Source organism: Myotis myotis, unplaced genomic scaffold, assembly GCF_014108235.1.
Source record: "Myotis myotis isolate mMyoMyo1 unplaced genomic scaffold, mMyoMyo1.p scaffold_m19_p_7, whole genome shotgun sequence".
Lineage (NCBI taxonomy): Eukaryota > Metazoa > Chordata > Mammalia > Chiroptera > Vespertilionidae > Myotis > Myotis myotis.
The window spans coordinates 18,093,488-19,185,387 of NW_023416379.1; the positions used below are offsets into that span (position 1 = coordinate 18,093,488).

The window sequence follows — 1,091,900 nt, forward strand, 5'->3', positions numbered from 1 at the left end:
AAAGATGGATAACAGGGTTGTTCTTTATCATGACTCCCAGTGGTTTTGAATTCTTTTAATTGCAATAAAAAGAAGAAATCATTAAAGCCAATTTAAAAATCTTAGGCATTGTACAATTGCTTGAAGAACAAGAGGAGGAAAACTGTGATAAAACATTGTGTTATTTTAAAAAGTAACTTTTAGTGAGTCAACAACATCTATTAAAAGCTTTAAAATGTTCATTTTTATTTACCCAGAAATCTATACCTAATAATATTTTAAAAGAATATAGCAAATCTGAGCCAGTAAAAGCTTTATTCACCAAGATATTACCAATTGTATAAAATGAACCATAATGCAAACATTAAAACACTGACATTAAAAGTGATATTTAGCCCTAGCTGGTTGGGCTCAGTGGATAGAGCATTGGCTTGTGGTCGGAAGGGTCCCAGGTTCAATTCTGGTCAAGGGCACAAGTCAGACATAAAATAATGTTTATTTGTATGATAAAAACAAGCAGAATAATATATAAAGTATTAGAAAAATACATCAAAATGCTAATGGGATTATATTCAGGTATAGGATCAAATCTCCTTAACTTTTTGGTAAGGGAAAAATACAATTTCAAATAATAAAAGTGCTTTCTTTATCACCTTTTGGGTTGGAAAAACATGAACTAAATTTCTTCAACAATTTCAGATTTTGTAAACTGAGTTTTATTATGATTATGAAGATAATTTTTTATAATTGCTTTCTATTTTCCTAATTGATACTTTCTTTGTCTTTTTGTTGGCAATCAGTTGATAACTACTTTATTAGTTTAATTCTACTGTAAGCTATAGACTTCTCTCTGCTCTAAATTCTTTTGACTTGGAAAAGTCACAAGAATTCTTTTAATTTGGAATAGTGACAGAAATTCTTTTGATTGTCATTTTCTTCTGAGCTGCATGTTGTAGATTTCATGCCTGGAAAATACATGTCAGTACCATCTTTTTTTTTTAATATATTTTATTGATTTTTTACAGAGAGGAAGGGAGAGAGATAGTTAGAAACATCGATGAGAGAGAAACATCTATCAGCTGCCTTCTGCACATCTCCTACTGGGGATGTGCCCACAACCAAGGTACATGCCCTTGACCGGAATCGAACCTGGGACCTTTCAGTCCGCAGGCCGACGCTCTATCCACTGAGCCAAGCCGGTTTCGGCCATGTCAGTACCATCTTGCTACAACCAGGAGCTCCTCTAGTATCCCATGGATATAAACTTAAAATCTTCTCTGCTTTCCAAAGCAACCAATTTATTATTAGTTCTGGTTAGCCCTGTCTTTTGTCACCAGAAAGGAACTGGGACCCAGGTGGGTCTGCCCTGGCATCTAGAATGGGTTCTTGACTTTGTACAGGAAAGATTTCACAATATGAGTTCAGGTGATTTTGAGAATATGTTTACTAAAGCTGGGGATAGTGAAATAAAGGAAGGGTTTCATGGAAGAGGCAAGATCATAGCAACAGGAGTGAGCCTAGGCAAGGCCGTCTTGGCCCTTTAGAAAGAAAGTCACAAAGGTGGAAGTGAGCCATTTGGACTTCATGAACTCAAGGAACAAATTACAGAGACAAGAGGAGGGTCTTTGGAGACAGGTTCAAGGGGTTAGCCCAGGACCAGCTGCCACTGCCTGCTGCTCCCCTGGTTACAAGTCTCCTGGAGCCTTTAGACTAAGCTTAGGAGAAAGCAAGCAAAGATATATGCCTGAGGAAATACAATCTTCTATTTTATTTTTTTGGGGGGGATGGAATGGTGGATGGATTGAATACTTTTGTGGTGACTTATTTCTTGCTTTTCTCTGTCATACAAACAACTTAACATCCTCAGTATAATTTGGGTGGGTATTTGTGTGTGGGGCAACCAAACCTCTTTATTCTTTTCTCTAGCAGTTTGAAATTTCTGCCAATTTAAAAGCTTATAAATCCTTTTTGTTAATTTACTGAGAGCTCTAAGTAAATGATCTTACTACATATTGAGATGGTTTTATTTTGCTTCAAAATATTGGAATAAACAATAGAAGATAGTTGCCCATAAGAACTATCTTCTATCATTTTTTCCTATTATTTAAGGAATTTGTTCTAAAGAAGCATTTTGCTTTTTCCGCTTGCCTTTGTATCATCCTCTGCTGTGTGTTCTGGGCTGGGAAACTACAGATTATATTTCCTAGGCTCTGTTGACACTGCAGATCAGAATGACACAGGAAGAGAAAGGCTTCTAGCTTCTGGCTCCTGCCCTTTGAAAACTGCTGGTAGTTTTGCAATGGTAATGAGGTGAGGTCATTCCAGACTGTACAGTACAAACAGAAGCAGCGATGGTCCTTCCTTAGCATTCCAGTTCAGCCCTGACAGCTTCCAGCCGCAGAGCACCAAATGTGTGCTCCCCAGCCAGGAGCATTAGCAACACCGGAACTCTGGGAATTCTCTCTTTTTCCTTCTTGCTCCTATAGCCCCCATCGTATTTTGTTCTTCCAGATATTCCAGTACCTGTGTTAATCAATTTCTTGTTATGTGTTTAGATTCCTACTGTTGTTTCTGTTCTCCTGATTGGAGCCTTCCTGATAAAGTAGTCATAAGAAGCCACTAGACATCCTCTACTACACACAGAGCCTCTGTCTTTGACACCAGAAGGCAGGGGCACCTCAACATTTATACTCCTTTTGGAAGTCACATGGTTTCACAAAAATGATGAAGTATATTCATGCTTCTGAGACGACAATGCAGTGGGGTGCCATACTATAAACTCAGCACAGCTTTTTTGGAAAGTAAATTTCACTTGAAGATTGTATTTTGAAAGACAATATATTTTTATTCTTAAAAGATTTGGGGCAGATAATTTTACTAGTAAATTCTACCAAACACCTAAGAAAAAATTAACACCAATCCTGCACAAACGCTTAAAAACAAACAAAAAACAGGAGGAGAATGAAAGGGCGAGGGTTACGCCCTCCATCTTACCCCAGATCCTCCATTTTTGGGCAGCAGCCATTAGCCATGTGCTCAGCAAGGAGCTTCTTCCTGGAAGCCCAAGCCTCTGCTAGCCACACCTACTATTTCTTTAAACTAACCAATGACAATCAAGGGAAGTGCGCACCATAGACACAACCACATCCTGTGTAACAAGACCCAGACTTGCGCCTGGCCAATTGGCAGGGCCCACAGTCCTCTTTCCTCCCCTTACTCCAACCCCCTTATAAAACCCCTCTTCCCACAGGGCTAGCTCTCTCTGCTCCCTGCCACCGTGTCAGCGAGTGTGGTTGGGGGGCACGAGCTAGCTCAAATAAAGACTCTATCTGCTTTTGCATTGGACTCGGCTGGCTCCCTGGTGGTCTATTGTGGATCCTGAAATCTGGGCTTGAGAGAACACTTTACATTTCAGTCTGTGAGGCCAATATTAGCCTCATATCAAAGAAAAAAAAATCTTGGTCATGCTCCCTGCTGTTGTTATAGTCAGTTATATTTGGGGTTTAAAAAGAAACTGGCAGGGGGAAAAGACATGCTTCCTGAATGATGCTCCATAGTTCTCACTTGCCTGAAGGGTGTCTTGAAATGACTGGTTGAGAGATGAATGCTACCTTTGCTCTTTATTTTTAATTGAAACACTAACAATTTTATTAAATATTGATGTTTATTCATGAATTTTATAAGGATACTTTATTTATTTACTTATTTTTGTTGTTGTTAATCCTCTCCTGAGGTTATTTTTCCAATGACTCTCTTTTTAGGGAGGGGAGAGACAGAGAGAGAAACATCGATGTAAAAGAGAGACATGGATTGGTTGCCTCCCGCACCCCTCCTGACCAGGGCCAGGGATTGAGCCTGTAACCCAGGTAAGTGCCCTTGACCAAATCAAACCTGGGACCCGTCAGTCTGTGGGCTGACATTCTGTCCACTGAGCCAAACCCGGCTAGGGCTGTAAGGATAATTTATAATAAAATAACCAGTAAATGAGTTTAAAAAGACACAAGCTGTACTTTTAATAAATGGAAAAACACACACTGGTGCGTGCAGGAAAACAGGGTTACAGTGCTGATATTAGGGAAGATCTCCTCTCAAAGCCTTGGTCTTCCTTTTCTTTGTGTATTAATGGGCTGGAAAAAAATGCTGAATTTTATTGAAAATTAGCAGAATTAATTATTTCTTAAATCCTCACCCAAGGATATTTTTCCATTGATTTTTAGAAAGAGTGGAAGAGAGAAGGAAAAACAGAGAAATATCAGTGTATGAGAGAGAGACATCAATTGCTTGCCTCCTGCACGAGCCCTGGCCAGGGCCCTGGCCTGGAAGAAGCCTGCAACCGAGGTACGTGCCCTTGACTGGAATGGAACCTGGGGCCCTTTGGTCTGCAGGCCGATGCTCTATCCACTGAGCAAAACCCGCTAGAGCAGAAACACTTAGATGCTTATCTTTTTAGATATATATGCAAAGAATTAGAAAATTAGTTTGAAAACTTGCTCTTTGACATATATGTGCTGGCTTAAGGCAGAGAAAAATGAAGAACAGATTTTCAATATAATGGAATTACTCTTTTCAGAGAGTTGAAAATGTGTTATAACAATGATTAAAACATGGGTTAAAATGATAAATCATTGCTTTGCCTAAGGATAAACTGTAGTTCTCAAAGGTGGCTTATTCAGCAAACAGTTTATGGGTGAATTCTTTACGAGTGAGGTTGTGAGAGCTTTTGCTGGGTGTGTTAAGATTGCCGCAGAAACAGTGTGAGAATTGTGAAGAGTTGACTTTATTGACAATGGAATTTTGGAAACTTTAATTCAATTGTATGTGATAAAAGTTAGCCCACATATATGTTTTTCTCCCTTTGAAAAGGCCCTTCAACTATTTTTCCCTTAAGACAATAAAAGAGGCAGCCTTAAAATATTTCATATGACATGAGTCACTTGATTTTTCAACTAAAAGATGCCCAACAAAATTTCTTCCAATGTTCTGGTATTTTACCTTATGGATTGGATTATGCTTATAAAGTTTGCAAAACAGTAAAAAAAATTACAATTCATGCACAGTTTTAAGTAGATTCACATTCTCAAAATATGGTGACACTATGACAAGAAAAGAAATTACTATACAAAGTAAATTAAGGTTGGCTCAATTTTATGAAATAAGTACATTCAGCCAAGCTGTGATTAAATAAGGAAGCAGAGAGGAAAACTTGTTTTGTTTTTCTGGATAGCACGATTAAAACATTTTAAAATTTTGTTAATTTATTCAACAAACATTTATTGAGCCTACTATCTGCCAACACTTTTTTAAGTACTTGGCATAATCAGTGAACAAAGACAAAAATCCCTACTTAAAGACTGTAAAAATTTTCAAGTTAAACCTCCCCCAAATTTGAAGAATTTTAAACCCTATCCAAGACCTTTGAATAGCTATTTATTTTCTCTGCTCTTAGAGAACTTACTGGAAACATTCAAGAAACACTAATCTAGATGCTTTCTTATTTCTATACATATGTAGGTAGTTCATTTGAGGACTAGAAGGCTGCTTGAGTGAGTGTGGGAAAAGTGAGCTGGTGGAATTGGGTAACCTTGAGGGATATCTGTGTGACATATATCAGTCTGGGGGAACCTCCTACTCCCACGACAAAACAGAACAGACCTGGGTCCAGAAATTTCATGTTCTCAGACCCTGGTCTTTTCCACCAGACAGCAGTGGATCAACACTGAATATTCTTACTCTTGGGGATCTATGCTCACCCACTTCATGTATACAAGTTTGTGATATTCTAGATTATTCTAAAAATGGTCTTACCATTTGATTATGTGCCTGTTGTTGTGGTTTTTCGTTTTTAACTTTTATTAGATAGAAATATTACTTTTCATTTCTGGGGTGTCTATTTTTGCTTTTATTGTCTATTATATGAAGGTATAGATGGTTTACTTTATGTATTCAATTATCTGGATAAAATTTTAGATTCTGGTGATAGTCACAAGAAAATAACAATAACAGGAGCTGAGAAGAGTATCAGTCTTCACCTCATCATCTTTGCCTTTATCTTTTTAAGTCCCTTAAAGTTTGGTCCCCTGATGGTCTCCTATCAATTCTAGTTCCTGCAGATATCCCAGATGAGAGTTCAAGCTGCACTGACCCTCCCTTATTTCAGCTTTGTGGTGATTACACTTCTGGTTGCCTATACGTGGGTCCTTCACTGGCTACCCAAGTCTTCTTGGGTCCCAACATCCGTAAAGATTTTTTGTGCTGGTGAAGACCCCTCCATTCTTGGTTCTGATGGAAATTTCCCTCCCTACCACTAGCTGCATCTCCTAACGTTCTTTCATGCTGGTTTCCAGGACTGGGCTTCTTCTAGATCTAGCATCTTACTTTTGCCAATTTCTTTCCCTGGACACTTCATTCCTACCCTGGTCCTGGACCTACTATCTGGTCTCAGCTCCTTTATGAAGAATCACCTTGAAGATGACCACCTGCCTGAGTTCTGAGCACGATCCCTCCTGGAGTCTTTGATGATGTGCTTTTCCAAGGCTCTTGATTTGCCTGGGAAAGCCTAGTATTTGTATTTGTTGAGTTAAATTAATTTAGGTTTGGTTCCCTAGGCTATACCACCACCAGCTTCCTTTTTAAAGAGGTGATATGCCTGGTCTCAACTTTTCTCTCCTTGCCAGGAATTCCGTAAGAAAAATCTATTATCCCCAGTGATCTATCTTCTGAATCTTAACATACAGAGACTATTGTCCCCTTTCACTCCTACTGGTAACTTCCTTTAAAAATAGAGTAAATAGTCCTATGGCTATCATTGAAAATTAACTATTTCACTCCAGATATCATTAACTCAGAAAATAATTTACTGAGCTAATTGTAATACAGAACTTCTGGCAAAGATTGAAATGAAAAAAAAAACCACACACACACACACACATATTTTAGGAGATGCTAGGTTGAATTGCATACATTTTGAGTTCAGACTTTATAAAAACTTTCAGCTTTAATGAAAATCAGTGTAGGAAAGAAGAAAAACAAAAATATTCTCACTGTATTTAGATTCCACAGCAGGTGTTCCACACCTATCCTATCTGGTAGCTTCCAATGACTGAAGGAGATCTCAATATCAAATAGTGGTTTGTCACAAATGTGCCTCAACTAATTTTAAAAAATTTTTGTAGGGAATCAGATTCTCTTTTCTTAGGCCCAGATGTGTTTTCAGAATGACATGGAGTATGGCTAAATCCTCTATGTAGACGATAATCATGTTTTGTGCATGATAATTTGGCCATCTTTATTGCAAAAACAGAAAAGCTATAGATAATTTTTGATAAGGTGAATTATGCAAATACCATTTATATTTTATATTTGGCTTTGACATAAGGGTTTATAGAGAACTTGTGCAAGTGTTAGACACATGCACACACAGGCACAAACACACACACACACACACAAACTAAAGGATTCTTATTCCTTTCTGAGATAACCCATAATTTCAGTAATCCTCGGTTGAAATAATTAAGATTTCCTCTCCAAAGCCTGCTAGGGGAAACTTTCATGATACAAGTATTTCTAACCAAATATTTCAAAAATGTTTACAAATCCCTTAAATCACTCAATGATGGCATAATGAAGGGTATGGTGTTGGAAAGAAAATGCCCATCTGAAATAAAAACTACTCATTAAAAATCACAATACATCAAAAATATTTTTCAAGGGTAATTTCCTTAATAAGTTTTTCCATTAAAATTTACAAAATACTCTAAAAGAGAAAGCAGAGCATTCATGTAATCTTTGTTCTAGTTTCTTCATCTTTACAACCAAGGGGATGTACTAAATGCTAAGTTTTTTCAGCTCTAATGTTTTATGATTTTAGCCAACGTGTTAAATTGTGTTCCACTGTTTAAATCGTTAATAGAAAACATGGCTTAAAATTATAAAGCCTAATATATAACACTTTTAATTTATAGATAACAAAGGCAAGTCCCAAGGAAGTAATGTGGCTACCCAACCATTTGGGTATCAATGCCATTCCTTCCATATCTTCCTAATCATCAAATAATTTTGATTTTTTATTTGTTTTGTTGTATTAAAAACTCCATATTCCCACTCCCCACATCTGGAAAATCTGCTTTAGTAATTATGGGGTGAGGTCAGAAATCTAATTTTGTAAGAGATCCTCAATATTCTGACTTGAACTTAAAGGCCAGAACCACAGATCCACAGCAAACTACCTGGGATACAGTGACGCAGAGGCTCAGGAATGTTGTACAGTTCTTGGGCAGGCTCTCCGAGGTTACACAGCAGCATCTTCCTAACAGGTCCATCATTTGATGCTACCACCTCCCTATTGTTTTCTCCCTCCTGTGTGAAATACATATTATATGAATGACATCACCTGTGTCTAGGTTATTTTTCTCTGATAGCCCTCCTAGGGAAAAGGATATTCCTGAAAGAAACAAGAATGAAAAGAGTGGATCGATACCATCTGCTCCAACCTCACATTCTAGAAGTTTAACTCCGCTCAACTCCTAGAAACTCCCTTATTGGAAAGTATAAATCTGTCCAACACCATGCAACAGTCTTGAGCCTGTTAAGGCAGTCTGGGATTTGGAAATTATTTACTTGGTGTATTATGAAGTGAATTTCTCTAAATTGCTAGACTATATCATAAGGAGAAGGCTCTTTGGATACTTCTGTCATAAGAATTTCTTGACCTTTTTGGTAGTCAAAGAAAAGCTTAAATAGACTTAATATCTAATAATATGGTTGGTTTTATACAGACACAATGGAGAGCAAAATTGCTTCTAAGAGATTCCGTGCTCCTCAACATTCATATATCTGTCAGTTTCCAATACAGATTTTATGTGTCCGCTGTACGCACATTGTGGCCAAAAAATGTTTCCACCCCTTATGCTACCCATGGGTGCCAAAGTTTAGTTTAAGGCTTTTTTATGTAGCACACTATAAGAAATACAGTACAGTTCAGCCCTCAATAAGACATCATTCCTTATCTTCCTTGTTCACAAAGAAGTAAATTAATATTTTACCTACTAATTTTAGGAAAAAATAAATGACTTACCTCTAAAGATGAGTGACTCCAAATAAAGTAGCTGAACTAAAGCTTACTACAATTTTAATAAAGGGTAGAATTCAACATAATTTCATTTCTTTTTATATCCTATTTAAAGGATGTTTGTTACTGAATTTGACAAAATAATTCATTTTAAGTCATGTTGTTTATAAGGCAGTCTCATGATACTAGCTCTGAGGAGCAAGTATATATTTAAAGCCATAATAGACTACCAAATGGCATATAAAAGCTTTTGTGAACATTTTATGTTTGCTTTAGAAGGCTGATCTATTAAACCTGTGACAATTTTATTTATTTAAAAGAGTAAAACAGGAGATCAGTGGTATTATCCTTATATGGGTTAAGAAACTATTTATGAGTTGCACATAGAAATCTACCAATATAGATATGTGTATAATTCTTATTTTTCAATGTAGTTGGGCCAAGGAAATTGTCAGTTAATATATGTACTTCATATGCTGTAAGTGGATACCTAGGAAAAGGTATACAAAATATAAATAGTACTGTATATTTTCAAAAAAGTTAAATAAACACAAAGAATATATAGGTATACATGTTATAATTTCAAAGTCAACGCTAACACATAAGTTCTCTTATCTAAATACACACTAGGATACTTCCTACTTCAACACATGCACCTACAAACACACGGCCATGCACATAACCTTGCTTTCTGCCACTTGCAAGAAAGTTGGTATATACAATATAGTACACTGTTTCAACTTAAATCATATTGGAAAATTAATGAGGATGGCATTAAAAAATTCTGATCTAAGAAATCAACATGTAGGAGGATAATTATTCCATAGATTAAAAACACTGAAGACTGATGAGAAGTTAAGATTTAAATTGTCCCAGAAATCTTGAAAGATACCGAAGAGACAGGATTGCCTGTAAACACTTAGAATTATCTGTTTGGCAACTGGGATTTTTGAAATCTAGCAATTCAGGCCAGAGACTTAGACCATTGGTGCTTCAGATCGCAGAGAAATAGTACAGCTTTGGGCAGTTCTCCTCAAGGCGGGGGGCGCCGATGGAGATCTCGACGCCCATCTGGATGGGAGACGGCGATTTGCCGGTCTAGCTGGACGGGAAAATCCTTTTCCATGTGAACATTTCATGGCCATGGATTCCTACAACATCAAAGAAAACATTCACCTCACTATCCCAGCACTAACATTGGACTTGATATTTTATGAATCCCAACAATGGGATTGATGTATTAGCATATTTATAAGCAAGAAAAAGCATCAAAAACTAATGGCGATGATCTAATATTTGTGATCTTGAATGTTTTAATCAAAGCAATTCACTTAGAATAAGAAACATGACATTTAATAATCTCTTCACATTGACAAATTTTAACACAACTGATCTCCTTTTAGATCTAAAGTTCAGTATTTAGAAGTTCATGTTAGGTAACTTTGATATAATGGAACTGCAGATGTTTCTTGGCGGAATTTCACAATGTTTCAGTGTTATTTGAAAACAAGAAAATTTATAGAAGAAACTTCATTTTTCTCAAGTTACTGACATTTTTAGAAGCCATAAGCAAAAAGTACACGAACCATCACGTGATTTACCTGGTGCCTTCTTTCTTCTCCACTAAGAGCCACTGTTACAAGTTCTCAAAAATTTCAAAATTGCTAATAGTTACTATCAATATTGGGCATCATTTGAGACAGTATTTTTCCTTTCCTCCCCTTCCCTTTCTTTCACTTCTTCCTTCTTTGCTTTTTTATTTGAATGGAAGAAAAGCATTCTCAGACTCTTGCAATTAAAAAGAAAATTAAAAAGCTTGTGTGACCCATTTTATAGCTTAGGTTGTTAACTGACCTTTTTAACAAAGCCTTTGCTCTTTTATCTGGGATTGGCAGTGAGGATGGCCTCAATTTCTATGACAGTCACCTGCATTTTCTTTTTCTTTCATTGGAATTTATTTTTTTGGAAAGAAGAGGGATCCTAAGGATCCACAGTAGAGGACTCCTCCCAAGCCTCCAATCAATGCAAAAATGGTAAATACTTAGTAATAGTTCTTGTTAGCTAATGAGAATTTGGCTGGTTATTGTATACACTATGGGCCTGTGCCCTCTCACAGTCTGGGAGCCTTCGGGGGAAGTCCTACTTAGGACTCCCCCCCCCCCCCCCCGGCCCCCCGTGGAAGTGCACTGACCACCAGGGGGCAGCTTCTGCATTGAACATCTGACCCCTGGCAGTTAGTGCGCATCACAGCGACCAGTCGTTCCGCCGTCGGGCTGAAACCAGCTCTCCAACATCCCCCAAGGTGTCCCAGATTGCGAGAGGGTGCAGGCCAGGCCGAGGGACCCCACTGGTGCATGATCAGGGCCGGAGAGGGATGTGGGAGGTTGGCCAGCTGGGGAGGGACTGCGGGAGGGCTCCAGGGTATGTCCGGCCTGTCTCACTCAGTCCTATCGGCTGGACCCCAGCAGCAAGCTAACCTACGGGTTGGAGCGTCTGCCCTGGTGGTCAGTGCACGTCATAGCGACTGGTCTACTGTCTGCCCCTGGTGGTCAGTGCACGTCGTAATGAGCAGTTGAGTGGCCTTAGCATGTCATTAGCATATTATGCTTTGATTGGCTGAACGGCCAACTGGATGACGGGACACATAGCATATTAGGCTTTTATTATATAGGACTAGAGGTCCAGCACATGAAATCATGTGCGGGTAGGATCCCTAGGCCTAGCCTGCAATTAGGACTATCTTCCGCCCGCTTGCCAGTCCCTAGTCCCTCCCTGCCGCCACCACCCACCCAGGTTCTGGGTGGTTCCCTGTTCGCCATCTGGCAATCAGAGCCTGTGGGCCGGGGAGAGGGACCAAGAGGTCGGCCATTCCACCTGCTTGCCAGTCCTCAGTCCTTCCCCACCGCCACCTACCCGTTTCCTGTTTGCTATCAGGCAATCGGAGCCTATGGGCCTGGGGGGGAGGGACCAAGAGGTGGTCAATGCACCTCATAGCAGCTGGTCAAGTGGTCATTCTGGTCATTATGCCGTTATGGTCGCTGGGCTTTTATTATACAGGATGTTTCCATTTCCCACCTGAAGCTACAGGTCCTTACAGGTATTTATGGGCTCACCTAAAAAAGATACAGCCTGGCAAGCATGGCTCAGTGGTTGAGTGTTGACCTATGAACCAGGAGATAAAGATTCAATTCCTGGTCAGGGCACATGCCTGGGTTGCAGGCTTGATCCCCGGTGTGGGGCATGCAGAAGGCAGCTGATCAGTGATCCTCTCTCATCATTGATGTTTCTTTTTTCTTTTCTTCTTTTTTTTTTTTTAATTTTAAGGAGTCCTGTCCTGGGCCAACTATCCTTGGCCAACAGCAGGCAGCATCGCAGGTGACATTAACACCAGCCCAGGCAGTCATGTTGAATGATGTGAGGGCACTCAAGCTGGCCCCAAACAAGACCGAGTGCCATTTTCTTTTTCTTTCAAATGCAGTTCTTTTCCAACATTGCTTATTAACAGCTTTGGTGCAGAGATTTGGGGACCAGGGAGGTACATGGAAAAAAGAAAGGAAAAAAGTAGCCAATTGCACAAAGCCTTTCCCTGGAAAAGCCCAGACTCTGGGGTGCTCAGAACATGTGGCTGCCCTCCCCCTACACTCTGGAGCTCTGGCTTTGCTGGTTGAGGCACAGATGGGGACCCATCCCATTCCCCATGTATAAGAGCTGCCTGGGAGAGGGAGAATGGCTGCTTGTATCTCTCTCTCTCTTTCTCTCTGTGTATATGTATAATAGGCTATATTAGAAAATTCTCCCTATATAAATATAAAACATTGGTATCCAAACACCACAACTAACTAAAGTGCTTGACAGGAGTTGGACATGTCTAAGTATGTAGGTAAAACTAGTCATTCTGAGTGTCCAGGATGAGGGAGAGAGCTGGGGAAGCAAAAACCATGGAGAAAAGGTTGTGCTGGCCAAAGCCAGGGCACAAGGGCACTGTGGTCCCCCAGCGCCTTCTCAGCCTGTCTGGTCACTATCATCATTGATGTTTCTATCTCTCTCTCTCCCTCTCCTTCTCCCTTCCTCTCTGAAATCAATAAAAATATATTAAAAAAGAAATTAAAAGAAAGATACATATGTGCACCCCATGTTCATTGTAGAGTTATTTATAATAGCCAAACTATAGAAGCAACCCAAAAGACAAGTAGGTAAAAAGGCTGTGGTGCATATACACAATGGAATATTATTCAGCCATAAAAAAGAATGAAATCTTACCATTTGTATGGATAAACCTAGAGTACTCTAAGTGAAATAAGTCAGTTGGTTAAAGAAAAATACCATATTATTTAACTTACATGTGGAATCTAAAGAATAAACTAAATGAACAAACAAAACAGAAACAGACTCATAGATACAAAGAAGAGACTGATGATTGCCGGAAGGGATGGGGTTGGGGAACTGGGTGAAAAAAGGTGAAGAGATTGAGAAATTCAAATTAATAGTTACAAAACGGTCATGGGGGTGTAAAATACAGCATTGGAAAAAAAGTCAATAACATTGTAATAACTATGTATGGTGCCAGATGGGTACTAGAAATATTAAGGGGAACACTTTGTAAAAGTATATGATTGTCTAACCAGTATGCTGCACACTGGAAACTAATACAAAGTAATACTGAATGGAAACTGTAATTGAAAAAAAAATTTTTAATGTAAGAAAAAAACAAAGATACAAAAGCAGGATAATCATTTGTACATTATGCAAACTTGTACAAGGTCTCTGATAAAATGAATGAAAACTGATATTTTTGTAGGGTTTGAAAGCCACCTAAAATATATTTTTTTACACAAGAAGGAAGTAACCTGCATAGCTTAGAACTATGCTGCCTACATACTGCATTATGTAAAACAAGAACTTTTAAAATATTAGCTAATTATAATAACATGTCACCTTGTAAGCTTTTGTAAATTATGCATACAAGGGGACTATTGGATAACTCTTCTTGGTAAATACCAATCTCTTCTTCCACATCTTTTTCACCTATAACTAAAGAAGATTATATATACTCTTGCAAACTGTCTGGAACAAAAATAGAATACCATTTATTCAAATAATATTTTTTTTTTTGGGGGGGGCAACTTCCATGCTAAGAATTTATACAAATAAGAATGACCTTAACATTTTTTAAGTTATAATGTCATTTTTTATTTCAATGTACTGCCTGCTAGCTCCACAAATAAGAGAACTTTATAAGATGCTACTTTAAATATGTTTTGCCCATATTCTCATTTAGGAGATTAATCCCATGAGAAAAAACATGAATCAAATGCTGGGAATGACTGAACCATTCATTGTTAATAACTAAAAAGCACAAGCTATTTTAAAAATATTTCCCATATACTTTAAAAGAATGAAATTCTATAAATCAACAAATACATATTCAGAATACCTTTTCAAAAAACTTAAAACAAACATTTGCACTTCTGGCTGTTCTTAAGCCTATTCTATATATATAAATGGCTAATATGCATGGTCCCCGCCGGAGTTGGACCAGGAGACAAGGAGTTCGATCGCTTGCTATGACCACCAGGGGGCGGCGCAAATCATGGCGGGTGACCAGTGGTGGCAGTGTGCTAAGGAAGGGAGGGAAGGAGGAGCCAGAGAGGCAGGGAACCCAATTGGCCCTGATCACCAGCCAGGCTAGCGACCCTATCTGTGCATGAATTTCGTGCACCAGGCCTCTAGTTTATTATATTTGTTAGCCCATTTCAGAATTTTAAAAAGTTATAATGTGCTAACCCCAGTTTTGAAACTACATTTTGAAAAGTTCATTTGAGTTACAGTTAAGGTTCATAGTCATTAACAAGTGAAGGATCAAAAAGTTAAGATGCCAAAACATACACCCGCATTCTATTTATATGAATGCAAGGGACTGAGCCCTGAGCCATGGCTAAATACGAATGCAATTCTACCAAAGTATGATCATTGCTTTCTCACCTCTGTTATCTTTTTCCAGTCCACTCCTTGCTTCACTTGTTGTGCCCTACACAAAGCTGTTTTTCCTTGAAGCTCTTGTTCAATTTGGAGCATTTCTAAATGCTGACTTAATGTGGCCCCAACACTGACATCAGAATTACATTTGGTCCAATTATCCTGGCAGCATTTAGAATTTTGCAATACAGGCCCTGTTGATGTCTCATAGGTTTTCAGCAGCTTTTCCACAACACCGTAATTCGACCTAGGATCAGCTGATCTTGGTCGGCCAGACAAATTGCTAGGTCTCCAGTCATGCTCGTGGAGCATATTCCGGTAACTACTGGGAGTTACGTGCTCCTGTGTTTGTCTGACTGGGCCTGTTGTGGATCTTTTGGTGGGATTATCAGGCACATTTTCTCTAGGCACGGGCACGTGGGCACTGGTTTTCAGAATACCAGACACATTGTCATTTTCTGGTATGTTGCCTATACGAGTAATTAAGGTATCACAGGGCTTAAGATCTTGAGACGATTCTGAGTAGCTTTGGTTTTGCTGTACTGCACGACAATTTCTATCTGTTCGGAACACGGTTCTATTAAATTCATCAGTCTTTGCTGCCAGTGTTTCATTCCTAGTAGTCTTTTCAAAGCCACAACTGAAACTTCTAAGCGGGCCACTGCTCTGTGTCACCAAGGAACTATAGTCATCGCTTACGTGAAGGTCAGAGTGAAATTTAGCAGGATGATCTGGGGTCATCTTTTCATATTTTGACTTATTGGGAGTAGAACAGGTTTTCTGAAACCACAAGGTAGAAGGGCTATTTTTTGTGCCTATCACTGTGTCGTAAGACCACATGCCACATCCAACATCTTCACTACATGGAGGCTGGTTATCCATTTTGGCTTCAGGTGCCAAAGAAGAAAAGATGATACCATCTTTCAAAGTCTTCCCTTCATTTAGACACAGTGTAGGCATCTCGTCATGCCTCAGGAGGACATGAGGACTGCAGTTCCTTTCACCTTGACCCTCTTGGACCACCTGGCTATTGTGGCCTAAACTTTCCTTCAAACTTTCATGGGCTTGTTCAGGATACACACTGGGAAAACTTCGAGATGTACTTCTTGGAGGAGGAACTGGTGGAGTTTCATTTCTTTGTATTGGATCAATTGTATCAATTCCACATGTTTTCATAAAATTGCTTTGGAGCATGTCAGTATAACTCAGATTCTTTCTATTTTTCTGTTTTTCTTTTTCTAAACTGATCGGAAGAACACACTGGCCATTGTTGATCCCATGGTCTCCAGGGGACATGTTCATTATATGTGGCATTTCTTGGAGAGAAGAATCTGACTTCATCCTAAACAATGATAAAGTATGATATAATAGTGAAAACTTTATTTAGGATAAGCTCAAAACAAAAACAAACATGGCTTAAGCAATGGATTTCTGCTATAGGAAAAGGAGTCACAACTTCCTGAAGCATCGTTTTTTACATAAATCGTCTAGTCAAAGCCTCTAAGTCTTTTTTACTGTAGGACAAAGCCCACCTCTCAGTGCTGCACTCAAGGCTCTGCTTACTCTGACCCAAACTATCCTTTGCAACCTTGTCTCTCATTTTTTTTTTTTCTATTTCCTAAAACTTCACCTATACTCAGACTCTTGAGTATTCCCATTTCTACAAGTTTTCTCTAGGTATTTCCTTACCTCTGCTCTGCCTGCTGAATTCCTATGCATTATGTCACCTGAGCCCTTGAATTTGAAGTAATATTCTAAGTAGTGTGACAGAAATCTGAATAAAAGCACAGCAAGACCCGGGTAATACCAAATGGAAGGTGTCATTTGGGCTTGAAAGAAAAGTAAGAATTTGGGGGGTGAGTAAAGGGCAGATCAGCAAAGTGAGCTGCAGTAAAAGCAGTGTGGCTACTCAAAAAACAGTGAGTACGTTGGTGTGGATGGATTATAAAGCTGAGTGGGGAGAATGGTGGAAAATAAGTGAGAAACATTAGGTAATTGTAATGTTTTTGAATTACATGTTAAGGATTTTGAAATTTTCCCTACATGCCATGAAGTAACAAGGAGAATTTTATACTAATTTGTAAAAGAAAACTGGCAAGTAAGTCTTTTCAGAGTTCATCAAAATAAAAGCCTACATATAGCAACATGGGGATTCACAAATTAAAGTTAATCATATTGACAAAATATAAATCATATTTATAATTCTTCAACTTATAAAATATTGTCTGCTAGCTCACAATAAAGTACAGATAAATACTAATTAACAGAGAGTAGTAGACAAAAGCTAAATGGGAAAGTAGAGAGCAAAATTACGGATAAAACAAGGTTGAAGAAAATATATTTTAAGTCAGTAAGAAAATTCTCTCTGAGCTTCCTAAGAGCTCAAGAGAAATAAGGGTACGCACATTGCTATAGCTTTGTTGTTGTTGTTGTTAATCCTCACCTGAGGATATTTTTCCATTGATTTGTAGAGAGAGTGGAATGGAGGGGAGAAATAGAGAGAAACATCAATGTGAATTGGTTGCCTCCTATACAGACCTGACCAGGGCCGGGGATCAAGCCTGCAACCAAGGTATGTGTTTTTGACCAGCATCGAACCTGGGACCCTTCACTTCAGTCCACAGGCCAACACTCTATCCACTGAGCCAAACTGGCTAGGGCTCATTGCTATAGCTTTCTAAGAGAATTATCCTGCCTCACCTGGAGATAAATGTTGATCCTAGGACAACCCATCTTTACCTAACTTGTATAAAATTCCAATTAATGTTTTAATTTGGCTAAAACTTGCTTTTACACTTATAGAGGTATTTCTGAATTGAAACACTATTTTTATAGCACTGTAAAATGTGTGTACATATTTTTAGTATGTTCTGAAAATTATGTATGCTTCCATTAAACACATAATAAACTAGAGGCCTGGTTCACAAATTTGTGCACAGTGGGGACCCTTAGCCTAGGTGATGATCAAGGCCTATCTGGGGGCCAGCCGGCTGGGGTAAGGGGCTGCGGGAGGTTGGCTGTGGGAGTGCACTCTCCAACAGGGCGCAGCTCCTGCATTGAGTGTCTGCCCCCTGGTGGTCAGTGTGCATCACAGCGACTGGTCAACCAGTCGTTCGGTCATAACTGCCGCTTAGGCTTTTATATATATAGATATAGAGAAATAAATGACCCTTAGGTATAAAACATTTTAGTGCAACATCATTATGTAATTAAGACACAATGTTGTTAAATCTGACATAGTTTAAGATGTATGTAACTGGATTAGCCCAGTTGTATACTCTTCCATTGGCTAAATATTCAAAATGAGGAAAAAAAATAACTTCTTAAGAGTAAAGTATTCCTAATAGTCAAATTACAAAGAGAATTAGAAGACCTGTTTTAAGAATTACCAAACAGGGAAATATTCAATTAAAGATGTTATCACTTATCTAAGACAACAGATTTTAATAACTCATTGCTAATTATCACTAACAAAGTGTACGGAATTCACTGATGGGAAGCAGTATTTTTCTTGACTTCCCAACATAAAATAATCATCGATGTCCCAGCCTACCTTCTATGGTTAGACCGCTTTCGGATTTCCTCTTGGAAGCTGCATAATTCTTCACTGACTTTGGCAAGTTCTTCAAGAGCCTTTATGTATATAAGCAATAGCGTGTTAGCACTTTGAAATGTAAACAATTCTTTAGAAACAGTTCTAGGCCAGTCATGTTACTTACTGTGTTGAGGGCGCCAGAACAGCTCTTGCTCGCTTCCTCAGAAGTCCTCAGGTCAGACCAGGCCTCACATTCCTTTTGCCTGTCTGTGGCCAGGGGATCCATAAACCCTACCTTTAATTTTTTGGTTGCTTTTTGTTCCTTACACACTTGATTTCCTTCACTGAGTAAGCTCTGCTCTGTTTTATTGTCTTTTTCCAGACCGGCCCTGTGATTCATCCCTGTAAATTCGCATGGTCCCGAATTGGGGTACTTTGGAGAAGATTCCACCACTTTATCTTGCATGGCTTTCTCACGATCAAGATCAATGGCCTTGGCACGTTCACTCATGTTGATTTTCCTCCGAAGCTTTACTTCATGGCAAAGCTATAAGGCAAACAAAGGCAAGACTTTTTTCCCTCCTTAATTTACTTTGTCATATTTTTTAAGCTAAGCACACTATTTTGAGTTCTCTTTGCTATATGACTATATACCACCCATGGTATTAATGCTTATGCCTCTGAATAGTGCTTCTAAAATCTTAATTAGCCTGGCTGGTGTTGCTCAGTGGTTGAGCATCAACCTATGAACCAAGAGGTCATTGATTTGATTCCCCATCAGGCCACATACTGGGGCTGCAGGCTCAGTCCCCATTAGGGGGCGTGCAGGAGGCAGCCAATCAATGATTTTCTCTCATCATTGATGTTTCTATCTCTCTCCCTCTTCCTTCATCTCTGAAATCAATAAAACAAAAATATATAAAAACAAAAATAAAATCTGAATTAGCTAGAAAACTTTGATAAACCATAAAGACTACTTTTCATGGGCCAATCCACAGATGATAGTTTCTGTTTTTCTGATTAGAAAGCAACTCAGTCAAAATTAAATCAAACTGTATCTACATATAGATACTATACTACAGAAGCATTGTCACAATAGTGGAATGACCTGAATCATTTACTGGTCATGCTCTCTCATTGCTTTCAGAGAGAAGCAAGAGTTTAACTAACGTTAAAGTCATGTTTTTAAATACATGATCCCCCTTGTATACTGACCTTTAACTGTGTAAATAAGTTGACAATCTCATAGAGTCAGTTTATTCTATCCCCTAAGTAGACATTTTACAATCAAAGGATGTTTCCACTGGAAGCTATATTGGTGAGGGCTAGTTAATATTGAGGTTTTTTTTAAATGCCAGGTTATAAACTTTTAAAAAAAGTTTTTAATCCTGATTAAAACAAATGTGAACCTGTCTTATGTGATATAAAAGAACTCTAAGGTTTTGATCGTCTATTAATCTGTTAAGTGGACCCAAATTATTTCTTTTTTTAAAAATTCTCACTTGAGGATGTTTTCATTGATTTTTAGAGAGAAAGGGAGAGAGAGAGAGAAGAAGAAGGAAAATCATCAGTGTGAGAGAGAAACAGATCAGTTGCCTTCCGTATGCATCCTGACTAGGAATCAAACCCTCAACCTAGGTATGTGACCTGAATGGGAATCGAACCCATCATCTTTTTGGTATACAGGACAATGCTTCAAATAACCAAGCCACCCGGACTGGGCTCCCATATTGTTTCCTGTTGAGAACTTAGTTTAACCTGCAGGCACTCATTCAGCTCACCTCTGAATAAAGGAAATAAGTGGCTTTCTCTTCTGGCTTGAGTTCTGGGAAAGCTTGTCAAATTTCAAAGGAGGCAATCAAATAACCATTAAAACCAATGACTACATTTTACAGCCACAACCTATATTTGCACTACATCTATTATTTAAGGAATAACAGATTTATTGCTGCTCAATATTTACCTGAATCTCAGATGAGAGAGCACTATATATAGTTGACGCCTGAAGGTTATACAGTGCATTTATTTCCCTAGATATTTATAAATCTACTAGAGGCCCGGTGCACGAAATTCATGCACTCGGGGTGGGGGGAGGGGAAGGTGGTCCCTCAGCCCGGCTTGCGCCCTCTCGCAGTCTAGGAGTCCTCAGGGAATGTCTGACTGATGGCTTAAGGGCCTAAGCCAGCAGTTTGGACATCCTTAGCACTGCCACAGAGGTGGGAGAAGCTCCCACCAGAGCCACTGAGCTCACCAGCTGTGAGCCCACCTTCTGTCTGAGCGGCACTCCCACTGACCACCAGGGGGCAGCTCCTGCATTGAGCGTCTGCCCCCTGGTGGTCAGTGTGCATCATAGTGACCGGTTGTTCTGATGTCAGGCCAAAACCAGCTCTCTGACATCCCCCGAGAAGTCTCAGATTGTGAGAGGGCGCAGGCCAGTCCAAGAGACCTCACTGGTGCACAATCGGGGCCTGGGAGGGACCGCGGGAGGGCTCGAGGGCATGTCCGACCTGTCTCACTCACTCCCGATTGGCCGGACCCCAGCAGCAAGCTAACGTACCAGTTGGAGTGTCTGCTCCCTGGTGGTCAGTGCATGCCATAGCGTGCAGTTGAGCTGCCTTAGCATATCATTAGCATATTATGCTTTGATTGGTTAAACAGTCTCTAATTATACACTACATGCCTGCCTTCTCACATCTACCTTCGAGGAATAGTTTAATAGCTACACTTTTAAAAATACTTTCTTGTAGCATGCCAATTTGTATTTTATTCACAACCAACTACATGGCTGTTAATATAAAAATATTTTCACTACAAACACATAAAGCACCAGCTTTTATTGTCTCTGAATAAAGGCCAAGGAATCTATGAAAATAATTGCTTTGGCAATGTGCACCAAATCATGTAAGTCAAGACCATCGATGTTACCAGGAGAAAGCAAGATAAGAATGAATACTTTTTGGTTGTAACAAGCTTAAGTACACATCAATGTAAATGCTTAAAGGGAATATTCTGGGCTCAACATGTTGAGGGAAGGTTAACAGGGGAATAAATGACTATCAGATTCACAGGATGTCATTTTTCATTGCCATGGTAAACGGGGCATACCCTACCAGAATAAGTATCATGTCCATTGCCATTTTCTGTTTGAGATATGGCACCCTTTCTGAATTTACTGAATTATCTAATATGTAATTTCCTTTAATAGACATTATTCATAAATCATCACAGGGAAGATCTGCATTTTAATGCTCAATTGTAATTTGGCTGATTTGTTTTACCAATTATGTCTTTCTTACATTTTCCTCCTGAACTCAGTATTTGAAAATCATGAAAAATACATACCTTACTTTTGATACCAAGACACTCTAGTCAGAAAATAATAAAATGATACACTTTAGAGCAGTGGTTCTCAACCTTCCTAATGCCGCAACCCTTTAATACAGTTCCTCATGTTGTGGTGACCCCCAACCATAAAATTATTTTTGTTGCTACTTCATAACTGTCATTTTGCTACTGTTATGAATCGTAACATAAATATCTGATATGCAGGATGTATTTTCATTGTTACAAATTGAACATAATTAAAGCACAGTGATTAATCACAAAAACAATATGTAATTATATATGTGTTTTCCGATGGTCTTAGGCGACCCCTGTGAAAGGGTTGTTCAACCCCCAAAGGGGCGACCCACCGGTTGAGAACGGCTGCTTTAGAGTGACATTTCAAGTTCTTAATTTTCATGTCAGGCTATAAAATAAGCCTAGAACGTCTGATACCATTGGGTAAGGTTACACTATTTTTGGTGTAGTAAATGTCACTGAGACAAGCATCTCTTACGTGGGATTCAGAAAATAAAAATAGTTTGTAATATTTAAAAAAACAACAACACCTTCAACACCATTTTCATTCTGAGTTTCAAGTTTCAAATGTATTCAAAACAAATCAACTTGTACCTCTTCTATCTTCTTCTGCATGATCTTCCATTGGGTTTCCCATTCCTTCCTTTCATTGTCAAACTGGTCCAGTAACTCCATCTTTTCCTTGTGCCAGGCAGTCCCTGTGCTCTCCCACTGCTTGTGCAGGTCCATGGCAACCACGTGAGTGTGACTGAAGCGGTTTCTGCTCGTCTCTGCCTTCTCTTCACTGTTTCTTGGAAGCTTAGAGTTGTTTTATTTGAAGCAGTCTCACTTGCCTTTAAAATAAAGCCTAATATACACAAGAAGAGAGAGTTTCAAACCCATCTGCTTTCTGGCAACATTTTATCACGTTGTCAAGAGCCATTGACATAAATTATAGGAAAAATTGGACTTAGAAGAAAAGAGATGGCAATCTACTTAAGAAGAAACAAACACAGTCAAAAAAATAAGTATTGTCTAAAGTTTTTTCTACCCCTTCCTAAGACTAGACAGCAAAATTATAGTGGACAAGATGGTTAAATGTATATGTGAGATATAAGGGTTCCTTTAACTAACCGCCTAATCCAAACATAGAATTTTTCATGGCTATCTAAGAGTGGAAGCCTAAAATTCAATTGTATGGGCACATCTACACAACCGTGGTAGATGCTGCTGCAATGGAATTACTCCTTCTGTTTGGATTATACAACCAGATTATATATTTCTGTGACTTGAAGTCCTGAGGCAGTGCTGACCTAGAGTCTCGATTTTATATTCAGAGTTCAAGCCCATCCCAAATGTGATTACTGCATTAATAAGACCCCAAAGTTGGTAAGTCAATCTAGGACTGGTATATTAGCAAGAAACCAAACTAAATCACACAAAAAATATGTTCATTATTTTACTTCAAGAAAAATGTAAAAGCAGCAAAACTATTCTGAGAGCCAAATGGTAAAATGTATCCATGCTCTCTTTTCCTTCTAGTAGATTACAAATCAGAACCTTTTCTGGATACTAAATACAGAGAGTTAAAGAAAACATTTTGTGCAGCTTGCAGGGAAACCCTCGATCACATTAAACAGTACCTAAAATAATTAGATTTCTAGCATTTAGGGCATGCGTATTTAGGGTTTAAACATGTAATTTAAATATCAGATTAGGCCCAGCCAGCAACGCTCAGTGGTTAAGCACTGACCTATGAACCAGGAGGTCAAGATTGGATTCCCGTCAGGGCACATACCCAGATTTTGCAGCTCGATCCCCAGTGTGGGGCATGCAAGAGGCAGCCGATCAATGATTCTCTCTCATCATTGATGTTTCTTTCTCTCTCTCTCCCTCTCTTAAATCAATAAAAATATATTTTAAAAATACCAGATTAATAGCTCTGTTACAAGTCATCTAAAATTTCTGAGATTTAGTTTATTTACATTAAAATGGGGCTAATCACAGGGTTGTTCTAGAGATTAAATGAGATAGGAAATGCATAGTAGTTTGAGAAAATTAGAAATTTTTCCTTATTTTTTGCTTTAAAAATCTTGCTCTGGCTTTCACTGAAAAATTTTTTATTAATGAAGTCATATAGTACATGGTTAATGGGTAGAGAAGTATGTTTAAAATGTTTGCATCTCAGCCTAAGAAAATCGTGCCTATAAGAAACCTAACTCTTCAGGTTTCTAGGCCATGACCAATAGGTCTCACCTTAGCAGGTGGCACTTTATGCTAATGATAACAATGTTCCCAAGAGTTAACAGCTGCCTGGGTGCTGGAATTGTGGGCTGAAGCCAACATACCCACGCAGCATGCGCATTTCATTTAACAGAAGGCAGCTGCATGTCATAGCGCAAATATAAGATAAACATTGAAGCCTAATTTAAATCTTTGTCAAACTGTTCTGAACACGCATATCTGAGTGGTAAACTGTTCCAAGCATGTACTGTCTGAGTTACTATCTAGCAATGAACTATAATAGACTAATAAGGATAAAAATGTTAGTGCTACACACAGCACTCCACCTTCAAAAACACCCTAATAATATTGGGATCTGTATTATTACTTTTTTCTCAAACAATTTGCTATAGATGCTTGCATCATTTTTACCTATTTCTGTGGCACATTACTATGACTAATGCACTGAAGAAAAAGAAGTAACTTCATATTTAACTATTAAAGATTTATCCAATTAGCCATGCTTTTCTTCTAACCTCATTTTCCACCCTCTGGCATCCTTCCTTCCTTTTTCCGCCCTCTACACCAGCCGTGGGCAAACTACGGCCTGCGGGCCACATCCGGCCCGTTTGAAATGAATAAAACTAAAAAAAAAAAAAAAGACCGTACCTTTTTATGTAATGATGTTTACTTTGAATTTATATTAGTTCACACAAACACTCCATCCATGCTTTTGTTCCGGCCCTCCGGTCCAGTTTAAGAACCCATTGTGGCCCTCGAGTCAAAAAGTTTGCCCACCCTGCTCTACACCTATAAGCCAAGTACCTGCCATAGCAAATATAAGTTGATCCCAACCAAATACATCAATGAAGACCTAATAAAATGAAGACAGTAAAGAATATACAGAATTTTGGTTTCTGTTTTAGTGAATCTGTCACTGGTTTTGATCACATGGTAATCTTTTAGGTTCATTTAAGCTATGCACAGGATATGCAGACAGTGATTATTTTCAGAGTCTAGCAGACCACCTGAAAGCTGTATGTAATCAACTGTGAGCTTAAACTATCTTGCTTACTAGCAGGTATTTAACATTGGGAGTTCTTAGGGAGTGTGGAGTGGCTTAAGACATTAAGAGAGCGTGGCACATTGAACCCAAATCATAGGAAGGGGGCACACTAATTTCAAACCACCTGGAAAAGATGTGTTATGAGAGTCTGTGTTTCATCCTGGTGATCTTTCAACACTGGGATTGTTCAGAAGTCACCATAAAGTTGCTCCTACAATTAGATGGCGAGTGGCTTCGATTTTTCTTTCTAGTCCTAACTCTCCTTGAACCACTTGCAGACCAGGGTTAAAAGGTGACATGCCCTTTTCTTTTTCACCCAACTGAAGATCATCCAGGCAAACGCTAAGTCAGGTTGCTCCTGGTAGGAGGCCGACACATGAACCCAGATGCATGTTTCCAAAGCAGACATAATTCTGCACTCCATCGCAGAGAGCCAAACTCATCACTTATTATGGAGAAGGGCCAGTCTACAAAGCTTCCCAGAGCCAGAACAATTCTTAGCGCCAGGAAATGTAATGGTTATGGAGCAAAACAAGCCTTAGAAAGAAACTCCTATAGAGCAGTATGTGCGCCAGTTCTGGGGGGAGGATTTCTCTTGCCCTCTTAGCATCTGTCTTATAAATGTCAAATGTAATATGGTCGAACAGAGTGCTAGCAGCTCTAAAAATAAAGTGTGGGGCATAGAGTTTTGAGGATCAAGTGAGCAAGAGAGAGAAAAAAAAAGCGTTAGGATCATAGCAGGTGTTTGATAAATGCCTGTTTCTTGGTTTCTTCTTTCTATCCCTTTCTCCCTCTGTCTTTTTCTTGTCTTCCCTCCTTTGCTCTTTTCTTCCCTTCATCTATCCCTCTCTCTGCTTTTTTCCCCTAAAATAAAATTGATGGTTTTGATCTTTATTTAATTAGATAATTGATAGAAGCAAGTCTAATGTGTGAACTCTCATATTTTCAATAATTTTCCTGTGAACTCAGTAGTTTCCTAGTATTTCAAGGATTCATGGAAGGTTAAAAGTTTAGAAAAAAAATTTATTAGTAAATATTTGAATAAACAAATCTTCTATAAAGCTGCTTTTGTTATTATTCTTCTTAAATATATATTTCATAAAAATCCAACTAATGAGGCAACTTTGTAGGAACATAATGTTCTATAATGAGAAGTTATGGGATAGAGTGGTTCACCAGATTCAAACACTCAATTTCAGTGTTCAACTGAGGCCAATACAAAAGTTCTCTTTGTCCCTTATTGTCACTCTTTTTCGCCCACGGATATTGGCATCTATGTGGGAGAGAAGGAAGGATTTCTGCTATGTGTACCCCTCCTTATTTCATTTCACTCCTCCCAGAATTTCATTCAGAATAAAAATGTATAAGGGCAAATGTACAAGAGTAGAGTGAGCTGCACTACTTAGTCATGCACAGGCTCTTCCCCCAACCACTCTAAGACAGCATTACATAATCCATTCAAGCTACACCCCCTCCCCAAGGCTGCAAGCCAGAGTTGCAGAGCTGTGCGTGGGTTGCATAAGTAGGGTGATGGGAGGGAAATAGTTCTGTTAACCTTCCGGCCCTGTGCTAAGACTAACACAGGAATCTCACGATAAATCATTTTCATTTCCTAAATTAGCCTCAACTGGCCATGGTACCACTTCTTTGTCTGAGGGCAGCTCCATCCCTGCTCCTCCTGGTCATCACTACCATTTCAGCTTCCCCAGTGGAAACTGGACGTTAGCCAGGCAAATGAAACAGTGTTAGAGAACTTGACTCCAGTGCTCTTCTCTGCTGAGATTTTCGTTCGGAGTATTTGTTCCTTGCTCTCCTATTTCCTCTTTCTAAACATGTTGCTTTTCATATCGTGGATGATGTTTTCATTGTAGGAGCTTAGAAATTCCAATAGGAATACCACACACAGTAGGTACCGTCAATCTCGCAGTTCCTACAATCATTTGCACGGGGGGTTGCTCAGTTTCCTCTTAGCTTTGAGGGATGAGAAATTCCCTCATCAATACCCATCAGAGTAATGCACCACTTACCTTGAAGATTCTCTAGCCCTATATCTCCAGGCCATTATAAATCGCTTGCATCATTTCAGCTAACAGGCCTTGTTCCTCCTCGATTGTTCACTGGCAAATGCATCATTCCAAAGACAGCCACGATTTGATTGTGTTACAGGGCAAAGGGGAATAATTTTTCTTGCTGTTTCAACATGTTCCTTGTGTTCCAATAAGGTCAAAGAGATACTACCACATGCAATTCTGAAGTAATCAATTTTGCCTTCTCATTTTATGATCGTTTCTCCTTCCTTGTTTTCTCTCCAGTTATATACTCAAACTACAAAACATCCAAGATATAGGTGTAGTAATTTTACATCTCTCATAAAATAAAGCTTTGAAAGAAACTGTTGGCTTCGTTGGGTACACAAATATCTAAAATTAACCCGCTTAAACAGAACATGTGGTGGTAAGGTTCCTACCTAACCACAGATTAACCGCTTATGAATGGCACATTCTTCAACTCAAATTACAGAAGCACTTAACATGCAGTGAGCAAACCATCATCTTGGATGAAACTACATTTATTTATTATGTTTCATTGCAATTTGTGAGCTGTACTTGGCAAATGGTAAAAAAAAAACAACTTCACCCTATTGAAAATAGCATGCTAGTAAATAAAGTCAGTGAACTCCGTGGTAGGCAAGGTGCTAGTCGAAGGACTGAGAGGCAGTGTTTGAAAAACAGTGTCTGAGAGCGGATGGCACTATCAGTCCAGAGTTGGGAAATCCGCTCACAGCAGCTGAAGCCGCCGTTACCCGGGAGTCAGTAAAATCCGTTATGAACCCCGCCCCACTGCCAGACACAGACACTGAAACAGGCAGATGTGGAAATCAGCCTCCGGGTACACAGTATCCACAGTTTCAAACGTGTCAACATAGCTTCACACAGACCCTTTACATTTTGCCAGAATTAGTCACTGGCTTTCAAACTGCCAGAAAGACACATACCTTCTTGCTCTGGGGAGAAATCCTATGGATGTTCGGCCACTGGCCACTCTGGCAGTGGAAGGATAGCTAGTTGCTTTAGAGAGGAAAGTCTCCGCTTGGTGAAGCTTGCTTCTTTGCAAGAAATGGAAAGGCAAAGTAAGTCCAACCATTCAACAGAGCGGTACTGACAAGTCCCTCTGAAACCTTCAGCACTTTCACAAATCAAAAAGCTGTTCCGCTCAGTCTCACAGCAGCAGCCTGGACTCCTGTGACGTCAGTGACTGAGGGGCGAGGGGGGGGGGGTGGTAGAGGGGCTGGCCTCTGGGCCACCTCTTCCAACCAGAGCTCTGTAACTTTAGAGCAGCTCCTTCTCTGGGTAAACAACTCCAGGTCCAGGACATTTTTAGCTTTTATGATGGAGCTCAGTATTTTCAAACTTGCCAAAAGAGCTGGTGGTAATTTCACACGATGACAATGGCCAATTTTAGATTCCTTTTATTTGGAAGATTCAACTCTTTTTTTAATAAGCAAGAATGATCTCCTTGCATGCCTCTCTCTTCCCCCTTTTCGGCTAGCATCAGAATGTGGATGTGGCAGAACATGTGTAGCAATGAGACACACACACGATCTCAAGAGATTTTTGAAAATGCATCAAATTTATATCTTTAAATAAAGTAGAAACGGGACACGTTTAAAGACCCACGCCCCAGCTCCTTGTGACTCTATGAGAGAGTGCTGCCTGTGTCTACAGCGATAGTGCTGGCTTTCTGCTAGAGGAAATCAGAGCCCCTGGGAAAAGATGATACTTATTCCTGGAGGAAAAGAGCCAATGAGATACCCACGTGCTGTTTTCAATTGCCATGTGCTGCAATCCAGGGCTATGGCGAGGCTCCCTAAACCGTGACCAAACGGATCAGCCCTGGAAATGTTAGGAAACCTTGCTTCCCCAGCAACATTCCCTGGTTGTGTGAGAACTCGTATGTCCACGCATCTGCTCATATTTGGTTTAACTGATTTAAGGAAAGTGTCTAGATCAATCTGGTGTCCAATTTATAAGCTCGATAACGGTTTCAGTAATAAGGCCTTATCCTCGAGTCTGTGTGGTTCTTCACTTTCTCATGATTTTTGCCTGCTTCCAGGTAAATATTTCTTGGACAACTAAAAAAGTTTAATAATAGCAACCTGCTCATAGTAGGTCTTTAGCATATGGAGGACAATGGAATGAAATCATGCTCTGTGTTTTGAAAGCCTGGTATCATAATCTCAAAAGCATTAACAGCAATAATAGTTCTAATAGTAACTGCCATGGAGAGACTGCTGTTGGCAAGGCTCTGTGCTAAGTACTTTGAATTTATCTTTCTTATCTACCTCTCCACAGCTCGGAGAGGTAAGGAGTCTTGCCTAAATTCATAGAAACATGCTTATGAGAAAGAGAGGGGCTTGGAACCAGCTTCTCCAACAGGAGATCCTGAATTCTGTCACGGAGATCTTGGTTTCACCACTTATTTGTGTGAAATGTGAGTTCCAGCTTCTTCCATGAAGGGATAATCGTATGTCCTTTATGAGTTTGTTGTAAAAGTATGAGAGATACTTACAGTGTGAGGCATACAAGAAATGTCAGCTCATTTCTGCCTACATGCTTATGAGCACAGGAGGAAGATCTTGGGGTGTGTGTGTGTGTGTGTGTGTGTGTGTGTGTGTATGTGTTGCCCCAAGAGAGCATCTATACAGAATTATCTAGTAACATTATTTCCCGCTTACCCACTCCAAGCCTCTTAATTTCCATGTGTCCTTTGTAAATCAAATTAAGAATATTTTCTGAATCTGATTAGAAAACCTGAAACACTAATTCGAAAGAATATATGCACCCTTATGCTCATTGCAGCATTATTTACAATAGCCAAGATTTAGAAGCAGCCCAAATGTCTATCAATAGATAAAAAAGCTGAGGTACATTTACACAATGGAATACCACTTGGCTGTAAAAAAAAAAAAAAAAAAAAAAAAAAGGAAGGAAATCTTACCCTTTGCAACAGCATGGATGGACCTGGAGAGTATTATGCTAAGTGAAATAAGCCAGTGAGAGAAAGACAAATACCATATGATTTCACTCATATGTGGAATCTAATGAATAAAATGAACTAACAAGCAAAAGAGACAGAATCATAGATAGAGATCAGGCTGTCCAGGAGGGAGCTGGCTGGGGGGGTGGGGGGGGGGGAGGGGGGGAGGGGAGGGGGGAGGGATAGAGAAAAAGAGAGAGAGAGAAAAAACTCATGGATCTGGACATCAGTGTAGTGATGGTGGGAGGTTAGATTTCTGGCTTTGTAAAATCAGGGAGGTGGGGTGGGAGGAGTTGGGGGACGAGGGGATAGGGGGGATAAATGATGATGGCTGGAGACTTGACTTGGGGTAGTGAATGCACAGTATAGCATACAGATGATGTGGTGTAGAATTGTGTACCTGAAACCTACATAATTTTGTTAACTAATTCACCCCACTAAATTCAATAGAAAGAGAATTTCAGATAGTATGTGGTTAAGTTATAGAAGAAATTACATTGCCTATACACTCCATACTATCACTCAATAGTACCTATGTCAATGCCCCTTCTCATGGATGTACCAGCAATTATTTATTGCAGGTGCTTCATCTGCTTCTTGTCATGGTAAAGCTGAACTTAAATTACATCCTATCTAATAAAAGAGAAACATGGTAATTGGCGTACGACTGCTACCCTTCCCATTGGCTAATTAGCGAGATATGCAAATTAACTGCCAGCCAAGATGGCAGCCGGCAGCCAGGCAGCTTAAAGCGAACATGAACGAGGCTTGCTTGCTTCAGTGACGGAGGACTCCAACGTTCCCCGCCTGCCTTGCCGGCCTCTGAGCTTGCAGTTTGAAACATTGTAACAAAAATAGAAGCTAAACAAAACCCCAGAAACCTGCTTTCAGTGAGCCGGGATCTCAGAGCTAGAGTTGATACAGAGTTTCGATTATAGAACACAAACAAACCAGATACCTGCTTTCAGCAGCAGAGGCCTCAGAGCTGGAGCCAGAGCTAAAGCTGGCCCAGAATAAAAAAGAAAAAAAAGAAAAAAGGAGCAGTTGGGAGCTTCAGTCACCCGCCAGCCTGAAAACAGCCCTCAGCCCCTCACCCAGACTGGCCAGGCACCCCAGTGGGGGCCCCCACCCTGAAGGGTGTGTGACCAGCTGCAAACAGCCATCATCCCCTCATCCAGGCTGGCCAGGCACCCCAGTGGGGACCCCCACCCTGATCCAGGACACCCTTCAGGGAAAACCAGCCAGCCCCCACCCGTGCACCAGGTGCCTCCCAGCACCGGGATCAGCGGAGCCGCGAGGCCTCCCGGCACTGGGATCAGCGTGACAGGGGGCAGTGCCCAAACCCCCTGATTGGCCCTGCTCTGTGTGTGACAGGGTCCTGCTCTGTGTGTGAGAGTGGCAGTGCCCCAACCCCCTGATCGGCCCTGCTCTGTGGGTGATAGAGGGAAGCGCCCCAACCCCCTGATCCGCCCTGCTCTGTGTATGACAGGGGGCGGTGCCCCAACTCCCCTATCGGCCCTACTCTGTGAGTGACAGGGGGGAGCTCCTCAACCCCCTGATGGGCCCTGCTCTGTGTGTGACGGGGGGAGCTCCCTAACCCCCTGATGGGCCTTGCTCTGTGCGTGACAAGAGGGAGCTCCCCAACCCCCCTGATAGGCCCTGCTCTGTGCGTGACAGGGGGGAGTTCCCCAACCCCCTGATGGGCCCTGCTCTGTGCATGACAGGGTACGGAGCCCCAACCCCCCTAATGGGCCCTGCTCTGAGCCCGACCAGGGGCTGCACCTAGGGATTGGGCCTGCCCTCTGCCACCCGGGAGCAGGCCTAAGCCAACAGGGCGTTATCTCCCGAGGGGTCCCAGACTGTGAGAGGGCACAGGCCGGGCTGAGGGTCCGGCCCCTTCCCGGCCGAGTGCACAAATTTTTGTGCACGGGGCCTCTAGTATACAATAAAAAACGAAGGAAAGACTTTGACAACAATTTCATGCCAAGTCCATCACTTCTTATAGTATCAACCAACCCTCTGTTATAACTTTCCATGTGTATTAGCTAAAATCTCCATGCTATGTTTCACACTCAAAAGAAACAAACAACACAGTTAGGTGATAGCATACGTAGGCAGTACATATTCAGCACAGGTTTCTTTTTAACCTTTCCACTGAAAACTTTGTTTGAAGAAAACTTTGCTGTAAGGAAAAGTTTCTGCTGCCATGTCCACGAAATTGCTGGATTTAAAGACTGGTGCTGGTGCACTCAGCCCTGCAGCGCTGCTCAGACTTTCTGAAGTGCTGGACACTTTCAAGCCGGTGACCGAACGGCTGAAAACCGTTTGGGAAAAAATGCAATTTGTTGTGTAATCCAGGCTAACTTTAAACCATTTCAATATTGAAACCTTCAAATATAAAATTGATCCAAATCATTGCTCTAGGTATTGCAGAGAATTTGGAGAAATCATTCATATCAAACAGACTGCTCCTATTCCGATTCCTAACAAATATTTAAGAAGTGTGTGTAGTACTTAATGTAAAGTAAATGTAGAAACCGAAGCTGCTGTCGAGACACAAACAAGAAAATCCTAGAAAGGATTTGAAGAGATTGATGTGAGTGTGATAGAAAGCCACAGACTAGAACATTCCGAAAAGAGTGGCAGAGGAGCACCGAGCGCACCCAGGTCGCAGGCAGGTGTTTCCAGGCTGACGGAACTTGACAGCCAGAAAGACCTCTGGAACCATCTAGTCAACCTTCTCGCTTTACAGCTGAGGAAAGCAGCCCTGATGTTGCGTCATTTGCTCAAGGTCAGAGAGCAGAGGAAAGCAGCCCTGATGTTGCATCATTTGCTCAAGGTCAGAGAGCAATCTACTAGCCATGCCAGGAACAGAATCCAGGTCTTCTCCTTCCCGGTGGATGCCTTGGCGTTTGCAATTCCAAGGCATTCAAGGGAAGGGAGCAGAAGCCAGGGAGAGGAGTTTGGGGGGTGGGAGGTTGGTTTCTGGCTTTGTCACATTTTAAATTCAGCTTTCCTATTAGTCCAAACGAGGAAGGCGCGACTCCGGCTCCCAAGTGCAACACAGGAGTCACAGAGCAGAGTATTTATCTCGAGGACTACTTACTGAAAGAGGCTTGTGTCCTTAGAGCATATAAATCCTAGGTCAAAACACACAAGAACAAAAGGACTTTCACTCAGTGGTTGGAAAAAATGTGGGGATAAAAAAACAAAACAGTTTTGCCTTTGGCATGCCAGTGCACACTTACTTTCTAGGTTTTTGTCTGCAGGATGATCTTGACGCATCACAAAGCAATTACCTGTTTAATCTTTTTATGATGACAACCCTAGCTGGGTATGAGACTGGCTGGCTTCTGACTTCTTGCTTGCATAGTTGTTCAGTCCCCTTTTCCTATACTTTTTAAACATGTTTAGCAGAAAAAGGGCAATTGTATTTCTATTTTCACCAGCCAGGAGATAGAAAAAAAATAGAAAAGTGAGGACTTGGAAAAACTGGACTCATTTTTATGAATATTAAAATTTAGAGGCTGCTATACGTGATGCACTTAAAATAATCCTTCCTTCTAGAATCATGTTGCCCCTTTGCAATTTTCAAAGTACTTTAGGGTTCATGACCTCAGTTGTTTAGAGCTCTCTAGAACAGCGGTTCTCAACCTGTGGGTCGTGACCCCTTTGGCGGTCGAACGACCTTTCACAGGGGTCACCTAAGACCATCCTGCATATCAGATATTTACATGACGATTATTAACAGTAGCAACATTACAGTTATGAAGTAGTAACGAAAATAATTTTATGGTTGGGTCACAACATGAGGAACTGTATTTAAAGGGCCCGAAGGTTGAGAACCACTGCCTAGAATCTTAAATTATCTTCCATTTCTAAGGGGAGGTCTTTGGCACTGCAATGAACATTGCAGTTAATAAACATCTGTACACACCAGCTCTGTGCCAGGTGTTGTTAGATCCTGAGGACTGGAATAAGACAGGTCCATCCCCTCAACAATGTCAGTTCACTCAGAAGATCCCCGAGTACGACCTGTAGCATGACCGCCCACATCCTGGGTAGCTCACTGTCCATAAACTAACGTGGAGAGCCTTCCCCGGTGGTCCCACAGCATTCCTCCAAGGGGGCCACCGTTTAGCATTCCTCCCAGCCTCTGCAGCACACCACAGTCCCTCGGAATTATTTTGAAAGTCACTGAAGCCATTAACTTTCCCCCTGACTTTCTGAATGAGACCATCCAAGGGTGAGGACTGGGTTTCTTAGTTTCTATCAAGTTCCACACCTGATTCTGTCCAATTTGGTCCTGTGTCATTTTGAGTCCTAGAATGGCAGAGGTTGGGCTCTGTGCTATAAAAAGCAGTATAAATGTGATCCTTTTAAGAATCTGGTTTGGGTTATGAAATTCTGAAAGTCACATACAGAGCAGTTGTGACCCATGGAAGCTACATATTTAGATGCTGTTTTTCAGCTAATGTGCTATTGTCCCAGTGCCGGGTGCTTGTCCCCGGGAATCATGAGATACTGGCTGAGGGCTGGTGACACGTCAACAGGTTTTCTTAGTCAAGCCGATCTGCCACGGGGCTATGTTCCGGAATTTCCAGATGACAGAAATATTCAAAAGAAACAGTTTCAAAACTGTGTTCTTTTTAAGAACTGATGTGTACTCTGAAGAAATAAAACATTTTAGAAATGTGGGCTATTTAAAACTAGAGTTTTTATAAAGGGGTTTCAAATGTGTTTTTAGCATCTCATTATATTATTTCCAGATGCTTGACTCGAGAGACGTGGACAATGTTGACAACAAAATGTAAATAATATGGGGACTCTTCTTCGGCTGCATTTTATTCCAGAAAAGAGCCTTGGGAACGCCTATCCACCACAAGGGGGCCATCCTGAGTCACATCTCTCAGGAAGTTCTAGCAGTAAGCAGGAGAGGCCATTTAGTGAGTATAAATTATGGAAGGACACAGGAATTAATCCCTATTTCTTTCACTCCCCATCCCTAAGGAGTTGCTAGCCCAACTATATCTTCTACCTGAAATGTTCGATTATGCGCCATTAGGTGACAGCATAATATTTTCAGTAATCGTCCAATGAAATGCCCTCGACAGAGGATGCAGTCACACCATGGCACAGAATAGAACAGCTAGCACACAGAAAGGACTGGGAAAAAGATGTCAATATAGGTAAGCTTTCATCAGAGCTCAGGAAAAGGATCTGTTTTGTTCACGGGGCATGGAGTGGGGGCAGTGAGGGGAGGTCAGAATGAAGAATCACATGAGTGGGTGCTGGGTTTTGAGGGTTTAATGTGGCATCACAATGTGAGAGGCTCAGGCAGAAGATCTGGAGATGAGGGTATAGGAGGGAGGCTCAAAGTCACACCTCCATGTAGCCTGAGACCCACTCTGATCAGAGGACCTCAGAGCCTGCCAGGCCCATCTCCACACCTAGGGCTCTCAGTGCAGCCGCATGAAGCTGCAAACACAAAACCTTAACGGCTGTCCTGGCCCTTACTCTATATTCTTTTGCTGTTGTTGTCATTGAAATGTTTTGAACAGTAGGAGTCCTACAACTTCTTTCTTCCCTATCCAACACATTACATTCCCTCTAAAGTGAGGAGCATGGCCAGGGACATACATTTCTCCTCCGTGAGGCTTTCTCACTTGATTTGTGAGGTCCAAAGCTGGGCATGCCCACTTTTTCTTCAATGATCTTTGGCCACTTCACTTGTGTTTTTTTCCACATAAGGAGTCTAAGCAGTTAGGGTAACGTTAACACTCTCCGTGCAGTGCCCCTCGGACCTCTGCTGATACACATTTCCTTTCAGGCAAAGGAGCTCAGATTCCTAGGAGTCACCTAAAAATCCAGAATAAATTAATTTTGCTGATATGTTAAGCTCTCCATCTGAAGTTCTAAATGACTGATGTGGCTGACATGTAGGATGTTCTACTTAAAATGTCTAACTCTGGCCCGGCTGGTGTGACTCAGTGGTTAAACGCCGTCCCATGCACCCCAAGAGGTCCCTGGTTTGATTCCCAGTCAGGGCACATGCCTGGATTTCAGGCTCGATCCCCAGTAGGAGGCAGCCGACCAACGTTCTCTCTCATGGATGTTTCTATCTCTCTCTACCTTTCTCTTTTTCTAAAAAGAAATATCAATAAAAATATATTTAAAAAAATAAAATGTCTAACCCTGTTTTATCTGTCCAGGAGTCAATGATACAGAAGGAGTGGCATGAACTGTGCAAAAATTGCACACATTCACGAAAAATAAGAAAGGGACTTCTAAACTACATGCTAAGCTGAGCTTTCTGATTTTAAGAAAGAAAAGACTCCGTAGGTATTGTTTTAAGCTCTTAAATTCTCTTCCTTTACTAAGTCATTTGAGGCAAGTGGGAAATGGATGAGTTTCCCTCTGACCCTCATGCCCTCTGAAGTTTCAAAGGCCTGGGCTAACACAGGTGCCTTCGACAGGAATTTAAAGAGCCGACTTGCTGACTTGGAAGGCACATGATGTTGGACAACCTCCGAAAGGTACGAACGTTGCCAGCCAGCCTTCAAAAATCACTTAAGACATTTTGTTTGTTAACGTAGATTCTACTACAGCTCAACTCCTAACACTCAGAAGAGACTACAGAAAAGCAACGTGCTCAGCACTGCTAACCCCCAGAGCTTCGTCAAGGAGTGCAGCGCAGAAGAGCTCCTGAAGTGACAGCACCTTCCTGAAGGCTCGGGCTCACTTTGCCATTTTGGGAAATGATCTGTGTTCTAAGCTCTTCTGAAAGGTTCTCGTTTCTTTTCAAGTGTGCCATCTTCCAATTCACTGTTTATCTAACAAACATTTTAGTATAAGAGAAAAACTTTTAATTAATTCATATATCTAAAAATGTGCTGATAATTTAAAAGAATCAAGACAAAAGCAAAATAATATAAACTGGGCTTGAAACACCCTAAACAGGAATTCTGGTGTAGCCAACATTCCAAGAAACATGCTAACACACAAGTCAATAAAGTTACATGAATAGTTTTGAAAAGGCTGAATAATTGCTAGAAGCTACTGATATCCAGGGTGTCCCCAAAAATGTATACACGTAATTTGAATAATTATAAAGGCAGTGTTTATTAAAATACATTTAATTTCAAAGTTGAACTATCAGCTGTTGAAGTGTATGTACATTTTTGGGGATACCCTGTATATTCTTATGTCATAAATTTTATAAGTTTATAAAATCATGCAATTTTATTTTCAAATGTTGGATTTTGATGGTACCCTATTGTGATAAATAGCTAATTGTGATTAAAAAAAACCCTTCAAACTATGAGCTAAAAAACCTTTTCTAATTCTCACAATGAAACTGAATAACCAGGAAATGTCAATACCTTCAAGCTTATTAAACATAAACACCTGAGATATAAGTGAGGTTCTTTAGGACAACACAGCCTGTTTTACACTGGACTGTGACAGGTGGAGATTTCCAAAGTCACTCCTTATTTTTGAGAGGTGAGTGTTGTTACACTTGCAGCTCCTATTCTCTGATCAAGTGAGGCTTTAAGGACCGTACTTGAAAGTTGTTCTTGGTGGGGTTCTAACAACTACCCATAACTCCACGAGGACAGCTGCAGAGTTATTTTTAAACTGAACTGAATAGTTTAGGGTGAGTGAGCAGAGAAGGTGTGAACTGAAATGTATTACGTTACATGGAAAGGACCGTTAGAGATTCAGTGATTTTGCACACACTTCCAGAATGCCCAACGTTTAAAGTAGCTACACCACGTCCTCCTCTCCCAATTGATCCACACAAGAGTACTGAGAAATACTGAGTATGCTACCACATTTAATACAGTCACTACAAAGGATTTCCTGCCATGCCCAGGCCATAAAGCTTTCTTATCCTGTGTGCGTTTCCCTCTGAAATTCCACAAGGAGGCTGTCGAGAGTACCAGGACCTACTCAGGAAATGTAAGTTTCATCCAAATGTGTATGCAATCGCTTCACCTTTAAAAGCTCAATCAAAATTACAAACAGAATAAAACTTTCATTAGACCTAACTGGTGTATAACTATGGTTTAAGCAGCAGTGTCTTCACAAATACTGTTTCCGAATTGTCCCAAATCCCAAGAGTTCAATGAACAGTCAACTTTTCTCACTTTCTGGTATTTTCCTCCACCACTTTTTTCTTCAAGCCTCACACTCAATTAGGGTATCTGACCCATCGCATGACTTTACCAGATGAAAATGGGCTGTGGTTCTATAAGAATAGAGCGACAAACACTGCATGAGTGTTTGAGGTTAAGGCTGAGCTACCAAACTGACATTCCAAACTTCACTGGCAGCTGATTAAACAACCGTATCCCACTCCACCACGCAAACTGAAGTGAAGGTTGGGGGATGCAGGCCAATACACATTCCAGGCTCAGCACTGAGTTTCCCTTTGTTTTACGAGTTTGAGTTAGTTATGCTTAAAAATAGTCAACTGCATTTTTTTTCTTAAATTAGGCCAAATTACAAAGACACTCCTTCCCACCCAAGAATGTGCACACAAGGACATTTTCTACAATAAGGCTGGTTTGTTTGAATTTATTTTCAACGTCATGTTTAAATAGCACAGCTTCAAAGTGCAAATAGGGGAGGATTCTTGGTCTAAATCATTCAGGGATTTTGTTCTCCTGATGAACAAAGAAGCCTGGGTGTTCCTGTTTTAGAACAAGCTTTACACAATAAAGATACTGTCATAGAAGTGACAGGATGAAAGGGGAGAGGACGAAGATACCGGGAATTCTTTCTGAGGTCCTGGGGACTGTCTTTGTTCACTTCTCTTCACAAGCCTGTAGCCAGTGATGCAGGGAAAAGACGCTTACTGGACCCCAGATGTCTACAGAGCAGCCTGATGTTCCAGGGAGAGGAAGGCAAGGGACAAGGTCACTGCATGCTGCTGGCTGATTGCCGAGGCCATCTCCTAACAACTCACCCCCAGCAGGTGCAGTCCCCTCAGTCAGGAACAGGTCTGAATGCCCTGACGCTGGTGCCTCACTCACTGTACACGTCGGTGCGGTAGAGGTGTGTGTACACACAGAAACAAACGGGGAAGCCAGCTATGCAGTGGGTGGGGCAGAGTTGGAAAGGGCTTGCCTGGACTTTCACTGTACAGAAAAATTGCCTCCCTGACTTCAGATGAGCCTCTGAGTGACCCCAACCCCCAGAATCTGTGAGCAGCAGCCAAGTGAGTCCTGTTTCTCTCCCCAACATCTTACTGGGGTTCCCTAGATAGAGGGCCTGGATAGAGTCTAAGATGCCCGTGAAATTCTCCTAGAAAATCAATACCTTCGGAGCACATAGGTAAGATTAATGCCCCCACTGCCCGGACGACCTAAAGTCCCCATTAAGAGACCTGAAGATGAGGCTGGCATTTCAGTTAGCCTAGACCTCCCTTGGTGAGCCAATCTTTCCTAATTCTGGTCACAAGATACTGTTGAGGTATCTGCACTATCCCTGCTTGTATTTATGGCATCATCCTATCCAAGAATGCCTAAGAATTTTGTTGTGTATGTGTGGGTTTTTTTGTGTTTTCTTTTTTAGGAAAATCTAACATGCTATTAGGAGTTCAATAAACAATACATTATAACCACAGGCCTTTTTTTGCAATTCAATACACTACATGTTAGAATTAGCTGTTTGCGTGTCTGTCCTGCTCTTTCAACCAACTGAAGGCTCTAAAAGAGTGGAAACTGAATCTCACTTTCCTCTGTACTGAACAGAGCAGATACTTCAAAATGTTTGCTCCATCCTCCCATCTCTTGAGTATGCACTTTATCTGGATTTGGAGGGCAGAGTCAGTCGGCATCCATCATTCCAGGTGGATTTGTGGGATATCATATCCTCATTTTTAACAAACAAGAGGAGCTTTGTGGCAAAGATGGCTTAATGACAAAGAGGTGCATTGGTAAGGTGTGTGTGTGTGGGGGGGGTCATTTGAGGCTTTCATTCAGTGTGCGCATGCACTTCCATCTCCGTGTGTGCACGTGTGACTTTGTACACACACAATATTCATCTTGGTTCTCCTTTCTGTCATATATTATTCCTACTTGTCTTCTCTGATTTAGTTGGTTTAGTTTGACTACAGATTTTCATATTTGCCAACCAATCTGAGAGTATTTCCAAATATGTGTCTTCAACGAGCATTGTGACTTCTGAATAGCCAGTGGTACAGGTGCAGCCCACCTTTCCACTGGGTAAATGCACAACGAGATGGACTGATAAGGCCTTTGGGTACATGGAGCCAATTCAGATAGGAGGGGAAGGAGGCTTAGGTTCAACATAGAAAGTTTATGTCTAGAGAGTAATGCCTACTGGAACTATATACTACTGGTTGTGGTTTGTGATTTAATAAAATTCTAGAGAATGACTATATAGTTCCTATTCAAAACATTTCACATATTATAATTCTAGCATATTTCCTGCTCGGGAAGCAGTTCTGTGTAACAATCTATTATAGAGGACAGGACTTCAAGCAACAAACTTGATTAGCAACATATGGCTCAAAGTATAATAGTTTGGTTGAAAGATGGCCAAACGCAGTAGGATGGGAATAATTATTTTCTCAATGAACTGAGACCTAATCCACATGTATGTTTCAAAACACATCTTTTTTTTTAACAGCACACCATCAACATTGCAAATAATTACTTAGTTCCTATGAGGGCCCCATTTCATTCATTCACCAAAATTTTCATATATATTATTGGATATCAAAATTATCCTCTTAGTCTGATGTAACTAGCAAAGCCTACGTATTTTTTGGAAATGTAACCAACTTGTGAGTGAATGTCTAGCTTTTGAATTATCATTAGTCAGCTAATGAGAAATAACTGACTTAGCCAATTTTTATAGTCATTCTGCCAATTCTTTATGGAGAAGAATACAAATTAAGATGTAAAAGACAGAAGCGCAAGTTAAAATGATTTATAATAAAAAAAAAGTCACACTTACTTCCTTACCTGAAATATTTTAGTCCCTGGGCTTCTTACTGAATTTTGGTAGTGGTGAGATGGGTCTTTTAAAGAAATTAAGCAGTCTTCAGTGTTTTTATAGCATTGGTTACTACAGAAATTATACTTCTTTTACTTCTTGTCTTGAAGGATGAACAAAATAAACAAACTGAAAATACTACAATGAATGATAAATGATGAAATATTTACAGTACAAAAAACAGCGTAAAAAGGAAGACAAGTTTAAATATTGTTGTGTAAGAAAGTGATGAAAATAATACAAGAATGAGGATAAGTAAAATGATAGGCTGGAACATCTGGGAAGGTAAATGCAAAGACAAAGAGAAGAATTAATAATAATTTTTAAAACTTACATTTATATCAACTCATCGAAGCATTCATTCAACTTCAGATAAAGCGGAACCCCCCTTATGCCTCTATTGACCAGACCTGAAAGCCTGTTATTATACACAGTGCATTCTCTTGCTCTGATGTCCCCTTTTTTCCCAAGGGCACAGGTGAAAAACCACATGCTCACGGGACCCAAAAAAGCTTCAACGAGGAAACCAGAAACCAATGTTTTGATACGATCAATAGAAGGAATAAGCCTCAACATTTAAACAATTCAACAAGTTTTATCATAAGACTATTTTGTTTTCTTTCCAGAGCAAAGCAGAGCAACATGCAAGATCAATAAGCAAGAGGGTTGCGATGGTCCTAGTTGTGACTAACAGGCAGTTAAATGAATGTCATGCTGCTGCGTATAAAGTGGTTTTTAATTTAAACCTCTGGCGTGTCTTAAAAGCCATGCATGATGTTGTGCTTCCACGGGTTCTCCAATGGATACGGGATACCAGGCTTGCCATGGGGTTGGGGGGGGGGGGGGGCGCTGCCTGTTTTGCTTTCTGAATTATCTCTTAGGTGGTTCACTCTGACAAAATGCGTTGGTCTTTGGCCACCATACCTGGCTAGAGCAGCTCAGTCCAATTCATCAAGGGTGCCTCTACAATTTAGGATGAAGGAAAAATGCTGGTTTCCCCTGTTCGGGAACAGTTATTACTATTTCTCTGAATTAACGTGGCCTTGAAGTTAAAGAATAACACTCCTTCCCCAGTCCTGAGATTCTCCACTGCAGAGCCCACGGTGGTATTTTCTAGAAGTAATGATTATGTCACCTCAACCTGTAAAGCAACAGCTTCCATGTATTCCGTTTGGTCGGGCTCTAGACACAGTATCAGCTCTTTTCTCCGCTGGCTCTGTATTTGACAGTACTTACACATCAACTTAGTGACTTTAAAAATATATATTTTAAACTCAATTTGAATCTTGGCTTGGAAATTTGCAAACCAAGAACTGAAGATTCCTTATTAGGGATCTTCTTGCAGCTCGTTCTATTAGAATCGGTGGAATAATATTGTAAATGTTGACCTTTAATAATGAATAATAATATGAATAATAATAATCATTATTATTATAAATCTAAAAAAAACCCTTTCTTTAATCTTTACACAAAAAAAAACGGGGGGCAGAGGGCGGGAATAAAGTTTCCCTTTAAAAATCACAGAGGGGAAACGGTGACTGGGAATGCGGCGATGAAAACCTCAGGCCTGAAGAAGGACAGTGTGAAAGAACAGGTGCGCCCACTGGAGCCCAGCGCCGGGACTTCCCTAAAGCGGGGCGTGGGGGTCGGGGCGCGGAGCCGCCCCACTGGGGCCCGCAGCTCCGCGCGCCAGCCTCGCCATCGCCCGGGCTCGCAATAGGCAGAACTGTACCTGACTCACGGATATGGGTTCCTCGGCACCACGGTCGTCCGCGGACTTGGGCACCTCCAGGCGGTCGATGAAGGTCTGCAGCTCCTTGCGGAAGGCCTTCATCTGCGCGTTGATGCGGTAGAGCAGCTCGTGCTCCCGGATGCGGCTGCCGTCGTCCTCCTCGTCCATCAGTCCGAACAGGTCCCCGTTGGCCACGTAGATGCGCGCCTCGGTGATGATGGTGCTCGTGTCGGCGATGAGCCGGTCGATGGTCTTGCCCAGGCGCTCGGCCTCGGAGCGGATGTCCTTCATCTGCTGCCGGTCGGAGAAGCTCTTGGGCCAGGGCCCGGGCGCTGGGTAGAAGGAGCGGGTGGGCGTGAGGCAGCGGATGTTGCGCACCTCCTCCGAGTCGCTCTCGCCCCCGATGGGCCCCTCCCGCTTGCGGTGCGGCGGCCGCGAGTCGTCGTCGCTCTCCTTCTTGCCCGCGTCGCTTTCGGCGTCGCTGTCGCGGGGGCTGCCGCGGATGCCCAGGTGCGAGGCCAGGTCGTAGCGCTGCATGTTGGACATGAGCACGCGGTTCTCGTACTGCAGCTGCATGACCTTGCCGCTCAGCTCGTTGATCTGCAGGCGCGCCGCCTTCAGCTCCTCCTGCAGCGCCTCGGTCTTGGCGCTGTCCTGGTGTCGCGCGCTCTCGTGGCCGCCGGACTTGAACTTGTACTTGTTGAGCTCGGCCGTGATGCGCTTGTTCTGTTCCTCCAGGTCGGCCACGTTCCTGCGCAGCAGCTCGGTCTCGTCTTCCACCAGCTGCAGGTGCTGCCGCAGCTCCGACAGGGATTCGCTCTGCTCCCTCATGAGCGGGTTGGCCGAGCCATTGAAGTCTTCGCCCCTCAGGTCGTCCAGTTCCGCCTTGAGGCCTCTGTTCTCCACCTCCAGCTCCACGATTTTCCTGCCCAGGATGTTGGCTTCTTCCTCCACCAGCCTCAACCGCAGCTTGAGCTCGGCCTCCCTGGTGCTGGGAGGGCCCCCCGCTTCTCCTTTGGGCAAAGGACTGTCCAGATCCCCATAAAAGGACCGGTACTTCTGCAGCTCGTGCTCAAATCGGTCCTTCTCTTTATCAATCTTGGCCATTTTCTTTCTCATCAGAGCAGCTTCTTCTTTCACGAACTGCAGCTGGCATTTCAGGTCTTCATTGTCCTCCTCATTTTGGGAAAAGAGAGAAAGAGGATGGGAGACCATTTTTATGTAAATCAAGAAAACAATCGAAAAGGACACCTGCATAAGCTTTAGCGTGGGAAATATAAGAATAGGACTTGAATGAAAAGAAATAAACTGCTGACTACAGCCGACTTAAGACTTTAGAACAAGCATCTTCCCCCTAAATAAGGTGGGGAAGAGGATTCATGGCCACATGGGGGATGACTTACAGCAAAATGCCTAGAGTGAGGTGGCTAAAGTTATGCCGAAGACAGTGAGAAAGCTGTAGCAACAGAGCATATTGAACTTATCCAGGAAACTGAGAAAAATGTATAAAAAAAGAGTAATGATTTTGGTATAAGACTCAGGTCTACAAATATTCTTGTGCAAGTACCCAAGGAAAAATTAACCATGAATAGAACGGGTAGAGAAAGGAAAAGAGAAAATAAACATTAAATATGTTATGCTTTTTAAAACTATGATCAACTTTTTTCAAATTTTGTAAATAATTGTTTCAGTTAGTTTCTACCTAATAAGAAAATCCTTTGAAGGAATTTTTTTAAAAAGCATGCTGTAGTACTCCATATCCCAACATAGGCACTTAAAAGGTATCTGGCCAGGTGCTCTTGGAGAGCCATTCTGCCTCCAAATATTTCCTCTTCTGTTTTAAAATCTCCTTCCTTAATCTCTCAGTACCTTCTGCTCACCCTGAAAGCAGAACTAGTCATTACTGCGCCGAGTTTCTAAGGTTCTCAACAAGCCCGTGGTGAATCCATCTTTTACGCTTTACTTTTATTCTGTTGGCTTTTTTACTTTTTTTATTTTTTGCTCCCCCAATCACTGGTCTAGCGAATTACTTCAGGCGAGGACTCTAAAGCCAGCACAAGCCACTCTCCTCTGCCATCCCTTCCTGCCACATCCCTTTCTTTCTTCTCCCCGATACCGTAGGGACAGCTATTCTACCGACCTTATTAATTACTAGAGGCCGGGTGCACGAATTCGTGCACTGGTGGGGTCTGGCGTGCCCGCCCCAATCACCTGGCTGGCCTAGGGGGCAGGGAATGCGGGAGGTTGGCCAGCCAGCCCTGCCCCTGATCAGGGGGTGGAGAGGAGGTGACGGGGTGAAGCTGGCCTGGGGGAGGGGCCACGGGCAGTTGGCCGGCTGGCTCTGCCCCCCGGTCAAACTCCTGATTGAGGGGACAATTTGCATATTAGGCTTTTATTATATAGGATGAGCGAACAAGATTAGCACCATGGGTACAGTTCTCAAATATAGGAACACAGAAAGTACTAATGACACTTTGCCATTTGTAAATGTGATAATAATAGGGATGTTAGTGCTTGCTTTGTAAGTGAAGATCCTGAATGTTTTGTACTGCCTGTATCTATAGCTACATAATCGATATGCATAACTTAACTCTGTTTTACAGGAGTATGTCTGGCTGTTATGTCTACTTATAGAAGTAGCTTATATATCCATTTAGAGGTGCTTGACATGCTTGGTGAAATTTTTTCTCTACATACCTCTGTGGGAGTCTGTTGAGTCTTTTTTTCAGATTTTGGTAAATCTTTGCTTCCTCTTCTTTTTAAGGAGAGCTGAAACAAAGCATGAATATATTTGATTAGCTAAACTATAATTTTAACTCCATTTTATGTTTTTAATGAGCTAATCTGATACGACAAAAACCAAACCAGCCGAAACCGGTTTGGCTCAGTGGATAGAGCGTCGGCCTGCGGACTGAAAGGTCCCAGGTTCAATTCCGGTCAAGGGCATGTACCTGGGTTGCGGACATATCCCTAGTAGGAGATGTGCAGGAGGCAGCTGATCGATGTTTCTCTCTCATTGATGTTTCTAACTCTCTATCTCTCTCCCTTCCTCTCTGTAAAAAATCAATAAAATATATTAAAAAACAAACAAACAAACAAAAAAACCCCAAACCAAATGACAAGTGCTAGGTCAAAAACCATAAAGGAGAAAAATAACCCAAGCCAGATAGATTTAGGTACATTTTTACTCTGGACTGAGATGCACTTCATAGCAGAAAAGGCGCTGGCCATGATTTAATTAATTGAGAAATACAGGAAACCTGCTGTGAAAATGCAGAAAAATAACTTGCACAAAATGTGGATCTATGACTCAATATGCTAGATATTTCAAATGAAAGCAAATTTTCGTTAGCATTCTACATCACTAAAGAAAAAAGGGGAGAAACCAAGATGGCGGCATAGGTTAACGCCGGAGATTGCTGCCTCGAACAACCACTTCAGAGATATAACTAAAGGACAGAACAGACATCATCCAGAACCACAGGAAGGCTGGCTGAGTGGAAATTCTACAACTAGGAGGAAAGAGAATATCATACCCAGACTCAGAGGAGGCACAGTGCTGAAGTGAAATACTCAGGTGCGGAGTGCGCGCGCGCGCGGAGCGGGCTGGCGGCGGAGGGCGCGGTTGTTGTTTTCAATCGGGAGGGAGTTTCAGACTCTGAGCTCCAGATCTGGGCGAGTCTCTAGGGACCCAGACTCAAACGGGAGAAGCGGGACTGTCTGGCTTCGGTCAGAACTCAAAGGCAGCTTTCTCTCCGAGGTTTGCAGCAGTTGCTGGGACTCTGAGAGGCAGAGCCCCTAGGGACGGAACTGAGAGCAGCCATAACTGCTCACTCCGGCCCGCCCTGTAGATCCCCGGGGACCCGCCCTGCCCAAGCCCTGCCCAGCGCCATTTGCCGGATAGCCTCAGGCAAAGGCTAGATTAGCACCGCCCTAGAGATCCAGCACAGAAGCTCTCCCACTGCAGACACAGCTGACTCTCATAGCCAGTTAGCCTGGAGGTCAAATCACCCCTGGTATTACCAACAACAATCAAGGCTTAACTACAAGACTGCGCACAAAGACCACTAGGGGCTGCACCAAGAAAAGATAAAAAAATGCGGAGACAAAGAAACAGGATGCAAATGTCAGAAATGGAAGATATAGAGCTCAAAACCACACTTTTAAGGTCTCTCAAGAACTGTCTAGAAGCTGCCGATAAACTTAGTAAGGCCCTCAAAAAGACTGGTGAGACCGCCGATAAATGTAGTGAGATCCTCAAGAAATCTAATGAGACCCTTGATGTTATGATAAAGAACCAACTAGAAATTAAGCATACACTGACTGAAATAAAGAATATTATTATACAGACACCCAACAGCAGACCAGAGAAGCGCAAGAATCAAGTCAAAGATTCAAAACACAAAGAAGCAAAAAACACCCAACTGGAAAAGCAAAATGAAAAAAGAATCCGAAAATACAAAGATAGTGTAAGGAGCCTCTGGGACAGCTTCAAGCGTACCAACATCAGAATTATAGGGGTGCCAGAAGATGAGAGAGAGCAAGATATTGAAAACCTATTTGAAGAAATAATGACAGAAAACTTCCCCTACCTGGTGAAAGAAATAGACTTACAGGTCCAGGAAGCGCAGAGAACCCCAAACAAAAGGAATCCAAAGAGGACCACACCAAGACACATCATAATTAAAATGCCAAGAGCAAAAGACAAGGAGAGAATCCTAAAAGCAGCAAGAGAAAGAAAATCAGTTACCTACAAGGGAGTCCCCATACGACTGTCAGCTGATTTCTCAACAGAAACTTTGCAGGCCAGAAGGGAGTGGCAAGAAATATTCAAAGTGATGAATACCAAGAACCTACAACCAAGATTACTTTATCCAGCAAAGCTATCATTCAGAATTGAAGGTCAGATCAAGAGCTTCACAGATAAGGAAAAGCTAAAGGAGTTCATCATCACCAAACCAGTATTATATGAAATGCTGAAAGGTATCCTTTAAGAAGAGGAAGAAGAAGAAAAAGGTAAAGATACAAATTATGAACAACAAACATACATCTATCAACAAGTGAATCTAAGAATCAAGTGAATAAATAATCTGGTGATCATAATAGAATCAGGGACATAGAAAGGGAATGGACTGACTATTCTTGGGGGGGAAAGGGGTGTGGGAGATGTGGAAAGAGACTGGACAAAAATCGTGCACCTATGGAAGAGGACAGTGGGTGGGGAGTGAGGGCGGAGGGTGGGGCGGGAACTGGGAGGAGGGGAGTTATGGGGGGGAAAAAGAGGAACAAATGGAATAATCTGAACAATAAAGATTTAATTTAAAAAAAAAGGAATAAGTCAGGGTTAGGTTGTTATAAGCTTGTAACGACAAACTTTCAGTAGACTTATGTAGAATTTGAAGAATTTCTTTACTGACCACAAATCCATGCAAACACACACGACACAATATACACATAGACAGCTGGGTAACACAGTAGGGAATGGTAGGGGCTGTAGCCAAGAGGGCACACTCCGTGTCAAAGAGCAGGGAAAGTGGGAATTCGCTTCAGCTGATTGGGGTAATACGGAAATGTGGGCTCTTTCAAGAGAAGCTGGAAATCTGGAAAGTTATGTAAATGTCTCCCACATGTTACTGGTTGGACCTCATGGAATTAAAACACACTTTGTATGTCAAGTAACACATCTAGTATCAAGTCATTTCATGACTACCAGTCCATGACCTCTGGAGCTCAGTTCTATTTCTAAGCACCAATATCACAAGGGGGATCTCTCTGTATAAATAATAATCCATGTGTATGAATATCTAGCATATACCAGACACTGAGCTGGAGACTCAAAAATCAATCAGATAATGCATCTACCATTAGGAGGCCCACAATTCTGCATGGGAGACAAGGAAGCAAACTACAGTGCAAGCTGTTATATGCCATCCTTTAGGTTCTATGAAGCAAGAACTGTGACTTATGTGGCATCACCACCACCATACTTGCCACATGATAAATGGTGGGAAAATTCTGTTGAACTAATGAGTGAATATAAAATATGAGTTTCTAAGATCAAAGAGGAGGATGGGAGTAGAAACTGTCTTCTCAAAAGAGGAATCATGAATTTGCGAAGAACTGCAGATTAAGTTGTTCATGCTAATTTCTAACCCATATCCAGTGTTAAATGCAGGCATGTATTCAGGCACAGAAGGGACAGAAGCACATTGGGGCAGTTCTCTCATTCAGTATGAAACCGAAACTACACAACCAAATGAGTAGTCCATGTGCTTATTTCTAGTTCCTACAGAAAAATGTTTTTCTGTGTTGCTTGAAGCAAAAGCTGTGGGGACTGACTCACCAAAACCAAAAGTGATTTAGGAACTAATCAGCAAAAACAGTCCCAGGAAAACCAAGACTAGAGCAAGCTGTACTAGGGAATCCTGGAACATTCTGTGTAGGGGGCTACCTGAATTCATTTTATTTCTTATTTATTGACTGCTTTTACTTTGAATTTATTCCATTATATATTTATTTAGTGTTAACTAATGCACTTCATGAAGCACCTGTAATAAAACAGTAAGAAAATGGATATAGTCTCTGCTTTCCATGGGGTTCCTACTTTATTTGCCAGTTTAGTCTATAATTTAATAGTGTGATGAAAGCAATGATAAAGGAGAATCAATATTTTTTTTACTATATTTTTTATTGATTAAGATATTACATATGTGTCCTTGTCCCCACGTTACCCTCTACCCCCCCCCCCCCAGCTCATGCCCTCACCCCCCCGTTGTCCATGTCTATTGATTAGGCCTATATGCTTGCATATAAGTCCTTTGGTTGATCTTTCCCCCTTACCCCCACCCTCCCCTACCTTCCCTCCAAGTCCCGACAGTCCAATCAATGCCTCTCCGTCTCTGGATCTGTCCTTGTTCATCAGCTTATGTTGTTCATTATATTCCACAAATGAGTGAGATCATGTGGTATTTATCCGCTCTCCAGTTCCATCCATGCTGTGGCAAATGGTAAGAGTTCCTTTTTCTTCTTCCTCTTCTTAAAGAATACCTTTCAGCATTTCATATAATGCTGGTTTGGTGGTGATGAACTCCTTTAGCTTTTTCTTATCTGTGAAGCTCTTTATCTGACCTTCTATTCTGAATGATAGCTTTGCTGGATAAAGTAATCTTGGTTGCAGGTTCTTGCTATTCATCACTTTGAATATTTCTTGCCACTCTCTTCTGGCCTGCATGTTTTCTGTTGAGAAATCAGCTGACAGTCGTATGGGTACTCCCTTGTAGGTAACTGACTGTCTTTCTCTTGCTGCTTTTAAGATTCTCTCTTTATCTTTTGCTCTTGGCATTTTAATTATGATGTGTCTTGGTGTGGTCCTCTTTGGATTCCTTTTGTTTGGGGTTCTCTGCGCTTCCTGGACTTGTAAGTCCATTTCTTTCACCAGGTAGGGGAAGTTTTCTGTCATTATTTCTTCAAAAAGGTTTTCAATATCTTGCCCTCTCTCTCCTTCTGGTACCCCTATAATTCTGATGTTGGTACGCTTGAAGTTGTCCCAGAAGTTCCTTACACTATCTTCATATTTTTGGAATCTCTTTTCTTTTTTCTTTTTCGGTTGGGTATTTTTTGTTTCTTTGTATTTCAAATCTTTGACTTGATTCTTGGGATCCTCTTGTCTGCTGCTGGATCTCTGTAAATTATTCTTTATTTCAGTCAGTGTATGCTTAATTTCTAGTTGGTCCTTTTTCATGTCCTCCATGGTCTCACTATACTTATTGAGGGATTCATTAAATTTATCAGCGGTTTCCATAAAATTCTTGAAAAACCTTATAAACGTGGCCTTGAACTCTATATCCAATCGTTTGCTTTCCTCCATTTCTGCCATTTGTGACCTGTTTCTTTGTCTCCGCATTTTGGCAGCTTCCCTGTGTTGATAGAGTGGCCCTGTGCGCCAGGTGTCCTGTAGGGCCCAGTAGCTCAGCCTCCCCAGTTACCTGGGGTGGACACTCTTGGTGCACTCTTGGTGCCTTGGTTGTTGTAGAATCACTGGGAGAAATTGACCTCCAGGCCAATTGGCTGTGAGAATCAGCTGTGTCTAAAGTGGGAGAACTTCTGTGCTGAAGACACCCTTCTGGGGCAAGACTTGCTTCAGTGGGGCTTTGGTGCTCACTGAGTCTGCTCCCTGAGTGTGTCCCTTATGGATCTGAGGAGTTGCAGTCTGGATGGTCCCCCTCTGACCACTGGGTACAGTGGCTCCTGGATCTAAGGAGGTGCTAATTCAGCCTCTGCCTGAGGCCACACAGCAGGAGCCACGAAGAGGCTCAGCTGTGAAGCAATGCAAGCTGCTGCGGGGCCTTGGGCCTTCTCTTGGAAGTTCCGGGTCTGCCTGGCTCGGCTGCAGTTAGGTACATTCACATGCAAAAGCCTCTGCCGCAGCCTGGGTGGGGCGGGGTCTCAGGGAATCCAAGGGCGGATCAAGGAGCTATGGCTGATTCTCCGCCTGGAGTCGCGGGTCTCAGTGACCTGCTAATTGCTGCAAGCACCTCTGAGGGAAAGCCGCCTTCAAGTTCGCCTGCTGCCGGACAGACCAGCTTCTCCCCGTATGAGTCCTGGGTCCCCAGAGACTTCCCGGAACCGGAGTTCAGAGCAGTCGGGAGCTTGTGATTCAAAAAGACAGCCGCGTCCTCAGGTGCCACCCCCTTTCCTCGCGCGCGCGAGCCGCCATACCTCTGCACTTCACCTCCGCAGCGCCTCTGGCTCTCAGCGTGCTTTTCTTTCCTTCTAGTTGTAGAATTTACACTCAGCCAGCCTTTCTGTTGTTCTGGATGATGTTTGCTCAGTCCTTTGCGGTAATTTTCAATTGTTGTGTGAGGCGACAATTTCCCGGTGTTTACCTATGCCGCCATCTTAGTTTCTCTCAAGGGAGAATCAATATTAACTAACATTGACTGAATACTAATTCATGTCAAACACTAACAACTAATTCTTAAAACACCTCAGTTAGCCTCATTTTGCATATGGCAAACTAAAGCTTGAGAGATTACATAAATTATCTAAGGCAAGAACATCATCAGTGTCACTTGGTAACTCATTATAAACGCACATTTTCAGGACCAATCACAGAACTACTGAATCAGAAACTCTGGAGATGGGGCCCAGTGGGCTATGAATCAACAAACTCTCTGGGTGATTCTGATGCATAACATTTGTGAAGCACTGGTCTAAAGTCACTGGTTGGTAAGAAGCAGAATCATGTCTTGACCCAAGTCTTTCTAATCTTTATTATCTAATAGATCATAAAGGAGAAAGGCTTAATCCCATCCCAGGCTGGAGATGGTACAGGGAATTAAGGATGATTTCCAGAAAGAAGTAACATCTTGAATCTGGTAGATGAGGAGTTAGACAGTAGAAGATGGACAGGGGAGGAATGGAACAACACGCATTCCATGTAGAAAGGCCATTTCTGGGACACAAAGAAATTCTCTGTGGCTGTAACAAAGTGTGAGGGAGGGAGTGACATGGGACTGGGCACGAGTCAGTCCTAAAGGACACTGAATAAAGTTTGGGTTTCCTCTCACCAAGGTCAAATTACTGCCCTAAGGTCAATTAGGTGTATGTATTGAAGGGTTTTAAGCAAGAAGTGTCCATATCCAACCATCCTAGAAGAAATACAAAGCCACAAAGGTGGCAATTCAAATGGCCCTGAGGTAAAGGGTTGGCATGCAAAGGAAATGAAGAAGAGAATGCTCTAGTTCTGAGAGCTTTTATTTTTCCTGGTCTTTGTGTTTCATTAATTCCACAGATACTGTTGAGTTCTGCATATATATGTTGCTCTATGGCATACAAATATGACGAAGAAATATTTTACTCTCTCCCCCAAAAGCTAATTGTTTATGACAATAAAAAGGGCGCAGATAAACAGCTAAAACAGAAAACAGAATTAACTAAGGGCATGAAATGAAGAACAAAGAATTGAGAGAGCAAAGAAGCATCTATAATTCTAGATCTGGGGAAATCACAAAAACCACCCAGGAGAGCTTATTTTTGAAGAGTGTGCAAAATTTCAATAGAAATAAAAACAAGTAAAGAGCAGAAGCAAAGACTTGGGGAATGAATGTCTTACAGATTAACTGCCCTCTGAAAAGAAATAATGGAAGTAGAGACACTTTAGAGATGAGGTAGAAGATGACACTGAAAGGATTGAGGTCGGCTTGGAGAGCTGAGAAATTTAGGCTGTCCTGTGGGCAATGTTAAAATGAGTCCTCTAAATTAATATAGGAAAAATGCTGAAACTAGGCCATTCTTTCCTAAGAGGCATTTTTCTATTTCACTTTTATTTAAATTTCACTCAGGTGGGGTGCCAAACTCAGATAAAGCTCTGAAATAAAGTTTATTGCCTTTAAGGCGCCTCAAGGACTATGAGTGCCTTTAAGTATCACATTTAAATTTTCAATAAATATTTAATCATCTTTTCATATTCCAGTGAGTTTTTATTAAATTTCTGGCTCTAATAAAACAAAGATGAAAGATTCATTTGGGTAGAGAAAGTTGGAGAAATAATGTTGGAGAAATAAGTCCATAGAGGCCCTTTCCTGTGAGGATAAAATTTCCTCGCCTCCCTCTTTTGTCATCCTGCCCCACCGCCATCCACTGTGTAGAAACCTCTATAAGGGGAGCAGTCTGGGATGCTAGAACTGAATCTCAGATTTTCATCTTTGTTTGCGAAGTAGGCACTTCAGATGGTCCTCTAGAGAAAAGTGCTGAAAACATGCCTTGTCCACATGATAATTCTTTGCATTCCCAGTCTCAACTTGTCCAAAGAGGCTGCTATTCTTTTTATCCATGTGAAAGCAAGGAATTAGAGAGTTCTGCCAAAAATTGTTTGCACAGCAATCATATAAAATGGATTGTTTGTGTGCTAAAAATGTTTTGATTATGCCTTTCTTCCTCAATTGAAATTTGGACCACTTAATAAGCAGCATGTTTACGTTTTCAACAATTAAACAACAGAGAAGAATCTGCCACAAATGCTACCGAAAGACCCATTATGCGTATAAGATTCTCTTATGTTTTTGATAAAATTAGAGAGAAATCCCTTTGTATGATGATTAAATCAAGAAGGAACATATAACTGTATATATCTAGGACTGATTGAGCACTAAATATGTGTCATGTGCACGGCAGGCATGGCTCAGTGGTTGAGCACTGACCTATAAACTAGGAGGTCACGGTTCAATTCCCAGTCAGGGCACATGCCTGGGTTGTGGGCTCCATTCCTAGTGTGGGGTGTGCAGGAGGCGGCCAATCAATGATTCTCTCATCACTGATGTTTCTATCTCTCTCTCCCTCTTTCTTCCTCTCTGAAACCAATAAAAATATATTTTTTTAAAAAATGTGTCATGCACTTTTCTGAGAACCGAATACTTATCCACTCATTTAATCTTACAACAGACTTCTGAGTTTGACAGCATTATCTGAAGCACACAAAGGGTAAGTCACCCAGCTAGTCACTGTTAGAAACAGAATGTAAGTTATTCAGTTTCAAAGCTCTGGTTCTGAACAACTACATTACACTTACTCAAAAGGAAAATAAGTTCGAGGCTGTGTTATTTCCAAGTATAACCTTCTCTGTGCTCTTAAACTGGCTGCATGTGTTCAGGGGCACTAATTTACAGCTGTTACACAGTAGCAAGTGTTTTTGTACTTTCAACATAGTGATCAGCAGAAGTGACATTATTTCTCAGAGTCATCCTGTAGTGACTCCGGGCAACATAGAGAGGGAGGCATGGGGATTTCTGACTGAAGGCTGGAGGGAGAAGGAAAGCAGCAGGAACTCTGGCCCAGCTATGGTCCAAATGTGTCTCCCCAAAGTACATATGTTGAAATTCTAATGGCCAATGTGATGGTATTAGGAGGTGGGGCATTTGGGAGGTGTTTAGGTCATGAGGGTGGAGCCCTCAAAAATGGGATTAGTGCCCTTATAAAAGAGACCCCACAGAGCTCCCTAGTCTCTGTGAGGACTTTATATAAAACTAGAGGCACGGTGAACAAAATTCATGCACGGGGGTGGGGGGAAGAGTGGTCCCTCAGCCAGGCCTGCACCCTCTCGCAATCCGGGACCCCATGTTCAGTCGATTTGCATATTAGGGTTTTATTATATAGGATAATGTCTGCCACCTAGAAGAGGTTCCCACCTGGCCATTGCAGCACCCTGATCTGGGACTTCCAGCCCCCAGAACTGTGAGCAATAAATGTTTGTTTTTTATAAGCCCCCCAGTCTGTGGTATTTTGTTACACCATTTCAAATAGGCTAAGGCAGGCTCCAACCCATTTTAGAAGGGAACACAAGGGGCCCTTTCCATACAAGACATCCTCCTCTCCTTCTATTACATCCCTGACACCTACCAGAGAGCCTGGCAGAGGAGGAGACCTGAAGATCTTGTCCATGACCACATTCTCCCACTCTTTCCTCTGAAAAGGTGAGGCAATGGCCTAGTCAGTCTTGCTCAGTGGATAAAGCATCAGCCTGAATTCTGAAGGGTCAAGAGTTCAATTCTGGTCAAGGGCACATACCTGGGTTGCAGGCTCAATCCCAGGCCCCGGTTGAAGTGTGTGTGGGAGGCAATCAATCAATGTGTCTCTCTCACACCAATGTTTCTCTCTCTCTGTCTCTCCCCTTCCCTTCCACTCTTTCTAAAAGTCAATGGAAAAATACCTCGGTTGAGGATTAACAAAAGAAAGAAAAGGTGAGGCTAAGTCATGATCTTGAGGGCCACGGGAAATCTGGGTGAAGGAGGCATGCCAGGACAACCAGGTTGCGTCATTCTTTTGCCATTTTCCATTTCACTCAGGGTCAGACTCCTGCTGTACTAAGGCACAGGAGACCTCAGCTACACACTGGATCCATCCTGTTAATGTTTTAAAAAGGCTTGACCAAGCTTCCACCCAGACCAATTAAAATAGATTCTGGGATTGGGCCCAGGCATGTTGTCCATAGCTCCCAGGGTGAGTATAACAAGCAGCTGGCTCTGAGAACCATCACCCTGCTCTCCGTGGTCAGCCACACCCCACTCCAAACAAGCTCTCAGACCTCATCTCCCACCATACTCCCCCCTCTGCTTCCCTTGCTCTGGTGTCACAAGTATCCTTGTGGTTCCTCAAACATGCCAAGCATCCTCCAGTTTGGGGACCGCTCTTCTGCCTACAACACTCTCCCTATATATTATCAGGACCCACTCCCATAGCTCTTTCAGGTCCTTCATCAGAGAACTTTCCAGACCACTTTATATAAAATAATAAATATTCCACTCCTTTGCCCCTTGTGTTCCTTATCTTTATTTTTGTCCACAGCTCCTCTCATCATTTAGCTTGTGCATTTCTTTCATGCCTGTCTCCTGGTTCTGGAATGTGAGCTCCACCTGCACAGACTCTTTGCATTGCTCTCTGTTAGAGCGCCGGCTCTTGGATATAGGCCTGACCCAAAGTCAGCTCAGTGCCAGCTGAACTAGAAAATGGCTATGTCATCCTTATTTCTTACAAAGATTTGTTTTTGGAGCATCCTAAGCCCAAAAAGTTGGTAGCAGGTTAAAACAAATAAATAAAAGTCCATTTTCAAAGTTCCATTCAAAGCTTAGAAAAATAAAAATTTATTCGAACTTTACAACAAAAAGATTAAAAGGCAAAAAATATATGAGTTGAAAAGTACTTAAAATAGGAATTATTAATATACCTTTATTCTGTTCTACTACTTGTTTTTTTAATTTAATTAATTAATCTATCTATCTATCTATTTATTTATCCTCACCCAAGGATATTTTTCCATTGATTTTTTAGAGAGTGGAAGAGAGAGGGAAATACAGACAGAAACATCAATGTGAGAGAAACACATCGATAGGTTGCCTCCTGCACATGCCCTGACGAGGGCCCGGGCCAGGGAGGAGCCTGCAACCGAGGTACGTGCCCTTGACCAGAATTGAACCTGGGACCCTTTGGTCCACAGGCCGACGCTCTATCCACTTATTGAAACTGGTTAGGGCTACTACTTGTTTTTTAAGTTTACCAATCTATTTTCCTCAGTGTCATAAATTAAGATTCTGGGTCTCAAAATCATTTTGTAAACAGTACCTGGTACCAACATCCTTTGATGGCCTGTGTGCCTTCATGGTTTTTATTCATCAACTCCTCTCCCACCATTTTTCTTCTGTCTCTAACCCTCCAGGTCATAGTTCTCCAAGTTGCTTTCTAAAGTGCCCTATTCTTCGCCCTCCTTCACGGGAGGGACCAAGTCAACGACTCTCCTGACTCTTTCACTTTCCCTAGCCTTAGAGAAATGCCAATGTGATAATTCTGATGTCAACTAAGTTACATTCCATGCAATACAACTCAGTAAGAGTTTACAAAAATAACCAGGCAATTATGAGCATAAAAGCACCTATCCTTTGGACCCCAACCAGGGCCTAGTATACAATAGACTTAATTAGTGCTTAAGGCTTCCCAGAGTAAAACAGTTTACAAAACTGGCTATATTTTTCCCCTGCCAGTGGACAGTCAATTTGTAATGTGTTCCATTAAGAGGCAGAATCTGTTTCTATACCTTTTCAAACTGGGCTGGCCTTGTGACTTGCTTTGACCCACAAAATGTGGTGGCAGTCAAATGTAGGAAGAGAGTGACATGCTAGTTCTGACTCTGCCCTCAAGAGACTTTGCACACGTCTGCTCACTCTATTGGAGACATGCTGCCTCATGGGACAAGTCTGGGATAACCTGCCTGCTGGATGAAAGGAGTCACATGGCTCAGCTGTTCCCATTGTCCCAGCCAATAGCCACCCAACTCCCAGAAACAGAGCCTCCCAACTGTCAGCTAAATGTATGTGGGGACCCAACTGAGACTAGAAACCCATATAGAGGACCACAGGATTATGCAAATAAATGATTGTTGTTTTAAGCCACTAAATTTTGGGATGCTTTGTTACATAGCAAAAGCTGTTACATTTAAAAAATACCATGGAGATTGTAAAAGACATTAAGCTAATGAGCTCAGTTGATACTTGTGACAAAAAATCTGTTATTCAAATTTCAGAAAAGCAAAAACATGTAAAATGCCAAGAAAAAGAAAAGAAAAAAGTTAAAGATCATCAAACATAGAAAAAGTAAAATTAAACTCATTTTACTTTACATGTTTCTATTTTCTTGTTTTTGTCAGTATTTTAATTTCATAGAAATTTAAAAATATAACTGAGCTTTAAATAAATTATTTATTTATTTTTTATTGCTTAAAGTATTACAAAGAGTATTACATCTTTCAGTTCTAAATTGCACATACTTGTTTTAATAAAAGTAGGTGTTCAATTAGCACCAAAGGTGTGATATGAGTTAAAAGCTCATAAAGTTCATCCTAACAGTCAAGCTTTTACAGGGTCTGGCTCAGCACATTTTTGAAGTTGTTTTTATCTTTGCACTTAACTTTTATTCTTTCTTTTCAGAAAAAAACAAGTGTACACATACATATTTACAGTGCTTCCTGGATCGGGGTTTCTGATTTATATTTGTCAATTCCACCCTTAGTTTTAGCAAATTTTGTTTGTCCTTCTATTTCTAGAGTTTTCCTATGCTAGGGAAGAAAAATAGCTTTAATTTTACAAGATTGCTTACTAAGTCAATTTACAGAGTTGAGACATAAAAGCATATTCAAAGGAAGCTACACCCAGAAAAATTCTCAATTTAATTCAAAGATTAGGTTTTCCAAATTTCCACTGACTGATAGTTAAGAAGGCCAGAATTTATTTAAAAAGTAGAATGGAGGAGAAAGAAAAAGAAAGTCCTCATTTATTCATTTACTCTATGAAACAATCTTGAAAGATTCGAGAAAGAAAATTGAGCAACAGTTTAAATAGGGATTTGTTTCCAGAAGCTACTAATAAATTAAAACAAAACAACTGTGAACTGTCCATTCTTGGGAAAGATGATGATCTTCTGGATATCAACATAGAGTTTCATGTCACAAAGGTGAAAAGTGTATCTCCCAGAGGTGGAGCCCCACACCTATAATAATAAAAGCGTAATATGCTAATTAGACCGGGCAGCTGAACAGTGGAACAACCGTCTGGATGACCTTCCGCACGAAGCCGGGCTGCAAGGGCCAAAGCAGCCACTGCGGCTGCAAGGGCCGAGCCCCTTGCACAAATTTCGTGCATCGGGCCTCTACTCTTCAATAAGTACTCAACCCTCTTCTGCCAGAAGGTTATTTCCGTTCCTATTTTCTGAGTTATGAGGCTTCCAAACTTATTTTTTGTATCTCTAGTGAATGCCTAAACAAACACTTTCAAATGCTGGAAAAGCGATTTTTCTGCCGTAAAAACCTCTAACCAATGACAAATTAAAACGGTTGGAATCATGTTCTTTGTTGTTGCTTTTTTTTTAGATATAAGAATCTAATTAATTTTCCTTTCTTGGATCTTCCATCTTTCTCTCTTTGTGCTGATGTTGATATCTGTGGCAGAGGAATATGACTTAGTTATGTGCATTTTTTATTGCTAAGAAATATTAATGAGTGAGCTTTGTTAGAACATGATGCCAAACCAGAACATCAATGAAAAAAGACACCTTTGACTCAGTATGGGAATCAGGGTTATCTCCTCAGGGCTGAAAAGCTTTGAATGGCTCTAGAGTTGCATAGTGCTTTTCCCCTTTAAAAGTAACTCCCTGATGCCAATTACTACTTGACAACACTTCTGGTCTTTTCCTAGCATAAGAAAAACATACTGCTTGTTAACAGTTCTTAAAGGTTGTTAGATTGGAACTCATTTTCCATTATAGTAGACTGAAGTTGATATAAACCAACAACTTGAAAAATAAAATATTGAACTTAACTCCAAAATATCTATCTTCCATGGTCTTAAAGTCCATGGATTATCAGAGAGAACAAAAGAAAGGGAGGCTTCTCTTGTTAATGGGATGTGGTTGTTACAGAGCCCGAGGAAATAGAATGGGAAGAAAACTGGGATGATACTTAATAATGATATTTAGTTATAGGTGAGGCTTTTAAAATCTTTTATGAAGAACATTCCTTTTAAAAGTCAGGTTTGGACGCAACTGCCTGCCTTCCATTATGTGGTTCGTATCATATTATCAAAATATCTCTAGATCCTTAGGGAGAAGTAGCATTTGTATTCCTTAAGCTACTCTGGACCCCCAAGGGGCTCAAGGCTACTGGTGAGATAGTTTCTGATACCAGAGACTCTTCCATCATTGTAGAAACCCACTTTTGGAGCAGAGGATCGGTTGTTTGAGGGTTTTCCAAATTACCAATAATGAACTGATCCCAAAATAAGACCATCTTGCTTTAAAAAAGCAAAGGCAACATGATAATTAAGTGCTTCTCTAATATGCATAGCATATAATCCACTTGGATAATACAAAGGCCTCAAAAAGCTCCACATAAACTAAGGGACTTAGAACTGGAAGCTTTCTCAGCTGACATACATAAACTTAGAGAACCTGGTTAGTGACTTTTGAAATAATAAACATTAAAAATTAGTTTATGCCTTAGATACTTGTCCCACAGTAAATGTATGCTTACTAAGCTATGAATGTCATCAGCAAATGCAGAGATTTATACACCCTTCTAATTTGCTCTAGCTAATGAATTGGGTTCTAAGCACCATTGCATTTAGCAATTAAAACACATTTAGAAAAGTATGGCTGAGCACTACTGATAGCCAGCATTTACAATTTGAAATGATGATTTGTCTAGTGTTTTGTATGTTGAGTCTGAACCAGCTTCTATGTTATTAATGCAATGATATTAACATTATTGTTGTATCAGGTTCAGAATCTTGTAAAAAAATCTGCTAAAAGTGCCATTATAAAATGGCAGGACAATAAGGGGTGGGTATTCTAAGGACCTTTAAAATTATTCTTTATATATTATACATTAAGATATTAGTGCTAAAGTTTTAATAGGTCAGAGTATTGAATAATTCCCAAAATGCACTGAAAGGGAACAGAAGCAAGTTTTGGGGGTAATTCCTAGATTATGTTAAAAAGCCTACAATTGTGCTTTGAAGACTTTGGAATTAGGTACCAAATTCTAAAATGTAGACAATTTATATTTCAAAAATCAAGATTTCTAGTCCTTGGGTCCTGGTTACAGTATGGACATGTTGGGTTGGAACTGAACATTGAGATATACCATATCCAGTTAGCCCCAACATTCTTAACACAAATAGCTTCAATCACTCATATAGCCTGCGTGGCCCCTAGTAAAGTGGAATGTTCACTTTTATCTGCCCTGGATAGCTAGGGTTATGTATGTGGAAGGGGCTCAAGAAACCCAAACTTCCAGTAAGTATCTTACAGTAATCATTTCTGTACCACCTAGACTCTGCCTGCTCTTTTCCATGAGCTTGCTTCTATATGAGGTAGGCAACACAATCCCCTTTACAGATAACTTTAATGGATAAAATGTCTTTATTTTTTAAAAATTGATTTGAGGGAGAGCGAGAGAGAGAGAGAAACATCGATGTGAAACAGACACATTGACTGATTGCCTCCCACATGTGCCTGCATGCCTGACCCAGGGCGAGGATTGAACCTGCAACCCAGGTACAGTGCCCTTGACTGGGAAGTGGAATCTGAGTCCCTCAGGGATGCAGGCCAATGCTCTAACTACTGAGCACACCAGCCAGGGCGTCATCTGCATTTTTCTTGATTACTACTAGGGAGAATTTTCCCTAGATATTCTTTTATTAGAGTATTGACAGATTTTAACTAGCAATATAGTTGAAATAACTTAAAAATAAATGGCATAAAATGAAAGATTGAGTTAAATTCTTATTGCAGATTTATGAAAACAAAACAAAAGATTTATGAATAAAGCCTGACAAGCACAATCTCTGCAACCTCTATCCATGTACCAAGTAAGAAAAAGTCATGAATTAAATATAATTATAGAGTGTTCTCTCTGCAATTCTTAAATGCACAAGAAAAAATCTTGTTGCCATGGTTTTATTCAATGATAAGCAACTATTCCTGGGAAATTGGCCCTTTCTCATTTTGAAAGATAGTGAAAGTAGAGGCACAAATAATTGGCTTAATAAAAAAAATTCAGAGTATATTTGAAAAGGAAAATAACTGAATCCAAGCTTTTATAATCAAACAACATATCCATGAGCATATTTTGTTTGTACATATATGTGCACATTCATGGAGCAAATGAGCATGAGTGCATGCCTGTATGCAATGTGCATATATTGGAGCATGCATATGATGCATATGTAGGCACATGTGTATGTGTTTTAGGTCCTGAAAGAAACTTATGCACATCTTAAAAATTCCTTAGTGAATGCTAACACACAAGGACAAACAGAATTACTGTAACCTCTATCCCTATACCAAAAAGATAACTTGAAATCGATTACAAATATTAGAACACATGCTCACCAGAATAAGTCAGAATTTGATTTCACTTTATATTAAAGCTATCTTGATATTCTTTGAAAGTGTATTATATTTGATCAAATCAATCACATCATTCCAAAGTCATTTTGGAGTAGATGGACAATCACTCAATTTCTAAAACTTTCATTTCAACAAAAACAAGTGTCATACACTGTTTATTACTGGCCCTGAGCAATCTGTTTGGAGCTATCAGCGATCCAAAACTTGTGGCTGCCTCTGCTGGGCCTGGGTGTGTGTGGGGAAGGACCAAGCTGCACACCCACCAAGGTCTGCTTTTACTAGCCCTGCCCCAGAGCAGGTCAGGAAAAGACTCAAAGGACCCAGAGATCTGCCTCTGCCTCAGGCTGTCTGTTAGTCTCAGTCACTTAATGAGCTTCCAGCTGTAGTCCTCAGCAGGGCTTAAACTCCACAGGGTGGGGTGAAAGGGATTCCTATGGGTGGGGCTATTGCTTCCCTCCAGGCTAACGCTGCATGGATGGGAAAGCTCTGCATGAGGAAGATGGCTCCTGCAGTATGGGGATGACTCAGCATACGGTGCTTGATTGGGGTTAGGGATGAGAACAGAAGGTGATGACACATGGGGACTAGGTATATTTTTGGGGTGACAGAAATGTCCTAAAATTATATTATAGAGATGTTTACACAATGACATATTTACTAAAATCCATTAAATTGTACATTAAAACAAGTGAATTTATGGTATGTACATTATACTTCAATGAGGCTGTTACAATTTTTTGGATCAGTAAAAAGAAATATTCGGCTAAAGAGAAAGAAAAAAAAATAAAGAGTATATGTCTAAACTGATTTACTCTGAAAATCAGAAGGCAGCTTTAGAAAATATTGTATTCTTACTAAGATAATAAATATGGCCACTAGTAACTAAAAATAGAAGGTCATAGAGGAACCTAAGCCCTGAGGAACAGAGAGCTGTTGGAAATAAGAAAACTCACAAAGGACACTAAAATTCAATGCAAGGATTACATTTTGCACTGGAGTCTTTAAAGAGCACAACCGACATGGCAAAATATTAATTCAATGATATTGAGAACAAACTTGAGAAACTGTCCACGGACACAGGTGAAAAGGATAAAAGGAAGGCAAAAGGATAAGAAGATAGGAGTAAGGAGTACAAAGTGAAGAAAATCTAAGAAGCAAAAGTAGAGCACATGTGATTATCAAGCCTATACTACAAAAAAGCTCCTCTGAGACTATTAATTAATAAATGTTAATTTTCAGATTAAAAGGTCTATGTGTTCTGGACATATTATAAACAAAGACCATCACCTAGATATGCTCTGGCAATATATTTAAACTACTTATTCTCATTTAGCTACCCAAAGGCATTCTTGCCCCTTCTCCGTCATTCTCTGTGCTTCAGGAAGCTGATCTCTGTGTACTGTTTTACCCAGCATCCTTCCTCTACTAGGTGCCTTCTCGCTGGGTGTGGCCAGTAGAAGGCACTGGCAGAAATGCTGAGGGATGAAGCATAGAAGAAAAGATAGTTCAAGGTATTTCTCCTCACTCCCTTACTTTTTCAACACATCTTCATAATAGTAGCTATGACCCCTCCAGATGACAGCTCCTATTGGCTGGACTTCCTCCAGAGTCCCAGCTTTCACTGGTCCCTGTAACATTATTTCTTCAGCAGTGTCTTCATCCCTAGAGGTGGTGATGGTTTCCTTGAAAAATAATACTTTCCATACAACAGATCCTCCTAAATTCACACAGATGGCTACCACCTGATAAAGGTCTATGAAAATTTCTTCCATGTGCAAGGAGGCGGTGGATAAAACCACATACGAACTTAGTAGTGGCTCACCGTGCACTTAAACAGAAGAACCAGTTGTACTGTCGAATTATTTCTACTATTTTTCAAGGTTCTTGGCCAATGTAATGGTAAGAACACTTACTCTGTGAAGGAAAGAAAAATAATATAGTTCATTTTATTAGCCACTTACCACTATGATTAATTGGTCAGAAAAACTGAAAATAATTGAACTAGCTAGAACATGAACATAGAATAGTTTAAATTTTTAATTTTAAGCACTTCTGAGTTGAATCATGCTGAATATAAATGGTTCCATTAAGTGAAATATATAAGAATGAAATGGAAGTGACAGGAGAGAAACTAAATGACATCTTTCAATGTCATCTTCAACTGTCATTTACAATCTGGATAAAGATCAGTTTAACTGACCCTGAAACATAAAAAATGGAATTTGAATGCAGATAGCAACTGAGTGATGTGTTTCCATTAAAATGAAATCAAGCCTAAAATCTTCAAGATACAACTAAATTTTCAATTTGGAAAATACTAAAATTGCATGTTATATTTACTCAAATGCAACACAAGTATTAGAAAACGAAGGAACTGAATAAATTCTAATTTAAGGAGCAAGAGGTGAACTCCTCTGACAGCAAGCACAGCCTCTGAACTGCTCTTCTCTTGCCTAAGCATTTATTGGTGGTTTTTGTATGTATAACAATCTTTGCATGTGAGTGAAATAGAAATATGGTTCTTAAAGTCAGCAACCATAGAATTTAGATGTGGAGTCAAGCAAAGTATCTTGTGCTTGAACACAATAGCCCTCCTCTCGCTGCTAAATGTTGAAGAACATTTACAGAGCAGCGAAGGAAGGAGAGACACACTTATCCAGACAGATTGGAGTCCTCAGCCGCACTGATGAATGCAAGGGCAGAGGGTGCAGCTGCATTGTCTGCACATCCTCCCAAACATATGCAAATGTGAGCCAATGGTGGGGAAACAGTGAGAACTAAGGACATGCCTCACGGGAGAGGGAACAGGCAGGCGAAACAAGTTAGAATCAAGTTAGAACGACTGACTATATAGTGAAGTAAAATGTAAAGGGGGAGCCTTGGAGTAGTAGACACTCATGGCAAGAGACATCCGTGTTTCAAAGGCCTGTACAGAGGAACTGGAGTCCTAGATAGATGACCTTCCAATCTCATGGACTTAAAAATTCTTTCTGGGAGTGAAGTCTTAGTTAGCTAATCTAGAGCACTGTGGGACTAATAACAACAGCAGCAATAATATTTAAAATCTACACTGTACCTTACAGGTTATAAAGCACTCTCACACATATTATCTCATATTATCTTTGTGAATACACTGGATAAGGAAAACATTTATTTTCCTTTAAGAGGTGATTAAATTGAGAGTCAGATATTAAGTGACCTATCTGAAAAAACACAGGGGACAGAGTCAACAGACCTGAAAATACTTTTCTAGGCCTATGTTTCTAGGTTGTTGTTTGTTTTTTTGTTTTTGTTTTTCCCAAAGAGTTGCTTTTTGCAAGATAAAATAGTTTTTTCCTATAGGCACCTTGGCAGTCTCAGAGCATTCCCTAGATGTGTGCTAGAGATACAGAACTTGGAGAATACTGAGGTCCCTAAAGAGGGCAGGTCATCTGTGGGTCGGGAAGAACATGGAGATGGCTGTGGAAGGGGCAGCCCCAGTCCCTGCAGGGAGGTTGTGCAGCACTGGCCAGTGGAGACCATGAGCTTGGAGACAGACAGATGGTTGTGGAGCCAGCCTGCTACTCCTGATATTAACCTTCCTGAGTCTCCCGTGTTCATCTCTAAAATGAAACTATTAACAACATAATTATACATAAAGAATCTGGCACAGTGGCTGCCTTCTAATTAGCACTTACCACATGGTTATCAAGCAACTGCAGCCCTGGGGCAATTTTTTCATATCTCTTCAACCAAATTAACTGCTGAATTGACTATCCCAAACACTGAAGATTTAAAGCAAATCGAGTTGAATGTCTTTGGGAATGACAGCATCTGCAGTCCTCTCTCGTCTGAATCTGCATTTCACATGGAAGCTAAATTGCAGAGCTGGTGTCAAGGTGTCAGAAGTGTCCCTTGTTCTTGGACTCCTATCCTTCCCCTTCCCAAGAAGCCCACAAGAGCTGTTGCAGGGAAGACGCGTTGCTTCTGGGGAATAACTAGGGTTTGAGAGAAGCAAGGTAGAGGACTGGGAGTTTCTATCGGGAAGAAAGTCTCAGGAGACATCTAATTCTGGAAGCGTGGCGAGTTACTCATTGGCTTCCTTCTCATTTTGTTTGCATTGCACTGAGCACCCTGGAAAGAGGCCTGGTGCTGAGTCATGCTTCTCATTCTCTGCAAAAGAGGGTCTTAAACACCTCTCCCAACTTCCATTCATTCTCTCATTCAAAATTAGTGACGGTTTATCAATCTTGTGTCAACAAGTTCTGGTTTGTTGTGGACACAGTGATGAATAAGACAGAGTCAGTCCTTACTCTCAGGGAGTTCAGTGCAGGGCAAAAAATATATGCAAATGAAATAACAATTGTTACAATTCCTATGTAATAAAAGCCTAACATGCTAAGTGTCCGGTCAACAGGTCAGCCGTTCAACCAATCAAAGCATAATATGCTAACAATATGCTAAGGCCGCTCAACTGCTCGCTATCAGATGCACTGACCACCAGGGGGCAGACGCTCCGACCAGTAGGTTAGCTTGCTGCTGGGGTCCGGCTGATCAGGACTGAGCGAGATGGGCCGGACATGCCCTGGAACTCTCCCTTGGTCCCTCCCCGCTAACCAACCTCCCATGTCTCTCCCCGATCGTGCACTGGTGGGGTCCCTCAGCCTGGCCTGTGCACTCTCACAATTCGGGACCCCTCAGGGGATGTCGGAGAGCCAGTTTTGGGCCAATTCCAAACTGGAGTCCCAGTTTGAGGGACTCCGCTGGTGCACGAATTTGTGCACCAGACCTCTAGTATTACAGAAGAATGTATCTAATTACTACATGCCAGGCACTGAACTGGTGTTGAGTGATCAAAACAGGTATAGCCCTGTCCTGATATCAAAGTATTCAGTACAGTGATGCAAATGTGCAACCTGTAAAAGGCTGTCTTGTCTATAAAAAAATAATTAACTTAAGGTCACGGACTTTTCTCATGGTGACACTTACTGTTTGCTTTAAAAGGTGGCTAATATAAAGTCAAAGTTTTTGGTTTTTAGACTCAACAAAAAGGGTGAGACAGTAAGACAAAGCTATTTGTACTGCTAAGGGGCGGGGGGGCCTTCTCCGGCAGCCAAGGGTGGCCAGGGTAGAGGGGAGTGGGAGAGAATAGTGTTGTCAATTACTGCCCAAAAGCCAAAAGGCACCATCACAGCCCACCCTCAGAGTCCCTTGAGGAAGGAACTAGGTCGTTAAATGGGGGTCAGTTCTACAAGAGGTTTTGGTTGGTCACATACATAAAGGCCAGGTAACCCCTGAGAGATTCTTACCCTCTTGCAGAGACTTTCGCCTTCAAAAACATCAAGGAAGTCATAGGGGGATAAAAATAAATTAAATTTCAATAATAACAAAATACAAATGTTTGGATATCCTATCTAATAGAGAGGGAATATGCTAATTGACCCTCACACTGTCGCAAAGATGGCGGCACCCACAGCCAATAAAGAGGAAATATGCTAATTGACTGCCACGCCCTCAAAGATGGCAGCGCCCACAGCCACAAGATGGCTGTGCCCAGTCCCCTCAGCCCCCCAGCCACCCAGGGCTGCCCAAGGCTCAGGTAACCAGGACCGGCTGAGGCTTGTGCTGCCAGCAGTGGCAGCAGCAGAGATGTGATGGGGTGGCGCCTTCCCCTGATCACCAGGTCGCCTCCCACCTCTGAAGGCTCCCGGACTGTGAGAGGGATGCAGGCCGGACTGAGGGACCCCCCGTTCAGTGCATGAATTTTCATGCACGGGGCCTCTAGTTTACTCATAACCAACAATCCTTCCTCAGGTGCCACACCCGCTACAAAGAGCTTGGTAGCCACCCAGGGGCCGATTTCATCCCGGAGACTACACGGTTTCACCCCAGAGAACTATATAAAGTCACCTCGGAGACTTTCTGCCGGAGTCAGAATGTCCGGGTGCCATCCTTCAATTCTCTAGTTTATTTACTCCTGGAAAAGATGCTGAATTCTTTGGTTGCCACGAGGCCTTTGTGCTTCCGGGGGTGAAGAGCTAAGGCTACACCAAAGGTGTGGCTCCGATTATTGAGAAAGCTCCACCGGCCCTCAGCCTAGCACACCGGGTTTTTAGTTCTGATTTTTTTCACTAAACCAGGTCTTGAATGCTGAGCAACAGCAATAACCAGAAGCATTGTAGGTCTTTGCTAATTTATCACTCAGCCTTTTTTCTTTATTACATGCCCTACCAAAACCAAATATAGTTACAATCAGTTCTTTTATATAAGAAAATAAAAGGGTAATTATAATTATGCAGGGCAAATATTTGTTTATTAATGTTTTCTGTTTGCAAAGAGAGTCTGAGTATATAGCTAGATATAATTTCTATAGTAAAGACAAAAACCCAAAAACGAAAAGAACAAGACCCAGAGACAGAAATTTATAGCATTAATTATTTTTTTGTTCAAGAATGAAAGTTCCTGGTAATAGATAGGCTATATTAACCAAATACACAGGAAATAAAAATCCTAAGATAGATGGTGCTATTGTAGTAGGCCAGTTAAGAGCCCTCTAGAGCAAAGACCAGAAAAAATTAAGAGAATCATTTTCTTTTAAGTCTCTCGTGTGAAAGTGAGGGATGAGACAACACAAAGAATACAGATTCTCAAATGTAAAGGATCTAATAAACCATCCTCATCATCATCTCAGTTACTTTTTTCTCTTTCCATTTTTGAAGGTCCTCTGTTGGCCATTTATTTGCTCAAATGGCTTTTACTTGATGCTTCTCCAAGCACCAGACCTTAAAAGTGGCATGAGAAGACCCTCCTTCCTGAAGAGTAGAGGAATTTCAAAGCTTTGAAAATGATTCTTTCTACAGCAGCGGGACTCCATGAAGAGCAGTGACCCTCAATGAAATGAAGCAAAGACTCACCCTTCACAGACCCTCACTTTATGCTATCTGTGCCTTAACCTGTCCTCGAATTCAAAGAGTTGGTTGTACTTTCCATAAAATAACATCGCTATGACTGTGTGTGATGCTAAAAGATAGACCATCACTCTTCCCAGGTTACATAAAGGTGAAGGCATTTTTCTACTGCGAGAAAGCATACTGCTAGTAGCCACCAGTGTTTTATAATCTAAGTGAGAATGCCATTAAGGTTCTGAGGCAGCATCCTAAGAGGTCCCTCTTGTTTGCGATTGGCAGACTATCGGCTATTTCAATACAAGCAACAAACTGCAATAAACATATTTAATTACCTCCATCCCGTCTCTATGCAACTCTTCTTACTCCCAGAAGCCTACTCCATCCTCTCAGGGGGAGGAGATAAGCAGACGGATGTGAGCAGTTGCACAGAACTTTGGGCAACCACCAGCCCTGAGAGCAATTGGTCAACACCCTTGAAGCCAGTTAAACCTTCAGTAAATGGTTTCCAACTCCTACAGATGGGCTGTTGGTCCCAGTTGTGCTATTCAACATCTATATGACTCCATATAAGAAACTAAAATCTGGGAGTTGGAGGATTGCTTCTCTCTAATATATTCTATTTAATATTTTATGATTTTACTTCATAACTAATATCTTCTCTTCATAATGGAAAGCTTGGCCTGGGTCTATTTTCTCCACTGGTAGAATGCCACAAAGGGGTGACAGTCGTCCGGTTAACGCTCACCAAGGATTTGAATATGTTTTCCTTTTACGACCAAGGAAGCAGATAGTTAAATGAAGTCGTTATAATCATATAGGGACAAGTCATAGTCCTACCCGACAAAGTGAGGCACTTATTACTACAATTCAGTTTTAATATTTATGTTCTTGGAGGGCAAAAAAATTACAACTACAAAAATCTTATTTAAATGAAACATTTCTGATTTCTAAACATATTTTTAAACTACTTTTACTAGTTCTGACACTTTTCTGAACATTAAAAAGGTCAACACCACATGAATTATTATGGAACTTTCTTGCCAGAATATTTTTAACTTCCCCTTTGTTACATTTAGAATCCCTCAAATTTTTATTTTCCATTCTCTTGCCCTTCCTCTCTATTTCTGCCACCCCCACCATCTTCTCTAACTGTAAATGCTATTTCAGAGCCCATCTTTTTAATAAAAAGTTACCTTTAAAAGCTGATGTGCTGCATATCTGGGTTTTTTTTTTCTTTAAGGGTCCTCACCTTTATTTGGTTTTATGACATCCATCTTCCATGGAGATAAGTGCTCACTCAACTATTAAATGCACAAAATCATGCAGCATCACTGTGCATGCCTGTTCTTAAAATTCCTTACACTTTTACTGTTGTAGTCTCTACTCAGGGATTGGAATTTGGCTTTTATGACTCCAAGGAGAAAGCAAATTGCCCCTTTGGCAGGAACATATATACCTACACTATTTGGTGCTACAAGAGCGTGTTCTTAATCCAGAGTTAGAGCCCTGAAAGAGGAAACAGTCACTGGAAAGGTGTGAGGAACAGAAACAAGGACGCTGATTCTGAATCACAATGATTCTCCTGTGGACATTCCCAGGTTCCAGCCCTTCTTCCCAGTAGCCAGGTTATTTTAGCTTTTATGTTAAGATGGGAGTGGTCCCACCTGTCTGGCTAGTAAACAGCCAGTTTATAGGCATTTTCCCCTTTCCTGGACATAGGATGAAAATCAGAAAGCTCTGATGCCATCCTGAAAGCCAACTTTCTAGATACCCACTTGAAAAGCATTCACATGATACCAAATCACCAAGTGTTTCTCTTTTATCCTTGGTAATCAAATGAAGTTCGTTTTGGCTTGAATGTTGTTTTTTTTTTTAAATATATTTTATTGATTTTTTACAGAGAGGAAGGGAGAGAGATAGAGAGTTAGAAACATCGATGAGAGAGAAACATCGATCAGCCGCCTCCTGCACATCCCCCACTGGGGATATGCCTGCAACCCAGGTGCATGCCCTTGACCGGAATCGAACCTGGGACCCTTCAGTCCACAGGTCAATGCTCTATCCACTGTGGCTTGAATGTTTTTAATTGTATAAACAAATATGGGGTAAGGCAAGTGAGGTAAACCATGGAATGAGCCTAAAATGAAACCAACAGTGAACTTTCTCTTTGCTTGCCCATAAGAAGGTATTTAATAGCTAGTGTTCTGGGTTGAATTGTGTCCTCACAATTCATATTTTGAAGTCCTAACCCCAAGTACCTCAGAATGTGACCTTGTTTGGAGATAGGTTCTTTATAGAGGCAATCAAGCTACAATGAGGTCGTTAGGGTGGGCCCTAATCTAATATGATTGGTGTCCTTACAAGAAGGGGAAATTTAGACACAGGCAGCTATAGAGAGAATGCCATTTGAAAGGGGAGACAGTGATCTACAAGCTAAAAGAAGAGGTCTGAAACAGATCCTTCGTTCACAGCCCTCAGAAGGAGTTACCACCCCCTTGATTTTGAATGTCTTGCCTCCAAAACTCTGAGAAAATAGATTTCTATTGTTTAAGCCATCCAGTTTGTGATACCTCATCACAGCAGCCCTACCAAACTAATACAACTACCTACTTTATTCTTTCCCTGGAAATTAAACTGTCAATCTTTATAAATTTCAACTGTACATTACTGTTGAAGAAACATATATCTATTCCATTTCATATTTGATCTCTTAACTTTAGAAAAAAAAATCCATGCTGCTCTTTAATTATAATGTCCTGGATTTCCTGATAAAATCTGTGATAGCCACAGGAGCTGCTGAGAAACCTAGAAAACAACATTTCACAGCTGAATAGACAGAAGTCACCCAGTTAGTTACCAGTAAGGTTAGTCACCTGGCTCCCAGTCTCCATGATTTTTCTACAGTAGCACACAGCCACCTTGGGCATTAGCCAAGAACTGCAGGTCATTAAAATGTCATGTTAGGAATGTTTGAAGTCAGGATAGTATAAGAATAAGCAGAAACTCAGATCACAAAAAGAGTTTACCCCACTGAAACAGTTTTCTACAATTCCTGGCACATATTCTTAATCAGACTATTAATAATTTCACTGTTACATGGAAGAAACACTTTTATACCATTTTGAGATAAGCACAGCAAATGGGAAAACTGCATATCTCAGTTAGTCCATGGAAAGATTAAGATCTTCATTTCAAATCTGCATATTTAAGCACAGAAAAATGTTCAGAAGACCACTTATGTAATTTGGTGATTCTCAAGTTTTCACAAGTCATACTGAATGTCTGAGGCCATTTTAAAATATATATATTATTTTAACTCAAGTTGTTACTTATTACTGATAGGCCTTTTCTGTTTTGTTTTGCTTTGTTTTTCTCTTTCAATTATTTCTTTTGATGTTGAGTTTTTTGAGAAGATTCAGGGACACATGGAAGGAATCTTGAAATAGCTGATGTGGAAGAGAAATCTGACTCTTCTACCAATTAAATAGATTTCAACTCAAACAAAGGAAACCTTTAAAATAGGTATGCTGTGATAGAATTAGCTGCTGCAGCAGATCTTTTAAGGGTTAGTCACTGCTGATGTTCTAAGCATTAGACCATTTGGAGACTGTTATAAAAAGGGTTCAAGCAATGATTAGATCAGATAGACTGGATTGTATTATATTAGATTAAATGGACTGTATGGCAATTTTCATCCTAAAGGTGCATGGTTCTACGAACTCAGTAGTAATATTATCAAACCATTTCTTCCCCTCTGCTAACACAAGGCTTATTCCTTCATATGCGTGACACCCTTTGTGTTTGGAATAGCAATGTAATTTATTTCATTAACATGTATTTAGATGACATAGGCTAGGACATTAGTCACAGCTCATATAGATCAAGTAAGTGGAAGGGCTGAAGTCAAATTCTCATTTATTAGTACAAACTCATCTATCTGTTATTTATTAGGTGAAGGCAACAAACTGTCTTATAATCATGAAAAAATCAAAATATTTTAACAATCATATTAGTCCTTGGAATTGTTTCCTAAAGAGCTAAAAATAATTAGCACAGCATGAAATAATTGAATACTAACCTCCTTCATTTTTTCCAGTTCATTCTGTAAAGCTTGCTTTGCAATCTCAACTTCTATAAGCTGTTGCCTCAGTTTCTCATTTTCATCTTCTGTTGTCGTTCTCTTTTCTTCCACATTTTCCAATTCATGGTGAAGTCTCACAGATACATCCTTTGCAACCTAAATTAAAGTGTGTGTAACAACAAAATATAATTAAAGACAACAAAATATATTCATATTAAAAGTAGTAAGAGCCAATACTTATATGCCATATGCAGGCATTATTCCAGATACTTTACATATAGCCCGTTCACATACAACAATCCCATGAATAGGTATGATTATCATTCCTGTTTTATAGATGGAGAACTCTAAGTCTTGGATATGTGAAGTAATATGCTCAAGGTCAGATAGCTTACGAGTGAGCAGGCAGTCTGGCTCTCCACTCTGTTCCCTTAACCTCTACCCTGCATTGTAGCAATAAATGTTCAATTGTATCTATCATGTGTAGGCAGTTTTGCCTCCTGTTCTAAAATTATCCTGGAAATTTTAGGGTTTAGAAAAGTGGAGTAGTCTTGTGTGGTGGCTCAGGAGCCAGCCTGGCTAGCTACCAGCTGACTTACAGGGCCAGATGGAGACTGGGCACCCAACATGAGAAAAAGGTTCAGGGTAAGTACCTGTTAAATGATGTTATCAATAATCCCTACTTTATAGTTTTTTTTTTCCTTGAGAAATATATGAGATAATAATATCGGGTGTCCCCAAAAATCTATACACACACTTTGAATAATTACAAAGGCAGTGTTTATTAAAATAGATTTCATTTTCAAAATTGAGCTATCTGCTGTTAAAGTGTGTGTACATTTTGGGGGGACACACTGTATATATAACAATGCTTGCCATGGTGCCCAGTGCCCAACGAAGTTAATACCCAACAAAGGTAAGAAAAAGAAGAAATAATACACTTTCATAAAATGTTTTTTTGAAAACAAATGTAGGATAATTACATTTGATTTTCCTATCTTGAAGTTAATATAATTAAAATTATATTTTTGGTTATTCAAGGCCATGCAGATAACAACTGACTTACAGTCAAACCGAACTAAACAGACCACACCTGCCTAAAAACGCATTTCCAAGTTGAAATTTCTCCTCTGGGGGAGATTCTGAAGAAGCGACTTCCCATTAAAAATAATGTGAAATGTTTCTTTTACTTACTTCACTCTCCCTTTACCTCCAAAAGGGGTCTTAAGTTGGACAGTTTCCTTTTGGGGGAGTTATGGAAGTGGTAAGTACCGCAAAGGACTCCTGGAAGATAGGTGGGGTCTTGCAGGGAGAAATCTCAAACTCTTCCCAGTGCTGTTCCTATTCAGGGCTTCAACTACTCTGCTCTTGAGCGCCTGATTCCACCGGGCCTGCACTGGCACGACAGATTCTGGAGGCCAGACCCAGGCCAGAGCCTGCGCTCTGCCACACCCTGCTTTCCGCCAGGAAGGGGGGCGCCCTCTTCCCACCGCCTCTGTTAGAGCCACCTCACTCCCAGGAGAGCCCACAGAGCTCTTCCCATCCACCTGTCTGTTCTTCCCTTCTCCTTCCGGCACTGATACTTCGTGGTCAGAACTGCGAATCTCCGTGTCCTCAAAGCCCTCTGCCAGCCATTACTGAAGGCCTTTCAGAGTTCCCACCCGCCCTGGGCCCTGGCCCCCACCCGCCGCCCCTGCCGCGCGCCCCGAGTCCCCGCGCCGCAGACCTTGAGGTCCTGCTCCAGGCTGCGCAGCAGCTCCCCGTCGATCTCGCCGGTCTGCGCGTAGCGGAGCCTCTTGCGCTCGGCTTTGCGGAGGCGGTACTGCAGGATCCGGCAGTTCTTGTTGGCTCTCTCCAACTCGTGGCGCATTTCCTGCAGCTGACAGGCATCCTCCTCGAAGAAGCTGTCCCTCATTTCGTCCATCTCGGTCCTCAGCTCGTCGATCTCGTTCTGGGGTGACAGGCCGCGGGTCAAAATCCCCCTCGCCCCCCACCCCTCTGACACACACCGGGTACACCCCATCCCAATTTCAAATCCTCAGCGTTACTGCCCCCTCTCCAGCAGACAGGAATGACAGGGAAACTTAGCCAAACGGGCCCTCTTTAGGCCTCCTCGCGCGTTCCTACTCCACCGAGCCCTCTCCATGAAAATGTGGGCAAACCATGGTAATTAGGCAAACGAAGGTCCAGATTTGGATTTACAGGAAAACCTAACGCTACCAATCTCCGGCGGTTTAAAAACCGGAAAAGGCCAGGGCACCCCCTCCCCTCGTTTCCTGTGCCCCTCCCTCCTTAAGGCTCCCTAACAGGTTAGCAGCCTCTCTCCCTCGCCGGACACGCCCTAATCCTCCGGGGCCCACACCTCCCCTCCCCCAGCCGCCAACCCCCACCCTCCTCACCTTGAGAGTCTCGTTTTCCTCTCGAAGCTTCTCCATTTCCTCCTGCATTTCTTCCTGCTCCTGGCGCTGCTGCGGGTGCGGGTGCGGGTGCGGCTGCGAGGGAGGGGGCGCCGCCGCCCGCATGCCGGCGCCGCTCGCGCTGCCCTCCGCGCTCTGCTGGGGACCCTCGGCCGCCGCGGCCATTGGGAAGGAGGCAGGGACGGCAGGAGATTCGCCACCGGCAGGGGCGCCGGAAACCGGGGAGCTTCGGGGGCTGCCACTGCCACCGTTCTTGGTGTGCATCTGAGCCGCGGCCGCCGCCGCCGCCGCCCGCTCTTTCTTGAGATGGAACTGGATGAGCTCAGACTGCAGACATCCTTCCTTCCAGTAGCTCCCTCCGCTGTTGCTTCCCCCCACTAGGCCGCTTCCGGAGTTTCTACTGCCGGGGCCTGGGGTTTTGACCGCGGAGGAGGATGGCGCAGGGGAGACCCCCTCCCCGCCGCTGCCGCCCCTCTGCGGAGCTCGGACTCCTTTCCCTCGCCAGCCCCTGGGCGGCGGCGGCTGCTGCGGAGCGCCCCCCTCCCTTTCCCCAGAGCCGCTGCCGGCTCCTCCTACTTCCCCACCCCCTCCTCCTTCTTCCCCGAGCGGAGGGGGTTCCCCGAGTTTAGAGGACACGGGCTCGAGGTTCCCCGGCGGCTCCTCCGTGGGGCCAAGCCTCCGGCCGCCCACCGGGGCCAGGGTTGCCGCGGGGGCCGCTTCAGCACCAGCCGCGGGCTGGACAGCTCCCGGCACAGCCCCTTTGGGAGCCGGGGGCGCCGCCTTCTCCGCCCCGCCTCCGCTTCCTCGGCTGCCGGCCCCAGGCACCGCGCGGCCCGCGGTCTTGTTGCCCTGCTGCTGCTGCTGCTGTTGCTGCTGTTGCTGCTGCAATTGCTGCTGCCGAACAGAATTGAGTTTAGTGCCTGCCCCCACCGGGGACCGGGTAGCTGCTGTGGCCTGTCGGACCGTATTGTCCCTCAGTCTAGCGGGTGACTGAGCTCGCTGCTGCTTTCTGCTGCTGCCCTCCGGGTGCAGGCGAGCCTCGGTGGCGGCGGTGGCAGCGGAAGCTGCGGCTGTGGCAGGGGCAGCGCCCCCGGTCGGTGGCTGACTCATGGCTGTCTAGGAAGAATCTACTGGATGCGATTTAGAGTGGTCCATCGCCAGATCACTTTCTTCCCTCCTCACCGCCACCAAACTTCCTTTCTAATCTGGAACAGAAACAAAAGGAAAACATACAAGCTGTCTGCATTGTTACAGAGCAATGCAAGAAAAGTCCTTGAAAATGAGGTTTGGAAGGTGCTTAATAGAGGCCTTGACTTCAGGATTAAGATGCAGAATTGTCCATTCTCGTTTTGCCAAGGGAGGCGCTATCTCCAACCCATTCCATTAAAATGATGGCGATGTGAAAGCAGTTGAACCTTACATTCTCAAAGTAGCATGTTTTGGCAAGGGTGAGACATGGAGCCAGAAAAAGAATGGAGGGCAAGGAAGATTTAAAAAAAAAAAAAAAAGAGGGTTAAAGTCCAGAAGAAGTTTCAGAGGAAAAGGAGATGTCAACTAGAGTTGTAAATACCCTAATTTTTCAACTTTGGTTTTTCTCACCTCAAAACTGCAATTTATAGAGGGTTCTGTTTAATTAATATTCCCAGTGTCAATTGCAGGAAAGGGTTATGAAGGAGGCTCCTGAAGAAAATTTCCTAGGGATAAATGATACTTTTCTCAATGTTCTTAGTTGGAAAAACGCACCCAACTTCCTTTTTACTAATATATATATATATATATTTAAACAATGAATGTCATTTTCAAGAAAATAATGGCACTAGAAATCATCTATATAGTTTAGTCATTAGCAGTTCTGAAAGGATTTTACTTTTTAAGCGTTGGGAAATAATTTTTAAAAACTTTTAGAAAAGCCCTAACCGGTTTGGCTCGGTGGATAGAGCGTCAGCCTGCGGACTGAAGGGTCCCGGGTTCGATTCTGGTCAAGGGCATGTACCTGGGTTGCGGGCTCATCCCTAGTAGGGGGTGTGCAGGAGGCAGCTGATCGATGTTTCTCTCTCATCGATGTTTCTAACTCTCTATCCCTCTCCCTTCCTCTCTGTAAAAAATCAATAAAATATATTTAAAAAAAACAACTTTTAGAAAAGTTTATTGACAGATGTGCACAATTTCTTTAAAATACAGGTGATAACTTTTTCTACACTTATCCACATTTCATAGTTTTGTGAATTTTTTTATGTTTAAGTGTAATTGCTGGATAGAAAATATTTTTATTCTTAAGTATCTTCTCAGATGATATATCATAGGCAGAGTAATATTTTTCCAGTGCCCAGTGCCTCCTATGGAGCCAAATTCTGAGACAGGAGGACCCTGCAACCAATAAGGCTGCTGCATCCTCGCTCTGCACCCAGAAGGCTGGTGCATCCTAACTCATGGTGATAAGACCAATTTCTATTGTGTATTTTTTCAAAGAAGAAGCCATCCATGGTATTTAAAATCTGGAAAATAGCAAACCATTGCCTCCTGGGTTCTCCCTAGTGATCCAGCTAGCTAGTCAGCTAGTCAGCTAGTCAATTAGGTGCCTTTTCCTTAGAAATACAATTTTCCTCTAAAGCACTGTAAAGGGCATGACTAGGCAGAAAGTTCTGCTTTAGAAAAATCTTCCTGTTAGGAGACGAGATACTTGCTAGTTACTTCACTAGCATTTTTCTTATTATTGTCTATTTTCAGTAGCATAACTTAGTCAACACGCAGTAAATCCTCATGTTATAAAGAAATATTACTAGAGGGCCGTCTCCAACTCCCTTTCTCTTCTCGGGATCTCCTTCCAACTCAGTTTGGAAAATAAAAGTGAACAAAGAAGACTTGGGGAGGGGGGTAAAAGCTGTCCACCAACTTATTTTCTACTGTTCTCTTTGAGCCACATACTCCTGGAATGTGTGGCCTGGTTCATCTGTGTGGGTCACACTAACATGGATCGCTCAAACAAGCTATTTTGCCAATGCAAACTTATTTTTGGTTTGAATTGGGCAGAATCATCCTGGAGCTGAGAGCCACCGGAGAACACCAAACTCTGTCCCCAGACAGGCCTAGCCCAGGAGAAAGCCGGGCTTCCACAAGCAAAGGTATCTGACTGCTGTCACGTGGTTCTCCCCAAGTGACAAGATGCTGTGTCTCCTCCCCGCAGAAATTATCAACCAAGCAACCCCAGAACAGCCCAAAGGAACACGTTTAATCTGCAGTTTTATCTACCCGTTAACCTACCCTGTCTTTCATCCCCATCCATTTAGAAATCCGGGAGAACCATTCACTTCTCAGCAGAGGAGATGGTTGTAAGTTGATGCAAATCAGCAGCTTTCCTTCTGATCTTCCAGCGACCGCAGGGTTTATTGTTTTGTCCAGAGAGAGGAACGTTTAACTTCGTAGTATCATATTCGACTTTCTGGGTAAGCAGGACTTTGGGCCCGCCGGCCCCAGTTCCACACCCACTGGATTTCTCCAAACAATGGCGTTGACCTGTGGACTCAGCGGCCCCCGGAGCGGCTTCCTTCCAGGCGGTCCGCGGCCGGGCTGGAGCTGCGGCTCGGAGCAGGGGACCGCGGAGGTACCAAGCCGTGCCAGACGCTCCCCAGGAAGCCCAATGATATTCATGAGCTGACCTCACCGGCTAGGCAAGGGAGGGGCGGGATTGCAAGGGAGGACACAGTAGAAGTGACCAAAGAGAGGCTACTTTCAAGAGGAAGGAGAAGAAGGCGGGGACGGGGGAAGGGGTGGGGGTGGCAAGAAGACAAAAAGGCCCAGCCACGCCCGAGATGGAAGCTCCGTAGCCCGGCTCAAAGTACTTGCTGCACTCCCGTACCCCGTACTGGGCAGATGGTTCCAAAACAGCTCGAAATCCGATGCACTGTTTTTCTGCAAAGCTTTGTCCTGGGCTCGCTCAATCTCCATCAATTATTCACTGGATTCTTTTCGCCGGGAGACGGATGTGAACAGCCTTCCGGGCGTGACTGTCTCCTGATGCAGCTGCGAGGCGCTGGCAGGCGGCTGCTGGGAGTTCTCTTTGTTCGCTCACTTTAATTCTCGGTCGAGCTCTCCACGCGGTGCACGTCCCCACCCCCAGCCCGGGCGGAGTCAGCAGACGTAGTTTTTATGAGTAGACATGGTTGCCAGACCCACCATCCCACAGACAAAGGGTTCCTGTGATGCCACGACTCCTTTAGTGCAAACAGAACAAATACCGGTTTACAGAGAGCGTGTGTAGCCGAGTTTGCCCTGGGCACATTTGCTTCTCTATCAAGCTCTCGTTTCTCTGCGAATTCAGCACCAATTGCTAGGATCCATACTCTTTATAGTAGTGCATGTGTGGAACAGGAATCATCACGAGTGTATTTATACGATACGAGCTGAAGGAATTGGGCTGGTGGGCGATTCAGAATTGATGCCTGTAAGATGTACACTGGTCCATACTGTTCCACAATAATAACATTTAAAAAGAATCTGACTGGAAAATTCTCTTTTACCACCCTGTTTTTGTTTTTGTTTTTTTTTTTGGGGGGGGGAGTGGGGAGTGGGATGGAAAACATGAAGGTCTCCTCCTACCTCTAAGAATTCCTTAGTGAATTTAAAGATGAGAATAAAATAAACACTGCTTTAGAAAGTATTTTTAAAAATTAAAAATTTTTAAATTAAAAGGGTATTTTTAAAAATTAAAATTTTCTTACATTTAATATTGTGGTTTTGTATCTAAAAGGAGGTTAATGCCTTGAAATAATTTTTTATACTAACATGAATTTTAGTGTAATATTTTATTTGCCAAGTGTAACATCTCTCATTAAAATGAAGTTGAAACAATTTAGTAGTAGTTTGCATACAAGCAATATCATTATAGCAAAATAAAAAAGATGTTCAAGCCATAGTGAACCAAATCTCCAGCTATATATCAGATAAGTATATTATCATGGCAAAATCATTCATGTATCGTCTGCTCCAAAATAGATAAGTGCCTATTTTATGTCTGGCACTGTCCAGGGTGCTGGTTATGCAAAGATTAAATTAAGAAATAATCCCTGTTCTGAGGATGCTCAAACCTATAGACTAAGGATTAGAACAATTGCCATATAATCCTTTGGAGACTTTGGACGGTGGGATGTGATATCTGTGACACCTGTAATCAATAGCTCAGACCTTGACAAGCATATGGAAGATAGAGGAATAAAAATTAAGTAAAATGTAATCATTTATTTAGAATTTATATCCTGCAATTTTTCATTATGTATCCAAATTTGAGTTGTGATTTCCTAAAGAGATGCCAAGATCCATAGGTATCATTCAATCAAAATGGATAAAAATGAATAAAAATATGTTTCCGCATTAATTTTTAAAAATTATATTATGAACATAGTCTAAGAACACAAAACATACCTGGCTCTGCTTCTCCAAGAACTTATACACTGTTCAAGCATCTATGTTTCAAATTTTTCCTAAGATAGCATTTATTTTAATGTAATTAGTAACTTTAAAAATAATAAAATCAAGAATTTATTATCATGCAGTCAATATACTTAAATGTGTATATTAATAATATAGAGTGAAATCTCAAGGTTGAAAATGAAAAAAAAAACAGTGAGTATAAGTGATATTTAAGATACTTCTTTATTAAAGTAAATATGCTACAAGAACTTTTGAACTGGGATTATCTTCCTTATTCCTTTATTTGCAAGTTAAAGTTATATATCTTCAAATTAAGCAAGCCTCAGAGAAGATTATTCAGTGATTTGTCTGAATTTAGAAAGGAATTATTTTTACCATGTTTTAGAAGAAGATAGGGCCAAGGACCTTTTTAATGATTGTAATAATGAAACATCTTCTCTGTAACACAGTAAGATGTGGGTCTTCAATCAAGAAAAGAAGGCTAAAGTCTCAAATTCAAAGCCCTTAAGAAAACATAGTTTTAAATCTACTATTGTCTGTGTCCTTGGGTTATGCATATCCTATGTAATAAAAGCCTAATATGCAAATTGACTGAACAGCAGAACGACCAGTTGCAATGACCACCAGGGGGGCAGATGCTCAATGCAGGAGCTTCCCCCAGCTCACAGGCCCCAGGCCAGCCAAAGCTGGTGCCAGCAGGGCCCCCCCACCAACCCCCTCGATCGTCCCACCAGTTGTTCCACAGAGGGAGGCGACCAGCAGCAATGGCAGGGGGTAGGGCTGGTGAGCAGGCAGCGCCAGGCCGGCCAACATGGGCACCAGCAGGGAGGCCCCCCCCTTGCCCCACCGGTTGCCCCGGAGATTGGCCCTGATCGCCAGCCAGGCCTAGGGACCCTACCCGTGCTTGAATTTCTTGCACTGGGCCTCTAACTGTGCATATAAGTTCTTTGGTTAATCTCTTTCTTCCCCCACCCCTTCCCTCTGAGATTCATCAGTCCAGTCCATTCCATGCTTCTATGTCTCTGAATCTATTTTGTTCATCTGTTTATGTTGTTCATTAGATTCCACAGATGAGTGAGATCATATGACACTTGTCTCTCTCTGACTGGCTTATTTTGCTTAGCATAATACTCTCAAAGGGTTAGAGAGCCTCTTTTTTACAGCTGCATAGTATCTAGAGCAGGGGTGGGCAACCTTTTTGTGAGTGCGTGCCAAAACCAGCAAAATCTCTGACTCAAAATTCTTCTATGTGCCAACCCTAATTTTTTGAGAACATGTTACACCTACTTGATATCTCTTAAGGTGTATGTATGTGAAGAACCTTGAAGAAATAATAAAATTCATTCGAGTGACAAAAACATAGTATATGATGATGAAAAATGCATTTATTTTTTAATGTATACATGTACGCTAATAGTCCGTCAGAAAACTTTATGACTCCGTTTGATATTATCAGTGGGACGTTTGCTGCTGCATCACTGATGACAGAGATTTTACATCAGGTTTATATTTCGTGACCTTCAGAGATATGCACGAGCTACTACTTTCATCTGTCAGGCTACTCTTATTACGAGACTTAACAAAATTCATCACTGAGAACAACGATTCACAATTGTAAATGGAAGATTATAAGAGAGGGTTTCGCGTGCCAGCAAAAGTTACTGGCGTGCCATGTTTGGCACACGTGCTAGGGGTTGCCCACCCCTGATCTAGAGACATAGAAGAATGCAACAGACTGATGGAACAGAGGGAACAGAAGGAAGAGATAAACCAAAGAATTTATATGCATAACCTATGGACATAGGCAATAGTGTGGTGAAAGCCGGGTGTGTGGGGGGGGGGAAGGTTGGATGCAGGGTGGAGGGGGCCAATGGGAAAAAAAACAATGGTGACATCTGTAATACTTTCCACAATAAGATAAAATTTTAAAAATCTACCTTTCATTCTCATGACTTTAACCATGTAACTCTATCTTTATCTACATTGCTTTACAGTTTGCAAAGCCCTTCCACTTTGTATGCTGAAAATATTGTGAAGTAGATACTTCTTCTCTGCTTAAAACATGGAGTAGCTAGCTATTTTTCAGAGGTGTTAAATGACTTACTCAAGTTCAATTTCACAATCTGAATTTGAAATGGATCCTCTCTTTCATTTAATCTGTTTTTTATAGTCTTCCTATGTGTCTCTTTTTCATGCCATGACTTTAAAATCTGTATTTGTAAACCTGATATTCTATCTTATCCTAGTCTGCTCTTCTTACTTATGCATAGACTATATTTGGAGAGAAAACTACCACCTCAAACTCCATATGAAATTGTTCTCTCTCCTTTAACAGATATCAATCTCTATTCTATTTTTTCTTTTGATGAAGGTAAATAATATATTCTATGTCTATTTTTCTTTTAGTGATATCATCATTTGATATACCTTCCCACTAAATATTTGTTCCTCCATTCCTTAATCTTTTCCCTTCTCTTCTATAGTTACTTTTTAAAATATTTTCTACACTTATCTTTTCTATTTCCTGTGCAATGGCTACCAAAACTACACACTCATAATTCTATTCTTATACTACTGTGAATTCTATATTAGATAAATTCTTCCTGCCAAATCCACATTATCTAACGTTACCAGTTTACACTTTTATTAAACCAAAAATACATGTCACTCTGCTTATAGTTACTACATTATTTTCAAACTCTTCCTAGACTTCAAGAAACTGCACTGTTCCCCAAAATGTACTCCCTAATACTTCACCACACATACTCCCTGTCCTAGTTAGACTTATTGTTTCTTTCCCCAGAAGCAAGTGGGTCTCATTCTGCTTATGTACTTTCCTCTTGCTGTTTTTTTGTTTTGTTTTTTTAATTTGGCATGCCCTTCTTTTCTTGTCCAAAAGCTACTTATACTCTAAGCCTTATCCTAAGTTTCTAATCCTTCTATCATATAAATTTAGGCAAATTTTTAAATATTTTGAGCCACAGTTTTTTTTGTCTCACTCATTTATTTCTTTATATGTTTAACATATATTGTTGAATTCAGTTTATTTATAGTACCTAATTTATGTGATTATTATTATAAAATGGTGAAGGTAATTCTATGGTGCATGAGACATGCACTCATCATAACAAATAATGTGATAATTACCATGTGCCTGGCATTATAAGCTGTCAATAAATGTTAGCTATTATTGTCATGATTCATATTTTAGGAATAGTATTACATTAGCTTGCACCTAATTCTACCATTCCTGAATTTCTATAGAACTAATAAGTATTGCCACACTACTTGAAACACTTGGTTAGAGGGACCCAAGATGGTGGCATAGGTAAACACCTGTAATCGCCACCTCCCACAACCACATCTAAAATACAACTAAAATACAGAACAACCATCATCTAGAACCGCCGGAAAGCTGGCTGAATGGAAGTCCTACAACTAGAGAAGTAAAGAAGAAAGCACATTGAGACTGGTAGGAGGTGCGGAAGAGCGGAACAGGCTGGTCTGGCACCCACATGGGCTGAATTTTTAATCAGGAGGGAGGTCGTCTCTGCAGAGGCCACCTGGAGGAGCAAAGGGTCTCAGCCCCACACCCAACCCCCAGCCCAGGGTCCCAGAGCTGGGAAAAGAAGTCCCCATAACTACGGGCTGTAAAAACCAGTGCAGATTAGAGCTCAGTGACACAGAGGCTGCTGGAGGCCCAGCTGTTCCTCTTAAAAGGCCGGCATCATGAACTGAACTTACAAGGTCCTGCTTCCTCTGAGTTTCAACACAAGGGTGAGGCTCTGGGGGACACATTTGTCTGGCATCAGGGCAGAAACTTGGGGTGGCTTTCTCGAGGAGATACTGGCAGGGATTATTGTCCCTGTGCTGGGACCTCTCTGGTCTCAGGGCTAACTGGCAGCCATTTCTGTTTGCTCCGCCCTGGTGATTCCCTAAAATCCCACCTCATCTAATTTACAACTCCACCAAGCTGCCTGCAGCAGCTTTTTCATATGAATGGCCTGCTCTTGAAAATCTCAAATAAGCTGCAGCTGGGTCAGGGAATCCCAAACCTATCAATAAAAGGCCCAGACCAGGCACCAGCACCAGCCTCCCTTGCTTCATAGCTGGGCCTAGTCTGGGCACCTCCAAACCCGATACAAAGAGGAGGACTCTGCCGTTATCTCTGTAGCTCCTGCTGGGTGGCTCCAGGCAGTGGCTGATTTTGCAACTCCCTGGAGACCCAAGAGCCAGTATAGCCAGTGATCAGTGTAAGACCATACCAGATTACAGCTCTACACATCCATAAGCGACACACTCAAGGGGCAGACTCAGTGGGCACCAAAGCCCCCCTGGAGCAAGTCCTGCTTTATAGAAGTGTCACCTGCATAGCAGCTCTCCCACTGTAGCCGCAGCTGGTACCCACAGCCAAGTGGCCTGGAGGTCAATTCCTCACAGGGACACCAACAGCAATCAACTCTCAACTACAACCATACTGTGCTCACAGCCCATAAAGGGATGCGCCTAGAGTTCCCAGCTGAGGTGACTGAGAAGGCTGAGCCACTAGGCCCTATAGGACACCTACTACACAAGGCCACTCTACCAACTCAAGGAGATTTAGCAGCTCTACCCAATACATAGAAACAAACACAGGGAAGCAGCCACAATGCAGAGACAAAGAAACATGTCACAAGTGAAAGAAATGAAAGAACGCAAACTACTGGCTAGTAGAGTTCAAAACCATAGTTATCAGATTACTCAAGAATCTTCTAGAAACCTCCAAGGGTCTTAGTGAGACTTTCAAGGATCTTAGTGAGAATGCCAAACATATGGAAAAGGACCAGTCAGACATTAAGCATACACTGACTGAAATAAAGAATAATATACAGGGATTCAACAGTAAAGTAGAGGATTCTGAGAATCAAGTCAACAATTTGAAATATGACAAAGCAAAAAAAAAACACCCAACAAGAAGAGAAAAAAGAAATAAGAATCCAAAAATATGAAGATAGTATAAGAAGCCTTTGGGACAACTTCAAGAGTACCAACATTCATATTATGGAGGTGCCAGAGAAGAGAGAGAGCAAGATATTGAAAATCTATTTGAAGAAATAATGACAGAAAACTTCCCCTACCTGGTGTAAGAAATAAACTTACAAGTCCAGGAAGCACAGAGAGTTCCAAACAAGAGGAAGCCAAAGAGCACCACACCAAGACACATCATAATTAAAATGCCAAGGGCTAAAGACAAAGAGAGAATCTTAAAAGCAGCAAGAGAAAAGCAGTTAATTACCTATAACGGAATGCTCATGTGACAGTCAGCTGATTTCTCATCAGAAACTATGCAGACCAGAAGGGAGTGGCAAGAAATATTCAAAGTGATAAATAGCAAGGACCTACAACCAAGATTACTTTACCCAGCAAAGCTATCATTTAGAATTGAAGATCAGATAAAGAGCTTCACAGACAAAAAAAACCAAAGGAATTCATCACCACCAAACCAATATTATATGAAATGTTGAAGGGCATTCTTTAAGAAGAGGAAGAAGAAGAAAAAGAAAAAGATAAAAAATATGAACAACAAAATGGCAACAAATACATACCTATTAACAATTGAATCTAAAAATCAAAATAAATGAATAAGAAATCTAATGAACAGAATAAATTGGTGAATAAAATAGAATCAGAGGCATGGAAATGGAACAGACGATTCTCAGAGGGAAGGGGGGTGGGAGGTGGGAAGAGATTAAACAAAGATCTTGTATGCATATATGCATTACCTATGAACACAGACAATAGGGTGGCAAAGGCCTGGGGTGGGGTGGAAATCAGATGGAGGGAGGCAAGAGGCGGGGGAAGGGACACCTGTAACAATCTCAACAATAAAGATTAAAAAACAAAAACAAACAAACAAAAAACCCCAACAACAAACAAACAGAAAAGAAACACTTGGTTAGTCTTGGATTATTTTGTAATTGTTCACCCAGATGGTAAATATCTTTAAGTAATACTCCTATTTCCCTCATTATCTCCAGGAGGGAGTTAGGCACATAGAGGCTATTCAGTGTAGGGGTTGGATTGATTGGTAGACTTTTAGTGACAGAGAAAAGCTGATGTTTTTAGAAGAACAAACTTAAATGACCCCATAAATATAGAAAATATACTCAACCTTATTATTAAAAAGAAAAAAGGAAATGTAATTAAACATACTTGGACAACCATGTGGGGAGCATCTATAGGGTTAAGCCTCGGACTGACCTGTTGGCAAAGTCACAAACAAGTCCCAGCTTAGAGGGCACAGTCCTCTTAGCATAATTAGGCTTGACCTTATAAGCTCCCTAGATCTTATCTGGGAAGCTAATGGGCTTACTGAGGTGCAGAAAGTGCTGCCAAAACAAGTGAAACTCATAAGAACAGTGTAACTATGGTAACCACTACCTTGTTTACCTCTGACAATAAAATAAAGGCTCAACTTGCCTCTGGATCTCTCTCTGTGGCCTCAGCCAGGCACAGGAGGATCCATGGAGAATAAAGAGAGCTATGCTGATCATCTGAACGCTGTCTCGGTGTCCTTCATTCTTCGCCGAATCCGTCCACACCTTTGGGAACCGCTGGACCGCTGGGGCTGGACCCCGGCACTACCATATCATATCCACCTTATTTTTGAAATATTAGAAGTTTGATAAAGTTGCATATTGAAATGGATATGGAGCAACAGAAAGTCTTGCCTGTGGCTGGTAGGATTATAAACTGGTATAATCATTTTGAGAAACAGTGTAATGTTATGCAGAAATGTTGAAGGGATGCAGTTTCTACAACATGGGGAAGAAGTTGAAGTCCTTGGGTGGTGAAAAATCTTAGATGGAGAAACAGTGACACTTGGCATTCTGTGGAGCAGCAAAAATATCATAAGGTCAGCTGTAAAGGAACCTGTAGAATTGAAAGGTCTACTACGGGCTATTTACTTATCTTATTTACATGAATGTAATGGAAATAGAGAAAAAGTAATCAATTCAAATGGGACAAAAAGTGAACTGGTTGAATTAAGTATCATTGGTGGAGGGAAGTGCATTTCAAATACTGTGATCTTAGAGAACCGGACACTATTGGGTCATTCCCAAAAGGCTACAGGTGAGAAGTTAAGCTTGTTTAGAATAGATGGGGGGAGGGCTATGGCTTGTTGATAGTTTCTTGTGTTCATTATTGCAATGATGGAGAGAAGGATGAATGAAAATGAAATATTTATAGTTATAAAAAGGCTTTTTCAAACCATGTTTTATTTTTTGTATTTTATATTGTGCCTTCACATATCTAACAGCTATAATTTGACCTGTGTAGTGATCAGCAGAAGAGCTATTTTTGACTGCTCTGTACTCATTTAGGGTATATTTCTGCTGGGTTTAAAATAGTTACAAAAGTAGTAGGCAAGTGACCAAGTTCTCTCTGACCCCAACTCCCTAGCAGTGGCCCCATTTTAGGATTCTGCTTTCATAGCACATTGACATATGGATTTCAAGATCCTACATTATCCAATTAAGACAGAGAGGTAACAAGAGAGAGGAAAGTGGAGAGAGAAAAGGAAAGGGAGGGAGGGAAGAGAGAGTGGGAGAGAGATTCAAATTGGTTTATTGCTTTGAGGTTTTGCACTAGAACCTTAGTATTTTCTGCTATTTCCTTTATGCTGAATTTGAGACTATAAGTACCAGAGAAATACATGCTTATCCCATTAGTTTATAAAGAAGGAATTAAGACCACTATGTGTTAATGAAATAAGGTCATACCACTCACCTACCCTCCAAAACTATTGAAATCCCCACTAGCAGAATGTTGAGAGGGTTGAGCCATCCAGAATAATAGTACTGAAGTGATGGTTGTAAGAGATAACATCCATTTGCAAAGTGCTTGGTATTTCTGGGGAATTGTGTCCCTTCAAGATACTACTTAGTCCTAATGGGTCAGAAGTTTTGAATTCTCCTATTTAAAATTTCCCTAATTTTTGCCTTTAGCTCTCTTTGTTTTTCTCTCTTTCAGAATTTTTAATACAATGGGAGTTACACTTGAGATTATAGGGTGAAGACTTAACCTGCTCGGCTACACTTTAAAAAAAATCCTCATCTGAAGATATATTTATTGATTTTAGAGAGAGGAAGGGAGAGAGAGAGAGGAAGGGAGAGAGAAAGAGAGAGAGAGAGAAAGGAGAGCAAAACAATGATTGGGTTGCCTCTCTTATGCACCCTAACCGGGGATTGAACCCACAACCTAGGTATGTGTCCTAACCAGAAATCTAACCTGTGACCTTTCAGTGTAGGGGATGATGCTCCAATGAACTGAGCCACAATCAAACAGGCCAGGCTACACTTTTGAATGGATAGGATGAATGACCACCTGGGTTAGTAAGCGTTCCTTTGGTTAAAGGGATAGAAACCTGAATCAAACTAGCTGGGGCAAAAAAGAGTATTTATTGGAGCATGCTTTGTTGTCAAATGTGACTAAAGGAGCATGACTGATCACCCTCTGGGAGGGCAGAGCTGACGCAGGCTCCAGGAATAGCTGGAACTGGGGCACTGTCAGTCTCTAGGGTGGCCTTTTACTTCTGCTCTTCTGCTTGTTTTCTAAATTTATCTTTATTGTGGAGAGTATTACAGAGATCCCTTTCCATTCCCCATTGACATCTTCTAGTCTGCCCTGCCCCTGCCCCAGGCCTTCACCACCTATTGTCTGTGTCCATGGGTGAAGCATGTATGCAAATAAGTTCTTTGGTTTTTCCTCCGCCTAAACCCCACTGCCCCACCCTTGTCTTCTCTCTGAGATTCGTCAATCTGTTCCACGTTTCTATGTCTCTAGATCTATCTCAGTGGTCGGCAAACCGCGGCTCGCAAGCCACATGTGGCTCTTTGGCCCCTTGAGTGTGGCTCTTCCACAAAATACCATGTGCAGGCGCGCACGTACAGTGCGATTGAAACTTCGTGGCCCGTGCGCAGGTGTCGGTTTTTGGCCTGGGCGAGTCTATTTTGAAGAAGTGGGGGGTGTCGGTCGGCCGGGCTCGGGATACGCAGCGTGGGGGAGGCGCGCGCGATTCATGCAGGAGCTGAGGGAGCCAGTCAGTCAGCAGCCTCATGGTGCAGTGGTTAGTGCTAGTCGTGTCCGCAAGTCACGCGCGGGTGACAAAAGTACCTACTCAAAGCCTAAAGTTACCTGTATTTTTCCAACCAGCTGCAAATCCTACAGGGATTTTTGTCATCAATTTAAGAATTGTGATTCTTTTGTGTTGGTGGCTTTATTATTATAAAATGAAACATTTTTTTAGGTGCCCTGTTTGAGATGGCTACAAAGAAGAAGCAAAGAAAAACGGACGACGAAAACCATGAATTTAAAGTTGAATTTGAAGTTGAATGTACCTACCTATGTAGTTTAAGTTTAAAAAAATTTGGCTCTCAAAAGAAATTTCAATTGTTGTACTGTAGGTATTTGGCTCTGTTGACTAATAAGTTTGCTGACCACTGATCTATCTTGTTCATCAGTTTAATTTGTTCTTTAGATTCCACATATGAGTGAGATCACGTAATACTTGTCTTTTTCTGACTGGCTTATTTCACTTAGCATAATACTCTCCAGGTCCCTCCAGGTTATCTCAAGGAATAACAGGTCCTTCTTTTTTGCTGCTGCATAGTACTCCATGGTGTAAATGTACCACAGCTTTTTTATCCACTCATCTACTGATGGGCATGGGCTGTTTCCAGATTTTACCTGAGGAGGCCAGCTTCCTGTCCTACTTGCCCGGCACCTGCAGCCCACACCTTGCTGCTCCCACTACCAGAGAGGCATGGGCTGTCCTTTTCTAACTTTAGTTGAAAAAGAAAAAGGAGAAAAGGGTTCTGAATCAGTTTTTCCAGGACAGAGGCTCACCCTTGGTGTGTTCAGCCAAGGCCAAGAGGCCATGGTATGAGATCCTGCATGGTTTCCAAGAGTCTTCTCCTCATCTCACGGATGTGGAAACTGAGGCACAGGGAGGATAACTAACTTGTCCAAGGTCACTCATCTAGTACAATACATTGTGATTGGTGTTTATAGAAGCCATTCAATAAAATTATTTATAATTAAACGTGTATTCATTTAAAAACACCTAGGAAGATCCTGAAACAGAAGGCACCAAAAACAAAGGGGTTAGATAGAATATATTTAATAGGTTTTATAGTACCATCTAGTGGTGATCTAAAGAATTTCATTATTATTCTTATTTCACTCTAATAACCGAGGAAGTTTTATGGGCTTTGTTTAATGTAGTCTTTAAAAAGGAATCCTAGGGAAATATATTTATGATAAATTTACATGGTTTATGGGCCAGGTAAGAGAAAGCCATACATTTAAAGAATCATTCCAATTAATATTCAAGAAACCAGCTGATATCGACAATAATTTTGAAATTTAAAAAAATGTGTGATATATTCTTTTGCAGAAAATAGCCATTTATTCTCAAATGCAGTATAAAATGAGCCAAAATTCAAGGTTTGCAACAGTCTGGTAAGACAAGAGGCCTTTCTAGGGAACAAAGAGTTGCTACTAGGAATGAGGTGAAAGTTACATCAGCTAGAGGCCTTTCCTGAGGATGTGCACGCTTAACCCAGAGGCCTGCACTGCAGCTACTGGGCTGGAGAGGGAGCCACAGGGCGCAGAGCTGGCTCGTCAGCCTGGATCTGAATCCACGTGCCCACTCCGGTCCACCAGCCATTAGGACACAATGCAGCTAGCCACACTGTTCTCTTTAATAAATGTGTGATTTAAAACAATATGATTCAAACACTTATTATTCCTATACTACAGCACAATTTTAAGGTAAGGGAAACCTGGTATCCTTATATAAAAATATTGACCTCTTGACTGAATACTTTTAAGATTGTATTTAGTTCAACATCATTTGATGAATTTTAGTATACATTTACATTTCTATTGCAGAAAAGATATTTCGTAGTGTATGCAATCAATAAATGTGTCCCTGGAGCACTAGAGGTGTAACATGAGATTTACATATCTATAGAGAATTTACTATGCCAAATAACTCCAGTTTTTGATGAGGTCATTTAAATCTTGATATGATCCAAGGGGGAAATTTCACGAGAAAGTAGGTAACTTGAATGTGATATTTCTTTTTCCCTTGAGGTAACAGGATTTCATGATGTGTGGAAATATTATTCTACTCTTCCCCGAGTTAAAAAAAAAAAAAAAAAAAAAAAAAAAAAAAAAGAGCTGCTATTCCAGCTGGTTAATTCATTTAATTTTCAATTCTTGCATTAGTTACCAGCATGGGAACAGTTTTTGGTAAATGAAGGGCTGATGAATGCAATGGATTGAATGGTGAGATTTAAAATTAGATACATTTTGAATGTAAATCTTATTTGTGTGGAATCAAAGGTGTTGTTGTTTTTTTTTTTAACAGAGTTTTAAAATATAAAATGTAAAGCTGTAGTCGTGTGTGTGTGTGTGTGTGTGTGTGTGTGTAATGTATTTTACTAAGTGTAGCTGGAACATTATTGAAACCATCTGGCTTCCTAGTAGTCATTTATAAATGTATCATGTTAACTACGATTTTAAAAATGTTTCACACGAGATATAGAAAGCTGTAGCGCCTGTAATATCACCCCCTCTACATCATCCTTCCTTGTAGAGAAACTGCTGATGAACCTGGGATTCATCAGGAATCAAGCATCAGCTACACAACCAGGGCTCAGGTTCTTGGAGAGCCTGAAAGAGTGGCATTTGGTCATATTCTTCTGATTGTGGAAGTGTGCTGGTGAGTCCTTCTGTATCCAAGCATGACAGGATTCCTGGCCATCTTTTAAGCGATGAACACTATTATTCATCAATTCTTCATGGCATGACATAACTTAGCCTGCTTTTGGCAGTGGCCGGAAACAGTTTTGCAAATTATTTAGTGACACTAAGAGACAAGTCGGCTCGGGTGTGGCTAGAAAGGATCTAAGCAGGTGTGTCGAAGGGCTAAGGTACATCTGCTACCTTCACCACAATGACAGAGCCCTCCTCGAAGCTCTGGTGGAGTGGAGCTGTTGGTGCCTGGCTTTGCCTCTCAACTGAGCTGAAGGTTTAAAAGCACAAATACTTCCATGACTCTACCTGAGGCCAATCCTTAGAAGGAGAGGTTAAAAAATTATAAGAAAAGGAGAGGTTGACTGGGACATCGCTCATGCTGGCAGGACCCCAGCCTTTGCTGAGGTGGTTTATGAGGGAAACCAGATGAAACAAAAAGAGCAGGCCTCTCTCCCCAGGACCCTGCAGGATAATTCAAAGAGGGGGGTTGGTAGTGCCCTTAAAATTGTTATCCTGCTTAAGTTAATTAATATTGGGTTAAGAAAAGTGGCTTCAAAGTGAAAATAATATGAATAAGTTGCCACTTTCCAAAAGAAGTGAAAACTAAGCACATGTGTTGAAAGAGTGTTTTTTTATTCAAATTATTCCATGAATTATTTTACTTTATTTTAATGTTGGCCAAGAACCTTATTAAGGAACAAGGTTGAATTTTAGATAAATACTGCATAATAATTAAGAAAACAAAACTCTGTATTATTCTCTCTGGATAACAAGTATTTTTTGAGTAGGGCCATTGTAAGTTTGTGCATAAATCAAAAGATTACTACTTTGATCTATATGTTACAGTACTGGGTCTCTTTGTGTCTTCACAGTGAAATGTCATGTGTTTGGCAGGATGGTATTCTGTTTCATTCATTGGAAATCATGGGAGGTTGAGAAATGAGGAAGATAGATTTTATCTATAAAAGCTTATGATTGATTTTTGTTTTGACATGTAGAAAATTTGCCCCTGTGTATGATAGGTACATAAAAAAAATTCTATAATTTTTGATTTAAAAAATTAGCTTCTTGCAACAAAGGGATACCACATAACACCAAGAGGCTCTTTTTTTCAGTTGTTTATATGCTTTTAAATTTAATACAAAATTCAATATGAATTTGAATGCTGCCTCTAAGCTGTAACCACTGCACCCACGTTCATTCTTGTATCCAAATATCTTGAGACACGTTATGGTTTCATTTTATTCCTTCCATGGAAAATAGCACTTTGGTTCATAAACTAGCCTGTTCTTTCTCTCAGAACCCCATGCTCAGAATTGCCGGGAGCCAGTCCATGCTTGCTGTTTCAAGGGACCTGGCATATACGGCATACTGTTCTTAATATGTTTGCTCACCTTCTTGGCACTATGTCTTTTAACCAAGGTCACCTCTCTGAGAAAGGTTGTTTCCCCAGGTAGGGATTTTCCCCTGAAGTTAGGGAGGGAATAAAAACCTCTTAACTAAGTGCCAGGTGGGTAATTAATCACTTTAACTATGAACAATCATGCTTAAGCTACATAATCTTTACTCCCTGGAATGGAGATAAGAAACGCCCTAACCTTTGTAATAGAGATTGATAGGATTGAATCAACTGGTATAAATACAGATGTAAGAAGACAGAACTTAGAAGACAGAACCTACACAGAACTAGAGACAGAAGAACTTCGCTGGAGAGAACATGGCAAAAGATCCTGGACTGAACCTGACTACAAAAATGGGCAAGAGAACCTGACTAGAACCTGGTGACTGAACCTGGCTGGAGAACCTGGACAGAACCTGGCTGGAGAACCTAGCAAGAGAACATGGACACAGAACCTGGCTGGAGATCCGAACCAGAACTTTGCTAGAGATCCAGACCAGAACTTGGCTGGAGATCCTGGCTAGAGATCCTGGCTAGGCTGCTGATCAACTGAACGCTGTCTCCGTGTCCTTCCTTCTTCGCCGACTCCGTCTACGCCTTTGGGGACCCCTGGACCCGCTGGGGTTGGACCCCGGCACAGAATCTCTCCTGTTTTTGTTTTTGTTTATTTTACTCAACTAGTTCCCCGATTTCCATGATTCAGTTTCATGATTTCTAAGGTCAAATTGAGCTGATCTGTCAAACTAATTGTAAATCTAGCCATAGTCTTCTTTTATTCTCTATGCTATAATCTCACATGCACTTTTTATTGTGACTCTATGTTAAAGATGTGATAATATCAAGGGCCTATGCTATTTTTCAGGGGCCGAATATTTGCTTTGACATAACTCTGCCCTAAACAGCTTGGGCATTTATATGCCGTCCATGCTCTCAATAGTACTGAAGGTCATCTATAACTAAGGTAATTAAAAAAATAATCTGAAATGTTAGCTCTCTTCTATAGCTTCAAATTGAAGTAACTCAACATCTTAAAATTCTAAAAAGTTTCAAAACTTAGTCTTCAATGACACAGGCCATGGTTGGTACGATTTTCGAACTTAGTAACTTCTCAGGCTGATGGAATTTCCCCCCAAAGATGGCAGTTGTGTTCCTCCTGCTGGCAAGTTGTCTCACTGGGTTGGCCACTCTGTTGATGAACAAATATGTAATTTTATTGATGCATTAGCCAAAGATGATCAACAACTAAAAACTCAAGCATATTGGAACCCAGTGACATATTAGGTCATTACTGGAGATCCCTTCATGACCAATGAACAAATAGGATGTGTTTTAACAAATTAAGTAAAGGTTTCTGTACTATTTCTACTAGTACACTTTGCAGGGTCCAAGATTCAATCCTTTAATTAGTCTAAACCATAATAAAGTTTCCTTTTCTGTCATAGAAAGGTTTCTGTATTTCAGAGGGCCCTCAGGGGAGTTTCTTCAATGGGCTAGTAAGTTTCTTACATCTGAGCAAGCATAAAACCCCCCTCAGTGTTCATTTCCATAATGGAGGGTCTTTGACATTTGTTTAATAAGACATTCTGTTGAGCGAACCTGTTGGCTTTCCTTCATTTAGATCAGGTTCTCAACCTTGGCACGATGGACATTTCAGGCCCCATGGTTCTTTACTGGCGGGACTGTCATGTGCATTGTCGGATGCTTAGCAGCATCCCTTGGCTCTGCCCGCTAGATGTTAGTAGCACCCTCTCTTCTAAGTATGACAATCAAAGATGATTCCACACATTGCTAGTTGTATCTTGGTTGGCAAAATTGCCCCTACTTGAGAATCACTGGTTTGGATCAACAAAGGGTCTGAAGTGTTCATTACAGGGCCTCTTGAGTCCATGTTTTTAGGGTCTGCTGCTTGTAGTGGCAAGCCACTAAATGACAACAGTAACTTATTGCTCTCACTGATTTCTGTGTTGTTTCCTAGCCAGCAAACTTCTGTGAGTGGCACACAATGACACTATGCTATGAGGCTGGCGATATGTACTTACAATGTAGTATTATAGCAACCTTAGAAAGAACAAAGTAAGTCTATAAGTACAGGCATTTCTTAAAATTTATAAATATCTCTGATAAATATACATTATTAAATTACACTAAACAAATATAAGTTGAAAACTGCTTAATACAATTCCATGTTGGTAAAAGAAACCTAAGTATGTTATCTGAAAGAATATAAGAATTTCTATCCAAATTTTGCAACTCAATTCTTTTTTTTTTTTTAAATATATTTTATTGATTTTTCACAGAGAGGAAGGGAGAGAGATAGAGTTAGAAACATCGATGAGAGAGAAACATCGATCAGCTGCCTCTTGCACATCCCCCACCGGGGACGTGCCCACAACCCAGGTACATGCCCTTGACCGGAATCGAACCCGGGACCTCTCAGTCCGCAGGCTGACGCTCTATCCACTGAGCCAAATCGGTTTCGGCATGCAACTCAATTCTTAAATTGTTGGTTTATCATCATTAGGACCTTTGGCTTAAATGAATAAATGAATGAATAAATAAATAAGAAAAGAAGTTAATGAGGATTAGATTATCAAACATTTAATTACATATTTTCTAATTTTTAAAATTTATCTTTATTGTTGAAAGTATTACAGAAGTTCCCTTTGTGTTTTTTGTTGTTGTTTTCCCATTGATCCCTCCTCCCTGCACTCACCCCTCCCAAACCTTCACCACACTATTGTCTATGTCAATCAGCTATGCATATATGCACATAAGTTCCCAGTTAATTTCTCTCCCCCCACCTCCCCACTCCCACATTCCCTCTGAAGTTCATCAGTCTGTTCTATGCTTCTATGTCTCTGGATCTATTTCATTCATCAGTTTATTTTGTTCATTAGATTCTATATATGAGTGAGATCATGGGATACTTATCTTTATCTGGCTGGCTTACTTTGCTACTTTCTAAATAGTATTTTTATTCTTTACATTTTCCCCCAAATAGCCTCATTAGCAAATTGTTAAAGGAAATAACTTTGCATATAAAAGTCATTATTTGTTTTAATAGTCCTTAGAGATGAACAAACCCAAAACACTAGCAATTATTTAATGATTAGGTGTTTTAGTTACGAGGATGGGAAACTTCCCCAAAATGTACAATTACGTTGGCCTCTTCGCATTTGTCCTCTCTTCTAGCAGGGACCAGTGCCCATTCTCTTCTGCCACATGGTGGCAGCATTTGAACACTGCCACTCATTTCCTCTGGGGCAAGTACACATGTTTAGGTAAAATCTTGGTCTGTGCAGTCTGATTAGAGCAGTGGTTCTCAACCTGTGGGTCGTGACCCCTTTGGGGGTCGAACGACCCTTTCTCAGGGGTCGCCTAAGACCATTGGAAAACACATATATAATTACATATTGTTTTTGTGATTAATCACTATGCTTTAATTATGTTCAATTTGTAACAATGAAATTGGGGGTCACCACAACATGAGGAACTGTATTAAAGGGTTGCGGCATTAGGAAGGTTGAGAAACACTGGATTAGAGGGACATGGCTAAATGAGACTGCGTTGTCCCAACTGATGTGCGGTGTAAGTCTTCTTATGAAAATACTCTCTGTGACAGAAGAAAATAATATATAATGTTCTATTGCCATTGTGGGGATGAAGAAACTCCTCTATCCTCAAGATTCTCAAGGCTAGTCTAATAATTAAAGTTACATGAGAGTGATTAACAAGAGAAAAAAACAAATTTAACATTTATATAGGCATGGGAACCCCACATACATGAGAGGGTCAGAGACCCCCACTTACATGAGATGTTCAGGGACAGAAAGTTATAATGGGATATATATGATATACTGAGCCAAGGAAGAGGTAAGGTGCCTTGTGTCTTCAAAGGGTCACTGTAGTATGAACAATAGAGAAAATCAAATAAAACAATACATTTCACAAATGTCAATAAAATTTATAAATTCTCAGTTTGATGAAGAAAAAAAGAGTAGGACACAAATTACCAAGGTCAGGAATATGAGAGGGGATATGGCTGCATCCCAACATTTAAAAGAATAACATGAGAAACGTTGTGCCAACACATTTGAAAACAGAAAATATGGATAAACTTTTTGAAAGATTAAAACACAAACCAGCACAAAATAAATAGAAAACATTGGAGGTAAAGATGCTTGATTAAAAGTCTTGAAATTCTAAGGAAAATGACTTTGAAATCATGGTTCTGTGGGATGGTCCCAAACAGACTCACTCATAATTCTTACCTCTCCTTTCCAAATAGCTTATAGTTATTATTATTATTATTTTTTTTTTTTGGTGAAAAACTAGTACATTTTAGGTGTGTCTCAGTCTTTAAAATCTGAGAGTTTTGCAGTTTTCAGAATTCCTGTTTAGAATGTTCTCTTCCTAATTTGCTTGGTAAAAGTGCTGATCCTTGAATATTCTGCAAAGAAGTCTTCTCTGACACTTAGGCTGGATTAGGCCTCTTTCCTGTTTATTGCATTATCTCAAGAACATAATATAGATGAGAAGACTGATTCACCCAGGCAGCTTTGCTATTGTGACCTTGGTTTGATTGATTAATCCTATATAATAAAAGGGTAATATGCAAATGGACCCTAACAGCAGAACAACCAGGAACAACTGGTTGATACGATGTGCACTGACCACCAGGGGGCAGACCTCAATGCAGGAGCTGCCCTCTGGTGGTCAGCGGGCTTCCACAGGGGGAGTGCTACTCCGCCAGAGCTGGCTCATGGCTGGCCAGCACAGCGGTGGTAGCGGGAGCCTCTTCCACATCCGTGGCAGTGCTAAGGATGTCTGACTAATGGCTCCCCAGGGAAAGCTGGCCTAGGCCATTAGTTGGACAGCCCCCAAGAGCTCCCAGGCTGTCAGAGAGATGTCTGACTGCCAGCTTAGGCCTGATCCCCTGGGAAGCAGGCCTAAGCTGGCAAGTGGACATCCCCTGATGGGTCCTGGACTTTGAGAGGGCACAGGTTGGGCTGAGGTACCCCCCCACCCCCCAAGTCCATGAATTTTCATGTACTGGGTCTCTAGTATAAATATAAAAAACTAAAGATAGATGAGTGGATAAAGATGATGTGATTATATGAATAATTGATTTATTGTTGTGATCATTTCATAATATATACAAATCTTGAATCATGTTATACATCTGAAACTAATATAACATCCCAGACAAATATAGCTCAATAATAATAAAAGGGATTAAAATCATGTTCTTGTTTTGAATTTGACTGATAGAAAAATTTCTGACATGATGTTTATGTTAATATACATACTATGAAGATAGTTTTAATGATGATGCTTGTCCTCAAAAACAGTGGAAAAATTGAGTAGATTGTATTGTGAATATGTATAATGGTTGAATTGCTGACCCTAAAAAATGTGATTTTTTAGTGGGAAAATAGTCATGGAAGTTCATTTGAAGAGCGATGGCTTAGACATAAACATCTGCTGATGGATACATAGAGGGCACCAAAGGAAGTTTCTTAAAAATACTGCCTGCCAAGAGCTTCGTCAGACCTGCAAATCCTGTTCCTGACACATCGTCCGATATCTAATACCGACCTAACAGCAGTGATTATGTCAACACTGGTGGACTCTCTTTTTTCAAAGTCCTCAGGCAACTAGAGTTAATGAGGATTATATATATGAGTATTTTTATAAGAATTATATATATAAGTATTATATATGTGAGTATTTTAAAAAAATTATCTTTATTGTAAAGTGTTACATAGGTTCCTCCGTTTTCTACCATTGACCCCTCCTGGCAATTTATCCAAAAGGAATGATTGAGCCCTAGCTGGTTTGGCTCAGTGGCTAGCATTGGCCTGCAGACCAAAGGGTCCTGTACTCAATTCCTGTCAAAGCCATGTACCCAGTTGCAGGCTCCTCCCCGGCCTGGGCCTTGGTAGGGGCACATGCAGGAGGCAGACAATCAATGTGTCTCTCTTTCTCTCACATCGATGTTTCTGTCTTTCTCTCTCTCTTCTATCCTCTCTTAAAAAAAAAAAAAAAATCAATGGAAAAATATCCTCCGGTGAGGATTAAAAGGAAAAAAAAAAGGAATGATGAATATTTATTTATCTTTGTACAAAGATAAGTTCCATTGAATTCTGAGCTATTGCAATTAAAGTTATCTCAGGGCATGAAAACACTGAAGCTGCTAAAAGACATAAGTTCAAGGAGAAAGGAAGAGGTGGCAGCCATTTAAGCCTGAGTCTGGAAGGAGTGAGATGTGTTCACTACCACTGGATGTGTAGTGGTCTTGAATTGTACCCATGTGTGTCTCAGACCAAGCCAGAACCCTGCGAGAAGATAGTTTTAATGATGATGCTTGTCCTCAAAAACAGTGGAAAAATTGAGTAGATTATATTGTGAATATGTATAATAGTTGAATTGCTGACCCTAAAAAATATGATTTTTTAGTGGGAAAATAGTCATGGAAGTTCATTTGAAGAGAGATGGCTTAGACATAAACATATGCTTTCAGTGTCCTTTTTCCTTTCATCTGACATACACTTTGTCAGTAAAATATACATAGTGTTGTTGTTTTTTTGGGGGAAATATATATATAATTTCTTGCAGAGAAGATGAGAGACAGTCTTGAGAAAGATTCTCCCATGATGCAAGCAGGGAGGGGGAATAGCAGGAGTGGAGGAGGAACACAAAACTCCTCCTGGACCCTTCCCTCTTACTCCCTTATGGAACAAAAGCCCTAATCTGTGTGTGAGGGAATAACAGGACAACACACGGTCACGTTAGGAGACAGGTGACAATCCATGGCAGCTGAGAGAAGGGAACATGCAAATCTTCTAGCCATGGGGAAGGAATAAGAAAAATGCCAGGAAGCCCAGAACTAGAGCAAACAGCACTTGTGCAGGCCTCATCCCCCAGCCAGTGCCTGCCAAACATGGAGGCTTAGTCCTAACATCAAAGAATAACTCCTGACTCCCAATCCCACAAGGCCAATAGGTGTCAAGCAAAAGTAAGTGTGAAATATGCAGGGAGAGCTAATGAGGCTGACTCCCCTTGAAGAACAGCACAGCAGAGAGGGAAAATCCAGAGCTGAAGATAGAGCAGATAGTTTTATTAAAAATCCTCTGGGAAACCAACCCCCAATATAGAACACAAACTGCCAATAAAAACATTTGAAGCCTGTGGTTCACGGAGCATAACTATAACAACAAAACAAATATCACATCCTGCTCAACTAGACTGGCAGCTCCCCCTCCCTCCACTCCACCATCTACCCAAAGGCCTAACAGAAGGAAAGGTATGCCTGAGTTAACCTACATTTCAAGCTCAGAATCCAATATAATCTGTTTTGTAAAATGGTGGATAAATATTTATTAATATCTAAATATGTTGCATGTTCCAAAATGTTGGGCCATATAAAAAGTCAAGGAAATTAATGTACTTCCAAGCTGCAAAGAAATTAGCACCAGACTCAGATATGCTACAGGTGTTGAAACCATCTCAAATAGAATTTAAACATCCAGATCAGCGATTTTCAACCAGTGTGCTGCAAGAATTTTTAAAACATGAAATACCTGACTATTTAGTCAGGGGCACTGACTTCTTTTCCCTTAGATTGTCAAATTAAAAAATGACAACAGCCAACACAACAATAGCCACCCAGTGTGAATGAGTCAAAATTATACCTACATTTTTTTTTTATCAGATAGGCCAAAAAAATCTATTTTTAGTGTGCTGCAGAATTTTAGTAATTAGTTTATGTGTGCCATGAGATGAAAACAGTTGAAAATTGCTAATCTAGATTAATATGTTAAAGACTCTAATGGAAAAAGTTGTCAGTGAACAAGATCATATATGTAATTTCAGCAACAAGATAGAAATTATTGTGGCAGGATAGTAAGACGCTAGGAAAATTCCTAAGCAAGTGGAAACTGAGACAAGGAAATTCAAGGAGACCAAACAGTTCGGGCAGTTTACAGCCAGATTGTAAATAACAAGCCCTTATCTTCCCCAATCAAGGATGCTTGAGAACAAATGGTTAATGTCCCTCCTCCCTAACCAGCGGATACAGGGCTTAAACCACCCCGGAACTGCTGAAACAGGAGTGGGGAGGAAAGAAGAGAGAGTTTATCTTACCCATTAAACAAAGAAGTCAGCTGTTTTAGGGGAGAAAGGGAAGGAAAGTTTGTATCTCACTCCTTGAACAGAGAAGTCAGTAGTCTTGGGGCTTCTCAAGATAACATCACCAGGTGCTTCTCATAAGTTCTAGGACAGCCATAACAAAGTAAAAGGAAGGCCTTGAGAGTTAATCTGTACCAAGATATTCAGCAGACAAATTTTGAAACCTACAGACAAAAAGTATAAAACTCCTCAAACCCCCACCAGGCTCATTCTCGGATTTGCTGAGATGCCCTTCTGTGCTTCCTAAGCCAGATGCATTTTGACAGATTTTCTTGCCTTGATTCTTTAATAAATTTACTTCTTTAATGAATTCACTTCATTCCAATGCCACTGTCTGGTGTCACTCATTTTAACTCTTTATTATGAGACTGACAAGAACCAAGAAGGGGGCAGCCCCCTCCCTCCAACTCAGGGACAATAACATCTTTCCTGTTGATTCAGGTGCCTATCTATAAATATATAAAAGGCTAAGTGTCCGTCCGTCTGACCAGTAGCTATGACACGCACTGACCACTGGGGGGGACAGACGCTCAATGCAGGAGCTGCCGTGATGCACACTGGCCATTTAAAAATAAACAGCATGACAGACCTGGTGCCAACAAACCAACACTTAGCTTCCACCAAGTGGGACACAGGCCCTGCCACCACCCCAGAGCAACACCTCACCAAATTGCAACCAATGCCACCAAGACCCCATGGCACAAAAATGCAACCCACAGCCCAGCCCAGCCCAGCCCTGAAAAGGTCTCTGTGGATGCCGGTAATGACATTGCATAGCAACGCCCAGCTTCCTTTCCCTAGCGACTAGCCTCCTTGGAGTTTCTTGAGCCCAGGAACCCAACTTGCTTTATAGCCAGGTGCAAACATTTTACAGTTTAACCAAATGTTTGTGAAGCGTTTTCCCATGCCATCACGTGGGAAGCTTTATCAAATAAAAATTAATAACTGTGTTCTATTTATATTCATATATTTTAATTGTTATAGTTTCAACCTCTAAGCTTGGCAGGACAAGGTTGCTGAATACTTCGTTAGCTTTTCATAAAGTCATCAAGGTCTCATATAAACTCATTTATATGAGAAGCCAATATTTTATGACCATTTGATTCCAGTAAAGTCCAAAGTAAAATTTGCACACATATGCAAATGAGCACTAGCCAAAAAGAATGCTGTTTAAAAGTAAATTTTAAGCTTAATACAAAGAAGAAATTTTAAAATCACTTCCGCTAGTATTTACAAAGTAAACTGAAAGTTATTATTCAAGCATTAAATCTCACCATTAATGAGACACCATAAGTAAAAAGTGAGTTACTTTTACTTGAAATGTATGCATTGCAGTATTGGCCAGCATCTGAAAAGCAACCAAGTTTGTTTCTCTGTTTAAAAGAAAGTGAAAGTTTTAAAAAGAAACTCCCTAAATGTGGCTTAGAAATTACTATGGAAGGAAATACAGAGGGAAACGCAATCATAAAACACCAACATCAGCGGCTAAAATCCCAACTTGAAAAATAAAAGGGGGAATAGTGGAGAAATCTCCTGTAAATAAACTACCTCAAACCTTAATTACTTTAAATTTTTTCACTTGTAATGCTGATGGCAAGGCACCCATGGAATTACACTGGTGTCAGAATAAGCCAAAGGAAAATGGTCTGGTTAAATAGAAAGATCCCAAGTCTGGTTTATGGAAGGGCCTCGACTCCTTGCTAACATTTGGTCAAGGATATGCTTGTGTATTTCCAGAATACTTCTCCAAGCCCATGTGGATTCCTGCAAGAAATATTAACTTCGATTGTCAAGGGCAGGGGGAAAAAAGGGACACATATGTAATACCCTTTGTAATACTGTAAGCAATAAAATTAAAAAAAGAAAAAAAAAAAGAAATATTAACTTCAACATGGATCCAAGGGAGGAACTGACTAGATTAACGAAGACCTTGCACCTGGAACCACACCCTGTACCTGCAGCTGCAGACAATCAACTACTCCGGCCACAGATAGCAGTAGCCCTAAGCAACACACTGAAGATAAGGAGTGGGAGGAGAACCAGATGGATGACAAACAGTCTGAGATGACCTGGGTGATGGTGAAGAAGACGGTCCAGAAAGCTGAGTGAATTTGTGAAGAGACCAAAACCCCAATAACGCCTGAGAAAATCTTTGTTGCCATGCCAGCAGCCATCAGTTGTGCAGTAATACTACCAGGGGCAAATGGGGAAGTATATTGGACTTATGTTCCTGACCCTCCTTTGGTAAGACCCCTTACTTGGACTGATCCCTTGCCTAGTGTAGTCACCAATAATACCAAGCACCTTGGTCATCCAGGAGGACCATGGGTGGGATAAGGAAGTATATGGGCAAAGAATAATTACATGTGTGTCGCCACCCAGCTTCCCTTTTTTATGACACAGAATCCAACTACTGCTCCTTTGTGTATAGAATTAAAGAGAGGTTTCTGGCTAGCATGGACACCAAAGGAGGGGGAAGCAAAAGCCCAAATAATCTACTATCACTACTTGCTCCTGGGAAAGGTACAGAAAATGTAACATTACTAAGACAGCCCCCCACTAAGCCATTATGTAAAAAGTCTTATGAATGGCACCCCACCGAAGAAGAATTAATTGGCAAGACTGTTATAGTGACTACCCCACCAGCAGCAAACTTAATAACAGTTTTTCTTTTGTGGATTGGAGCCCCTACGGGTCTGTGTATAGTAACAGTTGCACCCTAAAATGGAAGGGGACCACATCCCATCTATATGTTGAAGCTAATCACTTCATCTCATGGTATGGAGGATGATTTGTTGGATCTCAGTTACAACATGATAATTGGCCCCTACAAAATACGCAAATTAACTGCTGCACTTGCACCTATAAAATAGTATAGTTTTAACTCTAGCTTAGATAATTCCATTTGTACCTTTTGAGGAACTCCCAATAAGACAGTATTTGCCACCACCTATGTATTTGGTCCTTTTGTATTCCTCTCAGGCCCCATCCAGATGTGCCTTATTGCAACAAGCTATCTGTATGAGGTGTCATGCACAGGCTGCACACTATCCCATTGTATTAATTCTACATACCAAAAAGATTCCCTCATGGTTTTAAAACAACCTGCTTTCGCTTGGGTTCCTACTAACCTAACCGAGCCTTGGGAATCTCATCAAACCTACCAACTGTTACATGACCTGGTAAACATCTTAAAACGACAAAAAAGATTTCTTAGAATGTTAATAGCAGGACTCTTTGCCCTCACAATGTTACTTACTTCTGTGGGAATTGCTGCTTCATGCATGGTACAAACTGTTCAAACTTCTCAGTTTGTACAACAAGTTAAGGAAAATGTAACTAAGATCTTATCTATACAAAAAAGAATTGACAGCCAGTTTGAGATAGAATTATTGGCACTAAAGTCTACAGTCCTGTGGATGGGTGATAAAATCCACAGCTTAGCCAAAGAATATTCTTGCAGTGTCATTATAACCTTTCCCAGATTTGTGTTACCCCTGTTCCCTATAATAGTACCTTACACCCTTGCGAATCAATAAAAAATCACCTTCTTGGTGCTTGGGGTAAAGGTAACACAACCCTTGATATTTTAGAATTACAGCAGCATATTGTACAATTAGCCCAGGCAAACTTACAAACTAATCCCTTAGATGCCTGGCAGCAATTTAAAAAGGACATGAAAGAATTTAATCCCTTTCACTGTATCTCCTTACATTTGCCTCTTAGCATAACCCCTATTGCCTATCTCATTCTTGTTCTTATATGTTTATTTCTAGTCTGCAGATGTGGAATGAAGAGTCTTAAAAGGACTCAAGCCCTTCAGGTGGCATACACTTTTCAAGAATTATGAAGAAAACAGAAAGGGGGAGATGTGGAAGCTATCCATTGTTAATACTGTCATGAAAGTGCAACAAGGAACTTGGAAGGTTGATGGACCTTGAACTTTAGCAAGGCTAAAGCTATGCACCGATTGTTCTGTCGAGATAATGGTGGCTCAAGCAATTTCCTGACCTAATAGTCTCAAAGTAAATTTCTACTAATATTTACTGACCTTTAAGATAGTCTGTCTGCTACCGGATTGCCTGCCTGAGGGCAAGATGTGTATTTTAAAATTGAATAAAAGCTAACAGGGCCAGGGCTTTGGGGAGCCTCTCCACTAAAGAAAGGTTTTTGCCTGGCCCCCATGCCTTCTAAATTCATATTTCTTGTCTAGTGCATTCGTCTGTGCATCAGCCCCTTTTCCAGATCCTGAACTTTAGCTGCAAATGGGTGCAGCTTCACAGTCACCTTTGTCACTTAACAGTCGATTAGGAACTTTGAGAGCCAAGGACACAAATGCTAGCCAAGGACCAAGCAGTTGGTTTTTTTAAATTATAGCAGCTGCAGGCCTGCTATGTAAATTCTTTTCTGCAAAGTAAATGCCCATATCTTTAAATCTAAATGAATAAGGTAGATATATATGTGACTGGGTGTACTTAAAGTAATAGGCATAAAAATAAAAATATGATAGCCGTTTTCTAAGTGTTTAAAATATTTACTCAATCAGGATTAAACTTTTCAATAGCTTTAAAACAATGTTATGTAAACCACAAACTACATTATTAGCATTATTTAACAAGTGAGGTATCCTATTTTCATTGGAAAGGCATTCTTATTTATACTGTATTGTCCACAGTGAAAAGACAGTGTTTCTATATTAGCATGTAAGCCAATGAATACCATGACTTCTTCCTCCATTTGCCAATAAAAGGCCTGCCACAGTCTCAACCCCCTGCTTTGGCATAATGGCTTTCCCTTCTCTTTGGGCCTGCTTACTAATTGGCTGCTTTTCTGTTTCATTAGCAGAAGCATCCAATCTCTCAGATCTGTATCCTCCCTTATGGAAGGAGAGTCCTGGTCAGTTCAGTGACTACAGGGTGAAAAATGGAAAGTACGTTATTAATCCCTGGGTATATCCTGAGAGATTGGGGATGTATAAAATTCTACTGAGCCAGACAGCCAGTTATTTTGAAAAATTTGCACCAGAAAATGAACAAAATATATTATGGGGACTGCCTCTACAGTATGGCTGGCAATATACTACAGGTAAGAATGAATGACTCTTGTTTTCAATCTAATGATCTACCAATATAACCACATAGTAATTGGGAAATGAGACTCTATTTATGTCATATGATGTTTTTTGAATGGATTATTTTATTTTCCCTCCTTCCCACACATAGCCACTATTTTCCCCCTTCTCCTCCTCCTCCATAAGTCCTTCTTTCACGTGTTGCCCATTTTTAGTAGAAACTGCAATAGGCATACAGTGTAGTTGCCAAACACAAAAAGACTTCATTTCTAATCTATTGAGCATTCTGAAAGTATTTATTGAACTTCTACCAGGTGCCAGACTCCATTCTAAACAGTGAGATGAGCTTTACAAACAAAGGTGGTATCAAATTAATTTGAATTCCTTAGAGTTCTAATTATGTTACCTTTGGGGATGATGGCAAATAGTGGCACCTTGTGCATAAGAGATGTTTTTCTGCAAATTATTTATTCCATTTGAAAATAAAGTACATTCAGTGTTCAGTTAGAAGATATGTTTGTGCGAAAGATTCATAAATTAAAGAATATTTTTGTTTTGGCTGACAGAAGAGCTCATGAAAAACAGTGGTGCCTCTTGTCCACTCCATACTGATAACACTACCAGTAAGGAAATTAGTTCAGTTCTTATGGGAAAAAAATATAGGGAGATAATAGTTTATCTGTGGCATGCGGGTCACATGCAGGAGCTACTGAGGTTGGCAAGCCACCCATCTTAGTCAAGGTATATCTTGAGACTCAAATCTACTTCTATTTATCTGCTTTCCCTTAGCATCAAAAAGACCATGGTCCAGGAGAAATCATGAACACAGAGTTCACCATGGGAGGCATGCCAGTTTCAGGGGACTGTAAGCCGTGGTAGTAGGAGGCTACATGGGCTGGTATATTAATGCCTTTTTGCTCTTGCATCACATTCACACATTAGGACCAAGCCTGACTAAACTCACCTGGTGACAAGCTTATATGTGCCCTGCATTTTCTAAGAGCGAAGTGGAGTGTGTGTGTGTGGAGATAATATCTGAGACACCTTCCATGCCAGCAAAGACATTACAACACCATTGGAACAGGAAATATAGCAAAAATTAAACAGAGAACAAATACATAATAACTTCTGTATAAAAGCTAAAAGTGCAAAACTGGAAAGAGAGTGGAGTCATTAGTAATAATTAGTAATGTTATTATTCCCATTTTATAATTAAGGCATAAGTGGGAAGTTATTTAGCAAAGGTGAACTGAATAAATGACAGCAGGGATTTGGTTTGCCTATAGGTCTCTTTTAATCTGTGTGCCTATTACCGCCCTCATTTTGAAGGGAAGAAGAGAAGGAACTAGAAGAGAGAATAATTACAAAAGTAAATAATATTCAAGACAGGTAATTCAAAAGTACAAAATTGTAGTAATAAAAAAAAATCGGTTCAGAGAAGAGAAATGAAGGATAAAGAGTGATAGGAAGAGGAATACTAGTCATCAGAAGATACGTGTTTAAACAGTCAGATGGCTGCCAGCTGGGAGGGTGTTTGGGGGGTTGGTATAGGGAGTGAAGGGATTAAGAAATACAAATTGGCCCTGGCAGGTGGTGCTCAGTGGTTAGAATATTAGCCCAAACATCAAAGGGTCTCAGGTTAGGTTGATGGTCAGGGGCATGTACCTGGGTTGCAGGTTCAATCTCTGGCCCAGGTTGGGGCATGTGCAGAAGGCAACCTATCGATGTGTCTGTCCCCTCACATCGATCTCTCTCTCTCTCCCCACCTTCCTTTTACTCTAAAAAAAATATTGATGGAAAAATATCCTTGGGTGAGGATTAACAACAAAAAAAGAAGTACAAATGGGCAGTTATAAGGTAGTCACTGGGAAGTAAAGTACAGCATAGGGAATATGTAGTCAGTAATGTTGTAATAACTATGTACAGTGTCAGCTGGATACTAGACTTACAGGGCGGATCACTTCTTAAGTTATATAAATGTATAACCACTATATTATACACCGGAAGCTAATATACTACTATCAACTGTAATTGAAAAACAAAAATAATTAATTAAAAAGATAAATGTGTATCTTTACCAAAAAAAAAAAAAAAAAAGCGCACCTAATTCAGTGACAGTTTCAAAATGTGCCTAATAATTTGTGTATCTCCTTTCTACTAGGCAGGTTAGCGGATCCCAGCCAGAGGACAGACTGTGGCTATAATTCTGGAGATCGTTTGTGCATTTCTGAGGACAGTTGGTGGGCTGGTAAGTTCATTTAAATAGCAAAATAGGTAATAGTCCCCCCCCCCCCCCGAAAACCTCCCCACAAAAACAACAACCCCGTATTCAACATAACATTCTAGGGACAGAGACAAAACAAAAGTATTACTATTTCTTTATTAAAATAAATCTACTTCATCATGTATCCTGTGGCCTGTATGCCACATTCTAGGATGTAACAGCCACAAGTTATGATTCCTTAGGACATATTCTGCTTTTCACAGAAGGACTGACACAAGGAACTTCAAAGGACGATGGCCTGACAGACCAGCATTGGCATTTAGGTGGGAGGTCCTGCTAGTGACAGGGAAATGAGAGGACAAGAAAATGATCCCTTTTCTTATTTTGCTCAGAGCAAGTGTGTAGCTTCTAAACCCGTAAATAGAGATTCATCTACCACAAATCATTTTATCAAGCAGGAATCTAAGGCTTCAGTCAGATACTGAATACAAAAATAATCAGAAGGTATTTTCTAATTCTTCAGTTTTATTCTGTGTTTTGCAATTAGTTTATACACAATTAGTTTGCACGCAATTTCTTAAAGCTATTTCTCAATAATTAGAAACAAGATCTCACTAAAGTTCACTTTTCTGGAGTGACACACATCATATAAACCTTTACATATTTTTTCAAAAATGACATGGATTGGTTCTTCTCAAAGACCCACATAGAATCAAGGCCACAGGTCTAGAATCAAGTCCCTGCCCCACTCTGCCTCCCTGCCCTCTCACCCTCCTACCCCCTCATCCACGCCAACCAATACATGGCTTTTATTGCATCTTTAAAATATCACATTAAGCCTGAGGAATCATCCGAATCTTGCTATTGCTGTAGCTGGAATACTAAGATCTTGCTCATCAGCCTGCTGAACTGGTCCTTTTTCAGAAACATAGACACTATCCAACATGTTTCTGATATCCTTGTTTTTAACTGTTGTGGCTTGCTGAATCAAAGCAGCTGAATTTGATTAAAGTTCAATGTTGTTTCCTTGAAGAATTAACTCATCTTTCTGGGCTTGAAATACTGAAAAAGACATGCCTGGCCTCATCTGAACCCTGCAAATGTCCTTTTCATCCAAGAAATTTCTGATTTCAACAAGGGAACTATTATGAATTAACGGTGTTCATGGGGGAAGTGAGCATACACAGACCTCGCCTTGTAACGGAAGCCCAGCGACACACCCTTGATCATGTTCTGTACATGGCCGCAGCCTGCTGCTTTCTATTTCCACACCGTTTGTCAACCCGGAGCTGCTTCTTTTTCTTTCCAAGGAGACTGAGTTCTATCTACAGTGATGTGATTGAAGTGCCTCTGGGGCCTTTATGAAAATAACTGTGCTTTCTTTCAGAGTGATGTCAACAGTTTTGTAATGCCGACAGTCTGATTACTGACAATGGTCTTCATCCTCTCAGTAGATGTGGCAAAAGAGCTAGATCAAGTTTTTTTTTTCATATTTACTTAGTAGTTTGAAGTATCAGCCTGCTATAGTGGGTGTGGGACTTAATGGTTTACAGATTTACTTAAAAATATCCTTGATCACATTTGTTAGTGCTTGTGGTGATAATAGGTATTTTGCTCTTACAGACATGAATTACTTTCTCTCCGCATTGCCCTTCCTTGCTGCGGTTGGCTCTGACATAATGCATTCACAAATGGATATGTATGATGAAAAATTTTCTGCATCACCAGTGGGAATCAGTATAGGCTTTACAGCCAACTATATTATAATATCTAAATCTGCTGAAGTACGTTATATGCAGAGAGAAAAACAACTTAATTCATTGTTAATTTAATTATCCAAAGATCTATTGTCAACACTTAATCCAACATTTTTAAAAAATATATATTTTATTGATTTTTTACAGAGAGAAAGGGAGAGGGATAGAGAGTTAGAAACATCGATCAGCTGCCTCCTGCACACTCCCTACTGGGTATGTGCCTGCAACCAAGGTACATGCCCTTGACCGGAATCAAACCTGGGACCCTTCAGTCCGCAGGCCTATGCTCTATCTACTGAGCCAAACCGGTTAGGTCCAACATTTTTACTTTAAAGACCTAATGTAATGTAAGGACTTTGTAATGTCATGGTTGCTCATTGAACTTGCTTAAACAAAATATCAATACTATAACCACATTAAAATATTTTAGAAAAAAGTCACATTTCATGGCAAAACCTCAGTTAAAAGTGTTGTATTATTCTGTGCACAAGTAGATACCTACTTCCTTATATACTTACTGCTTTGAAAAGAAAATATTACCGAATCCATTAAAATGATGTTTTGTTTTAAAACATTATAGTCAACTACATTAACTTATATTTAAGATTGTAGAGATATTAACAGAAGCATATTAAAGTTAGATATATAATTCCTACTGAGAATTTCAATTTTTTTTTCACTGACTTTTAATATATTGCTGGATCTGTGAGTTTTTGCTTAATGGTTTACAGATTTACTTAAAAATATCCTTGATCACATTTGTTAGTGCTTGTGGTGATAATAGGTATTTTGCTCTTACAGACATGAATTACTTTCTCTCCACATTGCCCTTCCTTGCTGCGGTTGGCTCTGACATAATGGGGATATCATCAGACCAAGTCATACTTTTGCCACCACCCAAGGATCAAACAAAGTTTTGTCTTAATGTTTCTACTTGTCAGTCATCCTTCCCTAAGACAATGAGAAAGTGGAATGTCTTCTACCAGGTTCCATTTGATATTTGTAATTTATTCTCCTAAGAGGTGGTAAATAAGATTTTTTTTTTTGTAAAATGCTTTTGTTTAGGTTTTTGTGTGCATAATACAATATTTTCCTCAGTATTACAATGTAAATTTTTATGCAAGTTATATTATTATTATTACACTGCAGCAGGACATTACATGCCATTAACATCCTCTGACTCAATAAAGTATTAACACGAAATCTATCCACTCATCTCACCCTAAAAAAAATTATATGTAAATGTGAGAGCACCCAGGATATAACACTGAATGAAATTATTCTGGTTAATTGAACCTTTAAATCAAACATGGGATAACTCGTGAGAGAAATATGATTATAGAGCTGTTTTTAGAGCAGTCAACTTATTTAAACTGCATTAATAAATGACCACATGTAGGTAGAACTAACAATTATGGGGCAATTAAAATAAAATATTCAATGAGCAATATAAAATACATTGGTGAAGCATAGACATGGACCAAGATCAGTGCTAAAAACATAGATTTCCTAGCTCTACAGTTTTAGTTCGTTATTTTAGATAAGTTTAAATTAAATATTCTAATAATATTTTCCTTTTCTTAATCTTAAACTTTTGTTATAATTTCAAGTATGGTAGCAGAGAAAAAAATGATAAAAATAAAGTATTGATTGCTAGGAAAATATTTGTACTTCATTTCTTATAAATGTATTCAATATTACCACAAATAATTGGTAATTACTATAGTCTTTCCAGAGTGTTAGTCACTGATGGCTTACACAAAATAATTCTTAGAAACAAAGTTCTCCTTTGATGTAGACTATTGTTAAATTGTAAATTTGAACAAGATGAAATTGTAGGGAAATAAATTGTTATATTTTTCTCAAATATGAATTAATTTCTCCTCTTTACTATAGCATTTGCAGTTACCTTCTAGTAGCTTTGAGGACTTATTGACGTACTTATGGGCTGCACATGAATCATCCTTGGAAGATGCTTACAAACTATTTGAAGATAGGTAAGATTGGACCCCAAATAATTTTTATTTAATATGGCAAATAATTTGGGGGTTTATTTATGTTTTTATATTCTTCTTCTAACATAACTGTCAATCTTCCTATTAAATAACATATCTAATAATCGGGGTATTGAATGATGAGGTGTTTATATTTTAGTATGGTCAGGCTCAAAAAGTGTTTTATGAAGAAAGGGCAAAAATTTGAGAATATCTCATACCAAAAAACCAACACATAGAACTTACAACCAATTTCTCTCTATTTAAGAAAAAGACATTTTATTCGTTATTTTGATTGCAGACATATAATATGACTAGAGGACCGGTGCATGAAATTTGTATATGGGTAGGGTCCCTAAGCCTGGCCAGTGATCAGGGCTGATCAGGACCAATCAGGGCCTTCAGGCTGCTGGCCGGGGCCTTCCTTCATTCCACGCTGCCCCCTGGTGGTCAGTGCATATCATAGCAAGCGATCGAACTCCCAGTCTCCCCGTTGAACTCCTGAGGGGACAATTTGCATATTAGGCTTTTATATATATAAACTAGAGGCCCGATGCACAAAATTTGTGCAAGGGCCTTGGCCCTCGCCCCCACCCACCACCGAAACTGGGGGCCTCTGCTGCCTCTGCCTCGGCCCCACCCGCTGTGGTTTTGTCCAGAAGGACATCCAGAAGGACATCCAGTCTAATTAGCATATTACGCTTTTATTATTATAGATAGGGGCATACTTGGGTGAAAAACCAGTATCAGGGTTAGCACACTTGAAAGAAAATGTAGCACAGCAGGGAGCAGACAGCATTTCAAGAAGAATGAGTCTGTTAAAAAATTGCAAGTTGTTCAGCATGCTTAGATGGCTATTGAGAACAGGAACCATGAATTATAGAGTTATAAAATAATTTCTACACCCTTAACCTCACCACTGTGATAATTGTCCCCCAAATATATGAGAGTTTGGTTTCCCAGAAGACTGTGTCCTATAGGAAAAGCCCATGTATTTAGAAAATTGGACAAGAAAAGCACACACATATTTCCCTGGGATGCTCAGTATTTCGGGGGTCTCCTAACTTCTGGAAACCAATAGTGACAAAGGATGCATGAATCTAGCAAAACCACTGCCTTCGAATCTTTGATTTTTATCTGCCCATTTCTAAAGAGTATTACTTAGTAATTGTCTAATATTTAGTTATTATATAATATGCAAAGATAAGGTATCTTTTTAAAAGTGATAAAACTCAAAATAAAATATAAAAACCTAATTGGATGCCCCTTTACAAATTTAAAATTTTAACTGCCTTTATTTGTATTTTCAAAGGTAAGTACTCAGGCCCTAGCTGGTTTGGCTCAGCAGATAGAGGGTAGTCTCATGGACTGAAGGGTCCTGGATTTGATTTCAGTCAAGAGCATGTAACTCAGTTGTAAGCTCAATACCACATGTGGGAGACAACCAACAAATGTGTCTCTCTCACATCGATGTTTCTCTCTGTTTCTCCCCGTCCCTTCTACTCTCTAAAAAGCAATGGAAAAAATATCCTTGGGTGAGGGTTAAAAAAAAACCATACAATAAAAAACAACAACAAAAAACACCCACAAAGGTAGGAACTCAGGCCATCACATTCTAAAATTAAGATCTACATTCTTTGTTTGTTGACAGAAGATGAATTTTTTTCTAGAAAACACTGAGTCTGAAATTCTTAGTGGACTAATTATAATTATACATGTGTCCACTTGTCTTTTAGGTTGCAAGACTATTCTAAACCAGAAGTAGATTTTGAAAAAAGTTGGTCTGTGGCTGTGAGATATATAGCTGCAGCCAAGTTTCCGACAACCTTGATTAGAACACATGAATTCCAGAAGTGTCTGCCACCACAAATGCTTGTCAATGGGGACAAAGCCCCCTACATCAGTGACTTTACTAAACTTCAGAACATAGTTCTGCTTGGTTTAAATATTCTTCATGATGTGGATAACGCTACAGGTAAGGGCCTTATTAAAAATACCTTAAACAAGCCCTAGCTGGTTTGGCTCAGTGGATAGAGTGTAGGCCTGTGGACTGAAGGGTCCTGGGTTCGATTTTGGTCAAGGGCATATGCCCAGGTTGCTGCCTTGATTCCTGGTAGGGGGCGTGCAGGAGGCAGTTGATCAATGATTCTCTCTCATTATTGATGTTTCTATCTCTCTCTCCCTCTCCTTTCCTCTCTGAAATCAATAAAAATAGCCCTAACTGGTTTGGCTCAGTGGATAGAGCATCGACTTGCAGACTGAAAGGTCTCAGGTTAGATTCTGGTCAAGGGCATGTACCTTGGTTGAGGGCACGTCCCCAGTAAGAGGTGTGCAGGAGGCAGCTGATCGATGTTTCTCTCTCATTGATGTTTCCAACTCTCTATCTCTCTCCCTTCCTCTCTGTAAAAAATCAATAAAATATATTTAAAATATTAATAAAAATAAAAACTTATTTTAAAAAATACCTTAAACAAAATCAACATAACATTGAGTTGTAATGAAATAAATAATGATTATATCACACTAGAGGCCCAGTGCATGAAATTAGTGCACAGGTAGGGTCTTTAGACCTGCCTAGCAATCAGGGCTGATCAGGGCCTTCTGGCTGCTGGCCGGGGCTTTCCTTCACTTTGCGCCACCCCCTGGTGGTCAGCGCATGTCATAGCGAGTGATTGAACTCCCTGTCTCCTGGCTGAACTCTTGAGGAGACAATTTGCATATTAGGCTTTTATACATATAGATACTTTCAAAGAAAGTCGTGCTTTCCTATGGGTATCCATGTTACACATTTAAAAATATATATATATTTTTATTGATTTCAGAGAGGAAGGGAGAGGGAGAAAGAGATAGAAACATGAATGATGAGACAGAATCATCGATCGGTTGCCTCCTGCACACCTCTCACTAGGGATTGAGCCTGAAACCTGGGAATATGCCCTTGACCGGAATCGAACTCAGGACCCTTCAGTCCACAGACTGAAGCTCTATCCACTGAGCCAAACCAACAAGGGCTTCATGTTACACATTTTGATCCTCCCACTCATGATCTGTCCTTATTGACCATGAAGCCACCAGACTATCTCAAGCCCATGTTTTTAAATCTATAACCCATATTCTGTCTTTCTTTCCTTATACATGGCTCTTCAATTTAGAATGAAATAAAGGACATCAAAATAAATTCTGCTGTGATTAATGGACTTAAGTAAGCTCCCACCATCCAGTCTTACTAATCATGGATGAAGCACTCTGCTCCATTTCCTCACCTGTAGGGTTTCTGAGTAGAGTGAATTGGTAATTGTATGTTTGGATAACCATAGTATCCCAAATTTCCAGATATGCTCTTATGCAGTGAACCAAGCTTAAAACAATTTAAAAAATTGATATTTTTAAAACAAACAAAACAAAATAAAAAATCTGAAAGATATAAAAACATAATAAACACAAATACGTTAAATATATGATTTGAAATCTTATTTGCATTACTTAGAGTAACAAATATACCCAAATATTTTAGGGGCTTTACGTAATTGGAGTTTTTTGCTCCAGTAATGGTGCCATATTTCACTGATAAAAAAAACAGGGGCTTCATAAGTTTAAGTAATTCCCCAGATGGTGAATGACCCAGTAAGTTTGCATCCTGGCAGTATTATTTTAAAGCCTGTGCTTTCCCCCTTAACAAATCATCCTGTGTTCAGAAATCCGTGCTCCAGGATAGTTTGGAATGTGGTATTAACACTTTGCTCTTGTTGGATGAATCAGGGTGAGACTTGATAACTCAGTGTTACCAAATCTAAAAATTTCAAACTAGCTTAACTTCTTCACTAGTCTAGATACAAAGAAGAGAAAAAGTGCTTTCTCAGGTCTTAGGACATTAATAGATTAGCCAACTGAGAAACATGAAACCAAATGCTCTCACCCACCAATCAAGTAATATGCTACAACTACGTGGAGAAGAGTAAAGGATGTTTATGAAAAGTAAATGGACATTAAGCATTACCCTCCTTTCCCCAGAGTCTAGGAAGATACTTTCAAACTGCCGCCTTTTGAACATTAACAGATCTAACCTGAAATATGTTTTAGTTTCAATCATCATTTTAAAAAATCTATTTTACTATTTTCTTACAACACATTTTAATTGCTATACCTTTTACTTATTTTTAAAAGTACATCTAAGTATATGTATATTCAATGTTTAAAAGTCTAAGTGTATAAACACATGAAATGAAAATAAAAATCTTCATCATCTCTCCTCAATCACATCTCTTAGTCTTTCACCTATTTTTTAACATAGTTTTTCGTGCAAATTTCTAGGATTTTTTAATACATCAAACAGTGCAAATAAATGAATAAATAAAACCTGTGCAGTTTGTACAAATGAAATCACACTCACTGCTCTGCACTATACTTTTTCAATTGAAAATTTTTCTTGGAGCTTTTCCTGTATCAGAAGGTGTTAATCAAACAATTTTCTTTAGAGGATATGTAGTGTTTTATTTAATAAATTATACTTGTAGAGATTATTTTATGTTATAAGCTATTGGCAATATAACAACAAAGGCATTTTATACATACTTTTTGGGCACAATTTATTATCTTACCAATACATTTTTAGAAAGGAAATGAATTAAAATCAATGGGCCATATATTGCCAACTGGTACTCAAAAAAGTTTTCAGGACTTTACATTTTTGTCATAAAACTATGAATTAAGGTTCTTGTTTTTCTCCAACCCACTACCAAATAATAATTTCTATAATTTGTGTTAGTTTATTATGTAGAAAATGTTGCTTAACTATTATATGAATTTATAGTCTTTGAATGTGTTTATACACTTTACCCAGTTTTCTATGGAGTTGCTTAATTTTTCTTATTGATTTTTATATGAAGAGCTGGTCAGTTAATTTTAAAAACATATGTGTACAATTATCATGTAATGAACATATAATATTTGTATGTAAAACACATATAATTTTATTTAAAATAAACATTTCAATAATTGGGCTTAAACTTACATGTAAAAATTTTATATCTTTGCCAGGGTCATTCTCTTTGACTGTATGGAAAATTTTAATGAAGACAGAAGGTGCAAGAAAACTAGTTCTAGAGCTTTCAGAAATAGTTCTTGAAATCTTTAATCTAAAATTCTGAAAATAATGAATCAACAATAAAAGTTTCTAATTTGGGGGGCAATAGAAATTTCAAAATTTAACACGATTATAACCAGGATAGTTTTCTTGATTCTGTTGTTTTTTATTTATGCTGATTTGTTAGAATTTTGTCCATGCATACCTAATTTTATTTTTTTTTTAGAGTTAGTATATAAAAAGAAGGAGGCTTTGTGAGGCTCTCCTACGGTTTCTGGTGGGAGTTATTATTATTATTTTTTTTATCATCTAAAGTTTTACATATGTCTTCTTTTACCCCAATTGACCCCCCCCCCAAGCCATTCCCACCCCAGGCAAACCCCCACTGCCCCAGTGTCTGTGTCCATTGGTTATGCTAATACATGCATACCTAATTTTAAATTCAAATTAATGTTATGATTATTTTGTTTAATTAATAATTCTTAATTTTTAATTCATCAATATATGTTTAGCCTTTAAAGAGGATTGTATTAAACTATTATAAATCACTGAGAAATTAATAAACAGACATTCAACTCACATGGCTCTTTTGTTATTAACATATGTAACCTAATTTTATGAAATTTAGGTTAATATCTTGCTGATTTATAACCAAAATCCAGAAATTTGAAAAATCCTATCTATTAAAATTTTAAAACTCATAAAACTGAACTGGCCAGTAGAATACCTAAGTTGTCATTTTTGTGTGTGCATTTTTACTGATCATAAGTTTATAGCAATTGTATAATAAGTTTCCTCTCCATGGTCCACATGTAATAATGAATGTTCAAGGAGAGAATGCACTGGCAGGAAGTGGTGACATCCAAAGCTGACATGAAGCTTTCATATGAGGATTTCCCAGGGCTTTATCAGACTAATTCTACCCACCACTAACTGTTAAAAATTAGATAAATTGGTTTGAATAATATGGTCACTGGAATAGGAAAGGCATAGTTTAAATCCCAGCTCTATTGCTTCCCCATGTGAACTTGGGCAATTCTTGTAGTCCCCTCTACGCTTCAGTTATTGTTAAAATGAAGATTATAATTTAAATAAAATAAAAACATACTTATCAAGTGGCTGAAACTCTTCCCAATGAATAGGATGCATTTACAAAAGTCAGCAGTTGTTACAATAATTGTGCTGAGAGATGGATAACACATGTTGTATTGTTGGGGCAGTAAAAACATCTTTGATGATCCAAGACCATGAACACGTTTTTAATTAATCCAAAAACACATGAAAGATTTTCTGTTAGCTGTATATAACAGGGGCAGTGGGGTAAACAGCCTCCCACTGTAATTACACATCTATAACATGTCTATACAAAACCAAATTCTTAAACTACTTGAAGACAGATGATGCTAAATTGGCAAAACCGCTCTCAGTAAAAAGAGAAAAATCAACAAATAGCAGTGCCCCCGTAATACAGATTTGGATCCCATTCTGATATCGGGAAGAGGAAAATCCCCCCCCCCCACCCGCCCCCATCTTAGTTCTTACTGCTGGACTGGTAATCCTATCTAATAAAAGAGAAACATGCAAATTGACCATAACCCCAACACCCTTCCCCCCATTGGCTAATCAGCAGGATATGCAAATTAACTTCCAACCAAGATGGCGGCTGCCATCCACGCAGCTGAAGTGAACAGGAGGCTTGCTTGCTTTTCCAGTGACGGAGGAAGCCAACGTTCCCGGCCTGCTGCTGCCAGCCTCTGAGCTGCACTCTAAGCTACTATGTTGCAATTATAGAATCTAAACAAGCTCCAGAGACCTGCTTTCAGCCAGCTTTGGCCTCAGAGCTTAGAGCTGCAGTGATGACAACAGAGTTTCAATTATAGAAGCCAAACAGACTCAGAACCTGCTTTCAACCCTCAGAGCTGGAGCCAGCTCTCAGCTCCAGTGACAGCTGTAGAAGGTAAATAAATTCCAGAATAAAGAAAAAAAGGAGAGGCTGGGAGCTTAAGTTGCCCTCCAGCCTAAAAATGGCTCTCAGGCCCTCACCCAGGCTGGCCATGCACCCCAGCGGGACCCCCACCCTGATCCGGGACACTTTCAGGGCAAACTAGCTGGCCCCCACCCGTGCACCAGGCCTCTATCCTATACTACAGGCAGGGAGGGACAGTGCGAGCTGCCATCCGGGCCCCATGTGCAGCCTTGGGCAGCGGGGCATAAGCCCTGCCCCCAGCCAGGACCCCTGTGTGCCACCTGAGCCCCCAGCCAGGACCCCCATGCTGCCTAAGCCCCACACTGCTAAGCCCCACCCCCAGCCTGGACCCTATGACTATTGGAGAGCAGGAAAATGCCACTGGGCCCTGGGTTGCTGTGGTGATCTGGCCATCGGTAAGTAGAAAAGTGCGGCCTGTAGGCAGCCCCCAGCTGCGCCTGATCCAGGAGCAGGAAAGCAAGCCCGGCCTGAGGGCAGCCCCCAGCTGCGCCTTCTCCTCAGTCACCATGGTGATCCGGGAGCAGGAAAGCAAGTCTGGCCTGCAGGTAGCCCCAAGCTGGACCTGAAATGGGAGCAGGAAATCCCGGCCTGTGGGCAGCCCCCAGCTGGGCCTTCTCCCCAGTCGCCATGGGGATCCGGGAGCAGGAGAGCAAGCCCAGCCTGCGGGCAGCTCCAAGCTGGGCCTGCTCCCCAGTTGCCATGGAGACCTGGGAGCGGGAAAGCCCAGCTTGCAAGCAGCACCCCCATCCTGCCCATAGCTCAAGGGAGAGTACAACATGCAGTGGAGGCCAGGAGCTTGAGAGATCAACACAGAGGGGCTCCTGCTCCAAGCCTCCATGGTGTGGCTGGAGGCAGGCCCCCAGCAGACACACACACACACACACACACACACACACAGTGCCTGCTCTGAGCCTCCACTGTGGCTGGGGGCAGACCCCCAGTGGGGACACACACACACACACACATGGCCACTGCTTTGAGCCTATGTGGTGCGGCTGGGGGCAGGCCCTAGCAGACAGACAGACACACACACACACACACACACACACACACACACACACGACACCTGCTCCGAGCCTCTGCTGCCAGACTGTGGCCATCAGTAGGACATCCACTGAGGGCTCCTGGACTGTGAGAGGGGCAGGCTGGGCTGAGGGAACCCCACCCCGCAGTGCACAAATTTTGTGCACTGGGCCTCTAGTTAAATAATAAAATCTACACAAGACTAGATTCGCAGAAGGGGGAAAAGTCAATTTAAGCTGTGTGCACAGAAGAATCACAATGTGAAATGATACTCAGATCATAAAACAAGGCTCAAAAAAATGGTCAAACTAGGTACCCTTTTTATACTTTTTAGACAAAGAAACAATACATTTGTGAGAAATTGACAAGACAAAGAAGTTAGCCAGCAAATTAGTGAAGGTGTTACAAGGTTTATTTATACAGGTTTTTTTAAAAAATATATTTCATTGCTTTTTTACAGAGAGGAAGGGAGAGAGATAGAGAGTTAGAAGCATCAATGAGAGAGAAACATCGATCAGCTGCCTCCTGCACATCTCCTACTGGGGATGTGCCCGCAACCCAGTTCCATTCCCTTGACCGGAATCGAACCTGGGACCTTTCAGTCCGCAGGCCGACACTCTATCCACTGAGCCAAACCAGTTTTGGCTATACAGGTTTTTTAACTCTGGATTTTATAACTTGAGAAATGGTCATCTCTCAGCCCTTAGGAGCAGGGAGAGCACCTATCACAGGGAGATTTATTTCCTGAATTTAGAGAGAGACAGAGGAGAGTCAGAGAACTGCTCCCACTCCTGCACATCCCAAATCATTTTAGTTTGAAATAATTAGTATGCTTTTGTGATATACCTTGGGGAGTTGTCCCTGGGCCCCAAAACTGGAAAGCAAAAGTCGACCAAGAAAACCTGTCAGGTAGATTGAGGAGGGTGGACACTAGCAGAAAAATTATCATGAAGCAAAAGAAAACTGTAAGCCTTCACTCTAAACAGAGTTAAGTATTCTCAAACAAGACTTTGAGGATATAAAACCCAACTGGAATTAAATATAAAAAAATGAAGAATAGAGATGAATTGAAAAAAAATGGAGAACTGAAAAAAAACTTAATAAAATCAAGAAACAGATAAAAAAAATAGTTAATAAAACTGAAGAAATAAATAGATGAAAAACACAAAATCATCTCAGAAATGAAAAGCTGAGTTGCCTAAGGGAGGGCAAACTCAAATGAAATTTTAAAAGTTTGATTAACATAACCATGAGTAGATAACAGCTCAGATAGTTCTGAAGAATGGAATAGAAAGTTCATACCTAGACCAAATACATATGAAAGCATAGTACATGACAAATATGGAATCCCATGTCATTAGAATAGAGAGTGACTTGTTAATAAATGCTGCAGGGAAAAGGTAAAATAAGAAAAATTAAGTAGTCAGTTGGAAAAAGATTTTTAAAAAGTTAATTTCTCATACACCATGCAAAACAAACTCTGACTGAATTAGCAATCCACACTAATAAAAGAGAAAGATGCAAATTGACAGTACCTTTGAGATGGCCACCAGCCAATCAGGAGTGAATATGCAAATTAACCTAACAAAGATGGCAGGTTAATTTGCATACGCAGGTGCCGAGCGGCAGGGGGGGGGCGGGACACTTGCATTGTCTCCATGGCGACGATGCAGGCATTCCACAGCACCCCAGCTGCTCTGGGCCTCTGGGCAGCGTGGGAAGGCAGCAAGGTGGCTCCAGCAGGAGCAAAGGCAGTGCCAGCAGCCAGGGGAAGGAAGGCCCATTCTTGCACGAATCTTTGTTCATTGGGCCTCTAGTTTACAATAATAAATGCATAATATGCTAATTAGACTGGACGACCTAATGGATAACCATCGGGATGAGGCTGGGGCTGTGAGGGCCGAGCCCCTTGCATGAATTTCGTGCATTGGACCTCTAGTCTAGATATAAAGAAATGAAGCCATAGATACGCAAGAGGAAAAATTGGGTGAAAAACCTATTAAACTTTGGTGGAGGCATAGGCTTTTTAACTTTATTGTCTGAATGCAATAAAAATGATTTGTCAACCTAACAATTGAAAATGTTTGCAAGACAAAACCAGCAAAATGAAGTTAAAATGCAATTTACATAGAAGAAAAGATTCCTAACATATATTATTGACAAAGAGCAAATAGTATATATTTTTTATTTTATTTAAAACTAGAGGCCTGGTGCACAAAAATTTGTGCACTGCGGGGGTGGGGGGGGGAATCCCTCAGCCTGGCCTGTGCCCTCTCGCAGTCTGGGACTCCTTAGAGGATGACCACCTGCTGGCTTAGGCCCACTTCTTGGGGAATTGGGCCTAAGCTGGCAGTCAGACATCCCTCTGGCTGCCCAGGAGCTCTTGGGGGATATCCACTTGCCAGTGGGGAGCAGGCCTAAGCTTCAGTCGGACATCCTTAGCACTGCTGAGGAGGTGGGAGAGGCTCCCACTACCATCACTGTACTGGCAGCTGGCAGCCTGACTTGTGGCTGAGCAGAGCTCCCCCTGTGAGAGTGCATTGACCACCAGGGGGCAGCTCCTGCATTGAGCGTCTGCCCCCTGGTTGTCAGTGTGTGTCATAGTGACCAGTCATTCCCAGTTGTTCTGCTGTTAGGGTCAATTTGCATATTACCCTTTTATTATATAGGGTAGAGGCCTGGTGCATGGTTGGGGGCTGGCTGGTTTGCCCTGAAAGGTGTCTTGGATCAGGGTGGAGGTCCCACTGGGGTGCCTGGCCAGCCTGGGTGAGGGCCTGAGGGCCGTTTTAAGGCTGACCCCAACCCCTTCAGGGAGGGGGGTCCTGCTAGGGTGCCTGGCCAGCCTGGGTGAGGGGCTGATGGCTGTTTGAAGGCTGGCCAAGCCCCCCAGTGGGGACCCTCACCCCATGAGGGTGTGGCCATCTTGGGTGAGAGGCTGATGGCTGTTTTCAGGCTGGCCACAGCCCCCAGCCACCCAAGCTTCCAGTGGAGGCAGGCTGGAAGCAGGTATCTGGGATTTATTTATCTTCTATAATTGAAACTTTGTTGCCTTCAGCGGAGGCCACAGTCGGCCAGGGCAGGTGGGAAGCTTGGCTTCCTCCATCGCTGGGGCAACCAAGCTTCCTGCTTGCTCCAGTTCCGTGGCTGCCGGCCGCAATCTTAGTTGGATTTATTTGCATATAGTCACTCTGCTTGGCTAGTGGACATGGTTTGGGGCATAGCAGAGGTGCAGTCAATTTGCATGTTTCTCTTTTATTAGATTAGATTCACAAAAGTGAATTGGCTGTATTAAGCACAGTAAAAGAAGTGGCATTTCATAGACACTCAATACTGTGACCTTTTGAGAAATGGAAAATGTGTAAGTGTGTAAAAAAGCCATAATTTGAACAAAATGAGCAAAAAATGGAAATGTGTAAGAAAGCCATAATCTGAACTGTACACTAAATAGCAGAGAAGTGATTGTGTGCTGCTCCAAATTAATTTAGGGTATGTCCATTCTGTGTCTAAAGGAGTCACAAAACTAGTGCGTTGTCAGGTTTTAGCTGGCCCTATCCCCCTTGCTACATCTGCAATTTAGGGCTCTGCTTCCTAAATGTCACATTGGCGTAATGGAATCTCAGGACCTTACATTTTTTCCCACTGAGACAAGAAGGGGAGTGAGAATGAGATCTAGAGTGAGAGCCACACACACACAAAAATATTCTGAAGGGATTAATTTCTTTAGGTATTTTCCCTAGAAACAGGTATCCTGAATTTGCTTTAGTCTGGTATTTCTGAGGGTATAAATACCTGGAAAAAACAAATGCTTATTCAATTAGCTTGTAGAGATTGCAATCAAAACCTTTATAAATTAATGAAGTAAAGTCATACCACTCACCTACACTGCAAAACTATTGAAATCCCCCAGTAGCAGAAAGTCTGGGAGAGCTAAGCCCTCTAAACTTGGAGTAGGACTGAAGTGGCGGCTTTCAGAGGTAACATCCATTTACAGAGCACGTGGCATTTCTGGTAAGGTGTGTTCCTTCAAGATACTTCTTAGTCCTAATGAACCATCAGCTTTTTACATATTAACTCCATATTTACCTTTTGGGTTCCTTGCATTTTTTCCTCTTTTGGTGTTATACCCGCCTACTGTGAGAATTCGACCTGGACAGATTATGGGTAAGGACTTAAAGTGCTGGCTTACACTTTGGAGTGGATAGGATGAGTGACCACCTGGATTAGTAAGAGTTCCTGTGGTCAAAGTGATGAGAACTCAGATCAAACTATCTGGGGCAAAAAGGAGTATTTACTGGAGGATGCCTTGTTGTCAGGTGTGATTAAAGAAGTGTGACTAGTGAACCTCTGGGAGGGCAGGGCTGTCACAGGCTCCAGGAACAGCAGGAACCGGAGCAGGACCACGGTCAGGCCTCTCTGTCTCAGCCCTTTATCTCTGCTCCTCTGCTTTTCAGCTTCATTTCTCCTACCTGAGGAGGCCAGCTTCCCATGCTACTTGCCCAGCAGCTGCAACTCACACCTTGCTGCAACCCACACCTTGCTGCTCCCACTACCAGGGAGGCACTGGCTGGCCTTTGCGGATTCTAGGTTGGGAAATAAATCAACAACCCCGGGGAAGGATTCAGAGTCAGTCTGTTCAGGCCGGAGGCTCACCCTTGGTGTATTCAGACAAAGCCAAGAGGTTGCCATGACATGATTGACCCAGTAAGAAGTCACCATGACATGATTGAATCCTGGACTCATCAACATCACAGGAAGAGAGGGGCTTTGGGGATTAAGTCTGAAATAACGGAAGAGCTCCCATTCAAACCATGTGACCAGAGGAGAAAAGGTCAGTTTCAAGAAAGAGGATGTTGACTCAGAGGTGCCAGCAAATGAGCCATGCGAAAACACTCTGTGTCAGGAAAGATTTCAAGGGGAAAAAGGCCTTACTATTTCTCTAACATTGGTCTTCTATATGCTTGAATTTGGGGCATTCCATATTAGTAATTCATTCTTTTCTTTTTTTTAATTTAAGGCAGCGCCAATATTAAAACAAAACAAAACAAAACAATTCTTGGAGGAATGCGCAGCATTGATAGTTGCCTGCCTAACAGTTATTCAATTTCACCCCTTTTTCTAGCTGGCAGAATCTGTCTGTCTCCATAGAGGCTGGAAATATGCTCAGAATCTCCCATAATTTCTGGTACATGTAGGCACTCAAGAAATGTTGAAGACTGAGTGGTTAATAGAGATTGAATGTGTAAAGAACCCCAGTACAGCACACTGAGAGGCCACATGGTATCATAGTATGGACTAGTAGAGATCTTAATTCAAATCTCAGTTCTGAACTTGGGAAAGTTAAAATTTAGAAGACATACATGCATATACAAATTATATATATAGGTGTCATGTAGAGTGAGTGTCTGGCAAATAATAATAGCCAACCTATAAAGTGTCAAAGACTTCTCTAAATGCATACACCTATTTACTCACTGAATTGTTACAACTCTTATGAGCTAGGTAGGTACTTACTATTTCCATTTTACAGGTAAGGAAGCTGAGGTACAGGGAGAATGAGTGACTTCTCTAAGGTCACTCAGCTAGTATAGTATTATTGGATCAGTGTCTATGGAAGTCATTAAATAAGTATTAATTGTAATATTAATATTAATTAGTTATAATTAGACTTGCAATCATTAAGATGCCATTTGGGAAAAACCTGAAACAGAGCAGCAATGACAGGCTAATGTACTATATTTAATAGGTTTTATATACCATCTAGTGGTGATCTAGAGAATTTCATCATTGTACATATTTCACTGTAAAATCTAAGGACATTTTATTTTTCCATAACGATCTTTAAACAGCATCATAAATTGGCAATACATTTATAACCTCTTATTTACATAGTTCATGGACCCAGTAAGAAAATTGCATACATTTGAAGGTTCATTCCAATGGATGTTCAAGAAACTGACATTAACAAAAGCTGAAATTTAAAAAATGTGGAATAAATTCGCCTCCAGAAAATAGTCATTTGCTCTCAGAAACAGTATGAATTGAGCTAGATTTTGAGGTTTGCATGTGAGACTAGTATGTGAGCCTTTTTTCTGGGGAACAAACAGTTGCTACTACAAATGAGGTGGAAGTTAAGTAAACACTAGAGCCCTTTCCTGAGGGTGTGCGCGCTTATACCTGAGGCCTGTGCTGCAGCTGCTGGGCTGGAGAGGGAGCCATAGGACGCAGAACTGGCCCATTACTCTGGTTCTGCATCCACATCTCCACCCCGGTTCCACCAACCATTAGGACACAATGCAGGCATGCCGTTCCCTTTTATAAAGCTGTGATTTACAACAGCAGGATTGTACATAGCATAGCATAAATTTTTAAAAAATTGATTGCAGAGAGGAAGGGAGAGGCAGCCAATCAATGTTTCCTTCTCATCATTGATGTTTCTGTCCCCCTCTCCCTTCCTCTGTATATCAATTTTTTAAAAAATTCTGGCGGGTGTGAGATGATACCATGTTGTCGTTTTGATTTGCATCTCTCGTATAATTAGTGACTTTGAGCATGTTTTCATATGTCTTTCTGCCTTCTGTAAGTCCTCTTTCAAAAAGTGTCTATCTAGGTCCATTGCCCATTTTTTGATTGGATTGTTTATCTTCCTATTGTTAAGTTGCATGAGATTAAACCCTTATCGGTGATATCATTGGCAAATATGTTCTCACATGCAGTGGGTCTTCTTGTTGTTTTGTTGATAGTTTCCTTTGCTGTGCAAAAGCTTTTTATTTTGATGTAGTCCCATTTGTTTATTTTCTCTTTAGTTTCCATTGCCTTAGGAGCAGTATCAGAGAAGAAATTCCTTCAGCATATGTTTACAATTTCTCTGGCTGTGGATTCCTCTAGTATTTTTATGGTTTCCCGTCTTACATTTAAGTCTTTTATCCATTTTGAGTTTATTTTTGTGTATGGTGTGAGTTGGTGGTCTAGTTTCATCTTTTTGCATGTATCTGTCCAATTTTCCCAACACCATTTATTGAAGAGACTGTCTTGACTCCATTGTATGCTCTTGCCTCCTTTGTCAAATATTAATTGGGCATAGTGGTTTGGGTCGATTTCTGGGTTCTCTATTCTATTCCATTGATCTATATGTCCATTCTTGTGCCAGTACCAAGCTGTTTTAAGAACAGTGGCTTTGTAATACAGCTTGATATCTGGTATTGAGATCCCACCTACTTTGTTCTTCTTTCTCAGGATTGCTGCAGCTATTCGAGGTCTTTTTTTATTCCAGGTGAATTTTTGGAACGTTCGTTCTAGATCTGTGAAATATGCCGTTGGTAATTTAATGGGGATTGCATTGAATCTATAGATTGCAATACTATTGGGTGGTATGGACATTTTGATGATGTTGATTCTACCAATCCATGAACACAGTATGTTCTTCCATCTATTTATGTCTTACTCTATCTCTTTTTTCAGTGTCCTGTAGTTTTTCGCATATAAGTCTTTTACCTCCTTAGTTAAGTTTATTCCTAGGTATCTTAATTTTTTGGGGGTGATGGTAAATGGGATTGCTTTTTTAGTCTCACTTTCTGTAAGTTCAATATTGGTGTAAAGAAATGCCATAGATTTCTTGGCATTAATTTTGTATCCTGCTACATTGCTGAATTCATTTATTAAGTCTAATAATTTTTTGATGGAGTCTTTAGGGTTCTCTATGTACAGTATCATGTCATCTGCAAATAAGGACAGTTTTACTTCTTCTTTTCCAATTTGGATTCCTTTTATTTCTTCTTCTTGTCTGATCACAATGGGTAGTACTTCCTGTACTATGTTGAACAGGAGTGGTGAGAGGGGGCATCCCTGTCTTGTTCCTGTTCTTAGGGGAAACGGTTTTAGTTTCTGCCCATTGATTATTTCCATCACCATTTATCCCCGCTATGCCCTCTTCTACCTCCAACAGTCACCACACTGCTGTCCTATCCATGAGTTCTCTCTCTCTCTTTTTGCTCAATCCATCCCTACTTTACTCCTATGTGGAATTCAATGAACAAACTGAACTATCAAGCAAAATAGAGTCCATTTCATAGATACAGAGCAGTCAGACAGCTCTGGAAAATTGGACTTGGTATAAATGTGTGGATGACAATATCTCATTAAATATATCTGTAGTATTACAGAATCATCTGGCAGCCTTGCAGTTATTTCAAAATGTAATACCTTAATAAATCCTTTAAAAATGTTCCTTTGGAATACACAAAGCAGCAGCTCCTGAAATATCTTCATCTCTACCTCATTCCCTCCTTCAAAAGAAATTTGGTGATGAGTGAGAAATTGCCTGGCATTCATCAGAAATCAACATTCATACACACACTCAGGGCTCAAGATCTTGGGGAACCCGAAAGAGTGGCATTTGGTCATACTCTTCTGATTGGGGAAAGTGTACTGGTGAGCCCTTCTGTACCCAAACAGAATTCAGGATTCTTGGTCATCTTATGAACGTGTTCCATAGTCTTGAACTTTAAAATGGGGTGAACGCTATTACTCACTAATTCTTCATGTTAAGATATACTTACCCTACTCTCGGCAGGGGCAAGGAATGGTTTTACAAATTATTCAGGGACCTTCAGAAAAAGTCAGCTTAGGGGTGGCTAGAACATTATGAGAGGATCTTGGCACTTTGAGCCTTGAACCATGGAAGTGAGAAGTATTTATCCATGTGCTCTCATTATCCATTGCTCAATGTGCATTAATTATGTTTTTTAAAATTTACGTTGTGTATAATACAGTGGTTTCACATCTCTTGGGGGCTTTACAGACCAAGAGAGAACTTCCCCTCTCAGGCTAGCTAATTGCTGGAGGTAGTGGACAGCTCACCTAAAATCTGCCTTTCATGTACAGATGAGCATATCCAAGGCTGTGCCCCCATCCACTTTCTTATCTTTCACACACCAAGCCAACAATTCACCTGATCTAAATCATTCCAGAACCAGATAGCAGTCAGCTAGAGACCAGCCCTATTGCCCTGTGGGGACCTCGACCAGACTACGCCGAATATTCAAGGCCCATGTGTGATACTCATGAGCAAAGGCGATGACACAGCAGTTTTACTGTACGCACTGTGCAAGCGTACCTTTCTATAACCAAAATACTGATGTCACTGTCAGCCAAGAAGCCTCTTTTGTCTGAGTTGGTATAAAAATGTGTTGCTGACCAGCCAGTGCATAGCTACTTTGTGTTTGCTACTGTGTTAGCAAGAACTGCTTTGTCTGATGGCTCCTGTGTCTGTAATGACTACTTGGTCTGCAGTAAAGTCTCTACTATATGCCTGCAGCTACTCATGTCTTCTTCCAATTCCCAGCATCCATCTAGCAGAGGGGCTGTGACTGAACATGCTCAAATGCCGCATTCATTTACGGCTAGGGTTCAAGATCTGAAGAAGGGGCCATGCACAAATGAAAACACTAGACAAGAAATATGAATTTAGAAGGCATGGGAGCCAGGTGGAAACTTCCCCCTAGTGGAGAAGCTCTCCGAAAACCTGGACCTGTCAGCTTTTATTCATTTGAATACACATTTGCCCTTTAGGAATGCATACAAGCATATCAAAGGTAAAGTTTGATAAGCAGTAAAAGAATTATCAGGTTAGGGAATTGCCTTCAGCCATTGAGTCCACAGCAGGGCAATATTATGCTGATTTTCAGCCCTGCTGAATATCAAAGTCCATTGGCCTTCCAATGGGTCTTTTTGCATAATATGCTAATTACTGTTGGTTTTAGCCTCTGGTACCCACAGCCAGTCTTAAGCTGTTTACCTTGCCCTGTGTTGCTTTTCCTAGGAAACCTCAATAAAGATTATGCCTTCTCCTCAGTCCTGTCATCTGCTCCCCTGAGCCATGTGTGGCATGGTGTGAGGCCTTCTCTTAGAAGACATTAAGTAATCAATTAATTCAATGACATTTGCCTGCCCACGGCTTCAGCCAGTCATATCTCCGTAAACTAAGTCCTGGGTATAATTTTTTATTACAAGGGTGATCTAATGGGTAGAAGCTCTCCTGCCATTCTGGTTGAACAAGTCTGAGTACAAAACAGGTTCTAACAGGCATCTTAAGTAGCAGCAGAAGCATAGAAGTAAGAGGTTCAAGGAGGGACTGAAATTCAGCTGCCAGTTGCACCTGTATAAAGCAGGTCAAAGCCTGTGTGGAACTGGTCCTAGCTGCAGGGGCAGAGGATTCAAGAGTGATGCATAGATGTCGATTCAGAACCCCTGCACTATGACCTGCCCTTACGGGCCGTAATTGGGAATACACAGACTATATAAGCTTATGCAGGCCAAGCTCTTCCCTCTTTGCTTGTGCTGTGTGTTTATTATAATCACACTGAGTTGCCAGAAAACTCTGAAAATCATCCCTAACCTTCAGAACTGATTTGACACATAGTAATTGAGCAGTGGCCTCATTTCTGGTGTTGCCTCAGCACTGACCTGCCACGGTGAACATGATAGAACAGATGCCTGTCTCTGAGATGCTGAACAAAGGATTACTGTAAAAAATTAATCTCTATTGAAAGGAAGTATTTTGAATGTGTAGTCAGAGAATTTACCTTCTTGCACCTCACCCTCCCCACCCACTGCCACCTTCCCTTTAAAGTAAAGATGAGGTTTCTCTTTTTCTCTCTTGCATGTGTGAGTCTAGCAAATGGGCTGATATGCCATCTGCTCTAAATACATTCCGAGTCTCATCATTTCAAGATTCCTTTCCTGTGGTGTAATTTCACTGCATGCCAAGGTGATCACCTGGCCTTCACTGCATCGCCCTGTGCAAATCAGGTCATAGATGATAGATGAGTAATAAATAGTCTGTTTTCTAATCCAGAGGCAACCTGTTTTCTGTCAACAATTACATATCATGGTTTGGTCTTCCTGCCGTTTATGCTATAGTCGTGATTGAGTTTTGATATAATGAGTTCTTATTGATGTATTGTTCATCAAACCTGTACTCTGTGCCACAAATACTATTTTGTACACATTATCCTGGGTGTCCACTACCTTCTGGTTATTGAACTAGTTAATTTTTATAACCAAAATCTTGTGACTCTCAATTATCTTCATTTTTGTTACAATCTTTTCATTTTTAAGAAGTATACTGCGATACAAGGGAATTTGATAAATTGCTAAGGATTAACCAGCTAACACTGGCTGGAAAAATAAAAGAGCTTAGATGCAAATTTGTCCTTTACACATTGGTGCCCATATTACTTTACCACAATTTCTAACGTTTGCCTTAAATTTTTCATTTTATTTTTCCAAATGGCTCATAAGTGGATATATTTTGCCTATAGTAGAGGCCCTATGTAAAGCCGTCTAAACAAGCTGTGGAAGAAAGTCACCATGAGGACAGCAGGAGGAAAAGCCACCTTCTTGTAAGTACACATTGTCTCTTATTAAAAGTGAGAATTTTTGCCCTGTATGGTCCTGAAATATTTTTTAAAAAGCATGGACTAGAAAAAGAAGTTTAGAAAATAACTTTTTCTAACTTTGAGAGAACTAAAAGCCTTTCAAAACATTTTTGATTAAGAAATACTTTCTAAATTAATAGTTCATTTTTAAGTGTCTTAAAAATCCAAATTCATCATCTAATTTTTATTTAAAATTTTCTGCCTCTTGCTATTGACCATGAAAATCTATTCCTTCATGTTTCATGAAATTAATTTAGGTAGAATAACATCCAAAATTCAAATCAGGTTTTATGATATTTATTAATTTATTGGCATTTATTCACCTATTCAACTAAATTTTCTTCCTTTTTTTTTTTTTTAAAGCAAGCCCAAAATTCTTCTTCTTTTTTTTTTTTTTTTTAAAAAATATTTTTATTGAAGGGAAAGGAGAGAGAGAGAGAGAGAGAGAGAGAGAGAGAGAGAGAGAAACATCAATTTTGAGAGAGAATCATTGATTGGCTGCCTCCTGCATGCTCCCCACTGGGGATTGAGCCCACAACCCAGGCATGTGCCCTTGACCAGAATCAAACCCAGGATCCTTCAGTCCTCAGGCCGACGCTCTATCCACTGAGCCAAACCAGCCAGGGTTCAACCACATTTTCACTGAATAGTAAACATTTTATTATTAATGCTAATTCAATAATTATTAAAAACAAATTAATAACAACATGAATTAAAATATAGGCATAGACAAGACAAAATTATGCAAATATGCAAGACTAAATGTTGAGAACACTTTTTCTCAAGGAATTATTCTCATAGATTTTTGTTTTATTACAGATTTCCAGAAGTACTTAATTAAAATAGTGAAGGATGAATTCCAAAATCTCTAGAAACAGTTCTCTTGCAATTTCTGACTTCATAAAAGTTTTCCATACAATGAAAGACAGTGTTCCTAAAAAATAGTAAAGATATTTATGAGTTGAGATAAAATTTATTTCTTTAGACATTCTGTTGTAGTGATTTATAACAATGATTCTAATGTTTTTTCATTACTTATGAAATCAACACAATAAGAATTTTCAAAAGTTAAAGTGTTTCTTACCTGTATACTTATGCACAATGTGCAAAAGATTTAGAGCAAGCAGGACACTTTTCTGAAAGCCAGTAAAGTCACTGATGAAGAGGGGTCGGTCCCCACTAAGAAGCACTCGTGTGGGCAGAACTTTCTGGAATTCGTAAATTCTAATCAAAGTTGTAGGAAAGAGGGATGGAGCTAAATAATCCACAAACAAAGCCCAATTTCTTCCAAAATCTGCTTCTTGTTTAGAATAATACCTTAACCTACAAGACAAGGGGTGGAGGGAAGTTCCCATTTATAATTAGTCAACTCAGAATTTTGCAAACTCAATTTTCAAAAGATATTTTGTTCAAAACTACATCCTACTACTTTTTAGAATATGGATTGTAGAAACTGGCTGTTGATTTTAGCTATTAGATTTGAACATTTGAAAAGATTTCATTAGAATTTTAAGTCTGGAAATTACCATCCAGAAAATGGTTTTAGTAGAATACTTTTCCCTTTTCATAAACCCTGCTCCATTTGCATACATACTGAAATGTGACCAAGTCTCATTATTTTAAAACTAGAGGCCCAGTGCATGAAATTTGTGCGCAGGTACAGCCCTAGGCACCCACAGGTGCCCACAGCCGGCCCTGCCCCCTGCTGCCACCCACCCCCCGTTCCTGTTCGCCATCGGGTGATCGATACCTGATGGCCAGGGGAAGGGACCGAGAGGGGGTCAGTGTGCCTCATAGTGACTGGTCCAGCGGTTATTCTGGTCATTCTGCTGTTAGGGTCAATTAGAATATTACTTTTTTATTATATAGGATGTAAAGATATAGTCAAAGAAGATTAGCAAAATTTCTGCTGAATTTTGATATTTTTAAAGGAACATGTGATTTCCATTTCAGGTAACCACTAAACAATAAAATAGCTTACAGAATATTTTTCTTGCTTTTTAGGTAGCTTGGTATTTTTTTTTTTCTGATAAGTCCCCCTTATCTGAAGTTTCACTATCCATAGTTTTCATTACCTTTGGTTCAAAAATATTAAATGGAAAATCCAAGAAATAAACAATGGTTAAGTTTTAAAGTGTATGCCGTTCTGAGTAGCATGATGAAATCTCTCCATGTTCCACTCCATCTTGGGAATGTGAATCATTCTTTTGTGCAGCATGTCTATGCTGTTTATCTCTGTACAGGTTAGTCACTTAACGGCCACCTGGGTTATGAGATTGACTGCTATAGTATCTCAGTGCTTGTATTCCTGGTATAAATCCCATGTGGTCATGGTTTATAATCCCTTTTTTATGTGGCTGAATCCTGTTTGCCAGTATTGTGTTGAGGATTTCTGTGTATGGATCTTTGAATACCAGTTTGCAGGATACATAGTTTTATAAACAGAAGAGCTATAAGGGTAAAAGCATAGCCTTTGGAGTTAGACTACCCTTGACATAAATCTTCCTGACACTATCAATCTGTGTAAACTTCAGAAGAGTTACTATCTATAAAATTTATTGTTGTAAGAATTGACTGAGAGATGAGAAGAAAATCCATAGTTCAGATTCTGTCATGCAGCTATTAAAAAATATTCATATAGGTATAGCAACCTATGACACCTATGTAGATAGCCATGTAAAAAAGTTAGAAGTTCAGGATATAAAGTAAATATGTTAGTAAAAAAATAATTAACTTTTGTACTTATGTTTCTACTAAGATCAACAAGAGGTGTTTGCTTATTTGTTTTCCCCTGAGGTGGTGTGTGAAAAAAAACAGGCACATACACATTTAAACTTACTCATCAAACAATTCATATGGATATTATTTTGCCTCAGGTTATTTATAAATTTGATCTATTGAAAATTAATCAAATATTTCCAAATTAGTCACATTCAATAGTTTGGAATAAATGCAATGAGCATAAAAAAACAAAAACAAATAAGCACATAATAGAAATTAAATCATAAACAAAATCTGCAATATCCTTAAATTTTAACCACTTGAAGTAGTGTCACACTTTCAAGAATAAAAACAAGTTTTCTCATCTCTAGGAGAAGACAAAGTAACAAGTTGTCATCAAAACATTTTTAGACTTCCTCAATCCATCAACAAAAACTCGCCTCAGATTAATGGTTTGGGAAACAGAGTTTGGCAAGCTTCCAATCAGTGTCATCTTTCGAAAGTCAATCCTTTAGGAACTGGCCATTAGGAACTGGGGCCCATTGTATACACATGTTTCTAACGAAAATTGATAGCTATCTTACCTGAGTATTCTCATACTGGTAACTCAACTAACTTAAAATCCACAAATCCCTGAACTCTGCATCTCCTAATAACCCAATTCACTAATAACCCAAAACTAGATGAGAAAAGTGTTCTGCTCAGTGATACTGGGCCTGCCAGATGTAGTTCTCCCTTCCTATAAATACAGTAAATTCAACTTTGTTGTTTAATTTCAGATATTGAGGGTTGCTCTCATCATCCTCTGAGAGTTGATATTAAAAATGCAATTTTCTAGAAGAATTTCATTTTGCATGTGATTGGGAATGTTTGCAAAAATATTGTTTTATAAACTATTTTCTATAAACTATAATGACTTGATCTCAATTACGATCTTTAGGTTGCAACCCCTTCTCTATTTGCTTGACCAATAACCTCAAGTTTCATTGGCAGTCATAGAAATAGCCAAGCAGCCGAGTCACAACAAAAAAGATGTGATGATGGCTACAATTCCAATTTATTTCACAGAATGCCAAGAGGATGAAGTTTTCTGTGGACCAATATGAAAAGCATCTTTGAAGCAATACGAAGAGCAAACATATACAGAACAACATGACTCCTAAATCTGTTGTTTATATCTTAATTGAATATGTGGTCAGTGGTAAAGATAAAATTAGGTGGTTAACAAGAAGGCCTCAAGCATGTGTGCCTGTGCTTATATGTGCTTTTTAAACCAGTCACTCATTCTTTCCTTCTTTCTATACCAGATCTCACTCTGGATGCCTGATACTACCCCAAATATAGTGTCATTCACTTCCAGACCAAGTCATGCTGCCTCATTCAACCTCATTTGCTATAAAATTGGGAGACTTTTAACGTCATTTTAGCTCTTCAGTATGATAACCAAGATGCCTCTTGGATAGCTCCTTCCAAATATGTGTTAACCAAGTTATTTTCTCTGATCAAAATGATGCAGAGATCATATAATTATTTGTCATTACACTCCCTGGTTTATAAACACCGGTTTGGGTAAAGCAACCTTTTGTTTGTTTGTCTTCTTGGACTTCTGGTTTGATTTTGATTTATTGCTTTTTATTTTGTTATACTTTATAATACAAATCGGCTTTTTCCCATATTTTTCCTTCCTACTTGTAAAACACTTTTTACTTTATCCAGTAAAACATTTTCTTGTCAGTTTTTTCTTTATCTGTAATACCCCCCATAGTTGACATATTGGTAAATAGGTTAATTGAAAAACACTTCAATGAAAAAGGTAATGTAAGATGGAAATATTGTTACCATGTAAAAACAAAATAACTTTAGATCCATTCTTACCTGTTGTGAAAATTTTTATGAGCAACCTCCAAGGATGAGACATGTGCAGCCCATAAGTACTTCAGCAGGTCATCAAAACTACTAGAATTGGACTTTAAATGCTGTCCAAGAAGAACAAGGTTATATTATTTAAGCAATGATAACTGTCTCTCTTCCTGAAAAATCAATTCTACTTACAAATATAATTTTTCAACATCTAAATGAGGGGAGTTTTTTTCCCTAAAAGTTAAGATATGAAAGATTTAATGCTTAAAAGTCCCTAAAAGCTTAATATTACTTATATTAATTACTTGTGATGCTGAACCCATTTGAAAGCAATAAACCATGTGTTTTAGGATTTTATACTGTTCAGAACCAGAGTTTTAGTATTTTATTGTATTTTGTTTACTTGTTGTTCTCTGGCCATATAATGAACTTTCCACAAAGTCTTAAGAGTCAGAAATGGGCCCTGACCGGTTTGGCTCGGTTCATAGAGTGTCAGCATGCGGACTGAAGGGTCCTAGGTTTGATTCCGGCCAAGGGCATGTACCTTGGTTGTGGGCACATCCCCAGTAGTGGGTGTGCAGAAGGCAGCTGATCAATGTTTCTCTTTCATTGGTGTTTCTAACTATCACTCTCTCTTCCTCTCTGTAAAAAATCAATAAAAATATATTTAAAAAAAAGAGTCAGAGATGGGGTAAATGGGAGGAGTAAGAGTATTTTGTCTAATTATATGAAACTAGACGCCCAGTGCACAAAAATTTGTGCACTCAGAGGGGGGGTCCCTCAGCTCGGACTGTGCCCTCTTGCAGTCTGGGACCCCTCGGGGGATGACCACCTGCTGGCTTAGGCCTGCTCCCTGGGGGATTAGGCCGAAGCTGGCAATCAGACATCCCTCTGGCAGCCTGGCAGCCCTCGGGGGATGTCCACTTGGCAGCGGGGAGCTGACCTAAGCTGCAGTCGGACATCCTTAGTGCTGCTGAGGAGGCAGGAGAGGCTCCCACCACCACCGCTGTACTGGCAGCCGTCAGCCTGGCTTGTGGCTGAGCAGAGCTCCCCCATGTGGGAGCGCAATGACCACCAGAGGGCAGCTCCTGCATTGAGTGTCTGCCCCCTGGTGGTCAGTGTGTGTCATAATGACCAGTCATTCCCAGTCTTTCTGCTGTTAGGGTCAGTTTGCATATTACCCTTTTACTATATAGGATAGAGGCCTGGTGCACGGGTGGGGGCAGGCTGGTTTGCCCTGAAGGTTGTCCCGGATCAGGGTGGGGGTCCCTCTGGGGTGCCTGGCCAGCCTGGGTGAGGGGCTGATGGCCGTTTTCAGGCTGTCCACACCCCCTTCAGGGTGGGGGTCCCCACTGGGGTGCCTGGCCAGTCTGGGTGAGGGGCTGAAGGCCGTTTTCAGGCTGGCTGGCGACTGAAGCTCCCAGCCTCTCCTTTTTTTCTTTTCTTTTTTTTTATTCTGGGATTTATTTACCTTCTATAATTGAAACTTTGTTGCCGTCACTGGAGCTGAGAGATGGGCTCCTGCTTGCTCCAGCTCCGTGGCCACGGCTAGCTGAAAGGAGGTTTCTGGGGTTTGTTTAGCTTCTATAATTGAAACTTTGTTGCTTTCGGAGCTCAGAGCCAGGCCGTGGCAGGCGGGGAACCTTGGCTTCCTCCATCACTGGAGCAAGCGAGCCTCCTGCTCACTTCAGCTGTGTGGCTTCTGGCTGCCATCTTGGTTGGGTTAATTTGCATATTGTGCTGATTAGCCAATGGGAGGTATAGCGAAGATATGGTCAATTACCATGTTGTGTATTATTAGATAGGATATAAAGATCTGTAGAGGGAAACTTGTTTGTTTTTTGGTCATTTACTCTTTCACCCATGGCACTTTACTTTAGATATCAATATTTGATACTGATTGTTAAATGATTGTTTCAGTCAAGTTATATCCTATATAATAAAAGCCTAATATGCAAATTGACCGAATGGCAGAACGACCAGTGGAACGACAGGTTGCTATGGCGCACACCAACCACTAGGGGGAATACGCTCAATGCAGGAGCTGCCCCCAGCCTGCAGGCCCCAGGCCAGCCAAGGCAGGTGCCAATGGCATCCCTCTGATTGCCCTGCCAGTTGCCCCACATAGGGAGGCGACCTGCAGCGGCTGTGATGGGGGGGTGGGGCTGGCGAGTGGGAGGCACCAGGCCGGCCAAGGCAGGTACCAGCAGGGCTCTCCCACTCCCCCAATTGCCCCACAGATCAGCTCTGATCACTGGCGAGGCCTAGGGAACATACCCATGCACAAATTTTGTGCATTGGGCCTCTAGTTTGTTTACAAAGAGAGTTGAAATAATCTGATCAAATTCACCATAGCCTATATTATATTTGTATTTCTATATAGGTTTTTGCATAGTTGGCCCTGAAATTATAATAAAAGAGAACACTTTATGCTCTATTACATCATAATTCTCATGTGTTTGCATATAATTCATTTGGTGTGAGAAAAGTGGATAGGGCAGCCTCAATTCTCAATGGGTAATGAGGGTGCTAATGTGATATGATTTCATTCAGTAATCAACTCATTAATATTTCTGTCATTATAATAAATATTTTAATATTAAGAACTTAATTCTTTAAGAACTTGTTCAATGCCTAAAAAACTCTACATTAAATATATTATTCAAAAATTGTCTGGTGACCCCCAAAAAGTATTAATTGAATTACTAAAAAACAAAAGAAAACAAAAGCCACACACAAAACCTGGTAAAATTCATTCCACTTTTTCATTGCTTCTGGAAAGGATGAATGACAGCTAGAAACATTAAAACAAAAACTCATCTGATCCTTGTATGGTGGCAGCAATGTGACATTGTCTGATGGTATCCCCATTATGCCAGAATCAACTGCAGCAAGGAAGGGCATTGCAGAGAGATAAAAATTAAGGTCTGTGTAAACAAAAATTATGATTAATATTATTAGCATACAAAAGAGGTTGCTTTTGAAGTAAAGAAATCTATCATGAAGGTAAACCCACAGATTGGGAAATGTGGTAAACTTTAAGCAGTAGTTCTGGGCACTTCAGAAACTATCAGAAATTTCCCTTATTCTCATATGCAACTTGAATGTGCTTCTCTTAAGGATCCTGCTCTCCTAAAGCAGAATGGATTTATGCTGTGGATTTATTACTTTAAAACATAAAAAGATAATAATGGCACTTAATGTGCCCCTACCAGGGCTGGGGATCAAGCCTGCAACCAAGGTACATGCCCTTGATGGGAATCAAACCCAGGATGCTTCAGTCCACAGGCTAATGCTCTATCCACTGAGCCAAACCAGTTAGGGCTGAATTAATTTGTTTTGTAAAAGCAGTAATTCTGGTGTTTGTTTTTGTTCCTCTATTTGGAATTCAGGGTTAAATTGATCCTTTGTGGAAAGGTCATCAATTTGTGATTTGACTTTTACATTATACTCACCAGCCCACCAACTGTCTACAGAGATGCACAGATGATCCCCAGACTTATGGCCACAGTCTGTTCTTTGGGTGGGGTCAGCTAATCTGCCTGGAGAAGAGGGAATCCAGATTAGGGTTTACTGGACCATTTTGAAACTGTAGCTTAAAAAAAACCAAGAAACAAACAAACATGCTTGCCTCTTGTCATTATATATTCTGAGGAATTTTTTCCTTATTTTCCCATGGCAAGAATACATCATTCTCAGTAGCCTTTACCAAAAAGTGTTTTGTTTTGTTTTGTCATTCACATTTTTTTCAAGAATAAAATTTACTCTATTTTTGTTATTATTCAAACCCAAATTTCTACTATCAACTTACCCCATTTTCCAATTATATTATTTCTCTAGCAAAAGTTAGGTATTTCCTGTAATCCCAGCATTTTCTTCTCTCCATCTCCTTTTCTCTCCCATGTGCTACACTAATTCCATGCTCTAATCTTTAGTTCATTCTATTTTTTTCTTCCTGGATTACTTAAAAAAAATCCAACAACATTTCACCTTGTTTTCAAGATTCAATTCAAATCTTATTCTATGTCTAGATTATTCTAGCTCCCAACACTCTCACTTTTATCTAGTATGTTTTTATTCGCAGGCATTTTATTGTCCTTGGTTGTATCATTTCTAATTTTCCTTCCTGCGTTATAAGTCCTTTGAGTGGAGGCATGGAATCTAGCATAAATTTCTGTACACTTTTCACAGCCGTCCCTTTCCCCCCATTTTTCCTCTCTGATGGCACTTCTTTATCTTGTCTTAGACTCCCAATATTCTCTTCCCAATTCCAACATTTTTCTAGGCAAAATTTTGGCTAAGCAATAAAAATGAATAAATATTGATATATGCAATCAAATGAATAAATCTCAAAAGCATCATGACAACTAAAGTAAACCAGACCAAAAAAGAGTATACAACAGTTTATATGAAAATTCTAGATAATGTTCCCTGATCTTTTTTTGTGTGTGTGGCAGTAAAAATAGTATTTTATTCCACCCCCTCCCGCCCACCCTCTCCCCACAACCCCCAGTAAACTTTTCCCCTCTCGTTCCCACAGCAACGTTACAATCAGAAAAAAATAAGTTTCGGGGGGTCGGGATTTCGGAGGTACGGGTAAAAACAGTCAAATCACAATAGGAATTTTTCAAAATAGGTATCCACTTAGTCGTCTTCTTCTCCTTCATCTTCAGGTTCTCATTTTCGCTTCTGACCCTTTTCTTCTTCACCACCAGCCTCTTCTTCGTCTTCCTCGTCGTCTACTTCCCAGTCATTATAATCTTCTTCACCCTCGTCTTCCTCTCCACTCACATGCTCCTCTTCACCTTCTTCCCCCTCTTCTTCCTCCTCATCTTCCACTGGATGAGCATCCTCATCATACTCTTCCTCATCCTCATCCTCCTCGACCTCCTCCTCCAGGCCCTCTACGTAGCCCTCGGCGTCGGAATCAGGGGCCTCGGAATCAGGGGCCTCCTTGTCGTCCGGGTCATAGCCATTGAGATATGTAAGTTGTGGGAGGAGCTTGAACATGTTTTCTCGGTAGTCGTTCAGGTTGGTTACCTCACAATTGAAAAGGTCTAAGCTCTTGAGGTTTTTCTAACTTTTTCAGTGGCTCTATTGTGCTGAGGTCTTTGTTGCCACTTAAGTTTAGATGCTTGAGGTTCGGACACTTTTCTGCCAATACTTCCAGGCCCCCTGAGATTCTGTTATCGCTTAGTTCAAGCTTCTTAAGTTTGTTTAACTTTGGTAAGTTTGCGACGGAGGTGAGGCCTACGTTGATTGTACTTAAGAACTCCAGTTCTTCAAATTCATCTTTGAGGCCTTTGATTTTGCCTTCACAAGACTGACAGTTGTCCAGGACAAGCTCTTTCACATCAGAGGGCGTCCTGTTCCGCAGCTCTAAATGAATCCGTTTGTCCATCTCCATCTCTCGCGCTCTCTCTCTGCAGAGGCTCCCGCGCCGGCGGAATTCAATCAATAAACCCAGAACCCACGGCCGCGCGTTTTAGGACTTTGAGGGCTCAACCATCTCCGCTCGGTTCTCGAGCACCCTGTTCCTTAATCTTCTGTCAGAGACAGAACACCTGTGGTTGCCTGTAAAGTTAGGTATTGAGGTGGGTGACAAGTTAGTTGGGAGAGTAGGGAGGCATGGAAAGAGTGGACAGAGGGTAAAAATGGTTCTTTAAAGATGAGAATACATTTTCTTTCTGGTCATTGTTGATGGTCCTTAGCTTGAAATACTTATATGGGTTACTTTAAAAAAAATTAATCCTATTTTGATTTTCTCTAGTTATGTCCTGTAGTTTTACTTCAATTAAATACTAAGTAAAATCAACCACTAAAAAAGAGAAGAATCCCATTTATTATGTTCTTGAGTGAAAATAAAATTTTGCAAGGTATCCAATCCAACATTTGATCTTGTCATTTGTGGATTACTGAACCCAGATGGAAAACGTTATGGAACTTGCTAGAGGCCTGGTGCACGAATTCGTGCATGGTGGGGGTCCCTCAGTCCGGCCTGCACCCTCTCCAATCTGGGACCCCTTGGAGGATGTCCGACTGCCGGTTTAGGCCCACAGGATCGGGCCTAAACCGGCAGTCGGACATCCCTCTTGCAATCCGGGACCACTAGCTCCTAACCACTTACCTGCCTGCCTGCCTGATGCTCCTAACTGCTCCCCTTCCTGCCTGATCGCCCCTAACCATCTCTGCCTGCCTGCTTGATTGCCCCTAACTGCCTCTGCCTGCCTTTCTAATTGCCCCTAACCACCTCTGCCTGCCAGCCTGATTGCCCCTAACTGCTCTCCCCTGCTGGCCTAACTGCTCCCCTGCCTGCCTGATTGCCTCTAACCGCCTCTGCCTCAGCCCCTGCCACCGTGGCTTTGTCTGGAAGATGTCGGTCTATCTGGTCTAATTAGCATATTACCCTTTTATTAGTAGAGGTTTGGGATCCTCCTCAACCATGTCCCAGGAGTTCTGATATTTTTCTTCTCCATGCTAAGGACTGCCTAAGAATAGGACTTATAGTGGGTGTCAGGAGATCCCCTTGATGAACTTGCTTGTAATGCCAGCTCAGGATGCTATCACAGATCAGACCTTGCAGAGTCTCATCTCCTATCTTTTCCACAAAACTACCCATTCTCTCATTGATTCTTTTCTTTCAGTACAATTTTCTGGAAGCTGAAGGTGAGGGTCCCTTATTTCTTGAATGCCATTGTTAGCCAGAATAAGAGAGTTTGGGATTTATAATATTTTTGTTCCAATACAAATCTTCACTTTCATTCCTGAATGGAGATATAATTTTCAGGAAGAGAACATATGATAGAAAGGTTTTCCTGCAAAGGATTTTTATGCTGTGTCACTCGTCTACATGATTACTTAATCACATTTAGAACTGTAGGTAATGGAAATTAATTTTATGTACCCTTGTGTATTTAATGTACAGTATATTGCCTTAACTGTTTTGCTCATGGGTGTACTCCCCAGGACTTAGAACTAGGCTTGGCACCTAGTAGCACCTCAATTAATAGTTGTTGATATGGAATGAACTAGGTCTAATATGCTGTGTCTCAGTGAATGAAGAATCCAGTGGCCATTTGTGACTATTTAAATTTAAATTAATTTAAATAAAATTAAGAATTCAGGTCTTTGGAAGCATTATCCATCTCAAGTGCCCATTAGCCATATATAATAACACATGAGCACAGTAGGTCTCCTTTCCCCTACTGGACAGTGCAAAGATAAGTTTTTCATTATTGCACACAGTTTTGTGGGCGTTGCTGAATAGAAACATCATGCAAACTGGGGCATTCCATAATTTTATGCTTGATAAAATTAGTTTAGGAAAGAATGAGGAGAAAGATAGTTGGGGAGGAGTGTGGGAAATAGTTGGAAAAGGAGTAGGAAGAGGAAAAAGACAAATAATCAATTTTCACAAAAGTTGTGTTATATATACAAGGTAATGCTTCCTATTTAATTTTCAGTTAAGTCAAAGGGTCATTGTAATGAAAAAGAGAGTCATTCTTACCTGTATGATATTGCCATCCATGATATATAGGTAATCCCCACAAAATATTTTGTTCATTTTCTGGTGCAAATTTTTCAAAATACTTGGCTGTTTCATTCAATAGGATTTTATATGCTCCTTGTCTTTCAAGGTAATGCCAGAAATTAATGATGTACTTTCCATTTTCTATCTTGTAATCACTAAGCTTATCAGGACAATCTTTCCACAGAGGGGGATATGCATCTGAGAGACTGGATACCACTGCAAAAGAAGCAAAATTGCAGCCAATCACTATACAAGCCCAGGAAAATGGGAAGTCCTGGTGTTTAACCTGGAGATTAAAATTATGACAAGAAGTTAATGAAATTGGAGGAGGAAGTCATATGATTTTTTTTGCACATCTGCTAATAAAAACTCTTTATTATCTTTACTAAAAATGATAGGGTGGGGAGATATAAAGATAATGAGGTACCTATCTTGTTAATGATCTTCCAAGTAAATAATGTTGATTATATATCAGTCTTTAGACTTTTTAGTAATGCTTGATTTCTTCCTAAATTTATTTCTGTCTTTCATATTAACTATAATAATGAATTATATGTCATCTCCAGAGGTATTGTATTTTTTTTTAAATATGTTTTTATTGATTTCAGAGAAAGGAAGGGAGATGGAGAGGGATAGAAACCTTGATGATGAGAGAATCATTGATTAGCTGCCTCCTACATGCCCCACAATGGGGATCGAGTCCACAACCCTGGCATGTGCCTTAACTGGGAATTGAACCCTGACCTCCTGGTTCATGGGTCAATGCTCAACCACTGAGCAACACAGGCCAGGCAAGAGGTATTGTATTTTAAAAGATAGCTGTTGATCTAAACTCATCTCTATTGGATGGCATTTAGCAACTTAAAAGTATAAAGTAAATAATTTTAGATAGAATTTGAAAGATATTTTAGTGATATTTTTTACTTTACCAGATCTTTTTTACATGTCGGTAATGTGCAAGCCCAGACTTGTATGTCAGACCTGTTAACCCAAATCCGACATTAGTAGGATCTGAGGCAAAGGTAGTTGATTTGGGGTTAAAAAAAAAAAAAAAAAGGAGGTAGAAAGTAAGGAAAGGAGGATAAGCTAATACAGGAAGAGATGGTTGGCTTGCCTCCACTAAGGATATGGCTGCTTAATGTTGTCTTGGAACTAATGAAGACCATTATTATGAAAGACCCAGTGGCCTTGAAAGAAAAAAGTGAGCGGAATTTTGTCTAATCATCCACTGATTAAGATGACCCAAAGGGTAGGAACTCTCCTGCCATTCTTCTTGCACAAGTCGGAGTGTCAAACAGCTTCTTACGGGTGTCCCAGGGAACAGCAGAGGAGTTGAAGCCCAAGGCAGGAGGTAAGGGGTACAGGTGAAACTGCAATACAGCTGCCAGTTGCACCTGCACAAAGCCGGTCTAAGCCTGTGTGGAACTGGTCCAAGCAGCACGGAGCCAGAGAACCCAGCAACCTGAAGCTGCCCAACAGGAATGCACAACAGTCACAAGACAAGCTGCTTTCTCTGGCCAAGCACTTGGGAATGTTCTCTGACCACAGTGAAATCAAGCTGGAAATCAATAACAGAAGGACAACAAGAAAATTACCTACAGCCCAGCTGGCATGGGTCAGTGGTTGAGCATCTACCTATGAGCCAGGTGGTCATCCCCAGTGTGGGGCATGCAGGAAGCAGCCTTTATATAAAAATATATATTGTTTTAAAAATCCTATTTCCACTTGTTAATATATAAACATGCTATTGATTTTTGTTTTTTCACCTTGTATTGTAGGTAATTTTCTTTTTAAAAATATATTTTTATTGATTTCATAGAGGAAAAGAGAGGGAGATAGACATAGAAACATCAATGATGAGAGAGAATTATTGACCGTCTGCCTCCTGCAAGCCCCAGCTGGGAATTGAGCCCTCAATCTAGGGCATGTGACCTGACTGGGAATCGAATTGTGACCTCTGGATTTATAGGTCGATGCTCAACCACTGAGCCATGCCAGCCAGATATGGGAACAGGATTTTCTAAGTGCCATTTACAATAACTTCAGAAAAATTTAAATATTTAGGTTAAAATATAAGAAAACATGTAAGGAATCTGTGTGATGCAATAAATCAAAGAATACCTAATTGCTTGTAGAGACATACCATACTCATAGTTTGGATAATCTAATAGAGTAGAGCTATCAATACTCCCTATATTTATATATAGGTTCCACCAAATTCTTATCAATAGCTCAACAAGATTTATTTCCCCCAAATATAAAAAATTTTACTCTAAAATTTATATAGAAAGAGAAAGACCCTATATTATCTACAAACTATTTTGAACTATAGGAATACAGCGGGAGGAGTCATTTTCCCTGGCTGCATACATAGCCACAAAAATCAAGACAATGTGGCACTGTTGGAGGACTAGGCACATAGATTATGAAACAGAATAGGGAAATGAAATAAATCTACACAAATATGAGTAATTTTTGACAGAGATGCAAAGGCAATTTAATAAAGGAAGGATAGATTTTTGAGTAAGTGATGCTAGAACAATTGGACATCCCCAGGCAAACAAATAAACCTCAGAGTAATTCACACGCCTTATACAAAAATTAACTCAAAGCAGACCAGGAAGATAAATTTAATACACAAAACTATAAAACTTCTAAATAAAAGAGGATAAAAAAATTTTGAAACCTATGATTAGGCAAATAATTCTTAGACTTGAATCCCTGAGCACTTAAAAGTAAAAGTTCAAAAAAAATAATTTGATAAATTGGACTCTGGAAAATTTCAAAAATTTGCTGTCTGAAAAATAGTGTTAACAGGATGAAAAGATAAGCCATAAAAGGAAAACTGATCCATGGGACTCAGGAAAAAGTCTTTAAATTTCCCTCTGTGAAAGAGTCTATTATGAGGAGGAAAAGATAAGCTACAAACCAAGCAAAAAGTATTTGCAAACCACATATCCAACAAAGGACTTGTGCTCTAGAGTCTAGTCTAGACTATATAAAGAATTCTCAAAACTCAACAGAAAGTAATCAAGTTAGAAAATTGGTCAAGACATGAATAGCCATTTTTCCAAAGATATATAGATGTCAAGTAAATACATGAAAAAATGTTTAGTTAGCATCTTTTAGCCATTGAAGAAATGCAAATTAAAACCACAATGAGATATCACTGCATACCTATAAGAATGGTTAAAATAAAAAGTAGTGATAACACAAATGCAAGTATGTTCATTTGTATGTTGCTGGTGGGACTGTAAAATGGTATAACCACTCTAGAAAATAATTTGGCAGTTTCTTTTAAAAGTGAAGACCTTTGTTTAAGAATTAAAAAACAGATTAGTCATTTCTAGGGGTCAGGGTAGGGAAGGGATGAGATAAATGTGGATACAAAAAGGTAGAATGAGGAAGTCTTGTGGTGATAGTATAACTCATCATCTTGATTGTGATAATGATTACATAATGCTACACATGTGATGAATTTGCATAGAGATACACATATATACAGGCACACAAATGAGTACAGGTATAACTGGTACAATCCGAATAAGCTGTATGGCTTGAACCAATATTAATACTTTTGTTTGATAATATAAAATGTTCACATTGAGGGAGTTTAGGTAAATGGCGCCTGTATATTTCCTTACACTTTCCTATGAATAGAAACTTATTGTGAAATAGTAAGTTTTATTAGAAAGTGAGAATACATATGTGTTACTTTATTTTATATAAATTTGTGCACGGGTGGGGTCCAGCTGGCCCGCCCCAATCAGGGCCAATTGGGCCCAGCTGGACAGGGGGAGGGGACTCTGGAGGTTGGCGATCCGGCCCCGCCCCCCTGGTCGAACTCCCAGTTGAGGGACAATTTGCATATTAGCCTTTTATTATATAGGATGGCCAGTTTCCTCTGTGGGGTAATACAGGTTTTAAAAGTTGTTGATTTTTGCTAATTTCTGAGTAGAGAAATGGCATGCCAGCATGTATTTAATTTGTATTTCTCTTATCATGAATACGTTAACACAAAGAATATAACTGTCAAAACAGATTCACATGAATCTGAAATTTTTCCCAACCGAAGCTTATTAATAATTTTTAGGATACAAGCAAGAAGCAGACATACACAGAATTGATTTTGGAGGGAAAGAAGGCTTCAGACACTGCATCCTAATTGTCTTTTTCTCCTGCATGAATGTGCAATTTGCATTTGTTTTAAAAGACAAGTTCTGAACAGCATATGCAAATATACTGTCCTCAAAGGCAGTGATTCCACTCCTAGGATTCCCAGTCTTATGTTCTGTTACTAAGATAGGTTTTAAAAAAGCCTATGAGATTAATTTTCATCATCAGCTCAACATCATAAATCCATAAATTCTATGCTTATTTGCAATAAGTGATCTAAACAGATGTGATCCATCCTGCCTGATAAAAGCATTTTTATAGAGTAAGTCCCTGCTATTGTTTCACTAGAGGCCCAGTGCACAAAAACTTGTTCACTCAGGTGGGTCCCTTAGCCCGGCCTGTGCCCTGTCGCAGTCTGGGGCCCCTCAGGGGCCCCTTCCCCTGGCTGCTGGCACCAGTTTTCCTCTTGTGCCCAGAACCCAGGCATTCGCTCTTCACCGGGAGGGGCTGGCAGAGCAGGCTTCACTCTTTGCTCTTCGCTCGCCATGCGGGCCTTCGCTCACTGGTCCTGCCTGGGGCCAGCCGGCTTCATTCTGTTGCTTGGCGCCTACCTATGCAAATTAGACGCCATATTTTTTGGCGGTTAATTTGCATATAGCCCTGATTAGCCAATGGGAAGCATAGCGAAGGTACAGTCAATTACCCTTTTTGTCTTTTATTAGATAGGATAGCTAGCTTGTGTACTGGGAGATGTTTTAAGGGAGGACAAGTATATGAAGAGGGCTGATCTAAGTCAATCATAACCAAGGGCATTCTGCTTAGCAAGGGATGAGACAAAACCTGATATTAATTTACTTCCTAATAAAGAAAGTATAGCCTTTTTTCATGTTTAAGTGACATTTGGATATCTTTTTTTATGTTTTATTGATTTTTTACAGAGAGGGAGGGAGAGGCACAGAGAGTTAGAAACATCGATGAGAGAGAAACATCAATTAGCTGCCTCCTGCACACCCCCTACTGGGGATGTGCCTGCAACCAAGGTACAGGCCCTTGACTGGAATCAAACCTGGGACCCTTCAGTCTGCAGGCCGACACTTTATGCACTGAGCCAAACTGGTTAGGGCTTGGATATCTTTTTGCCAAACTTTTTTCACATCCTTTGCCTCTTTCCAAAATTTGGTCCTTTTTTGTTTTTCAGTTGATTATTAAGATTCTCTCTCTTTCACACTCACATAAAAGTGATGTTCTTGATTTATGATTGCCATTATTTTTACCATTTTGTGATGTGCCTTTTATTTTGCACATGTCTGTATGCTAACCCATATATACACACATGTCTATGTTTATTTCTGTATATATCAGTCTGTATATGTCTTAAACATGTCTGACTCTAAGCCAGTACCAATGGCTCATGCTACACTTGCCCTGACGCCACTCTTACTAATATATTTGTATCTTTTTCACTGGTGGTGATAATCCAGGATCTTATTATCTACAGATATTATTTTTTTGTTCAACCTGGGATACATTCAATATAATAGTTTCAGAATTGCTACCCTGTACTTTTATGAGAAACAAGTACACAATAGAGTACTGTATATATACAGCCATCTTTGACCTCACAGTATCCAGACTGTTTTCTAAAATTACACCTCCATCTCTAGTCTTCTATGTACCTGCATTTCATCTTGGGTCTTGCAACTACTGCTGATAAATAATCCCATGGCTTTGGTGGCCTCTGAAGTCTGAAGGACATGTGTGCCTCATTTGAGCAGACCCATATGTAGTGGCCTGAAAAGCTGTTCATTTTATTTTTTATTTTTTAAAAAATAAGTCTTTATTGTTCAGATTCTTACAGTTAGTTGTTCCTCTTTTCCCCCCAATAGCTCCCCTCTACCCGGTTCCCACCCACCCTCTGCCCTTACCTCCCCACCATTGTCCTCATCCATAGGTATTTGATTTTTGTCCAGTCTCTTCCCACACCCCCCACATCCCCTTCCCCCTGAGAATTGTCAGTCCACTCCCTTTCTATGTCCCTGATTCTATTATATTCACCAGTTTATTCTGTTCATCAGATTTTTTATTCACTTGATTTTTAGATTCACTTGTTGATAGATATGTATTTGTTGTCACTTTGTTGTTCATAATTTTTATCTTTAACTTTTTCTTCTTCTTTCCCTTCTTAAAGAATACCCTTCAGCATTTCAAGTAATGCTGGTTTGGTGGTGATGAACTCCTTTAGCTTTTTCTTATCTGTGAAGCTCTTTATCTGACCTTCAATTCTAAATGATAGCTTTTCTGGGTAGAGTAATCTTGGTTGTAGGTTCTTGGCATTCATCACTTTGAATATTTCTTGCCACTCCCTTCTGGCCTGCAAAGTTTCTGTTGAGAAATCAGCTGACAGACATATGGGTACTCCCTTGTAGGTAACTAACTGTTTTTCTCTTGCTGCTTTTAATATTCTCTCTTTGTCTTTTGCCCTTGGCATTTTAATTTGATGTGTCCTGGTGTGGTCCTCTTTGGATTCCTTTTGTTTGGAGTTCTCTGTGCTTCCTGGACTTGTAAGTCTATTTCTTTCACCAGGTAGGGAAAGTTTTCTGTCATTATTTCTTCAAATAGGTTTTCAATATCTTGCTCTCTCTCTTCTTCTGACACTCCCATAATTTGGATGTTGGTTCACTTGAAGTTGTCCCAGAGGCTCCTTCCACTATCTTCATATTTTTGGATTCTTTTTTCTTTTTGCTTTTCTGATTAGGCTTTTTTGCTTCTTCGTATTTCAAATCTTTGACTTGATTCTTGCAATCCTCTAGTCTGCTGTTGGATCTCTGTATATTATTCTTTATTTCAGTCAGTGTATGTTTAATTTCTACTTGGCCCTTTTTCATATCCTTGAGGGTCTCAATAAATTTCTCGCAGGTTTCTAGAAGATTCTTGAGTAACCTTATCACCGTGGTTTTGAACTCTATATTCAGTAGTTTGCTTCCCTCCATTTCTTCCATTTGTGACCTGTTTCTTTGTCTCCACATTTTGGCTGCTTCCCTGTGTTGATAGAGTGGCTTTCTGTGCTAGTTGTCCTATAGGGTGTAGCTGGATATTTGTAAACAAGGACCTAAAGTCCTGCCAAGAAGAAGTGAATGTTCACCTCGTGACTTGCAAGCGAGTCATGCTGGGTAAAGATTGCACACAATCTTGAGTTCCTGGAAAATTTACATCCCTGGGAAAGGATATGATTAAAAAGTCGTGGGTAGAGCAGAAAGGGAATGCACAGCTGCAAGTTGTCGTCAATGTGCTATTGTAATGTAGAACAAAACAAAATTTTGTTGATTAACTGCTGATGTACTAACCTCATGCCAAACCCCCATAAAAGCAATGTTTGAGGGTACAGAGTTGCTACATGGCTGAGTGAGCTGTAGACCTCTGTCCAGCATCAATTGCCTATGTGCTCTCGTCTTATCTCTGCGTCTTTGCTTCATTAAACATCTCCCAACAATAGGGCCCAGTGGCTCAGCCTCCCTAATTACCTGAGGTGAACACTCTTGGTGCACCCCTTTGTGGGCTGTGTGCACAGTCTTGTAGTTATGCCTTGATTGCTGTTGGTATCACTGGGAGGAATTGACCTCCAGCCCAATTGGCTGTGAGGACCAGCTGTGTCTACAATGGGAGAACTGCTGTGCTGGAAATACCCTTATGGGGCAGGACTTCCTTCAGTGGGGCTTTGGTGCTCACTGAGTCTGCTCCCTGAGTGTGTCATTAATGGATCTGAAGAGTTGTAACCTGGTGTGGTCTCACTCTGACCACTGGGTACACTGGCTCTTGGATCTCCAAGGAGGTGCAAAGTCAGCCATTGCCTGAGGCCACCCAGCAGGTGCCATAGAAAGATCTTCAGATTCCTTCTCTTTGTTTTGGGTTTGGAGGTGCCCAGATGAGGCACAGCTGTGAAGCAATGCAGGCTGCTGTCCAGCCTTAGGCCTTCTTTTGGAAGCTCTGGGGCTCTTTGACCCAGCTGCAGTTTGTTAGGTTTCAGATTGCAAAAGGCCAGGCCATTCATATGCAAAAGCCTCTGTGCACAGCTTTGGTGGGATTATAAATTGGGTGGGGCAGGGTCTTACGGAATCACTGGGTGGTGCAAACAGCAATGGTTGCCCATCAGCCCTGCCCAGATAGGTCCCTGGGTCTCTGTGTCCCAAGGCCCATGCAGGAACAATGATAGCTGGGAGCACCTCTGAGAGAAAACTGCCCTCGTTTTCCGGCCTGATGCCAGACAGTCCAGTTTCTCCCCGTATGAGTCTGGGTCCCCAGAATCTCACCTGGAACTGGAGTTCAGAGCAGTTGGGAGCTTGTGTCTCCTTCCAGATTGAAAAAGACCACAGTGTACCAAGTTGCCAGCCCGTTTTGCACGCCTCCGTACCTCCACTCTTCCGCACCTCTGCACCTCCTACTGGTCTCAATGCGCTTTTTTCTTTCCCTCTAGTTGTAGAACTTCCACTCAGCCAGCCTTCCCGTGGTTCTGGGTGATATCCATTTTGTCTTTTAGTTGTAGTTTTGATGTGATTGTGCGAGGCAGCAAGTTCAGGTGTTAACTATGCCGCCATCTTGGTTCCTCCAAAGCTGCTCATTTTAGTGAGACTCAGCACAACAGAACTCTCTGCCACTAGTCTGGCTGCCATGAAATCTGCTCTGTCACTTGAACCATATGACCCAACAGAGCAATGGTGCTTGAAGTATCCATGTAAGACAAGGATGCTATATGGAGCCTTCGGGGGGCCCCTATGTTTGAATTGCAGTCCAGACTATTAGGATTTTAGATTTAAGCTCTAGAATCCTCTTCACATAATGGCTTTCCTTTTGAGGAACAATTTCTCCCTTGTTACTGGTTCTTACAGGCCTGACCATGATCTAACAAGTTACCATGCAACCTGAGCAGCCCATCATGAAAGGGCGTAATCTGACCACCAAGCCCATCACTAAATTGAAGTAGAATATAAAACGATGATTTTGAAAAGGCCCTGTAAACACAAGTAAGCTGCCCAACAAAATGGCTCAGATTCCCATGACCCATATGCCTTCAGCTTTTTCTATCCCATGCCTTATTTCTGGCTTCATGGGCAATTCCATATGACCAGTTGTCTGAGAAAAAATAATTGAGTTTGATTTAGAGATGCTTCTGCATGATATATTGGCACTTCCTGAAAGAACACAGTTGAGTCTGGCCAGCATTGATAAGTCTTTGAGCATTGACCTATGAACCCAGAGGTCACAGTTCGATTCCCAGTCACAGTTGTGGGCTCGGTTCCTGGTATGGCAGCTGATCAATGATTCCCTCTCATCATTGATCTCTCTCTCTCTCTCTCTCTCTCTCTCTCTCTCTCTCTCTCTCTCTCTCGTCTTCATCTCTAAAAATATATTTTAAAAAAGAAAAACAAAGTACAGAGCAGATATATTCTCATGCTGTGGAATTCACTGGTCTGACCATGTCCCATCATTCTGAAGTAGCTGGAATGATCTTTGCAGAATCATTTACCATACTTGTGTGGCTGGGGCAATGGCTTCCAGATTTGGTACATGCTAGTTATCAAAGACTAATCCATGGTGCTATTTCTTCTATAGACCTGACTTACGGTTTCCAAAATCAAGGTGTGAAAATCACAAAGTGTCAGTCCTCACTATTATTCCTAATGATTCACTAATAAACTTTTGCTTCTTGTGCCTGAGACTTTGGGCTGTTCTCATCTCATGATCTTAATTTCAAAGGAAGAATATTTTTTCAAGGGGAAACAATAATAGTTCCTTTATGTTAGAAGTTGAGACTGTAAGATGGCCATTTTTAGGTCCTTGTGTCAGTAAATTTACAGGAAGAGAGGGAGGTAAAGATAATATGAACCTATTTTGTTTCTTTCTTACCTTCTTGTTTTAGTCCCCCACTTGCTCTTTTGACCTGCTTACCCTCAAATGTGCAAGAGTAAAGATCTGGGTGGTCTTGTTAATGGATGTAAATTTCTCAAATTCAATATTCTTTTTATTTTATTATTTTAAAATATATTTTTATTGACTTCAGAGAGGAAGGGAGAGGGAGAGAGAGCCCCCACACTGGGGATGGAGCTGCAACTGGAGCATGTGCCCCACCTGACCTGTGACCTCCTAGATTACAAATCAGTGCTAACCATTGAGAAACACCAGACAGGCAAGACTCTCTCTCCTTTTAAAATGACTCATTGATTTGGCCCTAAGGATGGCCTTGTGTAGCCAACACCCAGATGCTGTTAGTACCTAACACCTGCAGCCTCACAGAGCTCCAGTTCTGTTTTTGTCAAATCCCTACAGAGCTTCTCCATCTGTGATCTCAAGTCACCATAACTGAACCTGCCTGAGACTTAATTCATCACCTACAACATGAGGCTTGGTGAACTTTCCTTTCTGTTGGAAAAAGAAGGTATTTTTCAGTTTCACCACTCCTTTAGATATCTTTCACTCTTCTTCCCTCCTTTATAGCCAATTCCAGAATTTTGTCTTTTTTTTTCCCTTTAAATAATTTTTGCTTTGCCTCTCTTCACCACTCTTTAATCAATGTTTATACCTAGCACCTGGATTAGTTCTAAAGTGTCCAACCTGGTCATACCCATTCCATTTACTTCCTTTAGTTAGTCTAACACTCGTCTTGGTAATCCTAAACAAAATTTTTTTTGTCATATTTCTTCACAAAATAAAGTATTTCTATATTTCTTATTGTTCCAAACACAAATACTTGGCCTTCTTACCCAATAGTACACTGTATTTCTGCTCTGGCTGAGCCTTGCTTTCCTTTCTCTCTGTTCTATGGTGTCACTCACGCACACATCACACATCAAACACACACACATCACAAATCACACAACAGGCTTCAGTCTCTGGATGTTGGAACCATGCCTTTCACCTTAGTGAATGCCCACTGTCTTGCACATTGCTCTCCAGAGAGTAGTCACTAGTCACTTGGGCCATGTAAATTAATTCAAATTAAATAAAATCTAAAACTCAATTCCTTAGTCACACTAGCCCCATTTTATGTGCTCAATAGTTATATGTGGCCAGTGTTACGCTACCAGAAAGTGCCCGCACATAATATTTATCAAGGAAGAAAGTTCTATTGGCCAGTGCTAGATACAAAATCCTGAACACAGGGATTATTTCATAAATGTTTGGTACAGAAAAATGAGGATAAAAATGGGAGCCATAAGAGGAGGAAGAGAAAAGAAAATGGAGTTGGTGAAGAGAGAGAGCCATAACCAATTTTTAGAAATCTAATATCTTTTTAGTTTACATTATGTTGAAAATTCATGAAATGAAAAAGAGAGTCATTTCTTACCTGAATGATTAAGCCAGTCATGCTGAAGAGGCAATCCCCATAAAAACCTTGGTCATTTTTTGTGTGCAGATTTTTCAAAATACCTGGCTGTTTGGTTCACTAGGATTTATAGGTCCCCATTCTCTTAAGATATACCCAGCCACTCTTCATTCTTACCCTGTAGTCACTGAACTTACCTGGGATCTCTTTCCACAGAGGGGGGCGTAAATATGAGTTATTGGTTGTTCCAACCGAAGGAGCAGATATACAACCAACTATTACAGAAACCCAAGAAAGATAGGAAGTCATGGTACAAAATTAGAGATTAAGATTATGGCAAGGCTTTTATTGGGGAATTGAGGCAGGAGTCATAGTATATGTTTATACCTAGCCAATCAAAAGTTTGCATTCCTTTTCCTAATGATAATAGGGTGGAGATAGAAATGTTACCAATGAGATTAGGGTGACTCCCTTGCAACATAAGGTTGCCAGTCTTGGATTTTATTCACATGACTAAGTAAATTTATTATTCAATGATTGTAAGACTACATAAGTAAGCATTTTCAAGAACTTTAAAAATATTTTATCATGTATCAACATTCCTGTATACTCTCCTTAATGTTGCCCATCTAGAAATGTGTGTGTGTGTGTGTGTGTGTGTGTGTGTGTGTGAGAGAGAGAGAGAGAGAGAGAGAGAGAGAGAGAGAGAGAGAGAGAGTTTTTCTTATTTCTAAAATCCCTACTTACTTGAAGGAAATCTTTCAGCAGTGAATTTATTTACTTCTCCACAAAGGATTTTGGAAGGATTGGTGGTTTGGACCTCAGTGAAATACAATGAACTTCACTGGAATGGAATGCAGTGCCTTAGAAGGCTGTTTCCAATCATTAGCCAGGTTCAAACAAAAGCAATTATCAGTCAAAGCTTATTGCCAAAGCTGTTTAGACATTGACTAAATATTGCACTAAATGTTCATATATATTTGAATTTTTTCCTGGGCTTTATCTTCTATTCTATGTCTTGGTCTGTTGTTTCATAATTCACATTACTTTACATAATGAAGCTTTGTCATATGTTCCAACACACCTATAGTTGTTTTTTTTTAATCTTCAGATGTTTTTCTGACTATTCTTTCTTGTTTATTTTTTTTCTAGACAAAATACAGTATCTGCTAGAAAATTTAGATTTTGGAAAAAAAATTCCTATGATATTTTTATTTGGATTATATTATATTTCAGATAATCTTAACACTTTGATGAAACTGAGTCTTTCTACACAAGCGTTTGTTACGCTTTTCAATTCATCCTCTTAGAAATCCCTATAAAAATGGAGATAAGAGCAGTTCAAAATTAAATTATTTTTTCAGTATGATGAAGACAACACAAAAGTCAAAACTGAAAGCACAACACTGAGAACATGTGTAGGTAATTATTTAGTTTCATAAAGAAATAACTAGAACTTTCAAAGTAACCATTGAAAAATAATTTAAAATAATTCCCAGTTGTCATTCAGACTGTGAGATAGATTTCTGGTTACCTAACCCAATGTCCACTTGGAGGATCCACACCTCAGCAGAAGTGGCCGGTGATGGCAGCCTCCATGGTAGTATCTCTACTCACCGTGGTACTGGTTTTTCCACCTCCACCTGAGCTCACCCTGCATTGCTTGAGGAAATGGTAATGGTCTCTCCTGAGGCAGTTGCCATACAAAACAATGTTGATTCTACTCAGAACCCACCCTCACTACTTTTTTTCCCTTTAGACCTACTATAACTACACTTAAGTCCCAGCAGGCTCCTGATAATGAGGTACAAAGTGACATGTGAGAAAGTATGCTACACTCCAAAAGAACTACTTGAGTTTTCAACTTTATACAAGCAAAATTATACAAAGCAGAATTATAGGATCAGGATTTCTCTGTTTAAACTGGAAAAAGCCATATATAGATGCATACCCAGGGAATCACACATTCATGGAGCCAAGCCATCCCTTAAATCAGCTTCAGAATTTTCTATAAAGACTTAAGGAATAAAAGAACTGATTGTAAGAGTGACATTAGTTTAGTGAAGCAACAACATGCAATAGCAGAATAGAAAATGTGTTGAAATTTTTATGATATTTGACTTCTTTCATAGAGTGGCTTTTATTTTGTGGAAAAATAATATGACTTATATTTCCTGACTAATTTGTATTGCTAAGAAATTCATTTTAAAAAACTTGTGTTATCACAAAATCACTTAATGTACTTAATCATATAGCTTCGTGTGAAAGCCTTGAAGTTTAGCACAATGGGTTCGGGGATGTGGGTTCCTTTGAAGCTTATCCTTAGCTTATTTTGATTGAATTAGCCCCAAACCAGCAGCAGTCTTTGCTACTTACTACAGGGAGACAAGGATAAAAAAAGCAGAAGAATATATGAGAATCTTGGAATAAAAAGATAGGTGTTTTCCCAAGTTTTCTTCTACTGGGATAGGGTAAAAGAGAAAAGTCTTTTGCAAATGTAATATTGATCCTATATAATAATACTATATAATAAAGAGATAATATGCAAATTGACCCTCACACCCTCATGTCACAAGATGGCCACCCCCATGTCATCACAAGATGGCTGCCACAGATGGCCACCCCGACATTGTCACAAGATGGCTGGCAGGGGAGGGCAGTTGGGGGCGATTGGGCTGGCAGGGGACCAGTTAAGTGTCAATCAGGCCGGCAGGGGAGCAGTTAGGGGGTGATCAGGCTGGCAGGCAGGTGAGTGGTTAGGAGCCAGCAGTCCCGGATTGTGAGAGGGATGTCCGACTGCCCGTTTAGGCCCAGCAGTCGGACATCCTCTGAGGGGTCCCAGATTGGAGAGGGTGCAGTCTGGGCTGAGGACTCCCGCTGCCTCCAAATGCACGAATTTCGTGCACCAGGCCTCTAGTTAAAAATAATATTCATAGTGGTTTTAATACCACTCTCCCCAATATACTAAAGAGACCTAGTGGTCTTGGGAACTGAATATGATATGTGATGACAACAGGATCTAGCTAGTTAACTCAGATAGAAACAGAAGAGGATTCCTTTCCTGGTAATGGGCAGCACTTGGTCACTGGGATATAGTAATTGGTGAACAGACTTTGAAGATCACTAAACTGATGAAGCATCATGCTTATAGCCAGCTCTGTGCCAGGGCATGTACATTAGTTCCCAATTGCTGCCATAGTAAATTGCTACAAAATAGCACTTATTTATTATATTAGAGTTCTGGAGATCAAAAGTCCAACTATTGGTCTCACCAGGCTAATTCAAGGTGTTAAATTGGACTGATTCCTTCAAGAGATTCTGTAAGGAGGATCCATTTCCTTGTCTTTTACAGGTTCTAGAGTCCACCTTCATTCTTTGGCTTGTGATTCTTTCCTCACAGCACTCCAGCCTGTGCCTTGTCATCACATCTACCACCATTCCCACCACTCGCTTGAATCTGCCTGCATCCCTCTTAGGAGGACCTTGTGATTACAGTGGGCCCACCCTGATAATTCAGGATGATTTCCCCATTTCATGATCTTCCTTAACAATGTACCAAAATTCCAGTGGCTTAAACAATGTAAATGTATTTTCTCACAGTTGTGGAGGCTGGAAGTCCAAGATCAAGGTTCTGGCAGGACTGATTCCTGCTGAAGGCTGTGAGGAAGGATCTGTCCCATGTCTCTTCTCTTTCTTCTCTCTCTCCTGGTGATTTGTTGGCAATCTTTGGTGTTCTTTGGCATGTAGAAACATCGCATGATCTCTGCTTTCTTTTTCTCGTGGTATTCTCCCTGTGTGTATGTCTGTCTCCAAATTTTCCCTTTTAATAAGGACACCAGTCATAGTGGATTAGCCTAACCCTATTTCCCCCACCCTAATGACTTCATTTTAACTCAGTTACCTCTATAAAAACCCTATCTCCCAACAGGGTTGCATTCTGAGGTACTGGTGACTTGGACATATGAATTTGGGAAGGAAGGGGGGGGTGCACAATTCAACCCATAACAGAAATAGACATACTGTGGAGGCTATTTATCATTTAGCTTACCATAGCATGTTCCCACATGCTGGAGGGGCTGACTGATGTTATGATTGTAACAGTGAAAGGACAGTGACCACGTATGCTGGAGACCGAGGGTCAAAGGTTACATTTGGAAGAACATTACGCCCAGCTTAAGCTTTATATACTGTCACTAGGAAACATGGTTATCACTGCTGTTACCTCATTTCCAGAGTATCATGAATTGGAGAGGAACTTACATACCCTGTAGTACCAAAGTCACACTGTTCTGAGCCTGAATTGGCTTGTGTTGGCCTGAGGCAGATGGGTGGTGATTCACATGACACATGAGCCCCTATGTTAGCGAAAACTGTTCCTTAGTGGTTAGGTATTGTTAGGTTCCCAAGAGAGATGAAACTAGCATTTATCAACCAATACCTCTGGAAACTATAGTATAGTGTATGGAGAAAGTGTATTTTTGTGGAAAAAATAGGAAAATAGCATATTAACTGATATGAGGTATGATAACATTATATTAATCTCTCTGCCATCTCTATAAGGTGTAAAACAGAATTTAGAACTTTACTAAATCAAACATGTTATATAAAGACTAGAAGGCCCATGCACAAAAATTTGTGCACTGGGTGGGGGGGGGGGGGTGCGGCTCAGCCCAACCTGTGCCCTCTCACAGTCTGGGACCCCTCGGGAGATAACCACCTGCTGGCTTAGGCCCGCTCCCCTGGTGGCAGATGGCAGGCCCGGATCCTGCGCTGGGGCGGGCGCGGCTCGGGATCGCGCTGAGGTCCCTGTGGATGTTCAGGCTTCGAAAGCATAGGTTTTCTTTCTAGGTTTTGTTTTTACTTCTTGAAATTGAAATGTGTTAACAAAATTTTTTTTTCTGCACCTTTTCGGGTCCCAGGGACCCTGCCACGCACCAGCTGTCCTTTCCCAGCTCGTTGCTCCTCCGAGCTTTTCACGGAGGGGCAACCTTTTAGGTTGCAGGGTGCGTTGAGAGAAGCCCGGCTTTCTGAAAGCGAGTGTTTGATTTGGGGATTTGGGGTCTGGCTGAGGAGCCCTCAGGGCCCACTCAGAACAGTGGGGGCAGCCACAGTGAGTGACCAAAGAAACCAGAGAAAAGTTAGGAGACAATAAACGGTTCGATTTCTAATTCCGCACGTTGCAGGAGCCGAGGTGCACCCGGGATTTTCCAGGGAGAGAGTGAGTGAGCGAGTGAGTGTCCACTGCCCCTCACACAGCCGGCCGCTTGGAGTGTGACTTTCGCCGCAAGGGCGTGGATGCGGCCGCCTGGGCCTTGTTCCCGCCTTTGCAGATGCATGTGTGTGTGCAGTGGGGAGAAGCAATTAGGACCGGGAGGTGGGTGTGTGCTCTGGGGGTCATGAGGTCAGCGAGGCCGAGGTGCACCGGGCAGCAGGGAGCCGCGGCGGCCACCTGCCCCGGGGTAGCTGGGAGCCGGCGCTGCTCCGCGGCACTCTGCTCTCCCCACCCCAGGAGGCGCTGTTTGTCAAACTTGGCCGCCTTGGCAGGAGGTGCCTGCATGTTCTCACCGGGAGAATTGTTCCCTTTGCAGTCTTTGGATCTGGGCTCAGGAACCTTAGCCTCACAGAATGGTGGGGAGGGGTCAGGGCGGGGCGGGTGGTGTGTGTGTGCAAAGAAAAGGGGTCTGGGACCCACAGTGTCTGCGTTTTACCTGTGAATCCCGCCAGGCCTCCCACCTTCCAGGGCAGGAGAGAGGAGGCCGCTGGTGCTCCCCATGCATTTGGGGCGCGGTGCCCAGTTATTTGTCTCTCAGTGCGAGCAGGACTCCAGCCTGGCTTGGGTTCAATCACCACATGTCTCCGGAGGGCCCCTTGGCCACCATCTTAGCGCAGAGAGCGAAGGCGCCTTCCCTGGGCCTGACAAACCCACCTGAACGTGGCCTCCCCACCTTTGTGTGAAAATTCACAGGTTGGGGTGGCCCTTGCTTGCCCGGCCCACAGGCAACATAACCCCCGCGATGCAAGGCAAAGCCCAGGAGCATTTGGGGCCCGAGTCACTGACCTGGGGTGGGCAGGGTTTGCCAGTGTGTGGCTGTTCCACCCTCTCCTGCGATTCACTGCACTTTCCAGGTGCCTCCTCCTGGGATTTCCCTCTTCTCAGGCTCTCCTGGCCCCTACGGCCTCCTTCCCTCCAGGGCCCGCGGTCTGTCTGGCTAAGGGTTTGGGGTTCTTCCTCTGGCCTCCCCTGTGCTTGGCGCTTACCCTGACCCCAGGCGGGAGCCAGGCTGGAGGCCGGTAGCCACATGGTATGAGCGTGACCCCCCGTGAGGAGGATGTGGGGGCAGGCCGTGGCTGCAGCTCCGCACTGGATGGGAGAGCTCGAACCTCGGGTCTTAGGCGCCTGGGCCTGAAGCCACCAGCCCTTGGAGGGCTCTCGCGCCTGTCCCCACCCGTGCACCCCCAGCCCAGGTTTCTCCTCACCGGAAATGCACTTTATTACACTTTGGAAGGCTGGTAGGATGCTCGCAGACTCCTCAGGCTCTCTCTGCTGCGAGCAGGAAGGGGCGCCCAGGAGTGGGCCCTGTGTCTCCGGTGGGCAGCGAGGGCTCGGGCGAGGTGATCGGCAGCACTTGCCTTCACCCCAGCCCCCACCTGCCCCCAGATCGCACATGGGAGTGAGCCCTGTGTCTCTGGTGGGCGGCGAGGGCTCGGGCTAGGGGATGGACACCTCTTGCCTTCGCCCCAGCCTCCGCCCACCCCCGGGTCGCATTGGGACCTGTCTTGGGTGGGCAGCGAGGGCTCCAGCGAGGTGATCAGTACCACTTGCCTTCGCCCCAGCCCCCGCCTGCCCCCAGATCGCACACAGGAGTAGGCCCTGTGTCTCCGGTGGGCGGCGAGGGCTCCGGGGAAGCGATCAGCGATTGCTTTGACTGAGCCCCCGCCCCCAGGTCACACATAGGGGCCTGGATGGTGGCTTGTGCTGTCCTACCCTGCCTGCAGTATGCAAATTAGCCGCCATCTTTGTTGGCAGTTAACCACCATCTTGGCTGGCGATTAATTTGCATATCTCGCTGATTAGCCAATGGGAAGGGTAGCGAAGTTACAGTTAATTACCATGTTTCTCTATTATTAGATAGGATTGACAGATATTTTGGGAAAACAGTCTAAAATATCCAAATTTATATAACAACAATAGAGACTGATTGAACAGAGAAAGATATAAACTTACCGTTGGAAAAAAATGTTATATGTAGTGTGTATTTTGGGTTTCTTTTTTTTTTTTAAATATATTTTATTGATTTTTTACAGAGAGGAGGGGAGAGGGATAGAGAGTTAGAAACATCGATGAGAGAGAAACATTGATCAGCTGCCTCCTGCACACCCCCCACTGGGTATGTGCCTGCAACCAAGGTACATGCCCTTGACCGGAATCGAACCTGGGATCCTTCAGTCCGCAGGGCGACGCTCTATCCACTGAGCCAAACTGGTTAGGGCTTGGGTTTCTTTTTTTAAAACATTCTAAGATGGTTCCATTAACAATGGGCAATGAGGGAGAAAAGAATAATTCAATTGGTAAACAAATACAGTGGAGCCTTGACTTACGAGTGTCCTGACTAACGAATTTTTGGAGATACGAGCCGTCTCCCGGCCAATTTTTTTGCTCTGAGTTGTGAGCTAAAATTCGGGTTATGAGCCAGCTTCAGATACCCCACCGCTAGTTGGCGCAGCGAACATCACAGTGAATGCCACAACATCAGCCCAGCATCACGTGTCTCACTCGTTCACTGTTGATTTGACATATGAGTAATTTGAATTACGAGCTCCGTCATGGAACGAATTAAACTCGTAAGTCAAGGCCCCAGTGTATAAGAATAATTGTGAGGGTTAGAAAACTTCAACCTTTTTTGGATAATATAGGTTCTAATGGTTGTCTAAGAGGCAGTAACCTTTTGTGCACAAAAGATTGTAGAGGTTGCTTAATAAGAATTATAATAATATGCCTAATGGCCCTAACCGGTTTGGCTCAGTGGATAGAGTGTCAGCCTGCGGACTGAAGGGTCCCAGGTTCGATTCCGGTCAAGGGCATGTACCTTGGTTGTGGGCACATCCCCAGTGGGGGGTGTGCAGGAGGCAGCTGATCGATGTTTCTCTCTCATGGATGTTTCTAACTCTCTATCCCTCTCCCTTCCTCTCTGTAAAAAAATCAATAAAATATATATTTAAAAAAATATGCCTGATGAATGTATTGCAAGGAGGCATTAACAATATAATTAACAATCATATTATGTTAATAATATATGATCTCACAGGAAGTGTTAAAGAATCATTAAATAACTCTGCTCATATTTTTGAGGGATCAAGATAAAACTATCCTAGATACATGTAAGATAGAGGACTGGATGTAAAAAAATGCCATTTATAGATTTGTGCTTATTTAAAAACTGGCAGGAATTCTTGCTATAATTTCAGGCAATGTCACAGGAAATTGTATGGCTTGGGTATTGTTCAGAATAGTTTCAATCACTTGATACATACTTATTAAATGTCTTCTCATGACAACCACTGGGAGTCATTCTGCTACTATAGAGAAGTAATTGAAATTATATTCTCTGTGTCCTCTCTTATATGTACATGAGCCTATAAAGAATTTTCCCTGAAGAAATTTTGCATACCAACTCTGATTTTTTGTTCCACCTAGCAAAAATGATTAAGCATCTTAACCTAGCTTAACTTGTACACAGAATGAACATCATGTGTGCTTTCCTACCATGACTTCCCCATTCTTGATATAAAAGTAAAAATGACAAAGGGCCAATGTTAAAAAGTAAGTCCAAAAGCACATGAAATGAGGTATGCCTTTATATGCTTGGGTTTACTTCTGGGCTCTCTATTCTGTTATTGATCTCTATATCTGTCAATACCATACCACCTTGATTACTATAGTTTTGTGATGTAGTTTGAAATCAGGAAGTGTGATGCCTCCAAGTTTTGTTCTTACTTTTATGATTGCTTTGGCTATTTTGGGTCTTTTTGTGATTCCATAAATTTTGTTTCTTAACTTCATTTATTAGTTTTATTTCTTCATGTTGAAAAATGTCATTTGTATGTAGACCTTGATCAACCTATTATCTGATTTTAAACAGTGGATCTTGGCTAATAAAGCTTTCTTCTAAGGAATACTGATAATATTTAAAATTTTGTTTCTTTTCATAAGGGACAATTTTGATTGAGAGGTAGCTAAAAAATACTGGGACTTCAGTGGAAATAATGGAGTGACACATTAAGTGGAAAAGACATAACTAGTGCCTGGACCTTTGGAAGATGCTGAACCTAACATAATTATTTTGATAAATGGCACCAACAATGTTTTAAATTCCATCAAAAATGATTTAAAAATGACAAGATTTAGATAACTTTTAAAAAATGTATTTTTACTGGTTTCAGGAGAACCAAGATGGCGGCATAGGTTAATGCCGGCATAGGTTAATGCCGGAGTTTGCTGCTTTGAACAACTACTTCAAAAGTGAAACCAAAAAACGGAAGGGACATCACCCAGAACCACAGGAACGCTGGCTGAGTGGAAGTCCTACAACTAGGAGGAAAGAGAAACGCATACGGACACTCAGAGGAGGCGCAGTGCTGAAGTCAAATTCTGAGGTGCGGAGTGCGCGGTTGGCGTTTTCAATCGGGAGGGAGTCGCAGACTCTGAGCTCCAGATCCGGGAGAGTCTTTAGGGACCCAGACTCAAACGGGAGAAGCGGGACTGTCTGGCTTCGGTCAGAGCGAGTGCAGCTTTCTCTCTGAGCTATGCAGCGGGTGCTGGGACTCAGAGAGGCAGAGCCCCTGGGGACAGGACTGAGAGCCGCCATAACTGCTCTCTCCGGCCCACCCTGTTGATCCTGTGCGACCCGCCCCGCCCAAGCCCTGCACAGAGGCATTTGCCGGATAGCCTCAGGCAAAGGCTAGATTAGCACCTCCGTAGAGGACAGAAGTTCTCTCACTGCTGACACAGCTGATTCTCATAGCCACTTGGCCTGGAGGTCAAACCCTCCCTGGAATTAGCTACAACAATCAAGATTTAACTATAAGACTGCGAACAAAGACCACTAGGGGGTGCACCAAGGAAGCATAACAAAATGCGGAGACAAAGAAACAGGACAAAATTGTCAATGGAAGATATAGAGTTCAGAACCACACTTTTAAGGTCTCTCAAGAACTGTTTAGAAGCCGCCGATAAACTTAATGAAATCTACAAGAAAACTAATGAGACCCTCGATCTTATATTGGGGAACCAACTAGAAATTAAGCATACACGGACTGAAATAACGAATATTATACAGACTCCCGACAACAGACCAGAGGAGTGCAAGAATCAAGTCAATGATTTTAAATGCGAGGAAGCAAAAAACACCCAACTGGAAAAGCAAAATGAAAAAAGAATCCAAAAATGCGAGGATAGTGTAAGGAGCCTCTGGGACAGCTTCAAGCGTACCAACATCAGAATTATAGGGGTGCCAGAAGATGAGAGAGAGCAAGATATTGAAAACCTATTTGAAGAAATAATGACAGAAAACTTCCCCCACCTGGTGAAAGAAATGGACTTACAGGTCCAAGAAGCGAAGAGAACCCCAAACAAAAGGAATCCAAAGAGGACCACACCAAGGCACATCATAATTAAAATGCCAAGAGCAAAAGACAAAGAGAGAATCTTAAAAACAGCAAGAGAAAGAAACTCAGTTACCTACAAGGGAATACCCATATGACTGTCAGCTGATTTCTCAACAGAAACTTTGCAGGCCAGAAGGGAGTGGCAAGAAATATTCAAAGTGATGAATGCCAAGAACCTACAACCAAGATTACTTTATCCAGCAAAGCTATCATTCAGAATTGAAGGTCAGATAAAGAGCTTCACAGATAAGGAAAAGCTAAAGGAGTTCATCACCACCAAACCAGGATTATATGAAATGCTGAAAGGTATCCTTTAAGAAGAGGAAGAGGAAGAAAAAGGTAAAGATACAAATTATGAACAACAAATATGCATCTATCAACAAGTGAATCTAAGAATCAAGTGAATAAATAATCTGATGAACAGAATGAACTGTTGATTATAATAGAATCAGGGACATAGAAAGGGAATGGACTGACTATTCCTGGGGGGAAAGGGGTGTGGGAGATGCGGGAAGAGACTGGACAAAAATCGTGCACCTATGGATGAGGACAGTGGGTGGGGAGTGAGGGCGGAGGGTGGGGCGGGAACTGGGAGGAGGGGAGTTATGGGGGGAAACAAAAGAGGAACAAATGTAATAATCTGAACAATAAAGATTTAATTAAAAAAAAAAAAAGAATTTTGTTCATTACCAAGTATGACCCTTATTGCTTTAATTGTAATTTGAAAATACTTAGAATTTTCAATTACATTTGACATTCAATATTATATTATTTTCAGGTGTACAGAATTGTGGCTAGACTTTTAACGTACAAAGTGATTCCCCTGATAGGGCTTGCACCCACCTCACATTATATGTAGTTATTACAATATTATTGACTGTATTTCCTATGATGTACTTTACAATCCCATGATAATTTTGTAACTACCAATATGTACCTTTTAATCCCTTTACCTTTTTCTCTCAGCCCCCCAACCCTCCTCCCATGTGGCAACAGTCAGTTTGTTCTCTGTATCTATGAGTTTCTTTGGTTTTGTTTATTTTGTGTGTTGTTTTTTTTAAGATTTCACATATAATTGAAATCATATGCTATTTGTATTTCACTGTCTAAGATATTTCCCTTAGCATAATACCTACTAGGACCATCCATGTTGTCACAAATGGTAAGCTTTTATTCTTTTTTATGGCTGAGTACTATTCCATTGTATACTAGTATATGTACCACTTCTTTATCCATTCATATTTTGATTGAAACATTTAATCCATTTACATTTAAAATAATTATAGCTAGGTATGTATGTATTGCCATTTTATTCATTGTTTTCTGATCATTTTTGTAGTTCTCTGTTTCTTTCTTATCCTCTTGCTTTTTTCTCTTATATATTGGTAACTTTCTGTAATGTTGTGTTTGGATGCCTTTCTCTTTATTTCTTTTGTATCAATTATAGATTTTTAGGTTTAGATTACCATGTGCTTCATATATTCCAAGTTATGCTTATAACAATCTATTTTACATTGATGGTTCTTTAAGTTCAAACACATTCTAAAATCAATAGGATCACTCCCCCTCTCCATGTTTATGTTTTTGTTATTATTTTTTATTTATTTTTTGTGTGTTTCCATGTACCCCTTAATTTATTGTTGCAATTGCACATGATCTTTCCACTTTTGTCTTTTAACCTTAGTTCTAGCTTTAGTGTTGGCTGATTCACTGCTTTTATTCTGTGCTTGTCTTTCTCAGTGTGGATTTTTTTTTCTTGTGATATTTTCTTATTCATAACTTTGATTTTTTTTCTCTATTTCTTCTTGAAGAAGTTAATTGCTTTAGCATTTCTTGTAATACTGGTTTGATGGTGATGAATTCCTTCAGCTTTCTCTGGTCTGGGATTACCTTTATTTTTGAAATGTGCATTTACAAGATTCATTTTTTCAAACTTTGGTGACAACTCAATTTATATTTTTGAATAAACCATTGACAAGCAGCAGATATATTAAATGTAGTTTATAGTAAAATTGATCTTTAAGACCTAAAATACCCCTTTCAACTGGAAATAAAAAATTATCAAAATTTTTTGCAGATTGGGCTTTAGGAAAACAAACTGGTACAGATATAAAGAAAATTTACTTTCAAGATAGAAGGGTGAGTGTTAAGAATCTATTACTAGCCCTGGCTGATGTGGCTCAGTTGGTTGAGCGTAGTCTCATACACGGAAAGGTTACTGGTTTGATTCCTGGTCAGGGAACATGCCCAGGTTGCATTTCAATCCCCAGTAAGGGGCCTGCAGGAGGTGGCCAAATGATGTTTTGCCCCCATATATATCTTTCTCTTTCTCTCTAAAATACATTTAAAAATATATTTAAGATAAAAAGAATCTATTACTAGCTTTAGAAAAAGCAAATTACTCAACATCTCTCAGCTTCTATTTGATTATTTTTATGAGGATATTAATATCATGGTAAGGATTGAATTAAACTATATTATCTAAAGAAAAGTGCTTAAGATGCTAGAAAGTAGTAAGTGTGGAATAAATAGTAACTAGTTGGAGAAGGGGCTGGTGGTGTGTGTAATAAACAACAGAATGTCTGAAACACTGAGTACCTTTAAGGATGATCTCCTTTAGTATTTTTCTAAAATTAATAATATTTTGTACATAATTTAGAAATTGTGTAAGACTTACCTTTTTTATTTGTTTTCTTAATTGATTAGCCCCATAAAATTGCACAGAAAATTGTATATCTTCACAAGAAAAATCAGGATTTACCCCAATTTATCCCACCCCATATAAAAGCAGAAAGAGCAAACCTTACAGCCACACTCAGTAAAGATGCATGGGAGTGAATATAACACTCACCTCCCCAGCCACTGTTGATAGATACACAGCCAGGAGCTCCAGCATCATAAGTACAGACTGAACTATTGGGAGGTTCTGAAAATCGATCTGCAGAGTAAACGGGATATGTAAATAAAACAAATAACTCTAGGAAGAAAGTTTAAACTTTTAATAAAAGTCATGAGAAAAGCGGGGGGGGGGGGGGGGACATAAATACTCCCCTCCATAAAAATAGAAAGAGCCTTATTCCTCTTTATAATATGGCCCATTCATAGCATTTCACATTTCATTCACTTTGAGAGCTGAAAGCTTCTCAGAGATGTCAGCTTGTAGAGACCACTAGACCAGCAGAGCGTTTTAAGTCTGTCGGTCACTTTTTTTCTCCGAAATACAAGAGCTGCTTGCAATAATTCAGATGTGCAGGAAGGCTTTTTCAATACCAAAGCACCGCACTCTGATCCTTGCTTCATTCCATACTTTAGCCTGAGTTTCTTGGAAGTCTAATCACTACCAAAGAAGACCACTTGGAAAAGAATGTCATGGAAATGGGAAACTTGTTCAACTAAGGAACCTTGGTGCCGGGAGCCGGTCCATGCTTGCTGTTTCAAGGGACCTGGCATATATGGCATACTGTTCTTAATATGTTTGCTCACCTTCTTGGCACTATGTGTTTTAACCAAGGTCTCTGAGAAAGGTTGTTTCCCCAGGTAGGGATTTTCCCCTGAAGTTAGGGAGGGAATAAAATCCCTTAACTAAGTGCCAGGCGGGTAATTAATCACTTTAACTACGAACAATCATGCTTAAGCTACATAATCTTTACTCCCTGGAATGGAGATAAGAAACGCCCTAACCTTTGTAATAGAGATTGATAGGATTGAATCAACTGGTATAAATACAGATGTAATAAGACAGCAAGACACAGAACTTAGAACACAGAACTAAGAAGACAGAACCTACACAGAACGTTCTCTAGAGATAGAAGAACTTTGCTGGAGAGAACATGGCAAAAGATCCTGGACAGAAACTGGCCTCAGAACCTAGAGACAGAACCTAGCGAGGGAACATGGCTACAGAACCTGGCTGGAGAACCTGGGAACCTAGCAAGAGAACATGGACACAGAACCTGGCTGGAGATCCTAACCAGAACTTCACTGGAGATCCAGAGCAGAACCTCTCTGGAGATCCAGACCAGAACTTGGCTGGAGATCCTGGCTGGAGATCCTGGCTAGGCTGCTGATCAACTGAACACTGTCTCCGTGTCCTTCCTTCTTCGCCGACTCCATCCACACCTTTGGGGACCCCTGGACCTTCTGGTGCTGGACCCCAGCACCTTGGGAACAAGGAAATGGAGTCTAGGACTAGAAACAGTAAAGCCAAGTAGAGAAACTCACCTACACGAGAGGAAGAAAAGAGGAGAGCTTTCTAGATAGAAACCCAGAGTTCCAAGCTGAAGCATCTCATCTCTACTCCATGCCCCCATCCTATTGTATCAGTACAAGAAGAGAGTAGTCTAGTTACTAGACCAGTTCCTTCCTGTTTTCATTCCTTTCTTCTGCCTGAATTTAACAACGAGTAGAAAGTAGAATATATGTTGAAAGCCGCATATTAGATAGTTTTTTCACTAACAACTTATGAGGAAAGATTAGGCTTTTAAGGAAAAGTACCTTAGTTTGTATGAAACTTCACCCTGGGTTTTATAGTTGAAAGAAGCCTTTGTTATATTTCTTATAATAATCTCACCTCATGAAACAAAGCAGTTTATAGTACCACATTTCTTTGACAAGATTGTCAGGCCTTAAGATGATGATGATATCTCAAAAACTGAAGATTTTGAAACTAGAGGGGAAGATTTCTTCTCTAAGTAGTATTCTTATCTAGTTCTTAGAAATTAATTTTAAAAACTGTAATTTTTACCAAAAAAGTCTATAAAATGTGAAGAATAAATATGCCAAATGATTTTACTAATAAAAAATCATTTGCTCAGGTCATAAGAAGGTCTGAATAGAAAAAGTGGTTATATTGACTACTTCATGAAAATTCAAATAATTACATTTAAACATATTAACTATAATGACACTCGCAGTAGTGAAGAAGGAAAAAAAAACAACATTTCTTGGAAAGAATTAAAATGTACATACCTGTTTCATATAGCTGTCCATAATATAAGGTGAGTGCCCACAATACATTGTCTGTTTTGTTTTTTCCAAATCCAGCAAAATATCTGTTTGATTTTTCAATAAGGATTTTATACATTTTTAATCGATCAATATATTTCCAGGGATCAATGATTGTTTTGTTATTCTGTACTGGAAATTCTGCTATGTCCTCATTAATCTGGTACCAAAAAGGGGGGTAGCTGTCATTTTCATCTGTGACTGACCCTGGATTTGGGGCCAATTCCACAGAAAAAAAACTAAGGAATAGAAAAGTGGGGGTAATCAAAGAAGACCACATCTTCTCACTGGTTGTGTGCTTTAGCCTAAATCTCAGCTTGTAGAGACGAACTATAATTACAGAGCTGAGGGGGATCAGATGATATTTTTCTGCCAATTAGAAAATGGGGAATCTCTGAGTGGATGATACTCTGACCAACCAGCACCCGAATAGCTAATGATATGCGATGATAATAAATGGGCATCTGTCAATGTAGACATGGTAATTAGACTAATTAATGGCACTAGATTTTAAGATATCAACGACGGTCCTTTTTTAGTTAATTTTTTAATGATTTTTATTTTATTTTTTTTCTCTTGAAATACAGAATTTTATTTAGAAACTGCTTAAAGTAGAAAAAAAAAACAAAAAAAAAACACCCTGTCAAGAAAGACCAGGTGGAAAAAGGGTTCAAAATAAAATGGAATTTTAGGGCAACAAAAGTCTAAAGGCCACAAAAGAGAAATAGCACCACTGTTATTTGAACAACGGCTAGTTACTTGCATTTTTGGCATTGTTAATCACTGAATCTGGGTTTCTCTCTGAATTTCACACAGAGCATGCACTACACAACAATTTATTATAAAATACCTGCTTTCTACACACATTTTAGGATAAACTACCACCATCAACAAATCAATACAATTACATCAGGGGCCGAACAAGCTCAGTAGTGGGTGACACACATTTTGCAGAATTCTGCCAAACAAAGGAACCGAATAGACTGTAGGCAAAGCAAATGAGGGGTGTTAAGGAATGAAATAGTTGAAATATTAAAAATTAATTCAGACATGGTACTGTATTTTCTGCAAAAGAAAATTAACATTTAGTAACATGCTAACGAATTTTATCTTCAAAGAGATTAGTGCACTGGCAAAGTATTCTGATAACAGTGGAGGGCTGTGGACAGCAGGTACCAAAAAACCCAGCCTTGCAGATCTCAGGGTAGCGAAGGCCTTCACTGATCACTCCCTTCGTCAGAAGTCCAAAAAGAACTTGCAGCATGATCACTTGCCTGCTGAACTTTCGCTCTATGCAGCAAACTTTAAGGAGCCAAACAGGAGTCCTCGGTGGGCAAGGAATGCAGAAAAACATGTTAAATGTAAACTTAAAAGACAGCAAAATGGGACACAAACCCCCATTCAAATCCCAGAGATGTGGGGTTCAGTAGATCTATCTAGTGTTGAGAATCTGAAAGAGTGGGGAAAGCTTTAGTGTAGATGATCTAAAAGTCAATCAACTTCAATAAACTTTTTCATTAGATATCTTAGGAGACTGAATCAGTGGGTACTGTCTACTTCCTATGTACTTTTAAGTGTCACTGGGAAGAAATTCTCCTTTAGTTCATCTTCAGTGTAGCTCTCCCTATACACTAGTAAGCAACTGCTTCCCATCTCTTATCTACGCGTGGCCATCAGAGTCACCCTCCTTTCTTTTCTGGGTGCACGATAGCAATTGTATTTATAGCACTTCGCAGTTTACAATGTGTAGAGAGCGCCTGGGAAGGCACATGAGCTGATCACATCCTGGAAACCTACCTTGCCAGAGGCAAGTATGTTCTCAACCTGACCTTTAGCTCAGGAGCCAGGGGGAGGGTTTCATTATCTGATTTCAGCAATTATCCAGGCTCAGCTAGGAGTGACAATCACAAAGAAGCCACAAGAATGAAGAATTGCAGCTTGATCTTTAACCATGATTTCACATAATTTCCTTTGTCTTCAACTCTAGTAAAACTTCCTGGTATCACACTGTATATAATAAACGCTCTGCACTAGCTCTGGGTCACTGTCTCTCCATCTGAGGGGAGCGTCCCACCTGGTCCCAAAGTTACTTAAAGTCTTTGTGTCTGTCTCTTTTTTTCCTTTTCTCAATCCCCAGTCGCCCCTACTCAGGACTCATCTGCTCTCTAGCCATGCTGGTTGCGGCTCGAGAGAGGAAACTTATAACAATGTACTGTCATTTACATACTAAATATTAATTGTGTACCAACTAATAAACACTTTGATATTTACCAGAGTATTAAGTAAATAATTGTCCATAGTGCCTTAAAATTTAGAGATTCTTGCAAACAAATTAATAAAATATAATGTTTTACAGGCTAATAAAGATATATACAAAGGTTAAGAATTCTGGTTCAGGAGCAGGGGAAGGTGAAATAGGAAAATTAATTCAAACTGGATGTTTTATCTGAAATCAAAGAGTTAACTAAGAATAGAAAATGCAAACAAGTAGCATAAAACTTAGAGAGATGAAATACTATGTGCAAAGATATTAAGATAAACATATAAGAAAAAGAATGTTCTGAAAATGAGGGCCTATGTGTAAAATCATCAGAAATTAGGTTGCTAACTTAGGACATGACCAGACCGCAAAGGTTAATTCATGTTAATTTGAACAATGAAGTAACCTTTAGTGACTTTAATCTTGTGAGATTCATTGTCTTCTGTTTTTATTTTAGAAAAATTAATCATATGCCTTTATTTGTAACTGAATTAAATCTAAATACATATTTTCTGCTAACATTTTGTTTTATTTTTATAATGAACTAGAGGCCTGGTGCACAAAAATTTGTGCATTCAGGGGAGGTCCCTCAGCTCGGCCGGTACACTCTCCCAGTCTGGGACCCCTTGGGGGATGACCACCTGCTGGCTTTGGCCTGTTCCCTAGGGGATTGGGCCTAAGCTGGCAGTCAGACATCCCTCTGGTAGCCCGGCAGCCCTCGGGGAATGTCCACTTGACAGCAGGGAGCAGACCTAAACTGCAGTCGGACATTCTTAGCACTGCTGAGGAGGAAGGAGAGGCTCCCACCACCACCACTGTACTGGCAGCCATCAGCCTGGCTTGTGGCTGAGCAGAGCTCCCCCTGTGGGAGCGCACTGACCACCAGGGGTCAGCTCCTGCATTGAGCATCTGCTCCCTGGTTGTCAGTGTGTGTCATAGTGACCAGTCATTCCCAGTTGTTCTGCTGTTAGGGCCAATTTGCATATTACCCTTTTATTATATAGACTAGAGGCCTGGTGCACGGGTAGGGGCCAGCTGGTTTTCCCTGAAGGGTGTTCCAGATCAGGGTGGGGGTCCTGCTGGGGTGCTTGGCCAGCCTGGGTGAGGCGCTGAGGGCCATTTTCAGGCTGTCCACACCCCCTTCAGGGAGGGGGGGGTTCCTGCTGGGATGCCTGGCCAGCCTGGGTGAGTGGCTGATGTCTGTTTGCAGGCTGGCCAAGCACCAGTGGGGACTCTCACCCCATGAGGGTGTGGCCATCCCAGGTGAGGGACTGATGGCTGTTTGAAGGCTCCATGGCCAACCAGCCAACCAAGCTCACAGTGGAGGCCGGCTGGAGCAGGTATCTGGGATTTATTTTTCTTCTATAATTGAAACTTTGTTGCCTTGAGCAGAGGCCACAGCCAGCCAGGGCAGGCGGGAAGCTTGGCTTCCTCCATCACTGGGGCAACCAAGCCTCTGCTTGCTCCAGCTCTGTGGCTTCTGGCCGCCATCTTGGTTGGGTTAATTTGCATATAGTTGTTCTGATTGGCTGGTGTGTGTGGCTTGGGTGTAGTGGAGGTGCAGTCAATTTGCATGTCTCTTATTAGATTAGATGACTAAGGATAAAAACAAATAACAACCTGGCTTGATGTAGTTAATTTTTAAAAACATATTTTTATTGATGTCAAAGAGGAAGGGAGAGGGAGAGGGAGAGAGAGAAACATTGATTGAATGCCTCCTGCACACCCCTTATTGGGGAATGAACCTGGGCTTGTACCCTTAACAGAAATCGAACCTGGGACCCTTCCATCCACAGGCCAACACTTTTCCACTGAGCCAAATGAGCTAGGGCTATAAAGTTAATTTTACAAAGAAGGGGACTTGGTACTCCCCTCAACCTCTCCCTCTGCTCTCAGTGACCTGGTTAAGGCAATGACCTTTAACGCCCTTGTTTATGGAATGGGATCAAGGACAGCCTATGTTTTTTTCCAACATTAAACATGCATGATTCTAAGCCTCACTGCTTCTAAAATGTTACCTGACCAGTGACAACTAGTAAACTTTCAAAAGCATACTGGCAATGAACAGCAAAAGTATGTCTAATATCAAATTTACTGGGATGGTCACACTACATAAACTGCTGCTTCACAGATGATATCAGCACGCAAAAACCAAATGATACAACAACAGCCTTCTTTCTGTAGCCTATGGAGGCTTCTTCAACCAAATGTTCACAGGATTAGGCTTACCCAAGTTTTCTTGAGGAGATTGTGCTGATAATGTTAGGTCTATTTTTTGAATTTTGAGGAAATGAAAGCACTTAGTAGAGTGCCTCACATACTGATAATGATTGAATAATTTTAATGATGTAGCAAATAACTGTGGTTGCATAGGATCAGTGATACAAACAACCTATGCACATTAGATCTTTATTTGGGGAGGTCATCTTGAAACATGGGAAGTCCCAGCACCTCACAAGTGTACAATATAGACGTATCAAGGATAAACCAAAAATAAAAATAAAGTTTGTAATTGTTTAAAGGATTGTGTTAGCAGAAGATGAAACTATGCATAAACTATTTCTTTTTTTGTAAAAGAAAAGAAATGTGTCTCCTGTTCTGAATAGAGGAGAGAAATGTGACAGTTCTTTCTTTAATCTATCTGTAAGGAACCAATGATGTATCAAAATACCTACGTCCCTAAGCCCAAACACTTGATTCCTTTGGGCCAGAGTCTATGTTAAGAAATTTGGCTTCTTCAGTAGATTCCTCTGCAGAGAAAAAATGCCACACACATCCAGAGGGCATGAGTGTACTGCCATGTTGGCCTCTCTATTGTAAATATCCTATGCCTTGTTTCAGTTCCTTTTGGATTTGGTTAAGACTTGCCCAGTTTTGCCTTAGCTGAGCACAACAGCAAAATTAACTTTCTCTGTCTACAACTCCAAACCCTGGGAAGACCATTTATTTGAGGAGCCACTGCATGAGGAATTGACCAACTTCACCTCTATCAGAGCACGTTCTAAATGCTTCCCATTTATTAAGTTTTCCAATAAGCCAGCTGATCCTTATTGAATGTTACTATGATCAAGGCCCTAGGTTCTAGGGCTTAGGACCATCAAATTGAAAAGAGATATTTTCCCCCTACTACTTAAAGCTCAGTCTGTTGTAGAAGTACTGGTGAGTAGATAAGAGGACATGGTTTATCTGATGAATGCTATTAGAAGCACTGGGCACTGTGGGAACACCGAGGAAAAATAGAGCAGGAAAGGGAACTCAAGCAGTAGCTCCCTTTTTGGATCTACATAGTTTTGCAAGGACTTCATTCCTCACTTAGAAGCTACTCTTCTTGCCCAAACACTGGATTGCTGGAAGCTGGTCCATCCTTGCTGCTTGACACAGTCGCTGCAGGAAAGAAACATCTGCACAGCATATGTTTCAAGGGACCTGGCGTATATAGCATACTGTTCTTAATATGTTTGCTCCCCTTAGCGCTGTGTGTTTTAACCAAGGTCACCTCTCCGAGAAAGGTTGTTTCCTCAGGTAGGAATTTTTCCCTGAAGTCAGGGAGGGGATGAAACTCCTTAACTAAGTGCCAGGCGGGCAGTTAATCACTACAAACAATCATGCTTAAGCTACATAATCTTTACTCCCTGGAATGGAGATAAGAAACGCCCTAACCTTTGTAATAGAAATTGACAGGATTAAAATCAACTGGGATAAATACGGATGTAACAAGACAATAAACAGCAGAACTTCGCTGGAGATCCAGACCAGAACTTGGCTGGAGATCCTGGCTAGAGATCCTGGCTAGGCTGCTGATCAACTGAACGCTGTCTCTGTGTCATTCCTTCTTCGCCGACTCCATCCACACCTCTGGGCACCCCTGGACCTGCTGGGGTTGGACTCTGGCATCTGGCGCCCGAACAGGGTTCCCTTAGGTAAGTCCCCCCGTACTTGGGACGGATAGGACTGCACCGTAGGGTGCTGAAGACCCCCCCCCCCCCCGCCCCCCATAGAGGATAAGTAGGGTAAGCGGGTAGTTAGTACAGAACTTAGATTGACAGGATGGGTCATACTGAGTCTAAAGAAAAAAAACTCTGTATTAATCTTTTAACGCATATGCTTGCTAGCAGAGGAGTTAAGGTTACTCCCAGTCAGACAGAAAGTTTTATAGAAGACGTATGTGAATGGCTTCCTGAGGATGGAACTGTTAATTTAGAAACTTGGACTAAAGTAGGAGAGCAATTAAAGAACTATTACAGCTACCATGGATCTGAGAAGGTCCCGGCAGTTACCTTTTCTCTCTGGAATTCAATTTGTGAAACCTTGGCACCAGAGGCAAAAACGGTTGAACTTTCTCAAAATTTAAATAGTCCCTCAGCTCCACCCAGAGAGGATACATCATTATTGTCTTCAGCTCAATCTAAAAGCAATTTAGCTATGCCTAGTGATCGGGAGGAGAATAAATATCATAAACATGACCATTGGTCCTTTCCAGTCAGTAGAGAGGAGAGAGGCCCTCCCATTCAAGTCAGGGAGGGGATGAAACTCCTTAACTAAGTGCCAGGCGGGCAGTTAATCACTACAAACAATCATGCTTAAGCTACATAATCTTTACTCCCTGGAATGGAGATAAGAAACGCCCTAACCTTTGTAATAGAAATTGACAGGATTAAAATCAACTGGGATAAATATGGATGTAACAAGACAATAAACAGCAGAACTTCGCTGGAGATCCAGACCAGAACTTGACTGGAGATCCTGGCTAGAGATCCTGGCTAGGCTGCTGATCAACTGAACGCTGTCTCTGTGTCATTCCTTCTTCGCCGACTCCATCCACACCTCTGGGCACCCCTGGACCTGCTGGGGTTGGACTCCGGCACTGGATTCCTTTTGGCCAGATTCTATGTTAAGAAATTTGGCTTCTTCAGTGAATTCCTCTGCTGAGAAAAAGTGCCACACACGTCCAGAGGGCATGAGTGTACTGCCATGTTGGCTTCTCCATTGTAAATAGCCTCTTCCTTGTTTGAGTTCCTTTTGGACGTGGTTAAGAGTTTTTAAGTTTTGCCTTAGCTGAGCACAAGAGCAAAATTAACTTTCTTTTTTTATTTTTATTTTTTACAATAATAGAGCAGCAGTGTTTTATTTTTATATAATTGTTATTTAGTAAATGTTATTATATTGTGGAATATTATGTTTTAGTCTCCTTTTCAATAGAAAGGTTTTCTAAGGAAACGACATGGAGCCTTCCATTTATCAGATGCCTTTTCGTTACTCTTTTCCATTTTTGCAATGCTGGATCCAGACTGCGTGGCCTGTTTCAGCATCAGAGCAGAGGCTGTGAGACCACGTTCCACGGCTACAAGACGCAAAATCAGTTTCTCGCCAATTCCTTGGGCTAAAGTCAAGTTTGTCTTTTCCCAAACTGGTAGGGAATTTAGAAAGGAGACAGCATTTTCATCCAGGAGAGGAAATCTTTCTTCTTTTCCATGATCACCAATAACTCTGTCATCACAACCAGTATTTCTAGGAGAGATTCAACACAGTTCCATCTCAATTTCCTTATTCAGTCCTTCCAGGCCATGCGTCTGAAAGCGGACATGATCCTTAGACAGCAGCAGGGCACTATCTACCCAAAGATAGAACTGGATTCCACAGGTAAAGGGCTCAGTCCCACAAGACCAAGCTCCACCTCAGATGCCAGTCACCAGCCCAGGTGCTTCAGCTCTATTGGCTACAAATCAGAGGTTCCTATGACCCCCTCTCAGCTTGGATTAATTTGCTAGAACACCCACAGAACTCAAGAAAACCCATTTACTCACTAGATTACTGATTTATTACAAAGGATATGCATCAATAGATCGATGAAGAGTTAGGATGCAGAGGGTGAGGTCCTTTATGATGGAGCTTTTGCCCTCCTGGAGCAGTGGTTCTCAACCTGTGGGTTGCGAACAATGAAAATACATCCTGCACATCAGATATTTACATTACGATTTATAACAGTAGCAAAATTACAGTTATGAAGTAGCAACGAAAATAATTTTATGGTTGGGGGTCACCACAACATGAGGGACTGTATTAAAGGGTCGCGGCATTGGGAAGGTTGAGAACCTGGAGGGCCTGGAGGTTGGGAGCCCCTGTGCAGTGACGTGTGGAAGCATCCTGGTTTCCCAGTGTGGACGCTGTCTGAAGAAAGGATGAAAAGCTGCACTTTTGAGAATTTTATGGAGCTTCCTTATGTAGTCATGATTGACTCAGTCATTGGCCACTGGGGTTTAAGTCAATGTAAGCCCACTTTCCCTCCCAGGCAGGAAACTGGCCGTGTGTGTGTATGTGGGGGGTGGGGGGCAGGTGGCTGAAAGTTCCAACCCTTTAATCACATGGTTGGCTTCATTGGGCACCTGTTCTCACCATCAGGTGCTTTCCAAAGATCATCTCTTTAACATAAAAAAAAACAAAACATACACACACACACACACACACACACACACACACACACACACACACACCTTTATCACTCTTAGTACTTAGGAAATTCCAAAGATTATGGGAGCTGTGTGCCAAGAACTATGGTCAAAGAGCAAATATATATATATATATATATGAGAAATATATTTTGGTCATCTGAATACCCAAATACAAATTTCTTATAAATCACAATATCATACTGATGAATTGTTTATCATGTTAGAAAAATGAAATCATTATAGGGAAAACCATTGATTTTTTAAAAAATTCTTTTAGCTTTCCAGCAAAAGATACATATGAGTCTACATTTAAAACTGCCATATTTAGATTATTCCACTTATAGGCAAAAGTATCTCAGTGTAATTATGTTTATAGTATGGTTATAGTATATTTGAACATTTAAATATTAAAAGACATATTTCGAAAGTATTTAGTTTTTTCAAATTCTCTTCTCTAATCTCAGTTATAGCATATCGTTAATTTATAGTTTGAGTATATTTATAAATATAGTTTATATTTTCCATGATTTTCAACTCCTGAAAATTATAAATTTTTTGATATTAAAGTGGTCTGGGTTTGATGTGATTCTTAAAAAAAGAAAGAGAGAGAGAAAGAAAGAACAGAAAATTCCAACATGTCTAAGAAATAGAAATAAGTATCTTTAGGCCTATTTAGAATATGGGAACTATGAGCTAAGAGGAGTCAGGTCCCCAAGGACTTGGATATCATGTGAAAGGAGTTTGAAGTTTTTCTCATTACATCTATCACTCAAATCTGGTGCCTGCTGAGTCTGTCTCCGGAATGATCTGTGTTGTGGCTGGTTTCATTCAGCTTTAATTGCTGAACTTATTTTAAATTTTTTAAAAATATATTTTTATTTATTTTAGAGAGGAAGGGGTAAGGAGAGAGATAGAAACAATAATGATGAGAGATCGAAACATCAATCATTGATCGGCTGCCTCTTGCATGCCCCACACTGGGGATAGAGCCCACAACCCAGGCATGGGCCCTGACTAGGAATCGAACCATGACCTCCTGGTTCCTAGGTCTATGCTCAACCACTCAGCTATGCAGTTTGGGCCTTATTTTGAATTTTTAACGAAATATGTTTTGCATAAATTCACTTGATCTTTTGTGTAGAAGAGCACTTGATGGTAAATATTGTAATAAAACTGGTTCTTTGTATAAGGTAATTAATAATTTTAGCTAGTAGGTGTACGATCTGACAGATATTTTGTATTTGTTTTGCTTTTGCTTTTGTTCATCTGGATGTTCATTATCTTGATGCACATTTTAAAATTTATTTTGTGGTTTGGCCTAGTTTATGTACTGTCCACTAAAAGTACAAAGCATATAAACAGATGGAGACATAAATATAATAGGCAAATGAAAATTTCTTTTTTTAATTTAGAGTAACAATGGCTATTTGTTGGGGAAACATTACATATGTCAAAATTAATACAAAAGGTCTACAAACCTAAATCAACAGACAGTATTTTGGTCATCTAAGGCCTCAAAGGAAAAAAAAGCCTTCAGAATAATCTCTATCGAAGACTCTCTAGTTACTTCCAAACAAAACCAGAAACTTTCCTCCTTATACCACTCTTTATTTTATCACCACCTCCAATTCTGACCCTTTTTATGCCTTTTGCCGACCTCCCAAAGAATCTATTCTACTCTTGGATTTTTCTGAAAAAACTAAAAAAAAAAAAAAATCTCAATAAAATTTCAAGGCAGTAGGTCAGAACGATAGAAGATGAATTTAAGCCCTAATTTATGGTATATCATAGTCAAAACAGAAAAAAATCCAAATTCATAGCTTGCGATTTTAACACTTTTCTCTCCCTCCTGGGCAGAATAGGTAAACAAACAAACAAAAGCAGATATACATAAGGACTATTTGAACAACTGTATCAGTTTGATTTCATTGAAATTGATTAAGTACCATGTCTAACAATTGTAGAATACGTATTTTATTTTAAAAAATTTTAAAGAGTTTATTTGAGCCAAACTGGTGACATATACTGGGAAGGAAGGTCTCAAATGTTTCAAACAATAACAATTTTGCAGCTTTGTATGCATTTGAAATTAAAGAGGGGACATGAGGTAAGAAATATGACATGGAAATGAGAGAAAACGTTTGTGCAATCGATTACAGGGTAGTTAACAAAAGTATGTGCTTTCTTAAGGGTCGATACCCCCTTCAAGGGGTATTACTTCTGGTATTTCAAAGGTGTGTTAACCGAGGCACAAGAACAATGGGCGAGGTCGGTGGCTTAAAACCTTTTACTAAAGAAGTTATAGGCCTGGGCTGTGACTATCCACCATTAGCTGCCAAGTTAGTAATTTATGATCAGATCACCCTGTGAGGTTACTTTCCATAAAACCCCCTTTTTTGGTCCACAGATTTATGACTTTTGGTCATAAATCAATCTAAAGGATGCATTGATGTCCAACTTTTTTTGTGAGACCCTCTGGTCTCACAGTGCTAGGAAGGCTCATTCCTAGAAAATTTCAGTATTGACATTGTCTTGTTGACCATTGGGGATGGGGCAATACGGTAACCATGGATCTGGGTTGAGGCTGAATATTTCTGAAAAGGAAAGGTAAATGGAAGGCAGTCAGGCCTGTGGCCTCCACTGCGAAAAACACTCTGCACTGTGAACTATCACGACTCGAGTTTTGCCTTCTGTCTCATTTTTCTGTATTTGGCATTTACATAAGCCACGAGATGAGTGCTAACGTTTATCTTATACATGTTCAGTAATCATAAACGGTTGGACTATATAGACAAAAAATCCCCAACAAGTATAACTATTATTAGCAGGCAGGTGTAGACAGTTAAAAATGCATTCTGAGTTCAGTATGAATCCATAGGCACACAGGTCTGGTCCACGTCTTGGGGTAGCTGTCTACCTCTGCTGTCAGCAGCTTCTTGTCCTCAAGGAGCTTTTGATATCCTCAGACAAGGGAAGCTATCCATTCATGGTTCAGTGCCTAAGTATCTTCTGATGAGTTTGGAGAGAGTCTTTTATTTGATGTCCTTTCTAATAAAAAAAAAAATCTACATGTGGCAGTCAGTGATCTTTCAGGTCTTTCTCCTGGGCGCTCTGTGAAAGGAATGTTTACCAACTTGGCATTTATTGAAGCGACTCTATATCAAACTTTGGCAATACTATAATATGTCTCCTTTTAATAATGTCAGTTTTGACAGGACAGCAATTCCTTGATCTAAGTCCATCTTAAATTCACTGTGATGCATAAAGGAATGCAAACACTGAAAAATGAGGAGTCAGGGAACAGGAAAGAACCAAGCAGCTTCCTTAGGTTTCTCATAGCCCTGACTATTTTTTTAATTTTACAACCATTGTTTACCCATAAAATGTACCCTAGAAGTTTTTATTATTTGTCGGGGCCCAGCCCCCGGCGGGCCAGGGGTTCCCAAAGGTGTGGACGAAGTTGGTGAAGAATAATTTACATGGAGACAGTGTTCATAGCTCTTACAACCCTGAATTCTTACTTATCTCAATTACCCTTTTTTGATGCAGTTGATCCTGACACAATGAGATATTTTTTGACCAACTGACACTTTGGGTCAAGGGGTCAGATAAAATTTAGTGTGCACTAATTGGGCGATGCCCTGGTGTGGCCCGAAGCCGGCCCCTGATCACATGCCCTTTGATTGACCTGGAGGTAATATGAAGCCTTTCTGTTCCCTTCCCAGGCTCAGTACTTTTGCTTCCTCCATTGCACTTGAACAGAAAAAAAGTTAAACACAGAAACCTGCCTGACTAACGGAAGCAAAAATTAAAACTGCCTTACCAGAGTTTTGCCTCTCCGGTTCAGTAGGTTTCAGACACAACCAAATATTCTTCCCCCAAATCCTCGTGTTCTGTTCCAGCCCTTCCTCAACTCCCATGTTATATACAAAGGAAGAAACAGAAGCAGTCTATAATTAAAACTTTATTTTTGGGAGAAACTAAGATGGCGGCATAGATAAACACCGGGAAATTGCCGCCTCCCACAACAATTGAAAAATACCGCAAAGGACAGAGCAGACATCATCCAGAACGACAGGAAGGCTGACTGAGTGTAAATTCTACAACTAGAAGGAAAGAAAAGCACGCTGAGAGCCAGAGGAGCTGCGGAGGTGAAGTGCAGAGGTACGGCGGCTCGCACGCACGGAAAGGGGGTGGCACCTGAGGACGCGACACGGCTGTCTTTTTGAATCACAAGCTCCCGACTGCTCTGAACTCCGGGTCTGGCAAGTCTCTGGGGACCTAGGACTCATACGGGGAGAAGCTGGTCTGTCGGGCAGCGGGCGAACTTGAGGGTGGCTTTCCCTCAGAGGTGCTTGCAGCCGTTACCTGGACACTGAGACGCGCGACTCCGGGCGGAGAATCAGCCATAGCTCCTTGATCCGCCCTTTGATTCCCTGAGACCCCGCCCCACCCAGGCTGCGGCAGAGGCTTTTGCATGTGAATGTACCTAACTGCAGCCAAGCCAGGCAGACCCGGAACTTCCAAGAGAAGGCCCAAGGCCCCGCAGCGGCTTGCATTGCTTCACAGCTGAGCCTCTTCGTGGCTCCTGCTGTGTGGCCTCAGGCAGAGGCTGAATTAGCACCTCCTTAGATCCAGGAGCCACGGTACCCAGTGGTCAGAGGGGGACCATCCAGATTGCAACTCCCCAGATCCATAAGGGACACACTCAGGGAGCAGACTCGTGAGCACCAAAGCCTCACTGAAGCAAGTCTTGCCCCAGAAGGGTGTCTTCAGCACAGAAGTTCTCCCACTTCAGACACAGCTGATTCTCATAGCCAATTGGCCTGGAGGTCAATTCCTCCCAGTGATCCTACAACAACCAAGGCACCAAGAGTGCACCAAGAGTGTCCACCTCAGGTAACTGGGGAGGCTGAGCCACTGGGCCCTACAGGACACCTGGAGCGCAGGGCCACTCTATCAACACAGGGAAGCAGCCAAAATGCGGAGACAAAGAAACAGGTCACAAATGGCAGAAATGGAGGAAAGCAAACGACTGGATATAGAGTTCAAGGCCACGTTTATAAGGTTTTTCAAGAATTTTATGGAAACCGCCGATAAATTTAATGAATCCCTCAATAAGTATAGTGAGACCATAGAGGACATGAAAAAGGACCAACTAGAAATTAAGCATACACTGACTGAAATAAAGAATAATTTACAGAGATCCAGCAGCAGACAAGAGGATCCCAAGAATCAAGTCAAAGATTTGAAATACAAAGAAACAAAAAATACCCAACCGAAAAAGAAAAAAGAAAAGAGATTCCAAAAATATGAAGATAGTGTAAGGAAACTCTGGGACAACTTCAAGCATACCAACATCAGAATTATAGGGGTACCAGAAGGAGAGAGAGGGCAAGATATTGAAAACCTTTTTGAAGAAATAATGACAGAAAACTTCCCCTACCTGGTGAAAGAAATGGACTTACAAGTCCAGGAAGCGCAGAGAACCCCAAACAAAAGGAATCCAAAGAGGACCACACCAAGACACATCATAATTAAAATGCCAAGAGCAAAAGATAAAGAGAGAATCTTAAAAGCAGCAAGAGAAAGACAGTCAGTTACCTACAAGGGAGTACCCATATGTCTGTCAGCTGATTTCTCAACAGAAACCATGCAGGCCAGAAGAGAGTGGCAAGAAATATTCAAAGTGATGAATAGCAAGAGCCTGCAACCAAGATTACTTTATCCAGCAAAGCTACATTCAGAATAGAAGGTCAGATAAAGAGCTTCACGGATAAGAAAAAGCTAAAGGAGTTCATCACCACCAAACCAGCATTATATGAAATGCTGAAAGGTATTCTTTAAGAAGAGGAAGAAGAAAAAGGAACTCTTACCATTTGCCACAGCATGGATGGAACTGGAGAGCGGATAAATACCACAGGATCTCACTCATTTGTGGAATATAATGAACAACATAAACTGATGAACAAGGACTGATCCAGAGACGGAGAGGCATTGATTGGACTGTCGGGCCTTGGAGGGAAGGTAGGGGAGGGTGGGGGTAAGGGGGAAAGATCGACCAAAGGACTTATATGCAAGCATATAGGCCTAACCAATGGACACGGACAACGGGGGGGGGGGGGGGGGGTGAGGCATGAGCCGGGGGGGGGGGAGGGGGGTAAAGGGTAACGTGGGGACAAGGACACATATGTAATATCTTAATCAATAACAAATATATTAAAAAATAAAAAAAATAAACTAGTATGCTGACAGCAAAAAAAAAAACAACTTTATTTTTTATTTTATGTTACTTTTTAAAATATGGAACGCTTCATGAATTTGCGTGTCACCTTTGCGCAGGGGCCACGCCAATCTTCTCTGTATCGTTCCAATTTTAGTATATGTGCTGCCGAAGCGAGCACTACAATTAAAAGTTTAAAAGTTACTCATTTAGCCTACTTCTAGAATACATGTGCCCTGTTGAATCAAGTGATAACATAATTGAGTTATATTGTAGTCTTTACAGCAAAATTTCCTAATTAGTATGGGTATGAAAGGAGGCAGGCTATACATTAAAACATTATATTAAGAATAACTTTTTAGGTATCATAACTGTATTCCAGATTTGAGTGGTATAAACTCTCTTACTTTTAGGATATAAAGAAAAGAGACTGAGTGGAGAGTTAGAAGTGTTAAAAAAACTTGGGTGTTAATAATTTTAGCTGCTTACAGGCTCCAGTTTTGCTGAAAGTTATTAGATTAGGTATGGTGTTTGGAAAACATTGGTGAAGAGAAAAGCAAGCTTTGGAGAAATACAACTGCTTAGATTTGTAAACTAGAAACCTAGCACCATCCAGTGGTCATTCCCATGACCAACCCGCTATTTCTTTCTTTTTTTTTCTTTCTACAAGGGAGGCTGGGAAATGTAGTCCTTTTTTCCTAGATGGCCTTGTGCCCAGTTAAAAATTTTATTTCTAGCCCTGTCTGGATAGCTCAGTTGATTAGAGCGTTGTCCTGATACACCAACGTTGTGGGTTTGATCCTTAGTCAGGGCACATACAAAAATCAACCAGTGAATGCATAAATATATGGACAACAAATTGAAGTCTCTCTCTCTCTCTCTCTCTCTCTCTCTCTCTCTCTCTCTCTCTCTCTCTAAGTCAATCAGTAAAACAAATTCTATTTCTATACCATATACTCTAGGGCTTATGTTCTTAAAATTCATTAGCTTCTATCACTTTTATCTTCAGAATTTTGAAACTCCTCTTGAAATTTCCCATATAACAATATGGGGTGGTGTTAAATCAGTATTTAAGGAAGGCTGTGTCAATAAACTGTTTAGATTCTTCATTAATTAATTGAAGCCTATTCTCTTGTGACTTACTCACAAATTTATGGCTTATTATCTAAAACGTATAAAAGCTGCCTTCTTTGGTCATTAGGGAAGGTCTTGTACCTATGAAACGTCTGTACATACTTACAAAATTAAATTTGATTTTTCTCCTCTTAATCTGTCTCATGTCAATTTAATTCTTAGTGCAGCCAATATGATCTAAGAAGGGTAGGGGGGAAATTTCCTGCCCCCCCCCCTTAATTTTTTAAAAATTATTTATTTTATTTAAAAAACTTATCATTATTGTTGAAAGTATTACAAATGCCCCCCTTTCCCCTCATTGATCCCCTCCACCCAGCTCCCACCCCTCCTCCTCCATTTCCATTGTTGCTTAGAATTCAGTCACATGCCTGGATATAGAATGTTACCAGCACTCCAGAAAGCTTTACTGTACCCCATCCCAACATTACCAACTCAAATGCAAACAGTATACTTTCTTCTATTAACACAAAGCAGTGTTGCTTGTTCTTAAAATTAATGTAAATGGAACCATACAGCATTGTTACTTTTGTGGCTGACTTCTGTCTTTCAAAATTATGGTTTTGAAATATGTTCATGTTGCTATCTTGGTCTCTATAATTTATTTGTCTATTCTACAGCTCATAGGCATGGATTGCTTCCAGTTTGGAGCTATTATGAATAAGGCTACTACAGACATCTTTGTATATGCCTTGTTGGTAGGTGAATGCACTCATTTTTGTTGGACTTGCACTTAAGAGTGGAGTTTCTGGGTCATAGGGTAGGTATATGTTTAGCTTTAGTAGGTAATGTGGTTTCCAAAAGTAGATGTATTAATTTAAACTCCCACCAGCAATATGTGTGAGTTCTGATCATGCCACACTTTCTTCAAAACTTGTTCTTGTCACTTAAAAAATTTTTTTTAGCCATCTGGTGGATTTTAAATGGTATATGTCATTGTGGCTTTAATTTGCATTTTCCTGAAGGCTGCTATGATTTTGAGTACATTTACATATGGTCATTATCTATTTGACTATCCTTGTTTATGAAATGCCTGCTTGTCCTTTATCCTTTCTTAAAATTAAGTTTTCTGCATTTTACTTAATGATTTGTTGGAGTTCTTTATATATTATGGATACAATGATACAGTTCTTTTTTTAGATATGTATATTTGTCATATATAAGTAATTTGTGTATATATAGTCTTGCACTGAGAATTCAACTGATTGTACATCCTCTCTGTTTGTGTTCATCTTAAAAGTATTTTATTTTTTAATTGTTTAATTTGGTTCATGGCTCTTGAGAGTTTTACCCCCTAGGACCCTGGCTTTCAGCTTCTGGTCTGGCTTTGGCAGTCTATATTATTGGCTATTTGATGCCTCAGTCTTATCTTTGTACCTATTTCCTCAAGTTTCACTATGATATGATGATTTTGAAAATTACTTTTTAAAAATCTTTCAGGAAGTATGCTGTATTTTCTAATTTTGAGAATTGGTATAATTTATCAATTCTAGAAAGTTTATAAATAACATCTTTTAATAGTGCCTCACCTTAGCCTTACACCATTCTTAATTTTTTCCTGCTCTAATTCTAATTAAATGAATATTATGTCTTCTTAAACTCACCTCAATGTCACTTAACATCTCTTTTACATTTGTAATTGTCTTTATTGCATTCTGGGTGATCTACCATCTCATTTACTTTCTCTTCTGTAATGCCTAACCTTTATTATTATGATTATAATTTTTGTTTCTAATATTTCAATATGTTTTTTGTTGATTTTAGAGAGAGAAGAAGGGAGAGGGATAGAGAGATAGAAACATTGATCTGCTGCCTCTTGCATGTTCCCACTGGGGACTGAGCCTACAACCTGAGCATGTGCCTTGACTGGGGATCAAATCGTAACCTCCTAGATCAGGGGTGGGCAACCTTTTTGTGAGTGCGTGCCAAAACCAGCAAAATCTCTGAATCAAAATTCTGCATGCCAACCCTAATTTTTTGAGAACATGTTACGCCTACTTGATATCTCTTAAGGTGTACGTATGTGCAGAACCTTGAAGAAATAATAAAATTCATTCTAGCAACAAAAACACAGTATATGATGATGAAAAATACATTTATTTTTAATGTATACATGTACACTGATAGTCCGACAGAAAACTTTATGACGTCGATTGATATTATCAGTGGGACTTTTGCTGCTGCATCACTGATGACAGAGATTTTACATCAGGTTCATATTTTGTGACTTCAGAGATATGCATGAGCTACTACTTTCATCCGTCAGGCTACTCCTATTACGAGACTTAACAAAATTCATCACTGAGACAAAGATTCACAAGCATATGTGGATGAAACCAAAACACTGGTCGGATCTAGGAAGGCAGGGAGAGTTAAGGCAGAGGCATAGAAATTGCTCTTCCCCTCTCTCGTCAATCCATGTCTATGGTCTTTAAAATAACTTATGTAAAATTATTTATTTATCTAAGATGCACCTACACTGAATTTATCTGAAAGATAAAAAAGTCGATATTAAGAAAAAAATTGTAAATGGAAGATTATAAGAGCAGGTTTCGCGTGCCAACAAAAGTTACTGGTGTGCCATGTTTGGCACGGGTGCCAGGGGTTGCCCACCCCTGTCCTAGATCATAGGTTGATGCTTAACCACTCAGCAACATAGGCCGGGCTGTTTCTAATATTTTAATGTGTTGTTGTTGTTGTATTCTGACAAAAATCAAGACCACTAGAGTGAGTTCCAGTTTCAGATTGTCAATCAAAAATACAGGACACAATAGGCTCACCTGGCACTAAGTTTACTTAGCTAGAATAGGGGTAGAAAGCAGATAGCAAGCATTATGCAGAGCAAGAAACTCCTGGAGCCTTCAGACACCCAGTACAGTGCTCATGTGCCCAAACATTGCACTGTTCTCAAGCAATATTAAGAGTGTGAGTCACACCATCAGAGGGAGGCCACAGGGGTTAGGGCCTCTCAACGTAAGTACCTTGCTTGCCACCTAAAGGGGGTGTTGTTGCTCTCATTCTTTAGCTCAGCTTCAATACATTAATGATAGACTATATAATAAACAATAGTGACAGTGATACACAGAATGCTTAGACTAATCCTTTCATAACGAGTGCAACTCCTCTGAGAGTAGGTCAAATCTAAATAGAATCTTCTGGGCCAAGTCCATCTCCTACTGAGTCTACTGGTTCCACAGACCCTACCAGTGGCTATTTCTTCATTTCTAAAGTTATAATCAAAATAGACATGCTCAGTGTCTTTTGGAACCATATAAATGATTCCTAGGTCTGTGGAGAAAGAGCTATTACAGTAGAAATGGCTGAGCTGAAACTACCTTTACTTACTTCTGTCCCATGCAATAAATCTAAAACAGTATCAGGTCCCAGGTGTTTTGGCAGAAATTAGTGCCACCCTCAAAGTTTTAAAGAAAATATATAGTATGTTGGATAGAATCAATTATTAGGGAGAAAAAATAAAATGGGGGAAGGAGAAAGGAAGAAGCAGATAGGGTTGGGGTTACAGTTCGAGGTCGTGTGGTTAGGGCGGGCATTTTATAAGACCAGAGGGAAGTGAGGGAATGAGCTGGTAGGTACATGAGCAAAAAACATTTCTGGGTTGGGAGAAAGCAAGTGTCCAGGCATGTTTGATGAACAATGGGGGGGCCAGCAGGATTGTGCAAAGGAGTGACAGGAGAAGAGGCCAGAGAGATGACAGGAATAAATTATGTGGTTTTATAGATCATTTTAGGAATATTGGTTCTTACTGTAAGTGAGGTAGGAAGCAACTGGGGTGTTAAATAATGCAATATGGTTTAATGAGGTCATTCTGGCTAATGCAATAAGAAGAGGTTGATCAGTGGCAAAAGCAGGAATGGGGAGAACAATAACCTAAGAATAGATGATTGAAACTGGGCCCACAGTGGGAGAAGTGGATGCAATAAGATGAGGTAAAATGGTTAAAATATTTTGGTGGCAAAAAAACTCCCACAACACTTTAATTTTATTAGATTCAGTTTTTGTATTGCAGCCTATTGAGATATGTCTGGATCCAAATTCTGACTCATCCTTGCCACAAGTTTACTTGGCCTCCTCCTTTTAAAAGTAATTTGTATTTTAATCTTTTGCATAAATATATAGAAATCTCATTAATATTGACTTGGATCTGAAAAGAGATACTTTAAAAAAATACTTTTTTCTTGAGAGAGAGAGAGAGAGAGAGAGAGAGAGAGAGAGAGAGAAACATTGATGTGAGAGCGAAACATCAATCGGCTGCCTCTTGCATGCCCCCAACTGGGGATCTAGCCAGTAACCTCAGCATGTGGCCTGACCAAGAATTGAACTAGCAACCCTTTGGTCCACAGGAAGATGCCCAACTAACTGAGCTACACTGGCCAGGGCATAAAACAAACACTTTTTATATTAAAGCTCTGGTATAAGAACAACACATCTTAAGAAGTATGAGTGTTTTTTTCCCATTTCTCACTCCATTTCCATCTCCTTCCCTTGAATGCTGACTGATAGAGCATTAATAACTGGCAGTCTTGGCAGCTATTTATGCAGCCTGACCATGCTGTGAAATTTGTGGTTTAGGGTGGGTGGGGGATGGAGAGGATCTCTCTCATCCTGGGTTCTTTACCATTGGCAGCCTCCTCCTTACTAGTGAATAATTGATTTTTAAAAAAATGTATCTTTATTATTGAAAGTACTAGAGGCCCGGTGCATGACATTCTTGCACTGGGGGGAGGAACGGGGGTCCCTCAGCCTGGCCTATACCCATTAGCAGTCTGGGAGCCCTCGGGGGATGTCTGACTGATAGCTTAGGCCTGCTCCCCGTGGGCCTGTCAGTCGAACATCTTTAGGCTTGTGGCTGAGAAGTGCACCCCCTGTGGCAGCGCACTGACCACCAGGGGGCAGCTCCTGCATTGAGCATCTTCCCCCTGGTGGTCAGTATGCATTATAGCAACCAGTCATTCTGCCATTTGGTTGATTTGCTGTGTGACCCATGTCCCGCATGGTTAAGGGTTTGGGATCTGGAGAAGGGCCGTGCGCAAACGACAGAGGTGAGATAAGAAATAATAATTTGTAAATAATGGGGGCCAGGCAGAGAGTCCAACACAAGGGGAAGGACTTCACTGGTATCCAGGCCTTGCCAACCTTTTATTCAATTTTGGATACACATATTGCCCTTAGTGAGGCAGGCAATTCTGGTAACAGACAGACTATCTTAAAGGTCAGTAAATATGAGCAAAGATTTACTCTGAGACTATTTGGTCAGGAAATTGCTTGAGCTACACCACTGTCTCGACTAAACAATCGGTGCATAGCTCTGGCCCTTGCCAGGGCTCTGGTTCACCAGTGTCCCAGGCTCCTTGTTTACACTTCTCTGATAGTGAAGACAATGGGTAGTTTCCAACAATTTTCATATTACCCTTTTATTATATAGGATTACAAATGTCTCCCCTTCTTCCCCCCATTTCCCTACTCCCCATCTGCCTCTCCCAGGCCTGTACCACGCTATGTATGTGACCATGGACTATGCATATATGCCTACAAATTCCCCCATTAATCTCACGCCACCCACCTCCGCACCCCCACCTTCCCTCTGAAATTCTCTGTCTGTTCCATGCTTCTATGTCTCTGGATTTATTTTGTTCACTAGTTTATTTTGTTCATAAGATTCCACATGAGTAAGATCCTGTGATACTTATTTTTCTCTGACTGGCTTATTTCACTTAGCATAATACACTCCAGGTCCCTCCATGTTGTTTCAAAGTGATTTCACTTTTAGTTAAGGAATATTTTAACTTAGTTGTTAGAAGATGTGATTCCACAGCTAAACATGACAGAGAACACACACATACACACATACACATGGAAATTAGAAAATTTATTTTCAACCTTCCCAAATCTTCCATAGAGGAGCATAAAGTTATTACATTTTTCAACATCAAGCAGAGAAGGATTCATATTAAATTAGGAATGTTATATGTAATTTCCACCAGAAAGCCCTTGATTTAATTTACAATTAAACTGAGGAGTAGGTGCTTTCGCTTGCTTTTTCTAATTAAGGAATTGTACTTACTAAATGTACAAATTCAATTGTTCTCATATACAAAAAAAGACAATCACAGCTAAGTACCCATTACTATTTGAAAAATAGCCTGAGTTTGCCTAGGTTGTTGGTTTGAGAAAGGATTCTCTGTGTACTTCAATAATCAAACGTGGGGTCATAAACTGAAGTTATTGTTCACAGAGGCCTAAACAAGCAACAACAACAACAAAACCCCCCAAAAACAACAACAGTGAAATCCCAGAAATTTTCAGAAACTGTAGATAACTAATGGTATTACCTAATTGCTAAACAATCTTTAGGATATTGTACATCAGGATTCATTTTCACTTAAAAAGAAAAAAAAGATATGGGAACATAGGCTGAATCAGAACAGTCATGCATCACTTAATGGGAATATATTCTGAGAAATGTGTCATTAGGAAATTTGACCACTGCACAAATACATAGCGTGCACTTACATAAACCTGGATGGGACAGCCTGCTACACATCTAGGCTACATGGTACAGCCTACTGCTCCTAGGTTAAAAGCCTACAGCATATCATTGTACTGAATAATGTAGGCAATTATAACACAATGGTAAGTATTTATATGTTTAAACATATTTTAAATAGGAAAAGTACAGTAAAAATACAGTATAAAAGGTTAAAAATGGTATACCCTTCCAGAGCATTTACCATGAATAGAGTTTGCAGGACTAAAAGTTGCTCTGGGTGAGTCAGTGAATGAGTGGTGATTGTGAAGGCCTAGGACAGCACTGTACATTATTGTTGAAACACTGTCTAATTAAATTGATAAAAATATTTTTCTTCCTCCAATAATGAATTAACCTTACCTTACTGTAACTTTTTTACCTTATATACTTTTTATTTCTTAAACTCTTCAATTCTTTTGTAATAAACTTAAAATGTAAGCATACTGTACTGCTGTACAAAAACATTTTATTTCTTTATACTCTTATTCTAAAAGCTTTTTCCTATTTTTAAAATTTTTATTTACTTTTAAAATGTTTTTGTCAGAAACTAAAGCACAAACACACACATTAGCCTAGGCCCGTGGTCGGCAAACTGCGGCTCGCGAGCCACATGCGGCTCTTTGGCCCCTTGAGTCTGGCTCTTCCTAAGCCTTAGGAGTACCCTAATTAAGTAAATAACAATGTGCCTACCTATATAGTTTAAGTTTAAAAAATTTGGCTCTCAAAAGAAATTTCAATCGTTGTACTGTTGATATTTGGCTCTGTTGACTGCTCAAAATACCACGTGCGGGCGCGCACGTACAGTGCGATTGAAACTTCGTGGCCCATGCGCAGAAGTCGGTATTTTGTGGAAGAGCCACACTCAGGGGGCCAAAGAGCCGCATGTGGCTCGCGAGCCGCAGTTTGCCGACCACAGGCCTAGGCCTACACAGGGTAGGGATCATCAGTATCACTCCCTTCCGTTTCCACATCCTGTCCCACTGGCGGGTCTTCAGGGACAGTGTCCCTCCTAGCGCTGCCATCTTCTGACCCCAATGCCTTCTGCTGCGAGACCTCCTGAAGGCCCTGCTGGAGGCTCTGCTGGGGCAGGTGTCACTCCTTTCAGAAACATGTCTGCGATGGCTTGCTTGGTTTGTTTCTTTTTTTCCATCGTAGGTTTGCTTGTAAATAGATAATGTACCACGAATACCTGTCCGGATTGGGGGTCCATGTTTCCAAACATTTTGAGGAGTGTTTTGAGGTCTGAAAAAGCTTCTGCCAAATCCGTCACTGACTTTCCCTAGGGGTTCTTCTTTTTCTTCTGCGTTTTCCCTTCACCTTGCCTCGTCTTCAGCTTCGTGTTCCTGTACTAGTTGCAACAACTTCTCATTAATCAATTGCTGAGGAACCACCTCTAGGAGTGCCCCAAGGCCATCCTCATCTACTCTTCGGTTAAGGCTGTTTGCCTTCTTGTCCACAGCTCTGTTGATTTTTGCAGCCTCTGTGCTAACGTTACGATGGCTATGATGTCACTAGGCAATAGGCATTTCTCAGCTTCTCTGTACTCTACGGCATCACCAATGTATATGTGGCCCATCATTGGCCAAAACATTGTTAAGGGGTGCATGACTGCATAAACATTGTGTAAAAAGTCTCTAACAGTAATTTTCTCTTTTGTTGAAAAGTTGTCTAGTGATTTGTTGTCATCAGAAACTCTTTGGTACTAAACCAATGAATTGTTTCCATACATAAAAAAAAATTATGAGATAGGAGATTAATAACTTTTGTAAAGAGTATGACCTATGAACAAAGCCAAAGCTTGACATTAAATTCCTGTATAACTTCAATGAGAAACTTATCTGTCTCTTCATTTTGTTATATGCAAAATAAAATTGTCCCTGTATACTTAACACATAATAATACATAAATAAAATAATTTTTCTAGGATCCTAATAAACATCCATCGAAAGGATTATCTAACATACAGTACATAAACTAAGGCATACTAGCAGAACTTTGGTGAAACTGTGGTCATGAATTCTGGTTGTTAGGAAACAGGGGAGAAAGTTATGATAAAATCCCCAAGCCTCACGATGGCTTGGGCTGGTAAACCTCAACACACTTATTTATAGAGTACTTCCACAACAAACTAAAAATGTGAAGTAAAATTCATTTATACAGCCCCAAGCGAGTCAGATTAGAAACTTGGGTATTCTAAATCACTCCATAATATCTTAAAGTTATTTTTAACCGAATGATGAGAACACCAAAAAAATGCAAAACCACTTGTAAAAAGAAAAGTAAGTATTTGGTGACTCGTCATCCTATTTTGTACTGGTTTTACTCAGAAACGGAAATATAAAATCGTTTTCCAATTGCTTAATAGCTGTTAGTGAAAATAAGAACCACACAAAATGTGCACATTAAAAAAATATGTTCTGGTGACAATGAAACAATACTTAAAGGTTTTGGCACAACAGAGTAGACTATCCGACATCTATACATAGGTTTCTGCTTTGTTTATCTGTTAAAACGTTTAAAGTTGTTTTCTTCTTTGCACTGGGGAATCGAGTTTCTTGTGGGGGCCGTTGGGAAATCGTTGTTTTTCAGCTAGAAGGCCAGGCTTACTTTCCATCACAACATTTATGGTCACTACCCAAGTGGCTTCAGTCACATCTCGTCATTTTTGATGTTTTTCATTTTTGAACGTTTCTATAAGGAAAGGAAAAATAAGAAGGGTCTATCAGAAATATGTATTGGAAATAGCCAGGAAGAAAACTACTTGCTTTCAAATACTGCTTATAGGACATTCTCATGAATATATGCTTTTAAAGAAATAACTGAGATACAAATAAGGGTTAAAAAAAAAGTAAGAAATGTAAACTCTTTAGATAAAAGGTAAGTATTTTTATGAGCTAGCAGATAACACCTTGAATTTGTAAAGTGTTTTTCAGTTTACAAAGTGCTTTCCTTTGCATTTTTAGTTTGTCCGCATAAAAACTCTATTATGTAGGAAATGTAAGGGGAAAAAGTGAATTCACAGTGACGTCGAGAAACTTGTCCAGCAATCACACAACTTCACAAAGAGCCTGAGGTTGACTGTGCTCTAAAATGAATATCTGATTGCAGACCAGCACTCCTGCAGAAAAGAGCCCAGCCCTGCTGGCGTTCTGAAGACTACAGAGGAGAAAAGGTTACGTATAAATGTTCAACGGAAGAGAAGGCAACAGGTCTCAAGCATCAGCTGTCTGAGCTAAAGCTTCTGATTAACATATACACAGACTTGGCTTCACCACAGCATCATATCCACCCTCAAGTAAAGAAAGCTACATTGCAAATAGGAAATGTGTCTGTGTGCAGGCAAGACACTTGATTCTTTTCCAGTATGGCTTGATGGAGCAGTGTGTGTGTGTGTATGTGTGTGTGTGTGTGTGGTGGGGGGGGCTTAAAAACCCTGATAGCATGCACTAGCACCATACAGTCAAGAGGTAAAGAAAACCCGTCATCCCTTTTGTTCTCCATACCTGTCATTAGCGACCTGCTAGGTGCCGGCCACATGGACATCCAGAGGATGCCTGGGAGGCTCTGGCCCTAGGGCTCATTAGCTTTGCCTTCCTCCCTCCTTCCTTCCTCTTTTCCCTCCCTCCTTCCTCTCCTTCCTTTTTCCATTCATATCTCCCTTTCTCTCCTCCTTCCTCTCTCCTTACCTTTGTTTGTTTGTTTCTTTTTTTTTTATTCGACCCTTAATTTATTTAAATTTTAAGTTAATTTATTGGGGTGAGTTTGGTTAATAGGATCATATAGGTTTCAAGCATACATTTCTATGACACATTATCTGTATATTGCACTGTGTGCCCACCACCCAAAGTCAAATCATCTTCTGTCACCATATATTTGGCCCCTTTGTTTCCTTCTTTGTTTCTCTTCTTTCCTCTCTTCCTTTCACCCTCCCTTTCTTTCCTTTCTCCCCTCCCCTCCTGCCTCTTTCCCAGCCCCCTCCTCCCCTCCCTCCCTCCTTTCCTTCCTTCTTTTTCTGCTAGATATTAACTCTGTAACCTTAAGGAAGTCATCTAACCTTTATGTGCCTCATTTCCTCATCTTTAATAAATGGGGGGAGTATAATAGTGCTTATTTTATACATGATGCCTATGTGCCTATTATGACAAAGATTGAATGAGTTAATAAATGTAAAGGGTTTTATATTTTACAGTGAGGAATTTTATTCTCACCAACTGCCAGTTATTTTTATATGTGTGAAATAGAAAGACAATGTATATAGTTTTGTGACCTCTGGGTAGCTCACAGGCTAATTGGGAAAGTTTTAGGAAAGGAGATGTCAAAGCAGAAAGAAGTGGAATTTCTCCACACATCATGTTAATTCCCTCAGCAGCCTGATTTATTCTCCTCTGTCAACATCTCCTCTCAGTGTCAACTGGGGCTTGGGGCTGAGGGCTGGGGGCAGAGCAGGGGCAGTCAGTGGCTGATGAGAGAGAGAGGCAGCCTGGATTCCATGCTCTCCTTGGTTTCTTTCCCTCTCCTCATCACCCACTATTCCCAACTGCTGCCCGTGGATATTTTGGTCTTCCTTACACCACAGCAGCAATAAATCGACACACTGTAGTAGTATATACATTATAGATGAAAGGACATGGGGTTTTTAGGCAGTATGCCCAGATTTTATTCCCATTCCTATCTCCTACTATCTTTGTGACTTTATTTCTAAAAAAGGGATAACAACAGTATTCCTCCCTCAGAGTGCTGCTTTTCTTGGGGGAGATGGAGATTGAGGGCAAATGAAATAGATATACTGTAGTATAGAAAACAGAAAATAAAGGCCTAGGTATGATTCCTTATTCTGAGACTTACTGGCTATGGGTCTTGAGGAATCTCTAAATTCCATTACTTTATCAGTGAATGAATTTTGATAATCATAACTGAATCACAGAGTTGAAGAAATAGCAAATGAAATAATGGACCTGCAAGTACTTTGTAAAATGTAAAGTGCTACAGGAATATTGCTTGCTATTACCATCTCATATTCACATAAAACTATTATAAGCCCATAGTTTGAAAGTTCAATTTGTCATCTTGACAGTTATTAGTCTCACTCTCCCTTGTCAATAAACTGATGTAAGATAGTACATAGTTAAGCAGAAAAACAGGAGGAGATGGGATTAGTATAATTAGATTATTTTGACATAAAATAATAGGATTTAAACAATCTTAGTTTTGGAGGGGACCTTGTAAGTGGCCTCTCTCTGCCTGAACTAGTCCAATCTTCCACCCAGTGTAGGAATGCTCCAACTAACATCCACACTCAAGTTGACAGAACAGATGTAACATTGAATTGAAACTGTGTTCTTTATTGCATTAACTTTCAAGAAGTCTCAAAATGTGCAGGAACTTATTTTTCTGATGATTACATAGGTTATAAAATTCAAATTGATTTAAAACCTCAGTTCTTTTGGTATTCACCAACCATTCCTTTTAAAATGTCACAAACTTAATATGGAGGTGATGTTTCTTACATTTAATTCAATATTCACTGATTACTTTTGAATACTCACAATTACTTAAATGATCAACTTAAGTGAGAGATGTGGAATAATGGATACTCAGCTCCTTGGAGACCAAGCCAAACATTTCATCCACTGAGGAATAGATATAGAATGTAGTTTTGTTTTGTTTTTCTCTCTAAACACTATCCTTCGATAGTCAAAAGTGTCCTGTGATAGTCAAAATCTACACTTATGTAGGAATAACCTGCTGTTCAACCAACAAATCGAAGCTTTATACAGATAACATTAATGGCTAATTTGTTGACTGAGAGGATTAAAGTGAAAGAAAATTTTTATTTTCTTCTATTTTGAAGGAATTAAGTTCAAGTATACATAAAAGTGCTTTACCTTCTTTCATAAAACTGGTATTTCCTAAAGCCTTCATTTGGACCCAGGTCAGTCAAACCCTGCTTGTCTCTGTTGGGAATTTTGAGTGCCAATCTCCTCAAATTGCTCAGCTTGATGGTGAACAGTAAAATCTGCAGTGCGCACCTTTAGTAGGCAGCTTGATTGTGAAATGTTTTCCTGGAATCCCTCCTGAATATTTCCAACAGGATTTCCATCCATGTACCATTTTCATATCTATATTCATCTTATACTTTTCTTAGCATGTGTTATAATTCAGTTATTGGTTTAGATTGGACTAGCTGTTTTATTCTTCTCATCTATAGTGGTTATAAGATATTGCACCATTTTTCAGAAATGGGTCTGACACTTATACTACTGGCAACTGTTTTTCCCACACAGGAATTGTTTGATAGGTGTCATACACTATATTTCAACCACAGAATGGGAGTCTGGGGTTCATTTCTTTACTCAAATATTTATTGGGAGCCTATGATGAGCCTTGCCATTTTCTAGAACCTAAGGATAGAGAACACTGATAAAAAGTCTCTGCCATCATAATGCCCTCACCTAGGAAAGGTGACCCATAATCAAAATAAGAAATGATGTTTCAGATGGCATTAGGGAGATAGGCAGTTCCAGCTAGGAACACTACAAATCTAAATGAGGTGGTTACAGGAGGCATCATAAAGAAGGTAATGGCTATGAAACTGTGTGCGTTTAGGAAAGACCTAAAAGAGGCAAAGCTGAAAGCCATGCCGATTTCTGGAGGGAAGATTGTGACAGTCAGAGAGAAAACAGCCTATGGAAGCATTGAGGATGGAGGACCCCTAGCATTTCTGAGGAACAGTTAGGAGGCCAATTGTGAGAAAGGGGAAGAAGCAGGGTGATCCCTGGAGGATTGTGAGGAAAGGAGTTCCATGATCTGACTAAGGTTTTAACATAATTACTCTGGTTGCTGTGTGGAGAATGGGGACAGTATGAAGCAAGGGCAGAAGCAGATAGATTAGTTAGGTTCTCAATACAAGAGTCCAGATGAGAAATGATGATGACTTGAACTAGGTTGATAACCGTGACCATGCTAAAAATGATTGTATTCTAGACATTGTGTGAAGATAAAACCAATAGGGCTTGTTGATGTAGTGGGTGTGATGAGTGAGAAAAAAAGAGAAGTTACTTACAAGTCTTCTACTGCATTATTTTAAAAGTGTGGTTTGGAGACCCCAATCACCAAGAAACAAGTTGTAATAGATTCCAAGTTCCTACCTGACAACTTCTGAATTAGATTCTCTAGAGCAGAGGTTAGCAAACTTTTACTCTCAAGGGCCAAATAGTAAATATTTGAGGCTTTGCATCTGGTTTCCGTCAAAACTACTCAAATCTGCTGTGAGTAGGAGCAGGAAAAGAGCCATAGATAATAGCTAAATGAATGAGTGTGGCTGTGTTCCAATAAAACTTCATAGAGACATTGAAATTTGAATCATATGAAATTTTGTCAGGTCAAAAATATTTCTTTTCCTTTAATTTTTTCCAAACGCTTAAAAATAAAAAATAAAATTCTTACTTTGTGGCTGTACAAAAGCAGGCAATGGGACAGGTTAGAGTCCAACTGCCAGAGTTTGCCAACTCTGCTCTAGAGAGCAGATCCTAAGAATAAGTATTTTTAACATGCTCATATGTGACTTTCTTTATGTTCAAGAACTTAGAGAAACACTGAAATAAATTTTGAAAGTTACGTCATCTGTTCCTTCTTGTTTTGCTTAGTTCGTGGGCCAGAGTAAAGGTGGTCTTCTTGAACAAAATGAAAACCAGATTTAGTCTGGAAAAATAACTAAAATATTTTTGCCTGCCCCCAAAAAATGGTGAGAAAAAGGGGAAGGGCAATTTAAAATAATAAGATTAAATATTATTCATGAGTAAAATGGAGGGGGAGGCTCAAAAACTTATTTAGTAGTGACTTTCATGCTTTAAAAATGCAATTATCATTAAGAAAGAATCAATTAATGATTTGTACTTGACTCCATGAAAGTCAAAGCTCATCATATATATCCAGCCCATTGTTCTACCCAAGTTAAATACTATCACTGATCTTAAGAAAAAATGTTATTTTTTCATATGAAAGAATACTCCTTATCATAAGTTGTACATCACACACACAGCTCATCTCTACTTGTAGCGGCCTGTACTAAGTCTCAGTTGTTATGAGTTTGCACCATAACATCTCTTCATCTAATGCTTTAGTTGTTCTCTTTCTAATGTTACCGCCAAATCATAAAATAACAGGGGGAAATATGTAAAAAGTTAATTCACTTAAATGAAATGATTAATCATAATCATGTTATTGAAACTGATCTTTCTGGCCTTAAAGTAATAGATTTTGTTTCTTCATCTGGTAAGTATTTTTCAGCCTTATCTACACTTTGCTGTCATGCTATTGCCTTCTCTGTCTCAAGATTTAATTTACCAAAGTTTTATTTCTGAGACAAAATCAAAGAGAAACTGACAATTTTTTATTTTAGAGAAAATAATTTTAAAGAATAAACTCAAAGACATTTTCAAGGTCTAATAGACCTAAAACTATTAGCAAAGAGTTTGGGGATATTTTTTAAAGGACTTATTGGTGAAAAAATAATATGTTCATAAGTCCTTAGCAACCACTATAAAGCTGTAAAAGTGATGAGAAGAGTCAGAAAATGAAGATTAAGACCAGGTTTCAAAACTGGGTATCTCAGTAATCTGTCTTAGTCTAACATTTCTGTCTCTTAAGACCTGAAAGATATATTTCTTCAAATCTCTAATAGGTTCCTTCATAAACCACCATGATACATGGTTAATATTATGCCATAGCGACTAATATACAGCAAGTGCTAAACAAAGCTTGTTGAAGGAGCTTTGTAATAATGATAATTTTTTAGTGTCTACTCTATGCCAGTCTCATTACACAATTTCATGTGAGGCAAATATTTCTATCCTCATTTCACAGACCAGGAAACGAAATCACAGAGTAACGTGGCAGCTCAGTCTTGGGTCTGTCTGGTTGCAAAGCCTGCACATTTTCCTCTATGCCTCACCATCTCACAGGCTGCTTCCCCAAAGGCTAATGTTCTGTCCAGCCACAGATGGCGGAGAGAATGGAGTGAAAAGAAAAGACAAGGAAAGACAAAGCTTGCTTTGCCTGGAGAACTGTTTTTCCCTTTCAATACGGTATATGGTTTTGCTTTTATAATTAACATTCTGCTGATGAGAACTCCCACTGGTGAAGGCTGAGGAGTCAGATTTTCCATGAAGAGCACGCACTGCAGGAAATAAATTAATCTCTAGGGAAGATGAAGGGCAAGGCTGTCAGTACACACACAACTGCCTAATGGGAAATGATATTTCAGAATTGTTCAAAGAATTTGAAATGACTGCGGGTTCTCCTTCCAGCATATTTTCAAACATTTAAACCTTCTGAGAAGAGGGAAAGAAGTTGCTATAAAATGAAGACCAATCTTATAACATTTTACTTCAGGCTGTCAGTAGTTCCAAAACTTAGATAGTATTCCCTGGAAATATAAGGGCAATTCTACTGGTGTCATTATTTTGTTTATATTATGAAAACGCTGCATTGATGTTAAATGGCAGGATAAAAAATATACCAGATTTTTGGATTACTGGTTTGAAATGATCCAATATTTTAAATAACAGGTTTTCTGGTCTGGAGTAAAAGTAATTATTATGCTTCAAATTACACAATGCTCAGAATAACACTAATTGCTGAAGTGTTTCTTAAAATTGAGAGACAAGACTATATTTTATATCTAAAGTACTACCTCTTTGTAGCGTACATTCAATCATTCGGTCAAGGTCTTTAATACAGGACCCTCACTTTGTCTAATTCTCACACTAATCCTGATGGGGAGCTGCCTTGTGTATTGTTTTCCATCATAGAAGTAAAATTGGAAGTTTAACATTAGGATTAATTTAAAACTCAATATAAAGACTGCTTTGGTTTCCGATAGATCCATTCTTTACTTCTGGCTCCCTCCTTGACCTCAGTGAAACATTTTTCCATGGAGCGCCTTTCCTCTCACCTGGCTAATTTACCATAATAAGTGTGTTCGTAGATGTGGGATCATCTCCATGTGAGCCTTACTGAGAGATGAGCAACAGTCGCATCACTCTGTGATATCAGAATAGGCCATAGAAGCAACGCTTTCAGAACTGACAGGGCATGAAAACGACCTGGCACACCTCCTATTTTGGTGAGGAAAATACACCTCAGAAAAGTGAAATATTTTGTGGAAGGTCACCCATCTAGTTTGTGCAGAGCTGGAACTAGACCTCAGAGTAGCTGTGCTCTATTTTCTCACCTAGGCTTCTCACTACTTGGCAAGTCTAATGTATGGAGGATGAGTCTTGAGTTTAGCTTAAAGATGTAGGAATAATTAGGAGAACATAGTTGAGGCTTCAAAAGAAAGGAAATTCCATTAGAGAATGTTGATTAAGAAAGTATAAAATTTGTTCAGTAGAGAACATTTATGTAGGGCAAAACAAAACAGGCATATTTTAAAAGATTAAGCCTCCTGTTTAACACCAGATCACCAGAAGCAACCACTGCATTAGGGAGTGGCCTACATAATAATCACATCCTCCTCACAACTGACTGAGAATCCTGATACCAAAGGACTGCTCTTGGCTGAAGGAAGCCACCTTGCCCACAGCCATGCCCCCTCCTCAGGGGCATCTGCATCCAATGACTGACTGATTCAGGAGCTATAACGGCCTGGTCCCCTCACCCCAACACAGGGCAACTCTGAAGAGCCAGGCCAGTTCCAGAGCTCCCAGTGGGATCAGCCGAGGTCTTCAGTGTCTTTTAACTTCTTCCTCTCCCCAGGCCTGCTTTAGTTCCTCTGCCTATGTGTTGTTCCTGAGAGCCCTCCTTAATACGCTGTCCCACGCAAGTTTACCCTGGGAAAGGGTAACAAATTGCTAAAATAAACATCTGCACGTAACACACGTCACCCACCAAGAATGGCACAGGTGAAGCCTCCGCTTTCCCTGCCTCAGAGGTAAGATGGGAAAGGGGTCCGTTAGGAAGTTTCAGGGCCTCCTTGTCTCTGCACAATTACCATGTTTCTTGGACTCAGAGGAATCAGTGGCTCATCTCCAGATTTCTAGTCCCTTCTCATGTCCATAGGATTCCTAGAGGCCATGAACTTCCCAATGGGATACGGTTCTCAAAGGGAAAAAAATACAGATAGAAACTGAAAGTCTGCAAGAGCCACAGGAGGAGATGTTCACCTGCACGTTGCAGGGCACACAGCCAGGAAGCAACGTTTTTCTTAGCCAGCAACTCAGAGAGATGCCGAAGTTCATTATAATAGCGAGGATTCGATTGGAGTTTATGGTGTTCTATACCAACTTTAACCTATTTTATCTAATGCAGCTTTTGAAAGAGCCTACGGTGTAGCACTGTTATTAACCCAATTTTACAAATAAAGAGGTAGCGACACTAACAAATGGCTCGTGGTACACAGCCAGCGAGTGGGACAGACAAGATTTAATCCCAGCAGTCTGAGTTCAGACTCCAAAGGTTAACCACTTAATCATCCTACTTTCAGAGAACCGTTCTCTTAGTAATTTATGAACAAAACAACCTGCAGACTTAATAACAGTGCTCCTAAAATAACACGTGGCCATCGCCAAGCAACCAGAGTGAATGAAGGACCCACAGAAGAAGGTCATCCAGGAGGTGTGGGGAGTCATTTCCATCAGGGTCCTAGTGACAGGGGGATAGGGCTGACCGAGGTATATATACTTGGCTGTCCTCCTGGCTGCAACAGCGGAACTGTAGACATATGTGCGTTCACAGTGAAACTTCCAGGTATTTACATATGTGCGTTCACAGTGAAACTTCCAGGTATTTACATTCAATCGCTGACATATGTGCGTTCACAGTGAAACTTCCAGGTATTTACATTCAATTCCAAAAGAAGGAATTCCCTCTAGAGAAATTATTAGATATACATTCAAAGTGATTCGACTTCATCTACCTGGAAGAAAAAGATCTAGGTGTACAGAACGAGTAAAACTACAGAAGCTGGAACCCTGTCCTAATAAGGTTTTTTTGTTTTTTTTTGTTTTTTATAATATGCTACAAAGATTCTAAAACTGGCACTCTCACCAGAGAGAGTTTGGAAAATGACCGACTTGTGACTAAGTAGTAAAAAGAGAGGGAAGCTCAGAAAGGATGCCCTTTGCCCATCTGAACTCCACAGTGGTGGCTGTTCAGAGATGAGAATTCATTCCAAGTCTGGTAAATGCTCAGTAGAGAGACAATGAGTCTTTCTATTTTAAACCAAAAAAACCTAAACTATATTACATGAGGTAAATGAAATTTGAAGACTAATGTTCCTGCTTTACTTAACTTTTGTGTTTTCACATATGGAATTGTCACACCACTCTAGTTCATAATGGAGACCGACTCTGTGATGTATTGTGATTATAAATGGGATAGCAAATGAAAACATTGCTCAGATGAGCATACTAAATAATTTCTGGGGGGGAAAATGCATGTTGAGATTACCTAACCTAAGTAACAGTTCATTTTACTCTCTTGAATCAAATTAGGTAGTCTTGCCTAGAACCTATACTTTAATTCAAAGATATTTTTCCTTAAATTGTCACTTGCAGGCCGTATGTTTGAAACAGGGCCTGCCCTGATCTGTGATATACTCTGAACTATTAATTCAGGCTGCAAAGCTGGGGCTGCAATGTACTCTCCCAGGAAGATGCACACACAGTGATAGGTCAGACAAATTTTCCTATAACTGAAACAAAAGCTTTGATCGCAGGAATGTGTTATCTGGTACTTTTTAGGATCCATCATCTTAGGGAAAAAGATAGTTTCCTATAAATTAATGATGGCTTGAGACTCAACACACTGCAGCAATTTTTTCCTGTAGTAGCTGTTTCTTGTCCAGTTGTACTTGGTTAGTGTTTGAAACTTGGAGGAATGGCAATATGCATGGTTTTCAAAGCCCTTTACAGAATTTCATTTTTATCACTCGGAGAGTGTCAATGAAAAGGTAATAAGAAAAGCTCCATGGGATATTTTTATGGGAGTGTCAGAAGCCAGTAAGCTAACTACATGAAAGAACAGATTGTACAGAGTTTCAGCAGCAACACTGCGGAGACTTCTTATCTAGGAGTGTGACTTTTACATGCCCTTGGAGGAAGAAAGAGCGCTCGCTACAAAACCAGATAAGGAGGGAGAAGAAACAAACCATATGCTTAAGAATAATTACAGTTTCATTTTTCTTACAAACTGCAGTGTAAAGTTTCAAAGAGAACGTTTAATAGATATTGAGCTGCTTTGCTGTGCCTAAAATAATTCCCTTGCTAACTCATCTCAGGTTTGCACAATATGGAAGTTAGACTGGGTGGCTTAATTGAATGCTATCAACATCTCCACAAGTCCAATCGCTCCTGTTTTGCTTTCAATAGAGGTGAAAACTATCAGATCACCCTTTCTATAAACTAAGCTGTGATATTTCAAGTCTGCACTAGATTACTTAGCTGATGCTTCTTTAAACAGAAACATCACAATTATGTTAACCTCACCTCAAGACATTAATCCTAGCAAAAATTTAAAAATGTCAGTGTCATGATAATACGAGCAGTCTTAGAATAAAGTACTTCCTTGGCTATGAAAACCATAAGTGAGAAAAATCTAATAAAAAACAATGAAGAGACCTAGCATTAGTGCGAGTGTTCAATATTATGCTGCATTTAAAACTATATTCCAATGAGATTTTCAGGTCAGACAGTCACTTTGACTGGATTATATATTCCAAACAAAATTGTAAGGATCTGTATATTGCGCATTTGTCGCGGAGGTGGCTGAAGCCCCCATCACGTGGCTAACGACCTGTGCTTCCATCGGTGCCTGCTGCTGCCGCTGCTCCACACCTGCTTCTCTCTTTCTCCAGGTCAGCCAAAGCATTCTGACAACCAACTGGTCCTTTTGAATCCAGGCCAGCTTGATGGGAATGAAGCTTCTTGGATATATCTACACGGAGACTCTGAAATGAGACAGGCCAGAGTGATTGATTTTACAAGTAAATTATCAGTCCAAAATAAATGCTTCCCAGGGATATGACAAGGGTAAACGTTTATCAAATGGCAAGTTATTTCTTATATCTGGAACAGAACATTCTTATGTGTCAAAGGGAGTTAAAAACTACATTTTCATCCATATATTTTGGTAACCTAGGTGTGGAAGTTTTGTGGCACTCTAAGTGACTAGTATAAGAAGACATCTCAGATGTGGAAAGTCATTTCCAAAGGCCATTTGTATATGTTACTTTCCTCTTGTGAATCTTATAAAGTATTCTTCATTTAGATTATTTTTGCTCAGTTTTTATCCCTATAGTAAATAACCCTGCATTTCATTATATATTGCATAATTACACACTGTATAATGAAGAGATTTCACTTCTGTATTATTGTCATTCTTTTTATAAAACAAATCATAACATCTGCCTAAAAATAAATCACACTTGTATCAGTATTATGCAAACTTGACAAAGTTCTTCCAGTCAATTTAAGCAAAAAAATTATCATAACAATGAATTATTAAAGCATAACATCAATAAACCCAAAAACTCATCTCGCATATGAGATGGCATATAGTGTTTGATGTTGTACTAGTATGTTGTATGCTTCAAAGAATCATCAAATAGGAGCCAAAATTAAGACCTAAAAAGAAAGTGAACTTTCAGCATTATGTTTCATACCCAAATTCCGACTAGAAGTTTTTCAGTTTGAATGTGATTACAAAATATTCAAAGATTCACAAAGTCATAATTACCCGTTTGGGGCTATCCACATAGCCATGTTAATTCACAAAAGGATAGCACGATGAACAACTTTTCTTAAGTTCCTCCTACAGATTGTGTATAGCATTAAATTCATTAAAAATTTCATTGAAAGCTTGAATCAAAGGCTTTAAAGATTTAAAAAGACCAATAAGAAAATTAGGGTCCAGCAAAATTACATGATTCACCCAAATTAACAAAATAAACAGTGCTGAGCTTTTGGGATATGTCTCCTGACCCTTAGTCCAGTGCTCCTGGTGTTATTCTATGATCCAATCATTCATATATTCATTCAGTGTGGTGGGCTGGTTACCGTTATGGCCCCAATCCTTTACCATTCTCTGTATCCAGGTCCTGTCCTTGTCATTTTTTCAGTGCCCTCATACTCTGACTTTTGACTTGTCCATGTGACTTCCTCTGGACCCGGATGATATTGGCCCATCAACACAAACAGAGACTTGACAGATGCTTGCTTAATTGTTTTTTCTCGTTCTTATTCTTCCATTCTGCCATAAGAACATGCCTAGACCAGCCTGCTGGATGCTGACCAGGACAGAGAGCAGACTCAGGTCATCCCAGTCATCCGAGATGAGACAATCACAGCCAGAGGAGCCCCAGGCTTTTGGGCAAACCCAGCCTAGGTCAGCTGAACTCCACAGCCTCAGGAACTAAATAACTGTCTTTGGATGTATGCCATTAAGTCTTTCTGGCAAGTAGGCAGCACCGTGTGGCAATAGATAATGAGCACATCAACAACCATTCATCTGTGTTATCCCAGGTCCTGGCTGCAGTGTGAGAATACAAGCAGGACTCACATAGTCTCAAGCTCTAAATCATTCAAACAGAATTTCTTAAATTGTTTAAGCAGAGATTTAAAATACAGTGTGGTGCATCATGGGTAAATAATTCTCCAATTCCTTTCCTAATGACAAAAGGAGGGATCCTGGTGACACTTCCAGTGACAAATCAGGTCAGAGTCTGAGTGTTGGTATTTCCTGGAACCAAACCACTATACTTGTTTACATTTGACTCATCCACAGCCCACAAAAACGTAAGTCCATTACTCACCATGAGTTTATAAATTTATTGCCAGGCTTTCTCTATATCCACCAGCCCTCTAGGCTCTTTTCCCTTCTTTCTCTATGCAGCATCCATCTTACTTCTAAAACCAGATGTCAGACATTACCCTGCTATCTCTCTGCAGCATTTAACATGTCTGGTCACTCCCTTTCCTATTTCTGGTGTCCCTCTTACCACTCTGACTACTCATTCTTGGATTCCATTGACTGTTAAGTGATCCTCAAGGTTTTGTTATTGATCTAATTATCTTTATTAACCATCTCTAGATAATTTCAACAATTATATGGCTTAATTTACCAACTACGTGTTATAACTCAGGGGAGGGGTCAGATTTATGAAACAAGATCAGGCAGAGCTTATATAACATGATAAGCACTCTGGACTCCAACTCTAATGTCCTTTATTTAGTTCTACAATCCCACCATTCTTCCTTCCTGATGTAAGGCGTGGCTATTCCATTTACCTAGGACATTATCACAAACTCAAGACTTCCTTCAAGGTTTCCCTTACCATGTAGACTTTAGCCAGAACCTTTGTTTTCTAGTCTCTGAGCACCTTGTCCTTGTACTGCAAAGCAGTTTTCACAAATACAATGAAATAACACCTGGATTAATGTTTAATGTCTATCTCTCTGGTTAAAAATATAAACCAACTAGAATAAGGACTATATCTGTCCTATTCAATGTTCTCAGTTCTTATCTCAGTGTTTTAAATACAGTAGGTATCAAATAACTACATCCTATATAATAAAAGGCTAATATGCAAATCGACTGACCAGTAGAACGACCGGTCACTATGATGCACACTGACCACCAGGGGGCAGACACTTAATTAGGAGCTGCCCCCTGGTGGTCAGTGTGCTCCCACAGAGGGAATGCCGCTCAGCCAGAAGTCGGGTTCATGGCTAGTGAGTGCAGTGGCAGTGGCGGGAGCCTCTCCCACCTCCTCAGCAGTCAGACATCCTGGAGGGCTCACGGACTGTGGGAGAGCACAGGCCGGGCTGAGGGACCCCCCTCCAGTGCACAAATTTCATGTACCGGGCCTCTGGTATTAAATAAATGGAGAAATGCTTGAATAATATAGACTCAAGTTTTACAACTTTTTCTTTGTCTAGCTTATCAATGGCTACTACATACTCACACGTTCATATGTTAAGCATGATATACAGTCACTAACAGTAGTCATTATATAGTAGAAAGGCACACATATTTGAACTTATTTTAGTCATTAAAATACATATTGAAAATCTTATATTTTTAAATAAACTCATTGATGCAATTGTTGCAAATACTATAGTCATATAATATTCCATATACGTCTCTGGTTCAAGTTAGATTAGTCACTATATATTGAAATTATAAATCAAAGAATGGTTATAAAAGGGAAAGTGAGGGCCTGAGAACTGAGTATGTATATACAGTTGCTTTATATTATTGAGGCACAAGATTGTGGCCTGACAATAATGAAAGAAATAAAATTCTATGTCAGGCACTGCTTTACAGATGTCAAGCCTTCAACTTGAAGATCAGGTACAGAAGAAAATGAGAAAAATAAAATGTGTGCAAAGAATAAAGACGAACACCAATAAATTTGAACTGGCATGCATCAGGCCTTTGTAACCACTCTAGAGTTGTACTTTAAAAATAAATCCTGTTTATTTTGTATAATTTCCACTTAACTTGTCATTAGAAATGAGTCATTAGAATCCTGTCTGTTAATAAAAAGCAACTGTTAAATTATTTCTCATGTTTTTCTTGGCTTGTAGTTTGCGTACTGCTTTTAGTGTTCCTGCTGAAAACAATGATTCAATTACAAGGTACTGAGTATTTTTCTCGTGAACAAAGAAAAGAACAAATAAACATTTCCATAAAATAAGATGTCCATGAAAAAAATTAAAAGATTTCTTCATATCTGTCACTCATCTCGCAAACCGTTCATTGAGATTCCCAGTGCATGATTATATCCACGTGTGACCCTTCTCCCCAAGGGTACAGAAAGCTTGCCTTGCCTCAGAAAGCCACATATAGCCTGTCTTGGCCCAAGGACTAAATATCATCCACATTTAAAACAACATGAACTATCGTAGATAATGTACTTCACTTTATACTTTGTAAAAAACCACTCAGCCTCCTGACAGACTGAAAAAACTGCCTCCTCCTCTGCTTATATGAACAACTGCTCCTTCCAGGCCTGTGCTTTTTATTTTATCAGAAAAGTAAATTCAAGTGATGTTTGGGAAGAAATTTCTCTGTAACTTTCTTCCTCAGAATTAAATCCTACTTGAATGAAGGACAACAGAAACAGAAATTCAGAAACTCTGTATTAAAATAAATAAATAAGATGAAAACCCAACCATAAGAAATATAGGTTTGCGATGCACATCAAATTATCATTCCAGGAGACCATGTAACCCTCATGCAATCTGTCTTCTTGTGTGTGTGTGTGTGTGTGTGTGTGTGTGTGTGTGTGTGTGTTTTCTCTTTTTGTTTGTTATATAGCTGTATCACTGTAAATACTTTATGAGATTATCAAGGGTTTTAAAAAAAATCTCATAATATTCTCATTGTGCATTATAAATAGAGGCAAATGTTGTTGTTTTTCCTGAGGAAAATGTTTAAACAAGCGAGAATGTGTAATGAAAAAATAATCTAAAGTTGATCACCCATAAAAACAGGCGTCTCTTTCAGATGGTTATCTAATTTTTATAGTTATCCATCTATACTCATAAGCTGTCTGTTCTGCACAGAATGTTCTTTATACCAACTGAAAAAACATGACGTTGAGATTGTTCCACCCAGTCCTAAAGACAAGCTGTCATTGACATCGTTCCTGTCCCTTGCAGCCTGAGGTTGTTTGCAGAGAGGCTGCCCAGGCCTGTGATTGGCAGGCCTTATATTATGGGCTCCTTAGAAGCACATTTTTATCTCTCTCACTTCTCCTGAAACGTTAGACTGTGGCCCTCCCTGGTGAGACTTCTTGCTGGAATCACTTGCTCCTCTTAGCCAACGCTCTTGACCTCTTGCCAATGCACACCTTCTTCAAAGGGGATCATGCTGGCTGGGTTTTGAGCTGGCAGTTGATTGGGGGCCTCAGCAGCATTTACAGGTACACGCATGTGGTTTGACATTTAGACACTCTTGGGCCCAATTGTAGTTGAGAGATGGGACAATCTCTCTCTCCTCTTCCAGCTCCAAGTACCACCAGAAGTTCAGATGTTTAAAAGAATTGAGGTTTTTCTATCTGCCCTGTCCATTCCTTTGGGTTGGAGAAGAGGCAATTGACCCACAGGAAAGAAAATGCCTGTGTCTGCTTCCTAAATAGTCCTGAGAAAAGATAAAAACTTTCTGTCCCAATTCTTTAAAGATTTCCTCTATCTGCTGGACTTGGGATTAGACCCATTCCTTGTTGGAACTCTCTGATTAGAGAGCTTAACAAGCATTATATATCAATGATCTTACCATCTTATTTGGGAAAGAAATCCTTCATATACTATCGAGAGGACTTTATGTCTTTATAGTCAAACACGTTTTAAGGACATATTGTGTAGTAAAGGACCTACTTACAGTATTCAAATATTTCAGTTGCATCTTCCTCTGTTTCTCCTACTGCAACTGGGAACTAGACAATTTAACATCTAGAAGTCCCGCCATCCTAATTGGATGTTGATTTGACTACCCTCTTAGGAAAAATAATATTCTAGCTCCTGGATGCAGGAAAAACTCAATATAATCACACAATTTGTTTGAGCAAAACAAGTTTAAGAATTTTGTCTAAGAGTACTCATGGTAGAGAAGCTCTTCACACCTTTTGCCAAGTTCAATTCAATCTGCTTTTTGCTACTCCAATCTCTATTAATTTAGCCAAAGAAAAAATGGACACTTGAGCCAATGCTTAACCAATATATTTGTATTTTAAAATGCAGTCAGAATGCACAGCTAATCTCTACAATCGTTATTCTTAAGAAGGTAAACAGGCAGTCTGGCTGCCCTCAAAGATGTCCATACTGTCACTCCAGATCATGGACAGGCATGCAGAGGGGTTGCTGTTTTAAAGATGCTGTAACAAGTGCATCCCCTTCAAAATACCAAGGCTGGTTCACTTACAATGTTGGTATTGTGAAGACTAAATAGCTCTACGTGTATCAATAAACCTTCTTTTACTTTATTTTGCCCTCTTGTAAATCTTAAGATGATCAATTCATGTGGATGGTTATTGTTATAACTTCTATAGTTCCTATTTTAATTGGCAAATTATAACTCTTTGTGTGAGGTTTAATCTGTGGCCAAAGGGAAGGAAAATTAATCTTAGTTTAAATTATAAAAATAGAAATTACAGTAGAATAAACTATAAGACACATTTTCTGTTTAGATTAGCTTTTGGTGAAATTAGTCTTGAATCAGTGGACATGTGCATAGCATTTGGAAAGTGTCCAGCAGAGCAACTCTTGCTGCAGATGGCAGATGGGAACTGCAGTGTACCATATAACAGTTCTGTATCTAGAAAAAAAATATTCTAAATTCGTTCCTTAAAAGTTACATTTGAAATTATTTTAACCTGGGTATTAAAACAGAGCCTTTCACATGAGTCTTTGAGAGGTATCCATCCTGGCAACCTGATTTGAAACATTGCTATATTATTATTTGAGCTAGAAACCATTTTTAATGGGTAGGATTCGTCTCACTATTTCTTCGAGCATTCATTTTATGTGAAATGTTAAGTGGCATTCTTGCCACCAAAGTGTTGCTTAAATTAAAAAGCTCGTGCTATTGTGAACAAGTGCCCAATGTAGGACGTAGTCCTTGAAGGCTGCTTCCCAACTCCTCATCTCAACATTTTTTTGTAACCCTCTCCCATGAAGGCTGCCTTTCTCACTGCTTCCTGCACACCAGCCTGTTCCCCACCACTTTATGAAGCATTGTTTGACACCACCATCCAACACCGGCTCTAAAGTTCTACAGAATGACCCTACAGTCGTCTCCAGGATCCTCCCCTGCACAGAGGGCATGTGCTCATAATGCCCTCCTCATCTCATGTCCTCCTGTTTGTCATCCCTCTTACCAGCATGGCATCAGAGGCCCTTATGGTTTACATCTAATAGAACATTTTTTTTCTACTCTTTTTCAGGCTCCTGTAAGTGCAATCAGAACGTGGACCTCATTGTCCCTCAGAATTTCTCCATCATCAAGATCTTGGTTTCTAAGACTTTCCTCTGTGCTCACACTTACTAACACTGCTCTTCCCTCTCAGTCTTTAATTCTTTTCTGCCTATCAGCTCTTCCTTGCCTCACTTTTTTTTCTACCTACAGAGTCCTTATAGCCAACTTGTTAACAATTTTCTCACTGTGGTTATAAGATCCTCACTTTCCTTTCTACTTTCTTTGCCAGTCCCTAAAAATCACTTTCTGTTTTCTCACCTTCCAAAAGTAAGGTAAATAATATTAATAATAAAATAACAATATTATTTCACAGCTGGTAAAATAACAACAATAATAGTAATAAAATAAATAGTCTTGTAATTTTACTAATTTGACTCTGACATAAATTCATGTTGACTGGAGACATCCAGGTCCTCAATCTTGCTCAGTTATCAGAGGATCCCTGCTTCAGTTTCTTGTGAGGGATTCAGAGAAGATATTTCAAATCTTTTTCTATTTTGTCTATCTCATAATTGCAACCTGGCATTCCTCAATTTTAGGAAGTAATGTAATCACTTAATTAATTCATTGATAGTGTGGCCTTAGGAAATCCATTTCCACAGCTGTCTTTTTCTTTTCTTAGAAGTGCACTTGCTCTCTCACCTACCTCACAAAATGGGCCCCTCCCTTTCCCCCTTTGACTGTGATGCGTTCCCTCCCACTTTCCTATTGACTTACTTAATCAATTGTTCTGCCTATGCCCAGTGCAGTGTCTGACTCCGCCTCGCCCTCACCTTGTTCACTTTCTGCCAAGCGTTTGTAAGAGTGATCTGCTCTCCCCGCTCGTTTTCCTTTCCTCCCACTGCCTGATTATCGGGTATTTACTGCATAGCATCTGGTTTCTGTTCCTACCACTTGACTAAAAATATTTTCACCAATAACTTTCTAATCATCAGTCATAAATCCCATGGCTTTTTCTCAGACCTCATAGTTCCTGAGCTTTCTGCTACAAAAAACTCTGTTAACCACTTCATCATTTAAAAAAATAATAATTTTCTCCTCAGTTTCCAGTAACACTGTATCCTTGTTCTTCTATCTTTCCTTTTTTAAAATATATTTTTAATGATTTCAGAGATGAAGGGAGGGGGAAAAAGAGATAGAAACATCAATGATGAGAGAGAATCATTGATCAACTGCCTCCTGCATGCACCACACTGGGGCTTGAGCCCACAACCTGGGCATGTGCCCTGACTTAGGAATTGAACCATGACCTCCTAGTTCATAGGTCGATGTTCAACCACTGAGTCAGCCAGTCGGGCCTTTATCTCTCTCTTGAATTGTCATTCACTCATCTTCTTTACCATCTTTTTTTCTTTCCTTCCAACCTCTAAACCAGTGATCTCTAAACTATTTTGATTGTATCCTCTTAACAATAAAAGTTTTAAGCATGAACCACAAATGAGATACGTGTATATGTACATTTACTCTACTAAGATATCATGCACATTACAGAACAAATTTGAAGTAGAAACATTAAAATAAATTAAAGTAAAATTATTTTAACTAAAATTTTATTTTGCATATTAATAATACTGATAAAAATGGTTGAATAGTTTTCATTACTTTTTAAATCTTGATTTAATACTTTGTGATACAGCAATCCAATTGTTCGCTTCATAATTCAGTTGACTCATATATTGAGCTTTTAATAATTGTCACCACTAAAGCATGCTGCTTCACAAAGACACATGGATGCAAATGGAAAAATAAAAGTATGTTGTTAGTTGCTACCAGTCATGATACAACGTCTACTAATTTAGCAAAGTTGTTGAAATTGGCTAGGAAATTCCTATCTTCCCTGATGTCAAATTGTGTTTAAAAATTAAACAGATTTGACTTAGTAGTTAATTAATTAATATTTTAACTACTGCACTTAAAGCCCATGGAAATTCTGTGGAAGATTTTATGAATGGTTAGAAATTGTGTTTCCTAGTTTGTAAAGTTTGCAAGATGAGAGGTTTTATAGGTTCTACTATATACATTGAATTGTTTTCAGAAATAAAAAGCACATTACATTATAGTTATTTCATAACAATCCATTTTCAAATGCTCTATATAGAAAGATTCTTTTATTATAATTATTTTTGTCCCTTTTAATTTAAGGGGCCAGCTCAAGTGTTTATGTGTGTGTTTCTCTAGGCAGCAGACTACTGACAGGCACTTATCATGGACTAGGTAGACACATTTGAACACACACCCTTTTAAAGAAAATAAATACCAGTATCAATATTAAGCATCTTTAATTTTTCTGAAAAATGACTTGTCATAAAATAATTGGTAAATCTTTATGTGGTACAAAAGAGAGCCACAGTCACTTCTTATCTCCAAAGTGCCATGAGGTTTCTGCACTTTTGTTGTACACCTTTGTTTCTATAAATGCACCATATTCAAAACATTCTGAAGAACTTTGTAAACTTCTGGCAACTACTTATTTGCTGCAGTAACTTGCCTATAATAATACTGGGAATATATTTCATATGTAGATGCATCTCCCTAAGCTTCCTTGAGGATCACTTTTTAAAATTCTAGACAATGCAGCTGCTATATAGTAATTGAACTTATTCACTTTATCCATAAAGCAATGCTTTCACTAAAGAAGTCATTAAAGAAGAAGATAATGGCTTCTTCAATGCATTAAACTTTTTTCATGGGTTTCGTTATTAAAACACAATCGCACAAATATAACAACATATATTTCAAGAAAAAACTGAACCCTATGCAACTTTATAGAAAATCTCCCTCACTGGAGTCACTTGTTCATTCAAATAATAACAATAGCTTATTACTGTTATTAATAACAATAATATTAGTTACTTTGTGCGTACTAAGTATCTATGGCTGTTTCATATATTAGCATGTTGAAATCGTCTGCATTTTTTTTTATAAAAACTTCTGAGAGTATTTTCAGAAAAATGGTTTTAATTTGTCAGCACATTACTTCTTTGTATTAACGTGTCCATTTTGAGGAAGAGTTGGTTTACTCAGAAATATGTTGTTTTTTCTTTATCACTGTAAACAAACAAACAAACAAACAAACCTCTAAAGCGTTAATGTTAACTTTAGTAAATTTTAAATGTAATGAAGCAGTGGCTTGAGTATAACATATTTATAAGCAGTACTGAAAAACTATAGACAATCGTTTTTATATTTTTGTTGCTTAGCTTTAAAATAGATTATTAATCACCATGGCTTCATTTTCTCAGTTGTTAATATCACATAATACAGTATAAAAATATGGTAAAGTTCTGAGTGTTTGTAAATCTTCATTTCAATCTTGGTAATTTCAAATTTTTGGCTGACATCTTGAAGGGCATGATTCGTCATCTTTTTTTCTCTCTCTCTTCCTAATATGGCTGATGGAGCAATACTAGAAGTGTGAAAATTGTCAGTTCTACTTTTTAAAATATCACTCAGTTGTCCTTTGCTTTTATCATAAGTACCATATTTTAATAAATTTACTTACTGAAGTATGAAATGCTTTTAGAAAAATGCACAAATAATAAGAACAGCTCAATGACTTGATACAATTGAATGCACCTATGTAACTACTACTCAGATCTGAAAATAGAATATTAATACCCCCCCACACAGCTTCCTCATGCTAAACCCAGTCACATTTCCAACCCCTCTTCCCCAAAGCCACCTGCTGTTCTAATTTCTAATATCATAATTAGTTCTCTTTCTCGTTTGGAAACCTTAGTAAGTTGAATCATAGAGCATATTCTCTTTTGTATGTGGCTTTTTTCTTTTTAACCATAATTTTATAGAATATTCCATTGTATGAATACACAAAAATTTATTTATTTACTCTGCTAGTGAAGAACATTTGATCTGTTTCTATTTTTTATCTATTATAAATAATGCTGCTATGAATATCCCTGTACACATCACTTAGTGCATACATTTTTCTTTCAGGTGCATATATGCCTATGTTTTTGTAGGCATGTTAATTTTTGAGTCATAGGGTACGTATAGAACCGTTCTAGTGATTCTATAATATTATCTTGCTGTGGTTTTAATTTATATTTCCCAGGTAACTAATGTGATTAAATAGCTTTTCAATGTTATATTGGTAACTGTGAAGTAGCTATTTTGTGAAGTAATTTCAGATGTTTGCCTATCTTCTCTATAGTGCTATTTGTATTTTTGTTATTGATGGGTAGAAGTTCTTTATATATTATGAATACAAGATCTTTTCAGTATCCTTTATCTGTTTTTTTCAAATAGTCTCCCCTACTCTGTGGCTTTCCTTTCCACTCTCTTAATGGTGTCTTTAGTAATATAACCTTTAATCAACAGGTTGAGTTTTTAAATTTTTTAATTTTGAAAAATACTTTTCAAAATATTTGTGAGATTTGGTTTTGTTTGAATTAGAAAATACAATTTTCAAACACCTTGACCAGGCTCTTCGAATCTGTAGTACAGAGCAACTTCCTGAAATCTAGCCCTGGGATTATATAAACACTGTATTCTCAGCAGGGGCCCAGGCTTAGCAGTCTCCAGAAGCAAAATCAAGATTGAGTGGCCAAAACTGCCCTACGATTTAACAGTGATCATCAACAGTTGCTAACTTTATTAAAAACAAACCACCACCAACAAAAAAACAAATGTTATATATGTCAAGATAAAAAATAAACAACACTGTTTATGGAGTAGTCTTCCAAAAAAATCAAATCTAAACCTATCAAGCTTCAAGATTTAACTATTGCCCAGCTGGTGTGGCTCTGTGGACTGAGCATCGTCCCATGCAACAAAGGGTCGCTGGTTTGATTCCCAGTCAGGGCACATGCTCAGGTTGCAGGCTCAGTCCCCAGTGGGGGGTGTGCAGGAGATAGCCAATTGATATTCTCTCTCATCAATGTTTCTATCTCTCTCACACTCTCCTTTCTCTCTCTCTAAAATCAATAAAAACATATTAGAAAAAGATTTAACTATGAATTCAAGAAAACAAGTGGAACACCTAAAGGAAAGCCCACTCACAGGCAAAACAACCCTAGAATATATGTACAATGTGAGGCTATAGTTTCTTAAATCATCTCATCTGCCTAAAGTTAAGGTTGGTGGTTAGTACTCGGCTAGGATGGCATGGATAGATCCCCTTTGGTCTCAGAGGAGGAGAGTTTCAGTCTTGACTCTACTCCAGAAGCTGTAGTTTGGACAGTGTTGCAGGGAGGGGAGTGGGAAGCTCAGGAAGTGAGGTTGCAATCTAACAACAAGGCTGAGCACTTGAGTAACAGACCACATGGTGTGTTCACGGTCAGCGCTGAGGATCATGAGCGGTACCTCGAAGAATCAGCGCGACATCTGAACAGGTGACACAGCACTCAAGAGGCCCTGTGCTGTAGACCAGAAACAATCTGCCCTGCACACTGAGCGCCTCTGGAAGCCCTAAAGGACGGTCACAGGGCAGCTCCTCTGATGTAGGCGAGAAAGCTGTTTCTCACATGGACAACTCTGTGTTGTCTGCTCTAGGACGTGGAATGTGGAGACGTTTATTTAATGATGATCCATGTTTCTCCCAAAGAACTTCAGGGAAATCAGCTAGCTAGGATGGGCTCTTCTTGAAGATTTTTGGGCATTAAGCCTCCAAGCATTCATCTAACTACATACATTTATCAAACTACATAAATTCATCAGCAGATCCAGTCATTTAGATCTGGACCGTCCTGGAAGGATTTGTTGGTAGACAGTAACACAGACCAGATCCTCCAATGTGGCCAAGCTCGCCATCCATCATGGCATTTGCTCTTGGTTAATTAAAGGAGAATAAAGAGAGAAGAGAAGGATTTTTGGGTCCAGGGGCCTTTTCCACCTATAAATGACATTTCACTTAATAACCAAAAATTTAGAAATGTCATTTCTCTTTTGATGTTTTTGTTATGCATGTCTAAAGTATCGGATTGAGAGGAAATTAATTTTATGCTATATAATTTGTACTGGAAGTGGAGAGATCTTAAATTCATACTGAGAGAATATTGCATATGAAGTAGAGTTGACACGTACACACAAACATACATACATACATAACATTTGAAATTCTTCAGAAAATGCCTCAACTCACACATTACTTTGGAGAGAGAGAAATTCAGTGAAAAAAAAAGTAAAATTGATGATGAGGGATATCTAAGAGCTGAGTGTTTATTGATATGATCTTTTTTTTTTTTTTTATATTTTATTGAGTTTTTACAGAGAGGAAAGGAGAGAGATAGAGAGTTAGAAACATCGATGAGAGAGAAACATCGACCAGCTGCCTCCTGCACACTCCCCACTGGGGATGTGCCCGCAACCAAGGTACATGCCCTTGACCGGAATCGAACCTGGGATCCTTCAGTCCGCAGGCCGACGCTCTATCCACTGAGCCAAACCGGTCTCGGCTGATATGATCTTTATAATACCAAAATCTAGCCCTGGGATTATATAAACACTTTAACTACATTACCATCTCTACACAAGGACATAGTCTGTCATTCCTGCCAAGTTGAAACTCAGCAGACGGAGAAACGATGAGAGTCAATGCTAATAAACCAAACTCAAGTACAAAAGGATTAAACAACATCTTCAAAGGCAAACCAGACTGGAGTCTAGGTTACAGGCTCACCATTTTCAGACCTATGTTCAGATTACTTTAATTATTTACCGTTTTATTCATCCCTTTATATTCATCTTGATCTCCTAATGCAGTGTTACACTGTCCTTATGGTAATTAGAGGGTCTATTCCAGTTTCTGAAAACTAGAAAATAATGAGTAGGGAAAACTGAAGAACCAAAATAGAATAAAAACAATACATCTGTCCTTGAGGTTTTATCACACATCAGAGGAAAAGCAAAACAGTAGAACAAAACACAGGAAGGAACTTGCAAAACAATAATAACAATATGGTAACTAATTATTCAGGTGGTGTTTGATTTAAAATATCATGGTGCTCTTGCTTTAAAAAGTAGGTTGTAAACAAATGCTTTCTTAAGCACGGGGAGGGGGGGGGGGAGGTTGAGTGTATTTTAGTAGTGATTTTATATTGCCACCAGATGGCAGTGTTCTCTGGCTCTTCACAGCTACCTTCCTGAGTCCCGCTTCTCCGGGCTGATAAAGCAGTGGCATTATATCTATGTACTGGTTTTGAATATGGGAAATCTGCCAGGACACTGTGGCTCTGGGATTAAACGTCTCTCATTTGAAAAGAGACTTCCATGGGCAGAGGTTTTTATTTTCTCAAGTCACCCATTTATCATCCGGACTAAGACTATTTACATAAACTGCAGGCTCAAGTTGAGCGTCTGTCTCAGGATCGCAGTTGGCACCTTTGCTTGCTGTTCAGGGCTCCAAGACGGTAACTGCACTAGCGAATGTTTCGGATCATTGTTTTTCTTAAAGCAGAGCCGAGTGAGAAGTGTTCACATGCCACCTGTATCTCTAGTATTCCCATCTAATCTCAACTCCTAGAGTGTTTACTTCGAACATTTTCATCTTCCTGGCAAGGAACTATGTAAATACATTCAATTTTTTACCTTTCTTATACATATGTCCTTGAGATACTTTTGGCTAATGTGTTAGGTTTGAGAATTTTACTCTCTAACTGTGCACAAATATATCATAAACTAAGTCCAGAATAAAAGGCTTATCTCAACGACCAGTGACATTTGCATTCAGGAATAATAAGCAATTGAGAATTCCTCCTCACCCTAGTGCTAGAGAACCTCAACGCATTTTCCAAACTATTTTTAATTTGTACTTCTAACAAATGTATATCCCTGACATGGGTCAGTATTAGTGAATTAATTTTTTGATACGGGAATTCACACAATACTAGATGCTATCTTTACCTTATACAGGGAATAAGTTACGAACATTCTGACAGGTCACCCCTTCATCCTGTCCTTCCTAAGACCATTTACGCTCTCCTAAGAGGACTATCTCTCCCACCCCTTTCCCTATTAAGATGGTAGTTAAGTCCAAGTTCTAAAGCTACCTCTTTGGGTTACTCAGTTTTCCTGGGTATCTCCAGCATATACTTGGTTCTACATGTTAATAAAATTTCTTTTTCCCCCCTGTTAATCTGCCCTTAATTATAGGGGTGTCAGCCTACAACTCATAGGGATAAAAGGAAAATTGTTTTTTCCCTACATTACTCATACCTAACAGAGGAAAGCACAAACTATTGAACAGAACTATGAGCAACTTAACCCTGCCCTAGATTCTCAACTTCATCCCTCACCCCCACTCCACACAATGCTGTATCCTGCAAATCTAGAGAATTTAAACTATTTTTCATATGCATAATACAAAACAAGTGTTCGAATTCAGTATACATCTAAGTTAAAAAAATACTCATTATCCAGAACTAAATTCACAGTCATTCACAGAGAATGGGACTGTAATACAGTTGCCCAATAATGTAGTGTATGTGAATATAATCATGCGCGAAAAGCAAAGTTTTCTACGGATGAGGAACTGGAGACCAAATTATTTAGATAAACAACACATAAGGAGAGCTGGTAGTATTGTCCATGCTAGTTGAAAAGTTCTGTCCTATTTCCATAGCAAAGAGTCATCCATTTTTCATATAAAAGTAGAGTGTTCAATTTAACTTCTCCACTTAAAATTCCTCTATCACTCTTATTCTATAGCCCAAAGGATAAATTCCACACTAAATTCTGTGACCTTTAAGATATTCGCAACCCAATTTCATGCCTCTCCTTCTATGCTCTGCTCTGTAATTCTCTGAATATGCCCTGACTGCTTATTGTCAAGTCTACAGAGTGTGCGCATGGCAGTCTTTCTACTTGGTCACCTTTCCAATTTTCAGGGATTCCGCAATATATGTCTGATGAATTAATTCATCAATTAAGTAACTCATAGTTGTTTTGTTGACTAGGCTGTTTCTAAAATATTCCAAAATGCCTGGGAAATACATCTACCCACTCTTCCTTGGGAGTCCCTGGAATGCTTGTGTATTATATTAGTTTCCTAGGACTGCTGAAGCAAATTCCCACAAACTGGTTAGCTTAACACAGCAGAAATCTATTCTACAAAAGTTCTGGGGATCAGAAGTTGAAATCAAATTGTCGGCCGGGCCATGTTCCCCTCAGAGCCTCTAGGGGAGAACCTTTTGCCTCTTCCAGCTTCTGGTGGCTGTTGACAGTTCCTTGGTGTTCCTTGCCTTGTGGCTGCATCATTCCAATTCCCGCCTCCGTCTCCATGATGCCTTTTTCTCTGTGCTTTCCCCTGTGTGTCTAAACTCCCTCACTTTCTCTCTCATAAGATATGTATAATGGCATTTAGGGTCCATTATAGTTCATCCAGAAGTGATAAAAGGGTAACTCAGGAGATAGATTTGGTCACTGCACGGCGGTCCTGCAGATTGGCTAGGCCTGTGCTGTGAGCAATTAGGGACAGAGATCTCAAACACATGCTATCCAGAGAGAAGCCTGCGGAAGATGGATCCAAAAGGTGGGTATGAAGTTCATGATGAAAAATCAATTTTCACTTTCTAGGAACAAAGACAGTGAGTGTGAACAACTGTAGGACAAAAATAAATCAAAATTAATTCCACTTACCTCCGGGGGTGAATAAAAAAAGGAAGAACCAGGCAATGGAGGGAAGAGGTGGCATGTGTAACAGGGGGAGCCTGGGCGGCCTACTTAATGCTGGAAACCTAAAACATTGTTCCAAACATATAAACTAAAATGAGGTTTTATATGACTCTGCCATCTGCCACTTTACCTATACTCTCATACTCTAAGATTCCATTATACAGATGGTTAAAAACACTGAAGGCCTCTCATTCAGCTGGTGTGCATTTGTACTGAGCAGACCAGCGATGGCTCTCAAGTAAGGCATGCTATCAATGGCCAGGGCTCATGTTGAATTTCTCCAGGATCATTTCTGACTGTATGAATGGGCATGTGAAGGCAGGGTTGGAGAAAGAGCCAGTGGAGAAGGGATCACAGGACGTGAGGCAGAGATTGTCTTCTGATTCCTCCAGAGGAAGAAATAGGAAAATAATTAGAGCTTTGGCAACAGGAAAGTAATTACGGTTTTCTTTTTTCCTGCTTTATGGAGTTGTCTTTTGTGTTTTTTTTTTTAAGTAGGTGGAAATAGTTTATTACAAAAACCATCTAAAGGGGAAGAGATTAAAATGTACAAATTATCAGTTACACAAAGTCATGGAATGGAAAGTACAGTCTAGGGAATATAGTCAATAATATTGTAATAAGTATATATGGTATCATATCAGTACTAGACTTATCAGGTGATTATTTTATATCTTATATAAAAAAGTGTAATATGCTAAATGTCCGACTGCTTGACCAGTTGCTATGATGTGCACTGACCTGGGGGCAGATGCTCTGACCGGTAGGTTAGCTTGCTGCTTGGGTCTGCCTAATCAGGACGGGGCAAGAGGGCCAGACACACCCTAGGACCCTTCCACAGTCCCTCCCCAGCTGGCCAGCCCCCATCAACCCAACCAGAACTGGGCAAGATGGCCCTGACTGGCCCCAATCACCAGCCAGGCCGAGGGACCGCACCCATGCACAAATTCATGCACTGGGCCTCTACTAACTATATAATCACTATATTGTATATCTTAAACTAATATAAAATTGTATGTCAACTTTAATTGAAAAATATAAAAGAATGTTTAAAAGACCATCTATAATAATTTAAAAACCTATGAAATTAGATATGTAAATTCAAACACCTTCAGAGCCCATGAAGCAGTGACTATAGTAAAAAAAAGAAAGAATCTTATTTGTGATTGACTTCAGACTTGAAGTTACCAGTTTATGGTCCCTGATTAATAAGACATCTTGTCAGACCAACACTACTGAAGATTGGAATGCTCTAGTGGATTTGAACATTAGATATAATGTCTTTATTGGATATAAAATTCAAACTGTTTGTAACCATAGTTTAGTAATAGAAAAAGAAATAGAACAACGATTAATAAAGTGATTTTAATCAAAGTCAATTGCCTAATCCATCTAATTAATTCTCCCAAAAGTTTCTCTTCATTGGCCTAAAATTTCCTAATGTCATTAAAATAATGACCCTACGTAAGGCCAGCCTCATTTCGCTGAGTTGCTGTTGAAAGATATGAGAGCACAAACATCTTGCCCATTTTTCCTTTGCTGTCTGCACAGAGAGCTAGCCTGTGGTTACACATGGTTGTGGAGAAGGAGAGGACTTACTTATTGAAGCAATCTGTGATGGACATAGCAGCAGGAGAGCATTTGTGAGTTATTAGGTCTCCAAGACAAAATTATAAACCATTTACTACAATATTTTTTTAAGAAATAAGAATTTAGGAGGCATTTTATGAGGTATATAGTACAGTAATATAAAAACATATATGTTTTATATTACCAGCAAGTGTTCTAACTAAAAATCAAAGCCGTTAAAAAAATATTTTGCTTTTGTAATCATGTTTGAAAATAGGTCCATCTCTCTCTTCCCCTCATCATATATATAGAAAGACATTTGCACATGTTTGCTGGTCTACCTCTGAAAAGCACTTAAATTTTATAGATACCATCTATTAGAAACCGATAATACCCCACAAATACTGTAGCTCTGTAAGAAATTCAGTTTTAAGTCTGCAAAGATATTATCCAACTTCACTTTCTCAAAAAACATGTGGTTAATAATGATTGTTATTATTAACAGAAGCAGCAAAAGATAATGGTCCACAATACATAAATTATTAAAAATACGGGTAAGCTTACCATTTCTTTTAAACTTTGCTCTTAAGTTTTCTGTTGCATTTTCAGTACTTTTAAGGGTCAAATAATGATCTACAGCTCATTTAAATATAATTATCATTTTTATTTCTTTCGGTGTTTCTTCTGATATTGAAAAAGACTCGTAGAATAGCATTGTTTGCTGCTGCTTATCAAATTTTATTTGCAATATTATAGACTTAGAATTGTAGAGGGAGAATCTGCCAGAAATGTTATGCACTCTATTCCATAACAAAATAAAGATGCAAAATGAAGTGAAAGAGGAGGATAGGCAACTAAAGATATACAGTGGTTCTAGAATGAATTCTTAAGACTTGAAGCACACAAAAATTAAGAGACACTAAAGAAAGTGTTTAGCATATTTAATTTGATGCCCAGCTTCTCCAATTTCCTAAGTGACCTGCAAAAGTCATTTATTGCCACCCTGCTTTTCAGTTAATCCTTTACTCTAAAACTCATTCTCATAACCGACCTCCTCATCTAAATAATTTCTTAAGCTGCAGAATGAGAATAAGTCACTGGCTGGCCAAGAGAATGGGTTGAGCTACTCAGGCTAGATGAAAGACAGGAGAAATCATCAGAACCTTGATAATTTTCTATAAGATGACATTTGATCCCCAAACAAATAATAATCTGGGACCAGTGAAAAATGACAAAAGAATTGGTTGCTGCAGAATAAAGGAAAATAACTTAAGCAAGTTCTTTGCAGAGCAGATAAGAGGTTCATAAGAAATATATGGGGAAAAGAGAATTTGGATCATTGTGGAAAACAGTATAGCAGTTATTGAAGAAATTAAACATAGAATTACCATATGATCTAGAGACACGATTTCTAGATATATATCCAAAAGAATTGAAAGCAGGAACTTGAAAGTATAGTTGCACACAAATGTTCATAGCTGCCTTATTCACAATCAAAGGTGGAAGCAACCCAGGTGCCCATGGACAGATAAATGAATAAACAAAATGTGAAATATACATACAGTGGAATATTATGCATTCTTAAAAAGAAATGAAATTCTGACATAGACACTATGCCAAGTGAAATAACACATATACAAAAAGACAAATACTGTATGCTTTCACTTATATAACATACCCAGAGTAGCCAAATTAAAAAAACAGAAAGTAGAATGGTAGCTGTCATGGTTTGGCAAAGAGGGGAAATGGGAGGTCACTGTTTAATGGATACAAGTTTTAGTTTGGGAGGATGGAAAGTTCCAGAGATGGATGGTGATAATGGTTGAACAACAATGTAAATGTACTCAATGCCATTAAACTGTACATGTAAAAGTTGATTAAAATGGTAAGTATACATCATATATATTTACCTAAAAAAAGATAGGAATTTTTCTTTCTGAGCTTTACCAAAATAATTTATTAAAATAATCTGAAATAATAAAAGCATAATATGCTAATTAGACCAGACAGCCAAACATCCTTCCAGACATCCTTCTGAACAAAGCCGTGGCAGCTGTGAGGGCTGAGAGCAGGCAGCCATGGTGGCCAGCGGCAGCAGTAGCAGTGGCGGAATGATGGGGGCAGCGCCTTTTCCTGATCGGCCTGGTTGCCTCCCACAGAGGGAGTGGGCCTAAGCCATCAGTAGGACATCTCCTGAGGGCTCCCGGACTGTAAGAGGGGGCAGGCCGGGCTGAGGGAATGCCCCCTCCCACAGTGCACAAATTTTCATGCACCGGGCCTCTATCATATAAAAGAGAAAATTTTCTTAGAAATATTATACAAAATGTGTAATGATGAATTATTAGAAAAAGGATAGAGAGAAAGTGTGCTATTCTCTTGATTCTTCAGCATGCCAAGTGGTTCAGGGAAGATTGAAAGGCAAGAAGCGCCACTGGGTGACTGTCTTCTGCAGATTAAAATGATGATGTCTCAGCTCCACTGATAGTTCTGCATTAGAGCCTCTCAATTTCAAGTTGTAACTTGACTGCTAATCATTTGGGCAACAAACATTCTAGATATGAAGTCTAGGGCTGAGAAAATGTTGTCACTCTCAATGTTTCTCCCTCCCAAAGCCAAATTAAATGAAAAAGTCTGCTCGACCTATAGAAACTAATGGATGTGAATGGAATAAAGGAAAGAAGTTCATGTTAGAAATATGCTTGGAGCTTAAGAGGAGTTAAAGAATGAGATGCCTGAAAAAATAGTAGGACAGAATGGTAATGTCCACCCTTAAATGTAATAGGAATGGAGTATAAAACATTTCTTAGGATATAGTTTCTTAAGAAATATATACAAGGGTTTCTTTGTTGCTATGGTATTAGGGCTGTGGGCAGATACTGAAGTCAAACAAAATTACAGACATATTTTTGTGCCCAGGGAACCAGACATATGTGTGACGATGAAGATGATGATTAAATCAACTTTTTTCCATAAATCTTAATTCACATTTCTCAGGTTCACAGTGCATCACAAAGCAAATCTTATATTTAGAATAAGTTCTGTTAAAATAATGTGTAAGAAAAAAAGTCTATGTTTTTCCACTATTATTCTAGTTATTTCTGATTTATGCCTGCTGCCTACAGGTGTTTCCTTAGGTAAAAGAACAATAGCCTGTAGGTTTTACTTCCAACAATATAACATGTTACTCTATAAAAATTTATTTTGGCCCGAAAAGAAACAAACAGTATATATAAACAACTGAGATCTGGAAATAAAACCATTTTTAAATCATTGAAATTGACCAACTTTCCAATATCTGATATCAGGTACAATGATCAAAGTTGCTACTAGAACAGATGGTTTATTGACTGCTCCAGGCAACTATTCTCCAATAAATTACAGAAGCTGCAAAATGCCTTTATTGGGTTTGCCAGAATTGTCTGGACCCTTAGCTCAGGAGGTTAAAGAGAGGTCGGTCCTCTGAAAATTTTCACTGGAAATAAAGTTTCTCTTTAGTAGTCTCTTCTTGCTCATTCTCTCTCCTTCATTTCTCCCAACCCCTTTATAATTCTTATGTTATCCCATATCCTTCATATTATTTCAAATATACAATTAAAAAGTGAGAGAGGTAAAATACTGAAAGAGAAATGAAACACAAGGCAATGTATGTTGATAGCTTCTGAGCTTTAGAGATATCTATCTATGTAAGTCTAATATGCAAATTGTCCTTGCAGGAGTTTGACCCGGAGACCAATCACTCGCTATGATGTGCGCTGACCACCAGGGGGTAGTGCGGAATGAAGGAAGGCCCCGGCCGGCAGCCAGAAGGCCCCTATCAGCCCTGATCACAGGCCAGGCCTAGGGACCCTATCCGTACAAGAATTTTCATGCACCGGACCTCTAGTCAAAACAGAATGCTCTAACTTTACAAGGCAATCAACCAAGGTGACCAAAATAGCATTCTCACACAATCTAACTTAGGAGAGCTTAAATTATTTCCCAACCCTTATGGAAAGTAATTTGGAAATATATCTCAAGGACTTAAATATTACCATAGCCTTGACCAATAATTCTACTGGTGGAAAATCTGCCTAAGTAACACATTTTAAATATAAAATGTTTTACAGAGAATATTAGAAACAACCATTAAAATGACAATCAAAATCCCAAGTAAAGCAGAATAACTAGAGATATTGTGTTTAACCATAAGGTAGATTTTAAAAGCCATCTAAAATGGCTTTTAAAATAAAAATATAATCCTTAACACATAAATACATTTATGCTATAGAGAAAAGCAAATAACAGTACAGGAAATGCATAATGTATTTACTCTATCAAACTATAAGTGCTGATCTAGTGGTATAAACATAATATATTAGTATTTTACTCTGTGGGTGGGTTTGGATCCAATTCCAATTCAACATATTGAACTATATTACTTGAAGGAAAAATAATAACTTCTTGATTAGACAGAGTCTCTTATATTTGTAAATGTGGATAGAATTCTCAAAGATTGTTCATATTACTGGAATAGGGTTTAAAAGCATAATATACCTAATGCTGATATATATACTTAGAACATTGAAACTATTTGTTTCAACTCAGTTGATATCCAGCTATTTCTCTATTTTCACAAGTTATTATTTTATTCCCTTCTTTTTCAAGCAGTAATATTTTATTAAATACTAGAGGCCCGGTGCATGAGATTTGTGCACTCAAGGGGAGGGTCCCTCAGCCCAGCCTGCACCCTCTCGCAGTCTGGGAGCCCTCGGGGGACATCCTTAATGCTGGCATGGAGGCAGAGGCAGGAGAGGGTCCCACCACCACCACTGTGCTCGCCAGCAGTGAGCCTGGCTCCTGTGGGAGTGCACTGACCACCAGGGGCAGCTCCTGTGGTGAGCATCTGCACCCTGGTAGTCAGTGTGCATCATAGCGACTGATCGTTCCGCTATTCAGTCGATTTGCATATTTGCCTTTTATTATATAGGATCATTAGGTTTTTTCCTCTCTCTCTCTAACATCCACAAAATACTGCTTCCTTATCAGGGTCAAGATGTCAAGATAGCTGCTGAGGCTCCAGCAATCACAGTCAGTGCAATGCCTGACCTTCAAACACCCTTTGAGATATTTCTTGGAATTTACATATATCATTTCATGCTTATGTTTAATTTGTTATAACTTTGTCATATAGCCAACCTAGCTGCAAGGGAGGTTAGGAAAGATAGTGTTGCAATGGTAGCCATACCCTCAAAATCAGGGATTCTATATTACAAAGGAGAAGGTACACAAGAATAATTAGAAAACAATTGACAGTCTGCCACATAGCTATTACTCTTCATTATATTCCCATAGTACCTAGTGCTTGAACAAAATAGGTATACAAAATAGGTATACAAAAAATATTTGACTAATTGTATTTTTAAAATTTAATTCAACTGATGTAAGGTGATTCAATTTTGGGAATATAATCTAGAAATGTCAATTCTAGTTTTTATTTATGTAATAAATCAAAGATGTGCTAAAAGACTTTAACAACAGGAATACACTACTTATTAAAACATTTTAATAATACAAAATTGAAAATCACAAATGACCAACAATATAATATAGTATATCCACAAATTATAATACTATGTATGAAAAATGTTGGCTTTATATTAAATGAATTAAATTGATTACAAATCAGATTGAGCACAGGGAAAAAGAACTGAAAGAAGATTTATCAGAATTATTAAGGTAATTAGCTAAATATTGAATTACAGGCAAGTTTATGTTTCTGCTTATTTATCTCTTTTTCAAAATATTTTTTCTACAACAGCATTTATGCACAAAAAACAATTCACATTAAAGTTATTTTTAGATCATACCGGGATAAATAATATCAGCATCAAAAGAGCATAGTGCTCATAATTCATACTGAGTATCTTTTATGCTCCGGTCAAGTGATAATGAAGAGACACAAGAAAACCCCATCTTATTTTTTCTTTATTATGTGTTTCCCCACTTTCCTCACATTCTCTCTTAGACATTTCTTTTTATACATAATACACATATCCGTACTATTATATACTTGTACAGAAAACAAGCAAGCTATAAATGAAGAAAAAAAATAAAGAAAATAAACTTCCAGGGGAACCAAATCAACTCTTAAAAAACTGAAAACAATCTCACAAAAAAAAAGCCACATTATGAAGAGAGCACATACAAAAAGAGACGATGTTTCTGCAAGTGTTTCCTACAATTAGCAAAGCTGTGAATTGGGACTAATGGCTGGCCGGATCTGCTGGTAGACGATAGTCTCTCTTAGGTAGGTTGCATTTACTTGGATTTATTCACTTGAAGAGTCATCTTTACCAACATACATATCAAGATTTGATGGTCAAATGGAGGTATTATAGTCACCAAAATGTGAATGAGGTTATCTTGTTAAAGTCACAATTTCTCAGAAACTCAATTTCCATTTTAAGCTATACTAATATAATAATGTACTCTTCAGATGCTTTACTGAATTAAAATTTAATATTCACACCTCAAATTATTCACACCTCAAATTATTTCATAATGAAAGCAGCCCTGGATTGAAAGCTGAGAGACGGTAAGTGTCTGCTCTCAGTTCCACTCCTAACTAGACAGTGTGTTTGTGGCTGCCAGCATATCTGTTAATGAAGGAGTGGGATAAAATGAACTCTAAGCCTCATTCAGGTCAACTTCCCATGATTCTTTGAGTATGGCCTCTATAACAATTTCACATGCCAGCATATAGCCGTTGGCAAAAATCTCCTCATATGTAAAACCTGATCCAGCCCTGAGGATATTATGCCTCATTGAATCTAGAGCTCACTGCAGGGTGAAAGCCGTTCTCCTTTTAGCTGGAAAAGCACATAATTATTTAGTCTATGCCCCTCACAGTGTAACTTCTTTAGTCTCCATTGTGCAAATCTGACAAGAGCATAAAGATATATGGGGATTATAAACTGCAAGGAAAACAAGTGAGCTCCAGATTTATTCAAACCCCAGGATTGAATCTCTCAATGTCAAGTTAATGGGAAAGAAAAGTCTTCATGAAACTAGATATGAAGCACTGCACGTTAGCAGCTTATTCTGAAGGAAGATTTGAAACAGAAAAGAATGATTCATGCTCATAAAAAGGCTCTATTACATTTCCAATTCTCCCTTAGGATTTTTGCATCATGTGCCATATGCCTTCATAGGAAGTGGCATCCTTCATATAGCAAGCAGTAAACCTACAGGTAAGTCTGAAATAGGCACTATGATAGAACCATACACATTTTAGAGAATCTGTGAAAAAGGTTAAGACTCCAATTAAATAATCTTATTCTATAAGACTCTGATGAATCATTACCGGGCCATAGGGCTAAATGTGCCGGGACCTTATTAGACTGAAGATGACGCGTAAGCTATAAAATAAGCCCTATACTATGCTGGACATGCAGCTGAACTGGGAGTTTATTAGAGCATAATACATTATGGAGAATTGCAGCCATTTCCACTGACCACGATACCACCATGTCATGAGTTTTACAGAATGTAGGAATAGATTTGGAGTTTTGAGTAGGTCAAAGTATTAATAAAAAGGCACTTTGCTTGATCATTCCTGAGACACTAATACAGAGTCATTCCTAACCTCTGCTCATTTCTTTATGAAATAGGTTCCTACCCCCCAGAGCACTAGGACATGCTTATGAGGAATGTTCTACATAGAAAAAGTGTATAATGGCTTCATTATAATCATTGTTATTAAGGGGGTATTACCACACTTCTGTCCAGGTGTCAATCAGCCAACTGTATTGGGCCTGGGTTGTAATGAAACAACTAGCCTCACAGGGAGAAAAACTTTACTATTGTCCTATCCTAATTCATACTATTCTAATTACCATTAGCTTACTTTTTTTTTTTTTTACTTTTAACTGAAGAGAAAAACAAGGAAATACTATGGCTTATATATCAATCTTTTGAGGTAGGCATACATTTTTGTCATAGCCTTGGCCCGCATAAAAACTTGCCTCTTCATATGCACATTGTAAGTATTTATTTTTATATACTTTAAATTGTATTTTGTATGGTCAATCTAAAACAGAAAACACAAAACAACTCCGTAATTATAGATACCATTTCATTTGTGTCTGATCACAAATTTTAAACCAGGATGTTACTATATCATTAATACAAGAGCTGTTCTCCTAATAAAAGTTTGAGTTTGGAGTTCCATAGCATTGACACAAAACATAGTCAAACTAGATCTTATTTGATTTGACACAGGAAAAATCTGTTTATTCTAAGATTGGCTAATTACTGATATAATTTTAAGTAAGTGGTTGAAATTTATGGGAAAATTAAAATATGATAAAGAAACTGCTCAGTAATCACTTCACATTATTGAAATGTTTTACAAAGCATAGGTTATACAAGCATTCCCCAACCTACAAAGGGGTTGTATTCCTACACGCGGGTAAAGAGAGTTGAAGAATTTTTCTACCACGTGTGCAGGCTTCTGGACATTCTCATGACAGCTGTTTTAATGTAGATGAACTTTAATACACATAATATTTTCAAATTGATATTTAATACATTATTCTCATAGTAAAATGTATATGTATTTGCAACTCAGGATTCTATGGCTACATAATGCTGTCATAGACCCAGATACTTATTATCTCTCCACTGTGCTGTTCTTAGGGTGTCAGTTCTGTCCACTGGCCAACTGCTCTCATGGTCACACGATAGCTAACAGCGGCACTCAGTAAAATGTTCCTTCACATCCCCTGGGAGACAGGAAAATCTCTTCCTCAACTAAGGACTGTAATTTCCTCCCTTCAACCTCATTGGCCAACCTTGAGTTGGTGCCTATCTCCCAGACTGATAATGGATATTAAGAAAGTTACATTAAACATCCTAATATATAAAAACTCTGGGTCCATCACATCCACAACGACCAGAGGCTCGACCTAACGCCCAGGCTGGGCACACAGCAGGCTCCGGTGGGTGGGGATTTGTGGCAGCAGAGACTGGGATGGGGGAGACGGGGCCAGCACTCACACTCACTCACAACTGCACACACGCACAGATACACACAACACCCACCAACTCACAGCCTTTTCTCCCTTTCTTTCCCTCCCTCCCAGCTCACTCTCAGAGCCTGTCTTAGAATGAGGAAACAAAACAGACTGGGCCTGAAGAGGTCTGGATAGAAGGGAGGGCGGGCAGAGGGTGGATAATCCCCACTGACCCCGCCCCCTCCCAGCTGGCAAAGAGTACGAGGGAGACAGGGAGGCAGGGAGGCCTGAAGGACTGCTGAGAAAAACAGACACAGACTGGGAGAGACTGGGATGGACAGAGGGAAACAAAACAGACTGGATCTGAAGAGGCCTGGATGGAAGGAAGGGCAGGTAGAGGGTGGAGCGGCCCCCACTGGCCCCGCCCCCTCCCAGCCAGCAAAGAGGAAGAGGGGGGCAGGGAGGCAGGGAGGCCTGGAGGACTGCTGAGAGAAACAGAGACAGAGACTGAGCAAGATCAGGCCGGCAGGGGAGGGCAGTTAGGGGTGATCAGGCCGGCAGGGGAGGGCAGTTAGGGGTGATCAGGTTGGCAGGGGAGGGCAGTTGGGGATGAGATAAGGCTGGCAGGGGAGGGCAGTTAGGGGTGATCAGGCAGGAAGGCAGAGGCAGTTAGGGGCGATCTGGCAGGCAGCAGGTGAGCAGTTAGGAGACAGCAGTCTCAGATTGCGAGAGGGATGGCCGACTGCCGGTTTAGGCCCGATTCCTGTGGATTGGGCCTAAACCGGCAGTCGGACATCCCCCAAGGGGTCCCCAATTGGAGAGGGTGCAGGCTGGGCTGAGGGGACCTTCACTCCCCCCACCCCCCATGCACGAATTCCGTGCACTGGGACACTAGTATAAAATAACCTTGGAGCTTGGGACAAAGATTTCAAAAAGGGGAGGGTTATATTAGGAAGAAAGAAGGAAGCAATACATTCTGGACACTCACAATACAGCTTTTGGGATTTGGGAAGTGTGGCAGGGCAGACAATAAAAGCAGATGAGGAAAGAATGGTGAATGGCAGCAACTATTCAAATTAGTGAAATGTATATAAATTATCTATTGATAGTTTGTGGAATGTTCATAATATTCATAATAAAATATGTATGTAGGGTTATGTTTCTAGAAAATTATTGCAACTAGTTGGAAAATTTTCCCAAGGAGGCAGGTTAAGAATTATCTTAAAACTCTATTTCATCCATTCTTTTAAAAAAAAACCCATCCTTAAAAAAATTATGACAGTTTGTTAGTTTGGTAACACATTCTTTGAAGAAAAATCGTGCTCCTCTCATATGCAAGGCATCTTTTCTCCAAAATGGCCAGCATCTACAGAACACCTCTTCCGGGAACATACAATGCTCTCAAACTGTATCTGGCATTACCATCGTCATCACCAATCTGACCCAGGCAACACAATTAGAGGTTATAGCTCATGATAAGCTTTGAATCCCTAAAGAAAAGGGATCTAAATACTTTTAAAATTAAATGTGATTATGAGGGACTGGTTAGTTTGGCTTCCCAGTATAAGCACATTTTGGATTTCTACTATGACAGCAATGGAGATGTCAAAGAACACAAAATGTTTAACATTTCACATTTGGATGAAAACATACTTTAAAAAAAATCCTCACCTGAGAATATTTTCCCATTGATATTTAGAGACTGGAAGAGAGAGGAAAAGACAGAGAGAAGTATCAATGTGAGAGAATATATTGATTAGTTGCCTCCTGCATGAGCTCTGACCAGGGCCTGGGCCAGGGAGGGGGTGCAATCAAGGTATGTGCCCTTGACTAGAATCAAACCCGGGACCCTTCAGTCCACAGGCTAATGCTCTATCCACTGAGCCAAACCGGCTAAGGCAAAAACATACATTTTTTTTTCCATCACCTTATAGAATGATGGAAGACATCATCTGGCATATAAGATACCATTTTTAAAGGTGTGTGCGTGTGTGTGTGTGTGTGTTTGTGTGTGTGTGTGTGTTTTAACTTTGGTGTCAACTTACTGTAACTTTTAATTGTATGTTGCATAAATATTCTCCACAAAGTAAAAGCCGAAAATCAGCAACATTCTCATCTTACTTTAGCAATCAATATTGCTAAATATCCAACACGAACTCATTCAAAGACAGAAAAGAATTCCTAGAATACAACCAGGTATGTCATTAAAAAATCCCCCCCACCTTTTTTTAAAAGTATTACCATCATTGTCTTTAAAAAGTTAAGAATTTCATTTCCTCCCTGTGTAATTTAACTTTCTAAAAGTCTACATCTAAAAATATCAATATGCAAACAGGTTCTCATTTGTAGGACTTTGGAAGAATAATTGTATAGAGCTGCTGTCAGGTTAAAAAGGTAATCACAAATATCCCATTAACTTGTATATTGATGACACAAATGCAACTATAAAATCATAGACAAATTTTACCAAATCTAAGGTTGTTACTAATCAATGTCACTTTTTGCAGCAGCACAAAAGATGAAAACTATTCCTGTATATGACATTTTCTAGCCGAATATACCCATGACTGAATTCAAATGGCTATGTGTCCATTGCCTCTAATGCAACTTTTGATAAGATGATAATAAAAATACAGAGATGAAAATGATCAGTCAGAGAAAACATTTCAGAAGACAGTCTGGCACTTGTAAATGAAGCTTTTGGTTTTTCTGTCAGTCAGTTGCACCCTCTAGTATTTTTCACTAATTATTAACTATTTACTAGTATGACAGCTCCTTTATTTAGCTAATGAAATAAAGCTCAGAGTGATAGCATATATTCTGGTACTTTAATATGCTAATCAAATTAACTCAAAAGTGAGTATTATCAGAGTGGCTCATTGTTTAGTTTTTATGCGGGTGCGGTAATGTCACTTTGAACTCCAAAACGTGCCTGCTCATCAGTCCATTTTTTAAATATCTTAATAGAAAATACCACTACGATTAATCTTGGATTTTTTTCCTGCTAAGTGGACAATATATAATGACTTTCCCCTCATTAGAATGTTTCTGCCAATTTGTGTTTTTGTGGCAAAAACAATAAAAAAAAGTATCATAAAAAATAATGATTCACCACCTTATTTCAGAAAGAAAAATTTGGATATTAAAAATATCTGTACTGCAAGTCAAAAGAACATTTCCTTATTCCATAGTAGAGCTTTCCAATATCACTTTCTGGGATGAGAGAAATGTTCTATATCTGTGCTATCCATTATACTAGCCATTAGCCACATGTGGCTACTGAGCACTTGAACTGTGACTAGTTGAATTAAGAAACTATCTTTATAATTTCAGCTAATTGAAATTTAAATAGCACCACATGGCTAGTGGCCATATTAGCCATAATGTATGGTGTAATATGTTACTGGATTCTACAATTATTGTCAGGGTTTCTAATGATGTATCTAAGCCTTGGATAATATATATAAATTTATTCTTGAATAGACAAAAATATACTAAATGTGATCAATTCTAAAGGCACTACTATATTTAGGTACTTTATAAGTAAAGATATCATTTCAGTCATTAAGCTAGATAAGAGAGAGAGAGAGAGAGAGAGAGAGAGAGAGAGAGAGAGAGAGGGGGACTATACTAGTCAGCTTAAATTAGTTGTGGTATCAACAATCACCAATTTTTAGTGAGATACAACAATATAGGTTATTTCTTATTCCTGTTACATGTTTTCTTCAGGGCTCAGCTATAGCTAGGCTCTGCGGCCAAGTTGGAGTAGTTACTATTTAGTTCTTAAAAATTTCTTTGTGGAGAGAAGAGTGAAGCCATGTATTGACTCTCAATGTGTCCCTTTTCTCAATAAGTCCCAAACTGGCTTTGTTCTTTAATTTATGAATTTGAGAATTAAGAGTTTGAGAAAGACAAAAATTTTCCTGACTTCCAGGAATAACTTGTAAAGGAAAAAATCCATTATAAAGGAAAGGAAGAACACTGTTATTTTAGTTTAAGTACATGAACCAATTAACTTCCTAGATCATTAAAATATTCCTGAGCCTTAGTATGTATTATATAGGGTTTCATAGTTTACAGAATGCTTTCATATACATTTCCTTATTGGGTCCCCAAAATCAAGATCTCTGTTGTGATTGTGACTGGACTAGCTAATAAACATGACCCAAAACAAAATTTTACTTTGAATACCCAAAAGAATTGATGATTGTTTGAGGTAGGTGTTTCTGAGCAATACTAGGCTTTTACATAATAGAATGTTATTATTACAAGGGATTTTAAAACAAAAACAAAAGCAAAAACTATTTGTCCTAGCTTTGTTACACTCCCTACCTGCCAAGACCCATAAAAAATTTACCTCATGTACTTGCCAGTGACTGAAAATACATAATTAGAGATAGCTTCCTTTAGCTTAAATTTATTCTCTCTTTATATAGATCTGCAATATCCAATATGTCACTACTAGGCACATGTGGCTATCGAATGTTTGAAGTGTGGCTAGTTGGAACTAAGATGTATGTAAATGTAATAGACATATTATATTTTTCAAAATAAAAATAATGTAAATGGTCTCATTAATAATTTCATTTTGATTACACGTAAACCACTCAAGTTAATAATATTCTGTAAATAGGCACATAAAACATAAATCAAATTAATGTCACCCTGGGTTTTTTTTGTGTGTGTGTGTTTCTTAATATGATTACTAGGAAATTTAAAGTTGTATATATCACTCACACTTGTAACTCATATCACTATTAGATAATTCTGAGATAAACAATGATAGACAAATATTATATTTTTAAAAGCTGGTTTAATTAAGGAAGGATAAATGAAAGCATTAAGATATCTATCACCAGTTTAGAAAGACACAGGAAAGTGTGTAACACCATCTCTATCCTAAGATTGGCTGATAGAGTCCCTTACAATTGGTTACACTGACTGAGAGCTTACTAGGTACATGGCATTGTGCATGCTTTATCTCATTTAATGCTCACAAAACCCTATGAGGTAGGTGCTAAAGCCATTTGCTATATATGTTTTCACAGTCATTTGCCAAGAATTAGTTTGTTTTTCCCTTTCATGTGGTCGAAGTTTGCAAACTTGAGGCTTTTTTTTATTATTATTTTATTCCAGCAGCTTTCTTTTAATTTTGGGATAGAATTAATACTAAAGAAATAGTAAAACATTAAAAAGTAAAAGTGGTTATAAAATGTATGTGTGCAGGAGAACTCTGTGATCAGCAAAATATATAAAATAAACCCCTTATTAGGTGTATAAAAAGATAGAATGGTTTTAGAGAGGGCTTGAATGGGACACTAGTCCACTAACACTTTCCCGTATCTGCCCTTGACTACTTACGACCCCCATATCCTAACATAATGCACTTGGTAAGGATCCAGGTCAGGCCCCAGGGAAGGTTGTTGCTTGCTGGCCTTACCCGAAAGGCAATGGCGGCACTGGTAATCACATTATGACTCAATAACAGCGTGTGCATTGTCTTTTCACAATCTCTCATTCAATTTTTGAGTATTTATATTTTTTAATTTCTTACTTAAAATTTCCAAAAGTCATTCCAATTCTGCTTTTCCTGAAGAGATTAATATAAATTCTGTTTGCTTTGTTCCCTCTCTTTTCTTCTTCCACATTTTAATAAAATTAGACCCCTCAACTAGAGTAGGAGTTAATGTTTCATTTTGTTCTGACATGTCCATTTGTATTGGACACCACCAGGGAAACCTCATTAACTGGGAATTTCAAAGCTTCATGTAAACTACAAGTGTCCTATTAATCTAATCCTGTTACAAGAGACCCTTGCTTTCTCAAGGAATACCCCCTGAGACTTTCTAGAATTTGCAGTCAAGGATACTATTATATCACATAATTTCTACCTTAAAAATTCAATAATGCAGAATGGGGGGAAAAATGTAAGTGGTCTCTTCAGATTCAATGGTTCTGCAAACACAAGGCCAAAATCATGTACAAAACTATTCAAGAGATAAGAATCACTGCTTTCTTAGGTCTCTTTACTTCCTACCAATAGTATCAGTTGGCTATTTTCTGGGAACTATTTCACAAAGCAACAAAGTTTCATCATGTCATGATTGTAACTGTGTAGAAGATGATGAAGAGAGAACAATAAAAGCCCAAATTGAGATGAATTGTCTAACTAGGAAACACGGATGGGAAAGCTTACTATATAGCACTCTAGCTTCAAAGCATAAAAGTCAATTTCAGCTATAAATTACAAATTATTATATCTATTGTTTGCAAAATAATGAAGAGAATGTTGTACTGCCAAATGTAAGGAATTACTCAAGCAATTTAATCAACATTGAATTGTATTACATATATTTATGTGCTAGCTGACCATTACAGTAATCCTTGGATAAAACTGTAATTATTCTTATATAAATCCTTACTGTCAAGACAATGTGCTCAGTGATTGAGCGTTGCCCATGAACCAGGAGGTCATGGTTTGATCCCAGTCAGGGCACATGTCCAGGTTGCAGGCTCGGTCCCCAGTGGGAGGTGTGCAGGAGGCAGCCTATTGATAATTCTTATCATTGATGTTTCTACTTCTCTTCCTTTCCCTTCCTCTCTCTGGAGTCATAAAAAACATATCCTTAAAAAAATCCTTATTGATCATCAATCTAGAGCAAGGCTTTATTGAATGGCAAATGTAGAAACAAACAGATAAAAATTTAGCAACCAGAACAAAACACCTGCTCTCATAACATCTGAAATGACGGCTTAATATTTTCTGCCCATGAGAATTTTAACAAACTCTTAATCAATGTCCAATGGGCCCACTGCATTGCAGTGTTAGCTTTGCTACTGATGCTTACTTCTTGTGATGGCCACCAGGAATCCCCAATGTGAAATTCATGCATCCTTTGGAGCTTTTTTTGTCTGTTGGATGCAGTAAGTAACAGTTTTATTGAATGTAACATGAAATTAGTAGCATTTGGAAACTTTTGTTTTTAAAAATGTTTAATGATTTTTTTGGTAAAATAATTGGTTATTAGATACAGAGTTAGCCTTTCTCCCATTCTACTTCCAGGGGAAAAAAATTCCCTTTTTCAAATAAGCAAAAAATGTAAAATATGTTCAATAGGTCCAATATAAAAATTGGTATTTATTAATGGTTTAGGATAGATTCCCCCCCAAGTGTTCATAGGTACATCTTTCAATTTCCTCTTTCAATCTTTTTCTCTGAACTACAGCATACACAGGCACACAAACACACAATATTATCTATTTAGTTTTAAGCTAAGCTATTTAATGTTGTTGTTTTTTTATTCCTACAGGTAATAAATTGGTGGAGGAATATGATGGTTCTTTCATTTAATTAAAGAAATATATTTTCAGAGCAAAATAAATGTTAACTAACATTATTTGTAATCCAGAGATTCATCTTCCATCCCTTCTAACTTAAATGCCACACTGTGTTTCCGGATTCTTAAAAAACTTCATGCACATTTCCCTCCACTTGCCTCTGTCAACCCAGCAAGCTGTTCCTTCTGACTTCAAAGAGTGGATATTTCTGCTTCATCATCAGTTTTGTAGTCCAAAGGGAGGGTTGGCTTACCTAAAAAGAAACCACACTTTCCAGAGCAAACAATAGAATGAGGATACTAATTACTGCTTCCTTTTTATGCCTCTTCCTCCAAGAAGAAAAAGACGAGGGAACTTTCTTTTGTGAAAGAAGAAAGGCAATGTGTGAAAGAGATCTTCGAATAGTATTAGCTATACTTTTAAAATTTAGATATTAAAATCACACAACACAATTATCAGCTGAACTAGAGGCCCAGTACATGGATTCGTGAATGGGTGGGGCCCCTCAGCCTGGCCTGTGCCCTCTAGCAACCCGAGACCCCTCGGGGGACGTGGACTGCCGGGTTTCAGCCCGATCCTCGAGGGATGTGGCAGTGCTGAAGCGGCAGGCAGCTGGGGAGGAGCCCCAACCTAGGCGGGCACAGCTCCACTGCCGCTCATCCCAGCCCCGCTGCACCTGCCGCAGCCTGGTAGTGCTGCTATGAGGTAGGAGAAGCTTCCGCCACCATAGCTATGCTAGCCAGCCATGAGCCCAGCTTCTGGCTGAGCAGTGCTCCTGCTGTGGAAGTGCACTGACCACAAGGGGCAGCTCCTGTGTTGAGTGCCTGCCCCCTGGTGGTCAATGTGCATCATAGCAACCAGTTGACCAGTCATTCGGTCCTAATGGTCCCTTAGGCTTTTATATATATAGATTACTTATGTATTCAGACAATTACTCAGATCAGATGTTTACCAGTTCCAAAAATAGTAAAATGTTTCTAAATAAAATTTCCTAAGTTACTCAGCTTGTCCTAAAAAGTTACCTGCATATAGCTCAATGATGAATGTTAAAAGTATCACTTTTATAGATCATATTGGCTTTCCTTTCCATTAACAGCTGCTAATCCTTTTGGTAGTCCTGGTCTTAGCTCCTATGGCATATACTGAATCTTTCTTGCTTACCAAATGGCTAATCCAAAGAATTTTTAACCTTAAACAGCACAATGTTGAGCTCAATCTAAAATGTAAATATTACAGTGTTTCAAACACATCATCAGAAAACAGCATTCATTTCCAATTCATCTTGCAGACTTTATTAAGTCATTCTCTGAATTTTGGTCAGTTTATGGCTCAGTAGGGAGATGGAAACATTAATTACATTTGGGAGAATTATTTTACTTCTTAAAGTTATATTTCAAATGAAAGGTTTAATGAGGAAAGAAACAGACTAAAATCTTTAGGGATCCTACTAAAAATTGGGTAAAGCATTTGAGTTAGTGCTCCTTGGCTTTCTTCACTTTGTCCTCATCAGTAATTAAAGAAGTAATTTTAAACATCTAGGTTATTTGTATTTATTATGAATAAGTGAAAAATTAGGTACCAATTTTTGAGAATTTATGTGCTTGGCAGTGTATAAAGTGTTTCAACAATATCTTCTTTGATGTCCCCCAGGAACTTACTAGGCCGATATCATCTCCGTCACTAAATCCATACACTCAGGCACTGCTTTCTACTGCCAATCATACTTACTTTTCAGGCTTAAGAAGAGTTCATTTCTGCTCCATTAGATAAAGGACCTTAAAATTACTTTTATTTTCCATAGCAATCACTAATGTCACATTGAAAGTTGGAACTGTGTATGTTTATAATTATTTTTGGTTCACCTAAGCATGGTTTAAACCCAAGAGTTGCACCATGGATTTTCTCCCATTCTTTTGACTTTTGTGTAATTACAAAACACACACACACACACACACACACACACACACACACACACACACACATATATATATATATATATATATATATATGTATATATATATATATATATTATACCTTACTTCACTATTTGTCCAGGTTCACTGAAATCGCATGGTTTGTGTATATCACACTACATATATGTATCAGAATATATATATATGATTATATAGAAATGTATAATTCTGTTTTTTTGTTTAAAATTTACTTTTTTCACTTAATAATATATCTTGGACACTTTTGTTTTTCAATACATCTACATCTGTGTCATTCTTTTAAAAATCCCAATAGTATGGGTATTCTTAGTATATATAATGACTCCTTTATTAATAGAAATCTATAGTTCTTTCATGTGTTCATTTGAAACACAGTAACAACAATTTTTCTTATATGAACGCAGATATGGGGGAATTTTTAGACAGGTGGTAGTAAGTGAAATTGCTAGGTTAGAAAGCATTCAGACAGCGTATAAGAGAATCTGCTTCCTCACACTCTGATTATTGAACTTCTTAACCTTTCTCTTTTTTTCTCCTATTTTTGTCCCTTACCGGTGACTTTTGCATAGTATTGATTTTTAGTGCGATTAAGAAATGTTTCACATATTTATTGGTCATTTGTAGTTCTGTAAATTTTTTATTTATACCATTTGTCCATTTTTTTCAGGAAATAAGTGTTAATCTGTTCACTGAGGATATTTAAGGAAGAGTCCTTATATCTGAGCTAATAAAGCATTTTCTTCATAATTTAATTACTTAAAGATTAAGCATTTGAAATTATTCTCTAGAAAAATAAAGCTTGAATGTGATTGTTTCATTTTTGTATAGCAAGATTCACTCAAATATTGCCTGTTTCTGTCATTTCATAGACCACATTCTTCTCTTGACTAAGTATTCTTACCAACAGATTCTAATTCCAATGGCCTTTTTTTAAAAACAACAACAACATAGCAATATCTTTAAAAATCTAATGTCATTATGATGTTTACATTCCCAGAGAAGTCTAAAACTGCACAAAGTTCTAGTGCATGATTTAGAAGTCCAATCTTATATTTAGGCAGTTCACTAAAAGTGAGGGGGAGACTCAGTCTTCAAGGAATTCTTATTCTGTAAGAAGTAAAACTTGTTTATTAGACTTCTCTTGGCTCTGTCAGTCATGATCTACTTAGCATAAAAATGAAGTTATGCTAAATCAAGTAGATAGCACTGGATAAGTTCCAGAATTCAATGTCTGCATGTGTATAAGTATATGCTGATTCAAACTTAAGTACCTAAAGCCTGTAAGTTACTTTTTGAATGATTTGAGGATAGAAAAGTAATTAAAAAGCTAGAGGTAATCTCAAGATTTTTGCTGACAAGGGAACAGAACATTAGCTTGAAATGCGCTTCCTCTGGGAACATGGCAAAGAATGTAGCTTTTTAAAGTGGTCTCATATAATTCAGCTAATGTAGAGCCATTGAGATCCACAGAATGTTTTTGGAGTGCCAACTTATAAAAGAGTAGCTGTTTCTCATCATCATACATACTCCTGATATATTTCTGCATGGCTAGTAAGCCAAATTCTAATGCTAGAAACTTCCAGAAGAAGAAGGATTAGATTTTTAGAACACGTTTGGGCTTCTTTATCCCATTTTGTATCATTAAAATGAACACACTGTTAAAAATACTCAGAGATCTCTTAAAAACACTTTATGTATTTAAAAAATTATCTTCTTTCCTGCTACTGATAAATAGCTACAAATATAAACTTCCACTAAAGGATTTTGAAAGATTTTAAAAATATCAACAGGAAGATTATAAATATTTTCCTCCCAAACATGACATCTGGTATCTTCTTCCCTGCTAAGATCTATAAGTGGCTTAAACTGTCACTTAACTTTGTCAAAAGCAACCTTAGGTAAGAAGCCAAACAACCTAAAGAATAATAGTTAATACAGCAACAACTGTACAAGACTCTAATATTAGTGGCTTTGCATTTGACTGCCAGAGAAAGTTAAGACTAGCTCAAGTTCAAAGAGAGAAAAATTACAATTAGCCAATCTATTATCTTTTACTCTATGTAATCTTATGTCCTTATACAGAGTGTCTTATATGATTGTCTCAGTTATCTATTCTGCATAACAAATCACTCCAAAAGTTACTGGTTTAAAGCAACATTATGTTATCACCTTCACCATCCTATGAATCATGTAGGCTAGAGTTCCCTGTGAGGTCTTCTGCATCTGCAGATGGCTTACTACATGCCTGGCACTTGGGTGAAGTTGAGGTTAGTTAGAGAGAACCTCTTCTTGACCTGAAGACCATGAAATAGAGAAATAAGCTATATGCCCTGACTTACCCAACATACAATGGGGAGACAGAATCAGGAGCACCTTAATAGACACTTCTATTAAAAAGCAGGAATAAACTGGCCTGTGTGGCTCAGTGTTTGAGTATCGACCTATGAACTAGGAGGTCACGGTTTGATTCTTGCTCAGGGCACATGCCCAGGTTGCAAGGCTCAATCCCCAGTCAGGGGTGTGCAGGAGGCAACCAATCAACGTTTCTCTTTCATCACTGATGATTCTCTCTCTCTCTCCCTCTCTGAAATCAATAAAAATATTTTTAAAAATATATTTTTTTAAAAAAAACAGGAATAATGGAAGCAACATAGAAGTCACTGATCTGAAATTAATCAGATCCAGAAGAACACAAGTTGCCATTTATCTTTGCTCATAAGAAAGGGAGTATGTTGAGTAGGACTCAAATATGTTCCCTGGGAGTTGTTTCTTGGCTGCTGGACTAATGCTCTGGACCCTTGAAACTATCCTCTGAGTCATCTTTTTCTTAAGAAAAGGCCTAAAATTACACAGAGTAGTGTTCTCAGTCTACTTCCCGCTAGTAAGAAGTTTATGGGTTCAAAGCCTTTTTGTTTTGAAGGGTCTGATCCTTTCAGTTTAAGTTGGTATAATTCTTTTAAAATCTATAAATTTGTAATGTATAAATTATAATCAAATGATTTTGATTACAAAAGAAGTTTTTCTTTTATAAAAGAAGTTCATCTTCAAGAACTTTGTCAATGGAGAAAAGAAATCAAACTGACAACTTGCTTAAAAATCATGAAGTTTGCCAAGTGTATGCCAAACTATTAACCAGTTATTTTTACCTTTTATGGAAAAACTGCCTTTAGCCAATGAGTTGTGTGGTGAAAATATTTGTGGCAAAAGGGCTTGCAACAAAGATGTTTATGGCAAAATGCTCATAGTGGAAATAACAGACATGGTATATTTCATCTCTACTACATGCATTCATCTGTTAATGGACATATAGATTGTTTTTTGGCCATTGAGAATAATGCCACAACAGCCCTAGCTGGTTTGGCTCAGTGGATAGAGCCAGTGGAAGGGTCCCAGGTTTTATTCTGGTCCAGAGCACATGCCTGGGTTGTGGGCTCAGTCTCCAGTAAGGGGAGTGCAGGAGGCACCCCATCAATGATCCTCTCTCATCATTGGTGTTTCTATCTCTCCCTCTCCCTTCCTCTCCGAAATCAATAAAAAATATTTTTTAAAAAGAATAATGCTATAACATACATGGGAGTGCAGATATCCCTTCAACATCCAGATTATTTTGGATATATTCCCAGAAGTGGATTGTTGGTAGTTCCATTTTTAACTTTTTCAGAAACTTCCATACTGTTTTTCATAGTGGCTGTACAAGGATTCTAATTTCTGCAAATACTCAACACTTATCTTTTTTTTTTTTTTTTAAATAGTCACCCTAACAGGTGTGGGTTGATATCTTGTGATTTTGACTGGCATTTCCATGATGATTAATGATGGTTAGCACCTTTTCCTATATATATTAGTCAGTTGTATGCCTTCTTTCCAGAAATGTCTATTCAAATTGACTACTTTTTAATCAGGTCATTTGGTTTTTTAGTATTGAGCTATAGTAGTTTCTTACATATTTCTGGAATTAACCCTTTATCCAATATATGGTTGGCAAATATTTCCCCCATGGGTTGTTTTTTAATTCTGTTGATAGGTTCCTTTGTTGTAAAGATGCTTTTTAATTTGATGTAGTTGCACTTGTCTATTTTTCTTCTCTTGCCGTGCCTTAGTTATAATACCCAAGAAATTGTTGTCAAACTAATGTCAAGAAGCTTTTCCTATATGCTTTCTTTTGAGAACAGTTGTACACTCATTCAATATGTGGTATTTGCTCTACAGAATATCCCAGGTGTAACAAAGGATGTAAGATATGCACACACACACAAAAAAAGCAAAGGAATTTCAAGGAAACTCTGGTCAACATCACTTGATTACTTGTTCCAAAATGGAAAATTCTTCTTAGTGAATTATGAATATTCAGAAACTGAGTGAGATCTGTTCTACCTCAGAGGAAGATAAAACAAAAATAAAGAGACATTAATTTTATAGTGTTAAAAAAAGTTGCTAGCAATGCTAGTATACGATCCAGGTATATTGGCTGAATACAGTCTTTGTTCACCTGGTTAGCAAACAGAAATACATAATCAGTGCAGATCCAATGAGGAAGATGGCATACAATACCAGTCTCTCCAATAAAGTGTCAGCAATATCATTTTTACACAAAAATAAAAATGTGCTCCCTTCTAAACTTACAGTCCTGATGTACCTAGTCATAATACCTTTCATCTCAAGGAAATAAGTATTTCAAATTGTAAAATTTGTAAATAAAACAAGAAAAATCTATCTGTCTATTAGGTAGGCCATATTAATTCCCTTTGATATACTATGATTTTTAGACATGTGTTATTTCTTTGGATCTTTTCTTTACAACCACCCCGTGAAAGATGCTATTGTTCCATTTTGCCTATGATAAAAACAATAAACATGGATTCTATGCAAGAAACAATAGAGCAGAAAAGTTGAGAGACATTCATATACCACCTTTCTAGGAGGCATCATAGGACCATACAAAGTGTCTGTGCCTTGTGGCAGATGAGCAGGGAGAAAGGCCTGCCCTGGCACTGGCTGCAAACCTGGAACCTTGGGCAAGCTGCCTTCGCTATAAAATGGTGATGATAATACCAATATCACAAGGTTGTAGGGTTCAAGTGAGATGAAGTATACACATAATATATATATATGTATATATACAAATTCAAATTCAAATTCTAAATATTAGAATGGAATTAACCTATTGAATCATTTGAATGGAGATAAGGTTAAAAGCCATAAAAGTAAGCACAAATGAAAAGGTTAACAGGTTTTGCTGCATAAAAATTGAATATTCCATATAGAAGTATTAAAAACCAGTAGTCTGGAAAACTTACCTAAAACTATAACATTTGCAGACTTTGTAAAATACATGGACTGCAAAGGAATTTATTTAGAGAAAAATAAGATAAAATATTCTTCCTTTCTCCTTTCCTTTCCTACTTTCTCCCCCTATCCTTGCACACACTCTCCAGCCTCATCTTTTCCTCTCACAAAACTTTATTTACCATCTACAGTATGTGGTGCCCCTTAAGCACAGTTTCACTTTCCGTGGTTTCAGTCACTAGCAGTCAGCGTGGTCAGTAATGGGCTGGTGGCTTTTTAATTACAAAAGACAGGCCAGTCTGGATCATAGACCTTTGGATAGTTTATTGAAGACAGGATGCCCGACAACCATGTGAGCGAATATGGCTGGGGAACAGTCTAACATGACTTAAAACACAGAAATGATTACAGCTCAGGGGAGAAGCTAGAACTAGAGACAATGAGGAGAAAAATAGCTTGGGTAGAGCATTTTTCATCCTTTGATAACAATGGCCTTAGTTGACTTTGTGTCTTATCCTATTTCATTAAGTGGCAATTGTGTACTTTTTGAACATTAGTTAGGAGATGGAAAACATTTAAAAGCAACAAACTTCCATTAAGAACAAACAGTATATAATGTTTTGTGATGTAAATAAGCATAATGTCACATATTAAAATTGCATTCTTATCTCTTACTCTAGGAGAACAGATATTTCTTGTTTTTTTGCATATTGTGCAATTCCATAATTTTGCCATCAATCATTTTCAACTTTGTATCTACATAAATAACAATATATTATATAGTTATTGTGGTCTTTAATGTATACATCTATTCTATTTGGCTAATTGTGTGGCCAATGGCCCTCAGTCTAATAGGATTTCCTCCAATTTTTTTTCTTTTCTCATCAGATTTAAAATTATCTGTGTAGTTAGTTCATGGTAAATGCCTAAACAAATAACATGTCTTACAAAATAACTAAAAGCTACTTGTCCTAGTAGAAGTGCATCTTGATAATTAAGTAGTGGGTAGAGTCTATGCACACACACACAAAAAAAGCAAAGGAATTTCAAGGAAACTTTTCTAAGACATCTTAATCATATTGAAGTTAGATTATGAATGAGGTATAACAAAGAAAGGTTTAGTGCTGTAAGCCTTTTGAGAGTTTGCCTTTAAATAATGCATTTGTTTGAATCATTTCTATCTCTATGGCATTTTAGAGTGTTTATGGACCCTATGGTCTCTTAAGTTCAAAGTTCATTTTCTCTTCTATTTTTAAGATAATTTTTTCTTATTTTCTGCTTTTCAAAATTTGAAAAAAAAAATACTGATTTTTGGAAGCCTATCCTTACGCATTCTTTCATAACCATCTTATACTCACTTTCCATTTTAACATTTGCCCAGAAAATTTGGTTTGGAAAGTAAATCATAAAAGTTTGTAGATCTGACATCAATGAAAACACCACCAAAATAGTTAAAAGTAATTGTTGCCTTGCAAGAAACTGAATAGCTATAGTAAAACTTATTTGCTCCAATATATAGCTTGTGCCTTACCAATTTATTTCTAGGCAAGGTTTTTATTCTAAAATAAATTCAAAACTGATACATAGTAATGGAAAACTCAGATAAATCAGTTTTGGGAACTACAAAGCCAGCTGGGACTTACCTCCTCTAAATTTCTCCAACTAATCTTCAGATTTCTAAAAATTTGTAAAACAAAACTGAGGATAGTGAACTCAAAGAACAGAACTTAAATATCTAGTGAGCCCACATCCAACTCAATGGTTCTAGGGACTCAAATCGTTATGGGGATTATTGGAAGTTGGCAATTCAAGTGCCCTCACTTTATCCATACTGTGCTTGAACATCTGAAACTGCTGATTCTTCTGTTATAACTGGACATTTCTAAACAGGGATTTCTAGGTTATGGACATTTAAGAAAGTAAAAACTGTTCTAACATTTGTAAAAGCCATAAATCTAACATGAAATGATTTACTCCAAATTTTATCCAATCATTTTGCCAATCCATTGGGAAAATACATTTTTTAAATTAATATATATTATTTATTAAATTGTTTTTATTGATTTTTTTAAAGAGAGGGAAGGAGAGAAAAGCACCAATGTGAGAGAGAAACATCAATCAGCTGCCTTCTCTGTTGCCTCCAGTTACGTACCAGATTAGGAATCAAATCTGTAACATGGGTATATGCCCTGACCTGAAATTGGGATGATGCTCACCACACCAGCCAGGGATAATTCATATTTTTTTTGAAGCTGAAGAGTAATACTAACACTGAAAATATGATAATCTCATAATTGGTGGTATTTTAGTTCTTGACTCCACAGATGGGAGAGGGAGGTGAGGAACAGTATTAAATAACATTTTCGTCAGCCCTTCCACACTCTGGTGAGAATATTGTCAGTTGGTTGAAACCTGAAAGAAGGCCAAAATTTTGGTTTAACCAATCATTTCCAAGTATGAGTGTACTTCAATTATCCCACCACAGAAACAATGTTCTTTGGACATAAATTCTCTAGAGAGAATGGAATGGGTACTTTATTAGTAGTTTGATAACTTACTAATTTTTTGGTCTAAATACCCTTAAAATCAGGCAATGTTTTCTAATGTCTTACTTTCATCAATTTTTTTTCAGCTAGAAGTATTCATGCACTGCATGTCATGCCTGGAGTGAAATTTTACAAGTTATGATTACTCTCCCACTTCCAAAAACACAAAAAAGAATTTATATATATTCTGTACTTCCCAATGGGCACAGATTTCTACCTGCAAGGTTTCAGTTGGAACTCTGGTTTGGCTAATGTTCAACCCCGCACTTCATTTATTCATCCTTTGTTCCCTCCTCCCATCTTTTCACTTCCTCCTACTCGGCTGTTTACTGGTTCATGTCATTTACTAGACTACAAACCTCAGGCAACTAAAAACAGTGATGTATGAATCTGTATGTATCTGGCCCTAAGAACAGCTCAAATATCTGCTGAAAATATGCTGAGATTTGAAATTCTTCACAGTTGAAATTCTTCAACATTAAAAAAAATTCATAAGTTCCCCTTATTTTCTTATTAGATTTCGAGCCTAGTTTTTAGCGTATGTCCACTTTCCACCTTTAAGCCTTGTTTTGGTCTTTGAAAATTGCTAAAACATTAATTTTTTTCCTATCTCAGGGCAATAGACTTACATTTTCTATGTTAGACCAAAAGTATGCACCAAGAGTGGATAGATATCAGTCTGCAGAAGTGTAATGGTTGGTTATAAAGCCAAATACTCTCATGCTTTTATACTATACCAGGTTAACAAAATATAATAAAATCACACCATGTTTGTGTGTGATGTGCCTACATTTTGTAGATAATAAATGAGTGGATATAATATTATCCTCTAAAGCAGTGATTTTTAACAGGTGTGCCACAAGAGGCAACTGGTGTGCTGCAAGAATTTTTAAAACATGCAATACCTGACTATTTAGTCAGGGGCACTGACCTCTTTTCCCTGAAGTAGGCAATTTAAAAAACTGACAATAGCCAACACAACAATAGCCATTCAGTGTGAATGAATCAAAATTATACCTATTTTTTGTCAGATCAGCAAAATATATATATATTTTTGGTGTGCTGCAGAATTTTAGTCATTAGTTTATGTGTGCCAGGAAATGAAAAGGTTGAACATCGCTGCTATCAAGGTCTAGGTGCAGCCCAGGAGCGTGGGCTTCTGTAACACTTTTCAGCCACTCTAACTGTCACACCAGATCAGAACAGAAGTGAGTCTTAGCTCCCCACAGCTGCTGGCCAAGTGTTCTCTCTGCAGCTCCCAGAAACTATTGCTTTCCTTCTGCCTTTTCCAGCCCTCACTTTGATTCTAGGACAGTTTTTTTTTCTGCCCAATTCACGGTACCTTGCCATTACCACCTCCCTTGCTCTTGGTCTTAATGTTTCCTATGGGTGTTCTTGTCCAACAGAAATCTAGAAATTCTGGCAGCAAAATGGACACTAGGGCATTAAATGGCCAAACAATGTTAGTGAAATGCAAGATTTCTGGTCCCAGTTGCAGTCTCCGAAGGAGAGGAATATCTCATCTTTCAACCAAAGGTTTGTTTTTCTATCTGGTTATAGGTTCTTTCATCAGAATACAGAAGTTACATTTCTCCTGTGCGGCACTCAGAAGGCATAGCCATATATATCTACGACAGGCAAGAACTCCAGTGAGTATGTTGTTTCACACTCTCTGAAATACTTCTGACATAGAAACTCTCAGAGAAGGACAGTTTACCCCATCAGATTCCTATTTAGTCCCAGCCTCATTTATTTAGTCACTTTATAATATTGTGTTCATCTGATTAAGAATGAAAAAGTACAAATCTTAAAGATACTATTTTATTTTATTATTTTTTTATGGCTTAACATTTTATTATTATTATTATTATTTTTATTGCTTAAAGTATTACAAAGAGTATTACATATGTCTCTTTTTTTTTTCCCCCCCGCCCTTGACAATCCCCTGGCCTCCCCTACCCCCCAGTGTCTTAGGTCCATTGGTTATGCTTATATGCATGCATACAAGTCCTTTGGTTGATCTCTTACCCACCCCCCTCCTGCCCTCCCACCCTCCCCGGCCTTCCTGCTGTAGTTTGACAGTCTGTTCGAGGCAGCTCTGCTTCTGTACAAAGATACTATTTTTACATTGTCATAAGTCTACATTTTTTGAGAGGTTCTTGGTATATTCTCATCCCTTTGTTTAGACTCCATACATTATTCTCCAAGTTATCATATTTTAAAACAAGAATAAGATCCTTCAGTGTAAAACGTCATAGGCCTTGAGATGTACCATTGTCTCTGTTGATATCCATCTCCCCCTTTCACCTGTCCCTGAATGTATCCATATGACAATTCTGACATTTCTACTACAATCGATTTTCTCTTATTTAGGTATTAGAGGCCCGGTGCACAAAATTCGTGCGGGGGGGGGGGGGGGGGTCCCCCTCAGCCCAGCTTGCACCCTCTCTAATCCAGAATCCCTTGGGGGGATGTCCCAGTGCCAATTTAGCCTAAACCGGCAGTTGGACATCCCTCTCACAATCCTGGACTGCTGGCTCCTAATTGCTCACCTGCCTGCCAGTCTGGTCACCCTAACTGCCCCCCACCCCTGCTGGCCTGGTCACTTCTTACTGCCCCCCCCCTCGCCAGCTGGTCACCCCAACTGCTCCCCTCTGGTGACCTGGTCACCCCCAAGTGCCCCCCCTGCCAGCCTGGCTGCCCCAAGCAGCCTGCTTGTTCAGTCGTTTGTTCGTTTGGTCGTCCCTTACTAACCCCCCTGCCGGCCTACTCATAGGCAGCCATTTTGTGAGGGCATGAGGGCCAATTTGCATATTACCTCTTTATTATATAGAATTGCTAAAACTAGAGGTTGACAATCTTACCTTGGAAAATAATTATTTCTATCTACCCTAGTTCTTATAACTTGCTCTTATATATTTTTAATTTCTCAACTTCTTAGATAAACTTGTAGTATTCATAAGTGACAATGGATACCCGATACAGGTGAATTTGGCTAAGACTGAGTACATTTAGTTTCTTACTCTTTGACAGCCTATATATCGGCCCTGTTATTTAACAGTGCAAGAAATGATCCAGTAAAGTTAATAATCCACTGGGAAGGCAAAAGTAAACTTATATAATGAAGCACCTACATATGTAATAAGGTAATGAGTTAAGTGAGTTTAATGTTTAAACTCTGAATAACCCTTACAAATTGTTCTATGAATTTAAAGCAATATTCCACATACCATCCAACATCTTAGAGGCTTATTTTCAATGGCAGCTTCCTGGCTTTAGAATATTAAAAAGAAGTTCTATCTAACCACTTCAAAAGCATACATAAAAGAGCTTTAATGTAGATATCAGAAGAAATATAAAAGAAATACATGGAAGAATGACATTGTGATAATAAGAAATAGTTGGTTGCAAGACTTTTTAAGTAGATTATGCAGAGCTTCTGTTTATATTCCAAAAAATTATCTAGTAAGCAGATTTCTATCTTTATGGTAAGAAAAATTATTAAAAATGAGGTCTGGAGGTCTAAACACAGATAAATTATAGTATGCTTGACATTTTAAAGTGATTTCAGGGACAATATAGTTCTTTATTTACTGCGCTAAATTCTGTGAAACTAATCATAAACAAAGAATCAAACAGCCTTCTCAACTGACTGATAAACTTTCAACCAATCAGGAATCTCCCAAAACATCACTGAACTTAGGGTTTCTCAGATTCTGCTATAACCTTTTTCGGGACAATAAATCTGTTCCAACACACTGCACCAGAATTATTCTCTCCTGATTCTCAACCAGCTTTGTAATGAAAAATAAGAATGTACTCTTTGCTTGTAATTTCCTAAGTGATAAGAGCCTTAGGAGCATCCTCTATTCTAATGTTGAATGTGTAAAATAACTAATGTCACCGAGTGCCAATCATTCAAGCTTAGACTATTCCTCAGTTTCCTCAATAGGTCCTCAGATAAAAATGGCTCCTCAATCTTTTAACATCTTAAACTGACTCTTAACATCTCTACAAACTTCAGTTAATCAATATTCTTTAGAAGTGGAACTCAGAACTAGACACACAAATTCATGTAGGGTCGGCCCAGTGAAGGAACAGTTAGGAATTAATACGTTGAGCTGGAATCCTACATGTATAAATTTAGTCCAAGATTGCAATTGTCTTATTTTACTAACTGTGAGATAATAGAAATTCTATGTATTGGTATCTGCTTGGTGCAGAGCTCTGAAATGCTTGTAATTTCCTAAGTGATAAGAGCCTTAGGAGCATCCTCTATTCTAATGTTTCATCTTTGACCCTGGTTCCTGACACAGGGCTTCTAAATCCATTTCTGGGTGATAGAAGGGCCTTTTGTTCTAATAAGGAGGCTTTGGGTGGGGTCCTGGATGGCTCCTGGATGAGAGCTAGTCATCAGAAAGACTAACCCATAATTAGAAGCATGGAATTTTCAGCACCAACCCCATCCAATTCTCCATAGAGGGAAGAGTGACTAGAAATGGAGTTAATAATTGATTATGTCTATGTGAGGAAGTCTCCACAAAAGTCCCCAAAAATATGGGGTTTGGAGAGCTTCTGGGGTTAAAACATCCACATCCTGGGAAAGTGGTACATCCCCACATGACAGGGAACAGACACCCCTGAGCTCAGAACCCTCCCAGAGCTCATCTTCTGAATCGCTTCACCTGACTGTTCATTGGTATCCTTTATTATATCCTTTAATAAAATAGTGAATGAAAGCAACTATTTCTCTGAGTTCTGGGAGCCACTCTAGCAAATTAATAGGACCCGAGGAGAGGGTCACGGCAGCCTCTGATTTGTAGTCACATTGACAGAAGTTGTGTGTAACCTGAGGACTTAGTACTTGCGAACAGCATCTGAAGTAGGGCAGGAGCAGCCTGTGGGACTGAGCCCAAATGAACTGGTGGGACCTGACACTATGTGCTGGTAGACGGTGTCAGAACTGAGTTGTAGGATACCCACCTGGTGCTGCTGAATCGCTTGGTGCGGGGGAAACCCCACCCAGCTGGTGTGAGAAGTGCTGTGAGTGCGGTAGTCGTGTGAGAGTAAACGGGAATCATAGGGGGAAGACTGGAAATTTTTCCAAACAGTAGCCTAGACATAGCACTGCTGTTTTATGAATTCCTCTCTTAATAAAACACATCATTTTCACCTGACATTCTGTCAAAAGGCATTTAAAATTTTTTTAACATTTTTCTATGAATGCCTTCTTAGTACTTTAGGATTTTTTAGTCTTTCTTTTTTATTGTAATAGAAATCTATTCTTTGGTATCTCCAGATCTTCATATACTATTCCAGTATTTGTTATTTGAGACAACCAATCCTCATTACCTTCCTACCAATCTTGATGGTTTTGGGGACAGCTAATGAGTTGATTGAACCAGGAGATGGACATGTGAAACAAAGTCTTTCTCTTTTTAATTTGGAATCAAAGAGATTATATTCTTCCCTGATTATGAAACCATAAGATGAACTGCTAGCAGTAGTGTGCCTCATATGAATAAAACCAGCCTGTGAAAATAAAGCAATTTGTGATGAAAAGTAAGGTCCATTCTGGCTGTGTGCAAATCCTTCCAATTGTCCCTGGTACTTAGCTGTACCCAACTAGTTCTAACAAATATAGATTTTTCCATATAAAGTTTTTAGTTATAGCTTTCTCCCAACTTTGTGTCCTATATTAACTTTCTATTGTTGCTATCACATGAACTTGGTGCCTTAAACAATACAACTTTATTATCTTAGAGTTCTGTAAGTCAGAAATCTGACAGGAGTCTCATTGGCTAAAATCAAGGTGTCAGCATAGCTGAATTCTACTCTGGAAGTTCTAGGTAAGAGGTCTCTTTGTCTTTTCTAGCTTCTAGACATCATCTACATGCCTGGCTCAATGCTCCTTCCCTCCATCTTCCAAGTCAACAATGTTGCATTTTTCTGATGATTCCTCTGTAGTCACATCTCTCCAATCCAGATCTCAACTGGGAAAAGTCCTCTTAAGGACTCACATGATTAACTTGGACATACCTAGATCATCCAGGATACTCTCTTCATTTTATGGTCCCTAATTTTAAGCACCTGCGCACAGTCTATTTAGCCATTCAATGTAACACCTTCAAAGGTTCATAGGGTTTAGGGAAGGACACCTTGCTGGTGGGAGGCATTCTTCTGCTCACCACTACAAAACAAACCAGCACTCCATCCCTCACGTCATTCAGTTCAGTAATAAAAACATATTTAACAGGAGAAGCCAGATAGCCTCCACATGAACAGATGCACGTTATTCAACAACATTATCTGGGAACAGTTGTTTAATTCACAATGACTGCTTCAAAATTGTTTTTCGGGAAAGAAAATTTTGGTTGGCTTTATCTTCTTCGGAAGATGAGTTTGAAGATCCTTACTGAATTTCCCCAGTAGACAATAGGATGCAATCTTTGAAATGCAGAATTAAAAATAGTTCCGTACCCACATACTTGAAGCCTGAGGCAGCTAGCATTCCTGAGTATAGGGAGTAAACACAGCATCTCTCTTTGTTTTACTAATAGCTTTGTTTCCCCAAGCTGCCAGCACAACATCTGCCAGGCCAGAATGCGCTCCTTCCATCACCACAGAACCACTGCTGGCCAGATAAAGGACCTACACTTCACGGTGTAAGGGCGAGTGCTTTCCAGGCACTCAGCAGTTTTCAAAAGACAAAAAGTTCCAAGTAGAAATGAAGCTGCAACCCCTCCTCTCCCCAAATCTTTAGAGTGGTTATGGAGTTGTTGATTCTGTAATGATCTCATACTGTCTGCAGTTTTATTGATTTTGTTTTTCAACAGAACTGTTAAAGATTACAATTCTCAGATAGGCAGAATGTGGGCAGATGCTCATCTGCTCACACATAGTTCTGCCAAGATATTTTTACATCTTTCTGCACTTAAGATAAAATGAAGACATGTGTTATAGATGTATGCTACTGGTGGGCACCCCCTCTCCCCCCCAAGAAGAGAGTTTTTTTGTGCACTCATTTCCTAGATGAAGTATTAAAACAACTCTACCTAGAAAAAAATGAACAACTCTTTCAAACTAAAAGAGATTTGCTTCTGAGGCAATGTATAAAACAATCCTAATTACTAAAACCCATCGAAATGGCAATTTGGGTCAGCATATCCAAATGTCACCCCTGCTCCTTCTAGTTCATTATAAACGTCTTGTCACATTTACTGGTTAAGCATCAAAATACAAAATGCTGCAACAGCTTATGCTCTGTTGATGTTCATTCATCTATTGTGCATCAGAAAGGCTCATTCCAAATATGGCATGAAAGAAAGAAAAGTAAGCAAAAACTAAACTCAGAAAAGACTTGAAATAAATCGCCCCAAGAAAAACATTCCAGAAGAAAACTGCAGAACCATCGCCTTACCTTGGGAGACTTGGGCAGACCCACAGTCCTCTCTTCTGCTACGTGCAGCAGAGCTGGCTTTGCTTCTTCCACCGAGGGATGTTTGGGGGGGCGAGGTGGGGGGTGCAAGAAGGAGCTTTCATATCTTCGCATCATGTAATACTGTTCTTCCGTGATCTCTTCGATCAGAGTCCTGACTAGAAATGATCCCGTATCCTGAGACAAATTACTAACTAACTGAACAGTCATATTCGAGCGGCTGACAGGAATTTCCCAACATTCTGTGGGGTTGGCAAAGTCACTTATGAGTAGATAAGAGTCCGTGATAGTTTCCTCCAACCGCAGTCCTGGCGTAGCCGCCAAAATGTCTTCTTCAATGAAAAGATCTCTCACAGATACCTTCACATTGAAGGGCAAGTGGAACTGTGCACAGAGCTCAGCAATCTGGTACTGTTTCTTATCATGAATCACCTCCACAAAACCTCCTTCCATGTATAAAGGGAGCAGTGCTGCCTCGTAGGATTTTTTGAGGATTTTTTCACAGGCCAGAACATTCACCACTTTTTTGATGCCCTCAGAGAGGACTTCAGTCGTCTGTGAGTGATGCACTAGAAACTGGTCCCCGACAGCTACGGATGACAGCTCCTCATGCGGGGGATGAAAGGCTTTGGTGGCCACCACGTGGAGGGGTTCCTTTTCACTCTTCGCTATCTCAAGGTCATAAGCTGTTGGGAATTCCCGAGGTCGCCGCTTGAATTTGCCTTTATAGCTCTTGGGGATTAAAAAGTGTCTTTTAGGAAAATGGCTTCTAATTTCTGAAGCTAAGATCCTCGATGCCTGACACTTTTGGTGAATCACAATGGTTTTCCCAGGCTGTAAGATGCTGGCGAGGAGCTGGCTTCCTTGAGGTGCTTCTATGACCTCAGCCACAATGGGGAACTCTTTACTGGTCATTTCAGAAAGATCTTGTGTAGATAACAGCTGAAGAAACCAGTTGGCGTCGTAACTGTCAGTAATGTCTTTGACTTCAACATCTAAACTGGGGAGGATGCGGACTATATCCTTTCGGACTGAAAAAAAAGAAGTATGACATTTTGTGCATCAAAATGTTGCTGTGAGGAGGTATTAGGATCTCTCCAGGCGCCATAGATAAATTTAATTTTTAAAAAACTCAGATGTTCCTGATATAACATTTCTTATATGTGACTTTCCTTTTTTTCAAATTTTAAAATGAAATCATATATAAAACCAACACCCATAAACCTGTTGCTCAGCTTAAGAAATAGACATTAACCAGTAGCTTGGAGCCCTATGAACCTCACCAAAATCACATCCTCCTTGTGGCAGCCCAAGAGTAACAATTCTCCTGATTCTAGTGTGACTCATTTCCTCATTTTCCTTACAATTTCTCACACATAACATACTTGAATATATGTGCATGTGTGATAATGTATATGTATTTTTTCTCCAAAAGGTTTATCATATTATTTTATCATGTTCTTGAAGTCCAGACAATATATGTAAAATTATCTTAGAAGAAAGTTTGGTACTTCAAATAGAACCCTGCATAAGGCCCAAGACATATTATCTAAACAAAATGTTATCAGGTGTAGTACAGCGACACTGCAAAATCATGGGATATAGGTACTTGAGATTAATATATGGAAATGGATATCATTATGTAATCTTTTTAGTTATTTCTTTTTCTGCTGGTGCTACATTAACACCTGGACAGAAAGGGTGGCACAGGATGGGTCATAATCAGTGGAGCCCTACCTATGCCAGTGGGATGCTTACCAATGTATTCTTTTTTTTCTTTATTGATTAAAATATTACATGTGTGTCCATATCCACCACCAATGTATTCTTTATCTGATGTATCAGTGGGGACTAGTGAATCTATTTTTTTTTTTCAAGAGCCCATAGTCCCAGAACTCTTTATTTGAGACTATGGGGACACTTAAAATATTGTCCTGAAATTATCTGCTCTCCATGTACTACCCCAAAGAGTAGCCTTAGAAATGATCTTGTATTGAAAATAAAGTTATATGTTATTATTAGCAGGATTTTATAATGATTTATATATTTTGACAATTTCCTAACACAATGTTTTAGAGTGTTTTCATGATCTACCGTTGCATCCCAATATCTCCACGCACCTTTCTGTCAATATTCTTTCTTCCTTGCATACTTTTGAAAATGAATAATTTGGAAGACTTAGAAGACAGAACTTCCTTTTATAAAATGTTACCTATATTATTATTTTTATACTATTAACTTTATGTATGTACCTTCTGAAAACGATATAATTCTATATGTTGTATCATATTACTTGTACATTCTGTGTACAAAGTTACTGAAGACACAGAATGAAAAAGTATTATTTCCTTGAATATAAAAATGAAAAAAATCAAAGCTTCTATATAGGCTGAAGGTCAGTAAATATTGTAAAAATTATTCACTGGGGAGAGAGAGAGAGAGAGAGAGAGAGAGAGAGAGAGAGAGAGAGAGAGAGAGAGAGAGAGAGAGAGAGAGAGAGAGAGAGAAGGGCTAAAAGAACACTCATTACCTTTATCAGTTCATTTTATAAGGTTTAGGATATCCAAACTTTTGAGATTGTTGCAACAGGTTTCCTTGAACCTCTAGGTAATTCTAGATACTCTAAATCTCAGTTATTTAGATCAAAGTGGGCTGGATTTAATAATTGTAGTAGAGCTAGCAATACACAAGCTCATGCCACTTCTCAGTTGAGGGAACAGCTAAATTATCCATCACAACATAGGCACCCTAATGAGAGCTCATCCCAATCTATATCTGGGCACACAGTGGGTACTGAGGGCAAGGAACTGTCTTAATAATTTAAGAGGACTTTATTGCTTCCAGAAAAAGCTTCCAGGTCAGGCTATCTAACCTCTGTTAAGTTTTTTGTTTGTTTGTTTGTTTGTTTGTTTTTGGTGTTTTGAATTCCTAATCTGTCTTCAATACGTTTGTACCAAATCCACTAAAGGTATGCTAGCCTATCTCATCCTACTTGATATATCAGCAGCACTTCACAGAGTAGATTTGACTTGCTCCTCTTTGCTATGTTTTCTTCACTTATTTCCATGTCTTACTCATGATTCTTCTCAATTTCTTTTCTGGTTTCTTCTCTCTTCACACTACCCACTCTTCCCTACCCCCTCACACACCTTTTCATGTGTCTTGGTTCTCTTCCTTTCCCTGTCTACACTCACGCCCACTGTAATCTTGTACTCTCATGTCTTTAAGTGCCATCTGTATGCTGATGACTCTCCAAACTATCTCTAACCAAGTATTTCTCCTGTTCTCCAGATATCTACTTGGGATCTCTACCTGGATATCTAATAGATTTCTCAAAACTAACATGCTCAAACTGAAATTCTGCCCTTCTCATCCAAAAACTAGTCTATTTGTTGCTTTTTCTATCTCAGTTATTGAGGATTCATTCGCCTTATTCATCTCAAAGATCTCAGAAATATACTTAGCTTTTCTCTTTTTCTAACACCTAATAACCATTACATAGAATTGCCCTGATCTAAACTACATTATCTCTTGCCTAGTTTATCGCAATGGCTTCCTACAGTTTTCTTACAGTCAAATCCTTATGAGCCAGCCAAATACATTTTTTAATGTTAAATTGATCATATTTCTCTTCTGTTTATAGGCACACAACAGTAGTCCTTTTCATTCAGAATAAGAGTCAATACCCTTTCCAGCTATAGCAGACAGTAATCACAGCGTAACTCCTAGCAAATAAATATAAAACCTCACACCAAAGGTCTATTTACCTCAGTTTCTTCCTTTTTTAAAATATATTTTTATTGATTTCAGAGAGGAAGAGAGCGGGAGAGAGAGATAGGAACATCAATGATAAGAGAATCATTGATTGGCTGCCTCCTGCACACCCCCACTGGGGATTAAGCCTGCAACCAGGGCATGTGCCCTTGACCGGAATCAAACCCGAGATCATTCAGTCACCAGGCTGCCGCACTATCCACTGAGCCAAACCAGCCAGGGCCCTCAGTTTCTCTTTTTACCTGTTAGATCATGTCTAGCTTTCAACAAAAAGTTACAAGGTATGTTAAAAGGTAAATAGTGTAGTCCAAAGAGACAAAGCAAACATCAAAACTAGACTCAGATATGGCAGAGATTTGGAAATTATCAGACTGAGAATTTAAAATATGATTAATATCTTAAGGGCACAAAAATGCAAGAAAAGATGAGTAATGTAAGCGGAGAGGTGGAAACTCTTGGGGAAAAGGGAAATGTGGGAAATTAAGAACACTGCAACGGCAATGAAAAATTACTTCGATGGCTTCATCAGTAGACTGGACACAGTAAAGGAAAAAAATCAGTGAGCTTGAAGGTATGTCAATAAAAACTTCTCAAACTGAAAAGCAAAATAAAAAAAGAGACTGTGGTTAGGAGTCTGTGGTTAGCATGATGACCACTCTGCTGAATGATGAGTGAGAACCAGAGAAAGATGGTAGATATGCTAACTTTAGGGCTGGAGGTTGGGAAAAGGTCAGCTTTCCTAACCCCCATGATTGCTACCTGCTTTTCCTCCAGTCCTTTCTTAAGACTAGGAAGTTAGACTGTCTGAAAGAATTGTAGAAAGTATGGTATTGCCCTGGGAATCCTGGGTCAGATTTCCTGTAAGTTGATCATCCAAAGGAAAACTTTGCACAATGAAATATTCTTTTTTCAAAGTACGGTAGGAGGATGTGGAAGTGGAGTGAAGGGGAAGGCCTGGGAAAAGCCAGAGATGAGATTGGACAGGTGGAGGTAAGCCCAGTGAGCATGAGGAATTGGTGAGCATGTGATGTATGATGTGAAGGACTGAGACCAAAGTAGTGTGTATGGCATATGATGAGTTTGGTAGTTGAGCTCATATTACAGGTATGAACTAGTTTCTACAGGCTCACATATAAACTGGAAATAAAATAGCTTTCCATCTACATAGGGAAAGTTTCTCTTCTTAGTTGGACTATGTCATTATGCTTTATTTATATAACAAATGGGAATTAAAAGCACTAGGTTGGTGAAGAGTAGAGAAGAGAGAAATTAAGAAATTTATCATAACTGGTTATAAAAATATTGTAATAGTTTTCCCCAAAAGAGAATGTGCTGTGTGAATAGACACACATCTGCAAGTTGTTAAACTAATATACTCTTGGTCCTTATATTTTGTACTCTTAGATGTCACCTTTAGGAAAAACTGCTGCAGATGTAGTAGAACAGGAATGGAGATAAAAGGATACAGAACACATTTTTTTTCCCTCCTCATTTGATTAATAGCAAATATGTCTAGTTTGGAAGCACTCTTAATTTCCTGATACTGAAAGATTTTAAACTCCCTGGACTTGTATATGTCAACTGAGATGTCAAGTGTGACATTTAAAAACAATAATGCTTCAAAGTATAAGTCATTGCTCAAGAATAGTATGTTTGCGAAACCATGCTGATGGAGCAAGAAGCCACTGCTCCTTGGACCTCCTTACTGGCCTATGATTTGTTGCCATCAGTATGATATTGCTGGGCATGCCAGCCTACAGCTTCTTTAATCAGGAGCTTTTCCTCAAGAATCACGCTTGAGAATTCAGGACTCATTAAGGAGAATCTATCCTGTTCCACAGAGTTTTAGAGCATCTTCCCTTGAGTTATACAGAAATCTGGTTTACAACTGTTCGGTTCCTAAAAGTGAGGGCAAGCCTCAGCAATCTAAGGGGCTTGAAAAGATGGCTCAAGTGCCTAGAAGTTCCATGAAGTCACTGGAAATTGTTGAACCAATCCATTGTCCTCAGATCAAACTTTCTAAGGTAGCTATTGACCTGATTTTCTTCTTAGCCCAAATTCACATGTTACAGTTATTCTAAAGTTTCCTGGAAGCTCCAAACTGGCACTGGAACATACTGTGCCTAGAACAATTTTGTTGTTCCAGCTTCTATTTGGTACTGAGACCCACTGATGTGCTCTGTTACATAGGACCCCTTAAAAGCACCTCCCTCTGTATAATTTCTAAAGTCTTTAAAGCATCCAGTACTTAGAAAAAAATTAAGTGAAATTCACATACCATACAATTAACTACTTTCAAGTGTACAATTCAGGGCCCAGCATTATTCTTTAACTATCTCAATGTTAAAATAGAATAAATGACCCACTCTAACTCTTGAGAATTTTGGCCTGTTCCTTGTTGGGGCTGTGTGGTGGTAGCTGCATCTAGACTTCATATTTTAAGCTGAAAGGCAAATGTTACACCTTAAAATATCCCACATTTCTTCACTGCAGTACTTAAGTTGTGGATCAAGCAACTTTTACATCCCACTTTCTCCCAAAAAAGAAGGTGGGGTGGGGGGGAAAAAAGCTGTAGAACAGATCTTAAGATACTTCCTTTCCTGAGTGGGTAAAATGTTTGAAATAACTATCTGAATAATTTTGAAATGACAATAATGGTCTTTCTTTCTTCATAGAAAGACGGTTGATTAGCGTATGTAAAAAAAGATTTGCTTAGCGAAGTTAAAGTGTAAGCCTCGCTTTGTATGCGTATGTGGTTGAATGTGTTTTGGGTTATAGATAGTAATTTTTTTAAAAAATATATTTTATTGATTTTTTTTGCCGAGAGGAAGGGAGAGGGATAGAAAGTCAGAAACATCAATCAGTTGCCTCCTGCACACCCCCTACTGGGGATTTGCCTGCAACCAAGGTACATGCCCTTGACCAGATTCGAACCTGGGACCCTTCAGTCCGCAGGCCGACGCTCTATCCACCGAGCCAAACCATTCAGGGCTATAGATAATAATTTTTAATTAAATCTCCATTTAGTGGATGTAGCAGAGGAAAAAGTTTCAGGCCATCTCTGTGGCTTTTCATGTATTTATTCCTGCTGTGCTCTGATTAAGTTATATGTTCAAGATAAATGTAATATCTATCATCTGTCTTTGTCTAAGTAACTTTTAAAGAAATAAAGACCCTTGAATAGAATATCCAAGACCTATGGGACAATTACAAAAGGTGTAACATATACACTTGAAGGAAATGGGAATGCCTGAAGGAAAAGAAGAAAGGAACAGAAGCAATATTTGAAGTAATAGTGGTTGAACGTTTTCCAAAACGAATGAAGCTTAGAGAACAATAAGCAGGACAAATAGTAGAAAGTCAACATCTAAGCATATCATTTTCAAACTACAGAAAATCAAAGAAAAGAGAAAACATAAAAAAGCCAGAAGGGAAAAAAACACACACACATATTACCTATCCAGGAAGATGGATAAGAATTACATTGGATTTTTCTTCAGAAATTATGAAAAGAGAAAAACAGTATGTGCTATATTTAAAGTGTTGAAAGAAAAAAAAAAACCTCCAACTGAGAATTTTGTATCCAGTGAGATTATCCTATGAAAGTCAAGGTGGCAAAATATGCCACCCAAAAATATACCACTTTGGCATAAAGATTATTTTGAGCTAAAGGTACAGATGCAAGAAAAGCATGCTGAGCTCCCCTTTTCTTCTAGAAATCTATACTAATAAAAGAGTAGTATGCTAATTAGACCAGATATCTTCTGGAAGTCCATCCGGACAAAGCCATAGTGGCTGCCTATGAGGGCCAAGGGGCGTGGAAGCGGCGGCGGGGCTCATAAGAGCCCAGGTGGCGCGGGAGAGGCAGTGCGGTGTGGGAGAAGTGTGGGAGAGGCTCAGCGGCGTGGCCCCTTTTGCAGAGGCCACAGGAGAGGTGCTGCTGCAGCCTCCGCCACTGTGGGAGAGGAGGTGGCACTGCCACTGCCGCCGCCACCGCCCCTTTTGCAGAGGTGGGATGGGAGAGGCCTCTGCATGAGCCAGTCAAGCGCCACAGGCCCTTCGCAGAGGCGGTGCGGGAGAGGGGGCTGCGCAGTCCCGGTCCCAGTACTTCCCCTTCTGCAGAGGCAGCCACAGAGGCAGCGGCATGGGCCCAGTCCCGGTGCCATGCCTCCGCAGAGGTTGGATGGGGTGTGACCTGCTGTGCCTCAACCTCCCACAGCCTCTCCCCCAGTTGGCCTGGTCCCAAATCACCCCCCACCCACGGCGACCAGCAGTGGCAGCAGCAGCCGGGTGATGGGGGAGGTGCCTTCCCGTGATCGGCCCAGTCGCTTCCCACAGAGGGAGGCCAGGCTGCAGCTTAAGCCCGCTCCCTGCGGGGAGCGGGCCTAAGCCGTCAGTAGGACATCCCCTTAGGGCTCACAGACTGTGAGAGGGGGTAGGCCTGGCTGAGGGACCTCCCTCCATCAGTGCATGAATTTTCATGCACCAGGCCTCTAGTAGGAGATAAAAGCCCCCATATGAAAGATGCCCTCTCTTTACCAGGAATAAAGAAACTAGGGGGATTCAAGAGAATTCTGTAGAGACCTTGTTAAAATAATTCTCACCTTCCTTTAACCTCCACATAGTTTAGTTACTTTTCCACAATTTCTCCTCTTTGTTTAGATTTCACCATTCCTTTGAGGCCTTATTTCCTTATAAGGGCTCCTGTGTCACATAAAACTCAGGTAAATTTGTCACTTAAAATATATAAATTTTTATGCTTTTCTTCTCTTAATCTGTCTAACGTCAATTTAATTCTCAGGCCCAGCTTAAAACCCTAATAGGGTAAAGATAAAACTTTACCTCACCTACAAAATGAAGGAGAAATAAAAACTTTCTAATATAAACATAAATTAAGAGAGTAGATCTGCTTTGCAAGAAATGTAAAGGAATTTCTTCAGAGAGAAGAAAAATGATATAAGTCAGAAACTCATATCTACATAAAGAGAGGAAGAGTGTTAGGGAATAAATGAAGGCAAATTATTTTATTTTTCCTATTTTTAATTGATATAACTGATAACAGCAATGATATATTAGGTAATATAGCTCATAACGAATGAAATAAATGACAGTAATGTTAGGGAAAGGAGAGAGAAATTTGGAATGCTCTGCTATAAGGTATCTGCACTACACGGGAAGTGCAGACAGTATTTGAAAGTGGACTTTGATTATAAATGTACATTGCAAACTGCAACCACTAAAATTATTTTTTAAGTACAATTGATAGGCTGAGAGAAGAGAAAATGGAATCCCATAAAAGGGTCATTAAATCCACAGTAGGAATAAAAAAAGTGAAAGAAATAACATATCTAGTTTGGGGGTGGAGATAAAGATAGATATTATGAAAGATGCAGCTTTAATATGAGCCTATAAGGATGGGGAGAAATCACAAGCCAAGTTAGGGTATAGCCAGTGATTAGCATGAAATCCAGTCTTGGGGTTTTAAAGTAGAGCACTTGGTCTGGACAGGAGACCTGCTGAAAGTAAGATTATGAAGATGAATCAACCCCTTGAATACCAGGTAGAGGATGAATAGCTATTTCAGGAGTTATGTCAAACTATTTGAGATTCAGAATGACCAAATTAAATTAGGGATTTGGCAGATTAATTTGACAGCACAATGGGAAGAGAAGCTGAAATCTGAGAATTTGCTTTTCTTTGTCTATTATCTACAATGAAGCCCATAGATACCCAGTGTACTGACAACTCAAACTGCCCAATTATTTTTCATCAACTTCAAATTTTATATATTTTTCTCTCATGTCTGTTAATACAGTAAAACAAAAATCTTTCCTGTTTTTTATACTATTTTTTACTCTTACATGATTTAAGTTCTCCATAACCAAAAATACAAATTTATATTTGTTTAAAATTACCTAGAATTTGGTAATTATATTCAAAGTTTTTAAACTGGAATAGGGTTAACTAGTTTTTATGACACATTTTATTATATCTAAGTATGTGTCCAAGAGAAAGATAAAGAAATCAACATGTTTTGTTTTTTTTGTAAAGCAAAAATTGTCATGTTTAAAAAATAAAAGGGGAGAAAAACAAGATAAAAGGTTTGCAATCTTTTATCAATTTATCAGCTTTATGTTAGCACTGCTTACATTTGGGTATATATAATTCTAGTGGTGTGTGTGTGTGTGCATGTCTGTGTGTGTGTTACATATTCTTTAAACAAGCATTTGCTATTTTAGAAAATGTAATCCTCCTCTACACCACCCCCAGCAAAACAAACAACCAAAAAAACAAAAAAACAAACACACACACACACACAAAAAAAAAAAATGAGCTGTAGAGTGTAAGCTAAATTAGAAAATTTCCCAAAAAAGTTAACTTGACTTCAAAATGATAAAGAGATAAGAAGGCAGCAATTCAAAGCACTAGAGACATTCCTGGAAGTGTTTATTAAAAGCTTTTCAGTTTCAAACTAAACTGAAGTAAAAATAATTTATACTCGTGCAACCTTAGTTTAGACTTCCCAAATTTTTTTCTGGGCGAACATGAAATGCTCTTGCTTGGGTATGTTTTCAGGTTATCCAAAGGGAGCTCTTGTGAAAAAAGAAAAAGAAAAAAGGCCTTTCTATTTTCTCTAAAAAGGCTGCACTGGTTTCCTCTTTATGCTGCTGAGTCATTTCACTAAACTTTGTCATTCTGCCTGTTCTTCAGGGAAAGTCCCTTTGCAGTTGTAGCTAATGTTAATCATAATGTGGTATTTTTCTGCATTTCCCGCTGCAACAAATCTTTTACCTGTGTGTGAATTTGGGGGACCCCTCTAAACACTATTTTTAAAAAGAAAATAAAGATTTACATTTAACTTAGGTAATGTTGGGCCATGCATATTTCCTTGGAGAGTTAATATTTCATTCTGGAATACCCTCAGTATCAACTCAGCATATGAGGACCTATCCTTTGCAATTGGACCTGAATTCATAGTGCAGGGTTGGAAATCTACTGAGACGATCCTTTTTTTTTTTTTTTTTTTTTAAATATATTTTATTGATTTTTTACAGAGAGGAAGGGAGAGAGACAGAGAGTTAGAAACATCGATGAGCGAGAAACATCGATCAGCTGCCTCCTGCACATCTCCCACTGGGGATGTGCCCGCAACCCAGGTACATGCCCTTGACCGGAATCGAACCTGGGACCTTTCAGTCCGCAGGCCGACGCTCTATCCACTGAGCCAAACCGGTTTCGGCTACTGAGACGATCTTAATCAAGTGTTCAAGGCAACTTGTGAGAGAGTATTACACTAAGCCAAATAAGCTAGTCAGAGGAAGACAAGAATCACATGATCTCACTCATATGTGGAATCAAATAAATTGATGAAAAAAATAGATCCAGAGACAGAGAAACATGGAACCGACTGTTGAGTTTCAGAGGGAAGGTGGGGTGGATGGGAGGTGGGAAGAGACCAACCCATGGACATAGACAACAGTGTGGTGAAGACCTGGGGTGGGGGATGTGGGCAGGCTAGAAGAGGTCAATGAGGGAAAATGGAGGGTATATGTAATGCTTCCAACAATAAAGTTAAATTTTAAAAAACAAGCTGGCTAAATGAAATCTAAAATTCATAAGCAAAGAGTTTTTGTATAAATAGTGCCTCACTTGTTCATTAAAAAGTGTCTCACATGAAGATATAAACAAATGACAGATTATCTCTAAGATTTGAGAAAGAACATTTAACACAAATGACAGACCAAAAGTTTGTTGTTGTTTTTTAAAGCCCATAAAGGGCAGATAAAATGCAAGGAACAGCAGAAATCTTTTTTAAAAAATTGTAAAAACATTCTCAGAGAGATAAACTATTGCTACTTTAAAGTAAGAACACAGTAACATTTTAAAAATTATGTAAGAAATAACCCTTGAAAATTAAAAATATGATAGCTGAAATTAAAAAATCATTAAAACAGTTGGAAATGTAGTTAAAGAATTTTCCCTAAAGGGAAACCAGAGATAAAGAGACAGAAAAAAGAGAGGAAAAAAAAAATCCTAGCTCAACATGGGAGCTTCAACAAGAGATCAGAAGTTTCAAAAAGAGAGAAGAGAAAAAAATGGCTAAAAGGGAATTATCAAAGAAATAATGCCAGAAACGAAGGCCCTAAATTTCTATACGGAAAACTGCCATTGCAATGAAATCACAGACCGACCCACTACAGAGGACATTGCTGTGCAGCTTCAGAATATGGTGGATAATCTCTCCAAGGCCACATCAGAAGGTAGAGCATGAGGCAGCAAAGCTTTCAAAACTCTGAGTAGAAACTATTTCAACATGGAATTTTATAAGTAGCCAAGCTATCAATCTTATGTGAGAATAAAGATTGTTCAAATATTCAGGTGGTCTCATTAACTAACTGATACCTTATCTCAGGAAGTAAGTGGGGGATGGGCTCCTCAAACTGGAAGAAAAGCAAGAAAGCAATTATTTAATTTCAGAAACTGCTAGTAGACACCGAAGCAAGTCAAAGGGGAACCATGAGGACGATTTTTAAAATATAAGTCCCAGGACAGCACTGTTATAGATGAAATGTCTGTGTCTCCCAATATTTATATTTTAAAACCCTAAAAACTCTACCCTCCAATGTGATGGTATTAGGTTGGGCCTTTGGGAGGTGATAAAAATTAGATATGTCATAAGAGTGAAGTCCTCATGAATGGGATTTGTGACCTTATAAGATTTATGAGACAGCTTGCTTTCTCTCTCTGCTCTCCACCACATGAGGACATAATGAGAAGTCAGGAGTCTGCAACATGGAAGAGGTTCCTCACCAGAACTTGACCTTGAGGGCACCCTGATCGCAGACTTCCAGCCTTCAAAACTGTGAGCTGACTAAGTCAAGCACCCATGCAATAGGTCTAGAAAGCAACCAATTCAAATTAGTGTATGAGAATGAAGGGTTCCAGAAGGAATACTTGCAGGGGGAAAACAATAGAAACAGTAGCTATGACAGTTTGGTCTCAGTGGAATTTTTCTTTCCTTCCTTCCTTCCTTCCTTCCTTCCTTCCTTCCTTCCTTCCTTCCTTCCTTCCTTCCTTCCTTCCCTCCCTCCCTCCCTCCCTCCCTCCCTCCCCTCTCTCTCTCTCTCTCTCTCTCTCTCTCTCTCTCTCTCTCTCTCTCTCTCTCATCTTTCTTTTTCTTTTTCTTTTTAGAGATGTTAAAGAATACTTTAAGATTTAGGACTGAAGAAAAACAAGCATGAAACAATAAGATCATCATTACAGAAAACCAAAGAATTATGCAAAATGGAATTATAGTCTTTTCACAGTGCTTGATTCAGCAGTGAATTGTTACCATAAAAAAACACACATTAACCATAATTTACCATATACTGAGAGAATGGGGTAGGAGAAGAAGAAATCCTATCTAATAAAAGAGAAACATGGTAATTAGCCGTACATCCGCTACCCTTCCCATTGGCTAATCAGGGCGATATGCAAATTAATTGCCAGCCAAGATGGCGTCCGGCAGCCAGGCAGCTTGAAGGTAACATGAGGCTTGCTTGCTGCAGTGACGGAGGACTCCAACATCCCCCTCCTGCCTTGCCGGCCTCTGAGCTTGCAGTTTGAAACATTGTTACAAATATAGAAGCTAAACAAAACCCCAGAAACCTGCTTTCAGCCCGCCGGGATCTCAGAGCTGGAGTTGATATAGTGTTTCGATTATAGAACCCAAACAAACCAGATACCTGCTTTCAGCAGCTGAGGCCTCAGAGCTGGAGACTCAGAGCTAAAGCTGGCCCAGAATAAAAAAAGAAAAAGAAAAAAAGGAGCGGTTGGGAGCTTCAGTCACCCACCAGCCTGAAAACAGCCATCATCCCCTCACCCAGGCTGGCCAGGAACCCCAGTGGGGACCCCCACCCTGATCCAGGACACCCTTCAAGGCAAACCAGCCACCCCCCCCCCCCCCCCGTGCACCAGGCCTCTATCCTATATAGTAAAGGGTAATATGCCTCCCAGCACCGGGATCAGCAGAGCCCTGAGGCCTCCCAGCACCGGGATCAGTGGAGCCACGAGTCCTCCCGGCACCGGGATCAGCGTGACAGGGGGCAGCGCCCAAACCCCCTGATCGGCCCTGCTCTGTGGGTGATAGATGGCGGTGCCCCAACCCCCTGCTCCCCCCTGCTCTGTGTGTGACAAAGGGCAGTGCCCCAACTCCCCTATCTGCCCTACTCTGTGAGTGACAGGGGGGAGCTCCCCAACCACCTGAAGGGCCCTGCTCTGTGCGTGACAGGGGGTGGCGCCACAACCTCCCCATCAACCCTGCCTTGAGTGTGACGGGAGGGGGGTGCCCCAACCCCCCAATCAGCCCTACCCTGAGCGTGACTGAGGGTGGCATCGCAACCTCCCAAACCGCCCTGCTCTGTGCATGACAGGGGGCGGTGCCCCAACTCCCCAATCGGCCCTGCTCTGAGCCCAACCAGGGGCTGCACCTAGGGATTGGGCCTGCCCTCTGCCACCCGGGAGCAGGCCTAAGCCAGCAGGTCGTTATCTCCCGAGGGGTCCCAGACTGCGAGAGGGCACAGGCTGGGTTGAGGGACCCCCCCCCCCCCGCGTGCACAAATTTTTGTGCACCGGGCCTCTAGCAGAAATATAAGAGAATTAAAATCTTCGTTACCATACCAAGTAGAGCAAGTTACTGTCTAAAGTCGGTGACTTGAAAAATAGCAAAATCACTGTGTTTTTTGGAAATGTAAATGCAAATACAAGAAAGCAAGAACAGAATATTGAAAAGAATTTAATTTAAATAGCAGAATTAGGGAATGATCAAGGGAACAAAGTTTGCTGATAACTTTGTTATAAGCCTTTTACCACTATTTGACTTTTTTTGACTGATAAAGATTGGATTTATTTTAAAAAATAAAATGAGATAGTCTTTCCTTCAGGATACTAAAAGATTAATGTTTTATTTCTGCTATCCATTTATCACCTATTAAACATTATTCATATACAGCCTTTCTGATATCACCTTTCTGCTTGTATGATTTCTATATTCTGCTCATATGTGAATTAATATGTCATATATCTGAGCAAAAACTATACCCACAAATTCTAGAGGCATTGAGTTTTTCTCCTAAAAGAAAATGCAGCTTTCCAATTCTTAAAATTTCAGTTAGGGAAGAAATAATTACCAATCTATACTTTAAAATATACTTTAAAAAGTTTTAATGATAATGAACTCTAATTTTTGGAAGTAAATTTAAATAGCTGACTCAATTTTTCATTTGCAAATATTATGCATTCCATTTCTTACACTACTATGGATTTTACCTTCCTGAGAAAAGTACAAATTGATTTCATTATGACTTATATGAGACCAGTAAGTAGAGGTTTTGGACAATTATCTATATCTATTTTCCAAAAAGATATAATTAAAAAATATTAAATGTATGAGAATTAGAGGGGTTTTAGGCCTGTAATGAGGATTATAACCAAGAATTTCTGGGACAAATATTTCATTTAAATACTTTTTGCTATTTTTTTTATGGAAGCTAAATTTTCACAATAATACAATATTTAAAACTAATACCAAAAGTAGAATATCGTTATTCTCTCTAATCTCTACTTACTTGCTATGTTTCCTTTTCAGCGTATCAATATTTCATCACTTCATACAGTTCTCAATATTTTTCTTCTTGCCTTTTCCCCTAAAGTTTTTTGTGAAGTTGCTAACCCTGGCTCAGACCCTATTCTTTTTATTGTGACTTTAGAAAGGAAAGGCTCCAGCCAAGAGGAGTTCGAACTGTGCCTGACACTGAAGGCCTTTGGAAAGCAACTTAGCAACATACCCTTGACTTCAAGGCGAGTTTGAATCTTCAATATAAGAAAGAATGTGAAACAAGAGCACAATTGATCTTCAAAACAGTCTACACTTTATATTTAGAAGAAAAATGCCTACAACAACAAACATTTTAAGAACTGGGCATTCTGTGTTGGATGCCCTTCCTCCATTGCCAGGAAATATTCTGCAGTCAGTACACATGCAAAGCAGTCTCATGGAACATCTGTCCTGAAATTGTAATACAATAGGAACTAATGTTTAAAATAATCCCCATGAAATTAAGGATTCAAAATAATTAAAGTCAAGATTCCATTCCATGTCATTAAAGAATGGAAATTGGACCATAACATTTTGGAAGGATTTTGTTTCAACCAAAGGATTTCTTCTGGGGTCTTTGTTAGCAGGAAACCATATCTAAGCCCATTTAAACGATTCTGTTTAAATCCCCTGCTCTTCTGTCAATGTTTATATTTAACAAACTGCACCACCATCCAGCCAATAGATCAATCCAGAGGCCAGACTTCTTATGGCTCAAGTTGACTTTTACCCCCTTCCAATAGTTTTCCATATTCTACTCGTTGTATTTCTTAAATGCCTGTCAAAACAACTACTTCTCTCTGTCTGTTACTTTTGAAATTTCTATTGTACTAATCCCCAACACTGCCACAAACCTAATGGCTTCACTGCACTCTGCTGATCCTGCTCCTCCAGGCTGAAAACCTTCAACTGTGAAATGCTAACCCATTAGCATATATTTCAAAACCCTCCATGATTCATTCCACTCTGTCTTGCATGATTTACTAGTTGTCTCAACCTGCCTTCTTCCTCTCTTTCTTTACACCTGGTGCACTATAGCTCCATTCACTTGCTTACCTGCTTTGCCAGAAGCTGCTTGCTAACACTTCCTCCAAAGTTATTCCCTCTTTGTTAGCCTATGTGTTCTTCAGGTCTTTTTTAATGTCATTTCCTCAGAGAAATCTTTATTGATCCCTAATATAAATTCATGAAATGTAAACATCTTGTTCAGATGCCTAGGTTCTTGGTTGGCCTTCAGTTGCAGCCATGTGATAGGAGATACCAATGGTTTTAGAAAATGAACAAATTTCAAAATGAAAAAAGTTTATCTATTATTTAAGAATATTGAGGAAAACTCTATTATTAATTTTGACTGTACATTTTGGGTTAACTATCAAAACACCAGAGTGAGAACTAAAATTTTTTGCAACCTCATATTAAAAAATAATCGTGCTGTGGCCTCAATCTTTTTAATCACTATTTGAGTGGAATTCCTTATCTGTACCTTTGTTTCAAATGAATTAATCAATTTTTGGTTAAATATTTATGTATAACAAAATTTAGCATGTAGTTTCAAAACCTACCCAAACTTTCACATCAACTTTTTCATAATTGTATAAGTGGGCAGCAAAATTAATAGGAGAAGAGATATATAGAATTGGAGAGAGGGGTACATGTTGACTAAATACTTTTACATACTACTTTATGTTCTCAAGTATATTATACAAAGTACCTGACTAGAAGTTAATTTTATTCTCAAAACTACTCCAAGAGGCAGGCAAAGGGATATCATCATCCTTTTTACATAGACTGTTTGTTTGTTTGTTTGTTTGTTTTTCAATGGCTCACCCAAAGCCACCATCTATTAAATCATGAATTCTGACTTAGAATTCAGGACTTTGGACTGCAAGTTCAAAACTTTCCCTATGTATCTAATCCTGAAAATTCAAGATATTAATTTCTTTAGGGTAACAATGCTCTCTCCAGCTATTCCTATTTTCAAATGCAAACAATTCCCTGAAGATTACATATTAAAGCACACCTATCTGTAAATTAACTTATCACATCATTTCCCTTGTCGCAGGGACGTGCAGCTAGTAAGGAAGATTTATTACCAGTGATGGCAGCTGACGTAAAGGTTCTCACAAAAATAGGAGTAAGGGACACATTCAGGAACAGACGGGACAGAGTACCATTCTTCACTCCAAAGCCCTTCCCTTTCCCAAACCCCACAATGCTCCTGCTCATGGAGCATCATTTTCAGTGGATACTTACATTTCATCACACCTTGAATTTCATAAACAGGCTTGAGTATCAGAGCACCATAAAAGCCTTCAGGGAATGGATTCGGTAAGTCCCACTTATTTGAAAAATCTGTAAGTTTCACAGTTCGTGTCCTGTTCCTTGGAATCTTCCATTCAACGATCTCCTTTAGAGTATAAATACGTTCATCTTCACACTCGTAGAATTCTCCTTCTTGTGACAAAGGCAAAGTAAACGAGTGGTTTTGATGGTTTTTTACCACACCACAGTTCACCACTATTTCTTCATTGATTTCTTCAACTGAGTTGAGCATGATTTTCTCACCTTGCTTGATGACAAGATTCTCTAGTTCCATATCCTTCTGATGAAAGAAGCAAGGATGCCCTAGTCTACTTGATCCAATATGGATGGTCCTTATAATTTCATCCATAGTAAGGTATGGAGTTTTATCCGCCACAATCTTAAAAAGACCTAAGAACAGAATTGTGTGAATTAAAGAGAGTTCTTACAATGGAAGTTCTCTATGAAAATCACAGCAACAACGTTATAAAACAAGTATAATGTAGCTTTTAAAAGTATCTTTTTTAAAGATTAGATCTACTTCTTTAAATCCTGAATTCTTTTAGGAAAAATTTTAATGTATTGTGTGTAGATTACTGAATCACCAGACCCAGGCAACATAAATGGAGACAAGAAAAAAATACCATGAGAGAGAAAAGGCCCTGTCCTTGGAAATGGAAAATCTGGATGAGATACTGATTGTGTGATACTGAACAAAGCATTTAATCTCTCAAGATCACATTTTTTAAAATGAGAGGATTGGATTAGATCAATTTTCCCATAACTATAATCTCCAGACACACCAGAATTAAGAGATTCTATAAGGAAACTCGTATGGTAAATTAATAATTACAAAAGCAATATACCTAGAACTAGATACTGATGATGGCTGTACAACATTGTGATTGTACTTAAAGACAGTGAAGTTTACACTTTAAAATGGTCAAATTTTTTCCAATGTAAAGACTGGCATGGTTTAGAGCCCGGGAATATGTACGGGAGCAGTTTGAAATGCATAACTTGTGGTGGAGAAAAATGTGCATGAAGAGAAGAAAAAGTGTTGGCAGTCAGGTGGTGATGATAAAAATAAGGGTGAAAACTCAAGAGTCCAGTTATTTTTACAGTTGATCTTTGCTCAGAAAAATAAATTTTTGGTTAATTGTAGATATAAACTTCCGGGAAAAGTGTGGGTGATGTAATCTTCGTGGGAATGAGTAAGGTAGCATGTACGATCTGTCCTGAAAACTTTTAGAAATTGAATAGTATTCATTCACTGCTGGTGTACTTGAAGATTGTAAGGCAAAGAAACATTTACTTTGAAGGAACTTCTTATTTTATTATGTCTTGTGTCAGGAAAAATCTAATAAAATAGTATTCTTGAATTCTCCACAGTAAATGAATTTGTGTGTGTGTGTGTGTGTGTGTGTGTGTGTGTGTACGCACATGAGAACATGTGCATGCCCGCAACATTTAATCTCACTTGTCTGTGTGTGAAGATTTATTTCTAAGAGTCCACAATCATTATCAGGGTGTAGAAATTTCAGCAGTTTTTATGAAATATGTTTTGAAAAAATAGCTACCTAGAATCTCATAAATACTAGAGACACACTGTTGTTTTTTCTATCCTAGGTTTATTGATGACATAAGTCATAGAAAATGAATTTAGCATCTTCTTTCTTGGGGAATTGGGTTCACCTAAGGTAATAACAGACCTAAAACGTTATGAAGTAGAAAAAGCCTGAAACCCTAAGGCCTACCATTATTTCAAGTTAATCACACACTTCAGAGCTGTCTTGTTGGATGTCTCTATTGCAAAAAGAAAAAAAAAATCCATCTATATATCTGTGTGTTTTCCCATAGAAAATGATTGAGTACCCAGTTTAGCATACTAAGTGGCAGAGCACACAAAATTTTTGATTAACTTATTTCTTCATATACTATTATAGCCAATCCAAAAGTCCCTCCTTATATATAGTCACTTAATACCATATAAATTAGAGCGAGCTATAAATATACATAAAGGAAATTCTATTTCACGGTAAACTAAAGCACCATAGGCCTGATCAGGTTTACATTAGACCAATACTTACTCCATCTTTTTCACAAAGAATATAGTAGCTTTCACTGGGGAAAAAAATGATTTGTTATTCTTTCAAATGAAAAAAACAACAACCACATTTTAGGAGATGCATGATCATGAGAGCGATTACAAAATAAGCCGATGTGTAACTTTATAAAATAAGTTAAAAAACAGAAAATAGATTTCTGTTTCCAAATTTGTCTCCTATTAAAATGTATATTATTATTTTTAAATTATAATAAATTGTTCACAAACAGCATGTCACAAAAGAAACAAGAAACTGCAATAAATTGATCTGTTGAAAATTAGTCAATATTTAATTTAGTTTGCAAGATCTTGACTCTGAATCTTAGGTTTTCAGAGAGTTTATATTTTTAAGTAATTCTTAATGATCTGCAATCATTGTTATTTATAGTCATAGTAACAAATGAAATTTGTTCAGACATTTACTTTTGGAGGATTTTTTTTTCCTTTACATCATTTATCCTCACCATAATCATTTAAGGACAGTGAAACTATTATTATTATTACTGAGTGATATGAAAGTAGTCATGATTTTCATAGTCATGGCTCTAGAATCTCAAATAAGAATTTTATTCTCTTGCCACCACACTAGGCCTCCTCATCACACAACTTACTTGTAAAGACATTGTTACTGAAAACATGTTTATTCCAGTTCACAAAATATACATACACATCTCTAGAGCTGGCTCTTCCTTCGCCTGGGTCAGCCTTTGCAGACCCTTCAATATGAGAAGAGCAAGAATAATTTCCTGGCTCACTGTGCAGAATTTGTGCTCTTCAGATGTTTTTTATACTTTTTTCTCTTTCTGTCTCATCAATTCATTTCCAAATAGGGAGTGATTTTAAAAATTAAATTTTCTAACTATATATCACAATGTTATCTAATATACATATCATGAGATCATTGTGAATTTAGAACCCTTTTACTCGTCTAATCTTTAGCTTGATTTCCCAGTTCCAACCAAATATATTTCTTCCATCTCTAAAACTGCCATAGAGTGAACTTCACCCAGTAATTCTCATCTTTCTCTCATATCATTAACATTAGAATTATTACAATATTAGCATCTTAAAATATGCTAGAAATTCACATTTAAGACAAAATATAATTTTCAAAATAACAATATGAGGTAGCTACAGATAAAACACAAACATTTCACAGACAAGCATGAATGTTTGAAGAGAGGCCATACATTTTCCATCATCACATGGATCATTAGAGACTGCCATGCTCTTGTGTCTCTACAACTCAAGGGCTTAATCACAGAGTTACACATTTCACCCTCTGACTATTATCTGAAATCATGCTTTGTTTATCTAACCTCTTATTAGTTAACAGGAATGGTCCAAGGTGGGTGTCTACCCGGCTTGTGGGTGCAGAAAGACTGAGAACTTTTAAAACTAACAACATAAGAAAGTGAGCTTCACTGATGTTAAAGATATTGATGGGCATTACCTGTTCACATGCCAGATGGCCACATGCTGGAAGGGGTAAGTGAGGCCTCTGAGGAGGCCTGGGGGCTATTCAAGGTGAAGGGGTTGACTGCTGCACACACCAGTTCGAGTGGTTTCAGTGTGCTGCAGTTACCTGCCATATTTAAGTGGGTTTCTATAATGTATTATCATAGTTTTAAAATAAAGCAACCCTCACAAAATGAATAACTGCCTTTAAACACTTCCTGGAAGAAAGCCATGTATTGAAATTAAAACTAATATAACCACAAGAATAACAAAAAATGGCAGAGTTGACATTTCAACTCCCACTCAAGCTTTTTTTCAGCCATATTGTGTGATAAAAAAATGGCGCTCTAGTCTAATAAAAAACTAAAGTAGCTGAAACTTCTTTAACACAATTTATCAAACTATGGATTTCTATCCATTCTCACTATAAAGAAACTTGAGATACAGGTAAAGGTATGTCAAGTACACACAAGTGTTAAATTAATACACATATATTTGAGATGCATGCTTGAAAATTTCAAATGTACTGAGCTATGTGAAGAAGATTTGGAGATAAGTCAGACTGCTACAAATTTCTGGTCATGTGTTTGTCTCTGTGCCAATAAAGCAAAGTATGTCTCAGTTATTTTGTGAGTGTGTGCGTCCACCTCTTAAAATGTTTGTTCTGCAATTGAATTTCTAAGCAGCCTGTTGTTTTATACTTGCCTGTATAAATTTCTCATTTCACATGCTTCTTTTGGCTTTTTTATCATTTGTTTTGTTGCCAAGACAATTCTTAGGTTAGCATAACCTACAAAATCTTCAAGACTACCCCAAATCCACTATTTTCACTAGAAGTTCTAGCTCAAGCATGTCTATTCAACTTCAGATGGAAATGGGCTACATGAAATAACCTACCAAAGCAAAAACCTCAAAACCTTGAGTGAAGTATATATAATACTATCTAGTAACATTTTATATAATAATGTTATTACACATTATATAATAAATAATAATGTTTAAACTGTGAGAAAATTCTCCAGATTTTACAGAGTCAATTTTAGGATTATTGAACATCATCAACCAATGAGTGATTCCAATGGTCTCCACAAAAGAGTCTCCAACAGCAGAAAGAAGGAATATGAAGTAAGTCAAAGTTCATGATAAGAAAATTTTGCATAGGAATTTAATTGAGAAATTGGGAACGGGAAAAAAGACATAGCAAAGATGTGACCATTGTTTTTTTAAATGTTAGATGAGAAAAAATAAGGCTGTAGAATTTCTATGCTTAAATGTCTTTAAATTTATAATGGAATAGGAATTGTCTATAATAGCTACTAAGAGTTTTTAATACTTCTTTTACCCGAAGGTAAAAAGAATAATCATAAAACCTACCATTTTATTTTTAACTCTGTGTCAATTATTGCATTACAAAAAGACCTCTTTTCTCAAATAACACTTAAACTCCTTGAAAGGAGTGATGCTGCAATATCTAACACATTTGGGATGTTTAACAAATACATTACCCTAATAATGTTAGGTCTTGAAACCAAATGATATAACTTGGTATCTCTGCCTAAATCTCTAGCTTACTTATAAAGTTGTCATCTATAATTGTTCACGTTAAAGCTTTCTCCTGCCCAGCAGGGAGAATGAGTAATAAGCCTAGGATGAGGAGAGATAATGTGAGAAATTCCTCTTCCCATAAACCTTGGCAGGAGCACAGCTCCCTGGACTCCTTCGTTCCGCAGAGCGCTGCCCTTGGGTTATGGAAAGACACATAGAGGCATCAGGCCTGGAAAGAAACCTGACAGACTTCAGTCACCCCAAATCTCTCAGGAGGCTTTGTTAGGAGGATCTTCAAAATACTATAGATTTTCTACTCTTGGCCCTGGTGACTTTGGGCAATAGAATTTACAAGGCCAGCGATACACAACCATCCCAACATGAAGGTCAAGGGGTAAAAAGTATGAGTGTTGATTCAGACAGCCTGGGTTTAATTCTGGCCTCAGCCCTTTCCTCTGTGTAAACTTGAGAACTTAAACTCTCAGGGCTACAATTTCCTTTTCTATGAAATGAAAAAAAAATCTGCATCAAAACATTAATGTGATGATTAAATGAGTTAATAAATGCAACATGCATAGAAAATACTTAATATATAACATGTACCAAAAAGAGCAAAAAAAAAAAAAAAAAGGTTATTTATTCTCTCTCTTTTTTTTTTTTATTCTGGAATTCTGAGTCAGAGTTTAATACTTGTAAGGTGAAAGAGTACAAACTAGAAAATCCAGCCTGGACCAAATTAGATGAGACCAACTTTATAGAATCCACAATTCGTCATCTGACACAGATTGAGCAAAAAAATCCCAGCAATATCTTCCACAGATTTTGCCAAAGTGTTTGAACATGGAAGTGAGTCTCAGGTGACCTCTTTTAGGTGGACTGCCTTTGGGGAAATAGTTCCAGGTTGCTTTGAAGAGTTTGCCTGACCCCATGCTTTGAGAAATTGCTTAGAATTTAACCACCATAATTTTATGCCCATAATGAGCAGATTATAGGGAGATGTAAGAACTTTTAAAATGCAAATATTGTGCTGCTTGTAGTTATTCACAAGGTATGCATTATACACAGCTGCTAAAGTTCCCTTGAACAAAGTAACAGCAAAATACCAAGGCATTTTTGAAAATGTGTTTTATTCATGGCTCTGAAAGGTAGTTGAAGCCAATTCAGGGAGGAGTATACCCTCCCTCTATTTTAATGATCATAATTTTGCTAATGGAATGTTAGTGGAAAGAGTTCAGAAGCCATGTGGCGCTGATTGCGTTGTTCGGTATTGATGTTGCCTGCAAATTACATGTACCTAAGTAGCCACCTGTTTATGCTTATGATTATGTAAAGCCCCATATGTTTCCCTCTCTACACAGGGGAGGTAAATATTGAAAAAATTATTCTGGTGTGAAGGGTGAGAACAGCAGCAATTCTTCTATAACTGTCACATATGCTGCAGTGTTTCCTTTAATGTTGTGCTTTGTCTGACAGAGTTGCTGATTTTTACTATGCATTGTTCAAAAAAACCTGTTACCCATGGTTATACAAAACAATTAAAAGTCAGTTTACATAAAATTAGAATTAGGAAGAGATACAATTTTTCAACGTAGCCGTATTTAAATGAATATCAGAGCCTAGGATTTAAATAGATTTTGATTTGCATGATGAAGAAAACTCAACTTTTTTCCCCCTAAATTCACCAGCAAATAAAAAGGGACATTTTCTTCCTAAAGATATACCCTTTTGATTCCATATTCGTAGGCAGGCAACAACAACAACAACAAAAATAACTAACTTGAATAACATGAATTTGAAAATCCCACCTATATAGTGGGCAGCTCTTTCACTGGCTGGGCCTCCCCCCTGCTGGCTGGATTTGGTCTGGAAAGCAGGTTGCTGCACTCCATAGAGCCATGACCTGGTCAGCAAGTGCTCCTGAGCCGTTTTGAGATGATGAGTCTGCTTAGTGCACTGGGAGATGTGGCACAGCAGCACCTGTGCAACTGCCTCAGCCGACTCAGGGACTGGCCAGACAGTAGGCTGCAGGTGAGACCAGAGAACTTGCTATTGCCTATTATTTTAGGTACTGAGGATAAATGAATGGGAATTTTATATGGTTTGTATCTGATCAAAAGGAGTTTAAATATCAACTGTCTAGTAGCCTAGATATGACGCTTCAGGACTTTCCAATAATTTGCAAAAAGAAACAGAATATGATAGAAAAAGATGAAAACGTATCACACCACCAAAAACTAATAAGCCAATGCTCCCCAAAGCCAGAATTTACTTTTATAATCAGGAAGACGGAGCTGAAATGAGAACATTAGAGGCCTAGCAATCCTGGGTCCTATGAAACAAAGGGGTGCCTCCAAATTTTCCATAGTATAATATGAAGAACAAAAATAAAATGAATTAAAGTTACTGAATACTTTTTATAGGCCAAAGTTTGTACTAAGCACTTAATGATCACCTCATTTCACTTATTTAATTCTTGAAAGAATTTTATAAGATAAAAAGTATTTCAGTTTTCCCAACTTTACAGATAGGGAAATTAATAAACTGATGCACTAAAATAGATCAAGGAGGTCACCCAAGTCTTTTTAAATTTTGGTATACTTTTTTTTTTTTCAGTCTTGACATATACATACATTTATATCAATACAAATGTTCTAACAACATTAAAAGTATACCAAATGCATTTATTTCAAATCCTGTTTTACTTAATATTGACCTATCATTAAACCTCATGTTTTAAAATATTTTTCACAAATTTGATTTTTGATGGCTACATATTATGTTGTAAGGCATATATCATAAATTATCATTTTCCTTATTATCTGGCACTTACACTGACTTCTATTTTGCTAGTATAAATAATACTAAGATGGTTGTTTCTTTAGAGTTTATTGTAATAAGTGGAACCACTGCGTTAAAGGCCTTTTCTCAGCTGACTGCTGGTTCCAGGAAGACAGGGATCAAAATATAATTCCTGCCATCAATTGTTCTCTCTGCACAGGCACAAAAGAAGAATTTGCCAAATGACTGGCAGATGGCTTTTGAAATACATCAAATTTATTTTTAGAAAAGTTGTAAAATTCTATATTCCCTTTGGTTAGGTTTGAGAGTGACCTCTTAGCAATACCTTTCTCAATTTTTTTATTAGAGTTGTAAAAGCTTAGCTAGTAAATACCTGGGAACGCTGTCATTATTGTTTTAATTTATATTGAGTCCAGACTAATTTCTGTGTGGTTACAAGCCCTCTGAATTGATTCTGACTTTTATTCATTTCTCAGTTAGTGTTGCCCTAGACCAGTGGTCGGCAAACTCATTAGTCAACAGGGCCAAATATCAACAGTACAACGATTGAAATTTCTTTTGAGAGCCAATTTTTTTAAAGGTAAACTATATAGGTAGGTACATTGTTATTAACTTAATTAGGGTACTCCTAAGGCTTAGGAAGAGCCACACTCAAGGGGCCAAAGAGCCGCATGTGGCTCGCGAGCCGCAGTTTGCCAACTAAGGCCCTAGACCATTTGATTGTTTTGTTTTATATTTTAGTGAGTTCTAGTATTTTAAAAATTGTGTCATTTTGCTGTTGAACCTTTCTTCCTGTTTTTATTTTTCAGATGTATAGAAATTTCCATTTTATATAATTGAATATATTGATTCTGTATAGTTTAAAATGTAACTTCTTAATCTGCTTCAAATTTCCTTTGTGATTCCTGGTATAAGTTTGATGATCCAATTTCATCTATTGCTTTCCCAAATGATTAACTACAGTACATTAATTTACTAAATAATCTTTCCTTTAACCCCAGATGTGTAGTACAGGCTTCATCAAGTAGAAAATAATAATTGACACTAAGAACTGGTTCAGAGCTATAAACAAAGGCTTAAGTTCAGGGACATTAGCGTCAAATTCAAAGCATTGCTCTAATGCAGGGGTGGGCAAACTTTTTGACTCGAGGGCCACAATGGGTTCTTAAACTGGACCGGAGGGCTGGAACAAAAGCATGGATGGAGTGTTTGTGTGAACTAATATAAATTCAAAGTAAACATCATTACATAAAAGGGTACGGTCTTTTTTTTTTTTTTTAGTTTTATTCATTTCCAACGGGCTGGATCCAGCCCACGGGCCGTAGTTTGCCCATGGCTGTTCTAATGCTTCTTTAACAACTAGTAACACTATTATTAATTTATTGATTCAGCTTTTGATTTTCAGTAACATTTAGTATAATTTATTCTAACTTTGTAATAGGTTTTAATATTGGCAGGAAAAGTAATTTCTTATTGTTCTGTTTTTTAAGTATTTGCTTGAATATTTTCACTTGTTTATTCTCCCGCATGAATTTTAGACTTACTTTCTTAAGAGCCAACACAATAATAATTATGATTATAATATGTGAATTAGGGTTATCATTATGTTTGTCTTATAAATTAATTTATGTATAATTGATATATACAATATTCATTTTTTTTGATTCAAGCACTTAATAAACTGATGCACTAAAATACATCAATATGTTTTTTTTTGTTTTTTAATCCTCACCTGAGGATATGTTTTTATTGACTTTAGAGAGAAAGAGGAAGGAAGGAAGGAAGGAAGGGGGAGAGAGAGGGAGAGAGAGAGAGAGAGAGAGAGAGAAACAGCAATGTAAGAGAGAGAAACATTGATAGATTTTCTCCCATATGAGTCTGGACTAGGGATCAAACCCCCAACCTAGGTATGTGCCCTGACCAGGAATCAAACCTGCAACCTTTTTGGTACACAGGAGGATGCTCTAACCAACTGAGCTATCTGGCCAGGGCTGTTTTGGCTTATCTATGTACTAGTAGCTCTGTGCACGACTCTGTGAGCGAGTAGCTCGCTGCCGCTTGCCTCAGCTGGCCACCCCGCCCACTGCTGCTGGCAGCTCTCCACTGCTGGTAGCTCGCTGCCCTGCCCTCCTGTAGCTCTCTACCACTTGTAGATCGGTCGTGATGTTATGGCAACCTGGATAATTTGCATATTCCTCTATTATTATATTAGATATAAAAAGCCAGTGACCAGAATGCCATAACGACCAGAACTACTAGTCACTATGATGCCCACTGTGGCCAGTGAACCAGCCTGATCAGGGGGTAGGGTTGGCCAGCCAACCTCTCGTGACCCCTCCCCCCAGCCGGCCCACCTTATTGGCCTCTTCCATCCTGATCGAGGGCAGGGCAGCCGGCCAATCACCTGCGGCCCCTTCCCCTAGCCAGCCCAGCCCTGATTGGGCCTGATGGGGCAGGCCAGCTGGTCAACCTCCCGCCAACTCCTCTTCTGGACAGGCCCGGGCCCAATCTGCCCTGATTGGGGCCAGGCTGGTCAGACCCCACCCGTGCACAAATTCATGTATTGGGCCTCTAGTTTTTAATAATAAGCTTTTATAATATTTTTAAGTAAACAAGAAAAGGAGTTAAAGTTTTATAATATTTCTTATACTATATATAAAGATATTAAGCATAGTTGTTTTGTGCTTTCCATTGCTATTTTAAAATGTCTTACTCGTATATTCTAAATGGAAAGCATGACTATATATATTTTTATATATAAATATATGTTTATGTTCATATTTTATGTATATACTCGCTATGTATTTACTTATATGTTTTTCATATATTTTTATCCTGTCCTCTTACAAAACTAACTTATTAATTCTAACAAATTTAAAATTTTGTTTCATTTGCTTCCATTGGTTTTACTGGATGATCTTACTTCAAATAATGATTATCACCTCATTTCTAAAAGTCTTCAAATTTATTTGTTACTGGCCATATTTATTGACTCAAAATTATGGAGTGCTGTTAGAAAAGAGTGAAAATAAAGATCCATACAAGAACAATGTTTATTTTGTCTGACTCACTGGGCCTTTGCTCTTGCTGCCTATACCCGACCCCAGAGCCCTGCCCATAGTGTGACCTCCTGCCACGCTGTGTCAGACCTGCCATTTTCTACGATTCCCAAGGTTTTTAAATTCATGTTGCCTATGAAACTGAGACAAGATTCCTAAAAATAATTTGAATGTTATACTTTAAACAGCTGAATTTTATGCTATGCAAATTACATCTCAATAAAGCTGCTAAATTTATTTTTTAAATTGGAGAGAGGAGGGATAAACAGTAAGTAATAGCTTCAAAAAAGCAGTTAGGTCAGCCCCCTCATTAGTTATTGATGGGAATGTGAATTGGCAGAGTGCTTATGGAATGTGAGTTGGCAATATGCGTTAAAAGCCTTAAAATCATTTTTACTTCTGGAGTTATAATGTTATATACATGGGATTATTATAATAATGAGATACACTAAACTTCAGTTAAAAGCTGCTCATTATAGTATAAACTGCATAAAGGATCATTTCAGAACGGACTTAATAAATTATGATACATACATATGAGGGACTATTATGTAGAAAATAAAAATAGCTTTTGAAGGATTTTTAATAATATAGGCAAATCCTCAGAAATAAGCTTGTTCCCCATTATATTATATCTATTTGTGCATGGGTGTGCCATGTACTAGAAAACAATAGAAGAAACTGTAACAAATATTAATGCTAGCTAGCTTTGGTGATGAGATTATAGGGAGCTTTAACTTACTTCTCTGCATTTGCTTCCATTTTCTAATTTTCTACAAGATTGTGTGTTATTTGTAAAGTTGAGAAAAATCAATACATCTTATAACTTTAAAAAATTGTGTTTCGTATGTCCACACTAAAACCTGCATGTGTATAGCAGCTTTATTCATAATTGCCAAAATTTAGAAGCAACCAAGAAGTCCTTCAATATGTGGATAAATAAAATATGGTAATCCAGACAATGGAATATTATTCAGCGCTATAAAGAAATGAGATATCAAGTCATTGAAAAACATGTGGAACCTTCAATTCACATTAGCAAAGAAAAGATGCCAATCAGAAAGGCTACTTACTTTTTGATTCAATTATATTTTGGAAAACACAAAACTATGGAAACCATAAAAAAATCAGTGGTTACCAGGGATTGTGGAGCAAGAAGGATGACCAGGTACAGCACAGAGGATTTTTAGGACACTGAAAATACTCTGTGTGATTCTATCAGCCATGGGCAAACTATGGTCCGCGGGCCGGATCCGGCCCATTTGAAATGAATAAAACTATTGAAATAAAAGACCGTACCCTTTTATGTAATGATGTTTACTTTGAATTTATATTAGTTCACACATACACTCCATCCATGCTTTTGTTCCGGCCCTCCGGTCCAGTTTAAGAACCCATTGTGGCCCTCGAGTCAAAAAGTTTGCCCACCCCTGTATATATGGTAGATACATGTCATTATACATTTGTCTAAACCTATAGACCATACAACACCAAGAGTAACCAATGTAAACCATGAACCTAGGTTATGATGCATCAATGCAGGTTCATCAGGTGGAACAAAGTGTACCACTCCGGTGTGGGATATGATAATGGCCGAGGCTATGCATTTGTAGGGGTAAAGGGTATATGGGAGACCTCTGTACTTCTCACTCAATTTTACTGTGAAACTAAAACAGCTCTTAAAAAATAAAGTCTATTAAAAAAGGATTTTGTTCCCACAGCAGAATCTCTAAATCATTAATATATAATTGTGTATAAATATAGTAATGTATTTTACCAATGTCCATTTAAAAGAATCAAGAAGCTAAAGATCTGAGTAGACAAGTTTGTAAGGAGAGTCTGGTTCCACCATGGTGATACTGTTGAGGTATCACCATAACAAACTTTAGAGGAGTTGTGTACGTAGGAAAGGGGGCTGGTAAGAGCAAAATGTGATTAGATTTTTAGAAGATGTATATAAAATATTAATACTTTGAAAACTTATAGAATAGTTCCAGGTGTGGAAAAGCCAATTTTAAGATGATCTTTTTGACATAATTTTGGTATGAGGTTAAAATGTACATAGGTGAGTGAAAAGAACACTTTAACCTAGCCCTGCAAAGTCTATTTGTCGTCCTGATATTATTCATTTTAGTTATCCAAAGAACAAGGACTTAGAGAAACAAGCTGATCATGTACCAAAGAGCAGAAGGAAAAATAGGCCAAAAAAATGGAAATGAAAATTAGTGTAAAAGCCTGAACTTTTTGTGCACTTAGATTGCTTCACAGTTTTTGGAATAGTATATCCAAAATATCCCTTTTTGTCTAGGAAAATATATTGTATAATAGACATAGCTGAATTTATTTTGCTTAAGTGAGCACAGTGGGAAGAAATACCTTACGAGAAGTTGACCCAGAAAATTTGGAAGAACAGCCCATTATTCCTTAAATAGCAAATTATCCAAAAGGCAGGGAACCTATTTAGGGTCTCTTTGAATCATGTCTTTATGACATCCAGATGGAAAAAATAGAAGCAAATTCTGCCTTTTATCTTGCTTCTTTTAACAAAAGTCATTCAAAACACAGGAGCTGAAAAGGTTATGCACTATAAAGCTACTAAATATATTTTAAATATAGTTTTGCAAAACAATTTTGCTAACAGGTAATTTCTAAAAGGAATTTATAAGCTGATATTTTAGTCAGCTTCTAAAAAATTAGATGCAATCATAAAATGGCTAATCCTAAAAAATTTAGTCATGTCAGTGGTAGATAAAACATACAAAGAATGACCATTGAATGCAATATTATGTTTTCTATCAATTAAGTATATAGCTTCCTAATTAAAACAACAGGGAGATTTATCTTGAAAAATGTTTATGTATTAGGCATTTTGATACCCAGGCACAAAGAAGCAGGTTTCATTAATTCTAGTCAAACAATTTCTTGAAAAAATAATTCTATTAATCTAATTTTGTGTATCTAAACATATCCTAAACATAGAAAAGGCACAGTAAAAATACAGTTTAAAGACAAAAATAAATGGCACACCTGTAAAGGGCATTTACCATGAATGGAGCTCACAGGACTGAAAGTTGCTCGGGGGCGACTCAGTGAGTGATGAGTGAATGTGAAGGCCTAGGATATTACTGTACATTACTGTAGACTTTATAAACACTGTACACTTAGGCTATGTTAAATTTATTAAAACATTTTTCTTCGATAATAAACAGCCTTACCTTACTGTAACTTTTTGTTATTTTATAATCCTTTTAATTTTTTAACTCTTAGACTCTTGTATAGTAACACTTAGCATAAAACACAACACATTGCATAGCTGACAAAAATATTTTTCTTTATAGCCTTAGTCTATAAGCTTTTCTATTTAATTTTTTATTTACTTTTTAAACTTTTTTGTTAAAAACTAAGGGACAAACACACACGCTAGCCTTGGCCTATACAGGGTCAAGATCATCAATATCCTTGTCTTCCTCACCCACATCGTGTCCCACTGGAAGGTCTTCAGGGGCAATACCATGCCTGCAGCTGTCATCTCCTATCATAGTGCTTTCTCTGGAACACTTCGAACAGTGTCTGGCGCATTATCAAGATTCTCATTTGAGCCCTAACCGGTTTGTCTCAGTGGATAGAGCGTTGGCCTGCGGACTTAAGGGTCCCAGGTTCGATTCCGGTCAAGGGCATGTACCTTGGTTGCAGGCACATCCCCAGTAGGGAGTGTGCAGGAGGCAGCTGATCAATGTTTCTCTCTCATTGATGTTTCTAACTCTCTATCCCTCTCCCTCTCTGTAAAAAATCAATAAAATATATATTTTTTAAAAAGATTCTCATTTGAGTGTATCACAAGGGAAAAGTAGAGTGTAGGATAGTAAAGAATGGTTCATCTCTAAAGCTCTATCATATTTCTTTTTTCTAAATTTGTTGTTGTTAATCCTCACTTGAGAATATTTTTCCACTGATTTTTTTAGAGAGGGTGAAAGGGAGGGGGAGAGACACACGGAGAGAAACATTGATGTGAGAGAGACACATTGATTGAGTGCCTCCTGCACCCACTCTGACCAGGGCATCTAGACACAGACCTTACACACTTCACAAAAGTTAACTCAAAATGGATTAAAGGGTCACTCCATTAAGAACAAATAACTATTACAAAACACATATCGACCTTATATCAAAGCCTCCAAATACATGAAACTAGAGCTGCAGTTTTGAAAAGAAATATTAATAATTCAATTATAATAGTTTGAAACTTCAAAACTTCACTTTCTATAATGGGTAGATCTTGATAGAGATTTTACAAAAAAAAAGTCAGAAGACTTGACAATACTATATACCAACAGACACCTGTAGAATACTCCACCCAGCAATAGCAGAATCCACATTCTTCTTACATGCACATGGGATATTCTTTAGGCTAGTTCATATGTTAGGCCATAAAACAAATCTCAATAAATTTACAAGAACTGAAATTAAATAAAGTGTGTCTTCTGACCACAATAGAATGAAATTAACAATCAGTAAAAAATAAATTTATGGAAAATTCCCAACTAAAAAAGGGTATTTAAAAATATATTAAACTTTTTGAGTTTATAATCTAACTGGAAGTTGAAATTGAAACTTTTGAGTAGAATATAAATAAAGACATTTCTCTATTGAAATTTATAAAAAATATTAGTGTCCTTGGTTTTTACCTAGTGCTGATATAGATGAATTATTTCTATATCGGGGATCCTTTTCATCATTACCTAGAAGGATAATTTGTTTTGAGAGAGGTAAAAACAATTTCCTGATCATCACCAATCACTTAATCCTGATCTTTACAATAAAACTAGCTTTGTACATACATTTTTAAATCATTGCTCAATTGATGTAAGATGATTATGTTTACTGAAAGCTCAATGGGATATTCTAAGCAGCAATTCCCCAAGTTAAATTATAAGCTATGTGTTTTAACTACTATAATAAGAAATGTTCCTTCTACCAGAAGATTCTAGTAATTTTGACTTACTAAATATTGATTATATACATCTTCTAAACACTGTGGGGATTACAGCAATAATTGAGATTCAGATTCCTTCCCCAGCAACCTTATGATCTATTAAGCAGATGGTGCTTATAAGACAAGTACACAAATAACTTCAATTATATACAAAACGTTGTAAATGCAATGATTAAGGCATGAAAGCCTATAGTGATTTAAAAGGAGAGTTGACACATCAATTAGAGTACTTAGGAAAAGCTTCTTCTAAAGCAGTGGTTCTCAACCTTCTGGCCCTTTAAATACAGTTCCTCATGTTGTGACCCAACCATAAAATTATTTTCGTTGCTACTTCATTACTGTAATGTTGCTATTGTTATGAATTATAATGTAAATATCTGATATGCAGGACGGTCTTAGGCGACCCCTGTGAAAGGGTCGTTCGACCGCCAAAGGGGTCGCGACCCACAGGTTGAGAACCGCTCTTCTAAAGCAATGGTTCTCAAACCTGGCTGCTCATTTTCACCACTCTGGGAGCTTTAGAAAACCTTGATGACCAGGCTTTATCCCAGTCCAAATAAATCAGAACATCTCAGGCAAGTGGCCTGAGCATCAACACTTTTTAAAGTTCCCTTGGCAATTCCAATGTGCAGCCAAGTTTGAGAATCATTGATATGAAGGATGGGCTGAGGAAGGAATAATTAGAATCATTCTGTGAGAAAGATTTCAATTGAAAGGGTTGGAATACTGGAGCTCTTAGAAGAATCCTCTCCTCATACAGTTAACTCATTTTTATTCAAACCTCAGCTCAAGTATAACATTCTTGAAAAAGCTTTGCCTGACTCCACTGATGATAACAATGTAAATAATTGTAATAAAAGCTAACATTTTTATAGCCCTTGCTAAGTGATAAGCACCATTCTAAGCACTTTAAATATATTTCAATACTTAACCCTCCTAACAACACTAAAAGATAGGTAGCAGGATTATTATCAGTTTACATAAGGAGGCTACATAACTTGGCAAGGTTACACAACTAACAATGGCAGAGCTGAGATTCAAATATAATGACTCACAAATCCATGTTCTGAAACATGACCAACTGGTGTTAAATGTTACTTATCAAGACTCTCATAAAATCTATACATACCTCCATTATACCATGAATCACATTAAACTGTAAATTTTTATTAGAGTTTTTTCTTCCACTCATCATTCATTCAATATACAATTATTGAGCACATTCTCTGTGCCAGAAAATGTGCTTGTTACTAGAAAGACAAAGTCCCTTATGTAATATTTTATCTGTGAAGCAATTTTATTTTAGAGCTGAGGTCAGCAAACTATGATTCACAGGCCAAATTCTGCTGACCATCTGTTTATATAGACATTTTTTTGTTGAACCATGCTCATTGTTTGGTATTTAGAGCTTCTTTTATGTTACAACATCAAAATGTAGTAGTTGTGATGGGGACCATCTGGTAGCAAAGTCTAAAATTTACTATCTGGCCCTTTTTAGAAAAGGTTTGACAACCCTTGGTCTAAAGCAGTGGTTCTCAACCTTGGCTGCACATTAGAATCACCTGGGAATCTTTTTAAAATCCTGATTTCTGGGCCTCATCCTCCATAAATTCTGTTTCTTTGTTACTAATGTTGTGGCCCCACCCCATAACAAAGAAACAGAATTTCCGAAGGATGAGGCCCAGAAATCAGGATTTTAAAAAGATTCCCAGGTGATTCTAATGTGCAGCCAAGGTTGAGAACCACTGGTCCAGAGAATACAAGAGAGAAAATCATCAATACTTTAAAAATAAGGTGAATGCTCTGGTGCTCAATATACTAAGAGAACACAAAAGAGGTTTTTCTAGCTTAGATTAGATGGTCAGAAAAAATCTTCCAGAAGACATGATATTTGGAGTAATTTTGTAAGGCTGAGTAGAATTAACTTGACAAAGGAAAGCAGCTAGACTTGCCAGTAAGATCAGCAGGGGAGTTTAGCAGTGATCCAGAGAGCTAGAATAATGGCAATGGGAATAAAGAGGGTTAATGTGTTTAATGTACAGCAGTGGGCAAAAGTAGGTTTATAGTTATTCATATGCAAATAATATAATAATAAATAATAATACAAGAATAAACCCTATGTTTCACATACTCACAATTATAGACCTACTCGTGCCCACCCCTGCATATTTATAGTGTTCTACATGACTTATGAAAATATATCTTTGAATCTTTATTTTAACTATGTAATATAGCCAGTGTTGCTTGTAGTTGAAAATCACTAAATATTTATTAACAGAAAATATTTAGTCCTAAGTAAAGGATGTTTATTTAAAAGGGTAAGAAAATATTTGCCTTATATTAGTCCTTAAAATCATTGAACTATAAGAATTATGATTCTAAAAAAAAAAAAAAAAGAATTATGATTCTTTCACCCACTGCCCTAGAGTGAATAAAAAACACTACCACTTTTTCATTGTTTGCAATTGTATAGATGTATATATCTATTAGCAGTGCAGCTTTACAAATGAGAAATGGTTGCAATATACTGTACCTGGAAAATTCATAGGCAATTCAAATGGTTGTGATTCACCACCTTCACTGTGCTCACAAATTTCAGCTATGATCTTCTTAATTTTGAGGCCAGTAATTTTAATCACCTCTCCTGTTGACAAACAGCATTCATTTCCAAACATTTCATAAACAGAACCTGAAAAAAAAGAGTAAAAGAAGCTCTTAAAAAAGAATTAAGTCTTGAAGAACAGGTAGGAGTCAAAAGCCTTATATTACGTGTTTTTATTCAGTTCCTCTCTTAGCTACCTACTAAAAGGGACTTTAATCAAGCCTGGCAAAATGTATAGCATGTACCAGGAAAAATATTAGATTTTCACTTTATTCACTGGGCAAGGTAGAAAGAATCTTATTTTTGTTATTGTAAATTGAATTTATGGTTTCCTCAGCACCTTTAGCTCATCGTTTCAAGGTCAAACTACAAACATGTCTTTCTCTATTGGGATTTATGATCTGTTTCTGCAGGGTCACAGAATTAAGCTTATCTGAGTCAACAAGGATCTAAGTAAGTACTGCAAAAAAGGTTGTAATAAGATCCAAAGACAGAGTATCTGCACACCGAGGCTTTATAGCAAGAGCATCATTTCTATTTCTTAGACCTGGTTCTCTTCATCATCAGGAATATAAGACTTATGCCCATTTTTGTCTCTTGATTTTTGACAAGCAGACCAGTCCAGATAAGCTGGAAAGCTTCATTTTAGTTCAGGATTTCAGTCTCCTTCCTAACAAACTTTTTATCATAGTCTAGAGGCCCGGTGCACAAAATTCATGCACCCGGTTTGGGGGGGGGGTCTCTCAGCCTGGCCTGCACCCTCTCGCAGCCTGGGAGCCCTTGAGGGATGTCCGACTGATGGCTTAGGACAGTGATGGCAAACCTTTTGAGCTCGGCATGTCAGAATTTTGAAAAACGCTAACTTAACTCTGGTGCCATGTCTCATATAGAAATTTTTTGATATTTGCAACCATAGTAAAACAAAGACATATTTTTGATATTTATTTTATATATTTAAATGCCATTTAACAAAGAAAAATCAACCAAAAAAATGAGTTCGCGTGTCACCTCTGACACGCGTGTCATAGGTTCGCCATCACTGGCATAGGATGTCCCATGGAGCAGGCCTAAGCCATCAGTCAGACATCCTTAGAGCTGCCAAGGAAGCTAGAGAGGCTCCAGCCACCTCCGCTGTGCTCGCCAGCCATGAGCCTAGCTTCTGGCTGAGCAGCGCTCCCCTTGGGGTCAGCCCCTACATTGAGCATCTGCACCCTGGTGGTCAGTGCACGTCATAGTGACTGGTCATTCCTCCATTCATCAACTTGCATATTACCCTTTTATTATATAGGACTAGTGGCACGGTGCATGAAATTCATGCACGGGAGGGGTGTCCCTCAGCCTGGCCTGCACCCTCTCCAATCTGGGACTTTTCAGGGGATAGGGATTGGGCCTAAACCAGCAGTCAGACATCCCTCTCACTATCCGGGACTGCTGGCTCCTAACCACTCACCTGCCTGCCTGCCTGATAGCCCCTAACTCCTCTGCTGCCAGCCCCAACTGCTCCCCTCTTCCAGCCTGATCACCTCTAACTGCCTCCCCGCCAGCCTGCTCGCCCCCAACTGCCCTCCCCTGCCAGCCTGATCACTCCTAACCACCTCTGCCTCGGACCCGCCACCATGGCTTTGTCTGGAAGGATATCCAGAAGGTCTCCTGGTCTAATTAGCATAGATGCTAAAGCTAAGCTTTCCACTCATTTATTTTCCTTTTATATCTCCTAATGGAAGAAGAACATGCAGTCAAATGACCAGAAGATGAGCATCAGAAAACAGAAGAGAAAAAAAAATTATGAATAATCTATCCCTACTAAAAAGAGAACAACACAAAAACTACAACTCTGGGATATTATCGATTTATAGTTAAACAGTAAACAAACTAAAGGTTGATGTAAATAAACATTAACAAACTGTAAGGCTGAAAACATATAATTTTTTCCTTACCTCTCATATGATTTATTTCATTTTTATCACACTAAAATGTGAACAGTATAAACACAGCATTTTAGGTTTGTTTTTGTCTTCTTAATTTTTTTCTATTGAAACCCCTTCTCTAGAATCTTGCCTGCTATATAGCAGGCACCTAAAACATTTTTATAGCACTAACAGTTACAATAAGAAATAAGACTGACATGCAATCTAGCTTTAAACAACTCTGCGATTGTATCAGAATCGCAATAGAAATCAGAGCAACACTCAAATTAAAATAATTTATGAAGGTTTTAATAAAGGGGCAATTTACACAGAGGCACAGTCAGTTCTAGGCAACACAAGAAATAAAAATCCTGATCTCACTGTTCTCCCTCCATTTGATCCTCTGCCAGGTCACCTCACTGGCCAAATTCAATCAGAAGGCGGAGGACAAGGGAGGGGCTGATGCCCACACAGAAGTCACCTCCCAAGTAGAAAGTGAAAATGAAAATCCAGCACACCAAACTTACTGTTCATTATGTACTGAGAACTATTTTTGCAAGCATGCTAGTGTATCTGATCCTCAAGTTTAGTATATATTTCCCTAACTTCTCTATTTTTATACTCCTCCCTTAACTACATGTTCATACTTTTCATTAACTCCAATTCATAGTATCAGCCATCACAAATCCTTTGTAGAACAATATGGGATATTAAAAGTAATGATAAATCCACAGTGACATATCCCTCCAATGAATTCAGAATAGTTAATTTCTATGATCCTCATTTGGCAATTTACCACATACTAACATTTTACATCTTCAGTATTATCTCATCCTGTACTTAACTTTTTATGACTTTAGGTTTTATTACTCCCAATTCAATCTTAAGCTTTATGAAAGAAAATATTGCATTATATTATTACATAACTATAACACATCAACTTTCCTTCTTCATTTATTCAACTTATTTCATTAAAACCTACTACGCATCGGGCATTGTGATTGACAATGGGCATCTAAGATAAAACGCATAATCTCTCTCCCCCACAGAAGCACTGTTTTGAAGGGAACAAATAAGCAGATATTGCAACAGATTATTAGACAGATATAATTTAGGAAATTCAGGGCATTGTGGGAGGATATTGGAGATATTTAATTAAGAAATTACATGGGAAAGAGATTAGGGAAGGATTCCTGGAGGAGATAACAGCTGAGCTGTTTTAAAGAAAGCCTCACAAGATATCAGGACAGGCAGAGGAAATAGTATTTGAAAGGGCACTGAGATATGATACATTCTGGAAATTTCAAGTAGCTAGTTACGTCTCAAATATAAAAAATGGGAAGTGGTAAGAAAGAAGACTAGAGAAGTAGAGAGAGTCTAGAACATGCAGCATCTTTATGAAATAATCAATAAACAAAAAGGCCAATAAAAACCTGAAGCAATCTCAAATAAAAGTATCTACATTTTCAGTTATCAGGGTCTAGGAACTAATGTCAATTTAATGAGCAGTCATATGTATCTAGATGCTTGCTCTCCAAAATCTAGTCTATGGCACCACATGGGAACTTAGAATCTTGGCCAGACCCCAAGCCTGCTCAATCAGAACCTGCATTTTTAACAAGACCCTCAGATGATTCATAAGCACATTAACATTTGGAAAGTATATAACTGAAGTAGTCTCTGTTCTGAGATTGTTGGAGAACTAACCAGGGAAGGAAGAACATGTCCTGTAGAGGAAGCATTCAGTGCCATTAAGGTGAAGGACGTTAAAAATGGAAACAAGGAAAATATTTTAAGTAGGAAAGTGATATGGTAAGACTTTTCCTTGTCACATAAAATAGAACATAATGTGCCCTAGCTGGTTTGGCTCTGTGGATAGAATGTCAGCCTGCGGACAGGGTCCCAGGTTTGATTCTAGTCAAGGGCACATGCCCAGGTTGCGGGTTTGATCCCCAGCAGGGGGCATGCAAAAGGCAGCCGATCAATGATTCTCTTTCATCTTTGATGTTTCTAGTGCCCTCCATTGCTCTCTGAAATCAATAAAAATATATTTTTAAAAATAAAATAGGATCTAATGTAACCTATTTAATTTTACCTGAAGTCTTTTGGTCTTAAATTTCAATGCAATGAATGTCTAATTGTGGATCTAATGTATATCAAACTGACTGATTTGGAATGTCATCCTTTTCAAAGACTCCATGGGAATTCAAAATTAAAAGATGAATTCATGTGAGATTACATAACAATTCATAGGAAATAGAAGCCAGAGAATCCTGTGAGGAGAAAATTCTAAGAGTTTTATCAACACACAACATACAAAAAACTTCTGACTTGTTAGGTCTCTTTCCAAGCATGACTCCCCTTTAGAAAAAAAAAAATCACTTCTTTCAGTCATAAAAAAAAATAGAAGCTCATGAAAATACTAATCTTTAATATTTATCTTTGATTCTTTGCAATTTCTAATTTTCCCAACTCTAGAAAGTTATGTTCATAATAGGTGACAAGAACATACCTGAAACTTAAAGGGGATCTTGTACCATATCTTAAAATATAGTCTCTTAAAATATATTATTTCTCAGTAAAAATATAAAATGGTTAACTTTAAAAGTAGCCAACTTTCATAATCTCAGGAAAAGCACACGTAACATGTATAAATGCCTGTTAAAAATTTGCTGAGATGTGTGTCTGAACTAAGTGTTTGTATATATATAGACATAGATATTAAAATTGTTTTTATTTCACTTTAAGAGGAAATGCACTTTGAATATGCAAATCTATTAAATCTTTACAGATGATTCTTTCCAAGTGAGAGCATATGTATTCTGGATAATGCCAAACATCAGAGAAAGCTGGAACAAAGCAGCCTGTTTTCAGTGATCAAACATCGCCCCTGAAAGCTGCCATGAAAGAGCCCTGTGCTTTTGAAATCACCTACTCTAACGCTACTTCGCTCAATAGAAATGACACGTTAATATCCTTTTATGAGCTCATCCCTTATTTGACAATTCATATAAGCAATACTGTAATCACATAAGAAGAGCCAAAACAATTGGTTCAATAGATTTTCTTCTATTTTCTCTATAAAGTTAAAACTGTATGGCAGTCAGGACAGAGGAAACACATCATTTAGAGGTTTGGTATTTTTTTTTTTACTCAAGATGCACCCATTTCCTAAACTCTCCACCTCTTCTTCAGCCATACCAGGCCACTTGTCTCTTTATTTCCTCATCAGTTTGTAAATGAATATCAATTGATCCAGAAGGTTCAGCTTATCATCAGTCCTAAAGATTCTGCGCATATTCCTAGTCAAAGCCTTCCTTGAGCCCCACACCTGAGTGAGAATTCCCTCTTCCATGCTTTAATAGAACTTTGCATGTATCTCCATTATAGATCCTATGTGATTATGATCACAGCCTGCTGGTAGGGCATTACTTTCTAACCACTGATAGTGTGTATATTTTAGATTTTATTATGAGTTCCTAGAAAAGCAAAATCTCTTAGCTATATTTATACTTGACCTCACTCACACTGTTAGTAACCCAGTTTTTGTTACTTAGTAGATTCTTAGTGAATGTTGAATTATATCTTAGCTTTACCATAAAATAACAGTAAATTGTTTTGAATATAGTAGTATAGTAGTCTTTCTACATCAGCAGTTTAAAGCACAGTCAACCCAAAGCTTTGGCATAGGTTATATCTTCATTTGGTATATTTAGTATCAAATGTACAAGCATATGTGCGAGTAGCTGGCCATGAATTATCTAGACAAGGAACATTAGGTATGTAATCCTACAATATGAATATCTACTTCAGTTTGTCACTTTGCAACTATGGTGACCATTTTTATACTGCTGGACTTGAGGGTGAAATGAAATGATGAAATGAAATAATCTGAAATAGTTTGGAGGACTTAAGAAATTACACCTGTAAAGTTTGCTGGCTATTGCATTATATTGTTTATAGCACCACATCATATTGGTGTTGCTAACAGAGTTGTATTTTTACTCCTCATAAATAGGTATGATTATTCTTTAGAAGGCAGGGAAAAATAGCAAACATGAAACAATAAGCTTTCAGCTTTATTAGAGGTAGATTCAACTACTTAGATATTGGATATAACTTACAGAGGTATATCTGAACATTAGTAGGAAATAATCTTTCAAGGTCATAGAGACTAGCTTACTCCACATCCAAAATATCAATATAAAGACGGCAAACAGTGGCATTAGATAGGAAGAAAAATGTCCACACTGAGAAGAACTAAGATAGAAACTCTCTTACCTCTAAGAATACAGAGTTCTTCTTGTAAGTTGGGGATTTAAGTGGTATCTGGAAAGTCAAGCTTAAAGACAAAAATGTGCTAGAGACTTCAGTGAATGCTGGTAAGTCTTGAACAGTCTGAGTATGGGGAAGCTGTGAAAGCCACAACGAGTTGAAAAGTCCGAGTTCGAGAGTGAATAAAGCAGATTGAAATAGTAGGGAGACCAGAAACTAGAAAATTCCTAATTTCACAAACACCCTGAAGCACATGCCATTTAAATGTTTTAATGGTCAACGAAGAAAGATTCAGTTTTACATACCAGCTAAAAACTTGATGTTTGCTTAATGGCAGAACCAATTTAATAGAGTAAACAAAACTTGTGTTAAGAGGGTTTGCAAGTTGGTATTATGATAGAAGTCAACATTGTGGCTTTGTGTTAATACTTATCAGAACAAGGGATGTGGGATATGTGAGTATGAAATGAATATCCCTCCTACACAGCTACGAAACATCTTATGATGGTGGAACAAATCAGTGGTTCTGCATCTCCTGACACTATTAATTAACCACATTTCACTAAAACTTTAACCGTTAAAATGCCATCATAAATAATAATTTCTTATATGAACAATGTTGCATTGGAAGTTTGGTTTATTGTTTTAGGAAGGACTTGGTTTTTATATACTTTATATAATTTTATACACTTTAATATACTTGCCTATGTTTTATATCCTTACTGTTAAATAAAGCTACTATAGGCCACTATTGCCATTTAAAATAGTAAACCTGGTAAGAAAGGAAAATATAAAAATCTTAGAAGAATCCACAGGCAGCAAAATATCATACATATGTTGTAGCAATATGTTTACTGATACAGCAGAAGGAACCATCAACAAAACAACAAAAAAGCCCACTGTATGGGAGAACATATTTGCCAATGTTATATCTGATAAGGTTCTAATCTCCAAAATATATAGGGAACTCATACATCTTAACAAAAGAAAGATAAACAATCCAATCAAAAAATGGGCAAAGGACCTAAATGGACACTTTTCAAAAGTGGACATACAGAAGGCCAAGGGACATATGAAAACATGCTCAAAGTCACTAATCATCTGAGAGATGCAAATCAAAACAACAATGAGGTACCATCTCACACCTGTCAGAATGGCTATCATCAACAAATCAACAAATGACAAGTGCTGGCAAGGATGCGGAGAAAAAGGAACCCTCATGCATTGCTGGTGGGAATGCAGACTGGTGCAGCCACTGTGGAAAATAGTATGGAGTTTCCTCAAAAAATTAAAAATGGAACTCTCATTTGACCCAGTGATGCCACTTCTAGGAATATATCCCAAGAAAACAGAAACACCAATCAGAAAGGATATATGCACCCCTATGTTCATAGCAGCACAATTTACAATAGCTAAGATTTGGAAACAGCCTAAGGCCCATCAGCAGATAAGTGGATTAAATAACAGTGTTACATCTACACAATGGAATACTAGCTGCTATAAAAAAGAAAGAACTCTTAACATTCACAACAGCATGGATGGACATGGAGAACATGATGCTAAGCCAAATAAGCCAGTTGGAGGAAGATAAATATCACATGAGTTCACTCATTTGTGGAATATAATGAACAACATAGACTGATGAACAAAAATAGATCCAGAGATAGAGAAGCATTGAACAGATCGCCAAACCTCAGAGGGAAGGTGGGGTGGGGTGAGGCGGGGGAGATAAGAGATCAACCAAAAGACTTGTATGTTTGCATATAAGCATAACCAATGGACACAGACACTAGAGGAGGTTAGAGCATGTGCTGGGGGGTGGGGGTGGGGGGGAGAGTGGCCGGGGGAGGTCAATGGGGGAAAAAGGAGACATATGTAATACTTTAAACAATAAAGAATAAAAAAAAAAGTAAACCTGTTCTCTACATCTATTTAATGACTGAATATACTGGTTGAATTGATTATACATGGGCTCCCATGAACTATAATGTGTTTATCCAATACATAAAAAGTAAAGCATCACCATATTATAAATTTTCTCTAAGTTCATTAGTACTGAACACTTCATTAACTATTCTGCTTATGAAATATAGTTTAAAAATTGAGAGTAAAGATTTAGAAACTCATAGGAATTTTGAAGTTATTTTATGCCCACTGAATTAAATAATAAAAATGTTTGTGTGTTCTATGTCTTTATTTTTAAATTTTTATTTTTATAAAATTTTATTTTAAGTTTTTTAAAAATATATTTTTATTGATTTCAGAGAGGAAGGGAGAGGGAGAGAGCAACAGAAACATCAATGATGAGAGAATATCATTGATTGGCCTCCCGCATGCCCCCTACTGGGGATCGAGCCCACAACCTGGGCATGTGCCCTTGACTGGAATTGAACCCAGGACCCTTCAGTCTGCAGGCTGAGGCTCTATCCACTGAGCAAAACCAGCTAGGGCTATAAAATTTTATTTTCATTTATTTTAATAAAGTACTAGTCGTGATAGATTGGGAAAAGAAAATAAATTGGACCTTCACCAAGATAGCTTGAGAAGGGCCTCCCTATAAAGCATTCATTACAAATGAATGACCTCAGTCAGTGCAGGGAAATGGGACCTAGTCTGAGGGAGTTAGAGATTAGAGTAACATTTGAACACACTGAAAATAAAAGTTCTAATTTAATATACAAAGTCTTAATCAATATTATTAAATCATCTACCTCAGTGTCACCAGCACCTTGGGTGCCCTGGCTAAAAGACAGGAATTTTAATCAACTTGACAGTAATAGATCTAATTGCAAATTATTACATTAGCATTCTGATTTGTACATTATGTTCTTCTAAGTTGTATGAGGCAGTGCTTGAGCCTAATTGACCACAGATGCTTTGAATTGGTAGACTTACCTACACAAGCTGAAGTTCAAACCACAAACAGGTAGAATCCCTAGGAAATGAATTCAATGTGTTCTATCTAACTGGTGTGTCAGTTATTCTCCATGACAGAGAGTATATTCTACCATTTTCCCCTCCCATCACTAATCATCCACGGACATTTCCAGCTGAATCCAGATGAGACCTAATAATCCTCTTCAACATAAAGTTCCAGGTGACTATCCATTGGTTGAAGCAGGCATGCAGAGTATAAATTATTTCCAGTCCAGTCCTACACTATGACTTATCTTGCATTTTTTAATCCCCTTTGATTGATATTTATTTTTACATTACAGGCCCGGTGCACAAAAATTTGTGCACTCGGGGGGGAGAGGGGGGTCCCTCAGCCCGGCCTGTGCCCTCTCGCAGTCTGGGACCCCTCGGGAGATAACGACCTGCTGGCTTAGGCCTGCTCCCGGGTGGCAGAGGGCAGGCCCAATCCCTAGGTGCAGCCCCTGGTCAGGCTCAGAGCAGGGCTGATTGGGGAGTTGGGGCACTGCCCCCTGTCATGCACAGAGCAGGGCGGATCGGGATGTTGCGATGCCACCCTCAGTCACGCTCAGGTTAGGGCTGATTAGGGGGTTGGGGCACCGCCCCCTGTCACACTCAAGGCAGGGTCGATGGGGAGGTTGCAGCGCCACTCCCTGTCACACACAGAGCAGGGCAATCAGGGGGTTGGGGCGCTACCCCCTGTCACTCACAGAGCAGGGCCCATCAGGGGGGTTGGGGCTCCATACCCTGTCACGCACAGAGCAGGGCCGATCAGGGGGTTGAGGAGCTCCCCACTGTCACTCACAGAGTAGAGCCAATAGGGGAGCTGGGGCACCGCCCTCTATCACCCATAGAGCAGGGCCGATCAGGGGGTTGGAGAGCTCCCTCCTATCAGGCACAGAGCAGGGCTGATCAGGGGGTTGGGGTGCCTTCCCGTCACGAACAGAGCAGGGCGGATAGGGAGGTTGTGGCCCCGCCCCCTGTCACACACAGAGCCACAGGGCAATCAGGGGGTTTGGGCGCTGCCCCCTGTCACGCTGATCCCGGTGCCGGGAGGCCTCTCGGCTCCGCTGATCCCGGTGCTGGGAGGCATATTACCCTTTTACTATATAGGATAGAGGCCTGGTGCACGGGGGGGGGGGGGGGGGGGGGGGCGGGTCGGCTGGTTTGCCCTGAAGGGTGTCCTGGATCAGGGTGGGGGTCCCCACTGGGGTGTCTGGCCAGTCTGGGTGAGGGGCTGAGGGCTGTTTTCAGGCTGGCGGGTGACTGAAGCTCCCAACCGCACCTTTTTTCCTTTTTTTTTTTTTTTTATTCTGGGCCAGCTTTAGCTCTGAGGCTTGGCTCCAGCTCTTAGGCCTCCGCTGCTGAAAGCAGGTAACTGGTTTGTTTGGGTTCTATAATCGAAACACTGTTTCAACTCCATCTCTGAGATCCCGGCAGGCTGAAAGCAGGTTTCTGGGGTTTTGTTTAGCTTCTATATTTGTAACAATGTTTCAAACTGCAAGCTCAGAGGCTGGCAGCGGCAGAGGTGAATGTTGGAGTCCTCCAACACTGAAGCAAGCAAGCCTCATGTTCGCTTCAATCTGCCTGGCTGCTGGCTGCCATCTTGGCTGGCAGTTAATTTGCATATCACCCTGATTAGCCAATGGGAAGGGTAGCGGAGGTATGGCTAATTACCATGTTTCTCTTTTATTAGATAGGATATTTTAATCCTCAGATTGGGCTAATGTACTCCAAAAGTCTTAACTAAAAGAAGTCTGGCAGAATACAGACTCTCTTAATCCATCATTTTAGGGTAGCTATCTAAAAACAAGGAAACTGGTGGCCATCAATACCAGCCACAAAGAATTATAGCTAACCCTACCTACGTTTTTCTGATCATTGATACATCTGAGGGTAATTAAAAAAATGGTTTTCTGTGTTAGACAAAAAAGATTTGACTATTCCTTTCTGAATACTGTTTCTTTCATTTTGTGGGATTGGGGACTTGAAGAGTTCTTTTAGTTACATAAACTATTATTGTTCTTGGGTAAACGTAGACACAACCATTGGGTTGAATGCAGCAGTGCTTAGCCAAGCAATGTCTCTGTAATATTAATTGGTATGTTTGAGTCACAACTCCTTCTCTATTTTGAGAAACAAAATAATGAATGGTTGTGAACCCATCCCAAGAACCCCAATTCAGCTGCTGAAACAAATACCAAGACAACTGTTGCTTAAACAAAAATACGTTTATTTCTCTCTCAAGTAAACAATTCAGTGGTAGCTTGTCAGAGTTTATATGAAATCTACATAGCAGCCAGCTTTTTTTTATGTTGCTATTCTGGCCTCTTCAACATGAGACCTTGTCTTATGTTCTAGGATGGCTGCTCCAAATCCTACTATCATGTCTGAATTTCAGCTAGTAAGAAAGAAAGATGCAGAAGAGGAAGAAACATTCCTTTTGTTTTAGCAGCATGCAACAGAAATTTCCCACTTCAAATACTTTCACAACCCATTGTCCAAAACTTAATCAAGCATTCACATTAAGCTTTAAGAAAGCTGTGTAATATTATCTTCCCAAGGCAGCTGTGTTCACAGCTGGATCACCTGTTATTACAGAAGAAAGAGAGAACAGATATAGCTAGAAGGGCAGCTAAGAGACACTGATTCAAAAGGTAAGGGAAAGGATGTATATTTCATGCTTTAAATTAGGCTACACTGTGCCTATAAGTCTTACATTCTCTTATGGGGGAAATATATATATATATTATTTGAAACACCAAAGACAGGAGGTCTGTTGCTAAGGTTGAGATCATAGGATGGGATTTCAGGGCTGATCTTTATTGCCATCAAAGAGACAAAACCGTTACACATACTGCCCGCACAGGCACATGCATAAACACACACTTCTCTCATTCAATCCTAGGCATTTAATGAAGTAGAAATCACAGGTAATATGCCTTCTCTAGAGTCAGGTTCAAATTCAGGATTTACATTTAATAGATGTGACCTCAGGCAATTACTTCATTTGTAAAGTAATAATTCCTTATCTTTAAAATGAGGATGGTAATATTACCTCAAATAGTTATTTTGAGGATCAAAGAAAATAATTGTATTTAAGTGATCAGACCAGCACCTGACATCTACTGATGGCTTAATAAATATTAGCCACATGTGGATTATAAGTTTGTCAACATATTTAACTCCTCATTCCTTGAAGTGATTAGTTCAGGTGGGTCTGGGATGACTTTTGGCTTTGGCTGGTGACCTATGGCTGCAAGCTGCCTTGTCTGTTTACTCCATGTGCCAAACAAATATTTCTATTGTGTATATGTGTCTGACATAATTTAAAGAGGTAGGAAGAGTGGTCCAGGAGCATCCCTAATGGAAAAGATAAGCTGCATTCTTTCATATGGAGGATAGCTGAGAAGTAACCGTTATACCAGGCAAGGATACAGCTCTATAATCATCTAGAAAGAAGCCTTGAAAGTCACATTATTTATTTATTGACTTATTCATTTTTATCTATTCAACAAATTAACTGAATATATACTTTGTGCCAAACAAAAGAACTATGAGAAGTCTATTGATATAATTTTACCTTCATGAAAATTTTAATATACTAGAATAAAAGATATTAATAAAAAATCATACCAATATGTGATTACAAAACGATAATTACTATGAAAGAAAATCGCATGATATTAGGAGAAAGGGCCTGGTCTTCTGGCCCCCATGAATAGTACCTTTGTATTATATTTATTTATTAAACCATTCAACACATATTTATTGAGTTCCAGTGTATTAAGCTCAAGATTATAGAGAAGTCTTATTAAAAGGCTCCAGCTGGGGCCTCTGTTTCTGGGAAGACAGAGTAGACATATATTTTCCTAACCTCTTTCATCCAAGACCTGAAGCTGAAGAAGCTGGCAACCTAGAAATGCTAATGGGTTGAGATAAAATAAAATTTTAAGAAAGCTCCAACAAATATTGTTCTCTCTAGCCAAAGGAACAGGAAAGGAACAGTCTAGCAGGACAGAAAACTTTTTATCAGTAATCACACTACTTGAGCCAAAACCACAGAAAAAAAAAATTTGGTTCCACAACCACCCACACCAGGAAAGGCTGAGTGAGAGCCCTTAGAATTCCACCCTTGATGTGTGTAATAAAATACTCACCCACCCCTTGCTTGGGTGGTGTCAGAAAAGGTAGAGTTGAGAGATGAGATGTGCATCTTTTGTTTTTTGAGTTTTGTTTTGTTTTTGTTAATCCTCATCTGAGAATATTTCCCATTAAATTTTATAGAGAGTAGAAGGGAGTGGGGGGGGGAGAGAGAGAGAGAGAGAGAGAGAGAGAGAAACATCAGTGTAGGAGAGACATATCAACTGGTTGCCTCCTACACAAACTAGGGATTAAGTTTGCAACCAAGGTATGAGCCTTGACTGGAATGGAACCTGGGACCCTTCAGTCTGAAGGCTGATGCTCTATCCACTGAGCAAAACTGGCTAGGGCAAGACTTGCATCTCTGTAAGCCAATAATAAACCCCACTCCGATCAGGAAAACCAAGTGGGGAGTCTGGACTCCCACCCCTACTCAGAAATACTGAGGTGCCTTTTCTCCTTCCCACACTGGGGTGAAATCAGAGGATGGCTAGTAAAATATTCGTACTTTTAGCACTAGGGGTTAATGAAGGCCAGTGATGAGGCACTCCTGTCCTCCAAAGAAGGCTGGTGTGAATGGAGGGCTAGTGAGGAACCAGAACTCACACTCTAATCAACTGGGCATCCCCTCCCCTTTAGGTGTCAACAGAGGATGAAGGGGGAACCTGGACTTCTAACCCCACTTGACAATAATGAGGCAATGCACCCCACTCCTCCCAGAGAAATAAAAACAAAAAACAAACAGAAAACAAAAGACTTAATGGCAGATTTAAGCCTTGACATACCAGAAATAATATTCAATGTAAATAGTCTAATGGGTTGCAGGTTCCTGGCCCTAGTTGGGGCTGCATGTGGGAGACAGCCAATTGATGTGGCTCACTCATCTCTCATCTCTCATCTCTCATCTCTCCATCTCCCTCTCCCACCTCCCACCTCCCACCTCCCACCTCCCACCTCCCACCTCCCACCTTCTTCTCCCTCTCCCTCGTCCTCTCCTTTTCCCTCTCCCTCCCTCTCCTATCTCCCTCTCCCTCTCCCACCTCCCTCTCCCTCTATCCTTCCCTTTCCAACCTCCCTTCCACTCTCTCTAAAATCAATGGAAAATATATCATCTGGTGAGGATTTTTAAAAAAAGAACCAAACATATGCTATCTACATGAAACTCACTTCAAATATAATAACAAAGGAAGATTGAAAGGAATAGGGTAGAAAAAGATATATCAGATAAATATTTATCAAAGGAAAGCAGAAGTAGCTATATTAACATCAGAAACTGTAAACTTCAGGTTTTTTTGTAAAAAAAATTACTAGAAACAGAAATGCACATTAATTAATGATAAAAGGGTAAATTTACCAAGAAGATGTGTTATAATCCTAAAAGTGTATATACTAAACAAGAGGTAGAAAATATGTAAAGCAAAAACCTGATATAACTGAAAGGAGAATTAGATAAATCCACAATCATAGTTGAAGATGTCAACATTCATCTCTCAACTGATAAACATACTAGACTGTAGTATATAGAACTATAACACCATTAAACAGTGAAATCTAATCCACATTTATAGAACACTATACCTAACAACAACAAATACACAGTGTTCACTAGAATATATACCAAGATATCTTGTGCCATAAAACAAACCTTACCAGATTTAAAGAATTAAATCATAGTATTCTCTGACCACAATGAATTAAACTAAAAATTGATAACAGAAAGGTGACAGAAAATTCTCCAAACCAAATAATCTGTGGTTGAAAAGATAACTTAAAGAAATATATATGAACTGAATGAAATATATATGAACTGATTGAAAATAAAAAACAATATATCAAAGTTGTAGGACATAGATACAAAAGTACTGAAGAGGAACTGTATAGTACTAAATGTTTACATTTAAAAAGAAGAGCAGAAGTCTCAAATCAATAATTTAAGATCCCTTTTCAGGAACTTGGAAAGAAAAACAGAAAAAAATAGAAAACCAATGAAGCAAAGAGAAGATTCTTTGAAAAGATCAATGAAATTAACAAGCCATTAGCAACTTTGAAGAAGAAAAAGACACAAATTACCAATAAGAGGGGGAAAATCCAGAGGATATGGATATGTAATTTCACAATTTTAGTTAAATGAACCAATTTCTTCAAGCAAAAAAACAAAAAAATACATAACAACAACAAAACACACACACACACACACACACACACACACACACACACACACCACAATATATCACAACTCACCAAATATAAAATGAATAACTGGCTCAGTACTAGAACTATTGAGAAAATTAATCATAATTACAGATGGAGGTAAACTGGGTGAGGGCTACGTGGGATCTCTTTGTATTATTGTTGACAATGTTGTGTGAATCTGCAATCATCTCAAAACAAACATTTAATTTAAATATATAAGTGTGTATGTGCTACAGTGCAATTTTTCACACTAGTGACATACTGAGAAAGTCTGAGACAAACACAGAAACACTTGCGGACAAGGTAAAACAGAAACATCCTGAGGAATATTCATAACCACCAAACTGCAGCAAGTCCTTAGGAGAGCCAGGACAGCAGAGACAGAGGTGGAGGCAGTGGATTATACTGATACCCGAGAAGCTGTGAGCCACTTTCCCACTTTGGGACTCCCAGAAGAACTCCAGCAGCAATGTCCAATAGAACGTTATGCAATGATGGACATATTATAATTATAATTAAAATGTGGCCTAACGGACACATTTGAAATATAACTAATCTGAGGAACTCAATTTTAAATTTACTTATTTTAATTAATTTAAATAGCCACATAAGGCTACTGGCTACTGTATCGAACAGCATTTCTTTTCATCTACTAGAAGGAAAAAATGGAAGCTTCGATGAGAGCCTTAGAGCTGCAGAGCTTGGGTAATTTCAGCATCCTTGTATCACCTTGATGGTCCTCTCATGCTAATGAAGTCGGTGACAAACAACTTAAAGTATAATGTCTTACATATGTAGGAGTTGATGTGTGATTGTGGCCCAACAGGGTCAATCTAGATGGCTGGTTATTAATATTAATGAAAAGGACAATCCAGAAAGTACAAACATCGCTTTTCAGATGTAAACAAATTAACATGTGTTTCAGGATTATCTGACATCGAGTGTTTTTCCAAGATGATCTGATTACAAAATAAAAAGTCAATGGTTGGAGAGAATTTAAGGAAAGTGGATTCAAACCTAAGGCAGTATAGTGCTATTGTTCTAAGAAAGTCCTAAGAACAGTTTGCAGGGCAACAAAGGCCGCTAGAGGAACTGAAATGTGCTGCCATATGCTACAGTGAGAGACCCAGGGAATGATGGCTTACTCAGATGTGGAAATATTGAGAAGACAACACCATGCTCAAGTCTTGATATACCGTTCCTAATGTCAAATGGCCATTCGGAAGCCGAGATGGTCCTATCAGTTTCTCTTAAACAACTGTTTGCCAACAGCCTGCACCAAAATTATCGGGGCACAATTTAAAAATAAAGGTTCTTGGGCTATACTCCAAAAATTCTAAATCAGATTCACCAGGGTACAACCCAGGAATTGGTGCTTTTTTTAAAGCTCCCCAGAAGATTCCAAAGTTTACTGAGCTTTGAGAACTACTGTTATAAATCACTAAATAGGTAGAGAAGTCAGGACAATACATATCAACCTGGAAAAATCATACAAAGTCAGGATTAGTTAAAACTATAAGAGTAAAAACAAAACAAAAGCAACTCCATGGATATATCAGCTCCACTAAAAGTGAGAAAAATAGAGCATCTGTGACACATGTGAAGATAAATGTTTAATATTATAATGTGCATGTCATTTACTTAAAATACTTCAGCACAAAAGTGAGATACATAAGTAGGTTGTTCAATTGTTTTAACCTATAGCCCTGGGAAAGAGATGAAGAAAATGCCAACATTTGCAGTACACTAATCAGAAATATAAGCCCAATGACTAGTTAACACACAAAAGGTTATTTAGAAGTGTATATATACTTTTATTAAAATATATTTTTATTGATTTTAAAGAGGAAAGGAGAGGGAGAGACAGAGAGAGAGAGAGAGAGAGAGAGAGAGAGAGAGAGAGAGAGAGAGAGAGAGAGAAACAACAATGATGAAGAGAATCATTGATCAGCTGCTTCCTGCACACCCCATACTGGGGATAGAAACCCAGGCATGTGCCCTGACTGGGAATTCAATCTGTAACTTCCTGGATCGTAGGTTGACATTTAACCACCGTGGCACACTGGCCACACCATATATATATACACTCTTAAAACAACTACCACAATTATCACCTACATTTATTTCCTATTAACACAAAAGTGTTTTTATTACCATAATGGATATTAATATGAAGGCTCCATTGGTGAAGTGAGCGGTGTTCAAAATTTGTTGATTAGTTCCAAATATTACATAGGCGCTCCTTTCTTTCAAAGGGGTGTAAGAATCTAGTGAGTCCAATATAAACCCCATGTTTTACAGCCCTGGTTCAACTGCTGATTCAAAGTAAGTTCGTTGTGTAACTAGAAGGGTGACTGGATCCTGCTGCTGGGATATTGCTGCAGAAGTCTCTAATGAGCCTTCCATGTAAGGTCCTGTCAGAGCATCTAAACAAACAGCTGGGATGAAGTCAAGTTGACACCCAGGGCATATAACTATTTTCCTGTCTGCTTGCAAATTAATGTTTTACATCCGTCAACATTTGATCTAAGGTTTTCGTTCATTCCATGAGACCATGAGCTTCCATGGAATGAAGGCTATCAATGTCTACCAAAACAAACAAACAAACAAACAAAAACTAATAATGGTGAATGACCTAATTAGTTCTGGTCAGTTTGCAGCAAAAGTCATTTTCTCCAGAAAGTTTGGCATGATTTTTTGTAGCTTTTCTTAATAAGTAGGATGAAATTAATGTTCATCAATAGTTTACATTAATAAACAGGAGCTAAAAAAAAAAAAAATAGGAGCTGCTGAGCTTTACTGAGCAGAAAGCCTATGGTTTTTTAAAAACATGGTGCTGACTTGAATAATTCAGCTTTGTTTTTCAAAGGAACCTGTTTAGAAAAGCAACCAGCATGAAGTCCCACAATAAAAAAGCAAAACTACAGGTCACTTGTCAGATGAATGGCACCTATCCGTTGTTAATTTCACTATCAAATTTTTAATGAGAACTTGCTACTGAATGGCTTATTGTTCCAAGTAAGAGACCGCTCTTAATGGCAGAAATTAAAATTTCATTCTTCAGTCTTCTGTGGTAAAGCACTCATTTAAGCTTTAAAGCATGTGTTACACAATAGGAAGTAGTTTATTAAATGTCCAAAAAAAGTCTTCTTCAAAATAGTGTTATTTCTATATTGAGGGGGGGAAAGAGTGTTCTCTTAGGTACATTATCTGAAAATTTATAGTTGACCAAAACTATATCAATCCGGGAGTGAGTACATAACCTGTTGAATGTGTTTATGTAGAGCAGGTCATGACATCTTTGTAAGTGTTACATTTGACTTCATGAGAAAGTCTTGACTTCTTTGAGAAGGCCATGGTGATTTAATGATCTTGGGTGCTGCAAGTTCAGCATGCTGCCAGGTATCAGGCAGCCACTCACTGTTAGCAGAATAAATGAATACACTTGGAAATTTATTTGTTCATTTATTTTTTATCTACTTCTTTATATTAAGTATCATTAAGAAAGGTAATTTTTGATCCTGTTATTAGGACAAGTGTTCTCTTTATTAATAATCGGTGAATGAAATAATTGCATAAAAACATGATTTTAAATAGGTCTCTGCCTCTATAAAATGAGGTTACTTTTATTTATCTAGAATGTTGTCTCATTTTAAAATGAGTAGATTGACTAGAAATGTAGAAAATTACTTTTTAAAAAAATGGAAAAATTATGTGTGTTGGGGGGGAGAAATTGGAACATTTTTACAATTGTCAAGATTTTATAAAGTCTTTGAGCATGCTATATCATTGATTTAAAATTACTGTAATAAATACATACACTCTAATTACATAGGAACATTTAAATTAATGACTATGTTACTAATGTTCAAAATCAAAGGGGTTTCTGTTAGTTAATTCAAAACACATGATTTGATTTCAGGAGTTCTGGAAAAATTGTTTTAAATCTGCTTTAAGCTTTTTCTGATGACATTAGAAAAGTAAAAAAAAAAAAGTTCTTTGGTCTGTGGTTTCAAATTCACACATTTATGGGGCAGGTGTTATTCCCTTAACTGATACAAATGCTGACTCATTAAAACCAACCTTTCTAACCTAGAGTAAAGCTCTTGAAATCTAATTTGTCTTTATAAGAATCAGAATATTTGAGAGTTAATTTCATTACATAAATTAAGAGAAAACTTGCCTCAATTTCTAATAAATTACTTTTCTTTAAAATAACAACATCTTGTTAATATATGACTGTCTATTCCCATTTACAAAGTATTATTTCATTTGAAAATGTATATTTTATTTAAGTAAATTTCAACTCACGGCTTTTGCTAGAATCTTAGTTTTTAAAAAATGCAATGATTATAAATTTTTATTAGGAATAAAACTAAGTAGATGCCCCAATTAAAATGGAATGTTGTTCAATTCAAGAATTTGAATATTGCATCAAAGACACACATTTCTCAAAATAATTTTTCATACCTTTTTACACATTATTCATTTTCAAGACTTACTTATTTAGTAGTGCCTAACAAATGTATTAATATCATAATATACAAACATATAAACTAATATACATAAGGCAAAAGTTTTAATTTTCTTTTCCTTTAATAAGTGCTGTTCCATGTTAAGTAAATGACCAATAATTTGTGTCTATTAAAATAAATTTAGGTAATTAAGTTTCCTAACCAAAATGTTTATTTCACGGCACTGGAAATCTAGCAGCCAATAAAAAATATAATTGTTATTTAATCTCTTACTCCATCTTTTCAGTATAGTAGTACTTATTTAATGAGGAAGCTATATGAATAATCTGTTTACATTATTATATGCAAAAACATATGCTGCCCTCCACTTTTTAACTTTGTGGTGAACAGTCAAGTTTGGTACTTAACAACAAATGAGTTAGAAATGTTTAAGTGTAAATCCTCTACTATAGAAATACATAATGTACTCCATTGTACAAAAATGTCTCCATTATAGAACATCTCCACTGCAGTAAATAACACAAAATTTTTCTGGCAGTTATTGTCTCCTACAGCTTTTGAAAATAATATAGCTGAAATTACTCTTAGTTAAACATTTTTTGCTTGTTCTTAATGTACCTACTTTGAGCATTTTCCTAAAATAAGGCCTGCTTGAACTAATTTTACGGAAACAAACTATTTCATTCAAGCACACACACACACACAATGCTCTAAACTTTTATAAAATGCTTGTATGTCTTAAAACTTGAAATATTTTGATTCTTATTTCTTAAAATATGATATTTAATTACATTGAAAAAGTAACTTCTTATTGATCTGTAGTATATGGTCTAAAGACATTCTAGGAGTCAAATTATACATTATCTGAAGTAACAGGTCTTAGATAAATGGTTCAAAAAAATTCAACATCATTTAAAACAAGTTTATGCCTTAAAATGTAGTCACGAATGTAATTTTTACATATTACCAAATCAGTATGATTCCAATATATATTTCTAAAATGAACGTTTAAGTTTTCCAAATTTTATTCTGTCATTTTAGTGCCTAACCATATGCCACTGACACAAACAGAGCAAATTTAGATTTATTTAATAAAACATTATTAATTTTAAGAATATAACAAGTTTTACTTAATTTTAGAGCTTATATATAAAGTTTTCAAATTTTAACATCTGTGAACTTAAGTTGTCCTGAATTTCAATCTGTGAAGCTCAACAGAACATGTCATAAACATGTAAAAGATTCTGCTATAGAAATTAATGCTTATCTTTAATAAATCTTTATAAACATATACTCACATAGAGAAATATTACTTCTGTTTTAGCTGCAATTTCTTTTTAAAAAATGTGACAGGCCATATTTCATTAGACTTTTACATAATTTAATTCCTCTTGAGTCCATAATGAACAAGTATCAATATTGTAAATATATGTAAAAAAGTGAAAGAATGTTTTTGTTTCATCTTAATATTTAAAGCCTATAAAATATGAGTAAATACACATTGAATACAATGTTATAATTTTCAAAATTGCCATGATTTTAGTACCATGTTCAAAGCTGATTAAATTAAGCCTGATGAAAATTAAATTCAATTGGCCATAAAATAATTATGTTGACATTAAAATAGGCATTATTTGTTGCCATATGAACTTTTATAGATGCAACAAATCCTTAAAAATCATGTTCATATAATACAGAATTTACTAAGTATTATTATTCAATATACTTATTCAGCCAGCTTCAAAGTTAATACTTCCATATCATACTTGTCAAATTGCAATTGTAATCAGTAATAAGTTATTAAAAGACAAAAAAATGTGTAACTAGTACTCGTTATTTCTTGTTCATGTTTACTTTAGCAACCCAATTCGTATAGTCAAATTAACACCAATAAATTGTGATAATATTTCTTAAAAACATTGATGGTTCCATAATGATAGGGTTCACTATAGAATTTTATAAACACTTCAGGTGAGCAAAGTAAACCTTACTATACGTTTACTATAAGTTTTAAACATGGGGCATATGTAGGTGATATGGCAAATAGGTGATCTTAAAAATGGAAATAATAATCATCTCAAGATATTGCCAGGGATTAAATTTCTCTACAAATATAATAAGTTAAATAATTTTAAACAGATTAAATATATGTGAAATAATGAATTTATATATACCTGAGCATATATAAAGTATTACTTAGTTACATATGTTATATTAGATATATTCACATATATTTACCTATAGACATACACATGATATAAGTACTAGTGGCCCGGTGCACAAAATTCGTGCACAGGAAGGGGGTGGGTCCCTCAGCCCAGCCTGCACCCTCTCGCAATCCAGGACCTTTCGGGGGATGTCCGACTGCCGATTATGCCCGATCCCAGGTACATCCCTCTCACAATCTGGGAATGCTGGCTCCTAACCACTTGCCTGAGTGCCTGATTTTGCCCCTAAAACTCAAGCTTCTTCTTTTTTTATTTTTAATATTTGTATTTCTTCTTTATTTTTTATTTTAAAATTCAAGCTTCTTGAGAACACAAGGTGTTTAACATTATTTCTTATCCCTTACAGAGAACTAAGGATGGTAAACACAGCAAATACTTAATACTTATGGGCTTCTATACAAACACTTTCCAACCAGGAATGTTTTAATAGAAGAGTCTCCAAAAACTTGAAATGGAAAACCTAAAAGTAGAGTGCTCAGATTTCAGACATCAGATGCTATTAGCAGGATTTCTATCCCAATTAAACTCTAATTCTGAGCTCTAAACAGTCTGGACAAACTGCCCTTCAATATCTCCAAAGTTTTTTTGTTTTGTTTTGTTTTTGTGATTCCAAAATAGAGATTGATTTATTAAGAATTATTTAGTGTTTGCATAAAAATCACCAATTATTCCTGATTGGGTTTTTAACACACATGAATTCTTTGGGCGTCCTCTATCCACCCCAATACTTTCAAAATACAGCTCTTGTTAGTGCCAGGAGGGACAGTTAAGGCAGCGAGGTGTTTCCTTGGGTCTTGGCATCGGGAGGCCCGTGGTCTCCCCTCTGAGAGAACACACATGATAGGTAGTTTCTTAGGTGGGGTAGGCTGTCCTTGAAGAAAATACTTATACAGAAGAATGCAAATTCAGTCATCTGTGGTCAGTTACTCATACCTGATAGCTTTAAAATAAAGTCCCCTTGGGCAAGGTCATCAAAGGCTTGCTGGTTGTTTTCAACTATAAAAAACTGTCTGGAAAAAGACAGTAGGAAATAGCAGGGTCTATACTGACAGCGCTGTGACGCTGGGCTGTGCAACCACAGAGGAGCACACAGCAGTCTGCTTTAAAAAAAATCCTATATAATTTCAAATCAGACTCTTCGTGGTCCTTACACGACCTGAAACATCTCTGCACCAGATCCTCATTTTTAAAATGAGGTGTATGCCAGGGCTCCCACAGAGTCATGCACCAGGTGGGGGGACGGGGACAGAAAACCCTAGGACTTGACTTATTAGCAACATTAACTGATTTTTATCACACTGAAATGAAGGCAGTCAGTCTGTGCTGCCGTGTAATTAAACGTGATTCAGAAGAAGGGTGGTTATTTATTGCTCTGTTAGGATAGACCTCAAAAATGACTTTTCAGAAACCAGGGCTGTCCCCTGCAACCCCAGCCAGGCTCTGGGCTGCTTTTGGGGACGCAAGCCAAAGCAGCCTGTCAGCTTGCTTCACAGTGATTCTGGCTGGTCTGTTTCTGAGAGTGCCAGCCACTGGGCACACCTACACCTTGTAGTTGAGCTCAGCGTTCATCTTGGTGTACATCTCGTAGATGATGTCAATGGTGGCCGTGTAGTTGACCAGGAAGAGGCCGACCTTCTGCAGGCACTCCTCCTCCATCACATTCTGACTTTTAGGAAGTCGGACTTGTAGGGTGCAGCATACAGTGCTGCCTGGAAGATCTTCTGCACAATCCAGCCGTGGTACTTCTTGAGCGCCATCTCCTAGGCCTTGGTGGCATTGACGCAGATGAGGTTAGAGTGGCTCTCCTCCCGCTCCCTGTCACAGATGCTCTGCAGGAAGACCTAGATGAAGCAGAGGCCCCTTTTCAGCCACATCAGCACCAGCATGGCCCCCACTTTGGGCCACTCTGCTCTATACATTTCATTCTTTGCCTCCAGGATGTTCTGCAGGGTCCAGAACTTGGCTGGGTTGGTGGTGTACACAGCTTTGATTTTTGTGATGTTACTACCACTTATGTCTGCCTTGATGGACGTAAACACTGGGGACCCGAGGCAATGGAAGAAGGGCAGCAGGTAGGACAGCGCCTCCAGGAAGGGCCCAGTCTCGATCTGCTTGTCCGTGGACAGCAGCTTCAGCAGGTGCTCGGCCAGCAGCGCCACTCTGGGGTCGAGGCCAGTGGTGATGCCATTTTCTAATTGGATCTTCCTCTTCCTTCCTCAGCACACTCCAAACCTACTCTGGACGGACTACCCCAACCCCGCAGACCCTTAAGAAGTTCCCCCCTATTTCATTGACTTTCCCCCATCAAACTCGCAACCCTTCGTGTTTTCTAGGGGTGAGGGGCTGTGGTGGTTCTGGTCTAACAGTTGTTATGGTCGTGATGCCGTTATGGTCACTGGCTCTATGTAATATGCTAATGATATGCTAAGGCTGCTCAACTGTTCACTATGATGTGCACTGACCACCAGGGGGCATTCAGTCAACCGGTCAACCAGTCACTATGATATGCAGTGACCACCAGGGGGCAGATGCTCTGACCAGTAGGTTAGCTTGCTGCTGGGGTCCGGCTGATAGGGACTGAGCAAGATGGGCCAGACACACCCTGGAGCCTTCTGCGGCCCCTCCCTGGCCTGATCATGCACTGGTGGGGTCCCTCAGCCTGGCCTGTACCCTCTCCCAACCCAGAATCCCTCAGGGGATGTTGGAGAGCCGGTTTCAGCCCAATCCTGCAGGCCACTCCCCTTGGGAGGGCGCCAGACACAGTGCTCATGGCTGGTGAGTGCTGCTGTGGCATTGTGAGCCTCTCCCGATTGGGATTGATTGGGCACAAGCCTGCAGCAGGCACAGTGGGGCTGGGATGAGCAGGAACATCAGGTAGGAGCTGCAGGTGGCGTTGGACTGAGGGTTTCGGCCCGATCTCTGCAGGCCACCCAGAGGGACCCCACCCATGCACGAATTTGTGCACTGGGTCTCTAGTTTATATATAAAGGGCTTGGCACAGTTCCTGGTCCATAATAAGCCCTCAATATATAGGGCTATAATCATAATTAATAGTCCATCAAAAACTATGTGCTAAAAAGAAACATTTACCCTTGACACTTTCACAACCTAGTGCTCTATGTCATTTCTTTTCATCAACAAACTACCCCACTTTCTCCTGCTTCTCTTCCAGCAGAGGCCTTTGTGGAAAGGCTTCTCCTCTATTCAGACCTTCCATGTTGGTCTTTGAGACACTTAAGTTTCTCCTCACATGGACTATAGAGCAAAGGAAACCATCAACAAAACGAAAAGGCAACATACTTAAGATATTCGCCAATGACATATCGGATAAAGGGTTAAATATCCAAGATATATAAATAAATCATACCACTCAACACCAGAAAAACGAATACAATGAACAAATGGGCTGAGGGCCTGAATAGACACTTCTCCAAAGAGGGCATACAGATGGCACAGACATACTAGTAAGAAAAGATGTTTAATGTCACTAGTCATCAGAGAAATGCAAAGTAAAACCACAATGAGATAACACCTCACACCTGTCAGAATGGTTATAATAAATCAACAAACGACAAATGTTGGTGAGGATGTGGAGAAAAGGGAACCTTTGTGCACTGCCCATAGAAATGCAGATTGATGCAACCACTATGAATAACAGTATGTATGTTCCTCAAAGAATTAGAAATGGAACTGCCTTATGACTCAGTGATTCCACTTCTTGGAATATATCTGAAGAAACCCCAAAACACTAATTTAAAAGACTATATGCACCCTGATGTTCATTGCAGCATTATTTACAATAGCCAATTTATAAGTAACCCAAGTACCCATCAAAAGACGAGTGGATAAAAAAAGTGGGGGTACATATATACAATAGATTATTACTTGGCCATAATAAAAGTATGAAATCTTACCATTTGCAACAGCATGAATGGACCTAGCGGGTATAATGCCAAGTGAAATAAGTCAGACAGAGAAAGACAAATACCTATATGTGGAATCTAAAGAGCAAAATAAATGAACAAACAAAATAGAAACAGACATAGATACAGAGACAAGACTGATGATTGCCAGAGGGGAGGAGGGTTGGGGGACTGGATGAAAAAGGTGAAGGCATTGAGAAGCACAAAATGGTAGCCACAAAATAGTCATGGGATATAAATTACAGGACATGGACTGTAGTCAATAATAGTGTAACTAGTATGGTGCCAGGTGTCTACTTGAAATATTGGGGGGGGGGAACTACTATATTATGCATATTATTTTAACCACTGTGCTGTATAACTGAAACTAATACAAAGTAATATTGAATGTAAACTGTGATTGGAAAAGAAAAGTAGAAACTTAAAAAGAGAGAGAACATATCTTTATGAACTTATGGTAATGAAAATTTCTTTGACAATACATAAAAAAGAAAGCAATTATAAACTGATTATACTACCACTGAAATTAAGACTTCCATCAAAAGACACCATTTAAAAATGTAAGCTATTGAGTGAGATGGACATTTGCAAAACAGGTAATTAAGGGTCAAGAATCCCAATACTGTGTGTGTGTGTTCAAAGGCCATCTCCTAAAGGCCTTTAAACATATGAAAAAGTGCTCAATTTCATTAGTTGCCGGGAGGTGCAAACTACAACTACAATTCTCCAGAATAACTAAAATTATGAAGATTGATAACATCAAGTGTTGCCACGGACATAGATTAACTGCATCTTTCATATATTACTGGTGGGAATGTAAATTGGTATAACTACTAGGGAAACTTGTTTTCATTATTCACCAAAGCTGAACATATGTATAACATGACATGGCAATGTCACTTATTTATATACTCAACTGAATGCATATACATGTGAACACACATGAACAAAAATACTCATGATGACATTGCTAGTAACAACTCCAAACTGGGAATAATCCAAATGTCCATTATAAGTAGAATGGATAGAAAATTGTGGTATACTCACTAAATGGAATATTATAAACACTGAAATGTATACACTATATAGAGCATCATGGATTAATTTTAAAATATGATGTTGAGCATACATGCCAATCAGAAAAGGATACATACTGTACGTTTATAAATTGACAAAAGTCATAATAATAATTACCTTTGGGGAGGGTGATCAATAATGATTGATTAAAGGCACCAAATGAGTTTTCTAGAATACTTACAATTTTTTATTTCTTGACCAGAGTGGTGGTTACATAAATGTGAATACTTTGTAAAAATTTACCTGAATATTGTATGCAGTTTTTTTCTTAATTGAAATATAGCATAGTAGTAAAGTATTAAAGCATGAAGAGGGTCTGAACACATGGAGAGACATACTTCGTTCTTTTGCAAAACGATAATATAAAAATGTCAATTCTTCCCAAATTAATCTATAAAATCAGTTCAATCCATAGAAATTCTAGTTGAATTTCTTAAATAATTGGTTTCTTTAAAAACATATTTGAAAAGTCTATAAATAGTTAGGTCAATTTAGAAAAAAGGAGCAGAAGCAGGGATTGGTCTATACATAAATTACATTTTAATACTTATTTTGAAGGAATAGTTACAAAAATAGGATGATTTTGATATAATTGAGAAAAAAAATAGACAATTGGAATAGAAGTGATATTTCAGAGACGGATTAATCCAGAAACTAAAAGCAGCAACACAAATCAATGAGGAGAGGATGGCCAGCTTAGTAAAATAAACGGTATTGGGAAGTCAGGTTTATTATATGGAAAAAACTAAAATGGGATCCTTCTGCACCTCAGAACAAAGTGTCTTCCAAATGGATTAAAAACTAATTGTGAAATGTCATATGGAAAAGGCAATATAAAATAACATAGGAACATATCTTTGTAATTTAGACATGAAGATCGACTTTCTACACAAAGCCTCAATAGCACAAACCATGAAACAAACAAACAATAAAAGATTTGGGGCTGACTTATGAACAAGAATATATTTCATAATATTGTATACATGGGAAAATATGGCTTGATTTCAAATGATCAATTTACAAATGATTTCAACAAAGCCCAGTATTAAGCTGATGGTAGCCCACACCAATGTGTGTGTGTGTGTGTGTGTGTATTGTCAATCTTATTTTATTTCATAATATCTAAAACATTATTTTGTCTATGAACAGGAAAGATTTGTCTACTGACACTTCTTTGAGTTATTTTCCCATTAGTTTCTTTTCGTACTTAATTTCATTACTGCCTTAATTCTACCATTATTATGACAAGAAATATGTATTTGCCTAGAAAGTGCCCTTTTTCTTGCATCTATTCAAACTAACTGCTTAAAAATTCTAAGGTAGATAGAATCTCTAGGCTTTAACATTCTTTTGCTGAATTAACATAGCAAGTTACTTCAAAACACATTAACTTATTCATCGATAACCCCAATTAAACTCTGGCTTTTGAATATAAATTCTTAAAATTTATATTAGGAAGCATTAATTACTATACCTTCAAATAAAAATGTCATTATTTAAAGATTTAGGAATTAGGCCCCTACAGAAAGAGCACAAGAAGCATTGACAGAAGCAACATTAAGAATGGTTAAGAGTTTGGTAAACTTTTCTTTCTAAGCACTTTTAGTAGTTACTGCTGTTCTAAAAAAGCTAAATTTTATTTTTTTATTTTCTAGAAACATCAATATGGGTACCTTTTCATTTTTTCATTACACCCAATTTCAAAGAAAAGGCAAAAAAAATTAGCCATTAATGTTGAACTATTTGGAGGCCTTTGAAAAGCTTAAGAAGCTTCACTCAGTTCCTTGTGTCTCTTCACCCCAGAGTCCTATCTATCTAGTTCCTCTCTTCTCCAACATCTTTGGGTCTTGACCATTGGTGAGCTAATTACTTTCTCCCTTTCATGATCACTTTTCCTTTAACGGAACTCATATATATGTTCTATTAAAATTTCTCCCTCCAGTTCCCAAGAATATACACTGTATAAGCATGTCTAGTCAGCCAAGAGATAGGAGGGTGCTTACCTTCAAAGTAGATCCCTGACTGGATTTCTAGGACCCGAGGGAGGGTCCGGAGGTCAAGGGAGTGGACAAATTCTTCCAGCGACAATGCCATGGCTCTGACTTGTGTCTCGTACAGACCTGGAACTTACAGAAGCTTGGGGCTTCTGGGTGTCACTTGCCTGTAATTGCAGGCCCTGCTCATCATTCCTCCCACAGGCTGGCTGGCAGGAATGTCACATAGAGCCCAACCGGGGTGGAGCAGCTCGATGTGGAGAGGGCAGTGAGGAGGGAGGGAGGAGACAAAAGGTGTGAGAGCTCTTTTTGTTCTAGTTGTGGCTTCATTTCCTTCTGACACTGAAGTAGAACAGGATGGGGGTGGGGTGAACATGTCTAAACAGACATTGCCCAAAAAGTGAGATTTGATAAGTAGCTCATTGTCTGTTGCCACTCCAGGTGTGCATCTACAGATCAGGGGCCCAGTTGCTTGTTGACCAGGAAAGAACAGGAATGCAGGACTAAAGTCTCATCTTAAACAAGGCACCATATTAATTCTTTATCTTTTTAGTTCATTTCTAAAGTTTGGCTTTGTGCCTTATTTGCATACTCTGTGCTTTTATATTAAATTTGGTCCTGAAAGTGCTTTTTGTCAGCAACTTTCAGAGATCTGATACTCTGGAGAGAGAGGATCGAAACCACTTTTTATTCTTCCACATTAAAATTTTTGCTGAATCTTAAAGGAGAGTCAGGCAGGGGAGCAATATGCAAAGTGATACAGTAAATTAATTCAGGAAGTTAATGTGCATTTTCTAATCTCCACACTATAGTGAAAGTATCTAAATCCGTCATTAGCACACCTGGGTTTCCTGGGTTTAGATTTGCTTCTGATGTACAGGTTACTTCAGCCTTGTTTTTGCTTCTTTATTTCTCTCATTTATTAAATGGAGAAAACATAGAAGGAGTCAAATAAATTGTACAATTTCTTTCAAGGTTAAAATTCTACAATTCTGATCCTGTGGTTCAAATTTAGGCTGGAAAAATTCCCCCAAGTCAGAGGGAGCAAGAGAAGCCTTGTAAAAACAAATCTTAGAAACACTCTCTCTCTCTATTCTTTGTATTTGCTGAAACAATGCTTTAAAGCTACAGTATACAACTCAAGGCGATATTTCCTAAGTCTCTTTAAGGGTGCCTAAAGGAAGGCTGCTTGGTATAGGACAAGTGAAAAGTGCTAAGAAACTGCATCCAGACAGGCTCCCTTTCTAGAAACTGTCTTAGCTTTAGGCTGCAAAGAGCATAGCCAGATAGAGAGGGCCAAGGCTCATCACAGCTCCACCATATGGTTCACATAAGTGACCTAGCAATAAAATGCCACCTTACTTTGTTTTGCTTCTCGACCTTCCTAATGCCGCGACCCTTTAATACAGTTCCTCATGTTGTGGAGACACCCAACCATAAAATTATTTTCGTTGCTATTTCATAAATGTAATTTTGCTACTGTTATGAATCGTAATGTAAATATCTGATATGCTATATGTGTTTTCTGATGGTCGCGACCCACAGGTTGAGAACCACTGGCTATAGCGCTTACAAAACTCTTCCAGCTCTTAACATATTTGATACTTGCAGTAATCTGCCTGGATTCATTTCCTTCTTTACAAGACTAGAATTTATGGGGTCATTTTACTCGTTTTTTCACCAGTAGCTCCTACTTCCTCACTGTCATCTCCCCCCTAATCTCCCAGGTTTGATTACTTTGCCTTCTGCACCCCTCTTTCTAAGCATAGGCTCCTTAAATGATCACAAACATTGTTTACAGCCTAACAGCACACCTCACATGGTTGAATATATGGAAAAGCTGCTGTGCACTGCTCCTTAAAAAGCACACATCTACCTGTGAGAATCGGTGCCACAACAAATTTGATTGGATATCAAATCCAAACTGGACATCACTTGATCTTTTTATTTTCTTAATATTTCTGAGTCAACTTTCTATCCTACTAGCTAAAGAAGTCATTTTAAAATATCATCAGTCTTTTGCTCTTTCAACAGATGATCCTTCCTTTCTGTTACAATCTGGTTCTCTTATATTTCCAGTATTAGTTAACGACACTACCATTCTCTTAGTTTCCCAAGCCAGAAGGCTGCATGGCGGGATGTGCCATCTCCAGCCTCCACATGCCTCGTGCACTCTCGATGGCAATGCTCCATATCCCTCTCTCTGTTCTGGCTCTGTATCCCCACCACTTCCATGTAAGTCCAGATCATAATCACTTCTGACACTAGGCAAAGAAATCCTGATGGGAACACCAAGATAAAATTGACGAATAGCAGTATTGAAAGGGTACTTGAACCACCAGCTAGTAAAATTAATAATTAAAGTTCAATAACTGAAACAGCAGATTGCAGTTATAATAGACTAATCAGAGCTCAGAAACAAACAGAGGATAAATAATCACTATTTGAAAAAGGCAAAATTCCAAATCAGTAGGAAAGACTCTTTTATTCAGTAAATTTAACCAATGCTCCTACCAAGGGCAATGTGAAAAGTGGGTGCTTTTTAAAATATCTGTTTTAAGGAACAGGAGAACTATTAGGCAGCCAGGGCTTGAAAGGTATGTATGCTGAAAGGTATGAAAATACAGTGTGGGACCCAGTATTCTGCACTTCCTTTCCTGTCAAGGCATTTATGGGTTAGTAACTGGCATCAAGAGAGAGGCTGAGAAGCAGAGCCAAAGTGGTGGTTGAGGAGAGAAGCCGAGTTGAGTTTTTGCAGTTTCACATAGCTAGAGAGATAATAATTACAATTTGGGGCTATCAAGCATCCAGGAAAACTCAGAAAAATGAGTTGTTCAGCACCTTTCAGAATTTTGCCCATTCAAAACGAGAATAGGGTTGATTATATGAGACACAAGTTAGAAAGTGATCAGTAGGACTCCACACTGGGGATCAAGGCCACAATCAGGGCATGTGCCCTGACTGGGAATCAAACAAAACCTCTTGGTTCATATGTTGGCCCTCAACCACAGAGCCACAAGGCGGGCAAGAAGTGCTTTCCAACAGTCTCTTATAGCTGGGAAGGTAGGGCCTGCCAAGGCGGAGGGAGCTCAGATAAATGCACCTTGCTTCCAGTTGGGGCCCCTGAAGGATACTTTTTCAAAGAAAATATTGACTATAAGTAGGACAAGCCTTCCCCAGACTAAAATTAGCTCAATCCCTAATTGGATTAAAGTGATTTGCTCCATTTTAGCTGTCAGACAATAGCAATAGTAAATCCTGCCCTTGGAGAAAATCAACCAGAACTTCTATTCCTTTTTAAACACAATGTCTAGGCTTTAATAATTAAAATAAAATCAGATATGAAATTATTAGGCATGCAATTTAAAATAGTTTTAACATGCTCAAAACTAGAAGGAGAATTTCAGAAGAGAACTGCCATTTATAAAAGTAACAATCTAAATTCTCAAGTTAAAAAATACAATTGAAAATAAAACTGAGGGTTTATGTGCAAAGAAACCCAACACACTAATTTGAAAGAGCATATGCATGTCTATATTCATTACAGCATTATTTACAACTAGAGGCCCGGTGCATGAAATTCATGCACTGGGGGGGAGGGGGGTGTCCCTCAGCTCAGCCTGCACCCTCCAATCTGGGATCCCTCTCACAATCCAGGACTGCTGGCTCCCAACTGCTCGCCGGCCTACCAGTCTGATCACCCCCTAATCACTCCCTGCCAGCCTGATCGACGTCTAACTGCTCCCCTGCCAGCCCAATTGCCCCCAACTGCTATCCCCTGCAGGCCTGGTCACTCCCAACTGCCTACCCTGCAGTCCTGGGTTGCCCCCAACTGACCTCCCCTGCAGGCCTGGTCCCCCCTAACTGCCCTCCCCTGCCAGCCTGATCACCCCCAACGGCCCTCCCCTGCAGGCCCGGTTGCCCCCAACAGCCCTCCTCTGCTGGCCCAGTCACCCTTAACTTCCCTCCCCTGCCGGCCCAGTCACCCCTAACTGCCCTCCCCTGCTGGCCTGATCACCTACAACTGCCTCCCCTGCAGAACATCTTATGGAGGTCATCTTGTGTTTACATGGGGGCGGCCATGTTGTGTGTTGGAGTGATGGTGAATTTACATACTTGTCATGACTAATTAGCATATCCGGTCGTGACTAATTAGCATACCCAGTCGTGACTCTGAGGGCATCGTGACCAATTTGCATATTACCCTTTTATTAGTATAGATAGCCAAGCTATGGAAGTAACCCAAGTGCTCATCAGTAGAAAAGGGGATAAAAAAGCTGTGGTACATATAGACAATGGAATATTACTTGGCCACTAAAAAAATGAAATCTTACCATTTGTGGCAAGGTGAATGGCCCTAGAGGGTATTATCCTAAGTGAAAAAAAGCCAGATACAGATACTATATGATATCACTTACATGTGGAACCTAAGAACAAAATAAAATAAAAACAGACTTATAGATAACAGACTGATAGATGCCAAAGATGAGGGCTTTTGGGGGAGTGGGATAAAAAAAAACGGTTATGGGATTAATAAATACTAATTGGTAGTTACAAAATAGGCACAAGGATGTATAATACAGCATAGGAATATAGTCATTAATATTGTAATAACTATGTATGATGCCCCTTGGGTACTGGAAATATCAGGGGAATCACTTTGTAAAATATATGATTGTCTAACCACTGCGATGTACAACTTAAACTAATATAAAATAACATTAAATGTAAAATACAATTTAATTTTTTAATAATAAGAAAAAATACAACTGAAATTAAAATTTTAATCATTGGATTTAACAGCTGATTTGGACATATAGTAAGAGAGGACTGCTGAACTGGAAATAGGAGAGTAGAAAATATCTATCTACAGAGATAAAAAGTACTCAGCATTAAAAAGGACTATAAGGGACATTTCAGTCATAGTGAAATGGTCTTTGCTTATGTGTACACTGAGTCCTGATATAAAAGGAGAAAGAGAATTGAGGGAGAACCAATATTTCAAGAGACAATAGCTGAAAAAGACATCAATCCATAGATTCAACAATTGCCAAGAAAATCAAGAAGGGTAAATACAAAGAAAAACATACCAAGTAACATACTAAAACTTTTAAGAACCAAAGTCAAAGAGAAGATCTGAAATTCAATCTGAGGGGGAAAATATCAACTTCAAAGAATGAAAATAAGACTATCATATAGCTGACTTATTAACAACAATAACAACAAAACAAATACAAAAACAAAAAAACCCCACCCAGAATACAATGAACTAGCATTATGAAAATGGTAAAACATAATAACCACTGACTCAAGATTCTATATTTAGAAAAGAAAACACAATAAAAGGAAGGGTAAAGTAAAGTAACTATATTTTCCGAAAAAAAAAAAACCACACCAAAAACCCAAAAAACACTAAGGATATTTGTCCTCAAAAGGATGTTTTTCAGGCCAAAGGAAAGTGGTACTAGACAGAAAGACAAAAATGCTGACAAATGAGGAAGATAAATTGATAAATATGGACTGTACAAAACAATAATTGCAATGATTTAAGGAATTTAAAATATATGTAAATTCTATACAGTTCAAACAATATATTGAAAATGCAATAATGAATGCAGAAGAAAAAGATAGTAAATTAAAATGTTCTATGGTTCTAGCCTTCTTGAGAAGCTATAAAAGTAATCATTTACATTAGACTGAAATAAAATGCATCTATAATTTCCCGGCAAACCGCTCAGTATAGTAAATAAAATAATAAAATTAATTTTAATCAAAAATAAAGGCAAAAAAAGGAAAAAAGCTAGCAAAGAGTAGGATGGTAGACAAACTAAAATATATTCTTTGAATTAATTTATATTAAATATACAAATAAATTTTAAATTATTTAATAGCTCAATAACCTAATATTGACAAATTGCATTGAAATATATATATCCCTAGCCAGTTTGGTTCAGTGGATATAGCATTGATCAGCCTGTGGACCAAAGAGTCCCAGATTTCATTCCGGTCAAGGGCATGTACCTCCGTTGCAGGCTTCTCCTCGGCCCAGGCCCCTGGTTGGGGATGTGCAGGAGGCAACTAATCAATGTGTTTCTCTTACATCAATATTTCTCTGTCTTTCCCTCTCTCTGCCACTCTCTCTAAAAATCAATGGAAAAATATCCTTGGGTAAGGATTAACAGCAACAACAAAAAAAACCACACAAATAAAAAATATATATGCATACATATATGTTGCTTTAAAAAGGTACACCTTAATTAAAAGTACATAGGAAATCTAAAAGTTAAAGGTTGGAAAAAGAGTCCCCCAGCATGGCTCAGGGGTTGAGCATTGACCAGGAGGTCTGTCTGATTCTCAGTAAGGGCACATGCCCAGGTTTCAAGCTTGATCTTCAGTGTGGGGCCTGCAGAAGGCAGCCGAAAAATGATTCTCTCTCATCACTGATATTTTTATCTGTCTCTCCCTCTCTAAAACCAATAAAAAATACATTAAAATAAAAATTGGAAAAAGATGCACCAAGAAAACATTAAGCAAAAGAAGGCTCATGAAACTACATCAATATCAGATAAAGTTGATTTAAAGGCAAGAGGCATTACTAGTATTAGAGATAAAAGGTATATTTAATAATGAAAGAGTGATTAATTTGCAAGGAAGATATGACAGCTCTAAATCTGTATGCACCCAATAACATACCAGGTAGATGAACCAAATAAAAAAAAAAGACATAGAATTCACTATCAGGGTAAGAAACATTCACACATATACCCAACAGCTGATAGAACAACCAAATGTTTAATTCATAAAATGTTGAGGGTACAGTATTTAGTCAGTCAATATATTGTAAACTGATGTGATCTAACTAACAATAAATTTGATATAGCAATTTTACATTTAAACATAGCCAGATACACAAAGATATATCAATACCTTCAATTAAAGCATTTATTACCTTTAATGGCAAAAAAAGAAAAGGAACCTAAAGTACAAAAATGAAGATTATTTATATTATTTATTCACATGATTGTGTACTATGCTGCCACTAAAAAGTATGTTGTCAAAAAAAATTGACAGGAGAAAATGTTAAAGATTGAAGATGGCAGGGAAGCATCACAGAAAACAAAATTTAGAATGGGTACAAAATTTTGTATGTTTAATGTACTTGAGTGTGCTTTACTTTAAAAAATTAGAATATTGTAAGTCAATGAAATTTTTTTTCCTCTTAAACAAATAGAGATTACTTCTTTTTAATTTTGTAATTTCTAGCTCTTCTTTGCACCGTTTTCATTCAAGCCACATATTAACCTAATTCTCCTTATAATATCTGTGGACAATTTTTATTCCTTATCTTACCATTATATCCATGGTCACACTTTTTCCTTGAAATAATATCTTGCCCTAGCTGGTTTGGCTCACTGGATAGAGCATCGGCCTGCGGACTGGAGGGTCCCGGGTTCGATTTTAGTCGGGGGCATGTGCCTTGGTTGTGGGCACATCCCCAGTAGGGGGTGTGCAGGAGGCAGCTGATGGATGCCTCTCTCATCGATGTTTCTAACTCTCTATCCCTCCTCCTTCCTCTATGTAAAAAATCAAAATTAAAAAAAAAGAAATAATGTCTTTACTTGGCTTCCCTAATTTTTTATTCTATTTCTCTACTTTCTCCTTCTCAATCAAATTTGCAAACTCTTTCTTTTCTACCTTTTGAATATTGTGTTTTCACTTAAAACATTTGTCTTGGGTATCTAAAGACAATTTCTATGTTAAAGGTCATGTAAAAAGCAATAAAAAGCTCTGAAAGGGTTGAGTTCAAGGAAACACAGTTGTTGCATACCCAGCCAGTTGTTGTCAGGAAAGAATATAAGTCTAATGGTGCTGTTTTTTCAAATTTTCAAGAAAAAAATTAAAATGGTGTTTTTCATGCAAAATCATCTTTATACTTTTGCAACTAATTCTCCTGCAGAAAAGAATAACTTTTGTGTGAAATGTAATTTTTAGCTAATCTTTACTGAATGGTTACAACTTATTCTCAGGGGAAAAAAATGCTGGCCAAAAATAAGTAAATCAAAGGGCTATGAATTATGACCTCTGATCTGTACCTGTATAGTGATGTCTTCCAAATCTGTTTCTCTGGTCCAAACTCTTCTGAGATCCAGAGTTGTTTAAAACTGTTTGGATACTTTTCAAGCTCTAAATTCAACTTGCCTCAAGTTCAGTAGTTCATTCTTTCTGCTTTCTCTACTCCTAACCACCCACCACCACACACATGAAGCATCTGTCCTCTCTACGTATAATCTGTTTCTCAGTAAATACAACCACCCTCCATACAACTCTCCACGCCAGAATCCTGGGTCTTATCACACTTTTCCTTCTGCTATCCCCTCTGCCAAATAATCACTGAGGAAATCTGGGTCTATTGCTGAGGCATTTCTCTTTTCTCTCTCCCCATGCCTACTGTGCCTATGTATGAAGGCCACTACCATCTCTTGCCTATACTAGGGCAATAGTTTTTAAACTATAAACTTTTAAAATCTCCTTCCTCACCATGTACTATAACCCAAAGAAGGAGAAAATGGTGTTTTATAGGCAAAATCATAGTATGCCTACTATACGTGTTCACAGCATTGCATGGTCCCTATTTGCAGTACCCTAATGACTTCACCTTCCATCTCCAACTAGAGGTATAATTATGTTAATTCTTAATTAAGAATGATTATGAATTATTTGTTTGAATCTGCAGATTTGCAACCTGTGGATTCAGAGGGCCAACTGTATGTAGAATTGATAGCATGCTGAAAACAGGACATGATCCAGGACAGCAGGATCTGGAATATATGGGCACTGTACCTAGTCTTTCACATTAACTCCCAAATCAGCAGTTATAAGTGCTTCACTGAGTCAGAGCTCCTCAAGACGGCCATTGTTTAATATACTGCTGATCTGTTTGCCCCGCCTCTGTTCATACCTTTCTTTCTCTAACAATCAGCAGGAAATACTCAGCCATATCTGAGTTGTCTAATCACTTTGTGGACCATAGTTGATTGATCAGGGACCAACACTGGAAATAAGATGAGCAAAACAAATTCTCTTCCCTCAAAATTTAGAATTTCAACTAAAAGACATTCTGGAAATTATAAATTAGCTATCTTCAAAATGAGAACTTCTCAGGAGCTAACCATGAACCTCTGCTTCTAAAACCTGTTTTTCCTGGTTTTCATATTCCAAAGGCCTAATAGTTCAACACTTCATTGGATAATATAAGATATGACATATTTCTAATAAATATATCCTTTCTGTGATATATTTATCACAGTGTAAATTAGCATGAGTCAGCTTATCTCACTGGTATCTGAGAGAACCCTGATCACTGCATTTTCTAGTTAAGGTCCCCTCTCAAGACTCAGTCTTTAAGATTATTCATAGCTGGACTAACCTTAGAAGCCATTTTCTTGGATTAGTTCCTAATTCAGTATAAGTTGCCTTGTTCTTAACCCCAAACTGGCACAGAAGGTTCCAAAGCACAGACTCTTCCCATTCAAAATAAATAAATAAACCCATGTATAACATATGTCCCATGAGTAGCATTTAATCTTAAGGTGAGAGGACTATCAACCTTATTCTGCAATTAACAGTAATATTTTTAAAGAAATTCTTATCTGATCTAAGTCTCCATAATTGGCTACTTGAAAGCAGAAAACCCTGAGAGTAGCAGTGATAACTGTGGCCCTTGGAAGTCTTATGCAAGAAAAATTACCCTGCGAAGAGCTGTACCTCTAACCACAGAGACTGATGCGAAGGATCAACATCTGTATGAGGGCATTGAACAACCCAGCTCTTCCCTTTCTCTCCTGCAGGGAGCTATAAAGGACCCCTCACCCCCACCACCAGCAAAAAAAGAACAGTGTAAACATAAACCTTGTAAATGCAAATAAAAACCTTGAGCCTTCAGATTGATCCATTTGTGAACCTGGTGTGTCCACAAATGGGGTGGAGCTCTTGAATCTTGATGTGGTTAATCCCACATTGGACCAGACTCGGTATTTCCTGCAGTATTAGCTGAAAGTAATAGCAGCTAATTCCAGTTAGATTAATCTCAAGAGTAAAATAATTATATGTTTTCAGAATTTTTTAAAGGCAAGCTTGCAGCTGGGGATCAGTTATAAAGTAGAACCACAAATCAAGAAGACATCTGGAACTTAAAGTGTTCTCTCCTCATCTTTCATTTTTATTTTCTCTGCAAGTCTTAGAGTTCAAGTAGCACTTTCACATTCACTTAGCTAGTTTGTAATAGAGGTGAAACTGAATTCCAAATCTTTTGACTTCTGGTTTTGAGCAATTTTAACTTCATTTTACTTTCTGTCTTGAGAGCAACTAAAATCAGCTATTCAAATCTAATTCCTTCCATGTTTTACTAATTGGTAAATTGCATCAAATGAATACGTACTAAATGAGGTTGATGAATAGTTGCTTGGAGGCCTAGATATTTCCAACCACCCTGCTGTCTGCTTCTTTTCCAAAATAGTGTAGTAGATGGAGTCATTGAACATGATGTTACTTAGTCCTGATTCTGCACCTCACTGGGCAGACCATAAGAAAGTCATTTAAACTCTCAAAGCCTTAGCTTTCTCATCTTTAAAATAAGATAGTAATTTTATCAACCACAGAGCACTGCTGTGAGAGGGACATGATAAATCGCACATTCATGACACCCATAGTGCACGAGGACATGGTAAACCTTTTGATGGTGTGAGAGCTATTAGTATCAATATTTCCATGTCAGTTCTCCAAACACCTCTGCCATCCCATCTGCTGTTCTAAACACAAATCCCACAGCCTTGAGCATTCTCAAAGCCAGGATATTGATAAAAACAATTTTTCAGTGTTTGTTGTGGAGGAAGAGGTGAGGTAAGCAGATTCATTGATGATCTGATCCAAGTGTCAAAGTCTGATTTCCAAAAGAGAAAGGTCATATCTCTGTGCAGCTGTGAAAGCTTCAATTTACGCAGGTGCAACAGCACCTGCCGAATTAACCTGTGGCATTTGCCAAAGCCAACTTCTGCCAAAAACAAATGTCTCTTGTCCTGGCATGCTGAATAAGAGATAGGGATGCATTAAACATTTACTGAGACATTTCAAGGTAGTCTCAGATAACAGCACGTGTTTTGAGATTTATCTGGCATGCTTTAAGTACACATGACACAGTAGGAGATACACAGGGAATGTTCCTGAGATTTTTTTTTTTCTTTTCAATAGCTTCCTCTGTGACTTTTGCACTGTAATTTATTTTTAAAGAGGCACCATAGTTTTCTGGGTGCCATATAAAGCCTAAAATAAGTGTTTTCACCAAGATAAGCACTGTTAAAAGGAAAGGAAGCTGAGTTCATTTAAATACATTGGCAAAAGATTGATTTTCCCATGGGAGAGTGTACATATCCTATTTCTTTAATTATTCTTGAAGTTTTGCCTATCAACTGACATTTTCCTATAGAGGGAAGCAAAACAGCCTGGCTTTCTTGACAGCAAAGAGCTATAATAATACTAGAATGAAAACTGGTTTGTCATTTTCCTTACCTGTCCTAATGTCTGAGTTACTGGGAGTCAGAAATGAAATATCCCCCACTCTAGTGAACATAGTTGCTAAGAAAATATAAAACCAAAAGTTATATTCAAAGTCAACTTTCTCTAATTTTTAAAAATTAGTATACTCATTAATTCTAAGTAACCGGTACAATGAGTTATAAAAAAATTAGAGGAAAATAATAATCATATTTGCTTTATTTTTCTACTCCTTTTCTACTCTTCTCTAAAGCCTAGAACCTGCCATCTGGCTGTTAACAGCAGGGTTTCTCAGCAATGCGATGCATTCACAGCTGATGAAGCTCTCATAACCCTCGCACTAAGCCTAAGTCACCAGCCCCCAATATCCTTTCTATCTGAGCACAGTTTTTATTTAGAAGCTGTGGTTTCTTTCTTGTCAATGAACTTGGTTCAGTTCCTCCTGAACCTGATCCTCTTTCAAAAGCAATGATCTCTGTTGAAGAGTGGTGGTGGCTATACAACATTATGAATGCACTTAATACACACACTGTGAATTGCATGCCTAAAAATGGTTAATGTGGCATATATTTTACTACACAAAACAAGTATTTAACTCTAAATTTTATTTCTAGGTAGTAGATGGGTTTTCCCAGGGGGTGCTAAACTTTTTTTTTTTTTCTAATAAGTCTGCCATCTCTATATCTTGGCATAGCAAAAGGAGAGGCATTTTGTACAAATTACAAGTATACAAAATAAAACTGTCTTTATACTCTTTCCCTTCTCCTTCAAAAGATGCAGTATAACTTTTCTCCCCTTGAATATTTGTGGGCTTATGACCCTCTTAAAACCAATCAAATGTACCTGGCATGTGTGGCTCAGTGGTTGAGCAAACCATGAGGTCATGGTTCAGTTCCTTGTCTGGGTACATGCCCAGGTTGCACTCAATCCCCAGTGTGGGACATGCAGGAGGAAGCTGATAAATGATTCTTTATCTTCACTGATGTTTCTATCTCTCTCTCTCCCTTCCTCTCTGAAATCAATAAAAATATACTTAAATAAATAAATAAACAAACAAACAAACAAATAGAAAGAAATGGAACAGAATTGGTAACTGAAAGGGGGTGACATAATCAAAAACAAAAACAAAAATGTAATATCGGGCCTAGGATCAGGCAGAAGTTGGCAGAGCCTTGAAGAGACTATTAAGAAAAGTCTAAATAGCATGGAGAAGAATTTAGCAGAATCTTAAAAGAACTGAAGAAGGCTATCTGTGAAAGCTTAAAGGAGTGTGAGAGACATATCTAATAAAAGCATAATATGCTAATTAGACCAGAGGTCCTTCCAGACAACCTTCCAGATAAAGCCAGGGCTGCGAGGGAGGCCCGGGTCCCCGGTGCCAGAGGGAAGCTGGTGCTGGCAGCCGGGGTAAGGAAAGCCTACTCTTGCATGAATTTCGTGAACTGGGCCTCTAGTTAGAATGTTAAGGAAAGGAAATCCTTTCATGTAGTGGCAGAAAGTTGAGCGAAGCTGTCATATGAGGTAACGTGGAAAATAGGAAATGTATTCAATGAATTTAGAAATCTACCTGAGGAGATCTCCTGGCCCAGTGCTGAGAGTGCTGCCTGGTTTCTTCTAGCTGCCGATTATAAAATGAAGACGAGATGAACTAAAAGACAAATTATTCAGGTTTTGAATTGGATTTAAGAGTATGCTAATGGCCCCAAATGGTCTTTTCAGCTTACAAAAGCCTCTCAAAATAAGAAAGGTCTCAGGCCAAAGATCAAATCTGAAATATGACTATAGTGTTATCCAAAAGACCTAAGGCAGTGCCTCATGGTAAATGCCAGACAAAATGGCCTCAGAAGACATTAGAGCAAGGCTTTCATTTAAATAATAGGGTTTCTAAGAATCTTAAGGACATTGTCCCTCAGCAGCTGCTCAGGTAAATCCAGGAGGGAAAACAGATTATCTTAAAGAGATCTGTGGTTGTGGCTTTTGACTAATGAGGCAGACTGGAAATTAATACATGGGTAGCCTGTAGCATTTGAGAAGAATTGTATTCAAGAACACTGAAAATGTCCAAAGGCAAAAGCCCTATGATAAAACTAATCAAATGAAAATAAAGGCTCCAGGCTCATCTTGCACGTTTCCTGCCATAGTCCTAAAATCAGTCCTTCTCCAAAAAGTCCTAGCCTCTTTTATGCCGGGAGCCGGCCCATCCTTGCTGTTTCAAAGGACCTGGCATATATGGCATACTGTTCTTAATATGTTTGCTCACCTTCTTGGCACTATGTGTTTTAACCAAGGTCTCCTCTCTGAGAAAGGTTGTTTCCCCAGGTAGGGATTTTCCCCTGAAGTTAGGGAGGGAATAAAACCCCTCAACTAAGTGCCAGGCAGGTAATTAATCACTTTAACTATGAACAATCATGCCTAAGCTACATAATCTTTACTCCCTGGAATGGAGATAAGAAATGCCCTAACCTTTGTAATAGAGATTGATAGGATTGAATCAACTGGTATAAATACAGATGTAACAAGACAGCAAGACACAGAACTTAGAAGACAGAACTTAGAAGACAGAACTTAAAAGACAGAACTTAGAAGACAGAACCTACACAGAACCTAGAGACAGAAGAACTTCGCTGGAGAAAACATGGCAAAAGATCCTGGACAGAAACTGGCGACAGAACCTGGCTGGAGAACCTGGAGAACCTAGCAAGAGAACATGGACACAGAACCTGGCTGGAGATCCTAACCAGAACTTCACTGGAGATCCTGGTTAGGCTGCTGATCAACTGAACACTGTCTCCGTGTCATTCCTTCTTCGCCAACTCCGTCCACACCTTTGGGAACCCCTAGACCTGCTGGGGTTGGACCCCAGCACTTTTATTGAAGGATGGTGCTAGAAACCAACACCTGAGTACTAGGTATATTTATTGCTACTGGGGTGTCATTGCTTCTAGGCCTTCTCAGATAACTGAGCAAAGAAATGCATGTGGGTGTAGTATTACACACACACACAAACGCAGCAGATATATATCTGTATTTATATTAAGCTAAACCTGAGTTCATAGTGATGTCTTAAATGCTAATCTATTGTTTACTTAAAAGAGTTTAATTGAGCCAAACTGATGACATGGTTTAATGACTTCCTTTCAAAGAGCACAGTTTGGAAATGGGCAAAAGGTTAACTTTACAAGTGAAAAAACAACAACAAACACTACCTTACTAGGTAATAAAAGTCAACATCACACTGATAAGTCATGTTGATAGTGTGGAACTTGATATAATGCAATAAAAATAGCACTTCATCTTTACAGGTCCCCCCCCCCCCCCCCCCCGCAAAACCCATAACCCCAGCCTAATAATGAGAAAACCAGACAAATTATAATTGAGGGGCATTTAAAATAATACCTGACCAATACCCCTCAAAACTGTCGAGGTCACAAACAAGCAAGTCTGAGAATTTGCCGTGGTGAAGAGGAACCTAAGGAGACATAAATAAATTAATATGGGTGGTATCCTTGATGGAATTGAAAAAAACACATTGAAAGAACATTAGGAAACAACTAAGAAAATCTGAAACAATACCAAATTTAGTTAGTAATATTGTATCAATATTGATTTGTTAATTGTAACAAGTGTATGTAGCAAAGTAAAATGTTAATAATGAAAAATTGGGCATAAGTGAGAATTTTTTGTGTCATCTTTGTAATTTTTCTATAAATTGGAAACTTTTAAAATAAAAAGTTTTACTTAAGAAAAGAAATTATGGAAAGAATTGGATCATCTGAAGAGCATCACAGAGTTGCTATACCATTCTGGAAGATCTATTGCTGCATTTCTTACTACATCAAGAAAATGTCCATGTTGTTAAGTTACTCCAGATATAATTTTCTAATCCTCCCCAGGAGAGCAAAAGCAATGATAAGTGGGTAGACTGGGTCTCAAAGGCCTGGGAGAATGGCAGGGCTGAGAAAAGAAAAGACTAAGTTCTTTCAGAAGGAGGACCATTAGCTTAGGTACTCATGGCAAGAAATATTGAGAAAACATAGTGAGCAGAATCTAAAGACAACCTAAGGTAGCAAACGGAGTTTGGAGGAGACGAGGAGGAAGACCAATGCTGATGGAGTATTTGGGAGGAATGTCAAGATTTGGTGTGGAAGGAGGATAGTTGGACATAAAGGGTCGTATTAGCATAGTCAAGAATCCCTGGCATTCCCTGTGATCCTCAAGAGAACATTCAGTTTGGCCGTCCCTACCATCTGCAGGGCAAGGGAGGTGATAAATCTGGCAGTCTCTTGTCTTTGGAGATTTTGTGCATTTGCCCATCTCCTGAGTGAATGTCTCATGCGACTCCTCAGAAAGGGTAGGGGCTCCTCTTATTAACTGTTTGAGTGGTTCAAAGTTATTGTTTAAGGTCAAGGATGCTTCATCCACTTCATCAATTACAGGAGCAAAGAGAAATTGGATTTAGGTTAGAAACCCAGATACTTATATTTGAAGAGTAGAAACACAGTGATATTATAAATAGGAAAGCAGAATGTGGTAACCAAGTAAAGTCCATAACCCCAACAGTGAGAGTATGATGAAACAGAGGGAAGATTGCTATTACGAAGAAATACTCCAAAACAAATGACTACAAAGAGTATTAAATTTCTGTTTGCTTCTGGTTATAAGTCATTCTCTACAAGCCCCTGAAGGTCATATTACATCATTCCTCACAGGGTTTTAATGGGGGGATATGTAGGTGCAATTGTGGTCTTCAACTTTGACACCCTAGGGATAGAAGGGGTGCTACAGACACACATTTCATTTTACTTCCTTACTTAGAAAATCCTGTCTCATTTCATAAATTAAAAACATGGCATGATATATTTAATTGCAATTTCTTCCTCAGCCTATGTAAAGTTCAATCTGAAACAATTTCAAAGCATTTCGTTTTAATGACTGAAATGTGTATTCAATTCCTATAAAAATTCAAAGCTCCATTCTGAATGCAGTTGACATTCTCTAGCATATCATTTAAATTTCTCCTAGCAATTTTCTGCCTTCTGTGAGACAGTAATGTTACATTGCCTCCAGGCATTTTGCATATTTTGTTGATTTTAACATTTAAAGTCCTGGTGGTTTTTACTCTCTCATTATGTGCCTGTTCATGTTCCATAATTCCCTCTACTCTTCTCTAGGAAGCAGTGAAAAGGTTGAAATGATTTGTGTGAGTTTTCTGAGATGGAAACTGATAACAGTTTGAGACAGAAACATTGATAAAGATATCAGGAATCAGGAAGTTTCTTTTCTGGTTATAATGGCTATGATGATATTATAATTGAATTATTCTATCTAGTAAGTAGAAGTCCCCAAAATAAAATGGAAGTTGAGGACTAGAATTAAATTTAGCATTTAAGGAAACAAAAAATAAAATTATAAAACCATCATATTATTTAAAATTTCTTATGTAAAAGAATAAAAAAAGCATGGGGGAAAATGACAAAGACTTTGATTTTTTTGAGAGTAATGTATTAAGTGGAGAAAAAACATTTGAATGAAAACAGAAAAGAATAAGCCAATCTGACCAAAAGGCAATGCCAAGAGCCATTATGTCTGTTAACATTTTCAAGATACCTCCATTCCAGTGTATTAGCATGAAAAGAAATGTAACAGTGGGAAATTGTAACCAACTTCACCATCCTTTTGACACTGTTTCTGTAAATGCTCACTCTGACTAAGGTGTGGCTTGTAGATAAACATCATGTTTACACAAGAATCCTAGGAACTAACATCAGAAGGTACAGACTCTGATCTACAGTCATCCCAGCTCCAGGAGAATTGCTAACCTTCAAATGACCAAGACCAGGAGGAGGCACACCACCATCGTGTGACCAGTTTCAAGGTCTTGATAGAACAGACTGTCCTGGCCTGCATGTAGAGAACTTTTTGAACCCCTCCCCTAGATTTCCTTGTTTTATTTTCCTTCTCCCTCCTTATAAAAACCTCTGCCTACATTGGGTGGAGAGATGGGCTTTGTGACTAGAATTCCCCATCTTGTTAGGTAGCCGACACTTGAATAAACCTCTTTTCTTTTTCACCAGAACCTTTGGCTTTCATGGCTACTGAATCTTGGTTTCAGTTACAAAAAGGGTCTACCCATGATCTACTTGCTAACATATACACATATTACATATTTTACTATATATTTTATACCATAATCTCTAGGCTAGGACACATATTCCCTGGTACTTTTAAACTTTTTTTTTAATTTTTTTAAAATTGATTTTAGAGAGAAAGAGAAACATATATTTGTCGTTCCACTTATTTATGCATTTATTGGTCAATTCCTGTATGTGCCCTAACCAGGAATCAAACTTGTGACCTTGGTGTATCAGGATGATGATCTAATCAACGGAGCTACCCAGTCAGGGATAAACTTTAAATAGTAATAATCTTTGTAAGTATTTTCATTTTTAATCTCATTTTTAATCTTCACCTCTTATTTTTTTCCATCCATTTTCTTTGGCCTAGATCTTTTTAGTTTATCCATGCATTTATCCATCCATCAAGCACTTATTGAGAAATGCTGGTGGAGCACATTAAAGATGGCCACAAATCCTTTGACTCTTTTAAAGTTGAAAGTTGGAGGTCTTTTCCCCCTCTTATGAATCTAGGTGGGCTCTACAGCTCCTCTGGCTAATTAGAATAATTTATCACCCAGAATTAATATTGTTCTGTATTTTGAGCCAGATCTTAAGAAACTGGGAAATTCTACTTCCTATTTCTTGAAATGTTTGTCCTGGCAGAATTGTATCACCATGCAAGAAGTTTGACACCTCTGAGTCTACCATTGTATGAAAAACCCCAGGTAGCCACATGAAAAGGCCATGTGAAGAGAGATATCCAACTAGCCCTGGTGACAGACATGCCAGTGACAAAGCTTTTTGATGATTCCAGTCACAGGTCGTCTGACTGCAGCCATATGAGTGACCTTAAGAATCAACCAACCAACTGAGCTTGTCAACACCCAGGAGAGATAAAAATATATATTTTTATTTTAAGCAACTAAATTTAAGAGTAGATGATTACATAGAATTAAACAATTGAACAATCTTACCCAACATTGAGTGTTGGGAAGATGCAATGAAAAGTAAAACAAGAACCCCTCCTTTTAAAAAAAGTAGAAAATAGTTTTAATTAACATTATGATAAGTAGCTAAAAAGCAACTAATTTTATAGGAACATAGAGGAATAAGGGATTAATTATGGGTAGGATCCGGTCTCATAAAAGGTTCATTGTTGAAGTAAGAGGTGAGTTGGACTGTGTACATAACAAATTCTCTGACCCTCAGTTTCTTTATCTGTAAATTTTGTAAAAAAAAATTAAACAGTTTAATCATTTAAAATACTGAAAATATGATCTGGTCCACAGTAACTGATATATATATATATATATATATATATATATATATATATATATATTTATATATTTATATATAATATATATATTATTATTATTATTATCATCATCATCACTATTGTTATCAACAGCAGTAGCAGTGGTAAATACCTCCATCCCAAGATGTAAATGAAAAGACAGATAACTCCAAATTAATCTGCTGACTTTTGGCAGGAGAGGAGTCCATAGTTGTGCTTCTGCCTCTGAGCATTTTTGATATCAACAGCCATGAAGTAGTTGTGCTACTGCAAGTCATACTAGTCCATCAAAAGTCATTGTTTCTAACTAATATATAGCAGGAAAACATCTATACTAATGATAGAGGAATATGCAAATTCTCTGGGACTCTGTCACAGTAACGACCAAACAGCAGGCTGCGTGGGGCGACAAGGCCGGCAGGGGGGTTAGTGAGGGACGACCAAACGACTGAACAGCAGGCTGCGTGGGCCAACCAGGCTGGCAGAGGGGGCAGTTGGGGTGACCAGGCCAGCGGGGGGTGAGGGGCAGTTAGGGGCAACCAGGCTGACAGGGGGGGCAGTGAGGGGTGACCAGGTTGGCAGGGGGGACAGTTGAGGGTGACCAGGCCAGCATGGGGGGGCAGTTAGGGGCAATCAGACTGGTAGGCAGAGGCGGTTAAGGGTGATCAGGCTGACAGGGAAGGCAGTTAGGGACAATCAGGCAGGCAGGCAGGTGAGCAGTTAGAAGCCAGCAGTCCTGGATTGTGAGAAGGATGTCTGACTGTTGGTCGGGCCTAAACCAGCAGTCGGACATCCCCTGAGGATCCCAGATTAGAAAGGGTGCAGGCTGGGCTGAGGGGACCACCCCCCAATGCATGAATTTTGTGCACCGGGCCTCTAGTTATGGCATAATGTTTAAGAGTGGGTTCAAAACTCATTTCAAACATATATTAGCTGTGCGACTTTCTGTATATCAGTTGTTTCATCTTCAAAACTAAATTTAATTATTTACCTCAAGAAGTTGTAGTGAGGATGAAATGGGATAATTCATGTAAAGTCCTTAGCACACAGTGTTGAATAAATGTTGGTTGTTACTGTTATTCTTATTCTTACCACTGGCAAGTAAAAATAATACAGTTTCTACTACATGCTAGTCATTTCCATATATTATTAATGATCTTAACCTTTGATCATAATTATTACCATTTCTATGAGAAAACTGAGGTTCAGAGACAAATTACTTTCCCTCTGCCACCTAGCAAGAAACTAATAAAGTCACACTTTAATCCACGTCTGGCTGATTCAAAACCTTATTCCTTTTCTATGTCATTTCTTTTGGGGGAAAAACACACACAATAACATTTATCAGAAACAGGAATTAACAAACATTCTCACTTTATTAGGATTGCCAGATTTAGAGTAAAAATAAAAAATAATTGTTTATTTGAAATTCAAATTTAACTGGGTGTCTTGTAATTATTTTGTATCACAATGTCCTTAGATCTTTTCAGCTGTTAAACCTAAAGCATTTTTGCTTTTTTTCCTAACCATTGAAATTCAGAGATCGTCCCTTTTGCCACTATGTCTTTATTTGTTAGTTGAAATTTAGTTGAGAGAAGAAACACGTTCTTATATTAGATATATCCCACCCTTAGACTCACAGATTATTACCCAAACAGATCAAAAGTGCTCCTTGGAAAAAGGAATTTTGTCTCACTCTTGTTTGTGTCTCCCAACACTATCTATATCATATATAGGTGCTCAAAAAATGTTTGTAGAATGCAAACAGCAGTTAAAGGTTCTTAGAAGTCTTTAGAGAGAAGATTTGTGTGGTGTGAAAATATTCAGTAAATAATGTGTGCAGCAAATATGAAGCAGGAGAAACTTTGTTTAGCTGTTTGGCAACTTAGAAATGAACACTTTTTTTTTCTTCTACAACCAGAAAAAATGTCAAATCCACTTGTCCAAACCATAGGTGAATATTGTGATTACTCAGTTATTCTATGTCGAAGCTCTGAACAGACAGAATCAAATGATACCAGCCTATCTGGAATGTTAAATACTATGCACCAAAGTTCTACTCAAAGGTGTATTATAGCAGAAAAGTATCTTCTTCATTATCATCATCATCGTGTCACGCCTATTTGCACATTGCATCATCCTCAGTATTCCACTCAGTGAGAAAATCATAAGACTAAGGAAACTTTTTGGAGAGAGTAAGAGAAACCCTGACTAAGTTTAGTCACAGGGAACGACAATGGAATCCATGAAATAAAATAACCAAAAGAGACAAAAGCAGAGGGTTGGAATGGAAAAAAGGACAAAATAATGTTTTTGATCTTTGAGCTGGAAAAACTGGAAGGAGATCTGACGGAGAACAGACTAACACGCTGGAGAAGTACATTCATCTAAAGAACTGTAGCCCTGACAGCCCTGGCCAGCGTTTGCATGGGGGGCTCTTAACACAGTATCTGTGGAGAGGGGGGTTTATTCTGCCCGACCCGGCCAAAAATCTGCACTGAGCAGCCGTCAGTTACAACAGTAGTGGAGTAATCCAACCACATCTTTGAGCATTTGACCATAAGGGATCACACTTATTTACTGTGGACAGTTCTGCCTTAAATGATCTCGTGTAATTTACTTAACGTCTCAGTGCCTCTATTTTCTCATCTGTAAAATGGAGTTAATAACCTAAGCCAAGTCTGCTATACAAATTACAGTTAAGTAATATAATAACAGCTCACTGTTACTATTACCTACTTTTCACTGTAGAAACTATAATTTGCAGTGACAGTGCTATATGATAACAAAAGAAGCTGTAGCCTTGGGAGCCTGAAAGAGTTTTGACCTTGAACTCCTCTGACACTATATTGAGGGAGCCAGACCAGTCACCCAATCTGAAGGCCCATCTATTCTGAATATTAGAAAACGTCCAGCCTTCCCTATAATTCTGACACCAATTCCCAGGCCTAATGGTTCAGCAGGCCTAACGCTGGAGCACCTCAAAAAAACCATCAATATTGGGGGGGGGTGCAGCTCATTCTCCAATCTCAGGGTGTGCCCTGGGGGCCAATACCAGCTCTGAGATGGGGCAAACCTGGCCAGGGCAAAACACACAGGGGTTCCTCAACGTGTGCGGGGCAGAGCCTGTCCCTGGCAGGACACGCATCTATTGATCTTAACCCTGCAGGGCCCCAGTGTAGGCCACCACTTCAAACGATGATCCTCCTCACCCGAGCAGACAGGCAGAGAAAAGAAAATACGTAGGGCCATCTCCCTCTTCTCCCCCTCCCTCCCCGTTCTAGGAGGTTACATTTCCAAACCGCCCAAGGCCTGAAACCAGGGAAGGCACCGAACACGACATACACTAAGTTTTCTTTGTACATATCATACCTACGGTTAAGTTTTAAGTTTAATTTGTAAGTTGGGCACGTAAGAAATGAAGAACAATCACGATGAGTAAAGAGAACAATGAAAACAATACACTACAATAAAAGTTACGTGGATGTTTTCTCGCTCAGAACATGTTTCTGTACTCACCTTTGTACTTGAAGGTGAACCTTTCGGGTTCTCTCTGGCACGCACCCGAACTGCCGGCCTCACCTCTCTTGCACTTCGGGGCCATTATTAAGTAAAATCAGGGTTACGCACAAGCGCCGGGCGACTGGGCAGCCAAGATGGAGGCCGCTGTGGGATCAAGGGAGGCGGGACGCACACAGGAGTGACCCATGTCCTCGCGAGAACAGGGCAGACTCGCGAGATTTCACCACTCTACATTGTTTATTTCTGGAATTTCCCATTTAATATTTTTAAAATATAGAGAGGAAGGGAGAGGGAGAGGGAGAGGGAAACATCAGTGATCGGCTGCCTTCTGCACACATCTCGCCCCGCCCCGCCCCCCCCCCCCCACACACACACACACTGGGGGGTCGAGCTGGTCACCCAGGAACTGAACCTTAACATCCTGGTTTGTGGGTCGCTGCTCAACCACCGAGCCACGTCAGCCAGACTAATATATATATATATATAGTTAACCCTCACCAGAGGATATTTTTCCATTGATTTCTAGGGAGAGAGGAAGAGAGAGGGAAAGACAGAGAGAAACATTGATGTGAGAGAAACACATCCCCTGACCAGGGCCTGGCGGGGAGGAGCCTGCAACCAAGGTACCTGCCCTGGACTGGAATTAAACCTGGGACTCTCTGGTCCACAGGCTGATGCTCTATCCACTAAGCCAAACCAGCTAGGGCCAGAGTAGTATTTTTAAACCCTGATTAACCATGGGTAATTGAAACGTAGGAAAGCGACACTGCAAATAATGGGGGACTACAGTTGTAGCATCGATTTTTTTTTTTTTCCTGTAGGAGCACAGGTACTTTGGGTGAAGGTGAAAGAGATGAGCATCTAGGGGGTAAAGTGAGAGAATAATATGTATTCTCCTGTAGGTCACTGGTATGAATGCCTCCGATATTTTCCATTTTGATCAAGGAAAAAAGGACACAATTCCTGTATCTCCTTTCTCAGCACCCAATCCATTTTTTCTTCTGTTCTAGAAACTAAAAATAGAATATTTTAATTTCTTCATTCCTGCAGTATAGCATGTTTTAAATTGTTAGTAACTCCCGAATGTGGCTGGGTTTAAAGGTTTGATGATAGCAGTGTGTGACATTTGATTTTTTAAAAAATTATAGAACATTTCTGTACCTTTTGAGTAGTCTTTGTTTCAAATCCAATGAATGTATCTGAAAAAAATGCAAAATCAGAACAACAAAAATAATTCTATATCTGTTTTTCAACATTTGCTTCCTCCTGATGATTCTTCTTATTTTTGTTTTGCTAACTCACTATTTCTTTGAGTGTTTTGACCCCAAAGCAACTCTTTTAATGTTTTTGCTTTTTTTTTAACACCCATATTCTCCTGGTTAAAGCGCATTTACAGCTATTTATTTTCTTCTACCACTTCTCAATGCAAATACAGTACTTGCAATTCATAAACTGATAGTATGCACTGCTTTTTTCAACACTTTCAGAAATACATTAGTGGTATGTTTGTGGATGGCAAAATGATGCCAACACATTTATCCATCTGCCTTTCTACTAAACTGTAGATCAATGCAGGGTTTGTGATATATACCATGGCTTCTAAGTGCTGTCCTCAACACTTCTGAAAATGGTTTATACCGAAAGCTATAAGCGTGATTCATGATACTTTATTCAGAATTGGAAATCTACAAATCTCAGAATAGCTTATTCCATATTGATTCTCCTACGGAAGATATATAATCTCGGAGATTATGTTGGCTAGAATTTTCTTTCTAAAAGAAAAAACAAAGCAGATAAACGAAATGGTAAAAACCTTTTTCCTTCTGAGAAGCCCTTGCAAGTTTTCCCTCTAACAAACAAGCAAGACGTCATCAAGTTGGCCTTCTATTTCAACTTCTATGATATGTGTGGATACATAGATATAAAATTTTGAAGGCCTTGGGGAACTGCTGAAGCACACAGAACTTGGGGGTCCCCATTATTTAACCAATATGTAAGCAGTCCCAATTGACCTTAGGCTACCATGCTAGAAGAAAGGCCAAATTAGACCACTTGTAGAATTCATATAGAGAGACCCAAGACTACATGAGGAGGAAGGCCCCAAGATTACATCAAGAGCCAGGACCCAGCTGTTCCAGCTTCCACTGTTCCAGCTCCACATCACCTTCTATATATATTGATTGATTTCAGAGAGGAAAGGAGAGGGAGAGAGAGATTAAAACATCAATGATGAGAGGGAATCATTGATCGCTGCCTCCTGCACGCCCCACACTGGGAATTGAGCCTGCAACCCAGGCATGTGTCCTGATCGGGAATCAAACCATGACCTCCTGGCTCATAGGTCGATTCTCAACCACTGAGCAACACAGGCCGGGCTCCACATCACCTTCTGACTGCAACTTCATGGAATACCCTGAGCTGAGACCTTTTCAAAACTTTTACCTACAGACACTGTAAGGAGATAATAAAACTATGACTGTTGTTTTAAAACACACACACACCACAATTTTTGGAGCACTGTGAGAGACCAAAATGTGGACATGGCATTTAGCCAGGGGCAATAGAAAAGAGGCAGAGAACCCAGAGAACTTCCAAAAATATCAAGGTGCCACAGAAACAAAACTTAGAGTTCTGGCCGGCCAAATAGCCAATATTTATAATTAATGGGCAAGTTTTAAATTTTATCAATGGTTTTTTCCACATCACACCTACCCAAAAAGGCTAAATTGAAAAAGACTGATAATAACAAGTATTGGTGAGAATGTGGAGTGACTCAAACTCAAATTCTGCTCAGGACAGTTTGAGGTGTTACAGCCACTTTGCAAATCTGTTTGGCACTCAGTACCAAACGTGCATATTCCACTATTAGATATATTCTTAGATACACACTTAGCAGAAATTAATACATATGCTCATGAAAAGAGTTTTATGCTGGTGCACAGCAGTCCTGTCCTTAATTGAGAAAAACTGGAAACAATTCAAATGTTCATTACAGTAGAATGGACAAATAAATGATGTTCTATTTACACAATGAACAACCATTCATAATGAGGATGAATGCACTACTTCTACATGTAACAGCGCAGCTTAATCTTACAAACATCATGCTAATTAAAGTAAAGCCAGACACAAAAGAATTCCTTCCATCTGATTTCATTTATATAGCGCTCAGAAACAGGCAAAGCTAGCCTAAGCTTTGGGAAGTTAGGAAAAGTTACCTTGGAAAGGATAGTGGCTGAAAGTGGTTGTGAGTGGGGTTCTAGGATGCTGACAATGTTCTATTTCTTGATCATGTTTCTTGTTATGTGGGTATTTTCACTTGGTGAAAATGTATCAAGCTGTACACTTCTGATTTGTGCATATCTGTATGTAAGCTATACTTCAGTAATTAATTGTTTTTAAAAATAAGATCTTGTCCCTATGCTTTCATGGGTTTTTACCTTGGGAACCCCTGGTTTCTAGTATGGAGAGCTAAGAAATATCCCCTCCTGGCTTTCAAAGTGGGGGCAGGGGGATAACTATTTTGCAATACACCTAGAGCAGGGGTGGGCAAACTTTTTGACTCGAGGGCCACAATGGGTTCTTAAACTGGACCGGAGGGCCGGAACAAAAGCATGGATGGAGTGTTTGTGTGAACTAATATAAATTCAAAGTAAACATCATTACATAAAAGGGTACGGTCTTTTTTTTTCAATAGTTTTATTCATTTCAAACGGGCCGGCCAGGGCCGTAGTTTGCCCACGGCTGACCTAGAGCATTCTCCATAACACAGGCCTAGTCTCCAGGGGAAAGGCTTTACTCTAGCCTTCCTCAGCTGCAGCTCCATCTAGACTTCCCATCTCACCTAAGGGGGGAAGGAAAGCAAGCAAGCCCTTAGGAAAGTCGAAACACTTATAAAAGACACAAGCCTACTAAGTGACTGAGTTTTAGTCATAAGATTATAGATCTCTTTCCCTCCTTCACCCCTTCCTACCACACTCATCAGTCTCTAGTATAATAACAGACTACAACTGTAAGAGCTGCAATGTGCAGACTCTCTCTAAGAAGTTCTTAGGGAAGCTCCCATGACAATAAGGAGACAAAAGATTCTGAAGCTGATGGCACTACTGCTATGACAAGCATTAGACTTAGCCCAGCTGCTAGCCAGACTAACATAGCACCTCGGTTCCTATTGCCACATGTCTGACTTTCAACAACAGAATCATAAGACATGCTAAAAGGCAAAAAAAAGGGATGATCTCTAGGGCTGGACCAGTACATATTTTTTTATAAATAGTATAAATTTGTTTTCTGAAAAATTGAATTAATCCACTCAGCTTAAGGTAATTTTTCTTCATTGGGTTGGGACATAGTTACCAGTTTGAGTTATAAATTATATCAAACTTTTGGAAATTGTAACACTAAATTTAATTAACACATTTTCTAACAAGATGAATAATATTCTCTACCTCAGATCTCTGCTCAAATGTCACCTCATCAGTGAGTCTTTCCATCATTTGAAATTGCAGCACTTTTCCGAACTCCTGAGCTGTTTTCCCTGTTTATTTCTCTTCACAGTACTAATCTTTGACTGACTTGTTATATATCTTACTCGATTGTTTATTATTTGCCTCCCTCACTAAAATGTAAGCTTTATGAGAGCTGTCTGTTTTATTCATTATACCTTCCAAAGTGCCTACAACAGATAAATGAGTAAATATACATTCCATCAACATTTATTTATAGTTAAATAAATATATTAGATTATATTATGGTAGTTAACATTGAATGAATTCTTACTATTACTAACAACTATGCTAAATAGCTATGGGAATTACATGGATTTTCTTATTTAATTTTCACAACTCCATATGTAGGTATTATTGTCTTCTCCCTTTTGCAAATGAGAAAACTAACGAACAAAGAGATTAAGCAAATTATGCAATATTTCCTACAGATAAATTGGACATTTTTATTTCAGAATTTTTACTAAATTAGCAAAATTATAAGCCATATATGATAGGAACCCACCCAATCTAAAAAGAACCAATACGCACAACTCTATAGGATTTTTTAGAAGGTGTAGCAAACAATCCTACCATCATCAAACCATCATCCATGTCAAAATATACAAAGGAAAGACTAAGAATTTGGAAAGAGTATTGTAGATGTAAAGTACTTATCTTTTTGGTTATTCATTACTAGATTGAAGGAAAGAGCTGTGGTGGTTCTCATCTTCCTCCTCCCTCATCCCTTTGCCCTCAAGAGCTATGCTGCCCAGGAAAATAATCCAGAGATGATGATCTCACTCCAATACTTACTGAGCCTCAGAAACCCACAGAGCGTCCTCAGCTCACTGCACCAAGGTGCGGTGCAATGAGAGACTTCTCAATAGCTTAACCTGTATCTTTGGAATTTAGGAACATACATGAACATAGAATCAGATATCTGCCTCTCACATGCATAATGTTGAAATTAAATTGATAACCAAAGAAGTCCCTAATGACAGGAAGCCACATACAGCCATCACTCCCATAAGTTTGTCATGACAGAGCTGGGATGAATCTATGCTAAAGATCCCCATTTATGCAGGTAGAGTGCTGAGGCAGGGAAAGCTCAGCAGTGAAAGACAGTGAGATAAACTCACCAGGTATAGGACGTAAGTTGGGCTTGGCCAGGTGTCAGCCAGAAAAGGCATTATTGGTATTGGGAAACCAAGCAGTGCAATGCAAAAGTCTGCACAAGTTCTCCAAAGAACAAAATGTAGCACATTGACAGCCTATAAGTGGTAACCAAGGTAAATAAAAAGTTTGCAGTGTTTGTACTGTTAGTCCTGGCATAAGTGAGTTATTTTTGACGCAGAATTTATTCTCTCAACCATTTTGCATCTCTTCCAATTGCCATATGTGAAATCTAAAATATGCAGTCATGACCAACACAGTAGAGAAGATACAGTGGCATATACAATCTGCTAAGAGGCCATGGAGATGATCAATATTATGTATGAAGAAATAGTAAAACAACTTCTTAGATAACAAAATAATAACCATGATCACTGATTGATGCCAATCACGGCACAAAATAATTTACTTAACTAATTTAATCCTCACAATCAACTCAGGATGTAAGTTCATTATTATTCCCATATATTTTACATATGAGGAAACTGAGTCACTGAAAAAGTAAACTAATTTGCCACCCAGCTAAGAGGTGGTAGATAGTACTTGAACCAAACCAGTCTGGATTCAATCTATGCTTCCTCTAATATTTATGTAAAAATGATGCTTCAAATTGCAAAACAGAGCTAGTCAAAATTCTTTAAAAGTAGTTATGAAATTGTAAGAAAGTTGTTCTCCAGTGTTTCTTTAAGAACCAAGAACTCTTAATACCAGAGGTGTCAGTTTTGAAAATTTTCTCTGCCCAAAGTTGATTATAGCATTATTATAAAATTCTCAGTGCTTATCTCTTCTGGGTCTTCAAACATAGTATAGTAGTCATGAATTCAAATTTGCTAGAGGGGAAATATTAATCATTAAACGTGCCCCAAAGGTTTAGTTTTTCTGTTCTTTTATCTTTACATTTATTTCTTGTAATGCAAATATTATATGTTCATACATTTGTGCATAGTTTTAAAACCTAAATATATATTGGTTTCAGACATTTGATCATTACACTAGTGACACTATTGGTGGCTAATGAGGGTCAGGTGATCAAAATAGTCCTGATCCCAATCCAACTCATGGTGAGCTCCCTAAATCCATTTCTCTAGATTCCAAATGTCCAATTCAAAGGAATATCCTGTGATTTGGCAAAATCTCTGTGTTGGTCCCTTGATCTGTGAAGTAAGAGCTTTTGTTGAGAGAAAACTAAGAGGACCCCCCTGAAACTTTCTCACAAGAAGTAAATTATAAAAACAATGTTGCCCAAGTCTGTGAGAACACTAAAACTATTGAGTTGTGCAGTTTACATGAGTAAATTTTATGGTATGTTAATTATTCTCAATAAAAACTATTAAAAATATTGTAATTTTGAGAAATAGCAGACATTAGTGCCACTCTTAAGCACCTATGGAATGCAGCAGTGGTGGTCCTTATCAATCTGGCACCTAGAAAAACCTGATGGATTCTCTAGGTAACAGTGATTACCAAAAACTCAATTAAGTAGTAACTTCAGTTATAGTTATATTATCATCTATATTATTTTTACTAGAGCAAATTAACATGGCCTTAGGAATGTGGTATGTGGCCATTGATCTGGAAAGTTAGTTCTTTCCATCCCTATCAGGAAAGAGGACCACAAGTGGATCCAAGAAACACATGGAGAAATTGGTAATGAAAGCTGTGGTATACCATGTAGGTCCTTCCTCGGATCTAAGTGCTGATTACGGACAGCTCTTAGCTGAGCCCTTCTCCAGGAATTACCTTTGGTTTACGGAAGCTTCCTCAATCCAAATTTATGCACCTTCCCTCTGGGCCACCTGCAGCCAGTGATTGATTGGTGGATGCAGGGAAACAAGGACGGGCCTCTTTACCTCAACGGGGGCAACCTGCAACTCTGAAAGACCATCCCAGCTCTGTGGTAGCGGCATTGTGGTTAACCTTCTCCAGCTGCTCAATCCTGCTTTCCTCAATACACGTTGTTCTCAAAATCACTTCCCCATAAACTGTTTGCATGCTAATCTCCACTTCAGGGTCACTTTTTAGGGAAACTGACCTGCAACATTTCCTAACTCTGTTAGAATGACACGTCTTTTTTCTTACCCAGCTGTTGTAAATGTATACTGAATGATTTTCTTGATGTTTCTCTTTCTAAGACAAGAAATAGTACTTTTAAATATAGATTTAAATTAATTTTTCATGTCTATTGAAAGCCTCTGTATCAAATTTCAACTAGAGTCCTTTTCCGTGCCTCCTTCATAAGATTGCAAAAGCTGGGTAACTAAGACACAGATTAATATTCAGAAGTGCCATAATTCATTTCCTCTACTTCTACGGTTCTGGCATAAAGAAAAACTCTGCAACAGCTTCTTTTAATATAAGAAACTCAAACTTTTTACCAAAGCCACAAATTTCCTGTATCTTTAAGCCTCCTTGTCTCATTTCAAGAACCACAAAACACAATCATTAACAAAAGCCAACAGTATTTCTCAACCTAAATTCAAATATGCTATTTCAGTTTATTTTTACTGCAAGAAACATCTCCAGAAGTATGCAGTTATGGTTAGCTGGACAACTTTTCATTGACAACAAAATAAAGTCTAAATCTCTGCCACTTTGTCTTTAAATTAATCTCCACTATATTCTGCTCCAGCTAAACTGGCTGATATACGCTAACATATCTTGTCCCCTTTTTGGAGTGCCCATCCTCTCACCACTCTCCCAACCATTAGTCAAGCCCTATATTTCCTGTCATTTCTTTCATAAAGTTCTCATGACCAATAGAGGTCATGAAAATGTTTCTCATTGGTCATGGGAGAAAAACCTTAATCCTTACCACAGCCTAGCCCTAGAAGGACCTGCATTCTATGGCTCTCTCCTTGTCCAGCTGTATCTTGCACCTTCCTAAGTCCCCCCTGGACTGGCATTTTTCTCTTTACAACACCATATTCTTCCTCATAAAGGGTTATTTGTATACCAGTCCTCATTCCTGTAATACTTTCTCTAGCCTGAAAATTTCAGTCTTTTGCCTGGTTAATTTTTACATATTATTTTTCAGATCTAAGATCAGCCTTCACTTCCTCAGGGAAACATTCCCTGATTCCCTAGAATAGTTAGAATTCCTTTATTTTAAACTCTCATAGAACACATAATTCCAGTTATAGCTGTACTATGTGCCACTTACCCTGTTTTCTCAATATATATTGATTTCAGAGAGGAAGGGAGAGGGAGAGAAAGGGAGAGAGAGAGAGAAACATCAATGATGAGAGTGAATCATTCATTGGTCACCTGCCTCCTGCATGCCCCACACTGGGGATCGAGCCCACAACCTGGGCATGTGCCCTGACCAGGAATGGAACTGTGACCTCCTGATTCATAGGTCGATGCTCAACCACTGAGCCATGCCAGCGCGGCTGATTCAGTGTTTTTCATATTGACTCAAGCAAGGTTTGAGTAGAAGGTCAGAAATACCCACTGTTAGGTATTGCCAGGAAGAAGGGATTAAATACCAGAAATCAGGAAATCATAAAATGCAGGCATCCTTTATGATCTCTGTTTGGTGTTTGTGGGTAATTGACAAGAGGATGCCTAGAAGGTTTTATCAAAAACCCCTATTAGTTGCCTGCCAAAGTCCATGAAATTTCCTTACAGCCGGAAGGGAATACTACCCTCTGCTTATGTGCTTCCTTCTAAACCTTCTGTGAGTACTGACAAACGTGGAAGCTAATCTACTAGGAATTTGGGGCAATATGGATCCTGGGCTTCTAGATCAGAGTCAAAAACATTTTTCTATAAAGGTCCAGATAGTTGATGTTTTAGGCCTCGTCACTGTGCCATGGTAGGCGCCAGAGACACTGAATTTTGAATCTCAGGTAATGTTTATATGCTACAAATTCTTGTTTTCCTTTTGATATTTCCCCCCACCTATTTCCAAGTATAAAACACGTCCTGAACTCAGGAGCAGTACGAACAGGTGGTGGGCTGAATGTGTCCACAGGCAGTTGTCTGCCAACACTTGTTCTAGGTCCTGCTAAACAAGGGGAGTGGAAATAGTGCTATGATGCCAACAGACAATCTGGTGCCTAACTAGTAAAACCAAGGTGATGTTGGCATCTCGATGAGACTCTAGGTGTGAGTGAGAGGAGAGGAAGTGAAGAGCGGGAACCGCTGTCAGGGGAGACTGTCAGCCACCATGCCTGAAATCTATTTGTGATGTCATCTTCCTCTCAGTCTTATACATACCAATCACATCTTATAATAGAATGTGACCACACACATCCAACTTCATATTTCCTGGTTCAGGTAACACTCAATGTCTGATGGTAGCCATTCTTAGGGTCCATTTTCATAGTCACTTGGTGTTCCATGCTTGGCTGTTCATTTTCTGCTGGGGCTAAGTAGCAAACCCAAAGCACAAATATAGTAGTTGGTGGAAAAGGACATAGCTTTCTTCCCAAACCTCAGGACTCTTCATTGTGATGTTACTATTGCTACATATTCATCCCTTTCTGCCACAAATTCTTCCCAGTACCACTCAGTCATCGGCCTCAGTGGCAGATCAGCCTGGATCTGCTGCAGACCCTCTCTTGCTCCACATGCCTCTGGGAACAGGACATCTTTCAGTCCACCTGGTAGGTGGACCAGAGCAGTATACCCAAATCTAAACTCTTAAATACACTAAGTGTGAGGGCTCTTTCTACCATGGGTTATGCAAAGTGAGGTAACTTGTCCCTCATGCAAGAGGAAATGTCTTGACATTTTCACACCATTGTCCTACTAGAAACTTCATCATATCAGCAGTCACTGGACTTTCATGTTTTTTTTTTTTCTCACTCAAATTTTGTCTTCCTGAGGTATCTGGTTGTGAGTTTCTTCTTGATGACAAGGTCAAATTATTATGTCCCAACATAATATTCTGTTGTATAACAAGATGATCAAATTTCCTCTAGTCAAGAATATCAGTTATTAAATGTACACATCTCCAACAATAAGGTAAAGAGGTTGCATGAGATGTAAATCACTACACTATTCCCTCACTAAAAGTGCTGTTAAGAAAAAAATCATCAGCTCAGTTAAACATTGCACTTAGTGACATAGTTCACCTTCTGGCGCAAAATCCTTAATTCATGGTGGACAAGTAAGAAACATGAACCAAAACCCAGTTCACAGATGACATTTTGAGGATCACTGCTTAAGTCTAGAGACTATAACATGACAGAGATCAGACATAACTTTGATAAAAGACAGCAAAGGTGCACTGCAGAATGCTGGGCAAAGGTGAGATGTTGTGGGTTATATTTACTGACAGAAACTAAAAGGAAAGCATTTGCTAGGGCAGTAGATGTATATCATATGCCAGAGGCAGATTTGTTTTAGAAAAGGTATCAGCTATTGCTTGCCTCTGATTACATGGTTCTCATTTTCCTCTGGCAAAGAGTTTATTTTGGCACTCATCAAATCTAGGGCTGACCCAATCCCATAATCCAATTTGATGAACTGTGTCTTTAGGGCCACTTCTGGAATCAATGATTGTATCAGTCAAAATTTTGGCAAGAAATTAACATATTCAAATGATAGATTGAAGAATTAAAAAATATATCATTTACAATTGAAACTAGGAAGTTTGGGGATTGTAAAAGTTGGTAAAGCACCCAGGAAGTATCAAGAGCTAAAATTAGTTGTCATCCCTAGACCTGAGGGCAAAAGAGGATGAAGCAGTGTTATCAGAATCTGGAGTGCTAAAGTCATGAGGTCAGTGCTAAAGTCATTTATTTATCAAAATAAATAGATAAATAAGTAGAGAAATGCAGCCAGTATCAAAAATACACCAGCAAAGAGCACCACTTCCCTTCCCTTCTGCCAGCTCATCTCCCATTGGTGTCCTGCCTTGATGAAGCCCAACTCTAGGTCTGATCAAGACTTCAGGTGATGTAGTCAGCCTCTAGGTGTGTCAGCCATGACACACAGAAAAGCAGAGAAAGGCTGAGTAGCTCTTAAGAGGCCAATAGAGAAACATATGCACTCTTAAAAGGCAAATAGAAAATAACATACATTCATCCACAAGAGAAAATTCTGATAAACTAGCTATATCTCTACAATAAAATGCCACAGAGCAATTTAAAAATGAACTAGCCAGCTCCACTGGTGTGGCTCAGTGTTTGAGCGTTGTTAACCCATGAACTAAGAGGTCACTGGTTTGATTCCTGGTCAGGGCACATGCCTGGGTTGTGGGCTTGACTCCCAGCAGGCTGTGCAGGAGGCAGCCAATCAATGATTCTCTTTCATCCATGTTTCTGTCTCTCTATTCTTTTCCCTTCCTCTCTCTCTAAAATCAATAAAGACATATTTTTAAAAGAACAATAAAAGTGAACTAGCTTCCTAATGTAAATAAACTAAAAAACATAGTCAATGAAAAAGAGAAAGGAGTAGCAGGATACCTGCACTATAACATTTATGTAACATTTAAAATCCAATAAACCTGTATCTTAAGAATGCACAAATGTGTGGGAAAAGATGTTCTAGCAGTAATCAGTGGGGATGCAGCTCTGTATACATTGCGGTCACAGGTTGTAAATGCCTAAAAATATATATTTTTACTGATTTCAGAGAGGAAGGGAGAGGGAGAGATAGAAACATCAATGATGAGAGAATCATTGATCAGCTGCCTCCTGCCCATCCCCCTACTGGAGAATGAGCCCACAACCCAGGCATGCGCCCTTGATTGGAATTGAACTGGGGACTTCAGTTTCTAGGCCGACACTCCATCCACTGAGCCAAACTGGCTAGGGCTGAAAATCTCTTCATTCTACCCTCACCCTTGAATAATTTGGCTGAGTGTGCTAGCTTTCTACTGCTGTGTGGAAAAATACTTTGAAGTCCTAACCCCCATGATCTCAGAATGTGAACTTATTTGGAAATAGTGCAGATGAAATTAGTTAAGTGAAAATAAGGACAAGCTCTTGATCTGGTATGACTGGTACCATAAGAGGAAAAGAGACACGGGAGGAAAACCAGGTGAAGATGGATGCAGGGACTGCAGCACAGCAGCTGCAAGACCAGGAATGCCAAGGATTGCGGGCCACCCACCAGAAGCAAGGAAGGCTTCCCTATAGGTGTCAGAGAGAGTATGACACCTTTATTTTGACCTTCTGGCCTTCAGAACTGAGACCACACATTTCTGTGGTAAGTCACCTGTTTGTGGTAATTTGTTGTACCAACCCTAAGACTCTAATACAACCTCAGGACTCTTAGGGTAAATGACATGCATCTCGGCTCTCAGTTTCCGCTAAGTAGAGGGCTGTCTGTTCTTCTCCTGGCCACATGAATGGTTCAGGCCACAGATATGCAGACACAGGCTGGTCCATATCTAAAATTCTGTCATTTCAAAGATGGGATGGAAAGCATCTAACTTTTTAGGACTGGCTTTTTAAACCGAGAATAATTCTAGAAGCCCAGCACATCTCTGACTATCAGTCAGCCATGTGAGTTCAGTGTGGGTGTGGTCCTGCCCGTCTCCCCTGACACCCCCTGTTACACAGCTTCAGCCCCCTTTCCCCACTAACTGCTATGATTTCTGTATGCTATTTAGGAAAGCCTCACCATTCTGATTGATGAGATTTTCATTTCTAGTTTACATAGGCGACTCTGTATTTATAAAATACGTTTATATGTAACTATCGTTTACATGTTTAGACTGGAATGGGGGTGCGGTTTTCTTATATTCAATCAGTGATATTGAATCGGATGAATTGCTGTAGTCCCCTTAGGCCCAGATTTATTTTTTGTTTATCATGGTCTAGAGTCAAATTGCATACTAAATAGCTCATTGAATCCATGAATACTATAAATGAAATGCCAAACTGCTTAGGGGACTGAGTTATTCAGTGTAACCAAAAAAATTGTCCTGGAAAGATCCCAAGAGCAGATGCCTGAGGGTTTCATTTATTTGTGTGCTTTTGTAGAAGCAGAGGCACTCTGCGATGTTGTGGAAAAAACATAGAAGGAAATAAGCCTGGATTCTAGGTCTGGCTTAAATTATGTCTAATAAACATTTTTTTAAAAAATCTGCCATGTGCAATGCAATGCGCTAAACTCTAGATTTTACAATGTGAGTGTGGAGAGAAGGGAGGACCAAGATGAATCACAGACCCAAACCCTTGGTTCTGGCTTAGTAAACCCACGTGCTGTGGACTCTCTCACTGACCTCACATTGTACTCCTCTCCTCAGTGTGTTCCAGCCTCACCAGCCCTTCTCTTCCTTCTGCACACCCAGCTTCTTCCCATTGTGGAGCCTTGGATTTAAAGGGTCCTCTCCCTGAATTCTCTGCAGGTTATGTGACATCATGACTTGTAATCCTCTGCATATCACTATCTGTCTTGCTCACTTATTTGCTGTCTATATTTGTCTTTCTGTTTTTTCTCTCCAGTTTCATTCTTTGGGGCACAGTTTTGAACAAACACAAGATTTGGATTCAAATCCTGTCTCGTATTCCCTTTCCTTTGGAAGTTACTAACACCGCAACAGTAAGAAAAGAAATATGCTGGAAAGGGGACTTTATTTGAAGGAGGGATTATGGACTCATCGTTCAGAGAAGCTTGAATTTTCTTTTTAAAACTGAAGTTTTGTTAGAGGTTTATCAATTTTATTTACCAGCAAAATTCTTATTTTATTGATATTCACTAATGTCCTATTTTCATTGCCATTGATTTATGCTCTTTATTATTTCCTTCCTTGTACTTGTTTTATTTTGTTCTTCCTTTTCTATTTTCTTGAGGTAGAAACTTAATTGATTTGAGACCTTGTCTCATTTCAAATGTAAACATTTAATGCTATAAATTTCCCTTTCAGCACTGCTTTAGCAGCATCTCACATGTTTTCATACATTGTACTTCCTTTTCTTTTAGGTCTGTTTTTTTTCTTTGAAAACTTCTCCTTGTCCTATGAATGATGTCATAATGTGTAGCTTAAATTACATATTTAGACTTTTCCTGTTGCCTCTTATTGAATTATTTCAGTTTAATGCCTTTGTAGTCAAAGACCATACTCTATAGATTTTAAATGTGTTGAGGTTTTGTTTTATTGCCCAGAGAATGACCTGTCTTGGGGATTGTTCCATGGGTGCTTGAATAAAGTGTATTCTGCTGTTATTGGGTAGTGTGTTCTAAATTAGACCCTGTCGGTTGTTTTGTTCAGTTCTACTTTTTTGCTGATTTTCTGTCTGCTAGTTCTATCAGTTGCTGTGGGCAGGTAGGAGGGGAGTAGTGTTTGAAGTTTCCAACTTTAATTGTGGATTTGTCTTTCTCCTTTCATCACTATCAGTTTTTACTTTCGCATTGTATTTGTTTAGAAGTCAACTTTATTAGATGCTAATTATAACTGTATAATTATTATACATTATAATATTCCTTTGTATTTACCCATAATTCTGCTCTTACTTCCTTTCTGATGCTTAAAAATTCTTTCACCTTTTTTTTTTTTTTTGAAGAACTTTCTTTAGTCATTCTTTAAGGATGGGTTTAGCAACAAAGGTAACAAAGATCAATAACCTGTATAGCTTAAATATTTACTGATTCTTTACTGAAAGACATATGACTTCTCTAGGTTTTAATGTCTTAAACTTAATAACAAGGGCATTGGATGTGATCATCAATATCCTTCTAATATCCCTAATTTCGTTCAATGGAATTATATGATTTATTGTGTGAAGGTAAATTTGTTCCCTCAATGATCACATTTGACCTTAGACAATACAGACCTCAACACTGGAAAGTAAATCATTAACAAATACTTATCCACTTCATCATGCCAAGAATATCACATGAAGGTGAAAAATCAATTTCAGTCTGCTGACTGTGCTTCAGGTAATTAGATTTATGGAACTGGAGTTGAGGTTCCTACTGTGGGCTGGCAGGAGCCCATACTGTTTGCACCTGCCATGGAAGTCATCATGTACCATCACAATCTGGAGGCTGGAGCTTCCACAGACATGTTCCTGCCCTTGTGACTAAAGCAGCTCAGCTTATCCCGTAGCTTATAGAACAAGCACTCTCCTCTAGAGCTCTCTAAGCTATTACTTCCAGAAGAATTATTCCCTAGTCATCATCTTTGGGGTGCTTGCTAGGTGAAGTGTGTGCATTGCTTCCTAAAATATGCTCTTCTAAATTTCGTCCAGGTAGGAGGGCAGAGAGATACATCACGTTGTTTTGTTTGTTTGTTTGACATTTGAGGATTCAAGGTTCATGTACACATATTTTTAAGACAGAAAAATATGTAGAAAATAAAGGACAACTATGAAAAATAGTCACGAAAGCTATTTAAAGACAACAGAAACTCCTGTTTCGTTAAAAACATTTTCAAAAGGCCCGAACAGTCAAACAATAGCTATTCTCCAGTGAGGTTCACAAACTGGGAACTCGCAACTCTTTAAGATGCCCAGATGCAGCCCCCTGGTAACCGTTGCTTTGCACAGCATTGGTCCAGAAGTTTATTTTCGTTTTTGAATTTAATTGGTTGCCAACATTAAAAAATTTTAAGGGTTCACATAAGAATTTAAATTTCTGGACCCTCTTGAGAGTGAGTCACTGTTGGGTCCACATTTCCACGCAGCTGGGAGGCAGGTGAAATTCTCTTTGGGCATCACATATGCTTTCGAGTCCAAGTGGGAGCTGGCTTTCCCACAGGTTCCTTCTTGTCTTCATGTCAAACAACAGTTGCCATTTTTCCTCAGTCTCATGCTATTGCTGCTAGAGTAGAGCTGAAGATGGTAGAATATCTAGTATATATTTTCCATCCAAAGTAGGAAAATGCAAGGAGGAATGTGTTTTATTAAGAGGGAGACATATATTTTTGTAGAGATGAAAAGTATTCCTACTAGAAAGTGCACAAGCTAAGGATGCCTATTGTCATACAACCTGAATGACCATTCTGAAATATACCTGTTCTCTGTCCTTCACTCATGGTACCCACTGTTGCTTCAGGCATCTCTTCTTTATCAACAAACAAGTGGAGGCCATGATGATCTCATTTTCTCTACTTTTTAAATTTCATCTCAGACCAGGCAAGACGGCAGTAATGCCCAGGACTTGAAAACAGTGTCTCTTTGGTGTTATACTCCAGGTTAGCACTTCAATTTACTTTGGAGGAAGCTGGAAGTTCAGAACTGTTATATATCTACTACATTTCCATTGATTTCTATTCCAGAAACCACTGATACTTACTTAAAGTAGATCCCAAGGCAGCTTTTCCTTTTAGTTTCAGAGCAGTGATATTCTAATACTCTGCAGGCTGCTTGAATAGAGTTGTAAACAAATCTGGATCATCTCTCTCTCACACCAAGCCTCCCTATTATGTGGAGAGACTTCGTGAAATAATGTAAGTAGAAACTGTTACAGGAGGCACAGCCAGCTGTCTTCTATCTTCACTTAGCATAGTATTTAGTAAAATAGCACATTGCCCATATTTAATATGTGTGTTTATTAAGACACTGAAATGAGTCTAGGAAGGTAATGGAGTTACTGCCTATGGAAATAATTCATAGTGTAAATATTCAACATATTATACTGGGGTATGGGATACAATAATAATTTCTGGCTATTTTGGTATTAAAAAGGAATGCTCAAAGTGCATCAAAATTAAATATAAATGTACCATTGTTACTCCCCTACAAACTTAAGTGAATCCCAAAGGTGATCTTCCAAAGCTAACAAACTATCTCATATTTCCAGTTGAGCTAAGTCATTTATCTCCTGTATTTTAATATTTATTGGTGTCTGATAAGGTTTTTAGATGTCAGGAACCTCTCTATATATCTACACCATTTTCAGGCAACAGAGATTTGAGGAGAAGCTATTGATGTCTGACTTCCAAGTTTGTTACATGAGTACCTGCAACCCAAGAGATTCTCAATAAGGTGAACATTGAATGAGCACATTAGCACATCCATATAGAGGTAAACATGTCTCCTCTCCCTCTTTGTCCAAGCAAAAACATCCTGTTTGTTTGTTTATTTCTCAATGTCAGAGATCATTTGGCTGTAACACAGAAACACATTCATGCAAAAGTCTTTCTTTTCTCCAAAGACTACATATTAGAAAAGGCTAGGCAGCTCAGACTAGAAGGCTGACACTTTCAAGTGTACTTGGTTAAAACTCAAAATTCTAAGTTGCTTGTGTGTCTCTGCTGACACAATTCACAATTCCAACATTACCGTAGTGATAACATATACAAGAGATCTGTAAAATTCAACTTTATGATAGACATTTAAGGAATAAGTGAGAGAGACAGGAGGCCTTTAACTGTGAAAAGCATGTTCACTTTTTAAAAAGCTCTGACAGAATATTCTCTGCCCAGTGGGAGATGGCTAGACCTGGAACTACTCAGGGAGCTCCCCACAGGTATAAAGTACAACTTTTGGAGTATGAGTTTTGAGAAAAACAGATATAGTATCCTTCCCCTCCCAACTGTCGGCTGATGAACTGGTCTCTGTGGTGCCCAAACAAAGCAAGCATGACATTTTCATTTCTGGTTAAAGAGAAAGAGCACTCCTTTTTTTGTTTTGTTTTGCCTGAATTTTGGAGGCCAGCTGAACCTGTGAGCTTTGTGAACAGTAGTATTCATGGTGATTTTGGTGATGTGTGGATGCAATCATGTAAGTAGAAATAAAACTGGATCATAAAGCAAAGCAGAATCCTCCATAGGATTAATATCACTGGGTAAAAAAAAATCTTGAATAAGTTTACAAATTTTTTGTTAAATGTATCCATGTTTAAATTGAACTGAAGTCTTCCTAGGAAAAGACAAAGTCCCTTCATCTAAATTCTCACCAATTAAAGTCACAATGTTATAATAATATACACAATGAATGGAGTTCAAAGATGCCCACAATGGTTAATACTTTATGAGAAAATCAATTAATGAGGAACAATAAGAATGAAATGCCAATTTTTCATTGTGCAACAGGGAAGCAGTGTGTTTAGTGGAAGAGAAGAAGTTGCTAAATCAGACTCAGATTTGAATCAGTTGATAAGTCATTTACATCCTCAGCTTCAATTTCATCAGTAAAATAGGAATGATAACTACTATTTGTCAAGATTGTTATAAGAAAAAAATATATAATTTATAATAATAAAAGCATAATATGCTAATTAGACCAGAGAGCAGAACAACCTTCCAGACGTCCTTTTGGATGAAGTTGCGGCAGCAGGGGCTGAGGCAGAGGTGGTTGGGGCAATCAGGCAGGTAGGCAGAGTGGTTAGGGGTGATGAGGTAGGCAGGTGAGTAGTTAGGGGAGATGAGGCAGGCAGGCAAAGTGGTCTGGTCCTGCATCAGGTCTAAACCGGCAGTTGGACATCCCCTGAGGGGTCCTGGATTGTGAGAGGGTACATGCCGGGCTGAAGGACTCCCCTCCCTCACCCGCATGATTTTCATGCACCAGGCCTCTAGTATATTTATAAAATATAAAAGGATAGTGACATATAAATATAGAAACTCAAAACACAATTGATATCAATCCCCTGGTCTTTTTTCCTCCACTTCTATGGACTTTTTGGAATTCAATTTTAAAAACTAGAAGAAAGAATTAGTGCATAGACATTAGCGTTGCTTCTAATAGAATTTTGGTGGCCTACCTGTATCACTGAGAATAGGGTATTTAATTCGAAGTGCAGACATGAAAATTAGGGGAAAATGATGTGCAAACAATACCTGATGTAATTATAAAAACTTTATTTCTCTCTTCCTTTCATTAAATCTTTATAAGCACCATGTCATGTACTGGCAAATCTAGAACGAAGATACCGGAATGCTTTACTCAGTAACGAACTACACGCTGATGATGACTCATTACAGCCACGTGGAGCATGTGAGCAACACCACAGTTAGAAAGGTTCCCTGGAGAATCTTGTGACAACGCACAAGACAGGAATCCAGCTTCAATCTGTTCACACTTTCTATGGTCAGAACCCAAAGCTTATGCATGTAAACATCAAAAGAAACATTTTATCACCTTGACAGTTTACAGTTTGCTAAAATGACGCTGAAAGCATAAATGCTGCTATTGTTTTCTTGACCAGTGGTTGGCCATAGGCTGAAAAGATCAATTTCTTTAAAATTTAAGTGATGCTTAAAGGCTATGTTTACACTGCGCACGCTACCAGCAAGGCTTTTGAATGTGCTCAACTCTCATGTGTGATCACCAAACCATTATTTATTCACCTAATGAAATTGTGAAAAATTATACATTTTCAGCAAAATGTTTTCATCTGGTCCTATATTCAAAGACCCAATTGCCAAGGTGTTTTACATAAATTTAATTCACAAGCATGTACACAAGAGAATCACTATAAAGAACATTGCTTCCTGGTTTATGAATAAAAAGTTTATCCTCTACTTACACTAAACCATACAAAAAATAATCTACAAAAATCATTTACCATCGACTTTTGTGAAAGAAAAAGCTTCAGGGGAAAAAATGATTGTGTGGTGGTAGTATTTTAGCCATCAAAAAAGGAATGTCAGTAACCAATAAATATAATGTGCTTTTTCCATATAGACATATTTACACTTGAGTCTTTGGCTTATGTTTTTTTCTAAAAAGAACTTTAAATGATCCAGCCATCATTGCACATTAAAAGAAAATAAGCCAGTTATATATATTTATATATTTATATAGAGATCTGCTACACTTGAAACATATAAAAAATGAATTTTACTATGAATTTGCACAGCTTTTCTTTCTTGTTCCTTTAAAGATTTAACATCTTTTATCTCAAAAAGGGAGGAAAACACCACGTGGAAAGTATTAATTCATGCAACACATGGTGGCTGCTCTACCAAAACCAGGAGCGAAAAGGCGCATGTTCACTGTACAAACACCGATACGTTCTCAGTTGAATTTGGTTCTTATTAAATATAGTTTATGTGGCACGAAATGTTGATGCTTTCATACAGTAATAGAAACTAATTGAGTCCTTTTTATTAAGATACACGACTTCATAAGAAAAATACTTTTACCTCTTGAATGTAAAAGTCTCCCACCCCCCACATTAAAATCTTTCTGCGCAGGTGTGACAGTACAGCAGCTGCTGGCTCAACAGATGAACAGGTTTCTGTTTGGATCCGGAAGTCTCACCCAACTAAGAGGATTCCAGGTACTCCAAAGCCACATCATAGCAGAAACGATACTGCTCCTGAAAGACGTTAAGAAAAAAAAGACTAGTAGTAAATAATAGTTACCAAATGAAAAATCAGCACACAATCTAGATTATTCAAGAATTTCAAATTATTTTTTCCATAGACAAGTTGAATATCTGGGAATACATATTTTGCATCTGAGTCTACTTGCTGTTTAAGGAAAAGAGACCATGTAAAAAATATGTTGTCTTTGCCATATATTTTTCTATTAAATTTAAAAAAACCTCCAGTTTTTTTAAAGCTGATGAAGACAGTAATACCTGATCATGATAGAAAAATTTTCCAATATAGAAATATAAAGAATCATAAAAATATTTTATATAATTCTATCACCAGTAAATAAAATTGTTACAGTACTGCCTTAGTTTTGCTTTAGTCCTTAGTTTTGCATGATTGAAATAATAATTACTTTAGAATAAATATAGTTGCATATATATATTTGCGGATATAATATATATAATATATGTAATTGATTTCAGAGAGGAAGGGTGAGGGAAATAGAGAAAGAAAAATGAATGATGAGAGAGAATCACTGATTGGCTGCCTCTTGCATGTCCCCCACTGGATATCAAGTCTGCAACCTGGTCATGTGCCCCCATGGGGAATGGAACCATGAACTCCTGGTTCATAGGTCAATGCTCAACCACTGAGCCATGCTGGCCTGGCGAGGATATAATCTTATATAATACTAGGAGCCCAGCGCACGACTCGAAATTGTGCAGCAACACCCACCCATCTGCAGCCCTGCCTTGACACTCAAACCTGTCCACACAGAGCTCCAGTGTGCCTGGCCCAGCCCCCAAACCCTCTGGCCTTCTCTAGCCACTTCAAGCCCTGCCCTCAGTCTCTCAAGTTGCCTCGGGCTGGTCCCACCTTCTCTGGCTGCCTCCCCGCTTCTGCCCATCTCTGGAGCAATGCAGCAGCTCCGCCCCGTCATGGCGCAGGAGGAGAGCATGGAAGGCTCCCGCCTGTTACGCTGTCTCCTTCCCCTGGCCAGTGGGCCGCGGGGCACTCAGAGTGCAAGCTGTGGATGGCGAAGGACTAGTGAGGGGGACGCTATGGGCTCTCACCCCCCCTCCCCAGCACGGGATGGTCCCGCGTCCTCTGGGCGCCTCCCCACTTCCACCCTGTCTCCGGAGCAATGCCCCAGCTAATATGCTAATGACCTGGTCATTACCATTACGGCGTATCAACCATTAGCATATTAGTATAGACTAGAGGCCTGGTGCACAAAATTCGTGCATTGGGGGTGAGGGGGGAGGGCGTCCCTCAGCCAAGCCTGTGCCCTCTTGCAGTCCAGGACCCCTCGCTCTTTACCACCTGCCTGCTTGCTGCTCCTTAGTGCTGCCGCAAAGGCTCCCGCAACCACTGTGGCACTTGCCAGCCGTGACGACCAGTCATTCCACTGTTCAGTCGATTTGCATATTAGGTTTTTATTATATAGGATTGCCTTTTGAGTAACATTATGTAACTTTCCCCCATGTTAATAGTCCATAAAAATCTAACAGATGGATTATTTGACTATTAAATTGCATATATTTGTTTCTTCTATTATAAATAATACTATAGTGAATACATGCAAATATTCTTTCCCTTACTTAAAGATATTTTTCCTTAGCAGAAAAAAAAAAAGCCAGTCATTTCCAACTGCCACTTTACAATTCCAAATTCTTAATTTTTGTCAGTTTTTGGTTTATCAGCGTATTCAAGTAAATTTTAAAAAATGGTTAGCGGTTCTTAACATTTTTTGAGCTTATTTATATCTGAAAATGTATATCTACTGCCTTTATATATTTAAGATAATTTTGTTAGCAATAAAATTTTTGGAGTTTAAACTGCCTTTCCTCTAGGTCCATCTAGGTGTGGCTTCATTATTTATAATTTGAAAAAATTCAGAGACTGTATTATAAATTATGACTTATAATATGTAACTCATTAAAAACTTTCCAATTCAATCCCAGTAGGTAAAATTCAGGCTGAATTGGGGAATAATGTAAAACATATTATTTCTAGCAAACTTCCAGGTGTCTCCAGCAATAAACTAGGGTAATAAAAACTTTCCCCAAGAGGTCTTTATCAATCCTACCCTAATGATCAAGAAGAGGTGACTTAAATTAGCCTACCGAAGAACCAAAAAGTGCTTGAAGCAGTTGTGTCTTTTCAGTCAGTCTCTAACAATTTGTTTTACACTCTAACTGTCCTTACCAAACGTATCAGTACAAGTCAATAGTACATTGAACTCATAATTAACCCTGATGAAACACAAATCAGAGGGTGGGGAGTTCTGCCAGGATTCACGGGACATGAATTAAAGGTAAATAGTAACCCTTTGGAGGTTTAAGAATGGCAGAGTTTAACCGTAGAATTTTTTTCTTAAGGCAAAGATGAAAAAATCAAAGTGAAATTTGGAGGTAAAAGTTGAATTCTGAGGCCAGAAGTGATGATTATTAAGACGACTTGATCTGGGAGAGAGAGGCAGAGTTTACATCAAGAAATCTTCAGGCTGCAAGTAGTTTAAAAGACATAACCACTACTCATCTGCTTTTTAAGATGGCCTCAGAGTTCTACCTCAAAATGCTCTCAAATCCATCCCCCACTGACAACGCCCTAGTCAAAACCAACATCACCTTGTTTGGACAACTGCAATAACTTTAGGGATGGAGTGGACTGAATGGGGTGGGAGGACTTGTAGAAGGGAGAAGTCTGTTATCTTTCTTGAAAGTGAAAGAGTATGCATGTAACTCTTCAGATTTTGTCTCAGAAGCATGCCCTGCTTGTGTGAACAATCCATGTGCAGGAAGTGGTGAAAATACTTAAGAGTTTATTGAATTGCTCATTTTAGTTATCTGATCATCTTGATAAATGTAGAGCAAGCAACAGTGACGCCTAGGTTTTTCTGGTTTACTTTTCTGTGAGCATAAACTACACAGCTGCTCCTGACTTCATCCCACCATGCACATATGTGTAACCCACAGACATCTCTCTTTAGAAGAGAAATGTGCTAGAGAAGTTTAACTATCTTAGTTTCATACAGATACACTCCTACATACATATATCTATCTGCTCATATTTTGTAAACTAAGTTCTGCTTTTATGAACTCTGGCCAATTCAGGTAGCGTCATATGAACTACACTCTATAACTGGTAAAAGCTGAAAATTGTCAATGATGACAGTTAAAAAAATGTATAACTTGATTAGAAATGAAGATTATAAATAATGACTAAAATAAATTTCAGTTGTCCTTTTAAAACATTGGGTGACTAAATTGCTGAAGGAATTTACAAGTATATCCCTCAGATTAATTTTATCAGTTAACTCAATATGCTTCAAGAAATAAAAATAATAAGAATAAAGCTTAGATAGCAGGTTTGTTCTTATGATAGAACCACTTATCAAACTTTATTGTAGCAAATACTTATTGCCCGTAACAGAAAAAGAAATTCTATACATTTCAAATTTAGTGAAAATAGTTTTCTTCATCATTAGCAGTTTATGAGATATGTGATTAAGTGATCAGGGTAGACAAGGATGCTCAACAATTCATCAATTAGGCAGGAAAGTCCCCACTGACTCATTTACACATCTGATTCCCTGTGTGTGTATGAAATCAAATCCCAAGTAGGTAAATAACTGACTAATGTCTACGCTCCCTTCACCTCTAGGACTCTGACTCACCGGGGCTTCCACCATGTTGGGCTTGCTGTTCCTTAGTGTCTTCACTGCATGGAACACATCGACAACGTTCTGCCGTTTCACCATTTCGACCACAATGCCTATAGCACAGAACATGCCACTTCGCCCGCCACCATTTCTAAAACCGAAGAAAGCAAAGGCATTTTAGTCTGAGGTTTTGGGTGACGATAGGTGACTCAAAGATATATGTTTGGAAAAGAAAATATTATCTTTAACATTTTTTTCATTTGGGTCTTAATTTTGTTTCATATGTGTGTACGTATGTGTACAGGGCAGAGAAAAATGACCCTTGAGGAAGATGATAGCTCAGTAGTCTGTGCTTTGAAATATGCTATAGGCATAAACTGCCAACCTCGATACGCTGAGATTTTGATAGATCTGCAAACGGTATAAATCAGGAAAAGTGGTTTAAAGGAGTATTCAAAATATTTTAAATCACTATAATCAAGTTCTAAAAACATCAGAAAATTAAAGTCAGTAGTTAATTATGGAATTATGGCACAGAAATATCTATGGAGTTATGTAAGATGTGAGTTACGCAGCATGGAACATGTGGAGGCTAGTGAGGAAATGGGCACCGAGCTCCCTGGCCGGGCCAGCTGCATACTCACAGGCAGTGGATGATTGTCCGGCCTTCCCCTTCCTCGCATTCCTCCTGCCATTTTTCCACCTGCAGGATCAGCTTCAAAAATGATCGTTTGGAGCCTGGCACTTCTCGATGAGAAGCCCACCCTAGATACTGAAACTGCTGCACCATCAGATACCCTTCCTGTGGCTGTGGAGAAAAAAAATACTGTTATGTAAGTAGGGGCTAGAAATTGTACTAAAAAGCAATAGGTTCATATCAATTGACACCATGATATAAATGACATTTACATTGGAGTCTGTAAGTCCTAAATACGTACATGCCCATGCAGAAGCATTCTAAGTTACAGAAGCAAAAAACATGAGAATTATTCTTCATATAAGCTTCTCCCTCATACCTTTAATCCAACAATCTATAATAATAAAAACATAATATGCTATTTAGACTGGATGTCCTTCCTTCCAGACAAAGCTGCAGTGGGGAGGGGGGGGGGGGGGGGAGGGAAGGAGGTGGCCACGGCAGAGGCAGCGGGCGGGGGCCGGGGCCATGGCCCTTGCACCAATTTTGTGCATTGGGCCTCTAGTCAATTCCAAGTTTATACTTCTTAAATAACCTTCAAAGTTATCTATTTATTACCACTGACATCACTGCACTACCAATCACAGGCTATGATGAATAGCTCCTTCTGGATCTCCCTGAATGAACTGTGATCTCCTTCCAAATCATTCTTACTGCAGGCAACATGATTATTTTGCAATGCAAATTTGATCTTGTCATTTTTTTGTTTTGTTTTTTTTTTTTGCTTTAGTGGCTTCCAAATGATCTTATCATACAATTCAAATTACTGTCATGACTTAAAAATCCTATGCAACCTGGCTCCACCATCTTTCTCAACCTTCTCTTCACTTGAATACACTATTCCAGTGCCAGACACATTAACCTTCTTTTAATTCATTTATCAAGTAATGTCTTGCTGTTGGGGCTTTGAACATACATTTGCTTGTGTCCTGAACATTTCCTTCTTGCTTGCCCTTCTCAATTCCAAATAGTGATCAACTTGTCTTGGGTTTGCCAAGGACTTTTCAGATCTCTGCTCTAACACTCATGTGTACCCCAAACCTCTCCATCCTGTGTAAACCCACATAGTTGGTTATCCCACCCCTGAATAGCTTCTACTGATTCTTCAAATTTTGGCTTAAACACCACTGTCTCAAAGAAATCTCTGATTACCCAGCTATGTCAGGTCACGCAAACACTTCGTATTTCTGTACTCTATAAAATGACTCATATTTGTAAATAAATGATTACTTAAATTAGTTTTTTAATGTTTGTCTTCCCTGATAAAATATTAATTCTTTAAAGATAAGGAAACTTCTCCCTTTTTCCCCTAAACTCTGTACCATTCACACTTAGCAAAATAGTTTCAAAAAAAGAGTATTGAATGAATGAATCAAAACCTCAAATAAAAATTGTAAGTAAGAATAGGGAATGCATGAGTAAGCCATAGCATATGGCATCAGATCTGAAGCTTCATCCGGCAAGGGCTCATGTATCTTTTGGTAGGATGAGAACCTACCTAGTACAATACTAACTTCTTATTGGTGCATACTAAGTATTTGATGAAGTGAATGACATTAAATAATGAGATAAAAAACAGAAAAAATTCCTGCACTAATAAGGGCCAGAACACCCAATATAGAGGAAAATAAACAAATAAATATGCTGATAAAAAGTGTAACACATTTCAATCCCTGTTCCTGGAATATTTTTCATATAAACAGTTCAATTAACAGACGAGTCTTATTTTCTTAGTTTAGTGGCTATGGTTTCTCAGCAAAAATATTACTAGAACCATAATGTAACAGATGTGCAGACATAATGAGACTTCATTTAAATTAACATCTAAGATATGCATGAATATTATGACAGAATTGAAGTCATCTTTTTCTCCACTAAAATGAGCAATAGAATCAGGTAAAATTTTATCCTCTATTGTTATATACATATAGACTTATTAACTAGAAAGGCATATAGCCATTTTGATATAAAAACACTTTATTATGACAATCCTAATCACACAATTAAATTAAGAGACATGCAGACAGCTGCTGCTAAAGAGTAATTTTTAAAAACAGAGTAATTTCATAGAAGTTACTAATGTTTTCTTTTCAAATTCTGCTTATTTGATTACATAATCTAAACAGTTTTTTTATTAATATTTCTTGTTTTTAATTGGCCTTTTAGCATAAAGCACATGAGGAGGACTCTTCAGGGTCACAGTTGCTACTTTGCTCTTGGAAAGGGCACAGCGATAGCACTGGTTCTATCTACCTACAGATCTGGGCAGAGTAAACGTTGGGACGTTTAGAAAGATGCGAATGTAAGTGGGAGGAGAATCAATGACATCTGTGAGTTACCCTTTCCTTCATGCCGGCTTCTCCCTTATACACAGGACTTAGAATAGTGACGTGGAACTCTTCTCTAATGGCTCATCCAACATAGCCTTTCCTTCCGAGGAGAGCGTCTTCTCTGTCATCATTATTCTTATGTCATTATATTCTTAACTGCATGGCTTTTCTGAGCTGGATGTCAATCCTAATCAAACCAGCAGTCAACCCAGCGATACAGCCACATGTGCTGAGGAGCCAGGCAGACAATCAGACTGAAACCAGTGCATCTGAATCTAGATTTTCAGGTGGTATACATTAGTCCAGGAGTTGACCAGAAAACTTAGCTTCCAGCATTTCTGCTTTCCTGCTTTTAGAGTGCCTTTTGCTCTAGCACTAAGGTAAAGATGATTACTAGGCTTGGGACTGATTATGTAATGCTTATTAATTCTACTCATGTTGTGTGAGCGGAACTGTACCCCATCATGGTTACGCTCTACCTACTCTGGATCAGCTCAGCTAGAATGATTAAACAATGACTTACTCTTGTTAGATTGCATATCCTAAAAATCCGGTTTATCACATCACAATCCATTGAACAAGACATACATTCCACTTGGATAGGGCCATAGCGCAGCATCCCTTCTTCTGGCCAGTACTGAGGGCAGCCCTAGATGATGAATGTTTTGAAAGAAAAAGAGTATGGTGTTTTTTTTTTTTTCTAACTAGTATGATATAAAGCATTTTATTACTATGTTATTAAGTTGTTTATAAATACACAAAAGCAATCCATAGCCATTGACCTGGGACAAGTCGACTTCATTTAACATCACAATAGAAGTACAGCCATAATCATATACTAATCTCCAGAAGTCCTTCACAGTGTTTGGCAGAGGGTATTGTGTGACGATGAAAGCAGCTGGTTGCCTGTAGCTCTGTGAAGAAACAGGGTAGATGGGGAAACATAAGGACTTAAAATGTACCATCAGTGGTACAAGCAGATTCAACAAACTTCAACATAGCACCAGTGAGATACAATAGCTCTCCACGGAATGGAGCCAGACTGTGGTACAAGGCATGGAGCATCAGATCCGAACCACTGGAAAGTACCGAAACTAGTAACTTGTCAATCTGAGAGTAAGACTTTGATGTCTCAACAGCAAATCAAGTCAAATAATTTAATTTTTACTTTATTGAGAAAGGTAAATATAGGACAGAGAAAAGAAGAAACTAAAGAACTTCTTGAGATTAAGATCCTCCATGAGGTACTAATATCAGGCTGTTTCAGGCTTCCAAAGGTAATCCAAAAGCCTGATGGCAAAATAGGCACAACATTCCCTGTAGTGTGTGTGTGTGCGTGTGCACGTGCGCACAAACACACACACACACACACACCTCTTTATCAATCATCTATATCAATTCTAATATAAGTAACAGTTTGGTTCTCCTCGACTCCAAATAAGAAAAACCACACATGCCTCAAACTCGCGTGCTCTTACATTATAGGGATATTATGAGCACATTATGTACATCTTATGGATAATCTACTTCCCTTAGTTTTCTGGGTATTTTTAATGTATATCAATAAACACAAACATAGTTTTAAACATTTAAGTACCAAATCATACCAAGTACAAAAGAGCAAAACCAATGAACTTCTTTGCTCCACCTAAGAGGGAATGGGTCCTCATTTGCCAAGTGACCCTTCATTGGAACACAATACATTATCTCTTTCCAGAAAGAGGGGGTAGTAAAGGCAATGCACATCTGGCCTGGGCAATCTCTTGTTCTGCAGATTGATGTCCTACACTAAAACAGAAATATCTATTTCTCTGTAATAACTTAAACTAATGATTTGTAAAAAAAATTCCCAACAACCTAGATAGATTTTAATGCTGATAAAAACTGTCAGTGATCTACTAACTCATTTATATCATACTACTTTTTAAAGTCCTTAAAATGTCTTAACATGAGTGTAGAATTTGATCCTTGAACTTCATTGATCCTACCATCATTTGGGAAATGCTGCTAACCATGGTATTTCACTCTAGGAAGAATTGCAGGATAAATGTGAGTAGACAGTAATTCACCTGTCTGCTTCTAAATGACCTCAGTACCTCACAAAATTCCACCTGTAGCCTCCTAAAAAAGTATGAAGTCTTATGAGAAAGAATGAGAAGAAAGTAGCTTTCCTTCCAATGAAATCCCTGCTCCATGGAAAGTAAGCTAAAGGAGGCTGATAAAGATTTACTCTTTTTTTTTTTCTTTTTTTTTTAAATCACAGGGGAGGGGAGATGGATAAGGAAGAGATGATATGGGAGAATGAAAATTTCTTATTTCTTTAATGGGTGTATAACACTAATTATGAGGATGGAGGGGGAAGGGAAGGAGGCAGTGTTGACCAACCTCTTCTTATAAGCCAAATCGAATCTTACTTTTCTGAAGCCCCAACTCTACTACTAAATCCACAGGGTAGTTTCTACTATGAAACATATTTGTTCAATAAAAGGAGATTGGGCAGAGAGTAGGGACAGATAGAGTACAAGGTTCAGTCCTCATATTAACTAGAAAACAACCTGGAAATCAAGAAAAATTGGACAGAGATGCCAAAGACAAAATTGAAAGATATCAATATACTTCCTTCTTCCCTTTTTGACACATCGTTTTTTCATTCCAATCTAGACTCAGAAGCGAAAGGTCTTGAATGTTTTCTCTCTGTACTTAGTATATTTGCCTTTCCAGACAATTAGAAGGAGAAGTGAGAATCCAATGTGATTGCAGTGAAAATAATTAATGGCTAGGCAAAACTCTGATCATAGCAAGGATGGGAACGTTCCACTTGAGCTTGCCTTTAGACTGTTCTGCTCTACAGCATTAAAAAAAGAACAGAGAAACTGGCTAAAAGACTAGTCTTGGAAGGAGAATGTGGATTTTTCTAAGTCCATAATCTGAAGCTAATTTTGAAAAACACAATAGAGTGAGTAACAACTTAGAAAGTTTCATTCTTAGTCACAAAGAAAAGACCTTTGACATCTAATTTCTGGTTGCTATGGTTCCAAAGGCTAAAAGGCAAAAACTAGAAATGTTTACAAAAGAAGGTGACAAACTGTTCAAAGGGATTCTGAACCTTGAGATCCTTCTTGCTTTTTCCAAGGTAACCAAAGCAAGGTGGCTAAGGACATAATTTAAAACTCTCTTTCCACGTTGATCTGTCTATGGGATGCTAACATGCTGAGCACCTGCTTTTCAATCTACAGTGTATGAAGATTGGTGGGGGACATGTCAGTTCTTTCATTATGATAGATGCATTAACCTGATATCTTCCCTAGTTACTTATAGCCTGTATTAACTCATGCCAATAAAACAAGTTAGTTCTAAATTATTGGACCATTAAATGTCAGATACAATTTTCCCAATTTAATAGAACATCAGAAAGCTAGAGCATTCTGTGATTTTTAAAATTCCTTCCTAACTGTATTTAAAATAGATAAGCATGATCTTTTCCGCAAATAATTAAGATTAAAAAAAAAACTCACCTAAAGATATTTCCTGTTCAGCATATAATAATTAATAATCAAGATCCAAATTTACAATAACACCTCAAACTTACAATTCCTAAGAATCCCTGTAGGGGAAATTCAAAATCATTCTCAAAAAATTTTGTATTGCAATGAAAGTTTCCAATTTTCCTTTACAGGCCATTTTAAGTTTCCTGAAAAGAAAACTAGCCAGTGTTCAATGCATTATGTAGCTTTCCACACTTTACACTAACAAAGAGAGCAGTCTCTTACATCCATAAGAGCAGCATTGATGTAGTTACTACTCTCCCCATCAATTGTAATTAGAAAAGGCAGACATCTGTCAGGTGGCAGCATGTCCATGAAACGGTTCTTGTCATGGTTCCTTGGCAGGCATGCTATGCTGCAGTCTTCGGCCTGTAGTCGAGGGGTGACTGAATTCAAGGTCTAAACAAAAGGGAGCCCAGGTTAAAAGACAGCAACCCGTTTAAATAGCACAATACAGATTCGTCAAGTATTTAGGAGGCCAAGTAGAAAATGAAGGATTTGCACAAGGTATATATGAACTGTACAATGTGCCTTTTCTTAAAAGGAAAGGGGAAACTAAACAACACAGCTACCTGCATAATGCATTGCCCAACCAAATATAATGCAATCAGAGTGTCCTATAATAATGACCCATCACCCAAGTTGGAATCTATCATTTCTAAGAACATGTGGCATGCCATATTTAAAGATAGACTGAGGTAAGCTGGCAAGAGCACTGGGTAAAGAATCAAAGTATTAAGATTCTAGGGGCACTTCATAGTCACACACCTCCATGGATGTTTTAAGGGCAGTGTAAACATTTGGTGTATTTTAGAAACAAATGTTCTGCACAAACTTTAGCTATTATTATTAATGTGTTTGGTCCCACATTTTGAGTGACACAGAAGGCCAAAATGCTTTAGACTGGAAAAATATAAAGATTGTAAATATATAAAAATCACCACTAAATTTGACTTTTATGATATCTTTTTCCCATACTCTTCCCTGAGTCTGAACTCATTTGCTTTTCATGATGCAGCAGATACAAGCTCATTAATACAAAAGTGACTACACAATATGCATACTGAAAGAGAAAGGTATTATACTGAAAATCAGGTCAAAGGTTTTAAATTTGACTTGAAAGACCTCCCTTAGAAGAATTAATAATGCCCAGAACAAGTTGAAATAAGTTGCTCATAAAGGAGGACCTAGAAATAGCAAATACCTGGAATTCGTCTTTGAGATGCGAAGAATTAGTCTGGGAATCTATTCTAATCATATCAAAATATGCAGCCTTAAATTCACAGACAGGTATGGCAGTTTCTCCACATAAGCAGGCTTCTAAAATGGCATCATGAATAAAAATGTACTGTTCCTATTAAAAGAAAGAAAATGAAAATCTTCATATCATTTTAATAAAACTTATCTGTCATCAAAGATATAGAATTCAGAGAACTTTCTCTACATGGAAATATGAACAAAAACACCAATATTAATAAAAATACCAATCAGTATTAGCTTGATGAGCTACTATTGATTCTATGTAAAAAACATTGGCGCATTGTTTGAAAAATGTTGGAAGTGTAAAAAAGAAACCCACTAGACGTAAACCAACAATCAATATACCTCTGTCTGGACCATATTGATACGACGAGATCTTAAGGCTTTGACACAGTTGTAGATGTCAACCACGCCCTCTCTTTCAGCCATGTCCAGCATGATATCAATCACAATGTAACAGCCAGTTCGCCCAGCACCAGCACTGCAAAAAATTAAACAAATCTGAAGAATTGTAGGAGCATGTCTATGCAACCTTAAAGAAAGATCCTTTCGGCTTTCAGATAGGTGGAATCAAAGTAATTCCACAGAGCACAAGACATAATTTGTACATATTGTATAAACAATTATTAATGTACAAAAAAACTTCATGTAGAATATGTAGTTTGGTGTAAACTGAAGATTGAAATAAGAGTTCCAAATTAGATGACATAACTTTGTGAATCAAATTATTTTTATAAATCATTATATTGAAAATAATGTACGTACTTTGTTCTAATTCCATAGCTCTCTTACGTAGTCTTCATGTTATGAAAACCAAATACATATAATTTCAAATTCATAGAATTGACCCAGAAGGATTCACACTTTAACATTTAACCCCAAGGTATATAATTTAATATTCATGTGAGTCTTCTAGCAAAATGCAAGACTGCTGGTTCTCTTAGTCAAATAGACTCTTGTAAATTCCAAGGCCAAGGAACATTAATTCCAAAGCTTTTCAATGAGAAATCTGAGAAGCCACAATGCAGGGTAAATGCTAATGGTGAGGGTGGGAAAAATGGTGCTTACTAATGGTAAGTAGACCAGTAGTAGAAAGACTCTTTTGAATGGAAATCTGAAGGAAAATAAAAATGAACTGTTGCAGTACAATTCTTATCAGATCACTATAAGATAGTCACTACCTTAAGGTATTTAAATCAATACTTGAAATCATAATATACTGTTGATAATTTTGCCCCTTAGGATTGCTTCTCCAATTTTATATATAGAAGTCAATGAAGCAAACAAGATATATTGGGATTTTTTTTTTTGAGGGGGAGGAATTCCCCTTGTAATCTGCTTCCTTTTCCATAAATTCAGAGATATCTGAGTTTAAGTAGAAAAATGACACTTATGTTTCAAGAGAGTATCTAAGAATCTTGGGGAACTTCTGAAGCAAATAAATGACAGGAAAATAAAACCCCTATGATAAGTCAAAACAACCCTGAATTAAAAACCTTTAATTTCATTTTCTAAATGCATGGATAGACCATTAACATTATTTCTTTGTTGTCCAGATTTAGTCACTTCTCTTAAACTCACTGTTCTATAAGGAATTTAAGTAAAAGATATTGTGAACATCTCTATTCCCCTTTTTCCCTCTTTTCTTTATCTCTCTCTTTTTTTCTTCTTTTGCCTACTGTCTCTCAATCACTGTTCCCAGGCTTTGAGACAGAAAAGTAATTGAAGAATATATCAGATTTCTTTAGGAGGGCTGAATAAAGAGTGCTTATTTTTCAGGGTACATAGTATCTGATACTGAGGGGCTGACTTTTATTTTATTCTCTGTGGGGTTTTCCCCCTTTTATTCATGACCATTTAAATTCTGAATAGGCTGGATTTTCAGAAAGAAAAAAAAATGCTTTAGTACAAATTATTGGGTAGCGTGGAGGAGAGAGTATGTGAGAATGGTGTGTAGCATTTAGAAAAAGCCTTTCAGATTCAGTATTCTTCTGTTCCCATCTCAAAATGAGGCCATGTAATTTGCTTTTAGTGCCACACAGTGCTTGTTTTAAGAGAAGTTTCTAATCAGAAGGAAGTCTGGATATCATGTTCACCTTTTTCTAGCATATCTTTCCTGGATTTCACTGATGTAGTTTTCAAGGTCCTCTGATGGATGTTTTGTTTTTTTTTTTAAATTCTTAAATAGCTGTGCTATAGCACAAATTCTTGCATTTTACGCCATTTACTAACTTTGTATGTCTCAAATTTAGTTTTAAAAGCTGGGATTCTATTGGGAATTTACTAGGTTGGCAAGAAATCTCTATTTCAACCTGCCATTCTATACAATATGGGATTTGCAAAAGCAATAAAAGAACCCCCCAAACACAGATGTTGCTACTAAAAAGCAATTTCTACACTCATAATTGTGGACAGCACTATACACATTAGGCTGACTGTATTTATTTCTTAAATTTCTATTTTATATCCTCCTTATGGCTTTTATTTCCTTGCTATTTTACCTTATCTGTAATACATGCAAGCGGGCACTTCGTAAGCATGCATTCGTTTTTGTACTTCAAGCCTTATCTTGATACTTTTACAAAATCTGGCTGTACACAGTCCATCCCATTTGGACCATCACTCACCTGCAATGCACAACGATGGGGCCGGCACTGGGAGGGTTGGAGAACTTGACTCGCCGGATAAAGGAAAGCAGCCCTGTCGCATGGTAGGGCACTCCATGGTCAGGCCAGCCGGTGAAATGGAACTGCTTAACTTCACGAATCTCATTGTACCCCCTCTGTGCAAACATGGGAAGCAGTGTTTTCAGATGGCCCAAAATAAAGTCATAAAACACAGCCCTGAGTACTAGACCAGATAGACAATGAAAAAAAAAAAATGAAAAATGTACCAGGATCATGCTTTTTCTGAAAAAGGATGCTGGCCTGACATGGCCCAGGAGCTTACATTTATTGTCAGACAACTGCCAAAGAAAGAAAATTAGAAGTCTTGCTCAGTTTTATAAGTCTGGGTAAATTTTATTTACTCTGACAGTTTGTTCCTTCCTGGGAATGACAACACATAAAATTAGGGGAAAAGGAAGAAATGGAAAAGCGAAAATGCTGCCCTATTGACCCAAAGCACTGAGTACTCAAGTAGTTTATAAAAGCAACTTTCTAGCTTCTCACACCTCACAAAGAGACTGTACTGCCTTGCTTATCCATGTTGAAAATGGTTTTGAAGCGTAGCATGTAGAGATTTTCCAGGACAGTGCTACTCTAGATTGGTTTATAAAAATATACAGACAGCTAAACTATTCTTTGGGCAGCCTATTTTTCTTAACTCTGTGAAATAATTCAGCACACAGAGTATTATTTATAGTAACAAAAATACAAAATGAAAGAGGTGAAGCATCCATTGTTGGGCCTCCTATTGGGTTAATTTAAGAGAAGCCTTTAAATGCACATTTCAAAGCTTTCCCTTCTTTTTGTTAGAAGAAGCCTGTAGATTGTGGTAGCACCGGTTAGAAAGCACAGATGCAGTGCTCCAGAATTTATTTTTCAGAACCCACATTTGTAGCAAAAAACCAAAACCTAAAAAACCCAAAAAAACCACCATGACCTATACAATTCCAACTCTATTGTGAGCTTATCTGTGAAATCTCATCTCAGTTGTTCAGACAGAATAGGTAGAAAAATTGCATGAAATAAATGAAACAAATTAAGAAAGCTTATTTTTAGATTCTATCCTATGTGCACCAATATCACTCAAACCTTGGAAGTCAGTGGTCATGTCATATTATTCTTTTTAATTCCAATTCCTAGTACAAGACCCTGCAGAAAGCAGGGCTCAACAAGTAATTATAATAGCAACAATAATAAACATCACCATGGAGGCATACAAATGGAAAACCTCTTTCATTACTCCTTTCAAAGTCAACTCTAGTGAGAAAGGTCATAAATTGTTCTAAGACCTGATTTTTGATATTGATTCACCTTCTCTACATTAACCCTCTTACTGGAGTTGCTACAAGGACCTTGCTCTTTTTAGTAAATTTTAATAACATTTTTTTAATGTCTATTCAGTTTTTTATATTATTAACATAAAAGCTAGAATTTATGGATAATTATCTTGAATTGGTCACCTAAATAAATGATTATTGACTCAATTTAAAAATATTATCTCTAGTTTTCTTGGTATAAAATAATTTCATTTAAAAATAATTTTGTTTCTTCTAATAGTAATACAGTTTATTCCTTTTGTCTTATATCATTTGATAGATATTGAATACCAATGAGAATGATTATCCATATCACATTCCTGATTATAACTGAAATTCCTTTAATTTTCACTTCTTAACACCCATGCTGCTATTGTTGAATCACCTTTATCATGTTTAGGGACTCTCTTTATTTTCCTAATATGAGTATTATTATAAATGTTTAAATCAAAATAAGTGCACTACAATGTTTATTGATAAAATCACATGGTTTTGTTCCTTTAAAGCACTGACATAATGAAATATCCTACCACAGATGTAACATTTTTGTATTCTTAGAAAAAATCACGATGAATCATGTTATGATCTTTTCTTAATTTACTTCGGTATTCAAATATTAAATATTTTGTTTTGAAGTTTTTTTTACAGTATATTCTTGAATGTAATTGATTTGCAATGTGTGTGCATGCACACTTGACAGAGGGAGAGAGATTGAGATAAAAAAAAAAACAGAGACAGAGAGAGAAGCGCTTCTTCTCTGGTTCTGTTATCACAATTATGCAACTTTTTAAAAATATAGCTGTTCTTCTCTAGCCTAAATAGTTTGATTAATATAGATAGGCATTAGCAATTCTCTAAAGATTAAAGAAACCTCAACTATGAAATCATAGTGCAATTTTAGTGGTAAATTTTAACAATCACTTTATTTTCTTCTATCATCTGTTCAGGTTTCTAACTCTTTTGGGGTCAAATTTAGGAAGTTACTATTTGCTAGAATATCACTGTATATGTTGTTCTGTATAATGCTACTTTTCATTTAATACTTCCCCTAATTATTTTTAATGTTGGTAAAATACTTATAAAGATCATTTGCAAACAAATGCTATTTGTAGATCATACATGTATAATAATGTAGTTATCTTTCTACTGGTGGACATTTATGGCCATCTATAATATTCCAAGACTATAAACAAAGTCATTATGATAGATTCCTTATGATAGATTCATGGAAGGAAAATTCCTGGTCAAAGGATACCAATATTTTAAAGCTCTGTAGATGTACAAAGGCATATATGCAACACTGGTATCTGCAGCAATGTAATTCATTACTTCTACATCCCATGTCATTGTCCTTACACTGGCCACGCTGCTTTAGTCTTTTTGATCTTATTAAAAATAAAAGTCAGATCATGTTACTCCTGGGCTCATAACCCTTCAATGGCGTCCAACCTTCTTTTAATACAAGCGAAATCCTAATGGCTCACAAGGTTTCACTTATTTGACTCTGTGATTTCTATGACTTCATCTCATATTTCTTTCTCATCTCTGAACACCCTCGACTCCTGGCTGGCTCTCATTGTGACAGTGATCCTCATGCCTCAGGGTCTATGAAATGAATCTTCCGTCCATCAGAAATATTCTTCCTTGGGTTGACCAGGGATATAGTAGTTAAATCCCTCCCTCCCTCATTTCACACAAGCCGTTATTTATATGTCATTTTCTCAATGAGTCCTTTACTCATCATCCTTCTCCTACCTCAGCAATATTCTCTACTTCCATTCCCAACATTATTTTTCTCTGTAGTACTTTTCATAATATATGATGTATTTGAATATTTATTAATGTTTACTGCTTGTTAACAGATTATAAGTTCCCACAAGAGCAGGGATTAATGTGTCCTCAGGTTTATAAACATGCCTCGCACACAGTATGCTCTCAAATAAATAACTGTGAAATAAATGAATAAAATGAATGGATTTGTAGAATCAACAAAACATATCTTGACAGAAATTTTTAGAGAAAATTTAAGTTTCAGTATACATATTTTTTTAAAAAATAGAACTTTAGAGTACTTACCCTTTCCAGGGTGAAAGTCCTAACTACATATTCAGCAAGTGGTTCCATTTCTACACAAGTTACTTTGAAGTCCCCATAAACTTCAGTATCATCAGGCCAATACTTATAGCACTTAACCTAAATGACAAAAAGATGACATAGGTGAACCTGAGTACCTAATACATGAACCAAGATCATTTAATTTCAGTGATTACTCTTCACCTAACAGTTAATATACAGCTTTAAAAAAATCTATAAATGAGACAAGAATGTTCCACATTAAATAGACTTTATGCAATCTCATAAAAATATACAAGCCTAATAATGCAATTAGATTTTAGTATATAATCAAAGCTTATTTTATTACTAATGGAGAAATCCAGTAATTTATCAGCCATCAAAGGTTTGCTTAGGGGAGCACTAATTTGATATGCTATGCCTGTAATTTTTTAAGAAATCAAATGATAGTATATGTTAAGTTTATTATGTTTTGCTATTCAAGTTATACTCATGTTTTATGACACACAAAAAAAACACACACACCACAAAATAAATATATATATTTTTCTTACCCGGCCAACCTCAACTAAGTTTGTAACCATCACAATGCAGGCAGACTGTTCTTGCCAGATCATTCTCCAGAAATCATACACTGTTTCATGAACTGGGCCTATTAAAAAATTAATTTGAATATTACGTTATCAGAGAAATTTTGTAATCAATAATAAATTTAGAAGAAAATGTCACTGAAAGTATTTAAAATTCCGTTCCCATCTACAATCATGCCTCGGGCAAAAACACAGGCCTATACAAGTTTGAGTTTAGATTTGCTTTCTATAATTTCCATGCAGAAGCTATCAATCGTTCCTAGGATATTGATATCCAAGTTACTTTAATGCATCTTCAAATACCTGCAAAAACAGGATTATGCCACTATCAACCAATCAGTACATATGACCAATTACATATATGCACATCATTTATACACAGTGCATGTTTGCGGTTAATGAAGAAACTTCATACATAGAGTATCGTCTGCAAACTGTGAAAGCTCCTACTGGGATCTACTCATTACCATGAAACTAGAATAATGTTCACCATAAATGAGTTTTCTAACTTTAAAAGGTTTATATCTAATTAAACTGAATTACTCCAACATATGTGAAAGCAATTAAAAAACATACCCTCTGGCAAAGAGCAATGTAACTTTTGTTTTACTTTTCTCTTTTATACAATAGATGTGCAAGTTTCTCTCCTCATGACCAGTGCTCAATTTGGAGAGACTGAAGGTGTTTTTGTTTTTGATGTTAGAATACTTTTACTCCCCAATGTGCCACTGTAACGTTTTTTTCTATTTTTTCCTTACTTTCCACAAAAAATAAGCTTGACAAAGTTCCCTTTAGCCCTTTGTTTTGTCTCAGTCTTAACTTGTAAAAAACAAAGCAAAAGAAACAAAAAAACAACTGCTGGAAGATAGTCTAACATCTCATTATAAAAATATTGGTCTTGGGTACTATTACATTCCAGGCTGACAGGCTGCTACAAGAAAATGGGCACCTTAAATGAGATGAGACTTCCCTTGCTTTCATCAAAAGTAAGAAATTCCTCTACCCAGCACTACTGACTAGAGCTCTAGGACATCAGGATACCAAGAACCAAATCACAAAAACTACCAGCAGCTTTTCTTTTACTTGCAATAAAAAATAAATCAAAGTTTATAAATGTTTTATACAGATAAAACAACTTGTATTATACAAATGAATAAAGAGCAGTGTTATTCAGGAGGAATGTTGTTGTTTTTTTCTTCAGCCAATATAGGTAAAATTGCAAAAAATACCATATGGATGAATAAGCAAGTTTGTTTTTTGTATAACACTTAAAGAGGCAAAGTGTTACCTTGAGTTGCAATGTAGTGGCTTGGTCTCTGGTAGCCCTAAAATAGGAGAACGAATTGGTCATAATTTTACATCAGTACCAGAATTAAAAGAATGAAGGCATAAAAAGATGAAGACAACCACCTGTTAAGATTAAGTTATAGGAAAAAGTCCAGAAATGAGTAGTGAACTCATAGTTCACTTCTCAAACCTAGGTTATCTGAAAGGTAAGATTAAGAAATAAATATTTTAAGGGCTCTGATTAGAATATATATTGCATAATTGAGATTTGTTTGTTAGGGAATAACATCAGAGATTTTGTTTGGTTTCACTAAAATATTTATGCCTTCATGTTAAGCTTTAATCATTCATTCCTGGAAAAACTGTGCTCAAAAATACCAATTCTCATTTTATCATCCAAAGGTACAACACACTGCATTACAAATGGACAACGACATATTAGAACCATAAAAAAATAAGAGAACATTCCAATGTTAGAGCTGGACAATGCATGTGTGCATCAAATCAAAATCCTGCTGAGATTTCATACAGAATATTCCTACTCTATAATATATTCATGAATCTGCCAAAACCATTTATGTGTGCTGATAATAATTTACTTACACATAATTATAGTTACACACACATAGAGAGGAAAGGAAGAGTTTTAAAGTATACTTGTCTTGAACAATGAAGTTTAGTATTTTTTTTCTCTTTTTTTTAATGTGCCAAGAACTCTGTGTGGTTAAATATTTAATATTGTTTCAATAAAGAAATTATTCCTGAGAAGGAATAGTTTGGTAGTTACTATTAATTAGTTTAAATTCCAATAGACCCCGAGTAGCAAATATGTTAATGGTATAATAGGTTAACCTTTGAATTTGTTGTGTATTTACCAGAGTGCTTTAGTAAAAAGCCTGTGGTACAATTTATCCACATTTTGGTGTGGATGACTCAATACAGATATAAATGCATATAAATGAAGATCTCCTATCTAAAACTTAATAGGTTGAGCATTATACTGTTGCAAAATTAGAAGTTATTATTCCTTAATATACCCACATAGCACAGCATTTTATGAAAAATTTGTTTCAAGCTTTATAAACATTTTATCTCCTGCTTTTTATGAAAAATTTACCAATTGCAGGAGACATCTTTTAAGCATAACAAGTTAACAGAAGAGGGAAAATTATGATATTGTATAATGATTAGCCAAAATATACTGGGGTCTTACCAAAAATATTAGATAAAAATAGTCTTAGAACACACTTTTTACATATGAACCATAAAGTAGCATTATACCAAGGCTCCAGTGTATATGCCTTGGTAGAAAACCAAGGTTAAGTTATATAGGTAAAAAGAAATACAAATTTGTCAGAGAAATGTTAATTTTTAAAAATTTTAATGAGTAGATCAAAAGCTTAGTTTTCCATGTTAAGATGTCTAATACATTTAAAATATTGACTGAGAATCAAAATTTAATGAATATATTGAGACTATAATTTATAAAATTTATTAGTTAAAAATATAAATAATGACATTTCACAAAATAACTATATTTCGAACTGATTAATTTCAGCACACCTAGGTAAATTATTTTTTAACATAGCTGTAGTTTATTTTAGTAAGTACTTCACATGTGCTAAGCATTGTGCTAAGTGCTCAATAAGCATTGCTCCATTTACATCTTACAACAAGTAAGATTAGCACTGTCATTACCTCCACTGTTAAGATGAGCAAACCAAGGCTGAGAGGTGACATAGTATTCCCATGGTTCCCAGTGTGATTTTGAACCAGGAAGTATAAGTGAAGAGGCTGTTCTTCTTACATGTAATATAATATATTGCCTCCTCAACAATATTTTATCTTTTATTAGAAAACTATTTTCCATTGAAGAGAGAATTCACATGTAGATATGTTTTTAACTAAAATTTAACAGTGAAATGTATGATTACAACAAACTTTTTTATTTGTATGATTCAATATATATGTGTGATATGTATACTTTACAAATGCAATTTGGTAATTATTTTGCCTAAGTAATTTTAATACTTCACAATCCAATACCACACACCACACAATAGTCTCCCTATCCATTATTCACATCAGAAGTCAAATGTAAAAAGTAAAATTTCAGAAACACTAACACATCATACTATCCAGCTTCTCACATGTTTAGGGGAGGGTAAGAATAAAAGCCAGAAACAGAAATCATCAACAAATAAAACTCAGGTACATAATAAATTGCCAATAGCTCAAAATGGTCCTGTTTTTCCAAACACAGAAAAGGGAAGGAGATAAAACAGATCTTTACACATGTAAAGGAATTACAAAGAAATGAACATAGATATACTGTATGAGCTAATTACGTGAAGCATGCAGAGAGAACGAGTAGTAGGTATTAGTAATAACTGTAAGTAAGAGTAGTTACAGTAAATATTCATAATAGGATACTGTTATTTACATATAGTGGTACTTACATCCCTGTACAGCCAAATCTACAGCCCAAACCAAAGTCAGGTGTGAAAGAAAGCACAACAACGTCAGTAAGTACTAGGACGTGGAACAAGGAAAAAAGTGTACAGTTTGTTCTTTATGTTTAAAAGCTAGCAATCACTTTATAGGCAAGAACAAGCAAAAGGATTCGCATCTATAAGCTAACAAACTGGGCATACTGAGCTATAAAAGTACTTACATCTATATAGTTGGCATTAATGTAATCTGAAGAAGGATCATCCTCGACAGGTTGCAAAATTACTCTGGAGTGATCGTCTAAAATTTGTAAATAATAAAACAAAAGCTATGAAATATTCCCCTTGTCTTGAGACAATGCCACTGGCAGATACTTGGAATAATTCAATGGTTGATAAGAGCTTACCCATAATATAGTATCTACATTTCCTTAAACACCAGTCATTTGAAGAAATACAAGAACTTTAATGATCTTATTACTTATCACGGTTATAACATTCTGTTAATAAAGCTTTTAGTGACTAACATCTTCATAATTAGGAAGCTTTTAGGGGATATGATAATTAATGTACAATGAATAGTCATTTGAGTCATGGACTTCTCCAAGGAACTAAATTTGCCTTCATTCCTAATTCTGCTTCCTAGGCATAATTTTAAATGGGTTGGGTTCTTCTGTCTGCACTTTACAGCAAATGAGCCACAGAAATAAGGAGTGAATTTTGAACTCCGCTCTCAACTTCCTATTTTTTGAGAGTCAAGATTAAATTCTGATGCATTCATAAGAATCTTTAAAATAATTTTCATTGATAATAGAGTGGTTAAAGTAAATAAATAGTTACATGAAAAATTATGTTAACTTTTCTCATTGCTGCTGATGTTTCACATGATAATTAACTTATTTATCCATGTACACACATTGCAGATTTGAGGAGGAGGAAGACCCTAATGATAAATAAAAGGGAGCAATTGGAATTCTTACAGGCTCCAAGGAAGGAATAAAGGTATGTAGAAAGAAGACAACTCCCACCTTGAATAAGTTTGGAGGTATAGCAGTAATTTATCACTGAAAAGACCTTTCTTTTCATCGTTAATATTCTCAGTTATTTCATAACATCCCATGCATTTGTGTGCAAACATAAAACCACATAGAACTATATCCACAGTGTGAAGAGTGTGAAACAATTTAATTAATGAGGATAATGACAATTTCAGAGTTACTGCCAATAGCCAATGCTGTTTGAATATTAAGTAGATTGCTTTATCAACAGATGTGTCAGGCCCTGGGATTCTCTTAAAATTTAAAGCCACATAAAGAGGAGTTGCAACTTACTATTTACCTTCTACCCACAACATTTACATTCACCAAGAATTCCAAGAGGACTTACATGCTATGATGTTTCCATATCGGTTTTTTGCTCTATTTTGGTCTTTTTTTGCTACATCCCAAGATGCTGACTGTCCTTCAAAGAAGCTCTAGAAAAAAAAATTAACAAGCAGACTGAATTTAATTCCTTTTCATGCAGCAAGTTTATCTGTTGTGAGGACCAAAACAGTAATAGCCACTTTCTCCGGGAGGAAGTCCTACGTAGTAAACATGTTCCATTTCAGAACAAAGCTTATTTGCTGGGCTCCTACTTGTTCATCTTGGATTGGACTGAGTTCAAATGAAGAACAAGTAACCACTTTAGGGAGGGGACAAGACCTTAACATTATTTCAAATTTAAGATTGCTCTAACTGTGAGAAGGAGGTAGAGAAAGCATCAAAAACTTCAAAACTGCTTTTAATGAGTTATCTTTCAAGTGTGCTTCCTTTAGCATTTATAACAGGAACAAAAACACACTTGTTTTCCCCTCAATTATTTATTAAATCATGTGCAATACACCACATTTCAGTTTCTTTGAAGATCATGAAAAGAACTGAGTTTCTACCAGAGACCATATGAAAATTAAATAAAGTCACCATCTCCAAGAATTTTGAACAGATGAGTTTGTTGATTAGTTTAATTGCCATATGTAGCAATTTAAAATATGGGTAGATATTTCCTTTTTGCAGAAAAGCTTTAACTTTGCTCAAACAGGAAATGGGGTCTTCAAAGAGTCAACGGTCTTTGAAGTGAGGTACACAGGAATACAAGGAAATGAACAGAAAGAACCAGTGCTGGCAACATGTTATAATTCCTTGCACTATTCGTTACCACAGCATGGTGTTTCCGGCATACATCTAAACCAACTTTTGAAATTCAAAGATAATTGTATTCACTCCCAAACTAAGTCATGCAAGTAATCTATAAATATAATGTAGTGTTTAGAGAATTCTTCATGAAGTTGAATGCATTTTGAATGTAAAGAAAATTAGTGCTTGAATTATTTCACTTTAAATGGGCATGTATGGTGGTACACGTATGGTGGTGCACATACGGTGGTGCACGTGTGGTAGTGCACATATGGTGGCACATGTGTGGTGGTATACGGACGGTAGTGTATGTATGGTGATGCATGTATGATGGTACATGTATGGTGGTGCATGTGTGTCAGCACATGTGTGGTGGTGCATGTGTGGTACACACAAGCTGGTGCAGGTATGGTGGTGCACGTGTGGTGGTACATGTATGGTGGTGCATGTATGGTGATGCACGTGTGGTGATGTGTGTATGGTGGTGGAAGATCTTCCTTCTCCACATCATACTGATATTTCTCAGTAGGCAAAGGTGGCAAAGGAGCTGTCTCCTTTTTGCTATGTATTATAATGACTAATTTAAATCACTTCTCTTGCAGTTTAATTATTGGTATTTTTGTTTGAGTAGGAAAGGGAAACAAGGAAGAAGAATTTCTCATATCCTTCCTTTGGCTTCTGAACATTTGGCTTTGTAGTGCTCTGTTTTTTCCTCTCAACAATGCTCCACAATAATGCTCAAAACAAAACTAAGAATGGCAAGTAGTACATTTAGAACACAAAGCTTCATCCCACTTCTCAACAGAGGGTCAACAAACAAAGAGGCAGAGAAGTACCTACTGACTAAGTCATTTGAATGACAGAATCTGTAATAATACACTGGAACCTAAGGTATCTTGCTACACACTTGATTTTTCATGTGTGATTTTTCACACAGGATTAGTGGCTAGAGAGTATTCAACTCTGTGTTATGTTAAGGGGAGGGAATTTGTTAAATTTCCCTGAGTATAATAGTTAGAAATAACATTTAACATAATACAGAAACTTTCACCTCATATTCCTCTTTGAACCCATAGCTGTCTGATGTCTTCATAAGATTAATGTGCTGCAGTAAGTCGGCCACCCTGATGGCTGGGTGCAGCTGTCCCGTCTGGTAAGGGGATTCTGTCCCCTCACAGAGGTAGCGAGGTACATCAAGAAGGCGACTGGACTCTGCTGTAGCACTGTGGTTCTCATCTGGCATTTTTCAGATTCAAGAACATTAAAAAGAAGACAAAGTTATCTTGTTTAATATATATCAATGCACAGATTTTTAAGATCTCAAGATCTTTCCGGTAACAGGAGGAAAGAAAAGAAATAGAGTAGAGGCCTAGGGCAGCATCTCCATAAAGATAAAGCCTTTCACGTCAGCTCAAGGTATGAGGTCAGAGGACACATGTTTATTTCAACAGGGCAAACGATGCTTTGAGGTGTAGAGAGACATCTAGTCCACCTTTAAAAAGCATAGTGGGAGATTTTGCTGGGTTCTCACTTTTCTCTGTATCTGCAATCATAATCATAGCAGTATAGAGTGGGATCAGAAAATCAAGTCAACTGGAGAAGTGTTTTCATTGTTGATTAAAACAAGCAGTCTCCTTCTCAGCCATAAGCCAACCTCCCTGTAGACAACCCATCCCCATGTGGCTGCTCTTCTTGCCCTTGTGGCCTTACTATGCCCAACCACTTGGGGCGTCTCCCCATGGCACTCCAGACTGGAAAACAAGGGCATTCTACAGAATCATCCCGGGACCCTTTATGTCTGCCAGCCAGGTCCCATGTGCATTTATACTCAATCTCTACCCACTTGGTTTATTATTATTGTTGTTGCTTCTATTGCTAATATATTTGGACTCTTCTGGCTACTGTATGAAAGAAACCAGCATATATCCCTGGGCAAAATATGTAGTAGGCACTTCCTCTGAAATTCTTCATGGACCATCCAGGCTGGGCTTCACAGCTCCTGCTTTACATTCTCATGGCCTCTTTTCTACATTCATGTATTTTATCTTTTAATAATTTGTTTACTGGTGTTTTTCTTCACTAAACTCTAAACACTTATAGGCTAGACACAGAGTCATTTTTTAAAATTTATTCCTAGTGCCTGGTATAAAGCAGTCAATAAACATTTCAATGATTGAGTTAGTTAAAACCAGTTGAATCCCTTACCACCCACAGTTAAGTGTAGGCCCCATCCCAATTGTGTTATTAGCTTAAAATGAAAAGAAACTATAAGCATCTTTCTGTCATAACAAGGAAGAAAAAAAAACAAGAACATTGTACCTATGAAGAATAATTATTATTTTAATGACCACAGTTCTAATCATTACAATGAGAAAAAGCATGCTTATATGTATCACATGTAAACTTACCACTTAAAAAAATGTTTTAAGGGGTTGTTACTTTGAAAAGCATTAGACTGCCATGCTCATTAACAGAAGAGAAAGTACACTCTTAGGGGAACTTTTGTTTTTAATGATAATGCATACTGTAGAGAACAATATTTAATTAAACAGTGAAACATATTTCAAATGCTGGTACATTTGCCTGTTCTATCACCAACTCTACAAATAGGATATGGCAAAAAATGAATTGTTGTCCCCATGATAAACATTTTTTCTTCCTGGAGAAGGAAAAAACAAAACAAAAGAACCCCACAATCAGATTTGTATGCTTCTATAATTAAGCTTGATTGCATATACTTTACTTTCGCTTATCAGGCTGAATGCGTTTTTTTTTTTTTTTTTTTTTTTTCTCATTTACTTCTAAAACACCACAATGCATCAAAAACACCCCTGGTGGATTCTGTTGTGACTTAACCACCCAACTGAGTTAATGCCCTTTATTTTGGTTTTGCCCACCCCTCTAGACACAAACATTTTATAACAAACATAATTCATGAGATTTTCTTCTTCCTATGTGCATAACCTCAACTGATCTATCTTTGCTAAAATATTGCAATTGATGGACTGACAGAGAGAACATATACATCTCTCCAGTAAAGTTAATCAAAAGCTACTGATCTGGGCGCTATTGAGCTCAGGAGGAGACAAGGACAGATAATGTCAGTGAGGCAGAACGCAATCACCTAAGCTGCTCTGTGGGCAGCCCCAGCGCTCACATCAGACCTGCTGGAGCAGCAGAACACCGACCCTGTAAAAGGCTCAGTGAGAAACACAGAATTCACCCACATTCTAAATCTTCCGTAATTATGTTCCAGTATGAAATGCCTTTTGTTTTGCATTAAGCTTTAATACAGTAGTATAATGAGCAGCATTCTTTAAAATAATCACATATGAATTATTAATCTCCAAACATTTCCGCCTCATTAAACCACCTCATAATGTGACTAGTAGTGAGAGTACATGTACTAATCATTATCCTTATTACACATTTAAGAATAATAGCTTCAAGTATTTCTTTGATGGAAAGGTTTTCTAGAATTCTTTGCAATACACTTACCAGTTATAGGGACTTTAACCCAAAGAAGCAGTAAAACACAAAAAAACAAATATACGAATTAATACGGAAAGTTTCTAAGCTCTTTTAAAATTAGCAAGTAGATATTAGTATCAATCTATTTGAAATGATTTCAAAATTGCTTTGTAAACACAAAATCAGTTGGATGCAAAACAACTGTAAACATCATGACTCCATGAATGATGAAAAACGCAACAAGTCATTTTTACATCTGATACTATTAATGGGAGTTAGCTTTTAAACAACAAATATATATTTTTAAATTAAACAGCCCAACTTTCAAAATGAAATAAAAAGCATAACGGCTGTTTATATGAACGGGTTCGATGGCTCTATTGTGTTAACTCTAGCCTTTCTTAAACATAAATATCCCTTTTCACAGGGAAAGCTATTATAATAACCTTTTAAGCTGTATAGTTTGTAAAAACTCACATATATTACCTCATTTTCTCTTTTACAAAACTATGAAAAAGGTACTGTGGGAATTATTACCTCTTTTACAGATGGGGAAGCAAAGATGAAAGGTACAGTATTTCCATGAGTTTCTATTATGAGTCCACAGGAGGACTGAGAGTTGGACCAAAATCTAAATGTCCTTAAAATATTACTGTAATCACTTTTTAGCATTTAGGCAGCTGAATTTTTTCCAGTGAGTTGTTAATATTTTAATTGAATTTTACTTATTAATTTGATGTTGACAGCCTTCTAAAGTGCTCAACAAAGATGACGTTTTCAAAGGCACTTGGTACCTTCACAATGATCAAGATTCCTGACTTCTCACTGATGGTGAGGCTACCCCTTGGGACAAATTCCTCAGTTCACTTCCCTACCATTATTGGTGTGGACATTCAAGGGAGAGTGCAATCAGCAACAGAGAACACGACTAACAGATTCTTTTACGATATATATTCTTTATATTACAAAATTATAACTTTAAATATTTTAGGGAAAAAGAGGTGTATTTTACTTAACTGAATTAGTGGAACAGTTCCAAAATATTATGAAAAGGTAACCGAATGTTGAATATATGCATAATAAAACATGCATCAAATGTAAGCTAAAGTTTTATGTTCACAAGAAATTTAAATATAAAATATGAAAACTGGTAATGTTTAAGACACATTTTTCTGGTAATTTCTACATTTCTTTGGGTAAATCTTAAATATTAGAAACACTGGGTTAAAAATGATATATAACTTGTGAACATTATAAGCAAGATGGTCATGAATCATTGGTGTGAAATCAGTCAAGGAATAGAGTACAAGTTGAAATGAAACTCATTCTATTCTTAAATCTGTAATTAAATTAAAAATTAATGGCCAAAACCGGTTTGGCTCAGTGGATAGAGCGTCAGCCTGCGGACTGAAAGGTCCCAGGTTTGATTCCGGTCAAGGGCATGTACCTGGATTGCGGGCACATCCCCAGTAGGAGATGTGCAGGAGGCAGCTGATCGATGTTTCTCTCATCGATGTTTCTAACTATCTCTCTCCCTTCCTCTCTGTAAAAAATCAATAAAATATATTTAAAAAAATTAATGTAATTTAACATCTGAAAAGGACTTACTTATCACCCATAAGACCAGTTGTCTTAGATGTTATATAGTAACTATAAAATTAGGAGGATTTGGAAAATCCCTTCCCATCAGATACATTTTTACATATAAAGAAATTACTCAGGTAGCACTGGTCCCTGTGCATTTTGGTTCATTCTACTAACCTGCTTAAATAAACATAATCTTATATTAGGCGCCATTGTACTTTTGCTGCAAATCTAATGGAACCAAGAATTAGCAAATATGTTGCTTTAGAAAAGTATGCCTTACAAATCTGAAATCCACTAGATCTGACTGGATTTACCACAGTTGTTTTCTTTGATAAGATGATGACTATATATTTTAAATCAAGTTGCTTTCTGCACTGTGAATAATTACTCTGTTGACAAAGTTATAACCCATGCAAAGAGGTGTGATCCATGCAAAAATGATGATAAAGAATTAGGGCCTCACCTAACACAGCGGTCGGCACAAGTGGATCATTGGGCACTGTATAGGAAAACAAAGCTCATGAAGGAACATATTGCCCTAAAGTTGTTCCCTTTAAAATAGAGTTATGTTTTCTTAAGAAATATCATTATTAAATTTTCTTTGGTTACTATAACCTGCAAAAGTAAAATTCTCTTTCAGTTTGGGTTATTGCAAAACACCAAGAGAGAAAGGTGCAGCTATAATTATAGTTCAGTACTCAGTTTAATTTAAAAAGCAAGGCATATTCAATTTGACATTATAAAGTTTCTAAGATTAGGGGGGAATCCCATGTATTTTAGATCTAGCAAGTGCAAGTTACTTTGAGAAACAATTATCTCATATTCATTCCAAGTATTTTTTTTTTTTTTTTAGTTAACTGTGGGAAATATATTTAATCATTTCTCTAAGTTGATAGGTGGGTATTTATAGTTACACTGCTGAATTCAACCTTCCTAATAAGATAGGCAAAAGATAGAAAAGTTGGGGGAACAAAAATGTTTTCAAATCATTAATGGGTTAACTATGAAATCAAATTGTTAGAGAGATGGTACATCTATATTTTCGGGAAAATTTACTTACAACAATATTTTATGTTATTCTCTGTCAATTATCTTATAGTGAAATAAAGATAAAGTAGATTTAAAAAGGCCCTATATCGATTAAAATTAAATTCCAAAATGACTATAACATTTCTAACTTGTTTGGTTAGATACATATCAAGGAAAATGATGGGCTGCATTTAGGGCTAATAATGTCTGAAAATTTTCACCTACTTGAACATTACAGAAAAAAAACCCTTCCTTTTCTGAAAAGACCTAAATGCATACAACCTACAAACACTTTATTTTCTCTATTATTACTTTAACATATGTTTATAATATGTAAAGAAATAATAGTTTTATTGTCTATTCTTCCCTTATACACATGTTTTTCAAATTGAGGTAAGCAAACCTCTGGGATCTGTGGACGAATGCACCTGCGTATACAAGACCTAGGATAAACATGATTTGCCTTCCTCAAGCATCAATTTACTTGAGGATTTAAAGAAACAATTAGATAATTTAACTTAAGTTTAAGTAACAAACAGCGCTATAGAAAAAATATATATAAAATTCATTGGAAATCTGAAGATAAACTAATATTAATTGTGAGGCAATTATTCAAATCATTTGCCATTAAACAGCACTTCAGTGGAAATATCTTAAAAGTCCTGCCTTCATAGATCAACATTAGGAATTCTTAATATGGATGGAGGGGTGGATAAGGTGGTAGACAGATGAATGGCTGAATTGCTGGATGGATTTCACCATTCCCTGCCAAAGCCCCTATTCAAGTAAACTTTTGAACTTCACACCAGATACTGAAAAGCATGTAGATTCCTCTTTCCCCCAGCTATATATATATATATATATATATATATATATATATATATATATATATATATTTACACACTTCATTAATTTCAGAGAGGAAGGGAGAGGCAGAGAGAGATAGAAACATCAATGATGAGAGAGGATCATCAATCAGCTTTCTCCTGCACATCCTCCCACCAGGGATCAAGCCTACAACTCAGGCATGTGCCCTGACTGAGAATCAAACCATGACCTTCTGGTTCATGGGTTGATGCCCAATCACTGAGCCACACCAGCTGGGCTCAGTTAACTTTTTGTTACTAAAATTCTCCAGGAGTATATAGAATATTTTAATAGAATAATTTTATCAGTGCAAATAATCTGCAGAAAGAATATGATGTTTCTTATCTCACAAAGAATTTTATCTTGCACAAAGGAAGACAAATGGAAAAATAACTATAAAACTGACATAAACTCATTTTATATAGGCAATCAAGTATATTAAAGCAATGACAAATGATTTGGTCTGAGTAGTATATACGAATATATATTATAATGATATAGTAATAAAATTCATGCAGTTTGACATTAAAGTGAATCTACTATCAAGACTGAAAATAAGTTCTTATGAATTCCATAATATTCTCTATCGCTTTTTTATCTTTCTAGCTGTTTCTTCCATTTCTTTTCCTTATTATCTCTCACTATTCAAAAGACAATGTGTTGACTGCAGAGTTCACTAAACAGCTTCAAAAATCATTTATGAAAATTTTAATGTTGACGGCAGAGTGCACTAAAAAACAGCTTTAAAAATCATTTGTGAAAAATTTAAAGAACTTACATCTTGGACTAAAATTATGTTGGTCCATGAAGGTGATGGAGAGAGGATCTTCCGCGTGCAGAGTGCTCTGATCTGCATAGCTTCGGTCCATAGCATTCACCATGTGCGTCATCTCCTGCCGGGTGTTCCCCAGAGCATCCTTGCGCTTTTTAGCGAGCTTGCTGCCAAGGCAAATACAAAAAGGAAACCTTAGTGTGAAGCTTGAAGGAGAGCTGACACCAGCAGTATGTAGTTCAGGAAAGCCCAAGGATAAGGATATAGATGTGGTTTAGAAATAATTTAGGTCATAATTTCGGGAATTAAGTTCCACACTCAAACAATATATTTTGGTTGCTATGAAACCAGTTTATTTGTCATTTGAGTGTTTCAACATTCAAGCTGTCAACCCAAACCTCTTATTTCTTATATTTTATCACTAAAATAAAGTATTATAAAATATAACTACACTTTATAACAACCATATGTGAATACTTCCTTATTAGAGCTAGTCAAGAAAAATTTAAGCTAAAGCTAGATTTTGGTTTTCCTCCTGGGTGATTAATTCTTTTGTCAACTGTTAGAAGTTCTTCCGAGGAATAACATGACTACTTTTTAAAGTTTATTTTGCTATACTCATCCAATTAAAATAAACAAAGCAATCCCATTCTTCATTTTCTGTTTTATTATTCAGTAAAATGCAACATGTGTAGCATTAACCTATTTACCCATTTATTTATAACATTAACCCAAAACTAAATTGGAGACTTGTGAAATCAACCACAGCTAAATATAATGCAAATACACAGGAAAATATGAAAAAGTTATATACTATATGAAAAAGTAGATGCATTACACAAATGATTATAATCCTGAATTATAGACATGGTCAAATCCTAAAAGCTTGTTTTAGAATCACATGGCCGAGTATCCACTATAGAAATGCCTTATAAAGTCAGTGGGACAAATGACTTAGGGGACTTGGAAAATAGAAGAGTTAGACTTTTCAGCTACTCAAATACTGAAATCTTTATCTTAATATCAAATATATGAAATACCTTATGATTCTTTGTGACCATTACACATGAAACATGTAATAAAAACATTAAGGGTATACAAAATGTTTACATCACATTAAAAGGGCGATTTAGATGATATAAATAAAGGCACTCTAAAAGCCTGTAGTAGGCAGATTATGTTTCTAAATTTATGGCAGCAGTTTATGTCGCCTCTGAAATATTCTTTAGTTGTTTTAAGAATACCATTTCTCAGCTAGATTATTAGCTAGGATATATTCTTCCGATTCCCATTAGTATCTTTACTAGAGAAAATATGCTACCAACACTTTATTTAAAGGCTCATATAATAGTTGTATTTATGCCCCCAAGAGTTTCCTTTCAAAATTCAATCTAGCAATTCAAGAGCTACTCCTGAATAGAATACTCCCCCACCCCTCTGAAAATTATAATACTTAACCTCAGGGAGTTTTTACCCAACATACCCAACATATGAACACAGCCGATCTGACACCTAAATAAGACAGTCGGAAACTAAGCTTTAGGGATTGAAGGAGCACTTTTTAAAATAAATTATAATAATAATGATAATGACAGTGCTAGTAGTAAGAAAACAATGGCGAAAGTATAAGAACTAGCACCACCACCAACAGCATTATTACCACTAACTACACCATCACAACCACTACCACCACCACCATTGCCACCACCACCATTATTAGAAATATTTGCTCTATTCATTGAAAAGTCATTATCTCTTTTTTTCTAGGCGAGGCAGTAAAATCCCCATAATAGCCTTCTTACAGGTTTCAGATAGGGACTGTGAATGAGTGCTGCTGCAGTGGGAAGACAATGTCCTGAAGTGTGGGGACTGTGGAGACCTGGAGAGCAGCTTAGGGGCAACTTATCTAGGTGACTATTGGCATCTGATCCCAGTGTTAAGCTTCTGATTTTTAAATTACATTTAAGGAGAAGTAATGAATCTGAACATTCATATTAAATTTCCTGACTTTTTTCAAGTGCTTCTGTTGTTTGAAACAGTGTATGAAGGAAATTAAACATTAGCAGATCGTATTTTGGTCTATAGACGTCACTTTCCAAACTTACCTCTTTGATGTTATGTTATTTGTTCATTGACCTACAAGGTTCTTTTACCTCTAATTTCTGGTTAACTTGCATTGTGTCTCACCTCAACAGGCAGGCTTCTCAGACTAATTCCAACAACCTGTTTCAGATTAGGTTTCCGTGCTGGGTGAGTTTCTAGCACCACGTTTTCTGCCTCTAATAACACTCATTACATATCATTGCAAGGGTCCTATTCTTTTCCTCACTGTGTGTTCCACAAAGGGAAGAACCATCTGTATATTCCTAGCACTTAGAGCAGTGTCTGGCACATAGCAAGCACTCAAATAAAATATTTGTTGAATGAATGAATAGGCCTGTGATATTCTTCACACTTTTCATTTGCTAATTCCGTTAATTCTCAGATCAACCTACTGAAAAAGACATGAGAGTTCTAACTGTAAAGATGAGTTTATTGAGGCTCAGACAAGTTAAATAACTTGCCCAAGGTTATTTATCTAGTAAGCAGTGAAAAATGACCTGGTTTCAAGGCCTATACTCTTAACTATCTCCAGTTGCTGACATCATTAAATGACCCATTACAAGTGTACTATAATGTAAGGCATCTACTTACTCTAGGAGTGAAACATTAATTGTTACAATGGGAATGCAGCACAAATGTTTTGCCATTTAAAACTTTTGAAACAGCAAAAAAAAAAAGATAGTTTAAAAAATAACTTCCAGTTTTTGCTGGGCAAGAAGAAATAATAAATTCGTTCCTCCAAAAATTTAAGAGATTGAATTGATAAATATAACACAACGTGGAATATGGATTAAAAAGTTAAACTTTTGAGGATGGGCAGTTCAAAGCAAATAGAAAAGGCATGTTTGGACTTTGAGGCTTTACTTTAAAATATATATGTTTCATGATTAAGAAAAATATTAAGCAATGAATTTGTCAAATTCATGGCAGGTAAAAGTTTTCATAGCTATGAGGGATCTTTACTTTTCAGAGTCACAAACCTTTTTTAGTTGTCAAATTACAGGGGACTATAACCTTTGTTAGTATCTGCCAACCAAGCATTATCAGTTTGGTTCTACTACCTTAATTCTTACAATAACTCTATGAGGTAGGCCTTAATTCAGGTTTTTACAAACAAATAAAAACATCACAGTTAAGTGTTTTGATCAAGAACTGAGTGTTCCTATGATGATGTCAATGCATGTTAGCTCAAAGATTGCATCCGGTTAACTTTTAAATTCCAATCAATTTATTTCTACTTTTATTTTTAAAAATCTTTAAAATTTTAAAGATTAGCTTCACTAGTTACCTTTGAGCAGCTTTTAAAGGCATATCTCTGTGACGTTCTTTCTAATTATGATTAATAATGCCAATAGTCACAAATATTACAATGACAGCATCATAATCTACTACCAAGTCTAGAATCCTGGGATATTATCCATCCACTAAAAAGACAATCCCATTCTAACACTATCAACATAGAGATAGTTAAGGGGAAGCTTATTGGCATTCTCATAATTAAATACTTATTGATTTCTGTATGCTTGATGCTTTGTCTCCACTGAGCAACAAGTATATATAATGTGCACTTCAGGGCAGTAAACCATTCTGAAACTACTTGAGTTTGACAGATGTGCAAACGACTTTCATCATCAAAGCATTCAACAGCATAAATATCCGCAGGTGGATATATGGGTGGGCTATAAAGAGGAAAAGTGCTCCATCATTGTATGAAATGGTACAGTTAATTACCTTTGGCTTCATCCAACATGATTTAACAAGGATATTATGACCCATCAGAATAAGCTAGGAGCATTGTTAGTTTTCACCTGCTTGGGTAGCAGATTTTTTATAATATTTTAAACAAAATTCTGTTATAGTCATTGAGACTCAACAAATTTTGTTGTTAAGCTAGATTAAATTTACCTAATGAAATAAATAGTGGGGGATACATGCCCTCAAACATGCGTAATCACAGTCCTTAAGCCTAAAAGGTGGTGGATCAAATAGTGAACAAGCAATGTCCAGAAACACTTGGTTGTATTGTTCCTATGGATTGGCTGTGTATCCTGGCATCTAAAGTAGCAAATTGAAAATAAGTAGAAAAATAGAGTGGATAATACTCTCCATCCTTATCCAACTATCATTCTATACCTAATTATAGGATGAGCTAAGACTTTGGAAGAGAAAAGGAGATTTGTGACACGTACGTATGTTTTGTGTAGGTGGAAGGGGCTTTTCCCCACCTTGGTCTTGTTTTTAAAAAATAATAATCTTACTTATGTTAAAATAAACAATAATGTTTTTTCTCTAAATTGTTTTCTATTTATTTGTCACTAAAGCATTATGCATTTACCCATTTGTTTTTGCAAGAGTATACTGACAGCCTAGATGGCCAGACCAAAGTTGTTCATTTGGAAGTTATAACCCATCATGGATTCCTGGAAATGTGGAGACAGATGTTTTCACTATCAGTCCTGATGTGATTTGCATCCTGGGAAGCCACTTTTGATTGTTCTTCTGTGAATCCATCACTCGGGTCATTTTGTTAAATATAACAGTGTTACATAAAGATAGTGATTCGTGAGTTACAACCACTGCCTCTGCCAGATGAGAGAGGTCTCATATTGATAAGGTACAGGTTTGACGTAAGTAAATAAATGATGTTTTAGGCTGTAGACTAAAGCTACTTATGGAAAACTGAAAATTTAAAATAAAGGTAGCTGAACATACAGAAATACAATATCCCTTTTTAAAAAGATTAACAAAATAAGTTAATAGGTACACTTTATAGTTTTAGAGTCCAGAAAAACATTTTTTGAAATGTCACCAAAATTGCAAACATCTTGTTTTTTTTTTGTGTGTGTTTTTTTTTTCAAAAAGGGATACTGCATCTTTAACACATGTAAAGTCGTATATCACCCATTTTCTACTTACAGGTAGTAGGAGTAAGAATAGTAGCTCCTCCTGGCAAGCAAATCACAGACAGTGGAAAAAGAGAAGCAATGGTGAATGAAAAGCGTGACTCCGTCACATTCAATAAAGCAGAAAAATGTGCGTTAAAAATAAAATGAAATAAAATAAAATTCATGTATTTTTTTGGTTTGCATTTCAATTTGCTCATGCATTGGTTAGATATCTTTTGCCATGCAATTAGACAGATATGCAATAGAAAAATAAAATTTAAAATACATAATTTTGGAAAAAAATAACATGCTGACATTTCTTTTATAGCCAAAAAAATTGAAAGATTAAATGGATTGTGTATCTTCAACATGCAGTTAAGCACATCCTCCATTATCATCTAAATGTCATGAAAGATGGAACAGCTGTTTATAGAACTTGTACACTGAATTGATTATTATTCTTTAGATACAAAATATAAAGATTTATTATGCTAATATAGAATATATGCAGAATGAGACCTAAATTTTTGTAAATAAGTCATTATATCTTAATGGTACACAGGTACATACATATATTAAGTGAATATACATATGCACCAAACAATATACACAAAATATGTCTACAGTAGATGTATGTGAAGATGATATCATACACAAACATTTACTGTATTGAAACATAATTTCAAATTTATGTTTAGAATTATTAAAGCATCCATGCTGTGCATTTAAAATATAATACATAACCAATGAAGTAATGGCATACATTTGGAAATAATTCAACAGCAATTAAATTAAAAAATGGCATTGCGTTTTGAAAGATGCAATATCCCTTTTCTCAGCCTAAAAACTTACTTTATGTATACCCTTAGCTGTAGAATTTCACTAAATTGAATTCCAAACCATTTCTTCACACAAGCAAACATACACAGAATATTTTCAGCAAGAGAACTATACCTATATATATTATTATTCCCAGTGAGGGATAAAATCTTGAGAAACCTAGTCATTTCCCATAAAAATAAAGATTAAAGGCTAAAATAATTTGCCTTTTCATTATTTTTATAATAAATTTGTGTATTATGTGAGTACCTATGTTATACACTAAAATTATTTCCCTAAATTTGATACTATCCAATATTGTTATAACATCTATGATTTTGTGTATGTATAATAAACGTATTTTTTATTAAATCATACAGGATACATGTGTGGCACAAAATTGAGTAAAAGTCATTACAAAGTTGGATGAGTAAGATATTCAATTAATTTAGTTATAATGTTATATATTGGAAGGTAACATATTTAAGTATGTAACTTTGTGTATAAAATTATAACCTTTACTAATCATGGAGGTGATGAGGCAGAAAAATAAAAGCCCTAGCATACTCTCTACCAAAAAGCAATCAATTAAAGTATAACTGTGAAAACTCCAACATTAAACATTTTACTTGAGGCCCATTTATCTAACCATTTAAAATATGAACCAGCAAAGAATTTGCTACATTATGCAATTTTAGAGAGTCGTCAGAGCATATACACCCCCCTCCCGCAATCATGCTTCGGGACTGTTTTATACTTTATAAGATTTATGTTTCAAATGTTTGTGTTATTTCTAAAATAGAAGGCCATGAATAAGAAAGACCCTAATAACAAATAAAACTGATTATTTCACCCAATTTTAACTAGGCGAGGACATAATCTGAAGCTATTTTCTTGCTCCCATGTCCAATCTGAAGTGACTAGAATAATTTCAATTGAGGAGCAAAGTTGAATAACTTTCTAAATTGTTTAGTGTAGTTAACCCTCCAAGTACAACTTTACTCTAAGTAGAGACGTATGATCTGGAGGTTATATTCAAAAAGTGTATTGATCTTGCCTGGCAAATTTGTATTACTAAAATACTTAAATCTTTCTGACTCAAATATGATGTATTTTCCAACCACATAGGTAGACAACAGCAAAAAGAGAAAGCACTATTGGGGAAAGCACGTATGTAGCTAATTTAACACAAAACACTATAATGCATACCTAATGTTTCTAATGCAGATGTGTCTTCTCCAACATATATATCTCCAGGGAATAATTGTAAAGAGGCAATGCATTAAAATAAACTCTGATGGAATTATTAAACATGCAGTATGAATCATATCTATATTGGTAATGATCTATTTTGAGTATAAAATACTAATCATCATGGAATATTATATGACTTAATGTTATCAACATCATTTATTATATTACTTAATTTACAAATTACAAACACTTTTACATACAACACTATTTTAGGGCTATATTCTGCATGTTAAGATGTTTTTAAGTCCTTCCCAATTGTAGATTTATCTAACACATATAATTGGAAGAATTGGGGATTTGTATTAGTTTCTGAGACAATGCCTGACAAATGACATATAATAAAATGAAAAAAAGTTTAAGTTATAAAAACTGCATACTTTGAAATGTTTTTCAGCAGGAGTAGACTTTAACCTCCAGACTAGAGTTCATTTTAAATTCTAGTGGGTCCTAATATCTTCATATAATTCCAGAAGATATTAGTTGATACAGTATAAAAGACTAATGATCAATTTTTAAAAACTTGACTTTTCATATTAAAGTGCTCAAATAGTCAGTGAATATTTAATACACAACTTCACAAATAATGTTTATATTCTTCTCATACCTTATTTATAGCCAATATGTACAAAAATAGAGTACAAAATAATTCATAGACCATAAACCAACCATTATGATAAATCCTTATTTCATTATTCTTAATAACACTAGAAGTACAAGATAAATTAACATCAAGTATCTTTGCATTTGATAAATTTTAATTCATACATTAATATCAATGTTAATGTGACAAAAAGTAGATATTTATATCTGAAATTAAACTGCAAATAACCAATACAAATTTATTTTTGAAGTATGAGGAATAGACTCATGCTGACATGGTTAAAATGCAATTCTTCTAAATTCAATCCTCTAATTTAAAAAGGTCAAGGAAACAAAAAAAAAACTTGAAATCTAGTGACATAGATAAGTGAGTGGGACAGAACAAAATGAGGCCTTACCTCTTTTTTACAATCAATACGACAACTAGGAGGAGGAGGATGAACACCAAAATTCCAGCACTAATTCCTGCTATTTTCACCACTCTGTCTGTCTGCTTTGCTGGGTCTGGAATCACTTCTGGTTCTTCTGTTGCTGCTGCTAAATGAACCAAAAAAAATAAGTTACTAAAAACAGCTAATTATCACAGAAAGGAAACTGCACAACTATTACAAAAAGGTGACTTATTTCATTTACTTGAATGAAAATAACCTGAAAATATAAATACAGAAGGGTGCTAAACTATACAGCATGAGAGAGTTAGGATCAAGCTAAGGGGAAAGCTTTCTGAATAGGGGTTAACAAAAAAAATAAAACAAAAATCTAGAGACAACTATCAAAGGGAATAGTGAACGATTTTTCTCCAAATGTCCAAAAGTGAGAAGGGGTCAGATTTAAAGCTTTATTTAGGGAACCCTCTCCACTCCAGTGCAGGGTGCTGGGCTTGGCCCTCTAAGGTAGAGTCGGTGGCACTTGTCTGGGACACAAGTGGTTAAGCTAAATAAGTGCCTCGTCTAACTGCTGGAGGTGTGAGTTTATAATGTGCTGTATAAAATTTGAAGCGAACAGTTGGTTTGGGGCACAAAAATAATAAGAAAAGTAAAACAGGCACATCAAGAAATATTTCACATTTTCCTAACAAATAAAACCCAGATAACAAACTTGGAAAACAGAAATCTGAAAAGATAAATCTTTAACATTTTTTTTTTTTTGTAGAACTTCACTTCCTTTCTTTCTGGAAGCCACCACCATCCCCTATATATACACACATATTAAAATTATAATCTTTAATTTATAAGCTCCAGTAAACCTCTGAAGACATTTTCCTTTTTACCTTATTTACCTATTTTTATGTACATTTTACATATAAAAATTGAGGCTTAGAGAGATGACGATAGATCACCAGGTGCTCAAGAACAGAGAAAAACCTAACATCTATCATCCAAACCAGCCGTCTCAGTGTTCCCATCCACGGACTCTCCTGATGAGAACGGGTGTGACAGGAGCACAGGGGATTCTGAGGGCTCAGCACATTTGGGAAACTGCCTTAAAGCCCTCATCGCAGTGTCAAGGATAATGGCTAAATGAACAAACAAATAAATAAACCTAACCTCACCGCTTTCCAATGAATAATTTTCCAATTCCCCTTTTAAAATAATCCATTTTTTCTAGAACACTGTCCTTTCTTATTTTTAAAAAATATATTTTTATTGATTTCAGAGAGGAAGGGAGAGAGAGAGAGATAGAAACATCAATGATGAGAGAGAATCATTGATTGGCTGCCCTCTGCATGCTCCCCCCTGGGTATCGAGCCCACAACCCGGGCACATGCCCTTGACTGGAATCGAACCCAGGACCTTTCAGTCCGCAGGCAGATGCTCTATCCACTGAGCCAAACCAGCTAGTCTGTCCTTTCTTCTTTAGCGCCTTTGTCCTGCCTTATTTACCCACCCCCTCCTCTTTTTCCCCGAGTTCTGCACATCTAAATACCTGCTTCAGTTTTCCAACCAGCCAGTTTCACTCAGAAGGGGACTGACACAAGTCTGCTTCTAACTTTTTAATTTTTTCAGGTAGGAAAAAAGAACTAATGCATATAATACTTTCATGCATTTCATAATGATAATTTAAATTTCCTAAAATGGTAATTTAAAATGAAATATAGTTTGGAAAAAAAAGTTTAGAGAGAATGGCCAACTTTGCAAAAACAATTAAGTATCACTCTCTTCATTTATCTTATTTCAACTGGATCGGATAAAGCAGCACAAGGACCAGCATTTGGTAACTATTATTCTCAAATAGGAAAAGCGAGTTTTCAGCCTGTTTCTTCTAGTCGGCAAGTTGCCAACTTGACACTTTGCACATATGAGGGCTTCAGGGAATTTCCAGTCTCATTAATTACAAAGAGAGGTAGTTCAGTGTTTACCACATTTCAAGCTACACATTACAGTTCAATTCATCAAACATGTATTCTATATATTGGAGATCTCTTTTCCCAAGAGCAACTTTAGAAATATACAGATGACGTATTATAGAATTGTACACCTGAAACATATATAATTTTATTAACCAATGTCACCCCAATAAAGTCAGTAAAAATAAATAAAAATATACACATATAATGAAGAGAGTTAATATATTTTAAAGTTGCATATGAAGCTACAAAGAATATTGCTGGTAATTCTCAAAATGGATTGGTTTGATACAGTTACCACTTCAAATAGAAAGGGAGACTGAATGTCTGATATAGATATTTCTAGAAAAAATTTCAGTGTAGGCAATAAATCCTCATTATTCACTAACTAAACCTTATTCTCATCAGGTCCTTTGTTAGATGTGGCTTTCAGAGAGTAATGATAATATTCCCTTTGTGATTTCTTGGCATACTCACAGAATTAAATGTTTCTGGCACCCTTTAAAAGATCAGTTCTTGTTCAATGAGGTAAATACATTTTTAATATACCACTGTAGTTCAATAAAACACATGGTGCTATGGGATACATTTCTAAAGATATCATTATGTAAGTAGCACGTTTTCATAGGAATCTTCAGAACTAGTAAACCTAACCAGAAGCAAACAATCTTCATCATATTAACAGGTGCAAACACAAAATATCATCATGAAGTATGAACAGCCAACCTTAATATTAGCTTGGTTTAGCGATTAAGTAACCAAATTGACATGAAGGTGATGATGGGTAAACACTTCCAAATTCAAAGGCTGAAAAATATTTTTTAAAGTCTTATTAAATAATATAGATTTGCTAATGAATACATTTAAAAATATCTCCAGGATTGAAAAACCAAATCTAAAAGTAAAATGATACTGATAACCTCGAAATTGTATTCAGGGTATAAGACTTTCATAATCTATTATGCAAAACAGTGTTACTACTTTAAAGTGATAGTCTGGCCCTGGTTGGTTTGGCTCAGTGGACAGAGCGTCAACTGAAGGATCCTGGGTTCAATTCCAGTCAAGGGCACATACCTTGGTTGCAGGTTCAATCCCTGGTCCTGGTCGAGGCATGTGTAGGAGGCAACCAATTGATGTGTCTCTCTCACACTGATGTTTCTTTTTTTGTCTCTCCCCCTCCCTTCCACTCTCTAAAAATCAATGGAAAAATATCCTCAGGTGAGGATTAACAAAACATAAAATAAAATGTAAAGTCATAATCCATATGTCTTGATTAAACACTGGATTTCAATTAATACTTACCAAATGGTTAACAAACAAACAAACAAATAAAACACCAAGTTTATTCATGTGGGTTGGGTAAGGGCACTTGTGTGCCATGATCACAACTCTTGTGCAAAGAGTTGCTCATCGATGCTTTAATATCAGTATTGAACTTGAATATAAAGGCTAATGAAACTTTACAGACACATGATTTGGTGTCTGTTTTCCCTTGATTGTGAATCCTCCTCAAAGTCTTTAGCTATGAAATATATTATTATTACTGCTACAACTATTAAGAGTATTTTAATTAATGTCTGCATAAATTTATTACTTTAGATACTTTAATCACACATATTTTCCTAAATTCTTGGCCTAACAGAACCAAGGAGTATAAATATCCTATTTAAAATCATTCAAGCTTAGAAGATTCATTAATAGAAACACAAGCAGTAGCCCCTAAGTAAGCATTTTCTATTTTCTTAAAAAAAAGAGCAAAAAGCTATTATAGTGACTGCAACCCTTGCGCCCTGTTTATAATTTATGCACAGACACAAAGGCAATGTGAAGCACCTTTTTCAGAAATGCTTTCCTTTGCCATAAATCTTTACCTTTTTATCTGTCAAAGAGTATTCAGAGTCCCCAGTGTTCTGAAGCCAAGAGCAGCATAATTCTTTGGACAGTGAGGAGGGAAAAAAAACAAACTAAGGCAATATTTTGTTTTTTATTGAGTAAATTTATGAGATGCTTTTTTTTTGGGGGGGGTTAAAGTAGTTAAAACAACTTTATAAATTGTGTTCTTCTTCCCACTACTTAAAAATAATTTACCTAAAACATTTAGGTAACAAAAACTACACAAATACCTCAAAATGTATTTAAGAAGTAAAACTATTTAACAACTGCAATCATACAAGAACATTTTCCACTTTTATGATGGATGCCAGAGACAATGTAAGAGGTGTTCTCCCAGCAGCTTTAGAGACACCCTCATCCTGTCAATTCTGCAAACCCTCCAGGTGTTTCACTAATGCTCTTTCCTTCCCAGTTATAATTAATTCTGAAAAACTGTTCACACTCACTTCCCAATCATTACTGAAAATCCTATCATTGGGATCATGTCCCCCAACGCCACCAACCCACCATCACCAATGTGTCTAATAACTTCCTCGTTACTGAGTTCAATGTGCACTTTTCTCATCTCGTTTTCTGCAACCTTTTGATCACATTTGACATCGCGATCCACTCCTTGCTTCTTGCAATACTCTGTTCCTGGGGCTCCCACTGGCCATCTCCCAGTTTTCTTATGGCCCTGGCCTCTCCTTTCCAGATCTTAACTGAGCCCCTCATTGGAAATAGGTGCTTCCTTGCATTCCTTAGGGACTGGGACCTCTTGACACAGTTTTCCATTCTGGTGATTTCATCCACTTGAATCACGTCAGTTGCCATCCATGCTGATCCCTCTTAAATCAATATATCTCTAATCAACGACCAGGGCTCTAAACTCCACTCTCGACCCACAAATGCACCTCACTCTTGTGATATGTCTTCACTCCAATATAAGACAGTCACCTTAAATACACCATTTCCAAATCTGAACTCATACTCTTACCCTCACACCAGCTCCTCCTCTAGTGTATCCCCTTTTGGTTAATGGCACAGCTATTCCTGTTGTACAAGCCAGAAAACTGGGCCTCATTCTTGAATTCTCTTCTTTCTCCTTATCTCCAGGATTAACCTAATTTATCATCCAAATTGGGATGCTTTAGAAAGTGAAAGGGGAAACTCAATATGATAGGACAAGAAGCAAACACTGGAATTGTCTTGGGCTCATAGAGATGCGTCGTCACGCCTCTTTCTCATACAATTAGTTACAAAGTACTACCACTTCCTAAATATCTCTTGTCTCTACTGTTCCATCTCCACTGCTACTACTTAACTCAATATCGTACCCAGATTACAGAGCAGCCGCCTACCTGTCTTATCTCCCCAACTGCTCTCTCTGCCTGTTCCACATCAAAACTCACAGTGTAGCACACAGTATTTCTAAGGTTTCAACCATATCATGTCACTCCACTGATTAGAGCCCTCCAATGGCTTCCCCCTGCTGTTCCGATAAAGTCCAGGAAAACAGAGACCATGTTTGGTTTGCTTGCCATTGTATTTCCAGTAGACCCGGAGAGGAGCAGCAGTGCAAAAAGTATTGGTTAACTAAATGAAAGAATGACACTAAGGCCGCCTATGGTAGATTGTACTACCATATAGAAAATGAGACACAGAGTTGATTTTGGATGTTGGCCTCAGATGAACTTGATACAGACATTTCTGAATTTCTCTAGAATTTTCAAGCCCCTGTGCTAGCCATTCTTTCCTAAGGCTAACTGCTTCCACCATCTGCCACCATATACCCTCAAACCAAAGTGCAGGGAAATTCTAGCTGCTATCATGGAAAGTATAAGAGAGAGATTCAATATCTGCAAGACACTATTTTAATTCTTAGTTCCTTCTCTTTTTTGTTGTGTGACAATGAGCAAGTTGCCATTGCTCAGTTAATATTTCACCTGTAAAATAAAAATAACAGCAATGCCTATATTATGTAGCTTTTAGGAATGTTAAGTGACATAAGGATGGGAAACGTTTTCATAAACTGCAAAACACTGGTAACAGAAGTAGTAGTAGATGCTGCTGTCCCTGGCGCAGGTGTTAGCTATCATCTAAAAATTAAAAATTATGAACAGTGGCAGTGACATTACTGAGAACAGCTGAAAATAATTCTTAGCAGTCTCTTGTATAAATATATAATAATGAGTTTTGTAAAGTACATGTTATTAATTAAATTGTCAAACTGGACATCTAGCCTACAGGCATCTTGAAGCATGTATTATTTAACTCAATGGTCCTTTGAAGTCATTTTGCTTTATCATGTCATACTATCTTATGAAACTTGTCTAGTCTTATATTGTTGACAATAAAAAACAGGTTCTATTACAGTTTCATATTGGTGAAAATGAAAAGTTACATGACACATATATTGTTTAAACAGTAACTAGAACTTAGTTTACTCTTTTTTTAATAAAGATATAAATATTACCTACAAGTTTATGATGTGGAAAACAATAGTGCAGAAGTGTATACATATTTTGAACTAAAGATTAATATTACAATATTTAAAATTAATTTCATACTGCTTAAGGCACCTTTTTTATAGTCTCAGATTCTTTCAATTTGTTTTGGTTTTAAAACCATAGTTTAGCCCAGCTGCAGTGGTTCAGTGGTTTAGCTCCTATGAACCAGGACCTCGTGGTTTGATTCCCTGAGGGCATGTGCCCGGGTGATGGGCTTGATTCCCCTGGTAGGGGGTGTGCAGAAGGCAGTCAATCTATGATTCTCTCTCATCATTGATGTTTCTATCTCTCACAGTTCAAAACTTACATAAATCCCGACTGCCAAATCTAAAAAGTAAGGTAAGGGCTGGAGGGGGTAGTGATTAACCAAAGAACTTATATGCATACTAGAGGACCGGTGCACGAAATTTGTGCACTGGGGACAGGGGGTCCCTCAGTCCAGCCTGCACCCTCTCGCAGTCTGGGAACCCTTGGGAGATCCTTAGCGCTGCCGCGGAGGTGGGAGAGGCTCCTGCCACTGCCACTGCGCTTGCCAGCCGTCAGCCCGGCTTCTGGCTCAGCAGCGCTCCCCCCGTGGGAGTGCACTGACCACCAGAGAGCAGCTTCTGCATTGAATGTCTGCCCCTGGTGGTCAGTGTGTGTCATAGCGACCGGTCATTCCACCATTCGGTCTATTTGCATATTAGCCTTTTATTATACAGGGTACCCATGGACACAGACAATAGTGCTGTGAAGGTTGGGGCGGGGGGGCAAAGTGAGTCAATGGGGAGAAAAAGGGGACATCTGTAATACTTTCAACAATAAAGATAAAATTTTAAAAATCCTAAAGAAATTAGATAAAAATACTTTTAGCAAAGACAATAAAATAACTATCACATTTCAGGATGTACTTAAAGGTTAAAAAAGCTAGTAACTTAATGAAGGGCAAATATTCTATTTAACATGAACTTTTCATTAAGCTTTTCATTTAGTTAGATTTATTAAACTGGGCAAAACAGAGCCTTAGTGTGTTCTCCTGCTTCTTAAACACAGTTGAGTCTATCTGCTAAGTTATGTCTGAAATCTGTTGTTAACTCTCCATTTCGTCTTCTTGCTGCCCTAGATCAAGACCCAGTTAACTTGTTTTTTTCACTAAGACATTCTGCTTCCCAAAAAGGCCTCCAGAATAAGTTTCCCAAAATGCAAATGTGATTCAGTGACTCCTTTAACTGCTTCCCATTCAAGAGAAAAGGCAAAAGTTCTTAGTATAACATATAAGGCTTTTCTCCAAACAAGGCTCTAATCAACCTTTTCAACAGTTTATTTAGGGTATCTTATACCCTAATCATTTGCAAGCTTCAACCATTCCCTAAATACTCAAATACTCCTTGGTCTATTTCAGGGTTTGGCAAACTGTGGCTCCATGAGTCCTTTTCAGTGGATTTGACAGCAATTATCATATCATAGAAACAGTCAACTTTATAAGATAATGACAAATCGCTACCAATTTACATACCAACCAGTGGTATATGTAAACTCCACTTAAATTACATCTTAGCACTTTGTATTATCAACCTTAGACATTTTTAACAATTTAGTGGTAGAAAATGATACCTAACATGCTTTTGATTACTGAAATTATCTTATGAGATACTTATTTAAGATACACCAATTTTTTATCTGAAATGCTGGGAGCACAACTTTGACCCATTTTCTTTTCCATTTGGTTTTCATCTTTTTCAATATTATTATTATCCTTATTGCTATATACTTCTATACAGCAATAAGGATAATAATAATAATAATAGTAAAGATAATAATAGTCCTTTGTCAGTTATATGTATTGTAAATGCCTTCTACTGGGTGGCTTTCCTTTCAGGTATTTAAGGTATCTTGATGACTAGCACGTCTTCACATTAATGAAGTCAAATATACCAATTATTTATTTGAATTCATAATAACAATGTCTTTCTTTTTCTCTAAAAGTTTTAAAACTGTGCATTTCATATGTCATCCTGGATCCATCTGGAATTGCTTTCTGAATCTGATATACAATTGGAAGATATTACAGCACCCCACTTCCCACATAAATATCCAATTATCTATGGACAATATTTGAATTGATCCATGATCCACTTCTGTCCGGTATCCAAATTACATAAATGCATGGATTCAGTTTGCAGATTATCCATTATTTCCAGGAGGCAATATATGTACTATGCTGATATAAAATGGTTTTAGTTACTATAGCTCTGCACTATGTTGTAATATATAATAGTCATGTCCCATGCCTAGTTCCCTTCTTGCGCATCTTGGTGCACCTTTATATGTTGCCATGGGTAACTTCTTCAGATTAAAGTCCAGAGAGAAATTGTCTCTTTACTTCTCTCAAACCTGCTATGCAGTCCATCCCAAGAGTTATTTTTAAAATTTGAACAATTCTGTGTTTCTTCCTAAAAGTTCCATTTGGTTCTTTGCAAATGATACTTTGTTAAATTACTCCTGAAAACATCTTTTTTAATCTTTATGATTTGCACGTTGTTACTCTGAATATTTTGAACACTGCTCTTTTGTGCCTGGCAATTTAAGTACCTGCAGTCCTTCAAGGGGTTATTTTCATGAACGCGTGGTGACCTTTGCGAGTTAATTGCTTTATGCTAGACTGTGGGGATCCTGCAGGCCTAAACTGGCCATGCTTTCATCTAAAAAGGAACTTTCATCAGCTTCTGCCACTAACCCCGAGGTACCGTAGGACCCAGCCTCCCTCTGCCACCTTAAGAGCATCACCTCTATACAGAACCCCCTTATGACTAGCCTGGTGATGCATCTCCAGCATCTACCTTCAGAAACTGCCATCCCTCCATCTGCCTATTCCATTTCTCAGCTCCAGTCACTTACACCTTTTGGGGGTGGAGGATGGAAGAGGCAAAATAGAGACTTCCCCTAGCCTAGGTGCTGTGAGCGCAGTTATGTATCGAAAGGCATGTCCTACCCAGGCAGGATTGTTCTGCAGAGTCTCTCAGAGCACCTAATCTGTCAGGCTTCCAAAAGTAGAAGTCAGATCATAGGATTTTATGTTTATATTTTCCCCAGAACTCATCCTTAAGTACCCTCTCACTTCTAAAGCACCAGTTAATTATTTTTCCATAAACAACATGTAAAATTGTGTTGTAAATATTTTTCAATAAGTCTGCAACATATACCAGTTTGGGAGTTAATTAAAGGCAGAGCTATAATCTCACTCATCTATTTATGTCCACTGATTTACATAGGGACCAACAGTTTAGTCTAACAGATAAGCGACAAATAAAAAATGTTCATCATTTGTTAATGTTACATAAATAAAGGCATATATTAACTATAACATACTGTTCACAGCTTTAACATTTTTGAAACAAAAGATATGAAGTCCAGAGTTAACTTATTTATAAAATCTAAAATTATGCTTTAAGAAAAATTTTGTTCTACAGAATAGCAACAATGGGAAAAGAATGTCAACATATGTAGAAAATATACTACTAGGACTTACTCTAATCATGTGGCATTATATACTTTGTTATAACAAAACCACTGACATGGGTTTGAGTTCCAACTTTGCCACTTACTAGCTAGGTGACCTGGCGTTTAACCACTCTGCTCCTCAGTTTTCTTATTGGTAAATAGAAATTATAAAGGTACCCACCTTCTAGGTTGGTGTTAAGATTAAATGGGTTAAAATACACAGAGTGCTTAGGACAATATCTGATATATAATAAGGCCCCAGTAAATATTAGTATACATGTAATTAAATTCAGATAAAATTCTCTTCCCACATCTAGATTCCTAAACCATAGATAATGAGTTCAAATAAACAGCATCAAATAGAGAGAAGTCTAATGTCTAATTAGAGATATTAATGTTACTCTTCATCACTTAGCACATATTTGTTGAAAACCTCAGGGGTACAAAAGACTGTAATCGGCTAAAAACTAGAAAGATGAACAAATGCTCTTTCTTCAGCGGTAAGTATTTAAAGAACTATACTTATTAATAGAATACAGCAAGTACTAAAAAGAAGCACAACTAGGGGTCCTACACAGGCCATAATATTGCATCTGGTTTGTTAACATCTTACAACATTTCTTAAAAATCATTCAACATCAAAGTACAACTGTGCTTTTCAGATAAAGCAGAAACTTAGAGGAGGTAAATGTATTTACCAATTCACGGTATTAGTTATTAACACAATTAAAAATAGAGCCCATCTTCCTGACTCCCACCTGGCACTGTTGCCTGAGAGAAATGTGATTGGGAATATTTTTATCACGTCTACTCAAGAGAGAGATGGGGGGGGGGGAGTGGGGGAAAGAGAGGGAAGAAGGTGGGGAGAGAGAGAGAGAGAGAAAGAGAGAGAGAGAGAGAGAGAGAGAGAGAGAGAGAGAGAGAGAGAGAGAGAGAAGGAGGAGGAGGAGGAGGAGGAGGAGGAGGAGGAGGAGGAGGAGGAGGAGGAGGAGGGGGGAAGAGGAAGGGGAAGGAGAAGGGGAAGGAGAAGGGGAAGGAGAAGGAGGAGAAGGAGAAGGAGGAGAAGATAGGTGTCAATCCCGATAACTACCTAACATAAAGAAGTAAATTTGCAGTCACATCAAATCCTTTCTAGAAAAAAGCAGAAGTGGGTGGATAGATAGGTGGATAAAATCTGGCTGCTTCTTAGAGGATGTTATAAACTTTTTTTTAAAAAAGGAACATATGCCTTAACTGGTTTGGCTCAGTGGGTAGAGCGTCGGCCTGAGAACTCAAGGGTCCCGGGTTCGATTCCGGTCAAGGGCATGTAGCTTGGTTGCGGGCACATCCCCAGTAGGGGGTGTGCAGGAGGCAGATGATTGATGTTTCTCTCTCATCAATGTTTCTAACTCTCTATTCCTCTCCCTTCCTCTCTGTAAAAAATCAATAAAATATATTTAAAAAATTTTTTTAAAAAGGAACATATAAATTCCATACTCCACCTTAAATTCAAAAAGAAGGCACAGGCTTCCTCCTTTAATTAATAAATACATTATTTGTTGCCCCTGGCACGTGCCTGGGACATTTACAGGCTCTGAAGCATCACTACTGGACAAGACAGAGAAATCTTTGCTCTCATGCAGTTTCCATTTTGTGTTGTAAAGCAGATGATGCACAAGGGAACGGCCCAGTACAAAGGTACCCTCTTTAGAGTCAAGTGTGAGGATAGACCCCTCTGAAGAAAACATGGAAGTGGATGGTATGGCTTTTTACTGAGACGAGGGAATGTATCATAGCCATAGCACAATGCTTTGATTGTCTGTCTATGTACTAGCATTAAGAAGCGTTCAGAGACGATGGAGCTGTATTACTGATTAAAAAGTTTTTTTACTCAAGTAATAAAGGAGATCAGAGAATTAAAAAAAAGTAAAATTAAAAATTAAATGGGGAGTAAAAAGTAAGACCAATAATATAATTCCCTAACACTGGAGAATAATGAGCTGGTCTGCTTTGATGCCAAAGTGGAAAGTCTAAATAATAAGGAACTTCATATCTTCTATATACTGATTATTATATGGGCCATTCAAATAGTAATGACCTAATTAAAAGTAAAATAGACTGAGCCGAAGATTACAGAGAAATAAAAGGAGTAAGTTAAACGATGCTGGATCATATATCCACACCCAGTGTTTATAGCAAAGTATGCTACAAACAACTAAATCTGAACCTCAGAGTAAAATGCCTATGAACTGATAAATGTGGATATCTGGAACTATTAGGGGGAAAAAAACTTCATGATAATGCCAATGATATTTTTTTTTTCATAAACTACAGAATCAGGAAAGTCTCTTCTTCAGGGAAAAAATCTGAAATATTAAAATCCAGGCACTGCATGTAATTAAAAGGCAAGTGCACTTGACATTTTTATTGGCACAGAACTCAGGATGCCAGATCTGGGCAAGTCATCCAAAGATGCCATTCAAAACACAAATGGAAACACACACACACACACACACACACACACACACACACACACACATTTGAATGTAGTATAACTTGAAATACTAGAGAAAGAAATATAAACCAAACAAAACCTTTAATTATGCTCAAGTTATAAGAATGTGATGTGATCTAAAAATAATACTTTTTAACCTAGTTTCATTTTCCTTATTTGTAAAATGAGGGGTTAAGATTAGCTGCTTTTACATATGATTCCACTTTCATTTTCAGCAGGTCATTTCCCACCAAGGCTTGGATAATTCATTAATCTGGCATATCTCAGGAGAACACACAACATGGTCTAAATCATATTAATAGAGGTCGCACTGCAATTTTCACAGGCGTTTATTTACTAAATTAGAGACTGCCTTAATATTGTTCAGAGGAACCAGATTAAAAAATGATTTTGAGTTCCAGCTTTTCCACGATGATTGAATATAAAGTCTAAATGATTAATAAATGTTTTAAGATTTGAGATTGGTTTTCAATCCTAAAATATCTTTTGGCCTTGAATGAAGATATAGGAACCACTTTTTAAAAATGGTTCTTGATAGTCTAAAATTATCTAAGCACTGGCTATATTTCACAGTTTCTATTTTTTTAAATATCCAGCAAACATTTATATCCAAGATACTTTAACTGACTACATTTTGTCCACTTCTAGATAATGAACTTTTTGTTACACTCAAAGCCCCTCCTCCTTGTCTAAACAGGATCCTTTCAATAAGAAGTAGCCATCTCTTCAATGAAATTTAATTTCCAGCCCTTCAAACTCATGCTCTTCTAAATTCCTATGCCTTATTGGTTCTCCTTCTTTCTCCTCCTCCTCCTCCTCCTCCCCCTCCCCCTCCCCCTCCCCCTCCCCCTCCCCCTCCTCCTCCTCCTCCTCCTCCTCCTCTTCTTCTTCTTCTTCTCTGTCTGTACTGAATCATGGCTTAATAGAGGTTGGCTGGAATTCTAGGAGGAGCAAGGGTTTCTGAGGACACCATTCACTGATTATATGGACTCAGACTTTATACTAAATTATTGTGGAAAAGCTGGAACTCAAAATCATTTTTTTAACCTGGTTCCTCTGAACACGATGAAGGCAGTCTCTAATTTAGTTTCTTCAACTGTGTAAAATGGCGCAACAATATTCTTTTACACATATTCTAAGGATTAAGAGAGATAATCTAAAAGAAAGCTCATAAAGATTTGTTTCCTGTATTTTTCACATCTTTCTTCTTTGTGGGCATACACCAGCATCTCCACTTTCTAGCAGGGGCTAGGGATTCAGGAGATATTTGATCTCCAAATTCTTCAGTCACGATAGAGCTTTAACCCCTGACAATCTGGATGCTGCTGTCTGAAGAATGAGAGCTTCACAGTATAAATGCAAATAGGCTACTTAGCCTTCTGTGTTCTATTCCAAGAAGAGTGCCATCACTGGGTGGTGCCTGCAGCGCTCTCATATTCTCAGCAGTATACTGTTCTCCTTGATCCCTGCTTCAGAGTCCACTGGGACCGATTTTTAAAGCACACTGGTTTATTTTTACGTTGTTTTCTCTTTTTTCCATCCCAACTTTTGGTCTCTTACTTTTCTCTCTCTCTGAATATCTAATTCAAAGAAGCCTCCAAACAAGTGCCTTCATTTTCCTTTGACCTTTGGTATATTTGTGTTTTCAGTTACCTCCTTGCTCAGTGAACTCACTGTTCACACACTTCTTCCACTTACTGTTTGGAATTCCTTACAACTAGTTTCTGAGCACCTCACTTCAAATGAGTCCTGCTGCTGTCAAAAACTCCTAGCTTCTGGAGAAAAAAAGGAAGCCTGCATTTATCCTGAAAAGATCTCTGAGGCACTATCTCCCAGCATCATCACCAGAACCCAGAACTCAGCTCCCAGACCCAGGTTTCCTGGACCCTGGATGAAGCTAATAAATTCCTCTTCCATTAACATCCATGTGAACTTGCTTTCTCATGGGCTTCACAGAGCATTAGATTTTATGAGAATAAATTTTTTTAAATTTCCCCAAAGCTAATATGTTTTCATATACTGAGGGCATAGAAAGCCAACCTTTTTAAAGGAAAACTGTGCTCTCCTACAGACTGTACACATCACTGGTAGATCAGGTGCTGGCCCCGCCCAACCTTTGCTACTTGATATCCCTGCTGTGACGCAGAGATTAAAAACTTACATCATAGCCCTGGCTGGTTTGGCTCAGTGGATAGAGTGTTCGCCTGCGGACTGAAGGGTCCAGGGTTTGATTCCAGTCAAGGGCACATGCCTGGGTTGTGGGCTTGGTCCCCAGTGTGGGGCATTCAGGAGGCAGCCAATCAATGGTTCTTTATCATTAATGTTTCTTTCTCCTTCTCCCTTCCTCTCTGAAATCAGTAATATATACACACACACAAACACACACACACACACACACACATATATTTTTAAAAAACTTATATTATAAAATGCCATCTTCTCTACAGTTTTCTGCTTTAAAAATAATGAACTTGCCACAGCTGGTATGGCTCAGTGGTTGAGCATTGACATATGAACCAGGAAGGAGGTCACGGTTCCTGATCAGGGCACATGCCCAGGGTTGCTGGCTCAATCTCCAGGGTGGGGTGAGCAGGAGACAGCCGATCAGTGATTCTCTCTCATCATTGATGTTTTTATCTCTCACTCCCTTCCTCTCTGAAATCAATAAAAAATATATTTAGAAAAATACCGAACTTCTCTCCTCTTATTTCCCAACAACATTTTAAAGAAAAAAATATATAAGATTAATGGTTCTCTATTATATACTTGCAACGTAAGAAAGGCATAAGTTTAGTCTCAAGTTTTAGAAGTGATGATATTTTGATACTGTATAAAACTAGAACTACATTTTAACCAATCTCTGAAAACTACTAGGATTTACCAGAAAATTTGCAGGGAACTGTAGGCAGCACATCATAGTAAGAATAAACATTTTGATTGTTCTGCATGGCTAAGAAGACAGCCACTTCCAGATAGGAACAGAGAGGGTGCCCAGCTCTCACAGTGTCCAAATTAAGAACTGAGAGAAGGGTGGAGAGCCTCTATCTGAGATCAGAGGTCACCACTCTCTTGGGAATTTGTGCAACCTAAATATGGATGTGGAAACCAGTACCTCTCTGTAGAGTGTACCTGTTGGCCTCAGACCCACTCAGCTGTTCCGTATGGAGTCTTTCCCTCCATGTACTAACTTCTGACCTTGACTTCACACCTTCCTAAAGTCAAATGTGATCCATCAAACCTCTGAAAGCTAGATTCACGGTTTCAGCCCCTCGAAATTTCTCTGCTCTCCGGAGGCCTTAAACCTGGTGTGGCCACCTTTCCCTTACTACCTGTGGTAGTTAATTTTATGTCTCAACTCTGACTGGGGCATGGATGCCTGGATATCTGGTTAAACATTATTCTAGGTGTGTCTGTGAGGATGCTTTCAGACGAGATTAGCATTTGGAATCAGTAGAGACAGCAAAGCAGATGGTCCTCCACAAAGTTTGTGGAACATGGTCCAAATCCACTGAGGGCCCCACTCGAACCACTACAACAGAAAGGTTAAGGAAGGGAGGAGTCCCTCTCTCTGCCTAACTGTTGAGCTGAGACATTGAATTTACACCATCAATTTTCCTGGTTCTCAGGCCTGTGGACTCAAACAGGAGCTACTTGCCTGGCTTCCTGGGTCTCCAGTTTACAGACAATGATTGTGGGATTTCTCAGCCTACATAATCTTGTGAACCTTTTAAAAAAAATAAATTGTATCTATATCTCCGATTGATTCTGTTTTTTGCAGGACCCTGGCTAACACACTTCTCTTCATATTATCTTCACCAAAGAATTTGCACTCCGCATGTTTGCATGTTCAATATTTTGCTATGGTTTCCCATTAAAACTCTGTTGGGAAGTATTTTTAAAAATGTGATAAAAACAAAGAAACAAACTCTCACCTAGTATATTTTAAAACAGAACTATTTGATCTCTTATTTTTACAAATATGGTATAGCACATCATTAGGACAATTACATAATTCACAGATTTTAGTCTCTGTCCACCAATTTTTTTCCAAAAAGCATTTAGCACACTCCTGAAGTTCAAAGCTGCTTAAATATTCCAAGTAATAACAGTAAGCACAGTAATAACAATAAACTGATCCTTTAAGCACAAAACAAGTGAACCCACAAGATCACACCTAAAATAATTCCCTGTAAGAGCTGTGTAAACATCTGGACCAATCTTATCCTATCACATCACCATTTACTTAGCAACTGAGAGTCTATTCTGAGCACATGACTTGCATTGTAACAGATGATGTTCTCAATATAAGATTATGTTGCTATGGCATCAGCAAACCCTGATATTATGAATCCTCCTATTTACTGGGAATATTTTAAGAAAAAAATTAATAGTTCCCTATTATATGTTCATATTTATATTAAAAGTAAATTAAGTATCAGGTACGAAGAGTAATAGTTTAATATTTAATAGTGTACAAACCCAGAATTACATTTTAACCAATCCATGGGGATTCCCAGAATTTATTAGTAGACTTTGCAGCATACCACTATATTTGTGCAGTTCATTAATATGTACCAATAAAAGGAACATAAAAATGTAAATGGCAATATTTCCATTTCAACTAAGGTCACACACAGTGTTAGTTTATTTTGCAGAATAATAAGTAAATCTTTGACTTGGGTGGAATAAATTCTACAAAGCTAAAGAAATTTGCCAATCCTTTTAAATTAGATTATCTCAAGCTATTTCCAAATCCCCAACAGTGAAACAGACTTATGCATTCTGCATGTATGAACTTGGCTGACAACAAAAATTTGCATTAAGACATCTTCTCTTTAGGAGGCCAAGTTTTCTTTTTTCTTCATTAGTTTCTATGAATTCATATCCCAAAGTCTTTGATTCCAAAAGATTGTTTTCTCCAACTTTTGTAATATCAAAGTTATTTAAGCTGAACCTCAAAGGAGACAGACTTATAGAGGAAGAACAAGTAAACAAGTTGGAAGATGAAAATCAATGGTTTGTAGATTAGAAAACCCTGCTTCTCTCATTGCTCGAATAAGATAAAATGCTGATTAAACAGCTCCACCTCACAGAAAAGATCATAAAATAATTTTCCATTTACATATTCATTTCCAATTGCCACTGTAACAAATTTGCCACAAACTTGGTGGCTTAAAACAATAAGCATTTTTTTTTCTCTGACAGTTCTGAAACCGGAAGTCCAAAAGCAGTATCACTGGGTCAAAATCAAGGTACCACTCCAGAGGCACTAGGGGAGCATAGGGGCCTTGCATCTTCCTGCTTCTGGTGTCTGTTAGAGTGTCTTGACCGGGGTCATCTCACGTCATACAATGCTCTGTAGTCACATTGCCTTCTGGTCCCTTGCAGGGCAAATCTTCCTCTGCCTCTCTCTTATAAAATACATGTGATTGATTGCCCGGCTGGAGTGGCTACATGGTTGAGCATTGACCTATGAACCAGGAGGTCATGGTTAGATTCCCAGTCAGGGCACTTGCCCGGGTTGCGGGCTCAATCTCTAGTGTGGGGCATGCAGGAGGCAGCTGATCATGATTCTCATCATTGATGTTTCTATCTCTCTCCCCTTTCCCTTCCTCTCTAAAACCAATAAAAATGTATTTTAAAAAAATACATATGATTGGATTTAGGGCTCACCTAGTTAATCCAGGATAATCTTTCCAAGTCAAGATGCTTGACTTATTCACATTTGCAAATACTCTTCTTTGTTATGAAGTAACATGTACAGGTTCCAAGGATTAGGATTTGATATGTTTGGGTGATCATTATTCAGCTTACTAAAATCGATGTGGCTTCCAATGTGTTTTAGGTAATATTTTTCAAGGTGCATCGAGAGAGAGAAAGAGGCCAAAGTGATGATATTGAGTGGCAAGGACAACAGAAGACAGTCTCATTTGCCACATGTGACAGATTTTGTAGGCAGATCTACTCTTCATTCGCACTTTTACTTGTTTTTATTGCTAACAGACCCTTTCCTCATTCTTTACATACTCATATACATAGTAGCTAAAGAAAGCTCTGCAAGTTGCTTAAACAATTTACTCTTTTATTTTTTGCACTTTACTAGCATGATCTTTCTTTTAAATCAAGTAAGACAACACAATCCTGTCATAACTGCTTCTCAATAGCTGAAGGGCTACATTTGGAAAAGGGATGAGAATCATTCATGTAATCCAATGTTATTTTCACAATGCCCTTACTATAACTACAGACACCCAAGCCCCCAGTTCCTCTTCTTTCTTCACATGTTCCAAGCTTATATGCATCTTCAACCTTTAACGGGGCGCTGTCCTGCCCCCCGACCCCTGCTCTTCTGCAAGTCTAATCCTATTTCCTTCAATATCTACCTCAAATCTATCTTTCCCATGAACCTTTCACCACTTTCACTGAGAATATATTTTCCCTTCATATGTCAGAATCTCATGGTCTTTGAAAAATAATAGTCTTGATTATTCCTTGTTTTATACTTAGTTAAATAAATGTAGATTGTCCTTACTACACTGTAAGCTCCTTAAAAGCAAAGGTTGTTTTCCTTAGAATTGATGCTCTCTGCTCTGATCCCCAGCCATTAACATCTTGCATCGACTTCCACATAGCTGAGCCTCAATAACTGTTCAATTAATTAAGCTTTTTCTTTACTTTGGGCAAAGTATTTCTGACTCTATGACTTTGCTTCCCTTCAAATTATAAAGGAGAGAGATTACCTCTTTTAATTCCTGGTTAAAAAAATAGTTATAAGACACAATATAGATTTATTTTTTAAGAGTCTGAATTTCTGAAGAGAGACAAGCTTTATACTTGAAATTACTATGTTAAATAGCTACCTAGAGTAAAAATTCTTCTTTCAAAGAGGAAAAATAACTGTGAAAATAGTACTTTATAGCATATGCTGTAGTCTTTTAAATAATAGCATTTCTTTGGAAAACTAAACTATTTTAAAGTATATATTAAAATCGTATGCCTTGTTTTTATTATAATATTTCAAAATATACATCAGAGATAAGTTTATTTTGTCCAAGCCAAGAAGAATAGATTTCTTTATTTGTTGAACAAATAATGAGTGTTTTTACTATGACAGGTACTGGGTAGATGTGAGGGATATATCCAGCTTAGAGGGGATTAAAAGGACAGTAAACAAAATTTTACAACTAATTTTGATCAATCTTCTGACATAAAAAATAGGATATTATGAGAACACATAGGAGAAGACTGTAATCTACTTTGGGAAATGAGGAAAGTGTAATTATGCTGAGGCCTAATAGGTGTGTGCTGGTGAGAAAGATCTGAATGAGTACATATCACAGTCTTTGGGCTGTAAATCTGAAGACAGGTCTGAAATAAGACAAACAGGTTTGCAAGCCATCCTAATACAGAATGTGAGTGCAGCCATAGTAAAATCTTAAAGCGAAAGTCCAAGTAAGGCAAGGGGGCCCAGATCCCAGTCCTAAGTAGTCGTTAAAAAGAAGGCAACATTGGAGGTAAGGGTTTCAGAAGGCTTCAGATGCCTACTTGCAACAACTAATTGAAGGCCGCTTAGTGGCTCAGGAGTGCGAAGTGCCTCCAGGCCATACTTGAAAGTCAGGTTACAATCAGATAATGCAGGGCTTTGCAGACTGAGCTGAAGATTTTAAACTGTATTAAGAGCCTTTGGATATTACAACAGCATTTTAAACATGTGGCATAATCAGATTTGCATTTTTAAATGCTCCCTCTGGCTATCTTATGGAGCATCAGTAGGAAGACGGCAAAGGCAGAGGTGGGAGGGCCAGCTGCAGTGGTAAACGTGGCTTTAGAAATGAAGGGCAGAGAGGATATTGGACAGTGAAATCAATAGTGCTCACGATTGGTCAGACAGGGGATGGTAGGAAGAGAGAAGAGCTACTCGGTGAATGGCAAGAATATAAACCGAGACAAAGAACACTAAAATGGGGGGAAGATCATGTTGGTTTTGAAGTTCGTGAGTCTAACATGCCAGGGAGACCAAGATATAGCAGTTACAGAACTGGAACTTGGAAGAGATATCTGAGAGAAGAGAAACAGGTCTACAGTCCATCCTGGTACAGATCATGGTTGCAGCTACGGCGAAATCTCACAGAGCAAATATAAGACCAGAAGACCCAAGTCCTGAGAAGCTCTAAGGCAGCGGTTCTCAACCTGGGGGTCGAATGACCCTTTCACAGGGGTCACCTGTGAAAACACCTATAGCATATCAGATATTTACATTACAATTCATAACAGTAGCAAAATCAGTCATGAAGTAGCAACGAAAATAATTTTATGGTTGGGGGTCACCACAACATGAGGAACTGTATTAAAGGGTCGGGGCATTAGGAAGGTTGAGAACCACTGCGAAGAGTAACAGCCAGCAAAACACACTAAGAAAGTGTGTAAAAAAGAAAAGAAAAGAAAAGAAAAGAAAAGAAAAGAAAAGAAAAGAAAAGAAAAGAAAAGAAACAGCTATGATAGTCAGGTATTATGGAAGAAGCCAAGGAAAGCAAAACTCATGGTTTAGTCCTATTCTAAGTTTGTATAAACAGGATAAGTGTTTACCCAAAAGGTTATTTTTAAGTCCAAGGAATAAAGGGCCAAGAACATGTCTATTTGAAAATTTTAAACTTGTACAAAAGACTTAAGTTCTTTGTTAAGTGAAAAAAAGTAAATATGTACATATATATATTTCATGCATTGAATAAATTACTAAGCATGATATATCTAAAGCCTATAATCCACTTAAAAATACCAACTAGCTATCTGTAATACTGATAAACAAGAAAAAATATATTTAAAAATGTAAAAAAATAGCAACTAAAAATTGACATGAGGCATTTTGGAGGGACAAAGTTGATAAAGCAATAACATCTGTAGCTCTCCAAAAGTTTATGATCCATTAAATTTCATCAACATATATACTTTTGTATTATGATGGAAATCATATATGTCCAGTTTGGATTTTTATAAAATATCTCTTCTAAATTGCTTAGAGTAAGTCTGGAGGTTTGTTTGTCTGTTGTTGCCAAAGGGTCAGAGGTATTTTGTAATCTGTAAAAACACCGTTTTATGTATCAGACAGGCAGCAGGAAAAATCTGAGTCAGGAAATTGCTATGTAATCTGGCGCAATTATTTTGCTTTTTTGAGGCCCAGTTTTTCGAACTTTAAAATGGGATAAATAATTCCTGCTTTCTAGATGTGTTGAAGATTACTGAATACATATTTAAGAACCTGAAAGTGCTTGACACATAGCAGGAACTTAATATTTAGTTAATATTAATTTTAACTTAATATTAGGGAGTAAAAATTAATGCATCACATAATATACTTTGGCAGGACTACATAATTTTGAAAAATATTATAAGCATATTTTTTGTATAGTGTGTCTCATAAAAATCCTTTCTGATAGTTTTAAAAATGGAATAGGAAAGGATTTAGTAATGGAAGGGGAGGTTCTTATTCATTTTATATTATTTTATTTTCCATTGCAACATGCAGACATATCTTCACACTGAAATTGTGGCTGACCCAACACTCTAACCAATGCCCCATTTCATTCATTTATTCTGTATTTGTCAGTTCATTTAATATTTTTTTAGCACTTGCTATGATAGCTGCTGAGGGAAGTTTCAAGTTTGACCCCAGCTCTGCACATATGGAGCCTGAAGACTAGAAGGGGAGACAGACATTAAACAAAAAATACATATTATTAAGTTTAGTGCCACAAAAGAAAAAGTTCACTTTTTTTTCCAGACTTGAATTATATTTCACAGTGCGTTCTTAATAAATCTCCAATTACCTGAAGATTTATAATAATTACTGTATAGTTCTGCGGTTCTCAACCTGTGGGTCGCGACCCCTTCACAGGGGTTGCTTAAGACCATCGGAAAATACATATATAATTACATATTGTTTTTGTGATCAATCACTATGCTTTAATTATGTTCAATTTGTAACAATGAAATTGGGGGTCACCACAACATGAGGAACTGTATTAAAGGGTCGCGGCATTAGGAAGGTTGAGAACCACTGTCCCATTAAAGTATACTAAAACACTTCCACTAGCAAGAGAAGAAAATACCTACCGTGATGTGATACGTATTTTCACTCATTCATCATTTCTTAGAAGGGTGAATATATCATTGCCTTTAAAAGCATTCTTCCTACTAGACAAAACTGGGTGTTTATTTTGTAAATAGAAAATTATGTCCTGGCTACTCATTAGTTTACTCCACTCATCTCTACCCACCTGCAGCTACCATGTGTGGTTTTACTAAAACCAAACTACTGCTCTGTTTAATAGCCTACAAAACTTCAAGGAAAAGAAAAATATAAATTCAAGTAAATACATTATTTATAACAGTATCTAGCCATTGAAGTGAAAACATAATATGGAAAAAGTTCATGATATATAGTAATACCTACAAATAACTACAATTGCTGCAAGTATGGTAAATATTTATGCAAGCATTTGATAAGAAAAATACAAAAGCAAAAATTATAATAGTTGTTTTAGGATATTGTTTCAAAATACTTTATATGTTTCTATATTGTCTTAACAACAATTTTTAAAGCAGAGGAGAAAAATGAAACCCTAAACCATTGTTGCTAGCTGCCCTTGCTCTTAAAGATAAAGTTTAATCCCAAGCCTTAGAGTTCTCCCATAGCCATGCATCAACATATTTGTTAGCCCAACTTCTCACTAATTTCTCTACATATTCTTCCCTGAACATTCCATTAAGTTTCACGTCTACATACCCTTGTTCATTCTGTTCCCTATGCCCCTGGTCCTTCCCACCAGCTGATCTCAGATTCATTTTGTATGGTATTCTGTTTTATGTCTGAGTCCTCTGTATCACAATTATCAGCTCATTTGTTGTCAGGCTCTCTCACTGTTCATAACTCCTTTAGCACATGAGCCACATCATATTTATTTTTATTTTCTCAGTGTGCAACAAAATTATGTTAAATATTCTTGTTCAACAAAAATTACATTAATTCTATAATATATATTCACTGAATATTCAACATTATGTTAATTGAATATTGTTGTGCAATTTCATGTCAGAACATTTTTGGTTGATGTGATACTTCAATGGTTTCCAATTTCAGGTTAAGATGTCAAAATGGATTCCTCGCTGACATCATAACTCCTCCGCTCCCCAATGTGCCAATTTCCTAAGTCTTCAGTGAGCTAAGAATTCAGATTTAAAGTTAGGTTAGAATTGTGCTGCGAGAAGCCACCGCTTGCCTATACTGCAGGAGGCCGATGGACCTTGGGCGTTAGCAGGGCTGATGCTAAGCACCGGTTTGTTGAGATAGTGGTGGCTCAAGGCAATTCCCTAACCTGATAATCCTTTTACTCTTTACCAAACTTTACCTTTGATATGCCTGTATGCATTGTTAAAGGGCAAATGTGTATTCAAGTAAATAAAAAGGGGACTGGCCAGAGGTCAGTGTGCTCTTCACGAAAGAGACACTCTCTGGCCCTGGCCCCCAATGCCTTCTAAGTTCATATTTCTTGTATAGCATTTTCATTTGTGCGTTGGCCCCTCCTACAGATCCTGAACCCCACTTCGAAGGTCGTGGCATTGTGCTGGACTGCTGATGCCTTCAGTTACCCATATTTCACTGTGAGGACTTGGCCACATGGAGGTCAAATTTCTTACTTTGTCCACTCTTCAAAATACTTGTGAGCAACATGTTCTAGATGTGCTGGAGATGAGGGTGAAAGCTTAAAGATGACAATATCTATGCTCTCAAATACATCACTGCCTTTGGTTAGGTTCCCTGGAAGCAGAGCTGAGACCTGGATTCAGATGCACATGTTTATTCAGGGCAAGTTCTTGGGATAAAAGTAGCAAAGGAAGCAGAATAGGATGAAGAAAGGAGCGAAGTAAGAATGTGGTCTCGCCCTAACCGGTTTGGCTCAGTGGATAGAGCGTTGGCCTGCAGACTCAAGGGTCCCGGGTTCGATTCTGGTCAAGGACATGTACCTTGGTTGTGGGCACATCCCCAGTAGGGAGTGTGCAGGAGGCAGCTGATCGATGTTTCTCTCTCATCGATGATTCTAATTCTCTATCCCTCTCCCTTTCTCTCTGTAAAAAAATTAATAAAATATATATTTTTTAAAATGTGGTCTCAGTGGGTACCTACCATCAGCTTGATGTTTTGGGGAAGTTCTGGAGCATAAACTGCCCCAAAGGCGACTTCTCCTTGAAATGAGAGGTCTAGTTTTTTGTGCCCCATGTCAGTTAGTCATTAGCTATAAGCTAGTTTAGTGGGCTTGGGAGGTGGGTGCATAAGGCTCTGGGCAAAGAAATGCTTTTCAGCTAAAAGTGATTCAGAAAAGAATAAGAGAAAAGAAGAAGAGAGATGTGAACCATTAGCAAAACACAGAAACTAGAAAACGGGTCCTCGGGCTCCGGAAAAGGGATCTGGTCAGAGCACCAAAACAGACGAGAGTTACAGAAAAGCACACCCTCCAAGAGGCAGCATAATTGCCTCTTTAAAAAAAAGGAACTTAAAGCCAAAACAAAACAAAACAAGAATATTATGCCGCAAGACATTTGGAAAGACACACATCATAAGATTTCTAACTGAACCAGCAGTGTTTCCTTCCAGCTCACCCAGCAGCTGCTCTCCCTCATCTGCATATCCTGACATTATCTGTGGAAGGTCCTTAAAACCCGAGTCTTCCACTGGGTGACTGTGTCATGTTAGACACGGCGTTTCTTAGCTCCTGTTTCTAGCTGTGCATCTTGAAATTGCTTTCCTGGATTATTTTAATCTTATCAAAGTCTTCATATGCGTGACTCAAACTGAAAAAGGAAGGTTGTTTTTCCTTATTTCCACAGAATAAGTCTTACATGGCTGATCAGATAGCAGCTGGATTATTCTCTTAAAAGCAGCTCATTCTCTGCACAAAGCATGTGCACATCAGGTTTGCTTTTCATTCCTTGGAGTCAGAAATCATGTTCAAGAAGAATCATGAGCTGACATAAAAATAATTCTCCTCAAAAGTAAAAAAAAATGTCATTTGCTACAGGCCATACTAAACTTTTCACGTAGAAATTGTTGCGAACATCTGAACCCTGCACAATTGAGTCACAGTATTCATTTCTTCTCCCCCAACAAATATTTATTTAGATACTTACTAGGTCCAAAGGAATACACTAAAAGATGAGGCAGATAAGGTGAAACTTCAAGTTTGGAAGAGATATTAGACACCATGATATCAATCAAACTTTTCATACCAGGGGACATTTTTAAAATATTGAACCCCGGCCAATGTGGCTCAGTGGTTGAGTGTTGACCCAGGAACCAAGAGATTGCAGTTGGATTCCCAGTCAGAGTACGTGACTCTGCTGTGAGCTCAAAACCCTGAAGAGGGTGTACAGGAGGCAGCCAACTGTTGATGTTTCTCTCTTATCTATGTTTCTATCTCTCCCTTTCCCTCCCCCTCTCTCTAAAAATCAATAGAAAACACATTAAAAATATTAAAAACATCCTATGTGAACTAAATGAGAGAGCAGATACAGTAGCTGAAGCAGAGATAAGGAACCGAAGCCTTGGATGTTCTGACATTACCTTGCCAAAATCCGTGAGAAGGACTCAGTTAGTGGGATTTACAGTTTAGGCAACCTTGACCGTGGTCAGTGATTTAGCTAAGGCCACACAACTGGTTTGTAGAACCCAGGTCTTCTGGTTCTAAGACTGGTACATTTTTTTTTCACACCACAGCTAAAGATACAGCTCGTGCCCTCTAAAACTTTGCACCTTGTTCAGAAAGTAAATACATGTACAAAATAATACAGGCTGCATGACATTAATGCTATATAAATGCTATAGAGTAAAAACTGAAAATTCTAAAGAGGGCGAGATGTGAAGTTGAGCTGCCTGAATCATTCTAAGAAATTAATGAAGTAATTTCAATGTATGTGTCATATTTCTGAATGTCCTATGTAAGAATAGACTGTGGCAAGTACCTTTTTTTGCGTGGGGGGTTGGTGATTATGTGTGACAACTAATGAGAGAATGCCAAGTAACCCAGACTTTGATTCTGTTTGTAAAAAATTATCTCTGCTCCCATCCCCTAATAACTTACCACCCAAATGTTCCTGAAATCAAATTGAATTTGGCCTTCTCTTCTCTTATTGTTAAAATATTTCCTTTATCTTTTAATCATAAATTTTGAATTAAGTTAAGATAGCTTAAACACTAAAATGCAAAATGACAAAGCCAAAGAATGTATCACTGCACACTTTAAGTCTTTCCTCATATAAGAGGAGCACCTTCTCTGAATCAACAAACTCAATTTCATGACCCCTCACCAGCTTTTCCGCACGCTCACTCTAGCAGCAGTTGCAAGAACAAGGGCTTCCTGGGGAAGACAGCCGTTATTTGAACAGTTCAAGTGTTTCTGGTTTGTTATGCCTGCGCTGGTCTCATAATCCTGTCTGACTTTGACCTCTGACATCTTCCTAATTTCCAACTTCTACAGGAGAGGCTACAGGGGTCCCTGTGGCTGCTGCCTCTCACTTCCAGGTGAAATTTAAGCTCTGGCTCCAGACTTCATCTTCCCTTCCAAGCCCATGGGGGGTTGTTCCTGCCCCACCCTACCCCCTGCTTCTGGGCTCTGTGCTGTGTTATTCAGCCTCCTGTGGTTTTCCTCCTGTGGCTTCTGGCTCTGCCTGACAGATCATGCTGGTTCCCCCAAGCTTCGCCAGTCACTTCATCCAGATCCCTAACAGAAGAGTCACTGTTTTGTAAAGGCCATGGCTCTAATAGCTTCATCAGGTCGAACTTCTGGAAGAGTAATTCTAAACTCTAATTATAATCCAAGAAATTTACAAGTAAAAAGATCAGTCGTTATTTAGAATGTCTGACTTGTCCATAAGCTGAATGTAACAAGAGAGAAAAAAAAAAATCACATAACCATCAACTATGAACAGTCAATGAAGCTATCAGGGCGAAAACATTCACCTCTTTCAGAGGATGAACAGATGCAATAATGTTGGTTTCCAAGGGCTGAAGGGTTCTGCGGGTTCTACGTTTTTCACTATTTTAAATCAATCCCATAAAGAGAGGAGTTGGTAGCCTCCGTCACAGGTGTCGGTCTGGCTACTGAAGGGATAACAGCAGCAGTGAGGTCCACCACGTGAGGAGCAACAGCACACTCAGGACCGGCCTGGACCTGACACTGGACCTTTCTTCCCTGGATGATATTTTTAGAAGATGGACAAAGGTGTACTGTGAACCAGTTCCAAGTGCTGTGACCTTCCCAGAGAGAAAGCAGCTGAGCTTTAAATGTCTACACAACTGATGGGAATGTTGGTGAAGACACTATGGACTTTTGAGAAGGGGGGTGGGGCGGAGGTAGATGTATAGAATGTAGGAAAAGAATGAACAACACAGTTTTAGATTTCTAAACTAAACCAGTTGTTCATATTCCCGGATGAATATCTTGGAAAAGCACTACTAATTTTCGTACATGAGGGCAGCAATTGGGGCCTGGCACAGATGCCAGAACTATGCTCTTAATTTGAAAGTGGGCTTCGTGGAGGAATGTCTGGAGAGGCTAGGATATAATGGATAAATTGCGGTAGACGGTAGCAATTGCTGAAGTCAGATTTAGAGCAGGAAAACCCTGCTGACAGATCTCTTTCCAAAGGATTTAGGCCTCTGTTGAAACATTATGAGGTCACATCTATCTTCACAATTTACATCTTGCCAGATTTCTGAGGACTTTAGAATAGCATACGTCTGCTATTACTGCATTGAGATAAATTTGTTTTATTTTACTGACACAGATTTAGAAGTTAAATGAAATGGTGGCTTTATATTTAATGAAGGATTTTTTTTATTGTAAGGTAAAATGGATGACTAAAGCTTAATTTCACAAGTCAGGAATACTGTTGTATACAATACTGAGTCTGATTAGGGTCCTATGAATGTCAATGAGGATTTGAACCCCTAAGTTAGCACACACATTCATACGCAAAAAACAAACAAAAATCTCCTTTACACTGAGGCCCAACTCCCTGAATGCAGACCAGCCCTCCAGAGCATTCCTTTTGTCTTCCCCTGTGTTTAGGCCCAATCATTTAGGTCATTAGTGGCATCTTATTTGAAGTATTTCCTTTAGCTCTTTTTTTTATAATAATGTTAGAAAGCTTTATTGATTACTTTTGAAATTATGTAGGTTGGTACAATAAGTGGATTTTATTTTATGAAAGTGAAGAAGGTCTTACAAAATAGTTGTTATATTGGGGGACTAGTAGCCATAAACATGCCTCAGTATATGAACAAAAAGAGCCTCAGATACCCAAGGCACAAGGAATCCAAGGGATATGGGAGAATGAGCTCAACAAAGCCACCAAGATCTATATTCTCTGGTGGCCAATTACGTTTCTGGGAGTAGTTGCATCTGGGAGATCTTCGGAGACAAATACTTAATCTTTCAGATAACCAAGCTATAAGACGGCTGCCAGCAACATAATTCTATACAGAACACTAACTTTATGGGTAAGAAATGATTACAAAAAAAACCACAAACTTGAAGAGAAGTGATACTTATTAACCATAACAAAAGAGAGGAAAACCTTCGTCAATGAAAAAATAATTAGGAAAAATAAATGCAGCACAGTAACTAGATGTCCTGAGTTTGTTTATATTTAATAAGTACTTAATAAAATAAGATACTGAAATAAATATGGAAAATAAACAACAAAATGCAAAAACTAGATATATCAAAGGATCCTTGAAGAGGACTACCAATCATCCTCATTTTTTAAAAAATAAATGACCTGATTTCTTTCAGTCTTCTTCCTAACTCATTCTCCTAGTTGTGCTTGGAAGTGAATCTTGTTCATAGTGCCACCACCTCCCCCACCGTTTTAATTTGGGTTAATCAGATCTTTCTGCCTCCTAGCAGTAAGCAGTACTGTATGTTTGATCACTAGACCTAGGTCTCTATCACTGATAGATCCTCTTTGGGAGAAAAGAGAAATATCATACACCGCCATTTAACTCATTCCAGATAAAGGCCGAATTAGTTTACATCTCAGGGCAAATTTGAAACAGGACTCTCCTATCCTGAGGTGCCTCTACTTCCTGCAGAAATGTTAATGTAGGTCATTTTCTGAAACCCTGCCTGATGAGCAACTGTTCCTGTGAATGGATCCAAATAAAAGCATGATGCAAATGTGGGGTGAGCCAGTCCTCTGCGAGAGACTGGGGCTCCAGAGTTCTCCGAGCCTCCTGGAACACTTGCCTATCAAGGCTTAAGAATGTATATCGTAAACTGATATTTCGGCAATCGAGTTTAGATTTTATTACTCCTGTGACACTAGCACTTTCAGGAAATAAGTCTAGCGTAATTAGGCTCTTACACATATTTGCTTCAATAAAGTGTTTATTTAGATAAAGAAAAATTGAGAGAAGGCAGTCATGTCTAAATATCTGCAAAATTCATTTTGGCAAATAAATATCTTGTGATCATGATAATAGGTTGGGGAGGGAAGCACATCACTGGCTATTTGGTCAATTCTAAAACCGAATTCCTCCAAAACTAGAAAAGAAGTAATCCACGGTTTAGAAGTATGAAATATTCTTTTATTTTCTCTGCTATGTATTACTTTAAATGGCTGTACATAAGGTGGGAAGATTTAACTTCTCTTTTTCAGATTTTTTAAACAATTATTACACTGAGAGAAAAACTAAAATTTTTGCTTCACACAATGTGGTTTTAACACTGATTCCCAAACCCATATGCTCTTTATCAATAAACGGGAGATGTAGTTTAGACTTCCCACAGCATTGTTTCATAGACATTATTATACTGAACACTGAAAAATACTTCTATCAGAACATCTGGCAAACAGAAGTCAAACGGAACTTAACTGGTGGTGTGCATATTTTTCTAATTTTTTTCAACTTGGTCATATATCTGAGAAGAGATGTAACTTGTTTTTCTTTTCAGGAGAAATTTGAAATACTAGTCTACTTTATGTATTTTTTCTATGATTGTTATGACATTCATCTTGTTGTCATTCTGCAGAGCATTGTGTGAGTTTTTCAAATAGCTTCTTTAAGCTGGATTTTTTAAAAAAAAGGTTCTCTTAGCAGTGAATTTAAAATGATCCTCACATCTGCTTCTGCCAACTGACTTACCTAATAAATCCCAACTTACTCTGTGGCTACTCATGCTTTCCCATAATTTGATTGTTTTTTTTGACACATTTTGTTTTTAAAGAATAAAAAGTACAGTTTTCACAACTTCTAGGAATGCTGTCCTACTCAATGTGAGAAAGTCTAAAGAATTCTGAAATCAGAGACTGTTGATGATTAATAAAAGCATAGCAATAAACCAAGATGATTTAGAATTGCTTGCAGCTCAGGAAGTGTAAAAGAACCACCATGCACTTACAGATATTCCAAAGAAAACTAAAGTATTTCTAGGCTTTCCCTAAGAGGCAGCCTTCATTGAAAGAGCTTGAATGTTTGTTAATTTTATTTGATTCATCAACTTGAAACAAAATGCATCCCATAAATTGAACAGTTAACTGTTTATGTGCTCGTCTCTTCATTCTTTATAGAACAGTTTTAAAACAAATTCAATGGTATCATTATGTAAATCATTTAACAATAAAACATAAAATGTTAACCATGTTTTTGCACATTAGATAAGCAAAATCTTAAAATACTGGTGTCAATTAGTAATGATAAGAGAGTATGGAAAACAAGCATTCAAATATTGTTTGAAACATAAATTTGTAGAATTCTTTTTTAATGTAATTTGTAATTATTTAAAAATCTATAAATAGCACATGACTTAGAAATATTGATTTTAAGAGTTTATTCTATAACAAGATAATTAAGTTCTTAGCCAAGGATGTTTATTTCATTGCATATAATTGCAAGATAAATGAACAGTCAAAATGTCCAACAATAAAGGAAGGGTTAAACATACATTCATAAACCATGGAATATGTGCATTTTATAACTTGAAAATGTGTCCAAGACAAAAATATTTTTAGAATATATTTTTATTGATTTCAGAGAGGAAGGGAAAGGAAGAGAGAGACAGAAACATCAATGATGAGAATCATTACTTAGCTGCCTCCTGCACACCCCCTACTGGGGATCAAGCCTGCAACAAGCATGTGCCTTGACTGGGAACTGAACCATGACCTCCTGGTTCATAGGTCGATGCTCAACCCCTGGGCCAATAGCCCCTGCTCAACAATGGCTGGTCCAAGCCAAAAAATTTAAGTTAAAAAATAGCAAGCTCCAGGCCACTATCTTGGGATGACAAGAATTTTTTTTAATCTGTATATTTTTCTATCTATAGAAATATAGATATGTTTTCATAATTGCAATGTCTGTAAAGAGATCCTCACCAGGTTGGGTAAATATAAAAAAAAATTGTATCTGTAACATATAACAGTGGCGATTTGTTTTATAAAATCAGGTTTAAAGCCTACATAGTTTACAGAATATATCTGTTAAATGGAGGTTATTACCAAATCCTAAATTATAGTAAATCTATAACATAGACTTTAAATATTTTACCAGAGTGAAAAGAAAAGCATTCTATTTCTAAGAACAGATCTTGGCAGAGTGGAGGAATCTCCAGGTGAAGGATAATATCTCATGTTTTAAGACAGATGTGGCCAATGACTATTTTTAACCAAACCTGCTCTGCATGGTAACTACATACAGCCATCATGCTTCCATTCTACAACTGTCTTCCTTGGAGATCAATATCTGGCTTAGTGCCTGACAGAGTGTAAACAGGCCATAAATACATTCTGAATGGATGACAAATTCCCAATGTTTAGCAGCTGGTGGAATAGTTAGATGTAGGGAAATTAAGCAAAGATATATTCAAGAGAGGACTGTTGTTCACCATGATGATGTAAAATTTCTATCATAAACAATCAGATACCAACAATGTAGTTGTTACCATCATCACTTCTGAGAAGTGATGTGACAGGAAGCCTTGAGAAAAGCCCCCAAATTACATGAGCTGATGTCTTAGCTACATACTCTTATGAGACCCTTAATTTTCTTTCTTCCTCGTCTCTCTACAAAACTTTTCATAGTTGCTGTAGTCTTTAGTATACTGTTAGACCACCAACAGTCAACCACGTTTACTTCCACTATCTCCCCTAGTAGCCGAACTTGTCAGAAAAATCATAACTGGCAAATACAAAGCAGCTTTTTATAAAGGGGTCAAACCTGAGATGATGGTTATCAGGGTAAGCAGAGGAAAGTCTTACTAACACAGTGAAATCCTATCTCAAAAGCACAGACCAGTCGGATGATCATCTGGGAAATAACAGCAGCAAATGGACCAAGAATTGGTTTCCTTGTAGGCAGAGTGGCATTTTAAGAGGAACAGATGCAAAGCCAGGTGTTACTTGTAAGTAACAGAAGCAGCCAGCAATTAAAACATCGCTTTCTGAATTTACAAGATGGGAGACACACCTGCACACACAAACAGTGCTCAGGAAGAATAACAATGATTTAAAAGGGCAATTTGTATATTTACTTAAGGGTCACTGATACTCAAACTGTGAACTTTCTGCCCTTACCAGGATATATAAAGGGTGGCCAGCATCACTTTATCACCTCCACTATTTACAAACATTAATTTCTGCATTTCCTTAAACAATGAAGCAGAAGTAGTAATTCCTTTACCTGTATAATCAGCAGGAGCTCTTAAAAGAGTAAAACAAATGTAAGAAGGGAACAAGATTCCAAATTTTGAATGTAGGTTGTCATCTGTATCAAAAGCAGGACATGAAAAATCCAGAACTATTGGGATGTTTGGGTAATAACATTTATTGTTTGTCTTTAAAAGCACACTAAACCATATGCTCAAGTATGTGACATTTTTTTGTATCTCATTTTCACAAAATCTGAGAAATTTTGAAAAATGAATTAGAATTTTTCCAAGATTTTTTTATAAGTGTAATTAGGGAATAGTAGAAAACTGATCACAAAAACATACTTGACTAATCTAAAAGTTTTAAACACAAAACAAGTTCAAAAGCATGTCATTTTCTATCTTTCCTTCTATCAATAGTGATCATTCTAGATAGATTCAATTAACTTTCTACTCTAATGCCTTTTATTCAATCAGAGAGATAATCTTTAAAGTAATCCACATTTCATTAAAAAACTGAATAGAATGCATAATATCAGACACCACACAAATAGGCGATAAAGAATATTTTGTCTATTATGGAGCCATAATCATAAACCGATGCTCTATAACACTCTGCAAATGTGTTTCAATGAGACCAAACTGGATTTTGATCTTTAATCCCCACAACAGGATAAATATAGAAAAAAGAGAGGCAGTGCTCATTTGCAATAAAACTAATGTAATCTTCGATATGCGGATTCACTCCAAAGACCTGTTTTTAATTGCTAGGAACACAAGTTCTTTAAGTTGTTTGCTTTTAAAATTTAGTATTTGCCTTTTTCAAAATCAAAGGATTAAAATAGGGAATCTATGTTCCCAGTATATAAAAATAATGATATCCACAAAAAACAAATGTGTACGTGAATGTGTATATAAGTATGTATTTCGGAGTGTGTGTGTTTTTAAAAAGACTGCACCTTCAACACTGCTTGGAAACCTCTTCACCTACATATCCAAGTTCATTATTTATAAATTTTGTTTCCCACCTAACTGCAGGGCATAACTCAACTAAATTTCTGCCACAGAGCAAAAATTCCCTTTCCTCCAGTTGCTGGAAACATGTTCCCCCCTTCTTCTGAGCCCTTGTTAGCAGACGCTTTAACATTCATGTTTCTGCTAACAGTCTGTTAAAGGCAAGTTATGCTTTTTGAATCATGCTCTAAGGATTCTCTGAAGCCTCTACCCACTGCCCAATTCCAAAGTCACTTTCATATTTTCAGGTATTTGTTACAGTAGGACCCAGCTTCCAGACACCAAAACTCATATTGGTTACCTTTTATGCTGTAACAAACTACAAAAACATTAATGGGTTAAAACCACACACATTTATTATCTGACAGTTCTAGAGGCTGGAAGTCCTAAATGAATCTATGGGACTAAAATTAAGAAGTTCACTGGTTTATGTTCCTTCTGTAGGCACAAGAGGAAAAAAAAAATCATTGGTCTTATCTAGTTTCCAGAAACCGCTGCATTCCTTGGCTCATGGCCCCTTTGTCTTTCTGCAAAGCACATCCATCATCACTCCAGCTCTTGCTTCTGTCTTCATGTCGGTTCTCGGACTCTGAGCCTCCCACCCGCCACTTATATAAACTCTACTGGGTCCACCTGTATCACCCAGGATCAGTACCCTATCACAAGGTCCTTAGAATATCTGCAAAGTATTCTGAAGATTAGAACATGGAAATTTTGGTGGAGGCTGGGGGAGGGGAGCATTATTAAGGCTACCATTATCTATTTAATATAATATGATTCCCTAGAAATGTAATGAGGCTCAGTGTTGATGGACAGTTTTTAAAAAAGTGGTTTAGAAGAGAAATAACCTTATCACCAAGAGTTCGGCCATCTTTGCTCTGCAAGGTAATGTTATTTCTGACCCTTGCTCATTAGTGTCTATGAAATGTTATATGAGCAGAGGAGTTGCTTCATTCTCATTAGTCTCCTAAGGCAGTATTTCTAGAAATAAAGCAATGATTTAGACTGCTGTTGACAGTATTCGAATGAAACTCTAAATTATAAAATTATCTCTGGTAAACAACTGGCATCCTCAGTTTGATGCTCTCAGTCTACGCTAGCTATCAAAAAATATCTCAGGATTGGTCTGTAATTACTTTAGAGAAATGAGTACTACGGTGGTTTGCTAGTAATCACAGTGCTTTGGTTGACAGGGCATCGGTGCGTGCTAATTGTTCAGATCACTGGTACTCACGAAGCGTGGTCACCACAGTGGCAGCAGCAGTAAACCTGCTAGAAATGCACATTCTTCGGCCCTTCCCTAGGCCTATTGGTTTGGAAACTGCCATTGAGGCCCAACAACCGGTTTTCACAAGGCCTCCACAGGATTCTGACTCAAGCTAAAAGTCTGAAATCACTAATGAAGACCAGTCTGTTTCATCCTCAGGGTCTGAGCCCACTTTCCTTAGCAGCCAAGCACACATTCCCCTCAAGGTCTTTGCATGTGTTCCCTCTGCCTTCAACGTTTCATACATATATAACCTATTTTAATCCTCACAATAATAGTGAGGAGTGAATACACTATTATGATCTTTCGGGAGTGAAGGGTTAAGTAATTTGCAAATGTTAAAGAATAGTAAAGGGTACAGTCAGGGGAATATGAACCCCCATAGTCCAGGGCCAGGGTCCTCTTCCCTTACTCATTAAACCACACTGCCAAACTAGAGATCCAGAGTACAGCAGGATAAATTACTAAACAAAGAAGAAACAACAACAAATGGACCTTTTCTTACTACCTCTGAGTTTCAGGACAATATTCTGCGCCACCTTGTACGTTTGACTTCTATAATTTTACACCTCCTGCAATTTAAATCTCATGTGATATTTTTTCATTATAATTTTATTTGTATTGAGAGAGGGACAAAATGGCAAACACTTGTATAAGTGAAAATAATTAAATAACCAAATAAGAAAAATTTTAAATCATTTATACCTATCTTTTCTCAGTTACAAAAAATATTTAAAAATCTTTTTGGAAGCTGATGCAAGACTATACATTTTTGGCTTTATTTTAAGTTTGGAAAAAACATAGTTGATATATACCTAAATGCTCTCTGCCACTATCTTTAAAATTTTCAACTCTACTTCTTGATCCATGAGCTATTTTTAAAATAAAATAAATGCTTGTACATTACGTGCATCTGTATATATATTTTTCTTTCCTTTCACTAAGGATTGCTTTTTTAAATATCATGAGGAATCGTAGTATTTGAATTAAAAAGTGTATTTATTTTCTCTTCTGTGAAGCTTTTTTTATTACTTCTCATGAGTCAAGAAAAACGTCTCTTTTGCTTTTACAAACAAGAGTATAACACAAATGCTTAATTGAGCAGACTGATGATTAGATGAGAAAAAATGATGAAAGGAATGATGCCAGCACAAACAGAATATAGCCATTCATTTTTATCCAAATGAATCAACTACTGGTCATGAACGTGGGTCTAATACTAATTCCAGCGACAAACAACCCAGAGCGCCAACTCTCCACAGAGCCCCATGTCTGCATGCAGACAGCTTTTTTCTTGTTCCTCTTGTTAAAATACACCAACCTCTCTCTCTCCTTTGTTGGCACAATCGCATAAGTCTTAAATGAAAGATTATAAACATAGTGAATGCTGAAGATTTTCTCCCACTCTGAAATCTAAATACTCATTCGAAGATGAAAATGTTTTCTCCTAAAAAACTAGGCAACAGAGCTAAACTATGAAATGTCAGCAGGAATTGCCCTGGCCATTAGCCATCACAGATTTAATTTACTGGCTTCGGTTGGATTAAAAAGAAAAAAGAAAAGAAAAAAGTAAAGCCTCTCCAATGAACTTGCAGTGCTGATGAAGTTATAGACCAGTCTTCACACCTATGCTCTTCCACATGCATGGACTAGCTTGCTACTTTTTACCTTTGATCGTCTACCAGAGAAAGTAACAATGGTTTTTAAACAAGCACCTTGTGATTTTTGAACTGATATTGCTGAGTTTTTCCAATACATTTTTGATCAGCAGCACAAGACCTTTCAGACACTAAATGGCAGGAAAAAGTCCTTCTAAGGCAGCGGTTCTCAACCTGTGGGTCACGACCCCTTTGGGGGTCGAACAACCCTTTCACAGGGGTCGCCTAAGACCATCGGAAAACACATATATAATTACATATTGTTTTGTGATTAATCACTATGCTTTAATTATGTTCAATTTGTAACAATGAAAATATATCGTGCATATCAGATATTTACATGACGATTCATAACAGTAGCAAAATCACAGTTATGAAGTAGCAACGAAAATAATTTTATGGTTGGGGGTCACCACAACATGAGGAACTGTATTAAAGGGTTGGGGCATTAGGAAGGTTGAGAACCACTGTTAAGGGTTTCTGAATCCCTCCTATTCTCATAACAAGATTCCTCCAGTCAATTCCTAGAGGATGAAAAGTAGCACCCATTACATGTTAAAGACACCCAAGTGAGTCCCAGGACGTGGCTGGCAGTTTAACTGGGTCCTACTACAAAATTGTAGAAGTGCTACATGTAATTAGCCCCGAAGCAGGGAATAAAGCTCTTTCATTTTAGAAAGCAGGATAATGGAATTTGAAAAAGAAAAAAAAGCAAACCTCTTACCTTTTGTAGCAATTCGTACACACTGGGTTTTAGTTTCCTGATGGAGTGAAAATGAAAGAAAATAGTCAGTGTATACATAGGCTTCCTGTTTCATAAACTATAATTATTATGTAGATCAATCTGGAGCTATAAAATAGGCTTATAAAGAATACAATTGCAGTGCTAAAGAAACATGTTTTTATATGTATTCTTAGATAATTTTTTAAATCTAAAATAAAGACTTAAGCCCTGAGCAGTGTGTTCAGTGGTTAGAGCGTTGGCCAGTGCACAGAAGGGTCACAATTTTAATTCCCAGTCAAGGGCACATGCCTCTGTTGCTGATTTGATCCTGGCCCCAGTTGGGGTGTGTGTGGGAGGCAACCAACCAATGTCTCTCATACATCAATCTTTCTCTCTCTCTCTCTCTCTCTCTCTCTCTCTCTCTCTCTCTCTCTCTCCCCACACACACACACACACATCCCTCCCTCCCACTCTCTCTTAAAAGCAATGGAAAAGTGTATCCTCCAGGGAGGATTAACAGCAACAACAACAACAAATAAGAACTTAAATTTTTTTTCAATATTTTTCTAAATATTTAGGTGTCTGTTTTTACCTTGTAATGAAACAGGCTGTCTTGTCTGGGACAAGTATAATGGCATTCCATTTGCATTTTTTACTTTTTGAACAATCAGAAAGAAAACATATTTGCAAAGCTAATGCAAATCAGATCCAAATATAAATTTCATTTTCACCTCATAACTGCACACTCAGACCAATGCTGGGCATTACATACTGTCACTTGGAGCCTTCCATGACTAAAGAGCCGAATAATAGTTAGAAAATCATAAAAAAAATACTTCATACCCTGGCAGGGTGACTCAGTTGGTTGAAGCATCATCCCATACACCAAAAGGTTGTGGGTTCAATATCCAATCAGGGCACATATTTAGTTACAGGTTCAATCCTGGTTAGGGTGAGTATGGGAGGCATCTCTCTCTCTCTCTCTCTCTCTCTCTCTCTCTCTCTCTCTCTCTCTCTCTCTCTCTCCTTTTCTCCCTGTCTAAAAATCAATTAGAAAAACACACACACACACACATATCCATGGGTGAGGAGTAAAAAAAATTACATCACAGTTGGAACATAATTTATCTGAACATAATTTATCCGTTCTTTTCTCTTTTTAATTTAGTTGTTAGGGAATAAATCTTACTTGGTGTGATTATTTTCCTCCTCTTGCTAGACAGATAGGGTTGAGGAAATAGTAGACATAGGAAAGAACACAAATTATCTTTTCTTTTCCTTTTTTTTTTTTTAATGCTGTGGGGTGGCACTGGGAGTTGGAACGTACTTTAGGCCTACAATTCCCAGACTTAGTTTATTCAGCTCACATCTTTGAACGTACAAGAGGCTGGAAAAGATGTTAAAGCCAGTAAACAAGACAGAGGCTATTTGTTTTTAGATGCAGTTATAAATGCATCTTGAGTAGTTCTATATCTTGATAAACCAAAAGCTTATAATTCTCTCTTAAGCATTTATTATTTTTAAATTAAGTAAAATAAAGTATTGAAGGGGAATCAGTAATTAAAAATGAAAGTATGCACTTCTATTCCTTAACTGTGACCTAAGGCCTTCACAGTGAATGGCAAGAGATTAGTTCACTTTCCTGTAGAGGCCAGATGGAATTTTGATCTCCTAAAAGCAATTGTTAACTCTATCAGGATTACCAGCCATCGCTGGTAGGAGCCATGTCACTTTAAAAACTCTTTGCCAGGGGAACTGAAATATATTGTTGTTACTCTGTACTTTAACACATGTAGATAAAGTAACATTTAGAAGAGACTGTTCATAAGAAAGCTTGCTTTTATTTATTTATTTATTAAAATATTTTTATTGATTTCAGAGAGGAAGGGAGAGGGAAAGACATATGGAAATATCAATGATGAGAGAAAATCATTGATTGCCTGCCTCATGCCAATCCCCTACTGGGGATTGAGCCCGCAAGCTGGGCATGTGCCCATGACTGGAATCGAACCTGAGATCCTTTAGTCTGCAGGCTGATGCTCTATCCACTGAGCCACACCAGCTAGGGCAAGAAAGCTTTTAAAGAGTGCCACATAAAATCCTTTATAAGTAACATGCATTCATTAATACGCCTCTCATACCACACACCAGATAACAAAAGTCAACTTGTACTCTATCAACTCTCTAAAGATGAATACCCAAACACAGAAGTATGCTTTCTACCCCTATGTTTCTCTACATCCAGAATGGAATATTAACTTTTATAGTCATCTGTCTTTTGAACAGCCCAGTGTTACCAATGGGAGGGAATGATGTGTAGGAGGGAAGCAGGCAGCTGACTTGCCTGGAAAGATTCCCTCTCATGAAGAAATACACTAGAAGATGAGAAGAGCATTGTCACCCAGGAGCAGCCCCTGGCTTTGGGGTGCATTTTAGAAAATGCTGTGGGGCATTTTTCTCTGCCATATTCTGCAAACCAGCCACATACGGTGAGCAGAACGATAAAGTTTTCATTCAAAAGCAACCAGTCAATACCCTAAGTTCTCATGGTCCCTGCAGAAATATCAATGGATTGCTATGTCTTCCAGTTAAACTATTCCAAAATATAACTGCTGCAACTAGATAGCACATATTTCACAGCACCTCTCACGTACCCACCTTGGGGACTCAATTACCCAAACCCAGCCATTTCCTATAAAGCTACAAGTCAACAAAAATGTCATTGTGCTAGTGGATTCCAAATTGTGGGCATTTTCTATTCTTAATGTATTTTTTTCTATCTCCCTCTGGAAAGAAATAAATTAAATAAGGTTTAGGAAAGAAAATCTTTCACAGAGACCAGCATGAGGCAGGTTATTTCCCCACGTATGGAGCCACTGGTAGTTTCTTACTTCCTGTTGTGTTTTCCTTTCCAATATTCATTTGGGATCAGCGGCAGTGCTCAAAAACAACTGTGTCCAAAATGGGAAAAGGAGGGGCAACCAGGGAGATGGAAAACAAGACTCCTCCACGGGCCCAACAGCCAGCCCTCTCCCGGCAGCCTTCTGTTTAGGTTCTGTCAGGCGGACCGCAGGAGTCCTATTTGTAATCGGAGGATTGTTACTTGTTATTTACAACTCGGCTTGTACCCCCTGAAAAGTTTATAAGGGTTGATTAGCCTGCTGTGGAACACGCATTCTGTTGATCCTGCAGTCGATTTAATCTTCCGAAGTGCAGCCACTCCTGAGCAAAGAGGACAGAACAATGGCTGATATTCACCAGGGCTCCAGCCCCAGCAGCAAGGCCACACACCCACCTTTCCGAAGTGTTTTGCTCACAATTGCTCTTGTGGGTTTGCCTGAAGTGGGTTCGTAGAAGCTGTTACTAGGAAACAGGAATCCTGAGCAAGGTAACACGTGGGGCCCCCAGCTCAAAACCGTGCACACAGTGGGAACAGAAGCAGCAGCCCCCTGCATATCAATGATCCCCCCCTCCCCCGTTTTTTAAACTGACAGATGCGACTGAGTATTTATAAAATTTGACTGCGGCTTTGCCGCCGGGCAGTGAACAAGCAGAACTTGGAGGAGGCTTACCTTCTCTACACTGCTCATTGCCTGGAAATAGATGTTGTATCCTTTGCGTGGTGCCAGAGGGGGGTTCCAAAAGCCCTGATAGGTCCTGTTGTCCCCCACTGTGAAGGGAGCAGGTTCAGGAAGATTCCCCGGGGGCAGCTCAGCCGCAAAGTAGTAGGGCGCACCCCCGCTCATGGCGTTTTGGTAGGTGACGGGAACCTGGTAGCATTCCATGGCTCCCGCTTCTCGCTTCGTTCGGTGTGGGTGCAACTCCTCCACCACAATCTGATAAGCACTTTTTGGGAAAGAGAAGATAAAGCACACATTTAGAGATGCTACATACTAAGTGTTCTCAAAAGAAGAATGAAGTATTGGATAATGACCGGCAACACTTCACAAGCCTTTAAAGTCGGTCTGAACACCCTGCTTTCTTGCTTTCAGCTATTTTGCCGTAAGACAGAATTGCACATGGATGCTAACCCCACCGTGATTCTTAAGGGAGTGAAAAAAGTTTTAAAAAATCAGCATAACCTCTACACACTTTTCACTGTTAAGAAGTGAGTCACCCTAAGAGGGAAGCTGACATTAACCAGAGACACAAAATAAATTATTTGTCTGAAATTGTGAAATGTTTAAAGTTAACATTTTCCTTTGAAATGAAGGCATGGAAGGCCCAGCTCCAAGACCCAGGAGCAGAATGGCCGGCCCGGGGCAGAGCCCATGGCACCCGTCTGCGAGTCAGGAGACAGAATGTGCTGAGGTCCTCCCACGCGTGACCTTGACTCCACCTCGCTGTGGCTCAGAGCCATGAGGATCCAAAGCACCAGTGACGCGCTGCAGCACGGGCACAGATGGACAGAAATCTGTCCTCGCCACCGAAATAGACTGCCTCTTCCGTCTACAGTTGTTAATAATAAAATGTTACAAACTGCAGAAGCAGATGGCATTTGGCCTATTAAATCTCAAACCTAAACCTTTCAATGTCTTCCTTAAATGTCTTAAACTGTTCTGTAATAGCTGTTATATTACAGAGCAAAGGGAAAAAAAAATGCCATTTTAAAATCAAGATCTGCCTGACCACTTATTTTTTATAAATTTCTCAAACTGCTATATTAGTAATATCCTTTCTGCATAGACCATTCTTTAGGCAAACATTTTTAGGAAATGCATCCCCAAGAAAGTTGTTAATATATTTATATATCATTAAAGAATGTAAAAGAATTATGTTTCAGAATTCTAGAAAGTTATTGGAAAGTGACTTGTGGTCCCATACAGAAAATGAATGTGAATAAGCTGTGTGTAGAGCAGCATGCTTGACTCTGAGTCTCCGGGAAAATATGTCAATCAATACGGGGAAAATAGGTGCGGTTAAATGGATTTCCAGAGGAAATAGACCATTTTCTTTAATGAACTTCCATAAAAAGGAAAATGAAGAATGTAAGGAGATAGAAACACACACACACACACTCACACACACTCACACACGGCAGGGGATAGGGGGAGGGATTGAATCTGCCTCTATGACCATTAAAACAAATTTTATACCAGTTTAGAATCGGCTATGAAATTCTAGTTTAATATAAACTGTGTTATACCTACAAACAGAAGACCTTCATATATTTAACAAAGAGCTTTATAAATTCATTTCCCCCCTTAATTATTCAAGTTCCAATTTCCCATTAAAATAGTCCCAAGAAATTGGTAGGTTGGTATCTACCTTCTTTCCCTTAGAAATAGTATGAACCTTTTATTAATGCCAGAAATTAAGATTTGGGCAAGTAACTAAGGCAGAACTCTACGTTATTTGAAATTACATGACCTGCATCATTTTCTATATCTCTGCCAGGTTGGGTCTGCAAGCTCCGAGAAATGCTCTTTACAACATACATGCTCTCCGAGGGGTCCATGGAGGAGACTCTTGTTAATTTTAAAATACAAGAAATACGAAGCATAGAGAGAGAGAAAAAAAGATCATGGCTGGCATATGCCATATTAAGCACACGTAGTATTCTTTTCCTGTGCATTTTCAATTTAGAATCCATATTTTATAATATACATTTGCATATTTGGTGGATACATACATATATGTAGATTAAACCCACACAAGCACACATTCAGTCTTAACTAATTCTATTAAATTGACACAGGTAGTACATTACAAAAATAAGAAATTTAATTCAAAACAGCTCATCTCTCCAGATCTATAAGGAACAAAGCAAACAGCTGCTCTTGGAGGAGAGGTGAAGGAAGAAAAAGTACAATCTGTTCTTTGGGGGGACCTCATTGAACTTAAGATGGACCTAAACTAAAAGTGATTAAACTCATTTTAAAAATAATATATTTTCCTTTCATTGTTCAATTTGTCTGTGCAAGCTGTTCTCCAACCATATTATTTTACTTAGTTTGGACAGTTCGTTTTCCCCTTCTACTCTTATTTATCAATACGAATTAATTAAAGTACCGAAAACAAGGAATGAGAAATCAAATTAAAAGTGATTTGACTGATTGCATGAAATGGGCCTGTGCTTTCTCATCCTCGTGGTTGTCTAATTACCTAATGGTACTTAATTCTAGCTAGATTTAAATATTATTTGAGCTTAGTACTCTGGCAATTTAAAATATTCCAAAGTCACTTGAAGAGCTTATTCACTCTACCCATATTTCATATATTCCCCATTCCTTTTAATTACATTTAAAAAATATTTCTACAATTAAGTTAAAATCAATTTACTGGCATTATGAATCTTCACTCAAAAGTCAAAATATGATTTCCTTATATTAAAAAACTAAAAATGATTTCACTATAAAATAATCCATTGTGATTAAACACTGGAATGTAATCATTTTTAATTTTGCGGGAGGCCAAATGATGACATTTCATCATACAATTTCTCTTCAGTTTATAAGACTGTAAAAGAATATACAAAGGGATTTTGACATTAGCTCAAAAACTGAGTATATGCTACATCTGGTAGATAGTTTCCTTGATGAAATGCTTAAAAATGCTGGAGATGAGTCTAAAATTATCAATGACAGCCTGCCATGGATTTTTCAACTACTAATAACTAAACTATCTATGAATCTGACTAGTTTCACACCTTCTCAGTGATACCAAATAACAAATTTTGTACAATTCATATTCCCTCTTTTTTTAAAAATTTAAAATGTCTCTTTACAGCTTCAGGAGATTTTCTCCAGTTCCAATGTCTTACAATTTCTCTTATAAACAGCCTTCCCAAGATCAGAGCCACCACTGCCAACATTTTGATGAGCTAGAGTAAAGGTTTAATTTTCATTTTGGTTGCCATCATATTTCCTGCTCTTCACCTCTGAGTAACAAAGCTCAAAATCATGGCATTAACTTTAACAAGGACTATTTTTGACCTGTTTTACCTCCCTTGTAATATACCACCTGGGGGCACACACTAAATTACCTTATGTGGGTTTCCATTCCAAGTATCCAGCTCTGCACCTAGCACATACTGAATGCTATTGAGTGAATGCATTTATAGAAACATTGAGGAACAAACTCTACCCAACAGGTGCTATGACAGAGGCTCTTGGAAATGGAGTTTGTTTGACATTAGCAAGGCCAGAGAAGAAATAATTAGATATTTCACTGGAGTTGGGACAAATGGATGGTGAAATGCAGTCTGGCAGAGGCTAGTCATTCTGTAAAGTAAGGAAAGATAGATCCTAGTATTTAGAGCTTATGATAGCAAACAAAGATAACTGATGGATGCTCTCAGGAGGTTGAGCTAGGTGCTAAATAGATATGGCTTTTATTGGGAGGGGAGGAGTTGAGCCACAGACTGGCAATGACAACAAGCATATACAAAGAAGAGATTCTGATAGACTGACAAAAAGAAACTGGGTGGAAAGTAAAGGAGTTTTAAGGACCTGAAGGTAGTAATAAGGATCCAATAAAAGACTTGAAGTACCAGACCATATATACAGTGCTTTGGAATTTTTTATTACATCAAGTTTGGGCCCTCATTTTCAAAGAAATTGGAGTCCTGGACAAGTTAAGTGCCAAGAGAAGGCTACAGTTACTAGTGGCAATGCCAAAGATGGGAACATGGTCAAAGGAAAGAAGACAGGGCGATATGACTAGAGGACTTAAAAAGCAAAGGAGGCTGGATTCATTTGAGGCCAAAATGCCTGACTAGACCAGTCTGATTCTACCACCAGGCTCCCACCTATGGGTGATACCAAATACATGAACAGATCATTTTTTTTTTTTAAAGGAGCTTGGCCAGTGTGGCTCAGTTGTTGAGCATTGACCTATGAACCAGGAGGTCATGGTTCGACTCCTGGTTAGGGCACATGCCGGGTTGCAGGCTCGATCCCCAGTGTGGAGTGCGCAGGAGGCAGCTGATCAATGATTCCTTCTCATCATTGATATTTCTATCTCTATCTCCATCTTCCTTCCTCTCTGAAATTAAAAAATATATGCCTTAAAACAACACACCTAAAAATGGAAATGATAAGATTAGATTATCAGTTGGAAAACAGATTTTTTTTTCCTGGTAGTAATGTTAGTTTAAAATACTTTTTTTTATTTATATATCATTTATTTCTTCTCGTAGTATTAAATTTATTTGAGCACTTATGTTCAAAGTGTAAACTGGTATTTCTCAGACATTGGGCTCAATTTCAGAAAAGGACAAATGTCTTTCCAATAAGTACAAAGAGGTGCATGTCTGTGTCAGAATATATGATTATCAAGAATTATTTTTGCATAATCATGAATTCAGACTGTGTGGATTTTTGGTAATTAATATTTTTGTGTTAAATAAAAAAGCAGAAGAAAGACATTTGATTTAATTCAACAAATTGTCTGAACACCAGCTATGAGCAAAGAATTTACAAGGCTGCAAGCAGTTCTCATTGTCCATGACACATAGGGAGACAGGCTCTGTGTTTCGTTGTGATCATTTTAATCATTGATTTATGATGCCTAGCACCGTGCCTGACACGTAATACCTGGTCAGTCAATATTTGTGCAATAAATTGATTAAATGATTAAAGAGTTAGTGTATGTTATGTTATATAGATAAATAATACACTGTGTTTCCAACTTACATTAAATAAAGCTGAATTCACTCAGATATCTAACTCTTATAAGATAAATGCAAATACCTGGCAGCTCATCTAAAAAACAGTAGCAGAACTGAACACCTACAAAGTAAATTTTATCACAGGTAGCACGTGTGAATGATCCTGACTACTTGTCAATAGAAAAAGATATTGAATGAAAGCATTTTCTCCTTCTCCTTTGGATCAGCCATCAGACTCACAGTTCATCAATTCATGAATAGCACTGCATCCTTACTTTGTATCCAGTCAGATTTCTTTTCCTCTGCTGTGGTATGCCTAGGTATTTTGGCCAGACAGACTCCAGAGAGTTTTCTTAATGAACTAAGGCTGTTTTATCAATATATATATTTTTTAATTACAAATACTTCTTTCTTTCTAGTGACATAGGATAATCTGAATGGTTAGTATATGCTTATAAGGCCAAATGCATTCATTTTACACATAAAGATTAGTTTTACTTTTTAATAAAGATGTAAACAACTTGAGATCACTCAAATATGAAATATCTAAACTATTTTTTGTGCCTTGCTTTATTTATCAATAGAAATATGAAAACAAAAGTATCCACAAAAATCTGCAAATTTTTAACAGAATCTTGCATCAGTTTTAAATATTTATCTAAAATGGTTAGAATAATTTGACTCAATCCCTGAAAACATAGCTCATAATTATATGGAAGATGAGGGTAAGATGGGGGATTTTAATATTGGAAAGATAAAGGAAATACAAATTGAATTTTAATATTTCCTATGGAATTCCTGATAAGCAACAACTTAGGAATTAAAAGGTCACATAGGCTACATTCATTCTATTTTTATTTTCTCAAAGCTTCCTATTTTTCAATCATTCATGTGAAATTATGCATAAAGGATTTGATGCATTGGATAGGAGGTATTTTCGCATTCTATTTCAAATACCTTCAAAACTCATATACCATAGATATCAACAGAGGAAGTGAAATGAAATGGGACTGGAAAAAAATAAAAGAGCAATGCTCTTAAATCAAACAGCACAGAGAGGTGAATGATTGAATTCATAAATATCCCCTTAGCATTCTTCTCTTAACTACAAGTCTATCTTCAGGCTTTCTCCAAATGAAAACAAAACAAAACAAAAGAGAAATAAAACTCCTGATAGTAATTGGCAAATGACTGTCTCAGAAATGATCCACTCACCACTAGTATATTAGCTGCTAAGTAACTATGAGAAAAGATCCCTCACTTTGGCTGTTTTTTCCTTTAACTATTGTTTTTCTCCTCTTACCTGATAGGGGCACCTTTGGCCTGTGCTGGTCTCAACAATACAGTTATTGTGGTGGCAGTTTCATTGAGAGAGGCATCAACTCCTTCATAGTCAGGCAGTGTTGGAGCTGATGAGTAATTAATGACCAAAAAAAAAAAAAAAAAAGGTTTCAATCAATTAACAGTAATATATCATAGTTCAGGTTGAATAAATGATCCTGACCAAGGAAAAACATCAATTTAATACTTAATTGTCTGAAATGATCCTTATTTTGTAGAATAACATATGCCTGAATGTTAACCCTGGGCATTGAGGACAGCAGAAGATACAGAGCCAAGAATTATTGAAATTTAAATAATAATTTGGCAATTTGTGACACACCCCAAACACTTCGTGAAGCTGTTTTAGGTTTCCGTTTCCCAGAGTCCTTGAATTCAGCAATGATGGGATGGGATGAAGGTGGTAACAGTGGAGACCATGGGGAGCCCTGGTAATGGAGCTGCACATGGAGATGCGGAGATAGGAATGGCGGGAGTGCTGTAAAGGATGCCTGGAGAGGAGGTGCCCTTCATGAGCTAGTGGTTGTAGCATGATCCCATATTAGTATCTGGGCCATTTTCACCACTGTGGTTACAACAGAAACATATCAAGGACGTGTGATGAATGGGAATGGGAACATTCGTTTTTATTTACCACAAACTAATACATTAGTTGCTGGACATCTGAAAAGAAAATATATTTTCAAAATGTTTGATAATGTTGGGGGAGAGGGGAACTTCCTTCTCCAACTGGTTGAAAAAGTAGCCTCAATTGGCTTTTAAATATTCCCATTTGGAAGGATGTTTGAGGGAGTCTATAATCTATGAAATGTGTGCATTATTAGAGAATAACAGAACAAGTGGCATCTAATCAATTTTTAAAGTATTTCATTCATTCATTGAACGTTTACTGAATACATACAGTGAGCTCTAAATATAAAGGAAAGTGAAGGGTAGTCTCTTACATTAATAGAATTAAAAGGAGGGCATCACAGTTCATCAGAAATGAGGGTCATAAAAATTTATAGCAAAATATTAGGTGACCCAAAGAGGAAGACAGTTAATTTGCTAAAAGAGTGGTCTCCAAGCCACCTAGATGGCTTCTTAAAACACAAATTGCCAACACTTTCCTTCAGAGTTTCTGATGCAGTAGGCCTGGGGAGGGGCCTGATAATGTGCCTTTCTAGAGATTTTCCACATGACATTGTTGGGGTTGGTCTGGGGACCACACCTGGAGAGCACTACCCTAAACTAGTGATGGGAAAAGGGAAGATGAAGCAGGGAAGGCTTCAGGGTTTGGGTGATGCTTAAGCTGAATGTTAAAAGAGTAAAAACTCACCAGAAAGAGAGCGCATATAATAAAAGTCCAGAGAGAGAAAACAGTATGGTTGAAGACACCTAACATGAAATGAAAAGATGTGTTCTAATAACTGTAAGCAGTTTAATATACCTGAACTTTGTGTTCATAGGTAGGAGTGGAGAATGGAAGGAACTATACAAGGATGAGCCACAGATGCTAACCATGCATGGATGATTGGATTTTATCCCACTAAATACATTAGACTAGAGGCCCGGTGCACGGATTCGTGCACTGGTGGGGTCCCTCGGCTGGCCTGCGGGGATCAGGTCCAAACCAGCTCTTCAACATCCCCCAAGGGGTCCTGATTGCAAGAGGGTGGTTCTCGAGTGATGCACCCCGGAATTGGGCTCCCTCCTCTCTTCCAATATTATAACACTTTTTCTCTGTATCTGTCTCGCTTTTTTCATCTCACTTTACCCTAAATTTGGTGGTAACTGATAACTTATGGGCATTTAGCTGCAAAATGCAATTATTTAGCAAACAGGATTTACTTAGCCTGGAATCTGCCTAGTCCCTGCTCAATGTCAGGCTCCTGCCCTGGCCCTGTCATGGTGGGAACCTCGTTCTTTCCACCTGAGCTGCTCCTTCGCCTCCTTCCCTCCAAGGAGGTTGCCTGCTGGCGCTACTGTCCACCTGGAAGGAGGGATGCTGCAGCCAGTTTCCCAGCCAAGAGTGGTAGCGGGAAAATTCGCTGCCTCTACTGGAAATCAATATTAAGTGGTTGGGCCAGAGCGGGCACCAGACATTGGGGCTGCAGTTTCCTGCATGTCTCATCATTTAGGTAACTGAGTCAAAAAGTTTCTGTAAGGGCCAGACTCATGACCTCCGCAATGGGCTAGAGACCTGGTAGGGAGCCAGGCCCAAAGTGGAGAGCCAATGGGCTAGAAGTCAGGTTCAGGTGCGTCACCCAAGAACCGCAGCTGCCAAGTCACCACAGCTCGGCAGCTCCTGCGTTGAGTGTCTATCCCCTGATGGTCAGTGCACATCACAGCTACCGGTCGAATGGTCAGCTGGTCGGCTGGTCACTTAGGCTTTATATATATATATATAGATGGGGGCGGAGGGACTTAAAAAAGAAATATATGTTGTATAAAGGCAAGGATACTGCTTACAGAGATATTTCAATGATCTGTTTAAAATATTTTCTAATTAGAAAGAAAGGAAAAGTGACATTGCAAAGAGGAACATAATCTGAGAGTTATTTAGGCAGTAGAATCAATAGACATTATACACACACACAACTATATAAATTATGTCTCCAAGCATCATTTCTCCAATAACTTTATTTCATGTTTATTTAAACTACTTTTAAAATATCGAGGAATAGAACCACTGGACTCATTGAATAAATTGCAGTAAGTTCTTAACCGTTCAAGTGATGCTTAGAACCACAATCATAAATTTTGTCAGCCTGAGCGTGAGTATTATGTGTTCCTAAGATATAGTGGTTGCACCAAGTTTTTAAAGTTCCAATTGAGTACCCATGTACACAGGTTGCTTCAATTGAAAGTGCAATGAAATAATTTTTAAAAATGCTAAATGGGCATTCAGTCTTTTTTTTTTTTTTAAATATATTTTATTGATTTTTTACAGAGAGGAAGGGAGAGAGATAGAGAGTTAGAAACATCGATGAGAGAGAAACATCGATCAGCTGCCTCCTGCACATCTCCTACTGGGGATGTGCCCGCAACCCAGGTACATGCCCTTGACCGGAATCGAACCTGGGACCCTTCAGTCCGCAGGCCGACGCTCCATCCACTGAGCCAAACCGGTTTCAGCGGCATTCAGTCTTTAATTAGGGTCTAGTTGTTCAGTGCTATCAGTTTTACAAATTTATGAAAATTCTGTAGATATCTCTGTTGAAAGATATTAGTCATTTATAATACTACTGCTAATTCTAGAATGTAGGCAACATGTCTCACTATATCATGATATCACAAAGTCATATTTTCTAGTAAAGTGACAACAAATATTTTAAAGGGATTATAGTGCATACTGGAATAGCTAATTTTTCATGATATATATTTTTAATGTTTTGTATTTTTTCAAAACATTTCCAAATAACATTTTGGACTTAAAAATTATGTACCTTTCTTCTGATACAAATGTCACCAATTGAGAGCAATGATAAATTTTTTTTAATAATGTATTATTCCACTTTTATATGCAACTAGACTTATAATAAAAATAAACATTAAAAGAATAACTTAGAAATGCAAAATTAGTATTTTAATATGTTAAGGGGTTAATATTTTCAGTGTTAACTCATTACATATATAATATATACTTATTTTACTAATCATAAACAAATTATATGCAGAATTACATAAGCTGGATTTGGGGCATTTTACAATGGTAATTTCTGGCAAAAAAATTAATAAGGTTTAATTGATGACTTGACTGAAGAAGTCACATCTGTAAACAATCTAGTCAAAAGTAAACTATTAAACTATGAGCATAACATAATGAAAATTTAATTGTATTTGTTTATCAACCTAACACACTGCCATTGTAAAATCTAGATAAATTTATGTGAGATTCTAAGAGAAAGAAAAGTTCTTATTTGTTTAAAATGATCAGAATCTCAGTAAAAATGGAGCAGAGAGACAAAGGTATATGTTACTAAGATAGTAGAGCAAGGATCATCTTTAATAAAATCCCTTTTCAGTAAAGATCTGATACCAGATTAAGAACGCCTCAAAATTATTATAGGCCTATTATATATATAGTGAACTTTGAAAGCTTTCTAGTAAATATATATATATTTTTAAAGACCACTGTTGATTAAAATTGACTATTTCAGATGCATATGGATTTGGACATATAACCAAGAATAATCTGTATTGAAATAATTATTTAAAGTGCCTTCAATCATGAATAATATTAAGGATTCAATACGTGAGAAAAACTATACTCAGTGTATATGTGATACTCTGTGACACACAATTACAAACCGATTCTTTAGTCATTTATATACCTGAGATATTGGTTGTCACATTGATGGCTGTGGCTGGCCCAAAGCCTTTGACGGTGCTGGCTTTTATGAAAAATTGGTACGTAGTTCCAGGATGGAGATGCATAAAGACATGGTGTGTACTGTTCCATAAATTCGATACAGTCTGTGGAGGTCCAGCCACTGGAACTGCGGGATCAAAAGATCTTATGCTGCTGTAGCTAACCTGTTTTAAGAAATACATTTCCTATTACATGTCCAATTTGTCATAATAAATTTTACATAAATCCTTTTAAATAAGATAGCATTAAAGGGCATTTGTGGAGTGAGTCATATTTTAATTTCAGTTCTTTTCTTCTCATTTAATATGGTTACAATTATCTCCATGATTGGACCAATATAGATTTATTTTCTTTTATTTAAAAAAGTGTACTTAAGTATAAATATATAATCTTATGTATATAATCTTATATTTTAATGCATATGAAATACAGAATAGGTTCAACAAATATTTGTTTTAATTAACTTAATCTATACTTTGTCCAATTTACATAAATTTTATTTAAATAGTATTTAAGTATGATAATATAGTCACAAATTATAAGACTGCACTTGTGATTCCCATCGCCATGATGCACTCTGTAGCCATTAGAAATTTAAGCACTTTATGCTTTAATCAACACTGACTATGCAGGTACAGAAATACACACTTATACAATTAAAAAAAAATCCATTCTTTTCTTCTTTAAATATATTATATTTAAAAATAAGATGATAATTTATATTTAAAGTTTAAATATAGTCAGATTTATAATATATATTATAATATTATATATTTTATATATACATATATATGTATATATATTTAGTATTAATCCCCTTCTATGAAACAACTGACATTCAATGGCCTTTCCTAAATCACAGTATGAAATGAATTTCTCAATTTTATAAAAATTCATTCTTTACAATCATCATTAAGTCTGCTTGAAAGGGCCAATCCTGCTTTCCTAAAACAACTGCAAAAATAAACATATATTTACTTTAAGAATTTGAAAATTCTAGGTGCCATACAATATTTATTTTGATACTAAATTTTGGGATCAAGGAATATCTAATTAAAAGAGAGGAGAAATAGTAATTATTTTAATCTCTTAATCCTCACTCATTTTTCCCTATTTCCCTTTTCCTTTTCCTCTCCCTTTTCCTTTTAATTTCCCTTTAATCCACATTTCAATTAACTTCCTTGTCCTCCCAATACCTCATATTGGGTGATGACTCCATTTGGATCCAGAGGCTCTTTCCAGTTCAAGAAAATCTTATTTTCGAAGGATGTTCCTTGAAGAGAATTGACCGGTACAGGACCAGGCACTACAAATACATATATTTAGTTATAAGAATTCTTACATCAAAAAACAGAAAAAAGTACATTACAGAAGCTAGCAACCAAGTTGAAAATAAATATGTCTTTAAAAAGAAAATAAGCTTATATGAGCAGTTTTAAGCTTCTAATACAGATAATATACAAATGCAAAATTATTTTTATTCAAAAGTATATTCTATCACCTAGAGAGCTGAATAAATTATCTAGTTTACTCCATTAATAGGCCTCTCATAACTTGAAAATCTCATTTGTGATTTGTTTCATGAACAGAGCTGTGTTTTCCAGAAAGGTATTTTGAAGGTTATAAGACCCAAAAGAGTCTCTATAAACAAAGTTCATGCAATAATGAAACATAATAATTAACACTCTTTAGACTAGAGAGTGAAATTATATAGTACCGAATTGAAATGCTCCACAGTCAGCAACATTAAGCTACTTAACAGATAAACAGAAGCTCAAGAAAGTGGCCTCGTGAATCTGAAATCAGGTAACTAGAAGACAGGAAACCCATGGCTAAAACTCAGGTCCATAGGACTCTACACTCTTTACGCTGCCAAATTGTAAGGCTGTTACCAAAGTTGCTGATCTACCGAGGAGATGACAGGGAAAGAGAAATGGCATAAAGTGGGGTTGTGTAGGGGACCCTGTCAGTTTACTTATCACCCCTTCTTCCTCCTTCAGAAGAGAATCCCAATTCTGCTCAACTATCCATTGATCTCTCATATAACCCATGTGATTCAGGAAGCTTACCCATTTCTAACTCGGAGCATAGATTCTGATTAGTCAAAGCAAATCAATGGATAGCATTTTCCTGGTGACTCTAAATGATCATAAAGTGTGCATATAATCTAAACTAGTTCAACCAGAATAAACGAAAGCATTTATATTTCATATTTAAGGAAGACATCCTTCCCTAAGGAAGACATTTCTCCCTTCTCCCCACCCATATCTCTATCTTCTTCTCTCTCTCCCTTTCTCCTAATGCATGAAATTAAGGACACTACTTTTCACAATTTCTATTGGCAGCTATCTTGTGACCAGAAGAACTAGTCCAAAGCTGAAACAAGGTATGGATTGCCTACCACAGCTATGGAGACTACCTGGCTTCTTTGATATTTCTGAGCCACTGAGTCGCTCAACTCTAAAGCCTACCCTATTTAGGGATTATATAAGATAATAAATGTTCTACTTTTAAAAAAAGAAAAACCCATCAATAGTCAATCTTTTATAGCTATACTTATTAAATTTATATAATTTTAAAAAGACACATTGATTATATATTTTTAAAACTGCTAAGATGAACAGGTTCAAAGATCATTATTTCAGTCTTTTAAATGAAATTCACTATCTTAAAGCTAAGATTCAAACTGTTTGAAAACATCATACTAGTTTAGAATTCAACAATCCACATAACTAGTTTTGAAGTGTTCCCCGGTATGTCAAGATTTGAGGAACCCTCATTCCAGTCCTATTTTTAAATGTCATATAACTAACAATACCCAATGGCAGCAAGGAATGATGTGTCAGCTTCTATTAACAAAATATAAGACACAAGATACTTTTGTTATTGTACATAGTTTTCTATATATTTTATTTAAATTCACATATTCAGTTTCTTGTTCTGCAAAGGTTTAAAACTATATCCTCTCCATCCTATTTTGCTTAAAATGTGTTTTTATTTGAAAATATTGACCTAATATTGGGCAAGTTTGGTTTTTTATTAATATTTTTCCTTAATATGTCATTTCAGTGAATTTCACACATGACATTATGTAGAAATGCAGTTTCAGAGTATAAAGCAATTTTGTGGGGATTTGATATAAATTAAAAATCACTGGATCAAAGGAAATGCATTACATGGTGGCTAGCAGCATCAAGAAATTTGGAATGATAATGTCAAAAGAGTAAGATTTATTCCAATCTACAAGGAGATGATGAATGATGTTGTGACCTCTGGGACAGCTAACATAATTGGGCACATTAATAACAAATTCTTAAAGAAAGAAACCCACAGTAAACAAAAAAGATGCCACCACTAAACTTCAGATGATCTGTCCATGTATCTGTTAGCTGAGGGCTCAGAGGGAAGTTAACCAAAGGCATCCCATTGTCTCCCCCCTCCCCCCAACCCAGTCCACAGTATTGGCACAGACTATGTAACTGTTCAAGGCCCTATTTGCAAGTTGTGTAGTCTATGAGGCTGCCATGGGCATTAGTTTGTTTTCCCAGGAGACTACCTGTTGTTTTCATTCTATCAAATGATACAGTTACAATTGTAATTAAGAAAAAAGTATATCTTCACCTTTCCATACCTCATATATAGAAGGTGGTTGTTGGGGAAGGAGGAGACAAAACTCCATTAATGAGTAAATTTTTATATGATGGTAGGTATATAATTAGTATCTGTGTTAACCAAACACAATTTGGCCCATAAATAGTGTAAAACGGCGTGCATGTATTTATAATTGTTCACAAATAGGGACAGTTTTCAATGTGCACAACTCTGCATTGAGAGGGGATAGAATTAGAGAATAGTCTCCCTGGAATTAGAATGCCTGCAATTCTCTGTTCTTCTTACACATGTTCTACGTTGTCAATTGGATTTAGTTCAAGTACATAAGGTCATATTTGTAAGGGGGAAAAGTCTGTGGAAAATTTATGGCTAAGAGAGTGCCCACTATGATCTCGCAGCAGGGCATGCACAGGGGACAAAAGAAAGAATTGTGCTTAGGTGAACTACAAACCACATACATAAACAGAAGGGGCAACAGGGTACAGGAACAAATTATATTCAATAACTTTCTACAACTGAAGGAAAACAATGTGTTTCCATACGCATACATCTCTATGTCCTCATAATTTGTATAAATGCATCATAAAGTCACTAAGACCATCATCGTGGCAGTCTTCACATTGCAGTGAGTGTCATTTCACATTTCCACATCAACAACTTCTAATGGAGAGAGAATGCTGACTTTAATCCCCTTTGTGATGTACTTGAGAGCTGTTTCAGCTAATTTTTTTTTTGCACATAAGATACCCCTTTAAAATATAACTCTCAAAATGGAAAAGAGAAAAAATAATGAATGTGGTGGATCAAGATTATATTAAATAAGCTTTATAACCTTTAAAATATAATAAATGTACATTTAAAAATAGCTTTGTATTAGCAAAATACTGTCCCTGAACCAGGTTTTTCTGCTGACCTAACTTCTTAATATTGATTTTTATCAATGGTGGAATAAAAAAATGAAAAGAAAATCTCATACAAAAAACTTCTACCCATGCATTAAAAAAATGTATGCAATAAATTAAATATAAATTCTACCTTAGGGTTCTGGTGGGAAATCATTCTAGCTTTGCTGTCATGATTTATGGACATCTCCAGAATTCTTTTCATAAAATTATGTTCTTTTATTAGATGGTTGATAATTTATTCTTTTTCTATGTGTATAGGGCAGCAATAATTTAGTAAGACTGACTTAATTAGAACATCAAAATCCATCGATCTTTACAACAATAGATTACAATTTAGATATTCTGTCCTCCCACCCCCCCACCCCCCAGAACACTGAGACACATCAAGCAGTCTATGTAGAAACTGGAGCTCACATGGATAGTTTGAAAACTGAATTCTTGCAACTATGTCACGGAAAGTTTGTACTTCAATCATTTAGTCTTACACGTAGAGCAAACGGGAAAAAACAACCTCACAGTAAAAGGAATTAGTTCCTGACCATACTTTGAAATATGAATATGCAATTCAATTTCATTAAAACCAATTAAAAATGCTTCAAAGCGGAGGTTAAAATAAACTTAGAATAGGCCCTGGCCAGATAGCTCAGTTGGTTAGGGAAGCGTCCAGATACTCCAAGGTTGCAGGTTCAATCCTGAGTCAGGGCACATACGAGAACTGACCAATGAATGCATAAATAATAAGAGGAACAACAAGTTGCTCTCTCTCTCTTTTTCTCTCTTTCTCTATCAATAAAAAATAAAGTAAAATTAGAATAGAAAATACTATTGAAATTAGAATAAATAATGTCATTTTACTTTTACAAAATGTTTCTGGATTAAAAAAAAATAATACACAGTCATGAATATGATCAATTCAGGACATAATTTAAAATACTCTTGCCTAGCTAGAGTAGCTCAGTGGTTGAGAATTGACCTATGAAGTAGGAGGTCATAGTTCGATTCTAGGTCAGGCCCATGCCAGGGTTGTGGGCTTGATCCCCAGTGTGGGGTGTGCAAGATCAATGATGCTCTTTCATCATTGATGTTTCTATCTCTCTCACTCTCTCCTTTCCTCTCTGAAATCAATAAAAATATATTAAAAAAAATACTCTCAACAGTAAATATAAAATAAATAAATTCACAATAATTCACTTCCTGATTATTAATCTAGTCATGTGTATAGACCAAAATACTTTTAAAAATTTAATACACTATGAAAAAGATCATATAAGCCTGACTGTATTCTTTGGTTTGTGGGAAAGAAAGGCATTCTAAAAAACCATACCAAAGGTTACCATCAAAATGATTACACTATTAGACATTGAATGGCTCAGGGAGCGCAAAACTCATGTAATTTGGTCTAAAATCACCAATTAAGAAATCATGTGGGCTTTTTATTTTATTTTAAGTGCAGGCAATAAAGCATGAGTGCATTCTTGTCACTAAAAACCTGGGTTACAGAATGTCTAGTGTAATATAGACTTTTTAATATTTATCCCACCTTATAAAATGAGATAAATATTTTGTTAAGGCTTTTGAATCTATGTTTAGATTTCTCATTTCCCACCGATGAAACTACTATGCCAGTCATTTTTTCTTGCATTAGCATGTGTTGAGGTGTGTTTTCTGTATGTAAGGCATCGGTAATATGTGTTTGTGTATTATAGCAGGGTTCGTTATTATTAACTAGTGCCCCAGTGCACGGATTCATGCACATTGAAAGGAAATTAATTAGAAGGTGGCCATGGGACGGGACTGGGCAAGACAGGTCAGATACGCCCTGTAGCCAACCTCCCATGGTCCCTTCCTGGCTGGCTGCGCCTGGGGCAGCACTGCAGTACAAAAAGTATCTGTGGAGTGAGCGGGGTCTCTCCAGCTAGTGGGGTCTTTTGGCCTGGCCTGCGGGGATCCAGTTGAAACCAGCTCTCCAACATCCCCCGAGGAGTCCCAGAATGCGAGAGGGCGGTTCTCGGGTGCCAGAATTGGGCTTCCTCCTCTCTAATTTTGGGATGCATCACCCAAGAACCGCCGCTGCCAAGTCACAACAGCTCGGCAGCTCCTGCGTTGAGTGTCTGCCCTGTGGTGGTCAGTGTGCATCATACCAATCGGCTTGTCACTTAGTCTTTTATATATATAGATGCTTCAGTTAGGTGCAAATTCAATTGAAATAGCTAATGCAATCATGTTTAATTCAAATATGGCAAAAGTTCATTTACCATTAAGTCTTAGGTTTTTTTTCTCTGATGTTTTAGGAATATAAGTATAACCCCATGCATAATTTTAGGACAATATTGTTTCCTTTAAAATCTGAACTAACTAGGTTAAAGAGCTTTTACTTCCCTTTATTACAACAAAAACAATAGGATAAACCAGGGTCATTTAGCCTTTTCAGAGTGATAGGGAAAATTTCTAGAAACTATGGTATCTATCTATCTATCTATCCATCTATCTATGTGTATATATATATATATATATATATATATATATATATGTATGTATAATGGCAATCACATACTTGGTAGGCATCAAAATCTAAGCCTACATTTCAGAACTTGGGGGAACTTGGGAACACTAGGGTATGAATTACATCCTGTTTTCTGAAACCCAAATAAAAATGTAGTCCTATTTACAAGCTATTCAAGGAGAATTTTAGCAAGAAATGGAACCTCAGAGATCATCTAATTTAAACTTTTCTCATAGAGATGAGAAATGGAGAACTAGAAGCGTGAAAGAATTTGTTAAAGTTACAGAGCCAGAATGAAAAACCCATGATTCTTGATTACCAGTTCAGCTTTGCCTCAATTCGCTATATAGCACTCCCCACTCCACACATACACACACACACATACTTCTGTTCTTTGGATGAAAACAGAAAACAGTAGAGGCGTATTTCATTTAGTATTTGATGCTACTCTGAAGAATATTAAGCTTTTGTTTAAAAGTAAACTCTTTCCCCAAAGTTAACCTTAATAAGAGTATTTAGCAGATTTCAGAATCCAATTCAATTCTGGGGACTCTAGGAAATATTACAAGCATTTACATCATTTCTGTTATAAAACCCCCCTTTTAAGAAATAATAAAATATGAGCATACCATCTTCGTCAGTTTGAATAATTGTCTCTTCACTCTCCTTCCTGCCTTCTGGGTTGGTGAGGATCATCTTGAGGCTGACGTTTGTATAAGGTGGCAGATGGTTCACAACATGCTGAGGGGCTTTGGGGTCCATGTCCAAGCAGTCTGCCTTGCTCTCGTTGTGACCACGGAAGTAATGGTAGCAGATAGTGACATTAAAAGTGTGGCAACGGGTAATGTTGTAACCCAAGGATTCCCAGTCCACAGCAATGTGCCTGGCCTGGATCTCAGCAATCTTTAAAGTCTTTGGGGTTCGCATAGGTTCTGAAGAATAAATCAGAGACATAGGCAGCTGTCAGCTTTTTACAAGAATACTCTTGAAAAAATGAAACACTAATCATGACATGTGTCAACCAGGAAAATTTGGAACTCAACTTTTATTCTCATTTTATTTACTCATGATTCTATCCTTGAAGATTTTGGTTAAGGGCTATATTTACCAGTGGAAAAAGTGAAATGTAAAACGTCAACAATCCATAGTACTCAGGAACATGGTACAAAATAAAAACCTGAAAATGTAGCCATGATGCCTTTATAGTTGCTGCTGTTGCTACTGCCCAATTCCTGTCTTTTATTTTGTCATTATTGAGCAAGTGGATTAGCTAATATATCATAATGGATAAGAGTCAACATGTTCTGCTCTATGATTTGTCATATCACCAAGCTACGCTGTATACTAATTAGTCTAATTGTAACACTAAACTACCACTTACAAAAAATGACACAGATATTAATTAACATTTACTACCTCAGTAACAATGTTGTTCATCAAAGCAGAAAAGTATCTGAGAAAAATTGCAAGAACACATGTGGATATTCACATTGTCATCTATCCTTGATCTCTAACTTTTTCTAGGAAACACTCAGGTCTGACAATCCATTCACTGTCACCCAGACCAAACTGGGAGGTGAATATTCATTCAGTTGGAAAATGCTGGCGGAACTAAACACTCCGAAGACTGGAGTCCATCCATCACTGGTTCCCAACTGTATTCTTTCCTCATGCAAGACTAACTTTAATCGTCTAACTTAATCAAAACAATTACTCTATGAAAATCATGGCCATGGCAAAGTTTACACAGTAAACAAACTAATACACAGCACACTTTAATGCACGGATTTGAAAAGAAGATTAAAGTCAAGGCCAAGGTCAAGGCCATTGGGGCCCCCCCTTAACTCATTATAGATAGTCACTGCTCTAGCTAACTGAAAATCAGTAGGGGAAATAGATGACAAATAAGTACCAAAAAAAGCCTTACTTGGTGTTTTTATAAATTTTGATTATTGAGATTAAAATCTCAGTTATGTGAAAATTATCAGCATGGTACACAGATGGCAAGTCCAAATTGAAATTCCAGTTCAATGTATTTAATGTATGATTTGAAATACACTGTGGTGGCTATTAAATTAAATACTTCAAATCTACAAAATACATACATTTACACATGCAAATTCACCACTGGTAGAATCTAAATGCTTAGGTTTTAAATGCTATCTGTCAGTCATCTGACAGTATCAAGTCTCCCTATTTTATCATTTTCGTTGCATGTTTTACCTTAAGCACCGAAGTAGGCTCGAATAAAGATGTGACTCTTTAATCACTTTAAGAGTGTCTTTATATGTCTAGCTCTGTGATAGCATTTATCTTACCAGGCACAAGAGACACTCCGTCCAGCACAGTTAGACTGAAAATGATCTGCAGCGCCACCTACCAGCTGACCGGGCAATTACAGCTAAGTTCATGCTAAGATTCCCAGGTAAACTGTGATTTTGCTGCCTGCTAGGCAGCAATACAATTTAGTGGCGATGTTTACATTAGACCATACTTTGTTCTAAAAGTATCTAGAATGAGAAAGTGAGATTTTCCCCAGAAAAATACCTGGAGTATACGAATAAAGCTCTCCCGTACAACAATGAGAGAAAACACCAATAAATATTTACTCCTCTATTTAGTTTTTTTAAAAAAAAAAACAAAAAAACTAGTATTAATGTACTTGTTTGCATACACTCCTCATTTTGATTTTGATATTTTCCCCCTTCATTAATATTCTCTTTTTCCAAGTGATCATGTTTGCCTATCTTATGTAGAACATAATGAGTTCCAAGCAATATCCTTCTGCTTACAATATATTCTATGAGAATTTAAGCAATTCAAGAAGGAGAAATAACCTCCACCTGTCAAATAAAGGAGACATCTGACTTAAATCTCAATGGATAAGGCAACATCTGTACACACGTTTTGATGTGTTTTTTAAAATAGATTTTTATTGATTTCAGGAAGGAAGGGAGAGATAGAAACATCAGTGATGAGAGAGAATCATTGATTGGCTGCCTCCTACATGCTCCACATTGTGGATTGAGCTCACAACCTGGGCATGTGCCCTGACCACTGAATTGAACCGTGACCTGGTTTATAGGTTGCCGCTTAACCACTGAGCCATGGCAGCTGGGCTCATCATTGAAGTTTCTATCTCCTTCTCCCTCTCCCTTCTTCTACGAAATCAATAAAATATTGATTTTATTTATGTATACATATAAATTAAAAAAGCCCAGTTTTAGAAAACTGGAAATATAAGCAAAATCTCCTTCTTTTCCATTCTACCTTTTAAATGATGAATCATAACTCCTCTTGTTAAGTGCCCTGTGGACAGATCTGCACCAAAATTCTCATTCATTCATTCATTTCTGATAAATACTAGAAAACATCTATTTTTTTAAAAGCATATGCAATGAGAAATGTGAGTATTAGCCAATTTCAGCTTCCCTGCCAAATGTTGATCAGCCAGGCTTACTAACTTTTCCCATTCCATTTTTCTTTTATTTTTCACCTATTTCCTAGTTGCTACGGTGAAAAAGGCTACATGAAATCAAGGTGAAATTTTAAAAAATGGCAAAAAAATTTATATATCAAATCTATGATCAGTATTATATAATTAGCAGGTAAATAAAAAAGGAACATATAATTACCTATACTTAAATTTTAAATAGATGGAGCCATGGGGCCATGCCTGTAATAATTTATGTTAAATATTTAACTCAATTCAAGAGGATAAAATAAAGACTCAATAACTATGAAGGTTAAGAAAAATAAAGGCAACATGAACTGACAAAAACCTATTGACTCTGAGTTACCTCTCAACAAAAAGATGATTTAATAAGTGGTTCTAGATAGCAGATAAAAAGCCATTCAAGTTTTTGGTACTTGCTAAACAACACGTGACATGACAGGTCAATATCCATGTCCTTTTGTAATGATAATTTCTAGTTAGTCTGAAAGAACTGTGAAAACAAAAGCTTTAGCAGCTACAAGAGAATGGAGGGCAGGGATCAGATTTCCCTAGAATCAGTTTTTAATGATAAAAGTTATTTTCCTGCTGTCAGTCAGAGAAAAATAGAAGATGTCCCAAAGCTCATCCAAGAAAAAAGAGAAAGATCTTGTCAAGGATGTACACAAACTAAGAACACTGAAGCATGACAGGAGCTTCGTGCTCCGGGCTGCTTTCTCATCAGAAATCCTAGAAGCTGACTGCAGAGCACAATTTCCATCCCATTTATCAAAACAAATACAAGGGAAGTGGATTCTATTTTCCTTCTATTCCTGACTGCCAGAGAAAATATTTGTTGATGTGAAACAAAATATAATTGAGATAATATTTTTGAACAAAGGTAAATTTTTAAAAAAGTAAGAAGGAAAGCATTGGCATCCCTTGAGGGATGAAAAAAAATCTTAAGATCTTTGGAAAATATTCTTTTACTTTTCCCCACTGATGCTTTGTGTTTTTTAGCATTTTTTCCATGGTGAGAATTGAGACTAATCAACATTTTACACTGTACCTCTTTTCAATCTCATAAAATTATTAGTCTTGCCAAAAAGATTTCATCTCTGCTCCCATGGGTCAAATTGAGTTAATGATAAGTTGGTGAGATGAGTTGATTAATACTTAACATGAGGGAGCCTGAGGTCCAGGAATAATCGCAAGCCAACTGTCATCTCTTTGGGCTTTATGGCTGTGTTGTTGAAATGACATGCTTAGACGTAGGGGCTATAAAATGACAGGGTGTGCATGGCTCACTCAGCTCTCCTGCAGCCACAGTAATATTTATCCAGCACCACCAGAACAATACTAAGCACATAATCAAATTCAATCAAAACATGTCATCCTCACTGCTCTCAAGAGTCTTACTGAAGTTCATCAGATAATTCTAATAAACTTAACATTACCATCCTCTCTACAATAATGCCAAGAAAATGAATTGATTTTTAAAACACAATAATATCAAAGTGACATGAAAACAAGATGAAGAGAATTCTTTTTCCAAAATTTAAATTGAATGTCTTATCATAAAACCTAATTCTCAAAATATAGGGGTTAAAAATTTGAGGAACCTTTAATGTTTTTTAATTAATATAAGAAACATGTAATTATCATCAATGAACCCACTTTGACTCATCTTTGATATTGCATATCTCACTTATGTTTTATGATTTAAAGAAAACACAAAAAGTAAAATATGCTCTATAAATAATTGCTAATATTTGTATAAAACCTAATATAGAAAAAAGGACACTTTTTTAATTTATGAAAATAAATAAGAATGATCTACTTTTCCTCTCTAAGTAAACATTTTTATTAAAATATTAAACAGCACTAATCAGATGCAAAAAGGTAGAGAGATTTGTACATAATGCTAAAAAATGTAGTATAGAAAGTAGCATTTCCATATATAAAAAAGTGACCTTGGAGGACTGTATATAGCAATAAAAACCTTGAGAGGGGATTTTCAATGTTTTCTTTATCCCCCAAAATAAGATAAGTTACCTAATTCTTTGGTTGTCCTAAAAATGAGGTAAATAATTTATATACCAAGAGAAGTCACTGACCCATAGTATAATTCTGGAAATGTTTATTTTCTGAATGATAAAGCAAATAATTTTAATATTTCAACCTCAAGAGCTAATGAAAGACATCTAAAGAACCCAATTCTGTGTGGTAGTTACAATGACGGCTCTAATTTTTCACTTCTCCTTCTATTCACACTGTTTGTCATGTGACTACAATTCCTCACACCAAGGAAGTGGGATTTATTTCCTCATTCACTGATTTTGGCCTTGCCTTGTGACTCACTTTGGTCAACGGAATGGGGCAAAAGTGATGGTGTGCTAGTTCTCAGGGTGTTATGTATCTCAAAGTCCTGTGTACTCCTACTTGCTCTTACACCGCCACCATCCACTGTAGAGTATGACATACATGTGGGGCAAGTGAGTTGTTCCAGTTGTAACAGCAAAGGCCATTCTAAATCAGCCAATAGAGTCTATAAGCAGATCTGTGAGCCAGCCAAGATCAGATGGTCTTATCCAACCATTCCAGAATGTAATATATACATGCTTGTTTTATGGCACCCTTGAATTTGTGGCTAATTATTGCTTAGCATTTTGATAGTCTCTATTCTCAACCTCTTCATCGCTAAATTACCTTACTATTTGTGTGAAGATTATATAACTGATCTTTCCACAGAACAATATTTTACACATTTGATTTCTCTATTATTAGGTTGTGATGAGCCACTACATGCTTATCTATAAAAGGCTAAGTGACTGACCGTACACCCATCGGACCATCCGACTGGCTGACCGTCTGGTACATATGAGGGCACTGGCAATTAAAAAATAAACGTTGACTCACTCATGTGTGATACATATAAAGCTCTCGCTGGTGCCAATCACATGCGTGTGTTTCAATCTGTCATTGTCAATCATGAATTTGATTGTTTTTGTTGACATTCTGAAGCTGATAGAAAGCATCGTCATCGACAGAATATGTCTGAAGACCAACTATTGGCACAACTACCTCAGAAGCCAAAAGAAGCTGGTGTCATTAACAGAATGTATCTTTAGACCAACAACCGGCACAACATACCATTTGAGTGATGATTCCATTAATTCAGTGGATGATGCTGAGAAGGAAAATTTTCCCATCGGATTTCTTTTTTTTTTTTTTTTTAATATATTTTATTGATTTTTTACAGAGAGGAAGGGAGAGAGATAGAGAGTTAGGAACATCGATGAGAGAGAAACATCGATCAGCTGCCTCCTGCACATCTCCCACTGGGGATGTGCCCGCAACCCAGGTACATGCCCTTGACCCGAATCGAACCTGGGACCCCTCAGTCCACAGACCGACGCTCTATCCACTGAGCCAAACCGGTTTTGGCGGATTTCTTAATAGTATTACTCCTTCGGGAATGCCGTGTCATAAATTAAAATTGAAAGTAGGTGCAATCATCATGCTATTGAGAAATCTTAATAGTAAATGGGGTCTTTGTAATGGTACTAGATGTATTATCAAAAGATTGCGACCTACCATAATCGAAGCAGAAGTATTAACAGGATCTGTGGAAGGAGAGGTTGTTCTGATTCCAAGAATTGATTTGTCCCCATCTGACACTAGTCTCCCATTTAAATTAATTCTAAGACAGTTTCCCGTGATGCTAGCATTTACGATGACTATTAATAAATCACAAGGACAACCTCTAGACAGACTAGGAATATTCCTACCTGAACCTGTTTTCGGACATGGTCAGTTATATGTTGCTTTCTCTCGAGTTCAAAGAGTGTGTGATGCTAAAGTTGTAAATACTTCATCATAAGGGAAATTAGTCAAGCACTCTGAAAATGTTTTTACTCTTAATGTGGTATACAGGGAGATATTAGAATAAGTTTAATCAATTTATCAGTCATTGTTTTTATCAATGTTGTTTTTATATCATGTTTTTGTTGTTTTTATATCATTTCTTTGTTGTTGTTATATCATGTTATTGTTTATTTATTAATCAATTTGTATATTATTTTCATATACATTTTACTAATTTTTCTTTAATCTCTGACACGTCTATTATATAGAAAGGGTGAATAACAATATTAAAATATTTCTTCTAATTAATTTCCTTTCAATGTGCAGGAATCTGTGCACCGGCCACTAGTTTAGTAGAATTTGTTTGACATATGCTGATACTGTGATAGTATAATAATATATGCTTTAATAAATGATTTTGGTTTTGTCTTATTTCCTATATGCTCTCTGAGTGCGGGTTCAGTTCTTCAGTATACTCCCATGATACTAACTGTTGAATGTTGAACTGATAACTCTGAGTGATAAGACATGTGAGTATTTTATTCAAAGCTATAATTGAAATAGCAGTTTTTCAGTACCTACTCCATCACTGTAAAATAGTTAAAACATAATTTAATCATTTATATTAATATGACTTTGTAGGCACATATAATAGTGAATCTGCAATATAGTCTGAATTTCTTTACTTTTGAGGTGATCGGTCTGATAAAAAAGATGCATATACATTTACAGGGATAGTCAAAAATAGGCTCACAGTTGTTCATATGAAAAAAGACATGCAGGTTATGATCATCACAATAGTTTTTTAAAGTAAAAAATGTCACAATGCACCTGTAAATTGCCAACCTCTGTATATTATCCAAATCCCTATAACATTGTTTAGTAACTTCTTCTCAACTGCATACTCCCTTGTAAAAATCTCACAGCTGTCCTTAAATGAATCAGTCAGTTCAACCTAGGGAAATTATTATAAAGTATATTTAGTTACTAAAATGCTCAGTGAGGCTATTTTATGACATGAATTTCTACCCTCTTCCCCCAACAAAAATACCACAAATACATTATAATGACATCCCAAGTCTGTATGGCTTATTTTGCTCTTTACAAAGGTTATGATTTTAAAACCTCAACTTAGGTCCTTCTTTCATTCCTTCCTTCTGGAAACTTGAGTAGAATAATTTGCTTTGATCACATTTGTTAAGAAAAAAGAAAAATTTCTAAATAATAATAGAAAAAAGCAATAACATATAAGCTTCAAAGGTGATAATGGTTATTGACATACTTTGACACATATTTGATTTCAGAAAATGCAAGTGTCTGATAAGATGCTTGCTTCAGGGGAATGGAGATAGGACTGCCAGGTTGATGATTTTTAGTCCATTTCCTTTTCCAAAGCCACCAGTTTTACTCTATGTTTTCATGCATGATTAACAGCTTGCAGATCCTTCACATGTAATCAATAGTTGTGAAGTTTTATATTAGGTTTAGAGATTAGACAGCCTTGATTATAAATTTTATCGATTTGTACAGCTTAGCTACAGAAATCCCTGTACATTTTTCAGAGATTAAATTAAAAGGAGATATATGGCCTATACACACTAGAAATGCCATTGTGATTACAAGGTGTGACCTCTTTATACTCATTCCTTTAGATGAATAAAACCTATCTAACACACTGAAACATGAATCAGCATGTCAACAGGCATCCAGCTGAGATAGTAAACACAGTGAAAATGTGACAAAAAGAATTACAAAACCACAAGGAAACCTGTCTAAGACTATAATTAATACGGGAGACTTGAAAGGATTAATTGCTTCATCTCGTTTGTAAGTTAGGAAATTGACAGAGATAAGAATAATGAACTCCTTGACTTCTTCCAGGAAAATTTGAGCCTATATTAAACTGAAGATTCATGATCTCGTTTAAGATAAAGGAATGAGGCCTTTTTTTAATTACTAGAAAAATATGATCATTTTAAAGTTAGTGACTAAGAAATTCATAATTAAATCTATTTATGAGTGTTTCCGACTTAAAAAGTTTTCAAGCACTGCTGTATATTTTATGTCCACTCTTTTAAGGTCTGAGGATGTCCAGAGTAAAATTAATAAACATGTCAACCAACGTAACAGGGCTAATATATTTCAAGCTTAGAATCTTAATTTTCTTTTAGTGTGTGTGTGTGTTCTATTACAGCTTTCTGAATATTATTTCAACTTTGTTCTTTTGCGAAATGTATTTCATTTTCCTGAGTATGTCCAAGATCTGCATATATATAAACACATAAGGCAGAAATAAATGAAAAGTGATTCATCTTGACACAGACTCTGAAGAGTTCATCTCATTAGCTGTAAAAAGGTATTCAACAATTAGGTTTAGCATGGACTGCCTTGAGCCAGTTTAAAGTGTTAGACAATGTTCTAGTGCATTTTTTTGAATGTTTGTTTTTTGTGGGGTTTTTTTTGTTGTTGTTGTTGTTGTTAATCCTCACCGGAGGATATTTTCCCACTGACTTTTAAAAAGAGTGGAAGAGAGAGGGCAAGACAGAGAGAAACATTGATGTGATACAAACACATCAATTGGTTGCCTCCTGCACAAGACCTGGCCAGGCGCAGGGCCGGGGAGGAGTCTGCAACCAAGGTACGTGCCCTTGATAGGAATCAAACCTGGGACCCTTTGGTCCACAGGCCGACGCTCTATCCACTGAGCCAACCAGGCTAGGACTCTAGTGCATTTTATATTGGCCTTTGAGGAAAATGAAATCCCCTTAAATTATTACATAAATAAAAATGTAACATATATATCACTAAGTACCTTATGAAAGATATTTGATTAAGATAGTTCTATTAAAATCTACTAATATTTTCAAGGGATTTCACTGGAAAGCATAACATGATAATGCATAGGAATAATGACCTAAAAGACAGCTTTCCTTTCTTTTCACAAGTAAATACTAGTAAGGCTATATTTTATGGTGTTGTGTAAAAGTTCCTAATTTCTACATATTCATAGAAGAAGAGTAAATGAAGGAGAAGGCGTGTAAAAGTATAAAAGCACTAAGGAATCTGTATATATAAATGCCTGAGCAACCAGAACAACCAGTTGCTATGATGCGCACTGACCACCAGGGGGCAGATGCTCAATGCAGGAGCTGCACCCTGGTGGTCAGTGCGCTCCCACAGTCAATGTCCCCTGGACAGCCAACCTCCCATGGTCCCACCCCCGAGCCAGCAGGCCCCGATCGCCTGATTGGGGCCAGGCCCTGGGCTGTGATGGGGAACTGGGGGTGAGTGGCGGTGGATGCAGCCCCTTTCCCAGGGGGTCTGAGGGTCAGCTCCCTCCTTGGGGCCGGTGACCAACCTCCTGTGGTCCCTCCCCCGAGCCAACAGGCCTGGGTGGTGATGTGGCAGCAAGGGAAGAAGGGTGGGGGGGAGGCGGGGAACCAATGGCAGGCAGTGTCCGTTCCTTCTGCATCTGGCCCGGTGACCATCGCCTCCTCTCCCGACCCTGCCGTGCCTTTGGGCCCCGGGTTGGGACAGGGAAACGGGGATGGGGTGGCAGTGGATGCAGCCCCTTTCCCAGGGGGACCGAGGGCCAGCTTTCTCATGGGTCCGGCAGCCAACCTCCCGCGGTTCCCCTGCCCCCACCCCCTCCATTCCTTCTCTTGGCCAGCAGGCTCTGATCAGCCCAGCACCAATCAGCCTGGCCTGATCGGCCCTGATCACCGGCCAGGCCTAGGAACCCCACACGTGCCTGAATTTCGGGCACCGGGCTTCTAGTTACTTTATGTTTGTTCTGCACATAAGCTACTTTAGTAATCACATTCTTCCTATACCCAGATCTGTATGACCAGTTCCAGCCCCTCTCTTATATTCTGGTTCTGAATTTCAAGTTGCCTGTATAATTCCACCTGGATGCTTAAATGCAGTATGTTCCAAACAGATTATCATCTTCCTTTCATGAGCACCTCATTCTAAGTTTCCTGCTTCTATTCAAGTCTTTAGTCCCCAGACTAAATCCTTGACAGTATGTAACACTGGCCCCTCTGAATATCACATAGCCCCATCCTATCTAATAAAAGAGTAATATGCAAACTAACCATCACTCTTATCACTCCCTCACTCCATCACAAAGATGGCGGCGGCCACAGAGCTAGAGCGAGCAGGAGGCTTGGGTTGCCCCAGGTGATAGAGGAAGCCAAACTTCCCACCTGCCCTGGCCAGCCCTGAGCTCCACTCAAGGATACAAAGTTTCAATTATAGAAGATAAATAAATTGCAGATACCTGCTAAAAAAAGAAAAAAAGGACAGGCTGGGAGCTTGGGTCTCCGGGGGGCTTGACCAGCCTGCAAATAGCCCTCAGCCCCTCACCCAGGCTGGCCAGGCACCCCAGTAGGAGCACCCCACCCTGATCCGGGACACCCTTCAGGGCAAACCAGCAGGAACCCACCCGTGCACCAGGCCTGTATCCTATATTGTGGGGAGCTGATATAGGGTAAAGCCTCGGACTGACCTGTGGGCAAAGTCACAAACAATTCCCAACTTAGAGGGCACAGTCCTCTTAGCATAATTAGGCTTCACCTTATAACACTCCCTAGATCTTATCTGGGAAGCTAATGGGCTGAGGAAGTGCAGGAAGTGGCCAAAACAAGTGAAACTCACAAGAACTGTGTAACTATGGAAACCACTGCCTTGTTTACCTCTGACTATAAAATAAAGGCTCAGTTTGCCTCGGGATCTTTTTCTGTGGCCTCACCCAGGCACAGGAAGATCCACGGAGACTAAAGAGAGCTAGAGAGTTCTGAACGCTGTCTCCATGTAAAACATTCTTGGCCAACTCCGTCCACACCTTTGGGAACCCCTGGACCTGCTGGGGTTGGACCCCAGCATATGGCGCCCGGACAGGCCGAACAGGGTTCCCCTAGGTAAGCCCCCCCAACATTGAGAACCCCCGCACTCGGGACGGATAGGACCACCATAGGGTGCTGCAGACCCCCCCTCTAGAGGATAAGTAGGGTAAGTGGGTGGATAGTGCAGAACTTAGATTGAGAAGATGTGCCATACTGAGACTAGAAGAAAGAAGACTCTGTATTGATCTGTAGAATGAGAAGCTGTGCCATACTGAACCTAGAAGAAAAAGGACTCCGTATTGATCTTTTAACACATATGCTTGCTAGCAAAGGAGTTAAGGTTACACCCAGTCAGACGGAATGTTTTATACAAGTGTGTCCATGCTTTTCTGGGGAAGGAAAGGTGCCGGAAAGGTAAATGTAGAGGCATGGGAGAAGGTAGGCCCAAGGAGCCTTATCCTTAACCCCACTGCAGCCTTTCCACCCTGGGAAAGTGCAGGATTGGCAAGCTCTCCTTGGGGTGATAGATCAGGACTCAGGTAATAGCGGAAAGCGCCAATCCTACTCTTAAAATGGATACAAGAGAGCATTTCAGGTTTTTCTTTTTAATGCCTGCTTTGGATTGAGTAAATGCATTTTACTTAGTTTTAACACATCAAAGTTAGCTCTCCGGATCTGTAAGTAGGCTGGGAATGTTTTCTTAACCAGGCTAACGGGGCAGGATTTGGCTTTAAAAAAGTACATTCGGCTTTTAAAAAAAGTAAGAAACTTTATGATAAACTATTGATTTGCATGCTTAAGGAGTTAAAGTTTCAGAAGGTAATCTCTTACAGTTTTTGCATGTTATTATAGAACATAACCCTTGTTTTCTTGAAAAAGGTACATTAGATATTAAAAGTTTGCCAAAAAGTTAATCAGAACTTAAAAAAAAAAAAAAAAAAGAGTGCCATGTTCACCTCAATGTGGTTTCTTGTTCAAATTAATATCTTAATTTGTATTTGGAATCTAAAATCTGTAATAAGAAATGAAACCCCGCTGCCGAATCCGCCTCTGGTATGGAGAGATTCAAAGGTGGCAAGAGAGGGCAGAGCTGTAAGCTCTCTTACAATGAAATCACTTAATGTTTTATTTAAAAATTACCGGAGAACATATTATGACAACCAAACTTTAGCTAAGATAACCTTGGGTGCTAGCCATGACTTTAGAAAGAGAAATAGGAAAAAATTTAAAATGTCTTTTTCTATTAAGCATGACTTTGGGAAAAATACGCTATCTGAGTCATTTGCTGAAACTTCCCCCAATGCAGGATGTGGGGGAAGGGAAGAAAGAAGCTTATGTGGCCATCCAGTGTGGACGCCCCCTCCCCAAATATTCTAATTTAAAGTCCTTCTTGTAATTGAAAAGTTTTACAAAATTTAGAAATGCATCCGGGATTTCTGTGCACAGGTAAAGGGAAAAGGCCAGTTTAAAAACGAGTGCGCATAGTTTTGCTGTGTACAGAATAAAAACCCGAGACTGTTTTGGCCTTAAAAAATGGCGGAGATGAACCTGAGAAAGAAATACAGGCTGGTTTCCCCAAGGCGATTTAAAATAGCTCTTTTGAAATTTCCCGCCCCTGAGGCAAGTACCACCAGGAAGTTGATAGTCAAGTTTACATGTGAATAGCTATGGGTTTGCTTCTTGACTTCCCCAGCAGGAAAACTGTGACCATTTTGAAATTTAGCAGCTATGCCAGGCTTATTGGCTGGAAACTTAAAACTTTTATGTTCAAATCATCTAAAAGTATTGAGATTTATAATACTGAAATGTTGATCTGAGTATGCCTAGTATGAAGTCTAGATGATAGAAATTAATCTATTAATTGAAAATGCCTTATATTTTATTTGAAATGTATCCTTAAATGTAAAAGTATTGATTTGAAAAATGCTAAGTATTTAATTTGCGACCTAAGATTTAAAGCTCTGAAAGTTTAAGGTCTCTTTTCTTGCCATTAAAAAGTTTAAAGCTACACCCTTTTTTAATGGAGGGAGGGGTAGACACGCCCTTCCCCTAGCAAGCAGGTAATCCAATTCCTGCCAGCAGCCATCTTTAGGAATGTTAATTTGCATTTCAATGGCTACACCTTTTGCTACCCAACTTTCCCAGAAAAGGTCAAGGGGCCAAGAGGTGGCTCCTTTGAAATCAGCTTTCCTCCAGTAGTCATTTTTTAATACCTACAAGTTTGCTTCTCAGTTTTCCCGGCAGAAAAAACATGGTTTAAAGTTAATTATTAGATTTTAAAATTTATTCTTAAAAATATAAAAGTGTAGTTAATCAAAGAACTGCTAATATTTGACTTGTAAGCTCTGAAAGTTTAAAGTGGAAATTGAATTGGGAGAAATTAATTAAATATCTAATGTATAACTTGTTTTTGAAAAAATAAAATGTGTTTTCTCTGAAATAATCAGGAATTCAAAATATTTTACTCATTGGTCTGATTAAAACAAAAAAAAAGGGGGGGGGAGAATAATGTTATATGTTAGACTTTTTGGAAATACAATGCAGAGAGTTGTACAGCAGCCAAAAGGCATCAGGCCTCCTGTACAATAGCCTCTGCCGACTTAGCCCAGTGGAAGGATGCAAACCAGACAAGAGTTTTACAAGATCTAGTAATGATGTGGGGAAGAGGTTGTGTTTTGTATCTTTCCAGAAGGAGCAGCCTCTGCCTCCCTCCTGGGGACCATCACGCCTGGGAGGCCAAGTTAGCACACCTGACCAGTGCCCGTCTGCAGCAGATGTGCAGCCCTGAGCTGGAACCACCTGTCCATTGGAAGGATCATATGTGCCTCCTATTTGTCTGTCCTTATGTCCCAGCTTTGCCCCACATTTCCTTTCCTTTTTCTTTTTTTTCTTAATCTGACTACTTGTTTGCTGGTTCTTTGGCCTTTCTCCTCTCCTGAACACAGCCTTTTCTAGAATCTGCCTCCCCTACGGTTCCAGAAAGGGAACCTCCCTTTTCTGCCGTGACTGGGAGTGTCTGGTATATGCCCCATACGTGGAGTTGTCTTGTACCAAGAGCCTGACATCCTGAGCTGAGAAAGCCCTGTCCCGGTACTCTCCTTTGTCCTATATTGGCCCCTCTTGCCCTTGTGTCAAGAGGGACCCTCTTCTCACAATCCATTTGCCCACAGCTGTTGCCTGAGTTCTCTGTCCTTACTGAGGTCATGCTGGCTGGTACCATGGATCTGTCTCTCGCCCAATGGTATGAGCTGGGCCCTCCCTGGAGAAGAAACCTGGGTTCCCCATGATATATGATCAATGCCGGGGCCCCGCCAGCCGGCGAGGGGAACCCAAGGCAGGTGCTGGGCATGGAGGCCACGGGGGCATAGGCTAACAAGGAGACAGAACTGAACCTCACAGCACCCTGCTTGGTCCCGGAGGATGGCTGGTTAGTCAAAGTCGGGTAAGATTCCTTGGGGAGGAACAACCTAAGACAGGCACAGTTGCAGAGGGGGCCAGCAGAAGAGAACTTGGGGGTCAACAGAGGTGGGGCACAGATCCTCACCCCCCCAATTATGCAGGGGCTTGAACACTCGCCCCTTCTGAGGGAGGTCTCCTGCTCCCATGGCTGCTTCTCGCTTCCTACGCCCAGCTCAGACTGGGACCCAGATAACAGAAAGAGACTTGGCCCAGCTCAGATCGGGACCCAGGTAAACACAGAGACTGGCTGACAGCACCTGCCCTCTCACTGCAACAGGACTTGTTTACCATTTCTACCTTGGACCACAGGGAAAGGGGCAGCTGAAGGAAAGGGCTGTGTCAGGATGCTGCCTTCTTCCCTTTCTTCTTCCTCTTTTTTCTAAACACTTCCATGCTTTGTAGTTCTTTTGCTTTCTCTTCTTTTTCTCTCTACTACCCTCCATCTCTGCCTCCTCCTTCTCCTCCCCAGTATCATCCATATCAGCTGACCCAGAGGGCACAGCTGACTCCTCCCTGGACACCGACACCACCATCAAACACGGCCCTGATGGATCCTTTGATCCAGCCGTACAATGTGCTGACACTTCAGGAAGCCCGTCGCCAGTGACACGGCCCGCTAGCCAGATCAACAAGGACAACCAAACCACTGACTTGGGGTCAGCTAAAGAAGTTAACGACTGAGGCCAGCAGATGGTAGAAAAGCAAGAAGTGGAAGCTACTCTCTCAGCCAAGTTGGAGGACTCTGAGTAAATCGGCAAAAGAAACTTTCATTTGGTAGAAAAATGTTACTGTGGTTAGATTTCTCACTTATTGCTGTTTTGCATTGCCATTGTTTTATTATTCTTACTAGTCTTAAAAATATTATGTTTAAGTTTTAAAATGTTTTGGGTTTTGCATTGGCATTGTTTTGTTATTGTTTTAATAGCCAGAGTTTTGTTCTTGATGCTTAAGTTTGATGCTTAAGTTTTACTGTCATTATGGTAGCTTAAAAACTCTCATTATAGTAGCTTAAAAAATAAAAGAAGGGTGAGATGTCGGGAGCTGATATAGGGTAAAGCCTCGGACTGACCTGTGGGCAAAGTCACAAACAATTCCCAGCTTAGAGGGCACAGTCCTCTTAGCATAATTAGGCTTGACCTTATAACACTCCCTAGATCTTATCTGGGAAGCTAATGGGCTGAGGAAGTGCAGGAAGTGGCCAAAACAAGTGAAACTCACAAGAACTGTGTAACTATGGAAACCACTACCTTGTTTACCTCTCACTATAAAATAAAGGCTCAGCTTGCCTCGGGATCTTTTTCTGTGGCCTCAGCCAGGCACAGCAAGATCCACGGAGACTAGAGAGCTAGAGAGTTCTGCACACTGTCTCCGTGTAAAACATTTTTTGCCAACTCCGTCCACACCTTTGGGAACCCCTGGACCGCTGGGGCTGGACCCTAGCACTATATAATAAAAAGGTAATATGCAAATTGACCCTAACAACAGAACAACTGGGAATGACTGGTCACTATGACACACACTGACCACCAGGGGGCAGACGCTCAATGCAGGAGCTGCCCCCTGGTGGTCAGTGTGCTCCAAAAGGGGGATCTCTGCTCAGCTACAAGCCAGGCTGATGGCTGCCAGCACAGCGGTGGTAACAGAAGCCTCTCCTGCCTCCTCAGCAGCGCTAGGGATGTCTGACTGCAGCTTAGGCCTGCTCCCCTCTGGCAAGTGGACATTCCCCGAGGGCTCCCAGGCTGACAGAGGGATGTCTGAATGCCAGCTTAGGCCCGTTCCCCCGGGGAGGGGGCGGGCCTAAACCAGCAGGTGGACATCCCCTGAGGGGTCTCAGACTGCGAGAGGACACAGGCCGGGCTGAGGGACCTTCCCCCAAAGTGCATAAATTTTTGTCCACCGGGCCTCTAGTCATGTAATAAGATCTATAGTATTTCTCTGTTCCTCTCTGTAATCCAGGACCTAATTTTTTCCCACCTGAACTATTGGAAGTTCTGCTACTAACAGTACTTTCAGGTGCTTTCTTCACCTAGACTTTACAAAATAAAGTTCTACTTACATAACTTGTTCATTCAACCATTGTTGAAGATTTCCTAGTCTAATCAAATATGCTCAAAACCACTTAAACTAGAACCAAAAATAAATTTTACTTCTCTTTTTATTTCCTGTCCTATAATAAAACTAGGGGCCCAGTGCATGAATTCATGCACAGGTGGGGTCACTCGGCCTGGCCGGCAATCGGGACCGATCAGGGCTGGCTGGCTGGTGGGAGGGACAGCGGGAGGTTGGCTGGCCGGTGGAAGGGTCTGTGGGAGGTTGGCTGTGGGAGCTCACTGACCACCAGGGGGCAGCTCCTGCATTGCTTGTCTGCCTCCCTAGTGGTCAGTGCACGTCATAGCGACTGGTCGACCAGTTTATATATTCGGTCACTTAGGCTTTTATATATAATAAAATGCTTGGTAAATAATCACTGTTCAATAAATAGTTCAATAAATATTCATTTGACAAATGAATAAATGAATGAGTATATGAATTAATAAACTTTTGTACCTTCTGCAGTCTGGCAGTTCCTGGCACATAATGAATGAGCTACAACTTTGTTGACTGAAGGTTATTTTTAATAGAAAAGCCACCATTAAAATTGTCTGAATTTAGTTATAAAATAAAATCTAAACTACTGACCATATCTACTGTCTAGAAATAGCCTTAACATATAACATGTTTAATGCTTAAGAAGCAAAGTAAAAATTTCCATGAGTACAATAAAAACACTCAAATTATTGCTAGAAATTAACAAAGAGGAAGGGAAAAGGTTATTGTAGAACTTTGAAAAACTGATGTGGAAAATCTTTGATAGAAGGAAGTATTTAATGTTAGAAATTTGAAGAAATATTTTTGAAAAATTTATTCATTGTGGATATTGGGCTAGATTAATGACATTCAGTTTAAACTGTCTTTTTTTGTTTTGTTTTTTGATCTTTCAAGTATTTTTCTTATTGTAAAACTAGGAAGCAAGTTTCTCCAAGGCATAAAACGTATTTCCTAGTTCACTTACTTCTTACTCAGTGCTAAGCATAGAGTAAAAATGTGATGAATATATTAACTTTAATCAATTTTACCCTTAAGGAGTTATGATATTAAAGGGCTTTGACTATAAAATATAAAACTAACCCTAATTAAGATAGGAAAAAAAAATTCCTTGCAATGGTTGCTATTTTCAAAGTATAAGAAGAATATACTTTGGGTATTTTAGATTATTTTGATATTCCAGCTTAAAAATTAGATATTCTGTATAAATTGGTGAATTTATGAACAACTGATTTTGTTTTATGTTTCACTGTAGAACAGATGGTGTCATTAAACACACATTAAACATCTTTTTCATTCACATGGGATCTAAGGAATTAGTTCTTTAATTAGAGCCTGCATCAGTACTGTTTACCAAGAGTTTAGTGTCAATCATACTCTCCGATTCCTGAGGTCAAGTGCCTTTGGTCACTGTTTTTATTTATTGTGGCCTAGAACATGTTTCACAAGAATATTCCCTAGCCTCTATGTGTATCTACATGCGATATACATCTTAAGTTACTGAATGTAGCCCTAATAGAAGGGCAAAAACCTCCATTGGTGAAAAGCTGTATGTACCTGAAGTAGGTTAATGGGCTTTGGAATGGGACTTCTGCTTCCTTAAGTGCAAGATACTAACATCCATATGTGTCATTCCTAAATCCATGAAATTGGGGTGGGGGTGGGAGGAGAAGTTACATCTACCTCAAAGAATTGTAATAGGATAAAATAAGATACTATATGAAAAGTGATTGAAAAAAATACCTGCTTTATCTAATGACTAAAAGGTGTCTGTTAACTTTATTCCAATTATAGTATATATTAGTGGTCTAATAACATTATCACTTATAAGAACAATATCCTGGAAACGTATGGGGAGATATCCCCCTGAAAAACAAAACAGAACAAAAAATCCTCCATTCCGTGTGTAACTACTTACTTATTTTCTACACCCCATATAGAAATTAAAAGCGTTTTAAAATAAGTTTTAAAATGTCAAGTTAAATAATTTTGGGGGGAAAATGCATGATTTCTGGATTACTCTGCTCATTTTCTGGTCCATGAAGATTATTTTTATAAGTTATTAGGGAAAATGCCTAACTTCAAATATAAACAAGACTAAAAATCTAATGAAAGATAGAAAAATTTACAAAAAGAATAGAATATACTGCTGAGCATAAAGCTTTTCTGCTAAAGTGAATCCCTTGAGTCTACCCACTCATTTTCATACATGAATGCAAACTTTTTCTCTACAAGTAAACTTTTCAATATGTCATTAATCACAGGCAGTGAAATTTTCAAGAATTCTTGTTTTGAATATAAAGCTATAGGGAGAGTTGTTTGAAAGGTTTGTCGTTTATCTATGTTCTAATATGAATGATTGCTCAAGGGCACTTCTAAAAATCAAAGGTCATGATCAAACTAAGTATTTATAATACTTTAATATACAGTACTCTAATACATTCTTGGAATATTTTCATATGTCTTTTGCAAATGTAAAAAAGAATTTGGCAAGTCTGATGACCTGAGCACCTAGCAAGAGGTATTTTACTATGAATGCTTCATAATTCAGATTAAATATCCAAGTAGTTCATTTTTGGATTTATTTAAAATTATAATGATTTGTCTTGAATATAGGACAGTATATCCAAATATCTACTAATAAATCCTCATAAGCAAATCAAATTGAAAAACTCAAATAACTATATTTCAACAATTAAGGTTACTTATGTATTTAATTGCCATGTAGAACTTTTGTGTTTTTTTGTTTTTTTTTAAAATTATAGCATAAGTGGAGGACCTTAAAAAAAATCATTAAAATGAAGTATGACGGTTCCACTATATTTCCTTTTCGGTTTCTTGATTTATATGCTTTGGGACTGCATTTTTGTAAGCATTTTCTAAAGTAAAGTATAATTCATTTTCCTGTTTTATCAAGGATTGAAGTACTTTATAAATATATAGTTTAAAGACATTTTGAGACATTTTCCTTACAACATTCAGTTTGATTATTGTAACCATTTAGTGAATCCTTCCCGAACCCACCCGCCCCCCCCCCCAAAAAAAACACCCTCAATCATACTTTCCTGACCTCTTAAACACTATATATTTAAATACTAACTAAAACAACTATTCAAGCTCATATATTCTCTAATCTGAATATTTGTTAGACTCTTAGAATGTTTTCTCTTGTCTAAGGAGATGGTGCATTTGTAAAGACAAGAATTATGCCATATTTTCTTTGCATCCATTATGGAGCCAAGCATAATGTCACATAGTAGATTCTTAAAATTAACCTATTGAATGAAAGAATAACTCCAGTAATTTTCAGTAACTAAACATATTCAATCTGTTTTATTTGAAGAAAACCATCTCACATTTCTAAATGTCCCTTGAGTGAGCAGAAGCACTAGCCCAGGGGTGGGGAATGACCGGCCTATGGGCCATATAAGGCCCAGGAACTCATTTGGTCGGGCCCTGCCAAGGCATTAGGCATTTAATTAATGTTAATTAAATGTTTGACCAAATATAGCAGGCTAATACTTAACTTGATAATTGTGTATAGCCTGTGAATGACGTTATAAATATCCAAATGGCCCTAGGCAGAAAAAATGTTCCCCACCCCTGCTCTATGGCAACAATTAAAAACATATCCATGATTCAGAATAGGTTTATCAAAGCCTAAAAACAGTGACAAACAAATCCAGGTCCTTAACATAAAGAGCGAAGAAGATTTAAGTGCCAAAATATAATGTGAATCTCTTTGTGCTAGGACCAAAAAAAAATTTTTTTTTAAATGAAACAATACTTGAGTACTTGAAACTTGGATTTTCTTGAATTGGTGATCCATTCATCTCTAGATCTCATTGTACTATCTGTAATAAAATATTGTCAAATAGTAGCTTAGATCTATTGACACATTCTCATCATTTTCAAAACAAGCTCAGTAACTTCAGTAAACCAAACAAGTTTTCACAGAATGAGAGCAAAATGTTTTCTATAATGAAACGGACAAATTTTAGTCACCAAAGATGAGAAGCGACCAAATGCCAGCTTCAAATTGATTCTCCTGGAGGCAAAGTCAAGTAAATTTACACTCTTCCTGAGAGGCTTGTCATGCCACTGAGAAAATTAATAATAAACTTTATACTCTCAAAAAGCAGTAAAAGCTATTGGTAAAACGTCTACAACAATGAACACTGTTAGACATTGCATGATGTCAACCTGGAGGAGCTATGCGAAGGAGAAGAGCGATGCCTGCCTCTTGGAAGTAATTCCATGGAACAGCTGAACAAGTCACCGATGTGCACAGACATGCTCTTGATAGACGTGTGGAAAGAACTTGAGGGAATAATGCTCCATAAATGCTGGAACCAGTAATTCCTGAAAACCAGGACTATGTAAAGATGCGGGAACAAGACTGTGGATTCAACAATGGTGGGACACATCTACGTATGCAGAGGAGAGAGCTGGCACTTTGAAAAGAGAATTACATAAAACTCAAATGTCAATCTTGCTATCTTATTCACTGAGAACAGCAAACAGTTAAGGATAATGCTACCTGTCTTGTTTCAGGATTGAAGGAAATAATGAAACTGTCAACATAATCGCCTTGTATTTCCCATGAATGAAGTGAAGAAAGGGGCGATGAATATAAGATGACCTGGCCACACGGAAGTGTGCTAACTACTGAGTAGAAAGAAACGCACATGGATTTCCAAAATCCAAAATAAAAGATGTGATAAACACATTTCTTCCTGACACTGACCATGCTACTAAAGATCATGTCAGTGACTTCAAGTGGCATGCCTAAATAACTCAATTTCAGGAATATATTCAGTTTATTAAGCTGTCTAAAATCTGTCATGCAGGGCTTAAAATATATCGCCACCTTTAACTCTGAGGATCAGAGAGATTCCTAAAAATTCCTGAATAATAATACAAATGACATAGTCACTGCAAATTTAATCTAATTCAACACATAATGGTTTTCTATATTTTTAGAGAAAGAGATTTCTGTTCTAGTGTAGATATATTTAAAAACATATCCAATGCTGTATCAAAACATGAAACTATTTCTAGTCCTTGATTCAATAAAAGAGCCTATGAAAATCAATTTGTCCTAAGGTAAACTCTTTAACTTCTAAGTAGAATATGCATGTCAACTTAGACTCTGACAGTTTGCTAAAAGTATACTTTCCAATAATGTATCTATTCCTCATTTCTGGTTCCTTATTAGATCCTAACATTCAGAACTGATAGTCACCAACCATGTTTTAGAAATTGAGTTAGTACAAATGCAGACTGGATCTAAAACAATGAAAACTGAATTAATGACCTTTTATGATATGAAACAAATGTCACTTTTAATTTTAAATATACAGTGGGGCCTTGACTCACGAGTGTCCCAACTAACGAGTTTTTTGAGATACCAGCTGTCTCTCCGGAGATTTTTTGCATTGAGTTGATAGAGTAATTTGAGTTAACGAGCTCCTTAACAAGCTTGGTCTCGGAACGAATTAAACTCATAAGTCAAGGCCCCACTGTAGTTTTTCTATTACTTAAAAATGCACCTATAACTGTGTTTTCCAAGTTGCATTAAATTCCCTTATGTCACCTGTAGATACCAGAGTTGTAAATAATACTGACCGGTTGGGTAAAGTTCAAATTCCTTAACAAAGTATATAAAATCCTCATTGACTCAGGCTCTGCCTACCCTTCGCTGCCTGCTCACCTGCCTCCCTCTTCATGTTTCTGGAACATCAAACTATCTCTAGTTCTCCACATCCATATGCATTTTCCTTTCTTCTATAATGTTGTTTTTGCTCTTTCCTCTGAAATATTTCCCTCTCTGTAACCGCTTGCTCATTTAACTATTTCATCTGGCTAATTCCTGCCAGCCATCTGTTAATATCACCTAGTTAAGATGCTCTCCGGGAATCTTACCTTGATCCCACATCTTCACCTCAAAAACATGCCTTTATAATGACTTTTAAAAAATATGTTTTTATTGATTTTTAGAGAGAGAGAGAGAGAGAGGAAGAGAGAGGGATAGAGAGATAGAAACATCATAGATCAGCTGCCTCCTGCACGCCCCCTTCTGGGTATCAAGCTTGCAACCCAGGGATGTTCCCTGATCGGGATTCAAAATGTGACCTCCTGATTTATATAGGTATATGCTCAACCACTGAGCCACATGGGCCAGGCTATTATGATTTTTGATACTAATATCATGAAACTTATACTTTTAAAATCTTAGTTTATATGCTTATTTCTACTACTGGAATGTGAACATCTCTTAATTCTTTTCCATTTTAAAAAAAAAATATATTTTATTGATTTTTTTACAGAGAGGAAGGAAGAGGGATAGAGAGTTAGAAACATCGATGACAGAGAAACATTGATCAGCTGCCTCCTGCACACTCCCAACTGGGGATGTGTCCGCAACCAAGGTACATGCCCTTGACTGGAATCGAACCTGGGACCCTTGAGTCCGCAGGCCGTTGCTCTATCCACTGAGCCAAACCGGTTACGGCAATTCTTTTCCATTTTTATATTGTCAGAACCTAGCACAATACGTAATACATAGCAGGTGTATCCATAAATGACGTATGCTTGAATGAATGCTCAATTTCACGTGAGAAGATGGCGGGCATGGCGTTGGTAAAGATTTTATAGCTTCAATAAATTCATTCTTCAAATTACTACTCACACGATCCATTTTTGAAGTAAATCGTGAACCAAACATGAGAGGTAGTCATAGATTTGCTTATGCCTTTTAGACATTGACTTTAACTTAATATTCAAACTTTCATTTGTATTTTCCTGTAATGACACCAGGTCCTTTCTCCACTTAGTCTTATTCACACTGAAGAAAATTTTAATGAAAAGAATGAGATAAAACATGCAAAAATAACTGCGTTCAAGACTATTATATATTGATACAGTTTGTTCAACTGTATATATAATATACAGTGTATATTATAACTCTCTAGGATGAAAATACATTTAAAAAAGTATTGAAAAATTAGTGTTTTTTTTTAAAAAAATATATTTTATTGATTTTTTACAGAGAGGAAGGGAGAGGGATAGAGAGTTAGAATCGATGAGAGAGAAATATTGATCAGCTGCCTCCTGCACACCCCCCACTGGGGAGGTGCCCGCAACTAAGGTACACGCCCTTGACCGGAATCGAACCTGGGACCCTTCAGTCTGCAGGCCGATGCTCTATCCAGTGAGCCAAACCAGTCAGGGCTACAAGACATTTTTATTGGCTGAGCAAAGGAAAAAGATTTGTTTATGAAAACTGTGCTACCCTAGAAGCATGAGACAGAGTCAATGTAAGAATCAGTTTACCCCAGTTTTGAAAGCTCTGGGAGAGTTCTCCACAGGTTAGCTGGGCTGGCAATCCCCTGTCCTTGGCAAGATCACTTTCAAAACACAGCAGATGAATGCTTTTGTGTACGGAAAACATCCTCGAGGGCAAGAGGAGTCATAATCTCCCTGAATAATTGATTAGGCCTCTTTTAAACGTAGTACCCAAATACAATGTAGCACATAGAGTTCAGAGACCTTGTCTTTTTGGCTTTCACTTTAGTGGTGAAATAGACACCCTAATGCACTGGGTAAATGCAGTGTGATTGCTTACAGGCAATTCAAAGCATGTCAGTGACTGAACTCATCATGTTCTTTCCCGATCTCCCTTCCTGAACAGGTTTCTCCCTCTGCAGTCACTCACCCATTTGCTCAAAACCGAGTCACCTGCCTACGTTAGGCTTTCCCTCACTTTCCTGCACTTGCAGCAAATCAAGCCCCAAATCCTCACTACTCTGGAGTCTGACTCACAACAATAGTCTCCTAAATAATCTCCTTCCCTCCATAGTTCTATCTGCCTTCCCCTGGCTTACAATTACACAGGTAACAATTCTAAGTATAGCAGTTATACAAAGATGGACACAGACTGTATCTATGGTGTTGTTCCTGTTAACTACACCCAGATGCAATGCACATATTTACACAAAGATAGGAGAAAAATATATTTTTTCTATCAATAAAATGGGAACATTAATCTCTGTCTCATAGTAGCTCTCAAGGTTGATACATGATTGTGATTACAGTAAAATCTAGAAAGGTTTTTGAAAAAGTATGTCTACAAGTGTATATTATTATTAGTTTTGGGCTTAGAATAAAAAAATCTGAATGCTCACATGCTCTTATGTTGAACAAGTCATACTTTAAAGATACTATAGATGAAAAATAATTGACTTTGCCATGCAGTGTTAATCTTTTACTCTTCCATCCTTAATGTACACTAGCCACAAACTTAAAAATGTATTTTTCATTGTAGAAACAACTACATAGAATGGTATGCAGTCATAAGTAATTGCTAAGGTAACACTGTCGAAAAGATTGTAATATTTCAGTTGTACAGACTCTCAAGCTTTAGAAAGAAGCATCTCACATTAATTAGTTTGCAAACAGAAATAGGTATTTCCCAAAAGACGACATGTTATAATCAGGTATACTTACATACTGCAACTTTCTGCATGTATATCTCCAGCATACTTTATTTTTGTCAAGTAAGAGCTACACAACTTTAAATTAACGTTGCCTGGTTTTTCTAATATAAGCATCCATACTGTAATAAAGATTCTTATATTTTACAAATAGGTGATTTATCTGTGATTAAGTAAAAATGATCCGAGAGCCAGAAAATTCGCAGACTCCACCAAGAGGCTGCCTCAGTGTGGAAAGCAGAAGGAAACACGCGTCGTCCAAAGGTTTTTCAACTGTAACAACATTCACAGGAAAACGACAATGATGTTCATATAAAGAAGAGTCATAGTGACGCACAACTTAAAATAACGCCATTTATTCTTCTCTCAGCAGGCTCCCCAGTAAATGGATTTATGAGTTGGTTTGCATCTAAAGGCACTCAATCAAGGTCACCATGCACTTGCCCTGCAGCATGGCGTGTCTCTTTGGCACAAATACCATGGTACTAGTGTCAGCTATTCAGTCCCAATTCTGGAAGAAACTGTGCATGAGAAGTAAAACAAAACCAACAGTTCTGCTCAAAATACAATTCTGGTATGTATTTTGGCATGCATATTATTTTTATCTAATATATTTTTCTTAACTATGGAGGCTTGGTGAATATAGAATAGTGATCTCAGAAAAGCAAGGGAAAAAGGCTAAATTTCACATCACTTATTTTCTTACATTAAAAATAAACCTTGAAAAGTTTCCCCCATCAATTTCCTCTGAGCCATTTACACGCAAGTATAGGACAAAGTTTGGAATTGATTCTTTTGATTGTTATGTTTATAATGACCTTCTACGGATATTTTTAAAAGTTCTATTCTTTTTTAAAACATATTTTTATTGATTTCAGAGGGAGAGATAGAAACATCAATGATGAGAGAGAATCCTTGATTGGCTGCCTACTGCATGCACCCTCCCCCACCCCTGGGGATCAAGCCTGCAACCCTGAAATGTGCCCTGGTTCATAGTTCGAAGCTCAACCACTGAGCCACACCAGCCAGGCCTACTACTATTTTTTAAATGCACTTTTTCCTTTAGATGTGTTAATTTTTGCCTGTTTTTACTATAAGTTAAATGATGGCACTATCAAAACTTCTCCAGCTTGTCTTCCAAAACACTTAATAGATTTAATACCATCAGTATTCAAATTGATCCTGAGGACATTCCCTATTAACCTCTTACCACTTGAGAAATCAGCCATTTATTTCTGGTCATGCTTTTTATTATTCCATAGTTGTATGAAAGGGAAATTTTCCTGTGAACCCTTGGACACTAGATTTCATTAGTTTTGTCTTAGAAAAAGCTTTCTCAGAAGTTCTGAACCACAATAGCATTTTCCTTCCCCATAATTGTTGCCAATTCACTTCATTTATTGAATTCTCTCAGAAAAGGGTCTATTTAACCCCAGCTGGGTTACTCAGTGATTATAGCGTCTGACTGCAAATTGAGGGGCCCAGGGTTTCATTCTGGTCAAGGGCACATGCCAGAGTTGTGGGCTTGATCCTCAGTAGGGGGCATGCAGGAGGCAACCAATCAATGATTCTTTCACATTGTTGATGTTTCTACCTGTTTCCCTCTCCTTTCCTCTCTAAAATCAATAAAAATATATTTTTTAAAAGGGGGTCTATTCAGTCTTGAACAGAATAGCTAGAAAAATTATTTAAATACTCTAACAATACAAATCACCAGCTTAAAAAATAACAGGCAAATAAATTAGAGTGCCATAAGTAAATTTAAATTTCACCTAGACTAATGCATGAACCATCAATTAAATGAAATCTGCTATTCTAATAAAGCATACTTATATGGGCTTTATTTTCTCCAGTAATAAAAACATGCTTAAAAAAATTTAGCATTAAAGCATAACTAAACAAAAAATAAAATACAAGCCATGGATCTGTTAACAAAAACATAATTTTTAACATTATTCCTTTAAATTAAATAGTGAAAGATGAAAATGACACTATTTTAGGTGGACTGTTAATTATCAAATTTTTTTCTCCAAATGAAGAATATAAAGTCTCTTAAAATATAGAAGGTTTTAAATATTTACCTTCTTGCTAAAAATACATTTCAGAAACTATTTTATGTGTATTTAAAAATCCAGAACTATAGAATAGTGGATTAGAAATATTTTTTCAAAGGATTTATTTCAAATAGTGCTGCTGACTTGGCAGTTATTTTCAGGATTAAGCTGAAGCTGTCTGTAAGAAAATAACAGCTGGAAAAGTAAATTTACTCAAGGACCAGATTGAGTTTCTCCAAAGAGAAACACTGCATCTTTACATAGTTTTCTCAATCATGTTTATTTCCTGATTCCATATTAATCTCACAACACCATGATGGGCTAAAGCTTAATGAAATCCAGTAACTACAATGCTTTGAGAACAGGCATTGTAGGCATCTAATATATTTATGCTAGACTTTCCCTACTGAACTAATGGATAATTTTAAAAAGTTTAAAAATTAATTAATGGCAGCATGTAGTGGCCATCACTGTATGCCAGGCACTTAGATGCTTTACCTGTCATTTCTTTTAATTGAAACAATATAAACTAATAAAAATAAAATTAAAAGCATAACTTGAAAAATACATGATGGCATTATGAATAAGCATTAAATTATGGTGCTGAAAATAGCTCAAATTCAGAGATTCATAGCTGACCAGAAGGTAGATCAGAAGTGAGGAAATCTCCCAATTTTAATCAGAGGGTATCTTTCCAGTGGGGACTCAGATTTATTTAATACTTCCTTGGTCTGATGCTGTCAATGATATAAATGTTAAATAAAGTAGCAAATGTTTATTCTTCACAATACAAAAGTAAAATTAAAGTAACAATAGTTGAATTGCCTAATTTGTCTATGTTTTCAAATATTTTGGGTCAAAGTGATTAAAACATGAAAAATAAGAGCATTAAAAACATTTCCTCCTCGTTCTAATATAATACTGTTAAGGCTATAAAAATAGATATACAAACTTATCTACAGTGAAACTTTTTTTGTTGAAATGGTATTGTAATAGTATTTCCATTAGAAGCTCAGGTAATTTTAAAAAACTCAAAGGAATATTTCCTAACAGCTGCTTTCTTTTCCCCAAATGATTGACTTTTTGGGGACTCTGTGCCTTCCAAATGTTGAGTGAATTTTAAATGTCTTTTTAATGTTCAGGGCTTTTCCCCCCCCCACCCCAGCAATCAACGTTAAGATTACACCACACCTGTTCTACTATTTAAGTTCCACTTTTTCTGAACTTAGCATTAGACTCCAAGAACTGAATTTAGCTTTCTGATTCATGTCTACAAAATGCACCAATAGAACTGTTGCTAACTTGAGGCCATCAGTCACTTAACTATGCCTCCCTAGTGTTCAGAGATGTCTCATTTCATGATAGAAGGGCAGATAACACCTGTACGGTAATTATATCTACCAAATGTCGTTGGCCAGGAATATGAATATGTAATTGTTCCTGCCATCTGCTAATTGGTCTATTTAAATCACTTATTTTGTCATATATATTACTTGACATCTACATATTTTACTAGCCTTTAGAAATGCTACAGTAGCTTGTAGCAGAGTTTGTGTTTTTATATCACTAAGATAGAATTTTTAAGACTCTAGGTTAAAACACAAATTAAATGGATAAAAAGGCATGTGTGTGCTCATGGAAGGAAATTATTGTAGTGAGAGGGAATCTCAAATAAGAAAGTAAAACATTTTCAGGGGGAAAGAGAAGTTTAAATAGAGAAGGTAAGAATTGATTGGAAGACAGCTGCATAACTGAGATGGACTGTTATCTGAAGACCTATAAAATTAAGGAAGAAAAATCACTATTGATCTCTGTCACAGGGAACCCCCAGGAAAAGGGACTGATAAATCTTCACACCAGCATCTGAAAAACATTCACTGCCCTCTCGGGCTTTAAGCATTAAAACGGAATCCCCAGGTTCCACAGAGGGATTCAGAACTTCACAAACGTTTGATATGCATTTTATTTGCAATATTTAAAAAAATATATATTTGTATTGATTTTAGAGAGGAAGGGCGAGGGAGATAGAAACATCGATGATGATGGAGAATCATTGATCAGCTGCCTCCCGTGCGCCCCACACTGGGGATTGGGCCTGCAAACTGGGCATGCGCCCTGACTAGGAATCGGACCTGGTTTATAGGTCGACGCTCAACCACTGAACCATGCCAGTCGGGCTCCTTGCAATATTTCAACTGCAATAAATGCTATTAATACAGGCCTGAAATCTACCAGCTGTGTGACTTTAGGCAAGCTTTCACTTCTCAGGGCCTCAGATTCATCACCTATAAACCAAGGATAACTGAAATATGAAGCTTGAGAGAACATATGTAGAGCACTCATATGAGTGCCTAGCACATAGTAAAAAATAAATAATAATTACTTTTTAGGATCACAATAACATTTATGACACTTGTAACGTTTGGTAGACCACTGCCATGTTCATGTGCACTGCTGACTGTTTTTGTCCAGACTTTTTTGCATGTTTATGCAGGTGTCTGAAACCTAATGTATACAGCATGGTAATTAGACCTTCAGAATTGGCCCTTCTTAGAATAAGGATCTTTGCAGAGGTAATTAAGGTAATCTCAAGTTGAGATCACCATGCATTACACTGGGCCCTACATTGAATGATGAGTGTCCTCACAAGAGACAAAAAGGAGAAAAAACACCGGGGAGGAGAAGGCTAGGTGAAGGCAGAAGCAGAGATTGGAGTGATGTGGCTACAAGCCAAAAAACTGCAAGGAAAGCCAGGAAGTCACCAGAAACTGGAGGAGGCAAAGAAGGATTCTCCCTTAATACATTCAGAGATGAGTGTGATGCTGCTGACACCAATTTAGATTTTTGGCCTCCAGAACTAAAGAGAGTAACTTCTGCCATTTCAAGCCACCCCTTTGGTGGTAATTTGTTAAGGCAGCCCTGGAAAATCAATACTCATGGTTAAGAGCTACACTGCTTGCACTGTTCTTTTCCCGGCCCATCTACTTCAAAAACAGTGTCCAAGCATAAGCATTACTCTTTTCTTTTCTTTTTTTAGAATGGTTATATGCTTACAGATAAATTGCAAATATAGTACCGAGTTCCATATAACCCACACCCAGTTTCCCCTATTAATAATATCTTACATTGATATGGTACCTTTGTCAAAATTAGTGATTTAATATTGATACATTGTTAATAACTAAACTTATTACTTTATTCAGACTTAGATTTACTTGACTTTAACATAATGTCCCTGTTGAGGTTCCCATCCGAGATATTACATTGCATAGGTTATCATGTCTCCCCGGGTCTGCAATAGTTTCCCTGACTTTTCTTGTTTTTGATGACATGGACAGTTTTAAGAAGTATTGGCCAAATATTTTGAAGAATGCCCTTCTCCTGGGCTTTGCCTGAAGTTTTTTCTCAGGTTTAGATGAGTTTTGGGGAAGGAGACAGAGAGTAAAGTGCCACTCCCATCATGTCATATCGCTGGCACAGAGTATCAACATGACTTGCCATTACTGATGCTCAAGTAGTGTTTGTCAAGATTCTCCACTATAATGCTAATCTTTCCCCCCTATTTTGCATACTGTAATTTTGGAAGAAAGTTACTGTATATGTTTCAACCTCAAGCAGTAGGGAAGTTATGCTCTACCTCATTAAAGGCAGAAATATCTATAATATCTTGGGTTTGCAAAATTAACTATTACAATACTTTTTTTCCCCAATTACATGAATTATCTATATAAGTCAAGATTTTGCTGACACCATGAAACCAAAACAAAATACAAAAAACCAACTGGATGATGAGGCCAATAAGTTGACTGCTGTCATCTAAAAACAACAAAGTTCAAATGTTGCTTTTATCAAAATACTCTTGTTTTCCATGACTGACTTATAAGGAAAGTTTACAGAATTCTTAAATAAATGTTTGTAGATATATCTGTTAGGATTTCACATTTAATTCATTTTAGAAAATGGCGTTTTCTAATGAAGAATCACTGATACACTATACGAGGACCAAATGCCTTAATTTGCATGGCAAGCCATCTTCATCCTTACTCTCATCAAATCCTCCAGCAACACTGCTTATGCAAGTGTCGGCACCTTCTTTCAGACTGGAAGGTCCTTCTCTCCCTAAACCCCCAGGCTACCCAAAGAACTCCCTACCTTAAAAGCCCAAGTGAAAATTCTCCTTCAAAGTGGATACAGGACCAGCCATCACCTCCCTACTCAGGATGGCCACAGTACTCCAAGCAAACATCATTTCAAAACTTCCTGGTGAAGTCCTTAAGACCGATATTGCTGGGAGCCGGTCCATGCTTGCTGTTTCAAGGGACCTGGCATATATGGCATACTGTTCTTAATATGTTTGCTCACCTTCTTGGCACTATGTGTTTTAACCAAGGTCACCTCTCTGAGAAAGGTTGCTTCCTCAGGTAGGGATTTTTCCCTGAAGTTAGGGAGGGGATAAAACTCCTTAACTAAGTGCCAGGCGGGTAGTTAATCACTTTAATTACAAACAATCACGCTTAAGCTACATAATCTTTACTCCCTGGAATGGAGATAAGAAATGCCCTAACCTTTGGAATAGAAATTGACAGGATTAAAATCAACTGGTATAAATACGGATGTAACAAGACAATAAACAGCAGAACTTCACTGGAGATCCAGACCAGAACTTGGCTGGAGATCCTGGCTAGAGATCCTGGCTAGGCTGCTGATCAACTGAACGCTATCTCCGTGTCCTTCCTTCCTTCGCCAACTCCGTCTACGCCTTTGGGGACCCCTGGACCTGCTGGGGCTGGACCCTGGCACGATATCTGATACTATATTTTTCAAGTGAAAGTATGTGTGTGTCACAAGAGACAGAAGAAACTATAAGCCTTCCCTGGATTCCTAAGATTTTGGGGAGAAGTTACATTAAAATGGCAAAACAAAAAATGCAAAATTTACTTGAATATTTAACGTATAGCAAAAACTTCTAAAGAAATTGTTCTGTTGGAGTTAAAAAAAATCCGACTATCCTACAATTCTACCAATGGTTCTAGTCCTTCTTTCCTAACACTAGAGTTCTTGGATGAGGAAGTCTGACAGGTAAGTAACTTTTATACATTCACAAACCAATACAAAGCGCCAAAACAGATGTTCATGAAATGGATGATAAATGAGAGCTAAATAAGCCACAGAAATGACATGAGCCAAAACGCCAATGCATTACAATAGGTGTTCTATCAAAGATGTTACTGGTTACTAGCCGCATTTTGGAAAGTGAGGCTACAGTAAGACAATTGATTTAATCAGGAAACATTTTCCCTGCTTTTTTGACTTATACTTTGTAGAGACTCAGATCCTGGTTTAGGACGGCTCTTCCTTCTTGCTCTGAAAAGTGCACCATTTGCCTTTCTCTGTGATTCACATTTTATCTGTTTAAGTTTATGACTCTGCCTACACCTATTTATTTATTATAATTCTGATTATTCCACAGGTAAGCTCAATGTCTCCTCAAATAATTTTTCATGCCTCTCAGAGTAAACCATCTCATCACTATTCAAGGTATAATACCAGCATTATTCAAGTGTGGTGCATGTTTTTAACTAATAAACTGGCTTATATGAAAAAATAATTTGGTCTTGCCATATGTATTGCACTAGAATTTATTCCTTCAGTGTAATACTGCTACCCTCCCATTTGATCACCACTGAGCTTTGGTCACCAGAAATTAAGTATTTGCCTAAATTAAGTTGATGCTCTCACATTTTTCTCTTCTTTTGTTACATTCATACAAAAGGTAGTTTTGCCGTATCTTAAACATAAAAATTACTCAATAAATGTTTACTGAATTGGACTGCAGAGAATAAAAAATGCCATCACTTTTCTGACATACAGAAATCAAGACAAAAGTAAAGTGATCTGTCACTGCTAATAAAAACAGGGTACATGCATAAAGTATGAAAACATAACGGCATATTCAACCCATTTACAAGTTAAACATCATTACCTTCGAAAAATACGGAACTAATAATATTTAGGAAAAATTAAAGTAGTGGCATTTTCTTAGGCTTGTCTCTGCCCATTTTGTATACTACACTGTCATTTCATGACTGGGTGCCATCATGTCAGTTGAGAACATTCATCTTGCTTAGATTCAGAGAATGAAAAAGTCATCCTAGGAGAGCAATGAAGCATTTCTCTATATGTTTTATGTTTAAAGGCTTTCTGAGTGCCATCAGATAATGTCACATTCAGACAATGTGAAGGTACAGCTCTGCTCCAATTGCTGGACAAGGAAATTTAAGAACACAGTAAGACTTATGATATACAAAGAACATTTTCAGATGACAACAATGCAGAAATTAAATAAATGCTGAATAGATGAAGGTATCTTGATGTGAAATATAATTTGTTCTAATTATGCTACCATTTTTCTATCTCATATTTTTTAAATTCCATTTTCTCACACAGCTAGCATACCAATCTATTTCTACAAACATTACTTTTTTTTTTCCGTCTAAGAATGTGCTCTGAATAATAGATCTTGCCATGTACAGACTGACCTGCTTTTCTTCAGAGCAAGAACAATGGTCCCACTCTCTTGCCAGGGCACCTATGAATGCCATAATATATAGCCAGTGTCCCGTCTCAGTGAATGGTACCATGAACCATGAGTTACCTGGACAGCTAAGAGTCTGGCCCACCCTGCCTCCATAATCTTCTCTCCCTAAATCCTATCAATGTTCCCCTTTTGTTTCTTTTGAATCTATCTTTTGAATCTACGTAATTCTTTAATTTACACATTAATCCAAGATGAGATAAAAAAAAAAATAGGTATTACGGGGTAAAAAGGTTTTCTTTAGGAAATGCTGAGTTACACAAATTGAATAAGGTTATCTACCATAAGACTTATTGAGCACTGGACATGGTTATTGTCATAGTGTCTCTCCAAACCACATTTAAAAAAATTCATTTGGTAATTACATTACAAGATTAAAAGATTAGGGACTATCTGAACAAACAATAAGCTATTTTTCTACAAGCAAAAGATGGTGTGGAAAGTATACGAAAATGGGGACATTTCATCTCTAACTTTGATAACCAGGACTCTGGAAACAGATACATTAACAAATAAGGAAACCCTTGATAAGAAACACATTCAAGCAGCTGAATAATTGAATTATATTTTAAGGAACATGGTTTGAAAGCTACCAGGTTCCGAGGTCAGCTCCACCAGTATGGAATTAGAGAAGCTGCTGTTGCATGAGAGAGCAATTATTGTCTCCTGTCTCATCATTTCCATCCATTTCACATCCTCATGGGACTGAAATGCCTACTTTCTGCTCCTCTTCCCAAACGCCTTGTGCACTATTTTTTCTCTTTTCCATTTTAAGAGAAGAGAATTGAGATGGGGTGGTACACTGAAAAGAAAAATCAATTCCCAAAGAAGCAGTCAAAACCAGAACCGAAATAATATACTACAGATTGTTCGGGGTCAGAGATTAGAGCATTCAACTCATGCTGTGGCTTTCTCTCCAAGTTCCTGGGAGATAAAGCAGCAGTGGTGACTGGGCCAAGCCTCCAAATCTCAGCTGTGTGGCGCTTGAAAAACTACTTCTGTGGCGGCAAAGCATGGCTGACCAGGTGGGAGCTGAGCAGAAGACACATGGCCTAATAAAAAACCGTTGGGGAGCCATATCAGGTGAGAGACCACTACTGAGACGGCTCTCCTGTGCATCTCCTGGTGGGGCTAGGAGGTGTGCGCTGGACACAGGTAGCCTATTAACTACAGCTCAGCAGTAAAATTAACTCTATTCTGCGCCCAGGCATCTCAGCGTCTTAGTTTAGAATAGATATCCAACTCTCACTGTTGTTTTGGCTGCAAATCTTCCAGAGGCCCTCCAGCCAGAAGTGAAACTAGGACACCTGCAGAATAGAATGTCCTCTTTCAAGTCAAGTAGAGTTGTATAATATAGTGCTATTATTTTTCCCTTAATGAGGCTAAGTTTTAAAAGGGATATCCCCAAACCATCACCTCTCAGCTTATCAGGAAAGCATAATTAACTATTCAAGGGTTATTTTTTAAACTACATTTATTTAATAATGTCAAATTAGAGGCAACTGATGCTGTGATAATGTTAAAGTTGTAATTGAGCTATTAAAGTTTTTATTTTAGCTCTGGTCTCTGCCCTGGAGAAAAACATTAGACTGGTTAATAATCGGTATATAAAAATATTGAAACTACTGCCACTGACGTATATAAATTATGTCCTCAAAGGCCAAATACATTTTTCACAAAATAATTATAAACCACTGTACTGCAAAAACACTCTATCCCTGTACTCAAAGCAAAGAAATAAAATGCACACTAAAAATATCGTGTGAGATAAAGGTCAGGTAGAGAAATGATTTAGGCTATGTGTTTCTAAAACAGTGTGACCAATTCTAGTTGCTGCCTGTCCCTCTTTTCCCAACTAAGGCTCGCTCTGGGGAACATAGTAATATCTAGTTTCATCACAGATCTCTCCTGAATCACGGAGATGCTCCCACTTTTATGCACACAAAAAAGTGAGAATGTATGACATACTTGATTTTCATTTAGTATATGACTATCATACTCATTTTATCCTCCACAAAATACTTCCCACCGCACACAACCTGAGTTCTACCTATGCAACTCTAATGGATAAAGCAGCAAACAGCAACAGCCATGCTTCATGCCACTTTGTAAAGCACTGATGCTCTATCAACTAAAGAACAGTCAGGATTTTCTCATCATCCATATCTGAACACCTGGGTGTGCCATTCCGGTAAGAGAATAGTTCTTCAAGAGAGAGACAGATGCTGAGATAGTCAGAATTACACGCATTATCACATCAGCCACAAAATGGAGAACTGATACATTCTAATAAGGTGTCTCTAGTGAAAAATTTTATACAACACTGCCAATGCTATGCTCTATACCTGCATTGGCAGTGCTGTGATTTTATTTAATTACATTTCAAAAATCTTTTATAGTCACTGGAGATGGAGATGGTGATGGTTTGCCCACATGCGGGAATTATACACTGTAGGGTGAAAATATAATCTCATACTCTCTCCTCCGTATTTTTCATTTACTCTCTCAATGACTTTCTTAAGTAGATTTAAAAACTGGTAGGTAGGCACTTGAAGATGGGGTTTACTCTGAAAAGCAAAATGTATATATGCAGTATATATGAGTAGTTGCCCAGTTTTCCAATTTGAGGAAACCTTTTAAACCAGGCTCAAGACAGCTTTTTACTTCTTGCTTCAAGGTGAGCTTAGTTAGCTTGCACAGGCAACCCACCAATTGTATTTTAAAATCCAGTTCCAACAATAGAGCTATGAATATACATATGTGGACAAAGCAAGTAGAGTAAAATGCTAACAGGAAAATTTAGGTGGATATACATATGTTTACTGTAAAAGTACTTCAATTGCTGTATTCTTGAAATTATATGCAACTAAATATATAAAAGATTTAAAAAAAGAATTCCTCTGAAATTCCGGCAGTAAGCTGATCATCAGTCTATGTTTTTCCCTATTGGGAATTATCTTTTTCTGTCTTCATAGTCCACTTAGTGAGAAGTTTAGGGATATTATGACCAGGGCTGCTAGCCAAACGCCAATTAAAATAGAAACCTAAGTATCTCTTAACAGTAGCAAATAGTTATTTACTGAATCCAAACAGCATCCAAGATACTCTTTTTGAAGCAATGGGAGGCTTACAATTTAATGAAAACAGCCAAAGCAATGATACTAAATGTTCCCAAGCTAAAAAATATAATGTAATGCAAAATATAGTAGATCATATGAAACTGTCCTAGCAGTGAATGCAAAGATTATACATCTTTTATAAATTATTTCAAAATAGACACAGTATTAATCAAGAAAAAAACTAATGAGGATCACCCCCCAAATTTGTGTCTCCCACATTAGGTTTTTTCTTGCCCATATGAAATATAAACACATGCACATATTCATTAAGCAACAGATATTTCATTTTGAAAATATATCGCTTTATAACAATAAATGCTTATTATTAAAGGCAAGGTGTATATCTGGATCTATGACAAATTACTTTTCTTTAAAAGGGCTAATATGCACTCAGTACCCAAATTAAAAATGGAAATTATCTGGGGGATAAGGACACATATGTAATACCTTAATCAATAAAGAAAAGGAAATTATTTACATGTTCTTGTTCAGATATTAGGAAATACAGAGGAGATGTTGAACATGTATAATAATAAAAGGGTGATATGCTAATTAGACCGACATCCTTCCTGATGAAGCCGGGCAGAGGGAAGCCAGCCCCGGTCCCTGGTGCCTGCGGGGCGGCCGGAGGAAGGAAACCCCAGTCCTGGGTGCGGGAGGGAAGGTGGTTCTGGCAGCTGGGGGAAGGGAGGCCTACTCTTACATCAGGCCTCAAGTCTACTATAAGTTAAGTACCAGAGACTGGCCAGAACAGTTCTATCTCGCCTGGTAGAGATTATTTTTGCTTACCCCTAGATGGATCTAAGCAGTTAGTTATACAGACCAAACAATTAAGCTACATGTCTCCCTCTTTCCCTTTTTGGCTTCAACAGGGAAGAAGAGATATGCAATCTGGGTGCGGATTCCTGAATCATAATCCATAAGGATGGGAAACATCTCGAACTCTCACTGATTTGTATGTATGACATTTCCATAATTTCACTTCTTATTCCAAATGGTTCCACAGCTCAGTTACATCTCAGAAACAACTGTCCAACCGACTTACGACAAAACTTCCTGAATTCTCCTTGGTGCTTTCTCCATATTAATTTATTTTTTTGAACATTTAAAAAAATTATTCTTACTTCTCCTCCTTCAATGAAGTTCAATCATTCTCATTTTTCTTTATTATAATTGGATTTACTAACTTTTATAGTGAAACAGTGATTTTTCCACCCATTATTTAGACCTCCAGGGAACCAGGCATCCTGTCTTTGAAGCATCTGCAATCCTGAGCCTTTCAGATCCTGTTTAGTTGCCAGAGTGACAACATAATGAGAGACAAAGTAAGGGTCTTGGACTGGGGAAAACTTAATGGACATATTTCATAATCACTTGAGTGCTTTCTCTGCAGACAGCACTCCTCATCGCAGTGGCATATTGGGAAATACAAAAGAAATGGCAAGGCGTCCGTCTCCCCAAGAGACTTCAATCAAACTAAGTAACACATGCAGAGGGAGCTACCTGGAAGTTCAGAGAAAGGGAGATTAATGTGAGGCGGGGCAGGAGGAGAAATCAGTGTGACAGTCCTGTGGTCAGGGGACTCTGAGGAGCTGAGGCTTTGGTGTGAGGGCAGTGAAAGATACAATTAGACAGAGAAGGGCCATATGATGGAGAATCTTCAACATAAAGAATTTGGGCTTCCTGCAAACAGTGATAAGCCTCTGCAAGTTCTGAGCACAGGCACTAAGTATGTTCAAGGCAGTGTGAGAAAAAGATACATCTGTTGGTGGATAGAATCAACTTTTTCTAGGAGAGCCTGGAAAACAAAATAGGCTGTTTTGAAGCAGCTGCCATGGTCCATGTGCCACAAAAAAAGACATGTGACTAACATATAAAATGGAGAATTAAATGCAACTATAGTTTACAGAGGGCCTATCTTCCTGCTTTCAAAAGTCCCTTATTGAGATCATCATAGTTATAAAAACAGGTTTTTAAAACTAATAAAAAATAAGAAACTTTGAGAAAGGCCTTTTTAATGATTCAGTTTCCTTTTCATCATAAAGTTAATGCAGTCAGTAAATGCCTCTCCTCTCCTCCCCGTTGTTCTCTCTCTCTCTCTCTCTCTCTCTCTCTCTCTCTCTCTCTCTCTCTCTCTCTCTCCTCTCCACCCCCACCTCCTGGTATATGAACATATCTAAGTCCAGGATGTCCTTAGTTGACAGCTCCTGATGCGTGGTCTGGACTTCGGAATCAACACGCAGGAGCTGTGGGTTAACTATAGTTACTGCAGTTAATGAAAGTAGATTGTTTTTAGTTCTCCAAATACAACTGTTGTCAGATACCAATAGCTTTTAATTCTATGCTTTAAGACACATTGCTTTTACTATTATTTCTCTAGCAACGATTTTTCAACCAAAATAAATGGGCATTGATGTCTAAAAAATAAAATGAAGAGAACAGAAAGCAGGATGTCAACAAATGCTGTGAACAAGCATGGACCACTCAGACACTGTCAGCCCCTCGCTCCCTTCTCTGCAGTGGAGGGAGACATTTCCACACATCCCTCGCCTTTCTGACACATACACATGTGGCTTCCTGGCTTTTTAACAATGGAATTATGAAGAACTCACTGCATACCTGTCAATTAAGATATAAATGAGTAGTATTTATGACAGCTAAATATACTGTTCACACTATTTTGAAGAATAACCCTAAACATAAGGCAACATTTAGGCTCCGATTAACAAAATTAGGCCACTGTATTAAAAGCCAAAAGGGGTGAGATTCAATCTATGTAAGGGACTTTTGAAATGAGTAAATTAAGAAATATATTAGCATTGTCATTTTTCCTTTAAATGCAAACATTACCTTTGAAATAAACAACTTAAAGTATACTTGACAGTAGTCAAATATCCCGCAATAAACGTCAATAACTTACACCCTACATTACCAGTCCCATCCCCAGCCTGAATTATTGCTACGTCGTCCTTTGGTTCCATGATTCTTGTAACAAAACTGATTTGGATACATTGACCACTGAGTCACATACATGTAATTTTTCAACACTATGTGGATAAAATGATTTTTTTAAGAATAGGTAAATTGATTATTTGAGCTACGGAATACTCTGAGGTGATTATGGCAAGAATTCAGGGTCCCCATATTACAGGCAAATGTTTTCAAGAGAAAATACAAGATCTCAAAAAGGTAGCTATAAATAAATACAGGTGGATTTTCAGGTTTAATTTCTTCCTTGGCTGGTGCAATTGAAAATACTTTTAAATTCATACAGAAGCTTGGTTTTCGTTTTAATAAGATAATATTATAGACAGAAATGACATACATTCCTTTAATATGGAGATTAGTTACCCAAAGTGGACCATGGCATTTTGCTTTGACCAAACAGCAGAAGATCCTAGTCAAAACAAGTATCATAAAGAAGAATTATTTCTGTATTTGAAGCCTGTCTCTGTGTCTGTCTCTTTTCTTCCAGTAAACCTGTTAACTTACGCTTTTACACTGAATGCATTTTGATTAACTATTACACACAATTTGATTTCTAGATTGGTGAGAATAATTTAAGCACAGAAAAGCATGATTCTTGATGTAATTGAACTATAAATGAAGATCTAGATTATTTCATGTTGTGCAGTATTTTATTAATTAGCATATAAAATAATTGTACCCTACATGAACCCTTGCAAATGTATAACTAAAATTTTAGTCTGTTTGTAAAATTAATGCATGTTTCTTTAGAGTTCAAGGAAACTGTCTTGACCAAGAAACTTAAAATTTCAGTATAAATTCACTAATATTGTTGTATCTTCAAAGATTAAATAATATCCTTCTACAAATACTATTAAGAGATATATACTACAAATCCACGTGGGAAAAATCCTATCTTCAAACACCAGCATAAAAGTTAAAGAACAAATAAATAATAAGCACTTCTAAAAGAAGCAAATGATTTTAGAATACTGTTAGTCACTACTTTAGAAAGAAGAATACTTTAGAAAGAAAAATAAAAGCATAAGCAAAACAAAACTTCCTGACTATAATCCCGTGGAGCTTTACAAAATGGAGCCTTTGATTGTAAAATAGTTGCATCTCATCCTAGCCTTGATACTTTATCCTTTTTTTTAATGTAGTAGATATGTTTTAACAATATTTCAAATCCTTACTTCATATAAAAGCCAGAAGGAAAACATTTAAATGACTTTCCAGTTTTACCTTTGGTTTTATATTATAAAACTGTTCAGTTTTTCAAAGCTGTTGGTGTACTATATTGTTTCATCTAAATTAAGATCAATTTTCCTTCTTTCCAAGCATCAAATTCCTTTTGATAATCAATAACCAGGACTTATCCCTCACTCCTTAAATACCAAAAACTACATTATTATATACCTTTGCCCAGTTACATACTGTTATATGCATGCATATGTACATATATGTAATATGTAAATGTATGCATGTGCATATATAAAGACTACAAAGATATAGTGCAGCCATTGTAAATGACAGCCCATGAACTTGCTTTCCATTCTGTGGTTATCACCCCGGAACCAGAGAGCAGACATGGCTCAGAACATGGGCTCTACGAGTAACATAAATTCATTCATTTTTAGTTTAAAATTCAAATCGAGAAGCCTGTAGCGAAGCTGATAAGCTGTCCAGTAGAGTATAACGTCGACCACAGGCCTTGAGACTCTGCACAGGTGGATTATGTGTAACGAAGTACAAGGAATAAATATCATCTAGGGTGGAGAAATCTACCACCACTCTCGCCCAGGCACCCGAACACTGGAAGAGCATTGGACGTTATGAATATAACATTCCATTGGAAGCTATGAATATAAATACCACAAAGTAGATACACTGCTTCCCAGATGTGTGGCATCCAAGTGCAAATACATTTCTTACAGATGGTAACGCAGAGGAAAATTTTCAAGTGTGTTTTTTCATAGAAAAGTAGACTCAAGAAAATTAGAATATGTAAATAAAAATTGCCTTTGTTTTCAACAAAAATGAAGTCTAAATTTAATAAGATATGAATGCTCTTCGATTCAAACAATACCTCATCATTTTTAAGTACCATGATATCATATATATAACTGCCTTTTTTTGCACAGGAAAGCTTTGGCGCTAAGATATACAGGATAGGCTATATTTAAGGCTCAGCCAAATAGCGACAACTTGATATATTACTTCTTGATATCATTTTATATTATTACAATTTTTCAAGATATGTTATGGTCTCTGATATAAAATACTTCTCAGATGCTTTTCAAAACGTATTCATGTTAATGGAGTCAGAATACTCAGTACTATTCTCCTGAAGCTAATTGATCCTGGAATGTAATACATCCCCCCTTCACGCCTATAATGCAGGTCCCTCCACTACAAATGCCTCCTCCACAGCTCCCAGGCACAGGGGAGTCACAGGGAACAAGAGCGTGGCACTGAGCTACACGATGGCAGACATGAATATAAGAGCTCAGCACCTCACTCCCTCTCTGTGTTCTCCCAGCAATTTGATTCATCACCAAACACAGAGACAGTTGACCTGGGGATAAAGGTTTAATCCCTTTATGGAGCGGCTATGCAGCTGGGAGACAGTGCAACTACTGACATTGAAGTCTGTCCACACGGGGACATGAGGGTACTTTCTGGGGTAATGAAAGTGTTGTATGTCGTGATCATGGTAGTGGTCCGTAATTGCTCCTGTGACTATCTCCTGAAAAGGACAAATTTTACTCTGTATAAATTATACACCTACATAAACCGCATTTAAAAAATCGAATAGTTCTAAAATTATGTTTTACATAATTTACTTGCTGGAGTTGTAGCTAACATATTGTTTTAATATATATATGCCAATTTAGGAAAGTGGTATTTTTCTGCATTCTAATCTGCAAATATAATATAGGAGGCCATGACAAGGCATTAAAATTAATATGTTAATATTATTCTATGGAGCAGTGTACCAGTATAATACAACGATTCATATCTCACTTGCACAATCTATAAACATCATATAATTGCCTCAATTAGGAACATATTTTGATACAAATGAATTCAGGAACTAGAGAACTGAACTGGGGACATTTCTCCTATTCCAACCTAATTAGCTCATTCGTCTACCTCAGTTTGCTCTCCTGTTATCTTTTGAGCTATTGCTTTTGTATAAAAAGAATATTGCTTCCATTTTAATGCTTTGCTTAAGTAGTAAATATGCTATTACTTATCATATATAAAAATGAATGCTATACAGAACATGAAATTTACAGTTGGTTTATGCAAAAATTATACGACACATTTATGATTAAAGATGGCAACATTTAGAAATGCTTAAACATTCTACTAAAAATAATCTGCTGACGGCTAAATAGCTATACTTTTTTCTATAGTTTTTGTATTTACGTTTATAAGAACGCAGTGGCATTTTATGATTGCAGATAACCTTTTCATCCTTTTGACAATAAATGGAAAAACCCTAACACTTTTTCCAGGATGGGACTTCAGATATTTATCATTCAAACAAGCTCATCAGGGCCTGGCTTTCAGGTGAGAAGCTATTTTCAAATAGCTATGAATTTTGTAGAGTCCTATGCCCATTCAATTGACAAAAATATAATACCATTAGGAATAAATGTGAAATCTTAAAAAGCAAATGGATGCAATAAGTAAATGTCAGTAGTTTTCAATACTCAGTCAGAGAAATCTTCATTGACTGTGAAGGCTGAACACATAGTGCTCCAGTTATGTTTTTGAAATTCTCTCATTCAAATATATTGTGTCTGGCTCAACAATAGTTCAGAGGAACACGACATACAATAACCTAAAACAAACAAACAAATAAAACCTGACTAGTGAGAAAATGTTCTATATAAGAAAATATCTCATAGACCAAAAATAATTAATGTGAGCTTGCAATCTTCCTGCCTCCCTCCACACACTAAAGCAAAGGCTTTGCTGCCTGCCCAATTTTCCATTTCACTGCTCCTACAGTGTATAAAATCTTCTTGTTGCGGAGAACATTAAAAGGTCAATTTATATAATAATAACATGATGGAGAGAACAACATATAAAACACCCAGGAATTTGAGCTGACTGCTCAACTTCAGCCAAGAAACTGCTGCCAAAAATAGCAATGTAATCTTAGTGACCAGAAAAGGGAAGGAGAAAGCCCACTCTGTCCACTACTGGGTGAACTAGTGCATGAGGAGTTTGGTTCTCCATGGCATAATTTATGAGGGACACTGGCAAACTTGTTTGAATTATGAATATCTGCAGGACAATCATGGTGAAAGAATTAGGGTTTTGCTATTTTGTGCCGAAGGCTGGATGAAAAGACGTTGAACTTGGTAGGTAGTTGCTGTCTAAAAATGAAAGTTTAAAAAAATAATTTATCTTTATTGTTGAAAGTATTACAGAGACTCCCTTTACCACCCCCCCCCAATGATTCCCTCCACTCCACTCCAGCCCCCTTCACCTCACTATTGTCCGTGTCCATGGGTTATGCATATGCATATAAGTTATTTGGTTAATGTCTTCCCAGCTTCCTCTTCCCTCAGAAATATGTCAGTCTGTTGCATGTTTCAATAATAACAAAAAGTTTTTTTAAAAAAATGTCTACTCCAGCAATGATCTGACAGGTACCAATAATTCCTGTGTTGGATTACTGTAGGAGGCAAACCTTCCTTGGTAGGAAAATACATAAGTGTTCCTCTGTAAATGCTTCCAAACTAAATAGTTAATGCTGCCCATTAACATTTTATTATTCGTTTCCTGAGGAGACTTGATATGCCTTAACAGGTAACATGTTTTATTAGCCATTCTTCAATGTAACAGAGCAGAAGCCAAGAATTGGCAGATATAAGCAAAAAAGAATGCATTAGCCTCTGTTTTTTTTTTTATCTTTGCATGTTGTCTAAAACATTTTAGAGTTATTAAAATTGTTTTTTAATCTATGCTTAAAGTGATATTTCACTCTGATTTACTTAGTAAGAACAATCACTACCGTGTAGAAAATTTATTTGCATCTTAATTAACTTTGGGGGATTGAGACCTGGTTTACTCTAAGATTATATAATGTCTTTCCAGAAAAAGAACAAAGCCAAAGTTTGGGAAAATGATAGAATTTAATAACCTGTTTGCATGATTTCTAGGGGAATTCATGTACCATATCTTATATAAATGAATGCTGCCTTTTAATCAAAAGGAACCATGAACTGAATCAACCTGCTTGATATTATGGTGTAGGCTGTCATTGAATATCAAACAAAATCTTTATGACACAGAATAGCTAATGAAAAACATTAATGACAATCATAACAGAATAAATATAGTAAGTGGGATATGCTATAATAGTGTTATCGATTACTCTGATTTATTTTTTAAATAGTTTTACTGATTTTTAAGAAAAAGAAGAAGAGAGAGGGAAAGAGAGAAACAACTATGTGAGAGCAGAATATCCATTGGCTGCCTCCTGCATGCCCCCTGAGGAGGACCAAGCCCCAACCTTTCAGAGCCCAGGATGATGCGCAACCAACTGAACCACGCTGGCCAGGGCTTAAGAAAAATATTTTAAATTTCGAATAGTTATACTTAACTAGCAATATAGTGCTACACACATGCAGTAGACAGTTTTGGAATCTGCTGAGCATAGAGTCCAATCTCAATCTAGTACTCACTGTGACATTTATCTTATCTCATTAAGGTTGTACATTCATTTATTTTAAATGGGGGTAATACTACCTACACCATGAGGTAGTTGTGAGAATTGGCATTGTAACTTTCTATTTTGAGACATTGGAACCCATTTGTATTACTCTCTTCACTTCCCCACATCCATACTCGCTTCTCCCCAAATTAAAAAAGCTTGGATTTGTGTGCAAGTAAATTATTGGTGAGAGAAGAAACCTTCTAATCACCTCTAATGATTGCAAAAGCCTTAAAAACTGAGATCACTTTCAGCGAAATGTGGATGTGCACTGTGTGAGTGGTGTTTTGGGAGTTGTAACATGCCAGGATTTCATAAGAATTATGGGATGTTCATCAATAACCCTACTAAGTGAGTCTTATCATTCTACTGGGTGAAAGGCGGAAATGCTTGCCCCTGGGCCAGAAGCAGGATGTAGTTTGAAGACACTCATTAGTATTAATTTGGACATCCCCAGGAGCTGTAGGGAATGTCAAGAAACTCAGTGGATTTGGCTGAATTTTTGCTACAACCAATGTAACAGCAAGCCAAAAAGTAAAACCACAAGGGAGGTAGAGTTACTGCATTGGGCTTAGAACCACTCTTTTCAGCTCTTAGTATTACATAAAATCATTTCTGATTTTACTCTTTTTGATTTACATAATAAATACAAGGCAACTGGCCAAGTAAAGTGCATTCCCCCACCACCCTCTTTTAAAAAAACCTGGATGTGAGAAAGTAGCTACCTATCTCTTCCATTGTTTGGAAGGGGAATAGGCAAGAACAGTCGAACTGGAATATATCCTATATTCTAGGCTAACTGGACTCAGAAGGGTCAGTACCCCACACTCACCACTGCTCTGGGGATACGTCACTCTCCCTCCCTGCCTGCCTTGCTCATTTTTCCAGAGGCGTCCCAATGCCTCTCCTGCTTGGCCTTCCCTGATGCGCTGCAGCGTTCCAACAGCTGACTGCCATCACTGCTTCCAAAATGACCCTGGTTATCACGCTGCACAAACATCTGTTTATCATCTCGCTCTTCCTTCCCTGATCTCACATTTTCCTCGAGGAACCACAAATTAATAAATATACAACTATGGGATGAAGGGAATGCAAGACTATAAAACAGAGATTCAAGGTCAAACCCTGATGGTATCTATATGATCTGGGAGAACTCAGTTCAACTTTCTATGTTTACTCGTCATTACAGGGCAATAATAACATCAACCTTTCAGGTTTGTATTGAGGATTAGACTACAGTTATGTCAGGTGATTAGCACAGTATTTGGCAAAGAGAATTATGTTTTAAATGCTATTTATTATGGTGATTATTATAATAACTCAAATATGGAATATCATGTGACAAAGTGTTTTGTTAGAAAAAAAACCAAAATACTAAAGGAATACAAGTAAAACACTAATTTTGGTTATGAGATGTCAGAAGTGTAAATGAAGCCTGTCATTTAGGAATTCACTAAATGTTTGCTAAGTGACTTGATTTTGCAGATCTCCTGACAAATGAACTGGGAGTTAGGATATACATAGAATTTTAAAAATTAAATAGTCAGTAAGAGTTTTATTTTTACTCCATTTTATGTATTTTGACGTTACTCCTGTCATTTGTAAGGTATTCTGAACTATAGCAAGTCAAGAAAATGCTATATGATACTATTTCATTTTACATATGTATGCAGCCATAAGAAGCAATTAAGCAAAAGGAGAAGGGGAAAGAGAGAAAACAAATTAAGGCATTCTTAAAGAAAGATGGTCCTTAGTTCTAATCCAGCCGTGGGCAAACTACAGCCCGCGGGCCGGATCCGGCCCATTTGAAATGAATAAAACTAAAAAAAAAAAAGACCGTACCCTTTTATGTAATGATGTTTACTTTGAATTTATATTAGTTCACACAAACACTCCATCCATGCTTTTGTTCTGGCCCTCCGGTCCAGTTTAAGAACCCATTGTGGCCCTCAAGTCAAAAAGTTGCCCACCCCTGTTAATCTGTAGCTTTAGGCATCAATTTACCAGGTTATTTTGTTGTATTGAATACCACAAGATAAAATATCACAGACAGAGAGCAATACACATCTAATGAGGTGAGCTACAAGTACAGCAGTAGAAAAGACACATTCCTCATAAAAGAAAATCTTAGATCGAATAATTCTTCCAAGAAACTGTGTATATATATTCAGATGTACCATAAACAAAAGCAAGTGATATGCACATTCTATAAATCCAAGCTTACTGTATTTTACATAAAAAATTTTCCAGCCGAAACCAATTTGGCTCAGTGGATAGAGCGTCGGCTTATGGACTGAAAGGTCCCGGGTTCGATTCCGGTCAAGGGCATGTACCTGGGTTGCGGGCACATCCCCAGTGGGAGATGTGCAGAAGGCAGCTGATCGATGTTTCTCTCTCATCGATGTTCCTAACTCTCTATCTCTCTCCCTTCCTCTCTGTAAAAAATCAATAAAATATATTTAAAAAAAAATTTTCCTGTATAAGGGTAGTATCTAAGAGGAATGACTTTGGTTTACCTCTTAGAGAATTATTACAAATTTCTAAAAGAGGAGTTGTAATGGAGTGGTCAAAGAAACAGAGTAATAGATGATTAATGAGGGAGTAAATACTATAGAGACAGAAAGTCCAGTATAAAAACGGCAATTCTTTTGAGACTTTTATACGTGCAGTGGGGGTGGGGGGTGGGAGGAGCGGGAAGGACAGAACACAGAGAGGGAAAACTGGGGTAAAAATAAAAGTTTTTTATTCTCTGTTAAAGAGATTGAAGAATATTAAGAATATTTGTAGGAGAAGTGGTGTAAAGAATGAACAGATATGCCCTAACCAGTTTGTCTCAGTGGATAGAGTGTCAGCCTGCAGACTGAAAGGTCCCAGGTTCAATTCTGGTCAAGGGCATGTACCTTGGTTGCAGGCACATCCCCAGTAGGAGGTGTGCAGGAGGCAGCTGATCGATGTTTCTGACTCTCTATCTCTCTCCCTTCCTCTCTGTAAAAAAATCAATAAAATATATATATATATTTTTAAAAAAGAATGAACAAATACATTAGAGAAATTCTTTGAAGGAAAAAGGTCTCAGGAAAGATACAAGCAGCTAAGATTAAGTGGACTGGGAAGGTGTTACTGTACTTGAAAAGAACAAAGGATGCACTTGCCAGATGGTGAGGAGGAAGGTAGGATGAACATGTTTTGCTGAGAGGAAAGAAAGGGAAGAAAGAGTAATCATGGAGTTGAGATGAGATGGCTTTGATTTTTCTCAGTAAAATCAAAGGTAAGGTTTTCAACTGAGACTTAAGAGTATAGTTAGGTGTTAGAAAGGGACAGTATTAGGGGTATCAGTTGCTCTCATAATTAAGGAGCCAAATTAAGATGAATGAAAGTACTAGTGATAATGAACTGGGCTTGTACTACAGCCAATCTTCACAGTGAAGGACTCCTGGTCATGTATCACGGAGGGGAATCTTGGAGTTCATTCAAAGATGAGGCTTGGTTGGCCTGCGTGGCTCAATGGTTGAGCATCAACCTATGAATCAGGAGGTCTCAGTTCGATTCCCGGTCAGGGCACATGCCTGGGTTGCGGGCTCAATCCCCGGTGTGGGGCGTGCAGGGGCAGCCGATAGATGATTCTCTCTCATCATTGATGGTTTATCTCTCTCCCTCTTCCTTCCTCTCAGAAATAATTTTTAAAAAGCTAACAAAAAAAACAAAAAAAAAAGGATGAGGCCTGGCAAGAGAGAAGGGCAACCTTGCCAGAATGAGTACAGTGGTGTAACAGTCAAGAAACAGAATTTGGGGGGAGGAAGAATGGGGCATAAAGAGAGTTGAGGAACTGGAATTTATAATGGAACCAGAAAAAAACTGAATCAGAGTAAGAAGTTGAGGTTTAAGAGAGGAAAATATTGAACCAATAACCTTAACCCTAGAACACAAGATATGAGGAACCAATGAATGAAATACTCTTAAGACATGAGTATCTACTTGGCTAAAGTCACCTAAGATGGTGGTAGATTTAAAAGCATGACCTAGGTGGCAAGATGGTAACTGAAAATCATAAAGTTTGCTGAGAGTTAGCCGATCATGATAACTGCCAGTAGCATTGATTTATATGTATGACTTACTCAGGGAAGAGGAAAGGTGATAGAATCACCACCAGGCATCGCTTAAGTCTCGGGGAAAAGGTCAAAACGCAAATCTGAAGAATGGACCCCACAATACCAGTAGCTCATTTAAAAATTAAGTGGCTCAATTACACTGGAATTTGTCATGTGTGCCTCCCACCTCTCTCAACTGAATAAAGCAAGGTACATGGCACAGAACCTAGGACAGCGTTTTCCTTCAAAGAGTACAGAACGTGGTTGAGAAGGAAACTAAAATGCCAGGAAGTAATTAGTTGATTAATAAAACAAAACACAGCATAAATAACTGGTGTGTATTATATGTGAAATCAAAATCCAAGCAACATTAGACATGAGAACCAGAATTTCAATAAGTTAAAATGGGAAAGATGAAAACTGGCGAGATGGTGAAGAATGCCTGACAAATAGAGAGGATTTTCTCAGTAAGGTATGTAGCACAAGTTGCTGCAACCACTGGAACACGCTATTAACATATAAGAAAAGTAATTAAGTCTATTTAATCAGGTTCATCTTTCTCTAGTAGGCAGGTTTTCTATTACTGTGTATTTGCTATCAGAAGAAAGAAAATGTTTTTCTAGAATTTGATTTAAATTACTTGAGTGTAAACCTGTATTATCAGAAGGTGACTAGGCCATTTCAATTACAATTAGCATTACATTTTTCACCAGAGTTCAACAGATCGAAATGCATCTTTCAGGTTACAGTGATAATAAGTAAGTAAACTATCCTCCCCTTTAAGAATCAGCCGCGTTAGAAAGAATTTAGGTAAAGGCATTACCATTGCTATTCTGACAGATAATGACAACATTTTAGATACAATGCCTACTAAATAAAAAATATGAAATTCAGCTGGGCCTTATTAATCATTTCATTTGATGGAAATTTATTCAATAAATATTCTCATGAAAAAAATGGCCTTTTCCTCTGAAATATTAAAATAGCTATAAAGGGTTTATGACAACCAGTGTAAAGGTGTAGTTAGAGCCTCCATTTATCAAAATAAGCTTCACTCTCCATGGATCCAAGAAAAAAAGTGAAACTCCATAAATATTATCAATAATGATGATGGAAGATTAGGAATTTGGAAGCATATATTCTTTAGCAAAGATTTGATTTATGACTGGATCAGGCTATGAGTATGATTTTTAAAAAAATCTGTAAGAAGGAGAGGGAAAGTTGAGCCGGATTATTTGCTAAGACTTAATAGATGGGTCATAATTTTATATATAATTTAGTGATCTCATTTGCTTATCACATATCTCATAGGAATTTGTTAATAAATAATCAATATTAATAGTAATTGAAATAATGTACATTGACAAAAGAGAAAACATTGCACATTGACAAAAGAGATAATCATACTAAATGATTGTTAACACAGGAATATTTATGTATTGAAGACTAAAATATCAGAATATCAACAGCAAAAGTATTAGTAAAATAAGAAGCTGAACAAAATTCATTTTTATTGATGACTCTATCATAAGCACCTCTAAAAGGTCACTGTATCTAAAAATGATATAGCTGACCTTAATAATATAATGAAAAGAAGATTGAATAGTGGTAAAATACCACATTTTAAAAGAGAATATCTGTGTTTAAGAGTTCATGCCTATGCAAAAACACTGATCATTTTACCTGGTTAATGAAAAAAGTTTACTAAATTCTGAAAAGGCATAAATTGTACTACCTCATTTTCTAACTATATAATGTATTGCATATCATTAAAACTAACTGAAAAATTGAAAAAAATATAATTCAGTAAAGGAATTACTTCATCAAAGTAGAAATAAAAATGCAATTAGAGATAATAATGAAAATAATAACCCAACTACCAGCTATTATAAATTCTCATAATGTGTTACTTAGGTTGTGATACAAGATGAAAATACAATTAAATGCACAGTGTTATAGTTCATTTTTATGTTTATTATGAAAAATGCTAAACAGAAATAGAATTTGACAAACTGTCATGTATTCAACAATTATTTTTCAATAATTATTAGTTTATTTGTTCAAATCTGAGTCAAAACAATGATTACATATTGCATTTGATTGATATGTCTTTTTTAAACTATAAGTTTTTCTCTCTCTTATATTGCATTTTTATAATTAAAGAAAGTAGGTTATTTATCCTATGAAGTTTCCAAAATTGTAGATTTTTCTCCTTGTATACACATCTGTCAATGGCCAGAATTTCCTATAAACTGGTGGTTTAGCTATAGAAGCTCAATCAGAATCAGGCCTGACATTTTTGACATGTATATTTCATGGGGTAGTGTAAGTCTATCAGAAATAAAGAATGTTCAATGATCTCTCTTTTTGTGATATCAGTAGCCATTAGTGATCATCAACTAAATCCAATCTTTGAATTTATGAAGAGGAAACATTATAATTCTATTGTTCTTTCTTTATTAATTAGTTGGAATAAATCTGTAAAAACAGACCTAAGTTAGTTACCCTGAGTTACAGGAAAGAGAGGTGAAGTGTTTGAGATGCTTTCCCAATATTTACATGTTTTCAGAGTATTATGTTGGTTTCCTGGCATCATCCAAAGATTATAAATGATATCAATTTTTAAGTATTATTATGAATTTATAAATTTTAACATATTTCCTATGATTCGATCTGCTTTAGTTCTTTCTTTTCTTCTATTATTCTTTCTTTCTTTCCTTCCTCGTTTTTGTTTTCTTTTTTCCTCAAAATATCCCAATTTTAGCCAATGGAAACTGGCTTTTCAGTTACTGTGACACAGCTGTAGTAACCTTTGGTAGCTTCCTTACTTTCTGGTGTTAAAAGATGTTTCAGGCTCAACTTTTATATTTCCTGTTCCAGATGTCACATCAGTCATTTCCCCAAAGGTCCTCAAAAGTGTGGATAAATTAAAAAGTGCAATAACAGAATATGTTACTACAGACTATATAAATGTTACGAAGCATTCCTAAGTTCTGAGATGGACATCAGTAAGCACAATCTGGTTTTCAGTCTACATATCTCTTGGTGCAAACACTAGGTTTAAGAACCATTAAGTTCTACACTCACGTAGCAATTATTGTAAGTCTTAAATAGTCCAATTTTGATTATGTTTTTTCCCTTACGAGTTATTATGAGTGTTTTGTGTTTGGTCACCTCAGTATTTTCCTGTAATCTATCTATCACAAAGTTGTGATTCCTAGTATAAGCTAATACTTTACAAATTGTATCTGACATAAAAACACCAAGTGTGGAATTTCCAGAAAGCCAGACTAAATATAAGCACATACAAGTTTCAAAACAATCCTTATTATAAAGAAGGAAAAAAACCATTAGTTAATATCCATTAGCAACAATATTAAATGTAACATAAGCTATTATAATCTAGACTTCATCTAAAACAATCACATAAACTTACAGAATTTTCAGAACCCAATCTACATGGTTCTTAATTAGTTGCTTGCTTACATGTAGGGGGCTCTGTCGGGGTGCACGCATGCAAGCATTTCCGTACGCCCAAGAGGCAGTGTAGCATCAATGCTACAAATATGGATCTTGAAGCCTCGCAGCCTTGGGTTTAAAAGAAGTCACCTAACGCTTCTTTATTTCGGTTCCTGTGCCTTTAAAATGAGGATACTAGTGCCTCAACCTGTTATTGTGAGAATTTAAATAAAATACAGCCCTATAATAATGTATCCAGATTCTACCAGCCGTGGGCAAACTACAGCCCGGATCCGGCCCATTTGAAATGAATAAAACTAAAAAAAGACCGTAACCTTTTATGTAATGATGTTTACTTTGAATTTATATTAGTTCACACAAACACTCCATCCATGCTTTTGTTCCGGCCCTCCAGTCCAGTTTAAGAACCCATTGTGGCCCTCGAGTCAAAAAGTTTGCCCACCCCTGTAACCTATAGAGCAGTTTAGAGTTTTAATTATCCCCCCTTGGTTTTTCTGCAGTGGTATTAATGTGTGTGATCATGGAACATTGCTCTAATCCCCATTGGAGAATGACTATGCTCTCATGTCTAAGTATAAGCTATTGATTTTTCCAGTCTTCTTAAACCTCTTGAATAGTATTGCATCCTTTCAACACCTTCCATCCCTTTTTCTTTTTAAATGAAAACGTTTCTTCAAGATTTGTCAGGCTTATCTCATTTCTTAAAACATATATATTAAATTTATTTCTTTATTATCATTTGTTATTATATATTGAATCACATTGGTATATATATGTAATGTAATTATATGAAGTATATTACATTTGATTACCACACAAAAAAATGAAAAGCACTACAAAAATGACATTCCTGTCATATTGGTGACCTGAATATTTATATTGGATTATTATGCAGCTTGTGAAAGGTCAGAAACATTCAACAGTCATTTGAACATCGAATTTTATCTCTCATCCAAAAACATTAATTATAAATACTCAAGGAAAAAATAATTTTAAAGCATCCGTGATAAAAAAAAGTGACAACTGTTATTTTTTAAAATATATTTTTATTGATTTCAGAGAGGAAGGAAGAGTGAGAGAGATGGAACATCAATGATGAACGAGAATCATTGATTGGCTGTGTTCTGCACGCCCCCCTACTGGGGATCGAGCCTGCAATCTGGGCATTTGCCCTACATGGAATCAAACCATAACCTCCTGGTTCAGAAGTTGATGCTCAACAACTGAGCAACACTGGCCAGGCAAAAAAGTGACAACTTTTAAAAATGAATAACCTCTCTGTCTAAGTCTTATCGACTGCACTGTGTTTCCCTGGAACGTGAGCAAGGCACACATTTAACAGCAGAGGGACAAGGCCGCAAAGAAAAGTCTGAACACTTCTTCCACACCACACAGACATTTAAAAATAAATCACCAAGAATTAAATGACAGAGGTCTATATATACTTCCCAGTTTCTCTTTCCCATTTGTTATTATTTTTCTTCCTCTAAATCCACATGAAGCTCTAGTGCTCTCAAATACTTGACTCTTTAAGTAACTCAAAACCTATCTGCACAGTGGCCACTTCAGAATTCCCTTTCTTCTTACCAGACCTTTATTAAATAGGCATTATTAAAGATGTTTTTCTTTATTTCCATTTGAACTGGAAACCTAATGAATTCTTCTATTTCATTCAGTGAAACACATACTGTCCTTCTTTGCTATATGCACCTGGAAATTGTAATAGTTGGCAAAAATCTCCCCTCACAGGTAATAATTTCTAAAGTTCCTTAGTACTTGATAAGACTACATGAATACCATGATAAAACATACATGAATACCATTTGGCGAACCAAATGTACTGCCCGTGTTTTACCAATAACACTCCTAAATTTCTGAACATATAGAAGGTTATGAAATTCAGAATAGGACAAAAGTAACTTTCACACAAAAAGAAGCGGAGACTATTATAGAAGGGAGAAATTCTAAAAACCTGTTTGTCAGTTTCATCTATATGAATAATTGAGTATTGAGTCTACCTCCAAAGAGGTGTGAAAATGTTTCCAGGTTCAAATTTTCATATATTTATTTCCACAGACTACATAGAGAAATGCCAACCTGACATCTTTGCTTTATTTCCCCAGTGTAAGAACCTACCAACGAGGCTTATTTTTAACTCCTGTATTTCTGCAGAACATAATAATTAGGTATGTTCAGTTCATAGTTTCTTAGGCAGTGGTGCAAGCTAATTGTGTACTTAAGGTAACTAATAAAACTTGCTTAAAACCCATTATTTGGCCCTACCAGGTTTGGCTCAGTGGGTAGAACCTAGGCCTGTGGACTAAAGGGTCCCAGGTTTGATACCGGTCAGTAAAAATATATCTAAAAAAATAAAAGCAGGGGCAAAAGAAACCAAAAAACCCACACCCATTATTTGAATTCTTTGTAAAACTTTAGACTCCTGTAGGGTTTTTTAAAGAAAACACAGAGTGAAAAGCAAAGTTCACAAACTTTCTAAAGTACTCTTTATTTTAACTAGGCAGTATATTTGAGGAATTAAACTTTAAGGGAGATTAAAAATATTCTAAAATGGCTCTGGGGGAGGAATGAATGATAATGCAAAAATGGTTGAGAAACAATGCAGCTAAGAAAAGGAGTCATAACAAGATACAAAATGGAGCAACCCCAAGCCATGGAAGCTGAACTCGGAAAAGGAAGAAAGAATTTGGACTCTGGAAAAGAGTTGAGTCAGAACATTTTTGAGGTTAGTTATAGCCCAACTTTTCATCAGACATGTTTTGTCCACTTGTTCACATTATGTACCTTCCTGAACCTCACTTCCTTAAATCTATATGGAGATGGTATTGAAGCCCATCAGATTGTTGAACTGAATGCAATAATGTAAATGAATACTTAGTACAGAGTCTAATGCATTAAAAATAATCAATACATGGTGTTAAATAAAAACACTGTTTAACAAATTTATATTGACCAAGTGCAACACTGAGGTGATTGTCTTCAGAAGCCTAGAAAACGACATTAGAAGACGGATTTAAATTAAAATAGTTTGAATATAAAAGGGTCCCTCAACAATCAGAGCGATCAAATTAAAAAAACAACAACAACGAGTTATTGAAGGAAGCTTTAGAACTTCCATTTCTGAAAAATTTTAGATGACTACACCTCCATCTGTTCAGGATGATTTACACATTCATGAGCCTTAAGGAAAGGGGCTAGACCAGATGGTCTTGCATTCTCTTCCACCTCTATTATTTTCAAACCTCAAATAGTCTGTGTTAAATATGCTAGCTTCCAATCATATATAATGGGCATAATGGAAAAGATAAGATTCCAGCCCATGTCCTAAAGGACACAATAGCTTACATTTTGAAACAATTTGTTCGGCCTGTAAAATTTTGTCAAAAGTAACAAATGATGGTGGAATTCATAATTAACAGTTCCAGGGCTTGCTTGAATATAAATCAGAAAGAGACAATATTTGATTAATGCATTACTGAGAGTTCATGTTCAGTAGCCCTCTGTGAATTGTCACTGTGTGTTCCACAGCTCGTGATGATTTATCTTCATCAGCCATAGGCCAAAATTACCTAACTCCAATTATTTTGCTTCCCGGTTTCAAGAGAGAGGGAGAGAAATTATGTCAGTCTACCACAGGAGATGGCTTAAAATGCCCGAGGTAAAGAAAGTAATCTACTGTTCTCTGACATTCACTGCCTGAAAGTCACTCACATTAACAACCATTCAAACTTGTTTAGTGCAAGCCAATTGCTTCTATTTCCCTCTTGTCAGTTACATTAGCTTCTAAACAAATTTAACTCTTATAAAATTAAAAAGAAAGAAAACCCTCCCAAAGCCTGACAAGGGCATCTATGGGTCCTGACAGAATACAATGTTTCTGAGATTACCAACTTTAATAAAATAATCTCCAAATTCCAATTTTCACAAACACCACCACCCTTTAGAATGAATGCTCATTTCATTCTCTGATTTTTCCCCTTGAACCGTGGGTGTGATGATGGGCAAATAAATATGTTTAACAAGATAAAAAGGAAAAAGAAAAATCCTCCACTCACACTAACTACAACATCAGCAGAAAAAATGTCCTTAATTTCAACTGAGACTAAGCCATTATTTATGATTATGAGATGGAGATCAAGTTACATTTCAAACTGCATAATATAATCTAATATTCTTTCACTAAGAACTATTACAGCCATATAACAGACCATTAACTTCCAAACATTTTAAAGCTCACAAGGTTCACATCAGCGCTGCAAAAAAGAAATGGAGATGACATTTAAGTAACAGTAAGTGCCAATGCTCTATTATACCGCCTAATGGAGAGAGTAGTGTTGATGTTTATCTATTATGTAGTGATATAGGACTTTGATGTTTGACAGCAGATTAACTAACTTTTTATATTATTTAAAACATAAGTCGCACATGTATGATATATATACTACAACTACCAACGAAGTGAATCTTAGCCATTTTTCTAATTTTAGTCAATTTTATCTTGTTTTCTCCTCTGTGTCTGTGGTGTGTTTGTCAGAGAGAAGACAGACTGGCTCCACCAGGGCTGTTTGTGGTGGGAAAGCCAAAGCGTGGACACAGATAATACACTGCCTAAGACCGCCTTACACTTTCACCCATACGGAAAGAGCCTGAGGGACAAGCAACAGAACCGATTATATTTAGAAATAAATAATTGTCAGATCCTGGGTGAAGGCTGCATTTCAGTTCAAGAATGAGTCAAACACCTTTCAATGTGTTCAGTTAATCAAAGAAAGAGCAGAGTCCAGTTAACGCTACCTGGATAAGGTGGATTAATGTTGAAAAGGAAGCAATAAAACAAATTGCAGGAAGCTGCAAATATTGACAAAATCTGCGCAGTATCCTTCTCAGAGACAGTAATTAAGTTCTAAGAAAAAAAAACACATTTAAGGTAGACATCAACACTAACAAGCTTTTCTGTTTTCTAACCTATGAAGTTTGCATAATTTTAGGTGTCATTTGTTTATCACTGTATCAGTTACTCTTAGAAGGATTTCAAACCATCAACATAAAACCTACAACTATTCAGGAGGTTTCCATCCCATCTTTGTTCAAAGAAAATAATTTTTTTTTCTAATGAGAAATTTTTATAAATGCAGTTTCCATTCTGCCTTTTCTTTACTGTGATGTTCTTAATATCTTTGGGTGGAACAGACATAAGTAAGCTACCAAGTTTTCCTTCCCTCCCATTATATCTGGTAAAACAAGGTGATTTAACAGCTTGGACAAAAAAGGTGGGAAGAAAACAAAATTTATGGGGAGGGGGGCTGGAGAGAGAGGGGAACAAAGCTTGGAAGGGGGCCCAGAATGGGTTACCCGCTTAAGCTCTTGGTCTAGGGGAAATTCATATAATCTGCTAGCTTCTGATTGGTCCCTTGAAGGAATTATGACAATATTCAATTATATCAAAGTTCAAGTTCCCACCTGTGGGAGGACTTCCATTTCAGGTCCCAGGCGACATCAGTGTTCCCTCCTGACCAGGTTCAAGCGTCAAGTTTTTCCTACCCAGCCAGGCTCCCACAGGTTCATTGTTTGCCTCCAGGGCTAACCTCCCTTCCCCCTACCTACACATGGTCCCTGTCCTTGACTGCCTACCTAGCCCTATTATTCTATCTTAATCCAAGTTCCACATTTAAATTCTTATAACTAGTATCTTACCAGGAATTATCTACTCCTTCTAGACTAAGCTCTAAGTTATAATTCTCTTCAGATCTTGATAAAGACAAAGTTACTAAAATTCTAACCAGCAAATCTTCCTATTGGCTTTACTATTAAATGGCTATAGGACACAGAGCTTTTAGAAAATCAATTTGCTCATAGCCTCAAGACAAAATAATCTGGTAGGGACAATGGGCAAAGATCTATTCATAGAGATTGCCTGGAGGCTGTGCATTATAGACATTTATCTAGACATCTCCATTTTATCCTTGAATTAGGCCTGAGCCCCACAGAAAAATATTTTTTTTTATTCTTAGGATTAAGGCAAGGCATACTTTTCTGAAGTAACTGATTTATTTTATCTTCTAAAAACCGTGACTTCTGTGTATAAGATCATTGATTTCGGAGTGTTCGCATTCACATCCCAGCTCAACCAGCTCATAGTTGGGTGACCTTGACAAAACAGAAACACCTAAACTCTCTGAAATGTCTTTTCTGAATAAGGAAAATATGACAACATCATCACTTTGCAGGATCATTGCAATGATAAATAACATAACCATATGTCAAATACGGAACACAATTCTCAGAGTGCTATAGTGACTGACAAACATTAGCTCGTATTATAAACAATAATAACTGTCACAGTTATCAATTGATACCGATTTTGCTTTCATTACCAATAAACTCAAAACCAAATGTATGGTCTCCTCTCATAACATCAGAATTTATAACATAACTAGAGGCCCGATGCATAAAATTAGTGCAAGGGGCTGGCCCTCGCAGCCGCAGGGGCTTGCCTTGGCCCCCCACTGCCTCTGCCTCAGTGGCGGCTGGGGGCCTCTACGTTGGCCCCCTGCCCACCGAGGCAGCTGCCTGTGCCTCTGCCCCCAGCTGCTGTGGCTTCGTTCCAAAAGATCATACGGAAGGACATCAGGAAGGATAGCTGGTCTATTTAGCATATTATGCTTTTATTATTATAGATGTTTGTCAACCACCAAATGTATCTATTTTTTCACTCCTAATGTCCTAATCCCTCCCCCCGCCCCCCCCCCCCCCCGCCAAAGGTATTTATCAAGTTAATACTATTCTATTCAATCTTGTATGTCCTAGTAAACCATCTCAAATTATTCTTGAAATTAAGAAGGTGGTAAATAACACATATTTTATGTAAATATATAATAAAATAAAGACTTTCTGAATAATGTTTTATATCCTATAAAAGTAACATGGACATTATGCTTTCTGGTTCTCAAGTTCACATGGGTTATCAATATCACTGGACAACAATGAGGAATAAAGTATAACCACTCAGGATAAATACTCAACTTCTCTGAAATTAATCCAAAATGAAAACAAAAATACTTTGGAATCAGACCAGTGTCTTAGCTGAGATATAGCCTGTACTATGCCCTATACATAAATATATACAAAGAACTTACCACAAAATTATTACAGGTTGGCTGGAGAGAAAAGCAAAATAGCATATAAATATGTACACAGCCAGGAAAAAAAATAATCCAATTTTAATAGTAAATAATACATTAACACGCTTTGCCAGCAAGCACTCTAACAAATGAAATAAATCTTAAACCTAAACTAAACATAAATCTTAAACTAAAAACTATACAGTAAGTTTTAAAAAATTTATTACATTACTATTTGCCATGAAAAAAGGTGGTGATGATTCACTTCTAAATTGAACAACAAAAAAATAGGTAAAATTAGTTTGCTATTTGTTATTTTAGTGTCTTTTTCATCTGAGATATTTGATGTTGACTTTATATTCCTTATTATTCCTCTATCCCCAACAGAATTAAATTATATTTTACATTACATGGTTACTATCCAAAGAAAGGTAGATGAGTTTTAACAAAATTTCCTATATAGAAATTATGCCTACATAATTTTTAGAAACATTAAATTAGCAAGCAGCCCATCTGTAGTAAGATTCTCTACTGTTTAAGTGTTCTAATGGGTCAAAATTTAAAAGAACAAATGGACAGTTCATAAACTTGATTCTTCTGACATGCTGCACTTATTAGTATTAATAACCTTACCATCTGAAACTGATGAATTTATTTTTTAATATATGCCTTCTCCCAAACTCAATTTAGGACTTCATTCTATCCAATGCTATGTCATTTTATTAAATTAAGCAATAAAAATTTGTCAATGCTGTTATTGTCATTAACAATCTAACAGTAAAGAAACATTTAACTAAGTTCTAATCCAGGGCCAAAGATTTTGTCTTGAAATTAAAACAAAATCCTAAAATCAAAGCAAAGTGCTATGTTTTACACCTGAAAAGCAAAAATAACACCTAGGAGTTGGAAATCCCTTCCAAACTGAGTTACTGGAATGAAAATACTGCTGAATGATTGATGAGTGCCAGGAATGTGTTCTCACACAAGCACAGTCTTGGGAGTGAATCCTGTGGTATCTCCCAAGCTGTAATAGTTCAATGTCATCCTTTCATGAACTTTGATCAAAAAGAAAAGGATTTTGCCCTAGCTGGTTTAACTCAGTGGGTAGAGCATCGGCCTGCAAACTGAAGGGTCCCAGGTTCGATTCCGGTCAAGGGCACATGCTTGGGTTACAGGCTTGATCCCCAGTAGGGGGCATGCAGGAGGCAGCCAATTAATGACTCTCATCATTGATGTTTCTATCTCTCTGTCCCTATTCTATTCTTCTCTGAAATCAATAAAAATATATTTAAAATAATACATAAATAAAATAAGAAGAAAAGCATTTTGCTAGGAAATAAAAATAGTTCAAGCCTCAATTAATTGTGTGGTTCAGGTACATGACTTTATGAATTGCTCAATTATACATATTTACAGAAAAAAATGTGTATGTATATCCTGAACTAAGTTTACAATGTTAACTTGCAATATTATGAGCATATTTACTCCCTGAATAAACCATTTAGTATAATCATTCATTCTAACTTTAAAGACATGGAAACCAAAGTCAGGAAGTTAAAGTTAACAATGTGTCCATGACTAAAGATCAATCTATTTTTTCTACTTTGCTTTTGGTAAACGTTCTTATTATATATAAAAAAAATTTAATTATGTAAATGAATAGCTTTAAATAATGTTACCAAATAAGAAAAGTACTTATAAACTTATTACATGATTTTTATTCTTATTTCATCAGACATTGATTTTCTTACTTAATGATATATTATATTCAAATTAAAACTTTATAATTTGAATGGCTACATATTTAATACAGATATTGTGTAATTTACAAAATCACCTCCTTATGTTGAACATTTAGTTTCCAATTTCTAAAACTACGTGCCTTGTTAGTTTAAAGACAGCCTTGCTTGTGTGTGCATTATTTTAATACTAATACCACAGTTGAAATAATGAATATAAACATTTTTTATAATAATTGCATGCACTTTCTAGGACAATATACACGGGAGAAAAGAAATTGCATTTTATTTGAAACACGAAATAAATTAGGAGTAAGAACATAAATGCTAAAATCCTAGTAAATGAATATTTTTAAGTTATATTAGATTTTCTTCTGTTTTAATTGCTTTATTATGTGACATTTATTTAATAAGACAAAACTTTTTTGACAAAATAGATTTCTTGAAGTATTAGTTTAAATATAATTAAAAATTTTAAAACACAAAGTTAAATATAATTAGAAAGTTCAAGTCACAAAGTGGACCAAGGCTGCTCCTGAGGACTGCTTGCAGTGGCTTGCATGTACCTGGGGAGAGGAAAACTCCCCTGCAGATCACAAATAAGTGAGTGGGTGGGAAGAGAGACATAGAAAATGAAGATATCTATGTCTACATTTAATTTATATGTAGCCATATCTATATCAATGTCTATAGCCCAGCGGTGTGGCTCAATGGTTTTGCATCAACCCATGAACCAAGAGATCACTGGTTTAATTCCCTTCCTGGTCAGGGCACAAGCCCGGGTTGCGGGCTCAATCCCCAGTGGGGAATGTGCAGAAGCAGCTGATGGATGATGTTTCTCTCTCACTGATGTTTCTATCTCTTTATTCCCCCTCCCTTCCTCACTCTCTAAAAATCAAGAAAAACATAAAAAATATATATATCTATAACTATTTCTATGCTTTTATTCAGCATAGCCTAGTCCACTGGGAGAGAATGATCTAGAGACTGAAGAAATGGGCAATTCCTTTACAACCTTATTTAGGGAGCAAGAAAAACTATTGATTTCAGTCTGCATTTTTTAAAGATACCATTTCCTAACTCAATAACTTATTTAAAGTACAAACAGATCTTACCTGGCATATTATATTACCAAAGAAATGACCTTTCCCAGGAGTGCCACTGTGAGAGTTAGCACTCAGAATTCGTGTGTCATCTTTTAAAGTAATAATGTAATAAAGCTTTCATTTAAATTCCATGAGAGATACAGATGTAGCAACTAAAGAAGAAAAAAATTAAAACAACTACTTCCAAGCCACACATGATGGCAAAAGGCATTTTAGGAGAATAAAACTGTAACTACAAAAGTATAAAATAAAAAAGGCCAAACTTCCTATTTCACACCGACAGACAGATTATGAATGACTTAAGGAGTCTAAGGTTATAAAAAAGGTATAACAGGTCTTTTTAGAAAAAGAGATCCCCATAAGAGAGCACAATTTTTTTAAAAAAATTCTCACTCGCGGATATATTTTATTGATGAATTTGAGAGAGAGAAACACAGATTAGTTGCCTCCCATACACACCCGACGGGGGATCTAATGGAAACCTAGGTATGTGTCCTGACTGGGAACCTAACCTGCTACTGTTTTGGGTGCACAGGACAATGCTCTAAACCACTGAACCACCCGGATAAGGCCAACTTTTTTAATTGCTTAGATTGTGCACTAGTGTTCATGGACAATGGCACACACATAACTGAAAAAAAATAATAACGCAAAGAAGTAAGCTATACGCTTCCAAGGAAAGCTCTCTCTCCTGCTCCCTTCCTCTCTCTCTAAAAGTCATTGTAAAACATTCCCTGGGTATAATGATATAGCTTATAAAGGAACAAGGAAGTAGGATGAATCTGAACTCAGGGCGAGAGTGAGGGTGGGGAAAGAAGGAAAGGGAAATGGAAAGAAAATAACACCTTAAGTAAAATGTTTCTTTCCTCAATACAGCTGATCCAAAGCCATTTCATCCAGCGTGTCACAACCTACTTATAGATCAACTGGGCTTGAGTGACGGAAATTTGCCCAGCCAGAAGTGATGCCGTATTTGTCAAAAAGATTGAGTTGTACTTTCATATTAGAACAAAAAAAATGGCAATGCATGATTATTGCCGCAAGCACGGGGTTGTTCGGGGGATAAAGCGAGCACCTTAACAGTAGGTAGTAATGGAAAATGTCTATCTCTTTGTTTCCTTGCAAGGTAGGCAGTTGTAATATGCTGTGTTATACTGCCAAATGATTTCTCACACCAGACTTCTTAAATATCACCTGTCCAAGCTGAGAATATATTTTTAACTGAAGGCCTCTGCACTGTTCCTTGCTAAAAACCACAATATACCAAAGGCTATATGGTCCCATGAAAATTAAAATATTAGGTACTATTTGTAACATAGAAGCTCTGTTCCACTGACCTGCCAAAGGCAGGAACATATTTATTCCTCTACTATTCAGATTTTTTATGATGGGTACATTAAAGTGCTGTCATTACACCCTCATTTTTTTAAAAGAAATATTTCTAACTCTAACAGAATTTCTGCATCAAATCAATTCTTGATTTTAAATTCAAGCTAATAGTAATATTAGCCAATTTCAACTTTATTGTTACAAAGATATGTATATACAGTATATTTGTGTCAAAACATATTTCCAAGAGCTTAGCAGATTTCCAAATCTGACACTTTTTCTCAGAGCCAGTTTCATCATACCAGTATAAGGTGATACTAACTCATTTTGTTGAAAGATAAAGGAATTGATTAACTGATTTTAAAATGCATTTTGATCATCTTTGCACTGAAATTGTAAACAACTAAATAGCTAATTACACTAAACAACAATTTGTAAAAAGCTTCATAGTTATTTATAAAATTATAAGCATAAAAATATGGAAACTGAAAGAAATAGTTACCAGCTAAAAAAAGTAGAAGTCCAAGAAACCTAGGCCTTATAATTTGCATTAAACGTAAATACTGAGGAATAATTGAAGGAATGAATTACTAAAAATTCTCCCCGTTTTTGTTTTAATAAGTTATTTGTAGAGTAATTTCCTTAAGGTGATATTTGTACTGCTGTATGAAAATTCAATCTCAGTCTTGCTGACATGCTTTTTGCTTTATAAGGACATTCCACTAAAACCTGACAGAGTCCACCACTTACTGTCTGTTCTTCACTTAAATACATAGGAGCTTTTTATCCCCTGCATTGGTGAAAATCCCTGGAAGTCTAGATATTTAAGTTTGTTCTACAAAGGCTTCTGACTTGATGGTGTAAACCAGTGGTCGGCAAACCGTGGCTCGTGAGCCCCATGTGGATCTTTGGCCCCTTGAGTGTGGCTCTTCCACAAAATACCACGTGTGGGTGCGCACATACAGTGCGAAGTTGGCTTAAAACTTTAAGTAAAGTTTATTAAGTTAATTTTAGGGAACGTTGTTGAGTGAAAGAAGATGTAGTGTCAAGGATTGAGAAAGGTATGTTGAGATAGTTTGGACATACAGAGAGGATGAACGAAAGGAGACAGACGAAACAAGTATACAAGACGAGTGTGAATGGGAGAGTTGCAAGGGGTCGACCTCAGCGAACGTACCTCAATCGAATTGAGGACGTTTTTAGCAAAGGCCAGCTTAGGAGTACCCTAATTAAGTTAATAACAATGTACCTACCTATATAGTTTAAGTTTAAAAAATTTGCCTCTCAAAAGAAATTTCAGTCGTTGTGCTGTTGATATTTGGCTCTGTTGACTAATGAGTTTGCCGACCACTGGTGTAAGGAATCAAACTAATTATTTGCACTCAAGTATAGAACTTGATATAAACGTGAAAAAAAATAAGTTTTTATACTTCAAAGTTCTAGTAAGATATCGGTACAACACTGTTTGTGTCATACTAGCACCCCAAAGAATGAGCTTTTAACCCCTAACATGCTCATGTGGTGCTGTGGCGATGCCTGGAGGAAACACTTTCCGCACAGGAGCGCTGCAAATCTGTGAACTGAGGTATCATGGGAGGGCAGAGAACAAGAGCAGAAAGAAGACAGAAGTGTAATCAAGACTTTAGCCTGTCCAAGTTCATCTAAGGTCAGCGGATGAAAACCAACACAAAGCCACATCTTGACTGTGCCCTTGACTCAATGCTAGGACCTGCCCATGATGGGGAACGCTGAAGATGCACCAATGAAGGTCACAATTTGAAAAACGAGTCCGATTTATAAAGCACATATTGAACATTTTTAATGAACTTGTAACTATAAAACAGCCATTATGTACTTTAAAGTAGTTTCTATGTAAAAACATTAACAGTTTCAGTAATGTGAACAGTTCATGCACTAAGATACCAATATATACAGCATAATTTTACCTCCACAGGAAAAAAAAAAGAGCATAATATATTAAGTGTGGTTGAGTGAATTTACTTGAATTTCTAATTCGAGGACAGCATACCCATGACTCCAGAAACATGAACAGCATGGTGATTAAACCCAAGGCTGTGTAAACTGTTCTCTATCCTCTCCACCGAACTGTAGACCCATGAATATAACTGCCTACCAAATAGCTCATTTCTAACGCTAACCATAGCTACTTCCAGTTTAATACTTGCCCCAGTGTTTTATTCTTTCAACTTAAAACCTGCCACTATTTCTTAATATTCCAAGCCAGAATTCACTTGCAATGTGTCACAAAATTCTACTGATTGCACCTCTCAAATCCCTTTCAACTCTGCCTCCTTATTGGAATTCTTATCTTCTCTGCTTCAGTTCAAGCACTGATCAATTTTTGCTTCGACTGATGTAGCAGCCTTCTAATCTCCCCGAAATCTTTCAATCCCTTTCCTAAACTACCGCTAGAGAATCACTCCTAAACACAAATCATTCCAAACACTTTAATGAAAAGAACTCAAACCAATTATTTTTTAAAATTCACTCCCGTAACAAAATATTTTCATGTATTAGTATAAAAAATTAACAATGACTGATGGGTGAGTAAAGTAGATGGTTAGGTGAACAGGTAGGTATGTGTTAAAGCAAAAGGTAAATTTCAGCAGTAGATTCATGGTGCTCGTAGCATCACTCATTCAGATTTCTGCATGTTTCTAATTTTAAAACTATCAATAAAAGTTATTTTTAAATAAAGTGGCTTATAGTTATGTCTAATATTTACTGTGGGCTACCTACATGCTAAGTAAGCATTTTACATGCATTTTACAAAAATTTACAGGAGATTTTTAACACTTTTAAAAAAACTGAGAAGGTGGTGAGGAAAGAAGCTCCAATTTGTAACATTTGCCAATTTCCATGCTGTAACACTCCCAAGACAGAATTAGAAGAGATGAATATTAGTGTATTATTATATAATATCTTCAACATACAGAGAAAATAAACTTTGCCTCAAGAATATGGGTAATGGTGCAATGTATGAAAATAATATAAGGAAGTTTTGAGTAGTTATTACATTTGTTTAAAATATAACTGATATCATTTGTATAATTATTTTTAATTATTACTTTTAATTATTTAACAACCAGTGGCAACATTCCTGAATACTTAACAATTCTTAGGTTTAGCACATCATAAATATCTCACATAGACCAGATTGGGCAGGTTTAATTATTGACCATCATTTTACAGATACCGATATGACACATTAGAGCAATGAGGTTACATTACTTGCTCAGTAGTAAGTATGAGAGCCAGCTTTCAATCTCCATTTTACTGACTCACGAACCTTAATTCATCACTGCCAATGCTAATGTTTTGCTGCTTGATGACATTCTACTCATACTTCAAGATTCCTTTGTGCTCCCATAGAGCCAAAAATCACAACCTATTCTACCACTTATTGGTCTAATTATTTACCTACATGCCTATCTTCTAACCTCTCTAGGCAGCTCAGCATAAAAATGCACAGAGGAAGCCTGAATTTGAATCTAAGACTTTTTACTAGTGCCTAGCACATAGTAAGTATCGATACATGCGAACTACTAGGACAATAGACATGGTTGAGTGGCTGGAAAGCAGTCTTCATCCTAGAATACCCAGCATTGAGGCAGCATGTAAAGGAAATCAAGAAAATGCAATATTAATTATAGTCGTGGTTTTCTCATCAAATAGCTGTTTAATACTGATCAAACTATTTCACTACAGAGACCAAGTGCCCAGGATGGTGATAAAAGGGGGAGTTGGATTTAATTATGAAGTACTTTCTTACACGAAAGCTGCATGATTGCATGCATGCCCTTGCTGATGCCATTAAGACAGAGTAATGGAACAGCATGTGCCAAGAACTTTTCAGCCATGTACATAAAAGATATATGCCTACCAGGTCATCCTCACTGAAGCATTTAAAATAGCCACTCATGGGAGGTAGTCCAAACTTTTAGTAACAGAAGAATGGTTAAACATATTCTAGTACTACATATGTCCAGTAGAACATAAAGTAACCATTAAAGGTGATTGTTAGGACATCCTGCAGAAACACAGGAAATGAGATATGATGGCAAGTAAAATAAGCAGAATATAATACTGTAATATCTTACATTCACAACATAAAGCAAAAACCACAGGCATCAGGAAAAATAACTGTAGTGTAATAAGTGCTTAAAAAAATCCATCTGCAAAATTTAGTGTAATGCTGCTATATATAATTTATATATATAAAAATGATTGGGGTGTTTGAGCTCTAATGAGCTCTTTATAAAATCTGGACCTTCAAGCAAGGGGCCTTCAGTTTAGGGGTGCTTAGCGCACCCTGGCACACTTCCTCCTCCTGAGCAGAGCAGAGCTTATTGTTCGAGCACACAGTACACACACATACATACGACACAGATTTCACCAGGAGAGAATGAGAAACATGAAAGGGAGTCGAAAAAATAATGATTCTGCTTTTTAGTACTCCTCAGTACCCCGTAATATAATTTTTAAGATGATATCCAAACAGCTAAAATTAATTGCAAAATTTTAAAAGAAAACCCAAATTGGTTTAATTAAGCTGAAAAAAATCAAATATTAATTGAATTCAAAGAGCTGACCTTTTCCCAAAGCAACGATTCATTGATGGAACTTGGCCTTAAAATAATGAGGTTTTCCCTCTGTGGACAGACAGTAAGCCAGAGTGAAGTAGGGGCAGACGTCAAAGGATTATTTAAGTCAGCTGGAAGGAGGATTCAGAGAAAAAGTTTTCTCCCTGTTGCTTTCAAATCAAGCAGCATTCTGTGTTCTATTGATTGACGTTATATGAGGTGGAGATACGGGGGGGAGGAGGGGACTTACTTAAGTAAAATTAAATACAATGATCATTCAGTTTCCACAGTCACTTGTTAGAAGGGGATCTACATGTTACGTAAGTTACTTGTTAATTTCACATTTTAAAAACAAGATAAATGAGCCCCGTTCTGTGTGGCTCGGTTGGTTAAGCATCATCCAGTCACTGAAAAGTCTTGGGATGGATTCCTGGTCAGGACACATGTCCAGGTTGTGGGCTCAATCCCCAGTCGGGGTGCATGTGGGAGGCAGGCGGCAGGGATTTAACTCTCACAGTGATATGTCTCTCCCTCTCCCCTTCCTCCCTCTCTAAGATCAATAAAAACACTTTTTAAAAAATAAATGAGAAAAATGTTGTCTTCTCTCCAACACCTAATGTCCAGCTCTACCATTGACTAGTAAGAATTCAAAATGCATTGACCAAATACTGAAGGAAAACAGGACCAAAGGAACATCTTCTCGTGAGTGAACAGCTATTGTTATTTTCATTTTGCAATTCATCCTTTTTTTATCTTTATTGCTGAATATATTACAGATGCCCCCCTTTTTCCTCATTGACCCCTTCATGACTTCAAGATACTCATCCAACAATCACAAGTTCATCAATATACCAATTTTTTTTAAATTATGTTGGGTTTTTCCTAAAAGCATTGTGCTTTAAAATGTCATTATATAAAGGTGGTAAAATGAAGAAAAGCTTAAGATAATGCTGTTTAGTATTGAAGAAATTATACCTTTAAGACATATTCTTAAACTTTCTATAGTGTAATAATTTACTGGGTGGCAAAAAAGAAGTTAAAAATTAATGCAGTATGTAAAAAAAGATTACTGCCATTTATATTTCAAAACTAGATATCCATTCCTTGATTCATGTGTATGAATCTTAGAGAAAACACTTCTAGCAAATCAATATAGTATAATTTCCATTAAACTTTACTATGAAATATGAGCAAGCACTTTAGGTGCTCTTGATTTATAGAAATACCTAATAATTAGAAGAGAAATTATTCTTACCTCCTATAATTACTGTCAAAATGGAGCTATCTATATTTATTTAATACATATATAAAGCAAAGCCTTGTTTTAACAATAAAGTATTACAGATTCACATGTAACATTAGAACAAAAATATGTTTGCTTATTTTAAGGGGTAGATGTTACATGATAAAATACAGTATCTGATTAAAAATGAAGTAGCTAACAAGTAAAGATAAAATTTTTTTCTGATTGTTTATTATTCCTTTATTGTGAAGGACTAGGTAGAGGTGGGAAATAACAACAAAGGCAGAGAATGAAAGATGAGCAGTTTAAACTCAAACTGCACTAATATGATTTGGCTGAGACAATTAAAATGGACATCACTCATGATTTCTAGGTCATGTCATATGTAGTGACAGTCAAATTTGCACAGATCTTGCTTGGGGTGATATAAAAGGCATGAATTTCTGCCCTTTTAAAGTTTTTAGGAGATTTACAAAGTTTAATAGAACTTACAGAACACTCAAAATTAGGATTCACTCCTAACTTTTATCTTGGAATATGTTTTTTTTTTTCCTCTCTGCATTTTATATGCAGGTTGGTGAAGAAGAAAAAGAGCAGGGGAGTCATCCCTCCAGCATTTATTAGTTATAATAAAGCGGTAACTTGTGGAAAGACAGTAAAGACCAAAAAAGTGGAACACTAAGATGATGATCCAGTCTTCAGATTTAGCTGAGAGTCAATTTAAATGATGAAAATAAGATACATCTTTATACACTACTAGAGGCCCAGTGCACAAAAATTTCTGCACTCGGGGGGGGGGGGGGGCGGAGAGGGGAAGGTCCCTCAGCCCGGCCTGTGCCCTCTTGCAGTCTGGGACCCCTCAGGGGATGACCACCTGCTGGCTTAGGCCTGCTCCCCGGGGGATTGGGCCTGAGCTGGCAATCAGACATTCCTCTGGCAGCCCGGGAGCCCTCGGGGGATGTCCACTTGCCAGCGGGGAGCAGGCCTAAGCTGCAGTCGGACATCCTTAGCGCTGCTGAGGAGGCAGGAGAGACTCCCATCACCACCGCTGTACTGGCAGCCATCAGCCTGGCTTGTGGCTGAGCAGAGCTCCCCCATGTGGGAGCACACTGACCACCAGAGAGCAGCTCCTGCATTGACCGTCTGCCCCCTGGTGGTCAGTGTGTGTCATAGTGACCAGTCATTCCCAGTCTTTCTGCTGTTAGGGTCAGTTTGCATATTACCCTTTTACTATATAGGATAGAGGCCTGGTGCACTGGCCAGCCTGGGTGAGGGGCTAATGGCTGTTTGCAGCTGGTCACACCCCCTTCAGGGTGGGGGTCCCACTTGGGTGCCTGGCCAGTTTGGGTGAGGGGCTGAGGGCCATTTTCAGGCTGGCCTGCAACTTAAGCTCCCAGCCTCTGCTTTTTTTTTAAATTCTGGGATTTATTTACCTTCTATAATTAAAACTCTGTTGCCTTCACTGGCGCTCCCAGCTCTGAGGCCGCAGCTGGCTGAAAGCAGATATCTGGGGTTTGTTTGGCTTCTATAATTGAAACTTTGTTGCTTTTGGAGCTGTTGCTTTCGGAGCTCAGAGCTGGGCCACGGCAGGCGGGGAACCCGGCCTCCTCCATCACTGGAGCAAGCAAGCCTCCTGCTCGCTTCAGCTGCGTGGCTGCCGGCCGCCATCTTTGTTGGCAGTTAATTTGCATATCTCGCTGATTAGCCAATGGGAAGCGTAGCGGAGGTACAGTTAATTACCCTTTTTGTCTTTTATTAGATAGGATTCTTTTTTTCCTTCAAGAAATTGTAGAGTGACCAACATTTTTCAAAAATGCTATTATAACTAAGATGGGTCTGGATAAGTGAGTTTAAGAATAATCATGAATCTGTACTCCTGCTCAAGAAAATGTGATTGCACTGGGGGGCTGGGGAGGCACAGATGCAATTAAAGAATTTTCTTTCCTATCCCAAAGTAAAGAAAATCCTATATAATAAAAGCCTAATATGCTAAGTGTCCGGTTGTCCATTCAACCAATCAAAGCATAATAAGCTAATGATATGCTAAGACCACTCAAACGCTTGCTATGACGTGACTGACTACTGGGGGCAGACAGCCGACCGGTAGACCAGTTGCTATGACGGGCACTGACCACCAAGGGGCAGACACTCCAACTAGTAGGTTAGCTTGCTGCTGGGGTCCGGCTGATCGGGACTGAGTGAGATGGACCAGACACGCCAGGGAGCCCTCCCGCGATCACTCCCCGGCTGGCCAACCTCCTGCGTCCCTCCCCAGCCCCAATCGTGCACCAGTGCCCCCTTACAATCCAGGCTGAGGTACACCCCCCCCCCCCCCCAGAGTGCATGAATTTCATGCACTGGGCCTGTAGTAAATTATAATTTAACCAAGGGGAGAAAAACAAGGGTGTGACAACTGAAAACAGAGGTAGATTCTCTGGGTAAAAAAGAGGAAGAAAATCAAGGACAAGCCTATGCACTGGTGTAAGCACAATGGCACACTCAGAGAAGCCGGAAACTCACGGGTTTAGTCCCTGGAACTCATCTCTACATTCAACTCATCCCTTAGTGTTCCCTATCTAGATCTATAGCATTTTTATTCTATCTAGGTCACTTTCTACTTCAGACACTCTTCAGTTATTATCACTTAATATATTATTTTTTATTTCTACTTTCTGATATTAAAAAAAAGACCTAGGACCAGAGGAAAAATCTAGGACACTTAATGGGATTGATGCTATTATTCAAATCATTTCCACCTGTCAGCTTTATTGTAGTATGCAAAATTCAATAAAAACAAACGAAGCCAATAAAAAGAGTATCTAATGATATCGTTAACAGACTCAGCATGTGGTAAAGTACTACAGATAAAATTGTTTCATTTTTACTGGTTAACAAATGCTTTCTAGCAACCAAGTAAATTACAAGACAATTATGAGCTCAAAGCAACCCAACTCTATTTAATAAACTTAATTACACAGCTACTAAAGATATTCCCTATAAGGAAACGTTCCATGGACTGCATATATGGTTAACTAGACATCCCTTTCAGAGGTTAAAAAAAAAAAGGAACAGAAAAGGTAGGTGGAAAGATGATGTTCATATTTGTTCAACTTCATGAGTCTTATGCTGGGAGGTCCTAGATCATTAGCAGAGTTAATAGAAATTAATTATATTATATCTCCACCCCCCAAAATGGAAATTTAGAATATGTGCCCCATAGAAATTTAAAACATTTCTATAATCCACAAACCCCAAGAGAATTCAAATAAACCAAACAAGTTATTTTGATGATTTAAAGTAAAATATGAATTATATTTAATACCGCCATCTGGCATATAGTTTCACTATGTGTTGGTAGACAGGAAAAAGGTAAATCATCCTAATGGTGACAACAGGCTAAACATTGTTTAATGCATTGTTTCATAGTTAAGAAATCAGGGATAAGTCTGTGGGTTCATTCAACAGAAGTGTTAACCCCGCTCTATTCAGAAAACAAGGTTAATACTGCATTCAAGCATATTACTTGAGAAAACAAACTTTTGGTCAGAAATTTTCCTTCTCATTTCTGAATTTACAGAGCACTTTGTATTTTTATTATATCACTTATTATGTTTTTGATATTACGGTTCTAACACTAGAGTGTCCCTTACTGATGAGTGGGAATCCTGTCATACTAATGTTGTATCTTCTGCTGTCCTAAGCATGACAATGTAGACAACGTTCACCTCAATAAATTTATAAAATAAATACATCTCATCAAATACACAGTAGCTCTTGAATTTCTCTGCAATTTTTCCTAATTTTTCCTCTAAAATAATGTATTGTACAATGGGTTTTGCATAAATATTACTGACATTGGAAAATGTAGATATTTTTAAAACAAAAGTAACTCAACCAATAAAGTTAGATCACCTAAAAAAATGACTTTAAAATCCTTTAATGACAGGAACTTTCTTGATTATTAGGAATGACAATATTTGCCAGGAATGTCAAATTGCCTGTTTTTGATGGAAAATGAGCGAGACATGCTGTAGAGAAGATGACAGCCAGCATACTTTAAAATTTTTCATAGCATGTTTTCTTAGTCTCCCTGCCCCCCGGTCTTTCCTTAGCTCAAACTCATCCTCCACAGAAATGGGGCGATCCTTTATATAGGCGAATCTGGTCATGTTGATCTGTTTCTTTAAAACAAGAGGAGAGCAGCCTGGACATGCCAGACCTGGCCACATCCCACCTGTAGCCTCGGTCCCACCACAGCTCAGAGATAGCCAATGCCTCATCTGTGTTCAGAACCCCAAATCAGCAGCAATACTTACTACTGGGCTCACCATGTGGGTTCTTCTGATTTTAATTTATTTTCTATTCTTTTCTGCCTTAAAAACTCACTGCTAATTTTTAAGATGCAGCTTAAAAGGCATCCTTTCCTGGCCACAGCTTATCTAAACACTCCCTTAAAGAACAGCTTCTTCCTCTAGATTCTGTCACTTTGCATTTTGCTCTTTGTTGATGGGTCTGGCCCTGGTGATTACTAGCGGCCTAAGTGCAAGGCATTGCTTGCATAACTTTGAAGACCTAGTACTTAGCCCAGTGCCGTTATCAAAGGAAGAAACCAATAAATGATTTTACTAAATAAATAAATGTCTTTCAAACTGAGATATTCTTGATAGAATCTGAAAAAAAAACTGAGCTATTACTCACCAAAAGAAAAATCTAAAAAATAATTTTACATGTTTAGATTTTATGAAAATTAAAGAACTGCTTTCCATTGCTTTTCTTATAGCTTTTTATTGGTTATTTCTAATTTTAAAATAATAGCATTTCTTTTTAAAATTCTTGCTCAAAACCAATAAAGAAGCCATATGAAGACCATATATATAAGAAATTAACACACTTAAGCAAGTTTTTAAATAAGTATTGATATAAGCCTTCAATTGAAAACAGAGATGTCAGCCTTACACTGGAAACCAAACCAATTCTTACAAAAGTTGTTTATTTTGTTTTAACCTCATGGCTGAGCTTCAATGATACCTAGTCTTTATGATTGATAACTATCTTGGACCACAGTAAAAATCAATATATAGTTCCATTTTGCTGATGAAGTTGTAGCCATAAGGCCAAAATTCAATTCCTCACCTAGTGGTTTCTGGTCTATGACTGAGTTTTGTTTCTTTTTCCTTCCATTTTGAACTTAGGAGAGAAAAAATGCATTTTTAGTAAATGTTTACGTGTAAAATAAGACACTCTCCTTTGGACTGCTTCATAGATTTACATGTTTCACTGAAAATTGCCAAGAGCATCAAACCTCAATATAAGGACAGAAAGTAGTTTTCCCAACTGTATAAATATATCACATCCTGGACAACCTGAACTCTTGACCTTCCCCGTGAGGGAGATGCTGCTCAAATGTCAGTTAATCATAGCACAGCACCACAATGGGTTACCCAGAAGGAGAAGGCAATTTAAAAGAGCAATTTTAACATGCAATTGCCAAAGCATGTGATGCAGACTATTTCGGAGGATGGCATATTTTATTTCCATTTAATAAGAGAAAGAGAAACTATATTTTCTTAGCTTCAATACCAGATGGTATACCCAGGGGAAACAGACAGACTCACACACACTCACACACTCACACACACACACGCACGCACAAGCATACGTTCTTTGATTGTTTAATGGAGTTTTTGAATTATTTCCCATTTAAGACAACTTCACATTTATACTTTCATTAAAATTTATAAAATTCTTGAAGAAGCATTATGTGAATACCATGGGTCGGGCTGAAAGCTCTGACTGAAAGCATCAAACCCCCAGGTGCACAGAGAAGCAGGAGGCAAGCATCGGTGGCTACAGCCCCCACAGACTGCAGTGGCCACCTGGCCTAACTTGAGAGACCCTGAAGCAGGTAATTTCACTCACCAAATGATTTTAATGCGCTTTAGAAAGAAAACAAAACAAAGACAAGAAAAGCATTGGCAACTAGGTGTGACATTTTCAGATAAGGATACATTAAAACATTTTTTAACACTTCTTTGACTGTTTAAAATATTTAACTTGAGTTTTAAGCACATTAATAAATTGTGCTTTCAATAAAGGTGAAGTTAAAGACATCAAACTATGTTTTTGAGGGAATAAGTTAACCATGCAGGTATGATTTATAAAAATGTATGTCCCTCCCAGATTTGTATGTTGTACTTTCATTTATTCATGAAAGAAAAAAGAAATCACCTATAGTAGGGGGAATGGAAAAAAATTCAGGCTTATCAAGTAAAAGCCCATTTTCAGAAAATGGGTTTGAGCCAAAGCTGCTGAGTTGTCTAACATGAGACAAGTCTTGTCTATTTTTCCTGAGTCTCACTTTCACGAGCTACAAAATTAGATAATAATATATGTAATTCACAGGATTGGTTGGAAAATAAAATATGATAAATTAACTTCATATGCTAATTATAAAGCAGTATTAATCAATACTTAACTATGAAAATCTACATCAATGTGTTAAAATACAAAATTTCCTCATTGACACACATACATAAAACCATTTAATTAACTTGCTGTACAATTATGTATAGACAGATTTCTGCCAAGAAAATAAATATACTATTGTCAGAAATAAAATTTCATTGGCTTAAATACATTAAAATGGAAAACTTAACATAGTAAATTATAATTAATGTACTTTTTGATTGGTATTTTATAGCAAAATATTCTCCCTCTGTGCTACACCAAAATAAAATAAGAATGTTGCAGAGGCAGAAAATAATCATCATATATTTGTTATCTCAAGAAATTCATGTGAAATTGGTATCAGACACAAACACAGCAAAGATTTTATACTTATTACTAGAGGCCCGATGCACAAAATTCGTGCAAGAGTAGGCCTCACAGCCCAGCTGCCTCAGCCCTCGCAGCCCTGGCTTCATTGGGAAGCAGTCCAGATGGTCATTCCGCTGTTCGGCTGTTCAATCGATTTGCATATTACACTTTTATTATTATAGACTAGAGGCCCAGTGCACACAAAATTGTGCACGGTTAGGGTCCCTAGGCCTAGCCTGGCCTCTGTCACATGGCCTCTGCTGCCCTGCAATGCTATGTGAAGCTCCCCGCCCCAGCACGCTCTGCGATGCTCCCGGCCCCTCAACTGCTCTGTGAGGCTCCCCCACCCCTCAACTGCTTTGCGAAGCTTTCTACCGTCCTGTGAAGCTCACCACTGGATGCTCCGCAACGCTCCGCGCCCCGCGACTGCTTCGCGAAATCGCTGCCGCCTGAGTGACTGCTCTGCTAAGCTCACGGCAACCCTGCGAAGCAGCCCACCACCACTGCTCAACAGTCCCCAGTCCCGCCCCGCCGCTAGGCCCCTCTCATGGTGAGCAGTTCGGGGGCCGGGGGTGGGGGCCGAGAGGTGCTCCATGCACTTCATGGTGACCGGTCGCCCGTTCGGTCCTGATGGCACCTAGATCTTTATATATATTAGGATTAGGCTTCCTGGTGGTCTAACATGTAGGGCGTATCAAAATAGTCAACATTTATTCAATCACCTGATATTAATGGTAAAACACTGCAACTACACTCTGGCATTCTCCCTGCCTTGGTTAAAATGAAATGAGTTACAGAACTAGTACTCAGAGCTTGCGCAAGTTAGTACAATTAGATGGAAACTGATCCAAAGGCTATACTTGGGTTTTCAGAGGAATCATTTCCCCAAATTAGAAAGAATTTCATTTTTTTGCTTTTCAAAAGGATGTTTTAATTTTGAAGTAATGCATGTTCATTAAAAAAAAAAACAACAACAACAACCACACAGCTTCACTAATAATGACTATAAGAGCAATAATAATGGCTATGTTTTACGTAACCCTCCCTACATGCCAGCCCTTGTGATAAGGGCTTGCATGCATGAAAACACAACCATTTCAGGAAGAATTTTTAAGCTTTTGAAATCTATACTAAATATCAGGTAATAGCATAGTTAGTATAAGTTGTGTTCTATTTTCTTGTTATAGGACACCAGGCTGAGGCCAAGGTAAGTCCTGGTAAGTCTGAGGAATCTTATATTTGGAGGAAAGGATATGGATCTTGAAGAAGGGAAGTAGATGGACATTGTAATGTTAATCAACACTGACTCTGTATTTAGATATTTAATGTTTATCAGTTATATTCAACTTCTGCTTTTCAAAAATTGTTTGAGTTAATACAATATATGCTTTCATAAGCTTTCCCTCCATTTCTACAATTGAGCAAGATTAGTAGGCAATCCTTTTAAAATAGTAACCCCAAATTCTTTCAAATCTATAATGTATGTAAATATCTAGTCTACAAGCACTTTTTACTATAAAAATCTGTATCAAACACAACTTATGAGGACATTAATAAATTAACAAACATGAGACTAAGACTTACCACATGTGATAGTTTTAAAAACAAATAAACTCTCTACAGCTGAAATGAAAACTAAGAGTGAGCCTGATACCACTGTATACTACAGAGCCCACAAATTAAATATTCCTCAAATAAAGAATTAGAGAAAAAAAAAACAATATAGTTCCAAAATGTCAAGACATTTTTACATTTAAAAAAAGTTACGTGGGCATGTTATTTTCACTCTATTCCCTCCTACACAGGTAAGATTAATCTTAAAAATACCTCAAAACACTTTTCTAGTCAATATTTTTATTGCATTTCAATATGCATTTTAATTTCAGTTCAATATGGATTCTGAACATAAGCATTCAATGAGGATTAGTCAGTGCTCATTAACATGCTGGCATCCACTTAATACAGAAGACCTAGCTTTAAAACAAAATCCCATTGACTGGCAATCTCCATTGGCCCTCACATCAATAACCAATGTCCAATCATTCCCAAGTTAAACAAAAATTACATTATTATCAGCAATACACTGTGTGATACTGTTAATTTTTAATTGTCTATTTTGATGAAAATAAAATAAAAATAAGAAGGCAAATGTGATATTTAGAAGTTTGAGCCCAGGACATCAAGAGGCAGACTCCTGGCACAGCAGAATTACCACTATGGTTCTACTTCGTAAACAGCTATAAAAATTTAATGTAGAAACAGGTAATTTTTATTTGAAAGTGTGTAGGTTCCTTTGTAAAATGAACCCCATTGTTCATTGTTTCCTGTTGGCATGGAATATTAACTTCGAAAGACAGAATGAGCTACTTCTCAACTTCAAAACTGTCTCCTCTTTACATCATTCCTCTGACTAGTTGAGCCTGTGGCGAACATGTCTCCCCCTTAGAAAGTTCATCTACTACAATGAGAACAATATGCCATATTTCCTAGAATGAAAGGACACAGCGGTACAGATATTCTGTAAAGCAAATTGTGTGATTTAGTTGGACCATGGAAATGTGCACTGCCTTCTGAGTTAAGCTGCTTTTCAATCACAGGAATAATTAGAAAATTAGTAGAATCTTTATCTAAATCTCAGACTAATGATTGAGACTAATGACTGAGCAGTTAAACTTCCTATTTGTGAAAACCTTTCAATATAAACATAATATATGTTAATATATAAAATTAAGCCAGATTAAAAAAATATTTAAGGATGGCAGTATAAAAAGTGATTTCATGGGTTTTATTTTGACTTGATATCAGTATTCTTGGTGGATAGCCCCAAAATATTGTAAATGCTAAACAGATGTTCAAGAAACACAAGACATTGTATAAACATTTGAGTTTTCATAGATCCTCACAGTCTTCTTTTTCAATTTTCAGAATTAAGAGCATTAAATTTTCAAGACACATAGATTCATGCACTAACTCTGCAGGTGTTTCAACATAATGCTTGATAGAATAAAAAATGTCTTTCATCTAAACTATGTTCAATAACAAAATAAAGAGTGCAATGAAAAATATAATCTAATAACTAAGAGGATTAAATTTTTCAGTGGCTTTTAATAAATAGCTAACAATTTCTTCCACTATAACAGCATGGTAGAATGAGGAACTATGATTCATGTTATATATTGCTTTTTATTCTTTCTTTGTGTTTTCTCCATATGTTATTATTTTCACCACTGTTTCAGGCATAGGAAGTGTATTCTGTAGCTGTTCACTTAATCCTCAACAAGTGAATTTTCTGAATCAAAGGGCTGGCCACTGAAACTTGGTTCAGAGGAACACTTCTTATATTATCAGATATGCCTCTGCAATGGTTGAGGAAGACAATGTCCACACCATAGGAGGGCATTTAGCATATGCTTGAAATGCCAAGGCTTGCTCTCAATTCTTTCACCTGTGTCTATCAGAGATTTGGGGGTGAATATAAGCAAACTGAGCAAAATTACCATACAAGAAAAGATTATGGATACAAAATAATACTGAATAATGTAGAGAAAGACTCCCACTGCTCCAAAATCAGTCAAATTATGACGGAACCAAAGCTACAATTTACCAAATTCACTGAAACTCTTCGAATAGTGTGATCATATCACGTGCCAAATAATTAGAACTTTCAATATTGTATGTATATTATATGTTTTATGCAAGATGTAGCCACTAGGCAGAGTGGCCTGCTACTCAGTGTTACCTGCACATTTGGTTCTGGTGATCAGCGGAGGTCCTGGGAGCCCCGTTCCACCTTCACCAGGTCTGGTAAGTAGAACGCGGATCTCGTATTCAGTGTCTGGATCCAAATGCCATAACTTATAGGTTGGAGCATTGACTGCGTGGGTTTCTGTCCAGGAACCTGATGTCATCCTGTACTCCACTTCTTTCAAGATAATGGGACCATCGCCAATGATGGAGTTGGCATTTAGCTGGATCAGCAAATATGTAGGCCCAACACCAAGCAACTGGGGAGGAGCAATGGGTCTTGGTGGTTCTAGGAGAGAGGAATGTGTAATGTAATTAGTAAAAATCCAAAAGACTATAATACATACAAAATATATGAATGGCCCTCAAAGCCTAAAGGCTTAATAATTTATTCATAATAATGTATATGTTTATAAATACATACATAAAAAAACTAGGGCATGAGTGGTCCCACATCTGTACTTCTAAAGAGCAAATACTTTCACAGATGGAATATGATGCATTACAAGTTTCCTCTTATTAAAATCATGCCTCTCCAGGCAATAAACTTACAAAAGGATAGTAAACAAGTGAAATAAAGAAAAAAAAATATTTAGAAATGGCTAGCTCTGATTAGCTAACGGAGTGATCTTTGACCTTCTTGAGGCCCTAAGACCTTTACAAATCTTCAAATTAATGAATACTCCTCTTACTCATTATTTCATTCCTGAAACATGGCTGTGTGGTGTGTGTTTTCTTGCTCTGGTTCTTACGTCTGATGAAATAAGGAGGAAGGCACAGCAATGCAGAAATCAGAAGCTAATCCATGTACTGACTCCTTTCCACATCCCCACCTTAGAGTCTAATGAACTAAAATTCACACTGAGGCAAAATCACAAATCACTACAGATCACTGGCCTTGGGAAGTAGCATGGATTAAGGCAATGCATCAAATATTAAACTCAAATGTTAAAGGTACACCACAATTTAATTTTTGATAGCTTAGATATTTTGCTGGAAACATTATTTCAATGTCTGAACTTATAGAAATGGTGAATAATGAATTAGAACACTTTTTCCTTATTTAATAACAATGTAGCTGAAATCTGATACTGGACTTTATGAGGGCCTTCACAAAGCTACCTCTGTCCATGCTATGTCATGAAGACATTCTAACTACTACTTTTGGAACAACACTTCCAAAAGCCAAAAGGCTTTAAAGAAAAGTGTTAATCTAAATAAAGTTTCAACTGCCTTAAAATTGCATTAAAGATTTCCTTTTAAGACTGAAAGCCAATCTAGAAAACCTCCGGAACTCTTTTGACTCAATACAAGACAAGCAGCTAAAGAGAAAAATTGGAAATATATCTGAACAGATATTTCTCCAAAGAAGACGGACATGAGAAGCACAAGAAAAGGTGCTCAACATCATTAGACTCAAGGATGGGTAAAAGAAAAAAGTCCAACAATAACAAGTGTTGGTGAGGACATGGAAGAGACTGGTGAGACTGAAGTGGTGCAGTTGCTGTAGAAAGCAAAGAGCTCCTTTAAGTGAAACCTAGGGTTACCTCACGTTGCACTAATTGCACTCTTCAGTGTCTATCCAGGAAAAAAGGAATGTTGTATCCACAATAACATCAATGAATATAGTATTTTTTTGCAATAAAAAACAATAAAAATGTCCAATATTTAGAACTGTTGGATAAACAAAAAGTAGCACATCCACACAATGGAATGTGGCTCAGTCATAAAAACAAATGAGATTCTGACACGACCTGCAAATCTTTATAGAAAGTAGGTGGTGGCTGCCAGGAGCTGGGCAGTGAGGGAATGGAGAGTGACTGCTAATGTTTACAGGGTTTTGTTTTTAGGGTGATGAGCATGTTCTAAAATTGACTGTGGTGATGGTTGCATAATTCTAATAATACTAGAAACCACCAAATATCTAAATATACTAGAAATCACTGGAAACGGATGGATTTTGTGGTGTGAAATTTCTCTCCATAAAGATGCTAACAATATTGTTAAAAAAGAAAAAGCAAATCATATAGGAGAGATAGTGAATGCAACTGTACAATATGCTCCCCGTAGGGGTAAATGGAGAAGATACATATAGAGGAAAGTTAAGGACAGCCAGTGTTTTTCAAACTGGATTTTCTATTTTAATGAAAATGCATGTTTGGAAACAGATACAATGCAAAAAAGCCTATAAGCAGGTTTATTTTCTGATACAGATTGAGATGAAGTAAGCATTTTCAGTTGTAGCCCTTAAACCTTAATTGTATAAAAGCATAGTTTCCACCTTACGTACACCTAAGTTACAAACATCCTTAGCATACGGGGTAAGACTAGCCGGCTACATCTCTACACTGGCAAGTCTTTTTTAAGATTTTTCCTCCAAAAGCCACTGTTCTCAAAACTGCCTGGTACTGGCACAAGAACAGGCATATAGATCAATGGAATAGCATAGAGAGCCCAGAAATCGGCCTGAACCACTATGCTCAATTAATATTTGGCAAAGGAGGCAAGAACATACAATGGAGTCAAGACAGTCTCTTCAATAAATGGTGTTAGGAAAATGGGACAGATACATGCAAAAATATGAAACTAGACCACCAACTTACACCATACACAAAAATAAACTCAAAATGGATAAAGGACTTAAATGTAAGACGGGAAACCATAAAAATACTAGAGGAATCCAAAGGCAACAAAATCTCAGACATATGCTGAAGCAATTTCTTCACCGATACACCTCCTAGGGCACTTGAAACTAAAGAGAAATTGAACAAATGGGACTACATCAAAATAAAAAGCTTCTGCACAGCAAAAGACACTATCGAGAAAACAAGAAGAAAACCCACTGCATGGGAAAACATATTTGCCAATGTTATCACTGATAAGGGTTTAATCTGCAACATTTATAGGGAACTTATACAACTCAACAAAAGGAAGATAAACAATCCAATCAAAAAATGGGCAAAGGCCCTAAATAGACACTTTTCAAAAGAGAACATTCAGAAAGCCAAGAGACATATGAAAACATGCTCAAAGTCACTAATCATCTGAAAGATGCAAATCAAAACAACAATGAGGTACCATCTCACACCTGTCAGAATGGCTATCATCAACACATCAACAAACGACAAGTGCTGGAGAGGATGTGGAGAAAAAGGAACATTCGTGCACTGCTGGTGGGAATGCAGACTGGTGCAGCCACTATGGAAGACAGTATGAGTTTCCTCAAAAAACTAAAAATGGAACTCCCATTTGAACCTGAGATCCCACTTCTAGGAATATATCCCAAGAAACCAGAAATACCAATCAGAAAGGATATATGCACCCCCATGTTCATAGCAACACAATTTACCATAGCTAAGATTTGGAAACAGCCTAAGTGCCCATCAACAGATGAGTGGATTAGAAAACTGTGGTACATCTACACAATGGAATACTATGCTGCTGTAAAAAAGAAGGAACTCTTACCATTTGCAACAGCATGGATGGAACTGGAGAGCATTATGCTAAGTGAAATAAGCCAGCCAATGAAAGAAAAATACCACATGATCTCACTCATTTATGGATAATAAAGACCATTATAAACTGATGAACAAAAATAGATACAGAGGCTGAGAAGCATCTAACAGATTGTCCAACTACAGCGGGAAAGCCAGGGAGGGTTGGGGGGCAGGAGAGGGGCGTAAGAGATCAACCAAAGGACTTATATGCATGCATATAAGCATAACCAATGGACACAAGACACTGGGGGATAGGGGAGGCCAGGGAAGGTCAAGGGGGAAAATAAAAAGGAGACGTATGTACTAGTCTTTGTAATATTTTAAGCAATAAAACAAAATTAAAAAACAAAAAAAACAAAAAATTAAAAATAAAATGCTATCTGGATGAAAAAAAAAAGATTTTCCCTCCAAAATTTATGATAAATATTTATTCAGTAACTACTAATTGCTAGGCTGTTTTCCACATTGAGCATTCACATAATAAGGCCAGGGAGACACAGTCACAATAAAGCAACAAATTCATTATTTTATTATTTTTTCAAGTTAATTATTAAAAATTGAGAGTTAATGTAGAAAACAAATAGATGCTGTCATTAAGAATAACAAATTAGAGTGAGGGTGTATTTAGTAACAGCAATTTTTTTAAAAAAATCCAAAATCCATTGAAGAGTATTCATTTATTCCCATCATTAATTATGACCATTATGGCAATGCTTTCAAACTAGTTATTGGTAGTACCATATGAATTTGTCCTTCACATTGCTCACATTTAAAGTGAAAGCAAAACTTTCATCAAATAACATAGGTGCTATATAAACTGTTTATGTTCAGAATTATTTTTATTAAAAAAGTAGTTCTTAATACCTGATTGATAAAATTTAAATATAACATTTGTACGTTATTGTTTGAAATTTTTTTCAACAATATACTCAAACTTGGCCTGGCCAGTGTGGCTCAGTGGTTGAGTATTGACCTATGAACCAGGAGGTCATGGTTCAATTCCAGGTCAGGACACATTCCCAGGTTGAAGGCTCGATCCCCAGTGGGAGGCATGCAGGTGGCAGCCGATCAATGAGTCTCTCTCATCATTGATGTTTCTATCTCTGTCTCCCTCTACCTTCCTCTCTGAAATCAATTTTAAAAATATTCAAAATTATGCAGAGGATGCCGATTTCCAATTTCACAACTGACTTCATTTGAGAAGTTACAAAAGAAAAAGATTAAATAAAACAAAAAATGCTTCAAATTTTTAATTTTTTATCATCTGAAGTAGCAAAGAGCTAGACATTTCATATAATGAAATTTTACCAGTTTAGCATCATTCAATATTTTAATATACAAAAGTTTCGGTAGACAGAAAGAAAAAATTGACATACTTTCTAAAGTTTACACTAAAATTAAACTGAATAGAGACATGTACATAATAGAAAAATGCAAAGGTATTTCCAGACTATTTAAATGTTCTACATATTGTAAGCAGTCTGCATCTTACAAGAAAACTGAGTTTCCTCATATGTGCAATGCTCGTGTTCATTCCACATTGCTTAGATACCAACTAACTTAAATAGGAAATAATGCTAAATTCATAGCTTACTGGGGCCCTACCCCAGAGCAGCAATGCCTCACATGACAGCTGAACAACAACATGAAGAGGTCTGGTATTTAGCATGATGAAATGATTTGTCCAATTAATTATAAGTAACAAAACTAGGTTCATCTATAAGTTTATGGGTATTCTGACTTGACCTAATGACTATATATATTGAATGAGAAATCTCACCCATCAAAACCAAGTACAGACGTCGTCATGGAAAATGGAAAAACAAAAGACCAGCAGAAGAGGGCAGGGAGAGGAAAAACGGGGAAAAGCTACAATAAAACATTACAAAGAAGAGAAAAACTGAAGAGTAATATTTCTTCTAGCATGTCTATCTTTAAGAAAATGACATGTAACAGAACACAAAGCTTAAAGTCAGGAGATCTAGTTTCAAAAAATGCATGTACACATAGCTGGGTAAACCTGAATATGTCATTTAACTTCTTGGCATTACAATTTCTTCCTTGGAAAACTATGCATTGTTTTAACAATTTTAAAAGACTCCCTATTTCTAAATACATCAAGAAACCCTATATTTAATGCAAATTTATTTTATTTGTTTTTGCCAGAGTGCATAAATATTAAAACCAAAAATTAATATTCAACATGAGTGTTTTTTGTATATGAAGAAATGAGTTTTACGTAATGAGGTTCTTGGCCTGAAGTAGGGCAACAATTCACTCTGGTCAGTTTTACATCTCATTTGTTATGGTCAAGCCAACACAAGTCCAGTAATCACAGCAGTAACGTCGTATTTGGAAATATGGCAATATTCAGAGAGACTTAGAAGTATATACCTTGATTAACAGCATAATTATAAGAAGTGAAACCTAGCATTAATGAGATTAATATATCACTACATATTAAATTTTTTATGTTGAAGGTAAAAAGTAGCTCATATTAGCATATGTATTTCGGTTTGGGGCCCTTGAGAACAAGAAGGCTTATTTATAAAATATCTATTCATTTCAATAAATTATGTATGAATTTTAAACAGTTAGCAAATGAACATGTAATTGTTCTGCAGCAATATTAATATTCTTCATAACTAATACACTACCAAACCCAGAGGTATGGTGCGAATAAATCCCAAATGTACACTAGGTATCAACTGAAGTATGCAATACCCCCAATACAAGATAAACCATGCCGATGTTACATAATAACTTCCAATTAATGACTTCTATTCATTATTCTAGAGCTAAACAGTATCAAATTGCAATTATACATTCGAATTAGTTATTTGTTTTTATTTCGCATGGTTTTAAAAAGTGTATTGAAGTCACAAATCATTACGAAAGTATATTCTTACCCAACTATTACCATTACAAATGCTATTTTACACATATGTGTCACATATCAAAATGCAGTTCATAACTAAAATGCAAAAAAGAAACAGAAGCCACAAAGCCAGAGAAAAGTTAACAAAGTAAATATCAAGAACAATGACACTTCTACAATCATCTAAACAAATAAATAAACTAGATACCTCTCAATCCGATCTCCTTCCAAATTGTTTCTTCTACTTGTCAAAGAGGACTTAACAAAAACTATCTCCAGGTTAACTCTCCCACTATAGAAGCAGGCAATAATACTGGTTTTGTCTCTTATGACTGCTTTAACATTCGCAAATCTGGTTCCTTATAAACAACAGAAATTTATTCCCTCAAGATTCTGGGCTCCAGAAGTTCAAAGTCAGTAACACTGGGTCGAAATCAACATGGCAGCAGGCCATGCTTTCTCCAAAGACTCTAGGGTTTGAGAATTAACTCCTGGCTTCCAATGTCTGCAGGTTGCTGCTGTTCCTTAGTTTGTTGCCACATCACTTGAATCTCTCATTGCTCACACTGCCTTCTCCTCTTCCCAAATTTCCCTCTACCTTCACTTATAATGACACTCGTGATTGCATTTGCACATATAGACGATCCAAGATACTCTCCCCTCTCAAGACCATTTTTCCAGATGAAGTGATAGTCATGGGTTCCAGGGATGAGGACCTGGTATCTTTGGGGCCATTTTTCAGCCTATCGTAGATGGGGACTAGGATGTCATCCGCCCCCTGAAAAACCTCTCAGATCCACCTTCTCTTCAGTTAGTAGTAAGCTTGTGAGTGGAAAAAGATATACACAAAGAAACAAAAAAAACCTCACCTAGGAAGGTTTCCCAAGGCAATAGAAATCATAAAAGAGCTATAACAACTTATGATTCTACACTGTCTTTGGGAGCGGGGAGGTGAAAGTAGAGATGATGAAAATTATTAATCACAGTGGCTACAGGAGTCAATGCTCTCTTACCATAGCTAAATTCCTACCAAAAACAAAACCAACGAACAAAACAGTATTAGAATATTTGTCTTAGAGATGGATATTTTCTTATTTGCTGTCGTCTGTGTACTTAAATTAATGGGTCACCTCAAAAGCAGTGTTACTCTATTTCCTTATCATTCCCTTCATTAAAATTTTCATCCAGTTCCAGGTAAAAAGAAAATTTATTAGTTCATGTTCATGTTGTTTAATTTTCTTGTCACGTTTTAAATGTTGAGGTAAAGGGGACTTGCCATTAGGGATTGAGAGAAGGCAGGATGGCATCCGTGTACCAAACAATTCAAGCGTTTACGTATCAGCTTCCCTATGATATTTGTAAATGATTTTAAATTATGCCTCAAAAAGAGAATGATACAAGTTAAAGGTCCTCAAGTCTTTCAAGAAATTGGGAATAATAACACTGAGGAATAGGAAGATGGTCTTTCCTCCCATAAGAAATGGAAAGCAGGTTATAGAAATTAGAAGCACTTTCTGTAGGCATTTTATATCATATATAAAAGAACATAATTTGTTACATTTTTCCTTATGCTAAAACATAAAGTACACATTTTATTTTTATTTTTAAGTCTATTTTTATTGATTTCAGAGAGGAAGGAGAGGGAGGGAGAGCTAGAAACATCGATGAGAGAGACTCATTGATCGGCTGCCTTCTCCACACCCCACACTGGGGATGGAGCCCGCCACCTGAGCATGTGCCCTGACTGGGGACTGAACTGTGACCTTCTGGTTCACAGGTCGATGCTCAACCACTGAGCGATGCTGGCCGGGCTAAAGTACATATTTTAAAACTTTTAAATTTATTTAACAAGGCTTCTCCTGCACCCACATTTTATGAACTTTGTAACACAGATATATTTTTGAGAATAGTAATAGTTCTTTCATGATTTTCACTCAGTTATTTTTCTGATACTTCAGATTTCCAGTCCTATCAAATTCCCCAAGCAGTCAAGTACCACTCCATTCAATCCTCTGGCTACCATCTCATAATTTTTCCTCATATCAATAATGTGCTCAGTAAATTTCATAAATTATCTTTCAGATAAATTAGTATTTTAATTGTTTAAACACTTGTACATTAATAGATATTTTAAGTCAAGGACTATTTTTTTTAATTTAACATAGTAAAATCCCTTTTTATATCCAACAATACAATTGATAGATAGTCTTTTAAATCATGTCATTCTGGTAGCTCATTAGCTTGAGCTGGTCAAATAAAGTTAATGCTAAGAAATTAAGAAATCTGGATATTGATTTCTTATCCAGAGCCAGCACCTAGACCGGTGATGGCGAACCTATGACACGTGTGTCAGAGGTGACATGCGAACTCATTTTTTTTGGTTGATTTTTCTTTGTTAAATGGCATTTAAATATATAAAATAAATATTATAAATATAAATCTTTGTTTTACTATGGTTGCAAATATCAAAAAATTTCTATATGTGACACGGCACCAGAGTTAAGTTAGGGTTTTTCAAAATGCTAACACGCCGAGTTCAAAAGGTTCGCCGTCACTGACCTAGACCAAGTATCAATTTAAAAAAAAAGCTATTGTTACCTATTATCACATTCATAAAAATTAGATGGCTGTCAGAATACAGTTATGGTAGACTGTGGAATGAATGTATAATGTATTCCACTGCTCACACTCACAATTATGTCACACACATGCAAAACCTCTGAGAAATATGAAATGAGCATGTATGATTTCACAGCTGTAAGTGGGTAGAAAAATTTTAGGTAAAAATAATTGCAATTGAATAACAAACCCCTCATGTAATACGTATTACATATGTTCGTTTATACTCTGTATGTTTATCACTGTAAATTATATCCTGCTAAACAACAGATTCTTCGCTCCCAGGCATTCTCCACTAGGGACAGTTGATCTGATGATCCAAGAGTGCTTCTGGCTCTGAGGGGGCTGGGGGCAGGGTAACTAAAGACCATGGAATGCACAGGTTTTCTCACACAATGAAGCATTCTCCACTCTAAACCACTAACAGGTTCCTCTGGAGAAACAGCACAATATTGAAAAATTGCCCCTCAGTTACCTAACATTCTGGTTACCTAACATTAAATCACTTACATTTCCATTTCTCAAAAGAGCATTGGGACAGAATTTTGAGGAGGAGAATGATCATTTATTCACACAAGCTGACCATGACCAATGAGGTATAAACGGCGTATGCGTATACAGCTTGCTCATAGGCAAGTGAATTGATAATGTTTGGGGAAAGAAATCTATTAATATATGTCAAGAAATAACAGTGTGTCCACAAACCGAACTAATCCCACCTCTATGAATATATTGTATGAAGATGATTTAGATATTTGTTTAGAAGAGCAAAAAGTTAATGAATAGAAATATTCAAAAATAGGAAAGTGGTGACACGAATTATAATATATCTACTCAATAGAATTTTACACAAACTTCAAGATCTCAACTTGTTAAGATTAGTCATATAACAAAAGTCATGGGATATTTAAGATTATTAGAGCTTTAATTTAAAAAAAATAAAAAGTGCATGCCTAGGAAAAACAAAACAAACAAAAACCAACAACCACCATCACCAGAAGAAAATATACCAAAAAGTTAATAGCAGTGAATGAAGAACTGGGAGACAATGAGTGGTTTGCTTCTTTCTTTATATCTGTTTTCCAATGAATTTTATAAAGGGCTCATAATAATCATTACATTCTTAGTAGTTGTCACAGTGCCTGACAAAGTTCAATAATATTATTTAGGCTCAACAACACCTAAAAATAAAAAATAAAAAATAGGTACCCATGATACTGCAAGAAAAATTATCTACATAAAACTTGTCTGTGCCATACAAAAAAAAAAAAAAAAAAAAAGCAGACTACAACTTCAGTGTGACAACCAACATCTAGAGATGGCAACAGTATTTATTTACTAATTAATTTTCAAATGCTGAAAACTAGGTCCTCAAAATGTAAGATTTACCAACTCTTGCTTTGAACTATGTAGCTAGCCAATTGCTCTGACAATGATACACAGCACCTACAAAACATTACTATTTCATTAAAGGAATTAGTTGACTGTAACAAAAGAACACTTTCTAGGCAATTGCTTAGTGACCAAGTGGCATCAAGTGATTTATCTAGCTTGTAAAAAAAGGAATAGCTACAAATATATAAAAATTTCTTTTTGTCTTTTAGTTAAATCAGGTCAATTAATTTTACAAGAAGGAATTTTTCATGTGCTAAAAAAGGCACATATAAAATTTTGAATATACAACATATATATCAAGAAGTTATCAAAATATATAATGCATGTATACCAGGATATATACAATAACTTGAGACTCTTGAACAATAACTTAATTCAAGGTAGGAGAAAATTTTGAGGATAAATGTGCCACTCAATTAAATAGTTATTTCGTCTTTCTATCTTTGTGTGATATGTACTGATTTTAACTGCAAGATCTGTGGAATTTTAGTATTTAATCTCAATGACATGGCTCTTTCCTGCTGCCTAAAGTGCTGAAATTTAAAGGAAAACACCACTCCAGCAACAAAACTACAAAATTTGCATACTAAATTGTATATCTTAGGTATTACCATGTGTTTTATTCATCTTGATTTGAAAACACTGCTGCAATGACTTTATTACCTGCTTGAACTTAAAAGGCACGCCAACAGCACACTGTTTTTAGATCTGTCAGCAAGAACTAAAAACAAGTTTAGGTTCATGTTAGGGTATATGAAAATAAACATTAAGAATGTTTTTAAAGGTTTTTAAAAAGTGAAGTTTACTTGGTTTTTTTACCCATGTAATCTACTCCAAAAACTACAATCTGCCTCATTAATATCTATGCAACCCATAGGATCAGAATTATGAATTGTTGCAATAATTCAACAACTTTACAAAGGCCTGTGTTAGTGCCACCATCCATATGGCAGAAAACCACATATGTTATGATGAAAATTATAGATCCCTTTGATTGAGTCATCAGTTAATACAGAAGATTTTTCAGATGGCCATTTGATCCCTCTTTTCAGCTTGGTCAGAGCTCAAAATGTTCCTGCATTTCCAGGAAAGAACGTGCAGTTTATTCCAAGAACAGCAATCAGGTATGTAGTAAAACCAGAAAAGCCTTCAATTCCTTGTTTGGCTCCCTCAAGTTGCGGCCTATATACAGGTCATTACATCACCAGCTCATCAGATACCTTTAAAAGGTAGAAGAATAAAAAATATGTAAATGGTAGGAGAAAGGAGGGGAATGGTGTTTGGCAAAGGCAATATATGTCCCAACAACATGTCAAGTATCCCAGGGTTACACAGGCTGTTACTCCATTCTAGGTTATAGGTCAAAGGATGTGAAGTAACATCACTGATTTACATTTTATATTTAATACATATTAAGACACAATGGCTGACTCCAGTAAAACAAGAGATAGCAATCAAAAGAAATGAATCTACTATAAAATCTCTGAGATTACGAGATTATTCTCTCTCTCTCTCTCTCTCTCTCTCTCTCTCTCTCACACTCTCTCACACACACACACACACACACACACACACACATATAGTCCCAAAAATTATATACACTTAAATAATTATTAATTCCAATGGGTTAAATCTGAAAAGAAAAAACATCAATTGAGCTATCAGCTTTTAGAAATGTATACATTTTTTGGAACACCCTGTGAGAGAGTGTGTGTGTGTGTGTGTGTGTGTGTGTGTGTGTGTGTATATATATATATATATATATATACACACACACACACACACATATATGAACACAGACACATGCATATATATATATATATATATGTACATGTATAATATAATTCATAAAAGTATTATATTAAAATACCCTGTCTTCGACATTTGAAATAGAACATTAAAAATCTTATGAGCCTACATGTCAAATTTTAAGGGATTTTAAACTATGCAATTAGAAAAATTTCCCAACGTTTAATTGTAAACAAACATAATCAAACTTTGCCAACTTGATCCCTGGGTTTTGCTGACTCTTTGTAATATAACACAATAAGTACATGCCCCCTATGTATATGCACTTTGTGGTTATGCCCACTCATTTTGAAGTAACGTGTGAAGTTTGTATGTATATGTAGCGAGCAACAGATGGACATTTTCAATGCACTGACTTAGTCAGCAATGGAATCAGGAGATGCTACGTGCTTCCTCCCTGGTTACCAGGCTCAAAAAATCCAAGACTATATTTACCCAGAGTTAATCAGGAGAACTACTATTTACCTGTTACTTCTTACATGACTTTAGAAAGTACAGAGTAGCCATTTTTTTGGCCAGGCATATTCCTTTATGTATACAAGTGCTATGCTTAATATTTTTATGAAAAAAAATTGTGATGACATAGAAAAAACACACAATTGAACAAGATTTCAATCATATGCGGTAGGTGATGTCAGAATTGAGTTGAATTGTAGGACACCTAGTTGGTATCCCAAGAAATGCTTGTTGGTATGGGAAACATCCTTCCTCCCACACACATGGGAATTGGTAGCAGACCCTGTTTATCATCTAAAACATAAAATATTGGAAGGCAGTCCTAGTTGTGACCCATCTAAATATTAGGGTGTTAAGACCACAGCAATGCAATTCCACAGCTAAGGGATTGGGCTCTTCTTTCATAGCTACTGCTGAATGACAAGAAATCTCCCCAATCTACTCTGATAAGTGCCATGCCTATGATAAATAAGGGCATGGAATGCTACAGCCAGGCTGTTTATACATTCTTTGAACTTTAAATTTTCCATTCTCCTGCAACTTTAGCCAGACCAACTGAAAATTTGCTAAGGAAAGGAAACATAAGTAAAATATGCAAACATTGTCATGGGCACTGAAGAATCATATATATAAAATTGATTTTTTACAGAGAGAAAGGGAGAGGATAGAGAGTTAGAAACATTGATGAGAGAGAAACATCAATCAGCTGCCTCCTGCACACCCTCCACTGGGAATGTGCCCGCAACCAAGGTACATCCCCTTGACCGGAATCGAACCTGGGACCATTCAGTCCACAGGCCGACGCTCTATCCACTAAGCAAACTGGTTAGGGCAAGAATCTTGTAAATAATACCTCCATCAGTGGACTTAGATGAATAAGAATTGGGTAATAAAGCCTACTGATTTAGATATTATAAAGAGGAGATGAAAACATATCATGTTTCTTGGCCATGAATTTTTGTAAAATGACAAATGTAAAAGTGGATAGCTGAAAGATCTCCCCATTTCTCGTTCCAAAGCCATAAACATATTTTTCAAAGATATTTATCTATATCTATGTTCAATTGTTAAATTAAGAGTCTGACTTTTGGCAAAGGTTAAGAAAGTTAGTTTGGAAATTAATTATAGATGTATATAACTCCTACAAAGCATCATGATATGTTTGAAGTGTAAAGGCACTGATTTGTGCCTGAATATTTTTCATCTTGACGCCTAAGTTATTTTATTTTAATACTAGAGGCCCGGTGCACGAAATTTGTACACGGGTTGGGTCCCTAGGCCTGGCCAGTGATCAGGGCTGATCGGGGCCTTCCAGCTGCCAGCCAGGGCCTTGCTTCATTACACGCCGCCCCACCTGGTGGTCAGCGCATGTCATAGTGAGCGATCAAACTCCTGGTCTCCTGGTCAAACTCCTGAAGGGACACTTTGCATATTAGCCTATTATTTATATAGATAAATCAAGCCAGGTTGAATACGTTACTAATTACAGATGTATATTTTCCTATTTGTAAAATAAAATGTCAATCAGGTGATGAAAAAGAGGTATCAATGGTGAAGCCTGTGCCCCCTATAGTCCATGGTGCCATTTGGGTGATATTCATGTTATAGGCAGAAGGGCAGGGTTGGAGGTAGGGGGACTAGATAAATTTTGTGACTGTCACGGTATTACAGGTAACACACAGAAAATGCAAAAGACAAAATAGCATAGTCACTGCAGTGGTTTGAAAACATGGCCATAAATTCTCCGAGAGCCTTTTCATTAAGAGGCTGAGTCCAGGTTCTGTCCTCTTCAGTCTGGGCAAACTCCGACCTGCCTTGCCTGAATGTGCAGAGCACAGAAGAAGTATTGCAGGAGGCAGCTGATCAATGATTCTCTCTCATCATTGATGTTTTTCTCTCTCTCCCCATCTCCCTTCTTTTCTGAAATAAAAAAATATATATCCTAAAAAAAAGAAGGAGGAGGAGGAAGAGAAGGAGGAGGGGGAGGGGGAGGGGGAGGGGGAGGGAGAGGGGGAGGGGGAGGGGGAGGGGGAGGGGGAGGGGGAGGAGGAGGAGGAGGAGGAGGAGGAGGGGGAGGAGGGGGAGGAGGGGGAGGGGGGGGAGGAGGGAGGAGGAGGAGGAGGAGGAGGAGGAGGAGGAGGAGAAGTCCCCAAATGCCTCTCACCTCTAGGAGTATGAGTCACCTTCAACTGTTCCATTTGAGGATTTCCGACTGAGTACTGAAACATCATGGGACAGAAAAAAGCATCTTGCTGTTCCTTTAGGAATTTCTAGCCCATAGAAGATGTGCATGAGAAAATGATTACTGATTTATCCCATACGTTTTGGGTATTTCATTTTGTACCAATATGTCTTATATGACAGATGCAAACTTCTTAACATAAAATACACTATTCTTGCATTATATGTCCCTTGCGTACCTGCCAAGTCTCATGCCTTAGCACCCTGCAATTCCAATCCCACCCAGGTTTATGCATAAAAACTTGCATGTTCTATGGGAAAATCTTCTTATATTTATCTACTCTTATCCTTTATATGCTGCCTGGAGTGCCTGTTAACATTTATACACTTTGCAAAATCATTCATCCTCAAATCTCAGCTCACTTATTACAGCCTCCGATAAGCCTTCCTCAACACATCCTCTCTAGCCTGAAATATATACACCTTTCTTTAAGAAATTTATCTATATTCATATTCTCTCTTCTCTCTTCTCTCTTCTCTCTTCTCTCTTCTCTTCTCTTCTCTCTCTCTCTCTCTCTCTCTCTCTCTCTCTCTCTCTCTCTCTCTCTCTCTCTCTCTCTCTTCCCTTGAAATACAAAACCTTTATATATTATTTCTCTTTGAGTTTGTGTCTTCAGTGCTTAACATATTAAGCAATCAACCAATGATTGCTGAATGAATGCATTTATAAACAAACAAAAGAAGAAACATAAGAAGGCAATTTAAAATGGAAGGCAGGACAAGACCTAGTGTTGCTGAGGGTATGGAACTTTCATGCTGCAGGTTGGATTATAATTGATACAACCAAATTGTAAAACTCTATTGCAGGACCTACTAAAGGTGAACATAAGCACGCCTGGCAATTTCACTTCTAGGTATATGCTTCCCCAAATTAGTACATCTCTTCCATAAAGTCATGGACTAGAATATTCACATGTCACTATCATTATATATTCCTTTCAATTCAGTGAAAAGAAATGCCTGTCATCAGTAAAACAGACAAACTGTGGCATAGCCACAAGATAGAATATTTTACAAAAATGATGTCAAATGAGTGACAGCTATTTGAGACAATATGAATGAAGTTCACAAACTTAATGGAGAGAGAAGCCAAGTGAAAAAGTATAAACTACAGAACTTCATTTACCTAAGTTATTCAGTACTGTTAGAAGCCAAGGACAGTGATTACCCTGGAGGAGGGAGTCAATGACCAGAAGGAGTGAGGAGGGATTCTGGGATGCTGAAATTATTCCATTTTTTTATGTGGATTAAGTTTGCGAAAATTCATCAAGCTATACATTTACACAGCTATATATCTGATGTATAATTTTTGACACTATACTTAGATAAGAAATTTCAGATAGGTAAAGAGACAAATGACTGTGTATATAATTGGAGACAAACTCCCGCCCAGAAACACTCCTACACACAACTCAGGGAACATTAATACAATTAGAATCTTATCCTTATTGAGATTTTTTAAAAATGATTTTAGAGAGAGAGGAAGGGAGGGGGATAGATAGAAAAATTGATGAGAGATATCAATTGTTTGGTTGCCTCCCGCATGCCCCTACTTGGGATCGTGCCTGCAACCTGGGCATATGCCTTGACCAGGAATCAAGCTGGTGAACTATTGGTTCATAGGTTGATGCTCAACCACTGAGCAATACCAGTCAGGCCTAACTGAGATTTAATATTGAAAGTCAGCATTTATAACAAAAATCGAATTTCATCAAAATTTCTCTTGAAAATTCCTAAACCACTCACAAAATCTTGTTTATATGTTTTTCCTTATATACGTTATTGTACCAATTCTTATGACTTGTAAGATGACTTGTAAGATATGAAACTCAATTAGAAAAAAAAAAACAGATGAAAGTCTATCTGCAAAAGTTTGAGCATTAAAGTATTTCTTCATTTAAGATGGGTCAAGTTCCTCATGGAAGGAGCAATTGAATTCCACGGTCACCTTTGTATATTACATATATTGTGAAATGACTACATCATATAAAGCCATCAAGTAAAATTTTTTTCCGCTTTTCAATAATAAGTCCATGAGAATTATGTATTTGAATTCATCTATATATAATACTTTACACAGTTCAAACATTTCCCAGTGCATCTATTATAATTTCCTTTTATTTAACATTATTCTGGAACTATGCCAATTTTTGGTCATTAGTGCCTGAAATTATTTGAACTTTGCATTGCCACTATTACTTCACAGAGAAACTCTGGGAACCCATCTCATAGCCTCTCTCCAGATTTTTACTCAGGTAGCAAACACAGGCTACTCTGCAAGTGAGTCATTTGAAAAAAAGCAATTTGGCTCATGACTTAACTTTCACTGTGAAGAGTTCCTCAGAGTACATCCCTACCTTAACTATAAAAATAGAGTATGTGGCCGAAACCGGTTTGGCTCAGTGGATAGAGCATCGGACTGAGGACTGAGGACTGAAAGGTCCCAGGTTCGATTCCGGTCAAGGGCATGTACCTGGGTTGTGGGCACATCCCCAGTAGGAGATGTGCAGGAGACAGCTGATCGATGTCTCTCTCTCATCAATGTTTCTAACTCTCTATCTCTCTCCCTTTCTCTCTGTAAAAAAATCAATAAAATATATTTTAAAAAAATAGAGTATGTGGAAGAGAAACTTCCTCCAGAGCATACATTAAAAGTTTTCTACCCTATTTCACCAAGCTAAAAATAATAATGTGATAAAGGTAGGAAGGAAGGAAGGAAGGAAGGAAGGAAGGGCCAGAGAGCCTAGAATTTTCACCAGATTTGATCAAAGATGACTAGACCATTCTGACCCAGGATGTCAGAAGTTTTTCATACTCATATAAAATTAAGGATAAGTACAGATGGATTTTTATTGATTATAAAAGACTATGATTTCAGAAAGAGGCTATTGAATTCTGAATGATTTTGTTTTTCCACAATCAGGGAAGCTTTGAAATCCAAAAAAACCTTATGACATTATTAGAGGCATAAAATATTCCCAAAGTTTTCATAAAGCAATGAAGGCAATTCATAATTCTTAGTACAAAATCCAAGAAGAATGTACGAAAAAGAGGGGAAGAAGAATGCACATGGAATAGCAGAATAGTTTCTTGGCTTTTGATAAACCACAGATGTGCTACTTTCTGCCTAGATTCTATCAAAGGATCATTGGAATCTCAGCTTAGTGAGCACGTACGTGTGCTTTTATGTACCCAGGTGAATGCACATGTTTATGTTTGCATATCAGAATCTGGTAAAGGAACATGTGTGGCGATGGTAGTTTTTAAATGGACCTGGGGAGTATTATGCTAAGTGAGATAAACCAGTAAAACACAAATATCATATGATTTCACTCATATGTGGAATGTAATGAATAAAATAAACAAATAAAGTGGAGACAGACTCATGGATGCAGAGAACAGATGACAGCTTTCAGAGAGGAGAGGGTTGGGGGCTCGGTAAAAAGAGTGAGAAGGGTGAAGGGATTAATCAAAGAACAAAAAGAAAGACTCACATACAACAGTACAGTGATTGCCAGAGGGAAAGGAGGTGGGAAGAGGGAGAAGAAGGTAAAGGGGGGATAAATAGTTATGGAAGGAGGCTTAACTTGGAGTTGTAAACACACAATAAAATATACAGATGATACACTGTACAATTGTATACCTGGACACTATATAATTTTATTAACCAACCAGTGCACGAAATTCATGCACGGGTAGGAACCTTGGGCCTGGCCAGCGTTCAGGGCCAATCAGAGCCTTCTGTCTGCCAACCAGGGACTTCTTTTGTTCCATGCCGCACCCTGGTGGTCAGCGCACATCATAGCAAGCAATAGAACTCCCTGTCTTCCGCTCAAACTCCCGTGGGGACACTTTGCCTGATTAGCCTTTTAGATAGATAGATAGATAGATAGATAGACCACCCTAACAAATTCAATAAAAAAAAGAAAATTTTTTAAAAATACAAAAAAATTTAAAAACAAATATTCTATATTTGATTTAAAGGTCATGCATCTCCTGCTCCTCTATTAAAAATCATTGCTATAAAAAGGTTATAGCTATATTGTTACTTGTCAGAGCAGAATGTAGTCAAAGGCAGTAGCCAAGAAATTTAAAGTAAATGCATTATTTCTAAAGTATCAATAAAATGATCATAGTGGCATAGTAGCTAGAGTCATTAAAATTTAAGACAAAAAACACAAATCTATTTCTCATCATTACTTATTTAAATCTTGCTTCAAGCAGCTGTTCCCCGATGCCACCACATAACTTATTTAGTTTGTGGATAGCACACATTTTCCGGGGTGGCGAAAAGAGTATGAGCTCTGGAGTCAGCCTTGGGTTACAGTCCAGGGCCAGCCCCAGAGCCATGTGATCCGAACAGTTCTACCTACAGCCTCAGCTTCCCAGTGGATAAAATGGGGATAATTAGAGCTGGCTGTCATGAAACTAGAGAAGAAATGTTACACACGTTATCTACTAACCATTTATCAAAGCACCTGGGACATTATAAATGTATTATAAATGGGTAGTTTTATTACAGATTACACTAACTATTTATATTGTTTTATTAAGTTTATATTTACTAGAAAGAATAAATGACTTAACCATATCTATATCCCATTACTTTATTCAGTTATTAAATAAGCTTATGAGTTGGTGCTAAGCAACCTTTGTTACCAATGTATTACCATTGTATACAGAAAGTGAAGAAATCTGAAGCGCAAAAATTCAAGAAGAAACAAGTCCTGCTTATTAACATATTTCATTGGAAAAGGTCACACCTTTTTTATTGTGCCTATACTTGTTATTAACTGAATACAGTGTATTAAACAGTTGTTTTTTAAGTTGGAAATAAAATGAAGAAGCATAGACATAAACTTTATTGGCTTTTAGGACACTCATGGACAGAAACTCGAGGAGAGGGAGAAATTATAGGACTAGGTACAAAATAAAGAAATTATAATATGTTATAATTTAAAGACCAGATATTCCCATAGCTACTTCTTCGTCATTTTTATTAGCAACAAAACAATGATTCACCCAAGACAATATTCAAAAATGTTAATCAAATCAATGAATAAATTAAGAATGTTTTTATTTATAATAACTATGTCAAAGGCAAGAGAAGTGAGAGAGAAAAGAGAAAAGTCTGATGATATTTAAAACAAATACTGTTTGAATTTGGTATTTCAGAGACACTCTCTTTTAAGAATCAAAGGAAACACACAAATCAGCAAGAATAGCATGTGTTACTAATGATAAAAGGTATTCATAAAAACAATTTCAATTATAGCTTGTACCACTCCTAAACCATCCCATCAAGACATCTGCAACAACATTTTATTTTCAGTATCAGAAGATTATCAGTATAAACTGTTTAAACCCATTGTCAATAAACAAGATAAATTTAAAACTAGGCAAGTAAAGCAAGAAAAGAGACAATTTAGGGTGTTAGAGAATTAAAAAAAATAACTGTGATAAATGTTTAATAGTCATCTTAAGAGTAGTTTCGGATAACACCACAGGTTCAAGGCTATAAAAGGTCACTAATACATTGCCAAATGCATTTTTATGAGATAGATTCAATTATAATTGCTGCAACTATTCCAGCTACAATTTAGACATAGAATCCAATTATCCATTTCATTTTCATTTATACCTCATGGGCTAGATCATTTATCATGTTTCATGATAATGATCAGAAGACACATGGAAAGTGATTTCTGGAGGTAACAAATTACCTTCCATATTAGCATAGCTTACCAGATCCTGTCAACAACGACTATGCATAAACATGAGGTAATTAAATTCACAATGTGCAGGAGTGTTTGATATGCTACTTGCCTCCTTCACAGCTGCCAGAAATCTGGGTTGCTTAATGCAGCAAACCCTTTTGGTTGCAAATCAGAAATCATTACGCCCTAGAACTCCAACAGGTAGGCAGTATGCTCCGGCTCGAGATGCTGAGGTGCATCTTTCATCATCTGGTAGTATTACTTCTTGCCACCAAGCCATCCATCATTACTGCAGAGACAGCTTGGAATGATGGTCTCGGACCCTCACATCACTGCTCCTTGAACTCTGTCTCATCTGTCTTTTGCATCATTCCTGATTCACAGCTAAGTACACTCTCTGGCTGCAAAGCCAAGTGTGAACCAGTAATGCCTTTAACCCCCAGTGCCTTCCTAATAGTAGGTGATTTCTCTTTATTATGGAGCCACTGTTCTGGAAAGACGACTCGTGCTTGCTGGTGCTAGAACATGATTTTTAAAAGACCCGAGTTATAAAATTTCAACAGTTGTACAGAAATACATTCTTTTGTTTTATTTTGTTTTTGTAACTTAGGCTTCAGAATTGCATTAGAATTTCAATTTTAATATTTATTGTTAAAACTCAGAAACACAGACTTAGACACAGATAGACATTGATGCCTCTGAGTGCAAAGGTAAATCAACAAAGAGAAAAGATAGCCTGTGACTGTATGTAAATGCAGTATTTGCATCTGAAATCCATTAGTTTCAAATACGTGTGATAGTAAAAATGAAAACTTAAGGTACTAATAGCATGTTGCAATTACAAAACAGGAGTTTATCCTTGAAACAGTGCTAACAGAAGAGAAATTTAAAGTGAGATGCAAGAATATTTGTGAAAAGTGCCATTTAAAATAAGCCTCTTCTCCATCTATTTTTTACTTTTTCACTTATTGCTAAGAGGACCTTCAAAAATGATGCCAATTACACAGTGCTGGTCTGTCATAAACTATCCAAACTGAAGGGTCTTAGCTCTACTCCGTCTGAATGCCGTTATAAAAGTTTAATAAATCAAACTGACCAAAATGTTCCCAGTGGCAGGCTGGGATTCAGTTTCTAACTCAAATTCTCTTTAATAGATGGCTTCTCTGACATCTTGCATCTCTCCAATCCATGTTGCATCCCAAACACCCTGTTTTCATCATTACCATGCATCAACCAATCCAGTTATAGTAACTACTTTTTTTTAATAATCTTACACAATAAAAAGAAATGTCAACCCTAGTGGGGTTTTAACATAGAAAAAGTATATCAGGTGGGAACTCTTTATGTACCCTTAAGTAAACATGTTTAAATCACCTGCTGCAGTGAATGGCCTTCTCTGAGAATTGAGAAATGCTGTCGGCCAAAAGGCTTAGAAAAAAATCCCCCTCCTCCCAATGTTTTATAAAATTGATGTAAGAAAAAGACACGTCTAGAAGCATTATTACCAGGGGCGATCAAATGCTGAAGAGCAAAGAAAGTGAAGAAGTCTTTAGAGAGAATGTCTTATTTTTATGATGTAAAAAGTTTTTAGAGAGAATAGAAAAAAAAGATTTCCACTTAACAGTTAGTCTGGCACTCAACCAAGAATGTACATAAAGCATCAGGGGAACAATATTTACACATCATGCATTTTAGATGTGGTTTTATATGTGAATAATCTCAGAAATATAGAAGAAAGGACATTTAACCATGCCAAGGTCTCCTTTCAAAAATCCCATTTAATTGAATACATATGCTTTTATTCTCGGTTTGACAAAATAACAAATTCTAATAATATTGGCTAAAGTCTATGAAATGAAAGCTCACAAAATACAATGCACTATGTCCCTATTGTTTAATTTATCTTGTGTTGAATCTCTATTTAATACTCTACAATTAGTTGAAGCTTTTTTCACATGCTGAAAGATTTTAAACCTGACTTTAGCACCCCCAATCAAGAGTTTACAACTGAAATGACCATCTATGCTCTCAAATAAGTTCTTCTACGTCTTCCAAATTTCTGTCCATAATATCATATTTCACCTAATATCCCAGGTGACTGCTCCTATCATTCCACCATGTTCTTAAAAATATGTCCACTATAATCTCTCAGCCTTCACATGCTCCTTCCACCACAACCCCTCTCAAGGATTCATCACCATCTCAAACTTACTCCCTGCAAGCTCATTCTCCAAACCATCTCCCATCCAGGTTTTCGGAGACACATGAAGACATGAATACCCTTTTATAAAACTCCCAGAAGTTCCCACATCAAACCACACAATAAATGTATACAGGTATCCCCTGCTTTTCAAATGTTCACATTACACAACTTCACTTTTTAAAATACATATATTTTCCAGCTTTCCTGAGATATAATAGAGGCATTTTGTAAATTTAAAAACACCACTTCATTTTTAAGAAAGACCAACATTACTAACTGTTTTCACTAACTGAAAGAAATCACAAGAGGATTTTTGCTTTTATGAAGCAAGGCAAAAAACCAAAATAGGATTCAGTGCTTGTTTACAGCGAGCCTTTGTTACAGGCAGTAGCACCTCATCAGCCGAAGTGGCCGCTTCCCGGGAACCACACTCTGCATCTCAGCACCAAGTGCGATAGTCGGTGAGAATCTGTGCTTTATCTCAATTTATATTGTGCATCAGCTAGAAAGATGTATCAGGAGGGCTGGAGGAGGTCAATGGGGGGAACAAGGGGACATATGTAATACTTTCAACAGTAAAGATTAAAGATGTATCAGAAGACCTTGTAAGGGTGTTATAATCAGCACAAAGCTGGACAGAATTCAGCATTTTAATCATGATGAAGGAAATAAAGACATTTGCATGTATGCTGAATTTTCATTCTGAGAATAATGAAAAGTTTTTCTGTGTAAATTAATTGTAATTGCGTTTTCTCTTTACACCATTTCAGCTTAGGAAAGTTTTCATAGGAATGCTCTACTTTCAATAGCGGGGTATCGGGGGAACCCTGTATTCCTTAGTCTGGCATTCCAGCTGCTGCACAGTCAGCCTCAAAGTACACTTTCAGACTCATCTCAGACTTCTTCCCTAGAAACCGCTGTGTTATAGTCGATATTTAATACTAGTCCACAAGAACATGTGTTTACGCATGCCATGCCCTCCGCTGGGAACGTCCTTTACGTATCTTCAAGTATCTAAATCCTACCCACCCTTCAATGGTAAGACAAAATTTTACCTTCTCAATACATTCCCTGACCACTCAAGGCAGTAATGAGGCTACCCTACCCTGCTCTACACATTAAGTCCATGCCATTCACATGGCACTTTATAATCCGTCATGTTTTTGTTTCTTTAGCAACAATGACTTCATTGGATGTTGGCCATGTGCTGCCTACAGAGACACAATAGTGAACAAGCAAAAGGTCAAATGACTTGGTCAATGTAGTGGCGGAGGCAGATACAGTATTATTTTGAAGATTGGTGAGGAAACACGGGGCAGGCAGAAAAAGCTGAATCCCTACGGAAGAAAAGAGCATGGTGTATTAAAGCAAGTGAAAGAAAGCCAGTGTTGATAGAGCTAGGTGAGCAAAGGAGAGTCCCACAAAGGACCAGAGTAGAGGGCAAAGAGAGAAGAAGATAGTCCTTGGAAACGTGGTGAGACATCCGGAATTTATATTGCATGGACCGGAAGCCAGGAGAGCCAGCCCAGCAAGGTCAGCTTACTTTGTGTAATATGCTCAGCCTGCTGCTGTGTGAAGAGTGACATGAAGGAAGTAAGCACGGATATGGGTAGACCCATGAGGGGGCTTTTTACAGAAGTACGGGACAAAGGAGATGGTTACATGGATGAAAGTTATGGCAGTAAAGGTTACAAAAAGGGGCTGGGCATTCTGAGGATATGCAATGAAATTTGGACAAATGAAGGATGCAGTTAACACATATTTCTATTTGTTGTATCTCACCAAACAATACAAAAATATTTGAGACCTATGCCTTGTGCAAATACTGTTTGGTACATACTAAGAGTAGGCATTATACAAAGAGCTTTGAAAAGTTTAGAGCTAAATAGAGAGAAAAAAATAGTAAACCAAAATCAATAAATTCTCTTTTATAATAGAAAATAACTATCATTTGGTCTTTAGGTATTCTGGGGGGAAATGAGGGAGAATCTAAATGAAATAAGAATGTGAAAGCATGCATGTAATTGAGAAAAAAAGGAAGTATGGGTGCAGTAAACAGCGAGTGGAAAGGCCCTAAGGCAGCGGTATGGCTGGAAGGGTCAGGACGCCTGCGGTGGGTGAAGGGAGGCGAGTGATAGAAAATGAACTTTAGGTAGAACCCAGAAAAAATTTCATTTAAGGCCCTTTGGACCAGGAAGGAGCTTTGATTTTTTTTTTCTTCTTAATGTTAAGGGAAGCTGGTGGAGGAGGTGACATGTTAACATGAGAGTAGCAATGCTTTCCTCCATATGCCTATAGAGATGAAAGAAAATGCCAATGGCAAGTAAGAAGGTGTAAATAACCATGTGGGTAAAACTTCTTCTCAAAAGGGTACAGGTAATTACTTATTTGTTGTTTCTTTATTTGTTTTAACACAAAGACAGACTCTGTGACATCACAAGTAAATATGCTTCCAAACTGTGCAATACAGCATAAAGATAGCTATATATAGATGCTAGCTGAGGGCTCAGAAAGCAGAAAATAAAGAGTGAAAAACAAAGTTAACTTTTGTAATGAATTTAGAATTGACAAAAGCTCCCCAAATTTTCCTACAATAATTTAAACTCTGTCCAGTCCTCAATTTTATTCCTCAAATCCTCACTTTTAACACTAGAATGGTACAACTTTTATATTAAAAAAAAAACACACACACAATATCTATGAACTAAACACAATCCATGCTGAGGACTAACAAGGTATGTTTATCTGCACTTATTTGTGTTGACCTTATGATTGTTTTTATTTCTACTAGACTAAATGTATCTTAGAAAAAAATAATGTGAATTATATTAACCCAAAAGGAAAGAAAAGTCTTTCGGTGGTAACATGATAAACGTTATTGAACAAGTTGATTTTGACTGATTTAAGTAACACTTGACTTATAACTAACATTTCTGAGTGTTTTCTATTTTTTGTGTATGCCCTACTTTATACTTTTAGTAAGTCAAGTTTCTGAAGATATTTTACTAGTAAATAGAACGGGGGTTAGCAGGCTTTTAAAAAGGTGTGACCATCTAAGTGGCAAATAATGTATGCTAACCGAAAAACACAAACTCATCTGTCAGTCATACACTGATAGGGAAGGATGTTATTACTGACTCTAGAACAGTGGTTCTCAACCGTGGCTGCACATTAGAATCACCTGGGAATCTTTTTAAAATTCTGGTTTCTGGGCCTCATCCTCCGGAAATTTTGTTTCTTTGTTATGGTGTGGGGCCACAACATTAGTAACAAAGAAACAGAATTTCTGGAGGATGAGGCCCAGAAATCAGGATTTTAAAAAGATTCCCAGGTGATTCTAATGTGCAGCCAAGGTTGAGAACCACTGCTCTAGAAGATGGAGGGAGAAACTCAAGAACTACAGCTAATGAAATAATATCCCGCCCTAACACATACCATATCTTTACTCATTGTACCACTAAACACTATAATCAATCAGAGGGCTGCTGTTCAGCATTCTATAGGGATCTCACCATACAACATTATTTATAAAATTAGTGCTTAATAAAGGGTTTTAATAGAGTAGATCCTTCGGTAGGTATTTTCATTTTATGGAATTAAAAATGCTACCAAAATCAAAATCAAAACTCTGTGCCACAAATTCTATAATTCTACTTTCCTATGCAATAATTAAATTATAAATTGCTTGAAAGCTGTGACTATGTCTGCCCTTTCTTTGTAATTTCCAAGTGCCTATTACTTGCCACTATAAGTATTCAATAAAGGCTGCAGCTGATTTTCCAATGAAGTTGCAAATTGATTCTCTTATTCCCTTTTTTGGATTGGGCTAAGGAAAAAATAACAGTGAGTGAGGAAGGAAATATAAATTAAATAAACACTGTTAGTCTGAGAAGTTGACATAAGCCTTTTGGAAGAAGTGGACCCAAATTTCATTTGTTCAAACTCCAAGAGAACTGAATTGAGAGGTGCAGAAGGAGAGTAAAGTATGCTAATTGTTCTGAAATCAAATTCCCAACAGTTCAACAGAAAGAATATCTGGCATGCAAATCACTCTGCTTCTTCTTTGATCCTTCTCAAATTCTTAAAAAGAGAGCTCCAACAAAAGCAAACTCCCCAAAGATTCACTCCAAAAACAGGGACAAGCTCCTCAACTGCTAAACATTATGTAGGGTTCTACACATGAATCACCTACGCAAATACAATCAGATATCCTTTGGGAAAGGACTCCTTTTGCATTTCTTATTTTTAAAACAAAAAGAGAATACATAACAGGAAAATAACCATGCAGGCAAAACAAGTGCTGCATTCTACCATGTTTATAAAGTAGCATAAGGGAATTGAGAGGTGGAGAAAATTAACAGTAAAAGGTGTTTGGAATGATGTACAACAGTGGACAGAACAGTTTTATTAATAATGCACTATCTAAAATAAGGACACCTAGTATCCTTTTGCTCATTTAGAATTTAAAAATGTACCAGACATCTCATACATTGAATCACATGCATTACAAGTAGCTACTACGAATGAGAGGAGACTCCAAATGTTCCTTTTATCATATTCAAGGGTAGCAAAGTAAAATTTTTAGATATGCAATGTTTGGCGCCTCCTCCACATTGGAGACCTCTACTATCTCCTGACTGACTGCGTGTGCTTTTCTAATTGTGCAGAGGAAGTTGGAGAAAACTATTATGTGTTTTACCCAGGTGTTCCTAGGCTTTCATGATAGTTCAGACTTCATGAAACATAGGGGTTTAAATGGAATTCTCCCAGATAACACCAAATTTCCTGTCGAGTTGACTAGTTTTCACAATAGAAGCCAAAAAAAGTTATCTTTCAGTCACCGTTAAGAAAAAAGGATCTTTATATGAATTCGTGAGTCTGGCAGCTGTGCTATGAAAACACGTTAGAAATCAATGGTGTGAGATATTAAGCAGATTGCTGAAGGATTCAAACAAGAAATTCCATGGCCTTTAACCACCAACTAACAAAAGCATCAGTAAAATGTGTCATTATCTTCCACTTTCTATATGTCCTTACTTCTAATATAAAAATATTAAAAGAAAATATTCAGACCTGATTTTTTAGCTGGCATATACAAAAAGCCTAGAATACAACATACTGATTAAATCAAGATTATTTGCCCATCCAGTGTGGCTCAGTGGCTGAGCATGGACCTATGAACCAGGAGGTCATGGTTCGATTCCTAATCAGGGCAAATGCCCAGGTTGCAGTCTCTTACCCAGTGTGGGGCATGCAGGAGGAAGCCGGTCAATGATTCTCTCTCATCATTGAGGTTTCTATCTCTCTCGCCCTCTCCCTTCCTCTCTGAAATCAATAAAAATATATATTTTTTAAAAGATTATTTTTCCAGCGAAAAAAATTATATTAAATTTAAGTAACCTTTTCTAGTTTATACTAAAAAGGAAAGAGAGTACAAAAATGTTGCCATTGTCTTTTCCTGTATGTCAGCAATCCTCACCCAATCTGTGAATGAGAAGGATGTGTGGGTCATCATCTATTCCCTAAGTCTTTTAGAGTCAGCCCCACAGCTCCGTCTTCAACTAAACAATTTTATTTATTAATTTTTAGAAAAGTGTGTCTTTTTTTAAATATATATTTTTATTTATTTCAGAGAGGAAGTGAGAGAGATGGAAACATCAATGATGAGATATAATCCTACACTGGAGATTGAGCCTGCAACCCTGGTATGTGCCCTTGACAGGAATTGAACCCAGGACTCTTCAGTCCACAGACAGACACTCTATCCACTGAGCCAAACCATCTACAGTAGAAAAGTATAAATGTCTTTACATAAAGTTGTACTAAGCATTGGAGCAAATAAACATGAACTAAGCTGGTTCTGATGGAACATGAACTATAAATCTTTATAATAAGCGCACAATTTAAAAAGTTCAACTGCAAACCTAGTGTGAGTTTGAACTTCTTTCCTATTTCACATACATGTGTGGTGAATAACTGGTACTAGGCAACTGGTTCTAGTAACACCTCACCATTCATCACATAAGCTATGATCCCACTCCATACTGTTACCTGACTTATTATGATAACACCCTTCTCCCACATTCCAAACTCTGTATGTCTTTCAAGGTTAAGTTGTACCTTCTTATGAAATACTTCCTCAGTTCCAATCTTCCTTGACTAGAGTTAATAACGCCCTCTAACGCCATGCTACCCATGACCATAACCCTGGCTTAGGAAAGAAGCCAAAGCCATGGATTGATGAGTGAAGAACTGGAAGATCTTTCATGACTAAATGAACTGACCCTGAGGCCTATCTCTGACCTTCCAGTTATAGAAGTCAGTAAATACCCTTATTTGTAAGCTAGATGGCATTGTCTTACAAAGGTGAGGGTCAACAACAATTCAGTTCTTCATGATTTTAAACACCAGAATTTGTTTTACAGATCCAGCTACACTGAGTAAGGCTGGATAAATTGACATTTACTTTACAGCTAAAGGTCACTGATACTCATTAAAAATACATAAAAATATTAACAATACTTATGTTCAGAGCATTTTGATATGGCTAATAGTTGACATTAAAGTTTAAAAATCAAACCAGCAACAAAGACCAAAAAAAAACCCAAAAAAACAAAAACCCAAAACTATGCCTTTGACATTAAATGACTTAAAATATAATTGGAATTTTACAGAAAAAGATAATAGATATAAAGCATAACTAATAACTGGGAATAGAATTTGTCAGTCATGGCAATCAGATACTTTTATAGAAGTTTACTGTGTTAGAAATGTAAGTGGGTCTTTAATTCAGGCAGGTAAAAAAGAAAGAAGATTGCAAATAAGGGAGACAATGAGAATCTCTAGCATAACTCAGACTATAAAGTTGGTGGTTTTGGTTTAAAGTTTGTAAACACCATTTCAACCTGAATTTCACGTTTTTACACTTCCATTTTCTAGGAACATGGAGCAAAACCATCTGCTCTCCATCTCATCTCTGTAAAAACTTCTTTGTCAATAAAGATTGGCTTCCACAAGCTGACGATGTTATCATCACTCAAAACGATCTGGAGCGATGCTAAAGTCATGACAAAGTAAATTCTATTTCGGTATACTATTTTTTCTACTTCTAGCTGCGGGAACACAGATCAATACTCTTCAACATGAGAATTTTGCAGTAAAATTTTCATTTATAACAAACAGTAACCAAAAAAAAAAAGCCTTAAGCATGCTCTGTCACTTTTAGTTTAGGAGAAAATACACTAATCAACTCTTACCCTTGGGTCATCTTTGACAACAGGCAATACTATGCCAGTTCTTATTAAAGACTATTCATATCACTGCTCCCAAAATTTCCCTTAAAATTACCATCTTTTTTATCCACGTAACAGGATGTCAGTTTTGAAAGTGCCGATGAGAGACAGGACCTGTCAACATAGTTAATTCTCAGCACTATTTCAATACCAGGACAGCTGACCCCCAAAGCATGTGCTTTTTTTTGATTAGCAATATTTACTTGGTTATCAGGACAAACAAGAAAATGTATGGCCCTATATTAGATTTCAAATACAACAGCAAGGAAAGTATCACCTTTAAATATTAGATATATAACAAATAAAAAATGTTATAAAAAGAAAACTAAAACTGCCAGAACTAACAAAATATATCTCTAAAATGCTAGCAGACACAGAGATAACACATTCAAAGCACCATCATATTTTAACATAACAGGTAAAATATAAAATCAAAAGTGAAATATATGTTACATGGCAGGACTTTCTTTAAAAAAAAAAAACAAAAATAAAGGAAAGGGGGAAAACCATAATTTTCTATGAAATTCAGAATTCTCCACTTATATATTTTATTGAAAAAATTATTCATTCCTCAGGTAACACTCCTAAAATAGCTACAATGCCTTCAACAACAACAAACAAACAAAAGCAAGCTTTAATAAAATCTACTTGTTGATTCAGACATACAAGGAATTTCTAGTAATGACAAAATAAATCTCTTAAAATAAACAATATATGAAAGAAGAAATTATATTTATAAAAGATGCCCCTGGATAAAAACACTTCAACTCTGCTGCTATAAGCTGTTTAATAAATCACGGGGCCATTTCCTCAGAAACCAATTACATGTATATAAAAACGTGAGGTACTGAAAAGCACTCCAGCTGCACTATTAAGACCCGCATCTCTGTCAGTGGCTGCATAATGAATGAACATTCACTGCCATGCAGATACAGTGAGCATGCCCACCTTCCCATATCCCCAGCAGACAAAACACTGTGAAGATTGCCCAGGTGTACCATCAGCCTTTCAACAGAAGGTTTAGACTCGCAGCGGTTCTCAACCTGTGGGTCGCGACCATCGGAAAACACATATAGCATATCAGATATTTACATTACGATTCGTAACAGTAGCAAAATTACAGTTATGAAGTAGCAACGAAAATAATTTTATGGTTGGGGGTCACCACAACATGAGGAAGTGTATTAAAGGGTCGCGGCATTAGGAAGGTTGAGAACCACTGGTTTAGAGGCATGAATACAAGGAACAGACTGATAGTTGTCAGAGGGGATTTGATGAAAGAAAGTGAAGGGATTAACCAAAGAACATATATACATAACCCATTCACATGGACAACAGCATGGTGATGGCTAGAGGGAAGCGGGGCGGGGGGGGGGGGGGGGGAGGTGGGCAAAGGAGGGGAGGGATTGGGACATCTGTAATAGTGTTAATAAAAATAAAGGGGGAAAAAGTAAGCTTAGGTGTGACGGATGCTGGAATGAAGCTCAACAAAGATGAATACATAAGAATGTATGAACAGAAGATAAACTGTCTTTCTACTTGAACCCTGGAGTCAAATATTATCATATTTCCTTATTATTGAATTAATTGGGGCTGTGATTTCATAACCTTCAAGCAGGTGATGTGAGCTGACTCTGGAGACATGAGAGAAGTTTCACTGAAAATAGAGTCCTATCAATCTATAAACTTTTTTATTGATGAGCTATAGAATCTGCCAAGGCCAAAGCCTTATTACAGGTGAGTAGCATTACTTAATGATGTTACTGAGCTAAAGCTGTGGTGGAAAAGAATGTGCCGGCACCAGGAGTCTAGAAACATGGGATTAAATTCTGTCACAGTCAATTATTAGATCATTGTGGCTCTGGGCAATTATAAAATAGTCTGAACTTCATGATTTTCCTTCTAAAAGTATTAAAGGTTACAGTATTAAAATCAAGTAAATCTGAAAATGAAATGATGTATGTAAAGACATTTGATGTCAAGCATGATAAAACCTATTCACTCGAAGATGGATGGAGCTCATGTTCTCCCTTGCACCCTGGGGCTTTGACACAGGCCTTGCTCCCTGTCTGATGGCACTTCTCTCTCTTACCCCTGACCCCACATCCTCATTCCTCACTTGGGCAGCTTTTCTCAACATCTCAACATTCAGATCCTATTTCAAAGATAACTTATTTTATGAAGGCCTTCCCTGACACCTCTGCTAAACCTCAGTCCAGTTTAGATGTTTTTGTTAGGATCTGGCAAACTTCTCCTTAACAAGACTTGCATAATTTATCGTTATTTTCACTTGAGTTGTTATTGATTGATGCTTGATAGTCTATTGAACAAGCTGCTTTTCCTCAAGTTTCATGTGACAGACATCCTCATTTTTTTTTAAAGATTTCAGCTCAGTTGTCACCTCTCAAAGAGGCCTTCCAGACCTCAACTAAAATATAAATCCCTGTCATTTTCTATGTTTATTGTTCATCACGCATGCCACCATACTAAAATTTCAGTATCTTTCTCTATAGTGTGCCTAACATACCTCAATGGGTAAGTTCCACATGGGCATGGACTTTGTTTTTTATTTACAGTCATATCTCTACAACATATAACAGTGTATGGAATAAAATGGACTAAGAATATTTTGAATAAATGTGATAACACATTATGTACTTGTACTTATTTTTCCAGTATTCACCTCAGATATGTACTTATTTGTCATAATCCCTCACAATTCCTCTAGTAACCTTTGTATTCAAGAATATTAATGAGGACCTCTTAGCAAGTCTAACTCTAAGATTCTGCAGGGGCCAGAGTTAATGAGCATCCACCACTGGGTTGTGACATGGGTAAAATTCACAGATTTACATGGAGACAGAAACTTTGAACTTGGCCTCATTGCCACAATGCTTTGAAGAACAACTATAGTATCTGTGTAGCTGTTATAAAAAGGAAATATGAATCTAAAGTTAAAATGCAAACCAGAGGATGTCGACATGAAATCAAGTGTTTTATATGGCTGGCTCTGAGACTATTTCAAAGGAAATTCTAGTCGATGAAAACACTTATTGAAAACTTGTTTGACAAACTGTACAACTTACAGTCTTAACTATCTGAAATTGCATAACAAGACAATTTTATAGTAACTTGAAATGAAGAGAAGTAGGCTTAAAAATCAATCCAATATTTGCTATGTTGCTTTTGGTCTAATAAAACCATGAAAGCTCATGCAGTGAAAACAATTTTACTTTACCTCTCACAATAAGCTGGGCAAAATTGGACACACCAGAGCCTAGTTCAGACTGAGTTACGCAGCGGTACAAATCCTGGTCGGTCTTTGTCACTTCTTGCAATCTAAAGGAAGCAGCAAATCGCCTGTGATTGATGTTCTTAGTCTGGGCTACTGGTATATCTTCTCCGTTTCGTCTCTGCAAACAGAAACCAATCTTTAAAAAAACAGGTTCTTAACATTCCCATAAATCTACAGCATCTTAGCAACCAATATCTGTGATAAATTATTCTTGTTCCTAAATGAGTAGGAAAATGTCTGTGTAGCCCCACAGAATTTTTCCAGGTTTGATGACACAAAATCCAGCAGTATTTCTTCTAAACTGAACCATAGCTGCTGTTTTTATTGATATCATACTAGTATGTACAGCCCAAAAAATTGTTGTTGAGCCTAAATCAATGCATTGTACCAATGAGAACATATAATCTCTATATAGACATTTTTTATTTACTCAACTTCCAGTAATACATTAACAGTTAAATATAGCAATTAATGACATGTACATTTCAATAGTCAAAAATAATGATAACTTTTTCTTTTATAATCCAAAATAAGAGATCCTTGCCGTACTACAAGCTATCATTTTAGTTGAGTGGGCAATAAAGAAGAAGGCACTAAAAGCTAAGGTAAGTCTCCCCTATGCAGTAACGTTTGCATATAGTTTTCTGCCTTTAGTTTTCAGTTTCAGGCTCTTTATCGTGCTTTGAGATTTTATATGATTTTTTTCCATTGCAAATAGCCCTAACTCTGAGAAATAAATCACAAAAAGTATAAGATCCAAGGATTATAATTTAGCAACTTGTGTTTCCCGCCCTCCACCCTCCCCAGATCCTTATCATGCTTTCTTATCTAGTTTGTCAAGGTACATAGGTTGCATGTACTTGCCAAGTAATCTTGGCAAGTCATTGAATTCCCTAAGTATTATCAACTCTCCATTAAATCAACTAAGCTTCATCATGAATGATGTATGCAGTGTTTATTTGACTAGTTCAGTTTCTGGCATAAAGTAGTGTAATGGTAATATTGGTTAATTCCCAACATCTATTATAACCAGATTATTAACCAAACCATTTGCAACTTACAGACTAGTAGCATCAGGTTCCCCTGTCAGAGTTTTACAAATGCAAAGTCTACAGGTCACCCTAGACCTACTAAATCAAAATCTGCATTTTAATAAGATCTCTAGGTAATGCATCAAGATATTATAGCCCTACACCAGTGGTACCCAATGTGGGGCACATGACCCACAGGGGGCAATTTGATTTTTAAGGGGGGCAATTCAAGAATGAGTTATTAAACAATGAATTTTTTGCATTTCTTATGGTTCTAGGGGCCTCATATACAGTATATAAATATATATTGTGACATAGTTGTGCATTTCAGTTCTCTATTATATGTTTTGAAACTTTATTTGCTACTTTTTTCATATCACTTCATCTTATTATTTTTTTAAACAATTTCTTAGTGATTTCTTCCTCAGAAAGGACTTCAACTGTCCTTTCGTTCTTTTATTTTTCTCTTTCATGGATGCCATGTTCTTTGGAAGCTTTCTTAGACCAAGTTATGGCCTTTTAGGCTTCTTCCACGTGAATAGGAGTTCACTTTTTGAATAGTAAGAATTATATGTCACAGAGGAGGCATCAGGATTTTAGCGATGCTTAGGTGGGGCATGGCCAAAAAAAGTTTGGGAACCACTGCCCTAGATACACTGATTGAAAACAATCGTAGCAGTCCTATTCCCATGAACAGGAACGGGTCTAAAAATGGGTGTGTGCCCTGATTCTGGCCAATGAGATTTGTCAGGAATAGGCCATCATTTCCAGATTTTCTTGCTTCTAGGGAAGGCATGGTGGCTCTCCTTTTCTTTGTCTCACCCTGCCTAAATGCTAAGGAGGGCAGGTCAAGATGAAAGACAGAAGCAGGTTCTTGATAAAGTGTCTGAAATGTTGTCAGCACGTCCTTCTTTCTGGACTTCCTGTTAAGTGACAGAACACATTTAGCTTTCTATTACTTTCAGCTTAAAATCCTCAAAGTTAATATGGTACAGTTAGAATTTGGTACAGTTTACTTCATCTTCTCTTTTCCAAGCTTGAGAAATAAATGCAATTTAATTGTAACTTAAATAATGTGGCACTTAGAACACTTTCAGAGATTATTTCACTCTACTGACTTGAAGGGAAAAAAATTAAATTACATTTATTGTTTTAGTTATTTTTCACTGCTTTTCCTGAGCAAATAATGATATATAACTCCTACGTCCTCTTAGAGTGGGAGAGACTGGAAAGAGACTGTTCTGTATGATGGGTATTTAGGTTCCTGTTTAATAGCATTATGAGGATGGCATCTGATTTGTCAGTACTTGTCATTTTTTCCAAAACGAATCCCAAAGTAAATTTGTATACTATAATTATGTGAAGTTGAAGTCAATCATACAACAATCCAGCCATATTAAGCCCAAGGACATGAGGTTCCTTACCAGGGCTTGTCTGCCACATGCATTTTTTTTCTCTGTCACAGAGATAACACAGCTATCATCATCATCTTTACTGAACAATTACATTGAAGCATTTTAGATACATGTAGGGGTGTCATGGCAAACTTAAAGGCTTAGAAACATTATATTATTTAGGAAAAAAAAAAAACACTCACTTACACCTGCTAGAAATTACATTTATTTCAAAAGATTAAGCACTGAATAAGAAAATAGTATTCCTCTAGGAATCATTAGACTAAACTGATATAATAGTAAGTTCACCAAAGTAGTTACTGAGGATTAACGCCTTTTCCATCGTAACAAAGCCCTTGTCACGCCTCGTGGCCACTTTTGCAGTTTAAGTTGAGAAGGCAAAAGCAGCACGAATTTCTTTTTCCTTCTTCACAATTTCACGGACAGAAGACTGAGTCTTAGCATGCATGCATCTTAGCAACCTCAGCATGTGATTTTTTTTTTCTTTCCTTGTAAGGTTCAGAACTTTCCCCTTTCCACTTACAGCAAGTACCTTATATCTTCCCTTTGGCATATCTGAAGCATCACTACTCTTGCACTTTGGGGCCATTATTAAGTAAAATAAGGTTTAACTGAACACAAGCACTGCAACACCACTAAAGTCAATCTGGTAACTGAGACAGTTACTAAGAGACTAATGGGTGGGTAGCATATACAGCGTGGATACGCTGAACAAAGGGATCATTCACATTCTGGGCAGGATGGAGAAGGCCGGTCCAAGATTTCATAATGCTACTTAGAGTGGCATTCAATTTAAAACTTATCAGTTGTTTATTAAAAACAATTTTCCATTGCCCTAACGGGTTTGGCTCAGTGGATAGAGCGTCAGCCTGCGGACTCAAGGGTCCCGGGTTCGATTCCGGTCAAGGGCATGTACCTTGGTTGCGGGCACATCCCCAGTAGGGAGTGTTCAGGAGGCAGCTGATCGATGTTTCTCTCTCGTCGATGTTTCTAACTCTCTATCCCTCTCCCTTCCTCTCTGTAAAAATCAATAAAATATATTAAAAAAAATTTTTTCCATTTAATATTTCCAAACCTCAGGTGACCTTGGGTCACTGAAACTATGGAAAGCAAACCTGTGAATAAAGGGGGACTACTATACTTCTCACATCTCCACCTTTTCTTCTAAAAATGGGAACAGCAATTTGAACCAGCTTATTCAACAGAGATGTTGAGATTAGTGGGTGATATGTGCAAAAGCTCTATCAGCAAATCCTAGTAATAACGATGTTATAAAGATGTTAATTAAAATATCTAAATCAATAATACATTTGATATCTGTGATGGCCTTTTGATGTATGAACTTGGCTGGGCTATAGACCCATTAGTCAATCAAACACTAACCTAAGTGTCCCTGTGAAGGTATTTTGAAGATGGGATTAAAGTCCATAACCAATTGACACTAAGTAAAGGTAATTATCCTTAAAGGAGAGTATGGGTATTCTGGGTAGACTCGATTGCATCAGTTGCAATGTCTGAAGAGTAGAGCTGCGGCTTCCCTGAAGTAGGAGAAATTTAACCTGTGAATAGCAACTCTAGGCTGTGCCTGGATACTCCAGCCGTCCCTCTGCGCCCCCTGCAATCACACCAAGCGCCACCTCCAGCACTGCTAAAGGACAGACTTGACTCGGGAACTTGTTGCCAATTTTTCAGAAAACTGAGAAGAATGTGAACTGAAGAGGACCTTTGTATGCAATCAATACAATGCAGACTCTGCAAAACTACAACTCAGAGGGCCTGGGTTCCCTGGCAGATACATCGTGAGGAAGAGAAGTGGATGGAGGACAAACTCACTGATTAAAAGAGACTTTCACACATATTTTTAAAAGTAGACAAGACGAATAATCTACAGCAGCGTCTATGGATGTATGTGTAAGTGAAAAAGAACAATGAAAACAACAAACAAGCGCTAAAATTCACGCTAATTGTTCTCTGAAGGGGTAGGGAGATGAGTCTGTTGTGACTGGGAGGCAGCACTTAGAAGCCTCTCAGAGACTGGCTCAGTCCCTTTCCTGACCTGCGTGGTGTGCATCTCATACAAGGTCATTGAATCATGGCTTTTATTTTGTGTAGTTTTCTACAGCTATGCTTTATTGTATAATAAAATGATTTTATAAAGATGAGTTATTTACATTAAACCCCTGTTCACAAAGAAAGCCAGCCTGCTGCCGGAGCCCCCGTGTGGTAGTGCTGATCACAGTGGGAAGTTGTGAAGTGCATTAACCTTGAAAACACACCGAAAGGGCAGCTCTAGGAACTGTGGGAGAGTGCACTCTTTTGCCCAGAAAAAGCAGTAAAATGTAATTTATAGACATCAATAAGAAGAAATCCTTGAGCTTCTATGACTGCCTGGCTTGTACAGTATGCTCCAGGGATGGGTAAGGAAGATAAAGAATATTCCCCACATTATTCATTTATAATCAATTATGTAATCTGCATGCAACAAACTCAGAGTTTATAAATGATTGAAGAAGGAAAAGAATGCACTAAGTGTTTGAAGCATTGAACTCTGTATAGTAAAAAGCCACATAAAGCCAACCAAAATGACCCCAAGAACACTTAGCAATCCCATAAATGAAATGTTTCAACTTTCTGATGCTCATTGTTACATGCATCCACACGCCAAATGCTGAAAATTAAAGGAAAACACCAAAATCCATGACACTTGGTCAGTCGTTTTACTTCAAGACCATAGGAAGCCATAAAGGAAGCATATAATGCCATGAACTTAAACAAATCAATGTCCTGGGTGACAAGAGTGAAAGCAATTCGCTACCAAACAGAATGTGGTCTCTTAAGTAGAGCCAAATTAATTGTAAATGGGCATGTTCACAGAAAAAAAATCTGTTTCATAAACAGAGAAAATTAGAGTTAAACAGCAGGCTATGTTCATCTACCAGTTGAAGTCTAGAACAGTCTACACGCCAGGAAACACAACCGGCAAGCCTAACATTCCTATCTGACGATACTCCTGTTCCGTGACCACAGATGATTCCCCTGAGTGATACCAGGACCACCCAGAGGCTTAATCTGGCCACAAGCTTCAAACTGTCTTGTTAAACTTTTATTAAGGTTAAAAAGAACCAAAAGAAATGGGAATGTCTCCTCGTTTTTCACTCCCACTTAGGATAACTTATGTGCAGTTATAAAAGTAGGAAATAAAAAAGTAAACAAATGAGACTCAGACAAATCCATTCCAAGACAAAAAATAAGAAACCAAACTCATATGCTGGCTGTAAAAAAATAAAATTTTGAGGAAATTTAAAAAGAAAACTGTCTTTTATTATTTCTCTTTCACATCTACCCAAATTCTCTCAACTAGTACCAACCAGACCTAAAACTATTGTCTTCTTTCATTTGTCCCTCTCCTTCTCTACTCACATTTGCCAACTCCACCCACACTGCACTGTCCAATCGAAGGCCCTCAGTACTTGATGTCTGCACTGCTAATAGTAGCTTCTTTATAGCCTGTGTCCATATCATGGCCTAGTCCCAACCCATCATAAACTGTCTTTACTTCTAGTACTTCCCATTTTGACCTTCCACTCCAATAATATCTTCCTCCTGAAGTTCCCATTCTACCCACATACACATACATTAATCTGCAGAGATGACTATGCCCACTTAATCTTTGCTTGTTCAAACCCCACATGTCCTTGAAAAACTCAATCAAGTCTTCCATACATTCCAGTCTCTGTTGCTCTCTGTCAATTCCAAAATAGTATAGTGCTTAAATACTATATGGTCTTTTCTTACTCAGTTATAGAAGCATCTCTCAAGGCTGAAAGGATCTTTAAAACAAGCTCAGCCTCATCCCACGTCCTTAGCAAGGGCTTATCCAGACTATGCTTAGATACTAATTGTCATTTTACTTCCTCCTGGCATAGCTCATTCTAGGTTTCAACAGACCTACAATTAGAAAGTTCCTCCTTATAATCAGCTTATTTCTCTCACCATATAGCTTTAAGATGTTAGTTATTATGGTACTTTAGTTTCTATAGAGAACAAATTAAATACCTCTTGTATATTTCCAATATTCTAAGATTTTAAGAAAAGACTCTAGTCTCCCACAAATCTCAAGATTTATTTATACCATGTCCTTTTAGCCATTCTGATATCGTTTTTTCAACTTTAGTCACTGTCCCAGTAATTATATGCTATCTTTTGTTATTGTAATATTTCAGCCATAAGGATAATGACCTAGAAAACATAAGAATTTTCACCAAGCCTAGACCAGACAATTTTTGCTATATCTTGTTTCTTTGTTTATTTTTATCATCATGCCCAATGTGAGCTAATCACATATTGCATGCTTAATGTGGATTTGAAATGTTTTCCTCAAATTAACTGTCAATGAATTGTCCACTATAAATTACGTATGTCTAGGCTTAGATTAATTTCTGCCAAGAATTTCTCTTCACTGTAATAAATGCAAAGTATCAGACTTTGTTCTCAAAAAGAAATAGTAGCAGAGATAGTAAAATCTCTTGTGGAAATTAAATATGCCACAAACATCCTGCACTTCATATGACAGAATAAATAGTCATGGGAGCATCAAAAAGAGCTTTGTGAGAAATTAACTAGATAAAAACTGAAATAATATAGTGATTTATTTCACTTATTTAAATTTTTGTACTCACTTAAAAAAACATGCTTCTGATTTCCAATATTACATAATAGTATTCATATGTATTATAGGAACAAGGCTATGACATTTGCCTGGATAGATAAAACAAGGTGTAGCCAGAAGATTCAGACCAACCATTTTCATTGACCCCCAGCTAACACTGGTTGGAACTACAAGAGATCAGCCACTCTCTGATTATTTTGAAGAGCCATTTGCATCTCATTTTACTAATTTTACTCTCCAACTATTACTCTCAATCCATCGCTTACATTACCTATTGCTTGATAAGGAATGACATTTCCTTCGGCTGAGAAACCAGCCACATCACACTATATTAGCCGAGACAAAGCTCACCAAGGGAAAAGCACTGGCAGACTTTCCTGCTTTGGCAGGCCCACCGGGGTGGCACGGTGCCAACACCTGTGGTGATTACGGACAGACTGGCCCAACGACCACAGCTTGGATGGCACTCTGCATAGGATTACCAATCACACGTTAAACAGACTCATTTCAATTCACCAAAACAAATGGTGCCACCAAATCTGCCCGCACAATTCCCTACTTTCAATTGTTCCACGGTCGGATTTCTCTGTCCAATCCAATGATACATGCCCACGGAGCTCTGTAGTGATGGATGGAGTCATTAGCATTTTAGTTTCTACACTGAACCTGACGCCAAAGCATATGGTCTGACAGATGTTCCAGCAATGGGCTCTATTTGACTTGCCATGTAGGTGTCCACTTATACTGGACCTTCGAGAAAGAATACTAATTTATAATTTATAGTTCAACTCTTTCACATCCTCAAAAGTTACAACATGTTCTGAAAACAGAACACTCAGACAAGACGGACAAAAATGTAAGTAATGTTTGCAGGCTACTTTCATCTCTGGTTTGATTAGTACTGCTAGTAATTTGGATATTTGATAAAATGTTTCATATACTCACTTTTCCCCTCATTCATGATTTATTAAGGTAAAATATACTGTATATGTATACAGTAAATTGGACAGATCTTAACTTGTGACAAATGTTTATATACCCATAGATCCAACACATCAATAAAGATATAAAATGTTTACATTATTCCTGACATTTCCCCCCTGTCCACTTCCAGTCAGTCCTCATCCCCAAGAAGCAAATACGATTCAGGTTTCTATCATCCTACATTAGTTGTATCTCTTCTAGAGTTTAATATAGATGACATGATATAAAATGTTTTTCTGTGTGTGTCTGTCTTGAAAACGTGATGTTGCTGAGATTCATCCATATTGGTGGATATATCAGTAGTTCATTCTTTGTTATTACAGAATAATAACATTCCATCACTTGCTTATCCATTCTCCAGTTAAAGGACATCTGAGATCTTTACAATTTTTATAAGTACACTATTACAAACATTCTTGCTCAAGTCTTTTTGTGAATACATGCCCTTCTCTCTCTTGGGTAGATACTTAGAAGAAGAATTGCTGGTGCCATGTTTGCTATTAGTTTATATATTCACCTTTTCTTGCCATCACATTATTTACTATTCATATGAGTAAAAGTTGAAATAAAAAGGACATAACTAAAAGTTTTAACCTATAGAAATGTCTAAACTAATTTTTCTGTGAGAAAATTAACTGACACCTCTCAGTAATATAATAGGATGATTTTATTATTTTACTCAGGAATATAGCCAGTATAAATTGTACATTGAAATTTCATTCATGGTCTTATTTTTTAAAACCTGTCTTTTACCCTCAGCCATAGGGTAATTCTCTACCATTGGAGGTTCCTTAGGAACACAAAGTGACTTATTTCTAAACTTGTTGTAAGAATTGGAAAAAAAGTCTGTTCATGTAGAAAAAGATTACAAATCCTAAATTGACAAAAATTGTTATATCTAGATATGTGCTACTTCATTGAGCTTTATTATAAAAGAGGGATTTGGAAATTCTCTAAGACAGACTAAAGACTGTATTCTACGTCCCTATCTAACTTGAGTGAACACAATTTTTAAAACTATGTTCCAGAAAGCATCATAATTTCACCATATTTCTAGCTTGTTGACCCTCATCAGACTTCTAAAAACATTCATTCATGTTGTTTTCTGTATATATGCTAAATGTACATAAGGAGATTCATTCAGATTATATGTTTTGTCATTGTTTACTAAATGTACAGAATAAATACCTACTTCTAAAACTCTATAATTATATAATCCAACATCTCACAGGAAAGCAAGCTCTAAAGATATATCCAGCACCACTATGATAGGCTTTATGAATTATCCTACATTAACTCAGATAATTCATTCTTTGCTTTTCTGTATCTCCATTTTTTAATTTACCTAATTTGCATGTCATTTTAAATAATAAAGATGTTTAAAATATGAATTGTCAAGTTAAGGTAATTAGCAAGTGGGGGAATTTATCCTCTATATGTATTTTCATAATAAATTTTTCTAAATATAAAACAGTAGCAGGAATTATGATCAGAATATTTCACAGATGTTGTATTGTGTTATTTTTCATGTAAAATAAAAATTAGCTGCTTTTTTGTTTTTATTATTTTATTCCATATTTAGACAACATTTTACCAATTGAAGCACAATGCCATATAATGTCATTTGGAGGACATAAAAAAGTTGATCACAATTTTTATTAGACCTGACCATAGCAGATGTAATAGCTACTTCCTTATTCCATTATTTCTTTGATAGGATGCAGTGACCTTGCATTGAGTTGATTCAAGTACATTCATTCCCAGTATTGTCAGCAGATATTTTAAGTAGTTGTTCTCACAATGATACTTAATTTAAGAGACATTTTCCCCATTAAAATCTAATAACATAAAAATCAGACAGTCTTCCAACAAACAAAAAAAGGTAATCAAAGCACTATTTCAGGCCATCAAAAATACTATAAGACCACTCTAGCTTGTTTGGGTCAGTGGGTAGAGCATCTGCCTATGGACTGAAGGGTCCTGGGCTCAATTCTGGTCAAGGGCACATGCCCGGGTTACAACCTCAATGAGGGGCATGCAGGAGGCAGCCGATCAATGATTCTCTCTCATCATTGATGTTTCTTTCTTTCTCTTTCTCTCTCTCTTTTTCTCTCTCTCTCTCTCTCTCTCTCTCTCTCTCTCTCTCTCCCCCTCTCTCTTCCTCTTCCTCTCCTCTCCTTTCCCTCTCTCTTCCTCTTTGAAAGCAATAAAGATTTTAAAAAATACTATAAGGACCGAGCTTAGCATCTTTAGCTGGAAGGAATTTTAGTCTCTACCCACCAACTCCTTTTATAGATAAGGAAACTGAATAGTTCAATAAAGCCTCTAAGCCAGTGGTTCTCAACCGGTGGGTCGCGACCATCGGAAAACACATACAGCATATCAGATATTTACATTACGATCCATAACAGTAGCAAAATTACAGTGATGAAGTAGCAACGAAAATAATTTTATGGTTGGAGGTCACCACAACATGAGGAACTGTCCTAAAGGGTCGCAGCCTAGGAAGGTTGAGAACCACTGCAGCCCACACAATGAACTAGATTATCAGAATTAAACGGCTGGAATTAAGGTTAGAATTAAGAACTGGACTTCGTGATTTCTAGGAAGTTGTTGTACACCAAGCAAAAATGACTCATCTATTTGTATGGGCTGGCTTGTAGATTCATCATGGAACCAAGATTCTGTCTGCTTTATGATGTTTTTACTATTTTAACAAAAGATGAATACATTGTTAAGTCACTGGCCACTTTCTGATTGACTCATGTTATATAGGTATGATAACCAGTCTTATTTGTTTGAAAACATCCCTAAACTAAGTACTAGATAATTTTCAATACTTCTTAAACATGGAAAATAATATTTAAGAGAGTAAGTTAAGGTAACATAAGTAGTATCATCGAGAAATGTAGAAAAGCTTTTTAACGAATAAGGTAAATATCTAGATTCCTAAGGAATTGGGGCAGTCTCAATATCAAAATAGAAGAGAAATACAGAAAAACACCTAAACAAATGTAAAGAAAAGGAAGAGAAGAAAAGCAGAATTGAAGTTGAACAGAAAAATTTTATATTCATCTTAGTTTGAAAAATAGCAGAAAGAATTTAAGAAACTATAATGCAATGGGTCGATACATAAAATAGGAAACAAAAAATAAGCAGTATTTCGACTGCAGCCCACTCAGATGGGCAGGGCCAGGATGACTGGTGCAAGAAGACAGCTGGTGTCTGAGTATACAAAACCCTTTTTATTTCCATGTCACATTAAATCCAGAGGCATAAAACCAGGGCAGACTGCGAGCGTCTATTTCCCCAAGGCAAGACTATATAGCTCACAATTAAAGTTAAATGCCAACTAATATTCCTACCTAAATGAAAATAATTAGCAAAATCATTACAAAATACGTCTAACAGTATTTTTAATACTCTTATTTAGGCTGAGAGGGAGAAACTAAGAGGGACTCTGTCTTGATGTTTAGCTGATAAAACAAGTTGCATATTATACAATTTGCTCTCCAGGAATAATTCTCTTATATTTTAATATCTGGAGGGGAAATAAGCACAATCAGAAAAAAAGGGGGGGCTTAATTTCCTTTTCACATATTCAGTATGGTATCCTGATACCTACAAATCAAATAATTTATCAAAGAAGTAATAATTAGATTTACATGATGTACATCTGCTATCCAATTATATTGTGGGAATTAGATGAAATGACACATTTAAAACATCTAGTATAATATCGGGCATTATACTAAGTATGATTTTAAAAATCTTTTATTGTAATCATTACCCAAACACCTGCAAACTAATGATTATCCTCAACACTAATTTCACCTCTCTAAAGACATAGTAAAATAAATCCTGATGTCAATGTTCAACAAACTAAGCTAATCTTACAATAATTTCTTTTTTGGTCTCTATTGGTATTCTCAGAAATTTAAAATACAGACTAATTAAATCTCTTTCTTCCCTCTTTCTGATGTAAATAGAAGCAAAATAATAATAAATGTGCTTAGAGAATATTATCACTTATATTTTAACTTCAAACTTTTTGTTCAACAGCCTTTGGAACTGCTCTTAGCTCCTTCTCCACCTCCCCTCACTACTCCCACTGCCCTGGAATGGACAAATAATTCCCCCAAAACATGGCACTTTTCTTAGTCTATTGTTTTCCTGCTGATTCTTTTACAGCTCTTTATACGCCCCATTTATGTTTCCCTAACATGTATACTAAATTGCAGTTCATTAAATACATACTTATTGATGATTTAATATATGCACGGCAACAGTCTTGACATCAGATCTGTGATTAACCTTTATGCACAAGAATCATGGGAAAAAATTAATTGCTTCTCTTCCAGTTCACACTTCTAAGAATAATCCGCAAAGTGTCTTAAAATACTTTTTAAAAATATGCATGACAGTTCCTACTTAAGTTCGTGTTAGTTGAGTTCTCAAAATATTAAATGAGGAAATTTTCATCATGGTCCTATATAATGGATCTAGAAAAATTATTTTTAAAATTTGTATGTAACATTAGGAAATCATTAGGTTTTCTTAGACACTAACTCAAGTATTTTTTAAACTATATCATGTTATATTTGTATTCATATTCCAAAAATAGAAATACCTGAAATGAATCTGCAGCCAATTAAACCAATACACACATTCTCTCTCTCTCTCTCTCTCTCTCTCTCTCTCTCTCTCTCTCTCTCTCTCTCTCTCTCTCTCAAGCACGCACAGAAAATAATGAGACCACAAACAGTACATTTGTGATTTTTTTTTTATATCAAGTGTACTCTTTAGCTCAGCTGCCAACTTGGGCTTACCTGCAGCCATAACTTGTTATGCACAGCATCTCGCCCCGTAGCAATACACTGAAATGTAGCATTCTGTCCTGCATTGACCTCTACGTCCCCCAGGCGGAGGAAATGAGGAGATTTATCTGTGAAGGCAGGGGAAAAAAATTATTGTTTTAACACTAAGAAAACATTCCATGTTACTTTTTTCCAGGAGAAGAATGTTGTTGATACTTTTACCTTTGCCCAAGGTTCATAACATATGGAAGAAAATTGAATTTTCTTTGCACTGGAAGATACCACTTCCTCTCTCACTCTCACAGTTCTTTCCCTCAATAGCTCTATCACCTATTGCTCCATTATTGCTAGAGCATTGCTCTATAGAATCAACACTCAACAATTAGTGGGGAGGACTGCCATAGATTGTTCATGTGGGTATTAATAAAACAGTTACAAGTCAAAGCAAGTAAAAAGATCAAATAAGCACAAAACAGAGCATAATGGAAAAATATAATGAAAGCATATAATATCTAAAATACTGACATGCATGACTGTTGAACTATTAAGCAACACTTTAAGCAGTTGGATCTTTTTTTAATTATTTCAATAGCTATAACCCTGTAGTACTTCAAAGAACAAGGGAATATTTGTATTTCTCTTAGAGTATCAGCTTAGCTACTGTTAAATCCACTTCCTATTCCTTTATGTTCCTAAGAAAGTTACCCAAAAGAAATATTATAGCAACAGAAAGTGATGAGGGCAGTCAAAAATATACTATACATGAATTACATGACAATCAAATAAGTGTTTTCTATAATGGCCATTTAAAACTGAAGCTTATTCATGTTTCCAACTGAAAGGAAATATAAGCAAGAAAAGCTAAACCTTAGTGACTAAAAGAAGCTCATGGAGGACCATCTCACAATGAAGCTGCTGTTGTACTGAATTCATATTATTACTTGACTGGTGAATATTTCCTTTAACACCTCTCTTTTAACTAGGGTAAATGAACAGTAGAAACATCATTCTGATATACTAATGAATTGGAAGAATTGAGTAAACCAGCTTTGAGTGTGATAATTGAATTCTTTTTCTGAGAACATGCATAAATCATTTGAGCTTTGTCTGCCAGTCTTTTTCCAGAGCCCCATCTTGGTAGGCACTTCAGAAAGAGGGATGCTGGAACTAGAACAGTGACTCTCAAACTGTGAGCTCTATACCAGCAGCACAGGGCACCTGGGAACTTATCAAAAATGCAAATTCAGAGGCCCCACCAGGCCTGTAAATTAGAACAGGGGAGGGGCCAAGCAATCTGGGATGTGCCATACTCCATAGGGGATTCTGATGCAAACTAGGGTTTTACAAACACTCACCAGGAGCACAAGCCTTGACCTCTGGAACTTGGCAAGCTGCTTCTGATGTGCTAGAGAATTTCTACCAAGAGGATTACTCTATAGATCATCTACAATTTATGGGCCCTAGCAAATGCTGCTGTTGGGAAATATAGGTAAGTTTGAATTTCTGCAGCTGCATTATACCTGGTTCTACTGGATGCATGCAATAATTGTCTTTCAGGGAATATAATGTAAACACAAATTTAGTTACACCATTTGAAGACCAACCTATGAGTATTTGACATAACAAAACAAGTTTATTTTTTTATTTCTATTGTTTTGTGGTTTAATATGGATTAAACAGCTATTTATGAGAACATAAAAATTTTAGTTCTAATTGTGAAATAAGGTGAACTAATTTATTCACTTCACTTCAAATTTTGACTTGACTGATCCCATAAGTTAGTGAGGCTTCTTTGCTATTTTCCTTTCAGATAAACTCTGATTTGTTATTCTTCTTTGCTTGCCAGAAAACTTAATACCAAAAGACAGAACAAGTCTTACTTAGAGTTTCATTTACATTTGTATTTGGCTCTCAGTAATTAATTAAAAGGATACTTTAATAGTGTATAATTAGTTACAGATGTGAAAAATATTTGATTCAAAATCTCTAGATCAGTGGTTCTCAACCTTGGCTGCACATTAGAATCACCTGGGAATCTTTTTAAAATCCTGATTTCTGGGCCTCATCCTCCGGAAATTCTGTTTCTTTGTTACTAATATTGTGGCCTCGCCCCATAACAAAGAAACAGAATTTCCGGAGGACGAGGCCCAGAAATCAGGATTTTAAAAAGATTCTCAGGTGATTCTAATGTGCAGCCAAGGTTGAGAACCACTGCTCTAGAGATATTTCAGTGTTCCCTAAAACTGAGAAGAAGGCTAGGAGTAACAACAACAAAGGAGAGCGATGATCAAGTGATGAGCGATCGACAGTCACTGCCATGTAAGACAAGTGGTGAAAGCGCATAGAAAAATGCAATTCTTAATCACAACCTACCACAGGGATAGCTCAGTACTTGGATGTCATCAATGGCAATATAACCACTTCTCCCTCCTGAGACTTCGGCTTCGAATATCACCTGTCAGAAAAAGTAGAAAACATTTAAAACAATCATTTACAGGGAATTTTCAGAGCAGAAAAAGAATAGCCATAAAACGCTTAAAAACTTAATTTGATTTTCTCCCTATAAGAATTTAAAATGTATCTTGTAATGTGAAGTCATTTCCTAAACTTTCCACAAATAAATAAAATAGTTTTTTGAAGAGCCATCAAATTACTGAGGTCAAGCAGCTCTCACTAAATTTTTTAAGGAACTATGATAAAGTGTTGTTAGATTTCCTGAATGGGCAATACATACACAAAATGAATAGGAAGATCCAGCAAATCCCAAATCTCTAAATTTCTCTTATTTATTTTCTATTTTTTGTTACTTATTTAATATACACTAAGCTCTTACAATTTGCCAAGCAGTAAGCTAACCAGCGCAAATATCAAATGATCAAAACTTTTTAAAGAGTTGAATTTTCAAAGATAGAGCTCATCAGATAGATTAGTGGCATTTCAGACAAAAGGGATAATATAATATGGAATGAAATAGAGCTGTGTGTTTGGGAACTAAATAAATATAATCTGTATGTCTACAAAAGCTCAACGAAGAAGAGATGAGATTAGTAAGGAAAATGGTAGACCTTGAACACTATCAGAGTGATGTCAGGAGGATATCCTGTCAATAGTTCTATATAAATAAATATTACACAAAAAAGAGTCCATGTTCAAATATTAGCTCATGTTATAGAGCATTGTTGTTAGAGTCAATAGCAGAACTTCATATAGCCTTTCTTTTAATAAGGTGTGCTGTGAGTTTTAAAGAGAAAATAGAGATAGCATGCCATATTTCAACATTTCATTTGACTATGGGTTCCTTTATTTATTAAGATACACAAGTAATTTTGGAGTATTTTGGAAAACATTTTAAGAAATGTAAGGGGGAGTTTATGTTTATTGTATGAATTACATAATCAAATCAGCCTATTAGAAATATATTTGGCTATCCGGTAAAGATGACCTAACAGAAGATAAGACTGGAAACAGTCTGGTAATATGCTACTAGCAGTGGAAATAGAAAAATGAGAAGAAAAAAAGGCAAAGAATACCAAGGAAAGAGACCAACTAGAACTTACTGACTCATCAGTTCCAGTAAGAGATGGGACAATTATGATTGTTGGTTTGGTCCACTAGATGAATGATACTATTGGAGGTCCCTAGCCAGGACTAGTGATAAAGCAAAAGGTACACATTTTAGAGAGGAGATAACTAAGTACAATTCAGACATTTTGAATTTGATTTGCTTAGGATACATACAGGGTAAATGATCAGGAGAGAGCTAGGCAGATGTATCTGGAAGAGAAGAGGAAAAAAGCGCTGAAAAGGAGGCAAGAAGCCAGTCAACAGAAGTAAAGCCAACAAAGTGTGATTCAGACACAATGGACAGGGGAGGAAGAGAAAGAAGTATCAGGAAACTTCAGGCAGGCCACCACACCCACCAAAAAGATTAGAAAAGTCCAGATAAATTACAATAACCAACATTCAGAAGAGCAGAAATGTACATGAGCAATGGCATCTATAGGCACACAGGTTTTAGGAGGGCAGTCTCTGCACGGTGATCCCGTGATCCATCTCCAGCCACGTCTCCTTTTCCTTGGGAACACTGGCCAAACCTGGGATTAGGCTGTGATTCTAGCTCAGCACAGACTTAGGGCCGCTGATGGAGGAAAGTAAAAACAGTGAAGCTTACTGTCATTGTGTGAAAATAGAATGACAAACTGGAAATTTGGGGAGTGTGGCTTTTTAAAAAAGATGTAGGCCATGATAATATATATATATTACCATAGACAATATATATATATGAAATACAGGAAAGAGGTCAAGAAAAACTATAATTAAAAAGTATCAACTGGAGGTAGCCATTAAGAGTGTCCGGGTAACTTTTTGACAGACAGTTTTTCTATAGCGGAGTCAGAAGCTTTAATGTTGGCTGAAACTAATTAACATGTATTGCACTTACTATAAACAAGAGACGGTCCTAAACTAGCCTGCACATTCATGCGAGCAGCTGTTGTTTACCCACCACCACACCACACCCCTTTAATCCTCACTACCATCATATGAAGTAGGTATTATTTTTATCCTCAATTTAAAGAAAAGTTCGGTAACGAGACCAAAGTCTAACAGCTAACAAGTGGTGGAGCTAGTCCACCTCTAAGCTGTATTCTTCCATCCACTTCACTACACTACCTCTCAAGATAAAGAAGCCAACGGTGAGAACATTTCTTTTAAATAGGCTTTAAATTTCCTTTTAAAGTCTAAAATTTAAAAAAAAAATCAATGTCATTTTAAATAGCATACTAATTAGGTGTTATATGACTAAACAGCAGTATCATCAGCATTACAGCCTTCCTATCCTGGTCCCTACTTTTCTATCCACCCAAAAGCCAATGACAATAGGACGCACACAGTAGGCCGGGTGGATGATGAATCTCCCATCCATCCACTCCCAGCACAAACCTTCTCCTACGTCATTTCTTTTCAACTTCAGGTTGGCCCTGTATGCCTGTTGATTTCACTGGAATAAGTAGAAGCTGAGAAGTAGGAGAACAAAATCTTTGGGGGAAGAGAAATGGTTCATGATGAAAGGATAGCTCACCCATGAACAGATATATGTGCCTGTATATACATATGATTTATGCGTCACATAAATGTATTTGCTATGAAAACAATTATCTTGATACTTTTTAAATATCGGAACAAAGCCTTAGCAAGAAGTAGAGGAGGGAATCAACTTTAAACAATGTATAACTTGAAAAAAAATTGTGGTTGTTAAGCCACCTTCTCGGGGATGAGAAAACCTGTTCTTGATTCCCAAGTCTTAGTCTACAAATTCTTGAGCAAATCACATAACCTTTTAGAGGCTGGTCCCAATTCCATAATAACGATCAACTGCAGCTTTCATTACAATACCTTATGAGGATTGAAAGTGCCCTCTGTAAAAGTGCTTCATAAACCAAACGGTAATATTACCAACATTGTTGATATGTAAGATTTGGATAGGTGTATCCCAGGAAAATTATTTGCATGAGTGTAGTTCAAGGAAAGGGAAGGCACTGAAAAAGTGAGAAACCCATTTTTAAAAACCAAACAAAACATTCTTAAAAATAGACCACACATCTGTATAATTCATCATTGCTAGTTATCTCAGTTTTGTTTTAGTCAGCATTAATTAAATTACTTTAAATTCTAGGCTTATCTTAGTTTTACCTTCCTGAACTGTTTAAACTTCCTTCGCTCCATATAAATGATATATTTAAACATGATTGCTACACCCTTGAGAAAAAGGTTTATTTGTTCTTTTAAATGGAGGTTTATTCTGGACAATAAATTTAGGCCTTGATTTAAAAGAAGCGGTTTTTTATTAAAAAAAAAAAAAAAGTTTCTCTTTTTTAGTGACCTCATTTTCCCTGCTAAGTGTTGTCTTTGCCTCATTAACGAGAGCTGGAGGAAATTTCTAAGATCAGATTCCTTTACTGCTAAGGATCTAATCAGCTTTATCACTTCAACAGAGCCCTCACCTTGTAAGGCTCTTCTGTCCGGTCAGGGGAAACAAATCCGAACAGCTTAATTACACAGAGCTTGCTTGGGCTAATGCTCGGGTCAGATCTAATGCTTGGTGTCAAGTATTCTACCAGGGCTTCCCAGAAGACAGAGCACTGAAAGCCATACCAGATGTCAACTTTAACCCACCCAGGAGGCCAGCCTGGGAACAGAATACATGGGCTCTGCTTTTTACGCTGTTTTCACTCCACTCCATTACCTGAAATACTGAAGGTGATGATTCTAATCAAATTTTTGCTACTCTAGCAACATTCTTGGGTTATTAGCTAAATAAGTGAAGTAAAAGTTAAGTTAAAGTAGAAGAGGAGGGGGGAGAAGGCAAACCTGAAAGAACAAAGACAACTTTATTCTTCGGTAAACTGAATGAATGCGGAGGAAGTACCCAATACAATGGGAAAATTGAACCCGGAGTCAGGAAGCCTGGGATTTAGTTGTTGGTCACTATTGTATGTCACCCAAGTAATGTATTTACCTGTGCCTTTGTAGCCTCACCTGGGCACTACTGGCCTTATCTATGTCATGGCTTCTTGTGAAGACTGAATGGCATATGTGAAATGATTAAATGATACATGAAATATCATGCAGTATAAGATATTAAAGATATCTAAAATAGCTGGAAAAATGTGCACTTCATTTTCTTTCAATATGTCATAATGTTAAAACTAGTGTTGCCTCCAAAGTCAGATTCTGTACGTGTAACTTTAATTTATGAAAAAACGTATGAAAACTGCTCATGTGACTTTATGTAAAGTTGAAACCTCAGTATCCACCTCAGGGTTTAAGGGAGGATTAAATGAGATAATACACATGAACCATTTACCACAGTTTGGGGCACACAGTAAATGTTCTATGTTAAGGGGCACCACTGTAGTCATGGAAAAAAATTCATAAAGGACACATGTACTAAAATGAAATTTCTTACCATTCCCTCTCTCTCTCTCTCTCATGAAAACCTTCTGGCCACAATTTGGGGGGGAAAACAACATAAATACTGGTATTTTATTCTCATAAACCTCCCTGACTTTGTGTTTTTGTGATTTGAATTTTTAAACACTGAGCATTGCTAATGTAAAGTTCTATGTAAATTCCACATTTGCCTTCAAAGAACAAATGTACAAAAATCTAAACCTATTTCAAAATATTCACATACAAATTTTCATAATAATAAAATATAATTCCATCTGTATCAAGGGCTACTACAGCACCTGTGTCTCCATCGTCATTACAATATATGAGGCCTCCAAGTCAGAAACTATAGTTAACTCAACTTTGTGTCCTCAGCGCCTATTCATAGTGCCTGGCACATAGCAGGCATTCAACAGATGCTAGCTGAACCATAACCACAAATTATATACACACACATACGTACACACATATTCACAAAGTATGTAATATATATGAACAAAAGTATATCAACATCATTAAATATAAATGACCTTTCGCTCATGTAAACGCTAAACATTGGATTCTCAAGGATCCATCCTAGGCCACCTTCTCTCTGGCATACCTTCTACCCACATAGGATCAAGGAAGACAAGCCTGCAAAAAGACAGAGGAGACTGAGGCAAAACGTGTGTATAGAAATATAAAAGGGAAACGGAGATACATGATGTCACAAAGCCAATAAAAGAACATCCTGCCGGCATGGCGCAGTGCTTGAGTGTCCACCTATAAACCAGGAGGTCACAGTTCAATTCCTGGTCAGGGCACATGCCCGGGTTGCTGGCTCAGTCCCCAGTGTGGGGTGTGCAGGATGCAGCATGTCAATGATTCTTTCTCATCATTGATACTTCTATCTCTCCCTCTCCCTTCCTTTCTGAAACAATATATATTTTTTATTTTATAAAGAACATCGGAAGTGGAAGACAGGTCAGGACCAAATGCTGTTCAAACACCAAGTAAACGAGTAAAGTATAAGAGGATGAGTTTATGTTATGGTCAGAAAGTGAGATGCTTACATGGAAAGTGAGAGCACTTGCGAAATATTATAAGATCTGTTTAACCGGAGCATCAGGTTAAAATAAGGTGGGTGACTTAGGGAGATAAGGTAAAATAGGAAGGTGATTCCGGAGATGAGGAAAAATAAGGAAGGTGATTTTGGGGAAAGAAGAGGTAAAGGAACCAATAGGGGACTTTCCACAGAGGCACTGAAGTCATCAGGCTGGTGGAGAGCCTTAGAAGTGGAGATAGCAACTAGCACTGAAGAGTATGGTGAATAGAAGAAAACGCTTGGGGTCCGCGGGAAGGCAATAATGGGAAGGGTGGCATGATTAAAAGGGAAGAAATCCGAAGGGGTGGAGTGTTTCCTATCCACTAACCTGATCCCGAGTGACTTAGGAGTTAATATCTGCTCTTTTAGAGACTGTTTTATAAGACGTGTCCTCAGGCTGGAGTCACACACAGAGCGTGATTACAATTGTAGCGAACTGTTTAAATAAATTTTCAAAGTCTATCCTCCTCTACTGAAATAAAAGGTCTTTGAGGGCAGCGACTGGTCTTACTCAGCACAGCATCAGTGAACCACAGGCTCCTGTTGAAAGCTGGAGCTAGAAGGAGTTCCACTATGTTAAAGAAAACAAATATGTAATACCAGTGCATTCTGGTAAATGGTTTTGCCTTAAGGGAAAGTATGGAATAAAGTATTCATTTAGTTCACCTTTACATAACTCAGAAAATGTTGTTGACATCAAATAACTCTCCCTTGAGAAAGCTCCGGATAATTTTCCCAAGCTAATTTAGAAATCATGAAAATATAATTACTTCCCTTGAATAGTTAATGCTATAAGGAATGCCTTTTTGCTTATGGCCCCCAGAAGAGCTTGTATTGAATCAGTCAAATTGCTATGTGGAAACTTCAAAATCTGGAACCTAGTTTCTTCCTAAATGTGAAAATATTCCAATTCATACTTAAAGATTAATATACACAGCCCCGCTGGTGTGGGTCAGTAGTTGAGCATCGTCCTATGAACCAGAAGGTCACGGTTCGATTCCAGGTCAGTGCACATGCTTGGGTTGCGGGCTGGATCCCTGGTGAAGGGAGTGCAGGAAGCAGCCGATGAATGATTATCTCTCATCATTGATGTTTCTATCTCTCTCTCCCTCTCCCTTCCTCTCTGAAATCAATAAAACATATATTTTTAAAAAGATTAATATACACATAACTGGTGGGTGTTGCAAAAGCCCCATGCAGAGCAGGTAGTCACAGGTGCCCACTACAGCTCCTCTCTCAGAGGCAGTCAATCTGGAATTCTGCAATCTCAGTACAGTGCGAGAGAGGGGTCTTCTCCCTGGCAGACCCTGCACGCTAGGCTGGCTTGCCTATTGACTCCTGCGATAGTTGATTTCCAAGAGTCTCACATGTGAAAATGCCTTTAGTAAAGGCTCTGAGATGAAGGCATAAACAGCCTTTGCTGGCTGCTTACTTGTTTATTTAGTTCCTGAAGGAGATAAATACCTGAGCTGCAAAAGGTACATAGGTAAAATATGTAAGCAATGGAAATACTGGTACATTCTTTGGCTTTAAAGCTGCTGGCAAGAGTAATTAGGGGATTCTAATTATATGCCAAACATGGAAGGCAGTTAAGATCTATAATATAGCTCAAAATAATTCTTCGACTAAAACCCTTTCATATTGCAGAGTTTGGCTATCCCAGCACCTCCATGACTTACAGGTGCATAAGAATTCAAAGGCAGTTCTTTTGATTAAGACATGCTCAGATTAAATATGGCCAGTTTCTTAGGACTGGTCGTGTTGAGACTTAACCTTAGGACTTTGCAGTCTGCAGAGAGTAATTAGCTTTCCTGAGTACAGACAGGCTTTCTGCATGGTGACAAGGTCTGCCACTCAACAGAAGCTGCTGTTGAACAGCTTGCTTGCTTTCACGCACACAACACACATACGTGCATACACACATAATTTATCTACACACAATTATAATAATGTACTAGTGACAAGTTGATTTTAGAATGCAAAGTCTATGTATAGTATAGCCAGGTATTCTTGAATAAAATGTCAATGTTACAAGAATGCCCTGAGGTTTAGCATTCTCAATCGCCCTAGATGATAAGAACTTCTACATCATCTAACACAGGTGGCAATATTAGTTATACCAAGACCGCACTTGCATGAAAACAACTACAACATCCATCCAACCACAAGCCTTTTCAGTTATACTGAGTTTGTCTGATAAACAACAGAATATCAGTCAAAGCACACACCAGTGTCCAGTAAAACAGTAAAAATGCAAGATCACAGATCAAAAGCAGAAAATAAAACCTAAGAGATTTCACACCAAAGTAGGCTGTATTAAAAAAAAAAAAAAAAAAAAAAAAAAAAAAGCCCAAAAGAAGGTGATTTTCCGAAGGCTTGGCACCATAATGAATATGCAAGCATAGTACATTCCTATACTTCAAATCAGCCCAGGGAGTTGACTGTCCCTAATGTAATCACCAAAAGTAGACCTAAATAAAGGAACTAACAATCATTATTTTAGAGCCTATGCTAAAATATTTAAGTTCATAAAAATAGTCCATTAGTTATTTAAATTAATTTTCATTCCTGAAATGGATGAAAACACTTGCAAAACATTGTCAATAGCTTTTTTAATTTGAATAGATATTGATTAATATGACTCCATAATGTGGTTAAGTGAGACCCAGATAAACTTTCATCTCTGAAAACAAACTCAAAACTTGAACCAAAAATAAATAATATTCACAAAATAAATGCGAGAGGAGTTGTGTTCTTTGTATATTCTCCCTAGCTTTAAGATCCCTGTGGGAGGGTGGGGGAAAGCATATACTGCTTTCTCCAAAAGGTTTTGAGATAAGTATTTAATGATAATGGAGATACACACACATACATGCACACATACACACACGCACAGAACAGACAAATGCACTCTGAGTCACAGAACAACTCAAATCTCTGTTCTGAGGTCACTGTGAGGATTAAAAGAGATTGTATACAATTTAGTTCGTTCTCCATAAATGTTAACCTCTTCCTCCCTTTCCTGTTCTTCTCCAGGGGCTGATTCACCCTACGCAGTGCCTTAAAACACCAGCCAGTTATAACAGGCAGCGAGAATAAGGTGGCTGTGATGTTGAAGACCGCAAAAAACACTTTTTGGCTCCTCAGTACGACACTCTACTTTCCCCATTACCTATTTCTAAAACGAAGAAAAGTTTGCACAACCTGACACCCACATCATTAAAGTATCTTTACATAATTCCTTTTTTCATTTCAATTCAACAGCTAGAATGGGGAAGCTGGCCACAGTACAATGTGCCAAACGCCTTTTAGAGGCATTCCCAATTCCAAAGTAGGAAGATAGAGCATAATATCATATTCTATGTGCCTTTAAACATGTATTCAGAAATAAATTGAAATAGGGCTCAGTATTCATGGCACAGACTAATTTATGTTAGGGTATGAATTTAGCAAAAGAGAGGAAAAGTCAAAAAGGCAATTGGAAGAAGGAAATGAAACAAAAGTTAACTGAAATAACCCAAGATCTAAAACTGCCATTCAATACATTTTTCATCCTGTGGGTCTGCCCTTAGCTACATAAGCAAGCAACTTACACCATAAAAGATGTGGTGTAGCACTAAAAGTGGAGAAGCAAAGGGTAGCAAATTCATCAGCAAAATGTCATTTCTGGATCTTTACTATCATAGCTCCACCATCTGGTTATATTTTATAGTTAGTTGTCTGAGCCAAAAATAAAAGATGACTGGTTAAGGTTGCTATTTCTATCAACGTGACACTGAATTACAGGACTATTTCTCCTCGCTTCTAGAGATGTGCCATTTGTCTTCCTGCAATCCACAGACAGAATCTTTTAAAGTTTAGCACCAACAGTCTAATCTTACACAGAGAAGTAGACCACTTGCACAACTATTTCTGAAAAAAAAAAAAAATGCTTTCAAACTAGCACAGTCAGTCTGTTCCTTAGCAGAGGTTAGTGACTCTCAAGAGCATTAATTTATAATCATGCAGCTCAATTAAGAAAATTAAAATTAGTAATGCAACCTATATTTACCATAACATGAAATAACTCCTAACATGTAAAATCTGTGGATTGTATGAACTTTAATTATAGAGAAAAACAAGCTGCAAGTGAACCAAGTAATTAACTGGTAGCATAACCAGATATCAAGGCAAAGTTCAATTGAACTTGAGCTCTTCCATCACAAATGTGGACATATTAATAAGTAATTATTTTAAGGCCATATGTAAAGAGAACTCTTTACTTTCATCATATTGAGAACTCTTTACTTTCATAAGAACTAAGAGATTTCAAAAGTACTGTAACCTTTCCCTGTTGAAAGGTTAGTGTTATGGTAAAGAGAGATTTTACACAAAATTAATTAGAGTAACTAGTTTCTGTACTCCTACTAGTTTTAGTCATTAGAAAAATGGCGCTAATTTAGCTATGTCTATAGTGTTTGTATAGACATTTCTGTATTTTTAACTAAAAAAAAATTTTTGTTTACACTATTAGAGATGTCCCCCGTTTTCCACACCTTAACCTACCTCCAACTCAGAACCTCCCCTTCCATCTCTCTGGCCCTCAGCACACTAACTTTTCTTTGGTTACAAAAGAAAAAAAAGAGAGGTTATGGGAAATCCTTGACATTTCAATAAGAAGACCACTACATAATATTAAATCAAGTGAGGTAATAATTAAACATTATGTTAAAACTATAAAAATATTTTACATATCCAACAATACCACAGAGTTAAACATGCATGCATTAGTTGACTAATGGATTAACTAGGTCTTGATTTTTATATTTGTCTGTTACTTCTTCCTGAAGTGACCATGCTAATACTAGAAAAAATTGCTCAGAAAAATCTCAAGACAATGGGGGAAAAAGAAATGAGATAAATATGGAATAAAAATATTAGTTTCATTATCTACTGACCCTTGTAGCATAGTATATGCATTTGTTCATTACATAACTATCTGACACCTAATATGCATAAGAGATGAACAGCTCAGCTTAATGCCTTCATAAAAAAACATCTTAATATGGAAGACAGACAATATGCAAATGTACGGTATGGTGACAAACTGCAATGGAGGTAAGGAGCTAGAGGACAAAGGGGTGAAGAAACTATCAGTGATCAGGGAAATCTCTGCAAAGACCTGAAAGTGAAGATGGTGGGAGTACCATTCCAGGCAGAGGAAAGAACAGCACAAAGACTTTTAGACAGGAAAAATCTTGGAACATTCCAGAAGCATAGTGCAAAGTGAGGAAGACAGAGAACAGTAGCCAAATGAGTTGGGTCCACGGTAAGAAATTTAGATTTTATTCTAAGTGTGTTGAGAAGCCATGAGAAGATTTGTGTTGAATCCTGAAATGTGTTATTTTATCTATTTATTTATTTTTTATCCTCACCCAAGGATATTTTTTCCACTGATTTTCAGAGAGAGTGGAAGAAAGAGGGAAAGGCAGAAAGAAACACTGATGTGAGAGAAACACAATTGGTTGGTTGCCTCTTCCAGGAGCCCTGACCAGGGCCCGGGCCAGGGAGAAGCCTGCAACCTAGGTATGTGCCCTTAACCGGAATCGAACCTGGGACCCTTCGGATCGCAGGCTGACACTCTATCCACTGAGCCAAATTGGCTAGGGCTGAAATATGTTTTTAAAAGATCAGTCTGCAGTGAGAATAGCCGACAGGGACAAGAGGGAAGCTGGGAGAACTGTTGGGAAGCAAGTGTTTGAGGTGAGAAAGTATGGGCTTTACCCAAAATATTCCCATTGTAAAAAAATAAACAAAAAAGACCAAGAAAACTATAATATCTGTAGAGCATCTTAAAGGCTATATATAGCTTGAATCTCGAGTCTATGGGCTAAGTTTTCCCAGTAACAAACCCATCTGGACATCTTTATACATCTAGATCAGCCGTGGGCAAACTACGGCCCGCGGGCCGGATCCGGCCCGTTTGAAATGAATAAAACTAAAAAAAAAAAAAAATAGACCATACCCTTTTATGTAATGATGTTTACTTTGAATTTATATTAGTTCATACAAACACTCCATCCATGCTTTTGTTCCGGCCCTCTGGTCCAGTTTAAGAACCCATTGTGGCCCTCGAGTCAAAAAGTTTGCCCACCCCTGATCTAGATAGATAGAAGACGGATGGATGGGAAGAAGGAAGGAAGGAAGGAAGGAAGGAAGGAAGGAAGGAAGGAAGGAAGGAAGGAAGGAAGGAAGGAAGGAAAGGGAAGGGAAGGGAAGGGAAGGGAAGGGATAGAGGGAGGGAGGAAGGGAGGGAGGGAAGGAGGGAAGGAAGGAGGCGAAGGGAGGGGAGGGGAGGGGAGGGGAGGGGAGGGGAGGGGAGGGGAGGGGAGGGGAGGGGAGGGGAGGGGAGAAAACAAAATGCTTTGAGTTGGACCCTTACATGGTGGACTAATTAGTTAATGGCACCAACAAGCAAAAGTGATGTGACTAAATCTAAAATCCAATACCAGGACTCACTTAGCATGAGAAAAGTCTCCGTGTGTGCAGATGGCAGAAACAATCAAGGGTGCTTTATTTGGGCCGCACAATGCTGTATGCTTTTCTATTACAGTCAAATATTACTTTCCAAGCTTGGATTCCATCCCAATTTTATGGATGACAAACTAAGCAGCATGGTGAAAGTTACACTACAATGCAAAACTGTCTATGCACCAATTCTATGTCCCGCTTCAAACACGTTTTCTCCTTAGATTCAAACAGTGTGAGACAAACTGAAGGTTACATGATTGAAACCAATTAAGTTCACACAGTGAAAATATAGTATAAGCTATTTCTTTCATAAGTGAATCGGATTGAGAGTCTTAGCCTTATGTTAAAATATAAATATTGATCAGTACCAGTATTTTAAAATCCTGAAATTTGGCCTTTTTTTTTTTTTATTGCAGGAGTGAATTATTTTGAAGAGTGTTAAACTCCCCACATAAGAAGAGAATACTGACTTCTCAACAAAAAAGAAATTAGAGTATTTATTTACTTACGTTATCTTTATATAAGCTAAACCCTAAACTATCCCCAATTACTTGGTCTGGGATCCCAGGTCGTCACTTATCTTGTGACCCTGAGAACATTACATAAGCCTCCCACATCCCTTCTTCATTCTCTGAAACATGGGGCTGATGTGATGAGGTCATGTGATAACATGTAAACTGTTGTAACATGGAATTGGCTTTCAAAACATTTTTTTTTTCCTATCAAGAGTCCTGCTAAGAAAGAACCTGGCTGTAGTGAGGCTTCCTACATCTTACAGCTCTCAGCCAAGTCCTCCAGTCTGTTGACATAAAAAGAGTTATCCTGACCTAATTCAGGAATCTCTTGAGCTACTCATGTTATCCCCAGGAACAGAACAATGCCTGCAAACTTTTATTCCTGTTTCTTATACAAAGCTACTAACAACCAACTCCAACCCACCCACCCAACACACCTACTCCAACCACACTTATGAAGATGATGACAAACAAGAGATGGAAAGGAAACAAAACAACTGCTGTTCACTGAGCATTTAACTGCCAAACAATGCCTTAGGCAATTTGGAACAAATTTGTAGCCTAGACACAAGAAATAAGCTGAACAAGGAAAAAGATAACAAGTGATTCCACTAGGATTATATTATAACTGGGTTTGATCCTAAAGTCCAGGCTCTTTAAAACTGTGTAACTCTTCTTTCAATATTTAACTACTACCAATAATTCACAAAACAGCTTCCTGAGAAAAGTTTATAGTAATAATTTACCAAACAACCCACAAGACTCATTAACTACATATAAAATCTCCTTGTCTGTGTTCTGGGGACTGTCTACCTACAGTCCTTGAACATTGATTACAATGGTCACTTCTAGCTTACATATTCTAAGAACAGTATGCATCTACACACACAAGAATATATATCAAAATTATCAGTAACAATAGAATACATGTTCAAATTGAAGATTTCTGAGGGGGAAGTTGATCTGATAATTCTTACTGGAAAGGGCGTGAACAAAAAAGCTTAAGAAAAATCTATTTTCTCTATCATATCAACTATGAGGGCTAATGGACCATTGTGATTGTCTAGTGATTATAAGTAAATGTACAGTTCAGCTGAGATATACTCAACCATCATAAAAATACCAGCATTATATTTTAGCATATGAGAAAAATCATTCCTCTTTTGGCCTAATAGAAAATTGGAGGTGGGGGGAAGGGAGGGAATAGGGTATTGGTGGCAAGAAAGAGTGGAATGGAAGCACTCACATATAAAATAATCATTATGTCAAAGGAATAGACACATTTGTCTATACCTTTCCAGGCTTACACCCTAGAGGTGTGTGATTATCGTATAATCATTGCTGTTCGTCAGAGAAACACATTTTGCTTCATGATACAATTTTTTTGAAAGTGAAAAATGTATTACCAGAGGAGTTTGTGAAATTGATGATGATGACTTAACCCACATTTGCCACTAAATTTCAAGGGTCACCCATTACTGAGAACAAAAAGACATATTTTCTAGATAAGAGCAAACATAAAAGGCAAAGAAATTGAAACATCATTAAAGTTTATATAAAAGAAGACAGATAACTATTATAAGCCTTTGTTGAGGAGCAGGGTCCATATTCAGAAGAGCAAGGCACCAAAGAAAGGCAAAAAATATACATATATATTATTCTGCAGTAATCACTGTGCCCCAGTGAACAGTAAAATTATCTTAACAATTCATTTGTTTTACAATCTCTAAAACACAATGGCTCTAGTTAGATTACTGTACAAAAATATGATCATCTAACTTTAAATCAATCCTTTATCTGTAGTATTAAGCCCTCTAAATGTAAATGTCATCCAAAGTAAAATATTTTCAATATATCGAACCTATTCTTACTATTTGGTTTTTGTTGGCTATATACTCTCTTTTTTTTTTAATATATTTTATTGATTTTTTACAGAGAGGAAGGGAGAGAGATAGAGAGTTAGAAACATCGATGAGAGAGAAACATCGATCAGCTGCCTCCTGCACATCCCCCACTGGGGAAGTGCCTGCAACCCAGGTACATGCCCTTGACCAGAATCGAACCCGGGACCCTTCAGTCCGCAGGCCGACGCTCTATCCGCTGAGCCAAACCGGCTTTGGCTATATACTCTCTTAAGACAAAATGAGATTGAGTGTTTATCGATGAGTTTAAGAACAAATGCAGAATATTTAACATATTGCCCTGAGAGACACATCCAAGTTTCGTGCCCTACCTTGGTAGGAAAGTGAGAACTATCCTATCTAATAAAGAGGGAATATACTAATTGACCCTCAAGTCGTCACAAAGATGGCGGTGCCCACAGCCAATAAGGAGGGAATATGCTAACTGACTGCCCAGACCTCAAAGTTGGCAGTGCCCACAGCCAATAAGGAGAAAATATGCTAATTGACTGCCACGCACTCAAGGATGGCAGCACCCACAGCCACAAGATGGCCAGCAGGGGAGGGCAGTTGTGGGCGATCAGGCCAGCAGGGGAGGGCAGTTAGGGGCGATCAGGCCAGCAGGGGAGGGGAGTTAGGTGTGACAAGGCCAGCAGGGGAGGTCAGTTGGGGGTGACTGGGCCGGCAGGGGAGGTCAGTTGGGGGTGACCGGGCCGGCAGGGGAGGGCAGTTGGGGGCAACCATGCCGGCAGGGCAGGGCAGTTGGGGGCGATTGGGCTGGCAGGCAGAAGCAGTTAGGGGCAATCAGGCAGGCAGCCAGGCAAGTGGTTGGGAGCCAGTAGTCCCAGATTGTGAGAGGGATGTCCGACTGCTGGGTTAGGCCCGATCCCACAGGGGGTCCCAGATTGGAGAGGGTTCAGGCTGGGCTGAGGGACACCCCCCCCCCCCCAGTGCATGAATTTCGTGCACCGGGCCTCTAGTATTTTTAATATTCCTTAAGGGAATAATCATTAGTCTTATTACTTGCTTTCCATAAATGAAATGTAAATATAAACTATTAAGGACGATGATTTATAAGTGTTCATCTATTATGCAATCTTCTTCGGTAAATTCCTGTACTAAGATCCTCATCAAAAGAAACAATACAGATGAAATCATAAGCACTAAGCTAGCACTCTGATGTTACATACAGAGAGATTACATGAATCAGTAATATCCTTGTCAAGAGAACAATGTGATAATGAAGAGTCTCATATCTCACATGATAAGGGTTAATTGATTCCAGAAAAATACCATAGGGCAGCAATGTGTTATCTTTGATAAAACAAAGATAGTTTAATAAAATTCCCTCTAAAATTCAAGAGTTTGTTAATTTTATCAGAAAATAGGTGGAATTTAATTGTCATGCAAAAATGTAACTACTTCATTCATTCAATTCACTAATTTCTTCATTATTAGAATAAGAATTAAATTGCTTTATTGTAAGATGACACCTACAAGTAAATTCTGCGAACCTGTCATTTAAAATAATACATAAAGAAAAACTAAATTTCTATAGTTATATGTATAAAAAAGTATTATTATATTTTAAGTAATAAAACTAGCAATGTTCTGAACATGTAAATAACTGTGAAACCAAAACCACTACAGAGTGCAAATAATGGGGATGCGTGGCTGGGGTGGCTCAGTGGTTGAGCATCACCCTATGAGCCAGGAGGTCACAGTTCGATTCCCGGTCAGGACACATGTCAGGGTTGCAGGCTCGATCTCCAGTGTGGGGTGTGCAGGAGGCTGCGGATCAATGATTCTCTCTCATCGTTGATGTTTCTATCTCTCACTCCCTCCCCCTTCCTCTCTGAAATCAATAATAAAAATACATTTAAAAAAATAATTGGGATAAGGAACTTAAGGGGCAATTCTTCATTTTAGCACCTAGTTGTGTGCCAGCATTGTGCAAACCAACATGGAAAAGAGGTTAAAGTAGAATGCATGGACACTGTCCTCAGTAGCAGAGAAATTATTTGAAAAGTAGCTATCTATAATGTGTCAGACATGGGCTATGATAGAGCTGCGCATATCTACTGAAATGCAGAAAAAAAACAAACAAAGGTGAAGCTGAAGAATGTTCAAAAGAAGGTTACATCCCATCTGACATGAAAGCAAATAAAGGTCTGATGAGAGAGGCCTTAGTCTCAGACAAAAGATTTTGATTCCCCCAAATCAGTTTGCAGGATGCCCTAACTGTGGATACTGATGCCCGGGAGGCCAGTTAATGAGGAGAATGGCATATGGAAATCTAGGTGATGGCGGGAATAGAGAATGTTACCCAGATATGAAACCCATTACAAGATAATGTAATTCATGAACTGACTGTATTATCAAAAAAATAAGGCATGGTTTGGGTTGTGATGAAAGTTGAATCAGTTCTAACTACGAAGTTTCCAGCCAGAAAGATTCTGAGAACAATGAATGTCACTCATAGAAATATAGAAATTGGGGCACAGTTGGAGTATAAAGAGTAAATATAAATAGCTCACATGTCCAAAGTCTTAAGAGCTATACACATGAAACAGCCAGGTATTCTTATACAAAATCTGTCTTTCCTTACATTCATTAGTCCTAGGGATAAGAACTAACAGATGTTAATTTGGGAGAGTTGTTATCAAGTTTCTTAAAATCATTGGTATAGTATATAGAAAGGAATACATTCTCTGAAAGCAATTTCTGGATAATGAATGTGCTACAATTTTTCTATGTAATAAGGCAAAATCAATTTAACATTCTCTGTGTCTTCAAGAAAGTCTTTAAACCAATTAAATTAACTTTCCCTTCTGCTGATAGTACTTGCTAGTCGATTATCCTTAACCCAAATCAGAAAGTCTTTGCTTTTGAGCCTTGATAGTTTCCTAGAAACGACATCTCACAGATAACTGTAAAGGAGATTATGCTTCCCCGTAGAAATGATGTTATAATTTGGGTAGAGTTTTTGACATCAATGAATTATGAAGTTGTCAGTCGTATATTATTAAAACAGAAGGATAATGCAACTATATAGTCATGCACAAATATAATCATTTTAAAGAGAAAAATGATGTTCAAAGTCATCTTCTGGAATTCTGGTACCCAAGAAACCTCAGAAAAGATCTAGATTGCAACATCCTCTTTTCCTAGATAGGAAAAAAGAGACACACATTACTTAAATTGGAATCCAAGAGGTTTCATGATATTAGAGACAGCAATAGGACTTTAGCTGAGTTCTACTGGTTCAAAGGTCAGGGGATTAACATTCTATTATACATCACTCCCCAACTTTACAAAGCTTCATACAATGACCATAAATCATTAGCACTGGCTGTAGGAAGAGGGCCAATGTACTTAAAAGTAAACATATTCCACATGGATATGGCAATTCTACCATCTATAATAATAAAGTGTAATATGCTAATCAGACCGGACAGCCGAATAACCTTCCAGATGACCTTCTGGATGAAGCCAGGGCTGCGAGGGCTGAGCCCCTTGCACTAATTTCATGCATCGTGTCTCTAGTATTCTATAATATGCAGCATCCATTAGTCTTAACTTTTAGGGTGGGCTTTTGAAGATTATTCAGATACTACAGTTTTTCAAAATGCTACTCAGGAAAATTGTAATTTACTGCTCCACCAAAAAGGAAATAAAACCATCTTAGGAATGACTGTTTAAATGTAGCCCCTGTAGCAGCATCTTGTCATGGAGGATTCAGTGAGCCAGTCAGGCATCAAGGAACCAAGATCCTAACTCCTGCTTTGTTTTTAACTGCATATATGCTATACAAAATAAGATGACAGGACTGGGTAGCTAGCATTTTTTTTCTTTTCATATATATATATATATATATATATATATATATATATATATTTATTTATTTATTTATTTTAAAGAGCTGCAAGTCTGACTTCGTCCACTTTTAGCGAGTAAGACTTGTTATATTCAGGTCTTTAACATCAAGAGCAGCCTAGAAGGAATAAAAAAGGACAGATCAAATACTGCATAAGTGCTATGGTCAATGGAGGGAGGGAATAGAAGCTGAGACACTTTGCCTAATAATAGTGGGAGAAACACAAACTTCAAAAAAAAAGTCTCCTGTAGCCAATCCAAGGTAACTCAGGTAGACAGCTGGCAGAGGACCAGATGCAGAGGAAGACACAGCAGTTGCCAAGTTAAAAGCAAAGGAAACCTGGTATCCTGCTGCCCCAGAGTCAGTGCAGTGATTACTGGTTAAGTGCTTTAAACTTTGACAGGGATGGAGAGGGGACCGACCAGGTATCCACAATGTAGACATGGTCCTCCCACGTTCTTAAACAAATGGAGATGAAAGCACCAGGGGGAGGTTGAAAGCAGATGGTTTTATTTGCCCCCACCCTGTTATCAGCTTTATAAGAGCTATAGCTGGAAAATGGCTGATAAAACCAATGTAGTAATCTCCCCTGCTACACTTTGATCTGGTTTTCTGGCAGAAGTAGTTATTATCTACTCAAAAAAGGAAAGGTCCAATCAGGTGCAAATCTCTATAGGCACCCTGGACTAAACTCAGAAGCACCCCTCTGCGATTAAAGTTTAAGCATTCAAAAAACACTAGCACACGGGTATTCAAAATTTTGAAGAAATCATTACTCAGACTTGGCAAATGGTGATTATATATCCCTGGTTCACTTCCAAGACTACTGATGCATAATCTCTGACCAACACATTGTGTTCTCAGCAAATTTGACTAGTTTTTTCACTAGATTTGGAAGAACTGGAACAAATACACTTAAAATTGATATCCATCTGAAAGATTTAATGTGAAGTTTATTAGGAAAACAAGTATCATCATACAACACTCTTCAATAGATTGACAATTTAATCACCTAAAACAAAAACCCAGATTACCAACTCTAATGTTTTGCATATGTTGATTATAACGCATTTATCCACATATAAATTATCCATGAAAACGTAATTTACAGAAAATGTCAAGTACTTACAGAAAGCATTGGTATTAATATTGTGTGAAGTCCCAGAACTCATTTTATGAAAACCCTAGATTCTCCACTCAAATGGAATGTATAAAATTGCATTTATAAGACTAGAAGTTCAAAATTGAACCACCTAGTAATTCACAGATCCAAGATTATAAACTCAAATCTACCAAACTCCTTCAAATGTACAATCCAAGACTTCACATCTTCTGCTGCCATCACTTCAAGACTGAATTCTGGACCAAACCATGTCTAGGTATCATGGACCAGCAATCCTATTTAGGATACAGGGATGTCACCAGAAATCTGTCTTGAACGCACTTATAGAAATCCCGGTTAAGAAACATTGTAGTAAAGGACATGGACAATACTAGTCAATGCAGAAATAACAATGTGTTTCTGCAATTTATCAAAAGCTCCATCGTAGTATGAATTCCACTAGCTTCCTCACTAAAAATAAAAGGATAAAATAATTGTTCAGCAAATAAAATAAAAACTATTATTAAAAATGTATAGCCCTTCTCTTTCCCAAATAGAAAGTCAGAGTTTCTTTGTTATTATTAGTGAACATAATTTATTGAATTTATTATAGTAAGAGTGAAAAACCACAGAAACTACTAGACTAACATCACTGAAAGATCAAGATTCCATTATGTGAGGTTCTTCGAATCTCCCCTTTTCAAACTGTTTAAATCCTACCATTATCATCCTATACAATAAATGGATTTAAACAAACTGTTTAAATCCTACCATTATCATCCTAAACAATGACTACAAGTAAATTCTGCAAACCTGTCATTTAAAATACATAAAGAAAAACTAAATTTCTACAATAAAGAGCTAATATACTATTTAGACTGGATGGCGGAACGACTTTCCAGAATGACCAGTGGATGGGGCTGTGGGGCCGCAGGGCTGCGAGGCAGCCAGGGCGCATAAGGCAGCCAGGCTGCAAGGGCCGAGGCAGCCGAGATGCGAAGGCCTACTCTTGCACAAACTTCGTGCATCGGGCCTCTAGTACAATTATAATAAAGAAATGTTCCCAGAGGATAGCAAGTCTAAAAAATGATTCATTATTTGAAATAGCAAGATTACACATTACAACACTAAAATTTTATTGTTTTTAATTTCCTTGAAGAATTGAATTTTTGAGATGGACATAAGGTTTATTTCCCTGCCCAAACTTTGTCTCTGATAAACCACATCACATTTAGTAGTTCTTAAAGAAACTGACTTTCTCCTTTTTTAAAAAAAATATATATTATTTGTTTTTTACAGAGAGGAAGGAAGAGGGATAGAGAGTTAGAAACATCGATGAGAGAGAAACATTGATCAGCTGCCTCCTGCACACCTCCCACTGGGGATGTGCCTGCAATCAAGGTACATGCCCTTGACCAGAATCAAACCTGGTACCCTTCAGCCTGCAGACTGATGCTCTATCCACTGAGCCAAACCGGTTAGGGCAAGAAACTGACATTCTCTAAAAATTAGAAAATTACAACTATAATCAAGTGTTTGGCCAAGTAAATTATTATTGCTATGGGCATATAAAGTTAACTTAGTAAATATTAAAAACACTAGAGGCCCGGTGCATAAAAATTTGTGCACTGGGGGTGGGGGGGACCCCTCAGCCTGGCCTGTGCCCTCTCGCAGTCTGGGACCCCTCGGGGGTGACCATCTGCTGGCTTAGGCCTGCTCCCCGGGGGGGATTGGGCCTAAGCTGGCAGTCAGAAATCATGCTGGCAGCCCGGGAGCCCTCGGGGTATGTCCACTTGCCAGCAGGGAGAAGGCCTAAGCTGCAGTTGGACATCCTTAGCGCTGCTGATGAGGCAGGAGAGGCTCCCACCACCACAGCTGTACTGGCAGCCATCAGCCTGGCTTGTGGCTGAGCAGAGCTCCCTCTGTGGGAGCGCGCTGACCTCCAGGGGGCAGCTCCTGCATTGAGCGTTTGCCCCCTGGTGGTCAGTGTGTGTCATAGTGACCATTCATTCCCAGTCGTTCTGCTTTTAGGGTAAATTTGCATATTACCCTTTTATTATATAGGATAGAGGGCTGGTGCATGGATGGGGGCTAGCTGGTTTGCCCTGACGGGTGTCCCAGATCAGGGTGAGGGCCCCGCTGAGGTGCTTGGCAAGCCTGGGGGAGGGGCTGATGGCCGTCTTCAGACTGGCCACTCCCCCTTCAGGGAGGGGGGCTCCTGGTGTAGTGCCTGGGCAGCCTGGATGAGGGGCTAAGGGCCGGTTTCAAGCTGGCCACACCCCCTTCAGGGAGGGGGGTCCTGCTGGGGTGCCTGGCCAGCCTGGGTGAGTGGCTGATGGCTGGTTGCAGGCTGGCCATGGCCCCCAGCCAACCAAGCTCCCAGTGGAGGCTGGCTGGAAGCAGGTATCTGGGATTTATTTATCTTCTATAATTGAAACTTTGCTGCCTTGAGTGGAGGCCACAGCCTGCCAGGGCAGGCGGGAAGCTTGGCTTCCTCCATCGCCGGGGCAACCAAGCCTCCTGCTTGCTCCAGCTCCCTGGTTGCCGGCAGCCATCTTGGTTGGGTTAATTTGCCTTTAGTCACTCTGTTTGGCTGGTGGGCATGGCTTGGGATGTAGTGGAGGTGTGGTCAATTTGCATGTTTCTCTTTTATTAGATTAGATAATTTAAAAATATTTTTAGATAATTTTAAAAGTTTCTATTTACCTCATAATAAACTGCTTCTTGGGATTTATAATTTTTCTAAATAAATTCAAAATTATGTCACAGTCCCTTGAGCAGATATATCTGCAGAGGCAATAAATGGTATTCACACCCAGATAAGAAAGCCCAGGTTGTTCCATTGGTCACCACAGAAACAGACTTGAAAACATTTTATTGTGGGTCCAAACAAATGATTCAGAAATATCTCCTAAAAGTTACAAGGTTGTCTCATTATTAACTTTGTAGGCCAGCTCACAGAAGAACATAACCTGAAATAGTCTGATTTCGATAAAAATGAATGCCTGTACCATTTTAGATCACCAGAGAAAAAGTCAAAAGGCAAATTTCTGGTTTAAGCTAACCAACAAGCACAATATGAATGAACATGGCTTTTTGATGCTGGTGAGGTCTGACAACTAAAATTATTCAGAGAACCATGTTTGAAAGCACATTGCAACAGTATCAATTCAGTTTCACCATAAGCCAAGTTACTTTCCTTTTCCCAAAGTAAAGCATAAGTAAAACAGTGTGACTGCAATATATAAGATACTAATGTGAAATTACTATGCTTCAGTAGCACTGTGCAACATATGACAATGCTTCATTTTATTCATAACAACACACTTAGGATGTAGGCATTATCCCTACTTTAGTGAGAAAGACAGCAATCTTAACAGATATTAACAAACTTGACTGAACTCAAACGCTGCTAAGGCCAGTGCTCCTGTTTTGCCTGAATATTATTTCTGTATGCGTGTGTGTTGACTTTTTCATTGTGAAACTGAGTGTTCAGAGCCCAGAAATGGTTAACTCTATTTATGCTTTTCTGTTTGTTTGTGGTTTTTATTTGTTTATTTATAATCAACAGGTGAACTCCATAATGTTTCCTGAAAAGTGTAAATCAAGAGTTCAAAGGCCTATATCCCTTTCTGTGTCTATTTGGCTATTCGAACTGATAAACTAATAAGTGAGGACAGTGCAATTGATTTTTAAAACTGGTTACAACAGTAAGGGACTGAAAGGAGAAAAATACTGAACCAGGATATGAAGATCCTGATGGTAATCATTGGGAATAAGGATTAGACTACTCAACTCTATCTGAAGTTTTGCATGGGATTAGCATGGTCCTGGTGAGTACAATTTCCACGGGCATTTAGTATTCATTGCAGTGTTATGGAATTAGAATGGAATCTGATGATAGGAAACATGACAAAGAGAACTGGAGTGGTTACCAAGAGACATGACTTTAAGTTCCATTGCCAATAACTAACTGTATAATCTTACCTAATAATAGACAAACATGTAAATTGACCATCCCTCCACTACCCTCATCAGCCAATCACGAGTATGCAAATTAGTGACCCAACAAAGATGAAGTTAATTTGCATACATAGGCACGAAGCGGCAGAGCAAAGATGGAAGGCTCCGGACCAGAGCGAAAGCCTGGGTCCCGGGTGCCGGAGGAAAACCGGTGCCGGCAGCCAGGGGAAAGGAAGGCCTATTGCATGAATATCTTCATGCAACAGGCCTCTAGTATCACATAAGTGGCAAATTCAGGACTCCACTTATTTTTGCCCATACAATGAGAAGGCTGTACAAATTGCTTCTTAAGTCCCTTTCAGTATCACTATTTCATGAGGCTAGAAGACAACTTGTTACACTTGATGACTTATAACTCTTCGTCTTCTTTTAAAATTGTCTTACTTTTCTTTGATATATATGCAAGTGAAATTCCAATCAGGCCTCTAAAATGGGGGTTTTATATATAAACAATGCTTACTTTGTAGAATTTAATCAGTGTGATGGGACATGTAATTCTTTAAAAATGTTTCAATACACACATTAGATATTACATATTGAATTAAATATTAAATGATCAGGTATCAAAATCATTTTTTAGATAGTATCTGTTTTTTAAATATATTTTTATTGATTTTAGAGAGGAAGGGAGAGGGAGAGAGAGAGATAGAAACATCAGAATCATTGATCGGCTCCCTCCTGCACGCCCCCTACTGGGGATCGAGCCTGCAACCCAGGCATGTGCTCTGACCGGGAATCAAATCATAACCTCCTGGTTCATAGGTCTATGCTCAACCACTGGGGCACACCAGCTAGCCTAGATAGATTATCTTAATTACAAATGCCCACATATTAAATTATTGAACAAACAAGAGCATAAGATTCTGCTCAAGGCAACATATGTAAAGTCTCATGTTATCTGTAAGTAATTTAAATACAAATTTCTTTACCAATATCAACTAATACCATTGACCAGGACATCTTAAGAGAGCAAAAAATAGTCTGTAACCACAGAAGAGAAGTTCAAAAGTTCCAAAAAAACACTTTTTCCTAATTATTCTTTTCTGTTTACAGATGTTCTGCATTTGTTTATTTAGATTGTGCTCCTTTCTAGAAAAGACTAATGTCAGCTGAAAGGATACATTAACCACAAGAAAATTGCACAAGTGTAAAGAAAGAGGGAAAGGAGAAAACGGAGAATAAAGACATCAGTTAGAGCCAGATAAAAGCTCAAATAAGTTTACAATAAACATTTATACACTTCATATTAGAGAGCCATAATCTAGTTTTAAGCTTTCCAGCAATAAAGGCTCCTGGTGTCATCTGATTCAGTAAAACAATTCCATTTAGAGGCGAATTGATGTGTTTCCTTGTGCCAGTCTCCACAGATACTGTTTGATTTGGGAATAGATTTTTAGATAATATGGGAACCCCAGAGGATGAAAGGATTATGGATCTTTCAAGCAATCCTCCCAAAATTACTATTTCTCTAAACTACAGTCTGCAGAGAGTTCAAAATTTCTCTCTGCCTGGAAAGGTCTATGGTGTAAAGCCATCTGAATGCAGACACACGTTTTAACAAACCTTAACTTTTAAGAAATTATGTATATGGTATTCATTTATTCTTATGAGAATTAAGGAAACTAGACTTAAAAGACTTGACCATGTCCAAAAGGGTATTCTTTCCTTTGCTAAGTGCAAATCACAGGAACAGAGGTTTCCTTAGAAAAGGTTTTTCTAAAACTTCTCCAACTGCAAGATAACTCATGTCTTGCTGGCTGTAAAGTCTACAGGCTGGCACAACAGTGAGAATCTGAAAAAAAGTCTTCACTAATGTCAAAACAGTGTCTGCTTGAGTTAATTTCATTTAAAAAGCATTCTATAAAACACACAGTAAAAGCCCAGCCAGTGTGGTTCAGTAGTTGAGGGTTGATCTATGAAACAGGCGGTTAAGGTTCGATTCCCAGTCAGGGCACATGCCCAGGTTGTGGCTCAATGCCCAGTGTGGGGCGTGCAGGAGGCAGCCAATCAATGATTCTCTCTCAGCATTGATGTTTTCTCTCTCTCTCTCTCTCTCTCTCTCTCTCTCTCTCTCTCTCTCTCTCTCTCTCTCTCTCTCCCTCTCCCTCTCTCCCTCTCTCCCTCTCTCCCTCTCTCCCTCTCTCCCTCTCTCCCTCTCTCCCTCTCCCTTCCTGTCTGAAATCAATAAAAATATATACATTTTTTTAAAAAACTTATAGTGAAACTTAACTTGGAGCTAAGCTTGAGAATTACTACCTGTATAAACCAAGGTAACTTGAACGGTTCTTTTAAATAGAGTACACTGACAAAATTAAATAACACATTTTGGTAGCAGCAGTTTATGCCACTTTTAGATTGAGATAACAAAACTATGAAACTTTCTATAAGAAAATGGTTACCTATTGTCCTCTATCAGAGACTAGGCATACAAAACACTGAGAATCAATTTAAAGAGAAGAGAGGTCATAATACAATCATATATTACCCTAATGAAATAGGTGACCTGCTCTCTTAAAACAATATTTCTGCTGACCCTGACTCTAGAAATAGCTACACAGAGACAGACTTTAAAATTAGATCAATACGGGGGGAGAGGGGGCGTGTGAGAGCTTTGGCAGCCTAGCCCATAAAAGACTCTTGACCAAAGAAGTAAAGGTTGGGGAAAGGACAGACTCGTTTTGTGTGGTTAGAATAACACTGCAGCATGATTTATTAAACAACCTCAGCCAATTGCCTCAGCTTAAATGAACAGCTATCTTGAATTAATTCCAGACTCTTAGTCCAAACAAATTATACCCTAAGTTATGGAGAAAACGAGCCGAAGTACCTTATCCTCTTTCTAGTACTTAAACTATGTGTTGAACGAATGACCGAAGGATCCAAAGTGCAATATGCTAACACTGAGAATAAAAACAAACATGATATGTGAACATGGGGACATATACAGTCCTATTATTTTTAAAAGTGAATTCATTTTGTTAAAAAAAAAATCATACAAAAGCAACGTTTACAAACTCTCGGTGAAATTCTATTAATATTTTAAATGAACATTTTCTGAGTATTTTCAAAGAAAAGATGCAATTCTTAATTTGTCCATATTTTAATAAAGCATTTGGCAAAATCGCCCACACTTCCCTTCTGGGGCAAGATGCAGAAAAGAGAGATGGATAAACATAGTATATCACTTTCCGACGAGTCTAACCTCTGTACTAAAAACAGAGTTGACTAATACATTATCAAACAGGAAGAAGCCATTCTGCATAAGGCCACAGGGCTTAGCCTGTAGCTTTAGTCTATTTATTATCCATTATCGAACACTTGAAGGAGAACATACTAGTAAGTAGCTAATACTTGGCAAACACACAAGACTGAAAAAAGAAAAAACGTAATGCACTGGCTGAGAAAATTAGGATATAAAACTCTTAACAGGCGGTGGTAATGAAATACAACTAACAAAGAAACAGAGGTATTCGGGACAGGGTGCAATCAAACCTTGGTTCAAACACAAACCCCCTGATTTCTCAGGTCTAGGCTCTTGTTACACCCCAACTCCCTGATACGTAAAGAAGATTGGAGATTTCAAATACTGATATAGAAGAATCCAGGAAGGGGACCTGGGCCAAGAGGCCAGGGATGGGAGTAGATTGAGGTTTGCTCCGGTCTTCAGCCCACAAAGCTCTGTGTTTATCTTCCCCATGCACTCACTAACCACCCTGAGATAAGGCTTACACACTTATTTAGACCAGAAGTAACTCGCACTATGAGCCATTATCAATTGAACGTAGCAGAATTCAGAGCTGGAAGTCATACCAATCCCCAGTGGAACATGTCTCCCAAACTCCTACTGAGGGCGGATTTTTAAAAGATGCCTGGAAACACGGCTTAGTGTTGGGTCCGTTCTTTGAATTTGTTACAGACTAATTCTAATTAACAACAACAAATTAATAGAAATCGGACCCTAGATTAAGAAAAATTAAAAAGAATGAATTTGTGATGTTTCGGAAAATGGGAAAGCAACAAGCACTCCAGCATTAGACACCTTTAATTAAAAGCACAAAGTAAATGGACTCATTTCCCAATGAATGGCTTTCCTCAGCAGACTGCAGAATTGCTTATCAGGTAAATCTGTTACAGCAACAGCCATTTCCATAGGAATCAATATATTCTCTAGTGGTAAGCCAAAGAGCTATTTGTTGTTGTTGTTTTCTTTGTCTTTTTTTTTTTTAATAGAAAACATTGGAAGAAAGTCCTCACAAAGTTTCTTTGGAAACATTTCAGAGTTAGGCATAAAAGTAAATGCAAAAAACCATCCAAAGTGACTATTAAAATATCATTTATTGTAATTTTGAAAAAAATCGTTACAAACAATTTGTGTTACTGTTTTTCCTCCAAAATATGAGTTTGCGGGTGAAGGAAAAAATTATGGATAAAAGCTAAAGCCTTTAAAATTATGTTACCTATGGAAAATATTGTTTGGTGTGTGTTTTTTAAATCAATCTCATCTCCATCCCTTAAAGCAGTCTCCTCTCCGGCCAGCGTTTCCTCTGGGCTTGGAAGGCTGGGGACAGCGCTCTGCAGACTAGTCCCTGGGGGACCAGCACTCAGTGCGACGAAGGGTAGGTACACTGTAGCTTCTCAATGTCAGAGCAAACATTTTAAAACACCGTTTTTAACTGACTTTAGTGGCCATAAAATCGTCACTGTTCCCCTGTTGTGAATAACCTATCAGGAAATTTCAACAAAGGAGAAAATAATACTACCTAATAAAGCAGACGTTTAACAAATAACTTGTGGTGGCACAATACTTTTAGAAGGCAATGAAACAATATAGCTCATGAGCCATCCTTTCTGAGTTCATATACTATCATTGGGGAAGTAAGGTCTAAGGAAAGAATATAATACGAGAAAATATGAAATATATATGTAAAACTGATGAGAAGAGATATGGAATCAATAGGATCACATTTCCCCAAAATATATTTTCCAGTCTGAAGATTATGATCACAAAAAATAATGTCAAAATGACGTGGGAAAACTTTATTATAGTGGCCAGACATTTAAATTTTTTAAACAGGCTATAATGGTGTACTTACACTACAATTACAACTATGTGAAAAGCATACTTAGAAAAATTCAGAAAATGCTAACATATTAATTGTAGTTATATTAAATGTTTGGGACTTTAAGGATTTTAAAATCTATTTCCACACTTTTTGTAGCAAAATTCTTTTCAAACTTTTGGGGAAAAGTCTAGGTAATAGTGATTTCATATGTTGACCCCTTGGGAGGATAAGAGGAGGTAAACGAAATTTATATTTGCAAACACTTGGCCACATGAGAGCAGAAAGCAGTAATTATTTCTCTACATCAATACAGAAAGACAATTTGACACCATGCTGACCCCACTAATATGATCTGCTCTATGGAACCATGCTGACCTGGTCAGGGATCAAATGGCCCATCCAAAGCCAGCCAGCCTGCTGAGGGTTGCAGCTGAGAGGGGAAAGGGGAGAGCAGGGCATGACCCCTGGGCCTTCTCTAAACAAGGCAAAGGCAGGAGGCCAGGAAGAGCTTTAGGGTCTAATGGCAAAGAAAACAAGCTTTAGTCTTTGTCTATTAAAAAAATAATAGGTACAAAAATAGTCTGTACCTTAAGCATATTTAATTTAAAAATATGACCTCTCCCCCCAAATACGTCCTCCAAATGCATGTGAAAGGGAGTTTAGGAGCCCAACAGAAAGGTCCTCTGAGGCTAAAATTGATGATAAATTCGTTTTCCCTTAATTTCACTTTTATCACCACACTCTCCCTCTTAAAATTCTCCAGGAACTCCCCGAAGCCTGGCACTGAGGGGTCCAGATCAGGGACTTACATACCATAGGAATCCCATTTCTCATACGTCTTTCTTTGGAAGAAGCATGTTACCCCGGTGATAAGAGAACACCTCCCATCAACCTAGAGCCCCTATGCCTAGAAATTAAAATTCTTTATCTCTGCCCTTATCATCTAACCAACTGTAAACCCACCAGACATCCCTCACCATTGTAATCCTACAGGAGAGAGGTACAGAACGGCCATATACTTGTACACAAACTCAGTATGCTTACAATCCTGGAGCTTCTTTGGTACATCCAAGGTTCTCTACCAGGATTAATTCGCTATTTTTATGTGTTTGGATGGAATCAGGAACTAAGAACAGTTAAATAGTTTGTTCAATAGTTCCTACTTGTTCCAATAGCTACAAGAACTAGGAGGAGGGATGGAGGGAGTAAGGCAACATGCAGAAATTGAGCAAAAAGAAAAAGGAAGTGATAGAAAGACCTCCCTCTCCAGCCTTCCCTTTCTACCCATCACTTATCTACTATTTTCCCAGTGAATCCATATGATACAGTAAACACTAATGAACCTTAGAACTATACCTTGCTTTCAATTAGGATATAGTAGAGCTCCCTACCTTATGGGGGAAAATCTTTACGTAGTTTTGTTTGTTTTGAAGAAGGGGTAATCCCAATAAAGCACATCAAACTGTAAAAGCATAAACACCTGCCTGTGTTTCAATAAATATTATCAGTATATCAACATAAAGCACTAATTATCTAAGTCAATTAAGTTCCTATGTACATATAATATGAGTCACACACATGCCGGAAGAGCTTGCTGCAATTTTATTTTTTAAAATATATTTTTACTGATTTCAGAGAGGAAGGGAAAGGGATAGAGAGATAGAAACATCAATGATGAGAATCATTGATTGGCTGCCTCCTGCACGCCCCCTACTGAGGGGGATCAAGCCTGCAACCCAGGCATGTGCCCTTGGCTGGAATGGAACCTGGGACCCTTTAGTCCGCAGGCCGACGCTCTATCCATTGAGCCAAACTGGCTAGGGCAGCTGCAATTTTTAAATATTGCTACCAATAGTCTGAGTTTGTTACTTGCTGGACTCCCAGTTCAGTAGCTCACTGCCCCCTCATTGCTCCCAAAGAGGAAAGATAAAGGAACTAACCCGCCCAACAGAGGTTTGGTGTGTGGATCTGGAAGAATTCTTTAAACAGCAGAAGCTGCCCTAACTGGTTTGGCTCAGTGGATAGAGCATCGGCCTATGGACTCAAGGGTCCCAGGTTCGATTCCAGTCAAGGGCATGTACCTTGGTTGCGGGCACATCCCCAGTGGGGAGTGTGCAGGAGGCAGCTGGTCGATGTTTCTCTCTCATCAATGTTTCTAACTCTCTATCCCTCTCCCTTCCTCTCTGTAAAAAATCAATAAAATATATTTAAAAAAAAAAAAAAAAAAAAAAAAAAAAAAAATAAACAGCAGAAGCTGATAGAGCATGCTTTACAACTGCAATTTTATGCTACAGGCAACGTTCATATTTTTGCCAAGGGATTCAGTTTACATCAATCTCTACAAATTTATGTACTCAGTGTATAAAATTTTAACATATTAATAATCCTCTATCACAATAGAGAGCCAGCATGGTCTAGCAAACTGTGTGCTAAATCCTCTCTCCAGCCCTGTACCCCACAGGGATTCTGTAAAGATTAATTAGTAGATATCTCCAGAGAGCACTGAGTTTTTTCTCCAAAAAAGCTTACAAATGCTATGTATTCATTACACCAGAAAGGGAAAAGGAGGCAATAAGACTTTTTGAAAAATGGCAGTTGACATAAAAATAAATAACTGATGAAAGAGATTACAGGGGACACCAAATATAAGAAATATAGGTATATTAGTCATACAAATATAACAAAAGCATTCAACAAACCAGCCCACCACAAGGGTTCTTAAACAGGGCAGACTTCCCCTTATGGACTTGTCCTGATTCGTCCTGGAAGGCAGGCACAGCCAGAAGCCAGCTTGCGTTTGACTTCATTCACCTCTAGGCTCCCTCCCTACCTGCCCTGGCTACAGAGTCCGGAGTGTGCCATGCCCTTCACAGACCATTTCCTCCAGGAGTGCCCCTATCCATTTAGAAAATGACAAGGGTGACAGGGAACCAAAAGGGGAAAAAGTGTATAGCAGAACCCAATCCAGTCAAGAAACAGAGTCAGAAATATATATTGATTGAGGAGTAAAAGTTATGTAGCAGAGCTATAAAGACAATTAGTTCATGTTTTATTTTTGAGAAGAGTTTCACAGTTTTGCAGCCCATATAAGATAGTTCTTCGTTATCCCATCAAATATTACCTTTGTATTGGGAGGCGGGGGCACATTTTAGAAAGCATTGCCTGGCATGGCTCAGTGATTGAGTGTTGACCCATGAAACAGGAGGTCACAGTTTGATTCCCGGTCAGGGCACATGCCCAGGTTGTGGGCTCGATCCCAGTGGGGGACATGCAGGAGGCAGCCAATCAATGACTCTCTCTCATCATTGATGTCTCTCTCTCATCATTGATGTTTCTCTCTCTCTCTCTCTCCCTCTCTCCCTTCCTCTCTGAAATCAACAAATATATATATTTTAAAAAAAGCATTGCCTGTAGGTTAAATAATTGTCTATGTTCTATTCCACAAATTAATCATTCCTAAATGATCATTTCCAAATAAAAAATATAGACTGAAAAAACACAAACAATACAAATGGAAGCCACATTCATTGAAGGAAACAGCAAAGCCACAACTCTAAAGAGTCACTCATTTTTTAATATAGTACCAGCAATTCCTAAAAATATCTCTGGTATCCACCCTTCCCTTTTCTTACACACTGTATTGCACTTTTTAAGGCCATTAGCACATTATGCCTAGATGACTACAACAGCCACTAATAAGTTTATCTGACTCTGTGAGTTGCCTGTGGCTTAGATCTGGCAAAAACTTAAATTTCCCTCAAGTAAGGCTCTGAAGATATTCATTACAGGTACATCTTCAGAGCGGTTCTCTGTTTTACTGGATACAGCCCCAAATTGTTAGCCTGGCATTCACAGCTCTTCACAATCTGGCCCCATTCAGCCTGTTATGTTCTGGCTCTCTATTCTAAAACTAATCTTCAATTCTATTTAGTTTGGATTTCTGCAATTCACTGAAAACGCCTATCTCTCAACTCCCAAAACACCTTTTCAAATGCTATTCCCTGTTCCTAGAAGTAAATTCTAACAATTCAAATGCCTCCTCATCCTTAAAATCTTTTCCACATCATGGTGATTTGATTCCCACCTCCACACTCAACTCCCTCCCCCTTCACACTCAGAGCACATATCCTTCACTAATAACATGGTATTTCCATACACTGATTTTTTTTTAATCCTCACCTGAGGATATTTTTCCACTGCCTGTTAGAGAGAGTGGGAGAGAGAGGGAAAGACAGAGAGAAATATCCATGTGAGAGAAACACATCTATTGGTTGTCTCCTGCATGAGCCCAGGCCAGAGAAGAGCCTGCAACTGAGGGACATGCCCTAGACCTAAATAGAACCCAGGACCCTTAGGTCTGCAGGCAAACACTCTATCCACTGAGCAAAACAGGCCAGGGCCATATACTGATTTGCCTATAAATACTGACCCATGCATATTTGATCTGAAAGCAAGAAACTTTGTTTCCTATAATTCTGGGCTTCATGTGGTCCCTGCTTAAAATGTTCAATCAATGAATGATGCCATGTCGACTACAACAATGACTGCTCCTACTTCTCAACAAAACTTCTAAAGGTTATTCTCCCTTTCACTGGGGTTTGGAAGGACAAAAACACAATGACCTACTTACTAAAATCTGCATATTTATAGAAAAGATGCACTCACAGAACATTTTTTAAAGTACATGAAGTTTTATAATTATTGTTCATAATACGTACAAAGTAGGTCAGAAGCATCACCTTCCCTTTCAAGTTCAGAAAAGCAGACTGCAAATAATGTTTCCATAAGGCTCTACCATGCAAGTATTTAACAGAACTTCAGGTTATTGTTATTGCGCTTGGCTGGTAAGTGTGCGGGGTTTGTTTTAGATCTTTCTTAATCTCATTTTGTTCCTGGAATTAAAAAATTGCCACCAATTTAAAAAGAGCATGAAAAAGACATTAAAAATCTCTACTAAGTCCCAAGTTATGGGGCCAGGCATTATGCTCTTCAATAACAACATAAAGTTGAATAAGACAAATGTGGTACCTTACTCTGAGTTTACATACCATTACTCTCTTCTCTATTCATACTCAATACTGAGAAGATAGTTGTTTTCTCTCTACCAAAATTTTGCCAGAACAGCTAAAAATTCATTTGCCATCTCTGGGCAAATGCTGTGGCAAATCACATCACTGTCCTGAGGGCACATTTGTCACTGTCTGAGAAGCTCTGTCAGTTATAACATCAAAATGTCATAACCCAAAGTGAAGAACATTGAGCCTATTCATAACAATCCTGCACTGTTCTACTCAATGTCATTGAGTCCCGCACCCCACCAAATAAACAAACAAAATAACACCACACACACACACACACACACAACTGTTTCACCCAGGGAAGATCCTGCTACTTTCAATTCCTCCCAATGTGGGACCCAGAGTCACCTACACCTTTTGGACGCTGCTGGCTGTCTCAACCCAGCACAGGGTAAACACTGGGCTCTAGGCCAGCCTCTGTTGGGCACACCCCACTCCCCACCACAGCAGAAAGTGGGGGTTAGGCCTTTTTCCTCTGATTGCTTTTACATTTTCTCTTTCTTACTGGTATATTATGATATACCTTAGTGTGGTTTAATTTACATTCCATCTGAATTGAATTGATTGTGCTCTTGGATCTGTGAGTTTGTAATTGTCATCAAATTTGAAAGAAAATATTTAGCCGTTATTTTCCCGAATGTTTGTCTGCTCTCCTTTTCTTGTCTCGTGGGTCTTCAACTCCATATTAGACTACTGGTACTGACTGTTTACAGCTCACTGATACTCTGTTCATCTCTTTTTCACACTTTTTCTCTTTGTTTCATTTTTGATAGTAGGAATATCTTTAGCAGTTCCATTTGGTTTATTTCATTCTGTACCTTCCATTTCTTTTTTATCATGCTCATATTTTCCTCTGTCTCTTGAGCAGATGGCACATATGCATATAATAGCTGTTTACCATCTTTGTTTGCAAATTTCATCATCTCTTCCTTTCCCGGGTATGTTTCTATTGATTATTGCCTCCGATTACTAGTTATAGTTCATATTTTCCTGCTTCTTCTGACATGCAAGGTAATTTTTTATTGGATGCTAAACACTGTGGACTTTACACTGTTGGATGCTGGATTTTGTTGTATCATTTTAGACCATTGAGCTTTTTTCAGGGGACCATTCTGAGTGAATCAATATGATCCTCTGAAGGGTTGCTTTTAAGCTTTGTTCTGGTGGGCCCGGAGCAGCCTTTAAAATAAGGCAAACTCATTCTGAGGACTCTACTCAATGGTCTGTGTTGTAGGAAGGCTCTCTATCCTTGCTGGTGGAAATGCAAATCAGTCCTAGCACAGAGTGAATTCTGCGAATTATTTGTCCTGCTGCTTCCCAGTGGTTCTTTAGCCTGCCTCTTGCAGACTTTCATCCATGCATACTCTATTTTGAAAAGACCCTTCTGCAAATCTCTAGCTCTCTCTCTCCTTCCTGTGCATCTTTTTCTGCACATCTCTGACCCACAAATTCTCCCTGCCTCAGCCTCCTCAGCTCTGATCTCGGACTCCTCCCCTCAGTGGATGTGCTTGGTTTATCTCTGTCAAGGGCTATAGTACTTACTACCTGTTGTCCTAATTTCTAAAAACTCTTGCTCAGGAGGACAACTACTGAAAAAGTTAATGCGCTTCACAGCAAGGTTTAGAATGATAATGGGCAAAAGCAAGGTTCAGAATGATCATTTAAAACTTCCCCTAGCTTTCTGCTTTTACACCTCAGAGACACTACTAATCCTTTATTTACTTTAAACCCAAGAGCTGATGATCTAAATTCCTCTCTTACCTGTAACCTTGATTCATTTGTACCACCTGTTCTTCAACCTCACATACACAGTAAAGCCTCTTGCCTCAAACTTTATCAAGAAAAATCAAAGAAATCAAACAATACCTACTTTATCTTACTACCAACAAGCTATAAATTTTTGTTTCTTCACTATTGTTATTCCTTTCCATCATTCTTGGAAGATGAGCTGACCTCACCTTTTCATGGCCAACTCAATGGCTTGGACGCCTTCTTTCCTGGATCTCATACCATCAATTTCTTCTGTATCTTTATCATTCCCTTTCTATTTGCTCCTTTCTACTAGTCTTTTATAAATATGCTCAAGTAGCTCCTTTCATTTTTAAAAGCCTTCATTTGGTCATGGTTATCCTGTTGCTACTGTCCAAACATACTCTTCTCACCCAAATTTCTACTCTCTACTTACTTCCTGAATTTTGTGGTCTCCAACTAATTTAACAAACTACTGGATTTGGCTTCCTTACCTAAAACTCTACTAGAGCCTTTTTCATTGAAGCAGACTATCTAATCATTAAATGAAAAGACCATTTCTTAGGCGGCTGGTTCTGTGATGGCATGCTCTTGATACTTGACTACACTGGCTTCCACAACACTGAGTGTTTCTAGTTCACTGTATATTCACAGGCTGTTCTCATTTTGGAGTGTGGTTGTTGTTGTTGTTTTTTATTATTTCACATATATGGATGTTACTCAAGACTCATTTCTGGGTCTTTTCCACCCCTTCCCTATCTATCTTTCTTTCTTTCTTTTCTTTCTTCTTTCTTTCTTTCTTTCTTTCTTTCTTTCTTCTTTCTTTTCTTTCTTTCTTTCTTTCTTTCTTTCTTTCTTTCTTTCTTTCTTTCTTCTTTCTTTTCTTTTCTTTCTTTCTTCTTTCTTTCTTTCTTTCTTTCTTTCTTTCTTTCTTTCTTCCTTTCTTCCTTTCTTTCTTCCCTGCCTCCCTCCCTCCCTCCCTCCCTCCCTCCTTCCTTCCTTCCTTCCTTTCTCTCTCTCTCTCTCTCTCTCTCTCTCTCTCCTCTCTCGCTCTCTCCACACACACACACACACACACACACACACACACACACACACACACACACACTTTTTAGATGAAGCTTCTATCTGTCTTTTAATTGATATGTTGGCCTGCATCAATTTTCCATTTGAATCCCATCTTCAGTGATTCAATCTTGCTCCCATCGAATGTATGACCACCATCACTATAACCTAGACAAGTGGTACTCAAAGTGGGGCTCCTGAATCTTTTGCATCAGAACCATACAAACTATATGCTTAAGTACACATTTCTAGGTACTACTGAATACCTAGTGAGTCATCATCTGAGTGGTAGGAATCCTTGCACCTGCATTTTTTTTATCCTCACCTGAGGATATTTTTCCATTGATTTCTAGAGAGAGTGGGAGTGAGGGAAGAAAGGGGGGGGGGGAGAGACATCAAGTAAGAGAGAGATATCGTTTGGTTGCCTTCTGTATATGGCCTACTGTGGCTGGGGAAACTGCAACGGAGGTAATATGCCCTTAGCCAGGAATCAAACCAGAGACCTTTGGACTAAAGGCCAAAGCTATAACCACTGAGCAAAAACCAGCACCTATATTTTTAAGAATGCAAACCAAGTGATACTTAGGCACTCTGATGTTTACAAACCACTGGTGTGAACTCTAAATTCTAGAGATACCCGTTCATATCAGAGTTCTGGAAGCCAGGTATATTTCACAGTATGGAAATGTGCAATTATATTGTCTCACTAGTATATTTTAGTCAACATTAACATTACAATGAGTTGGCGATGAAGTAATACATTAATTCATTATCTATTTTAAGTGATACTCTTTTAAAGAAATGAGCTACAAATCAAATTCATGAAATCAATGTCCATTCTGAGTTCAAAAGACTGATAGACTGTCTAGCTTCAATAGTTTAAATTACCCAAAAGTTCAAAGTACTTCAACAATGCACTTGATTCTCTATTACTGTTTAATCAATGAAATGACACTAAACTCTCTAAAAATCATGTTTTCTTTTCTTTTTTTGAAAAAGAGCAATTGATTCTGTACATTTTTAACAAAGCACTTGAAGGTTTTAATGAGAATTCTCTGAGGTCTTTTTCCTCCTTTTAAAATATCAGTCTCTTACCACATACATAAATACAGAAAATTTGATCCATGCCACCTTAGCATACTTTATGGAGATGAAATAAGTTTAGGAAACGTATTCTAGGATTCTATATCAAAGTAAATTTAAGTTTAAACAAGGCGCAAATTGTTAGGTATTTTATAGTACTTAACTCAAGGACAATTTCAAGGATGTGTCAAATAACATTATTAATTTAACAGTTTATTTTTCATACATAAACGTCGTGTTGCGAAATAACAGTGCTATGTTTAGTAACTCAAGGCAGTATTATTAAAAGACACTTGATTTGTGAAGCAGTAGCACAATCAGATGGAGAACCATTCAGTTTCATTACTTTCATAATTAAAAAAGAGCCTGCTAAACTGACTAAAAAAAGATGGGGGAAAAAGCAAAATTCCTTGGGTATAAAGGCACAGATTTTTGGTATCTACTCTATGGTTATAATTTTCTTCACTTCGAATACCAATGTTTTAGAGAATAAATTTGCATTCTGAGATAAAGAAAAAAATACTTATGCATTTCCATTAAAATTTAACACTTTCCAGGACCACACAGATCTTTTTAGTATTTAGGTAAAAGGGCCAAATTAACCCATTTTTTTATGGTTGTTTTTATGACCTGAGCCCTGTCTGGTGTGGAGCGTCATTCTGTACACCAAAAGGTGATGGATTCAATTCCAGGTCAAGGCACATACCCAGATTATGAATTCAATCCCCAATTAGGATGTCTGAGGGAGGCAACTGATCAATGTTTCTCTCTCTCTCTCTCTTTCTCGCTCAAATTATTTTTTAAAAATTTTTTAAAAAGAAAAGAACCTGAAATATACCTGCACTAACCAACAACATTTTAACATTTAGCTAAGCATCACATTGGCTAAGCACCCAATTTTTGCTTATCCACTATGATGGCTTAAGACATCCTGTGTAGAGTTTACATAATATTTGTATAATATATATTCTGCCTTTGCTTTATCCTAAATTTAATTAAGTTTTAGTAAATAATTTATGGCTGCAGAAATTATTATGAGTTTGCAAATATTAATTAATGACATAGGGCTGACCAACTCAAAAAAAATCATAGATTCTTGGGAATAAAGTCAGAGTCATTAAAAGATATATTTGTGCAGAATTAAAGTATGAATATATATATGTATATATATATATATATATATAATATTCTACATAAAAAGGTACTTCCTTATGTGATTTCATTACACCATATTGAAACCCTTAAGTTACTGGATTTTCTTTCAGAAGTTAATCATATGATTAGTTTATATTTGAGAAGGACCACAATAAACTATGTGTGTCACCATATAGTTTTGAACTATTATTCTTCAAATTTAAAATAATTTCATATTACTAGGTTGTACATATTGTTTAAAAAGATAAAGTCCAAGAAAAATGAAATAGTTCAGAAAAATGAAATGTAAAATATTAATGTGATTATTCAATCTAACCATCATTTCTATAAGCAATTAGGACATTTCTGCAAAAGCACAGAAGTCACAGCCTGAACGATGGAATACAGAAGATTTTATGTAGAAAGGACAGAGTAGAAAATGAATAAAAATTTTCATATTAAAATGCAATCAATTACATATTCAGAGTACAATAAATAGTCTGCATTAATTTTTAAGACTCAATGTACTTGGACTAGGACTCCTATTTGAACTAGGCTGCTTTGAGCTTCATTCACAGACAACCACTTCCATCCCCCTTCTCCAAAACCAGTTAATTAACACATGACATGAAAGATAGCCTAATATAGACAATAAGTTCAAAAAGGACCAGTTTCGGGCAATGCTTCTAGAGCAGTGATGGCGAACCTTTTGAGCTCGGCGTGTCAGCATTTTGAAAAACCCTAACTTAACTCTGGTGCCATGTCACATATAGAAATTATTTGATATTTGCAACCATAGTAAAACAAAGACATATTTTTGATATTTATTTTATATACTTAAATGCCATTTAACAAAGAAAAATCAACCAAAAAGATGAGTTTGCGTGTCACCTCTGACACGCGTGTCATAGGTTTGCCATCACTGTTCTAGAGTGCAGTCAGTGTGCAGCCTGGCCACATCTAGATCACCTGGGTACAGAATGCAGTCTCCAGCCCACCCTACTGATGGAATCTGGACCTCTGGGAGTGATGCCTACGAACAGGGGTTTCAACAAGCCCTGCAGGCAATTCTATTCACAGTTAAGTTTTAGAAGCACTGTTCTAGGACAGAAGTCAACAAACATTTTCTTAGAGTGCCTGATAGAAAATACTGAAGGCTTTGCAGGCCACATGCTCTCTGTCATAGTTCCTCAACTCTGCTGTTGTAGCACAACAGGTAAAGGAATGAGCATAGCCATGTGCCAATGAAGCCTTCTTTATGGACACTGATATTTGACTACAGAATTTTCATGTGCCATGAAATATCCTTCTTTTCTTCTTTCTTTTTTTTTAACCCATCCGTTTAAAAATGCAGAAACCATATTAAATCACAATGTAAAAAACAAACAAACAAACAAAACACACAATAGCAAAAAAACAAACAAACTACAAGCCATAATTCATAATTTGGTCATAAATTGCTGACCTCTACTGCAGGATATGGAAAATCCATAGGCAAAAATGGATTATAAATATCTATCAAGATGTATCTAAAGCAAGAATTTTTACAAAATTGATCCTGAGAAGGAAAAAATAAAGATTTTTTATATAGTAATTAACAAGAAAGACCTACTAGTAGAAGCAATGATATACTCACACCTGGGCAAAAGAGATGTGTGAGAGATGCACGAATGTAATTTAAGTGGGAAATGGCTTGGATTAGAAAAAAAATAAGTAAGGCACTGAGCACAAATACAGGGGTAGACAGAGTAGGTATGCAGTTGTGAGTGACATTCTTTTGAGTCAATGGAGCTGTTGTAATAATCATAACCTGCATGTCTTTTTCCATATGAATAACTATAAATCTACTTTTGCCCATCCATGTATAATCACAGTAGGAAGTTTTCAGTTCTTGCTTCTCATTCTCAACCAAAATCCTAATACTAGCTCTAGCAAATCCAACAGAGTAATCTTGGGCAAAGTAGTTTCCACACCTACAAACTAAGGTGATTATTTAAAATAAATCTGAATTTTTCAAAATTAAACTTTTAGGCCTCTGAAAATGAGGCAATATTCAGAACCAATATACCTTAAATTTCAGTACCCTATAAAGTCAATTTCATACATGGCCAGTAGACTACACTGTAGCAATTATTTATAGCACAGTTATAAATATTAATTTTTGTAAAAGTTTGAAATTACATCCTCATAAAGTGTGTGCTAAAGAACATGAAAAGCAATTAAATTCACCAAACTCGTCTTTCCTCTAATCAGAAGCTTCCAATGAATCTCCATGCTCTCTGAGTTAAATCAAGTCCTTCCAAAACACTACAAGTTTTGAAGTAACTGACCCAACTACTTTCTCAACCTCTCACTTCCTTTCCTTCCCCCACTGCTCACTGCCTTCCGGCCACAGCGGCTATTCCTGGACCCATAGGCATGTTTCCAACACGTGATCTTTGCCCTGGGCTCTTCCCTAACCTGAAATGCTCTTCTGGAAGATAGATGCAATCTAGCGTGGCCAGCATGGCTCAGTGGTTGAGGGTAGAACTATGAACCAGGAGATCACATTTCGATTCCACGTCAGGGCACATCCCCAGTGTGGGGCGTGCAGGAGGCAGCCGATCAATGATTCTCTCTCATCATTGACATTTCTCTCTATCTCTCCTTCTCCCTTCCTCTCTGAAATTAATAAAAATATATTTTAAATAAATAAATAAATATCAGCAACCTCTTGGTGCAGGGGTCAACTTCAATCACTGAGCCATGCTGGCCGGGCTAACAATATTTTTAATTCACATTTTCTTTTTCAGATTTTAAAATTAGAAATGTTCATGTCAATTTTCTCAAATGCCCTGATGCTTAGCACTAAGTACAGAAACAAAAATCATATTTTTCATCACTCTCCTAATATGTTAAAGATGTTAAATAAAAGCATGTATCACACTCAAGTATAGGTAAATTGTGTGTTTTGTTACTTGCTTTTAAATATAAAGCAAAAGAAGTGAAGACAATGTTAAACACAAAAGTACATTATGATTTCAAGTATATTATATGTACATTTTTAAATACTAATTTATTTAAATTTTAAAAGAATCGTTTCTTCTTTTTAGAAGAAGCCATAATTCTACAAATGCCCATCCATTATAAATATAGTTCATGTAATTTTGTCTTAATAAACCCATTTTTTAACTCTACTTTAGAGTTAGAGAGAGAGTCACTATTGTGGATATTTTCTTTGATATCTAGACTGCCTTATTCCCACTGCTGGAAAACTACATTATTTTATTTTTCTTTAAGGATAGGATAATTATCTCAGTGATTTATGTTCCAGATTTATCTAAGCTAAATAAAATAATTTACATTCATCCTCTTGTCTGTCACAAGTAGGTTATTTTATAGCATATTCAAAAATGTCTACTAAGCACAGCAGATAATAACAAAAAGCAAACATAAACAGACCAATAAAGTCATCATTTTTATAGGAAGTGAGAAAAAACATAGAATAACCTCTGCCCAGAACTATTTACCCTACCCTTGCTCTACAACAGTTTCCTCTTGTCTGAGGGGCATACAGTCTAAAACCCCGCATGGATGAATGCCAGACACTTCCGATAGTACCAAACCCATATGGGCTTTGTTTTTCTTATACACACATACATATGATAAATTTAATTTGTAAATTAGGAACAGTAAGAAAGTAACAATAATTAATAATAAAATGGGGATAATAACATACCGTAATAAAAATTATGTTTATGTGTTCTTTCTCAAAACTGTATTATACTCACCTTGTCTCTTAAAGGAAACACTTTATGCTTCTCTTTGGCATATCTGAGTAGCAGCATCACTACTCTTTCAAGTTTGGGGCCACTGTTAAGTAAAATCAGGGTTACTTGAACACAAGCCCTGAAATCCTGCCACAGTGGATTTGATAACCACAGTAGCAACTACTACATGACTAATGGACAAGGAACATATGCAAAATGAATACACTGGACAAAGGGATGATTGGGGGGGGGGGGGGGGGACGGACGTAGTTGGGGTATATTTCATTCTCCGAATGTGACTACTGTATTTAGTCCATTTACTCAAAACATGCATTTGAAAGAAAATAAAACTAAACTTGTCCATGCTAAATTTAATAATCCTTTCTTTTATCTTCTTACTTCCCTTCTTGAAATATTCTGTTCCCTTAAGTTCCACTCATTTCAAGCTTTTCTCTTAATTCTTTGTATCTCTGTCTGTCTCCATTGCAAGCTCGACTTTCTGGACTCTTCTACACATTTCCGTAAGTGCTGGTGTCCAAAAGACCAACTTCTCGCTATATTCTCTCTGGGCAATACTAGCTTCCTCTGACTTCTATAAGCACCTTCATGCTGAAGACTTCCAAATCTGTGTGTGTATGTGTGTGCGTGCGTGTGTGTGTGTGTGTGTGTGTGTGTGTGTGTGTGTTAAGAACTTTCCCCTGATATCCAAACTATGAGTTAAGTCCACATATATGGCTCACAGTCAGCAAAATCAGCACTATCCAACCCCACAACTAGTACATACCCCCACCCCCCACCCCGACAAACACACACTGCCTTCTCTTAAATAACTCATATCTTAATGAATAGCATCACACTCTACCATTTGCACAATTAGAAAACAGGGCATCACTTGTGCCTTCTTTCTCTGATCCCTTGTACCAAATCAGTCTTTAATCCCTATCAATTCCATCTCCAAACCACTTCTAAAGTCAATTGATTTCACTCAAGTCCACACTATCAGTGGTCTATTTCATGCCTTCCATTCTCTATCTGTCACCTGAACTGCTAATAAAAGTCTCCTGAATCCACAGGCTAATTCTAGTATTTATTAGCTCAGCATTCCCAACTAGATCTTCCAAAGATTGGCACTCTTTTTTTGATCCACTAAATTCTTCCTTTTGGTGCATTGGAACTTTTGACTCTGGATGCCTATTACTGGTGTTCCTTTAGGGAGCAGATGACTCTGCTGATCTATAGGAAGATGACCTTGGTGGGTGTAGGGGATATGTGTGAAGGTGTTCATATGGCTGAAGACTTGGACAGAGAATAAATATCTGGGGATCACATCCATTAATGTATTCATCCTACTATATTTCTCATCAATTCCCTTCCATGCCATTGCCTGAGTTACTTTGAAGCAATGTTATTTATTGTGGGTTAGATACCATTCAATGTCCACTCATATTACTCTGTAGAAGTGACTCTTGACTACCGAAAGAGGTAAACCTACTCTCTCCTCTAAGTGATTTGCTTAAGCTAGACAATTTAACTTAAAGCAGTAGCATGAAGATTCATTACTTAATTTTATTCAATTAAAACAAATTGTTCAAGCAAATTTCTCTTTATAAATGGAAAGGTTTTTAAAACACTTGGAATATTTTTACATACAATTCAGAGAGCACAAGATTTCTACTATTATTGTAGTTCCAAGAGTCTATTATCTCAATTACAACACTCCCTTAATAATTATTTGAATTCTAGATACCTGCTAAAATAACAATGAAACTTATTGTCAGGAAACAAAAGCCACACTGTAGTCAGAATAAAACAGAGTCCTGGAAGATCCTATCACAGCCCATGACTTATGTAACTCTGGAGCAATAAAATTACTATGAAGTGGTTTCATATTTTGCCTGTGGCTTACTTAAAAAGACTAAGTTGTGCCAGTACCTTTTGCTCTTCAGTGGTAAACTAGAGGTGATGTAAGAGTTCTTTCCACATAATCTTGCCAAGCAATACCAAAGTATAATATAAGAAAGAAGAACACACAACTTTATGAGAAAAAAAGGTTTAGGATAACCCTAAGGTATTGTTTTCTTAAATTAATATCACTACTAAGGATAGCATTTAACATCACGGAGGCAGAATGATACCAAATATATTTTATTAACTACCTGTGATTTGTTATATCAGATAGAGCAAGTAATCGCAATAGATGCGAATAAAAAAAAATACACAAGCAGCCCCTTGTTTGACTTTAAAGAAAAAAGCGTTATTTGGTGTTGAAATGCAAAAATTATTTTGAATATAGTGGAAGGGAAAGGAAGTCCTGGCTCACTCAGACATCTTTCTGTGTGTGACATGCACATATCATGCTGCCTCTGTGACCCTCCAAAATCAGAGGGTTAGATAAAATAACCATGAGAGCCTTTCAATGTAAGCATGTCTAACTCTACCAACTGATAGGCTTAAAGGCCATCTTTACCTGTATTAGATATTTGACTGTGCACATATGCACACACAAAAATAGCATTAAAGCATTTTAAAATGTATCTGTTCAAGAAAATTGAAAAGAATATTAAATTCCCACAGAACCCAGTTGGGCCAATCATCTAGAGGAGAAAAGACAAGAAATGCATGTTTTAAGAAACAAAACCTATGAGAAACAAGTTGTTCTAACTCACCACAGCAGCTGAAGAAATGGATCAGACAGCACAACTCTATACCTAGTTTGCTATTTCTGTATCCCTTTTCATAAATAAAACTGTTTCTGAATATAAAAACGGCTCTTTATTCTTTATGAGAAAAAAAGAATTATCTGCTGAGTACTCTCTGTTTCTCTGCCATAAAGGAGATCAATAGTAAGTTTTAAAAAGAAAAGGAAGGGTGATATACCTTTTAGTAGATTTTTTTTTTAAAAAAACCCTTTTCAAAGCTACCATTTTGTTGATTTATCACTGTCATTTTGGTGCAGACCATTTAACAACTGAAATAAAGTTGACTAATGGGGAGGCTTAAACCAGAGTTTCCCTTTTCTTTTCTTTTTCTTCTACTGTATATGAATCACCAAAGAATAATGGATTCACCTCATTAGTAGCTTAAAGAATTTAAAGTTTCTTTCCTCTACTCTCTGTCTGGAATAATTAGTCCAGGCATTTTCACTATTACTTGGCCTGTTGATAGAAAATAAAAAGGGAAGAAAATAATTCTACTAGTATTACTTCTATAAACATATTGAGAAAGTAAAAAATGTTACAGAAAAAGAAAAAAAATAAATCAAGAGAAGAAAAAATGGATATGACCAACTTATAATCAGCATAAATAATACATGTAACTTAGGACATATTCTCCATTGAGATTGAAAAATTGGGTCTCTCAGAAAAATGTAGACTCTGTCAATTATCCAAAATAAAACTTTTTATATAGAAATTTAAAAAATCCAACTCCGTGAATCAAATAAAAATTAAAATTTACCTAAGACAATTCAAATACAATTGTGTTGCATAGATTTAGTATGCCTCAATAAATCAACTCTCCAATACATATTAGCTATATTTTTAAAATATTTTTATTGATTTCAGAAAGGAAATGAGAGGGAGAGATAGAAACATCAATGATGAGAGAGAATCATTGATCGGCTGCCTCCTGCACACCCCCTACTGGGCATCGAGCCTGCAATCCTAGGCATGTGCCCTTGACCGGAATGGAACCTGGGACCCTTTCCTCTGCAGGCCGACGCTCTATCCATTAAGCCAAACCAGCTAGGGCTGTATTAGCTATTGTGTGCTAAAATTATGATCAGTGATACAGGAAATATAAAAGAATTGCTCCTTCAGTTCAACAAAAATATTCAGGAAAATTATAACTCAGTGACTCATGAATGTCAAAAGAATGATAGAAAGGATTTCATTTAGATTTACCAAGAAGTGGAACAATGTGCAACGGGAGCAGGGTCAATGGAGATAAAGGGAGGCATCTGTAATCTTTCAATAATAAAGATTTTTTTTTTTAAAGTACAAGACAATTTAAAGAGAAACTACTATAGAAGAAAAGAGATTTTATAGTGAATGATAGGGTAAGGCAGAGTTGGGGTTAGACAAAACTGGAAAAAATCTAAAAATACCATCCAAAAATCCAACATTACCAAAAATTGTTACAATTAATAAGAACATGTAACAATAGAAATGCTTACATAATGCTGGTTGAAGTGAAAATTGTTCAACTGTATTAGCAAAGAACTTATGTGTCTCCAAGTCAAATACTTATATATGCTCAAAGATAATATGTACAAGAATATGTTCACATACACAACATTGTTGTTGTTTTTAATATAATAATTGGAAAAACCAGAAATAACCCAAATATCTATAAGCAGAAGACTGGACAATTAATTTTAGCATACTCCCATAAAAAGAATACTATACAACAGTGAAAAATAATCAGATACATACACAAAAGCATTGAGGAATCAAAATAATTTTTTTTAAAAAATCTCTTGACCAGGATTAGGAAACTTCTTAATAATAGTGTCCAGTCTACTTAATGTATTTTATCATTCCTCCTCATGGTAAACCCTCCACTTCAACCAGACCTGTGTGGAGGTCCCCACACACAGAATCATTCTCATTTCTGACCAGTTGAGGGCATGCTATGTGCCTGGTAACTCTGAAACCTAAACCCCCTTTCACTCCTGCCTTCACATATCCAGATACCCCTCCTTTAGTCTCACTGAACCTTATATGTTGCTTCATTCTTGGCCAAATATCTGAAGAGCAAAGTATGCAAAATAAATACAAAGAGTAGTGTTATGTCTAGCTAAGGTTCCATGGCAGGTGGGCATAAAGTTGGGTTTTAAAAAGATAAATAGGGTGCAGACAAGGGAGAGGAAGAAACAAAGGCATTTCAGAAGGGAGAACTTCATGTATAAATTCACACACACACACACACACACACACACACACACACACACACAATGCCCAAACTGTGCAAAGAGCAATTAGAGCAATTTTCAGTTTGACTAAAGCAGAGGGTACCTGTAAAAATTAATAGTAGAGAGATTAGAGCAGTTGACAGGCTAAATTATGAAGGACACAAATGAAGGCTAATCATTTTGACCATAAAGGAAGTATTCACAAAATCAGAGAAGCTCCATATCAGTAACTTAGCATCCCACTCCCCAGTAATCCTATATAATAAAAGCCTAATATGCTAAGTGTCAGGTCAAATGGTTAGCTGTTCAACCAATCAAAGGGTAAGAAGCTAACAATATGCTAAGACCACTCAACCACTCATTCTGACGTGCACTGACCACAGGAGGGCAGACAGTCAACCGGTCGACTAGTCGCTATGACATACACTGACCACCAGGGAGCAGATGCTCCAACCGGTAGGTTAGCTTGCTGCTGGGGTCTGGCCGACTGGGACTAGGGAGATGGGCCGGACATGCCCTGGAGCCCGCTCGCAGTCCCTCCCCAGCTGGCCAACCTCCCACATCCTTCCCTGGCCCCGATTGTGCACCAATGGGGTCCCTCAGCCTGGCCTGTGCCCTCTCGCAATCCGGGACCCCTCAGGGGGATTTCGGAGAGCTAGTTTCAGCTCAATCCTGCAGGCCAGGCCAAGGGACCCCACTGGTGGTGCACGAATTTGTGCACCGGGCCTCTAGTCTTATATAATAAAACCATAGTATGCAAATTGTCCCCTCAACCGGGAGTTTGTCCAGGAGTTCAATCAGGGGCCAGCAGCCGCCAGGGGAAGGGAGGGAGGCCTCGGCCGGTGGTGGCAGCAGGCAGCCAAGGGAAGGGAGGGAGGCCCCAGCCAGCAGCTGCTAGGGACCCTACCAGTGCACTAATTTCATGCACTGGGCCTCTAGTCTATAATAATGAAAGTGTAATATGCTAATTAGACCAGACAACCTTCCGGACAAAGCCGGGGTTGTGAGGAAAGCCCAGGTCCCAGGTGCCAGAGGGAAGCCGGTGCCCAGCAGCCAGGGGAAGGAAGGCTTACTCTTGCAAGAATTTCCTGCATCAGGCATCTAGTTTATTTATAACAGAGCTTAAGGCAAGGGAAACAGAAAACTGTTACCATTGTCAAAATGGGACACAACCAGAGCTGTGACTAGAAAGTAAGCAGTTTAAAGACTAAAAAGAATATAAAATTTAGACATGTATGAGATGAGACCACGAATAAATAAATGGGCTCACTTGATAGAAATCTTAAAGTGTTCAAACTCTTCACTTGGATTACAAATCTCCAGGAGACTAGAAAATAACCATTTTATCTTTGAAACAGTCCCCTTTGACTGCTATGCCTGTCTCAATGCCTCCACAAAGCCAACCTCCTTGCAGATTTGAATTAGCTGTTTGCTGTTCTAATGCATTTCCCTGATAAAGATCAGGAAGGTTAGCTTTATCAGAGAAAGGTCCCTAGGTCCTGTTTGCCATTCAGAGCTTCATGTGAGATTACCTTCTCAAACAACTTTTCCTTAACCAGCTGGTCCAAGGTGGTTTCCAAAACACTTTACTCTCACATTGATCTAATTATCTACTTAGCAATTATTGTATTCAGATCTTTTCCTCATTTCTTTATCTGTTTTTCCCCCTCCCACCCCTAGAGTGGAATTCCTAGGAGAAGAGAAACCTAGATACTTATTCAGCATGGTACTATCACCAGCAGACAGATTATGTTGGATACATATTTGAGATATATGTTGGATACATATTTGAGAAATGGTGAAAAAATGAGTCATTCAGTCAACCTTTGGAGTGAAAGTAAATGTCCTTAGGACTGCTCTGGATCCCATGTCTTTCTCAGTCTTGGATAATCCACTTCCCTTAAATGCTGTGAGAAAGTCCCCATTGACCTCTCCTTGCCCACTCCCGCCCCCCACTGCAGGCCCTCACTCGCCTCCTGACTGTGTCCATTGGTTATGTATATATGCATGCATACAAGTCCTTTGGTTGATCTCCTATACCTCCCCCCACCCTCTCCTGCCTTCCCTCTGAGGTTTGATGGTCTGTTGGATGCTTCTCTGTCTCTGGATCTATTTTTGTTCATCAGTTTATGTTGATCATTATATTCCACAAATGAGTGAGATCATGTGATATTTATCTTTCTCTGACTCAATTGTGCCTCTTTTCAACTTTGCTAGCTTTAGTTAATGGCTTTCACTTATAAATAAGAACTTTACATAGACTACTTTGCATCTTTCACTACTTCCTTCAAACTTCATAAAACACGTATGTAATGAGTAGACTAGCTATCATCTAGCATTGCGGAGACTGAAACTCAAAGGGCCCACAAAACAGTCACTCAAAGAGCAGAGGCTGACCAAGAGACCTGGGATTGAACACAGGCCAAATGAAATCCAGTTAAGACCTTAACCCAATACATAAGATGGTCTCGATGTTATTCTCTATCAATATAAAAAAAGGAGATCGTCCACATCTCTTGTGCAGCCAGTCACAATACCTAATGTAAAGGGGCGGTAAAAACAAATAGGAAGGAAAACATGAAAGAAAAAGAAAACAAATAGCAATACCCCCACCAAAAAAAGGAATTTACCCTCCTAGTATTTATGGGCTAAACTGGCTTCATCCCTTTGTAAGCCTCACATTATGAAATTTCACAATCAAATCCCAGTGACTTTTAATAAATACTAACCCAAGATATGCTATATCTGTTTCCAAGTATTATATTTGTGCTGCTGTTGCAAAATGGCTGGATCTAAAGATGTTTAAGTTTGAAGCAAACTTTGATTTCTAGGTGCTGAAAGTTTTCTATTTTTATTATTTTATTGAATTATTACTTGGTATACACTTACGACTATAGATCTCATTTTGTAAACATAAATTGAGAATTGATTTACTGCTTCCAGAAAGCTGAGAAGAATGATTTTTTTTTAAAAAAGATCATTCAAAGAATATTAAAAATCCAAATCTCATCAGGGAACTCCAGTGGTATGTGCAATGGTTATTTATATAACTAAATGCAGAAATTACATGTAGCGGTCAGTTTAATAACACCAATTTTAAAAACAATTTTTGAAAATTATGACAACTAAATTTAACTGTAAATTGTCTGTCAGATTACATAAGTGGATGTTTTTATTTTCAGTGTCCAATGGTTTTTTTTCCTTTATATTCTAACTTGTATTACTAACCACAGAATTAGATTATATATATATATAACATTATCAAAAGGAATAGTAAAATAGATACAAACTATACAAATGTCTGACATTTCCCTTACATTTCCCGCTTAAATACAATCTTTCAATTGATAAACTATGAGATATTTACATCCTTTTACTATTCCACTATGTTCGAAGAACTGGAACTTAAATCTTCACAGCATAAAAGTTAAATTTTAGATAAAAAGATAATGTCACTCATTTTTTTTTCCCATGAAGAGCTAATATTCTGTTCACATTTCAGACATAGTCTAAAATGGAAAAAAAAAATCAGTCTTTGAAATGGAAATGAACAAAGAGGTCACACAGAAATTCAAGTTGTACAGAAACTAAAAAACCCTTTTTATAAAAAAGACCAATTCCAATTAACTATCAAAGTCAACAGGCAAAATAACTGAAGGAATTGATTTTCAACTGTTATCTATTTTTTTCTTATGTGAGATGCTATTGCATTAACAAATGGCAGATCATTGTCAGAAGCATCATTAAACTGATGAGAAGGAGAGGGTTCTTTCATTTTCTTGTGTGTTTGGCTATGAATCCTGCCCTAGTAGAATACATTATTTTCTAATCTTGGTACATGAAAATCAGCACGTTAAATGTCTGGTAAATAATTTATACAGAGGTATAGAAAACAAGGAGTCAGAAGTGCGCTGATTCAGATTCAACACACGGGGCTGAAGGAAACTGAGTGAGTGAAGAACTGGCATTCCTTCCCCTGCCCTTTGGATAAAACAACCTCCTAAGGAAAACAAGTCATAAATTGAACAAACACTATCTAACTCTTCTTGCTGCTCATTATTTTCCCACTGCTATTAAAAGAGAAATGAATTTATTTCACAGATGTATTTCTCAAAAGAATTAGTGAAGGGGCCCTTGACAGCTCCTGCTACACTGAATAAAAACAGGTATGATTTAACAGAAAAAGAAGAAACTGCTGTCATATAATTGCAATAATTATCATGTTAACTAGAAAGACTCTTCTCTTCATTTGTTTACTTTTATTTACAAACTGTAAATTTCATCAGTGAGTCAATACAAACAGAGTCTAACAGAAAAGTAAAGCTGATGTTTTATAATAAAAGCAAATCACTGTCAGAAAGCAGGGAGAAGTCACCCTCACAAGGTTATAAGTTTCAAGAAAATAGTGACGATAATAATGTGGGAGTTTCTCCAAACCCATTTGGGGTACTTTAAGTGAAACAAATAGGGAATCATTAAGACTAAAAATCAGCCGCAAAAGGCTGCTTCGTTAATAGCAAGTATTTGCCAACATAAAAATGAACCCAAGTGCCCGTGTCAGGAAATTACAGCTGCCATAACCAAAATAAGCCTATGTAATTGTGACTAACTTCAGAAGTTACTGATATGGCTAATGTCCAAACATTTAATAGCAAGATGAAGTTACTAAAGAGGAAAAAGGGGAATAATTTTGACCACGAAAGAGCCAGCAACTTAGTCCATGCATGAAGATGAGAAACATTCCCTTAGCACTGAAATATCCAAACCTGCATAGAATTTCTATGAGTTTATTTGAACCAACAAATAACAATGCAAGGAAGCAAGATCTCAGATGCTCGTGAAGAATGACAGTTCTGCACTTTCTTTTATATATTTGGAATTAAGAAGGGAAGGTAAAGATTACAGGAAGGCAGGAGAAAGCAACGTGGTGATTGGATTACAGTATAATTGGCAAAATTATGTAACCTGGAGGGTGGTTAGCCTTTCAAGGGGTCTGAAAAAGAGGCATTTCCAAGGTGTGTTAACCTAGATGCAAAGACACAATGGAGAGGGATGGCTTAGGCTAAATAAACTTTTACTAAGAAGTTATAGGCCTGCAGCATGACTCCTCAGTCAGGATTTATCATCCGGTCACCCTGTGAGGTATTTTATATTAGGTTTATTACAGAGCTCCTTTTTCATCCACATACTGGATTAAATATTAAAACAAACTAAAGGTGACATACAGGAAGTATCCAGCCCAGTGTCTTACACATAGTAGACACAGAATAGATGAGGTGTCCTTCTTTTCTTTCTTCTTTTAATCATTGATTGTCTTACAACCCTATTTACTTTTATATGTCTTCTCTCTACAACTGAACTGAAACTTTGGACTTTATGTTCTGAAAACTTAAACTATTTCATTCATAGATAGATGTGTACACTTTTAATTCTCCCCTATGTCTCACAAGTTTTATCCATAAACAGTATGTGGTGAGAAATGTGATTGATTACTTGAAAGCTCAAAAAAGATGGGACATAGTACATTAGGATGCTTTTGGCTGTATAGGAAAAGACCCATCTAAAAGTTGTTTAAAATTTTGTTTTTATTTTTATTATTATTATTATTTCACCTGCCAGTAGGACCCTGGCCTCTTCCACACTTTCTTTTCCTCCGTTTGGTATCTCCTACCTAATAACTACACGGCGACTGCAGTCGCTCCAAGCATCATGTCTCATGTAATAGTATCTCTCTCTCTTTTTAGCTGGGAGGAACATCTTTCTCAAAGGTCACCCATAACTCACTGGACAGAGCTGTGTCACATGGCCACACTGACCTGGAAAGGAAGTTGTGAAAGTGAGGCGGGGGGTCCTTCCAATGTTGAAGAAAGTGAGAAGAATGACTACTGAATAGAAAATTAATAATATCTGTAACACTGTTATACAAGATAACAAGCCAGAGTCCATTATAGAGCTTCTAAATGAAGAAGTTACAGCCATAAGCTATATCTAGAGTTATGAACACAATTGTACCGCCCCCCTCCCCAACTCATATGTTGAAAGTCTAATGCCCAATGTGACTATTCGGATATAGGGCCTTTGGGAGGTAAAGTTAAATGCAGTCATAAGGATGGGACCCTAATCTGATAGGCCTGGTGTCCTTATATGAAGAGCAAGGGACACCAGAGCTATCTCCCTGCACCATGTGAAGACACTGTGAGAAGGTGGCCAACTGCAAGGCAGGAAGAGAGCCCTCACCAGGAACCAAATAGCCTCCACCTTGATCTTGGACTTCCTGCTGTCTAAGCCACCCAGTCTGTAGTATTTTGTTAGGGCCTCCAGCAGACTAATCCATCTAAGAAAGAGCCGTCTTTCTTTCTTCAGTGGGGCTCTACATGGTTGAATGACAACCTGTAGAAATTGGAAGAGTTCCAAGAGCTATGGCAGAGAAATTATATCCACTTTTCCTCACATTTTGCATGGATGATTCATAAGCATGCTCTTACTTCAGCCCTTGTCCCCAGAGACCAATCTTTTAGAGATCTTTTATTTTAAATAAACACTCCCTTGGTTTAAGTCCCAATCTTCCTAGGTCCAAAGCCAGCAGTCTCTCTGGAGTGTAACAATTATCCCACTGCCAAAATGTCAGCCCAATACACGCGAGCGTAAACCTTTAGAAAGGAAACAAAAACAGAAAATCTCATGCCGTCCACTTCTTACATTTTTTCAGACCAATGAAAAATGTTAACAAAATGATCGGCAAAAGTTCAGTATTTGTTTCTCAGTGAATTAGGAGGGTTTGTTTTGTTTTGTTTTTTTGTGGGGTTTTTTAAGGCGCATTCTGCTATATTATAACTTTTCCAATTTCTGGCCAAACCCCTGTAGTTTTCATCACGCATCATTTTTGTGATTAATGACGTGCACCCAGTTAATGGAAAACAGCAGATTAGGTTTCCACTAATAGTTTTGGAAGTTATGTCTGCCTGCCTCATTTGGTAACAACCTCACTGTTCAGTAAGAAACTAATGGATTTAATCCCAAAGCAGAACTTAGTTTACGCATACTAGGCAGGTCAGATTTCCAGAGTGGAGAAAATTATACTTTAGAGGTATGCTGATCTTCCATTGAAATGTAACACCGAGATCATGCCTCATAATTTTTTTTTCCGTTTTACTTCTATTTAGTAAACAATTTAAAAATTTACAATACTTACTTGAGGCCTATAAAAATAGGCAGAATTAGTATCTTGTGACCATTGCAAGTAAAACAAACATAATACGATATTTTCTATAATTAGTATGCTGAGCAGAAAAGACATCTATTGCCTTGAAGACACAGGTGAGAAACAGTTCCTTACATATTAGTGTATCAATGCAGTGCTTATGTCATAAACAAAACTGCATTTCCTTGTTTTGTTTCACTACAAAAAGTGCTAGCTCCAAATAATTGCGGTTTAAGAAAAACTATGTAGTATAGGAGAAAGCTAGTCCCATTTTGGCCTCAAAATACTTTGGAAACGAATCTATCTTTTGTTTTCATTTCCCCGCTACATTTCATATTTATCTCTCTTAAGTCATTTAACAATTGCTGTATTATTTCAAATTTTATCTAGGTATGTTTCACATTTCCTATCTGGACTAGGCTCCTTAAGGCTACACTCCACATCTGTTTTACATTATTATCTCTGACATCACCAAGCAAGGCAGTAAGGCTCAGAGGAAGAGGGACATGCCCAGTATACCCAAGGGTAAGTACAGTTTGACCTCATGCTAATAAGGTGTCAAGTAAGTTGACATTTTAATAAATAAAAAACCTAAAAGGAATAGCACGGAGGAGGAGGAAAGTCTAGGTGAAGCACAGGGGATTTTCAGAGCAGTGAAAAAACTCTGTATAATATTATAATGATCGATACATGTCATGAATTTGTCAGACTCTTAGAAGGTACAACACCAAGAGTGAACCTTAAAATTAACTATGGACTTTGAGCGATTATGATGTCAATGTAGATTCCTCCATTGTATACCAGTCTGTTGGTTGATGTGGATTATAGGGGAGGCTATGCGTATGAGGGGGTGGAGGATATATGGGAAATCTCTGTACCTTCCTCTCAATTTTGCTGTGAACCTAAAACTGCTCGAAAAAAAAATGAAGTCTATTTTAAAAATAACATGATTTCAAAACAAGAAAATTCTGAGCACATATTAAATCTAGTAGCGTCTGTAAATTTTTTGTTTAGTTATCATAATGTTAACTAAACTTTATGGCAAACACATACTATGTGTCGGACACTTTTCTAAACACCATATGTATGGACTCATGGATAAAATAAGCCAATGAGGTAGGTACTATTGTGGTCCTCATTTTTCAGAGGAAGGGACTACAGTCAAAGAGATTAAGGAATATGCCTAATGCCGCACAGCTCAAAAATTAAAGTCAAGATTCACCCAGGATGGCTGGCCCCAAGTTCATGAGCCTTATCCTGCTCTGCTAGGTAGCCAGAATTCATTATTTGGAGAATCATTTTTGCCTTCATTTCACAATGTCATGTATATTATTTTTTTCCTTTTTCAAATAAGAGTTTAAATTTCTTGGGATTAAAAACTACTGTCTTGCCCGGCTGGAGGGTCACAGTTTGATTCCCGGTCAGGGCACATGCCCAGGTTACGGGCTCGATCCCCAGTGTGGGGGGTGCAGGAGGCAGCTGATCAATGATTCTCTCTCATCATTGATGTTTTTATCTCTCTATCCCTCTCCCCTCCTCTCTGAAATCAATAAAAAATATTTTGGGGAAAAAATACTATCTCCTCATTTTTTAATAATCCACAGCAAATATGATTAAATTACCACATCGACCTGCAGTTTAGGCATCTGGCAAGATGTAATCACTAGGAAGGACAGATCAGAGCAGATTTTTAGTTCAACAGGAAAATGGAGAAGAGAGGAACACTGCAGGTATGTGAGAGCAATGGAGCTTTGTCACACAAAATTAGGGGATTTCCCCCCACTTCTAGGAGTATGATTTTTATACAAAAATTAGCCATTATTAATTAAAGGTCGTTTCACTTGGGCTTTCTTTTTGGTAGTTTTTACTATTGTTAAAGTTAGGCGAGAAAGGGGATGATTAGAGGAGTGGTCAGATATTAATGGCTCAAGAAAAGAAAATATAGGACTCCCCTCTAGAAATACAACAAAAGACAAGGAATTAGCTTTAGCCAGTTTTAACCAGCTCAATGGAGATAGAACATCGGTCTGGGGGCTGAAGTGTCCTGGGTTGGATTCCAGTCAAGGGCACATGCTGAGTTGCAGGCTCCATCCCCAGTAGGGGGTGTGCAGGAGGCATCCAGTCAATGATTCTCTCTCATCATTGATGTTTCTATCTCTCTCTTCCTCTCCAGTCCTCTCTGAAATCAATACACACATATATCTTTTTTAAAAAAGACAAGGAATTAGAAAAAATAGAGTAGAAAAAAAAGGTTCAAGAAGTTTGGAGAGTGTAAGTTCTCTGGAAAAGAGAAACTGAGTTAAATTATGGGAAAAAATAATAATTTCTATGCATGTCTTTACTTAATCTAGAATCTGGGAAAAATAAAAAAAAATAGCAGTGTTTCTTTAAGAATGAAAGTGAGTAAGCAGCTAGCATGACCCACTGCAATGGCTACATTTTTTAAAAATCCATAAAGATTCTGCATTAAGCAGTAGTCAAAAGTTTTCATGCTGTTTCCTAATAGCGAAACATAAATATAGTTTGTGTTGAGCTAGTTGTTTCTAATAACTGATGTACAGGTACAAATACGTATCTAACTGACAGAATCGATGAAAACATCAACCAAATAATTTATTGAGCACTAACTAAGCACATGAAAAATGTTCTACTCTGCTATTCGCTCTCATTGATTGTGAAGTTTTGCAGGTTAAGGGAAAATGTGTGGAAGCCACGTAAGCACTTAAAAAATGATCTGTGGCTCAAATTTCAATCTGCAACCGACATTTACCCATAGGTTCTATATATCTCACAGTCTTTTTCTCTGACAAGAGATCTCCAAAAAGATCTCACTGGCCAGGATGAAACCTTCACAGAACCTTTTTACCCTGCTGACTTAAACATGACAGGTACATGTAAACTGGAGGGCTTTGTCATGCAAAATAAGATTGAACATAGAAGCATTCATCCGGTTCTAGGTACTATAACTCAACATTAAAATTAATATTGCAGAATCTGGGCCATACAAAGAGTTATTAATGTATATTACTCAAAGGGAGATGTTAGAAAAAAATAAGGGAAAAGTAATCAATGCATGTCATTTCTTAGTCACAAAGGAGCAGAAGTATTATACCACAGAGATTATTTGCTGGATTCATCAAACTCGATTTTATTTTAAAGTACAACCAACAATTCAATTCCTTCACCAACTATCTACACAGGTAGCAAAGAGCAATCAGGGTTGACTATAGGCAATATGACTCTAGAACCCAAAATTTTAACAATTTTGCTAGACTTGTCCTTTAGGCCTTGTAGGAAGTCTGAATATGTTGACAGTATTATTTTGCTGAATCAAAGCCTTTTCTTTTTTTCAGCTATTGAAGTCAATATGACAGTGCATGGTGAGGGTGCCCCAACAATGCCAGCCAGGAGCCCCCTGTTGTCAGAGATGAGCCCACTGGCCTTTCTTCCAGTACTGGAGCATTAGTCCACCAATCCAGCCCTCCCAAAGCTCTGACCTCCCAAGAGGCCGGCTCTCCCAGACTGAAGAAAAACATCTTTCTATTCTGGAATAATGGAATCAACTACCTAATGAAACCCCACTGAAATCTCAAAAGACACATAACCCTGAATAGAGAACCTTACCTGTGGAACAACATCTATGAAGTAAGAGGCTTTTAATACATAGGAAATCAACTCAAAACAAAGCAATTAAAACAATACATTGAATTTTCCCCTTCATTGGGAATAAAGACAAACCTAAACTGAAGAAATGGTTAATTTTTAGATAACAGAAATGAAACTGTTCTTAGCTTATAAAGTACTCATTGAACATTACAAAATATACTATTACATAAACACATTCTCATTAAACTCTCTAACAAACTACAAATAAGTAAGCCATTTAAAAGTTTAAATCACAAGTTCTAACACAAAAGTGAACTTTCAAAAGAGGTAACTTTCTATTTCCAGGAACTGAATGTCATAGTGAGGATTATTGAACAACTCTCTGATCCTGTAAATGAACTTCTGGTGGGGAAAAATCCAAAGACATGTGGACAGCTTTCCTTATTTCGTTTGCTTACTTTTTTTTATTTTTAATCCTTACTACAGGATATATATTTTATTGATGTTAGAGAGAGAGAGAGAGAGAGAGAGAGAGAGAGAGAGAGAGAGAGAGACATGAAGGGAGAGAAAGAGCCAGTGAGAAAGAGAAACCTCGATGTGAGAGAGAAACATCAATCTGTTGCCTACCATACGTGCCCCGTCCAGGGATCAAACTGTAACCTAGGTAAGTACCCTGACCAGGAATCAAACCTTCAACCTTTTGATATATGGGACCATGCTCCAACCAACTGAGCCACCTAGCCCAGAACTGTTTACTTATTTTTATTCTTCAAGTAACTGACAAAATTATTCAAATTGCCTCCCTTTTAGATAACTTATTTCATGAAACACTATTTCATGTTTATTTTCCAGATGTTATTTTCAAGAAGTAAACCAATCACATCTGAATATTGCATTCAAATCAAAAACACTATTTCTTCCTGCACAGACACACAGAAATATATCTGTCAATAAGTAGCTTTTTGCCAAACAACCAAAAAATTTTGTACCTGAACTACTTTTTTCCTATAGGTGGAATGATTTTTCTCCATTTTTCAAGATTTTGTGCAAAGGTATTCAAACATTTGCTCAAGGAAGGGGTGGGGGAGGGTTAGATGGACAACCTTACATCTCTATGGGGCTAATATTTACATCTGAGCATTATATACATGGTGAGAGCCAATGACATCAAAGCATTAACCAGAAAAGAAAGGAGGATTACCTGATATTCATTGGGCCAAAAGGTGCTCACGGCTAGCTCAGCCCGAAGCCAATCTCTACCCGTGAATCCAGTCACATTCCAAATTGGATTGGCAAGAGGTCCTTTGTTCACCCTAACTAATATGTTCAAAGTGCCAGGGTTCAACCCTTTCTGGCTATATAACAGGTAACTGAAATCAATACAGTGTGTGTCATTCTCCTTCATTGTAGGCAGCTGAAGTCTGGCTTTTTCTCCAGGGTCGTGGTCTGAAGAGTCCACTATCATATAGGAGCCTGAAATGACATTACATATAATAAAGTTAAATAAATATATAAGCAAAAAGGAATATATAAAAGAAAAAATACTAAACACAATACCAATCTATTCTGAGTGTTACATTTAACTCAGGATTACATCTTCCAGAACAGAGACACAGATACCAAACAAGTAAATACATGAAGTTCTTATAGGTGACAGATATTGTTCAAAGCACATAACATGTATTATACATTTGCTCTCTGCAATAACCTGTTATTAATCCTGTTTTACAAATTAGAATATTGAGAAATAATTAGTAACTTCTTTGACTATTTGAGTAGTCAAACAGGTAGAGCCTGGTTCAAATCCACATGTGACTAAATAATCTTTAGTATTACTAAGCAGAAGTCTTTTAATATCAAACAAACAAAGCAAGATCTTATGGGCCTGATTTACATAGAACATGCATCTTTCCTTTTCCATATTCATAATATTATTGCAGAGAAATGGACTAAAAGTGTAGATACTATAATCAGTTCTATGTCCAATCCCAAGATCATCAGTTATAAAAGCTGTGTAACCTTTTGCAGTGTACCGGCCACTCTGAACTTCAGTTCAGAAAAAAAAAAAGTATACTTTGCAGTGTAATTCTGATGACTAAAATTTTAAAATGTCAAAATTTCTAGACCAAGAATCTGATATAGGGTAGATTCACTTGTCTAGAGCCTCATCCACGAAGCTTTCAGCTAATCATCATGGCCATTGGTCCCAATTCTGCAGTAGTCCTTATGCTCTTCTATAGCTTCAGAAACCTGGTTTGAAAATCACAAATCTACCCTACTTCCTTTGATTTAATAAATATTCACTGGTTGTCTATCATGGGAAGGCACAGGCATAAAGAGTCCTATCCTCTGTGGAGAAAAAGGAACACTTGTGCACTGCTGGTGGGAATGCAGACTGGTGCAGCCACTATGGAAGACAGTATGGAGTTTCCTTAAAAAACTGAAAATGGAACTCCCATTTGACCCTGTGATCCCACTTCTAGGAATATATCCCAAGAAACCAGAAACACCAATCAGAAAGGATATATGCACCCCTATGTTCATAGCAGCACAATTCACCATAGCTAAGATCTGGAAACAGCCTAAGTGCCCATCAGTAGATGAATGGATTAGAAAACTGTGGTACATCTACACGATGGAATACTATGCTGCTCTAAAAAGGAAGGAACTCTTACCATTTGCAACGTCATGGATGGAACTGGAGAGCATTATGCTAAGTGAAATAAGCCAGTCAATGAAGGAAAAATACCACATGATCTCACTCATTCATGGATAATAGAGACCATTATAAACTTTGAACAATAATAGATACAGAGGCAGAGCTGCCTCAAACAGATTGTCAAACTGCAGCAGGAAGGCCGGGGAGGGTTGCGGGGCAGGAGGTAGGGGGGTAAGAGATCAACTAAAGGACTTGTATGCATGCATATAAGCATAACCAGTGGACATAAGACATTGGGGGGTAGGGGAGGCTAGGGGACTGTCTAGGGCGGGGGGATAAAATGGACACATATGTAATACCCTTTGTAATACTTTAAGCAATTAAAAAAAAAAAAAAAAAAAAGAGTCCTATCCTCATAGTATCTCATAGTCCTACCCTCAAACATACAGTTCCTGCACTGTAGGCAAAGGTCATATAGTACAAAGTTCAAAAATGGAACTTGAACATCAGCTGATGGTATTAGTTCAAGGTCATCTCCGGAAAAACAATCAGTGTTTCTCATGTCACTATGCATTTTAACAAGGACACATATCACAGAAATGGAAATATATTTATTGATTATACTTAAGGTTGAACACAAATTTTTATTGTACAATAAATACTTCCCCCTAGGATGTAAATTTAACCTAAATGTGTTAGGCATAGTGTTACAGAACCCAGTGTCACAAGGGTTGTACTTGGACCTCTCTTCCTAAGCAATTTATAGGATTAATCAACTTTTTGGGTTTCCTCCCTAAAACTTTTACCCATGATACTAAAAATTCATTGACTGTCAGTCTAACTAGTTCAATTAAATGCCCCAAAATGTATGCAAACCATGGAAGATAAGAGGACTTCCACTACATAGGAAATCAAAAGTTTAAATCTGACCAATTCCCATTTGGTGATATTATGATTCAGAGCTTGTGGCAAGATTTCATGATAACTCTGATACTGTTATAATAACCTGGTTATTATTAACAGGGGAGGAGTAAATGGCATATCTAGATAATATAGATATGCCATTTATACAGCTTTGCTAATTTAACGCTCTCCAAGTCTCTTCCCTGCTGATGGATGAAGGAAGGAACTGGACAAAGGCAATTTGGAAGCATGCCCAGTAAGGTCTGAGTGACTTGGGAATGTGCCTACCTGCCTCTCAGTCACACCTGGGAGCTAGTCAGTGGCCAGAATAGGCGTGGTCACTGCAAGCACGTGAAACATGAATATTTAAACTTTGAAACAAACAAATGAGAGCTCCCTCCTCCTCCTCCTCCTCCTGACTCCTGTTACAGGAGGTCAGCCATGTGGGTCCCCACTCAATGGACTAAGAGACTTTAAGTAGTTGAACCTGGCTGCCGCATACAACAGAAGCTCTGAACACCGGCCTTGCTTTGGGCTCTGCTGGAGGCCCAGCTTTTTCAGGACTGGTCTAAGAGGCACGGGACTTTGGAATGCAAGAAATGTAACTCCACACAAACAAAGCCTTTTACCACATCTCGTTCGCCTGTGGGGCTTCTGAAAATTCTTATTTCAGTGGTACCCCAAGAACCTGAACCCCACTCCCACAAGCAAGGGAGGAATTAGATTCTCCAGTGACAGCACTATCAGGCCAAGTACAGAATAAGTTTACTAAAGTGATAGTCACTGATAGCATTTTCACATCATTTTTCCCAGTTCTCATCTTCTCTTGTAACTTGGAATTCCTTTTTCCCCCCTTCCTGATTCTCATAGATTGCACACTAACAAATACATTGGCCATGTATATTTCCGGAGAAGTTAAATGCTCTTTTTTTTTTTTCCCAACAGGATATCCTGGATCCCAACCCAATTTATAGAAGCAGGATGTTTCTATTTTTGGCTATTTTCACATTCAGAAGCCCATCGCTGCTTTATGGAGATGTTTTTCAAATTCACCACAGCAGAGCAGACTAATTATTGCTTTAACCATGGCCAGGCCTGAGATCTTGGATACGATACTCAGCGTTATTGGGTCTCAACCTCTTCACAGACCGGTGATCTATTCCTCCACTGCTATAACCATTTTTATTTTTTCAGTGACATAGTATAGCAGCAGTGCACCTAAATTGTCTTTACAAGGATGTATTATGATTTCTGACTGTCAATTTTAAAGTAGTGACCCAAATGACTTATGGATTTTCAAATAGTCATTTTCTCCCTTATAAGTTAAACTTGGAATAAAATATGCTTTGCCTCACATTTTATGATATTCAGTATAGTAGCATGTTATTTACCAATAAGACCATTTAGCAATTTTTAGCTAGTTGCACTTTTAAGCAACAATAATTTTCTTACTAAGGAAATGAACAAAATATATTAATTAGTCAGAATATCAATCTCATCATTATTAGAAAGACAACAGTCACAAAATAAAAAGCTGTCCAAACTATTTCAGCATTTCAAGGGTATTCAATGCAGGTTAAATAAAATGTTTTAAAAGTGCTGATATTTCATTTCTGTAAGGATACTTCTTATAAATGGGCTCTTTTTAAATAATGTGAACATTTCATTGGAAAACATGAGTACCTTTTTGAAGGTGGAATACAAAACTAGTGGGATTCCCTTCCCCAGTACATCTCTAAAGTGTGTGTGGGCTCCACCCTCTGCTCTTGCTCTTGGCGCTCGGAGCTCTTCCTGGGCCATGTCCTGCCAGAGCTTCCACACCGCCGTCAGACTCCTTTCTCCGGTGACACCATGCACACCAGCTGCAGACTCCTGTTTCCAGCTGCTTCCTACTGTAAAGGGGCTTTCTTGTCAATGCAGCCTGGCTCTGCTACTTTTTTTTTTTTTTTTTGAGTGCTGTGGGGCAGTATGCACTGACTAGTATTGCAGAGTTCCAGGAAGGAAGAAGCAGGCACTAGCACCAAAAGCTCTCTAAATACAGAAGCAATGAACCCAGTAGGCACCGTGAAGGTAGCTGCCTGTTTGACCTGAGTCCCTTCCATCATCCCAAACACAGAAAACAATATGCTATTCTTATCAACTTATAAAAACCACCTCTACAGTTTCCCAGAATAAATAGTTGCCAACTCCTGGAGTCAGAAAATGCTACAATATGCATTTCCCTCATTTTTTTTAAATTTTGTTTTATTGCTTAAAGTATTACAAAGAGTATTATATATGTCTCCTCCCTCCCCCCTTGACATTCCCCCGGCCTCCCCTACCCCCCAGTATCTTGTGTCCATTGGTTATGCTTATATGCATGCATACAAGTCCTTCAGTTGATCTCTTACCCCCGCTCCCACCACCCAACCCTCCCCGGCCATTTTTTAGATTAGAATGTCAGTTTACTTACTATTGTTCTGTTACCAGCTAACTAATCCCTCAGATGTCTAATGAATTCAATTCTATTTAGTTGTGATTCAGCTACCTCAGCACTTAATAATGAAACTTCGGTGTGCACATACGTATAATGTACTAACTTTTAATGTGTCCTTACAAATATTCCTTACGGGCTCTTGGATAATGGAATTCTCAAATATATCATTTAAGACATTGGAGAAAAAGGTAAGGCTTATAATATCTTTTTAAGTGCAACCTTTCTGGAGAGCAATTTGGCAATGAGAATCAAAACCCTTAAAAGAGACATATACTGTTTGGTCTGGCAATTCCAACTCTAGGAATGTCCACTAGATAAAAAAAATCCTGTATATTTACAAAAAGATAGTTTTAAAAAGATGCTCATCTCATCATTACACTGTTTAAAATAGAGAAAATCAGAAGTGTTTTATATGTCCAATAATACACAATTTGTAAAATTATGATAAATCAGCTTGATGAATAGTTGTCTTTAAGAATAATATTAAAACAAATTTAATGGAAAATAGTCACAACTTGTTAAGTAAAATAAGCAGGTTATAAAATATAGTCATTTATGAAAAAATATTTGTTAAATAAATCCATTTGTGTAAATGTATGTGTATTCATGTATAAATATGCATGTACACCCATAAACATGCACATATAACTGGAAAAATACAAAGAATACATAGCAAAATACTAGTTGTGTTATCGAGGTGGGGGAGCTGTAATTGTCTTCTATTTTCATATTTTTGTTTATACACATTCACAGAATGTTCCACAATAAACATGGAATAGATTTGAACTTTTAAAAAGAAAGAAACTACATGAATACTGCTTTACAAGGGGAATATCAAATGAGTAATAATAAATACTTAGGAAATAAAAACAGGTACTTTGCCTTTAAAAAGTAAATCCTATTTGCATCCTCCAGATTAACAGCATTTTGGCTTTCTTTCGACAACACCAAACAATAACGAGAACAAACTTCCATTGCAATCCAGTTAAAGAGAGAGAGAGAAAAGTAGAGAATAGTTAGGCTAAATAGCATTTGTTATTAAAAGAATAGCCGAAGAAAACAAGTCCCATAATCATAAACACCAGTTTAATATCTAGATGAATAAATAATGCCCTATGAATTGTATGTCTTATCTTTAAGCTCTGCTTCTAGGAATAACATAATAACACAAGAAACAGGATTAACTGCAAAGAAAATAATGAATAATAAATAAGTTTCCATACTTCATCCTAAAACTCCCTCTATATAGTACATCAACATAATAATTTTATTGTCAGTTCTTATTCAAAATCCAGTAAATGTGCCCTATAAACTAAACAGAGAAATGCCCACTTTCCTGCCTTAGTACTGACACCCCTCCAGGGTCTGATCACACAGCCATTTGCCACGTTATCTCCCACTACTACTCCTCACAAGCCACCTTCTCCAACCTGGCAGAACCCGCACTATTTTCTCCGCATGGCATGCTGGCTTTCCTCTCCAGGCGGGCTCACGTTCTTGGAAGAGAGCCCCCCCCCCTATCTAAACCCCTACCCAACTGTATCCATTGTTCTTCCTCAGCCCCAGCCCATGTCCAGCTTTCCCTACCTTGATGCACTGCTTCTGCCTTCCTGGTTCTGGCCCTTAATGATGCACTGCTTTTGAACAAGTTTTAAATAAGGTATATAGGGGCCACTTATCTCTCTCGGAAGAGTAACATGTTCTCTTGGAAAGCACCTAATTCCGAGTCCAATCAGAAGAGAGAAGCTACACGGTAAATGTAACAGTGAAAGTGTGATAGAAAGAAGGTTTTCGCTAAAATTAACACAACATTCTCCTCCTTCCTAACTGCTACATGTAAAGATTTAGCACTGGGCCAAACATTGTGCTAATATTCCCCGACAACAAGCAAAAGCATGGATCTTCTTGGTCTGCACTCTGACCACCAAAATTTTCATTAAGTCTTCTGTCAGGACTAAATAAGCTTGTCTATATGTGCCATAGCTTGCTGATTAGAAGGATCTTAATATTTGTCCTTTTAGACATGCTCACTCCTTTTTCTATCAAATAGTAAAGAGATTCATGCTGGAAAATGTATGAAAAGAACACCTGCCAATGTAAAAATGAGATGACAGAGTTAAAAATTACCACACTTAAAAATTCCCAATTCAGTGGCACTTGAACCTTTCTCAAACTTTCCCTCACCCCTTTACAGCTCTACCTAACACCTTTCACTCCAATGTGTCAACACTCTCCTTCCCAGGTCTTTGCTTCCTATTCTTTTCTAACCCTCCTTTCCAGAAAGCTCTTTCTTTCTTTGAAACCTGTCATAAATATATAATATTCTCCCTGGAAACACAGATATACACACACACAGTCTTACAAACAATAGCAAAGGACTCATAGATGTAAGTTTAAGGTCTCCTATTCTAAGATTTCTTCAATTCTGAAATTGCGTCATTCCCCCCGCATGGCTCTCCAACCTGAGTAGTGTTTCTTGTTATGTGGTACTGAAATGTTCTGAGAAGTAGCTGCTAAAATAAAAAGCAGCTTGAGAGAGAATAATAAGAGATATGTTACAAAGGCAAGAGAGTCTGTCCTATAGCAAACTTTGCAATCATCACTTGCCTTCTCAAAGGAAACAAGATTGGAAAGAATAATCAAAGGTAGGAGAAGGTAGTTCAGTCTGTAGCCTCTGGAACTGCCAAAAGAATAAATATCACACTAACAATTCCAGCCTGTTTTCTGAATGTACTTTAACTCTGTCAATAACAGAAGGGAAGAAATTAAAGTCAGTAGCGAATGAGTGGACGGTGCTTCCATATCCCATATAAATGGATATTCCCAAAGTCAAAACATTGTATTCAATAGTCTTAGTATGTCTAAAGGTACCAAATATCTATGTTAATATCCCAGAAGAACAAGGCTTTGACTCAAAATTAATAAAAAGAGTCAACAACTACTCCTGGGAAATAAAATGGTAATGCTCAATTAGAAAAGAACTCGGGTTGAACAAAATTTCTCACCTGAGTTCTCAGATTCAAGAGTGACCAGACTACAGGAGCAGTTCAAGGGCCAACGACAGAAGCTTCCTTTATTCAGCCAGGAAAGTTCCAAATTACAGTGACAGACACTTTATAAATGATTCAAAAGGAATGAATAACATTTATTCTACTGTAACCCAAATGAAATCATATTTTTATCTATGGAATGGTTAAAAAACTCAGGCTCTAAAATCAGAGACCTTATTCTGTAGCTTGACTCTGACACCACCCACCCACCTCAACCATCCACTTCTCCTCTATCATTTTGTTGTTGTTAATCCTCACTTGAGAATATTTTTCCATTGATTTTTTTTAAGACAGTAAAAGGAATGGGCAGAGAGAGAAACATCAATGTGAGGGAAACACATACATTGGTTGCCTCCTGCACACGGCCTGACCCAGGGCCAGAAATCAAGCTTGCAACTGAGTTACATGCCCTTGACTGGAATCAAACCTGTGATCCCTCAGTTCATGGACTAACCCCCTAACCACTGATACAAAACACTGATCTCACAAATGCTAAGGCTCCTCTACCATTTGTGAGACAAATATCTCAGGCCCAGAAAAAAATAAGTGTTTTAGATATAATAAAAGTATTGTTTGAAAACACTGTTGTGGGGAATTACAGAAATGGGAACTATCAAAGTGAAAACATCTTTTTTTTTTTTTTTTACAAAGTATTATCTACACCAAAAATCTGTCTGCTTATTTTTGAAAACAGTGCCTGCACTAGAAAACATAAAAAAAAAAAGAGAGGGGGGGGGGGGCGCAAAAGGGAATTGAGATTATAAAGAAAGAATTGAGTATATAGAAATTAAAAATCCAAGTGAGAGGAGAAAAAGAGAAAAAAATAAATGATTAAACTTTAAAATGTAAGATCTGGGAAGAAAATAGAAAAGAGGGAAGAACAGGGTGATAGAGAAAAATGGGGTTATAATTACTTTCTGTCTCTCCAAGTAGCTTCCTAACCCATACAAATATGAAATTGTGGTCCCTGGAAATATAAAAGCATGGCAATAACACCTCAACTGTTGAGATTACTGATTTTGGTCACAAGATAATTAATTGTCTATATCAGGGGTGGGCAAACTTTTTGACTCGAGGGCCACAATGGGTTCTTAAACTGGACCAGAGGGCCAGAACAAAAGCATGGATGGAGTGTTTGTGTGAACTAATATAAATTCAAAGTAAACATCATTACATAAAAGGGTACGGTCTTTTTTTTTTTTTTTTTTTTTTAGTTTTATTCATTTCAAACAGGCCGGATCCGGCCCACGGGCTGTAGTTTGCCCACGGCTGGTCTATATTCAAAGACCCTATATAATAAAAGCCTAATATGCAAATTGACCAAACTGTGTAACGACCGGTAGTTATGATGTGCACTGACCACCAGGGGGCAGATGCTTACTGCAGGAGCTGCCCCCTGGTGGTCAGTGCCTTCCCACAGGGGGAGCACCGCTCAGTCAGAAGCCAGGCTCATGGCTAACAATCACAGCAGCAGTGGCGGAAGCCTCTCCCGCCTCCACTATAGGTGGGCAGTAAGGAGCAAGAGGTCCAGGACTGCGAGAGCCCCAGACTGCAAGAGGGATGTCTGACTGACATCCCCTGAGGGGACCCAGACTGCGAGAGGGTGCAGGCCAAGCTGAGGGACCCCTCATCCCCCAGTGCATGAATCTTGTGCACCGGGCCTGTAGTTTAATATAAAATTTAAAAAAATAATACATTTCTATAAGTCTCCAATGCCTACATTAATTTAAGAGAGCTCTCATGGAATTAGTGTCCCCAATACAGAGCAAAGTCTAATACTGAATCAGATCACTGTTCTCTAAGATAAGCTATTCCACCTCCAACCCTGCCAATGCAGCTGTTAAGAAAAAAATAAAATAAAATAAAAAATCACCAAAACACACTTGGTCAATTGTGATGAGCAATATTGCAAAATGCTGAGGAAAGAAAGAGCATGAAAATACTTTTCTGACTATTGTCATACTATTAATTCAACTTATTCTTAGCAAAAATAATCACCCCAGGGATATTCATCCAACAAAACATTCCTTTTAAACTTAACCCAAAACCTGCATGACGCAAGTGACCTCCATCCCAACAGTGCTCTGGTTGCCCTGTGAGCAACTGAGATTTGTACTTTAATGTTTTCATAAATGCTTACTTAAGGCTCAATGGGAAAACACAAACATTGAGAAATTGTAGAATTTCAGTTCCCACTAACATTTTAAAGCTTTCTTCTGGGGTATACCGTAAAACAAGCACGTCAAACTCACAGCCCGCAGGCCGCATGCTTCCTTTATTTGGCCTGTGTTAGCCTTTGAGTTTGACATGCTTGCTGCAGAAGCTAAAATGAAGAGTTTTAGCCAAAGCAAGTAAAGTTGGTCAAGTAACTCTGACCAACAAATGAACACAGGTGTTTCCTCACCTCCCCCAAAGGCAGTGCTTTCCTTTATGGAAGAAACAAGGAAACTTTCAGTAATTTAAAAAGTTTTACTTTCAGATCTTTCAATCTACTATTGAGATGTATTTTCAGGATTTCAGTCGTAATCATAAGATAAATAGAAACACCTTCAGCACACAGCAGAGGATCCATTGCTCACCTTGAGAATAACAGAAGCAAAGTTATATAAATGTCTGTACGTCAACTACAATTAAAAATTAAAAAAATATTTTAAGAAAACAAAACCAAACTATGGTACGTCTTTTTTACAAAAAGGCTGGCTATGGGACCATGTAATGGGAAGATACGATCTGATCCCTTCTTTTTTGTGAGAAAGTGATGCTGGAGCTGTTATCTGAAGAATGAGTCCTCGAAGCTGAATAGAAGAAGGAAGATCATTCAAGGCAGCAGAAATCATTTGTGCAAAGAACTTGGACTGGGGAAATTATATTGCATAAGAGAGACTGAAAGATTGGCCAATAGTAAGAAATAGAAGAGATAAAAATGGAGTTGCAGGAAATAAACAAACCAAGAGAGCCTTACCTTAAATGTTATAGAAGGAGATTGAGGTTGAGGGAGGCAGAGGTTGCTGTCCTAAAACAGGTGTACATTTTGGAAAACCATGATGGCTACAGTGTACAGAATAGGTGGGTGATGGGATATAGAGCAGAGTGGGTAAGAAAGACCAGTTACAAAGCAGTTGTAGAATTCTAGTAGAGGAAAATTTTATTTAATTATGGTAGTGCACGATGGAGATGATGGGAAGCAACAATCCAAAACCTATATAGGAGGTAAAAATCAACAAGATTTGGAGTTACATAAGATACAGAAGTGAAGAAACAGGTGTCCAAAATGTACAACTATATCTCTCCCATATTCCCACAAAGACAGTGGTGCCATTCCCTGAGTTTTGGCACAGTGGAAAAGGTCAATTTTGGGGAAACCATCAATTCCAGTTCTTCCTTTCAAACGGAAGTTACTGCATTGTTTTCAGCAAAAATGAACTTACTGAAGGATGTTAGAAAGCCCAAGCAATGATTTAAGTAGACCTCAGGATTCCTCCTGTGCAGACCCACTACTGTGTACAGGCAACTGCTCCCAACACCCAGGCTGAGCCTCATATTTTGCTGCCCCTGGATATCTATGTTTCTTCCACCCTTTTCAGAAGGAACTCCTCATTCTGTAGTTAATAGCTTCCTGAATCTAAGTTCCTTCGGGTGTCTGGATGATAGAGATTTGGTCCTCTGTGAATATCCTAGCTATGTGGACAGCTGAACGGTGTTTGACTTCTTTCTTAGGCCTTGAGAACTCATAAGGCAAGAAATTCACCAAATATAGGAAAGTCTGCCAAAAAAAATAATAAATATCATCCAATAAAGAAGGAGCATTCATGTTGTTGAAATATACCAGAGAAGATGTCAAGCAGACAATTAGATATATGATTCTGTATCTTGGAGGAAAGATCTTGGCTATAAACATTTGTGAATCAGCTGTATGTATATTATACTTGCAAATTCCATAATGCTTTTTGTAAACTTTTGAACAAAATCTTAAATATTTTATAAATATGGCAGTAAATTTAAACAAATAAATGTCACAGCATATATGTATTATTACGGAACATGGACTGCAACAAGCTGGTTTCAAACCCTTTTTATCACTAACTAGAGGCCTGGTGCACAAAATTCGTGCACTCGGTGGGGTGGGGAGCTCCTCAGCCCAGCCGGGAGCCCTTGGGGGATGTCTGGCAGTTGGATATCCTTAGAGCTGCCACAGAGGCGGGAGAGGCTCCCGCCACCACTGCTGCACTCGCTAGCATGAGCCCGGCTTCTGGCTGAGTGGTGCTCCCACAGGCACTGACCACCAGGCACCGGGGGAAGCTACTGCATTGAGCGTATGCCCCCTGGTGGTCAGTGTGTGTCATAGTGACCGGTCGTTCCGCTGTTCGGTCAATTTGCATGTTAGCCTTTTATCATATAGGATAGTGACAAAAATAATACTAGAGAAACATTCATTCTCAACTTCTAACTTATATGGCTAGTTCTAATAACTAAGGATATTCTTTCCATCTTGTACCAAAATATTATTTCAATAGTGATCAACAATTTAGGTGATTTCAGAGACCCCACATCAAACTCTGTCTGCAGCTGGATAAAGCCATTTAACCTTGCACTAACAAGCACACATACCAACTTTGGGTATCTTCGGTATATTCATCTCTTGACCCACACTACAACATTTTTGAATTTGAACAACCAATTCCTGATTTATTTTTTCAAATATAAAACCAAAATTGCCTGTTAGTGCACTTTATATGTTTATACTGACCTGCATTCCATTTAAAAGGCAGAGTGTTCTGAGAGAAAAAAATTAACAATATGCTAAAACAGACATATGTGTTTAGAAATAAAAAAAAACTGGAATAAGATTCCCATGGTGATGATCTTCCCATAGTACTTTTGGCCTTAAATTGTTTCTTAGAATACAGAAAAACACATAAATACCCTTCAACACCAGAAAGTGAAAATAAATAAATGAGAATCAAACCAGTTCATGAGGATAAATTAGGTGTGCATGAAGAAATTCACACTGACATCCACAATGAGCTTCCAGGGAGGACTCGAGGCTAAGGATGTCCTTACATTTAGAAAAGGTCTCACAAGGGGCACGGGCCTACCTCGGGGCCTCTGATTCTTCCTTTTAGAATGTAATAACTGAATTGGGTTTCATCATTTGATCGGAAGTACATCACTGATCCTTCCTTTAGAGCAGTGGTTCTCAACCTTCTGGCCCTTTAAATACAGTTCCTCATATTGTGACCCAACCATAAAATTATTTTCGTTGCTACTTCATAACTGTAATGTTGCTACTGTTATGAATCGTAATGTAAATATCTGATATGCAGGATGGTCTTAGGTGACCCCTGTGAAAGGGTCGTTCGACCGCCAAAGGGGTCGCAACCCAAAGGTTGAGAACCGCTGCTTTAGAGATAGAAATGGCCTCACTGTCAAGTTCATTAAGGTTTTAATCGAAAAAGTGCTTTCATCATCTTTCTAGTTGCCCAGGATCATATTTGGGATGAAATCTAAAGGTCAAAATTACTACCGTTGCAAGCTGGTAGGGCGCTAAGCAAAAGAAAGATGCAGAGGCACGAGGAACATAAATCTTACACAAACTTAATAGATTTGTTTGGATGCCCTACAAGAATCATAAGATTTCTCCAGGGGCTACAATGTCCACCTAAAATAAGTCATTTTATCTAAGTATAAACATTTTCATGGTTCTCCATTAAATAAGTAAAAATAGCTTGGAGTTCAGTGGTCTGAACTGTCAAGAGTGAAACCACACGGCTCATGACCCGGACATGGCAAGCAGGGAAGGTTCGAGATGTTTCCTCTGCTGATGATCTTTGTTTCAGTCGCCAGCCAATTTTCTTAAGGAATCCCCTCGTTCTAGCAGACCCAGAAACTGGGTAAGCGTTATTACATTTATCCTAAAAACCTTCAAGTGGGCAAGAAAGCATGCTCTGTTGAATCCCAATGGGCATAAAACACTTTAAGAATTAAACCCCTGAGTCAATGTTTCTCAAACATGAGCAAATAACCAATCTTTACAAAGGAAAACTTTCTCACAGACCTCAGTTTTAACCTAAACGATGTACAAATAAATTTTAGAATTATAAAAGTCTTATTCACGCAAATAAACGTAAAAATCAATCAAATTAAATCAACATTTATTTAACATAAATTGTTTGGCAGAATCAATATTGCAATTACATTTAATAGCAAAAAATATATACATGTTTATTTTATATACTACATTTTACTCTTGGGTTTGATTCTTTTAATTTTGATTACAATTAAACATCATTTGAGTCAATGTTATTATAATTTGTATTTCTTTGATAGAGATTTTAGCCACTGATTTATGCTTTTGATGAAACAACAAATTGAATAATGAATTCCAAAACAGAAAAATAAGAAAAATGTAAATACACTTATTAAAAACTATTTTCTGATTATTCACCATATTTTAAAATGAGGTTTTTTTAAGCTAAGAGGTACAAATTATAGAACTGCACAAAACACATTATAAAGACAGTATGACATCCAGTGGTCGGCAAACTCATTAGTCAACAGAGCAAAATATCAACAGTAAAACAATTGAAATTTCTTTTGAGAGCCAAATTTTGTACACTTAAACTATATAGGTAGGTACATTGTTATTACCTTAATTAGGGTACTCCTAAGGCTTAGGAAGAGCCACACTCAAGGGGCCAAAGAGCCGCATGTGGCTCACAAGCTGCAGCTTGCCAACTACAGACATAGGCTAATATAAAGTCACAATTTATACGTTTCTCAGGCTTACATCATGTAATATCTGCCACAGAGTAACTAAATTTTCCCATCACTTTTCTCTATGTGACTTACTGTTAAACCTTTGTCTGTGCACTAAACTATCCATGACTAAGCAAAAAAGTAAATGCAACATTAACACAAATATAAATAATGACTCTGAATTATTTCTCAATCATTCAAGCCATCTTAATTATAAGAAGGATAAGTGAATATTAACTTTAGATTCAAAAATAAAAACATACAATTTTTAAGCTTTCACAGAACTCCAAGAATATATGCCAATAGATTAAAATTTGACAAGCATTTCCCTAGCTCAATAAATTTAGCATTAAAGGAAATTCATCATTTTTAATACAGATAACTGTAGAGTAAAAAAATAGGCACAAAAAACACACTGGAACAAAAGTATGTCTACACAGCCTAAATTCATTTTCTTGGAAGAAAATAAATAACTTTACTTTTTTCAAAAGAAAAAAAAATTTTTTTAAAGATATACAAAGGGATTCACCCCCTAAAATAAGAACCACTGGCCAGCCGATGTGGCCCAATGGTTGAACATCGACCTATGAACCAGGAGGTCATGGTTGGATTCCTAGTCAGGTCATACGCCTAAGTTTCAGGCTCAATCCCCAGTGGGGGGTGTGCAGGAGGCAGCTGATCAATGATTCGTTCTCAGCATTGATGTTTCTATCTCTCTCTCTTTCTCCTTCCTCTCTGAAATCAATAAAAAAATAAATATTTTTGAAAAAGGACCACCGCCTTATGTCCCATGCCCTCCTCTTTACCACCAAACGTTAGGATTTAAAACAAGGAAAGGCTCTGCTTTCTCTTAGCACAGTAAAGAAACAACTAAGTAACTAATTCTGTGTCTCCTTTTCAAATTGGTGCCAGGAAGCTTGCATCTTAATTTGAGGCTCTAGTAGAACTAGCAATGTAGGTCCCAGTGGCAAGAAAATTTAGGTTTATTTGCTGTGGAGTGGATTTTATAATCATTTTGCATCATTATTTATCAGGTGTCTTTTTTCTTTATTTATCCTTGCCATTTGGGTAACCATTTTAGGTGTAAACACTTTTAATTATTTATGTAATGATACAAGGTATAAGACAGTGCGTATATAAATTAAATAATGAATGACTAGGAAATGAAGAAAGGCCCCATTTGTTACTAAAACCAAGTTTTCCATAAGTGCCTATACAACTTTGCCAAAAGCTCCAAAAGCCAATTCTACTTAATATTGTGATGGAGAATGTAGTCAACTGTGATTACCTGCCAAGCTGTATTTACGAAGAAGTAAAACATCTACTACATATATACCTCCATAATTAAAACTGCTACATATACAATAGAATACTCTTCAGTCAAAAGGAAAGATGAGCCCAGCTAGCCTAGCTCAGTGGTTGAGTGTCACCTATGAACCAGGAGGTCACGGTTCAATTTCCCATCAGGGCACATGCCCGCGTTGCGAACTCGATCCCCATTGGGGGTGTGCAGGAGGCAGCTGATCAATGATTCTCTCTCATCAATGGTGTTCCTATCTCTCTCTCTCCCTCTCCCTTCCTCTCTGAAATCAATAAAAATATACTTTAAAAAAAAGAAAATATGAAATACTGCCATTTGCAACATCAAAGGATCTTGAGAGTCATGCTAAGTGAAATAAGACAGAAAAGGATAAGGAGCATATAATTTCACTCATATGTGGAAAAGAAAAGAGAAAGCAACGGATGAACACACAAAACAAAAGAACTCATTGACCAGACAAAAGTATGGTGGTTACCAGAGGGGATGGAGGGTGGGGGAGGATGAAAGATAAAAGTAAGTAGTCAGATATATGGTGATGAAAGGAGACTAAACAAACAAAAAAACTGAACATAGTTATGTCAAGAAAAAAATGCCCAGCATGTAATTACACCTCTATCACACACCTCTTCTTCTTCCTTAAATAGCTGTGTATGGGCTATAGAATAGGGCATTATAAATTGTATAAAATGTATTACAAATAATATATTGATCCCCACTTTCAGAACAAAGCAGAAAATCCAAATTTTGAACAAAATTAAAATGCTAGAACCACAGGAAAAATATCAATTTAAAGGAGACTTTAAAAAGTCTTTTTATTTTAACAAATGCATTCTAACAAATTATCAAAGAAGAAATCTTTTGATTAGAATCCTTTGTTCTTTTGAAAAAGTATAGCTAGCAAAACCTACACAATTCATTTCATTTATGAAAATTCAGAAATGTAAAAAAGATGGCCTGTATCTTTCTATTGAGCATTGTTTTAGGTGTCCTGGACAGTATAGTAAGACACATGCTATAAAGATATATAATTTTTAATCAATAGTTTGTTATCATTAATAAAAGTAAAAGATTTTCTATCATTTAAAGAATGTAAAAGAAACAAAAGGTGAGCTGATTTATATAAACAGGTTATTAATATAGATTAACTCTGTGGTACAGTGAAATGTCTATGAACAAATTCCCCTAGAATAAAAATAAAAAAATAAACTCAAATAAAAATTCAGCTGTTAAATGCTTTATCCAAAAACATTTCATAAATTATGTGAAACAGATTTGTTTGCATTTTTAGTTGCTTGAAAAAATATACCAGGGCAAAGTTCTTATTTCTCCCAAGTCCAGCTGAAATAAACAGGACAGCTCTGAAACTGAGAAGCATCTGCAATTTTGTCTATTTTTCTAAGCATACAGTTAAAAGAGTAAACTCTGGAGTCACATCCAACTTAGTTCAAATCCTGGTTCATCCTGGTTCTATCACATTAAACTTAAGTGACTTTCACAACCCCTTTTCCCTTCGATTGACCTGGGCTCTTTATCTGCAAAAGAGAGATAACACATCTGCCTTACAGAAATTTGGGAGGCACCTATGGAATACATTTATGCCTTTAAGTGTTTATTGCCTAGAAAACGACACCAAATTTCTGTGACTTGATTTCTTATGTCAAAAATACTTTCTCTCTTCTCACCGGAAAGGAAGCCCAACTCCCGCACAGGGACCCTGTTTAGACACATCGGTAACTGTATCCTGATCAGCAGTACCGAGATGAATATATGTTTATGTTATCCTCTCTGCTTCACCGATTCTGCTCCCTCTCTTAGAAACCCTCCCATCACCACTTAGCCAAAGAAGTAACACTCATCTTTCAAAAGCCAACTGGATTTGCACCAGGGTCTTTATCCTGAATTTGCTAACACTTAGCAATCTGCGTTTGCCAGAGCACTGTGAAACATGGTGACCTATCACAATATAGGACCTCTGCAGCCAGACTCAACAACAGTCAACTATGATTATTCAGTCTTTCCTTCTCTCTCCCCAGTCACCTCTCATTTCTATGGAAGACTTCTGTTTGTACTCCTAAAGGGGGAAATTTTTGCACGAATCTAGAGAGACTATAATTTGTGTTTTTAACGAAGGGCAGAAGTTACCAGGGGAGATGGGGTAGGAGGACAGAAGGTAGATCTCTAAATATAAAGCCGAGTGATTAATTTTTGCAGAGATGCATGAAATTAGAGCAACCAGTATGTACTGTAGAGCTCTGAGGAGTCATATAAAGAGGTTTCTCTTTTTAGCAAGTTTCCCATTTATTGTGATATATATCATACACACCCACAAATATACTGACATGTATATAAATACGCATACATCTGCAGGAGACTTTAGTGAATGAAGGCATGCTGTTTTACACACTTTCTGATACTGAACATATGCTACTTCCTGAGTGGCAAACTGAGCCTTTCTGTATGGGCAAGAAGATTCCTTTCTGTTCCCATAACATACATGAAACACTGCAATTTGAGTGTTTGGCACGAAGTTAAGTGTCGAGTGCATGGTAGCTGCTCTCCTCCGGCTGTCTATTCTTCAATTATTCTGTGGGTGTCCGTCATCTCCTCAAGAAGACAAATCATCGGGCTGATGACCATACTCTGTTACTTAAAGCCACAGACAGAACCCAGCACTGTACCAACAAAAGGGGTCAGGGACAAAAAAGTATCGGCTAATTGAATCACTGACATTTGAGAAACTCCCAGCATCTGAAACAGAAATAAGTAAGTTATGATGTGAAGCTCAGCTTCAGAAGCAAGAATGCTTTCCAATTTATTTCTCCTCCAAAACTACCTAGGATTTCTCTTCAGTACGGAACTCCGACTGGGGAGATAATATATATGCTAATCACCACGCAAGGGAAGTACGCACTACTCGCATTTGCATCCCTTCTCAATACATCTTCTTACAGGAAGGTGTTTAATGCAATGTTGCCTGTGATACCAAATGCTCTGAGATAATGCATCTAAATGTATAATCCTTATTTTCATTAGAATTATATATATACATATATATACATACAAACACACACTGACACACACACATATATAATCCTTAAAATAGAATCTTTCCATTTTAACTACAAAGGAAAGGGGTGGGTATATTTTTAATACTCACTGTATCCATTTTTTAAGTACATTTTGAAAGGAAAAATATCTCAGGCAATAAGTGTCTTTTTTATCTACTTTCTCCTTAGTGAAAGGCAGAAAAGGATGCACTTTCACCTTAGTATAGACCTACTGTCTCAAAAATGTTCCAATGAATAACAATCAGAAACAAGAAAGAACAGAAAAATTCAAGATATTATATTGTGGTGTTTCCCTGTTATGCTCTGAATGGTGGCAATCTCACAGCATTCTGTGGGTTTTAGGGGCCTTAGACATCATTTCCTTTGACACATGTTTCATAGACTAAAACTCTGAAAGACACTAAACTTAAGTGACATATACAGATGGCAAATAGTCTAAATTTTCAAGGAAGCAAAGGGAAATAGAAAGATGAAAATTGAGAAACAGTCTTTTGTTTTGGGTTGACAATGAATAATCCTGTCATTTAAAAAGTTAAGCCGAGACCGGTTTGGCTCAGTGGATGGAGCGTCGGCCTGCGGACTGAAGGGTCCCAGGTTCGATTCCGGTCAAGGGCATGTACCTGGGTTGCGGGCACATCCCCAGTGGGGAGTGTGCAGGAGGCAGCTGATCGATGTTTCTCTCTCGTCGATGTTTCTAACTCTCTATCCCTCTCCCTTCCTCTCTGTAAAAAATCATTAAAAAATATATTAAAAAAAAAAAAGTTAAAAATTTTAGCCAATTTTCCAACATATCCTATAGTAAAATAAAACCTTGATTAATTAGTTTCCAGAGTATTATGCTTTTATTAAAAGTCTGGTGTAAAGTCCCAATCTAAAACATTTCATAAATCACATAAAATACAATCATTTTCCTTTACAGCTGACAAATGAATCCAGTACAGATTCCATTTCTCTCAATAAACAGATCTTAGGAAAAGACAGAAACTCATATAAAGTTATAACTGTCCCCCAATTGGATGGGATCAGACCAACCCAGTTTAATACACGTTAAAATGTGTAATCTTGCACACGTTATTTCTCCTTTCTAAAGCATAGGTCCTTCCCCTATCAAAGAAGCCTGGCTTATAGGATTGGAATGAAGAAAATATTGGGAAACACCGGCAAAGCACTCGGCATCAGGCTTGGTACACAGTAAATCTATCACAAATGATAATCCCATGCTTGCTATCCCTACAACAACAGGAAAGGAATGAAAAAAACTACTAATTACATGCAACCAAACTCTGACCTTAAGTGGTAACACTTTGACTCTTAAGCACACTAAAAAGTGTAAATAAGTTTCCTAACAAATGACCATTACAATGTGACCTCACTAGAAACCATAATATAAATTAATATTTTAATCTCTGACCTGAGACTGTGAAAGAAATCTGAGTCATTTGCAGCAAACGTGGTAGAGCCGTGGAGGGAGCAATGGGAACTGGTGAGAAGAGGGACCATTTAAATACTGGTGGCTGGTATGCTCCGGAAGCCTGATTTTTTCCCCTTAAGGACAATAAGGATATCATCATCTGTACCTTCTCCTTTACAAAATGGTACCATAAAAATGTTGTTAATTCGGGGAACTGAAAGACAGACTGAATTCATCACAGAGCTGATATCTACCATTCTGAGGTATCTCTAAAATTATAGAAACTGGAGATAAATCTATAGTGAAGAAAGGTCCATATAATATGTTGAAATTATTTTTCATTTGTTTGCTTACATGCTTTTCAGAAGCACAAAGTCAACATTATAGACCTTTCAGTTCTTTAATTAATCTGTAAAAGCCTGTATGTGAGTCTGTATGTGAGAGGGAGAGACCAGGTGAGTTCACAGGTAAAGCAATCATGTTCTTAGCATCATACAAAATGCAGTAAAAATGTTTTCATACTAATAAGTAAACATTACAAATTCAGCTAGGGAATTTTATTACCTGGGAATAAACTCTTTAAGAAATCTAAGTTTCCTACATTTCATGTATTTAATAACACTTCAATCTCTACATTGTAATTTAAAAGTGCAACCCAGAAGCAAAACATTGTATGTACAAATTAGCAACATGAATATGCTGCTTTCAATTTTTGCTCAAAAAAGTATCCTAAATTCTGGAAATCTTGTTTTGTCAGATACACAGAACCCATGATACCTAGGTTATGTCAATAAGCCAAAGAATGTAACACTATGGACCAGTGATGGTGAACCTCTGACAGGCGAACTCATTTTTTTTGGTTGATTTTTCTTTGTTAAATGGCATTTAAATATATAAAGTAAATATCAAAAATATGTCTTTGTTTTACTATGGTTGCAAATATCAAAAAATTTCTATATGTGACATGGCACCAGAGTTAAGTTAAGGTTTTTCAAAATGCTGACACGCCGAGCTCAAAAGGTTCGCCATCACTGCTATAGACCATCTACTGTAAATTTCAGAAAAACACAGATGCTATGATAAACAGCTGTGAAAAATAATAATATTCAAAAGTCACTAACATTACTAGTATGGAAGCATCACATGAAACTATATTATTTCCAAATATGTATTTATTTACATAATTTGCAAATAAAATTTCCAACCAACTCATTATATGAAAAATAATATAATATTAACTAATGCATGTGACTTTAAAAGCTCCAAATTATAAAACTGTGCCAAAAATGATAAGTTATTGTAGATAAAGTTTTGAATTCAATATTTACCATCTTTAGGTCAATGAAAAAGTACCTTCCCCTTGCAAATGACATGCTTATTACACTAATAAGTTCTTAATAAAAAATCTTTAAAATATTATTGCAATTAAGACCTATGTTTATTATATTTTATTCACAGTGAATATTAAAGTCATAGCAATAAAGAAAAATTTTCTGAGAATTATAATTCAAATATCCTCCTCATAAATTAAAATAGTTCAATTTATTTGAACAAACTATATAATCAATTTTTATTTGTTCCTATTTCCATTATGTGAAAAGATTTACTGGAAATATAATCCTAATAGTCAAATTGAAGAAAACTACTATTCAGTTAGTTATTACGTATTTTTAACCATGTCTTTTATAAGTCATGTATAAAATCTTGAAGTTCTACACCAATTTATTTAACTTCTAAATGGAGGTAGAGCAAATCAAACATCCTGTTGAACACTGATAAGAAAAATAATAACTAATTTGGCTACTGATGAATTAAACTATGTGGGCTCCAAAGCAGAGGAATGAGTATGTCCTTATTAAAATAAGAAAGTAAATAAAAACCCACCTATCTAAGAATGCTAGTAATTGCTGCGGGCTTCTGCAAACAGAGATTTCCATACCATACACAACCTCCCTTATGCTACACAAGAAGGCAGTTATAGGTAAAGGAAAAAATGAAGGTATATAAGAAATTATAGAAAGAGATATGAATAAGGGATTAAAAACAAAAACAAAAAAACTCATGAGTGTCCCAAAGAATTCAAGTGTAAGATCCGTAAAAAGGCACAAAAATTCACAGCTAACCAAGGGCAACGGGAAATACTATAGCAAACCTAAAAACATGTGATGTTACTATTCCTCACACCTCTTGGGCTCATTCACTTGATCAAATGTAAGCAGGGAACAAAATGCAGAAATAAATTTGCCTATAAATATTCGACAGTAGATTTTTTTCAAGATTTAAATCCCTCAGAAAGTGGTTTATAATTGAATGTACAACTGCAGATACTAGTAAATGAGAGATTTTATCAATAGAAAAATACAAAAATTCATTCTAGCTTTATGCTTTCATGATCTCTGCTTTTTATATTTTTATTGTATCAAAAACAAATAAATAGATGAACTGTCCACTGGGAAAATTTAGATAAAAAGCTTCGGCTGTTTTATTGCCTTAGTTAACATAAAATGAACATATATTTAGAAGCTGATGCAGCTAGGAGGGAAAGAAAGATAATACAACTTTATTCATACTACCCAATGGTGTGCATCAAATTTTTGATGAAAGTAAGTGCTGTCAAGTAGAGGTAGATATTATATTCTGTGTTGTTTTACTTGAGTAATAATACATTTGTATGCATGTAAATCTAACCCATTTTGGAGTTCAGGCTAGGTTTCCAAAACAAAAGCTCAGTGATGAAAGAAGGAGAAAAGGCCCATGGATAGGCTGACCATATAAATCTTCCTCTAAATCAGATCCCATAGAGAAATGGGGCTCTATTAATAATTGTGCCCCGGTAGCAGGTATCAACCAGGACTGTCCCAGGAAAATCAGAGCACGTGGGCAATCTACCCCCAGTTTCAGAACATGAGCAGTGTGTTCACTGTGGTCAGTACTGAGAGAAAACCATGTGCTAAGTGCCTGTGGATGGACCTACCCATGCATCTACTTGACGGGAATGGCAGAAAGTAAAAGTAAAAACTCCAGGCAACAGGATAGGAGCCAGAAATAACCAGCCCCAAGGAGAAGTTAGATGATCAAAGACACTAAATTGTTACAGGGCACCTAGGGGCTAGCTCACAGCCTAGATAGAAGGCACTGAAGCTACCAAGCAGGGCCAGATATAAAAATGTTCTTAAACTTCAAAGTCTTTAGTTTGTTGTGCAAAGCAAGTCAGCAGGTACTGTATGTTTTGGGGGTACAAAGATAGAGGATGGAGAGGAAGCTAACTTTTGTGAAATTCAAGGACAAGAGCACTTATCAACAGCATCAAAGACTCTTAAAGAAGAAAGGATAGAGGGTAAGAATGAGCACACGGAGAGATATCAACAGTTGCATTAACACTGAAACGATCCAGCAATGTGTATACTTGGCAAGGGTTTTCTAACTGATGTATTAGAAATATTTGGTTTGGCCTGCACAGTGTTTTATAAACACTTAAAGCAAATATATTTAGAGGGAACTTTAATACAAAAAATAACTGATATTTCTAGATTCTCTAGAATTACTCAGAGTAATAGGAACACTGGGCCTATATTTCTGCGTGGCTGTGGGATTGGAATACTCTTTAATATTTAAACTTTAAATGGAAAAATGACCACTGAGCCCGCTTTTATGACCTATTAGCACAGCAGGATCTTTGAACTTGCAAACCACATTAACTACTTCAGAGCCAGAAAGCTAGTCTTTTCTTTCCAGTTTAATGCGGTGCTCTTTTACCCCTAACTCTCTAACCTAGAACTTTAAAAAAGAAAAATGCTACTGAAAAGATGGTTTCCAGTCTGTCTACTTCTTCTGTTCTCAGCCCCTCTACATGCAAGCAGGTGTGGTGCTCTGCTAGGTGTGGATGCAAACCAATGAGGCAAATCCTGAATTTAGCCAGGAATCTGTAAGAGAGAGCATCATGTCTATGGTTGAAAAATGACTCATTCAGTTTTGGAATGGTAATTTCATCCTGCTCAGTGAAGTAAAAAGGCCTCAAGAGTAAAGAATTTAATCACGAATGAGGAATCTCAGCACTTCAAGGAAATACGAGGTAGTATCATTGTGCCAAAATGAGTGTTTCGATATAACAAAAACATCTACCCATCAAAAAACAACAGTAGTCCTATTTCATATCGGCAAGAGAATTGGTGTGTTTTATGTGATAGCAAATAAAGCATGGAATTAAACACAACATGTTCAGACAGGTAGGACAGAAGAACAGCATCACTATTGATTCCTTAAATTTCTGAAGGAACATTTGGTTAAAAAACAAAACACAAAAAAAACATGGGAACTGAAGCTTCAAAAATAAAATATATCTCTGAGGATAGCTCATCAGCTTCTCACATAATTTTCAAGTCAAATTTATTAAATCAAAGTTCCTGATAGTTCATTTTCTCACCTAGTTCTTACCAAAAATAAAATTCCCCCCGGTTTTAAAACTTCCCTTCACTAAATTAGAATTTACCAACTTGAATCCCTAAAACCTTAATGGTAGTAAGGACTTTCAAATATTTTGTTTACTGAGAATATTTGTAAAAATGAAATCAGCCGAAACCGGTTTGGCTCAGTGGATAGAGCGTCGGCCTGCGGACTGAAGGGTCCCAGGTTCGATTCCGGTCAAGGCCATGTACCTGGGTTGCGGGCATATCCCCAGTGGGAGATGTGCAGGAGGCAGCTGATCGATGTTTCTCTCTCATCAATGTTTCTAACTCTCTATCTCTCTCCCTTCCTCTCTGTAAAAAATCAATAAAATATATTTTTAAAAAAATGAAATCATGCAATAAAACTTACACAAAACAAGTAACAACTAAAATGTCATAGTCAAAATGGTCTCCTTGCAATGCACTCTAGACTACAAGGGACACTGTATTCCAGGTTTGGAGAGATGGAGTCAAGACTGGATTGGCTATAGGAGGAGGAATAAGGTGGTGCTTTGGAGAATGCATCACAAGCTTCCCCAGGCCCCCCGCAGGCACCCGGGACCCCGATAGCTTCCCTCCAGCCCAGGCTTCATTAGAAAGGACATCCAGAATGACTTCCAGAAGAATTCCAGTCTAATTAGTATATTACCCTTTTATTATTATAGATTGATTTCAGAGATGAAAAGGGGGTGGAGAGGATGGGGAGAGAGAGAGACGAGAGAGAGAGAGAGAGAGAGAGAGAGAGAGAGAGAGAGAGAGAGATCAATGATTAGAGAGAATCATTTATTGGCTGCCTCCTGCAGGCCCCCTACTGGGGATCAAGCCTGCAACCCATGGCCCTGACCTCCTGGTTCATAGGTCGATGCTCAACCACTGAGCCACGACAGCTTGATTAGAGACTCTTGAAAAGCAGGAAGATCAACACTCCCATGGTCAGCAATTTCATCTGTAATTCCAATTTGTGTTGATTCCAATCTTACTTCCAATGTTATCAGTTTTTGTTTTTTCACTGCGCTTTCATCTTTGTCCACCAACCCCCTCTTTATATTGCCCATTTTTATAAAATGTTAGCTAGCTTTACCACTGGGAGACAAGCTGTACGCCCTTGCTGTCTGCTTGAACGGTGACAGATGAGCAGCCACCACTCACCAACAGACTTTGAAAGAAGTGACATGACAGGTCATTGATCATGATGCACATCTATTATTTATGTAGTGATTTGTGGGCTGAAGACCTGGCGCTAAAGTTTGTACTTAATGCAATTACTCACAGTTAATAGGCCACAGTAAACTGAAATTTGAACTGTGTTGCTGGGAGCTGGTAAACAGTACAAGTGAAGATTGCTTGAACTTGTTCAATATGCCGGCCAGTATATAATCATACTTTCCTAGGAGATAACATACTAGTGCATATTGGCATTCTTACCAAAAAATTCCTTATGCTATCCTTTATTTCCTCAGGATTTAAATGTCTAAAGAGGCTTTGATGAGTGTTCCCAATAAATGTGAACTCTCATGACTACTATGAAAACATAAGCCTAAAAAGAAACCACATACACAGCCATATAAGCATCAACGAGCAGGTTAACGCTGAACTCTATTGAAAGAACACTATACAAATTCTGCAGTCCGAAATCAGCTCCTGATGATCTAGTGAAGTCTTATTAAGAAACAAAAACCCTCCAGAAATAATTTATACATGGGTTGATGATTTCTTTTTATTTAGCTTTGTTTTGTTTTGATTGTCTTTAGCCACTCTTTGAACAGAGACTCACTGGCATGAGGATGAGCTATCAAGAAAGTGTGTTGCAAGGCGGCAAAAGAATCTTATCCCAGGATTCAAAAGCTGCTGAAGTCACCCACTTAATTACCATGCTCATGGGTTAAATTCAGAAAGTGCTGCAATTTCTTAGAAGAGAACTGAATCCCAAATATATAAAGACTCATCTTGTATTCTTGTCAACTTTGAATTTAATTTCCAAATATTTCATATTTTGAATGATCTGTATTATTTCATAACATTTTCCATATATATTTTACAAAAGTAATACATACCCCTCAAAAAATATGAAAAAAATGCAACAAAGCTAAAAAGCTCAAACATAATCATACCACCCAGAGATACTCACCATTTACATTTTAACATATTTGTTCTCTCTACATATGGAAATACTTTTCCCTCAAGCAAAATTAGATTCCTAGGCTACCCATTCTTATAAGTCTCATTTCTTTGCATAATATATTCTGAATGCACTATATCTTTATTCAATTTTCCTTTACTACCTAACATAGGAAGCAATATAAACAGCAATAAGAATGGCTGCTATAATTAGAAATAGTGCAATATGCTAAGCGTTTTATAAGTATTAATTCATCCAATACCTATGACAGGCAGTATTATTACTCCTGCTTTATATGGAACGTGAGGCCTAGAGAGCTTAAAGCAACTTGCTTAAGATCACACAGCTAATATATGGAGGAGTGCAGACTCCAGCACAGCTCATTTCATCTAGACTGTCCTTTAATCTTGCATTCGGTTTCTGATGGTGAGCCCCTACCCATTCAAGGTCAGTCTGAATTAATTAGGTCCAAATTATAGCATGTTTTAAAATAAATATAGTTATTTCACAGGCAAATATTTAATGGAAATTAAGTAACTAAACATAGCATAAAAGATGTTTTAATGAATCGAACACTTTACTGGAGTATTGGGACTATTTTTACAGAAATAAAAAGCTGTGTTCTATGGCAGTGATGGCGAACCTATGACACGCGAACTCATTTTTTTGGTTGATTTTTCTTTGTTAAATGGCATTTAAATATATAAAATAAATATCAAAAATATAAATCTTTGTTTTACTATGGTTGCAAATAGCAAAAAATTTCTATATGTGACACGGCACCAGAGTTAAGGTTTTTCAAAATGTTGACACGCCGAGCTCAAAAGGTTCGCCATCACTGTCCTATGGTAACAGCTAACTCTCAAGTTCTTAAAGGTATACTGCCTCCGTTATTGCACACCGTTTAAATATTCTCTCTTTATTAGAATTTACAGTCTGACTATTGTGTTGTGATGATGAAAGAGTTTTCCTTCACCTACATGCAGAACAACTGATTTCAGTAAGGTGCACCCTGTCTAAAAGTGGGAGAGTATATGATGAAGCTGCTTAACAAACCATTTTACCAAGTACATTTCTATCCACGATGCCCAAATTATTTGAAATTTAAAATAGCAGACTTGAAATACTTAAGATTTGATACTGCCAGTCTTGTACTTTCCCTTTCCTTTTTTATCTAGAGAAAGCAGGTTTTTAAAGCCTTTAACAAGGTACAGTCCAAACACATTTCAGGGTCTAGTGCAGTGGTCGGCAAACCGCGGCTTGGCAAACTGCGGCTCGCGAGCCATATGCGGCTCTTTGGCCCCTTGAGTGTGGCTCTTCCACAAAATACCACGTGCAGGCGAGCACGTAGAGTGCGATTGAAACTTTGTGGCCCGATATTTTGTGGAAGTCGGTATTTTGTGGAAGAGCCGCACTCAAGGGGCCAAAGAGCCGCATGTGGCTCGCGAGCCGCGGTTTGCCGACCACGGGTCTAGTGTGTGTAGAATACCTTTCTTTACCAGTAATACTAACGTGTGTGTGTGTGAGTGTGTGTGTGTGTCATATGGTAAAATTCTAGCTACTGAAGAGCAAAGAGAAAGATTTAAGTAAATTTTAAAAATTATTTTCTCCAAAGTCCCCAATTTTTCTACACAAACTTTTTTTTGACTAAAATTTCATAATTTGAGAATGCTGATGAATTCCGTTTCTCCCTACTCATTCTCAAACTATTCTCTGAAGTTGTTAAAAGTCAGTGAGCCAACTAAAAGGCAAAAAGCTTCGGGAACAGTGAGTAAGTGGAAAATTAGTCCACACAATATCAGCTAACTTAGTAAAACAGAGATATGCTTACGCCATCCTGTTCAAAGACCAAGCCTTCTCTCTAAGTGCAGGGTCTCATTCCCTTTGGGGTCCTCCCCCCATCCGTTACCCCCTTTCTCTTGTAGTGTCTCCCTCTTGCTTAACCTGGTCCAGCATTTACTCTCCTTCATCTGAACAATAACCATTCATTTAGGTCGATTCCTCTCTTTCTTTGTTCCCCCACCCAAGCTTATTGAAGGCATAATCAATGAATGGGGTTTCTCATTTGCACAGCGAGCTCATTTCACTGCAACTTTGCTCTTGTCCCCACCCAAGGATCAAAGGGGTCCCACCAAAGTCATCATGAGTCCTTAATTAATGAATCATTTAGGCATTTTTCATTTCCCATCTTGGTACATATAGAAACATAAACTATTTACTATTCTTCTACCTTCTTGAAACTCTCAGCCTCATGCACCTCCATACACAACTAGTGCTAGTTTTCTTGCTACCTCTCTAATGACCCGCCTCAGTGTTCTTATAAAGTCATTTATCTTCTGATCCCTCAATTAAAGATTTCCTGGGTTTCATTCTTCTTTCTTCACGTCATAAATTAGAATGTTTCATGGGCAATCGTCCACACCCATGGTTTTAGCCATCAAATTGTTATGATGATGCACGAACCTATATTTCTACTTCAGATCATGTTCTAAACTAGTATATGGACAATGGAGGTCTGGAAATACATTAATTTGTTCTACATCACACAGATAACCAGAATCAGAGTTGAAATGATAAGCCTCCTGACTCCACTTTAGTTCCATGCCTTTCTAACGTGGTGCCTAACTTCTCTAGTTTTACATGGTGGGAAATGCTAATTTCAAAGAAGCAGTAAGAGAAGCCTGGGCTTGAAAATAAGGAATATTTAACATTTCTAGACATAATTTAAGAATGAAATGGAACCTGGAGTGTGGAGAGATGAGTCAGTGCTCAAGGACCCCTCCTTCATAAACCGAGAGGTGAGACAGTTTTTCATCTCCCACATTTCCTTCGTGCTGTATTTTCAATTACAGAATAAAACAATGCAAGGTAGCTCCTACCGTGCTATTAAATCTGATCTTTAAGCATGCTCACTTGGTAGCTGTAACTTAGAAACTCTTTAATCAGATATGATTCAGAGTTCACATTTTAATAGTCTCATATAGTACCACAATATTAAGCAGTAGGAAAGAGGCAAAGATAGAGATCATGGACATCTGATTACTCCTTGCCTTTTATAAGTGGTATAGAATGACCTAGGAAATAGTCACTTCCCTTAGAGGGCAAGAAAGGCAGGAATAGAAAAAAAGTAGGGAGAGGAGAATGATCTTTCAGAGCCCAGGGCCGCGATGCCTAGTTCCATCGTGAGTGTTCAGAATTCAGCATTTCTACCCACTGTCACAGTACACACTGTTCCCAGCCTCAGTCTATCTACATTAAGAGAATAGCTAGAAGAGGATATCAACACCACCCAAATACATATAAATATTCATACTTATAAGAATAATTATATTCATACTTATTCATAGCTATAAATTACAAATATTCAAGAACAACTGTCTTTGTATTTTTAAATGATACAATATTTCCATTTCAAGCACTCTACTACAATGATCTTATTGATTATATTATGTCTTATTATACTGTAACTATTATTTATTTATGTCTGTCGGCCTAACTTGACTGCAAACAATTCTTTCATATCAGTGTACACTTTTCTAGAAATTTAAGACACAGCATCACATTTATGAATGTGTTGATATGTTTTAACTATAACCAGTAGTGATGTTATATAGCTATTACTCTATTCAATAATGTCTCTTTGCCATCCCTACATGCGTATCACATTTCTGTCAAATACATGAATAATTACACAGAATAAGCCCAAAGAGCTTGTATTAAAATTTTATTTCATACTTGCAAAGTTATCTCTAAGTTAAATTCAGTGTATTTTTCCAATTATTAAAAATGCAAGTACATCAAAACAGGTTTACCTTTTCAAAAGCTAAGTGGTAGGAGCAGCCAAATGATATTCTAAGCAGTTGTAAAAAAGCAGAGACCAAATTCCTCTTGATCCACAATAATCATTGTCTGTCAGAAAGGTCCTCAGGCCTGAAGGAGAGAGGATGTTCAGGCCCGAACCTACCGTCCCGTCCAGACAGCATCCGCGGACAGCACTGGTGGTAGTTCCTCACACCCGTGTGTAGAAGCTGGTCATTCTCCCCCATGCAATCGAAGAGTTCAATACCTGCTCCCCATTCAGAAGAACCCAGCTGTGTGCCGCTGAATGAAAATACTGTTCCAACCATTAGAGAAACATTAGCCTAAGTTTCACTCACAGCAGAGGTTGAGGAAAAGAAAGAGGGAATCTCCAGCAGAGCTCTGGGACATTTTCCAAAGACTCGGAGGTTCAGTCTACCAAAAACGCTTACTGGACAGTGGAATAACTCAGTGATTCCATGCTATCCTCAGGAGCACATTACCTGGAAGTGAAATGTCTTGCTAAATCTGCTGTTACAAATCAAATAATTATCCTGGTAAATCATGCAAATAGAACTCTTGTTTGGCTGAATGACAAAAATATCCAGTGCGTTATCTCAGCACATGGGAGGGTAGAAAGACGATACAAAATGAGATGTTTCTTTCAATTCTTAACTATCTGCTGGCAGCAATCAAAAAGCAGCAATTTTTTTCAGTTGGGAGTAGTTCCTGAAGTTACAACAGACTACTCAGATTTGGGGAGACGGATGTGCATATGGGAAAAAGTCTTTGCCTGGGTGATAGCTATGCTCATGGTTTTCATCATGTGAGCTAGTTATAAAAGATGTGCAATGTGCACCTGGCCCGTGTGGCTCAGTGGTGGAGTGTCAACCCATGAATCAGGAGGTCAGTTTGATTCCTGGTCCAACTGGTTGCAGACTCCATTCCAAATAGAGGGTGCTGTGGGCTCGATCCCAGTAGGGGGCATGCAGGAGGCAAACAATGGATGTTTCTCATTGATGTTGCTTGCTCTCTCTCTCTCTCTCTCTCTCTCTCTCTCTGCTTTCTCTCTCTGAAATCAATAAAAACGTATTTTAAAAAAAGATGTGCAATGTGGACAATAACCTATCTAGCCTCTAGCCTTGCGTTCACAGAGATACAGACTCTCCCAGGGCATCAGTACTCAACTGTGACATAGGATTCCACTGGAGGGCAACCACAAATCCCAATGCTCGCTCATTAAGTACAATTTCCAGGTACCACAGTCCTGATTTTTAGGCCCAAGGGGCTCCCTTTTGAAATAAGCACCCAAAGAAATGCAGATGGATGGGGTTCTTGAGTCACGTTTTGAGGAACAGTGACATGATTCCTAGTACTCTGTACCCTCTCCATCTGGGACAACCTGAGACAGCAAGTGATGGATCACTAAGGAAAGCTTTAAGAACGTTGGCTTATGAGACACTAGAAAATTGCCACCTTGCTGAATTGTAGCGAGTTTTATCAAGTAAGAAACCATTAATTTTACAAATGCTTTCCATTTTCCAGTTTGATAGCCACATAGCATTATTTCATTTATTTTATGCTTGCATTTTGTGCCTCATGAATTGCTATATTATATTGCGTTTTATAGATAGGATTAAAGATTTAAGAATCATGCATTTCAATTGCCTGCAAAAATTCTTGTTTTAAATTTGCAATAGTAGTCATAATCTGTAAGGTCACTAATATTTTCATTTTATTCAATTTAAAAGACATATTCTATATTGGAGTACAATCTAATATTATTCCCTATATAATGGTATGATTCAATTTTTCCTATAACATTTAATAGCAATCCAAAAGTGAAAATTATTTTTCTTTTGTGTTTGCAGTTCAACAAAAAGTTGATAACACATCTGGAAGTGCATGTCTGCCTACTAACTCAATTGATAAGTGAGGAATTAGCCATAGGCTACACAGTAGTATTTCAGAGATTGCTCAGCTGACATTATCGTGTATCTAAAATCAAAGGAAAGCCTGTCTCTTTCACAGGCATTTTCCACTGCTGTAGTCCAATTCACTGCTTCCTGAATGATACAAGTTAGGAAAAGGTCTTCATCATGAATACACATTTCTCCAAAATAAAAGAGAAATTTCTCCTTTTCTTCAAATATAAGCATGTTTGCATTCATTATTGCTCAAGGTTAGATCCTACAAACTTTTGTAAAAACTATTTGGGATAATGCATGATCTTTAGAGAATAACGAAGCTTAAGAGAATATCTCATAACACTCTATCATTGTAATATAACTTAAGAAACTTAAACTTCTCTTATTTCTCTGGGCTTATTCACTTAACTATCAGAAAAACAAGCAACTAATATGTATTAGGCCAGAGTGCTAAACCATGACATATATTATATTGGATTTAATCCCCTATTTCAGATGAGGAAGCCATAATCTTAAAGTCACAATCCAGTAGTAGCATTGACAGGGTTCTAAAACTCTGCCCTGGTCAACACCATCTTGTTGAAATTTCATCAATCAGAGTAAAGAAGTCAGAGAACATAGAGATGTGTGTGATGGCAACTGCCATTACACAATGTCAAGGTAAGACCTTAATTAGCACTTGACAAACTTACACAGAGTATTGACCTAATATGTATGTGAGTGTGAAGCCAGTAATTCACCTCTATACTCATTATTCTGTCTTCTAATTCCCTTGGCAGAATTCATAAACTAATTCTCCAAAATGGACACAAGGCAGAGAATCCCATGTGACTCCCTTCATATTGATTTGAGCAGTGATAAGACTTCAATGTGCTTTTAATATGCTTTTAGATGAAACTAATAGCTAGGAAACTAAGTAGAATTGGATGGCAATGTTATTCCACACTCGTTACAACCCAAATTAGTCTGAGCTTATTTTTAACATAATATCGCTGCATTAAAATGTTTCTGTGGGGTGCGTTTTTTTTAGTTTCAGATATATTAAGACTGCCAATCCAGAGCTTCTGAGTAAAGTGAATAACTTACATCACAATTGTAAAATAATATAATTTCAATGAAAGAGAATTTTGACCCTTTACACAGAATGAACAAATTTATAAGGACATATACAATAGCCTTTAGCTTGTTTTGGGAATACTGAAAATGGGACATAGGACATCCACTGCCTCAATTATTGCTTTCTTACACTTACAAGTTCAGAGTAAATTTAGAATCATTAGCTACTTGAAATGAGTATGTTTAAGTGTAAAGTATCTAAATCTATAAGGACTAGCTTTTCCGTTATTTAGAATGTTTTGTAATTAGAATAGTATATAGGAATTCAATTTATAAACTCTACATTTAGGTATCCCTTGACAAAACCATACACATAAAATTTCTATACCCAAAAGAAAATAATTTACCTATAAGAAAATCTGCTTTCTCATTTTGTGGCTATGGATGGTTACCTGTTTTCTCATGTGAAACTAAGTCTCTATTTCTCCATCAAAAAAATGAAAACCAGTATCCAGATACTTTTTGTTATTTTGTTTTATATTTATTTTTTTATAGTACAGGTATGCCTATGCAGGCCCTTAAGCACACTGCATGATCCTCTAACCTATAAAACATAATTTTCAATTAACATGGACCATTTTATATATTTAAATAATATTAAGGGAATTGTTTAACTCATCTAAAGACAGTTTTGTCAACCAAATAAATACCTTGCAAACAGCACATTTCAGAGTTTCCAGTCTATCCCTATGCACACATACACTATTTACATTTTAACAGAGTATGATATAAACCAGATTCCTAATGAAATAAATCATTTATGTCTTAATACACAAAAGGAAACCTTTTGTACACTTAATTTGTCTTCAAGTCTATGATGAGTCCACATATATAATCAGGTCATTTTAACTATGTGCTATTCTGGAGAGGATTTATAAACCAGGATCTAAATCAGATTCTTACAGTGATTTATCAAGGAAACTCCATTTTATTCTTCATTAAGTAAAAAAATTAGAAGAATGTCTGTGCAACTTTTTGCTAAATCATAATAGAAACTCTAGTTTCTACCTTTATAAAGGCAGATTGAGAACCTCTGAATCTCAATTTAGTGACATAAATTTTAAATGTTGAAATTTTTGAAATAACTGGTATCGAATAAAATGGCAGTTATAAATAGAGGTAAAGACCACATCTAATTCCAAAATTACAAAGAGGAAAACTGAAGAGTATAAATGTATAAGTAAATTTTTTCTACAAAGAGAACACTGAAAATTGAGAGAATATATTTAAATGTAAATTTGAAATGTATCTATACTTCCCCCGAAAAAAGAGATGTCAGTATGCTAATGATACAGTAGGAATAAAAAATATAACTGTTGCCCAGACGGTGTAGCTCAGTGGTTGAGCATCTACTTATGAACCAGGAGATCACGGTTCGATTCCAGGTCAGGGCACATGCCCAGGTTTCTGGCTGGATCCCCAGTGTGAGGTGTGCAGTAGGCAGCCAATCAATGATTCTCTCTCATTATTGGTGTTTCTCTTTCTCTCTTTCTCTCTCCTCTTTTTCTCTTCTCTCTTCTCTCTCTCTCTTCTCTCTTCTCTCTCTCTCTCTCTCCCCCCCCTCTCTCTCTTCCCCGCTCCCCTTCCTCTCAGAAATCAATAAAAATTTTTTTAATGTGACTGCTATCAAATAGGTCAACATACACCAAAGAGAACCAGTATTTAAAACAGAGAAATCAAGATAGAAAATAATTACTGCAAATGCAGCAATAAAAATCAAATTTGCTTCAGTTAATACAACTCTCTAAATTTTAAAAAGGTAGGAAGGGGTAGGAAAGCGTCTTCTGTAGCATTTCGTGTTACAGGCAGTAAGCACTATGCATCAAGCACTCCCTCTGCTGCCCACATTTCCCAGCCACTTGTGGTGGGTGGTGCAATGTGATTTTCAGTGACCAAAGAGCCCTTGCATGTGCCACTTCCTGAATAAAGGAGCAGAACACCCATGAAGGTTTTCTAGTCGCTTCTTCTCTTACCACTGATACAGTTCTGTGTTCCAAATGGTACAACTGCAAAAATGCAGAGCTTCCGTCAGCATGGGTCTCTCAGGGCACAATGTCCCCAGGGAACCTGCTACAGAAATGTACCTTAAGTAAGAAGTCTACAGTTGTCCCTGACTGTCATGGTTAATTAGGAACTACAACCCAGTATACTCCATGCTCAAAATCAAAGAGATGGTCATGACAGCAGTCTGCTCTAAACTACTTGGTAAAACAGTATATGCTTTCATTCCCATCTGCACATCTGGAAGCCTTCCTCATGTCCCTCTATTTTGGCGCATAAAGGACCCTCCCACTAGAAATAGGCATAAACACTGCCTCTTCTTCATCTGGGAATCAGTTTACTCCTCACTTACTACCTATGTGTCCCTTTTACCACTGTGTGATAAAATAATAACAGAGTAAAAATATTTACAACACCAAGCAAGCAGTCCCAAAGAGCCCGTTGAGGAGGGCGGCCCTCCGTCTGAACTCCGTCTGGGGAATTTTCTGGGCTTCTTTTAGGCCCAGAATTTAAGCATGCAATACTGTCTTTCTGTTGGCTGCTTTTGATAAGCCACACCCTCCCAAATCCTGTTTCCAAACTCACATTCACGGTTAGTTATCTTATCAATTACAGCATTTCAGGTGTAGAAGGAACAGATTATTCAATAGGTCCCCGTCCCATGTATATAGATAAAGCCAAAGCCCTCAGAGAGAGTAACCAGCAGAGCAAAAGCCATGGCTTTTTGGTGTCAGTGTCACATCCCAATTAGAGAGCCGGCGACCTTTCCAAACAGACCAAGCACACATTTTATCAGCTCAGATACTTAATTACAGTGCTCAGATGTGGGAATTATTTTATAATGTGTCACACAATAAAAGTCTAATACATTGTGAGTCCGTGTCACGGTAATTTCTTCAAGGCTTAATTTTTCTAAAACATTCTCAATGCTAAGTTTCACATTTTTAATATATTTCTTAGAAGCAAATGGCAAACAATTATATTTTATTTCTTGTCCTAATAGGGGGAGCAAATGATCCATACATAAACTTGCCAGATAATTATAGAAGTTTGCATTTCTTTCACTGAATTCTATACATATTGGGTGTTCACACAGGATAACTATAAAAACAAATCACTAGAAACACATAACTGAATTGTCATCTGCATGAAAACTGGTTCAGTTTATTGTCGTGTCATGAATATCTCTCACATCTTGATAAGCAATTGGCAACTTTAGAAAAGGGAAGTGAAGGCATTAGTAAATAAGCTTTTCAATAGTCAATAATTGTCATTGATTTCTTCAAAAAATTAAACAAATATTTCCAAAGCAGTAATGCTTAAATGTTTTATTTTAAAGTATATGGATAATGAGCTATCTCCCCTGTTCAGTTCACTTCTGTAAACACAGATTAAATGTGAACATATTACTTTAAATGGAGTAATAGCCACATGCATTGTATGGCATGCTGGTTTTTCATTAGGGTGACCTATAAACCAATAAATATTTTGAATCAATTAAAAAAACAAACACACTCCTTTTCCTGCAACCTCCTGTATCCAAGTGCAAGTTTTTGAAACAGGATTGCTGTGGTGGAATCAATGACTTCATCTTTTCCTAGTCAAGGTGTGATTTTGTTGAGCAATATTTCTGTCTTGTTAGTGGAAATTTTGATAACAGGCTATTATAAATATACTGTATCTGTATATATCTGCTGTAGATATATTTCAAAAATGGCCAAAAATGTCTAATGAACTCTGGGATTCAAATGTTCTACAGAGCCTAATACAATATGTCACGCAAAGCAGACACAGACATAAATAAAAATTTATCTCACAAATGTGATCACCCCACTAATCCTAACAATCGTATCACCATTCAAACTTAATACACCTGAAACTAACATAACTATTATAATATTGTATGACAACATACTAAAATTCAAGCTCTAGTTTAAAGCATTTTACAATTGACTGAAAGCAGAACTGGTATTTTTTTTTCTAGCGAATGACCCTTCACACTTACATGCCACAAGTACCTCAATGGAGCATCACCAACAGCCATGGTGCTGACAGATGGTATTGATAGCATTTTGGCACTTTGGGACTGTACTTATTAGTCTGTTATGTAACTTGTCAATATCAGTCTCATAGAACAGAGAGAATAGGTCCTTTTCCTAGTTCTAGGGCTGGGTGTTTTCCCAACCTGTTTCTGTAATGTTTAAGTTAATTCAAGAACAGGGAAAACCAGATAAGATTGGTTGTACACCTAATCAGGTTTGATATCCAAATGCTAAGCTGTTCTTGAGAACTCTCAAAAATAAAACCAAAAAAAAACTATCAATGGTGCTATAACCGTGGGACCTGTCACCCACATCTCAAGCCAAGGAGAGGAGTGTTTTCTGAGTTTCTGAATCTCTTTGCAAGCATTGTAGGTGAGATTTCCTCTGTGTTCACATCAGTCAGAGCAAATTAGTTATTTGAGTGGAAGACAGATAAGCCTTTCCTTAGAGTACTCCTGATGGACTAGCCCTTCCCATTAGAAAAACTTGTCAGTACAGGGTCAAACAGAGAAGCCCAAGGTAAACAAAGAAATGAAACAGACCCTAGAGGCTTCTGGGAGCAGTATGTCACTCCGACCAGTTTTTTTAGCTGCTAAATTGTAGATGTTAGAGCATTCTTTTGGAAAAGTCTTAAAGAAGGAAATATAAATCACTTAAACAAAAACGGTGTAGCTAACCAAAGCAGTTCTAATTTATACAACAGATTTAGTTAAAACAATTAAACCTTGAACTAAAGGATTTGCAAAACGTATGCCTCACACCTCTTCTATTGTGGTACATTAAAGTTTTTTATAATATCATATATTTTAATTTTAAGTTTAAATTAAAATATCTGTTCCTTTCCATAATAACACAAGCATTTCTGTTTATTTCTGTTTATTCTGTCCAGTTTAACAACATTTATTTTTAAAAGTTAACCAATGTCACATAATTCTAGAATTTTAAAGGTATAATTGCTCACTAGAATATCCACTTGGGCCCAAAAAAGTAGACTCCTCAAATTTAAATCTTGCTGAATTCAGAGATTCTCCTAAAACATCCAATATTAGCTGCCATGACATACCTTGCAGTACTTTTAAAAATACCAATATTCTGCACTACCCCTGGAGATTTGGAAATTGGTCTCAGGTCAGACCAGCACAGGTATTTTTCTAAGCTCCGTTAGAGTCTAAATGGTCACATTTGATCACCACTGCCCTTTGCTGCATCTCTGAGTTGTGTTGAAGGGCCATATTAAAATAAACAATAATAGTAAGTATGGCAATAAAAAGGGTCTCTCCTTCTAAGGTGTTTCATACATAAATCAAACCCCTAACTTGGGCCTCATTAATACTAGGTCTCTTAGCAAACACAGGTCTCTTAGCAAATAATAGCAGTACTAAAATGGAAACCAGTAACTACTATTTAAAAAAATTACAAAGTAATGTCCTTCTTGAGAGCTTGAGAGAACCTTCGGGAAAAAATATTCTCACTTTAATGAGTTACCATGTTAGTTCAATTTTATAAAGCAATTAAATGAAGTGAATCCAGCCCCTAATCATTCAGATTTGACTCTCTAATGTGCATACATAACCTTCCCCACTTCCACAATAAAAAATAATGCATAGATGTCATCTCATTCCAGAATCTCTGAGCTTATTTTATAAATCATTGGGGTTAAGTCAACAAATGTCAGGAAATTATAAAATTGATCTCACTGAAATTTAGACATGAAAAAGGAAGAGTGTTGAGGGTAGACAGGGAAAACAGGAAGCAGAGACTGAAGGAGAGAATAACTCAGTTCAGGGTGACAGAGAGCAGAGAAAAATTAAAGAAGGGTCTGAGATGAAAAGAAAGGGGCAGGGCCATGATCTGCACTTAACTCCATCTAAACAAACAACAACAACAAAATCGATTACTATAATGTTGTAATGTACCCCGCGAATCACGCAAGGACGCCTCAAGAAGTTGAATTAAGGAGCCACATTTATTTCGAAGCCGGGACTACGAGGGGGCAATGCTCTCCAAATCTCGTAGTCCCTCTTAGCCAAAACATCAGACTTATATAGGCAAATATCACAAAGGTATTGATTACATCTCAAGGTTTGGAATGAGGAACCTGGTTTGCAAAAAGCAGTTTGTTACAGAAGCTTAGACTGAGCAAGTTAGTTACAAAGATTAATTATAGTTTCGGGTCTTGGGACCACTGAGTCAACGGAAACATATTATCGGGAGCCACTGAGTAATTGTGCTGTCCTGGTCTCCAGGTGCAAAGGAATGTGTTTCGAAAGACCAGTAAGATCACTACCAATGGGGGTATTCAAATCAATAACGTATTCAATCGAATGGGATAACTTATATAAGTTCAGAAAATCAAAATAACTTTTCTATTATTTCAGCAAGCAAATAATTACAAATCAGCAGGGTTAAAATATTAAACAGAAATTTTTGCCCAAGCATGGTTGCTACCATGCTTCAATAAGAGCAATTCCAGTAAAGGATGAGGTGCCTTAACACTTAACTCTTCCATTAATAAAAAAGAAGAAGAAAAAGAAAAGAAAAGCAGGCAAATCTGTGACAAGGTCAATGAGCAAAGTCCTGTCGGTATGGGTTGCTTCCTCTGCCTTGCTGCAGCTTCCTTTGAGTAATCCCCATTCTTCCCCCAATGAAGCCTTGCCATTCTTCTCAAGTTCTTCCAATTTATTTATAACACAAAGTAAGTGCTACTGATCCAAGATTGCTACTAACTGGAATGAGAAGTGTCTGAATCATCTTCCTAAACTCATTATAGTCACTGGACTAGAGTAAGGGACAAGCCACCTCAATTATAACCTCGCTCTAAGTAATAGCTCTGCACTCTTCACCAAGCAAGCACTTAAAATGCTCTGAGACTGCGTTTTTATATCTGTAAAATAAGGAAATTGGATTAGGTTTCTAAAATACTACCCAGTTCCAAAGTACTATAAGATTGCAGGCTACAGTAATGGTTTGAAAAATTCAGGTACCAGGAAATCTCTCCATTATTCAGAGAATATGTAAGAATAAAACTCTTCACTTCTTTCCAAAAGAACAAGAATCACCAAAGAGCTAAACCTCACAGTGAACGGAGTTCACTTTCTCTTAAGGAGCCTTGGCTTTGCATGCAATTTCAATTCCACCACTACCCCTTCACAAGTCAAGCTTCCTGCCTTTAAGATGGAGTAGGCATCTTCACCCAAAGAAGAAAAGTTATCCTGAAAGTACATTTATATAATTTGCCTCCTCGCTGTCCCACCACTCTCAACTGGTTTCACTGAATCATTTCCTACTTTTATATTCTTGAAGAAGGAATGCAGTTTTCAGAAGTGCAATAATGACTTTAGAGAGGAGGCTCTTTTCCAAAGTACGGGTTAGCTTCAAGCAGCTCTGAAGGGAAAATGCAAAGGTTCTATATGTAAAAAAGGTTCAAAGTTTGAGCATTCTAGGTAAAATCTCAAATAGATAAGCACAGTATAGCTAGCTAGACATAAGACATTCAGAATATATCAGACCTTAGTCTGATAACTCTATATTTAATTTTACCAATCACCGGATAAAATAAAACATGATGAATGAAAATACTTGACATAGACAAGGATATTTAAATGAAATTTAGTTGTATCCCATGCTCAAAGAATTAAATTTACCAGACTAACTCTTAATAAATCTATTGCTTTCTTCCAAATTCATTGATTGAGATGGTGGATAGATTATGAAAATTTAATACATTTAGAAAACCATCTTTAGAAATTCTTTAAAAGTTTTTTAGTTTATATCTCCTCTCATTTTAATGTATGCCTAGTCGGGACTGAACACTTTATTCTGATAATAGGAGAGAAGTGGAAAGCAGAGACCAGGGGTTCCTTTGCTTTCAATCTGACAGCCATACAGAGGAACAAGCCATTCAAAATTGAAAGGGAAAAAAAAAACACCTCAAAATAAAACAAAAGCACATAGGAGCCTGAAAATTTGAGACGAAAGCAAACAGTTTAATCACGAAGGAACTAATTCAAAAGGCAAATAAATCAGACCTCTTGCCCGGCCAACATGGCTCAGTAGTTGAGCATCCCCCTAAGAACCAGGAGGTCACCGTTAGATTCCCAGTCAGGGCACATGCCCGGTTCGTGGGCTCAATCCCCAGTAGGGGATGTGCAGGAGGCAGCTGATCAATGAGTCTCACTCATCATTGATGTTTCTATCTCCCTCTCCCTCTCCCTCTCCCTCTCCCTTCCTCTATGAAATCAATAAAAATATATTTAAAATTAAAAAAAAATAAAAAACATTTAGACCTCTTGTTCAAAACAAAAGTCCCTCCTAATTTAGCTTGTCTCCCCTGTACATACACACATTGTGTCTTAATTCTTATAAGACTAGATCTTTCATATTTATGGTCTAAATAAACATCTGCTGATTAGTTCCACATAGAAGCTTGAAAGCAGGGCTTGAACGGACAGGATACAATAATGAGAAAAAGTGGACCCTGCATTTCACAGTCTTAGATTCTACTGGGGAGGACATGTCATTTGGTCCCTTGCACATAACAAAACAAAATAAAAATTTTATTAAAAAACAAGCAGTTCAATGATAGCAGCATGTGCTCATATTATAGTACATGTGCTGCCACCTACAGAACTTAATGTACTAAATAAGTATCATCAATCACCAGGACACCCCTGTTATTGATGTATCTGGAAAGTATTACTCATTCTTTATCCTAATGAAGAAAAGGCTTTGAAAGGTTAAATTACTCACTCGAGGCTATGGAATTAACAGTAAACAAGGAATAGAAGTTGGAATTCCTAAAGCTATTGTTCCAAATTTTTTTTTTCATTATCTAAATAAAGTACTTCTCTTTTATAGATCTTTAGGGATCTCATGTAGTTTGTCAAAACAATATTCATGAAACAGTGTATATTTAATATCAAGGTAATTCATCATATCAAATTTGCATTTTTCTACTTTAAAACTTAAATGAACACTGTCTTCTAATGAAAATTTTCTAAGAGAATTCTTAAGTCTTAAATTCAAAATTCTCTCTTAAACATTCCAAATTTCTATGCAAAAGTCCCAACAAAAAAAGAATCATCACTTTGTAAATCAACTTTACAGTTTCATTACATTTTTTTAAAAAATAATCAATTGACCTCATTAAAAAAGAACTTTTAACTTATTACTTTAAGAATAGAAAGATTTTTTGGTTTATTAAAAAAAACACACTCTTAAACTGAAGTTTTTTTGCCTTGGAAATAGTATAAATATTTGGATCCAAGCAATAGCACCAACACTCCTAAAACAAATCGTGTTTTCCCATTTTGCTCTTTGTTATCATGGTCAATAACTTTACGATGTCTTATAGCTATTGTTTCAGTATAATTGAATTCTTAGAAGATTTCATTTGCGTCAAAACATTCCAAGAGCACAATATGAAAAAGTCCATTATAATCAAACAATGCAGTGAACTGAAACGGAATAAAAAGAAATACTGAAATTTGCCTATGAATTATACCTTGCTTTGCTACACTCTACCACTCCTACCACTCCCATCAACAAAGAACTCAGAACACTTCCTTTGTCCTCAAATTTCCCCCTTCACAATTATTATCCTGCCAATTCATTTCATTAATTACATCTGTTTAATTAGTTTGGCCTCTATCTGTGCTATAAGGTGGAGGTGGTAAAAATAAATGGCTACTTCAATATCAATCACATAACACTTATTGCAAAGCATTTCTAACCCAAACTGAAGAGCTTGTTAGTATGTGTTAATTTTATATATTCTCATAAAAATGTTTAATGCCATCTATTTAGCTTTTGACTACAGCTGTAATAATATCATTACTCTTAAACTTCTAAACTGGTAGATATTATAACAACTTGGAACACTTCAAAACCCATTACAATGTGCTGCTGTCTTTCACATACCTCATGAGCATATTTCAACCCTGGTACATTTCTAGGTTAACCAGCCTCCATCTTAGTAAAGAAAAGTCAAAATGGAATACTAGGAGCATTCTAATCACTGACTCACCCAACTAACCAGCAACCTTTGCTTCCCTGAAAAACAAGTAAATATGCATTTAATCTCAAGAAAGAGAGGCCATTCCAGATTTCATTCTTTACTTCAAAATCTCAGCTTTACAATGATTGTGCTTAAGCTATGAGTTCAAGGGCATTTAACCTGGAGGAAAGCTACTCAGAGATTAGAAACTCTTCAGGCACACAGCTATATGGAATGAACACTGGCCTAGTTGTCCCAGGTTTGTCCTGTAATTTGAAACCTATACAGTTAACACCCTATTTTATACAAAAATTGAAGTGGTCACCTTATTCTATGTCCAAGTTCTAACTATGTGACTTTAAACCTAAACTATCAAGTAAGATGTTCTAGGAACAGCTCTGCTACCAGTTCCTATATCATAACAAAGGAATGGACTTCAGAGGCATGGCACAGGATACCAGGTAATAGTAATAAGTGAAATTAGAAATGAAGAAGTAAAATTGAAGGAGAATCTAATGCTTTAGAAAGGAAAGGATTTTCTAATGCTTTGGATGTGGTGGTTAAAACCATGTTCATCCACAAGATCTTCTAAGATCCCCAAAATTCAAACCAAATATTAAGCTTCAATCTATTCCAACATTCAATGTATCCAGGAAAATCAAAGGAAGTAGGCACATGTATACATTGTTCATTTAATCTTTGAAGAGAATTTCAAAAGATGGAAAAGTAAGCCAGAAACCTAAGCACAAATAGGGGTACCTATAGTTGGATGTTCCTACTTGATTTTAAGTTGTTATGGACATATAATAGTAAGAACAGACCATTTTAGTTGCTGCATTTTAAGTTTTCATACATGATGCCCTGATGAGCAAGAATGAGTAGCATGAATGGCATGGACATTCTCTTCATGGGACATAGAATAAGACCACCACCCTTGCTCTCAAAACATTATGCCTGACTTCTTGGTACATTACAAAGACATTTGTGGTGTGCCAGTTTCCTGAATTCTCACATTCCCTCTTACCAAATTTTGAACAGAAACATGGATGGGAAAATGAACAGAAATGTACATATGTGTACAAATTTGGGTTTGTACATAGCACCATATGGATGCAGCATACACTGCAGATTTTGGAAACTAATAAGAGAAGTAACTTTAAGACAGGAGTCATTACGTAAGGCTAGAAACATTCCAATATATTTTAGTTAGTATTTCCAAGGAAAAGAAGGTGTACATAGCAAACCGTGATAAGTTCCTATCAGAGATTTTGTACTAAGGCTGCTATTTAACCAACTGATTTATTCCTATAGTTCATGTGTTATTTGTAGGGCTTTTCCTACAAAGAATGGTATGCTTAAATACAGTTTCAAGGCCTAGGCCTTGGACTTCATTCCTTGAAAAGCTGTGCTAATACACATTTTGATGTGTAGTACATACACACATCGATCAAGCACTGATGTATATTCAATATATCTATAAACAAAACAGGATGACCTATTGTAACCCAAACTGGTAGAAATGGCTTATAAAAAACACACACATACACACTTCCTTTGCTTTTCATTCCATTACTTCAATGTTTATTACTTCAACCTTGCACATTAGAATCACCTGCAGAACTTTAAATACAAATGCCCTAACTCAAAATAATTTAAAAAAATGGGAGCGTGTTATAAAGAATCCCGTTATTCTACAATACTGCCAGCTCTGAGAACCAGTGTTCCATAATTGTCTTAAAATATTGCTTAAATGTTACTTGAAATTATCTTTCTTTCCAGACCTAGTGTTCTAATATTCCATTAAGTCAATATAACATTACAAATTATTAAAGGCAATTATATAATAATTATGTATCCATGTATAGTAGCCTACTATGTTGGCTTCTCGATCATCTGTCTGTCCTGTGCTAGTGGTCACTCCAAAAATGTCTCTGAAACAAATCTTTAGCCTGCCTATGGGTACCCATTTATGTCAGTACTAGAAGTAGTTATCATTCTCTTGTGTGAAAATCTTGTTTCTATGATATGTGTAATCTTTTATCATATGTTGCAATTTATGGTATTTACCTTTTCTTACTTGGTATACAAAAAACAAACAAACAACCCCAGAAACAAATGCCATCCCCATCTTCCAAGTTTTCCAGGAGCTCTCCAGCATGCATTTTAATATTGATTTCATACCTTGTTTTCATGTTACTTTTCTCCTTTTATTGATATTGAAAGTAGAAATATTTTGATAGTTCTACTTTACTCTAAGTTTGACTGCATCATTTTAAATATTTGCTTCTATTTTCAATAATCAATACATATTTCTCTGATGACACAATCCATTACTAGTACTACTTAGTTTCCATTATATATTTCTCCTCATCTTTGATCTCTAAACATTGGAGTAATGCTTGGTTTACTCCTTGGAACTCTTGAGTTCTCTATTTATATCAAACATTGCGATCTCATCTAGTTTCATGGTTTCAAATATTATTTATATACTGAAAACTTCCAAATACTCAGTCCTTTCGCCTGAGTATCAGACTTGGATATAATAGGTATTTCAAATTTAACATCTCTAAAACTTAACTCCTGATCATCTCCAAATAACTACCCCTCTCACATTCAACCTAGTATCAATTCATGTCTATCTATCCTTCCAGCTGCTCAGGCCAAAACATTTTTTAATCATATTTGACACCATGAATCCAATCTGTCACCCAACACCATTAACCCTAATGTTTAATCACCTCCTTTGAATATATCTTGGTCCCACGTAACAATCTTTTGACATTTGGATTACCAGAACAGGCTGCTAACTGGTCTCCCCTGTTTCGTCTCTTGCTCTATCTCAATGTCTATTCTTTACATCCTGCAGTCAATTTGAACCTGTCAATATGTCAAATCATGTCACTCCACTTAAAGCCCTGCAAAGTCGCCCTGGCCAGTGCGGCTCAGTTGGTTGAGTGTCGGTCCATGCACCAAGAGGTTGCTGGTTCAATTCCCACTCAAGGCATATGCCTGGGTCTTTCTCTCTCTCTCTCTCTCTCTCTCTCTCTCTCTCTCTCTCTCTCTCTCTCTCTCTCTCTCAAAAAAAAAAAAAATCAATAAATAACCCTGCAAAGTCCTATTGATGGCCCTATAAACCACTGTTATTGCTCTGACCGAATTTCATACTAAAGATCCTCACAATCACTCTCATTCCACCAAACTGACCATGTTACTGTTGCTCAAACACCAGGTGTACTCCTCTTTTCGGGACTTCCCACTTACCGATCCCTCTACCTGGAATGCATTTCTCCCCGGTATCTACATTGCTAGCTTCCTCCCAGGTTTTTAAGCCCTTGGTTTTCTCTATGGCGCTCAGAAACACTATACTTTTACTTCCTTTTATTATCTTGCTTCCCATCAAAATACAAGCTTCTTGAGAACAAATTTTATCTGTTTTGCTCCTTAATTTATCCCAAGTGTCTGGAAGAGTTCATGGCACATAGAGTATGAATTAATATCTTTTAAGTGAATGAATAGAATACGTGAGTAATATGTAAGTAGAAGTGACTAAGTTATCTTTATCAGAGTACTTTGACTTGGTATTCAAAATCTGAGGAAAGCTAAAAGGAATCTGAAAATGATCAACTTTATGAAAGAAAGAAGAAGCCCAAGAAATAGAATCAATGTTTATTGGACAAAGAAAATGTACTTAGCTCCAAAATAAATGAAAAAATGTCCTAATTAACATGGAAGGTCAAGTTAAATGAGAACTACATGCAATTTTCATTCACTCTACAGACTTTAATCAACTTCAGAACTGTTATAAGCATATAAATTAGGTTGTGCTTTAAACACATTAATTCTCCCTTTCTTACTGTGAAAGAAAGGACTTGTTTCTTACTCTGTTTAACTCCAATACAATCAAGAATTATGCTTCAGATGTAATCTGTGGATGCAGTAGGCATTTTAGGATCAGCGGCTTCACAAATCTCTACAGAAATCAAATTTACACATTTTGAAGTGAAAGTTTTAATTCAATAAATACAAATTATAAGTTTTTTTCATTTTTATATTAAGAAAATTTTACATTTCTGTACTGAAGAGTAAATATAATGACGTAATATTTGGACAAGAGCTAGTAGTTCCTATTGAGCCAATCTTCTGAAAGATAACAATCATAAACTACAGAAGTTTGGATATTTACTATAGTATTAATGACAGAAAAAAAGAAGGAAAAAATCATATATGCCTAATACTCCAGAAATATTTAAAAATGTATTCCACTTATATAATAAAAAATCTTTATGTGTTACCCACCCCAAAATAATCCTGGATGATGATAAAATACCAATAATATATTAAGTAATAAAAAGTGGAAATAATATCACATGCGATATGGTCATAGTTTCATAGATAAACATGCACATACAGGTGCAGAGATGTGCACATAAATACTCTATACACATAAATATAGACTCTCATTTGAAAGAAAATATCAAAACATAGAAAACTGTTTTCTCTTGGTTATGAGATGTGTGCAATTTTTATGGTTTCCTGATTTATTTAAATTTTTATACATGTGCATGTACTAGTTTTAATATTATAAGAAAATGAGTGTGACAAAAATTACCACTGAATGTACAAATAAGGAAGTCTTGAGAAAAAATATATATTTTAGAAATCTGAAAACAAAAATTAGACTCCAAAATAATTACCGTATAGGTAGAATCTCTCCTTTTTAAAGAAGCCCAAATAATTTCATGTGAAATATGCTATATAACTGGAAATTTTATATTTTTTTCCACTTTAGTGGAAATTATAGAGCAGAATTCTGTCATTTCGTGGTGTTACCTATTTTCTTTTTATTTTTTAATTCTGTTTTACCTATAACAATTACTTTCCACCTTTACACCTCATTTCAAAATCATTGCTACACTATGTAAAGTTCAAACAAGATTGAAAATAATAGAAAGAAATAATAATTTACTTGTTATGGCTAAAATGACCTTAGAGACTAAACTTTAAGAGGCTATTTTAATTGTTGAATAATTATCACAGTAGGGTACTACTGTAGGCACTATTAGAGGGGAAAAAAGAGTAAAACGTAGTTCCTAATTCTTAGCCACTTGCCTCATCTCCCTGTATTCTGCTACTAGTCTGTTCAGTTTCTGACTCAAAGCACTACCCCAGTGATGGCAAACCTTTTGAGCTCGGCGTGTCAGCATTTTGAAAAACCCTAACTTAACTCTGGTGCTGTGCCACATATAGAAATTTTTTGATATTTGCAGCCATAGTAAAACAAAGACTTATATTTTTGATATTTATTTTATATATTTAAATGTCATTTAACAAAGAAAAATCAACCAAAAAAATGAGTTCGCGTGTCACCTCTGGCACACGTGTCATAGGTTCGCCATCACTGCACTACCCTGTTCTTTTTTGGAACTTAGTTAACTTCTATTTCTGCTACTTTATTTCCACACACGCCAGTGTACCTGATTCTTGCTTCCTACTCACTTTCTGCACTCTGCCATCGCTACCTACAGTCATGGGATAAAATAACATGAATCAATTAAATGATATACTAGCACAATGAATGCACTGCTGTGAATTTCATAATTCATTCTCTTCTTTGAAGTATGCGCGAGTAAAATGACATGAAATAATTGAACACACAAGGTCAAATCCTTTTACACTAACAGCATGATACACTTGTTACTTGTTGGGCTTATTAAAGTGTACTTGCACTGTTTTCAAAGTATGTTCACACCATGTATTACTTTTGTCCTTCAAACTATCCTCTGGGAGATAATGGGCAAATATTAATGCTCCGATTTTATCTTTAAAGAGAAGACCATTTTTCCAAATCATGTGAATTTAGGTTTAAGTCTGAAGTGTTAGAATCTAGAGTCTGAGTCTTCCAAAATAATAAGCCCTTATTGAAAAATGCGTCAATTGCTTCCTTATCTTCATACGGTATATCTACCAAAAATTTCAAATACTTTACAGGTTGTAGATCTTCTCAGACTCTTGGGAAATGCTAAGTAAGCCACCTGCTCCTCTCTAACACTAGCTGACTAGATCGGGGGAAAAGCTTTGGAATTCCAGAGTACTCGTTTCATAGAGTGGAGCTAACCCCCTCGGTGTTTACTTTGTTCACAGAAAAACATATAAACACAGGCATATGCAATGTTACAATTAAAGGGCTCATAAACTCTTAAAAATTCATTATTAACACAATTTGTAGATGAGATATATGGAAACAGAGAAATGAACTTACCCTTGGCTCATTCTTCAAGAGAGAGAATGAAGGCAGAAGAAGGAGAGCCAATATAATCTATTTTCTTATTAGAACAAAACCTCCCAACTAGAACCTGGGCCTATCTCTAGTCTCTGATTAAAAGTTAAAAATTTTCCCAACTACATACATGTCAAATACTCATTAGTACAAGTTCTACTTTAAGCTTTAAAACCAAAATCAGTTTGCATCATAGAAAGTTCAGATTTAAAAAAATAATAAGCCAGATCAGGCAAACTCAGATCAGTTTTCCACATGTAGATTTTCCTGGGGCTTCTTGCAGATATTTGTGCAGTAACAGATACTCAGTTTCTACAGCGGGAGACACTTTAAAATGTTTCCAGTATCTCAATGTGCATGTTTTCTATGCCTTTATGACTATACAAGAGGTCCAGTGCACGAAATCTGTGCACGGGTAGGGTCCCTAGGCATGCACAGAGATCAGGGCCAATCTGCAGGGCAGCCAGTGGGGCAATCGGGGGCCCTCCCCACTGGCACTCACCTTGGCTGGCCTGGTGCCACCTGCTCGCCGGCCCTGCCCCCTGCTACCACCTCCAGTTGGGGCCTGCAATCAGGGCGCAGCTCCTGTGCTGAGCATCTGCCCCATGGTGGTCAGTGCACATCATAGAGACTGGTTGTTCCACCATTCGTTCTGCTGTTCAGTCTATTTGCATAATAGGCTTTTATTATACAGGGTAGGCTGCAGCTTCTTTCAACATTAAGTAAAATCCAAAGGAAAATGATGCATTTCATTTTTTTTAAATGTTAAAAGAGGAATGATCACAAAGAATTCAGTAAGCCAAATATAATAATAATTAGATAAAAACAGTGTTAAAGGATTGAGAAATAATAAACCATTTTCTCCAATTATTTATATGTCTTAAATATTCTACCTTTGCCAAGAATAATGTCTGAAAAGTTCAGCTGACCTACAATACTTCCTATGGAAATCATTTTCAGATATGATTATGTGTCAAAGTGTAAAGCACTTGCATTCAGTGAATGATTATGCAGGAAAGGTAATTTTCTAAACTGGACATAAAAATATTCCTAAGGAGCTGCAGAAAAATTATAATGGGGAAATGCAATTTATCCCTTGTTAAACAAAGTAAATGAAAGAAATTCAAATCAATTTCTTACAAATTAATGAGATTAAATAAACAGCCATGTCATCTTGGGCCAGAGGGAAGAAAAATAATATTAAGCATCAACTACATGCTGGATACTACCAGATGCTGCAAAAACATGGTATCCTTTCACTGACATAACAAAATTGAGAGAGAAATTGTATTATTCCTAAATACTGATAAGAAAATGGAAGCTCGGGAAGGTCAGTGTCAAGACCAAATTGCAAGTAATAGAACCTGAATTTGACTTCAGGTTCCTGTGGTTCCTGTGCCCGTTTACTTACCTCTACCCTATTATATTTGTAAGATGAAAGGTTAGAGTAGAGATAATCTCTAAGGTCGCTTTTAGATTAATGGAAACTAATTTTGATGATGCTAAGGGTGCTATTTTTGTGCTACTACCAAAACAGTTTATAAAATAAGCTGAATTTGGTATCAAAATCAAGGAAAATCCAGCACAAAGAAATGTGTCTTCTGTTATGGTATACTGTCATTATTACAGTATAGTATTGTAGTATATAACTGGGTATAGACAAGCATTCATATTTTTTAAAAGCATGAAAGAAACCTATTTGAAAATTTTTGTTGACCACTCATTTCTCCTTCCTCCTTCCAAGATACCTAATGATATCTTGGGGCCCAAAGGAGTCTACTTATCAAAGACAGATACAGAGCATTTAAAATTCCAGCCCTAGTCGGTTTGCTCAGTAGCCTGTGGACTAAAGGGTCCCAGGTTCAATTCCAGTCAAGGGCACGTACCCTAGTTGGGGGGGGAGGGGGGGGTTTGCAGGAGGCAATCAGTCAATGTTTCTCTCTCTGTCTCTCCCCATCCCTTCCACTCTCTCTAAAAATCAATGGAAAAATTATCCTCAGGTGAAAAAATTTACCAAAAAAATAAAATAAAACAATAAAATTACAAATAACTTTTGGATCACTGCCATTGGACTAATAAAAAATAGTTTAGCCTGAATAAATAAGAGAACAACATGAAAGCTGTTCTATTTTTTAATAGAGTTCAGTACAAAAGGCTTACATAAATACTAGAGGCATGGTGCACGGATTTGTGCACTGGTGGGGTCCTTCGGCCTAGCCAGTGGGAATCATGCTGAAACTAGCTCTCCGACATCCCCCTAGAGGTACTGGATTGCGAGAGGGCACAGGCCAGGCCAAGGGACCCCACTGGTGCACGATGGGGGCCAGGGAGGGGCTGCGGGAGGGGCTCCAGGGCGTGTCCGGCCCGTCTTGCCCAGTCCCGATCGGCTGGACCCCAGCAGGAAGCTAACCTACTGGTTAGAGCATCTTCTCCCTGGTGGTCAGTGCGCATCGTAGCAACTGGTCGAAAGATTGAATGGTTGGACACTTAGCATATTAGGCTTTTATTATATAGGACTGTGACTGGAGAGAAACCTGGACTTTATAATGAGGAGTATGACATTTAAGAGCCACAGTCAGCACTTTCCACTGGCTTATTGTGTTCATTGATTTTAGTTTTGAGTAAAAGAGAACAGAAGAAATAGCTCCACCTAGCTAAGGAGACTACTGGCAATGAATCTACTTAAGTAATTCAATGGTGGGGGCAGGGGAGGGAGAGGAGGGTGGCAGGGTCAAAATTAGTGCTTGTCACATAAAGCAGGATTTTATTGTCACTATTACATTCTCAAAGCCAAGTTAAACTGTTAAGATGTAACATGAAATATCTTCCAATACTGCTGCAAAGATTACAGTTCCAAAGATTTTACATAGCACACAGAAAAAGAAGAAACACAAACAATAAAATCTAGTATAGGTGTTAACCACTAGAAATTGTTTAGTATAAAAAGTGAAAAGTGCGCTACCCATTTGGTTCAGTGGATAGAGCATAGGCCTGGGGCACAAAGGGTCCCAGGTTCGATTTCGGTCAAAGGCATGTACCTGGGTGGCAGGCTCCTCCCCGGCCAGGGCCCTCGTCTGGGCTCATGCAGGAGGCAACCAATCAATGTGTTTCTCTCACATCGATATTTCTCTCTGTCTTTCCCTCTCTCTTCTACTCTCTCTAAAAATCAATGGAAAAAATACCCTCGGGTGAGGATGAAAAAAGTAATAATAATCAATTTTTTTAAAGTGAAAAGAGAAAGCACCAGAGATCATTCCTACATATAGAAAGAGGAGGAGTTACAAAAGGTTGGAATTAAACCCACCTAGACCATCCTCATAAGTAGACTCATCCCATTCATTAACATGGAAATGCTTTAAAAGGAGTTTAGCAACAGCAGTTGATAACCTAAATCATTTTCTAAAACACTCTTTTCTTTTTCATCATTATTATTATTTCACCTATTTATTCACTCAAAAATAATTTGAATTCCAAGATAATTAGTATAGGCTCTGAAGAAAAAGTGAAGAAAAGCTTATTCACATTTTTAAAGATTTCTGAGTCATCCTTTCAACAATTATTGATTGTACGTCTATGTGCCAAGCACAGTGCTAACTTGCACAAAAGTCAATGGTGGTTTCCTTTCACCTTTTTCTTAATTTTAAGTATCAGTCTCTTAACTCTACTTTCAAGAACAACGTCATTTTATGAACGTAGCACATACCTTTAGCATTGTTTTAGATATCATTGTTTTAAGTCACAGAGTGGTATATCAAAATCAGTAGTAAGCTTACATTTACAAGTTTGTTATAGTTTAAAAAAATGTTTATTTTTCATAAAATTCTAAGTTAATTCTTATCCCCATATAGAGTAGATTACAACCCCACATCCAGGAGACAAATAAAATACCCAACTGCTACTTCCGACAGTTAGTACTGAATTCTTGAAAATCAAGAATTTCAAATTAACTTTTTCCTTTTTTAAAAAATTACTCATTTCTCATTAAAGAATAACTTTGTCTTGACAACTGGTTCCAAGTGAACTTCTAAGTGACACATTCCATAGACAGGTGTATCCTACGAAATGTTTTAAATACACAGATTTTTGGCCAATATTTTTTTCTGAGAAAATATTTTTACTTATGATTCAAAACCACAATATAATATGTAAATAAAACTAAGCACAGAAAGAGTTGTGAATTGCATTCAAACTGTTAGTAAAACATCAGAATTGTTTAAATATTTTAAAAAGCTCCAAGTGATTACAAATGGTTATAATGAATACAAAGCAATGTATTACATACAAAGCAACTCTTGGTTAATTATTTAGATAAATATTGTTTGTATCAAGAAAAACATTTTAAAGACTATACCACCTACTTTGAAAACAGACATGTACGCTGTTTTTTACTTACATTTTAACTAGTTGGGCGTTATGTGTAACAATCTAACACATTACTTTTTTTTTTTCCATTTAATGAAAGTAGAAGATACCTTGAAACCAAGTAACGCTATTATGTGTCAGGGAAAAGAGAATAATTTTGACTTGAATGGGGGGAGTGGCAGAATGATTCTTTCAGAATATAAAATAAATTTGTCAAAGACAACACTTCAATGGATATAAGAAATTGTAACAAATTTGCAGAGATAAATGTATTTATCTCTGAGTATAATACCAGCAAATAATAATGTCTTGAAAATAAGCAATGAACTGTGTTAAAACTTGTTCAAGTTGGCTCAGTTTTAATAGGCATTCTTGTAAATTTTTTAAATCTTTTGCTGCCAAATATTACATCAAGCCAGACTGGAATTATGTTTTCTTTCTGTTAAAATAACAAATTGATCTCAGTAATTTCAATCTCCTCTTAACAGGAGGTTGTAAAAATCATTTCTAACCTTCTGTTAAATTTGAGCAGCAATTCTGTATCTCTCCAGAACAATTTTTCATGCATTAAGTTGATTTTATTATGGTTTTGATAAAAACATAACTTCACTACTTATGGAAGAACTAAGTTTTCTTATAACTGTGTTATCTTCTGCTATTTTATTTTCAAATACTAAATAGTAATTGCAATTATAATACTATCGTTATAATAAGCGTGAATATTAATTATATTAAAATACTGACATGTCTTATTCTCAGGCATCTCTGCCACTATCTTAGTCAAGAGATCAACCTCATGCAATAACTTTTTTGATTCTGCCTGATATAACTCTAAATGCAGAAAGATAAAAATTTCAAAAACTCTCTTTTTGTAAACTGCAGCATTTTCTATAAGGCTTTGGACAACTACAAAGATTTGTTTCCTTATTTATGAAACCAGAGAAACTAAAAATAATTAAGTTTCCTTGGTATGCTACACATATTTTAAATAGTTCAACACCATTGTAGTTTATAGATCAGAAAAGTTCAATCTTCTGTAAATTAATTTTCTTCAGAGAAGGCCAAGAGACATATGAAAACATGCACAGAGTCACTAACCATCCACGAGATGCAAATCAAAACAACAATGAGGTACCATCTCACACCTGTCAGAATGGTTATCATCAACAAATCAATAAATGAAAAGTACTGGCGAGGATGCGGAGAAAAAGGAACCCTCCTTCACTGCTGGTGGGACTGCAGACTGGTGCAGCCACTGTGGGGAACAGTATGGAGTTTCCTCAAAAAATTAAAAATGGAACTCCCATTCGACCCCGTGATCCCACTTCTAGGAATATACCCCCAAGAAACTAGAAACACCAATCAGAAAGGATATATGCACCCTTATGTTCATAGCAGCACAATTTACATAGCTAAGATTTGGAAACAGCCTAAGTGCCCATCAGCAAATGAGTGGATTAAAAAACTGTGGTACATCTACACAATGGAATACTACGCTGCTATAAAAAGGAAGAAACCCCTACCATTTGCCACAGCATGAATGGACCTAGAGAGTGTTATGCTAAGTGAAATAAGTCAGTCAGAGAAAGATAAATATCACATGATCTCACTCATTTGTGGAATATAATGATCAACATAAACTGACAGAAAAAAACAGATCCAGAGACAGAGAAGCATTGATCAGACCATCAAACCTCAGAGGGAAGGTCGGGGAGGGTGGAGGGAAGCGGGGAGATCAACCAAAGGACTTGTATGTACGCATATAAGCCTAACCAATGGACACAGACACTAGGGGGGTGAGGGCATGAAAGGGAGGGGGGCAATAGGGGAATAAGGACACATATATAATACCTTAATTACTAAAGAAAAAAATGTGCCCAAGATAAGACAAGTTACAGAAAGAACCTGAGATTTGTTAATACCCCCACTGCCAATTTAGACTTACACTCAAGGGAAAACAATAATCAAATCCTTATGAATTAGTAAGTCCAGGACCCTGATTGAGAACTTTGCTCCACTTGGTGTTGGTTAAGATTATAAATTAATCACAGTCACTCAGTCTCAACAGCAAGCTGTTTCTGAATTATTCTCATTCTTTACCTGACGGTTCTGCTGTAAGCTACAGAGCCTAGACCAGTGATGGCGAACCTTTTGAGCTCGGCGTGTCAGCATTTTGAAAAACCCTAACTTAACTCTGGTGTCGTGTCACATATAGAAATTTTTTGATATTTGCAACCATAGTAAAACAAAGATTTATATTTTTGATATTTATTTTATATATTTAAATGCCATTTAACAAAGAAAAATCAACCCAAAAAATGAGTTCGCGTGTCACCTCTGACATGCGTGTCATAGGTTCGCCATCACTGGCCTACACATTAGGTCCTTAAGGAACGACACCTCAGTGGAAAGGCCTGAACCAGATACTTCTGACTCTGATGGCTTCAAGGACCAGCTTCAGGGCTACAGGCCTCAGGGCTTGATGTCACTTACACATCACCAACTGTATCAGGACACAGAGCCAGAATTCCCAGGGCTGATGACTTCCTAAAACAGACTGCAAACCCCAAATTCCAGAGCCCACGAACTAGCTAAGTCTTACTTAATAAATGATGAGGGAAATGCAACTGAAATTCTTTGTTTGGAAGACTATTGGTATTTTTTAATGTTTTACTTTCTGATTGGCGTATGATAAATCTCTTCATCCTTCTTGATCTCTAATCCATACTTGAATAGGAACTTCAATGATAACTGTGTCCTACTGACCCCTCCAAATTTAAGAATATATTTTTTGTTACTTTCCATGGCAAAGCAGTTAACAGGATAACTACTAGAAGAACCTGTCCTTCTTTATACCAGAATGTGATTTGACAAATCAACCTGTGCAACCAGGAATCGAATCTGCAACCTTTTGTTGTATGAAACAATACTCCAACAACTGAGCCACCTAGCTAGGGCTACACCCCATATTTTTAAATAATCCCTAATTCAATCACTTGCCTTTCATTGCTTTTTTTGTATATACTTTTCCTGGCAGTCTTCTGTATTTAAAAGATAATAAGCTTTTAAATTACAAGTGTCTAAGGGAGTTACTTAGCCGTCATGAGGCAAGTTTATTTTTGGAGAGGAAAAGTATAAGGTCATAACTGTCCTCTCCCTCACACTCCGCACAAGGAAAAGTAATTTTGTTTCTCTGGACTATGTATTGATTTGAAGGGACATGTTAAAGGTGACTACATAGGCTTTGAAATTAGTCTGCATGCCTATCCCTAATTCATTTAGCAAGCTAGAAGTTCTCTAGCTCTGATAAAAAACAAACAAACACAAAAACTATTTTTTTCTTTGTTTAATAGTAGGCTGTCTTTTCCCCTAAGATTTTTTTAGGACATATCTACTGAGATACATTATGTACCTGAAATATCAGGAAAACACTCCTATCTCAGCATGCCATTTCTGCCCATTGTAATTTAGACATTCTTCATGGTGCATTTATGTCCAATAAGGGTAATAGCCCTTACATTAAAGCCTAGCCTTTCTGAAGTGGCTCACCTTTCACTCCCTGACCCCACACCGCCTCCAACTCCCACTGCGTTTAATAAGCAACTCAAATGTGGTAAACTATCTTCTCTGTGCTCAGGACAAAAGCACCAACAGACGCATGATAACATGGTTTGGAAGAACACATTGAAATAAGCCCATAATTCCAGTCCTAAAATACCCCATTGCAAACAAAGTCTTAAAATTATTTTCAAACCCTAAACTTTAGTCTGAGTCCTTCAGTCCATGAATTTTTCTTCTGCCATGCATGCTTTAATGAGACACCAGATAATATATGTGTTTCTAAAGGTTTGCTTAGACAGACATGCAGCAAGTGTTCATCAAATAACTAAAAACAGCAGACAGGTAAATCAAAGGAAGGACAAAGCATCGCCCTAGGGGGTGAAAATATCCTGGAGGGAGCCCAAAGAGCAGCAGAAATTCCAAACAACAGCAAGTCTGACAATCCAATTCATGTGACACTCAAGAAATAGTCATTTAAAGCTTTTACATTTTGAAAAGAACATTTTATATAAAATTGAAAGAGCACTGTGAATTAAATGTAATACATAGCTGACTGTATAGTGACCTTAAATGCCCATCATCAAGTTAAGGACATTTGTCACCTAAACTGTAATTATAAAAGCAAGATGGTTCTGGAGCAAGAGTAATTTTGATATTAGACTGATTTACTCTACTCATCTCGAAAATTTCACGAATTTTCTAAGGTATATGATTTTACTGGGAAATTCTGCTTTCCAAAAAAAAAAAAAAATGCATTATATTGTTTAAAAGAGCAAAATCTGAACGATGCATCGTCTTCCAGTTTTCAACTGAGATTTCCTGGCTCTGTCACTGTCTTAGATCTAACACCTCTATCCAATACTTCCAGGTTTTCCAACTGCGGTAATGAACCCTCCCCCTCTCTCCTGCTTGTCTCCCTTCCCTTCTCCCCATGGCCACCCATCTCTCCTCAGGACAACTGTGCAGATTCACACATATACTATCTTTGGCTATTTTAACAGACAGCAATAACTAGATGACAAAAAGAAAATAAACCAATATTTTGGCCTGATTAGCTCTGTCCTCTAACACAAACAGAAGTAGCCATGTATTGCAACTCAATACCTCTTTACCAACACTATATGCACATAACTTTATTCCCACACCCTCTGCTATGTCTGCCTCTAATAGATTGGTTGTCAAATAATTCTGTTAGTCCAAATACGTAAGATTTTGGCAATTGTGGTCTTGTAGAAACACAGGCCTTTGTACTGTCTATAACGGAGTGAAAATATTACACGGAGTGATCCACTCATTGTAATGAGTGATTAACGTTCCCAGAGAGATTAACTATAGGTAAGAAATAGTAAGTTGCCAAAAAAACTCCCTTGAAATTAATCCTCAAAGGTATTAAAATGTGATACACTGCACACATAATATTGTTTACTCCATGAAGACTAAGTCTTCTCTCATAAAGTGAAGACACTAGTATTATTATATAGAAAACATAGCTGAAATTGTTACCTAAAAAATGTTATCATGTGAATCAAATTGTAAATACCAACATTTTATTTGATTTTCATTACATCACACTATGGGAAGAAAGCCAGGCACAAAAATCATATGAAATGTGCATGTTCCCCACTGAATAGAATACACAAACACATTTAGTCTTTCCAAACAAATATTTGAAGAAGCAAGCCTTATTTTAACAGCCCGGCTAATAATTCTGAGATAAAAATAAAAAATAAAAAACACAGTTCTAAAAGCAACATATATATATAAAAAAACCCTAAGCAACTAGTGGACTGCTTGACCAGTCGCTATGATGCGCACTCAGGGGGCAGACGCTCAACGCAATAACTGCCCGCTGGTGGTCAGTGCACTCCCACAGCAGAAGCGCTGCTCAGCTGACTGAGGGGTGCCAGACACTGGGCTCATGGCTGGAGAGCGTCACTGCCGGGGTGCGAGCCTCTCTTGCAGCACAAGCCTCTCCCACCTCTGTGGCAGCACTACTGAGCGGCAACAGAGGCAGACACCATGGGGCCAGGATGAGTGGCATGGCATCTGGCCAAGGCTCAGGCTCCTCCCTGGCTGCCTGCTGCTTCACATACTACTACATCCCTCGGGCATTCCCCTGGATTGGGCCAAAACCAGCAGTCCTACATCCCCCGAGAGGTCCTGGATTGCAAGAGGCCTCAGGCCAGGCTGAGGGACCCCACCAGTGCATGAATCTGTGCACTAGGCCTCCAGTTTTTATATAAAAACGCATTTCTTATCAGCATTGTTTACTTCTCATCCTTCTCTCTGTAATATCATTTGCTCTCTACATTTTAGTTTGGGGACTTGACAAGAGGCAGAATTGGGATCCAGTAGGGCCTTAAACTATTGAATGACACCTCACTGTTTTATGTCAGAGGACGAATGATTCCTTACCTCAATCTCCAGATTAATTTAATGGCAGAGGGTTTTTGTATTTTACCATACATATACTGTGTGTGTGCATTTTACAGAAGAAACTCTACATGTTGACTTATATTATTTTCAGTGAAATGCAGGGGCATGAAAGTGGGATACAATATAGCCATAACTTTAAATACTGTCAAATAGGTACTCTAGAGACTCTCAACTAAAATTCAATTAGTCATTTTACAGAAACCTGCTAAAAAGAAAAAGCAGTTATAATTACAGGAAAAGATAAATGTACTGAGATGTCAATCATGATCCCTACGCTCAGATATAAGACAGAACACATAGCAAAATGGTCAAATGAATTCGCTTCATAAGGTCATAATAAAAGAATGTCTAACAAACAAAGTCATGGACACAGATGTATTCGAGATGAAAAGCAATTTCTAGTTCCATATATCTCATTCCTTGTGGCTTTGCTTTTTTATATGCCAGACTTTCAAGGAGTAGTAAACAGAAATTAATTTGACAAAAGGCAGACAAAGAGATCATAAAGGGAACTACTTCTTGGTAGTATTAACAACATTTAAAATTATATCCAAAATAAATAGGTGAAACAATTTTATGGTAAAAGCTAAATATTAATAGTTATGTAAGGTCTTCTAATTATATTAAAACTTATATTGAACTGAACATAATACTTGGGAAATGGGGAAGTTTTTTCTTAATTTTCTAACAAGAGAAACACCTTTTTGATTTACCACCTGTCCAAATTATTTTAAACCACATTATGTAAGTTGACATTTTTGCCTGAGCAAAATGAAATAGTATCTTGGGAAATCAAAGATGAAAAGTATACTTTATGTTCATGAGGACACTGTAGCTTAGTGGAGAGAAGGAAGAAAATAACAATACTATAATAGTTGCAATTGAAATAACTACAAAGAACACTCGGAACATATTTGAATATGAAGATAGAAGAAATATATGAATTCAAAGCCAGTCAGGAAAATGTTCCCAAAGCATATGAAACCTGACTAGACACAGTAAGAATGGGTAAGAGTTTGATGGGTGGATAAGTGGAAAGATAACTAAACATTCAAAACCTCTGAGATTTTTCCCTGCTGGTGTGGCTCAGTGGTTGAGTATTGACCTATGAACCAGGAGGTCATGGTTCGATTCCCAGTCAGGGCACATGTTTGGGTTGCAGGCTCAATCCCCAGTATGGAGCATGCAGGAGGCAGTCAATCAATGATTTTCTCTCATCATTGATGTTTCCATCTCTCACTCCCTCTCCCTTCCTCTCTGAAATACATAAACTTTAATATATTTTCTTATTTATTTCAGAGATGGAGAGAAAGAGATAGAAACATCAATGATGAGAGAAAATTATTGATTGGCTGTCTCCTGCAAGCCCCACACTGGGGATCAAGTCAGCAACCTGGGCATGCCCTGACGGAGAATGGAACCATGACATCCTAGTGCATAGGTCAATGCTCATGCTGGGCAAGCTAAAAGAACATTTTTAGAAATGTTTATAGCAGGCCTTTCAGCTACCCTCTCAGTCACCTGACAAAGGTAGTGCGGGGGTAGGAACTGCTGAAAAAGCATTGTAAGCAAATATTGATGGCATTATGCCTTCAAGGCAGAACAAAATTTTCTTCTTTGCTGTACTCTTCTACCCATCTTCAATCTTCTTTTTTTCTAATCTATTTATTGACCCTGACTTTCTTCCCTTCTATTTTTTCCAGTCCAAAAAGGTCAATAAAATGAAGCCAGTTAAAAATGCCCATGTATTTTATGGAGAATTCAATAGTTCAATACCAGTTTGTATCATAATCCAGACTTCTTTACTTTAGAATTGCCAAATATTTGAGGGTTTTTTTTTAAGTAAATGTAAAAAGGAAACATGACTGACAATTTATTTGAAAATAAATGGATTGTTCATTAAATTTTAATGATAAATCCAAATGTATCCTTTTTTCCATCTTATGAACAGGTAATGTTCAGTGAGCATTTTAAAGGAAAATAGAGCAAAAACGGTATATATTGTATAAAGAGACCAGTAAGCGAAGAATATAAGAATGGATGCTCTCTTTCACCTTCTCTGAAGACGAAACACAAGTTACATTTGGCAAAAAATAACGCGTCCATGACCTTTCTTCCTCCTCTGCATGATTAATGACTTAATGTCCTACTAATTGGGAGATGTGGCTGAATTTCAAACACTTTCATTTTCTGTGCATATCATTCTGTACTGTAACCACCTATTAAGCTGTTCATCAAAGGTGAGCCAACAAGGTCATCTGAGCAGCATCTCTTCACCTATTCATTACCCATCTTCAGTGCTAATTAACAATGGTAACATTTCCATAAATCAACATATTTCTGATTGTTCTCTGATGATAAACAGTGAGAATGTGTGCATTACAGCCCACCCCTTTTTAATTTCAGATTTTAAAAAATTGGTCTAAATATACCACAGAGAAAACCCAGGTGAAATATTACAGGAGTTTCTTTAATTAACATGTACCAGGAAAATAAGGTTATGTACCTTGGAAGGAAAAATACAAACCTATGCACAAAAATAAATGAGTCTGCTGACACGTAAGGGTCAAACTAAGAAGCCAAGGGTGTCAGTCACCTAGTATCAATTTATTCCTCTCGCAAGAAACTTATGGCTCAGTTCAGCTTCACAAATAACCATTTGCCTACTCAGCCAAGGAAAGTGACAATTTGGAACAGAAAGCAGATTTACTTCACCCTACTCTCGAAGAAACATCATACTCTTAAAAGGTGAACCAATTAAAAACGTTCCAAAGGATACGTTTTACTATATTCATTTAAAACCACACTTTGGATATGTACGTAACATTCGGTTTTGTTTTCTTTGTGTACTTGTGGTGTGTTATTGTTTATTGTTGATGCTTCCAATTTTTGTTTTTTTCATATCATATTATTTAGCAAGTTCAATCACCAGAAATGACATTTCCATCAGCTATGTCTAAAAATGTCATGTGAAATTCACACTCAGTTTAGAAAGGCTTTTCTGAATTTAGAAAATTCATAAAGATTAAAGTATTTTAAAGGACTCACAGTAAAAATACTGAAAATGTATTTTAAAACTGAAATTATTAGTAATAGCTCATCAATTATGTATGATTATATATTACAATTGATGATTATGTGTTATATAGTATACTATTATATTACATTGTTAAATATTATTATATTTAGTTGTGGGAGTCCAGGACGAGTCACCCCAAGAGGTGCCAGCCATGAGCCCGGCTTTGGGCTGAGTGGTGCTCCACAGAGGGAGTGCACTGACCACCAGGGGGCAGCTCCTGCACTGAGCGTCTGCCCCTGGTGCTCAGTGTGCATCATAGGGACTGGTTGACAGGTCATTCTGGCCTTCCCCCATTCAGTCGCTGGGCTTTTATTATATAGGATGCCTGTACATAGTGTATCATGATACCACATTTGTTTCTTTCTAAATAAGGAAACAGTTTATTCTCTTTAGTACAGTATTTTAAAATTCCCATTTGCATTGTCAATTTTTACAATAAATGTTGTTAAACATATATACACAGGGTTTGGCATGAATTCCAAATTAATATATAGAATCAGAGTCACAAATATTAGTCTGATCGTGTATAAAGTGATATGTATATATTTCTGTCCTTAAGTTAGTTAAGAGAAAACACAACTCAAACTGGTTTAAGCAATAAGGAAATATATAATTTCACAAAACCAATAACCTAAGGATTTAACAAGGTCAGGGTAAAGAATGAACAAGGCTCAGCTCTCTTTTCTACATTTCACTCAGAAAAGACCTTCTCTATTTGACAATTTGGACTCCAGGTTGCCTTTCCTCAGAGCCACGGCATGCGCATGACCAGGGACAACAAGAAAAGCAATCTCCCTACCAGGAAGTAAAGATCCTTCCTTCCGACTTGTATGCATGCATATAAGCATAACCAATGGACAGGGGAGGCCAGAGGATTGTCAAGGGCGGGGGAAAAAAAATAACACATATGTAATACCCTTTGTAATACTTTAAGCAATAAAACAATAAAAGATAAAAAATTAAAAAAAAATAAAAAAGATCCTTCCTTCCTTCATTCTAATTGGATCAGACCTATATAGGTACCAAGTGAGCTGAACTCACATTTTAGATTATTTTAAAAGAACTTTGTTTTTTCTTCATTTTACTTTTTTTTATTTTTCATTTCTTGGTTTCATTTCCATTTGACTTTTTATTATATAGGACTAAGAAGAAAATATTTTTCCAAAGTCAGAGATAACAAAGACATAGTGAGCTCATGAAGAGCAATAGGATTAAAGAAAGTTACTGAGGGAAAAACAAAGAATATATTAAAGCTCTTAGATGTGGTCAAGTAGCTTGACCATAGTAGTGTATTATAACAATTAAACTATTATGTTATACCTATAATACTAGTAAGAAGATGCTACATATTCCAAAGCCATTCCCCCAAAACTGGGTAAAACAAAATGATTCTCACCTTGAGGCATATCAGGTGGCAGGTAATGAGGTTCTTGAGCACTAACATGTACCCATTCAAAGTCATCATATAGATCCTGGTGGTAATCACAGGCCCCCGGACCATCATCAAAAGTACAGCCACCTAAACCGGGAGAAGAACAACGTTTAGATTGCTACATTCCAAACAGGCATGCTAAAAATGAAGCACACGCTGGAGAAGGAAACATACTGAATATGTAATGTAGTACTATAATTTTAATAATAAATGAAACTATCCTGTTAAATTTTCACATAAATTAAAATTTCTATCAGTAGCTCCAGCTGGAACCTCAACAGGAAGGCTGAGGCACAGGTTTTAAAATACCAAAAATAATATGAGATACATGTACAGTGTTCGATACACATATAGGGAGTCTTACCTGAAATGTATAAACCACACAGAATCTAAATAGTTTTTAACAACTTTAGTGGATATAACAGGAAACAGAAAAAGGAATCAAAACAGTCTCTCCATAATGCAAGTTCAAAAAGGTGAAGTTAGTACTTAAGTCTTATCAAGTTCCTCGCTTTGAAAGAATACATTGAAATCTACTTATGAGACAGAAGGAAGCTAGGCAGATAGGGGTGGGACCATGGGAAAGGAGGTACAACTGGCAACTCAACTAGATGGAGTTACTGAGGCACCCCACAGAGCGGGAAAGGAAGGGACACATGCCAGAGGCATGGACTTTAAAATGGATGGGTATTGCTAAGACAGGCAGCCTGCAGATAACCAATCACAAGGCAGTAATGTGTATAAACCAATCAAAAGGATATTGCTAAGGCCACATTCTTTGAAAAGACCAATTAGGAGCTAGCAAGACTACCCACCCCCTAAATTAAAAGGCACATACTTCCTCTTGCTCTCTTTCTCTCTTCTCCCCTGCACGCAATGCGTTCCTGGCTAACCTTGGTTTCAGAGTGGGGTGGAGGGGGAGCACATCCCTGTGCCCATGTGGCTTATGGCCATGTGAGCCTCCACACACGGACTATTAGGCTTCTATTAGCTTGGACACTAAACTACTCCCGACTGTAATGTGGAAAGGGAGCTCTGGACACTGGCCTGCTCCCGGAACCCCAGCTGCACCTTTTCCAGGACTGGCTCCTCCCAATAAACTTTGGTTCCATTAATCGTTTTTGTCCTCGACTTCATTCATCTATTTTCGGACTCAACAAGACCCACTTTTTTTGGTATCACTTATTATAGCAAATGAAACAATTAAAGCTTTATAGAGTCTAAAATTATTCAACATTTTATTTAGATTACTTTTATACACAATGATGACAATACGAGGGGGGAAACTGAAGCATGAAACCAATCCTATTAACCAATAATCACACCCACCACTTCCGCTTCATTTAATAACTGCTTTTTTAAATGGAGGTAGCTTTTCCCCTTTTACATGAGTCATTTTTCCTGGCTTTATTTTCAGGGAAAATTTTATGACAGAGAGATTAATTACATTTGCTTTTCCAGCCCATATATATATATACATATATATATATATATATATATATATGGGCACATACAACTCAACATATTTTGTTTATTCAAATCATGAAAATAAGAACTGGCCTATATGTCTAATCATGAAAGAAAATGGATTAGAACTAATGAAAATCCAGCAGCGGTTTAATGAGGGAATCCAATAACCTGTCTCCTTCAAGTAGCTTATTTGTTTAGTTTCCATGGGGAATCTTTATGAAGAAACTCAGTGAATTCTGTGACCAAGCAGGAGGCAAAGGGGTGGTAAACTGCGGTCCTATAAATTCTCAGTAAACAAGGAATTCATTTTCCTCATCGAAAGTTTGTCAATTTGAATATGAAAAAAAGTTAAGGGCCCTTACTAATGAGAGAAACAAGCCAGCATCCCAAGCAATGAAGGCAAGATAGGAGATGTCCAGAGGGCATTTGGCCCCAAGGACCTCTTTCAAAGCAGAATATGGATGTGGGTATCCTTGACTCACTCTTATAAACTACATCAACTCTTACAGGGGTCCTCAAACTTTTTAAACAGGGGGCCAGTTCACTGTCCCTCAGACCGTTGGAGGGCCGGACTATACTTTAAAAAAAACTATGAACAAATTCCTATGCACACTGCACATATCTTATTTTGAAGTAAAAAAACAAAACGGGAACAAATACAATATTTGTATTTGCATGTGGCCTGCGGGCCGTAGTTTGAGGACCCCTGCTTTAAAACAACTAAACTTCAGCAGCTTGATAAGCGTAATACTCTCCTTTAAATATGCTTAAAATAGCCTTTTTATAAAATGCTCTCATAAAAAAATAATGCATTTTTAATTTAAAATCAATCAATGAAAAGAAGTTGCTAGGAAATGCATCTTTACATAGCAAGGAAAAGTTATTTTCAAAACATAATTTGCTATCAACCCCAAAATGATTCATAGCTTTGTCACATGCCTTGAGGGCCCCCACTGCCCTTTATAATGGTGAGTGCCCTCTGTATGTAAATTTAAACTACCAGTGGAACCTACATTGGCTCATTTGAAAGACAAATGGCCTTAATTGCTGTCCTTCATAGCCATTGTTAATTTTAGACTTCAGGTTCTGAAAAGCAATACCTAGGAGTAGCTGTGCAAAAAAAGTGGGTCAACCCCAACAGTTTGTTGAGCATCACTGCCTAATCAGTCAAGAGTCTTGGAAATACCTCCTGGTCCACTTGACTTCAGTGTTAAGAACACTTTTAATTTAAAATACATTATAATCTAAGAGGTACCATATATCCGTACACCACATATAGAGCATCTCAATAAATCTTTAGTAAAAGTTTTTTTATATCTTTTTTGTAAAGTATTTTATACTCTTTTGTACATTGTATTAATGCAATGTACTAGATGACATAATCCAAGCCATATTTTTAAAAATAATTATAATAAAAGTAATAATAACAATTCCAGCAGTCATATACAGTTTAAAGAGGAATTGGGGGGGGGGGGGGGGGGCGGGGAATATGGAGGTAGAGAATTTTATTCAACTTTACAATAGATATGACATACTATATCTTGAGCTGATTTAATTATACACAATCCCTGTTCACCATTTAAGGCCCACTAGAAAGCCTAGATATAAAGTCTTTTATAAGAAATACATAATATTCTATATACATGTTACTGAGTTCAAGACAACTCTATGTGTAGTATTATAATCTATTTAAGAGAAATACCTTAGCAGGGTTCTATTCATGAATAGAAACATAACTCGTGAATTTTACAGTTTCACCGAGCTAAATGGAAGAAGAAGAAAAGAAGACAATACTGAAATGATGTTCAAGAAATTTAGTTAGGCAGAGGGGATGAAAATTGAGCAAGGAAACATCTTACATTCTCAGTTGTTGTATTTGCTAATGGTGATAAGACCATAGCAAGTACCTGCAAATCATGTCAGGGAATGGTGACAAGTTCCTGGACTCTTAGAGGATAATTACTGCTGAATAGCCATTTCACAGCTTGCTAATCCCTGTGTTGGCTTCCACTAGAGCAGGCCATTTACAAGGCTTTGCAAGTTATTTACCTAAAAATAAAAATCAAGCCAATTTGGACTTGCCAAAATTTTTGTCCATTCCTAAACCCTCACTGAAATACTAGGTACCACCACCCCCCCCAAAAAAAAAAAACTATCCCTAACCCAAACATTATATGACCTAAACATCTAGCATTTCCAGAGACTCTTGACTGCTTATTTAAACAGCTGGTGGTGGCTCTGTGAGAGGGTGTGAAAACAGAGACCCTTTCTGCAGAATCACAGCAGAATGGATGCGAAACTCAAATCCTTTCTGAAGTCAAGCTTCTCAATAAAATGCAGGGTCGGGTTGATTGAGAACAGAGCTGAACTGGAGAAAAAATAAAAAGTCAATGGGGTCCTGGACAGCTCCGAACATTTTATGAAGGAGAATTTTTTTCTAATCCATTGTACTAGGATCTTCCACATTCTCATCTGACCAGTCTTAACTTTCTGATTGAGTATAACAGCAAGAACTAGACAGTTCTACACTATCTGTAAAGAGCATACTTTGTTCAACTAAAGATACAGACAATATTTCTTTTTATTTTTTTAATTACGTGGAATATAGTTTTAAAAAGTAAGAAGAAAGTCTTGGACAAAATGGGTTGGCAAAAATAACAGCACAGCTGTTTTATGACCCTCAGAAATGGTCAAATTAAATTTTGCAATTGTGAATTAAGATGGGATACACAAATTTGCTCACTTAAGTGACCATCAACTTTGGAAAAAATCTTTTCTCTATTAATGATGCAAAGATTAATCATGTCACATCAGGACACATGCATACTGAATTAAACTAACTTTGAAAAGGTCAGCTTTATCTATGCTAATCCAAAATCATAATATAAATTTACAGGTATAATCCCCAAAACTCATTACAAAGAAGCCAACACATTTGAAAAAAAAAAATAAAATCAAAAGAACAACAAAAAAAACTTATTAAAGTTCAAAAGAATAAAAAGAAATTTATTACTGAATATCTTAAATGTAATTCCATTTATAATCTGAGTTCATATAGTCTATGCCCAGAAAAATAGACTGGAAAAAGTGTAAAAATTGATGCTTTTAAATAAAGTTCATATTTCATCTGAAATCTTCTGGGATATCTTAGTGTGTATGTATATATAATTTTTGTTTCCTTTCAACTCTAAACTTCTGAGAACACTGTAAGTACAAAATAAAAACTGTCATACTGTGATCAATGGTTGTGTAGTTTATATCTGCTCTAAGGATGGGTAACACTTTTTCTCAATTTAAGTATTAAAATTCAAAAAGGAAGAAATATCCCAAGTAGATGCAAAGGACTAATGCCTTTGAGAGCATGGTATGAGTCATTGGTCATAATACATTGCTCTGGTTCAATACCAAAGTGGAACAACTGAAGAAAAATAACAAAATTTATGAATCAGAATTCCTTAAAAGATAATCATGTCAAATCCAGAAAAAGTCCCTTTGCCCTGCTTGTAGTTAATTAGTATGTGAAAATATTATGTGAGCTAGTTCCTTCATAAAGGAAAGGAACTGAAACACATTTGTAGAAATCTAAACCTATCATTTAATGATACAAAGGACTCTTAATGATGCGAGAAGAACTCATTTCAAACACACCCACAAATTTTCTAACTGTTCATCCGAAGAATTCCATTTCCAGCCAAGAATATATATTTAATATATATAATCCAAGATTATTTAGCTTGTAAGACTTCTATTGAAATTGTCTATGAGTCAAAGCAAATGCTATACTCCAACTGACCAAACAGTCTTCCTTTCATAGGACTGAATGGAATAAGTCCAATTTCACTCCCCTCTATCTTTGCTGAGAAATGAGATTAAAATCTCCTATATTTCAATTAATAAGACCTAAGGAATTTTAAGGAACTGGCACACACCACTACTTAGATCAGCGGTTCTCAACCTGTGGGTCGCGACCCCTTTGGAGGTCGAAGGACCCTTTCACAGGGGTCGCCTAAGATCATCGGAAAACACATATATAATTACCTATTGTTTTTGTGATTAATCACTATGCTCTAATTATTTTCAGTTTGTAACAATGAAAATACATCCTACATATCAGATATTTACATTACGATTCATAGCAGTAGCAAAATTACAGCTATGAAGTAGCAACGAAAATAATTTTATGGTTAGGGGTCACCACAACATGAGGAACTGTATTAAAGGGTCGCGACATTAGGAAGGTTGAGAATCACTGGCTTAGATGGTAGAAGAAAGACAGTGTTTGTAGACGCAGCCCAGAGTGATGACTAAGTACATACATAGCTTTGCTATTTTGCTGCTTGGAGCTTCTATTTCCTCCCCAGGAAAATCAAGATAATAATAGACACAGTACAGTGGTATGAGGATTAGAGATAATACTTGTAAAGACCCTAACACTCAACAAGTTTAATTTTAAAGCACCCTTTTTGTCATGCTCCATTCTTTACAGTTGATTCTGTATATATGCTATACAAGTGAAACCCTATACACATATTAAACCACTAAAGCCTAAATGAGAAAGAAACTTATGGCTTCCATTTAACTTACCCAGAAAACTAAATAGAATTTCCATAAAGGCAATATTACCATATTACCATAATCAGGATTCCCTGAACACTCACATCAGATATGCTTTCAGTTAGAAAAACACCTTCGTTTAGATCAGAGGTCAGCAAACTTTATCAGCAGAAAGCCAGTTAGTAATATTTTAGGTTTTGTAGGCCATACCATTTCTGTTGCAACTACCTACCAGTCACTGTAGCAAGAAAAGAGTCACAGACAATACCTAACAAAGGGGTATGGCTATATTCAAATAAAACTTTTATTTACCAAAACAGGTGGCAGGCTGGCTTTGGCCTGTGGGCCATAGCTCACCAAGCCCTGATTTAGATCACTGGGATATTAAGTATTCTGAAAATTATGGATTGTGCACAGTCTGGTTAAAAGCTTACAGCCAAGGATCTTTGATTTCTGCCGCACCTCTATATTACTCAATTTTCTTTCCTATATATCAATCAACATGAGAAGCAATAGCCACAGCCAGGAAGCTGACATAGCCTCTGACTTACAATAATATGCCTGAAACTAAATCAGATTGCCTGGCTGGAGAGAGGGATCAGTAAAAAGGGAGAATATGAGGGAGCTAAAGACACTTTTAAGGTCCGCTCATATAGGCTTCAAACTTTTAAGACCACAAAGAGTAATATATTTAACACTGTGTCCCAGCATATACATGGCATCCATGCACGCAAATATTTACATACATAGTGTGTAGGAACACAGGAATACATTATTCACTCAGTTGGAGGAGGTCATTAAGAGGAGACGACCACTGGCAGATCCAAGACCTGGACCCAGGCAATTGGATCCTCTCCCATGTCCTAGGAATAGATGTTCCACCCACTGAAGCAGCCTTCAGAGAGAAAGGTGTTGTTGAGACCATCTGAATGGTATTCATGACTGAACGCTGTTAAGGACTCTATATAAACCTTTAGGATGCTAGCTGGCAGGCAGGTGTGAGGATCTACCCATCTTGTGACCACCCATGGCAGGCATCATAAGGAAGTTCTCTTGCTTGTTAAAACTGCCACCTACCAACCCCAGTGGGCTGCCTCTTTCTTAGGTCTCTCCTCACCCTCCATGTACAGAGGCCAGTTTCGAATTTTACCTAGGGCATTCCCAAGGTTACAAACCAACAACTCAATCATTTATTTTCTTCTTCTATAGGTCACAAGTCCAGAGTTCTTTCTATAACTAAAATAAAATGGAGAGTAGTTGTGTGAATCAGGAAAGTAAATATTTAAAAAAAGAAATAGAAAACGCTAGCAATTCCCTGTCTGAAACACATGTAAGCATATGTCCATCATGGGAGGGGACCCAGAAGACAGGTGTGAGCAATCCAAGTCTCCGTACCTACCTTTCAGGCCTCTGGCACAAGCTGAAGTCCCAAAATAAGCCTGTGAGACCTGGTGAGCCCTGATACTGTGTATGTGACTTCACCTAACCTCATTATGGAGTTAATGACTGATTACATGCCAGACAGCCATAGAAATTATTTCACAGATGAAAAGTGGTATATTAAAATATAAAAGGAACTACTCATGAAAAGTATCTCACCAGGTTCACAGAACAAGAAAATATCAGAGCCAGGACCTGGATCCAGGCACAGTGCGTTCTTTACTCTTAACCATCACCCAGGTAACGAAATGGTAGTGCCTCATCCACTGAGGATAAACTGTAGTAAACTTTGAACCACATGGCAGGCTGTCAGGCCTGATGCCACAGACAGCAGAGGGTCTTTAACAGAGAGAGCAATAAAAGCCTCACTGATTAACTAGTAATGTCAGCAAATAATTTTATTTAAATAGGTAGACAAGGCTGAGAATTTGTATGATCATAACACTGTCCTGTCACTCTTGTCTGACAACCTTTAAAATTCACCTAGTCTCCCCTGAAACAAGTATGAACAAGTGCCTTTTCTAGCTTTAAAACATCACAATAAATTAAAAGCAATTTTGTTCGGGCAATTTTTGCAGTAGCCCTCACATTAATCCTAGGATAAGAAACTAAGTGCTTCTCCAAAGATCATTAGTGTATTTACCCAAGTGTCTTTTCCTATTTTTTATCCTTTTATCTAGTCCAGTAAAATCTCATCTTTTTTTGCTTAGTGTTAGATACACAATCTAGAGAAAGCCATTGGACAAAGTAATTGAAAGTAAATGTACTGAAAAATAAAATTCCCAACTAAAACCATATTTACATTTTGGTAAAATTGGAAACCACCCAGGCTCACATTTAAACATTTCTTTGTTTTGTTTTGTTTCTTGTGGAGGGATTCCTGATGGGCTCTACTTCACCCATATCAGACACATTCTGGCTAATTTCAACTCAAGCATGATGGGTAAGGGATCATGTTTCATTTATGAAGAGAGTTCTGTTAAATGCTGAAGCCATGTAAAAGGGAATTCCATAACTCAACCTCCTAGACCTAGAGGAAGGGCAAAGATCTGCTCTGAGGCTTTGAATTTAAAGTTTTATATCAGATTGGCAAAGGAAACTTAAATGTACTTGGCTACATTTTAAGAAGGTCAACAATTCAAACATTTTTGTAAGACTTTGAAATACACTTCAAGGAAATGATAATTAACTAAATTATATTCTTAAAAGTAAAGAATTATGGTTCTTTCTGCCGTTTTCTTTATAAAATAAACTAGATATCATTATTTCCATCAATAGATAACTACTGCTATGAACACATTAATTAGTTCTCACTCCGCGCACCATTGAAACAAACAGTTTGGCCAGGTCCACAGCTAACAAGCCACTCACACAAACACAAGAAAATCGTTTACGCTGACATTGAGTGATGTCAGAAACCTTGTTGTGGGGACCTTTGCCCTTTTTCTCATAAAGGAAGCATTCTAGGCTTTAACCACAGGTTTAGTGAGGCTTATTATATAGCCTTTGAAAGTGTCAACTTCTTAGCAAGTCAGTGCTGAATCCTGACTCACAATAACTTTCTCTTCTCAAAGTTCCTTACTCTAGAGAGTACATATATGTTTACCATTTAGTGGAACTGCCACATAAAATAAAGATTTCTCAAGCAATGAAAATCACTGCTATACAATGACATTTAAATGACATGTAAGTCAATGGCCATTCTGACCTAATGGAGAGTCCTAATTGAGAGAACTGGTGAATAAGGTTTTACATGGGGCCTCACCAAGATTCAGGTCTGACTGTATGTTTATTTTCTCATCTCTAACCCAACAGAAAAAAAAAACAAAACACACACACACACACACAAACACACACCAATTTGGCTTCATTTCCATCTCTGCTTCTACCTACTACCACAATATCCAATGATATTAAATCTAAGTGCTCTGTATTTAAGTCATCATTAAGTTAGGATTTTAGTTAAGAAAACATTTAGGTGAGTCTTATTATTGTTTTATATTTACATGGGATTTTTAAAGAAATATAACCAGTAATTTGAAGAATTAGAAAAGGGAAAATAAGCTTACAACAATACCCCAACATACCTAGGCCTTTGTAAAAAGATAAAGCTATATGATTACAAATTCAGTTATATGCTAGAAATTCATGCTACCACAGACCCCCCCGCCACCCCCCCCCTCCCCGTAGGACTCCTAAAATGAAAACCACTATAAATCAACTATTTCTACATGATAAAAATATTTTAAAGATGGTGACTCTGGCCGAAACCGGTTTGGCTCAGTGGATAGAGCGTCAGCCTGCGGACTGAGAGGTCCCAGGTTCGATTCCGGTCAAGGGCATGTACCTTGGTTGTGGGCACATTCCCAGTGGGAGATGTGCAGGAGGCAGCTGATCGATGTTTCTCTCATCGATGTTTCTAACTCTCTATCTCTCTCCCTTCCTCTCTGTAAAAAATCAATAAAATATGTATATATATATAAAAAAAAAGATGGTGACTCTGCCTACATGAGAATTTCATACAAAATTCAAAAATATGAAATACGTTTTAGTGCAGAAAACAGCCCTGGGCTTGGAAAAATAACTTAATTGAGGCAGAAGTTATTGTTTCTTTGCTGCAAACTCCACACAGATCAGGGGCTCATGGTTCCCAAGAATAGTAGGCATAAAACTATATAAAGACTTGAAATATCTTTGTCTCATCAAATATCGATGATTGAGCTGAAGAATTATAAGCCATGTATTTAACAGTCTTATTTTAATATCCTCTCCAGTTCTTGCTCTAAAGCAGCGCTTCTCAACCTGTGGGTCGTGACCCTTTGGGGGTCGAATGACCCTTTCACAGGGGTCGCCTAAATACATCCTGCATATCAGATATTTACACTACGATTCATAACAGTAGCAAAATGACACTTATGAAGTAGCAACGAAAATAATTTTATGTTTGGGTCACAACATGAGGAACTGTATTAAAGGTTCGCGGCATTGGGAAGGTTGAGAACCTCTGCAAAGCATAATGACCAACTTTATATTTATCAAGCTGTACAGTTTACTGATAAAAACAAACAAATTTCTTCAGAATGAAATATAAAAACCTGGATTTTTTTTTTAATCCACTCCCAAAGATATCTTTTAATTGATTTTTTTAGAGAGCGGAAGAGAAGGGGAGAGAGAAACATGGATATGAGAGAGACACATCACTTGGTTGCCTCCAGCACATGCCCTGACCTGGGGCCTGGGATTGAGCCTGCAGCCGAGGTACGTGCCCTTGATCAGAATCAAACCCAGAATCCTTCAGTCCTCAGGTTGACACTCTATCCATTGAGCCAAACTGGCTAGGGCAAACCTGGAAATTTTTAATTTCAAATATGAGGGGTGAGAAGCTGACAAATAAGGATTGAATAATAGATGAAAAGCAGGAGCAGTGTGAGTTAGCGTTTGAAGTCTGGTATCTGCTGTGCAGTAAGACAGCTTGCCTGCCTTCTCACCTCAAGCGTAGCTTAGATTTTGGAACTTTCAAATCTCTAAAAATAGATAAAATAAAAAACATTGTTACCATGTGGCGCTGACAAGGCCATCCTGGCAAATAATTAGTAAAAAACAAATTGTCCTAATTAACGCCCCAATAATCCTAAGAAAAATCTGTCATCCCAGCTATTTAAGTAAAAGCAAATTGCAACAAAAGTGAGGAGTTTTGTCTATATCACTTGCAAAACTTAGAAGGATTAATAATATCCAGTGTTGATCATAGGTGGGATGACAATAGGAGAGCAACTGCCACTTTCTTTTTTGGAGAGCAATCTGGTTTTATTTATCAAAGTTTTAATACACTTGCCTTTTCATCCAGCAATTACACTTCTGGAATTCTACCCTACATAAATATTAACATATTTGCATTCCTGAGTCCTATAAATACAAGCTAGGGCTACCAACCCTTCAATAAAACAAAAACAAATTATTGTAGGTCTTTTCAATGACACCCAAAGACAATAGGACTACCTTTTCAAGCTTGAAGGGCACTTATAGCAAAATTGCTTGCAAAACAATCACAAATGTTGGGTTAACGACTGCTGGTTATAATAGTTAACTCACATGGAGAACCTAACCAATTAGGGAAGATGAAAACAACACATATTTTGAGGGGTGAGGTAGAATCTAGCAATTACTTGGCAAATGTTGAGACAATAAAAATGGTCCACAGATATTATAAAGGTAAAGAAATGTTGAATCAAGTGCACAAATGGAGGGAGGAATGTGTCATAGGAGATCAATGACATAAAAGTATCCTTCTTCCCCAGCCACTAATTCTTTCAACTAGGTATTTCAGCAGATTGAGAAAATAAACAAAGGAAACTACTTATGAGAAGTAACATTTTAATAAACCATTCAAGATAAGATTAATTACACCAATACCATTGTAAGTCAGCCAAAAACAAAGTTATCTAAAGAATGACTTTGAGAGCATAACTTCCTAGTACTGTACTGACATAAAATACCATAGCTTAGCTCCTTTTCACTTGTCACTTCAGTAACTTCAGGCCTCATCTGAAGGTACAACCAGAATGCAAAGGCATAACAGAGAACCAAACATGTCAAAAACATTTCTGATGCTACTTCATCTGCAAAGGATGCATTTATAACTTTGTCAGAGAATGTACTAGTATACATATACATATTTCCATATGAAATGCTTGAATATATTTCCATGGTCATGATGTGACTATGCAGCTACTACTCATAACATTATTTAATACATTTTTCTAATAACTAATATTAGTGAAAGAAAAATCTATTCCTAGAAATAGAATTTTTAATAGATGGATTACAATTCAATCAACCAGTGCAATCACATGTTAAACTTATTAGGAGAAATAGGAAAATATCTTCCAACTTCAAGTCCCTTCCTCTTATCTCTCAATTTTGTGTTTAATTTTAGTCTACAGTTTGGATGTTCACAAAGAGCTTACTTAGATCAAGATAATGAATAGAATAGAGGAAGCAGAGATGAAGAAACCAAGACATGAAAATTATGGTACAGAGCAAGTAATCAGCTGATATTACAAGTAGTTGTAGTTGATTAAGATTCTTTCAGAACAAGTTACTTTACAGAGTGGATAGTGTCAGGAAGAAAGGATATTGGGTTAGAGAAAACAGGAGGTAGAGACCTGGAGGAATGAAAGCCTCTGCTGGAAAAACGGACAGAAGATAATTGGGGAGAGAAAGGGGGGAGCTGTGCTAAAGATTAAAACTAGCAGCTTAAAGAGTCCAAAGGGGTCAAGGACGGGGATAGAGAGACCTCTAAGGTGAGACCTAGATGGACATGATAGTTGAGGTTTGTGACCTACTCAATCTAAGCAGCATAATACAGGTATAATAGGTGGACCACTCATGTTACCATGAATTGTGTAAACTTGTCTCCCTTGAAGAACTGCCTGTATATACACAGAAGGATTTTAGATAAAAAAGAGGCACTCAGATTCTTGTTCAATAGGTTTTTAACTCCAACCTGTTAAGGAATCCCACATCTAAAAGGAAATGTGTAAGGTTAGGAACCTTCTCCCTGCTGCGATCACATCTACAAGCAAATATCCTCACAAGATCAGAATCATCCTTTTTTAAGATTCTGTAGTCTACCCACAACCCACCCCTCAGTAATCTCCAAACAGCACTGACTATGTTTCATATAAGGATTTGCTTTTCATGTATTCAAAGCATCCTGTAAAATAGACAAAGACTTATTTTTGCTGTGGAGATATTAGCAATAATATGGTGATGTTTTTGAGAAAAATTATTTCTACCAAAACATTAAAAGTGATTAAAAGTTAGTGACAGTCATGTGGCCCTGCATCAGCTTGCAGCAATGTCTACAAAATGTACTCTTAAAAAGGAATACCTATGATTTCTTTAAAGACCACAAATGTTCAATGAGTGAAAGGTGATTGAATCTGACTCCATGGCATTAATTACACTGCCAAAGGTGAAGTGAGAATTCTGAGCCAAAAAATAAAATTTGTGGTAGTATAAAACACTGGTCTAGAATCACAGGGGAAGAGAAATGCAGGGTAAGTAATTGAAGGCAGGAGAGTTGACTTCCTGCCCAACACTAACTTGGCTGAGCTCTCAGTGGTAAAACTCTTTTTCCCAGCCTTAAATTTATAATCACAATAACAACCAAAGACTCCCAAGAAAGCCAAATGAACACACTCCTCCTCTTAAACATTTAAGATACAAAGTAAATCTTTCCAAGAACCCAGAATGCCAGACATACAGTATTTTTTTTTTCAAATCTCGATGTTACCATGGAGAAAAGTCAGATCTAAACCAGTCAACAGTACTGTATACATTATGCACCAGAATATATAAACATGTATTTTCATACAGAGAAAGGAGGTTTTAAAAAAAATAATTTCATCCCTGAATCGAGAGCAATTTATTTCGATCCTATGATCAAACCTATTCTCTACACATTGACAGCGTCAAGTAACAACAAAATACAAAATGCACGATTTGGTATGCAGTTTTGCGATTACAATCTTTAGATGCATTAGAATTCACAAACAATAGTTAGGAAGGCTTTGTGGATCTCAAAGGAGATTAATGAAACTATTTGATTAGAATACAAAGTGTAAAGCCAACCGTTCTTTTTTAAATGTTTTTATTGATTTCCAAGTGGAAGGAGGAGGGAGGGAGGAAGGAAGGGAGAGAATCATTGATTGGCTACCTCCTGCACCCCTACTAGGCGATCAAGCCTGAAACCCAGGCATGTGCCCTGACTGGGAATAGAAACATGACCTCCTGGTCTACAACCACTGAGCTAAATTGGCCATATCCAACAGTTATTTTTAAGATACAAAAAAATATGTAAAACTATTCATAAGGCCCAGTATATACTAGATAAACATTAGTTGTTTTTATTTTTCATTTTTAAAATCACATATATTCCCATTAACCTTCATATGAAGTAATTCATTTAATCGTCACAACAACAGGAACCTATGGGCACTACTATTATGTCCATTTTTTTAGATGAAGAAACTAAAGGTAAGCTTTTTACCTCAACTTAAGAGATTTATTCAAAGTCACCTTGCTGGCAAAGGTACCAACCCAGGATCTAAATCCAAGCATAGCTGGTATTTCTAAACCGTTTTTAATTGGATGAAACTAAGCACTTCAAAGGAAAGAGTAGCATCAAACTTGAGGAGAAAGCCAACAGGAAAGTCAGGTATTACCAAGTCAAAAATGTAGACTAAACAAGCAGCCGCAAACCATAAGCCAGATACCACAGGTTTTCTTACAAACGCAGAAAAGATCTCTGGAGAAAGAAGATACATTTTTGTGCAAAGTATGGCCAACTACAAGAGTTCCCTTGGGAAAAGCAGATTTCATGTTCCAAACACTGCCGTGTAGTCAAGTAATGGCTCCCTCTTGGCCCAAGAATTTCATACACTTCTCAAGCCAGTGAATGTTAAGTGAGCTACTGGCACTAGTTCTATTTCACTTCTTTCTCCCTGTTTCTTCCTTGGAGAAGGGGAGGAGGCCCAGTCCCATTTCAGCAGCTGTGACTCAGCTGTCTACATGCCTATACCAGGAATTTGGACATCCCTTCAGAGATACCATTTACAAGTGAGAAATTGTTGGGAGAGCAAGGATGCGTGCCTCTCTCAGTGAGCATCTCTTGTGTAATCAATATTTTTAACCCAGTTTATTTCAACATCTACAACCCAAACATTTCCTCAGTAGTAGAGGGCATTTAATTAACTTGAACTAGCTATTTGAGGATGCTGACTGTATTTAGGCCCGCCTACAGATCTCTAAAGCAGGACAAGGCAGTGACATTCTAACCTGACTCCAACCGAGTTCAAAACGATTCCATAAAGAAAGAGAAGTACAGTATCAAGGCTATCTGTCAAGTATCTATCCACATGGAATGCTGTTCAGACTAGTGCATAAAAGGACATTCTTTTGCCCCTTATCCCAATGAAGTCCACCCTAATTTTCTGGGGAAATGCAGGGCTACACTTGCTCTGAAGATGCATTTATTGAGGATGAAGGAATTTGAAAACGTCAGGAGATGCAAAAGATCGTCAAGCTCATCAAGAACCATTCTCCACCCAGTATAGGAATGTCCACTAGAGTCTCAGGACAGATGGCCTCTCTGCAGCTGCTTGGATATTTTCATGCTCTTCATCTTAAGGCACGACCTGGGTGGTGTCAATGGTATTTCTCCATGATGGCTTTGAAATCACTTGACAGTTCAGATGGAATGACTTTAGATCTTCCCAAAGACTGCACCCTATTGAGTGTAATACAACCACTAGAATTCAGAATTGGAAAGGACTTTGAGGGTTATTTAAGTACAGGTGACTTTTTGTGTTAAGCTAGGCCACAATCTAGGTTTGTTAAGTAGGAGGTGTATAGGTACATATATTGTGAAACATGCCTATAATGATCACAATGAGAAAAGCCCTTCCATGCTGAGCCAACTTTTCAAAACAAAAGCTTCATGTCTACTGACTTTTTATCCAAACTGATGTCTACTTCTTAAATTTTCTCTTCCATCCTATTTAATTGACCTTAAAAACCCTGTTGTTGGTTTTTAAAGACTAATAAAAGTTAATAGGTTACTAAAAGAAGCAGAAACTATAGTACTGGGGTTCTGATGTCTCACGGGTTACAACCTGGAAAGAGAAAAAAATACTGGATTCATTCAGCCTTTAAGAGGGATTGTATAGAGAAAGAAATTCTTTGGGACGTGTCCCCAAAATTCTAAGGCTATTCACATTAAATGTACTTATAATATTAAGTAATATAAGTGCTCATAGAAAAAGTCCATATTTTCTTCAGTTCCTACAAGTAAATACCAGACCTCAAAGGGACATCAAGATTTTACATGAATCAGCTTCCCATCTCCAGGTAGGTAAGGTATCATAGCCTCCTTTTACACTAGGGTCCTCTGAAGTTAATTGACTTCCCCAGACGAGTAGATGATGAGGGAGACTATCCCAGGATCCCTCTGAACTAGTCTCATAGGTCACAATTGGAGAGGAAAAAAAAAATACTTGAAATTCTTTTCAATCTATTGCACCCCACCCCACAATTTTTATTGAACCTCTGCAATCCATCAGTCATTTTTTAAATTTTTTTGCTAGTGTACACAGATTACATTTCTCAGAGTAGAAGATTTTTTTAAAAGATAGTAAATATTGTCTGTCATACATCTAATTTTTAAGAAATGAATCAGACAGACAAGAAGTTGGATTGCTTTGCCACTACTTATTTCAAAACCTCATCTTCTGGAGGAGATTCTTTTCTTACTCTGTCCAGTTGATCTAATGAAATAAAGCCATTTCAAAGCCTTTCTCAATATGGTATAGAATGAAAGAAACTAAAAACACTTAAAAAAAAATCAAAGTTTTTAAAAAGAAAATAAGCTAAGTGTTTCTTATAAATCACATTTCATGTGCCAGACACTATAGGTATATTTTCATTTAATATTTACAAACATCTCATTTAATTCTATGTTAATCTTTACAAACGTTAATTTCCATTATTTTTCATTTAATGTGAACATTTAATTTCATTTGATATTTACAAAGAGAGTCAGTTAAAATGGTCTCATTTTACAGATTGGAAAACTGAGGTAGAGAGCAGCTCATTGATTTGGGTAAGGTCACATAACCATTAAATGATAAACTAAAACTATATATCTCTGATTCAAAAGCTTGTATAGTGTCCAGGTGGTGTGGCTCAGCGGTTGAGCATCAACCCATGAACCAAGAGTTCGCTGGTTGGATTCCTGGTCAGGGCACATGCCTGGGTTGCAGGCTAGATCACCAGTGGAGGTCTCCCTTCTTTCTCTTTGAAACCAATAAAAACATTTTTTTAAAAATACACTGAGTTTAAAAAAAAAAAAAAAAACACTTGTATACTTTTCAATCTATCTGAATAACTAAAGTAACTAATATCTTGACATACATATAGCACAATGAGGAAATGGTGGAACAGTCTAGAATAGGTAAGGACTGCTAAGTCAGGTAATACAGCTTTTTCTTTAATAAAAGTGCTTAATTTCTGCTCATTTGCTCAACCTGGCAAAGCTATTCTCTGTATGTCACCTTCCAAACCTTCTCCCCAACAACCTCAGAATTCTTCAATGCTAAAGCTTCTATGCTAAAAATAAAAGGAAAGAGACATTTTTCTAAAAATTTAGGTTTTTAATTTTTTTCTTAATATATTTTTGTGTTGATTTCAGAGAGGAAAGGCGAGGGAGAGAAAGGTAGAAACATCAATGATGAGAGAGAATCATTGATTGGCTGCCTCCTGTATGCCCCACACTGGGGATTGAGTCTGCAACCTGGGCATGTGTCTTAACTGGAACTGAACCATCAAGGTAGATGCTCAACAACTGAGCAAAGCCAGCCGGGCAGGTTTTTAAATCTTGAGAAAAAGCTGGACGAGGGATCATATAAAAACTTAACTTGTGCTTAATGTCCAAGGCTGCAGGACAATTGACACAACTAAATATTTTTTTTTAGTTTTAATAAATGAATAATCATGGTCTGAAAATATTAAATAAAACTTTTTAGAAATAAACAATTCATAATTTTTAAATTGCACACTGTTCTGAGTAGTGTGGTAAAATCTCAAGTCATCCCATTCCACCCCACAGAGCTTTAAATTTGCGGGTGGAAGACATAACAGTAAACGTGGTCCAATAGACAGCAATCCCAGAAGTCACAGCTATACGAATACTTCAGCAAGGAATCCCCTGAACCAAGTGACCCCAAGCCATTTACTACAAATAAGGCACAATTGCTGTGAGATATTCTGGGAGAGAATGACCAAGTTCACATAACTTTTATTACAGTATATTATGCTAACTGCTCTATTTTATTAATCTATTGTTCATTAGTGTTGTTAATCTCTTAATGTGCTTAATGTATAAACTTTATCATAAGTATATATATATAGAAAAAAAACTAGTATTCATAGACTTGGGTAGCATGTGAGGACTCAGGCATCCAATAGGGGTCTTGAGGCAATACATATGTTCCGTGGATAGGAGGGGGACTACTATATTTATATTTCAGTAAAGAAAACATTTGAGGGCCAAACACATTTTGGGGCAGGAAGTCATAATTTGAAAAGTAAGACTGAGTCTATTCCATTTATGTACTAAAGACAAAGGAAGGGAAAAAAATTGAGGCTGAAAGGAGTAAACATGACTTTTAGTTACCCCTTTCAAACAATAGGAAGCGGAAAAAGAGAGAACTGGAATTCAGCAGGAAAACAACCTGAGAACCTGTTGAAGAGTTAAACTTCCAATAAGCTTGCTGTCCTGGGAGCCCTCACTGCCAGAGCCCAGGAGCCAGGGCAAGAAGGATGCTGGGGATGGAAAGGATCACACGCTCTGAAGGCCTGGGGGGTGGCGCCTGGTGGAGGGGGTCAATGGAGAAAAAAGGGGGTCAAATGTAATAGTTTCAACAATAAAGATAATTTTTTAAAAGAAAAGCATCCCACGCTCTTTGTGTTCCCAACAAAGAGCTGATATGAAAAATGATGAGAAAAACATCTGTTTCTCCGAAGTTTTCCTCCCAGAGAAGAAACTACCAAGGGATCTCAAAACTATGCTTCCAACCTTCTCAAGATCAAGCCTTTCCCCTGCGGAAGGAAACTCAAGGGTTAGTTAGGTATGAAATCCTTCCTAGCAGCTGCTTAGTACTGAAGCCTGTTTACTACATAGTAGATGAGTAATCACACATAACACTCCGCATGTATAAAATCTACTTTGTTCGAGTTTATGCCATTGCCATTTCATTTCCAGTTATAGTTCATGTATACAGTAAGTCCTCACTTAATGCCACAGATGGGTTTGACGGAACTACAACTATAATGGAAAGTACATATAACAACACCAATTTTACCCTAGACTAATATAGTCAAAGTTTAGGTTCCTATGGTATATTTCTGATAACAAAATCATCATAAAACTTCTAAATAAAGACCCAAACATTTCTAATATTAAATATTCAATAAATGTGAGCCACATATACATTTTAAAAAGATTTTAAAAAACATACAAAAATACAAGAAAGATGACCAGCCAGTGTGGCTCAGTTGGTTGAGCGTCATACCATGCACCAGGAGGTTGATGGTTCAATTCTCAAACAGGGCACAAGTCTTGCTTCTGGCTCAGTTCCCAGTGGGGGGCGTGCAGGAGGCAGCCAATGGATGTTTTTCTCTCTCTCTCTCTCCCTCTCCCTCTCTCAGACATCACTAAAAACTTATTGTGTGTATGTGTTTTTTTAAAGAAGTAGATAACTATATTCCCACTCAGGGTCTAAGGTAGCCAGAGCCTATCCTTGTAGCTCAGGGCACAAAGTGAAACTGGAAAAAACAGCCTTCTGTTGCAGGCACCTTCACACACACACACACACACACACACACACACAATGAAGACATGCCAATTCATTGCACGCACATGTCTTTGGATGTGGAAGCAAACCCAGAGAAAAACCTCGCAGATATGGGGAGAACAGCCAACTCCACAGACAGTGGGCTCTGATGAGCATCTTGGTGTTTTTTACCTCAACGTTATAATGAAATGACGTTGAACTAAACAACATTTCGGAGGACCTGCTGTAGTAGTCAGTTCCTACCTTGCACATTGCTGAAAACATAGCTGACTGTTCCCCCTAAAAGAAAGGGAACACTGTCATTAGCTATACAGTTTTCAGGGGGAAACACTCATCTCCACTAAGTCAACAAGTTGAAAGAAAAAAGTATCAACTGTCTCAATGAGGTTGAAATTCTGGGAATAAACTTTTTCCCCTACACATAGTGAAAGTAATCATTTACAATAAATCCAAGGCTCAGCTGGATTTGCACAATACTGCCTCAAAGTCTTCCTAGTGAAAAAGCAAAAATTTATAGTTTGACCTGTGAGTCAACTGTTCATTTGAAGTCAATATATGTTTAAATACCACCTAATAAATCCGAGACCCTACACTCGATATATGGAGCATGCTTTGATGAATCAGACCTTGTGATTGCCCTCAGAGAGCTTAGAGTTGCATGGAGAAGTCGGGGCATGGATACAAAATCAAAACAAAACAAAAATCAGAGCAATCTGTGGTAACTACCACAGAAAGTACAAGCAAAAAAGTAAGGGCTTAGCAGAGAGCAGGAATGCATTACACATCTGCCGCTTACGGTCAGGAAAGTTGCATGGAAATGGCAGCGCTGTGACTAAGCCATGAACCCTGTGCCAGCCTGAGCTGAAAGAGAGCGTTCACACTGTGGGGAAGGCATAGGACAGAAAGCCACAGGGCATGTTTGGGGAGCAGTGCTCTGTGTAGCTTGTTTTTAAAGCAAAAATATAGCGGTCGATAAATATAGAAATTAGACGGTTGTTCTTAGTATAATCATCCTCTGCTCTGGGCAAAATGACAGAATCCAATTGAGGGATTTGGAAGAGACTTTCTGTCCCAGGTGAGATGCCTAACTCCCTACCTCAGTGGCTTGTCTGCTTCTCTCAAACTTCATTGCTTTTCCTGCTTCAGTTTCTAGTTGTTTGTCTACCACACAATCATTCAGTTTGAGTTTCTTCAAAATCATCATTTATCAGACCTGACAGGTTTATTTTTCCTACTGTCATATTTAAACAAATAAAAGTTTTCTGTATTTTTAGTGCATGAGCTGGTAAAGGAAACTATTAAAACATTTTGTCTTTAAAATGATAAAGCAACAAAGTTTTGGAGGGGAAAAACCTCATCACACAGAATAAAATTGGAAAATATAATTTTTGAGTTAATGAGCTGGAAAAGGTGGGAGCAAAGTGAGATATAAAAACAGATGAGGCCAACTAGAAGTCAGACACTGTCCCATAAGTATGTCAAAGGAACACTGAAGTTTGTGGCAAAAAATTAATTAGTCAGACTTTTATCCAAAAACGTGGGACTTAGGTAATGGTGAGAAAATAAAAGTGTTTAGGGTTTGGTTGGCTTTCTCCTCCTCTTCCCGTCATCCTCCTCCTCTTCTTCCTTCTTCAAATCTAACAGAGGTACTTATCAGACCAAGACTCAGAACTTGATAAATAGTAAGAATAAGACTTTTAACAAAGCATCCAGGACTATCTTCACAGGTATTCATGCTTCCAGAATTACCATCCATTTCAGGATAAAAAGGACTCTGACTATATAAGAAAGCACCTCTGTTTCCCACCCCACACACTAAACCCAAAATGAATTGCCAAGGAGCTGAATTAGTGCTATTGTTCTTTTTTCACCTGGAATCACACAAAAAATGCAGATACAAAAAGCAGAGAGTTGCTGATTGATTGTAATGATAGAATTATCAAATAATATTTCTTCAAGCTCCACGATAAATCTAAGAAGCTAAACTTTTATTCTTAAAATCCTTCTGGTATAAAAAGGGTCTGGGTTTGGTTACCGTTTGGCAGGCTTGTAAGAACACCTTACTCTTGTGAAAGCAACAATTCATGATTCATGAGGCTAGATCCATTCAAACAAAAAAACACACATTGCTAAGCAACACACAAAGGCTCACACACCTCAGGGCCCAGGCCAGCAACCAGGAGCCAACAAGCTGCTTTGTACTTCCACTCGCAGCTCCCTCTGCCTACAGCCCCCTTATTTACCTATCTATCTATCTATCTATCTATCTATCTATCTATCTATCTATCTATATATCTATTTTTATTTATTTATTTATTTAGTGTGTGTGTGATGCATTCTCTTTCCCCATGCACACATTTTAAATGTTATTTCAGGTACGAATTTAACTTTGTAATTCTTGTGTCTATAAATGTATGAATACATTGATTCTGATCCCTTAGACTCGCTCTAAAATAAAAATACACTGCTCTCCACTTTCTCCCAACGCATACAATTCTTTTCTGTGAAAGATTTGAAGTATTACAAAAATGTCTTGTAGTTACTCTGAAAAACAAACATGTGCCACTACAATAATTCACTCAGATACAATTTATTCAGAAATTTTCAAATCAAATAATATATGCAAGTTGTTCTTCATGCAGTGGCACTACAAATGCCCACGGGATTCTTGCCCGTCTCTAGGTGGTTCTACTGCATCCTGGCCCCTAGCCAACATGCTTATTCAGGGAACCACAATGTCAGATCCACAGAACCAGTTCCCTAACTATTGTGAGTTGGTACCAGGGTGGGAGCAAACCCAACAGAGCAGAATTCCCTGCCTGAAATTTGGGGCCTGGTGAAGATTCACTCCACTGACAGGAATCAGGATACAGAATTTGAAAACTCATCACCAAGGAAAAGGATGTACCTTGAAGAAAGAAAAATGAAGCCAACACATAAAGAGAAATGACGACGCAAAGTGAAGATAGCACCGGAGAGGCCCTGTGTCCCAATTCTCCTATTTCCAGAGGTCGGCCTGCATGCCTGACCGCCCATGGCTTGTTATTATTCAGTTCATCCTTGGAGTTTAGGAGACTCCCATGTAGCTTTCTGATGTATTCCTTTCCCCTTTAAACAGTCAGGCCTTTGCCTATAATCAAAAGATTCTTAGTAACACACAGTGGTCCCATTTGTTAGAGCATGGGAGAATGCTTTTTTCCCAAAGAACTCAAAATGAAAAGTGCCACAGAAGTTTAAAAAAATAAACTGAGCATTTCTGCCCTTTAGAAATGTTAAAAATAATAATAATTAAAAAAAACACACACAGAGGTTAAGAGGTTGAAATGACTAGCATAATAACCTGGAAAATCAGTGGTACACATACTATGATAAATAAACACTTTCAAAATTACTCTTCTTTGTCCCCTAATCTATGTGGTTCAAACTCAAGATTACCAAAGTCACCTGAAAACAGGTTCAGCTCTTTCTGGCAATTAACAACCCTTCGATGAATAAAGTTGGGTGTCATATTTTCTGAGCACCTAAGATCAAATTTAAAGTCTGGCTGAAACACCTTGGGAAGTCCACCTTCTTTGATTTATAATGAGGAAATTATTTGTGATTCATTCATTCTCTCTCTCTCTCTCTCTCTCTCTCTCTAAACATCTGGATCTGACCATTGTTAATAATAACATCTGTGACTGAAAAGGAATAAAACTATTTTCATATCTTCCCATGACCTAGGAACATTCTCAACCTAAAAATAAAACAAGAAAAATGAAAAGCTTAACTTTTTTTATAATGACTAAACTCTACTAGTATCAAGCCATGATAGGCACGTTCTGAGAAGTTTTTATAGTTGTTTTTTTTTCCCCCCAACAAAGTGGTGGAGGCAGGGAAATAAGCAGAAAAAAATATATGAGTTTATGAGTTTCATGACTAACATCTATGAAGGTATGTAAAGTTAAACAATATACTTCAGAGCAACTTAAAAATGATATACTGAATAAACTTTGTGCTTTTTCATACTTTGCAGGATCAATATTTCTGTTTTGGAGGAATAGGTGTTCTGTCTTTAATAAAAATGTCTTGGGGTTTTTTGACTAGACAAATAGACTATCTAGTATGAACTCAGGTTTTAATTTGAATCTTTAAGGTAGCAGATTAGAGAGGAAACCAAGATGGCAACATAGGTTAACGCCGGAGATTGCTGCCTCGAACAACCACTTCAAGGGTACACCTAAAAGACGGAACGAACATCATCCAGAACCACAGGAAGGCTGGCTGAGTGGAAATTCTACAACTAGGAGGAAAGAGAATATCATACCCAGACTCAGAGAAGGAGCAGTGCTGAAGTGAAATACTCAGGTGCGGAGTGCACGCGGAGCGGGCTGGCAGCGGAGGGCGCGGTTGTTGTTTTCAATCGGGAGGGAGTTTCAGACTCTGAGTCCAGATCCGGGCGAGTCTCTAGGGACCCAGACTCAAACGGGAGAAGCGGGGCTGTCTGGCTTCGGTCGGAACTCGAAGGCAGCTTTCTCTCCGAGGTTTGCAGCGGTTGCTGGGACTCTGTGAGGCAGAGCCCCTAGGGACGGAACTGAGAGCAGCTATAACTGCTGGCTCCGCCCGCCCTGTTTGATCCCATGCAACCCACCCCGCCCAAGCCCTGCGCAGAGCCATTTGCCGAATAGCCTCAGGCAAAGGCTAGATTAGCACCTCCCCAGAGGACAGAAGTTTTCCCACTGCAGACACAGCTGACTCTCACAGCCAGTTGGCCTGGAGATCAAATCCCCCCAGTATTAACTACAACAATCAAGGCTTGACTACAACAAGACTGCAAACAAAGACCACTAGGGGGTGCACCAAGAAAGCATAAAAAAAAAAATGCGGAGACAAAGAAACAGGACAAAATTGTCAATGGAAGATATAGAGTTCAGAACCACACTTTTAAGGTCTCTCAAGAACTGTCTAGAAGCTGCCGATAAACTTAATGAGATCTACAAGAAATCTAATGAGACCCTCGATGTTATGATAAAGAACCAACTAGAAATTAAGCATACACTGACTGAAATAAAGAATATTATACAGACTCCCAACAGCAGACCAGAGGAGCGCAAGAATCAAGTCAAAGATTTGAAATGCGAAGAAGCAAAAAACACCCAACTGGAAAAGCAAAATGAAAAAAGAATCCGAAAATATGAAGATAGTGTAAGGAGCCTCTGGGACAGCTTCAAGCGTACCAACATCAGAATTATAGGGGTGCCAGAAGATGAGAGAGAGCAAGATATTGAAAACCTATTTGAAGAAATGATGACAGAAAACTTCCCCCACCTGGTGAAAGAAATAGACTTACAGGTCCAGGAAGCGCAGAGAACCCCAAACAAAAGGAATCCAAAGAGGACCACACCAAGACACATCATAATTAAAATGCCAAGAGCAAAAGACAAAGAGAAAATCCTAAAAGCTGCAAGAGAAAGAAACTCAGTTACCTACAAGGGAATACCCATACAACTGTCAGCTGATTTCTCAACAGAAACTTTGCAGGCCAGAAGGGAATGGCAAGAAATATTCAAAGTGATGAATACCAAGAACCTACAACCAAGATTACTTTATCCAGCAAAGCTATCATTCAGAACTGAAGGTCAGATAAAGAGCTTCACAGATAAGGAAAAGCTAAAGGAGTTCATCACCACCAAACCAGGATTATATGAAATGCTGAAAAGTATCCTTTAAGAAGAGAAAGAAGAAGAAAAAGGTAAAGATACAAATTATGAACAACAAACATGCATCTATCAACAAGTGAATTGAAGAATCAAGTGAACAAATAATCTGGTGATCATAATAGAATCAGGGACATAGAAAGGGAATGGACTGACTATTCTTGGGGGGGAAAGGGGTGTGGGAGATGCGGGAAGAGACTGGACAAAAATCGTACACCTATGGATGAGGACAGTGGGTGGGGAGTGAGGGCGGAGGGTGGGGCGGGAACTGGGAGGAGGGGAGTTATGAGGGGAAAAAAGAGGAACAAATGTAATAATCTGAACAATAAAGATTTAATTAAAAAAAAAAGAAGTAGCAGATTAAATTACTCCCTGTAGCAAATAAAATGTGGTACAAAATGTTTTGTTTTTCATTTTTTAGGTAAAGGGTAAAGATCTACTGAAGAGAAAGAATGGCAAACACTGAAAAACCCTTTTGAGACAGGGAGTTTACACCTGCTTACCTTGTCCAGCTAAATAAAACCTTAAAGGTCAAAGTTAAGGTCCATGTCTCTCAACAAAACAGTGTTTTACCTGAAGTCACACTGTTCTTTGTGGCTGGATGAAATAGGACTTAGCAAGTGAATGAGTGATGCCTGTGGAAGTTCGGAAGGACTTCCTCCTCTTTATGGACAGCTCAAAAAAGCCCCTGGCAAAGCCATGAGGAAATCCTGTTTCTGATGCTCAGTCACTCTTTTCCTCTGAATCAAATCCACATTTCCTTTGGCCCAAATGACTGAAGGAGATGCTTCTAGTATCCCTTCTCTTCCAAAAAATAGAGAACATCAGACTGTTAGAAACTGCTAAGCCCCAAGTTACTCCTTGGCTGTGTTATCTCTTTACATAAAAGGGTCCCTGACAACAATGGGATTTTAACAATTCTGACTTTATGTCCCACTAAGAATGAAAGGCACTGGCAAAAAAAAAAAAAAAAAAAAAAGGCACTGGCAATTAAACAAGGACTAAATGCTAAAATACATACCAATTTCAGAGACGTTAAAATGTGTGTGTGTGTGTGGGGGGGGGGTGTTGGGGGGAGGAGAGCACTGCAAAAAAGTCACTAGTCTCTCTCAAAATTGCCACAACCAGCTGACATCAATGAACTGCTGGCTCTACTTCTATAAGACTCTTTTCTTTCAAACCTTTCCTCCTAGCACTGCCACAACCACCTCAGGTTAGATCAATATCACCTCACACAGCCAGCTGAAAAGGCTTATTACAGATGTCCCTCCAGAAATCCTGTCACTGTCTCCAACCCAACCCATCTCTACAGTCTCCAGGCTAACTCTGCTAAAGGGTGAGCCAGCTCATAAGGAAGCTTCACTTTGGTGTTCAGACCATCCCTTCCCGCCCTAAACGCCCTCCCCCCCCCCCCCCCCACTCCAACCTACCCTTATGGACCAGCATTTCCCAGGAAGGGTCTGCAAGAAATTGTCTCAGATCAATTCTGTGGATTTTTCTTCAAAACAGGGTGCCATGATTAATTATACTACTCTAAATAACATGAAATACATTTTTCATGGGAGACTTCTCAGAATCTGTAATGTCTGCACATTTCTAGGAGGTGTGTAGAGCATCCCAAGGTTCCCAAACTAATTTCACCATAGAAACCTTTCTGAGCCCGTTATCTCTTGAGACTAGTATTCCTAGCAAAATAAACTATGACTTACAGCTTCTCATAATTATTCCTCCGATTTCTGTCTCCAGTCCTTACACCTTCTAGACCCTTTGTCAAAAATGCATTTCCCCCTCCTGGCTTCCCTGTGTACTGGTATTTATTGGTATTTATCAGGTCAAGGCCCAGTTCAAACACCAATCATTTTTAAAGCTCTCCCCGGGGCCCCTAGCTGCAAGCAATAGCTCACAGAGAACACTGAATCTACTTTCCTTTCAGTATCTACCACTTCCTACTTTCTACTAAAGCTATTTTTCTAGTATTTTATTCAATCTCTATAATCCCTTTGAAAATACCATCTGGGCCTTATTCATCTTTTTATTCTTCTAAACACCCAGCAGTGAGTTTTAATTATTTCTTAAGTGAAACATTCAAATGTGCCCTAATCCTTAAAACTTCTTCTAACTCCCTCTGACTCTTATCATGCAACATACTCCTTCAAATGCCCTCTGATTCGTGAAAAATGAATAAAAACTCTGCATTTGCAATGCTCACCACATCTCTAAAATCATATAGGAACAACATCAAACATTTTCAAAAGAAAAGACTGTAGTTTTAAAGTTTGACTGAGCATTCTGTCACTTTATCTTGTCATGTGTAACAAAAAGGGCTTAAGATCCATGGTTTGGGCAGGAGGTAAAACAAAAGAAGAAAAGTTTTTGTTCTTGCATAAGATAACCTTATAAAGTCATTTTTTCTTGATATACCTGAAATTAAGTACACAATGTTCCTATTTGATTATATCTGTCAAAAAAATATTTTTCTTTTTTGCTTTTTTGCTTTTTTAGCTTATACATTCTGAAGATTCTGGGGAGGCACAAGGTCTCCTTTCAAAACATAAAACACCAACAAGTTGAAAGATATGACCATTCCTTATAGATTTCCCCATGATATGTTCTAATGTGCATCACTCCTGAAGAGGCACATAGTAAGGGTACAGAACTAGCTCTGATTCTATTAATAACAGCAGTAATAGCTAACACTTCTTGTCACTTACCATGTGCCACAGAATGCTCTATGTTTTGCACATTTTACCTTATTTCATCCTCCCAGCACCTCTGTGAAGAAAGCATTATTATCATCATCTCCACAAAGAAGAAAACCTAAGGAGGTATTACATAATTTACCCAAGTTCACACAGCTAGTAATGATAGCTCCAGAATTTTAACCGAGGTAGTCTGATTCCAGAGCCCAAATTCTCAGCCACCATCCTATCTACATGCTTTCTATTAAGGCTTACAAGAAATACTATGCAATTACATCATGGTTGGAGAGCCACTCCACTCAACTAGCACACTTCTTGCCATTACTAACATCTGAAGATATGTCAAAATATTGAAGTATGTTCTCTAGGAAGGAGACAGCGTAAAATAGGAACGTGACTTACAAAAATTTTGTGATATAATTAATAGATTTATAGATTCATTAAATAGATTTAATTTATTAGTTACCTTGGTATTCCTCAAAGTAAAATGGGAAACCTTTGTAAATTCCTGGATGACAGCCACACCTTTCTCCTTAACCTCTCTCTCCACCAGTTTCCCCACTCCCAGTACCAACAGCCACCATCAGCTAGCAAGACAATATAAAACCAAACTTTTAGCATCTCCCTTTCTATATCCCGTGAAATAAGAAACGATGTAAGAATCTGTAGGCAGTGTGGAATGGTGAATCCTCTTCCTAAGGATTCAATAAATTCACTTGCTCAATAAATTCACGAGCCTGTTGTTGAAGAATTGGCTGCTTGGAATTCTACAGCAGGACTATCCTGTCACTGAGCATTGTACCCCTAGCCTTGAGGAAAGAAATTCTAGCAATCTAAAGATGTACATCATTCATTAGTAGACTACCAAAAAGATCTTAGGCTACCGTGGTCTATAAAAACATTCAGTTTGTTCTGTAAATACTTACTAAATGCCAGGCACTGTTTTCAGCATGCCAAGATCAACACGACAATAAAATGTTCAGAATCCACATTCCACAAGCAATGGCATGTAGGTCTGAGAATGTAATACAGAATGGAGGAAGGGATGGGAAAAAAGGTGCCAAAGTGAAGATCTGTGGTTAAAGGTCATTCTAGGCAGAGTTACACGAGTACATCAAGCACAAACCTTTCAAGAACCACCAGGTGGCCCCCCAGGTGATAAACCTATGACTTCAAATAGATTTCTACATTATTTCAAGTATTAAAACTGAGCTCATTACCAATATCAAAACCTCCTTGGGTTCTTTATAAAAATAACAATTCATATTTTCTCATTTTGTCATATTGATTCAAAAACAATAATACTCTTGAAATAAGGCACTAAAATCTACCTTTTTAACAGCAAGAGCTACACTATGATGAAACAAAATAGTGCCACTTCCAAAGTGAGAGCAAATAAAGTTTTACAACTAATAACATATCCGCATCAAATTCATCTATAAAGTATATCCAGTTATAATGCATTCTAGTGGTGAGACACAGAGGCAAGACGTGTCTTAAAGAAAGAGGCATCGCTGTAATTAAAAATAAGGAGAATCCCTTCTAGAAGTTTGCCTTAGTGTTTCATAATGTAAACTTACTCTACTCAATGAGGTGTGCATTACTAATTGATTTCTGCCTTGAGAGACTTACGATAATAAAAAGCAAATATAACTAAGAACATCTGCCATGATGAGATATGTTTGCATAATCTTCAACTCTACATAGTTTGTTTTTTAATTACAGGTGGCTGTTTTCATTTTTTAATTTACTGTTTAGGTATGACCTTCTAGTCATGAAAGATCAGAATTCAAAACTCAGTAGTTTGTAAAATATTTTAGATGTGATTGTGACAATGAAAAGGTTACTTATAGGAATAATGAAATCACCTCGATAAAGGAGGAAGAAACTGGGTGTGTTTTATAATATGAGCAATTTAAGTGAAGAAACTGAGATTTGAAAATTATAGACTCTACCACTTCAACTTTGCAATGATTTAAAAAGAAAAAGGAAAAATGCTGAAAAAAAAAATCCCTCTTCGGAGACAGCTTAATACAACTTTGATAAGAGACATAAGAAGAAAAAAGCCTAGTTCTGCCCTTGTTAGCCTCAAGTTTCCTCATCTAAGGTAAAATAGAAATAGTACATCCTCCAAATTATCTGAAATACTAGAGGCCTGGTGCACGGATTCATGCACCAGTGGGGGTCTCTCGGCTTGGCCTGCGGGGATAGGGCCAAAACCGGCTCTCCAACATCCCCTGAGGGGTCCCAGATTGTAAGAGGGCAGTTCTCAGGTGATGCACCCCGGAATGGGCTCCCTCCTGATGCCAGGTGCGTCACCCGGGAACCACAGCTGCCAAATCACCGCAGCTTGGCAGCTCCTGCATTAAGTGTCTGCCCCCTGGTGGTCAATGCATGTCATAGCTACCAGTCGAAGCGTCTGTCCCCTGGTGGTAATTGTATGTCATAGCTACCGGCCAACCGGCCGGTCAGCCACTTAGGCTTTTATATATATAGATTATATATATAGATTATTTATATATATAGCTACCGGCCAACCGGCCGGTCAGTCACTTAGGCTTTTATATATATAGATTATATGGGCATTGAACTTGACAATAATTAATGAAGAACTTAACATATATTAGGAAATCAAGCACATTAGTTCTCTTTCCAAGTCATCTTCTTTTGAAGCCTAAAACAAACCTTTATTGATTGCCTTTTATATGTCAGGGAGTATAGTAAGTGCTGATAATACAATGATAACTGAAACATGTTGCATGCCTTTAATGATACTGCAAAGATAGGAAGGAATACCTTCGAAGGAATTGAATTATGATAACTAATGCATAATTGTATATATTATCATGAAAGTATAATAAAACACACATAAAAGTTTTATTTCTGCTGAAAAAATTAAAAGGAAAGCCACAAAAAAGTCACTTTTAGATTTGAGCTTGAAATATAAGCCAGAAATTGTCATGGCAAAAAGACAAGAAAGGCCACATCAGGAAAAAAAGAGAGTAATTCATTGAATATTGATTAAGTATCCTACTGCATGCCAGGCTCTGGACTGGCACCAAATGTGCTTCAGCAGAGGTCTGGAGATGTGCATATACATGGTATCTCCCAGAAAGAACAAGTCATGCTGTATACTCCCTCTCCAATGCCTAGCCCACACATTCACATAAAAATAAATACTAATCAACACAGTGACTTTGAAAATATTCTTAATTATTATCCAAATGTGTAGATTTGGTATTGTGTTGAGAATGTTCTCTGGAGAAGCTCTTTATAAATGTTAAATAAATATACAGTCTTAAAACACAAATGTCTATTATATCTAAAACATACTTGAAAAACAATACAAACTATCTTTGCAAGTAACCTAAGCAATCCAAAAAATGTTTTATTTAATAAATATCTAAGACACCAGACTACACAGTCTTTCTAGCGCAACCAGTGGTCATAGCTAATGATATTAGAATAAAATCATCTTTTAAATATGCTTTAAATTTTTCCAAATGCTACAAATAGTGTCCACTGCATCTTAACTAAAATAAAATGTCATTCATTATGGTAGGCCTCATTATGAACTGGAAAAGCTCAAGGCATGTGCATGTGAAACCATCAAATTGTCTATCATTCTACTGGCCCTAATTGCTTGTTTTTCTTGCTTTCTTTTTAAATGAAGCAACAGTCCTTTATAAAACCTCATTTAAGTGCATAAAACACAGTAAAGATTAACATGAGATTTTTCTTATTTATTTATTTGAGAGAGAGAGAGAGAGAGAGAGAGAGAGAGATGATAGAGATGATTTTTTGTTCCACTTACTTATGTATTCAGGGTTTTATTCTGGTATGTGCCCTGAACAGCAACTTCGGCATATCAATATAAATACTTAATCAATTGAGCTACCCAGCCAGGGCCATGGAATTTCCTTTAAGTCACAGACATCTAACAGATAGAAATACCCTAACATTTTCATTTTTAAAAATGTTTATTTATATGCCTTTTGCAAAGTGGTATTGTTTTGGTACCAAAAAAAACTTCTTAGGTAATTAAAAAAATACTGTTTCCACCCCCAACTCATGTAGAAATAGTAGGCAAACATGTATTTTCTTACCTCTGATATTGGAAGGGAGGGTGGCTACTGAAAACATCCCCTTACTTTTCATTGAATGCAATATACCACAGATCACAACCTTGATACTACTATTTCAAGGGATGTTGTTTTTAATAGCTCAAACAGAAATTCAATAATCCCACTGAAAAGTAAATACCATTTCTCACTTAAAAAATAGGTAAATTATGAACACTCTGATATATTCTAAACATAATTCAGTTTTGGTTTTCTTAACGCTGATGTAAACTAAACCTTTTAAGAATTACTACTATAATATATGAAATCAAATTGCACCTTTGGTGCATTTGCAAATGGAATAGTATAACTGAGAGCAGTTCTTAGAGATAAAGGTCTAAACAAATGCAAGTTAACATTATATAACTGTCTACTTACTGTTATGTAGCAATGGGCCTTGACAATTTACCATGTTTTATATAAAAATGAAGAACCATTTAGACTCATTACAAACCATTAAAATTATTAGCTCTCATCTGAACCATACAAAAATATGCCTATGTGCCCATTAATTCTAAAATGAAATTATTTCAGATGGGTGACCTATTAAGATTTTCAAGGTCTAATCAATATTCTCACAAAGGGCTCAGTCAAATCATTTGACCAAAAGCTGGAAGTATGAGATTAGTCTAAACAAGCAATTTTCAATCTTTTTCATCTCATGGCACACATAAACTAATCACTAAAATTCTGCAGCACACTAATAAATATATCGTATATTTTTTGCCAATCTGGGGAAAAAATGTATTTTGATTCATTCACATGGGATGGCTATTGTTTGCTGTTGTTGTTTTTATTTGAAAATCTAAGGGAGCCGACTGGTGTGGCTCATGGTTGAGCATAGACCCTGAACCAGGAGGTCATGGTTCGATTCCTGGTCAGGGCACATGCCCAGGTTGGGGGCTAGATCCCCAGTGTGGGGCATGCAGGAGGCCATCAATTATTCTCTCTCATCATAGATGTTCCTATTTCTCTCCCTCTCCCTTCCTCTCTGAAATCAATAAAAATATATATTTAAAAAAGAAAACCTAAGGGAAAATATATCAGTGCCCCTGACTAAATAGTCAGGTATAGCATGTTTTAAAAATTCTTGTGGCACACCAGCTGAAAAATCACTAGTCTAAACCAATGTTACCTGTACACACACACACACACACACACAACTCAATGCAATTCACTCAATTTTATTTTAGATTACTATGAACTTTTATTTAGTATTTATCTGTTAATTTTTTTCTTAGTCCAAGTGTATTCATTTAACTGTCTTCTGATTTTGTGACTTTATTTTTCCCTGAATATTATACTCGTATTATTTTTTTTAAATAAATTTTATTGATTTTTTACAGAGTGATAGAGAGTTTAGAAACAATGATGAGACAGAAACATTGATCAGCTGCCTCCTGCACAACCCCTACTGGGGATGTGCCCGCAACCAAGGTACATGCACTTGACCGGAATCGAACCTGGGACCCCTCAGTCCACAGGCCGACGCTCTATCCACTGAGCCAAATCAGGCAGTGGTCGGCAAATTGCGGCTCGCAAGCCATATGCGGCTCTTTGGCCCCTTGAGTGTGGCTCTTCCACAAAATACCGGCTCTTCCACAAAATATCGACTTCTGCGCATGGGCCACAAAGTTTCAATCACACTGTACCTGTGTGCCCGCATGTGGTATTTTGTGAAAGACCCACACTCAAGGGGCCAAAGAGCCACATGTGGCTCGTGAGCCGCAGTTTGCCGACCACGGACTGGTAGGGCAACACATCTTTCTTTTAAATGATTTCTAAAAGAGAGGTACTGTGTCCCAAGTCAGAGATCTCCCAGGCAATTCTTAAGATAACTGATCCTAACTATCATTAGGCAGTCATGGGTGACAGACCTATTTTTTATGCATTTAGATCACAGACTCAGAACTATGACATGAGTAAAACTGCCCCTCAGGAGGATGACAAACTAGTCTAGAAAAGAGCCCAGACAGATGGAAGCAACCATAATATCCTGTCTCTGGGAGGATTCACAAGCTCTGTGAGGAGGCCAGTGGAGGTACTAAACTTCAGTCTCTGAGAGCAATTATAGGATTGTGGCCCTCCCCCCCCCCCCCCCCCCGAACAAGCCAGCCTTGGACAGACAAGAAGGCACAGGGGTTTTCCTTAAGAAGCTTTTTATTTCATTTCAAAACAAGTCATGCTGGAGCATACCTTGGTAATTGTGGACCTCCCTTCCACCTTTTTTGGAGAGAAGCACAATACCGAGGGCAGCCGAGCATAGATGTGAAGAATAGCAGAGCAGATCCACTGCGCAATAGCTACGTGCCCTTGAGCAAAGTCGAACCTCCTGAAGTGCCAGCTTATTACCTGCTTTATGAGTCAGGCAAAGAACTCAATCTGTATTATGTAGAGATAATAATTTATATAATTTTATATATTAAACTAGAGGCTCGGTGCACAAAAATTTGTGCAATGGGGGGGGGGGGGTTCCCTCAGCCCGGCCTGCGCCCTCTCGCAGTCTGGGACCCCTCAGGAGATGACCACCTGCTGGCTTAGGCCCACTCCCCAGGGGATTGGGCCTAAGATGGCAATCAGACATCCCTCTGGCAGCCCGGCAGCCCTTAGGGGATGTCCAATTGCCAGCAGGGAGCAGGCCTAAACTGCAGTCGGACATCCTTAGGGCTGCTGAGGAGGCAGGAGAGGCTCCCACCACCACCGCTGTACTGGCAGCCATCAGCCTGGCTTGTAGCTGAGCAGAGCTCCTCCCATGTGAGAGTGCCCTGACCACCAGAGGGCAGCTCCTGCATTGAGCGTCTGCCCCCTGGTGGTGAGTGTGTGTCATAGTGACCAGTCATTCCCAGTCCTTCTGCTGTTAGGGTCAGTTTGCATATTACCCGTTTACTATATAGGATAGAGGCCTGATGCATGGGTGGGGGCTGGCTGGTTTGCCCTGAAGGGTGTCCCAGATCAAGGTGGGGGTCCCACTTGGGTGCCTGGCCAGCCTGGATGAGGGGATGATGGCTGTCTGCAGCTGGTCACACCCCCTTCAGGATGGGGGTCCCCACTGGGGTGCCTGGCCAGCCTGGATGATGGGCTGATGGCTGTTTGCAGCTGGTCACACTGAGGTGCCTGGACAGTCTGGGTGAGGGGCTGAGGGCTGTTTTCAGGCTGGCGGGTGACTGAAGCTCCCAACCTCTCCTTTTTTTCTTTTTTTCTTTATTCTGGGATTTATTTACCTTCTATGGCTGTCACTGGAGCTGACACCCAGCTCCAGCTATGAGGCTGCGGCTGGCTGAAAGCAGGTATCTGGTTTGTTTGGCTTCTATAATTGAAACATTGTTGCCATCACTGCCACTCTAAGCTCTGAGGCCGAAGCCGGCTGAAAGCAGGTTTCTGGAGCTTGTTTAGCTTCTATAATTGCAATATAGTTGCTTAGAGTGCAGCTCAGAGGCCAGCAGCGGCAGGTGGGGAACCTTGGCTTCCTCCTTCACTGGAGCAAGCAAGCCTCCTGTTCACTTCAGCTGCCTGGCTGTCGGCCGCCATCTTGGTTGGCAGTTAATTTGCATATCACCCTGATTAGCCAATGGGAAGGGTAGCGAAGTTACGGTTAATTACCATGTTTGTCTATTATTAGATAGGATGATATCATCTATGTGGAGCATGGCTGGCACTTGAAAAACTCAATAAATGTTACCTAGTTTTAAAAAGTGGCCTCTGAAGTACTGGGGTCTCCCTTATGCAGGCCCATTCCAAAGTAAACTTGGGTAAATAGGATTATTTCACTTCAAGAAAGGAATTTAAACATTTCTCATGTGTAAACCTGATGTGTACTGTCTTTATCATAAAAATCATGAAAATACCTATGGTTAAGTTTCTTCCAAATGGGTTCTACAGTTGTTTAAAACAATTTCCAAGCTTAAAATCTTCCAAAAGCTTGGCTTGCAATAGCCATCCTGACAAGGCCTAATATTATGAGTCCCACAAATACATTAATTAACTAGATTTGCCTAAATTAGTTGGTCTTTTGATGAAAGAGTTTGACTGGAGGTATATTGTAAATCTATCACTAACAGTGTGAGGAATTAAAAACACACACTTTTTTTTAATATAGAATGATCTCAACATAACTAGCCAATGGCTTAGTTCTGAATTTACTGCAGCATCCTGGGGGAGGCTGGGCAAAGACCAAGGGTCTCACAGAACAGCCTGGATCAGTTGATGAAAGCAGAAGAAAACGATAGTTTTTTATTTTGCTAGTGGGTAATTTTAAAGCAGTTCCATACCCGTTACTGGAAAAAGAAATGCTGACCCCAACAATCATTAGTGGACTAGTCTGAAGGGACAAGTCATAACATAGGAGGAGAGCAATGATGACTGTTTGTGAAGAAGGAAACGCCTTGAGTAGTCTAAGAAACAAAGCCATCTAGTATTATAACAGCTTGGCCGCTATGTGAAGCTAGATAAAAATTGTCAGAAGAGCCAGTACTCAGAAATTATAATGAAAACAACCTGTTGAGTGCTTTGTAGTCATCAAAGGTGTTCTAGCCCTGGCCGGTGGATCAGTTGGTTGGAGTGTCATGCTGTACACAAGAAGGTGGTGGCTCGATTCCTGGTCAGGACACATATCTACGTTGTAGGTTCCCTCCCAGCAGGGATGCATGCCAGAAGCAGGCAATCGATGTTCCTTTCTTTCTTTCTCTCTCTCTCTCCCTCTCTCTTTCTCTCTCTCTCTCTCTCCCTCTCCCTCTCCCTCTCCCTCTCCCTCTCCTTCTCCCTCTCCCTCCCTCCCTTCCTCTCTCTGAGATCAATTTTTTTAAGTGTAATAATAAAAACTGAGCTCACAAATAAACCACACTAGAAGTAAACATTTTGGCATGAAGACTAAATGCAATTTGAGAACAGAATCCAACTAATTGGCCCCCACTCCTACCCCTCAAAATGGATACTATACTAGTAAAAGGCAAGAACTATACTTCTTACAGGTTCTGGAGCCTCACAGGCAAAGTGGGAAAGGATATTCCCTTAGGCTGTATACAAAAAGAGAATTTGTAAATTTCTCCCTGGGGTCTCTACCAACATTTTTCTAAAACATGATTTAAAACAATGATTAGTGTCCCCGGATAGGCTCCTAAATATTTGTAGGTAGTTTGAATCTGGTTTTAAGGGGGTAGTTTTACAAATTTGTACTTAAATTGGAAAATGACAAAAAATAATGAAATAGTAGTATTAGCAATTATAACAGTAAAATGATCCAACTAAAGGAAATCTTTTCAAATATATCTCACCTGCTAGAGCTTAAAGAAAAGCACATTTGAAAATTTATGAAGAAACATTTAAAGAAATATGAAGTCTGAAGATTACTTTTGAACTTTTGCTCACTTTAGAAGTTGATGTAAAGCTACTTTGTGTAAAATACCTTTTCTTTTCCATGCTTTGAGTATATACTAACATTAATTTCATCAACTGAGATTATTTATGGCATATAAATGAAAGGTGAGATTGGTCGCTAAATAATAAAAGCTACCAATCACTGAGTAACTTTTTCACATAAAATGATATGTTGAGAACTCACTTATTTTAGTTAAGCCTCAATGCAACCCTGTATGTAAGGTAGGTATTATTTTTCTCATTTTGTAGGAAGCAAAGGCACAGAATAAGAACTAACTTGCCGCCGAAACCGGTTTGGCTCAGTGGATAGAGCGTCAGCCTGTGGACTGAAAGGTCCCAGGTTCGATTCCGGTCAAGGGCATGTACCTGGGTTGCGGGCACATCCCCAGTAGGAGATGTGCAGGAGGCAGCTGATCGATGTTTCTCTCTCATCGATGTTTCTAACTCTCTATCTCTCTCCCTTCCCCTCTGTAAAAAATCAATAAAATATATTAAAAAAAAAAAAAAGAACTAACTTGCCCAAGATCATTGGGTAGGAAGAAGATGCAAATGCATGTAGTCCAACTCCACAGTCTTACCCATTATGCTATACTGCTTTTGTCAGAGGTTTTTCTGAAATTTAGCTGGCCAAAGTGGGGAGAAAGAAAAGAATGGAGATAAGTTCTTGATAGAAAGAAATGTAATGAGACAAAAGAAAAAAATTAAAATGAAAGGCAAGTCTTGAAATAATGAAGGCACATGCCAAAAGTAATACAGTAAGGCAGTACCCTTCCTGTTGGGAGGGGTGAGGTGGGGGAGAAGGACAGCTATATAGCTTATGGCCATAAGGAAAGTGGGTTGAGCTTAAAAGACAGCTATCATCATTGGTCCAAAGGTATCCCTATTCCTAGAGCACGGGGTTCAGTGGAGTGTGTATGTTAGGGCTGACTGGATTTATTAAACCCCTTCACATCACAAGAGTTTCAAGAAAGACATTTGTCTGTCGGTGAGCCCCACTAACACTTCTGCTTCTGCTCATGCGTGAGGGAATAAATGATGAATTGGCATGCCACTTTTATATGGATGCCAAGCCCTGGCTCTTCACTCTACCTACTCTTACACACACAGTAACACTAAATCATAATTAGTCTACTCTAAGTTTCTTCTTTCACATGGCATTTGCCAACAGAGATTTCTCTAAGAAGAATGTGCTCTATAACAGCCAGGGCACAGAGAAGTCTGAGTTAAGGAACCAGATGGCTGCTTGTCTCAGGCAGGGAAAGGAGAAGAGAAAGCCAGTCAGCATTCATCTCTCTACTTCTAACTTCTAGCTCTCTTCATTTGCCTTCAGCTTACCTCATTTGATTTGGGGATCAAATCAAAGAACTGTTGCCCCCTTCAGATGCAATGCATTATCAACTTACAAAGAGGGGTGAATAGTGAACTAGTGCTACCCAGGTGCCATGTTTGAGAAAAGCCTAAAGAAAAAGAAGTTAAGGCCCTATGACTGAAACTTGAACACATTACTAAATACCAATACCACCTCTTAAGCTCTTACTGATCAGCTACTTCTGAAAGAATCACTAAGTAGTGATGTACAGAGCTCCTATTGTGTGCCAGGCACACAATAGATACCTCCAATCTTTTATCAACTCTGGGGGGTAGCATTTGCCTTAGCGTTGAAACTGAAAGTCAAAGAAAAATATCTTAAATATGATCATATAATTATTAAGCAATGGATCGCTATTCCAATCAGATCTCTAAATTTATCTTCTTTCCATTACACAAGGATATATTTCCAATACAAGGGACACACTGAAAACTGTTTAGAAAGTACTTTGTAGCAATCGAGAAATTTCTTTTCCAACTCCTTGTACTTCACAATATTTTACAATGAAATTATCAAAAACCTTGGGGGGGGGGGGCGGGGTAATGAATGGACAAAGCAAATCTGATCTAAATAAGATCTTTATCTATAAGACTACAAATAAAATGCAGGTAAAACTTTGATTCACAATTGAATTCCCAGAGCCATAAATTCTGATCCATGGCAAGTGATCAATATGTTGTTTAAAAACAAACAAACCATTAATTAAGAAATAATTTTTTAAAAAACTATTCACATAATATGTGAGTCAACCAGCCTTAGTTCACAGGGCTTATTTAACTTTGAAAGAGTTACAGTAGGTTCAGAATAACTGAATCTCCTTTAACATATTATCTCCATGAGTCCTGCTATGATTTCAGAATTCTAATATCTATGCTTTAGGGTAAAGCGAAGGATCAAAAAACTGGCCTCACATCAAGGAATACTAGTAAAGTCCACACTGAATGAGAGGGTCTGTGACCCCGCAAATGATTACATGCTGTTCCTAATTAGTCTTCCCAATGTTTGAGAATTAGTTTGTTGAAAGTAAAAACTCAGTTACAATCATACACAGATTTCTAAATGTTAGTAAGTTTCCCAGAGTCGGTAATTAAATATATTTCGCCTGTAATACACCTCAATCACATGCTAATTCAAAGTATTACTTTAAGTTCTGGTTCTGAACCTGAATTACATTCTGATTTATACAAGAAACAAGAGCATGTATAGGAAGAAGAATGTCCCCATCTTTGTTTTGTTTTTCTTGGAGTTATTTGGCTGCAGACAAAACTTCAAAGTATTTCAATGAGCTTTGGCATCCTTTCACCTACGTTTTCTTGCAAAGCTCTTACTACCTAATTTTCAAATTTCCCAGGAACTTGATCATGTCCTCATGTAGGATATGGGTGGTACCCTGCCCCTCCTAAGCAGTGAATGCTCTGCAATTGCTAAGTTCCTGCTTCCTTCCCAGTCAAAATTCTTCCCCGCCCCAGGGCAACTTATTTTAGCTGAGTGTTAAGAAAGAAACAATGTGATTCAATTAATTTACACTAAAGTATTGTTTTTTTATTTAATTTTCAACAGATGATGTGTTTGCATATTTCAAAATATTTTTAATTAAAATAGTAAAAATTCCCTTTTCCATGGGTATAGATGTATTCATACAAGCAAGTAGGAATACACTTTTTCTCCTGTTTAATAGAAAAACTAGAACACTATACATGTAGTCAGGCACCTCTTTTTATCTTTAATAAAATGACTTGAAGCCCTAGCCGGTTTGGCTCAGTGGATAGAGCATCAGCCTGAGGACTGAAAGGTCCCAGGTTTGATTCTGGTCAAGGGCATGTACCTTGGTTGCAGGCTCAATCCCCAGTAAAGACCGTGCAGGCGGCAGTCAATCGATGATGTTCCTCTCTCGTAGATGTTCCTCTCTTTCTATCCCTCTCCCTTCCTCTCATTCTAAAAAATAAATAAAATCTTTTTAAAAAATGACTTGGAGATCTTTCCATATTAATATATAAGGACTGCCTCAATACTTTGTTGTTCTTTTTTAAGAACTGTGTAGTATTTTACTGTGATTAGACCATAATTGATTTGAATAGTTCTCTATTGGTGGGAATTTAGTTACTTTTTTGATCATTTGCTATTAAAAACAATCCTGCAATGAACATCTTGCACATAAATATTTTGAATAAATTGCCAGGGAAGGTGTTATTGCATATACCCATCCTATATAATAAAGAGGTAATATGCAAATTAACCCTTACACCCTCACAAAGATGGCTGCCTAAGTGGCGGAGCTTTTGACACTGACTGGCATAGAAACCAACCAATCAGAACTAAATCTGGGTGAACTGCAAGGAGCCAATGATTGCCTAGGAGGCAGAGCTTTTGACATGACTGGCATAGAAACCAACCAATCAGGACCAAATCTGGGTAAACTGCAAGGAGCAAATGGCTGCCTAGGAAGTGGAGCTTCTGACGCTGACTAGCATAGAAACTGACCAATCAGAACCTAATTTGGGTGAACTGCGAAGGCAGAACCTAAGGTGGGGGCTGAGGAGGGGTTTTAAGGGCAACAGCTGTTTGGTGTAAGGTGTAAGAAAGTGGTTCAGTTTTTTAATGACCAGTTTGGCAGTATAGTGCATATGGCTGGCTATCAGTCCAGATATAGAAATTATGTATTTTTGTCTGCCAAGAGCATCTCCTCCTGCTGAAAAAGGCTCCCCTGCCCCCATTTAAGCAATCCTATACTATACAATCTACCTATACTAATAAAAGGTTAATATGCTAATTAGACCGGTTGACTGGCCATCTTCCAGATGTCCAACTTCCTTCCAGACAAAGCCATGGTGGTAGGGGCTGAGGCAGAGGCAATTAGGGGTGATCAGGCCAGCAGGGGAGGGCAAGATCAGGCCAGCAGTTAGGGGCAATCAAGCAGGAAGGCAGGTGAGCGGTTAGGAGCCAGCGGTTGCAAATTGCGAGAGGGATGTCCAACTGCTGATATAGGCCCGATCCCATAGGGACATCCCCACAGGGGTCCCAGATTGTAGAGGGTGCAGGCTGTTCTGAGGGAACACCTCCCTGCGTGCACGAATGTTGTGCACCAGGCCACTAGTCTGTATATAAGAGACATTGCTAATTATCTTCTATAGTATGAGTTCCAACTTACATACCAAACAGCTGTAACAGAGAATGTCTGCTTCTAAAACCTTTGCTAACAGAAGTGCTATCAAATTTCTGCATATTTGCCAATCTGATAGATGAAAAAAAATGGCATTTATCTGTCATTTATATTCGTATTTCTTTATTATAAGGGTAATAGAGCATCTTTTCATCTGTTTATTTTTTAATATGTTTTTACTGATTTCAGAGAGAGGAAGCGAGAGGGAGGGAGAGATAGAAACATCAATGAGAGAGAAACATCTATTGGCTGCCTCCTGCACGCCCCCTACTGGGAATCAAACCTGCATCCCAGGCATGTGCCCTGAGAATCAAACCAGTGGCCTCCTGGTGCATGGGATGACACTCAAGCAACTGAGCAACACTGGCCGGGCTTTCCATCTGTTTAATTTCCTTTTCTGTAAATAGTTTGTTTGCATCCTACCTACAAAATAAACTTTGGGTAGCCATGCAAACCCCTGAAAGGTATTTGATGTTTTTTAAGAAGACTCAATCAGCCAAAACTGGTTTGGCTCAGTGGATAGAGCGTCGGCCTGCGGACTGAAAGGTCCCAGGTTCGATTCCGGTCAAGGGCATGTACCTTGGTTGCGGGCATATCCCCAGTGGGAGATGTGCGGGAGGCAGCTGATCAATGTTTCTCTCTCATCGATGTTTCTGACTCTCTATCTCTCTCCCTTCCTCTCTGTGAAAAATCAATAAAATATATTTAAAAAAAAAAAAAAAAAAGAAGACTCAATCACCCAAATTAGCCCGTAAGTTGTGCTATTTCAGAAAACATGAAATGTGAAATGAAAACTTTAGGCTGTTAACCTTAAGGAAATAGCCAGATATTTCTCCAGTAAAATGGGTTTGTTTATTCAGGAACAACAAAAACTGCACTTCAGAACATGTTAGCAAACCACATGCAAGTGCAGAGGAACAAAGGAAAGGCATGCTCTTTTATAGACTTGGAAGGAGATGTTGTAAAGAGTCCATTGGAGAAAACTGAAAGTTCAAAGCATAGCAAGTTTTTACTGGCTGAGTTATGGCCGCCTCCCATTGGCTGAGCTGTTAGTAAACAAGGAGGAATCTTTCCTTCCTCCTGCTGAGGTAGTTAAGAAGGATCACTTCCTGTCAGAGATGCAGGTTACCTCGCATCTTGGTGGGATCAGTAGTGTGGGTTGAGTGAGTGCATGGGCAGTCTCTCTTCTAGCCTCTCAACTCAGTTTTAAAGGAGGTTTCTGTTTATTAATTTTCATGGGCAGTCCAAGGAGCATATGTTACTGAACAGGAGTAATCCACAAAGAGCTAGGGCAGCCTGGCCTAGGAGTTCTTTTCTGCTCTTTTAACAATAAAAATCAACAAGAAAGATTAGAAAATTAAGCCAGTTGACAAAGAACATTTGTTTTCATGGTAGTGAGGACAGAGTTCACGCTCACGGCTCCTCTCCCAAAGGCCAGTCCTCACCACCTTACATGAAAGCCTGATGTTTCTCCTCTAGACAACCTAGAAAAGTGATAGTCTATGTAAACTTGGGAGTATCTTCCATAAAAAAAAAAAAAAAAAAAAAAGTACAGTGGGGTCTTGACTTACGAGTGTCCCGACTAACAAGTTTTTCAAGATACAAGCCGTCTCTCGGCCGATTTTTTGCTTTGAGTTGAGAGCTAAAATTCGGGTTACGAGCCAGCTTCAGATACCCCACCACTAGTTGGCGCAGCAAACGTCACAGTGAACTCCACAACATCAGCCCAGCATCACGTGTCTCACTCGTTCACTTCTTGATTTGACATACGAGTAATTTGAGTTACGAGCTCCGTCACGGAATGAATTAAACTCGTAAGTCAAGGCCCCACTGTAGTAAAGGTATAAAAGAGTCAATTTCCTAAAAGGATTAACAAGACACATTCACAAAATTGACTTCAAAAGAGGTAATCACATTAGCATTTTAAGCAAACATGTACAGGGTGGTTACATATGAAAGCTAGACAGCTGGTGTTATTCATTATTATTATAGTAATCAATAAAAGGTTAGGACAGTACAGCTAATCCAGGGGTGGGCAAACTTTTTGACTCGAGGGCCACAATGGGTTCTTAAACTGGACCGGAGGGCCGGAACAAAAGCATGGATGGAGTGTTTGTGTGAACTAATATAAATTCAAAGTAAACATCATTACATAAAAGGGCACGGTCTTTTTTTTTTTTAGTTTTATTCATTTCAAATGGGCCGGATCCGTTCTATACCACCATTCTAAAGAGAAGCCATCAGATGAGAAAGCCTAGAAACATAGTTAAGAAGAGATCACAGCCACCACTAACACTCAGTAGCTACAATGAGTCCCACATCTAAAGAACAAGCATAACTAACCTTTCAGAGTCCTCAGATTCAAAACTCAGACTAACAAAGGACTCATCAAAACTCAGGTCACAGGTACTGAATCTATCTATAATAATAAAAGCATAATATGTTAATTAAACAGGACAGCCGGACGACGTTCTGGATGAAGCCAGGGCTGCGAGGGCCAAGGCAAGCCGTCGCGGCTGCAAGGGCCAAGCTCTTTGCACGAATTTCATGCATTGGGTCTCTAGTATTTGAATAAATATCGAAAAAGTCAGGCAAAGATGAATACTAGTGGACATGTCCTCAAAATACTTCAGAACACTATTTACATCTATGAATAGAGATGCAGGTTTGTAAAAGTTTAAATATGCAATAGTCCTGGAACAATAAATAAATTAAGCATGTGGACTTTTCTTTGCTGAAGCCTCTCTACTCTGACAGATAAAATCCTTCTAGCCCTACCACTATATCTTCTTTGTCTGTCCCTCTTTCATTATTTCATGTCTGACCATATTCTCTTCCTTTCATTCAACATTAGTATGATCAAGTATACAAGTATACCAGGAAAATAAGGTCTAACATCCCACCCACCTCCTTTTCTCAAGCCCCAAAAGCACCTCAAGTAAACTCCATTCCAAGTAAATAAACATTTGCTTGCTATCAAAGAGAACTTCAGCACAAGCCACTTGGCTTCCCATCCACAGCCTCAGGGCCACCCATAAGCCTCTCTTTTTAGAAAACTGGGCCACCAGTGCCCATAAAATACAAATTGTTTCTGACCACAGATACCTGTACCCTACCAATTACCTATGTCATTTCTCCCACACGGTGGGGAGATTCCAAAGAATAATAACCTGCCTTCATGCATGGCAAAAGTATATTCAAACTGAAAGTGTGCAAAAATGATAGGGCAGTCTCCACTAGGCAGTTCCACCAAGCCCTGAATAGAACAACTGAAGACTGTCACAGGCACTTAAAGGGTTAAAGAAAAAGCTCTAATTCATTCTTGATGGACTCTTGCATTTTCATGGCTCTAATTAGTGTAGCCAGTACATTAGTTCTGTATCAACTAACTATCAGGAGCCTTAATCACTAATTGAGAAGAAAAGTCAAGATTTATTGTAAAAGCAAATCAAATTTGGATAGCATTGGTGAATAGCACGCATATGTATATTTTTAGCAGAATTGTAAAGATCAGAACATTAGACGTTGGTTGCCATTTTAAAAGCTGGCAAATAAATTCCAATAAGATAATATATTGAGAGATGCTACATTTCTCAAAGAAAAATTATACAAAAAACAAAAGAGATTAAATTTCTTTTTTTTAAATTTTTTAAATTGATATTTAGAGACAAAGGAAGGGATAAAGGGGGGAGAGAAAGGGAAAGAGGGAGAGAAGGAGAGGGAGGGAGGGGGAGAGAGAGGGGGAGAGAGGGAGAGGGAGAGGGAGAGGGAGAGGGAGAGGGAGAGGGAGAGGGAGAGGGAGAGGGAGAGGGAGAGGGAGAGGGAGAGGGAGAGGGAGAGGGAGAGGGAGAGGGAGAGGGAGAGGGAGAGGGAGAGGGAGAGGGAGAGGGAGAGGGAGAGGAAGAGGGAGGGGGAGAGAAACACTGATTGACAACCTCCTGCATGCCCTCCCTGGGAGTTGATCCTGCAACCCAGGCATGTTCCCTGAACAGGAATTGAACTGGTGACCTCTTGGTGCATGGGTCAACAATCAACCATTGAGCCACACCAGCCAAGCTAGAGATTAATTTCTTTAAATGGTGACAGAGAAAAACATTCTAGTCATTAAAATTAAAAAAATTATAAAGGTAATTTTACATTGTCTTTAAATAAATTCAGTCTAAATCATTAATAAGTACCACAGTTTACTTTAACACATTAGTCTATGTCACTCCAATTTCAGAGTACCCGGAGAAGGAGATGACGGAAGCCTGAGGAAGAGAACTGGAAAACAAGAAAGAAAGGAGGGGGCAAGGGAGGCGTACAGTAGAGAAATAAAGAAGAAGGAAAGGAAAAGGGAAGGAGAAGAGAAGGAGGGAAGGAAGGGGGAAATCATCATAATTATAATTCAAAGGTATATGCTCAAGGAACAATGCATTTGAGGGAACTATGAGTAAATTAGGGGAAAATTTAGTAGTCTAGGTAGCGCAGACTACAATGGTGAGGTTGGGGTAAATGTCATAAAGTAGAAAGATCTGACTAGAGACTAACTAGGGCATATGCTTGAAGGAGAGACAATCCGAAGGGGGACAAATGAATAATGACTCCTAGGCTTCTGACAGTAACCACTGAGTCAAACTGCTTTGAAATTTTAGTTTTTCCTTAGGAATGTATATTGATGTTGACTATAGTTGCACAGACAGTCCTCAGATTATGTCAGACTCAATGTACGTCGTTTCGTGGTTACGTCACCATCTCCCATTTATTTATAAAAAAAAAGTTCCATCATTTCGACATATGTACATATGTGCTTTATGTTTTTTATTATTTATTTACCACAAGTAAAGGTCAGGAATTGTTGTCTTTCAATTTTTTTTTTTTACTGTTTCACTTCATGACTGCTGTCTATGCGCTCCAGGTGAGTGACGTAGGTGCTCAGGTAGGTGGGTTCCGACAAACGGCGAGAATCGTGTTACATGGCGTCGTAGGAACGGATCTCCCACGTAACCCGAGGAGCTACTGTATAGCCTTAGTAAGAAAAACCATATTAACAATAAGACTGCTAGTTCTAATTTGAGAGTCCCCCAAAATAATGCCTCATGGATGAGTAACACACTGCTCACAATGCCTCCTTTCCTCTGTGTTTTTGAAACTGAGCAGCAATTAACCTGGGTACAGTTGCCAAAACGTCCATGAGTAGCTAGCCTAACACGTTCCATCTTGACTAGGTTAAGATTGGGCCAGTTTTCTTCGCTTAGCATCCCAGGCTGGCCGCTCACCAAAAAGACATGCTAACTGAAAGACCAGACCAAACAAGCAAACAAACAAAAAAAAACTCTACGAATTTCATAAGCAATGGTGATGAACTCAATATGACTTTGCAACCTGCAATTTCTCACTAATGTTAAGATGTCTAGCTGGATAAGCGATTTCCACATAAACAAGAGAAAGGGTAAAAAACCTCTTTCAGAAAACTCCCTCAATTAGCAATCACCTTCATTTAGCAACAGCACCTCCACTATGCCAGCTGCAGGGGAAATTAATTAAATTTAATAGAAGCCACAGGGGAAGTAATTAAATTTAATAGAAGCCATGGATTCCAAATGAAGATAAACTGTATTTGTAATCAGACCTACTGTGTCACTTACTCCCAGGTTTGTAAAAGCAAGCGCCAAGTACAAACCACCTTCCATGGGAACACCAGTTACCTGGAATCACAGCCTCATTCTCCCTTCAAAAGCGAAAATGATGAATGCAGACATGGATTCCAAATGAAGATAAACTGTATTTGTAATCAGACCTACTGTGTCACTTACTCCCAGGTTTGTAAAAGCAAGCGCCAAGTACAAACCACCTTCCATGGGAACACCAGTTACCTGGAATCACAGCCTCATTCTCACTTCAAAAGCGAAAATGATGAATGCAGTATGCTTCGAATAGCATCCCTAATTTTTTAAAATTCTTTTTTTCTTCAAAATAAAAAATCTGCACCACTGTAACATGTTGATTATGCATAAACAAGCAGATCTGAATAGCACAGAAGCTACAGCACAGACAAGAAGTAATGAAAGGTTGGCATGTTTGCTTTGGGAAGGAAAATGAGCGGCCCATTCATCTAAATGCAGTTATGTTTCAATTTAACTAAATTACAAGGTTTGAAATTAGCAATGCTTCAAGTGCTCCGGGCTACCGCTCCCACCAGAACACTTCATCTTTAATACCTGCTCCAGCTTGCAAATAAAACTAAGGAAAACAGTAGGGGAAAATGCTCAAAACATCTTTTTAACAAAGGCCTTTTCTAAGAACTGCAATCTTACAGTTTTTACCCCTTGGAAAATTTAATGCTTAAATGAGAGAAAGTTAAGTAATACTTGATCCTTTTTTTTTTTTGTTATATGTTCTATGCGTAGTTATCTAAATGTCTTATCATGATGAAGTGTAAGCTTCTTAACAACAAGCATAATTTCAAGTCTTATCTCTGAAATACTTAGCACAGTGCTTTGTACACAGTGAGCGTTTAGAAAATACTGATTATCCCAGTTTAATAGGGAAGAATTGGATAGGATAGCATTACTTGCTATGAAATTGTTACTGTTGTAATTAACTAAGTTATTAATATTAATAATAGGAAAGAGCAAAGGGAAGGTCAGACATTAAAGGCATGTCATTTGGGCAGCTTCACCAGGAAGCTGCAATTTCACACACCCCAGAGAACCACAAGTCCATTCTCTGCAGGTCACTGGGGAAAGGGACCGGACAAAGGGGAAGATGGCCGCAACATGTACAGTAAAGTCAGGGTGAAATAGGAAGTGCTTGCCTGTCAGTCTAACTTGGGAACAAAGAACACTGGCTAGAAGGGGTGGAGCCACTGCAAACCCAGGGAAATTTAGGAATACATAATTCCCAGACAAAGCAACTCTCTCTCTTGTCCTATTGCTTTCCTCCTGCTTCCTTGCACTCACCCATGCTCCCTCCTAGAAATCGCATGGCCCATGGGCATGAGGACCCCACACACAATGGACTACAACTGGGAACACACATTGACCTAGCCAGATGCTGGACTGGACTGTGCAAATATGGAGCAGAAACTCTGGGTGATGGCTTTGATCCTCGTTCTGCTGAAGATGAATGGGTCCTTTTCCTTAGTGGGAGGGAGGGAGGTGGGACCTTAGAAACTCAGGGGTTTAATTCCATGCAAATAAATATCACTCATTCTCCTGGGCAAATCTCAGAAAATCCCTTTTCTCATGATATTGCAAGAATCCCACCCCACTGATAACAAAATCATTACCAATACTGGTTTGAACAGGCAAGCTTCTCTTAGTAGTACAGTAGGTCCTTGGGTGACATCGGAGATCCATTCCTATGGCGCCATGTAACGCGATTTTCACCAGAAGTCAGAACCCACCTACATAAGCACTGATGTCACTCACATGGAGGTCATATACAGCAGTAATGAAATGAAACAGTAAAAAAAATTTAAAAGATAACAATTCCTGACCTTTATTTGTGGTAAATAAATAATAAAAAACATAAGGCACATATGTACATACATCGAAATGATGGAACTTTTTTTTATTATAAATAAATGGGAGATGACGATGTAACCATAAAACGACATATGTCGAGTCCGAGGTAACCCGAGGACTGTTTGTACAAGAATGCCAAGATTGCCATCTGACCTGTGAAATAAGAAACACTTCTATTTTGGAGTAATTTTGAAGACTAACTGCTATGTGGTTTACTGATGCTCTTTGTTTAAGACAAAATAATAAGAGCTAATATATAACAAGCAACTACCCTATGCCAGGCACCATGCTAAGTATTTTACATAGATGATTTCATTAAAAGGTCACCCAAACCCTAGGAGTTAGCTACTATATTTTATCTCTCATTTACAGTTGATAAAAGTACAGTTTAGGAGTTACATAATTGATTCAAGGACCTAATAACTAATTAGTAATGGGGCCAGCGTTCTGAACCAGGCTTAACCTCTATGAGTGCTTGAAGGTAGTGGAAAAACCTTGGCCATCTTCCAGTGTGCGAAATCTAGAGCATGCTTCTTAATCATAAGAAGCATGTACAATACAAAACCCAAGGCCTCTTTCTATTTAGAAATATTGGTGCCAAGCACATAAGAAAATACTCTATGGCTCAATAGACATTCTTTTTCGCATTGTGGCAAGCACCAATGTCTTGTTGATTTGGCCAGCCGTTGTGTGTTTCACCTGTAGGGCACTTACAACATTCATATTGAAATTATGTGGCTCTCCTACTAGACTGTGGCCCAATCAATGGTAAGAACCATGCTATTCATGCCAGCGTCACCTGGATCTGCCACATTATAGATGCTATGATGCTTCATAAAGGTTTGTGGCCTAAAGGAAGAATCATTAATTTTTTATAACCTTGTTTCTAGATTTCTAGAGCATCAATAAATGATTGCTACTCATAATTATTAAGTCATCTGAGTTCCTATAAGTCCAAGGAGTCACATGTTCTGCAAATGCTTTTCTGGTCTTTTCATCTCACATACTCTCTTCTCCATCAAATTAAACTCCCGTGTCCCCTGTACATATCCTATTATAGACCTCATAACATTTTTCCCCACTTACATTCCGCACTGCCTCCCTCTGGTAAACTCTAAAGACCTCATCTTATTCCTGTTTTATATTTAGCACCCAGCACAGAGCATGATGTATATGAGGCACTATATGATTAATGGAAACAAATTATTTATGTGTGCATGTGTTTATGATGCCATAAGAATCCAATACCTTATACGTTTGGAGTGCAGTAAGAGCAAGAAATTACAAATATCATTTACAGCTTAAACTTTAATTATTAACCTAGTGCAAAAAAAGTATAGAGAACATATTAACCAAGCATGGCATTTAAAAGTGGCCCCCTAACAAAATATCTTACCTTGTCAAAGTAGCAAAGATCACATCAATTTCCTGTGTTTGTTTCTTGGGCCATCCCATGTTTACAAAATGGGTTTCAATCTTTGTACTCAAGTACTTTTTAAACATAAACATGCACATGAATCAGGAAGGGGCTTCACAAAATCTCATACTGCACAGAGTTGAAAACAGGCTCCTTTCAAACCCTTTAAAATCCACTCTTTTGTCTACATAACGTTGTATTGTTTAAAACAAGAGACTATTACCTATACTTTATTTCATTTGAATAGACTATTTTGGCCATTCCTGGTGTTTGATAGTTATAGAACTGTTTTAAGGTCTTAACAACACATCTGTAGAACTTGAAAAAAGAGCACATAGGCATTATTACTGTTAGGACAGTTCTCTCATGGTTCTATCTAATACTTAAGTGTTGCTCCCCCTGAGCCCCCCAAAGAAAACATAAAGAAAAAAGATAGGCCAGAATATACTAGAAAGACTTCATAATCTGATCTCAGTTATTCGGGTTAAAAGAAGTCATTCTCCTTCATGAGTTTTTTTTTTTTTTAAATATATTTTATTGATTTCTTACAGAGAGGAAGGGAGAGAGATAGTTAGAAACATCAATGAGAGAGAAACATCGATCAGCTGCCTCCTGCACATCTCCTACTGGGGATATGCCCGCAACCCAGGTACATGCCCTTGACCGGAATCGAACCTGGGACCTTTCAGTCCGCCCGCCAACGCTCTATCCACTGAGCCAAACCGGTTTCGGCTCCTTCATGAGTTTTTGACCATTAACCAAGACTAGGAATATTTAATACTTGTGTAGAGACACTATGTAAATTCAATAAGCAAAGAGTCACACACATTCACCCATAAATTCTTTTTGCTCATACACTCACTGTGTGAGATGGAACTGTAGTAGCATAAAAATCAAACCAAAACTCTATAAACTGAGAAATGATGGAATATTTTGACAGTGGAGAAGCATGTCACCTGCTCAAACCATATTTGCTTCTAAGGATATATACATAGTTATAATGAGTGAGATCACTAGTAAGAAATTCACTGTGAGGCATTATTGTACTTAATTTACTTGAGAATTAAAAACAAATTATCCTCTTCTCTGTAATAAGATTTTAATTTTTTCAAGTTGTTAATGAACCAATTAAAACCATTTATTCTAATGCATGACAGAAACTATACTGTTAGAAACACATGCCAGGATAGTACTTTTAACATATACGAATAATTGCTTTACATGTGCATAACAATCACTTCCCTAAACCAATGAACTATTATCTTTTCACTGATGGTGCATAAACAATGGTGAATCAAGTAAGGATGCCACTAGCATGAATCAAAGCAGGGGCACTGGATTTTACTCTTTACTCTTCACTGACATCCAGTCACAGTAAATAAAATGCAGTTTCACTTAAGGATGTCTTTGATAGAACCATAAAATTAGTGAATTTTTAAAATCACTATCTTTGAGTATATCCCATTTTAGTATTCTATGTTATAAAGGAAAGTATGCATAAAGCATTTCCGCTGTATATCCAAACATCATGGAATAATGGTATCAAGGAAAAGTACTTAGGAACTAGCCACTCTTCATGAAACACTATTTTTTACTTGTCTGAATGACTGAAGACAAACTATTCAAAATTAGGTCTGACTGACATTTTCGGAAAAAAAGGGAGTAAGCCTGTCACTTCATGGAAAATAACTGACAGTATCTGTTGCCAATGATAGAAATTGAACTTTTAAGTGAAAATTAGTATCTTGAAAGTTTTATCCACCATCCTGAGCTTGACAGCTATCCAACACTTGAAAACATTTTCTGACATTAACAAATGTGAGTGTTTAATATTATATAATGAAATGTGTTAACATTTGGAGATCTGATTATGTTATTTTCTAATTGACCGATGCATAATGTCACAAAATTGTGTATGGGTAAAGAAATCTACACAAGATACAAAAATGCCAATGTATTATTATGTAGCAAAATACAAAATGTCCATTGAAAAGTTTTTGATTCCTCATTGAAACTTTTAAGATACTGCAATCTGTAGTATTTTAGTCTATCAAAGGAGAATAGCCACAATTATTTGGAAAGTCTATTTAAATAGATCTCCCTTTTCTTTTATATATCCCACCAAAAGACATAACACACAAGATTGGATGCAGAAGCAGATTTTAAAAAATGAAAAACCTTGCTGTCATCTATTAAATTAGACATTGAAGAGAATTGTAAAATATGTAAAGAAATGTCCGTTTTCTCACTTTTTTTTTGGGGGGGGGGATGTATGTTTTCCCCTATAGAAGTATGTTACATGTTAAAATGTAATGGATTTTTAAACTGTTTTTTAAACTTCTCCATTTTAATTCCTTATATGGTAAATATCAATAGACATACTCTACATATACAAAAAGTTCTATAGGGTCCTCAATAATAATTAAAATCATAAATGGGTTTAGCCCAAAGTTTGAGAATCAATGACTGAAGGCTTGTTATCTACTTTCTAACATGATTCTCAACAGAATTTTACCAAATCCCTAATAAAATTAAAATACGTTTTATCTATGAGCACTTAAGAAAGCCTATAAAATGCCGAACCCCATATTCATTGCTCATGATACAAGATGAAAGTGCTTAGCTCTTGCCCACAAGTTGCTTATAGTTTCACAGGGGATGCCCTAGTCATCCCAGGACTATTGTGGACAGAGCATGTGGCAGCTTGAACCACTCAAAGTCTGCAACACTGCTCTACCAGGTCAGAATGCTTGTTACTAGTTCAAGTGCCAGCGTCAACCTCTGCTTTTATTTCCTGTGGGGTTTTGTTTGTTTTGGTCTCATTTCACTCTTTTTGGATTTCCCAACTCTTATATGAAAGGTCCCCCTTTTAAATACACAAGGCCATCCACCGGCGTTCTGCTCTCCCTTCTTTTCACTTAAAGGATACACAGTGCGTTTGGTATAACCTCGGGTCACGTTTTTCTCTTCCTGAGTTAATTTTTTGCTGGTTACTGACTGTGTCCTCACTACCAAGGAGTGTTGTAGGGATTCACTGTATTTTTATTTTTTTTTATGAGCTTAAGATTTTAAAAACTTTTGAATAGGTGACATTATATATACACCTGTAAAAACTAAGATTTTATCTGGAGATAATATTACAAAGTTTACTTTCTTTAATTCAAATTCAAATTCTACATCTACCATGAAGCCAACCACACAAAAATCAGATACAAGATCGCTTACTGAGTGCCCATTTCCAACACCTACTAAAAAAAATCACAGCAAAATTCAGAGCTGATCATGATTTGTCAAAACCTTATTCCTTCACTGATTAACACTAGGGAGTAACTGAAAAAATGAAAACAGACTACAGAGAAATGACCAAGTTCTGTCACTGAGAAAATTAATTGGAGCACACACTCTATAATTCCTGGTGTTCACTGCTATGTAGGTCTCCGGTATTGGCTGAGAAACAACCTTAAATGGATTCTGGAGAAGGTTATATGCTGCTACTCTCCAAACGACCCTTAATTCCTGTTAACTCTTCCTCTACCTAGTCAGCATGCTGTGGTTAATAATAAAAACTGTGCAATCACAGGGGCTTTGGTTCAAAGTTCAGTGTGACATTGAGCACTTAACTTCCTTAATCATATTTTCTCAGACATAAAAAAAAATGCACACAAAAGACCTAATTACAACTAACCTACTGATTTGATGATTGAATGACATCATAAAGGTTAAGTAACTACATTTTAACCATTTGGAAAATGCTAGTTATGATAGTCTACTCAAAATTCTAACTTATATACAACTGCATATATGTCCATTTTCCTAAGACAGAATCTGGAGATTAAAAACAGAGTCATTCCATTTCTTTGCCTCAGAATGGAAGTAAGGATTGCTTCCACACGAAGATAGGATTAAACATATGAAATATCCCATTCTGACAGGAGTGCAGCGTTGGGGTTCACTGCAGAGGTGCTGGCTCTCCCAACTGCCTGCACCCTCAGTTCCAGCCCCATCCATCCTTTGCTGATCTCCCAACCTTAGACAAGTAGGTAAATTTCAGCTTCCAGTCCTTCATGCATGAAGAATCAGGTTATCTACTTTGTTGGGTGTTAGGAGGGTCAATTGAGCTAATTATTATATAGGCCTAAGTGCAAAGCTGGGCAAAGAGTAAGCCCTGAATAAATGTTAGCTAGTGTACTATTATTTCCAGGTTGCCTTTAGAGTATTTCTTCTATGGTCCATTTACTTTCAATTTATAATTTAACAAAAATAAGCAAGCATCTCACAAAACACTCCTACATACATTGCTTTGAATGAAATCCATATACTGTGATACAGTTAGGCAGAGGAATATACCATGTGTAAAAACAAATAACGGTCTGTAAATTTCCTTTTATAATAAGTAATAAAACTTTTATAATTTGGGATCTATTCAAGCTCTAGTTTGGCGCTTCTCTGCATAAGAATCACCTGAAGAGATTTTTAAAAATACAACGCATACCGAGGATCCAACCTAGCATGCTGAAAACTCATCCGTAAAGAAGAGCATTATCCCACCTTCCCACTATGAACTGTATTTCAAGGTGACCAAAGAGCCCTAGCAGATAAAGTTCTATATAAAATATTTCCAGATAATATATAGAGAAGGAACAATATAATTAGGAAATCTTCATTTTGCAACTTAGAATAAGGCAAAGGTCATCGATGGATGACAAAAACCATTAAGCATAAAGTTGATGAGTAATCCTATAATAAAACAATTACACTTTAACCACCCAAAGCAACTCGTCAAACTTACCACTTCTGAATGTGATTCCTTGAGATATCTACACTAATAAAAGACAAAGATGCTAATTGACCGTACCTTCGCTACACCCAAGCCACGCCCCACCAGCCAATGGGAGCAACTATATGCAAATTAACCCAACCAAGACAGCAGCCAGCAGCCAGGGAGCTGGAGCAAGCAGGAGGCTTGGTTGCCCCAGCGATGGAGGAAGCCAAGCTTCCCGCCTGCCCTGGCCGGCTGTGGCCTCCGCAAAAGGCAACAAATTTTCAATTATAGAAGATAAATAAATCCCAGATACCTGCTTCCAACCAGCCTCCACTGGGAGCTTGGGTGGCTGGGGCCATGGCCAGCCTGCAAACAGCCATCAGCCCCTCACCCAGACTGGCTAGGGACCCCAGCAGGACCCTCCACCATGAAGGGGGAGTGGCCAGCCTGAAAATGGCTCTCAGCCCCTCACCCAGGCTGGCCAGGCACCCAGCGGGGACCCCTACCCTGAAGGGGCTGTGGCCAGCCTGCCAACAGCCATCAGCCACTCACTCAAGCTGGCCAGGCACCCCAGCAGGAACCCCACCCTGATCCGGGACAACCTTCAGGGCAAACCAGCTGGCCCATGCACCAGGCCTCTATCCTATATGATAAAAGGGTAATATGCAAACTGACCCTAACAGCAGAGCGACTGGGAATCACTGGTCACTATGACACACACTGACCACGAGGGGGCAGACACTCAATGCAGGAGCTGCCCCCTGGTGGTCAGTGTGCTCCCACAGGGGTACTCTGCTCAGCCACAAGCCAGGCTGACGGCTGCCAGTACAGCGGTGGTGGTGGGAGCCTCTCCTGCCTCCTCAGCAGCCCTAAGGATGTCCGACTGCAGCTAGGCTTGCTCCCCGCTGGCAAGTGGACATCCCCCAAGGGCTCCTGGGCTGCCAGAGGGATGTCTGATTGCCATCTTAGGCCCAATTCCCTGGAGAGCAGGCCTAAGCCAGCAGGTGGTCATCCCCCAAGGGGTCCCAGACTGCGAGAGGGTACAGGCCGGGCTGAGGGACCCTCCCAAGTGCACAAATTTTTGTCCACCGGGACTCTAGTAATGGAATAAAAGTACATGGGGAGAAAGGGAATAGTAAAGAAGGAGGGGGTTAGGGATGGGCAGAGAAGAAAAACAGAAAGACAGGGAGAAAGGGAGGAAGAGAGGAAACAGAGGTAAGAAGAGAGGCCTGAAGAGGAAAGAGGATACTAGAGATCAAGAAGGAGAAGATGGGAAGAGTACTGGTAAGTAAGGATGAGAGAAAAGAGAGCATGATTGAAGCAGAGAGGCAACAAAACTAGATCAAATTCCTGAGTGTCATGGATCCTGAAACTTATCAAGTTCCTGTACTTTAGTAACGAGGCACCCAATTTCCTTATAACAAATTATGTTTGTTTAAGATAGCCAGTGCCAGTTCTATTACTTACAATCTTCAGAGTTTTTAATTACAAGTAGAATTCAGAGAACAGAAGAGGTATATATTTTATTCCTAACTTAAAACACTGTAATAGTCAATTAAAGGAAACATTTCAGATTGATTATTGTTAGATATTCTGAATGACAAAACATTCCAAAATGAGTGCAATCAGTAATTTACCACATTCTGAAACAATTTATTCCAATGAATATGAATTTAAGTTGTGACAAGAACTTAATAAAAATTTAAATTAAATAACCACCCACAAAATAAAAAGGCAGAAAATCTGCTTAAGACAAACACATTCTCTGAATATTTCAGAAATATAAATCTGGATTAATGAAAAGGAGGGAGGGAGGGGCGAGGGAGGGAGGGAAGGAGGGAGGGATAAAAGGGAGAGGAGGGGGAGGGAGGCAGGATAAGAGGAAGGCAGGGAAAAATACAAATTCAGATGCTGTTTAACAAACTTTGATAATTCAAAAAGGATTAACTAAACAGTATAGACTTGTGCAGTGATAATAAAATATTTCCAATGGAATAGGTTCTAGACCAGGCTCTGATCGCCAGCCATGCTGTCCTGAAGAAATCATTTTACTGTTCTCCTTGCATATCAGATGAACTAATCTGGAGGGAAAAAGAAGGGGGGTCTTGTGAGGATTAAGTGTGGCACTGGACATGAAAGCCTTTGGACAAGAACTGATCTCGATGTAGAAAATATTAAAGTATTTTAAAAGTCAATAGTATAAACAAGATTGAAGACAGAGTACTAATGTAAAATAAACTATTCTAGTAAGTAACTCAGAAGCTTATTTCCTCAGTTCCTAATTGACAGGCTAATTATATCTATAAGGAAAATAATAAAACATAATTTGTGTAAAACTATTTAGTGATTCAGCCTTTGTTAATTCAGACAGGTGTTGCCCACAATTCATCTACATTAGCAAGTTTTTACTGCAATGCTATTAAGCTGCATGGGAAAAGAATTAAATGAATCCAAAATGGATATATATGCTCATTTGGAATCTCACTATAATTTTTTAATATTAAATATACTAATTTTCTTCTCGGCCTTATGCCAATTCTCTGCTCTGTGACTTCGAAAGCAAGGATTTGGCAGGTAGGAAACTGCTATTCCCACTTCAGCTGTCAGTGAGATGTTCTCAGAATTTGGAAACAAGCTCAGCTTCCAATATTAAAAATAATTAAAAAACAAACAAAAACTATTCATCTGTACATGAAACCAGTGGACAGGTATCCTGACTCCAGAATCAGATTCAAATCCCAGCTGCTCCACTGATTTCAGGATGCTATATGAGGCAAGGTACTGAACGTTTCTGAACCTCCCCTCTGTTACATGGTGGGGAGCAAGAGTAACTATCTCCTGGGGCTATTAAAACAATTTGAAAGTGGAGATGGAGGCAAAGCACTTCGCACAATGTCAGGCACAGAGGCAACGTTGACATACAATGGTGGTCATCAGCACAGAGTCCCGGGGTAGCGGGGTACGTCTCAGGAAGGTTAGAACATGAGTACATAGCACACTATTACAGGCTTACTCACTCTATTTGTCCGAAGTAATGACTAAAGGAAGGGCAAAGATATGCAAGTCATTTTTAGGGAAGAGAAAGTAAAATTGGTGGTTGTATGGTTAGGGTTCTCCAAAGTAACAGCCAATGGGGACATATAATACATATTATATATAGTAGATGTCATACAAATTACATATACTATACATAACCATAGGATAAATACATATATACACATATACAGGGTGTCCCAAAAATGTATACACACTTTAACAGCTGACAACTCAATTTTGAAAATGAAATGTACTTTCATAAACACTGCCTTTATAGTTATTTGAAGTGCGTATATACTTTTTTGGAACACTATATATATATATATGTATATGTATATATATATATATACACACACACACACACACACACACACACATAGGATAAATACATATGTATATTAAAAATATATATGAAATACATATATAGGCAAACTTATAAAAATTGGCTTATACAATTATGGAGGCCAAAAGTCCCCTGATCTGCCATCTGCAAGCTAGAGAAGCAGGAAAGCCAGTGGGATACTTCAGTCCAAGTTTGAAGGCCTAAGAACCAGGGGAGCTAAAGGGGTAAGTTTCAGTCTGAGTTTTAAAGCTCGAGAATAGGGAGTCAGTGGTGTACCGGTAAGTCCTGGACTTCCAACTTGAGGAGGAAGGGTTAAGAACCATGTCTGGGAGCCGGAGAAGATGGATGTCTCAGCTCAAGTAAAGGCTAAATGTGTCCTTCAGGACTTTTTTGTGTCATCGGAACCTAAAAGGATTGGATGATGCACATCAGCATTGGTGAGGGCGGTCTTGGTTATGCAGTGCACCAATGAAGATGCTAATCTTGTCTGCAAACAGCCTCACAGACACACCCAGAAATGCTTTACCAGCTGCTGGGCATACCCTTAGCTCAGGCAATTGGATGAATAAAATGAACCATCCCAGTGGTGTTTGTCCAGTACAGTACAGAGTGAGAGAACTCTTTCATCCTAGAGATGGTTACCAGGTACCTGGACAGAAATGTCCAGAGACAATTTATACAGCAACCAAAATACCTTTGAACATCTAATTCCCCAAGCTCTAGGACTGGCTCACCCAGGAGCAATCTAATCTATAACATAATCCCTGGCATGGACCTGGTCATCGAAACAAGTTAATAGAGAGACAGAGCCGAAACCGGTTTGGCTCAGTGGATAGAGCGTCGGCCTGCGGACTGAGGGTCCCGGGTTCGATTCCAGTCAAGGGCATGTACCAGGGTTGCGGGCACATCCCCAGTGGGAGATGTGCAGGAGGCAGCTGATCGATGTTTCTCTCTCATCGATGTTTCTAGCTCTCTGTCTCCCTTCCTCTCTGTAAAAAATCAATAAAATTTATTTTAAAAAAAAAATAGAGAGACAGAATCAGGTCATTATCACCAATTATACATCTAAGTCAATTTCTGCTCAGTTTGCTTATGATGAATCAGTCTCCTAAACACAGCTAAAATCAAAATGTTAAAGCTACGAAACTTAAAGTCCAGCAGTGGAATAGCACATCAACAATGTTCTGAGATTCTGTAATGCCCTGACAATCCATCAGATCGCATATATTTTTCAACAAACATACTTAAAATACCTACTATATGCCAGAGACTGAGAGGACAAAGACAACATCCCTGCCTTCACCATCTAGTCAGAGGCAAAAGCCCAAATGAACTTGAGTATAATGAGAACAGCCTTATGACAAGTTCATACAAGGAGGTATGGAAGAGAGAAATAACTTCAGATTCAATAAGTTTGTGGGAATCTGGTTCCCCTGAGAGTTAGCAAAAAAAAATGGGTAGAATTTTATCAGGAGTAAGCAACAGAATACAACATACTCTTCTCATTGGAACACAAAATAACACAAGATGGAAGGCAAAGTACCACAAAATCTTTCAAGCTATGCCATCCATACATTATGGAAGAGCAACTGTAATTAAATCCTAAACCAAAGGGAGATTATGTCATTTAAAGCTGAGGTACCATACATTGATTATTTATATACATAACTAGAAGAGGTTCTGGACTTTTACTATTCTGTACTGACAACTGCCTGAGTCTTTTCTGTTTCTGAATGTACATTAAATCAGATTCAAATTCTTACTTGCAACTGACACAGAAAAAATAAATGCTCTTCATTATGTCTTTGTATATATATAGGAAGGTAGAAGACGATTCATACACTTTATGTATAGTTTTACATTTTCTTTCTGAAAGTAAACTGAATATTTTTAAAAAAAAAAACAACCTTAAAAATAATTTCCCAAGATATTTCTAGTTCTTTCTTAAAGACGTGTGCTTCAATAAGAACTCCCAACCCACCCCTGTAATCCAAATTCTATTTGGTCCTGCAGTGAAGTCAAATATAAGATCCTGACATCAATTTGTTGCCATGGAAATAATTGAGATGTCAGTGTTTTTGCATTATGACTGTACCATATGAACAGATGGGCTGACAAGGGGAAAAAATCTTTGCAAATATCTTTCTAACAATTAACCAGTATCAGGTATTATTTTAAATTTACATTATTATTAAAACTTGAGTGAGATCAATTTGAACAGCATAAAATACAGCTAATTTTAACTTCTGAAGTTTTATTGAGGAAATATTTTCAATTATACAAACAGAAGGGCTTGCTGCATCACTTTATGCTGCATAAAAATATATATAGCCAAGTTTAGAATAAATCAGATTTGACAAATGCAAACTCTATTCCACTCAAACAGTGACAATGTTAGATGAATGAAGAGACAGGATCAGTCCTTTATCTTTCTTCCACCGCCTTATTGAAAATATTTCCTTGTGAGAAAACCTGAACTTGGCTAAATAATTCATATGGCTAATGATTTACAATATACTTTTGCTAAAATGTTTGTCAGGGCCTATATTTGCCACTGTCCTAGGAATTTGTTCCAGAAATTTGGCTATTTGAGTACAAAGATAAAATTCCTTTCTGAAATCTCCACAGGACTTAGCCATATCTCCTGGACTAAGCTGAATTAATAATCATTTGTGCATTCACTTATAGACATTTTTCTCACTAAAAGTAACAAGTGTTAGTATACTTAAACAAAATAGGCTGGGAGATTATGTATATGTACATATATACTATACCATGAAGTATAGGACTGCCACCCTCCTAATCTTCACAAGGTATTTTCATTTGTAACCTCTTACTCCATCCACCCACTGTGAGCTCTTTTTATCCAAACATGAAAAAGTTGTTCTTCCCCATTGCGGGCTAATTGCACCATCTGTTTAGCCACAGTACTATTAATGTTAACTCCTTACATGCAGTGCCCTCAAACACCTTACACTATCTAATGGACAAGTGGTAGACAAGGCAAGAAAACAGTCTCCTGATTCGTATTCTCAACTTTCTCTCTTGGGCCAACACTATGGTCTCCACAGGGATTTCAGCATTTAGGCATTTCCCTCCATCTCACCTTAATGGTGTGAGCAGTAAAATGGACAATAATAACAACAATCAATTTCCTTCCTGCCAGCAAAACCCCAAATTGGAAAAGATGTCTCATCGCAACAAGTTCCACCTTGGAGGAAAATCATACAGGCCACCCGCACACCATCCAAGAACTGTGTATAGACTTTGAAAAGATGGCTTTGAAACTCTGTACCCAGAACTGCTTATTAAAAGATGAACCGACGCCCACAGCAACCAAGGGGGGAAGGGGAAGTCATTTTGGCCAGTGAAAAAAAACACAGGCCCTCACTCTGGCCCTACCATCTACAGGACTATAAGAACTTACTAGTATGTTACTATCATTCTTTAAACTCCTCCAAATAATAAACTTTTAAGAGTTGCCAATTCTAATAAATAAAACAATAATGGTACCGATCTATCACAATAATATTATCCTGGATATAACAGTAATGTCTCAGTCCATTCAGGATGCTATGCCAAAAATCCACACACAGACTAGGTGGCTTATAAACAACCGAAATTTATTTCTCATTGTTCTAGGCTGGGAAATCCAAGAGCAAGGCACCAGCAGATTTGGTGTCTGGTGAGGGCCCCCCTTCCTGGTCCATAATGGTGGTCTTTTTGTTGTATCAGCAAATAGCAGAAGGGGAAAAGGGAGCTGTCTGGGACCTCTTTAAAAAGGGCAATAAGCCAAATCATGACACCTTTAAAACCTACTTACCTCCCGAAAGCTCTAATTCCCCAAATACTATCACATTGGAGATCAGGCATCAACATATGAATTTTAGGGGGACACCAGCATTCAGTCTATAGCAAATACTGGTAGTCTACAATTAATGGGAAAAGATGCAAAGAGGTGAAAAGTTATAATACACTAGAGGCCCGGTGCACAACATTCATGCAATGGGGGCAGCAGGGGGGGTAGGGCAGCAGGGGGGGGACAGGGGGTCCCCTCAGCCCAGCCTGTGCCCTCTCGCAATCCAAGACCCCCTGGGGGCTGTCCGCCTGCCACAGAGGTGGGAAAGGCTCCTGCCGCCACCACCGCTGTGCTTGCTAGCCATGAGCACAGCTTCTGGCTGAGCAGCACTCCCCTGTGGGAGCACACTGACCACCTGGGAGCAGCTCCTGCGTTGGGCGTCTGCCCCCTGGTTTTCAGCGCATGTCATAGCGACATTCCAAAGTTGTCAATTTGCATATTAGCCTTTTATTACATAGGATTACTGCTTATGTATGTGTTATATGGCTTAACCATGGCTTGAAAATCATGAAGAATGTCTTTTTCCTTAGAAAAGAAGTAATCATGAAGGGCGAATATAGCTGCAAATGTGGGGCTTTCTTGCCCATTTAGTCACTGACAGAATTCAAGTGATTATAAAATTCTTTACTTAGGAGAAGAAACAACATACACCTCATTTAAGGGAGACACAACTGCAGCTGATAAAAAAGACGCAGGGAAAAAAATCTTGGCCATTGAATATGCTGAACTTCTACAGGGAATGACAGAACCATCAAACTTTAATTCCTGCACCCTTTCCTCATCTAAGATCAAATGAATCAAAGGGGCAGGTAACAAAGTTTATATCAGTTTATAACTGTTTACCTACATATTTATTTTGAAGGTTAGAAAAGTAAGCCCCTCAACATGAGGGCAGACATAAAACGGCAAACACTTAGAGGCATAAATATAAAAATATTTTCTTAAAATATTGCAATTTGCAGGCACTTTTAACAAAAAATGGTTAAAGGAAAAATGCAACTGGAGAGAAATTGTTTCTAAAAAGTCTTTCACACTAATCTTTTTTCATTTCTTATAATAGACCAATTTAATCAAAATGTTTCTCTTCGGTACACAGACCTGTGTTTTGTCCAGAGTTGTTAGAAAGAAGAAACATATTTATGCACTTTTAGTATAAATATGTGTAACCAGCTTGAAAAAAAAACATTTTGTCTTTTATTATTATTTTTTTACATATAGGAAATCTAGATCTCCTAATGAAATACCACAAATCATCAGATGTTGGGACATCATGGAGGTATAAAGTAATAAATAAAAGCTATAAAAATGCATTAAAATGGCACTTAAATACATTTGTCTAACAAGTCCCCTTAGGGGGAAAACTGCATTAAATTAAATGCTCTGCAAATGCACCAATTTTGAAAAGGGATTGCAACTGCTTATAAAAGTTCTAACACATATTGACCTTTTTTTCATGTTTTAAGAAGAAAGTACTTGACCATTACTAACACAATCAAGAACATAAACTTAAATACTAGGAAGGCTAAATGACTAATAAAGGATAAGTCAAATTTGCCTTAAGAAGCAGGAAAAGGGAAGCAGAGAACAAAACAAGACCAACCCATGACACTTTGAAGTGAGATACTTACTGTTTTAGCAGCTTTCTTGAGATATAATTCATATCATAAAATTCAGTTTTTAAGGTGTACAAATCCGTGGTTTTCAATATATTCATAACTGAGAAACAATCGGCTACCAGCAGTCATTCCTCACAATCCCCACACCACACCCCAGGTAACTACTGATATATTTTCTGTCTCTATACATTAACCTATTTTACACATTGCACATAACTGAGATCAATATAGTATATGTTCCATTATGACTGGCTACTTTCACTCAGCATAATGTTTTGGGTTCATCCATGTAGTCGCATTTATGAGTATTCCATGGCCTGTTATTATGAATATGCCAGCTAACATTTATTTTAAAAGACAGTTTCAGGAGATTTGCCATTTTTCTAATGTCTGGCCTCTGTGAAAATAAAGTGGAGGGGGGTGAGAATGGAATATGAATGAGTGTCCTAAGAGGATTAGTAAAAAAAAAAAAAGTCAATAAAAAAATCTATAGCAGCAGCCTCCAATAGAAATATAATTAGATCCATATATGTAATTCTAAATTTCCTAGTTAACTATATTTTAAAAATTAAAAGGTAGGTGGTACTAATTTTAATGTTTTATTTAAGCCAAAATATTCTCACTTTCAATATGCAATCAATGAAAAACCTGAGCTATTTTACATTCTTTTCTTCATATCATATTCGCTATATAACTTGCATTTTTCACAGACCTCAATTTGGACTAGACACATTTTAAGGGCTCAAAAGACACATGTGATTAGTTGCTGTCATCTGCACAGCAGAGATTTAGAGAGTGAGTAACAGGAGCGGGTCATCAGAGAAAGAAGAATGGTTAGAAAGGATCAGAAACAAGAAGCATGAAGTAAAAAGAGTAAAGAATGGGAGAATATCAGGGGGGGAAAAAGAGGCAGATTTTAATCTATTAAATATTTTTTGAGTCTCAAATCTATGGTACCTATCACTCATGGCAGAGTTAACAGAATATCTGGGCTATTGAGGGGCTATAAAGAAATGTACAATATATGCCTCTCCTCAGCATGGTATTCCTCTGGTAGCCTCTAGCATGCTATTCCCAGGGATAATAATTAGTTTAGGAGTTAGAGCTCTGCTTACTTTAATGTTGCTTATTTGTGATGTACAGTAGCACCTCCCCCGCCCCCTCCCCCCCCCCCCCAATCTGCAGAGATACATTCAAAAATCCTTAGTGGATGCCTGAACCCTCAAATAATAATGAGTTTTATATATACTTTTTCTTTTTTAAAGAAGATAATAAAAACAACACAACAAAAACATTGCCAGTTTACAGGAGTGGGGATAACAGAGGTCAAAAAAGTTATGGATGGAAACTTTCTTTCTCTAAGGTTTGATTTTTATGCTGAAACAGGACTTGAGAATTTGTCACTAGTAGGCCTTATGTATTAAAAGGCCTTGTGCAAAGCATACATAACCTTCAAATAAAGCAATCAAACAAAATTTGTATTCTCCAGCAAAAGCAGTTTGGTAACAAGTCAATTAGAGAGAAAGAAGGGCTGACATGCATAGTGGGCACCAGAGAGAGGTAGCGATGGTGTAGAAGAGCTCACCTAAAAATGTCTCCAAATAGGAAGTCATGAAATTACAGTTTAAAAAAGATTATGAAGCAGAATTTTTATTAATATAAGGCAGCTTATTTATCAAGGAAAGGTAAAAAATAATTGTCTGATATTTGGCATTAATTTCATAAGTTCATATTTTAACTTCAAATTCCTTATGTTACTATTGTGAGGGTATAAAAAGCCCATTTTAATGAGAAGTAAATTGAAAGACTAAAAAGCAGCATGACCTGTGAAAAGACAGCTACTATTATAAAATATTTGTGTTCCAAGCACTACCAAAAACATTCATATACCATGCTTCGAAACAACTGTAAAAAATTCACAATCTTCTTTTTATCTTATTTCTAAAATTACAATGAAGTTGCTAAGGTGAAGTTTGTTTGTTTCCAGGCACTCGTTCATATTAACACTTGTCAGGGCCAACAACATAATTTGATCAAAGCAAAATGAAAATTCAAGACTCTTGTTCAAGAACCAGGAAAAACTTTTTTACCTTCCTTCTGCGATGTCTCAACCTGTCAGAATTCTTACTTGGTAACGAATGTCAAGCTCTCTTGGGAGTAGGCATACTCATAGGGCAATTACAGACTCTCATGTGTGCATGGGGCCCTGCACTTGAACTCATTAAGTAGGAAGCACATACCAGATTCAACCCTCCCCACACCAGCACCCCAGCTCCCTGCAAGGGCAGAGGGCAAAGTCACTGTATTGGGCAGGGACAGGACTGGGTGTCCAAGAACCCACTCCAAAAAGGGTGGGAGGCAATGGGTGATGGTCCACATAGGAGGTGGCGGTTTAAGCCACTATTTCTTTCTCTGGTAGTCCCACTGGGCTCCATTTACAAAGTTTTAATCAAAGATATTATTAATAAAAAGTTCAAGACAGCATCAGAAGGCACTAAGCCCCAAGTGTGTGCGGTCTCCAGAATTTGGGGCCCTGTGTGACCACACTGTGTGCCTGCCCACGAAGCAAGCCCTGAAAATTGTGACTCAGACTAATAGAAAAAATTACTGAACTTTTCTTTTTTATCAGGTACTGCCAGTTTACTTGGTGAAATCTGTCTTTGTAATATCTACCTCCAAGTCTTTGTCAATGTCACAATTACAAATAGGAGAAATTTAACAAGAAGAAAAATACACTAGATATACAATATCTTATCTACTAATTCATGTCAGACAATCCATATTAACTGCAATGCAAGTTATTCCTGAAATTTAAGGAAGAGAATAGTATGCACAAAAATGGCCAAGATGTATACCAACAAATAGACTTTTTTAATCTACAAAAAAATAATAATAATTACAATTGAAGGGCTTCCTATGTGATGTACAAGGGTATCCTACTGGCCCCAAAGTCACAACTGGCAGTAGACGCAAGGCCTTTGAAATGCATACAATGACCAGAAATTATTGAAATATTAAAAACATCTTTGATAATCAAGGTGACTAGACATATAGGAGAGAATTAGGTTCTTTAGTAACAATTAGGGAGGGGAATAATAAGTATAATCAGATATGTAGACATTTAAAATAAATTATTTTTAATAGGGAATGGGAAAAACTAATAATGATTTTATGAGTACAGAGGAAAGGGAATATGGCTCATCTAACAAACAACTAAATATGCAATTAAAATGAATCAATTAGAAAAGGTTCAGTACACTTAAAAGCAATGCAAACAGTGCTCTCTTTGAGCTAAGGTATTTAATACACATAAAATTTAAATAAAATTTAGAATAAAATTATACAAATGAAATGTCAGGGGGATTAAAGTTGAGGCTTGTGAGAATATAGAAGTCATCTTTTCTGTCAAAGAACAGTTCAGACAGTTGCCATTTTGGCTCATGTGACTTGGCAGCTGCCATTTTGGCCGCATGGCTTTCAGCTGGGGGGGGGGGGGGGGGTAATGTGTTGCCATCTTGAAATGGAAAAGGTCAACCCCTCCCTTTGAATTAGCCAATCGTGAAAGGCTGTGCACCTGAGCTCCAATCAAGAGTGAGGGATAGGTCACGTGTGTCAGGATTAAAAAGCCAAGCGGACCACATGCTCAGTGTGCACATGCCTCCAGACCATGCGCACCCTTCTACTAGAAGCAAAGATACTTGCCTTGCTGTCTGGCTCCCGAGTGTGCCTTGTGTTCTACCAGGACCCCTGAATTTGGGGGCTCACTTTATTTCTTACAGGATGAACTAAAACTTCTAAAGGATACTAAAATAACAAAAGAAGCTTTCAAATTACATTTAAACAGAGAAAACAAAGAAAAGTTATGCTCACATCAGGGCAAATAATGTACCGTTAACAAGGTAAGATACAAAGAGAAGGAGATGGGGCAGAGAGAATAGGCAGGGAGAGGAATGGAAGGAGAAGGAAAGAGGATAAGAAAGTAAACTCTCACACAGATGAGAATTTGATAAAATAGCAAATGGCCACTTCAGGTAAGTTTAAGTATCCACTCCCCAAAGAGTGACATCCCACAATAAGAAATGTTGCAGGTCCATTCCCTTGAAAGCACTTTGCCTAAGGTCACTGCTGACTTTCATATCACCCATGCAATTCACATTGTCAGCCCTCACTACTCTTGGTGTTTCAGCTGAATTCAGCCGTGATGACCACTCCCTCCTCGCACGTTCTTGGTCTCCACGATGTATACCTACCAGTTTCTTCCAACTTGTCTGGCCGCTCCTAGATTTCCTTTGCAGATTCACTGTCTTCTCACTGACTACTGAGTGTTGGAATTTCCCATCGGTATTGATAGCTTCAATTACAAGCTAATGAAGACGGCTCATTACGTTCTCTAATTGGAACATTTCCTTTGCATTTTAGACCTATATATCCAACCACCTCATTGATCTCTCAACTTGTCTGTCACAAAGCAACAAACACCTATCAATATCCAAGCTTATGATCCACAGCCCCATTTTCACTCTCAAATGTGGCCCTCTCTCAGGCATGCCTCCTTCTCAATCAGGTATAAAGGCCAGGAAGGCCCAGGATCCAGGATAATGTTTTATTGATTTTTAAAGAGACAAGATGGAAGAGGGATGGAGAGGTAGAAACACCGATGAGGGAGGAATATCATTGATCGGCTGCTTCCTGCATGCCCCCTAATGGAGAGCAAGCCTGCAACCCAAGCATGTACCCTGAGTGGGAATCAAACAGGTGACCTCTTGGTTGCTGGGTCAACACTCATCTGCTGAGCCACACCAGCCAGGCCCAAGATACATTCTTGATTCCACCTTCTCTCGAATCCCCCATCCAATCCATCACCAACTCCTGATTTTGACCTTCCTTTTTCTCACATCCATCCCTTTCTCTCTATATGCTCCACACTAACCAAGTTTCCAACTTCTCTCTTCTGGGTAACTGCAGGTCTCACTCTCCCTGAACCACTCGGCTTCCATTCTGCTTCCTACACTGTAGCCAGAACCACCTTTTGAAACAGAAATGCAATGTTAGCACCACCGCCTTCCTTGTTTCAATCTTTTGACTTTTTTTTTTTTTTTTTGGAGGAATGCAGGGGCGTTATTATAATCAGTGTTATTCTTGAGGTTAAAAATTGATAAACGCATTCAGGAAAACATTTCGCCTGTAATGGCCTAGATCCCACAGATTCGTGCCAGATGCAGTTAAAGTACATAAAATATGCACCTTGGGAAAGAGCCTGGGGCTCTTGGCTGCCAAACTAAGAAGTACCAAGGATGCATCTTAATTTCTGTAGTGGACGGTGCAGTGGTCCACACAGCTCTGACGAGCGCTGCCTTCTGTCAGCGTCCTCTCTGAGATTCCTGCTCCAGGAGGTGGCTGAGCGGAGGCGGCTGGCCCTGTGTGCCCCCTGTGTGCCAGCCTCAGCGTACACCAGCATCTCAGAGATTAAGAAATACCCGACGCGGGTCTGACTAGGTCTGCATCACTTACCAGTCGGCAGCCGTGGATTTGACGATGGCATGGGAGAGGCTGGTGGTGTGCGCGCTGCTCACAGCACACGGGTGGTCTGCAGCAAACACCACTGCTGGCGAGTGGGACGGCCAGGGACGCACCCTCTCCAAAAGCCTCTGCTCTGGAAGATTGTAACATCCCAGGAAAAGACGCCTTGGCTTTCAGAAAAGCAGGGCACTACAGCCGTGCGCCCGAGAGCAGTCTAGGGCAGCTGTGGGCAGGAAACACAGCAGACAGCAGGACAGTCTGACATGCCCAAGAGTTCATGGGCCCAGGCAAACATGCACTCAGGCAGAACGGATTCTGGGCAGCTGGTGTTTCAAATTCAAATGGAATGTGGTGTTTCTACCTTTCCCCAGGCAGACAAAGGGCAGGTTTTCATCTGGTCTTTCTATACATTCAAGGCGTTCACTGTAGTGTTCCAGAATTAGCTGTCTGCTCTGCCACCGGGGCAGTGATCACTTTCAGAGCTCAAAACCTTTGGAGCTGTTTTTAAAGACTTCCTATTATCTGTGCTCAACCCGGGCATCATTCCCTCCACACATTCTCCCACTCCCCACTCTGAACTCTAGTTCCTTCAGCCACAGTCTCTGAAATGTTCCCTCCAACTAGAATGCTCTGCCTTCTCCCAGTTCATATGTCTTCACTTTATTGATTTCTAGTTATCCTGCAGATAACTAAAACTTAAGTCAGGAACTACATTTGCTCCTGTTCAGTATCCTAGATCTACCATTTAACATAATTCCTGGCAATTAGCAAACATTGGAATCTTACTTGACATTGGACAAGACTTGTTTTTTTTTTAATTTGTGCTTGAGTCATCAGGGTAAACTAATTTGGAATTCATGGTTTCTAGGAATATTAACAGGATAATATTTCTATGTTTATTAAACATATATGCAAAACACACACACTATCTTGAACAAAATTTCAGTCTGGCAGCATCCTACAGACCTTGAATTTCAAGCTTTTAGTTAACTTCACTCTTCAGCAGGAGTTTATGAGGACCCTCATTTAACTGCCTGTCAGCACCACAACTTGTCATTTCTTATCATGGAAAGTATTTCAAGCAGTGTAATTTGTCTCTGTTTTTTAGTACTCAGGTTTATATTACTGTTGAACCTATTGTCTTTGCACAAAATTTCATGAACACAAAATTGTTCCAGAATATATTTACAGGAAAGGATTCTCCAACAAACCCACCAGTAATTCCATGACTTTCATGAGCAGCATACAAGCCTATTCATTGGCCATTCATTTATAGACATGTCAATACCCCCAACCCCACCCAAAAAAGATGGCTACTAGTTCCATTTTATTTTATCTTTTACCTAGCTACTATTTAGTATTTTACTTGAATCAGAGGGTTTTTTCCAGGCCTTTGAAAAGTTAAAAAGTTTCTATTTCAAACAGACATAAATTTCTAAAAATCTATGTACCACCAAATAAAAACACTGCGTCAGGCTGGGGTAATTCAACATGCCCATTAAATACCCAAAAAAATAAAGTCTCGATGTATCTGATTTCACCAACACAGTGTATAAGTTCCTTTCCCACAGAAATTCCCTTTGATAAATAAACCTCACAACTTTGAAACAAGGTAGTTAGTTGATAGCAATGATAAATGCACTTCTCACAATTGTAGAAAACATGGCAGTATCCATGCAAGATTAACAAAAACAGACCAGTATCTAACCTTGAAAACAAAGTAATGACCACTGTAAGTGAGTGATTTCCTCTACTTATGTTATCTAGCTAGAAAGCATGTATTATTCTATCAAGAAACAAAAGGTTATCTTTTGTACTTAGCTGTAGATGTATGCCAAGGGAAGTTGATATTACAAATTAATAAGGCAAGAATACACAGCAGGAGTATTTACTCCTGCCAGGTGTACTCAACTTCCAATAACTGGAAAAATGCCTCCAAAATAATTTATATTCTAACCAGGAAAGCCACTTCAAATCCAATATAAGAAAATGCTGACCATTTCTTATACTGCTGTTACTTATTAAAGCCATAGAGTAGCTTTAAGAAGATAGTCTAACACAAGCGTTGAGGGCAGGGGAAGAAACAGGAGCATTAAACCATGAAATATATTAGTATCTTTGTTTCCAAACAAATAAACATGTAGGTGCTTCTAGTTATATTTTTATTTTAAGATGAGTATTTAGATTAGTAGCTGTGATACACAGAATAATGTGCGCCCGCCCCCGCAAACAAAAGGAATTCCAATCCCTGAAGCTTGTGAATATGTTAGGTTGGGTGACAGAGAAATTAAGGTTGTAGATGGAATTGAGGTTGCTAATCAGTTGACTTTGAGATTGGAGATTATCCTGGTTTACCTGGGTAAACTCAATGCAATCATTAGTTTCCTGAAATATGGAAGGAAGATGAGGAGAAGCAGAGTGGCAAAGGCTCGGCCTGACCTGGCTGGCTTTAAGGATGGAGAAAAGGAATCACGAACCAAAGCAAGTTAGGCAACTTCTAGAACAGCCATGGGCAAACTACGGCCCGCAGGCTGGATCCAACCCGTTTGAAATGAATAAAACTAAAAAAAAAAAAAAAGACCATACCCTTTTATGTAATGATGTTTACTTTGAATTTATATTAGTTCACACAAACACTCCATCCATGCTTTTGTTCCGGCCCTCCGGTCCAGTTTAAGAACCCATTGTGGCCTTTGAGTCAAAGTTTGCCCACCCCTGTTCTAGAAGCTAGAAAAGGCCAGCAAATGAATCCTTCAGAAGGAACCCAGCCCTGCCATGATTTTAGCCCAGTGAGACCCAACTAACTTCCAACCTCCAGAAATGTGTTATTAAATATGTGCTTTTTTGAGGATTTGAAGATGGCGGCATAGGTAAAGGCCTGTACTCACCAACTCCCTCAACCACATCAAAATTACAACTAACATACAGAACAACCATCATCCAGAACTACTGGAAAGCTGGCTGAATGGAAGTCCTACAACTAGAGAAGTAAAGAAGAAAGCACACGGAGACTGGTAGGAGGTGCGGAGGTGCGGAACACCTGGTCCAGCAACCACGTGTGCTCCTTTTTTAGGAGGAGATCATCTCTACAGAGGCCACCGGAGGAGCAAGGGGTCCCAGCCCCACAGCAGATGCCCAGCCCAGGGTCCCAGAGCTGGGAAAAGAAGTCCCTATGGGCAGTAAGAACTACAGGCTGTAAAAACCAGTGCGGATTGGGTTCAGTGACACAGAGGCTGCTGGAGACCCAGCTGTTCCTCTTAAAAGGCCAGCACCACAAACTGAACTTACAAGATCCTGCTTCCTTTGAGCTCCTGCACCAGGGCGAGGCTTAGGACAACACAGACACAAATGAGGAGGAACTGGATTATCTGGCATTGGGGCAGGAACTCAGGGAGGCTTTCTCCCAGATGGAGGTGCTCGCAGGGATCATTGTTCCTATGCTGGGACATCCCTAGTTGGACACAGGGCTGATTGGCAGCCATCTCTGTTTCTTCCACCCTGATGATTCCCTCAGACTCCACCTCATCTAATTTATAACCCCACCCAACCTGTGTGCAGTGGCTTTTGCATATGAATAGCCTGTCCTTGCATAGGCTAAAATCTCAAACAAGCTGCAGCTGGATCAGGGAGCCCCAAACCTATCAATATAAAGCCCAAGACCAGGCACCAGCACCAGCCTGCCTTGCTTCAAAGCTGGGCCTCACCTGGGCACTTCCAAACCCAATACAAAAAGGAGGAATCTGCAGATCTCTCTGTAGCTCCTGCTGGGTGGCCCCAGGCAGTGGCTGACTTTGCACCTCCCTGGATACCCAAGAGCAAGTGTATCCAGTGATCAGTGTCAGACCATACCAAATTACAACTCTACACATCCACAAGTGACACACTAAAGGGGCAGACTCATTGAGCACCAAAGCCTCACTAAAGCAAGTCCTACTCCATAGGGGTGTCTCCTGCATAGCAGCTCTTCCACTGTAGTTGCAGTTGGTCCTCACAGCTAATTGGCCTGGAGGTCAGTTCCTCCCAGTGACACCAACAGCAATCAAGTCTCAACTACAACAATACTGTGCTCACAGCCCATGAAGGGGTGCACCTAGAGCTCCCAGCTCAGGTGACTGGGGAGGATAAGTCACTGGGTACTACAAAACACCTACTATACAAGATCACTTTACCAATTCAAGGAGACATAGCAGCTCTACCCAATACATAAAAACAAACACAGGGAAGCAGCCAAAATGCAGAGACAAAAAAAAAAAAAATGTTACAAATGAAAGAAATGGAAGAAAGCAAAGTACTAGATATGAACTTCAAAACCATGGTGATAAGGTTACTCAAGAATCTTCTAGAAACCTCCAAGAATAATGGAAAAGGACCAGTCAGAAACTAAGCATACACTGACTGAAATAAAGAATAATATATAAGGCTCTAACCGGGTTGGCTCAGTGGATAGAGCATCGGCCTGCGGACTGAAAGGTTCCAGGTTCGATTCCGGTCAAGGGCATGTACCTTGGTTGCAGGCACATCCCCAGTAGGGGGTGTGCAGGAGGCAGCTGATCGATGTTTCGCTCTCATTGATGTTTCTAATTTTCTATCCCTCTCCTTTCCTCTCTGTAAAAAAATCAATAAAATATATATATATTTTTAAAAAGAGTAATATATAGGGATTCAATAGTAGAGTAGAGGATTCTAAGAATCATATCAATGATTTGAAATATGAGGAAGCAAAAAAACACCCAACCAGAAGAGGAAAAAGAAAAAAAGAATCGAAAAATATGAAGATACTGTAAGGAGCTTCTGGGTCAACTTCAAGCGTACCAACATTCACATTATGTGGGTGCTAGAAGAAGAAAGAGAGCAGGATATTGAAAACCTACCCAAAAATAATGACAGAAAATTTACCCTACCTGATGAAAAAAATAGATTTACAAATCCAGAAAGCACAGAGAGTCCCAAAAAAGAGGAACACAAAGAGGACCACACCAAGACACATCATAATTAAAATGCCAAGGGCTAAAGACAAAGAGAGAATCTTAAAAGCAGCCAGAGAAAAGCAATTAGTTACTACAAGGGAATGCCCATAAGACTGTCGACTGACTTCTCAACAGAAACAATGCAGGCCAGAAGGGAGTGCCAAGAAATATTCAAAGTGATGAATAGCAAGGACCTACGAATAAGATTACTCTACCCAGCAAAGCTATCATTTAAAATTGAAGGTCAGATAAAGAGCTTCACAGACAAGAAAAAGCTAAAGGAGTTTATCATCACCAAACCAGTATTATATGAAATGCTGAAGGGTATTTTTTAAGAAGAGGAAGAAGAAGAAAAACAAAAAGATAAAAAATATGAACAAAATGGCAACAAATACATACCTATCAACAACTGAATCTAAAAATCAAAATAAACGAATAAGAAGTCTAATGAACAAAATAAACTGGTGAATAAAACAGAATCAGAGGCATGGAAATAGATCAGAGGGAAAGGGTGTGGGGGCGGGAAGAGAGTAAACAAAGATCTTATATGCATACTAGAGGCCCAGTGCACGGATTCGTGCACAAGTGGGGTCCCTCGGCCTGGTCTACGGGGATCAGGCCGAAACCGCCTCTCCAACATCCCCTGAGGGGTCCTAGATTGCAAGAGGGCACAGGCCAGGCCAAGGGACCCCACCAGTGCAGGATCAGGGCCAGGGAGGGACTGCGGGAGGGCTCCATGGCGTGTTTGGCCCTCTCGCCCAGACCCAATCAGCTGGACCCCAGCAGCAAGCTAACCTACCAGTTGGAGCATCTGCCCCTGGTGGTCAGTGCACATCATAGCGACTGGTCAAACGATTGATTGAAGGGTCGGACACTTAGCATATTATGCTTTTATTATATAGGATATGCATTACCTATAGACACAGACTATACGGTGGCAAAGGCCTGGGACAGGGCAGGAATGGGTTGGAGGGGGGAAATGGTTGGAAAAAAAGAGGGACATCTGTAATAATATATGCCTAATATGCAAACTGTCCCCTAGGGAGTTCAACCGACTGGGAGTTCGATCTATTGCTATGATGTGTGATGCCCACCAAGGGCAGCACGGAATGAAGGAAGGCCCTGGCTGGGGCCTTATCCGTGCATGAATTTCATGCACTGGGACTCTAGTCTCAACAATAAAAATTAAAAATATATATTTGTTTGTTTTAAACCACACTGTTGCAATTTGGTGCAGCAGCCATAGAAAACTAATATAATAAATTCTTCACAACAAAAAAATGATATATCCTGTTATTTCTAAGCATAATAATAAACTTGCTATTTTAATCTTCTATACATTACAGTTAAAAAAAAAAAAAACTCAGGTCTACTTTAGATTTTACTAAAAAAAAAAAAATAGCTAAGTTATTTCTCCTTGGATTTCAGTTTCCTTATTTTTAATATAATGAAGTGGGTTGGAATGTTCTACGGTTCCTTTGAGCTCTAAAGTTCTTTGTGTCCTTGTCTCATGAATACTAATTATGAAGTATTGCTTGAGCTTTGGCTTTTTCAATAAAATCATTTTGTTAACTTCTAATGAGCTTTCAACAAAAGTAGTCATGTTAAAATGAATCCAATGTAAATTCAAAAACTTACTCATAATAACCTACTACACTTTTTAATTTAGGTCCCTGGCAGACTTTTTGCTCTACAGTGGCATTTCTCTCATCTTTCAAAAGACCAAGTTGAAGTTAAAAAATGCTTTGGTTAGTAACTGCAGGCAGCCTTTTTGTGATCTCAGAAGAAGGCAAAAAATAAATAAATAAATAAATACAGTACAGAATTTTGCTTTTCAATAATTCTTAACATAGAGATCATTAGAGGTTCAATAAGACATTATCTAGAGAAGAAACATTTTGTTTTTTAAATATTGAAAGCCTTCCCTATAAATTATTCCAAGTCCTGTTTATATTGCTTAATATATACAGTTGAAAAAAAACCTACCCATTTTCATTACATTTAACCATGTAGTGAATTTCTTTTTCTTAAGAAAAAGAGAGTATGTCATCAAACTGAAAAGAAACCAGATAAGAGCAGTTAAAGGTACATTACATTAAGTCTCCTTTAGTTAAGAGAGTCATTAGAATACATGATAGTGCCTTCACAGACACCACTGAAGGACATCCTTTAAAAATAAATTTTATGCCACAATGTTCACTGGGCCTTCAGTGAGTTTGGTATGCCCGAGAGTCCCTGATGTCAAGGCCAGGAGTTGGAAACATTCTATTACACACAGCATATGCAACATTTTCCCAACTACTGTCATAAATATGCCAAATAGTAAAGGTATTTTGTAGGATATTCAGTTTTCTGATAACAGTGACATTTTTTGTTTGAAACTTTAATGAACAAAATAAATGTTTGGTTTTCAGTACATGTGAAAGCAGAAACTGTGGTGGAAATGAACAGGAAAAATAAAAATAAAATGAGCAGAGAATTACAGATATTATGGAAGATGAGCTAAGTGAAAAAAGCCAAACAGTGAAAGAAAAATACTATATGGTATCACATATATGTTAAATTTTTTAAAAAGCACACACATGCACCCCCCCCCCACACACACACACACACACACACACTCATAGGACCAGAGAATAGAACAGTGATTTCCCAGGGCTGAAGGAATGGAGGATATGGGAAGATGTTGGTCAAAGTGTACAAACTTTCAATTATAAAATGAAGATTGATATGGATCTAATGTACAGCATGGAACACTTGAACATTGTACACTTGATCTGTTGCAAAGAGAGTAGATCTCAACTATTATCACTACACACAAATAAATGGTAACTATGCCTGGCCAATGTAGCTCAGTGGTTGAGCATCGACCCATGAACCAGGAGGTCACAGTTCGATTCTGGTCAGAGTACATGCCTGGGTTGTGGGCTCGATCCCCAGTAGGGGGCATACAGGAGGTAGCCTATCGATGTTTTTCATCTATCTCTCTCCCCCTTTCCCTTCCTCTCTGAAATCAATACAAATACATATTTTTAAATGGTAACCATGTGAGATGATGGATGTTAATTAACTTGATTGTCATAATCATTTCACAATCAATATGTATATTAAAGCATCACGTTGTACACATTTAAAAAATAAAACATATATTCTTTTAGAGGCAAAAAAAAGAAAGCTGTCAGGAAGAGTTTAAAGCGAGTTGCAAATGGGGCAAAGGGGATTTGATAGGGGCTGTATTAATGAGCGAAAGAGCGGTCTTAAAGAAGTTGATTGATTCCTAGGAGGATAAGGAAGGTGGAGCAAGAGTCAGCCATACCTCCATCCACATCTTGCCTTCTCCCCAAGATTTGTGCCTCAAGTAGCATGGAGGTTCTGCTGGACCTTTTGTTCCTAATTCTGTTCCTTTTTCTCCCCTTCACAAAATCTGCCTTTTATTTGAATAGCCCCTCAGAAGCCTGGTTTTGTAGCTTCTGTTTATTCATATGGTTCCGTATATCACAGATGGTACAACACAGCAAAATGCAATGAGTGTGTGGTGGGGGGAAGGAAGTGGTACATGTGTATGTTGGTTGTTTTTTGCTTTCCTCCTCACTTTTGGAATAGGTAACTCTCTTAATTTGCTTTTTTTCATTTTGAAATAATTTCAAACCTACAAAAAGTTATTAGAATAATACAAAGAATTCCTGTAAATCCTTTACTAACCAAATTTTCACCAATTTTCCACATTTGGACACATTTGTTTTCTCTTTCCGTATACTTAATATTTACTCTATACACTTCTATACAATTCACTTATGTTTTCAGAACAGTTTGATAGGAGATTGCACACAATATTCCCTTTACCTCTCAATATCTTTGTAGTGTACATTTCCAAACCATAAGATTATTGCCTTAGATTAAGCACAATAGTTATGAAAGTCAGAAACTTTACCATTGGTACAATATGATTATATAAAACAGGGTTTGGCAAACCTGTGGGCCAGACCTGACCTGCCCCTACTGACTTTGTATGGAAATTTTGCTGAAACACAGCCAGGCCCATTGTTTTCTGTATTGCCCATGGCAACAATGTGAAAGGTAGAGTTGGGTAGTTCTTTCAAGCGAGACAGTGTGGCCTGCAACACTTAAAAATATGTACTATTTAGCCCTTTACAAAAAAAAAAAAATGTTTGCTGATCCCTAATATAATTTATATATAGCATACATTCTACATTCCATTGTCAATTGTCTGAATGATGTCCTTGTTAATAACTACATCCCCAGTCTAGGATTCAATCCCGAATCATGCACTGCATTTAACTGTCACACCTCTGAGTCTCCTTTAATCCAGAACAGTCCCCGGCCTTTCTTTGTCTGTAATGAAATTGCCATTTTGTAGCAGGCAGGCCAGGTAGTTTTTAGACTATTCCTCTATTTGCATTTATCCAGCGTTTCCCCGTGATCAGATTCAGGTAATGCAATGGTTGTCAGAACACTACAAAAGTGTTTTTGTTTTCTTCTTATGGTATCATACCAAGATGCATATGATATGTGTACATACCTCCTTAATAACATTAATTTTTGATATTCTGTTTCTCCACTATACAGTTACTATTTCTTCTTTGCAATTAATAAAAATCTGGATGCAGATGCTTTACAACCATGTAAATATTTTGTTCTCCATCAAACTTCTTCTGCCCTTACTTTAACATGCAGTGCTGATTTTTTTCCCCAAGTCAAATTTTACTATTATGGATAAAAAAATGGTAATTTTCCTAATTCATTTACAATAATCACAGAATGCAAGATAGTACCAGTTCATCAGCAAAAATCAGATGTTCAGAAATATTAAATGTTTCATCTGTCGCCAGTTATTTGTCAAGGATCCCTTAGAGAACTTTGAACTTTTAAAACTCTTGGACTCCAATGGTCCTGAAGTTTCTCAAGCTACAGAATACCAATTCAGGTGAACATTTTCAAGACACAAATAATCAGAATCTCTTGCACATTGTCATACAGACCTATCTCTGAAGCTACAACTTATATTACAAAGCTCCTTTTTTTTCCAAAGCTCCTTTTTTTTTTTTAACTTCCATAAAAAAGATAACCTAACATTTTTGTATCATCTCAATTTTGAGTCTGCCCACAAATCATTCCCCTCCACTTAAACTACCAGGGTCATGGATCAATAACCACAGTCCTGGGCTTGAGGAATCGAGGCACGAAGTTTGCAAAGGCTGTCAGAACAAAATACCACAGACTGAGTGGCTGAACCAACAGACATTTATTCTCTCACAATTCTGGAGGCTCTACATCCAAGATTGAGGTGTCACACAGATTTGGTATTTTTTGAGGCCTCTCCCCTTTGCTTGCAGATGGCCACTTTCTCACCATCTCCTCACATGGCTTTCCCTCTACAATTATTTGTGTCCTAATCTCTTTTTATGAGGACACCAGTCACATTGAATTGGGACCCACCCATAACCTCCTTTCACTTTAAGTACCTTTTTAAAGGCCTCATCTCCAGCTACAGTCACATTCTGAGGTACTGGAGGTTAGGACTTCAACACATGAATTTTGGGACAACACAATTCAGCCCATAACAAGGACTAATAATGAGATTCTACTGAAGATTACTGCCACTGATTTTCTAGGTGATGTTAAATCACATCTACTTATATACTTGGGTCTTCTAATTCAAAGTGGAGCAAAGTCATGTTGTGGGAAGAATTGATGGCTGTCATCAAACAAACAAAAGGTTCTCAAATGAAAGGTGCACTAGAAATTAACTTCTTTTAGTCATCTGTAAAAGTTTGAATGATCAGAAAATGTTTTTCAATGGGGGAAAAAAATGATCTTCCTAACTTATTTAACAATAGAAAGGAAATCAACGACCTCGGAAAATAAATGCTTAGAATATACTATGGATTGAAAAAATGGCAAGAAGTTGGCAAATTTATATATTTCTTTTCTCAAATCAAACTTAAGACTGCAAACCCTCAATGGCTCCGTCCATCGAAATTTTTAAGTTTTCTGAGATTCTGCAACAACTGAAAACTCATGACTGCCTCCGGCAGAAGCAATAAATGAAAACATCTTCATACCAAGACTCTGTGTCATTATATTTTCCTCTGGAGCAAAATGTATGCCCCAAACTGTCAACAACACAAGGGTAGCAAAAGACACTAATAAAGGAAAAATATCAAATGCGTGCTGCAAATTCATGTCCATTTAAAAATGCATAATGACTCAACTAAAACTGAAACCACACAACATACCTAATAGTTTAAGTCAGGGGTCCTCAAACTAGAGCCCATGGGCCACATGCAAATACAAATATTTTATTTGTTCCCGTTTTGTTTTTTTACTTCAAAATAAGATATGTGCAGTGTGCATAGGAATTTGTTCATAGTTGTTGTTTTTTAAACTATAGTCCGGCCCCTCTGAGGGACAGTGAACTGGTCCCCTGTTTAAAAAGTTTGAGGACCCCTGGTTTAAGTACTTGTGACATACCAGCTCTCAGGCCAAGAACCATCACCTTTCAACATTAATTTTCTACTGTAAATTTTAAAACAGTCACCTATATAGAAAGTGGCAAGGAGGACCATATACATGGGTATATGCTGACATAAACATCCTCTCCTGTTCACTTTGAACTTCAAACCTTGCCTTTATGAGAAGCTAAGATACTAGAAGCATCACAGCATAGTGTTAACAAACAGGGGGTCTGGCATCAGGCTCCCGGGCCAAATCCTGGCCCCGTGATGATCAGTTATGTGACGGTGGACCAGGTACTTAACATCTCTGTGCCTGTTTCCTCATTTGTAAAATGAAGATAATAAGTACCTCATTCACTTGCTATGAGGATTATACGAGATAATATAAAGAATGCCTCATATACAGAAACCTTTAAGAGGTAAAGCTATATTCTGTTGGAAATAGGAGGCAGTGAACATTTAAGATGGCACTCTCATGATCTGATCTTCGTTTCAGATAAATCCCTGTGAGAGCACAGTGAAAGATGGATTGGTTAGAGGTCATTTGTGCAGCCAAAGCAAGAGAACCAGATAAGAAGACCAGCTGCATAGTCCAGTAAAGACATTCTGAGGGTCTTTACTAAAACAGTATTAGGGTGGGCAGGAGGTATAGGTATGAGAAATTTTAAAGAGATAGTACACAATTTGGTGTTAAAAAGGGAAGAGGAGTCATCAGTTGAATAACTGGAACTCTGATGGACTGATATGAACATGCGTAAGATCAAATAATACAATAGCTTTTAAATACACTGAGATTGACGTACACTCATGCACTTCCCTGAGAGTCATGCCTTAAATAGAAACATAAGGAGAGGACTGAGCTCGGATACCATTTTGATTGAGAGTCGATCATATTTCACTGAGAAAAAATATTTTAAATTTATTTTAGAGAAGAAACAGATGGCACTTCCCAATAAAAGAGGGGGTTTACAGCCACCTCCCAGTGTAGTGTTCAGTGTCAAGTATTTTTGTACAGCATTTTATACTTACATTAAAGTCATTACATCCACATTGCATTAATTCTTCAAAATCAGCCCGGATGTTGACAGACCAAGTCCTTTTTCTTAAAAATTTAGAAATGATGTTTTACCAACACATGTTTTCTGTTATGTTTCATTCATGATTTCATTCTGTAATTCCCAAAAGAGGACATTCATAGAGTACAACTAATTCTGCTGCCCAAGAACCAAACCTCCCCATGGCAATCCTTATGTTCACCAGCAATTCTTCCTCTCATACCAAGAGGTGATCTAGTTTCTATTAAACAAATCCTTAAAACCATCCCCAGAGCAGCTTGGTCAAGAATATATTCAGCATGTTCTGTGCATCGGAGAACATCTTTTTGTCTGAGGTCAACTGATCCAAAATATGTAAGCAGTATTGTCAGCTAGGTCTAAATCTTTGGATTAAAATATGTAGAAATAATACACTGGAGAGCCATGTTAATAAAACGGATTCCATTTAATAAGTGCATAAAATATGTAAATCTAGTTTTATTGAAGCACAGTTTTTACTATGATTTGGTAGCTTTTTAAAATAATTTAGTTTCATTCGTGGTTAAGAAAGAATAAGTTCATTTTGGTTTCATTTAACTACTGCATGTTTTGTTTTGTTTTTAGATTTATGGTTTATTACTTCTTTAAGTCCTGAAAGCCTGCAAATAATTACTGAGGAACTTAAACTATGTGATAGTAAGTTCTAGATGATGATCAATGTCAACAAGCATGGGTTATTTCTAAACTGACTTTAAAGAAATCAATCTTGAGACTGAAAAACTTCACATGTTACCAAGTTATTACCAGTATGTAAAATAAAGATGTTTCCATGTGTTCATTTTCCCCAATCCTTAATAAACAGGCAATAAAAAGTTAAAATGTTAGATTCCCAATTTTATGAAGAAGTCAGAGCAATCAAGAAAGCCAGGAAGACTAAAAGTGTTTGCCCATTTTGGTGTTAAATTACCCTGAACTAAATTCTAGAACGAGTAACACACTTATGACAAATAAAACAAGCCAATTTTATTTCAGAAAGTCAACACATTGTTTTAAAGAAAATACACACAGTTGCACCAAGGAATCTCTAGCAGATGTATTATATCCGGGAAAGGGGAGGGGTAGTAATATTATTTTCATGGTTGCATTCAAAATTTATCACAAAGTTGATATCTTTTTTTTCCTATAACCTATAAATTAGAGTCTAAACGCTAACTTTAAGAGGCATAACCACCCACCATAAATGAAGTAATGTTATTTAAAATCACTAAAGAAGCTACAGCTACACTTAACTAGTTCTTCCTAAACACTCAGCAATGAAACAATCTTTTGTGTAAAAAGCAGCTGATATTTGCCATGGAAAGCTGCTACAGATAGTACACACTCAAGTACATAAGTTAGACACTGACATTTTCCCCCATTAAGAATAGAGCAAAGTTGATGATGATGAAGTTCCTGTTTAAAACCACCTTCTTTTCCTAGGTCTGAGAGGAGAGGCACAGCTCAATTCCGAGGCATTTACAGCTCCCTGGCTGCCCTCCTTCTCCATATGCCATGGCCACTGACCCCAGTGAAAGGGCCTCGAGAAAGAAGAAGGAGCTGCATGTAAAGGGCAGATGTGCTGACATTATTTAAAAGTAACTGGAAGAGGGGCATGGCACCCTCCCTAATTGAAGTACTGAAGTTAATGTATGCAGGCAATGTTTGGAGACGCTGTTTTGATATCAGTGTTTAATTAAAATAGAGAGAGAGAGAGATCAAAGAGTTAAGAACTGGCATAGTCTTGCTTGTGGTTCATGGACTCCTTCCCACCTTACCCACATCTCTCCTCCCCACACCATTGTTTTCTGATAGTGATCCCAGCATATACTTAAGACCTTCACTTTTCCCCTCCGCACTGGATCCAGTCCAGAGCCAGCACTGTGCCTGAGCACGGGTGGCTGCAATGAGACTCACCTGCCCACCGTTCGGAGGCAGACACTTGTGGTTTATTCCCTCATCATAGGAACTGCCCCGTACCTGAAGGACTGCTTGGTACTTTCATTTAATATACTGGTACTGGGACAGCTCTCACAACCCTTTGGTCATCTACCTCCTCCGGAAAGTGGCAAACAAACTGTGCAAAACTCGAGTGACAGGACAAACCGTTTTGCATTTTGATGCTGCTTTTGCCACTCAAGGAGAGAGATGCTCTCAAACCAGCGTGGGGTTGTGTTTTTTGTTGTTGTTGTTGTTTTGTGTATGTTTTTTAAAAATATATTTTATTGACTTTTTACAGAGAGGAAGGGAGAGGGATAGAGAGTTAGAAACATCAGTGAGAGAGAAACATCAATCAGCTGCCTCCTACTGGGGATGTGCATGTGCCCTTGACTGGAATCGAACCTGGGACCCTTCAGTCCTCAGGCTGATGCTCTATCCCCTGAGCCAAACCAGTTAGGGCTTTTGTATGTTTTTTTGTTTGTTTGTTTTTTGCAAAAGGGAAGATGATAGATAACCTTGCCTTGGATGTCTGTTACTTAGCAGAACATTTTCATAGTTGTTTTGCTTTTCACCTGCCCATATCAAAGAAAAGCAGTATTATAACTAAAAAAAATACATAAATAGTATTCTAAAAGTTTTGCCAATGTACAAGCAAATTGAAAAGTGCCTTCAGTTGCAGGCTGAGATATCGCATCAAAATAAATTTCCTAGGATACAGAATTAAGTAGCCATTCCCTACAGCACTTCCTCTCCCGCCTCAAGTTAGCCATTCTGCTGACTTAATCCTCCTCACACAAGGGGTCTGGTTCCCATTCCTTCCTAGACAGCTACAGAGAAAGCCAGATGTTCTCAGTGGGTAAAAGGGGGGGGGGTGTCTGAGGCGGGGGTGGAGCCTCAGCTAACACTGACTGTACCAGAGTGGACCTGGGCTTACTCTAGTTGACAAATGGCTGCTCAGTCACTAGCCACACTCTTCACAGTCCAGAACAATGTTAGTGGTGTCCGCAATGATTCAGGTGTTGCCTAGTGCTTTACCTCCCCAGCCGTAATAAAACTGTCCAGTTATAGTGCTAAGTCACAGCAACTGATTAGATATCTCGGATGGACTGAAAAAAAGTCTGCATTTCACATCTGAAAGGATCATGGCACTGAAAAAAGAAGTAAAACTCCTCATTTTCAGTTTGGCCATCCTTGGGTGGAAGTTTCTCACTATAACATCCTGCTTCAAGTTCTTATTTACAAACTAAACCGAATCATAAAGTTCTGTATTGACTCAACCCACTGCCTAAATTCTACTGTAACAAAATCCACCTTAAGGCATAAGGGTGTTTATTGGGGGGCGGGGAGGGAATCAAACCAAGCTGGCCCACAGACTGGGAGGGGTTGTATTTTTTAATCCCAGTAGTTGTGAAAGAGGAGGTTTCACACAAAGGTTTTCTCTCTCTGCTTAAGGGGAGGGGAGGTGCTCTGTTTGGTAGATGGTTGTGCAGGTCGGTAGGATTTGAAAGAGGAATTAGGAAGGGCTGTTAATTGATGATTGACTACAGAACTGGGGGACGGGGCGGGGGGGGGGTTTCCTTTCTCTTAGCACACTCTGGAATGGTTTTGAATTTTGCTTAACATTATTTCTTTTCCTACTTATTATAACTTCTATGTTCTGCCTTGTGGTTAAAATAAGGAGTCTATTCTTATAACTTCTACTTCTTCCATAAAATTCTTTCCTACACTTCAACAATTCTAGAACTAGTCCAAGGAAACTACGTGAGGCCATCTACTATCTCCTACTCAAACTCACCGGCTTGTGGAACGCGGAACCTCTCCAGCCCCCTGGCCTTCTCTTCTTTCCCTGATTTTTGTTCTCCTACTTCCACACTGTTGAGTGTGAATTACATGAAGAATTTCCCCCCATCCTCACTTCAACCTTAGGCCAGTGCTTTTTTCTTCTTCTTCCCATTCCTTCCTCAGTGAGCTGGCTCCCTTTCAATTCTAAAGACTGTCTGTGGCGGACACCCAGGAGGATGGCTTGACCTTCCTCATTCCCTTTTCACTCAGATGCCTGCAGGATATCTCACTCAGATGTCAACTAAAATGTGACCTGTGAAAACCTGAGCTCATCCTCTTCTCCCAACAATAAGCAAGTGTTTGCAAAATGTCCTGTAACTGTCCGTTTTAACTTTGTCTTCAAAATCCCTGAGGCTCAAAAATTTTAAGCTATTTTTGACCCCCTCTTCTTCATCCTCAACATCCAACCTGTCTACAAACTGCCATTTCCTTCTCTACCGTATCTCGCTGATCTATGCTTTCCTCTTTGGACTTAAATGCCATTCCAGCCCAATCCCGTATTCCTCACACATGAGCTAACAGTAAGTCCCTAACTCATCCACCCACCTTCAGATTCTTCTATACTGACTTGACAAAGTAGCTTGCACAAAATACAGAAGGCTACCACGCTTATTTACATCAGTCTAACACTCTCATTTTCCGGATGAAAACAAAGGCTCAAGGAGATTCACACGCCTAAACTGGAGGTAGAGTCCAGGCTACAAAACACAGGGCTGATGACTTCCAGGCCATTGTTCCACTCACTGTCTCACACCAACCGCTGGGGCCAAGGTGCACCCTGAGTCTTCATACACCACACTGTACAAGGCCTAAAATCTTACACTGTACCATTCAAGCCCTTAAAAATACTTTTACTGCTTCTCTAAATCCATTTGTCAATAGTCATCATTATACCCCTCATCCCTCTTCCCTAAGTCACTCTCGTTGTCACACCCACACTGACATAATTTTGAACCCCACAGCTGGGTCAGTATACAGACACCTTAAAAAGACAGTCCTCTACTTTGATACATAATTAAATCATGACAACAGTTTTAAGACAAGTATGGGAGTCAAAAAGGCTAGCATTTCCAATTTTGGTATCAGAGAGCAAAAAATTGTATTTCCCCAATTAATCCTTATCTTTTGAAGTAATTTTGAAAATGTATTTTCATCATCTCCTACATATTATTTGTTTTACCATTAAAACAATATATAGCCAATTACTTAAGTTCAACTGTTAACTGGCCACTTAACTTACCTCATTCATCAGTGTTTTTTCCAAGATTTAAAACCTGAAATCCTTTATCTTTCTAAAAATTTATAATTTTGCACATCAAATGCTTTGTATTTTTATTTCTTTACTAGAGGCACAGTGCACAAAATTCGTGCATGGAGGGGGGGGGGGTGTCTCTCAGCCCGGCCTGCACCCTCTCCAATCTGGGACCTCTCGGGGGATGTCCACCTGTGGGATCAGGCCTAAACTGGCAGTCGGACATCCCTCTTGCAATCCGGGACCATTGGCTCCTAACCGCTCACCTGCCTGCCAGTCTGATCGCCCCTAACTGCTCCTTCCCTGCCGGCCTGATCGCCCCTAACTGCTTTCCCCTGCCGGACTAATCACCCTTCTAACCACCTCTGCCTCAGCCTCAGCCACCGTGGTTTTGTCCAGAAGGAAGGCAGGATGACCAGAAGATGTCCGGTCAACCTGATCTAATTAGCATATTACCCTTTTATTAGTATAGATGTAATGTAGAATACCTGCAACATACAATAATCCCCAAGAGACTAGCCAATCCAGACCCTGAGACAGTGAGCTAAGATGAATGAATGGAGATATACTTATAAAGCAATGAATTAATTTGTTATTTTCCTGATTTTTCCACGCAATATATATTGCAGTGATTATGGTATCAAGGCCTTCTTTATTAAGAAACCCTGTCATACCACTCTTTTCTCCTCCAGTTCAAAATCTACCTCCTTCTATCTTGACCTAATTCAATAATCATTCCTCAGTTTCCTTAAAGATACATACCGTATTTTTATCACATTAAACCCATCAGTGCATTTGTTTTAATTAGTAATATTAATTATTAACTTAGTCAAAGCTACTCTTCAGTAGCTACAAATAAGTTTTATAAACATACATTTCAAGAGTCTCCAATAAGATTTACATAGTAATAATTTGGGTCTTATAGGTTTTTTACCTTTCTCGATATTATACAGAATACTATTTTCCAGAACAGAAGCACAGAATAAAGGCTTGCTAACTAACTCAAGAGGGCCCCCCAAATGGACCATCTGGCTGCTGTGCATTTTCTGCTCAGAATTTAATTTTGTTCTAATTGAATCATTGTCAAAAAATAAAACATATAAAAATAAATAAATGAATAAATTAATCCAGCTTGCATGAATGTCAGGCATTAACACAAATTAGCAATTTATAGGATTTCTCTTATGTTGTTTCCTTCTTTTATGTTTGCTTGTTTTTAACACTCACCCCTATTGGCAGGAAGTACATTTTTGCTTTCTTCAAACAAAAATAAATGACTCAAGAACCCTAATAAGACCCATTCTGGATGATGTTGAACAATATTCCCCAACCCTATGAAGAGGTAAGATACCAAATGAAATACCCAGCCATGGGATGGATTACAGCATCCATCCCAGCCTATAAGTGAAATTGAAAATATATTCCTTATAGGAGTAAAAGCAAAAATCAATGAATGGGACTAAACCAAACTAAAAAGCTCCTGCACAGCAAAAGAAACCATCAACAAACAAAAAGACAATCAACCGAATGGGAGAAGATATTTGCAAATGATACCTCCAATAATGGGCTACTATCCAAAATATATAAAGAATTCATACTACTCAACAACAACAAACAAACCAGTTAAAAAACGGGCAGAGGACCTGAACAGACACTTTTCCCAATTAGACATACAGATGGCCCAACAGGTACATAAAAAGACACTCAACTTCATTAGCTATAAGGGAAATAAATACAAATAAAAAACACAATTAGATACCACCTCAAACCTGTTAGAATGGCCATTATCAATAAGAAACTAAATAACATGTGTTGGAGAGGATGTGGAGTAAAGGGAACCCTCATACCTTGCTGGTGGGAATATAAATTGGTGCAGTCTTTATGAAAAACAGTATGGAGGTTTCTCACAAAGTTAAGACCAGAGCAGCCATAAGACCCAACAACCCCTCTTCTGGGTATCTACCAGAAAAAAAAACAACACACATTTTTTAAATCCTCTTCCAAGGATATTTTTCCATTGATTTTAGAGAGAGTGGAAGAGAGAGGGAAAGACCGAGAGAAACATCTATGTGAGAGGAACACATCGATTGGTTGCCTCCTGTATGCTCCCTGACCAGGGCCCAGGCCGGGAGGAGCCTGTAACCAAGGTACATGCCCTTGACCAGAATTGAACCCGGGACCCATCGGTCCACAGGCCAACACTCTATCCACTGAGTCAAACCGGCTAGGGCCCAAAAAATTTGAAAACACTTATTCATAAAGATAGATGTATCCCTAGGATCATTATGGCTTTATTTACAATAGCCAAGACATGGAATCAACCTAAGTGTCTGTCCTTGATGAATGATGGGATATATAAGATGCGATACATATATATAAAATGTATATTGTATATAATACTTAGCCATAAAAGATGATGAAATACTGCCATTTGCTACAACATGGATGGATCTTGAAGAGGGTAAAGGGTGTCAAATATATGCTAATGGAAGCAGACTAGACTTCAGGTGATGAGCACACAGTGCAATGTACAGATGATGTATTATAAAACTGTGCATCTGAAATTTGAGGTTATTAATCAATGTTACCCCCCAATAAATTGAATATACATTTCAATTTATTGTGGCCTGGCTCTATCTACCTTTTCTCAAAGTTCATATTGCCCTGAACTATATTTGTTTTAGCCCCAATGTATGGCATTTGCTACTCTGAAGTGGGACCAGACCTAAAGAAAATCCTAATTGTGAATTATAGGTGGTCACAGCATGAGAAATAGGAGGAGGAGAAGGAGAAAGAAAAGAGGGGCTAGACACTGAAACCTATTTAAAAGAAAATGTATGTGACAGAAGCGTCGAACAGAAACACTCTGTAGGAGATAGGTTCAACAGAAATGCTACAAGTGACCTAGCAATGTGGACATTTTTAGATGTGGAGTGGTTACATCAAAGTAATAAGGAAGAGCCAAATCACAGGCCAGCAGCGTCTCCTCAAAAGCCTCCAATGTGCCACCTCAGTTAGTCAGTCAGTGAACAGTTCCTGCTACTGACGGACACACACAGAGAAAGCAAGGTGCGAGAGAAAGAGAGAATTCCCTACTGTTTGCCTTCAACAAGACACCAATTGTTCTTGGTTGAATGGCTTATTCTGGGAATTCTTCTGACAGGAGGAATCAGATAGCATCTGTCTCTTACAAGTAAAGGCATTAAGCCAATGAGCAGTCCTCGTTATCCCAGACAACAACAAATGAAGTCAGAGCAAGGAGGAGCCAGGTGGCATCCTGCTCAGAAAACCCCTTGGTACAGAGACATAGTGCTTTATCTCAGCTGAGCCATCGTAGGGCTAACTTCCTTAGACACATGACTTCTGATAAAAGAAAACTTTACGCACCCAAATGTCTAATTATTAGGTATTTAGATATGGGCTCTTCATAGTAGCCCTGGGCTCAGCAAGGTCTCTATCCATTTTTAAATGTTTAAGCAACATATATTACCGAAGCCTACAAGAGCAGTATCTTTTTTCTACCTTTATCTTATTTATCCATCTACATCTTGTTTTTCCCCACTCTGAATGTTTAAAAGGAAAAAGGCAGTGTGTCTTTCATAAAAATAGGGTGTCCCAAAAATGTATACACACACTTTGAATAATTATAAAGGCAGTGTTTATTAAACTACATTTCATTTGCAAAATCGAGGAATTGTTAAAGTGTGTACACATTTTCTTGGGACACCTGTATAATTAAAAATGTCATTCTGATTTTTTTTTACTGCCTCTTCCTCCTTATCTTCTTTTTCTTGAGTACTATGAGTAAGTGTAGTTTAAGTATAGTAATATTGAGCTTGACTCGCTTCTAAGCAACTATTTATTCATAAAGAGGAACAAGGGAACAGAAAACAGATCGGTAATGGAAATTCAATGTACTAAAAGAACGCACACATTTCCCTACTGCCCATGTCACAGAAACTCTGCTCTACATTCAGTGTCACTTTGCACACAATCACAGCTCTCGCTTGATAGGAAGGTCCAACCCTGAATAAAATCTCTGTACTTTACCATCAGACAGTCAGCGCCTGCAGCTAGTTGAGAATTATACCGCAATTAAACTGAAACTCTGATTAAAAAGTACTCGGCTAATGTGGTATGAAGTGTCCTTTATCATCACAGGCCAATTATGTCGCCGCTTGCCATTGTCTTCTGGTATGTATAGATTTTATCTTTTTATAAAAATAACAGAACACAGATTTGGTAATGACATCCTGGGCAGGATGTCCTGATAATTTCCAGGGTCAGCCATTTCCTTTTCAATTTATTTCCCCTCCTTCATGGTTCTGTTATGCATCCCCAGTGTCCCTTGATTCCTCAGAAACATATCCTAACGACTGACCAAAGTGTCCTTCAACTGTAGTAAATGATGAATCCCATGTTTATTAAATAAAATAAAACCAGAGCTGGTATTTCTCATGTGATATCCATGGGCTTATCATCATTCTTGGTCTTAAGTTATTTCCAGGACCATATAAAGCAGGTTTAATGAGCAGTAAGCATATTTTTCCAAGAGTAGTGGGTTTCCGTTCTACTAACTGTTTTTTCTAATTCCTTGTATAGAAGCCTTAACAGTAAATGCTTATCAACATTTTGAACTCCTAACAGTAAAATTGTAATCTAATTATTTTGGGGAAGTTATGCATTCTACAGATTATTTTCAATCCTGTTTATAATCTTAAATTTTCAAATGAATTGTTAATCTTTAATAAACATCTGCCTTTGAGTTTTAACAAGTTAAGCAATCTAATACTAGCTTCTACAAATATGAATAAGACTCAATCTGAGATGTTAACTTCATTGTTGTTGAGCCAATTACCAAATGATAATACTAACAAATATTTGTTCCCATGGTTAGAATTAAACTAGGGAAGAAAACATTTTTTGTGTAATCCATTATAAAGTAAACTTTCAAAATGCAAATAAATCACTTATAAATGGCTTTTTGTTAATGATCTATTTACGTGAAAAATACAGAAAGGGGCAATGGAAAATTATCCTCATTTATAATTTTTCTACTAATAGTGGCCACAAAAATAAATTTAATTATCATAGTTTGTTCAAAGCAAATCACATTTTTAAATGCAACAGTTTCCTTCCTTTCAGAAAATACAAATCAAATCCACAACCCTAACTGCTGTAATTTAAATTTCCTTCGAAACACATACAAGCCTCATAAAAATTAAATTTCCATTTTAACAAGCAGACTATCTCAACAGGATGCTCATAGCATCAAAAGCATTAGAGTGGAGTCTCAGAACCCACAATAAAAAGGAAGAATGGGCTACATATAACAATGTCCATTATGTGAAGATTTAATTCTACCTACAAATAAATACAAACTACATACTTACAATTCAGGTATATGATGAGGAAAACTGTCAGATATATCTAATCGTCTATAAAAATGTTAACCTCTGGCTTTGTTGCAATCACCTCATCATGACATTTTTTAAATAACTTAAGCAATGACATTCTAAATACAGAAAAATTGTTTATTAATAGCACACATGCCGAAACCGGTTTGGCTTGGTGGATGGAGCGTCAGCCTGCGGACTGAGAGGTCCCGGGTTCGATTCCGGTCGGGGGCATGTACCTTGGTTGCGGGCACATCCCCAGTGGGAGATGTGCAGGTGGCAGCTGATCGATGTTTCTCTCTCTCATCGATGTTTCTGACTCTCTATCTCTCTCCTTTCCTCTCTGTAAAAAATCAATAAAATATATTTTTTTAAAAAAATAGCACACATTACACATTTACTGTTAGGTTCTAAGCAAGTAACCAGTGCTCACACTATTTAGTCTTCATTCAGTTGTGCTGCAATCACATTTCTAGCAATTCCTTTAATTGGAGGAAAAATAAGAGTGGAAAGGAGGAAACTTGCCTGGCATCCAATAATAACGTAAACTGATAAAGATCCATTTCATAAAAATTCATTGACAATGCATACAGATGGCTATACTTACTAATGCTCTCATGGAGCACTACAAAGATGCTGAGTAGCTTTCAGGTGCACTCATCACACACAAAAATGCTAGCGATGCGATGAGATGATATGTTAATTAGCTAGACTGCAATAATCACTATGTGTATGAAATCATCATGCTGCACACTGTAAATATATACAATTTTATTTTAAAATGGGCCAACAAAGGGGGGAAAGGCATACACACAGCGAGAGAGATAATGCTACTATATGACAAGCATTGCTATTACAGAGACCAGGTCCCCTTCCTGGAAAAGGGACACAGAGCTCACGCATGTGTGCAGCTACAATAAACAAAATGAATTACAACAAAAATAAGAAAGAAAAGAGAAGGAAAAGGACGACGGGGGCTACGGTTGCTGTCACGTGAGGAGGCTAGTGAACAAAGGAAGATCTTGTGGAGCAACTGAGAATAATAGGTCTTCCAAGGGGACGAACTGGACAGAAAGAATGTAGACGCACTGGAGGAAGTCGACAGGGTCCAGGGGAAAGAGAATGGTGCTCCTACTGGAATCATGTTATTAAAGAACAAATTAACAATAAGCAGGCAAGCAGCAATGGAAAAGACCTTCGAGGAATGAGAAATGAACAGCAGTTTTGAGTGTTGAACATACTTTTTTAAAATTCTAGGTAACATTTTTTTCATGCAATCCCTATAGCAGAGCCTGAAAACAGGTAATATTAGTATTAACCACATTCCGGACCAAAAAAAGAAGTTCAACAATGGCTGAACTAAAGTAACTTAGTCACTGGCAGAGTTTGGATTTGTATTCCGTTTTCTTTGGGCTCCAATGTCCAGGCTCTTTCCATTATTCTGAATTCCGTGACAAGATCCAGAAGTACCTGTTCCCAAACCCAACCCTGATATGCCACACATTTAATTTTCTCTCTAAAATTCATTATTTCTTTGGGGACTGAGCACACCTAAAGTGTGCACCATTTCTTGTAGGTTTGCTGAGGCATAGGTGTCTACCAAAAAAACCATCCTATTTTTTAAGACTATTGTAAAACACATAGCATATAGAACATATTTTTAAATACTTAAAAAGTACTAAGTTCATCAGTTAGACAAGTCTTGGCCATGGATATGGTCACTTTCAATCAAACAACTTGTTTTCTCTTCTTCTCTTCTTCCCATCGTTTCCCAGAAATTTTTTTCCAAAAGATGACAGTCAGGAATATACTACAAAGGCAGCATTGAACAGTCCTATGAGGTTACTGCTTGGAGAAAATGAAGGTGATTCTTGCTACTACTTGAAAAGTTAATGCATGAGGAGAAAACAATGCAACAGTGTTTGCTGACCCTGCTCATTCTGAACCACGATACTGCTTGAGCCACAGCATGTAACTAACCATGGTAAGAGTAAGGGACTCTGCAGGTACAATCATTCCTGTTCAGTACAGCCCAAAGTGAACAGTCCACGGACACTGTGCACTAGAAAGCAGGGTGGTAGGTAGGAGGCAAGGAGGGAAGGGAAAATGCAGAGGCAGAATGTAATTACTCCACCCAGACATTGAGAAACTCCATCTACATGAGAACCGGTATAGCATCGTGGTTAACTGCACTGATGACGTAATCACACTTTCCAGGTGTGAATCCCTCCGGAGCCTGTCATTTTCTAGATGTGTGGCCCTGAGCCAGCTGCTTAATGTCCCTGTACCTCCATTTCTCCATGTGCAAAATGTGTATGCATTGCTCTGTTAGGGCTGCCACAACAAACCCCCACAGACTGGGTGGCTTAAACAACAAGTGCATTTTCTCCAAATTCCAGAGGCTGGAAGTCCAAGATCCAGGTGCTGCCTTCTCCCTGAGTCCTCCCATGGCCTTTTCTCTGTGTCCTTGCATCCCTGGTAATCACTCTCTCTCTTTGGGATACTGGTCTATTGGATTGGGGCCCCACCCTTACGACCTCATTTAACCTTACTTTCCGCATTAACAACTTTCATCTTCCAATAAAGTCACATTAGGAGTTAGGGCTTCAACATATGGATTGGGGGGTGGGGGGGTGTGTACAATTCAGTCTAGAAGAGTGCGTAACAACAATACCTATCTCAGATGATTATGGAAAATACTGTGTTCATTTACATAAAGTGTCTGGCATATGGGAAGTGCTATAGAAATGGTTACTATTATGCCAAACTCCATTAAATTTACATTTCTAACAAGTACCTACAAATCATAGCATCAGGTGGATAAAAGCACAGACATTTTTAGTCTGTGTTTGAAATTTCTCGTGTTGGAATAGTGACATCTTTGGGGATGCATCTTGCTGAAAATATTTATCTCAATTCGAAAGGTGGATGGTTCATAAAAAATGTTAGCGGTTCCTAACCAGGAGCAAAACCAATATATCGGTTTGATTTTCTCACATTCCCAGTGGGACACAAAGGCTTTTTGTATCTCAGGATTGTGTGCTGATAAAGAATGCGGAAAGAATGTTTACGAGGAAGCAGACAAAAGCAGCCTGGCTCCCCTGTAGCCATACTTGGCAGCTGTAATGTAGTGTTGGTTATACCAATAATTTCCAATTATTTAACCTGCGGTCTGTCTATTCCCAAGCTGGAAAACTGTGATGAGAACGTGAGATTAATTTAGACAGACCCAAGTACTCACATGAGCACCAAAACAAGCATTAGGCTTACATTAATACAGATTTTTTTCTCTTGACACTTTTTCAATCACCCTTTATAATTCTGGCCAGGCTCTGCATACCACAAACATGACAGATGCAGATGAGAATGGTGGAGAGCAGCAAAAACAAGGGTAGCCAAAATTTCCACCTGCACAGAACGCTGAAAGCTCTGCCTACTAGATAACAGCCCAAGAATTAAGGCAGAAAGAGTTTTAGATGATCAAGCTTTCCCTGGGAATTGATTCACCAACGTTCCCAATTTTTTTCATTAAATGTAACAACAATCTTCTGATTGTGGAAGTCTGATTCTATCACTCCCCTGCTGAAAATCCTTCAGTGTCCGCCAGACTGCCTCCAGGATAGTCCAAGCTCCATGGTCCGAAACACAAGAGTTTCAGGGTCTATCCTCAACACATTGCTTTCATTCTGAGCCCTTCACAGGCTGCTCTCTGCCTAGAAAGTCTTCATTGGCTCCTTCTCACACTTCTAATGCCTGTGAAACAGGAACTTTAGGGGTAAAATAGGCAGGTTAAGGAAATTTTTGAAATTAAGGGGACCATGGAAGAAGTACAGGGCTGCAGAGCAGCACAGGTATATTTCCATAGAATAGGGGAGGCTGAAAAGCTGCAACAGGTACACTTCCATAGAATGAGGGAGATGGAAATAGCAAAAGGTCTGTATTTACAAAATAAAGAGAAGGAAGCCCTTCACCCAGAAGGAGAAAAAGAAAACCCAAAGGGAATAGGAAAACAAAGAAGAAGGAGGGGGGGGGGGAGAAACTCACTTGTCCCATATGAGGTTCAACCTTTGAGCCCAGAAGTTACTGTAGTAACCAGTCTAAGGGAATAGGGACCAATCAGAGGGGATATCAAGGCACCAGGATCTGCAGCTTTTATAAGCCATAGGGAAAGGAACTCAGTGGGACCCTTTCCCCCTCCCCACCTGGGAGTCCATTCTGTGACTCTGTGGGACTCTTTCCCTCTCCCCATGTGGGAGTCTGTACTTTTTCTTCAATAAATCTCCACCTTTGCTATACCATCTTCTGTCCGTGGATTCATTCTTCGATTCCGGCAGACAAAGAATCCGGGTTCGAGTCCAAAAATTCCGTTTCACCTGCACATTTTTAGATCTCCAAGCTGGTATCACATCCATCCACAACTGGGTAATCTGACTCTTGGGTATGTTCCTTTTACCAAATTGATCATCCTGTTACACCATAAATATTTAAGCCACTCCCTTGCTCTTTCTTTAAAAAAAAAAATCTATTTTTTATTGATTTCAGGGAGAGGAAGGGAGATGGAGAGACAGAAACATCAGTGATGAGAGAGAATCATTGATCAGCTGCTTCCCGCTCGCCCCCCAACTGGGGATCCAGCCTGCAACCCGGGCATGTGCCCTGACCTGGAATGGAACTGTGACCTCCTGGCTCATGGATCGCTGCTCAACCACTGAGACACGCCAGCCAGGCCCTTGCTCTTAATTTGGAAGCTTCAACGGTAAGACTTAACACAACTGCCACCTCATGGTTGATGCTTCTCCCAAATTTCCCAGATAGAGCCCGTTCCTCCCCAGTCTGTCTTCTGTCAACACTTCCTTCCTAAGGGAGTTATAACATTTGCCAACACGTACATTTCTCTCCACAGACTGGAGCTGCTGGCGGGCACAGTCTAAACAGAAACGAACACGGTGCCCAGCATACCCGAGTGGCTTAACACATCTGTTGTTCTTTTTAATGCTGAATGAATAAAGAGCCGTTACTCAAACCTGCTATTGGGTGCATTTGCTTGAGGTTTTGAAGATTAGCTTTTATGTTGAAGGACCTCATAACTCATTTTGGAAAGGATACAATAATTACATTAGATTTTATATTAAAAATTAAATCGGCTGTATTTTGGTGGGTTTTGACAAAGATTTCCCTTCCAAATATATCCCTTAAAACAAGTACACTTCAGACAAGACGGAGGAAGCGGTCTGACCAGCCATAATTACAGTGTGCACGTGAGGAACAAAACTCGGGACCCGCTGCCCACAGCTGGAGCGCTCCGCAGGACGCGCGAGCAAGAAAGCACTTCTGTTCCCGGGCAGCGGGTGGGAGGGGCAGGTGAGAGCCACACACAATGTACACCCGAAACAACAAAACGAGAAGAGTGTTTACAGGATTTACCTTGCCTCTTTAGGAAAGAAAATAAAATATTACAAGCCTTCCATTGAAGTGGCACCATGCTGTCATGCCATCCAAAAGCATTTTAAACCCTGCTGCCAACGTTTGCCAGTGAGCATTTCCCAAAGAGCCTGAAACTCAATTTATGTGCGTGAAAGGGAATGAGAGCACACCTCCTACACTTGACAGTTCCCATTAAAACCGGCAGAATGCCCTGAAAGTGTGTGGGGAAAACAAGACCCAAATTCCTATTTTTCCGACTTTAGTGAGCAGACAAATGGCCAAATCTTTGTCATTCTCACACACACACATAACAGGTCTCAGTTCTTAACCTTCTGGTATGTGTTCATTTTCTAAGATAACTCACTAAAGAAAACAATCCTTAAACATTTTCTTCCTTTCTCCATATTTTATTACACCAACCTGGTGCTGTTTAAAAGAAACTGTGTGTGGATGTGTGGATGGGCGGGTGCATACCTGTACTTATTTATGTACTTTTAAATATGTTCTAAAGAAAAGAAAGCTCACACCGAAAGAACATCAAAAATTATAAAACGTATCACTCAAGGAAGGTAAAGTAGAAAGGAGGATCAATGTAGAAAGGTGCCTGGGAGTAAGGACCCCAGTTATTTGGAACTGAAATGAATAATTTTAAAAACACTAAGTTTTCAACAGACAGACAGACATGTATACTTATAAGCATCCCTTGAATCCTAATAGAAAGGGAAACAATTTGAAAAGTAAGAACATTTCACCATGATGCCAAGAACAAAATTATGCAAGGAAAAAGTAACACACAAATTTGTTTTTAAATTCTGACTGAGGCAAAGGTCAAAAAGATCCATCTTGAATGATCCCTATTTCCGTAAATGTTACAGCTCAAACCAGGTGCTTAGGCAGCACCTCTCATCTGTTCCTCTCACTAAGTCCCCAAACATCTATCAGCAAGGCCTATCATTCTTACCTTCAATACCTCTCCTACCTGTCCACTTCTCCTCCATCCTATTCTCATCCAGACTACTGCCATCCCTCACTTGGATTGCAACGATGCTCTCCTTACAGCTGGTCTCACCAAAATCCACGGCCTCCCTCCAAACCATTGTTTGCACTATGCTCTCAGTGATCCTTCTCAAATGAAAACTTAATCATGTCTTTCTCCCTCTTTGATTCCACTTTTTTCTTGTAAAAAAAAATCCTCAAAATTGCTTATAGGTGAGTCCCTGTTGACAGTCTCCACGCCAACCAGGATGGGCTTCTGAGAGTGGCTACAACACATCAGTCTCTCCGGTCCCCATGCCTTCACACAGACGGTGCTCTTTGCCTACAATCTCCTGCTCAGCTTTCTTCTCATCCTGTCCGCTCTTTAGTTCGCAATGACTTCAAGGCCAGGGCAAGCTCCCTGGGAGACATTCTCCTACCCTCCTATATTTCTTTATAGTACTTGACACCCTTAGGAATACTTAATTATAGCTATCTGCTTAACATCGTATACCCTAGACTTTAAGCACCAAGATGAAAAGGACCTAAATGATGCCATAGTGAAGGTGCTCGGTGTGTATTTGGAGATTCATTGATTTTTCCTCCCAAATCCTGGGAGAAGAAACAGGCCTAATGAGGAAGTCTCATCTTAGATCCCAGTAATATGACAGGAAAAATGTGATACATTAGAAAAAAATATTTCCCTATATCTTGAGGAGAGGGAGGCCAATACCAAAATCCTGTCCAGCAAAGTGAAAAATGGAGAATATTAATTATAAAATTCTACCTATGACTGTTATATACTTAGTCTATTAAGGAATTTATCATACACATCATATCCTGATAGTCTTCAGCTAACTGCTGTACATTCAATGAGTATTTAATGGCTGATTTAAATATTAAGCTGAAATAAAGTAACTTAAATTTATGACTTGGTATTTCAGCACAGGTCCAAATTTAATCCTTACTGTCCTGTAGCATCAGAAACACAGCAGTCTTTGAAATAATGTAACTTCCTTCATCCTGACCACATGTAACAACATATATAGTCTTTAAAATCATTACCATCCTGTGAAATTTATCTTCTAAACAAATATTATACAAGCCAACTCTAACTGCCTCTAGATTTATAGAAAGCATAAAAGTTACACAGGGCCAAGCCAGTGTGGCTCAGTGGTTGAGCGTCAACCTATGAACCAGGAGGTCATGGTTCAATTCCAGGTCAGGGCACATGCCCGGCTTGCAGGCTCGATCCCCAATCAGTGTGGGGCATGCAGACGGCAACCAATCAATGATTCTCTCCTACCACTGAGGAGAGGGAGGATGTTTCTCTCTCTCTCCCTTTCTCTTCCTCTCTGAAATAAATAAAAATACTTCTTTTTTTTTTTAAGTTACACAGGCCTGGTAATGAACTAAAAGGCTATAGGCCACTGAGGATTTAGATGTCACAATACAAATGTCACAATGTGACATTTTCAGGTGTGACTTGTGAAATTGTTATTATTTTATAATAAAACTAGAGGCCCAGTGCACAAAAATTTGTGCACTCGGGGGGAAGGGAGGTCCCCGGCCTGTGCCCTCTCACAGTCTGGGACCCCTCGGGAGATAACGACCTGCTGGCTTAGGCCTGCTCCCGGGTGGCAGAGGGCAGGCCCAATCCCTAGGTGCAGCCCCTGGTCGGGCTCAGAGCAGGGCCAATTGGGGAATTGGGGCACCGCCCCCTGTCATGCACAGAGCAGGGCAGATTGGGAGGTTGTGATGCCACCCTCAGTCACGCTCAGGGTAGGGCCGATTGGGGGGTTGGGGCACCACCCCGTCACACTCAAGGCAGGGTCGATGGGGAGGTTGCGGCGCCACCCCCTGTCACACACAGAGCAGGGCCCATCAGGGGGGTTGGGGCTCCGTACCCTGTCACGCACAGAGCAGGGCCCATCAGGGGGGTTGGGGCTCCGTACCCCGTCACGCACAGAGCAGGGCCCATCAGGGGTGTTGGGGCTCCGTACCCTGTCACGCACAGAGCAGGGTCAATCAAGGGGTTGGGGAGCTCCCCCCGTCATGCACAGAGCGGGGCCGATCAGGGGGTTGAGGAGCTCCCCACTGTCACTCACAGAGTAGGGCTGATAGGGGAGTTGGGGCACTGCTCCCTGTCACACTCAGGGCAGGGCGGATCAGGGGGTTGGGGCACTGCCCTCTATCACCCACAGAGCAAGGCCGATCAGGGGGTTGGGGCGCCACCACTGTCACACTCAGGGCAGGGCCGATGGGGAGGTTATGGCTCTACCCCGTCACACACAGAGCAGGGCCCGTGGGAGGGTGGGAGGGGTTGGGGCGCCGCACCCTGTCACACACAGAGCAGGGCCCGTGGGGGTGGGGGGATTGGGGCGCCGCACCCTGTCACACACAGAGCCGCAGGGCAATCAGGGGGTTGGGGAGCTCCCCCCTATCAGGCACAGAGCAGGGCTGATCAGGGGGTTGGGGCGCCTTCCCCTGTCACGAACAGAGCAGGGCGGATAGGGAGGTTGTGGCCCCGCCCCCTGTCACACACAGAGCCACAGGGCGATCAGGGGGTTTGGGCGCTGCCCCCTGTCACGCTGATCCCGGTGCCAGGAGGCCTCGCGGCTCCGCTGATCCCGGTGCCGGGAGGCATATTACCCTTTTACTATATAGGGTAGAGGCCTGGTGCATGGGTGGGACTGGCTGGTTTGCCCTGAAGGGTGTCCTGGATCAGGGTGAGGGTCCCCACTGGGTTGCCTGGCCAGCCTGGGTGAGGGGATGATGGCTGTTTGCAGCTGGTCACACACCCTTCAGGGTGGGGGTCCCCACTGGGGTGCCTGGCCAGTCTGGGTGAGGGGCTAAGGGCTGTCTTCAGGCTGACTGAAGCTCCCAACTGCTCCTTTTTTTCTTTTTCTTTTTTATTCTGGGCCAGCTTTAGCTCTGGCTCCAGCTCTGAGGCTTCTACTGCTGAAAGCAGGTATCTGGTTTGTTTCGGTTCTATAATCGAAACTCTGTATAACTCCAGCTCTGAGATCCCGGGCTCGCTGAAAGCAGGTTTCTGGGGTTTTGTTTAGCTTCTATATTCGTTACAATGTTTCTTAAACTGCAGGCTCAGAGGCCGGCAAAGCAGGTGGGGAACGTTGGTTTCCTCCGTCACTGAAGCAAGCAAGCCTCATGTTAGTTTCAAGCTGCCTGGCTGCCAGCCGCCAACTTGGCTGGCAGTTAATTTGCATATCTTGCTGATTAGCCAATGGGAAGGGTAGCGGTTGTACGCCAATTACCATGTTTCTCTTTTATTAGATAGGATTCTTTATAAACAAAGGAGGTTATAGTTTCCCTCAGAAAACTTCACTCCAAAAAAATGTTTATAGTGCTTGGCATTACAGTAAACTAGTAAGGCCAAGGTGGTTCCGAAGTCAATAAAACACCACAGGTAGCAAACATTAGGTTATTTATAAACTGAAAACGGTTACATCCATAAAAGATAACAAAATAACTATGCCATAACCCTCCCTCTCACACAGCATGTGATGTTATCACATAAAATTGCCTTATACCAATTGTCAAAATTGGAGATGACCATAGTCTATACAACCAGCAGTTAAGTAACTTTTCACTTAAGAGACACAAAGTAAACATATAAATGCCAGTCAGCAACAGAACACTCACCTATAATATTACTAGTGTTAGGATGCCCGGGAATGAGGTAAACAAATTGAAAAGTTAAAGTCGGTGGTGCGGGAATGGGCTAAAAGGCCATCTCAGATAGTGAATAAAGCAAAATTGGATTTATTTAAGGAAAGGGGGATGGGAGATGAGGATATCCTAAGGGAAGGACTATAAGCACTGAGCCAGAGGGTATTGGGTCCATGATGGCAGCAAAAATATACTTAGGACAGTGAAACAAGGACGGGCATAGAAGAGCCAACAGAAGAGCCCAGACCGAGCTTCTTGGGCTCCCTGAGAAGTCAGAGAAAAGGGGGCATCAGGGACAGGTTCAGGGGCTTAGCTCGGGACGAGCTGCCACTGCCCATTGTAAGTCTCATGGGGTCCCTTAGAGAACAGAAGGGGCAAAAGGGAATGGCGCAGGAGTGCTTCCCTGAGGGAGATGCGCCGGGTCCTTTGTCCTGAGTGTATTTCTCTCTCTCTTGCTGGTGGAAATCTTAGGGCAGGTCTCAGGGGAGGGACCTAATAGAATATTCATCAGCTTCCCAGGTGTGCTCTTTCAGGGTCCTGGTCTCACTGATTGGTCGGTGGTGCCCGGACAGGGGGTCATTAGTCAGTGTAGCTGGTCCTCAGGCAGCCACAGGGTCCCTTGTCTGGTTTTGCTTCTTTTCTGGAGCTGAAATACAACTGAGGCCTAGACATTCCCTTTAGGGAGGAGAAGATCAGAGGGTCTATCTAAACCATATGAGCAGTGACATGCTAGGGAAGGACAGATTATCCTGGGGGTGAGATTCTTATTTACCCAGTGTTGCCCCTGGCTGGGCATCTGGGCTTTCTGCCCTAGTGAGTTTCTGTACCTGGCCCATATCCTTGGCTCTGCTCATGTGTGTCTAACATAAAAAATAAGCGCTCTATGAAAGCAAGCGCTCTATTAAATTATTTTTAATTATCCCTGGCTATATACTGAAAAAACAATAATTTAAAAAAAGACAGAAATGGAATTCCTATAAATACTTGAAATTGTTATCGTGCTTTGAAATGAGTAAATGTAAAATTTCACACTTAAGTCAACGTCAAATGGCAGTCATGTATTTAAATACCTCAGGTTTCTTGTTTTGACTAAATTCTTCCCATTTCCCCTCCTTTATTTCTTATTCCATAACTTTTAAGCATTCTCTTCCAGAACTAGCAGCCTTGCTCTCTTAGTTTGGATCCAAAGTTTAAGTGATGATCACTTATCAGAATGTGTTTTTTTCCCCTTTCTATTAGATGTAGCTATCATCTGAACAGTAAAATCCCATTAACTGGAGGTGGTGTGTGATGACTTGTGAATCATTTTAATATCTGAGTTGCAGAACACTTTACCAAAGTATGTTTTTTTTATACTTTGAAGTATCTTTCTAACAAAGAGTGCTTTTTAACATGTTGACTGACATCAGTCCTCTAGAGAATTTTTCTCATGAACAGGTATGGATGCTTTGCTATTAGCATACTGTTTATATCTGAAGTGTGAAAACCTAAAACAATTCCTTCTCTCAGGAACTGTAAATAACTCCCCTGAAACTAGTCATCTATTTCCTTAACACTCTCTTTTCTGTCAAATAGTGTAAAAGGTAAATAACAGCCCAGCTTCCATTCCAAGGATCCTAACTTCCAAACCATAGACTGTTCCCAGTTTCAAAACAGGTGGTCTTCTCAATCTGGGATGCAGGAGCGGGAGTGGTCTTCAGGCCTCCCCCTCCCAGCTGGGGACCCAGGGGATCTACTAGTATATTTGGATATTTCTTTTTTTTAACATATGTATTTTTTATTTCAGAGAGGAAGGTAGAGGGAGAGATAGAAACATCAACGATGAGAGAGAATCATTGATTGGCTGCCTCCTGCACAGTCCCCACTGGGGATCAAGCCAGAAACCCAGGCATGTGCCCTTGACTGGAATGAAACCCGGGACCCTTCAGTCCTGAAGCCGATGCTCTATCTACTGAGCCAAACCAGCTAGAGCTACATTTGGGTATTTCTTTGAGAAATCTCAGCCTCAGGCTCTTCCTCACTCAAAGTAACCAGCTCCCTCCAACCCACTGGGGGGACATTTGATCATCAGTTCAATAAACAACACTTGGCACAGAGCCTTTCGCTACCTAATTTGCATCCCAATATCCTCCTCTGCTTTTAGTAAGACTAGACTAAGGGGCTGCTGGAGAAGAGGCATCAATGCTCCTCTGTCCAGTTAACTACATTGTTCCTCTAAAGGTTGAGAAATGAGTTTAAACGTGATAGTATTCATAACCCTAAGCCTTCGGGAAGTATTTTGAATTAGGAGGTTATACCATACTGACATACAAAATGCAAAATATCTATATTTTTATCATTACATCCTGGAATTAAGCCACAGAATAAATGTGGAACAAAAATGTGTCTTAACAAAAAGTTTGGCTACCAGCTGCATAGATGGAAAGACTGAGCGAGAGAATGACGGAAAGATAGAAGACAGGCAGACAGCTACTTTGCTGGATACTTTAATTTACTGAATTACCTCCACTACAAGTGTCCAATAAATGCGAGGTTTTGTGTTTGTGTTGTGTTCCTTTGTTGTTGTATTTTTAGTCTTGGCTAGCTTTCCCACTCAGAATTTTTTAGATGTTCTATTGAGTATCATCATGGGTATTTCAATTTTTTTTTAAATCAAGTTTTATTGACATAGTGTGTGTGCTTTTTTTACCTGAAGATGCAAGTTTATTTGAAAACAAATGTGAATGGGTTTGTACAGATATGTCCAAAATACATTTGCCTTCTGTTGTTTTGTCAAGAGTAACACCAAAATAGGTAAAGTAAATGTAAATAGCAATCATAGCTTCTTTATTTACCACAACATCCAGCCATAAACAAGAAACAAAATACTATAAACAGTGCTCAACAGGAGTGATCTCCACTCACAAAACACTGAGCTGTAGATAAATACAAGGCACCTAATCCAACCATCCCTAGTCAAACATGGTTGTTAGTTAGTGCTTGAAGAACCAATGAACAAGTCATTGCAATAATAAGTTACATCTGCACAGCTCCTTCAAGGTTGGTAAAGCTTATTCACATAAATCACCCTGTTTAATCCTGTAAGTAGGGTGGTGGTGGCACTGTCCCCACACTGAGAATAAGGAAACAGGCCCAAGTATATTAAATCACCTACTAACTAAAGTAAGCCAACTCTTCATAATCCACCAGAAGTGCCAGAACATAACAGTGGAAGAATAATATTGGAGTTTATAAACCATGTGACCTTGAGCATGTCACTACTGACCTTGGGACAGTGGTGGACATTATATGAAAAAGTGTGGTGCTTTCCTGCTGTTTTGGTGAGATCTGCAATGCAATGAGAAATTCATTTCCCACTGTGACTCAGTGCAAGGGGACACAAAGATGTATAAATCATTTAATCAAAAGCAACGTTTCATGAAATACTACTTCCACTATAAGATATATGCTTATTTTTATTATTGTTGTTGTTACATTCTCTTCTATTTCATGATTTTACAGCTGGTTGCTACCCACTGATTTGAATCTGTACCCGCAAAATGGGTGGTTACATGCAGTTTGAAAAGACTGAGCTGATGCCCATAAAGTACTTAGCTCAGAGCTAAACCCAGTAAACACTAAAACGATGGCTACAGAAAATAATATTTTTTTAAAATATATTTCTTTATTGATTCAGAGAGGAAGGGAGAAGGAGAGAGAGAGAGAAACATCAATGATTAGAGAGAATCATTTATCGGCTGCCTCCTGCACACCCCCTACCGGGGATCGAGCCCGCAACCCAGGCATGTGCCCTTGGCTGGAATCGAACCTGGAACCCCTCAGTCCGCAGGCTGATGCTCTATCCACTGAGCCAAGACGGCTAGGGCCAGAAAATAATATTTTTAAAAATAAATGTCACTTTAGGTTAGTGGACCTAAAACATTAAAAAGGGATTTATGTTTTGCCCATGAAATGACAGTCTAGACAAGGCATGTAAACAGCCCAAAGAAATAGATTCCAATGGCTTCCGTTTCTGACACAGAATCAGGTAAACCCACGTACTGTTGCATCATGTCATCAGGCTTCAAAGAAGAAGTGACTAAATACACTGAGAAATGCATTACAGATCTGTATTAGTCCCTGCTGAATAAACAGTGTTGACATACAAAGTAATTCAAAGTAGAAGTAGCCTGTCAAAAACAGATACTAAAAAAAAAATGGGTTGTTCTGGGTAATGTAATCATGTGCTTACCTCAGAATTGGGGGTCTGGTGGGGTCCTTTCATTTCAGTCACTGTGGCCACTACTGGTAAGCTTTCCAACCTCATGAATTACAATATAACTAGCATATTTAAATTTTTGATGATGCTTAGCTAATTCAGCAATCATCCTGAAATCAATGAATTACTACAGTATTACAGGCATTAAAGAAAGAGAATATAAACTCAAGTCTACTCATTCCAGATCAAACAGAAGTTGACAGCTTAACTACATCCCTGGGAGTTCATATTAACATATGCCTCTTTCCTATAAGCATATTTAAGTGTGAAAAAAACAAAAGGTCCAGTTAAGTTAGTACTACGCCTTTAACACTAAGTAATGCTTCTCTTATCTCCTCTCCCACTTTGTTTCAAGAAAGACCAGTAATTCGGAAGAATTAAAATCTATATTTTGTTTTGAACAGACTGGGTAAATTCTGTTATAGAATTTAGTTTTAAATTGTAAAGTTTGGAATGTTTCCAAATTCTTGAAATTGTTCTTATAGGAGGGAAGATAATTTCCCCCAGATATAAGATGAAAGATTTTATGTAAAATATGCAGAGAAAAATCATAGAGAAATCCATTTTGCCAAAATAAGTGACTTGGGGACTTGTCATATATTATTCAACTCAACACACACACACACACACACACACACACACACACACACACAGGCTCCTACCAAAAGGAAAAAAGTATGCATACACAACATATTAACAATCAACATTTTTAAAAATAGTCTAAAATATGAATATCTTACTTTTAGGGAATAACTTCATTGTAGGCTTTGCCTAACAAAGGCATTCGGGGCACAGGAATTTTGATTTGGCCTTGCAGGATTAACCCACAGGACATTTTTTAGCACTTGAAATATTTTTGTCCTATAGAAATAAATGCTATAAGAGCAAGTGTGAAAACAACATCCCATGTAACACTGGTAGAGATTAAATTATAATTCTTTAAATCAAGTAAAATAATCAGAAGTAACTTCAGTTGATAGTTGAGAATTCCGTGGAAAATAATAAAAGATTCAACCTAGAGCTCAAATAAATTTATAATAAAAAATATGTTTATTTTTAAAGGTAGATTTTTATAAATGTTCATTTCATATACACCAAAAATTCATCAATGCAGCAATGTATAGCAGAATGGGATTCAAATCCATTCACTGTCACTGTCAATGTTTATTCTTCCAATATTTCTGAATAACTCAAATGCTGAGTGCACTTGTGAACCATTACTGGTGTGTTATTTCAAGGATTATATAATAATAATCAAGCTATACTGGCTGGAAACCCACTTCCTACTGTGTAATATTCTGGAAAAGATGGTGCTTAGCATGAAAAGGTACATAATTCAAAGACATTTAAGAGCTTACTCTTTAAGTAGACTTAGCAGGGATCTAAGAAAACAGTCCTTAAGGAGAGTTCAACTACTCACAGCAAACACCTTGGACCAAAGATATTCTTCCTGTGCAGTGAGAAACTTGAGTTAAGCAGAAAGACAGTGTTCTTCGGACTTTTCCTAAGACTCGGTTCTCTAATGAATGCTTCAAAAGCCTTCTGATATCTGCATTTTATATCAATGAATCCAAAGCTTATTGATAACTAAATCCTCCCTAATGGGTTTCAACGTGGACTAGCCTTTCTCACACCAAATTCTGCTCTGTTGGGAGAGTACTGTAGAAGGGCTCATAAATAAAGAGAATTCACTCACTAGACCCCTCACACCCATATCCAAGATCATAACACATTCAGTGGTGTGCTGGAGCCAGTCCACACCAGCTCCTGACAGTCAAGTGTTAAAAGTTTCAGCGCTTTTGTAAGCCAGGTGTTAATCACAACCATTTTTAAAAAACAAATGAAAGAAACTTACATTCGAATAAATTATACTTAAAACAGAAGTAGTAACTCAGAAGTCATCACTTCCTAATTATCTTACACAATAAAAGCCTAGTATGCTAAGAGCCCGGTTGTCAGGTCATCCGTAATATGCAACCATAGCGTAATATGTTAATGATATGCAAAGGCCACTCAACCGCTCGCTATAACGTGCACTAGCCACAGGGGGCAGACAGTTGACTAGTTGACTAGTTGCTATGACATGCACTGACCACCAGGGGGTGGACAGTAGACTGGATGACCAGTCGCTATGACATACACTGACCACCGGGGGCAGACACTCCAACCAGTAGGTTGGCTTGCTGCTGGGATCCAGCCTATCAGGACTGAGCAAGACAGGCCGGGCATCCCCTGGAGCCCTCCCGCGGTCCCTCCCCAGCTGGCCAACCTCCCCCACCCCTCCCCGGCCCTGATTGTGCACCAGTGGGGTTCCTCAGCCTGGCCTGCACCCTCTTGCAAACCAGGACCCCCTGGGGGATGTCGGAGAGCCAGTTTTGGCCCAATTCCGCAGGCCAGGCCGAGGCACCCCATTGATTCACAAATTTGTGCACTGAGCCTCTAGTTTTACTATATTTTATTATGATTATGTTATATTTATGTCCTTGAGGGTGTTTACTTCTCTCTTATCTGTATGGTGGAAATACTGCACAATGGCGCGTTACTACACTTCTCTCCACAACTCTGTTCAATGGTGTCACATTGGTCATGTGAAGTCAGACATACTGGGAGTATTTACATGGTAGAAACTGGCAAATGCTCAAACCTGAACTTGGGTGGTTTTGTTGTTGTTGCTTTTAAGATTTTGATTGTTAAACATTTCCCACCATCACCATCACTCCCTCATTTTTTTAACAGCATTACGTGCCCATTCTTGAGAATTTTGTGATCGATGATCTTTTGATGCAGAAAGGCCTAAGTAATCACATCAGGAGTGAGTGACTATCCTTTCCCCAATGTGCTGATGGTACTCCCACTGTACCTCCCCCTCTGATTTACAACTTATTTCTCAGCTCCCCCAACTAGTCTGTGATGTCCTGGAGTGCAGGTACTTAGTCAATGTGTTCATCTTTTTGCCTTCTGTACTAAACACACTGCCTGGCAGAAAATGGACATTCATGAATTTCAGGCATACTTCGGAGATACCACGGGTTCAGTTCCAGATCACCACAATAAAGCGAGTATGGTAATGAAGCAAGTCGTAATCTTGTTGCCGGTAGAGGGTACTGCCTTCAGTTTGTAAAAACACAACGTCCATGAAGCACAGGATGGCAAAGTATGCCTGTGCTTGAACTTAACCAAATTAACATGAAAGGAATGCGACAAGCTCTGTCGTACACATCTTTTTTCCCCTTTTTTCCATCCATTCACATCTTATTTAATGAAGAGGTCTCTTGCTTAACAGCCTAAAAGGGATCCTAATCAATCATATGTATTCACAGATCAACTCTGCCTGCCCCAACAAGGTATTGCCCAAAAGAAAGTGCTAATAATTTAGACTGGTATCACCTATTTTGACAAGCTCGAAAATATATTACGTTTGACATGCTATCACTAAAGTTTAAGTCTATTGCAATAAAGTATAGAATAGATATATCTTTTTTGTCATTGCTCACATAAAAACAATACTTGATGTAGCTGTAATCCCAACAACAGGTGCGGGTGTCAATAACAAAAAAATTTCCACCTCAAAGAAACCTCTTACTGTTGGTAAAGCATTGGCACCTGAGCAGGTAAATGCTGACATGACATTCTACCCCTCCTTTCTCCCCTCCCTTTACTCGATACCCTTAAGAAAATCACATGCTTTTCTACAAAGTTGGCCACTGGGGAAGTTTATGACATAATTACAAGTGAGTGATGGGGGTGAACCAAGTGCCTCAATCTACTGGTATCCAGACTCTCTAAACTGCTGAGAGACAAGAAAAGATCTTCAATGGGTACTCAAGTGAATGGTATGTACCTGTGGGAAATTCAAAGTGACGCCCATGGAGTCCTCTATCTAAGATTAAGGAGTGAAAACGAGCCTCAAAGCAATTCCCAGGCCTCACCAGGGATCTGCATTCCTGAAAAGAACGGCTAGGAAAAGACAGGAGCTCCTCTGCTCAATCTCAGAGACTACCTTAGGAGCACGGAGTCAGACAGAGCGCCTGGGTCTTCTGGAGCTACCTGCCGCCACACTTGCTGGTTTAAGGACCTCTCCATTGCCTTCATGAAAAAAGGCTGGGGTAGAATGTATAGTTCCTGTGTATATTAAGTTTAAATTCTCAATGTAAGAAACAAAGATTTAAAAAGTTTGACACTGACAATTGCCAAGAAGCAAGATCTCAATCCTACCAAGAATAACAGTTTTGCAGTTGTTGGTGTCTTCTTGGGGTTTTTTTTTTATGCATTTGAAATTGAGGAAGGAACTAAGGAAGATTACATGAAGGTGGAAGAAAGCAAGGTGGGGAGTGGATTATAAGAGCATATGCTTTCTTAGGATGGTTACCCCTTCTGTCATTTCAAAGCTGTGTTAACCTATATGCACAGAACAATGGACAGGCCTGGCTTAACCTTTCACTGAAGAAGTTATAGGTCTGGGGCACAACTACCCATCATGACCTGCCCAGTTAGGAATTTATAATCTATAATAATAAAAGCACAATATGCTAATTAGACCAGATGTCCTTCCGGATGAAGCCGGGGCTTCGAGGGAAACCCGGTCCTGGGTGCCAGAGGGAAGCCGGTGCCGGTGCCGGTGCAGGTGCCGGTGCCGGTGCCGGTGCAGTTGCCAGCAGCCAGGGGAAGGAAGGCCTACTCTTGCTCGAATTTCATGCATCGGGCCTCTAGTGGTTGTTATAATAGCCCTGTTAACTCAAAAGGATGTTGCAATGCAACTGTCAACCTATTTTTGCCCACCCCTGTATCAGGAACATCCAGACAGGATACAAAATTATGTTCAATGGAAAATTATAAAAGCATTTTGTCAGGGTCACCGAAGAAGGAGAGCACGAGGCCAAAAGGGGCAAAGAATTATGATTTATTAGGTCATCTGGAAAACCAGATGGGCTAAGCCCCCAAATGACGCCAGCACACAGGGGCAGGGAGTCAGAGGTTTTAAAGGACTCTAGGAGGCCTTTTTCTGGGCGGAGAATTCTCTGGGCGGGTCCTGAGGTGAAAGATAAAGATCTTAGCAGATGGAATGTGGTCTAAGGGGAAGGGAATGTCGGTTGTGAAGTGGTCTCAAGGTCAGTTCCCAGGGGAGGGGGTACCCATTCAATTATTTGATCAGACCTAACACATTTATTTTGGTGAGATTCAAACCTACAGTGCAAAGAGCTTCTCTGATAAGAAAGTGGATAATTATATCTGGAGAGCAAATATTTTCCTAACTATAACACATGAAAAAGGGAAGATTGTTCCCATTACAGCCAGAAGAGAGGGCGTAAGAAGGTGAAAGGGTATAGAAAATCTGCGGCTTGGATCCAACATGAAATCCTCTTCATTGACTCTCCCAGAACCAACTCTGCCCCTGAGCTACCAGTGGTGGAAAGGTTAGGCAGCCTCAGGCTCCACAGCACACAGCTCTAAAATGACTCTACCCTGTGGACGGTGGCTTGGGGATTAAATGAATTTGAAACTACCTGGGCTGACAAAGATTAAATTTCAGCAGCAAACTTTAAAAAGAAAGCAAAAAACATCATCTAGAATTCATAGGTAAACAATGTTCTAAATGTCAGTGTGCGTTTACTTAGCCTCTGTCAGTCCCATGCAAACAGGCCTGCAGATCTCCTTTCCTCCTTCTCTAACCTCTGGGGGAACAACGTTCTTTAGGAGCTAAGGCGGCATCTCCTCTCGTCCGCTAAGGGTATCATCTGGAAATCTGAGTGCCATTCCCGACTGGATGTATCCCTGGGATGGAATGGACAAGACACTTCTAGAAGTAGTACAGATCGCACTCTTCAGCTTTCTGGTCAACTCCCTTTTTAATCTTACTCCCCCATTAAAGGTTTCATACTTTAGTGGAGATTCAGTCCCGCCAGAGGGTAAGCAGCTTCATGAATGCCCCAAATTCGCCACCTCCTCCAAACTGTCTGAAACTGAATGAATGTTATTAGTGTGCCAGGCACTCTTTCCAGCACTCTCATTCCGTATTCCTCAAAACAAACATCCAGGATAAGTACTAAAATGAATTTACTCCATTTTACGGATGTGGAAGCTGAAGGCAAGTGGTTAGACTGTGTAGCAGGACTATGTTGGAGCCCGTAGTCACCCTCAGTAGGCAGTCGGGTTCCTAAGTCTGTGATCTTAAAGTTATATTTTCTGAGTGTCCTCTGCTCAAAGATAAAACGGGCACCGAATGTGACTGACTCGACTAAAACAAAACAGTTTCCTAAATTTCTATTTTTGAAGCTTGGCAATGTTGGTTTTGCTTAGAAAACAATTTGCACATCTCCCAAATTAAATGTTCTCCTTAACTCACACACTGCAAGCCATGTGGGCCTTCTTTAACCCAGAGGTTCAAAAATCTCCATTTCCTGGTAGGGCAAAGGGCGTATTTAAATGACAATGCTGTTGTCCCCCTTCAAAATGAATGACCAAAGCCCCAGGAATGCAATTTGCCAGCTTCCGGTACAGGTGCAAGTGCAGGTGCAGGTGCTGAGGGTCAAGGTCCACCCAGATGCCAGGCCACCCCATCTCTCTGCTGGTCTCTGGCCTCCCTCTCTCACAGCTGCCCACTGCTCTGGACAACCCACTCCACTGAAGCGGCAGGGAGAAGGCTGATAAGAATCTGGACAACAGCAGCAGCTGATAAGCATCTGCAGGTCACAGCAAACAGGAATCTGCAGCCAAACAACCAGGGGCTCTCTGCATATGAATGTTCACGCTGTGAATGCACCTCAACACGCAGTCCTCTAAGTGGAGCTTCCTCCCCCACCCCACCCCCACCTCACCCTGGAAACCTTCCTGATCCTGTTTGCAGAGGGAGAGCAAGTCACTGGAAGCCTCCAGAAAGCACATGTGCTCTCTCCTCCATCCGTCTTGTTTACTCTGATTACTCAACTTTTGGGAAATTCCATTTGGTGGAATTTTACAATCACTGTGGCACATTTTTGCGTCCTTCTCTGGTAGGCTTCCAGCTGTTTGTGGGTAGGCTCAAGGGTACGGAAAGACAGCCGATGCACTGTATTAACCCAGGCAAGTTCCAAAGTGGACCAGCAAACTGTAAGAGACAGGCTGCGCTTTGAGACTGGCCAAGACACAGGTGTAAGATCGGTTACAAAATAGCCCCGGGCGCACCTGTTAATCATTAGATATGGAGCTATCTAAGGGTACCACGCCCTGCCTAGTCATAAAGTCACATGTGCTCCCATAGCACAGGGACAATACCCGGCTCACCTGCCAGCATACCCAGGGCCTGGCACAGCAGAGGCACATCATAGATGCTCAAATATGTGGGATAGAAGAACAAATACAGGGGCACCAACCTTATCAGAATCACGCTCCCATTAACTAGGCAAACCAGCTGGAACAGCAAGAGTGTTTTTTAATCTCTTCATGAAAATATTCAAAAAGAAAAAATATACACACAACTTGCCATATAGTATCACAGTCCTTACAAGATGCTTACCATTTTCTTTTTTTTTTTTTTTTTTTTAATATATTTTATTGATTTTTTACAGAGAGGAAGGGAGAGAGAGAGTTAGAAACATCGATGAGAGAGAAACATCAATCAGCCGCCTCCTGCACATCTCCCACCGGGGATGTGCCCGCAACCAAGGCACATGCCCTTGACCAGAATCGAACCTGGGACCCTTCAGTCCGCAGGCCGACGCTCTATCCACTGAGCCAAACTGGTTTCGGCTACCATTTTCAATGTAAGCACATAGTCTTTACGAACATGAATTCGGGGGGCTGCGTTTTACGATACATGACAAAAGTACTCATTGCTCACAAGAACCTTACTGACTCTTCTTTAATCACCTCGCTTTCCCCCAAAACTCAGATATGTAAACAATTTAGACAGGCAGTGTATAACTTAGGCACACAAATATACAAAGCATCTATTGTTCTCATTTCCGTTCCTTAGCATATACTTTGTGCCTTCAATAACAATTCCTTTATTACTAACATTTATATGTCCAACAAAAATATTTACATATTACAATTATTTTTAAAAAGTACTTCCACTTTTTACCTTTAAAAGTGTCCTACTGAGTAACTGGAGAAGAGATTAAAATCACTTTGATTGCAATATCCCCATTTTAGTGATAAGGCCATTAAGGATGAAGCAGAAAGAAATTACCTCCAAACTGCAGAGCCTCAGTGACCGCTAAGACTGGAGAAGTTTTGCAGCAAGCCCAATGCTCTGAACGAAAACGGTGTCGTACACAGACCTCTAAACAAGCGTTTTGCTCTCTCTGAAGCAGGTTGCTGCCAACCCCTTCACTGTGTATATTTCCTAAGTATTTCAATGTGAGTTTAGGTAAAGCAGCAATAATGAGTCAGCACTGGATAGCACCGTGCTCCAACCTGACAGGGTATTAGAAAAATTATTACAAATGTCATCATTCAGGAGTCACAGTTATCACACCTGATAAAGCTATAACACGAGGTTAAAAAAAAAAAAGTCAAAGAAAGTAGGCAACACACAGGAAAACAATAACAGTTTATTAATTTTTTAGGGTAGTAGACAAAGGTGTGTAAAAATAAACCTCCAGTGATAGAAGGGAAAAAACCTGCTGACGCCAATAAGCCTTCCTCCCCGAGCGAGGTCTTTGCCTCCTCTGTGCCAGGCCAGCTACTTTGGCCAGAGAAGGGCCATTAGCAGCCCTGGAAGTGCCTGGGGAAGTTACACTGCTCCAACCTGGCACAGCCACATCTGGGCCCCTGGGCCCCCTCACACCCAGCTTTCCGACACTAGCACAGACGTGTCTCTAACTACAGGCCAGCTAAATCTCTCACTGGAGGGAAGGGAGGGCTGGGCCAAGAGCTGCTACTTCTCTACATTTTATTCATTATTCAGTACCTCCTTACAGCCACTCTGGCGAATATCCCATGTTGTTCAGATGTCATAAAGTTAGGCAGAAGAGAGAGGTGAGAAGGTCAAAATCATAAACAAGTTTACCTCCACCTCTGGAGTTTTTCAAAATTAGTTTCCAAAGTGAAGAGTTACTAGGTTTTATTCAATTAGGATCATTTGTCACAGCTTAGCTTATCCTCTGGCTTCTGTTAAAAATAAATACATGTATACATGCAAACAAGCAGTTCTTCTCTGAGATATCGAATATTATCACCTCATATTTGGATTACTGTTCTAAACAAAGCCAATCATTAAGTCAGGTTTGCATTTGGAAACAGTGTTTTACAACTTCAGATTGTAAAACCAAAATAATTAAAGAAGACCTTGAACAATAATTATCTATATAAATTACCATTAAGCAAAAACAATGTGTATGTGGTAACAACAATGACCTAAAAATAGAAATCTTGAGTTTGAACTCAAGTTCTTCCAAGCTGTATGACTTTGGGCAAAGTTCTGTCCATTTTTAATGTTAGACTTATTCAACACTAAGACAATGAATATAATAAAATGTGTACTTTAAATCAGGGTTTAAAAGGGAAACCCCCCCCAAAAAAAATTCCCTAAATTATGAACAGCTCATCTGTAATGTCCATGTGCAATTTGCCTCTTGCCTCTTCCTCCTCCAGCCCCTTCCCCTTGGAGACTAAGGCTGAGGCCACCATGTCTTCCTGATGTTACCACCTAGTGGTCCAGAGCTGAGAACCATCTGATCTGTCTTTTCCCTACCATCTCCTTCCTTCCCCTCAGAAGGATTATAAATACCCACAGGTGGCAACTTCCTCTTTCTTTGCTTTTATTGCTCACACATTATTTAACAAGCAGACTGTAGTTTGGTTGCCTTTCCACAACCCAATCTCCTCTATGATGACAACTGATGATTTGATCCAAATTCCTCCACCACCTCCCTCCCCCCAACCCCCTTTTACCCACCCCCCCACCCCCCCCCCCACACACACACACACACCAGTCCGTATGACCTGGCTGAGGACCTACAGCACACAGACTTTCCCTCAGTCATGGGCTGGACACACGATCCATTTGATTCAGAGTGAACCTCAGGGCCTTTTCAGGTGCAACCTGCATATAAGTTCATATTTTCCTAACAGACTAGAACCTGGGATATTGTGGCTTGGGAGCTGCTGAACCTACCTGGTTTCTAAATATGGGCCCTCAGAACAAAGGTCCTGGAGCCTGCCCCACCCCTCCCCCGAATTAAGTTGAGCAGGCAGAGAGAGAGCATGTCCCAAAGGAATTATGTGAACTCCTAAGTCAAGCTCCATCTTGACTGTCAGCTGGAGGACACGATAATTCCCCTTTTGTTGCAAGCAGTCTGGGTTGCACTTTCTGACAGTATGCAACCCAAAACATGTCTAATTGTTACACATGTGTATATACTCAATAATGAATCTGGCTCTACTAGTTCCTCTTGCTGTCATCTAAGGCAAGGTATTACTTAACCTCTCTTTGGCCTCAGTTTGCAAAATGAAGATGCTTTCAATATCAAAGAATTATCATGAGAATTTTAAATTATGTAAAACATTGATCATAAGACCTGGAAGGTCATAGGCACTCAATAAATGGCAGCGTCTATTGTTTTTGCAATTGCTTTCAGGAAATCTCTGCTCTCCAATGTGTAAGAGAATAGATAAAATGGATTACTGCTAACAATAATAAAATTAGAGAACTAATACAAAAGTCAAGTTCTAGAATTTTAAAATTAGAAAAAGTAACAAGTCAAAGCCTTCAGACACTAAGGTCCTTGAACATGTAAGGAAGTACCTTTCAGAGTTTCTATCCATTACCAAGTTCTCTAACACTGATCTGTCCTCAATGAACCCTCTTCCTTTAAACACCAATATCTAACATAGGTCGGTGTAAAAAGTCTTGCCTTATAGCTTATTCATTAACCAGAACTATTGTTTTCATGTTTTGAACAATACAGTGTAAGCAGGTTTTCATTTACAGTATCAGACCCTAAACTCCAGCTCTCAATAATAGCACAATACAATCAACTACTATGGGTTAACATTAATTTATACTACTTGTTTTCCATTAGTCTCTGCCATGACGGTGTCATTATGCCAATATTTTCTGAATCGCTAGCAAATGGCAAAAACAAATATAGCAGTTGTGATTTAATCAGACTTCAATGTTGAAACAACTAGCAAACCTAGACACATTTAGAACAGTAAATGGTAACAAAACACACTTACAGGCTCATTAATAAGAAGGCAATTAGGTCTTCTGGGAGAATTCATTTCCAAAAGAATGCTAAAGCAAGCTAAAAATGCAAGTAAAATTGTGTTTTGACATGAATAGTGTGCACTGTCTATTACATCATAATTTTTCTCTTGAGAGAACTGACAAGAATATCTGTTCTTAAATATGAACACAAAACATAGCAAAAAGAACTCCAGTGATAGTGAATGTATTCTATCTCATTCCTATTCACTATATTTGGCCTATCAATGAGCTCCTTATTACAAAGACACTTAAATTATCCTTAGAAAAAAAAAGAGAAATAGCCCTAACCGGTTTGGCTCAGTGGATAGAGCGTCGGCCTGTGGACTCAAGGGTCCCAGGTTCGATTCCGGTCAAGGGCATGTACCTTGGTTGCGGGCACATCCCCAGTAGGGGGTGTGCAGGAGGCAGCTGATCGATGTTTCTCTCTCATCGATGTTTCTAACTCTCGATCCCTCTCCCTTCCTCTCTGTAAGAAATCAATAAAATATATTTTAAAAAAAAGAGAGAAATATAAAACAAGAAACTGCCGCCACTAGTAGTGTCAGAGGGAATACTATTTCCTGTATCAACATATAAATACGCATATCAATGATTAGCATATATCATGTTTGGCTCCTTGGATAATATGTTTACCTTCAAATATGCTTATACAACAAGTTTATAACCAAAACTATTTAGCTTTATTTTTATTCTCTTATAAAAATCCTTCTCTCAAAACTGTCTGAGTACTCTTTAAAAACCTGCAGAGTATTGTTGTTTTGATGTGTGTAGAGTGTTAAATTATAATTAAGTAAATACTGATCAGAAATATTAATTCCAGGGAAATCTGTTTCATGTTGTAATTAATCCTTGCACAATACTCTTACAATTCTACAGTAAAGTGCATGTGGCAATTATTTTCAAGCTGAGTTGGTTTTTTTGTGTGTTTTTTGTCATCCTAGTGTTTCTCAAAATTATATGTTCAAGCAAATCACCTGAGGATTTTATTAAAATGCAGAGTCTGGGTGGGCTCTGATAGGTCATCACAAGACCATCACAAGTTTCCAGGTGAGTGAATACTGCTGGTCCACTAACCACACAATTCCAGTAGCAGAAGTCTAGGGCCCTTTGCAATTGAGGGGTCCAACGACCATGAAGTTATCAGCTATCACCCCCTAGGTGGGCAGTGAGGGCGCTTAGAAAGGCTTCCTCTCTACTCTTGAATTTGCTGACGGCCCTAAGGCAAATCATGTCAAGGACCTGTGACCAGTCTGCCACTTACAGCTGCTAAGTCACCCCACTGCCAAACAAGGATTAGGGGTATTTCTGTAGCTGGTCAGCTGCTGCCCTGGACCAGGTTTGGAGAGTCAGCCTACAACCAGCTGGTTAAGGAGCAGGCTGCATTGGGAAGGGTTTATATAAATAGATTCCCATCTGGAAGGAGAGTTATTATATTTTCATTAAAAGTAGAGCATAGTATAGTATATACTATACAGTTCACTTATCTTCCATTTCAGTTTTTTCATCTATGAAACACAGAAAATAATTACCTAAGTCCAATATTCTTTTTAAAAATATAAGTATAGGGGCTTGACCCCCATCTCTAGATGTCCTTAGCTTCCTTGTAACCTGAACCTTTGGACAATGAAGTTCTATCACTATTAAGATGTGTGTATGTATATGTGTGTGTAAATACATATTTACATCTTTCACCTTTCCCAGCAAATAAATGCAAACACACTCAAGTAGGCACTGTTTTATTTGGCTTTATTTCCAAGTTCCTCTTAGTAAAATAATTTATAGAATGATACCTGTAGCAGGTTCCACCAGCACTGCCCTAGTCATCATTTTTACTAACAGAGCTCTACAATCCTATAAAGTGGAAACATGGATTATTTCATTAAGGACTACTTAATTTGCTCCCAAAACAATGGTAAGTGACAAAATAAGCCACTTGTAATTTTTATAGATTATCAACACACAGAAAAGAATGCCAAAACGTCCGGACTGAGTTAAGTGGGGAAATGGCAATGTTCCACAATGCGGTCAATGCGATCCTTACATCCCGAACTGATGTTTTCCCAGAACCTCAACAATCTGACAACCCTCCACAAAACTGGGTTTTTTTTTACTTATGCAAATTTAGTTTTATTACTAGAATATTAGCTGCAAACCAAAAGAATTCCCACCAGTATGCCACAGAAAGCAAACATAGCTCTCACAACAGAATCTTTATGGAACTAATAAAACATTACACGGGGAACTATGTTTCTTTAAGAAAATTTTTCCTAAACATATTTTCATTAAGATGGAGTTTAAAGTTTATAAACCACCCCTAGAGTTTGCATTGATATCAAACATTCAAACATATTTTTTTTAATGTTTTCCAAAGCATAGCTGTACGTAACTTACCTCATGTATCTCAAAATACATGAGTACCAGCAATGTGGCACTCAAAATTTCTATTTCCATTTACAAAAAGGAATATAACATTTCTCTTCCATTCAGAGCTATATAAGCACAAACAAATACATCTTTTGTGACATTACAAAATTATTTTATGGGTGTGCAAGTTTCTTTTTGGCTCTAATTGAAATAAAAATTAGCCTGATTGACGTACTTGCTCACTTTGTCATCAAATATCAGTTTAAAACATGTCATGATATGATAAAATACCATTATTCTGTAACCATGACAAACAACATATGAGTTTTGATAAAAAACAAGTCAAAAGCACTTGAGAGAGGAACACACGCCGAATATACATGATCAAAGGGGAGAGTCTGAGAGGAATACACAGAGGGAAATTTTTAGAAATGAAAGTGTTTGGACAAAGGCAAAGGATGATTCCAATAAACAAGTCAAAGTAAGTCTTTTTTTCCTCTTTAGAAAAGTAAATAAAAGATCACACACACACACACTCACACATGTGCCTACATACCCCCAGCATCCTTTGTTTATTTCTTTAAGAACAATCTGTAAACTTTCTGTTTCCTGCTCTTAGTCTTCCAGAATCCCTGACTTCCGGCCCTGCATAAAGAACAAGTAGGGGAAATGGGAACAGCACTGGACAGATGACATCGGCATCTTCTGTGCCTCTGCGGAGCAGATGCATACTTATCGCGTTGTACACTGTCTTTAATACCACCCTGAGCAGACCTAGAACCCTGTACTTCAAAAGGACTAGAAGGCAACAGCACAGTTTCTCTAAACAGGACCCTATTACATGAATTAAAATTTTTAAGGCCATAATAATGTGTAGTAAGCCATCACTGCTAGAAATATAAAAATTGGTAGGCCTAGCCAGCGTGGCTCAGTGGTTGAGGGTCAACCTATGAACCAGGAGGTCATGGCTCGATTCCCAGTCAGGGAATGTGCCTGGATTGCGGGCTCCATCCCCAGTGGGAGGCCTGCAGGAAGCAGCTGATCAATGATTCTCTCTCATCATTGATGTTTCTATCTCTCTCTCCCTCTCCCTTCCTCTCTGAAATCAATAAAAGCATATTTAAAAAAACGATTTGGTAGGAGGATTTGTGTTTGCCCTGGGTAGTGGTTGAGTCATATTTTCCCGTTTTAAGAGCGCCCAGCACTAAAAGGTATTTGGTGAAAACGAAAAGGCTGTGATTTTGTGTACGTGCATGTGGGGCTTTGTTGCTGCCAGAGAAGAGTGGGAAGGAGTGTGGGAGAGGGGAGCAGTGGCACCGGGCCTGATTTATCTTTGAAATTCACATTTATGAATACAAAGAGAAGAGCTGTCAGCAGCACACATGCCAAAGCCCAATTGCAGCCAGAGCTGCCTCTCCCGTCTGGGTAGGCCAGGCACAAAATGACATCTTGCAATCTAGGAAAATCAACAGAGTGGAACATAAGAAGACCAGTGAGACAAAGACCAGTCCCGGAAATAACCAGGTACACTTTATTGCTAGGGCTTAGAATTTGGAGTTTTAATGAATTGAGAGACTGACGGATTGTGGCCAATCCAAACCAGAAGACCAAAAGGTAAACCTTAATACAAGCTGTCTCTGATATAATGTCCTAGTGGGAAATACGTGTAAGAGATATTAACTTCACCTACCAAGACATCCAGGAGTCAGATCCCAGGAAAGGGGCCCTGCTTAGTGGCAGGGACTAAGGAGCCCAGTGAGTGCCCCTTACAGTGTGCCATGCCAGAATCAGATTCAAGGCAGGATCCTGAGCTGCACTCCAGGCTCACATCATACCAGAGAGACAATAGTCCCTCTCTAGGTCACTGGTAAGACTGCAACAAAAAAGCTGCATATTTTTCTCCACGCTGAAATCAAAAAGCTGAACAACCAACAGTTAATTGAACTAACAGCTAAGAAAATGGACTTAGAATATATTAGCTAGAATATATAGGGAATCAATAATGACTCTTCCCCAGATTTAACTCAAGATTTATATGAGATAAGTAAAAATTAAAAGATAATTTTTCTCACTGTGAAATTATGGCCTGGCCAATCTAGGATGTTGATGTTTAATAATGATTAAAATAAGTGCCTGGCCGAGTGGGACACACAGAGAAACAACCTGAACAGCCTATACTCACTAGAAGATAGAGCAGGAGTACGTAAAGACAGAAGTCAAGGCACATAGCTACTTTAATGTATGATTACAGCCCAGACAGCTGCAAAATGGTTTATAATTTACAGTGCCAGTTCACATAAACTATTTTATATGACCCTCATCAAAACCATGTGGAAAGGTCAGAATGCATTTTATTATCCCCATTTTACAGATGAGCAAGTTGAGTTTCTAAGTTACCTCATCTGTGACTGGGTTTGTCAGTCATCAGAGTCCTAGTACAGAAAACTTTCTTACATCATGACATCAAGAGATGACAGTTACACAACCCAATGAATAAACTTCAATACATCTTTGTGCTTCTATGCCTCAGTTTCCCCAGATGTAATATATGACACTGAGGAAATCTCTCATTTTAAGTGAGAGATTAAGTTGAAAGAATATAAGTTGATACTTATAGGCAGTTCTGGTTTGAAAGAGGCTCACCAAGCAATAGTTTTACACTTTAACTCTAAAAGCTAAGACTAAAGTCACAATGATGAAAATATTCTTAAATTTGTGATTAAACAAAGTATACCGGATGAGTACCTACATCAAAGATCTAACAATCCCGTTTTTCAAAATTTGCTTTTGAAATTTACTACATTAGAAACCACATATGATCTAAAAGTGCTAAATTGGCCTAAATGGGTATGATTTTAAAAATACACGAAACAGGTTATTTTAAAATTCTGTTAATACATATTCATTTTAGACTTTAAAGCGCTTTTATTTAAATGTCTCTCAAAATAAAAGTTCCTCATTTAAGGAATATCAGAAAATCAGCAAGAAATAACACATGCCAATCTCAATCTATGTCTATGCAACAAATCTGACTGCCAAAAAGGCTGATACAATAGGACACCAAATGACTTATGATAGCTAGAAAATGGATTTTTTTTTTTTTTTTTTTTTTTTTTTTTTTGCTAAATAAACTTTTAATTTATGGAGAAAGGCAAATCCACAACCTGACTTTAAACTGTGGAATCAAAGGCATTAATTTCTGGACAAATATGTAAATCCTGAGTGGCAAAATTTTGAGATACAGTTCAGGGGGAACTGCATATTAGGATTGTTCATTCTTTTACTTAAAATGTAACATAAAGTCAAATGCTTTGCTTTGTCTCTACAGAAACACCAGGCATGTTTAGTCAACTTACTTGAACTGCATGTCTAGGAAAACAATTGTTCATTAGCGATATCTGATGGACACTCTGCTGGAGGAAATTTAATATTTACTCTCTCGTTAAAAGGGTAAATAACATTTGAAAACAGAAGAAAAGTTTCTTTACTGCTGAAAATACAGCCATCAGCTGTTGAGACATTAACTGTTGCAACTCTAGAATACATGTAAATTTATTCATGCAGATGGTAGAATTCAAACTTTCAATGAACAAACTACATGCTTTTTCAACCATAGGCTCTCCCTGCAGGGATAAACACTGTGGAGAAATCAATACCCACTCCAACTTGTCTGCATACAGTGACTGTCTTAGATCAAGCACGGTCCCAGGTGCCGATACTAATGGGCAATATATGTCACAGGTGCATGCAGTAATGCTTACTTCAGAAAGAACTAAACTAAGCCATCAGGTCATTCATTCATTGCATAGAGCCATTGTCCTCTGCATACATCCCCCATATACATAGCTTTTCCTCTACACGCTGCATTTCATCATCTGCCTGAGTGGACAACGCCTGAATCCGCTAACTCCTTTTATAGAGTTCTAAAGAGGGGAGAGGGGAAGGAAGGGAAATAAACAGTACTCCGGATCCCAACGATCTGAGTTTATTTCCTGGAAACCGGGCAGCCAAAACAACGAGAGAAACAGACGTGTGCAAAGTAAGTTGGTTCTCCGCGTCCTAGGGCCTCCGCCAGGAGCGCGGCTGTGGCTTCCCGGGTCTTCTCCAGCGCCCCTCGGCCACCTCGGCGTCTCCATCTGCACCGCCAACCAGGCGGCAGATGCGCTCGCCAGCCAGGCTGAGCCGGGGGATGGGCCAGAAAGTTGCTGGGATCGGCGGGAAGCAGCCCGGCGCCCGGGAGCCCGCTCCCCAGCGTCCACCTGGTGAAACTCCAGAGCCCCCAGAGGAGAGAACGAAAAGAAGCAACCGCCGGGAAGGATCACAGAACTGGAAGGGAACACAGGACGGGGCCGGGAGAGACCGGTTTTCCTGGACTCCCCGAAGTGGCTTTACCAAGGGTTCCAGGTAACCCCAGGGACCGCGCCACATCCCTCCTTTGGGGTACTCCGAGCAGGCGGCAATCGTGTGCAGTCCCAGTCACCCAGACCCTCTCCGGGCATGGCTGTGCCCCGAAACCGGGGTCAGGCTCCCCGGACCCACTCCCAGCCCTCGCTGCCCAGGACCGCTCGGCCTGGATCCTCAGGCTCCTATTTCAAAACATGCAATGAACACACGGAACCCGCTCCGCTCAGTGCCCTCGCGCAAAGGGCAAAGCCAGGAGCTGCCGGACGCCGGGGGAGGGGAGAGAGACGGGGGCAGGGACCGGGAAGTAGTTAGACAATAGTCAGGGGAGGTTATTCCCGGGACAAAAAGCACCTGGCAAAGCGCGCCGAGGTCAGTCCTTCCGAGCCTCCACGTTTCTGGCCGTGGCTTCCCGGGGAAATGTTTTTGCACACCCAGGTGGCCGACAGCAACAACCGTGCGCCACGAGCAACAGAGTCGCCGTCCCCGGAGTCGTAACTACTTTTTCTCCCCTCGTCCCCCAGCTCCGTGCAGCCTGCGCTGGACACCGGGGCTTCTTCCAGTTTCCCGAGAAAAGCAATGTCTCTCTCGCTCCCGCACAGCCCAGCCAGCCCGCGCCCGCAGCGAGGAACAATGGGTCGCGGAGACAAAAGTTACCTGCGCCGAGTGGCGCCCAGCCCGGGGCCCCGGGGCCCACCTGGCACCAACTCTGGGGACAGCTCTCCCTCTGCCCTGTGCCCCCCGACCCCGGGCCGAGAGAGCTTCCCCCCAAGTCCTAGCCTCTGGCCCTGGCGAGCAGCCTCTGCACCCCTCCGGGGCCCGGGCAGGCATCGGGGCCACTCACCTGCGGAGAACTGGCCGCGGGCCGACCCCAGCAGAGGCCACGGGGCGAGGAGCCAGAGCGCCACCAGCGCGGGCAGCGCCGCCGCGGCTGGATCCATGTCGACTTTGGGAGAAGTTTCAAGCAGCTTTGCCAAGAGCTGCCCGGAGGATCGCCGCGAAATCCACGACTGGGGTGCCGGCCGGGCCTCGCGGGGCGCGAGCGGGAGGTCCCCAGCCGCCCGCCGGCACTTTTCCCTGCTCGGCGGGCGCCAAACTACCTCTGGGGCGCCGAGGTCGCTCGCGTCGCCGGGCGGCCGCGGCGGCGGCTCTCCATGGCTCGGAGGAGGCTGCTCCTGTTCGCCAGGAGTTACTTTGCTCGGGGAGGGACGGGGGCGGAGCCGGGGGATGACGTAGCCCCGCGGGCTCCGGGCGCTTCGGAGGAATGCGGGCTCGGGCGCGGCGCCGCCGCCTCCTGCCGGAGGGACGCGCGCTAGCCCGGCCGCGCGCCCCTCGCCCCGCGCCGCCTTTGTTCGCCGCCCGCCGCCGCTCGGAGGGAGCGCGGGCGGGAAAGGGGACCGGCCGGGGTCGCCGTCCGCTCCCAGAAAGCGGAGTTTGAGAGGTGCCAGTTTGGAAAGCCGTGTGGCCAGACCGCCGCCGCCCAAGCAGAGGCGCGCTGGGGCCAGGTCCCCCAGGTCCCCCAGATCCCCCAGGTCCCCCAGGTGGAGGTCCCACCGGAGCGGCTGCGCGTGGGAGGGGGTAGAGCGCCCGAAGTCACATCCACCTGCATGGATAATTCCCTGCTTCTTATTCATGTATAAGGAACAAGACACCTTCCCCCGGAGAAAACTTACTGTTCCATCGTCATGTAAAAATAAAACTCGAACCAAAATACACGTACGGTAACTTTCCAGTGTGAACAGCTGGCACGTCTCCTTCCTGGTTTATTTGTCATTTGCAGAATCTTTGGGTTTGCTCTCTGCTTCACTGACTTCGCTGTTGTTCTGAAACCTTCCGGCCTGTTTGCACTTCTTCGCTCAGGAAGAACCTGAGAACTGAATCGGGGCTTACTAGCCTTTCCTTTCACATAGGTCTGCTGGAGGAGAAAAGGGGGTTTGTTTGGTTTGTAATATCTAGTAGCTTTTTAAGACATAAGTATTTAACAAAGGACTTTACACCGATATTGAAAACTGCAAGGAATGATTTCATCCGGAGGAAAATAATGCTATTTGCCTATTATGACGGTAAAGTATTTTTGCAGTTGGCTATTTCTCCAGCAGCTCCAAGTGGCTTCACCATATGCCACACTTCTTGCTTCTGGAAAAAAAAAACAAAAAAAACTATAGTGCATACTTATTCATTTTTGTAAAATATCATAAATAGTTGTGATCACAACTGAATACACAATTTTCATTCAGAATATTGATGCCTTGTATACAATTCCTAAAACAGTCTATTAATTGACATCTGTCAGATATACATTTTATCTTTAGCCTTTGTAAATCAACACAATGTAATGTTCAATTCAATATAGCAAAATTTACCAAGACATACATTCCTTATTCAAATTAAATATATTCTATTAATGACCAGGATTATGACAAAACTGGAATACATATATTCCAGTTTACATATAAAGCTGGAATGTATATATATATATATAGAGAGAGAGAGAGAGAGAGAAAGAGAGAGAGAAACTGGAATGTATATACATATATGTGTATATGTATGTGTGTCTAGATAAATATAATCAGGAAGGAAAAGGCTTGTTTTAATTGGTAAGAATAGAGGCTTGATTAAACAGAATTTGGAGTGTTATGGCTGACTCATTAGCAAACTAGCCAGACACTTGTCAATTTGATTCAGCATAAAGTTCATTTTTCCTTAGGACATACCATAGACTTTTAAAAAATTAATTAGCCTATAATTGTCAGTACATCACTGTTCTTATTTCTTTGATTAAAGAATATTCCTAAATTCTAGATGACAAAAACTGAAGGATATATATTTTTCTTTTGAAGGACTTAGCGGAACTTTGTAAAATTTAGCAACAACATGCTTCAGGAAATATAAACAAAAAGTCACCATCTATATACTAGTTAATCTGTTCTTCTATTCTTGAAAGAAAGGTGAAGGAAGTTCATGACTGGGTAGATTTGTTTGTTTAAACGCACAAAAAGCTTGTTTAAAAATTGGCATACAGTGGTACAGCAAAGTCCACATGGTTCTTATCTTGCCCATTTTATCAGTCAACTGATGGATGATTGATTTCACTTTCTCTATCCTAGAAGTAAAAACAGTAACAGGTAACGTTTAAGAGTGCTTACAGTGTGCTAAGCACTGACTTACGACGCATAATGTATCATTGAAACATGAAGATATAATGTCTCCTTGAGTTCAGACCACAATCCCATGACATTTTTACTGCTATTACTCCCATTTGACAATGCAGAAGTAAAGTTACAGATTGAGTAATTTGCCCAACAGCATTTATATGGGTGAGAAGTAAGGGAGAGGAAACAGAGAGGGAAAGGAAATTCTCAAAAGGAATCAGCATACTAGCAAGGATATCTTCTGACTAAAAATCAAAGAAATGCAATAAAACTTTTAAACAAGTAAAACAAGCCAGTTGTCCTTGGTTGTCCCTAATGCTGGCCAGCATTTAATGTGGATTAAAATCATTTGAGCAGAGACTAAATGTGTCTTTCACATATTACTTGGTAAATATTAGGAACTTATTAGGTCTTTGTTTATTTGAAAGAATGAATGCATCAATCAATAGAAACTGGGTATAACAGGAAAAAATTATCAACATACATTTAAACATCACTAAAATGTTCATATTCTTTAATTTACTAGCTATTCTAGGTAAATAATCCACAATGTGAGAAGTGCTATATACACAACAACATTTATCATTTACAAAAGAGAAAAGTAAAAATGATATAAATGTCCAACAATAGGCAGATTCATGAGCATTATCTGGATAGAATATCTCATAGCTACTAGAAATGAAAGTTATTAAAAGACAGTAAGTTGCAATGTGGGAAAATGAGAAAATGTTGGGTAAAAAAGATCTGTTTTTGTTTTTTTTTTAACCACTGTCACACCAATAAACTCAACAAAAAAGTAAAATAAATAAATAAATGATTTTACAAATCAGAAAACAGTACAGAATTTCAGTTTGGGAAGATGAGAAGGTCTGGAGATGGATGGTAGTGATGGTTGCACAACAATGAGAATGTATTTACAGCACTGAACTGTATAATTAAAATGGTAATTTTTGTTACACATATTTTACTAGAAAAAAATAATCAGAAGTCAAAGTCAACATGTACCATGATCAGAATTAAGAAGACTGAAAAGCAACCCCCCATAGCCATAATATTGATATAGTTATTAATAGGTATAGAATTAGTTCCCTACTGTTCGGGGTATATGGTTATATTATATCTATTTTTAATATATTTTTATTAATTTTAGAGAGGAAGGGAGAAGGAGAGAGGGACAGAAATGCAATAAAAGATGAGAAAATATCATTGATCGGCTGCCTTCTGCACGCCCCCTACTCGGGATTGAGCCTGCAACCCTGGCTTGTGCCCTTGACCTGAATCGAACCCAGGAACCTTCAGTCTGCAGGCTGACGCTTTATCCACTGACCAAACCGGCTAGGGCTATAGGATATCTTTTTTTTTTTTAATATATATTTTATTGATTTTTCACAGAGAGGAAGGAAAAGGGACAGAGAGAGTCAGAAACACCGATGAGAGAGAAACATTGATCAGCTGCCTCCTGCACACTCCCCACTGGGGATGTGCCCACAACCAAGGCACATGCCCTTGACCGGAATCGAACCTGGGACCCTTGAGTCCGCAGGCTGATGCTCTATCCACTGAGCCAAACTGGTTAGGGCATAGGATATCTTTTTAAGAGGACTTGTATTCTGATTGCAGATTTATCACATACTAACTCTAATCATGAATTTAGATCTGCATTTGGCAGGTGGTGTTATTAATTTCACTTAAATGATGAGAAAAACAAAAGCTTAGTGAGATTAAAATACTTGGCCAAGGTTTTAACACTGATCAATAGCAGAGATGTCACTCTGACCTGAATATTCTGACTGTGAATCTCATTTCCCCCCATTCTCCCAACACCTATGTACCTGATTCTCATCTCTTAAAATATTTCATTTCAGTGTACAAAATCCTCAATGTCAATCCATCAGACAAAACCTCTTGGGTGGGTGGTGGAAACAAACTTTTATTTCCTCTTTGAAAGGAGAAAAGAAGAAGAAAAATTAAAGCTCTTATAATAATTGTCTTGCATGGTTATATATGCTTTTAGTAGGGTCCTCTAAGAAGTGAGGGGATGGAAATTATAGCCCTTGAGCAGAACAGGTACTTACAGAAAAGAAAAAAAACAACAACAAAGAAGAACTTCTGATGCCTTTCAAAGCTGCTGTTCTGGAGTATTTGAATCTTCCAATGAAGGGCAAAGCCCAGCTGCTCTGGAGTGGTGCTGGGACCTGGCCAGTTACGCCTTAGATCTCCACACCAGCGCATCTAGGAACAACTGGGATGGTGATGGCACTGTGCCTAAGTCTCTGAATAATTATCCTCCTCTAAGTTCCTAGGTAATTTTGGATCACATGGAAAGAATTGCATTGTACTTAAACCAGAGTTATTTTGTAAATCCTCTGAACCCTTTAAAATATCCATAACTGGGGATTAGTTCAGAAACACTAGTCAAGAAAGTGTATGCTCCAAAGGTTTTATCCAAGGAAGAAGAAAAAATATTCGAGCAGCTTGAAAGCACAGTGTTGCCAATTTGGAAGAGCAATTTGCCTACAGCTGGATATAATTAACAAGCCCGGGTCAAAAAGGAAGCCAATCATAAAAGTGTAAATTGGATTGAGGTGGAGGGATGGGACAGTGACAGCCACTTCCAGAGCTGGTATATTCTGACTTCAGAGTCTCTCCTGATTTTCAAAGTCGACTCTAGCCCGGCCAGTGTGGCTTAGTGGTTGAGCATCAACCTATGAACCAGGAGGTCACGGTTCGATTCCTGGTCAGGGCATATGCCCAGGTTGTGGGCTCGATCCCCAGTGTGGGGCATGCAGGAGGCAGCTGATCAATGATTCTCTCTCATCGTTGATGTTCCTACCTCTCTCCACCTCTCCTTTACTCTTTGAAATCAATAAAAAGGAGCAATATCACCCTAACCGGTTTGGCTCAGTGGATAGAGCGTCAGCCTGCAGACTCAAGGGTCCCAGGTTCGATTCCAGTCAAGGGCATGTACCTTGGTTGCGGGCACATCCCCAGTAGAGGGAGTGTGCAGGAGGCAGCTGATCAATGTTTCTAACTCTCTATTTCTCTCCCTTCCTCTCTGTAAAAAAATCAATAAAACATATTTTTTTAAAAAAAGGAGCGATATCTATAATACTATCAACAGTACAAAATATATTTAAAAAAATTTTTAAAAGCCTACTCTAATGATGTTAATCAAAGACTGAACTCTGATGGAAAATAAGTGTTTGGCCTTCATGGTACCCTTGTACGTGTTTCATAAATTAACTTCTCTGGGACAGTATGTGGTGCCTTAGTCATCCTGTATACGAGTGAGCAATTTCCAAGCCAAAAGAAAAGTTGCCCCTCACCCCTGTCCCTGGTTCACGATAGAAAAGATGGTATAAGAGCACCAGGTAGACGGCATCCCATTGAATCCTGTTTGAATTGTTTTAGTCTGAATGGACAAATTATCCATTTGTTTGTTTATTATTTTAGTAAAAGAAAACACAAAAAGGGGATAACTCTTAGGACTAATTAAATACATCATGTTTTCAATAGTACATTTTGCAGGGTTAAGAGCTCACATGCAAAGTTGCAGCCTGAGGAGAGCTAACACAGCGGAATGAGAAATGTGGAATCAAATTATCTAATGATCCTGCTCCTTCCTTCCTCCCACTCACTCCTGAAGGGGGGTGGGCTTCCCATGTGGAACCCTGTGGATCTTGCCATCGTTTTTTTCTGCTTATTCTGGTCTTGAATTAGAATGAAATAGAATGTTGAATTCAAAATGTGGTGCTTCCCAAGCTCTGGAGATTTTTCTAATCTTTCAAATGTTCTCCAATAAAATCCTCCCTTTACACTGTTGGGGCTGCCACAGCATTCATAAACAGGGGATGTCTGACAAGAAAATGAACCATTAAAGCCTACACAGAAACACAGGGGCTCATTTCAGTCCCGAAGTCCTCTTTAACCAAAGCAAAGAATTCATTTTGTCATTTGCAAGCATTTATTAAGTGTGCAACACAGTGCTAGTTATCCTATGGGGAACATGAGAATTAGTAGTTTACATTTAACAGACAAAAAAACAAGAGCTAACAAAACCAAGTGTGTGTGTGTGTGTGTGTGTGTGTGTGTGTGTGTGATATCCTAAATGTGAAAGCAGAAGGATTAGGTCATGGGGAAGTGGCATTGGAGGGAAAGGTTTGGGAGCACAACCAGTTTTGAGCTAGATTTTTTTCCCCTGCAAACAACTTTATTGTTTCATTTGGTCCAATGCATGGGAGAGGGCTTCAGGATAGTTAAAGGAACGGCTAGTGTTTCAGGGAGAGGCTCAAGTAAAGCCAAACCCCAGGGGGATGCAGAGGGGCCCCTCCAAGGCCTCTGGGCTCCAAAGGCTCCTAGTGGTGCTTGAGGGGGAGCCTTTCGAAGGGATACTCACCCAGCCCAGCCTGGGGGCGGCAGCCTGCAGAGGTGAGTCAGGTGTCGCCCATCTTCTTGATGAGTTTCACCTCCTCTCCCGGAAGTGGTTCTGCAGGAAGTCCCAGAGCTGAGGGTCTGCGCAGGCAGAATCCAGGGCCTGCAGCTCCACAAGGGCCTGGTTCAGGGTCCTCTCCAAGCCCAGGGCGGCCTCCATGGCGCCCTGAGTTTTGTCCACTCCTCTTGGGGAGGCTTCAGCTCGTCCTGGAGAGAATGCGGCCACCGCGCTGGTTTGGCAACTTTAAGAGACACAGTGCCCTAGGTTTCTTCTCCGCCAACTGGCAGAAGAAGCGGCCCGCCCTCAAGAGCCACATCGTTGTTGGAAATAGAAGCCCAGAGAGAGGTAGGTGTGGAAGGCCCGCAGAGGCAGGCTGGCCAGGCTGTTGACCGCAGCCTCCTCCTCGGTGGAATAATTCTGACGAATTTGGGGGCTCATGGTTCAGCAAAATAAGGAGTTAAGGTAGAAAAAACAACAACGATGTGTTGGCTGGTCCCAGAGGTGGTTGTGAAGGCAGTGACTGGGTAAGACACAGGAGAGAGGCCGGAGGCTGGGAGAAGGGGCGTCCATGGGTCTGTTCCTTCCAAGCACTGTTGAAATAAGAGACAGATCCTGGACTGCCTAGGACACTGCCTGAGCTGGATCTTAAAGCAAGTGGTGGTTGTGACTGGTAGAAGAAAAAGGTCTGAGGTGTCAACTTTTGGAGCTTGAACTTCTTACTTGACCAGACTGTCGGTAAAGTAATTTACTCTTGATAACGTGCCTCTCGTTGACTGTGACACCTGCCAATCCTGGAAATGAGTTGTCATTTGATTGTTAAATGTATTCAAATCACCTGAGGAGACTTGTTGGCAGAGGCATACAATACAGATTCCTTGTAATATTAATTTATGTGCTTTTAAAGCTTCTTTTGCGTAAACTGAATAGCTCGGAGAAGAGTTCGCTAAGAAATCGCCACATGAGCACAATAGATTGTTAGAATCACATACAAGTTCTTTGAGTTCAAAATGAAATCGGCAATTAGCTCTTGTTGACAACCACAGCTGATATAAACCAGCGGTCCATGGATCTCAGCAGAAAGTCAAAAGATGACAAGCACAATAGTCTGGGGAAAGAATCAGAGGCTGAGTTGGTCAAAACCTAGTTTTATTTAAGCTTCTGCATGCTGTAAAATGGCCACTTCACTAATTTATATAAACTTTCGAGAAGCTTGGTGAACAATGAGAATATATGTAAGAAATAATAATATTAGCAACTCTTTCAAAAAAAACACTTTACAGCCTGGCTGGCATGGCTCAGTGGTTGAGCATTGACCAATGAACCAAGAGGTCAAGGTTCAGTTCCTGGTCAGGGCACATACCCAGGTTGCAGGCTTGATCTCCAGTTGTGGGCATGCAGGAGGCAGCTGATTGATGATTCTCTCTCATCATTGATGTTTCTCTCTCTCTCTCTCTCTCTCTAATCAATAAAAATATATTTGAAAAAGAACACTTCACATGAGGTGGTAGTCAGAATAATGACAACCTAACTACACCCCCTCCCCCCCACACACACACAAATTCATGTCTATGGAAACTATGAACATGTAATGTGTCCACTTACCTTGCAAAAAAGGCTTTGAAGATGTGATTAAGTTAAGGAATTTGATGCTGCAGTATTGTCCAGGAATATCTGTGTAGGCTCAATGTAATCCACAAGTCCTTATAAGAGAGAAGCAGTTTTCCAAACTGGAAAGAAAGGAGTGAAATTGTCACTATTTTCAGATGACATGATGTTATACATAGAGAGAAAACTCTAAATAGTCCACCAAAAATCAATGAGAATTAATAAATGAATTCAGTAAAATTACAGAATACAAAATTATTATTCAGAAATCTGTTGCATTTCTATACACTAATAATGAACTATAAGAAAAATAAAAATTAATAAAACAATCCTATTAGCAATTGCATCAAAAATAATAAAGTACCTAGAAATAAATTTAACCAAGGATGTAAAACATCTATACTCCAAAATCTGTAAGTTATTGATGAAAATAATTGAAGACACAAATAAATGGAAAGATATACTGTGCTCACAAATTGGAAGAATTAATATTAAAACTTCATACTACCCAAAGCAATCTATAGACTCAATTCGATACCTATCAAAATGCCAAACCATTTTTCACAGAACTAGAACAAAAAATCCTAAAATATATCTGAAACCAGGAAAGACCCTGAATAGCCAAAACAATCTTGAGAAAGAAGACTAAAATTAGAGGTATCACATTTCCTGATTTTAAACTATACTATAAAACTAAAGTAATTAAAACAGGATAGTACTATCATGTGGAGAGTGGCAACAGTGTTTGGACAGGTTCAAGCCTCGAACTAATGAGAGGGCACAGTCCTCTCATGGCCACGTGCAAGTCCCAGCTTGGAGGGCAGAGCCCTCCCAGCACAATTAGAGTCAACAGCTATAGTTGTACACTTGAACCTGTGGTCCAAACACGTGGCCCCATGTGCCTGAGTGATGTGGGCTTGATAGAGTTCAGGTGCATGTAATTGAGTAGGATCGAAACCCACTAGAATGTTGTAAACATCTTGACCACGCTCTTATTTTGCCTCGTGGAATCTGCTATAAAATAAAAACACGGCTTGTAGTTCGTGGCGCTGTCGCTAGCTCTCCATCAGAGGACAGCGCCCCACCCAGACCCAGCTTTTTCTCTTGTCTGTCTTTTCTCAATCCTTCACTGCCCCCTCTCAGGGTCACCAAACCTGGCTGAGCTGGCTCAGCACGTAAGGTGCCCAACGTGGTGCTGAGTATGCCATGACCGTGTGCTGGCTTGCCACACTATCACAAAAAACAAACATAGATCAACGGATTGGAATAGAGAGCCTAGAAATAAACCCAAGCCTAGATGGTGAACTAATCTATGACAAAGGAGGCAAGAGTATACAATGAGAAAAGACAGTATCTTCAATAAATGGTGTAAAGGAAACTGGGAAGATAACATGTAAAAACATGTAATGACCACTTTCTTATTCCATATAAAAATAAACTCAAAATGAATTAAAGACTTAAATGTAACGTCTGAAACCATTAAACCCCTGAAAGGAAACATAGGCAGTAAACTCTTTGACATTGGCCTGAGCAGTATTTTTTTGGATTTGTCTTCTTGGGCAAAGGCAATGTTAGCAAAAATAAACACATAGGACTATATCAACTTAAAAGCTTTTGCACAGGTAAGAAAACCATCAACAAGACGAAAAGGCAACCTACTGAATGGAAGAAGATGTTTGCAAGTGACATTTGTAAGAGTTTAATAGACGAGATATATAAGGAATACATACAACTCAACATCAGAAACACAATCCAATTTAAAAATGGACAGGGGACATGAATAGACATCACTGATCATCAGGGAAATACAAATCAAAGCCACAGTAGGAGATTACTTCTTACCTGTCAGAATAGCTATTATCAAAAGGACAAGAAATAGGAAGTGCTGGAGAGGATGTGGAGAAAAGGAAACCCTCGTTCACCATTGTGGTTGTGAACTAGTGTAGCCAATATAGAGAACAGTATGGAGAGTCTTCAAAAAATTCAAAATAGAACCACGACAGGTCCCAGCAATTCCACTTCTGAGTATTCAAAGAAAAAAATAAAACTGGAAAAGATATTTGCATCCCTATGTTCATTGCAGCATTGTTTATAATAGCCAAGATAGGCAAGTAATCTAGGTGTCCATCAATTGATGAATGGATAAAGCAAATGTGGTACTGCCCTAGCTGGGTTGGCTCAGTGGATAGAGCATTGGCCTGTGGACTGAAGGGTTCCAGGTTCTATGTAAGTCAAGGGCACATGCCTGGGTTGTGGACTCAATCACCAGTGGAGGGGGGGAGGGGGCGTGCAGGGAGCAGCCAATCAATGATTCCCTCTCATCATTGATGTTTCTATCTCTCTCCCTCTCCCTTCTCTGAAATCAATTTAAAAAATGTTAAAAAAAAACAAAACTGTGGTATATATACAGGGTGGGACAAATGTAGGTTTACAATTGTAATGACATGAAATAGAGTTTATTCTGATATTATGTATTAATTATTGTATTATATTCCATATGAATAACTGTAAACTTACTTTTTGCTACTCCCTGAATACATTGGAATATTACTCAACCATAAAAAAATAAAATCTTGCCATTTACAACAACATGGATGGATTTAGAGGGTATTATGTCACTTAACATAAGTCAGACAGATAATGACAAACATGTAATATTTTGCTTATATGTGGAATCTAAAAAGCAAAACAAATAAACAAAATGAAACAAAAAAATCAGAGGAAAACTGATGGTCACCAGAAGGGAGGGTGGTGATGGGAATGCGTGGAAAGAAGAGAATGCGATTAAGAAGTACAAACATAACGTTATAAAAAAAAGTCATGAGGATGTAACATACAGCATAGGGGATACAATCAACAATATCATAATATCTATGTATGATGACAGATGGTTACTAGACTTATGGTGAGCACTCCATAAGGTATATAAATGTTGAATCACTATGTTGTCCTGAAACTAATATAATATTGTATGTTAACTATAATTAAAAAGTATATTTGTTTAGAATAAAAAGACAGGCAATAGAGAATGGATAAAAGATGTAGGGATGGAAGCAAAGAACACAGTGCAGAGAAAAATGCTACTCTGCCAGTTTTGAAATTGATTTGACTTCTGACCTCCAGAATCATAATAAATTTGTGTACCTTTAAGCCACTGTTTGTAATATTTTTTTTACAACAGCAATAGGAAGCTAATACATATGAGTTATCTCATTTTTATACCCTTATAATAACCTGGCTCTTATTTAACAGGAAAGGAGTGAAAGGGGAGACCAAATACTATTGACATGCCCTTAAGCTACATTTTACGCTCCAAGTCTGTTCCCCACTGGTTGATGGGGGAATGGACTGGACAAAGACAGTTTAAACACATGCCCAGTAAAGTCTGAGTAACATGGGAGGCGGCCTGTCAGTCACACCTGGAAACAGGTCATTGGCCAAAATGGGCGTGGCCATGGCAAGCCTGCAAAATTTAAATACATAAACTTCCAAACAAAGGAAGTTTTCCCTTCCTCTCTCTTGGCTCTCTCTAACCTGCTAACCCCCTTGGGGCTCAGGACCTTGCTGGGCTCCACACAGGACTAATGGACTTTAACCTGGCCTGAATGCTGAACCACACCCTGTTGTAACAGGAAACAGAAACTCTGAACATTGGCCCTGTTTCTGGCTTTGCTGAACTTCCAGCGGCCCCTCTTCCAGGACTGGCTGAAGGGGCAGCGGACTTTGGAACCCAAGAAATGTAACTTGACACAAATAAAGCCTCTTCCACATTCCATCCCCCCGTGTGAGTCGTGGAAAATCCATTTTCTGAAGATATCGCAAGAGCCTCATTCCCACTGGTATCTGGGAATTCTGGCCCTTTAATTCCTCAGGCATCAATTTGATCCTTAAAGCAATTATACCCATTTTATACGCTCAACTAAAAAAAATGAGAAAACTGCTGGATGCTCAAATAGATTAAGCAAATTGCTTACGTAGGTGATGGAGCTGAAGTGCAAACCTAGTCACTCTGACTTCAGAGTTTGCAGTGTTATATGCTGTTTCAAAACAAGAATGTTGAATGGCAACAATATATTTAATTTCCACATAATTGTACTTTGTGACAGAAAATGTATAAACATTTTAAAATTCTTCTTGCAATATTTGTATTTGCAATGAACATAGTTCTTAACATTCTGTTACAATTTCTTTGTTATAAATGCTAGCAATCACAGTCTAGTCTGACGTATTTTTAGTCAGAGGAACACATGAACCAGAAGATAGCCTTAATCAGTAGTCATCTTATAGATTATCAGCATTTGCAATTGGTTTACTTCTTGTCGTAACTGTCATCATACCGTCTTCTATACATCATAAGCTATTGAAGGGGCTGAGACTATATTTCCTCCCATCCACTTGCTTTAATCTTTTATGTACAAATCAGTTGGTCAATAATTCTGGGGATCGTTGACTCCTCAGAAATCAAACTTTGGTGTCATTTGTTGATGCATAGGCTGTCACTTTAATTTCCTGGAAGTTAAGGACTATATCTTGCTTACCATTGTGTCTTCTCTCACAGAACAGTTTCCTTGACATAGTTTTTCACTGAATGATACTTGAGGAATGAATAAACAAATAGACAAATGAATGAAAAGACTTCTCAAGGTCAAGTGGCTTTAAAATCTGCCAGAAAAAGGTGTAGAATTCTGAGCTAATGGCAGAACAACCCCTAGACAGAGGGTTTACGAATAATAGAACAGAGTAAGAAATCTTCACTCCTATGGCCATTTGAAATTCAAAAGTATCTGATGCAAGATATTGAAGCCCATTTTTTTCCTTCCATTTCTAATTATTTTGGTTTATAGCTACAATGTTGTTCAAAAATGCAGACTTACTAGGTTTGTTTGTCTTTGTTTGTTCTTCCTGTTGACGAAGTATTTTCTTTTGTGCATAGCAAACAGATGTCTACATCCCTTACTTACAGCCAGAGATAGTGAAGGTTTATATCCACAACTCATTGTGTCACACTCAGGATTCAGTTCCTATTGCAGCCATGAGAGCTGTGAGTCAAAATTCAAGGCATCTTGGATCAAGTGAGATTGCACCCCAAGATAGTTTGTGGCTCTTTAAGTCATCTTAGATCTGTGTGTGAGATCCCTGCCCCCCTTTCTAGATAGTTACAAGAAGGGAAAGCTAAATTCATACCTCTGATCCAGAACGCTGTCTTTCAATTGTAAAATACTTCAGTAAACAAATCATGATCAGGTGGATGGTCCAGGATCCAATTACTGGTTCTTTATAGCCTTCGTTCAGGGTGGTTTGACTAAGATACCCCTCCTGCCAGCCTTTCCCACACAACCTGATTTTATTTACTTAATATTCACTGTTTGCCTCAGAGTACTGGGTATGTTCTAGGTCAGTGATGGCGAACCTATGACACACGTGTCAGGTGACACGCGAATTCATTTTTTGGGTTGATTTTTCTTTGTTGAATGGATTTAAATATATAAAATAAATATCAAAAATATAAATCTTTGTTTTACTATGGTTGCAAATATCAAAACATTTTTATATGTGACACGGCACCAGGGTTAAGTTAGGGTTTTTCAAAATTCTGACACGCCGAGCTCAAAAGCTTCGCCATCACTGTTCTAGGTACTGCTCATACAGCAGGGTACAAAGTAGGCAAAAATCTCTGCCCTGTATTTATATTCTGGCAGAGGGAGAAGGACGATAAACAAATAAGTAAAAGAGAAAGAACAGCAGCCATCATTATAATCAATACTGTAATATCTGAAAAATGTCATAAAAGAGAGACTTTCATTGTATTTCACTTTTGAAACTAAGGGCTAGTTTCAACATAGTAATGTTACCAAAGTAAAATTTAGACTCAATACATTAGAAAAGAGTGTATAATTAATAGATCAGTTTTCTTCTTTAAAACCATGTGTATTTATATTTCATGAAAATAATGCATTACTATCAGGGTTTCCATTTTTACTTTGGCTGCTAGGAAACTCAGAGCTAAGTTTGTAGTCACATTTGGTAATTGTGCATGACTTACTGGTCTGCACTGAATATGATAAATTTCCAGTGGTCTCATGTTACTGTTCTACCCTGCTTTCCCTTTCATCTTGCTTTCTTGTTTATATTTTATTTTATTTATTTTTTTAAAAAATATATTTTATTGATTTTTTACAGAGAGGAAGGGAGAGAGAGAACTAGAAACATCGATGAGAGAGAAACATCAATCAGCTGCCTCCTGCACATCTCCCACTGGGGATATGCCCGCAACCCAGGTACATGCCCTTGACCGGAATCGAACCCGGGACCCTTCAGTCCGCAGGCCGACGCTCTATCCACTGAGCCAAACCGGTTTTGGCTCTTGTTTATATTTTATTTTTTTTTTTTTTTTTTTTTTTTTTTTTAAATATATTTTATTGATTTTTCACAGAGAGGAAGGGAGAGAGATAGAGAGTTAGAAACATTGATGAGAGAGAAACATCGATCAGCTGCCTCCTGCACATCCCCCACTGGAGAAGTGCCCGCAACCCAGATACATGCCCTTGACCGGAATCGAACCCGGGACCCTTCAGTCCGCAGGCCGACGCTCTATCCACTAAGCCAAACCGGTTTCGGCTCTTGTTTATATTTTAATTAAAAGCCCAGTGCGTGAAATTCATGCATAGGTAGGGTCCCTAGGCCTGGCCAGCGATCAGGGCTGATTAGGGCCTTCCAGCTGCTCTCAAGGGCCTCCCTTCCCCAACTGCTGGCTGCCGGCCGCTGGCCGGGGCCTTCCTTCATTCCGCGCCGCCCCCTGGTGATCAGCACACATCATAGCAAGTGATCCAACTCCTGGTCTCCTGGTTGAACTCCTGAGGGAGCACTTTGCATATTAGCCTTTTCTATATATAGATGTATTGGCTTTAGTTTTCTAAACCATGATTTAATCCTACCAACAATAAGCAAAACGAATTAAACTACCCTAGGAGAACGGGTACCTAAATTTTTGCAGATTCATAAGATAGCTGAAGAGGTTCAACCTTCCTGCTTCTTAAATCTTTTTATGTGAAAAATTGCCAAGTCACAGAACGTGAGGGTGCCTTACCCAAGGGCACGCTCAAGTACGTGCTAATTAACCACTGGTCAGGGTGAAATAGGGAATGGGGATGATTCCTACATTCTAAAAGGCTACTGGTGAAAATGTAATCTAAGGTTATTCACTCGAAGTCACAGAAATTTGAAATTCCTCTCTCTTCTGTGACATTCTGCCAGCTATCCTTGGACTGTGGTGAGAGAAAGAGATTAGGATGACCCACCAGGTCCTCCAGGTTCTTCACAAAACTGTCAAGAAAAATAAATCTTAGTACAGCATCTATAAATCCTTGCAAACTGACATGTTTGAGGAGACTGGGTAAGACAGAAGAAATGCCTTTAAATCACTGCAACCTATTCTTGCATTAGAAAGAAATTATGTGATTCAGATCCAAAGGTTTGATTTCTCAATGAAGAAAAATGACACCTGGGTTGGTTAAGTGACAAGACCCATCACAGAGCTATTTTGTCCAGTAGTAATACAACTGCTGATCAGTTTACTAAAAAGCCCAAGGGCAGATTAATTATTTAGCAGTGGAATAAATTGAAAAGTTAGTCCTAACTAATTCAATACAAATTGAAACACCAGACTCGGCAAAACTCTCAGCAATAATCACAGAGAATGCAAGTGAATTTGAAACTAGGTTTTGCAATTCGTCTATCATCTCTAGCTCCTTTTTATTCCTCTTAACCCTCAACCTCCATTCCCCGTACCCCAACTCACCCAATTACCACCCCTCCCCCACCCTCATGTGCCCATGTCATACTAAGTGATACCTTCCTATTAGGGCAATTCCTCTCTGCAGCTCTCCCTCCCTCCTTTTCTCTCCCTTTCTTCTTATACTTAACTAGAGGCTCGGTGCATGAATTCGTGCATGGGTGGGGTTCAGCTGGCCCACCCCGATGGGAGCCCATTGGACTGGGCCAGCGGGGAGGAGGGGCTGCTGTGGGCGGTTGGCCAGCTATCCCTGCCCCTGATTGGGGTGTTGGGGGCAGATCGGGGATGAGACTGGTGGGGGGGAGGGGGGAGTGATCGTGGCCCAGATCAAGCTGGTTGACTGCCACAGTGCGTGTCATAGCCACCAGTCATTCTGGTTGTTCTGCTGTTACAGTCTCTGGGCTTTTATATATATAGATACTCTGTGCTGGGCATCAAAGGGTACAGAGATAGAGCAAAGGGTCCTGTAACTCCAAAAGCATAAGTTACCACTAATAGTGCGTGTGGGTACAGGGAGAATGACAGGTGGAAAAAAAAAAGAAAGAAAGGCAGGCATGATCAGCACTACCGAGGTGCAAATAACCTGCTGTGCAAACACAGATGAAGAAGCAATTAATTTCTGTCATTTTCTAGTGAGGATGGGTGACAAATATCTTCCCTCTGCCTATTCCCCTTCCATCTGTTTCTCTCACTTCTAATGGGGACAATTTGGGATCTGGGTTGTCAGTTTGTGCTACTAAAATGTGAAATTGGAGAATGAAGTGTATTCTGATGTCAACCATGGAAGAAGCTGTATTTAACTCAATAGATATAGTCAGGGAGCTGTTTGGTGACCAGATCCGTATAGGGAATGAGTTCCCGCTTTAGGACCTGCAATAACAGTTGCTGCAGTCCTGTTTTCTCATTTCTCCCTCTCTCTCCAACTTCCTGGTGCCTTCCCAGGGTTTCCCAGTGATTTGCCTCACTAGTACCTGTGCCAGACTCTTCCAGCCGCCACACACTTCAAGTACAGACCAGTCTGTGGACCAGGACGGCCTGACATCGCCCAGAGTGCGGTATGCCATTATTTTATGTGTCTTATCAAACACTGAAACATTCCTGTGAGGGGAGAACAGACGGCATATCCGTCATTTGTACCTCAGTTTGAATTATTTTATCATATAATTTTTCTCTAAAAAGCCAGTAGAGATGAGCTACCTTAAGGACTCTAATTCACTCATTTATTTAGCTTCTGAGGTTAACTTATTACAAAAATAAGCATGACTTATCTGACCCATATGCCTGTTGGGAAAAGAAACACATGATAGTTTAATAAATAATGATTGTATGGAGAAAGCACCAGCCGCTATTTTGGGAGTTGGATACCTGCTTCAGGGAGAGGACCACAGAATTGCGATAAATCTTGAAGTTTAAGTTAGAGCAGGCCAGCGCTAGGGAAAGAGGGGTAAATCATTGGAATTATGGATATTTTGAAGTGGAGAAGTTTTGGTTGAAGGCCAGGTTAGAGACTTTAGGCAGCCAGAAATACCATAAGACATTGTGGATAGGAGAGGAGAACTAAGATTCAGAGTTTGGGAGAAAATGCCAAAAGGAAAAGGGGCAGATTACAAGACAGCCTGTGACTATTTTAGATTTTTGCCACTGAGGGCTTGTTGTAGGAGGCAAAGAAATAAGGACGTTGGGACTTTGAATAATTTGGACGGAATTAGAATATGAATAATAGAACTGACAGCACAGGAATCATCATTACGTTTAATCAACCTTTCTCCCAGTCACCTGGGATCTTTGTTGTTTGTTACACATAAACATGATGAAAAACACAGGTGTCCTGGTTCTATGGTTAACTGCTTGCCAGCACCCTGCACTCCTAGGGATCTATTTCTTCATATTTTCACCGGAAAGCCCAGGAAACGATGATCCTTAAGATCTTGTTCAGCTCTAAAGGCTATTACTATTTTTAGGTCTTGCAAGAATTGTATTGCACTATCTAAATAGACACAATCTCCTCCTACTAGGAGCACAAATGTTACCAGAACATGGGCCTAAAAAATCTTAGGGTTTTATTATTTTAAAATATAAAAAAACACACATTTTATCCTCATTACAAAAATAATGAATATTTATGATGAAAAATATTGGAAAGAAGAAAATTTGTAACCCACCACAACATCTACCCACTCAGACACAACTACAGCTAATATTTAGTATATACCCTTACTGAGAATACTATTATTTCATGTAAGACCATATTCAGTTAACAGTGAATTATTATCTACTAGAAAAAGCTGCTTGTTTTATTTTTCTAGAGCCAAGAGATTGTCACATAGATAACTATTGAGCATTCATGGGGCTTAGCAAATCCAGGAATATTTCATTCTACCTAGACCCGTGGTCGGCAAACCGCGGCTCACGAGCCACATGCGGCTCTTTGGCCCCTTGAGTGTGGCTCTTCCTAAGCCTTAGGAGTACCCTAATTAAGTTAATAACAATTAAGTTAATAACAATTAATAACAGTTTAAGTTTAAAAAATTTGGCTCTCAAAAGAAGTTTCAATCGTTGTACTGTTGATACTTGGCTCCGTTGACTAATGAGTTTGCCGACCACTGACCTAGGCAGTCAATCAACATACATTAATTAGAAGCTAATAGAATCAAAACTCAATAAAATGTTTTCTCAGTGATTTCAGATTAATTCTTCCTTAACGCCTTTTCAAGAAACACACTTAACCAATACTAGAAGCTGTGATTTATGGTATATGTGCCATGTATTTAGCACTGTACAGGATACGTTCTCTATGTTATCTTTAATCCTCACAGGAATACTTGAAGGCAGATATTTTGATCTCAGATTTACAGATAAGATTTCACAGGCCTGCAAAGGTTCATTGATATTATTACAACCACATTGCTATCAAAGAGCTGAGCCAAGATTTGGACCCCAAAATGCCTGGTGCCAAATGCCATCTTCTTACCACAACACCAGCATTCACGAAACTGTTTTCCAAATAATACTCGTGTCCAGCGAGGTAATAAAGAGTGTTGCATGAAAGGAGGCTTCATTGTCAACTATGCTTGAAAAACATAGTGCAGGAAGAAACATATTAAACTTAATTTAATGCTTAGTTCTCTAATCTTATTTGGGCAGTACACATATGTTTTTCACTGACAGACCTATAGTTCTAGTCCCCAAAGACAAGGGAGAAACAATGAATGAGGAAACCCAGGAATCATTCACTGATCTAGCTTTTTTCCTATTCAGTACAATTTAAACAATCACTGCCCACTAGGAGCATCTCATCCAAGTTCAGGGAACCATTGAATAATAGAGCATAAAAATACCAAAAGTCTTTATAGCCTCACATACAAGCAACCTGATTCAAGATGAAGTTAACGAAGAGCCCGCAGCTCATGGACCCTTCCAATACCCAGGGAGGTCCCTAATAATGTGTTCATAAGATCATAAACTTTTTGTAAGATTTGAGAAAAAAAGAGATACCGAACCTGCAGTTGGTTCTTTGTTTCCTTCCTCTTCAGCTTCCTGTGTCATGTTTTGTTGCACGGAGCAGTGGCATTAGTATTCAGTTAACTGGATGAGCTAGGAATGCAGTTAGATTTGTCTAATTCAGGGTTTCTCAACTGGGTGTGATTCTGACCCCCAGGAGACATTTAGCAACTTCTATAGACATTTGTGGATGTCACAACTGGGGTGGGGAGTGGGAATGTTATTGGCATATAGAGTCCAGAGATGCTGCCAAACAACCTGGAATTCACAGAATGGCCCTCCCTCTTGCCAACAAAGATTTACTGGGCCCCAAATGTCAGTATTGCCAAGGTTGAGAAATCCTGGTTCAGCGGAATACAATTTTGTGGTTTGCAATCACTTTCATCTGTAGTTAAGTTATTCCTGATTGTCCTAGTATAGAAATGGCTTCTCCCAGGAACGTTCTGTGCTGACTCGCCCAGGGTCATGATACAAAGATAGAAGACAGAGATTGTATCAGCATATGAAAGGGTTCTATAGCAACTAACACTAGAATTATATAGGTGGTGGAGAAGAATGCAGATTTATAATGTACGGAGCCAGAACCTAGACTGAGATTATTGTTTAAGAAATCGAACATTTAAAATAACTTTTGGACACATGGCAATGAAGAAAAAATAAAATAAGAATAAAAGTAAGGGGAAGATGCCCATTCAAACAGAAGTTGTCTTCTCTTAGGAGCATGCTCAATAATTTAACATGCTCAATAATGCACAATTATAAATGCTCCATCAATTTTTCGACAAAAATTATGTATAAGGTGTTTCTAGAACACCTCTGACTGTAGCACACACAACTAAGGCAGTACTGCAAATGCTACATATATCTGTTTTAAAGTCACCCAGGTTATTCACCGCAACATAGCGGCACCTTGGCATGGCATTACCAACCACAAATTGTGAGGCTGAAATAAAGCTTTCTAAACTATCATTCATTTGAAACGCACTTGAACTACTATGCTATAAGACAAACTGCATTATCTTTCCATTCCCTTTATAGAAAATATAGATAGAACTGCCATATAAAGAGGTGCCAGAGAAAAGAGTATTACACAGATATATAAAGTTAATAATTAAAATATTACGTTTGTCTTGAATTTGTGTGATGCTTATTTGTGAGTTTTTAAAATAAATAATTTATTGTGATTTTTAAATCCTTTAAACGCGTACTTTTGAAATTTTGTAATTTCATTTCTTAAAAAGGGTCCACAAAATTTTGTTAAACTTCAGGCCCACAAAACAGAAATATTTTCATATTACACATTTTATTTTGATACAACATACTGAATTGGTATTTCTTTTATTTCTTTAAAGACAATATTTATTTCCTGCTCATGGCTCATTTAAAAAAGTAGCCCCACTGTGAAGTCTATTTTTTCTCTGCCTTTCTAGGGCTGAAATATCCACTTCCATTTCCCTTACTTAATGGAAAATGAAGATGAAACACACACACAGAGACACACACACACACACACACACACACACACACACACACCATTTCCTCTGTGAATCCTGCTGCCCTAAAGTCACAAACTTAATTTAGCCATGCTTGCATTCCTTTCCATGCCAATCAAGTTTATTGAAATTGGAATTGGATTTAAAAGCTTAACCAAAGTACCAGTTAAGGGGGCGGTGGGTGGGGGCAGAAAAAAATATATGTAGGCTTTACCCAAATAAGATTGTTACTCTACCTTTGGCAGGGCAATAATGAGAGTTAGCAAAAGCCAGTCTGTTTTATTTTTTTAATACAAGTTCATCATGTTAGCATTGACGGAAAATTTTATTTTCATTTAATGTTTTATGATGTAAGACTTGTCGTTTCATATTAGAATGAGGGTCCAAAAAAAAGAGAACTTTTTGTCGTATGGTTCAGAGTTCTAGGACTTTAAGATTTAGAGAACATGACAAAAAATATCTGTGGTAAGGCTAAAATTACTAGCCAGGGTGAATTATACAAATGTAAGTAAAAATGCATTTAAAGTGATATGAGTACATTGGTTGAAACAAAATTTCACAGAGAAGTACTTGTGGGTTGCTGTAGGAAATCTACATTTAAATACATTATTTCATGCAGAGAGAATCCTACTGAAAATACAAAGCACTCCTATGGCAAAAAGGAAAGAAGAAGCCAGGGTTTTATAGTAGCAATCAGGGTAACAGCACACATCTCATAATAAAGCCCTCACACTTTCAGAGGAATAACTCCTGCTAATCAAATGTCTCAGAACATCTGGGCGCTACCTGAAGTTGCCTGAACACAAAGAGACAGAGACGTAGATTGCAATAGGGCATACTAATATTTCAGAGATGCTGCTATTGAAGCTTTTCTAATTGCATTGAGCTTTAACATGCCCCAGTCTAACAGTGAGACACAAAGAGGACGGTCATCAAGCCTTAGATGGCAGGTTAGGGAATATGTGAAGCTAAAAACTCTTAGGCTGGGTGTGCGGGGATAAGAGCACAGATTAAGCATTTGAGCTCCTTATTCAACTTCCTATGTTGTGAATCTCTGGAGTAACCAGGCTTGTTGCCAGAAACTTGGGAGAGAGTCTGTATATTTTGATGTTTTGGTGGGAGAATTTTGTGGAGAATTCTACCAAGCTCCTGTCATTAAGGAAAATATCTATTTGGCTTTATAGTCTTACTCTTTTGCAAAATCAGAAAAATGAAAGCAGTCTCATATACAGAATTGTTGACTGATGTAGATTACCGAGAAATTGTGTCCACCTGCGGCCTGGGTAAATCTCTTTACCTTATCTCTTAAACATATTATAGTACACACCTGAGGGGGTTGTGATGCAGGTTAAATAATAGTATTGTATGTGAAAAAACTTCATGTGGGGCCTGGAATGGAGTGGTTTTGTTGTTATTTTGAAATTAATCATAATCATTTTATTTCCTTGTATGAGTGAATATTTTGCTATTTGACGAAGAAAGTCTTAATGAAATGAAGACTCCTGAGATGATTCACAGGATAATATTAGAGTTCATATCCTCTGAGGAGTGGGAAGGGGGTCATGAGTTTTACTAGTAATAGTATCTTACCTCTATAAGTTAATCCAACCTTTTTGTATACTCAGAACTTATTTTCAGTTTATCAAACAAGTCCAACCTAATCTGAATTTGTAAAAAAAAAAAAGAAATCAAGTTTCTAAAAAAACAATATTATATATGAAAACCATGCTGAAGTTAAGTGCATCTTTATTTTTTATATATATATATATTTTATTGATTTTTTACAGAGAGGAAGGGAGATGGCTAGAGAGTTAGAAACATTGATGAGAGAGAAACATCAATCAGCTGCCTCCTGCACACTCCCCACTAGGGACGTGCCCGCAACCAAGGCACATGCCCTTGACTGGAATCGAACCTGGGATCCTTGAGTCCGCAGGCTGATGCTCTATCCACTGAGCTAAACCGGTCAGGGCACATCTTTAAACTTAAGCAGGAAGCCTGGTCAGTATGGCTCAGTTGGTTGAGCATGGTCTCATGCACTAGGAGGTCACTGGTTCAATTCCTGGTCAGGGCACATGCCCAGGTATGTGATCCATGTATCTCTCTCTCCTTCTCCTTTCCTCTCTCTGAAATCAATAAAAATATATTTTAAAAAATAAATAAATTTAAGCAGGAAGGTTGAGGTAACAATTTTTACTATCATACATAGAGATGTCTAATATATTATTATTATTTACTTTTAATCCTCAGCTGAGGATATTTTTTTCCATTGCTTTTTAGAGAGAGTGAAAGAGGGAAGGAGGGGAGAGAGAGAGAAAGAACATTCCTGTGAGAGAGACACATGGATTGGTTGCCTCATGCATGACCCCGACTGGGGCATGGGATCTAACCTGCCATCCAGGTATGTACCCTTGACCCGGAATGGAACCTGAGCCGATGCTATAACCACTAAGCATCACTGGCTAGGGCCTCTAATATATATTCACCAAAATAAAATACACTTGGAATCCTCCCTCCTCCCTCCCTCCCTCCCTCCCTCTCTCCCTCCCTCCCTCCTCCTTCCTTCCTTCCTTCCTTCCTTCTTTGCTTCCATTCGTTAAAAATTTCAGATAAAACAGAAATCAATTGGACCTCAGTTTCAATGTACTAGATTTTAGACCTTATTTATAAGGTTGTTCCACATAGATTCTCATGTTAGTATCATAATGAGGTTCTAATGTTATAGGAACATAATTTACTATCTTAAATAGAATATAAGAACATATAAGCATATATATTGAGTATGTACTATCTTAAATATGATGTTATAATTTTTACAGTTCTGCATACCACACCACCATTCATAATTCTTGAGCTTTTTTCTCTAAAAATAACATTGGGTTCATGAGATTCATAGTCATACTTTTCAGAAACTACATGACCATTCTATTAAAGCTCTGTAAAACCAAAATTGAAATACAATAGTTGAAATCTAGCATCCATACATCAATATTTTTAACACTTGGAAAGTTAATGTGAATCAGTTAAAATGTGTGTGTGTGTGTGTATGTGTGTGTATGTATATATATATATGTGTATATATATATATATATGTATGTATATATATATTTTTTCATACTTAAGCTAATCTTCTTCAGTTTTATGCCACAATAATGCCTTACCTACAAATCTGAAATCCAAAATAATATGAATACCAAAAGGTGTTTTGAAACTGCTCTGATGCCTGGCTGAACATGAGGTTATTTATGATCTCTGTTTTACAATTCCCTGCAATAATGGCTGAGTCTTTGATTATAGTGCTTCCACAGACCCCATTGTACCACATTCTGGTTCTAACATTCTAATGTTCTCAACTTTGGTACACATCTTGCCCCATAGATTTCAGGAAAGAGACTGTAGACCTGGATTTCTTTCTGGACTGCTCTTGTTGTATTGAACCTTAACTTTTCTTCTTTATTTCTATTTTTAAAAATTCAATAACTTGGATTACATTAAAGGTCAGCTGTGTTTAGAAATTGATCAAGGGTTAATATGCAGAGTGTCTTTTGTGAGCTATTAAAAGTGAAATTAAAATGATTTCTATTAGAGAACAGGGTAGAACGCTAGATGTCAAACAGGAGTATCCATTCGAAAACAAAAAGATATGATTCCTCATTATGGAGGGGAAGGGAAGGCTAAATCCTAGGCAATCTTCTTTAAATATAGCAGCTTCATTTTATCAGCACATTTCAAAAAGCAGATTCCTGGCACTGTATATCAACTGCCAAGAGTCCTGTGATTTTTTTACCATAATCCAGCTGTTTTCAAAGTTTTTGATAGATGGCCCTTAGTGCTCTGCCACCCTGTTCTGTGAATCATGTAATTGTTTACTGTGCTGGTCCATTTAACTCTCATTTAGTTTCATATCTCATACATACCCAGAGTATGTATATTTCCTTTCTCTGATGGCAAAAGCGAACATTTTTATGCTGTCTATTTATGGGATTTCAGAAGTCAAGTTATAATGCAAAATACAATTTTTTCCTTTGCCTATGTTAAGTCTCTCCTTCCTTCCTTCCTTCCTTCCTTCCTTCCTTCCTTCCTTCCTTCCTTCCTTCCTCCCTCCCTCCCTCCCTCCCTCCCTCCCTCCCTCCCTCCTTCCCTCCCTCCCTTCCTTCCTTCCTTCTTTCCTTCTTTCCTTCTTTCCTTCCTTCCTCTCTCCTTCTCTTTCTTCCCTCTTTTTCTCTCATTCACCCTTTGTTCCCTCAAATGAATGTTATCTTTAAGGAACTTTGATGCATGCATGTGGAGCCCGTCATTTGAAATACAATGCTCCCACCCCTATATAGAGGTTAAACACATAAATATCACCTTATTAAAAAGAATCATAATGAACATTTATTTTTATTATGAAAATGCTATTACACAGAACTTGATCAAGTGATAATATGATTACATCAATTAAGCAAACATAGATGATATGTTAATGACTTTTGGTCTGAATAGAAAAATAAGAATTTGAAAGTAAAATTCTCTAACTTGGCAAAATTTTCAAATTAACTCAGAAGGATAAAAATATCATACAATAAACTGCATATATTTAAAGTATACAATTTGAAACAAGAGGACTTTTATGCATATATGCATAATCCATGGACACAAACGATAGTGCAGGGAAGGCCTGGTTGGGGAGGCGTGTGAGGTAGAGAGGGCTAATAGGGGGGGAAAAGGAAATGTCTGTAATACTTTCAACAATAAAGATAAATAAAAAAAGAAATAATATATACAATTTGATAAGTTTTGACATATGCATATATCTGCAAAAACATCAACACGATCACAATAATGAACGTACCCTTAAAAGTTTCTTCAAGATTCTTTGTCACTACTTCCTCCCACTCCTCCTGGCTCTCTCTCCCACCTTGTCCTCAGACAACCATTAATATAATTTCTGTCACGGTGGTGTAATTCATCAATGAAGTCAGCCTGGACTAGACTTTGGCTTGTGGGAAAGTTTTTAACTTTGAAATCAATTGTTAAGGTAAATAGAGAGTGATTCAAGGAGGTGAGTAAAATCTGAATAAGGAAAATAAAAAATTCATACAAAGGCACATCAATATCAAACTTCTGAGAACTAATGACAAAGAAAACCTCTGGAAAGCAGAGAAAGAGAAATAACGCTTTTCCTGTAGGGGAAAAACTTTTCAAATGACAGTGGATTTCTCAGCAGAAACCATGTAGACCACAAAGAAATGGGACATTTTTCAGGTGATTAAAGAAAAGAGTTGGCCCTGACCGGTTTGGCTCAGTGGATAGAGCGTCGGCCTGCGAACTGAAGGGTCCCAGGTTCTATTCCGATCAAGGGCATGTACCTTGGTTGCGGGCACATCCCCAGTTGTGGGTGTGCAGGAGGCAGCTGATCAATGTTTCTCTCTCATCGATGTTTCTAACTCTCTATCCCTCTCCCTTCCTCTCTGTAAAAAATCAATAAAATATATTTAAAAAAAGAAAAAAAAGAAAAGAATTGTCAACCCAGGATTCTGTACCCAGAAAAAATATCCTTCAAGAATAAAGTGGAAATCAAGAAATGATCAGATGAAGAAAAGCAGAGAGAATTTGTTGCCAGTAGACTTATCTGCAAGCAATGGCTAAATGAAGTTTCTCAACAGGAAGGAAATGATAAAAGAGTATAGTTTGAAACAGTAGGAAGAAAGAAAAATGGAAAGGTAAAAATTATGTTCAATTACAATAATTTTCTTCTTGAGTTTTTCAATTGTGTTTGACAATTGAAGCAAAAATTATAATACTGTTTGATGCAGTTCTAAGTATTCAGAGAGGAAATATTTAAGACAACTTGTTATAAATGGGGAAAGAACTGTAAGGGAGCTAATGTTTCTACACTTCACTTGATCTTGTCAAATATTAAGCTCAGTAGACTGTGACAAGTTATGTATACATAATGAGATAACTAGCACGGCCACTAGAAAAGATGTACAAAGAGATGCACTTAAAATTATTGTAGGTAAGTCCAAATGAAATTCTAAAAAATTTTCAAGTTACCTTCAAAAAAATGGGAAAAATAAAACAAATGAAAAAAGAAAGAGGACAAATAAAACAAAAGATAAAATGGCACACTTTAAGTTATTAATAAGTGCACTAAATGGAAATTTTTATATGTAAATACACAATTAGGGAAGGCACGGTGGTGGGTGGGTGGGAAGAGATGAACTAAAGAACTTGTATGGATATTTGCATAACACATGGACACAGGCAATAGGGTGGTGAAGGCCTGGGGTAGGGTCAGGGCAGGTTGGAGGGGGTCAATGGGTGCAAAAGGGGACATATGTAATACTTTCAATAATAAAGATTTTTTTAGAAAGATGAATGGATAAAAATGCAAAAAAAAATTACAGATATTGGCTAAGTAGATAAAAATACATTATCTAACCATATACTATCTACAAGAGATATACTTCAAGTGTAATGATAGGGGGAGGTTAAAAGAAAAAGGTTAGGAAAAGATGTACCACAAAAATATTAATCTAATGAAAACGGAGTGGCAGTGTTAATAACAAATCAAGTAGGCTTCAGAACAAAGTACCAAGATAGAGAAGGATGTTGCATAATGCTAAAAAGGGTAATCCATAATGAAGACATAACAACCTTAAATGTGAATTCACTGCACAATGAGCGCCAAAGTGTTGAGGAAAAACTGATAGAATCAAAGGAGAAATAGACATATCTAAATTATATTTGGGCTGAAACCGGTTTGGCTCAGTGGATAGAGCATCGGCCTGCGGACTGAAAGGTCGCAGGTTCGATTCCGGTCAAGGGCATGTACCTGGGTTGCGGGCACATCCCCAGTGGGAGATGTGCAGGAGGCAGCTGATCGATGGCTCTCTCTCATCGATGTTTCTGACTCTCTATCTCTCTCTCCTTCCTCTCTGTAAAAAATCAATAAAATATATAATAAAAAAATAAATAAATAAATTATATTTGGACTTCAATCTCCCTCTGTCAAAAGTTGATATAAAAATGAGACAGGATTTAGAAGAACTCAACAGTGTCATCAAACAATAAGGTCTAATTAAGATTTGTAGAACATTCTACCCAACAACGGAATACTACTTACGAGTGCTTATAGGACATATATCAAGGTGGACCATATCCTGGGCCATAAAATACACCTCAACAAAATAAAAAGGATTTAAATCATGCAGAGTATGATCTCTGTTGATAATAGAATCAAATTAGAAATCAAGCAAGAAAGATAACAGGAAAAACTCCAAACACTTGGAAACTATACCACACACTTCTAAATAATCCATGGGTCAAAAGAGAAGGCTGAAGGGAAATAACAAATATATTAATCAGGATGGAAATGATTATTAACATCACTAGCCATTAGGGAAATACAAATTAGCACTATGATGATATATTACTTTACATATATTAGAACAGCTAAAATTTAAAATAGTTATAATACCTACTGTTAGTGAGGATGTAGAGAAATTTAGTCTCTCATATTTACTGTTGGAAATGCAAAATGTTACGGCTACTCTGGAAAATAGTTTCTCAGCTTCTTTTAAAAAAAAAAAATCACATTTAACATACATTCCAGCAATGGCACTCCTGGGCATTTATCCCAGAGAAATGAAAATTTATGTGCGTATAAAAACTTGTGCTTGATTGTTTATAGCAGTTTTATTTGTAATATCCTCAAACTGGAAACAACTGAAATGTCTAACAATAGTTGAACGGTTTTTAAAAGTATTTCTATTCCATAGAATGCTACTCAGCAATAAAAAGGAATGAACTATTGATATATGAGACAACATGGATGGATCTCAAAAGCATTCTACTGAATTTTAAGAGCCAATCTCAGAGGTCACATAATGTATGATTTCATTTATGTGCACATAGTGTGTGTGAACACACACATTCACTCATGGTGGAGGAGGTCATTGGGAGGACATGACTACTGGTTGACCCGTGAACTGAACAGGGGCAATTGGCGGCTCTGTATACCCTCCCTTGTCCTTGGAATGCTTGTTCTGCCCACTGTCCCCATACTAGGAGCCACTTCAAGAATGCAACCCTGAGAGGGTAATGTCTTGTTGAGACTATCTGAACTGAATGTTTTCACTGACCCCCTGAGGGCCTCTATTTAAAGTCTTAAGATTTTGGAGCGCAGGTGTGGAGATCTACTTGTCTTTTGGCCACCCAAGAAAAGACTCATCTATCAGTTCCCTTGCTTATTAAAACTGCCACCTGCCAAGCTGGAGTGGCCTGCCCCTTCCTTCAGTTTTTCCTTCCTGTGTGTGTGGGGAGGGGTGGTGGGGTGGGGGTGGGAGGGTGGGGGGGAGCGGTATTGGGGGGACAGATTAGAATTTCACCTGGGGAATTCCAGAGGTTGAAAATCAAGAATGAGTTCCAAGGCACACCTCTGCCTGTCCTATTACTGTGGGCCTCTGTGTCCCAAGCCTTTCTGGAATTCTGATGGCTGAATCGGCTAGCTACTTGTTAATATTCTCATTGGCAGGTCTTTGAGTTCATCCTCATTTTCCTCTGCTTATTTGATTACTATTACTCTCCATCTGCTTTTCATTTTCTAAAAATTTATTCACATCTCTCATACACTGTTGTCTTCTAATTCTCTTTGTTCTTGCAGGCTTATTCTTTTATCAGCATTACTTTCCATTTCTAAAGGAAGTGGAAGTAAGCATGAGTTCAATCTATGGTGCTTAAATGAAAACTGTTTCCTAAAATCACCATAAGAAATAGGATTTAATAATTAAAAAATAAAAAGGTACTTTAAGTCATATTGGACTGACAGATGAAACACCTCCATCTCTATGACTCTTTAAATAAGCATGAATCAAATGCACAGTAAGTAGACTGTTTTATAATACCCACATCTCACATATTCAACAGAGCCTTGTCAAGTATATTTTTACCATTCACCTTTCTTTTTTTAAACATTTATTTATTTATTTATTTTAGGGGGGAGAGTGGAGAGAGAGAGAGAGAGGTGGATGTGTTGTTCCACTTATTTATGCATTCATTGGTTGATTCTTAAAAGTGTTCAGCGATTGAACCTGCAACCTTAGCATATCTATTGGAGAACACTAACCAATTGAGGTGCCTGGCCAGGATCACCATTCCCTTTTCATTTGTAGATTGAGATTTGATTCTTAATTTGTTGAATCATTGATTTGATGTAGGACTGCTGACTGCATGCAGGATGGGGTTTTGCACAGTGAAGAACTGTTGGCACACTATGAAGGAAATCTCCAGGGTTAAATTGAGGGAATATTTGTCTAATTGTGTGCTAGTGTTTTTTTAAGACCCAATTGTGAATTTGTGAAAGAAACAGTTTATTAACAGCATTAGAAATATAAAAATGCCACACAATCACTAGTGGTTCCAAGGAAATGTTAAATGGCATAATAATAATAATAATAATAATAATAATAATAATGATAAAGCCTTTCTTATCCTGTATAGAATATTGTTGATTTGTTGGCTTGGGTTGACTTTCAAAATGTTTCCTACAAAATTTGAAAATAGAAATTAACTTTAACCAGTGTCATCTAATGTATAAATACCTACTTTATACATGTGTTTGTCAATTTATACCTGTTCATGGACTTATTATACAGTACTTTCAAAGAGATGTATTTTTTTCAGCTCTATAATTGTTTTCATTTCCATTAAAAGAGAAAGTTACAAATAATAGATGGAATGAAACCATGCAATCTACATTATGTCAGTAAGCCCTTGATGTCTATTAAAACTCCACCTGAACTTGCAATTCCCTTGACAGAACATGTAGGAAGACCTTTTTCCAGCTGCTGTTTTGTTGATGAGATGCCAAATGTCTTTACAGATACGACTCAAAAAAAAAAAAAAAAAAAAAAAAAAAAGGAGAATCAGAGTGCAATTACAGGAACTCTGCTCTTGAAGTAGTTTAGAAGGTGAGTGGTTTTATACTTACTGGGTCATCACACAAGGATGATTTCAAAGGATGTTCATGAACACTAAAAGATAATGTTACCTGATTTTTAAATATTGCTTTCTATCTAATAAATAATGTATGAAATGTTCATCAACTGCCAGGCAAAACTGTGGTGCTTCATCCTGTCATGATTTTTTCATTTAAGAAAATCTTTTAAATGTTTGAATATTTCTTTTATTTATCCAGAATCCAATTTATTTTTATACATGAATACTCATGAGCTATATCTTAAGACTTGTTATACCACAATGAATATATAGACAATCAATATGTAAAATTACTTTCATGTATATTTTGTTTTTATATAAATAATGGAACAAAGGACTAGCATTAGTGTTGTAGATATGAACTCTATAGTCTGAAACAAAAGTTTCAAGAATTCCCTTTCCTATTTTCACTGAAAAAAGAAAACAATACATATCCAAGTAATTTCCATTAATCTCGCTTCTCACACCTTCCAAAGAACTTGCTGCTTGTATGTAGGAGGTGCTGGTTTGAATACTTATATTTGTGAACATATTATTTGTATTAACACTTTTTTTAATATTTTTATGGTTTTTTACAGAGAGGAAGGGAGAGGGATAGAGAGCCAGAAACATAGATGAGAGAGAAAGATCCCATCAGCTGCCTCCTGCACACCCCCTACTGGGGATGTGCCCACAACCAAGGTACATGTCCTTGACCGGAATTGAATCTGGGACTCTTCAGTCCCCAGGCTGACGCTCTATCCACTGAGCCAAACTGGTTAGGGCTGTATTAACATTTTTTAATAAGGATCATTGTAACTTTAAAAATTTCTAATTTTAAACTTAGAATTTCAGAAATATTGTTTGCTTATTGCTATATTCTTTAGGAGTGTATAGTCAGGATTATAATTTGCTACTGTTATGATCCAGTAAGTAAAAATTTCAGAAGGTAACAATAAAAATGTAAAACAAAATAACAATACTCCCCCCTCCCCCACCCTACCCTGTATTTTCTTCCCTTTCTTTCATCCTCCTCACTCTTCTTCTTTTTTTAAAATTGTAAACATAGAAGTTCATGGCTACTTGAGATTGGATAATATTTCTTATTCATCACTTACTAAGTTAGATTACACATCTGTTCTTTAAAGCATCACATCATTACAAAAGGGTATAGGAAAAATAAAACTGCCTTTGAGGCTAAATGATACATTTTTAGTGTTTTTGAACATAGGTGTAAATTAAAATGGAAACGGATGCATATAAGCCAAACCAATGGACACGGACAACAGGGAGATGAGAGCATGAGTTGGGGCTGGGGGGGGGGGGGGGAAGGCGGGGAGGTTGGGGGTTAATGGGAAATGAGGACACATTTGTAATACCTTAACCAATAAAGAAATTTAAAAAAAAATGATTGAGAGCTGTCCTAAAAAAAAATTAAAATGGAAACAGGGTAAGAATTAAAAACACTTTATCTTTGTTCTTTCATTTCCTTTACAATAGAGTGCAATCAATACTTTACAGCAGGATTACTACACTCTTCAAACATGCTATTATTCTTTCACAAGAGCACATAACTTAGTTATGCTGTCCGCAATCTTTCCACAGAGACAAGACTAAGGGGGTGCATAGATCCAGCAGTTCTTGGGGTCTTCTATTGAGTATTTTCAATGTACACCAATGATTATGGCAAAAACCATAAAGCTGCAGGTAATTATAATGGTGAATGTTCCCACTTTAATTAGTATAATTAACTGAAACAACAACAAAAAAGCAGAGGTTTACGTTTTTTGCTTAGTATTTATTGAATATTCACATCTTACATCTACTTTCCATTCAAGCCAAGCCTGAATAGCGTTACTTTGTTTCAAAGCAGTCTTAATTTTATTTCATAATGAAGATGACACCTCAACTTACTCCTGGACGTTTTAGCCTAGCTCAGTGCACCTCTCATATGGATTTTTGTGTTTCTAATGGGGTGGGGAGCAGGGCTAGCTAGAAGGGGTCAATGGGGAAAAAAGGGATATCTGCAATACTTTCAACAATAAAGATAAATTTAAAAAATAAAAATATATGAAAAATAGAAACAAAAATATTATTTGGGTAACATACGATATTGAGTAGCATATTACTAAAACTTATACTTCAACACATGTTTTATAGAAGAAAGCCGGAATCTTTTTTTAAATTTTTTTATTGTTTATTACATATGTCTCTTTTCCCCCCGGATTGACCCCCCTACCCCCGTCACTCCTGCCTCCCAGGACAAGCCCCCACCGCCCCAGTGTCCATGTCCATTGGTTATGCTAATATGCATGCATACAAGTCCTTTGGTTGATCTCTTAAATATCTTCTTATTGATTTTATAGAAAGAGAAAGGGAGAGAGAGATAGAAACATCAGCGAGAGAGAATCATTGATTGGCTGCCTCCTGCATGCCCCGCACCAGGGATCCAATCTAAAACCCAGGCGATGCCCTGACTGGGAATTGAACTGGTGGCCTCTTGGTGCATGGGACGACACTCAACCAACTAAGCCACATCAGCCAGGTCAGAAATCTTCTCTTGTTGACAGTTCTCTTATTGCCATCACCACAAAAATAATTAATAGTGGAAAGTATTATAAGACATAATCAAATAACATAAATTAAACATCTACAAAATTTATGTAATCATATTTGAGAATTCATCACTATAATTTCAATTGGTAAAAATGGCCCTAACTGGTTTGGCTCAGTGGATAGAGCGTCGGCCTGCGGACTCAAGGGTCCTGGGTTCGATTCCAGTCAAGGGCATGTACCTTGGTTGCGGGCACATTCCCAGTGGGGAGTGTGCAGGAGGCAGCTGATCGATGTTTCTCTCTCATCAATGTTTCTGGTTTTCTATCCCTCTCCCTTCCTCTCAATAAAATATATTTCAAAAAAAAATGGAAAGGTATCTGTTATGAGTTGAATTGTATCATCAAAAATATATATATTGAAATCCTAACCCTGGGGCCTATGAATGTGACCTTATTTGGAAATGGGATCTTTACAGATGTAATCAAGTTAAGATGAGGGCATACTGGACTGTAGTGAACCATATAAGATTGGGGTTCTTATAAGAGAAAACAGAGCCCTAGCTGGTTTGGCTCAGTGGGTAGAACATTGGCCTGCAGACTGAAGGGTCCCGGGTTCAATTCTGGTCAAGGGCACATGCTCGGGTTGCGGGCTTGATCGCCAGTAGGGGTCATGCAGGAGGCAGCCGATCAATGATTCTCATCATTGATGTTTCTGTCTATCCCTCTCCCTTCCTCTCTGAAATCAATAAAAATATATTTTTTTAAAAAGGGAAAGGACACAGAGACACACACACACAGAAAGAAGGCATGTGAAAACAGGTAGAGTTAGAGCTATTTGGCCATAAACTGAGGATTGCTGAGGATTGCCAAGGATTGCCAGCTATCACCAGAATCTAGAAAGAGGCAAGGAAGGATCCTCTCCTCAAGTCTTCAGAGAGAGTATGGTCTTGCCACCACTTTGATTTCAGACTTTTAGTCTTCAGAACTATGAGAGAATATATTTCTGTTGTTTTAAGCCACACTATGTTTGGCACTTTCTTACAACATTCCTAGGAAATTAATGTAACTTCTGGCCAAGGGAGATTACTCCTAACCAAGAAAATTCTGTTACACGGTAAAGCCCTCAAATTCCTACACACTACACATTTAGGCTGGGAGTGCAGGCAGTGCTGAGAGAACAGTTGTAGGAGAGGAATACGCATCATAAACGGCTTCTGTACACAATGGCACGAGGACAGTTACCTACACCTAACTGATGAAGCCAATAAGCTATGCTACAATAATAGGACAGGTTCTGATGCCCTTCACATGCTGAGATTCTGAAAAGGGAATGTGCATGTAGCAGGTGCATCATCGCTTTATCAACTACTTGACACAACTGATATTCTCTTTTAAAACATTTTGAGCAATTATAAAGTGGAGAACGATCAAATATAAAACAGACTAATGAATAAAAGATTCAAGTAATTTTAGCGCTGGAAGTCTTAGCACCAATTTTATTAACTTATTACTCTGTTTGGCCGCTTTTCCTGGCCCTTGCTCTTCTGTGTTTTGGCTCTGGCTGATTATCACCCAGCACTGACCTGCAATATTATTTTCAAATAATAGGAATAAGTAATACTGAGAAAGCAAAACACAGATGAACCAGAGAGGAGAATGTATTAGATCAAGAGAATAGAAGAAAAAACAAACAGAACTTTCACAGATGGAGTGGACACAAAATCATTAAAAGATGGCACATTATATCAAGAGGGGAAGTAAACATTGGAAAAGAAGCAGCAGAAAGGAAGAATTAGAAAAAGACATTGCCCTGGAAAAACAGGGAAGATTGAAGTAATATTAGAGGCAGAAAAAAAAATCTATATTGTATTCAAGAGCAATATTTAGACCAATATATAGGATCATAAGTTTATAAATATCCTATGAAATAATTTGATTTAAAAATTATTAATTATGTAAATGCAGTTTATTTTGATCACATATAATATTGGAAAGGTTTATAGGAGATTTGTCAGAACTGTAGGGGAGAGTATATGCTGGGAGCCGGTCCATCCTTGCTGTTTCAAGGGACCTGGCATATATGGCATACTGTTCTTAATATGTTTGCTCACCTTCTTGGCACTATGTGTTTTAACCAAGGTCACCTCTCTGAGAAAGGTTGTTTCCCCAGATAGGGATTTTCCCCTGAAGTTAGGGAGGGAATAAAACCTCTTAACTAAGTGCCAGGCGGGTAATTAATCACTTTAACTACGAACAATCACGCTTAAGCTACATAATCTTTACTCCCTGGAATGGAGATAAGAAACGCCCTAACCTTTGGAATAGAGATTGATAGGATTGGAATCAACTGGTATAAATACAGATGTAACAAGACAGAACTAAGAAGACAGAACTTAGAAGACAGAACCTACACAGAACCTAGAGACAGAAGAACTTCGCTAGAGAGAACATGGCAAAAGATCCTGGACTGAACCTGACTACAGAAATTGGCAAGAGAACCTGACTAGAACCTGGTGACTGAACCTGGCTGGAGAACCTGGACAGAACCTGGCTCCAGAACCTGGCTGGAGAACCTGGAGAACCTAGCAAGAGAACATGGACACAGAACCTGGCTGGAGATCCTAACCAGAACTTCCCTGGAGATCCAGACCAGAACTTGGCTGGAGATCCTGGCTAGAGATCCTGGCTAGGCTGCTGATCAACTGAATGCTGTCTCCGTGTCATTCCTTCTTCGCCGACTCCATCTACACCTTTGGGGACCCCTGGACCTGCTGGGGCAGGACCCCAGCAAGTATAGGGTTAGAGCACACACTTCTTAAATTAATGTTCTACATACTGTCTACAGTCTCAGGACTGGTAAGTTCACGGTGTTCTTTCCCTTTAGATTTTGTTCGCAGGAGCTTCTAGGAGATTTAAATAGTTTTTATAAAATACTTAAATAATTTTCACAAAATGTGATATAAAATATTATCAGAGTTTTGCATATGCACTGTACACATGTGTGTGTGCCTGTGTATGTGACAGCACCCACCAATAAACAATACAACACCTTTTTTCAGAAAGCCTTATCTGCTCCAATAATGTTTACACTCAATTACTCATATGATGAAAGCAAACTCATCTGCTGCTGTGAACAGATAAGAGGTGCAATGTATGAAGAGAATGGAGTGGAAGAAACATTTTATAATTTGTCAAAATCTGCTGTCAGTAAGTTATTAAAACACATAAACATTATAAGGTCATTCCATTCTGTTTGTTTTTCTACTATCTATATTATTTTCCCCTTTGTTCCAATTACATTCCATTTTCTATGTTTTGACTATTAGCTTAGCCTTCAAAATCAGCTTCCCAAATGCTATTAGCCTGGAAAATGTACATTCTCACACCCACATTAATTTATACTACCTCATCTCTCTCCTTCAGTCATTTTGTGTCCTTTCTATTGCCTAGAAAATTGTCCATCACATCAAAATTCCCTGCACTACTTATAATTCCATAAGGGTAAGGATGGGGATGAGGAATAACGATTTTTAGTTTTAATTTAAATCTATATTTCCTTTAGACTATGGAGATATAAAGTATTTATTTGGGAGGGAAGGGCATATGTATATTTCTTTACAGAACACACACACACACAGTTTAAGGGTGTGAATCTAAGGGCCTAGGGGAGATCAGCATTTTTGGCTTTTCTAACAATTCCCAGTCACTTCTTTGAAGACCCACTGCTAAATGCTTTTGTCTAGTTGTGTTGAAGGATTTGTATAAGTGTTTTCTGTTTAAATGCAAAACACATTTATCTATTATTAACTAACATTTTTTTTTTTTTTGGTCTAAAGTTTTACATATGTCTCCTTTTTTCCCCAATTGACTGCTCCCCTTCCCCCCCACAGCCATTCCCATTCTGGGCAAGCCTAACATTTTAATGGAGATTCTCCTTGATTCTTCAATGGCAGGCTCTAAGGAGACAGATAGGGCCCTAAGTCAGAGAACCTGGGAGATGCCAACAAGTCAAAGGGAAGGAAGGTGGAGTGGGAGGACCTAAGAACAAAGGCCTTCTTCATTCTGATGGCCTTACCAACCAAAAGTGCTATGACTGTCCCATTGTCCAAAACTTTATCACAATTTCTTGAATATTCAAAACTTAATTCTTATCGGTGTTATAATTTAGAGTTTCTATATGTTAGATTTGAAAGCACAGGAAGGTTCTCCTGTTCAATATCCTCCCTTTCCTCTGACACCATGGAAAGCCTTATTTGTTTGTCTTGTGCTCAGTTGCATTAAACAAATTTGCTAATTGGAAACATGATATGAAAAAGTTGTCATAAGTACTTATGTCTTTCTATTGGGTTTTATCATAGTTTGACTTCTCTTTTCTAAATATTTTTTTTTCTCTTTCTGAGTTCAGTTATCATCTTCCATAGCATGACCCTAAATTCTGTTATTTTGTTCAATAACTGTCACACAGTGACTTTAATCCACTAATGTGCCTTGGTTATTTGTTCTCTTCTTACAACGTTTGTGTGTTTGTTTATTTACCCTTGACTAACATCTCCCAATTCCCTGACCTCCAAGCCCTGGCAACCATCATTTTACTCTCTGTTTCTAAGAGGGTTTTTTTGTTTGTTTGTTTTATGGTTTTTTTTTAGATTCCACATGTAAATGATTCCATACACTATTTATCTTTCTCTGTTTGATTTATCTCCCTTATCATAATGCCCCCAGGTTCGTCCTTGTTGTTTCAAATGGCAGGACTTCCTTCTTTCTCATGGCTGAATAATATTCCATTGTATATATTTGTCCCACATCTTCTTTATCCATTATCTGTTGACAGATACATATGTTGTTTGCATATCTTGATTATTGTGAATAATGCAGCAATAAATGTTTTTGAGCTTATTTTCCTTTTCCTCACTAAACCTATTTATATCCTTCAATAAGATGTGCAAAGTCACCCCAATCAATGAGCCTTTGCTCATCCTTGTTTATGTCTCTTGTTCAAGCTCCCTGTAAGCCGCTATGCTTTTCTTGCCGTACTGCACTGGTATCTATGAGCTACTTGTCCTTACTTTTCTTGCCCATTTCTTCTTTTCTAATTCATTTCATCTCCCACTCTCCAAAATGATTTTATTCTTTCATAAACTGCTGCATTTGTTCATTTCACCTCTGCATTAGGAAGGCACGTCCTTTACGCCCATGATCCTTTACACGTTGTCACATCCTCAACTTGCTTTTAAAAGTACCTACTACTGGTTTTGGTAATTAATGATGTAAGTGAGTGTGTTGATCTCACTCATTTGTGGAATATAATGAACAACATAGACTGATGAACAAAAATAGAACCAGAGACATAGAAACATCAAACAGACTGTCCAACCTATGAGGGAAGGCAGCGGGTGAGGGGGTAAGAGATAAACCAAAGGACTTGTATGCATGTATGTAAGCATAACCAATGGACACAGACGGTGGGGCGGGTGAGAGCATGTACTGGGGAGTGGGAGCGGCTGGGGAGAGGTCAATGGGGAAAAAGGAGACTCATGTAATACTTTAAACAATAAATCATTTAAATTTAAAAAGAATATATATATATACATTATATATATATATATATATATATATATATATATATATATATATATATATATATGACTAATCCAAATACAATTGGCAAAAATTACAACCATAAAGTGTAAAATTGAGAAAACAGTCTGGAAATGGTTGCAAGTGTATAACAAACCCTGCTCATTCAATCACAGCTAACGTCAGAATGACCCATTGTTGGGGCAGCTTGATTCGAGAATGAGATAGAGCCTTGCTTATTTATATAAAGTCAGCAGGTATTTACTGAAGTTTATTGTATGCCTGAGTTTGCTCCTATGTGATATAAAAAAATAGCAGTGCTTGAGAAACTACTCATACCTTACAGAAACAATTTAGTAGCTTTAGGTTTGTGTTTCTTGTATTGTGCTTTCTTTGTGCCTAAAAGCTATTTTTTCCTAAATTAAGATTATCTGGGCTGCGGAATCTATGTTCTGGTTACTTTACTACTTTACACTATTTCACAGGATCTATTGATTATTTCTGCTAAATATGTATCATTTGTCCAGTTCTCTCTATTCCCCTATGATAACTTTAGTTTGGGCCTTATTTAATAATTAATTAAATAATAATAGTAGCCACATTACTGGTCTTCCTACCTCCTTTGTTCTCCTCTCTCTGTTTATGCCTCTGTCTTTCTCTTTTTTACTATCCCACCATCTGTTTAACCCCCATTTATTGTCTGCTGTTTGCCTTCTTCCTAACTAATCTCTGGTGATACTATGGTGAAACAACAAAGATGCTGCCTTCATTAAGAAGTTGACAGCCTTGCCGAAACCGGTTTGGCTCAGTGGATAGAGCGTTGGCCTGCGGACTGAAAGGTCCCAGGTTCGATTCCAGTCAAGGGCATGTACCTGGGTTGCAGGCATATCCCCAGTGGGGGATGTGCAGGAGGCAGCTGATCGATGTTTCTCTCTCATCGATGTTTCTAGCTCTCTATCTCTCTCCCTTCCTCTCTGTAAAAATCAATAAAATATATTTAAAAAAAAAAAAAAGAAGTTGACAGCCTAGATCACTACTGTACGATTAAACCTTATATTTTCCTTCCTTAAAAAAAAAAAACACTTTAAAATACCTCAGTTATCTTTAGGATAAGGTTCAAATTTATCAGAGATTATAAGACCCTTCACATTTTGGCACAAGGTATTATTATTTAGGGAGAATGGAAGGAGCCAGATATGACTGGTGTCCTGCAATGTGCAAGGCAGTTCCATATAACAAGGAATTACATAACTAAGAGTCTTGAATGACATGAGAACAACCCCAGGTGTTCAAAATTTCATCTGAAGCCAGAGCCTAACTCTGTTTTTCATTATGTACAAAGCTTTTATATCATTTACTTTTTTTTTTTTTGGCGGGGGGGTGCTAATATACACTGCTTTTGATGCTAATTTTAACCAAGATATGAAACTAGCCCAACTGCTAGAATCTTCTATTTTCAACCTTTAGGAACCAGAACAGAAAAATGAACACTGAGGGAACCCTGGGTTATCACTTCTCTGTTGCCCTCCTGGCAATTATGTGTGTGTGTGCATGTGTGTGCGCACGCGTGCAGACATGTGCATGTGTGTAGATGATTTAAGCATGAGAGAGGATGCATCCCAGTAGGTCAGTTAGAGGATAAAATAGAAAGAGAAGAGTTGGAGTTGTGTTCTTGCTTCCCCCTGCCCATTTTCTTGAGACAAACAGCAGGCTTAAAAATAATTATTGTGTATGTGAACTACGGTACTCATCATGTCAGGCAGATTTTTCCCTTTCTTATTGGTAAAGAGGATATGGGATCCCAGGTGTTGTTTCTGTTGTTTCTTTTCCTTTTCTAACCTCTAACTTATAATGCTCCATTTCGGATTCCCCCCTACTCTGCAGGCAGTCACTGATCGAGATCTTTCCTGGAATAGTAATAGGGAAGTAATGTACAACAAAGCCGACACACCACACACTGGGCTGCATTGAATGCGCAATCATAACTTTTAATAAAAAAAAGTTTATTTTGGTAAAATAATATCTTTACAGCTGTCCTAATAGACACCAGTGAGAAATGCCCTCTGTGGACAGCATGGTGGTGGCAAGCCACCCCAGGTCCCGGGGGCCATGCGCTGGGGACAGAATCCCAGAGCACTCAGAGTGTAGTGGTGAGATTGCAGTGATACCAGTAAAACCTGCTCTGTGGGGCTGCACCGGGCTAGACTTTTATTTGTGCTTTTGTTTTCCTATAAATCACTTTGGAGTGTCTGTTTCTCAAGTCTGGAAACAGCAGGTGTGTAATTTTGGCAGAAATTTTCTCAGCGAGTTTCTTATTGTTTTATTGTGTAGAGTGTGGGTGTGGGTAACAATGAAGAGACGTACCTTTGGTGAAGACAGGGCGCAGTTCTTTTTGTAGCTCTGCCAGCCCTCCACGTTTTAGGCAAAAGGGTAAAAAGAAAGATAGGTGATTAAGGGACCCCTTTGCCTTATGCTTGTGCCATTGAGGTAACAGCCACGCAGTCCTACTTTCTTGTGACTGTGGAAACCTGAGATTCTGGTGACTGGAGGTGACTTGTATTGCAAGAGACCCTGTCCAGCTCACTAGGATGTGACTTCTCTACATGTGGCATAAAGATCATATGAGGTTAACTGGGCATGATGTAATTCCTGGTTGTTTCTCATGCTTTCTGTATGCTCTTCAATCTTCAGCATAGTTTGGCATCAGTGTATTTAGTTCTATTAAAAGTTCTCCAGGTCTTCAGATCATGTGATTATTTTGTTTAAACTGTGACACATATTTACATGGATTTTGACCCCTTTCCTTTCTTTCATTCTTCTGTCTTTCCTTCCACATTTATTTGGTATCTATAATATTCCAGATTCTCTGGCTATATATTAGAGAAACCAAGTAAAACAATAATCCATGTCCTAAGAAGCTCAAAATATAGTTGTTGGGAGATAATTAGAAATAATTATAATATACTGTGGATGAATATTTTGATAGAAATACACATTGGCAGCTGCTAGAAAATATCACATGATAACATTAGAGTACCCTGGCTAATACATTTATACGCACAAGAAATATGCCAACCAACCACTAGTTGTAAGTAGCAAAGCTACCCAGAAAATAAAATCAAGACTATCAACCTTGTTGCATATTAATATAACTTAGTTGTTTTTAGTTTTACAGGAAATGAACCTGATATACAATTATTGGTGGTATAGGAAAATATAGGCGAGATTAAAACAATTTTTTAAAGAGACTTAATCTTGCTTTATTTCTTATTGAATTATTAGTTCCATTACATTATGGGACATACTTCTTATTTGAATTATCTGCATTTCATGACACATAATAGATGCTTAATCAAACTGTTTGGAGGAAAGAAGTAAATACTACAACTTAAAAATAGAATTATTTTTTTGCAGAGTGTATTTATAAAACGTTACAAATCTTAATAAGGACAGCATTAACTATTACATAATTTCTTTAAGAGTTTAGACTCACTTTTATGAGCAATAATTATTTAATTTGTATTTAGGTATCCATGCAGATTCATTGATTTGTGTGTGTGTGTGTGTGTGTGTGTGTTTCTCACACATGTGGAAGAAAACCAATGTATTGCTTGGCCCCGAGGGAAATGTAATGACTGTTTTCCCCCAATGTAAATCTTAGAATAAAGACCCACAGTCTTCTTTTAAATGATTTTTCTCACCCTCCAGAAAATTCTTTATTCTCATTGCCAGTTGATTTCCCAGTAGTACACAAACCATTATCTCTTTTTCCAACCTGTCACTATTAACATATAAACATAACTATGTGGTCTCTATATTATATTGGTATTTATTGAGTACCTCCTATGTATCAGGAATTGTTCTAGAAGTTCAAGGTACATTAAGGAACAAAAGAGTCAGAATCCCTAACTTCATGGAGTTTAAAATCTAAAATGTATAACTAAAGTGTCTCCCTCACTGTTTTAAGAACTCAAGTTAGTGTAGTTGGGACCAGAATACCTATTCATTAAAGATTTTATAATATTTTACAATTTACAACTCTTTTAGAGAATGCAGTTTCATTAGCATTTTACAGATAAGGTAGGTAGATAGGTGTAATTACTGTCTTTTTTGTTTGTTTGTTTGTTTTGCAATGTACCAACACTGAATTTGGGCTAGGACAAAGTAAATTACTTCTCAAGGTCAGCTGCTTGAATTTAGAACATTTAAATATTCCAAAACTGCTTCAGTAGTTTTTAATTTAGAAAATATTTTATATTTATTATTTAATTTGTTCTTCACAATTATCTATGTGATACTTATTGATCTCTCTCCAATTTTGGTACCTGATATTGTGGAATTGTTCGCTTGTCTGTCCATGGTCATCTATTTGGTAATGGTAGAACTAGGAGTCCAACCATGTTCATTGAAATATCATCTCTGTATGCTAACCACCAGAGCAATGTTTTCTTTATCTCTCTATATTCTTTTAGGCAAACAGAATTGTAAAAATTCATCATAAATATGATAGAAACTTTTGAATGCTTTATGAATTAATATCCCATGAAATCAAATTTTCCTTTAACATTATATATTCTGAATAACTCAGGTATACAGTTTGAATAATGAGGTGACAGTAGCAGGCAACAAAATCACAAAACTGTTACATGACATATTCTGCTTTTCAGCATATAGTCTACAATTTTCTTAGGTAAACCTATCATTCCGACAAAGCTTTTAAAAAACATACTGCAGGTGCCAAAGTCAGGTTTGCAACAACCAAGAAAAACAAGACAAAACTCTAACCACCCATCCACTAGCATATAATGGATTGTAAATGCAGAGCTAGAAATGTACATTATTTGTGATGGATGGAATTTCCAATAGTGCAGGTTCTATTACATAAAAGACAGCAAGTCTGGTATATGCAAAAGCTGTTAAGGTAGCCCTTTTCTCCTTAAACTCAGTGGTTTGAGATTATTACTCTTTGAGATTGTTATTAAAGTAAATTGGACCACAATTTCACCAACTTTGTAGAAGTATTCCAAGAGATAGATGGTGTTCATAAATGAGTCTCAAAATGCCACGTAATTTCCCAGTCGCTTCATTGTTTGGTGACTTACTTTCCATGGGCACACTTAGTCCTTAGATTGCATGCCCCACTGCCAAGTGTGAAAGCTGCTTGTCAGGTGGGACATAAAGAACTCCTGCGTTTTTGTTAATAGCAAACACTTTTTATGTAATCTGGTTTCTGTGGAACTAATTGTTATCCTTCTTGTGTATACCTGAAGTGTTGCCCTGGTTGCCCTGGATACTGTTATGGTTTCCTTTGCCAGTAGATACCCCAGCAGAGAGCCCCTTGCCCAGTACTGTTTGGAGTACTCTCAAACTGACAACCCCTCCAATACAGCAATGCCCTTGAGTCCCCTAGGTCAAGAGAACTCAAATTGCCTCTCTCCAGGAACAGACTAAACAACTTGACCATATCTAGGCAAAAGTAGGATTGGTTAAAGTGAAGTTTGTAAGTTGGGTGGGAACAAGCATGTCAACTGGTTTGCCCACTCTTTGTGACTATAGGTTGGGTCTACTCAGTAAAGATACCTGTATGTGACAATAGGTTAGAAAGATTCTTTTACTTGAGATTTTATTAAGTTGGCCAAAAGAATTAAGAATGACTAACTACATTCATTTTCTGTATAGATAACTTAGCTCTAACTAGGATGGCCATGAAAATAGCTTGTACATTTTATTGTTCTAGATGCTTTGTATCCTTTGATGTTTTCAGGGATTTATAGATCCTCTGCTATCTGGAATCGCTGATATTTTGTTTCAGAATCCTTACTAACAAGAGCTTGGTCCCTGCATCTATAAATAGCCAAAGTTCACTTTAAATAGAGTATTTATCAGATATCTATAAATTCTTTGCATACCTTCAATATTCTTGCTGTTTTATTTATTAGCTCTTGTCCTTTCTTCCCTTTGTCTTTATCTATTTAGATAGTAGTTTCTCTCTCTTTTTTTCTTATTCATCTGCTAGCTTTATTCTTTTTTTTAAAATATATTTTATTGATTTTTTTTACAGAGAAGAAGGGAGAGGGATAAAGAGTTAGAAATATCGATGAGAGAGATAGATCAGCTGCCTCCTGCACGCCCCCCACTGGGGATGTGCCCGCAACCAAGGTACATGCCCTTGACCGGAATCGAACCTGGGACCCTTGAGTCCGCAGGCCGATGCTCTATCCACTGAGCCAAACCAGTTCGGCTGCTAGCTTTATTCTTGAATAAAGTAATAAAGAGCCTAACTCAAACTGTTTTAAAAATTTAAAGTGATTAATCCACTAACGTAACTGAAAGTTTCAATGTTGGTTTCAGGGTTTGTTCAGTCAGGCGTCCATCTCTATTTTTCCATTATTCTCTTGGATCTGATCTTCTGTACTTTTTAGCTTTGCCCATAACCTGGCTTGTCCTATGGTTATAAGACAGCTGTCATTACCTTCTGGAGTGACCTGTTTCCCCACTCAGATTTGTAGAAAAAAAAGTATTACTTTCCAAACCACTGAAATTTTTCTCTGAGTGAACCAATCATGGATGCCCAGGGGGGAGTTAGTTTAGCCTAACTGATTTATTCTAATTAAGGCTCACCCCTGGAGGTCAAATTGCATCCAAAATGCATCCTTTCTATAGACTAGAGGAAGGCAACTTGTTAGGAGATAATCTAAATGCCTCACATACTGTGTGAACCCAACATTATCTTGTTTTTATTCCCTTTGCTATTTGATTGGCAAAGATAGTTAGAGAAAAGTTATTAGGGTCTTTGTGATGAGAAAGTCACATTCTTAATGGTAACCGATGAAAACAGATTTTCTCCTTTATATAAGTACTGAGACACAGTGTTGTCAACTGCTTTCAGCAGTAAGTGATATGGTCTAACCAAGTGGTTCCCAAAATATGGTACCCTAATCCTAACTCTAATCCTACTCGTAACCTTAACCCTAAACAACATTAGCATCTTCTGGGAATGTTTGAAAATGCAAACATTGAAATAGAAACTCTGGGGTTGGGGCAAATCTGAGTTTTAACAAACTCTGCAGTTGATTCTGATCACTTTCACATTTGAGAACCACTGGTAAAACAATTACTTCAACTGCCACTTGGTTTCCATTTGTACTTGATAGATATTTAATTTCATATAATTATTATTTGAGATTGGGGTGTACCAGATAACCGAGCCCCAGACAAATTATTTTCTTGTTATACCCTGGTCAATACCAATAAAATTTTGATTCAAAAAAAATTGTATAGTCAGTTCTGCTCTAATGATTGGTTTTATAAATGTGGATTTGTTGCAATGCAACCAATATATAAAAACCAAGTTTAGCATAAAACAAAAATTTTGCATTTGCGTTACAGTCATGTGCCACTTAATGAGAGGAATATTTTATGAGAAATGTTTCATTAAGCCATTTCCTTGTGAGAACATCATAGAATGCACTTACACAAATCGAGATGGTAGAGCCTAGTACACACCTAGGCCATATGGTATAGCCTATTGCTCCTAGACTACAAGCCTGTACAGCATGTTACTGTACAAAACAACACAAAATTAAAGTAAAAAGCATAAGATAATGACCCAATCAACGAACACAGCAAAAATGGCACACTGTTTTTTAATTTTTATTTATTGATTTTTGAGGGGGGGGGGGGGGGGGGAGAGACAGACAGACAGACAGACAGACATTGGTTTGTTGTTCCACCCATTCATGCATTCACTAGTTGCTTCTTGTATGTGCCCTGACGGGAGATTGAACCCAAAGCCCTGGCACATCAGGATGATGCTCTAACCAACTGAGCTACCTGGCCAAAGCAAGACATACTGTTTTATAGCTAACTTTTTATAAGTGGAAAAAGTACAGTCTAATGATGAGAGTATAGTAAATACATAAACCAGTAATATAGTCATTTATTATTATTACCAAGCATTATGTATTGTACATAACTGTCTGTGCTATACTTTTATATGACTGGAAGGGCAGTAGGTTTGTTTACATCAGCGTCACCCACAAACACATTAGCAGTGCTTTGTACTAAGACCTTAGGACAACAACAGCTACAACCTTATGACAGCTACTGATGTCACTAGGGGGATTGGGATTTTTATAACCTTTTGGGACCAATGTTGTATATGTGGTCCATCGTTGACCCAAACTTTGTTATGTGGAGCATGACTGTATTTCATCTGCTAGAAACTTTAGGTGAATGCAGGAAACGGCACACAGCTGAGCTGAGCCTCATAGGAATACAAAAGGTATGATAAGAACATACATTCCTCACAGGACAATCACGCCCACACATATCCATGTCTGGTGTTACAGTTGCCTGTCAATTCAAAGCAAACTTCCTTCCACCATTTCACGGTAACTCAAGCTGCAACTCTTCTGCAAACTTCAGATGGTTTTCAAGCCCAAGGGCCACATTTGCTGTAGTGTTTATCAAGTGTAAAACCCCACTATCATTATAATTAGGTTATTTTTTTTGCTTTTTAAAATGTCCCACTGACAAATTATTTGAGTGCCCCATTCTCTATGGTTTTCATTGTGTCTTTTGCACAGTGTAGAGATTTTTAGATACACATACGTTGCACTGAAGTAGAACTGAAAATAATTAGCAAAGCCTAGTAACTTAAAATTGTTATAATTCTTATTTCAGGGCAACCTTTTTGTTTTAGAATCGTGATTATTTTGCTTCCTTGTTCGTAAGCACAAAATACTGAATTTAAAATGCTCACCATCACAGTTTTCATACTGATACATTTTACTTGAATCTGATCCTGTAGGCTTTAGATACCCAAATATGTTAGTCTGTAGTAAAAACATTCAAAGAAAAATAGTTGCATTTCTCCTTAGTTTCTTCTCTTTTTGAAAACAAATTATCATTATAACATACAAATGCCTGAAATGTCCAAATTATCCTTCTCTTCTTGGAATAAAGATTCATTAATAGATGGTGAAAGACTTTAAAAGAACATTAAGAGTTTGGCATCATATTAGGAAGACTTAATAGCAAAGGACATTTATTATTATCATTGTTGTTATTATTATTTTCCTGAATATATGTATTTTCTATTTACCCTTTACAAAAGATTTTTATTCCTGTATTTTAAATCAACTCTTTAAGGAATTGAAAAATGATGGTCAATTATAGTCATCTTTCATTGTATGCAGGAGGAAAGTACTATGGTAATTAGCTATGTGTATGTTATGTGCTCTTAAAACAATTGGCTTAAATGTTGTACAGAAATGACACTTTCAACTTATTTATTTTTCATGATATTCCCCATCCCCCTGCCTCTTATCCAGTGACACAGTGCTAAGAAAGCATGATTTCTGGAGTAAGGAAAGCTCGGTGAGGACGTAATAGCCCTTTAAAGCATTTAGCAGTTAAACATGACTTGTCCAAAACTCATTTACCCTGAACAGAAATATGGCAAAAATGCTGTTTTATCTTTGTAATTATTCACTGCTTATTATTTTGTTGTTTGCATACCCTCTGTGTTTTCTCCATCAGTATTATCTGTTTTAGATTACAATCTGTCTTGACCTAGACTTTGTTTTCTAAATTGCTCTGTGCAATTAAATGCTTAGAGATTGCGATAAAAAACCACACATCATTATAACTGTTAGGCTAGAGGTCTACATACTACACCATATTCCATGGAGAGCAGCTCCTGTCACTGAGCAACGGCTGGGTGCACTCTGGATATGGGCAGGACTGACAATTTTCAGTTTAAATCTATCATGTATGTATAACTCTCAATATAGAACACCAGGACATTGTGTGTGTGTGTGTGTGTGGGGTGTATGTGTTTAAATAACTTCTTAATCTATATCAAAGGGAATACCATTAGATTAGGTTTATAGGAAGATAAATTAATACATTTGTTCATTGGGGAGTATTTGATGGCTTTGTTGATCTCCTGTGGTTTGATCTCATAAATCTGCAGCCTTTACTATTTTCACTAGTGACTCACAGTAAGTGGTGAGGCATTTAAATGTATAAATATGTTTTAAGTTAACAGATTTTATAGTTTGTACAGTAAAAATATCTCAGGTAATAATCTCCAATAACTTCCATTCATATTTGCTTAGTGTCTGATAAAACATTAGACATAGGATCCTACATAACCATCAAAATACATTTTTCCAAGATTAAGCTAATAGTATTTGCAAAGATGCTCACATTAAAAAATAAATTGAACACAATTACACAATGTCTCAGAGTCAGTTTCTGGAAATACTAATTTGTGACTCCTTCTTTAAACAGTCTATAAAAGCCCCAAAGAAATATGAATAGTCATTAACGTCTTTATTTCTGAAAGTTTTTTTCTTCACTAAATTTGTAATCTTCTACTTGTTAATAAATAGCAACTGAACCTAAAAGAGTGAAGGAAAAAAACACACACAGAAACAAATGTCAATCATGCATGTAAACTTTTGCCATTGCATAATGAAGTACCTTTAATTCCCAACATCATGAATGGCAAATGGATTTTCAGGGGACATATACGCTGACAAACATTTCTAAAGTTCTAAAGTCAATTTCCAAATTTTAAGTTATTCTTTCATAAAGAACAAACCCCTTAAGGCTCTAACAAAAAGTATTTTTTAAAAAATATGTATTTTATTGATTTTTTACAGAGAGGAATGGAGAGGGATAGACAGCTAGAAACACCGATGAGAGAGAAACATCGATCAGCTGCCTCCTGCACATTCCCTACTGGGGATGTGCCCACAACCAAGGTACATGCCCTTGACTGGAATCGAACCTGGGACCCTTGAGTCCGCAGGCCGACACTCTATCCACTGAGCCAAACCGGTTAGGGCAAAAAGTATTTTTTAATTAAAAAAAAACCCACAATGAAGTTTGAAAATAAAAACTTAGCCTGGCCTATGTGCCTCTGTGGTTGAATGTCGACTCATGTACTAGGATACTTGGTTGGATTCCTCATCAGGGCACATGCCTGGGTTGTGGGCTCCATCATCGATGTTTCCCTCTCATTGCTGTTTCTATCTCTATTTCTCCCTAAAAAAAAAAAAAAAAATACAAAAACCCCACATATTTTGAAAAAGTGACTTAAGCCCCCTTTAAACAAAACAAAACCAAAAACTTATATTTTCTTGCTTTAATATGATTTTTAAAAATTGATTTCAAAGAGTGGAAGGGAGAGATAGAAACATCAATGATGAGAACCATCCATCAGCTGCCTCCTGCACACCTCCTACTGGGAGATAGGCAGGCAACCCAGGCATGTGCCCTGACTGGAAATCCGTGACTTGCTGGTTCCTAAGGTGACACTCAACCACTGAGCCACACTAGTAGGGCTTCTTTTCCTTCCTTCCTTCCTTCCTTCCTTCCTTCCTTCCTTCCTTCCTTCCTTCCTTCCTTCCTTCCTCCCTCCCTCCCTCCCTCCCTCCCTCTCTCTTTCTTTCTTTTTTTTAATATATTTTTTATTGATTAAGATATTACATATGTGTCCTTGTCCCCACGTTACACTCTACCCCCCCCCCCATGCCCTCACCCCCCCGTTGTCCGTGTCCATTGGTTAGGCCTATATGCTTGCATGTAAGTCCTTTGGTTGATCTTTCCCCCTTCCCCCCACCCTCCCCTACCTTCCCTCCAAGGTCCGACAGTCCAATCAATGCCTCTCCGTCTCTGGATCAGTCCTTGTTCATCAGTTTATGTTGTTCATTATATTCCACAAATGAGTGAGATCATGTGGTATTTATCCGCTCTCCAGTTCCATCCATGCTGTGGCAAATGGTAAGAGTTCCTTTTTCTTCTTCCTCTTCTTAAAGAATACCTTTCAGCATTTCATATAATGCTGGTTTGGTGGTGATGAACTCCTTTAGCTTTTTCTTATCTGTGAAGCTCTTTATCTGACCTTCTATTCTGAATGATAGCTTTGCTGGATAAAGTAATCTTGGTTGCAGGTTCTTGCTATTCATCACTTTGAATATTTCTTGCCACTCTCTTCTGGCCTGCATGGTTTCTGTTGAGAAATCAACTGACAGTCGTTTGGGTACTCCCTTGTAGGTAACTGACTGTCTTTCTCTTGCTGCTTTTAAAATTCTCTCTTTGTCTTTTGCTCTTGGCATTTTAATTATGATGTGTCTTGGTGTGGTCCTCTTTGGATTCCTTTTGTTTGGGGTTCTCTGCGCTTCCTGGACTTGTAAGTCTATTTCTTTCACCAGGTAGGGGAAGTTTTCTGTCATTATTTCTTCAAATAGGTTTTCAATATCTTGCCCTCTCTCTTCTTCTGGTACCCCTATAATTCTGATGTTGGTACGCTTGAAGTTGTCCTCTGTCCACTATCTTCATATTTTTGGAATCTCTTTTCTTTTTTCTTTTCCGGTTGGGTATTTTTTGTTTCTTTGTATTTCAAATCTTTGACTTGATTCTTGGGATCCTCTTGTCTGCTGTTGGATCTCTGTAAATTATTCTTTATTTCAGTCAGTGTATGCTTAATTTCTAGTTGGTCCTTTTTCATGTCCTCCAGCGTCTCACTATACTTATTGAGGGACTCACTAAATTTATCGGCGGTTTCCATAAAATTCTTGAAAAACCTTATAAACGTGGCCTTGAACTCTATATCCAGTCGTTTGCTTTCCTCCATTTCTGCCATTTGTGACCTGTTTCTTTGTCTCCGCACTTTGGCTGCTTCCCTGTGTTGATAGAGTGGCTTTGTGTGCTAGGTGTCCTGTAGGGCCCAGTGTCTCAGCCTCCCCAGTTACCTGTGGTGGACACTCTTGGTGCACCCCCTTGTGGGCTTTGTGCACAGTCTTGTTGTAGTTATGCCTTGGTTGTTGTAGGATCACTGGGAGGAATTGACCTCCAGGCCAATTGGCAGTGAGAATCAGCTGTGTCTGCAGTGGGAGAACTTCTGTGCTGGAGACAGCCTTCTGGGGCAAGACTTGCTTCAGTGCGGTTTTGGTGCTCACTGAGTCTGCACCCTGAGTGTGTCCCTTATGGATCTGAGGAGTTGTGATCTGGATGGTCCCCCTCTGACCACTGGGTACAGTGGCTCTTGGATCTAAGGAGGTGCTAATTTAGCCTCTGCCTGAGGTTACACAGCAGGAGCTACGAAGAGATCTGCAGATTCCCCTTCCTTTTTTGGAGTTTGGAGGTGCCCTGATGAGGCTCAGCTGTGAAGCAATGCAAGCAGCTGTGGGGCCTTGGGCCTTCTCTTGGAAGTTCTGGGTCTGTCTGGCCTGGCTGCAGTTAGGTAATTATCAGGTTGCAAAGGGCCGGGGCATTCATATGCAAAAGCCTCTGCCACAGCCTGGGTGGGGCGGGGGTCTCAAGGAATCAAAGGGCGGAGCAAGCAGCTATGGCAGATTCTTAGCCCTGCCCTAAGGAGTCGCGTGTCTGTGTCCCGGTAACGGCTGCAAGCACCTCTGAGGGAAAGCCGCCCTCAAGTTCGCCCGCTGCCACAGTCCAGTTTCTCCCCGTATGAGTCCCGGGTCCCCAGAGACTTCCCGGAACTGGAGTTCAGAGCCGTCAGGAGCTTGTGACTCCCTCCGGATTCAAAAAGACAGCCGTGTCCTCAGGTGACAGCCCCTTTCCACACGCTCGAGCCCCCGTACCTCTGCACTTTACTTCTGCAGCTCCTCTGGCTCTTAGTGTGCTTTTCTTTCCTTCTAGTTGTAGAATTTACACTCAGCCAGCCTTCCTGTAGTTCTGGATGATGTCCGTTTTGTGTTCCTAGAAGATTTTTCCATTATTGTGGGAGGCAGCAATTTCCCGGTGTTTATCTATGCCGCCATCTTAGTTTCTCTTTCTTTCTTTTTACATTTATATTTTAGAGAGTTGGTGAGGAAATAACCCATTCAAGACTGTTTTATAAATACAAACTGCTGGGAAAAAAGAAAAAAATTTAAAAGACAATAAATACTTTCTGATTTCAACATGACTCAGTGTTGATGAATATATCGCATACTTGACTGTTATTTTTTTTCCTAGTTCTGACTTGTTCACTAACTCAAGGTTTGACCTTGGGCAGATCATTTCCTCTCTCAGAGCCTCGTTTCTCTTATGTCCAACAAAGAGCTTTGTAAAATCTTTAGAATTCTTATATTTTTAAAATATTATTACATGATCATTCAGATACCATAGTACATTATTAAAAATGTATTTAAGTGTTTACAGAAAAATATTTTGCATGCACATTGCCTACTGAGCTCCTAAGTTGCAAGAGTATAAAAAAATCTCAGAGGTGTCACTTAAGTGTACCATTGCTCCGATGAGTGACTGCTGCTTTAGAGGGGTGGAGTGTGTCTCTTAAAACTTGTTTATTTGTTTCAAATACATCAATGTCCCTTGTAAAAACACAGACAATTAGATTTAATTGATTGTCATAGATCTGTAGATGACATGGACCATTACCTATAATGTTACTTTTAATTTTTTTAATGCTCTTTAGTGTTCAAATAATTGTACTTAACCCCTCATTTGTGTATGTGTGTTTATCTTGAGTAAAGTTTATTTAAAAGATCAGTGCCCCTGAGTTAGTCCGGAAAAGGTCAAAGCTCTTAAATCAGTCCAATGTATGTCAACTAAAAGCCTCAAAACTAGTGGTTGCTTCGCATTAGAGCATTTAATTGCAAGGTAAAGAGGCGGGTGGTTTGAGGGAGGAAGGGATAGAGGGAGAGAAACCGCAAGGCAGGTATTTTTCTCAGTTGTTCGATTTATTGAATGTAGGACTAGTAAACCATTAACTGAATAGAAAAACATTGCAAATATTTATTTTTCATGATTTTTTTTCGTGTTGCCTGCCACCCTGACAAGAGGAAAATAATGCATTTGTAGGAGCTGATAGTCTTTGTGTTTCTGAGATTCCTTGGGCCTGAAGTAATTGGCAGCGTGAATCTGAAATATAGACACAGAAAGTCACCCTTGGTTTTATGCCTTTATTTATTTATTTTTTTGGCTTTTCATGTTTTTATTTTGGTGTCTTTTTTTTTTCTGATATCAAATATTACCTCAGTGCTAAAAAATCAAGATGGAAAAATGCAGGCAGAAAAATGAGAAAAATCAGCTCATTACTTCTCTCCTCTGGACGGTTGGGCTCATGTGATTGGTGCATTAGACTTTGTAGTGTCATTTCACTCCCCTCTCCGTAGACATCAATACTAGCAAATGAAAAGCAAACTTCTAAAAAGTGAGGAAAAGCACCAATTACTTATGTATGCACATAGTTTGCGAGGATTTCTAACTATTGATCTTCAGGTAAATGTCTAGGCGGATGTGCTGTATTTTTACATTTATTATAATTAACATTTAGAGCAGGAAGAAAAAGATAAATTCTCATTCTTGTTATTTTCCCCATTTACCTCTGCAAAAGTGGGAAAGAGAGAGGATAGCTTTCTATCTACTTGAAATAGACATTTAAACTATAGTGAATTAAAAAATCCTCAGGCATTTTCCTAAAAGTCCCCCCCAGTGAAAATTGATATGACTCAAAAGGGGCGGGTATGGCGAGGAGTGGGTCAATGAGAAACAAAGGGAACATCCGTAATGCTTTCAACAATAAAGATCACTTAAAAATTTATATTGTGAAATAATACATTCAGAATTGTGCATAAAACACAAATAAAAAAATAAAAACAAATGGCAGGGCTATTGCTCCTAGCAGAGTTATCTGAATGATTTGCTAGGACAAGCAATCTGTCAACTGTTTTCCTCTAGATCAGCGGTTCTCAATCTGTGGGTCACGACCTCTTTGGGGATCGAACGACCCTTTCACAGGGGTCGCCTAAGACCATCGAAAAACACATATATAATTACATGTTGTTTTTGTGATTAACCACTATGCTTTAATTATGTTCAATTTGTAACAATGAAATTGGGGGTCACCACAACATGAAGAACTGCATTAAAAGGTCGCGGCATTAGGAAGGTTGAGAACCACTGCTCTAGATCATAGGATAGGTATATCAGTCTAGATTCTTATCCTGTATATTCCAAAGTTATTTTTGGAATCTGACAAAGTATATGACACTCCTAAAGGAGACTTTGAGACTTTACTTCCAAAAAAATGAGTGGCTATACTAGTAAAATATAATCTCTATGCTGAAGTACAGCTGTAGAAACAAAAACGCCATTTGAATACATTCAGAATGAGTCTTTAATGCTTTCTCCATTAAAATAAAGAGATTGAAAATTAAAAGTACTCAAAAATTGCAGTTGACATTCAGAAACTCATTAGCTTCATTCTTTTCCAAAATCACCATAGCAATTAGTCTAAACTTTAATTGGCTAAAATTGTTCATCATTAAAACACTGATTTTTAAAAACTATTTTTTTCTGTCTCGGACTTAACTTTTTTGGAATTTTAAATCCGTTTCTCTACCACTTCCTGAAATGATGAAACATGTTTGCATTTTGCTTTTCATCTGTCCAGACATTCCCTTTCAAGACAGTTCCTTTCTTGAACTCTCTCATGTTGACTTCTACTACTTGGTGTCTGTGAGCACTCTGTGCCAATCAGCTATAGATTACATGACAATCTATATTTCTCAAGAAAAATGGAAAAAATTGTATATAGGGATCCAATTTATATTTAGAAATCTCAGATAGGATGCTTTCTCAATCTTAACGGTTTTATTGTAATACAACCTTAACATTTTCATCTCAATTTAACTTCTTTAGCTTAAGATATTGCTTTTTATTAAAATATTTACCACCTAAGATTAACCATTATGACTTAATACAGGCAAACTTTTATATTTCTTCATGTGTTCAGTCAATTAGCCTTTTTGTAAAAAAAAAAAAAAAAAAACACACACAAAAACAAACAAAAAACATTCAACAGCTTCCAGTGCTAGAAATATGGAATAAGAAGGAAGATATATGTTTTACAATTTAAAAGTGATTATACAAGCCAGGGAAACAAACAAGAACATTTAAATGTTAAGTGAACAAAGATGGTAGAATGTGCAGGGCATGCTGAGGTTCCAAAGGAAGATATGGTTGTTACCACCTGGGGGTGGGAGGAGGGCGAAAACAGAAGGCTTGAGGGTGCAAACGATGATTGACCTGACTATTCAAAGTTGTTGGTTCCAGATGTTAATGAATGAAATTTATTTCCCTACAAAAGGAGAGCCAGAGGAAAAGCACTGGCCAGGAAACTGCAGGATGAATTCAGGGAACAACAGATAGCTCAGGGCGGCTACAGCAGAAGAAGAAACAAGGTCCAAGAGTGAGGCAGAGCCCCACTAATGGGTGATACCAAGACAGAGTGTATGGATTTCAAACAGCAAAACATGGGTCGGGGAAAGAATGAACAAAGTTAAGCAAGACAAGTAATATAATATGATACGTATCGGAGAGAACACACCTGTTACTAGAAGAAATAGGAATAAAATATTTCAGAATCTAGCTTCTGCTTCTCACTAACAAAGTCTCACTAACAAGGAGGCATAAAAACAGAAGTAAGGAAAAGAGGTAGAAAAGAGGCTCTCCATCATGGGATGATAAGGGTAAACTGTAGAACCCAGGGCATATGGTAACCCAAGAGCAACCTTTCACCTATGCTTCATAAATATGTGGGTAAATATAAAATTGACCATAAAAATGATTAATTAGAATAATATTGAACTTCTTGGAAGTAACATTAGACACTAGAGACAGTGGAGGTGGCCTTCAAAATTCTGAGCAAAACTGTTGTTCAGCACAGAATTCAATACCCAGGTCACCTAGCAATCAAGCATTTTAGGAACTCACAGAGCTTATCTTCTCTATCAGACACTGGAGAATATATTCTATCAAAATGAGGGAAGAAAAACAAAAGACACCCATTGGTGAAGAGAAATATCAAAATTATTGTGCTCAGGTCCCCTAAAGAGTTAAAAGAGGGGCCTAAGAATAGCCAAATAGGGAGGTGGGCAATGGCATGTCTGGAAATTACTCTTCTTCATTTTAAGAAAGGTAAATGCATTACTTTACTGGTAATGTTAAGGAATTCTACTTACAATGAATAAAAATATGAGGAAGTAAATAAAGATGGCAAGTGAAGGCTATTCTTTTGTTTAAGTTTTTTGCTTTATAAATTAATTTCTCAATTTACATTTAATGTTATTCTGTATTAGTTTCAGATGTATCGCATACTGGTTAGAGCCAGTGGTTCTCAACCTTCCTAATGCCGCGACCCTTTAATACAGTTCCTCGTGTTGTGGTGACCCCCAATTTCATTGTTACAAATTGAACATAATCAAAGCATAGTGATTAATCACAAAAACAATATGTAATTATATATGTGTTTTCCGATGGTCTTAGGCGACCCCTGTGAAAGGGTCGTTCGACCCCCAAAGGGGTCGCGACCCACAGGTTGAGAACCGCTGGGTTAGACTACTTTACAGAGTAGTCCCTCCTATATTTCAACTACCCACCTGGCCCCGTACATAGTTATTACAATAATATTAACTGTGTTCCCTATGCTGCAATTTACATCTCTGTGACTATTCTGTAACTACCAATTTGTACTTCTTAATTCCTTCACTTTTTCACCCAGCCCTCCAACCCTCCTCCCCTCTGTTGTCAGTCTGTTCTCTGTATCGATGAGTCTATTTCTGTTTTGTTTATTACATCCTTTAGACCCCACATATACGTGAAATCATATGGCTTTTGTCTTTGTCTGACTTATTTCACTTAGCATAATGCTCTCTAGATCCATCCATGCTGTTGCAAAGGTAAGATTTCATTCTTTTATATGGCTAAGTAGTATTACATTGTGTAAATATACCACAACTTTTTTTATCCTCTCATCTGTTGATGGGCATTTGGGTTGCTTCTATATCTTGGCTGCAGTGAACATGAAGGTGCATATATTCTTTCAAATTAGTGTTTTGTTTTGTTTTGTTTTGTTTTTCGGATATATTCCCAGAAGTGGAATCACTGTGTCATAAGTGACGGCTATTCTTAACAATAAAAGGAAGGAAAAAGCAGGAGAGAGGAACCCACGTTTAAGAGATATATTTTTCCTGCTAAATTATGAGAAAAAAGCATGGTGCTATCATCTGAGGGAAAAGCAGAAGAGTGGATGCTCAAATAAACAGCCCGAGGAGTGCTGTTTCTATCAACTCTGTTGGTAGAAACTACATGAAGGGAAACAAAGTTTTGCCATTTTTGCGACCCTCAAGCTGCCTTTTCATGGCATTGATCTTAAGCTGTTTATTGAGAAACAAGACTCCCAAGGAATCTTTGACCCTCCCCCTTTCCCGCCCCAGAGATTCAGATGAAGAAACCTGCTTCAGGAAGAGGGTCTGAGGATGTTTGCCTCAGACTAATTTGAACTCAGCATGGTAAATAAGCAGGGCCCTGCTAGCAGATACCATTTGTGTCCCATTGTTTTTAAGTTGCCTACAATAATTTTTCTGCCATGTATGCTGCTCTCTCCCTCAACTACCTACAAATCTCCCATTCTCTCCTCTGAGATCAAATACCCCGTCTGCACCCCACTCCCTTTTCTTCTTTGTCCAAAATGTCTTATATACCAACACGACTCACTGCCCTTGGGATTTTCATGCCTATGTGGATTCCCCTTGTGCCTGTATTATGACTTTGATTTTTCTCTTGTTAATATGTCTCTGTTAATTGGGTGATTGGCCCAGTTAGAAGGACTTAGAAGGTAGGAGGAAAAGTATTAATTTCTTTAGCCCCCACATACATGATATCCCATGTAGATAGGAATAATCTGCAGTCTTGGGTGCTATAGAAAGCCCCACTTTTCTTCATGTAGAGCGTATGCTAAGAAAAAAAAATAGGACATACAGAATAAAGAGACTTGCAAAGCTTGGTGAAGATTTGAAGTCATATTTGTGGCTCATTGCTGAGATGAAGGAGGCACACACAGCACCATGGAGGGTCCAGCTGAAGAAGTGAATATAGGTTTTTAGTAGCAGTAGCCCGGCATTTATCTGCTTCTTTTTTTCTCAAATATAATCAGAACCTGGATGTTATCAAATTTGGGATTTGTCCCCTGGTACACACAAGTGCTATCCCTGGGGATGGTCTAAATTGAAGGGAAAATGAAGTGAAACTATGAAAGGATGACAGACAGGATTAAGAGGGAGGGGCTGAACAACTGGAGGTAAAAATGCACGGAAAGAGCAGTTAGAATGGGGTGAAAGGAGCCCCAAACTGGGATGATGTGGCGTTGTAATCCAAGAAAGAATGGGGTGGGTGAGGGGAGCCTTGGAATTGGGACAGACTATTCAAAAGAATTACCATAGAAAAGTGTGGCAGAAAAGACCACCAGTAAATAATCAGGGCTCCTGTGTGGAAGAAAAGCAGAGAACTGCCTAGGAGTGTGGAGCTCTCCAGTTGTTTTGGAGAAGTTAGGCTGACTTAACTCTTTGCTGCGCCCTTACATTCTTGGGGATGACATTTCTTGGATGAATCCAATTTCAACCACATCACAACTATCTGTAGGTGATAAACCACCTACTATTGATGTTGGTCTTTTCTGAGTTTCTACTTTGGCACTAAATTAACATTTTAGTCCTTTCCAGCAAGGTATTTTATTTATTTATTTATGTTTCTTGTTGCCTCTGCATTTCAGTGATAGTTGTCTGACCATATAGTCCCTGCTGCAGACAGCTTTTATTTTTAGTTTTCCTATTCAGAAGGAGTAGTCCCTGTTTAGGGATTTCACTGTCATTCTAAGCTTACCATTGAGCTACAACCCTGCAGCTTTCTTCACATTCAAGTCACTGGGGAGGCCCTTTGAAATGCTGACAAGACAAGACAACATTTTGTACAAAGGACAAAAAGCAACCAGAAAGAGATTCCAGAACGGAGTAGGTACCATGAAAAGGACAGGAAAGTGAAGACAGTGGCAGGAGCTAAAGGACAAAAGACAATTCATTAAATCCTTAATAATCTAGCCAAAGGCACCAAGACCAAGGGTGATCTGTAGTTAGAGGTTTTCAAACAGGAGTCCTCTTCTGTATAATTCCCGAAGTACCACCCAAGGTCCTACCGGTTGTATAAATACTTCCTATTGTTAAAATAACAAATTTCCTGGTTCACAGTATTACTGAATTGATTAGTTTTTGAGGGCTCTTCTTGAAATTCATTCAGGTATAGATTTTTAAAGAGGTAAGTACATTACTTGAGTGAAACAACCTACTTTCTAAAAAAGGAATAATATAGTTAAGCAATATGCCTAGATAATAAAAATACCTTTATGTAAGCATGGCCAAATTTATAAAAAATGTCCGAATACATTTTCCTAATATTTAGCACCTCATCTCTGCTACAAGGTAGACTAACAGATATGTTGTAAAGTAATTGTAATAAAATATAAAAGTATAATTCAGGGCATGCATAATGTGCCTTTAAACTGATGTCATAACTTTGATCGGGATAACAATGACCATACTTTTTTCTTTAATCTTATTGCAGAGCTTGATTAATATGTATGATGGTGATGAATAAAAATATGTAATGAATTGTCAGGGTTTAGATTGACTTTTAGAGGGACTTTCTTTAACAGATGCCTGATTCTCCAAAGTTTCTCATGTCTATGACATTCTCTTGAACACTAGCAAAACCGATCAGTATCCTTTATTGACTATTCCCTAGAATGTCTGCATCTGCCCTTCTGGTGTTCCCAACTGTCTCTGCTAACAGGTTCCACCATGTGTGATAGTCCCTGTCTAACGAGATGCTATTTTTCCATCCTGTGACTCACCTACCAGAGGTCTGTCTCTCAAAATTCTTCAGCTGACCTTGTGAACCACTTGGAAAGGTTCCCTCCTGTGTATAACAACACCGCTGGCTGAGTCGTTCATAACTCATTACCGAAAACCACCAGGAAACAAGGCCAGAAGAAAATGGCATTCACCTCTTTCATTCTCTCTATCTTTTCCTCATTATAATGAGCCTCATAACCCTTAGGTTAGGATGACATACAGTGCCCTATCCCTAGAGTTCTTCCTTGGCTCCTACAGCATTTTGCCACTTGCGGTTGTAATTGGTTTTAATTACAGCATGTCACTCTTCCAACCTGTAATCTTACTAAAACAAAAAAAATGTACGTATGTACCTCCTGGTTATCACTTTCTCCCCAGTTTCCAACCCAGGGATCGGTTGTGTTCCAAAGTGGTTAAGCGTTTGCAATCTGGAGCCAGCTGTGTAGATTATATAATTTTGTACTTCAGCTTACTTACCCGAAAAATAGGTATTTTAATAAGAGTGTTTATCTCTTATGGAAGATTAAATAAGTTCATTTGCATAAAGTACTTAGTGCTTGGCACAGAGCAAATAGCTGTGAATGTAGGTGCTCAATAAATATTTGATGGATTAATAAATGCCACAGGAGGTCCGGCCATCAGCATTCTGCAGACATCATTTAATCAATCTCAGCAGTCCAGCAGCCGTGAGAGCCTCTTGCTTTTTTTCACACATGGTTTTCATTTACTGCCTCTCAGGATTTATTGTATTTGTGTCAGATCCACTTGTCTAAACATTTAAAAAAGCGAAAACAGTGTTGCATGGTTTTACAAATCATTATTGTTTGGCTCTGTGGGTTTCTAAAACTTCATATACAAAATGCTTCATTGCCTCCGTGAGGTTTTACAGTGCTGATGAAGTCCATTCATTTAATAGGCATGTAGCAGTGTGGTGTGGGGTGAGTAAAGGCGGAGGCTAGATTAATGTGTGTGTGTGTGCCTGTGTATATTTGTATGTGTGTGTTGGGAGTGGAGTTGGCAATGATCAAAGGGAATAAAGCGAAGTGTCTGCTCTATGGAATCTTGAAATGTAATAAAGGAGATAACCATGCACACCACTAACTCGATCACCAGGCTCAGTCCTCCGGGAGCCTGTGAAGATCTGCGTCCTGCTCTGGGAAAGCACAATCTCTCTTTGTGGCTATAGCTTTATCCAGGCCGGTCTCTGAGTTACAGTGCAGGCTCCTAAGGTTTCACTTTATCAGTCTGTGCAATGCCCGCCTCTCTGTACACCGAAATCAAGTGTTGCTATTAGCACACCGTGAAAAGAATTTTCTTCCCTGAAAGGAACAAAAGTGGTGCCACGAAGCTATAGAAAAAGGCACGTCTTTTCTTAAAAGGACGGCCTAAAGAATATTTTAAGCCATGTAAACAAACAAACAAACCATGATAACTGAATCGAGGTTAAGCCTGTGCCTCTTCCATATTCTCTCATCCCGGTTCTTATGACCTTTAGTGAATCACTTCTTTGGGTTATTTATTTCCCTCTCCATTTCGTTGTAATACTGAGAATTCCCGGAGGGGTGACTACAGAAGTCTGTCAGCAGCAGGGTTTATTCTGGCAGGAAAACTATTCTATTAAAAAAAAAAAAAGATTTTCTTTCCCTGTGGTTCAGTATTTTCTTCCTCTCCATGTCGGCTAAATTCCTCCATCCTGTTTCCTCACAAATGTCAGGGTAGAGTTGCCCCACTCTCAGACAGCTCTCTTCATTATGATTATCAGTGTTGATGCCATGTCATTAATCCTCACGGGTGTACGAAGGCCTCGCACTGAATGAATGGGGAAGGTCACCATGGAAACATTTGTCTCCGTAGCTGACTCACTGCAACCCCCATAACTGCTGAACCACATCCTGTCTGCCATCTGAATTGCACTGGATGAAGCCACAAATTTGGCATCTCCTATTGGCCCATTTTCTGTTTAAAAGCTATTAAAAATCTATGCCAAGAAAATGTTCCTGAGACTCTCGGTAATAATGCCATTTGAGATATGTTTAAGTGGGTGACGCTATGCAATTAGTTGTTAACACCTTTTCATAAACACCCAGAGTAAACATTACCTGTGGTTTTTCAGCTCCCAGTTACCACGTGGTCTTGTGGCCTCTGGAGATGGACATGGGCAACAACAAAAAAATGTGCCGGCGTCAAAAATAAGCAAAACACCTGCGCTCACATTTCAGGAAGGAGCCTCCTCGGGGGGGTTAGTGTGAGCTATCAACCTGTAGCGCAGTGAGGTGGAGGGGAATAAAATGGTCTTTTGTGGATTTTTTGGCCTGTTCCAGTATAAAAAGCAAGCCAGATAGACCATGTAGAAGAATTACATTTGAGGACTGCAGATTTCTCATGTAGCCTTATCATGGGAAGGCAGACTATCCACATTTCCTCCCTGAGAAATTAGGCCTATGCTGAGAGATATCAGGCTTAAATAAAATCACCTGAGAACTACAGTGTACCTCCCAGCCCCCTCAGCACCAGCTAAACAGAGCAATCTGTCCAGGCTTGTTTTGCTAGGAGCTGGCAGTAATTATACAAACCTAGACCCAGCAGGAGAAGCAGGCATGGGAGTGAACAAGGGAACGGATATTTCTCCAGCTGTGCGTTCACTGGCTCTTCTGAGGCAGGTAGGTCCTCATTTCTTGTTTACACTTTGGATCCCAGATGCAGTCTTTCAAGTGATAATGATACAGTGCGTGCTGAAACATATGCCACGCTGTACATGCATTACCTCACTCGATTGTATACCTTACCCTATGTGGTAGGTAGTATTTTTTATTTAACAGATTATGAACGTGAGGCATGGAGCAGTTTAGTGATTTCCCCATGTTCAAACAGCACGTAAGTGACTGAGCTGGGACATAAACTGGGCAGTCATCCTCCAAAGTTCATTCACTTAAACATCAAGCCAAATATTTGCCCCAAATGTGCAGTCATATTTATTTATTCTCCTCCTCTTCCTGTTTCCCCCTCTCTCTTTTCTTCCTTTCTCCATCTTTTCCTTCCACCTCTGCTCTCTCTCACTCTTTGTACCCCCTCCCTTTGACTGGTCTTTCTATTTTCTCACCTCTTTTCCACTATAATCCCCCATGCTTCCCATCTGTCCCTGAGCACCTATTCCCACTCCTCCTTTCTTCTCTCTCCCTCCGCCTCTATCGCTGGAAGTAGACAACTGATGGACCCCACTTGGGTATACCAGCTGGTTCCAGGACAAGAGTATTTGCCTCAAACTAACTTTTACCTCTAAAGAAAGAAAAGCTGGCCGTTGTCTCCAGATCCCCACTTCCCATCAACCACGCTTAGTTCCCCTTCCATCTCCTTTCTTTACCATAAGCTTCCAGTTCTCTTGTACTCTTTTTCCTATCAATTTTTTTTTAATTTTTAAAAATATGTTTTTATTGGCCTGGCTGATGTGGCTCAGTGGTTGAGTGTCGACCTATGAACCAGGAGGTCACGGTTCGATTCCCGGTCAGGGTACATGCCCAGGTTGTGGGCTCAATCCCCAGTAAGGGGTGTGCAGAAAGCAGCCAATCAATGATTCTCTCTCATCATTGATGTGTCTCTCTCTCTCTCCCTCTCCTTTCCTCTCCGAAATCAATTAAAAAATATGTTTTAAAAATTAAAAAAAGTTTTTATTGATTTTAGAGAGAGAACAAGGGATAAGGAAAGAGACAAACATTGATCGGCTGCCTCCCTCATGCACCCCACCTGGGGTTTGAGCCCGAAACCTGGGAATCAAACTGGTGACCTTTCAGTGCATGGGCCAACACCCATCCATACAAGCCAGGACTTCCTATCACATACTTTTCTTGGAAAGGATGAGAATCTTAAACTCATATAGTGAATTTAATCTCTTATGTTAAAGTGCTCCCATTTTATGGACATTTGCCTCTCTCTCTCTTAACTCTGTTGTTGAATCTGTTAAGTTAGTCAGCCTACCTAACTTATTCTATCAAATATACCTATTTTCCCAAGGTACATTCATTAGGCCTCTTTCAATCAGAAGAGACAGAATTCCAATTCAAATTAGTTTAATAAAACAAAAATATATGGCCTCAAATAAAATTGACAGGGGCTCCTTAGGTTTAGGCATGCTGACTGTATGTAGTCATATAATATCAGGAACCTCTTTCTTCCTCTTTTTCATGTTTGTTTTCCTCATGTTGATCCTGGGAAGGCTTTCTCCACATGCCCGTGAAGAGAACCTCTGCAGTTTATAGGTAATCTCCAGACCGATATTAACCTTAGAACTAGGAATCTCAGAGAACAGGGTAAGACTTTTGATTTTCCACATTCTTATCAATCCTCAAGAAAACACTGTTTGATCTTGCTTTAAAAATATCCCCAAATGGGACCAACATCTCTATTTAGAGGCAAGGGAAAATTATAGCCATCAGAAATTGGCTGTCTTTGGCTTCAGTCCTTTTTGGGCCATGTTATGCTCCTCCAAATTTTATTTATTGAAATTTTAACTTCTGGTACATCAAAATGTGACTGTATACCTTGAGATAGGTTATTTAAAGAGGTAATTAAGTTAAAGTGAGGTCATCAGAGTGGCCCTAATCCCAAATGACTGATGTCCTGATGAGAGCAGGAAATGTAGACACAGACATGTACAGAGGGGACAGGTGAAGACACAGGGAGATGGCCATCTACACGTCAAAGAGTGAGACCTCAGAAGAGTCAAACACTGCCAACACTTTGATCTTGAACTTTTAGCCTTCAGAACTGAGAAAATTATATTGTTTAAGCCACCCAGTCTTTGGTACTTTGTCATGTTAGCCGTAGCAAACTAAGACATATCCCTACTCCTACAGCATGATGAGATAGGAGTGGCTCTTTGATTGCCCATCCAACCACAAGCTCCAGAATGGGGGGAAGGAAATCTTTGGTAAGAAAGGAAATTCATAACTTGAAGAAGGAGGGCGTGATGCTAGACCAGTGGTTCTCAACCTTCTTAATGCCGCGACCCTTTCATACAGTTCCTCATGTTGTGGTGACCCCCAACCATAAAATTATTTTTGTTACTACTTCATAACTGTAATTTTGCTACTGTTATGAATCATAATGTAGATATCTGATATGCAGGATGTATTTTCATTGTTACAAATTGAACATAATTAAAGCATAGTGATTAATCACAAAACAATATGTAATTACATGTGTTTTCCAATGGTCTTAGGCGACCCCTGTGAAAGGGTCATTCGACCCCCAAAGGGGTCGCGACCCACAGGTTGAGAACCACTATGCTAGATGCACCGTATGCTGATGTCCCCACAGATGGAGAGTAACCGATCTGTCTTGGTCAAAAGTCATGATTTCATAGAACCATTCTGGAAAGAGAATTTATTATTTATGATAGATTTCTCATTAAAATTGTTCAAAACATTTTGAACCTCAGCTTCAACTATTACAGTTTGGTACAGGCAGAACCGACAGCAGGGCACAGTGTGTCCAAGGCTCTTGGGTCATTCAGGCCTGGAATTGGATCCTGAATCTGTCCATTTACTCCCACGAGTATCTTGGGAAGTTATTGGTGTCTATGTTTCCTATTTATAAAATGGGGATAGTGAAGGTACTATTCTCCTACAGTTGTTTTGAGGATTCTTTAAGTTAATTCATGTAAAATTCTTAATACATGGTCTAATACAGAAATAGAACTGCCTACTATTGTTCTTATTATACCTACTATTATTATTATTATTCTTGTTATACATATATTGTCCAACACATTCAGATGACCTATTTAGCATATAAGTTTTTCAGAGCTTTGAATTTTTGCTTAAGTATTATCTTTAACAACTACTAATGTCCAAATAAAGATGATAGATATAGAATATTTAAAATACATCATATTTCAGGAAGAGAATAGAAACTGGACTTGCCACATCCTACACATCTCAATGGTAAATATATTGAATTTGAGAAGTCTGTGTGATAACAAAGTGAAGGATCCAGTTTACAGCTAGAATTCTGATACTGTACCTAAGGACAGAGGCCAGGACAGTAGATATTAATTGAAGAATCATTTGTTTATATCACAGACTACAAATTAGCAAGTTAGAGGAATGGATTGTCCTTTGCCCTCCTACACAGATTTTGACAAATAAACGGACTACCACTTAATTAATATCATACATAAAAAATGAGCTTTTTAAAATAAATCAGGTGATCTGGGCCTAGTGCTTCGCATTTTCATATGGCAAATATCAAAGGGAACTGAGGGGCAGCTGCTGCTTTTGGTCATAGATCCAACTCTTCACTTAGAATGTACACATGAAAATATTTCCCATTCATTTGGGCCACCTCCCTGCTCTCTGGAGGTATTCGAGTGAGATCTTGATGAAAGTGGTTGTTAAGGACAGAGATATAGCTAAGGTTGCTCTCTGGAAAAATGAGAAAAAAGGGGGGCCATTTATGAAAGTGGGAAAAGGAAGAAGAGTCATTCGAGGAAAATGAGAAGGATTAGTCAGAATGCCAGAAGAGAGCATTGTCATCGCACCCGAAATGGCAGAGTGTTAATTAGAAGGGGGTGGTCAAAGGATGTCACCTTCCCCAAAATACCTATTAGGCTGAGTGAAAACAATCTATTCTTTTTGATAATTAAAAAATCACTCATGGCATACAGTAACAAAAGTAGTTTCATTCTGTGATTAGGCAGGAACCTATAATAGAAGTAAGGAAGTCCCCCCCCCCCCCAACCCATTTTTTCTTTTTTAAATTGTTGTTTAATGGAGTGAGAGCTACATGAAGTTTTATGGGATGGTTGCATTTTTTTTATACAATAAAAAAGTATTTATGGAACAACTGAAGTTCATGTAAGAGATACTGCAAATAGAGCAAAGAGACAGAAACAACTGATGGAGCCCGATTCTAGTCAGCCAAGACAGAACACATTATTTTTTTAAATATGGAACACCTCATGGATTTGCATGCTATCTTTACACAGGGCCCATGCTAATCTTCTATGTGTCATTCCAATTTTAGCATATGTGCTCATGAAGCAAACAGAACACAATTTTAGTCACAATTTTATATATGTGAATTTTAAGACTTGCTAGTCTTGACATGAATGTCCGTGATTTCCTGGAGCTCAAAAAGTTTAAAATTAATTTCATTAATTGATTCTATCCATCTTCTAACACATATCTATTCTTATATTCTCCCTCCTGGTGACCCAGTCTCTAAATGCAAAGTCTCAAAATCATTTTATATTTCTTCTTTTAACCACCATCTATTCCTCTGATCTGTCCTGTCACCTCCCATCCAATCAGATGCAAAGCCCTAATAATTCTTCCCTTAAGTATGTCTGGAGTCTGTCTTATTTCTTACACAAGTTTCTCTTTTTTTGTGTGTGACCCACACTGAACTGGAAGCTCTCTCAGGATGAGGCTTGTTATTTATGATTTTTCTAACTTCAACCCGTCAAGGTGTGTGCAACATATTCAGTAAGTTTTGTGGCAGTGAACTGAATGATCTGGTCCATGGTTTTCCACTTTCATGCCCTATTACCCCTCACCCTAGACTCCAGCCACACTGTACAACCTGCCCTCCACCAATGCCCCGGGTAATTCTATGTTTCCTTGTATTTACACAGCTATTACTTTGCCCTGGAATGCTCTTTACAGTGCATCGTCCACCTGGAAAGTGGAAGATGATTTGGAAAAGTTAGGAGAAGAATTAATGCCCCTGTAAAATTTCCCCTTATTTCTCTACTAGTGTGCAGACCTTGCTTTAGAATACCAAACTTCTTTTCCTTTCTGGTACACAACAAAACAGTTCCCAGCCTCACTTGTTTGGCATGGCCATAGAATGTGAGTGGAAACTGTTTGTACTCTTCTGTCTGATCATAAATTGTTCCCAGTTGTCGTTTTTTGTATCATTTTCAACTCTCTGACCGATGGTTTAAAGAGCCCGTCAAAGGAGATCTCACAAGCTATGTGTTGAAGATGGCACTGCAGCCATGTGCTTCTTAACCTGGGGAATACGTTCTGAGAAATGTGTCATTAGGTGAACTGGTTGTTGTGTGAACATCATAGAGAGCCCTGACACAAACCTAGATGGTATAGCCTATGACTGTCACTGTATGTGCGATGCTTTTCTGTAACTGCAAGTGCAATAGACTTTTTGACACCGGCATCACCACAAACACCTGAGTCAGTGTAGTGTGGTGACAGCTGGCTTTCCTTTTTGTTGTGCGAGTGCCTGACTCGAGCTTCAATTGCCCAGGCATCCATGTCTAGGCTGGCACCCATTTCGCAGAGGCATCTGCTTTCGGGAAAGCTACCACCAATATATGTGTTGCCAGCCACGACTAGGTGAAGAGCCAGGCTGCCTCCCTCCGTGGATGCTCCTTTTTTAAAGAAATCTTGGTTGCTTTAGATACAATTTGGACTACTTGGTGTTTTTTTCTTCCTGTGCTTTATTATCATTTCTCTTCCTGTGCTTTCAATTCCCACTCTTCCGTTTTAAATTCACCAATAACGAGTGAGCCTGGCCTAGCAGATTTAGCTCAGTGGATAGAGTGTCAGCCTGCGGATTGAAGGATTCGGATTCAATTCTGGCCAAGGGCACATGACCGGATTCTGGGCTCCAACCCCAGTAGGGGGCATGCAGGAGGCAGCCGGTCAGTGATTCTCTTTCATCATTGATGTTTCTATCTCTCTCTCCCTTTCCCTTCCTCTCCGAAATTAATAAAAATATATTTTTTCGTACATTTAAGTCCTTTATCGATTTTGAGTTTATTTTTGTGTATGGTGTAAGTTGGTGGTCTAGTTTCATTTTCTTGCATGTATCTGTCCAATTTTCCCAACACCATTTATTGAAGAGACTATCCTGGCTCCATTGTATGTTCTTGCCTCCTTTGTCAAATATTAACTGAGCATATTGGTTCGGGCCAATTTCTGGGCTCTCTATTCTATTCCATTGATCTATATGTCTGTTCTTGTGCCAGTACCAGGCAGTTTTGAGAACAGTGGCTTTGTAATACAGCTTGATATCTGGTATTGAGATCCCACCTACTTTGTTCTTTCTCAGGATTGCTGCAGCTATTCGGGGTCTTTTTTTATTCCAGATGAATTTTTGGAGAGTTCGTTCTAGATCTGTGAAGTATGCCGTTGGTATTTTAATGGGAAGTGCGTTGAATTTATAGATTGCTTTGGGTAGTATGGACATTTTAATGATGTTGATCCTACCAATCCATGAACACTGAATGTTCTTCCATTTGTTTATGTCTTCCTCTATCTCTTTTTTCAACGTCCTGTAGTTTTCTGAGTAGAGGTCTTAATTCTAGAAGAATCCAAAGGCAACAAAATCTCAGACATATGCCGAAGCAATTTCTTCACTGATACAGCTCCTAGGGCACTTGAAACTAAAGAGAAAATGAACAAATGGGACTACTTCAAAATAAAAAGCTTCTGCACAGCAAAAGAAACCATCAACAAAACAACAAGAAAACCCACTGTGTGGGAAAACATATTTGCCAATGTCATATCTGATAAGGGCCTAATCTCCAAAATTTATAGGGAACTCATACAACTTAACAAAAGGAAGATAAACAATCCAATCAAAAAATGGGCAAAGGACCTAAATAGACACCTTTCAAAAGAGGACATTCAGAAAGCCAAGAGACATATGAAAACATGCTCAAAGTCACTAATCATCCGAGAGATGCAAATCAAAACAACAATGAGGTATCATCTCACACCTGTCAGACTGGCTATCATCAACAAATCAACAAACGACAAGTGCTGGAGAGGATGTGGAGAAAAAGGAACACTTGTGCACTGCTGGTGGGAATGCAGACCGGTGCAGCCACTATGGAAGACAGTATGGAGTTTCCTCAAAAAACTACAAATGGAACTACCATTTGACCCTGTGATCCCACTTCTAGGAATATATCCCAGGAAACCAGAAACACCAATCAGAAAGGATATATGCACCCATATGTTCATAGCAGCACAATTCACCATAGCTAAGATCTGGAAACAGCCTAAGTGCCCATCAGTAGATGAATGGATTAGAAAACTGTGGTACATCTACAGGATGGAATACTATGCTGCTGTAAAAAAGAAGGAACTCCTACCATTTGCAACGGCATGGATGGAACTGGAGAGCATTATGCTAAGTGAAATAAGCCAGTCAATGAAGGAAAAATACCACATGATCTCACTCATTCATGGATAATAGAGACCATTATAAACTCTTGAACAGTAATAGATACAGAGGCAGAGCTGCCTCAAACAGATTGTCAAACTGCAGCGGGAAGGCCGGGGAAAGTTGGGGGGCAGGAGGTAGGGGGGTAAGAGATCAACCGAAGGACTTGTATGCATGCATATATGCATAACCAATGGACATGGGACGCTGGGGGGTGGGGGAGGCCAGAGGATAGTCAAGGGCGGGGAAAAAAAAAGACACATATGTAATACCCTTTGTAATACTTTAAGCAATTAAAAAAATATATATATGTATATTTTTTTAAAAAAGGAAAAAAAAGAGTGAGCCCATGAAAGCCTATGCCCCTACTCTCAACCTCAATAAATTCAGAGGCTGAGGCCCACACTTGTGCATGTTTGTGGTGGGTCTCTCTCTTTCTCCTCTCTCTCTTGCTCTCACTCTCACTCCCTGTCTCTCTCTCATGTGCCCGTCCGTGGCTGTGGCTTGCACTGTCCAGGGCCTGTAAGTAAGAAATGCTCTTTTTTTCTCTCCAAAGTTTCCTAATGGTTATCCCACAGAGGGGCATCTTGCAGTCATAGTAAGAGCCACACCAGTCAGTCCGATAGTAACATTGGCTTAGGCAGGGGTGGTATCCGGGGAAGCGCCAGTGGAGGTGAGTGCCCCCAGGCATTTCCAGGTGATAGCATTGCTATGATGGACTGAGACAGCACAAGGCAGTGATGTGTTGCAACGTGACATTACACAGCTATGACATCACTGGGCAATAGGAAATTTTCAGCTCCATTATAATCATATGGGGACACCATTGTATATGTGGATTGTCCTTGACTGAAAGGACATGGCATTTAGCACATAACTATTTTGGGAAAAGGGAAGCAGGTCCCTGAGGCATTGCTTAGAGAACTGCCAACCATCAGCTCCTGCATGGGGCCATTGATAAGAGTGAGAATAAACCTTCAAGATGTTAAATCTCAACTCAAATTTTAGATTTTATCCCTTGTAGCCACTAGTGTAATCTTAAATAATACAGCTTCATTGTATCTTGTAGCCCCATAATAACTCAATAGTTTGTAATAATTGATAGGTATGTCTATCACTCCACTAAACCATGCCTGCTCTGGAGACTTAATCTCTACCAATGTTCCTAGTTCTGGCACAAAATCGGTGTTTTGCAAACATAAATTCTAAATTTTGAGGAGAGTGGTTCACACACAAAAAAATAGTCCTTAGAATTAGAAGTAACTAGACTTTTTTCACACATGAAATTCTCTGACTGGAAAACATTATGAGATATAAGCAGTCATATTTTTCCCCAGTTACCATGGGCAGTTCCATCTATTCAGGAAAACGAGTGGTATTGGACATATTTGCAAATTCAAATGCAGTTTTAAACATGTGATTTGTTATTGTATTTTCATCAGTGGCAAGTGCAATGGTAGTTTGTGCAAATTAATGCTCACAGTATGAATGTTTTAGTACTATTGAATAATAACAGTGTGCAATTTGAAAGGTAATTCCATTATGGCAAGCTTTCTGGAAAAAAACAAACAAATGGCCTGACCATTATAAAATTTGCAGTCATTGTTAGAAAGTGCACGTTTATTGAATAATAAATACAGTAATCACTTGGCCTTTAAAAGTGAAGTTTGATGCATACAATTCTTTCATTATATGTCTCTTCTTTTTTCCAAAGCGGTTGCTCAGCTAGAATTGTAGAATTGTAATCCCTTACAAATTGATCTGAAGTTTCTGTTAATATAAACCATTTCATATCCTGCTTTGTTACAAGAACAGCAAAAATCCAATAAGGGCTACATCATTTAATCCTCATCTGTTACTAAACTAGGACAAAATAGAGTAATTAACTAGTAACTTACCTCAAAGTCACTGAGATAGTTAAAAGGGAATGGTGATGTTTGTCATAAGTCAATTATTTAGGAGGAGGGACACAGACTGGCATAGAAAAGATGAGCCTCTAACTGTGGTCAACTTTCACAATACATTGCAGCCACCTGGCGTTCCCTTCCCCCCTAAATTCTGATGCAATTCACCTAGGCACAGGGATATAAAATTTGTCCCAGAGATTCTGTTATGTAGCCAGGGTTGCAAACTACTGAAACACACCCCCAGATTTTTTTTTTTTTTTTTGCATAGAGGCGCAAAGATCTTTGAGACAGATGTCATTCCATTCATTTACTTAATACTTCCGTAGCTCAGGCATTCAGTTTAGTCATTCTTTTCATTACATTCAATTAGCTCAATATTAATTAAGCACCTACTCTGCAATTGTCACTGAATTAGGGGCAGAGATGCTCCACTGAATCATCACTTGATAACTAAAATGCAAATTTGTTCACAAATTTCTCTGGTGTCTGGGCCTTCTGCATCTCTGATTCTGGCTCTGTTTAGAAGAGAGGCAACTTTTCTATTCCTGTCTCTCCCTCTCTCTTTTCTTTTCTCTTTTCATTTGTTTGGTTTCAGCAAAGTGTGAGGGGCAGAGGTTGGGAAAGAAAGAGAGTAGGAACTTTTACTGAGTTCCTACTCTATGTTTAGCAAGGGTTAGCATTGCACAGTTGGAATCTCACAGATCTGCTAAGGAGGCAGTGTTAACTCCTTTTTACAAATGAGGATACAGAGATTCAAAAAGTCTAAGTAACTCGTTCAAGGTCAAAAAGCCCCTTAGTTGCAAAGCTAGGATATTAACTGCAAAGTTCTTCCCTAAAAGCTTTCAGTTACAGTTTCCCTAAAATCAGAGGAGAGTCAAGTTATGTCCCTGCTGCAAATTATGTGTCAAAACATGTACTTGGGAAGGTAGTTTCTTTGAAGTTTCTCCTTGTATCTGAAAATTTATTTGAATTTTAATTTCATCCTCAGTAAGCTAATTAAAATATAAATGTTGTATTTAACTTACTATTAGAAAAAATAATCTTATGCTTCTGCTTTAAAGGATACAATTACCTTGAGTTTATCAGTTTCAGAAACTTGCTCAAGCAATCGACTCTACATATGTTTCAATGTCCAGAAAATTCCTCTGCTTTGCCTTGTAATCACTGAACTTGAGGAATTCATACTAACTCAAATCTGGGGATGCTAATAGCAACACTCTTTCACTGTGCCTCTGAGTCTCTGACAAGTCTGAAAAGAGATGCTGAAATGCTGCCTGAATTGAAGGTCTCGGCACCTACTGGCCTGTCTCACTTACTCACTGATGCTGAATTTTATTTTCCCCTAATGGTGTAATTTTCATGAGTCAATAATCTCAAGTGGCTCATAGTCCCTATTATTAACTTTCTTCATCCAATTAAGACTTCATTTTCTGTGTAGTCATCATATATGTATTACCACCATTCTGTTTGCAGAACTTTGCACCCTTGCAATTGTTTTTTCAACTCTTGTAATTATCTGTTTAATTTGTATATTTCTTGCTAGTATAAGCTATCTTTTTAACCAATGTATCCCCCACCCAGAACATTTTGCTGGTACAGGTTAGGACTTTAGTATTTGTTGAATGATTACAGTGTATGACTTTCCCAAGTAATTTATTCCTAAAATATAATTTTTACTAGCTATGCTTCACTGACCTTGGAGAAAGTCTTAAGTAATTTTTAATTTCATTGACTGTACTTTTTACCATATTGTTCTATCCACTATTTAATTTTAGATGCAAAAATTCTGATAAGTTTTTGAGAGATATGTTTGAAATGTTCCTATCAAAATGATGATTTCTTGTTATTGCCTAGGAATTTTTAAAAATTTTTTATCACCATCACCACTCCAGAGAAAACTAATTTTATTGTTTAAACAATTTAAAAAATTCCATCCAGTATCTGGAATTACTTTTATCTTTATGATAAAAATGTAAAATGTAAATAAGCATCAACGTTCATCAACACCTTTGGTATGAAGAGCTTCTATGTGCCACAGCTCACCACTTTAGATTAGGGAAATATCTAAACTTTGTTTGTTCCTTCAATCAAGATAATCTCCAGGATATAGCAGGGACATCTGTGGGACAACTGACTTAATAATATCAAGTTGCTATGCATTTCTATTGCTTATGTTTTTACTGGTTTCAGACCTATTTTCAAATTATTGGCTTTTAAATCCCCTTTAATATTGCCAGTTGAAAATATAAATTAAAAATTATTTACCTTTTAAAAAGTAAATAGAAAAGATAATACATTCTTTTAACTACCCACAATTATTAGAATTTTAAGGGATCCAGGAACGCATAATAAGGAGCTATCGCTGTGTTAAACTTGCCCTGTGCAAACTCTATATCTAGTAGCTAGATATATACAACCACTGTATTTCTGTTATGATATGTATTCTTTATATACAAACCATCCAATTATACAGTTTTATCATATGTGTATATATCATTTTTAGTGACACATAACAATTTTGTATTATCTTATGATATCCTCACATTGGGGAATATTGAGAGTAAGTCTTGCCCAAGGTCAAATAAGCTCATATGGATTTGGAAGCTATCATGGATCCACTCCTTTTCTGGTGCTATTCACTCTGATTTCAAAGTATGGGCTCTTTTTTTACTCTTTCCTATTTTAACTTTAGAGTTCTGGCAGAATGGAAGGAATATAAAGAAAATGGCCCATTGCTTCCTCTGGTCTACACTTTATCTTGTGAGAATTTATGGTAGGTGGTACTGGAGAATAGTGCCTGCATGGTAATTCTTGCAGCATCTCTACTGCTGTATATCATTCCACTTTCTTATTTGCCACACTGTAAATCAGCTTTGCAAATAGCCACTCACGTAGGAAGGAGCACTTTAGGCTGGATAGCACAGTAATTTCCAATCTTGTATATGGTTTAGTAACCTATATCTGCTCACTATATCACATTTTTTTTTTATTATTGCCATGTCCAAACCACAGTTAATATGAGCAGACAAGTGTTGATCAATCAAGTAAGTCTGAAAACTTTTTGGGCAAAGAAAGAATGCTCTGTAGCACCAATTTGTTAGGCAGGTGCATGTTGGTAGTTAATACTTCTGGGGTATGTAAATAGCTCTTCCATGGAGTTGAGAAAGTAAACTACCAGGAATTTGCAAATAAATAAATAGATAAATAAAATAAAATAAAATGCAGTGTAATAAGATGCAGCTGAATAATAACCTCAGCAGAAAGAAGAACAGGCACGAAATACAAACCTGGAGCTCTTTCCAAGAAAAGACTTGAGCTAATCCAACTGAGATTAAAGTGGTGTTGCATGCCCAGGGCCAGGCTCTTCAGAGAGCATTGACCATGTGTGTGTGTTTATGGTTTTCAAAGCAAGACCCAGCTCCTGTGCCCTCGGCTTTGACAGCTTCGGGTGGATGGGAAGCAGCAGGGGTCAGGCGGGAGCATTGGACCAGCCAGCAGGCGCTCCAGTTCCATCTAAAGAACTGGCTAGCCTGCTGCCTGGGACTGAGAAGCTGCAGTTGGCTTAGATCAAGGTCCTGGGGAGGGACTACGCAGGTGGTTTGATCTGAGAGACTTGAACTGGCACAAAGTCAAGTAGGTCAGACAGGTGGAGCAAAGGCGGGCATGGCAAGAGCTCCTTGAACGTGTGGCTTTGAGAGGGAACAACTGGCCTCTTAAGGTCTTCTGGCTGAGGGCTGCTCCATTGTTCTTGACCTTTTCTGCTCCCCTAGGGTGGAATCCTCGAGTTTAAAAGGTCCAAAACGTTGGGGAAACATTGTAGACTAAAAGCATTATCATATCCTTAGCCCCCTTTGTGTCCTGAATTAGAACTTGATATTGACCTTGGTGGTAAAATCACTCAGTGGTGCTAGGAAAAGAGGAGTTTGTGCTCAGAACAGGGAAAATCTTGAAGCCAAAGAGTGTCTGTGCTTGAGCAGTAAAATCCTAACGTGAGAGTATCGGTAGAAGCTGCAGCTCTCCTTACTTTGCCCTTGACTCTGTCAGTTCCCTTACTTAAAAGACAATGTGGGGTAGACTGAGAGGATAGGTTCCCCAGGGTATATTCACCCTCTCTCTCTTCAGCCCGACTGAAGTTGACAGTTTATGTAACACTGACTCTGAATATATGCAACTGACAGTTGTCAAATTAATATTTATATAGAAATTGTTCTGTATGCAAAACCAGTCAAGCTCAAGTGTTTAAACAGTGGACACCGGGTTTACAGCTCCCGAAGCTTTAAACACCCTCCCTGGATGACTGGGTCTTGCCTTGTCATGGAAGTGTGGTAGTGTAAGCAAGCAAGGCCCACTTTTCATGCATGGTAATTAAGTGTCTCCCACAAGATAACTTTATTATTATCCTTCGAGATAACCATGAGACTTTCAAAACTCTCTCTTTCCTAAGTCTAGTCACAGACTTGCAAAGAACGAAGTCTTAGCGAAGTCTTCATTTTCTTCATGGCCTCTGTACAACTCTCTCAAAGCTTTAGCATTTGGATCAGGCTTCAAAGCTTCCTTTAAGGCCATTCACTGACTAAAATATCTCTTCTCTATATTTATAAAATGGACAATAAACTTAGGATATCATTAATCCAAGAAATTGCTCAAGCTGAAAATATATGCAGAATTAAAAGTTATATATATAAAAGATATATATATATATATATATATATATATATATATATGTATAAAATTTAGATATGTCTGAGGAAGGTCCCTGTCAGTTGAAAATGTTACGGAAAACAATTATTTTCATAACAGTTCGTTATGGCAGTTGAATTGTCAGAGCCAATCTCTATACCTGGAGCCATGAAGATGTTTTAAAAGGAAGGCTTTGGCCAATGGATAGCTACTAGACAATTTCTGAGCAGGGAAATAAGTAAGACTTAGAGAAATTAAGAAAGGGAATATAATAAAATGAGAAAGGAAATCTGTCACTCCCCCATCAGACATTTTCATTAGCCTATATATTTTCCCTTATGACAGTTGGTAAGTTTATAGATAGATAGATAGATAGATAGATAGATAGATAGATAGATAGATAGATAGATGATAGATAGATAATGTTCTGTATGCAAAACCAGTCAGGCTCAAGTGTTCAAACATTACATATAAGGGTAGAAAGTGTTGGTTTTCTTCATCTTGAATCCTCTGTTTATTATGCACGATACCCAGAGCCTGTTCAAGATACATTTTTTTGTGTGAAAGAATAAATGGATGAGTGGAAGAATAGATGAATCTTGTAGATAGAGGTTTAGACAGTAAAGGAAGTCCAAGGATACCACAGAATCAGCAGAGTTGACCTTGAATAACAGACGAAAGGTTCTGTGTTCTATGCTCTAATTTGTAGCCTGCTGGGTACCATGGCCAGAGTGCCCAGGTGCTGATCATAGCCAGGAGCACAGTGGGACCTGGAGATGACTCTTTTCTTTGATTGTGTTGGTGGCAGCAGAGCTGTTATCTTACCCTGGATTCTGGTTACACACTGTGCATACAGTAATTGTGTAACAGGCCAGGTGAGGAGTAAACAAAAGCTGTTTTCATTTCTTAAACTCCCTGTGCAAGTCTTTAGCATACAAGATAATAAACAATTTTGGCAGACAGTCAAATGTTTTAAACATATTTCCAGGGTGGTCATGAATACATCATTATTGTAATTCCTCAAATTTCCTGTTTACACTTAATTGTATGTTCAATAGGAACAAATCCAAGCTGACCTGTCTAACTAGTTGGTTGTATAATAATAAATACATATGGACATTAAAGGACAATCTTAGCTAATAATAGCAAGTTTATCTTCCTTAAGTGGGCTAAATTTTTTCCAAAGCGATTTGCAATATCATTTATTTGGGCTAGTTTGCCTTCACCAAATCTTTTTGTACTGTCTACTAGAAGCAATTTGTCTGCTTTTCTTAATTGGCTTATAACTCGAAGTTTTAGAGCCAATTAAAGATAAAAATCACCAAATGCATTAAGCCTAATTTACTTAAGTAGCTTTTGCTTTTATAGAATAAATAACAGGAAATTGTATATCCTATTTTTTGTCTTCAATGATTTTCATTGTAGTACTTAAGACTTCAGTGCCCCTGTTATATAATCCATAGAATGGGGTTATTCTCTGAATATTACAGAGTTATTACATTATAAGCTAGACATTTCTCTAAAGAATAGCAAACATGAAATGTTCAAAACAATCCTCTGTGATGAGGAATTTGTTTACAACCTCTGATTTAATAAAACATTTTTAAAAAGTCTCAGTGCTTTCAGAAAATATTTTTTCAAATACCAGTCTCAATATTGGGGATATAGAGATGAAAAATGTAATCTTTGTCCTCAAGAAGCCCAGTGGCTAGGAGGGAATATAGATTGAAACACACATACACACACACACACACACACACAACAAGCACTTCATTCTAGTGTGATGAGTAATATAATTCACACTATATTTAAAGATGAGAGCAAAGAGTTAGAGGATTATTTTAACTCTAGAAATAATTTTTTGTGTTGTCAGAGAACATTTTCTATAGTCCTTTACACTTGTGGGTTTCTTAAAGGAAAAGAAGGTACCATACCAGCCAGGAGGAAATACGTTTGTATTCGTGTGTGTGTGTGTGTGTGTGTGTGAGAGAGAGAGAGAGAGAGAGAGAGAGAGAGAGAGAGAGAGAGAGAGAGAGAGAGAGAGAGGTGAGGGGGGGAGAATCTGTAGTTCTGTAGTTTGGGAATTTCAAATAGAGAAAACAGCATGTGCAAAGACATTAAGGCATTAAATAGTGCTTTACCACTTATAGTCCTATATAGTATCAGTGTTTAGTAATCATTAATGAAAAGCTAGGGGGATAAACAGGAGCCAGGTCATTGAGGACCTTATAAAATGTTCTAAACAAATGGCTCTGAAGAATTTTAAACAGTATAATTTTTTCTTGTCACTATCTTTCAATATACATAAAAAGAATATGGCCTCTTTAAAAGATTTTGAGGTTCAAAATAAAAATTATTACCAAAAACAAAGAAATTAGGATCTCCAGTAAGATTTAAAATCACTTTACTGTAAATGTGATATTTTTAACTCAAGAAGTCTTTTTTCTGCCCTGACTGGTTTAGTTCAGCGGATAGAGCTTCGGCCTGCGGACTCAAGGGTCCCAGGTTCAATTCCGATCAAGGACATGTACCTTGGTTGTGGGCACATTCCCAATGAGAGGTGTGCAGGAGGCAGCTGATCGATGTTTCTCTCTCATCGATGTTTCTAGCTCTCTGTCCCTCTCCCTTCCTCTCTGTAAAAATCAATAATATATATATATATATATATATATATATATATATATATATATATATATATTTTAAAAAGAAGTCTTTCTTTTTTCACCCTCCTCCTTTCTCAACACTTAGATGGAATGATGTAATTTCCTTTTAGTCACTCAACTAAGGATCATAGCTTTAGGTAAGTGTGGAATGTAGATAGATAAATTTTAGAATAACCTGGGGGGATCTGTTAGGAAGCTGTTCAGTATTATAGGTAAGAAGTGATGACTTCCTGACCTGAAATAGCCATGGTAGAAGCTGAGGGGATGCGGCTGGTTTAAGAGATAATAAGGAGGTTAGATGAACAGTTCTGGATGAGATGTGAAGTGGGGGATGGAAAATACGGAACTATTCAAGTTGACTGCTCAGTTTCTGGCTCAATATAATAGTTAGATGGTGACTTACATAAGAGTGTTTTGCCTGACCGGTGTTGCTCAGTGGTTGAGCATCGATCTAGGAGCCAAGAGGTCCCGGTTCCATTTCAGTGAAGGGCACATGTCCGGATTGCAGGCTCAATCCCCAGTAGGAGGCGTGCAGGAGGCAGCCAGTCAATGATTCTCATCATTGATGTGTCTATCTCTCACTCCCTCTCTCTACCAACCTGAAATCAATAAAAACATATATTTTAAAAAAGAATGTTTTGAAGGGGTGAGTATAAACACAAGCAGAAAAAATGAGTTCAGTTGGGGATCTGTTGATTTAGAGATGAATGATGTGTATTGTAGCTCAGATGAGAGATTTGAGAGGCAAATATAGATTTGAAATTCATTGCTGAACAGATGGTAGAAGAAATTATAGTTTGGCTAAGATGCTCCAGGACAAAATGTTAAATGGAATCAGAAGAGTGAAATGAAGAAATTGGGAAAAACCTATATTTACAGGGAAGAGGTAGAAGATGAAATTTAGGAATAAAACTTAGCAGAATCTTGGGAGATGACGGAGGAAATAATTTCAAGGAAGAAAAAATAGTCATGGTGTCAAAAGCGACTCAGATCAAGTAAGATAAGGACCTACAAGTGTCCATTAATTTGAGAGTTAAAGAGTCATTAGTGGACAGATGGCCTCATTTGTGAAAATTCAGGCATCATTTTAAGGATTTTTGTTAAGCAAAGGATTTCTTTTGGAAGGATAAAACCAAACCAAACCAAATAAAAACACTCTGATACCATAAGAGTATTTTTGTTACTTATTTTTAAAAAATGTTACAAGTGGCTTTCATTATTTGGTTAAAAAATGGGGGGGGGGGTAGGCGTTATATTTGCTGCATTCAAATCTTTATTCGGTTAATTTTTATTTTTTAATATTCATATAATCAAAACAATAAAATAAAAACTCTTCATTTGGAACGAATACAGTTGCCGCTAAAGATGATAAACTCCTGCTTGTCAGACCCTGGCTATAGAGGATGACATCTTTCTGATGTCCAGTGTCTGCTACTGTTGTTCAAAACATTCAGTGACTGAATATTTACTAGCAAATAACCTTTTCCCCAGACCCACTTGACAAAAGTCTTAATCTGATTCTTTTTGAAATCTTTATGAAGCCTTTTCTGAATCTTTAAACTGAATGTGACCTCTCTTTCCCGTGATTTCACCAAGTGCCCCACTCTTCACTTTGTGACATTTATTTGTTCACTTTGTTCATTTGCTACACTATTTTGTAAACTCCTTGAAGGCCCAGACTTGCTTTTTCAGCTGTGTATTCTTTATAACCTTAGCCAGATATGAAAGAGGCCGGGGGGCGGGGAGATAGTTGATGTTCAAATAATTTATTTTTAATTAAAATTAAAAGGGAAGAAGCAGGAAGACATAAAAGATTTTGAAAGATAGAGAGGACACTGGTCAAAAAGATCATCACCATCAGCCTACTGATGGCCTACATTTGGAAGCATTATCCCATCCATGTGGGGACTAGCGGTTATTTTCCACCTCACAGTATTTTCTTGTTAAAATAGCTTACTTATTATAGTTTCATCTTGATTCACTTGCCTCCTCCTACTGGGTTCTGGAATGATCACGTCCCTATCTGGGCAGAGCAGGAAATGTTTAGGAGTTTACTTGTAGAGGCCAAAGTTGTTGCAGTTTTAAGGTCACCTTATCCCTGAGCCTTTTAATCAGCTATTTTAGTTTGTCTTTGCTCTTTGTCCTTTGTATATTTCTGACTCCTGAGAGTAATTTTACTTTTCATTTTGGGCCCCATTTTAGAACCTTCAGTACTTTGTGTTCTGGGCCCCAGGTGCCTCTTGGCTTCCTAGTCCTGCCTGTCAGTTACTCATAACCCTGGCATAACTTGTAAAATTATTTTTGGGTATTTTTATTGAATTAAGGGGAGAGATGGGTAGGAAAATGACACAAAAGAAAATAATTTTTTAAAATATATTTTATTGATTTTTTTACAGAGAGGAAGGGAGAGAGATAGAGAGTTAGAAACATCGATGAGAGAGAAACATCGATCAGCTGCCTCCTGCACATCTCCTACTGGGGATGTGCCCGCAACCCAGGTACATGCCCTTGACCGGAATCAAACCTGGGACCTTTCAGTCCGCAGGCCGACGCTCTATCCACTGAGCCAAACCGGTTCCAGCAGAAAATAAATTTGACATCCTTTTAAGTGTTAGCTAAATGTGTGCAGTTATTATCACATGGCTCATGCTGCTGTCTGCCCTTACATTTGTCCGATGGCTGTTGCTAGGCCAAATGGTCCTGAAATCATCTTAGGGATCCTCTGCTCCAGTAATGGTCCTCAAAAAGGTCAAATGCAGTCCAGAACATTCAAACCTGAGTTTTTATTTTCTGATTACAAATTGAACTTCCAACATTCACAAGTAAAAATTCACAGTCAAGTAAAAAGTAATGGATTATTTTAAATTTAAAAGAAATGAGAATTTATTTTTATGGAATTCTAAGATCAAAGGAGAAAAAATGTCAAAAAGCAGTATTTGGATCCTCTAATCCCCTGATTTTATATGTTCATAAAGATGTGGAAAAACTTGGGATAGTCTGAGATGATCTGTATTATAGCTTTTTGGAAATAAAAAGTATGAGTAAAAAAAACCTTCAAAATAAAACTGTAGAGTAGATATATTAAAAAACTATTAAATATGCATGGTTAAAATGATATCTTTAACATTAATTACTTTTATTTGTGTAAACAAAATACATTTTTTAAAATGTGAAATTATTCCACTTTTATAATTTCTAAAGCAAATTATAAAGTTAATTCTATGCTATAAATTACTTTATTCTTGATCTTTTATTATTAAAAATGAAACCCTAATATCACACAATTGTAAATATTAGAGCTCAGATTTTAAATATAAGGTTACACTATTTTCACTATGGTCAAAGATGGACTACCCAAGTCTAAAGAAGAACACTTAGAAACACTTTTTGGTGTGTTTCTGTGGTGGTGGTGGTGGTGGGGAGGGGACGAAGAAAGAGAGAGAGAGAGAGAGAGAGAGAGAGAGAGAGAGAGAGAGAGAGAGATATCAGAAAGCTTGAGTTTGAGCTTGATTGTCCTTCCTGTAATTATTCTTTTTGCAGATTTAAAAGTCGTTCCAAAACTTCACATAAGGACACTTTTTGACTTCTATTAGCTGCTACTGCAAAGTCTTAAAAATATTGATAGTTACTTTCAGAGCAGTTAAAACTCAGAGTTCTAGGCAAATCTTGGTATAGATTCTCTTGGGATAGCTGAACTAGCCAGAATTTTTGCAAGGTTAATATTCAGTAAAAGGGGGTTTGTTTCTTCCTATTTAAATGGCAACTTTAACAAGGTCTTGGTTAGAAAATTTCAAGCCAAACCAACAATGCATAGGGAGGATCCTGGAACAACGGAAGAAACCCACCTGAAGAGCTGACTAAGGCTGTATTACAAAGTCGGCATCAGCAATAAAAGAAAACAAAGCCAAGTGACTAAATCAAGGTCAAGGATGATGATGGTCATGAATCAGCAAATATAGTCATAGTACCAGAGTTTAAGAATAGGTTGACTACAAATAGATGAGTGGGATTCAGTTAAGTTCAATGCATTTATCTCTTCCTTCCTGCCTTCCTTCTTTCATTTCCCCTAGTCTTCCTTTCTCTCTTTCCTTGCCCTCCTTCCCTTTCATTTCCTTAACTTCTTTCCCTTTTTCCTTCCTCTTACAAAAATAATTGTCTACCATGTGCACCATAATAAGTACTTATTATATTGATGAAAGATTTAGTTCTTGCCTAAACAGAGTTCTGAGAATATGTGTGTTGAGATCATAAGTTAAAATGTTCTTACCTAATATATATTTGAGTACTCATTTGCAGTGTTTCAGTTGATCACAATCTAAAATATGAACTGGTGCTGAACACACAGCTTGTGCTATAGAGTTATTGCTTGTGATGTTATACAATGGTGGCACTTAGATAATGGTAATGAGATTTAAATACATGTAGACAGTGATAAAATAGAAAAATGTGAGAGCACATGATTTTTCTTGCAGTACAGATGATCCTTACTATTATAAGAAACATTAGAGTGAAATTTTATAGAATGCTACAAACCATATTGAACTACTATTGCAATAGTATGAAGTACAATTTCAAACTCCTACTTGGATAGAATACATACTTAGGCTAAAAATATATTGTATTTCAATTTGAACTTCATGATAGCTGAATAAGGGATATAACATTGTCTTTTAATGAGCTAATTCCTTTCCAATTTTAAGAGTGATAAAAGGTCACCCCTTTTGAGTGGAACAGCATACACTTGTTAGAAATCTGTATAAATCATCCCTATGTTCAAGTGCAAGGCAACTACAACATAGCTCCATGTATTAAAACAAAAGTGCCTTTCAAAATAGGGTAGAGAGAAGCAAATTTTCACAGTAACAGTATGGTGAGTGCTTTATGAAATGAAAAATTAACCTCAATGATTTCTCAATGGACAGAATAGGAAGTTATTCCTTACAGGACACCAAACCACTTAAAAACATTTCCCATTTGGAGGTGAATATATATGCCATCTGTTCATTTCTGGGTTCAGGTCCTTCTGCATTATCCCCAAATGTCAGAAAATCTAAACCATGTACAGGATGGCCCTCAATGGTGTGGTATAGGAACAAGTGTCCCATCTTGAGACAAATATTCATGGTTAGTAAGGAAAATTGAGAGGCTAATATAGAGTGATATCATATAAATGAACATCAAGATACTTGATATCAAGATATCAACTCTTCAAAAAAGAAATTGTAAGTTGTTTCTTTTAAGTATTCAAGGAGGTAAAATTACTTATGGCTCAGACGTACTAAGGCTGACTGTAGTAGATTGAATTATGGCCACCAAAAGATATAAAATTCTAATCTCTAGAACTTGTAAATTTATTTTTTTGGAAAAACAATGTCTGCATGTGACTAAATTAAGGATTTTGAGATGAGGAGATTACCCTGGGGTATCCAGTGGTCCCTAAATACCATCACAAGTGTCCTTATAACACATATGCAGAGGGAGACTCCACACAGATACACAGAGAAGATGTACAGAAGAGGAGGACACCATGTGATCATGGAAGTAAAGACTGAAGCAATGCCCACACAATCCAAGAAAATGGTTGGAGCCACCAGGGGTGAAAGAGGCAAGGAAAGGTATCCCCCTAGAGTTTTTGGAGGAAATGCCGTTCTGCTGGCAACTTGATTTCAGACTCCTGGCCTTCAAACAGTGAGTGAATCAATTCCTGTTGTTTTAGGCAATTACATTTGTGGTAATTTGTTACTGCAACCCTAGGAAACACATGCATAAAGTAACTTATATTGGAGAACACTTTCATTATGATCGACTGGGGAGAAACATGATTCTAAATATTGTGCTTATAATATAGTGAAAGGTAAAATCAACTTTGAAGAGCCGGTAGGAGCAGTGGGAGGTATCTAGAGTCTAGCGGCAACAATAACTTCAGTTACTGTGAGAGAGTTGGAGAGTGAAGGGGTGGAGAACAGTAAGAGGGCAAAGGCTCCTTCCTGAGCACCAGTCTCTCTTTTAGTTGAAATTAAATCTAACCATCTAGGTGAGCTGAAGTCATTCTAGTTACAGTACTGGGCAAGAACATACTCTGTGGGCTTATTTACCCAAATCCCAGATTATTCCTTAAGATCGCATAGGATCTATGCTATAGTTTATCCACAGAAAAACCAGTGGAAGGAAAGTTGCCTGACTCATTTTCCTGGACCTGAAGAACAGTTCCTTTTTTTTTTTTTTTTTAGGTTTAAATTACTGGTTAAAAACAAAACCAAAACCAAAACAACTGCTGCTTCAAAACTCAAACTAGATCCACTCCAAAGCATTCTTCCCTCAAAACTACCTTGTGGATGCCAGAGCTAGTAAATTTGCATTTGACAGACAAATAGGGACGTTTTCATGTTACACAAAGGCAACATTATAATCTCACTGTCAGGCTTCAGCTCCCTTGATGCACGGAGATGTGGGACAGATGGAGATAGTTCAGGGAATCCAGCTGCAGCTACGGTCTCAGGGAGCCCTCCCTCAGTTAGTTGAAATCCCAAACGCTTATCACAAAAGCAGGAGAAATTTGATAACAAGCTGGCGGTGGTGACCAGACTTATTCTTGCTAGAACAAGAAAGTGATATTCGGAGACTGACATACTCTTAAAACGATCAAAAGGGAAATGCAAGGGTTTTCTTTTCAGAGGTTCAAGTCACACTGAGTTTGGTCAGATAGTGTGAGGGGCCCAGTCAAGTCACTTGTTAGAGTATGTGAAATAAAGTTGGGAAAGAAAGGGAGAGATTGAAAAGAGCAGGGTATTTACTTACTAAAAGGACCAATGAAATCAATCCCCTCTGGGTGTAAAATGAGGAAGGGAGGTATTTAAGATGTGTGGACAGGATTTCTAGAGAACACTTAGTGGATATCTGCCATGGTCTGCACCAAAGAAAATAGAATTCTGTTAGGCCAATTACCACAAAATAATGGATTAAAAATTGATATTGTTAAATAAAATTGATGCATATCATTATTTAAAACAAAAAACAAATGAGAGATATAATACAAGTACATAACACGGAGGATGACATACCCAGGGATAGTCACTCCTTGGAGTCAGTCAGAGTTAGCAGGTTGGTGTACAAAATTACAGATGTTAGCACTAATATATTTGTACATTTCATCCAGTCCTATTTACATATTTTATAGTGGAGGACAATGAGGCCCAAATAATGCTATTCGGTTGTTGACGTTCATGCAACTAACTAGGAAAAGATCTTGGTTTGCTCTCATATTATCTAAAGATACAGATGCTTTTATTTTTACCTGATTTTTATACCTGATATTTCTCTTGAGCTACCAAGGACATACATCTAAGATATGATGGACCTCCTACTACAAGGTTGACTCAAAGCAAAGAAGGAAATTTTAAAAAGTAGCTGAAGATAGCTAAAAGCGAGTTACCTAAATTAATCATATGGAAAGGTAGACTATGATTAAATCATCACATTAAATTGAGGAAGGCTCCATTCTTATTTTCATATTTGGGAGAAAATATGATAACAATAGAATATTTACCAATCTCCAGCACGTTCTGTAATATAGGAGTATATTTTTAGCTCTTTCTCTCGAAATGAACTTCCACTCTGAATCCTGTTGGCCAGTTTCTACATCCTCCTAATCTATCCTCTGTAGCACTTCCCAAAGCTGTTTATTTTATGGTAAATAATATGAGACTTTTTGAATTTTCTGAGATATGTAAAATTTCACTGAATGATAATGCTTTTTATCTCTAAAAGAGTTTGTATGAATGCCCCTTTCTTTATTGTATATCTTATAAAAAACATATTGAATATTTAAACTTTTCTAATGAGATTGTTTTCAGTCCTGTGAAAATCCCAGAAAATGGACTAAAATCATTTTACATATTCCTATGCTTTTTTTTCACATAAAACCTGGTACAGTTATCACAGTGCCCTAAGGTATGTGTGCGAATGATAGACTAAGATTATGTATCCATATTCTGTACACATGTATGTTTATATATGTATGTAAGCATTGATAAACACAGGGTTCACACATTTTTTGAATAGGAAAGGAGTTTGGACTTCAGCCATGTAAATTTGGGATTCAATGTTGGCTCTTCTTGCTGGCTATGTGATTTGGGGCAAGTTGCTTAGCTTCTGAACCTTACTTTCCTCATTTATAAAATGAAAATCTTAATGACTATCTTGAAGTATTGTCACTAGGCTTAAATAAGACAAGGAAATACAGGGCCTGATGCAAAGCCTGGCACCCAGTAAGTGTTAAAATGGCAGGTATCATGATTTCCTCATAAATAACATTACATTTTTAAGGGACAAAACAGTATTACCTAAAACTATTGGCCTTTCTGTACCAATTTCTGTCCTTTAGAAAATGCTGTTTCATTGGAGATCACTTGCAGATTGTGGCTTCATTCAAACTTTCTCAAACTTAGATTTCCTCGTCAGCCCCAGCTCTGACAGTGATAGCAGCTGCTCTGCCCTTATCACTCTGGCTTTTCTTGCTCATGCATTGTTTCAGATTGGACTGTAACGTGTTCTGGAACCATTCCAGGTATTCTGCCCTCTTGTGCAATTGCCTTACAATCAACTTCTCCGACAAACGGTTGTCACTTGTTACATTTTTATCAGTTGACCGAAAGGCTTCCTTGAACGTAGATTAGGTTGTCATGCCTCCGGAGCGCCTGATGTTCAGAACTTTTTACTGGACACTTTCTCTTGTCACCTGATGCTAAGAGGGACATGTCAACAGTGAAACATATCTGAAAGCTGCATATGATGTTACCGGTAGATTTTAGGTGTCACATTATATAGCAGACAGTAGTGTTGCTTGATAGAACATTGTTTGATTTTGTGCCAAAAGCACATTTGGTTCTCACTAGAGCTGTCTAGCTCTTGGCTTATCAGTATGTCATTTGCTCGCATGCTAACAAGGTAGCAAGAGGCCAAGATTATTTTAAGTTGGAAAAGCTTCATTTACTTCTTATAGGCTAAATAGATCTTTAATGAATAACTTCTTTAATTTAGCCTTGTTTTTAACACATGACAAGGGAATAAATATTCACTGATTTGAATGATGGGTTCTCTGTAACAGTGAAATATTCAAATGCTTTTGCCAGGAGCATTAATCGACCATAACGTTCCCTTTGACAACCACAAGCATTTTCTATTAAGTGAGAGTAATCTTTCTTAAGCTGAACATAACATCACAAACATGGAGAGCTTTCATTTTGAACTTTTAATACCTAGAAGGAAGCCTTTATTCAGATTGACGAAGAGGTGTTTTCCTTAACTGTTGCATACATAAAGATCTCTTGTAAATCAGAATTCGTTTTATAATTAATTTTGAAATAAAAACCTAAATGTTAGTCACTGGCATGAAATGTTTCTTGGGGGCAGGAAACTGGAGTTTATTTCTCTCTCACACCAAGTCATTCATCATTTGCCCCCTGACATAAAATGCCATATTTTCAATGATCTAAAATGCATAAATTACAAAAATATTTCAATTCTATTGTTATAACATTAAATGTGGTAGACTACACATGTAATATATACCCACTGATAATGAATTTGCTGAGAATAACTGAAATCTGGGTGAGATATATGCCTGTGGAGGATTTTCTTGTCTTGAGACTAAGAATCACAAAGATGGTTCATTTATGTGACTAAGGTTTTGAGTTCACACTCATGTAGTGAACTACTTTTCCTCCACTTTTTAGAAAAATTGTGTAGCCAGCAAAAAATAGTATTTTCAAGTAGTTTCCTATAGTGTATTAAGACAACAATAGCCTTTCTCTTTTCCATGCAAGTAGCCCTCAGGCAGACAATTACATAGCAAAAACCCCCGACCTGTGACCTTACTGGAACTGATATGGAGGGTGATTTTTGGTTGTTGTTTGTTTTCTAATTTTTAAATTTTCAAAAGGACTACTTTTCAATCACTTTTTGGCCATTTCAAACTTATGGTATTTACCTGTATTGGTAGGTTTTAGTCAGAAAATCAGAAGCCACCTTGGATATTCAAACAGAAAAGGGTTTGGCCCAGGAATTACAGAGTGAAGGTCAAGAAGCCAACCTGCTGGTCTCAGTGGCCGGTAGACCTAGAGAAGGCTCTCAAGAGTTCAATTGGAAGCTGCTGTGAATCCTAAGAATCTCCAAGAAGTGGCTACTAATGTTTCTATAGCCCACAGCACCCAAAGTGGATGATTTGGAAGACTTCTCCCACAGAACCTCATGTCTACCTGTGAATATTTCTTTATTGCTGCCAGAAAAAATAAAATGCTTCTTCCTTCTTTGCTACTTCCTGCATCTTAATGCTTGCTTTCCCTTTGCAGACTAATTGGGAACATCCAGTTAAAGGGGGTCAGGGAAATGGAGTTTCAGGTTCTCCTTTAAAGCGGACACATATAAAATGCTGTTTTAGTCAGATGGGAAGGCTGTAACAAAAATACCATACATTTGATGATTTAAACAATAAACATATCTCACACTTCTGGAGGCTGGGAAGTTCAAGATGAATGTGCCGGCAGATCCGGTGTCTGGTGAGGAACACTTCCTGGTTTACAGGAGGCCATCATTACACCGTGTCTGCACACGGCAGTGAGAGATCCTCATGCTTCTTATGCTTTTTATGAGGGCATTATAAAAGTGTTTCAACCCTCATGACCCAATCTAATCCTAATTATTTCTCAAAGGCCCCAGCTCTCAATACCGTCACATTAGGGATTATGACTTCAACACACACATTTTGGGGAGATACAGATCTATTAAGTTGAACACACATATGGAATCTTTCACCCTTTGTCAACTCAGCATCTATATGCTCCCTTCTACCCATATTTTAACTTTAAAATCAACAACCACCCAACTATAAAGTTAGGCTTCCACATAATATGATGTAATGATGTCTTATTTCGCTATATAACACATATGACCATACACAGCTCATCCCTTCCCCAAGTGTGTAGGCAGAAAGTTCCATGAATTACTGTGCCTATACCTAGGTGATGTACTTTCTCTTTCTAACTCGGTTTCAATTCTTTTTCATATCTTATAACTTATAGGCTGACCTGTAAGGTTAATTTCTTCTAATACATTTATATTGTATAGAACAAGAGAAAGGTTGGAAAACAAACTGGCTGATATATACAAAAATGTCTATAATAAAGCAGAAAATGAAATAGGCTTAGCTTCTACACATCTCATTTCTGCAAGTGAATAAGAGGTCAGCATGATACTTATAATTTTGTTTTCTCGCTGCCCATTCCATTTTCCCTCAGTAATCACCTTAGCTGGTCATGGTTCTATACCTGATCGGGTGATGCAAAGCTTTATTTTTGAAGGGATGAAGTTTTTAGTGGCTCTGATTTTAATGGTTTGTTCCACTTTATTAACCTTTCCCCAATGGACATGTGAGTACTAAGAGGCAACCCAGAGAATTCCTTGAATCCTCTCTGCCTTCATTATGTAGTAGCAACTCTATCTTTGATACTCAGGATCAATCACTTAATTTGTACAACAAACTTTTTTTTTTTTTTAGCTGCCAGCTTAGTGGAATAAAGAGTTCAAGGTCACAGGGGATAGTTTTAACTTCAACTTCACTGGAATCATTACTAGGTCTACTAGTGGAAGCATTCATACTTAAGAAATTAAGTTCACTAAACCTGTAGCACCAAAGATGGAAAATGGGAAGAAAGACTTCTGTAATTCTGTTCCTAAGCATAATAGAGAGAGAAATAACTTGCATTCCCAGGTCTTGGCCCCTTGGTCCATGTCTTCTGGCAATGAGAAAAATAGTATCATGTTGGTTGCTAACTCAGAACAGATACAGAATCTTGTAGGATAGCACATAGCTGAAGAAGATGTTACTATTCCCCAGTTCCCTAACTGGGTCATTAATAAAGTATCCCCCTGCTGTACCAGGCAAGGTAACTTGGTTTTATCAGCCAAACCAATAAATTCCATGGCTGGAAACTTTTCCTTATTCTTTACTGGTAAATGTCTTTTTTGACCAGAAGTAAGGTTTTGTGGGTATCATGATAGAGAATCAGGAATTCTATTAGCCTATGGGGTAATGGGGCTTACGAAGCAGTACAGACAGGGAAGATATATCCATGTTTATTGTGTTTATTCTTATGAAACAGGTCGGTTCTTTCTTATGAAACAGGTTGGTTCTTCCTGTATGATGGGGTGATCATCCTGGCTAGCTGATCTCCTTGGGTATGGTGTCACAAGAGAGGACCAGCATCAGCTGATGGCAGGTTAGGTATTTAGCAATAATTAGAGCCAGAATATCTTGTTGAAGGAAATACCATGTGTTGTTGTTTTTTAAATCCATTCATAACCTTTACCTCTGATGCCTTGACTGACTCCTCTTCCCAAACAAACACTGACTTGATTTCTATCACTATAGATTAATTTTAACATTTTACATGAGTGGAATCATGCAGTCTTTGCTGTCTGACTTCATTTTACAGTATAATATTTCTGAAATCCATTCATGTTGCTCATGTATCAGTACTTGGCTCTATTTCATTACTGAGTACTGTTTCATTGTGTGAATATACTACAATTTGTTTACCCATCATTATTTTTGATATTCATGTACAAATCTTTCTGTAAACATGTTATTAATTCTCATGGGTAAATACTTAGGAATGGGGTTAATGGTTCAAATGTCAAGTGTATATTTTACCTTATAAAGAACTCTCAAAATGTTTTCCAAATGGTGGTAAAATTTTCTCTTCCTGCTAACAATATATGTGAGTTCCCATTGCTTTGCATTATTGTCAGTAGTTCGTATTGTCAGATTTTTAATTTTGGCAATTTCTAGTGGGTATTTACTGGTTTTATTTTGCATTTTTCCTGTTGATTAATGAATTTTCAAATGCTTATTGGCAATTATATATATTTTTGTGAAATATTCAAATTTTTTGCCCATTTACAATTTTTTTATTTTTCTTTTTATTAAGTTGTAAGATGTCTTCACATATTCTAGATGCAGGTCCTTTGCTAGATACATGTGTTCTGAATGTTTTCTTCTAGTTTGTGACTTGCCTTTTTATTTTTGTAAAGGTCTCTTAAATATCAATCATTTTAAATATTTTAAAATTTTTTTATTGATTTCAGAGAGGAAAGGAGAAGGAGAGAGAGATAGAAACATCAATGATGAGAGAGAATCATTGATTGACTGCTTCCTGTATGACCCCTACTGGGGATCGAGCTAGCATCCTGAGCACGTGTCCTTGACTGGAACGGTATCCTGGACCCTTCAGTCCACAGGCTGACACCCGATCCACTGAGTCAAACTAGCTAGGGCAGTCATTTTTAATCTTTTTTTTAAAAAAACTTTTATTTCTTGAAGTATTACAAAGAGTATTGCATATGTCTCCTTATTCCCCCCCTTGACATTCCCCCAGCCTGCACCCCTAGTGTCTTGTGTCCATTGGTTATGCATGCATATAAGTCCTTCGGTTGATCTCTTAACCCCCCCCCCCCCAAACCCTCCCCAGGCTTCCCATCGTAGTTTGACAGTCTGTTCAATGCTGCTCTGCCTCTGCATCTACCCCTGTTCATCAGTCTATACTGGTCCCCATTATCTGTCCCAACCTCACTGGAGCTGTCCCAACCTCACCGGGGCCGTCTCGGCCTCACCAGGGCTGTTTTAACTTCACCGGGGCTGTCCCGTCCTCACCGGGGCCCTCTTGGCATCACTGGGGCTGTCTCAACCTCCCTGGGGCCATTCCGACTTCACTGGGGCCGTTTCAGCCTCACCGGACCGTCCTGACCTCACTGGGGCCGTTTCAACCTCACCGGGGCCGTTTCAACCTCGCCGGGGCTGTCCTGACCTCACCAGGGCCATTTCAACCTCGCCGGGGCCGTCCCGACCTCACCGGGGCCGTTTCAACCTCACCAGGGCCGTTCCAAACTCATTTTTAATCTTGATGAAGAAGATTTATTTTTAAAAATTTTTCATGCTTTTTATGCACTACCTAAAAATAGTATACAAGACAATAAAAGTAGTATAAAGTTACAAAGATTTTCTCATATGTTTTATTCTAAAAAAATTTATAATTTTAACATTTACACTTAGGGCTATGATCTATTTCAAGTTAATTTTTTTTTATGTGATTTAAGGTAAGGTTGAGGCTTATTTGTATATTGTAGTCTTCATCTCTAGCTTGATTTAGTTCTTTTCCATGACATCTATGTCTTTTTAAAACTAGAGGAAATGTTCAATTTTTCCTCTAGCTTCTTGAACACATGGATATCATTGTAATAACTGTTTTAATGTCCTCACTTCTAAATTCTATTATCTTCATAATTTTTGGTCAGTTTCCATTGATTTATTTTTCTTCTGATTTTATGTTTCATTTACCTCCTCTTTTTATGTGTGGAGGACAGATTTTGTGAATTTTACCTTGTTAGATGCTGGATATTTTTGTATTGCTATAAATGTTTTTAGCTTTGTTACTTAGAAACAGATTGGTTCCTTCAGGTCTTAAGTTTAATCTTTGGTGGCCTCAGACAGCTAATTTTGCCACTCTACTCAGGAAAAATCATTGTGCATATTCCACCCAATGTCCTATTTTCCACTCTGACTTGTAAGCAAAAGAATTATTCCTGGCACTGTGAAAACTTTGCAAAATTTCCCTGTAATTCTTTTGGGTAGCTCCTTTTCTGTTTCCAGAGAGTTTGCTCACAGATATGCACTGGTCAGGATTCAGCCAAAGATGCAAGGAAAGGGAGATCCTCTGAAGGTTTCTGAATCTCTGTGTGCAACTCTCTCCTCTCTGGTTCTCTGACCAGCAAAAGTAGCCTTCTCCAAAGAGGCCTGAGCAGTGTGTCAGGGATTAGAGTACACTGGCCCTGAGATGATGTTAATTGCTGGGGAAGTACAGTGCTGTTGTGGCTATCCAGGACAATTTTAGAATTCAGAAATACCTCTCATGAGGCAACCAAGTTCATGCCAGCTGACAAGAAATCCTCTTCCCTGGACCATGCTGTAGCCTCTCTGTGAATCTGGTCCCCCTACTCTCCTGTTCCTGGGCTATATGCTGACATCTCTTTGCTTGATAAACCCTCTTTCTTTAGTGATAATTTTGTAGCTCTCTTGGTCCTAGTCACATTGCAATCTTGCTAATTAGGCTTCTGGCTTGGGATTTCCAAAACTTTTTATTCACATTAGTGATAGTCACATGAGTCATTCCCATAAATCAGTAATTTCATGATTTTGTGTTGATTTTCACCAGTTTTACTTTCAGAGATAAATTCTGATGTAAAAAGTGTGAATACAATTATTGTAAATTAAGAATACTTGAACATATTACCAATTTAAAAACATGTTTACTGGCACCTTTTATCTTATTTGAGCTTTTATGATCTAGATTTTTAAGGCATATCATCCTATATAATAAAGAGGGAATATGCAAATTGACTGTCACTCCACCACAAAGTTGTCAGTGCCCACAGCGGAGGCAGAGGGTCAGGGGGTTTCCGTAACACAAGATGGCTGCACCCACAGTGGAGACCAAGTTCCCATAAGAGCAATCAGCAGGGACCTGAGGCTGCACCCTCCCCAACCCGCCCCCTCACCCCTGCCATGGGGCTTGACAGGGGACCTCAGGTCATGCCCCCCACCCAGCAGGGCTTGATGGGGGACCTCAGGCCATGCCCCTGCCCTAGCACTGGGCCAGGAGACCTGAAGCTGCAACCCTACCCTGGTGCTGGGCCAGGGGACCTGAGGCTGCCACCTGGCAGAGCTTGATAGGGGACCTCAGGCCACTCCCCCCACCCGGCAGGGCTTGACTGGCGACCTGAGGCTGCACCCCCCTCCCAGCGCTGGGTCGGGGGACCTGAGGCTGCACCCCCTGCCTGGTGAGGCTTGACGGGGGATCTTAGGCCACATCCCCACCTGGCGGGGCTTGATGGGGGACCTGAGGCTGTGCCCCCCACCTGGCGCCAGGCCAGGGGACCTGAGGCTGCGACCCTGCCTCGCAGGGCTTGACAAGGGTGGGACCAGCCGGGTCTGGATCTAGCCCAGTGGGGATGGGGCCAGACGGGTCTGGGTCTCACACGATTTCAAGGCACACGTGGGTGGGTGGGGACTTGACTCAGGGCCCTGTGGTGTGCCCCAGACTCTGACACGAGGAAGATTTTCATGTACATTTTACTAATTTTCTTTCATCTCTGACACTTTTATTATAGAGAAAGGGTAAATAGCAATATTAAAATATTTCCTTTAAATAATCCCCTTTTAATGTGCATGAATTTCATGCACTAGTTTGTTAATATTTTCTAATTTACTCTTGCCCTTTTTATTTTAGTTATAATTCTTACATAGTGAAAAGCATTAGTCTTTATATTTATTATTCCTTCTCTCATATCAATGCTCATAAATAAATTAATCTCTAATATGGAGACCTGAAAATCATTAACTTCTACTTTCTGCTAGATTTTTGACTATTTTATATTTGCAGACATTTTGAAGTGCTGTGCCATGGCACATATTCTCTGCCTTCCTGACTTTCCCTACCCCTATCACCTGGCTAATCTATAGCATCATGGTGGTGGGTCTTGACAGCCATGTTGGAACAAGTTGATTCTTCTTTCATACAATTTATTGTAACACAGTGGACATCTGACCAAGATGATCTAGTTAGCATTATTTTCCTGGGACTTTAAATTGGGGCTCTAAAATTTAAATTTAAAACAAAGAAAGGCACTTGAATGAATAAGATGTAATCTTAGTTAATGTGGTGTATTACATTGATTAATTTGCATATTTTCAACCATTCTTGTGCCCCTAGAATGAACTCCACTTGATCATGATGTATTATCCGTTTAATGTATTGTTGTATTTGATTTGCTAGTATTTTATTTAGGCTTTTTGCATCTGTATTCATCAGAGATATTGGTCTGTAGCTTTCTCTTTTTGTGTTATCCTTGCCAGCATTTTTGTATCACGGCTCTGGTGGCCTTTGCTAGATGATTGGATAAAAAATGTGGTACAGATATACAATGAAATACTACTCAGCCATAAGAAAATATGAAATACTGCCATTTGTGACAACATCAATGTATTTTGTGAATATCATGCTAACCAAAATAAGTCAGACAGAAAAAATTAAGAACCACAAGATTTCACTCATATGTAGGATAGAAAACTGAAAGCAACAAATGAACAAACAAGAACATACAAACAAAAACTCATAGACACAGGCCACAACATGGTGGTTACCATAGGAAGGGGGTTAGGGGGGTAGCAAAGTGTGAAAGGGCTCAAATAAACGGTGACGGAAGAAGATTTGACTTTGGGTGGTGGGCACACAATGTAATATACAGATGATGTATCACAGAATTGTACACCTGAAACCTATATAATCTTATTAACCAATATCCACCTTAATAAATTTAAGCTAAAAATAAATAAATAAATAATGCAATCTTAGGATGCTATAGGATGGGCATCTATGTTCACCATATTTTTGAGGCCTTCAGAGAGAGATGATTGGATGAAGCTAGTGCTAAGCAAGAAGCAAAGGAGAGAAGAGAAAGTGAATTTTCTGGTTTTTTGATGTTTTCCACTTTTCTATTTCTAATGTTTCTCTAAAGCCAGCCTGTATTTCTGTCATGGGCATTGATAAAACATATTATATCCTTGTAATACATTCTATCTCTCATTTTGTTAATCCTCACCAAAGGGTATTTTTTCATTGATTTCTAGAGAGACTGGAAGGCAAGGAGGGGAGACAGAGAGAAACATTGGTGTGAGATGGACACATTGATTGGTTGTATATGCCCTTGACCAGAATCTTTAGTCCATAGTCCAACACTCTGTCCACTGAGCCAAACTAGCCAGGGCTCACTCTCTCTCTCTTTCTTAATCTAGCTAAATTCAGTTTATAGTGCTTAACACGGGAGTGCCAACTAATAAAATGTTCAAATTTTTTCTTTTTGGCATTAATTTTGGTATAAGCTATCAGATATCCAAATCCACACTAAGAGCAGAAACTATATAAATTATGTTCCATCTTCTAGGCAGTGTATGAAAGCAGTTTGCAGATGAAGGATACTAAGATTAAGTCGGAGGCCAGTGATGTAGATATCTATCAGATTCTGTAACTTCTAAGAAAAGGACAAAAAAAAGCTGTATGGAGAGCTCAAGTACCAATATTCTATAGCTGGAGGTGGAACAGAAGCAAAAATGGAAGTTTGATAGGAGAAGCCTAGAAATAACATTTAGTAAAACAAAGTGATCCATGCAGAATCAACCTGAGGTGAATCTCAAGGATAAGGAATTTAGTTAATAATTTATTTTTTATTCAGTAAATATGGGTGCATAAGGCATTGGAAATATAGCAGAAATCAAGGCAGACAGCACCTTTCCCAGGTGGAGCACGTATTTCTGTGGGGATACAATAGGAAGAGAATAAACAATTAATTACACATTTATTCACTCTTTTATTACTGTCATGAGTACTGTTCAGGTGAGCCAGTAAAAGAAGGGACTTTACCAGTTCTGGATGATAAGGAATGATTCTTTAAGGAAGTTAAAAAAGGTATTTTTGTGTATATTAAAGCCAGATGTTAAAATGGCAGACTTGTTCCATTTTTAAAGGATTAAAAAAAAAGAACACTTTACAATTACTTGTAACAAAACAGTAGCAGAAATGTAAAAAGTGTATGGGTTGGAACTTCTTAGTTTGTTTTTTATGCCTTTGACATTAATTTTCTTCTTAAAATAAGTGTTAGTCTTGTGACTTAATATGCATAGAATAATGCACATTGTCTAGCTTTGCCAGAAAGAAGCAGTGAAGGCAAAGAATTATCCTGCATAAGAAATCTACCATTCTAAATGGAAAGACTTTAAGTATCAAACAAACATGCATATGTTCTTACCCTGTTTCAGTCAGTCCTGTTTTCTTACTGTTACTCAATTCACACTGCTCAGACTCTTCTCTCAACTTTCAGACACTAGGAAGAGAAAAAAGGCAGGAGGACTAGCAAGATTTTAAGTCTGAATTATGTGCCGGATTGTATAGGTGGTGTGTGGCCATTTTTGGCTGCTTCCTTATCCTTAGAAATCCATTCTTTTCCTCATCAATCTAGTCATATCTAACCCTCCAAGAGAACTGAGCTTTTTCAGCAAGGCCATGATGAACCGTTAGAATTTGTACATAACCTTCGGAGGGGTGGGGGAGGGGGAGGGAGTGAAACTTACAAATTGTATCCATAATTCCATGTGTATTTTGGGGGTGGGGGTAGGGAAATTAAATAAATTCATAATATTTACCAGCTTTAAAGCAAAATAGCGAGTCAAATTTATTAGGTAGATCTGCTCAAAAATCCTGTCTTTTCACTTGAAAATTCTAGTCTACATTGATTTCACTCTGGAAACAGTTCTGAAAGACTTAATGTACTCAAACCTAAACTGGTTCACATGCTACTTACTGGCTTGAGAAATGAATGTCTTCTCTTACAGATTAGATAGAAAGTTCCAGGGATGTAATTCTTTTATGCTTTTTGAATCTCCACTTAGTTGCTGGAACAGGGGTCTAAACTTAAGGAGTAAATAAAACTTCTTACTGACAAATAACGTAACTCATTCTTAAAATTATGAAAACATTGAATTTCTGTTGAAAATTCATGTACTGTCATATATCTTTACAATTTATAATTGGTTTGATTATTGTTCACAGAAGATATATTTTACTTATAAAATAACAGTAACAATATTTAGTGTAATGAACAACACACATGGTTCGTTGACTTTGTTATTACCTAGTATCATTGGGTTATTTTGAAAAGGGGTTTTGCAAATATCAATCTTTCTTTTTTATTATGCCTAACTTTAAACATGTTTTAGGTAGCAAAGTAAATTATATGGTTTATCCACTTCAGTATATGGTAAGCTGAATAATAACCCTCCCTCCTCTCCAATGATATCCACTTGCTAATCCTCAAATCTGTGAAAAAATTATGTTGGCATGATTTCATGACAAGGAGGAGAGAGTTCTCAAATAGAATTAAGGCTGCTAATTAATTGACTTTATTTTTTTAGCATTTGTATTTAATTTTTTTTCAATTTATTTAAACTAAAAGAAACAACAGACTTTAGAATAAGAAAAGTATCCTGGATTTTAGGGTGGGTGCAATGTAATCACAAAGCCTCTTAAATGTGGAATAGGAAGGAAAAAAATCTGACTCAAAGTCATTTGATGTGGAAAACTCACCAGCTACGCAAGGGGGCCAGAGCCAAGGAATACAGGAGGCCTCTTGATGCTGGCCAAGGCGAGAAAACAGACTCTCCCCTGGCGCCTCCAGATGGAATGCAGCCCTGCTGACACCTTGATTTTAGCCTAGCCGGACCCATTTCGAACTTCTGACATCCAGAACTGTCAGACAATCAATTTGTATGGTTTTAAGTCACTTAATTCGTGGTAGTTTGTTATAGTACAATAGATGACTTTGTATATACTGCCAGGTAGGAATAATAGCATTAGAATATGTTATTGCCCACCTAACTGCACAGAGCAATTGATTAAATACTTCACATGCTCTTTTGAAGTTCTCACACAACCTTATGAGTTCGTATTTTATAGCAGAAGACTGAGGGAAATTTTGAATCAAGCTCTTTCTGACTCCGGAGCCTATGGTCAAACCATTGTACAAGGCAGCCTCCTCATTATCGGTGATTGAATGAACAATTGAGGTATGTAACACTAAGCCAAGTACATACTGAGCTCATATGAAGTGCTCAGAAAATTCTTATGAATAATTCATAGTTTAATTATAAATTGAATTTCTTTATTAGAATCCAATTTTTAATTTTAAAGAGCAGCATATTGGTAAACAGGAATATTCAGGAGACTAAAATTATTCTACTTCCCTGGATAGTGGCTAGAGCAAGTTTGAACTTCACTATTTCTATTTTAGCCATTCATTACATACACCATTTGAGAGACACTCAAGCATTTGAGGATTCATTTCTTATACTTCTGAGAATAAGATATCTGAACCTCATAGCACGCCTTGGTGAATCTTCTTAATCTGTGTGTTTCCCTCAAGGTGTTCCAAACAGACATCTTTTATAGTTTGAGAAAGTGAAAGCATATTGAACCTTAGGCCAAGTGATAGATACCCTAAAGGTAAACATCATATAAAACAACTATCCATTTTTTTCTTCAACTTTCCAAACTTGCTTTTATCCATTTCCTTGAAATGTTTTCTCTCTTACTCTGTGTGTAGTCCTGATTCTCCCTATGGTAGTTGCTTTTCATTAACTTCCTATTGATTTTCAGTTATGTGTATTGTACACAGTACTGCACAAACATAAACTGCGAACACCAGACTTAAAGAAGTTCTGAAATATACTTGTTTTATCTTGGTGAGAGACTACTTCATCATGAATATTATCCATGGCTTCTTTAACAAAATGTATTTATAGGCAGTGCCACAAGTAGGGTCACGTCTAATCAAGTGATAATGTATATAAATTACCCTGGGAAGAAATTTGGCACCTGGGGATGAAGGATGTTCAAGTAGAAAGGACAGATTGAAATGGATAAAGATCATTTTTTTAAAATATATATAGCATTACAGAGAGGAAAGGAATGTATAAATTATGAAAAGCAAGGTACTAAAAGATGAGAAAAGTGGTAAAGAGTGGTAAGGAAGAAACACAGCATAAGATGTTCAGATGTTCTTCGTGAATCTTCTTAATCTGTGTGTTTCCCTCAAGGGGAAATTCATAAGATGTTGAGATGACATCTAAAAGAAGGTACAGTTTTTGAGACAAATGAAGTATTTTTACATATATATTTATTGATTTTAGAGAGGAAGGGAGAGGGATAGAGAGACAGAAACATCAATGATGAGAAAGAATCATTGATTGACTGCCTCCTGCACATCCCCTACTGGGGATCAAGCCTGCAACCCAGGCATGTGCCCTTGACTGGAATCGAACCTGGGACCCTTCAGTATGCAGGCCGACACTCTATCCACTGAGCCAAACCAGCTAGGGCAAGACAAATTAAATTTTGATAGTTTTTTTAACTTAATATGATTAGTAATGCCTCTCACATTTTAAAAATATCAAATTTTTATTGTTTCGTTTTAGAATCTCAAACAGTAGTAGTACTTTGAAATCTGAGAGACTTGGAAATAGATACTGGGCAAAATATTTAATATTTTTATTAGTCTCAATTATGTCATCTGTAAAATGAAGATAAATATTAACTCATAGAGTTATTGAATGCATTTTCTACTAGTAAAGAAACTAATAAAGTGCTTTGTAACTTTTAGTATATATTTCGGAAATAATAGAAATAACCAATATCCATAATTTATATCAAAAGCTGATTGAAGTGAAAAACAGTCAATATAATAGAAGAGACTAGCCCTAAATAATATTGATTGAAATAAACAAGCAAAAGCACATGTGTTTTATTTTTTCAATGATTTGAAAAGTTTTAACTGAAGTTTACAGGGCTGATTAAATGTATATATCCATTTGTAGAGCAGAAACTAAGGAGATTGATGGCAGAGATGGGATTTTTTAAAGCTTTGTGTTGTAAAAATGATTGTAAATTTAGAAATTGTGGTGAGATTTCTTTATATTATAATCCATGTTTCAGGACTGTGAATGATTGCATTGAACTAAAACTGAAATTGAGGATTCTTTTATATCAAATAAGAAAAGGTAATATTCTAGAATTTGAATATTATATTCCTCTTTCAGATGGTATTTTTAGAAACAGAGCTAAGTTATAAATAATATTTTTTCACATTTCGGAAAACGTTTGCATAACAGGCTATATTGCATGAAGATCATTTGGACAATATTCATCTACATGAACACATTTCTCCTCTGAAGCTTCTTTCTTAGTAGAGCAAGGGAATGAAGAAAGTTATTTGAGAAAATAACTATGCTGCCTGTTATGTCTTAGCTTTATGCCTTCTTTCTTACTGTTTGTACAAATAAGAATGTTAAAGTCATCTTTTATTAGTTAATTATTTGAAACATTATTTTGTTATTTTTAACATATATTTTTTAAAGAACTCAAGAGTCTAAAGCAAGAAGCTTGGTGGTTGAATATTTTATATTGATCTTGTTTCTTTTCTTTCCATCAAAAAGTTCTTACACATATTTCAAGTGCAGGAAATAACCTTTGATGTTTTGGTTTTTTTTTTCCTTTGACGTGGTTGAGTTGGAGCTGAGTTGGGCTAGGTGGGTTTCTGAAATGCAATTGACAGAATGACTTTTTCTTGTGGAATGACTTCTTTTTTTTTTTAATTAAATCTTTATTGTTCAGATTATTACATTTGTTCCTCTTTTTTCCCCCCATAACTCCCCTCCTCCCAGTTCCCTCCCCACCCTCCGCCCTCACTCCCCACCCACTGTCCTCATCCATAGGTGCACGATATTTGTCCAGTCTCTTCCCGCATCTCCCACACCCCTTCGCCCCCCAAGAATAGTCAGTCCATTCCCTTTCTATGTCCCTGATTCTATTATGATCACCAGATTATTTATTCACTTGATTCTTAGATTCACTTGTTGATAGATGCATGTTTGTTGTTCATAATTTGTATCTTTACCTTTTTCTTCTTCTTCCTCTTCTTAAAGGATACCTTTCAGCATTTCATATAATACTGGTTTGGTGGTGACGAACTCTTTTAGCTTTTCCTTATCTGTGAAGCTCTTTATCTGACCTTCAGTTCTGAATGATAGCTTTGCTGGATAAAGTAATCTTGGTTGTAGGTTCTTGGTATTCATCACTTTGAGTATTTCTTGCCATTCCCTCCTGGCCTGCAAAGTTTCTGTTGAGAAATCAGCTGACAGTCGTATGGGTATTCCCTTGTAGGTAACTGAGTTTCTTTCTCTTGCTGCTTTTAAGATTCTCTCTTTGTCTTTTGCTCTTGGCATTTTAATTATGATGTGTCTTAGTGTGGTCCTCTTTGGATTCCTTTTGTTTGGGGTTCTCTGCGCTTCCTGGACCTGTAAGTCTATTTCTTTCACCAGGTGGGGGAAGTTTTCTGTCATTATTTCTTCAAATAGGTTTTCAATATCTTGCTCTCTCTCATCTTCTGGCACCCCTATAATTCTGATGTTGGTACGCTTGAAGCTGTCCCAGAGGCTCCTTACACTATCTTCGTATTTTCGGATTCTTTTTTTATTTTGCTTTTCTGGTTGGGTGTTTTTTGCTTCTTCGCATTTCAAATCTTTGCCTTGATTCTTGCGCTCCTCTGGTCTGCTGTTGGGAGTCTGTATAGTATTCGTTATTTCAGTCCGTATATGCTTAATTTCTAGTTCGTTCTTTATCATAACATCGAGGGTCTCATTAGATTTCTTGAGGATCTCACTACATTTATCGGCGGCTTCTAGACAGTTCTTAAGAGACCTTAAAAGTGTGGTTCTGAACTCAATATCCTCCATTGACAGTTTTGTCCTGTTTCTTTGTCTCCGCATTTTTTATGCTTTCTTGGTGCACCCCCTAGTGGTCTTTGTGTGCAGTCTTGTTGTAATTAAGCCTTGATTGTTGTAGTTAATACTAGGGGGATTTGACCTCCAGGCCAACTGGCTGTGAGAATCAGCTGTGTCTGCAGTGGGAGAGCTTCTGTGCTGGATCTCTAGGGTGGTGCTAATCTAGCGTTTGCCTGAGGCTATCTGGCAAATGGCTCTGCGCAGGGCTTGGGCGGGGCGGGTCCCAGGGGATCTACAGGGTGGGCCAGAGCGAGCAGTTATGGCTGCTCTCAGTTCCGTCCCTAGGCGCTCTGCCTCACAGAGTCCCAGCAACCACTGCAAACCTTGGAGAGAAAGCTGCCTTCAAGTTCTGACCAAAGCCAGACAGTCCTGCTTCTCCTGTTTGAGTCTGGGTCCCTAGAGACTCGCCCGGATCTGGAGCTCAGAGTCTGAAACTCCCTCCTGATTGAAAACAACAACCGCGCCCTCCACCGCCAGCCCGCTCCGCGTGCACTCCGCACCTTAGTATTTCACTTCAGCACTGCGCCTCCTCTGAGTCTGGGTATGATATTCTCTTTCCTCCTAGTTGTAGAATTTCCACTCAGCCAGCCTTCCTGTGGTTCTGGATGATGTCCGTTCCATCTTTTAGTTGTTTTTTGAAGTGGTTGTTGGAGGCAGCAATCTCCGGCATTAACCTATGCCGCCATCTTGGTTTCTCTCCCAATTCTTTTTGACTTCTTGAACCATTAACTAACTTGTAAAAAAATTAAATTTTTCCTAACCCAACTGCAAGCTTCAACCAAATTAAACATTCCTTATACAATTATTAAAGAAAAGAAAAGAAAAGAAAAGAAAAAAAAAAGAAAAGGAGTGTCTATTGAGTGCCTACTTTCTCATTCTCATGCTTTCCCAGGAATATCTTTCTGGTTGGGACAAATAATACCTCTTAATAAGTTACCTATGGCCCTAGCTGGTTTGGCTCAGTGGATAAGAGCATCAGCCTGTGGACTGAAGGGTCCTGGGTTCAATTCCAGTCAAGGGCACATGCCTAGGTTGCGGGCTTGATGCCCAGTAGAGGGCATGCAGGAGGCAGCCAATGAATGATTCTCTCTCATCACTGATGTTACTATCTCTCTTTCCCTCTCCCTCCCTCTCTGAAATCAATAAAGATATATATATATATTTTTAAATTGCCTTATGTAGGTACAGTGTTAAAGGCTTCTTCTGGACCATAGTTCAGTTCTTGAGGTCACCATATTTTCTGACTGGGGAGCATAAAGACAAAGCTTCCAATTGTCTTGGAAGATAAGGTGAATGCACTACCATTTGTGGTAGTCCAATTACTAGTATGTGATCAGGGTTCAGATCTTTTAAAAGAAATTTTCTCACCTGGCTGGTGTGGCTCAGTGGTTGAGTGTCAACCCATGCACCAAGAGTTGCTGGCTCAATTTCAGATGAGGGCACATGCCCAAGTTTCTGGATTAATTCCCAGTGGGGGGCCGTGCAGGAAGCAGCCAGTAGATGTTTCACTCTCATCGATGTTTCTATCTCGTTTCCTTCCTCTCTCTTTAAAAAATCAATAAAATTATATTTTTAAAAAGAAATTGTATCTAATATCACTTCTGAATGTGGCTTTTCCTGATGACTGACATTCTTTCACAAACTGTTACATCAAAGAAGAGTAGAGAGGATTTGGGATTAGTTTTGTGTGCATGTGCAAGGAGTGCATAATGCTTATTGGCTTATTTCCTCATAATGTAGTCAAAGGAGTATTATGGTGGCATTATTCTAACTATTATTTCTTTATCTACTTGATCTTTCTTTGGGAAACAAGATTAAGAATTCAGAACGTTCTCTTGAGTCCTATTTACCAAAGTTATGTTTGAATTTTCCTAACTTAGAACCAAAACACAGTTACTCTTTGAACACTACAATTTAGTGTATTTTTAGCTTCCATTTTCCAAGGTGAGAAAAACCAATGAGGAAAATTCCCACTTGCACCCTAACTCATTTATCAACTGGACCTTTAAGGCTATATCACCCAACCAACATTTAAGAAATATCTCCTACACTGGCAGAAAATACTCCTGATCCTGATTGTACTTCACATTGGGTTATTCCCAGGTCACCAAGTCCAGATTGGTAAAGTATATAGGTATAACAATTGAATTTACTCCTTTTTCCAATGTATTTTTCGCTTTTCAGTGAGGTAAATCTTGGCTCTTTTACTGCATTCCTAATGTCAGCCCTTTGTGTTAGAAATCACAAATGGTAGTAGAGGCATTGAGATATATATATATATATACAATATATTTTTTCAGTGCCTCCTATATGCAAGCAATGTGCCATGTGTAGCCAGCACTGAGTGAATGTTTTAATGTGAGGAGAAACTAGGCAGGAATAGAAACAGAACAATAAGATGTGCAGCCACCAGTCCCTCAAGATGTATTTATATTTGCTTCAGTCAGCAGTTTCTGTGTTTGAGGCAGACCATTGATACTTTCAAGGTAAAGGAAGGAAGAAAGAATCAGAGATGATTGAAAGAGAATGTTGAGAAAGTTGATTGTAGAGTCAATGTTCAATAAATACTTGGCATAGTAACAATACAACTTTCATTACCAGCTTCAAAAATTAGACTCCACATTTTTACAGTGAAAAGAAGATGACCCTGCATTGAGCTGGGAGAAGAATGTTCAGCTGACTATTGACCCAGAGGGCTGCCGATATCATTTGGGAAGTGACTGCACTCCTCAGCTAAGAATGTCTCTCCAGATACTCTGCCTTTAGCTTTCAACCTGAAGTCCTCTTTGAACCTGTTTTCTCTCACTTGCCTCTACTGTTTCCATCCTATGCCTCTTCCCTACTCCCCCCTCCCCCCCTTTGGCTGAATCCCTTTGTATTGATGGTTTAGTCAGATGTCTGTCTGGACATTTCTTTCAACTTCTCTCTTATCTGTTACCTCTCAAACGATTCATTTACTTTAAAAAATGAAGCTCAAGCTCTGAACCCATCTTGGACTCTCTGAACATTATATTCCAGTATGCAGCCAGATACTCAGAAACCTACTTGACTGGACAGGAGAGTTAATTATGGGATGTGATGTTTAATGGCATCTGACAAGGAGGGACTGAAATACTCATCTTCAGGATAGGGATATACCTGTTGCTAGTATTAGACAGGTCAAAACTTTGGGCCATCACTACCTTCTGAAATAATACTAGATGAACACTCCCAGTATTTATCTCTGAGACCCTCCTTTCCTAGGATCACAGTACAAATAATCCTTACTGCTGGTGAATGTTCATTTTCTTTTTCTTTTTGGTGTAGTAAAACCTCCAATAGGGTGACTGTCAAAACTGGCCAACTTTGGAATTATTCTCTTTTTAGTTAACTTATATTATTACTTTGTTTGAACCAGCCATGTATTGCCCCATAGTTATCCTCAGGTGGCAATTTTTTTCCTCTTATTTCCAAAATCTTGATGGAGTACCTCACAACTATTCCTGTATAATCACTCACAATATTTATATTATACACTGGTAACTAAATATGGGTTCTATATATGAAAACACCATTCTATATTCATTACTAAAGAAATGATTGAGATTCCATTGTATGTCAAACATTAAAATCATTTGTCCATTCATGCAATCATTTATTAATTCCTTAAGGCATACTGTATTTATTGAGCATGTACTGTTAGTATATAATAGGAACTATGATAGGAGCTTAGTATTCCTCAGTGAGAAATCAAGTGAAAAATAATCACAATAGTGCTGGTAAGAGATAACACATGAAGTAATAGGGTCTTATGAGAACAATGATGCATAAATATAGTGGTTTATATTTTAAATTTTAGTGGCAATCTAATTTGAACAAAACTTACAAAGTGACCCAAATAGATGAAGTAAGAAATTAAAATGATAGCTAATAATAAAATAATGAAATAGTTTAAATCATCTGATTGCAATTGCTGGGCTGAAAATTTTGCTAATTTTTTTGAATGAAAGAAGAAAAAAAAACATTATCTTGGTTTGTTCCCTAAGAAAAGGAAACCCAAAATTCAACAACAGTCTGAGACATAGAAAATCAGTCCAGAATAAGGCTAAAAATTATAACATTCATAAGTCATGTTGGAAATGTGGAAATGAACAGTAGTTTGGAAGAAAGACAAATATAAAAATTATAAGCTATAGCAGAAAAATGAAGTCTAGATCTTCATGAAACAAAGCCTTAAAGGGAAAAAGTTAATGTTAGAAAATCACAGAAAAGCCTAAAAGCTTAGGATGTTCAGATCCCTGAAGAATTACAGTTGCCATCATAGAGATTTTATGGAGCATTTTATTTTTACAATAGTTGATACTGAACATTATTTTTCCCCCCAAAGAGAGTCTACCATATAACAACTTGTAAAATAGCAAGTAAAATTGGATAAAAGACTCCAGCTTCTAGTAGTCCAGGACTTTACCCTGTAATTTGTCTTTAAGTTTTTTGCTTAGCCTGAGTGTCTCATATAACAATTGTTTTGTAGATTATCCCATCACTGAGTAGTTTGTCCCTAAATCATAGGCCGGGAACGCTTATAGAGAGTCTATTTTCCTGACTCCAGGCCCAATAGCATTCAAACCTAAAAACATCATTCTTTTGTTTCTTAAAAGTCTTTTGTGAAGGAGAGGCCATAGTCTTCCCTTTCTAAGCCCTGGGGGAAGCATCTAATTGTTAGGCTATTTTTCGATACATTTTCAAGGATTATGCTTTTTCCAAGTCTCTACTTAATAGAGTACTAGCACACATGCCTACAGCCCATGTTATTATCATGCCATGCTCGTCCTCCTTTAACTAATAGGCCCCTAGGAGGAGTAGAATGAGTTTATTACTTTTTTTGAAATGATACCTAAATTTTCTTTCTTAATGTTATCAAGCATGTAAATTTATATACTTAGATTATGTCTTTCTTTTGTATTCTACATAGCACTCTCTTTGGCTTTAGACAAGATTTAGAAGAAAATAATGAAGAAGGATATTTAAAAAGGTAGTAGAATTCAAGCTGACTGAGAAATTTGGGCTGAATGTAAAAGGGCGTGAGCAGGTAGTTACTGAAATAAGAGGAAAGATGGGGCTTTGTCTTCAGAGGCATTGTAGAGAACATTCTGGACTAGGAACATCAATTCAGACCGGAACAGGACTTTGAACATAGCTGTGATTATCTGAATTTGTAAATTGATATATCTGTGTGTTTCCCCCCCCTCTCTCCTTAGGAAGATAACATTATGTTTTAAAATACTCATCTGAATATATCTGCTGCTGGAAATCTGCTACCTTAGCCTATAAAAGCCTCTCTTACATAATCCTCACTTTTTTGGAAAACTATCCTGCTCACACATTTAGGGCTTATATTTTAAAATAGATGACCACCAACCTGGCTTCAGATATGGCTCTGATCCATGACGAGACAATGGGCTTATTCAATTCCTTTGCTTATAGAGTATCGTTGATGGGGGCTGGGGGTGGATCACACCTTTCAGAGCACTCCTAAGGTTTGAACTATTGCAAAGGAAGAGCTCTTGCCACTGTGATTGCTGACGGTAGAAGATACAGGCGGGAGCTGTCTCAGCCATCTTGCTACTCCCTGTGATAAGCTTGACTGAATGAAGCCCGTAAAGAGAAAAGCAGACTTGGGAGAATGTTGACCAAGTCCTTATTGATGTAATTTGAGCCACTAGATCTAGTGCCTTCTAAATATTCAGTTTCTTGAGCGTATAGATTGCCCTTTCCCCCCTTTATTCTTTACAAATGCTAGGAGTTGCATTTTTTTAGTAACTCAAAACAGTCCTAGTCATAAAATGTATTTTGTGTCCACACCCATAGAAGAGTTTGGGGCTTCTATATTTCCCATGCTGAGAATTCTACATGGAATCCACTTCCCTTCTGTCTTGCTTTACCATCTGAGGAGAGGACCGTGAAGGCAGGCATGAGTGGCCAGCCAGCCAGGCACATTACATAAATGGCTGCCGTGGGTGACATCTCTTATGCCGACAGCAAAATAACAAATACTTCCCTCCTTTGTTAGGAAACAAAATGGATTTATCTTCATCTAGAATTTATTTTGTAGCACATGGCAGTGAAAAGCTGATATTTTACAGAGAGATCACTACCCACACGCTTTGGTAGCGCCCAGGAGGCTGCAAGGAGAAAAGAGCAAAATAACACTGCTCCTCTCTAGGATGCCCAACTAGAATCCTAATGTTGAAATTGTTGCCTGAAACCCTTTTCATCCTATCCAGCAAGGCTCGTGTTGCAGAGGATCATGGACATTAATCACTTGTTCTTGCTAACCTTCAAAGAAGTGGAATAGAGAAAGAAACAGCACAGAAATGGCCTATAATATCAACAGTTGAGTTCTTGCCCTGGAGGAGAGTGGTTATTATGAGATACTGGAATTTTATAATGCTATTCTGGTGGCTAAAGACCCATAACACTAGATATTAATTATACTAGATGACATACACCATTGATAATACTAGGATAGAAAAAAGTCTTATTTTCTTTATTAATTTTTAAGTTGTTACATCGCTTTTTTCTTCTCAGGACTTATAAAGTCCATTTCTGTACTGGCAGATGAAATGTCAAGTTGAGAAGGCTCCAAGGCATTTGACAGTTGGGAAAGTGTTGGGTTTTTAACTTGGCAGCAGATTTTATTTTATTATTTTTAGAAAACTTAAAAAATATATATATAGCACATAACTTGAAAATTGCACACATTTTAAGTGAGAAACTTGATGAATTCTCACAAAGTGAACATGTCAGCATAACAAACACCCAAATCAAGAAACACAACATGAAGGGCATCTCAGAATCCTCAGCTCGGTCATTGTCTACCCTCTTCTCTCCAAAGGTACGTGCCTTCCTGACTTCCAATACTATAGACTAATTATTGACAGATTCGGAAAGGCAGACTATCCTCCAGAAATGTGAAAGGAGTTTCACTGAGGGGTTTAAACCTAAAACTGTAGGACTATCCTTTTATTACAGTACCTGTTTTTCTTCAGCCCCCACAAAAAGCCACCCATGCCAACTCCACATATCCGCTGGAGTATTTTTTAATAGTAATTTTTAAATCTTGATATAAGAGGCTTTTTTCATAAAGAGCTGTATAACATTGAATGAGGTGAGCATGGGCGTGTCTGAGTCAAGTAAATTCCTGTAATAGCGCTTGGAAAAAAGGGCGAAGGTGGAGGCAGCCCTGTCCTTGCCTCCTTACTCTCGCCCTGCTCCACAAGGACCATGGTTTACTCTTTAAATAAAAGAAAAAGAAAGAAACCAACAATGCCCTTTAAAGGGTTTCAATTTATGGCTCTTGATTCATTCTCAAACCCTGCTTAATCTCTCACGGTTTCAATTTTAAGGAGTACGAATCTCTTTTGGTGTGCTCTACCTTCCTTTCAAGAGACCAAAATTGGACACGTAAGTTGAGATAGTCCAGGAGTGCTGGCCACCGTGTGCTCTGTAAGTCTGGGTTAAGTGAAATGAAAAGATGGCTTGCTTGGAAGAATAATGGTCATTTTAATATAGTACTGGTTGTTCTTGGTTTTAGAGTGTGATTTTCTATGTTAGGTAAACAAATTTCTTGGTCATTTGCCAAAGACAATGCCAAATGTTTAAGAGAACCTAGTACTAATGCAGGTTTACTCTTCCCAAACTAGTAGGCGTTACTGATCATGCTGAGATACCAGGAAGATTTGACTTTTAGAAGCATATAATTTTTTTTAAGCCAGAGATGCTAATTACTCTAACATTAAGCAAATTCAGAATTAAAAGAATGTGCCTTAAATAATATTTTATTCTTACCATTGAACAATAATCTCAGTAATGCTGACAGTGAGGCTCTATGAATTTAGCTATTTTCAGAGCAGTCATTTTTAATTGTATTTAAAAAGGATATTATGCTGTATAAAACCCTCAAAATATTTTTATGCAGTAGTGCTGTGGTTGATTATGTAGAACTCACTTCAATACCCACATGCAACATATTATTACATTAGATTCTTATAATCATATAAATTATACATATTTCTTCTTGCAAAGAGTGATTTCTGAGAAATAATGAGAACTGTTGAGAGCCTGATTTTGAGAATTTAACAAAGAAGGTCTCTATCCTTAGTAGCTTACAGGCTTCTTGAAGATGAGGATTCTGAGTCTGTGCTTTGGCTTAGTGTCATCCTTGCCTGAAATAGTATGTGGAAAACAACAAAAATGGGAAAAAGCAGAATGTATTTGAGGGAGGAGTAGGCAGGTCAGTTCAATTGAGTGCTGTGTGTGTGTGTGTGTGTGTGTGTGTGTGTGTGTGTGTGTGAACCAAATGTAAAATAAAGTAGGAGTCATCAAATTGAACATATAATAGTCTTGCATAGTAACAGACACAATCATACTCAATAAATGTTGAATGGATTAATGAAAAAGAGCCTTGAATACTTAAAAAAGATCTGAGTCTTCATCCTATAGGTACCAAGGAGATTTCATGAATACAAGGTGTTTCTCTCTTTGTGACCAGATTGTTAGAGTTCCTCTAATAGAGCAAAATTGAAAGTTCTTAGATGAATGAGAACTGAAACAATGTTCTAGCTTTAAAGAGAAAATCCTATTAGACATTGTATGCCGGGAGCCGGTCCATCCTTGCTGTTTCAAGGGACCTGGCATATATGACATACTGTTCTTAATATGTTTGCTCACCTTCTTGGCACTATGTGTTTTAACCAAGGTCTCCTCTCTGAGAAAGGTTGCTTCCCCAGGTAGGGATTTTTCCCTAAGTTAGGGAGGGGATAAAACTCCTTAACTAAGTGCCAGGCGGGTAGTTAATCACTTTACAAACAATCATGCTTAAGCTACATAATCTTTACTCCCTGGAATGGAGATAAGAAACGCCCTAACGTTTGTAATAGAGATTGATAGGATTGAATCAACTGGTATAAATACAGATGTAACAAGACAGCAAGAGTCAGAACTTAGAATACAGAGCTTAGAACACAGAACTAAGAAGACAGAACCTACACAGAACCTACAGACAGAAGAACTTCACTGGAGAGAACATGGCAAAAGATCCTGGACTGAACCTGACTACAGAAATTGGCAAGAGAACCTAACTAGAACCTGGTGACTGAACCTGGCTGGAGAACCTGGACAGAACCTGGCTGGAGAATCTAGCGAGGGAACATGGCTACAGAACCTGGCTGGAGAACCTAGCAAGAGAACATGGACACAGAACCTGGCTGGAGATCCTAGCCAGAACTTCGCTGGAGATCCAGACCAGAACTTGGCTGGAGATCCTGGCTAGAGATCCTGGCTAGGCTGCTGATCAACTGAACGCTGTCTCCGTGTCCTTCCTTCTTCGCCGACTCCGTCTACGCCTTTGGGGACCCCTGGACCTGCTGGGGTTGGACCCCGGCAATTGTACATATTTAAATTCATATGAGGTTACCCACAGCTAGTGGAAGAAGTTAGGAAAATAATGAAGAAACTTCAAAACATCTTGTAGTTGGATATAAATTTGGTGGTCAGTATCCTATGAAATACAACCAATCCATCTTTCCCAGGCCCCAAAGCACTTTTTTTCCTGTGACATTTAAAAGGCTTTAAACTATACAAGCAAGAGTTGTGACAATATTAACTGCTGCTAGTGATAAAACCAAAGTGCCAGATATATGTATATACAGTATATATAGATATATGTATATATATATATACCAAAATTATATATGTGTATCTGTACATATAGATGCTGTACACACATGTATACACACTTATTAACTATGTTTTAAACACTCCATTAGACAAAAGTTTAAAAATGTTTAAAAATATTAGTTTGTTAGAATTTCTGATAAAAATAAAAATTTTATAACTAGCCGAAACCGGTTTGGCTCAGTGGATAGAGTGTCGGCCTGCGGACTGAAAGGTCCCAGGTTCGATTCCGGTCAAGGGCATGTACCTTGGTTGCGGGCATATCCCCAGTAGGAGATGTGCAGGAAGCAGCTGATCGATGTTTCTCTCCCATCGATGTTTCTAACTCTCTATCTCTCTCCCTTCCTCTCTGTAAAAAATCAATAAAATATATTTAAAAAAAAAAAAAAATTTTATAACTACTTATATGAAGTCAGATCTATGACTCTTAAAATATAAACCAATTTATTTTATTTTGTTTGATTTGTTTTATGTGATTAATTTTTAGTAATGAGTTCTATCAAAATGTCTTTGTTCATGGCACAGATGATGTCAGCATATTACTAGCCAGATTTGGAGGGCATCTTGATCTCGTCTTTTCATCAACGTTGTTACCAAATATAAGATGGACAATGAAAGTCAATCACTTTCTCATCATTACAGGCTGTATAACTTGGATACCCCCTAGATACAAACTTTGTAAATAGTGTTGGGTTGTAGAAAGTAGATTGGGCAGATGGCATATGAGGAAACATTTACCAGTTTTACCCAAGTATATAACAGATCCTTATATAAGATTTGGAAGTTTCTATGGCCAGCATGATATTTGCTTACATGTTTCCAACATAATATAACAAAACTCAAAATAGGTGAGAAAAACAAAGCTTTAGCAGGGTTTCAGCTTGCTCTTTGGAGGGAACAAATGAAAGACTGTGGTCATCTTTGCATTTGGCATTTTTGGATTATTTCAATGGATTATTAAATTCCAGATGGGTATTAGCATATTGGTAGGGCATGGTCAAATTCTTTTAAAAAGCAACAGCTACTGGATTGGCTTGAACTGTTTCCTTAAAATGGCAGATTAGTTTTACGAGTGGTGTTTTTAACACAGCTTCACAGCAAAGCAGATTTGTGTAATTTGGCCACCTGCTATAAACATCAATTTTAATCAATCACGCATATCCTTGCCAATATAGTTTATCAGTGGTAAAACGTTTGAAATTTGGAAATAAATTTCAGGATAAAATTAAGCAGCCATCTGGAATTATAATGTAGTTTTTCTTTAAATGATTTGCAAGACACATATTTGAAATATTGTGTATGGAGAATACACATAAAGTATACAGCTATTTGTCCCTCTTTAAAATGCTGTTCGTGAGGACATTTTATTGTGAATAATGCATAAAATTTACCTACTTAACAAGGCCTATAAACAGCCATGGGCAGAAAGATGCTTGGGCTCTGCTGGTCTAGCCTGAGTGCTTAGAGCATGAATCCATCTGCTCTACCCAGAGTCTCAGTGATGATGGTCCAATCTCTCTAGCTTTTCAGTCTGTGTAAGAGTATTGCAAAACATAAAATCTGCTTTCTGCTATTTATTTTGAATGATGTTTGCTTTAATAATGTACCCCCAATCCAAATACAATTTATGGGGAAAATGCTAAATTTATCCTGCATATGCAATTTAGATTCACCCCTGCCCCCATCCCATTCTCTATAGAAGAAACTTTTTAAACTGTTCAGGAAAGACAAATGCAAAGAATTTGCATAAAGATTATATTGCAATCTGGACCTGTGAAAGCAAAGATATTGAATATTTAAATCAGTGACAGTTTCTGCATTTAACCCCTCAATCCACTTATTTTCAGGGACATAGCTTACTTTAGGTTTTCTCATTTCAGGCTTATTTTAGGTTTAGTGATTTATTCATCACTAGTAGTAGGGAAAGTGGGGGTTGGTTAACATATTTTCCGTTTTATCTCTTTTTTTATACTCCTTTTATTACTCATTTAAGTGGGCCACAACATGGGGGTTTCTCCTTAAAATAACTAGTATTGCTCCAAATAAGGAGATACTTTATTAGTTTTGTAGCTTATCGTGTCTTTAATTCAAAATTATAGGTTTCAGAAAAGACTAGATACAAAATTAAAAATATAAAATCTGAGCAAAAGTATGTTTAAAAAGAGACAGGATTCCCAGTAAAAGACCCATTATTAGCACTTAAAAACAAAGTATTTTGAAGCCATTAGGGATAACATGTTATACTTTTAAAAGAATTGAATTTATTGAGGTAACATTGGTTGACATGACATGGTATACTTTTAATTCCTGTGGTATTATTGTCAATATGTGGGATATGGAGTCCTTACTTTATAGAGATTAACCTTGAACATGTAAATAAACTGACACTCATATAATCACTCTTGTGCGTTCTTTTAAAAACTTTCATTTAAAAGTAAAATATTTTACATTAGGTTATCACCTCATATAGAGAGAGGTAAAAGTGTTAATGACTTAACACATAATGGGCTAGGTATTTCCCTACATCATCTGATGTAAAAACCCCGTGAGGTATCTTAAGCTGACTCTAGATGTCAAACTGTTATCAATATGCCACCTTACCCATCATGTAAACAAATATTCATGACCCAACTTGATGCATGGTCTAGTAATTATGAATAACTGTTTGAAAAGCAAAACAGGAAGCAACTTACTCTTCCTTGAATAGTAGGGGATGATTTCACAGAGGAAGTACCATTTATATCAGGCCTGGAGGAATGCATAAGAGTTTACCAGGCAGTGGAGAGCATTCCAACAGAAAAATAGTATGAAGAAGTAAAGTGTAGTAAGAAGAAGCTGAGAACTTGAAACCCATAGAGTTGGGTATGGGACAGGATCGTGAAGTAGGTTAAAGGGCTTAGAAATGATTAGTCGAATTATTAAGGCTATTATTGTCATGATAAAGAATTATGCTGTAGGCATTGAGAGCTAGCCATTTTAAAGCTGAGGACTGTTAGGAAGGCAATGATTTTTATAAACATATATGAAGTGATAGTGTGAGACTGTACCAGACATAAACAGACCAGTAGCAGAGCCAATTCTATAGAAACTAGAGGCCCGGTGCATGACATTTGTGCACTTGGTGGGGGACGGGGGTTCCTCAGCCCAGCTTGTGCTCTCTTGCAGTCCGGGAGCCCTTGGGGGATATCCAACTGATGGCTTAGGCCTGCTCCTCGGACATCCTTAGTGCTGCAGTGGAGGTGGGAATTGCTCCCACCATCGCCTCTGTTAAGCCCGGCTTCTGGCTGAGCGGCACTCCCCATGTGGGAGCACACTGACCACCAGGGGGCAGTTCCTGTGTTGAGTGTCTGCCCCCAGGTGGTCAGTGCATGTTATAGTGACTGGTTGTTGTGCTGTTCAGTCGATTTGCATATTAGCCTTTTATTATATAGGATGAGCACTAACAACTGGCTTGTGTTTTGTTTCCTTTACTTGACTCTTCTTCAAAAGCAGACATAATGTAAATTATTAGATAAATAGCCAGTAGGTGGCTTGCTGAAGAGAAAAGGAAAAGAAAGTGTATGAATAAGGAACACACCAAGAGATAATTTAATTCTTTTTTAACTGAAAGTTGAAAATGTAAGATTTCATAGGCCTTGGAAAGTAGGAGCTCTTGTTATGAAGAAAATTATTATTATTGCTGTACACAATGTCTTCATTTTTTATTCTGTTATTTACATTGTTTGACCAGTCACTATGATACGCACTGACCACCAGGGGACAGACGCTCAATGCACAGGATCGGGCTCCCTCCTGTCTGGATTGGGCCTGTGGGGATCAGGCCAAAACTAGCTATCCAACATCCCCTGCGGGGTCCTGGACTGCGAGAGGGTGCAGGCCAGGCTGAGGGACCCCACCGGTACACGGATTCATGCACTGTGCCTCTAGTAGGTTATAAAACAGGACTCATATGCCTGGGATTGTTTGACAATGTCAAGTATTACTTAATTCTTTTGACTGATCTGACAGGTTAGGTCAATCAAAACAATGAAAGAAGCTCTATACTATTTCCGGTCTAATTATAATATAAACACATAGCTGTTTTGTAATAGTAAAGCATATTAATTGTTTGCTGCAAGGAGTTTAGGTCCTTAGCTGCTCTTTTAGCATGTAAAATGTTGTTCATTTTAGCAAATATGTAAAGGAATAGTTGGATTAAATTTTGAGCAAAGCAATTTATTTCCTTACTTAATGCAAGACTAGTACTAATGATTCTTGTAACAATTGTCATAAAGATGATTCATATTTTTCTATGTGGCTTTATAAATGCACCATCTAACATAAGATAGAAAATTCTAGTTTAATTGCTAACATTTATCTTTTGGGTCTCATTTTCCCCCTGGAGTAACATTTCTAGATATGTTAAAAAAATAAATCATTACTTAAAAGATTGGGCTTTAAAAATGAAATTCAAGGCTATTAGAAGAAAGTTTTTTATGGGTGTGGGGAAGGCACATGTATTATATATATATATATATATATATATATATATATATATATATATATATATATATATAATTTGTCTGTTAGTCCACTGATATAATTAAAGACTTAATTGTTATAATTGTCTTTTGAGTGTCACAGTTCAGACTAAAAATATAAGAGCAATAGAAATTTGCTTTAGGTTTATCCTTGTAAATAATACCTTAAATGAGTATCTCTTTATGTGTCATTCTTCATTTCTCTACCTCTGCCTCCCCTCACCTCCATTACTTCTTCTTTACTTCTTTTCCTTCCACAAGGATTTATTGAGAGCTTAAGAAGTGAGTATAAAATGTGTTAGTATAATACCAAATATGTTGCTGTATAAACAAATGCAAAGATTTCTTATATTAAAAGTACCATTAAAATTAGTCTTCTGCAATATTTGAAGAATGTAAAAACCACACTATTAGAGAGATGATATCATGAATGGGCAGTGACTGTATAAGGGCAAAATTAGCTATTTAAGACCAGCTCCAACATTCTAGGTAGGAGAACTCTTGCAGGCACTGTAGGTCTAGCAGGCAAGAGGTCATGTTCCAGCTAGCAGAGAGACAGGTTCTATTAGACAATGACTCATGTAAGGATAAAACAAATTACAATTCTACATGGCCTTTTAGCAAACCCTTATGGGGGAAAGTGCATGGTGCAGAAGGGGAGCCTGGGTAGTCAGAAGGAGGGAGACACAATCAGTGGCTTGGGCCATCAAAAAAAAAAAAAAATTCATTATTAGAGAAACAAGTCCTTTTGTCTTCATCAGTGAGCACTATCTGGACCATAGTGGAGTTAGTCAAATAGGGTGGGCCTGGGTCAAAAATGTGAATTTAGGTTGATTGGCCAGATTTTTTTTCTCATTGCTCTTTTTCTATAGGGAACACTGGCAATTAGAGAATCCAAGTGGTATCTATGGGGGATCATTTCAGAAAGTATAGTGAATAAGCGCATGTGCTTTGGAGTCAGACTGAATTCAAATCTCAGCTTTACCGCTTACAAACTGTGTGGCCTGGGAAAAATTATTTAACCTCTCTGTGCCTCAATATTCTTGTCTTTAAAATGAGGAAAATAACAGCACACACACCAGTGGTTCTGAACCTGTGGGTCGCAACCCCTTTGGCGGTTGAACGACCCTTTCACAGGGGACTCCTAAGACCATCCTGCATATTAGATATTTACATTACGATTCATAACAATAACAACATTAGTTATGAAATAGCAACGAAAATAATTTAATAGTTGGGTCACAACATGAGGAACTGTATTTAAAGGGCCAGAAGGTTGAGAACCACTGTACTAGACAATGACTCATGTAAGGATAAAAACAAACAAATTACAATTCTACATGACTTTTATCAATATTTTGCAAATATTTAAGAGCACAAACAACTGGCTTGTGTTTTATCTCCTTTGAAATGAATTGAAATAATACTTGCAAATTGCTAGAGTAATACTTGGATAAGAGTAAATGGTTGTTAATACATTTTAGGAGTTAGGTAAAGCCCTTATGCATAACTAGCTCATAACAGAAATGATAAATACTACCATTATGAAAATAAAAGGCCCATGTGAGGTAATGGGAGTTTGGACTAGAAGTGTGGCTTGTGGTTTGTAAAGGAAGGAGTGGATCTAGAATGTATTTCCTCTAGTTTTACAAGGCCCAGCCAGTTTTGCCCAGACATGTAAAGTTAGCCCAGATGTTTTATAAAATCAGTCATATAAGTCTTAAAATAATCTAAGATTTTACATTCCGATCTGAAGGGACAAGAGCTATTCAGACCCCAAATCCATTATTGTGATAGCAAAATTTGAACCAGACTTCTCTTTCCCGGAGACTTAATAATCTTCAGGCATAGAAACCATTGGCTTCTTAGAAAAACACTGTACACTGGTCCACATGAATCCAAACATTGAACAAACAGGTCAAACACAATCGCTAAAAGATTTTAGCGCTGGTTCAGAGGCTGTTACACATACCGGGCTCATTCATGACTAGCTGGCTCTTTTGGTTTATATAGTTATTTTGTGTGTGTGTAACTGGGTATCACCTGAGATTTTTTTGAGATTTAAAAGTCTCAATCCATCTTTCAGTCCATAAAGTATCTATTTGAAGAGTCCTCAAAATGCAAAGACACTGTAGAAGCTGGAGGAAATGCTGATTAAGAAATGATTAATTGTCCTATAGAAAGTTGATTCCTATTTTCTACTATTCTAAGGGGAAAATTCTATCAGATGGCAAAAATGTGAATTTCTATGTTACTTTGTGCGGTCTGTTGGGAGCAAGGGATTATTCTTTGCAGTATGTTTTGCAAAGATTTGTCCAAACTAATTTTGTATTCCATATTGCTCTTGGGTTTTTCTTACATTTCCCCCTAGTGGATTATTTATACTTTAACAAAATGATGAATGGTTTTTTGTATATTCTAAATGTGTTTATTTCCTCTGGAGAATCTGAGTGAAACAAATACATTCTTGCAAAAGAATCCTAATATGGTTACCTATTTCTTTGAAATTGGCTTTATCTTTGATTCTAAGAATTCTCTACAAATTGAATGCTATATATTAAAAAGCTACAATGTTTTATATTTCTAATAGCAAAGATAAGATAATATGGAAGGGATTTTAGTTTCTTCTAGAGAGGAGTATTTCATAACCTAAAATAAGTCCATTTAGGGATTTAGAAATGTATTTTCTTTATATTAAACTTAAAGACATGAAATTATTTTCTCCTTGGAGATCCTTTCTTCTCTCTTCTCTCTTCTCTCTCTCTCTCTTCTCTCTTCTCTCCTCTCTCTTCTCTCTTCTCTCTTCTCTCTTCTCTCTTCTCTCTTCTCTCTCTTCTCTCTCTTCTCCTCTCTCTCTCTCTCTTCTCCTCTCTCTCTCTCTCCTCTCTCTCTCTCCTCTCTCTCTCTCTCTCTCTCCTCTCTCTCTCTCTCTCTCTCTCTCTCTTTTCCTTCTCTTGTCCCTATCACATTTTTTGTACATTGGCACTTAAGCATTTGAGTACAACTTTTACTTAAAAAAGATGTATCTATTTGTTTTTATACTGCACACACACACACACACACACACACACACATGGTGGTTGGTTTTGGAGAAGAAAGAGTAAGTCATCAGGAAAAATATGGGGGTCACCAAGGCACAATATTTTTCCAGAGAACTGTTTTCTTTTTTATCTAATCAAAGTGTTATAAAATTTTTGTAATTTCTTAAATTGGAATACTATTAAATATCATTTGGAGATTTTTTTATAATAAAGTTAAGAACACATGCATAGGTAATTGTTATTATTGATCTTACTGAAAATTGTTTATAAGATGGACTTCAATAGACTATAGATTTTAAGTTTTAAGTTTTAAGCTCTAATCAAGATATTGTGGTACATATATAGGAATGTATATGTTCATGACGTGGCTCATGCCCTGCAGGGATTGATCACTTAGTTGAAGAGAAAGAACATTGAAGCCATGAAGATACAAGCTAGTCCATGAGTGGCACAGGTGACTCAAGGTCTTTTTGAAGCCTTAGGTGGATCTTGGGCAGATGAGAGTATGCATAGTTCTCTGCATAAAGAATTTGTACATTCTATTAGTTTCTCTTCATACTTTAAAACCATAATTGCTCTCATTGTTGGGGATCATTTGGAATAATCAGGTCTCTTGGAGGAAGTAAGGTAAACTTGAGGCCTAAAAGTTTTGTAAGATGCCTGCCTGTGGAAACACATACAGGGAAAAGAGAGAGAGCGCATTCTATGATGTAAGGATATATCACTGAAAGATATAAGGCAGAAAAGTGGAAAGTAAATTTGTTCAGAAATGACGAATAGGCAGCCAGGTTGAATTAGAGCTGAATTATGTTGGGCCAAATTGTAGAAGACTTTGAATTCAAATTAAGACCTTACTGGTAGAATGGGGAATTAGGGTTTTTAAAAGTAGAAATTGACTTTGTTGTATAAAACAGGTTGGGAGGTAAAAAAAAAAAAAAAAAAAAGAGATGAACTTAGTGTTAGGTGAGTTGTTTACCCCACATATAAGTACATGTGAGATTTAATAGGGGAAAGAAAATAGAAGGAATGAGCACTTGAGAAAAAAATTAGAAAGGTCTTCTCAACTAGATGTGTGGGTATAGGAGTTATAGATATATTCATTTGCCCAACAAAAAATGATTGAGTGCCTATACCATGAGCCAGGCACTGTTCTAGGGACTTAAAACAGATCAGTAAACAAGGACAAGTTACTGTTCCTGAGATGCTTACATTTTAGGTCAGTGATGGCGAACCTATGACACGGTGTCAGAGGTGACATGCGAACTCATTTTTTTGGTTGATTTTTCTTTGTTAAATGGCATTTAAATATATAAAATAAATATCAAAAATATAAGTCTTTGTTTTACTATGGTTGCAAATATCAAAAAATTTTTATATGTGACACGGCACCAGAGTTAAGTTAGGGTTTTTCAAAATGCTGACATGCTGAGCTCAAAAGGTTCGCCATCCCTGTTCTAGGAGATTATACAGAAATCCTCAGTGAATAGGACAGTTATGGTGGTCCCAAATGCTAGTTGTGAAAGCAGAAATGATTACAGAGTAGTGTAGCTATTTATAAAATTTTACAGAAAAACAGTAGGCAAGACATATACTCATTGGAATTTTGAAGAAATAATATTATTTGTTGCTAATATTCCATTTGAACTAAAGTATAAATCATCTAAAGATATAAATATTTATTTTATAAAAAATCTTACATGTCATTTATTTGACTGCTCTGCAATGTTCCCCCCCCTCGGGGTGGGGGTGGGGGCGGGGTGGAGAGGGAGGGGGAAGAGGAAGGAAGAGAAAGAGCTAGAGAAATAAATGGGAAAAATCTGAAGTGCTTTGGATAACCAAATAGCAGCATTGAATTACTGGGTATTAAACATACAAAGCAAAGTCTTAAGTAGATGGCCCTTTCCATTCATATTTATAGTAAGTGAGACTTAACCATGAGAAATATATTGCCCTTAAGAGTATTTCTGTCAATGAGACGAAGCCCTGAAAAAGGATTGGAATTAAGGTACTATAGTTCTCACAGGACACTAGCTCTATAATGATATTATAAATATTCTTTGGTTGGTATAGATTTATGTGCAATTCAAAAGTTTATTTTAGCAAATATTTCATAACTATTTTCTATGTTCAAGGTACTGTAAAAGGCAATAGAAATTAAGAATACAAAACAGAATCCATGTTCAAGTAATTCACCATCCAAAAAGGCAACAAACATGTCAAAGAGCTAAAACAAACCAAAACAAAGTTATAATAAAGCATGGTTTAAAAAGCTTAGAAAATGGATGAACAACAAATATGCATCTATCAACAAGTGAATCTAAGAATCAAGTGAATAAATAGAAAGAGACTGGACAAAAATCGTGCACCTATGGAAGAGGACAGTGGGTGGGGAGTGAGGGTGGAGGGTGGGGCAGGAACTGGGAGGAGGGGAGTTATGGGGAGAAAAAAGAGGAACAAATGTAATAATCTGAACAATAAAGATTTAATTAAAAAAAAAAAGCTTAGAAAATGGGTGTCTAGTTTTGCTTGGAGCTCTCTGGCAAGCTATGCCCAACGTAGAATGCTTATGGAATTGTCAAAAGGCATTACATGACCTTGAAGCGTGGCAAAGCACAGTCCATGAAAGGCCTTATAGCACCACAGCATGTGTTATATAACCTTCTGAAGGAGAGTCCTTTAAACCCCAAATGTTGGAGAAATAATAATTTTATAATAATCCCCAAACATTATGTTTGGGGATTATAATAAATTAATTATTCTTAAGCAATAATGAATATCTATAAAGTATTATGAAATAGGATGATGTAGTTTAATGGATTTTATTAATCTAATGCAGTTTAATGCAAGTGGTCATTGTTGCAGGATGAATCTAGAATCTCTGGGGTGAAGGAAAATCAGACCATAAATAGATCTAGGAGATTTAATGAGTTTCCAAAAGGCAATTTTCATCTTGTCAGACTGTAGACGAGAGTCACAAAAAGAATAACACTAATTCATTAATTTATCCAATAAATCTTTATTAACTGCTCATAGCATATTACTGTGGGAGATGAGAGTCTTGCTCCTGAGGAATTTATAAGGTACCACAAATATCATGATCTTGGAGTCTGAGGAGCTTAAGTAATAGAATCTGCTGAGTGATGTTGTGGCTACTTCCTGCACCCCCAGGTATCTTGAGTGAATTATGTTGCTGATCTTCAAAGATTAGGAAGGTTAATGGACAATTGCTTTTCTTAATGTGCTTGTAAGTGCTTCTTTTGTGAAATGAAGGCTAGCCTATTTATAAGATATGCCACAAAGTGGTCTAGTGGGAACTCTTTAAGCTGGTGCTACAAAATTGGGGTTGTGAAATATAAAACAAATAAGCCAGTATTTTAATTATGCAATGAAAGTAGGAAAGAAAGGAATGCATGAGCAGAACAAAGAGATTGCATTAGGAAGCATGACAGACAGTGTTGGTTGGTGGCCTACACACAAGCATTCACTGATTTTGCTCATGCTCTGCCTTGGATGATGAGCATCAGGAGGATTTGGCTTCTTTTCCAACTCCAGGGGTGAAGCTTGATTAGTCCAAATCAATTATGGTCATTCCATACCCCTGCCGAGTGACTCATTCTGACATAGGCACGTGACAGATTTTTGGCAAGTGAGATGTGAAGGGAAATCAGTTGGACAGCTTCTAGGAAATTTAACCATTCTTATTTAAGGATACAAGGAAGTGAATATGGCTTCCATTCATTCTGGCGTTTGGATATTGTGTGAGAATATAATGTTTGAAGCTACTACAACCATCTTGCTATCAGGAAAGGACAAGCTAAGGACATATGCCTACATTCAGATGATGGCAGTATGGGAGAGATGGAAATACCTGGGTTCTTCATTGTATAACTAGAGGCCTGGTGCACGAAATTTGTGCACTTGGGGTTGGGGGTGATCCCTTAGCCTGGAATGAGAGAGGGCGCAGGCCAGGCTGAGGGACCCTACCAGTGCATGATCAGGGGCCGGGGAGGGACACAGGAGGTTGGCCAGCTGGGAAGGGACCACAGGAGGCCTCCAGGGCATGTCTGGCCCATCTCACTCAGTCTCCATCAGCCAGACTCCAGCAGCAAGCTAACCTACTGGTTGGAGTGTCTGCCCCCTGGTGGTCAGTGCACGTCATAGTGACTGGTTGACCAGGCAACTGTCTGCCCCCTGGTGGTCAGTGTATATCATAGCGAGCTGTTTAGCAGCCTTAGCATATCATTAGCACATTACGCTTTGATTGGTTGAACGGCCGACAGGACAATTGGACACTTAACATATTAAGCTTTTATTATATAGGACTAGAGGCCCGGTGCATGACATTCGTGCACTGGGTTAGGGGGTGAGGGAGGGGGGCCCTTGGGGGATGTCTACCTGCCAGCTTAGGCCTGCTCCCGGAGAGTGGGCCTAAGCCGGCACGCGGACATCCCCCAAGAGGTCCTTAGCGCTGCCACAGAGGCAGGAGAGGCTCCTGCCACCGCCACTGCACTCGCCAGCTGTGAGCCCGGGTCAGGGTTTCTGGCTGAGAGGCACACCCCCTGTGGGAGCGCACTGCATTGAGCGTCTGCCCCCTAGTGGTCAGTGCATGTTATAGCAACCAGTCGTTCCACAATTCAGTCGATTTGCATATTAGCCTTTTATTATATAGGATGGACTGAGGAATTAGCCAACTAACCACTCCTGCCCTGTAACTGCTATGGACTCTTCTATGACATAACAAATATCTTCATAGAAGCCAACTTTTTAATGGCTTTTCTATATCTTGCAGCCAAAAGTGTTCCTGGGATTAAAAAACAAACTAACTTTTATTATCAGTATTTAGTATCAGTATTTGATAACCTGTGAATTAAACTGACAAAAGCCAGATTAACAGGAGCCGCAGGTGATGTAGGTAAAGTACAATTAGATGAAGGTACAAAGATTAGGTACCATTTGATGAAAAGATAACCATGTAATGGGTATCTATTGAATATTTCTAATGTGCCAGGGGACCATGTTTCGTGCAAGAATTATGATGGTGAATAAAATGGACTATGGAACTTACTGTTGGGTGGTAAAATATTAATTAAAATGTTTTATTGTATTTAATTACCAACTAAGTTAAGTATTGGGGTTGAAATGCACAGCTGGGCAAGGTTTGGGGTACGAACAAGGTATAGGACTTAACTTCTGTATTATTTTAGTGACGTGGAAACCATGAGGTGTGTTCTATACTTAGATTTAGCCATGTGACCTTCACCTGTGATCAAATTAATATAAATGAAGGAGCCTTCAAAAATGAAAAACATTACACAGATAGATGTAAATTATATAGTGTTATAGGATAAGAGTTGAAAAGTACTGCATCAGAAGCATCCTTTGCAGAACAAGATTATTATAGAAGTTTAATAAGGTAAGGTCAATAAATGGATATTTTTCATCAGTATTTCACAAAAACATTTTATAGTGGGTAGTTTTGGTTTTTGAGAACAGTCAGTAGAATGATAGATATAGAAACAGTTGCAGTAGTTTCAGGAAAAATATCAGAGGGGAGGAGATGCGAGATGGGATGAGAATTGGAAGTCCTGATTCACTTCCTTTACCAAAGGCACAAGTCAGTGGAAACATCCCCTTTTCAAGTTCTGATCAGTTTCCTCAGGGAGAAATTCCTTCCCCTCAACTCCCTTCCCCAGCTTCCCCCTATCCTCTTGGCCAGCAATGTCATCTCTCCAGTAGGTAATTATGACTTCTCCGTGAGGTTAAAGAGACCTAAGGGCCTATGTCTGCGGTCCTTGTAGATTGAAGTTTTGCTCCTTTTTTTTTTCTTTTTTTAAAGATTACTCTATACTATCTATTTCTTCATGTCTTGCTGCATACTTTACTGATTCATAGTAGCCATTGATCTTCTAAAGGAAAACCTTTAAAGATTAAACTGTAGATCTTGAGCTTCCTTCAGTCTAACTCCATGGTACATTGAAACCAGATTTGATATTGCGTATTTCTGACCTTTTTTAGGCAGTCATCAGAGGTACCTAATAGCAAAGGTTGAAAAATCAATAGAAGAGGTAGTCTATGACTTTTTGTCATTCTCAAGCTACTCAACATTACAATCTATTTCAAGAAGAAAAAAAATCCTAGAGCTCCCTGTTATCCTCCTTCATATCAGACAAAGTGCTCTGACATTCTGGGTTTTTCAGTAACAAATCACAAGGAAGGGAAAGGTTCTTTTGATAGAACTTCCAACTGTGATATTTATTTCATGCCTACACATCACTCTCAGCAGGTCAGAAATTATTGTATTGTGAACATCTAAATTGGTTCTTTAATATATTTATGGTAACAGCAGCACATCTCTTGAGAAGCACCACTCCATTCTATGGAGATAAGGGTGAATTGGAATTGACATCTGTCAGTCCATTAATTGCTAAGGAAGATTTGGCTGAATTAATTTGTTTCCTGGTTAAACCTTCTCCTCTACTGCTCTATTTGTGTCCTTTACCAGGTTTCAATTTGGGGAGTTTAGTGATACCTTTCAAGGTAGAAAAGGGTTTTCATAAAATAGCATGAAGCCCAGCCGGCATGACTCAGTGATTGAAAGTCGACCTATGAGCCAGGAGGGCATGATTCGATTCCTGGTCAGAGCACATTCCCCGGTTGCTGGCTCGATCCCCTGTGTGGGGCATGAAGGAGGCAGCTAATCAATGATTCTCTCTTATCTCTTACCATTGATGTTTCTCTCTCTCTCCCTCTCTGTTCCTCTCTGAAATAAATAAAAATATTAAAAAAGAAAAACAATGAAAATCAAGTACTATAAACTAAATATATTCTAAAGTACTAAAAACTAAATATAATATAGTTTAGTGCAGTCTCAGAAGTAGAAAACATCATTAGGCGTAAGAAAACTTTTTGTACTCAAAGCACTTCAAATTTAGGAGCATTTCTTCAAACACTTAATGGCAATTTGTTCTGTGCCTCTCTGTAAGGCAGCGGTTCTCAACCTGTGGGTCGTGACCCCTATGGGGGTCGAACGACCCTTTCACAGGGATAGCCTAAGACCATTAGAAAACACATATAGCATATCAGATATTTACATTACGATTCATAACAGTAGCAAAATTACAGTTATGAAGTAGCAACGAAAATAATTTTATGGTGGGGGGTCACCACAACATGAGGAACTGTATTAAAGGGTCGTGGCATTAGGAAGGTTGAGAACCACTGCTAAGGTCTGAGTGCAGGCTGGGAACTGGGGGTGAGGACATGACAATGAAAACAAGTGCAGAAACACACAAAGAAGGCAATTTCAGGCCCTTTGAATTCCTTATCACTTGACTGTATTTCTATTCAAACATGAAACACTTTTTAATTTTTTTTTTTTTTGAGGCGAGTAGCCTGTCACCAAATAAGACAGATTATTTTCTCCTCTGTACTCAGAATGATCTTCTTCCTCAGTTGATAGTGTCCTGTACTCCACATACTTGTTTTCTAAGGGTTTCCCACCTGGATATCTTGTCTCTTTTGTGTTTTCAGGACCATTTTTCTTTTCAGGGAAAACTGAAAGAAAATAGAACAGAACAATCCTGTATTATTTGTGCTCCGTGTTATATCTCATAGTTTCATCTCTTTTTTATACTACTTTAAAAACACACATGAAATAACCTGTATTCATTCTTTTTCTTCTCTTCTCAATGCCTTTTTATTCTCTTTTGTTTTTCTTGTTTAGTTAGCTGTACGAGTTTTCTAAGTTTTTCTAAAGATATTTTTAAAGAAGTCCCGTTATGTTTGTATTAAGTTTCTCTTCATTCCTCCCGTTATCCCACCTTCCAGATGACTTTAATATGATCTCTGCCCAAACAACTAGAATAAGTATAGCTATTATTTCCGCACAGATTACATAGCTTGAAAAAGACTCTGTCCTTGTACTTCTCATCTAAAAACTTTTATATGTATTGCAATTCATGTTTGAGTGTCCCAACACTGTACATAGAACTTTATCTCAGTGTTCGCTTATTTACTCTAATTCAGTGGTTCTCAACCTTCCTAATGTCGCGACCCTTTAATACAGTTCTTCCTGTTGTGGTGACCCCCAACCATAAAATTATTTTCGTTGCTACTTCATAACTGTAATTTTGCTACTGTTATGAATCATAATGTAAATATCTGATATGCAGGATGTATTTTCATTGTTACAAATTGAACATAATTAAAGCATAGTGATTAATCACAAAAACAATATGTAATTATATATGTGTTTTCTGATAGTCTTAGGCGACCCTTGTGAAAGGGTCGTTTGACCCCCAAGGGGGTCGTGACCCACAGGTTGAGAACCGCTGCTCTAATTCTTCTTTATCTGAGCAGGGAATCCATCTTGTGACTCCTTTCAGGGTTTGGAGACACTGGAAGACTAACTCAGCTGGAAAAAAAAGTGAGGTGACAAGTGTTGACACTTGGATTTCTGAAGAAAGCACTTAGTTTTTTTTGTTTTGCTTTTTTTTCAAAGAGGGAGGGGGAGAGAGAGAGAGAGAGAGAGAGAGAGAGAGAGAGAGAGAGAGAGAGAGAGAGAAAGAGAAACAACGATGAGAGAGAATCATTGATCGGCTGCCTCCTGCATGCCCCACACTGGGGATCAAGCCTGCAACCTGGACATATGCCCTGACCAGGAATCGAACCGTGACCTCCTGGTCCATAGGTCAATACTCAATCACTAAGCTAGGCCAGCTGAGTGAAAGCACATAGTTTTTTTATCAAAAGATAATGGTGCCAATTAATATTTTATATGTATTGGTTCATTTTCACAAATACAAAGAGGAAAGCTAAAAATTGAAGGTCTTTGTGAAAGTGATCAGATGATAGAACTTGTAATCTATGTAAGAGATGAAGCAACCAAAATTTAAAGACAAAAAGAAAGCTGAATTTAGCACTATTAGAAATTCTACACTGGGAATGGAAAAAAGGAAATGATGGGGAAATAGCTTTAACTATTCCAACTCCAAACTCCATATTTGGAAGTAATCTTTATTACATATTCACTAATCTTGATATAATGAAACCACTGTCTATTTTATGTCAATTCTATCAATACTATCATTATAACTGTGATCATCAACTTTAAGATTATTGTCATTGAACACTCATTCCATACAAAGTAGGATGCCATGTATTTTTAGATAATAGCTCTGATCACAAGGATGCTATAACCTAGGAATGAAGGAATGCTAATCAAAATTATTAGACATTTAAAGAGTCCCCAAGATTTGCCCTAATGTGATTTTTTTAACATTTTTATATATAATTCTTCTAACCTTTGTAAATTAACATTGAATTTTTATCTGTCTGGTTTATATTTTAAAACTCTGTAATTCCAAACATGATTTGCCCCCTTTACAAACAAATATGCTAGGAAGTATATTTGAATCACTAGAGAATACAGTGATTCCTTAAATTATTGATACCTGTTTGTATTAGTGTAATTAGTACTTACTTCTAGAACAAGTGACCTTACAAATATCATTGGATAAGTCTGAGTGAGGTTTAGGCAGAGGTGTTTCTTGGGTTGTTCATTTCTAAGTAATGACTCAGGGATGTAGCCTCCTTCAGTTGTGTAGCTCTGCCATCTTGGAGCTCATTACCTCCTGCCTCAGATATAGCAGAAAGTGAGCTATCAAATGGGACCTAAGAAGAATATATCACTTTTGCCAGTGTTCCATTAGTCTGAATTTAGTAATATGGCTTTAAGTTAAGAGTAAGGGAGGCTGGGAAATGTGGTCTTCTTATATGATCCCCTCCCTCAAAAAAAGAATGGGTTTAGTGAGTACATGTCATTGTCTCTGTTGTACTGTAGAATATCCAAGTAGAAATGAAAAAGGGCATTTGGAAATCAGAAATTTAGGAGATAAGACTGAATGGTGTATGTATACTTGGAAGACAGTGGCAATGGTATAGGGTTGATTAGTTAGATGCTGGATAATTAAAGCCATTGTACAAAGAAAGACCCTAGAAAACGAGTAACAGGATTCAAATAATGATTTTAAAATTGAGGTATCAAGCATGAGCCCTGGCGTGGTATAGACTTTGAGTCGCCTCTTAATGACCATTTCTTTTTCTTCTTTTGTAACAAAACTCTGATTTACTGCACAGCTAAAAGACTATTTTGTACCCTTTCTTGTAGTTGGGTATTGCCATATAACTAATTTATTTCCATTGATATGTAAGTGAAAATGAATGATATGGGGGATTGCTACAAAGTCTCCTTTAAAAAGAGAAAGTATGCACTTTATCATCCTTTCATCTTTTTTCAACCAGAGTTGACCTTTAGTATGAGAAGCATGTACTAGGATGGCAGAGAAGGAAGATAGGAGAAATCTGGGTCTCTCAAAGCTCTGGATGCCTTCCTCCAGAATTCTTTTATCTGACAGAAAATTATATTACTATTCTGTTCAAGCCACTGTTAATTTTAGTTTCTCCTTCATGCAGCTGGTCCAAATCCTGAATAGTAAACCAAGGCATACCAATATTTAACACAAAGACTCCACGGCACACTGAATCTAGATTTGATACTTGATACTTCTGGTTCTTTCCAGATAAGCATTAGAGTTTCATGATAACAACAGTACACAAAAACCCATAGAAAATGTAACCTTTGGCTTTCTGTCATTCTCAAACCACTCAAAATTATAATCTACTTTAGCAAGAAAATTTTAAAAAAATCTACAGCTCTCTGTTATCTTCCTTTCTGTAAGATAAGCAACCTATCTGACTTCCTAGGCGTTTAAGACACCAATGTCTTTAGAAAAAGAACAATTCAGGAAAACAGAAATGTCTCTATTTTTAAGTCTTTATGGCTATGTGAAATACATAGATATTATGGAAGGTGAAATAAAAAGAATATGTGAATTGGATTTTGGTAAACCTGTTCTTTTTATAAACTTTTATAAACATAACATCTTGGACAATTTAGAGGCCAGTGGAATTAATGAGCAATAACTAAAATGGTCTTATAAATTATAAAGGATAAGTCATGTTTAGATTGATAGCTTCAAGTAGAATTACCAACTTTAAGAATTGAGGAAAGGCAGAAGATACAGTATCTATTTCCCAGAATTTAATAAACCATTAAAAGTACCTGAAGAAATATGTGAAAAATTAATTTGAATTCACACTATCATTTTGGTTGACAAATGAGTGGCACTGAATGAATTAAAAACTGTCTGATAGTAATAAATCCATGGTAAGATTAATGACATTGCATTGAGTTATGGTAGGGCTATACTGAAACAAGTCAGTGTTGTGATGATTCTCTCTCTCTTGCTCTCAGCATATTTTTAATTAGTCTTCTGAAAGAATAAGATTACATAGTATACTAGCCAATTAAATAAATCTGTATGGCACGTTAGACTGTGCACCTCAGTAATTATGATGAACTATATGAATTGATCATACATTGGTTGTTTTGTTTTATTTTAATGTCTTTGCTTTTCATGAAGCTGCATTTCACAGGTCTGGTGGTTGCAAGGTACTTTCACAGACTCCTGATCTACATTTTTTTTCATTCTTCTTTTTTCTAATCCTTACCGAAGGATATTTCTTCCATTGATTTTCAGACAGAGTGGAAGGAAGGGCCGAGGGGGTAAGAGAGAAACATCGATGTGAGAGAGGCACATTGATTGGTTGCCTCACGCATGAGCCCTGACCAGAGTTAGGGATCAAACCTGCAACCCAGGTACATTATGTGCCCTTGACCCAGAATTGAGACCAGAGACCCTTCAGTCCCTGGCTGACATTCTAACCACTGAGTAAATCAGGCCAGGGCTGTTTTCTTTATTCTTAAAATCTTTTGGAGAGGGCACAACTTTCTTCTGGAACCTCTTTCTTACTCTCTTTGTTGAATTCTTTTCCCCTTCCCCCACTGTTTTTACTTTGCCACTTTTTCATGGCTTCAATGCTATCATTAAGATATTAGATTTTTATGTTTTCACTGGCATACATGAGTAATAAGATATTAGGATTGTAAATACAGAAAGGTGCTCCACTGAGTTAGGTCTGGTTTAAAATGACTACTCAAATTAATCAATTATTCTTGGGCAGTTTGCTTAACAGTTTCAGACATTCTTTTTTATTTATAAAAACTGGTATATAAATACATATGTTATAGGTATATTGTGAGAATAAATGATCAGACACATATAAATAGGTAACAGGTGCATCTTATCCATTTTTCCAGCCCTCCCTTGTCCCCTTCATCTCTTCAAAATAAGACGTTTGTGCTTTAAGAGAGACAACAGTATCCTAATCTAAGGTTTACTTTTAGTATACCTTGTAAGTCACACTTGGCTAAAATTTTATTCACTCAACAGAGACTCAGATAACCTCTGTAAGAAAACAAAGGAACAAACAAAATATCTCTGATTGTATTTTTATTCTGGCGCATTCAGTGTGAACTTGGGGAAAATGTTAGCATTGGTTGTTTTCTGTATCATCTCAGAAGTATTTTCTCATTCCCCTCTTGATTTCACTCACCCACACATTCTGATTAATGTCATAGCAGTGGCAAGCACGCAAATGACTAAAAATGTATAAATAGTAAGAAAGAGGCTGTTTCAGGGCAGCATTTTGAAGTGGCTCTCTTTGTGGAGTTAACAATATCTCTCTCCTGCATAGTTCTAGACTTCCCTTATAGTTAGTAGTGAAGAGTCATCCCACAAATGCAGAAATAACAGCACTGGCAACAGCTCTCCTAAAAGTCCTCTCTGCTACTATAGGAACTCCTAGTACTCTCCCTTCATGTCCTTCCCTTTCCCTGACCTTCCTTCACACTAAGTGGACAACCTTTATTCGAAATGGTAAGCACCAACATAGTTCCCCTCTCTCCATTCACTCTCTTTGCTCCCTTCCTTTCTTAAATGCTTCCTGCATTGTAACACTAAACTATTAAGCAGACAATGGATACAATTAAAAACTGATGAATTAGTTCATATTTTCTTAAGAAGTAAAACTGTTGTGGGTTGACTTAGTTTGTAGAAGTAAATGCTACTCAGCAGAAGGCCAGTTATGATGGTAGGGAACTGGGTGTTTAGAGAGGAGTTGCTCCTTAAATAAGCACTTTGGAAAGGAGGCACACAAATGTTTCACACTCCCAAGGAAACACAGATCCATTTGTGTTGAGTGCGCAGCTACAGATATTATTTTAAATATCTGTGTTATGAGTAGGTGGTGCAGATACAAAAACACACCCATAATCTGTATGGAATTAAAAGGACAAGCACTTTGTTTTCCAAAATCTATGAATATACCCTGTAATTCATCAGAAACAGCAAACTCACAAACACAACATTGACAGACATATGCAAAACTTTTCCAATAGTTTACTTCTGGCTACATTATAAAATATGACAGAACATAATAAATTTTGTGTCATTTTATTTTTCAAGGGAAGCGCTAGGTTTTTAAACCCCAGAATATCTTCTAACTATGTTTTGAAATTATTTCTTTTTGAGCTAGAATTTTGAAAACATTACATGTTTTCTTGAAGAAAATTTTCATCCAGTTACTAATAATGATGCTGAAGGAATGGAAATGTAATTTCTAGAAATCACTTACCCCTTTTTAAAGTTTTATAGCTCTTGAACTAGAATCCTGAAGATTGAAGTTGGTTTAATATTTAGTAGAAAGAGGAGAGTTTATTATTTATACCTCTGATATTAGAAAAAACATATTTCATAAAATGATTCTTAAATCAGGTTTTAGAATGAAAAAATATATATATGCTGAGAAGAATTAGATCCTTCACATTGTAGCTGACCTAAATACCTTAGCTAAAAGCTCTTAACAATTTTGTTTCATTTTCCCATCAATAAAGAGAGTGATAATAATACTTAATTATTTATTGCACAGAAGTCTTGCAATAATTAATTAATGTCTTAGAGCACTTTGAAGATAAAACAATTTATAGGCCCCATTATTAAAAGTAAACGTTTATGGTAAATATTAACCAATGAAAGCCATATATTTGGTCTCCTCAATATATTTTACATGATCATTTGGATCCCTATATTAATTCGGAATTTAAAAAACAATACTTATGAAAAGGATATGAAGTCCTTCTTTGAAACTTGATGTTAACAGTGTAAAATCATGGATACCTTGTGTTTCTGAACTTTATTTTTCTCACAGTCCTAAACCTCTCATATTCCAGCAAGTGAGCAAGTATTTCTCCCAGCTCTGTACTACAAAAAGAGATTTGCCATGTTAGATCCATGTTGATTCATCTTTCTCTAAATACCTTTACTTAATTCAAAGAGAGATTGTGCCTATATGATGACAGTTCTGCATATGGAAAAATGAAGATATGTATTCATTTAAAAATTACTTGTTGATATTATACTGTAGCCTACAAAGATGCATCACCAGGTACACTGGGGAAGATGAAATGTTCTCATTCTCATGGTATTTTCATCTAATAAGAGGATTCAAGAATTCAAGAAATTAAATTCATGGTGGAAAGTGACAAATGCTATAGAGAAGGTTAAAGTAATTCTTACAATGGCTGAGAAAGGGGAGACATCATATATAATTTCAGGAAACATACAGTCCATGTAAAGTTACGTCTTAGAGGTACCTTTATATTTAATAGAAAAAAGGGAGAAGTGTTATTTATTTAATTTAATTTTTATTGAATTTATTGGGGTGACACAGGTTAATAAGATTATACAGGTTTCAGGTGTACACTTTTACAAGACATCTGCACACTGTAACACTGAATTGTGGGAGAAGTGGTATTTTAGAATGGTGGTTTTCAACAGGGGTAACCACGCCCATCCCCATCCTCTGGGGACATTCAGCAATGTCTGAAGACATTTTTTGTTGTCACAGCTGAAAAAGTACTCTGGCATCTACTGGGATGTTGCTAAATATCCTACAATTCAGAGGATAGCCCCCACAGTAAAGCATAATCTGGCCTAAAGTCAAGTGGACCAAGCTTGAGAAATTCTGTTCTTGATTGAGAACACAGGACTATCAAAGCTACCACATGGAGAAAGTACAGGATGTGCATCAAGAATAGTTTGGCAGGAGTAGAGAAACAGATGTAAATAATATTGGAAATATTAATAGGAGAACCTTGAATGTTAAATTACAGCTGATTCATTCTACTCACTTGGTAAATGTTTATATCTCAGGCAATGGGAACAGAGAGATGAAAGATACAGTTTCTACTCCCAAGTGTACAACATGGAGAGCATTAGGCAAACTGGACATTGTACCTCTAGTGTATCTTTGCTCTATAATTTCTGTTAAGCACCTGTGTCTTTAAAAAGCGCTGATTAAAAATGAAGTTTTAAAAACACTGCATATTATATGTTTTCTCATACCCTGGAATATGTATAACAGATATAGGTGCATATATCTATTAGGCTTTATTTCAACCAGCAGTTATTTTTTCAACGTACCTTTCTTTCCTGTCACATATAACAACTATTAGCAACCTATGATGGGTTGGATAGTTCCCCTTGCCGCCCCCCCCCCCCGCCCCCAGATTCACTCTCCACTCTTCTCTACACTGTTCCATGCCCCAGATGATGATCTTTCTGGAGTTCATGTTCAAATGCCCTGCGTTTGGTTTTGGTTGTGTTTGGTCCAGCTGGGACATGTGCACTCTGAGAAGGGAAGATTGAGAGGAGAGAGCAGTTAGGGCATTTATTCCTCGGCTCCTTCTTCAAAGGAAGAGGTCACCGCAGATTTGCTGCATTCCTCAACCCAAGACCACAACTACTTTCAGATGGCCCTTCCCAGAGAGCGACCCCTTACTAGGGCTGCCTTCTAGGGCTGGCTGTGCTCCTCACCTGTTGCAAGTCTCATGACTCTATACTATTTCTCTTTATGAACCTGTCCACACATTTATAAAACGTCCTTTATTTAGCTCTCCTCAAATTATCCCTCTTGGACCTCATTGTAGATGTACGTAACACATGACTTGGAAAATGCTCATCTGAAGCTGCTTAAAGAAAGAGTTCTGCATAGGAAAATGTCTAGAAAAGTTTAAATTTCATATTATGGTCCATGAGAATCCATTGAAGTATTCATCTGTTAGCTTATTTATTGCTTTTTATTTTTACTTTTGGTTTGTTTATTTTTAAATATGGCACACCTCAGAGGTTTGGCTGTTTCTCAGAAGCATTTTGGTATTCTCCATGTAATTCCACTTTTTATGTATTTGATTTCAGAGCAAACTTAAGGTTTTGGAAAAGTGACATGGGTCAAAAACAGCTGTGCTGTATTCTGGCAGATGGATTGCAAAGCATGGAAGGAGGCATTGAGGCAAGGAAACCAACTGAGATGGATAGTCAATGCCGAGTACTTACTATTTTATTAATAGAGACTAATAAATGTAGAAAAATAGATGTTAAAAATCACTATTGCAGCCCTAACCTGTTTGGCTCAGTGGATAGAGCGTCGGCCCGCGGACTGAAGGGTCCCAGGTTCAATTCCGGTCAAGGGCATGTACCTTGGTTGCGGGCACATCCCCAGTAGGGGGTGTGCAGGAGGCAGCTGATCGATGTTTCTCTCTCATCGATGTTTCTAACTCTCTATCCCTCTCCCTTCCTCTCTGTAAAAAAATCAATAATATATATAAAAAAATCACTATTGCATCATCAATATAATATCTGATATTCAGGCAGAAGCATCAGTGGAGGCTAAAGTCTGAGCTAATAGATTGTTGGGAAGCATGATAGTCTCACAGTGATAAAATATCACCACATAGATTGCTTTCTAATTGTAAAGGGTAAAATGTACCTTTGCTATGGAAAGATCTGTCAGTCAATACCCAACCCAAGCAGGCAATTACAGCAGATGCTAATAATAGGATGAGCTGACAGCTTGAGTTGCCTCTGCTCTGCAATATAAAATATATAAATCATTAGCAATAAAGTCTTGCCAATAGTGTTTATTCTAAATAAAGCATCTACCGAACTTGTCATTTACAATATTGTAATTAGAGAAACTAGTTAAATGGCACTATTATGAATCAATCAGACAAGTTTGTACTTTGAAACATTCTCAAAGCCAGGACTTTTTCAAAAGTCAAAGTCAAGGAAAAAGAAATAATGCTCTCTAAAGAGTAGAAAGACTCTGGAATAAAGGTGATTTTGAAACATAACAATATTTCTGGCAATGTACAGCTCTTTACATGGATATTAGAATTTTAAAAAACTATATATTTTAAACGTAATTGGGAAAATTTGAATAATGACTGAAGTAGCTGACATTATAAAATTATTAATATTTTTGTTGTGACAGTGGTGTTGTATCTATGTAGAAGCATGTCCTTACGATACATTTGCTAAAATGTTGTAGATTTCAATTGCCACTAGTCTTCTTCCTCTGGAGTTAAAATATTTTAAGTGTTATCTACTGGTGGTCCTCATTGTACCATCTGGAGTTCCAACATGAGTCATGAGTTAACACTACCCTCAAGAAAACCCCAACACATTTTCTCTGTTAACAACAAAATAATGAAAATATATAGATATAAAAGAGAGTATTATAAAAATTAGGTGTCCTGATAATATTTATTATATTAATTATATGCTACTGTGGCACACACCCTTTTAAATGCATGATTCCTCCTATCGGATGTGTCTAGGCAGAAGTAACAGAAGTCAGCTGTTTCCCACCACTTAGATGCCATTAGGTTGCAGTCAATAAAATAAGGATTTGTTCAATAGTCTGAAAATATATAATTTTAAAATATTTATTAAAATGTATATATTTACAGATATATATGTGTGTGTGTATATATATATATATACATATATATATATATATGTAAAGTCTGTGTGGTATCTTTTTAGAGATTACATATTTTATATAATAGCCTATATTAGCATCTGTAATATATTACTACATTATTTGAAAATAATTCAAGAACAATCTTTTTGAATTCATTAAAATATCTTTGCCATTTTGTACTTGCTATGCATTATAAGAATTTCATGAACATATAAAGTAACATATTGTCTAGAGTAACTCTTTCTCTCCCTCATAACTCCATCCTCCCATTGGCAAACAAAAAGAAAAGAAAAGAAAAGAAAAGAAAAGAAAAGAAAAGAAAAGAAAAGAAAAGAAAAGGAAAGAAAAGAAGTGATTAACTGATGGTGAAAGGTTAGGGTATAATGCCATTGCTCAATGTTGTTGGCTGTTAGGTTACTCACCTATTTGACATCTAACTTTGCACACAGTAAGTCATTGAAGCCAGAATTCTGCTTCCAGCTGGCTGGGCAAGGTTGTCCATTTCCAGAGAAAAAAATCACCTTTCAATGGAGAGTCTCAAGGTCTATACTTAGGTAGGGTACCAGGAAGCCCATAGAGTTATAGTTTTAAATGACATCCTCCAATCTAGTACTGTTGTCAACAGTGCTGATATTTTGATATCCAACTTTTTGATAAATGCTTCAATGTCTGAATTATTTAGGAATTGAAGAAGGATCCAATGTTTAATTTAGTATCCACCTCCCAGTGTCCAGTATTCAGTAATGCAGAGATTTTATGTATTTTTAGCATGCGTTGTGGTAGCCAAAGGAACCCAGAATGGCTTCTACAATATTGTTTACTTTAGGCCCTTTAGTCTAATGCTAATTTAAATCACTCACAATAGACATTGTTTCCTGCCCTTCATGCTTTTTAGCCCCCAAATAATAAAATATTCTGTCACTTACTTTAAAGTCCATATTCTGTAGGCATGATTTTTGAGCTTCATGAAGGCTTAGGAGAAAGACACAAATGTTAGTGATATGGTGGTTAAAGAAGCAGTTCCATAGAGTAAAGAGGTTGGCTTTATATCCCGGCTCTGCCTATATTAACTGTGTGAACAGGTTAAAGTTACTTAATCTCTCTGTACTTCAGTTTCCTTATATGTAAAATAAGAACAATAATAGTATGTAACTCATAGTGTAGTTGGGAAAATTCGATGAGCTAAGACATGTGCAGTGCTTACCATGGTGTCTGCTATATAATCCTCAACAATTTAACTCTTATTATACACACTTGGCTAATACAGAAGAATTAATGGAAAAGCTGGAAATTCATTCTTGCCATAAGTATAATAAATGATGGTTCATTTTTAGAGTTTGTGAAGAAAGCTGAGGCTATACCTAGTCTAAAACAGAGAGGGAAATGACCAGGATCTTTGTCCTAGAGAATTAAAAATAAATGGGACTGACAATCCACTAATTATATATTTAAAAGGCTAATATGCTAAGTGTCCCTCCGCCCATCCAACCGGTTGCTATGACAAGCACTGACCACCAGAGGGCAGATGCTCAACACAGGAGCTGCCGAACTGCAATGACTTGGCAGCGGTGGTTCTCAGGTGATGCACCCCAAAACCAGAGAAGAGGGAGCCCGATTCCTCGCAGGGCCGTGTCATTCCACCTTTGGCCATGGGTTATGTTGTTGCTGGGGCACTGTTGGCCCCAATCTGGTTTACTGCACATTTGCGTTTGTGTTCTACATTCTGTATGACAGCAACTTTGCAGAGTGCCCTCTCGCACTCTGGGATCCCTTGGGGGCTGTCTGAGAGCCGGTTTCGCCCTATCCCTGCAGGCCAGGCCGAGGGACCCCACCTGCTGGAGGGACCCTACTCACGCTGCAGATGCCTGGGAGGGACCGCGGGAGGTTGGCTCCACCCTGCCAGCCACCTTCTAATTAATTTCCTTTCCTAATTAATCTCACCCTGCCAGCCACCTTCTAATTAATTTCCTTTCAATGTGCTTGAATCTGTGCACCATGTCACTAATAATCCTATATAATAAAAGAGAAACATGCTACGCTTAAGCCACACCCACCAGCCATGCCCACCAGCCAATCAAGGAGTGAGTATGCAAATTAACCCAACTAAGATGGCAGCAGCCATGGAGCTAGAGTGAGCAGGAGGCTTGGGTTGCCCCTGGTGACGGAGGAAGCCAAGCTTCCCGCCTGCCCTATCCGGCCATCGGCTCTGCTCAAGGCTACATACAAAGTTTCGATTATAGAAGATAAATAAATCCCAGACACTTGCTTCCAGCCGCCATGGCCTCCACTCAAGGAGGGGCTGGGAGACCAGGTTGCCCCTGGGCTCCACTCAAGGCTACAAAGTTTCAATTATAGAAGATAAATAAATCCCAGGAAAAAGAAAAAGAAAAAGAGAGGCTGGGAGCTTGGGTCGCCGGGAGGCGTGGCCAGCCTGAAAACGGCCATCAGCCCCTCATCCAGGCTGGCCAGACACCCCAGCGGGACTCCCCCACCCTGAAGGTGCTGTGGGCAGCCTGAAAATGGCCCTCAGCCCCTCACCCAGGCTGGCCAGGCACCCCAGCGGGACCCCCACCCTGATCCAGGACACCCTTCAGGGCAAACCAGTCGGCCCCCACCCGTGCACCAGGCCTCTACCCTATATAATAAAAGGGTAATATGCAAATTGACCCTAACAGCAGAACAACTGGGAATGACTGGTCACTATAACACAAACTGACCACCAGGGGGCAGACGCTCAATGCAGGAGCTGCCCCCTGATGGTCAGTGCGCTCCCACAGGGGGAGCTCTGTTCAGCCACAAGCCAGGCTGACGGCTGCCAGCACAGTGGTGGTGACGGGAGCCTCTCACATCTCCTCAGCAGCACTAAGGATATCTGACTACAGCTTAGGCCTGCTCCCTGCTGGCAAGTGGACATCTCCCAAGAACTCCCAGGCTGCCAGAGGAATGTCTGACTGCCAGCTTAGGCCCAATCCCCCAGAGAGCGGGCCTAAGCCAGCAGGTGGACATCCCCCGAGGGGTCCCAGACTGCGAGAGGGTACTGGCCGGGCTGAGGGATCCCCCCACCACCCCCCGAGTGCACAAATTTTTGTGCACCAGGCCTCTAGTAATAATAATAATAATATCAAAACATCTGAGGGGAAGGAAAGTAAAAGAGCAGACAATTATCATCTATGCAGGGGTGGGGGGAAGAAACAAGAAGAAATCTCAAGAAAGGGACTAAAGAAATATAAAGGTGATTATTTTTAATTGATCCACTCATCACCAGTTTGATCAAACAGTGTCTGTAAGATTGGAAGGTAAAGTATGTGTATTTTCCGAACCATTATTTACTTACATGCTTCCTCTACTTTTAGCAACTGCAATAGGCAACTGGAAGATGCCACTTAGCATACCTAGCTGGACCTTTCTTAACTTTCATGGTGAAAGCTTTGTGCATGTGGAAACTACATATTTTATCCTAGATATCAAACTGATAATAGGTAAGACATGCATATGCTTTGGAGTTTGTAGTTTTCTATCTAATTTTTTTGGTTGGTACTTTGTAGATTTGGAAGGAAGTTTGATGAAGAAAACATTAGGGTTAACATATATCAAGAATCAGCTGCTACCTTTTCATGTAAAAAGAGTCCTGCTTTTGAATTATATTATTTTAGTTGTAATCGGTTGTACCTATAGCATCTTAGTCGTATTTAAGTCTCTAAGCCTGACAGCTCACTTGGAAAAATGCAAACAATAGTGATCACTGATTTCCAGGGAACTAATAAAAATAATTTAAATAACAAATTAACTTATATTTTGTTTACAAAAATCTAACATTTTGGAAATATTTATTTATTTACATATTACAATGGCATTTCTTAGAATAACATGCTTATTTCCAGAGGCTTATAAGGATACAATATACATAATTCTGTTTATTTATTTATTTTTTAAATCCTCACCTGAGGGTATTTTTCCATTGATTTTTAGAGAGAGTGGAAGGGAGGGGGAGGGACAGAGAGAAAGAAACATGGATGTGTCTAGATAGGTTGCCTCCCACACGTGCCCCGACCAGGGCCGGGGATCAAGCCTGCAACCAAGTTACCTGCCCTTGACTGAAATTGAACCCAGAACCCTTCAGTCCATGGGCTGACACTCTATCTATTCAGCTAAACCAGCTAGGGCAGTGGTCAGCAAACTGTGGCTCGGCAAACCACGGCTCGCAAGCCACATGCAGCTCTTTGGCCCCTTGAGTGTGGCTCTTCCACAAAATACCGACTTCTGCACATGGGCCACGAAGTTTCGATCGCACTGTACATGCGCGCCCGCACGTGATATTTTGTGGAAAAGCCACACTCAAGGCGCCAAACAGCTTCATGTGGCTCGCGAGCCACGGTTTGCCGACCACGGAGCCAGGGCATGATTATGTTTAATATGCATAAGCCTTTGATAGACTTAACATTGGAAGTTAAACACTTTCTTTTGGAATTTGGATTTTTATTTTCACTCTCTGTAATAAGATAACTTTAAGGTATGTGTGAGAAAATATAGAGTGGATGGCAAAATGGAATGCTATGATATGAAGGGAAATTTGATGAAAATATAATTGACTGAAAGATTTTTGTTGAACAAATGAAACAAAAGATTTTTTTCTCACAACATCACAAACTAATTGCATTTTTTTCTGATTTCCTTGGAGATACATATGGAATGAAATGTAATAAATACAGTACTTGTGTGTTTACTTGCCAGAATGTTCTTTTCAGAAAAAGTAATGATACCCTTTCATTGACATCATCCAAGAGATAATATGCTTTTGTTTCTGTCATTGGAGTAATAATAACCTTTCAACCACATCACTGCACACTGCTTCTTTCTTTTATTGTACATAATGCATAAAAATAAAAAGGGTATATTATTTCTTAAGGAAAAAGATTGTTATTTAAATACATTTACAGACATCTGAAAACTACAGATTCTTGTTAATGTGTACTAAAATTTCTATAGATATTTGTAACTTTGTACATAAGTTTAATTTTAATATTCTTTCAATTGTCATATCATACTTAATTGCAGGTCTCTGCTACATCACATCTCAAAAATATGACTTAAAACCAGTTTTAGTTGCTTATATCGCAATGATAATGAATTAGGTTTTTTTTGTCTGATACTTCTCAGAGTGTTTCAAGGTTAGGTTTGCTTACATTAGTATTGGTAGATTAATTGTATGTTACTCAATGACAGAGATGTCCATGCTTCTGTTGATGGGTAATTTTAATTCAGTAAGGGTTGATACTACTCATGGTGAGAATTTAACTTTTTCTTTTAAATTATTTTAATCATTTAAATTAACTCACAGCTTTAATGTAAAGCATTAATACGTTTAATAGAGTCCTTTATAATTTGCTTTCTATCATAGTAAATTATATACAGTGTGAAGAATTGTTACACTGTTCTTTTTTCTTACTATCACTTAAGAATTTCTTAAGAATGTAAATTCTTTCTGTTTTTGCTTATTAAATTTGCTTTACTTCATTATAAATTGGAAAACTATGATTTTTTGCTAGATGAAGGAAATCCAAACAGCATTATCTGTAATAATAAAAGCATAATATACTAATTAAACCGGACAGCCAAATGACCTTCCGGATGTCATTCCAGATGTCCTTCTGGATGAAGCCGCAGTGGCAGGGGCTGAGGCAGAGGTGGTTAGGGGTGATCTGGCAGGCAGGCAGGCCAGCGGTTAGGAGCCAGCGGTCCTGAATTGCGAGAGGGCTGTCCGCCCCCTGCAGGATTGGGCCTAAACTGGCAGTCGGACATCCCCTGAGGGGTCCCGATTGTGTGAAGGTGCAGGCTGGGCTGAGGGACAAATTTTGTGCACTGGGCCTCTAATTCTATATATAAGAAAGATGAACCATATCTTCAATATTTAAAATAAAGAACTAATCGTAATAGTAACAAACTAATCAGAAAGTTTCCGCATGCCTACATGAGTCCAATAAATAGGCGAGGGGAATTTTATAACAATTATAAAATTGTATACCTTTAAGTATAGGTTATTAAATAAGTGTCTGTTTTTGGTCTTGGTCCATTCCCCAAAGTGGTTCATTGGAGCTGAATAATATGGATAACATTAGTTTGAAGGCATACTTACAAATGAAGGGCAGAAATGTCACCATTATTTCCATATTTTTACTACTGCAAATGATCTCTAAGTTAAAGCCCAAATTGTCCATTGGATTTTATTGGAACAATGGAAACCTAGTTAAAACTTTAAAAAAATGCACATTATGAAATCATAATTCAAAGCCCGGATATAGCGATAACAGCTCCTTGCACCAGGTGACAGAAGCACCATTTTCTGAGCTTTTCATTCTTATGCCTCCCCTTCTTTATTTTAGATCATAGACATGCATTTGGAATTTTTCCACTTAACAACCAAGCCTATGATAGGATAAGTAACAGTCTAGTCTAGTGAATGCAGAGAAGAGCATGTGTTAGGCCAGGAGAGATGGGAATTGTCAACATAGATAAGAAAAAGAAAAGGAAGTAAGAGGAAAAGAAACATTAAGAGAAATAAAACCCTAGGGCAAAAAAATAATTTTGTATTTACAAATATGTTTTCTGTTAACACAAGCTCCTGCAAATGACTGCTTGCATTTTGCGATCTTAGTAAATCATGACAGCTTAGCCATGAGTTTAAAGCTGTTGCATTACCAACAGCCAATCCCCCAAAACTTAAATGTAAGAAAAGATGTAAAAAATGAAATAAGACAATAAAGAAAATGGGCCATTTAAAATTTAATGCTGATATGATTAAAAACATATATCAACAGCTTTAGAGAATCAGACTTCATAAATCAAGGAGTAGACTTGTTTTAATAAAAACAAGCTTCATTGTCATATCTGAGTACAGGTTTAACTTATTATCATTTTTAAAAGCCCAAAATGGTAGGCAATGATTCATTTATTTGGCTTGAAGACTATATCTGGATCAGAGTTAATAGCATCTTAAAGTAAAGTATTATTTGAAAAGGCTTGGGGATGTGCCTGAAGCTTTTTACTTTTATATTATATGCTCATAAGCTAGTAACCTGGAAGCTAGCAAATTAAAATATTTGATTTTGCCGAGATTACAAAGACATATAGGACTCATACTTAATATTTTGTACAGAAAGCATCCATTACATTCAGCAATTTTTTTGGTGGTGTTGTTTTTTAATCCAATGTAATGGCTTGTTTGAAGTGTTTTTTACAAAGCTTCAAACTTTCTAACTATGCCTGGTTTAAAGAGTTTCATAGTAAATATTGCTGCTGTATAAATTCAGTTATATGTGCTAAGTTCCCAAAGGCTATATCTGAACAATAATTGGTTTATTCTAAGCATTTTCCCCTTTTGGGTCTAATGAGAAAATACATTTAATATAGGAATTTGTGAGGATATTAGTGAATCACTCAGGAACAAACTAAATTTGAGAAAAAATAAAGTTAGAGGTGAGAGACTGACCAACACTGGACTTAATGCCTAATTGGCAAGTGTTTTAGACTATAATTTTTTTATATTTGGTCTTCTGACCACTTTCATTTTTTAAAGTTTTTCTCGCCTTTTTTTAAAAAATATATTTTTGTATTGATTTCAGAGAGAGGGAGGGAGAGGGAGAGAGAGATAGAAGCATCAGTGATGAAAGAGAATTATTGATCGGCCGCCTCCTGCACGCCCTCTACTGGGAATCGAGCCTGCAACCCAGGCATGTGCCCTTGACTGGAATCAAACCTGAGACCCTTCAGTCCACAGGCTAATGCTCTATCCACTGAGCCAAACCAACTAGGGCTCTCCTCTCCCTTTTCATTCCTTTGTTTCTTTTCTCTTTTTTTTCCCCACGAAAATTATTTTCTGCTACAAACAAAACATGTATCCACTCTAAGAATTTTAGAATGCTACTATTCTTCCATTTAATTTTGCAAGTTCGAGGTGTGTGTGTGTGTGTGTGTGTGTGTGTGTGTGTGTGTGCATAGATTTTATTTTCAGAAAAATTTAAATATAAATTTGAATTTATTATTTTTCTCTTTGCCTAAAACTGTATACAAATTCTGGATAGTTTTAGAAACAAACTACAGCAAAAAATTCAGAATCTCTGTGGTCATATTCTTTTCTTAAAGTTTCTTACTTATTAGAAATATCTATATTGACTTATTTTAACTAGAAATATAGTCATAAGTAGACCTCCCTGTAATACTTCTTTCATGGCTCCAGCTATAGAATTGCAAATATGAAAATATCACAGCTAACTTTTTCAAATTCTTATTAAACAAAGTGTCCAAAGATCAACTTCTTTAGTCAAAACAGGCAGTCATTGCCTTGTGAATAATATTTTAAAATTTCATTTATGAAATCATCATTTAGAAAATTTGGAAATAATTTCCCACTGCAATAATACTAAAAGAGTGGGACTTGGTCCAAGAATGATCCCCAAATTAATTTGTTTATCTTACCTAATAATAGACAAACATGTAAATTAACTGTCCCTCTGCTACGCTCACCAGCCAATCAGGAGAGTATGCAAATTAACCCAACAAAGATGGCATACATAGGGGCGAAGTGGCAGAGCCAAGACTGAAGGCTCTGTTTGGAACCACGAAGACCGAGGGCTCCGTCCAGAGCGAAGGCCTGGGTCCCAGGTGCTGGAGGAAAACCGGTGCTGGCAGCCAGGGGAAGGGAAGGCCTATTGCACGAATCTCTTCATGCAACGGGCCTCTAGTCTCATAATAAAGCTGAAGTGTAGAAATCTAGACTCTAACTTGAATGCATTGTTTTCAGGCCAAAAAAAAAAAAAAAAAAAAAAAAAGTTTGAAGAGCACTCTTGACTTTCTAATTTACCAGGGTTTTCTTCTGCCTGTATAATTTGATTTTTATCCATGGCTGCACAACTCCATAAGGAGAACACAAGGAATTTCTCAGATCTTAGCAAAATGTTATGCTAATTTTAATGCAGTCCATAGCAGTGTGCCACAGCCCTCCCCTTTAAATTTCTTACTGGTTCTCTCAAGAAATATTCAGAAGAGTAGTTGTTATGCATATTTTCTTGTCTTTCCCCTTACCTTCCCAATTCCATATTTTCCTCTTCCTCAAGTGCTATTCTTATTCCTCATCAAATGATTATTCTTCCTATTTATTTGAAGATTCAGGGCACTTGCCCTTCTCCTCAGCTTGCCAATTTGTGATTCCCTTCAAATTTAGAGAATAAAAAAAGATGTTTCTACTATAAAACAAAGTTGTCTCTTTGTCCTTGACCCAGCTCTTCCTGTTATATAAGTGATATTATTCTCAAAGATATTTTTTTCCAGTCTAGAATCTCACATCCTGCTTAACATATACATCATTCCCATATCCCATTCTACTTCCCTCTGTCCTTTCCCTTTATTGCCAAACATCTTTAGTTCCCCTTTCATCTTTATCTATGTGGCTTTAAATCCATTAATTGTTTTGTATCTTTCTCATTCTATTTGAGATTACCTTCTCAAGATCTACACATTGTCAACTTTAATAGCCATTTATTCACTCTCAAGCTACTCAATTCTTTAATGGACTTTACCCTTGAAATTTCTTCTCCTTGACAGCTGGGAAAGCATATTATGTTGCTCTGAAATACCCAAAGTTGTCTTCTATTCTTATCTCCTAAGTGCTTAGTCTTTTTAAAATATTCCTTTTCATTCCTCTATTGTTTTCTTTATTAGACACTACACCTCAGAAATCTCATTTTCTCCAGGAGTACAACTCTCCCTTCTGTGTGAAAAATTATAGAATGGCAATGGTTTTGTGTTTCAAACAGTTTTTACTTGCATAATTATATGTAATCTTTAATATGAACATTTTAGTAAATATTATACTAAATTTATAGGTTCCTAAGTTCATATTTTTCAGCCTCCAGCTTTCTTTCTACTTTCCAAAAGTCAACTAGACATGCATTGTAGACATTCCATATAGCACAGTAGTATCCAAAATTAAATTTACAATCTATTTTATGTTCCACTAGTGTTCTCCTATTTTATGTTCCACTAGTGACTTTCCTGTTGAGGTTAATAATACAATTATTAGCCAAGTATCTAGTTTAAAATCTTAGAATTAAGTTTGATTTCAAACACTAGAGGCCTCCAATGGGTTTTAATTTGATCATTATCTCTTTTTTTCCCCTGTAAAATTTTAATTTAATCTATTTTAAAATCTTTATTCTTAAGAATATTACAGATGTCCTCCTTTCCTTCCCCCATTGTCCTCCTCCACCCAGTTCCTACCCTGCCCCAGGCTTCATCCCCTTATTGTATGTGTCCATAGGTAATGCATAAATGTATATAAATTCTTTGGTTAATCTCTTTCCACCCCTCTCCCCCCTTCCTCTGAGATTCATCAGTCTGTTACATGTTTGCATGCCTCTGGATCTATTTTATTTATCAGTTTATTTTGTTCATTATATTCCTGTTCATTTATTTTTTTTTTAGATTTAATTGTTGATAGATATGTATATATTGCCATTTTATTTTTCATATTTTTTATTTCTTCTTCTTCTTCTTCTTCTTCTTCTTCTTCTTCTTCTTCTTCTTCTTCTTTCTCTTCTTCTTCTTCTTCTCCTCCTTCTCCTTCTCCTTCTCCTTCTCCTTCTCCTTCTCCTTCTCCTTCTCCTTCTTCTGTTCCTTTCTCTTTCTCTTCTTGAAGAATACTCTTCAACATTTCATGTAACACTGGTTTGGTGGTGATGAACTCCTTTAGCTTCTTCTTGTCTGTGAAGCTCTTTATCTGACCTTCAGTGCTAAATGATAGCTTTGCTGGGTAGAGTAATCTTGATTGTAGGTCCTTGCTATTCATCACTTTGAATATTTCTTGCCTCTCCCTTCTGGCCTGCATAGTTTCTGTTGAAAAATCAGCTGACAGTTGTATGGGTGCTCCCTTGTAGGTAGCTAACTGCTTTTCTCTTGCCGCTTTTAAGATTTTCTCTTTGTCTTTAACTCTTGGCATTTTAATTATGATGTGTCTTGGTGTGGTCCTTTTTGGGTTCCTCTTGTTTAAGGAATCTCTTGTGAATGACCCACATTCCGCATAGTTCAGGCTTGGGCTCTGGAGAAAAAGCCACATGCAAATGACAGAGATGAGACAAATAATAATTTGGAAATTGGGGGGCCAGATGGGAGCCCAAAGCAAGAAGATGGATCCCGCCTGGGCTCAGGCCTTGCCATCCTTTTATTCAATTTGGGATACACCTATAGCCCTTAGGCAGGCAATTTCCAGTAACAGACATACTATCTTATCAGTAAGGATTTACTTGACTATCTGGTGGGGAAGTTGCTTCAGCTACCATTGTCTCAACTAAACAGTGCGTGCATAGCTCTGACCTTTGCCAGGGCTCAAGGGTCACCAGCATTCCGGCTCCTTGTCCACACCTCTCTGCTAGTGAAGACAATAGGCAGTTTCCCACACTCTCTGTGCTTCCTGGACTTGTAAGTCTATTTCTTTCACCAGGTAGGGGAAGTTTTCTGTCATTTCTTCAAATAGGTTTTCAAATAGGTTCTCTCTCTTCTCCTTCTGGCAACCCCATAATGCAAATGTTGGTAAGCTTGAAGTTGTCCCAGAGGCTCCTTACATTATCTTCATATTTTTGGACTCTTTTTTTCTTTTTGCTCTTCTGATTGGATGTCTCTTTATTTCCTCATATTCCAAATTGTTGATTTGATTCTCAATCCCCTACTCTACTGTTGAATCCCTATAAATTATTCTGTATTTCAGTTAGTGTATGCTTAATTTCTGACTGTTCCTTTTTCATGTGTTTGACATTCTCACTAAGATCCTTGAAAGTCTCACTAAGTCTCTTAAAGCTCTCATGAATATCTTGAGTAATCATATAACCATGGTTTTTAACTCTGTATCCAGTAGTTTGCTTGCACCCATTTTTCATTTGTGACATGTTTCTTTGTCCCCACATTTTTGCTGCTTCTCTGTGTTTGTTTCTATGTATTTGGTAGATCTAATATGTCTCCTGGAATTGGTAGAGTGGCTTTGTATAGTAGGTGTTCTGTAGGGCTCAGCTTCCCCAGTCCCCTGAGTGGGGCACTCTAGATGTGCCCCTGTGTGGGCTGTGTGCACAGTCTTGTTGTAGTTGAGCCTTGATGGCTGTTGGTGTCACTGGGAGAAATTGACTTCCAGGCCAATTGGGTCATTATCTTTCATTGGCTACTACGTTGTTTTTACCCACAGCACTTCTGTCATCAAATGTGTGTGTTCCCCACATCAAGAAATTTCCAATTTTCTGTGGACACCAGCTGGCTGTTCTACAGTTTAATTCACCTCTTACGCTGACAACCCAGAGTTAACACAGAACTCGCAGTTTAAGAGTTCAGTCCCACATGATTGCCCCTCACTTGAGATACCAATCACATGTAGTGGGTCCCGAAGTTACTCACACTTTTATCCAATTTGACTATAAAGCAGAGGTTCTCATGATCCCCTTCTTAGGTTGCTATTATGCCTCACACAACTTAGGGAAACACTTCACTTACTACTAAGGATATTATATTTATCAGGATATTATAAGTAATACAAATGAGCAGCCAGATGATGAGGCACATAGGGCAAGGTCTGGAAGGGTCCTGAAACAGGAGCCTCTGACTTTATGAAATCTTGGGTATGCTACCCTCTTGGCACACAGATGCATTCACCAAGCTGAAAGCTCGCTAAAACCTTTTTGTTTGGAGTTTTTATGAAGGTTCCACTATATCAGGGGTGGGCAAACTTTTTGTGAGTGCGTGCCAAGACCAGCAAAATCTGACTCAAAATTCTTCTGTGTGCCAACCCTAATTTTTTAAGAACATGTTACGCATACTTGATATCTCTTAAGGTGTATATATGTGAGGAACCTTGAAGAAATAATAAAATTCATTTGAGCGACAAAAACACATTATATGATGATGAAAAATACATTTATTTTTTAATGTATACATGTTATGTAAAATTATTTATTTATCTAAGATGCACGTACACTGAATTTATTTGAAAAATAAAAAAGTCGATATTAAGAAAAAAATTGTAAATGGAAGATTATAAGAGAGGGTTTTGTGTGCCAGCAAAAGTTACTGGCGTGCCATGTTTGGCACGCGTGCCAGGAGTTGCTCACCCCTGCACTATATAGTTATGATCAATTAAATCAGTGACCGTTGGTGATTAATTCAACCTCTAGCACCTCACTCCTGCTGAGAGGTTAGGGCAGTGGTCGGCAAACTGCGGCTCACGAGCCACATGCGGCTCTTTGGCCCCTTGAGTGTGGCTCTTCCACAAAATACTGACTTCTGCGCATGGGCCACGAAGTTTTAATCTCACTGTACGTGCGCTCCCGCACATGGTATTTTGTGGAAGAGCCACACTCAAGGGGCCAAAGCGCTGCATGTGGGTCGCGAGCCGCAGTTTGCCAACCACTGGGTTAGGGCATGAAGTAGACCTTAAAGCCAAACCCTTCAATCATATATTTGGTTCTTCTATCAACCAACACCCACCTTGTAGCTACCTAGGGGCCCATGAAGAATCACCTTCTTGCCCTAGCTGGTTTGGCTCCGTGGATAGAGCGTCAGCCTATGGACCAAAGGGTTCCAGTCAAGGGCACTCCCCCGACCAGGCCCTGGTTGGGACTCATAAAGGAGGCAACCAATTGATATGTTTCTCTTACATCGATGTTTTTTTCTGTCTTTCCCCCCTCTTCTACTCTCCCTGAAGATCAATGAAAAAATACCCTCAGGTGAGGATTAGCAACAACAACAAAATCCAAAACAAAAAGAATCACCTTTTTAACATAAACTCAGATATTGTTGAAAGGGACTCTTTATGAATGATAAAGGATACTCCTCTCACCCTTATCTATCAGAAAATTCTAAGGGTTTTTAGAAGCTTTGTGCCAGGAAGAGGGATGAAACATTATATATATATTTCTTATTATATTGCAATATCACAAATATGATTTATTCTTCCCCCATTTAAATTTTAACTCCTTCACAAAGTCTTTTCCTGATCCCAGTGTCGAGTTTTTCACGGGTCTCTATTCCTGTAGTACTTGTTTGAACCCATGATGATATTGCTCAATGTTGTTGCTATCAGAGCTCCGGTATTTTTGTCAGGCAGACCTGTGCTCTAATCTTTCTGTTGCCATGTACAAGGTGAATGACTTGTTATAAGTCACGTACCTTCATTTTTTTCATAGTGGTAAACAATGCCAATAGTAATAATGCCTAATTTGTGGAATGCTTCAAAAGATTAAATGAGATCATAATGCACATAGCTGGGAGTAAGTGCTCAAAAAATGTCTGGCTAACTCACCCTCTAAGGCATAATATTGTGAAAAATATGCAGAATCTGGAGTTTGAAGATTCACTTCCCAGTATTGTGTTTTCGCTTTTACAGGACTGTGACCTGATAATAACACCTAAATTCTTTGTACTTTTATTATCTCTGCTATACAGTGGAATGAATTATAATTCAAAAGTGTATTTTTTGGATGAGAAATTTTTCCTTAAAGATGTTCATAGCATATAAGATTCTTGGTAAAATTTAAACAATGATTAAAATCAAGCAATTCAACAGAGGAATCAGGTTTTATACATCTTTGCATTTCATACATCTTTGCATTTCTTTAAATTAGCTAAACAGTCATGAATTACATGAACAAACATGATTAACAGAGTGGCTTCCATGTAAAAGGCCTTTGAATATTGGTCAATAGAATTTACTTTGATATCAATTCTTCAAATCTCACATAGAGACACTTTCCAAATCCTAGTGATTAAAAAAAAAAACCCAACACAAAAATAAACCCAAACTTCTTACATTATTTCTCCCTACTTAACCCAAAGCTACTTTCCTAATCAGGACTCAATTTTCTTTGAGAAAAACTATAAGTACCACCTACTTGACTGCCCTGCCTTCAAGTTTCAGCTCCATTAATATATTCACTGGGATGACGTAGGATAATCCTCCTTAAACATTTATCTGGCCCTGCCAGTCCCTTGTTCAGAACCTTCAATGGCTTGCTTTTTCCCAGCACAACAAAGCTAAACTTCTCCCTTGAATTTTAAAACCCCCCATCCGTTTCCACTCTTCCTAGGCAATATCATTTTTCATTATTTCTTAACAAGCTTCCTTTGCCCTACAGAGACAGGTATATTTTTTGTCTCCAGTAAACTAGACCCTAAAGATAAAAATTTGCATAAAATATTCAGTAGCATGTGCCTTATTTTCCTCTCACCTTCTATGAAAATACACATGCTGTTTAAGTCTCCTAGAATGTCTTCTTCTCTCCCATCACCTTGCATAAATCTACTGAAGGTCCATGACCTATAAATCTTTCTTCCCCTCCATTAACTTTCCCCTCCCTCTCTTAATGTCATTACATAGTCTTTTAACATAGTCTAAAATTTAGTCATGTGGGATAAGATTCCGAAGGTAGCATGGGACTATACAGTCTCTGTCCCTCAGCAGTTCCCCATTTCCATCCTCCCAGATGTGTTCTCATCCCTTCTCCTCCCTCTTTGTAATACAAATAACAGAGACAGTGAGGAAGCTGTCCCAAAGGAAGTCCCATTCCAGCAAAACACTGAATGAAGTGGTTAAGCAAGTCAGACTGGCATCTGGGGAAAGAAGTCCCAGGCAAAGTAAACAGCAATTGCAAAGTCCTCCACTTGGCAACTAACTTGTGCTCCAGAAAAAGCAGTCTGGCCAGTGTGGTCTGATTGGGAGAGTGAGGATGACATCACAGGAGATAAGGATGGAATGGTGTAGGGCCAAATTGAGGAGAGTGATCTAAGCCATGCTAAGGAGTGAGGAATTGATTCTAAACCTGATGATAATCTATGGTAGGATTTTGAACAGAACATGCCTGTTAACATTTTAAAATGCTCATTATGGATACTCTGCTGATATTTAAAAATGGGAAAGTACAGAACAGTCAGGTAAGATATTAAGGGTCTCAGCAAAAGAAAAGCTATAAAAATGGGTCTTGATATTGAAAATTAAATTGAAATGACATATTATTTAGAAAATAATGACATTACAGTATATTAAAACCCAAAGGCATAGTGCTACTTGAGGGGAAATTCATGAGTAAGCACATTTATTTAAAATGTTGAAGGCAAACTAAATGATGAGGATTAAGAAAATAAGATAAAATAATGTATGTGGAAAGGATGAAGAAATCTATAAGCAGAAGTGATATATAAATAAATTAAAACTAAAAACTGGTTCATTGAAAAAACAAGTGAAAAGGAGAGAATTGTCAAGTTTGAAGAAATAGAGAATAAACATTAATACCTGTTATAAATAACTTTTGTGAGGGTGGTGCAACTCTTTTCTAGAGTTGGCTTGCAGTTGAATTTTGGTGCCCACCCTCCACCCCATCTATGGAGTGTGATCCTGTCTTAGTAGCTGCCATTCATTGAGCAAGGACTGGAGAATTCACCCAAGCTAGACCAATTATGTATTTTTCCTGGATATTTGACATTTAAAATTATGAGAAACACAAATTGAGTGGTTAGAACATAGAACAGTGGTCTTGAATGTGCTTCTGCACATATGTGTAGAGTCTTTGAAAGTTACTTGGACTCATAGATAAAGGGTACCAATTTCCACATCTTTATCATCCATATGTACTCAATTATGCTTTTCTGATTTTTATTTTCAGAATAGCCCTTTCTTCTTTACAAAAAAGGCAACAACTCACTTGGGCTTCCTGAGTAATTGCATCAGTGAATTGCACCGGTGTGTGAAAACCACCAGGGTGTCAAAGATCAGTTGGAAATATTGATGCTCGTATTGAGAAAGTGAATGCCTAATGATTGGGTAACAAATCCTCTTACAAATCAGGGGACTTCTTTCTCACTGAATCAAGTAAAATTTAAGGAGAACCTAATAAAATTTCCATTGATTAATCATTAAAAATAATTTTTAAAACATTAATAGATAATTTTTGTCATATAAACAATAATGAGTTCAAAAAATTTAATAACATTGCTATATCCAGTTATTACTTTACTGGAGGCCCGGTGCACGAATTTGTGCACCAGTGGGGTCCCTGGGCCTGGCCTGTGGGATCAGGCTGAAATTGGCTCTCCGACATCCCCTGAGGGGTCCTGGATTGTGACAGGGTGCAGGCCAGGCCAAGGGATACCACCGGTGCACGATCAGAACCAGAGAGGGACACGGGAAGTTGACCAGCAGGGGAGGGACCACGGGAGGGCTCTAGGGTGTGTCCGGTCCATCTCGCTCAGTCCTGATCAGCTGGGCCCCAGCAGCAAGCTAACCTACCGGTCAGAGCGTCTGCCCCCTGGTGGTCAGTGCATGTCATAGTGAGCGGTTAAACAGCCTTAGCATATCATTAGCATTTTACGCTTTAATTGGTTGAACGGAAGACTGGTTGACTGGACACTTAGCATATTAGGCTTTTATTATATAGGATATGAATGAGCTTTCTTAGCACTTATATCTATGAAAATAAAAATAGGAATATTTGAACAATAATAACATTCATCTCCCCAGCTTGTTTTGCTCAGTGGATAGAGCATCAGCCTGCGGACTGAAGGGTCCTGGGTTTAATTCCAGTCAAGGGCACAGGAATGGGTTGTGGGCTTGATCTCCAGTGTGGAGCGTGCAAGAGGCAGCCGATCAATGATCCTCTCTCATCATTGATGTTTCTTTCTCTCTCTCCCTCTCCCTTCTCTGAAATCAATAAAAATATGTTTAAAAAATAATAATAGCATTCATCAATGAATGTATGAATTAAGAAAAACAGAAAAGCTTTGATTCCATCTCTTTCACTAAGAAAAGCATTTTCAATTAAATTTTACATTTTTAAATGACAATTGTAAAAATTTATACTTTTGTTGTTTAAATCAATTGAGAAAATTAATGATAATAATTCAATTCAAAAAAATAATTTAACACAGAAACTTATAGTAAAAAATTAAACATTAAAATATCAGGTATAGTTATTTTATAGAAAAATATTAAAGGATAACAAATAAAAAGTGCTCAAGCATAAAAATTGTTATGAAGTTTTATGAAGTCAGGTGAAACATAAAAATGAAAAAAGAAACGATGCAAATTTTTTACTTATGAAAGCTTTGTAAAATATAGATTGTGGTGGGTGTCAATCACTATGGTGTTTAGATTTCACTGGAAGTATTAGAACAGTTTCCTTTATGAGTTATATATTTATAGTATACAGAAAAAAATCTCTTTTGCAGCTACTTAAATTTATAAAACAAATCTTTAATTTTAAAAATTCTTTTTGTTGTACTTCTGAAAGAAGTACATCAAATCATTTTGTTGTACTTCTGAAAGAAAAACAATGTAATTTGTAAATTATATTTAAAATAGATACATTCCTATGGAGATACGTAAACAAAATGTTTGATTACCTCTATTCTGGGGAGAAGACCCACCCCTGAAACCTGTGCTGCTCAGGTCTGGGAAGAGCTCCCTTTTTTCACTAAGTAAGTTAAACTTGCAACTGAAAAACCTTAACAATTGCCAGATATTTTTAATATTCAGTTTAAAAGCACAGACTTTGAACTTGAACACTTGATAGGCCACATGCTCTCTGCATGATATTGGACAAGTAATGTACTGATTTATGCTTCAATTTCTTCATCTGAAAAATGAGAAAAATATGTTACCTATCCCAAAAATTGTCATAAAAATCTCTATAACCCCAAAGGGATTATCCTTAGGGAATTAGCTTAAAGCACCCCAGCAAATACGAAATTTCTTTTGATGTCCCATGTTTTATCTCTATAATGAAGCATTGCTAAATTCCACTTCATAATAAGTTTATTTTAATATAAAATTTGGCTCCAAATATGGAATAAAATTAATTATTTATTCCACCATATCCTTATAAAATTGATTCTCCATTTCCAAAAAGATGTGTTCTGCTGATATGATCACTTTGCAAGCTTCCCTGCACAGCTCCTCCCAAAGCACAGTACTTACTGCTTGACTTCCATGTGGGCCTGGGTTTTGGTGTGTATGCGTGTGTTTGAACAGGGCATCATTTTGTAGTATTATTTGGCAAGGAAAGATTGCCTTCCCAACATTTCTTAGGAGCCTGATCTGCTTACTTGTAGGAGTTATGTATGAAGGAAGGCAAAATGTGTGCATAAACTCCTTCCTAGGATTCTGTGCAGCTTTCAAAAGCTGAATTTCAAAGAAGACATTTCAGTATATTATGAAATTAGTCACTGGAAGGAATTGATGCAGCTTTTAAAAGAAATGAAAGTTTCCAGAGAGTGTTAATGCTCTGCTAGAATGAGCATCAGTAGGCAGGTAAGTCAGTCATACAAAATGAAATTATATATGCACCTATTAAAGATTACCTTCTTGCTAAATAAATGGAAAATTTGATGAGACATATTACTTGTAATTGAAAGCCTTTGATTGCAGGGGTATAATGGCAACAGAAACTCGAGGCAACTTGTTCAAATTAATTCCTTTTACAAAAATATTAAAAATGCAGATTTAAAGGGGTATTTTACTTTCTTCCAAATGTTTGAAATCAGAAACATAAAAGGAACGAAATGAATCTTTTAGTACTAAATAATCTTAGCGGGTAAAATCTTGTTCTTTTGTTAATATAAATACTATTTGTTCAAAACAGTATTTTAAATAATTTAGCATGTGTGATCTAAATAATTTACAGTTACAAGTTAGATGACAGATGTTTATTAGGAACCATTTATATGAAACAAAAAAAGGGTATCTTTCTTTTAAAGGTGAAGGGCAAAATCAGAGGATATAAGAGAAAAATAAAAGGAAAATCCACATTGAACAAAATTTCGAGACTTCAGTAAGGCATGGAGGCTTTAAATAACTGGTAGGAGTTGTTGACGGGTAGAACTGGCACTTAGAAGGCTTAAGAGCCCAACTGTGAAGGTCTCACCAAGCAAAAGTTTCTCTATTCATGGAATCATTAGAACAAAGTAAGAAAATGAATTCGTATCCTGAAAACCAAAAGTGTTGTATTGGTGGTGGATGGTGTGTCAGCAATCATTGTTCATCGCCAAAGTTCTGCTGTCCATTTAAGTTCTACCTCTCCTATTAAATTGGCAGTTTCGTCATCATATTCAATTTTCTTCTCATGCCTGTTTCCCCATCATTCTGTTGTTTTCTACGTCAAGTCCGTATGAGTAAAGGAAGTGGCAGAGCTGTCCTCAGCACAGACTTCGTCTAGGCAACTGTTATGTCACTTTGGCACCTGCAACTTGAAGGACAGCATTACACGTCTAGTTTTTGCTTAGCTCTGTGCTGGTGCTGAGCCAGCTCCGGTCAAGGGCTTTAGTAAATAAAGGCAGTAAAACGTAATAGGAAAGAACTTCAGGGCTGTATGTTTTTTCTCCAGGAAGAATTCCCCTTCACATATAAGGTATCCCCTTCCCAGCATGTCTTCTTTTTGCCAAAGCCCCCTCTTATTGAGTACCAATGGGCTCAAATGATACAGTAAGTCACTTTTGACCTCTTGCTCCACTTCCTTTTGTCACAAGTGACAGGTGTTTCAGCTGAACTAATTCCCTTCTTCCTTACAGGACTGGTGACTTTGAGTTTGTTGAAGGTGAGTTTTTCTGTGCAAAAACTAGTAAGGAAGTAAATGATTATCTCAAGATTTCCTTACTAAATACTTCACACAAGTTTAATGCTGTGATTTAAGTATAATTTGTCATTTTCAGTGCAATGCGAAGTTAATGTTTAGGCTTTATTTTTCCCTTGGCTAGTTTTCGCTTTGCTCATTCAAGCAAATCTCGTGCCTTTTCCTCTTCATTCCTTTTTAATTTGAACACTTACCGTGAGTGAAAGGGAATTTATGTAGAAGGAATTGTGTTGTCATTGGAAAGATTTTCTTAAAGTATTTTAATAATATCTGAAATAATATTGATTTATGTGTCTCCTGACCATGAAGGTGAGTAAATTAGGTATTTTGACTTGTTTTATAATGCATGTTATTGAGTTTCCCCCCACACTTCAGGATCTTTGTGTTTTACATGAATTTGGCTGCTAAAGGCCAACACTAGGGGTCACCCTTCCTTATTTTTAAGTTTTAGTCATTGCCCAGAACCCACTGACAGTCCATTAATCTCAATAGTAAGCAATATTGTAAAGGAAACCGAAAGGCTTTTGGCTCCAAGAGTGGTAGTAACTTTGCTTTTTGTCTTCGCCCTGCCATCACAGGTTTATGAATGAGGAAAGGCCATTGAGCTTTTTTATTTTGAGAATAAAAATTAACTCAGTTGGTTTGATGCAGGACTCTTTAGACAATAAGCATTTTGGAGTATAATATATAGGGTACCACTTAAAAGCCTTAAGTTTCAAAATGAGTTGTTCATGTGACAATTTACTTACTGATAGGATAATGACTTTGCCTAATAAAAGAATGCAAATATTTTCGTAAAAGGAAATGGGAGAAGTTAGTTAATTAATGATTATACATATCCTAACCATGGGTTTATAAAACTTATCTGAGATGAAATTGTAGATAAAAACACATGTTGAGCTACATAATGCAGTTTGTTCATGTTTTCTTTGCCATGTGCTTTAGTATCTGATTAAAAGAAATTTTTATTTATAATAATGCAAGGATTTGTAGGTTAGCAATCATTAGTTCATAGACTTGCTGCACAGTTCAATTTTGTAGATAGTTCTTATAGTTTTACTAGTGGCCCGTTGCACAAAGATTCACGCAATAAGCCTTCCTTTCCCTGGCTGCCAGCACCAGTTTCCCTCTGGCACCCAGGACCCAGGCCTTTGGTCCGGCCACAGCAGCAAGGCTTGGCTTCTCTGCTCTGGCTGCTCCCAGCCCCTCCTTTTTTTCCTTTTTTTTTTTTCCTAGCTCCTCCAGTGGAGCCCAGGGCAGGCTGGAAGCCTGGGTTGCCCCTGGTGACCCAGGCCCCCAGCCCCTCCTTGAGTGGAGCCCAGGATGGGCTGGAAGCTTGGCTTCCTCTGTTGCCAGGAGCAACCCAAGCCTCCTGCTTGCTCCAGCTCTGTGGCCGCCTCCATCTTCAGTCATCTTCAGTCTTCACTCAGCGCCTGCATATGCAAATTAACCGCCATCTTTGTTGGGTTAATTTGCATAGTCGCTCTGATTGGCTGGTGGGTATAACGGAGTGGCAGAGTGACAGAGTGATGGTTAATTTGCTTGTTTCTCTTTTATTAGTGTAGATTAGGAAGCTTGTATCTCTTGGTCCCTATCTCTTCTCAGGTGGAATACTTTAAACATAATGTGCCTCTAAAAATGATCACTCAGAATTCCAAAGAGAGCTCCTTCTTTCAATAATTCTAATCAACTGTCCTCAATTCTTCTTTTTTTTTTCTTTACAAACTCGTACCTCTGTCTCCTTCTCCCTTATATATTTTCCTGGTTTTGAATGGATTTCCATTGATCTTTCATTTTAGACATCCAGATAAGAAAGACAATACTTTCAGTTATTGAATGTTTAATATGTGCTAGGCATTCAGTCTTCATCGTTATTTTCTAGATAAAGAAATGAGCCACAGCGCTGTAAGTAGAAGTGCCAGAGGCAAGATCTGAACCAGGGCTGCCTGACCACAGGAAACACAGTCTGAGGTTACATGTGTCAGTTACATGTGTAGAGCATATACTTAAACATTAGATGGCAAATGTATGATTTTCTGTAGCCCTCTTAGGTGGTGATGCAATTTCTAGGAAGTGATTCTAATAGTGGCATTTTGGACACAGTAGTGAGATAGGTAGGGCAGCTATTTGGGTACAGTGAGGGTCACGCAACACCTTAATTGTCCCCACAAAGGGAGCCACATCAACTTTGAGGGAGAGTTTTATTCAAATGATGAGGGTGGTGGTGGTGAGGGGCAGCCATCTCCATGGCAATGTCTGGTGAAGCACGCCTGTCGCTTGTTCACAGTGATGTTCCAGTGTGCTGAACAGGAAGACGAGGAGTATTAAGTGGGGATTGAATTACATTAAATTAGTTCTTTAGCTAATTTTCTCCTTGTATGTGGGTTTTCCCACATCGAGAAGAACAATTTTCTCTTTCCTCAGTGCTCCTATCACAATTTGTATGTATATATTTTACTGTAGTTTTATCATTACCTCATGATTATATTTTTTAGTTTCCTATTTCTGTGCCTAATCTACAAGCACACTGAAGGTGAGACAATGTCCTATTCTTGGTAGGATGTCCAACATGTATCACAATGTTAGAGGAGAAAGATGGTTGTGAAGAAAGGAACTCTCCATTTTTATTTATTTTTTTAGGAATTCTCAATTTTTAAAGTACACTTTATTTTGCAATAGGAGATTTAAATATTGTCCAACACTAGTTAAGATGGAGATTGGGGCTGGGGAGTGTGAGGATCATTTGCTAGGAAGATACAGCAGGTTGTAGGTGATTAGGCGAAAGGGAGAGAGCTAGGCAAATTGAGTTTCCAGAAATGGAAGGGAAGTGATGATGTTTGCACTAGTCATGGGCCAAGGTAGCTGTTCTGTGTCAATTCCTACATGGCAGTCTGGGCATTGTACTTATAAGGTTAAAATAATATTTTGCAAAATTAAGTTTGGTACCGGCAGATAATTTCCCTCACTTCGTTTTCAGAGCTGACTGAGACTCGGTTTGGGGCTGAGGAAGCATCCTCTTGCAACCTAAAAGCCCATTGAGGCATCTCTGTCACTGCACCCACAGGTGTTGCTGACAGTTTTCTAGTTTAGACCTCTCATGAGGACTGATGAGCCGTAGAGAGCAATCATATGCCCACCTCTGTACTGGCTTTGCTATCCTCTGAGCCCACCCTCTCTTTCCTCTTTCTCTGAGTAAATCCTTCTTCCTGCCTCACACAGCCTTGGCACTAGCTGGTGGCGAGAAGAAAGAAGGAGGGAAGACCTTACCCGACTGATGCTTTCATGAGCTGGCATTGACCTTCTGGGACTTGAAGACATTGTTTCAAACAACCTTTTCTCATAAGGCACTTTTGTGGGTGCCTCAGAGACTTTCCTCCTCTACCTTATGCTGCTGAGGGTCTCAAGATTGTGGTTTCCTTGTGAGGGAGAGTTCTTTTATCACCGTCATATTTAGACAGACATCACTCTCTCTAAATGGTTTCTTCAAAGACTCTCTCTTTGGTTTTGACATGAAGACATAAGAACCCCTAGTTTGCTGGGGTCCAGCCCCAGCAGGTCCAGGGGTCCCCAAAGGTGTGGATGGAGTCGGCGAAGAAGGAAGGACATGGAGACAGTGTTCAGTTGATCAGCAGCCTAGCCAGGATCTCTAGCCAGGATCTCCAGCCAAGTTCTGGTCTGGATCTCCAGAGAGGTTCTGCTTAGGATCTCCAGCCAGGTTCTGTGTCCATGTTCCCTCGCTAGGTTCTCCAGCCAGGTTCTGTAGCCAAGTTCCCTCGCTAGGTTCTCCAGCCAGGTTCTGTCCAGGTTCTCCAGCCAGGTTCAGTCACCAGGTTCTAGTCAGATTCTCTTGCCAATTTCTGTAGTCAGGTTCAGCCCAGGATCTTTTGCCATGTTCTCTCCAGCGAAGTTCTTCTGTCTGTAGGGTCTGTGTAGGTTCTGTCTTCTTAGTTCTGTGTAAAGCTCTGTATTCTAAGTTCTGCCTCTTGCTGTCTTGTTACATCTGTATTTATACCAGTTGATTCAATCCTATCAATCTCTATTACAAAGGTTAGGGCGTTTCTTATCTCCATTCCAGGGAGTAAAGATTTTGTAGCTTAAGCATGATTGTTTGTAGTTAAAGTGATTAACTACCCACCTGGCACTTAGTTAAGGAGTTTTATCCCCTCCCTGACTTCAGGGAAAAAATCCCTACCTGGGGAAACAACCTTTCTCAGAGAGGAGACCTTGGTTAAAACACATAGTGCCAAGAAGGTGAGCAAACATATCAAGAACAGCATGCCATATATGCCAGGTCCCTTGAAACAGCAAGCATGGACCGGCTCCCAGCACTAGTTCCCCTTTCCTTGGTTAGGGGAGGAACACCGCATGCCAACTCTGTAAAAATTCTCTCCCCAATTCCTCCAACCCCCTAAATGCACTCAGTGTGGGTGGGAATTGAAGACAAGATCAGTTCCTCTCAACATTTTCTCCAAATCTCATTGATGGTCTTGCAACTAAGTTATGACTTGTGCCAATATGTGCCGGGAGCCGGTCCATCCTTGCTGTTTCAAGGGACCTGGCATATATGGCATACTGTTCTTAATATGTTTGCTCACCTTCTTGGCACTATGTGTTTTAACCAAGGTCTCTGAGAAAGGTTGTTTCCCCAGGTAGGGATTTTCCCCTGAAGTTAGGGAGGGAATAAAACCTCTTAACTAAGTGCCAGGCGGGTAATTAATCAATTTAACTATGAACAATCATGCTTAAGCTACATAATCTTTACTCCCTGGAATGGAGATAAGAAACGCCCTAACCTTGGGAATAGAGATTGATAGGATTGGAATCAACTGGTATAAATACAGATGTAACAAGACAACAGGACACAGAACCTAGACACAGAACCTACACAGAACCTAGAGACAGAAGAACTTTGCTGGAGAGAACATGGCAAAAGATCCTGGACAGAAACTGGCCACAGAACCTAGAGACAGAACCTAGCAAGAGAACCTGGCTGAAGAACCTAGAGAACCTGGCTACAGAACCTGGATAGAACATGGCAAGAGAACCTGACTAGAACCTGGTGACCGAACCTGGCTGGAGAACCTGGACAGAACCTGGCTGGAGAACCTAGCGAGGGAACATGGCTACAGAACCTGGCTGGAGAACTTGGAGAAACTGGCTGGAGAACCTAGCAAGAGAACATGGACACAGAACCTGGCTGGAGATACTGACCAGAACTTCGCTGGAGATCCTAACCAGAACTTGGCTAGAGATCCTGGCTAGGCTGCTGATCAACTGAACGCTGTCTCCGTGTCATTCCTTCTTCGCAGACTCCGTCCACACCTTTGGGGACCCCTGGACCTGCTGGGGTTGGACCCCAGCAAATATGTTAGAAAAAAATCCCCCCCAACTAAAATTCTGCAGAGTTAAAATACTTGCCCAAGGTCACCTCTCCAGTAAATGGCAGAATCTACCTTTTTGTTATTATAGTAATATATACATCACATTTAGCTTTTTAACCATTTTTTTTTTTTTTTTAGTGTAAAATCCAGTGACATTAAGTACATTTACATTGTCGTGCTTTGAATATACTTTTAAACCAAGGCTTTTCTACTCCCAGGCTCTGCATACATTTTGTGATTTTCAGGTAATTTTCATTCTGTTTGTGGAAGTGAAGGCTTCATGAGAGGTCACCAGGCTCTTCAAATACCCTCTTCTTCCTCCAATCCTTTTCTTAAATCCAATATCTCCTCTACAACTAATAGGTTTTCTTGTATAAAATTTAACATTTTAAGTCCTACTCAAAATAAATGTTTAAAACTATCTTTTCTCAAACACCAGTTGTTCCGTTCCACCTAGTCTTTCTTGTTCTTACTCAGATTTCCTTGTGCCTCTTTCAGCTCATAAGAAAAGAAAAGAAAACAAACAAACAAATAACAACAACAAAACTTTGAGCTATCTTTAAGAATAAACTAAGGTGCTATCAATTTACTAATTTCAGTACCTAAATACCATTTGGCTGAAAGTTTATCCATATCCCATTTCATAATTAAAGTAGTTCATGTATTGATCTCATGTTTCCTGCCTTGGCCTCGTATGTCACTCTTTAACTAATTTATACACTATTTATAAATATAAAAGTCAGAAATAAACCATAAAGAAAAAAATAGGTAAATTTACTACTTAAATTTTAAAAGACAATATAGAAAAAAAATATAATCCAAGTGACAAACTGAATTTCTTTTTTCATGATATACTAGTAACCCTGCACATGAATCCATGTGCCAGTAGCTCTCTGCGGGGCCTGGCCACTCCACGCCTGCTGCCCAAAGGCTCTCTCCAGGCCCAGAGGGCGCGAAACGCTTGCCTTGTTGCCACAGCGATGAAGCAAGCATTCTGCCAGGCCACTCACGCTGCCCACTCTCAGCGGCCGCCCTTTCCTCCCTCCCCACCTTCCCCCGGGACTGGGGTACTCCAGTGGGGCCAAGAGGACTGGGCGCCGCCATCTTTGTGACAGAGTGATGGTTAATTTGCATATCACCCTTTTATTAGATAGGATATGCCAGAACTGGTCTGGCACTCAATGCTTTTGTGTGCCCAGTGGTATTTATTCCTAGCTTTTGATGCAGCCTCCCACTACTTCTCTCCCTTTGAAAGGCTGCTTGTCCCCCACTTTGACAGTGTGCTATCTTGATGTTTTCAGTGTCTGAATCCCCTGGGCATAGGGGTCGGCTCTTGACCCAATCCTGGCTAGTCGGAGCTCTCCCTTTTCAGCCACAAGAAGGCTCATGGGTTGTCCCATAGCCAGAGGGAGGACAATGAGAGTCTCTGTTACTAGTAACGTGAGGCTGTGGAGTTGAGTGTGAGTTAAGTGGAAGTGAAGGTCACAGAATCTCTTGCTCTGAGATTTGTAATTGGGGGATAGCGTAAATCTGGAAAGGCCAGTGACAATACTTTTCTCTCCACTTTTTTTATCCTATAAAGGAAATTGCAGTAAAAGAGAATGAGGACATTATAGTGAGAGAATTGGAGATAAGAAATACATTCAGCTCTTATGACATTGTTTGGGTGCTCAAATTTAGTCATCTTGAAATACTCGCCCTTAGAAGTTTTTCCCTTTATAATACTTTCAGTTGTCTTTCTGTCATAATAATGTGAAGGATCCGGACTAACAAAGCTCTTATTATATTAATATTCCTTTCAAAAAAACTGAGAAATTAGAAAGATTATGAAAATAAATTAGAAAAGTCAAACAAACAAATAAAAAAATCAGATCCCTATTTCACACTTGCCACTAAAAAAAAAAGATTGAGATAAAGTTTTAAATGTAGGAAAAATGATCAGTAAGTAAATATAGATGTATGTATATTTCTTCTAATCTTGGGGTAGCAAAGATTTTTCTTATCATAAGAACCATAAGGGAAAAGATAGTCAAATTTGACTACATACAAATGTAAATAAAATTAGTAATAAATAATACTTTAGGATACCTTTTTAATACTTAAAGACATAAGTATAAAATTTAAAGAAAAACAGAATTCAATAACTGGGAAAAAGGGCAACAGGCAATTACTAGGATAATACTAATGGCAATAAATAAATAAGATTTAGCCTCAAGATAATCAGATGCAAAGGAAAGTAAGTTAGCTTCTTTTTTACTCTTCAAACTGATAATGACCAGAAGATGTAATAACCTCTAGTATGGCATCTATAAAACAAAAGAGGACTTTTTAATGCACTATTGGGTGAATTGGTAAAAAAAAAAAATTTGAGGATTGGGCAGAATATTTTTATGCACTCATTAAAAAATATTCTTGAGTGCCTACAAGATGCTCAGTACTATGCTAGTCCTTGGGGTTAAAGCAGTAAACATAATAGACAAAAATCTCTGACCTCAAAGAATTTCATTCTATCAAACTTAATGTGCAAACCCTTTGACCCAATAATTATATTTGTAGAAATTTATTTTCAAAAATGTTTGCACAAAATACACTGAGGCTTGTGTAAAATGATGTTCATTATAGTGCTGTTAGTTATATGAAAAATTAGAAACAAGCTAAAAATTCATCATTATAGGACTGGCTGAATAAGTTACGGTATTCATTATGTAAAAATTTCCTGTAGCTATTAAAAATAATAAGGTAGGTTAAAGCCTATGTGTTTCATTATAAAATATGTTTATTTTTAGATACATACATGTTTGCATAGGAGAAATTCTGGAAGTATACACATAAAATGGTTTCTTTTGAGCTGAAATTATGACAGACTGCCCTTTCTTAATGCATTCCTAAGTGATGAATGTGTTTTATAAAGGTTATGTTTTGTTTGTATAATCAGATTTTTTAAATGAAGTATTTAAAAAATATACAACCTTATTAGTTATCTAAGAAGTCCTAATTAAAACAACATGGGATACTATTGTTGCCTTTCAAATTGGTTATAAAAAGATAAAGAAGAAATAATGGTGTTAGCAAAGGTGTGGAGAAATTGACATTCTAATACCGGGATGTTCTATAGACACCATCTTTTCTAGGGGCAGGCAGTACTTAGGCAGAGTCAGTTGTCGGGCTGGCTTTTGGTTTTAGGCAATACTGTCCCCTAGTGGTCATCATTACCTGGTCATACATATTTTACAACTTCCAAGGAACTAGAAAAGAACTAGGGAGAAGATGCTCATCTGAGAGTCTCTAGTCCTATGTAGAGTCCATGGATGGGCAGGCTTAACCATCCAAGAAGACATAAATTTGTCTACTTCCAAATCCTGACTTTGTTGTCTGAGAAAAAGGCCAGTGATATGAAAGGAGAGAACTATCCTCAGGGGCCCAATGCTATGAAAGAGCTAGGGGAGAACTCTTTTGTTGATTAAATGAAAAAAAACCAAAAAAACACACCAGTGTTTAGAGGTTAAGAAGAGGGCGGGGCCTGGCTCAGGGTGGGGCCTGGCTCAGAGTGAGGAAGAGTAGGAGGACTGCAAGATTAGAGGGCCATCACCAGGGAAACTACAGAACGGTCCATATCTCCCTTACTCTGCTAGCCCAGCAATTACAGGAGAGTAAAAGGGGAAAAACACCAGTTCCTTCTTGATTGTGTTATCACACTACCTTAGACACATTTGTATTACCAGCAGGAGACCAGTGAAGTAAATCCACTTATCAAAGACCAAAAAGTATATTTGTTCACCAAAAAACTCCACTTGTAGGAATCTACTTGGCATTCCCACAAATTTATGCACCAGAATTGTTATTACAAATAGTAGATATAATCTAAGGTCCAATAATAAGGGATTGCTGAAAAAATATTGATGATATTACATGATTGAATACAGGATAGCCTTCAGAATCATCTTGAAGAAGACTTACTGTCAAGGCAGAATACTAAAATATTTTTATTAAGTAAAAATATCAGCTTGCAAAACAATATATAACCAATTTTTTAGGAAATCTAAAAAGCATGCATATAATCATATGATTGAAAGGATATATGTACCAAAATGTTAACAGTGGTAATCCTGGATAGGTAGGATTATTTTATGATTGATATTTTCTTCTATTTTTGTACATTTCTGTATTTTTAAATGAACATACATTACTTTTATAATCTCTCTCTATAAAACCCTAATATACAAATAGACCAAACAGTGGAACTACTGAACAACAGAAAACTGGTCACTATGACATGCGCTGACCACCAAGGGGGCGCACGTAGAACATGGTGGGTATCAGCAGCAAGTGGCAGAGAGCACAACGTTGTTGGGCATCAGCCACGGCGGGATTGTGGAGCAGGTGAGCGGGCGTGTCAGACCAAGGCAGGGTGCTGGTTGCTGTCATTGGGGTGAGCTTCTGGTGGTTACTGAAAATTCTTTGCTCCTGCGTGCCGTGGTCCCACCAAGCACTCGCACCCGCTGCTGGCATCCGGGGTCGGCCCCAATCGCTTGGCGCTGTGAGCTGGTGCGAGTGGCAGCTGCCAGCCCCAATCACCCGTGAGGGCTTCTCCACCTCCCCCTGCTCCTGAGGGGTGATCGAGGCAGCAGCTGCTGCTCGCACCTGCTTGACAGCAGAGGCCCCGCTTGCACCCACTGCTGGTGTCAGCCCCAATCGCTCTGCACCATCAGTGGGTGTGAGCCATCAGTGTGAGGGAGCAGCAGGGGTGGGAGCGGGGCTGCTGGCAAACAGACGACAGGGGGCCATGGTGGGAGGGGCCGAGCTGGGACGCAGAGGATCGGCCGAGACCTGCCCCTATGCCCATCGCAGCCTCGTGGCCCACAGTTCCTTTCAAGGTGCATGAATTCATGCACTGGTCTATATAATGGTCCTAAGCGACCATTATGGCGGAATGACCAGAATGACCGGTCACTATGATGCGCACTGACTACCAGGGTGCAGACGCTCAACACAGGAACTGCCCCCTCGTGGTCAGTGTGCTCCCACGGGGCGAGTGCTGCTCAGCCAGAAGCCGAGTTCATGGCTGGCAAGTGCAGTGGCGGAGCCTCTCCCACCTCTGTGGCAGTGCTAAGGAGCAGTGGGCAGGCGGGTGATAAGGAGCGAGGGGTCCTGGACTGCAAGAGGGCACAGTCCAGGCTGAGGACCCCTCCCCCACAGTGCATGAATTTCATTCACCGGGCCTCTAGTAAAAAAATATTTAATCTAGGAAACTATACCCTGTTGAATTGTAAGTGCAATTCAACTTCTTTCTTTTAAGTAACTGTTATCATAATAGATTTTTACTGGCTTAATTAATGAGTCAGTGATTATTTTAAAAGTGTATAATCAGATATGTTTTGACATATATGCATATACACCATGAAAACCAATACCACATCAAGATACTACACATACCCAGCACCCCAAAATTTTCCTGGGGCCTCTTTGTGATTCATCCCTCCTGCGCCCTGTCACTCATCCTCAGGCACCTGGTAATCTGCTGTCTGTTTATGTAGATGAGTTTGCATTGTCTAGATTTTTAAATAAATGGAATCATATAGTATTAAAGAGTCAGTGATTTCAGTTGGACCGGTGTGGTTCAGTGGTTGAACATCGACCCATGCACCAGAACATCATGATTGGATTTCTGGTCAGCGCACATTCCCTGGTTTTGGTCTCAATCCCCATTTGGGAGAGTCCAGGTGGCAGCAGATCAATGATTCTCATCACTGATGTTTCTATCTCTCCCTCTCCCTCCTCTCTCTGAAATCAATAACAATATCTTTATAAAAAAAAGAGCCAGTGATTTTAGATAGCCTAAAATGTATCTTTAAGATTGTTCTCTTGATATTTAATCACAAATAATATCATGATATGTAAAATGTGGCTTTAAAAAAATTAAGTCTTTTTTAACTAGGGAGCATGACATGTATAGGTTGGGAAAGTATCTTCTATAAAATAGAGCTAATGCTGTTGTCTATCCCATTGGCTATTTGAGATGTAAATGAAATTGATTTATGGGAAAGACCTGGCTCATAGTAAATACTCTGCAATTATTATCATCATCACTGGCAACTAGAAACAATAGCACAATAGATGTAATATTCTATATTCTGCATGATATTCTGATATCATATCTATTATATTATTGTCTCTTTCTTTGCTTTTAGCATTTCATTGGTCATATATGCAAAGAGTTCTAGCAGAACCATTTAGAAAAAAAATCCTCCTTATCTACTCTTAGGGCCTGACAAAAATGTCTTTTTGATAAAACTTTAGTCAAGCTCCTCTGAATTGTTTTCCCAACTAGGCCTTAACTTCCATGTCCTTCTTTGCATTACCTAATATTAGCAAGAATCCTGCTAAGTTGGTTTATCCAGAATCCTCTACTCTGAGTATCTCATTACCTTTGATATCTGATCAGGTTCTTTGTCTTCCATCATCTCCCAGGTTATATCTGTGATATCTGATTATCCCAGCCTGCCTTCATCAAGAATCCTGTTAGGTCAGTTAAGCTAAAATCCTTCCTTGTGTAACTCTCATGTTTCCTCTTAGTAATTTTTTAAAATATATTTTATTGATTTTTCACAGAGAGGAAGGGAGAGGGATAGAGAGTTAGAAACATCGATGAGAGAGAGATATCAATCAGCTGCCTCCTGCACACTCCCCACTGGGTATGTGCCCGCAACCAAGGTACATGCCCTTGACCGGAATCGAACCTGGGACCCTTGAGTCCACAGGCCAACGCTCTATCCACTGAGCCAAACTGGTCAGGGCCTCTTAGTAATTTTTTTATCCATTGACCATCCCTCACCCTCACCCCCAGCTCCTTGGCTATATGAATGTTATATTTGGAATTGAGCCCACTTTTGTATAGAAGTCTCTTTCCCTCTATTGCAATAATACTGAATAAAATCTGTTTTTACCACTTTACTGTCTAGGTCTGGGTTTCTTTGACAGACTCTTATTCATTTTTTAAAGCATTATAAAATGCTGTGGGGGTGGGGTGGGATGGAAGAAGCTAGTCTCACGGTGCCGTCTTTACAACCCATGGTGCAGTTTGCTGCAGGCACAGACAAGCCTTTAAGTTTCTCTTCCAACATGGACTCTATGAGTTGGTTCATTTTGTCCTAGCAAAGGTGTAATTGCATGGTGTGTTCAGGGGATAGAACACTACACCTGTTTGCTTGACTTCAGAGTCATGAGTGGTATAGTTGAAAGCTTGGATTATAGGCATAAGAGGCAGTGATATCTTTATATGACTCCTTCCTCCTCCACCTCTTTTTGTATAGTGATAAAATAATTACTTAATGGTAAAAATGATAAAAGTTTATAAACGTAATTTGGATGCATAACTAACTTTTATAATACTTCAGCTAGCAGGAGTTTTCTAGTTTCCTCTTTTTTTTTTTATACAGTCTTCGTAACTTTTATTTATTTTTGGCAGGGAAGTCACATTGATTTCTGCTATAGAAAGAAGGCTAACAACTGTCAAAAACTCCTAGACAAGGCAATTTAATCTTAATAATCAGCTAGCTGAATGGATATCATTCAGATACAAAGGTACCACGAAACAAATTCTGGAGCATTTAAACCCAATTTATTTTTAATCTCTTAATAGGCAAATATTGAAACTTGGTAGTAAAATCTGTAAAGTAAAAGAGAATGCTTTTCTTGGCTTTTGGGGGGAAAAAAGCCACTGGAGTCCTTTGCCAGTTGTTTCTTTTCATCTCTTTCAATTGGCTTATTGTTTTAGGCTTTGTACCTCACTCAGAGGCCATTTAATCAGAAGTTTTTATTTGCATATTCTGTTGAAGGCTCTGAAGCTTGTTTCCTTGGAAACTTTGATTGCATGAACAGTTATTTACATAAACAATGTTCTCATCAAAGCTAATAACTCCAAAGGAATATTAATAGTTGGCCCCACATAAAACATAAGTTAAAACGAAAATATTTTTTATGTTGAGATTCATTATGATTAGCAGAACTTGGTTACCTTTCATCAATGACATGAAATAATTATACACTCACAGAAAACTTGCCAAAGGATGAACATTATATAAAGATATCTCTTTTACTCAACTCAAGTCTTAGAGGTGAAAAGTCAACCAAAATAGTTATTTGAAATAGAATATAAGAAAAAAAATTCAACGTTTAACTCTAAATTAAAACAAGTGAATTTGTATTTGTTTGTTGATGGAGGTCCAAGACCTTTTACTTTGATGGGTCAGCTGAGAGAAATTATACTTTCCTTACTAATATTATCACATATATAATGTATTGTGGACTCGATCCCCAGTGTGGGGCTTGCAGAAGGCAGCCAATCAATGATTCTTTCTCATCATTGATGTTTTCATCTCTCTCTCTCCCTCTCCCTTCCCCTCTGAAATCAATAAAAAATATTAAAAAATTGAGTGCAAATGCCTTGTAGATTTTTTTCAAGTCTACTGTCAACTTTTTACACTTTTCTTATCTATACTTCATACAACAGAGAATATGTTAGTGACTCATAATTACTGATTCTTTCAGAGCATTTAACTTAGGTGAAATAGCAAACCCATCATCAATCACGTGCCTTCAACTTGCATAAAATTTATTTAATTACATAATTGTTGTGAAAGTATAACTGGTTTAAAAAGGAAATTCAACTGAATACTGGTAAGCGTACAATACCACTTGGGAGCATATGCACTCAAAATTTACTGAGTACTACAGGGGAGAAACTTTATACTTTGTTAGACTCAGTGACTGGGCCTGAAATTATACTGACATGGACACATTAACAGGAGAAAAACACACATTTTAGTAATATGTTTACATTCATATGAAAGTTTTTAAAGAGAAAACAAAGGCTCAAACAAGCTGTTAGGCCCAAGAACTCATATATGTCTTTAAACAAAGAATAATAAATTGTGGGTTGTGACAAGAAAATGAGCCTTGGGCTAAGGGCAAGGGCAGCAGTGTTACTGTGACTAGGAAATGTATGGAGAAAATAAATGGAAAACGGGTTGTTGTTTTTTAAGTAGGTTAGTTTATATAGGTCCAATTTAGTGTCTGGTGATAAGAATATTCTTTACTTTCTGGCAGAGGAAGAACACCTTTGTCCTGGGAAATTTTATGACCTGCTTTTAGGTAGAAAGGGGAGGAGTGGTCAGAGAGCCCTTCCTGCATCTATTTCTCAAGTGCCTTTAGCTCCCAATAATCACTGTGCCACAGTGGCATATTTTGGGATGCATGTTCTGAACCCCTTATTAGTTAGGTGTACCAAGCTGTGTGTTTTGTGGCGAAGATACAAGAGTAGATAAAACAGATGAGAATCTCTGGCAGCATGGAGAAATAAATTAGTAAATAGTTTAGTAAATGACTATAACCTGTCTCATGTCAAATCAGAGGTGTCCTCTGCCTGAATACCTTTTCACAGTCCCAGTGTACCTGTGGTCCTTTCCCTGCCTGAGGTCCATCATGTTGAAGTTGAAAGCTTATGACCCTTCTCACATTCAATGCATCCAGAGGTCTTTTCTTCAGTTTTAACTCTTTGAGGTTGAAAAAGATATGTGATCTGTCTGAAGACATGACCGACCTTTTTGAAACCAGAGGTCAACAGAGTCCAGAGCTCATGGTGCCTGTCACCACCCAGCCAAAAAGCAGAGACAGGGATTGGATTATAAATGCACATTTAATAATATCAGATGCTGGAAATCTGAGGAGGTGACAGGTAAAAACCCTATCATCCACCGTCCCCTTAAACTTGTTAGGAGAAAGCTTATACAGGGGAGTCAGAGGAAGGGCGAGGGCATGGAGTACAAAGGGGGTTCTGATGATCGGTCTTCGAATTTAGCCCCTGTGGGGATCTTGGGTCCTGATGAATGTTTTCATTACTGGTTCCCAGAACAGGATGGTCAGCGTTCTGAAATCAGTCAAGTGGTGATCGGATGCCGGTCTTCCTGGTGTTTCTGAGACCTAATGGATGAGACCTAATCGATCAGCCTCTGCATTCCTGGCGGCCAGGCATGTAAGTTCAGGATTGGTTTAAAAGTCTCATTGTTCTTGCCTGGTCAACTGAAATCTTAGCCAGAACATAAGGTTAAATATATACAATTAATTAGTCAATCACACATTCTGTTAGTAAAAGGGAAGCAAAGGAAAAAGGAAAAATCATATTTTTGGTTACCTTTGTACCCCTATCATTTTCACTCACCTTTTACATCTACCATGACTTTTTTTTTTTTCTCATACTTTGAGCAAAGTGTACACTTTGGCTGAAGATTTTCTCCAGCATGACCTCTTTGAGTAGAAGTTTAAGGACCCTTAGAGAATAGCTGGCCACATTCAGGATGCAGTGGACATCAGTCAGGATTTTTATGGTAGAAATGGTGAGAGTAACTTACTCTGTTGAGCCAATCAAGTAGACTGAATCTTCCTTATATATTTGTTAGTGCATTATGATATTTGGCATGAAATGCAATTAAGCATGCTATCATATTTTTTTTTCTAATTGGCATGCAGAAAATATAAATGCTGTGGCTTTAACCCTATTTTGATATATTAGTATCATTTTATCTAAAGAGCAATATTTTAATGAGGATTATGTTTACTTATAACTATTTTTGTCAGTACCACAAACCAACTTTCAAAACATTTTTCTTTCTTTTCAATGACAGGTTTATGAAATCTTTTCAGTACTTTTTTAAAAAAAAGCCTATTATGACATAGTACTTCAGAGAGAAGTCAATAAGAAATTTTTTTAAAAGTTTGTTGTATTTTACCTTGTGAAGAAAAGAAAAGCGAGGACTGTGGCTCTTTTTAAGTAAACACCAACACTAAACGTATATAATGTGATCACTCATTCATTAGAATACTCCCACTGTGTCAGTAAATGAAACACTATTTTTCAACTTTGCCTTTTCCTATTTGTTTACCAGAACAAATTCAGCTTAATTGCAGCTTTCCTTTTGTTGCTATTGTGATTTCTTACGAAGCAATTTTAGGCAAAGCAGACTCACTTGTACATATGGGAATTAAGTGATGGAGCAATCTTGCAATTCAAAAGAAACAAATATTACATGCTGTGTGATGCCTCTTGATCTTTTTTCTTTTTAGATAATACTGAGCAGTTTTAAATTTTTATAGAAAATATTTTGATAATATTTTCAACTTGAAGCAGAGCTTTTCTTTTTCATGTATTAATAATGTGTTTAGTAAACATTAAGTGGCAGGCAGTGTTCTAAACATGTGGGATATATCTGTAAATAAAACTTCAAAGATTCTTGACCTCTCCTTCCAGCAGGGAAGGCATTTGATAAAAAAATAAGCATAAGAAATAAGTGAATTATATTTTGTTAGATGAGAAGCACGAAGCAGAGGAGACTAGGAGGATTGGGAGTGTTAGGGGAATGGTGGAGTCGGGTAAGTCCCATTTGCAAGGTGATTTTGGGCAAAAGCCTGGCAGAGAAAGGAAGTTAGTTTGTAGGTGTGGTGGGGAGAGGAAACTACTAGAGTCTCTGAGGTAGAAGTGTCCCTGGTGGGATGGGGGATGGAAAGGGGGCTAGGAGGCCCAAGCCCAGTGATTGAAGTGACATCAGAAAGGGAGGTCAAGCAGTGGAGATCTTATATGAAGGTTTAAACGGATCAGGCTGGGTTCTGTGCTGAGAATAAAGTTTATGTGGCCAGAGGATGAAGTAGAGAGAATGGTTGGGAGACTATTGAAGTAAAACGGATGAGAAATGATGGTGGTACAGACCTTAGATTTTGCACGGTAGGATTCTGGACATCTTTTGAAGGCAGAGCCCTGAAAACTTTTTAAAAAAGGTATTCTGTTTCTCTGCATAGGCTAAAAATCATTTATAGCAAAAATTCTATCATTGCTTTGTAATATTTCTAGATGAAATTTATTACTCTTCCTTATCATAAAAAAGTGCTAGAAGTCTATCTGTCTTATACTCACCCACAAAAGCTAAAAAAAGTTTCTTTTTTTTAGTGGAAGTAATAGATGCTTGGAGTTATATTTCCCAGATTGTTTATGGATTAGTTTTTAAAGATGAGCTTGGCTCTCCTACTGTGTATCATTTCTTAGTGCTTTGAACATAAACACATGTACTAATTACAGAAATACTGTAATTCATGCCATATTTTAATTTTAAAATTTATTTTCAAAATAAAAACCATAGATAAAAAAAGATGATATACATATACATACATCACATATAGTCTATCTTTTAAAATGGTCATTCCTAAACTAATAATAACTTTTTCTTTTCTTGCCAACTTACTTGAAATGAAAAGACTGACCTTTTGAAATGTTCACAGATGTATCTTATATTTTTTCCCTTTTCTCAAAGTGCTGGTTCTGGTCAGAAATTGAAAAACAAATCAAGTATCAGCAACCTATTTAACATTGTTGTCAGAATCATTCAACTTCACATAAAGCTGCTCACTAGATCTTTGACCCCCTGTTAAAAGAAGGTATTTGTGTTTTCTTTTTCAGTCTTTTACCCTAACCTCTATTTTAGCAGCTTATTTCCTTTCAAAACAAAAAATTATGTCATAACTAGTTAATTACCCTCTATTGAAATAAAGAGACATTGAAATTTCTTAAGTTGAAAGAAATGATATGATAATGGAAAAGACAGAGATGGAAATGATTCAACTGAATTGGAGAGTGTGTACCATCATGGCAAAATCCAGTCATCTTCCTAGATAGAAATCTTATTGTCCTGAACATCTTTTAATCTTTTATATCAGTTTGAGTTTGGCAACCTCGGTCTGACTGACAGTTGCAAAATATGTGTTGAAAGTTTCATTTTTTCCCCATTCAATCTGAGTACTGATTAGCTCATTTCTTCTGGCAAAACCCGCATTCTCTTTATTGGAATCTAGGCAGCTATCTCAGCTCGTCATAAACAACATGGCCTTAAAATGATAACAGAAATGGAGAAAAAAAGATCTCATGATAAATATCCTCGGTCCTCAATTTGATTCCATGTATTTAGGGTTTTTTAATGTTTTATTTCGATCAATTTCAGTTGCTAAACACCACTCACAAATTCCTCTATCCAGCCAGACCTTTCCCCTGGTTATGAGGCTGTATATCTATTTGCCTACAATTAATACCAAACTGAACTCCCAGTATGTCCTTCTTCCTACAATGTCACTCTTTCCAAACTCCATAAAAGTCATCTTTATCTTAATTGATAGCACATAATTCTTTCAATTGCTATGGCCCCCAAGTTTGGATTCATCCTTGACTCCTGTTTTTCTCCCTTTTCTCACATTCAGTCATCAGGAAATAGTATTTGCAGTAATTTTAAAGTGTACCATCTAACTCCTTCTCTTTCTGAACCAGCATATATGGACTAGATGCTTTCAACAGACTTCTAAATGGTTTACTACTTCTTGCCTTGCTTCTTTACCATTTATTCCCATTACAGCAACCGAGTAATCCATTTAAAACACAATTAATTTTTATGTCACTTCTCTGCTGAAAATCTGCATTTGTTCCCACTTCAATTAGAGTAAAAGCTGGAGTCCTTAAAGTAGCCTATAAGTCCCTATATCACCTGGCCTGTAGTTACAGAAAAATAGTGTTCAAGGTCCATCAGTGGAAGAGGCCCCAGCAAACACACCTGGATCTCAGATGAATATACTGAAGGGCTCACTTTAGGAGTTAGTAAAAATCAGAGGTGTCTTCACAAAGCTATAATCAAGATGCTACTTAGCTCAGTTCCTGTGTAGATTAATATGATAGTTACTCCATTTGACTCTGTGTGCTAAGCAGAGAGAATAAAAAACTTCTGTGGAGAAAGTCAATATTATCTGGAGCCACAACTTTGCACAAGATTTGTGCTATTTCATTAACATTAGGCATGTTATGACATAGGATCATATGATCAGAAATAAGACAAAAAAGCAGATTCACAGGTGATCTAGTAGTCAGAGTTAGCAGGTAAGAACATTAACATAACAATAATTAATATGTTACAGAAAATAGAGGAAACATGGGTGAAAAGATGAAAAGTTAGAGAATGTTACTATAAACTTAGAAATTAAAAAATGACACTCGAGGGCCAAAATTAAATACTTTATAAGATTGAAAACAGCAGAAGACACAATTCAGTTAAGAAAAATCCAATGTAAATCCTTAAAAGAGAAATAACAACAGAGACACATGGAAACATGAATAGGGTCTGGAGCTCTAGAAGGAGAGATAAATGTGGCGGAGGCAATGTCTGAGTAGATAATGGCCAAGGACGATGTAAAATTGATGAAAGACTTGAAGAAATCTGTGCTGGAATATCTCTAGCAAAATATATACACAAACAAACCATACCCAGACATATTGTAGAAAAACTATGAAAATGGAAAACAAATAGGAAATCTTAAAAGCAGTAAAAGTGAAATAGGCACTTTATCTTCAAAGCCTTAGAGCTAATTACTCAGTGGAAATGATAGAAGCCAGAAATCAATAGAATGACATCTTACAAATGCTAGAGACGGCATGCCTACATGAATTTTATATCAAGCGAAATAATCCTCAAAAAAATGTAGATGAAATAATGACATTTTCAGACAAAAAGTGAGAAGTCACCACCAGCAGTTCTGAATAAACAGAGATATTTAAGGAATTCCTCAGGCAGAAATAAAATAATTCCAGGTAGAATTATGGAAATTCAGAAGGTAAGATAAATATGTGTGAAATCTCAAACCTATACTGTTCATACAAAACAACAACAATAGTAACGACTTATGGTGCTTACAATATGTGAAGAGTTAAAAGATATGTCAATGCAAAATATATGAAGGGGTAATAACCAATTTTGTTATTAACATTTTCCCTTTTTCTAACCTCTTTTCCTAGAGCTACCAGCTGGGTAACTTCCACTGTGTTGATTTTGATAGGTTTACCAAATATTTTTCCACTGGAAAATATAGACATCCATCTTTTCCATTTCTCACATCAGTTTCCTCACTGTCCGCTGCCTGATCACTAAACCAGCCACACGTGCATAGTATTTCCTGAAGGAAGTATCCCACTTCAAATTGCTGATACCTGTATTGGTTAAGATAGTATCAGGTGCTGCAAAATTATCAAACAACACAAACACAACAAAGTTTTGGTTGGTTTACTAGTACATGCCTGAAGATTATTTATCGCTCAAGATCCCATACAGGCACTCTTGTTTTGTAATTAGCCTTGTGACTCAGACCTCAGGCTCCTTCCATCTTATGTTTTCACCATCCTTTAGGTCCAGTGGTTCTCAACCGTCTGGCCCTTTAAATACAGTTCCTCATGTTGTGACCCAACCATAAAGTTATTTTCATTGCTACTTCATAACTGTAATGTGGCTACTGTTATGAATCGTAATGTAAATATCTGATATGCAGGATGGTCTTAGGCGACCCCTGTGAAAGGGTCGTTTGACCGCCAAAGGAGTCGCGACCCACAGGTTGAGAACCGCTGATTTAGGACATTGAAGTCCTTTGCATTTAGTTGGGATAGAAAAGCGTGAATACAGCAGAGTTGTTCCTCAGCCTGTGACATTATTTTGAGTCGTATTGGTGTCATTGCCTACAGATGGAAAAAATTGGAATTGTAGACTTTGGATGGATAACGAGCCTCCCATAGGAACTCTTACATTAGTGAAGAGAGATCAGGAATTTTGTTTGGACAGTTAACCAGTTCTGTCACAGAAGGCTTTGTGGATGAATTTGTAAACAAAGCCAAGTCCCATCACACTAATATTATACCACATTGAAAATTAAATAGAATTGGTGAGGTTGTTAAGTGCCAGGATGAAAATGTTGTGTATTTTGTGCCATTATGTAAAACCTTTCAGATACATCACTTACCTAGAAGTATATGTCATTAAAACTATAAACAGAAGTTGAAAACAATCATGCAACCACTCTGCAATATGTGTTGAAAAAGTACACACATTCATCTGAAAGGAAACATTTGTGCATTTTAACCTATTTACAATGAATTTAACTTAATTAAAAGACCCTAGAACTAAAAAGAAGATATTGGTAAAAGTGTTTTATATATGGATCTTTTATAAATTCTCCTTTAATACTGCCTGCAATAACAATAAAGTCCTAAAATTATGAAAACTTTTAAGATTTAGATTAGCCTTTCAAAATGCACTCTTTTTAAACAAGAGAGGGTATAAAACAAAAATGTGTATAATTAAAGAGATTGTGCTGAAATGCTTAATTTCTCAAAATCACCCACACTTTAACAGAGAAAGAAACAAGTGACAATTATAGTCCTCTCATTTGTGACCTCAGTTCATACCTGCAGAGAGATCACTATTTTAACAACTTAAAATCAAACTCACAGGCTGTTTGTATGTATTAGGTGCATGCTGCAGTCTCAAGCTCCATTAATTGTAGAGCATATCCGTGAGACTCAATAACAACATAACACATAAAGTATGTCTTATAATAGTAATTTAAATTAAATATCTACTCTTGATAATTTACACTAGCCATTTAATATGAAAACACTACGTTTTAGGTTTTAATTTACAAATAACAGCATTTAAAGCAAATACATTCATCCCTGGTTATATTTATTTTCATCTCAATTAAATGAGATAGCTGTTTACAAGCGGCTTGGTTTTATACACGAGCTTATGCTTTTTATTAGTTTGCTGAACCCATTTAGATTTAAAGAAAATCTCTCACCAGTTATCCATTCTTAATATCTTATTAAATTAGTGCTGAAAAAGTCTGTTTACAAAGCATTGCGCTTGTTTACTCTAGTTGAGTTCCTGTTCAAAAGGCATCTTCCAGTATGACACAATAAAGACATAATTAAAAAATTTTGAAACATTATATTAAATGCTAATTACATATGAGCAAATACATATTAAATTTTTATTGTATTTAATTTTGTCCTTGATTTATTATTAAATACAGGAGTTGCATTTTCAACTTAGCAAGTGAATTGATTTTAGCTTTATAATAATCATTAAGACTGCAATCAACTTGTTGATTTTTCTTTTGTTTGATATGAGACTTTTATTTGGATTTTACAGTGGAGTGATTTAATAGACAAAGTAACTGAAGAAATAACTGTAATGTATTTATTTTGCCTTCAGAGCCAACAGTGGAAAAATTAATATATGCATTTTACTGCCAGAGTCAAAGAAATTTTCCAAAAAAAATAAAACAACAAGGAAAAAATTTGTAGTCTTCAAAAGAGCCCAGTGGCCACTAATACCAGTTAGGATGAGCACTTCCTGGTTCTTGGAATCATTAGCATTTAGGCTTTGCAATCATTAGCTACCTAGTCTTAACTGTAAATGAAAAGTTTTTTTCCCAATGTTGTTCTTTAAAGGTATTTAAATAATTTTCTCGTAATATAAAATTTTTAATTGATCACTTGATGTCTTGGGTTCTAAAATTTCAATAAGTAAAACTCAATAAGAACATATTAAACCCAGTTATTAATCCTACAAAATTATTTATACCAACAGGTTTTTTTTCTCTTCAGATCACATTTACCTGCTGAATACCACAACTTCCCCATTATTAAAGTAAGCAGTAAATCAAGAAATGAAATAGAATATAATTGGCATTAATAAAAATTAAACTGCAACTAAAATTATTCATCTAACTAGATGAATTTTTGCATTTGGAACTAATAGGAACCTTTTATTTATAAGTTTAAAGTTGATCCTTTCAGAGGATCCAATTTCCATTTTAACTACTGGAGTGGTTCCCCAAACGATGAAATTTAGCATCTTGGAAAAGAACTAAAGAGGGGCAAGAGTAATTTCATAAAATCCTCCAAATAATTCTGATATCCTTATTCCTTCCTTAAAGGTCTAATATAATTATGTTTTCAGTGGGAAACTGAGAGTCAGTTTTATCCAACATTGTTCATTTCTATCTCAAAAATGAAACCCATGATTTCTATTTTCAAATGCACCATTTTACTACACCCTTCTTAAAATTATCTTAGTATCAGTAAAAATTTATCACCTCAGTTCACAAGTGAATGTGGATTCTTTGACCTTTCTTTTTTGTTTTAAACCAATTTTTAAAAATCATTGTAAAACAGAAGTCTCCAGCAGAGAATACTTAAATATGAATTGACTGAGTTTATTCTTAGCTTGATGCTTCTTGACAAACTCAGAGGTATCAATACAGTCCTACCAGTTTTTAAGCAGATTTTGTCTCCTTTTATCATCTTTAGGTTTTGGAACATATTGTTAGAATGTTTAATCAAGGCTGAATAATGCCCGAGCTCTTGCCCTAATGTCTAATTTTGATGAACTCATCCAATCATTCTGGTTTGCATTTCCATACTGTGGTTTCACTCATTTTATAAGTTCAGACAGTACTATAACTGGGAGGATAATTTTAGGGGACAGCACATGGTGATGGTGTGCATGCCTTTTCTGGCAGTAGAGATAAGTAGATAAATAAAGATGTGTTGTTATGCAGCTGGGATCTGCCAGTCCCCGCTCAAAGCACCTCCTTCTTGGGTGAAGCTTCAGGAGCTTCATTCAGAAACAATCTGGTCAGTTCAAAATGACTCATCCTCTTTCCTTCACATACTCACTATGTAAATCCTTTCGTGTCCCTCAGTTGAATGTCTGAGCTTTGAAAGGTACACTTATTGTTTGTTATGTCTTAAACTTTCTTTTTATCTATTAAATATCTATGATAATAAAAGTGTAATATGCTAATTAGACCAGACAGCTGAACAACCTTCTGGACGATCTTCTGGACGACCTTCCAGATGAAGCTGGGGCTACGAGGACTGTGGCTGCGAGGGCCGAGTCCCTTGCACAAATTTCGTGCATCGGGCCTCGAGTTATATATATAAACTCTTATCAAAATTAAATTCTTTTAGTAGATAGGAATTCATTTATTAAAAATATATTCATTGATTGCCTACTGTGTGCCAGACACTGTCTAGGTCATTTGCACAGTCAATCAACAAAGTCTTTACTCTTATGGAATTTATAATCTTGTTGGAACTTACAGTTTTATAGCCTGGTTGCTAAAGACTATATGAGTGTACATATATCACACATATATACATGTTTACATACATATATTTATGTATGTGTGTGCTGGTGGTAAGTGCTAATAGAAAATAAAGCGAGCAAGGGGACAGAAAATTTCACAGGAGTGCTATTTTAACTCCTCGGGAAATGCCTCCCAGATGAAGGAACACTTCAGTAGAGATATACATTAAGAGATGGAGTGAGCCCTGGTGAGCTGAGGGAAGAATATTTCAGGCCAAGGGAGGAACTCGGTTCACATGTTTGTGGAATTAGAAGAAAAGTGGTGTGACTGGAGCACTATGACAGGAGAGTGACAGGAGGCAAGGTCTGAGACATTGTGAGGAGCCAGGGCATGTAGAGCTTGTGGGCCTTAAGAAGGACTTTGGAATTTATTCTCTACAAAATGGGAATATACTGAAGAGTTTTGAGTTAGGAAGGGCATAATTTGGCTTATGTTAATAAATACTTTTTAACAGTTATTTCCCAACTGTCTTTATATATGGTATAAAGAATAGATGTATAGTGGAACTCATGTAAACATAGGAAGACTCATTGGGAGGCTATTAAAGTAGTACAGGAAAGATGATGATCTTTGCACTGATGAGGGATTGCAGAGGAATCAGATTCACAATATGCTTCGAAGGTAGAACCTATAGGCTTTGCTGATATTTTCTATATTGAATTTGAGAGGCAGAAAAGCTAAAATGACCTCCTCATTTTGGCCTGAGAGTCTGAAATAATAGACATCACCATCTCATTGAGAGGGAAAAATGATATTAGATGAGTAGTGATTTCCAAAGTCTTCCCTAGTAGTGAAACAATTCTCAATGAATATAAGTGAAAACTCCTCCAAAAGACTGAATTGATTCAGGACTTCTTTATGTTACTTCACAGGCATTTTTTACTCTTGCTAATGAAAGCTTAGGATGGCAGCAGAGATAAAAATGATTGGTGGAGCTATTAGGGAAATATTCACAAAGGCTAGAACTATTTTGCTTGACAGGCAGGAACAATGACTACTAAAGTGGCTTTGGGGACTGGGAGTGGCCTAAAAAAAATCCTAGTTTAAAAGTATATCAATCTTTCCACAGATCCTCTGACTTCACTATCTTTTCGCTGCTACCAGAAATAGAGGAGCTCCCTAGTACCCCTTAGTTGGGATTTAAATCAGTACTAAATGTTTAAATCCTGAAATTTAATTTAATTTTTTCTTCTTTTTGTTTACTTTTTTATTTTCAATTACAGTTTATATTCAGTATTGTTCTTTATTAATTTTAGGCATACAACATAGTGGTTAGAGACAATCATATACTTTACAAAGTGATTCCTCTGATATTTCAAGTACCTATGGATGGGTACTGGGCCCCATCCATAGGTATTACAGTATTGTTGTCTATACTTCCTATGCTGTAATTTACATCCCTGCGACCAGTTTGTACTTCTTTTTTTTTTTTTAATATATTTTATTGATTTTTTACAGAGAAGAAGGGAGAGGGATAGAAAGTCAGAAACATCGACGAGAGAGATCGATCAGCTGCCTCCTGCACTCCCCACAGTGGGGACATACCTGCAACCAAGGTACATGCCCTTGACCGGAATCGAACCTGGGACCTTTGAATCCGCAGGCCGAGGCTCTATCCACTGAGCCAAACCGGTTCAGCCAGTTTGTACTTCTTAATCCCTTCACCATTTTCACACAGCCCCCAATCACCTTCTCCTCTGGCAACCATTCCTCTGTTCTCTATATCCATAAGTCTGTTTCTATTTTATTTGTTTGTTTATTTTGTTTTTCAGATTTCACATGTAAGTGAAATCATGGTGTGGTATTTGTCTTTCGCTGTCTGACTTATTCCACTTAAATAATAGTCTCTAGGTCTGTCCTTGCTGTCACAAAGGGTAAGATTTTAATTCCTTTTATGGCTGAGTAGTATTTCATTGTGCATATACATATCCCACAGCTCTTTAATCCACTCATCTGCTTGATGGGCACTTGGGTTGCTTTCATAGCTTGGCTACTGTAAATAATGCTTCAATGAACATAGGAATGCATATATTCTTTTGAATTTGAGTTTCTTTGGCTACATATGCATAAGTGCAATCACTGGGTCATAAGGCAATTTCGTTTTGTATGTGTGTGTGTGTGTGTTTGTTTTTGAGGAAACTCCACATTGTTTTCCATAGTGGTTGCACCGATCCTGCATTCCCACCAACAGTGAACTAAGGTGCCCTTTTTTTTTTTCACATCCTTGCCAGCACTTGTTTTTAGTTGATTTATTGATGGTAGTCACTCTAAGAAGTGTGAATTGGTATCTCACTGTGGTTTTAATTTGTTTTTCGCTGTGATTGATGATGTTGAGCAACTTTTCATATGCTTATTGGCTATCTGCATATCCTCTTTAGAGAAGTGTCTATTCAGGTAATTTGCACACTTTTAAATTTGATTGTTTGATTTCCTGGTGTTGAATTGTTTCAGTTCTTTATAAATTTTGGATATTAACCCCTTATTGAATGTATCATTGGTGAGCATGTTGTTCCATTCAATACATTGTCTTTTCATTTTGTTGATGGTTTCCTCTGATGTACAAAAGCTTTTTATTTTTATGTAGTCCCATTTGATTTTTTGTTTCTTGCCTGAGGAGATAGTTCAGAAAAAAATATTGCTAAGAGAAATGTCAGAGATTTCACTGCCTGTTTTCTTCTAGGAGTTTTATGGTTTCAGGTGTTACATTTGAGTCTTTAACACATTTTGATTTATTCTTGTATATGGTATAAGATGGTGGTCTAGTTTTATTTTTTTACATGTATCCGTCCAATTTTCCCAACAACATTTATTGAATCAACTGTCTTTACCCCACTGTATGTTCTTGCTTCCTTTGTCATAGATTAATTGGCCATATAGGTGTCAGTTTATTTCTGTATTCTCTACTCAGTTCCATTGATCCATGTGTCTGTTTTTATGCCAGTTGATTACTATAGCCTTGTAATATAGTTTGATATTAGGTAGTGTGATACCTACCACATTGTGCTTCTTTTTCAAGATTCCGGTCACTGTTTATGTCCTATGTTTTCTTAATAGAAATGTTATATATTTAGGTTTAAAGATTATGTTTATAATTCACTTTGAGCTAAATTTTTGTATGCTGTAAGGTAAGGGTTATGCTTATGTTTTCCAGTTGTTCCAGCACTGTTTGTTGAAAATACTATCTTTATCTCATTAAATTACCTTGTCAAATTTGTCACAAATCAATTAACCACACATGAGTAGGTCTCACTCAGTACTCTGTATTTTCTTCCTTTGATCCATAGCTTGATTTTTATATCAATGACAAATTGCCTTGATTTCAGTAGCTGTAATTAAGTCTTAAAATTAATGCATGTTCTTCAACTTTTTTTTCAACTTCCAGCATTATTTATTTTCCTAGAATTTGGATACAATTAACTGTAGCAAGTCAATGCTAAGTACTATTTAAGCCTCACTGTATGTTCTTAAACTACCTCAGCATTTATAAATGTGAATTCATATTCCAGCAAAACTAAAAAACTAAAAAAATATTTTAATATATTTTTTATTGACTTTAGAGAGGAAGGGAGAAGGAGAGAGAGATAGAAACATCAATGATGAGAGAGAATTATTGACTGGCATGCCTTCTACTGGGGATCGAGCCTATAACCCAGGTATGTACCTCAACTGGGAATTGAACTGTGACCTCCTGGATCATAGGTTGGTGCTCAACCACTGAGCAACACCAGCTGGGCTGGAAAACTAAAATTTGACATACCAACAAATTTATTCAATATTGATGTAACTATAAAATTTTATATGTAACATGTGAACTTTAATATAACAGAATTTGGCCTTTAGAAACTAGCTTACACATTAACCAAGTTATTCTTTGCTTATCTGTCCTAAACTATTTAATGTTACACCAGCAGACCCCCCTACCATAGCTTTTACAATGTATAAAAAGATTATTCCTCCCTAGACAAAGTGAAAAAACAAAACAAAAACAAAAACAAACACAAAAGTTTCCACCCAGAAAAAAAAGTTAACAAGTTTATCCAATTCTAAAGTATCAGCAGATATAATACTAGAAATAGGACATGGGCAACTCTGAAGTCTTGTATAACAGAAACTTACAGTGTTGACTAAAAGAACACACAGGTTTCTTATTAAACATTATTTTAATGGGTCTCAGATTCTGTGACAGGTTTTTGCTCAAGTTGTTTCCATGAAAAAGTACTGATTTTAAAAACTAATAACTTAAAAACTGACACACACACACAAAAAAGAACCAAATGGTCCACAAAATATTCATCTTTTCTTTTGAAGTTTTTATGATGCATTGTAATCCTTAACCAATCTTTTACTATTAAACTTAAGTGGCCAATTGAGACCAGTTCTGAGACAGTCCTTCCACCACTGGTTAAGACTGGGGTGGCAGTAATTGAAGATAATATTCACTTAGCCTTCTGAGCTTTCTGGGCAGACTTGGTGACTGCCAGCTCCAGCTGCCTTCTTGTCCATGCTTTGATGACACCCACAGCAACTGTTTGTCTCATGTCATGAACAGCAAAACGGCCCAGAGGTGGGTAGTCGAGAAGCTTTCAACACACATGGGCTTGCCAGGAACCACATCGACAATGGCAGCATCACCAGATTTCAAAAATGTAGGGTCATCTTCCAGCTTTTCCCCAGAATGATGATCGATCTTCTCCTTCAGCTCAGCAAATTTGCAAGCAGTGTGAGTTGTGTGACAATCCAGCACAGGTGCATCTCCAGCACTGATCTGGCCTGGATGGCTCAGGATAATCACCTGAGCTGTGAAGCCAGCTGCTTCCACTGGTGGGTCACTTTTGCTGTCACCAGCAGCATTGCCACAGAGAATGTCTTTGACAGACACGTTCTTGACATTGGCGCCCACATTGCCTCCAGGAAGAGCTTTACTCAAAGCTTCATGGTGCATTTCAACAGACTTTACTTCAGTTGTAACGTTGAGTGGACCACAGATGACCACCATGCTGGGTTTCAGAACACCAGTTTCCACTCTGCCCAGAGGGACAGTACCAATACCACCAGTTTTATAGATATCCTGGAGGGCCAGACACAGGGGCTTGTCAGTTGGATGAGCTGGTAGTAGGGTGCAAACCACATCTTCAAGCAGCATGGTTCCACCGGCATGGCCATCTTTACAGGTGACTTTCCATCCCTTGAACCACAGCATATTAGCACTCGGCTCCAGCATGTTGTTATTATTCTAAACAGAATTATACGTTAGAATCTTATAGTGCTATGCCCTCTAATTATTTTTCTTTTCTTGTATTTGAATATGTATGATATGATGATAATTTAGGAATATAAGCTTATATATATTAATTTTCAATGTCATAAATCCATAAAATTTATTCTTTTTTATTTAAAAATGCAATTTAATCCTACTTTGATAAAGTGTATGTTCTGAATTTAGTTATTTAGTAGTGTTTAGATTTGATGGACAAGAATATATTAGTCTGAAGAAATTACTACTTATTAAAATGGTTTTATTTTCCCTATGCTATATTGTAGATAAATGGATGAACTTGTATATATGAGCTATTAGTAAGAAAATTTGTACAAATTCAAGGTAATATTAATAACTTTAAACTTATAAATGTGAAATATATAATCTAGTGGTTTAAGATGAATATTCAACCTAAAAATTGAGAATGGCCCTTCTGAGTCCGCCTTTCACTGAGGAGAAAGCATGCGATGATATTGAGAACTTGATTTGATTCAATCTTACAGCAATAAAGACTGAGTAACTTATGTAGGTTATTGAACTGAACTAAATAAATAAAACTAAATTCCAATAAAAGTATGAACTTTTGAAATGGAATATAATATTATATAGAGTTATAAAAATACATATATGGAAGCTACGGTTAAAATTAAATTTTTAGAAAGAAATATAACTATTGAAAATCTTGTGTAAATGCAAGAGACATGTGAAAAAAGATAAATTGTTCATTTGACTCTAGAAGGATTTGTTGAGCTTTGATCATTTATTAATTTATTAAATCTATAAATATTTATTGAACATCTGCAGTATAACACATTGCTCTGTGTTCTGGGCATAGAGTTCTATAAGACCTTCTCTACCTTCAGTGGAATCACATGTTCATAAAGATCAAATAAATTTGATACAGTGTTAAAAGTGATGATATCGCTAATACAGCACATATACTCTTAATGAATAGATATGTGATCTATAAATTATAACATTAATAATAGTGCTAATATTATGAAATATGTTAGTATAATATCAGTGTTTAAAACTTTAAAACTACTGCTTTCTTATATTTACATATTTTATATCAAGCAAACAATGTAACGAGACTAATGACAAAAAATGTTGTCATGAAGGTCACTAAAGTTTCAATCAATGAGAAAACAGAACCATATTTGTCCCTTTGAATTTGCTTTATTTAAACATGAGAAAACAAATATTTTACCTAGTTAGGGGTTTGAAAAGTAAAAGTTCTGGGGTAGCAAAAGGGATTATGAAAGAGGGGAGACTGAAGATGGCAAGCAAAGTCCTATTCTAAATTCATGGCTCCTATGTACCTCAGGAGTTCAGTCCACGACTGTTACTTCACACCCAGGCTACCTACATTGCCCCTTTGCCTTTATCATGCCTGACCATTCACTTCCTCCTTTTTTATCCTCATGTCATCTCATTCTTCCTCCAGTGAAATGGGACTTGGGAGTGCCATTCCAGAACATTTGAGAACACAGAGCATTATGCCCCCTGGTTCTCCACTGCATACCTTCATGGTATCTGCCAGAAACTGACAGATCCTTCCATGAGACATTCTAATTGAGTATTACATGCAGCAAATATCACTTACAAATTACATACACACACACACACACACACACACACACACACACACACACATATACACACACACAGAGACATACACACACGCCTAATATGCAAATTGTCCCCACGGGAGTTCGACTGGGAGACTGATCGATCACTATGATGTGCACTGACCACCAGGGGGCAGCGTGGAATGAAGGAAGGCCCAAGCAGGAAGCTGGCAGCTGGGGAAGGCAGGCTCCGACTGGCAGCTGGAAGACCCGATTGGTCCTGATTGCTGGCCAGGCATAGGGACCCTCCACCAGCCTCTAGTCTATTATAAGTCCTTATTATCAGTAGGTTTGTATTTTCTTCGTACATAAGCATTGGCAGAAAAAAACAAGTATCCCACTGTTCTAGATTAGAGAGTCACTGCCGGTCTGGTACCTGGGTTATTTATTCCTTAAGAAAGTTTAACTTACTCTCTTATTTAAATGAGTTACTCTGAAGGAACTTTACTCTCTCCTTCTCCCTCCCAAACTTCAGTATTATTGTCCCCACCTTCTGGGACAGATATTGTGACCCTTCTCAGTGTCTTTTTGGTGGTGATAGAACTCATTCCAGCCCCAGTAATCTTGAATACTCCTGTATCAAACTACAAAATTTTTCCTGATGCTTTTGAAACAAAAAATATATATGAACAAACAAACATTTAAGCCTCTAGCTTCCTGGAATTATACCTCTCACTAATTTCTAAGTCAAATCATATATATATTCTTCACGTGTGCAGCATGGTAAAGGCACAATGCTGGTGCCATGCATAAAATTCTCCCCTTTCAAACTTTCAAATGGGAATTAACCATAAAGAAATAGTAAAACTGATTTTTATGGAATGAATTTTTATTCCTTGAGCCACATTTTCCAAAGCAAGCCCCAGAATATCCTGTGGGATGATTCATAAAACACAAAGGGTTTTATGACTTAATAAATGCAGTATAATAAATATAAACTATATCTCATGTTTTACATTCAATACACTTTAACATAATACTCTCTCTCATATGTCCTATTGAAGAAATCTGCTTGACATAATATTTCCCAAGTTTATTTTGAAGTGCATTAGTGAGGAGCTCAAAGTCTGCAGTCAGATCATATCCTGACTCCGGCATAATTTAGCTATGTGACCTTGGGCCAATTATATAATCTCCCTGTTTCTAAATTCCATAATCTACAAAGTGGGAATAATAATAACAATAACTGCCCCATAGTTTTCTTGTGAGGGTTGAATAAATTAATGTATATCAAGTGCTTTGAATAGTACTTATAAGTACTCAAAAATTACGTGTGATTTGAATTGACTTTGATATCCTTTTTTACATGTAGCATCTACTTAAAAATATATAGATTTTTTATTGCATTCAGAGAGGAAGGGAGAGGGAGAGAGAGATAGAAACATCAATAATGAGAAAGAATCATTGATCCACTGCCTCCTGCACGCCCCCCACTAGGGATTGAGCCCGTAACCCAGGCATGTGCCTTGACCAGGAATCGAACCCTGACCTCCTGGTTCATAGGTCAATGCTCAACTACTGCACCACGCTGGCTGGGCTACATGCAGCACCTATTAATAGCTTGTTATTAATAATGTATTTATTACTATTGACTAATTCTGAAATGCTGTTGTTTTAGTCAGTTTGAACTGCTATAACAAAATATCACAGACTGAATAGCTTAAACAACAAACATTTATTTCTCATAGTTATGGATGCTAGGAAGTCCAAGATCAAGGTGCTGGCAGACCCTGTGTCTGGTGAGGATCCACTTTCTGGCTTGTAGATGACTGCATTCTTCTTGTTTCTTCACATGGTGGGGAACAGAGAGCGAGTAAGCAAGATTCCATATATTTTTTTAGAAGGGCACTAATCACATTCATGAGGGCACCACTTTCATGACCTAATTATTCCACAAAGGCCCCACTACCTAATATCACATCAGAAGTTAGAATTTCAACATATGGATTTTATGGGAGGGTACACAAACATTCAGTCAATAACAGCTCTACTACCAATTTTTATTCTAAAGATAAACAAACAGACAAATTAAATCATTTCATTCAATTAGCCAATGTTTACATAGCAAGATGAAAATATCAGACATATTTTATAGGTAGAAGGCACACAGCATAGAAACCTTGGTCTGTCTGTCTGACTTCAAGGCTTTGCCAGCAAAGGATGGACTTAACAGTCTTCTTGTATTTATTTAAGATACTTGAGACATTAAACATGACCATCAGCTATCAAAATCTTAATTGCAGAAGACAAATCTATTATGTTTGGGAATTTGGCACATATAAGAGTACTTACTGTCTATGGTCAGTTTTCCATGGCTGATTGCATCAGGATAAATGCCTGCCCCAAGGATGGATGGTCAGTTGCCTGATGAGTTCTTTCAATAGGAGTAATAATGATAAAATAAACAATTCTGAACTTTCTCTTAGGGCACCTGAATATTAGACATACTGAGAAGGAATCTTTAACCTCAGGAATTCAGTATGAAGAATCAGAACGTTGCTAACTCACCATAAGGTTAAGTCATAGGCTCAAAACACTCCTGATAGAACAAAAAGAGTTTGGTGTATCTAATTTTTACTAGAGCTACTACTATATTCTAGTTTCTATGAAGTCTTACTTGTTGCTGTTCATATTATCCTCTCTGTCATGCATCCTTTTAGAACAGGAAAATTTTGACTAGCTCAGATGGTGCAAAGATGCTAACACTTTCTCTGATCCTACTTATCACAAATATTAATGTTCATATATGTAAAGTATCTGCTTTCTAACTAGAGAAGAAGGAAAGAATTTTAGTTATGGGTAGTAATTTTCTGAAAGAAAGAGGATAGAGAAAAAAGCTTCTTTAATTTTGAGCTCATTACCATTTAACAGGGAATTAACTCAGTGAAAGGGGTTATAAAGACATACCAGGTATACATTCCTCCATCCTATTGAAAGAACTGTGTGGTATCCAAGGCAGGAAATTCTGACCAAATTTGATGGAACTACTTTTGTAGGTGCCGTGAGTCTAGGGGCCCTACAGAGCAGGGCCTATGCTCACAGAAGTTGTGAGTGAAGAGGCTATTTTTCCCAGATCTGCATTCAACACAACATCCTTCTAGTCTTTTCGAGTCAGTTCTAAAGCTTGGGGCATTGGATTGTAATGGCTAGAAGCAGTGGCTCTTTTCCAAGGCCTTTTGGGGTCGCAGGTATGGATATAAGCCCAAAGGAGAACTGAAGATGAATATAAACAGGACATACTGACTCCAGTTGACAGACTGCTTCCTTAGCACAATGAAACTTTCTTTGAACACTTCCAGAAAACAGTTAAAAACCTAGAGAACAAGAGGAGGAGAGCTTTCTTCTGATTAGGCAGAAAGGACAGAGGATGAAGATTAAATAAGTTTCCATTTTTAAAAATAAGTCTGTTAAGTCTTGGGAATACTAGTTATAATTAAAATAAATCCCTATCAACTGAGATAATATCAGCATATCTGAAAAGATTACTTCCAACCTGAGAGAGCTTAACTAACATAATTATATGGTACACTGCCTACAAGAAGTGAGTACAGACAGCAGTGTTGAGAGTATTTTTCTACTAAATTAATACGGGGATAGGAAAGACTGCGAGTCATTCATTGATTGATTGCCATTCAAACCAGAAAGGACGGCAATCAAAGAATAAAAAGCCAAGAATCACGTAGTAGAAATTCTCATAGAAATAAACATTTGAATTTGTACAATTTAACGAATTAACAGTTGGTATAAAAATATATGTACTTCTTTCTACTTACCTTTTTATGTTGAAAACAACAACACTGTAGACTCACTAGAAGTTGTATAAATGAGGGTCCATGTACCCATCATCCAGCTTCTGTCAGTGGTGACATCTTACACAGTCCAGTATCCAGACCAGGATATTTATACCGGCAAATTACAAATAACTAAACCAATTCCTCAAATACCATAAACCATTCAAGCTCACCAAAGATTAAGTAGATAATTTGAATGCTTCTGTACATGTTAGAAAAATTGATCTGTAATTTAAAAGCTTCTGGAAAACAAATTTCCAGATGATTTTACTGAAGAATTCTACCAAGTGCTGAAAGAAGAACATCAGTTCTACACAGTCTTTTATAGAAACAGAAGAGAAAAGTTCCCGACACTTTTTATTGAGGCTAACACTACTCTAATACCAAAAGCAGAAGAAGATGTACAAAAAAGCACACACTTTCTCATGAACATAGACACAAAAGGTCTCAAAATATTGGCAAATCAAATCAGCAATATACTTAAAAATGATACACAGTAGTCAGTTGGATTTTATTCCAGCTGTGCGAGTCTAGTTCAACACTCAAAAATTCATCAGTGTATCTGCATGCTAAGCACTACAAAACCATGTTGAAAGAAAGAAAGATGATCTATATAAAGGGAGAGGGAAACTATGTTCATAGATTGGAAAACAGCATCATAAAGATATCAATTCTTTACGAATTGACCTATAAACTAAATACCATTCCCATCAAATTGTCAACAAGATTTTTTTTGCAGACATAGGCAAATATATCTTAAAATATCTTAAAATAAGTATGGAAAGACAATGGAACTAGAACAGACCAAGCAGTCAAGCAGTTTTGGAAAAGAAAAATAAAACTAGAGGAATTGCATTACCTAATTTTAATACACTGATATATATATATATATATATATATATATATATATATATATATTATATTATATTACAAATGTAAGGATGGGGAAAAAGTATGTTTACAATTGTTTGTATGGGAAATAATACAATAGTCAATAAATAATAAAACAAGAATAGCTGTTTTGTGTACTCACTACTATGAGCCTACTTTTGCCAACCCCTATATATATTTTAATATACTGTAAATATATACATATACTTTCTATATCTCTACCTAACATGCTCAATCTTTCTAGTCTTTAAATATATAAAAATACAATTATAATGATGAATGTGTTTCATGCTCTGTCTACTAATTTTAACATCTAATCCAGTTCTGGGTCAGTTACAATTGATTGTTTTTTCTCCTAACATAATTTCCTGATTCTTTGGGTGCTTGTTGATTTTTAAAATTGAATTACAGGAAATATAAATATTACTTGGAAATATGACTGTTACTTGGCTATATACTTCTGTATTTTTAGAAATATTTGTGCTTTTTATTCTCAAGCTAGTTAAGATACTTGGAAACAGTTTGATCTGTTCTGGTCTTGTTTTTCAAAATTTGTTTATCAAGACAAGAGCAGCATTTACTCTAGGATTGATTTTTCTCCATTGCTGAGTCAAAACCCTTCTGAGTACTCTTACACAATGCACCTGAGGTTTTCCAGCCTGGCTGGTGGTGGGAGCAGGCACTACTTCTGGTCCTGGCTGAGCATCAAGTACTGGTCCCTCTAATTATCAGATGTTTTTGTTTTCCTTGGCCTTGGCTGTCTCTTCGCATTCATACACCAGTGAGTACTTGTCAGGATACTAGAGGCGAACCCTCCACAGTTCTCTGGGGCCACTTTCTGTGAAGTTACCTTCTCACTGATATTTTTTCCTTTGACTCTGAGTCATCTTGGTCTTTCTGGACTTTCAGCTCTGTTTCTCCTCCACCCAGGGAAGGTGCCAATATCCTTCTGTGTCCCTTGCCTGCACCGAAGCCAGGAAATTCTCTCAAGGCAGTAAGCTGGGGCAGAAGTACTTATTATCTTCCATCTCTCAGGAATCACTGTCTGATAATATTGTCAATATTGTTTCATATATTTTTATTTGCTTTTATAAGTTGTTTTAAGTAGAAGGGTGAAGTCTAGCCCTGTTACTTCTTGTTCAGATGGGAAAGTCAGTACCATCATTCTATTTTTTACCTAAACATTTTTTAAAATATATATTGTTGTATTGATTTCAGAAAGTAAGGGAGAGGGAGAGAGAGATAAAAACATCAATAATGAGAGAGAATCATTGATAAGCTGCCCTGACTTGTAATCAAACTGCAACCTCCCAGTTTATAGATCTGTGCTCAACCGCTGGAACACACCAGCCAGGCTACCTGAGCATTTTTAATGTTTTTTACATCCACTCCCTTTCTCTATTTTCAATATCTTCTAGAACATCCCTTTTAGTGCAACCAAAGTAATTTTTAAAAATATGTAGTTGAGAAAGAACTCTGCTAAAAAATCCTTCGTGGCTTCTCATAACATTTAGCATGAAGAATAAGCTCTAATGAGAGATGAAACCAAAGGACTTGTATGATGCATATAAGCCTAACCAATGGACACAGACACCACAGGGGTGAGGGCATGAGTGTGGGGAGGGGGGTGAGGATGCAATGGGGGGATAAGGACACATATGTAATACCTTAATCAATAAAGAAAAACCCCAACATGAGTTAGAGGCCTTCCATCCAAATCTGACCTTATTCCCTCCAACCCAATACCTTCCAAGTCTTTCTTTTATACCCTGTCCTCCAGCCACTTAACTTGGAGTTCTTCAAAAGTATGAAACAGCCTTGCATCATTAGATGATGACACATTTTTTGTCCCCTTCTCCTAGCTATCCTTTACTCATTCTTTGCTTCTTCAGTTAAAGTATACTTTCTCTAGATTTAACTCAGTACTTAGCGCATAACAGGCACTTAATATTTATCATTTGGGGTTGTTATGGGAAGGATGAAGTTGAAAACAGAGAGCGATCCTCAATATTTTTGACATTTTACTTTTAAAATTAAATGAATTCTGAATACAATTATGTTACTATGGCTTATATTCTAAGTGTCTTTTATTTCTAAATAGTTCTGAGTATAGTTGTTTTCAACAACTCAGGTTTGCAATGGGGTTTATCCACCTTCTTTCTCATCACTCCTACTGAGTCATCTGGCCTTTCTCCTGGGCTTTTGGTTTAGTTCCAGAATTCACCCAATTCAAGGTTGGCATAACTATTCAATTTTATTTCAGGCAAGGTCCTTTTACTCCTTTTCCAGGCCAGCTGGCATCTTCTTAAAATCGTTTCCAGTATTCCTGGCCTATCTCATGTTCCAGGTTCCTCTTCCCTTGGCTTCTTCTCAGAACACGCCAGATTCTCTAATGAGGCAAAGGCTATTTGTCTTGACTGGCGGTGGGCAGAATTCCTAGTCTTATTACAAACCACCAAGCAGAAATTATTTAACAAGAAAGAAAAGATGGCATTTACAACTTAAAAAAAATCAAAGGATCAAAATAAGGAATGGATATTTCATTTCTACATTTTAGATAAGGAGCATATTCTTATAAAAACTATAATGTTGTTAATTATTATTATTTTTTTAATATACTCCATTGATTTTTTACAGAGAGGAAGGGAGAGGGACAGAGAGCTAGGAACATCGATGAGAGAGAAATATCGATCAGCTGCCTCCTGCACACTCCCCACTGGGGATGTGCCTGCAACCAAGATACATGCCCTTGACCGGAATCAAACCTGGGACCTGGGCTTCCCTCACAGCCCCAGCTTCATCCGGAAGGTCGTCCAGAAGGACATCCTGTCTAAATAGCATATTACCCTTTTATTATTATAGATCATATAATTTCTTTTAAGAAACTGATATATTAATTAAAATTTGTCTTCATTTGTATCCTTTTGTTTGTTTGTATTCCAGGGTACAGATTGGATTGATATTTATCTTTGTTTTATTATATGCCATCATCCCTGGCTCTTGCATAACTTATTTGTTTGTTTTTGTTTTCAAGCAATAATATAACAGATACCAGTTCACCTGACACTCTGCTTACAAAACGGAACATTGAATGATCTAGTCTCTGCCATCACTAATCCCTACCTAGTTCTCATCACCTTCTAGTCACTATTATATTGGACCATATGTGGATATTATCTTGCTATTAAAAATATGTCTTAATCATCACTAAGTATCCTAGCAAGTAGATTTTTTTTGTTTTAATTATTTAATTTTACAGAAATACATTACATAGTATTTTAACTTTTGCACTTTTCCCATTTAAATTTAGATTGTTTCCATTCATTGGTGTTGTTCTATCTAATATTTATTCATTCATTATTTGACATTGTTGCATTGTATGAATATACAATTTAGTCATCCATTTGCCTGTCAGTATACTTTTGATTGTTTATAAGATTTGTTATTACAAACATTACTGATATAAATATTCGGCATATGTTTCTGGTGTACCTTTGCAATAGATATCCTTTGGTATAAAATTATTCAAGTTAACCACAAGTCTCCTAAAAGTAATCAGGAAAAATAGGAATGTTTTAGATTGAATTTTGTTATTATAATAACTAATGTATATCAGACAAATTCTATTTGCTTTGCTGTATATGTGTATAGAAATGTAATATTAATACTTCCTTTTGAAAGTTATTTTTATCTGAAATATCAAATTTGCTTTCCACGGATTAAATTTACCCTGCAAATGTTTTTTTGTTTTTAACTTATTTTATTTTCAAAGCTACACACAGTGCTCTTTTTCCTAATTTTTTTTTAAGTTAAACACTATGTTGTGTCTCACTTGATATCAGTTGGTGTGAACACAACATCCATTTCTGCACAGGACAAAGACATCTCTTGTTCAGCTAAAAATAGTAAGGCAAGAATTGTGACTAGGTTTGATAAACTGAGAGAAATGAAGAATCATTGTCCAAATACCATTTCCTCATGTGATAAAACATAGAAGGCTGAACAAGCAATTTGGTGTAAATGAATTCAGCGATATCTGTTCAATGGTGATATCATTTTCCATGGCCTTCTTATAAACTTAATTTGAGATTTTTCTTTTTGTTCTAATCTTCGTTTTCAAATCACTTATGTTGTATCTTCTTTTACAAAATAAAACGCACTAAATTTATTTTTCATGATCAGGTAGGACATTTCTGGTGTTTCCTGAAAATACTGAATAGATGATTCACCGTTGCTTCCTCTAGGGCTGGCTTTATGCTCTGAAAATTTTAAGGTTGCATTTGTAACATTTCTTTACCACAAGGGTGCACTAAGAAGCCCATTAACACAAGAATCAGTTATTTAATTTTCTATAACTCCTTTATCCAGAGCAGTAAAAAGTTTCTGTTGGAGTCACATGAAGGTATTCATACTCAAAGAACTTTCCTGCGTTATTAGAGATACTGGGCATAGGAGCAAAAAATGAATTCCCCTCACAAATAAATGAATCAGAAAAGAATTTATTTATAAGAATTAATTATTGTTTTAGAAACTGTTTCATAGATTATTTTACGTGTGAAAATGAATTTAGTCAGGCATTTTTTTTTATTTCTTGGCACTTAAAAATACTTTTTCTCTCTACAAATAATTTTTAATTATTGGATTTTAGCATATATTCTAATTATGAACTGCAAAACTTCAACACATTATGTTAGCATTATTGCTTAATTTTTCTTCATTATTTAAATTTAGTAAAATTGTATATTGGGTTTTTATGAGCCTTATATTAACCAAGAGACACTTTACATTCTACACATGCCAGCCTGGACTATTGGAATGGAGTTTTGTTTTGTTTCTCAAAACAAACAAACAAGTAAAAAATTATACCAATTGCCCTAGCTGATTTTGCTCAGTGGATAGAGCATCAGCCTGCAGACTGAAGGGTCCTGGCAGGTGGATTCCGGTCAAGGGCACATGCCCGGGTTGTGGGCTGGATCCCCACAGTAGGGTGCGTTGATGAGGCGGCCAATCAATGACTCTCTCTCATCGATGTTTCTATCTCCCTTTCCCTTCCTCTCTGAAAAAAAAATACACCAACAATAGTGTCCTACACCTAATTATGTCAATATTTTAGAAACACATTGCATCACATCTGTCACTTCATTGACAGAAAGTGGCATTTTGCTTTTAGATAAATCTTTACGATTGTTGACATATAGATCTGCCACATCCTTTATTCTCCAGTGAGCATTAATTAGCTGCCTATTGTATGTCAGGTGCTGTGAAAGAGCTTGGGGAATAATCAAGGTTAGTTAATAGCAATAGCAGATACAAAGGCTCCTTTAAGGCATTACCACGTATTAGGTAAAGATGGAGTTATTAGAAGGGAGTGTGGGGAGTCAAAGCTTCTTCAGTGTTCATTGGAGAGTTTTCATTAGTGACAATCAGAATGATTTATTTGAAAGGTATGCTATCTTATTGCATAATTTTAGGTTGGGCAGTGAAAGAAGCACTACTTTGGGATGGGGAAGTTCTGGGTTTTAGTCTCAGCTCAGTCATTAATGCTTTGAAAAGACAAAATATTCTGTTTCCTCATTTGTTACATATTAAAGTTAAATGACTTTTGAATTTGGAAAAAATTAACATGCTATGATTCTACTTATGTGACTGCATAGTTAAGAGATTTTTTTCTACTAAAATGCAAAACAACAACAACAACAACAAAAAACTCTGGATTGCAAGCAACATTTGTAGTAACAGGACAATTACTATATTGTGGGCTTTGTATTTTGAACATAAAGACATTATTCATTTTTACAGTTTAGTTCAGCAGTAGGCATCCTTCCGATGTGATAGGCACAAAAAGACCCTTTACATACAAAACAATTCTTTGAATATCACAACATTCCAGTCCACTGCTATTCATCACTGTAAACTTCTTGGTAGGCTAATTGGCTTGATGATGAAAAATATGGAATATCATTCCAAGAAATTATATTTCATATTGAAGATTTAATATTGTGGAATTTTTACTGCAGACTTCCTTATTTCCTGCCACACCTGCCATCATCTTTAATTTATAATAAAAAATGTTTGTTTATTATAAAAAATGTCAAACATTAAAACAGAGAGAATGATATAGTAAATTCCCATGTATTCATCATACTGTTAAATAATGATCAATCCATGAACAGTTTTGCTATCCACTCATGATTATTTGAAGGAAATCCCAATATTGCATCATGTCATCTATATAACTCAAGAGAAAAACCTTAATGGTATTATATAGAGTGTACATTAAATTCATAAATTAACTTAGGGAGTACTGATGTCTTTATGGCACTGAGTCTTCCTGTCCAAGCTTACTTTTGTGTCGTGAGTGAGTTCAGTGTGTAAGGTTTTGTGTATTTCTTGATATATATACTTCTTGATGTCTATATGTATGTGCATTTGGATGAGTATATTAATACATCTATGTATATAATTTTTTAATCTAAGTATGCACATTTGCTATTATAAATGGAGTCAGACAGTTTTTGTTTGTTTTGTACTGTTTTATCATCTTATCTAGAAATGACCTTGTAACTTTTCTCCTTAGCTCAAAAGATATGGATTATATAAAGGTTTTCCTGATCTGGAACTTAAAATTAACCTCACTTTCTTATGCTATGTTATCTTTAATATGATTTGTATTCTTTTTGAATATATATATATATATATATATATATATATATATATATATATATATATATTGCTTCAGTATTTGCATTGAGATGGGTTGTAGTATGTGTGTGTGTTTTACTTGTTGCCGTTTGGGGAATCAATGCTATACTTCTTTCATAAAATGAATTTAGAAGGTTTTTTTCCCCTATCACCTGAAATAGTTGCAATAGAATAATTTCATGTTTTAAAGAACTTGTAGAATTCTTTGTTTATTTTGTTGTTTGTTCTTATTTAGTTAGTTTTTAATGGTTACCAAGTGAACGCGAACCCTTTTCTCTTTTATATTTGACAAATGATATGTTTAAGCTTTCTCTTGGGGTCTATTTTGCTAAGTTGCATTTTTGGGGAAGAATTATTCTTCTCATATAGAAGAAATACATTAGCTCAGAATTGTGCACAGTGATCACATTACTTTTGAACATCCCTAGTTTTCATGATATTTCCTCTCTCATCTATGTGCCACTTATTTCTCCCTTTTCTCTGGTTATTTCAGCTAGTGTTGTGGTCCTAGCTCTTCCGCTTCACTCTCTTGTACTCTGCCCATACTGACCTTCTTACAGGTTACCTAACATGCCACTGTGTTTTCATCTGTGGCTTTGTACATATCGTACCTGCAATATTCACTAACTACCCTACCTTCTATTTGATTGGGTTACTGTTTTTTTTTCATCTCTCACATCCCAGGTTAAAGTTATAGCTTCCTTTAGAAAGCCTCACTGGCCTGGCCTGTGTGGCTCAGTGGTTGAGGGTGTACCCAAGAACCAGGAGATCACGGTTCGATTCCTGGCACATGCCCAGGTTGCGGGCTCAATTCCCAGTTGGGGGCATGCAGGAGGCAGCCGATCAATGATTCTCATCATTGATGTTTTTATCTCTCTCTCCCTCTCTCTTCTTCTCTGAAATCCATAAAAATATGTATTTTTTTTAAAAAAGAAAGCCTCACTGAACCCTGAAATCTTACAGCATTGCCCTGACCATGTGCTCTTATAGAGTTAACCCTCTATAATTGCTTCTATCCTCTCTAAAAGGTTATAAGCAATGGGAGAAAGGACTTTTTTCTGATTTTTTTTTTGGGGGGGTGTCTGGCCTATAATATCTCCTGAGTAAATAATTATTGAATGAACCAATAAATAAATGACAGCATAGGACCAAGATAGCTTTGAACCCAGGTAGCATGCTCAAAGAAAGCTTTATGAGTATCACAGTGACAGAGATTATTTTCTTTTTCCAAAAGAACTCCATGCCATTTTTCCTGGTTAGTCTGCATTCTGTTTTGAGACACACAGTTACTGTTTGCTTCCTCTAACATCTCAAAAAAAAATCATGGAATCATATTACAAAAAGTTCTTCTATAAACGTCTGTGAAATTTACCTTCCTTCTGGCACAGCAATGATAGACTTCTGCCTAGGACCTAACTAAAGCCAAGCCCTTCCAGCCCTATGATTTAATCTTAAATGAAAATAAAATTTATTCTATTGACTCATATGCTAAGATAGGAGGCAAATTTATTGGGCTCCTTTTCCAGATCAACCTCAGACTTTTTTATATAAAAAGTGAACACTTTTATTGTGGCCCAGCTTCTTCCATTTAAAATGGGGAGACAATTTCTTTCCCCATAATTGCTTAATATGGTTGTTGAGAGGATTGGCATCATGCAATATTTCCTTTTCTTTTTATTACTGAAACCAATAAAAAATCAGGACTGTCTGTGAGTATACCTTCATATTAGATGGAAGAAGAACAAGCATAGCCAAACCTGGCTGGTGGAAATGGTAGGTCACAGCAACTGGGTAAAGGAGAGGACAAAAATAATGCCACTTCTGTCATGTAACAAAGTACTGTATTGGTATTCAAAGTAAAGAAATTAAGGTGCTTTACAGTAAAAGCAAAATTTGAAATGAATGTGTGATGGAGACAACCATAGTTCATTATCAAGTGAAAGTGATTTGCCAAAGTTTTACTAGTAAAAGTTACAAATGAAACCTTGAATGCAAATTATGAGTTCAAATAGCCAGTTACCAAGTTTAACAGTTAGAGAATTTGACCCCAAACAGCTGTATTTTGACTGGGGGTGAGAGGCTCGGGGTGGGACAAGACGGCTCTAGTACTAAATCTTTGGTAGTATTTAGTAAATACAGCAGGAACAACATGGAAAAGCTAGATGGCACACAAGGAGGGAATGATATTTGAGAAGGAGATACAGGCTCATTAATGAGCCTCTGAAAAGTTAAAAGGGGTGTCAGACAGAAGTGCTTATTTTTAGTTAAAGATTTATGTCATAATTATATATTGAAATAGAAAGAAATTGCACAAGTTTCAATATAAGGTGGTTAGAAAAAATACAAAGTAACATCAGTCATGTTGCCCCAGGAAAATAATGTCCTAAAATCTCTATTTTTGTCATAGTACCTTTGCCCCCCACCTGTGGGAAAGAAAAGGTGATGAGCAGAACCTGCTATCATCCCCCGCAGAACATTTAGGACTCAGCAGCTCAAGGTGACAGATCGAGTTACAGAAAGTTAGTGGAGACACAATTGGATAAATAAAAGCTATTTGTTCTTTCAGAACTTAGAGTATGTAAACTCAGAAACAACATTTTCTAAAGCCTAAAATCCCAACCATAGAGGAGAGGTAAGCAGAAACTGTTGACTTAGAGTAAAAAATAAAACAAAAAAGTATAAAGAATGAGCACATAATATGATTACTGATGTTCTTTGTTCTCTCTGGGTCATTTCTTAGCTTTCAGAGATGAAAGACTGATGTGTTAGGAAGTAAGCAAAGGGACAGCAGTAAGTGAAAAACTACCATTGCCACCAACACCAAAAAAACCCCCAGAACAATAAAGTTGATATGATTATATATAAAGATAAATACTTGAGAGGAAGACTGAATTAAATAAATATAAATTAAGAAATCACAGAGCAAAAGATTTATGATTTTATGTAATTAATAAAGTATTTATACAGGAAATGTATTCTTAGAAGAAAAATAGTAAACTTGTTAGTGTTGGGTTTCAGGAATGGTGTATTATTGAAATTTGGAAAATAGCAAGAGCTGGTTTTTGAAAAGATGCTATCATATACAATTAAAACCTTTAGATATATGAAAAAGCCAGAGAAGAATATTCAGGAATTTTTAAAAGAGTGAAAAAAAATCTGCCTTGCAATGTTAGGCTAAATTTCACAGGGAAGGTGATGCATAAACTGTTTCTTTAGAAAAGATAGACACACCTATCTGCCCAATGACATAGAAAGATAAAGTAGCTTGATTGTTTGGTCCATAGCCAATAGTGGCTGCCAGCCTTGTAGGAGGAGATGAAGCCTCTACAGGCTGAAGAACCTGGAGAGGTGGGCAGGATCATTTTAGATGCATCAGGAATGTGGAGGATATTGAAGATTTGCTGAGATAATGGAATTTTGAAGTTTTTTGCTGAAGGAAATGTTTCAATAATTTCGTAAATCTGGTTTAGACAGGGTTTGGATAGGTACCTCAAGTAGGGCAGAGAAATTCTGAGACTTTGAGATGCCAAGAGAGTTTCTGAGGATGGAGTCCAGGTTACCTCTGGACACGGAGAGGCAGGCCCTTAGCTACTCTATATCATAGTATAAGTCATTGACTGATCAAGAATTCTCTTTCACTCTCACCCAGTGTTTAGTGGGAGTTATATCCAAAGTTACAGCCTGGTCTTTGTTGACTATGGAATAGGAACACAATCACTTGGAATACTATCGGGAATATCTGGAAGAAATTGCAATAATGCAATTGATGCCTAATACAATTGTACTTTGGTAAAACACTTAGCACATTGCTTTAGCATAAGAGTGGTGCATAAATATTAGTTGGCTTTATCTCCTTTGTTCTGTATCATTGAATCCTTCTATCATCACAAGTATTCATCTGTCTCTCACTAATCTGTATCAGTGAGCTTCTCATTTAGTGTTTGATCTTTCTCTTTTCCTCTGTAGATAACATTTATTCTTCTCTTTTGTTTCCTAAAATGCTTACCCACATTCTCTTGAATTAGCTCTGTTAATCAATTCCATAAAAAAATCTGACTTTTTCTTTTGCAGGATAACTAGCATCAACCTAATCCTGTGTGTTTATTTCCTGTGCTTGAAATTGATTTGCCTTTAGTCTCACAAAATCTTAGCTAACCCTTACGTCCCACCATGGACCCTACTTAGTCCACGAAGATATACCCAGCCCTACTGAGTTCGTTGGGATTCAAACTACTCTTGCCTTTTTTTTTTTTTTAAATCCTCACCCAAAGATATTTTTTCCATTGATTTTTAAAGAGGGTGGAAGAGAGAGGGAAGGACATAGAGAAACATCCGTGTGAGAGAAATACATCGATTGGTTGACTCTTGCATGCGCCCTGACCAGGGCCCCGGCCAGGGAGGAGCCTGTAACCAAGGTACATGCCCTTGACCCAGAATCGAGCTTGGGACCCTTTGGTCCATAGGTCGATGTTCTATGCACGAGCCAAACCAGCTAGGGCCAAACTACTCTTGCCTTTAGATCAGTAGCACTCATTAGGTCTTAATGATTGTATGTGTTTATATACTATTGCATCACGGATAGATTGCAAGCTCATTGACCATCAAACCTTTATGTGTTTTGATATCCCTCACAGTGCTAAATCCAAATCTAAGCACATGACAGATACTTGCTAAATGCTGTGTGCTTGCTGACAGAGAGGACACGTGTGGGTGGAGGAAGGATTCTTGAATCTCTGGACAGTACTAACACTTGGACCTTTCCTAACAGGGAGTAGCTATCTGGTTATTCAGTGTTGAGAGGTACCTCTTCCTCCTCTCTTGTCAGGCATCTCTTATAATCTTCCTTCTGTCATTCTATTTTTTTTCTTCTGCCATCAAAGATTTGCTTGGCTTTGCATCCATGGGACCTTTATTGTTATAAAACGACATGAAGTAAGCATGGAAAGAATTTGTTGCATATCACTGAATAAGAGGTGTTGCTCATCACGAGGTAATGTGATATGGCAAACCCCTAATCACTGGAATGTTCTGGGTATATTAGTGAACACAACAAAAATGGAACAGTTACACCATGCACAAATGACGGGGCGAATTTATTCTCAGAATTGGTGAAGCAGTAACCATAAATAGCTGCTTATATTTTCCTCTGCGATATATAAATGTCCCAAGTAAGTATAGACTTATCCTAATGTCTGGGCTAGTCAGCTGGTTATCAAATATCTAAGGATTTTTGCTGTTACACAAGTACAAAATGGAACAGTGCTCGGCTGAGCTTTTCTTTTCTGTTCTATAAAGGTAGAAAAAATAAGCAAGAACATTGGAACATTAATTTACTATATCAATGTTGCACAAAAAATATCAGTACAGAAATTGGGACTGTTGATATAAAATTGTTATTCCTCTCAATATTCTTATTGCAGAGCTTTCTAACACATAATTTTCTATTATTGTAAATAGCAAATATGAATTATGTACACAACAAATTGACAATTAACAGAATTATGGTAGTATTTTTCTAATGAGTAACTTAGAATATTAGAAAAGGCAAGGTGATGTATTTTCCTGCATGTGTTCTTCAAAGAGCTGTGTTTTCACTTTTATAGCCCACAACAAAGTTTTCTCCCTGAGTTGTGACAGAGAAGGGAAGACAGTCATTTTTCTCTAAGAATCTCTCTGGTTGTTATTCTCAAGAGAAGTTGCCTAAAGGGCCTCTCCTCCAGTTATAAGCTTTCCAAAAGATAAAAAACAAAAAAACAAAACAAAAACACAGTCTCTTGAAAGCCATTGGGAGTTGTGAGCAAATGAAGCCATTCCCGTGGGCTTGCCGCAGCTTCAGGTCTAATGCCTCAGCTATGCCCCTCTATACCGACTGTTCTTATTTCCAAATTGAATATGTTAGAAATTGTTAATACTAGCCAGACTACTTGGAACTCCTTGTTGAGATCAATTTAAGAGTGACCAGTATGCAGTCACATGCTCTCTAAATGCCTATTTAAGTTGATTAAATAAAGTAAAGCAAGGCAGAACTCTAAAAGGAAAAGATTCAGTGTGATAGACATATATTATGCTGATTTTGAATGGTGAGATTTTTATAATGGCAAAGAGGATGAAGTGAGGTTTATGTGGAGACTTTGTGTGGTGCACTTGCACATGCTTTGTAATGTTAATAGTTAACGCTTCAATTAATTATGGACTATTCCCTTTTTAAAAATATATATTTTTATTGATTTCAGAGAGGAAGGGAGAAGGCAAGTGGGAGAGGGAGAACAATTAATGATGAGAGAGAATCATTGACCGGCTGCCTCCTACATGCCTCACACTGGGGTTCGAGCCCAAAACCTGGGCATGTGCCCTGACAGGGAATCGAAGGTGACCTCCAGGTTCTTAGGTCAACAATCAACCACTGAGCCATACCAGCCAGGCTGATCCTTTTTTTTAAGAGCAATCACATCAACTTTCTAATGGCTGACTTCCTGTTTGTGGATCTATTTTTAAAAGTCAGAAAAGAGCCTTTTTGAAATGAGGACCACATTTTCTAAGAAACATGACTGCTGCTTGTAATTCATTGCTAGACTATGGGGAATTCATTCCAAGACCACAGTGGGTTGCTGAAACCTTGGTTAGTACTGAATCCTATATATACAATATTTTTTTCTGTACATACATATATACCTATGATAAAGTTTAATTTATACATTAGGCACAGTAAGAGATTAACAATTCCTATATAATAAAAGGGTAATATGCAAATGTACCCTAATGGTGGAATGACCGGGAACAACCAGTTGCTATGACGTGCACTGACCACCAGGGAGCAGACATTCAATGCAGGAGCTGCCCCCTAGTGGTCAGTGCACTTCCACAGTGGGAGCACTGCTCAGCCAGAAACTACCTCATGGCTGGCCAGCGCAACAGCGGCAGTGGGAGCCTCTCCCACCTCCGCAGCAGCACTCAGGGAGTGGGCCTAAGCTGGCAGGTGGACATCCCCTGAGGGCTCATGGGATGCCAGAGGGATGTCTGACTGCCAACTTAGGCCCGATCCCCCAGGGAGAAGGCCTAAACCCTCAGTCAGACATCCCCTGAGGGTTCCTGGACTTCAAGAGAGCACAGGCCAGGCTGGAGGACCCTCTCCTAGTGCACAAATTTTTGTGCACTGGGCCTCTAGTAACTAATAAAATAGAACAATTAACATTATACTCTAATAAAAGTTATGTGAAGGTGGTTTCTTTCTTTCAATAAACCATTTGAAATTTCTTTTTCCTACTTCACAATTTCACTGCTAGAAGATTCATTCTTAGCATATATCTTACCCACCTCAGCATATGATTTTATTATTATTATTATTAAGTCAAGAACCTTCACCTTTTTTCCACTTAAAGGAAAGACTTTATGCTTTCCAGTTGTTATATCTGAATTGCCATCATCACTATTCTTGCGCTTTGGAGTGAGGTGTGGCAAAGAGGTGTCCATTACACCTTCTCTAGGAGCTTCATTACTAATTAAACTAGGTTAAATTTCTACTATCTTAAGGGCTTCTGGCAATTTTTCATCTTTAAGCATCTATTTATTAAAGAAATTCTGAAGTCAATTAAATGATCAAGGATGGTATACTAGAACCCCATGTACCCAGTTTTAACAACTACCAATATTCTGTTACTCTTATTTCATCAATCCCTCCCTCATTTGTATCCTGGTGTATTTGAAAGCAAATATAAGGTGACACATTACTTTTCATCCACAATAAATTCAGTATATATCTCTACTAGATAAGAATTTTTAAACTTAAACATGATATCATAGTTATACTTAGGAAAATAAATTTAATTTAACCTGGTTGAAGTTAATTTTTCTCTTACTTTTCCCAAATGCATTTTAAAGTTGAATGATTTGAATTGGGATGTTAACATTGCATTTGGCTGAATGTCTCTTAAGTTTAGAAATATCTGTTATATATCATATATTTTTTGAAGTTACTGGGGCATATGTCCTGTGGAATTTCCCACACTCTTCCTTGACTGATAACTTCATGATATTGTATAATATCTCTCCATAACAGAGTGCTTAAATGGGAAAGGGATCCTTGATTTATATAATTCAGGAAGTCTGTTAACTTGGACTTGGAAAAAAGAACATCTTTATAATCCCTAACACTAACAGAAATTTAGCAGTTCCTTCATGTTAAATATAAGCAACAAATTACAAAAGTATTGCCACTACTATACAGATTTATATTTCTATTGGCCACAAATAAAAGTCTTTATGTTTATATCATACTAGAGGCCTGATGCATGAAATTCATGCAAGGGGCTCAGCTCTTGCAGCTGTGGTGCTGTGGTGGCTTGCCTCCGGAAGGTTTCCCGGAAGGTTGTTTGGCTGTCTGGTTTAATTAGCATATCAAGCTTTTATTATTATAGATTATAATTACAGAGACCTTGAAATATTTTTTTTCACCATTACTCTAACATTTTACTGTGGTTATTAGGTAACCTACTTGACTCCAAGTAATCACAGTCTTCTTGTCCACTGGCTGGACAATTAGGAAGCACACCTGGCCTCACAATACTCAGAGGCACTGACTTCATGTGGTCTGGACAGGCCACATGAGAATTCTCAACTCCCAGTCTGTGTTATGTAAAGACTAGAGGCCCTGTGCACGAATTTGTGCACAGGTAGGGTCCCTCAGCCTGGCCAGTGATTGGGCTGATTGGGGCCATCTCACTCAGTCCCGATCAGGGTGAATCAGGGCCGGCCAGCTGCAGGGAGGGACTGCAGGAGGTTGGCTGTGCGAGCACACTGACCACTAGGGGGCAGTTGAGCATCTGTGTGGCATAGGGACTGGTAAACCAGTCATTCGGTAGCTTAGGCTTTTATAAATATAGATGGCAGCCTTTTTGTAACACAAAGAGGTACACAGGCTATGATTGCAGACCAAGCAAGTTTAAAACATCTTACTGTTGAGGTAAATACAGTATTTGCTATTTAATTTAGTTTATTATGACTATAAGCAGATGTGTAGTGGATTATTTATTGGTTCTAAGTTCTGTAACAGAGGCTCTTTTGTTTTCAATTTTTCTACTACCTTTTGAACACTGTCTATATTATGAATTAAAAACATTCACATACTGAAAAATTAGTAGTGCAACGATTTCAGAGAGGCTGTTTACATATGTGAACTAATTCTTAAAAGTCTATTGAAGTGGATTCTTATGTATTTCTTTTGGCAAGTCTAAATCAGTTAAAAATCAGTGCTCCAATCTCTGTACCTTGTAGATGAAGAAAATAATGAACAGTGAAAAATATTCTTTGTTAGAAATAATGATTCTTTATTATTTTATTTTAAGGTTAATTAAAGTTCTTAAGTGGTTGAGGATCATTCATCAAATTACAGATGACAAAAAGCATTAAGAATTCACATTGTGTTTAAGTTTTTATGTAATTATGTGATGAGTAATATTGGATGAACTAGGACTACTGTTAATGTTTCATAAGTGTTACTAATGGTACACTGTATTAAGTGTGACATATTGCCTTGTATGTTTTTTGAAAGAGCACCCTAAATATTTTAAATGTTACTTAAAATTAGATTTTTAAATAGTTATAATTTATTAATATATTATTAATATTTAAGTACTATAATATTAATAAGTTCCTATTTGCAATGCTGTAAGATTTAGAATTCAAATAATAATTAATGAAACATTTCCATTTTAATAAATATCAATTGTTAATACAATGATATTTGGAGGGGATAATTCAATTTGTTTCTGAGATTGTGAACTCTCTCCCTAGATACTTTTCCAAAGGTATTATGTTAATGTTGCAACAGTCAGGTTTATAGTGATGTACAATAGTGTTTCTCTAACTTTAGCTGGCATCAGATTCATCTCAAGAGCTTTAAAACAGACTGAAGGTCCTGACAGTTTCTGATTCAGTAAATTTGGAGTTTCATTCAAGAATGTGACTTTCTAAGAAGTTCTTAGATGATGTTGATGCTGATGGCTCAACAATCACCCTTTAAGAATCACTACTATATATATGTGTATTCAATCTTCAACCAATCTATAAAAATTTGAGTACCTACTATGGGCCCTAATCTGGAAAAAAAAAAATAGAGAAGTCATTGTCTACTAGATGAAATTATTCTGAATGTGTGTCTAGCATTACTTTATTTTATATCACAAACTAATCTACAGTGTTTAGCTTCTACCTACAATCTCATGTTTCTATATTAATTTTACAACACTCAAAATTTTTCCATAGGAAATAAAATTAGTATTTTATTTATAAATTAAGACAATCAGGCTTAACAATATATTAGTTTGCTAAGAATGCTGTTTACAAAATACTAGAAATTGGATGGTTTAAACAACAGTAATATATTTCTCACAGTTTTGTAGGATGAAAGTCCAAGATCAAGGGCTGGTAGTGTTGATTGCTGGTGAGAACACGCCCACCCTCTTCTTAGTTTGTAGATGGCTGTCTTCTTACTGTGTCCTCAGATGGCCTTTTTTCAGAGCCTGTGCATTCCTGGTGTCTTTTTTTTCTTACGACACAAGTCATATTGAATTAAGGCCTCACGCATCAGCCTCATTTTAACTAAATCACCTCTTTGAAGGCCCTATTACCAAATACAGTCACATGGATTAGGGCTCATGCATCCCACCTCATTTGACCTTATTTATCTCTTTAAAGGCCCTATCCAAATTGGTTACATTCTGAGATACTGGGATTTGGGTTTTCAACATATAAATTTTGGGTGAACACATTTCATCCCATAACGATACTCACAGTTGTTACAAACATATCTTTGAGAATACAACTTTAAAATTATTTTCCCTGAAATTGTAACTAAAACCCCTTTCTTTCTTTCTTTCTTTCTTTCTTTCTTTCTTTCTTTCTTTCTTTCTTTCTTTCTTTCCCTCCTTCTCTTCCTTCCTTCATTTTTTTTTTTTTATAATATAATCAGTCCCTCTATAACCATATATTTAGGGACTGCAACATTTTCAGGACTATAGTAGAAGCAAAGATAATAAAGGGAGCTTGCTTTTCTTTTAATTTTGAAGATTATTTCCAAAAGTTTATTTGTAAATTTGTCTATTTGAAAACTGTGACACATAATCCTATTGAAACAATATTTTGGTTGAGGGTCAGTTTCCTAGAAGAATTCAAAAATTCAACTAGTTTATAATGAGGTTGAATAACTGTATAATCCAAAGGTAAACTAATCTAATTCTAATTCAGATTTTCTAAGTATAATTCAGATATTCTTTTTTAAACAATTTATTTATATTTTTATTTATTTTTAAATTGAATTTATTAGGATGACATTGGTTCATAAAACCATACAGATTTCAAGTGTACAACTCAACAAAACACCATCTGCACACAGCATCGTGCGCCCATCACTCCAAGCAAAGTCTCTTTCAGTCCCTATTTCCCCCTTTTGCCTACTTCCCCCTCCTCCTCCCCACTTTCTCTCTACCTATCATCACACTGTCTGTGTATTTACATTATATGTTATTTTTTCTTAATCCCTTCACCTTCTCATCCAGTCCCCAACCCCCATACCCTCTGATAGCTGTCACCAGATATTCTTGATGTAAGTAGTAAAATGAGACAACTTTAATCATAGCAACACACATTTTTTTCTTTGATCTTTAACAAAAACTTCCACCCATTCATTCAACAAACATTTTATTGGACATTGGCTTTGTGTTCAGGGTACAGCCTCAGAGCTTAAAAGACAGCGCTCAGTAAGAAGGACAAATCTTTGCCAGCTGGAGGTTATATTGGGAATGGTTGGGAAGTGAATATATAGCTGCAGAAGGAAATGAAGCTATGCACCCCAATATTGGGGAGAACAGCCTAGGTGAGCAAGCGGTCCTGTCAGGAAACAATTAACCCCAGATGATTTAAAGGAAAGTTCCTCTATAAAAGAGCTACTTAGGGAGGTGTGGGAAAGTTTGAGCAAAGAAACAAGGTATATTGAGATTGTCAGAGCCTAGCCATTGCAATCCTTAAATCTGAGGGGTCCATGGAAGGGAATCCCGGTATTGGACTCCAGTGAGAAATGAAATCATGAAGAGAGGGACATACAGTGGGAGCTTAGAAGGTTTGGAGATGGGGAGAGAAAGCTACTGACAGGGACGTGGCCCAAAGTAAGGAAGTCATGAGAACAAGACATATCAGTTTCCCTTTCCTCTGCTCTCTATCCTCCTGATGATACCTTTCTATGTCCAAATCCTACAGGAGGCCAAACAATGAGGGAACTTGAAGGATGTGGTCCACTGGGATTAGCAGAGAAGAAGGAGAAGGGCTGAGCTTGGGGGAGGGAGGGCTATCCAAGGGATGAGAGCCTATAACCAACACAGAGGCTGCAGTGGGGCTGAGATTACAGTTAGATGAGCACTCGGATATGCTTTTTACAGATAGGAATATTTGTATGGCAAGCACTGTTGTCATAAAATAAAGTTCATATTTTGCCTCTGAAATTAAATAATGAAGACCAAGTAACATGGAAAAACTCAGAGTCACAAAGAATAATAAAAAATCATGAGATTAGGAATTCACCACAAGCGGAGGCACAGACAGAAAGATCACTGGGGGTTGAAAATTTACATTTTATAAAAAAAATGAGCCACTGACCAATTTATTTAATGATGTCCTAATTATTTTTCCCTGAGCTTGTGCTCAGTGTCATGGTAATTCCATGGCTGATGCAAGATACCTTTCCAATCCGTGCGGTAGCTATGCCCTACTGGAATCTATTTATTTGAGAACCTTTTGACAGGAAGGTCTTGGCAGTATTCCCAGGGTGACAAAGTCTTTCTATCTTTGGAAAGAGTTGTACAATTTCAGAAACTGCAAAGGTAGCTGGGTGGTACTTGGATTCAATATAATTGGATAGTATTTTTAGGGCATTGTGTAAGCATGAAATATATTAAGTGATAGGGTAAATTAATCCTTACAAATGATAAAAAATCACCAGATATTTATGATCACAAAACAGTAAAAGATATAAATAGTATTATGAAATCTTTTATATCATTTATCAAAATAATTGGTATAATTATAAATAAGAAATCTAACATCTGATCAATTTACCCCATCTCTGTATAGTTTCTTGGCTTTTAAAAATGCAATATATTAGTATTGATGAGAAAATTCATCTTTTAAATAGATTCTTATACCTTATCCCCTCAAAAAGATTTCTAAGTTCAATCTATATGAACATATAAACTCAGTAACTCATTATTTCCTTAGTGCAGTAGTCGGCAAACTCATTAGTCAACAGAGTCAAATATCAACAGTACAACAATTGAAATTTCTTTTGAGAGCCAAATTTTTTAAACTTAAACTCTATAGGTAGGTACATTGTTATTAACTTAATTAGGGTACTCTTAAGGCTTAGGAAGAGCCACACTCAAGGGGCCAAGGAGCCGCATGTGGCTCGCAAGCCGCAGTTTGCTGACCACGGCTTAGTGTATCATTTGCACAAAATGTACATCACTACTGAAAATAATTAGCTGGCTTACTTGCAAGATTTAATTCTGTTCATAGACTGTTTATCATCTGTCTCCCATATATTTTCATTAATTTTTAAATTTTTATTTTACCAAATTTAAAATTGGAAAAGATCTTACAGGCTGTGGAGAATCACACAGTGATTAGGCCTATAGGCTTGAAGTTGTATTGTATGGATTTGAATCTCAGCTCTCTGCTAGTTTTTACCTTGACCAAATTATTGAGATTCTATACCTCAGTTTCTTTATCTATAAAATTAGGAATACTAACAGGATCTGCCTGCTAAAATTATTATGAAGAATATATGAAACTGAATTTCTAATAAGTAACCAATTAAAATCTTAACATATTATTGTTATTAGTAGTAGTACATATAGCTCATATTATAGACATTTAAGATATCTAAATAATGACAATATTTAGTTGGTTATAAGCATCACAGTTACTGAGGTTTATATAATTTAATGAATCACAGTATAATATACAACATTCTTATACTTTTGAATATGGCATTGTTATATAATTCAGTGTATAGTATTCCTAAGAATAATAGTAAATTGGATATTTTAAAGAATTACAATTTCTCTTTTTAAATCATTGCTCTCTTAAAATAATTTATTATTGATAACTTTTGATAAATAAGTTTTTAATATTAAGCAGTCCATTTCTTTATCACAACACATAATAGCTTAATAGTTTGGGTGAGATTTTGGAGAAATAATATCCCTAAATGTTTGAAGTTGTGTCTAGTAAAATTCTAAGATATTCTAACTTCTCCATCTGTTTTTTCCATCATTAGTGAAGCAGGTGGTATATGTAATCTCCAAGGTAAAGCAAAAATCATGTGGGCTTTCGACAACTCTGATATGAGCATATGAGCTTAAAATAAATTATTACCATTTCCATTTATGGAAATATTTCAAAAATTGAAGATAAATACACACATACACACACACATATACACACACACACTAGTGGCCTGGTGCACAAAATTCATGCATGGGGGAGGGCGTGTTCCTCAGCCTGGTCTGCACCCTCTCTAGTCTGGGACCCCTCCAAGGATGTCCTACTGCCGGTTTACAGGGATCAGGCCTAAAACAGCAGTTGGGCATCCCTCTCGCAATCCAGGACTGCTGGCTCCTAACCGCTCACATGCCTACCTGCCTGCCTGCCTGATTGCCCTGAACCACTCTGCCTGCCAGCCTGCTCGCCCCCAACTGCCCCCTCTGCCAGCCTGATCACCCCCAACTGCCCCCCTTGCTGGCCTTCTCACTCCAAACTGCACCCCCCCGCTGTCCTGATCACCTCCAACTGACCCCCATTGATGGCCTGCTTGGCCCCAACTGGCCTCCCTGCTGGTCTGCTTACTCCCAATGGCCCCACCCCCCAACAGCCTGATCACCCACAACTGCTCTCCCCTCTTGGCCTCTAACCACCTCTACCTCAGCCCTGCCACCATGGCTTTGTCCAGAAGAACGTCCAGAAGGTTTCCTGGAAGGTCTCCCAGTCTAATTAGCATATTACCCTTTTATTAGTATAGATAGAGGCCTGGTGCATGGGTGGGGGCTGGCTGGTTTGCCCTGAAGGGTGTCCCAGATCAGGGTGGGGTTCCCTTGGGGCATGGGGTGGCCTGGGTGAGTGGCCTGTGGTGGTTTGCAGGCCGGCCACGCCCCCATGGGGTGAGGGTCTCTACTGGGGGGAGCTTGGCCAGCCTAGGTGAGGGGCTGAGGGCTATTTTCAAGCTGACCACACCCCCTTCAGGGTGGGGGTCCCCACTGGGGTGCCTGGCCAACCTGGGTGAGGGGCTGAGGGCTGTTTTCAGGCTGGCCATGGCCCCGGGCAACACAGGCTCCCAGACCCTCCTTGAGCGGAGGCCACAGCGGCTGGAAGCAGGTATCTGGGATTTATTTATCTTCTATATTTGAAACTTTGTAGCCTTGAGTGGAGCCCATGGCTGGCCAGGGCAGGCGGGAAGCTTGGCTTCCTCCATCGCCAGGGGCAACCCAAGCCTCCTGTTTGCTCCAGCTCCATGGCCACCACCATCTTGGTTGGGTTTATTTGCACACTTGCTCCTGATTGGCTGGTGAGCATGGCTTGTGAGTGTAGCAGAGGTATGGTCAATTTGCATGTTTCTCTTTTATTAGATGAGATATAATATATACATATTTTAACCATAAAAATGGCAGAGGGCTAAGGCTGTTTTTACCTAATACCGTATTTTAAAATTAGAACCTTCAGGGAAAGAAATGTCTAGAGATCAGAACTCCATATTTATTGCAAATATGCCTTGGCTTGTCTACTACACTATACTATATTTTTTATGTCACAGATAACAAACTGAGTGAAAGTGACTTAACCATTAAAGGGGACTTATTGGATTTCATAAATATATAAATATGGAAGCATGCTTAGTTCATTTTGATTCAGCTGCTTAATCATATCTTTAAAACCCAATTTTTCATTGTTCCTTCCATTGTCAAGATCATTTTAGAGATTTTTCTCATACTGTCCAAACAACTGCAACAATTCCAGTCTTTGTAACCACATATCATCCAGAATTAAGAACGTTTCTTTCTCAGAGTTCTAAGCAATAGTTTTGAAATTTACTTATTGAAAATCAATTTCTGGTTGGATAAGTAAAGGTCATATCCATAAGAACAATCACAATGCCGAAGAATGGAAATGTGCCAATAGGCTTAGGTCAACTGGATGCTACTCTCTCAAACTTAACTGTCCCCAAAGCATGTAGGCTGCAAGGTGGAATTATAGATACCCAAACTGAAATTAAAGTAATGCCATAGAAAGGAGAAAGGAGCCAATAGATGCTGACTAGATGACCAACAAATTCTCTGCAGATACTTTTATCAAAATCAGCAAAAGAATCTCAAAAATCCTGGAAACTAATCCTGGGGAATTTGTAAATATAGTTATACATCCTAAATTAAATATATAAACAAATAAAAGTGCATCTAAAGACCATATCTCCAGATAGTACAGTAATTACTGGACTTTTTTCTCAAAACCTCTATTCCCAGAGGTTTTATCTATTTTCCTCTGCAGATTTTATTGAAGTTTATGAATCTGAAATCCAAGAGTTATAAACGACTATGGCTATGTATATTGCATGACGTGTCCCAAACAAAAACATTATCAATTATAAGAATTGAACATTTGTTTTAAAAATATACCTCTTGGTAACTTAGTTCTTTTAAAATTTCATTTTATTATTTATTTATTTGTATGTATATTTATTTATTTTTATTGAATTTATTGGGGTGACATTGGTTAATAAAATTGGTAACTTAGCTCTTAATGGCATCTTGTGGTTTCATCTTGCTTCGTTCAGACACCTTTTCATCTGGAAGCATAAATAATAGTGCATTTTTAGACCTGGTTGAATGCTAAGAGATTTAAGAATGCTAGAGTACAGTACATATAACAGTTGTAGATGGTTTTATCTCTCCCATTTCTGTAATTCCAGCAATAACCACACTTTCTTATTGCAAAGAAACTTCTAAAACTGACAACTGTGTCTGAAGAGAGAAAGAAGAATTAATGTTTCTCTTCTGTCTGTTGGTTTTAGCAAATACTGTGGATGAGCTGAGGCCCAATTCCACTTAGAATGAGCTTGAGAAAACTAGGCCAGTATTACAATATAAGCTCAGGATTGTTTGTTAAAAGTAGACAGATAGTTTAAGTTCTTTAGGGACTGAAAAGGCAATTCTATTTGCAGTTCATGCATAGATATAAGAATTTGTTCAAAACTACTTACGGTCTTAGAGTCAAAATTTATCATTTTTTTATACATTTTTATTCACATGTAACAACTACACAGAACAAATAAACACAAGTTTGTATATGATTGTCTTGGAGAAAATATTAGAAGGATCAGGAATATAGTAAACATTATGTAGCCTACATAAGAATTCCAGGAAGGGCACCTCTATGATGTACATATTTTTAGGCCAACCATACTTTAAAACAAAAAAGAAAAAGATGAGGTTATACTGGACTCGGGTGGGGGCTCAATTCAATGGCTGGTGACCTTGTCAGGGAAAGCAGGAAAGTATCCTGCCCTCCAGGCATCAGAGCATAGCCCTGGAAAAACAATTTTCCCCAAAAGATTACGGTTCTAATATTTCTTAAAATCCTCCGGAAGAGCATGCTCTGCCAACAACTCGATAGGTAAGGTACTGTATCCTCTATGTTAAAGGAGTTACTACTTAGGCCATTCATTACTTTATTTACATGAAGTAGAGAGCTCACGGGGGTGGTTGTGTTTGGTTGCAGTGGGAACGTGGAGAGATGCAGAGAGAGACCTATAGATTCTTTTCATAAAGGACTTTGGAAGCTGAGGGAGGTTTCAGCAATGTCACTTCACTGATCTGGTTTAAAATGTGACACAGAGAGAGGTACATTCCACTTGCTTACTTTTTATGAGCAGTACAGCATGAGGGAGACATAGTGAAGACTAGAGGAAATTGGTGTCATTTTGTTCTCTAGCGAGTTTGTAACTTTGTGAACAATAGGAAAAGCTACCCCTCTCCTGAAATTATATTTTCATGGAAGGCACAGACAGCAGGAGCAGTGTGAGGGGCCACATTCAGAGGGCCTAGGTAGGTAGAAAACTTCAGACGAATGTGAGCTAAACCAGAGAATTGTCCATGAGCATATAAGAGATGAATAACAGGGAGTGGGGAACTTGGTGTGGGGTGCTGAATATTTTTCAGATAGACGGAATCATAATCCAGTGATAGCTGAAGTATTATTGCTAATAAAAATTATTTCACATTGGTAAGTGTTGCAGACAATAGCTCATTTATTAGCTCTGTGATCTTAAAAAACTAAACAAACTAAAAGAAATGACCAAAAAAGAAGATTATGATTAAGAATATTATTCCACATATGCTCTGTGTTTTAAGCGCTGTTTCCCTCACTCATTTTCTCTTTCTAGAATGACCTCAATTGCATTGCCTGAAAAACTCCCATTTCTATTTCAAAGCCAAATTCACCTTGGCTTGCAGCTTTTATAACCCGTTTTTGTAGTGAATGTTCTTGGTGTTTTGCCCACATCCCCTTTGTTTTGCTATTTATTTCCATGCCTAATGGCCTGATTTGCAAGGGTTACTTTTGTCTAATGGCAGCCCTTGGGCTTTGAACCCACTTTGTCATCCTGCTATTGAATCTACTTCACAAAATAAGAGTTGGGATGAAGGATAAGGCACAGAGATACTTGGGAATTGACATCCCTCTGGCTGCGGGCCTGGTTTACTAAGTATCACATTAATGCCATGCAGTGTGGGTGTTTTTCTGGGATAATTTTGAGGTATGTGTTTTGCTTTGTTTCTTGGAGTTTTTTTCTCTCTAGTGATATCCTAACAACGTACCCTTTAATGGCTGTTTTTCCTTCCCTTAAAAACTCCTTCATATGTCTTTCCATAGCACTTTATACATGTTCTGTGTTTCTTAGAAGATTTTTTTGTAGAACATTTATTAGTTTTAGTCTGTTCTGCCACCTCTTCTGGACTGTGAGATGCTCAAACCAAGGGTCATATCTCATTTATCTTTGTACTTCCATGATCTTGGGGTGTATTTCACCTATGACGGCCCTTCAATAAATTCTTGGCTACTGAAACAAACAGAGATTATCTTTTGTGTCATCAAATTCCTTAATCACTCTTTTTAGTCTACTGGCTCCTCTAAGATCATGGAGTATTTGACCTTGCTGTTATCTTAAGCTTCCCTTCAGAGAATGGAATCTTGTCCCTGAAACCCAAACTTACAGCTTTGACTTCCATTTAACACCATTTTTTCTGGTTCCCCATTCCTGGCTGGTCTTTCCTGAAGAAAAAGAAAGAAAGGAAGAACGAAGGAGGAAGAGGGGGGAGGGATTGAAAGAGAGAAAATAAAAGAAAGGAAGACAGAAGGAACAAAATGAGAGGAGGAGGAGGAATTAAAATATAAAAGGAAGAATGTTGACAGTTTATGTGACATCTCCTTCCTCTTTTTAATAAACTTGAAGAGGAAATCAACTACTGAGAAAGCGGTGAGAAAAGGCAGGCTTGAGTGAGTAGAAAAGAGTCTTGGAAAACCTGATAAGAATAGTGTAGATAGAGGATCAGTGATGAATCAATGTATTGACATTTCTTTCATCAATGAACAATTACCACTTATTTTGTTTCATGTCCCTTGCTGAGCAGGATTGAGGCCATTATATCTGACAAATAATGCAAATTTATTACCTTATATCTGCCTTTTCATTCTAATGACTTTTTACTAAGCTACCTTAAAATGCATATAAACAGTGCTCTTAACCTAAAATATAAAAATACTCATAAACAAAGAAAAATTATGTGAAATAAATTATTTAAACCTTGAAAATAGGCATTTCTCCATAACATAGCTGCTATCAATGTCAGAATTTATTTTGCTATTTTGTTGTCCAGTAAAGAGAAAAGTACCTCTGGCAATATCACTTTCTTTATTATCTTTGCCAATGTTATCCAGAAAGCAGGATATTGAGTCATTGTCCCAAAGCAGAAAAATGCCCGCCGAGGTCTACACAGAGGTTTGCAATATATTCTGAAGTGGAATTTTATAACTGGAGTCTTCTGACCCAATGTTATAATCCTAAGAAATTTTAAGCAAGTCTTAATCTAAAGAGTCGGTTTTTAAATTCAGCCACAATTTTACATTCACCTAAAAATTCTTAACAGGAGAAAGAGTTGGCTTTCTTATATAGAAGCTCAAATGGCAAGCATTCATGATGCTTGCATATGTGGCTTCCCTTGGGTTGCGATTGGAAATCACGTGCATGTAGCCAACACTTGAGTTGAAACTATGGGATAATGATGCAATCCTATCTAATAAAGAGGGGATATGCTAATTGACTGCCTCACCCTCAAAGATGGCCACATCCACAGCCAATAAATAAGGAGGGAATATGCTAATTGACTGCCACATCCTCAAAGATGGCAGTGCCCACAGCCACAGGATGGTGGCGCCCAGTCCCCTCAGCCCCGCCGGGGCCTTGCTGCATGCCTGCCTCCTGAGTCCCCCAGTCCCCTCAGCCCCCCAGCCACCCAGGGCTGGCTCAAGGCACAGGCAAGCCTCAAATGTCGGCTGCCCAGCTGCCCAGGGCCGCCAAGGCTCAGGTAACCAGGGCCGGTTGAGGCTTGCACTGCTGGCAGTGGCAGCAGCAGAGGTGTGATGGGGGCATCGCCTTCCCCTGATCGCCTGGTTGCCTCCCGCCTCTAAGACTGTTAGAGGGGTCAGGCCAGGCTGAGGGACGCCCCCTCCAGTGCATGAATTTTCATGCACCAGGCCTCTAGTATGTATATATATGTGAATCTGTTTGGGTTAAGACAGAGACAATTGTAATAGCAACAATCACCTTCCAGGGGCAGCAGTAACAGCAGTCCTGACAGTGACACCCAGAATTATTAGCAGTGCTTCCTGTGGCTTTCATTCAGCAGTAGCAACAGCAGCCTGAGGATTTGCACGTTTGTAGAGTATAATTTGGCTGCTGCTCTGGTTGTGTGGTCTCTGAGTCTGGTTGGTCAGCCCCCCTTGGAATTTCTTCCAAAACATTATTTTATTTAGACTCAGCCAGTGTCAGTGTTTGTTCTTTCAGTGAAGATCTTGGACTAATATAAAATTAGGACAGGAATGTTTGCAACCAACAAGCATAAAGGAAAATGGAGGTCTGAAGAGAGCATGTAAATACATGCATGTTGAGAAGTCTGGGATTGTTAACTGGCCTAAAGGCAGAAAATTCTTACAAAAATTAAAGATTAGATCTTTGGTAGCCAATGGCATGTGGTACCTTAGCCATTAATTAAATTACCTCCTGAAGTTATCTACTGTAAAATAACAATTCAAAGCAAGGCTGTGAGGGACCAGCGGCTGGTATTGGTGGTGTAAGAAGGGCAATTCAATGAGTGTGAGAGATTTGTTTTTTTCTAAATGCATGGGCATCTTAAAAAAGAGAATGGTTTGCTCAAATTCCAATTCATGGTTTAAGGCACAGGCTGTAAATTAGATAGATAATATCTATGTTCACATTTTTTTAAAACTATCTTTTGCTGCACAGAGCTAAGATGCTAAAAGCCTAATATAAGTTTGAGTCTGTGCATTGCTAAATTATGTTGGGTGAATTCATTGCTTCACTGACCTTCCTAGATGAAAACTAGAGTACTTATTAGCAAATAAGTACCCATAATTTAAATTGAGATATATGACAAATTCAGAGAAGCCTGCATTTCCAGTGCTTTCTGAGCCTCCTTTGCCTCCAGAAAGCTGCCGCTGGTCCCTTTGGATGAGATTGCCCATCTTGCTTGGCTCACCTAAGAGAGTTACTTGGAGGAAGCCAATTTTACCCTGGCCTTATTCCTATAGTTTGCTCATCTCTAAACCAATAATAAGTTAGATTACAGCATCTATCTTCTTACAGCTTTAGGGGCACAATTACCTAACTCAAACATGGTAAAGCTACACACACACATGAATTGTAAGAACTTACAAGTTTATATGAGTAAAAATCTGATAAATATATGCAGGATTGTTTTTTAAGGGACTATATCTGGGGTGGCCTTTGGACAAAATCTGCTCAACTAATTGTTTATCACAAAATTTTATTGGAACACAACTCTGCTCAATCAATTACATATTATTTATGACTGCTTTATCATTACCATGGCAAAATTTAATTGTTGTGAAACAGATTGTCCCACGTGAAAAGCCATAAGTATTTACTATCAGATGTTTACAGAAGAGGTCTACTGCCCCCAGTATAGGCCAGGGAGGAGGGAACGCAGTTTTGAATCAGTTTAAACTTACTGATTTGAATTGTGCGTGTACCAGCAATTCTGGAGCCCATGGCTGCTTGAGCTGGTGCAAGTGACTGGAATTTCTTATTTTTACTTTATATTAGACTCAGTATTGTCACTACATTAATTAAGGTGCAAGAAATCCCTTAGTATGATATAGAAGAAAAATTTCAATATAGAAGAAGTTAGACATTTTGGAGTGGATTTAGTGTATATGAAGCACTGATTTTCCTTCTTAATTTGTCACATCCTTCACTCCTTAATTGATAGTAGCCAACAGGAGTATTTCATTTTCAGAGGTAAAATAGGGGTGGTTACCATAAAAGCATTAGGACTATCTTGGACTATATGGTCACACAGAGATGTTTTGGTGTTGTTATTGTTGTTTTGCAGTGGCTAATTGACCATAGAATTTCTAGCACTGAAAAAAAGATAGACAATCCTTTAAGGCCCCAAAAACTCTGGGTCTGGAGAACAGAGGCCCAACTTGAACTCTAAGACCTTAGTCTCTTCCCAGGTCCTCAGCCCCTGGATTAAAGGTGGCTAGACCCCAGAAAGAAGGACTTCTCAGAAATAGCACAAGTACACTGTGCACCTTTAACCAGGATAAATGTACCATGTGAAAAGAGAAATTCCCTTGTGAATCATCAGGAATGATTGGACAGTAGCCTGAATGAGCACTGGTTTCAAGGGAGTAAGTAAGATGATGAGCCACTGGTAAGAGCTAAGACATAAGGAGGTTAGGTGATAAATGGAATTCTCACCCATGCGAGGCTCCCATTAGGCCCAGATGAACCATATGTATTCATTAGGATTATATATGCCTACCAGTAATAGAAAATCCAGCCAGTGTGGTTTAAATAAGGAAGAATTCTTGTTGCACCTATACCAAGAGGCGTGGAAGTAAGCAGCTGTCAATGAGTTCAACAGCTCTGCAGTGTCAGAGGCTATGTTCTGTTTCTCTCTGCCATTCCTTCGTGTTAAATGAGTCACAGCAATTCCTGTCTCTACATTCGTGTTCAAGATAGGGTCAAGGTAAGAAAAAGAGGCTAAATCTTCTGCCTATTTCTCCTTTTACAAAGCAATAACTTTATAAGAAATAACATCAATCCAATACACTCTACTAAGATATCATTGCTAGGATTGTGTCGTATGTGTCCACCCTGATAGGAAAGTAAGGCAGGTTTGTCACGATACATTCACTTGGGCTGGGCACATTGTTCTCCTGGACTAAAGTGAGAATATTAGCAAGGATGGAGTGGGGAATGATTGTTAAGTTGTCAACCAATAAGGTCTGCCATATCATCTCATGTTATTCTACCAGATCTTGAGTGTGTGATTGGAATACATATATTTAGTAACTAGCAACAGCTGCTATTTACTCATCTGAACCATGAATATAGGATACTATAATAGGAAGGGCCAAATGAAAGCGGGGGTGGGGGGTTCCTTTCCTGGCAAGAACACCAAGAAGCTCGCCAGCCACTGTGCTTCCTTCTTAATGTTGGGAGGTATGTTTCAATGTCCATCCAATGACCTTCCAGTGACCTTGGATTTTTCTGGCATGTCCCAGACACATGACCCCTCAAATTTAACTGATATAGTAGGACACTGAATTTTCATAGTTTGTTTTCCCTCTTCTGGAGCTTATTTGTCGTACCAAGGTTTCCGGTGTAGTTGTAGCTTATTTCCTTTATGGTTCCTTTGGCACAATGTCATCAATAGAGAGGGGAACATTATGCCTTTCTGTGGAATGTCCGGGTGCTCCAGACCCCTCAAGCTATATTGTGATAGACTGTATGTGAGAGAATTAATATAGATGAGGAGCACACTTGTAAATGTGTATGCCAAGAATTAGACCAGTGTCCTTAACTAATGCTCTTTAGATCTGAAAATCTAATGAATCGTGACACTGTGTGTGTTAAGACAACTCCAATATAGAAACAGATTTATTTTTAACAATTCATTTATAAATTATTTTTGGAAAATCTTAATGAATTTGAAAGAAATTAAATAAAATATATGTTAAGTTTGATTATAAGTACACATTTAAAATTTAATAATAGGTAAATACCTTAAAATTTAGAGCAAAATAAGTATTTTTTTTTTCTTCCAAAGCTTGATATTTTACAACAGTATCCTTATTCTACCATTTTCTAGGAATGTGAACTGGATAACTGTCTTGAATGCCTTCATCTTTAATTTCCTAAATTAGAAAATGGAGATAAATGTATATACTTAGTGGTTATTAAAAAATATGTGTAAGACATTTAAAAGATTTAGGAGAGGGACTGGAATCTAGTAAGCTCACAATATAAATTTGTAATAATTATTATTGCCTATATTGAAATAATCAACTTTATAGCTACTTGTTTTACCACTGAAAATGTGAGTAAATAATTTAGAAAACCACAAAAAGGAGTAAAGAAGAAAAATTAGGACATCTAGAATACTTTAAAGTCAAAATGCAAAAAGGGAAACAGATGGGCAATATCCAGAAAGAAAATTTTGCTCAGCATTTCCCATCTGTTACTCTTTGCCTGCACGCTTTGCAGTAATATGAAATTTCAACCAGCCAGCAATCTAATATCCAATCTCATTTAATTTGTATCTGCACCTCATTGGCTGCTGGCAAGGGAATGGTTACATTCAGATTTGATGATAAAACTCCACGGTCCTCATGTTTATCCCACGAGAAGCAACGTTATACAAAAGATTAAAATTAGTGGGAAGCAATTATTCTTATTAACAAATTCCAGACATATTTGGCAGTTTTTCTCCTGCAACAGAAGTACAATTCAAATAAAGGTGGTAGAGATGGTTTTTAATAGTGTTCTTTCAGTTGAAAGGATTGAGCTCTTTGTAGTAGGCCATAGTCTTCTTTGCCTAACAAAGTGTTAAGATTAGTGTTTCCATTTAAAAATTACATAGTTTTCTAAAAACACACCATCATTCTTCATTCTCCTAATTCAAAATATGCTTGTTCACAGTAAAAAGAAATAGAAGCTTCTTTGACTCAGGAATCAGAGAATAATGCATTTTTCTCATAGTGGGAAACAGTGGGTATTATTTTGTTTTCTTTTAATAAATAGTCATTCACATAGATCCAGATCAGATATCGGATGGTCATTTTTTAAAAAGGCAAGACCAGCCTTAGCAGGCTTGGCTCAGTGGATAGAGCGTCAGTCTGATGACTGAAGGTTCCTGGGTTTGATTCTGGCCAGGGGCACATGCCTGGGTTGTGGGCCTGATCCCCAGTAGGGGGCATGCAGGAGGCAGCCGATTAATGATTCTCTCTCATCATTGATGTTTCTGTCTCTCTCTCCTTCTCCCTTCCTCTCTGAAATCAATAAATAAATATATTTAAAATAAATAAATAAATAAATAAATAAATAAATAAATAAAAGGCAAGACCAAAAGGAAGCTTCTATATTTAATACGCAATTACCAGTTTTTACAGAAAAAACACAATGGTAAGGGATTCAGTCTAGAGATTACTAAATGAGATGATAATTTTCTGTTTTAATCAGTCAATTCAAACACTTCAGAATAATTATTAAAAAGTGTTTACTTTTGTTTTATTTTTTTACTTACTTTTAATCTGGAGGAGGAAAGTAGACCAAAGACTTTCCTCCCCACCCCTTTCTCCTGAGATTCCTGATTATCTGTAGGGATAGGTATTCTCTGACTCAATCAGCAGCAAATTCAACCTCTCAAGATTTTATTACATCAACTAGAGGCCCGGTGCACAAAAATTTGTGCACTCGGGGAGTTCCCTCAGCCCGGCCTGTGCCCTCTTGCAGTCTGGGACCCCTCAGGGGATGTCCACCTGCTGGCTTAGGCCCGCTCCCCGGGGGATTGGGCCTAAGCTGGCAGTCAGACACCCCTCTGGCAGCCTGGGAGCCCTTGGGGGATGTCCACTTGCCAGCGGGGAGCAGGCCTAAGCTGCAGTCGGACATCCTTAGTGCTGCTGAGGAGGCGGGAGAGGCTCCCACCACCACTGCTGTACTGGCAGCCATCAGCCTGGCTTGTGGCTGAGCAGAGCTCGCCCTGTGGGAGTGCACTGACCACCAGGGGGCAGCTCCTATATTGAGCATCTGCCCCCTGGTGGTCAGTGTGTGTCATAGTGACCAGTCATTCCCAGTCGTTCTGCTGTTAGGGTCAATTTGCATATTACCCTTTTATTATATAGGACAGAGGCCTGGTGCATGGGTGGGGGCCGGCTGGTTTGCCCTGAAGAGTGTCCTAGATCAGGGTGGGGGTCCCGCTGGTGTGCCTGGCCAGCCTGGGTGAGGGACTGATGGCTGTTTGCAGGCTGGCCAAGCCCCCCAGCAGGGACCCTCACCCCATGGGGGTGTGGCCAGCCTGGGTGAGGGGCTAAGAGCCATTTTCATGCTGGCCACACCCCCTTCAGAGTGGGGTCCCCACTTGGGTGCCTGGGTGAGGGGCTGATGGTTGTTTTCAGGCTGGCCACGGCCGTGTGGAAGCAGGTATCTGGGATTTATTTAACTTCTATAGTTGAAACTTGTAGCCTTGAGTGGAGCCCAGGTCCTGGAAGCCTGGGTTGCCCCTGGCAACTGAGGCTCTCAGCCCCTCCTTGAGCGGAGGCCATGGCGGCTGGAAGCAGGTATCTGGGATTTATTTATCTTCTATAATTGAAACTTTGTGGCCTTGAGCGAAGCTGAGGGCTGGCAGGTCAGGCAGGAAGCTTGGCTTCCTCCATTGCCGGGGGCAACGCTCCAGCCCCATGGTTGCCGCCATCTTAGTTGGGTTAATTTACATATTTGCTCCTGATTGGCTTGTGGGTGTGGCTTGTGGGTGTAGTGGACGTACAGCAATTTGCATGTTTCTCTTTTATTAGATGTTTATATCTTACTTACACTACGTATCATTAGAAGAACCAGGCCCACGGTATTAAATTCTCTAGAATATTGCTAGTCCTTATGACAGAGTGGGGGGAAAGCAAGGTGAAGCACACAGAATGACAAATATAAAATATTGCATTTCTTGTTTTACTGGCTAAAGTAAGTCACATGGCAACCCTAAGTTCAACACAGTGGGGAGGTAGTTCTCTCACTGGTAGGGCCTGCATTTGAAATGTGGTAGGAGAGATTTTTAGTTGTATTAAGTTATTTCTGTAGTGTAGGAACAGGGAGAAAATATCAAATAAGTAAAAAAGTTAAAGTTGACGCTTTTCCTGAGTATCACCTCTAGCCATCCCCCAAATTACTCCAGTTAGAGTGTTCCGTGATATGTGTTCTGATACGAACAGGGTGTTTGAATTATGTAAGGGCGTTTTGCTCACTAACTGAAAATTAAGAGAGTCTGTCAAATCATTTTTCCTCACTACCTCTTTTGATGTAAGTGTTCTTTCAGTTGAAAATTTCCATAGTACTACACTAGTTACATAATGAAGCTACAAGTACTTTGTCATTCTTTATATATTCCCTTTTATAATTTTTGCCTTCATGTAGATCACGGCAACATTTTGATCTATTAAATTATGATATGATATAAAGCAAAAGATATTGGTGGAATATTTGGATTCTAAAGAACATTATTTGACACGTAATATAAATTTCAACCCTGGTTATCTCCTTCAGAAGAGTGCTGATTGGGGAACATTCTATATTCTTAAAACTCTAAGTCAAGGTTAATGATGCATTTTATGGTTCATATAAGGGCTTTAAGTTTATCTACTGTAGAAATTATGTAAAATAATCTGAAAGGAACAGATTTTCTTTAAAGTGGTAGAAAATGTCTTATCATATGCTTTATAATTTATATTAATAACTGTGAATTAATTGTTCTTTGAAATGTTTTTATCTCTTCGGTGGTAGACTGACCCTAAAGGCTTTTAAATATCCACTTTCTCGTCTTCTCTCTGTAAGAATGGGGTGGGCCCCTCTCCTTTCTCTTGTCTTCTTGTCCCCATGTGAGGGACATGGGTTAACACTTCCACCTCTCTCTCTCTTCTCCATGGGAGGAGGAGTGGATTATCGGGGTGATAATTTGGGGAGGATGAACTGGGCGTATGAAGCTAAGGCTTTTTTCTATTTTAGGTATTTGCCTGCTGCTTGGGTTCTCCACCCCATAAGTAAGTTTTACTTGGGTGGGCTCTGTGAGGATGCTTGTACTTGTAAGTAGGTGGATAAATATCTAACTTTGGGTTTGAGAACTGAGAGAATCCCATGGATACACCATAATGTAGTAATAGGTGATATTCTCCAACAGTACTGTCATATAAGTAAGTCTTCATTTAATGTTGTTGATGGGTTCTTGGAAGCAAGGTATAACAAAACCAATTTTACCACAGGATAAGTGTATAAACAGAGTTAAGTTCCTATGGCATCTCATCAATGGTATAATGAAATGACATTGGACAAAATGACGTTATTTGAGGACCTGCTGTGTCTCCTCTGCCCGACTTCTTTGTCTATCTTTAAATGCTTCTGAACTCAGACAAGGAAAATAATGCTCTTCTTCCAACCCTAGCCATCTATCTCTCTCACCCTCCCATGCCCAACACACCCCTTGCTCACTGCCACTTATTAACCACCCTTTACCACCGTTTTATTCTAGCCTACTTTTCTGTTTTCCTCATCATATTGAAAAAATGATCTGACCTCATTACCCCCAACCTGTCTCTTACCACTATGCCTACTTCTTCCCCATCCATCACTGTCTTCAAGTGTGCATTGGCCTCAGTTTATACACTACCCCAGATCTTGCACATGTTCTGCTTTCTAACTCGAGTAGTGGCTTGCTTTGTCCTGTAGGCCTGAAGCCGGGTTGCTGGGGTCCAACCCCAGCAGGTCCAGGGGTCCCCAAAGGTGTGGACGGAGTCGGCGAAGAAGGAATGACACGGAGACAGCGTTCAGTTTATCAGCAGCCTTGCCAGGATCTCTAGCCACAATCTCCAGTGAAGTTCTGGTTAGGATCTCCAGCCAGGTTCTGTGTCCATGTTCTCTTTCTAGGTTCTCCAGCCAGGTTCAGTCACCAGGTTCTAGTCAGGTTCTCTTGCCATGTTCTATCCAGGTTCTGTAGCTAGGTTCTGTCCGGGTTCTTCAGCCAGGTTCTCTCGCTAGGTTCTGTCTCTAGGTTCTATCTCCAGTTTCTGTCCAGGATCTTTTGTCATGTTCTCTCCAGCGAAGTTCTTCTGTCTCTAGGTTCTGTGTCGGTTCTGTGTCTAGGTTCTGTGTCTAGGTTCTGTCTAGGTTCTGTCTCCTGTTGTCTTGTTACATCTGTATTTATACCAGTTGATTCCAATCCTATCAATCTCTATTCCAAAGGTTAGGGTGTTTCTTATCTCCATTCCAGGGAGTAAAGATTATGTAGCTTAAGCATGATTGTTCGTAGTTAAAGTGATTAATTACCCGCCTGGCACTTAGTTAAGGGGTTTTATTCCCACCCTAACTTCAGGGGAAAATCCCTACCTGGGGAAACAACCTTTCTCAGAGACCTTGGTTAAAACACATAGTGCCCAGAAGGTGAGCAAACATATTAAGAACAGTATGCCATATATGCCAGGTCCCTTGAAACAGCAAGGATGGACCGGCTCCCAGCACCGGGTTACGGCTTTGACAGCTGCTTCTGCTTTAGATTGGTATTTCCACTGTGTCTGCTGCTCCTGACCCCTCTTTAATGTCTAGGTGCAACCTCCCTCTTGCCTCCTGTTTTGAGGTTCCATGTTACCACCGACCTTCAAGATATGGGCACAGCTCTCCATTTTACTCAGCACCCGCACATGTGTACCTTGCAAGTGTGAGGGGCTAATTCCTAAATGGCAAACATTGACTAAAAGGGGATGGGAATGAATGGATAAGTTCTTTTTTTTCTTTTTCTTCCTTTTGGAGGTAGAGTAGCTTCGTGTGATCTCTCTGAAACTGTCTTGCATGGCCCTGCAATCCGTTGGCCATGAAGCTGTGTCCAGCTCAAAAACACTCTGCCCGTACTTTGCTCCATTTTCCCGGTGTTCCTGTTTCCCTAGGATATGACTTCCCAATAAAATGTTAGCAAAAACATGTTTTCTTCAGAGTCTGTTTTCTAGAGACACAGGAATAAGACAAATCTCACTTTATTTCTTATTTTAACTTTTTATTGTTGAAAGTATTGCATATGTCCCTTTTCCCCCATTGACCTCTTCTACCCCACCACCCACACCCCGCCCCAGGCCTTCACCACCCTATTGTCTGTGTCCATGGGTTATGCATATATGCATACAAGTTCTTTGGTTGATCTCTTTCCTACCATCTTTCCTCTCAAATCAAATATCACTTTAAATGTCACATTTTCACAGAGGCTTACCCCAGGCACTCACTCACTTCCAGCCCCAACCCTATATCTCCTTGAGCATGGCATTTATTATTGCATCTATTATCTAACATATAATTTATTTGATCATTATGGTTATTATTTTTATCTTTTATCCTTCCCCTGAATAAAAGTTTGAAACCTATAGGGAAACAGATCTTTGCTCTTTTTGTTGACAGCTGTGTCCTCAGCACCCAGAACAATGCTGAATACATAGTAGGCCTCAATAAATATGAGTTGAATAAATGAAAGACTGAGTATCTGCACTAATTTATGGTGAAATGAGGATATTACTTTGTATACTTCCACTTGTTTCTAGGCTAGCTATGTCTTCTTCTTATTTCCTTTACACCTATTCCTCAATAGAGAAATCTATTTTCTTGACTCTCATCTGTTCATGGAATGACTGACATTCATACCTTCGAAAGAACTAGAAATAACCAACTGAACATCTCCCATGGCAATTACCTCAACATATCTAACTCAGACCTGGCGGTCTTCCTGTATTTCCTACCTCAGTTATTAATACTGCCAGACAGCCAGTTGCTCTAACCTGAAACTTTAGAATAATCCTTAAATCCCCGTATCCGGTTGGTTAGCAAGTCTCATTAATTCACTCTCTCAAGGATCTCCAAAATATTTTCTCTCCTCTGTATGACCCTGCATTCACTGGAGTCCTGTGCTCTGTCATATCTCAGCTTAAGTGTCACCTCCTCAGACAGAGTTTCCTGACACCCTATTTATAGAGCCTCCACCTTGCAATTACTGTGATATCACCTTGTTCGTTTCCTTCATAAGTATTATAACCATTTCTAATGACTCACTTAAAATTTTATTACTTTATTATTTGTTTCTCCACTGGAATGTAAGTGCTATGAAGCAGGACTTTGCCTACTTTGTTTTTTTTTTATAGTAGCCACAGTGTCTAGTTTCTAGCTCATAGCAGGCACTCTATCATGTGTTGAATGAATGAATGACACAATGCTCTTTACTAGGTTCATTTGATTCTACTTTCCTTACTCATCTTTTCCAATCAACCCTTTTTACTGATAGTATTGTTATAAAAAACAGAGACGTGATCATATTACTGCTCATCTTAAAAACTTTCAGTGTCTTAAGTATAAGATAGACATCAATTTCCTCAACCTAAAAAAAGAATTGTAGAACTACTTTTAATAAACTTTAAATGAGTTTTTGAATAGAACTGAGTGTACCATATTAGGTCAAAATCTTAAAATTTATATTTGGTTTTAAATTATGCATGGAAAAAACAATTTTCTTTAGAGATAGAGTTTAAAAAACCCATAAATTTTTCTACATTATATTTATTATTCATAGATTATTTTAATTCATTTTTCCCATATATTAAGTTTTATATTTCTACTTTTCATGTTTCTTTTGTCTTTATTTTACATTCTATTTTTAATTTTTATATATTTTAAAATCTTAACAGTTAAACACTGCCCTTTTCTAGGTAGAGTTATAGAAATTCCACTTAAACTAATTGTATTTTGTGATTAGTCTGTGGGGTTTTCTCTCATGTCATTTACTCTTCCAAAGATTATATGTTTTTGTGTGAAAGTATTCAGGAACTTACATTTTAATATATTTTCCTCACTAAATAAAAAATAATTTAAAAAGTACAGCCCTAACTGGTTTGGCTCGGTGGATAGAGTGTCGGCCTGCGGACTGAAGGGTCCCAAATTTGATTCTGGTCAAGGGCATGTACCTTGGTTGCAGGCACATCCCCAGTAGGAGGTGTGCAGGAGGCAGCTGATCACTGATTCTCTCTCTTCTTCTCCCTTCCTCTCTCTAAAAAATCAAAAAAATATATTTTTAAAAAATAAAATAAAAATTACACATAATTGACATTAAAATTATGTACTGACCATGTAGTTTATTTTTAACAGATTTCTATATTATATGCACTCTATAATATATTGGAAGTTTTTAAAAACTAGTACATTTTTATAAAGTTTAATAATATAATGTAATTATTTTCTCATAAGGTAAAATATGAAACAATGCTTCAAAGTTTTTGCTCTTTTTACAATAAGTCAGTTTTTTAAATTACATACACTTTTATATAAAGACAAGAAACTCTTTTGGGGGGGAATTTCCTACCTTGTAAATAAAATTTTTAATTTTCTACCCTTTAATAATATTTTAAATAAAAATTTTGCATATTTATTGCCAATCTAAAATTTTGTGATTAATTACTTAGAGAATGTATTTTAGTAATTATGTCCCTATCTTATTAAGTAGTGCTATGACATCATCACTATTAATAATGTCAATAATAAATAAATCTGACATAATTTTATAGGTTTGTAAAAATATTAATTGGGTTAACAAAAATTATTATTCTGTTCTTGATCTCATATTTCCTTAAAGTACCACTTGCAAGGAGTTAAAATATAATTGGAAATGTTTTTTAAACACTGTGATCCATTTCAAAGGTGACATTGTTAATGTGAAGAGTAATAGAATAGTTTCAGCCTATGATTCTCAAAACTGCTCTAGCTTATTACAGTTCTTAAATCATTAAGGTAAATTATCACTATATCTGCATCTAGTGTTTTTTATTGTTATTTAAAATGTGTAACTTTGAGACTTTTACTACCAGCCATGAAGAACTAATTGGCACTGGGTTTTAAAAAAATACACATATAAACTACTAGAACACTGCAAAAACATACAAAAAGGCTGATTTAAGATATTGGATAATAGACTGTACAAAATTGTATGCCTTGTAAAAACAGAAACACACTAGATTAGCCTAGAGATTTATCCAACTTTCTGCCTGAAGACAGCTTATAAACTCAGTGCAAGGGGAAAACCCCAAGCAGAATACAGCAGTTCTTGTTAGCTGCAGAGGTGAAGATGGGTTTGGGAGGCAACTTAAATTTATGCAGGACGGTACTGGAAGAGGGTGGTTATGATGGACAAAGCTCCAGGAATCTATGTGGGGGTCCTCTTGTATTTGTGACTGAATATCAAACTTCCTATGAGAAAGTTGAAGCTTTATGAAACCATGCCAAAAAAAAATATGAGGAAGTTGAAGTTGAATGAAAGGACTGGGAGATATGTCATTTTCAACCAGCCATAGTGAAAAGAAATTATTATTATTAATAATATTATTATTATACTGTAATCCTGGAGGAGTCATTAATTATGTCATGCTTTTTTTAAAAATATATTTTATTGATTTTTTAGAGAGAGGAAGAGAGAGGGATAGAGAGTTAGAAACATCGATCAGCCGCCTCCTGCACACCTCCTACTGGGGATGTGCCTGCAACCAAGGTACATGCCCTTGACCAGAATCGAACCTGGGACCTTTCAGTCCGCAGGCCAACGCTCTATCCACTGAGCCAAACCGGTTAGGGTTATGTAAGTCATTCTTAATAGGAGAGTTAAACTAGACCCAGAGTAAAGGCTACTCTAGTTATACCCTAACAAAGTCTACTCTAGTTATGCCCTTTCAGCTTAACACTGAAAGGATCATGCTAATCCAAACAACAAGATCATCATTCTTAAAGGAGGATAACAGAGTCTAGACACTCAACACATAAAATTTATAATATTTAATACTCAGTAAATAAGTGCTAGGTACACAAATGAGTAGAAAAATATGACCACTATTCAGAATAAAATATGTCAATAGAAACAGAACCAGAAATGACAAAATGTTTGAATAAGCAGGTAAGAACTTCAAAACATTTAAATATTTTAAAAGAGTTACAGTTAAAGTTGAATATGAGAAGAAAAAAGAAAACCATAAAAATTAAAAGTAATAGAATTTCTAGACTGAGAAAATGAAATATAAAAAATAAAAAATTTACTGAATGGGCTGGAAGGCAGATGAGACGCTACAGAAGGAAAGATAAATACACATGGTGCTACAGACTAAATGTTTATGCCACTCCCCGCCTCCCCAAATTCATATGTTGAAACCTAATCCCTAAGGCGATGGTACTTGGAGGTGGGACCTTTGGGAGGTGCTTGAGGCAAACCCCTCATGAATGGGATTAGTACCCTTACAAAAGTGACCTTAGAGAACTCGTGCCTTTCCATCATGTGAAGACACAGTGAGAGGAAGGCAATCCATGCTTGAGGAAGTGAATTCCCAACAGCCATTGAATCTGCCAGTACTTGGATTTCAGACTTTTAGCCTCCAGAACTGTGAGAAGTAATTTATATTGTTTATTAGAGGTCTGGTGCACAAATTCTTGCACCAGTGGGGTCCCTCGGCCTGGCCTGCGGGATCGGGCAGAAACCGGCTCTCCGACATCCCCCGAGGGGTCCCAGATTGTGAGAGGGTGCAGGCCAGGCCAAAGGACCCCACCGGTGCATGATCGGGTTTGGGAAGGGACTCGGGAGGTTGGCCAGCAGGGGAAGGGCCGCGGGAGGGCTCCAGGGCGTGTCCGGCCCGTCTTGCTCAGTCCCGATTGGCCGGACCCCAGCAGCAAGCTAATCTACCAGTTGGAGTGTCTGCCCCCTGGTGGTCAGTGCATGTCATAGCAAGCAGTTGAGCAGCCTTAGCATATCATTAATATATTACGCTTTGATTGGTTGAATGGATGACTGGACAACCAGACACTTAGCATATTAGGATTTTATTATATAGGACTAGTGGCCTGGTGCACGAAATTCTAGCACATTAAAAGGGAATTAATTAGAGGAAATATTTTAATACTGCTATTTGCTCTTTCTCTATAATAGAAGTGTCAGAGATGAAAGAAAATTAGTAAAATGTATATGAAAATCTCCCTCCTGTCAGAGTCTGGGGAGTGCCATGGGACCCAGAGTCAAGTCCCTGCCCACCTGCATGTGCCTCGAAATTGCGCGAGACCTAGACCTGGCTGGCCTGACCCCATCAAGCCCTGTTGAGAGGGGGGGCGTGGCCTCAGGTCTCCTGGTGCAGCCTCAGATCCCCCGGCCCGACCTCAGGTCCCCTGGTCCCCGGCGGGAGGGCGTGATGACTATTCGTATATTAGCTCTTTATTATATAGGATTAGCGACCTAGTCTATGGTAAATTGTAGTAGTCCAAGTGAACTAATAAACATACAGACATCAATGGAAACTAAACAGACTAAAGCACAGAGAGAAAAAGAATTTTAAAAATGAACAGAACAAGAAGTGATCATAGCCCTGTACATGGAGGGCTAGGAGAGACTAGAGAAAAAGGTAGACCACCAAGTTTTGGTAGATGGCAGGTTTGCTAAGCAAGGACATTTACCTAACAGGCTTGTCATGTGTGGCCACAGGACGAGTACATCTCTGTACCTGCCCATGGAGAGAATCTTAAGTTCACTAGTATATCAATGCCTTCCCTGGGTTCAGTCACAAATGCTGTCCAGATGATTTCAACAGCACACTCCTGTCTCAAGGCTTTGCCCTGGAAGCAGCTTCTAGTCTGGGAAAGGACCAGGGAGAGTGTGGGGAGGGGTCTGGCTCACAGGTCAACCTGTGGTCAGGTCCTCTCCATGACCTCCTTTAACAGCTGTCAAGGAACTGAGGACTGAAGCCCCAAACTGAGAACAGTATGGGTGATATAAGTATATTTCACAAAGGACTTTCCTTTATAATGGATACATTTAAACCTTCCAACTTCCAACAAATAAAACAATGAGGAAAACAAGCAAAACATCTGAGCACATATTTCACAAAAGAAGTAATAGACACACCCAATAAGCCTATGAAAACATTTTCAGCATCTTTGGACAAATGCAAATGACAATACCAGTGAGATACCGCTATGCAACCACTAGAGTTGCTAAAATTAAATAATGTTAGGTGTTGGTAAAAATGTGAAGCATCTGGAATTCTCATATAACTGAGGGAATTTAAAATGATAATGGCCATATTGAAAAACAGTTCCTGATAATTATGTACCCACCAAACAACCAAATATCATTCTTAGGAATAGAGGACTGTACATATATGTCCACACACATTGTATTCAAATATTCATAGTAGCTTTATTCTTAATGGCTCAAAACTAGAACAATACAAATGTACTTCATTAGGTAAATGTATAAACAAATTGTGATATATCCACACTATTCAGCAGTGAAAAGGAATTAGCTACTGATATAAAGCAACAACTTGGCTATACCCTCAAAGCACTGAGCTGAGTGAAAGAAACCAGACACAAAAATTATTTTATTATTCCACTTATATGAAATGTATGAATAACTAAAATAGATTAATCTATAGTGACAGAAATTGGATCAGTAGTTGCCTGCTTCAAGGGGTGGAGTTTGAGGGAATTATTACAAAGAAACTTTGGAGGAATGATAAAAATAGACCATATTACTTTTTTTAATTGATTTCAGAGAGGAAGGGTGAGGAAGAGAGAGATAGAAACATCAGAGATGAGAAGAAACATCAATGATGAGAGAGAATTATTGATCAGCTGCCTCCTACTGGGAATTGAGCCCACAACCCAGGCATGTGCCCTTGACTGGAATTGAATCTGGGACCTTTCATTCTGAAGGCCGAGGCTCTATCCACTAAGCCAAATGGGCTAGGGCTAGATTATCTATTAATTGGGGGTAATTGTCAAATGGGAGTTTACATTTTTGAAACACATCAAATGAATGCATTTGTTTTGTGTATATTGTACCTCCATTAGGTTTATTTGAAAAAAAAAAATATATAGCTCTGATAATACTGATTCTGTATCTTACTTTTGGTTAAACAATTTTGTGGTTTTCCCCTGTGTTGAACCTAATAAGTAGAGTTGACAGTAGAGACTATATCTTAGTCTTGAGACCCGGGCCAGATTTTATTTGGCAATTTCTACAATAAAGGAAAAGAAATGATTATAAGTTTTCCTAGTACTAGCATTAACAGAACTAAGAAAGATGGATACTATTGAGGTATATTTAATCACTTCAGCAGCATTTTGCCAGTGATTCTCAATCAATCCTACAATAAATTTTGTTTCAATAAAATAAAGGAGGTATTTTAGATAATTACCTAACTTCAATATAATATTTTAAAAATCAATATGATGTCTTAAGTATAAATAAAAAAGGAAATAAATCACCCATACAAAACAATATGTATTTCAATATGTAAATACTTGAGTAACACAACCTTAGTAGGTGAAATGAAATAGAAGCCCAAACCTATTCCCAGAGTCACCATTAATGTAACAGATGGGGTATTAATTGTGTCCTGGAGACAATACCATGGGCAGAGTTGTTATTAGTGATGTGACTTTCTGAAATGGCAAACACAACTTGGTAATGTTAAAAAGCAAGTATATTATTTCCTCACTGTATATAGTAGATCCATCCTAGAAAGCAAAAAACTTTATGTGCAAAATAGACTTAAATTAGGCTTGATGAAATATAATGCACGTGTTGTTGTTTTTTTAATATAAATGCATGCCCAGTGGCCCATTCAGAAGTCCCTGCAGGACAATGTATGGTGTGGGATTGTCCCACCCTTTGTGACACAACTAGCACCCTGACCTCACAGTACACTAATGCCAGTGGTCCTGTCAATCACGGAGTAAACCGAAAAGACAGCCTGCAAGTCTCATAAAAACCCAGGAAGGCGCATTTTCAAACCCTCTGCGAATCACAGACTAACAAACGAACGAACAACTAGGAAGGAGTGTCACCTGCACCTGGAGTGGCAAAAGCTGCTTGCAAACATTACACTGACTAAAGGGAGGAAATCGGGATTGGAGGAGGGACAAGTTTGAGTCTGAAAGGAAACACCTGTAAAGGCCGTTTTCTTTTCTTTAAATACCTGGTGACTGAGCTGAGCACCTTCACTTTAACCTGTATATTGGTCGTGAGCATTGAGGTGGAGCAAGGGGACTTACTCCATTTTGTCCCCTCTCTGCTGCGCGGCTGGCCAGCATTCTGCAAAGCAGTAGTCCCCTGGCCTGATTTGCAGGGAACCAGGGACTACCTTCTGCCCTCAAGTAAGATGCTGCCTGGGCTTTGTCACCTGGACGCAGAGTGCCTGCACACAGCTTGGCACACAGAGGCCTTTCTCAGGAACCACATCTGCCCGGCCTCGGTCAAGTTCCTAGCTGTGCAGACTTC

At 38.1% G+C, this 1,091,900-nt stretch overlaps 7 protein-coding genes, 1 long non-coding RNA gene, 2 other non-coding genes and 1 pseudogene across 24 annotated transcripts; 2 read left to right on the top strand and 9 right to left on the bottom strand.

Annotated features, from left to right (window-relative positions):
• Positions 1-4,302: 4,302 nt before the first annotated feature.
• On the bottom strand, positions 4,303-41,346 carry KIAA0408 (KIAA0408 ortholog). Of its 4 annotated transcripts, none has more exons than XM_036317754.1 (6): positions 41,220-41,346; positions 22,512-22,764; positions 18,742-19,104; positions 18,576-18,655; positions 15,029-16,364; positions 4,303-10,197 (listed from the first exon to the last, which is right to left on the bottom strand). In XM_036317754.1, exons 2-6 carry the CDS (start codon positions 22,644-22,646, stop codon positions 10,024-10,026), a joined length of 2,088 nt encoding a protein of 695 aa, XP_036173647.1. In that variant the 5' UTR covers positions 22,647-22,764; positions 41,220-41,346; the 3' UTR covers positions 4,303-10,023. The 4 variants fall into 4 exon arrangements, with proteins under 4 accessions (XP_036173647.1, XP_036173649.1, XP_036173648.1 ...); XM_036317756.1 differs by having other exon boundaries at positions 41,212-41,346; XM_036317755.1 differs by lacking the exon at positions 41,220-41,346 and adding an exon at positions 28,181-28,412.
• A 45-nt stretch (positions 41,347-41,391) lies between these two features.
• Positions 41,392-79,448, bottom strand: SOGA3 (SOGA family member 3). 2 transcript variants are annotated; one of them, XM_036317753.1, is made up of 7 exons: positions 79,078-79,448; positions 75,799-77,021; positions 75,126-75,350; positions 73,397-73,555; positions 45,680-45,751; positions 42,992-44,158; positions 41,392-41,527 (listed from the first exon to the last, which is right to left on the bottom strand). In XM_036317753.1, exons 2-7 carry the CDS (start codon positions 76,924-76,926, stop codon positions 41,417-41,419), a joined length of 2,862 nt encoding a protein of 953 aa, XP_036173646.1. In that variant the 5' UTR covers positions 76,927-77,021; positions 79,078-79,448; the 3' UTR covers positions 41,392-41,416. The 2 variants fall into 2 exon arrangements, with proteins under 2 accessions (XP_036173646.1, XP_036173645.1); XM_036317752.1 differs by having other exon boundaries at positions 42,983-44,158.
• A 27,919-nt stretch (positions 79,449-107,367) lies between these two features.
• Positions 107,368-119,345, top strand: CUNH6orf58 (chromosome unknown C6orf58 homolog). 2 transcript variants are annotated; one of them, XM_036318145.1, is made up of 7 exons: positions 107,368-107,722; positions 109,870-109,956; positions 111,556-111,608; positions 112,544-112,675; positions 113,586-113,686; positions 115,420-115,658; positions 118,721-119,345. In XM_036318145.1, the coding sequence occupies exons 1-7, from the start codon at positions 107,422-107,424 to the stop codon at positions 118,828-118,830; spliced, it is 1,023 nt and encodes a 340-aa protein (XP_036174038.1). In that variant the 5' UTR covers positions 107,368-107,421; the 3' UTR covers positions 118,831-119,345. The 2 variants fall into 2 exon arrangements, with proteins under 2 accessions (XP_036174038.1, XP_036174039.1); XM_036318146.1 differs by lacking the exon at positions 111,556-111,608 and having other exon boundaries at positions 112,491-112,675.
• A 7,115-nt stretch (positions 119,346-126,460) lies between these two features.
• On the top strand, positions 126,461-137,502 carry LOC118660555. Its single transcript, XR_004968972.1, has 3 exons — positions 126,461-126,604; positions 133,075-133,175; positions 137,001-137,502. It is a non-coding gene; the product is annotated as an uncharacterized LOC118660555 (long non-coding RNA).
• Positions 134,001-157,093, bottom strand: LOC118660552 (protein LEG1 homolog). 3 transcript variants are annotated; one of them, XM_036318113.1, is made up of 7 exons: positions 156,955-157,093; positions 145,300-145,539; positions 141,248-141,334; positions 140,535-140,677; positions 137,808-137,908; positions 134,296-134,534; positions 134,001-134,145 (listed from the first exon to the last, which is right to left on the bottom strand). In XM_036318113.1, exons 1-7 carry the CDS (start codon positions 157,064-157,066, stop codon positions 134,045-134,047), a joined length of 1,023 nt encoding a protein of 340 aa, XP_036174006.1. In that variant the 5' UTR covers positions 157,067-157,093; the 3' UTR covers positions 134,001-134,044. The 3 variants fall into 3 exon arrangements, with proteins under 3 accessions (XP_036174006.1, XP_036174005.1, XP_036174007.1); XM_036318112.1 differs by having other exon boundaries at positions 140,535-140,719; XM_036318114.1 differs by lacking the exon at positions 141,248-141,334 and having other exon boundaries at positions 140,535-140,719.
• Positions 142,308-143,467, bottom strand: LOC118660553 (acidic leucine-rich nuclear phosphoprotein 32 family member A-like). Its single transcript, XM_036318115.1, is given in 2 exon segments — positions 142,308-142,865; positions 142,867-143,467. Coding segments are annotated over 2 exon segments (729 nt in total). The 5' UTR covers positions 143,200-143,467; the 3' UTR covers positions 142,308-142,469.
• Positions 157,094-187,432: 30,339 nt separating the features above from the next.
• On the bottom strand, positions 187,433-187,539 carry LOC118660943. The gene has a single exon (XR_004969106.1). It is a non-coding gene; the product is annotated as a U6 spliceosomal RNA (small nuclear RNA).
• Positions 187,540-195,975: 8,436 nt separating this feature from the next.
• THEMIS (thymocyte selection associated) lies at positions 195,976-326,450 on the bottom strand. The gene is made up of 6 exons (XM_036317922.1): positions 326,181-326,450; positions 296,975-297,130; positions 278,433-278,891; positions 260,750-261,798; positions 208,831-208,984; positions 195,976-197,727 (listed from the first exon to the last, which is right to left on the bottom strand). The coding sequence occupies exons 1-6, from the start codon at positions 326,269-326,271 to the stop codon at positions 197,696-197,698; spliced, it is 1,941 nt and encodes a 646-aa protein (XP_036173815.1). The 5' UTR covers positions 326,272-326,450; the 3' UTR covers positions 195,976-197,695.
• A 41,545-nt stretch (positions 326,451-367,995) lies between these two features.
• PTPRK (protein tyrosine phosphatase receptor type K) lies at positions 367,996-850,247 on the bottom strand. 8 transcript variants are annotated; one of them, XM_036318388.1, is made up of 33 exons: positions 849,859-850,205; positions 723,373-723,495; positions 658,375-658,646; positions 598,944-599,025; positions 596,583-596,698; positions 583,598-583,772; positions 550,248-550,541; positions 468,936-469,238; positions 462,483-462,592; positions 461,249-461,450; positions 456,895-457,000; positions 450,553-450,826; positions 446,981-447,017; positions 409,314-409,452; positions 401,261-401,421; positions 399,050-399,085; positions 397,027-397,038; positions 394,580-394,764; positions 392,741-392,828; positions 391,579-391,655; positions 391,364-391,381; positions 388,906-388,942; positions 387,582-387,679; positions 387,031-387,147; positions 383,600-383,754; positions 381,318-381,453; positions 380,917-381,066; positions 379,938-380,111; positions 376,950-377,081; positions 376,691-376,816; positions 373,785-373,948; positions 373,156-373,291; positions 367,996-369,475 (listed from the first exon to the last, which is right to left on the bottom strand). In XM_036318388.1, exons 1-33 carry the CDS (start codon positions 849,953-849,955, stop codon positions 369,422-369,424), a joined length of 4,386 nt encoding a protein of 1,461 aa, XP_036174281.1. In that variant the 5' UTR covers positions 849,956-850,205; the 3' UTR covers positions 367,996-369,421. The 8 variants fall into 8 exon arrangements, with proteins under 8 accessions (XP_036174281.1, XP_036174282.1, XP_036174284.1 ...); XM_036318389.1 differs by having other exon boundaries at positions 369,337-369,475; positions 409,314-409,449; positions 849,859-850,247; XM_036318391.1 differs by lacking the exon at positions 391,364-391,381 and having other exon boundaries at positions 369,337-369,475; positions 849,859-850,247.
• Positions 850,248-917,749: 67,502 nt separating this feature from the next.
• LOC118660833 lies at positions 917,750-917,852 on the bottom strand. Its single transcript, XR_004969041.1, has one exon. It is a non-coding gene; the product is annotated as a U6 spliceosomal RNA (small nuclear RNA).
• Positions 917,853-1,039,329: 121,477 nt separating this feature from the next.
• LOC118660161 lies at positions 1,039,330-1,040,114 on the bottom strand (annotated as a pseudogene).
• Positions 1,040,115-1,091,900: the final 51,786 nt, after the last annotated feature.

What these genes read in the sequence shown, in the direction of transcription:
- KIAA0408 (XM_036317754.1), bottom strand. Translation starts at nt 22,646, where the DNA reads ATGGACCTGCACAAGCAGTGGGAGAGCACAGGGACTGCCTGGCACAAG. An exon ending in AAGCGGTCTAACCATAGAAG is followed by an intron (nt 16,365 to 18,575) that starts GTAGGCTGGGAC and finishes ATCATTGTTTAG; the next exon opens with GATGAAGTCAGATTCTTCTC. An exon ending in ACTGGAAAAAGATAACAGAG is followed by an intron (nt 10,198 to 15,028) that starts GTGAGAAAGCAA and finishes TTGATGTTGTAG; the next exon opens with GAATCCATGGCCATGAAATG.
- SOGA3 (XM_036317752.1), bottom strand. Translation starts at nt 76,926, where the DNA reads ATGAGTCAGCCACCGACCGGGGGCGCTGCCCCTGCCACAGCCGCAGCT. An exon ending in GCCTGGAGCAGGACCTCAAG is followed by an intron (nt 73,556 to 75,125) that starts GTCTGCGGCGCG and finishes ACTTTAATTTAG; the next exon opens with GTTGCAAAGGATGTATCTGT. An exon ending in CTCAACAGACTCCCACAGAG is followed by an intron (nt 44,159 to 45,679) that starts GTATGTAGAGAA and finishes TCCCAAAATGAG; the next exon opens with GAGGACAATGAAGACCTGAA.
- CUNH6orf58 (XM_036318145.1), top strand. Translation starts at nt 107,422, where the DNA reads ATGGCTTTCCCTTCTCTTTGGGCCTGCTTACTAATTGGCTGCTTTTCT. An exon ending in TGGCTGGCAATATACTACAG is followed by an intron (nt 107,723 to 109,869) that starts GTAAGAATGAAT and finishes CCTTTCTACTAG; the next exon opens with GCAGGTTAGCGGATCCCAGC. An exon ending in TTGCTGCGGTTGGCTCTGAC is followed by an intron (nt 111,609 to 112,543) that starts ATAATGCATTCA and finishes GTTGGCTCTGAC; the next exon opens with ATAATGGGGATATCATCAGA.
- LOC118660552 (XM_036318112.1), bottom strand. Translation starts at nt 157,066, where the DNA reads ATGACTTCCTATCTTTCTTGGGTTTCTGTAATAGTTGGTTGTATATCT. An exon ending in TGTAGACAGTTGGTGGGCTG is followed by an intron (nt 140,720 to 141,247) that starts GTGAGTATAATG and finishes TTGTTTACACAG; the next exon opens with ACCTTAATTTTTATCTCTCT. An exon ending in CATTGTGCATAAGTATACAG is followed by an intron (nt 134,146 to 134,295) that starts GTAAGAAACACT and finishes ACTATTTTTTAG; the next exon opens with GAACACTGTCTTTCATTGTA.
- THEMIS (XM_036317922.1), bottom strand. Translation starts at nt 326,271, where the DNA reads ATGGCATTGTCGCTGGAAGAATTTGTCCACTCCCTTGACCTCCGGACC. An exon ending in AATTCAAGGTGTGATGAAAT is followed by an intron (nt 261,799 to 278,432) that starts GTAAGTATCCAC and finishes CTTTTTTTTCAG; the next exon opens with TCCGAAAGGATATAGTCCGC. An exon ending in AGGCACCGATGGAAGCACAG is followed by an intron (nt 197,728 to 208,830) that starts GTCGTTAGCCAC and finishes CTTTCCTTATAG; the next exon opens with AAACGTTCAAAAATGAAAAA.
- PTPRK (XM_036318388.1), bottom strand. Translation starts at nt 849,955, where the DNA reads ATGGATCCAGCCGCGGCGGCGCTGCCCGCGCTGGTGGCGCTCTGGCTC. An exon ending in AGTACTGAGCTATCCCTGTG is followed by an intron (nt 596,699 to 598,943) that starts GTAGGTTGTGAT and finishes CTGCCTTCACAG; the next exon opens with ATAAATCTCCTCATTTCCTC. An exon ending in ATATGGAAACATCATAGCAT is followed by an intron (nt 391,656 to 392,740) that starts GTAAGTCCTCTT and finishes TACAAATTTTAG; the next exon opens with ACGATCACTCCAGAGTAATT.